Raw genomic sequence first — 1,153,433 nt, forward strand, 5'->3', positions numbered from 1 at the left:
TTGAGGGGCATTGATGCTACACCATTGGCCAAGGATAAACCTCAGTACTGGACGCAGATGACCATGTACATGGCTCCTGCACATCAGGAAAATTGCCATTTTCTGGTGTTGCATAACCTGCATGATGTTGTTGTACTGGGTTTCCCATGGTTACAGGAACATAATCCGGTGCTGGATTGGAAAACTATGTCTGTGACTAGTTGGGGTTGTCAAGGGGTACATAGTGACGTTCCTTTGATGTCAATTTCCTCTTCCCCCTCTTCTGAGGTCCCTGAGTTTTTGTCGGATTTCCAGGATGTATTTGATGAGCCCAAGTCCAGTTCCCTTCCTCCACATAGGGACTGTGATTGTGCTATTAAATTGATTCCTGGTTGTAAGTTCCCTAAGGGCCGACTTTTCAATCTGTCTGTGCCAGAGCATGCTGCCATGCGGAGCTATGTTAAGGAATCTTTGGAGAAAGGGCATATTCGGCCGTCTTTGTCACCATTGGGAGCGGGTTTCTTTTTTGTTGCTAAGAAGGATGGCTCCTTGAGACCCTGTATTGATTATCGTCTTTTTAATAAGATCACGGTCAAATTCCAATACCCCTTGCCTTTGCTTTCTGATTTGTTTGCCCAGATTAAGGGGGCTAGTTGGTTTACTAAGATTGACCTCCGAGGGGCATATAATCTTGTTCGTATTAAACAGGGTGACGAATGGAAAACTGCATTTAATACCCCCGAAGGCCATTTTGAATACCTTGTGATGCCATTCGGGCTCTCTAATGCTCCATCTGTGTTCCAATCCTTCATGCATGATATTTTCTGCAATTATCTGGATAAATTCATGGTTGTATATTTGGATGATATTTTGATTTTTTCCGATGATTGGGAGTCTCATGTGAAGCAGGTCAGGATGGTGTTCCAGATCCTTCGTGATAATGCTTTATTTGTGAAGGGGTCTAAGTGCCTATTCGGAGTTCAGAAGGTCTCTTTTTTGGGTTTTATTTTTTCTCCCTCGTCTATGGAAATGGATCCTGTTAAGGTCCAAGCTATTCATGACTGGATTCAACCCACATCTGTGAAGAGCCTTCAAAAAGTTTTGGGCTTTGCTAATTTCTATCGCCGTTTCATTGCCATCTTTTCCAGTGTGGTTAAGCCCCTTACTGATTTGACGAAGAAAGGCGCTGATGTGACGAATTGGTCCTCTGCGGCTGTTGAGGCCTTTCGGGAGCTTAAACGCCGATTTACTTCTGCCCCTGTGTTGCGTCAGCCGGATGTTTCTCTTCCTTTTCAGGTTGAGGTTGACGCTTCTGAGAATGGGGCAGGGGCCGTTTTGTCTCAGAGGGATTCTGATGGTTCTTTGATGAAACCGTGTGCTTTTTTTTCCAGAAAGTTTTCGCCTGCGGAACGCAATTATGATGTCGGCAATCGGGAGTTGTTGGCTATGAAGTGGGCGTTTGAGGAGTGGCGACATTGGCTTGAGGGAGCTAAGCACCGCGTTGTGGTCTTGACTGATCATAAGAATCTGATTTACCTCGAGTCAGCCAAGTGGCTGAATCCTAGACAGGCTCGATGGTCCCTGTTTTTCTCCCGTTTTGATTTTGTGGTCTCGTATCTTCCGGGATCTAAGAATGTTAACTCTCTAGGAGTTTTTCGCCTGATTCTCCTGGAGTCCTTGAGCCGGTTGGCATTCTTAAGGAAGGGGTGATTCTTTCTGCCATCTCCCCTGATTTGCGGCGGGTGCTTCGGGAATTTCAGGCTGATAGGCCTGACCGCTGTCCAGTGGGGAAGCTGTTTGTTCCTGATGGATGGACAAGTAAGTTGATTTCTGAGGTTCATTGTTCAGTGTTGGCTGGTCATCCTGGGATTTTTGGTACCAGAGATTTGGTTGCTAGGTCCTTTTGGTGGCCTTCCTTGTCGCGCGATGTGCGTGCTTTTGTGCAGTCCTGTGGGACTTGCGCCCGGGCAAAGCCTTGCTGTTCCCGCGCTAGTGGGTTTCTTTTGCCTTTGCCGGTCCCTGAGAGGCCCTGGACGCATATTTCCATGGATTTTATTTCGGATCTTCCTGTTTCCCAGAAGATGTCTGTTATCTGGGTTGTTTGTGACCGGTTCTCTAAAATGGTCCATCTAGTACCTTTGCCTAAGTTGCCTTCCTCCTCAGATTTGGTTCCATTGTTTTTTCAGCATGTGGTTCATTTGCATGGCATTCCGGAGAATATTGTGTCTGACAGACGTTCTCAGTTTGTCTCTAGGTTTTGGCGGGCCTTTTGTGCTAGGATGGGCATTGATTTGTCTTTTTCTTCGGCATTTCATCCTCAGACTAATGGCCAAACTGAGCGAACTAATCAGACCTTGGAGACCTATTTGAGATGCTTTGTGTATGCTGATCAGGATGATTGGGTGGCTTTCTTGCCGTTGGCCGAGTTTGCCCTTAATAATCGGGCTAGTTCGGCTACTTTGGTTTCATCTTTCTTTTGTAATTTTGGTTTTCATCCTCGTTTTTCTTCTGGGCAGGTTGAGCCTTCTGATTGTCCTGGTGTGGATTCTGTGGTGGACAGGCTGCAGCAGATTTGTACTCGTGTGGTGGACAATTTGACGCTGTCTCAGGAAAGGGCTCAACGTTTTGCTAACCGCCGTCGGTGTGTTGGTCCCCAGCTTCGTGTGGGGGATTTGGTTTGGTTGTCTTCTCGTCATGTTCCTATGAAGGTTTCTTCCCCTAAGTTTAAGCCTCGGTTTATTGGTCCTTATAAGATTTCTGAAATTATCAATCCGGTGTCTTTTCGTTTGGCTCTTCCAGCCTCTTTTGCCATTCATAATGTTTTCCATAGATCTTTGTTGCGGAGATATGTGGTGCCCGTTGTTCCCTCAGTTGATCCTCCTGCCCCGGTGTTGGTTGAGGGAGAGTTGGAATACGAGGTTGAGAAAATTTGGGATTCTCGTTTTTCAAGGCGAAGGCTTCAGTATCTTGTCAAGTGGAAGGGTTATGGCCAGGAGGATAATTCTTGGGTTGTTGCCTCCGATGTCCATGCCACCGATTTGGTTTGTGCTTTTCACTTGGCTCGTCCTGATCGACCTGGGGGCTCTGGTGAGGGTTCGGTGACCCCTCCTCAAGGGGGGGGTACTGTTGTGAATTCCGCTCATGGGCTCCCTCCGGTGGTTGTAAGTGGCACTTTTGTGAGTTCTGCTCTTGGGATCCCTCCGGTGGTTTTAAGTGGAATGGCTGCTCCTTGGATTTAGCAGTCAGCAGCTGCTTCCACTGATTGTCTATTCTGCTCGGCTATTTAGCCTGGCTCTTTCCTTCAGCTTGTGCCACTTGTCAATGGTTCCTGGTTGGATTTCCCTGTTATCCTGACCAGTTCAGCAAAGCTAAGTCCTTGCTTGCTCTTTTCTGTCCACAGGTTGTGGACTTATCCGTTCTGTGCTTTCTATGTTTGTCCAGCTTGTCAGTATGAATTAATTCTGTGTAGCTGGAAGCTCTGGGAAGCAGATTTACCCTCCACACCTTTAGTCAGGTGTGGAGATTTTTGTAAACTCTGTGTGGATTTTTTGTAGTGTTTTATACTGACCGCACAGTATTCCATCCTGTCCTATCTATCTAGCTAGCCTCCTGTGCTCATCCTGGTTTCATTCTGTGTATGTCTTTTCCCTCTCCACTTACAGTCATTACTTGTGGGGGGCTATCTATCCTTTGGGGATTTTCTCTGAGGCAAGATAGCTTTCCTGTTTCTATCTTTAGGGGTAGTTAGTTCTCAGGCTGTGACGAGGTGCCTAGGGAGTGTCAGGAGCATCCCACGGCTACTTCTAGTGTTGTGTTGAGCTTAGGGACTGCGGTCAGTACATGTACCACTTCCTTCAGAGCTCGTTCCATGTTGCTCCTAAACCACCAGATCATAACAGGATCCGTTGGACGATGGATGCGACGTGTGACAATCCGTCGTGATCCGTCGCTAATACAAGTCTATAGGTAAAAAACGCATCCTGCAAGCACATTTGCAGGATCCGTGTTTTTCCCAAAACGACGGATTGTGATGGATTGCTAAAAACACAAGAGTGAAAGTAGCCTTAGAAACATTGGCCTTTCTATTATATATCTATCTATAGATATATTTATAGATAGATATATCTATAGATACATAGATGTATCTATCCATATATCTGGCTGCTTTCACACATCAGGTTTTCTGCGCCAAAAGGGGAAAGCCGACGGCCGGGGACCAATATCTGAAGCCTGCTATGAATATCAGCCCGCAGCTGTCTGCGTAGCCTTTACTGGCTATTAAAATAGGGGGACCCCCCAAAAATGACGTGGGGTCCCCCTATATTTTACGGCCAGAAATGCTACGCAGACAGCTGCTGGCTGATATTCATAGCCTAGAGAGGGGCCATGGATATTGGCCCCCCCTGGCTACAAATACCAGTCCGCAGCCACCCCAGAAATGGCACCTGCAAAAAACATAAAATAAACCGTATACTACCTGTCCGCCATAGTCCAATTAATAACGAGTGTCCCACGACGATCTCCCCTATGGAACAGTGACATCGGGTGATGTCACTGCTCTATAGGACCCTCAGTGACACACTGAGAGGAGACAATGGCTCCTGCAGTGCATCACTGAGGTTACCTTAGGACAAAGTCTCACTTTATGACAATTGCTGCGTGGTAAAATTTCTCATACAACAATGCCAAAAGTGAGACTAGGGACTACTTTTTTTTTTACAGCAGCGGAGGAATACAGAATGGAAGGATATCTTCCTCCCATCATTATGTTCCTGGAGCCCCTAGAGAGCGGTCTCATCAGCTGATGCTGCCGTTCTCCATGGGAGATCGTCGTGGGACACTCGTGGATTTCTGCGGACTGGGAGTATATTGGTTGTTTGTTATTTTCATATTTTTTTACAGACACTGGCTTCGGGGAACAAAGTGACAAGTAATGGTGAGTATGAACTCTATGATTAATTTACTGTATGTAATGTATGAATGTACTGTATGTAGCATGTATGTAGTATGTATGTAGCATGTATGTAGTATGTATGTAGTATGTATGTAGCATGTATGTAGCATGTATGTGGTATGTATGTGGTATGTATGTAGTAGTATATGTAGTATGTATGTAGCATGCATGTAGTATGTATGTAGTATGTATGTTTTTTTTTTTCATTCAACACATTAGCCGGATGATGGGACTACCACTTTCCCATCATTGGCTAATGTGTCAATCACTGTCACTGTAGTAGGCATCGTCCGATGGGACTTGTAGTCCCATTGGATGATGCCTGCACACAGGCACAGAGCCCCAGCAGCCCGCACAGGACCCCACACAGAGCCCCGCACGCCGCACAGAGCCCCAGCACGCCGCACAGAGCCCCAGCATGCCGCACAGAGCCCCGACACGCCGCACAGAGCCCCGCATGCCGTACAGAGCCCCGGCACACCGCACAGAGCCCCAGCACACATGCACAGACCCCCGCACGCCACACAGAGCCCCGACACGCTGCACAGAGCCCCGGCACACACACACAGAGCCCCGGCATGCTGCACAGATCCCCAGCATGCAGCACAGAGCCCCGCACACCGCACAGAGCCCTGGCACGCTACACAGACCCCCGGCAGGCCTGCACAGACCCCCGGCAGGCCCACACAGACCCCGCCCACACACACAGACACGCACAGTGTCTGCCCACGCACTGCCCAGACTCTTCCCCGCTCCGCAACAGGATGTAGAAGGACAGAAAGGGCTTATTAATATTCCGATATTTGTGTCCCATTGACTTGCATTGGTATCGGGTATCGGCGATATCCGATATTTTTTTGGATATCGGCTGATCCAATCCGATACTGATACCTCTGGATATCGCAAGGTATCGCTCAACACTACCGCTCACTATTTTGGTTGATTCCTCAAAGTTATATAGTTCCTCAAAGATGTCAGACATATATGCCCACTCATCGGTTGTTACATGCGAAGGCTGACCGGAATACCAACAGTCATTTTTGTAGCTGGTATTCAACTACTGCCCTCTGCTGCTTACAATGCCTTGTCAACATGTGTAATGTGGAGCTCTAGCATGTGGTCAAATCACATATCAGTTGTTGATATGACACTTGTAAGCGCTGCTGTAGCACTGCCAGAACTAAGGAAGCTGTAGCTATCTTGTGGAAATGGGTGCTGACACGGCGTACCTTCACAAGTAGCTTAGGCAAATCTGGGAATGTTTTCAGTAACCGCTGAACCACTAAGTTGAGCACCTGGGTCATGCATAGAACATGTGTGATCTTGCCAAGATTATTGCCATCAGTGCCACCACCAAGTTACTGCCATTATTAAACACGACCATGCCTGGCTGTAGGTTCAGTGGCGAGAACCACAGATCTGTCTGGGTTGTTACACCTTTCAACAACTACTGTATGTGGGGGTGTGCTGTTTGTCACATAAACAAATTAGTTTCTGCAGATCCTGTTGCCACTTCACTGAGACAGTGCTGCAGTACTTCCATATGGATGACAATTCAGAGATGGAGGAAGAGAAGGAGGGGGTGCAAGAACTACTGTAGGAGAGGAAACTAGAGCCCACAATCCTCAGCATCGGTGGCATGTGTGCTGTCTCAGGGTCCAACCTGGTTCTAGCCTCACTTGGTTGACCCAACATCAGGGAAATGTAGAAACACAAGCACTCACCCATGTGTCAGTCTTTAAGTGGATCTTCCAAGTAAAGCTTTAGTCACACTAAACGACTTACCAACGATCACGACCAGCGATACGACCTGACCGTGATTGTTGGTAAGTCGTTGTGTGGTTGCTGGGGAGCTGTCACACAGACAGCTCTCTCCAGCGACCAACGATCAGGGGAACGACTTTGGCATCGTTGAAACTGTCTTCAATGATGCCGAAGTCCCCCTGCAGCACCCGGGTAACCAGGGTAAACATTGGGTTACTAAGTGCAGGGCCGCGCTTAGTAACCCGATATTTACCCTGGTTACCATTGTAAAAGTAAAAAAAAAAAACACTCACATTCTGATGTCTGTCATGTCCCCCACCGGCGTCCACAGGGTTAAAACTGCTTTCGGCAGGAGCGCTGCTACTGCACGCGCTGCTGCCGAGAGCTTCCCTGCACTGACTATCAGGGCCGGCAGTAACAGCGGTGACGTCACCGCTGTGCTCTGCTTTACAGCCGGCGCTGACACATTAGCAGCGCTCCTGCCGAAAGCAGTTTTAACCCTGTGGACGCCGGGGGACGTGACAGACATCAGAATGTGAGTATGTAGTGTTTTTTTTTTAACTTTTGCAATGGTAACCAGGGTAAATATTGGGTTACTAAGTGCGGCCCTGCGCTTAGTAACCCAATATTTACCCTGGTTACAAATGAACACATCGCTGGATCGGCATCACACACCGATCCAGCGATGACAGCGGGTGATCAGCGACCAATCCTGATCAACAACCAATGATTTCCCAGCAAGGGCCTGATAGTTGGTCGCTGACACACATAACGAGATGGTTAGCGGGGTCGTTGCTACGTCACCAAAAGCGTGACGTTGCAACGATATCGTTAACGATATCGTTATGTGTGACTCCCCCTTAACTGTGTTGGTCACGGTACAGGAGATGTTATAGGACACGTGCTAGTGTAAGGCGGGGATGGAACACCGGGCAAACCAGTGGTGGCTGGGGGCCGAGTACCGAGGTTCCTGATGCCTCTGTGTCCACAAGCTTAAATGACAACATTTTAAATGCAAGCAGTCTAGAAATGTGGCCATTTAATGTTTGGGCCTGTGGGTGGGTGGCTTGCGTTCCATGGCCAAGAGTAGGGACAGCTAAATGCTGCGCTGTGACAAGGAATTAGATGTGGTTGCAGATGGTGCTTGAGAATGTGCAGGGTGGGAGGCATCTGCGTCTGCACCTGTCTTGGACAGGGGATTGTCAAGCATGAAGCACAGGGAAAGAGGCAGTGGTGTCACCTACAGACACTGATTGTGGACCCAGGTGTTCAACCCACCTATTTGGGTGCTTTGATGAGATGTGCCTGAGCTTGCTGGTGGTTGTAAGTCTGGTAGTTTTCAGGTCCTTGCTGATCTTGGTGTGGCACAGGTTGCAAATGACCATTTCTCTATTGTCCGCACTTTCTTTAAAAAAGTGCCAGACTGAGGAATACCTTGTGGAAGACAAGGTGATGCTGGGAAACATATTGGAAGCATCTAACTGAACATCTGTTCGCACCTTTCTAGCTTCAAGAGTGGTGACACGTGTCCCCCTGCAAAGTGCTCCCTCAGCAGGCACAGTTTCACCTGGGCCACGGCTTTGGCCTTTTTGTGCACCACCAGCAGCACATCCACCTACCAGTCCTTTACCGCATGCCTTGAGCATTTTAAGTTAGGTATATATATCTGCAAACTTTCCTATATTAATAGGGGAAAACATATTTAGCCATGACAAGGACTGTTGTCTTAACGGTGCAGCATCAGCGGAACATACGTACTGCAATAGCAAAATTAAACCCTGCATAGATGCCTGCAATCCTAACCTTTCCCTCCACTGAATGCAGGTAACAGGGGTTTTACTACAGAAAGAAAAATATTTAGCTCTAAAATGGACTGTTGTTTTAATACCACAGGATCAGTATCAATGTACTGCAATAGCAATATTATTAAACCCTGACTATATCTCTGCCCTAAACTACACTCTCCCTCCTGTAACAACTCTCCCTGAACTGCTTCCTTAACACAGTGTGCCAAGCATCATGTCACCGGGTTTTGCATAAGATCATATGACACAATGCGGATGACCAATCAGAGTAATGCCAGTAGCCAACATGGCTACGGAATTACCGTGCATGGCAGGCTATCTCTGTATGTTCATTGGCTGTCTAACAGATGCCAAACATGTGATGTGGAGTGGGGACTCGATACCGAGAGTGCCCAAGCACCCTGATGCTCGATCGAACATGCTCGCTCATCACTAATGGTCATCTCTGCTCCTTTGATCAGCAGATTTTTTTAAATGTTTACAATTGAGGCATGCTATAAAAACACAGGAAAGGGTCTCTGATCTTTCCATCTCAAATAATGGAATATCAGATTATGTAGAAAAGGGAAAAACTTCTAAAGTCATTATTTTCTTGATATATAATTCTTTACTACCCAGAATTCTAGATGACCTTATGGCAGTAGTCAAAAACAGGTGGGAGTGAGATGTGGGACTTATATCCACAGAGGAATGGGAGTAGGTTTTGGAATCAACATGGCAGATACCAATCAATATGGCCTAAAAGGAGGTCACAATTATTTTATATTCATAGAGTTTACAAAGCCTCAAAAGCACTATTTCTGATTGGTCTCAGGGCTGATGACTGTTGTTCTCACTGTAGGTAGGAAGGAACAGATCTCATCCATATATTTTGGTATTGTACTCAATTAACAGAGCTATGCAATAAAGTTGGTAGACTAATATGGGAGTTAAGTCACATCACAATTTTTCACAATTGGTGGGAGACAATGGAAATTCTTCTCCAGTGCAGTTAACTATAGCTAAAACTCTATACTGTACAAGGAAGATGATTGCTAAAAATTGTCTGGCTGGTAGCCCTCCCTTGATTGATGAGATAGATTGGGGAAAAAAATGACACAATCCGAATGGAGAAAAAAGTATATATTAAACGAGGTGCAGTTAACAAATTTGGCAAACAATGAAGAGATTGGATCAAATGCCCGGCATTAGTATCTGAGGTATTGCCATCGGATGTAAATTTTATGCTAAAATTGCTATGAATAAATACTTATGCAGGATTGGTTATAAATGTTCATATCCTGTTTGTAAATATATTTCTTAATTACTGTATATTCTCTAGTATAAGCCGAGATTTTCAGCCCCTTTTTTTGGGCTGAAAGTCCCCCTCTCGGCTTATACTCGAGTCATACCCAGGGGTCAGCAGGGGAGGGGGAGCGGGGGCTGTCTAATTATACTCACCTGCTCCTGGCACGGTCCCTGCACGTCCCTTCTTCTTCCAGCACTGCAGCTTCTTCCTGTAGTGAGCGGTCACATGGTACGGCTCATTACAGTAATTAATATGTGGCTCCACCTCCCATTGGGGAGGAGCCGCATATTCATTACTGTAATGAGCAGTAACTGTGTCCGCTCAATACAGGAAGAATATGCAGCGCCGGGAGAAGCAGGGACGTGCAGGGATGGCGCCAGGAACAGGTTAGTATACGGGGAGGGGGACCGCTGCGCGATATTCACCTCTCCTTGTTCCGGTGAACATCTATGGGGCCATAACGTTTGTGCAGCACTATAAGGGGCAAGTGACTGTATGGAGCATCTTTTGGGGCCATAACGTTTGTGCAGCACTATAAGGGGCAAGTGACTGTATGGAGCATCTTATGGGGCCATAACATTTGTGCAGCACTATAAGGGGCAAGTGTCTGTATGGAGCATCTTATGGGGCCATAACATTTTTGCAGCATTATTTGGGGCAAGTGACTGTATGGAGCATCTTATGGGGCCATAACATTTGTGCAACACTATATAGGGCAAATATCTCTATGGAGAATCTTATGGGGTCCTTATTACCCTTTATGCAGGATTATATGGGGCATATTTTAATATGGAGCATTTAATGGGGCCCATCAAACTTTATGGAGCATTATATGGGACTCCTGATTCAATATAGATATTCAAAAACACTTAACCTACTGATGTCTCAATTAATTGTACTTTTATTGGTATCTATTTTTACCTTTTAAATTTACCGGTAGCTGCTGCATTTTCCACCCTAGGCTTATACTCGAGTCATTAAGTTTTCCCAGTTTTTTGTGGCAAAATTAGGAGTGTCGGCTTATACTCGAGTCGGCTTATACGCGAGTATATACGGTAAATAACTAGATGGTGGCCCGATTCTAACGCATTGGGTATTCTAGAATATGTTTGTATGTATGTATGTATATATAGAGCAGCCACATAGTATATAGCACAGGCCACGTAGTATATAGCAGCCACGCAGTATATAACACAGCCACGTAGTTTATAACACAGCCCACGTAATGTATAGCACAGGCCACGCAGTATATAACACAGCCCACGCAGTATGTAACACAGCCCATGCAGTATATAACAGCCCACGCAGTATATAACACAGCCCACGTAGTATATAGCAGCCACACAGTATATAACACAGCCCATGTAGTATATAGCAGCCACAAAGTATATAACACAGCCCATGTAATGTTTAGCACAGCCCACGCAGTATATAACACTGCTCACGTAGTATATAGCAGCCATGCAGTTTATAACACAGCCCACGTAGTATATAACACAGCCCACGTAATATATAGCACATCCCACACAGTATATAACACTGCCCAGGTAGTATATAACAGCCATGCAGTATATAACACAGCCCACGTAGTATATAGCAGTGAGGGCACCATATCCTTGTTAAAAAAATAATTAAAATAAAAAATAGTTGCATACTCACCCTCCGTCGTCCAGCGAAGCTGTCCCGATGTGCGAGCGGCTGCCGCCAGCTTCTGTTCTCAGAGATGCATTGCGAAATTACCCAGATGACTTAGCGGTCTCGTGAGACCACTATGTCTTCTGGGTAATTTTGCAATGCATCTCTGGGAACGGAAGCTTGCGGCTGCCGCACGCGCATCGGAGGACGACGGAAGGTGAGAATAGCAGTTTTTTTTTCATAATTTTTAACATTAGATTTTTTTACAATTGATGCTGCATAGGCAACATCAATAGTAAAAAGTTGGTAACACAAGGTTAATAGCAGTGTTAACGGAGTGCGTTACACTGCGGCATAATGCGGTCTGTTAACGCTGCCATTAAGCCTGTGTGAGCGTTGACTGGAGAGGAGTATGGAGCCTGGCGGCCATGAACAATCAGCGACGCGGGATTTCCGGTACATACAGACAGACAGAAGTGGACCTTAGACAATTACATATATAGACTGTAATTCTGTTCTAATGTCTATTAACTCCTTCACTCCCCAAGTCTCCTTTCACCTTCATGATCAGGCCAAATTTTACTATTCTGACCAGTGTCACTTTATGAGGTAATAACTCTGGAACGCTTTTATGGATATAACTGTTTCTGCGAATATTTTTTCATAACTTATTATATTTGATAGTAGTTACAATTTTTCAATATGACTTGCGTTTATTTGTGAAAAACTAGAAAATTTCGTAAAAATTTGGAAAGTTTTTGAATTTTAAAACTTTCAATTATTTTGCCTTTAACCAGAGAGTTGTTACACAAAATAGTGAATAAATAACATTTAACCCATGTCTACTTTACATCAGCACAATTTTTGAAACAACATTTTTTTGTTAGGAAGTTAGAAGGGTTAAAGGTTGACCAGCTATTTCTAGTTTTTCCAACAAAATTTATAAAACCATTTTGTATAGAGACCACATGACATTTGAAGAAACTTTGAGGGGCCTATATGATGGAAATACCCAAAAAGTGACACCATTCTTAAAACTGCACTGCTCAAGATGCTCAAAAGCACATTCAAGATGTTTATTAACACTTCAGGTACTTCACGGGAACTGAAGCAATGTTGAAGGAAAAAATGAACATTTACATTTTTTTCACAAAAACGTTACTTTAAACCCAGGAGAAACTGGATCTAAAAAGTTGTTGTGCAATTTACCATGAGCAAACCGATATCCTATACGTGGTGTAAATCTACTATTTGGGTGCACAGCAGGGCTTGGAAGAGAAGGAGTACTTAATTAACTCAAAATTGGCTGGAATCCAGATTGGACACCATGTTGCGTTTGGAGAGCCCCTGATGTGCCTAAAAAGTGGAAATTTCCCACAAGTAACCCCATTTTGGAAATTAGACCCCTCAGGTAACTTATCTAACTGTGTAGTGAGCATCTTGAACCCCCAGGTGCTTCACAGAAATTTATGAGCCGTGAAAATAGAAAATCACATTTTTTCTATAAAAATATTCTTTTAGTCCCAAATTTAAAATTTTCACAAGGGTAATAGTAGTAAATGGCTGCCAAAAATTGTGGAATTTTCCTTAGTACACTAATACACTATATGTGGGGAAAATCTACTGTTCAGGCGCACGGCAGGGCTAAGAAGGGAAGGAGCATCGGTTGGCTTTTTGACAAAATTGTCTGGAATTGAGAGCAGACTGTTACGCTTAGGGACCAGAAAAGCAAGATAAGTGGACCCACTGGACCAAAACAGTGAACCTCCCCAGGACGAGTGGACCAGGTGGACTGCCCCCTATACAGGGAGCGTTAGGAGCAGGCCCACGGAAGCGCAGGAGACGATGGCGGAAGGACTAGGCAGAGGATCTGGAACACCGGGAAGAAACGAAGGTACAGGAGAACTGGAGCTGCAAGGGAAACACGGAGACAGTTAATGAAAATACACAGAAATGAAAAGTCAGAGACAAGCAGCAGGGAGAACGTAAGGTACGCTATGAAGCGAGAGAGCCAGAGGCATTTGCCAGAAAACAAATGACAGACAGGCACAGCCAAAAGGAAGAGGCGGCCTTAAATGCAGAGTGGCAGCATACCTTCCGGGTCATGGACCTCCAGGACCACAGAGAGCAGGGGAAAGAGCATCCAAAGGAAAAAGGCAGAGTGCGCATTCATGTGCTGCCAGTAGAAGGCGCTGTGGACGCACAGGAGCGCTGCTTGGACGCCGAGGAGCGGTAAGTAAGAGCGGACAGCAGGGGCCGCAGCGGTGATAACGGCGACCTGACACAGACACCATGTCGCATTTAGACAGCCATAGATGTGATGTGCCTAAACAGTGGAAACCCCCCACAAGTCATCCCATTTTGGAAACTAGACCCCTCAAGGAACTTATCTAGATTGGTGGTAAACACCTTGAACCCCCGGGTGCTTCAAAGAAATTTATAATGTTGTTATGACAATAAAAAAATCACATTTTTCTCCACAAAAATATTCTTTTAGCCCTAATTTTTTTTATTTTCACAAAGTTAACAGGAGAAAGTGGACCAAACAAATTGTTGTGCAATTTCTCCTGAGTATAACAATATGGGAATATGTTAGAGAAAACTAGAAAACTACTGTTTGGGATCATGGCAGAGCTCAGAATGGAAGAAGTGAAGTTTTGGAATACATACCTTGATGGAATGGTCTGCGGGCATGATATTGTGTTTGGAGAACCCCTGATGTGCCTACACAGTGGAAACCCCTCACAAATGACCCTATGTTTGAATTGATCTAGTGTTTCCTGGTATGTGAATTTTAGAATGTAGTGGCATATGTGAGTAGTGTAAAGTGCATCAGGTAGGCATACATGAGTAATTTACAGTGCATCAGGTTGCCATATGTGAGTTGTGTAGTGTACATCAGGTTGGCATACGTGAGTTGTGTAGAGTGCATCAGGTTGGCATATGTGAATTGTGTAATGTATGTCTGGTTGGCATCCTTGAGTTGTGCAGTGTAAGTCAGGTTGGCATATGTGAGTTGTGTAAGTCAGAAATTAATTTAGTAGTCCATCGATGTGTGGTACAGGTTGAAGCATTACTTTATACACAGGCCAGGTTTGTCAGGGTAGGTGTCACATTGATAAGTGGTGTCCTTGTGTATCCCCATTCTCTAACATGCTCAGCACCTCTTTTGTCACCTTCCTTTCTTTGTGATTTGAGGGACCTCTCCGGGGAAATGTTGACTTGGTACGATAGAAGCACCTTCAGTTCCAAAACTACTGATGCCTGCTCTTGTTGATATCCAAAGATTAGGGTCTTGATTACTACCTCCTAGAACTGAATGTCCATACTGGTCTGGCATGTTCTTAGCACGTAAGCGTTGTAATTTGCCATCTGTACGATGTGCACAGCCAGCTTCTTGCCACACTTTGACTTTTCTCATGGCACTGTATGGCTGAAGGACTTAATCACAGAGATCAACTCTCCCCATGTTCTTAATGTACCCCAGTACATAGTCTGATTTGGTGACCTGCGTAGAAGTACCTCGAACAGCTGTTGGGAGTGCTGCCATCAATATGTACTGTACAGTGGTGATATGGTAAATATTTATACTTTGCTTGGATTATTATTTTATATATTATTTTGATTATTATTATATATATATCTTTGCTAATTCTGTATTTTAGTATTAGCTTTAGAAGTGTTATTCATAAAAGCAATAACACAGGGTGTTGTCTCTGATATAGAGGTGTCTGTGTTAACTATTTCTTTGTCTCTGAAAGTATAGTAAGCTGGGTAAAACTGGCTAGAATGGAATTTTGATAGAATCCAAAAGTTACGATGATGTTTTTCCCAACTTAAATATCTTCTGTCTTAGGTAATCAAATTAATTCCCACTTATCTATGTGCTTGTAATAAAGACTTATGAGATCAGACAAGTCAGTACACCAAGAGACTTCTGCTTGTGTGCTCTTGTCTCTGATCGATTGACTCCCTGATTTGATCAGTTTCTACTAAAACTTTCCATACAAGTTTCCACTACTTGTCAAGAAAAGGACATCTATCTTGTCCTTGTATTTGACCCCCAGTATGTTGTAGCTACATTGGGCTCTGCTCTCACCATTTCTGAGCACCTTCCCAATTAGCGTTTTGGGAAGACCTTTCTGAATTTTGCGGACAGTACCACATGCTGAGGTAGCTTGCACAGAGAGGAATATAGGTAGGCATAACTAAAGGAAGGTGGCATTTTCTCCCTCACTATCAGTGTCGGAGGCAAAGAAGGAGTATTCCTCCTATGCGGAAATCCGTGATTGGGACGAGCGGGACATTTTTTCACGTATGCGGTGTTTGTGTGTACCAAATTTTATACAGGTGTGTGTCAGTGAGTTTTTGGTGTAAACTTTTTTTTATCTAGAAGAGGAAAAAAATAAGAGAAAAATCTAGGAAGAAAGAAAAATAAAAAATAAAATAAAGAGAATATAAAAATTTGGTAAAATAAAAAGCAAACTTACTAAGCGGACGTCAGTAAAAAAAATTAGTGAGCGCCCGCAACTATCTTACACTAACCCTGACTATATTCAGTAAAAATACAGTGGTAGTAGCCGAATAGTAGAGTATATTTTTACTGTCCCTTATCTAGTTTTCACGGGTTTACCACTACAGAGAGAAGCCAGAAGGTTAACAGTAAAAAAAAAGTCCAAAAGTCAGCACTGGTGCCAATCAGTGATGTGTGTCTGATCAGCTGCTCGGTGGCTAAAGGATCCACACACAGAGGTGCTGCAAAAGGTGGGGGGAGAAAAATTTGTGAAAATAGTCCTGTAAAACAGCAAGCAAGGGTGCCAATAAGTGATTTGTGGGACTAATCAGAGCTTGGCAGGTGTAGGACACATGCACGTAGGTGGTGTAAAAGGGAGGGGGAGAAAAAATAGATGGGGACAAAAAATTTTTTGGGAAAACAGCGAGCATGGATGCTAATCAGTGATTTGTGTTATTGATCAGCGCTCTGCAACTACAAAAGAAGACTGTAAAAAATCAAGCAATCAAGTACTGCTCACCGATCAAGTATTGATCAGCACTAAGTGGCAGAAGGTGGAGTGGGAGGGGTTTAGGGAGAGGGAAAAAAGGGGGGAAAGTGGGGTGGATTTTAACAACAACAGCAACAATGATAGCACAGACTTGAAAAAGTCTGTTGCACCACAAGGCCCAGCAAAGCGTGGCAGAATGACAGTATGAATGCGCTCTACACATCTGAAGCTAGAATGAGGAAGAGCAGGGCAGGCATTCTGAGGTCAGGTCATCTTTGTGCACTCTTATTGGTGCGATCGATGTCATTGTCTGATGGCACTAATCAGTACTGGCTCTGGTGACGCCATTGTTGCTAGACTTCAGCCTATCATCGGTGCTCTTACAGCACCAATCATAAGCTGGACATCAGTGTTTCAGGCAATTTCATTGTCCGACACACTGAAAATGCTGTGATAGACTGTTCAGAATTGAACAGCCAATCACAACGATCATTGTTGCGGGGGGACAGCGTCATCCCCATGGTGCTAACAAAATCAGCAGGCACCTTAATGCGATCACCACAACTGTGGTCGCAGTGCCACATTAAAGATATGACGCATCCATATGCCCTAGGTTGGTAAGTACCTACCAACCTGGACGTATTGATACCTCCAAGCTCATGAAGGAGTTAATGTTGTTTCAATAAATAAAAATGTTATTGATTAAAGATAAAAAGAATATATACTTAGAACTAAATGTAAAATGTTTTATCACCCTTGAATAAAATTGTTGAATGCTTTTAAATAATAAAATAAATTGTATTTACCCTTATGACCATTAGTGCTAAAACTGAACATAAAAACATTATTAGTGTAACTACACAACAATTGTTTTTACTTGATAATTACTGTGATTTTTTTAGGCTACTTCAAGTAAAAACTAAAAATGATTGCCCTGTTTTCTGTATAGACTAAATCGGAATAATTGCAAAATGCAATACAAAGCTTCTGTCACTAATGCTAATTGATGTGTTACTGATGTATGAATAATTGCCTATATCTTTAGTGAGAATATAGTGAATGCATGTTTAATTAGACATCATTAAAATAGCATTTCTCACATGACTTATGCACTGTGGAAAAATTTACAACGGAGAGGACATGTTATATAATCTGTTCTTGTAGGAAAATGATAAGTGTTTGCATGCTTCCTGCCTTTTCTTTTCTAGTAACCTTTCTAGTCACCTATATCATCAGTGATTCTAGAGGTGTTTTGTATATCAACTGAGATGGCATATTTCTGGCATTCTGGACGAGCCCATACATTGGCAGTCTGATTCATATTATAATAGAGGTATATCGCTTGCAATTCATTGGAAGCATTATTTAGATTGGAACAGGAAATTAATGTTCTACAATATTCTAATAACATATTTCAATATTACTATTTGATGTAAATGGATTGCAACTGTCTAATAAGTGTACAGTACTGATCAAAAGTTTGAACATGCCTGGTAATGCAGAGGTTTTCCTTGTTCTTATTGAAATGTGCACATTGTGGATTGAGACAGTCGGCAGCAAAACAACAAATTAACAATGCAACTAGGAGTAAAGAAACAAGTTATCTATTTGATACAACTTAGATTCATTTGATTAGGTTTTGCTACCTTCAACGTGAATCTATAACATGCACATCCCAATAAGTATAAGATAAACCACTGCATAAATAAGTGAGCCCAAACTTTTGACCTGAACTATGGAACTCTCATAGCAGTTAATGGAAAGAGCCAGTGGCGTAACCATAAAGTTATGGGCCCTGGTGCAACTTTCAAATGAGGCCCCCATGCCAAAATATTTTCCATTTTCCTTTTTTTCCCCCCCAACAATCGGGTACAGTCTCAGCAGATTCAGGCCAGTTAATATATCTACATACAGATTAATCCATAAACAACCTAAACCACAAAGGCTACATTCTATCGAAATTTTTATCTGAACCCAAGAAACAGAATGTATGCAATAGCGAAATTGTATTAATACATTAACAAAAAAATAGATAAAATGGATGCCTCATGTCAGACTAAAAAGGCACAGCAAAGGACTGACAACATTTTCTAGGTTACTCATTGAGTTGCATTAAGCTCTGTGCAACTCGATGTGTAGCCTAGAAAAGTGTTTGTCCAAAGTAGTAACTGACTTTGTTTAGTATAACTTTTGTGAGTTTTGATATGCGGCATGGATTCTCTGATTAGCTGCTGTGCTGCCGAGACCGTCACACAAAGCATAATCCTATTCGGCATATGTAGCAGAGCTGAGTTTGTCATAGATAAGAGAGATGTGATTGTCAACTGTAAAGGTCCTTTAGGCCAAAACGTGAAGACCAATGCAATTAGAGACCTAAGATAGTTGTGGGGGCCCAAAAGCTTCATGTTATGCCACGGACCAGGTTTCTACTCTGTGAGGAATTATAGAAAGGTAACATATAATCATATGATGGTGCACGATCGCATCGTACATAAGATTGCAATTACGAATCAATTCCCAGGCTGGTATAGTTGTCAGTTTTTTAGGCTTAAATATTTTCCATTTGGCCGGCCTCAAGCAATCACACTCACGCAGCAGTAGCTGCCGTCGGCCCGTCCTTCCATTTGGTGTGGCTGAAGGACCTGCGGTGACGCACGCCCGTGACACCACCCTCCGAGTCATGTGGTTGGGTCCTTCACTATTGTGCTCCCTGTTTCTCTTTTTTCTGCATCTTTGCTGGACTGGGTGGGTGGGCGAGTGGGCCTCTAAGCACTCCAGGCCCTGTCGCAGCTGCGACCGCGGTAGTTACGCCCCTGGAGAGAGCTATTCACAAGTTACCTCCTCCCAGGTCCCTGCAGCTGGGGTACCTGTTGAAAAGGAGAATCTGAACACCCCTATCCTGGAGATTGATGATCATTTCAGAAAAGGGCCCTGGTTTATTAGATTTTTATGACAAGGGACAATCCTTTTAACCTCTTTACCGCAGAGGGTGGATTGCACTTTAATGACCAGGTCAATTTTTACAATTCTGACCACTGTCACTTTATGAGGTAATAACTCTGGAATACTTCAACGGATCCTGCTGATTTTGAGAATGTTTTTTTCATGACATATTGTACTTCATGACAGTGGTAAAATTTATTTGTTATGACTTGCGTTTATTTGTGAAAAAAATGGAAATGTGGCAAAAATCTGGAAAATGTCCCAATTTTCCAAATTTGAATTTTCATGCCCTTAAATCACAGAGATATGTGTGAGACCCAGGGTCCTGGTCATCACAGTGGTATTGCTTTGCTCTCGGGGAGAGTGGTGCTACGTTTGGAGGTGAGGAAGGATAACTGCATCCAGGTACCACAAACATGCAACACTTCACACTCCAGGCCACCAGGGGGAGCTTTTGCTCCTATTTACTAGGTCACTCCTCAAATATATATAACTGGTGGTCTGTAGGGAAAGTTAGTCAGTCCTTCAGGGAAGCTGTTCCTGGCAGGAGCGAATTCCTGTCAGAGGACAGAGGAGAGGGTTCACGGAGCTGTGCATGCCCACAGAGCTGCAGCTCCCAGAAAGTGACAATGAAGGCTGAATTTTTTGCAGCGAGCGTGCAGGATAGGAAGCATAGGAGAGGATACCAGAAGGGTACCAGTCCCGAGCAGGCTGCCTCCTTCTGAGGCGCAGAAACTCCGGTAGCCGGAACACTGAGGTTGTGGGGATCTCTACGCCTTACATCAAAGACCGTCAGGACAGCTAATTGCATGGTACCTGTCCGCACCTACACCCAGGAGGCACGGTGACATGCATAGAGCCAGGTCATCTAAGAGATCCTATAAACAGGCTCAAGTCACCAGTCATACAGGTTTTGTCCTGCTATCCGGGGGACATAGAGAGAGATAACATCTGTGAGGACATTATGTGAAGCCTTAGTCAGTCAGGGACTACACCACTACAGCGCAAGGGAAGGCTTTTATTCTCCACTTGGACAAGGGGACTCTGGACTTGCCTCCAAACCGACTGGACTCTGCCTGCCCTGTGATCTGGTGCCCTGGACTGTGGATGCTGAAGTCTTCAGTAAAGATAAAGAGACTGCAACCTTGTGTCCTTGTTCTTCTCTGTGCCTCTCACGATACCACCATCTTCACACTGGGAAGCCCTGGGATATACTTCACCTGTGGGAAGGTATACCATCTAGCTGCCATAACATCACCCCAGCGGACCCCTTAAAGCAGCGTCGGTCACCCTGACCGAATACCACAGGTGGCATCACGAACATAAACTTTATCCCTTTAAAGACCTTTCCCTTGTACATGGCCACCCAGGGCCACGGATCAGGTCGCAGCCACCGTGACATCCCCTTGTGAACACCGGACCCGGTACTGAGTACCCCTAGCCCGTGGGATGACTCATATGTCACATAAAATAGTTATTAACTAACATTTCCCACATGGCTACTTTACATCAGCATAATTTTGGAATCAAAATGTTTTTGGGTTAGGAAGTTATAAGGGTTAAAAGTTGCCTAGAGATTTTTCATTTTTCCATCAAAATTTACAAAACCATTTTTTTTAGGGACCACAAGACACCCAATAGTGACACAATGTGCTCAAACCACATTCAATAAGTTTTTCTTAATCCTTTGGGTGCTTCACATGAATCTTTTGAAAATAAATTAACGTTTAACTTTTTTGACAAAAAATTTACTTCAGATCCAAATATTTTTTACTTTGACAAGGGTTACAGGAAAAAATGGACATCAAAATATGTTGTGTAGTTTCTCCTGAGCATGCCTGTACCCCATCTCCACTCAAATTAAATCCCTTCCCCACAATAAATCCCCCATCTCCACTCATATTAAATATCCCCCATCCAATAATAAATCCTACCATCCCCACTCACATTAAATCCACCCCCAATAAAGCCCCCATCTCCACTCACATTAAATCCCCCCCACAATATATCCCCCCCATTCCCACTCACATTAAATCCCCCCCCCAATAAATCCCCCATCTCCACTCACATTAAATCCCCCCCACAATATATCCCCCCCATTCCCACTCACATTAAATCCCCCCCTGCACCTTCGGTGTCTTCAGCTCCACTGGAGCACTTACCACCGATCTGCGTCTCTGACTCTGCTCTGCAGCGCGGGCGAGTGACGTCAGCAGCGTGATCACATGACCTGATCACGCTACTGGTGTCGCTCTGACCCGGCAGTCAGAGCTTCAATTGTACTCGCATCTCGACTCAGATGCAGTACAATTGAACACTGGGAGCCGGCGCGCTGCAGCTTCTGTGTGCCGGCTGTAAGCTTGACAGTCGGCACAGAGAACAGCTGACTCCCAGTGCGGGGGGCGGCAGGATGCAGCCACCGGGGGAGACACTGCGGACCGCTGCATTAGGCGGCCCGACTGCGCCCCCCTGCCGGCTGCACCCTGAGCACATGCCCTGGCTGCCCCCCCTAGATACGCCACTGACACTGCGATCATGTTTGATCGCAGTGTGCCGGGGGTTAATGTCCCGGGGGCGCTCCGTGACTGCTCCTGGCACATAGTGCCGGATGTCAGCTGCGATAGCCAGCTGACCCCCGGCCGCGATCGGTCACAATCCCCCCGTGAGCGTGGCTGATCGCTCTGGACGTACTATTCCGTCCTTGGGAAGTAGGGCCCACCCCACATGGATGGAATAGTACGTCCAATGGTAGAAAGGGGTTAAAATGCCCCATAAAGGTCTTTTAATATCTTGAAATGAAAAAAACTCAAATAAAAAAAATCTGCAATAAAATAGTAAAAAAAAGGTTAAATAAGTAGAGCAAAACTGAAAAGGTATACTTCCAAACTGAATGGCTGCTTCACCCTTTGAAAAAACATATGATCTATATGTAAAAATAAATTCTAGGGAAGGTGGAACTCAATGTAAAATGTTTTTAGTGGTTCTTTAGGGTCATGAAAAAATAAAAGCATAACTTTTTGTTTATATTTTTCTGTAAATTTTTGCCTGATATTGGCAAAAAGAAAGAAAAGGAAATATATAAGTATCTATATATATATAACTAGATTGTGGCCCGATTCTAACGCATCAGGTATTCTAGAATATGCATGTCCCCGTAGTATATGGACAATGATGATTCTAGAATTCGCGGCAGATTGAGCCCGTCGCTGATTGGTCGAGGCAACCTTTATGACATCATCGTCGCCATGGCAACCATTATGACATCTACGTCGATACTGTGCCCGTCGCTGAATCAGAAACGTGGGATTTCTACGTCCTTTATGACATCATCGTCGCTGTGCCCGTTGCTGATTGGTCGAGGCCGCCAGGCCGTAGTATATGAACAATGATGATTCCAGAATTCGCGGCAGACTGTGCCCGTCGCTGATTGGTCAAAGCAACCTTTATGACATCATCGTCGCCATGGCAACCATTATGACATCTACGTCGATACTGTGCCCGTCGCTGAATCAGAAACGTGGGATTTCTACGTCCTTTATGACATCATCGTCGCTGTGCCCGTTGCTGATTGGTCGAGGCCTGGCGGCCTCGACCAATCAGAGACGCGGGATTTCCAGGACAGACAGACAGACAGAAAGACAGACAGACAGACAGACGGAAAAACCCTTAGACAATTATATATATAGAAGATATACGGTATATATGAATTACATAAAATGTAAGCCCATGTATTGCAAACAAAAAATAGAAAAATTATTTGAACATCTGAACAAGAACTGTAAGGGTACGTGCACACGTCAGGATTTCTTGCAGAAATTTTCCTGACAAAAACCGGACATTTCTGCCAGAAATCCGCATGCGTTTTTACCGCGATTTTACCGCGATTTTGACGTGTTTTTGATGCGTTTTTGGTGCGTTTTTTCCCAAATGCATAGAATTGCGGGAAAAACGCAGAAAATCCGCAAAAATAATGAACATGCTCATTTTTTTACCGCGATGCGTTTTTTTCGCAGAAAAAAATGCATCCATGTGCACATAACATGCAGAATGCATTCTAAATGATAGAATGCATAATGTATGCGTTTTTAATGCGTTTTTATAGCATTTTTACCGCGAAAAACCATGAAAAAAACGTGAAAAAACCTGAACGTGTGCACATAGCCTACAAAGAGCTGTAAAAAGCCATTTATACATTTCACCCTTTGCAAAGCATCTGAAACCAACAGCTCATGTCAATTTATGTTGCAGAAATTTTTCATACCGTGTGCAAGAGAATTAAAATCTCATGCACTATGCTAGCATTGTAAAATACTGTAGATTTTCTTAAAGTGAATATACAATGGAAACTCCACAGTATTTTGACTAAATGGGAACATAGCTGAAAAGAAAGTGGATGCCATTTAGAGCGATTTTTTTTAACATAGTAATAATTAACAAAGTGACCAATCTTTTAAATTCATTTATGGCTTTTTTGTAGTTTTACATTGTGTGAGTATTTTTATTTTGATTAATGTGTTTTTAGTAAAAAAATAAACCTACTTTTTTTTATTACTAGTAGTATGATTCATTCATCATGTGTTTCAAAATATAACGAATAGTAATGTAGAAAGTGCAACAAAAGATGTTTTTTCACAAGAGACTGGCAAAAATTATCCCTATTTGGAAAATATCAAGAGCTTCCTTCATTGATAAATAAAATTTTATTTAAAGCAGATTAATTACCCCTGCCCAAAAAAGGATGACCTAACTACAAATACCAGAAGGTTGGAACACGGAGTAACAATGCTGCAACAGCCCTCAGTATAGTTGTTGCTTGTTTTCCAAATTGGCATATTAAAATAGGCATGCAAAAGGTATTATAATGTTTTCAAGTAATTGTTTTTTTAAAACACTATGATCGACCATGAGAAAAAAAAAGCGTAACAAAGAATGCTGTGCTGGTTGGTAGGTACGGATGGAAAGAAACATGCAACAACATGCAGAATTTTTGTGGCATGTTTAATTATTAAATTGTACTAGTAACATTTTTTCTTTGTTTTATTTTGGATTTGTTTTCATTTAAATTCCCCCCCTCCTTAACAGCTTTAACCCCTTAGTGACCGAGCCAAATTTTTGAAATCTGACCAGTGTCACTTTATGTGGTAATAACTCTGCAACGCTTCAACAAATCCCAGTGATTTTGAGATTGTTTTTTCGTGACACATTATACTTTATGATAATGGTAAATTTAGTTCAACATTTTTTGTGTTTATTTATAAAAAATATAAAAAATTTGAGGAAAATGTTAAAAAATTAGCAATTTTCTAAATTTGAATGATTATCCCTTTAATCCAGATAGTCATACAACAGCAAACCATTAATAAATAACATTTCCCACATGTCTGCTTTACATCAGCACCATTTGTAAAATGTTATTTTATTTTGTTAGCATTGTAGGAGGTTTAAAAATGTAGCAGCAATTTTTCATTTTTTCAAAGAAATTTACCACATTTATTTTTTTAGTGACTTATCCATGTTTGAAGTAACTTTAGGGGTCCCATATATTGGGAAACCCCCAAACGTGATACCATTTTAAAAACCGCACCCCTAAACATATTGAAAACTGCTGTCAGGTAGTTTATTAACCCTTCAGGTGCTTTACAGGAATTAATGCAAAGTGGCATGACAGAAATGAAAATGTGTATTTTTACCACCTAAATGTTGCTAACTTCTAAACAGATTACTATAGCCGTCAGACTCTAAGGCCGCTATTTTGTCATGAATTGCCATGGCAAACATCAGGACCGCAAAATCATGATATAAGGGCACCAATTGGGATAAAGAAGAAGCCCCCACACTCTGTTGACCATTTATAATGATGTAGTCACTATTGACAGCAGCATCTAAGGGGTTAAACAGATTTGGACGGTGCAAATACTGATCGTGGCTGATACAGCAAGTTGTCAGCTATAGTGTACAACCAACAGATGCTGGATTGTCATCTGTATGGGGAGGCTATTCTCTTATATCTCAGGTCAGTTAAAAGACGTATTGGTGGTCATTAAGGGGTTAAGCATCCTGTCAGCCCCACTTCTATTCTCTTGTGACATTCTAAAATGTCACTGCATGTAGCTCAGCTAAATATAATAATGTTTTTTTCTGTGCATTCTCTAATGCTGTATACACAGCATTAGGGCTCTCACACCACCGTATTATTCGGATTAGTGCTATATGATTTTTTATTGGATAGCACTCAGACCAATGTTATTCAACTGGGAAAAATTGATGCACAAATTGTCTATGGGTGAATGGAAAACATCAGGCTGCGCTCGGATGACATCTGAGTGCAGTTCAATTTCCACTGACTCACAGAATGGAGGAGATGGAGAGAATCAGATCAAACTATGCTGACACATGAATCAAGCTCTGATCAGACTCATTAGCATAATTGAATGATGACAGAATCTACGCCCATCTGACCATAGCCTTAAAGGAGCACTGTGTATGCAAAAATAGGAAGTGCTGATGGCGTTACCTCCTCCATACACAGCAGTTATGTGATTGTGGTGTATAGGCAATGAATAGGAAATGCTGAGTCATAGTAGACTCAGTCAGTTCTGCTTTGGCCACATGAGTGTTTGGTGAGTGTTTTACCTCAGTATTTGTAAGCCAAAACCAAAAGTGGTGCAGTCAGAAGAAACATATAATATAAACAACACAATTTGTTGCCAAGTATGGGATTGGCAATCTATGGATAGGTGGATTCACAACTGGCTCAGTGATTGTACTCAAAAAGTAGTTATAAATGGTTGCACATTTAATTGGAAGAGTATTTCAAGTGGGGTACCACAAGGCTTTTTCCTGGCCCCAGTGTTGTTCAACATTTTTATAAATGATCTAGATAAGGAAATGGAAGGTAAACTGATCAAATTTGCAGACAATGCAAAGCTGGGAGGGATAGCTAACACTACAGAAGACAGAGAAATGATTCAAAAAGATCTAGATAAGCTTGAACAGCAACTAATAGAATGGTATTTACAGGGAGAAATGCAAGATTCTACAGCTGGGCAAGTAAAATTAAAATTACATCTATAGGATAGGGGGAATAGAGCTAAGCAACAGAATGTGTGAAAAAGACCTGGGTATACTAATAGATCACAGACTGCACATGAGTCAACAGCGTGATGCAGCAGCAAAAAAGGGAAACACAGTTCTAGGATGTATTAAAAGAGGCATAGAGTCTAGATCATATGAATTAATTATCTCCTCTACTGTACTTTTTGGTCAGACCTCATCTGGATTACTTGTGTGCAGTTCTGGGCACCACATTTTAACCCCTGCCCGACCTGTGACACAGCGTATGTGTCATGAAAGTCGGTGCCAATCCGGCCTGTGACGTATATGCTGCATCACAGAATGATCGCGTTCCTGCAGATCAGGTGAAAGGGTTAACTCAAATTTCACCTGACCTGCGGGGACAGGGGGAGTAGTACTTCAGCCCGGGGGGGGAGGGGGTGGATTTGCCTTCTTGTGGCTACGATCGCTCTGATTGTCTGTTGAAAGTGAAACAGCCAATAAGAGCAATTTGTAATATTTCACCTATGAAACTTGGTGAAATATTACAATCCAGTCATGGCCGATGCTGCAATATCATCGGCCACGGCTGGAGACCCCGATCTGCCCCGCCACCGACAGACGGCGGCGATCTGCGGCCGCCATCAGTCTTTCCTCCCCTCCATCCTGTCCTCTGCTGCCCTCCTCTCCCCTCTGCCCCCCTGCTGTCCGATCCCACCCCCCATGCTTACCGAGTCCAGGTGTCGCTCTGTCTTCTCCTATAGGCGCCGCCATCTTCAGATTCATTCCAGGTACATTGTGATCACTGTGATAGAACCTATCACAGTGATCAAAATAAAAAAACAGTAAATAATCCCCCTTTATCACCCCCATAGGTAGGGAACATAAGAAAATAAAGAAAATATATTTATTTTTATTTATTTACTAGAGTTAGGGTTAGAATTAGGGTTAGGGATAGAATTGGGGTTGGGGTTGCAATTAGGGTTAGGGTTGCAATTAGGGTTAGGGTTAGAATTAGAGTTAGAATTAGGCTATTTGCACACAGTGCGGATTGGGCTGCGGATCCACAGCGGATTGGCCGCTGTGGATTCGTAGCAGTTTTCCATCATGTTTACAGTACCATGTAAACAGTACCATGTAAACCTATGGAAAACCAAATCCGCTGTGCCCATGGTGCGGAAAATACCGCTCGGTATTTTCCGCAGCATGTCAATTCTTTGTGCGGATTCCGCAGCGTTTTACACCTGTTCCTGTATAGTAATCCGAAGGTGAAATCTGCACAAAAAACACTGGAAATACGCAGTAAATCCGTAGGTGAAACACGGTGCATTTTACCTGTGGATTTTTTTAAAACAGTGCGAAAAAATCCGCACAAAAATCCGCAATGTGGGCACATAGCCTTTGGGTTGGAATTAGAGTTAGGGTTGGAATTAGGGTTAGAGTTGGAATTAGGGTTAAAATTAGGGTTAGGGGTGTGTTGGGGTTAGGGTTGTGGTTAGGTTTGGGATTAGGTTTAGGAGTGTGTTGGGATTAGGGTTAGGGGTGTGTTGGGGTTAGTGTTGGAGTTAGAATTGAGGGTTTTCCACTGTTTAGGAATATCAGGGAGTCTCAAAACGCGACATGGAGTCACCACTGATTCCAGCCAATCTTGCATTCAAAAAGTCAAATGGTGCTCCCTCCCTTCCGAGCCCCGATGTGTGCCCAAACAGTAATTTACCCCCACATATGGGGTACCAGAATACTCAGGACAAACTGGAAAACAACTTTTGGGATCCAATTTCTCCTGTTACCTTTGTGAAAATAAAAAATTGCTGGCTAAAAAAATCATTTTTGAGGAAAGAAAAATGATTTTGTATTTTCACGGCTTTGCGTTATAAACTTCTGTGAAGCACATGGGGGTTGAAAGTGCTCACCACACATCTAGCTAGATAAGTTCCTTGGGGGTATAGTTTCCAAAATGGGATCACTTGTGGGGGGTTTCTACTGTTTAGGCACATCAGGGGCTCTGCAAACGCAACGTGACGCCCGCAGACCATTCCATCAAAGTCTGCATTTCAAATGTCACTACTTCCTTTCCGAGCCCCGACGTATGCCCAAACAATGGTTCCCCCCACATATGAGGTATCAGCGTACTCAGGAAAAACTGGACAACACCTTTTGGGAAAAAGGAATGTAGTCATCTTACCGGTCTTAGACGAAATCCCCAGACCTGCCAACGCCCAGCACGGTTCAGGGTGAGCGCCCACAGCAAATGAAGACAAAAAGAGAAATGATCCAGCTGGAGGTGGAGGAAGTTCAGACTTGGTGAGACTTTATTAGACAACTAAAGCGATAAATAGTTCTTCAACAAGAAAAATCTTTACATAGCAAACATCTGGCACACCAGTGAGGAGGATCAACGCGTTTCAACTATGAAGTCTTACTCATGATCTACCATCATGAGTAAGACTTCATAGTTGAAACACGTTGATCCTCCTCACTGGTGTGCCAGATGTTTGCTATGTAAAGATTTTTCTTGTTGAAGAACCATTTATCGCTTTAGTTGTCTAATAAAGTCTCACCAAGTCTGAACTTCATGAGTAAGACTTCATAGTTGAAACACGTTGATCCTCCTCACTGGTGTGCCAGATGTTTGCTATGTAAAGATTTTTCTTGTTGAAGAACCATTTATCGCTTTAGTTGTCTAATAAAGTCTCACCAAGTCTGAACTGCCTCCACCTCCAGCTGGATCATTTCTCTTTTTGTCAACACCTTTTGGGGTCCAATTTCTCCTGTTACCCTTGTAAAAATAAAAAATTGCAGGCTAAAAAATCATTTTTTTGAGGAAAAAAATTATTTTGTATTTTCATGGCTCTGCGTTATAAACTTCTGTGAAGCACTTGGGGGTTCAAAGTGTTCACCACACATCTAGATTAGTTCCTTGGGAGGTCTAGTTTCCAAAATGGGGTCACTTGTGGGGGAGCTCCAATGTTTATGCACACAGGGGCTCTCCAAACGCGACATGGTGTCTGCTAAAGATTGGAGCTAATTTTTCATTCAAAAAGTCAAATGGCGCTCCTTCCCTTCCGAGCATTGCCTGTGCCCAAACAGTGGTTTACCACCACATATGAGATATCGTTGTACTCAGGAGAAATTGCAGAAATTGCCCAACAAATTGTAGGATCCATTTAATCCTGTTGCCCATGAGAAGATGAAAAAATTGAGGCTTAAAGAACTTTTTTATGAAAATAAAGTACTTTTTCATTTTTATGGATCAATTTGTGAAGCACCTAGGTATTTAAAGTGCTCACTATGCATCTAGATAAGTTCCTTGGGGGGTCTAGTTTCCAAAATGGGGTCACTTGTGGTGGAGCTCTAATCTTTAGGCACACAGGGGCTCTCCGCTAAAGATTGGAGCCAATTTTTCATTCAAAAAGTCAAATGGCGCTCCTTCCCTTCTGAGCCCTGTTGTGCGCCCAAACAGTGGTTCCCCCCCATATGGGGTATTCGCGTACTCAGAACAAATTGTACAACAACTTTCAGGGTCCAGTTTCTCCTTTTACCCTTGGGAAAATAAAAAAATTGTTGCTAAAAGATCATTTTTGGTAATAAAAAGTTAAATGTTCATTTTTTCCTTCCATGTTGCTTCTGCTGATGTGAAACACCTGAAGGGTTAATAAACTTCTTGAATGTGGTTTCGAACTCCTTGAAGGGTGCAGTTTTTAGAATGTTGTCACTTTTGGGTATTTTCAGCCATATAGACCCCTCAAACTGACTTGTGAAGTAGTCCCTAAAAAAAATGGTTTTGCAAATTTTGTTGTAAAAATGAGAAATCGCTGGTCAAATTTTAACCCTTATAAGTTCCTAGCAAAAAAAAAATGTTGTTTCCAAAATTGTGCTGATGTAAAGTAGACATGTGGGAAATGTTATTTATTAACTATTTTGTTTCACATACCTCTCTTATTTAACAGAATAAAAATAAAAATTTGAAAATTTCGAAATTTTCAAAATGTTCACCAAATTTCCGATTTTTTCACAAATAAACGCAAAAATGATCGACCTAAATTTCCCACTAACATGAAGCCCAATATGTCACAAAAAACAATCTCAGAACCGCTAGGATCCGTTGAAGCGTTCCTGAGTTATTACCTCAAAAAGGGACATAGTAACATAGTAACATAGTTAGTTAGGCCGAAAAAAGACATTTGTCCATCCAGTTCAGCCTATATTCCATCATAATAAATTCCCAGATCTACGTCCTTCTACAGAACCTAATAATTGTATGATACAATATTGTTCTGCTCCAGGAAGACATCCAGGCCTCTCTTGAACCCCTCGACTGAGTTCGCCATCACCACCTCCTCAGGCAAGCAATTCCAGATTCTCACTGCCCTAACAGTAAAGAATCCTCTTCTATGTTGGTGGAAAAACCTTCTCTCCTCCAGACGCAAAGAATGCCCCCTTGTGCCCGTCACCTTCCTTGGTATAAACAGATCCTCAGCGAGATATTTGTATTGTCCCCTTATATACTTATACATGGTTATTAGATCGCCCCTCAGTCGTCTTTTTTCTAGACTAAATAATCCTAATTTCGCTAATCTATCTGGGTATTGTAGTTCTCCCATCCCCTTTATTAATTTTGTTGCCCTCCTTTGTACTCTCTCTAGTTCCATTATATCCTTCCTGAGCACCGGTGCCCAAAACTGGACACAGTACTCCATGTGCGGTCTAACTAGGGATTTGTACAGAGGCAGTATAATGCTCTCATCATGTGTATCCAGACCTCTTTTAATGCACCCCATGATCCTGCTGCCTGGCACTGGCTGCTCCAGGTAAGTTTATCATTAACTAGGATCCCCAAGTCCTTCTCCCTGTCAGATTTACCCAGTGGTTTCCCATTCAGTGTGTAATGGTGATATTGATTCCTTCTTCCCATGTGTATAACCTTACATTTATCATTGTTAAACCTCATCTGCCACCTTTCAGCCCAAGTTTCCAACTTATCCAGATCCATCTGTAGCAGAATACTATCTTCTCTTGTATTAACTGCTTTACATAGTTTTGTATCATCTGCAAATATCGATATTTTACTGTGTAAACCTTCTACCAGATCATTAATGAATATGTTGAAGAGAACAGGTCCCAATACTGACCCCTGCGGTACCCCACTAGTCACAGCAACCCAGTTAGAGACTATACCATTTATAACCACCCTCTGCTTTCTATCACTAAGCCAGTTACTAACCCATTTACACACATTTTCCCCCAGACCAAGCATTCTCATTTTGTGTACCAACCTCTTGTGCGGCACGGTATCAAACGCTTTGGAAAAATCGAGATATACCACGTCCAATGACTCACCGTGGTCCAGCCTATAGCTTACCTCTTCATAAAAACTGATTAGATTGGTTTGACAGGAGCGATTTCTCATAAACCCATGCTGATATGGAGTTAAACAGTTATTCTCATTGAGATAATCCAGAATAACATCCCTCAGAAACCCTTCAAATATTTTACCAACAATAGAGGTTAGACTTACTGGCCTATAATTTCCAGGTTGACTTTTAGAGCCCTTTTTGAATATTGGCACCACATTTGCTATGCGCCAGTCCTGCGGAACAGACCCTGTTGCTATAGAGTCCCTAAAAATAAGAAATAATGGTTTATCTATTACATTACTTAGTTCTCTTAGTACTCGTGGGTGTATGCCATCCGGACCCGGAGATTTATCTATTTTAATCTTATTTAGCCGATTCCGCACCTCTTCTTGGGTTAGATTGGTGACCCTTAATATAGGGTTTTCATTGTTTCTTGGGATTTCACCTAGCATTTCATTTTCCACCGTGAATACCGTGGAGAAGAAGGTGTTTAATATGTTAGCTTTTTCCTCGTCATCTACAACCATTCTTTCCTCACTATTTTTTAAGGGGCCTACATTTTCAGTTTTTATTCTTTTACTATTGATATAGTTGAAGAACAGTTTGGGATTAGTTTTACTCTCCTTAGCAATGTGCTTCTCTGTTTCCTTTTTGGCAGCTTTAATTAGTTTTTTAGATAAAGTATTTTTCTCCCTGTAGTTTTTTAGAGCTTCAATGGTGCCATCCTGCTTTAGTAGTGCAAATGCTTTCTTTTTTACTGTTAATTGCCTGTCTTACTTCTTTGTTTAGCCACATTGGGTTTTTCCTATTTCTAGTCCTTTTATTCCCACAAGGTATAAACCGCTTACACTGCCTATTTAGGATGTTCTTAAACATTTCCCATTTATTATCTGTATTCTTATTTCTGAGGATATTGTCCCAGTCTACCAGATTAAGGGCATCTCTAAGCTGGTCAAACTTTGCCTTCCTAAAGTTCAGTGTTTTTGTGACTCCCTGACAAGTCCCCCTAGTGAAAGACAGGTGAAACTGTACAATATTGTGGTCGCTATTTCCTAAATGCCCAACCACCTGCAGATTTGTTATTCTGTCAGGTCTATTAGATAGTATTAGGTCTAAAAGTGCTGCTCCTCTGGTTGGATTCTGCACCAATTGTGAAAGATAATTTTTCTTGGTTATTAGCAGAAACCTGTTGCCTTTATGGGTTTCACAGGTTTCTGTTTCCCAGTTAATATCCGGGTAGTTAAAGTCCCCCATAACCAGGACCTCATTATGGGTTGCAGCTTCATCTATCTGCTTTAGAAGTAGACTTTCCATGGTTTCTGTTATATTTGGGGGTTTGTAACAGACCCCAATGAGAATTTTGTTACCATTTTTCCCTCCATGAATTTCGACCCATATGGACTCGACATCCTCATTTCCTTCGCTAATATCCTCCCTTAAAGTGGACTTTAGACAAGACTTTACATAGAGACAAACCCCTCCTCCTCTCCGATTTTTACGATCCTTTCTAAACAGACTGTAACCCTGTAAGTTAACTGCCCAGTCATAGCTTTCATCTAACCATGTCTCGGTTATCCCCCCTATGTCAAAGTTACCTGTAGATATTTCTGCTTCTAGTTCTTCCATCTTGTTTGTCAGACTTCTGGCGTTTGCGAGCATGCAGTATAGAGGATTTTGTTTTGTTCCAATCTCCTCGCTGTGGATTGTTTTAGAATCTGGTCAGAATTGCAAAAAATGGCCAGGTCATTAAGGTCAAAATAGGCTGGGTCATGAAGGGGTTAAAAAAGACATTGAAAAACTGGAATAAGTTAAAAAAGAGCTATCAGGATGGTGAGCAGGCTGCAAAGTATGTCCTACAAGGAACGGTTGGAAGGGTCTGGGAATATTTAACTTGCAAAAAAGAAGGCAAAGAGGAGACTTAATAGCTGTCTACAAATATATGAAGGGATGTCACAGTGTAAAGGGATCATCAATATTCTCATTTGAAAAAGGAAACACAAGAAGCTATGGAAGGATACTGAAAAAAGTGTTTTCTAATATCTAATCTGTATCTTTTCCCTTAGAAGATACAGATTAGATATTAGAAAAACAGTTTTGTCAGTGAGGGTGATCAATGAGTGGAACAGGCTGCCACGAGAGGTGGTGAGCTCTCCTTCAATGGAAGTCTTCAAACAAAGGTCGAACAGTCATCTGAGATGGTTTAGTGAATCTTGCGCTGCATAGAGCAGGGGGTTGGATATGATGACCCTTGAAGTCCCTTCCAACTCTAACGTTCTATAATTCTATGATTCTATGAATTTAGAATGAAAAATAGAAAATGAAACAAGTCTTGATTCGCAATAAATAATCTACAAATTAAAATCTTGAGTAAGAGCTCAAACTAACAGGATCTAGTTGAAAGTTAAAAAGGGTCAAAATTGGCAATAAATACAATCCATGCATATTGTTTGGAAGTACAGTTATGTGAGGTGATGCGCATCCTATTAAGTAATGTTTCGATTCTGCAAACATTCGGGGGCCATGCAGATATATCACACTCAAGAAAGCCCAATAGTCTTTCTTTGTCAGACATAATTTCTGCCAAAGCCACACATTTGGCTAGAATGTGCGCCGTTTTAATTCAACAAAGACTGCTGGCAATGCACTGTCAAATTTTATTAATGCCCTGAGCAACATACGCTGTGAGTAAGGAAAATTGTGCATTACAGATTTGAAGTAAACAATCTATCTTGATTTATAGACATCCCAGCTTTGTGCGAGAAAAGAATTTAAGATATACAGCTGGAGAGAGTCCAAAGACTTATATTATTAATATTGCTCTGCTGGGATGTAGTAAGTACTGGATGAGTTTATGTATAGACAATTTAAGATTTTACAGACAAAAATATGATTGACATGTGGCCAAGAGCATTTTACCAAAATAACTCGGCTTTACTTACAATTGTAGCTATTTAAGGCCAAGAACTATTAAAGAGTAACTATACTTTTTATGTAGCTGTCATACAGGCAATGCAAAGTGCAAATTTTTTTATAATATACATTACCTAATTTGATTTCATCTCTCCCAAACACTATATTGCACTGCTGTTTTAATGCCAACTCTTTGTTCCTTTAGAAGATCCTTTCAACTGCTGCTCGGCATCATCCATATATAAAATTAAAACAGAATACAAATAGATTCACTAGGTACATATTTGCAAAGGATCCATCTTAAACATATTAAGGCCCGAACAATGGGGTGGATATTAATGCCACTCCAAACAACTAGAATATAGCAATAAGAACAACAGGAGTTTTATTTGGCAGAACAATTGTACATTTTATTTAACAATTTGTAGAAAAATGCACTTGTATATAAAAAGGATGACAAAAAAATAGTGTCTAAGTTACAGATGTCTGTAAGATAAACTTATACAGTATAATGGCCCCACACTTCACCACACTGTATAATGGTCTCCACTAACCCTTCAAACCGTATAATGACCCCGATACAGCCTTCCACACAATATGATGGACCCCAAACAAACCTTCACACTGTATAACTGCCTGCATACAGTATAATGGCTCCTACATAGCCCTCCGTAAAGTATAAAGGCTCCTGCATAGCCCTCCAAATATTTTAATAACCCCACATATCCTTCCATATATTATAATGTGCCCCATCATCCTCTATATAGAATACTTTACACCATAGTCCTCTATATAGTATAAAGCAATCCTTATAGTGCTTCATACAGTAGAATGCACCACGTAAAGTCATTCATATAGTAAAATGCACCCCCATAGTACTCCATGTAGTATTATGCAATCCTCCTAATAGAATAATTCAATCCTCATATTCCTCCATACAGTATAATGCACTCCCCATAGTCCTCCATACAGTACTGTAGCCACCACAATGTACTCACTGATTTTAAAAAAATAATAACAATGCCCACCTCTTCTACTCTTTCCCACCCCTTGTTCTCAAGTGCCGCACACCTCAGCGCTGCGGGTGCTTTGTAGTGACATCATTGCGCCCGCTGTGCTGAGATGTCCTTAATGTAGGTGGATTAATGGTGTGAGAAATGTTTTCTTTGCACATCCTGGGTCGACATTATGGCTTAATATCCAAACAAGTTCTTCCCTTCATAGTAGTAATGGGTCCATTGCTGCAGACCGAGGACATTACTTATAATGTGACAACAGGTCTGCTGGAGAAACTTAGAAACTTTTTGAAAAGTAATTTTCCAGTTCCCTTTCATTTTTGATTGGCTGATATAACACACTTTCAGTCAAAAAGATCATAATGACATGTCTTTGAAATCGTAACGTGATGGTTAGAAAATTTGATCTATAGACATGTCAATTCCAAATTTCCATCAAGGTATACAGTTGTGTGAAAAGTGTTTGCCCCTTCCTGATTTCTTAGGCCGGTTTCACATTTCGTTAACTGCAGCCCGTTCAATACATACGTTAACGTATGTAGGGCCGATGTGTCATCACGCTAGCGCAGATAGAGCTAGCAGATGCTCTATCTGCATTAGTGGTGATGGACCCGGAAATGCTGCAGCCCGCTTCTCAGGGTCCATCACTCAATGACGGCACATGGCTAGCGCACACCCATTGTGGGCATGCGCTAGCGATGCAGCCGACATAGGACATAATGGCGGCGTTAACAGACTGCTCTACACCGCGTTATGCCACGGGGTAACGTAGTCCGTCTAACGGACGCCACAGACGCAGTGTGAACCCAGCCTTATTCTTTTGCATGTTTGTCACACTTAAATGTTTCAGATCACCAAACAAATGTAAATATTAGACAAAGGTAACACAAGTAAATGCAAAATGCAGTTTTAAAATGAAGGTATTTATTATTAAGGGAAAAAGAAATCCCAACCTACAGGGTCCTGTGTGAAAAAGTGTTCATTACTCCACCATAAGATCGTGAGTTTTACCCCTTTGATGCCACTGTCAATAGATGCAGAGTGAGGCAGCTCAATCTGTGCTCAAAGGAGAAACTTAATTGTGATCGCACTGTGCCTATGTATAGTCTCCATGGTGACCCCAGGCCGAAAGGTGGTATGGGGATCACCCAAGGACGGTAGCCTATAAGCTGATATGCCTCCTCCCTGTCCGTGAGACACTGATCTGACGGACTTCAATGTTAAAGCATTGCAGAATATTAGATCAGTGATCAGGGCAGGGAAAGTTGATGTCCCATTCTGGGAAAAGGTAAAAAAAAGTTAAAAAAAAAAAAGTTTCAAAAATTGTACAAATAATAATAAAAAAAAATCACAAAATAAAGAAAAAATAATGAAAAAATATTGATCATCACTTCAAATATGAAGTGGTCCCTAAAAAAATGGTTTTGTAAAATTGCTAATCAACTTTTAAACCTATTAACAAAAAAAAGTTGTTTCAAAAGTTATGCAAATGTAAAGCAGACATATGGAAAATGTTATTTATAAACTAACCACCCTTGAGGACCCAACACTGGAAAAATAGCAAAATGGTTAACACACCATGAAGATTTTTGATATGCAGTGTTATGTCTCTCAGCTAATTATTGGTTCAGGTGTAAAGGAGTGAAAAGCTGTCGGCATCCATCTTGAAGTCACCTTGTCCTGGCTGCCATGTTATTTGACAGCATGCAGTCTGTAGTTTCATTCACTAAAAACAATAACATGCACACCCATCCAGGTACCCTTTGATACACACAAATAAGGGAAGGGTGCTTCAAAATTTATTTTTTTGCCTCAGTGATTTAGACATCTTAACTGCTCAAAGTAAGAGAAAAACCTCAAAGTATTTAAGAAAAGTGACAAAAAGTAGGTTGTCGGAAAGCTGATTTAGCCAAATTTACTCTTAGGGAAGAAAGGAACAACCTTTTAAATGCTATATGACAAGGTATCCAGGGAAGGACCAGCATCTGCAGCTCAACCATAGAACTTGTAGATTTGGCATTGATGGATATCTACTGCTAAAGACACAATCACTAGGCGAACAGAAGGGGAGACAGGAGACAATCCTTTCTTGTGTCTCTACTTACAAGAGAATTTGTTGGCATCAGTGGATCCGCTGTTTCTGATATCATAACGGTGACAGTCTTTGACTTTTCTAAAGAATTTTCCTGCTGGAAATGACAGGCAGCTTTCACAGACCAATTACAATTTCATTTTAAACTTGAAAGGAACATTTCAGATATTGTATCCATATGGCAGCATCTATGTAATTTACTCCATATATAAGTAATGAAGTTTTACCGTATGCAATATTCCCTAGTTGTTGTCATGGCTTCCTCCTAAATAACATTAATGCAACTGTAATCAACAAACAAAATGAAAAGATGGAACTAATTATAGACTTTTTTTCATAGCTGTTGTAAATTAATATACAAATATATGAAACCAGAACACATGAGCTGCGCGCACAGTGAACAAGCCCGTAGAGACATGTTCACACCACCAAGAGACTTGAAAACACAAAAAAGCACAGTAAAACCAAAAACACACTGTTGCAAAAAAATCACAGTGGACAGCAAGTGCTAGTAAAAAGATGGAAAAAACAGGATATTTGGTTGATACGTTTTTTGCAAAAAATGGATATTAAGCCGCTCTACCAAACGTCAAGGTATACCCATATCAGAGCAGTCCTAACTAATGTATGTAATCCCTATCTGATGTATTTAAAACCTGGTCATATGTACAGTACCTGTATGAGCAGGATTCAGAAAAGGAATGTCCATGTGGACACGCTGGACAGAACGGCTCTTGTGCGCACAGCTCAAAAAAAGAGGGGTGGAGGCCTCCCCAGTCTTGTGGACACAAGAAAACAATTATGTGAAACCAGAACACATGAGCTGCGCGCACAGTGAACAAGCCCGTAGATATACAAATATAGTTAATCAGGAGTGTGTCTTTTCATTATATAAACAATTACCTCACCAAAGAGTAAAAGACAAATTCTGTTTTTATTAATTGACAGGTAATTATCATGTCAATTTAATTATAATTGTTCATCTTCCGTTATACATGTTTCAGCTATACCCTTCATTGTTCACTTACTGACCATGGAGATAATGCATTAACAATGTAATGTTGGATTTGAGCTGCTTGCACAAAGATTTTTCATAATTACGTCATGATTTTTCATAATCATAATCATTTTCTGGAGATATAGTGTTCTTGCGTAAGTTTTGGTGGAAAGTTCTAATATGGAGCCATTTAAACAATCATATATAATCATGTTAAGTGTTACCTCTGCAGAATACTTTGCTGTTTAGTGCACTTCATATTCTGTAAATGAGATAGTGATATGGTCTGTATATATGAATGATCTCTGTTTTTATGATAATCCTGTCTTTTTGAACTGTTAGTTTCCTAAGGGTACCTTCACACATAACGATTTTGTTAACGATATCGTTGCAATGTCACGCTTTGTGACGTAGCAACGATCCCGCTAACAATCTCATTATGTGTGACAGCGACCAACGATCAGGCCCCTGCTGGGAGATCGTTGGTCGCAGGGGAATGATCAGGACCTTTATTTTGGTCGCTGATCACCCGCTGTCATCGCTGGATCGGCGTGTGTGACGCCGATCCAGCGATGTGTTCACTTGTGACCAGGGTAAATATCAGGTTACTAAGCGCAGGGCCGCGCTTAGTAACCCGATATTTACCCTGGTTACCATTGTAAAAGTTAAAAAAAACAGTACATACTCACATTCCAATGTCTGTCACTTCCCCCGCCGTCAGCTTCCCGCACTGACTGTGTCAGCGCCGGCCGTAAAGCAGAGCACAGCGGTGACGTATTAACTAAATACCCTGTGCTCTGCTTTACGGCCGGCCGGTGCAGACACAGGATGCAGGAGGAGTGCAGGGAAGCGGACGCCGTGAGACGCGACAGATACCGGAATGTAAAAAAAAAACCACATACTCACATTCCGGTGCCTGTCACGTCCAACGGCGTCCACTTCCCTTCACTTCTCCTGCATCCTGTGTAAGTGCCGGTCGTAAAGCAGAACGGTGATGTCACCGCTGTGCTCTGCTTTACGGCTGGCTGGCGCTGACACAGGATGCAGGAGGAGTGCAGGGAAGCGGACGCCGTGGGACGCGACAGACAACAGAATGTAAGTATGTAGTGTTTTTTTTTTTTTTACATTTACTATGGTAACCAGGGTAAATATCGGGTTACTAAGCGCGGCCCTGCTCTTAGTAACCCGATGTTTACCCTGGTTACCACTGTAAATGTAAAAAAAAAACCCACATACTCACATTCCGGTGCCTGTCACATCCAACGGCGTCCGCTTCACTTCACTTCTCCTGCATTCTGTGTAAGCGCCGGCCGTAAAGCAGAGCAGTGATGTCACCGCTGTGCTCTGCTTTACGGCCGGCCGGTGCTGACACAGGATGCAGGAGGAGTGCAGGGAAGCGGACGCCGTGGGACGCGACAGATACCGGAATGTAAGTATGTAGTGTTTTTTTTTTACATTTACAATGGTAACCAGGGTAAATATCGGGTTACTAAGCGCGGCCCTGCTCTTAGTAACCGATGTTTACCCTGGTTACAAGTGAAGACATCGCTGAATCGGCGTCACACACGCCGATTCAGCGATGTCAGCGGGTGATCCAGCGACGAAATAAAGTGCTGGCCTTCTAGCTCCGACCAGCGATCTCACAGCAGGATCCTGATCGCTGCTGCGTGTCAAACACAACGATATCGCTATCCAGGACGCTGCAATGTCACGGATCGCTATCGTTATCATTCTAAAGTCGCTCAGTGTGAAGGTACCTTAAGAAAAACATTGCAAATAGACAGTAATAGAATGATTATCAACTACAAATAATTAAACCACTATTGAAAAATAGATTAGCAGGTTTTGTACTCACAGGTAATGTAATCCTGCACACATCAGTCACCTTCTCTACACTAGTTGTGTTTAATATTACTACATGTGACACTTTTAATTAGAATAATAAAACAAAAAGCATTTAATAATTTTTTAACTGTCATGTAATTTAAGTAATAAAGTACACTGATCTGTAAACTGGACTAGAACTTATCTTTGCACAGTGTCTGTAATGTTTGATGTTCTATAACTTGTTCAGTTGGGAATTACTGCTAACTTTATATTAATCTTTGGCAGTTTTATGAACTTTCAACATCATTCACAATATCAGAGAAAAGTTTGGTTTGCTTTTCAAGGGGTGGCTTGCTGAATCTATTTGCGTCATGAATATACTGTAATGTTCATTGAATTGCTGAGATTAAAAATAATTCTACACTAATAGGCCGATTTGTGAAGCATTATTTGCCAAAAATCTGAGTAACTAATTTAAAAAATATACTGATTAAAATAATACCTTGGTTCATTAAATCTGTCTTGTGGTTGTTGTTTAATCTGTAGTTGTAGTTTTCAGTTAATGAGATTCTCGTGCACTGGGGCATCCTGTGGGGGGTCTTTATGTGGTGTTCTGCTCACATATTCATTCTTATGGGTTTGTGACAGGTCACTGATCTTTCAGTGACCTGCCTCCTATTTTACATACTGTATATAATAGTGTTGACTTTGAACAAAAAATATGTTACTTTAGCACAATGGCATCAGCAGCGCATGCGCAGTAGCATCTAACATTTGCCATTTTGTTGGAAAAAAAATTTGGCTGCAGCAAAATGATGGCGGCACGGCGCAGTAGCATCTATTGTCAAGTGATAGATTCTACTGCCCAAGTGTCGGCAGTGCCATTTTGTTGGAGGAAAAAAAATCAACAGACCAAATAAAGACGCGCCCCGGAGCATGAGAATCTCATTAACTGAAAACTGAAAATAAAGATTAAACAACCAGAAGACAGGTTTCCTCAACCAAGATATCATTTTAATCAGTGTTGCAACGCCACCCTGATGGTGTCTGTAGTTTACTCAGCAAAATCCTACTGGCAGGTTCGCTTTAACAATTAAGCAGGGACATGTATAGAAAATAAAGACATTACCAAGTAACATATAGTTCAACAGTTAGAGGAAGAGTGAGGGCCCTGCTCGCAAATATACAATCTATCAGTATTGAAGATTCAGGATTATAGATAAGGCTTAAAGGGATATTCTCAACTCCAAGATCCTATCCCAATATGTAGTAGGCATAATAATAATAATAATGATAATAATATTAGCAAATAACTCCAATTAGAAATGTAGTATAGTTTTTTGATTCACTATGTCTCTTTCCTCATATGCAGGCATTGCAGGACCTTAGGTATCCATGGCTACGTCCACTAATGAAGTGACAGTTAGCTAGTTGCTAGTGGTTGTAACCATGGATACCTATGGTTCTGCAATGCCTGCACATAGACAGTTTTGTCAGTGTCTCTCTGAGAAGGTGAAACATGCCTTTGTTCTGCATGAGATCCCTGTTTCCCTGGAGGCGGCAATGTCTTTCAATCCAAGTAGATTGCCATTTATGAGGGAGACAAAAAGAGACACCTCAATTTTTGGTGGGGTCAGGTATCAATGGAATCTAGAGCTGAGTCAACCGAAGAACTTATGCACTCAGCGTTGGACTGGAGCACCTTGGGCCCACCAGAGAAAATCGTTCTTGGGGCCCAATATGTGGCTACATAGAAATAAATAGAAGACCACAAATTGTGTGGTAAAACACGCTAATATAAGGGTATAATATAAGGTATCACATGTCTTAATTATGTAGCAGGGGTTGGGGTAGCCTCCCTTATAGAATATAATGTAGCCCCCTCATAGAATATAATGTAGCCTCTCTCAAAGAATATAATGTATGCAGTTGAGGAGGGGATCGACCCTTTGCACTGGTCCTCTTGCAGTTTGGCGTAAGGTAACATAGTAACATAGTAACATAGTTAGTAAGGCCGAAAAAAGACATTTGTCCATCCAGTTCAGCCTATATTCCATCACACAGGTAGGAGTGTGTTATCTTTTGTAGCAAGAAGGGTCATTTTGTTTGCACCTGTTCATCCATACGTAGTTGCAAACAGCTGCCAGAAAGCTAAGAAGCCTGGGTTGCAGGGAAGTTACCAACCCGGGTGTACATATTTCCTCTGTGGGAAGGTCGCAATTTTTTTACCCCCTGAGATTCATTTAGATGAAAGTAAGGTTGTTATTTTGGCCTTTTTAGATAGTGGGGCAGGGTTTAATCTGATTGATGCCCAATTCGTCCAAGACCAGGATCTCAAACCTCATAAATCGTCTAGGACTATGCCTGTAATAGCTATTGATTATGCACCCTTAAGCCAGGGGTATTTTACTCAGGTTGTTCAAGATATACATCTGCAGATAGGGGTTTTGCACTCAGAATCTATCAATTGTTATGTGCTAGAGGGCTTGCCTCCCCTGTGGGTCTTGGACTACATTGCCTGACATTATACACAATCCTGTGATGGACCGGCAGATTACGAAGGTAGTAAGGTGGATCAAATACTGTCAAAGGCACTGCATTTGTACCCGTATGGCTAAGATTGCTACTAGGTCTGCCGAACAGTTGTCTGATTTTGATGAGGTCTTCTCGAAACAGGGTTGTCAGGAACTTCCACCTCATTGACCATATGATTGGTCCATTAATTTAATTTCTGAGGCCAAGTTGCTTAAGAGCATTTTCTTGAAAACTTTCAAGCTTTTTGGGTTTCGCTAATTATTAAAGTAATAATAAGTAATTGGGAGCAGATTCCTATACTACAGAAAGGAGTAGTTATTGCTACTACATTTTCTGATACATGTTTGTTTTATTAGTGAGTATTCTTTGTCTCTTTGTTTTTTCCTACATAAAGTATTGTTTTACAAAGCAGCAGATACAGGCCTTAATGATATAAACCCAAGCATCGAAAAGACAATTGCAGTAAATTACCATATACTGCTTTCTCCTGCAAACAAAAGATATTTCTATTTTTAAAGACTAGGATTTTACAATATATTGGGTTTTATTGCAAGCATCATTTTCACAGCCTTCTGTATCTGTCACCAGTCACCTTAGCAACCGGGAAAGAGAAAGATCCTAATTAGTTATGTGTTATTGATTTGGGAACAGCCAATATTTAGGTCAGCTTTCATGTTGCGGATTAAATTATCTGAATATATTATTTAAATTACTCTGAGACTTGTGTTAATTGTAGTGATTGGTCTAGTACTGAAAGTCACATAAATTGCTTTGCAGTCATTATGAAAATGAATATATTTTTCATTACTGAAAATTATCTTTTTTCCTTAAGTCCCTTTCAGCAGCACAACATTGGAGAAATTCTTCACAGTGCAAACTGTTAAGACAGGGGGAATTTTCATGGTACTAGGGCCCGAAACTCTACAACCATGATGGTTTTTTAGGCAGTCCCTTAAAATTATTGTAAACAATTTGACAACTTGTTATTAATGTGTGAAAAATTTTTTATGTGTTAAGATATCAGTGATGATGATTGTTCTAAGGAGCAATCTGTGGATCATATCACCGAACAATGTAACATAGTAACATAGTTAGCAAGGTCGAAAAAATACATTTGTTCATCCAGTTCAGCCTATATTCCATCAGAATAAATCCCCAGATCTACGTCCTTCTAAAGAACCTAATAACTGTATGATACAATATTGTTACACTCCAGGAACACATCCAGGCCTCTCTTAAACTCCTCGACTGAGTTTGCCATCACCACCTCCTCAGGCAAGAATTCCGGATTCTCACTGCCCTAACAGCAAAGAATCCTCTTCTATTTTGGTGGAAAAACCTTCTCTCCTCCATATGCAGAAAATGCCCCCTTGTGCCCCCTTGTGCCATTTTTTGTTTTGCTCATTCTGCAAATTCAGCGCGTCGATCTGGATCATCCTCACTGAGATGCTGCAGCAGCTGGATTTTGTAAGGGTGCCATTTGTGAATAGCTAATATCCGCTAAAGGGATGTTCGACTGATGCCAGATCGGCACTTTAAATTTGCAGAATGGGCAAACAAAAATGGGCACAGGACCCTCAGTAGAACATTATGTTCAGTATTCATGCTAACTTTATTGGGTGGGCCATTTATATGGATACACCTAAATAACATGGGAATGGTGACAGTTTTCTTGCGTAGGGTGTCTTGCATTGAAATCAGCTGCAATGACACGGGTACTGCGTTTACCAGACATCAACCCAATTTCTATCTGCTCCTCACGTGTTAACCTCTGCGACATGTCATTAGCTGTAAACAAAGAGAAACTTGTAAATAACCCATGAAAGAATACATTTTCTTATGAAATTCTCAATAAGTTTGATGTGTCACATGACCCTCTTCCCGATGGAAAAAATAAAGTTGGATTCAAAATGGCCGACTTCAAAATGGCCGCCATGGTCACCACTCATCTTGAAAAGTTTTCGCCCTCCCATATACTAACGTGCCACAAACAGGAAGCTGATATCACCAACCATTCCCATTTTATTTAGGTGTATCCATATACATGGCCCACCCTTAGACTATATAGCCAGAATATTAGGAGAAGTGCTAAGTGCAATAGATTATACCATGTGATTTCCTTTATTGCAATAGTAAAAAAGTTGTGGAATGAGAGAATTAAATAGTCACATGTCTATCACATATACTCACCACAATGTGAAGTCAGATTATGCCTGTTAGACCCAACGCATATCACTAACCCATGTAGCTTCATCAGGAGAGTCAAAATATCGTCAGTCATGTCGCGTATATATACAGGTAAGTACACTTACTAATGTTCCAAGTGATCGCCAACACAAGTGGGCGACGTTCACTGGACATTACCTGGAGCAGTCACAGTCAGGGTGCCTGCGCACTTGCATGGTGTACGTGCCACATATACCGGATATACCAAGTGCGCAGGTGCCCTGAGTGTGACTGCTACCTTTAGTGGTATTCCCATTTTCTAGTTGCACTATATCCTGTATATAGTTTCAGCATTGAGTCCTATATTCTTCTATGGCAATCCGTATATCTGAAGAAGGTCTAAACTGATACCGAAAAAACATCATATTTTCTTGAATCATAAGATGTACTTTTTTCCCCCAAATTTGGGAGGAAAATTTGAACCGGAGGTAGCTTATGGGGGGGAGGGGTGGCAGCAGTGGAGCGGGGTTCACAGGAGGTAGAGTTGCTGCAGCAGGAGGCCGGCTCCTTAGATCTCAATCTGTACATGCGCTGCCTCCGGTGGCCATTTTTCTAAAGACCACCACAGGAAACTCAACATATTATGAAAGCCCAAAGCCGCAGCCTCGCACCGCCAGGACAGATGCTGTAAGGGCACAGAAACACCATATTAAAGGGAATCTGTCATCAGGTGTTTGCTCTCTCATCTGTGAGCATCATGATGTAGGCAAAGAGATCCTGAATCCAACAATGTATCATTTACCTTATATACTCGAGTATAAGCCGACCCGAGTATAAGCCGACCCCCCTAATTTTGCCACAAAAAACTGGGAAAACTTATCGACTCGAGTATAAGCCTAGGGTGGAAAATGCAGCAGCTACCGGTGAATTTCAAAAATAAAAACAGATGCTCCATACCGTTCATTATGGCCCCATAGATGCTCCATATAAAGCTGTGCCACATATAATGCTCTGCACCATTCATTATGGCCCCATAGATGCTCCACATAAAGCTGTGCCATATATAATGCTCTGCACCGTTCATTATGGCCCCATAGATGCTCCACATAAAGCTGTGCCATATATAATGCTCTGCACCGTTCATTATGGCCCCATAGATGCTCCACATAAAGCTGTGCCATATATAATTCTCTGCACCGTTCATTATGGCCCCATAGATGCTCCATTATAAAGCTGTGCCATATATAATGCTCTGCACCGTTCAGTATGGCCCCATAGATGCTCCATATAAAGATGTGCCATATATAATGCTCTGCACCGTTGATTATTGCCCCATAGATGCTCCTAACAGCGTCTCTCCGCACTGACTGTTCAGGCAGAGGGTGGTGCGCACACTAGTACGTCATCACGCCCTCTGACCTGAACAGTCACAGCCAGAGGATGCGGAAGATGGAGCGGCGCCCAGCGGGTGGAACATGGACAGGTAACTATGACATACCTGCTCCCGGCGTCCCTGGCACCTTATCCCGGACAGCTGGTCTCCGGGTGCCACAGCCTCTTCCTCTGTCAGCGGTCACTGTTACCACTCATTAGAGGAATGAATATGCGGCTTGTTGTGAATTCTGTTGTCGAACTCCCTCCTGTGGTCGTGAATGGTACTTCGGCGAGTTCTGTCCATGGACTCCCTCTGGTGGCTGTGAGTGAAGCTGCTGCTTCTGAGGTTCCTTACACAGGTGACGTGGTTTATCCTTTGGTTGGCTACTCTATTTAACTCCACTCAGATCGTTACTCCATGCCAGCTGTCAATGCCAGCATTTAATACGCCCGAGGGCCATTTTGAGTACCTGGTTATGCCATTCGGGCTTTCTAATGCTCCATCTGTGTTTCAGTCCTTTATGCATGACATCTTTCGAGAGTACCTGGATAGATTCATGATTGTATATTTGGATGACATTTTGGTCTTTTCGGATGATTGGGAGTCTCATGTGAAGCAGGTCAGAATGGTGTTCCAGGTCCTTCGTGCGAATTCCTTGTTTGTGAAGGGGTCAAAGTGTCTCTTTGGAGTTCAGAAGGTTTCATTTTTGGGTTTCATTTTTTCCCCTTCTACTATCGAGATGGACCCTGTTAAAGTTCAGGCCATTTATGATTGGACTCAGCCGACATCTGTGAAGAGCCTGCAGAAGTTCCTGGGCTTTGCTAATTTTTACCGTCGCTTCATCGCTAATTTTTCTAGTATTGCTAAACCGTTGACTGATTTGACCAAGAAAGGTGCTAATGTGGTCAATTGGTCCTCTGCGGCTGTAGAGGCTTTTCAGGAGTTGAAGCGTCGTTTTTCTTCTGCCCCTGTGTTGTGCCAGCCAGATGTTTCGCTCCCGTTTCAGGTTGAGGTTGATGCTTCTGAGATTGGAGCAGGGGCTGTTTTGTCGCAAAGAAGTTCTGATGGCTCGGTGATGAAACCATGTGCCTTCTTTTCTAGAAAATTCTCGCCTGCTGAGCGCAATTATGATGTTGGCAATCGAGAGTTGTTGGCCATGAAGTGGGCATTCGAGGAGTGGCGACATTGGCTTGAAGGAGCTAAACATCGCGTGGTGGTCTTGACGGATCACAAGAATTTGACTTATCTCGAGTCTGCCAAACGGTTGAATCCTAGACAGGCTCGATGGTCGCTCTTTTTCTCCCGTTTTGGTTTTGTGGTTTCATACCTTCCGGGATCTAAGAATGTGAAGACTGATGCCCTGTCAAGGAGTTTTGTGCCTGACTCTCCGGGTGTTCCGGAGCCGGCGGGTATTCTTAAAGAGGGGGTAATTTTGTCTGCCATCTCCCCTGATTTGGGGCGCGTGCTGCAGAAGTTTCAGGCTGATAGACCTGACCGTTGTCCAGCGGAGAGACTGTTTGTCCCTGATAGATGGACTAGTAGAGTTATCTCTGAGGTTCATTGTTCGGTGTTGGCTGGTCATCCTGGAATCTTTGGTACCAGAGATTTGGTGGCTAGATCCTTTTGGTGGCCTTCTTTGTCACGGGATGTGCGTTCTTTTGTGCAGTCCTGTGGGACTTGTGCTCGGGCTAAGCCCTGCTGTTCTCGTGCCAGTGGGTTGCTTTTGCCCTTGCCGGTCCCGAAGAGGCCCTGGACGCATATTTCCATGGATTTTATTTCTGATCTCCCTGTTTCTCAAAGGATGTCGGTCATTTGGGTGGTTTGTGATCGCTTCTCTAAGATGGTCCATTTGGTACCCTTGTCTAAATTGCCTTCCTCCTCTGATTTGGTGCCATTGTTTTTCCAGCATGTGGTTCGTTTGCATGGCATTCCATAGAACATCGTCTCGGACAGAGGTTCCCAGTTTGTTTCGAGGTTTTGGCGGTCTTTTTGTGCTAAGATGGGCATTGATTTGTGTTTTTCTTCAGCTTTCCATCCTCAGACAAATGGCCAAACCGAACGAACTAATCAGACTTTGGAAACATATCTGAGATGCTTTGTTTCTGCTGATCAGGATGATTGGGTGTCCTTCTTGCCTTTGGCTGAGTTCGCCCTTAATAATCGGGCCAGCTCGGCTACTTTAGTTTCTCCTTTTTTCTGTAATTCTGGTTTCCATCATTGTTTCTCTTCAGGGCAGGTTGAACCTTCGGACTGTCCTGGTGTGGATACGGTGGTGGACAGGTTGCAGCAGATTTGGACTCATGTGGTGGACAATTTGACATTGTCACAGGAGAAGGATCAACGTTTCGCTAACCGCCGGCGCTGTGTTGGTCCCCGACTTCGTGTTGGGGATTTGGTTTGGTTGTCATCTCGTCATGTTCCTATGAAGGTTTCCTCTCCTAAGTTTAAGCCTCGTTTCATTGGGCCATATAAGATTTCTGAAGTTCTTAATCCTGTGTCATTTCGTTTGGACCTTCCAGCTTCTTTTGCCATCCATAATGTGTTCCATAGGTCGTTGTTGCGGAGATACGTGGCGCCTATGGTTCCCTCCGTTGATCCTCCTGCCCCGGTGTTGGTCGAGGGGGAGTTGGAGTATGTGGTGGAGAAGATTTTGGATTCTCGTGTTTCGAGACGGAAACTCCAGTACCTGGTCAAGTGGAAGGGTTATGGTCAGGAAGATAATTCCTGGGTTTTTGCCTCTGATGTTCATGCTGCCGATCTAGTTCGTGCCTTTCATTTGGCTCATCCTGATCGGCCTGGGGGCCCTGGTGAGGGTTCGGTGACCCCTCCTCAAGAGGGGGTACTGTTGTGAATTCTGTTGTCGAACTCCCTCCTGTGGTCGTGAATGGTACTTCGGCGAGTTCTGTCCATGGACTCCCTCTGGTGGCTGTGAGTGAAGCTGCTGCTTCTGAGGTTCCTTACACAGGTGACGTGGTTTATCCTTTGGTTGGCTGCTCTATTTAACTCCACTCAGATCGTTACTCCATGCCAGCTGTCAATGTTCCTGTATTGGCTCAGTTCGCTCTTGGATCTTTCTGGTGACCTGTCTTCTCCAGCAGAAGCTAAGTTCCTGATAGTTATTATTTGTTCATTGTTTCCTTGTCCAGCTGGTTATCATGATTTTGTCTTGCTAGCTGGAAGCTCTGGAATGCAGAGTGGCATCTCCGCACCGTTAGTCGGTGCAGAGGTCTTTTTGCACACTCTGCGTGGTTTTTTGTAGTTTTTTGTGCTGACCGCAAAGATACCTTTCCTATCCTCTGTCTGTTTAGTAAGTCTGGCCTCCCTTTGCTGAAACCTGTTTCATTTCTGCGTTTGTGACTTTCATCTTTACTCACAGTCAATATATGTGGGGGGCTGCCTTTTCCTTTGGGGAATTTCTCTGAGGCAAGGTAGGCTTTATTTTCTATCTCTAGGGCTAGCTAGCTCTTAGGCTGTGAAGAGGCATCTAGGGAGAGTCAGGAGCGCTCCACGGCTATTTCTAGTTGTTGTGATAGGATTAGGGCCTGCGGTCAGCAGAGCTCCCACATCCCAGAACTTGTCCTGTGTGAGTTTAACTATCAGGTCGTGCCGGGTGCTCCTAACCACCAGGTCATAACAGCAGCTCCACCCCTATGGGAGTGGAGTCCATATTCATAACTTTAATGAGCGGTCCCACGTGACCGCTGAACAGGGGAAGAGCTGCGACACCGAAGACCGTGGGACAGGCAGGGGGAGCGCCAGGAGTGCCGGGACTAGGTGAGTATGCGACAGTCCTCTCTCCCCCTCACCCGCCTACCCTGCTGCCGACCGTGACTCAAGTATAAGCCGAGAGGGGCACTTTCAGCCCAAAAATTTGGGCTGAAAATCTTGGCTTATACTCGAGTATATACGGTAGTTTACTGGGTGCAGCAGTTGTGAGAGATTCTAGATTTAGCATGAAGCAGAGCTGAGAAAGTTAACCACACCCCCACCAGTCTCTCTATGTACAATGTTTATAAACCCAGAGCTGCTTATCACAGAAAGGAGCAGGAGGCACCTGCTGCTGTGACCAAGCAATGATAAGCTCCTGGTGCTTAAACAGTTTTTGCAAGTAAAAAATTAAAAAAAGTAATGTGCACGTAAAAAAACAAAAACAAAAGAGTTTGATAAAAGAGACATAGCTGAAATCTGTGATTTAACCCATACAGCATGCAGTCTTCAACCCAAACCTGCTGACAGATTCCAGTTAAAAATCATACTGCTCATTTAATTTCTAATTGGGTGATGAAGCAAGGCCAACAAAGGACTGCTGATCCCCTAGTTTACTTCACAATTATAAGAAAAAAGCATCAGCGAAATCCAGTTGTATATTATAAAATCACTTCTTTATTTCGGTTCCATTAAGAATTTGTTCATGCTGTTTAAAGTTTCATCTCCAACGCATTCTAGTACACATACTGCCCTTAGTCATAGAGATCTCAGACCTTGACAGCCAGGCATTTGTTTCTCTTAAGAAATATTTTCCTCTGATCCCGTACAAATTCAGCCAGATGTTTCACAACCATTTATTGTTGCGGTTAATGCATCTGAAGTGGGGGTTGAGGTCCTTTTATCTCAGGAGTCTTCTCCTACAAAGTGGCGATCATGTATGTTTTTCTCAAAAAAACTATCTCCGGATGAAAGAAACCATGATATTGGTAATATGGAACTTTTGGCTACTAAATTGGCTTTTGAGGAGTGGCATCATTTTTTTGGAGGGAGGTGCTCACCCGATCACGGTGATTACGGATAATATAAATCTGTTATACCTACAATCTCCTAAATGTCTCTCTCCGACACAAGCTAGCTCAAGTGTTTATTTCTGTTAATGTTGATGATTACGGCTTACAGCCAATGAAAACCCAAAAGTCATTATCTCAGTAAATTAGAATACTTTATAACACCAGCTTGAAAAATGATTTTAAAATCTGAAATGTTGGCCTACTGAAATGTATGTTCAGTATATGCACTCATTACTTGGTCGGGGCTCCTTTTGCATTAATTACTGCATCAATGCAGCTTGGCATGGAGGCAATCAGCATGTGGCACTGCTGAGGTGTTATTGAAGCCCAGGTTGATTTGATAGTAGCCTTCAGCTCGTCTGCATTGTTGGGTTTGGTGTCTATCATCTTCCTCTTGACAATACCCCATAGATTCTCTATGAGGTTAAGGTCAGGCGAGTTTTGTAGCTAATCAAGCACGTGATATTGTTGTTTTTAAACCAGGTATTGGTACTTTTGGCAGTGTGGACAGGTGTCAAGTTTTGCTGGAGAAGGAAATTTCCATCTCCAAAAAGCTTGTCGGCATAGGGAAGCTTGAAGTGCTCTAAAATTTCCCGGTAGACGCCCGAGCTGACCTTGGTATTGATAAAACACAGTGTACCTACACTAGCAGATGACATTACTCGCCAAACCATCACTGATTGTGGAAACTTCACACTAGACCTCAAGCAGCTTGGATTGTTTGCCACACTTCCTCCAGACTCTGGGACCTTGATTTCCAAATGAAATGCAGAATTTACTTTCACCTGAAAACAACACCTTGGACCACTGACAAAACTGTCTAGTTCTTTTTCTCCTTGGCTCAGGTAAGACACTTCTGGTGTTTTCTATTGGTCATGAGTTGCTTGACACAAGGAATGCGTCACTTGCAGCCCATGTCCTGGATATGTCTGTGTGTGGTGGCTCTTGAAGCAATGACTCCAGCAGTCCACTCCTTGTTAATCTCCCCCAAATTTTTGAATAGCCTTTCCTTAACAATCCTTTCAAGACTGCGGTTATCCCGATTGCTTGTGCACCTTTTTCTATCACACTTTTTCCTTCCACTCAACCTTCCATTAATATGCTTGGATACAGCACTCTGTGAACAGCCAGCCTCTTTAGCAATGACCTTTTCTGGCTTACCCTGTTGTGAATTCCGCTCTTGGGCTCCCTCCGGTGGTTGTGAGTGGCACTTTTGTGAGTTCTGCTCTTGGGCTCCCTCTTGTGGTTTCAAGTAGTATGGCTGCTCCTTGGAGTTAGCTGTCATCAGCTGCCTCCACTTATCGTCTCTTCTGCTCGGCTATTTAGGCCTGGCTGTTCCTTCAGCCAGTGCCACTTGTAAATGGTTCCTGGTTGGATTCACATCTCTTTGGATTTCCCTGTTATCCTGACCAGTTCAGCAAAGCTAAGTTTTTGCTTGCGCTTTTCTGTTCACAGATTGTGGACTTATCCGTTCAGTGCTTTCTATGTTTGTCCAGCGTTATCAGTATGAATTAATTCTGTCTTGCTGGAAGCTCTGGGAAGCAGATTTACCCTCCACACCTTTAGTCAGGTGTGGAGATTTTTTGTAAACTCTGCGTGGATTTTTTGTAGTGTTTTATACTGACGGCACAGTATTCCATCCTGTCCTATCTATCAAGCTAGACTGGCCTCCTGTGCTCATCCTGGTTTCATTCTGTGTATGTCTATTTCCTCTCCACTCACAGTCATTATTTGTGGGGGGGCTAATCTATCCTTTGGGGATTTTCTCTGAGGCAAGATAGTTTTCCTGCTTCTGTCTTTAGGGGTAGTTAGCTCTTAGGCTGTGACGAGATGCCTAGGGAGAGTTAGGAGCATTCCACGGCTACTTCTAGTGTTGTGTTGAGCTTAGGGACTGCAGTCAGTACAGTTACCACTTCCTTCTGAGCTCGTTCCATGTTGCTCCTAGACCACCGCATCATAACATTACCCTCCTTGTGGAGTGTGTCAATGATTGCCTTCTGGACATCTGCAAAGTCATCAGTCTTCCCCTTGATTGTGGAGCTTACTGAAACAAACTAAAAGACCTTTTTAACCCATTACTTGCCAAATTAAAATTTTTACAAGTACGGATTTTTCAGAAAAGGGCGTCCCAATATTCATTTAAAAATGACATTGACATGTTTTCCTATTTTGAAAACATTGATTTTACAAACACAACACAAAAAATTGGACCTAATTATAAAAATTATAAAATCTTAGTTGCTAGAAGCTAAAGATTAGGCGTCCCCAAAAAAACACTTAAGGTACCTTCACACATAACGATATTGTTAACGATATCGTTGCTATTTGTGACGTAGCAACGATATCGTTAATGAAATCGTTATGTGTGACAGCGACCAACAATCAGGCCCCTGCTGGGAGATCGTTGGTCGCTGAATAAAGTCCAGAACTTTATTTCGTCGCTGGACTCCCTGGAGACATCGCTGGATCGGCGTGTGTGACACCGATCCAGCGATGTCTTCACTGGTAACCAGGGTAAACATCGGGTAACTAAGCGCAGGGCCGCGCTTAGTAACCCGATGTTTACCCTGGTTACCATGCTAAAAGTAAAAAAAAACAAACACTACATACTTACCTACCGCTGTCTGTCCTCCAGCGCTGTGCTCTGCACTCCTCCTGTACTGGCTGTGAGCCGGAAAGCAGAGCGGTGACGTCACCGCTCTGCTTTCCGGCTCCCAGACAGTATAAGAGGAGAGCAGAGAAGCAGAGCGCAGCGCTGGAGGACAGACAGCGGTAGGTAAGTATGTAGTGTTTGTTTTTTTTTACTTTTAGCATGGTAACCAGGGTAAACATCGGGTTACTAAGCGCGGCCCTGCGCTTAGTTACCCGATGTTTACCCTGGTTACCGGCATCGTTGGTCGCTGGAGAGCGGTCTGTGTGACAGCTCTCCAGCGACCAAACAGCGACGCTGCAGCGATCCGGATCGTTGTCGGTATCGCTGCAGCGTCGCTAAATGTGAAGGGGCCTTTAGTTAAACACTTAGTAATCCTTTGCAGGTGTTTTTGGTTAATTATTCTAATTTACTGAGATAATGACTTTTGAGTTTTCGTTGGCTGTAAGCCATAATCACCAACATAAACAGACTTAAACAATTGAAATGGATCACTCTGTTTATAATGACTCTATATAATATATGAGTTTCACGTTTTGTATTGAACTGAAATAAATAAACTTTTTGATAATATTCTAATTTTATGAGAAGCACCTGTATATAAATGTGTGGCTGATAAAAAGTGTATAAGGCTATGTGCCTACGTTGCAGAAATGCTGCGGAAATGTCCACAGTATTTCCGCAACTCCCTGCCGCATGTAAAACGCATGCGGAATTCGCATGTGTTTTCCCGCAAAACACAAGCATTTTGCAAGCGTTTTCAGCTTGCAGAATGCTTGCTCTTTACAAGCAATTTGAAGCATCGCTTGGAAAAGTGATTGACAGGTTGGTCACACTTGTCAAGCGTAGTGCTTGACAAGTGTGACCATCTTTTTACTATTGATGCTGCCTATGCAAGTAAAAGATAGAATGGTCATAATAATAATAATCTTCATTTTTATATAGCGCTAACATATTCCGCAGCATTTTACAGTTTGCACACATTATCATCACTGTCCCCGTTGGGGCTCACAATCTAAATTCCCTATCAGTATGTCTTAATGTTAAAAATAATAAAAAAATAAACAAATATAGTTATTCTCCCCTTCCGACTGCCCCTGATCTCCTCAGCGGCGCTCTCGGTACATTCCATTCCCAGGGATGCTTTGCGCGAAGGACCTTTGAGACGTCACAGTCGCGGAGAGGCGGGAGGACTCTGGGGGCCATCAGAAAGTAAGTATATCCCATAGAATGTAACAAGAACACTCAACAAGGCACAGATATCACTTATTTATATTAAAAAGGATTTAAGTATATACAGGTCCTTCTCAAAAAATTAGCATATAGTGTTAAATTTCATTATTTACCATAATGTAATGATTACAATTAAACTTTCATATATTATAGATTCATTATCCACCAACTGAAATTTGTCAGGTCTTTTATTGTTTTAATACTGATGATTTTGGCATACAACTCCTGATAACCCAAAAAACCTGTCTCAATAAATTAGCATATCAAGAAAAGGTTCTCTAAACGACCTATTACCCTAATCTTCTGAATCAACTAATTAACTCTAAACACATGCAAAAGATACCTGAGGCTTTTATAAACTCCCTGCCTGGTTCATTACTCAAAACCCCCATCATGGGTAAGACTAGCGACCTGACAGATGTCAAGAAGGCCATCATTGACACCCTCAAGCAAGAGGGTAAGACCCAGAAAGAAATTTCTCAACAAATAGGCTGTTCCCAGAGTGCTGTATCAAGGCACCTCAATGGTAAGTCTGTTGGAAGGAAACAATGTGGCAGAAAACGCTGTACAACGAGAAGAGGAGACCGGACCCTGAGGAAGATTGTGGAGAAGGACCGATTCCAGACCTTGGGGAACCTGAGGAAGCAGTGGACTGAGTCTGGTGTGGAAACATCCAGAGCCACCGTGCACAGGCGTGTGCAGGAAATGGGCTACAGGTGCCGCATTCCCCAGGTAAAGCCACTTTTGAGCTACAGAGAAGCAGCACTGGACTGTTGCTAAGTGGTCCCAAGTACTTTTTTCTGATGAAAGCAAATTTTGCATGTCATTCGGAAATCAAGGTGCCAGAGTCTGGAGGAAGACTGGGGAGAAGGAAATGCCAAAATGCCTGAAGTCCAGTGTCAAGTACCCACAGTCAGTGATGGTGTGGGGTGCCATGTCAGCTGCTGGTATTGGTCCACTGTGTTTCATCAAGGGCAGGGTCAATGCAGCTAGCTATCAGGAGATTTTGGAGCACTTCATGCTTCCATCGGCTGAAATGCTTTATGGAGATGAAGATTTCATTTTTCAGCACGACCTGGCACCTGCTCACAGTGCCAAAACCACTGGTAAATGGTTTACTGACCATGGTATTACTGTGCTCAATTGGCCTGCCAACTCTCCTGACCTGAACCCCATAGAGAATCTGTGGGATATTGTGAAGAGAAAGTTGAGAGACGCAAGACCCAACACTCTGGATGAGCTTAAGGCCGCTATTGAAGCATCCTGGGCCTCCATAACATCTCAGCAGTGTCACAGGCTGATTGCCTCCATGCCACGCCGCATTGAAGCAGTCATTTCTGCCAAAGGATTCCCGACCAAGTATTGAGTGCATAACTGAACATTATTATTTGTTGGTTTTTTTGTTTGTTATTAAAAAACACTTTTATTTGATTGGATGGGTGAAATATGCTAATTTATTGAGACAGGTTTTTTGGGTTATCAGGAGTTGTATGCCAAAATCATCAGTATTAAAACAATAAAAGACCTGACAAATTTCAGTTGGTGGATAATGAATCTATAATATATGAAAGTTTAATTGTAATCATTACATTATGGTAAATAATGAAATTTAACACTATATGCTAATTTTTTGAGAAGGACCTGTATATATATACATATATATATATATACATACATATACATATATGTATATATTCGCATATATCTCTTCTATTGTGCCAAAGAGAGAAAAAGAAAGAAGTGGAACCCACTCAACATATATGAATACTACTGGACCTATTAACCCCTGAAAGGTATACCTTATTTAATGTGTAAACGATCCTTGTTGTTTTCATTATATGCACTTGTTCACTTTATTTGCTTCTGAGGTGTAATGCCCCTCACCCCCTGTTTTGGGTCAGCGGACCTTCACTCTATATTGCAATATCTGTTAAATATTTGACACTGTGCACTTTGTGAGGCTTATATGTTTTTAATTCATATATATTTTTTAGCCCTCACCTTCCTATATGTGGAAATAATTCCTTTTATACACCTTTTTTACCTTGTCCTCCTCCATCCTTCGTTTTTACACAATATATGAATTTTTTATGAACTATATTATATCTATTATTTTTTCCTTCAGGGGTTTTTTGTATTAATTCTGCCTATATATACTGATGTAGTTGGCACGGTTTTTTTCGGTCCAGCATACGTGCGTAGTTTGTGTATTATATATGTGGTATATATTTATATTAGTATTATATTTTTTATTCTTGTGGATTATTGCTTACCATGTTTCATTAAAATAAAACGTTAAATTTTTAAACATCACCTATTTGCTTGACTGGGTCCCTTGTTTATCCATTGCTCACATTTTGGTGTTATTCCCATAGAATGTAAGTCTGCAAGGACAGGGTCCTCTCCCTCTGTACCAGTCTGTCACTGTAAACTTGTTTACTGTAAACGATATCTATAACTATTACCCTCTCCTAGTGTTTCATCACCCATCCCCTGCAGACTGTGAGCCCTCGCGGGCAGGGTCCTCCCTCCTTATGTACCCGTGTGCCTGTTATCTGCTCATGTTTAATGTATTTGTCTATGTTTGCCTCGTATTCACATGTAAAGCGCCATGGAATAAATGGCACTATAAAAATGTATAATAATAATAATAATAACTCTATATGTAACCCCTTTCTCATGTACAGCACCATGGAATTAATGGTGCTATATAAATAAATAATAATAATAATCCCTATTTTTTGTTTTAATTCTTTTTTTTTACAGGTGTATTGTACCCAGGGCCTGAAGGAGATTCTCCTCTCTTCCAAACCCTGGGTACCATCCGCACATGAAGCGCTCACTTTACGCATAGTGGGCATAGCCACATGCATAAAGTGAGCGTTTCAATGCAATGCGATTCCACAGAAATAATGAACATGCTGCGGATTTTACCGCTATGCGATTCCGCAGCGGGAAAATCCGCAGCATGGGCACAGCAACTGCGGAATCCCATAGGATTGCATGGGAATGCTTTTTTAAGCTTTTTTTAAGCGTTTCCACTGTGGCAATAAACGCTGCAGAAACGCATAAAAAACACAACGTGGGCACACAGCCTACTAGGTCTGGACCTTTGTGTGAAAGACCATGTGTGGTTGTCCACCAAAACCATTAAGTTGAAAGTTCTTTCCTGGAAACTGGGCCCCAGCTTCATTGGTCCATATAAGGTGGTTGTCATTAATCATGTGGCTTCTCACCTTGAATTACCACAAGCTCCTAAGATTCCCAATGTCTTTCACAGATCATTGCTTAAAAAGTATATTGTGTCATCTGATCCTTCACCCTTTCAGCCACCTCTAGGCATGGTGGATGGTAATTTAGAAATTCAGGTGGCTAGAATTGTTGATTCTCATTTTTGTCCATTGTTCCCTCCAGTACCTGATGCATTGGAAAGGTTATGGTCCAGAGGAGAGAATGTATCGGCATCTGAAGTTAATGCCGGTAGATTGGTTCTTTTCATGTAGCGCATCCGGATAAATCTGGTTCTGAGTGCTCGGAGGCCTCTCATAGAAGGAGTGATACTGTCATAAGTGTGCCACACCCTGCTGGGACCTGTGGGGCACCTGGGATCAGAAGATCACAGAGATTAGCTGATCACAGATCCTGCTTGGAGTCTACATGTCTATTCACATGAGTGGTGCAGATTTACTGTTGCTGTTGGTATGAGAGGGGTTAAAGGGAACCTGTCACCCCGTTTTTTCAATATGAGCTAAAAATAGCGTTCAATAGGGCCTGAGCTGTGCTGGATCGGGGGTGATTGACAGCCGAAAACGGCGAGTTTACTAAGTTATTTTGGCAGCAAAGGTGGGGAATCAGGGGAAAATAAAGGCACTATTGTAAAGCACAGCTCAGGCCCTATTGAATGCTATTTTTAGCTCATTTTGAAAAAACGGGGAGGCAGGTTCCCTTTAAGAGCTCTTGGTTTTAGTATGCTGAAATTCCATTTGGCTTTGGTCTCAGCTGCTGCTTATTGGTACACTCCCCCTTCACTATTTAAACTCACTTCTGGCTTCTTCCCATGCCAGCAATATGCTTATCTATCCTGTGCCTTACTTAGCTAGAGTAGCTGTGGTGCTCCTGGGGAAGCAGTAGAGTTCTTGGAGAAGTTGTTTGTCTTCATTTTGATTCCAGTGGATTTCCATTTCTTTGTCTTTTTCCTGTCTTGCCTTTTTTTAGTAGTAAGACCAGTGTCTTGCTGCCCAGCTCATTATCTAGGGCTAAGACCCAGGGTCAGCCAGGGCTTAGGCACACGATTGCGCACATGGGGAAAAACCCATCTAGTGTGATAGGGAGCACAGGTGTCAGTATAAAGAGAGTGTTGAGGGGTCACCATCATCTCCCTCTCCCTAATGTCAGGACTGCCCTTTACCAGCCCCCTAGCCCCTTCCCTTTGCATCGCATGCTGGGTATCTCCCTGCCCTGATGTGATATCTATTACCTGTTCCCTGATATACAGGAGGTACAGCAGCTTTCCTACCTGCTTCCTCAAATACAGGTGCTATGGCCACTCTCCTACGTGCTCCCTCATATATAGGAGCTATGGCCGCCCTCCTACTTGCTTCATCATATATAGGAGCTATGACCACTCTCCTACCTGTTCCCTCATATATAGACGTTATGGCCGCTCTCTTAACTGCTTCATCATATATAGGAGCTATGGCCACTCTCCTACCTGCTCACTTATGTATAGGAGCTATGGTTGCTCTCCTACCTGCTCACTCATATATAGGAGCTATGGTCGCTCTCCTACCTGTTCACTTATGTATAGGAGCTATGGTTGCTCTCCTACCTGCTTGCTCATATATAGGAGCTATGGCTGCTCTCCTACCTGCTCCATCATATATAGGAGCTATGGCCGCTCTCCAACCTGCTCCATCATATATATAAGCTTTGGCGCTCTCTTATCTTCTTCATCATATATAGGAGCTATGGACACTCTCCTACCTGCTCCCTCATATATAGGAGCTATGGCCGCTCTCCTACCTGCTCGATTATGTATAGGAGCTTTGGTTGCTCTCCTACCTGCTCACTCATATATATAAGCTTTGGTGCTCTCTTATCTTCTTCATCATATATAGGAGCTATGGACGCTCTCCTACCTGCTCCCTCATATATAGGAGCTATGGACGCTCTCCTACCTGCTCCCTCATATATAGGAGCTATGGACACTCTCCTACCTGCTCCCTCATATATAGGAGCTATGGACGCTCTCCTACCTGCTCCCTCATATATAGGAGCTATGGACGCTCTCCTACCTGCTCGATTATGTATAGGAGCTATGGACGCTCTCCTACCTGCTCCCTCATATATAGGAGCTATGGACACTCTCCTACCTGCTCCCTCATATATAGGAGCTATGGACGCTCTCCTACCTGCTCCCTCATATATAGAAGCTATGGACGCTCTCCTACCTGCTCCCTCATATATAGGAGCTATGGACGCTCTCCTACCTGCTCCCTCATATATAGGAGCTATGGACGCTCTCCTACCTGCTCCCTCATATATAGGAGCTATGGACGCTCTCCTACCTGCTCCCTCATATATAGGAGCTATGGACGCTCTCCTACCTGCTCGATTATGTATAGGAGCTATGGCCGCTCTCCTACCTGCTCCCTCATAGATAGGAGCTATGGACGCTCTCCTACCTGCTCCCTCATATATAGGAGCTATGGACGCTCTCCTACCTGCTCCCTCATATATAGGAGCTATGGACGCTCTCCTACCTGCTCGATTATGTATAGGAGCTATGGACGCTCTCCTACCTGCTCGATTATGTATAGGAGCTATGGATGCTCTCCTACCTGCTCCCTCATATATAGGAGCTATGGACACTCTCCTACCTGCTCCCTCATATATAGGAGCTATGGACGCTCTCCTACCTGCTCCCTCATATATAGAAGCTATGGACGCTCTCCTACCTGCTCCCTCATATATAGGAGCTATGGACGCTCTCCTACCTGCTCCCTCATATATAGGAGCTATGGACGCTCTCCTACCTGCTCCCTCATATATAGGAGCTATGGACGCTCTCCTACCTGCTCCCTCATATATAGGAGCTATGGACGCTCTCCTACCTGCTCGATTATGTATAGGAGCTATGGCCGCTCTCCTACCTGCTCCCTCATAGATAGGAGCTATGGACGCTCTCCTACCTGCTCCCTCATATATAGGAGCTATGGACGCTCTCCTACCTGCTCCCTCATATATAGGAGCTATGGACGCTCTCCTACCTGCTCGATTATGTATAGGAGCTATGGACGCTCTCCTACCTGCTCGATTATGTATAGGAGCTATGGATGCTCTCCTACCTGCTCCCTCATATATAGGAGCTATGGACACTCTCCTACCTGCTCCCTCATATATAGGAGCTATGGACGCTCTCCTACCTGCTCCCTCATATATAGAAGCTATGGACGCTCTCCTACCTGCTCCCTCATATATAGGAGCTATGGACGCTCTCCTACCTGCTCCCTCATATATAGGAGCTATGGACGCTCTCCTACCTGCTCGATTATGTATAGGAGCTATGGCCGCTCTCCTACCTGCTCCCTCATAGATAGGAGCTATGGCCGCTCTCCTACCTGCTCCCTCATATATAGGAGCTATGGACGCTCTCCTACCTGCTCCCTCATATATATGAGCTATGGGCGCTCTCCTACCTGCTCGATTATGTATAGGAGCTATGGACGCTCTCCTACCTGCTCGATTATGTATAGGAGCAATGGCCGCTCTCCTACCTGCTCCCTCATAGATAGGAGCTATGGCCGCTCTCCTACCTGCTCCCTCATATATAGGAGCTATGGACGCTCTCCTACCTGCTCCCTCATATATAGGAGCTATGGCCGCTCTCCTACCTGCTCGATTATGTATAGGAGCTATGGACGCTCTCCTACCTGCTCCCTCATAGATAGGAGCTATGGCCGCTCTCCTACCTGCTCCCTCATAGATAGGAGCTATGGCCGCTCTCCTACCTGCTCCCTCATCTTCTCCAGGACGACTCAGTCTGACTAACATTTCTCCTTCAGATCACAGCTAGGCCCAGCACCAGCTCATCTAGTTTAAACATGTGACCTTATGGCCATATATGGGAAGCAGGGCTGCTTTATAATAAGTACATCAGTTTGTGCAGCTATTAACCCCTTCTATGTACTGAATCCTCATGTACATTACTTGCAAAAGGAAATGTTCACATAGTGCAAAAATAATAAGGTTGCTGCTAACTCTCCTACATCTTAAAGGCACATACATTACCACTTTGGGGCATTACACGTTCAAATACCAGGGCTGAAGTTTCGTCCTAGTCTGTCCCTGGCTGCAGGGCTACAGTGTGAACCACTGACCCATCATTCTGCCCGGCGTCCGTACTTGTTCATTGACAAGAAAGATAAAATCCTTTATGACTATTATACTGTAGTATCATTACATTTTATTTTGATTTCCTAGTGTTGAAATGTCTATATGAGACTATACAGTTATGCCATTCCTTTATTAGTTGGATTTTGACCTCTGATCATTTTTTTTACCTCATTTGATTTCACAAATGTAATTAATGTCTTTAAATCAGCACACTGCTTCTATTCCAAGGTATAATGAGCACTTTTCAGGTATCGAGTTAGCTGCATGGAGAGGAACATTCAATTAGACTGGCATATGTCAATGAGCGCTGAATAAATGACAGGTAGAAAGTCTGATTATAATGGATGTTCATTGAGAATGATTTAAAATTTCTATGACAATTTAGACAGCTGTCCTTGTTTTTCCTTTAATTTACATTATGTATTTTTTATTTCCAGCAAAGAAAGAAATGTTTAACTTTTAGGCTGTGTACACACGTATTCTGGTCTACTGCGGATTTTTCCACAGCAGATTTCAACAGATTTGATAAATCCGCAGTGGAAAACCGCTGCGAATTTATTGCGGATTTACCGCGGTTTTTCGGCGGTTTTACAACTGCGGATTTCTATTGGAGCAGTTGTAAAACCGCTGCAGAATCCGCAGAAAGAAGTGACATGCTGCGGATGTAAACCGCTGCGTTTCCGAGCGTTTTTTTCCACAGCATGTGCACAGCGTTTTTTGTTTCCCATAGGTTTACATTGAACTGTACACTCATGGGAAACTGCTGCGGACCCGCAAAAATCGTGTGCACATACCCTAACATGTCACTGGCTAATCTACTTAATGGTGGAGAGGCTATGTTTACATATTACTAATAGGGAAGGGAGGCACTGAGGTGCAAGAACACTAAAAATGCTGATAAACTGGTCCTGTTATCCATACTGTTTTATTATTGCTATGTTGCTGTTTCAGGTGGCATGTTTCCATGTTTTTTTTTTAATTATAGGGCGATATAAACTCTAGATATTTCCTTGTACTATTTGGTTATTATATTTTTTATAAGACCTTATTACACATTTGTGCTAACTTTCAGTTGGAAGAAGTTGTGATATATCCTCCATAGCACTCTATAGGATCGCACTTTATATCCCTCACATTTTATACCAAGGCAAGGTAATCCCTGACGAAGGACTCTTGATCCGAAACGCGCATCGGGGCACGTCTGCCCGCATCCACCACATTTCTTAGGTAACCATCTTCCCGGATTCACATGTTGTGACCGCTAACCATGCAGCTGCAGGTCACGATAGTGACGGGTTTCACATAGTGCAATGGGTATTATCCGGATTTACCACTTTCGTTTACCTACCATCGCATTACAGCATTCATTTCACTGATGTGAGTCTGCAGGAATTTTTTCTGCCCCCTCCCCCTTTTTCTTACGTGTTTTTGGTTACCTATCACTTATTTGTATGCTCATATTATCTTATGTACATTTTTATGCCCCTTTTCTACATATATCTTTTTCGGGCTATATATTATTGATATATGCTATTTCATTTGCATTATGTACATTTGAGTATATATACATTTTTGGCTAATTTATACAGGGTCTCATTTCCTTACTTAGGAGGCATTTCCAGTCTTAACCAAGAGCAAAATATGACAAATGAATTGATTAAATTGCCACAGTTCTATAAGTGTTTGGATTGCTACTGCAAAGGGGATGACTTATCTTATTAAAAGTTAAAATTTCAATGTGTTTGTAAAAACAACTGACTGTTGCAATTTACTTATTAAAAATCCTTTCTAAAAAATGCATGGTTTTCTAATTTTATAGTTTTATAGTTTACTGCTCGCTACCTAGCTTACCTGCCATCTCTAGTATCAAATGACAAAAGACTGACTGGCACTTCCAAGCTAATGTGAACAGGTGCATACTAAGAGCAGTCATCTCCATATACAATAAACAAAAAAGTTGCACTCTGTAGTGCTAAAGCATATGAAATATGAATAGTAACAGTGTTTCTGTATACTAGGAAAACTATGAGACACTTAGCACATCATTTGGCCAATTCACGCATGCCCAGCAACCAACGACAAGGCGGTCTCAAACCTGCTGGGTCTGACGTGTCTAGTGTGAATACCTCTATAAGAATGAAGTCTGAATTCCTGGGTAGATATTCACATCTACTCATTAATTCAGACTTTAGCCTTAGAAAGGTATTCACACTAGACACGTAGGACCCAGCAGATTTGAGACCACCTTGTCACTGGCTGCTGGGCATGCATGAATTGTCCAAATTATGTGCTAAGTGTCTCATATTTTTCCTAGTATCCAGAAGCAGCCTTGCTATTCATATTTCATATATTTCATATTGACATGCTTTAGCACAATAGAGTGCAACTTTTTGTTTATTTACTCTCTAGTATCAAAGTGTCCAGGTACAGACTGGGGCTGAAATTCAGCCCTGGCATTTGAAACCACACAGGCCCATGATGTCCCCATCCCCATGAACCAGATGGGATATATTACTAATATTACAATGGATGGAGGAAAGGAAGATTTTCTACAAGACCAATATTTCTAATAATACCCGTGGCTGCTGGGGTAAGTGGCGGAGTCAGCAACTTTGTGCTCCACCACAACTCTTAACAGTATGGGTGTCTTGAGAACACCAATTCTGTTAACAATGTAGCAGACAAGGCAGCTCATGACCAGACAGACCCTTCTGGCATTTGCCAGAATTGCCAGATGGCCAGTCCGGCCCTGAAAGTGTCCATTTTCCTAGGCAAGGAGCATGCTCTGTTTGCAGGCTGTATGTGTTCCGTCCCTGCTTCAGAAGTTAATTTGGCTGGGCTAGTAGTAAGGGAGACTGTTCAGCTTGGACAAACAGAGGGACCATAAAAAGGCTCAAAACTGTCAATCTTCTGTAGCGCACTGCCCGCAGCAAACATGAAACTGGGAGGCTGGGGAGTGGTGTGCTCCCGAAGAAAGAGGATGAAAAGACTCATTTTAAAGAATGTTAACATTTTAATGATAAGATTTTTCTAATCTGATTTTCAACCACATCACAGCTTAATTTTGAAGTGATCATAAATCATTTGCAAGTAAGTTCAAAGGAAGACAGATCCAGGTAGCAGACTGTGCCTTCTGAATGAGCTCACCAGTCTATTCACAATTAATGCATTCTACATTCTGCTGTGTACGGTGATAGAGATGCTGTAGAAGCAAAATTTTAAAATGTTTTAATTAAACCCTATTGCAAGTTTTTTTTTATTATTATTTTTTAGAGATTAATTTGTTTAACATGTACACAAAGGTAATTAACCTGCAGGTATAGGGTTAATTGCGCTCCAAAGCTGTGCAGTCCCCATACTAAAAGCATGGATACCAGGAGGAAATTAACTCTATTCCTCCCAGTGGCCTCAGGCTTTGTCATAGACGCACACACCTTCAGTCGCGGCTCAGTATACAGTAAGTGGTAGCTGTACGCACACCGTGGCACATTGACTGTTAGCCATCTCTATATTAGTGAGTGGTGACTAAAGCCGTGTCGCGGCTGCTGGGAGGTACATTAATCTCCTCCTAGTAGTCCTTCCTTCAATACAATGGCTGCTCAGCTTTGGAACGCTATTAATATACAGATTAACAGTTTATCTGTAGGTTAATAGGGTTTGTGACAGGACATGTTCCCTTTCAGTAAAAAAATGCTTTAAAAGGTGTCCATATGCTAGCATAGTGATTTATGTTGGACATTTCGGGCTATTTTATAGCAATTATTTTATTAGCTTGCTTCAATCGACAATTAGATTTTATGCTATTTTATTTCCCAGCAAAAGTTGCATTTTATTATGCTTTGGCACAAAATGAAATGCTTGGATTATGCCAATGAATCCAGATGTGGTGTATAAATAACTCTACCATGAATTTTAGCAACCAATGTGATCCATCATCAGCAAACCATTGGCATCATAAAGAGAAAATTGCTCTGTTATTAAATAAATTACTGCCTTCAAAGTGTGCATTGATATACATAATTGACCAATCTTGACCACACAAAGCTCTGATGTATTATCAAGGCACTGCAATTACAAACATCTCCAACACCAACGGGTGATCTACATCCATCAGCATGAGACCCTATTGTAATGTAATTACTAGCATTGTCGTTTGTTCACACTACTGTGAAATACCCAGTGGTAAAGTCTTTACATTTAGGTGTTTTGTATCTGTGTTTTTATTTTTGCTCATGCATTCATTATTTTGTCCTATCCCAGTCAAAACTACAAAAATAGGATTATCAGGGTATGTGCACACAACTGAGCTTTTCCTGCAAAAGACACTTCAGGAAAACACCGCCAGTGATTTTCCTGAAGCGCTTTTACAGCTGTTTTACCATCAGCTTTTTTTTCTTCTTTTTTTAACTTGAGAGTATCAATCACTCTATGTGCCTCCGCACAGGTCTGATTTTTTTTTCTCCCCAGTTTTGAGAGAAACTGATGTCACTCAAATCAAAGCTTGATCAGAAAAATCTGTTTTTCATGTATGTAGAGACATTGGTCATGTGAACCAGCACTAACTTAGCATCTTAGGGCAGTCTCACACGTCCAGATAATTCCGGTACCGGAAAAATCGGTACCGGAATTATCTGTGTCCGTGTGCCCATGCGTTTATGTGGCACATCAGTGTGGCACACGTGCGGCACACGTGTGCCGCCCATGTGCCGACTGGGTACCACACAGAACATGCTAGAGATAAGTGCTGTCCCCTGCATCTGGTGCTGAAGCCGCGATTCATATCTTCTTTCCAGCAGTGTTCGCTGGAGAGAAGATATGAATAATCCTTTTTTTTTGTTTTTCTCGTGTTTAAAATCAAGATCCCTGTCCCCACCCCCCTCCCACCCTCTGTGCGCCCACCCGCTGTTAATAAAATACTCACCCGGCTCCCTCGCAGTGTCCTGTCCTCGCCGCAGCTTCTCCTGTATGCGGTCACGTGGGGAGGGGTGAGTATTTTATTAACAGCGGGCGGGCACACAGGGGGTGGGAGGGAGGTGGGTACAGGGATCTTGATTTTAAACATGAGAAAAACAAAAAAAAGGATTATTCATATCTTCTCTCCAGCGAACGCTGCTGGAAAGAAGATATGAATCGCGGCTTCAGCACCATGTGGGGGGGACAGCGCTTACTGTAGCGCTGTCTCCTGCAGGGCGCACGGACGTTGTCCGTGTGCGGTACGTGTTTTACACGGACCCATTGACTTTAATGGGTCCGTGTAATCCGTGCGCTCCCACGAACACGGACATGTCTACGTGTCTTGCACACGGACACACGGTCCGTGAAAACATGCTGACATGTGCAGAAACACATTGATTTCAATGGGTCTACGTGAGTCAGTGTCTCCGGTACGTGAGGAAACTGTCACCTCACGTACCGAAGGCACTGACATGTGAAACCGGCCTTAGGAAGCTGAAACGGGTAAAAAAAATGTAAAAAATGGAACATATGCACAGCAAGTTATTTTATATATATATACATATATATTTATATATATATATATATATATATATATATATATACACTTAAAAAAATAAAGGGAACACTTAAACAGCAGAATATTACCCCAAGTAAATCAAGCTTCTGTGAAAGCAATACTGTCTGACAGTCAATTTCACATTCTGTTGTGCAAATGGAATAGACAACAGGTGGAAATTATCGGCAATTATCAAGACACACTCAATAAAGGAGTGGTTCTGCAGATGGGGACCACAGACCACATCTCAGTACCAATGCTTTCTGGCTGATGTTTTGGTCACTTTTGAAAGTTGGTTGTGCTTTCACATTCGTGGTAGCATGAGACAGACTCTACAACCCACACAAGTGGCTCAGGTAGTGCAGCTCATCCAGGATGGCACCTCAATGCGAGCTGTGGCAAGAAGGTTTGCTGTATCTGTAAGCTTAGTGTCCAGAGGCTGGAGGCGCTACCAGGAGACAGGCCAGTACACCAGGAGACGTGGTGGGGGCCATAGGAGGGCAACAGCCCAGCAGCAGGACCGCTACCTCAGCCTTTGTGCAAGGAGGAACAGGAGGGGCACTGCCAGAGCTCTGCAAAATGACCTCCAGCAGGCCACAAGTGCATGTGTCTGCACAAACGGTTAGAAACCGACTCCATGAGGATGGTCTGAGTGCCCAATGTTCACAGATGTGGGTTGTGCTTATTATCCAACACCATGCAGGATGCTTGGCATTTGCCACAGGACACCAAGATTGGCAAATTCGCCACTGGCGCCCTGTGCTCTTCACAGATGAAAGCAGGTTTACACTGAGCACATGTGACAGACATGACAGAGTCTGGAAACACTGTGAAGAGCGATCTGCTGCCTGCAACATTCTTCAGCATGACCTATTTGGCAGTGGGTCAGTAATGATGTGGGGTGGCATTTCTTTGGAGGGCCGCACAGCCCTCCATGTGCTCGCCAGAGGTAGCCTGACTGCCATTAGGTACCGAGATGAGATCCTCAGACCCCTTGTGAGACCATATGCTGGTGTGGTTGGCCCTGGGTTCCTCCTAATGCAGGACAATGCCAGGCCTCATGTGGCTGGAGTGTTTCAGCAGTTCCTGCAAGATGAAGGCATTAAAGCTATGGACTGGCCCACCCATTCCACAGAACGGAATCCGATTGAACACATCTGGGACATCGTGTCTCACACCATCCACCAACATCACGTTGCACCACAGACTGTCCAGGAGTTGGCGGATGCTTTAGTCCAGGTCTGGGAGGAGATCCCTCAGGAGACCATCTGCCGCCTCATCATGAGCATGCCCAGGTATTGTAGGAAGGTCATACAGGCACGTCGAGGCCACACAAAACTACTGAGCATCATTTCCTTGTCTTGAGGCATTTCCACTGAAGTTGGATCAGTCTGTGACTTCATTTTCCACTCTGAGTTTGAGCATCATTTCAACTCAGGACCTCCATGGGATATTAGTTGTGATTTACATTTATAATTTTTAAGTTTTATTGTTCTCAACACATTTCACTATGTAATGAATAAAGATTTGCAACTGGAATATTTTATTCAGTGATATCTAGAACAGGGGTGTCAAACTGCATTCCTCGAGGGCCGCAAACCATGCATGTTTTTAAGATTTCCTTAGCTTTGCACAAGGTGCTGTAATCATTATGTGTTTAGGTGATTAAATATATATATATATATATATACAGGGCCGGCGTCAGCACCCAGTGCACCCGGGCAAGTACTGGGGCCCTGAGCAGGCAAGGGGCCCACTCGCCATCTGGGACACTGGCGCGCTATGATGCCGGCCCCTGCGAGTGGACCCACCCACCTGCTTCGGGCCTCGGAACTTGCGATACTTACCTCTCCCGGTTCCAGCGTTGCAGCGTCTTCCATCCTCTGACTGTGACGTTCAGGTCAGAGGGCGCGATGACATCACCAGTGCACGCCCTCTGCGTGAGCAGTCGCAACACAGAGCAACAAGACGCCGACGGTGAGGAGTCCAGAACAGAGCAGTGACATGCAACGAGAGGTGAGTATTTCATTTTTTTTATATTTGGAGCAATATATGGGGACCATCAGAAGGGGCCCATATATTGAGTATTATATGGGGCCAATTTAATATGGAGCATCTTATGGGGCCAATAATATAGGGAGCATCTTATAGGGACAATTTAATAGGGAGCATCTTATGGGGTCAATTCTATATGGAGCACTCTGTGGTGCCCATTATACTGTATGGAGCATTATATGGGGCTCATTATTCTGTATGGAGTACTACGTGCTGCCCATTACACTGTATGGAGCAATATATGGGGCTCATTATTCTGTTTGGAGCAATGTATGGGGCTCATTATTCTGAATAGAGGACTATTTGGTGCCAATTATACTGTATGGAGCAATATATGGGGCTCATTATTCTGTTTGGAGCATAATATGGGGCTCATTGTTCTGTATAGAGGACTATGTGGTGCCAATTATACTGTTTGGAGCAATATATGGGGCTCATTATTTTGTTTGAAGCATAATATGGGGCTCATTATTCTGTTTGGAGCAATATATGGGGCTCATTATTCTGTATAGAGGACTATGTGGTGCCAATTATACTGTATGGAACAATATATGGGGCTCATTATTCTGTTTGGAGCAATATATGGGGCTCATTATTCTGTATAGAGGACTGTACTGTACGGTTTCTGAGCTAATGTAGAATGTACAATAGATATCACTCATGTAATATAAGAAATAAGTGAAATCTTTAGGACTGGCTGCTGCATTATGCTATAACTCTAAGAGCAGTGACTATAATTGTATGGCATACTGTTGCATATGCTTTCAGTTAGAGCTTGTTCGCACGACCTGATTTGCAATCTGAGTTAGAAATTGTCCAAGTTTTCTAGATGAAACCGTGATGTTTTTTCACTCTGTCATGTGAACTTGGCCTAAGGTCGGAGACACACTAGCAATTTTAACCCCTTCATGACCGGAGGTATTTTTGGGTTTGTGTTTTCGTTTTTTGCTCCCATTCCTCCCAGAACCATATCTTTTTTTATTTTAGGTCAAAATATCCATGTGAGCGCTTGATTTTTACGCGACAAGTTGTACTTTTGAACGACACCATTGGTGTTACTCTGTTACCATACCTGTCTAGGTTCTTTTTTATTTAAGTGGTGAAAAAAAATCTAAATTTTGGTTAAAAAAAGGCACCATTTTCCGAGACATGTAGCGTCTCTGTTTTTCATTATTTGGAGCTGGGTGAGGGCTTATTTTTTGTGCGCCAAGCTGCCTTTTTTATTGATACCATTGTGGTGTAGATATGATCATTTGATCGCCTTTTATTGCATTATATTGCAATGTAGCTGCGACCAAAAAAACGTAAGTCTGGCATTTTTAATTTTTTCTCATTACGCCTTTTACCGATCGTTTTTTTTTTATATTGATAGATTAGGCGAATCTGAATGTGGCGATACCAAATATGCGCATGTTTGATTTTTTATTGCTGTATTTTGAATGGGGCGAAAGGATGGTGATTTGAACTTTTATATTTTTTTACTTTTTTAAATATTTTTAAAAACATTTTTTTAAACTTTTTGCATGCTTCAATAGTCTCCATGGGAGATTAGAAGCTGCTGTTGTCTGATTGGCTCTGCTACATATAGGCGATGATCAGATTGCCTGTATGTAGCAGAAATGCTCACTTTGCTATGAGCGCTGACCACCATGTGGTGTTCATAGCAATCCGGCTATAAAAACCATAGAGGTCTGCTGCAGACCTCTGGTTGTCAAGCCAAATCATCAGTGACCCGCAATCATGTGATGGGGTCACCGATGGGCGGGATTTCCTGGAAACGTGAGTTAAATGCTGCTGTTAGAGATTGACAGCGGTATTTAACAGGTTAACAGCCGCGGGTGGATCAAAATTCCACCCGCGGCTGTTAGAGGCACATGTCATCTGTTCAAAACAACTGACAAGTGCCTGGAAATATGTGGGCTTAGTGCCGAAGCCCACATCAAAGAGAGGGATTCCAGCATGGGCGTACTATTATGCCCAGTGTTGGAAAGGGGTTAAAATCTCTCTCTCTCTATATCTATCTATCTATCTATCTCTATCTATCTATCTATATATTGTGACAGGTCACTAGTGCTGCATGTGAGGGGAGATTTGTGTCACAGAGGTTGTTATCTTCTGTGATGTGAGACCCAGAAGCTTCTTTCTAACATCTTATGTGCAGAGAGGTTAATCAGCCCTGATAGGGTTGAGTTTTTTGTGAGTGGTTATAAGAGATGGATGGGACAGCCACTCACCATATCTCCTCCTCAAGGGTGTGGTCTGGGGTTTAAATGATCGGCCTCCAGAGGCATTCAGTGTTCAGTAGGGCTTAGCGCTTTGTGTCTTGAGGAGAGAAACCCTGAACCAGTGAGTGGGTATCATCTTGAGTGGGCGTGTATAGCTTGAGAGACAATCTACTACAGTATGTATGTATATATATATATATATATATATATACATATACATGTACATATACATATACACGTGGTCAAAATTGTTGGTACCCCTCATTTAATGACAGAAAAACCCACAATGGTCACAGATATAACTTGAATCTGACAAAAGTAATAATAAATAAAAAGTCTACAAAAATGAATACATGAAAGTCAGACATTGCTTTTCAGCCATGCTTCCACAGAATAAAAAAAATAAAACTCACAAAATAGTCCTGGACAGAAATGATGGTACCCTTATCTTAAAATTTTGTTGCACAATCTTGTGAAGCAATCACTGCAATTAAACGATTCCTGTAACGGTCAATGTTACTTCTGCACCTCTCTACAGGTATTTTGGCCCACTCCTCAAGGGCAAACTGCTCCAGTTGTCTCGTGTTTGAAGAATGCCTTTTCCAGACGGCATGTTTCAGCTCTTTCCAAAGATGCTCAATAGGATTTAGGTAAAGGCTCATAGAGGCCACTTCAGAATTGTCCAATGTTTTCCTCTTAGCCATTCTTGGGTGTTTTCAGCTGTGTGTTTTGGGTCATTATCCTGTTGCAAGACCCATGATTTGCGACTGAGACCAAGCTTTCTGACGCTGGCAGCACATTTCTCTCTAGAATCCCTTGATAGTCTTGAGATTTAATTATACCTGTAAGATCCCTGCCGGCATCACTGCATGGTTTCCCATCCCCCATCTTACTTACCGCTCCGGGTCATGCTGTGAGTTCTGTTCTCTGCCGGCTCCAAGCTCTGGGCCTCATTTCCTTGCTTGCTGCATTCTTCCTGGATGTATGCTTAGGGCGGCAGCCCAGAACTTTCTGGTTCTTATTGAGAAAATGTGCACCTTCCTGAAGTATTCCCTGCCAATTGCCAAGAAGCCTCAAGTACTTAAGGCATCCCCACCCAAAGGGGGATGCCTGAGCAATGCACTTTTTCAGTTAGTGTCTTGCTGCTGAGTTGCCAGGGCCTGCCTTGCTTTGTCTCTCGTTTCTGCCTCCCAGGGGGCTGCATACTCTGGTCTGAATCCTTGTTTCTGTACTATACCCCATACCTGACCCTGTCTGAACTAAGTCCTATACCTGTGTCCGTTTGTATCCTTGTCTGTACCCTTCCCTATCCTGCTGTGTGTTTCCTTGTGTTCACTCCTTCTGCTCTTTGCTCTGCATCCTGTGGCTCTTTTCTTTGCTCTGCATCCTGCGGCTCTGCTCTTTGCTCCGCACCCTGCGGCTTTGCTCTGCAACCTGCGGCTCTGCTCTTTGCTCTGTAACCTGTGGCTCTGCTCTTTGCTCTGCAACCTGTGGTTCTGCTCTTTGTTCTGCAACCAGCAGCTCTGTTCTTTGCTCCACAACTAGTGGTGCTGTTCTTTGCTCTGCAACCTGCGACTCTGCTATTTGCTCTGCACCTTGTGGCTTTGTTCTTTGCTCCGCACCCTGCGGCTCTGCTCTTTGCTCCACACCCTATGGCTCTGCCCTTTGCTCCGCAACCTGCGGTGCTGCTCTTTGCTCCGCAACCTGTGGCTCTGCTCTTTGCTCCACAACCTGTGGCTCTGCTCTTTGCTCCACCTCCTGTGGTTCTGCTCTTCAGTGCACCCTGCAGTTCTGCTCTGCTGTGTACCTTGCGGTTCTGCTCTGCTGTGCACCTTAGGTTCTTCTCTGCTCCACATCCTGCAGCTCTGCTTTACTCAGCATCCTGCGGTTCTGATCTGCACCTCCCCTGCAGATCTGCTTTGCTCCACATCCTGCGATTCTGCTCTGCTCCCATTCTGCTCCCTGCGGATCCTGTCCCTAATGTCTGTACTGGCTCCTACCGGTTCCTGTCCCTCCAGTCTGAACTGGTTCCTACTTGCTCCCTTTTTTCCACTCATACCTGCCTATGTACTTGTCCTACCCAAACAAGTTCCAGTCCCGCTAGCCATGCCTGCCTGCCAATAGTGCCAGCCGTGCCTGCCTGCCAAGAGTGCCAGCCGTGCCAGCCTGCCTGTCAAGAGTGTCAGCCATGCCCGCCTGCCTGCCAAGAGTGTCAGCCATGCCCGCTAGAGTACCAGTCGTGACTGTCTGAACTTGCCTGCACTTGTTATTAGTGTTTAGTCCCTCAGTGGGATCAGATGACACAGTTAGACTCCCCCCTGGAGTGGTATCTGGCAGATACATGCCGCACAAGCCTGACCTCACCATCAGAGGCCCCAGTGAACACCTAGGTAGCTGCTTAGTCATGCCCTTTCCAGGGTTGTCTGGTTTGTGGCACAGTGTGGCCACAATCCCTTGCTTGTGCTACCCAGTCAGGGCGCGAGTTTTACAGTACCCTGCGCAGATTCTAGACATCCTGTGCCAGCTGCAGCAAAGCAGCCCCAGAATATAACAGAGCCTCCTCCATGTTTCACAGTAGGGAAAGTGTTCTTTTCTTGATACGCTTCATTTTTCCGTCTATGAACATAGAGCTGATGTGCCTTGCCAAAAAGTTCCATTTTTGTCTCATCTGTCCATAGGACATTCTCCCAGAAGCTTTGTGGCTTGTCAACATGTAGTTTGTCAAATTCCAGTCAGGCATTTTTATGATTTTTTTCAACAATGGTGTCCTCCTTGGTCGTCTCCCATGAAGTCCACATTGGCTCATACATTGACGGATGGTGCGATCTGACCCTGATGTTCCTTGAGCTACAAGTTTACCATTAATCTGTTTAGAAGTTTTTCTGGGCTCTTTTGTTACCATTCGTATTATTCGTTTCTTTGATTTGTCATTAATTTTCCTCCTGCGGCCACGTCCAGGGAGGTTGGCTGTAGTCCCATGGATCTTAAATTTCTGAATAATACAGTATGTGCAACTGTAGTCACAGGAACATCAAGCTGCTTGGAAATGGTCTTATAACTTTTACCTTTAACATGTTTGTCTATAATTTTCCTTCTAATCTGAGACAACTCTTTCCTTTGCTTCCTCTGGTCCATGTTGAGTGTGATACACCCATGTCACCAAACAGCACAGTGAGCATCTGTAGCCCTATATACAGGCCCACTAACTGATTTCTGATTCCAAGATTGCAGACACCTGTGATTCTAGTTAGTGGACACACCTTGATTTAACATTTTGTCACATTATTTTCAGGGGTACCATCATTTCTGTCCAGGCCTATTTCATGAGTTTTATATTCTTAAAAATTCTCTGGAAACATGGTTGAAAAGCAGTGACTGACTTTTATTTGTTCATTTTCATAGATATTTGAGGTCCATGTGGTCAGACTCTACGTCCCCTTCTCCATGCGAGTGGCGGTGGTGTATCGTCCTCCCGGCCCCTCTCATCAGTTCCTGGATCACTTTGCCACTTGGCTTCCACACTTTCTCTCCTGTGACACCCCCACCCTTATCATGGGTGATTTCAACATCCCCATTGCCTCTCCCCTCTCCCCATCTGCTTCTCACCTTTTATCTCTATCCTCCTCTTTTGGCCTCTCGCAGCATACTAACTCTCCAACACATGAAGATGGAAACTCCCTTGACTTGGTCTTCTCCCGACTTTGCTCAGTGGATGATTTCACAAACTCCCCTCTCCCGCTCTCTGACCACAACCTTCTTTCATTCTCTATCAAGAACTGCCATCCTGCTCAGGTCACCCCCACTTTCCACACTTATAGAAACATACAGGCCATTAACACCCAGAAACTTATGAAGAACTTGCAGTCCTCATTGGCCCCTATCTCCTCCATCTCATGTCCTGATTCTGCATTGAAGCATTACAATGAAACCCTGCAAAGTGCTCTGGATGAAGCTGCTCCTCCTATACATAAAACAACTCGGCACAGACGGCAACAACCGTGGCACACGCTGCAAACACGTTTCCTGCAGCGGTGCTCCAGGTGCGCAGAACGTCTGTGGAGAAAATCTAATCTACCCGAAGATTTCATCCATTATAAGTTCATGCTAAAGACATACAATTCTGCCCTTCACCTCTCCAAACAAACCTACTTCAACACCCTCATCACCTCCCTGTCCAATAACCCTAAACGTCTCTTTGACACGTTCCAGTCCCTACTCAACCCAAGAGAGCAGGCCCCAACCACGGATCTCCGTGCTGACGATCTGGCCAATTACTTCAAAGAAAAAATTGACCACATTCGACAGGAAATCATCTCCCAATCTCTTCATACCATGCACTGTCCTCCCTCCCCCACTGCATCTAGTTCACTCTCTGACTTTGAAGCAGTTACAGAAGAAGAAGTAAGCAGGCTCCTTGCATCTTCTCGCCCGACCACTTGCACCAGTGACCCCATTCCGTCACATCTCCTCCAGTCCCTTTCCCCGGCTGTCACCTCTCACCTAACAAAAATATTCAACCTTTCCCTCACTTCCGGTATTTTTCCCTCCTCATTTAAGCATGCCATCATACATCCATTACTTAAAAAACCATCCCTCGATCAAAACTGTGCCGCTAATTATAGACCTGTCTCTAATCTTCCCTTCATCTCTAAACTCCTCGAACGCCTGGTCCACTCCCGTCTTACCCGCTATCTCTCAGATAACTCTCTTCTCGACCCTCTTCAATCTGGCTTCCGCTCTTTACACTCTACTGAAACTGCCCTCACTAAAGTCTCTAATGACCTACTAACAGTTAAATCTAATGGTCACTACTCCATGCTAATTCTCTTGGATCTCTCTGCAGCATTCGACACTGTGGATCATCAGCTCCTCTTCACTATGCTCCGCTCCATCGGCCTCAAGGACACCGTTCTCTCCTGGTTCTCCTCCTATCTCTCTGACCGATCCTTCACTGTATGTTTTGCTGGTTCCTCCTCCTCTCACCTTCCCCTTACTGTTGGGGTTCCTCAAGGATCAGTCCTAGGCCCCCTACTCTTCTCGTTGTATACTGCCCCTATTGGACAAACAATCAGTAGATTTGGTTTCCAGTACCATCTCTATGCTGACGACACCCAATTATACACTTCTGCTCCTGATATCACACCGACCTTTTTAGAAAACACCAGTGATTGTCTTACCGCTGTCTCTAACATCATGTCCTCCCTCTATCTGAAACTAAACCTGTCAAAAACTGAACTCCTCGTGTTCTCTCCCTCTACTAACCTACCTTTGCCTGACATTGCCATCTCCGTGTGCGGTTCCACCATTACTCCAAAGCAACATGCCCGCTGCCTTGGGGTCATCCTTGATTCTGACCTTTCATTCACCCCCTACATCCGATCACTGGCTCGCTCTTCTTACCTGCATCTCAAAAACATTTCTAGAATTCGCCCTTTTCTTACTTTCGACTCTGCAAAAACTCTGACTGTTTCACTTATTCATTCTCGTCTGGACTATTGTAACTCTCTACTAATCGGCCTCCCTCTTGCAAAACTCTCCCCGCTCCAATCTGTCCTGAATGCTGCAGCCAGGATCATATTCCTCACCAACCGTTACACCGATGCCTCTACCCTGTGCCAGTCATTACACTGGCTACCCATCCACTCCAGAATCCAGTACAAAACTACTACCCTCATCCACAAAGCACTCCATGGCTCAGCACCACCCTACATCTCCTCCCTGGTATCAGTCTACCACCCTACCCGTGCCCTCCGCTCCGCTAATGACCTCAGGTTAGCATCCTCAATAATCAGAACCTCCCACTCCCGTCTCCAAGACTTTACACGTGCTGCGCCGATTCTTTGGAATGCACTACCTAGGTTAATACGATTAATCCCCACAGTTTTAAGCGTGCCCTAAAAACTCATTTGTTCAGACTGGCCTACCGCCTCAATGCATTAACCTAACGATCCCTGTGTGGCCTATTTATAATTAAAAAAAAAAAAAAAAAAAAAAAGGTTCCTCGCATCATGTTCTCATACACTTTATGCAGTATTAGCCCTCTGTGTCTGTACTGCTACATACTTAGGCAGTTAACTGGTTCATGCAGCTTTACATGAACACCTGAGCCTTACACTATAGCTGGTCCGAATAACTAAAGCAATTGTTACCATCCACCTCTCGTGTCTCCCCTTTTCCCCATAGTTTGTAAGCTTGCGAGCAGGGCCCTCACTCCTCCTGGTATCTGTTTTGAACTGTATTTCTGTTATGCTGTAATGTCTATTGTCTGTACAAGTCCCCTCTATAATTTGTAAAGCGCTGCGGAATATGTTGGCGCTATATAAATAAAAATTATTATTATTATTATTATAGATATTCTATTTATTATTACTTTTGTCAGATTCAAGTCATTTCTGTGACCATTGTGGGTTTTTCTGTCATTAAACGAGGGTTACCATCAATTTTGACCACATGTGTACGTATATATGTATATGTGTGTGTATATATATATATATATATATATATATATATAGCTCTGACAAAAATTAAGAGACCACTGCAAAATGTTCAGTTTGTCTGATTTTTCTCTTTATAGGTAATTTTTTTTTTTTTGAACAATAAATTTTTATTGAAGTTTGCAAAAATAAATGGTACAGGAAAGGAAGGAACTTTAACGTTATCCAATAGTACATTGCATCATAAAAAGTATAACAGTCCTTCGCTTATGTTCCAGTTACCAGCAATAAACACAACACAAGTCATAGCGAAGGACGAGTGTAACAACAAAGACAAAAACAAACATAAAATGTGGGACAAGGGTTCAGGGGGGGGGGGGGGAAGGGAGAGGGGGACCCGAGAAGGGATTATAGTAAATCTGTATCCATTTGGGTAGTTTAGCCAGGCGCCTGAGGACTAAGGTTAGACAGTCGGGATACCGGATCCGCAAAAGGGGTGTGGCTTGCATATTCTGCCCAGGGGAGCCAAATAAGTTCAAATCTGTCGACTCTGTCAGTTAGTATAGCAGTTAATTTTTCATTTACCATATACCAGGATAGGCGAGATTTAACTCCCGATAAGTCCAAGCCTGGTTTTTTGAGTAAAATCTAAATTGTTATATTATTCTATAAACGTCTGACAACATGGCTCCGAATTTCCAAACAATACATTTTGTATTTTTCTTCTGACAAAGAAAAATGGTCAAAATTAAAAGAAAACAAGATAGTGCTTTCAGACCTCAAATAATGCAAAGGAAACAAGTTCATAATCATTTAGAAACAACGATACTAATGTTTTAACTTAGGAAGAGTTCAGAAATCAATATTTTGTGGAATAACCATGATTTTTAATCACAGCTTTCATGCGTCTTGGCATGCTTTCCACCAGTCTTTCACACTGCTCCTGGCGCAAAAACTTAAGCAGTTCTTCGTTGTTTGATGGCTTGTGACTATCCATCATTTTCTTGATTACATTCCAGAGGTTTTCAATGGGGTTCAAGTCTGGAGATTGGGCTGCCCATGACAGGGTTTTGATGTTGTGGTCTCTTAATTTTTGCCATAGCTGTATATATGTATGTGCTTTGCATGTGTAGCTTACTGTACATGTATTTTATTACTTAATATTTTTCGGAAAAAAAAATGTGTGGGGTACCCTGAAGTTTTATTATTCAGCAAAGGGAAAGTGGACAGCTGGGGCTGATGTTTATAGCCTGGAAAGGGGGTTATACACATGGAGCTTCCCAAGTTATTAATATCAGCTCACAGCTGTATACTTAATCTCTCTATAATTAATCACCAGCAAAGGCTAGGCAGATAGCTGCTGGCTGATATTAATAACCTATGACGGTGCCATGGATATTGGCCCCATCTACAGCCAAGGAACTCCTTTCATCTCAATTATGTCAGTGCAAGGGCTGTGGGAAAAGTTATCACGGCATCTTACAATACAAAGGTGACATCTACTTTCCCAACTATCACCCCACTTACCACCGCACTAAGGCAAGTGCCAGAATTGGCACATTTTATGAATTCACCATTTCTGAGGCGACTGAGAGCTGACTTTTTTGTCTGGGAGGGGGCCAATATCCAAGGCCCTTCCTAGGGTTTTAATATCAGCTCGTAGCTTTCTGCCTAGCCTCCTCTGCTAATTATTAATTTTAGGGTGACCCTATGTCATTTTTTGGGAGGGCCCCTATTTTAATAACCAGGAAAGCCTAAGTATGCAGCTGGGAGCAGATATTAATAACCTGGGAAGCTTCATGGGTATTACCCACTTCCAAGCCTATGAACATCTGCCCCCAGGTGTCCGCTTTACCTTTGGTTGTTAATGAGATATCGGGGAACCCACGCCATATTTTTCAGAAAATTATTTATTTCATAAAAAAATACAAGTACAGGAAGCTACACAAGCACTGTACTAATTATATACAGTACAGAGCAAAAGCTTGGACACACCTTCTCATTTAAAGATTTTTCTGTATTTTCATGACTATGAAAATTGTAAATTCACATTGAAGGCATCAAAACTATGAATTAACACATGTGGATTTATATACTTAACAAAAAGTGTGAAACAAATGAATATATGTCTTATATTCTAGGTTCTTCAAAGTAGCCACCTTTTGCTTTGATGACTACTTTGCACACTCTTGGCATTCTCTTGATGAGCTTCAAGAGGTAGTCACTGGGAATGGTTTTCACATCACAGGTGTGCCCTGTCAGGTTTAATAAGTGGGATTTCTTGCCTTATAAATGGGGTTGGGACCATCAGTTGTGTTGTGCAGAAGTCTGGTGGATGCAGGATTGTGTCCATTATGGGATTAAGTTATGGATACACAGGTGATAGTCCTACTGAATAGACTGTTAGAATTTGTATTATGGCAAAAAAAAAGCAGCTAAGTAAAGAAAAATTAGTAGCCATCATTACTTTAGGGAATGAAGATCAGTTAGTCCGAAAAATTGGGAAAACTTTGAAAGTGTCCCCAAGTGCAGATGCAAAAACCATCAAATGCTACAAAGAAACTGGCTCACATGAGGACCGCCCCAGGAAAGGAAGACCAAGAGTCACCTCTGCTTCTGAGGATGTTTATCCGAGTCACCAGCCTCAGAAATTGCAGGTTCAGAGCAGCTCAGATTAGAGACCAGGTCAATGCCACTCAGAGTTCTAGCAGCAGACACATCTCTACAACAACTGTTAAGAGGAGGCTTTGTGCAGCAGGCCCTCATGGTAAAATAGCTGCTAGGAAACCACTGCTAAGGACAGGCAACAAGCAGAAGAGACTTGTTTGGGCTAAAGAACACAAGTAATGGACATTAGACCAGTGGAAATCTGTGCTTTGGTCTGATGAGTCCAAATTTGAGATCTTTGGTTCCAACCACCGTGTCTTTGTGCAACGCAGAAAAGGTGAACGGATGGACTCTACATGCCTGGTACCCACCGTGAAGCATGGAGGAGGAGGTGTGGGGGTGCTTTGCTGGTGACATTGTTGGGGATTTATTCAAAATTGAAATCATACTGAACCAGCATGGCTACCATAGCATCTTGCAGCAGATTGGACTTTAGTTGGACTATCATTTATTTTTCAACAGGACAATAACCCCAAACACACCTCCAGGCTGTGTAAGGGCTATTTGACCAAGAAGGAGAGTGATGTGGTGCTACGCCAGATGACCTGTCCTCCACAGTCACCAGACCTGAACCCAATCGAGATGGTTTGGGGTTCGCTGGACTGCAGAGTGAAGGCAAAAGGGCCAACAAGTGCTAAGCATCTCTGGGAATTCCTTCAAGATTGTTGGAAGACCATTTCCGGTGACTACCTCCTGAAGCTCATCAAGAGAATGCCAAGAGTGTGCAAAGCAGTCATCAAAGCAAAAGGTGGTTACTTTGAAGAACCTAGAATATAAGACATATTTTCAGCTGTTTCACATTTTTTTGTTAAATATATAATTCCACATGTGTTAATTCATAGTTTTGATGCCTTCAGTGTGAATGTACAATTTTCATAGTCATGAAAATACAGAAAAATCTTTAATTGAGAAGGTGTGTCCAAACTTTGGGTCTATACTTTGTCACTGGCATCTTTATCTCTATCTATTCTATATTTATATATCTACTCTATTTTGTCAGGACACTGCTGAATTGTCAAGTTCTGGTTGTTTCCAAATCGGACGGCACTCACATGGTCCGAGTGTTGTGCAATTTTTTATTTTTTTTTGCCGAACCCATTGACTAGGGTTGGGCGAACCCGAACTGTAAAGTTCAGGACCCGTACTGAACACATAGTGTTCGGTCACAAGGTCCAGAACACGGGTTTCCATGAGAAACCCGTATTACAGTTCGAGTCCAGTTCGGGTCCAGGGCCTGTAGAAGAAATAATACAATTAATAATAAACATTATAAATATTATACTTACCTGTCCAGCGACGCATCCTCTCGTCCCGCCCACATCTGCTTCCGGATCAGCTCATTACCTTCCGGTATTCACTGCACTTGGCAGTCTTCGTTTTTTTCCACCAGTGTTCGTGCAGTCACGTTACCGCACGAACACTGCCGGAGTGCAGTGAATACTGCCGAGGGTAATGTGAGGACCCGGAAGCAGATGCGACCTGTAGACAGCAGGACGGGAGGATTCATCGCTGGACAGGTAAGTATAATTATAATGTTTATTATTATTATTATTATTATTTATTGTTAAAGCGCCATTTATTCCATGGCGCTTTACATGTGAGGAGGGGTATACATAATAAAAACAAGTACAATAATCTTAAACAATACAAGTCATAACTGGTACAGGAGGAATGAGGACCCTGCCCGCGAAGGCTCACAATTTACAAGGGATGGGTGAGAATACAGTAGGTATGCAGTACAGTATTATTAAATGTAATTCTTTCTTTTACAGACCCTCCGCCCCATCCCATATCTGTAAAGTCCAAGTTCGGGGTTCGGACACACGTTCAAACTCAAACTTTACAAAAAAACTTGGGCGAACCCGCGGATCCCGATCATTGGGGGTACGCCCATCACTACCATTGACTTCTATTGGTGAATGCAGTCTGATTTTCACATACAATCACAGCATTCTGCTATTTTTTTTCCAGTCCGATCATGATCTGATCCAAGCTGGAAAATAAATCATAAACGATAGAGTATGGAAGGAAACCTGAGTACTTGCACAAACACACAGAGAACATATAAACTCCTCACAGATGTTGACCTTGGTGGGATTTGAACCAAAGACCCCACTTCTGCAAAGTGACAATGCTAACCACTGAGCTACCATGCTGCCTAAGGGTACCGTCACACTATACGATTTACCTACGATCACGACCAGCGATATGACCTGGCCGTGATCGTAAGTAAATCGTAGTGTGGTCGCTGGGGAGCTGTCACACAGACAGCTCCCCAGCGACCAACGATGCCGAGGTCCCTGGGTAACCAGGGTAAACATCGGGTAACTAAGCGCAGGACCGCGCTTAGTTACCCGATGTTTACCCTGGTTACAAGCGTTAAACTAAAAAAAAACAAACAGCACATACTTACATTCTGGTGTCCGTCAGGTCCCTTGCAGTCTGCTTCCCGCACTCAGTGACTGCCGGCCGTAAAGTGAAAGTGAAAGCACAGCCGCTGTGCTCTGCTTTCACTTTACGGCCGGCAGTCACAGTGCGGGAAGCAGACGGCAAGGGACCTGACGGACACCAGAATGTAAGTATGTGCTGTTTGTTTTTTTTTAGTTTAACGCTTGTAACCAGGGTAAACATCGGGTAACTAAGCGCGGTCCTGCGCTTAGTTACCCGATGTTTACCCTGGTTACAAGCGAACGCATCGCTGGATCGCATCGCTAGATCGCTGGATCGGTGTCACACACACCGATCTAGCGATGACAGCGGGAGATCCAGCGATGAAAGAAAGTTCCATACGATCTGCTACGACGTACGATTCTCAGCAGGATCCCTGATCGCTGCTGCGTGTCAGACACAGCGATATCGTAACGATATCGCTGGAACGTCACGAATCGTACTGTCGTAGCGATCGAAATGTTATAGTGTGACGGTACCCTAATACAGAAGCTTGTATTCACACCAGAACCAGATTTCCAAAGACTAATATAGTGCTTATAATGTTCAGAAAAAAATATCTCTATGTACAATTTCAGAGTGGGAAATTGTTTTTGAATTAAGATTGAAAAGCCTAAAACATGGCTGATTGTTATTTGGCTTTTATTTTAGTGCTTTTTCAGGCTGGTTCCATGCGCAATCCATCTGAACCATACATATATTGTAGCATCTATTTGAACCATTGGATTCTATAGACATGGTTTGTGTATGTACAAGAGGATTTACTAAATGATATACTTACTATATACACTGAATGCAGTATAAGCATAGCCTAAGAAATCATATTTTTTAAAGTGCTACTGTTCTCAACATCAACTAAATATACAGTGACTGGACTGTACCAATCATGTCACACCATATCTTGACCACCTTTGCATTTTTTTAAAAATTATTCTTACTAAGCTATTAAGTCTTGTTTTATTAGACCACAAAGCAATTGCAATCATTTTAAAATAAATCATCCCATTAAGGAGGTTAACAACACAATTATTTTAATTAAATACATCTTGTTGAGCTTCATATGATCACGATTATTACTAAAATCATTAGATTTTGTTCACATACTGGCATGGTTTATCCCACAGTCTGGATACAGAGTTCATTTACAGCAATGACCTGCTGTAGAATTAGACATTTGCTCTATTTTGAACAAAATAAATTACTAAGCAACAGCCTTATACTGTATTATTCAACAATCAAAACGCTATTGTTACAGTAAAATACAAGGTTAATATTTGTAACTTGTGGATCTAAGTCTGGTTTTGAAAATTGATTTTACTAAACAGAATTTTCACAACCTCATATTTATTCCTAATTAACCTACCACAATTCTCCAAGATATATTGACTTCGTGTGCTGCTACACTCATATTTTAGGGGCATTCACTGCCTTCAAGTGGAGTCATGAAGCTTCTGGTCATCTGAATAAAAAAGTTATTCCTCTGCTAGACTTTAAAGAATTGAGCTGATGCTTAAGGTACCTTCACACATAACGATATTGTTAACGATATCGTTGCTATTTGTGACGTAGCAACGATATCGTTAATGAAATCGTTATGTGTGACAGCGACCAACGATCAGGCCCCTGCTGGGAGATCGTTGGTCGCTGAACAAAGTCCAGAACTTTATTTCGTCGCTGGACTCCCTGGAGACATCGCTGGATCGGCGTGTGTGACACCGATCCAGCGATGTCTTCACTGGTAACCAGGGTAAACATCGGGTAACTAAGCGCAGGGCCGCGCTTAGTAACCCGATGTTTACCCTGGTTACCATGCTAAAAGTAAAAAAAAACAAACACTAGATACTTACCTACAGCCGTCTGTCCTCCAGCGCTGTGCTCTGCACTCCTCCTGTACTGGCTGTGAGCCGGAAAGCAGAGCGGTGACGTCACCGCTCTGCTTTCCGGCTCCCAGACAGTACAGGAGGAGAGCAGAGAAGCAGAGCGCAGCGCTGGAGGACAGACGGCTGTAGGTAAGTATGTACTGTTTGTTTTTTTTTACTTTTAGCATGGTAACCAGGGTAAACATCGGGTTACTAAGCGCGGCCCTGCGCTTAGTTACCCGATGTTTACCCTGGTTACCGGCATCGTTGGTCGCTGGAGAGCGGTCTGTGTGACAGCTCTCCAGCGACCAAACAGCGACGCTGCAGCGATCGACATCGTTGTCGGTATCGCTGCAGCGTCGCTAAATGTGAAGGGGCCTTAAGACTGCTTTAACACTAGAAGTCCAGGGAATTTCAAGATCCCCCCTGAAGTCCTGAGAGAGGGTCAAATGACCCTCAGTCCATAGTGACACCTTAATTAGCATCCTTTCATTTGTAAATGTACTCTTGCCTGAGGAATCTGCAGGGGGGATTATCTAAGATAAGAGTGTGTAAACAAAATAATGCAAGCTATTCCTGAGTGTGGGGGTTGCTGCTCACAAGAAAAACCTATTTTGGTTTCTCCCTGAGTGTGGGGGAGAAACCTATTTTGTTCACAGGAAAGAAAATGGAGAGAAGGTACACCATTGAAGAGACATTGGAACTGATTCTGAGCAACACAAACCCTTCAGACTCAGATGGAGAAGACATAGTCCTTCAATCGGCACATGTGGGGTCTGTGCTGACACATGCCGTAGGCACGGACATACGGGACACATGTTCCCCTATGGCCCCATTCCGCACGAACTGTGTCTCTGTGTGGAGCACATGCGTGTCCGTCTGCTCCACACAGAGACATGTCCGTTGTTTTGCGGAAGCACGGACCGCTTTTTGCCGAAAACATCCATGCACACAGATGTCATCCATGTGACTTCCGTGTGCATGGACAACGGAGGAAAGTGAAAAGCCTAAAAATAAAGAATTTCATATTCACCTCAGTCCAGCGCTGACAGTTCCTCTCACTTCCGGTGCCGCTCATTAGGCTATGAATATTCACTTCACTGAGCCCAAGAGTGAACCGGAAGTGAGAGGAGAAGAGGCGCTGGAGGGAGGTGAGTATGTGGTGACAGCAGACAGCGCTATCTGTGGATTCATGGATAGCACACGGACATCACCCACGGTGCACGGGGGCCAAAAGGGATCCTGTTCTGCTTGTTTCAAAAACGGACGGAATAGGATGCCAAAAAAGGCAGTGTGAGTTACCTATTTTATTTCCTGACTATCTTTTTTCTTTTGAACCAAAACAAAATGCTTATTTGAAATTATTTATCTTGCAGATGAGGAGACTCCTCCTCTACCAAAAAAGAGAGCTCGGTTGGCGAGTGAGCCGACAGAGACCGCAAAAGATGGCACAGTGTGGCATGAAGGACAAGTGGGGAAACATCTCCATTTGACCCCAATAGAACTGTACCCTACAGATGGAGAGCCAAGTGCTAAGGCCAGACGAAGTGTCCAGAGTCGCCTTCCGAGCTTCCTCTGTTTTATCAGTCTTGACATGCTTCATAGCATTGAAGAATGGACTACTCAACATGCACGTCACACGGAGCAGGTGGATTGGTTCATGGGTCTCCTGGAACTAATGGCATTTATTTCAGTCATTATCTTGCAGGGGGTGACCAAGATTCCATCACTACGTGACAGCTGGTCAGCAAACCTGGGAAACGCAAGGATCATTGCCACTATGACCCGAAACCGCAGAACTGTAACCACGGACAATTTCTTTACATCATTGTCACTTGCACAACGACTGCTTAGCCGGGAAACCACTATCCTCGGCACAGTCAACAAGAGTCGCCGGGAAATTCCTCAATCCGCTAGACAGATGGACCGCACTGAATTCACCACTCAGGTGTTTTCAACCACTGGTGCCACACTGACAGTGTATGCACCCAAACGAAAGAAGGCCGGCTACATTCTCAGCAGCATGCACAGCGTGGTTGAGACTGAGGATACCAACAAAAGGAAGCCAAACACGGTCACACAATACAACCACACAAAGTGCGGTGTGGATGTAATGGACCAAATGGTGCAGGAGTACAGCATGCGTGCAGGAACACAGATGGCCAGTCGCCGTGTTCTACAACATGATTGACATGGCAGCACTCTATGCTCATGTACTTTATCAGGCATGCACTGGGGTGCGGGAAAGACGGGTGGACTTCCTGGTTGAGCTTGCAAAAGAGTTAGGTGGCCATCATGTGACTAAAAAGAAGGCACGCAAGGAGAAACTCCTTTGGCAACTTCCTTCCACACCCAGCCCTGGCAAAAGGGTGAAGTGTCAGGTAAACCATCGATGCACGAACAATTGTGCAACTGAGAGATGTGTTGACTGCTACAAATACACGTGTGGCAAATGTACCAGGGACATACCCAGGCAGTGCCAGGTATGTTCCGACATGTTCAGACAGACTGCTGAGTGAGAGCTGAAATGCTAGTCACACAAGGACATGCCACTCACACCCACTGCAGCCTATGGAAAATATGTGTGGAATTGTTTTATTCCTTGTATTTTTTTAACATTTTTATAACAAAAATAAAAAGCATCCTTTGATGCGTGCTCCTTTACTCCCCTACCCCCATGTATTTGTCTTTACCCTTTCCCCCCTCCCCTCTTCCCACTCCTCCACCAACATCCCTCCCTGTTGTATAATTTGATTATATTGTTTTCTTGTTCACTGTTTTATCACATTTGTTTGGCCATGCCACTTATACACTGCTCATCTTGAAAATGTGACTATTTGTTTGATGTTGGTGTGAAATAACCCTTTAGTGAAAAAAAAATCTTATTGGTTTTTAAAAAAAAATTAAAAGCATCAAAACAAATAACAGTTGTTCTTTTGTATATTTTTCACACTAAAATTTCAGTCCTCTTGTGGGAATTTTTTTTGCGCCAAATTTGCACAAGAATGAACATGCTGCGATTTTTTTTCGTTAGTGTGATTGAGGCCTAAAGGTACAGTTACACGTTACGATCTCGTTGATGATATCGTTTGAAAACGTCACATGATCACGTCGTTCATGCAATGTCGTTTTCACATCGTTGCGTGTAACGTGAAGATATCGGACGAACACATCGTTGGATCGCTGATCGCAGATTTGAGGTCAGGATCTCAAATCTGACGATCCTCGTCCAATTATGTGTCAGAAGATGCAGCATCGTTCAGTGTAACGCTGAGATGAACGATTTTGGTGTAAATTCTCCTATTCCTGCCATTGTGAAAAATCGTTCTGCAAACGTTTGCAATGAGGCTAACGCGGAGCCAAAATTTACATCGTTAACAAGATAGTTGCATGTGACGCCTCTTGGACGATGTGAAACTGATTGCACGAACGATGTGATCACGTGACATTTCTAACTATATCGTCGACGAGATCGTAACATGTAACGGTACCTTTGACCGCTGTGGATCCGCAGCAGTTTCCCCTGAGTTTACAGTACAATGTAAACTTATGGGAAACAAAAAACGCTGTGCACATGCTGCGGAAAAATCCGCGCGGAAACGCTGCGGATTACATTCCGCAGCATGTCACTTCTTTCTTGCGGATTTTCACCTGCTCCAATAGTAAACTGCAGATGAAAATCCGCAGAAGAAACCACAGTAAAAAACGCGATAAATCCGCAGTAAAACCGCAACGGGTTTTCACGGCGGATTTTGGAATTCCGCTGCGGAAAAATCCGCAGTGGAATCCATAAAGTGTGCACATAGCCTTAGACACAAATGCTTCTGGTCATTACTCACAGCTGTACCTTGCTCTAAAATTTTTAATTCTCTATTTAAAATATATAAAAAATGATTAATTGTTTCAGCGCTTTTTTGCACAAATAATACTAAACTAAATACAATATGTATAGTCTTTATATTTTCAAATACAATAAACTGAACAGAACTAAGGGTACCGTCACACTATACGATTTACCTACGATCACGACCAGCGATATGACCTGGCTGTGATCGTAGGTAAATCGTAGTGTGGTCGCTGGGGAGCTGTCACACAGACAGCTCTCCAGCGACCAACGATGCCGAGGTCCCCGGGTAACCAGGGTAAACATCGGGTTACTAAGCGCAGGACCGCGCTTAGTAACCCGATGTTTACCCTGGTTACCAGCGTAAAAAAAAACAAACAGCACATACTTACATTCTGGTGTCCGTCAGGTCCCTTGCCGTCTCTGCTTCCCGCACTCAGTGACTGCCGGCCGTAAAGTGAAAGTGAAAGCACACGTCACCGCTGTGCTCTGCTTTCACTTTACGGCCGGCAGTCACAGTGCGGGAAGCAGACGGCAAGGGACCTGACGGACACCAGAATGTAAGTATGTGCTGTTTGCTTTTTTTTAGTTTTACGCTTGTAACCAGGGTAAACATCGGGTTACTAAGCGCGGCCCTGCGCTTAGTAACCCGATGTTTACCCTGGTTACAAGCGAACGCATCGCTAGATCGCATCGCTAGATCGGTGTCACACACACCGATCTAGCGATGACAGCGGGAGATCCAGCGACGAAAGAAAGTTCCATACGATCTGCTACGACGTACGATTCTCAGCAGGATCCCTGATCGCTGCTGCGTGTCAGACACAGCGATATCGTAACGATATCGCTGGAACGTCACGAATCGTACCGTCGTAGCGATCGAAATGGCAGTGTGTGACGGTACCCTAACTTGAAACTTGAAACTACATGGGTAAACTGGATGGAAAACAGCAAACAACCTCCTGTGGTGCAACAGTAATGGCCTTAATTATAGAACAAAAGACAGTGAAGAGAGATGAGATAAGCTATAGATAAAATCCTTTAGGTCATTTGACCCTTCTCTGGGTTTCAAAGGTAGAAATGTCAAATGACCCATCTCTGGGACTTCTAGTGTTAACTGGTTCCCTACTCTATGTAGGCACTGAAGATTTAGCGCTAGGAACAAATCAGATTGAAAAACCCTTGACCCAGGAGACAATAAAGAGAATCAGTTTTTATCCCCTTCATAAAAGTACTTTAACCCCTTCCCGACCCATGACGCCACGTAGGCGTCATGAAAGTCGGTGCCAATCCGACCCATGACGCCTATGTGGCGTCATGGAAAGATCGCGTCCCTGCAGATCGGGTGAAAGGGTTAACTCTCATTTCACCCGATTTGCAGGGACAAGGGGAGTGGTAGTTTAGCCCAGGGGGGGTGGCTTCACCCCCCTGTGGCTACGATCGCTCTGATTGGCTGTTGAAAGTGAAACTGCCAATCAGAGCGATTTGTAATATTTCACCTATTATAACTGGTGAAATATTACAATCCAGCCATGGCCGATGCTGCAATATCATCGGCCATGGCTGTAAACACTAATGTGCCCCCACCCCACCGATCGCCCCCCCAGCCGTCCGATCTGTCCGGTACACTGCTCCGGCTCCCCTCCGTCCTGTGCTCCGCTCCCCCCGTGCTCTTGTCCGCTCCCCCCGTGCTCCAATCACCCTCCCCGTGCTCCAATCACCCCCTGCACTCCGATCCACCCCCCCGTGCTCCGTTCCACCCCCCCGTGCTCCGTTCCACCCCCCGTGCTCCGTTCCACCCCCCATGCTCCGATCCCCCCCGTGCTCCCCCCCACCCCATCATACTTACCGATCCTGCCGGGGTCCGTCCGTCTTCTCCCTGGGTGCCGCCATCTTCCAAAATGGCGGGCACATGTGCAGTGCGCCGCCGAATCTGCCGGCCGGCAGATTCGTTCCAAAGTGCATTTTGATCACTGAGATAGATTATATCTCAGTGATCAAAATAAAAAAATAATAAATGACCCCCCCCCTTTGTCACCCCCATAGGTAGGGACAATAAAAAAATAAAGAATTTTTTTTTCCACTAATGTTAGAATAGGGTTAGGGCTAGGGTTAGGGTTAGGGGTAGGGTTAGGGGTAGGGTTAGGGTTAGGGTTAGGGGTAGGGTTAGGGTTAGGGTTAGGGATAGGGCTAGGGTTAGGGCTAGGGTTAGGGCTAGGGTTAGGGTTAGGGTTTCGGTATGTGCACACGTATTCTGGTCCTCTGCGGATTTTTCCGCTGCGGATTTGATAAATCCGCAGTGCTAAACCGCTGCGAATTTATGGCGGATTTACCGGGTTTTTTCTGCGCATTTCACTGCGGTTTTACAACTGCGATTTTTTATTTGAGCAGTTGTAAAACCGCTGCGGAATCCGCACAAAGAAGTGACATGCTGCGGAATGTAAACCGCTGCGTTTCCGTGCAGTTTTTCCGCAGCATGTGTACAGCGATTTTTGTTTCCCATAGGTTTACATTGAACTGTAAACTCATGGGAAACTGCTGCGGATCCACAGCGTTTTCCGCAGCGTGTGCACATACCTTTAGAATTAGGCTATGTGCACACGGTGCGGATTTGGCCGCGGATCCGCAGCGGATTGGCCACTGCGGATTCGCTGCAGTGTTCCATCAGGTTTACAGTACCATGTAAACCTATGGAAAACCAAATCCGCTGTGCCCATGGTGCGGAAAATACCGCGTGGAAACGCTGCGTTGTATTTTCCGCAGCATGTCAATTCTTTGTACGGACTCCGCAGCGTTTTACACCTGTTCCTCAATAGGAATCCGCAGGTGAAATCCGCACAAAAAACACTGGAAATCCGCAGAAAATCCGCAGGTAAAACGCAGTACCTTTTACCCGCGGATTTTTCAAAAATGATGCTGAAAAATCTCACACGAATCCGCAACGTGGGCACATAGCCTTAGGGTTAGGGTTGGAATTAGGGTTGTGATTAGGGTTATGGCTACAGTTGGGATTAGGGTTAGGGGTGTGTTGGGGTTAGTGTTGGAGGTAGAATTGAGGGGTTACCACTGTTTAGGCACATCAGGGGTCTCCAAACGCAACATGGCGCCACCCTTGATTCCAGCCAATCTCGTATTCAAAAAGTCAAATAGTGCTCCCTCAATTCCGAGCCCCGACGTGTGCCCAAACAGTGGTTTACCCCCACATATGGGGTACCAGCATACTCAGGATAAACTGCGCAACAATTACTGGGGTCCAATTTCTCCTGTTACCCTTGTGAAAATAAAAAAATGCTTGCTAAAACATCATTTTTGAGGAAAGAAAAATGATTTTTTATTTTCACGGCTCTGCGTTGTAAACGTCTGTGAAGCACATGGGGGTTCAAAGTGCTCACCACATATCTAGATAAGTTCCTTGGGGGGGTCTAGTTTCTAAAATGTGGTCACTTGTGGGGGGTTTCTACTGTTTAGGCACACCAGGGGCTCTGCAAACGCAACGTGATGCCCGCAGACCATTCCATCAAAGTCTGCATTTCAAAAGTCACTACTTCCCTTCCGAGCCCCGACGTGTGCCCAAACAGTGGTTTACCTCCACACATGGGGTATCAGCGTACTCAGGAGAAACTGTACAACAACTTTTGGTGTCTAATTTCTCCTGTAACCCTTGGGAAAATAAAAAATTCTGGGCTAAATAATAATTTTTGAGGAAAGAAAACGTATTTATTATTTTCACGGTTCTGCATTATAAACTTCTATGAAGCACTTGGGGGTTCAAAGTGCTCACCACACATCTAGATAAGTTCCTTTCGGGGTCTAGTTTCCAAAATGGGGTCACTTGTGGGGGGTTTCTACTGTTTAGCCACATCAGGGGCTCTGCAAACGCAACGTGACGCCCGCAGAGCATTCCATCAAAGTCTGCATTTCAAAACGTCACTACTTCAATTCCGAGCCCCGGCATGTGCCCAAACAGTGGTTTACCCCCACATATGTGGTATCACTGTACTCAGGAGAAAATGGACAACGAATATTGGGGTCAAATTTCTCCTGTTACCCTTGGGAAAATTAAAAAATTCTGGGCTAAATAATTATTTTTGAGGAAAGAAAACGTATTTATTATTTTCACGGCTCTGCATTATAAACTTCTGTGAAGCACTTAGGGGTTCAAAGTGCTCACCACACATCTAGATAAGTTCCTTTCGGGGTCTAGTTTCCAAAATGGGGTCACTTGTGGGGGGTTTCTACTGTTAAGCCACATCAGGGGCTCTGCAAACGCAACGTGACGCCCACAGAGCATTCCATCAAAGTCTGCATTTCAAAACGTCACTACTTCACTTCCGAGCCCCGGCATGTGCCCAAACAGTGGTTTACCCCCACATATGCGTACTCAGGAGAAACTGGACAACAACTTTTGGAGTCAAATTTCTCCTGTTACCCTTGGGAAAATAAAAAATTGCAGGCTAATAGATCATTTTTGAGAAAATAATTTTTTTTTTAATTTTCATGGCTCTGCGTTATAAACTTCTGTGAAGCACTTGGGGGTTCAAAGTCCTCACCACACATCTAGATTAGTTCCTTTGGGGGTCTAGTTTCCAAAATGGGGTAATTTCTGGGGATCTCCAATGTTTAGGCACACAGGGGCTCTCCAAACGTGACATGGTGTCCGCTAATGATTGGAGCTAATTTTCCATTTAAAAAGCCAAATGGCGTGCCTTCCCTTCTGAGCCCTGCCGTGCGCCCAAACAGTGGTTTATCCCCACATATGGGGTATCAGCGTACTCACGACAAACTGGACAACAACATTTGGGGTCCAATTTCTCCTATTACCCTTGGCAAAATAGGAAATTCCAGGCTAAAAAATCATTTTTGAGGAAAGAAAAATTATTTTTTATTTTCATGGCTCTGCGTTATAAACTTCTGTGAAGCACATGGGGGTTTAAAGTGCTCAATATGCATCTAGATAAGTTCCTTGGGGGGTCTAGTTTCCAAAATGGGGTCACTTGTGGGGAAGCTCCAATGTTTAGGCACACAGGGGCTCTCCAAACGCGACATGGTGTCCGCTAACAATTGGAGCTAATTTTCCATTCAAAAAGTCAAATGGCGCGCCTTCCCTTCCGAGCCCTGCCGTGTGCCCAAACAGTGGTTTACCCCCACATGTGAGGTATTGGCGTACTCGGGAGAAATTGCCCAACAAACTTTATGATCCATTTTATCCTATTGCCCATGTCAAAATGAAAAAATTGAGGCGAAAAGAATTTTTTTGTGAAAAAAAAGTACTTTTTCATTTTTACAGATCAATTTGTGAAGCACCTGAGGGTTTAAAGTGCTCACTATGCATCTAGATAAGTTCCTTGGGGCGTCTAGTTTCCAAAATGGGGTCACTTGTGGGGGAGCTCCAATTTTTAGGCACACGGGGGCTCTCCAAACGTGACATGGTGTCCGCTAAAGAGTGGAGCCAATTTTTCATTCAAAAAGTCAAATGGCGCTCCTTCCCTTCCAAGCCCTGCCGTGCGCCCAAACAGTGGTTCCCCCCCACATATGAGGTATCAGCGTACTCAGGACAAATTGGACAACAACTTTCGTGGTTCAGTTTCTCCTTTTACCATTGGGAAAATAAAAAAATTGTTGCTAAAAGATAATTTTTGTGACTAAAAAGTTAAATGTTCATTTTTTCCTTCCATGTTGCTTCTGCTGCTGTGAAGCACCTGAAGGGTTAATAAACTTCTTGAATGTGGTTTTGAGTACTTTGAGGGGTGCATTTTTTAGAATGGTGTCACTTTTGGGTATTTTCAGCCATATCGACCCCTCAAACTGACTTCAAATGTGAGGTGGTCCCTAAAAAAATGGTTTTGTTAATTTCGTTGTAAAAATGAGAAATCGCTGGTCAAATTTTAACCCTTATAACTTCCTAGCAAAAAAAATTTTGTTTCCAAAATTGTGCTGATGTAAAGTATACATGTGGGAAATGTTATTTATTAACTATTTTGTGTCACATAACTCTCTGGTTTAACAGAATAAAAATTCAAAATGTGAAAATTGCGAAATTTTCAAAATTTTCGCCAAATTTCCGTTTTTATCACAAATAAACGCAGAATTTATTGACCTAAATTTACCACTAACATGAAGCCCAATATGTCACAAAAAACAATCTCAGAACCGCTAGGATCCGTTGCTCAGAACCGCTAGGATCCGTTGAAGCGTTCCTGAGTTATTACCTCATAAAGGGACACTGGTCAGAATTGCAAAAAACGGCAAGATCTTTAAGGTCAAAATAGGCTGGGTCATGAAGGGGTTTATATTGCATCCAGAGCTGGAGTTATGGGAGTGCAAACTAGGCAATTTCCCATGCCCCTCACACTCTTAGGGCCCTCAGCTTTTCTAGCAGAAGTTAGATGTCACATGACCGTGATGTCACCAAAGGTCCTTAAGCAGTATTAACCTCGAAAGCTATATTGATAATATAACACTTGTGTTAAAACTGATAAAAGTGACTATTATTTCAACAAAGGTCCTTTAATTGAGTGAGTACAGAGAATCAGAAGTGGATACAGGCTGGTGAGTCCTCTGCGGGCGGGATGGGGATGTATATAAATATGTGTATATGTGCGTGCAGTGTATATATATATATATATATATATATATATGTACTGTATATATATATATATGTATATATATACCGTAGTTTATATACATATATATATATATATATATATATTAAAAATTACTATTATAGTGGACAGTTAAGCAAGTTGATGCCAATGTGGGCAAGATCATATTCATGAAAATATATCATGTGTGGATTTCACAGTACTTGTCTGTACCTTTTGGCTGAATAGAGAAGTATACTAGCGGCATCAAGCCATTGCACACTTTGAGTATTTGGTGAGTTTTTTACCTCAGTATTTGTAAGCCAAAACCAGGAGTGGGACAGTCAGAGGAAACGTATAATACCAACATGTGCACCACTTCTACACTTTTATTTTTACCCACTCCTGGTTTTGTCTTAAAAATACTGATGTAAAATACTCACCAAATACTCATGTGGGCCTTATACTCCACCACAGTTTGATTGTTCTGTTTGCCACTCCCAATGTTTGGGGCTGCCCTAAATTAAAAAAAAAAAAGAAAACAAAAAACAGCTACCTCCTCCGCCTCTTCCACCTACACCGCCACATCTACCTCATCCTACACTTGGACCTTAATCTTCTGATTCAAGATTATTTTTTTTGATTCTATGTTATTTTAAGTACTTTCCTTATCCACATTTGATTGCAGGGCAATTGTCCTGCTATTATCCCCATTTTGCTTCCTTTGGCAGCCCCCTGGCCCTTACTACAACCATTTTACAACCCCATTGACTTTTAGTGGGTTCGGGTTCAAGTTCTGGTACCCGAACCGATCTATGGACTTCAGTTTGGTTGAACTGGACGAACCAAAATATCCATGGGTCCTCTCATTCCTATAGAGGACCAATAATATTTTTTTATATACTGTGTATTATAATGTCTGTGAATTAGCATTCTGCCATCAGTTACCATTGTGAAGATATTGTTTTGTAACTATGCTTAAACTTGAAATAGCCACATTTAATCAAATCGAAAACCCTTGAGCTGAACAATATCCCATGCACAGATATTGTCAACTGGGCAGTGCAAATTCAGAATGAGGCAGAATAGTTTCTATCGCTCACAGTGTGACAAGCTGTGGACGCAGCAGGAAAATCTTTCAATCTCATTTAAACAGCATGGACTTCTGTGATAATCCATTGGGACTCTTCACAGTGATTCAGTAAGTAATCAGGCTCACTGCAAAGCACGGCTTGTGTTAATGTGCAGACGGCGCCTTAAATGTTGTAGATTCATTACATTTTGAGGGGAAACTTACTCGGAGCTCTCCTTTGGTAAACTGAAAGGTTTATTTAGACGAGGAAACACGTTTGTGATCTGGAATAGCATGAACCTCATTGTAAATTATTTCACAGTTTTATAATTAGAATGCTTGGTGAGATCTATCATGCCATTCACATCGCTCTCGGCGAGGCTGTCGCAAATGTTAGAATCTGGTAAAAGAAAAACAAGTACTCATTCTATAGTACTTAATCAACTGAATTTTAATTTATAATAATGTAATAGAATTTTAACCACTGCAATTAATATTCATGTGATTGTTTATACATAATGGCTGTGCATTAGACCACTTTGTATTTTCCTCTTTAAGGTAAAAAGTCACCTGGTTCTTATGATTTTTCCTATTCAGTCACTTATAACAGTATAATATTAGGTTATATTGCTAACAATGATTGCTGTACAATTTTTACCTGTGGGTTCTCATGTTTGCCTTATTTATTCAGGTTCTTGTATTCTATGGGCCAGCCAATCACGCAAATTGATTTTTTTAGTCAATAATAATAATAATAATAATAATAATCCTTTATTTGAGAAGTTACTGTTAATTATTATTTAAATTAGAATTAAGAGCAATATTGACAATCAATCAATAGTATTACTATTGATAATGTTTTAATAAAAAACTTCCTTCTTACCCCCAAAGAGGATGGTCTTTTTTGTCGTTTCTCATTCTCGGGTCCTCTACCAGAGGCCTGGGAGTTTGAGGGTTCTGCGCAGGATCTTAGTTGTTCCCAGCATTGAGCTTTTCTGGACAGAGAGTTCAATGTTGCTCCTGTGATCTGTTGTAGCCATTTTCACAACTTAGGTGTCACTGCTCCAAGTGCTCCTATCACCACTGGAATCACAGTTGCCTTCACCTTCCACATCTTCTCCAGTTCTCCTTTGAGGCCCTGGTATTTCTCCAGCTTCTTATATTCCTTCTTTCTGATGTTGCTGTCACTTGGCACTGCCACATCTATTCATTGCTGTCTTCTGGTCCTTGTCTACTATCACACTGTCTGGTTAGTTAGCCAACACCTGCTTATCTGCAGGATCTTGAAGTCCAACAGGATTTTAGCTCTTTCATTCTACACCACTTTTTCTGAGGTCTTCCACCTAGACTTAGCCCACATGCTGTGCATATGTTCCTGCATACAATTCCTGCTACTTGGCTGTGGCATTCAGTATATGCTGTTCCTGCTCGCATTTTGCATCCTGCCACTATGTGTTGGACAGCTTCTGAGGATTCTTTGCATAGTCCGCACCTTGGGTCTTGTCTTGTGTAGTAGATTTCTGATCCTTTGGATCTGGTACTTAGTGCTTGCTCTTGTGCCGATATGATTAGCGCTTCTTGTCTTGGAGTCCAGTTTTTTCCAGCCATTGGATATATATATATATATATATATATATATATATATATATATATGTATATATATATATATACAGTATATCACAAAAGCGAGTGTAGTCAGTGTACAGCTTGAATAACAGTGTAAATTTGGTGTGCCCTCTAAATAACTAAACACACAGCCATTAATGTCTAAACTGCTGGAAACAAAAGTGAGCACACCCCTAAGTGAATATTACTAAATTGTGCATGAAGTGTCAATATTTTGTGTGGCCAACATTATTTTCAAGCAATGCCTTAACTCTCTGGGCATGTAGGTCACTACCTCTTCCACTCTTCCATGAATGATGATATCACTGAGCTGGTGGATTTTAAAGACCTTGTGCTCTTCCACTTTCCATTTGAGGATGCCCCACAGATGCTATACGGTTTAGGTCTGGAGACATGCTTGACCAGTCCAGCACCTTTACCCTCAGTTTCTTAAGCAAGGCAGTGGTCGACTTGGAGGTGTGTTTGGGGTCGTCACTATGTTGGAATACTTCCCTGCGGCCAAGTTTATGAAGGGAGAGGATCATGGTCTGCTTTTTCATGTCATAATACATGTTGGTATTCATGGTTTCCTCAATGAACTGTAGCTCTCCACAGCTGGTATCACTCATGCAGCCCCAAAGTTATTTATACAAGCCATACACTAACAAAATAGTTACAAAAAATGTGAGGGGTTTTCTCATTTTTGTAATATACTGTGTGTGTATATATAATTTTTATAATAAAGTAAGAGTGTTTTTATAGGTCATAAGTAGTGTTAAGCTATACCTTCCGATACTCAAAGGTATCGGTATCGAATGGGATCGGCCGATATCCAAAAAATATCGGATATCGCCGATACCCGATACCAATGCAAGTCGATGGGACACAAGTATCGGAAGCTATCCTGGATGGTTCCCAGGGTCTGAAGGAGAGGAAACTCTCCTTCAGGCCCTGGGATCCATACTCATGTAAAAAATAAAGAATAAAAATAAAAAATATGGATATACTCACCCCTCTGGCGGACCCTGGCTGTCACCGTTGCAAGCGTCTGCCTCCGTTCCTAAGAATGCAGTGAGTGAAGGACCTTCGATGACGTCGCGGTCAGGTGATCGGCCTCCTGACCGCTCACGTGACCACGACGTCATCGAAGGTCCTTCACTCACTGCATTCTTAGGAACGGAGGCTGCTGGATGCACCGCTGAGAGCCAGGGTTCGTCGGAGGGGTAAGTATAGCCATATTTTTTATTTTTATTCTTTATTTTTTACATGAATATGGATCCCAGGACCTGAAGGAGAGTTTCCTCTCCTCCAGACCCTGGGAACCATACGCACCGCACACGCCGAAGATGACTGGGAACACTTCCGATTCCGATTTCCGATATCACAAAAATATAGGAATTCGGTATCGGAATTCCGATACAGCAAATATCGGCCGATACCCGATATTTGCAGTATTGGAATGCTCAACACTAGTCATAAGGAAACCAGCCTCATTAAAGGCTTTCAAGTGCAATCTCGATGAGGTTTTGATGCTGCATATTTTTGCTGTGCCTTACAGTCCTAGCAAATTGGATGGGGATTTATAGACATATCATGCTCTCTGTTCTTTTTTTTTTTACACAGCGAAATATTGTGTATTTCAAAACCACAAGATATCAATTTCTCTTGCAAGTACACTGAGTTTTATGTATGGATTTTACCCATAAAGTTGCAATAGAAGCAGAAAATCCACGGGTAAAAACACACACTGCTGTAGAAACGCAGAGAACACGCATGTAATCCGTACATGAAGTTTTATTAAAGCCAAATACCAGTAAGTAACAAAAAGAAAGCAGATTTATTTAAAACAATGTATATCTAAATAGACAAAAATCGCAGCATGAAAGATGCAATAAAAATGCAAGTAAGAAATGCACTCAAAAACACAATGAAAAATACGAAAGTATCCTAATTTACTTTATAGGTGCAGAAATGCTGCAGAATATCTGCAAAACCAAAAGCTCACCAAATGATCATCGTGGGAACGTAGACTTCGCAGCAGGAAAGCCTACAAGTAAATTGCTTATATGCTGGCTAACATTGGCTATTATAATTTTGTATGCTAAATATATGAAAACTGGGTTTGATAATTTGTTTTGCCTAATATGTATATTTCTATAACATTTTAAATATTAGCCAAAAACACATTCTGAACAGTTTGCAGATACAAAATATCACAGCACAAGTGTTTGAAGACAAGAACATGACATTTACTTTGGTAATTTAATAAAAACATCATTTTATGAAGAAGTGACATGCTGGTTGGTTCTATAAATGCCCTTGGTACACACCTAGTCCAGTTTAGTTCTCAAAGTAATATCTAAAAAAAAGATCAGTGAATGTGCCCAGACATTTGTCATGTTTAGTGAGACAGACAATGCCTGATTGTAATTGCTTTTGTCATCGGAATCACTCTGCATGTCGCCAAAGGCGGATCATATTGATAATCTTTACATTGCTGCAAACCAATTTTGAGTAGCTGTGCTCAGACTTTGATCTGAATCGCCTACTTCATGTTAAAAGGGTAATGTGCCATTGGAAGACAATATCGTTAGAACTACCAGAGCAGAAAGTTATGTAAAATGACAAAATTTCTTTAGCATAGCAGAAAGGACACGAAAGTGCAGGGCAAAGTCATCCAAATTCCTACAAATCTTGCCTAGTAATCATTATAAGATAGCTTGATATTCTAATATCTTAGATTTTGTACTGTGTAAACCTATTATGGTGGTCAGTATGTTACCTACTGAAGGGGCAGAGGGGGCGGTGGCCCCGGGTCCGCGCTCTAAGGGGGCCCAGCTGGAGCTATGCTACTATAACTGAATCGGCGTGCACATCGCGACAATATGGTTACATTCTGCAGCAGAGAAGGGTGAATCTATCTCTCTGCTCTGCCACCCAGCCACTACGGGGCCCCTGAGCAGATGGTGGGGGGGCGGTGCCAACAGTGCGCCTCCCGCCTGTCATCGCAGGTTCAACTGTATCAGCTGGGTACCGATACAGCTGACCTGTTATGAATAGGTAATTCAGAACCACAATGGACCTTGAAGTTCAGAGCACACCAAGTGACCTGACAATAACCAAAAACATAGGACGAGCTCTGAGACGTGGGAACTCTGTTGACCGCAATCCCTAATCCTATCACAACACACTAGAGGTAGCCGTGGATTGCGCCTAACGCTCCCTATGCAACTCGGCACAGCCTGAGAAACTAGCTAGCCCTGAAGACAGAAAAATAAGCCTACCTTGCCTCAGAGAAATTCCCCAAAGGAAAAGGCAGCCCCCCACATATAATGACTGTGAGTTAAGATGAAAATACAAACACAGAGATGAAATAGATTTAGCAAAGTGAGGCCCGACTTACTGAATAGACCGAGGATAGGAAATATAGCTTTGCGGTCAACACAAAAACCTACAAACAACCACGCAGAGGGACAAAAAGACCCTCCGCACCGACTAACGGTACGGAGGTGCTCCCTCTGCGTCTCAGAGCTTCCAGCAAGCAAGAAAAACCAAAATAGCAAGCTGGACAGAAAATATAGCAAACAAAAGTAACACAAGCAGAACTTAGCTTATGCTGGGAGACAGGCCACAGGAACGATCCAGGAGGAAGCAAGACCAATACTAGAACATTGACTGGAGGCCAGGATCAAAGCACTAGGTGGAGTTAAATAGAGCAGCACCTAACGACTTAACCTCATCACCTGAGGAAGGAAACTCAGAAGCCGCACTACCACTCACATCCACCAACAGAAGCCCATAGACAGAATCAGCCGAAGTACCACTTGTGACCACAGGAGGGAGCTCGACCACAGAATTTACAACAGTACCCCCCCTTGAGGAGGGGTCACCGAACCCTCACCAGAGCCCCCAGGCTGACCAGGATGAGCCATATGAAAGGCATGAACAAGATCGGCAGCATGGACATCAGAGGCAAAGACCCAGGAATTATTTTCCTGACCATAACCCTTCCACTTAACCAGATACTGGAGTTTCCGTCTCGAAACACGAGAATCCAAAATCTTCTCCACTATATACTTCAACTCCCCCTCCACCAAAACCGGGGCAGGAGGATCAACAGATGGAACCATAGGTGCCACGTATCTCCGCAACAATGACCTATGGAATACGTTATGGATGAAAGAATCTGGAAGGGTCAAACGAAAAGACACAGGATTAAGAACCTCAGAAATCCTATATGGACCAATGAAACGAGGCTTAAACTTAGGAAAGGAAACCTTCATAGGAATATAACGAGATGACAACCAAACCAAATCCCCAACACGAAGTCGGGGAAACACACAGCGTCTGCGATTAGCGAAACGTTGAGCCTTCTCCTGAGACAAGGTCAAATTGTCCACTACATGAGTCCAAATCTGCTGCAACTTGTCCACCACAGTATCCACACCAGGACAGTCCGAAGACTCAACCTGCCCTGAAGAGAAACGAGGATGGAACCCAGAATTGCAGAAAAACGGCAAAACCAAGGTAGCCGAGCTGGCCCGATTATTAAGGGCGAACTCAGCCAACGGCAAAAAGGACACCCAATCATCCTGATCAGCAGAAACAAAACATCTCAGATATGTTTCCAAGGTCTGATTGGTTCGTTCAGTCTGGCCATTTGTCTGAGGATGGAAAGCCGAGGAAAAAGACAAATCTTGCCCATCCTAGCACAAAAGGCTCGCCGAAACCTCGAAACAAACTGGGAACCTCTGTCAGAAACGATGTTCTCTGGAATGCCATGTAAACGAACCACATGCTGGAAGAACAATGGCACCAAATCAGAGGAGGAAGGTAATTTAGACAAGGGTATCAAATGGATCATCTTAGAGAAGCGATCACAAACTACTCAAATGACCGACATTTTTTGAGAGACGGGGAGATCCGAAATAAAATCCATAGAGATATGTGTCCAAGGCCTCTTCGGGACCGGCAAGGGCAAAAGCAACCCACTGGCACGAGAACAGCAGGGCTTAGCCCGAACACAAATCCCACAGGACTGCACAAAAGAACGCACATCCCGCGACAGAGACGGCCACCAAAAGGATCTAGCCACTAAATCTCTGGTACCAAAGATTCCAGGATGACCAGCCAACACCGAACAATGAACCTCAGAGATAACTTTATTCGTCCACCTATCAGGGACAGTTTCTCCGCTGGGCAACGATCAGGTTTATTAGCCTGAAATTTTTGCAGCACCCGCCGCAAATCAGGGGAGATGGCAGACACAATTACTCCCTCTTTGAGAATACCCGCCGGCTCAGGCAAACCCGGAGAGTCGGGCACAAAACTCCTAGACAGGGCATCCGCCTTCACATTTTTAGAACCCGGAAGGTACGAAACCACAAAGTCAAAACGGGAGAAAAACAGCGACCAACGAGCCTGTCTAGGATTCAACCACTTGGCAGACTCGAGATAAGTCAAGTTCTTGTGATCAGTCAAGACCACCACGCGATGCTTAGCTCCTTCAAGCCAATGACGCCACTCCTCGAATGCCCACTTCATGGCCAGCAATTCTCGATTGCCAACATCATAATTTCGCTCAGCAGGCAAAAAGTTCCTGGAAAAGTAGGCGCATGGCTTAATCACTGAGCAATCAGAACCTCTTTGCGACAAAACAGCCCCCACTCCAATTTCAGAAGCATCAACCTCGACCTGGAACGGAAGCGAAACATCTGGTTGACACAACACAGGGGCGGAAGAAAAACGACGCTTTAACTCTTGAAAAGCTTCCACAGCAGCAGAAGACCAATTGACCACATCAGCACCCTTCTTGGTCAAATCGGTCAATGGTTTAGCAATACTAGAAAAATTACAGATGAAGCGATGATAAAAATTAGCAAAGCCAAGGAACTTTTGCAGACTCTTCAGAGATGTCGGCTGAGTCCAATCATAAATGGCCTGGACCTTAACAGGGTCCATCTCGATAGTAGAAGGGGAAAAAATGAACCCCAAAAATGAAACCTTCTGAACACCAAAGAGACACTTTGATCCCTTCACAAACAAAGAATTAGCACGCAGGACCTGGAACACCATTCTGACCTGCTTCACATGAGACTCCCAATCATCCGAGAAGACCAAAATATCATCCAAGTATACAATCAGGAATTTATCCAGGTACTCTCGTAAGATGTCATGCATAAAGGACTGAAATACTGATAGAGCATTGGCAAGTCCGAATGGCATAACTAGGTACTCAAAATGGCCCTCGGGCGTATTAAATGCAGTTTTCCATTCATTGCCCCGCTTAATACGCACAAGATTATATGCACCACGAAGATCTATCTTGGTGAACCAACTAGCCCCCTTAATCCGAGCAAACAAATCAGACAGCAGCGGCAAGGGGTACTGAAATTTGACCGTGATTTTATTTAGAAGGCGGTAATCAATACAAGGTCTCAGCGAACCATCCTTCTTGGCCACAAAAAAAAAACCCTGCTCCCAATGGCGATGACGACGGGCGAATATGACCCTTCTCCAAGGATTCTTTTACGTAACTCCGCATAGCGGCATGCTCAGGTACAGATAAATTAAACAGTCGACCCTTAGGAAACTTACTACCAGGAATCAACTCGATAGCACAATCACAATCCCTATGCGGAGGTAGGGCATTGGACTTGGGCTCATCGAATACATCCCGGTAATCAGACAAGAACTCTGGGACCTCAGAAGGGGTGGATGATGAGATAGACAGAAATGGAACATCACCATGTACCCCCTAACAACCCCAGCTGGACACAGACATTGATTTCCAATCTAATACTGGGTTATGGACTTGTAGCCATGGCAACCCCAACACGACCACATCATGCAGATTATGCAACACCAGAAAGCGAATATCCTCCCGGTGCGCAGGAGCCATGCACGTGGTCAGCTGGGTCCAATACTGAGGCTTATTCTTGGCCAAAGGCGTAGCATCAATTCCTCTCAATGGAATAAGACACTGCAAGGGCTCCAAGACAAACCCACAGCGCCTAGCAAACTCCAAGTCCATCAAATTCAGGGCAGCGCCTGAATCCACAAATACCATGACAGAATAGGAAGACAAAGAGCAGAACAAAGTAACGGACAAAAGAAATTTCGACTGTACCGTACCAATGGTGGCAGACTTAGCGAACCGCTTAGTGCGCTTAGGACAATCGGAGATAGCATGAGTGGAATCACCACAGTAGAAACACAGCCCATTCTGACGTCTGTGTTCTTGCCTTTCAGCTCTGGTCAAAGTCCTATCGCACTGCATAGGCTCAGGTTTATGCTCAGATAATACCGCCAAATGGTGCACAGATTTACGCTCACGCAAGCGTCGACCAATCTGAATGGCCAAAGACATAGACTCATTCAGACCAGCAGGCATAGGAAATCCCACCATGACATCCTTAAGGGCTTCAGAGAGACCCTTTCTGAAAATAGCTGCCAGCGCACATTCATTCCATTGAGTGAGCACGGACCACTTTCTAAACTTCTGACAATAAATCTCTATCTCATCCTGACCCTGACACAGGGCCAGCAAATTTTTCTCTGCCTGATCCACTTAATTAGGTTCATCGTACAGTAATCCGAGCGCCAGAAAAAATGCATCAATATTACATAATGCAGGATCTCCTGGCGCAAGGGAAAATGCCCAGTCTTGAGGGTCGCCACGTAATAAAGAAATAATGATCTTAACTTGTTGAACTGGGTCACCAGAGGAGCGAGGTTTCAACGCCAGAAACATTTTGCAATTATTTTTGAAACTCAGAAATTTAGCTCTATCTCCAGAAAACAAATCAGGAATAGGAATTCTTGGTTCTAACATAGAATTCTGAGCCACAAAGTCTTGAATATTTTGTACTCTTGCAGTGAGATGATCCACACATGAAGACAGACCTTTAATGTCCATCACTACACCTGTGTCCTGAACCACCCAAATGTCTAGGGGAAAAAAAAGGCAAAACACAGTGCAAAGAAAAAAAAATGGTCTCAGAACTTCTTTTTTCCCTCTATTGAGAAGCATAGTACTTTGGGCCTCCAGTACTGTTATGAATAGGTAATTCAGAACCACAATGGACCTTGAAGTTCAGAGCACACCAAGTGACCTGACAATAACCAAAAACATAGGACGAGCTCTGAGACGTGGGAACTCTGCTGACCGCAATCCCTAATCCTATCACACCACACTAGAGGTAGCCGTGGATTGCGCCTAACGCTCCCTATGCAACTCGGCACAGCCTGAGAAACTAGCTAGCCCTGAAGACAGAAAAATAAGCCTACCTTGCCTCAGAGAAATTCCCCAAAGGAAAAGGCAGCCCCCCACATATAATGACTGTGAGTTAAGATGAAAATACAAACACAGAGATGAAATAGATTTAGCAAAGTGAGGCCCGACTTACTGAATAGACCGAGGATAGGAAAGATAGCTTTGCGGTCAACACAAAAACCTACAAACAACCACGCAGAGGGGCAAAAACACCCTCCACACCGACTAACGGTACGGAGGTGCTCCCTCTGCGTCTCAGAGCTTCCAGCAAGCAAGAAAAACCAAAATAGTAAGCTGGACAGAAAATATAGCAAACAAAAGTAACACAAGCAGAACTTAGCTTATGCTGGGAGACAGGCCACAGGAACGATCCAGGAGGAAGCAAGACCAATACTAGAACATTGACTGGAGGCCAGGATCAAAGCACTAGGTGGAGTTAAATAGAGCAGCACCTAACGACTTAACCTCATCACCTGAGGATGGAAACTCAGAAGCCGCAGTACCACTCACATCCACCAACGGAAGCCCATAGACAGAATCAGCCGAAGTACCACTTGTGACCACAGGAGGGAGCTCGACCACAGAATTCACAACACTGACCACATCGACAGAAAGAGCGTTACCCTCAGACACTGACAGCGGGCATGATGACATCACTACTTGCTCTTGTATGTATAGTTGTATTTTCTAGTGCGCTTCTTCGGCAATTAATTATAAAATTAATCTTGGGCTGCTCTTTTATCTCGATCCATGAATCCCCACGTCCGCATGCTCTGTTGATCATATTATAGGCTACCCTAGGGTTGGTTCCTGACCTGATCTAAGCCTGCTGTCAGATGGGGCTTATTTTAAATGAGGAACTGGTGGCAGAATACCGTATTATTTTAGTGAGGAACTCTGACAGTGACAGTCGGGAGGTTTAGATATATATCCCCAGCCTCAGATGGTGATATATATTCCCCCTCATTGGGAGCGCCTCACTAACTCGTACCTATAAGGGATGCCTTTCCGGTGACTTTTTGCCTTCGGTGCAGTTCCCTGACTGACCTGAGGCAAGTGGTGGCACCAGAGAGCCGACCCCTGCTGGGCCCTTCTCTCCCCTCCCCCGAGGTGAGCGAAGGCGATGCCCCTTTCCCCTGTGAAATCCCTTAAAGATTGCCGGTTAACACTGAGCACATGTGACAGATGTGACAGAGTCTGGAGATGCCGTGGAGAGCGACCTGCTGCCTGCAACATCCTTCAGCATGACTGGTTTGGCAGTGGGTCAGTAATGGTGTGGGGTTGCATTTCTTTGGAGGGCAGCACAGCCCTCCATGTGCTCGCCAGAGGTAGCCAGACTGCCATTAGGTACTGAGATGAGATCCTCAGACCCAGGGCCGGACTGGCCATCTGGCAATTCTGGGAAATGCCAGAAGGGCCTGTCTGGTTGTGGGCTGCCTTCACTGCTACATTGTTAACAGAATCAGTGTTCTCAAGACACCCACACTGTTAAGAGTTGTGATGGAGCACAAAGTCGCTGACTCCGTCACTTACCCCAGCAGCCATGAGTATCATTAGAAATATTGTTCTTGTAGTAAATCTTGCTTTCCTCCATCCAGGGTAATATTAGTAATATATCCCATCTGGTTCTTGTGGACGGGGAAAACATGGGCCTGTGTGATCTCAAATGCCAGGGCTAAATTTCATCCCCAGTCCGTACCTGCTCAGACCCCTTGTGAGACCATATGCTGGTGCGGTTGGCCCTGGGTTCCTCCTAATGCAGGACACTGTCAGACCTCATGTGGCTGGAGTGTGTCACCAAATCCTGCAAGGTGAAGGCATTGAAGCTATGGACTGGCCCGCCTATTCCCCAGACCTGAATCCGATTGAACACATCTGGGACATCATGTCTCGCACCATCCACCAACATCACGTTGCACCACAGACTGTTGAGGAGTTGGCGGATGCTTTAGTTCAGGTCTGGGAGGAGATCCCTCAGGAGACCATCCGCCGCCTCATCAGGAGCATGCCCAGGCATTGTAGGGAGGTCATACAGGCACATGGAGGCAACACATACACACAACTGAACATTATTTCCTTGTCTTCAGTCATTTCCACTGAAGTTGCATCAGCCTGCAATTTGATTTTCCACTTTGATTTTGAGTATCATCCCAAATCCAGACCTCCATGGATATTCATTTTGATTTACATTGAACATTTTTATGTTTTATTGTTCTCAATTAGTGATGAGCGAGTATACTCGTTGCTAGGGTTTTCCCGAGCATGCTCGGGTGGTCTCGAGTATTTATGATTGCTCGGAGATTTAGTTTTTTTTGCCGCAGATGCATGATTTTTGGCTACTAGACAGCTTGATTACATGTGGGGATTCCTTAGCAACCAGGCAACCCCCACATTTACTCAGGCTGGCTAGTAGCTGTAAATCATGCAGCTGGGTCAACAAAAACTAAGGGTATGTGCACACGTTGCGGATTTTGCTGCGGATCCGCAGCGTTTCCGCAGCTGCGGATCCGCAGCAGTTTCCAATGAATTTACAGTACAATGTAAACCTTTGGGAAACAAAAAACGCTGTGCCCATGCTGCAGAAAAAAACGCGCGGAAATGCAGCATTTTATTTTCCGCAGCAAGTCAATTCTTTGTGCGGAATCCGCAGCGTTTTTACATCTGCAGCGGAATCCGCAATAGAAAACGCGATAAATCCGCAGGAAAAACTGCAGCGGTTTTGCCCTGCGGAATTTATCCGCAGTGGACCATTCTACGTGTGCACATACCCTAAATCTCTGAGCAGTCACAAATACTCGGAGACCACCCGAGCGTTCTCTGGAAAACCCGAGCAACGAGTACACTCGCTCATCACTATTCTCAATACATTCCACTATGTAATGAATAAAGATTTGCAACTAAAATATGTCATTCAGTGATATCTGGAATGTGGTATTTTAGTTTTCCCTTTATTTTTTTGAGCAGTGTATATAACATAGATAGAAGAAAATGCAATTCAAGTGCTGTGTACTGTAAAATTACTGCAGGAGCTGACAGGATAGAAGAGTTGGATTACATACAGTAAATACAAATAGAATAGGTAGATATATAGATGTCTGTGACAAATACAATTAGTGCAGTGTGTGTGCAGCTTACTATACATGTATTTAATTAATAAAAGATTATTTTTTGGAAAAAAATGGCGTTGGCTTCCGCACTATTTTCGCAACCAGGAGAGGAAAAGCCGACAGCTGGGGGCAGATGTTTTAAAAAAAGAAGAAAATATAGCAAAATATTGTGGTTTAAAACTTAACTTTTACTAGTTAGTTTCTAAAAAAGGTTCTATTACCTCAGAAAGAATTATGTGAACCAATACACTAGCGCACAAATATAGCAAATAAAACAAACACTTCTGTTCCCTGTCTGGGAAAAATAGGAGATCATTCAACTGCCTGTATGGGAAGAAGGAGAATTTATGAAACACCATCTGAAATATTTATGTGAACCAACAAAAAGCCCAAATCACCGTTATGGGAAGTTCAATTGAGCCAGTTTTTAAACACATTGTTCACATGTATTGCCAAATGTAGAATCTAACTACTTGCCATATATGTACATTTTTCGAAAGTTGCAAGAAAAATGGAACAGTCTCACCGGTTAAAACTGTTGGATTTGGGGATTAATCATATTTACCTGGGTAGTGCATTCCACAGAATTGGAGAAGCATGTGAAAAGTCTTGGAGATGGGAGTTGGAGGTTCTGATTATTGAGGATGCAAACCTCAGGTCATTAGCATAAGGGAGAGCACAAAGAGCACATGTAGGGTGGTTGACTGAGACTAGGGAGGAGATGCAGGATGGTGCTGAGCCATGGAGTTCTTTGTGGATGAGGGTAATAGTTTTTTACTGGATTCTGGAGTGGATGGGTAACCAGTGTAATGACTGGCACAGGGTAGAGGCATCGGTGTAACGGTTGGCGAGGAATATAATCCTGGCAGCAGCATTCAGGACAGATTGGAGTGGGGAGAGTTTGGTAAGAGGGAGGCCAATTAAGAGAGAGTTACAATAATCCAGACAAGAATGAATAAATGAAACAGTAAGAGTTTTTGCAGAGTCGAAAGTAAGAAAAGAAATGTTTTTGAGATGCAGATAAGAAGAGCGAGCCAGTGATCGGATGTGGGGGGTGAATTAAAGCTCAGAATCTAGTATGACCCCAAGGCAGCGGCATGTTGCTTGGGAGTAATGGTGGAACCACACACGGAGAAGGCAATGTCAGGCAAAGGTAGGTTAGTAGAGGGAGAGTACACGAGTTCAGTTTTTGACAGGTTCAGTTTCAGATAGAGGGAGGACATGATGTTAGAGACAGTGATAAGACAATCACTTGTGTTTTCTAAAAAGGTAGGCGTGATATCAGGAGCAGAAGTGTATAATTGGGTGTCATCAGCATAGAGGTGGTATTGGAACCCAAATCTACAGATTGTTTATCCAATAGGGGTGGTATACAAGGAGAAGTGGAGTGGGCCTAGGACTGATCCTTGAGGAACCCCAACAGTAAGGGGATGATGAGAGGAGGAGGAACCAGCAAAAGATACAGTGAAAGAGTGGTCAGAGAGATAGGAGGAGAACCAGGAGAGAATGGTGTCCTTGACTCTGATGGAGCGGAGCATAGTGAGAAGGAGCTGATGATCCACAGTATCGAATGCTGTGGAGAGATCCAAGAGAATTAGCAGGGAGTAGGGACCATTAGATTTAGTTGTTAGTAGATCATTACAGACTTTAGTGAGGGCAGTTTCAGTAGAGTGTAAAGAGTGGAAACCAGATTGAAGAGGGTTGAGAATAGAGTTATCTGAGAGGTATCAAATGGGACGGGAGTGGACCAGGCATTCGAGGAGTTTAGAGATGAAGGGAAGATTAGAGACAGGTCTATAGTTAGCAGCACCGTTTTGATTGAGGGATGTTTTTTTAAGTAATGGATGTATGATGGCATGCTTAAATGAGGAGGGAAAAATACCGGAAGAGAGAGAGAGGTTGAATATTTTTGTTAGGTGAGAGGTGACAGCAGAGGAAAGGGACTGGAGGAGATGTGACGGAATGGGGTCACTGTTGCAAGTGGTCGGGTGAGAAGATGCAAAGAGCCTGATCATTTCTTCTTCTGTGACTGGTTCAAAGTCAGAGAGTGAGCTAGATGCAGAGGGGGAGGGAGGACAGTGCATGGTATGAAGGGATTGGGAGATTTGAAGTAATTGGCCAGATCGTCAGCGCGGAGATCCGTGGTTGGGGCCTGAATTCTTGGGTTGAGTAGAGAATGGATAGTGTCAAACAGAGGTTTAGGGTTATTGGACAGTGAGGTGATGAGGGTGTTAAAATATGTTTGTTTGGAGAGGTGAAGGGCAGAGTTGTATGTTTTAAGCATGAACTTATAATAGATGAAATCTTTGGCAAAATCTTTTCTCCTTTAGCCACAACTTCAAGGAGTGGGGGTCCCAACAATATCCCTGTCAGTCCTATAAGGCTGATCCTGGCACCGCAAAACTCCTGCCCTTACAAGGGCAGTCCACAGCAATCTTGTCTTATTGGCGACTCTCCATTACTAACCTCGGGGCTTGATGTCACCTCACAGTGACATCAACCCCCCCCAACTATCGCCTCACTTGCCCCGCAACAGGGCAAATGGGAAGAGCGAGGCTAAGTGCCAGAATTGATGCATCTTAGAGATGCGCCTTTTCTGGGAGGCTGAGAGCTGATGTTTTCAGCCTGGGGGGCAGTATCCATGGCCCCTTCCTAGATTATTGATATCAGCCTGCAGCTGTCTGCATAGCCTTTGCTGGTTATTAATTCTAGGAGGACCCAACATCATTATTTTGTTTTTTCCCCTATTTTAATAGTCAGAAAAGGCTTAGTATACAGTTGTGAGTTGATATTAATAGCCTGGGAAGCTCCATCAGTATTACCCCTTTCCCAGGCTATAAACATCTGTCCCCAGCCACTAGCTTTCGCTCTGCTGGTTACAATTGCGCAGGAGCCAATTTTTTTCTGAAAAATAATCTTTTATTAGTTAAATACATGTCCAGTAAGCTGCAGAGACACTGTACTAACTGTATTTATCACAGACATCTATATATATGTCTATTTGTAATTACTATATGTAATCCATCTCTTCTATCCTGTCAGCTCCTGCTGTAATTTTATAATAAGTGACAGATGAATTACCGGCTTTTCTTCTATCTATCTATCTATCTATCTATCTATCTATCTATCTATCTATCTATCTATACAATATAAATACATACTGTATATATGTATATGCATGTCTATGACATCTATATACAGTATATATATATATATATATATATATATATATATATATATATATATATATATATATATATATGTATCAATTCTACATATTCTATTCTAACCTGTCAGTGTGATTTTACTGTATGCAGCACATGAATTGCCGGATTTTCAAAGGACACCGGTGAGTAAAAATCAGACAGCACTCGCTTTGTCCGAGTGTTGTGCAATTTTTTTCTTTTTTCGCACCCACAGGCTTGCATTGGCGAGTCTCGGTGACAATGGCAGCTTGCTGCTGACGTGCAGACACTGCTCATAGGCCCTAAACTAATAACTGGATTAGATGCAGTGAAAATAGGGATACACAGGTGGTATAGTTTGTTTCACAGGCGGGCTACTCTGCTGGCGTGCAGACACTGCTCCTGGGCCCAAAACTATTAACTGGATTAGATGCAGTGAAAATAGAGATATACAGGCAGTATAGTTTGTTTCACAGGCGGGCTACTCTGCTGACGTGCAGACACTGCTCCTAGGCCCAAAACTATTAACTGGATTAGATGCAGTGAAAATAGAGATACACAGGTGGTATAGTTTGTTTCACAGGCAGGCTACTCTGCTGACGTGCAGACACTGCTCCTAGGCCCTAAACTATTAACTGGATTAGATGCAGTGAAGATGGAGATACACAGGCGGTGTAGTTAGTTTCACAGGCAGGCTACTCAGATGACTATCAAACAATGCTACTAGCCCAAAAGGATTGGCTGAGCTAGATTACACCAAATGCTGTGTTATGCTCTGGTGGCCTTGGAGCAGAATGAGACGTACTCTGGAGAAGGTGGCACCTGTACTGACCGCAAACCCTGAACTTAACAGCGCAACTAGAAGTAGCCGTGGGGGGTACCTAACACTCCCTAGACCCCTCGACACAGCCTAAGAACTAACTACCCCTAAAGACAGAAACAGGAAACATATCTTGCCTCAGAGAAAATCCCCAAAGGATAGACAGCCCCCCACAAATATTGACTGTGAGAGGAGAGGAAAATAACATACGCAGAAATGAAATCAGGATTTAGCATAGGAGGCCATACTAGCTAAAAAGAAAGAATAGAACAGAGAACTATGCGGTCAGTATTAAAACACTAGAAAATATCCACCACAGAAAATACAAAACACCACATCTGACTAAAGACATGGAGGGTATATCTTCATCTCCAGAGAAATAGCTAGGCTGCAAAAAATCCTTCACAGACTAAGCTGGACAAGACAAAAACATGAAAATGCACAGAACTATAAGGTCCCCAGCAGGTGGACAGCAAAAACAAAGCCAGGACTTATCTTTGAAGAAAAGCACAGCAAACAGGAGAGACCAGAAGGGATGTGAATCCTCCAAAAACAATGGACAACTGGCACTGACTAAAGGATCAAGCAAGGCTATATAGCCCAGCCCAAATTGCAAAAAATAGATACACCTGATAAATGCTGCGATTCAACTACCGCAGCACTACCACTCATAACCACTGGAGGGAGCCCAAGAGCAGAATTCACAACAGTACCCCCCCTTGAGGAGGGGTCACCGAACCCTCACCAGAGCCCCCAGGCCGATCAGGACGAGCCAAATGAAAGGCACGAACCAAATCGTCAGCATGAACATCGGAGGCAACAACCCAAGAATTATCCCCCTGGCCATAGCCCTTCCCTTTGACCAGATACCGAAGCCTCCGCCTCGAAAAACGAGAATCCAAAATCTTCTCAACCACATACTCCAACTCCCCATCAATCAACACCGGGGTCGGAGGATCAACAGAGGGAACAACGGGCACCACATACTTCCGCAACAAAGATCTATGGAACACATTATGGATGGAAAAAGAGGCTGGAAGGGCCAAACGAAAAGACACTGGATTGATAATCTCAGAAATCCTATTAGGACCAATAAACCGAGGCTTGAACTTAGGGGAAGAAACCTTCATAGGAACATGACGGGAAAACAACCAGACCAAATCCCCAACCCGAAGCCGGGAACCAACACACCGACGACGGTTAGCAAAACGTTGAGCCTCCTCCTGAGACAACACCAAATTGTCCACCACATGAGCCCAAATCTGCTGCAGCCTGTCAACCACAGAATCCACACCAGGACAATCAGAAGGCTCAACCTGCCCTGAAGAAAAACGAGGATGAAAACCAAAATTAAAAAAAAAAAGGCGAAACCAAGGTAGCAGAACTAGCCCGATTATTAAGGGCAAACTCGGCCAATGGCAAGAAAGCCACCCAATCATCCTGATCAGCAGACACAAAGCATCTCAAATAAGTTTCCAAAGTCTGATTAGTTCGCTCGGTCTGGCCATTTGTCTGAGGATGAAATGCGGAAGAAAAAGACAAATCAATGCCCAGCCTAGCACAAATGGCCCGCCAAAACCTAGAAACAAACTGGGAACCTCTATCAGACACAATATTCTCCGGAATGCCATGCAAACTAACCACATGCTGAAAAAACAACGGAACCAAATCAGAAGAGGAAGGCAATTTAGGCAAAGGTACCAAATGAACCATCTTAGAAAACCGGTCACAAACCACCCAGATAACCGACATCCTCTGGGAAACCGGAAGATCTGAAATAAAATCCATAGAAATATGCGTCCAAGGTCTCTCAGGGACCGGCAAAGGCAAAAGCAACCCACTAGCGCGGGAACAGCAAGGCTTAGCCCGCGCACAAATCTCACAGGACTGCACAAAAGAACGCACATCCCGCGACAAAGAAGGCCACCAAAAGGACCTACCAACCAAATCTCTGGTACCAAAAATCCCAGGATGGCCAGCCAACACAGAACAATGAACCTCAGAAATCACTTTACTAGTCCATCTATCAGGAACAAACAGTTTCCCCACTGGACAGCGGTCAGGTTTATCAGCCTGAAACTCCTGAAGAACCCGTCGTAAATCAGGGGAGATGGCAGAAAGAATCACCCCTTCCTTCAGAATGCCGACCGGCTCAAGAACCCCAGGGGAATCAGGAAAAAAACTCCTAGAGAGGGCATCCGCCTTAACATTCTTAGTACCAGGAATGTACGAGACCAGAAAATCAAAACGGGAGAAAAACAGGGACCATCGAGCCTGTCTAGGATTCAGCCATTTGGCAGACTCGAGGTAAATCAGATTCTTATGATCGGTCAGGACCACAATACCGTGCTTGGCCCCCTCAAGCCAATGCCGCCACTCCTCAAATGCCCACTTCATAGCCAACAACTCCCGATTGCCGACATCATAATTGCGTTCCGCAGACGAAAACTTCCGAGAAAAGAAGGCACACGGTTTCATCAAGGAACCATCAGAATTCCTCTGAGACAAAACGGCCCCTGCCCCAATCTCAGACGCGTCAACCTCAACCTGAAATGGAAGAGAAACATCCGGCTGACGCAACACAGGGGCAGAAGTAATTCGGCGTTTAAGCTCCTGAAAAGCAGAAACAGCCACAGAGGACCAATTCGTCACATCAGCGCCTTTCTTCGTCAAATCGGTCAGAGGTTTAACCACACTGGAGAAGTTGGCAATGAAACGACGATAAAAATTAGCAAAGCCCAAGAATTTCTGAAGGCTCTTCACAGATGTGGGCTGAATCCAATCATGAATAGCCTGAACCTTAACCGGATCCATTTCTATAGATGCGGGAGAAAAAATGAAGCCCAAAAAAGAAACCTTCTGCACTCCAAAGAGGCACTTTGACCTGTTCACAAATAAAGCATTATTACGGAGGATCTGAAATACCATCCTGACCTGTTTCACATGAGACTCCCAATCATCGGAAAAAATCAAAATATCATCCAAATATACAACCATGAATTTATCAAGATAACTCCGAAAGATATCATGCATGAAGGATTGGAACACAGATGGAGCATTAGAGAGTCCGAATGGCATCACAAGGTATTCAAAATGGCCTTCGGGCGTATTAAATGCAGTTTTCCATTCGTCACCCTGCTTAATACGAATAAGATTATATGCCCCTCGAAGGTCAATCTTAGTAAACCAGCTAGCCCCCTTAATCCTAGCAAACAAATCAGTAAGCAAAGGCAACGGGTATTGAAATTTGACCGTGATCTTATTCAAGAGGCGATAATCAATACAGGGTCTCAAGGAGCCATCCTTCTTGGCAACAAAAAAAAAACCTGCTCCCAATGGTGAAGAAGATGGCCGAATATGCCCCTTCTCCAAAGACTCCTTAATATAGCTCCGCATGGCGGCATGTTCTGGCACAGACAGGTTGAAAAGTCGGCCCTTCGGGAACTTACAACCTGGAATCAAGTCAATAACACAATCACAGTCCCTATGCGGAGGAAGGAAACAGGACTTGGGCTCATCGAATACATCCTAGAAATCTGACAAAAACTCAGGAATTTCAGAAGAGGGGGAAGAGGAAATTGACATAAAAGGAATGTGACCATGAACCCCCTGACAACCCCAACTAGTCACAGACATAGATTTCCAATCTAACACCGGATTATGTAGCTGTAACCATGGAAAACCCAGCAGAATATCATCATGCAAATTATGCAACACCAGAAAACGACAATCTTCCTGATGGGCTGGCGCCATGCGCATGGTCAGCTGTGTCCAAAACTGAGGTTTATTTTTAGCCAACGGTGTAGCATCAATGCCCCTTAAAGGAATAGGGTTCTGCAAAGGCTGCAAGGGGAAACCACAACGTCTGGCAAATACTAAGTCCATTAAGTTCAGAGCGGCGCCTGAATCCTCAAATGCCATAACAGAAAATGATGATAATGAGCAGATCAAGGTCACAGATAACAGAAATTTAGGTTGCACAGTAGTGATGGTAACAGAACTAGCGATTCTCTTTGTACGCTTAGGGCAATCAGAAATAATATGAGCAGAATCGCCGCAGTAAAAACACAACCTATTCTGATGCCTGAATCTTTGACGTTCAGCTTTAGACAAAATCCTATCACACTGCATAGGCTCAGGGCTCCGCTCAGAGGACAACGCTACAGTGTGCACAAGTCTGCGCTCGCGCAAGCGCCGATCAATCTGAATGGCCAGAGACATAGAATTACTCAGACCAGCAGGCGTGGGGAACCATAACATCTTTAACGGATTCAGAAAGACCCTTTCTGAAAATTGCCGCCAAGGCATCCTCATTCCATTTAGTCAGTACAGACCATTTTCTAAATTTCTGGCAATACGATTCTGCCGCTTCTTGACCTTGACACAGGTCCAGCAAGATTTTCTCAGCTTGATCCACAGAATTAGGCTCATCATACAATAACCCCAATGCTTGAAAGAAAGAATCAACATTAAGCAAAGCAGGATTGCCAGTTTCCAGGGAAAATGCCCAATCCTGTGGGTCACCACGCAGCAGGGATATGATGATTTTAACCTGCTGAATGGGATCACCAGAAGACCGGGGTCTCAATGCAAAAAAACAGTTTACAGTTACTTTTGAAACTCAAAAATTTGGATCTGTTACCAAAGAATAAATCAGGAGTGGGAATCCTAGGTTCTAAGGCAGGAGTCTGAACAATATAATCTGAAATACCCTGTACCCTAGCAGCAAGCTGATCCACATGAGAAACTAACTCCTGAACACTCATGTTATTACTAGGTTCCGAAGCCACCCAGAGATTAAGAGGGAGGAACAGACCAAACAGGCTAGGGAAAAAAAATGGCTCAAAATCTTTCCTCCCTTCTTCTGAGATGCAATTAACTCATTGTTGGCCAGTTGTACTGTTATGCTCTGGTGGCCTTGGAGCAGCATGAGACGTACTCTGGAGAAGGTGGCACCTGTACTGACCGCAAACCCTGAACTTAACAGCGCAACTAGAAGTAGCCGTGGGGGGTACCTAACACTCCCTAGACCCCTCGACACAGCCTAAGAACTAACTACCCTTAAAGACAGAAACAGGAAACCTATCTTGCCTCAGAGAAAATCCCCAAAGGATAGACAGCCCCCCACAAATATTGACTGTGAGAGGAGAGGAAAATAACATACGCAGAAATGAAATCAGGATTTAGCATAGGAGGCCATACTAGCTAAAAAAGAAAGAATAGAACAGAGAACTATGCGGTCAGTATTAAAACACTAGAAAATATCCACCACAGAAAATACAAAACACCACATCTGACTAAAGACATGGAGGATATATCTGCATCTCCAGAGAAATAGCTAGGCTGCAAAAAATCCTTCACAGACTAAGCTGGACAAGACAAAAACATGAAAATGCACAGAACTATAAGGTCCACAGCAGGTGGACAGCAAAAACAAAGCCAGGACTTATCTTTGAAGAAAAGCACAGCAAACAGGAGAGACCAGAAGGGATGTGAATCCTCCAAAAACAATGGACAACTGGCACTGACTAAAGGATCAAGCAAGGCTATATAGCCCAGCCCAAATTGCAAAAAATAGATACACCTGATAAATACTGCGATCCAACTACCGCAGCACTACCACTCATAACCACCGGAGGGAGCCCAAGAGCAGAATTCACAACATGCTGTGACAAACACTTGCACAGCACTGGCACAGACCTGCCTGGCAAACAGTGCTATGAACTGCTGTAACCTATCCTGAAAAGGGCTGATATTACAACTAGTCTTGACTTCTCCCGAGTCCCTAAAACTATCTCTCTGACAATTCGCTCCAAAAAAACACTCTTCGTCTGTATAGCGGCCACAGCAGCAGCAGTGCCGTCTAGCACTAAGCTGCAGCAGTGAGGAAATGTTGACGATGGGGCAAATGGCTGGTTCTTATAGGGCAAGGACATGTGACATACACAGTCAATGACACATGCCCTTGCTTGTGTGCATCACATGCACATTGCTGTGTGTGTGCACACTGCTGATAGGCTGAGAGACTACACCGCCCAACTGTAAATGCAGGAAAGAAAAAAAATATGGAGATCAGCGTTATTTCAGCACAGATCTATCCCCCGCCCCCCCCGCCCACTATACACTGAAACAGTCTATTAACAATGATAAACAGTTTTAATGTGCAAATCAAGCGAGGCTTTTGCTGAACAAACAGTTATCGAACAGAAACTTGAACAGCTGAATTTTAAGCAAATTGCTCGGGTTCGTCGAATGACTCTAGCTCCGCTCAAAACAGCTCGAATATGAGGTTGGCGAACAGTTCATCTCGAACACCGCTCATCTCTAGTCATTTTCAGATTTGTTTGTTCTACTGGGGTAGCATTGGCCATGGCAGTCCCTTTGGATATGGGCAGCTACCGGGCACCACATAAAGTGCGTCTGCACTCCGGATGGGAGTCTGAGTGCTTACTGTCTTTTGCTCCACGATAGTCTGTGTGTATTTTGAGCTTATGGTGACCGGTGCAGGTGTCACCTTTTCAGGTGGGGGCGACAGCGTACGAGGAAGAGCCACTGGTTGCGGTGGCTCCAGGTTACAAGCTGGTGAATTGGCAGTTTTATGCATGCATCTGTGTACATGTAAGGCGTACCACCCCTTATCTCCCCAATGTTGTGTGTAAGTAACTCGATCACCAGGGTAGAGGTCCCTGCCAGGGTGTCCCTCGGTAAGGTGCGCCTCCACATCCCATCTAGTCACAAAGATTTTGGGATATAAATCTTGCTCTTTAATGAAGCCCCAACCAGATTTTAGACGGAAGGTGACCACAGTCCCTTGTCTCCGTGGGCCTCTGTTGTCAAAGGTCTCTTTCCTGACCCGGGCTTTAGCTCGCAGGTCTTTTTTGTGGGCAACGTGGCATCGGCGCTCCTCCTCCTGCTCTTTCTGTTCTCGCCAGAATGCCTCCTGTCGCTGGAATTCCTCATGACTTAGGACCTCGATTCGCTCCCCCTCTGACTGGGCCTCACAAGGAACCCGATCAGGTCGGTAGTGGTATGGGTCCACCTGAAGGTCACCCACTCCACCTGGATGTCCACAGTCTGTTTAGTGGGCTGCAGTGGTGCTTTGGAGGTCTTCAGGGCCTCCCAGGGCCTTTCTCATTCTAGGCAGCTACACACCTGGCCGAGTGCTGGTGGCGGAGACGAGTCTATGGTAGGCTTACCTGTTGTAGCGGCAACTCCGGTGCCGGTCTCCTCCGCTGCTGGCTGAGGCTCCAACATCTGGCTCCGCTGCGGTTACTGGACGCTGGTGGCTGCACGGTACCACGAGCTCTGGAGCTGATGACACAGCTCCTTGACCTCCGCACCAAGAACCTCCAGGTTCATGCAGAACCGCGGGGCCTTTGCTTCCTCTAATTGGCCGGGATAGCTGCGGGCTTCCTCCCCCTATTCCGGGTGATCTCCGCTCATCATTTTGCCAGCCAGGTTCTGCTCGGCGTCTTCCTGTTGGTTCTGCTCCTCCTCTTCTGGAGGGCGGTTCCTTCTTCTCTCTCCACCATCCCAGACTAGGAGGCGGATCCCTTTTGTTGATGGGCATATCTTTCTGACATAGTAGTATTTGTAAGGGACGGCTTCCATTTTTGCTCCGTTTTTCCAGGCTATGCCCATGACGACACGCCCCACTCCTCCTGCACGCCACATGATGCTGTAATGGCGATGGTTCTGGCGGCAATTTTGGCGGTCTTTTTGTGATACACAGTCTCTCAGCACAAAACAGTTAGGCACAGTCTCTCAGGCGCACATGACCTGATTTACGGGATTTAGTCCATCCTGTTCGTGACACCAAGTTTGGAGCGCCCCGTCAGGACTGTGGGGTCCATGGCCCTGGGACATCCGTATAAAAGGGAAAGGTCTTTAAAGGGATAAAGTTTATGTTTGTGACGCCACCTGTGGTATTCGGTCAGGGTGACCAACGCTGCTTTAAGGGGTCCACTGGGGTGATGTTATGGCAGCTAGATGGTATACCTTCCCACAGGTAAAGTGTATCCCCAGGGCTTCCCAGGGTATAGATGGTGAATGGTGAGTGGTGCAGAGAAGAACGAGGACACAGTGTTGCAGTCTCTTTACCTTTACTGAAGACTTCAGCATCCACAGTCCAGAGCACCAGACCACAGGGCAGGCAGAGTCCGGCCGGTTTGGAGGCAAGTCCAGAGTCCCCTTGTCCAGGTGGAGAATAAAAGCCTTTCCTCTAGCGCCGTGGTGGTGTGTACAGCTAAGCTTCTCATAAGGTCCTCACAGATGTTATCTCTCTCTGTCCCCGGATTGGATATGACATACCCATTTGACTGGTGACTTGAGGTGGTTTATAGGGACTCTAGCACGCCCCAGCCTCTAAGGTTGTCACCATGTATCCCGGGTGTTAGGTCGGACAGGTAACGTAGAGTTCAGCTGTCCTGCCGGTCTCTGATGTAAGCCATAGTGGTCCTTACAACCTCGGTGTTCCGGCTACAGGTCTCTGCGCCTCAGAAGGAGGCAACGTGCTCGGGGCTGGTCCCCTTCTGATATCCTCTCCTGTGCTTCCCCTATTGCATGCTCGCTGCAAACAATTCGGCCTTCAAATGTCTCTTTCTGGGAACTGCAGCTCTGTGGGCATGCACAGCTCCATGAACCCGCTCCTCTGTCCGCTGACAGCAATTCACTCCTGCCAGGAACAGCTTCCCTGAAGGACTGACTGACTTTCCCTACAGACTACCAGATATATATATATATATATATATATATATATATATATATATTTGGGGAGTCACCTAGTAAATAGGATCAGAAGCGACACAACTGCGACGACCAGGACCCTGGGGCGTGGCAGATACTGAGGTAAAATACTGACCAAACACTGAATGTTTGAATGTGGCCTAATTATAGTGGAGTGACTTGTCAGTAATCAGATATCACAGTAAATTTCAACAAACTCAGAGACGGTGATTGTTACATCCCTGGTTACTAAGCACATTTAATGTAATAACATCAGACAGAGCAATGTGTTAGTGTTTATAATTGGGATAGATCTGCACTTTTGTCTTAGTATTTAAACAATGCTGAAATATTATTTTTTTGAGCATTTAAACCTTTCCACATGCAGATAATTTCAATGAAATTATTGCAGAGGATTCTGGGATTTGGCTAATATGGTCTTTTCATCTGAAGATTTAGAGCAAGCTGTAAAATATTAATCCTCTTCGGTTCCAGAAAAAGTACATTTCCATGCACTGTATCACATAGAGTAAGCTTTTAAAAAAAAAACAAAAAAACAAACAAATAGAGCACATTTTGTAAATGCTTAAAATCATCAAGTTTCATGGGTCAAAGTAACCATTGTTTTTATGCATCAGGTTAAAATGGACACAAACCATATATTTTACTCATATTAAAATATTGCAAAACTTCTCCAAAACATCACCTCTTTGAGAAGGTCTCCGCATTATTCAGCCCAGATTTTCCGCAACTGATTTCAGTACCATCATAAATTATTCATACTACCCTCTACATTGAAATACCCATGATTCTAGAAGGCTTTCTGAACAATCGTACACAAATTGTAAAATTTGGGTTTCTTTGTGTACAATCTTAGGTGGCTATCGCAAGGAGACTTCATTGTATTTTGAACTAAAAGTATTAAAATGATTTTTCACTCATAGTGAATTTAAACATAATGTTTGCTTGTATCACCTGAAATAAAGAGATAATACAAATGAAAAGGTTGGTTTTGTTTATAAACAAGCATGAACATATTTTAGATTTTCTTAAAACGGAATATATGTGATCCAATGAAGATTCCCTCCGTTCAGCTCTCAACTTTCAGAAACGGATGCTTTATGCTCACACAAAATAGATAAGGAGATTATGAATAATTAGTTTGGACCATGGAAGCCTGTAGTACTACAACGACAATCTCTTATGTTGTTTTAGTTCATCATGTGCTGACCTCTTACCTGCAGGTTTATCCTACTTCAGCATTTGTGGGTATGTTAAACTAGGCTTTCAGTTGTACTTAGAGACGAACTGTTCGCCAATTTCAAATTCGAGCTGTTTTGGGCCGTGTTCGAGTCTTTCGATGAACCCGAACAATTTGCTTAAAATTCGTCTGTTCGAGTTTCTGTTCGATAAATGTTCGTTCACCAAAAGCCTAGCTTGATTTGCACATTAAAACTGTTTATCATTGTTAATAGACTGTTTTGGTGTACAGTGGTCGGCGGATAGATCTGTGCTGAAATAACGCCGATCTCCATTTTTTTTTTCTTTCCAGCATTTACAGTGGGGCGGTGCAGTCTCTCAGCCTATCAGCAGTACACACACAGCAATGTGAATGTGATGCACACAAACAAGGGCATGTGTCATTGACTGTGTATGTCACATGTCCTTGCCCTATAAGAACCAGCCATTTACCCCGTCGCCACCATTTCCTCACTGTTGCAGCTTAGTGTTAGACGGCACCACTGCTGCTGTGGGCGCTATACAGACTAATAGTGTTTTTTGGAGCGAATTGTCAGAGAGATAGGTTTAGGGAGTTGGGAGGAGTCGGGACTAGTTGTAATATCAGTCCTTTTCAGGGTAGGTACAGCAGTTCATAGCACTGATTGCAAGGCAGGTCTGTGCCAGTGCTGTGCAAGTGTTTGTCAAAGCATTTGGTGTAATCTAGCTCAGCCAATCCTTTTGGGCTAGTAGCATTGTCTGATAGTCATCTGAGTAGCCCGCCTGTGAAACTAGCTACACCGCCTGTGTATCTCAATTTTCACTGCATCTAATCCGGTTAATAGTTTAGGGCCTAGGAGCAGTGTCTGCACATCAGCAGAGTAGCCTGCCTGTGAAACAAACTGTACCGCCTGTGTATCTCAATTTTCACTGCATCTAATCCAGTTGATAGTTTAGGGCCTAGGAGCAGTGTCTACACGTCAGCAGAGTAGCCTGCCTGTGAAACAAACTATACTGCCTGTGTATCTCAATTTTCCCTGCATCTAATCCAATTGATAGTTTTGGGCCTAGGAGCAGTGTCTGCACGTCAGCAGAGTGGCCTGCCTGTTGTCTGTAATATGTGTCAACAAAATCTCAGTAGAAGCCAAAAAATTACTAGCTTGAGTACTTCATGCATGAACCGTCACATGGATATGAGGCATAAGTTGCAGTGGGAAGCTCACTGTGCTACAATGCAGCCTAGTGGGTCGGGTCAACCACCGTCTGCCCCATCAAGTGCATCCGCATCCTCTTCATCCTCTGTGACTGTGGGGACAGCAGTCGCACATGGTTTTGGATGCAGACCTTTCAACTCTTTACCCGCAACAGCCAGTGTGATTGGCAGGTCGTCAGGACATTTGCACGTGGAAACACCTGCTGGTGTTAAGCGCTCTCCGACATCGACACCACATTTTGATCAAGGCAACATAACATCTCGGCCTGCACCTTTCTCACAAACCAGCAGTTTGCCAGGGACATCCTACTCAAGTCCGTCTAAGCACGGCAGCCAGCCCTCAGTCCCTCAGATGTGGACAAGTAAAAGACCATTTCCTCCTAGCTATGACAAAGCTAAGAGGTTGAATTTCTCCATCTGCAAGCTGTTGGTTACAGAAATGCTGCCTTTCCACCTGGTGGACACAGAGGAGTTTCAAGACCTTATGTCCGTCGCAGTGCCCCAGTACCAGATGCCCAGCCGTCACTACTTCTCAAAGAAAGCTGTGCCTGCGCTACACCAGCATGTCGCACACAACATCACCGCTTCCTTGAGAAACTGTGTGTGACAGGGTGCATTTCACCACAGACACTTGGACGAGTAGACATGGACAGGGGCGTTACATGTCGGTGTCTCGGCACTGGGTAACTACGGCGACATCAGGAGAAGGGGCTGCTGTCCAAGTCTTGCCATCCCCACGAGTTGCTCATCGATCCTCTTTATCTAGAAGTTCCTCCACTGCTTCTGCCTCCTCAACCTCCTCTCGGTCCTCCACCTGCATCCAAAGCCTGTCTGGTAATGCCACCTGCGTTGTAACTGGGCAGACGGAATCCTGCACACCTCCTCACTATGCTGTCACCAGGGCTCAACGGCATCAGGCAGTGTTTACATTGAAATGTCTGGGAAATGTGAGTCACACAGCTGAGGAGTTGTGGTCAGCTCTGGAGACCGAGTTCCATCAATGGTTGTCTCCACTCACCCTGAAGCCAGGGAAGGCTGTGTGTGACAATGCTGCAAACCTGGGTGCGGCCCTTCGCCAGGGCAATGTCACACACGTGCCTTGTATGGCTCACATTTTGAACCTGGTTGTCCAGCAATTTTTATCCCACTATCCCCGACTAGATGGGCTTCTGCAGAGGGCATGGTCGCTGTGTGCTCACTTCCACCATTCACATCCCGCAGCTCGACGACTTGCATCTCTACAGAAGTCGTAGGGCCTGCCAGTTCACTGGCTGAAATGCGATGTGCTCACATGGTGGAATTCAACTCTGCGCATGTTGCAGCGACTGTGGCAGCACCGACGAGCCCTGGTGCAATACGTTATGACGTATAGCCTGGGCCAACGAGATCAAGAGGTGGGGCAAATCACGCTGCAGGAGTGGTCTCAGATCAGGGATCTATGCACCCTTCTGCACAGTTTTGAAATAGTAACGAAGATGTTTAGTGCTGACGATGCCATTATCAGCATGACCATTCCGGTGATTTACATGCTGGAGCATACCTTACACAGTGTTCGGAGTCAGGTGGTGGAGCAAGAGGAGGAGGAAGAGGAGGAACAGGAGGAGTCGTATGTGGAAGGGATTATATCTCCAAGGTCAAGAAGGTTGGCAGCACCAAGGCGGCTGGCATTGGAAGCTGGGAGAGAGGGGTTACCGAGGGCGTATGGTAGCAGCCAAACTGTTGAGGAAGGTGCATGAGACGAGGAAGAAGTGGAGGACGAACTGGCGCTGGGCATGGAAGACTCATCAGTAGTGTTGAGCGATACCTTCCGATATTCAAAGGTATCGGTATCGGGTGGTATCGGCCGATATCCAAAAAATATCGGATATCGCCGATACCGATACCCGATACCAATGCAAGTCAATGGGACACAAATATCGGAAGGTATCCTGGATGGTTCCCAGGGTCTGAAGGAGATGAAACTCTCCTTCAGGCCCTGGGATCCATATTCATGTAAAAAATAAAGAATAAAAATAAAAAATATGGATATACTCACCCCTCCGAAGGACCCTGGCTGTCACCGCTGTGAGCGTCTGCCTCCGTCCCTAAGAATGCAGTGAGTGAAGGACCTGAAGAGAGGGGGCGGCAGATTCTGTCGATGTAGTAACTGGATTTGCGTTGGAGATGCAGGTTCAGTTACTACGCTACGCTATTGAGTCTATTCAGGGCTCTGTCCTGGATCCCCTCATCCAGCCCTCCCCAACTCACGTGACATCATCACAGGTCCTGACGCTGAAGTTGCTCTTCGCCATGCATCTCCTCGGGTTTCTCATGGATGGCTGCTCTGTGCACACAGGACCTGTGATGAGGTCACAGGAGGGGGAGGAGTCAGCGGTCACATGATCAGGGTCCTTGTGTATGCCGGCCTCTGCTGTGGTGATTGTCATGTGCTGGATGAGGGGAAGTTGATGTGTGGGGTCAGGAGGGGTTTGCAGGGTGGATGTACAAGGTATACGTAGTGGAGCCGTGTGTGTACGAGGTGTGTGGTGCAGAGCTGTGTGTGTAGGATGTGTACGGAGTGGAGCCATGTGTGTGCGATTTGTGCGGAGCAGAGATGCGTGTGTACAAGGTGTATGGAGTGGAGCCGTGTGTGTACTTGGTGTACGGAGTGGTGCCGTGTGTGTACTTGGTGTATGGAGCGGAGCCATGTGTGTATGATATGTGCGGAGCCGAGACGCATGTGTAAAAGGTGTATGGAGCGGAGCCGTGTATGTACTTGGTGTATGGAGCTGAGCCGTGTGTGTACTTGGTGTATGGAGTGGAGCCATGTGTGTAGTTGGTGTACGGAGGGGAGCCGGGTGTGTATGAGGTGTAAGGAGCGGAGCCGTGTGTGTACGAGGTGTGTGGAGCGGAGCCGTGTGTGTACTTGGTGTATGAAGCGGAGCCATGTGTGTACGAGGTGTATGGAGCGGAGCCGTGTGTGTACTTGGTGTAAAGAGTGGAGCCGTGTGTGTACGAGGTGTACGGAGTGGAGCCGAGTGTGTACGAGGTGTATGGAGTGGAGCCGTGTGTGTAAGAGGTGTGTAGAATGGAGCTGTGTGTGTACTTGGTGTACAGAATGGAGCCGTGTGTGTACTTGGTATACAGAGTGGAGCCGTATGTGTACTTGGTGTACGGAGTGGAGCCGTGTGTGTATGAGGTGTATGGAGTGGAGCCGTGTGTGTACGAGGTGTGTGGAACGGAGACGTGTGTGTACTTGGTGTACAGAGTGGAGCCGTGTGTGTACTTGGTGTACAGAGTGGAGCCGTGTGTGTACTTGGTGTACAGAGTGAAGCCGTGTGTGTACGAGGTGTATGGAGTGGAGCCATGTGTGTACAAGGTGTATGGAGTGGAGCCATGTGTGTACGAGGTGTATGGAGTGGAGCCGTGTGTGTACGAGGTGTGTGGTACGGAGCCGTGTGTGTACTTGGTGTACAGAGTGGAGCCGTGTGTGTACTTGGTGTACAGAGTGGAGCCGTGTGTGTATGAGGTGTAAGGAGCGGAGCCGTGTGTGTACGAGGTGTGTGGAGCGGAGCCGTGTGTGTACTTGGTGTATGAAGCGGAGCCATGTGTGTACGAGGTGTATGGAGCGGAGCCGTGTGTGTACTTGGAGTAAAGAGTGGAGCCGTGTGTGTACGAGGTGTACGGAGTGGAGCCGAGTGTGTACGAGGTGTATGGAGTGGAGCCGTGTGTGTAAGAGGTGTGTAGAATGGAGCTGTGTGTGTACTTGGTGTACAGAATGGAGCCGTGTGTGTACTTGGTATACAGAGTGGAGCCGTATGTGTACTTGGTGTATGGAGTGGAGCCGTGTGTGTATGAGGTGTATGGAGTGGAGCCGTGTGTGTACGAGGTGTGTGGAACGGAGACGTGTGTGTACTTGGTGTACAGAGTGGAGCCGTGTGTGTACTTGGTGTACAGAGTGGAGCCGTGTGTGTACTTGGTGTACAGAGTGAAGCCGTGTGTGTACGAGGTGTATGGAGTGGAGCCGTGTGTGTACGAGGTGTACGGAGTGGAGCCATGTGTGTACGAGGTGTATGGAGTGGAGCCGTGTGTGTACGAGGTGTGTGGAACGGAGCCGTGTGTGTACTTGGTGTACAGAGTGGAGCCGTGTGTGTACTTGGTGTACAGAGTGGAGCCGTGTGTGTACTTGGTGTACAGAGTGGAGCCGTGTGTGTACTTGTGTACAGAGTGGAGCCGTGTGTGTACTTGGTGTACAGAGTGGAGCCGTGTGTGTACTTGGGGTACAGAGTGGAGCCGTGTGTGTACTTGGTGTACGGAGTGGAGCCATGTGTGTATGAGGTGTACGGAAAGGAGCCTTGTGTGTACAAGGTGTATGTAGTGGATCTGTGGGTGTACTTGGTGTACGGAGCGGAGCCCTGTGTGTACGAGGTGTGTGGAATGGAGCCGTGTGTGTACTTGGTGTACAGAGTGGAGCCGTGTGTATGAGGTGTATGGAGTGGAGCCGTGTGTGTACGAGGTGTGTGGAACGGAGACGTGTGTGTACTTGGTGTACAGAGTGGAGCCGTGTGTGTACTTGGTGTACAGAGTGGAGCTGTGTGTGTACTTGGTGTACAGAGTGAAGCCGTGTGTGTACGAGGTGTATGGAGTGGAGCCGTGTGTGTACGAGGTGTACGGAGTGGAGCCGTGTGTGTACGAGGTGTATGGAGTGGAGCCGTGTGTGTACGAGGTGTGTGGGATGGAGCCGTTTGTGTACTTGGTGTACAGAGTGGAGCCGTGTGTGTACTTGGTGTACAGAGTGGAGCTGTGTGTGTACTTGGTGTACAGAGTGGTGCCGTGTGTGTACTTGGTGTACAGAGTGGAGCCGTGTGTGTACTTGGTGTACAGAGTGGAGCCGTGTGTGTACTTGGGGTACAGAGTGGAGCCGTGTGTGTACTTGGTGTACGGAGTGGAGCCATGTGTGTATGAGGTGTACGGAAAGGAGCCGTGTGTGTACGAGGTGTATGTAGTGGATCTGTGGGTGTACTTGGTGTACGGAGCGGAGCCCTGTGTGTACGAGGTGTGTGGAATGGAGCCGTGTGTGTACTTGGTGTACAGAGTGGAGCCGTGTGTGTACGAGGTGTATGGAGCGGAGCTGGGTGTGTACGAGATGTATGGAGCGGAGCCATGTGTGTACGAGGTGTACGGAGTGGAGCGTGTGTGTACTTGGTGTATGGAGTGGAGCCGTGTGTGTACTTGGTGTATGGAGCGGAGCCATGTGTGTACGAGGTGTATGGAGCGGAGCCGTGTGTGTACTTGGTGTACAGAGTGGAGCCATGTGTGTGTACGAGGTGTACGGAGTGGAGCCTTGTGTGTACGAGGTGTACGGAGTGGAGCCGAGTGTGTACGAGGTGTATGGAGTGGAGCCGTGTGTGTAAGAAGTGTGTAGAATGGAGCCGTGTGTGTACTTGGTATACAGAGTGGAGCCGTGTGTGTACTTGGTGTACGGAGTGGAGCCGTGTGTGTATGAGGTGTATGGAGTGGAGCCGTGTGTGTACGAGGTGTGTGGAACGGAGCCGTGTGTGTACTTGGTGTACAGAGTGGAGCCGTGTGTGTACTTGGTGTACAGAGTGAAGCCGTGTGTGTACTTGGTGTACAGAGTGGAGCTGTGTGTGTACTTGGTGTACAGAGTGGAGCCATGTGTGTCCTTGGTGTACAGAGTGGAGCCGTGTGTGTACTTGGTGTACAGAGTGGAGCTGTTTGTGTACGAGGTGTGTGGAACGGAGCCGTGTGTGTACTTGGTGTACAGAGTGGAGCCCTGTGTGTACTTGGTGTACAGAGTGGAGCCGTGTGTGTACTTGGTGTACAGAGTGGAGCCGTGTGTGTAGTTGGTGTATGGAGTGGAGCCGTGTGTGTATGAGGTGTATGGAGTGGAGCCGTATGTGTACGAGGTGTGTGGGACGGAGCCGTGTGTGTACTTGGTGTACAGAGTGGAGCCGTGTGTGTACTTGGTGTACAGAGTGGAGCCGTGTGTGTACTTGGGGTACAGAGTGGAGCCGTGTGTGTACTTGATGTACGGAGTGGAGCTGTGGGTGTACGAGGTGTACGGAGCAGAGCCATGTGTGTATGAGGTGTACGGAAAGGAGCCTTGTATGTACGAGGTGTATGTAGTGTATCTGTGGGTGTACTTGGTGTACGGAGCGGAGCCCTGTGTGTACGAGGTGTGTGGAATGGAGCCGTGTGTGTACTTGGTGTACAGAATGGAGCCGTGTGTGTACGAGGTGTATGGAGCGGAGCTGGGTGTGTACGAGATGTATGGAGCGGAGCCATGTGTGTACGAGGTGTACGGAGTGGAGCCGTGTGTGTACTTGGTGTATGGAGTGGAGCCGTGTGTGTACTTGGTGTACGGAGAGGAGCCGTGTGTGTATGAGGTGTATGGAGCGGAGCCGTGTGTGTACGAGGTGTGTGGAGGGGAGCCGTGTGTGTACTTGGTGTATGGAGCGGAGCCATGTGTGTACGAGGTGTATGTAGCGGAGCCGTGTGTGTACTTGGTGTACAGAGTGGAGCCGTGTGTGTGTACGAGGTGTACGGAGTGGAGCCGTGTGTGTACGAGGTGTGTGGAACGGAGCCGTGTGTGTACTTGGTGTACAGAGTGGAGCCGTGTGTGTACTTGGTGTACAGAGTGAAGCCGTGTGTGTACGAGGTGTATGGAGTGGAGCCGTGTGTGTACGAGGTGTACGGAGTGGAGCCGTGTGTGTACGAGGTGTACAGAGTGGAGCTGTGTGTGTACGAGGTGTACGGAGTGGAGCCGTGTGTGTACGAGGTGTATGGAGCGGAGCCGTGTGTGTACGAGGTGTGTGGAGGGGAGCCGTGTGTGTACGAGGTGTATGGAGTGGAGTCGTGTGTGTACGAGGTGTGTGGAATGGAGCCGTGTGTGTACTTGGTGTACAGAGTGGAGCCGTGTGTGTAGTTGGTGTACGGAGTGGAGCCGTGTGTGTACGAGGTGTATGGAGTGGAGCCGTGTGTGTACGAGGTGTGTGGAGTGGAGCCGTGTGTGTACGAGGTGTACAGAGTGGAGCCGTGTGTGTACTTAGTGTACAGAGTGGAGCCGTGTGTGTACGAGGTGTGTGGAACGGAGCCGTGTGTGTACTTTGTGTACAGAGTGGAGCCGTGTGTGTACTTGGTGTACAGAGTGGAGCCGTGTGTGTACTTGGTGTACAGAGTGGAGCTGTGTGTGTACGAGGTGTGTGGAACGGAGCCGTGTGTGTACTTGGTGTAGAGAGTGGAGCCGTGTGTGTACTTGGTGTACAGAGTGAAGCCGTGTGTGTACTTGGGGTACAGAGTGGAGCCGTGTGTGTACTTGGTGTACGGAGTGGAGCTGTGTGTGTACGAGGTGTACGGAGCAGAGCCATGTGTGTATGAGGTGTACGGAAAGGAGCCTTGTATGTACGAGGTGTATGTAGTGTATCTGTGGGTGTACTTGGTGTACGGAGCGGAGCCCTGTGTGTACGAGGTGTGTGGAATGGAGCCGTGTGTGTACTTGGTGTACAGAGTGGAGCCGTGGGTGTACTTGGTGTACAGAGTGAAGCCGTGTGTGTACGAGGTGTATGGAGTGGAGCCGTGTGTGTACGAGGTGAACGGAGTGGAGCCGTGTGTGTATGAGGTGTATGGAGTGGAGCCGTGTGTGTACGAGGTGTGTGGAACGGAGCCGTGTGTGTACTTGGTGTACAGATTGGAGCCGTGTGTGTACTTGGTGTACAGAGTGGAGCCGTGTGTGTACTTGGTGTACCGAGTGGAGCCGTGTGTGTACTTGGTGTACAGAGTGGAGCCGTGTGTGTACTTGGTGTACAGAGTGGAGCCGTGTGTGTAATTGGGATACAGAGTGGAGCCGTGTGTGTACTTGGTGTACGGAGTGGATCCATGTGTGTATGAGGTGTACGGAAAGGAGCCGTGTGTGTACGAGTTGTATGTAGTGGATCTGTGGGTGTACTTGGTGTACGGAGCGGAGCCCTGTTTGTACGAGGTGTGTGGAATGGAGCGGTGTGTGTACTTGGTGTACAGAGTGGAGCCGTGTGTCTACGAGGTGTATGGAGCGGAGCTGGGTGTGTACGAGATGTATGGAGCGGAGCCATGTGTGTACGAGGTGTACGGAGTGGAGCCGTGTGTGTACTTGGTGTATGGAGTGGAGCCGTGTGTGTACTTGGTGTATGGAGCGGAGCCATGTGTGTACGAGGTGTATGGAGCGGAGCCGTGTGTGTACTTGGTGTACAGAGTGGAGCCATGTGTGTGTACGAGGTGTACGGAGTGGAGCCTTGTGTGTACGAGGTGTACGGAGTGGAGCCGAGTGTGTACGAGGTGTATGGAGTGGAGCCGTGTGTGTAAGAAGTGTGTAGAATGGAGCCGTGTGTGTACTTGGTATACAGAGTGGAGCCGTGTGTGTACTTGGTGTACGGAGTGGAGCCGTGTGTGTATGAGGTGTATGGAGTGGAGCCGTGTGTGTACGAGGTGTGTGGAATGGAGCCGTGTGTGTACTTGGTGTACAGAGTGGAGCCGTGTGTGTACTTGGTGTACAGAGTGGAGCCGTGTGTGTACTTGGTGTACAGAGTGGAGCCGTGTGTGTACTTGGTGTACAGAGTGGAGCCGTGTGTGTCCTTGGTGTACAGAGTGGAGCCGTGTGTGTACTTGGTGTACAGAGTGGAGCTGTGTGTGTACGAGGTGTGTGGAACGGAGCCGTGTGTGTACTTGGTGTACAGAGTGGAGCCGTGTGTGTACTTGGTGTACAGAGTGGAGCCGTGTGTGTACTTGGTGTACAGAGTGGAGCCGTGTGTGTACTTGGTGTATGGAGTGGAGCCGTGTGTGTATGAGGTGTATGGAGTGAAGCCGTATGTGTACGAGGTGTGTGGGACGGAGCCGTGTGTGTACTTGGTGTACAGAGTGGAGCCGTGTGTGTACTTGGTGTACAGAGTGGAGCCGTGTGTGTACTTGGGGTACAGAGTGGAGCCGTGTGTGTACTTGATGTACGGAGTGGAGCTGTGTGTGTACGAGGTGTACGGAGCAGAGCCATGTGTGTATGAGGTGTACGGAAAGGAGCCTTGTATGTACGAGGTGTATGTAGTGTATCTGTGGGTGTACTTGGTGTACGGAGCGGAGCCCTGTGTGTACGAGGTGTGTGGAATGGAGCCGTGTGTGTACTTGGTGTACAGAATGGAGCCGTGTGTGTACGAGGTGTATGGAGCGGAGCTGGGTGTGTACGAGATGTATGGAGCGGAGCCATGTGTGTACGAGGTGCACGGAGTGGAGCCGTGTGTGTACTTGGTGTATGGAGTGGAGCCGTGTGTGTACTTGGTGTACGGAGAGGAGCCGTGTGTGTATGAGGTGTATGGAGCGGAGCCGTGTGTGTACGAGGTGTGTGGAGGGGAGCCGTGTGTGTACTTGGTGTATGGAGCGGAGCCATGTGTGTACGAGGTGTATGTAGCGGAGCCGTGTGTGTACTTGGTGTACAGAGTGGAGCCGTGTGTGTGTACGAGGTGTACGGAGTGGAGCCGTGTGTGTACGAGGTGTGTGAAACGGAGACGTGTGTGTACTTGGTGTACAGAGTGGAGCCGTGTGTGTACTTGGTGTACAGAGTGAAGCCGTGTGTGTACGAGGTGTATGGAGTGGAGCCGTGTGTGTACGAGGTGTACGGAGTGGAGCCGTGTGTGTACGAGGTGTACAGAGTGGAGCTGTGTGTGTACGAGGGGTACGGAGTGGAGCCGTGTGTGTACGAGGTGTATGGAGCGGAGCCGTGTGTGTACGAGGTGTGTGGAGGGGAGCCGTGTGTGTACGAGGTGTATGGAGTGGAGTCGTGTGTGTACGAGGTGTGTGGAATGGAGCTGTGTGTGTACTTGGTGTACAGAGTGGAGCCGTGTGTGTACTTGGTGTACGGAGTGGAGCCGTGTGTGTACGAGGTGTATGGAGCGGAGCCGTGTGTGTACGAGGTGTGTGGAGTGGAGCCGTGTGTGTACGAGGTGTACGGAGTGGAGCCGTGTGAGTGTACGAGGTGTATGGAGTGGAGCGGTGTGTGTACGAGGTGTGTGGAATGGAGCCGTGTGTGTACTTGGTGTACAGAGTGGAGCCGTGTGTGTACTTAGTGTACAGAGTGGAGCCGTGTGTGTACGAGGTGTGTGGAACGGAGCCGTGTGTGTACTTGGTGTACAGAGTGGAGCCGTGTGTGTACTCGGTGTACAGAGTGGAGCCGTGTGTGTACTTTGTGTACAGAGTGGAGCCGTGTGTGTACTTGGTGTACAGAGTGGAGCCGTGTGTGTACTTGGTGTACAGAGTGGAGCTGTGTGTGTACGAGGTGTGTGGAACGGAGCCGTGTGTGTACTTGGTGTACAGAGTGGAGCCGTGTGTGTACTTGGTGTACAGAGTGGAGCCGTGTGTGTACTTGGTGTACAGAGTGGAGCCGTGTGTGTACTTGGTGTATGGAGTGGAGCCGTGTGTGTACGAGGTGTATGGAGTGGAGCCGTGTGTGTACTTGGTGTACAGAGTGGAGCCGTGTGTGTCCTTGGTGTACAGAGTGGAGCCGTGTGTGTACTTGGTGTACAGAGTGGAGCTGTGTGTTTACGAGGTGTGTGGGATGGAGCCGTGTGTGTACTTGGTGTAGAGAGTGGAGCCGTGTGTGTACTTGGTGTACAGAGTGAAGCCGTGTGTGTACTTGGGGTACAGAGTGGAGCCGTGTGTGTACTTGGTGTACGGAGTGGAGCTGTGTGTGTACGAGGTGTACGGAGCAGAGCCATGTGTGTATGAGGTGTACGGAAAGGAGCCTTGTATGTACGAGGTGTATGTAGTGTATCTGTGGGTGTACTTGGTGTACGGAGCGGAGCCCTGTGTGTACGAGGTGTGTGGAATGGAGCCGTGTGTGTACTTGGTGTACAGAGTGGAGCCGTGGGTGTACTTGGTGTACAGAGTGAAGCCGTGTGTGTACGAGGTGTATGGAGTGGAGCCGTGTGTGTACGAGGTGAACGGAGTGGAGCCGTGTGTGTATGAGGTGTATGGAGTGGAGCTGTGTGTGTACGAGGTGTGTGGAACGGAGCCGTGTGTGTACTTGGTGTACAGATTGGAGCCGTGTGTACTTGGTGTACAGAGTGGAGCCGTGTGTGTACTTGGTGTACCGAGTGGAGCCGTGTGTGTACTTGGTGTACAGAGTGGAGCCGTGTGTGTACTTGGTGTTCAGAGTGGAGCCGTGTGTGTACTTGGGATACAGAGTGGAGCCGTGTGTGTACTTGGTGTACGGAGTGGATCCATGTGTGTATGAGGTGTACGGAAAGGAGCCGTGTGTGTACGAGGTGTATGTAGTGGATCTGTGGGTGTACTTGGTGTACGGAGCGGAGCCCTGTTTGTACGAGGTGTGTGGAATGGAGCGGTGTGTGTACTTGGTGTACAGAGTGGAGCCGTGTGTCTACGAGGTGTATGGAGCGGAGCTGGGTGTGTACGAGATGTATGGAGCGGAGCCATGTGTGTACGAGGTGTACGGAGTGGAGCCGTGTGTGTACTTGGTGTATGGAGTGGAGCCGTGTGTGTACTTGGTGTATGGAGCGGAGCCATGTGTGTACGAGGTGTATGGAGCGGAGCCGTGTGTGTACTTGGTGTACAGAGTGGAGCCATGTGTGTGTACGAGGTGTACGGAGTGGAGCCTTGTGTGTACGAGGTGTACGGAGTGGAGCCGAGTGTGTACGAGGTGTATGGAGTGGAGCCGTGTGTGTAAGAAGTGTGTAGAATGGAGCCGTGTGTGTACTTGGTATACAGAGTGGAGCCGTGTGTGTACTTGGTGTACGGAGTGGAGCCGTGTGTGTATGAGGTGTATGGAGTGGAGCCGTGTGTGTACGAGGTGTGTGGAATGGAGCCGTGTGTGTACTTGGTGTACAGAGTGGAGCCGTGTGTGTACTTGGTGTACAGAGTGGAGCCGTGTGTGTACTTGGTGTACAGAGTGGAGCCGTGTGTGTACTTGGTGTACAGAGTGGAGCCGTGTGTGTCCTTGGTGTACAGAGTGGAGCCGTGTGTGTACTTGGTGTACAGAGTGGAGCTGTGTGTGTACGAGGTGTGTGGAACGGAGCCGTGTGTGTACTTGGTGTACAGAGTGGAGCCGTGTGTGTACTTGGTGTACAGAGTGGAGCCGTGTGTGTACTTGGTGTACAGAGTGGAGCCGTGTGTGTACTTGGTGTATGGAGTGGAGCCGTGTGTGTATGAGGTGTATGGAGTGGAGCCGTATGTGTACGAGGTGTGTGGGACGGAGCCGTGTGTGTACTTGGTGTACAGAGTGGAGCCGTGTGTGTACTTGGTGTACAGAGTGGAGCCGTGTGTGTACTTGGGGTACAGAGTGGAGCCGTGTGTGTACTTGATGTACGGAGTGGAGCTGTGTGTGTACGAGGTGTACGGAGCAGAGCCATGTGTGTATGAGGTGTACGGAAAGGAGCCTTGTATGTACGAGGTGAATTGTTATGTTTGCTAATGACAGGTGTTATGAAGGCAATCCAGAAACACAGTGTGCTTAGCGATCAGAGCGCACACAGTGATCTGACAAATACCCAAAAATACAAGAACGAGCTCTGAGACGTGGAAACTCTGTAGACTGCACACCTGATCCTATCCTAAACACAACTAAAAGCGGCTGTGGATTGCGCCTAACAACTACCTAGGCAACTCGGCACAGCCTAAGAAACTAGCTAGCCTGAAGATAGAAAAATAGGCCTGACTTGCCCCAGAGAAATTCCCCAAAGGAAAAGGCAGCCCCCCACATATAATGACTGTGAGTAAGATGAAAAGACAAAACGTAGGGATGAAATAGATTCAGCAAAGTGGGGCCCGATATTCTAGGACAGAGCGAGGACAGTAAAGCGAACTTTGCAGTCTACAAAAAACCCTAAAGCAAAACCACGCAAAGGGGGCAAAAAAAACCCACCGTGCCGAACTAACGGCACGGCGGTACACCCTTTGCGTCTCAGAGCTTCCAGCAAAACAAAAGACAAGCTGGACAGAAAAAAGGCAACAAAAAAGCAAAAAGCACTTAGCTATACAGAGCAGCAGGTCACAGGAACAATCAGGAGAAGCTCAGATCCAACACTGAAACATTGACAAGGAGCAAGGATAGCAGCATCAGGCGGAGTTAAGTAATGAAGCAGTTAACGAGCTCACCAGAACACCTGAGGGAGGAAGCTCAGAAGCTGCAGTACCACTTGTGACCACAGGAGTGAATTCAGCCACAGAATTCACAACAGTACCCCCCCCTTGAGGAGGGGTCACCGAACCCTGACCAGAGCCCCCAGGCCGACCAGGATGAGCCGCATGAAAGGCACGAACAAGATCAGAAGCATGAACATCAGAGGCAAAAACCCACGAATTATCTTCCTGAGCATAACCCTTCCATTTAACCAGATACTGGAGTTTCCGTCTAGAAACACGAGAATCCAAAATCTTCTCCACAATATACTCCAATTCCCCCTCCACCAAAACCGGGGCAGGAGGCTCAACAGATGGAACCATAGGTGCCACGTATCTCCGCAACAACGACCTATGGAATACATTATGTATGGAAAAGGAGTCTGGGAGGGTCAAACGAAAAGACACAGGATTGAGAACCTCAGAAATCCTATACGGACCAATAAAACGAGGTTTAAATTTAGGAGAGGAAACCTTCATAGGAATATGACGAGAAGATAACCAAACCAGATCCCCAACACGAAGTCGGGGACCCACACGGCGTCTGCGATTAGCGAAAAGTTGAGCTTTCTCCTGGGACAAGATCAAATTGTCCACTACCTGAGTCCAGATCTGCTGCAACCTATCCACCACAGAATCCACACCAGGACAGTCCGAAGACTCAACCTGTCCTGAAGAGAAACGAGGATGGAACCCAGAATTGCAAAAAAATGGAGAAACCAAGGTAGCCGAGCTGGCCCGATTATTAAGGGCGAACTCAGCCAACGGCAAAAAGGACACCCAATCATCCTGGTCTGCAGAAACAAAACATCTCAGATATGTTTCCAAGGTCTGATTGGTTCGTTCGGTCTGGCCATTAGTCTGAGGATGGAAAGCCGAGGAAAAGGATAGGTCAATGCCCATCCTACCACAAAAGGCTCGCCAAAACCTTGAAACAAACTGGGAACCTCTGTCAGAAACAATATTCTCAGGAATGCCATGCAACCGAACCACATGCTGAAAGAACAAAGGTACCAAATCAGAGGAGGAAGGCAATTTAGCCAAGGGCACCAGATGGACCATTTTAGAAAAGCGATCACAGACCACCCAAATGACTGACATCTTTTGAGAAACGGGAAGGTCAGAAATGAAATCCATCGAAATATGTGTCCAAGGCCTCTTTGGGACCGGCAAGGGCAAAAGCAACCCACTGGCACGAGAACAGCAGGGCTTAGCCCTAGCACAAATCCCACAGGACTGCACAAAAGTACGTACATCCCGTGACAGAGATGGCCACCAGAAGGATCTAGCCACTAACTCTCTGGTACCAAAGATTCCAGGATGACCAGCCAACACCGAACAATGAAGTTCAGAGATAAGTTTATTAGTCCACCTATCAGGGACGAACAGTTTCTCTGCTGGACAACGATCAGGTTTATTCGCCTGAAATTTTTGCAGCACCCGCCGCAAATCAGGGGAGATGGCAGACACAATGACTCCTTCCTTGAGGATACCCGCTGGCTCAGATAAACCCGGAGAGTCGGGCACAAAACTCCTAGACAGAGCATCCGCCTTCACATTTTTAGAGCCCGGAAGGTACGAAATCACAAAGTCGAAGCGGGCAAAAAATAACGACCAACGGGCCTGTCTAGGATTCAAGCGCTTGGCAGACTCGAGATAAGTCAAGTTCTTATGATCAGTCAATACCACCACGCGATGCTTAGCTCCTTCAAGCCAATGACGCCACTCCTCGAATGCCCACTTCATGGCCAGCAACTCTCCATTGCCCACATCATAATTACGCTCAGCGGGCGAAAACTTCCTGGAAAAGAAAGCACATGGTTTCATCACTGAGCAATCAGAACCTCTCTGTGACAAAACCGCCCCTGCTCCAATCTCAGAAGCATCAACCTCGACCTGGAACGGAAGAGAAACATCTGGCTGACACAACACAGGGGCAGAACAAAAACGACGCTTCAACTCCTGAAAAGCTTCCACAGCAGCAGAAGACCAATTAACCAAATCAGCACCCTTCTTGGTCAAATCGGTCAATGGTTTGGCAATGCTAGAAAAATTACAGATGAAGCGACGATAAAAATTAGCAAAGCCCAGGAACTTTTGCAGACTTTTCAGAGATGTCGGCTGAATCCAATCCTGGATGGCTTGGACCTTAACTGGATCCATCTCGATAGTAGAAGGGGTAAAGATGAACCCCAAAAATGAAACTTTCTGCACACCGAAGAGACACTTTGATCCCTTCACAAACAAAGAGTTAGCACGCAGGACCTGAAAAACCATTCTGACCTGCTTCACATGAGACTCCCAATCATCTGAGAAGATCAAAATGTCATCCAAGTAAACAATCAGGAATTTATCCAGATACTCACGGAAGATGTCATGCATAAAAGACTGAAACACAGATGGAGCATTGGCAAGTCCGAACGGCATCACTAGATACTCAAAATGACCCTCGGGCGTATTGAATGCAGTTTTCCATTCATCTCCTTGCCTGATTCTCACCAGATTATACGCACCACGAAGATCTATCTTAGTGAACCAACTAGCCCCCTTAATCCGAGCAAACAAGTCAGATAACAATGGCAAGGGATACTGAAATTTAACAGTGATCTTATTAAGAAGGCGGTAATCAATACACGGTCTCAGCGAACCATCCTTCTTGGCTACAAAGAAGAACCCTGCTCCCAGTGGTGATGACGATGGGCGAATATGTCCCTTCTCCAGGGATTCCTTCACATAACTGTGCATAGCGGCGTGTTCGGGCACGGATAAATTAAATAATCGACCTTTAGGGAATTTACTACCAGGAATCAAATTGATAGCACAATCACAATCCCTATGCGGAGGTAGAGCATCGGACTTGGGCTCTTCAAATACATCCTGATAATCAGACAAGAACTCTGGGACCTCAGAAGGGGTGGATGACGAAATCGACAAAAATGGAACATCACCATGTACCCCCTGACAACCCCAGCTGGATACCGACATGGAATTCCAATCCAATACTGGATTATGGGTTTGTAGCCATGGCAACCCCAACACGACCACATCATGCAGATTATGCAACACCAGAAAGCGAATAACTTCCTGATGTGCAGGAGCCATGCACATGGTCAGCTGGGCCCAGTATTGAGGTTTATTCTTGGCCAAAGGTGTAGCATCAATTCCTCTCAATGGAATAGGACACCGCAAAGGCTCCAAGAAAAACCCACAACGTTTAGCATAATCCAAATCCATCAGATTCAGGGCAGCGCCCGAATCCACAAACGCCATGACAGAAAACGACGACAAAGAGCATATCAAGGTAATGGACAGAAGGAATTTGGACTGTACAGTACCAATGACGGCAGACCTAGCGGACCGCTTAGTGCGCTTAGGACAATCAGAAATAGCATGAGTGGAATCACCACAGTAGAAACACAGACCATTCAGACGTCTGTATTCCTGCCGTTCAACTCTAGTCATAGTCCTATCGCACTGCATAGGCTCAGGTTTAACCTCAGGCAGTACCGCCAAATGGTGCACAGATTTACGCTCGCGCAAGCGTCGACCGATGAATGGCCAAAGACAAAGACTCATTCAAACCAGCAGGCATAGGAAATCCCACCATGACATCCTTAAGAGCCTCAGAGAGACCCTTTCTGAACAAAGCTGCCAGCGCAGATTCATTCCACTGAGTGAGTACTGACCATTTCCTAAATTTCTGACAATATACTTCTATATCATCCTGACCCTGGCACAAAGCCAGCAAATTTTTCTCAGCCTGATCCACTGAATTAGGCTCATCGTACAGCAATCCGAGCGCCAGGAAAAACGCATCGACACTACTCAATGCAGGGTCTCCTGGCGCAAGAGAAAATGCCCAGTCTTGAGGGTCGCCGCGCAAAAAAGAAATAATAATCAAAACCTGTTGAATAGGATTACCAGAAGAATGAGGTTTCAAGGCCAGAAATAGCTTACAATTATTTTTGAAACTTAGAAACTTAGTTCTATCTCCAAAAAACAAATCAGGAATAGGAATTCTTGGCTCCAACATAGACTTCTGATCAATAGTATCTTGAATCTTTCGGACATTTATAACGAGATTATCCATTGAAGAGCACAGACCCTGAATATCCATGTCCACACCTGTGTCCAGAATACCCAAATGTCTAGGGGAAAAAAAAAAGTGAACACAGAGCAGAAAAAAAAAAAAAAAATGATGTCAGAACTTTTTCTTTCCCTCTATTGAGAATCATTAGTTGGGCTCCTTGTACTGTTATGTTTGCTAATGACAGGTGTTATGAAGGCAATCCAGAAACACAGTGTGCTTAGCGATCAGAGCGCACACAGTGATCTGACAAATACCCAAAAATACAAGAACGAGCTCTGAGACGTGGAAACTCTGTAGACTGCACACCTGATCCTATCCTAAACACAACTAAAAGCGGCTGTGGATTGCGCCTAACAACTACCTAGGCAACTCGGCACAGCCTAAGAAACTAGCTAGCCTGAAGATAGAAAAATAGGCCTGACTTGCCCCAGAGAAATTCCCCAAAGGAAAAGGCAGCCCCCCACATATAATGACTGTGAGTAAGATGAAAAGACAAAACGTAGGGATGAAATAGATTCAGCAAAGTGGGGCCCGATATTCTAGGACAGAGCGAGGACAGTAAAGCGAACTTTGCAGTCTACAAAAAACCCTAAAGCAAAACCACGCAAAGGGGGCAAAAAAAACCCACCGTGCCGAACTAACGGCACGGCGGTACACCCTTTGCGTCTCAGAGCTTCCAGCAAAACAAAAGACAAGCTGGACAGAAAAAAGGCAACAAAAAAGCAAAAAGCACTTAGCTATACAGAGCAGCAGGTCACAGGAACAATCAGGAGAAGCTCAGATCCAACACTGAAACATTGGCAAGGAGCAAGGATAGCAGCATCAGGCGGAGTTAAGTAATGAAGCAGTTAACGAGCTCACCAGAACACCTGAGGGAGGAAGCTCAGAAGCTGCAGTACCACTTGTGACCACAGGAGTGAATTCAGCCACAGAATTCACAACAGTGAATGTAGTGTATCTGTGGGTGTACTTGGTGTACGGAGCGGAGCCCTGTGTGTACGAGGTGTGTGGAATGGAGCCGTGTGTGTACTAGTGTACAGAATGGAGCCGTGTGTGTACGAGGTGTATGGAGCGGAGCTGGATGTGTACGAGATGTATGGAGCGGAGTCATGTGTGTACGAGGTGTACGGAGTGGAGCCGTGTGTGTACTTGGTGTACGGAGAGGAGCCGTGTGTATGAGGTGTATGGAGCGGAGCCGTGTGTGTACGAGGTGTGTGGAGGGGAGCCGTGTGTGTACTTGGTGTATGGAGCGGAGCCATGTGTGTACGAGGTGTATGGAGCGGAGCCGTGTGTGTACTTGGTGTACAGAGTGGAGCCGTGTGTGTGTACGAGGTGTACGGAATGGAGCCGTGTGTGTACGAGGTGTACGGAGTGGAGCTGTGTGTGTACGAGGTGTACGGAGTGGAGCCGTGTGTGTACGAGGTGTACGGAGTGGAGCCGTGTGTGTACGAGGTGTATGGAGCGGAGCCGTGTGTGTACGAGGTGTGTGGAGGGGAGCCGTGTGTGTACTTGGTGTATGGAGCAGAGCCGTGTGTGTACGAAGTGTATGGAGTGGAGTCGTGTGTGTACGAGGTGTGTGGAATGGAGCCGTGTGTGTACTTGGTGTACAGAGTGGAGCCGTGTGTGTACTTGGTGTACGGAGTGGAGCCGTGTGTGTACGAGGTGTATGGAGCGGAGCCGTGTGTGTACGAGGTGTGTGGAGTGGAGCCGTGTGTGTACGAGGTGTACGGAGTGGAGCCGTGTGTGTGTACGAGGTGTATGGAGTGGAGCCGTGTGTGTACGAGGTGTGTGGAATGGAGCCGTGTGTGTACTTGGTGTACAGAGTGGAGCCGTGTGTGTACGAGGTGTGTGGAACGGAGCCGTGTGTGTACTTGGTGTACAGAGTGGAGCCGTGTGTGTACTCGGTGTACAGAGTGGAGCCGTGTGTGTACTTTGTGCACAGAGTGGAGCCGTGTGTGTACTTGGTGTACAGAGTGGAGCCGTGTGTGTCCTTGGTGTACAGAGTGGAGCCGTGTGTGTACTTGGTGTACAGAGTGGAGCTGTGTGTGTACGAGGTGTGTGGAACGGAGCCGTGTGTGTACTTGGTGTACAGAGTGGAGCCGTGTGTGTACTTGGTGTACAGAGTGGAGCCGTGTGTGTACTTGGTGTACAGAGTGGAGCCGTGTGTGTACTTGGTGTATGGAGTGGATCCGTGTGTGTGTACGAGGTGTATAGAGTGGAGCCGTGTGTGTACTTGGTGTACAGAGTGGAGCCGTGTGTGTCCTTGGTGTACAGAGTGGAGCCGTGTGTGTACTTGGTGTACAGAGTGGAGCTGTGTGTGTACGAGGTGTGTGGGACGGAGCCGTGTGTGTACTTGGTGTAGAGAGTGGAGCCGTGTGTGTACTTGTTGTACAGAGTGAAGCCGTGTGTGTACTTGGGGTACAGAGTGGAGCCGTGTGTGTACTTGGTGTACGGAGTGGAGCTGTGTGTGTACGAGGTGTACGGAGCAGAGCCATGTGTGTATGAGGTGTACGGAAAGGAGCCTTGTATGTACGAGGTGTATGTAGTGTATCTGTGGGTGTACTTGGTGTACGGAGCGGAGCCCTGTGTGTACGAGGTGTGTGGAATGTTGCCGTGTGTGTACTTGGTGTACAGAGTGGAGCCGTGTGTGTACGAGGTGTATGGAGCGGAGCTGGGTGTGTACGAGATGTATGGAGCGGAGCCATGTGTGTACGAGGTGTACGGAGTGGAGCCGTGTGTGTACTTGGTGTATGGAGTGGAGCCGTGTGTGTACTTGGTGTACGGAGAGGAGCCGTGTGTGTATGAGGTGTATGGAGCGGAGCCGTGTGTGTACGAGGTGTGTGGAGGGGAGCCGTGTGTGTACTTGGTGTATGGAGCGGAGCCATGTGTGTACGAGGTGTATGGAGCGGAGCCGTGTGTGTACTTGGTATACAGAGTGGAGCTGTGTGTGTGTACGAGGTGTACGGGGTGGAGCCGTGTGTGTACGAGGTGTACGGAGTGGAGCCGTGTGTGTACGAGGTGTACGGAGTGGAGCCGTGTGTGTACGAGGTGTATGGAGCGGAGCCGTGTGTACGAGGTGTGTGGAGGGGAGCCGTGTGTGTACTTGGTGTATGGAGCGGAGCCGTGTGTGTACGAGGTGTATGGAGTGGAGCCGTGTGTGTACTTGGTGTACAGAGTGGAGCCGTGTGTGTACTTGGGGTACAGAGTGGAGCCGTGTGTGTACTTGGTGTACGGAGTGGAGCCGTGTGTGTACGAGGTGTACGGAGCGGAGCCATGTGTGTATGAGGTGTACGGAAAGGAGCCGTGTGTGTACGAGGTGTACGGAGCGGAGCCATGTGTGTATGAGGTGTACGGAAAGGAGCCGTGTGTGTACGAGGTGTATGTAGTGGATCTGTGGGTGTACTTGGTGTACGGAGCAGAGCCCTGTGTGTACGAGGTGTGTGGAATGGAGCCGTGTGTGTACATGGTGTACAGAGTGGAGCCGTGTGTGTACGAGGTGTATGGAGCGGAGCTGGGTGTGTACGAGGTGTATGGAGCGGAGCCATGTGTGTACGAGGTGTACAGAGTGGAGCCATGTGTGTACAAGGTGTACGGAGTGGAGCCGTGTGTGTATGAGGTGTACGGAGTGGAGCCGTGTGTGTACGAGGTGTGTGGAGCAGAGCCGTGTGTGTACTTGGTGTACAGAGTGGAGCCATGTGTGTACTGAGTGGAGCCGTTTGTGTGCGCGAGGTGTACGGAGCGGAGCCGTGTGTGTAAGAAGCATGCAAAGCGGAACCGTGTGTGTATGAGGTATGTGGAGCCGTGCGTGTATGATGTCGGTGTATGGTGGGGAGCAAATTTCATACCTCCCAACAGTCCCGATGTTTAGATAAGGCATGGTCATTTTTATTCTTTTTTATATTGCATAAATGTTAATGAATTGTGGAAAAAAAATTGCACCTACAGTACAGAATCCTAGCCAAAAGGGCACATATTTTGGACCTTTTAAACAGCTCATTAAAGGTTTTTTTCCATGCCTTTAGTGTAAAATGTGTAGCCTATTACATCTGACTAAACAGAAATCCATGCTATCCCATAATGGCACGAAAATAGAGATTACAGATTTTATCACATGTAACACTGAGGGAGTGATCTATTTGATTGAGTGCCCTTGCAGGAAGATGTACGTGGGGCGAACCAAACGTCCCCTATGTAGGCGAATTCATGAACATTTACGCAATATAAAAAAGAAATACAATGACCATCCCTTATCTAAACATTTCTCAAAACATCATGGGTGGTCTGTACATGGAATAAATGTGACTGGGATTAAGATAGTCCAAAAACATTGGTGTAATGGCGATTTCATAAAACGAATGTCCAGGGAAGAAACTCGATATATTTTTGAACTGGACACCCTTAAGCCGAAAGAATTAAATAATGGAATCGAACTCTTTGCTTTTGATTGATATCCAGCCTAGGAACCAAGAATATAAAAAGCCATCAGAGCACAGGAGGAGCCTACCCTGATGAAGGAATCCGCGTCATTCCGAAACGCGTTGGTTTAATTCTTGGCTCCTACAGTGCTCCGTACAATCTACTAGGGCACCACGTGATCGGCTGGACACATGAACCGAACTCGCCGCAGGTCCTGACAGCTGCAACGAGACCTTTCTCTACACGCTAGTCGACTTCTCAGTACAAGGGCAGCTGTCACCGGCCGGGACAGCACGCCGATGATCTTCTCACCCAGCTGCCGTTAAGGAAGCACAGCACGCCGAGGATCTATTTACCCAGTAGCCGCCAGGAAAATGCAGCTAAGTATTAACAGGCTCCATGTGCGAGCAGCACTATTGTCTTCACTAAATAGCGGATTTTTATCCCGCTATCTTTCCGGACTACGCCATAGACTTATATCCCAATAGGTATGATGTGCTTCCCTATTATACAAGTCTAAACACAGGGGCCTCATACCGTGGTTCGGACATCTTTCTAGGGGATACAGATCACAATTTTAAATTTATGCATGTCCTAATGCTGTGATACACCCCCCCAAGTACCTAGGAGTATATCCATTTGAAAGCGCACCAGTTTTTACTAATATTTTATCCTCTTCACTACTCCTTTTATCTTAGATGATCTATCCAGATTGACAGTTTCTATCTACTTGTGAGTAGCGTCAGAAATCTAGTTCCATTCTGTAATGCTGTAGATAAGCCCCCGATGTAACCTGAAAGATGAGAAATAAAGGTTATATTATACTCACCCAGGGGCGCTCCCGGTCCGTTAAGGGTCAGATGGGTGTCACGGTCCGCTCCAGCTCCAGCTGTTTGCGGGAAGTCAGAAGTAACAGACACACGCTATGAGGCCACGTTCACATGTTCAGGATGTTACCTCAGTATTTGTAAGCCAAAACCAGGAGAGTAACAATCAGAGGAAAAGTATAAAGAAACACGTCACCACTTCTGGATCTCTCACCCACTCCACATTTGGCTTACAAATACTGAGGTAAAATTCTGACCAAATACTGAATGTGTGAATGTGGCTTTAGGCTGGTTTCACACATCCTGATATTTCCGGTAATGGAAAAAACGGTACTGGAGATATTTGTGTCCGTGTGCGTAATACGTGTGGCAACTCTGTGCCGCATCTGTATGACACGGATGCCTTCCGGGGAAGAAGCGCTACAGTAAGCACTGTTCTCCGGCCAAGGGCACACTTAAAATGAAGCAAGTTGATCACTTCACCTCAGGCGGCATTTAGTCCCTGAAGAAGTGTAAAGATCGTTGTTTCAAATATATTCCTATTAAAAGTGTATGTATTTTCCATGTGCGTCAGGTTAGGCTAGTAAAGAGTAAACCAGATGTATTTGTACTGATTTTACTACGGGTGGGGGGCGCCATTTTGCTATTCGCCTCAGGCAGCAGAGAGGCTAGGTTCACCCCTGCCCCGAACCATAGAGGGGATTTAGCAGAGTAGGTTGGGGGACATGTAGGACTTTCTTTTTATTCTGTTGTTAGTGAGGTAAGATGTAGAAAAAGACAGCAATTCTGCTGTTTTCTATTATTTTACTGTATGGCCCCTTCACACGATCTATCATGTTTTTTACAGATGCCACGTGTGCTCTATTTGACCTACGGTGCTGCACTCATGTCCGTGTTTTCCCAGCAGCACAGATGACAAGGGCCAATAAAGTCTATGAGTCCATGTAAACATGCCATCCGTGTGCCATCCATGTGCCGTCCATGTGCCGTCTATGTTTAACATGGAAAGTATATGAGAAGCTTTGTAATTTAATTTCCATTATCCATACTGGAAAAACACGGATGGCACATGGATGGCATACTGATTAAAAACACTGGTGACACTGATATCGGTGTAACATGTACGTGTTTTATATGGACATGGGGGCCCCACTTTGAATTTTGCCCAGGGCCCCAATTTGTTTAAAACCAGCCCTGCGTATTGGAATATCCAAGTACGTCCCATGTGCAGTATCCGGGGAGATGATTGCAAATTTGCCTACAGTATTTGTTGATACCATGCTGCATTCATCTTTCCTTCAACTTTGACAAAGTTTCCTGTGCCTTTGTAGCTCACACATCCCCAAAACATCAGTGATCCACCTCCATGCTTTACAGCAAGAATGGCGTTCCTTTCATCATAGGCCTATTTGAATTCTCTCCAAATGTAACGTTTATGATTGTGGCCAAAAAGTCCAATTTTGGTCTCATCACTCCAAATTACCTTGTTCCAGAAGTTTTGAAGCTTGTCTCTGTGATGTTTTGCGTATTGTAGGCAAGATTCTTTGTGGCATTTGTGCAGTACTGGCTTACTTCTGGCGACTTGACCATGCAGCTAATTTTTCTTCAAGTGCCTCCTTATTGTGCATCTTGAAACAGCCACACCGCTAGTTTTCAGAGAGTCCTGTATTTTAGCTGATGTTATTTGTGTGTTTTTCTTTGCATCCCGAACAATTTTCCTGGCAGTTGTGGACAACATTTTTGTTGGTCTACCTAACCATGGTTTTGTTTTCACAGAGCCCCTGATTTTCCATTTGTTAATCACAGTTTGAACACTGCTGACTGGCATTATTAATTCCTTGGATGTCTTTTTGTATCCCTTTCATGTTTTATACAGTTCAACTAACTTTTCCCATAGATCCATTGACAATTCTTTTGCTTTCCCCATGACTCACAATCCAGAAATGTCAGTGGCTGGATGAAAGATGCAAGAGTCTGTCAGGATCCCAGAAACTCACTCAGCTTTTATGCACACACACTGATTACAAGCAAACAGGTCACAGGTGAGAATGTTACCTTTAGTAGCCATTAAAACCCATTTGTCTCAACTTTTGTGCATGGTATCATCAGGCCAAAATCACAAGGGTATGTAAACTTCTGATGAGGATCATTTGGATGTTTTGGATTGTCATTAAGATTTAGAAAGAGAAAACAAAGTCATCTGACAATAAATGGCTTCACCAAACCATTAACCATGAGTGGAGAAAACGTTTTGACGTCATCATTCATACAGTATTCCCTGAAAAAAAAGCCAAGAAAGCAAAAATTCTGTGGGGGTATGTAAACTTTTGAGCACAACTGTATGTATTCTCATGTACCTCTAAGCTTTGTCTACCCATTCACACCAAGACATTCACAAACTGAAGTAGAAAAACAAAAAATATATACGGTAATTTTTTAAAACTTTTTTAACCCCTTAACAACTGCAGATAGGCCTTGTTATGGTAGTGATTAAGTGGCCTTGATCCTCAAGACTGCTGTTTTACCTCTCTGAAAATTAAATAAATATTTTCCTCAACACGTGCAAATGCAGTAGTTTTCAGCTCTATAATATTGCTGCAAAGTGTACGATTAGTTTTATCATTAACCACGGCTGTTTTACTCCCTAGATCCGGCTGTTAATAGTGACAGCTAGAGTAAGCAACTTTTACTTTTTTAGATCGAGTTGGGTTTCGCGAAACCCAACTTTCTCAAAAGTCGGGTCGGGTGAAATCGGCCGATTATTGCGAAAAGTCGGGGGTTGGCCGAAACACGAAACCCAGTGCAAGTCAATGGGGAATCAAAGTCGGCAGTGAGTGGAGGACAGGAAAACACCTACAGTGTCCATTTTAATGCCAAAAACATCAATTCGTATTACTGAAACTTGTCAATCTTAATTTACTTTATAATAATAGTTTGGCATTGAAAACAGGGGCTCATTGGGCTAAAGTTGTGGGGGGGTAGGGCTGGCTCAAGATTTTCGTGGGCCTGGGAAACGCGGAAAACGTCACGCCAGTGGAGCAGGGAGAGGTAAGTATTTCAACTTTGCAAGTGCTGCGATCCTTAGCAAGCAGGGGGGGCCACTAATTGGCACTGGCACAGGGCCCCTCATAGTACGGCGGTGTGTTTGACGGCGGGCGGCGTCTCCCACTGCCTGAGACACTTTTGCGTACTATGAGGGGCCTGTGCCAGTGCCAACGAGTATGCCCCCCACCTGATGAAGGAGACTGCACTTTCATCTGCACCTTCCTCTTTGTCCCCATGTAAGGTGGTATAGTATGCGGGAAGGGGAACCTGACTTTCAGCAGGGTCAGATTCTGGCTGTGTAGAGTGCAAGGGGAATGTAGTGGTCTGGGTCAATGTACCAGCAGACTCATCTAGCAGTGGCTGGGCAATGGGCAGGATGAGGAGGAAACACAGATATAGGCCCAAATAATAAAGTAGGCTAAATGCAGTTCAAAAGTGGTAACAGGACTAAACAGGTGGCATTGCTTTGTTCAGTGGAGGACAACTGTAATGAGTGGCAGACACAGTTAGTAGGCCCAAGTGATAAAGTGGGCCAAATGCAGTTCAAAATTGGTAACAGGAGTAAACAGGCGGCTCAGCTCTGTTCAGTGGAGGAGAAAAGCAAGGAGCGGCAGACACCATTAGTAGGCCCAACCAAACAAGTAGGCCAAAAGCAGTTTAATATCCGAAACAGGATGAAAATTTAGGCTTAGCTTTGTACAGTGGAGGAGAACAACAAGCAGCGGCAGACACCGTTAGTAGGCCCAACCAAACAAGCAGACCAAATGCAGTTTAATATCCAAAACAGGATGAAAATTGAGGCTCAGCTTTGTATAGTGGAGGAGAACAACAACCAGCGGCAGACACCGTTAGTAGGCCCAGCCAAACAAGTAGGCCAAATGCAGTTTAATATCCGAAACAGGATGAAAATTGAGGCTCAGCTTTGTACAGTGGAGGAGAACAACAAGCAGGGGCAGATACCGTTAGTAGGCCCAACCAAACAAGTAGGCCAAATGCAGTTTAATATTTGAAACAGGAGTAAACTGGCGGGTCATCTTTGTTCAGTGGAGGACAACTGTAATGGGAGGCAGACACAGTTAGTAGGCCTAAATAAGTAAGTAGGCTAAATGCAGTTCAAAATTGGTAACTGGAGTACACAGGCGGCATAGCTTTGTTCAATGGAGGACAGCTGTAATGAGTGGTGCAGACAGACTTAGTAGGCCTAAAATAAAAAAGTAGGCTAAAAGCCGTTCAAAATTGGTAACAGGACTAAACAGGCGGCATAGCTTTGCTCAGTGGAGGACAACTGTAATGAGTGGCGCAGACACAGTTTGTAGGCCCACAATAAAAAAGTAGGCTAAATGCAGTTCAAAATTAATAACAGGACTAAACAGGCGGCATTGCTTTGTTCAATGGAGGACAGCTGTAATGAGTGGTTCAGACAGACTTAGAAGGCCTAAAATAAAAAAGTAGGCTAAAAGAAGTTCAAAATTTGTATCAGGACTAAACAGGCGGCATAGCTTTGTTCAGTGGAGGACAACTGTAATGAGTGGCGCAGACACAGTTAGTAGGCCCAAATAATAAAGTAGGCTAAATGCCATTCAAAATTGGTAACAGGACTAACCAGGCGGCATAGCTAGGTAATCGGGTGCACTCCTCTGCTGAGAAGCAGACAGTGGTAGTAGGCGCAAAGTATGAACTGGTCTAAACGGAGGCCAGGGCCCCTGTATATTTTAACTATCATCTATCATTTCAACAAATTTGTATTGGCAGTGCCATTGAAGGATTTAACAGCATAGACTACACAGTGGTGGAGTAGGGAGAGGTAAGTCTTGCAAGTGGTAGACCACTGTTCGAGCTGGGGGGGAACACTCTCTCGTGGGTGGCGGTACTGGCACAGGGCCCCTCATATTACAACGGTGTGTCTGATGTTGGGTGTGCACCACCACCATCAGAGACACTTCATTGTACTATGAGGGACCCTGTGCCAGTGCCGTCGCCCAAAAGTGGGCACACCCACCTGTCCAGGCAAACGGCACCCGCACGGGTGCTTGCGCCAAGTGGTGACCACGGCCCTGTGGGGGGAGTCAGACCATTTAGGGAGATATAAAAATGGCCTATGGTGGACATTCAGCAGCTGCAAATGGAGGAATTGGAGCAGTCAGTAAGAGGAGACCAAAAGCAAGACATTTTTCAGGCAAGCTACGTGTCAGCAGAGGAAGGTGAGGCAAAATAATTTGAAATCCATGATTGGTTCATTTTAATGAAGGTTAGATCATCAACATTTCGGGTAGCCAGACGAGTCCTTTTTTTGGTCAGTATTGAACCAGCAGCACTGAAGACTCTTTCTGATAGCACACTAGCAGCTGGGCAAGCGAGCTCCTGTAATGCATATTCTGCCAATTCAGGCCAGTTGTCTATTTTTGATGCCCAGTAATCAAAGGGGAATGACCTGTGAGGGAAAACAACGATAAGGGAGGAAAAATAGATCATAACCATACTGGACAAATGCTGTCTCCTGTCACTTTGAATCGATGCAGCAGTACCTGTTGTGTCTGTGGTCATTGCGAAATCACTCCACAACCAGGTCATAAAACCCCTCTGTCCAACGCCACTTCTGATTTGTGCACCTCTAACACCTCTGCCATGTTGCCCCCTACAGCTCGTGTGAGAACCATCACCGCCGCTCTGTGCTGGGAAAGCCTGAACCAAACGGTCTACAAGAGTTGCTTGTTTGGTAGCCAATATTTGCTCAAGGTTCTCATGTGGCATGATATTTTGTAATTTCCCTTAATATCGTGGATCCAGGAGGCAGGCCAACCAGTAATCATCATCGGTCATCATTTTTAGAATGCGGGGTCCCTTTTTAGGATACGCAAGGCATAATCAGCCATGTGGGCCAATGTTCCAGGTGTCAATTCACTGCTTTTGCTGGGTTGAGAGCACTTTCTTGCAAATCAACATCACTTGTCTCCCGCAAAAACCCTGTACCTGACCTTGCAACGCCACCAGTTCCTATTGCCCCCTGAAAAGCATCCTCCTCCCATAAATATTCATCCCCATCCTCTTCCTCTTCATCTGCCACCTTGTCCAGGAGAGTTCCCTGAGCAGACAATGACTGACTGTCATCAAGGCTTTCCTCCTCCTCGGCTGCAGATGCCTGCTCCTTAATGTGCGTCAAACTTTGCATCAGCAGACGCATTAGTGGGATGCTCATGCTTATGATGGCGTCGTCTGCACTAACCAGCTGTGTGCATTCCTTAAAACACTGATGGAATTGACAGAGGTCTTGTAGCTTCGACCACTGCACACCAGACAACTCCATGTCTACCACCCAACTGCCTGCCTGTGTATCCTCCCAGAAATACATTACAGCACGCCTCTGTTCGCACAGCCTCTGAAGCATGTGCAGTGTGGAGTTCCACCTTGTTGCAATGTCGATTATTAGCTGGGGAAGCTTCAGCGATCGCTGATGGTTCAGCATATGGCTGGAGTGTACGGGCGACCGGCGGATGTGCGCGCTAAGTCTTCGCACCATCAGTAACAGGGCTGGTAACCCCAGATAATTTTTCAGGAAGTACTGTACCACCAGGTTCAAGGTGTGAGCCAGGCAAGGTATGTGTTTCAGTTCTGAAATGGCTATGGCAGCCATAAATTTCCTTCCATTATCACTGACTGCCTGCCTCAAGATGTACACTGCCCAGCCATGACAGAGTTCCTTGCCGCAATTACTTCCGCGGTGTGTCTGTTGTTGCACAAACACTTCATTTCCAACACAGCCTGGTGACGCTTACCACTAGCTGTTCCATAATGTGACACCTTGTGTGCAACACTGGCAGCTGCGGATGAAGTGGTCGGGCGACTGCGCTCTGTGGACGAGCTTTCGCTTCTGGAGGAGGAGGAGGAGGGGTGTCGAACACCTACTGCCAACTGTTTCCTAGACCATGGGTGATCTGTCCCACTATGGCTGTCCCCTGTGGACCCTGCATCCACCCCATTAACCCAGTGCGCCGTGATGGACACGTAACGTCCCTGGCCATGCCTACTGGTCCATGCATCTGTTGTGAGGTGCACCTTTCTACTGACTGATTGCCTCAGTGCATGGGCAATGCGGTCTTTGACATGCTGGTGGAAGGCTGGGATGGCCTTTCTCGCAAAGAAGTTTTGACTGGGTAGGTCATAGCGTGGTACTGCATATGCCATGAGGGCTTTGAAAGCTTTGCTTTCAACCAACCGGTAGGGCATCATCTCTAATGAGATTAGTCTAGCAATGTGGGCGTTCAAACCCTGTGTACGCGGATGAGAGGATGAGTACTTCCTTTTCCTAATGAGAGTCTCTTGTAGGGTGAGCTGGACTGGAGAGCTGCATATGGTGGAACTAGCGGGGGTGGTGGTGGACATGGCAGATTGAGAGAGGGTTGGTGATGGTATTCTTGATGTTGCCCTACCTACAGTGTTTCCTACCAAGAACCTTGTGATTCCCTGACTGCTTTGATCTTGCGACGATACCTCCACATTTGCTGCTGGTGGTGTCCTAACCGGTGGGCTTACAGTGAGGGAAGCAATGTAGCATTGCTGAGTATCTTCATTCTGAGCGGGTGCACCAATGGTACGGGACGTTTGGTAGTTAGTCCAGGTTTGCAAGTGCATGCTGGTTAATTGTCTACGCATGCACGCTGTACTTAAATTTTGGACATTCTTCCCTCTACTAAAGGTCTTTGAGCATTTCTTGCAGATAACTTTGCGCTGGTCATTCAGATCTTGGTTAAAAAATTCCCACACTGCACTTCTCCTACTATGGAATACCTTTTCAGGTATTGCACGCTGTTCTCCTTTCACCGGATGGCCACGCTGTCCTAAAAGTGTTTTTGGTTTTGTCAAACGTTTTTGGCCAGATATGGGCCTGCCAGATGAAAGCTGTGGGGATGTAGATGCCTGCTGCGGATCATCCTCCTCCGCTTCAGAGCTACTGCTAGCGGCACCCTGTTCCCCCAATGGCTGCCAATCTGGGTCAACAACTGGGTCATCTATCACCTCCTCTTCAATGTCTTGTGTACCTTCCTCTGTGTCACCGTGTAAGGTGCTATAGCGTTCAGGAAGGGGCACCATAGTCTCATCAGGGTCAGATTCTGGCTCAGTACACTGCGAGGGCAATGTAGTGATCTGTGTCAATGGCACAGCATAATAATCTAGCTGTGGCTGTGCATCTGTGCACTCCATGTCCGATTCATCTTGTAATGGCCTGTTAACTAGTTGCCTTTCTAACCCTGGCACGGTATGTGTAAAGAGCTCCATGGAGTAACTGTAGTGTCGCCTGCTGCATCCTTCACTTTTGTTTTGGGTGAAGGACACAAGGAAGCGACTTGTTCCTGACTGGGAGCATCCACTGGCCACTCGCTGCTTTTATATTTCAAACTTTCTGAAGAGGAGGCAAAAGAGCTAGAGGCTGAGTCAGCAAGGAAAGCCAAAACTTTTTCCTGCTGCCCTGACTCTAAAAGCGGTTTTCCTACTACCAGATAAGGGAGCCTTCGAGGCCTTGTGTAGCCAGACGATGACGCTGGCTCAACACCTCCAGCCTTAGGTGCTATTTTGCTTTTCCCACTACCACCAGATGCTCCACCACCACCACCACCATCAGTACCAGCTGGCAATGACCGCCCACGACCTCTTCCACCAGACTTCCTCATTTGTGGGAAAATCTAACCAAAATAACAACAGTTATATGGTACTGTTAAACAAGGTAGAAGGTGTATATAAACTTGTTGTCAATTTAAATCTCCCTTTTTTGGGGGGGAGACTGCAGCAAAAATCAGGCCCTGTGTATTACACTACACAATGTAAGTGGCAGAACGTGGCTGGCAGATATACGACAAACAGAACTGACGTATAGAAACTTGTTGCCAATTTAAATCTCCCTTTTTTGGAGGGGAGACTGCAGCAAAAAACAGGCCCTGTGTATTACACTACACAATGTAAGTGGCAGAACGTGGCTGGCAGATATACGACAAACAGAACTGACGTATAGAAACTTGTTGCCAATTTAAATCTCCCTTTTTTGGAGGGGAGACTGCAGCAAAAAACAGGCCCTGTGTATTACACTACACAATGTAAGTGGCAGAACGTGGCTGGCAGATATATCAAAAATACATGGGCTGTAGTACAATTTCAATCTCCCTACAATGATCAAAGGACAAGTATGGCAGCAATAAAAAGGACTGCTGCACACAAAAGTGTGGACAAAGAAACAAGAGAACTGTGCAGAAAGGAGCAACATGATTTTTGCTTTTAAAAAAGCAGTTGGTTTGCACAGCGGCGTACAAACAGCAATGCAGCTATCAGGGAGCCTTATAGGGCAGCCTAATAAGCTACAGCGCTGATGCACAAAAAAAAAACTCCACTGTCCCTGCAAAGAAAAGGTGGTGTTGGACAGTGGAAATCGCTACAGCAGAAGGAGTTTCGGGGTTAATCTTCCCTCCCTAACTATATCCCTTCTTCTGATGAAGCTGCAGCAACCTCTCCCTATGCTAAGATCGGCAGAAGTAAGATGGCGGTCGGCGTGCACGCCCCTTTATAGCCCCTGTGACGCCGCAGAAAGCAAGCCAATCACTGTCATGCCCTTCTGTAAGATGGTGGGGACCGAGACCTATGTCATCACGTTGCCCACACTCCGCGTCCGCCTTCATTGGATGAGAAAAGGCGCTGAAAGCGTCATACGAAACGCGACTTTGGCGCGAAGATCGCCGACCTCATGGCCGATCCCATACTAGGATCAGGTCGGGTTTCACGAAACCTCGACTTTGCCAAAAGTCAGCAATTTTTGAAATTGTCCGATCCGTTTCGCTCAACCCTAGTGACAGCAGCATCTAATTGGTTAACAGAGGGACAGGGCTCAATTTTTATTCCTATCATGACCTCGCAATTGATTTTTGTATGGCAGCTTGAGACCAAGCATTGGCTTCAGGGTACGATGGCTAGTTAAACCCTGCCATAAGTGGGGTCTAACAGGTTGTGTCACTGTGACACTGACAGGTCTCATGCACTGCAATACTCAAATATTACAATGCATGACATCAGTAATCAAAGTGGAAAATATTCCATTCCCATAGTGAGAGTGAGTAAACATCTAAAAAAAGCATAAATCCACAAAAAAGCATGCAAAAAACGCATCAAATTATGCAGATTTCTGTAAAAACAAAATAAAAAAATAAAAAGTACAAATAATTGGTATTACAGCATCTAAAACAACCAAAACCATAAAACTGTCTCCTTACTTATGCCATAGGATTTACTTCATACTTACATGCAAAAAATGAAATAAAGAACAATCAGAAAGTCGCATGTAAAAAGTCATCATTTAAAATGTCAAATCAGCTTGCAAAAAATAAGCCCTCTTGTGCTTCGGCGAGAAAAAAAAAAAAAAGATCTAAGAATATGATGATGTAAAAACAAATTATATTGTGTAAAATATAGGGTTGAGCAAATGTGATCAGTGATACTCGGATATCACTCGAGTATGTGGGTGCTCGGATGCGCTCAGCACTTGGAGAGCATTACCTGATGCTCGAATTTGAAACTTCAATTCCCGCCCCACTTGTTTGACCCCTGTTACACAGCCAATAGGCATGTGGGGATTGCCTGTGAGTCACTGTAATACCGTAGCCATCTTGGTAGGGGTATTGCCGTGATTGGCTGGCCGTATGACATCATCATGGTTATGAAAGGACTGGCGTAGCCACATTCAGCACACTGACATCATTGCACAGCTCAAGGACAGTTCTTATTAGAGGGAGATCCTAGTGCTGATGCTGAACCATCATACTAGCAGTCCTTCTAAGGGTTAATCGTGTGTTTTGCTGTTTGCATCAATTACATTCTGCATTTAGCTTAGAGAGGGACAGTTGCAGGGAGAGTGGTTGAATGCAATCTTGAGGCAGGGCTTAGGGCTTTGCAGTCCATTGCAAAATATATAGCTGCGGTAGTTGAATCATAGAATTATAGAATCTTAGAATGTTACAGTTGGAAGGGACCTCAAGTGTTATCGTGTAGAGCACCCTGCAATATGCAGTGCAGGATTCACTAAACCATCCTAGTCAGATGTCTGTCCAACCTCTGTTTGCAGGCTTTCATTCAAGGAGAACTCGCCACCTCTCATGGCAGCCTGTTCCACTCATTAATCTCCCGCACTGTCAAAAAGATTTTTATAATATCTTGCATCACGCTGTTTACTCAGGTGCAGTCTGTGATCTATTAGTTTACTCAGGTCTTTTTCACACATGCTGTTGCTTAGTTCTTTTCCTCCCAATTTGTAGGTGTAGTTTTCATTTTTCTTGCCCAGATGTAGAATCTTGCAAGGGGTTTGTCTCTATGTAAAGTCTTGTCTAAAGTCCACTTTAAGGGAGGATATTAGCGAAGGGAATGAGGATGTCGAGTCCATATGGGTTGAAATTCATGGAGGGAAAAATGGTAACAAAATTCTCATTGGGGTCTGTTACAAACCCCCAAATATAACAGAAACCATGGAAAGTCTACTTCTAAAGCAGATAGATGAAGCTGCAACCCATAATGAGGTTCTGGTTATGGGGGACTTTAACTACCCGGATATTAACTGGGAAACAGAAACCTGTGAAACCCATAAAGGCAACAGGTTTCTGCTGATAACCAAGAAAAATTATCTTTCACAATTGGTGCAGAATCCAACCAGAGGAGCAGCACTTTTAGACCTAATACTATCTAATAGACCTGACAGAATAACAAATCTGCAGGTGGTTGGGCATTTAGGAAATAGCGACCACAATATTGTGCAGTTTCACCTGTCTTTCACTAGGGGGACTTGTCAGGGAGTCACAAAAACACTGAACTTTAGGAAGGCAAAGTTTGAACAGCTTAGAGATGCCCTTAATCTGGTAGACTGGGACAATATCCTCAGAAATGAGAATACAGATAATAAATGGGAAATGTTTAAGAACATCCTAAATAGGCAGTGTAAGCGGTTTATACCTTGTGGGAATAAAAGGACTAGAAATAGGAAAAACCCAATGTGGCTAAACAAAGAAGTAAGACAGGCAATTAACAGTAAAAAGAAAGCATTTGCACTACTAAAGCAGGATGGCACCATTGAAGCTCTAAAAAACTATAGGGAGAAAAATACTTTATCTAAAAAACTAATTAAAGCTGCCAAAAAGGAAACAGAGAAGCACATTGCTAAGGAGAGTAAAACTAATCCCAAACTGTTCTTCAACTATATCAATAGTAAAAGAATGAAAACTGAAAATGTAGGCCCCTTAAAAAATAGTGAGGAAAGAATGGTTGTAGATGACGAGGAAAAAGCTAACATATTAAACACCTTCTTCTCCACGGTATTCACGGTGGAAAATGAAATGCTAGGTGAAATCCCAAGAAACAATGAAAACCCTATATTAAGGGTCACCAATCTAACCCAAGAAGAGGTGCGAAACCGGCTAAATAAGATTAAAATAGATAAATCTCCGGGTCCGGATGGCATACACCCACGAGTACTAAGAGAACTAAGTAATGTAATAGATAAACCATTACTTCTTATTTTTAGGGACTCTATAGCGACGGGGTCTGTTCCGCAGGACTGGCGCATAGCAAATGTGGTGCCAATATTCAAAAAGGGCTCTAAAAGTGAACCTGGAAATTATAGGCCAGTAAGTCTAACCTCTATTGTTGGTAAAATATTTGAAGGGTTTCTGAGGGATGTTATTCTGGATTATCTCAATGAGAATAACTGTTTAACTCCATATCAGCATGGGTTTATGAGAAATCGCTCCTGTCAAACCAATCTAATCAGTTTTTATGAAGAGGTAAGCTATAGACTGGACCACGGTGAGTCATTGGACGTGGTATATCTCGATTTTTCCAAAGCGTTTGATACCGTGCCGCACAAGAGGTTGGTACACAAAATGAGAATGCTTGGTCTGGGGGAAAATGTGTGTAAATGGGTTAGTAACTGGCTTAGTGATAGAAAGCAGAGGGTGGTTATAAATGGTATAGTCTCTAACTGGGTCGCTGTGACCAGTGGGGTACCGCAGGGGTCAGTATTGGGACCTGTTCTCTTCAACATATTCATTAATGATCTGGTAGAAGGTTTACACAGTAAAATATCGATATTTGCAGATGATACAAAACTATGTAAAGCAGTTAATACAAGAGAAGATAGTATTCTGCTACAGATGGATCTGGATAAGTTGGAAACTTGGGCTGAAAGGTGGCAGATGAGGTTTAACAATGATAAATGTAAGGTTATACACATGGGAAGAGGGAATCAATATCACCATTACACACTGAACGGGAAACCACTGGGTAAATCTGACAGGGAGAAGGACTTGGGGATCCTAGTTAATGATAAACTTACCTGGAGCAGCCAGTGCCAGGCAGCAGCTGCCAAGGCAAACAGGATCATGGGGTGCATTAAAAGAGGTCTGGATACACATGATGAGAGCATTATACTGCCTCTGTACAAATCCCTAGTTAGACCGCACATGGAGTACTGTGTCCAGTTTTGGGCACCGGTGCTCAGGAAGGATATAATGGAACTAGAGAGAGTACAAAGGAGGGCAACAAAATTAATAAAGGGGATGGGAGAACTACAATACCCAGATAGATTAGCGAAATTAGGATTATTTAGTCTAGAAAAAAGACGACTGAGGGGCGATCTAATAACCATGTATAAGTATATAAGGGGACAATACAAATATCTCGCTGAGGATCTGTTTATACCAAGGAAGGTGACGGGCACAAGGGGGCATTCTTTGCGTCTGGAGGAGAGAAGGTTTTTCCACCAACATAGAAGAGGATTCTTTACTGTTAGGGCAGTGAGAATCTGGAATTGCTTGCCTGAGGAGGTGGTGATGGCGAACTCAGTCGAGGGGTTCAAGAGAGGCCTGGATGTCTTCCTGGAGCAGAACAATATTGTATCATACAATTATTAGGTTCTGTAGAAGGACGTAGATCTGGGTATTTATTATGATGGAATATAGGCTGAACTGGATGGACAAATGTCTTTTTTCGGCCTTACTAACTATGTTACTATGTTACTATGTTACTATGTTACTATTTCTCCCTGGTAAATGCCATTCTATCACTGCCCATTGTTCAAGCCTATCTAGATCCTTCTGAATCCTTTCTCAGTCCTCTCTATTGTTAGTTATCACTCCTAGCTTTGCATCGTCTGCAAATTTTATTAGTTTATCTTCAGTTCCCTTATCTAGATCATTTATAAAAATGGTGAACACTAGGGCCAGGACAGAGCCTTTTGGTGCCCGACACTCTTACAATTGGATGTGCAACCATTTATTACCACTCTTTGAGTATGATTACTGACCACATTCTTTTTTTTAGTGAAAAAATTGACTATATTGTCATTCATACTGTAGAGTATTAACTGCTTTACGATACATTTTTAAGCATTGAAACATTTTTCTGGATTCAATTAGTCACCCATGGAGCATTACTTGCTTTGTGGTACATTTAGGTGTAATACAACACTCCAAAAAGCATTAATTTTTTTTTCTTTTGTTCAATTAGTCATCCATAGAGTATTAGGTGTTTTCTGTTACATTTTGGTGGTATACAACACTAAAATGTGTTCAAAAATTTTTCAAGATTCAGAAACTCACCCATAGAGTATTACGTGCTTTGTGATACATTTTGGTGTTACATAACAGTCCAAAACATTTTTTTATTCAATTTATTGAATTCAATTACTCATCCATCGACTATTATGTGCTTTTTGCTACATTTTGGTGGCATAAAACACTCTAAAAAAGTGTTGAAAATTTTTCTTGATTAAATTAGTCATCCATAGAGTATTACGTGGTGTCTGTTACATTTCGATTGTACAAAAAAGCATTGAACATTTTTTCTTGATTGAATTAGTCATCCATAGAGTATTAAGTTCTTTCTCTTACATTTGATGGTATATAACAATCAAAAAAGCGTTGAAAATTTTTTCTTAATTACTGTATATACTCGAGTATAAGCCAACCCGAGTGTAAGCTGAGGCACCTAAGTTTGCCATGGAAAACTGGGAAAGCTTATTGACTCGAGTATAAGCTGGGTATGCAGTGTCCCCTCATCCCTGTCCTGCAATGCGTGGCTCCCCCATCGCTGTCCTGCTATGTGTGGCTTCCCCGTCACTGTCCTGCTAAGCGTGGCTCCCCCGTCCTGTTCTGTACTGGTATGTGTGGCTTCCCCCATCCTCTCCTGGTATGCATGGCTCACTCCAATCCTGTCCTGGTATGCGTGGCTCCCCCCATCCCATTTTTGTATGCATGGCTCCCCCTGGTTCTATCGTATGCATGGCTCCCCCGGTCCTGTCGTATGCATGGCTCCCCCCGATCCCATCGTATGCATGGCTCCCCCCATCCCATCGTTGTATGTGTGGCTCCCCTGTCCCTATATGCATGCTTCCTATTCCAAAACAACCCCATCATACTTACCCTCCATCATGCCGTTACAGCATCTCCGTCCCGGCGCCTGAAGCTCTTCCAGTACTGAGCGATCACATGGCACTGCTCATTAAGGTAATGAATATGCACTCCACGCCTATGGGAGTAGAGATGCATGCATATTCATTAGCTTAATGAGCGGTGCCACGTGATCACTCAGCACAGTAATAGCTGCAGGCACCGGGACCATCGAGATGCTGCGACGGCACAGAGGAGGCTGAGTATGTCTTCTGGAAGCCGGCGGCTGCAGTTGCGGCTTTCACTGTCCGCCATAAGAGAAATTAATATTCATTTTCCATCAGCAGCTGCACAGTTACAGCTACAGCCGCCAGCTCTTGCCGCCACTCTCGCTCCCCCACCGGCTTTTTGGACAATGACTTATGTATATGCCGAGGGGGGCATTTTCAGCACAAAAAAAGTGCTGAAAATTCGGCTTTAACATGAGTATATACAGTAAATTAGTAATCTATAGAGAATTAGGTGCTTTCTGCTACATTTTGGTGGTGTATAGTACTCTAAAAAAATGTTGAACAATATTTATGGATTCAATTAGTCATCCATAAAGTATTACATGCTCTGTGGTACATTTCTATGGTACTGTATATAGTACTCAAAAAAAGTTGAAAGTTTTTTTGGGATTCAGTTAGTCATCCATAGAGGATTATGTGCTTAGTGGGTGACCAAGGTCCGAACCTGGCAACAGCCTACACTACTGGGGTTCTTGCAGACTGCAGACAGGAGAACCAGGATCCATCAACTAGTGAGCGGACTGCTGGGCCTAGGCTGGTCAAAACAGAGAAGGAGGCAAGCCAGGATCAATGCTGAAGACATGATAGCAGGCCCGCTAGCCGCAAGAATCAGGCAGTTGGCATCCCGTGGGGAGGTGGGGGTCCATAGAAGAGTTCAGGACCCGTCATCCCATATCACTCTACTACTAGCAGTAAAGACAGAACACTTGCCTTGAAGGCTGCAAATGATGGCTTGAACCAGGGTCATGTTCCTCAAAATGGAGGGGCAACATTGATGATATGTGATGGGTGTGATCTGAGAAAGAAGGAGCAGGATGAGCCCTTCCTGAAAAATGAATGGGCATTGGAGAGGATCCTCAAGGTAGCTTGAGAAGGGGTTACCACCCCCTAGACTGCGTACTGTCTTTGGAGCTCCCCACTGTCTATTCGGGAGAAGGTGATGTTTGGGTGGCACAGGGGGCTGTTGCCCTTTTCTACATGTTGTAGTCTCCAGCACTACCCGAAGCCTAGACACTTACAGCCTAGGCACCTGGGAGTCAAGCTCCAGGAAGCAGGTGGAGGCAGTCCCCCAGTCCTCTTAAGGAAGGAGATGATTACCCTCCTTATTATTTTTTTTCTGACTTTGCACTTTCTGCGTTTGAGAGTAGTATATCAACTACACTTTCAAAATATTTACTTTCATTTTTTTTCCTGGATTTAAATTGACATCCATACAGTTTAGCAGGGTTACTGTTAAATTACGGTGGCATCTAATACTCCGAAAAACGTTCACAATTTTTTCATGGATTCAGTTAATCATTCATACAGTTTAACGCGCTTAATGTTGCATTAAGGTAACATCTAGAACACCAAAAAATGTTCACGATTTTTTTCTGGATTCAGTTAGTCATTCATACAGTTTAACATGCTTTGTGTAAAATTATGGTGGGTTACAATTTTTAAAAAACACTTGGTCTGGTACAGTTCACAAAATGTTCTTATTTAAAAAATGACTATTGTCATATATACTATAGAACCTGCTTTGTGTGAAATTTCATTGGTTTGAATAAAAATCAAAATTGGTCTGCTACAGCTGTATAAATTTGGTTGTTCAAAAATTGACCACTGTCATATTTACTGTAGAATTTGTTTTGTGTGAAATTTTGATGGTTTGAAATACAAACAAAAATTGGGCAGATCCTCCATCTCCGATGTGCTACATTAGAGCACATCGTCTATATCAGCCGGAAGCTGGAAGCTCTGCAGCACTGCCTCAGTGATGGGGCAACAAGCTCTGCTGAAGCTAACTTGTCTAGGAGACAAACAACACATCACAGCAGAGTTTAGTGACAAGAATAACTGGCCAGACAGATCTGTAGCTCTCACCGCTGAACCTCCAACTTGGCATGGTTGTGTGTGATAATGGCCATAACCTGGTCGCGGCTGTGAAGCTTTGCAACCTGACACACTTGGCTCACATGCTCAACTTGGTAGTTCAGCGGTTTCTGAAAACCCTTCAGGTCAAGGAATGCCGTGTCAGCGCCCATCGCTCTGGCATAGCTGCAGTTGCACATTCAAGTGCCAGCGTGCCAACTGGTGTCAAATGTCACTATGCACTAGAACTCCACACTGCACATGCTGCCATGGCTTTGTGAGCAGCAGAGGCCAGTTGAGTTGAGAAATACCAGCTTCTACCCACCCGTCGGTATTCTGGACATCCTCTGCACATAACAACTGAAGAGTGGGCATAGATGTCTGACACTTGTTCAGTTTTCCAAGACTTTAAGGACTTCACAAAGATGGTGAGCAGCGATTCCCCCATAATCAGCACAACAATCACTCTTCCTTGCCTACTTAAACAGTCGCTGCTGAGAATTAAACATGAAGCTTTGCATGTGTACCAGGTGGAGATGGAGGAAGACTTGAGACATGGAGATACTACCCATTTGCCTTTGTCATGGTCTTTCTAAGTTTACTCTGCATTCTACAGGGGAAATCTTCCCTCTAAAAAGTTCTATGTCATGCATTCTAGTTTTGTCATTTATGTTATCATCTGGTCCTGTCACAAATTATATGAGGCAGAACTACTCAGCCTCTTCACAATAGACTTAACCCCTTGGTGACAGAGCCAATTTGAAACTTAATGACCAAGCCAATTTTTACAATTCTGACAACTGTCACTTTATGTGGTTATAACTCTGGAATGTTTCAACAGATCCCACTAATTCTGAGACTGTTTTTTCATGACATATTGTACTTCATGTTAGTGGTAAAATTTCTTCGATATGCAATTTTTAAACTTTGAATTTTTATGCTCTTAAATGAGAGAGTGGTGTCACACAAAATACTTAATAAATAACATTTCCCACATATCTACTTCACATCAGCACAATTATGGAAGCAACATTTTTTTTTGTTAGGCCGTTATAGGGGTTAAAAGTTGACCAGCAATTTCTCATTTTTCCAACAAAATTTACAAAACCATTTATTTTAGGGACCACCTCACATTAGAAGTGACTTTGGGGGTCAATATGACAGAAAATACCCAAAAGTGACACCATTCTAAAAACTGCACCCCTCAAGGTGCGCAAAACTACATTCAAGAAGTTTAATAACCCCTCATGTGCTTCACGAGAACTAAAGCAATATTGAAGGAAAAAATGAACATTTTACTTTTTTCACAAAAAAAATTACTTTGGAACTAATTTTTTTTATTTTCACAAGGGTATCAAGAGAAAATGGCAACAAAATTTATTGTGCAATTTCTCCTGAGTACGCCGATACCCCATATGTGGGTGAAAGCCACTGTTTGGGTGCATGGCAGGGCTCAGAAGGGAGGGAGCACCATTTGGCTTTTCACTGTGTGCAGAGCCTTTCATAAGTGTAGAAGTGCCACAACTACACTTTCTTAATTTTTCTATGAGGCACTTCAGTTGTTGCCAAGGTTCTATGGATGACTGGATGCCCCTTCTTATAATTTTTTATTTGCTTTCCACTCAGTGCATAGCCTTTATGAGTCTGGGAGTACCACTACATGACAATTTAAGCAGAATGTGTGAGGCCCTCCTTTATCTCTAATACAGGGTGTATCTGAGTCTCTCTTTTTGATATTTTTGTCAGTTCTTGCTCCATTCATAAACTACACTAAACTTTCCAATGCTTTAATAACATTTTTTATATTGGTTTACTTACATTATTATTTTTGAACTTTTTTCCGACATTGGGCATAACAGTACGCCAATGCCTGACTCCTCCTGACGGAAAAATGCTCAAATTCCTCATTGCCTCCCATTATAGTTGTTACTCAAAATGAGCATCCAACCATTAGGAATTGCTTGGTTAGAGTAACGAGAGCCGAGCACATTTTAGTGCTCTCTCAGCTCAAGTAAAATATTGTTTTCAATATGCAAGAGTAGCAAATTATAACAGACATATCTAAATTTAGCATAGTTGTTTTCTTACTGACCCCAAAAACAAAACTGTCACCAATTCAATGAACCCAATGAACTCAGTTCCACTCAATGACATCAGCACGAGCGCCAAACTGATCTTACACCTGACAATACAACGGTGACATCAACCCCAATACTATCACCCCACTTGCCACCACATCAGGGCAAGTGGAAAGAGCGAGGCTAAGTGCCAGATTTGGCATACCTTATGGATGCATCATTTGTGGGGTGGCTGAGAGCTGATTATTTTAGTCTGGGATGGCGCCGTTATCTATGGCTCAATCCTAGGTTATCAATATCAGCCTGCAGCTGTTTGCCAAGCCTTGCTTGTTATTAATTATATGGGGATCCTACATAATTTTTTGTGGGGGATCCCCCATTTTAATAGCCAGAAAAGGTTTAGTATACAGCTGTGAGCTGATATTAATAGCCTAGGAAGCTCCATGGGTATTACCCTCTTTTCAGGCTGTAAACATCTGCCCCCAGCTGTCCGCTTGCTTTCCCTCTGCTGGTTTATAACATTTTGAAAATAATTTATTTATTAATAAAATACATGTACAGTAAGCTACACAGGCACAGGCATTATATATCAGTGATTATACGCTACGGTTCGAGACAATTTTGTGTTTTACATGAAAACTCATATTTTTATTAATCAAATGAGTTGCCAAATGAATTGAAAATCTAGTCCAGACATTGACAAGGTTTGAAAAAAAGATTTTTATTTGAAATAATAATTTTCTCCTTTAAACTTTGCTTTCGTCAAAGAATGCTCCCTTTGTAGCAATTACAGCATTGCAGACTTTTGGCATTCTAGCAATTAATTTGCTGAGGTAATCTAGAGAAATTTCACCCCATGCTTCCAGAAGCCCCTCCCACATGTTAGTTTGGCTTGATGGGCACTTTTTGCGTAACATACGGTCAAGCTGCTCCCACAACAGCTCAATGGGGTTGAGATCTGGTGACTATGCTGGCCACTCCATTATAGATAGAATACCAGCTGCCTGCTTTTTCCTTAAATAGTTTGTGCATAAATTGGAGGTGTGATTTGGGTCATTGTCCTGTTGTAGGATGAAATTGGCTCCAATCAAGCGCTGTCCACAGGGTATGGCATGGCTTTGCAAATTGGAGTGATAGCCTTCCTTATTCAAAATCCCTTTTACCTTGTGCAAATCTAACACTTTGCCAGCACCAAAGCAACCTCAGACCATCACATTACCTCCACCATGCTTGACAGATGGCGTCAGGCACTCTTACAGCATCTTTTCAGTTGTTCTGTGTCTCACAAATGTTCTTCTGTGTGATCCAAACACCTCAAACTTGGATTCGTCTTTCCATAACACTTTTTTCCAATCTTCCTCCTATTAATCTTTTCCTTTTATAAGTCAGTCTCAGTCTTCACTGAAGACGTTGACACTGACAATGAAGCTGCCAGTTGAGGACCTGTGAGGCATCGATTTCTCCAACTACAGACTCTAATGTACTTGTCTTGTTGCTCATTTGTGCAGTGGGGCCTCCCACTTCTCTTTCTACTCTGGTTAGAGCCTGTTTGTGCTCTCCTCTGAACAGAGTAGTACGCACCGTTGTAGGAAATCTTCAGTTTATTGGCAATTTCTCTCATGGAATAGCCTTCATTTTTAATAACAAGAATACATTATCGAGTTTCACATGAAAGTTCTTTTTTTCTGGCCATTTTGAGAGTTTAATGGAGCCAACAAAAGTAATGTTCCAGATTCTCAACTAGCTCAAAGGAAGCTCAGGTTTATAGGTTCTCTAATCAACCAAACTGTTTTCAGCTGTGCTAATATACTTGCACAAGGGTTTTCAAGAGTATTCCAACCATCCATTAGCCTTCTTACACAGTTAGCAAACGCAAAGTACCATAAGAACACTGGAGTGATGGTTGTTGGAAATGGGCCTCTATACACCTATGAAGATATTGTATTACAAACCAGACGTTTGCAGCTAGAATACTCATTTAACACATTAACAATGTATAGAGTGTATTTCTGAATCATTTAGAGTTAGCTTCTTTGGAAAAAAACTGCTTTTCTATAAAAAATAATGAAATTTCTAAGTGACCCTAAACTTTGGAATGGTAGTGTATATATAAATATATATCTATAATATAACGGTGGGAGCGTCACTCTGTCCGAAGCCTTTATAGACTGCGCAAGCGCGACGCACCGCACCTGTGCAGTCTGGACCAGAGTGACGCAGCCGAACTTAATTATCCCCCCCTAATATACCGGCCGTGGGGGCTCCACCTCCCTCCCACCCCCAGCACAGCCACAGCCACGCACAGCCGCCCCCAGCACAGCCACGCACAGCCGCCCCCAGCACAGCCACAGCCACGCACAGCCGCCCCCAGCACAGCCACGCACAGCCGCCCCCAGCACAGCCACGCACAGCCGCCCCCAGCACAGCCACGCACAGCTGCCCCAGCACAGCCACGCACAGCCGCCCCCAGCACAGCCACAGCCGCCCCCAGCACAGCCACACACAGCCGCCCCCAGCACAGCCAGAGCCACGCACAGCTGCCCCCAGCACAGCCACACACAGCCGCCCCCAGCACAGCCAGAGCCACGCACAGCCGCCCCCAGCACAGCCATGCACAGCCGCCCCCAGCACAGCCACGCACAGCCGCCCCCAGCACAGCCGCCCCCAGCACAGCCGCCCCCAGCACAGCTGCCCCCAGCATAGCCACGCACAGCCGCCCCCAGCACAGCCACAGCCACGCACAGCCACCCCCCAGCGCAGCCACGCACAGCCGCCCCCCAGCACAGCCACAGCCATGCACAGCCGCCCACAGCACAGCCACGCACAGCTGCCCCCAGCACAGCCACGCACAGCCGCCCCCAGCACAGCCACGCACAGCCGCCCCCAGCACAGCCACAGCCACGCACAGCCGCCTCCAGCACAGCCACGCACAGCCACCCCAGCACAGCCACGCACAGCCGCCCCCAGTACAGCCACGCACAGCCGCCCCCGCCACGCACAGCCGCCCCCAGCACAGCCACGCACAACCGCCCCCAGCCCCAGCACAGCCACGCACAGCCGCCCCCAGCACAGCCACGCACAGCCGCCCCAGCACAGCCACGCACAGCCGCACCCAGCACAGCCAAGCACAGCCGCCCCCAGCACAGCCACGCACAGCCGCCCCCAGCATAGCCACGCACAGCCGCCCCCAGCACAGCCGCCCCCAGCACAGCCACGCACAGCCGCCCCATGCACAGCTATGCACAGCCGCCCCATGCACAGCCACGCACAGCCTCCCCCAGCACAGCCACACACAGCGCCCCCAACACAGCCACGCACAGCCGCCCCCAGCACAGCCACACACAGCGTCCCCAGCACAGCCACGCACAGCCGCCCCCAGCACAGCCACGCACAGCCGCCCCCAGCACAGCCACCCGCACTCGGGCAGTAGAGCCGGAGAGAGAAAGATGGGAGCAACATATGGCAGAATGGAAACAGGAACAGGCAGAATGGGTGTAGCACATTACAACAGAATGAGGGCACAGGATGGCAACAGCACATGACAGAATGGTTGCGCACCATGGGAGCAGCACACGACAGAATGGGGGTGCACGATGGGAGCAGCATATGACAGAATGGGGGCGCACACATGACAGGATGTGGGTGCAGGATGGGAGCACATGACAGGATGGGGGTGCAGGATGGGAGCACATGACAGGATGAGGGTGCAGGATGGAAGCACATGACAGGATGGGGGTGCAGGATGGGAGCACATGACAGGATGGGGACGCAGGATGGGAGCACATGACAGCATGGGGACGCAGGATGGGAGCATATGACAGGATGGGGACGCAGGATGGAGCAGCACATGACAGGATGGGGGTGCAGAATGGGAGCAGCCCATGACAGAATGGGGGCGCAGGATGGGAGCAGCACATGACAGGATGGGGGTGCAGGATGGAGCAGCACATGACAGGATGGGGGTGCAGGATGGAGCAGCACATGACAGGATGGGGACGCAGGATGGGAGCAGCACATGTCAGGATGGGGACGCAGGATGGTGCAGCACATGACAGGATGGAGACCATATACTAATATAAATGCTCGCCACCCGGGCGTAGAACGGGTTCAATAGCTAGTATATATATATATATATATATATATATATATATATATATATACACATATACACAGTACAGAACAAACGTTTGGACACACCTTCTCATTTAAAGATTTTTCTGAATTTTCATGACTATGAAAATTGTACATTCACACTGAAGGCATCAAAACTATGAATTAACACATGTGGAATTATATACAGTTATGTAGTATATTGCCCAGTTACGTAGTATATTGCCCAGTGACGTAGTATATTGCCCAGCCACGTAGTATATTGCCCAGTGACGTAGTATATTGCCCAGCCACATAGTATATTGCCCAGCTGTGTAGTATATTGCCCAGTAACATAGTATATGGCCCAGTGACGTAGTATATTGCCCAGTTACGTAGTATATTGCCCAGTTACGTAGTATATTGCCCAGTGACGTAGTATATTGCCCAGCCATGTAGTATATTGCTCAGTGATGTAGTATATTGCCCAGCCACATAGTATATTGCCCAGTGACATAGTATATTGCCCAGCCACGTAGTATATTGCCCAGCCACGTAGCCACGTAGTATATTGCCCAGTTACGTAGTATATTGCCCAGCTACGTAGTATATTGCCCAGCCACGTAGTATATTGCCCAGTTATGTAGTATTTTGCCCAGTGACGTAGTATATTGCCCAGCCATGTAGTATATTGCCCAGTGACATAGTATATTGCCCAGCCACGTAGTATATTGCCCAGCCACGTAGCCATATAGCATATTGCACAGCGACGTAGTATACAGCACAGAGCCACGTAGTATATTGCCCAGCTACGTAGTATATTGCCCAGTCACGTGATATATTGCCCAGCTGCGTAGTATATTGCCCAGCAACATATGTCACAGGTTAAAAAATAAAAAATAAACATACCTTCCGATCCGAGGGCCCCTTGTAGTTCTGTCACCTCGTGGCAACTTCCGGTCCCAGGGTGTGATGACGTCGCGGTCACATGACCGTGACGTCATGCAGGTCCTTCTCACGCAAGTGCGCAGGACCTGTGATGATGTCACGGTCACATGACCGTGACATTATGGCAGGTCCTTGTCGCATACCATCATTGCCACCGGAACCTGCCGGTTGCATGGAGCGGTCACAGGAGCGTCACAAGGAGCGGGAAAGGTGACGGAAGGTGAGTATATAATGATTTTTTTTTATTATTATTATTTTTAACATTAGATGTTTTAGCGGTGGTAACGGAGTGAGTTACTCGTGGAATAACGCGGTCCATTACCGCCGACATTAACCCTATGTGAGCGGTGACTGGAGGGGAGTATGTGGGCGCTAGGCAGTGACTGCGGGGAGGAAGGAGCGGCCATTTTATTCCGGACTGTGCCCGTCGCTGATTGGTTGTGGCTGTTTTGCCGCGACCAATCAGCGACTTGGAATTCCATGACAGACAGAGGCCGAGACCAATGAATATCCGTGACAGACAGACAGACAGATGGAAGTGACCCTTAGACAATTATATAGTATATATATATATATAGATATAAATTTTGAATTCTGCAGCTTCTCTTAATTTCCCCAATAAATATTTGTCAGCAGGTTTTTGATATGTAATTTGACAGCAGAATGATGTAGGGGCAGAGACCCAGATTTCTGCGATGTATCACTTAGTTTACTGGCTGCAGCAGTTATGTTGGTCAATTTTCTCTGCTGCAGTTCAAGGAAAGCTGAGATGTTGAGTTGTTTATAACCTCATCCACACCACTGAATAGTAGCTTTTAGTGTGACAGAAATCTGATTTTTGGATTGAGCTGAAACTTTTATTGGGAATATCTTACATAACATTTTGAGTCATATTTGTCCAGCGCTCTACACTGAGTTTCCATCTAAATCGGCAAATTATGTAATTCAGATGAAATCCCTGAAGAATTCATTCACTATAATAAGGCAGCGGAGTTACTCTGGACTCTGCCTGGCCTCTGTTAAGTGGTGTTTTTTTTTTTCAGAAGTGCAGTTAAAGATTACACATTTGCCAGCAAAAATAAACATATTTTCATTTTTTACATTTTAAAACTTACAAAAAGGAAAATGGACGCATTCAAAAGTGTGGGCACCTTGCATGGTCAGTACCTAGTAGAACCCATTTTTGCAAGTATCACAGCCTGCAAACACTTTTTTGCAGCCAGCCAAGAGTCTTTCAATTATTGTTTGATGGATTTTCATTCATTCTTCCTTGAAAAAATTCTTCCAGTTCTGTGAGATTCCACTGCTATTTTGATGTCTTGCCACAGATTTTCAATGATGTTCAGGTCAGGGGACTGTGAGGGCCATTGTAAAATCTTCAGATTGCACCTTTTAATGTAGTCTATTGTGGATTTTAGGATCATTAATAGTGATGACTGAGTATACTCGTTACTTGGATTTCCCCGAGCATGCTCAGGAAAACCCAAGTAACGAGCATACTTGCTCATCACTAATCATTATTCATTTGCATAAGCCATCTGCTTTTCAACATCAGCATTTTTACAGATGGTCTTATGTTTGCATCAAGAATTTGCTAAAATTTAATTGAATCCATTCTTCCATTTACCAATGAAGTGTTTCCCATGCCATTGGCTGCAACATGACCCCAAAGCATGATTGACCCCACCCCCATGCTTAATAGTTGGTAAGATGTTTTCCTGAAATCCTGAGCCCTTTTCCGCCACACATACCTTGGATCATTGTGGCCAAAGAGTTCTATTTTAACCTCATTGGTCCACAGGACTTGCTTCCAAAATGCATCAGGCTTATTTAGATGTTCTTTTGCATACTTCTGATACTGAATTTTATGGTGAGTATGCAGCAGAGATTTTCTTCTGATGACTCTTCCATGAAGGCCTTATTTATGCAGGTGTCTCTGAACAATAGAACAATGTACCCCACTCTAGAGTATGCTAAATCTTTCTGAATGCCTTTTGTAGTCAAGTAGGGGTTCTGATTTGCCTCTCTACCAGTCCTATGAGCAGCTCTCACTGAGATATTGCTTGGTCTTTCAGACCTTATCTTGACCTTCACTCTTCCTGTTAATTGACACTTCTTAATTACATTTTGAACCAAGGAAAGGACAACTTGAAAACTCTTTGACATCTTCTTATAACCTTATTCTGATTTGTGGGTCTCAACCATTTTCATGTTTAGAGTGCGAGGCAGCTGCTTATAAAAAAAACATGGCTGCTGTTTTTGGTGCAAGGTTAGAGGAGGCTGGGTTTTTATAAAGCTTAGAAATTTGGATCATCTGGCCTGTCCTAGCAATGATAGATAACTTTTGCCTGAATTATATTTATTCTTTCAGAAAAAACATGTAAAGTGGAACATGGTTATCGGTTAACTTGGACAAGAATAGAAATGGTCAATACAAAAAATACTGTCTAAAACTGTTTTATGTAAAAGCCCTACAAAAGTTAAGGGGGTATTGCTTCCACCCTCAGTTGTATATGGTGAGCATGTGCCTTTTTTCATCCATTACTGGATTCTTTGTCAGTGGTCATTTTTAGTAGAGATGAACAGATCAGGCAAAATTAAAATTTGATTCTTCACAATGTTTTTCTTGGAAATTCGATTTGCATACAAGTTATTGTTAAGGATGGCGGATTGCACTAAATAAAATATAAAAATAAAGTGCAATCCCAACCCGGGGTCCAATGTGCAGAGAAGAACCCTGCTGTTAGTGTGAATAATGATGGAACACAACAGCAAGCGTTACCTTGAACACACAGTGTTAACGCCACTCAGTGTGAACGGAACACTGAGTACCAAGCTCAGTTACTTCACTGAGAGGTACGACACGATTATCCAAAGTGCAATACCCTGTTAATGTCACAGGGATAATTATTATTATTATTATTTATTTATTTATATAGCACCATTAATTCCATGGTGCTGTACATGAAAAGGGGTTACATCAAAATACAAATATCACTTACAGTAAACAAAATTAACAAACAGACTGGTACAGAGGGAAGAGGACTCTGCCCTTGCGGGCTTACATTCTCCAGGATTATGGGGAAGGAGACAGTAGGTAGAGGGTTGCAGTAGCTTCAATGGTGCTGAGGTGGCCATGTGGTCTTTACAGGCTGTAAGCTTCTTTGAAGAGGTGGGTTTTCAGGTTTCTTTTGAAGGATCCAAAAGTAGTGGATAACCGGACGTGTTGGGGCACTGAATTCCTGAGGATGGGTGATATTCGGGAGAAGTCTTGGAAGCGATTGGATGAGGAGCGAATAAGCATGGAGGAGAGGAGGAGGTCTTGGGAGGACCGGATATTACGTGAGGGAACATATTGAGAGATTAGTGTGGAAATATACGGAGGAGAAAGTTTATCGATGGCTTTGTAGGTCAGTGTTAGTAATTTAAACTTGATACCCTGGGATATTGGGAGCCAGTGAAGGGATTTGCAAAGTGGGGAAGCAGGAGTGTAGCGAGGAGAGAGATTAATTAGTCGGGCTGCAGAGTTAAGGATGGACTGGAGGGGTGCGAGTGTTAGAAGATAGGCCACAGAGGAGTATGTTGCAGTAGTCGAGGCAGGAGATGATTAGGGCATGCACGAGCATTTTGGTAGAGTGTGGGTTAAGGAAAGGACGGATTCTGGAAATATTTTTGAACTGGATGACAGGAGGTGGCGAGAGCTTGTGGTTTGAAGGACAGGGCAGAATCAAGGGTTACTCCGAGGCAGTGGATTTTGGGGACAGGGGAAAGTGTGATTTCATTTATTTTGATAGATCAGATAGGGAAGATATGCATGATGGAGGAAAGATATTGAGTTCAGATTTGTCCACATTGAGCTTGAGGAACTGAGAGGAGAAGAAGGTGGATATGGCTGATAGACACTCTGGGATTCTGGAGAGCAGAGAGGAGACATCTGGGCCAGAGAGGTAGATCTGAGTGTCATCGGCATATAGATGGTACTGGAAGCCATATGAGTTGTCCCAGGCCGAGTGTATAGATTGAGAAGAGTAAGGGTCCTAAGACAGAGCCTTGGGGGACTTCAACAGAGAGGGGGTGTGATGAAGAGGTTGTATGGGAGTAGGAAACGCTAAATGTGCGGTTGGCAAGGTATGAGGAGATCCAAAATAGGGCAAGCTCTTTGACCCCAAAGGAAGAGAGGATCTGTAGTAGGAGGCAGTGGACAACTGTGTCGAAAGGCAGAGGACAGGTCTAGGAGGAGGAGTATAGAGAATTGTCTGTTAGCTTTGGCTGTAAGTAAGTCGTAAGTAATTTTGGTCAGGGCAGTCTCAGTGGAATGGTGGGGACGGAAGCCAGATTGTAGGTTGCCGAAGAGAGAGTTAGATGCAAAGTGAGAGGAAAGTTCAGCATGGACGTGCTGCTCAAGGAGTTTGAAAGCAAATGGGAGCAAAGATATGGGGCGATAGGTGGACATACCGCTTGGGTCAAGGGATGGCTTTTTGAGGATAGGTGTGATTGTGGCATGTTTGAAGGCAGAGGGGAAGGTACCAGAAATTAGTGATAGGTTGAAGAGATGGGTTGGGGATGGGATTAGTGTGGTAGTGAGGTTGGGGAGGAGGTGGGATGGGGTCAAGTGCACAAGTGGTGAGGTGTGATTTGGAGAGAAGATGAGCAAGCTCTCCTTCAGAGATTTTGGAGAGTGAAGTTATGGGGTTTGGGCATTGGTCTCTCATACAAAGGGGTTGTGGTGGTTGGACAACAAATATTTGCCTTGTTTGGTCTATCTTATTTTCGAAGTGCGTGGCAAAGTCCTCGGCAATGATTATGGATCTCGGAGGGGGCAGTGGTGGGCAGAGGAGGGAGTTAAAAGTGTTGAACAACTGTTTGTGGCTGTGGGATAAGGAAGATACAAGGGTTGTGAAGTAGGCCTGTTTAGCAGAGGTGAGAGCTGATTTGAATGCCAGTGTTGCTTGTTTGAGTGCAGTGAAATCATCTTGCGAATGCATTTTCTTCCAACGTCATTCTGCAATTCTGGATAAATTCCAAAGCATTTTAGTAATGTTATTGTGCCAGGGTTGTCTATTGGTTCGTCGCACTTTGCTATGCATGACAGGGGTGACCGTGTCAATAGCTGATGCAAGAGTGGCATTGTAGAAAGCAGTGGCAGTGTCTGTGTTGTGGAGTGAGGATATAGAGGACAGTGGTAGGATAGAGTCAGAGAGTGTGTGGGTGTCTAGGTGTGCGAGGTTCCTGCGTGGGTGCGCATGGTGCTGGACATGGGTGACAGGGGAGTAGGACAGGGATGAGAAAGTGAGTAGATGTGGTCAGATAGAGGGAGAGGGGAGGTTGTGAAGCTAGATAGGGAGCATAAATGGGTGAAGACCAGGTCTAATGTGTGTCTGACTGTGTGGGTGGCTGAGGAGGACCACTGAGTAACTCCAAAGGATGAAGTAAGGGACAGCAGTTTGGAGGCTGCTGACTGGAGGGTGTCAATGGGGATGTTGAAGTCATCCATGATGATGGTGGGAATGTCAGTAGACAGAAAGTGAAGGAGCCAGGTGGAGAATTGGTCAATAAAGGCAGTGGTCGGGCCCGGAGGTCGGTATTTGGAGGTTGTAGGGAGAGTAGATGCAGACAGAGTGGACTTCAAAAGAGGGGAGGATAAGGGAGGGTAGAGGTGGGATTGGGTTAAAGGTACAGTTGGAAGAAAGGAGAAGGCCCACTCCTCCACCATGTTTGTTGCCAGGGCGAGGAGTGTGGGTGAAGTGGAGGCCACAGTAACATAGTGCAGCAGGGGAGGCTGTGTCAGAGGGTGTCAGCCATGTTTCGGTGATGCCCAGAAAGAAAAGATTATGAGAGGTAAAGAGGTCGTAAATCACATGGAGTTTATCGCAGATGGAGCTGGCATTCTGTGATAGAAATATGTATATCATGTAGATCTCACTTGCATGTATACTCCTTTAAATCATATATATATTCCTTTAAATCACATATACTTACACAAAAGCATATATATATATAACTATCTACTCAGCTACTTTATAATCAATTGCTCAATTTAACCACATGAGCTAGGCCAGATTGTGCTCGGTACTTTCCGCTATGTCTCAAACACCTTAAAAGCGGGAAGTTGGACCAGATGTTCGGGACTGATACCGCTGAGTCTTCTGAAATGGCAGATCAACAGTACCAAATGCACTAAGTGCTGGTCAGATGTCTCAACTTTGCCCTAAATACCGAGAGCTACATTTTAGTTGCATAATCAGCAGTCATATGTGCATTAATCACAATATTCCATATATATCAGATAACCAATAACTGAATTGTATGTTAATTAACTAACCACCCCAACCACTCCTTTCTATATGATATTATAAAAACTATGTATCAGGAAATAAATTTTCAGTCTTTGATTGAATGTCAAGCTGTCACCACGTGTCAGACTCATTCTTTCTTGAGGGCTCAAAAATAATAATTGGGAGCGGCCGCAGCACACACGGGTAGATTTATCTGACCCAAAACTCCATATCAATTCCATAGTGATCCATTAGAGGTGGGCAAGATTTCGGGTGTTTATATTGGGTTGGGAGCGATAGGAGGGGGTAGTAATAGGAGGTATGATCTGTGGGGGCCCAGGGTTGGGAGATATGTCAGCAGCAGTGAGGAGAAGCAGAGAGAGACAGAGCAGGTGGGGGAAGGAGAGTGGGCGGCTTGTTTTGTGTTTCATTAGGGGAGATTTGAGGTTGAGGAGCAGGTCAGCAGAGAAGGTCAGGTAGGGAGGCAAGAGGAAAGGAGAGATTATTATTTGGTTAGGGGGTGCTGGGGTTTGAGGATAGTGAAAGAGAGTGAGGAGTAATGGAGCCAAAACTGTTAGAGCGTATGTCAGCATGATGAGAATAAGTGTGGCGGTAAGGGAAAGAAATTTAGTACATTTATTAACAGTGGTTAGTCTTACCTTCTGTTCACTTCTGGCTCATTTCTGGCATATTTCTGCTGTCATATTTGCTGTTATCCTTTTAGAGATATCCTTCTAGAGACAGACCAAGGTCCAGACAGACCTGTGTCTCTGAATTTATAACAGGGAGACTGGTCACAGACACAGGAGGGGATTAATTAGAAGTCAGAAGGGAAAATGCAACGGGAAATAGATCCAAATGGAAAGACAAAGCCAAACTGTGTATTGGCATCAAGGAATTAAAATGAGAAAACATGCAGGGAAAGGGAAAAAAAAAACAACAACAGTAATAGCAGCAAGCAGACATACCAAGAAGGAAAGGTAGGGTGAGGAAGATCAGGAAAGTTGGGTGATGGTGAAGGGATTGGGGTAGCAGCCAGCGGACATACCAAGAAGGAATAGCAGGGATAATAGCAAGAGATTGGGCTAGCTCTGCAACTAAACTGTGCTAAACGCACACACGAATGAAACAGATGCTGAGCCAAGAAAGAGAACTCTTTGACGCCAGATACAACACCCTGTCGCTTTCACTGAGAAGTATAGCATAAGGGTTGAGCTTGCTCTGTAACTGAACTGTGCCAATCACGCACATGTAGGAAACAGATGCTAAGCAAAGCGGCTAGTTACCCCAGTCCTGACACCACTGAACCTGTGCCTGACCGCCACCTTAGCATGTAGCAGACTAGAGACTCAAGTGTTGAGCAAAGGGTATGAAACCACATAAGTGTGCAAGCTACCTGCCAATGTGTACAGTCTAAGGGGAAAGACACATGCACACAAAAATGCAGACAGTGGTAGAGTAGCCACCCACACACACCAAACATAAATGATACTAGCGCACCCGCTGAGAGCCTTTTAAACCCTAGGCTCAACCTCAAACACTCATGCCCAGCTGGCCATTACATCGCCCGCGAGCCAATAAGAATACGCCACATCACGGACATGCTCTGTAAGGTGATCTCTGGACTTAGACTCCATAGTGCAAGACTGCATCTGAACATCACTAGTCACCATAGACTTGACTGGAGAGCCAGCAGTATCCAAACGTATACCACGAGCCTGAGCAAGATGCTGGGACTGACGTCTGCGCTCAGCAGCAATGCCAGGAGCCAGACCAGTATGGGGGACCACAGCACCAAATGATGCTAGCAATCTATCCTGTGCAGTGGGAGAATCCCGACACCTAACATCACCCCCTCTCTAGTGATGTTTGCCATGCTTGATAGCTGCTACAAGCTGGGGAGCATGGATGTGCTCTTGCTCGTCGGCCGAAGCTTCCCTTCACACCAACCTTTTAGTGGTCCCTTTAGTACTGGAGTGACAACCCTGTTTGGAGGTATGTGCCCCTGAGTGACCCTCCGACTAAAGATTAGATGGTATATACAGCAGATCTTGCCCGGGGGTACCTGGGCTTTAAGACACAAACTCTCACAGAAACTATACCATTTCTGTTTGCTCCCTATTGCCCAATCAATCTGGGGAGAATGAAGGCGCAGCCAAGGCATCCTCAGAGATAACAAGAAAAGAGACTATCTCCTGATGTTTTAGAGACATAGTGAGAGTCTGATGGGAATTCGGGATTGGTAAAACGGACCCATTAGCTACCCAAATGGACATCGGCTTAAGAAGCATCACTAATGAAATTGTCTGCCGATGGGCAAAGGTAGCAAACATGAAATTGCCTTCTGCCCTGAAGTCCACGCAGGCCCCAGCATTGAGAGTAGTCGACCCAAATGTGAAAAAAACTCCAAAGGCCAATTTGGAAGAGACATCAACTGGAACTAGTGAGCCTCTCCCTAAAGCCACTAGACGCTGTGACTCACTCTGACACTTGGGACATTTATTGGCACAATGGCTGACTTGCCTGCAAGCAAAGCAAGTCGGTTGTGGATATACAGAGTGGGTAATTGATTCCACTCAAGAGACATCCATGGGCTCTACAGGGTCATCAACCCGAGTTGGAGGACTCATATGATTGGCAAAGTTCGAAGCCAACTAAATCCCAGATCCACTCTGAGCTTGATCCAATGCGAGTCTATACGAGTGGACATGGATATTAATTCCACCAGAATAAGACTGCACCTGAACATTACTAGTCACCATAGACTTGACTGGAGAGCTAGCAGTAACCAAACATAAACCACGATCCTGAACACAACGCTGGGACTGAAGTCTGTGCTGAGCAGCAATCCCATTGGCTGGACCAGAATGGGGGACCACAGCACCAGATGATGCATGGGATCAGCGGGAAAATCCAGATACCTAACAGTTATTCTCTGCAAATGTAATATCTCTTATTACATACATAGTAACATAGTAACATAGTTAGTAAGGCCGAAAAAAGACATTTGTCCATCCAGTTCAGCCTATATTCCATCATAATAAATACCCAGATCTACGTCCTTCTACAGAACCTAATAATTGTATGATACAATATTGTTCTGCTCCAGGAAGACATCCAGGCCTCTCTTGAACCCCTCGACTGAGTTCGCCATCACCACCTCCTCAGGCAAGCAATTCCAGATTCTCACTGCCCTAACAGTAAAGAATCCTCTTCTATGTTGGTGGAAAAACCTTCTCTCCTCCAGACGCAAAGAATGCCCCCTTGTGCCCGTCACCTTCCTTGGTATAAACAGATCCTCAGCGAGATATTTGTATTGTCCCCTTATATACTTATACATGGTTATTAGATCGCCCCTCAGTCGTCTTTTTTCTAGACTAAATAATCCTAATTTCGCTAATCTATCTGGGTATTGTAGTTCTCCCATCCCCTTTATTAATTTTGTTGCCCTCCTTTGTACTCTCTCTAGTTCCATTATATCCTTCCTGAGCACCGGTGCCCAAAACTGGACACAGTACTCCATGTGCGGTCTAACTAGGGATTTGTACAGAGGCAGTATAATGCTCTCATCATGTGTATCCAGACCTCTTTTAATGCACCCCATGATCCTGTTTGCCTTGGCAGCTGCTGCCTGGCACTGGCTGCTCCAGGTAAGTTTATTATTAACTAGGATCCCCAAGTCCTTCTCCCTGTCAGATTTACCCAGTGGTTTCCCGTTCAGTGTGTAATGGTGATATTGATTCCCTCTTCCCATGTGTATAACCTTACCTTTATCATTGTTAAACCTCATCTGCCACCTTTCAGCCCAAGTTTCCAACTTATCCAGATCCATCTGTAGCAGAATACTATCTTCTCTTGTATTAACTGCTTTACATAGTTTTGTATCATCTGCAAATATCGATATTTTACTGTGTAAACCTTCTACCAGATCATTAATGAATATGTTGAAGAGAACAGGTCCCAATACTGACCCCTGCGGTACCCCACTGGTCACAGCGACCCAGTTAGAGACTATACCATTTATAACCACCCTCTGCTTTCTATCACTAAGCCAGTTACTAACCCATTTACACACATTTTCCCCCAGACCAAGCATTCTCATTTTGTGTACCAACCTCTTGTGCGGCACGGTATCAAACGCTTTGGAAAAATCGAGATATACCACGTCCAATGACACACCGTGGTCCAGTCTATAGCTTACCTCTTCATAAAAACTGATTAGATTGGTTTGACAGGAGCGATTTCTCATAAACCCATGCTGATATGGAGTTAAACAGTTATTCTCATTGAGATAATCCAGAATAACATCCCTCAGAAACCCTTCAAATATTTTACCAACAATAGAGGTTAGACTTACTGGCCTATAATTTCCAGGTTCACTTTTAGAGCCCTTTTTGAATATTGGCACCACATTTGCTATGCGCCAGTCCTGCGGAACAGACCCTGTCGCTATAGAGTCACTAAAAATAAGAAATAATGGTTTATCTATTACATTACTTAGTTCTCTTAGTACTCGTGGGTGTATGCCATCCGGACCCGGAGATTTATCTATTTTAATCTTATTTAGCCGGTTTCGCACCTCTTCTTGGGTTAGATTGGTGACCCTTAATATAGGGTTTTCATTGTTTCTTGGGATTTCACCTAGCATTTCATTTTCCACCGTGAATACCGTGGAGAAGAAGGTGTTTAATATGTTAGCTTTTTCCTCGTCATCTACAACCATTCTTTCCTCACTATTTTTTAAGGGGCCTACATTTTCAGTTTTTATTCTTTTACTATTGATATAGTTGAAGAACAGTTTGGGATTAGTTTTACTCTCCTTAGCAATGTGCTTCTCTGTTTCCTTTTTGGCAGCTTTAATTAGTTTTTTAGATAAAGTATTTTTCTCCCTATAGTTTTTTAGAGCTTCAATGGTGCCATCCTGCTTTAGTAGTGCAAATGCTTTCTTTTTACTGTTAATTGCCTGTCTTACTTCTTTGTTTAGCCACATTGGGTTTTTCCTATTTCTAGTCCTTTTATTCCCACAAGGTATAAACCGCTTACACTGCCTATTTAGGATGTTCTTAAACATTTCCCATTTATTATCTGTATTCTCATTTCTGAGGATATTGTCCCAGTCTACCAGATTAAGGGCATCTCTAAGCTGTTCAAACTTTGCCTTCCTAAAGTTCAATGTTTTTGTGACTCCCTGACAAGTCCCCCTAGTGAAAGACAGGTGAAACTGCACAATATTGTGGTCGCTATTTCCTAAATGCCCAACCACCTGCAGATTTGTTATTCTGTCAGGTCTATTAGATAGTATTAGGTCTAAAAGTGCTGCTCCTCTGGTTGGATTCTGCACCAATTGTGAAAGATAATTTTTCTTGGTTATTAGCAGAAACCTGTTGCCTTTATGGGTTTCACAGGTTTCTGTTTCCCAGTTAATATCCGGGTAGTTAAAGTCCCCCATAACCAGGACCTCATTATGGGTTGCAGCTTCATCTATCTGCTTTAGAAGTAGATTTTCCATGCTTTCTGTTATATTTGGGGGTTTGTAACAGACCCCAATGAGAATTTTGTTACCATTTTTCCCTCCATGAATTTCAACCCATATGGACTCGACATCCTCATTCCCTTCGCTAATATCCTCCCTTAAAGTGGACTTTAGACAAGACTTTACATAGAGACAAACCCCTCCTCCTCTCCGATTTTTATGATCCTTTCTAAACAGACTGTAACCCTGTAAGTTAACTGCCCAGTCATAGCTTTCATCTAACCATGTCTCGGTTATTCCCACTATGTCAAAGTTACCTGTAGATATTTCTGCTTCTAGTTCTTCCATCTTGTTTGTCAGGCTTCTGGCGTTTGCGAGCATGCAGTTTAGAGGATTTTGTTTTGTTCCAATCTCCTCACTGTGGATTGTTTTAGAAATGTTCTTACCTCCCTTCTGAGTATGTTTTCCTGGGTCGTCTTTGTTCGAGTCTAATGTTTTTCTTCCCGTCCCCTCTTCTTCTAGTTTCACGCCCTCCTGATGAGTGTAGCGAGTCTTCTGGCGAATGTGTGTTTCCCAGGTTTGTTGAGGTGTAGTCCGTCTCTGGCGAGGAGTCCATCATACCAGTAATTCACACCGTGGTCCAGGAATCCAAATCCTTGTTGTCTGCACCATCGTCTTAGCCAGTTGTTTGCATCAAGGATCCTGTTCCATCTCCTGGTGCCATGCCCGTCTACTGGAAGGATAGAAGAAAAAACTACCTGTGCATCCAGTTCCTTTACTTTCTTCCCCAACTCTTCAAAGTCCTTGCAGATTGTCGGTAGGTCCTTCCTTGCCGTGTCATTGGTGCCAACATGTATCAGAAGAAATGGGTGGACGTCCTTGGAGCTGAAGAGCTTTGGTATCCTATCGGTCACATCCTTGATCATCGCACCTGGAAGGCAGCATACTTCTCTTGCAGTTATGTCCGGTCTGCAGATGGCTGCTTCGGTGCCTCTCAGTAGTGAGTCTCCCACCACCACCACTCTTCGTTGCTTCTTGGCTGTACTTTTTGCTGTCACTTGTTGCTGTGTGCCCTTTTCTTTTTTGCTTGCTGGTATTGCTTCATTCTTAGGTGTGCCATCTTCATCCTCTACAAAGATTTGATATCGGTTCTTCAGTTGTGTGGTTGGTGATTTCTCCATGGTCTTCTTGCTTCTTTTGGTCACATGCTTCCACTCATCTGCTTTTGGAGGTTCTCTGACACTTTTTGCACCTTCTGTGACCAGTAGAGATGCTTCTGTTCTGTCTAGAAAGTCTTCATTCTCTTTGATGAGTTTCAAAGTTGCTATTCTTTCTTCCAGACCCCGCACCTTTTCTTCTAAAAGGGCCACTAGTCTACACTTCTGACAGGTGAAATTGGATTCTTCTTCTGGTCGATCTGTGAACATGTAGCACATGCTGCAGCTCACCATGTAGGTTGTCACATCTGCCATGTTGCTCCTAGATCCTGCTGACTTGCTGTGTGTTTTCCTTCTTGTGTAATCTACTCAGCCAAGCTCTCTTGCAATAATGTCCTACAGGCAAAAATTCGGCGCGCGGTTTGGTGATGCTTTCGAAGCAGCTGGTCCCGGCTGTACCCAACGATCTTCTAGCTTAGGGAGACTTCGCTTCTCCCAGAAGGCACCTGGAATATGCAAATTAGCCTCCTGAAGCTTGAATCCCTGGTTTGGTGATGCTTTCGAAGCAGCTGGTCCCGGCTGTACCCAACGATCTTCTAGCTTAGGGAGACTTCGCTTCTCCCAGAAGGCACCTGGAATATGCAAATTAGCCTCCTGAAGCTTGAATCCCTGGTTTGGTGATGCTTTCGAAGCAGCTGGTCCCGGCTGTACCCAACGATCTTCTAGCTTAGGGAGACTTCGCTTCTCCCAGAAGGCACCTGGAATATGCAAATTAGCCTCCTGAAGCTTGAATCCCTGGTTTGGTGATGCTTTCGAAGCAGCTGGTCCCGGCTGTACCCAACGATCTTCTAGCTTAGGGAGACTTCGCTTCTCCCAGAAGGCACCTGGAATATGCAAATTAGCCTCCTGAAGCTTGAATCCCTGGTTTGGTTTCCCTGGCTTGAATCCCTGGTTTCCCAATTATGAATTGGGTTTTCCCCACAGCGCAATAATTGTAATATTTTTAAAAAATAAAAAAAATATTCTCACCTTGCGTTAAATAAGTGAATCAATGGCCTGCATACTACATCCTGTAAAAAATAATGAAGAAATGTGTGGTCATGTTCACATTAATAATGTATACTAGACCTAGTCTAATGAAAATAATTTTTTTTTATGCTTATAGCACCCAGGATATGAGGAAGAAGCAGTCATGTTTAATGAATATTCATAAACAGTGAAACACAATGTTAAGATACATTGGTGTTCTTTATCGGTGGTTACACCCACTGCTTGGAATCAGGATTCACTTGTAAGGCATACACTGCCAAAATAATGTCAGACCTAATGTGCAAATTTTTCTTTTAAATGTGTTTCATGGTTTGTAATTCTGACTTCTTTAGGGAGATAAACAGGTAAAAAAAGATATATTCATGTAATGAATCATCTTCATCTGTATTACGCACCCTATGGCGAGTGTTTGTGGGTGGATAAACAAAACCTGTTTGTTTTCCTCCACTAAGTGTAGGTTGAATAGAAGGTGGTACAGGCATTTTGTATGTACTGTTCCTATTTCAGTCAATATACAAGGTAACAATATAAAGGTACCGTTATATTTAAATGTGCATCTTTTTTTTAAAAGAAAGAAACCCCTTTATGTGGGTTGAAAAGTATATTCAGCATTGGACTGGTCCACTGGAAAATCATAGCATTGAAAGCTAAAATGTCTGTAAAGTGTTACTAATTAGAACAACGGAGGTAATGCGTAAATTACATGAGCTCAGTTGACCTGAAAGGAGAAGGAAATGAAGAGAAAGGAAAAAGTAGCTGAATTTGCTTCATTAAAAGAAAGTAAAAAAAAAAGTATGTGCTGACCTCATATAATCCGCGACTCCCACCAAATTTCACTTTAGTTTAGTATGTACAGATAATTATCACATTATTTTGACTAAAAATAAAAACAGATACAAAAGTTATTTTACTTCTACAGGTACAAATAAAGGAAACAACAGAAAAAATGTATATTTTCTATATAGAAAAAAAATAAATGCCTTTCTGATTGGTGGGATTATCCTTCTCTCTCTGATAATGGCTAAATTTTGACCAGACATCACATTTAAAGTACTTGTACTAATGTGGGTTCATTCCATGATGATCCTTAATGGTTTTGAAAGCAATAGACTACTGTGTTTTAGGCCGGCGTCACACTAGCGAGTTTTACGGATGTATGAGCGCAGAAAATACGTCCAGAAAATACGCATTGCACACGGCCCAATGATTCTCTATGGGGCAGCTCCTATCTGCCGTATATTACGCATCCGTAATATACGGTATGTTACGGGCGTAGAAAATCGCAGCATGCTGCATTTGTCAGCGTATTGAGCAAAAAATACGCCAATGAAAGTCTATGGGGGTGAGAAAATTACGGATTATACACGGACCATGCGTGTGACTTGCGAGAAATACTCAGCGGTGTTCTATAGAAAAACCGACAATTCAGCGCGGTGTACAGTAAAATCACACTGACAGAATAGAATAGAATAAATGTGTACACATAGTATAGGTATATATATATATATATGTCAGTGAGACACATATATATATATATATATATATATATATATATATTTAATTCAACGCTAGATGACAGAAAAGCCGGTAATTCAATTGCTGGCTTTTCCTATCTCCTTCACAAACTCGACAGGATATGAGACATGGTTTACATACAGTAAACCATTTCATATCCTTTCTTTTATTACATATTCCTCTTTAGTAATGTAAGAAGTGTCTTTGTGTCAAATTTGGGGTCTCTAGCTATTAAATTAAAGGGTTAAATCCAGGAAACAATTGGCGTGGGCTCCCACTCAATTTTCTCCGTCAGAGTGGGAAAGCCAGTGACTGAGGGCAGATATTAATAGCCTAGAGAGGGACCATGGTTATAGGACCCCCATGGCTAAAAACATCTGCCCCCAGCCACCCCAGAAAACGCACCTCAGGGGCAGAGCTGATCCACATCTGCTTTGCATTTGAGTTAACTTGTATTGAATTATATTCAGGGAACTCTGATTGGATCCTCTTCATCATTTGCACCTGCGAGGGTTGCAACAGTCTGGGTCCGTACCATTCCTGAAGCATATCTTTATTTTTTGCTTCAGGCCACCGTCTCTGCGAATGTTTGCTGATAGTTTAAGGCAGGGTCAACTCTGGCTCGATAATGCAGGACCTTATTCAGGGGAGTACTGTAGAGTCACAAGATAAATTGTTCTTGTAGTATCCTGTCCACAGATCCCATGCCGTCTACTCCATCTGCCTCTTTCTTTTGCACCTCTGCTAGTACTTCCTGTAGTACTGTGACATATTGGGAGACCACTTACCTCTGTAGCCGGCAGAAGAACTTTGTCTGGAAATGCCCTACACTAGTTGTTTCACCTTATATCTCCTCCAGAAATTTAATTTCTCTTTCAAGGTGTTATGTTTGGCTTCTGGTTAAAGGAAAACATTTTTGCGGGCCTCACCCTCCAAGATGGTCAGAGTGATTTCCACTTGTAGCTCTGGGCTTACATTGTAAATCTTAGCAAAGCTGTGCAATCTGGTCACCTAGCTGGAGAGTGGCATATTCTGGCCATCAAATTTGGGCAGCGTGCTCATAGGGAGGACCCTTTCAGGGGTTTCACCATTTTCTATAGTACACACATTAGCATTACTATCATTGCTGTCAGCAACCTTCATCTCTGTGAATGTACCATGCCCCCAGCACCATTTGTAATTATGCCAGAATGACAACGCTGGGCGGGGTTCAAATACGGTACAGTAGGCGAGGAGGCAGAAACAAAACACCAAGTCTATTGAAAGACAGAGTATTTTATGCCAGAAAATGAAACTAACAGTTCTTATAGATAATTATAACAGCAATAACAGATACAAGAAGAGATAATGTGTCACACAAGCTGCACTACAGCTATTGTAATACAATGTTCAATACAAACAGTATGAGCAATTTCTACTGACTGCTCTCTTCTAAATTCCTACCTGGCTTCCCCTAACCAGGCCATGCTGCTACAGTGACCTAACTAAAGAAACCTGCTCTAACGCAGTTGAACACTGTTAAGGAGATGCAGTAAGGAGAAAGTAGACAGCTTCTGCTTGGTAAAGATATAGTGGAGCCGAGTTTGCTGGGTTGCACTCTTCCTTCAGGTTAACGGTTCAGTCTTCTTCTGGGTATGGGCAAGTCTTGTCCCACTTTCAATGCTGAGGGGTCAGTGGTACCACAACGTTGCTTCCTCTCTCCAGGTTACAGGCACTTTGAGCAAACTGTTTTTGATGTGCTATGCGACCCTTTCTTTCTGACAAAGTCTTGCTAGCCGATCCTGCTGTAACCTTCTGTAACAGTCTCTGTGTTCAGACACCCTTATTGGTCTGTCTTCCTGACAAATGCATGAGTCTCTCACTGTCTCCACTTCTGGATCAGGCACTTCCTGCTTCTTGTACAAGCAATTCACATCAAGCTACAGGGGGTAAAGAACTATTACAAGGCACCAAATCAGAGGGGAGATTTTTCTCTTAACCCTCCATTAGGCGCGCCTGTGCTACTCCCAATTTTATGTGCAGTGCGCTTTAAAGGCACAGGTTATAAAACCTAATTACCGTATTGTTTGGACTATAAGACGCACCGGACCATAAGACGCACCCCAAATTTGGTGTGAAAATTGCAGAAAAAAAGATTTTTTATAAGATGGGGGTCCGTCTTATTGTCCAAATTTACAGTATCTTACCTGAGGGCTGGCAGTGGCAGAGCAGGGTCACAAGAGGCATGATGTCGGCAGAGGTGTGGTGATGCGGTGGGTGGTATGGCGTGCACCTGAACAGGGTCCCTCCCTGTTTAGGTGGGCGACACCACGGCCTGGTGTCCATGGGGGCTGCGGAAGGCCGAGTTCGTAGATTTAGATCTCGGCTTCAGGAAAATGGCCGCCGTGATCTCCATCTGTTCCCGTGGCCATTTTCCTGAAGCCCCGGGAAGCAGAGCACTCCACTGCACGCCACTCCACTCCACTCCACTGCACGCGCAGCCTCAGGAAGATGGCCACCGCCATCGATAAAGCCATGATTCACCCGGCTCTGCTCCTAATCTTGGATACCGGGCCGCTGTGTCACCTCACCTGTGGAAGGGACCCCGCTCACGCCATACCGCTTACTGCGCCTCATCCCCGCACCTCTGCCGCCGCACCTCTGCCGCCACCACCCCACTGCCGGTAAGCCTGCATTCCAACTCTAAGATGCACCCCCCATTTTCCTCACATTTTTTGGGGGGAAAAAGTGCATCTTGTAGTCCAAAAAATACGGTATCTCAATTTCAGGATTCTAAGAGTAATCAGTGAGCATCATAAGAATATATTACAAGAGAATGCACAAAATCAGATGGCAAAAAAATGTAATAACCATAGATATATTAAAGCAAAAACTACCAAATTTCTCAACTACCGCCAAATAGCCTCCAGTTTTGATGACATAACTTTTACTGAACATTAAATTTATGGAAAAAAAAAACTTATTTGGTAATGCAATTAGATGCTTCTTGATTACTATTCACTCAGATTCAGAGGTTACATATTCAGCAGAAGAAACAGTTACACTTAAAGAAGCAAGGCTGGCAGATCATATTTGCATGGGACAGGCAGATCACATGACATTTTTGCATTCATTTGACATACTTCTTTCTCAAGTTTCAACAGTGCGGGTAGTGCATCTATGTCTTTTAGTAGGTGGGAGAGGTGGTGATTTTCCTCGTTTATCTTTGGGATGAAATCTTTTCAGTCGAACTTGCAGGCTAGAGGGGATTGAACTTGCCTTCAGACTTCTTCGGCGTATGTCTCCATTGACCAGTTACTTAGCCAATGTTTTCAGGTAAATTCAGGTGAATGTCAGATCAGCTGCTCCTGACAGAGGGTTAAATTCACAGTGCAATTCAGTTCTTAACATGGAACAGTGCTGAGATAAATTCACCACAAATTGACGTTTTTGGAAAAATTCAGCAAGGCTGGGCAATTTGCATTTCAAAAGATTCACACATTTTTACTAAACAAAGATCTGCCAGACACCACATACATACCAGTCAGCCCCTTACTTTTATCTGCTCCTCCCTATAACTTCTTTTATCATAGTAGCATATTCCAGAATCACAATGCACACATCTCTCTCATCAGGCACTTCCTGGGCACACAGTAATGCTAGCGCCTCCTATTTTTGGATGATAATGGAACAACCAGCAATCTCGCTTTCAACTACTGTGACAGGACACGGCGTCCTCAAGTTTAACCCTAGAATACGGATCGGGGCCGCGGCGCTTCCTTTTTTTGCTATTATCTGCAAAATTACTTTAGTCAGAGTTTTAAAACTCTAGGTATTCCTCAAGTATGTCACTGTTGGTAATATCCAGTTGTTCATATCATTTTTTTTATAGGCATTTTGGTATAACAATGCTTTTTTGGGGAAAACCACATCTGTACAGAACGGGGGGCCTTTTAGGCCCCTGCTATTTTTATCATGTACTCATCAGTGTTTGTGTCTCAAGTTACTTTATTTGTAGTCAGGGTTGCTGGTAAAGGGGCCAGGGGGTGGATCATGCCATGTGAGGATGTCACGTGATTTTGGGAGGGAGTGATAAGGCCATATCTTCATCTCAGGTTCTTTTGAACACAGTAATGAGCTGTGCAGAGAGTAAGGAGGACAGTATACACTGGGAGCTAATTGCCGAAGGACCTGTGATTATATGATGTGGGGGGGAAGTCTGACTCATTTTCAGTCTCTTTGTTTCTATAAGAAGCTTGCAAAGGGTAGAGCTTATGAGCCACAAAAATCCAGAGAATTGTACACCACCTAAAAGAAAGCATAAAAGATAAGAGCTGCTCCAGGGCCAGGAGAAAGAAAATGAAAGTGTTGTTTCATTTGTCCAAGAAATTTAGGTAAGAAAACTGAGCGATATTGTACCATTTGTGGGGAATATGTCTGCAAAGAACATCCCTCAGAAAAGATAACGTGAAAATTGTTTGGAAGACGAATAAAATTGAAAAGAAAAAGTTAGAAAAGAAATGTAGCTGCAGTTAATTTACTCTAAATTTATATATCTTTGTGTGTTTTTGATGTTTTTTGGTGTTTTCTGCAAAAAAGTCCCCATTACGTAAAAGTGTAGATTTTTGACGTCACGCATTCTAGGGTTAAGAAATCTAGTTCCACAAGGTTCACAGTATCAGTGCATGTCAGTACATGCCAAAATACAAGATACATACATGATTGTATTACTTTTAAATTTTAACCCCTTTATCCCCAAGTTGGTTTGCACGTTAATGACCAGGCCAATTCTGACCAGTGTCACTTTAGGAGGTAATAACTCTGCAATGCTTCAATGGATCCCACTGATTCTGAGAATGTTTTTTCGTGACATTGTATCTCATGATGATGGTAACATTTCTTCAATATTACTTGCTTCTATTTTTTGAAAAAAAAAGGAAATTTTGCAAAAATTTAGAATATTTAGCAAATTTCAAATTTTGACTTCTTATGCCCTTAAATCAAAGAGATACAGTATGTCATTCAAGATAGTTAATAAATAACATTTCACACATGTCAACTTTACATCAGCACAATTTTTTAAACAAAAGTTTCTCATTTCTGATTTTTCCAACAAAATTTCCAAACCATTTTTTAGGGACTGCATTACATTTGAAGTGACTTTGAGGGGCCTATATGACAGAGCATACCCCAAAGTGAAATCATTCTAAAAAATGCACACCTCAAGGTGCTCAAAACCACATTCAAGAAAGTACTTCACAAGAATTTTTGGAATGTGAAAAAAATGAGCATTTAACTTTTCTCACAAAAATTTTACTTTAGAGCCAATTTTTTGGAAAATAGACCCCAAAATTTGTTGTCAATTTATGTGGGGGAAAACCACTGTTTGGCTACAATGCAGAGCTTGGAAGGGAAGTTGCGCGCGATAACACATTTATACATTTGTTTTATGTTTTGGCGCTTTTACATAATAAAAACTATTTAACAGAAAAAATAATTATTTTTGCATCGCTTTATTCTGAGAGCTATAACTTTTTAATTTTTCTGCTGATGGAGTTATATGATAGCTTGTTTTTTTGGGAAAAGTTGATGTTTTTGGCAGTACCATTTTTATTTATATTCGTCTTTTTGATAGCGTTTTATTTCACTTTTTGTTCAGCGATATGATGATAATGTATTGTTTTTTGCCTTGTTTTTCATTTTATTTTTCACTGTGTTTAGTTCACTAAAGAGGGTAACTAGTGGGAAAGTTTTATAGGCCGGTTTGTTCCAGATTATAGAAAACCCAAAAGAAAACACATGGAGTACACGTCCCATCTGCCCCCTGACGAAGCCGACACGAAACGCGCGTTGGGGCTGCGGCGGTGACCCCTGGAGATCGCAGAGTACATCATACGGGTAAGAACCACTAAACCAGCGTCTGCTATGATATAGGCCGTTGTTTTTTGGACTATCGGCACCCCACTGGGGGAAGTGTAGACATTTACTTGCAGATTTCTGGACGTGGTGGTGCTATTTGCCCTAAGCATTTTCACGTAATGGCATATATATTATAAAATGGTATGTGCAGATCTCTGGGGTTTACCGTAGCTGTAACTTTTTCAGTGCTATCCCAAGTCTCCCTTATCTGTATGTTCTGTATTTGTTGACGATTTTGTGTTTTTTAATATTGTGAAATAAAACGTATATTTTTATATCTCTAAGATGGGACGTGTACTCCATGTGTTTTCTTTTGGGTTTTCTATAAGCTATATGGGAGTGTCCCATATTTATTTGAAGGATTTCTAGTACGGGTACTTTCCCCAACATTATACTATTAGTATGTGTGTGAGATCCGTGATTTTGCTGTCCATTGTGGGATGTCTTTACGGTTTGTTCTAGATGCAGGGATACCAAATATGTGCACTTTTATTGTTTATCTTTTGATTTTTCATAAGAAAAATATTTATTGGTACAATATATATATTTTTTTATTTTCACAATTTGTTTTCACTAGGGTTCAGCGAAACGGATCGGACAAATTCAAAAATCGCCGACTTTCGGCAAAGTCAGGTTTCATGAAACCCGACCCGATCCTAGTGTGGGATCGGCCATGAGGTCGGCGATCTTCATGCCAAAGTCGCGTTTTGTATGACGCTTTCAGTGCCGCAGCGTGATGACATAGGTCTCGGTCCCCACCATCTTAGATAAGGACATGACACTATAGCACCTTACACGGTGACACATTGAAGAGGAAGTGATAGATGACCCAGTTGTTGACCCAGATTGGCAGCCATTGGGGAAAAGGGTGCCACTGCCAGTAGCTCTGAAGCGGAGGAGGATGATCCGCAGCAGCCATCTACATCGCAACAGCTGTCATCTGGCAGGCCCGTATCAGGCCAAAAACGTTTGTCAAAAACAAAAACAGTTTTAGGACAGCGTGGCCATCCAGTGAAAGTAGCACAGCGTGCAATGCCTGAAAAGGTATTCCATAGTAGGAAGAGTGCAGAGTGGGAATTTTTTATTCAAGATCCGAATAATCAGTCAAAAGTTATCTGTAAGAAATACTCAAAGACCTTTAGCAGAGGGTAGAATCTTCAAAATTTAAATACAATGTGCATGCTTAGACATTTAACCAGCATGCACTTGCAAGCCTGGACTAACTACCAAACATCCCGTACCGTTGGTGCACCTGCTCAGAATGAAGGTAGTCAACAACGCTACATTGCGTCCCTCCCTGTAAGGCCACCGGTTAGGACACCACCAGCAGCAAATGTGGAGGTATTGTAACAAGGCCAAGGCAGTCAGGAAATCACAAGGTTATTGGTAGGAAACACTGTATGTAGGCCAACATCGAGAATACCATCACCAACCCTCTCTCAATCTGCCACGTCCACCACCACCGCTAGTTCTACCATACGCACCTCTCCAGTCCAGCTCACCCTACAAGAGACTCTCGTTAGGAAAAGAAAGTACTCATCCTCTCATCCGCGTACACAGGGATTGAACGCCCACATTACTAGACTAATCTTGTTAGAGATGATGCCCTACTGGTTGGTTGAAAGCGAAGCTTTCAAAGTCCTGATGGCCTATGCAGTACCACGCTATGACCTACCCAGTCGACACTTCTTTGCGAGAAAAGCCATCACAGCACTCCACCAGCATGGCAAAGACCGCATTGTCCATGCACTGAGGCAATCAGTCAGTAGAAAGGTGCACCTCACAACAGATGCATGGACCAGTAGGCATGGCCAGGGACGTTATGTGTCCATCATGGCACACTTATTTTTAGGGGCTCTATAGCGACGGGGTCTGTTCCGCAGGACTGGCGCATAGCAAATGTGGTGCCAATATTCAAAAAGGGCTCTAAAAGTGAACCTGGAAATTATAGGCCAGTAAGTCTAACCTCTATTGTTGGTAAAATATTTGAAGGGTTTCTGAGGGATGTTATTCTGGATTATCTCAATGAGAATAACTGTTTAACTCCATTTCAGCATGGGTTTATGAGAAATCGCTCCTGTCAAACCAATCTAATCAGTTTTTATGAAGAGGTAAGCTATAGGCTGGACCACGGTGAGTCATTGGACGTGGTATATCTCGATTTTTCCAAAGCGTTTGATACCGTGCCGCACAAGAGGTTGGTACACAAAATGAGAATGCTTGGTCTGAGGGAAAATGTGTGTAAATGGGTTAGTAACTGGCTTAGTGATAGAAAGCAGAGGGTGGTTATAAATGGTATAGTCTCTAACTGGGTCGCTGTGACCAGTGGGGTACGGCAGGGGTCGGTATTGGGACCTGTTCTCTTCAACATATTCATTGATGATCTGGTAGAAGGTTTACACAGTAAAATATCGATATTTGCAGATGATACAAAACTATGTAAAGCAGTTAATACAAGAGAAGATAGTATTCTGCTGCAGATGGATCTGGATAAGTTGGAAACTTGGGCTGAAAGGTGGCAGATGAGGTTTAACAATGATAAATGTAAGGTTATACACATGGGAAGAAGGAATCAATATCACCATTGCACACTGAATGGGAAACCACTGGGTAAATCTGACAGGGAGAAGAACTTGGGGATCCTAGTTAATGATAAACTTACCTGGAGCAGCCAGTGCCAGGCAGCAGCTGCCAAGGCAAACAGGATCATGGGGTGCATTAAAAGAGGTCTGGATCCACATGATGAGAGCATTATACTGCCTCTGTACAAATCCCTAGTTAGATCGCACATGGAGTACTGTGTCCAGTTTTGGGCACCGGTGCTCAGGAAGGATATAATGGAACTAGAGAGAGTACAAAGGAGGGCAACAAAATTAATAAAGGGGATGGGAGAACTACAATACCCAGATAGATTAGCGAAATTAGGATTATTTAGTCTAGAAAAAAGACGACTGAGGGGCGATCTAATAACCATGTATAAGTATATAAGGGGACAATACAAATATCTCGCTGAGGATCTGTTTATACCAAGGAACGTGATGGGCACAAGGGGGCATTCTTTGCGTCTGGAGGAGAGAAGGTTTTTCCACCAACATAGAAGAGGATTCTTTACTGTTAGGGCAGTGAGAATCTGGAATTGCTTGCCTGAGGAGGTGGTGATGGCGAACTCAGTCGAGGGGTTCAAGAGAGGCCTGGATGTCTTCCTGGAGCAGAAAAATATTGTATCATACAATTATTAGGTTCTGTAGAAGGACGTAGATCTGGGTATTTATTATGATGGAATATAGGCTGAACTGGATGGACAAATGTCTTTTTTCGGCCTTACTAACTATGTTACTATGTTACTATGTATGTTACCAACTACTTTTCCTCCCTTATCGATGTTCTCCCTCACAGGTGATTCCCCTTTGATTACTGGGCATCTAAAATAGACACCTGGCCTGAATTGGTAGAATATGCATTACAGGAGCTCGCTTGCCCTGCTTCTAGTGTGCTATCAGAAAGAGTCTTCAGTGCTGCTGGTTCAATTCTGACCAAAAAAAGGACACGTCTGGCTACCCAGAATGTTGATGATCAAACCTTCATTAAAATGAACCAATCATGGATTTCAAATTATTTTGCCCCACCTTCTCCTGCTGACTCGTAGCTTGCCTGAAAAATGTCTTGCTTTTGGCCTCCTCTCACTGACTTCTCCAATTCCGCCATTTGCAGCTGCTGAATGTCCACCATAGGCCATTTTTATACCTCCCTATATGAGCTGACTCCCCCACAGGGCCATGGTCACCACCTGGCGCAAGCACCCGTGCGAGTGCCGTTTGTCTGGACAGGTGGGTGGGCCCACTCTGGTGCGACAGCACTGGAACAGGGTCCATCATAGTACAATGAAGTGTCTCTGATGGTGGTGGTGCACAACCAATGTCAGACACACCGTCGTAATATGAGGGGCCCTGTGTCAGTACCGCCGCCCATGAGAGAGTGTTCCCCCCAGCTCGAACAGTGCTTTACCACTTGCAATACTTACCTCTCCCTGCTCCACCACTGTGTTGTTTGTGCTGTTAAATCCTTCAATGGCACTGCCAATACAAATTTGTTGATAGATGATAGTTAAAATATACAGGGGCCCTGGCCTCCATTTAGACCAGTTACTACTTTTCGCCTACTACCACTGTCTGCTACTCAGCAGAGGAGCCCACCCCAGTACCTAGCTATGCTGCCTGTTTAGTCCTGTTACCAATTTTGAACTGCTTTTAGCCTACTTTTGCATTTGGGCCTGCTAACCAGGTCTGCGCCACTCATTACAGTTGTCCTCCACTGAACAAAGCTAGGCCGCCTGTTTAGTCCTGTTACCAATTTTTAACTGCATTTAGCCAACTTTTTTATTTTGGGCCTACTAACTGTGTATGCCCCACTCATTACAGTTGTCCTCCACTGAACAAAGCTATGCCGCATGTTTAGTCATGTTACCAATTTTGAACTGCATTTAGCCTACTTTTTTATTTTGGGCCTACTAACTGTGTCTGCGCCACTCATTACAGTTGTCCTCCACTGAGCAAAGATATGACGCCTGTTTAGTCCTGTTACCAATTTTGAACTGAATTTAGCCTAATTTTTTATTTTAGGCCAACTGACATGTGCCCGTAATATCGGCATGTGGAATTGCGATCCACTCGCCGCTATTTACTAGTTAACTGCTGCTGTCAAACGCTGACAGCGGCATTCTACTAGCGCTTCCGAACATCAGGCAGGAAATGAGCGCATCGCTGACCCCGTCACATAATCGGAGGTCAGCGATGCGTTGACATGACATCCAGAGGTCTACTGAAGACCTCTATGGTTGTTGATGCCAGATTGCTGTGAGCGCCACCCTGTGCACCCTGTGCGATCTGAGCATCGCTCCTATGTAGCTGAGCCAATCAAGTTGTGCCAGCTTCTAGCCTCCCATGGAGGCTATTGAAGCATGGCAAAAGTAAAAAAAAAAATGAAAAAATATAAAAGTTTAAATCATCCCCCTTTCGCCCCATTCAAAATAAAACAATAATAAAAAAATCAAATATACACATATTTGGTATCGCCGTGTTCAGAATCGCTCGAAACGCCAGAAATACTTTTTTCGGTTGCCATGACATTGCATTAAAATGCAATAACGGGCCGTCAAAAGGACATATCTGCAGCAATATGGTATCATTAAAAACATCAGCTCAGCATGCAAAACATAAGCCCTCACTCAATTCCAGATCACAAAAAATGGAGACGCTATGTTATCGGAAAATTGCGCAATTTTTTTTTTTAGCAAAGTTTGGAATTTTTTTTTACCACTTGGATAAAAAAACCCAGATATGTTTGGTGTCTATGAACTAGGGTTGAGCGACTTTTACTTTTCTAGGATCGGGTCGGGTTTCACGAAACCCGACTTTTTCAAAAGTCGGGTCGAGTGAAATCGGCCGATCCTATAAAAAAGTCGGGGTCGGCCGAAACACGAAACCCAATGCAGTGCATTGGGTTTCCAATGGTTCCCAGGGTCTGAAGGAGAGGAAACTCTCCTTCAGGCCCTGAGATCCATATTTAAGTGTAAAATAAAGAATTAAAATAAAAAATATTGCTATACTCACCCTCGGACGTGCCCTGGTACTAACCGGCAGCCTTCCTTCCTTAGAATCAGCGCGTGAAGGGCCTTAGATGACGTCGAGGCTTGTGATTGGTCGTGCAACCGCCCATGTGACCGCTCGCGCAACCAATCACAAGCCGCGACGTCACCGAAGGTCCTTCAAGCGCTGATTCTTAGGAAGGAAGGCTGCCGGAAAGAAGCAGGGCGCGTCCGAGGGTGAGTATATTCCTATTAGGTATATATTTATACATTAACATAAGATCACCCCTTAGTCTTCGTTTTTCCAAACTAAATAGCCCCAAGTGTAATAACCTATCTTGGTATTGCAGACCCCCCAGTCCTCTAATAACCTTGGTCACTCTTCTCTGCACCCGCTCTAGTTCAGCTATGTCTTTCTTATACACCGGAGACCAGAACTGTGTACAGTATTCTAAGTGTGGTCGAACTAGTGACTTGTATAGAGGTAAAATTATGTTCTCCTCATGAGCATCTATGCCTCTTTTAATGCATCCCATTATTTTATTTGCCTTTGTAGCAGCTGCCTGACACTGGCCACTGAATATGAGTTTGTCATCCACCCATACACCCAGGTCTTTTTCATTGACGGTTTTGCCCAGAGTTTTAGAATTAAGCACATAATTATACATCTTATTACTTCTACCCAAGTGCATGACCTTACATTTATCCCCATTAAAGCTCATTTGCCATTTATCAGCCCAAGCTTCTATTTTACATAAATCATCCTGTAATATAAAATTGTCCTCCTCTGTATTAATTACCCTGCAGAGTTTAGTGTCATCTGCAAATATTGAAATTCTACTCTGAATGCCCCCTACAAGGTCATTAATAAATATGTTAAAAAGAAGAGGGCCCAATACTGACCCCTGTGGTACCCCACTGCTAACCGCTACCCAGTCCGAGTGTGCTCCATTAATAACCACCCTTTGTTTCCTATCCCTGAGCCAGCTCTCAACCCACTTGCACATATTTTCCCCTATCCCCATTATTCTCATTTTATGTATCAACCTTTTGTGTGGGACCGTATCAAAAGCTTTTGAAAAGTCCATATACACTACATCCACTGGGTTCCCTTGGTCCAATCCGGAACTTACCTCTTCATAGAAACTGATCAAATTAGTCTGACATGAACGGTCCCTAGTAAACCCGTGCTAATACTGGGTCATGAGGTTATTCCTCTTCATATACTCCAGTATAGCATCCCTTAGAATTCCCTCCAGGATTTTACCCACAGTAGAGGTTAAGCTTACTGGCCGATAATTTCCGAGTTCAGTTTTTGTCCCCTTTTTGAATATTGGCACCACATTTGCTATACGCCAGTCCTGTGGTACAGACCCTGTTATTATGGAGTCTCTAAAGATTAAAAATAATGGTCTATCAATGACTGTACTTAATTCCTGCAGTACTCGAGGGTGTATCCCATCCGGGCCCGGAGATTTGTCAATTTTAGTGATTTTTAGACGCCGCCGCACTTCCTGCTGGGTTAAGCTGGTGACATTTAATTGGGAATTTTTATCACTAGTCATTTTGTCTGCCATGGGATTTTCTTGTGTAGATACTGATGAAAAAAAGTAATTTAGCATATTGGCTTTTTCCTCATCCTCATCCACCATTTCACCCAGACTATTTTTAAGGGGGCCAACACTATCATTTTTTAGTTTCTTACTATTTATGTAGTTAAAGAATATTTTAGGATTATTTTTACTCTCTCTGGCAATGAGTCTCTCTGTCTCAATCTTTGCTGCCTTGATTTGCTTTTTACAGAATTTATTTAATTTTTTGTATTTATTTAATGCCTCCTCACTACCTACTTCCTTTAATTCTCTAAATGCTTTCTTCTTGTCACTCCTCTGTATTAAGAAGAACTAGAAGCAGAAATATCTACAGGTAACTTTGACATAGTGGGAATAACCGAGACATGGTTAGATGAAAGCTATGACTGGGCAGTTAACTTACAGGGTTACAGTCTGTTTAGAAAGGATCGTAAAAATTGGAGAGGAGGAGGGGTTTGTCTCTATGTAAAGTCTTGTCTAAAGTCCACTTTAAGGGAGGATATTAGCGAAGGGAATGAGGATGTCGAGTCCATATGGGTTGAAATTCATAGAGGGAAAAATGGTAACAAAATTCTCATTGGGGTCTGTTACAAACCCCCAAATATAACAGAAAGCATGGAAAGTCTACTTCTAAAGCAGATAGATGAAGCTGCAACCCATAATGAGGTCCTGGTTATGGGGGACTTTAACTACCCGGATATTAACTGGGAAACAGAAACCTGTGAAACCCATAAAGGCAACAGGTTTCTGCTAATAACCAAGAAAAATTATCTTTCACAATTGGTGCAGAATCCAACCAGAGGAGCAGCACTTTTAGACCTAATACTATCTAATAGACCTGACAGAATAACAAATCTGCAGGTGGTTGGGCATCTAGGAAATAGCGACCACAATATTGTACAGTTTCACCTGTCTTTCACTAGGGGGACTTGTCAGGGAGTCACAAAAACATTGAACTTTAGGAAGGCAAAGTTTGAACAGCTTAGCGATGCCCTTAATCTGGTAGACTGGGACAATATCCTCAGAAATAAGAATACAGATAATAAATGGGAAAGGTTTAAGAACATCCTAAATAGGCAGTGTAAGCGGTTTATACCTTGTGGGAATAAAAGGACTAGAAATAGGAAAAACCCAATGTGGCTAAACAAAGAAGTAAGACAGGCAATTAACAGTAAAAAGAAAGCATTTGCACTACTAAAGCAGGATGGCACCATTGAAGCTCTAAAAAACTATAGGGAGAAAAATACTTTATCTAAAAAACTAATTAAAGCTGCCAAAAAGGAAACAGAGAAGCACATTGCTAAGGAGAGTAAAACTAATCCCAAACTGTTCTTCAACTATATCAATAGTAAAAGAATAAAAACTGAAAATGTAGGCCCCTTAAAAAATAGTGAGGAAAGAATGGTTGTAGATGACGAGGAAAAAGCTAACATATTAAACACCTTCTTCTCCACGGTATTCACGGTGGAAAATGAAATGCTAGGTGAAATCCCAAGAAACAATGAAAACCCTATATTACGGGTCACCAATCTAACCCAAGAAGAGGTGCGAAACCGGCTAAATAAGATTAAAATAGATAAATCTCCGGGTCCGGATGGCATACACCCACGAGTACTAAGAGAACTAAGTAATGTAATAGATAAACCATTATTTCTTATTTTTAGTGACTCTATAGCGACAGGGTCTGTTCCGCAGGACTGGCGCATAGCAAATGTGGTGCCAATATTCAAAAAGGGCTCTAAAAGTGAACCTGGAAATTATAGGCCAGTAAGTCTAACCTCTATTGTTGGTAAAATATTTGAAGGGTTTCTGAGGGATGTTATTCTGGATTATCTCAATGAGAATAACTGTTTAACTCCATATCAGCATGGGTTTATGAGAAATCGCTCCTGTCAAACCAATCTAATCAGTTTTTATGAAGAGGTAAGCTATAGGCTGGACCACGGTGAGTCATTGGACGTGGTATATCTCGATTTTTCCAAAGCGTTTGATACCGTGCCACACAAGAGGTTGGTACACAAAATGAGAATGCTTGGCCTGGGGGAAAATGTGTGTAAATGGGTTAGTAACTGGCTTAGTGATAGAAAGCAGAGGGTGGTTATAAATGGTATAGTCTCTAACTGGGTCGCTGTGACCAGTGGGGTACCGCAGGGGTCAGTATTGGGACCTGTTCTCTTCAACATATTCATTAATGATCTGGTAGAAGGTTTACACAGTAAAATATCGATATTTGCAGATGATACAAAACTATGTAAAGCAGTTAATACAAGAGAAGATAGTATTCTGCTACAGATGGATCTGGATAAGTTGGAAACTTGGGCTGAAAGGTGGCAGATGAGGTTTAACAATGATAAATGTAAGGTTATACACATGGGAAGAGGGAATCAATATCACCATTACACACTGAACGGGAAACCACTGGGTAAATCTGACAGGGAGAAGGACTTGGGGATCCTAGTTAATGATAAACTTACCTGGAGCAGCCAGTGCCAGGCAGCAGCTGCCAAGGCAAACAGGATCATGGGGTGCATTAAAAGAGGTCTGGATACACATGATGAGAGCATTATACTGCCTCTGTACAAATCCCTAGTTAGACCGCACATGGAGTACTGTGTCCAGTTTTGGGCACCGGTGCTCAGGAAGGATATAATGGAACTAGAGAGAGTACAAAGGAGGGCAACAAAATTAATAAAGGGGATGGGAGAACTACAATACCCAGATAGATTAGCGAAATTAGGATTATTTAGTCTAGAAAAAAGACGACTGAGGGGCGATCTAATAACCATGTATAAGTATATAAGGGGACAATACAAATATCTCGCTGAGGATCTGTTTATACCAAGGAAGGTGACGGGCACAAGGGGGCATTCTTTGCGTCTGGAGGAGAGAAGGTTTTTCCACCAACATAGAAGAGGATTCTTTACTGTTAGGGCAGTGAGAATCTGGAATTGCTTGCCTGAGGAGGTGGTGATGGCGAACTCAGTCGAGGGGTTCAAGAGAGGCCTGGATGTCTTCCTGGAGCAGAACAATATTGTATCATACAATTATTAGGTTCTGTAGAAGGACGTAGATCTGGGTATTTATTATGATGGAATATAGGCTGAACTGGATGGACAAATGTCTTTTTTCGGCCTTACTAACTATGTTACTATGTTACTATGTTACTTATCGCACTCCTTACAGCTCTATTTAGCCATATTGGTTTCCTTCTATTTCTAGTATGTTTATTCCCATACGGTATATACTGTGCACAGGTCCTATCCAGGATGCTAATAAACGTCTCCCATTTTCTTTGTGTATTTTTATGTCTCAGTATATCGTCCCAGTTAATTGCACCAAGATCCTCTCTCATCCGTTGGAAATTTGCCCTCCTGAAATTTAGTGTCCTTGTAAGCCCTCTACTACACATCTTATTAAAGGATACATGAAAACTTATTATTTTGTGATCGCTATTTCCCAAGTGACCCCCAACCCTTATATATGCTATACGGTCTGGCCTGTTGGTTAATATTAGGTCTAGCAGTGTCCCCCTTCTTGTTGGGTCCTGAACCAGTTGTGAAAGGTAATTGTCTCTCATAGTTGTCAAAAACCGATTACCTTTGCTGGAACTGCAGGTTTCTGTTCCCCAATCTATTTCAGGGTAGTTGAAGTCCCCCATAATAATGACTTCTCCTTGAGTCGCAGCTTCATCTATTTGCTTTACGAGGATATTCTCCATTGCTTCCATTATTTTTGGAGATTTACAACAAACCCCTATCAGTAATTTATTATTTTTTCCCCCTCCCCTTATCTCCACCCACAGGGATTCTACATTTTCATTAAATTCACCTATATTATCACGCAGGATGGGTTTTAAGGACGATTTTACATACAGACACACCCCTCCCCCTCGCTTATCTGTACGGTCATTTCTGAACAGGCTATAGCCCTGCAAGTTAACAGCCCAGTCATGGCTCTCATCCAGCCACGTTTCAGATATCCCCACCATGTCATAATTATGCTCCAACAACATTAGTTCTAATTCGTCCATTTTGTTGGCGAGGCTTCTGGCATTAGTATACATGCACATGATGTTCTTCTCTGTACCTCTATTCTTTCTTAAATTATTAACTGTTCTAACCCCACCCCCCATGCCACCGCTACCCCCATCTTCCTTATTTGTGCCCAGTTCTCTATCTGCACTATCTTCCCCTCCTATAAATTGAATACCCTCCCCCCCAATTCCTAGTTTAAACACTCCTCCAACCTTCTAGCCATTTTCTCCCCCAGCACAGCTGCACCCTCCCCATTGAGGTGCAGCCCGTCCCTAGCGTAGAGCCTGTAGCCAACTGAGAAGTCGGCCCAGTTCTGCAGGAACCCAAACCCCTCCTTCCTACACCAATTCTTGAGCCACTTATTAACCTCCTTAATCTCCCCTTGCCTCTCTGGCGTGGCACGTGGTACAGGCAGTATTTCGGAAAATACCACGTTGGAGGTCCTTGCTTTCAGCTTGCGGCCTAATTCCCTGAAATCATCTTTAAGGACCTTCCACCTACCTCTAACTTTGTCATTTGTGCCAATGTGCACCATGACCGCTGGGTCCTCACCAGCCCCTCCCAATAATCTGTCCACCCGATCAGCGATGTGTCGGACTCGAGCGCCAGGTAGGCAGCACACCATTCGACGATCCCTGTCTTTGTGACAGATTGCCCTATCTGTTCCCCTAATAATTGAGTCTCCCACTACCAGCACCTGTCTGGCCTGCCCTGCTCTCCTATTTCCCTCCTTACTGGAGCAGTCACTCCTCCGGCTTTCAGAGGACATGCCTGGCTGCAGCAGTGCTACCCCTGTACTGGCACCCCCCTCATCTGCCAACTTAGCAAACTTATTGGGGTGTTCCAGATCAGGACTAGCCTCCCGAGCACTCGTCCCTCTACCCCACTTCCTAACTGTCACCCAGCTTGCTACTTCACCATCCTGCAGCTCCATCCCACCATCCCCCCCCTCATCTGTCCCATTGAGTGTCTGCTCTGTGAGCAGAAGACTCCTCTCCATATTGTCTATGGATCTCAGGGTTGCCAGCTGCACATTTAGATTCAGAATCTGGGTTTCCAAATGCACAACGTGCTCACATCTCGCACAGCAGTATGCACCCTCGATCGGCTGCTTAAGGTTGCAGAAAAAAAGATTTTTTATAAAATGGGGGTCCATCTTATTGTCCGAATTTACAGTATCTTACCTGAGGGCTGGCGGTGGCAGAGCAGGGTCACAGGAGGCATGGTGTCGGCAGAGGTGCGGTGATGCGGTGGGCGATATGGCGTGTACCTGAGCAGGGTCCCTTCCTGATTAGGTGGGCAACGCCATGGCCTGGTGTCCAGTGCTGTGGCGACAGCAGAGGTGCAGGGATGATGAGGCGCAGTGAGCGGTATGGTGTGAGCAGGGTCCCTTCCAAAGGTGAGGTGACGCAGCGGCCCGGTATCCAAAGTAAGCAGTAGAATCGGGTGAATCATGGCTATATCGGTGGCGGCGGCCATCTTCCTGAGGCCGCGTGTGCGCAAATGAAGTGCTCTGCTTCCCGGGGCTTCAGGAAAATGGCTGCGGGAGGCCACGCGTGCGCAGATGGTGATCGCGGCAGCCATTTTCCTGAAGCTGAGTTTGCAGATTTAAATATCGGCTTCAGGAAAATGGCCACCACGATCTCCATCTGCGCATGCGCGGCCTCCTGCTGCCATTTTCCTGAAGCTTACCTTGGATACCGGGCCGCTGTGTCACCTCACCTGTGGAAGTGACCCCGCTCACGCCATACCGCTCACTGCGCCTCATCATCCCCGCACCTCTGCCACCGCCGCCACACCACTGCCAGTATAAAGCCAAACCAAATAGAACACTCTAGATATTCTACAGCCCATGAGTTACGTCTGTACAGCCCTTATGTCATAGGCAATATGTCATCCGATGGACACTCCTAATAACAATATATACCCAGAACAACAATTGGAGTACTCAGTCCAAAAATTAGTAAAAACATGTACAATGCTTTATTACATCAATTATTGATACAATGATAACAAGAATTCAAATATACAGGGTAAGGGTAGTCACAGGTGTACCGGCAGGTAATATCAGACCATAAAGTGCATAGTGCCCATAGTTTCACTGGGAAGCTTTCCCCAAACACATATACCAGCTACTATCAGGGTTTCTTGCAAAGTTGCGGCATATTAATATGTAGCAGAGTTAAAGTACTCATTTGGGGAGCTTACCCATAATGTAGTAAGGAGCTGGACCCGTGTCACGCCGCCACCGACGCACGTTTCGCTGCTCTTGAGAAAACAAAAAAAGTGAGGGATTGCACTTTTTTTGCAATTTCACCGCACTTAGAATTTTTTTCCCATTTTCTAGTACATGACATGAAAAAACCAATGACGTCTTTGAAAAGTACAACTTGTCCCGCAAAAAATAAGCCCTCACATGGCCATATTGATGGAAAAATAAAAAAGTTATGGCTCTGGGAAGGAGGGGAGTGAAAAACAAAAATGCAAAACCGAAAAAAGCTGGGGTCCTGAAGGGGTTAAGCTCCAGTTCTGAATACATATATAAAAGACAAAAAATGCATTTACATAAACTGTGCTATAATATTCCTCAGCTCATAAATGACCCACATTGCCTGCAGTCATTGATTTATTCCTGATACTCAATTCTCAGTAAATAGGGAAGATGCCACAATACCAATTTTGCATCTTTTGTTATTTAAGCCTAAGCTGTAACATAAAGCCAAACTGATGGAGAATGTAAATATGGTTATTCTTCCTAAGAAGTAAATACTTACTCCTTCGATGTAGCTTTAGTATATGCGTGGGTTAAACATACATTACTGAAAGGTTAATATCTTTTTTATGTTGATGTCGAATTCTGCTGCCTGAAATGTACTGTCCACTGAATGGAGAATCTCTAGAGGATTTCTCACATTTCTAAATTCTTAACAATTTAGCGGACGCTGATAAGTGAGGGGAGTTGGGGCACAATGTACAGTTGGATTCCAAAAGGTTTGTTGATTTTGACAAGGTTTCAAACACTTGCTTACATAAACTTATTCTCAAGGAGACTGCTTTCTATTAGTGTTAGATTAAAAATAGAACAGATGGGAAGAGAAGTGAGATAAGAATACGCTGGAGTAGTCAAGTTTAATATTTCAGTATAATCAAGTTTTTAAGCATGGTCATTGGTCAACAAATCCAAGTGAGAACTTGATCAGTTAAAGTGGACTAAGATTGAGACACAAACCTAAGACTGGCCATGTATGTTTGCTGTGAGCCAAACATTTATGGAGTGGCCACTCTTCTCTCAGTGACCCTGATTCTGTCCTGGCGCCATGATTGCTCGGGATTGCCTCATCAGATGAGTTGGCACATGCTCAGTATGCTCCTGATGACAAGAGCTGTCCATTGATCTTGGAATCCCATTAGGCGCTTACTGCATATGTACTGCCCCTTCAGATGAAGCTAACCCAGGAAATTAGGGCACCTGCACAGAGGAGACTGGTTACTGAGAGATAAGTAACCTATAAATGTGGTAGGTTGGGAAAAGGGAGAGAACCTGCAGGACTTGTTAAATCTCCAAGAATGGCTTTTATCAAAAAATGCTCCAAAGAAATACTACAAGCAAAATATGAATTTAATAGGCATTATGGGTCTTTACACTCTAAAGGGAATCTGTCAGCTGGTTGTTGCTATGTAATCTGAAGACAGGGGTCAAAACACAAATTTCAGAAATGCCTCGCTTATCAAGCCCGGTGCTGTTGTTTATTTGCAATGATTGTTTTAGCACCAGTAGCTTATCATTCATAGGACACAGCACATGACTAATAGTCCTACTCTACTCCCTTCTGTGATAACCACCTCACTGTCTATGGACATTGTATATACAGACCCTGGTGTAGGCAGGGTTAGCTTTCTCAGCTCTGCTGCATTGCTAAATCTAAAAACTGTCAGAATAGCTGCACCCAGTAAACTACGTGATGCATCATGGGATTTATGGTCTTTTTTTTCTTGTCTACATTATGCTGTTCTTAGATGAGGCAGCAAAAATCTTTAAAGGGAACCTGTCACCCCGTTTTTTGAGATTGAGCTATAAATACTGTTAAATAGGGCCTGCGCTGTGTGTTCCTATAGTGTATGTAGTGTACCCCGATTCCCCACCTATGCTGAGAAATAACTTACCAAAGTCGCCGTTTTCGCCTGTCAATCAGGCTGGTCAGGTCGGGAGGGCGTGGTGACATCGCTGGTTCTTCCTCAGCTTTACGTTGGTGGCGTAGTGGCGTAGTGGTGAACAAGCAGCGCGCGATCTGCGCTGTAATCCCTTGCATCGGTGGGGGCGGCCATCTTCCTGGGGCCGCGCGTGCGCAGATCGAGTGCTCTGCTGCACGGGGCTTCAGGAAAATGGCCGCGGGATGCCGCGCGTGCGCATTAGAGATCGCGGCGGCCATTTTCCCAAAGCCGAGATGCAAACTCGGCTTTGGGAAAATGGCCGCCGCGATCTCTAATGCGCACGCGCGGCATCCCGCGACCATTTTCCTGAAGCCCCGTGCAGCAGAGCACTCGATCTGCGCACGCGCGGCCCCAGGAAGATGGCCGCCCCCACCGATGCAAGGGATTACAGCGCAGATCGCGCGCTGCTTGTTCGCCACTACGCCACCAACGTAAAGCTGAGGAAGAACCAGCGATGTCACCACGCCCTCCCGACCTGACCAGCCTGATTGACAGGCGAAAACGGCGACTTTGGTAAGTTATTTCTCAGCATAGGTGGGGAATCGGGGTACACTACATACACTATAGGAACACACAGCGCAGGCCCTATTTAACAATATTTATAGCTCAATCTCAAAAAACGGGGGTGACAGGTTCCCTTTAAGTTAGGAGTCAAAAAGACAGTGAGGTGGTTATCACAGAAGGGAGTATAGTAGGACTATTAGTCATGTGCTGTGTCCTATGAATGATAAGCTACTAGTGCTAAAACAATCATTGCAAATAAACAACAGCACCAGGCTTGATAAGCTCAGTATGGAGCGCTGAGGCGCTCAAAAACAAGGCCCTGATGAAGAAGAGCGCAGCCTCTTTGAAACGCGTTGGTTAATCTCCGTCTCTTTCCCCCTTGTTTTTGAGCGCCTCAGCGCTCCATACTGAGTGACGTCACAAGCAGGAGGAGCCAATCGGCCATTTATTTCTTTCACTCCTCGTGGTTTCCGGGACGTGCTACCGGCCGGAGCGCCCCTAGTTACCACACTGCGCCTCACCACCAGACACGGACAGTGCCGCATCCCCGGTATCTGCTACTTGCAACAGCAAACGATATACAATTCCCCAGCAGTACACCGCATGCCACAGCGTCCAACATATATAGGTAAGCCACCAGCTATTGGTCTCTCTTAGGTGTTAGCTTTACTAAATCACTGTGCGGGCAGTCTGCTGTATTACAGTTCAACGATCTCTTATTTCCTACAACTGTTCCACCAAGCAGTCGGTACACTGAGGAAGGTCCTAACAACTGAAACGTCTGTATTTTGCAATATGTGTGGACTGCATTAAATTACCTTCTTTTCATCCGTTGAGTGCCAAATTCATTCTATTTGTACACCATGGCAAGACTGAGCATAACAAGACACATGAAGAAAAGGGCAATATTGATGATTGTAGAAAGTGTTGTGCCAAGTAGACAGTGCAGCAGATGAAAGTCAAGATTAGTTCCTTTCTAAATCAGAGAAGTCCAGCAGTGCTATCAGCTCAGAACTGACAGCAACCATTGAAACTCAGCTACACCAATCTACTATTTGTAGAAGTCTGTTCAGAAGTAGTTTTCATAAAAAAATTGCTGACAAATCTTCATATATTTGATAGGGGAACAATACAAAATTACTCAACTGTAGACAAAAACATGGGAACTTTGAAACAGAAAGAGTTAACAAGTGCTCTGGACTGGTTCATCAACAGAACAGAAGGCAGTTTGTTCATTGAGATCTGAAGAATTATTCGCTGGAGATCTGAACAATAATGAGTGTCTGCAGGCAACAATGAAACATGGTGGACGCTACTTGCAAGTTTGAATCTGCATTTTAGCAAATGGGGTTGGAGATTTGGATATGATTAAAGAAAACCTGTCTCATCATCATTAAGGACACCATTAAAGGGAACCTGTCAACTTGGTAAACATTATCTGAATATATAGGCTTATTTGGCATGTAGAGTTACAATGCACTTTAGCCACCTTATTGAAAGTGCAGCACAGTACACTGTCAATCAAAGTATCAGGGCGTGCTTATGGCCAATGCTCACAGTACTGTGCATAGTGACTGTATCCGATCTGTGCACGCTTCCATGACTGAAAACCAGCAGCTCCTGGGATGAAACAAGTTTATTTTCTCTTGGCAACAGCAATTTCAGTAAGTCATCTATGCGGTATCGTAGTGTTACTTATCTACAGATAAACACTATATTTGCAGATAAATAGCATTTTCCAACTTGGCAGGTTTCCATTGATGGTGTCCTCATTGCTGAAAAAGGCAAATAATTATCTATCATGTAATACTATCAGAGAGACATCTGATTGACTCCAAATTTATTCTTCTGCAGGACAACAACTCCAAACATACAGCCAACATAATTAAGAACTACAGTATTTTCAGCATAAAAATAGAACAGAGAGTCCTAGAAGTGATGATATGACCTCCACATAGTCTGTGTGATTACATATATACAGGATTTGTTGTTTTGAAGCTAAGGGGCAGTCACACCAAATCTTGATTTGATTTAGTTTCTTCTTTTGTTCATTCACTTTGCATTTTGTTAAGTAATAAAAATAAACTATCAATCTTTCTATTTTTGAGTGTCAAGGAATGACACCAGAGAGATCACACAGATCCAACAGCGTGTGTGAAAGCGCAACCAATATTCAAAAGTGACCAAAACATCAGCCAGAAAGCATTGGTGCTGAGATGTGATCTGTGGTCTCCACCTGCAGAACCACTCCTTTTTTGAGTGTATCTTGATGATTGGCAATAATTTCCATCTGTTGTCTATTCCATTTGCACAACAGCATGTGAAATTGATTGTCAAACAGTGTTGCTTCCTAAGTGGACAGTTCGATTTAACAGAAGTTTGATTTACTTGGAGTTATATTCTAAAAGTGACCAAAACATCAGCCAGAAAGCATTGGTGCTGAGATGTGATCTGTGGTCTCCACCTGCAGAACCACTCCTTTTTTGAGTGTATCTTGACAATTGGCAATAATTTCCATCTGTTGTCTATTCCATTTGCACAACAGCATGTGAAATTGATTGTCAAACAGTGTTGCTTCCTAAGTGGACAGTTCGATTTAACAGAAGTTTGATTTACTTGGAGTTATATTCTATTGTTCAAGTGTTCCCTTTATTTTTTTGAGCAATGTATGCAAACGGGGTGGACCATTTATAAGGATACACCTAAATAAAATAGGAATGGTTGGTAATATCAACTTCCTGTTTGCGGCACATCAGTATATGAGAGGGGGGAAACTTTTCAAGATGGGTGGTGACCATGGCAGCCATTTTGAAGTCAGCAATTTTGGATCCAACTTTATTTTTTCCAATGGGAAAAGGGTCATGTGACACATCAAACTCATTGAGAATTTCACAAGAAAAACAATGGTGTTCTTGGTTTTAACGTAACTTTATTCTTTCATGAATTATTTACAAGTTAATGACCACTTATAAAATGTCTTCAAAATGCTGCCCATTGTGTTGGATTGTCAATGCAATGCTCTTCTCCCACTCTTGACACACTGATAGCAACACCACAGAAGAAATACTAGTCTAAGGGGGTCAGATTCCTTGTAGGAATGCTCGGAACTGACACCCATAATGTGGTGGTGTACCATCTTGCTGGAAAAACTCAGGGAACATGCCTTCTTCAGTGCATAAAGAGGGCAACACATCATCATGTAGCAATTTCAGATATCCAGTGGCATTGAGGTTTCCACTGATGAAGAATGATCGCTATATTTGTACCCAGTATACCACACCATACCATCAATTATGGGTGTCAGGTCTGAGCATTCCTACATGAACAGTTTCCAGGAAAGTGGATTGGTTGTCATGGGTCAGTTGAATGGCCGCCAAGGTCTCCTGATCTGACCTTCTTAGACTTTTAGTCATCTGAAGGCAATTATCTATGCTGTGAAGATACGAGATGTGCAGCATATGAAACAACAGATACTTGAAGCCTGTTCTATCATTTCTTCTGCGGTGTTGCTATCAGAGTGTCAAGAGTGGGAGAAGAGGGTTGCATCGACAATCCAACACAATGGGCAGCACTTTGAACACATTTTATAAGTGGTCAAAAACTTGTAAATAACTCATGAAAGAATAAAGTTATGTTACAGCCAAGCACATCATTGTTTTTCTGGTGAAATTCTCAGTCAGTTTGATGTGTCACATGACCCTCTTCCCATTGAAAAAAATAAAGTTGGATCCAATATGTCTGACTTCAAAATGGCCACCATGGTCACCACCCATCTTGAAAGGCTTACTAATGTGCTGTTAGGGGTTTAGTTCCCGCCTCTGCACAGGGGAAATCTCGAGCCTTCTCCGCTGCGGTCTCCCATTCTTCTCCTGCCGCAATGGAGCCTGCTCAGCAGAGGCGTCGGTTCCAGCGTCTCGCTCAGTCTGATACTGTGCAAAGGGTTTCTGCTGTCTTTCCAGCTTCTGCCATTGTAGCCAGTACTGGTCAGCGTGAGCAGATGTCTTTGGGACTAAGTCCTACTTTTCCCCTTCTGAGCATGCCCAGGGTAAGATTTCTCATTGGAGAACAATTGTCACATGCTCAGGTACTGCAGCAACTCCCATTGGTCCTCTAGGAAGGTCCTGAAGTTGCTCAAATTCTGTGGCAGCCTCCCATTGGTCCGTCTGGGAAGGTCCTGAAGTTGCTGTAGCGATAAAAGGTTTGCATCACCGTATGGCCATGCGCTAGTATCAATCTATGTTATGTGCTTTGCGCCAGTGTGGTCTTGTGGCTATGTATTTAGGGCCCTCGCTGAAATAAACCCCTAGAATACCGGCACCTCCGGTGAGGAGTTTTATGTGTATGTATTCAGGGTCCTGGCTTAAATAAGCCCCTAGTATACAGGCACCTCCGGTGAGGAGTTTGTGTGTGTGCAAGACCGCTGACAGCTCAGCAGTTAGCTGTGTACTTATGTGAGTCTAACAGGGCACAGTGATTTCTTTTGTCGGTGACTCTGTGAAGTAACAGAGTTCGCTTATACCGCCATATAGTGCCATTTGCTAGCAGCAGGTTCTTCCTGCACGGTGGACCCCAGGCTGCGAACGCACCTATAACTTCATCTATTTACTCAGTGTGTTCCACCAGCCCTAACAGAATACTAGCACCAGGGTCTGGCTAGTAAATGGCAGACGATCAGCGTCTACAGCGGTATATCCAGCAGCTGGAAGGTAGGTTGGCGGCTCTAGAATGCACAACCTCAGCTGTGGATGTTACCGCAGTCACTGTTCAGGCTGCTAGTGTGGTTGCAGCCAGTTTGTTCTCTGCCACCCCTGCTCCGACTTTATCCCATCTCCCGCTTACAGACAAGTTTGCTGTGACATTAAGCAATGTTGGGGATTTGTGAGTCACTGCTCCATACATCTAGAGCTTCTGGCTGCACGCTTTCCTACGGAACGAGCGAAAGTGGGTTTTATCTTATCCCTTTTGTTGGGCAGGGCATTGGAGTGGGCAACGCCGCTGTAGAAGCGCAATGATCATGTGGTGCAGAGTGCTCCTCTCTTCCTGGACTCTCTGAAACAGGTCTTTTTAGGACCTCGAGTCACCCACGATACGGCGCTCCAACTGTTGGCAATAATACAGGGTTCATCCATGGTCAGCCAGTTCACCATCCAATTCCGGACTCTAATCTCAGAGCTGGAGTGGCTGGATTAAGTCCTTATTCTGGTGTTCTGGAAAGGACTGGCAAACCATGTGAAGGACGCCACACTGGAGGAGCTCATTACAATATTTACTCGCATCGACTTCTGTTTTAACGAGCGGAGGTTAGAGTGGACCCAGTGTAGGCAGAGGTTCTGGCTAGCTCCCACCTTCACCAGACCTCTAGAATCTTCTGTTCAGACATCTGGCTCCCATGAGGCCATGGAGGTTTCTCGAGCGGGATCTAAGTCCCGGGCCGCTCGAGTACCCGTGGTTTGTAATATTTGCCAACAGTTAGGACATTATGCTAATAAATGTCCACAGCGGTCGGGAAATAATCAAGTCTAGTAACCATTGGAGTAGGTTCACTAGACACAGTGGCATTTTCCTCCAAGCTGTCCTTTAAAGGGACTATCACTTTAGGCTCATCTACTCTAACAATCTAGCTTTGTGTGGACTCAGGAGCAGAGGAAAATTTCATGTCCTCTGCCTTTGCTCACCGCCATGCAATACCTCTAGTGATGCTTGCCAAACCGGTGACTGTTCGAGCAGTGAATGGGTCGACACTGCCCTCAAAAATCACACATCAGACTATCCCTTTCACATTATCCATGTCCCCTTCCCATCAGGAGATTATTTTCCTTGTTGTCATTCCTGAGGGAATAGACGAGATTCTGCTGGGAATACCCTTGCTCCGTTTCCACTCCCCACATATTGAGTGGACCTCTTGGAGGATATTGGGTTGCAGTGAATCATGTAAGGGCAGATGTGTTAGGGAGTGCGTTCAGGTTACCACTACAGAGATACCCGCATGTTACAGAACCCCCAGCACCAAGAATATGTTATGCAGTATATATTATGTATAATAGGTTCCATGTGAAATGCATCAGTCCACAGGCTGCGCCCCTGGGCAGAGAGGACACGATATCCCCCTTCTGTCCTCCCCCACCTTTGTAATTCCCACAGTAAATATCAGCAGGCTCCGGCCCCCTGCGGCTATTGTAATGTATGTCTGGCCTGCTTTTTCTATTGGCCTGCCCTGTGTATCTGTGTTATATACTCTGTGTGCTGTGAAAAAAGTGTGTTCTTTTAGACTGGAAATACGTGGAGTAGCAGTCAGCTTTTATATGCTCCCACGTAATCAAGGAATTCCAGCCAGCGTCCTTCATTCAGAATCCAGCAAAAGCAGAGTGGACCTCCTGAAACACGGGGGGTGCTGAAAGAGGTACTACAGCACAGTAGACCCCGTTACACCACAGATCTTACTTCCCTTCCAAAATGCTATTGGTAGTCTGTAGACGTGTTCTCCAAAAAGGCTGCGGAGACCCTTCCGCCTCACCGCCCCTATAACTGTCCTATTGATCTCATGCCTGGAGCAGAAACTCCTTGGGGATGGTTCTATCCCCTCTCTCTTCTGAAAACGAAGGCTATGTCCCAATACATCCAGGAGAATTTGGCAAGAGGGTTCATTAGGAAGTCAGTGTCACCTGCAGGGGCAGGGTTCTTCTTCATGCAGAAGAAGAACGGAGAATTACATCCATGCATAGATTACAGGGGTCTTAACGCCACCGTTAGGAATAAGTACCCGTTGCCCCTGATTTCTGAGCTCTTTGATAGGTTATGGGGAGCTTATAACCTGATTTGTATCCGTGAGGGGGACGAATGGAAGATGGCTTTTAATACCAGGGATGGGCACTATGAATAGCTGGTGATGCCCTTCGGGCTCTGTAATGCCCTGGCCGTTTCCCAAGACTTTGTTAATGATATATTTCGGGATATGCTCTACTCCTTGGTCGTAGTCTATCTGGATGATATTCTCATCTTCTCTCCAGATATTGACTCCCACCAGAGAGATGTTTGCAGAGTCTTCGACCTCTTATGGGCAAATTCCCTCTATGCAAAGTTGGAGAAATGTGTGTTTGAGCAGGAGTCTTACCTTTCCTGGGCTATATCATCTCCACCCAGGGATTGGCTATGGATCCTGCCAAACGACAGGCTGTGATGGACTGGCAAGAACCCCATTCTCTTAAAGCGGTGCAGCACTTTATGGGGTTCATTAATTACTATCGCCAGCTCATCCCCCTCTTCTCAACTTTGGTAGCTCCCTTGGTAGTCCTCACCAAGAAGGGAGCAAATCCCAAATTGTGGTCTGAAGAAGTCTCCAAGGCTTTCACTTCTATTAAGTCTCATTTTGCTAGTGCTCCCATCCTACATCGTCTCGATGTTGATAAGGCGTTTTTATTGGAGGTGGATGCCTCATCCATTGGTGCTGGAGCAGTCCTCTTCCAAAAGGATGCTAAAGGTTGGAAGCATCCTTGCTTCTTCTTCTCCAAGACCTTCACACCAGCGGAGAGGAATTATTCCATCGGGGACAGGGAGTTGCTAGCAATGAAGTTGGCCTTCTCAGAGTGGAGACATCTTTTGGATGGGGCTCGCTTTCCCTTCCAAGTCTTCACTGACCACAAAAATTTGGTGTACTTACAAACAGCCCAGCGGCTAAATTCTCGTCAGGCCAGATGGTCCTTGTTCTTCTCCCGGTTCCACTTCACCCTCCGTTATCTCTCTGGGGAGAAAAACATTCGTGCTGATTCTCTCTCTCGCTCCGTTGTGTCTTCTGAGGAGGAGGAAGGGGAGCCTCGGGTTATTGTCCCTTCTGAGAGCCTGAGAACCATAGCTCCGGTTTGGCTAGACTCAGTGCCTCCGGGCAAGACTTTTGTACCTACTAATTTGTGACCGGAGGTTCTCTCTTGGGCTCATTCATCCATGGTGGGTGGACATTTTGGGACAAAGAGGATATCTGAGCTACTGGCGAGGACGTACTGGTGGCCACATATGGTCCGTGATGTCGGAGATTATATTCAAGCATGTGTTTCCTGTGCCAAAAATAAGCCTTCTCGACAACAGCCAGCTGGGTTACTTTATCCCTTGCCAGTGGCTGACAGGCCCTGGGAGATGGTTGGGATGGACTTTGTGGTGGGCGTACCCAAGTCTCGTGGCTGCACCATCATTTGGGTTATCACCGACCATTTTTCTAAAATGGTGCACTTGGTGTCACTTCCACGGCTACCTTCTGCACGGGCCTTGGCAGCGTTGTTTATAAAACACATCTTCTGCCTACACGGTATGCCAGACAAAATTGTCAGTGACCGGGGTCCCCAGTTTGCGTTTCAGTTCTGGAGAGAGCTTTGTCATCTTCTCAGCATTGAGTTGAATCTCTCTTCTGCATATCATCCCGAGACGAATGGGTTGGTAGAGAGGGCCAACCATACCTTGGTCTCATATCTGCAACATTTTGTTTCAACCAGGCAGGATTACTGGGCATCCTTGCTACCGTGGGCAGAGTTTGCGCTGAACAACGCCGTAGCTGACTCCACTGGACAGACCCCCATTCCTCCTTAACTATGGTCAGCATCCGTGGGTTCCTGTGCCTATGCCCGTGTCTTCCGCCGACTCCAGGGTGGCAGACTGGGCTGTGGAGGCATGGGACATTTGGCACCGCACTCAGGATGCCATTTGGGCTTCCAAGGAGAGAATGAGGTACCCCGCCGATGCACATCGGCGCCTGCTCTGACCTTTGCTCCTGGCAATTTAGTGTGGCTCTCTGCCTGTAACATCAGGCTGCGAGTTGAGTCCACTCAGTTTGCACCTCACTACTTGGGCCCCTTCAAGGTCCTCAAATAGGTTAACCCTGTGGTCTACCGTCTGGTCCTTCCCCCACGCCTGGATATCACCAACACCTTTCATGTGTCCCTCTTGAAGCCCGTTTTCCGAGTCATCTGCCGGGATATCGGGTTCGTCTACGGACAATTACGTTGTAAATGCTATTTTGGGGTGCAAGGTGGTACGTGGCAAAAATTTTTATTTGGTGGACTGGAAGGGTTATGGTCCTGAGGACAGGTCCTTGGAGCCTGCTGAGCACATCCAGGCTCCACAGCTCATTGCTGCCTTCGAGTGAAGCGAGTGCCAAGGAGGGGGCCATGTTAGGGGTCGAGTTCCCGCCTCTGCACAGGGGGAATCTCGAGCGATCTCTGCTGCAGTCTCCCATTGATTTCCTGCCGCAGTGGAGCCTGCTCAGCAGAGGTGTCGGTCACAGCGTCTCGCTCAGTATTATACTGTGCAAAGGGTTACTGCTGCCTTTCCAGCTTCTGCCATTGTAGCCAGTACTGGTCAGCGGAGAGCAGACATCTTTGGGACTAAGTCCTACTTTTCCCCTGAGCATGCCCAGGGTAAGAATTCTCATTGGAGATCATGGGTCACATGCTCAGGTACAGCAGCAACTCCCATTGGTCCTCTAGGAAGGTCCTGAAGTTGCTCGAGTTCTGTGGCAGCCTCCCATTGGTTCCTATGGGAAGGTCCTGAAGTTGCTGCAGCTATAAAAGGTTTGCATGACCGCACGGCCATGCACTAGTATCAATCTATGTTATGTGCTTTGTGCCAGTGTAGTCTTGTGTGTATGTATTTAGGGCCCTGGCTGAAATAAGCCGCTAGTATACATGCACCTCCGGTGAGGAGTTTGTGTGTGTGTGTGCAAGTCCACTGACTGCTATCAGCTCAGTAGTTAGCTGTGTACTCCTGTGAGTCTAACAGGGCACAGTGATTTCTTTTGTCGGCGACTCTGTGAAGTAACAGAGTTCACTTATACTGCCATATAGTTCCATTTGCTAGCAGCAGGTTCTTCCTGCACGGTGGACCCCGGGCTGCGAATGCACCAATAACTTCATCTATTTACTCGGTGCGTTCCGCTAGCCCTAACAATGTATGGCTTTCAGATGTGTGGCTTACAGAGCACAACTATTAAATTTGATGTTTAATTGAGAACGATAGGCAGTGTTTATGAAAAATGTACAAAAGCTTTTACAGAGGGGATAAAACGATACAACATATACAGTTACATCTGTCCAACAAACACATAAAACAAGTCGGCCACTCTCTTTCTCCCACCTGCTTTCTCTCTCTCTCCTTCTCCTCACTGCTGGAGACATATCTCCCATCCCTGGACCCCCACATCTCATACCTCCCATTACTACTCCCTCCTATCACTCCCTATCCAACATGAACTTCCGCACTCTTTCCAACATAAAACCCGTGCCCCTGACGCCCACCCCCCTGCTCCCTCTCTCTGGAGCACTCTGGAATGCCCGCTCAATCTGCAATAAGCTTCATGTGATTCACGACCTTTTTCTCTCCCGCAATCTTGCCTTCCTTGGCCTCACAGAAACATGGCTAACACCCTCTGACACCGCCTCCCCTGCTGCGCTGTGTTACGGAGGCCTCCACTTCACCCACACCCCTCGACCCGGCAACAAACATGGTGGAGGAGTGGGTCTTCTCCTTTCTTCAAACTGCACCTCTAACCCAATCCCACCTCTTCCCTCCCTTATCCTCCCCTCTTTTGAAGTCCATTCTGTCCGCATTTACTCTCCCTCCAACCTCCAAGTGGCCGTCATATACCGACCTCCGGGCCCGGCCACTGCCTTTATTGACCAATTCTCCACCTGGCTTCTTCACTTTCTCTCTGCTGACACTCCCACCATCATCATGGGTGACTTCCACATCCCCATTGATACCCTTCAGTCAACAGCCTCCAAACTTCTGTCCCTTACCTCATCCTTTGGACTTACTCAGTGGTCCTCCGCAGCCACCCACACGGATGGGCATACACTAGACCTGGTATTCACCCGTCTCTGCTCTCTATCTAACTTCACCACCTCCCCTCTCCCTCTATCCGACCACCATCTGCTCACCTTCTCATCCCTGTCCTCCTCACCAATCATCCATATCCAGCAACATGCGCACCCACGCAGAAACCTTGCACACCTAGACACCCACACACTCTCTGACTCCATCCTACCGCTGGCATCCATATCCTCACTCCACGACACAGACGGTGCTGCTGCTTTCTACAATGCCACTCTCGCATCAGCTATTGACACGGTTGCCCCTCTCGTCCATGGCAGAGCGCGACGTATCAATAGACAACCTTGGCATAATAACACCACCAAAAAGCTAAGGCAAGTGTCCAGGGTTGCGGAGTGGCGTTGGAAGAGAACACACTCGCAAGACGACTTCACTGTATTCAAACAAGCAACACTCGCTTTTAAATCTGCACTCACCTCTGCTAAACAGGCCTACTTCACAACCCTCGTATCTTCCCTATCCCACAACCCCAAACAGTTATTCAAAACATTTAACTCCCTCCTCCGCCCCCCACTGCCCCCTCCAACCTCCCTCATCTCTGCTGAGGACTTTGCCACACACTTTAAAAATAAGATCGACCAGACAAGGCAAGACTTTATTGTTCAACCACCACAACCCCTTTGTATACCAGACCAATGCCCAAACCCCATAACCTCCCTATCCAACATCACTGAAGGGGGACTTAATTGTCTCCTCTCCAAATCCCACCTCACCACCTGTGCGCTCGATCCCATACTATCCCACCTCCTCCCCAACCTCACCACCACACTTATCCCATCTCTAACCCACCTCTTCAACCTATCACTAACTTCTGGCACCTTCGCCTCTGCGTTCAAACATGCCACAATCACGCCTATCCTTAAAAAGCCAACCCTCGATCCAACTGCTATGTCCAGCTATCGCCCAATATCGCTGCTCCCATTTGCTTCCAAACTCCTGGAGCAGCACGTCCATGCTGAACTCTCCTCCCACCTCTCATCTAACTTGTTGTACGACAATCTACAATCTGGTTTCCGCCCCCATCACTCAACTGAGACTGCCCTGACCAAAATCACTAACGACCTACTTACCGCCAAAGCTACTGGACAATACTCTGTACTCCTCCTTCTAGACCTGTCCTCTGCTTTCGACACAGTTGACCACTGCCTCCTACTACAGATCCTCTCCTCCTTTGGCATCAAAGACCTCGCCCTTTCCTGGATCGCCTCGCACCTTTCCAACCGCACATTCAGCGTCTCCCACTCCCACACTACCTCCTCATCCCACCCTCTCTCTGTTGGAGTCCCCCAAGGCTCTGTTCTAGGACCCCTACTCTTCTCAATCTATACACTTGGCTTGGGACAACTCATAAAGTCCCATGGATTCCAGTACCACCTCTATGCTGACGACACTCAGATCTACCTCTCTGGCCCAGACGTCACCGCTCTGCTGTCCAGAATCCCAGAGTGCCTATCAGCCATATCCTCCTTCTTCTCCTCTCGCTTCCTCAAACTCAATGTGGACAAATCTGAACTCATCATCTTTCCTCCATCCCACAAATCTTCCTTACTTGACCTATCTATCGCAGTCAATGACATCATGCTTTCCCCTGTACCCGAAGTCCGCTGCCTCGGAGTAACCTTCGACTCTGCCCTGTCCTTCAAACCACACATCCAAGCTCTTTCCACCTCCTGTCGCCTCCAGCTCAAAAATATCTCCAGGATCCGTCCTTTCCTCAACCCCCAATCTACTAAAATGCTTGTGCACGCCCTCATCATTTCCCGCCTTGACTACTGCAACATCCTTTTCTGTGGCCTCCCTGCTAACACCCTTGCACCTCTCCAGTCCATCCTTAACTCTGCTGCCCGACTAATCCATCTCTCTCCTCGCTACTCCTCCGCTTCCCCCCTCTGCAAATCTCTTCACTGGCTCCCATTCCCTCAGCGTATCCAGTTCAAATTGCTAATACTGACCTACAAAGCCATCCACAACCTGTCTCCTCCATATATCTCTGAACTAATCTCTCGATATCTTCCCTCACGTGACCTCCGGTCCTCCCAAGACCTCCTTCTCTCCTCCACACTTATTCGCTCCTCATCCAATCGCCTCCAAGACTTCTCCCGAATATCCCCCATCCTCTGGAACTCTCTGCCCCAACACGTCCGACTATCAACCACAGTCGGATCCTTCAGACGGAACCTGAAAACTCATCTCTTCAGGAAAGCCTACAGCCTGCACTGACACCGATGCTGCCTCATCACCAACGAAGCTACCGCCTCACCAACACCGGAGCTACCGCCTCACCAACACCGGAGCTACCACCTCACCAACACCGGAGCTACCGCCTCACCAACACCGGAGCTACCGCCTCACCAACACCGGAGCTACCGCCTCACCAACACCGGAGCTACCGCCTCACCAACACCGGAGCTACCGCCTCCCCAACACCGGAGCTGCCGCCTCATCACTATCGAAGCTACCGCCTCACCAACACCGGAGCTACCGCCTCACCAACACCGGAGCTACCACCTCACCAACACCGGAGCTCCTGCAACCCTCAACCTACTGTCTCCTTCCCCATAATCCTGTAGAATGTAAGCCCGCAAGGGCAGGGTCCTCACCCCTCTGTATCAGTCTGTCATTGTTAGTTTGTTTACTGTATGTGATATTTGTAACTTGTATGTAACCCCTTCTCATGTACAGCACCATGGAATCAATGGTGCTATATAAATAAATAATAATAATAATAATAATAATTAAATAAACGGATAAAACAAAAGAAATTTACTATACTGGCCACAGAGATGGCTCAGCCAGCGCAAGAGAGCACTTTGATTTAAAACGTCCAGTAAGCGGGAATCATGCATACACTGATATGTATCTCTCTGCAGGAACACAGATCATAATTCACTATGTCCTTTTATCAGCACCTAAGTAACACTCACACACTTCCCCTTGATGACTCATAACAGGGCTGGTTATGGGATGTGGCTTCAGTTTCAGAAAATAATGAGATTTCCAATTTCCAGGATATTTCTGCCCATGGGGATCACAGGCGGGATATATTAGAGTAATATCTTTTATCATTATTTTAGTGTTACCCAGAGACCAAACATGACCCGGTTCACACCATCTATCAGGCAGTTATTTAATTGGAGAGATTCTAGTGAATCCACAGCAAAGTGAGTGAGTGTGTCACGTCCATACCCTCCTTACAATGCCGAAAATCTATATCTCATAAATATCGGGTGCATTCAAACCCCAATATTAGTAACTCTGCATCGGAGACACAAAGCTTGGGGAAGTTGTTTCATCATAGCAGTCTGATCTGGTGGCTGGTCGTCGTTAAAGGGGTGGTCATGGTGGCGGCGACCCGATCCGTGGCCCTGGGTGCCCAAATAAAAAGGATAGATTTTAAAGGGAGTTGTAAAGCAATAAAAGTTTGTGACGCCACCTGTGGTACTCGGTCAGGGGTGACTGACGCTGCTGAAAGGTGTCCTCTGGGGGTGATGGTACAGCAGCAAGATGGTAATGCTTCCCACAGGTGAAGCTGGGTCTCCCAGGGCTCCCGGTGTACTAGGCAGTGATGGTGGATGCCGGCAAATAAATGGAGGACATGGGTTGTAACGTCTTTACCTGGTTTCCTGGTTGAATCAGGCCACAGTCCAGGGTACCAGCAACAGGTGGTGATGTGGTCCAGCCAGCCTGGAGGCAATGGTGGATTCCTCTCCCAGGTGAGGTCTGTACGTCTTCCTGCTCATGCTTGTATGCGAGGTCCTGCCTGTGGCTCCCTGACAAACTCCTCTCTCTCCTGTCCTGGGACAGTTACCTGTATGGTGGAGAGTGCAAGCCTTTTATAGGGTCTCTATCACAACCCGAGCTCTCCGTATACTGCTCCACCTTCAGGTGTGGGTGCGGGCAAATTACATGAAGTCCTTTGCCCTCCTGTTCTGCTGTGAAACCTAGAGTTCCCGGTGCCCGGTTTCTGCCCTTCGGCTAAGAGGGTCCCCAGTCACAGTTCCCCTCTAAGGTCTTTCCTTCTCCTTTGCTCCTTTCCTCAGATGCTCACTAACATTCCAACCGTTCAGGTTATCTTCCATTCCTGGAGCTGCAGCTCACACATGGCTGCATGGTCTCACTCTCTGATCTCACTCCGATCTCTTCACTCTCCTCCACTGAGCTCACTAACTCCTCCTCCAGACCAGAATACATATGTCTGGGAGAAGCTCTTCTGAATCCGAGTTCAGAGCTCCCCCTTCGGGCCTGGATTCAGAATGTGTTGCATGTATGTGCCTACCTGGTAAAGGGAATCCTCTTTGACTCCAAGCATGACATCACCCTCCCCGAAAGAAGGCAACATCACTGTATTAACCGGTTACCTGGGGTGTTACAAAAGCATTTTCACTTTGTAGCTTTTTGTTCACACTTGGCTAAAACTTTTGCACAGCACTGTATATTTATACTGTATAAATAATACTTCGCTTAGGTTTATCTTCATGTGTAGCTTAGTTACAGCACAATTTCCTTTCAATCTACTTTATTCATCCTGTACTCACAACAATTTCCAATACAGCGGCTGTACTAGCTGGCCACTTTGAATCTTGTGTGCAAAAATATATCATTTTTATGAGACAATAATCTCTTCAGAATAATTTATCCAAGTCATAAACAACCCCATCACATCCACTTTGTGTCAAATTGCTATTCAGGTCATCCTCCTAAAATATCAGATATTTTATCCCTGTATATTAGGCCTCCTTAGGTATCTATCGAATCCAGAAAGTGTGCAGATTAGAACGTCCCATATACTGTATAAGCCGCAACTAATAACACATTGAATCATATGTACAATGATTATCTACTGTTGCAGTCTAAATATAGGCTCATATATAATTCAAGCTTTCTGCTTCCACTCAGATGTTAAAGACGAGAATTACATTTTTGTAGCCAGTGAATTAATTAACACTTTCTGTTTCATCAAACTCAAAGTCTTGCTAGTGTGTTTTTACCTTTATAATATATTCATATTCATGACTGGATATGTTGTGCTAAATACTGATCTGTTTGATACTTGTGATATTTCATCTGATGGTTGCATAGGATGAAGCTGCATAGGCTCACCTTGTGGATCTATATCTTTATTGAAATCAATCTATCTATCTATCTATCTAGCTATCTTTCTATCTCTACATAGGTGTGCTTACTGCCAACCTACTTGAAATGAAATATTAAAGGATGCGTCTTAATTCACACTAGTAGCACTAATTGGAGACTAGTTGTCCTCAGTAACAGAATCCCTTGGACAGTCACATAAAGTGTATATATGAAAGAGATAATGTTGATTTGTCAAATTTGTCCCCTAATTTACTCCCATTTTAGTACCTAGAAAATGCGCGTAACCTGGAAAAGAAGGGTTGATAACATTGTGCTAGAAACTACTAAAAAGACAGTGGTTGGTTGTCATTATATAAAAGACAGTGGTTGGTTGTCATTATATCCCTAACAACCAGACTATTTTCCATGACTCATAGCTATATTGTCACTGTAATATGTGCAGAAAAAGACAAATGAAATGTATATACTATACAGTGATTTGGTCTTAAAGATGGGACTCTACATTCACAGATCCACTATGCCGAATACATTTATGAGCTGAACTTATTGTTTATAATTTAAGACATGTAATTATTGGTGCCTTAGGGTGATATAGGGGTATATTTAAAGGTTGCTCTGGTGTTTCAGAAAAAAATGTACTTTAAAGATCCCCCGGCTCCTCCTCGCATCACTCTAGATGATTCACAGGTCTTTGGATGTGTGTCCATAGGAAGAGACCTGTCAATCAACTGGAGCAATGCAGGGAGAAGCTGGGCCAAAATGTTTTCTGAACTAGTCATGCCTATACCTATAGTCCCTGGCCGGAATCTTAATTTATGTTTTCACTGAAATGCCAGAGCAGTTCAGAGAAAACATATCTAGCTGCAATTGTGCAGTCAGGCTCTGATTTCTGCAGCCCATGGTTTAGGCAACAGGTTCTTTTAATATCCACGTTTTTCTAGGGTAGAAAAAAATTTTGTTCAAGATTTTATTTCATACAATCCAAGCCTCTTACAGGATTGCATTTAGCCCGAACAACCCCTTTGAGTATTTTTGGTGGTAGTCTGTGATTATTAATATGTGTATGTATGTGTGTATACACACTGTGTCATCGATAGATAGATATATAGGTAGATCTATCTATGTAATCTATCTAGATAGATATAGTACAAAAAAACTAAGGCAGCACTCCAATAGAAAAAATAAATGTGATTTATTGACCCATGTGAGACGTTTTGGTCCAAAATGTGGACCTTTCTCAAGAGTTAATGGAAATGGAAAGGGTTAATGGAAATATCCTGTCTATGGTTGATAGGAGGTTACTGTTTCAATAATAATAATAATAATAATTTTTATTTATATAGCGCCAACATATTCCGCAGCACTTTACAATTTAGCGGGGACATGTACAGACAATAAATTCAATGCAAATTCAAGTTAAGACAATTTAAACAGTGACATTAGGGATGAGGTCCCTGCTCGCAAGCTTACAATCTACAAGGAAATGGGGGGACACAATAGGTCAAAATTGCTTGCTATTTCAGGTCTGGCAATTATAGTAAATAGGGATTTTCATATAGCTGCATGATCCGGGCATCACCCAGTGTTTAAGTGCAATAGTCAAGTATCAAGAATAGTTATCGTGTGCATGGAGGGTGTGGAGACAGATGAATAGTAGGGTGCAGATTCAGAATAATATATGGAAGGAGAGAACAGGGCAAAGTAAGTTTACTGAGTAGTTGATGTGGTAGGCTTGTTTGAAGAGATGGGTTTTTAAAGCACGCTTGAGTAGGTCGGGGCTATGTATCCGCCTGATCATCTGGGGAAGTGCATTCCAGATAGCTGGCGCAGCACAAAATAAGTCTTGGAGATGGAGGTGCGAGGTTCGGATTACGGAGGGATGTTAGTCTTAGGTCATTTGTAGAACGGAGGGCACGTGTAAGGCAATAGATAGAGATGAGAGAGGAGATATAAGGCAGTGGAGAACTGTGGAGAGCTTTGTGGGTGAGGGAGATGAGTTTATACTAGACCCTGTAGCGAATGGGTAGCCAGTGTAATGACTGGCACAAGATGGAGGCATCGGTGAAGCGGCTGGACAGAAATATGACCTTGGCTGCCGCATTCAAGATGGATTGGAGAGAAGAAAGTTTGGTAAGAGGGAGACCAATCAGAAGAGAGTTGCAGTAGTCCAGATCAGAATGAATAAGAGCGACAGTAAGAGTCTTAGCAGTTTCAAAGGTGAGAAAAGGTCGGATTCTGGAGATGTTTTTAAGATGTAGGTGACAGGAGCGAGTGAGTGATCGGATATAGGGAGTAAAGGAAAGTTCGGTGTTGAATATGACCCCAAGACAGCGGGCAAACTGTTTGGGAGTTATGGTTGAACCGTTTAGGGTTATTTCGATGTTAGGTAGAGTGAGGTTAGTAGAGGGGAGAAACACAAGAAGTTCAGTTTTGGAGAGATTTAGTTTCAGATAGAGGGAGGACATGATGTTAGAGACAGTAGACAGATAATCCTTGGTATTTTGAATTAGGGTAGGGGTGATGTCAGGGGAAGAAGTGTATAATTGGTTGTCATCAGCATAGAGATGATACTGGAACCCAAATCTGCTGATTGTTTGTCCAATAGGGGCAGTGTAGGAGAGAAGAGGAGGGGGCCTAGGACTGAGCCCTGTGGAACCCGGATAGCATGGGGACGAGGAGAGGAAGAGGATCCGGCAAAAGATACAGTGAAGGAGCGGTCAGAGAGGTAGGAGAAGAACCAGGAGAGGACTGTGTCCTTCAGGCCTATTGAGCGGAGCATAGTGAGGAGGAGCTGGTGATTCACAGTGACAAATGCAGCAGAGAGATCCAGGAGAATCAGCAGGGAGCAATGACATTTGGATTTAGATGTTATTAGATCATCAGAGACTTTAGTGAGGGCAGTTTCAGTGGAGTATAAAGAGCAGAAACCAGATTGTAAGGGGTTGAGAAGAGAGTTATCCAACAGATAGCGGATTAGACGGGAGTGGACCAAGTGTTCCAGGAGTTAAGAGATGAAAGAAAGGTTAGAGACCGGTCTGTCGTTAGCAGTGCAGTTCTGGTCCAGAGATGGCTTTTTAAGTAAAGGGGTTATGATGGCATGGTTAAATGAGAAGGGAAAGATACCTGAAGAAAGAGAGAGGTTAAATATTTTAGTCAGATGAGCGGTGACCACTGGTGAGAGAGACTGCAGGAAATGTGAAGGAATGGGGTCACTGTTGCAGGTTGTAGGCCAAGCAGAAGCGAGGAACTTGGAAACTTCTTCTTCTGGAACAGGCTCAAAGATGTCTAGTGAACTTGAGGTGTGGCAGGGAAGGGTATGCAGGCACTATGGAGATTGGGTTGAGATATCCTGATGGATGTGGTTGATTTTTTCTAGGAAATAAGTGGCCAGATCCTCACTGCTGAGGTTGGTGATGGGGCCTGTACTTTAGGTTTCAGGAGGGAGTTTAAGTTTTCAAAAAGTCATTTTGGGTTGTTGGATAGTAAGGTGATGAGTGTGGTGAAGTACGACTGTTTGGCCAAATGAAGGGCAGAGTTACAGTATAGGTTTTGAGCATGAACTTATAGTGGATGAAGCCTTCTGCTAAGAGAGATTTTCTCCACTGCCGCTCTGCACACCTTGAGCAGCGCTCAGCATGTTTGCATTGTGTGCCAGGGCTGCCGTTGTCTGTGTCGGGTCTTTCTGCATGTAGAAGGTGCTGCTTCATCTTGGGCATTCTTTAGTGTATTATTGAGGTGTGACAGGGCTAAGTCTGGACAGGAATGGGAGGAGATGGGGGCTAAAGATGTGTGGAGATTTTCCATAAGCTGCTGGGTATCAATGGTATGTGTATTCCGATAAGTGGTGGTGTCCCGGGTGAGGAGACAATTCTTGACAGAGAAGGAAAGAAGGTTGTGGTGCGAAAGCGGGAGAGGGGAGTTAGTAAAGTTGTGCAGTGAGCCGGGACGGGAGAAAACCAGGTCCAGAGTATTCCCTTCCTCATGCATAGGAGAATTAGTAAACTGTGAGAGGCCGAATGAAGTAGTTAAAGAAAGAAGACGAGAGGCTGATTGGGAGAGGGGATCACTGTTGGGGATGTTAAAGACTCCCATGATGAGGGTGGGGATGCTTGCGTCCAATTCTTTAGGCTATCGCAATGTCATCTCTCAGCCAGAACATCTTCTACTTCTTTTAATGTACGGAATTTATCACAGAGCTGTCATTTAACAGCTGCGTAGATGTCTTTATGGTTGGAAAATACACTGTGCGAAGACTTTGAGTAGTGCACTAAAGTATTATTCTAAAAGAGCAGTGCCACATGCCCTGCTTGCTCCCTGGACACCCAAATGACATCTGCTTCACCTTTCCAGATGCCACCTAGGCACGAACAACCACTAATTTACCTCTAGCTAATGTAGTTTAAATCTTCTTCCAAGGCAATATAGAATTTGTCACACCAATACCCCAATTTTCTAAAAACAAAATGAGGTGAGGAGTTTTTTTTTTAACCAAAATCCAAAATTTTATTACATATACCAAAGAATTATTTACAAAAATGATGGAGTACCACAAACCAAGCAGGAATAAGTGGGGGTAAGAACCAGGTATAAATCAAATAACAGTCTACATCATTAAATGGTCTACATCTTTAAGTATTATCAGTATTGTAAAAATTTAATTTCATATCATTTTTTAGACCGTTATAAAAAGCCATAGAGGGTTAGATAAAATTATATTATTATAACATATAATTTTGCTGTGTATGATAAACCAACGTGTCAGAGAATATAATCAAATGACTTGGGTAACACATGTTGGATTTTAACTTACATTAAGGTGGAAACCTGGACCCCAGGCTGCCGCCCCTACGTGCGTTTCGCCGATCTTCAGGAGGAGTTGCGCAAGTATTTTGCAAATTTTGGCATATTTACTCTGGTTTCATCAAAATGACCAGAGCCGAGGTGGGACAAGGATGGAACGGTGGCTATTTGATAAAAATGAGCAAATGATTATAATTCGAATTTGCCAATTTTGTCAAATTTTTCCCAAGAAATTTGATTAGCATGAATCCATTGGTAGAATCAGCTAAGCCCTGAAAACATGTGTTTGGAGAGATCAGCGCAAATAGGGTCTTATCCGATGTACAGTGAGATAACAAATAGATTATACTCACCAGATGAAGCTATTGTTGTAGCATATACAAATATCCGCTGCAGCAGATCCACGGGTCAGCTATTGACCGTACTGAAGATAGATGAAGGGGCTAATGTGGATATGATTCACGCTGCAGATATATAATAATAATAATAATAATAATTTTTATTTATATAGCGCCAACATATTATTACGGACACAACTAGAACTAAGAGTGGACCCTCTGGACCGTGGGCAGCCCTACCTCCGGGCGAGCAGACCTAGGGATGAACCGACCCCTATACAGGGACCGTAAGGGGCAGGCCCAGAGGTCACTTACCCACAGTGGTAGTACCGAGAGGGACGGCTCCAGGAAAGAGAACAAAAGGCACAAAAGGGAACTCGGAAGGACTGTAAACCAGAAGGGGGAACACGGACGCCAGCGAGAGACTGTGGAACAAACAAAAAGGAAGGTTAGGAATACAAAGCAAAACAGAAACTGGAATCACAAGAACAAAGGACGAAAACGGAAAGGAACGCAGTCCACCAAAGGAGACGGCGAACAGCAAGGCAAAGAACGAGCACCAGAGAGAGCCAGAAGCATAAGAAATGCAAAGACAATCAGGCAAAGAGGCACAGAGGAGGACGCTTAATATAGCAAGGATACGGGCAGGGATTGGTTGAGACTATACTGACCTATCCCTGGGAATGGTATTGGGTGCGATGCGCCTGCCCCTATTGTGGAAGCCAGAGTGCCTGCGCAGAGTCAGCAAGCCCCCAGTGACCGAAGACTCCGGAAGTGAAGCGGAGCCGGCGGGGCACCCGAACCCGGAAGTGGGAAGCCGGGAACGCGCCGCTGCAGGGGAAGGAACAGAGCGGCGAGAGCGCGCCGCAGGACGACCAGCGACCCCAGCAGGAGAGGACAAGTGGCCGCGACCAGACCTGACACCGGGACCGCGGTGAGCCGCAGCCGCAACAGCGGTAACACATATTCCGCAGCGCTTTACAAATTATAGAGGAGACTTGTACAGACAATAGACATTACAGCATAACAGAAATACAGTTCAAAGCAGATACCAGGAGGAATGAGGGCCCTGCTCGCAAGCTTACAAACTATGAGGAAAAGGGGAGTCACGAGAGGTCGATGGTAACAATTGCTTTAGTTATTCGGACCGGCCATAGTGTAAGGCTCGGGTGTTCATGTAAAGCTGCATGAACCAGTTAACTGCCTAAGTATGTAGCAGTACAGACACAGAGGGCTATTAACTGCATAAAGTGAATGAGAACATGATGCGAGGAACCTGATTTTTTTTTTATATAAATAGGCCACACAGGGATCGTTAGGTTAATGCATTGAGGCGGTAGGCCAGTCTGAACAAATGAGTTTTTAGGGTACGCTTAAAACTGTGGGGATTGGGGATTAATCGTATTAACCTAGGTAGTGCATTCCAAAGAATCGGCGCAGCACGTGTAAAGTTTTGGAGACGGGAGTGGGATGTTCTGATTATTGAGGATGCTAACCTGAGGTCATTAGCGGAGCGGAGGGCACGGGTAGGGTGGTAGACTGAGACCAGAGAGGAGATGTAGGGTGGTGCAGAGCCATGGAGTGCTTTGTGGATGAGGGTAGTAGTGTTGTACTGGATTCTGGAGTGGATGGGTAGCCAGTGTAATGACTGGCGCAAGGTAGAGGCATCGGTGTAACGGTTGGTGAGGAATATGATCCTGGCAGCAGCATTCAGGACAGATTGGAGCGGGGAAAGTTTGGTAAGAGGGAGGCCGATTAGTAGAGAGTTACAATAGTCCAGACGAGAATGAATAAGTGAAACAGTAAGAGTTTTTGCAGAGTCAAAAGTAAGAAAAGGGCGAATTCTAGAAATGTTTTTGAGATGCAGGTAAGAAGAGCGAGCCAGTGATCGGATGTGGGGGGTCAATGAAAGGTCAGAATCAAGGATGACCCCAAGGCAGCGGGCATGTTGCTTTGGAGTAATGGTGGAACCGCACACGGAGATGGCAATGTCAGGCAAAGGTAGGTTAGTAGAGTGAGAGAACACGAGGAGTTCAGTTTTTGACAGGTTTAGTTTCAGATAGAGGGAGGACATGATGTTAGAGACAGCGGTAAGACAATCACTGGTGTTTTCTAAAAAGGTCGGCGTGACAATATATATATATATATATATATATAGTAAATCCAAAAGATATTTCATATAAAGAATGGTGGTTTATTCAATGTGACTTTCAAATGCATTGAATAAACCACCATTCTATATATGAAATATCTTTTGGATTTACTATATATCTGCATCACTGACCATATCCACATGTGTGTAATACTCTGAGGTGTCCTAGGATAATATTAAACATATTTCAAGCTTTTTAACACAAACATAGTCTTAATATTGTCAACGTGACTTCCATAAATACGTTATGTCCCTCTGTGCTACTCCCATGGTACATCAACTTGGGAGAGAGCATAGCTCAGATCAGTGATGTGACCATGCCAGTGGTTTGCACTGTCCATATTCAGGACCTCTGCTGGCCAAAGAAGGAATCCAGGAGCCGAGTGCAGTGTGCTCCTGAAGCTAAATCATGATATCGCCCCTCTAAGACTCTTAATGGTTATATCTGTCCATGTTATCATATAGGTTTAGGCTTGCTCCTCTTTAGATGTCTGAATGATGTTTTGCTAAAATAGGAGCAGAAAGCTCACACATCTCTTCTCCAATCTGTGAATCAGCAGTACTCACATTCAGACCTGACTAATTCCAGAATTGCAAATATATTTCGTAAACTAGAGTTGCTGCAGACAGGTAGTCCTCCACTTAATTATTTGTACAAATCTAAGTACACTTTTTGATTGTGGGTTTCTAGGACCTGCGAAAGCCTTCTTCATGCTCCATCTACTCTCTTGACACCATGCTTGATACTGTATTGTCGCCTGTTACTTTTGACCTTTTTATATCTAGACAAGTCCATGTATCTGGCATTGCTAACTTTTAAGGAAGACTGTTCTGATTTACAGTGCATTGGGTGAGCCACACACTGGCCTTATACAAGTAGGGGAAGGTTGGGTACCAGCGAAGGGTAAGGCTGGCGAGGGAAGTCAGGGGGCCTGTAGAGCAGAAGGTAATAGTGTGAGCATTATGCAGAGGCAGGGGTGATTTACTGCATCTCTGAAGCTCTCTTTCCTCTCTGTGCAGCTTCACTGCATGCACACTGGCTGCTCCTACCTCCTCCCCTTTTGTTTCTCTTTCACTGCCTGGGATCAGCAGTCTTCATTGAAGAAACCACAGCAAAGATGCTTAAAAGAGCTACATGGACCCAGGCTGAGCCACGTAGAATAGCACTCTGTCCATTAGCCATGCAGCCAGGAGCCTGAAGACCAGATACTGTCATACTGACATTTCTGAACAGTCATATTGGCTGGATGCAAAAATAGAATCAATGCTCTTTCTGAGTGATTCATTCCCAAACTGCAGACCTAGGATGATACTGCGCTGCATTCTGATGTAGAAGACCGCCAGTATTTGTCAAATCTGTGATAACAGCAGGATGTTGCTTGCCTGAAGGAAGGGGAGACAAGAGCACAGCTGCATGCATGGATGTGTTTGGCTTTGCAAAGATTGCTAAGCTATCCAGGTAAGTTTACCTCTGTCACATTGTATGGATGGGGAGCATCTGTGACCAGTGCTACTGTACCTCCTTAAAGAGTGAGAGGGGGAGGGGGTGCAAGCTAAGGCATGCAATCTGCAGTCACAAGACTAGCATTGGAGCCATCCAGCTCTTAGATTTACAACAGATCAAAGTTGTCGTCTCATTTACGCAACCTATTTCCTGTGCATTTGATTGTTGCTTTTCTGTGACCCGTGTTACTGTGAAAACAATCACAATATGAGGTTATATGGAAGCCAGCCACATTATGTCTAGCATCTTCTCTCTGGGTGGTGGGGGTGCGGGGGGTATTTCTTTACAATGCTTTAACAATGGACATGTCCAGAGATCAGGCTGTGCAACACCACTGGTTGCTAACTGCTATGAATATAAAATACGTTGCGTAATTACATATAACCTATAGAATATTCTGAAATACTGTAATAGATGATTGACAGATTGATATGACTGATACATAATATATTGATAATCGGATAGAAAATAGACGTACAATATACAGCTAGATTGATACATTCCAGCTGATGTAATGTAGAGAAATTACTTTACTCGATACTTGTTCAGGCCTTGATCAATATGGCAAATGTCTATGTAGTTAAGATTAGCTCATTGGAAAAGCACAGTCTTCATATCAATTTCTTAGGATTAATCTAGCAGAGAATTCTTCTTGTTTGTTTCTCTGCCTCCATTTCTTAAAGTCTTCTTTGCAACAGTTGCTACAAGGCAATTCAAGAATAAACCTTACCGGCCTACTTGTTTTTTTATAGTGGTATTACGTGTGCTAGCATACCGTTATAAACTTCCTTCTTTATGACCACGGTACTTGTAACTAATGCTCTAACATAACTTTTGCTCATGGCTCTCATTAATATTGGGAAATCTTGCTAGAATCATTGAGGTTTTTGTTACTGGAAAATAAATTAGAGTAGTTTTTATACATTGCCCACACTTTTCCAAAACTGTCCATTATTCATAATGGGACCCAGGTAATATTAACTCAACACACCATCAATTAAGTGCTATTGACAAAGAACCTTTTAGGATACCATTGCATCAGTAGGGTCTGGGTTCATTTAGTATAGTGTAACACTAAGTATCTTATAACGAAAATATTGGCACAATGTAGAGTTATTTAGTGGAAATTTTGGAAATATTGAAATATTTAGTAAAAATATTTTGTTTGGATATGCTAATAAGACAATGATACACGATACGATTCACATGATATGGACTTTTAATTATTTTATGTACTTGGCATTTTAGATCTATTAGTTGTAATTCGATTAAATTGTTTCCTTTACTACACTTTTGGCAATCTGCAATAGTTATAGAACTAGAAAATATGTTATATTAAGAGCCAAGATTATATTCTTTTTCAATCCCCTTGGCCACATCTACTCAACAGCATGACAGTCTTATAAAGAACCTTACAGGATAAAATAAGAACATAATCACTCTCCATGGGAAATGCATTTAATTACTTGTATGCAAAGATTGTAGGTCTGTGTAGTTCCCTCTTCAGTGTCTAGCCAGATATGATTTTGACAGTGTTGTAGTTATTAAAAGGACACTAATTAAAGTCATCATCTGAGGCTATGTACAACTCCAGAATAAAACTTAAGATTTGCTGTCACGAAAACTGCCTTTATGTTGATGTTGTTCTGACAAGTGGGGAATGAAAGTGCTTTAGTTGCAGGATTTCCTGATTTCTACATGGATAATCTTCCTAAAGGATTTAGCTCTGATCACAACATTTATGAAGAAGGGCTTCCAATTCCAGTGGTGCAGATAGTGCTTGCCTTCAGTCCTCCATATCTGATCATCAGCAAACACTCTGTACATTGACAAATGTTGTCCATGACCAAAGATTTGTCAAACAAGTCTTCGCAGAATGTGTCTCCATAAAGGTACCTTCACACTCAGCGACGCTGCAGCGATACCGACAACGATGTCGATCGCTGCAGCGTCGCTGTTTGGTCGCTGGAGAGCTGTCACACAGACAGCTCTCCAGCGACCAACGATGCCGGTAACCAGGGTAAACATCGGGTTACTAAGCGCAGGGCCGCGCTTAGTAACCCGATGTTTACCCTGGTTACCATCGTAAAAGTAAAAAAAACAAACACTACATACTTACCTTCCGCTGTCTGTCCCCAGCGCTGTGCTTTCCTGCACTGACTGTGAGCACAGCGGCCGGAAAGCAGAGCGGTGACGTCACCACTGTGCTTTCCGGCCAGCGCTCACAGTGCAGAGAAGCAGAGCGCCGGGGACAGACAGCGGAAGGTAAGTATGTAGTGTTTGTTTTTTTTAACTTTTACGCTGGTAACAAGGGTAAACATCGGGTTATTAAGCGCGGCCCTGCCAAGGCAAACAGGATCATGGGGTGCATTAAAAGAGGTCTGGATACACATGATGAGAGCATTATACTGCCTCTGTACAAATCCCTAGTTAGACCGCACATGGAGTACTGTGTCCAGTTTTGGGCACCGGTGCTCAGGAAGGATATAATGGAACTAGAGAGAGTACAAAGGAGGGCAACAAAATTAATAAATGGGATGGGAGAACTACAATACCCAGATAGATTAGCGAAATTAGGATTATTTAGTCTAGAAAAAAGACGACTGAGGGGCGATCTAATAACCATGTATAAGTATATAAGGGGACAATACAAATATCTCGCTGAGGATCTGTTTATACCAAGGAAGGTGACGGGCACAAGGGGGCATTCTTTGCGTCTGGAGGAGAGAAGGTTTTTCCACCAACATAGAAGAGGATTCTTTACTGTTAGGGCAGTGAGAATCTGGAATTGCTTGCCTGAGGAGGTGGTGATGGCGAACTCAGTCGAGGGGTTCAAGAGAGGCCTGGATGTCTTCCTGGAGCAGAACAATATTGTATCATACAATTATTAGGTTCTGTAGAAGGACGTAGATCTGGGTATTTATTATGATGGAATATAGGCTGAACTGGATGGACAAATGTCTTTTTTCGGCCTTACTAACTATGTTACTATGTTACTATGTTACTATGTAATTGTCCTTATGTTTTTCTAGACTAAAAATTATCATTTATTTGTGGAAATTACATGAACCAAATTTTGTAGCATATAACAGTGGCACATGTGTTAAATCTTAGTATTTTGTCCAATCTATGACTAACTGTTGGAAAAGCCAAGATCCGAAAACATATTTCATATTTACAAAGCTAAACTATTATAATTCCAGACTTTCCATAGCAGTCCAGCTAACAGTAATAAAGGCACCTATACACATTAGACTAATGTCTTCTGAAGCCACCAGTTTAGACAGGGTCGGCTGATAATCTAAAGTGTCTGAGGTCTGTGGCTGACTGATGATCAGGAGAAATGTTGATCGTGTATGTCTGATTTTGGACTGCCGATTACATTGTTCTATTTGACATAAGCTGCCAGCTGACTAGTGATGAGTGAGTGTACTCATTACTCAGGGTTCCCCAAGCATGCTCGGATGGACTCCGAGTATTTTGGCATGCTCGGATATTTAGTTTTCGTCACTGCAGCTGCATGATTTGCGACTGCTAGACAGCCTGAATACATGTGGGGTTTGCCTGTTTGTAAAGGAATTCCCATATGTATTCAGGCTGTCTAGCAGTCGCAAATCATGTAGCTGCAGCAACAAAAACTAAATCTCTGAGTATGCCAAAATACTCGGAGACCACCCAAGCATGCTCGGGGAAACCCAAGTAATGAGTATGCTCGCTCATCACTACGGCTGACACATCGGACTTTCTCATAGAGAACACTTTAGCAGTCAGCCGAATGAGCACTCCGGTGCATGAGAGTGTCGACTGAGATGGTTGTTGGCTTAATCATTGGCTGAAGCATGGCTTGGTCAACAGCCATCTAATGTGTATGGCCAACCTAAGGCCAGGATAACACAAGTGATGATTCTCTCATGCAAGACAATTGCCTTGATTATGCTAATGACACTGTGCTCAAACTCTGTTAGAGTTCGAACCCAGTGTCATCTTGGTGTGATCCGATTCTCTTGCATGCGAAAATCGGAGCACAGATGTGGATAAAATGGAGAACTTAATTTCTAAATTCTGTGTTAATGGTAATTGGACTGCAATCGGATGTTATCCAAATGAAGTCCAGTGTTTCACATGGACCTTAAACTTGTATGGGTGCACGTTATGTGAATTCTGAAGCCACTCGCAACATGCTGTAATGTTTTCCACAGGCCATCTGTAGAAGAGAATTACAGAGCTACACCTGCCCCATCGTATAAAATTGGTAAAGATGTGAATGGGATAATGTTGACACAATTTTGTCTATCCTCTACCATTCATTACCATGATAACTATTAGGTGTTATTTGTGCAAATTTCCAGATATTCAATGTGTTAATATGACCTGTCCCCACCTTTGTTATATAAGCTATGGCCAAATGTGGAAGCTATTATAAAGTGTTGCCTAGAGTGTTTAAACTTCCGGCAATTATGTGGACATTTCATTTGTTAAGCGTGTCACGCATGCGCTTTTCCTTTCTAGATATTGCTCACTAAATGTGGTCAACAGCTGTGCGGTTCACGCTTGCGCCTTGCTGTGAGTACACTGGAAGTTCTTCATATACTTCCCAATGTTGTATATGCGTTCCAACGCTTTACGATACACACATGCGCTCATCATTGAGCGCACCAGAAGCAGAGCATGAATTTGACCACGCATTTGGTCCGCGCAGGCGCCCGACTTCTGGGCACATTATAGTATATAGAACGTGTCCTCATATTTGATCTTTGGCATACGTTCCACCACATTTTCGTTCCACCTAAGCAATCAATGTGATGAGTTCCCAAGGTCATGTGAACTAGTAGCCACACTGTGATACCTTTGGTGATTGGTTACGGGGGGGACACAGTTAGGCAAACTTCCCTATGGGAGGGTGTTTAGTTATACCTGATATGGTGGAGATTCCTCATCCTGACTGCCATATCCCCTGATGAGTCCTGAAAGTATTAAATGCACTAGGAGGTGGTCTCTATTTGGAATTGCATGTTTTTTATCCCTGATATGGATGCGTTGGTTCAAAAATTCAGTGTACATAGCTCCATATGAGATTTTTCAACAGATGCCTGAGGTCCCATCATCTACCAGACTTGTGTGATATTGTTCCAATTCTTATTATTTGGATCTCTATCTATTTGTTTGAGGCACAAGTGGCTGTGGGTCAGTGGTGCTGACATGTTGTTATGCCTTGGATGCCCCATTATGTCTGTGTCACTACATTGCCAGTAGTGCTGGTATTGGTAGTTTAGTATAGACATTTGGACCCCTAATTGTGCAGTTCTTTATGTTTTGATGCTACTGTACGGTCCTTAGTTCTATTTTTGTTGTGTCTACATTTTAAAATGATTAATAAATGTTATGTTTTAAGTTCCCTTTTTTGCTACCATTAACATGTAAAGGGGGCTACAAATATCAAATTCACATCCCTAGATGTGGAATATTCACAGATTTCATGAGGAATTAGACACCAGAACAACATCAGTGCTCATCAAATTTGTTTAAAAATGAATATAGACTGATTATTTCTGATATTAATTGAAACCTTTTTAAATGATGCTAAGCACTGAAACAACCTGAGGATCCTCATCCAAGGTTATCTACATTACCAATATATTGACCTAAACATATAGAATAATAGAGCTTTGTATTATGTATAAAAACTACTTTTCTTTGTCAAAAGATGAGATTCATGAATGGTTTTGGGTCAAAGACACTGCTAAGAACTGTGTACTAATGAAATTTTGTCAGGTATGTAACTAAACAATACATCTGTGACATGGTCTCCCGGTACCTACCTACACGCAACCTCCGATCCTCTCAAGACCTCCTTCTCTACTCTCCTCTCATCTCTTCTTCCCACAACCGCATCCAAGACTTCTCCCGTGCCTGCCCCATACTCTGGAACTCTCTACCCCAACATATCAGACTCTCGCCTACCATAGAAACCTTCAAAAAGAACCGGAAGACCCACCTCTTCCGACAAGCCTACAGCCTGCAGTGATCCTGAAGTTACTGAACCACCGCACAACCTGCCCTACCCTCTCCTAGTGTTTCATCACCCATCCCATGCAGACTGTGAGCCCTCGCGGGTAGGGTCCTCCCTCCTTATGTACCCGTGTGCCTTGTTATCTGCTCATGTTTAATGTATTTGTCTATATTTGCCTCGTATTCACATGTAAAGTGCCATGGAATAAATGGCGCTATAAAAATGTATAATAATAATAATAATAAATTTACAGTAAGAGCCTTATTTCAATGTCTTTTTAAGCCCCAATGTATTTATTTTATAAGTAATTCTATAATTTAATGATCAAAAACCACATGATTAAGATTTAAAGCAAATACATAAAAAGTTGAGTAATTTTATAAATATGTTGCATTACGTTTCTTGTATACATCCAACATTACAACATGAATTATAGTTTAGAGTTGCATTCACAACTCGGCTGGAAATTTCCGGTTTTCTCTGCTTGTTAAGTGTAAATGTAATGGTTTACATTTCTGGCAGGGCAATCTTTATATGGGACACTATACAGTACACTAATGTACACTAACTTTTCCATTGTATTTTGGAAGCTTATCTTAGCTGTAAGGGATGGGTATGATTTCAAACTTGTTGACTGTTTTAAATGACAACCAGTGGAACTCTGACTGCATCTAAGCACTACAAAGCAAACCAGCCAGATAAATAATTTTATTCCTTTATTATTCTATCTGAGTACAATATAAACTGTATTGCTCAATCCCGAGTAAGTGAAGAATTGGTCCCTAATTATATTTATATTGACATAATATTTTGCTATCTTGTTTTTATTAGTCAAGACTCTCTCCACATCAACTCTGCTTGGTTTGATCTCAAATTCCTGAATAAATTTTGCATTTTTGGAAGATACTGAATAACAAGGATAGAAAGGTGTGGAGTCCATCAAGAGTGTTTCTCTAATTGTCAACACTAATAATGTAGGAATTTTATGAACAAAGTCTTAGGGACCTTGGCAGTAAAGAAAACTATATTACTGAGTGCTAGTATAAAATATATTAAATAGCATGTAGTCCAATTCCTATATATAAATCTATATTTTATGAATACAAGATGAAAAAATGAAATTTGAAAAATGCAAGGATCTTTAACTATTTGTATATACCCGCTGGTCCCTTGGATCTATGCAGACCATCAGCCAACAGTATGCAACAAGTACTTCTATCCAGTATCTCTCCTGTGCTCTACGAGATAGATAGATAGATCGATCTCAAAATGATGATATACTGTATATGGATGAGGTGCAGGGTTAAAATGTAGTGTGAAAAAATATCTATGAATTAAACCAGAAAATTTTTCAAAAGCCATTTTTCTTACCTTTTATAGAACACGTAGTAAAATAAATATATATCTATCTATATATATAATTGCCTAAGGGTTTTTCCGTCTGTCTGTCTGTCTGTCTGTCCTGGAAATCCCGGCTCTCTGATTGGTCGAGGCCGCCAGGCCTCGACCAATCAGAGACCGGCACAGCATCGACGTAGAAATCCCGCGACTCTGATTGGTCGAGGCCGCCAGGCCTCGACCAATCAGCAACGGGCACAGCGACGATGATGTCATAAAGGACGTAGACATCCTGCGTCTCTGATTGGTCGAGGCAGCCAGGCCTCGACCAATCAGCAACGGGCAAAGCGACGATGATGTCATAATGGTTGCCATGGCGACGATGATGTCGTAAAGGTTGCCTCGACCAATCAGCAACGGGCACAGTCTGCCGCGAATTCTGGAATCATCATTGTCCATATACTACGGGGACATGCATATTCTAGAATAGCCGATGCGTTAGAATCGGGCCACAATCTAGTATATATATATATATATCTATATCTATATATATATCTATATATATATAGATATAGATATATATATATAGCTATATATATATATATAGATATATATACTGTATATACTGTATATATAATCATGGACTTTCTCTTCCAAATATGATGCTTATGCTAAGTGTGTCTTTTCATACTCAGCACATTCATGTTCTTTTCTAAATGATGAGCATAGTAAGAAATATTGAGCCATTGTGCAGAAATTAACTTCTATTTTTAAAGGGCCACTGTCACCCCCTCCAGCCGTTATAAACTAAAAGAGCCACCTTGTGCAGCAGTAATCCTGCATTCTAACAAGGTGGCTCTTTTAGTTTTGTGTTCAGGTATTACTAAAATAAAGCGCTTTGAAACTTTTCAAAAATACCTATCTTTATCCATGGAGGCGGGTCTGAAGCCTCCTCTGTGAAGCGCCCAACTGCCATCACTCATCTCTTCTGGGCCGATGGTCGCCGCCCCCTGCGCGCTGTTCTTCTTAAATCCGGTGCCTGCGCTGTGCGTGCCTGCCTGGGGCAGGCGCATTGAGAATTGGCAGTCAGCTCAGATGCTGGGTTCCTGACTGCGCCTGTGCGGGCAGTGCGGTCACCCTGTTACTGAATCTCCGCCCCGCACTGTGTTATGCATTATGCACAGTGCGGGGCTGGGATTCCTGGGCATGCAAGGTGGCTCTTTTAGTTTATAACGGCTGGAGGGGGTGACAGTGGCCCTTTAAAATAAAATTAACAATTGGTCAGATAGTTTGCCATGGATGTTTTAGCTACATCTACTCTCCATTAAACACTAGGCACAAAATTAATAAAGGGGATGGGAGAACTACAATACCCAGATAGATTAGCGAAATTAGGATTATTTAGTCTAGAAAAAAGACGACTGAGGGGCGATCTAATAACCATGTATAAGTATATAAGGGGACAATACAAATATCTCGCTGAGGATCTGTTTATACCAAGGAAGGTGACGGGCACAAGGGGGCATTCTTTGCGTCTGGAGGAGAGAAGGTTTTTCCACCAACATAGAAGAGGATTCTTTACTGTTAGGGCAGTGAGAATCTGGAATTGCTTGCCTGAGGAGGTGGTGATGGCGAACTCAGTCGAGGGGTTCAAGAGAGGCCTGGATGTCTTCCTGGAGCAGAACAATATTGTATCATACAATTATTAGGTTCTGTAGAAGGACGTAGATCTGGGTATTTATTATAATGGAATATAGGCTGAACTGGATGGACAAATGTCTTTTTTCGGCCTTACTAACTATGTTACTATGTTACTATGTTACTATGTTACTATGTATCCATTTTGTTTGTAAATAACATAATTATTACAAAAGAAATTAGATGATTAATTAGCCTCTTCTAATAATGGCTACTGATGAAATTGTTTCAAAACACCAATTCACCTGAATCCTCCACAGGGCCAAACAGGTACATTCTGAAAATAATTTTTCAGGATTATTTTATAACTAATGTGTAAGTTTAAAAGCTCCACCTAGCGGTAGCTGCAGCCAGCCAGAGATGTATTGCTTTTTCTATGGCTGTATGAAGGAAAGCATGAGTTCTACAACAAAGTTATCTTTCAATTAGGCTTTGTTCATATGTGTGTTGGAGTCTCCGTCCAAAATGCAGGAGAACAGATGGCAGATTGTCTTATTTTTCTCCAATAAAGTGATACTAAAATACCATGTAATAGTCAGCTGGGTCCATTAGGTGCTGCTGGTTTCCAGAAAGCAGATAGCAATTTTCTCTACTCCTTATAAATCTTATTTTTAGCTTGTAAGGGCTAACTCTTCTTAACTTTACTGTTGTATGACTGTTAATATTGCCCCTTCCACTTCTGTGTTAATATTTCTGTTCTGATGTATGTTCAGTGAGCTATGGCGATCATGACCAACACTGCAAAATCCTTGGTTAGAAAATAGAATTTCCTGGCTTCTAGTCAGTAGGAGGAGGAAACCAACAACAGCATAGCCGAAGAAAGAATCTGATGCTAATAAAGGATCAGCATCATTGTACAGTGAATCACGGCCATGAGGAGGAACTGGGATGAGGGGGTTATAAGAAATTGGCGTCAGGGAAAAGGGATGGGCAATGTGGCTTAGATCTGCTACAAGTGCTGAAGTGCTATCAAGCCCCATTCAGCTCTGCAAAATGCACCGGATGTGAGGACAGTGGCTGAAAAAAGTCTCTAGCATTTTGCTAGATGGGACAAAGAGGCCCTGGAATAAGACAGAAGGTTGCACTTCTTTTGTGACCACTTAGAGTGTCTAGGTCTAGGAAAATTAATATTCCTCAGAGTACAAGACCAGATTATGTGAAAGGATTGGTGTTGCAACATTGAACTTCCAATTTCTATGAATCGCTGTTAAATGAACAGGTTTCATTGCAAGTCAGATGTGTGAGAGTAATCCATTTGTACTTGGATTATAACTCTATTTGCCCCCACTCGACCTGACACCGTCTTTTCTACTGTAAACAGACATTAGGTATGTTGTACATTTTTGGCAATGGAAAAGTTGAGGTCCTTTAAAGATAGTGGTGTAGTGACTTTGAAGAGCCAAGGAGACAGAGTATGTTCCTCTAACTTGAACTGTGCAGTCCAGTGAGTGGCATATAAGTGGGGAAAACTATGTGGATTACCTTGATGTTGGGAACTTCTAGCACCATGTTGTTTAACTCTTAGCCTTTATTAATAAAACTATGATGGTCTTGTAGCAGAAGAATTTTAAAACTGTCCTTTGTGAACAATATTTCAAATATTTATTTTGTCAACTGCTGGATTTATATACAGTAGTTTCCTATACTTGTTCTATTAATAACAGATGAGTAGTCTCAAACAAACATTTAGTTTTAGAGATCTGTACTACTAGAAGGTTCTACAAATGATTAAAAAAATACTTTACGACTGTACTAAATGCATGGAAGCTTCAAAAATATTTCTTGTTTTTTATGTGCTTTAAACATGTATGATCATTTTTATGAATACTTGCCTAGAACATCATGGATCATTCTTTGAGTCTTCAAATTTGTAAATTACTTCAGATTTACATTTGGCCAATTTTCAAGCACAAATTATTTGTGCAAACAGACAACCTTCAGCGGGTGTAAGAAAGAGAACTAACTTTTATTGGACAGTGTGTGCCACTGGAATAAATTTAGCACCTCTTCAGACTGTTGTATCTAGGTTTATGCATTTTAAGCAGCTTAGTAAATTTGCCCCAGTTTGTAATAAACCACTAAATTCCCGTAGTGGCTTCAGGCAGGTTTTTAGAATTTATCGTTCAAGAGATTTGGAAAAATATTGCTCAGACCTTACTACATATGCAATAAGAAATTACTCAATACTGAATGTTGATTTACAGCGAATCAATCAGCAGAATTTCACCCCCTCACTTTTTATATGCTTATGTAGCGCTTTCAAAGACACATCCAGCAATACCTTTACATGGCCAGTTTGTTTCTCTATTCCCGAGAAATCAGCATTTGTAGCTATATGCTAATGAGCTTGTAGATATTAAGCCTCTGTCACTCAATCTCTATTCTCCACTCAACACCACTTCCTCCTGCTTTACTGACGGCCTCTATATAAGTAGGCGGAGGTGACGTTGTGTGTTGAATAGAGCTAGAGTGACAGAGGCTTTGGATCTTCAGGCATCAGTTGCATATTAATTCAATTGCTTATTTATCTGTACTGGTGAATTCGACTTGTATTTGAAAGTTACATGCACATATACAAATGTGGAAACAAATGTTGGTATCTTCAACTTATTAATTTTTTGCACATTCTTTTGAGGAAATCACTTTAAACAAATGATTTCTGTGACTCTCAATGAGACTTCTGCACCTGCCTACAGTTATTTTGACTCACTCCTCATGAACAAACTGCTCCGAATAGTTCAGTGCTTTGCTCTTAGCCATTCTTGGATGTTGTTAGCTGTGTATTTTGGGCCATTATTCTGTTGGAGGATCTATTACCTGTGACTCAAACCAAGCTTTCTGACACTGTGCAACACATTTTGCTCTAGACTTTTTGGGTAGTTTTGAGATTTCATTGCATCCAGCACATATTCAAGACACTCTGTGCAAGGTGCAGCAAAGCAGCCCAAAGCATAACCTAGTCACCTCTTTCTTTAACAGTAGGTACAATGTTATTTTCTTTGCGTGCTTCATTTTTTTTGTTTATGCACATAGAGCTGATATGACTTGCCAAAAATCTCCAGTTTTGTCTCATCCTTCCAAAGGACATTCTTCCAAAAGTTTTATGGCTTGTCAATATGCATGTTGTCAAATTGAAGCCTTGCTTTTTAATATTTGCTTTAAATGATGGTTTTCTACTTGGTTATCTCCCATGAACATGACAGCGATGGATGGTGCGATCTGACACTGGTATCCCTTGATCTTGTAGTTCACCCCTAATCTCTTTGGAAGTTGTTCTGGGCTCTTTGGTTACTATTTGAATTATTCGTCTCTTCAATTTGTCATCAATTTTCTTCTTGTGGTCACATCCAGGGAGTTTGGTTACACCCCATAAACCTTAAATATCTTAATAATGTGTCCAAGTGTAGTAACAAGAACATCAACCTGTTTGGAGATGGTCTTAAAGCCTTTAACTTTAACATGTTTGTTTATAATTTTCTTTCTAATATTCTAAGACAACTCTATCCTTATATATTTTGGGCCATACTTAGTGGGGTACACACCATGATACCAAACAGCACAGTACCTACTTTTCACTCTTCAAATTGGCAGACTGATTACAAGTTTGTAGACATATGTGATGCTAATCACAGGACACACCTTAGTCTAATTTGTCCCTATGGTCAAATTATTTTCAATATTTTCTAAGGGTACTATAATTTTTGTCCAAGTCATTTTCATTATTTTGATTTTTTTTTCTGTTGAACCACAATTCAAAAGCAATGTCTAATTTTTATTTATGTTCAGTAAATTTAAGTAGAAAATTACGGTTTGTCATTTTCAAATGTTTTCAGTAACCATTACGTGTTTTTCTTAACAGAATGGTACCAACAATTTTGTCCTCAAATTGTTTGGAGGAGGGGTAAAATCTGTTTATTCTAACACTTCTAAGATATATATATATATATATATATATATATATATATATATATATATATATACTGTATATGAAGATATATGTTTACAGTGAAAGATGTTCTTGACATGTTGCCATTACCACTGGGTTGACAACAAGAAAATTAACTATGTATACTCAATCTCTGCAGAACAATCCTACATTTTTGGTCCTTCACTAGAAATATGCACACAACACCGATTTTGAGCACCTACAGCTAATGAAGTATGTAGAAAACCACTACGACAATAGAAGTAGCTGCTTACAAACTAAAATATTATCCATACTATTATTCACAAGGGAATCATTGCCTCAAGCTTCCCTCTGCTGAGTTTACATGTAATATCCTTCTATCAACTATTGCTAATAATACAAATTCATGGGAGAATTCTATTTTAATATAGTAATCTTTGCCATGTGGATCCTACTGATTCTTCATTTTCTAAATGGAGATGTGAGGTTTTTTCACCTCCACATAAAGATTGTATAATAAATATGCAGTTCAGTTCCAATTGACAAAAAAGACTCTTCTTTTCCAATTGTCTGTGATACATGGTAAACTAGGTTATGATGACAGATGCTGCCTTCAGGGATTTATTAAACTTGGGATAGCTGTATATCCCTCTTGGCTGCCACTTTTATGGGTATCTACCATGTGTTCAGTTAAGGGTTTATTTTTGCCTGTTTGTTTATTTGTTTTTTTTATTCTAAATGAGAGAATTCTTTAAAAAAAATAATATTGTTATTTGTGGTAAATTAACCGGAAAATTCAGAGTATGTGAAGAAGCTTCCTTTTTTATTATTGTTGCTCTTTTGGGAATAGCTAAGCCTAATTTCCAGGCAGTTAAAACGTGGAACAGATATAAATTGTAATCTATCCATAAGTATATGAAAAGACTAAGCCTATCATTACTAAAACTAAAGTATATATCATAAGTATTGCTTAGTTAATGGGAATATCCGGGACTTTATAAAATAAAAAAAAATGTACTTAATTACTAACTGGCAGATAATTGCAACTTACCTGCTTGTTGTGTCTGGCACCATTCTTTCATAACACAAAGCGGTCACAGACCACTCCTGCTGGGTATTCAGAAGCCTCTGCTGATGTCTTGTCGACAGAGCAGAGGCATCATTTTCGCACTGCCCTGTCAACCTGGTGGGACTTCCGATGTCATTCTGATTGACAGCTGGATCCTCATTGCCTAACTGTTAGTGCTTAGGCACATTTTTTGTTTCTTATAAAGTCCTGGATATACCATTTAACCTCTTTCCGACATTGGGCGTAATAGTACGCTGATGTCGGACTCCCTCCCTTTGATATGGGCTCCAGCTATGAGCCCACATCTTATCCGGCACATATCAGCTGTTTTAAACAGCTGACATGTGCCTCTAACACTGGCTGCTATTAACTAGTTCAATACCGCTGTCAATCTCTGACAGCGGCATTTAACATGTGCTTCTGTCAAGCGTGCTGGAAATCCCACCCATCGGTGACCCGGTCACATGATCTAACAGGTGCAGGTGGAATTGTGATCCACCCATGGCTATTATTTAATTCTGCTGTCAATCTCTACCAGCGGCATTTAACACTCGCTTCCAGCAAATGCGCTGAAAATCTCATCCATTGATGACCCTGTCACTTGATCGCAGGTCTCCATCAGACCTCTATGGTTGTCACTGCCAGATTGCTATGAGCGCCGTCGAGTGGTCGGTGATCATAGCAAGTGAGCAATTCAGCTACATACAAGTGATCTGATCATCGCCTGTATGCAGCAGGGCCGATCGGATTATGACAGCTTCTAGTCTCCCATGGAGACCTTTGAAGCATGCCAAAAGTAAAAAAAGTTATATATATATATATATATATAAAGTTCAAATCACCCACCTTTTGCCTCATTCAAAATAAAACAATAAAAAGAAAACAAGACCTGTTGCTGGCTCTTGAGGACCGGAGTTGGGGAACACTGACCTAGACTAACTCTGAAAAGTTAGACATATTGAAGAGTCAGCACCACAACTGTTAATTGTAGTGTATAATAACCCAGGCTAAACACTGAATACAACCTACCATGTTTCATTCTATGTACTTCAATTTCATAAATGATGAAAACATGTTATTTTTACCATTTTTGCAGTATTCTTACTTGTTTACTCTGAATTTAGATAATAAATGTGTCACACTTTGTCTATAGCCGTATATCTAAATAATTGTAAAACTTTGTGTAAATATTAAGTCACCAATGGTAAGGCTATGTGCCCACGTTGCAGAATAGAAGCAGAATTTTCTGCTTCAATTCTGCATACCCTTGGCAGGAAAAACACATGTGGATTTAGATGTGGTTTATACGCGTTTTACCATGTATACCGTGTTTTTCAAGCGTTTCACAAGCGGATTTCTAATGCATGTCTATGGGTGAGGAATTGCTGCGATTCCGCAAAAATAATGAACATTTCTCTTTTTCCCTATCTCTCTCCCTTTCTCTTTTATCTTCTCTCTCTTTTTCTCTTTTTTCCTGCTCTCTCACTTTCTCTTTTTCCTGCTCTCTCTCTCCCTTTGTCATTTTCCTTCTCTCTCTCTCGGTTTTTCTTTTTCCTTATCTCTCTCCCTTTTTCTTTTTCCTTCTCTCTCACTTTTTCTTTTTCTTTCTCTCTCCTGTCTCCTTTTTTCTTTCACACTCTCCTTTTCCCATTTTCCTGCTCTCTCTCTTTCTCTTTTTCCTTCTCTCTCCCTTTCTCTTTTTACTTTTCTCTTCTTTTCTCTTTTTCCATCTCTATATCCCTTTCTTTTTCCTTCTGTCTTTATTGCTGTTTTTTCTTCTTGACTTGAAGGAGTAATTTTAAAATCTGTGTTTAGACCCAAACGTAAATGTAACTTACTGCAATATCCTTTGCTACTTCCCTTCTGCCTCTTGCTGGCTCTGTTGTTTTTTTTCTCACTGACATTCTGACAACACATCAGATTCTATCTATAGTGACATCACTGCTGCATCGAATACTTATAAGGCAAGAAATCCCACTTATAAGACCTGACAGGGTACACCTGTGAAGTGAAAACCATTCCCGGTGACTACCTCTTGAAGCTCATCAAGAGAATGCCAAGAGTGTGCAAAGCAGTCATCAAAGCAAAAGGTGGCTACTTTGAAGACCCTAGAATATAAGACATAACTTTTTTGTTAATTATATAATTCCACATGTGTTATTTCATAGTTTTGATGCCTTCAGTGTGAATGTACAATTTTCATAGTCATGAAAATACAGAAAAATCTTTAAATGAGAAGGTGTGTCCAAACTTTTGGTCTGGACTGTATATCGTCATTTTTTGCATTTTAACTTTGACCAAGGTTTCAGACCTTAATTTGCTTGTTAGGTTTATGGCTTGTTCATTATCATCATTAAGAATGGCCAAGTGATGCAACTTTCCTAGTTTCACAAAAACCCAGCCTCTATCCTTGTGCCAAAAACAGCAACCTTTGGTTCTACTAAGCAGCTGCCAAGCACTCTAAAAATGAAAATAATCGAGGCCCACAAAGCAGGAGAAGGCTTCAAGCAGATAGCAAAGAGTTTTCAAGTTGCCCTTTCCTCAGTTTGAAATTTAGTTAAGAAATAGCAGTTAACAGGAATAGTGGAGGTTAAGATAAGTTCTGAAAGACCAAATAAAATTTCAGTGTGAGCTGCTCATAGGAGTGCTGGAGAGGCAAATAAGAATCCCTGCTTGACTGCAAAAGACCTTCAAAAAGATTTAGTAGACTCTTGACTTGTAGTACAGTGTTCTATTGTTCAAAGACACCTGCACAACTGCACAAATGTGTCCCTCATAGAAGAGTCATCAGAAGAAAACCTCTCTTGCATTCTCACCATAAAATTCAGTGTCAGATGTATGCAAAATAATACTTAAACAAGTCTTATGCATTTTGGAAACAAGTCCTGTTGACTGATAAGGTTAAAATATAACTCTTTGTCCAGAATTAGCAAAGGTATGTGTGGAAAAAAAAGGGCGCAGAATTTCTGGAAAAGAACATCTCATCAGCCTTTATTCATGGGAGTTAGTCGATCATGCTTTGGGGTTGTGTTGCAGTCAATAGCACAGTGAACATTTCACGGGTAGAGGGAAGAATGGATTCAATGAAATTTCAACAAATTCTTGTTGCAAATATAGCACCAGCTGTAAAAAAAAAAACCTGAATTTGAAGAGGATGGCTTTTTGTGTTGTTAGCCAAATATTTCGCAAAAACTTTCAGTCATTACAGAACATTGACAAATGTATATGGTTTAATTCTATCATCTATTGTATTTGTTGTACTTTGCTGCCACCTACTGGCCGTTGTTATATTATGTTGTTAAGTATTATTACTGTTACCCATAATACCTTTCTTTCTGCAACTCCTATCTTTATCTCACTTCCTTCTTGTGGTCAGTGCCATCTTGAACAACACATGCTTCCTTACTGGAGAATTGATTCTCTTGTTACCTCTGACTTCGTGCTTCTAACCTGCAGTTCTAACTTCTACTTTATCTTCATCCCTTCATGTTCCCTAACATCTTACCTCATCTCATCAAGGTACTGTAAATAAAACCTGTTGAACTCATCACTGCATCATCCTTCCAGACTAATCATGTGCAGCTCATCAGGAATAGAGGCACGAGTTAGCGAGTAATGCTATCTGCTATTGCTTATACAGAGATCTGTGTTCACATCCCTCAGAAATATCTCACCCATGTACATCGGTGGAAGAAAACTTTTACAAATGTATAATGACACACATCAAAACCCACAATAGACTACCTCAAAAGGTGCAAACTGAAGGGTTTATAATGCTCCTTACAGTCCCCTGAACATCATTGATAATATGCGGCTAGACCTCAAAAGAGCAGTGCATGCAAGATGACTAAGGAATCTCACAGAATTGGAAGAATTTTCCAAGGAAGAGAGGCTGAAAATCCCTCAAACAAGAATTGAAAGACTCTCCTTTGGCTGCAAAAAGCATTACAAGCTGTGATACTTTCAAAAGGGGTGCAACTATGTACTAACCATGCAGGATAGCCAACATTTTGCATAGGCCCATTTTCCTTTTTGTAAGTTTTAAAATGTAAAAAATAACAATATTTTTTGTTTGTCTAAAATACAAAGGAAATGTGTCATCTTTAAATTTAGCCCTTTAGAGAAAATTTAATCTTCAGCTTGCTTCACTGTTCATAGTGACAGTAATTTTGATTAGGGGTGCACACAATTTTACATGCCACTGGATGCATTTCAAACAACTAATTTGAGGTGGGTTCACAGTGGTACTTCAGTATGCAACAATTAAATAAATTATACATAATTTAAAAACAAACCTTCTAGGGTAGTTAGATCTTATAATTGTGGGTCTCAAAAATTGTAGCCATAGTGGACAGCTTATATCAAACAGAAGCTGTAACACTGCTGGACTTGACCAAGCCAACTATTACAGTGTATAGTTTACCATTGATGAGAAAGTGCTGTAGTACTAGATGCAACAGCTGTTATTGAGAAAATACCCGCCCTAGCTGCAACTAGTCCCAGCATTTGTGTTGTGGAAAGTCTGTATCTAAGAGGGAACTTGTTGAAGGCTGGATCTGCAGTGATCGACTGATCACCAAGTTGCCTTCGTTTAAAAATATCTATAATATAACGCTGGGAGCGTCACTCTGTCCGAAGCCTTTATAGACTGCGCAGGCGCAAGCGCCGGCACAGTCTGGGCCTCACAGAGTGACGCTCCCGGGAGATCGCGGTATGCGTTCACACTGAACGCACACCGCGATCTCCAACAGAGAAGCAGGGAATGCCAGGATGGTGAGTATCGGCCATATTCACTTGTCCTGCGTTCCACCGCTGAGCTCCGCCATCTTCCCGGTCTTCGGCCTGTGACCTTCAGTTCAGAGGGCGCGATGACGTGCTTAATGCGCGCCGGCGCTGCCCTCTGACTGAACAGTCACAGCCAGGAGAGCGGGAAGATGGCGGCGCCCAGCGGTGGAACGGGACAGACAGGTGAGTATAGTAAGTGCTGGGGGGCCTGAGCTGGCGGCGATACCGGCACCTGACCCCCACAGCGCGCCGGTGTCCCCGCCTGCTCAGGCCCCCGGATGGGTGCAGCACATGACAGGATGGGGACGCAGGATGGGTGCAGCACATACCAGGATGGGGACGCAGGATGGGGACGCAGGATGGGGACGCAGGATGGGTGCAGCACATACCAGGATGGGGACGCAGGATGGGGACGCAGGATGGGTGCAGCACATACCAGGATGGGGACGCAGGATGGGTGCAGCACATACCAGGATGGGGACGCAGGATGGGTGCAGCACATGACAGGATGGGGACGCAGGATGGGTGCAGCACATGACAGGATGGGGACGCAAGATGGGTGCAGCACATGACAGGATGGGGACGCAGGATGGGTGCAGCACATGACAGGATGGGGACGCAGGACGGGTGCAGCACATACCAGGATGGGGACGCAGGATGGGGACGCAGGATGGTTGCAGCACATACCAGGATGGGGACGCAGGATGGGAACGCAGGATGGGTGCAGCACATACCAGGATGGGGACGCAGGATGGGTGCAGCACATGACAGGATGGGGTCGCAGGATGGGTGCAGCACATACCAGGATGGGGACGCAGGATGGGTGCAGCACATACCAGGATGGGGACGCAGGATGGGTGCAGCACATGACAGGATGGGGACGCAGGATGGGTGCAGCATATGACAGGATGGGGACGCAGGATGGGTGCAGCACATACCAGGATGGGGACGCAGGATGGGTGCAGCATATGACAGGATGAGGACGCAGGATGGGTGCAGCACATACCAGGATGGGGATGCAGGATGGGTGCAGCACATGACAGGATGGGGACGCAGGATGGGGACGCAGGATGGTTGCAGCACATACCAGGATGGGGACGCAGGATGGGAACGCAGGATGGGTGCAGCACATACCAGGATGGGGACGCAGGATGGGTGCAGCACATGACAGGATGGGGACGCAGGATGGGTGCAGCACATGACAGGATGGGGGCGCAGGATGGGTGCAGCACATGACAGGATGGGGGCGCAGGATGGGTGCAGCACATGACAGGATGGGGACGCAGGATGGGTGCAGCACATGACAGGAAGCAGGATGGGGACGCAGGATGGGTGCAGCACATACCAGGATGGGGACGCAGGATGGGTGCAGCACATGACAGGATGGGGATGCAGGATGGGGACGCAGGATGGGTGCAGCACATGACAGGATGGGGATGCAGCATGGGTACAGCACATGACAGAATGGGGACGCAGGATGGATGCAGCACATGACAGGATGGGGACGCAGGATGGGTTCAGCACATGACAGGATGGGGGCGCAGGATGGATGCAGCACATGACAGGATGGGGACGCAGGATGGGTGCAGCACATGACAGGATGGGGGCGCAGGATGGGTGCAGCACATGACAGGATGGGGACGCAGGATGGGTGCAGCACATGACAGGATGGGGACACAGGATGGGGACGCAGGATGGGTGCAGCACATGACAGGATGGGGACGCAGGATGGGTGCAGCACATGACAGGATGGGGACACAGGATGGGGACGCAGGATGGGTGCAGCACATGACAGGATGGGGACGCAGGATGGGTGCAGCACATGACAGGATGGGGACGCAGGATGGGTGCAGCACATGACAGGATGGGGACGCAGGATGGGTGCAGCACATGACAGGATGGGGACGCAGGATGGGTGCAGCACATGACAGGATGGGGACGCAGGATAGAGCAGCACATGACAGGATGGGTACGCAGGATGGGTGCAGCACATGACAGGATGGGGACGCAGGATGGAGCAGCACATGACAGGATGGGGACGCAGGATGGGTGCAGCACATGACAGGATGGAGACGCAGGATGGAGCAGCACATGACAGGATGGGGACGCAGGATGGGTGCAGCACATGACAGGATGGGGACGCAGGATGGAGCAGCACATGACAGGATGGGGACGCAGGATGGGTGCAGCACATGACAGGATGGGGACGCAGGATGGGTGCAGCACATGACAGGATGGGGACGCAGGATGGAGCAGCACATGACAGGATGGGGATGCAGGATGGAGCAGCACATGACAGGATGGGGACGCAGGATGGGTGCAGCACATGACAGGATGGGGACGCAGGATGGAGCAGCACATGACAGGATGGGGACGCAGGATGGGTGCAGCACATGACAGGATGGGGACGCAGGATGGAGCAGCACATGACAAGATGGGGACGCAGGATGGAGCAGCACATACCAGGATGGAGACCATATACCAATATAAATGCTCACCACCCGGGCGTAGAACGGGTTCAATAGCTAGTCCATATATATAATCATGGAACATAAACAAAATGATCGAAATATCTTGTTAATTTCATTATATACCTGGGTAGAAAATAACCACAAGTAGCCAATTTGAGCCAAGAATCAGTCAGACTTCTCTGAGAATCAGAGCCCTACATCTTCATGGTCTTTCAACATAGGAAAGGAAACTACAAAGAGACATGGCTCCATCTGATAGATAGTTGATTCCAATTGACTACTTATGATTAACTTCAAACGTTTGAAAAAGTAGAGTGGAGTACATAAAGAAGCCCTCCCATTATTTTTGTTCTCTAACTAAATCCGTGAATACGGCTGCCTGCCCAACAAGTATGAATTCAAAATATTAACAAAAAGCAAATGGCAGCGATTAAGGCTTCATGTTCCTTGGATAATGTCAGGCAGTCCTTGTGCATTGCACTTAAATCAAATAGTTTCTGGTTGATGGCCCTGTCATACTACCCCACCTTGAAAAACTGGCAGTGTAAAAGATATTTGTGCTGGACATTTTATATCAGCTAATGTACAGCTTCATGAAATCAACATGATTGTTCGACATTTCATGTTGCTTTTAAATTTCCCGTATTGAGTACTTACTATGGTAATTCACAGACATTTGTAGTGTGAGCAAAGCACTAATTAGTCATGCAACTTAAGAGTACTTCAACGTTTCCACTTTTGAATCTGATCTTAAATTACAGTATTTTCTTGCAGTAGTTTTCAGGACCACCGCAAGTGCTGCATGGCCATCATGCCTGAAATGGTCATATAAACAGGCTACGGACATAAATCTAAAAAAGCAATTATAATACAGTACTAGTCTGCAATTATAGTAAAACACTACAGACTACAAGTTACAAAGCTTTGATCTATAAGTACACAGATGAAAATCGGTTTATTCTACAATACCCTTGATAAAGAGACTCCCTCTGGTACTGAACACTCACATCCATTTCATCAAATATGTTTAATTCTTTTAAAATTATTATCGAAGTTTACATGGACCATTTCCACTTCAGATTGACTACATTTCAAATAACTTCACTGTATCATCATATCAATTTCTATTTACTTTGGCCTTCTAGGCACACAATAGCCAAGTATTCAGTTACATTTTGAGATGCTAATTTTTACGCAATTCATAAATAGTTGCTATATGCATGCTATCAAGTATGAATAATTTGAAAAATGATCAAAAAAAACAAGCAAATATTAAAAAATCAAAAGTTTTCACATTGTTTAAATAAAACCTTTCTAAGTAGAATATGTAATTTTGTATACCAGACCATCAGTCTGCGCTCTCATATAGTTTGATAAAGTATAGATATTTCTATAATACCCAGCGTAATAATTGCCAGTTGCAATGAATGTGTTGCTGCATTCCTGAGAAAATAGTGTTCAAATTTGCATACAAATAAGATGATAAGTGCTCTGGGTGAGGCAGAGCACTTCCTGAGCCTTTGCCTCCTGAAGGTGTTTTCCCGCATAGCCTCTTTAGGTTTATTGATAGCATACTATCTGTTATGTCAGGCACCAGACAGGGAATTTAAACAGTAAACTATCAATTAAGCTAAAGTGGCTGGTGCTAGACAGGGAGCCTCAGAAGGCTCAGTGACGGGAAGTGCTATCGCATTGCCAAGAGCACTTAACACCTCAAATGCATATGAATTAAAAGGCTGATTTCTCAGGGATGTAGTAACAAGAGTAGATATAAATATGTTGAAGGGTTTAGCTTTCAAGCACTTGCATTCCCAAATATGCAGCTTCAGGTGGTTGATTTTACTGGCCGATTTCCATTAAGTGTGGCATAGTTGGAGGTTTATAGCATGCATGACTTTTGCAAAATATTCTACTGCGGAAAGAAATAAAGTTAGGAAACCAAGAGATCATATGAATGAAAAATAAAATACTAAGCACCAGAACATTATAGATGTGTTGCGTACTTTGTGAAATATATAGATATTACATGTGCAAGGAATATATTAAAGAGTGTACCAAGTAGCTTATGCAATATCCATAGAATAGGTGATAACTTATTGATCATTGGGGATTTTGACCTCTTGGATCCCCACAACCCCAAGAACGGAGCTCTGAAGAAACCATATGACTGTATTAGAGGATATCACTGCAATTTCCATAGAGAATAAATGGAGCAGAGCTGCACATATTCACCTCTACTGCACTCAGATGGATATCTGCAAAGCCTTCTTAAAATAGTGGGGGTTGTGGGTTACAGACTATCAATTAATAGGTTGTTATCAAAGTGGTTATAGGAAAAACACTTATATATTAAGATATTTATACTTTAGTCACAATGAAATTAAAAACTATAACCCCATATATATCCAAAATTAATTATCTTTTGAATATCTACAGTTGAAACCAGAAGTTTGCATATACTATATAAAAAGACACACATGCATGTTTTTCACAATATCTGATATGAAATCAGAATAAACCTTTCCCATTTTAGGTCAATTAGGATTACCAGAATTATTCAAATTTTCCAAATGCCATAACAATAATAAGAGAGAGACAATGTTTTAAGGCATTTTTATTACTTACTGCAAAGTCAAAAGTTTACATACACTAAGATTACAATATCTTAAAAAAATTCTGGACTGTCCATATGATGATGCCGTGCATTTTGAAGCTTCTGAGTTTCATCTGAGTATTAGAGACATGTATTTTAATGCACACCTGAAACACACTGCTTCTTTGTGTAGCATCACGGCAAAGTCTCAAGAAATCAGCCAAGATATCAGGAAGAGAATTGTTACTTGCACAAGTATGGCTTGTCCTTCGGTACAATTTCAAGATACCTGAAGGTGTCTTGTTCATCTGTACAAACAATTATACTTAATTACAAACAAAATGTGAATGTCCAGTCACCATACAGCTCAGGAAGGAGATGGAATCTGTGTCCCAGAGATGAACATGCTTTGGTCTGACTTGGGCATACCAACCCAAGGACAAAAAGCAAAGGACCTTGTGAAGATGGTGGTGGAAGCTGGCAAAAATGTATCGTTATCTACAGTGAAACAAGTACTGCATCAACATGGTCTGAAAGGCCACACTGCCAGGAAGAAGTTATTACTCCAAAAGAAACATAACAAAGCCAGATTAATGTTTGCAAATGCACAAATGAACAAAGACCTTAATTTTTGGAGACATATCCTGTGGTCTGATGAAACTAAAATTTAACTTTTTTGGCATAATGACTATAGTTACATTAGAAGGAAAAAGGGAGAATCTTGGAAGCCTAAGAAACCATCCTAACTGTGAAAGACGGGGGTGGCAGCATCATGTTGTAGGGTTGTTTTGCTGCAGAAGGGACTGGTGCACTTCACAAAATAGATGGCATCATGAGAAAACAAGATTATGTGGCAATGCTGAAGCAACATCTCAAGACATCATCCAGGAAATTAAAGTTTGAGAGAAAATGGGTCTTCTAAATGGACAATGATCCAAAGCATACTGCCAAAATGGTAACAAAGTGGCTTAAGGAAAGCAAAGTCAATGTTTTGGAGTGGCCATCACAAAGCCCTGATCTTAATCCTATTGAAAATGTATGGTCAAAGCTGAAAAGGCAGGTGCGAGCAAGATGACATACAAATCTGGATCAGTTACACCAGTTTTGTCAGGAGGAATGGGCCCAAATTCCAATCAACTATTGTGAGAAGCTTGTGGAAGCATATCCCAAATGTTTGACTCAAGTCATTCAGTTTAAGGGCAATGCAACCAAATACTAATGAAATGTATGTAAACTTTGCAGTAAGTAATAAAAAATGACTTAAACATTATCTCTCTCATTTTTGTGGCATTTGGCAAACATTAATAATTATCTTAATCCTAATTGATCTAAAACAGGAAAGGTTTTTTTCTTATTTCATGTCAGATATTGAGAAAAACATGCATATGTGTGTTAGGACTGGCTGGACGCACCGAATAATAATTAGAGAGAATATGAGGTGCGTTCGCAGTCTGTGGTCCACTGTGCAGAAAGGACACCTGCTGCTCGGTAATGGCAGACTAGATGGTGGTATAATGTGAATACACACACTGGTTAGCTTCACCCATTATGAAGGAAGCGAACCCTGTTGTGTCACAGGGCCGCGATACCGCCCAGAGAGCGCAAGTAAAGGGTCACAGAACTTTGTCCCAAGACAAGGGGAAAGAGTTCCTCTAGACCTCTTATGCTCAACACCATTACTGTGGTGTCAGGGATAGAACTGAACTAATAATAATAATTTATCGTACAAGAGTGCGTACAATGCCGCTCTGGCAGATGCCACTAACCACCCTAACCAGGGCCAGGAAAACGCACTAAGCGCATGGCGCCGCACTGGCGGTCGCTGTTGAGAGACGCTGAATTGTGTGCTGGATGTGCAGAGTAGCACTGTCTGGCGCTAGGTAGCTGCCACCATTCATGAGCAGGCAACAACACTAGGGATGGGAATGATTTGGAGCTTTCATCCATCGACAGGCATTCATCTACACACACACAAGTTAATAAGTTTACAGTAGCGCATGACCGAGCGGCCATGCAAACCTTTTATAGCAGTAGCACTCCGGGACCTTCCTGATGGTCCAATATTATCCACAACAGGACCTGAGCATGTGACCCCCGACCTCCAATGGGAGGTCGTCCCGTGGGCATGCTCAGAATGGCAAAAGCAGGACTTAATCCCAGAAAGGTCTGCTTGCTGCTCATCAGTGCTGGCTACAAAGGCAGAGCCTGGAAAGGCAGCAGTAATTATTAGCACAGTATCAGCTTGAGCCAGACGCTGAGACTGACGTCTTCGTTGAGCAGGTTACACTGGAGGAGAATGGGAGACCGCAGCAGACATGGTTTGAGATTCCCCCTGTGCAGCGGTGGGAACTCAGCACCTAACAATGTGTCTTTTTATATAGTGTATGTGACCTTCTAGTTTCAACTGTATGTAGTTAATTTTTTTAATATCAAACACCCAAACGTTTTTTATGACCTTACATGTGGCACAATGTGTAAAATAAAAAACAAATATTTCAATAAATCAATTACAAAATTAATAAAAATATCATTGTCAATCCAAATTGCTATTACTAGCTAGCTATTACTCCCCATTAAAAAAAACAAACGCATCAATATATAAAAATGATTATGATAGAATGGGGACCACATTTTGAAATATATTTTATCTGTCCTTGGGGGTCATGAAAAAAATGGGAAAAACAGACACTTGTTTTCCTTATTTTCTCGTGCCAAAATATTGACCGATTCTGATAAAAAAAACAGAATGTGACAGTGACATAAACATTTTGCCCTATATATCATGAAAAAATGGCACAAATATTTGAATATTAAATCCAAACAAGAAAAGAATATACATTTCTCTAAACGACATGTGCGAAAAAGCCTGAAAATGGGCCTGATGTGGAACTGGAGTAAATGGCCTAGCATTGAACTGGTTAAAGAGGTTGTCCATTGCAATAAATAATGCCCCCATTGATTTAAACAGTGGAAGGAAGTATTTTTGTAAATACTTCTTGTTGCCATTCTTGCTTGTGAATGGCGCTATCGCTGAACGCTCACTGGGCATAATGTGACCCCAGCTGCAGCCGTCACTGACATTCACTGATGTCACGTTAAATTCCGGGAATACAGAGGCGTTACCCAGTGACACCTCCCCCCCCTGAGTGACTGAGCTGCTTGCGGAGTTTCACCGCATGTCACAGCCCAGCGTGCCACACGTGCTTGCAGCCAATGAAAAGCAGAGGGAAGAGGGAAAGCGTGAGCTGGATACTGGGCTGTGACGGGCATATCATTAACTGAAAACATCTAACACTAATTATACAAGAACCACACGTTGGATTTCTTCACCCCAAGTTTCATTTAAGTCAGTTTAATGATGTGAACCTGACAATGTTTATAGTTTACTTAGAAAAATCCTGCTGACAGGTTCGCTTTAAGCAATTTATACATGGTGACAATACTCATTGTAAAATCCTTATGTACAGATATATCACTCTTCGAACGTAAAAAAAAAGAGAAACACTTGGCATTCTAACAATTTGTGATGTGAATTTATTTTTTACTGTCAACAAAATCATATTTCATGATTCAATCAGTTATTTTAACTTTTCTTGATTCAAATAACTGAGGATTACCAGGACAGTGGTTAAGAAATCTCGGTTCAGTGATGGATGTCGAAATGGTGAATGTGCCTTCACCATTGTGATGGATGTCACTGTACATAAGCTGCGCATTGCCGAACCACTTGTTATAGTAATCCTTAGCAATCTGCTGTTGTGGATAGTCTCTAAATAGAAAATTCCTTCAGTGCCGAGTACCTGTGGATTTAATATGATAGCAACTGCCAAAAGTAAAAAATTGAAATCTAAAGAACACCTTACGTGTCATATCCATTATGGTTTTTGCCAAAACGGAAGCCATGAAACAGAAATAAACATGAACTGGAAGATTTATAGTCCAAATACTAGAGCAATATTATATTGTATCAATATAATTTTAAGTGTTAAGTAGTGTTGAGCGATACCGTCCGATACTTGAAAGTATCGGTATCGGATAGTATCGGCCGATACCCGAAAAATATCGGATATCGCCGATACCGATATCCGATACCAATACAAGTCAATGGGACACCAAGTATCGGAAGGTATCCTGATGGATCCCAGGGTCTGAAGGAGAGGAAACTCTCCTTCAGACCCTGGGATCCATATTAATGTGTAAAATAAAGAATTAAAATAAAAAATATTGTTATATTCACCTCTCCGGCGGCCCCTGGAACATCACCGCGAGGAACCGGCGTCCGGCAGGCTTCTTTGTTCAAAATGAGCGCCTTTAGGACCTGCGGAATGACGTCGCGGCTTCTGCCGCCCATGTGACCGCCACGCGACCAATCAGAAGCCGCGACGTCATTCCTCAGGTCCTAAAGGCGCTCATTTTAAACAAAGAAGCCTGCCGGACGCCGGTGACTCGCGGTGATGTTCCAGGGGCCGCCGTAGAGGTGAATATAACAATATTTTTTATTTTAATTCTTTATTTTACACCTCCGATACCGATACCCGATACCACAAAAATATCGGATCTCGGTATCGGAATTCCGATACCGCAAGTATCGGCCGATACCCGATACTTGCGGTATCGGAATGCTCAACACTAGTGTTAAGTAATGCATGCAAAAAAATGGTAATGTTTGACTATCCTGATTGTCACTTTCCAAAGGATCCTGATCCTGATATATAACTGTCCGCCTTTGTGTTTGGGGCTGTTTTTTTTTTCTGGTTTCATTAACTTTTTTTTTTACCATTTTACTTTTGCTTTCACAAGATGTATTCCTGCATATCCAACATTTGATGTGGTTTGTGGTCATTGTAGGGTTTTAGCTCATTGGTAGTTGGCAGTGTTCACACAGGCACACAGTTTCTTGTCCAAACAGAAAAGTTTAGTAACTCTATATAATTCCAGCAGAAAGTAATAACCAAAGAGTCTATAAAGGAGTATGAGAAACAGGGTGGTTCAGCTCAATATTCAAAGTCCAATACTCATCCTCTTGCAGAGTCTAAGGCTTCTTTCACACTTCAGTTGTTTGGCGTCAGTCTGCTCCGACATAGTGACGGATCTACAGATCCGTCACAATTGTTGAGAAAACAGTTCTAATGGATCCGTTTTTTTGAAGGATCCGTTACTTGGGGGTTGTCTGGGAAAAGTATCTACTTTTTGGAGCATGCGCAATTGAAAAAGCGGATTGGGGCGACGGATCCGCCAAATGACGGTCATGACGGATCCGTCGCCCATAGTCGGCTATTCTATTGAATGGCGGACGTGACGGATCCGTCGCTAACTGCAGTTTCGGCGCAGACAAAAAATGTTATAATGTCCGTCAATGTCTAGATGACGTCCGCCAAATCTCGATGGATCTGTCACATGACGGATGGAACGGACGACCATCCGCCACAATCCGTCGCTAATGTATGTCTATGGGAAAATAGCGGATCCTCAAAAAAATAGCAGATCCGCTATTTGAGGAAAATGGCGGTTTCAGACTGACGCCAAAAGACTGAAGTGTGAAAGAGGCCTAAGCAACATACACAGGTCCTCCACCTTATATACACAGAACCAACTACCAGAGGTGTTTGCACCTCTACTCCTAGACCAGGAATGAACAGCTCAGCTGACTTTTTAAACCGGCTGCACCTCCTGGATTGGAGGGTGGGAATGGTTAGTTCTTCCATCTTATCTAAGCATTTGTAACAAACCTGAACCGACACATTGGTCCTATTAACCCTGTCAGCACCTCATATCCAAGATTATGCCAGATGCTTGTCTACATAATATATGAGATAATATGAGGTAAAAAAGATAGATGAAAGAGTTAGTAACTCTCTCATTGGACTATGATAATGAGCAATAGACAATACAATAAAAAGGCTGTAGAACAAAACTAGTGCAATATTTATAATGACACGCAATTATAAAAATAATAAAGGGCCCACAATACATGCATTTACAAGTAAAAAAAATATCAATAAAGGTGGACAATCTCTTTAAAAAAGACTTGTCAACAGGTAAAAAGTAACCTGTTTTTGATCTAGTTTGCAATTGCTCCCCTGATTATTGCATTTTTTTTGCTATTATGAAAACTATCATACAGTTCCAAAAAATATGGGCCTTTTTTATTTAGTGCAAATTTTTATATTTAGTAAGGGGAGTTGCTTGCAATATTCTCTAGGAGCATGTCATAGGCTGCTCTACATTACACTGTGAGCAACATGTCATTGGTAAAGAACATAAAAATTACCACTAAATAAAGGGCCCATTTTTCTGGAACTATTTGGTGGATTTATAAAACAAAAAAATACATGTAATACTTAGTAGAGCAGTGGAAATAAAATAAGAGCAAAAACTGTTCACTTCTTGCCTAGGGACAGGTTTTTAAAGATGCTAAGGAAAGCTTGCCTATAATAAAGAAGGTTTTTCTTAATAAGGTTCATAATCAGCATATACGAGCACGGGGAATAAAAAAATTGTAAGTGCCACATAAGGACAAAGTTGGGCAATAAGTGATGAGGCAGCTAATAGAGGGTTTGGGTAGTGGGACTATTCATGGAGTGCAGTCTCACCTCCTTTTTCATTTGATTCAGCAGAAACCGATTGTCTTGAATAATGCTGGCCCATAGAATTAGCTATAAAATGGTGTCATTATATTGCAGAAAATATACATATTTATATGCTGTGTAAAACCATCTCTGTCGTTTAAGAAAGTCCATTTTCAATAGATAAAATGAAAGGTCCTTCCATAATTCTGGGCAGCACAAGACTCCAGAGTGTCCGTGTGAAATCTCCTTTGTTTAGCTGTCTGCTGCAGTTATTTAATTTTTGATGGATAGATCTATACAAGACATCATTATATTTTATTATGCTATTAAATTCTCACAATTAATCAAAGGAAAATGAAAAAAGATTGATGGTGTCAGAACAGCTTAAAAGGAACCTGTCTGCTGATTCATGCTGCCTAAACCATGCTGCAGCCTATCATTGAAAAACGTAATTGAAGATTTGGCCAGGGATGAGACAGAAAGTCCAAGAGGCATGTCCTGGCTTATCCCCTCCCACTCAGCAAGACTGACAGGTCTCTCCCTATTCACACCTAGGCAGAAAGCTGCCCTTCTAGTGGAGAGAAGCCAGCAGGGTCATTATCTGGCAAGTGAACTCATCCTTGGTTGAAATTTCATCTATATTTTTATGAAGCATTTGTTCAGAATAAAACCTAATATCTTATATAATGATTGCTTACTATATTTATTACTAACATAATGAATTAGCATTGGTTAATGAATAGTTGCAGACTCGGTGCTGGCACCTGATATAATCATGTAAAATAGTTGGCTTTGACCTTGTTATATATAGGCTATATAATTTATTAGCCCTCTCATGTCTTTTGTCTGAGTTAGGATCTGTATGTTATGTATATTTTTTCTCTGGTTTTCAATAAAAATACATAATTTTAATTATCAATATTTTTTGTTTTTTGTTATTAGATTATTGGCTGATCCTATTGGCAGTACTAAATATTTTTTTTCCGGCAGATCTGGATGCTTGGCTAGATTATTAGTTCAGCTCCATCTGGGCAGAGCTATGATCTCTGACAACTTTTCAGATGCACAGGCACATGAGGGAGAATAAAATACACCTCCTGGCTATTCATTGGTCCAGGCTGCTGCGCCTTCCCTCTCCTTGTAGTTCTGCCTCCTCTGATTAAACACAAGTCTTTTACAAGTTGATCGGGAAGTCAATGCTTGTAGAACTATTACAGCAAGAATGATTGTAAAGTAAAATTACTATAAGTAAAGCCAAAGAAGATTTTCATGTAATAGACTTGTGACTATCCTGTCTGATAACATTTCTACTACTGTGTATGCAAGTAATATGTTATTCCGTCTGATGTTGTAGTTTAGCTGTTGCATCATTTTCGATCATAGGGCTCCTGCAGTGTAACAATATTGCTCCCTCATTCCTATCAGGAGTGTTTATAAAAATGAAAAATGTGGAACTATAATATGAATGATTTACTTAAATTATATGAGTGGTGAAATGCATAGTTTGCTTTTTAACAGGCATTTATAATTTTGGCTTAAATGTTCTGGGAATTAGAGGTACAATGTGTCATAATATGCTAATTTACTAAATCAAATGGTTTTAGCATCAAGCACATAAGTACAGATGACGACACACAAGGAATACCGTATAAAGTTAAGTAGAGTTAACAACAGTGAGATCTAGAAGTGAGCGGTAGTGACATCTGGCAGTGAGCGGCAGTGAGATCTGGCAGTGGTAGTTCACAGACTTTACACACTGCCTCAAGTTCTATACCTAATATTGTGACGTCACTATACAGTGCAGTACTGAGCCGCCTACAAATTCATAATTGCTTTATGTGTTTTTTTATATATTGTACGCTCTGTTGTGGTATCACAATAGATCACAAACTCCAATCCCTTTTATTATTTATGATGCTCTCTAATCATAATTATGATATGCTTGTGACACCTGTTGTGAATTCTGTTTTGGAACTCCCTCCTGTGGTCATGAATGGTACTTCGGCGAGTTCTGTCCATGGACTGCCTCTGGTGGCTGTGAGTGGAGCTGCTGTTTCTGAGGTTCCTTACACAGGTGACCTCGTTTATTCTTCGGCTGGCTGCTCTATTTAACTCCACCCAGATCGTTACTCCATGCCACCTGTCAATGTTCCAGTACTGGTTCAGTTCGCTCTTGGATCTTTCTGGTGACCTGTCTATGCCAGCAGAAGCTAAGTCCCTGCTAGTTTATTTTGTTGTTCTTGTTTTTTTGTCCAGCTTGCTAATATGATTCTGTCTGGCTAGATGGAAGCTCTGGGATGTAGAGTGGCACCTCCACACCGTGAGTCGGTGCGGGGGTCTTTTTGCACACTCTGCGTGGTCTTTTGTAGTTTTTTGTGCTGACCGCAAAGTTACCTTTTCTATCCTCTGTCTGTTTAGGTAGTCTGGCCTCCCTTTGCTGAAACCTCTTTCATTCCTGTGTTTGTGTATTTCATCTTAACTCACAGTTAATATTTGTGGGGGGCTGCCTTTTCCTTTGGGGAATTTCTCTGAGGCTAGGTAGGCTTTACTTTCTATCTCTAGGGGTAGCTAGTTCTTAGGCTGTGCCGAGGCATCTAGGCCTGTTAGGTATGCTCCACGGCTATTTCTAGTGTGTGTGATAGGATTAGGGATTGCGGTCAGCAAAGTTCCCACTTCCCAGAGCTTGTCCTGTGAGTTTAACCATCAGGTCATTCCGGGTGCTCCTAACCACCAGGTCCATAACAGACACCACAGTTGGGTGCAGCCCATAAAGTGATCGTGAAAAACTTAGAGCTTGATGATCTGTATTCTTAGGATAGGTCACCAATATCACATCATCACTCAACATGGCCACATTTTTTGTTTGCAGGTCCCTAAGTGGCCAGAAATAAACAGTTTTAAGAGTTGGGAATCCGTAGCTCTGTACTCTGTGGTGGTTAATTTAGGGGAACTACCTCTCAGCTCTCATTCACCCAATGGCTGCTGTGCTCGAGGATGGCCACTATTCTATGTACAAAACTGTGGTGTCCCAGATTCATACACTGTGTACTTTCAGCCATTGGAGGAACTGAAAACTGGTGACTGGTTGCAGTCCCAGGTGTCGGATTAGCGGCACACATTGCCAGTCCAAAAGCATCATGATAATATGAACAGCGCTTATTGGCAGTGCTGCTCTTTGCTTAATCACTGCCTTGTGTAGTTTATTATATAAAATGCTGTATCTTCTCATTTTCCAAGTAGATCCTCCCAGTAGTTTTTCAAACGTTTTTATTGGTATTTTCAATTTTAAACAGGTAGAAATGAGAGAAAGGGAAGGAAATAAACATAGGGTAGGGAAAAGGAAAGGAATCCCCAAGTGAAATGGGGAATGAAATATCAGGCATTAGAAAACAGACCATAAATTGGTAGCTTAAATATACTACATATATATGTCACTAACAAAGGGACGAAAATTAAATTAGTCTTGCGATGCAGTATAGTAAAAATAAGCATTAGCAATAAAGAAAAATGTTGCTTAATAACTAGGCCCAAGAGAATAGACAAAAGTATACAAGTCAGAATTAAAGTAGCCTGTGCGATGAAGTAGAATAATAATAAGCATTTACAGTAAAGAAAAATGTTGCTTAATAGCTGGGCCTAAAAGAGAAAACAACCATATACATGTCGGATTCAAAGTAGCCTAAGTATAGAGATATACTGTATGAATATGATGCCTACTTATAAACACAATAAGTGGAATATCAGATAACGTCGCTGAAAAGTCAATATTATATGATGATCAGTAATATTAGTATACACGTTTTTTATAGCCTGTGAGATAAAAGTAGATTAAAGGTCGCATAATGTGTGAAATAATGCCTGCCCAAGTCCCAGAGTGCACATGGCACCCCTAAGACCTAGTGGAGGAAAGTTCGGTTTTGATCCAAGAAACAATCAAGTAACGAAAAAAAATTAAAAAAAAACTTTTAAAGTGGAATTAAGTTGTTACAGCTAGTCAAATAACAGATTTTTGTAGATTGTTCAACCAGAACAGTTACCCTTCAAGTTGTTGGTAGGGAACTGGATGTGGCTTCAGAGGAGTTGATTCCAATGCGTTTTAAAAATTCAATACCCTCGTCCGGAGAGGCAACATGAAATAAACCTGACGGAAGTCTCATCCGGAGGGTTGATGATCTTGTCCAGGCGTAAGAGAGGCCTGCACGCAGTAGTTCTCTTGTGGTATGCGAAAAAACTCTCCTGTTTTGGAGAGTGACTTTAGACAAATCCTTATAAAAAACCAGTTGCTTGTAAGGGGAAGACAGAAATCTCTGATTTTTTGAGATACCTAAGAGCGCGTTCCTGACCCAATTTGGGTAAAAAGTAACAATGACGTCACATGATAAATCCCTGGGAAGCGTGGGTGGTCTGCGTATTCTGACAACCTTTTCTATCAGGGGGCCTTCGGTAGAGTTAGGAAATAAGTTAGAGATCATTGATGATACATAACTCTCCAACTGGGAAGCCTGAATTGAATCTGGTATACCCCTGATCTTAACGTTGTTCTTCCTTCTAAAATCCTCAAAGTTGTTTAAATTGGCCTTTAGAAGATCCATTTTTTTCTGAATCCCCTCCAATAATTCTGAAGGCTTAGAGATTGCTTGAGATAAGTTTTGTTCGTTTTTTTCAAGTTTGTTTTTATATGCAAATGATTCTTGAGCAAGTGAAGTTCCAGTAGCTATGCTAGGGGGGATTGACTCAGTGACAGAGTTTACAGATTTTATTATCTCTTGGAAAAGCTTTTTTATAAAAGCTTGGGAAGCCTTTGAATTAAATGATTGTTTAGGATCAGGGATGACATCTTTACCACAAATATTCATAGTGGTCAAAAATGATTTGAGGAGATATACCATAAAACCCTCAGTTGGATAGTCATCAGATGCTGGGATCCCTTCCAATGTTAATAAAGCAGGGGAAGAGTTTTTAAAGCTGCGCTTTTTAGGCAATTTAGATGACTCACAGGGAGCCTCACTTGATGTAGAATATCCGGAATAATTATCCGTTTCATAGTCAGAGAAATTAAAGCCCTCACTATTCACAGATGACTCGTTTGATATTGAACGCTCTGATCCCTCTAAGGATCCATTACAGCTGTTAGATATATTAGTCATTACATCTTCTACTTCTTCCCCTTCCCCCTCCTGCTTTCTTCCTGTAGCTCTGTTTCTATTAAAGTAAGTAATTAGGGACTCATAAAACTCAGAATTAAACCCAAGATCATCCATTATAATTTTTTGACTCCTAGATATTTCCCCTAGTGGTGTTTCATTGGGATTCTCTCTCTGCAGCTCTAAGATGTTATGGCAGGGGGGGCTTACAACAGTAGGGCTGTGCTGTAATTGTACTTCAGTAGTGTCATGTTTCCCCTTAATGCTGGTAAACCCAGCTAAGCCCCCTGCGGTGCTATTGTAAGGAGATGACTGTTCATTTAAAATGGGGTAGTGCAGCACATTGCTTACCCACGCAGAAGTCCCTTGATCCACTCCATTCTCAAGTCTGTTTGTTTTATAATCCACTCCTGTAGTAGTAGCGCATTCTTCTTTATCCAGGTTCCCTTGGTTCAGCAACCTGTCGCTCCTTTCCATATGCAGCAGAGCTCCCTCTTGTAATTCCAGTGTGAAACTTCCCTGGGGTGATCCCGTTACTGCTTTCTCTGCATAGAGCGGCATTCCTTTCTGTGACCCCTGTTCAGCGGTCAGAGTCGCGGTCTCACTCCGGGTCCCGGCAGCTGTCAGTGTCTTCGGCACAAACTCCTGTGCCCTGTGGTTTAGGCTGCTCCTCCGTGCTTGGCTGGGCAGCTGCAGCTTGCTGGGCTCCTGTAAAGGATGAGTCATCTCTTTGTTCTCATCTGCTGCTTGCTTCATCCCTGTGCCCAGTTCCACCACAGCTCCTTGCTTCTTTCTGCTGCCACTCACCAGTGACAGCACAGCTGGAAGGGGAGCTTTCTTGCTGGTCTGCACCCCGGAGATCATCTTTACTGCAGGAGTCCTTGGTTTAGCTGGGGTCTGACAGGGTGTCGGCTTCAGCTGTGCAGATCCTCCATGCTTTCCTCCTTGCAGGGACAGCACTCCTCCAGAGCCACGGCTATATTTCTGTCCTGGAGAAGGTTTTCTCTTCACAGGACTGGGTCCATTCTTCTTGGAGTCAGTTCCAGGCATGTTGATAGAGCTTTAGGACCCAAATAATCCACTTTTTGTAGCTTTTTAGTAGCTTGGATCTGGGAAATTACAGGAGCTCCTGTAAAGTAGGTCTGCTCCTGCTCCCGTGCAAACCACGCCCCAGATCCTCCCAGTAGTTAGCGCAGTGGATGCTCTCATATATTTAAATAATTCTCTGCTTTAAAGTTAGGATTTGTGATATGGAAAGCAGAACCATTAACAGTAAGCCACAGTCTTCCATGCTTTTTATGAGAGAATTTTCTCTATATAAAGATATCAATAGTATCCTTTTTTGCAGGGTTAATATAAAAATATGTCAAAAGAGCCCAGTAGGTAAAATAGATGACAAGTTGATTTTTTTTGCTCATAAAGCTCTTAAAATTGTCACATCAAGGAAGAGAGATGCTTGGTGTGCAACGCAAAGGGATAGGTGCGGAAACAGGTAAATGAGAGCCATGACTATAGGGATGGGGAGAAGATGGTGACACCTAAATACTCATGCTGAACCCTGCATATCACCCTAAACGGATCATTCCCCCCATGTCCTGCCATGTGCTTTATTCCTGGCTGACCCTGAGCCTAACTCTGGATAGTGTGAAGGACAGCAGGACACTAGTCTTACTACTACGATAAGACAACACAGGAAATGAGACAGACAGGTGAAAACACACAAACAAATGGAATTCCACAGGTATCAAAAGGAATACAACAGCTTCTCCAGAAACACCTTCTCCAGAGAAGACACAGGATATAAACTCTATAGCTGGCATGGGAGGAAGGTAGGAGACGGTTTAAATAATTAAAAAAGAGTAGCCCTAAAAAGCTGCATATGACACAGGAGCCAATGGAAAACTCAGCAGAGTTTAAACAAGGAATTCTTAACCCCTTCCATACCACAAGAAACCATAAACCTTTTACATTTATGAATGACGATGCAGATACGAAAGAAGACCTGTGATCAGCTAACCGCTGTGATCTTCTAATCCCAGATGCACCAAAGGTCCTAGCAGGGTGCGGCACATTCATGATAAAAATATAATGATCCATATAAGAATACAAAAAAGGGTGCAGCAATGGTGCATTTTTAATGAACATTTTTAAATAAGTGTTCACTAAATTATATCACAAAATGGGTTAAATTGTGCAATTTTTTTATGCATTCAACCCATAGTAAAAGTGAACATTAATGTAACACTTACATGTATGTGTATGGCAAAATAATGCCTACAAAAATTTGTGTCATCTCACAAAACATTAGGCCTCACATTTCGATGCTTACAGAAAAACAAAAAAACTTTTATGGCTCTGAATAGGAGAATTCTACAGGCTTTATAAACAGGCCAATCACCTGACTTACTATCAGTGGACGGATTAAATTTCAAACTTTGCAGAATACAGCTGCCTTTCTCCATTTTAAGTTATTTTCAGAGTTGACTTTTTGTTTTTTAAATAATACATTTTATATTTTATATTTGTATATACTGTATATACTCGAGTATAAACTGAGATTTTCAGCCCATTTTTTAGGCTGAAAGTGCCCCTCTCAGCTTATACTCGAGTCATTGTCCCAGGGGGTCGCAGGGGAGGTGGAGCAGCAGGAGTGGCGGCTGTCACATCATACTCACCCCCTCCTGGCATGGTCTCTGCATGTCCCTGCTTCTCAGATGGTCTCCGGCGCTGGCAGCTCTTCCTGTGTTCAGCAGTCACGTGGTGCCGCTCACTAAAGTAACGAATATGCACACAACTCCACTCCCATAGGTGTGGAGCGCATATTCATTACTTTAATGAGTGGTACCATGTGACCGCTGAACACAGGAACAAGCTGCCGGCACTAGAAGGGGGTCAGTATGACGGGAGAGGGTGAGTCATGTGATATTTACCTGTCCCCGTTTCACCGACGGGCTCTGTTTTCCATGTCCTCTGGCTGTGACGTTCAGGTCAGAGGGCATAATGATGTGGTTAGTGCGCACTCTCTGCCTGAGCAGTCATAGCCAGAGGACCCAGAAGACACTTCAGCGCTTGGTGGTGTTATAGGAACAGGTGAATATTGCAAGTGCCAGGGGCCTGAGCCAGTGGCGACAACGGCACCTAGGCCCCCATAGCACGTTGGTGTCCTCACCTGCTCAGGACACCGGCACCTGGCCCACCGCGATGATAGGTGAGTATGACATTTTTTATTCATTTTTTTTAATCACAGCAGCAGCATATGGGGCATATTATTCTATGGAGCATCTTATGGGGCCATCAACCTTTATGGAGCAGCATATGGGGCATATTATTCTATGGAGCATCTTATGGGCCATCAACCTTTATGGAGCATTATATGGGGCATATTATTCTATGGAGCATCTTATGGGGCCATCAACCTTTATGGAGCAGCATATGAAGCATATTATTCTATGGAGCATCATATGGGGCCATCATTAACCTTTTATGCAGCATTATATGGGGTATATTTTAATATGGAGCACTTTATGGGGCCATTATTAACCTTTGTGCAGCATTATATGCGGCATATTTTTTGTATGGAGCATCTTATGGGACCCATCATGAACTTTATGGAGCATTATATGGGGCATATTTTGTATGGAGCATCTTATGTGGCACATTTTATATGGAACATTATATGGGGCTCCTGATTCAATATGGATATTCAAAAACACTTAACCTACTGATGTCTCAATTAATTTTACTTTTATTGGTATCTGTTTTTATTTTTGAAATCTACCAGTAGCTGCTGCATTTTTCACCCTAGGCTTATACTTGAGTCAATAAGTTTTCCCAGGTTTATGTGGCAAAATTAGGGGTCTCGACGTATACTCGGGTCGGCTTATACTCAAGTTTATACGGTATTTTATATATGCGTGTGTGTAAGCATGAAATGCATAATGGGTGGACCCAGACACGAGTTCTGCCCAGGGGCCCTTGACTGTCAGTATCCATCCTTAGTTGTAATATTTATAGGAATATCAAATATGTGAGGGATATGTCACTGCTATATTTTATGTAATTTTGTATTATTTTTTGTTCCAATAAAGGGATTTATATACTTATACTTAAAGGGAACCTGTCACCCCCGTTTTTTCAGATTGAGATATAAATACTGTTAAATAGGGCCTGCGCTGTGCGTTACAATAGTGAATGTAGTGTACCCTGATTCCCCACCTATGCTGCGAAATACATTACCAAAGTCGCCGTTTTCACCTGTCAATCAGGCTGGTCTGGTCAGGTGGGCGTGGTGACATCGCTCTTTTTTTCCCCAGCTTTCCGTTGGTGGCGTAGTGGTGTGCGCATGTCGCAGTGACGAATCCACTGCGCGCACGTGAAGAAACAGCGCGCGATCTGCGCTATTACCCCTGTCATCGGTGGGGGCGGCCATCTTCCTGGAGCCGCGCGTGCGCAGATGGAGTGCTCTGCTGCTCGGGGCTTCAGGAAAATGGCCGCGGGATGCCGCGCGTGCGCAGAAGAGATCGCGGCGGCCATTTTCCCAAAGCCGAGATGCAAAATCTGAAAAAACGGGGGTGACAGGTTCCCTTTAACTACAGTATGTTTCCCAGTAAATTGTGCATAAAAATATGCATATGCACTTACTGCATTGTGGAATAACAGCTACCAATCCCACCTACCCAGTGCCTTCTTGCACTAATTAGCAATTAGACCTGATTCTGACAATTATGGGGTTTGGATTATATCAGTTGCTGTACAAGTATCACCAGTGTTTACATACGCACTAATAGGATGTCAAGGTACCTTAACTGCATGAGGCCATATGGGAAGGCAATAAAACCGGAAAAAAATGTGAATATGCATGCTATAGTCATGTTTTGTTCAGATTTCAGAATGAAAAGTAGGCAGTTTCTAGATGAATAATTAAGAAAAAAAATAAATGTGATTTTTTATTTTTTGCAAAACTTTAACCTAAAAAAATCAGATCCTTATATTTCAATATGTCCCCTATAATTCGTTTTTGGCCATGTTCACACTTTCAGTATTTGGTCAGTATTTTACATCAGTATCTGTTGTTAGTCAAAACCCGGAGTGGGTGATAAATACAGAAGTGGTGACTTGTTTCTATTATACATTGCTTTTGACTGTTCTATTCCTGGTTTTGGCTTATAAATACTGATGCAAAATACTGGTCAAATACTGAACATGTGAACATGGTCTTTATGTCATCAGATTTTATTGTTTAAAAAGGTATAGATGGGAACCATTTTCTAACCATTAGGGCTCGTGCACATGGGCGTATAAATTGGACGAGTGGTATCCTATTTTTTATTGAATAGCACACTGATCTGTGTTTTTCAATGGGGCAGTGTCGATGAAAGATTTTTTTCACTGACAGAATCTGTATGTGAAAAAATCGCGGCATGCTATGATTTGACTCTGAAATTGGATGAGACTCTGCCATTCAAGTCTACGGGTACAAGAAAAAAATTGGATGCCAGAGTATGGCATCCAATTTTTACTGATACATTGCAATTCTATAACATAGGAAACTGTAAATGGTTCTTGTAAATGATTAATAGATTCTGCACTCGAATAACAAGTGAGAAAAAATCTTCCCACTTTTCTGGATGAATATCGGACCAATATTTTTTTTTTATACTGTCGTGTGACCCTAGCCTTACACTGATACTTTTTTTTTTAACCTAAGCTGAAAGACATTTTCAAGTTCTACTTCACAGGTTTTCTTGTTGAGAGCAAAAGGTAATAAAATAATTTACAGCGCTAATATGAATTTTTAGATCTTTGTCACGAGGTGCTTTTTGGGTTGAGAGAGAAAGTAAAGGACTTTTCCATAAAGTAAGCTATTGCTGCAAACTGATTTATTGCTTAATTAAATCAAATTTTAAGTCTTCGATGCGTATTAAAAAAGGTGTAATGCTTGGCTTAGAACATGAATATATTAACAAATTTATACTGTATCATTCTGCGAGGAGTAATATTTTGAGATTAAGGTTATGTTTTATAGTTTGCTTATCAATCAGCTTTATGGTTACAGAGGAACGTAATTGTGTTCTCACACCTTGCATGTTAAATTGTGCAGCATTTACTTATTTTAAGGGGTTGTCCACTTTCTGAAATGTCACAAATTCTGTAAAATACTGAATATAAGAAAGGCACTCACCCTCCCAACTGCTCTGGATTCATTGGCTGCAGTTTTGATGCCACTTGGACAGCACGCATCACTGCTATAGTGAATTGTTGATCTCAGCGGCTCAAGCTGTCTATCTTGGCACAGCCACTATGCTTAGTGATGATGCGCTGTCAATATGATGTCACTGCCCTGACCCAACCACTGACACTGGAGCAGTGTCGGAGAGCAAGCGCTGGACCTTGGGAGGGTGAGTACTTACTGTGTTTGTCATTTAATGGCAGTTATCAGCATATGGGGTCCACTTTTCAGAAAGTAGACAACCACTTTAATCATAAAAAATTAGTAAGATGATGACCTTTTATTGGATTTATATACTATAATATATTTCCATGTAGATTCTACTTTTTTTACTCATTTACCTATTTTGTAAATTGCATGCCTATGAAACAAAAGTACATTGAAATACACATGTACATCAAGTTCAACTAGAAGCAAGAATAGCAGATGGTGGTTATATTAAAAGAATGTGAAACATTTGTATACTCTTTAATTTGATTTTAGATTGCTTAAAGCAATGATTCTAATTACTATGATCCCTGTTGTCGTAGTGTGAAGGTTGTTGCTGTAGCTTTCGAGCATACTGCTGCCAATATGAGTGGAGAGCTAGTTTGTCAGCAGACTCTGACGGAATGTAAGAGGTTGGCACAGCTGGTGATGTCACTCACCTGCCCATACTATTCAGAAGCAGTTGGCGGGAAGAAAAATTATAGGGGAACAGAGGTTTTTAGAATATTTTTCCAATGTTTTAATTTATTTTTTTTGCCAACGCCAGCTGTTTAGACACACTAGAGGTGACCATAGTGAATGTCCAGTTAATGAATTATCAGTGTCTCATAGTATAAAATATGCTGCTTCTCAAAGAGACCAGTGAGAAAAGACAAGATAGATGTTCTCTATTTCTCCTAATTATTATTTCATGTCAATTTTGATAAAGTGCAGAGAAAAATGAACCAAATAAAAATATCGCCACGTATTTTATTTCCCAACTTTCATACGGCATCAACTTTTCCTCAGTTCTAAATTTTATGGCTCCGATTCATCAAGACCGGTGTTGTTCAACTTGGTCTTGATGACTCCAACACTCCTGATTCATTAAGAGGCTTGTACCTCTTATTGAATCAGGGCCAACGAATAAGTAGAGTGCACCTCTGTACAACTCTTGGCGTAAGATTTGTGGCATAAGGATTGCTGGCACTTATCATTAATTTAATGAGCTGGGGTACGCATACCCTGTCCATGCCATAAGTTGCAAAATACTAGTCTCCTGTTGCGACAAAAGTTTGTGAAATTTCAAAGCTTTTTACACCAAAATTCTGACAAAAGCTTTGATGGAATGGGCACTATAGCTCTAAATACTGTAGACATGAGAAGTTAATAAACAGATATTCACAGTGTTTTGAAAAATAAATTAATATGTTAAATTATGGATGGTCACTACAACATATACTACTCATGCTTTGCTGAGATGTTCTTTAAGTAATACAGGTACTACGAAAAATATATCTTAAAAATGTATCTGCTAGGCCAAAAAAGTAAAAAAAAAATCAACTACATCACTCATTTCTACAAGTAGTTTTTAGACTGAATTCTTGTTTACTGATAGATCGATATTAATGATGAAGCCTACATAAAGTCTTGATAATTTTCAGGAATTTCTATTTTTCACTATTCTGTTGCTCAGATAGAGACACAAATAATGAATCACTACATAGTTAATGGTCAGTTTAGTCCAACCACCAACTGAATACATTTTTGAGCCAACTATTGAACATACATTGTAAAACAGTACATTAAATGCAGAAAAGAAAAAAACAATCGTAAAGCTATAATAACATTTTTTAGGGTCATCAACCCCACCCCCCCCCACCTCATCCCCTCAGAAAAAGCAGTAAAAAGCAATTAAAATCCATATGTTCTCCAAAATTGAATCAATAAAAACATCTAGGTAGAAAAAATAAAACCTTACACAGCTACAAAAGAAAAATAGAGACGTTATGGATCTTTAAAAATGGGAATACAAGCAATTTTTGTTTCTCAGATGGATGGATGGTCCTCCTAAGATAGTAATAGGTTCAGCCTATTTTCATTTAATGTGTGCAGGAGCTACAAGAATGAATATTTAAAAGAAATAAAATTAAAGACAACTGTCCCCTTGCTCTTGTTATATGGGAAAAATTGCTATAAAATATTGTTCAATATCAATACATGTTCATATTAGAGTAAGATCAAAACATCTATATATATATATATATATATATATATATAATTGTCTGAGGTCCACTTCCATCTGTTTGTCTGTCTGTCATGGAAATACCCCATCGCTGATTGGTCGCGGCCGGCTGGGCGCGATCAATCAGCAACAGGCACAGTCTGGCTGTGAAGTGGCCCCTCCCTACTCCCCTCCAGTCAGTGCCCCCTCCATACTCCCCTCCAGTCAGCGCCCCCTCCATACTCCCCTCCAGTGAGCATCCTCATAGCGTTTTAGCAGTCCGTTAAATGGACTGCGTTACACCGTGGCATAACATGGTGTAACGCAGTCCGTTAACGCTGCCATCAACCCTGTAAGTGTGACCAACTTTTTACTATTGATGCTGCCTATGCAGCATCAATAGTAAAAACATATAATGTTAAAAATAATAGAAAAAAATCATTATATTCTCACCCTCCGGCATCTGCGGCAGCCTTTCCCGCTCCTCGCAACGCTCTGGTCCCAAGAATGCATTGCTGCAATGACCCCAGATGATGTAGCGATCTCACGAGACCGCTACATCATCATGGGTTATTGCCGCAATGCACTACTGGGAACAGGGCATCATGAGGAGCATGGCTAAAGGTCTGGGCTTGATCCACGGGCCGCCGGAAGGTGAGTATATAACTATTTTTTATTTTAATTATTTTTTAACATGTAGATGGTGCCCACATTGCTATATACTAAGTGGGCTGTGTTATATACTGTGTGGGCTGTGTTATATACTGCATGGGCTGTGTTATATACTGCATAGGCTGTGTTATATACTGTGTCGCTGTGCTATATAATACGTGGGCTGTGCTATATACTACATGGCTGTGCAATATACTAGGAGGGCTGTGCAAAATACTACGTGGCTGTGCTATATACTACGTGGCTTTGTTATATACTACGTGAGCTGTGTTATATACTGCGAGGCCTGTGTTATATACTGCGCGAGCTGTGTTATATACTACATCGCTGTGCTATATACCACATGGGATGTGCTATATACTACGTGGCTGTGCAGTATACTACGTGGGCTGTGCTATATACTACGTGACTGTGCAATATACTACATGGGCTGTACTTTATACTACGTGGCTGTGCAATATACTACGTCGCTGTGCTTTATACTACGTGCACTATTCTGAAATCTTCATAAATAAACTACATACATATTGTAGAATACCCGATGCATTAGAATCGGGCCACCATCTAGTTATTTTTATATTCATGCCTGGTTTTAGAAAGAAAAACACATTGTTCAGAACTCTATTGCTGCCCTTCTCTGCTAGATGCAAGTCGAGTATTAAAGAGGATCTGTCACCAAATTTCACAATACAAATTGCATATATTATCAGACATTCTTCATAGACTTGACCAAACTGGTGTATTTACTTTGAAACTGCCAATTCGGCATGAGAAAAAAATCGCAGCATGCTGCAAGCTGCTGTACAAATTGGATCTCAGTCACCCATTCAAGTCTATGTGTGCATGGAAAACATCCTAGTGCAGACCAATTTCCGCAGACTTCAATGCAGAAGATGGAAATATTTTCTTCTCCATCTTCTCCTCACCTGTGCTTCGATTTTCTTATGTGAGACAATCAAATCACACTACACTAACACTCAAATCAAACTCTGGTGAATCCGAGTATCATTTACACAATCGGCCCTATTCTTGTGCATAAGAGAATCTATACTCAGCTGACCCTGGCCTTAAAAAGGAACTTCACAGATAAACCCCTTTATAAGTGGGCTAATCTGTTTTTAGGTGACTTTGGCTAAAAGAGGACAGCGTTAGAAACCAGGGGTATTGACGTTCGGTAAGTATTTTATTACCCTTGCAATACATCACATACATAATTAGGAGGGTATAGAGAAAAAAACATTCTTCAAGTCCCCTCCTAAACATGATATCATAGAGCTCATACAAACTCTGATTAGTTATAGGTGTGCCAGGGGCGGACACAGACAGCTTGGGGCCCCTGTGCAGAAAATGTGTCTGGGCCCCCCTTCTTTTAAGGCGACAAAGATATATATATATATATATATATATATATATACAAACACACACACTAAGGGACTGTGCTATACATAAGTGAGTACACTTTATACTAATGGACTGAGTCAGGCATAATAATCAACAATAACGTCTTCCTCCACCTTCACTATTCCTAAATCCATTATAAATACCCCTTCCTCCCATCCCAATCCCCCACACCCCTCATTGTCCTCCTCCCCCTAGCATCCCAATATTACCCTCTCCCCCACCTCCATTATTGCTTTCTCCTCACCACCCCATTATTGCCCATTCCACCACCTCCATCATTGCCTTCTCCCCATCACCCCATCATTGTCCTTTCCACTGCCACCATCATTGCCTTCTCCCCCACCACGCCATCATTACCCATTCCAACAAAGAAAAAAAAAGAGCATGAACCGCACATCCCAAAATCATACGTTGATCTAAAGCCGCTAGGCAAAAATTAATGTAACTGAATATGAGGTTTTCAGTTTAACATTCTGATCAGACTGTATGAAGCCCACTGCCACTTCACGGCAAACCTCGTAGTGGGTCCTATTGCCCTAACGGAGCGGAGCCGTGCGGCGCCCACCGCCACAGCGGCCATGCACTAGCAGGGCGGACGGCCTGTTGCCCACATGACTCCAGACCGCGCCGCCCCACCAGCACAAAGCCACAGCAACAATGGGCGCCACACAACACCAACACCAAAATGAAAGGAGCACTTAAACTCACCTTCCTCCAGCTCTTCAGTGAGAGCCAAAATTGGTTAGACCCCTAACTTTACAGTCTCCTGCTAATTAAAATCACCTGTGCCAAATGGGAGGAGTGCTAGAATTAATCTAGCAGAATCTTGGAGACCACTACTGTATATTCCAGTGATGGTCTTACGTATTCTGATTGAGTCCAAATTGACAGACTTATTTAACATTCTGTTTGGCAGATTTAAAGTTCATTATCTGGACTGATTTTGCGCTGACAGGATAAGCAGTGTTGATGCTTTTTTCCCTTTCGAATGACATTGCTTATGAGTAGAAATCAAAGAATGCGCTTAATACACCACCCACATAACTCACTCTATAGAATAATAGTCCAATGATTTCTGACTAAATAACTTCCTTTTACCACAACCCTAATTACTGTCAAATTCTAAATAAAACTCAAATATCACATCTGGGCTCTAATAGCAAATGAAACATTATTCTCTAAAATTGGAAGATAATTTTGTGAACCAAACTTTGCTGACCTATCTGAAAAATACCATAACATAAAATAATTGCAATCTTTCAACAGTACCGATTACCCAACAGATGGCATCTTTCCATGGCACTTCTTTCAAGTACGACATCAAAACAAATCTGGAAAAAAAAGGCTCTTACATTCTGCAAACTTTAATTAAAAATTTTAACTTGTTTATTTGGAGTGTTCTGTAACCCTTCAATATCAAGGATGTATGAAATACACCTTCTCGTTCCCTTTGCATTGACAAGAATGGAAAGGGAAATTGTAAAATATTGGAGATTGGAAAGGAAAAAATAGTTAAGTTGCGATTTATGCTAAAGCCCAGAAATGATAAGGTTATATGTGGTAGGTGCAATATTTAGGGACCCACTTTTTGAAGGCAACGAGCAACATAAAAAAGTTTTATTTCCTGGCTTTATCCTTACATAAAGGAGAAATGGAAGGCAGAGCTGATTGGTATAATACACCAACGTTTCTTCTTGTTAGCACACCTCATGGGCGGACATACCGCCGGTTCAACCGGTGCAGCTGCACTGGGGCCCAGAGGCTCCAGAGGGCCCCTGCAGGGCAGCTAATAATCAGGGCAATCTGGCCAGTTTATCCGGCCCCAAGGGGCCCGTGGCCAGATTGCTCTCATGTGCGGCGGCTAGGGAGCAATCCCTGCACTCCGCTGCCTGCAACAGAAAATGGGAGCAGAGCTGCAGGGAATTGATCCATTTCACTCTCACTTCCTGCCTTTCTTGCTGCAGTGCGAGTGCCGACTGAACGATCCTCCCACAATCCTCTGCACATCATGGGGGGCGGGGCAACAAGATCCCAGGAAGTTCAGAGGCCCATTTGCGTGGCTGCTCCTGACACCATGGCAACCACAAGCACAACTAGGGCCCCCAGGGGCCAGACGCGCAGTCCGCTGGAGGTGAGGAGCGGCGTCCATCCCCGAGGTGGGGGGTGTACGTATATGAAGCAGCGAGGACGAGACGTCTGCTGTATAACTGGGGGACAGAGCACAAGCTGGCGCCATATACCCGAGGGAGCAGAAGTCAAAGCATGCCCGCCAGGTTGAATCTGGAGCTGTTATGACTCTCACAGCAGCAGTTGAATTACATCATCAATCAACACCGCGGCTGTGCGAGACAGGAAGCTGCCGGCGATGGTGCGATCATTTGGGATACCATATGGTGAGGTGTGTGTATGCAGAGAGGTGACTGGTGCTGTGTGTGTGTGTGTGTGTGTGTGTGTGAGTGCTGAGAGGTGAATGGTGGTATGTGTGTGCAGAGAGGTGACTGATGCTGTGTGTGTGCAGAGAGGTGAATGGTGCTGTGTGTGTCTGTGTGTAGGTGGAGGAGAGAGCAATGATGGGGGTGATGGGGCAGAAGGCAGTGATTGGGTTGAGGGCAATGATGGGGCAGAAGGCAATGATTGGGTTGACAGAGAAGACAATGATAGGGTTGGTGAGGGAGGAGGAAATGATGGAGGTTGTGAATGGGCAATAATGGGGGTGGTGGGGAGGAGGAAATGATGGAGGTGTTGGAATAGGTAAAAAGGAAAAAAAAAAAAAAGAGCATGAACCGCACATCCCAAAATCCTACGTTGATCTAAAGCCGCTAGGCAAAAATTTATATACTGAACATGAGGTTTTCAGTTTAACATTCTGATCAGACTGTATGAAGCCCACTGCCACTTCACGGCAAACCTCGTAGTGGGTCCTATCGTCCTGGACATTAGACCAATGGAAATCTGTGCTTTGGTCTGATGAGTCCAAATTTGAGATCTTTGGTTCCAACCACCGTGTCTTTGTGCGATGCAGAAAAGGTGAACGGATGGACTCCACATGCCTGGTTCCCACCGTGAAGCATGGATGCGGAGGTGTGATGGTGTGGGAGTGCTTTTCTGGTGACACTGTTGGGATTTACTCAAAATTGAAGGCATACTGAACCAGCATAGCTACCACAGCATCCTGCAGTGGCATGCTATTCCATCCGGTTTGCGTTTAGTTGGACCATCATTTATTTTTCAACAGGACAATGACCCCAAACACAGCTCCAGGCTGTGTAAGGGCTATTTGACCAAGAAGGAGAGTGATGGGGTGCTACACCAGATGACCTGGCTTCCACAGTCACCAGACCTGAACTCAATCAAGATGGTTTGGGGTGAGCTGGACCGCAGAGTGAAGGCAAAAGGGCCAACCAGTGCTAAGCATCTCTGGGAACTCCTTCAAGATTGTTGGAATACCATTCCCGGTGACTACCTCTTGAAGATCATCAAGAGAATGCCAAGAGTGTGCAAAGCAGTCACCAAAGCAAAAGGTGGTTACTTTGAAGAACCTAGAATATGAGACATAATTTCAGTTGTTTCACACCTCTTTGTTAAGTATATAATTCCACATGTGTTAATTCATAGTTTTGATGCCTTCAGTGTGAATGTACAATTTTCATAGTCATGAAAATACAGAAAAATCTTTAAATGAGAAGGTGTGTCCAAACATTTTGTCTGTACTGTATATATATATATATATATATATATATATATATATACAGTTAAGTCCATATATATTTGGACAGAGACAACATTTTTCTAATTTTGGTTATAGACATTACCACAATGAATTTTAAACAAAACAATTCAGATGCAGTTGAATTTCAGACTTTCAGCTTTCATTTGAGGGTATCCACATTAAAATTGGGTGAAGGGTTTCGGAGTTTCAGCTCCTTAACATGTGCCACCCTGTTTTTAAAGGGACCAAAAGTAATTGGACAATTGACTCCAAGGCTATTTCATGGACAGGTGTGGGCAATCCATTCATTATGTCATTCTCAATTAAGCGGATAAAAGGCCTGGAGTTGATTTGTGGTGTGGTGCTTGCATTTGGAAGGTTTTGCTGTGAAGTAAACATGCGGTCAAAGGAGCTCTCCATGCAGGTGAAACAAGCCATCCTTAAGCTGCGAAAACAGAAAAAAACCATCCGTGAAATTGCTACAATATTAGGAGTGGCAAAATCTACAGTTTGGTACATCCTGAGAAAGAAATAAAGCACTGGTGAACTCATCAATGCAAAAAGACCTGGGCGCCCATGGAAGAAAACAGTGGTGGATGATCGCAGAATAATCTCCATGGTGAAGAGAAACCCCTTCACAACAGCCAACCAAGTGAACAACACTCTCCAGGAGGTCGGCGTATCCATATCCAAATCTACCATAAAGAGAAGACTGCATGAAAGTAAATACAGAGGGTTCACTGAACGGTGCAAGCCACTCATAAGCATCAAGAATAAAAAGGCTAGACTGGACTTTGCTAAAAAACATCTAAAAAAGCCAGCATAGTTCTGGAAGAACATTCTTTGGACAAATGAAACCAAGATCAACCTCTACCAGAATGATGGAAAGAGAAAAGTATGGCAATGGCGTGGTACAGCTCATGATCCAAAGCATACCACATCATCTGTAAAACACGGCGGAGGCAGTGTGATGGCTTGGGCATGCATGGCTGCCAGTGGCACTGGATCACTAGTATTTATTGATGATGTGACACAGGACAGAAGCAGCCGAATGAATTCTGAGGCATTCAGAGCCATACTGTGTGCTCAGATCCAGCCAAATGCAGCCAAACTGATTGGTCATCGCTTCATACTACAGATGGACAATGACCCAAAACATAAAGCCAAAGCAACCCAGGAGTTTATTAAAGCAAAGAAGTGGAATATTCTTGAATGGCCAAGTCAGTCACTTGATCTCAACCCAATTGAGCATTCATTTCACTTGTTAAAGACTAAACTTCAGACAGAAAGGCCCACAAACAAACAGCAACTGAAAACCACCTCAGTGAAGGCCTGACAGAGCATCAAAAAGGAGGAAACACAGCGTCTGGTGATGTCCATGAGTTCAAGACTTCAGGCAGTCATTGCCAACAAAGGGTTTTCAACCAAGTACTAGAAATGAACATTTTATTTAAAATTATTTAATCTGTCCAATTACTTTTGGTCCCTTTAAAAACAGGGTGGCACATGTTAAGGAGCTGAAACTCCTAAACCCTTTGTCCAATTTTAATGTGGATACCCTCAAATGAAAGCTGAATATCTGAACTTCAACTGCATCTGAATTGTTTTGTTTAAAATTCATTGTGGTAATGTCTATAACCAAAATTATAAAATGTTGTCTCTGTCCAAATATATATGGACTTAACTGTATACATATATAACATAGATGGATATTTATGAATGAGGTAGGTAGATGATAGATAGATAAGATAGACAGGCATGTGATACAGCGGGGTGGGGAAAATATTTGATTCACTGCCTATTTTGCAAGCTTTTCCATCTATAAAGAATAGAGAGGTCTGCCATTTTTATTGTAGGTACACTTCAGCTGTGAGAAACAGAATCTTTAAAAAAAAATCCAGAAAATCACATTATATGATTTTTACATAATTAATTTATTCATTTTATCGCATGAAATAAGTATTTGATACCATAGAAAACAGAAATTAATATTTAGTACAGAAACCTTTTTTTGCAATTACAGAGGTTAGATGTTTCCTGTAGTTCTTGACCAAGTTTGCATACACAGCAGCAGGGATTTTGGCCCACTCCTCTATACATATCTTCTCCAGATATTTCAGGCTTCGGTGCTGTTGCTTTGCAAAAAGTTTCAGATCCCTCCAAAGATTTGCTATTGGGTTTAGGTCTGAAGACTGGCTATGCCACTCAAGGACCTTGAAAGGTTTGTTATGTAGCCACTCCTTAGTTGCCCTGGCTTTGTGTTTTGAGTCATTATCATGTTGGAAGACCCAGCCACAATCTTCAATGCTCTTATTGAGGGAAATAACTTGTTTTCCAAAATCTCACGATACATGACCCCATCCATCCTCCCTTCAATACAGTGCAGTGATCATGTCACCTTTGCATAAAAGCACTCCCAAAATATGAAGTTTCCCCTACCATGCTTCACAGTTGGGAAAGTGTTCTTTGGGTTGTACTCATCCTTCTTCCTCCAAGCATGGAGAGTGGAGTTTATACCAAAAAGTACTATTTTGGTTTCATCTGACCACATAACCTTCTCCCATAATTCCTCTGGATCATCCAAATTGTCATTGGCGAACATCAAAAGGGCCTGGACATGTGCTGGTATGAGCAGTGGGACCTTGCGTGCCCTGCACGATTTTAATCCATGAAGTCGTAGTGTGTTACAAACAGTAATCTTTGAGACTGTGGTCACAGGTCACAGCTCTCTTTCGGTCATTGACCAGGTCCTCCCGTGTACTTCTGGACTGATTCCTGACCTTTCTCAGACTCATCATGGCGCAAAAACAAATTTTTATGGGCTAGTGTGTGTTTCTAGTAGTCTGTGAAATAAATAGTTGCCATCTATAGGCCTAAAAATAATTTTTCTGGACTGCTGTGTGTTTTATAGAATTGTTGAAAATAAATAAATCTACTTTTCCGCTATCTCTTTGTGAGGAGTGTTCATAAAAACCACTTCCAAAAATGAGGAAAACATCAAATAAGGGACATGGATGTGGTGGTGCTGATGTAGCTGCTGATGGTAGTGGTGGTGTAGTTGATGCAGGGTGAGGACATAGTCATTCTGTACCTGCTATGTGCACAAATACAACACCTTCCTCTGGTGCACACAGGGGACAGGACATTATGCATCCTTTTTTAGACCTGGATACTGCTGAATGGATGCTGAGGCCAAAAGATGTTGAAAAGGTGTTAGATTGGATGGCTGAGAGTGGCTCGAGTTCCGTTGCATTCCTTCCACTTGGAGCATTGTTACCCAACCACTTGTTAGGTTGGAGGATGAGTACATGAGAGGGCTAGTGCACACGGTAAGTGGACCACCACAGGACATGTCAGATGATGACAAAACTCAGTTGCCAACAGCAGTGTCTTTCTGCAGTCTACAAAATGGCAAGGAGGGCAGGATTGAGGAGTCAGAGGAAGATGATGCGGGGGATAATGAGATCCTACACCCCACATAGAGCAAAAGGCATCCCAGTGACATGCGCAGTTCAGAAGATGAGGAGGCGGCCGCTCTGCTACAGCAGCACAGCAAAGAGGGAGTAAGGTGCAAAGGCACAGCAGGCAACCCGTAGCCAGTACATCGGTTGCTATTGCCACCGAGAGACTGAAATAGGTGCATCAAAGAGAACTCCCTGAGGAGTGACATTTCTTCAGGGAATGTGCTGTCTACAAGTGATAGGTGGCATCATTAGAAACATTGGCCTTGTAGTAAATCTTCATTTCTTCCATCCAGGGAAATATTAGGAATATATCCCCATCTGATGCTTTGGAACAGGAACAGCATGGGCCTGTGTGAATTCAAATGCCAGGGCTCAATTTCAGTCTCAGTCCATACCTGGCCGTCAGACCGCGAAGCGAAGCATAAATATTCTGAATCTGAGTACCACCTGTATGACAAGGCATTTGAATTTCAAGCACGAGGTGCAGTGGAGTACACACATTAAAAAGTATAACGGATCAGAGTCTCCTCCTGCTCCCTCTTTTGCTCCGGTTTCAGCTTCTTCCTTCCGCTCATGATCAATATGGCCACCTGCCTCCCCGCAAAGAGAGGATGTGACAACATCACCATCACCAGTGTCACTGAGCATCCGCACACTATTCCATGGAAGTGTTCATCTTTCCATCCTCCGAATCTTCAAGAGAAATAGGAGATACCTCGTAGCCATCCACAAGCCTTGGTGCTGAATGACAACATTTCCAAATTACTGTTCTTCTGAAATACTGCCATTCCGGCTGGTGGAGATGGACAGTTTAAAAAAACTGGTGGCAGGGGTTGTCCTGCAGTATGTTGTTCTTAGCTGCCACTACTTTTCAAGGCGGGCCATCCTTTCCCTGCACAAACATGCTGCGGACCAAATCAGGTTCAACGCCATCAGGCAAGGTCTACATAATCACTGATATATGGGCTCGTAAGCACTGCCAGGGGCATTACATCTCCTTAACTGCCCACTGGGTAAATGTAGTGGTGGCTGGAACAGAGGTGGAAAGTGTTCTAGCTTATGTTCTACCACCACCTAGTATTGCTGAACGTTTATCTGTCCAGGTTGTCCCCTCCTAACTGCTCTGCTTCCTCCACCACCTCCTCATTTGGTCACAGGAAAACCTGCACCACCAACTTGACCACAGCCAGGGGGTAATGACAACAGGCTGTTCTTAAACTCCTCTATTTGAGGGACAAATCCCACATTGAGCAGGAGCTGTGGGCTGGGATCAAACAGCCGACAGCCTGGTGGTGTGCGATAATGGGAGAAATCTCGCAGCAGCTCTGGGCCTAGCAGGTTTGATGCACATCCCTTGTCTGGCATATGTGCTAAACATGATCATGCAGAGCTCTCTGAAAAACTACCCACACATGTTGTAACTGCTGAAAATGCAGGCATTATGTGCACACTTTTGCGTTGTGCTCGCCTGTCTGCACTGCAGCATCACTTCTAACTTCCCATTCACCAGTTGATATGCGACGTACCAACAAGGTGGAACTCCACCTTGCATATGCTGGAGAGATGGTGTAAGCAGCAGCAGACATTAGTGGAGTTTCAGCTGAATCATGAGAAAAATACCACTTCACCATCAATGGCTGGACCTACATGAAGGAGGTGTGTATCATGTTGTGCTGCTTTGAATATTCCACCAATATGCCAACGCTGATGATGCTATACCACTTGCCTGCTGGAAAAAAACAATTCAGGTGAGGTGGTGGCACAGGACGAAGAGGAGCAGGTTGAGAAGCTGAGATAATACACTCCGCTATCAGGCCTGTCGTCCAAACATGGAATTCAGATCAGCTCATGGGCATCATGAGAGTGTGGCTGGTGGGATACAGAGTACGCAACCAATCTACCTCCCACCAAGGACAACTTGTCATTGTCTCTGGGCAGCCTTGGCCACATGAGTCAATACATGCTGCAGTGCCTGCGCAATGACCGCCGAGTTGCCCGTATTGTTACCAGTGCAGATTACTGGGTCTTCACAAGGTTGGCACACACTGTTGGTGGTATGTTGGCCCATTTTTCCATGCAGATCTCCTCTAGAACAGTGATGTTTTGGGCCTGTCGCTGTGCAACACGGACTTTCAACTCCTTCCAAAGGTTTTCTATGGAGTTGAAACCTGGAGACTGGCTAGAAAAACACTCCCATAGCATGATGCTGCCACCACTATGTTTCACTGTTGGGATTGTATTGGGCAGGTGATGAGCAGTGCCTGGTTTTCTCCACACATGCCATTTAGAATTATCACCAAAAAGGTCCATTTTCATCTCATCAGACCAGAGAATCTTATTTCTCATAGTCTGAGAGTCGTCCATGTGTTTTTTAGGCTTCCATCAGATAGATAGATAGATAGATAGATATGGGATAGATAGATAGATAGATAGATAGGTAGATAGATAGATATGGGATAGATAGATAGATATGGGATAGATAGATAGATGTGAGGTATATAGATATAAAATAGATAGAATAGATCAGGGCCGTATTTGCCACTAGGCACGCGAGGGCACGTGCCTAGGGCGGCGACATTGCGGGGGGCGGCACCTGAGCAAGGTGTGTTTTTTTTTTTTTTATAAGTCCCGGCCTGGGTCAAAAACACGCCCGACGGCCCCGCCGCCCCGCCCCCCCGCCTCCGAGTCCCCCCAGGCCCCCACCTCCGAGTCCCCCCACCTCCAAGTCTCCGAGTCCCACCCACCCTCCCTGAAGACGATACTCACCTGCTCCAGCGATGCCTGGTCTCAGCATCTGTAGCGCGTCCTGAGTGAGCGGTCACATGGCACCGCTAATTAAGGTCATGAATATGCACATATTCATGACCTTAATTAGCGGTACCACATGACCGCTCACTCAGTCAGGACGAAGGCGCTGCGGCGCCGCGGGACAGAGCCGGAGCCGGAGGGAAGTCGGCGCGGCGTGTGGGACAGACAGGCAGCTGACAGGTGAGTATGAGGGACGGGGGGAGGATGGGAAGCCACCCGCGCCATGCAAGATGGCCCGGGAGAAGGAGCGGGGAGGGGGTGAAGAGATGAGCCATGCATAGGGAGGGAGGGAGGGAGGGGGGGAATTATGAGCGCCATCAGCCATGCATAGGGAGGGGGGGGAATTATGAGCGCCATCAGGCATGCATAGGGAGGGGGGAATTATGAGCGCCATCAGCCATGCATAGGGGGGGAATTATGAGCGCCATCAGCCATGCATAGGGAGGGGGGGGAATTATGAGCACCATCAGCCATGCATAGGGAGGGGGGGGGAATTATGTGCGCCATCAGCCATGCATAGGGGGGGAATTATGAGCGCCATCAGGCATGCATAGGGAGGGGGGGAATTATGAGCGCCATCAGCCATGCATAGGGAGGGAGGGGTGGGAATTATGAGCCATCAGCCATGCATAGGGAGGGAGGGGGGGAATTATGAGCCATCAGCCATGCATAGGGGAGGAGGGGGGAATTGTGAGCCATCAGCCATGCATAGGGAGGGAGGGGGGGAATTATGAGCCATCAGCCATGCATAGGGAGGGGGGGGAATTATGAGCCATCAGCCATGCATAGGGAGGGGGGGGGGAATTATGAGCCATGCATACAGGAGGAGGGGAGGAGGATATGAGCCATGGCCATTATACAATATGGAGCATCATGTGGGGTCATTATACAGTATGGAGCATCATGTGCGGTCATTATACAGTATGGAGCATCATGTGTGGCCATTATACAGTATGGAGCATCATGTGCGGCCATTATACAGTATGGAGCATCATGTGCGGTCATTATGCAGTATGGATCATCATGTGTGGCCATTATACAGTATGGAGCATCATGTGGGGTCATTATACAGTATGGAGCATCATGTGCGGTCATTATACAGTATTGAGCATCATGTGCGGCCATTATACAGTATGGAGCATCATATGTGGTCATTATACAGTATTGAGCATCATGTGCGGTCATTATACAGTATGGAGCATCATGTGCGGCCATTATACAGTATGGAGCACCATGTGGGGTCATTATACAGTATGGAGCATCATGTGCGGTCATTATACAGTATTGAGCATCATGTGGGGCCATTATACAGTATGGAGCATCATGTGCGGTCATTATACAGTATGGAGCATCATGTGTGGCCATTATACAGTATGGAGCATCATGTGCGGCCATTATACAGTATGGAGCATCATGTGCGGTCATTATACAGTATGGAGCATCATGTGCGGCCATTATACAGTATGGAGCACCATGTGGGGTCATTATACAGTATGGAGCATCATGTGCGGTCATTATACAGTATTGAGCATCATGTGGGGCCATTATACAGTATGGAGCATCATGTGCGGTCATTATACAGTATGGAGCATCATGTGTGGCCATTATACAGTATGGAGCATCATGTGCGGCCATTATACAGTATGGAGCATCATGTGCGGTCATTATACAGTATGGATCATCATCATGTGTGGCCATTATACAGTATGGAGCATCATGTGGGGTCATTATACAGTATGGAGCATCATGTGCGGTCATTATACAGTATTGAGCATCATGTGCGGCCATTATACAGTATGGAGCATCATGTGTGGTCATTATACAGTATTGAGCATCATGTGCGGTCATTATACAGTATGGAGCATCATGTGCGGCCATTATACAGTATTGAGCATCATGTGGGGCCATTATAAAGTATGGAGCATCATGTATGGCCATTATACAGTATGGAGCCTCATGTGCGGTCATTATACAGTATTGAGCATCATGTGTGGTCATTATACAGTATTGAGCATCATGTGAGGTCATTATACAGTATGGAGCATCATGTAGGGCCATTATACAGTATGTGGAGCACTGCGTAGCCATTATACAGTATGGAGCACTGCGTGGCCATATTTTTTTGGTTTTAATTATTGTATATGAAACAGTGTGATCAGCAGTGCTGAATGGGTGTGGTTGGGACTTGGATATGGGTGTGATTAGTTGTGAAATGGGCGTGGTCAGAGGCGTGGCCCAAAATTTGCCACGGCGCACTACGTGCGCCGCAACCTTTACACCTTTTTCCTTCTTCAAAAGTTGGGGGGTATGGTACCGCATTTCCCAGATCACAGCAAGTACCGCAAATCCCATAGGGAATGAATGAAACCAAACGCAGTGTTGTCGTAAGTGATCCGTTACGCGGCAGATGCAGAAAAACTGCCCGATCTGCTGCAATAGGCGACTTTCACATCAGCGATTCTTGCCAAAGTCACTGCGGATAGTGTCATACTCACCAATGGGGGAGGCAGCACTAAAAGTGCCTAGGGCAGCAGAAACTCTAAATACGGCCCTGGAATAGATAGATAATAGATAGATAGATAGAGATGAGATTAATCTTATTACAGGATCAGACCAGACTGTGGTAGGGTTATTGATATGCATATACTAAAGTTGACGATTATTTTGAAGTAAATTAACCATTTTTCATTTAATAACAAGGTGAACGGTTTACATTTGATAGTTACATAAGCTTTGCACGGCTAAAGTGCTTTTAAATACTATTGAACAATAACAAACGGAATGAATACTGTCAGCTAATGGCATATTCACCAAAATAACTCATCCATTTGTATCAACATTTGATCTGCTAAATCACATTTAGCAGCATTCCTCTCTGTTCTCCTGCTGCATTGTGTATATGCTTTTAATTACATCAGGAAATGGATGCTTCCACTGATTCTTTAGAGTAAAGTATTAAGGTGCCTTAGGCAATAAAACTACTCTGGCTTGGTTTAATCATTACCTAGTTTCCTATGAATAGTATTTAGAAGGCCACAAAAAAATCAAATGCATTAAGCATGAGTGAATAATGTCATAAGTTGCCAGGATATATAGGATAAAAGTATTAGGGAAAGGGCATATTTCCATGATCTATAGGATATTGACATGTGACTTGAAAGTGTTCATTATTTCTGATTTAAGTTACCAATGTATTATATTGTTATGTTGTTATAATGAAATATTAAGCCTGTCTGTAAAGATCCACAAAGCCCTATTCACTGATTGCATTCATTAATGCATTAATAAGGAAATATAGGGCAACAATTCAGCCCTTCACTAATGATTATGTCTGGGCAGCCAGCTGCATAAGTCACCTTAAAGTGACTGTCTACCTGTGAATACCATTTAGTTTGTCAACATTCTCTAACGATTAATCTCTTAATGAATCGATTCGTGATAGTAGTCAAAATTCATTTTTTTGTGATACAGAGCTCTAAATCCCTCGCAAATAAATAGATTTAAAGGGAAACTGTTACCTGATTGATGTTGCCTAAACCCTTGGTAGCATGAATGAGACCTGACCACATGATTGCAGCCAAGTAGATTACTCCATAACAATTAGGCCGGCATCACACTTGCGAGTTTTACGGACGTAAGAGCGCAGAAACTACGTCCGTAAAACTCGCAAAAAATACGGCACAATTATTCTCTATGCCCCTGCTCCTATCTGCCGTATTAAACTGATCCGTATTATACTGCTTTCTACGGCCGTACAAAATCACAGCATGCTGCGTTTGTCACCGTACTGCCCAAGAAATACGCCAATGAAAGTCTATGGAAGCGTGAAAAATACGGATTACACACGGACAAGCAGTGTGACTTGCGAGAAATACGCAGCGGTGTTAGAGAGAAAAGCTGGTAATTCAGTGCGGTGTACAGTAAAATCACACTGACAGCTTCCAGTCCAATAGGTAGAATAAATGTGTACACATAGAATAGGTATATATATATATATATATATATATATATATATCAGTGAGACACATATATGTATATATATTAATATTTATTCCAGCGCTATACAGCTTGAAAGCCAGTAATTCAATTACCGGCTTTTTCTTTCTCCTTCCTAAACCCGACATGATTTGAGACATGGTTTACATACAGTAAACCATGTCTTCTCTCCATTTTTTTTGCAGATTCCACACTACTAATGTCAGTAGTGTGTATCTGCAAAATTTGGCCGTTCAATCTACTAAATTAAAGGGTTAAATGGCGGAAAAAATTGGCGTGGGCTCCCGCGCAATTTTCTCCGCCAGAGTAGTAAAGCCAGTGACTGAGGGCAGATATTAATAGCCTGGAGAGGGTCCACGGTTATTGGCCCCCCCCTGGCTAAAAACACCTGCCCCCAGCCACCCCAGAAAAGGCACATCTGGAAGATGCGCCTATTCTGGCACTTGGCCACTCTCTTCCCATTCCCGTGTAGCGGTGGGATATGGGGTAATGAAGGGTTAATGCCACCTTGCTATTGTAAGGTGACATTAAGCGAAATTAATAATGGAGAGGCGTCAATTATGACACCTATCCATTATTAATCCAATTGTAGTAAAGGGTTAAATAAAACACAAACACATTATTTAAAATTATTTTAATGAAATAAAAACAAAGGTTGTTGTAATATTTTATTTAACGCCCAATCCAATCACTGAAGACCCTCGATCTGTAAAAAAAAAACATAATAAACCAACAATATACATACCTTCTGCAGATCTGTAAAGTCCAACGATGTAAATCCTTCTGAAGGGGTTAAAACATTTTGCAGCCAGGAGTTCTGCTAATGCAACGCTACTCCTCACTGCAAAACCCCAGGGAATGAAGGTAAAGTAGGTCAATGACCTATATTTACCTGCATTTGCGGTGAGGCGCCCTCTGCTGGCTGTTCCTAGATCGTGGGAACTTTCCTTCCACGCCAATTTTTTCCGCCATTTAACCCTTTAATTTAATAGCTAGAACGGCCAAATATTGCATATACACACTACTGACATTAGTAGTGTGGATTATGCAAAAAAAATGGTGATATGAGATGGTTTACTGTATGTAAACCAGGTCTCATATCATGTCGGGTTTAGGAAGGAGAAAGCAAAAGCCGGTAATTGAATTACCAGCTTTCTGCTATATCGCGGCTGTATGAAGTAAGAATATATATACATATATGTGTCTACTGACATATATATATATATATAGACAGTATATATGTTTTTTTTTTTTTACACATGGATCCCTTGTATAGCCGTATGTCGGTTTTGCAAGCCTGCGATAAAAACACGCAGTACGGATGCCATACGGATTACATACGGAGGATGCCATGCGCAAAAAACGGTGACACACCCTGCCTACGGAGGAGCTACGGACCACTATTTTCGGGACTTTTCAGCGTATTACGGCCGTAATATATGGACCGTATTTTCATACGCTGAGTGTGACGCCGGCCTTACACTACAAGTGTTCTAATTACTGACTCTCATAGGCAGAAACTTGAAATTTAGTCTATCATGCTAATCAGATGATCAGTGTACTCTTGGTGTGGCCAAGAGGCTCCGTGCACTATTCTGCCCATTGGTTTTGCATATCTTTGCCTCCCTTATTGATTTCTGAACTCTTCCTGAGTTAAAACATTAGCATTATTGTTTCTTAATTATTATGAACTTGTTTTCTTTGCATTATCTGAGGTCTGAAAGCACTGTTTTTTTTTTAGTTTTGACCATTTCTCCTTTTCAGAAAAAAAATAAAACTATACTATATTGCTTTTTTATCCTTACCTATATACAGTGGGAAAATAAGTATTTGATCCCTTGCTGATTTGTGTTAGTTTGCCCACTGACAAAGGCATGAACAGTCTGTAATCTTAAGGGTAGGTTAATTTTAACACTGAGAGATAGAATAACAAAAATAAAATCCAGAAAATCACATTGTATAAATTATATAAATTTATTAGCACTTTTCAGTGAGAAATAAGTATTTGATCCCTCTGGCAAACAAGACTTAATACTTGGTAATGATATTAATTTTTTCTTAAAAAGAAAAAAATGATACAAGTTTTCCCTTTGCCTAGTGAACTCCCCAAAAACCTCACCCAGGTGTTGAGTTTTTGTTTTTTTTGCTTGTAAGATAAAATAAATGATTTTCATTAGTGTGCCGCATCTGACTTGCATCCCTTTTTAGTCTGTGTCCCTTTTTACCATCTGTGTGGCAGCTTTTTTTCTTGCATACAAAATATTTTTTCCTTTCCAATAAACCATTAAAAATGGACAGAACTTTGATGCCACATGGATGGTACTCATGTGTTATCCATTGATTCATCCATTTGAATGGGCAAGTTTGATTCGTGAGTTGGATCTAAAACATGTCTGAGTGTTTTAGTGGATCTAGTTGAGTGTTTCCCAAACTCCAGTCCTCACGGACCCCACGGGTCATGTTTTCAGGATTTCCTTAGTATTGCTCAAGTAGTGGAAGTATCATCAAGGCATCAGGAATTGTCTCACCTGTGCAACACTATGGAAATCCTGGAAACATGACCGGTGGGGTCCGTGAGGACTGGAGTTTGGGAAACACTGATCTAGTTGGATGAACAAGTAGGTGGACTTCGCTGATGGAGTAAATCAATTCTTTAGAAATGATGATGAGAATAAGGTTTTTTACTTACAACGCATTTCATCGCCATACTGGTGTCTTTATTAGGTGAAAAAACAAATGTCCTGGTTTTTCTAGTGGACACTCTCTTTGCAAACAGTCCCATGGATTACAATAGGTATATGTTATATCTATGAAAAACATGGATAGAAAACATATGGATTGAAAACATCTGAAGGAGGCTTAATTCTTTAAGCAAGCTATACTTCTCCAGGATTTGTAGCTAAATTTTAACCTGTAACTATATAGATTAGGGTTATAGTCCTGGATCCATAGTCAATAGACATTAGGGCAGGTCCACGAGAATTGGTGCATGTTGCCCCATTACTATATCCTCAAAAACAAAAGGGGTGACGTAGGGAAACGAGGACCTCATGATCTAGGTTCATGTTCTAATAAATGTACCTAGAGTACTAATAGATAAAGTCCTCGAATGCTATGACATTGTCATAGAGGTCACAATTTAAATCCAAGTGTCAATGTCCTGTGCATTAGACAAATCACTTAATCTTGCTGTGGCCAACGATTGAATCTTAGATTAGAAGCTACAAATATTTTAGTCATGTGATTATGTAATCTTATCTTTTCAAGTGTGCTCTGCTGTATAAGATCATGAAGTATTCAGAGTGTTTGCCAAAGCATTACAGAGAAGAGTCTGCCAAGAGAATGAGCAGATGGCATTTCTGAGTATCATATAGTATAGTGGGCTTTTAATTAATGGCCTCTGGATAGATCAATTAATTAAATACCACTGCCAATAATGTATTTAACATTCAATCTTCTTGAAGCTGCAATATTTCAGAATATATTAACCAATACTCACAAAATAAGGTTTCATCTAGATGAGTGTAATGACTTGAGTGATTGTACAAAACATCTCAGTTCTCCTGACAAATACAGAAAAATAGATGTAGACAGTGTTATAATTCAAGCCTTACTTATCTAGCAGAGGGACTAGTCTAATGTTCCTCACAACTAAACGTTTGCAGATAGTGTTAAATTGTGGTGCTCAAAAGTTTTTGAACTTTTCAGAATTTTATATAGTTTGGCATCAATGTGACCTACATCTGTTTCTTACACGAGTTCTAAAAGAACCAAACAAATGTAATAAAACTATTACCCTTTGTCACTTTTTTATTATAGAGAATCATCCAATATCACATCTTGAGTTTTAAAAATAAAAATATGTGAACCTCTGCTTTCAGTATTTGTGACTGCTGTTTGCGGCAATAACTGCATCTAAACATTTCCGTTAATTGTTGATTAGTCCGGCACATTGGCTAGGAGAAATTTTAGCCCATTTCTCCATATGAAATAGCTTGAACTGTTGGCAGGTTTACTCCCATGAATTCTTTATTTCATGTCTCTCGAAAACATTCCTATAGAATTGGGCTGTGTGTCCATCATGAGTTTTCGGTGAGTTTTTGACGCTGTGTAGTTTTGCTGCTTCAAAAAAACCACAGCATCTTACAGTTTATAAGAATATTTAAAAATAAGCAGTATGTAGCACTGCGGCCAAGAGAGGAAAACACCTCACTTCCTAAATAAATCCACCATAATCAAGGATAGTGAGTTCGTGGATTACTCCCAAAAATATAAGCACAATATAGAAAGCAGAGTACAAATAAACCACCAAAGAATAAAAAATAGAAACTGTTATTACCAATATTAATACAAATAAAAAGACAATCAATATAGTTTTACAGAAAGGAAGGTGATCAAGGAGACATAGTGATACAGCAGAGAAGACTGGGTCGCATATTCCCAATGGTGAGCAGGATCAAGAGTGTAAATCAATGAAAATTCTACTCGTAACATTCATAATAAATAGAAACTGCTGACTAATCAAGAAAGTATCAGTGCACAATACACACCAAGTTCCCAAAAGGGGGGCCAGCAGGGAGACGAGAGGTCACTGCCTTTGATGCTGGGTAAGCTGGATTAACCCTTTTGGGAACTTGGTGCACTGATACTTTCTTAATTATTCACCAGTTCCTATTTATTATGAATGTAACGAGTAGTATTTTCATTGATTACATAGTTACATAGTTATTAAGGTTGAAGGAAGACTATAAGTCCATCTAGTTCAACCCATAGCCTAACCTAACATGCCCTAACATATTGATCCAGAGGAAGGCAAAAAAAAACCCATGTGGCAAAGAGTAAGCACCACATTGGGGAAAAAAATTCCTTCCCGACTCCACATACGGCAATCAGACTAGTTCCCTGGATCAACGCCCTATCAAGGAATCTATTGTATATACCCTGTAACATTATACTTTTCCAGAAAGGTATCCAGTCCCCTCTTAAATTTAAGTAATGAATCACTCATTACAACATCATACGGCAGAGAGTTCCATAGTCTCACTGCTCTTACAGTAAAGAATCCGCGTCTGTTATTATGCTTAAACCTTTTTTCCTCCAAACACAGAGGATGCCCCCTTGTCCCGGTTTCAGGTCTATGATTAAAATGATCATCAGAAAGGTCCTTGTACTGTCCCCTCATATATTTATACTTTAACATAAGATCACCCCTTAGTCTTCGTTTTTCCAAACTAAATAGCCCCAAGTGTAATAACCTATCTTGGTATTGCAGAACCCCAGTCCTCTAATAACCTTGGTCGCTCTTCTCTGCACCCGATCTAGTTCAGCTATGTCTTTCTTATACACCGGAGACCAGAACTGTGCACAGTATTCTAAGTGTGGTCAAACTAGTGACTTGTATAGAGGTAAAATTATGTTCTCCTCATGAGCATCTATGCCTCTTTTAATGCATCCCATTATTTTATTTGCCCTTGTAGCAGCTGCCTGACACTGGCCACTGAATATGAGTTTGTCATCCACCCATACACCCAGGTCTTTTTCATTGACGGTTTTGCCCAGAGTTTTAGAATTAAGCACATAATTATACATCTTATTTCTTCTACCCAAGTGCATGACCTTACATTTATCCCCATTAAAGCTCATTTGCCATTTATCAGCCCAAGCTTCTAGTTTACATAAATCATCCTGTAATATAAAATTGTCCTCCTCTGTATTGATTACCCTGCAGAGTTTAGTGTCATCTGCAAATATTGAAATTCTACTCTGAATGCCCCCTACAAGGTCATTAATAAATATGTTAAAAAGAAGAGGGCCTAATACTGACCCCTGTGGTACCCCACTGCTAACCGCTACCCAGTCCGAGTGTGCTCCATTAATAAACACCCTTTGTTTCCTATCCCTGAGCCAGCTCTCAACCCACTTGCACATATTTTCCCCTATCCCCATTATTCTCATTTTATGTATCAACCTTTTGTGTGGCACCGTATCAAAAGCTTTTGAAAAGTCCATATACACTACATCCACTGGGTTCCCTTGGTCCAATCCGGAACTTACCTCTTCATAGAAACTGATCAAATTAGTCTGACATGAACGGTCCCTAGTAAACCCGTGCTGATACTGGGTCATGAGGTTATTCCTCTTCAGATACTCCAGTATAGCATCCCTTAGAATGCCCTCCAGGATTTTACCCACAGTAGAGGTTAAGCTTACTGGCCTATAATTTCCGAGTTCAGTTTTTATCCCCTTTTTGAATATTGGCACCACATTTGCTATACGCCAGTCCTGTGGTACAGACCCTGTTATTATGGAGTCTTTAAAGATTAAAAATAATGGTCTATCGATGACTGTACTTAATTCCTGCAGTACTCGAGGGTGTATCTCATCCGGGCCCGGAGATTTTTCAATTTTAGTGATTTTTAGACGCCGCCGCACTTCCTGCTGGGTTAAGCAGGTGACATTTAATGGGGAATTTTTATCACTAGTCATTTTGTCTGCCATGGGATTTTCTTGTGTAAATACTGAAGAAAAAAAGTCATTTAGCATATTGGCTTTTTCCTCATCCTCATCCACCATTTCACCCAGACTATTTTTAAGGGGGTCAACACTATCATTTTTTAGTTTCTTATTATTTATGTAGTTAAAGAATATTTTAGGATTATTTTTACTCTCTCTGGCAATGAGTCTCTCTGTCTCAATCTTTGCTGCCTTGATTTGCTTTTTACAGAATTTATTTAATTTTTTGTATTTATTTAATGCCTCCTCACTACCTACTTCCTTTAATTCTCTAAATGCTTTCTTTTGGTCACTTATTGCGCCCCTTACAGCTCTGTTTAGCCATATTGGTTTCCTCCTATTACTAGTATGTTTATTCCCATACGGTATATACTGTGCACAGGTCCTATCCAGGATGCTAATAAATGTCTCCCATTTTCTTTGTGTATTTTTGTGTCTCAGGATATCGTCCCAGTTAATTGCACCAAGATCCTCTCTCATCCGTTGGAAATTTGCCCTCCTGAAGTTTAGTGTCCTTGTAAGCCCTCTATTACACATCTTTTTAAAGGATAAATGAAAACTTATTATTTTGTGATCGCTATTACCCAAGTGACCCCCAACCCTTATATTTGATATGCGGTCTAGCCTGAAGGTTAATATTAGGTCTAGCAGTGCCCCCCTTCTTGTTGGGTCCTGAACCAGTTGTGAAAGGTAATTGTCTCTCATAGTTGTCAAAAACCGATTACCTTTGCTGGAACTGCAGGTTTCTGTTCCCCAATCTATTTCAGGGTAGTTGAAGTCCCCCATAATAATGACTTCTCCTTGAGTCGCAGCTTCATCTATTTGCTTTACGAGGATATTCTCCATTGCTTCCATTATTTTTGGAGATTTATAACAAACCCCTATCAGTAATTTATTATTTTTCCCCCTCCCCTTATCTCCACCCACAGGGATTCTACATTTTCATTAAATTCACCTATATTATCACGCAGGATGGGTTTTAAGGACGATTTTACATATAGACATACCCCACCCCCTCGCTTATCTGTACGGTCATTTCTGAACAGGCTATAGCCCTGCAAGTTAACAGCCCAGTCATGGCTCTCATCCAGCCACGTTTCAGATATCCCCACCATGTCATAATTATGCTCCAACAACATTAGTTCTAATTCGTCCATTTTGTTGGCGAGGCTTCTGGCATTCTTGATCCTGCTCACCCTCAGGAATATGTGACCCAATTTTCTCTGCTGTATCAGTATGTCTCCTTGATCACCTTCCTTTCTGTAATACTACATTGATTGTTTTTTTATTTGTATTAATATTGGTAATAAAATTTTCTATTGTTTGTTCTTTGGTGGTTAATTTTTACTCTGCTTTCTCTTTTGTTTCTAGCATCTTACAGTTGCAGCAAGGTGGATGGAATTTATAGAAATCTCAGTCCCACTGTTCTTTTTTAACTCAGTGTAACTGACTTTTGGCGCATGTTTCAAATCCGCAACATGTCACTGAGTTTTATGTGGATGTTTCCCAAAGGCTTGCATTAGATACAGAGAATCATCAAGTAAAAAATGCATGGGTGTTTTTAATGCATTTCCACAGCGAAAACGCACTAAAAACATGTATTCCACACATGACTATATCATTAAAGTTTTGTCTAGGCAAATACCAGGATGTATCAAAACAGAGTGGCTTTGTTTAACACATGAGATATCAAGAGACAAAAACCGCAGAGTCAAAAATGTAATAAAAACTCATGTAAAAATCTCACTCAAAAACACAAGTAAGCTAAAATGAGAGTAGTAGTGAAGCGATATTCCTCATGTAGACTGTTGCTCCTACCGTTAAAGCTGACAGAGTGACTTATTAAAACATTTGAGAGCCAAAAAATTTGAATTTTTTTGTGGTTTTGTGTCGCTGTCACGATGAAGGATGTGAAGGTATAGAAAAACAACAAATATTTAGTAAAAGACAGCAACCCGTTTCAAAATCAATCTAATTTCTTCCTCTGGCTATCATGCAAAAAGTATAGAGAAGGGAATTGAATCATGGCTTCCTTTATAAGTCATTTTATGTACTTCTTTGTAAGACCTGAGAAAGAAATCTGACCTATTTTGTAACGCGTTGCTGTCTTTTAATAAATGTTCTTTTTCTGCACCTTCTCATCCTTATCTCCATCATGACAGGGCCCATCATAACTTTTTTTTCTAATTTTTTGTCTTGGAAAACTTTAACTTTATTCTTATTTAACCATTCTTATGTGAAACAACTTTGCGTTGGGAGATTGTCTTTCTGCATGACCTTAATTCTTTCGATATTCATCTCATGGATAGATACTTTTCTTGAGAATTTGCGGGTCTAATTTAGATTTTATTGTTCCACCAAGAATGGCAAGCCATCTTGGTCCAGATGCAGCAAAAGAGACAAAACCATGATACTACCAACATTATGTTTCACAGATGAGCATCAACTCCTCTTCTGTGGTCCTCAGAAATCTCCTTTGTTCATGCTATGATAAAAGTCTACAAACATAAGTTATGAAGGTCAGACTGTGATAAATCCCCATACTTTGAATAAAACAGGTTGCCTACTGTCATTCCATTGGTTGAAAACACAAAACTCTAATTTCTCCTTCAAATTATCTGATAATCTTAAAGGTTCAAATACTTTTGCTAGGCACAAGCATGTGATATTGAATCAATAACAGTCTAATATTAATATTTTAACTCGTCTGCTTGATTTGTATCTCTTTATCTACTTTTAGGACTTGTATGAAAATCTAATGTAGTTTTAGGTCAATTAATGTAGAAATATGGAAAATTCTAAATAGTTAAGAAGCTTTCAAGCACACTTGTATTTGTATGTAACAATGAGAACGGAGTTCTTTTTATAGGTAACCTTGTGTAATAAAAGAAAAACAAAATAATTTATAGAAGATGTTGATGTGAAAACAATCAATAAGAATTAAAAGCAATAAAGCTAAGTAAATGTTTTAACTTAAACATATAGCACTTGACTGACGATAATGAAAAATCCATTGATGGCCTTTATTTGATTTTATGAGCGTGAGATGTTCCAAACCTCATCACTCGTTCCTTCTGGTGCGTCAGCAGTCCAAGTTGTCTGCATGATCAAATAGCAAATCAGCATGAACTCCAAAATGCTGCTTGTTTGTATAAAAGAAGTTGAGACTTCATTTAGTTAGTGTGCTGACTTGTGCTATTTGGGTTGCTACACAGATAGATGGAGTTTGCATACCCGAGCGGTAACATCACAAATCAGTGGTGCTTTATTCTTTCAATTTATTTACATATCATGGAAAAGTCCATTCATTTTTCTCAGTGTAAATGAACTAATAATTTGCTGTTTAGTAAAAGATTATTTCTATTATTTACAGGTGCTTCTCACAAAATTAGAATATCATTAAAAAAAATTATTATTTCAGCTCTTCAATACAAAAATTGAAACTCAAATATTATATAGGCAATCAGCCTGTGGCACAGCTGAGGTGTTATGAAAGCCCAGGTTGCTTTGATAGCAGCCTTCATCTTATCTGCATTGTTGGGTCTGGTGTTATGACCTGGTGGTCAGGACAATAATGGACCTGGTGGTTAAGAGCACACGGAATGACCTGATAGTTACTGATAATAAAGGACGAGCTCTGGGATGTGGGAACTCTGCTGACCGCAATCCCTAAACCTATCAACCACACTAGAAATAGCCGTGGATTGCGCCTAACGCTCCCTATGCAACTCTGCACAGCCTAAGAAACTAGCTAGCCCTGAAGATAGGAAAATAAAGCCTACCTTGCCTCAGAGAAATTCCCCAAAGGAAAAGGCAGCCTGTTATGTTTGCTAATGACAGGTGTTATGAAGGCAATCCAGAAACACAGTGTGCTTAGCGATCAGAGCGCACACAGTGATCTGACAAATACCCAAAAATACAAGAACGAGCTCTGAGACGTGGAAACTCTGTAGACTGCACACCTGATCCTATCCTAAACACAACTAAAAGCGGCTGTGGATTGCGCCTAACAACTACCTAGGCAACTCGGCACAGCCTAAGAAACTAGCTAGCCTGAAGATAGAAAAATAGGCCTGACTTGCCCCAGAGAAATTCCCCAAAGGAAAAGGCAGCCCCCCACATATAATGACTGTGAGTAAGATGAAAAGACAAAACGTAGGGATGAAATAGATTCAGCAAAGTGGGGCCCGATATTCTAGGACAGAGCGAGGACAGTAAAGCGAACTTTGCAGTCTACAAAAAACCCTAAAGCAAAACCACGCAAAGGGGGCAAAAAAAACCCCACCGTGCTGAACTAACGGCACGGCGGTACACCCTTTGCGTCTCAGAGCTTCCAGCAAAACAAAAGACAAGCTGGACAGAAAAAAAGCAACAAAAAAGCAAAAAGCACTTAGCTATACAGAGCAGCAGGTCACAGGAACAATCAGGAGAAGCTCAGATCCAACACTGAAACATTGACAAGGAGCAAGGATAGCAGCATCAGGCGGAGTTAAGTAATGAAGCAGTTAACGAGCTCACCAGAACACCTGAGGGAGGAAGCTCAGAAGCTGCAGTACCACTTGTGACCACAGGAGTGAATTCAGCCACAGAATTCACAACAGTACCCCCCCCTTGAGGAGGGGTCACCGAACCCTCACCAGAGCCCCCAGGCCGACCAGGATGAGCCGCATGAAAGGCACGAACAAGATCGGAAGCATGAACATCAGAGGCAAAAACCCAGGAATTATCTTCCTGAGCATAACCCTTCCATTTAACCAGATACTGGAGTTTCCGTCTAGAAACACGAGAATCCAAAATCTTCTCCACAATATACTCCAATTCCCCCTCCACCAAAACTGGGGCAGGAGGCTCAACAGATGGAACCAGAGGTGCCACGTATCTCCGCAACAACGACCTATGGAATACATTATGTATGGAAAAGGAGTCTGGGAGGGTCAAACGAAAAGACACAGGATTGAGAACCTCATAAATCCTATATGGACCAACAAAACGAGGTTTAAATTTAGGAGAGGAAACCTTCATAGGAATATGACGAGAAGATAACCAAACCAGATCCCCAACACGAAGTCGGGGACCCACACGGCGTCTGCGATTAGCGAAAAGTTGAGCTTTCTCCTGGGACAAGATCAAATTGTCCACTACCTGAGTCCAGATCTGCTGCAACCTATCCACCACAGAATCCACACCAGGACAGTCCGAAGACTCAACCTGTCCTGAAGAGAAACGAGGATGGAACCCAGAATTGCAAAAAATGGAGAAACCAAGGTAGCCGAGCTGGCCCGATTATTAAGGGCGAACTCAGCCAACGGCAAAAATGACACCCAATCATCCTGGTCTGCAGAAACAAAACATCTCAGATATGTTTCCAAGGTCTGATTGGTTCGTTCGGTCTGGCCATTAGTCTGAGGATGGAAAGCCGAGGAAAAGGATAGGTCAATGCCCATCCTACCACAAAAGGCTCGCCAAAACCTTGAAACAAACTGGGAACCTCTGTCAGAAACAATATTCTCAGGAATGCCATGCAACCGAACCACATGCTGAAAGAACAAAGGTACCAAATCAGAGGAGGAAGGCAATTTAGCCAAGGGCACCAGATGGACCATTTTAGAAAAGCGATCACAGACCACCCAAATGACTGACATCTTTTGAGAAACGGGAAGGTCAGAAATGAAATCCATCGAAATATGTGTCCAAGGCCTCTTTGGGACCGGCAAGGGCAAAAGCAACCCACTGGCACGAGAACAGCAGGGCTTAGCCCTAGCACAAATCCCACAGGACTGCACAAAAGTACGTACATCCCGTGACAGAGATGGCCACCAGAAGGATCTAGCCACTAACTCTCTGGTACCAAAGATTCCAGGATGACCAGCCAACACCGAACAATGAAGTTCAGAGATAAGTTTATTAGTCCACCTATCAGGGACGAACAGTTTCTCTGCTGGACAACGATCAGGTTTATTCGCCTGAAATTTTTGCAGCACCCGCCGCAAATCAGGGGAGATGGCAGACACAATGACTCCTTCCTTGAGGATACCCGCTGGCTCAGATAAACCCGGAGAGTCGGGCACAAAACTCCTAGACAGAGCATCCGCCTTCACATTTTTAGAGCCCGGAAGGTACGAAATCACAAAGTCGAAGCGGGCAAAAAATAACGACCAACGGGCCTGTCTAGGATTCAAGCGCTTGGCAGACTCGAGATAAGTCAAGTTCTTATGATCAGTCAATACCACCACGCGATGCTTAGCTCCTTCAAGCCAATGACGCCACTCCTCGAATGCCCACTTCATGGCCAGCAACTCTCGATTGCCCACATCATAATTACGCTCAGCGGGCGAAAACTTCCTGGAAAAGAAAGCACATGGTTTCATCACTGAGCAATCAGAACCTCTCTGTGACAAAACCGCCCCTGCTCCAATCTCAGAAGCATCAACCTCGACCTGGAACGGAAGAGAAACATCTGGCTGACACAACACAGGGGCAGAACAAAAACGACGCTTCAACTCCTGAAAAGCTTCCACAGCAGCAGAAGACCAATTAACCAAATCAGCACCCTTCTTGGTCAAATCGGTCAATGGTTTGGCAATGCTAGAAAAATTACAGATGAAGCGACGATAAAAATTAGCAAAGCCCAGGAACTTTTGCAGACTTTTCAGAGATGTCGGCTGAATCCAATCCTGGATGGCTTGGACCTTAACTGGATCCATCTCGATAGTAGAAGGGGTAAAGATGAACCCCAAAAATGAAACTTTCTGCACACCGAAGAGACACTTTGATCCCTTCACAAACAAAGAGTTAGCACGCAGGACCTGAAAAACCATTCTGACCTGCTTCACATGAGACTCCCAATCATCTGAGAAGATCAAAATGTCATCCAAGTAAACAATCAGGAATTTATCCAGATACTCACGGAAGATGTCATGCATAAAAGACTGAAACACAGATGGAGCATTGGCAAGTCCGAACGGCATCACTAGATACTCAAAATGACCCTCGGGCATATTGAATGCAGTTTTCCATTCATCTCCTTGCCTGATTCTCACCAGATTATACGCACCACGAAGATCTATCTTAGTGAACCAACTAGCCCCCTTAATCCGAGCAAACAAGTCAGATAACAATGGCAAGGGATACTGAAATTTAACAGTGATCTTATTAAAAAGGCGGTAATCAATACACGGTCTCAGCGAACCATCCTTCTTGGCTACAAAGAAGAACCCTGCTCCCAGTGGTGATGACGATGGGCGAATATGTCCCTTCTCCAGGGATTCCTTCACATAACTGCGCATAGCGGCGTGTTCGGGCACGGATAAATTAAATAATCGACCTTTAGGGAATTTACTACCAGGAATCAAATTGATAGCACAATCACAATCCCTATGCGGAGGTAGAGCATCGGACTTGGGCTCTTCAAATACATCCTGATAATCAGACAAGAACTCTGGGACCTCAGAAGGGGTGGATGACGAAATCGACAAAAATGGAACATCACCATGTACCCCCTGACAACCCCAGCTGGATACCGACATGGAATTCCAATCCAATACTGGATTATGGGTTTGTAGCCATGGCAACCCCAACACGACCACATCATGCAGATTATGCAACACCAGAAAGCGAATAACTTCCTGATGTGCAGGAGCCATGCACATGGTCAGCTGGGCCCAGTATTGAGGTTTATTCTTGGCCAAAGGTGTAGCATCAATTCCTCTCAATGGAATAGGACACCGCAAAGGCTCCAAGAAAAACCCACAACGTTTAGCATAATCCAAATCCATCAGATTCAGGGCAGCGCCCGAATCCACAAACGCCATGACAGAAAACGACGACAAAGAGCATATCAAGGTAATGGACAGAAGGAATTTGGACTGTACAGTACCAATGACGGCAGACCTAGCGGACCGCTTAGTGCGCTTAGGACAATCAGAAATAGCATGAGTGGAATCACCACAGTAGAAACACAGACCATTCAGACGTCTGTATTCCTGCCGTTCAACTCTAGTCATAGTCCTATCGCACTGCATAGGCTCAGGTTTAACCTCAGGCAGTACCGCCAAATGGTGCACAGATTTACGCTCGCGCAAGCGTCGACCGATCTGAATGGCCAAAGACAAAGACTCATTCAAACCAGCAGGCATAGGAAATCCCACCATGACATCCTTAAGAGCCTCAGAGAGACCCTTTCTGAACAAAGCTGCCAGCGCAGATTCATTCCACTGAGTGAGTACTGACCATTTCCTAAATTTCTGACAATATACTTCTATATCATCCTGACCCTGGCACAAAGCCAGCAAATTTTTCTCAGCCTGATCCACTGAATTAGGCTCATCGTACAGCAATCCGAGCGCCAGGAAAAACGCATCGACACTACTCAATGCAGGGTCTCCTGGCGCAAGAGAAAATGCCCAGTCTTGAGGGTCGCCGCGCAAAAAAGAAATAATAATCAAAACCTGTTGAATAGGATTACCAGAAGAATGAGGTTTCAAGGCCAGAAATAGCTTACAATTATTTTTGAAACTTAGAAACTTAGTTCTATCTCCAAAAAACAAATCAGGAATAGGAATTCTTGGTTCTAACATAGATTTCTGATCAATAGTATCTTGAATTTTTTGTACATTTATAACGAGATTATCCATTGAAGAGCACAGACCCTGAATATCCATGTCCACACCTGTGTCCAGAATCACCCAAATGTTATGGCTGGCAATCAGGCAACACAGCGTGCAGTAATCAGCGCACATACAAAGATCTGGCAATAACCAAAAACAATAGGACGAGCTCTGAGACGTGGAATCTCTGTAGACTGCAGTACCTGATCTATCCTCACACAACTATAAGCAGCAGTGGATTGCGCCTATCACTACCTATGCAACTCGGCACTGCCTGAGGAGCTGACTAGCCTGAAGATAGAAATACAAGCCTGACTTACCTCAGAGAAATACCCCAAAGGAATAGGCAGCCCCCCACATATAATGACTGTTAGCAAGATGAAAAGACAAACGTAGGAATGAAATAGATTCAGCAAAGTGAGGCCCGATATTCTAGACAGAGCGAGGATAGCAAAGAGAACTATGCAGTCTACAAAAAACCCTAAAACGAAAACCACGCAAAGGGGCAAAAAGACCCACCGTGCCGAACTAACAGCACGGCGGTGCACCCCTTTGCTTCTTAGAGCTTCCAGCAAAAGTTAATAGCAAGCTGGACAGAAAAAACAGAAAACAAACTAGAAGCACTTATCTAGCAGAGCAGCAGGCCCAAGGAAAGATGCAGTAGCTCAGATCCAACACTGGAACATTGACAAGGAGCAAGGAAGACAGACTCAGGTGGAGCTAAATAGCAAGGCAGCCAACGAGCTCACCAAAACACCTGAGGGAGGAAGCCCAGAGACTGCAATACCACTTGTGACCACAGAAGTGAACTCAGCCACAGAATTCACAACAGTACCCCCCCCTTGAGGAGGGGTCACCGAACCCTCACCAGAACCCCCAGGCCGACCAGGATGAGCCACATGAAAGGCACGAACAAGATCTGGGGCATGGACATCAGAGGCAAAAACCCAGGAATTATCTTCCTGAGCATAACCCTTCCATTTGACCAGATACTGGAGTTTCCGTCTAGAGACACGAGAATCCAAAATCTTCTCCACAATATACTCCAATTCCCCCTCCACCAAAACAGGGGCAGGAGGCTCCACAGATGGAACCATAGGTGCCACGTATCTCCTCAACAACGACCTATGGAATACATTATGTATGGAAAAGGAGTCTGGGAGGGTCAGACGAAAAGACACCGGATTGAGAATCTCAGAAATCCTATATGGACCAATAAAACGAGGTTTAAATTTAGGAGAGGAAACCTTCATAGGAATATGACGAGAAGATAACCAAACCAGATCCCCAACACGAAGTCGGGGTCCCACACGGCGTCTGCGATTAGCGAAAAGCTGAGCCTTCTCCTGGGACAAGGTCAAATTGTCCACTACCTGAGTCCAGATCTGCTGCAACCTGTCCACCACAGAATCCACACCAGGACAGTCCGAAGACTCAACCTGTCCTGAAGAGAAACGAGGATGGAACCCAGAATTGCAGAAAAATGGAGAGACCAAGGTAGCCGAGCTGGCCCGATTATTAAGGGCGAACTCAGCCAACGGCAAAAATGACACCCAATCATCCTGGTCAGCGGAAACAAAACATCTCAGATATGTTTCCAAGGTCTGATTGGTTCGTTCGGTCTGGCCATTAGTCTGAGGATGGAAGGCCGAGGAGAAAGATAGGTCAATGCCCATCCTACCACAAAAGGCCCGCCAGAACCTCGAGACAAACTGGGAACCTCTGTCAGAAACAATATTCTCAGGAATGCCATGCAAACGAACCACATGCTGGAAGAACAAAGGCACCAAATCAGAGGAGGAAGGCAATTTAACCAAGGGCACCAGATGGACCATTTTAGAAAAGCGATCACAGACCACCCAAATGACCGACATTTTTTGAGAAACGGGAAGGTCAGAAATGAAATCCATCGAAATATGTGTCCAAGGCCTCTTCGGGACCGGCAAGGGCAAAAGCAACCCACTGGCACGTGAACAGCAGGGCTTAGCCCTAGCACAAATTCCACAGGACTGCACAAAAGCACGCACATCCCGTGACAGAGATGGCCACCAGAAGGATCTAGCAACCAACTCCCTGGTACCAAAGATTCCTGGATGACCGGCCAGCACCGAACAATGAAGTTCAGAGATAACTTTACTAGTCCACCTATCAGGGACGAACAGTTTCTCGGCCGGACAACGATCAGGTTTATTAGCCTGAAATTTCTGCAACACTCTCCGCAAATCAGGGGAGATGGCAGACACAATGACTCCTTCCTTGAGGATACTTGCCGGCTCAGATAACCCCGGAGAGTCGGGCACAAAACTCCTAGACAGAGCATCCGCCTTCACATTTTTAGAGCCCGGAAGGTATGAAATCACAAAATCAAAACGAGCAAAAAATAACGACCAACGGGCCTGTCTAGGATTCAAGCGCTTGGCAGACTCAAGATAAGTAAGGTTCTTATGATCAGTCAATACCACCACGCGATGCTTAGCACCCTCAAGCCAATGACGCCACTCCTCGAATGCCCACTTCATGGCCAGCAACTCTCGGTTGCCCACATCATAATTACGCTCAGCAGCAGAAAATTTCCTGGAAAAGAAAGCACATGGTTTGAACACTGAGCAACCAGAACCTCTCTGTGACAAAACCGCCCCTGCACCAATCTCAGAAGCATCAACCTCGACCTGGAACGGAAGAGAAACATCAGGTTGACACAACACAGGGGCACAGCAAAAACGACGCTTCAACTCCTGAAAAGCTTCCACGGCAGCAGAAGACCAATTAACCAAATCAGCACCCTTCTTGGTCAAATCGGTCAATGGTCTGGCAATGCTAGAAAAATTACAGATGAAGCGACGATAAAAATTAGCAAAGCCCAGGAATTTCTGCAGACTTTTTAGAGATGTCGGCTGAGTCCAATCCTGGATGGCCTGAACCTTAACCGGATCCATCTCGATAGTAGAAGGGGAAAAGATGAACCCCAAAAATGAAACTTTCTGCACACCGAAGAGACACTTTGATCCCTTCACGAACAAGGAATTAGCACGCAGTACCTGGAAAACCATTCTGACTTGCTTCACATGAGACTCCCAATCATCTGAGAAGATCAAAATGTCATCCAAGTAAACAATCAAGAATTTATCCAGATACTCACGGAAAATGTCATGCATAAAAGACTGAAAAACAGATGGAGCATTGGCAAGTCCGAACGGCATCACCAGATACTCAAAATGACCCTCGGGCGTATTAAATGCCGTTTTCCATTCATCTCCCTGCCTGATTCTCACCAGATTATACGCACCACGAAGATCAATCTTAGTAAACCAACTAGCCCCCTTAATCCGAGCAAACAAGTCAGAAATCAATGGCAAGGGATACTGAAACTTAACAGTGATCTTATTAAGAAGGCGGTAATCAATACACGGTCTTAGCGAACCATCCTTCTTGGCTACAAAAAAGAACCCTGCTCCCAATGGTGACGACGATGGGCGAATATGTCCCTTCTCCAGGGACTCCTTCACATAACTGCGCATAGCGGTGTGTTCAGGTACGGACAAATTAAATAAACGACCCTTAGGGAATTTACTACCAGGAATCAAATCGATAGCACAATCACAATTCCTATGCGGAGGTAGGGCATCAGACTTGGACTCTTCAAATACATCCTGAAAGTCAGACAAGAACTCTGGGATGTCAGAAGGAATGGATGACGAAATAGACAAAAATGGAACATCACCATGTACTCCCTGACAACCCCAGCTGGTTACCGACATAGAGTTCCAATCCAATACTGGATTATGGGTTTGTAGCCATGGCAACCCCAACACGACCACATCATGCAAATTATGCAGTACCAGAAAGCGAACAACTTCCTGATGTGCAGGAGCCATGCACATGGTCAGCTGGGCCCAGTACTGAGGCTTATTCTTGGCCAAAGGTGTAGCATCAATTCCTCTCAACGGAATAGGACACCGCAAAGGCTCCAAGAAAAATCCACAACGTCTAGCATAATCCAAATCCATCAGATTCAGGGCAGCGCCTGAATCCACAAACGCCATGACAGAATACGATGACAAAGAGCACATTAAGGTAATGGACAAAAGGAATTTGGACTGTACAGTACCAATAACGGCAGAGCTATCGAACCGCCTAGTGCGTTTAGGACAATTAGAAATAGCATGAGTAGAATCACCACAATAGAAACACAGTCTGTTCAGACGTCTGTGTTCTTGCCGTTCTACTTTAGTCATAGTCCTGTCGCACTGCATAGGCTCAGGTTTACTCTCAGACAATACCGCCAGATGGTGCACAGATTTACGCTCGCGAAGCGACGACCGATCTGAATGGCCAAGGACATAGACTCATTCAAACCAGCAGGCATAGGAAATCCCACCATTACATCCTTAAGAGCTTCAGAGAGACCCTTTCTGAACAAAGCCGCTAGTGCAGATTCATTCCACAGAGTGAGTACTGACCACTTCCTAAATTTCTGACAATATACTTCTACATCATCCTGACCCTGGCATAAAGCCAGCAGATTTTTCTCAGCCTGATCCACTGAATTAGGCTCATCGTAAAGCAATCCCAGCGCCTGGAAAAATGCATCAACATTACTCAATGCAGAATCTCCTGGTGCAAGAGAAAACGCCCAGTCCTGTGGGTCGCCGCGCAAAAAAGAAATAATAATCAAAACCTGTTGAATAGGATTACCAGAAGAATGAGGTTTCAAGGCCAAAAATAGCTTACAATTATTTCTGAAGCTCAGGAACTTAGTTCTGTCACCAAAAACCAAATCAGGAATCGGAATTCTTGGTTCTAGCATCGATTTCTGATCAATAGTATCTTGAATCTTTTGTACATTTACAACGAGATTATCCATTGAGGAGCACAGAGCCTGAATATCCATGTCCACAGCTGTGTCCTGAAGCACTCTAATGTCTAGGGGAAAAAAAAGACTGAAGACAGAGCTAAGAAAAAAAAATGATGTCAGGATTTCTTTTTTCCCTCTATTGGGAATCATTGGTGTGGCTCCTTGTACTGTTATGGCTGGCAATCAGGCAACACAGCGTGCAGTAATCAGCGCACATACAAAGATCTGGCAATAACCAAAAACAATAGGACGAGCTCTGAGACGTGGAATCTCTGTAGACTGCAGTACCTGATCTATCCTCACACAACTATAAGCAGCAGTGGATTGCGCCTATCACTACCTATGCAACTCGGCACTGCCTGAGGAGCTGACTAGCCTGAAGATAGAAATACAAGCCTGACTTACCTCAGAGAAATACCCCAAAGGAATAGGCAGCCCCCCACATATAATGACTGTTAGCAAGATGAAAAGACAAACGTAGGAATGAAATAGATTCAGCAAAGTGAGGCCCGATATTCTAGACAGAGCGAGGATAGCAAAGAGAACTATGCAGTCTACAAAAAACCCTAAAACGAAAACCACGCAAAGGGGCAAAAAGACCCACCGTGCCGAACTAACAGCACGGCGGTGCACCCCTTTGCTTCTCAGAGCTTCCAGCAAAAGTTAATAGCAAGCTGGACAGAAAAAACAGAAAACAAACTAGAAGCACTTATCTAGCAGAGCAGCAGGCCCAAGGAAAGATGCAGTAGCTCAGATCCAACACTGGAACATTGACAAGGAGCAAGGAAGACAGACTCAGGTGGAGCTAAATAGCAAGGCAGCCAACGAGCTCACCAAAACACCTGAGGGAGGAAGCCCAGAGACTGCAATACCACTTGTGACCACAGAAGTGAACTCAGCCACAGAATTCACAACACCCAAATGTCTAGGGGAAAAAAAAAAAGTGAACACAGAGCTGAGGAAAAAAATGATGTCAGAACTTTTTCTTTCCCTCTATTGAGAATCATTAGTTAGGCTCCTTGTACTGTTATGTTTGCTAATGACAGGTGTTATGAAGGCAATCCAGAAACACAGTGTGCTTAGCGATCAGAGCGCACACAGTGATCTGACAAATACCCAAAAATACAAGAACGAGCTCTGAGACGTGGAAACTCTGTAGACTGCACACCTGATCCTATCCTAAACACAACTAAAAGCGGCTGTGGATTGCGCCTAACAACTACCTAGGCAACTCGGCACAGCCTAAGAAACTAGCTAGCCTGAAGATAGAAAAATAGGCCTGACTTGCCCCAGAGAAATTCCCCAAAGGAAAAGGCAGCCCCCCACATATAATGACTGTGAGTAAGATGAAAAGACAAAACGTAGGGATGAAATAGATTCAGCAAAGTGGGGCCCGATATTCTAGGACAGAGCGAGGACAGTAAAGCGAACTTTGCAGTCTACAAAAAACCCTAAAGCAAAACCATGCAAAGGGGGCAAAAAAAACCCCACCGTGCTGAACTAACGGCACGGCGGTACACCCTTTGCGTCTCAGAGCTTCCAGCAAAACAAAAGACAAGCTGGACAGAAAAAAAGCAACAAAAAAGCAAAAAGCACTTAGCTATACAGAGCAGCAGGTCACAGGAACAATCAGGAGAAGCTCAGATCCAACACTGAAACATTGACAAGGAGCAAGGATAGCAGCATCAGGCGGAGTTAAGTAATGAAGCAGTTAACGAGCTCACCAGAACACCTGAGGGAGGAAGCTCAGAAGCTGCAGTACCACTTGTGACCACAGGAGTGAATTCAGCCACAGAATTCACAACAGCAGCCCCCCACATATAATGACTGTGAGTAAAGATGAAAATACAAACACAGAGATGAAATAGATTAAGCAAAGTGAGGCCCGACTTACTGAACAGAGCGAGGATAGGAAAGTTTGCTTTGCGGTCAGCACAAAAACCTACAAAAAGACCATGCAGAGGGCGCAAAAAGACCCTCCGCACCGACTCACGGTGCGGAGGCGCTCCCTCTGCGTCCCAGAGCTTCCAGCAAGCAAGACAACAAATTAAATAGCAAGCTGGACAGTAAAATAGCAAACCAAAGAAATACAAGCTGGAACTTAGCTTCTGATGGGAAGACAGGTCACAAGAACGATCCAGGAGTGAACTAGACCAATACTGAAACATTGACAGGTGGCGTGGAGCAAAGATTTAAGTGGAGTTAAATAGAGCAGCAGCTAACGAATTAACCTCGTCACCTGTGAAAGGAAACTCAGAAACACCCACCAGAGGAAGTCCATGGACAGAACCAGCCGAAGTACCATTCATGACCACCGGAGGGAGCCCGACAACAGAATTCACAACAGTACCCCCCCTTGAGGAGGGGTCACCGAACCCTCACCAGAGCCCCCTGGCCAACCAGGATGAGCCAAATGAAAGGCACGAACCAGATCGGCAGCATGAACATCAGAGGCAAAAACCCAGGAATTATCTTCCTGACCATAAGCCTTCCACTAGACCAGGTACTGGAGTTTCCGTCTCAAAACACGAGAATCCAAAATCTTCTCGACCACATACTCCAACTCCCCCTCAACTAACACCGGGGCAGGAGGATCAACGGATGGAACCACAGGCGCCACGTATCTCCGCAATAACGACCTATGGAACACATTATGGATGGCAAAAGAAGCAGGAAGGGCCAAACGAAATGACACAGGATTGATAACCTCAGAAATCTTATACGGACCAATGAAACGAGGCTTAAACTTAGGAGAGGAAACCTTCATAGGAACATAACGAGACGACAACCAAACCAAATCCCCAACACGAAGTCGGGGACCCACACAGCGCCGGCGGTTAGCGAAACGTTGAGCCTTCTCCTGGGACAATGTCAAATTGTCCACCACATGAGTCCAAATCTGCTGCAACCTATCCACCACAGTATCTACACCAGGACAGTCCGAAGACTAAACCTGCCCTGAAGAGAAACGAGGATGGAAACCAGAATTGCAGAAAAATGGCGAAACCAAAGTAGCCGAGCTGGCCCGATTATTAAGGGCGAACTCAGACAACGGCAAAAAGGACACCCAATCATCCTGATCAGCAGAAACAAAGCATCTCAGATATGTTTCCAAAGTTTGATTAGTTCGTTCGGTTTGGCCATTTGTCTGAGGATGGAAAGCCGAGGAAAAAGACAAATCAATGCCCATCCTAGCACAAAAGGATCGCCAAAACCTTGAAACAAACTGGGAACCTCTGTCAGAAACGATGTTCTCCTGGATACCATGTAAACGAACCACATGCTGGAAAAATAATGGCACCAAATCAGAGGAGGAAGGCAATTTAGACAAAGGTACCAAATGGACCATCTTAGAAAAGCGATCACAAACCACCCAAATGACCGACATCTTTTGAGAGACGGGGAGATCCGAAATAAAATCCATAGAAATATGCGTCCAGGGCCTCTTCGGGACTGGCAAGGGCAAAAGCAACCCACTGGCACGAGAACAGCAGGGCTTAGCCCGAGCACAAGTCCCACAGGACTGCACAAAAGAACGCACATCCCGTGACAAAGACGGCCACCAGAAGGATCTAGCCACCAAATCTCTGGTACCAAAGATTCCAGGATGCCCAGCCAACACAGAACAATGAATCTCAGAGATAACTCTACTAGTCCATCTATCAGGGACAAACAGTTTCTCCGCTGGGCAACAGTCAGGTCTATCAGCCTGAAATTTTTGCAGCACCCGCCGCAAATCAGGGGAGATGGCAGACAAAATTACCCCCTCTTTGAGAATACCCACCGGCTCAGGAACACCCGGAGAGTCAGGCACAAAACTCCTTGACAGGGCATCAGCCTTCACATTCTTAGAGCCCGGAAGGTACAAAATCACAAAATCAAAACAGGAGAAAAATAACGACCATCGAGCCTGTCTCGGATTCAACTGTTTGGCAGACTCAAGATAAGTCAAATTCTTGTGATCTGTCAAGACCACCACGCGATGCTTGGCTCCTTCCAGCCAATGACGTCACTCCTCGAATGCCCACTTCATGGCCAACAATTCACGATTACCAACATCATAGTTACGCTCAGCAGGTGAAAACTTTCTAGAAAAGAAGGCACATGGCTTCATCACCGAGCCATCAGAACTTCTTTGCGACAAAACAGCCCCTGCTCCAATCTCAGAAGCATCAACCTCAACCTGAAACGGAAGCGAAACATCTGGCTGGCACAACACAGGGGCAGAAGTAAAACGACGCTTCAACTCCTGAAAAGCCTCTACAGCCGCAGAAGACCAATTGACCACATCAGCACCCTTCTTGGTCAAATCAGTCAACGGTTTAGCAACAGTTCAAAAATTAGCGATGAAGCGCAGATAAAAATTAGCAAAGCCCAGGAACTTTTGCAGGCTCTTCACAGATGTCGGCTGAGTCCAATCGTAAATGGCCTGGACTTTAACAGGGTCCATCTCGATAGTAGAAGGGGAAAAAATGAACCCCAAAAATGAAACCTTCTGAACTCCAAAGAGACACTTTGACCCCTTCACAAACAAGGAATTCGCATGAAGGACCTGGAACACCATTCTGACCTGCTTCACATGAGACTCCCAATCATCCGAAAAGACCAAAATATCATCCAAATACACAATCAGGAATTTATCCAGGTACTCTCGGAAGATGTCATGCATAAAGGACTGAAATACTGATGGAGCATTGGAAAGCCCGAATGGCATAACCAGGTACTCAAAATGGCCCTCGGGCGTATTAAATGCTGTTTTCCATTCATCGCCTTGTTTAATACGCACAAGATTATACGCCCCTCGAAGATCTATCTTGGTGAACCAACTAGCCCCTTTAATACGAGCAAACAAATCAGACAGCAACGGCAAAGGATACTGAAATTTGACTGTAATTTTATTAAGAAGGCGGTAATCAATACAAGGTCTCAAAGAACCATCCTTCTTGGCCACAAAAAAGAACCCTGCTCCTAACGGTGATGATGACGGGCGAATATGGCCTTTCTCCAAGGATTCCTTTATATAACTCGCATAGCGGCGTGTTCTGGCACAGATAAATTGAACAATCGGCCCTTAGGAAACTTACTACCAGGAATCAAATTAATTGCACAATCGCAATCCCTATGAGGAGGTAGGGCACTGGCTTTGGGCTCATCAAATACATCCCGATAATCCTACAAAAACTCTGGAACTTCAGAAGGAGTGGAAGATGAAATAGAGAAAAATGGAACATCACCATGTACCCCCTGGCAACCCCAGCTGGACACAGACATAGATTTCCAGTCCAATACTGGATTATGAACCTGTAGCCATGGCAACCCCAAAACGACCACATCATGCAGATTATGCAACACCAGAAAGCGGATATCCTCCTGATGTGCAGGAGCCATGCACATGGTCAATTGGGTCCAATACTGAGGCTTATTCTTGGCCAAAGGCGTAGCATCAATTCCTCTCAATGGAATAGGATACTGCAAGGGCTCCAAGAAAAAACCACAGCGCCTAGCATACTCCAAGTCCATCAAATTCAGGGCAGCGCCTGAATCCACAAATGCCATAACAGAATAGGATGACAAAGAGCAAATCAGAGTAACAGACAATAGAAATTTAGACTGTACCGCACCAATGGTGGCAGACCTAGCGAACCGATTAGTGCGCTTATGACAATCGGAGATAGCATGAGTGGATTCACCACAGTAAAAACACAGCCCATTCCGACGTCTGTGTTCTTGCCGTTCAGCTCTGGTCAAAGTCCTATCACCTTGCATAGGCTCAGGCCCATGCTCAGATAGTACCGCCAAATGGTGCACAGCTTTACATTCATGCAAGCGTCGATCGATCTGAATGGCCAAGGACATAGACTCATTCAGACCAGCAGGCATGGGAAACCCCACCATGACATCCTTAAGGGCTTCAGAGAGACCCTTTCTGAAGATTGCTGCCAGGGCACATTCATTCCACTGAGTGAGCACAGACCACTTTCTAAACTTCTGACAATATATCTCCGCTTCATCCTGACAATGACACAGAGCCAGCAAGATTTTCTCTGCCTGATCCACTGAATTAGGTTCGTCATAAAGCAATCCAAGCGCCAGGAAAAACGCATCAACATCACGCAATGCCGGATCTCCTGGCGCAAGGGAAAATGCCCAGTCTTGAGGGTCCCCACGTAACAAAGAAATAATGATCTTTACTTGTTGAACAGGGTCACCTGAGGAGCGAGGTTTCAAGGCAAGAAACAATTTACAATTATTTTTGAAATTCAAGAACTTAGATCTATCACCAAAAAACAAATCAGGAATAGGAATCTTAGGCTCTGACATCGGATTCTGAACCACAAAATCTTGAATGTTTTGTATCCTTGTAGTGAGATTATCCATCCAAGAGGACAGACCTTGAATGTCCATGTTTACACCAGTGTCCTGAACCACCCAGAGGTAAAGGGAAAAATTGAGACAAAACACACTGCAAAGAAAAAAAAATGGTCTCAGAACTTCTCTTATCCCTATATTGAGATGCATTAGTACTTTGGGCCACCTGTACTGTTATGACCTGGTGGTCAGGACAATAATGGACCTGGTGGTTAAGAGCACACGGAATGACCTGATAGTTACTGATAATAAAGGACAAGCTCTGGGACGTGGGAACTCTGCTGACCGCAATCCCTAAACCTATCAACCACACTAGAAATAGCCGTGGATTGCGCCTAACGCTCCCTATGCAACTCGGCACAGCCTAAGAAACTAGCTAGCCCTGAAGATAGGAAAATAAAGCCTACCTTGCCTCAGAGAAATTCCCCAAAGGAAAAGGCAGCCCCCCACATATAATGACTGTGAGTAAAGATGAAAATACAAACACAGAGATGAAATAGATTAAGCAAAGTGAGGCCCGACTTACTGAACAGACCGAGGATAGGAAAGGTTACTTTGCGGTCAGCACAAAAACCTACAAAAAGACCACGCAGAGGGCGCAAAAAGACCCTCCGCACCGACTCACGATGCGGAGGCGCTCCCTCTGCGTCCCAGAGCTTCCAGCAAGCAAGACAACAAATTAAATAGCAAGCTGGACAGAAAAATAGCAAACCAATGAAATACAAGCTGGAACTTAGCTTCTGATGGGAAGACAGGTCACAAGAACGATCCAGGAGTGAACTAGACCAATACTGAAACATTGACAGGTGGCGTGGAGCAAAGATCTAAGTGGAGTTAAATAGAGCAGCAGCTAACGAATTAACCTCGTCACCTGTGAAAGGAAACTCAGAAACACCCACCAGAGGAAGTCCATGGACAGAACCAGCCGAAGTACCATTCATGACCACCGGAGGGAGCCCGACAACAGAATTCACAACAGTCTGGTGTCTCACAACTTCCTCTTGACAATGTCCCATAGATTCTCTACGTGGTTAAGGCCATGTGAGTTTGCTGCCAAATCAAGCACAGTGATACTGTTGTTTTTAAACCAGGTATTGGTACTTTTGGCAGTGTGGACAGGTGCTAAGTCCTGCTGGAGAATGTAATTTCCATCTCCAAAAAGCTTGTCGGCAGAGGGAAGCATGAAGTGCTATAAAATTTCCTGGTAGACGGCTGTGCTGACTTGATTGGGATAAAACACACTGGACCTACACCAGGAGATGACATGGCTCCCCAAACCATCACTGATTGTGGAAACTTCACACATGGTCTCAGGCAGTTTGGATTGTGGCCTCTCCACTCTGCCTCCAGACTCTGGGGCCTTGATTTCCAAATGAAATGTAAAATTGACTTTCATCTGAAAACAACACCTTGGACCACTGAGCAACAGTCCAGTTCTTTTCCTCCTTAGTCCAGGTAAGACGCTTCTGGCGTTGTCTATTGGTCAAGAGTGGCTTGACACAAGGAATGCGACACTTGTAGCCCATGTCCTGGATACGTCTGTGTGTTTTGGCTCTTGAAGCATTGACTCCAACAGCAGTCCACTCCTTGTGAATCTCCCCTCAAATTTTGAATGGCCTTTTCTTAACAATCCTTTCAAGGCTGCGGTTATCCTGGTTGCTTGTGTTAGGAGTCGAGTTTCCTCTGCTGCACAGGGGGAATCTCGATCCGTGTCTGCTGCGGTCTCCCATTCTGCTTCGGCCACAGTGGGTTCTGCTCAGCGGAGGCGTCGCTCCCAGCGTCTCACTGGGACTGATTCTCTGCAGAGGGTTACTGCTGCCTTTTCTGGCTCTCCTGTTGTACCCTGCACTGATTTGCGGCGAGCTGGCTTCTCTGGGACTAAGTCCTTATTTTCACACACTGAGCATGCCCAGGGCAAGGTCTCCCGTTGGAGATCGAGGGTCACATGCTCAGGTGCTGCAGCACATCTCATTGGCCCTCCTGACAGGTCTTGGAAGGGCAAAAGTTCTGTGGCCACTTCCTGTGCTGCAACTATATAAACTGCGCATGACCGCACGGCCATGCGCTAGTATTGTTCTATTATGATATATGTGTGTGTGTAGATGGATGTATGTCGATGGATGAAAGCTCCTAAATATCCCTCCCTAGAGTTGTTGTCTGCTCGCGGATGTTGGTAGCTATCTAGCGCCCGACTTATCATCTGCACGATACACACATTACAGCGTCCTCTTGCTGTGTCCGCCTGTACGGCGCCGTGCGCTTGCCTTGCGCTTTCCATACCCAAGCCTTAGTGGTTGGTGGCGTCCGTCAGTGCGACATTGCTCGCACTCCTGTGCATTATATATTTCCGTTTAGTTTCCTTACACACCCAGTTGCGGTGTAGTGCCAGCAAGGGTCTAATCGGACTTCAATCCCAGTCGGGGTTAAGTACGCTGACTACTTGCTCGCGCTTTAGGTGCGGTACCGCGGTCCTGTGACTCAACAGGATTGCTCCCTTCACGCTGGGTGAGGTTGAACCCACGTGTTTATACTTTAGTGTACCGCCATATAGTCTGCTATTTACTAGCAGCAGGGTTTCTCCTGCACGGTGGACCTCGGACTGCGAACGCACCTTGTTCTATTCCATCTTGTACTTGGTGCGTTCCGCCAGTCCTAACATAATACTAGCGCCAAGGTCTGGCTAGTAAATGGCGGACGATCAGCGTTTACAGCGGTACATCCAGCAGCTGGAGGGAAGGGTGGCGGCTCTAGAGCTTTCAACTTCAGCTGTGGATGTTACTGCTGTCGCTGTTCAGGCTGCAAGTGTGGCTGCAGCTACCTTGTCCACTGCCGCCCCTGTACCGACGCTATCTCGCCTCCCGCTACCAGAGAAATTTTCTGGTGATAGTAAGTCCTGTAGGGGTTTCGTGAGTCAGTGCTCAATACATCTCGAGGTTCTGGCCTCTCGTTTCCCTACAGAGCGGGCTAAGGTGGGCTTTATCATTTCCTTATTGTCGGACAGGGCGTTGCAGTGGGCTACGCCGCTGTGGGAGCGTGACGATCTTGTGGTACAGAGTGCTCCGTTATTCCTGAGCACTCTGAAACAGGTCTTTTTAGGACCTCGTGTCACCCATGATACGGCGCTCCAACTGTTGGCATTGACTCAGGGCTCGTCCTTGGTCAGCCTTTTTGCCGTCCACTTCTGCACTCTAGCATCTGAGCTGGAGTGGTCGGATAAAGCCCTTATCCCTATATTTTGGAGGGGGCTGGCTGACCACGTTAAGGACGCCCTGGCCACTAGGGAGATTCCCGCCACACTGGAGGAATTAATAACTATATCTACTCGTATTGACCTCCGTTTTCACGAGCGGAGGTTAGAGCGAGCCCAGTGTAGGCAGAGGTTTCGGCTGGCTCCCACCTTCGCCAAACCTTTAGAATTTCCAGTCCAGGCTCCTGAGCCCCATGAACCTAAGGTGGTGTCACGAGCGGGATCTAAGTCCCGGACCGCCCGTGCACTCCAGGTTTGCCATGTATGCCAACAGTCAGGACATCTTGCCACCAGATGTCATCAGCGGTCGAGGAAACGTCAGCGTCTAGTGGTAGTAGGTGGAGGTGCACTAGACACTGCGACGTTTGCCTCCAAATTGTCTTTCAAGGGGACAATTACTTTTGGCTCATCCTCCTACTCGGTAGAGCTCTGCGTGGATTCTGGGGCGGAGGGCAATTTTATGTCTTCTGCCTTCGCCCAACGTCACGCAATACCCCTGGTTATGCTATCTCAACCAGTAACGGTACGAGTGGTGAATGGGTCGACACTCCCCGCACAGATAACACATCAGACCATCCCTTTTACTCTGTCCATGTCACCATCCCATCAGGAGATTATATCTCTGCTCATCATTCCTGAGGGGATTGATGAGATCCTGTTGGGGATACCTTGGTTACGGTACCACTCTCCTCACATCGAGTGGTCCTCTGGCAGAATTCTGGGATGGGGTGAATCATGTGGGGGTAGGTGTCACCGAGAGTGCGTTCAGGTTGCTACTACAGAGGTACCCGCAGATCTATCCTCTCTCCCCAAGCAATATTGGTCTTATGCAGACGTGTAATCCAAAAAGGCGGCGGAGACCCTTCCGCCCCATCGCCCCTATGACTGTCCTATCGATCTCTTGCCTGGTGCGGAGCCTCCCCGGGGTCGAGTTTATCCATTATCTCTCCCGGAGACGGAGGCCATGTCTCAGTACATTCAAGAGAATCTGGCAAGAGGGTTCATCAGGAAGTCAGTGTCACCTGCTGGGGCAGGGTTCTTCTTCGTGCAGAAGAAGAATGGGGAACTACGTCCATGCATAGACTACAGGGGTCTTAACGCTATCACGGTTAAGAACAAGTATCCTTTGCCCCTGATATCCGAGCTCTTCGATAGGCTTCGGGGAGCTAGAGTGTTTACTAAATTAGATCTGCGGGGTGCTTAGAACCTGATTCGCATCCGTGAGGGGGACGAATGGAAAACGGCGTTTAACACCAGAGATGGGCACTATGAGTATCTGGTGATGCCCTTCGGGCTCTGTAATGCTCCAGCCGTTTTCCAAGACTTTGTCAACGACATCTTCCAGGATATGCTTTCCACCTCAGTTGTAGTCTATCTGGATGATATTCTCATCTTTTCTCCAGATATGGACTCCCACCGGAGAGATGTTGGCAGAGTCTTCGACCTCCTACGGGCAAACTCTCTTTATGCTAAGTTGGAGAAGTGTATGTTTGAGCAGGAGTCTTTACCGTTCCTGGGCTATATCATCTCCACCCAGGGATTGGCTATGGATCCTGCCAAACTACAGGCTGTGATGGACTGGCAAGAGCCCCATTCTCTTAAAGCGGTGCAGCGCTTTATGGGGTTCATTAACTATTACCGCCAGTTCATTCCCCACTTCTCAACTCTGGTAGCTCCCTTGGTAGCCCTCACCAAGAAGGGAGCAAATCCCAAATTGTGGTCGGAAGAGGTCTCCAAGGCCTTCACTTCTATTAAGTCCCACTTTGCTAGCACTCCCATCTTACGTCGCCCCGATGTTGATAAGGCATTCCTAATGGAGGTGGATGCCTCATCCGTTGGTGCTGGAGCAGTCCTCTATCAAAAGGATGCTCAAGGTCGGAAGCATCCAGGCTTCTTTTTCTCAAAGACCTTTACGTCAGCGGAGAGAAATTACTCCATCGGGGATAGGGAGTTGCTAGCGATGAAGTTGGCCTTTTCGGAGTTGAGACATCTTCTGGAGGGTGCACGGTTTCCTTTCCAGGTCTTCACGGACCACAAAAATTTGGTGTATTTACACACAGCCCAGCGGCTGAATTCTCGTCAGGCCAGATGGTCCTTATTTTTCTCCCGGTTCCATTTTACTCTGCATTATCTCGCCAGGGAGAAGAATATTCGTGCCGACGCTCTCTCTCGCTCCCTTATGTCAACTGAGGAGGAAGAAGAGGAGCCTCGGCTTATTGTCCCTGCTGAGAGCCTGAGAACCGTAGCGCCGGTTTCACTGGAGTCTGTGCCTCCGGGCAAGACTTTTGTGCCCATTAATTTGCGACCGGAGGTTCTCTCTTGGGCTCATTTGTCCAGGGTGGGTGGACACTTTGGGACAAAAAGGACATCTGAGCTACTGGCGAGGACGTACTGGTGGCCGCATATGGTCCGGGATGTCAGGGATTTTGTTCTGGCGTGTGTCTCCTGCGCCAAAAATAAATCTCCGCGTCAAAGGCCAGCTGGGTTGCTCTATCCCTTGCCAGTGGCAGATAGGCCCTGGGAGATGGTCGGGATAGACTTTGTCGTGGGTTTACCCAAATCTCGCGGCTGTACCATTATTTGGGTCATCACAGATCATTTCTCAAAAATGGTGCATTTGGTGCCGCTACCACGGTTACCTTCTGCACGGGCCTTGGCAGCGTTGTTCATTAAACATATCTTCCGCCTACATGGTATGGCTGACAAAATTGTCAGTGACCGAGGTCCCCAGTTTGCGTCTCGGTTCTGGAGAGAGCTTTGTCGTCTACTCAGTATTGAGTTGAATCTCTCTTCCGCTTATCATCCCGAGACGAATGGGTTGGTAGAGAGGGCCAACCAGACCTTGGTCACATACCTGCGACATTTTGTTTCAGCCAGGCAGGATGACTGGGCATCCTTGCTATCATGGGCAGAGTTTGCGCTGAACAACGCCGTAGCCGACTCCACTGGACAAACCCCATTCCTCCTCAACTATGGTCAGCATCCACGGGTACCTGTGCCTATGCCCGTGTCTTCCGCAGACTCCAGGGTGGCAGACTGGGCTGTGGAGGCACGGGATATTTGGGACCGCACTCAGGATGCCATTCGGGCCTCTAAGGAGAGAATGAGGTCCTCCGCCGATGCTCATCGGCGCCCCGCTCCGACCTTTGCTCCTGGCGACTTGGTGTGGCTCTCCGCCCGTAACATCAGGCTGCGAGTTGAGTCCACTAAATTTGCTCCTCGCTACTTGGGTCCCTTCAAGGTCCCCGAACAGGTTAATCCTGTGGTCTACCGCCTGGCCCTTCCTCCACGCCTTGGTATCACCGATACCTTTCACGTGTCCCTCCTTAAGCCCGTATACATGTCCCAGTTTTCTGAGTCATCTGCCGAGACATCGGGTTCGTCTACGGACGATTTCGAGGTGAACGCTATCTTGGGGTGCAAGGTGGTACGTGGCAAAAAATATTTTTTGGTGGACTGGAAGGGTTACGGTCCTGAGGATAGGTCCTGGGAGCCTGCTGAGCACATTCGGGCTCCGCAGCTTATTGCTGCCTTCGAACGTAGCGAGGCCCAAGGAGGGGGGGGGCCCTAGGGGGGGTAATGTTAGGAGTCGAGTTTCCTCTGCTGCACAGGGGGAATCTCGATCCGTGTCTGCTGCGGTCTCCCATTCTGCTTCGGCCGCAGTGGGTTCTGCTCAGCGGAGGCGTCGCTCCCAGCGTCTCACTGGGACTGATTCTGTGCAGAGGGTTACTGCTGCCTTTTCTGGCTCTCCTGTTGTACCCTGCACTGATTTGCGGTGAGCTGGCTTCTCTGGGACTAAGTCCTTATTTTCACACACTGAGCATGCCCAGGGCAAGGTCTCCCGTTGGAGATCGAGGGTCACATGCTCAGGTGCTGCAGCACATCTCATTGGCCCTCCTGACAGGTCTTGGAAGGGCAAAAGTTCTGTGGCCACTTCCTGTGCTGCAACTATATAAACTGCGCATGACCGCACGGCCATGCGCTAGTATTGTTCTATTATGATATATGTGTGTGTGTAGATGGATGTATGTCGATGGATGAAAGCTCCTAAATATCCCTCCCTAGAGTTGTTGTCTGCTCGCGGATGTTGGTAGCTATCTAGCGCCCGACTTATCATCTGCACGATACACACATTACAGCGTCCTCTTGCTGTGTCCGCCTGTACGGCGCCGTGCGCTTGCCTTGCGCTTTCCATACCCAAGCCTTAGTGGTTGGTGGCGTCCGTCAGTGCGACATTGCTCGCACTCCTGTGCATTATATATTTCCGTTTAGTTTCCTTACACACCCAGTTGCGGTGTAATGCCAGCAAGGGTCTAATCGGACTTCAATCCCAGTCGGGGTTAAGTACGCTGACTACTTGCTCGCGCTTTAGGTGCGGTACCGCGGTCCTGTGACTCAACAGGATTGCTCCCTTCACGCTGGGTGAGGTTGAACCCACGTGGTTATACTTTAGTGTACCACCATATAGTCTGCTATTTACTAGCAGCAGGGTTTCTCCTGCACGGTGGACCTCGGACTGCGAACGCACCTTGTCCTATTCCATCTTGTACTTGGTGCGTTCCGCCAGTCCTAACAGCTTGTGCACCTTTTTCTACCACACTTTTTTCTTCCACTCAACTTTCCATTTATATGCTTGGATACAGCACTTTGTGAACAGCCAGCTTCTTTAGCAATGCCCTAATGTGGCTTACCCTTCTTGTGAAGTGTGTCAATGACTGCCTTCTGGACATCTGTCAAGTCAGCAGTCTTCTCCATGATTGTGGAGTCTAATGAAACAGAATACGGGACCTTTTAGGAAGCCTTTTGCAGGTGTTTTTTGTCAATTATTCTAATTTACTGAGAATGACTTTTGCGTTTTCATTGGCTGAAAGCCATAATCATCAACATAAGCAGAAATAAACACTTGAAATAGATCACTCTGTTTGCAATGACTCTATATAATATATGAGTTTCACTTTTTGTATTGAAGACCTGAAATAAATTATATTTTTGATGATATTCCAATTTTGTGAAAGCACCTGTAAGCCCATCAAGATTTTTGAGAATGTACAAACACACATTTAATGTGTATGTAACGAAAAAATAAAACAAATATGAGCTGGTTGATAGTTTCTAACAAATTCTACATATCTATATATTGCAAATAACTAAATATATTAATACATTTATCATTTATTTAATTAGCAAATTCTACATTTATTTAAAGGAATTATTATTGACAAATGAAAACAGAGATAGATCAAGAAAAAAGTCTTGTGATATACTGTGGCAAGTAAAAGTTTGGGCACCCCTGGTAAAAATTACTCTTATTGTGAACAGTTATGCAAGTTGAAGATGAAATGATCTCTAGAAGGCCTAAAGTTAAAGCTAACACATTTGCTTTATATTTTAGATTATATATACATCATACATTACAGGCCCACCGTCAGCACCCGGCACACCCGGGCAAGTGCCGGGGCCCTGAGCAGGCAGGGGGCCCACTCGCTGTCGGGGACACTGGCGCTCTATAGTGCCGGTCCCCGCAAGTGGACCCCCGCCTGCTCTGAGCCCCGACACTTGCGATACTTACCTCTCCCGGTTCCAGCGCTGCAGCGTCTTCCATCCTCTGACTGTGACGTTCAGGTCAGTGGGCGCGATGACGTCACCAGTGCGCGCCCTCTGCCTGAGCAGTCGCTGCACAGAGAGCAGGAAGACGCTGACGGTGAGGAGTCCAGAGCAGAGCAGCGTCAAGCAACGAGAGGTATTTCATTTTTTTTAATATTTGGAGCAATATATGGGGACCATCAGTAGGGGCCCATATATGGAGCATTATATGGGGCTAATTCTATATGGAGTATCTTATGGGGCCAATAATATAGGGAGCATCTTATGAAGCCAATTCTATAGGGAGCGTTATATGGGGCCTATTTAATATGGAGCATCTTATGTGGCCAATTCAATATGGAGCAGTATATGGGGCCAATAACATATGGTGCAGTATATGGGGCCAATAATATATGAAGCATCTTATGGGACTAATTATATATGGAGCATTTTATATGGCCAAATATATATGGAACATTATATGGGGCCCATTATACATGGAGCATCTTATGGGGACAAAATTTTTTGGAGCATTATATGGGACCCATTCTGTAAGGAGTATTATATGGGGCCCATTCTGTATGGAGCAATATATGGGACTCAGTATACTGTATGGAGCCGATCATATACTGTATGGAGCATTATATGAGGCCCATTATATATGGAGCAATAGATGGGGCCCATCATATACTGTATGGAGAATTATATGTGGCTCACTATACTGTATGGAGCATTATATGGGTCAATTCCGTATGGAGCAATATATGTGGCTCATTCTGTATGGAGTACTCTGTGGTGCCCATTATATTGTATGGAGCATTATATGAGGCTCATTATTCTGTATGGAGCATAATATTGGGCTCATTATTCTGCTTGAAGCAATATATGGGGCTCATTATTCTGTATAGAGGACTATATTGTCCAGTTTCTAAACTAATGTAGAATGCACAGTACATATCACTCATGTAATGTAAGAAGTAAGTGAAATCTTTGGCATTGTACTATACCTATATTTCTCTGCCGTATCTGTACATTATGAATTGTGGTATGTGTTAAAGGGGCCTACCGGGCTCTTTCACCCAGGGCCCATGAAAACCTGGAGCCGGCCCATATTATATATACATCATTTACATTTTAAAAATTATAAAAAGGAAAATGGGCAGATGCAAACATTTGGGCATCCTGCATGGTTATTACCTAGTAGAACCTCCTTTTGCAAGTATCACAGGTTGTAAACACTTTTTGTAGCCAGACAAGAGTCTTTCAATTATTTTTTTGAGGGATTTTATCCATTCTTCCTTGGAACATTCTTTCAGTTCTGTGCAATTCCTGGGTCATCTTGCATGCAGTGCTCTTTTGAAATCTAGCCACAGATTTTCAATGATGTTCAGATCAGGGGACTGTGAGGGCCATTGTAAAACCTTCATCTTGCACCTTTTGAGGTAGTATATTGTGGATTTTAACATGTTTAGGATCATTGTTTATTTGTAGAAGACATCCTCTTTTCAACTTTAGCTTTTTTATAGATGGTGTTATGTTTGCATCAAGAATGTGTTGAAATTTCATTGAAACCATTCTTCTCTCTACTTACGTAATATTTCCCATGCCATTGGTTGCAACACAACCCCAAACCATGATTGATCCAATACTATGCTTAAAGGTTAGCAAAATGTTATTTTCCTGAAATTCTGTGCACTTTTCTCTACATATACCTTTGATCATTGGGGTCATTGTAACATCATTGGTCCACAAGACTTGTTTCCAAAATGCATCAGGCTTGTTTAGATGTGCTTTAGCATACTTCTGACTCTTCTGAATTTTTATCGTCAGGACGCAGGAGAGGTTTTCTTCTGATAGCTCTTCCATGAAAGCCATATTTTTGCAGGTGTTTTTGAAGTGTAGAACCATGTTACACAATTACAGAGACTGCTAAATCTTTTAGAAGGTCTTTTGCAGTCAAGCAGGGGTTCTGATTGCCTCTCAAGCAATCCCACGAGCAGCTCTCATTGAAATTTTGTTTGGTCTTCCAGAACTTATCTTGATGTCCACTGTTCCTGTTAACTGCCATTTCTTAATTACATTTCAAACTGAGGAAAGGGCAACTTGAAAATACTTTGCTATCTTCTATTAGCCTTCTCCTGCTTTGTGGGCCTTCACCATTTTCAGGGGGCCAGGCAGCTGCTTAGAAGAACCCATGGCTGCAGTTTTTTGGCACAAGGTTACAGGAGGCTGGGTTTTTATAAAGCTGGGAAATTTGCATCACCTGGCCTTTCCTAACAATGATTGTGAGCAAGCCATAACCCTAACAGGCTAATTAAGGTCTGAAACCTTGGTCAAAATTATCTGAGCACACAAATATCCAAGGGTGCCCAAACTTTTGCATCTGCCTATTTTCCTTTGTGTAATTTTTAAAATGTGAAAGATGAAAATATATACTGTACATATTTTGCCTAAAATACAAAGCAAATCTGTCATCTCTAGCTTTAGCCCTTTTAGAGATTTATGTGCTGCTGTATGTGTAATGTTCTTTTGTAATCATTAACAACTTATAAAGAACTGACGTATAGAACATATTCTTAACTAGAATCTAGAAGCAATGTCAGACACAACTTCCTTCGGCTCATAAGAGGAACTTATTCAGAGTTTCCAACTACCATCTATACAGAGTATACGTATACTGTACATGTCGACATTTAATTAAATCATAAACTTTGTCATCTTTGCAAGCAGAGGGTAGATGATCAATTAGGTTAAGTAGGTTATTTGTGAGTCAACTCAGGACAAGTATAGAGAAGTGATTCTAAAGAATCTCCAACAATATTACTATTGTATTGTGACTACATTGCAAGAGAACATAGCCATGAAGTGTAAACACACACTAGGGTGATATCATGTAGAAATAAAAACAAGGAAAGTACAATCCCTGGCAAAAATTATGGAATCACCAGCCTTGGAGGATGTTCATTCAGTTATTTAATATTGTAGAAAAAAAGCAGATCACAGACATGATACAGAACTAAAGTAATTTCAAATGGCAACTTTCTGGCTTTAAGAAACACTAAAAGAAATCAAGAACAAAAAATGTGGTAGTCAATAATGGTTACTTTTTTAACCAAGCATAGGGGAAAAATTATGGAATCACTCAATTCTGAGGAAAAAAATATGGAATTACCCTGTAAATTTTCATACCCAAAAATAACACCTGCATCAAATTAGATCTGCTCGTTAGTCTGCATCTAAAAAGGAGTGATCACACCTTGGAGAGCTGTTGCACCAAGTGGACTGACATGAATCATGGCTCCAACACAAGAGATGTCAATTGAAACAAAGGAGAGGATTATCGAACTCTTAAAAGAGGGTAATTCATCACGCAATGTTGCAAAAGATGTTGGCTGTTCACAGACAGCTGTGTCTATCTGAACCAAATACAAACAACATGGGAAGGCTGTTAAAGGCAAACATACTGGTAGACCAAGGAAGACATCAAAGCGTCAAGACCAGAAACTTAAAGCAATATGTCTCCAAAACAAGAAATGCACAACAAAACAAATGAGGAACGAATGGGTGGAAACTGGAGTCAACATCTGTGACCGAACTGTAAGAAACCGCCTAAAGGAAATGGGATTTACATACAGAAAAGCTAAACGAAAGCCATCATTAACACCTAAACAGAAAAAAAAACAAGGTTACAATGGGCTAAGGAAAAGCAATCATGGACTGTGGATGACTGGATGAAAGTCATATTCAGTGATGAATCGCGAATCTGCATTGGGCAATGTGATTATGCTGAAACTTTTGTTTGGTGCCGTTCAAATGAGATTTATAAAGATGACTGCCTGACGAGAACATGCAAATTTCCACAGTCATTGATGATATGGGGCTACATGTCAGGTAAAGGCACTGGGGAGATGGCTGTCATTACATCTTCAATAAATGCACAAGTTTATGTTGATATTTTGGACAATTTTCTTATCCCATCAATTGAAAGGATGTTTGGGGATGATGAAATCATTTTTCAAGATGATAATGCATCCTGCCATAGAGCAAAAACTGTGAAAACATTTCTTGAAAAAAGACACATAAGGTCAATGTCATGGCCTGCAAATAGTCCGGATCTCAATCCAATTGAAACTCTTTGGTGGAAGTTGAAGAAAATGGTCCATGACAAGGCTCCACAATGCAAAGCTGATCTGACAACTGCAATCAGGGAAAGTTGGAGCCAGATTGATGAAGAGTCCTGTTTGGCACTCATTAAGTCCATGCCTCAGAGACTGCAAGCTGTGATAAAAGCCAGAGGTGGTGCAACAAAATACTAGTGATGTTTTGGAGTGTTTTTTTTGTTTGTTTTTCATGATTCCATATTTTTTCCTTATGTTTGGTTAATAAAAGTAACTATTACTGACTACCACATTTTTTGTTCTTGATTTCTTTTAGTGTTTCTTAAAGCCAGAAAGTTGCCATTTGAAATGACTTTAGTTTTGTGCCATGTATGTGATCTGCTTTTTTTCTACAAAATTAAACAACTGAATGAACATCCTCCAAGGCTGGTGATTCCATAATTTTTGCCAAGGGTTGTATAAACACTCTCCGTTCAACACCAAATATTAGAATAAAACTTAACAAAACCTATAAGTAAAGTCACAGTTTTTGTGCTATATATATGAAGGTAAAACAGAAACTGTTGCATCACTACAATAGAACACAACTTATACATTTTTACACAGTCTATTATGATTTTAAATGGAGCCTACCATACACAAAATGCATATTAGCTAGCTGTGCAGTGCCATAGGGGACTTAGCACTTATAAAAATCACACTAGCACTGTACACTTTAGTGGTAGATTTCCTGAGAGGGCTCAGTGCACAGTTTTACATCCTCATGTCATGTGTCTAGGTTCGCACCCTAGAGCCTGTGTTTTGTGGTCGACTTCTCTGTCTGCCGAGCCACAGCAGATACAGTTTTTCTCCGGGTGTTTAGTTTCCTCTATCTTTCCTTCAGTCTTTTTAGTGTAACAAGTGTTTTCATTTACTCATTTGTCTACCCTATCAACTTTTGGGTTCTGCTTTACTGTATATACCTTATACTTGCTGGTATTTCCTGCAGATGATAGTCTCATTTGGATGTCCAGCCATGCTGCTGTATTTTAAGCCAGTCAGTTAAAGACCAGCTAGGGTTGATCTCTCTGCTGCTTATGTTCTTTACCCTGCACCTATTTTCTGTTTATTTTTAAGAAGTAGGCTGCATATGCTCTAGCAATTAATTATTTAGCATTTTGTGGTTTGTTTTACTCACTCTGGGTTCTCTTCTATTTCAGCACACTTTCCCTTCTGTACATAATTTGTACTCTGCTCTGTCCTCTGGTTCTTTAGGAGGAACTTGAAGCACTCGACGGCCTTTCAGGCGGCATAGATTCGAGTTGCCATTGTCTAGTCTGTGGTTAGGGCAGGGTCTCTAGTCTGTTCAGGAAGTGGAAGGGTCAGTTGCAATATTTAGTGTGTTACCTATTTTCCCTAGTGAGTTGTACACCTCAATTTGCATTTTGTGGACTTCCTTCGCTTATGATTGACAGTGCTGCCTTAACTCAGTCTGCATGTCTGCACTTGTGCACTAACACTGTCTGAGTTCAGCCACCCTCACACAGTGTCAGTGCAGGAGGTGTGCACACTGTGTGTGTGAGTTTGTGAGTTTGTTTACCTCCTATGTTCCTTTCTGTGGGCATTGCTCACTACACTGCTATACCCATAAGTGTAGCAAGAGGCTTCAGAGTGGAACTAGGTAGGTGAACTCACCAGCACACACTGCCTGAGCCTGGCCATGACCACAAAGAGTATGTGCTGGTATGCACACAGTTTCAGTGCAAACACACATAGACATGAGGGCTAAGTTCCTGCACTATTCGCTCTGACGAAGCAAGATATGTTTGACAGAAGCAGAAGTCCACCAACTGCAAATTACAGAGTTGTAACAGTGCACAGAGCCCTTGGCCATAAAATGTTTCCATGAAACCTCCTCTTTTGTATTTGAATTAAAATTATTTTTGAGACATTGTTGCACTACAATCTACATTGCTAGTATGATTTTTAAAGGTGCTAAGACTCTTATATCATTGTATAGCTAGTTTAATACACATTTTGTCTGTGACAAACTCTTTAATCGCTTAACGTCTCATGATGGATATATCTATCATGGAGCCAATCAGGGTGTGTGGACTGGGCTCAGCACCTAAGCCTGCTCTACATGTGGCTAATACTGCCAGTGTTACATAGCTAGTATCTGCCTCTAACAGCAATAGCCTGAGCTCTGATCTCAACTGTTAACCATGTAGACATTGGCATTTAAATGAAGGTGTTGCTGGTGCACATGTGCACTAGCTTCCCCCCTCAAAGTGATTGCAAGGAACTATTTTTTCCTGGCCGATGGTGGGAGTGTTGAAGTCACCTATGTCTGCCATCTTGGTACTTTGGTGAAGCTCAGGCCAGGATGACCTCCATAAAAGACTGTGATTTACACTGCTAAAGGGTAAACACATGAATTATCTTTTGTCATTTTATTATAAAAGAGTGCAAATTAAAAATAAGTACAAATCTTATAATAATATAAAAATAATGATTACTAGAACTGAATGTAAATTGACTTTTAACTGCATCATAAATATTGTTCTAATTATTGCACACAAGTCTCATTATCAATAAGGTCAAGTAGGCCATGCCATGTGTAATTCAATCTATAACAAATAGCAAATCATTGGCTTCAAATCAGCTCCAAAATTAAATTGTTCTCTACTGGACTATTAGGATTTGTTGTGTCAGTGCTTCTGCACCCAAGGGTATCCTTTATTACCCTGCTAGTTATCAATCTGGGTTTTGAAGGGTAGTAAGTCAAGAATAAAGAAATTTGGAGAATGTGGATCATATTTTACAGAAGTTGCACTGCTGATCTCTGGATAATGGCCATGTACTGTATGCAGAGTTTATAACAAAATGCTAACACACACTACGAGTAACTAGTATAACTTTCAATATGAAATATGAATGTTGAGCTGGGTTTTGTTGCTAGAAGTGTATGACTTGTAATAAGGTAAATAAAGTGAACTGCATATTTCACAGCTCAGGAGTTGTACAAGACGCTGCAATCACCAAAACGCAGAAATATCAGCGTGATCTCCATTCTCACTTCCCCGGCTGGCAACAGTGTGACGAAGAAAGCCTTGATCTCTCTACACTTCAAAGATCCAGGTACCAAGTTTTGTTCAACTATTGCTGGCAGCTTTTCTCATGATATTCAGTAAAACTTGTTCTGACTGGTTACATTTCTTCTAAGCTCTGGAATGTTGAGTTTGTGTTAGATTCTTATTGCTTTACATGCTTTTTTTTTGTACAATGAACAGTTCAAATCGGTTTGTTGACCAGTCAAGTATAATAAAAACGAATGAGCTGAAACAAACTTTCCGGAATACTGATGAATACATAATTCAGCAAGTTTTATCTTGAGCTAAGAACGTATTCTTTTACTTCTGTTTGATAAATACATCATGTGGTGTTGTTATAATAGTGTTATTTGCATAGAAATAATTGTCATCATCCTTAGAGCTCAGTCAGACGGCTGTATAAATCAGACCGAGATCGCAACGCAGTGCACAGACTGACCGGAGGCTCTGCTGACCCAAGTGAGACAGCAGCGCACAATTATATAAGGCTGTCTTGGTCGGGTCAAGAGAGTCGGCGGTCAGTCTGTGCTCTGTATCTTGGTCCAATTTATACAGCCATTTGATTGAGCCCTTAGGGTATGTGCAGATGTTAAGTATTTTCTGTAGACATTTCTGCATAAAAAATGTGTCTCTTGGAAGGAAAAACGGATAATAAAAAAGTTTTTATGCATTTGTTTAACATCTGTCTTCACCCAGAAGCCTGTTTTCACATTTCTGACCAGGCCAGTTTTTTCAATTTTGACCATTGTCACTTTATGAGGTAAAAACTCTGGAATGCTCCAATGGATCCTAGTGATATTTTATCTTGACATATTGTACTTCATATTAGTGGTAAAACATATTCGATACGACTTGCGTTTATTTGTGAAAATATTGGAAATTTGGCCAAAATTTTGAAAACTTTACAATTTTCATTTTTTTTTAAGCCTTTAAATCAGAGAGTTATGTCACACAACATGATTAATAAATAACATTTCCTGCATGTCTACTTTACATCAGCACAATTTTTGATACATAATTTTTTCTGTTAATAAGTTAGAGGGGTTAAAAGTTGATCCACAATTTCTAATTTTTCCAACAAAATTTACAAAATCAGGGCTTGGGAGGGAAGGAGTGCCATTTGACTTTTTAAATGAAAAATTGCCTGGAATCGTTAACAGATGCCACATTGCATTTGCAGAGCCCTTGATTTGCCTAAACAGTAGAAACCCCTCACAAGTAACTCCATTTTGGAAACTACAGCCCTCAAGGAACTGATCTAGATATGTGGTGGGCACCTTGAACCCACAGGTGCTTCACATAATTTTATACTGTTGAACAGTGAAAATTAAAAAATACATTTTTCACACAAAAATGTTGCTTTAGCCCCAAATTGTTCATTTTCACAAGGTAAACTGGAGAAAATGGACTATGCAATTTGTTGTGCATTTTGTCCTGAATACAAAGATACCTCAACTGTGGTGGAAAACTACTGTTTAGGCACATGGCAGGGCTCAGAAGGAAGGAGCGCCAACTAAATTCTGGAGTGTAATTTTTACTGGAAAAGACTGCAAATTCCTCTGACATGCCCAAACAGCAGAAACCCCCACAAGTGACCCCATTTTGGAAACTGCACATCTTGAGGAATTCATTAAGCTGTGTTTTAAGCATTTGTAACCCTCAAGCGATTCACAGAATTGCATAACATTGGTTGTCAATGAAAAATCAACATTTTTCACTAAAATGTTACTAAGACCTAAATTTATCAATTTTCCAAAATGATAATAGTAGAAAATTTACCAAAAAATATATTATTCAATTTATCCTGAGTGTGACAATACCTCATATGTAGTCAAAAACTACTTTTGTGGCACAGTGCGAAGCTCAGAAGGGAAGAAGCACCATATTGTAGTGCGCATTTTGCTGGAATGATTTGAGGGTGCCATGTCATATTAGCAGATCCTCTTAGGTGCGAGAATATTAGAACCCCCGATAAGGACCTAATTTTACAAACTAAACCTGCCAATTAATTCAACTAGGGATGCAGTGATCATATTGATACCACGGGTGTTTCATACAACCTTACACAATTGGGCAGTGAAGAAAAATAATTACATTTTTACCACAAAAATGTTGTTTTTGTCCTAGATTTTACATTGTCACATGGGAAATGGGTAAAAATGGCTCCAAAATTTATCACACAATTTCTGCTAAACGTGGCAATACTCCATATGTGACTGTATTGTACTGCTTAGCCACACAGTAAGAGACGGGTGTTAAAGAGAGTTATTTGACTCTTAGAGAACAAATTATCTTAGAATAGTTTACTGGCTCCATATACAGAGCCCCTAAGTGCAAGAAGAGAAGAATACCCTCAAGTGACCCCATTTTGGAAATTACATCCCTCTGAGAATTTATCTACAGGTTTTGATCCCATGGGTATTTTCAAGAAACAAGCAGCAGTGAATGTTGTTTAGTGAAAATTGAAAATCTGTCATTGTAGTGCCTGTGCATTTAGTCCCCAGTAAATTGCAGTGCCCGTATATAGCGCATAGCCCATGCTTCTGGAGACATACACCTGCCTGAAAACTAGAGGGGCTCTCCTTACTACAGAAATGCTAAACGTGCATACCAACTGTGGTTTAGGCACACTGTGTGGCTTAGAAGGGAGGGGAAATTTGGATTCGGGAGAGCAGAATTTTCTGGATTTCATTTGATGGGCGAGTAGCTATGGCGCTTTTCCATAGCCTTTGTGCTATCAGTACATGGAAGACATCAATGTTTCCTGGCCTGACCACTGACCTAATACTCTGCAATGCTTTTACATTGCAGGGCAATTGATTAGCGCCTTGCAGGTAGGAAGGAGGCATGTCAGCAGCTCCTGCTCTTTCTGCCTGGGGTTACAATGGAGACCATCTGCACAACTTGATCACAATCGCATTGTGCCGATGGAAGCAGAGATGGAGCTCCCTCTCTCTGAGATGCCCATCAATGTTGCTGTCACTATTGAAAGTGGCATCAGAAGGCTTAAACGCTCGTGATCAGCGCTGGCACCGATCTTGGGCATTTCTACGCGGTGTCAGCTCTCAAACAGAGCTGACACATGCATTTGATTGAGGTGGCACTCTGTGTGTGCCTTCATGATCATCACACAGTATCTGTATGTCAGTTTGCAGGAACACAGATCACACCGCGCCATACATTGGAAGCCTCCATTGACATTGACAGATGATGGACTTAAGTGGGATCTTGCTTTTTTATGCATTGAGTTGAAGCTTTTGTTGGGAGCATTTTGCATAACATTTTGGATCACATTTATCCTGTGCTCAATGCTGAGCACTTACATAGGGTTTTCCATCTAAATCTCTAAATGACGTGATTCAGATGAAACCCCGATGAGTCCATTCACTATCATGTGGCAGCAGAGTTACTCTGGACTTCGTATGGCCTCTGTTCAGCGGTGTCCTACTTTACAGAGGTGCATAAAACTGTGGTCTACCTCGCTTTTATGCATGCCTAAAAGACTGATTCCACAAGATCATTGGCTATACAGCATCCACAATGTCTCAATCTGCCACATTATGGGTAATCTTCTGCCAGGGGTTCAGTCTGAATCACACATTTCAGAAATTAACATGTGAATATTTTTCTGCCCAATGATGACAGAATTATTCTAGGAGTGATACCTTTATTGGCTAACCAGAAAATAATATGTTTGCAAGCTTTCAGAGCACAGTGGCTCCTTCTTCAGGCAAGATTACGACACCACAATACAATTTGTTATTGTACATCAGAAATGAACATAGAAACCTTTAAACCCCAGTGTAAGTGCTCAGCGCAGATCACAGGATAAATGTGAGCCGATCCTTACTGCAATCTTTAGGAGGCACAATGAAGAAATCAACAGCAGATGAAGAATTGGTTTTAATTATTTTTTATGTTTTTCTTCGCACATACATGTGGTTAGATGACTTTATTCTTTGGGTCGGTGCCATTTCAGCCATACTAGATTTATATTGTTTTTATGTTTGGCTGCTATTGCACAGTAAATGACACTTTTTTGTGTAAAACAAAGTTTTTGCATCTCCATATTTTGCGAGCTGTAATTCTTCAATATTTTTGCCAACAGAGTCATGTGAGGGCATGTTTTTGCACGACAAGTTGACGTTTTTATTGGTACCATTTTCAGTCACATAGCCTCCGTTGATTGCTTTCTTTTCTTATTTTTGGGAGGCAGAATGAACAAAAATCAGCAATTCAGGAATAGTTTTTTTTTGTTTTGTTTATGCCATTCACCGTGTGGTAAGAGACATCTTTATAATTACAGCGATATCACATTTATGTACTTTTTTCTGTTTTGGCACTTTTACATAATAACTACATTATTTTTTGGACCATAAGACGCAAATTTGGGAGGAAAGTGTTGGTGCGTCTTAATGTCATAATGTGGCATGTGGGGAGGGGGCAGCGACGGAGTGGGATCACAGGAGGCAGGAAAATATTGCCACTGTAGGAATCCAGCACTGGAGAAACCATGTGGTCCTGATACTTAAAGTGAAGTGAATATTCATTAGCCACTTTCCCACCTACCTTTCATAGCCAAGCAGTGAGCGGGGAGCAGCAAATGAATATTCCTTCACTTAAACAGCAGACCCATATGGTTACCCCAGTGCTGTAATCCTGCAGCAGCTGGGGAGATCTGTGTCCGTGGAGGAGGGGGCAAGAATAGAGTGCCACAGGAGAGAGGGAGGCCGTATACCTGACAGCGCTAATGCGATGCTGAATGCTCTGTGTAGGACCTGTGCTGAGGTCATGAAGACAGCGGGCTGGAGGATCACATGACCACACAAAGCCCTGCCTCTTCATGATGTCATCACAGGTCCTGCAGACACCTCACTACAAACAGTGCAGCTTCGTCTTACATGATGTGGGGTGAGGTTATAAGAGGGAGGGCACTGTGCGGTCATGGCTGGCTGCAGGACCTGTAATGAGCACAGCCTGTACAAGAAAGAATTAATTAAAAGGTTAGTAATTACAGCACGTACAAAAGCACTCTGCCACTTCTGTGGTGAACTATAACTCCCAGCATGCCATAGGATCTTCAGGACGTGCTGGGAGTTATAGTTCTCCCATGGGATCTTAAAGCAGCACACCAGTGTTATTTTTCAGTGCTGGAGTGATGCTTTAAATATGAGCCCTGTGACCCCATTCTTATACTCACCCTCCAGCGTCTTCATATAGTACTTTACAGAAACTACAATGGACCCGCAGCACCATCTTCTACCCATAGGTTCCAGCATAATGACATACTATTATATATAATAACACCACATATAATAGTAAGCAGGGGCTGGCTGGCAAATTTTGGCCTTGGGGGCAAGCACACAGCAGTGGCCCATGAGAAGCGGCCCATCCTTAAAGGGGTTGTCAGATCTTAAGCTACATGTCTACAGTCACTATGTGTGAATTCTCATATTGTGCGCACTGAGCGCTGTGAAGATTCACTGGTGCGAGTGCCGGGAACAGATGGTCTTGTGACCGCAAGCATGCGATATATATATTCCCAGCCACATTCCGACTAGAATGTTTATGGCCTTGTTCAATACAGTTGCATTAGGCCATGCAAGTCTAGTCAGCATGTGACCGTATGTATTCAAATCACAAACTTGCAGCCACACACCCGCCGAATAACCACAGCACTGCGAGCAATGTGAGAAGCACAAGTCTGCAGCCACATAGAATGACACAGAGTGAATGCACCAATGACTGACACACGCACAACCCCACTGTATAATGACACACACACGCACAGCCCCGCTGTATGACACGCACAGCCCCACTGTATAATGACACACACAGCCCCACTGTATAATGACACACACACACAGCCCCACTGTATATCCATTGTATAATGACAAACACACATAAGCACAGCCACACTGTATGACACACACAAACGCACAGCCTCACTGTATAATGACACGCACAGCCCCACTGTATAATGACACGCACAGCCCCACTGTATAATGACACACAGAGCCCCACTGTATAATGACACACACACATACGCACAGCCTCACTGTATAATGACACACATACACGCACAACCCCACTGTATAATGACACACACACGCACAGCCCCACTGTATAATGACAAACACAGCCCCTCTGTATGACACACACACAGCCCCACTGTATAATGACACACACACATATGCACAGCCTCACTGTATAATGACACACACCACTGCCTCACTGTATAATGACACACACACACGCACAGCCCCACTGTATAATGACACACACACGCACAGTCCCACTGTATAATGACACACACACACAGCCCCACTATATAATGACACACACACAGCCCCACTGTATAATGACACACACACAGCCCCACTAAATAATGACACACGCACAGCCCCACTGTATACTGACACACACAGCCCCACTGTATAATGACACATGCACAGCCCCACTGTATAATGACACACACAGCCCCACTGTATAATGACACACAGCCCCACTGCATAATGACACACAGCCCCACTGCATAATGACACACAGCCCCACTGTATAATGACACACACAGCCCCACTGTATAATGACACACACAGCCCCACTGTATAATGACTCACACAGCTCCACTGTATAATGACTCACACAGCCCCACTGTATAATGACTCACACAGCCCCACTGTATAATTACACACACACAGTTCACACACACTCAGCTCACACACACGCAGCTCACACACACACGCAGTTCAAACACATGCATCACACACATGCAGTTCACACACATGCAGCTCACACACACACGCAGCTCACACATGCAGCTCACACACACGCATGCCACACACGCAGCATCACACACACGCGCAGCTCACACACACATGCAGCTCACACACACGCATAAAACACACGCAGTTCACACACGCAGCTCACACACATTACACACATGCAGCTCACACACACGCAGCTTACACACACATGCAGCATCACACACGCAGCATCACATACACAAACATGCAGCATCACACACGCAGCATCACACACATGCGCAGCTCACACACACATGCAGCTCACACACACATGCAGCTCACACACACGCATCCACATATGCAGTTCACACACAAGCAGCTCACACATATTACACACATGCAGCTCACACACACACACAGCTCACACACACATGCAGCATCACACACGCAGCATCACACACATGCAGCATCACACACATGCAGCTCTCACACACGCATCACACACAAATCTCACATGTGCAGCATCACACACACACGCATCACACACCCGCAGCTCTCACACACACGCAGCTCTTACACACAAGCAGCTCTCACACACATGCAGCTCTCATGCACGCAGCATCACACACATGCATCACACACACATAGCATCACACACACAGATCTCATACACACGCAGCTCTCACACACCATCACACACACGCAGCATCACACACGCAGCATCACACACACATCTCTCACACACACGCATCACACACACGCAGCTCTCACACACAAATCTCACACGCACAGCATCACACACACATGCATCACACACACACAGCTCTCACACACACGCAGCTCTCACACACACAAATCTCACACACACGCAGCTCACATACACACGCAGCATAACACATGCAGCTCTCACACACGCAGCATCGCGCATCACACACACGCATCACACGCACAGCATCACGCACGCGCAGCATCACATACACACAGATCTCAAACACACGCAGCTCTCACACACCATCACACACAGGCAGCTCTCACACACAGGCAGCTCTCACACACACGCAGCATCACACACAAGCATCACACACGCATGCAGCTCTCACACACACAGCATCACACACACCAGATACCTCATACACACATCACACACTCTCCTCTGTGGTGAGGGGCGGCTGATGTCCATGTGCCGCTCTTCGGATTCTCCTGCTCACAGCTCTGCACTGTCCCGACACCTTCCCCGGTCTCTCCTTCTCTGCCAGGATAGTAGATAACAGCAGGAGGAGCCGGGGCTTCTCTCTCCCTGGGAGCTCCACGCGCGCACACAGGCCGGTATGCTGACCTTTCATCATGATTGTTGCTTGCTGTGCTGTCTCCCTCAGAGTGGCAGTGCTGCACAGGAGCCTGCTCATCACATACTGCTGCAGCCTGCATGTCGGGGTGGCTGGGGGGATGACGTGACCACGCACTATAGGTGCGCTATGTATTATAATCACTGCCAGTCCTCCAGCGGCCCTGTGCAGCTGCTTAGTCACCGGCCCAAGGGGATATGCATTCCTGCCACCCGGCCCAGTCTGCCCCTGATAGTAAGTTATTTATGTTATTAAATATTTTACCACATTTTTTGCTTCAAATATATTTTTCCCTATTTTCCACCTCTAAAACCTGGGTGCGTCTTACAGTCCGGTGCGTCTTATAGTCTGAAAAATACCGTACTATTTTATAGATATTTCAGAAATCTCATTGCCTTTGCTCGTACAGTAAAATACTGCATTTTGCATTGCAAAAATGCGTTGTGTGAACATATCTTTAACATCAAAATTTTACTAGTAACATACATACAGTTGAACCATAACTACATTCTATAGATAAACTAAATATCATTTTTTCATACATGACAAAACTGGAACATAAAATCATCAAATGTATTATATTTTCATCAATGCACCGTGTGTTGCAATAAATTATATATACTTTGCATTCATAGTTCACAAGGAATGTCAACCCGAGTATGAATAGTCCCTAAAGGCCCAATGCATGATAGGCTAGTTTGCATAACTAAATGATATGGTACATTAACATAAATCAATGTGGCAAACTGTTAAGATTATTAAGCTGTAGCAGCTACCACCCCTAGAAGGTAAGCTATATGTAATGGTAAACTGAAATTGAACATTTTGCTGCCTTCAAATTGTTGCGGAAAAAGAATGATAATTAACCAGCTAAAAAAAAAAAATCTACTGTGCCTATATTTGTGTTTTATTTAGAACACATCATCTCTCTGCAAAGTAAGGTGGAATATGGTTGTTTGATGATGTAGGTTTAGCTTTCATTTCTACTCTGTAGAACAGTTTGAACTACAACAGAGGTCAATCTACAGTTTGCTGATTAAGACAATGATATGCTCCTCTATTGACTGTAGCCGCCAATAAGGCCTTTTTGTGAGGAAGTCAATTGATGTTCTGTGCTGCAATGCAACACAAAAAAGCAGAGAAAAAACATCAAACTAGTTTCCATGGAAAATATTACTGTATTATAGAATTCAATGTAAATGTGTAGAGAGAGAAACCAAATTCATATGATGATAATTGCAAAGGGAATAATGATAGCATGTCTTTAGATAGTGCTATTTTCAATTTACTTTTTCATTTGTTGCCTATTTTAAGGCCACTTAGAAAATGAAATCAGCAAAAAGTTCTATATCACTTGTGGGACAGGGATTTCTGTGCCCAAAGACCCAATTATTGGGTAAAAAACAGATCATGTTATAAATGAAGGTGTTATTATCTTTTGAATGCTTGTTGCTTATTAGAGAATAAAATTCAAAGTTCAAGATTATTACCTGCCTAAAGATAAGTAGGATATAATATCAGAGGGAAAATTATGGATAATGGGCCTATATTTACATAGAACCTTTATAGCAAAAGACAACTAATGCTGCATTTACACTGAAAAATTATCATGAACGAGCTCTCGATGCACAATAATCTTACAGTGTAAACAACCTGCCAGTCAGCCAGTGAATGAGAAAAATGCTTGTTCATTTGGTGAAATGATCATTTATGCAGCACAAAAGATCATCGTTCTCGGCATCAAGTTGTACTGAGAAAACAGAACCTACACTGCCGAGGACAATGGCGGCCTATGCACACTTAACGCTCTATCATAGATCAGTCTGCCTATGTAAATAGACTATTAATCTGGTCACCGGTTGGTCCATATAAATTGACCCAAAGATTTGTACATGCATTCGACATTGCGTTGCATTTATTACTGTTTAAGTAAAATGTCAGATAGAAATTAATAGAATAGTTTATCCCATTGTTTTTAATGGAATCTTTCTTATCTCTCCAGTGACTCAGTTGGACAAGAGTAAAGGTACCGTCACATTAGGCGACGCTGCAGCGATATAGACAACGAGCCGATCGCTGCAGCGTCACTGTTTAGGTCGCTGTAGAGACGTCAAACACCGGCAACAGCAGAACGATGCAGGAACGATCCAGTGACGTACTTATCGTTCTCGCTGGTTGTTGCTCCATGAAAAAACATCGCAGGCATCGTTGCTTTTGCTGTCAAACATGACGAATCACGCCAACCTGATGACCAAATAAAGTTCCGGACTTTCAGCGACGACCAGCGATGTCACAGCAGGATCCTGATCGCTGCTGCGTGTCAAACACAACGAGATCGCTATCCAGGACGCTGCAACGTCACGGATCGTTGTCGTTCTTCTTGGAAAGTTGTTCAGTGTGAAGGTACCTTAAGAGCAGGCTCAGGGGCCAGTTCTGAGCCACCACATGAGAGAAAATGATGAAAAAGTTGGACGACAACTGATACATTTTTGTGTTAGTTTTGCCAACAGTTGTGATCCACTCAATAGCATCAGGCTCAAAAAACTGTGCCTGATATAACTGATAAATATGAACCCAGCCTAAGAGATCTATCCAGCTAGTACTTATATTCTTTCTTTTGTATTACTCTTTTTTTTTCTAATATTTTATTTTGAATCTTTTTACAAGGAACCTATCACCTGTTTCATGCTGCCTAACCTGCAAGCAGCATGAATCAGCGCTTGGTTACACTACTGCTGACAGGTATACTTTTTATGAAGCATTCTGGCATTTCAGAGAAAATGTAATGCAAAGATCTGGCAGGGTACGATAGCAGAAGAAGAGACTAGTCCAGCTCCATCCTTAGCCGGCTTCTCCAAATACTGCTGTGGGTCTTTGGCAAGTTCTCCCATAGACCTGTCAATCACTTAGCGCGGCGCTGAAAAAAGGTGTCACATTAGACTAGATCTTTTAAAGTATACTTTTTTGTTGGAAGGTACTGATTTTTTTTGTCAAATCTATGGTTAAAACAGGAAACAACTGTACAAAAAATGATGCAGGCCTTTGTTCTTGCTAAAGAACATATTTAGTTGAATACAGTTTTTTGCACAATATAAGTCAGTATATTATAGGCACCTTCATGACCTAACTGGTCCATGATAAGGGTACAAACTACTGTCTAAGGCCCGGGTCACACTTGCGAGTGCAATGCGAGAAACTCGCAGGAGTCTCTCTCATCAATACCTGGCACTGCCGCCAGCACTCGTGGCAGGGGCGTTCAGCTGCATAGAAATGCATGCAGCCGCACACTCCGGTCCCAAGTGCCGGCGGCAGTGCCAGGTATTGATGTGAGTTTCTCGCATTGCACTAGCAAGTGTGACCCTGGCCTAAGAAACAAAATATTTTGTAGTTATTGATAATCTTTCCCTATCTCTTGGTTTAAAAATATTTCTTACATCTCTCAGAAAAGGCTCCCTTGCACTTTTGTCAGTGTTTGTTTATTTTTAATCATGTCCCTCTTCTTTTTCCTTCTTTCATTGTAGAAACCTATCCACACTGGTGTCAGTTTTGTAAATAGAAATGATGAAGCTATTTAGTGGGGGTTGCTTTAAAACCCAATTAGCCTAATGGAGGTTTCATTCTTGTTCCATATCTCCTGGTAAATGTATATGTTGGTTAGACAAAACCGAACACTAGTGTGGGAACGGATAAATGTCATATTTGAAGAACATTCAAAGATTAACATTTAAAGATTCTGTTTAAGATCTGCATGATAATTAAGGGTGAAGTGCAATAGATTTCACCTGTGTAAATCTCAAAAAATAAACATGAACACTAGAAGGGTTGGACTATAGCTATTGTCACTAAGTGCAAGAGCATTTAGATTGCCAGTGACTGACATTACTACAAACATACAGTACATACAGTAATACATTTTAGTGTCCTCATCAGATTGTAGGGAACATTGCTGTCCACCAAAGAAGATATGGACACATTTACCCTTTATTTAATAAGCGGGGATGGTTATGTCAAACATGTAAAATTACTGCCATCATAATCATAAAAACAGCTTGTCGCCAGCATGTTGACACCTACTGAACTCAATCTTCACTACTGTCCATTATGACAAGTTTTGAACTCAGCAAAGCAACACCTCAAACAGAGAGAATCAAAGCCATGGTAATTCCTAGGTTTTGGGTGGTTTGCTAATTGCTTTAGATGGTGGTAATTGAGAACTGTGTATTTGTAAGAAGTCATGCATTAGGCTATGTGCACACGTTCAGGATTTCTTGCAGAAAATTCCTGAGAAAAACCTGACATTTTCTGCAAGAAATCTGCAAGAAATCTGCATCCGTTTTTTGCGCGTTTTTGATGCGTTTTTCTGGACATTTCCCAATGCATTTTATAGTGGGAAATCCGCTAAAAAACGCAAAATTAATGAACATTCTGCGTTTTTTACCGCGATGTGTTATTTTCGCGGAAAAAAACGCATCATGTGCACAAAACATGCAGAATTCATTCAAAATGATGGGATGCATATTATATGCTTTTTTTGCGGTTTTATAGCATTTTTATTGTGAAAAAAACACGAAAAAAAACCGCGAAAAATCAGCAACGTGTGCACACAGCCTTACAGTTAGAAAAGAACTGCTGAAAGTCATGTATGTATTATAATTTTTTTCAAATTGCCTCATCAGCGAAAAAGAGGTCTTTAACCCCTTTCTGACCTTGGATGGGATAGTACGTCCGAGGTCAGAAGCCCCGCTTTGATGCGGGCTCCGGCGGTGAGCCCGTATCAAAGCCGGGACATGTCAGCTGTTTTGAATAGCTGACATGTGCCCGTAATAGGCGCGGGCAGAATCGCGATCTGCCCGCGCCTATTAACTAGTTAAATGCCGCTGTCAAACGCAGACAGCGGCATTTAACCACCGCATCCGGCCAGGCGGCCGGAAATGACGCCATCGCCGACCCCCGTCACATGATCGGAGGTCGGCGATGCTTGTACATTGTAACCATAGAGGTCCTTGAGACCTCTATGGTTACTGATCGCCGGTAGCTGTGAGCGCCACCCTGTGGTCGGCGCTCACAGCACACCAGATTTTCTGCTACATAGCAGCGAACAGCAGATCGCTGCTATGTAGCAGAGCCGATCGTGCTGTGCCTCCTTCTAACCTCCCATGGAGGCTATTGAAGCATGGCAAAAGTTAAAAAAAAAAAAGTAAAAAAAAAATGTGAAAAAAATAAAAAATATATAAAAGTTTAAATCACCCCCCTTTCGCCCCAATCAAAATAAATCAATAAAAAAAATCAAATCTACACATATTTGGTATCGCCGCGCTCAGAATCGCCCGGTCTATCAATTAAAAAAGCATTAACCTGATCGCTAAACGGCGTAGCGAGAAAAAAATTTGAAACGCCAGAATTACATTTTTTTGGTCGCCGCGACATTGCATTAAAATGCAATAGCGGGCGATCTGAAGACCATATCTGCACCAAAATGCTATCATTAAAAACATCATCTTGGCATGCAAAAAATAAGCCCTCAAACGACCCCAGATCATGAAAAATGGAGACGCTGCGAGTATCGAAAATGGCGCAATTTTTTTTTTTTTAGCAAAGTTTGGAATTTTTTTTCACCACTTAGGTAAAAAATAACCTTGTCATGTTAGGTGTCTATGAACTCATACTGACCTGGAGAATCATAATGTCAGGTCAGTTTTAGCATTTAGTGAACCTGGCAAAAAAGCCAAATAAAAAACAAGTGTGGGACTGCACTTTTTTTTGCAATTTCATCGCACTTGGAATTTTTTTCCCGTTTTCTAGTACACGGCATGGTAAAACCAATGATGTCGTTCAAAAGTACAACTCGTCCCGCAAAAAATAAGCCCTCAAATGGCCAAATTGATGGAAAAATAAAAAAGTTATGGCTCTGGGAAGGAGGGGAGTGAAAAATGAACACGGAAAAACGAAAAATCCCAAGGTCATGAAGGGGTTAAGTCCTCTTTTTCTCTGAAGAGGCAATTTGCATATTACATTTCCCAGAGGAGCATTGCACGGCGAATAAGCCTCCTTACCTTGACTAGCCAGATCTGGTATGTCACTATCCATAAGGAGAAATGTTACCCCTTAGACCCCAGTCCAGAGCCTCTCACCTAGCCAAATTAGTTCTCATGCTTCGCACTGACGAGGGCCAACAGCCCGAAACACCGTGTTTGCGAATTGAGATACTGATTTGGCTTTTATTCTAAGTCATATTGCAAGACTCGTTAAAGGGTTGATTGTGACTTGTAGGATCGCTACTTCCAACAGGTGGCGCTATAGAGTTTAAGTCCTCTTTTTCTCTGAAGAGGCAATTTGCATATTAAATTTCCCAGGGGAGCATTGCACGGCGAATAAGCCTCCTTACCTTGACAAGCCAGAGCTGGTATGTCACTCTCTATAAGGATAAACCTTACCCTTTAGACCCTTGTATTATAATATGTGACTAACAGAAGTGCTTCTATAACTGTAAAGCAAGACTCTCCATTAGAGCTCACTCACACAAGCAATGATTCCATCTTCGGAAAAACTCAGATTGATTATGGCAATGACACTCGACTTAAACTCTGATCAGAGTATGAGCTGAGTATCATTTTACTGTGATCCGATTTTCTTGGCTGAGAGAATCGTATCACAGATGTGGTGAAGAGGGAGCATGTTATTTCTTCATTTCTGTGTCCGCGTAAATTGGACTGCATGACATCCGAGTGCAGTCTGATGTTTTTCACGCACCCATAGACTTGAATTGGGTGCGCATGGTCTTATTTCTGTAGCCACTCGATTTTTTTTCACACCCCAAATCAGTATGAAAAAACTCCATAAATCTGCACTGCCCCATAGTATAACATTGGGTCAAGTCTATCCGATAAAACATCAGCTAACACTCAGCCATGTTATACGCTTGTATGAGCGAGCCCTTAAAGTGATCCCTAATTGTAGGTAATCAAATATAAATTTCACCGCACTCTCACAGGGAATATGATCCATATTTCCTGTGAGAGTGCGGTGAAATTTATATTTGGTTATCTACGAGACCATTTGGTCCATTACACCTGCACCCCAATTCTCCGACAGAGTGCACGCTTTATCTATTACTAATTGTAGGTAATGGCAAACTAGAAAAATGATGCATAGACTTTCTTCCCACTGTATTAAATCTCATTTTAACCCCTTGCCGACATGTGCCATATACACTGCTCTGTGAGAGAAGTATATATATGGCGTGGCCTCACGCTGAGCACTGTGGCGATCGGGTACAGGTGTCAGCGCTATGTGAGAGCTGACATCCTGCAGCAATGCCCATCGTGGGCATTTAACCCCTCTGATGCCGCTGCCATCCCGAATTGCTCCTTTTCTGTTCATTCTACCTCCCAAAAAACAGAAAAAAAGCAATCAAAAAATGTAATTTGAAAATGGTACCAATAAAAATGTCAACTTGTCTTGCAAATAAGCCATAACATGAGTCTGTCGGACGAAATATGGAAAAATTATAGCTTTCAAAATATGAAGATGCAAAAACTAGTTTTTGCATAAAAAATATTCTTTTATTGTGTGATAGCAGCCAAACATAAAAAGGGAGGTTAAATCTGGTATTGCTGTAATCGCACAGAGCAGAAGAACAAAGTCGTCTAATTATTTATACCACACAAGGAATGGCGTAAGAAATAAATAAAATCAATTCTTCACCTACTGTTGATTTTTCCATTCTGCCTCCCAATGATCGCATTAAGGCTCGGTGAACATTTTTTCTGCACTCTGCACTGAGCATTTACGCTGGGGTTTCCATGTAAATATCTGAAATACATGATTCAGTTGGAATCTCTGGCGGAAGATTCCCTATAATAAAGCAAATGGAGGCAGTGTGAACGCTGTCTGACCTGTGATCTGGCATGTCCGTCTTTTTAAGCGAGCATAAAATTGCGGTCAACCACAGTTTTGTGCACATCTGAAAAGAAGGACACCGCTGAACAGGGGCTAGACTGAATTCAGAGTAATTCTGCTGCCTCATTATTTTGTATAGTGACTGGATCCCTCAGGGGTTTTATCTGAATCACGTCACTCAGAGATTTAGATGGAAACCCCAAAGTAAGTGCTCAGCGTAGAGTGTCGGATTCATGTGATCCCAAACGTTATGCAAAATGTACCCAATAAAAGCTTCAATTCAATCCACAAAAAAAGCAAGTCCCCACTCAGGTCCATCATCTATTAACAGAAATATTGGGGGCTTCCACGTTACTGATAGAACAAAGGCTCTGGAAAAGCAAAATGTCTCCTTGGCCATGAAAAGAAATTCAGCAAGTTCCCAAATCCAAATGCCCCCTTCCCTTCTGAGCCCCAGTGTGTCTAAACTACATACTGTATAGCAGCAAGGAAAAATACCACCGAAGAGAATGCACACCACAATTGTATAAATAAAAGGAAAGACTTTATTATTGACAGTGAAGATTAAAACATACCTAAAACAAACACACCTCCCACACAAGCATGATATGGAGATATGAAAGGTATACAATATCAGTGATCAAAAAAGTCTGTAATCAAAAAGCCCCCAAACCATGTGGTACAAAATTATAGCGAGCATGACGGAGTCTCAGTAAAAGCATGTACCCATAGGTCCTCTGTATAACTGGATGCCACAGCTGGAGTTGCAACCAAGCTATAAAGGTCACATGGGCAGTGACAACCACAAACCAGCTAAGGTGATTGAGCCCAAAAAAAGTAAGTGGCAACCTGGAGAAATAACAGGTAAACTGTCCCTATACAAAAGGTCAAAGGAATAATACATAGCAGTAATAGCCACAAGTGAGACAGGGGAACCCTGGAAATGATGGGTACTGCCTCCCTTCCCCCGCTAGCTCCATGGCCCCTTAATGCTTCTTCATCCATGTGCCTGTCATTACTGGCGTTGTCTCTCCTTGCATTTTTCCAGCTCCAGCCTGATTGGGCATATCTTTACATCATTATTTATACAACTGTGGTGTGCATTCTCTTCTGTGGTACTTTTCCTCGTTGTTGTACCCCCTTTTTGCCACTTGATTGCACCCACCCATATGTATCATTTATTATGATATGCGGTGCGCCTAGGTCCCTACATATAGCACCCACATATTTGGCATTTCTGTAGTTGTTAAAGCTCGTCTAATTTATGGGTGCATGTCTCCAGAAGCATGAGCTGGTCACTACAACATACTGGACACTAAAATGGCAGTTTGCAATTTTCACTCAGCAACATCTACTGCTGCTTGTTTCTGGAAAATGTAATATTTGGGGCCAACACACAATTTTGGTGGTAAAAATGAAATAATTTTTTTCTTCACTACCCAATGGTATAAAATTCTGTTACACACCTGTGATGTCAATATGATCACTGCACCCCTCGACTAATTCATTGAGAGGTTTAGTTTATAAAATGGGGTCACTTATGGGGTTCTGCTGTTCTGGCACCTCAGGGGCTCTGCCAATGTGACATGGCACCCTCAAATATGGTGCTACTTCCCTTCTGAGCTTTGCACTATGCATCAAAAGTAGTGTTCAACCACATATGGGGTGTCGGTGAACTCAGGAGTAATTGCACAACAAATTTTGGAGTCCATTTTGTTCTTTTACCCTTGTGAAAATACAACATTTTGGGGTAAAAATCATTTTGTAGGAAAATGTTGATTATTTTATTTTCGCGGCTCAATGTTATAAACTTCTGTGAAGCACCTGGGGTTCAAGGTGCTCAGTTCAAATCTAGATAAGTTCCCTGAGGGGTATAGTTTCCAAAATTGTGTTTCCACTGTTTCAGGGACTCTCCAAACGTTACATGGCATCCGCTAATTATTCTAGGAAATTTTACCCTCAAAATGTCAAATGGCACTGCTTTCCTTCCGAGCACTGCCATGCACCCAAACAGTGTTTTGGGGTATCTGTGTGCTCAGGAGAAATTGCACTTTAAATTGCATGAACAATTTCTCCAGTTATGAAAATAAAAGTTTGGATATAAAGGAAATTTTTTGTGAAAAAAGTTAAATCTTTATGTTTTCCTTCCACATTCCATTAATTCCTGTGAAGCACCTGAAGGGTTAATAAACTTCTTGAATGTGGTTTTGAGTACCTTGAGGGGTGCAGGTTTTAGAATGGTGTTACTTACTGGTATTTTCTGTCATATAGGCCCCTCAAAGTCATCTCAAATTTGAGGTGGTCCCTAAAAAATGGTTTTGTAAATTATCTAAAAATGAGAAATCACTGGCCAACTTTTAACCTTTATTACTTCAAAATAAAACAATTATGTTTCAAAAATAGTGCTGATGTAAAGTAGACATCTGTGAAGTATTGTTTTTTAGCTATTTTGTGACTTTCTGATTTAAGTGCATAAAAATTTAAAGGTTGAAAATTGCAAAAATGTTTGCCAATTTCTGATTTTTTCACAAATAAACATGTCATATCAAATACATTTTACCACTATCATGAAGTACAATATGTCATGAAAAAACATTCTCAGAATCAATGGGATCCATTGAAGCGTTCCTGAATTATGTCCTCATAAATTGACAGTGGCCAGAATTGAAAAAAATGGCCTGGTCAGGAAGGTGAAAGCAGACTTTGAGGTGAAGGGCTAATGAGATGGTGGGATTCCCAAGAAGTATAACTGAAATTATATTTAATTTTTAAATTGTTAATTCCAAGTAAAAAAAATAAAAATAAAATGCTTTGGCTTATTGATTAGTTCCACAAGATATGCTTCCATGTAGCTATACATCATTGAAATATTGGCAGCTAGTTAGAAACGACATGCTGTGATAGAGCAGAATTTGTTATTTAAGTGGTTTTTGAGCATTCTAATGATCGATGATCTATTGAAATGCAAATAATGGTTCCAATATCTTTATTATGAAGCAATTTAATTGAAGCATAGTGCATCCATGTGTAATTGTTCAACAAAGTAAATACAGTATTTTACTATTTTTATTATTATTATTTCCTGCAGTGCTGTGGACTAGAAAGTCTGTGCTTAGTGTATGACAAGAATTGCTCTTTCCTATAACCAAACGAAGGAAATCAATTGGCTAGAGACCTTCAGAAGGTCAATGACTTCTACAAGGAGCTGTAGTCACATTCACCAGCACAGTGACAACCATGATCTGTTTATTATAGTCAGTGACATTCTCAAATGGAGTATTTATGGGTTGGTAATTGTACATCTCTCCTAGGAAAAGTGGACAGAGCAAAAGTGTCAGGCCTTCATGCAATAACACAACTGTGCTTGTAGCCTATAAACAACCTGGAAGTCTTCAGTTCTGGCTACACGTGAAACAACCTTCCCAACTTTTGTCCAATGCATACATCTATTAAATACTTTTATAATAAAACTACCATACATACAGTTTATAACTCTATGATTCTGATTTTACAGTACTTGTTTTTTTTTTTTAATCACAATTCCTGTTCAGCTATTCTTGGAATCCTTCCTTTTCTTTACTAATGTTCTTATAGTATTTCTACCTCTGCAAAATAATATCTTAGTTCATGTGCCATATTGTTGTGATACAAAAAAAGCAAAAAAAAAAGGAACATTGAGAAAGAGATAGAATATGGATTTTGCCAGGGGGACAAGTTCTAAGAGAAAGAATACACTATAAGAAAACATTAAATTATGTCGACATTTGCCTGAGGTTTATTTTCATGCACAAGTAAGTAACAATCATTCTTTTTATGCAACTATCCTTTAAATAGAAGCCACAAGATATGAACCTTATATTAGAGGTTCAAATATATACATGAAATACAAAAAAAAGAATAATGACTTATAAAGTAAAGTACCAGGTAACAATATAAAATAGAAAGACAAGTATTAGATATAGAAATACATAAAAAAAATATGTTAACTGTAAGTATAGTAAAATCTCAAATGAAGATTTCTTGTCTTCAAAGCCAGTTTTCTGATTCATTCAAACTGAAATGTTGCACAATTATTACAGTAATTTTGCTGAGATGTCTCTAACCTATTAGAATATATCTATATTTTCAAAGAGATGGACTCATTAGAACAAGCATCTTCTTAAACACAACACATGGATCAGGTGATCACTACATATCCAGTCTTACAATCCAACAGTGATCGGCCTATATTCCTTGTTGAAGCTGCAGCCAGCCATTTGCCATCATTCCTGTTCCATCATTCAATTACATTTTGGTCCATGGAATATAAGGATGGATAAGGTCTGTCAACTCATTGTTAGTGGCTCTTTGGACGGTAAAGGGGGGTTTCCAATGGGATGCAACATCTATGACATCATGTCTAAATTTTAGTGGATATGTTTTTTTTAGAAAAAATAAACCAATTAATTTTGAAAAGAAACTTGACAGCTTATCCACGGGCAGCATGTGTTAGACACTGGCTGCATGATTTTAGCAATTTATGTTTGACTCTGAAACGCCGAAAAACATAGTTTAATAACCAAAAGTGGAGTATTTCCAAGGAACCAGAATAGTTGCTTTGTTCATTTACTATCCAAAGTACATCATCAAACTAAAGTGCAATCTTTAGGCCAGCAAATGGCCTTTCTCAAGACAGTTCAAAATAACAATATAAACATACAAGCAGCATACAGAGCCATTTATATCATGGAACCATTGGACCACACCTTCTGAATCCTCCCACTAGTTCCTCCCATCTATCTATATATATAATTGTCTAAGGGTTTTTTGTCTGTCTGTCTGTCCTGGAAATCCCGAGTCTCTGATTGGTCGAGGCCGTCAGCGACGGGCACAGTATGGCGACAATGATGTCATAAAGATTGCCTCGACCAATCAGCGATGGGCACAGTCTGCCGCGAATTCGCCTCGACCAATCAGCGACGGGCACAGTATCGACGTAGATGTCATAATGGTTGCCATGGCGATGATGATGTCATAAAGAATGCCTCGACCAATCAGCGACGGGCACAGTCTGCCGCGAATTCTGGAATCATCATTGTCCATATACTACGGGGACATGCATATTCTAGAATACCCGATGCGTTAGAATCGGGCCACAATCTAGTCTATATATATAATTGTCTAAGGGTTTGGCTGTCTGTCCTGGAAATCCCGCGACGCTGATTGGTCGAGGCCGCCAGGCCTCGACCAATCAGCGACGCGCACAGTCTCTGACTGGTCGAGGCCGGCTGGCCTGTGCGCGTCGCTGATTGGATTGAATCAGCAACGGGCACAGTCTCTGATTGGTCGAGGCCAGCCGGCCTCGACCAGTCAGCGACGAGCACAGTCTGCCGCGAATTCTGTAATCATCATTGTCCTTCACTGCTGTCAAGTGCCGCCATTGTGTTGTCTAAGGGTCTAATTGTCTGTCTCGGATATCAGCCAATCAGCGATATTAGTGCGGGATTTAAACACCACTGACAGCGCAACATACATACATACATACATATTCTAGAATACCCGATGCTTTTGAATCGGGCCAACATCTAGTATAGTCATAAAGACTGTGCACAATCAAAAAGACATAATGTTAAAATTGCTAAAATAAAATAAAAACATAGTTTACATTTTATATTACAGTAAAGTAAGGAGAGCACCTGTGATATGGAGTGCATTTTGATCATGTGATTGCATTCACGATCATATCCCACTAGGGTTGAGCGACCTTTACTTTTATAGGATCGGGTCGGGTTTCACGAAACCTGACTTTTTCAAAAGTCGGGTCGAGTGAAATCGGCCGATCCTATAAAAAAGTCGGGGTCGGGGTCGGCCGAAACTCGAAACCCAATGCAGTGCATTGGGTTTCCATGGTTCCCAGGGTCTGAAGGAGAGGAAACTCTCCTTCAGGCCCTGCGATCCATATTTTAGTGTAAAATAAAGAATTAAAATAAAAAATATCGCAATACTTACCCTCTGACGCGCCCTGGTACTAACCGGGAACCTTTCTCCTTCGAATCAGCGCTTCCAGGACCTTGCGGTGACGTCGCGGCTTGTGATTGGTTGCGCGACCGCCCATGTGACCGCTCGCGCGACCAATCAGAAGCCGTGACGTCACCGAAGGTCCTTCAAGCGCTGATTCTTAGGAAGGAAGGCTGTCGGAAAGAAGCAGGGCGCGTCCGAGGGTGAGTATATACCTAATAGGAATATACTCACCCTCGGACGCGCCCTGCTTCTTTCCGACAGCCTTCCTTCCTAAGAATCAGCGCTTGAAGGACCTTCGGTGACGTCACGGCTTCTGATTGGTCGCGCGAGCGGTCACATGGGCGGTCACGCAACCAATCACAAGCCGCGACGTCACCGCGACGTCACCGCAAGGTCCTGGAAGCGCTGATTCGAAGGAGAAAGGTTCCCGGTTAGTACCAGGGCGCGTCAGAGGGTAAGTATTGCGATATTTTTTATTTTAATTCTTTATTTTACACTTAAATCTGAATTCCGATACCAATTCCCGATATCTTAAACATATCGGGAATCGGTATCGGAATTCAGATTCCAGATTCAGAAGATCGCCGACTTCATGGCCGACCCCACACTGGGGTCGGGTCGGGTTTCATGAAACCCGACCTTGCCAAAAGTCGGCGACTTCTGAATATTTCCGACCCGTTTCGCTCAACCCTATATCCCACACATATATTGTTCCGAACTAATAGTTCAGGTTAAGAAGCACACCCACTATTAAGGCATCAATCAGGATATATTTATAAATTATAAGACCTCCTTCCCAATGGTCATTGATGCTATCAGGAGAACTTGGTGGTAAGTTATCCTAAAAACACAGGGAGATTGTGACATGGCTATAGAACACTTACTATAGACACTTTAAAAGTCAGTTGGGAATTAAGCCACATGGGTCACTAGTCAAAAAACCAGGTCCCTTCCAGCTTCCTTTGAGTTATGGGTCTGTCACTGTGTGCATTTATAGGTAGAGACCTCTCCATCATTGAAAGCAGGAAGGAGAAACCTTTGAAGCTGGTCTTTTTTTACTAGTCTCCTGTGCTGCTTGGTCTCCAGGTGGCTTTTAAAGAATATTTCTCTCTTAAATGCCACAGCGTTTATTGGTCAAACACACCTGGTTGAAATCATACAGCCACGGACTGATACATGCTGTCCGTGCATATAGCAGTGTTCATCACATATCGGATTCCCTTTAGACATTATCCTGGGGACTCAAATGTACTAAAAAGTAAACTTTTTCTTCCTAAGCAATTGACCTCCTTAAAGCAATACTGTCTGCTATTTCATGCTGCCTGGTAGTATGAAATCTAGTCAGGCTTCATCGTTACATAAAGCCATGCTTTACTAGGGAAAGAAGACACTTTTCTCTGTGCCCTGTTCAGTTCTAGGTTTTCTCTGAAATACTGCAGGAATTTGGAGTAAAACATTGCTTTCTGTAGTGGCTGTGTTTCATGCTGCATGTGGTTTGGACAACATGAAATGGCTACAGGTTTCCTTTATATGTTACGTGGCTATATTTATAAATGCTGTTCATGCATAATAATGCAAACAATAATTTTAGCTCTTTTGTTATCAATGACCGTTGCTGATAGCGAATGTAAGGCTAATCAATAAAAATTAGATAGGAAATAGACAGGCATTTATAGCTGAATATACCCTCCAGCCAACTTGTACGGTACCTAGCACTTATTTTACACACAAATGTTGCTCACCACAGTGAAATAATGAACCCTGCACATTTTATTAAAATGCTATTAAGCCAACTATGGATTTAGAATACTCATTAACTATTTGTCACGCTGTGAATGTCTTTAATAAGGGAACTGGGAACATAACTATCTCTATCATGGGGATGCTCTTGAAGGTAGATGAGCCTTGGTCTCCGAACTTAGCATGCTCCTGTTAAACCCTCATCTGTCCCCTCCTCCACCCCCATGAGGCATTGGACAGAAATATAAGATAAACAAGACACAAAGACAAAACAGGGATAACAGAAAACCACTATCACACAAAAGCACTCTCCAACATTAGGGAGGAGGATAGGGACAGAGAGGAATAAACTATTAGGAATAGGGACCAGGAGATAAACTTTCATGTACAACAGCAAACAACAACTCACCACTACTACAACTCCCCTCCAACTACTCAGCTTTATCTCAGCACAGGAAGACAAATCTTTCACCGGCAAGGACTAAATGCCCAGAGCCAGTATATACGAGGTATAGAGGAAGCAAATGATAAGCAGTTGCAGCTTAGAACAACCAGGCTGTATTGTCTCACTCAGCATGGAAAGAGTCCTTAACCCTCTCAGCACTGATGGAAAGGAAATCCATTTAAAAAGGACATGAACCACACCATCTCTGAAGAAGACTGCGATTCATTACCCGATTTGACCTTCTAATGCTAGGTCTTCCAGGGGTACATGACTCTCTCATGACGCTATTTGGCCACGATAGTTAAATTATTAGCAGTGCTAATCCATTAGTTTTTTTTATCAAGTGACTGTGAAAATGTGTACAACTATAGTGGCTAACTCAGGGATGAACATATAGAAGAGGTCCCTGTTACAGAACCCCCCAGCATGAAGAATGTTATGCAGTATATGTATGTATAATAGTTTCCATGTGAAATGCATCAGTCCACAGGCTGCGCCCCTGGACAAGATATTCTCTTTCTGACCTCCCCCAACCTTTGTAATTCCCACAGTAAATAGCGGCAGGCTCCGGCCCCCTGCGGCTATTGTAATGTATGTCTGGCCTGCTGTTTTCCTATTGGCCAGCCCTGTGTATCTGTGTTATATATTCTGTGTGCAGTAAATAAAGGTTGTTCTTAGACTGGAAATACGTGGAGAAGCAGGCAGCTTTTATATGCTCTCATGTAATCAAGAGATTCCTGCCAGCATCATTCATTCAGAATCTAGCAAAAGCCAGAGTGGACCTTCTGAAACACGGGGTGGTACTGAAAGAGGTACCCCAGCTTGGTAGACCCCGTTACACTGGTGGCAGACAGCGGGATGTGATATCCCTTCTACAGGAGGAAAGGAATGAATGGAAGCCCGAGGGTTAATCGCCAGCAACAAAACAAAAGCGGATTTGATAGCAGCCATCATGGAACACGACAGCACCCCCCAATGTGAACGTGGAGGACACTGAATTCCAGAGGGAGGTAAAGAACAGACTGGCGTTCTATGGCCCAAACCCTGCAGTAGAGATCATACGAGAGGTGATGGCTGATCTGCGTACTGATCTGAAGGAAGAGATGGCCGAGCGGACCAGGATAGAGCTAACCAAGATGGAGATGGCAGAGCAGACCAAAGTGGAGCTGGCCAAGATGGAGATGGCAGAGCGGAGAGAGGAGAGTCAGCGAGCAAGGGGAGCTTTGGCCTCCGCCCAGGTACCTTCAACCGTAAGCCACAAAAAGATCCAGTATAATGCTTTCCGACAGTTGGGGGAGGCAGAGGAAGACATTGATGGCTTTCTGCAGAACTTTGAGTGGCAGTGTGCCCTTCATCAAGTGAAGCCGGAGGAACGGGTTCAGATTCTGGCCAGCAAGCTGACAGGCCGGGCAGCGGACGCCTATCGCACGGTACCTGATGAGGACTGTATGGACTATGAGCAGATCAAAGAAGTGATCTTGGCCCGGTATGCGCTGACCCCAGAGGCATACCGCCAAAAGATCCGCGGACTTATAAAACGAGTAACCGATACCCACGCTGAATGTGCCTGTAAATTACGGCGGTCACTGCTACAGTGGGTACAAGGGAGCCAAGCAACCACTAAGGAGGACGTCCTCCAGCTCTTGTTAGAACGATTCTTTAATGGACTAAACCTCAAGACACAGGAATGGCTTCGGGACAGGCGGCCAATGACTCTTAAGGAAGCCGCTCGTCTGGCCGATGAACATCATGACGCCAGGAGGCCTCAGTTGTCCAGATCAAAGATGGTCACTAGGGGTCCACCTATGGACCTGGAGGGCCCCAAACCACCGAAGATTGTAGGGGGACCAGCTAGAAACCCGGCCTACCACAGTTCCCCTGGGGTGCGATGCCACACCTGCCATCAGCTGGGCCACCTGCAAAGACAATGTCCCAACCGGACTCAGCATACCCAGTGGCCAAAGGCGGGAACAGCTACCTTCCACTGGGCCGCTGTACACTGCTACCAAGGCGAAGCTGACCCGGCATTGGGGGCTACAACTAACCAAGGGGTGGAAGACATGGAGGAAGTGCTGCATGAAGTAGACCCCGTGCAGGCAGCCTGGGCAGATAATCGACAACAGCATCGACAGGTCGTGTGGGTTAATGGGAAATGCATGCAGGGACTAAGAGATTCCGGAGCAACTTTGACCCTTGTGAAGCCTCATCTCGTCCGGGACCAAGAGAAGATGGACCGGACAGTGGCAGTCCGTGTAGCAGGGGGAGCCATACATCGACTGCCCACTGCCGGGATTCACCTGAACTGGGGAGTTGGGGATGGCCTTGTTGAGGTGGCTTGATGGAGGATTTGCCTGCAGACGTTTTGCTGGGAAATGACTTGGGGCCCATGTTGTCTGCCTTCTCGGTTGCCCCTCTGGCTGAGACATATCCTGTGACCACCCGGAGACAAGCTCGAGCTGCGGAGGCGGAATCACACTCAGAGGAGGCCCAGGTAAGACATCCCAGCCCTACACGTATTCCCATAGCCAGACACATTTCTTGGGCCACCCCAGATGAATTTAAAAGGGAGTTACTTGAGGATCCTTCATTGGAGGGATATCGTGGGAAAGCACAGGAGGGGAGAGGGGTACTTTAAGGGGAACAGTTTATATGGAAGCAGGGACTCCTCTACCGTATCACAGAGCAGCACCACACAGGGACGAGCCCCACTATAAAACGACAGCTGGTAGTTCCCAAGAAGTATAGGCAGGAGTTACTGCGAATCTCTCATGACATACCCTTGGCCGGGCACTTCAGCGTCAGTCGCACCAGTCATCATCTGACACAAAACTTCTTTTGGCCGGGGGTAACCTATGATGTTCGTCAATACTGCCAGACTTGTGACAGTTGCCAGCGCATTGGCAAGAGGGGAGATCGATGCAAGGCCAAATTACGCCCCCTTCCCATTGTGGAGGAGCCATTTAGCCGAGTAGCGGTCGATCTGATAGGGCCGTTAGCCAAACCCAGTCCGTCAGGGAAAAGGTATATATTGACAGTGGTAGATTATGCCACATGGTATCCAGAGGCGGTTGCGTTACCTAACATACTGGCAGAGGCGGTGGTGGCTGCCTTGCTCCAGGTTTTCTCACGGGTTGGATTTCCCCGGGAGATTATCTCAGACCAGGGTACCCAGTTTACAGCAGAGGTGACCAACCAACTGTGGAAGCTGTGCTGCGTAAAGTCCATTAGAAGTGCCCCGTACCACCCGCAAACCAATGGGTTGTGTGAACGCTTTAACGGGACGTTAAAACAACTCATTGGGACTTTTACCAGGTCCTACAGGGACTGGGAGAAATTCTTGCCTCACCTCCTGTTTGCCTATCGAGAGGTGCCCCAAGAATCCACGGGGTTCTCCCCATTTGAACTGGTATACGGGAGACGGGTAAGGGGACCCCTAGACTTAGTGCTAGAACACTGGGAAGGGGAGGGCACCATAGAAGGGGTACCTATTGTACCCTATGTGCTGGAATTCCGGGACCGCCTACAGGAGCTGACCCAGGCTGTACGTGGGAACATGCAGGTGGCCCAGCGGTGCCAGCGCGTATGGTACGATCGGAGGGCCAGAGAGCGCACCTTGGAAATAGGGCAGAAGGTCCTGGTGTTAGAGCCCACTAGGCAGAACAAGTTCCAAGCTGCATGGCAGGAGCTCTACAAGGTAGTGGGGAAAATAGCCGACACCACCTATAATGTCACCGATTGTGACGACCCCAGGGTTATCCGCATGTTCCATGTGAATATGCTGAAGCCCTATCGGGAGCGCCCTGAAGAGGTAATGGCCATCTGTGCACCTGAAGCAGAGGATTTAGCTGGACTTCCCTTGCCTGATGTCTTAGAGGAGAGGACTCAGTCTAAAACATGGGACCAGGTACACTGGGGTGAAGACTTAGGTCCCAGGGAGAGACAGCAATCGGAGGAGTTGTTGAGGCAGCGACAGAGGATGTTTTCGGGGAAACCCGGGTACACTCACCTGGCACAACACAAGGTTGTGACCCAGGATCAGACCCCCCTGCGACAACCCCCCTTCCGCGTCCCTGAGTCTGTATGAGAAGGGATGCGACAAGAGATACAAGAGATGTTGCGTTTAGGGGTCATTGAAGAGTCAGATAGTCCCTGGGCATCCCCTGTAGTGTTAGTGCCCAAGAAGGATGGGACTACATGGTTTTGTGTAGACTATCGTAAGCTCAATGAGAAAACAGTGACGGATGCGTATCCCATGCCTCGTGTGGGTGACTTGTTAGACCGGCTGGCAGGGGCAAAGTATTTGACCACCATCGATCTTTGCAAAGGCTACTGGCAGATTCCCCTTAGTCCTGATGCTATTCCCAAGTCGGCATTTGTCACCACGTTTGGCTTATTCCAGTTTCCAGTTATGCCATTCGGGATGAAGACTGCCCCGGCGACCTTCCAGAGGCTGGCTGACCGGCTTCTGGATGGTTTCCAGGACTATGCGTGTGCCTACCTGGATGACATCGCCATCTACAGCGCGACATGGGAAGAGCATCTAAATCACCTAGAGACAGTATTAGACAGGATCCACAAGGCCGGAATCACCCTGAACCCAAACAAGTGTCACGTGGGCAAAGCAGAGGTTCAGTATTTAGGGCATTGGGTGGGAAGTGGGAAACAGAGACCAGAACCAGCCAAGATTGAGGCCATAGCCAAATGGCCCACCCCACGCACTAAAAACCAGGTCATGGCGTTTCTAGGGACAGCGGGGTATTACAGGAAGTTCGTTCCCAATTACAGCAGCGTAGCCAAGCCCCTCACTGATCTGACCCGTAAGAACCAACCCCGCCAGGTAACCTGGACCCCAGAGTGTGAGGAAGCCTTCCACCAGCTAAAGGACGCCCTCACCAATACCCCTGTATTGGCCGCACCCGATCCAACTAAACGTTTCCTTGTCCACACAGACGCTTCTATGTTCAGATTGGGGGCAGTACTGAGCCAAGTCGGGCCGGACGGCCAAGAACACCCGGTAGCTTACCTGAGTCGGAAACTACTGCCCTGTGAAGTGAGCTATGCGACCATCGAGAAGGAGTGCCTGGCAATAGTTTGGGCACTCAAAAAATTACAACCATATTTGAATGGACAACAGTTTTCCCTCCTAACGGACCATAATCCCCTAGTCTGGCTTAATCGGGTCTCTGGAGAAAACGCCAGATTACTGCGGTGGAGTTTAGCCCTACAACCTCTGGACTTCACCATCCACTACAGACCCGGCAAACAAAACAGTAACGCCGATGGGCTAAGTCAACAAATGGAACTTGTACCAACCCCATAAACTTCGGTCATCCCCAAACCGATCCGTTAAAGATCAGACTGTGTATGCCAATCGCGTCGCTGAAAAGGGGAGCCGTTTTACAGAACCCCCAGCACCAAGAATGTTATGCAGTATACAGTGGGGCAAAAAAGTATTTAGTCAGTCAGCAATAGTGCAAGTTCCACCACTTAAAAAGATGAGAGGCGTCTGTAATTTACATTATAGGTAGACCTCAACTATGGGAGACAAACTGAGAAAAAAAAATCCAGAAAATCACATTGTCTGTTTTTTTTAACAATTTATTTGCATATTATGGTGGAAAATAAGTATTTGGTCAGAAACAAACAATCAAGATTTCTGGCTCTCACAGACCTGTAACTTCTTCTTTAAGAGTCTCCTCTTTCCTCCACTCATTACCTGTAGTAATGGCACCTGTTTAAACTTGTAATCAGTATAAAAAGACACCTGTGCACACCCTCAAACAGTCTGACTCCAAACTCCAATATGGTGAAGACCAAAGAGCTGTCAAAGGACACCAGAAACAAAATTGTAGCCCTGCACCAGGCTGGGAAGACTGAATCTGCAATAGCCAACCAGCTTGGAGTGAAGAAATCAACAGTGGGAGCAATAATTAGAAAATGGAAGACATACAAGACCACTGATAATCTCCCTCGATCTGGGGCTCCACGCAAAATCCCACCCCGTGGGGTCAGAATGATCACAAGAACGGTGAGCAAAAATCCCAGAACCACGCGGGGGGACCTAGTGAATGAACTGCAGAGAGCTGGGACCAATGTAACAAGGCCTACCATAAATAACACACTACGCCACCATGGACTCAGATCCTGCAGTGCCAGACGTGTCCCACTGCTTAAGCTAGTACATGTCCGGGCCAGTCTGAAGTTTGCTAGAGAGCATTTGGATGATCCAGAGGAGTTTTGGGAGAATGTCCTATGGTCTGATGAAACCAAACTGGAACTGTTTGGTAGAAACACAACTTGTCGTGTTTGGAGGAAAAAGAATACTGAGTTGCATCCATCAAACACCATACCTACTGTAAAGCATGGTGTTGGAAACATCATGCTTTGGGGCTGTTTCTCTGCAAAGGGGCCAGGACGACTTATCCGGGTACATGAAAGAATGAATGGGGCCATGTATCGTGAGATTTTGAGTGCAAACCTCCTTCCATCAGCAAGGGCATTGAAGATGAAACGTGGCTGGGTCTTTCAACATGACAATGATCCAAAGCACACCGCCAGGGTAACGAAGGAGTGGCTTCGTAAGAAGCATTTCAAGGTCCTGGAGTGGCCTAGCCAGTCTCCAGATCTCAACCCTATAGAAAACCTTTGGAGGGAGTTGAAAGTCCGTGTTGCCAAGCGAAAAGCCAAAAACATCACTGCTCTAGAGGAGATATGCATGGATGAATGGGCCAACATACCAACAACAGTGTGTGGCAACCTTGTGAAGACTTACAGAAAACGTTTGACCTCTGTCATTGCCAACAAAGGATATATTACAAAGTATTGAGATGAAATTTTGTTTCTGACCAAATACTTATTTTCCACCATAATATGCAAATAAATTGTTACAAAAACAGACAATGTGATTTTTTGGTTTTTTTTTCTCAGTTTGTCTCCCATAGTTGAGGTCTACCTATGATGTAAATTACAGACGCCTCTCATCTTTTTAAGTGGTGGAACTTGCACTATTGCTGACTGACTAAATACTTTTTTGCCCCACTGTATGTATGTATAATAGTTTCCATGTGAAATGCATCAGTCCACAGGCTGCGCCCCTGGACAAGATATTCTCTTTCTGACCTCCCTCCACCTTTGTAATTCCCACAGTAAATAGCGGCATGCTCCGGCCCCCTCCAGCTATTGTAATGTATGTCTGGCCTGCTGTTTTCCTATTGGCCGGCCCTGTGTATCTGTGTTATACATTCTGTGTGCTGTAATTAAAGGTTGTTCTTAGACTGGAAATACGTGGAGAAGCAGGCAGCTTTTATATGCTCTCATGTAATCAAGAGATTCCTGCCAGCATCATTCATTCAGAATCTAGCAAAAGCCAGAGTGGACCTTCTGAAACACGGGGTGGTACTGAAAGAGGTACCCCAGCTTGGTAGACCCTGTTACAGTCCCATATAAGAACATTTTATGGGACTTTTGCAGTCCAAAAAGTGATCATAATGTACTGAATTATGTGTTTAACAAAGCTTCTTGCTGATTTACAGATGGAAGTGAACCCCCTTACTTCTTTTGCCACCATGTGGCTGCACAGTTTGCACTAATGGGCTCACTGGATAATTCAGTTTATTTAAAGTCTTATTTACAGAGTAACTATAATTTACATTTTCATTTAATGAAACAATAGTTTACATGAAAATAAATGTGAGAAAGAAGCAGTTTTCTCTGATGAGATATATTTCAAAGTTGCTTATTTTCATGTGTGCTATTGATTTATGAAATAAAAAATGATATGACAGTTATTCTTTTACTTACTCGTGTGACATCAGCATTGAGTTTGTGTGTCCTCTTCATGGCTGATTCAGTTGCTTAATGCTGTAAAAATAATGTATTAGTGAAAAAAACAATAAAGCAGGATGATATGTTGTTGGTGCAAAATGAATCCACATCTAGGCTAATAAACAAATCAGGGTTTTCCCACAAACATGTATAAAACTAGATGAAAACATGATGTAAAGAGGCATTATTGAGACAATAATTTCATGTGTACCTTTTATGTAACGTCATGGTCTGCATCAAGTCCAGAATTAATTCTCTATTTTCCAAGAAGAAGATAAATTATTTATATGAAAAGAACCATATAGTCCTCCCCAATTGCAGATTATAAGGTGCATAACAATGTAGAAGTGGTGCATGTGTTTCTTTATGCTATGCCTCTGATTGTTGCACTACTGTAAAAAAGTGACAAAATACTGAATGTGTGAATGTGGCTTGACTCTGACATTGACACTTGACTAAGCCCCATATGAAGATCTGTATTATAAGTAACCAATTATAGTTCAGAGGTGCTGTTTCAGAATTTACATTAAGAAAAGTAATGTTATGCCTGTGTGCAGTCATCACTTCCTCCATTCGTCATACACAGCTAAATGGCTTTTCTCCTTTCAGAAATATTTGAGTATAAGCTCCGGTAGCTGGAAAAAAAATTGCACACACTGAATATTACTTGCCATCCCCAGATGCACTGGCTCTCCTATGCTGTTCTGATCTTTACAGTTTGTCTGCAGCGCTGACATCACGCCAACAGTGCTGCAGCTAAGGGTCCTTTCACACTGTGCATTCTCTTATGTTCAGTGGTCCAGTCAGAACTTATGCCCAAACACCCCAAAAAAGGGGATTCACGCATATCTGCCGAGATGGTTATGGAGTGCAGCCGTACAGACCGAGTCACCATGTGCTCTATTGAACATCATTGTCGGCTATAGATGCTTTTTTACCTATTGGAGGTGGACAGTATGACGCAGTAGATTACGGCCAACTGTCTTCCTCAACTAGGCCTATGTGGCTAAATAGCACGCTTTGACTCTGACTGCACCATTATAGTCATTGGCTTGTCGGAGCATATATTCGTTTTGCAGAGTGTTTAGAATCAGCCCCGACGGGGCCAATGAACAGTGGAGAAAATGCTATGTAAAAGGGCCTAAGCACAGAACGCAATGGCTCTGCCCTTGTAGATAGCACGTAGCTGCTGAACTCACAGATTGGCTGCAGTGCTGTTGATGTGATTTCAGTGTTTCAAACAAACAAGGGAGGCTGGGGCAGCCAGGGAGGGTAATTATAATTAATGCTCAGTCTATTTTTTTTTATAACTTATAAAGCTTATACGTAAATGTTTTCTGAAAGGGAACACACCCTTTAGAAAATAAAAAAAAAAGCTTTCCATCTATATTGGGGACGGCAAAATATAACAATTTGGTTGACTCAAAAGAAATCAATATCCACCATTGTCATACATATTTGTGAATTTCAATAGTCATTGGTCATTAGTCCGTCCGTCTGTCCTACCTACCTGTTTTTCTGTCTAGATTGTCTCCTTGTTTAAATTCTGTCACCCACCCATCAGGTTTATAATGCAGCAAAGATTTCCAGTGTTAAGAATTTCCAGCTAACAATTTGCGATGTCACTGAACTGAATTGTAAAATGACAAGTTCGTCGGGGGTACAGGGGTCAGATCAGCTGTCAAGATATGTTGAGATAATAGCACTGTAGCCGATAAGAACATTCTCCACTTACATCTTTTATGTACTTTAATGATGGTCTATAGTTATATAAATATATCAGATCTGACTTGAACCTATATCTACCAAGATATGATGATACAATAAAAAAAGAACTCAGGTTATCAAGTAAATGCAATATTGCAGCACTGTACTTATTACTGACATTGTATTGGTTTTGGAAACCACACTATATGGGAAGGTTGGTAATTTTCCATTACGTCACTGTTTAAGATAGCAGTATTAATTAATGAATGGAGAACTGGACAGCTTGAGAAATATTTTAGTATATTAACAAAATTCCTAATGGTTCCTAATGGAGTAATCGATAATGTTTGATGGCTAGTTACTGATTAAATAAATTGTATTGTGTACTTCTTGATTATCAAAGCTGGCTAAACATGTAGTCATTACTTTTAACAATGTGTATCTAGCTATAAAATTGTTAATGCTATGATGTAGTATTTACTATGAGATTTAACTTTGTAATAAAATAGATCAGGAAAGTCCTTTTGCTTTCTGAGCTCTAGGAGTATTCATCAAATCCCATTCCAGGCAGAGAAGCCAGTTAGCCTCCTAGCCAGAATTTTTAAGAAAATTCTACTGGCCAATTAGGTGATCTGATTGACTGGCTAGAGGGGTGGATCAGACCCTTCAATGGATAGGTTCCATGTCTAATTGTGCTCTCGGCTCTTTGTTTTATCTCTTGGCCTGTGCCAGCTATTTTGTACTTTTGGATACTATGCTAATTCTGTATTTTGACTCGGATATCTTCCTTACCATTCTTCTAATGAACTTCTGGATGCCTTTTCTCCTGGCTCTTTCATTCTGACCTGTCTTGTTTGGCATTTTCCCTCTCTTGCTCTGTCACTCAGCAGCTATCCCTTGGATACAACCTGAGGCATAGAATGGATCTCTGTATAGAGTTGTGTAGTCAGCCCATGGACCATGGTTAGAAAACTGTCTGATGTAACCTCACAATGCTCTTCTATTTCCCACAGTGACGTAGGAAGACGTATGCTTAACTGTTCTATTCAAACGCCTTTTAGTCGGTGTCTTGTGGATGGTTGAGGTACATGGTAAATATGTAAGAGGACCCAGTGTTTGGACCACCTCAAATCGTCCTTTTAATGCCTACCCACCAAATATATTTCTCTAGTGGATGCTGAGTTCAGGAGGCGGGGAGCGGGGATAAGTGGCTATTAAGTAAAAAAAAAATCGTTTTACCTCGGATAAGATATAGTACAACATTTTTTATGTTTGCCTCTTGATTGTCTAAAGATTCTTCATCTCACTTCATGAAAAGAAAGAGGACAAACTCGCTCAATGTGCATGGACAATGAATCCTGGTTTGCAAGGATCACAATATCAAATGTACAAAAATATTGATTTGTTCAACACTTAAAGAGGTTATGTACTACTTTAACACTGATGTCTAATGTCTGATTATGGGGGTGTGACACCCAGTGCCCTGACGATCAGCTGCTCTAGATACTGGTGGTGGCTGAAACTGCTCAGTTACGAATCTGCTCCATCTATTGGTAGTGGCTGCTGCTGGATACTGCACATCCACCCTCTATTCAAATCAACAGGGGGCAGATGTGCAGTATTGGTCCATGGCTGCGACTAATAGATGGACACCAGCTCAATAATTGAGCAATTCTAGCCACCGTGGGCACCTAGAACAGCTGATCGGTGGGAGTGCCAGGTGTCCCACCTCTATTGATCAGACATTCACAATCTATCCTAAAGATAGGCCATTAATGTTAAAGTAGTGAACAACCTCTTTAATATCCAGATAAAACTTGAAAATGTTATTAGTCCATTAAAAAGTATTCAGTAAAGTGAAACATAAGTTAAAATCAGAACAACTTAAGAAAAAGGTCATATGCATTTAAAGCCTAAAAATATGAACAGTTCTTATGATTTAAGAACAGTTCATAATTCCAGAATCTTTTTCTCAGGATGTCCTGATTTTAACCCCTTTACCTCCAAGGGTGGTTTGCACGTTAATGACCGGGCCAATATTTACAATTCGGACCACTGTCCCCTTATGAGGTTATAACTCTGGAAGGCTTCAATGGATCCTGGTCATTCTGACATTGTTTTCTCGAATTTCTTTCATATTACGTGTGTTTTTTTGTGAAAAAAAATGGAAATTTGGTGAAAATTTTGAAAATTTTGCAATTTTCCAACTTTGAATTTTTATGCAATTAAATCACAGAGCTATGTCACACAAAATACTTAATAAGTAACATTTCCCACATGTCTACTTTACATCAGCACAATTTTGGAACCAAATTTTTTTTGTTAGGGAGTTATAAGGGTTAAAAGTTGACCAGCAATTTCTCATTTTTACAACACCATTTTTTTTAGGGACCACATCTCATTTGAAGACATTTTGAGGGGTCTACATGATAGAAAATAACCAAGTGTGACACTATTCTAAAAACTGCACCCCTCAAGGTGCTCAAAACCACATTCAAGAAGTTTATTAACCCTTCAGGTGTTTCACAGGAATTTTTGGAATGTTTAAATAAAAATGAACATTTAACTTTTTTTTCACAAAAAATTTATTCAGCTCCAATTTGTTTTATTTTACCAAGGGTAACAGGAGAAAATGGACCCCAAATATTGTAGAGCAATTTGCCCTGAGTACGCTGATACCCCATATATGGGGGTAAACCACTGTTTGGGCGCATGGCAGAGCTCAGAAGCGAAGGAGCGCCATTTGACTTTTCAATGCAAAATTGACTGATGTGCCTAAACATTGAAATCCCCCACAAGTGACACCATTTTGGAAAGTAGACCCATAAGGAACTTATCTAGATGTGTGGTGAGCACTTTGACCCATTAAGTGATTCACAGAAGTTTATAATGCAGAGCCGTAAAAGTAAAAAATCATATTTTTTCACAAAAATGATCTTTTTGCCCCCAATTTTTTATTTTCCCATGGGTAAGAGAAGAAATTGGACCCCAAAAGTCGTTGTAAAATTTGTCCTGAATACGATGATACCCCAAATGTGGGGGTAAACCACTGTTTGTGCGCAAGGGAGAGCTCGGAAGGGAAGGAGCGCAGTTTGATTTTTCAATGCAAAATTGACTGGAATTGAGATGGGACGCCATGTTGCATTTGGAGAGCCACTGATGTGCCTAAACATTGAAACCCCCCACAAGTGACCCCATTTTGGAAAGTAGACCTCCTAAGGAACTTATCTAGATGTGTGGTGAGCACTTTGACCCACCAAGTGCTTTACAGAAGTTTATAATGCAGCGCCGTAAAAATACAAAATCATATTTTTTCACCAAAAGGATATTTTCGCCCCCAATTTTTTATTTTCTCAAGGGTAAGAGAAGAAATTGAACCCCAAAAGTTGTTGTACAATTAGTCCTGATCATGCTGATACCCCATATGTTGGGGTAAACCACTGTTTGGGCACTTGGCAGAGCTCTGAAGGGAAGGAGTGCCATTTGACTTTTCAATGCAAAATTGACTGGAATTGAGATGGGACGCCATGTTGCGTTTGGAGAGCCACTGATGTGCTTAAACACTGAAACCCCCCACAAGTGACACCATTTTGGAAAGTAGACCCCCTAAGGAACTCATCTAGATGTGTTGTGAGAGCTTTGAACCCCCAAGTGTTTCACTACAGTTTATAACGCAGAGCCATGAAAATAAAAATAATTTTTTATTCCCACAAAAATTATTTTTTAGACCCCAGTTTTGTATTTTTCCAAGGGTAACAGGAGAAATTGGACCCCAAAAGTTGCTGTCCAATTTGTCCTGAGTACACTGACACCCCATTTGTGGGGGGGAACCACCGTTTGGGCGCATGGGAGAGCTTGGAATGGAAGGAGCGCCATTTGGAATGCAGACTTAGATGGAATGGTCTGCAGGTGTCACATTGCGTTTGCAGAGTCCCTAATGTACCTAAACACTAGAAACCCCCCACAAGTGACCCCATATTGGAAACTAGACCCCCTAAGGAACTTATCTAGATGTGTTGTGAGAACTTTGAACCCCCAAGTGTTTCACTACAGTTTATAATGCAGAGCCGTGAAAATAAAAAAGCCTTTTTTTTTCCACAAAAATTATTTTTTAGCCCCCAGTTTTGCATTTTTCCAAGGGTAACAGTTGAAATTGAACCGAAAAAGTTGTTGTCCAATTTGTCCTGAGTGTGCTGATACCCAATATGTGGGGGGGGAACCACTATGTGGGTGCATGGCAGAGCTCGGAAGGGAAGGAGCGCCATTTGCAATGCAGACTTAGATGAACTGGTCTGCAGGCGTCACTTTGCATTTGCAGAGCCCCTGATGCAACTAAACAGTAGAAACCTCCCACAAATGACCCTATATTGGAAACTAGACCCTCCTAGGAACTTATCTAGATGTGTTGTGAGAACTTAGAACCCTGTTGTGAATTCTGCTTTTGGGCTCCCTCCGGTGGTTGTAGGTGGTAATGCAGTTGTCCCTGGCCTGCAGTCCTGGACAGGTGTATCTGCTAATTGCTCAGACGCCCCCTGAGGAAGGACTTTTACCAAAACGCGCGTTGGGGTGGGTTGGAGCTGGTGCGGTCCCCTGTACTCTTGTGGTATGTGCACTTTTACTATGTTTATTTATATCTGCCTATGGGTATCATTGATTGTGATGATATAGAACTGTATGATTTTTTCTTTATACCCTGTGACAGTGTTAAACAATATTTATGTGTGCCTGCCACAAACATCCCATAGGTGTTTCTTTTGGTGTGTGTGTGGTATTGCCATCTGGGGACCAGTATCCACCTCCTAGGTAGCATGAGGTTTTGTTTACGTCCCCTACCTTGCTGTCTTTGTCCACTGTCTTATCGTTTTTTTTAATAAAGATATATATTTCCTATGATATTCTGGACTTGTACACTATTTGTTCTGTGGTTTTGCTTGTTAGCATGAGTGTGTCCTACACATTTTCCATATAGAGGCTGTTGTTACTATTCTATCATGTTAGTATGAATATACATGTATATATCAGCCGCTTGTGTGTACCTTGTTTGGTATGTTTGGGCGCATGGCAGACCTCAGAAGCGAAGGAGCGCCATTTGACTTTTCAATGCAAAATTGACTGATGTGCCTAAGCATTGAAACCCCCCACAAGTGACACCATTTTGGAAAGTAGACCCCATAAGGAACTTATCTAGATGTGTGGTGAGCACTTTGACCCATTAAGTGATTCACAGAAGTTTATAATGCAGAGCTGTAAAAATAAAAAATCATATTTTTTCACAAAAATGATCTTTTCGCCCCCAATTTTTTATTTTCCCAAGGGTAAGAGAAGAAATTGGATCCCAAAAGTCGTTGTAAAATTTGTCCTGAATACGATGATACCCCAAATGTGGGGGTAAACCACTGTTTGTGCACAAGGGAGAGCTCGGAAGGGAAGGAGCGCAGTTTGATTTTTCAATGCAAAATTGACTGGAATTGAGATGGGACGCCATGTTGCATTTGGAGAGCCACTGATGTGCCTAAACATTGAAACCCCCCACAAGTGACACCATTTTGGAAAGTAGACCCCCTAAGGAACTCATCTAGATGTGTTGTGAGAGCTTTGAACCGCCAAGTGTTTCACTACAGTTTATAACGCAGAGCCATGAAAATAAAAATAATTTTTTATTCCCACAAAAATTATTTTTTAGCCCCCAGTTTTGTATTTTTCCAAGGGTAACAGGAGAAATTGGACCCCAAAAGTTGCTGTCCCATTTGTCCCGAGTACACTGACACCCCATTTGTGGGGGGGAACCACCGTTTGGGCGCATGGGAGAGCTTGGAATGGAAGGAGCGCCATTTGGAATGCAGACTTAGATGGAATGGTCTGCAGGTGTCACATTGCGTTTGCAGAGTCCCTAATGTACCTAAACACTAGAAACCCCCCACAAGTGACCCCATATTGGAAACTAGACCCCCTAAGGAACTTATCTAGATGTGTTGTGAGAACTTTGAACCCCCAAGTGTTTCACTACAGTTTATAATGCAGAGCCGTGAAAATAAAAAAGCCTTTTTTTTCCCACAAAAATTATTTTTTAGCCCCCAGTTTTGCATTTTTCCAAGGGTAACAGTTGAAATTGAACCGAAAAAGTTGTTGTCCAATTTGTCCTGAGTGCGCTGATACCCAATATGTGGGGGGGAACCACTATGTGGGTGCATGGCAGAGCTCGGAAGGGAAGGAGCGCCATTTGCAATGCAGACTTAGATGAACTGGTCTGCAGTCGTCACGTTGCATTTGCAGAGCCCCTGATGCAACTAAACAGTAGAAACCCCCCACAAATGACCCTATATTGGAAACTAGACCCTCCTAGGAACTTATCTAGATGTGTTGTGAGAACTTAGAACCCTGATGTGAATTCTGCTTTTGGGCTCCCTCCGGTGGTTGTAGGTGGTAATGCAGTTGTCCCTGGCCTGCAGTCCTGGACAGGTGTATCTGCTAATTGCAATTCTGACTGGGGTATTTAGGTTTGCAGGACTCATTAGTCCTTTCCAGTTGTCAATGTTTCTTGGGAAGTGTTGGATCCCTGTCTGGCTTCTCCTGCTTAGCCGTCAATTCAGCAAAGATAAGTGTCTGTTTCTTTTTCTATGGCACACAAGCTGTGTGCTTGTTTTTTGATTGTATTCCTGCTCTGAGTGTAGGAGTCTCTGGAGTTGCAGATATACGTTCCACGTGTTTAGTTAGATGGAGGAATTTTTTGTATAATCTGCTGTGGATATTTTTGGAAGGGTTTTAATACTGACTGAACAGGACTCTGTTCTATCCTTTCCTATTTTAGCTAGAGTGGCCTCTTGTGCTAAATCCTGTTTTCTGCCTGTGTTTGTCTTTCCTCTCCTACTCACAGCCAATATTTGTGGGGGGGCTGCCTATCCTTTGGGGTTCTGCTCTGAGGCAAGATAGTATTCCTATTTCCATCTATAGGGGTATCTAGTCCTCCAGCTGTGACGAGGTGTCTAGGATTTGTTAGGCACACCCCACGGCTACTTCTAGTTGCGGTCTTAAGATCAGGATTTGCGGTCAGTATAGTTACCACCTACTCCAGTGAAAGTTTTCATGCTGCTCCAAGGTCACCGGATCATAACAGTACAACTGGCCAATAATGAGTTAAATGCATCTCAGAAGAAGGGAAGAAAGGTGTTGAGCCATTTTTTTTTCTTCAGTCTGCTTTATCTTCTCTTCCCTCTTTATCTCTGGGTGGCTGAGTAGCCTAATGCTAGCATGAATGTTCAGGAATTGGCTTCTCGTGTAGACCAGCTTGTTGCTAGGGTACAGGTGTTAGGTGTTGAGTTACCGCTTCTGCACAAGGGGAATCTCGAGCCATCTCCGCTGCGGTCTCCCATTCTTATCCAGCCGCAGTGGAGTCTGCTCAGCAGAGACGTCGGTCCCAGCGTCTTGCTCAGTCTCACTCTGTACAAAGAGTTACTGCTGCTTTTCCTGCTTCTGCCATTGAAGTCAGTGTTGGGCAGCGGCGAGCAGATGCTTTTGGGGCTAAGTCCTGCTTTTCTCTTTCTGAGCATGCCCAGGGCAAGATCTCCCATTGGAGATCGAGGGTCACATGCTCAGGTACTGCAGCACATCCCATTGGTCCTCCAGGAAGGTCCTGAAAGGGCAAAACTTTGGTAGCATCTTCCCATTGCTCCTTTATTGGAAGGTCCTGAACGTGCTGCAACTATATAAGCTGCGCATGACCACACGGCCATGCGCAAGTGTACATTTGTAAATGTGTGTGTGTTGTGAGTGAAAGTCGCTCTTTAAATAACCCTCCCTATTGGATGACTGTTCGCGGAAGGTGTATGTTTGCTCTCTAGCGCCTGACTTAGCCATCAGCACGTAAACACACAATACAGCGTCTTATTGCTGTGACCGCCAGTGCGGCGCCTTGTGCTTTCACAGCGCTTTCCTGACCCAAGCCTGGGTGGTTAGTGGCGTTCGCCAGTGCGGCACTGCATGCACTCTCGTGCTTCTATTGCTGTCACTCTGACATCTCAGTAGCAGTGTCGAGCGCATGAGGTCTATGTACTCAAATCCTGTGTCTTGGGATTGAGTTCTGAGACTCGTTGCTTGCGCTCTTGGTGCGGTACCACGGCCCTGTGACGTAACAGGGTTCGCTTCCTTCACACAGGGTGAGGTTAGCCCATGTGTGTATTCACTTTGTACCGCCATATAGTCCGTCATTACTTGGCAGCAGGTTCCATCTCTGCACGGTGGACCCCGGGCTGCGAACGCACCATACTCTATCTGTCTTATTATTTGGTGTGTTCCGCTAGCCCTAACATTAGGGTATTTCTGATTATATTGTTCAGACTCCTGTTTTAGAACCGAAGATTCCTACTGCTGATTTGTTTTTTGGTGGCAGGTCCAAATTTTTGAGTTTTAAAAACAACTGTAAACTGTTTTTTGTTTTGAGACCTCGATCCTCCGGTGATTCCATTCAGCAGGTAAATATCGCCATCTCCCTGCTGTGTGGCGACCCGCAGGATTGGGCGTTTTCCTTGGAATCTGGGAATCCGGCTTTGCTTAATGTAGATTCCTTTTTTCAGGCTTTAGGATTAATATCCGATGAACCTAATTCTGTGGATCAAGCTGAGAAGACCTTGTTGGCCTTATCTCAGGGTCAAGAGGCGGCAGAATTGTATTGTCAGAAATTCAGAAAATGGTCTGTGTTGACTAAATGGAATATAGAAAACAAGTGACTAGCACACTCCTAGGGATTGTGATGCAAAATGGAGGGGTTTATTTACATACAAAGTCACAAACGTTTCGGTCAACTCTAGACCTTCATCAGTGTGCTAAGTACACCTGTATGTAAGGTTGAGCCCCAAATGGAATGTAAATAAATGGCATCAAAAAATATAACTGGTAAACTCGAACCAGGACAAACAAATTGGAGATGTCTAATGGAAAGGGTTAAGCCAAGGGGAGGTGAGAAAACCCTTATAGCTAAAGAGCTATGACACAAATCAGCGCACAGGAGAGACCAAACTCCGCGGTGTCCACCGCCAGGAGGAGTGTCACACTTCAATTACTGGTTCGAGTTTTCCCTAGGAGTGTGCTAGTCACTTGTTTTCTATATATCAAGCTTTGGGCACCTATCGACTGTGCACCTCCCCCCTCGGCTGTGCTTTGCATTTTCTATATGACTAAATGGAATAATGATGCTTTGGCGGCAATTTTCAGAAAGGGTCTTTCTGAATCCGTTAAAGATGTTATGGTGGGGTTTCCCACGCCTTCCGGTCTGAGTGATTCTATGTCTCTGGCCATTCAGATTGACTGGCGCTTGCGGAAGCGCAGAACTGTGCGCACTGTGGCGTTGTCCTCAGAGCAGATTCCTGAGCCAATGCAGTGTGATAGGATTCTGTCTAGAACGGAACGACAAGGATTCAGACGTCAGAATGGGTTGTGTTATTATTGTGGCGACGCTTCTCATGTCATTTCAGTCTGCCCTAAGCGGACAAAGAGGATCGCTAGTTCATTTACCATCAGTACTGTACAACCTAAATTTCTGTTATCTGTGTACTTGATCTGCTCATTGTCATCATTTTCTGTCATGGCGTTTGTGGATTCAGGCGCCGCCTTGAACTTAATGGACTTTGAGTTTGCCAGGCGTTGTGGTTTTCCCTTGCAGCCTTTGCAGAACCCTATTCCTTTAAGGAGCATTGATGCTACACCCTTGGCTAAAAATAAGCCCCAGTTTTGGACACAGGTGACCATGCGCATGGCGCCAGCCCATCAGGAAGATTGTCAATTTCTGGTGTTGCATAATTTGCATGATGCTATCGTGCTGGGTTTTCCGTGGTTGCAGGTACATAATCCTGTGTTGGATTGGAAGTCCATGTCTGTGACTAGTTGTGGTTGTCAGGGGGTTCATAATGATGTTCCTTTGATGTCAATCTCCTCCTCTTCTTCCTCTTCTGAAATTCCAGAGTTTTTGTCTGATTTTCATGATCTATTCGATGAGCCCAAGTCCAGTTTCCTCCCACCGGACAGGGACTGCGATAGTGCAATTGACTTGGTTCCAGGCTGTAAGTTTCCTAAGTGTCGACTTTTCAACCTGTCTGTGCCGGAACTGGGGTTCTGCTCTGAGGCAAGATAGTATTCCTATTTCCATCTATAGGGGTATCTAGTCCTCCGGCTGTGAAGAGGTGTCTAGGATTTGTTAGGCACACCCCACAGCTACTTCTAGTTGCGTTGTTAAGATCAGGATTTGCGGTCAGTATAGTTACCACCTACTCCAGTGAAAGTTTTCATGCTGCTCCAAGGTCACCGGATCATAACAGAACCCCCAAGTGTTTCAGTACAGTTTATAACGCAGAGCAATGAAAATAAAAAATCCTTTTTTTCCACAAAAATTATTTTTTAGCCCCCAGTTTTGTATTTTCCCAAGGGTAACAGGATAAATTAGACCCCGAAAGTTGTTGTCCAATGTGTCCTGAGTACGCTGATACCCGAAATGTTGGGGTAAACCCCTGTTTGGGCACACAGGAGAGCTCGGAAGGGAAGAAGCACTGTTTTGCTTTTTCAACGCAGAATTGGCTGGAATTGAGATCAGATGCCATGTCACGTTTGGAGAGCCCCTGATGTGCCTAAACAGTGGAAACCCCCAATTCTAACTGAAACCCTAATACAAACACACCCCAAACCCCAATCTCAATGGTAACCCTAACTACACCCCTAACCCTGACACACCCCTAACCCTAATCCCAACCCTATTCCCAACCGTAAATGTAATCCAAACCCTAACCTTAACTTTAGCCCCAACCCTAACTTTAGCCCCAACACTAACCCTAACTTTAGCCCCAACTGTAACTGTAGCCCTAACCCTAGCCCCAACCCTAGCCCTAGCCCTAACCCTAGCCCTAACCCTAGCCCTAACCCTAGCCCTAACCCAAGCCCTAACCCTAGCCCTAACGGGAAAATGGATATAAATATATATTTTATATTTTTTTATGTTTCTCTAACTAAGGGGGTGAAGAAGGGGGGTTTAATTTACTATTTATAGTGGTTTTTCTAGCGGATTTTTGTGATTGGCAGCCGTCACACAATAAAAGACGCTTTTTATTGCAAAAAAATATTTTTTGCTTTACCACATTTTTAGAGCTATAATTTTTCCATATTTTGGTCCACAGAGTCATGTGAGGTCTTGTTTTTTGCAGGACGAGTTGGCGTTTTTATTGGTAACATTTTAAGGCACGTGACCTTTTTGATCGCTTTTTATTCCGCGTTTTGTGAGGCAGAATGACCAAAAACCAGCTATTCATGAATTTCTTTTTGGGGGGAGGAGCGTTTATATCGTTCTGCGTTTGGTAAAATGGATAAAGCAATTTTATTCTTCGGGTCAGTACGATTAAAGCGATACCTCATTTATATCTTTTTTATGTTTTGGCGCTTTTATACGATAAAAACTATTTTATAGAAAAAATAATTATTTTTGCATCGCTTTATTCTGAGGACTATAACTTTTTTACTCTTTTGCTGATGATGCTGTATCGTGGCTTGTTTTTTGCGGGACAAGATGACGTTTTCAGTGGTACCATGGTTATTTATATCCGTCTTTTTGATCGCGTGTTTTTCCACTTTGTGTTCGGCGGTATGATAATAAAGCGTTGTTTTTTTCCTCGTTTTTTTTTTATGGTGTTCACTGAAGGGGTTAACTAGTGGGACAGTTTTATAGGTCGGGTCGTTACGGACGCGGCGATACTAAATATTTGTACTTTTATTGTTTTTTTTATTTAGATAAAGGAATGTATTTATTAGAACAATATATATTTTTTTAAATTATTTATTTAGGATTTTTTTTTTTTTTTACACATGTAATTTTTTTTAACTTTTTTACTTTGCCCCAGGGAGGACATCACAGTAAAGTGACAGATCGCTGATCTGACACTTTGCTGTGCACTGTGTCAGATCAGCGATCTGACGTGCACAGCTCCAGGCTTACAGGTTCCTGTGCTTGTAAGCCACCTACCTGCAGGACCCGGATGCAGCCCCGTGGCCATTTTGGATCCGGGCCTGCTGCAGGGAGGAAGGTAGGAGACCCTCGGAGCAACGCCATCACATCGCGTTGCTCTGAGGGTCTCAGGAAAGCCTGCGTGATGCTTCCCTATACCGCCAAAACACTGCGATCATGTTTGATCGCAGTGTGTCAGGGGTTAATGTTCCAGGGGCGGTCCAGGACCGCTCCTGGAACATAGTTCCGGATGTCAGCTGCGATAGTCAGCTGACACCCGGCCACGATCGGCCGCACTCCCCCCGTGAGCGCGGCTGATCGCGCTGGACGTATAATTCCGTCCTCGGCAAGTAGGGCCCACCCCACTTGGACGGAATAGTACGTCCAATGGCAGAAAGGGGTTAATTTACTTCTTTACTGATTACTTTTTAATGGACTAATACAAATTTCACATTTTATCTGTAAATTAAGTGCAGAACATATCTATGTTTTCTACTACTGATTTATGTAAAGTTTGTTCCCATTTAAGATATGTGAGAAAAAAATAAAAATCATTAAGTTGGGTAGAGGAGTTTTGCAACATTATTTTAATTACCGTAGTGTAGACCTGGCAGGTTAATATTTTGCTAATTTTGGAATTCTGATAATTGGTTTGCATCTGGGCAAGTGAAACATCTGTTGTTTGTTGCTAAAAATAATTTCCTAATATTTGTTTCTCAATATGTCTCTCAAAGGATTTAAAGTGAATCTCAGTCAATCTGGTGTTTTCAGAGAAGAATTGGCCATATTGTAGAGATTCCTTGGGCTTTTTCCTACAGCTCATACAATTATCGGTACACATAATAGAATATACAGTTGTCATTTTTGTACATTGTTGTACCTTTCATATTTGTATCTGTTTTCTGGTTGCATTTCTGACCGCATATATTTTTAACAATAAACGTTATTATAGTCTTCCTGCTGATAATAATAATTGCATAGACTAGAAGAAACAAAAGAGAAAAATGAAAAACTGTATTTTATTTTCTGCAATAGCAAATTACTGTATGTACTGTATAATAATAACAGAAACCCCATATGCATACTTATAGACCGGGGTCCACAAATTGTCCACAACCTCCAATCAAATTATATCAGATCCAATCAATATCAGGAAACAATAGGAGAAAGAAGGAGCAAACTGATTATATATAGTAAAATCAATCATTTCATTTTATTATTTATATAGTAGAAAAATATGTAAACCATAAAGGTCCGTAAAAAGGGGGAAAACAATACATTCCAGATAGGCATCTAAAGATCAACATTTATTATTCATTTAAATTGCGGTAATAGGTAACAAAATATGCGATTCTTATAGAGAATCCGGACGCGCGTTTCGCGGCGACACGAGGCCACTTTCTCAAGGGAATCCCTTTTACGGTCACTGGACCTTTATGGTTATATAAGGGGTTGACATACATTTGTGGTGTGGGGAAAGGTGGGGGTGGGGGATTTAGCAATCTGCATTGTTTGTGGCACTTTATGTATTGCTGTGACATTTTACATATTTTTCTACTATATAAATAATAAAATGAAATGATTGATTTTACTATATATAATCAGTTTGCTCCTTCTTTCCCCTATTGTTTCCATGTACTGTATATTGTATAAATATACAGAACAATGTGCATAATGTTCTTATTGATTTTAATATGAATAATGTTTTTTTAAATGAAATGAATCTATATTATTGTTCTGTGGAATCATACAAGAAAAAGCACCAAAAAGAAGCAAGTAATAATAAAATATAAAGCTTTATTGAAAACAAAGTACATAAAACCATATAACTGAAAGTAAGTAGTAAGTATTTTATGTCAGTAATGGGTTAATATGGGTTGTTATGAATGCACTGATACCAAATTTTAATTTTCTTTTGTTTTTCCTTTCACTCTTTTTGCATTAGAAATGACTTTAACATGACTTTTTTTCACTGTTCTTTTCTTGTTTTAAAAATATTCCTCCATTATTTTTTTTTGGTGTGAGTCAGTTTAGGGCTAGAATGCACTGCTACTATGGCCACTGTCAGGGCAATATTCTAGGGAGGCATGTGCACAACAGTATCTACAGAGATGGATGACCACTTGGCCAGGCATTTATGATCCACCTTAGAAAAAAAAATTCTTACACCTTTCATTTTTTTTGCACTTTCCCTCCTTTAAGAAAGCATAGTATGTGCTGTTTTCTATACAGTTAAACAAGTGGTTTGCAAATGCTTATTATCCAAGTGAAGATGAAAAGAACATACATTGTTATCATGAAAAATCAAATGCTGCTCAAATAACCCTGCTAAATTGTGATCAAATACAAGCAACATAAGCGGTACAATGCTAGAAATGGTGGCATAAAACAATGTACAGTATGATACCCTAGAAACAGCAGCCATGGGTTCTTCTAAGCAGCTGCCTAGCACTCTGAAAATGAAAATGTTGGAGATTCACAAAGCAAAGGAAGGCTATAAGAAGATAGAAAAATGTTTTCAAGTTGCCCTTTCAGTGAGAGCTGCTTGTAGGATTGCTAAAGAGGCAAATCAGAACCCACGCTTAACTGTAAAATGCATTTGAAAGATTTAGCAGACTCTAGATTGTAGTACATTGGCCTACTTTTCAGAGACATCTGCACAAATATGAAATTTATGTAAGAGTCATCAGAAGAAAATCTCTTCTGCATCCTCACCATAAAATTCAGCATCAAAAGTATGCAAAAGAACATCTAAACGAGCTTGATGCATTTTGGAAACCAGTCCTGTGGATCGATGAGGTTAAATTAGACTCTTAATTTAAACTCTTTGGCCACAATAATAAAAGTGTGGAGAAAAAATGGAACAACATTTAAGGAAAAGAACATCTCGCCAACCAGTAAGCATGGTGGTGGATCAGTTATGCTTTGAGATTGTGCTTCAACCAATGGCATGGGGAACATTTCACAGGTAGAGGGAAGAATGCATTCAATGAAATTTCATCAAATTCTTGATGCAAACATAAAATTACCTGTAAAAAAGCTAAACTTAAAAAGAGGATGACTTCTATAACTGGAAAATGATCCTAGACACACTACAAAATATATGTGTATATATATATTATATATTATATATATATTTCCTAAAATACAAAGGAAATTTGTCATTTTTAACTTTAGAGGTAATTTCATCACCAACTTGCTGAACTATTTACAACAACAGTGGTTTGCATCAGGGGTGCCCAAAATTTTACATGCCACTGTACATTTTCATCTCAGATAGCTGAGTGCTGTATGAAGCTGAACTCTCTTCATAAGCTACAGCTGCCAACTGTGTTACGTAGTCAGCATCTTCCTGTAACAGCAGTGGCCGCAGTTGGTTCTTATCGCTGCTGTTAATCACTTGGATACCACTTATAGTGGCATATAAATTGCTGTACTTCTCAAAAAAATTATAATAAAAAGCTATCAAAATATCATATTCAAAATTATACACTAAAAACTTCAGCTCGGTACGCAATAATATCCATCACCCAACATCATTGAGAGAAAATTAAATAGTTAAGAGTCTCAGGAATTGACATGAACAATATTTTTGACAATGTTCTGATTTTTTTAAGAAAAACATCATAAGTTTGTTATTGTCGTAATCATATTAACCTGGAGAATTATGCTTCCAGATCATTTTCACCTCACAATGATTGCCGTAAAAGCAGAACCCAAAAAACAATGGAATTTTTTCTTATTTTTCAGTATATTATATGGTAAAATTAATGATGTCAATCAAAACCACAAGTCATTGTTCAAAAAAGAAGCACTAATACAACTATCTAAATGGAAACATAAAAAATGTATGGCTCTTGAAAGAAGGGGGAGAAAAAAAACAAAGTGCAAAAATGAAAAATGTCTAGGTCCTTAAGGGGTTAAAGAACTTTACCCTTGTACATGAAAGTAATATATACAAATCTTAAATTAATGAAAAAAAAGAGAGAGACCTTTTCATGCTCATAGTGAAGATCTGCCATAGTTGATTTCTAGGTAAACAAGTTAATTTTTCGATATGTATTCACCAATGATGCTGTGAAGACTCTACTTTCATCTTCTGGAGCTGAATCTAGTAACTGGAGATTAGAGCTGAGAGAATTTATTTGAGTGGAATTTAATTCTGCTTCATCAAAATGCAGATTTTTCGTAATTTGCTTCAGCACAGATTTAGCAAAAATGGTGCCTGGCTAGTCAGAAAGTCGCTGAACCATAAAGGACCAAAAAATAGTTCTGCTACCCTACTGCTAACCTCTCCAACCCTTCTGCTCCTCACCGCACTTTGTCCGGTCTTCCTTGTGCCTTCCTACTGTCGATGTGAGCTGGGATTTCCAGTAGTCATTTTTAGCCCAGTTCTCTAGTTTCTAAAGACCATGGTAAAAATAAGCAGATCTGATCTGCACCATAGAATGACACTGTGCTGAGTCATATGAGATGTTTCATTGCATACAACTCAGTCGTGTTATACAGTAGTGTGACTCCAGCCTAAGGTGAAGCATCAGACAAAGAGGTCCATTTGCTTAGAGCTCCACAGGACCAGTTATGGCCATTGCCCACTTGCCTGGACAACTGGATATTACTGTCTGATGCATCTTAGTCTGCTGATCACTAACTTCAGCAGAAATTATGGTTAGTAAATTCTGAAAGTAATTTTAAGGAGGAAAAACAGTAGTTATATTTTTGCAAGTTGTGTTGTTAAAAAATGAAAATAAATGTTTTTTTCACTCAGTTTCCTTTCAAACCTATTATGTAACTATGACCTTAGACAAGTCTCTACAGATTTCCTTAGAATTTTGAAAATGCAAAAGTATTGTCATGAGACAAAGAAAAGAATAAAAATGAATAGACCCCAAAGGCTGATTTGTTTTCACCGTAGAATATTTGACTTCAACAAATTAATATTTTCAAGAATATGTGGGATTTACTATAATTAACAGGAAAATGTTGATTTTGGGAAGGATTACCAAAACTAAATATATGCTAATAGCAGGGATAAATGTATTATATAGAACACATTTCCGATATTAGTTGCCAGAGAAAGATTAACGTTATTGCTCCAAGTAATTAATGCTCTTGCCATATCATTGCCTGTAATTGCCAGGAATTGGGTGCACGTGGACCGTTTGGAAGAACTTTGGTTATAATCTGTAAATTAATGGAAGAAAAGTTTCTTTACATCTAAAATTCTGTTTGTAATCATTTTTAAGTCCTTTAAAAGGTTACAAAACTACAAAATAAAACAGATATGTTCATGGTTTTCACAAAATAAAAAAAATAACATGCATCAAACAGAGCTAACATACATTATCTTCTGCATTTTATCCTTTTTATTAAGATTTTAAAGAGGATGTTTCACCAAATCTTTCATGTTGAATTTGACATACGATATAATAGTGGCCGCAGAGTGGAATAAACTTTTAGAGATATATTATTTCCTTTTGCTTCTTCTTTGTGGATATATTAGAAATTGGAGTATTTGGCATCTAATGAGTTAACTTTTTAAAGCTAAATTGGGTGACATCAGACAGTTTTCACTGGTGTGTAAATTTCTTCCTCTTTTTATAATGCTGATGAATCATAAGCAGGCAGCAACATTCAAAGGAAAGAACATGCCTCCATCATACCTTAAAGCAATGTTCTCACTGTATGAGATATATGACAAACAATCCTAAAATCCTGGTCTAAGAAGGGCAGAACAACTAATTGTAGCTGTGTCACATTATAAATAGTGATGAGCGGACCCATGAATGTCAGTCGAACATTTAACAAAAAGTTTGGTTCAAGTACCAGAACGGTACCCAAACACAATCCCAAACCAGGACCCCATTACAATGAATGAGGTCCTGAACATCCAGTGTTTCCCACACTGTCATCTGTGTGACAGGGTGGGAAACATCGGCTTTGATTTGATGTAAGTTCCATGCCGCCGGTCAGAGCACTGCTGTTCCCACACTGGTTACCACTGGTTACAGGCATCAGCTGATGAGAGTACTATTCTTATCATCATACTCCTGATCTCGCTAATAGCAGGGAGAGCAAACATGCAATGATGAGAGTATTCACAAGACGGCACCTGTGCAATAAATAAATACAATTAAAAACTGGAGTGCGATCCCCTATATATTTGCTTATCAGCACAAGTAAAGCTAACACATGTGGACTTCAGCCCACAGCTGTCAGCTTTATTTTGGCTGGTTATCAAAAACAGAGTGGTCAAGCTCAATTTTTGCCAACCAGCCAAGTTAATGTGGACAGCTGGGGGCTGGTATTTTCAGACTGGGAAGCGTCCATGGATATAGTGTGTTTATTTCAATTAGATGACTTTTTTCTGTCTGTATCTTTATTTAATTTTCACTACAGCATTAGTAATCGGGTGTCTTATACAGTGGGTACGGAAAGTATTCAGACCCCTTTACATTTTTCAAATGTTTCATTGCAGCCATTTGATAAATTCAAAAAAGTTCATTTTTTTCTCATTAATGTACACTCTGCACCCCAGCTTGACTGAAAAAAAACCCTAAAAATGTAGAAATGTTTGCAAATTTATTAAAAAAGAAAGCTCATTACTTACTCCTAGGCTTGATGTCAGCTGACATTACAAAGCTGAAATCAGCCACACAAATATTACCACACTTGCCATCGCACTAGAGCAAGTGGGAAGAGCTGGTCAAAGCAACAGAATTGGAAAATCTAATGGATGCACCTTTTCTGGGGTGGCTGCAGTCTACTATTTTTAGGTTGAGGAGGGGCTTGTTGTGAATTCTGTGGTCAAGCTCCCTCCTGTGGTCATGAGTGGTACTTCGGCTGGTTCTGTCTATGAGCTTTCTGTGGTGGATGTAAATGGGGCTGCGGCTTCTGAGTTTCCTTCCTCAGGTGACGAGGTTAAGTCGTTAGGTGCTGCTCTACTTAACTCCACCTAGTTCTTTGTTCCTGGCCTCCAGTCAATGTTCCAGTATTGGCCTTGCTATCTCCTGGATCGTTCCTGTGGCCTGTCTGCCTTGCATGAGCTAAGTTTTGCTTATGTTACTTTTGTTTCCTATATTTTCTGTCCAGCTTGCTCTATTGGTATTTCTTGCTTGCTGGAAGCTCTGAGACACAGAGGGAGCACCTCCGTACCGTTAGTCGGTGCGGAGGGTCTTTTTGTCCCCTCTGCGTGGTTGTTTGTAGGTTTTTGTGCTGACCGCAAAGCTATCTTTCCTATCCTCGGTCTATTCAGTAAGTCGGGCCTCACTGTGCTAAAATCTATTTCATCTCTGTGTTTGTATTTTCATCTTACTCACAGTCATTATATGTGGGGGGCTGCCTTTTCCTTTGGGGAATTTCTCTGAGGCAAGGTAGGCTTATTTTTCTATCTTCAGGGCTAGCTAGTTTCTCAGGCTGTGACGAGGCGCCTAGGTTCTGGTCAGGAGCGCTCCACGGCTACCTTTAATGTGGTATGATAGGATCAGGGATTGCGGTCAGCAGAGTTCCCACGTCTCAGAGCTCGTCCTATTTAGTAACTAAACAGGTCACTTGTGTGCTCTTAACCACTAGGTCCATTGTGGTTCTAAATCACCTGTTCATAACAGTACTGGAGGCCCAAAGTACTAATGCTTCTCAATAGAGGGAAAAGAGAAGTTCTGAGACCATTTTTTTTCTTTGCACTGTGTTTTGTCTCTCTTTTCCCCTAGACATTTGGGTGGTTCAGAACACAGGTGTTGTGATGGACATTCAAGCTCTGTCCTCTTTGATGGATAATCTCGCTATAAGTGTACAGAACATTCAAGATTTAGTGGTTCAGAATCCTATGTTAGAGCCTAAAATTCCTATTCCTGAGTTATTTTCTGGAGATAGAGCTAAATTTCTGAATTTCAAAAATAATTGTAAACTATTTCTGGCTTTGAAACCCCGCTCCTCTGGTGACCCAGTTCAACAAGTAAAGATCATTATTTCTTTATTACGCGGCGACCCTCAAGATTGGGCATTTTCTCTTGCGCCAGGAGATCCTGCATTATGTAATATTGATGCGTTTTTTCTGGCGCTCGGATTGCTGTATGATGAACCTAATTCAGTGGATCAGGCAGAGAAAAATGTGCTGGCTCTGTGTCCGCTAGGTCTGCCACCATTGGTACTGTACAGTCGAAATTTCTTTTGTCAGTTACTTTGATCTGCTCTTTGTCATCCTATTCCGTTATGGCATTTGTGGATTCAGGCGCTGCCCTGAATTTGATGGACTTGGAGTATGCTAGGCGCTGTGGGTTTTCCTTGGAGCCCTTGCAGCATCCTATTCCATTGAGAGGAATTGATGCTACACCTTTGGCCAAGAATAAGCCTCAGTATTGGACCCAGCTGACCATGTGCATGGCTCCTGCGCATCAGGAGGATATTTGCTTTTTGGTGTTGCATAATCTGCATGATGTGGTCGTGTTGGGGTTGCCATGGCTACAAGTCCATAATCCAGTATTGGATTGGAAATCAATGTCTGTGTCCAGCTGGGGTTGTCAGGGGGTACATGGTGATGTTCCATTTCTGTCTAATTCATCATCCACCCCTTCTGAGGTCCCAGAGTTCTTGTCAGATTACCAGGATGTATTTGATGAGCCCAAGTCCAGTGCCCTACCTCCGCATAGGGATTGTGATTGTGCTATCGATTTGATTCCTGGTAGTAAGTTTCCTAAAGGTCGACTGTTTAATTTGTCTGTACCTGAGCACGCCGCTATGCGGAGTTACGTAAAGGAATCCTTGGAGAAGGGTCATATTCGCCCGTCGTCATCACTATTGGGAGCAGGGTTTTTTTTTGTGGCCAAGAAGGATGGTTCGCTGAGACCTTGTATTGATTACCGCTTTCTAAATAAAATCACGGTCAAATTTCAGTACCCCTTGCCCTTGCTGTCTGATTTGTTCGCTCGGATTAAGGGGGCTAGTTGGTTCACCAAGATAGATCTTCGTGGTGCGTATAATCTTGTGCGTATTAAAAGGGGCGATGAATGGAAAACAGCATTTAATACGCCCGAGGGCCATTTTGAGTACCTGGTGATGCCATTCGGGCTTTCTAATGCTCCATCAGTGTTTCAGTCCTTTATGCATGACATCTTCCGAGAGTACCTGGATAAATTCCTGATTGTATACTTGGATGATATTTTGGTCTTCTCGGATGATTGGGAGTCTCACATGAAGCAGGTCAGAATGGTGTTCCAGATCCTGCGTGCAAATTCTTTGTTTGTGAAGGGGTCAAAGTTTCTCTTTGGTGTTCAGAAGGTTTCATTTTTGGGTTTCATTTTTTCCCCTTCTACTATTGAGATGGACCCTGTTAAAGTTCGAGCCATTCATGATTGGACTCAGCCGACATCTCTGAAGAGTCTGCAAAAGTTCCTGGGCTTTGCTAATTTTTATCGTCGCTTCATCAATAATTTTTCTTGTATTGCTAAACCGTTGACTGATTTAACCAAGAAGGGTGCTGATGTGGTCAATTGGTCTTCTGCTGCTGTGGAAGCTTTTCAAGAGTTGAAGCGTCGTTTTTCCTCTGCCCCTGTGTTGTGCCAACCAGATGTTTCGCTCCCGTTCCAGGTCGAGGATGATGCTTCTGAGATTGGAGCAGGGGCTGTTTTGTCGCAAAGAAGTTCTGATGGCTCGGTGATGAAGCCATGCGCCTTCTTTTCCAGGAAGTTTTCGCCTGCTGAGCGTAATTATGATGCTGGCAATCGTGAGTTGCTGGCCATGAAGTGGGCATTCGAGGAGTGGCGTCATTGGCTTGAGGGAGCTAAGCATCGCGTGGTGGTCTTGACTGATCACAAGAACTTGATTTATCTCGAGTCAGCCAAGCGGTTGAATCCTAGACAGGCTCGTTGGTCGCTGTTTTTCTCCTGTTTTGACTTTGTGGTTTCGTACCTTCCGGGCTCTAAAAATGTGAAGGCGGATGCCCTGTCTAGGAGTTTTGTGCCCGACTCTCCAGGTTTGTCTGAGCCGGCGAGTGTTCTCAAGGAGGGGGTAATTTTGTCTGCCATCTCCCCTGATTTGCGGCGGGTGCTGCAAAAATTTCAGGCTAATAGACCTGACCGTTGCCCAGCGGAGAAACTGTTTGTCCTTGATAAATGGACGAGTAGAGTTATCTCTGAGGTTCATTGTTCGGTGTTGGCTGGTCATCCTGGAATCTTTGGTACCAGAGATTTGGTGGCTAGATCCTTTTGGTGGCCGTCTCTGTCGCGGGATGTGCGTTCATTTGTGCAGTCCTGTGGGATTTGTGCTCGGGCTAAGCCCTGCTGTTCTCGTGCCAGTGGGTTGCTTTTGCCCTTGCCAGTCCCGAAGAGGCCCTGGACACATATCTCTATGGATTTTATTTCGGATCTCCCCGTCTCTCAAAAAATGTCGGTCATTTGGGTTGTTTGTGATCGCTTTTCTAAGATGGTCCATTTGGTACCCTTGTCTAAATTGCCCTCCTCCTCTGATTTGGTGCCATTGTTCTTCCAGCATGTGGTTCGTTTATATGGTATTCCGGAGAACATCGTTTCTGACAGAGGTTCCCAGTTTGTGTCGAGGTTTTGGCGAGCCTTTTGTGCTAGGATGGGCATTGATTTGTCTTTTTCCTCGGCTTTCCATCCTCAGACAAATGGCCAGACTGAACGAACCAATCAGACCTTGGAAACATATCTGAGATGTTTTGTTTCTGCCGATCAGGATGATTGGGTGTCCTTTTTGCCTTTGGCTGAGTTCGCCCTTAATAATCGGGCCAGCTCGGCTACTTTGGTTTCGCCGTTTTTCTGCAATTCCGGCTTCCATCCTCGTTTCTCTTCAGGGCAGGTTGAGTCTTCTGACTGTCCTGGCGTGGCTACTGTGGTGGATAGGTTGCAGCAGATTTGGACTCATGTGGTGGACAATTTGACATTGTCTCAGGAGAAGGCTCAGCGTTTCGCTAAACGCAGGCGCGGTGTGGGTCCCCGACATCGTGTTGGGGATTTGGTTTGGTTGTCATCTCGTTATATCCCTATGAAAGTTTCTTCTCCTAAGTTTAAGCCTCGTTTCATTGGTCCGTATAGGATTTCTGAGGTTCTTAATCCTGTGTCTTTTCGTTTGACCCTTCCAGCTTCTTTTTCCATTCATAACGTGTTCCATAGGTCATTGTTGCGGAGATACGTGGTGTTGTGAGTTCTGTTTTTGGGCTCCCCCTGGTGGTTACTGATGGTACTGGGTGACTTGTCTTTCCTGGGTTTCTGGGTTCCACCTGTTCCATCAGCATATGGGAGTTTCCTATTTAACCTGGCTTTGCTGGCATTTCCTCGCCGGTTATCAATGTATCCAGTGTGTCTTGTTACCTCTGCTCCCTGCTCCTAGAACCTTCTGGACAAGCTAAGTTTGGATTTTCCTGTTTTGTGTTTTGCTTAATTTGGTTTTTAGTCCAGCCTGCAGATATGTGATTTTCTGCTGCTGGTTGCTCTAGTGGGCTGAAATTGCTTTTCATGTACCATGAGTTGGCACATGAGTTCAAGTAATTTCAGGATGGTTTTTTGAAGGGTTTTTCGCTGACCGCGCAGTTCACTTTTGTATCCTCTGCTATCTAGCTTTAGCGGGCCTCATTTTGCTGACTGTTTTCATACTACGTATGTGCTTTCCTCTCATTTCACCGTCATTATATGTGGGGGGCTGCTATTTGCTGTGGGGTATTTCTCTGGAGGCAAGAGAGGTCTGTGTTTCTTCTGATAGGGGAAGTTAGATCTTCGGCTGGAGCGAGACGTCTAGGATCATCGTAGGCACGTTCCCCGGCTACTTTTATTTGTGTGTTAGGTTCAGGGTCGCGGTCAGCTCAGGTTCCATCGCCCTAGAGCTTGTTTGTATCTGTGCTTGTCATTTTTGTGATCCCCTGCCATTGGGATCATGACAGTATAACCGGCCCACAAAGTGTTAATTGTATTGGCTGAAGTAGGAGGATAAGTAGTCTGAGGAAGTTTTTTTTTTTTTCTTTCCCCTTTCCCTCAGAGTTTGCTGCCTAGCCTTATTGCAGCCTGGCTACTTCCTCCTCCTCTTAATCTTTGAATGGCTCTGATCTCAGCTGTTTATCATGGACGTCCAGAGTTTGGCTTCCAGCCTGAATAATCTTGCCGCTAAGGTTCAAAATATACAGGATTTTGTTGTACATGCTCCTATGTCTGAACCTAGAATTCCTGTCCCAGAGTTTTTTTCTGGAGATAGATCTCTTTTTCTGAATTTTAGGAACAATTGCAAGTTGTTTCTTTCTTTGAAATCTCGCTCCTCAGGAGACCCTGCTCAGCAAGTCAAGATAATTATATCTTTCCTGCGGGGTGACCCTCAGGATTGGGCATTTGCATTGGCACCAGGGGACCCTGCGTTGCTTAATGCGGATGCATTTTTTCTGGCATTGGGTTTGCTCTATGATAAACCTAACCAAGAGATTCAGGCTGAAAAAGCTTTGTTGGCCCTCTCTCAGGGGCAAGATGAAGCAGAAATTTATTGTCAAAAATTTCGGAAGTCGTCGGTGCTTACTCAGTGGAATGAGTGCGCTCTGGCTGCAAAGTTTAGAGATGGCCTTTCTGAGGCCATTAAAGATGTTATGGTGGGGTTCCCTGCACCTGCTGGTCTGAATGAGTCTATGACTATGGCTGTTCAGATTGATCGGCGTTTACGGGAGCGCAAACCTGTGCATCATTTGGCGGTGTCGTCTGAACCGTCACCTGAGATAATGCAATGTGATAGAATTCAGTCCAGAAGTGAACGGCAAAAGTATAGGCGGAAAAAAGGGTTGTGCTTTTATTGTGGTGATTCAGCTCATGTTATATCAGCATGCTCTAAACGCACAAAAAAGGTTGATAAGTCTGTTGCCATTAGTACTTTACAGTCTAAGTTCATTCTGTCTGTGACTCTGATTTGTTCATTATCATCCATTTCCATCGATGCCTATGTGGATTCAGGCGCTGCCCTGAGTCTTATGGATTGGTCATTTGCCAATCGCTGTGGGTTTAGTCTGGAGCCTCTGGAAGTCCCTATTCCTTTGAAGGGAATTGACTCTACACCTTTGGCTATGAATAAACCTCAGTACTGGACACAAGTGACCATGCGTATGACTCCCGTTCATCAGGAGGTGATTCGCTTCCTGGTACTGTATAATTTGCATGATGTTCTAGTACTTGGTCTGCCATGATTACAAACTCATAATCCAGTCCTTGACTGGAAATCAATGTCTGTGTTAAGCTGGGGTTGTCAGGGGGTTCATGATGATGCACCTCCGATTTCTATCGCTTCATCTACTCCTTCTGAGATTCCTGTGTTTTTGTCTGATTATCGGGATGTTTTTGAGGAGCCTAAGCTCAGTTCGCTTCCTCCTCACAGGGATTGCGATTGTGCTATAAATTTAATTCCAGGCAGTAAATTTCCTAAAGGTCGTTTGTTCAATCTGTCAGTGCCAGAGCATACTGCTATGCGGGATTATGTTAAGGAGTCCTTGGAAAAGGGACATATCCGTCCATCTTTGTCCCCTTTGGGAGCAGGTTTTTTTTTTCGTGGCCAAAAAAGATGGTTCCTTGAGGCCTTGTATAGATTATCGTCTTTTGAATAAGATTACCATAAAATATCAGTATCCTTTGCCATTGTTGACTGATTTACTTGCTCGCATTAAGGGGGCTAAATGGTTCACTAAGATTGATCTTCGGGGTGCGTATAATCTTATACGAATAAAGCAAGGTGATGAGTGGAAAACCGCATTTAATACGCCTGAGGGCCATTTTGAGTATTTGGTAATGCCTTTTGGACTTTCTAATGCTCCTTCAGTCTTCCAGTCCTTTATGCACGATATTTTCCGTGAATATCTGGATAAATTTATGATTGTGTATTTGGATGATATTTTGGTTTTTTCTGATGACTGGGAGTCTCATGTTCAGCAGGTCAGGAAGGTGTTTCAGGTCCTGCGGGCCAATTCCTTGTTTGTAAAAGGCTCAAAGTGTCTCTTTGGAGTCCAGAAGATTTCTTTCTTGGGGTATATTTTTTCCCCTTCTACTATTGAGATGGATCCCGTCAAGGTTCAGGCTATTTGTGACTGGACGCAGCCTACATCTCTTAAGAGTCTACAGAAGTTCTTGGGCTTTGCTAATTTCTATCGTCGTTTTATAACTAATTTTTCTAGTGTTGTTAAGCCTTTGACGGATTTGACTAAGAAGGGTGCTGATGTTGCTAATTGGTCTCCTGCGGCTGTGGAGGCCTTTCAGGAACTTAAGCGCCGCTTTTCTTCTGCTCCTGTGTTGCGTCAGCCAGATGTTTCGCTCCCTTTTCAGGTTGAGGTTGATGCTTCCGAGATTGGAGCGGGGGCGGTTTTGTCACAGAGAAGCTCCGATGGCTCAGTGATGAAGCCATGCGCGTTTTTTTCTAGAAAGTTTTCGCCGGCTGAGCGGAATTATGATGTTGGTAATCGGGAACTTTTGGCCATGAAGTGGGCATTTGAGGAGTGGCGTCATTGGCTAGAGGGTGCTAGACATCGTGTGGTGGTCTTGACTGATTACAAAAATTTGATTTACCTTGAGTCTGCCAGGCGTCTGAATCCTAGACAGGCTCGTTGGTCACTGTTTTTCTCTCGTTTCAATTTTGTGGTTTCATACCTGCCAGGTTCAAAGAATGTGAAGGCGGATGCTCTTTCTAGGAGTTTTGTGCCTGACTCCCTTGGAAATTCTGAGCCCTCTGGTATCCTTAGGGATGGGGTGATTTTGTCTGCTGTCTCCCCAGACTTGCGACGTGCTTTGCAGGAGTTTTAGGCGGGTAAACCTGATCGTTGTCCGCCTGAGAGACTGTTTGTTCCGGATAATTGGACCAGTAGAGTCATCTCCGAGGTCCATTCTTCTGCGTTGGCAGGTCATCCTGGAATATTTGGTACTAGAGACTTGGTGGCCAGGTCTTTTTGGTGGCCTTCCTTGTCGAGGGATGTGCGTTCTTTTGTGCAGTCTTGTGAGGTTTGCGCTCGGGCTAAGCCTTGCTGTTCTCGGGCCAGTGGATTGTTGTCACCTTTGCCTATCCCGAAGAGGCCTTGGACGCACATTTCCATGGATTTTATTTCGGATCTCCCTGTCTCTCAAAAAATGTCCGTCATCTGGGTTGTGTGTGATCGCTTTTCTAAAATGGTTCATCTGGTACCCTTGCCTAAGTTGCCTTCCTCCTCTGAGTTGGTCCCTCTGTTTTTTCAGAATGTGGTTCGTTTGCATGGGATTCCTGAGAACATCGTTTCTGACAGGGGATCCCAGTTTGTGTCTAGATTTTGGCGGACGTTCTGTGCTAAGATGGGCATTGATTTGTCCTTTTCGTCTGCATTCCATCCTCAGACGAATGGCCAGACTGAACGAACTAATCAGACCTTGGAAACTTATTTAAGGTGTTTTGTTTCTGCTGATCAGGATGACTGGGTTACCTTTTTGCCGCTGGCCGAGTTTGCCCTTAATAATCGGGCTAGTTCTGCTACCTTGGTTTCTCCTTTCTTTTGTAATTCGGGGTTTCATCCTCGTTTTTCCTCTGGTCAGGTGGAACCTTCTGATTGTCCTGGAGTGGACATGGTGGTGGATAGGTTGCATCGGATTTGGAGTCATGTGGTGGACAATTTGAAGTTGTCCCAGGAGAAGGCTCAGCAGTTTGCTAATCGCCGTCGCCGCGTGGGTCCTCGACTTCTTGTTGTTGACTTGGTGTGGTTGTCTTCTCGTTTTGTTCCTATGAAGGTCTCTTCTCCTAAGTTCAAGCCTCGGTTCATCGGTCCCTATAGGATCTTGGAAATTCTTAACCCTGTGTCGTTTCGTTTGGATCTCCCGCCATCGTTTGCTATTCATAATGTGTTCCATCGGTCGTTGTTGCGGAAGTATGAGGTACCTGTTGTTCCTTCGCTTGAGCCTCCTGCTCCAGTGCTGGTGGAGGGAGAATTGGAGTATGTTGTGGAGAAGATCTTGGATTCTCGTGTTTCCAGACAGAAACTCCAGTATTTGGTCAAGTGGAAGGGTTATGGTCAGGAGGATAATTCTTGGGTGGTTGCCTCGGATGTTCATGCTGATGATTTGGTTCGCGCTTTTCATAGGGCTCATCCTGGTCGCCCTGGTGGTTCTCGTGAGGGTTCGGTGACCCCTCCTCAAGGGGGGAGTACTGTTGTGAGTTCTGTTTTTGGGCTCCCTCTGGTGGTTACTGATGGTACTGGGTGACTTGTCTTTCCTGGGTTTCTGGGTTCCACCTGTTCCATCAGCATATGGGAGTTTCCTATTTAACCTGGCTTTGCTGGCATTTCCTCGCCGGTTATCAATGTATCCAGTGTGTCTTGTTACCTCTGCTCCCTGCTCCTAGAACCTTCTGGACAAGCTAAGTTTGGATTTTCCTGTTTTGTGTTTTGCTTAATTTGGTTTTTAGTCCAGCCTGCAGATATGTGATTTTCTGCTGCTGGTTGCTCTAGTGGGCTGAAATTGCTTTTCATGTACCATGAGTTGGCACATGAGTTCAAGTAATTTCAGGATGGTTTTTTGAAGGGTTTTTCGCTGACCGCGCAGTTCACTTTTGTATCCTCTGCTATCTAGCTTTAGCGGGCCTCATTTTGCTGACACTGTTTTCATACTACGTATGTGCATTCCTCTCATTTCACCGTCATTATATGTGGGGGGCTGCTATTTGCTGTGGGGTATTTCTCTGGAGGCAAGAGAGGTCTGTGTTTCTTCTGATAGGGGAAGTTAGATCTTCGGCTGGAGCGAGACGTCTAGGATCATCGTAGGCACGTTCCCCGGCTACTTTTATTTGTGTGTTAGGTTCAGGGTCGCGGTCAGCTCAGGTTCCATCGCCCTAGAGCTTGTTTGTATCTGTGCTTGTCATTTTTGTGATCCCCTGCCATTGGGATCATGACAACGTGGCACCTATGGTTCCATCCGTTGATCCTCCTGCCCCGGTTTTGGTTGAGGGGGAGTTGGAGTATATAGTGGAGAAGATTTTGGATTCTCGTATTTCGAGACGGAAACTCCAGTACCTGGTTAAGTGGAAGGGTTATGGTCAGGAAGATAATTCCTGGGTCTTTGCCTCTGATGTTCATGCTGCCGATCTGGTTCGTGCCTTTCATTTGGCTTGTCCTGGTCAGCCTGGGGGCTCTGGTGAGGGTTCGGTGACCCCTCCTCAAGGGGGGGTACTGTTGTGAATTCTGTGGTCAAGCTCCCTCCTGTGGTCATGAGTGGTACTTCGGCTGGTTCTGTCTATAAGCTTCCTCTGGTGGATGTAAGTGGGGCTGCGGCTTCTGAGTTTGCTTCCTCAGGTGACGAGGTTAAGTCGTTAGGTGCTGCTCTACTTAACTCCACCTAGTTCTTTGTTCCTGGCCTCCAGTCAATGTTCCAGTATTGGCCTTGCTATCTCCTGGATCGTTCCTGTGGCCTGTCTGCCTTGCATGAGCTAAGTTTTGCTTATGTTACTTTTGTTTCCTATATTTTCTGTCCAGCTTGCTATATTGGTTTTTCTTGCTTGCTGGAAGCTCTGAGACACAGAGGGAGCACCTCCGTACCGTTAGTCGGTGCGGAGGGTCTTTTTGTCCCCTCTGCGTGGTTGTTTGTAGGTTTTTGTGCTGACCGCAAAGCTATCTTTCCTATCCTCGGTCTATTCAGTAAGTCGGGCCTCACTTTGCTAAAATCTATTTAATCTCTGTGTTTGTATTTTCATCTTACTCACAGTCATTATATGTGGGGGGCTGCCTTTTCCTTTGGGGAATTTCTCTGAGGCAAGATAGGCTAATTTTTCTATCTTCAGGGCTAGCTAGTTTCTCAGGCTGTGACGAGGCGCCTAGGTTCTGGTCAGGAGCGCTCCACGGCTACCTTTAGTGTGGTATGATAGGATCAGGGATTGCGGTCAGCAGAGTTCCCACGTCTCAGAGCTCGTCCTATTTAGTAACTAAACAGGTCACTTGTGTGCTCTTAACCACTAGGTCCATTGTGGTTCTAAATCACCTGTTCATAACAGGGGCTATATGCATGGCCCCTTCCTAGTCTGAGAATACCAGCACCCAGTTGTCTGCTTTAGCTTGGCTGGTTTGTCAAGATAGGGGGGATACCGCATTTTTTAAAATTATTTATTTAAATAATTTAAAAAATGCCATGATACCCCTCTATTTTTTTTATTAACCAGCCAATATAAAGCTGACAGGTGACGGCTGCAGTTTAACAAAGATAAAGGGGACCACATGTAATATTTTTTTGTTTTTGCAGAGTTTGCCCCTGCCTGTCACAGCCATGCCAATACTTGTCATGTCTGAGATTGAGCCCAAAATGCTGACAGTGTCAAAGCTTGTTGATTGGCTGTGCTGCCGCTTTTCATAAAATTTTGTTCAGGCTGCCGAACCTGAACAGTACCACAGACTTCCTGGAGAAGTCCATGTTCAGGGTCCGTGCACAGAGACTATGTGTTCGGTATGGACCCCAAACTTTACCGTTCGAGTTCGTGAATCCCTAATTACAAATCCTTTCATCATTTCTCTTCCTTTAATTGCAATGTAAGTACTTCTGCTGTACTGCCCCTTCCCATCATACTTATGTCTGTTGTGCCAAAAGTGTAATTGCTCTGCAGTAAAAGCAGAGCAAGGAGTCATATCTCACTCAGGGACAGTCCAGTATAGGCAGGTTACCTTTTGTGAGATGTAATTATTTTACCACTGATCTCAAGTTAGAGTGAGTACAAGTTGTTTGAGCACAGCAGAGATAAGTGAGTTACTGACTGTTGTCAGGCGAGCTGATGGAAGGGCTTGTAATGTGGCACAGCTAAATTCAGTTACATTGCTCCTCCCCCCACACTGACTCATGTAGTTAGAGTGTGTGAATGTGTTGATACAGCCATAATCTGGTCTGAAAAACTTGCTCTAGGCTGTGGTGATTGTGTTTTCTTTCTTGTAAGTTTTTCTGCTTGCTTATGTATAATCAGCATCATACAGGGAGAAGTACAGGCCACCAGTGAAAACTATGATAGCATTCACTTGGACTTAATAAAATTAACTCAATTAGATCAATCAATCGGGTGCCCATGTAATGCATGTTGATGTGTCATCAAGAGCAAGAGATGTTCTTTGTAGACACCTTGGCAACAAAATTTGTGCCCTGAAGAGTGTAAAATAACTCTGAGAGTTCCATAACAGGTAACTTAACTTTTTTGGACTGCACATAGATTTTAAACATCTGGACAGTCAGCGTTTTACTCTACAGTGATGTTCTAAAATTTCAGTGCTTTGAAGTGCAGCTGCACAATAAGGTGCAGCTGCGAGAACAGAAAGCTACCAGTTATCATCTCTGCCTTTGTGTATGCTGAATACATAGTGATCATGTGATTGCTGCATTTAGGGTGCCCAGGCAGCTCTGCTGTGCAGTCAGAAGGTTGTATTTCCACTGTAACTGGGATTAATATGCCAGCTCCACGTACAGGGGAATTTAAAATAGAAAAAGGATTTAAATGTTGAAATGTCCCCCATAGTCCTTTTATGATCTTATGTGCGCATAGTAAGTGAGATAAGAAAAACAATAAAAAAAGCATGAAAAAACTTAATAAGCGAAAACAAAGGTTGCTAATCCAAATTGTTGTTACTAGCCCATGCCATTGAAAGTAAAATGTGTCATTCATATAAAATTAATTGGTGCAGAAAGGGGAACAAATTTTAAAATGCATTTTAATGGTCCTTTTGTGGTCATTAACAAAAATTGAAAACAGATACATTAGTTATTTGAATATCTGAATAAGAAAACATTTTTACAGCTCATTAAAATGCATGTACAAAAAAACCTGAAACGTTGCCTGATCAAGAATGGGGGTTAATGGCCTAGCCCTGAACTTTTTTGTTTTGTTTTTTGTTTTTTCAAAACTAACAACCACTTAAGTACTGACATCATACAGGTAATTAAGAATTTACTGTATTGATTGTTCCCGATTTAGAAACACCAATTTGGAACATTGATGTGTTTTTACTATTGATGTGCTCTCATCGGTTAATTACCTATTTGTAAAAAGAAAATTGAGGACCTTGATTAAAATGCATAGATTTTAATTAATTAATTAATTAATAGTTTAATTTATCAATTTAAATCTAAAAAAAAATGTATTTTAAAATAGTTTTTTAAAGTTTAGCTAATCTGTGAATCTGCCACAAGGTTTTTTGTCTACCCCATCTGGGAGTAGCATGATGTAAAAGGTACAGACTTTGGGATTGATTCATTAATGCTTATTTTTGATGAGGGGATGTGATGGAGTCAGTTGCTCCTGATTCTCCATATGCCAGAAATCTCACTCCAGTACTATAGAGAATGCAGTATCTTGTCATAAGTTAGATGAGCTGTGGCATCATGATCCCACCACACCCCTATCCCTCCTCAGTTCTGCCCATTTCAGTGGAGCTAGGAGAAACTTGTGTCAAGACATGGCATGTTAAAGCTTTTATGCTAAAATTCTGGCATGAGAGCTTTGAGTTCAGTGATGTATCACTTAGTCTAGGTACACATTAGGATTTCTGTGCGTAGTGTATCATATGCATGCGCAAACGCATGCCAAAATGCATGCAAACGCAGCGTTTCTTATCCGCATGAACTTGCGCATGACGGCAAAAAAATGCTGCATGTGCAAGCATTTGTATACATTTTTGCATGCATTTGGGTTGTTTATGCACATGCGTACGGTCTTTCCCAATGGGCGTGGCTTATGGGATTTCTAGAGGAAGACCCTGCACAGATGAAATCCTCTTCTTTTGATGCTGTATCCTGCTGCAAGATGGATCCTAGCATCGAGAACTTCAATCTGAATCTGGATTTATCATTGAACTTGACTTTTGCTTTTGTTGTGGCTTTTGAGGAAGAAAGGAGAAGAGAAAGATGGAGAAGATGTCGTTGTCACTATTGGCAAACCCCATTGTTGAACTTCGAGAGAGCCATGGAGCCTACCACTAATTGTACACCGAGCTTTGTGAAAACCCACAAAAGTTTTTTGAGTACACGAGAATGTCGGAACAGAGCTTCGAAGAATTGCTGCTATGTGTCCAAGGATCCATCACCAGGCAGGACACACAGCTATGTAGAGCAATTCCTGCTGAGGGACGTCTGTTGGTGACCCTAAGGTATGTAATTTTGAAAAACAAATACCTGTCATTAATATTCTTGTTATAAAAGCCATCTACTGATTTTTTCCCATTTTCTTTTCCACAGACTCCTGGCTGCAGGAGAGACCTTAAGATCTTTACATTTTCAATTTCGGATTGGAGTGTCCACCCTTTCTGGGATTATTGGAGACACCTGCCATGCATTGTGTGATGTTCTGCATGCAGAATTCCTCCACAACCAACAACTGAACTCTGGTTGAAATTGCTGGAAAATTCAAGGGAATTTGTAATTTTCCAAACTGTGTGGAGTCGTTGGACGGCAAACACATTTGAATTCTAAAACCTGCTGGAAGTGGATCCGAGTACTTCAATTATAAAAAATACTTTTTCATTGTTCTCATGGCAATTGCCGATGCTGAATATCGATTTGTCGCCATTAATATTGGCTCATTTGGATGAAGAAATGACTCACACACTTTCAAAAAACTCTGACATGGGACAATGTTTGTATGCTAATAATTTTAATTTTCCACTGCCACAACCTCTTCCTAACACTGAAGGACCACCAATGCCATTTGTCGTTGTTGGGGATGAGGAGTTTCAAATGTGTGCCAACCTCATAAAACCATACTCAAGTCACGACTTGAATCACACCAAAAGGATTTTCAACTACAGACTGACAAGGGCACGAAGAACTGTGGAGTGTGCCTTTGGTTTGCTGGCAGCTAACTGGTGCATATTGGGAACTCCAATCAATCTTAAAGTAGAGACAGTTGATGAGATTGTGAAAGCATGTGTTGCTCTACATAATTACATCCTGACAAAAGAGCAACCCCACTTCGAACTGGAGGAACCTGTTAATACCATATTGCCGGATTATCATGCTCACCTTCTGAGGACTATAGTGGAAGTTGCCCAAATGAGAGATAAATTGGCTGCCTACTTTGTCTCTGATATTGGATGTGCGTCATGGCAAGATGAAATGGTTTAGTCAAATGTACCTGAAATGTTATGTACCTGTACTTTTTTCTGACTGTAATATTGACACCTTGAATGTAACTTTAACAGCACCTTAACTGTAACACCCGTTAATACATCACTCAACAATACACTTAACAATGCACAAATGTTTAAATAAAGAGATAAATACTTCACTCAACAATACACTCAACAATACACACATGTTTAAATAAAGAGCTAAAGAAAACACAGTTAGACAGTTATTGTGAATCAACAGAATTTTTATTAACAAAAAGAAAAACAATTGAAATAAAAAAAATGAAAATGTGATTACTTTTGGGTTCTGCGGGAGGGAGTGGCATGGTGGACCTGGGGGTGTGTCGGGCTGTGATGGTAGGTTTGGAGTGGTTGGGGAAGTAGGGGAAGTGAAAGTGGCAGACAATTGGATGATTGGGTGAGAAACATTGGCAGAGGACACATTGGGGGAACAGGACACATTAGGAGTGGAAAACAAGTTGGAAGGGATTGACACATTGAATCAGAAAGAACCAAGGGAAGGTGTGGACAGACTTGAAAGAAAAGACACATTCAGAGGTGAGGGTGGAGGGAGTGAGTAATGTTTTTTGGCAGTTTTTCATTTCCTGGACTTGGTTTTGCTGCTTCCTCAGCCTTTTCCATCCTGTTGCTGCTTGGTGGGAGTGGAAGTCTGGGCTGCTGCACTCAGCTGCATGGTAGAAGTGGAAGGCTGGGCTACTGCACTCAGCTGCATGGTGTAGCTGGGTACTATTGGAACAGTCCTAATGTCCAGCGGTGGTTGTGATGGTGGTGGATAGTGCCACTGATGCTGTCCTGGAGCTTGTTGCCCTGTAGGGAAAGAACTTGGTGCCTGCTGCTGATATTGGGACCACTGTATGGCCTCAGTTTAAGCATCCTGACAGGCCTGTATCACATAGAGCTGGAGATCATGACTAAGGTTTTCCGTCACGCCCCGTTCTATAGAGGAAACATAATGTCACGCCGATTTATTAAGGTCAGCTTCCAGGTGGTCAAGGTGTCTGTGGATGTCCTGGAAAAGTGTGTTCACATGAGTGAACCCACTATCCAGTCTTTCTACAACCGCTTTCATCCCAGCCTGGAAGACCGAGCTTAAGTTAATAAACTCAGGCGTGACTGATCTCTGGTGAGCAGACCTAAGTAAAGTAGTGGCAGAGGGCTGGGAGAGGGGAAAACCAGATGGACCGGCTTCCTGTTCCCCAGGCTGTGAAGTCTGCCTGGTTGCTTCATCGCTGGTGAATGATTGGGACTGGGCCTGTTCGTTGGCTGGTCGATGATGGGCCGCTCCAACAGGGAAAAATCCAGGTTCTGTGGTGCTGCACCAGGTTCTGTGTGTAAAATAAATGAAAAAAAATTGTAAAAAAATTAAAAGTTGAAATAATAGTAAGAGAACACAAAAGATACTCATATTCACTGAGAAAGCGCAGGCCTCAGAAAAAAAAGCCACTGATGGTACTTACATTTTCTAACTTTTTGAGCAGCACCACTTCGAACCCAAATTTCCTCTCTCATGTGCTTATTGAAGTGATCCTCCATTGAGCGCCAACTAACTTTTACGCTCTTCAGTGTGAAGGTGGAAGAAAAAAAAAATTATTGCAAAATGACACCAACATTTACGGCAAAACTGACTCATAAAAGCCCACACTGCAATTCTTACGAAAATCCTTTCTGACTTGTGGCCTTACATGGTTCCAATCATCCAATAGTGATCTGGCCACTTCTTCCCAGAGTCGTCGGATCAAGGCTGAGTCAGAATGATTCCTATCACAGGAGTCCCACAACGCTGCTTGCTCTTGCACAGCTTGAATAAGGACGTCATTATTGATAACCGGTTGTCCTTCCTCACATAGTGGAACCTATAGATGAAAAAAAAAATTTGCAAGTAAAGCTGAAAACAAATTCAATTACAACTCTGATAAAGGCTACTTACACCCCATCTTTCCTCCTCAGCAACTTGAGGCCAACGACCATGAGAAGAATCATTTCCACTAGACTGCGCCTGTTCTTCTGCACTGTTAGGTACCTGTTAAGAAAATACATAATTTAACACATGTCTAGTATTGACAGTCAATACATACCAATCAGTAAATCAAATGTGATTACATAATCTGTGTCATGTTCACTTTCAGAAGCTTCAGTGGAGGACATGTTGGAAGAGCAGAGTGAAACACTAGAGAAAAAAACAGATAAGAAAAATATAACTTGTGGAGCCAAACACAACGAAGCACAAAAAAAAGAACAATGGACACCAATACTTACATTCACTAGTCCAACAGCACAGCAGTCAGGCAGTACCAGGAGAGTAGCAGCACCAGGACGGCAGCAGCAAACAGTCTACAAGGAACAGAAAATAATAGTACAGAGTACACAAGATGGCAGCAACAGAACCGAAGCAGCAAACAATCTACAAGAAACAGAAAAAATTAGAAAAGAGTACAGACTGCAAAGAGAAACAGACACTTTCAAAGCTTCTATACTTACATCCAGCAGCAGCAGGACGGCAGCACCAGAAATACAGCAGAAACAGGAAGGCGAAGCACCAGGAAGACGGCAGCAGCGGCACCAGGACCGGAGCAGAAAACAGTCTACAAGGAAAAGAAAAAAATTAGTACAGAGTACACAGGACAGCAGCAACAGGACCGGAGCAGAAAACAGTCTACAAGGAAAAGGAAAAAAATAGTAGTGTACAGACTGCAAAGAGAAATAGACATTTTCAATGCTTCTATCCTTACATCCAGCAGGACGGCAGCACCAGAAAGACATCAGCAACAGGAAGGGGGCAGCACCAGGACGGTGGCAGCTCTAGGACGGCAGCAACAGGAGCGCAGCAACAGGACTGGAGCAGCAGTCTACAAGGAACAGAAACAAATTAGTACAGAGTACAGACTGCAAAGACAAACAGACATTTTCAAAGCTTCTATACTTACATCCAGAGTCTTGTCCTGAGTCTTGTGCTTCCATCCAGAGTCTTGAAAGTAATTAACTACCTTTATCCAGACCCCCTTTTATACATCAGTGACTTTGTAGGGTGTTGACATCATTTCCTGGACATGATTAGTGTGAAGTAAGCATTGCGCATCGAACACATGCGTATGCATGTCCTTGCATACCAATGCTTTCCCATAGACAGTAATGCGTTTTTTTATGCAATCATCCGCAATTGTCCTCATGTGGACAATTGTGCAATATTTGACACCTCAAAAAATGCAACATGTTGCGTTAGCCGCACACCACGAAATGAGGCATGCGTACGCATCCAAATGCATGTCACTGCGTACACCATGTTAACGATATGTACACAAGACGGATGCAGATGTATGCGGATCATACGCAGCGCACAGAAACACTAATGTGAACCCGGCCTTTCTGGACTGCATGCTGTTATTTAACCCCTTAATCCCATATGATGTACTATCCCATCGAGGTGACCTGGGACTTAATTCTCAGTGACGGGATAGTACGTTATATGTGTTATATGAGTATCGCAGCTGACATCCGGCACTATGTGCCATGAGCATTCAAGGACTGCTCCTGGCACATTAACCCCCAGAACACTGCGATAAAACATGACCGCAGCGTTCCGGCAGCATAGGGAAACGTCGTGCAGGCAGGGGGCTCCCTGCGTGCTTCCCTGAGACCCTCGGAGCTACTCGATGTGATCGCATTGCTCCGAGGGTCTCCTACCTCCTTCTCCCTGCAGGCCCCAGATCCAAAATGGCTGCGGGTCTGCTTCCGGGTCCTGCAGGGAGGTGGCTTACCAGCGCCTGCTCAGAGCAAGCGCTGGTTAGCCTCCTTGCAGTGCCTGTCAGATTGCTGATCTGACACAGTGCTCTGCAGTGTCACATCAGCGATCTGACCCTATAACATGATTCCCCCCTGGGGCAATGTTATAAAGTTAAAAAAATATATATTCATTTGTGTAAAAAAAAATCCTAAATAAAGAAAAAAAAATATTGTTCACATAAATACATTTCCTTATCTAAATAAAAAAAACAATAAAAGTACACATATTTAGTATCGCCGTGTCCGTAACGACCCGACCTATAAGAATGTCCCACTACTTAACCCCTTCAGTGAACACCGTAAAAAAAAAACGAGGCAAAAAAACAACTCTTTATTATCATACCGCCGAACAAAAAGTGAAATAACACGCGATCAAAAATACAGATATAAATAACCATGGTACCGATAAAAGCATCATCTTGTCCCGCAAAAAATAACGCACCATACAGCATCATCAGCGAAAAAATAAAAAAGTTATAGTCCTCAGAATAAAGCGATGCAAAAATAATTATTTTTTCTATAAAATAGTTTTTATCGTATAAAAGCGCCAAAACATAAAAAAGATATAAATGAGGTATCACTGTAATCTTACTCACCCAAAAAATAATACTGCTTTATCAATTTTACCAAACGTAGAATGATGTATATGGCCCCCCAAAAAGAAATTCATGAATAGCTGATTTATGGTCATTCTGCCTCACAAAAATCAGAATAAAAAGCAATAAAAAAAGTCACATGCCCGAAAATGGTACCAATAATAACGTCAACTCGTCCCGCAAAAAACAAGACCTCACATGACTCTGTGGACTAAAATATGGAAAAATTATAGCTCTCAAAATGTGGAGATGCAAAAACTATTTTTTGCAATAAAAAGCATCTTTTAGTGTGTGACAGCTGACAATCATAAAAATCAGCTAAAAAACCCGCTATAAAAGTAAATCAAACCCCCCTTCATCACCCCATTAGTTAGGGAAAAATAATAAAATACAAAAAAATTAATTTATTTCCATTTATTTTCCCATTAGGGTTAGGGCTAGGTTTATGGTTAGGGCTAGGGTTAGGGCTAGAGTTTGGGCTAGGGTTGGGGCTAGGGTTAGGGTTGGGGCTAGGGTTAGGTTTGGGGCTAGGGTTAGGGTTGGGGCTAGGGTTAGGGATAGGGTTGGGGCTAGGGTTAGGGTTGGGGCTAGTGTTGGGACTAGGGTTAGGGCTGGGGTTAGGGCTAGATTTGGGGTTAGGGCTAGGGTTTGGGATGGGGTTAGGGCTACAGTTAGGGTTGAGGATAAAGTTAGGGTTAGCTTTGGGGCTAAAGTTAGGGTTAGGGTTGGGGCTAAAGTTAGAGTTAGAGTTTGGATTACATTTACGGTTGGGATTAGGGTTAGGGGTGTGTTAGGTTTAGGGGAGTGGTTAGGGTTAGGGTTGGGATTAGGGTTAGGGGTGTGTTGGGGTTAGGGTTGTGTTTGGGGTTAGGGGAGTGGCTGGGATTAGGGTTAGGGGCATGTTCGGGTTAGGGGTGTGGTTAGGGTTATGGTTAGAGTTCAGATTAGGGTTAGGGGTGTGTTTGGATTAGGGGTGTGTTTGGGTTAGGGTTTCAGATAGAATTGGGGGTTTCCACTGTTTAGGCACATCAAGGGCTCTCCAAACGCGACATGACGTCCGATCTCAATTCCAGCCAATTCTGCATTGAAAAAGTAAATCAGTGCTTCTTCCCTCCCGTTTGCCCAAACAGGGGTTTACCCCAACATATGGGGTATCAGCGTACTCAGGACAAATTGGACAACAACTTTTGGGGTCGAATTTCTCATGTTACCCTTGGAAAAATTAAAATTTGGGGGGCTAAAAAACCCTTTTTGTGGGAAAAAAATTATTTTTTATTTTCACGGCTCTGCATTATAGTAACATAGTAACATAGTTAGTAAGGCTGAAAAAAGACATTTGTCCATCCAGTTCAGCCTATATTCCATCATAATAAATCCCCAGATCTACGTCCTTCTACAGAACCTAATAAACTGTAGTGAAACACTTGGGGGTTCAAAGTTCTCACAACACATCTAGATAAGTTCCTTGGGGGTCTACTTTCCAATATGGGGTCACTTGTGGGAGGTTTCTACTCTTTAGGCACATCATGGGCTCTGCAAATGCAATTTGATGCCTGCAGACCAATCCATCTAAGTCTGCATTCCAAATGGCGCTCCTTCCCTTCCGAGCTCTGCCATGCACCCAAATGGTGGTTCCCCCCAACATATTGGGTATGAGCGTACTCAGGACAAATTGAACAATAACTTTTGCAGTCTAATTTCTCCTGTTACCCTTGGGAAAATACAAAACTGAGGGCTAAAAAATAATTTTTGTGGAAAAAAAATATTTTTTTTATTTTTACGGCTCTGTGTTATAAACTGTAGTGTAACAATTGGGGGTTCAAAGTTCTCACAACACTGCAAGATATGTTCCTTGGGGGGTCTAGTTTTCAAAATTGGGTCACTTGTGGGAGTTTCTACTGTTTAGGTACATCAGGGGCTCTGCAAATGCAATGTGACGCCTGCAGACCAATCCATCTAAGTCTGCATTCCAAACAGTGCTCCTTACCTTTCGAGCTCTGCCATGCACCCAAATGGTGGTTCCCCCCAACATATGGGGTGTAAGCGTACTCAGGACAAATTGAACAACAACTTTTGGGGTCCAATTTCTCCTGTTACCCTTTGGAAAATACAAAACTGAGGGCTAAAAAATAATTTTTGTGGAAAAAAAATATTTTTTTATTTTCACGGCTCTGTGTTATAAACTGTAGTGAAACACTTGGGGGTTCAAAGCTCTCACATCACATCTGGATAAGTTCTTTAGGGTCTACTTTCCAAAATGCTGTCAATTGTGGGGGATTTCAATGTTTAGGCACATCAAGAGCTCTCCAAACCCAACATGACTTTTCATTGTATTGAAAAGTCAAACAGCGCTCCTTCCCTTCCAAGCTCTGCCATGCCCCCAAACAGTAGTTTACCCTCACATATGGGGCACCGGCATACTCAAGACAAATTGTACAACAACAATTGGGTCCAATTTCTTCTCTAACCCTTGGAAAAATAAAAAATTGGGGGCGAAAAAATCATTTTTGTGAAAATATATGATTTTTTATTTTTACCGCTCTGCATTATAAACTTCTGTGAAGCACTTGGTGGGTCAAAGTGCTCACCACACATCTAGATAAGTTCTTTAGGGGGTCAACTTTCTAAAATGGTGTCACTTGTGGGAGGTTTCAATATTTAGGCACATCAGGGGCTCTCCAAACGCAACATGGCGTCCCATCTCAATTCCTGTCAATTTAGCATTGAAAAGTCAAACAGCGCTTCTTCCCTTCCGAGCTCTGCTATGCGCCCAAACAGTGGTTTACCTCCACATATGGGGTATCGGCATACTCAGGACAAATTGCTCAACAGCTTTAGGGGTCCATTTTCTCCTGTTACCCTTGGTAAAATAAAACAAGTTGGAGCTGAAGTAAATTTTTTGTGAAAAAAAGATAAATGTTACATACCTCTCCATTCTTTGTAAATGGGAAAACTTGCAAAATTGGCATGTATCAAATACTTATTTTTCCCACTGTAGGCATCATTACAATAACTTTTTGATTTGCCATGCAATGTTCATTAAAACCTTCCATTAGCCATAACACAGTGTTTCAGTTGTGCAGGCAGTTTTTCTTTAAATTCAAATTCCTTAAGCTTAGGTCTTTTGTGTTTTTGTACTTGATGAGAAAAAGTAATTCAGGCCAATCTGGTACATTTACATGGATATACACTGTAATCTGTATTACTAGAGCTGACCTCAGTATGGAGCTCTAGCAGATTTTTTGTTTGAATAGAAAGTTTGTCAACTACCTGTCAAACATTGCTTATTATAATGCCTTCAGTCAGTAGATTGAATTCATGTTTTCTTCTGGTAGGTTGCTAAGAAACATTAAAAAGCAGTTATCTTATATCAGAGCAATGTTTCACTTCATTGGCACAAATGTCAGCTATCAGAGCCTAAGCACCGTCTTTAGTTGAGTTTTCTTACCAGCATAGGCACTATGAATTAATGTGTCTTTCTAGATTTTTTAACACTGTACAGCTCTGACTAAGTCAGTGTAGTCACTAGTTACTTATCTCTTACTAGATGGCAGCCCGATTCTAAAGAATCGGGAGTCTAGAATCCATATATACTTTATTTATTCAAATGTAAGAATAATACAATTAATAAATAATAGTAAGAAAGAACAAAAATAATAGGCAGTATATGGAGAAAACACCAAACAAAAGTTCAAAATTGGTGTGAAAATGTCACTGAACCACTTCACAACTAAATATATATAGTTTTGGTAAATGGTATTATCATTTTTTTGACGAAATTCGGCAGGAGCTTGAAGAGCAACGTCACTGGGCCCGCCTCCACGCAGTAGAAACTTGCTGTGAGGTAAAAATTCAAAAATCACACCAAAATGGCGGGCGGAGTGTGTACACACAGTACGGCACGTTTCTGATTGGTCGCTCGCAGCAGGCGGCAACCAATCAGACACTGGACACTGTTGACGTCACTTATCTCCGGACATTAGCTCCGGACATTAGCTCCGGACATTAGCTCCGGACATTAGCTCCGGACAAAGCCACGGAAGTTGGCACAAATTGCAGGAAGTAGTATTCTAGGCAATTATATATTAGATAGCTATTTCACATTCTGCTTCTTTTTACCCGACATTTCCCAATTCCTTTATGTCTGGTAGATATGCTCTAAGGATAGGGGAATATGTTATCTTCAGATTCCACAATGCTATCTGTATACTTTATTAAATAGATCTCTTAGACTTGGTGGATCACTTAATTTGAAAATTCATTTTAAAATATTAGAAGCTAAAAATGTTTAAAAAGTATTAAAGATAATTATTTATACTGGCAGAAAAATCATGGTTATAAGCAGATTATCCAATGTTAACAGGGAATGTGCTGCCAACAACATGATACTGTATGGTGACAACATGTTACTGGATGTGGATAAAATGATGCTGTATGAGGACAACTTGATACTGTATGAGGACAGAATGCTACTGTATGTGGACATCATGATACTGTATGGTGACAGCATGATACTATGTGGGGTTAACATGCTACAGTATGGGGACAACATAATACTGTATGAGGAAAACATGATACTGTATGAGGACAAAACGAGCTCTTTATAACACCTCCCCCACCAAAGATTTTTTGTATATTGTGGAACTCTGTCAATCAGTGTTGTTGGCGGGACTATACAGAGCTCAAAGTGCAGATAACTGGTAGACATTCATCAAAGAAAATAGTGACTATGTCAAAAGGAAAATAAGCAGCCCAGTAAGTGACAAATTGTTGGAATCAGGGTCTCTGCACCTTCATCATGCTCTGTCTGATGGTGTACCAAAATCCGGTAACAGATTAACTTTAAGGAATTTGAAAGAATTTGCAAAAACTTTCATATCATGTTATCCCATATTGAAATAATCCCTCAGTTTTCTGGTTCAGATGCAGGAGGAAGCAGCTAAATAACAGCATAGAGCATGTATGCACAGAGTTAATGATGGAGGGAGCAGGAAGGCTGAGAGGGAAAACCTCAGCCAATCATGATGTCAGAGATGGGGATGTTGTTTCACTGACACGCAGATATGTGGTGAAAGAATTATCCCCTATAATGTTACATGTAGTGGCATGCCGCTAATAGAGGCAAACCACGGGTCCGCTTATGTTGTATCGGCATCATGGATGCAATGATGGTTCAAGTGATGGTTCAAGGAGCCAACAGCTCCCCTATTCACCATTTTCCCTGCGGGTTTGAGCTCTGATGTCTCACCACAGCGGGCACGATGATGTCACTGTGAAAAGCTTCAGAACATGCGCTGCATAGATAGGGGATGAGGAGAGGTGACATTTTTTTAAACAATCGGGACCATTATACTGTAGGATGGGCTATGTGGGGGCCATTATACTGTATGGAGGGCTATGTGGGGCCATTATACAGTTTGGAAGGCTATGTGAGGTCCATTATACTGTTTGTGGGCAAGGTGGGGGCCATCATACTATGTGAGGGCCATTACACAATATTGAGGGTTGTGTTGGGGCCATTATACTGTGTGGAGGGTTGTGTAGGGCCCTTTATACTGTATGGAAGGCTGTATCGGGGCCATCATACTGTGTTAGAGTATCATATTTTGCAGATGAGAGGCACTTTTGTTGGCATCATACTTTATGGAGGCCAGGAAAGGTTTATCTTTATGCATGGGAACACTTAGGGGCTTCAATATGAGGAAAATTACTTTGTAAGGGCTGAAAAGTTGTGAAGTATACTCTTCTGTAATCCCACCAAATATTATTATTTTGTGGGAGGGAGGCAATAAGGTCTTCTGATATGTGGCCCATACTGTCATGTGGCCCATGGTTACATGACACTATAATTAATTTAATTAGTATTTATAATGTAGCACTTTATACGGCTTTCCCTTTACCTATGATTTTATTTCTCTGCAATACCTATTCATATGCATCTGTTAGAATGCCTATAACAATTATAACTAGGCCGTAGAAAGATCATTTACATCTGCATTAAATGATTCACTTCATGCTAGCCACTGCTTAAAATTTTATAAAGAATGTTTATAATGTTTTTAGTTAGTTTCAATTCATAAATTAGTAAATGAACAGTGAGGAAAATACGAAAATGCATGTGTGCGATCTGGTGTAATTAAAACACATTTATTACCATGGCACAGTAATAATTCATGGAAGTGTATCTATTTTGAGATAAATCAATTACAATATTATTAAAACATCTTCAATTATGTTTGGAAACTGTCCAGTTTTCAAAGAAAAAATGAAAGAGAGATCACACGGCACAGGATAATGGATTGAATTTGAGACATGCCTGTTTAATGGTTTACTGGTTTCATATTTATTAGCATGGCAGATCATCACAGTATATTCATTTTTTCGTGATACTTTTAGGAGGAAAAATTTCCCTTTTTAGATTTTATTCTGTTTATTTATTTTATTTTTCCTCAAATGTTTGACACCATTCCTCTAGTGTTTGCATTTTGTTAAAAGCTCACAATCAATTGTGTCAGATCCTATTGTTATATAATGGATCCATCAGATTTATTTCCTTCTTTTTAAACTATTGATTACACCATAAAGCTCAGTGTGAGCATAAACATATCCACTATAAAACTGTGAGCTTCACACATTTCAATGTCTAGTTCGAGAGGACGGAGAGGATCCCTTGTTAGATGTCTAGGAGATTATGCAATAATATAAGGTCCTAAATGGAAGAGTAGTGAAGCATTGTGAAAAAGAAAAAGATACCTTCGTTCCAGGTTGTATAAAACTTTCTAGAGGCTGGAAGAGCATGGTATCAAAGTTATAAGCATCACTGTTGATTGTAATTTGCTACTTTAACATATATAGCAAATCAGTATTTGCCAGGCTTAAGAGCACACGTTACTTCTTTTACTTGGCAAACCCTTCGCAACTGGTGTCATAATGATTCATTGGGAATTGGGAATCTTTTATTGAGATATAACATGAAAGTATTATTTTATTTCTTCTCATATGTCCTCATAAACTAAAATACAGCATCTGTGTATCCCTTTTAAAAACGTATTCATACATAGATGTGTGTATATTGGGCTTATTCAGCCATATGTTCATTCACATTGTACCAGTTTAAATCTGGTTCATAGTCTGCATAATTGTAAAAAAAATGGTGTATCCAAGACTATGCATGCAAAAAATGTAAATGATGGATAAGGTCAGAATAAAGAGAAAACAAGGCCCAAAGGAATGGTGGAAGGGAAAATGTAAATAAAATCGAAAAACAATTACTTCCCAGACTGATAGTGTTCCTCCTACATCGGCGGGTCATGTGATTTTCATTTGTCATGTGACTTTCATTCGTCATGTGAGAATTGCAGCCAATCAGAGGCCACTGATCGGCCGCAGCCTCCACCGTTCCTTCTGAATGGATATCCTCCGGAGTGCCCACATGGGAGCTACAGCAAAAAGTCCACAGGTTTTTTATTTTACATGGGGCACTTCAGCTGTTAAGAAGTTGTTATCCAGTAATTGACATCCCTTATAAGGTTCATGCTATGCTTATAGGATGCGGACAGTTCTGGTTTTAAATTCTGTCTATTTATGCATTTTGGCATAATCATACTAAATGTGCATTTTGTGATGAATGTTTATAAAAAAAAATGGAAAAAAGGGAAAACTAGAAAAGCACTTTATGACATGACTGTGTGCTTACATACAATACATGTTCAGTGTCCACAGCTGAGTGCCTATGCATGTGTTATTCATCTTAATCTTATTGTACATTACATTTTCCGTTGGACTTTACATTCTTTCCTTCTAACATTATCTGCTATTCCTTTGGGCCTTATATTTTCCTTTCTGACCTTATCCACCATTCCTTTGAGCATTATATTTTTACCTTCTGACCTTACCCACCATTCAATCAAACCTTATTCATTGTTTACGTTTTTGTATCGATTGTCTTGAAGACCTAATTTTTATACTTTTATATATAATCTAAAATGCATCTAACCATATTTTTGTCTGAATACTTTTTTCTTCTATAAAAGGGTTACACAATGCTATATTTTAATTTGTGAGGATATACGAGAAATTAAATAATACATTCATTTTATACGTCAGTGATAGATGATACATTTTGTTCTGCTCCCAAAGATTCATTATGACACTAATTGTGAACATCAGTTTGCCAAATAAAACATGTAACGTATGCGCTTATGCAGAGGCATTGTATCCAGGGAAAGGCAGGCCAGGCATCTTCCCCGGATGCAGCCGGCAATGGGTCGCTGTCAGGCTATCTGACATGGCGTTCCGAGGTGTCTCCCTAGCTGCGACATTTTGTTGCCCTCACAATTGGGAGTCAGCCATTCTCTGAGCTGGCTGTCAAGCTGACGGCTCTGAGAAGGTGCAGCTCGCCATCTCCCAGTGTTCAATTACACTTGCATCTTTCAGCTGTGAGTACAATCGAAACTCTGACCGCTGGGTCAGGGCGACATCAGCAGCATGATTAGATCATGTGATCATGCTGCTGACATCTCTCTATGGCGCTGCAGAGGTGCGAATGGTGGTAACTGCTCCAGTGAAGCTGAAAACACAGAAAACTTGTTGTTTTTGGGATGCAGAATAAATATTATTTAAGGATGCAGTTTGGTAGTTGGGTGGCAGAAGAAATGAGATTTTAGAACACAGTTTGGGGATGCAGATGAAATAGGATTTGAGGACACAGATTGAGGGGTAGAGGCAGATGAAATAGGATGTGAAGACACAGTTTTGGGGAAAAAAGAAATATTATTCAAGGACACAGTTTGGGGGAGGGGTTGATGAAATAGGATGTCAACAGTTTGGGGGCAGAATACATAGGATTTAAAAACAGTTTGGGGGCAAAAGAAATAAGATTTAAGGACACAATTTTGGGGCAGAAGAAATAGGATTTAAGGACAAAGTTTGGGGGGTGGGGGCAGATGGGGGCAGATGAAATAGGATTTGAGGATACAGTTTGGGAGGGCAGAAGAAATAGGCTTTAAGGACACACTTTGGAGAACAAGGAAGGGATGGGTGCGGACACAATATGAGGAGGGGGAGCGAGAGAAACTTGAGGGGTGGCATGGTTGCAGACAGTATGGTTAGCAGGGGAGATGTGAGAGGAGACAGTATGAGGAGGGAGGAGGAAATGTGTGAAATGACAATTGAGGGCAATAGTGTGAGGAGACTGTATAGAGAGAAAAGTGTGAGTGGGCACAGAATAAAACTTAGTAGGCTGGGGGTATAGCATGGGGGAAAGTGTAAGGGCACAGTCAGGAGGAGTCTGGGGACTATAGAAGGGAGCACAGTGTGAGAGGACAGTGTGAAAAGGGGTCCTAGTATAGAAAAGAGAGAGCAATGTGGAAGGCATGTACCATAAGAAAAACATTGTAAGGGTCATATTTTGTGAAGGGAATATAATATGGGGCAATTATTTATTCAGAATCACAGCATAGGGCAGATATTTTTTATTCAGGAGCATTATAATGACACTGCTATTTTTAAGGGCATTGTGTGGGTATGTACTGCAAAAGACTGGAGAAGAAGGAAGTCTGCAGAGATGAGCTGTGGCTGTGAAAGGTCACCATGGAGTCTGGACAAGATGATGAAAAGAAAGAGAAAAACTCCTGAGTAGTGTTGAGCGATACCGTCCGATACTTGAAAGTATCGGTATCGGATAGTATCGGCCGATACCCAAAAAATATCGGATATCGCCGATACCGATATCCGATACAATACAAGTCAATGGGACACTAAGTATCGGAAGGTATCCTGATGGTTCCCAGGGTCGGAAGGAGAGGAAACTCTCCTTCAGGCCCTGGGATCCATATTAATGTGTAAAATAAAGAATTAAAATAAAAAATATTGATATATTCACCTCTCCGGCGGCCCCTGGACATCACGCTGGCTACCGGCAGGCTTCTTTGTTTAAAATGAGCGCGTTTAGGACCTGCGAATGACGTCGCGGCTTCTGATTGGTCGCGTGCCGCTCATGTGACCGCCACGCGACCAATCAGAAGCCGCGACGTCATTCGCAGGTTCTAAATTCCTAGAATTAGGAGTTTAGTGAATGAGAATGACGTCGCGGCTTCTGATTGGTCGCGTGGCGGTCACATGAGCGGCACGCGACCATTCAGAAGTCACGACGTCATTCGCAGGTCCTAAACGCGCTCATTTTAAACAAAGAAGCCTGCCGGTTACCAGCGTGATGTCCAGGGGCCGCCGGAGAGGTGAATATATCAATATTTTTTATTTTAATTCTTTATTTTACACATCCCTATGGATCCGATACCGATACCCGATACCACAAAAGTATCGGTTCTCGGTATCGGAATTCCGATACCGCAAGTATCTACTTGCGGTATCGGAATGCTCAACACTACTCCTGAGACAATGTCAGGCACCTGGATGTAAAATTTTTTTGTGATACTGACTAATTCTCATATTTGTATTTTTTGTGATGAGTCGTCAGTCATTCTATGTGACTGCAGACTTCTGAATTCTAACAGTGTGCACTGCTCACTTTCAGGATTCTCTGGTGCCAGCGATTTGCATACATGTAGTCATGTGCCGACTAGACAAGCATAGCCTCACTCAATTAAAATGAATTGAGAAAGGCCAGACTCTTCTTGTCGGAATGTGACCAGCAGTACACAAATTGCATACTTGCGCTCACTTGACTGTCACTCTTGTCACTTGCAACGGAGAATCCTAAGGCTATGTGCACACGTTGTGGATTCGAGTGCAGATTTTTCAGCACCATTTTTGCAAAATCTGCAGGTAAAAGGTACTGCGTTTTACCTGCAGATTTACCGCGGATTTCCTGCATTTTTTGTGTGGATTTCACTTGTGGTTTTACCCCTGCGGATTCCTATTGAGGAACAGGACAGGTGTAAAACACTGCGGAATCAACACAAAGAATTGACATGCTGCGGAAAATACAACGCAGCGTTTCCGCGTGGTATTTTCCGCACCATGTGCACTGCGGATTTGGTTTTTCATAGGTTTACATAGTACTGTAAACCTGATGGAACACTGCTGCGAATCCGCCACGGCCAATCCGCTGCGGATCTGCAGCCAAATCCGCAACGTGTGCATATACCCTTAAGGTGTGCAGTGCATGCGCTGTAAGAATTCAGAAGGCTGCAGTCACCTTGAGTAACTGCAGACTTTTATCTCAAACATGGACATTCCCTTTAATTATAAAATGAAGCCCAGTAGCATAGCAATCCTAACAGCATGCAATATACTCACTGTCATGATTCAGCTCTCTTGCAGGTTCCAGCAGTCATCACATGGCCACTTCACTCATATGCAATGTTCATACTTACGGTCACATGACAACGAGCTTTTCTTCCCACTTCTCTCAGTGTTCAGTGAACTTTCCAAACATAGCATGGAATATTATATGAAGATGTTTTAATAATATTATTATTGATTTATCTTACATTAAATATACCATTCAGTACTTCCATGAATTATTACTGTTTGGTGATAATAAATGGGATGCTTTTTCTCATTTTTGTGTATGCTGATTGGCTGCAGAAGTCACATAATATAACTTTGTCTCATGGCCGCAGGCAGGAAGACATTTTCAGGAAGAACATGAGTATTATGTGACAGAATTGCAGGGGTGTCAATACTTTTGGCCATGACTGTATCAATGGAACGGTTCCGGTCTAGGAGATGAGTATATGTATGGTTTATTTTATGCATGGGACATTAGCTATTAAGACGGGGTTGTCCAATAGTGGACAAGCCCTTTAATGGTTCATGTATTGTCCTATAGTTATTGAACAGAGTTTGGTAACAATCTGCAAAGTTTATTTTCAGCAGCAAAAATACCTTACATCTCCGATGCACAGTTTGCTGAGTCAAAGCTCTCCATCTTCTACAGTATTTGTCACTGTGCAGTCATTTGTGAAATTATTATTTCAATGTTTTCATTGTAGTTAAAACTAGAAATACTTTAGATTCCCAGTTTCCTCATAGAAACAAATTATTGATGGTGGCTTGTTCATAGCAAAAGTGACAAAAGAAACCAAAGCCAGAAGGTTTTCTATCAGGCATCCATTTTAAAACTAAAAATACTTTAGATTCCCAGCTGTGAGAATCAGAGGACACCTGGCCGCGATCAACCGCGCTTTCCCCTTGAACGCCTATGACGTACTATTCCGTCCAAGGGAATTAAATCCCAGGTCACATGGATGGAATAGTATTTCCAATGCCAGAAATGGGCTAAACACGCTGTGTTAACGCCACACAGTGTGAACAGAACACTGAGTACCAAGCTCAGTTACTTCACAGAGAGGTACTGCACAAAGAATGCTAAGTATTATACCCTGTTAACATCACAGGGATGCTAGCACGTGAATTGAGCTTGCTCTATAACTAAACTGCGCTAAACACACATACAAATGAAGCAGATGCTGTGCCAAGAGAAGGGACTCTTATGACGCTAGGTACAATACCCTGTCGCCTTCACTGGGAGGAAGGATATGGGTTGAGCTTGTTCTGTAACTGAACTGTGCTAATCACACACATGAATGAAACAGATGCTAATCCAAGCGACTAGTTACCCCAGTCCTGACGCTACTGAACTTGTGCCTGACCGGCACCTTAAGCATGTAGCAGACTAGAGATTCAGGCATTGAGCCATGAATACGAAACAGCATAAGTGTGCTACCTGCCTGCCAACGTGCACAGTCTTTGAGCATAGACAGACCCACACAAACATGCAGACATTGTGGTAGCGTAACCACTCACTCATACCAAAATATAAATGACAATAACGCGCCCTCATACGCCACTGAGAGCCTTTTTACGCTAGGCTCCACCCCAAACAATTATGCCCAGTCGGCCGAGACATCGCCTGTGTGCCAATCCCGTGCTGCCACATCACCGGAGCGGCTAACGTCCAACCACCAATGAGAAGACGCCTCATCATGGACATGCTCAGTAAGATGATCTCTGGACTTAGACTCCAGAGCACAAGGCTGCACCTGCATATCACTGATTACCATAGACTTGGCTGAGGAGCCAGCAGTAACCAAAGTATACCACGAGCCAGAACAAGAAGCTGGGACTGGCATCTGTGCTGAGCAGCAACCGCAGCAGCAGGGCCAGAATTGGAGACCACAGTAGCAGATAATGCTTGGGATCTATCCCGTGCAGCGGGAGAATCATGACGCCTAGCAGCTACTTCCATGTAATAACAAAAGTACTAGATAAAAAAAGTAGGTTATTCTGTTTGGTAAGGCTGTATAAATATTGTATATTAACGGTCATTACAAAGACCTCTGTAATTAAATTTTTATATTGTGGACAATAAATATATCAAGGGAGCATTTGCTATTTCTAATGTAATGTAAAGAAAGTTTCAATAACAACATAGAAGGGGATTCTGTAAGGCTGGTGAAACTCTGCTTAAATGGTCAATGAAGTTATTGTTTCTGAAAGCATTTCTTAAATGACATAATATTACAAGTTATGTACTAGGTTACTGATGATTGTCGCTAAATGGATTTATTCTGAATATTTGCCGGGGACTCACCTACCAGACTAGACTCCTATGTGGCTCGATTCCTGGCAGCTATTAAAATGTATATTTCTCTCAAACACCGCAGCATTTCAGAGTCGAGCATATGTGATTGAAATCATGCAGTGTCTGATACATATTCCTCGTGGATCGGCAGCATGTATCAGCTGTCAAGTTCCCATTAAAATAAATCTTTCTTTATATACAGTGTGGTAGGTTTACAGGTCTGCTGTATAGGTTTCAGTTGGTACATGCTGTGCGAATATTGTTTATTTGAAAGAATTCATGTAACTTATGTAACTGTAAGAAAGCCTTGCATCCATTTTTTTTTTATGGGAACAGATTGCAAAGTGTGGATGTGTTAAAAATGTGTTCTTGTCTTCTAACATAGAAATAAGCAAAGCAGTCAGCCTACAGATTAGAGTGAATAAATCTCCTCTAGTCATTCCATGAACCTTTCACTGCTAATATTTGAACACATTGACATAAAACACCCATGACAGGTAAATGGGCAAGCAAACGTCCCTCGGTATAAGAGAATTTAGATATTCACTTGGTCCAGAGCAGGTACTTCTTTAAAAAAAATAATGAAAAAGACATTTATAGATCCCATTTATTATAAGTATTACTTACCATGTATTATCTAATAATGAAATGACTTTTAGAAGTCAAATGCAATGGATTATGCAGTATATTTACCTCTTAGTATGAAACAAATAGCGCTGTATTTATTATAGTTTTAGGTCTGGGCCACATGGCAGGTCCTGCATACATTTACTGGAGAAAGGGGATAGCAAAACATAAACTTATAAATGCAAGGTGTGAAACCTTTATCATAAAAGGAGCCTAACCCTAGAAAAAACACAGTAAACCCATATAGTGGTTAATATACAACATTCAATTTTATATAATGTGGTAAATAGGTTTTCATTTAGTAATAGTCTCCTCCATACATGCAAACTGGATTTAAGTGTCATAAAGATTTAATTGTTTTATTTTTCAAATAAACTCATGGATGGTATTGTGTCTCAGGGTTCAATGGATCACAGAAATCAATCTTAAATACATGTAATAAATCATTTTCCAGGTGATTAAGCAGGCCACAGTTTTCAAGTAACATGGGAAAGAAAAAGGATCTCTCTGCTGCCGAAAAGCATCAAATAGTGCAATGCCTTGGTCAATGGATGAAAACATTAGCTCTTTCCCGAAAACTTAAGTGTGATCATCGTACTGTTAAGAGATTTGTGGCTGATTCTGAGCACAGACGTGTTCATGCAGATAAAGGCATAATGAGGAAGGTTTCTGCCACGCAAGCTATTACAAACCAGCAAACAGTTATTTGAAGCTGCTGGTGCCTCTGGAATTCCTCAAGGTGTAGGATCCTTCAAAGGCTTGCTGTGGTGCATAAACCTACTATTTGGCCACCCCTAAACAGTGTTCACAAGCAGAAATGGTTGCAGTGGACCCAGACATACATGAAGACTAGTCCAAAAAAAGAAGAAATAAAGTATACCCGCACTGCTGTCATACGTGATCACCTATAGGCGTGCTACAATATGCTGTACCAGCCCCTATACCTCCTACTCAATGCATGGGCATAAGGGGTGCTCAACCAAAAAGATATATAATTCAAAAGCAAAAGAAAAAAAGTGGTTAGCACTCACCAAACCCGATGCTGTAAAAAGTCTTTATTTGGACATGGACATGGACAGGGAGAACATGATGTCTGGAGGATGACAGCTGTTTCGCGCTACATGCGCTCCCACAGATCCCGATCCTCCCTGCGTGCTTCCCTGAGACCCTCAAAACAACGCGATATGATCGCGTTGTTCCTTCTCCTCTCTGCAGGCCCTGTATCCAAGATGGCCGCGTGGGTCCTTGCGAGTCCTGCAGGGAGATGGCTTGCGAGCGCTTGCTGAAAGCTGGCACCGTTAAGGCTCCTGCTCTGCCAGTCAGATCGGCGATCTGACAGTGCTATGCAAAGTGTCAGATCAGCGATCTGACAATATATAGTGATACCCTGCCCTGGGACAATGTAAAAGAGTTAAAAAAAAAAATACACTGTGTAAAGATATTTTTTTTAAATTCCTAACTAAAGAAAAAAATAATAAATATTGTTCTTATAAATACATTTCTTTATGTAAATAAAAAACAAACAATAAAAGTACACAAAGTATAGCTGAGTCCGTAACGACCCAACCTATAAAACTGTCCCACTAGTTAACCCCTTCAGTGAACACCATAAAAAAAATAAAAAAAAACGAGGCAAAAAACAATGCTTTATCATCATACTCCTAAACACAAAGTGGAATAACACGCAATCAAAAAGACGGATATAAATACATGGTACTGCTGAAAACGTCATCTTGTCCCGCAAAAAATGAGCTGCCATACAACATCATCAGCAAAAAAAAAGTTATAGCCCTCAGAATAAAGCGATGCAAAAATAATTATTTTTGTTAAATAAAATAGTTTTTATTGTATAAAAGCGCCAAAACATAAAAAAAATATAAACGAGGTATTGCTGTAATCGTACTAACCCGATGAATAAAAATGCTTTATCAATTTTACCAAATGCGGAACGGTATAAAAGCCCCCCAAAAGAAATTCATGAATAGCTTGTTTTTGGTCATTCTGCCTAACATAAATCGGAATAAAAAGCGATCAAAAAATTTTATGTGCCTGAAAAGGGTACCAATAAAAACCTCAACTCGTCCCGCCAAAAACAAGACCTCACATGACTCTGTGGACCAAAATATGGAAAAATTATAGCTCTCATAATGTGGTGACGCAAAAACTATTTTTTTGCAATAAAAAGTGTCTTTTAGTGTGTGACAGCTGCCAAAAATAAAAACCCGCTATAAAAACCTGCTATAAATAGTAAATCAAACCCCCCTTCATCACCGCCTTAGTTAGGGAAAAATAATAAAATAAAAAAATGTATTTATTTCCATTTTCCCATTAGGGTTAGGTTTGGGGCTAAAGTTAGGGTTAGGGTTTGGGCTAAAGTTAGGGTTGGGGCTAAAGTTAGAGTTAGGGGTTTGGATTACTTGGACTTGGGGTTTGGATTACGTTTACGGTTGGGTTAGGTGTATGTCAGGGTTAGGGATGTGGTTAGGGTTATGGTTAGGGTTGTGATTAGAGTTTGGGGTGTGTTGGTGTTAGGGGTATGTTGGGGTTGGGATTAGGGTTAGGTGTTTGTTGGGGTTAGGGGTGTGTTGGGGTTGGTATTAGGGTTAAGGGTGTGTTGGGGTTAGGGTTGGAGTAAGAATTGGGGGTTTCCACTGTTTAGGCATATCAGGGGCTCTGCAAACACAACGTGACACCCGCAGACCATTCCATCAAAGTCTGCATTCCAAAACGCCACTTCTTCCCTTCCGAGCCCCGATGTGCACCCAAACAGTAGTTTTCTACCACAAATGGGGTATCTGCGTACTCAGGACAAATTGCACAACAACTTTTGGAGTCCTATTTTTCCTGTTACCCTTGGGAAAATACAAAACTGGGGGCTAAAAAATTATTTTTGTGGGAAAAAAAGATTTTTTATTTTCACGGCTCTGCATTATAAACTTTAGTGAAACAACTTGGGGGTTTAAAGTTCTCACAACACACATAGATAAGTTCCTTTGGGGGTCTAATTTCCAATATTGGGTCACTTGTTGGGGGTTTCTACTGTTTAGGTACATCAGGGGCACTGCAGACGCAAAGTGACGCCCGTAGACCATTCCATCAAAGTCTGCATTCCAAAACGGCACTCCTTCCCTTCCGAGCTCTGCCATGCATCCAAACGGTGGTTCCCCCACATATGGGGTATCATTGTACTCAGGACAAATTGCACAACAACTTTTGGGGTCCAATTTCTCTGTATACCCTTGGGAAAACATAAAATTGGGAGTGAAAATATCATTTTTGTGGGGAAAAAAAATGATGTATTAATTTTCACGGCTCTGTATTATAAACTTTAGTGAAACAATTTTTGTTGAAAGTGCACACCACACATCTAGATAAGTTCCTTAGGTGGTCTAGTTTCCAAAATTGGGTCACTTGTGGGGAGTTTCCACTGTTTAGGCACATCAGGGGCTCTCCAAACACAACATGGCGTCTGATCTCAATTCCAGCCAATTCTACGTTGAAAAAGTCAAATGGTGCTCCTTCCCTTTCGAGCTCTGCTGTTATGTTTGCTAATGACAGGTGTTATGAAGGCAATCCAGAAACACAGTGTGCTTAGCGATCAGAGCGCACACAGTGATCTGACAAATACCCAAAAATACAAGAACGAGCTCTGAGACGTGGAAACTCTGTAGACTGCACACCTGATCCTATCCTAAACACAACTAAAAGCGGCTGTGGATTGCGCCTAACAACTACCTAGGCAACTCGGCACAGCCTAAGAAACTAGCTAGCCTGAAGATAGAAAAATAGGCCTGACTTGCCCCAGAGAAATTCCCCAAAGGAAAAGGCAGCCCCCCACATATAATGACTGTGAGTAAGATGAAAAGACAAAACGTAGGGATGAAATAGATTCAGCAAAGTGGGGCCCGCTATTCTAGGACAGAGCGAGGACAGTAAAGCGAACTTTGCAGTCTACAAAAAACCCTAAAGCAAAACCACGCAAAGGGGGCAAAAAAAACCCACCGTGCCGAACTAACGGCACGGCGGTACACCCTTTGCGTCTCAGAGCTTCCAGCAAAACAAAAGACAAGCTGGACAGAAAAAAAGCAACAAAAAAGCAAAAAGCACTTAGCTATACAGAGCAGCAGGTCACAGGAACAATCAGGAGAAGCTCAGATCCAACACTGAAACATTGACAAGGAGCAAGGATAGCAGCATCAGGCGGAGTTAAGTAATGAAGCAGTTAACGAGCTCACCAGAACACCTGAGGGAGGAAGCTCAGAAGCTGCAGTACCACTTGTGACCACAGGAGTGAATTCAGCCACAGAATTCACAACAGTACCCCCCCTTGAGGAGGGGTCACCGAACCCTCACCAGAGCCCCCAGGCCGACCAGGATGAGCCGCATGAAAGGCACGAACAAGATCGGAAGCATGAACATCAGAGGCAAAAACCCAGGAATTATCTTCCTGAGCATAACCCTTCCATTTAACCAGATACTGGAGTTTCCGTCTAGAAACACGAGAATCCAAAATCTTCTCCACAATATACTCCAATTCCCCCTCCACCAAAACCGGGGCAGGAGGCTCAACAGATGGAACCATAGGTGCCACGTATCTCCGCTACAACGACCTATGGAATACATTATGTATGGAAAAGGAGTCTGGGAGGGTCAAACGAAAAGACACAGGATTGAGAACCTCAGAAATCCTATACGGACCAATAAAACGAGGTTTAAATTTAGGAGAGGAAACCTTCATAGGAATATGACGAGAAGATAACCAAACCAGATCCCCAACACGAAGTCGGGGACCCACACGGCGTCTGCGATTAGCGAAAAGTTGAGCTTTCTCCTGGGACAAGATCAAATTGTCCACTACCTGAGTCCAGATCTGCTGCAACCTATCCACCACAGAATCCACACCAGGACAGTCCGAAGACTCAACCTGTCCTGAAGAGAAACGAGGATGGAACCCAGAATTGCAAAAAAATGGAGAAACCAAGGTAGCCGAGCTGGCCCGATTATTAAGGGCGAACTCAGCCAACGGCAAAAAGGACACCCAATCATCCTGGTCTGCAGAAACAAAACATCTCAGATATGTTTCCAAGGTCTGATTGGTTCGTTCGGTCTGGCCATTAGTCTGAGGATGGAAAGCCGAGGAAAAGGATAGGTCAATGCCCATCCTACCACAAAAGGCTCGCCAAAACCTTGAAACAAACTGGGAACCTCTGTCAGAAACAATATTCTCAGGAATGCCATGCAACCGAACCACATGCTGAAAGAACAAAGGTACCAAATCAGAGCAGGAAGGCAATTTAGCCAAGGGCACCAGATGGACCATTTTAGAAAAGCGATCACAGACCACCCAAATGACTGACATCTTTTGAGAAACGGGAAGGTCAGAAATGAAATCCATCGAAATATGTGTCCAAGGCCTCTTTGGGACCGGCAAGGGCAAAAGCAACCCACTGGCACGAGAACAGCAGGGCTTAGCCCTAGCACAAATCCCACAGGACTGCGCAAAAGTACGTACATCCCGTGACAGAGATGGCCACCAGAAGGATCTAGCCACTAACTCTCTGGTACCAAAGATTCCAGGATGACCAGCCAACACCGAACAATGAAGTTCAGAGATAAGTTTATTAGTCCACCTATCAGGGACGAACAGTTTCTCTGCTGGACAACGATCAGGTTTATTCGCCTGAAATTTTTGCAGCACCCGCTGCAAATCAGGGGAGATAGCAGACACAATGACTCCTTCCTTGAGGATACCCGCTGGCACAGATAAACCCGGAGAGTCGGGCACAAAACTCCTAGACAGAGCATCCGCCTTCACATTTTTAGAGCCCGGAAGGTACGAAATCACAAAGTCGAAGCGGGCAAAAAATAACGACCAACGGGCCTGTCTAGGATTCAAGCGCTTGGCAGACTCGAGATAAGTCAAGTTCTTATGATCAGTCAATACCACCACGCGATGCTTAGCTCCTTCAAGCCAATGACGCCACTCCTCGAATGCCCACTTCATGGCCAGCAACTCTCGATTGCCCACATCATAATTACGCTCAGCGGGCGAAAACTTCCTGGAAAAGAAAGCACATGGTTTCATCACTGAGCAATCAGAACCTCTCTGTGACAAAACCGCCCCTGCTCCAATCTCAGAAGCATCAACCTCGACCTGGAACGGAAGAGAAACATCTGGCTGACACAACACAGGGGCAGAACAAAAACGACGCTTCAACTCCTGAAAAGCTTCCACAGCAGCAGAAGACCAATTAACCAAATCAGCACCCTTCTTGGTCAAATCGGTCAATGGTTTGGCAATGCTAGAAAAATTACAGATGAAGCGACGATAAAAATTAGCAAAGCCCAGGAACTTTTGCAGACTTTTCAGAGATGTCGGCTGAATCCAATCCTGGATGGCTTGGACCTTAACTGGATCCATCTCGATAGTAGAAGGGGTAAAGATGAACCCCAAAAATGAAACTTTCTGCACACCGAAGAGACACTTTGATCCCTTCACAAACAAAGAGTTAGCACGCAGGACCTGAAAAACCATTCTGACCTGCTTCACATGAGACTCCCAATCATCTGAGAAGATCAAAATGTCATCCAAGTAAACAATCAGGAATTTATCCAGATACTCACGGAAGATGTCATGCATAAAAGACTGAAACACAGATGGAGCATTGGCAAGTCCGAACGGCATCACTAGATACTCAAAATGACCCTCGGGCGTATTGAATGCAGTTTTCCATTCATCTCCTTGCCTGATTCTCACCAGATTATACGCACCACGAAGATCTATCTTAGTGAACCAACTAGCCCCCTTAATCCGAGCAAACAAGTCAGATAACAATGGCAAGGGATACTGAAATTTAACAGTGATCTTATTAAGAAGGCGGTAATCAATACACGGTCTCAGCGAACCATCCTTCTTGGCTACAAAGAAGAACCCTGCTCCCAGTGGTGATGACGATGGGCGAATATGTCCCTTCTCCAGGGATTCCTTCACATAACTGCGCATAGCGGCGTGTTCGGGCATGGATAAATTAAATAATCGACCTTTAGGGAATTTACTACCAGGAATCAAATTGATAGCACAATCACAATCCCTATGCGGAGGTAGAGCATCGGACTTGGGCTCTTCAAATACATCCTGATAATCAGACAAGAACTCTGGGACCTCAGAAGGGGTGGATGACGAAATCGACAAAAATGGAACATCACCATGTACCCCCTGACAACCCCAGCTGGATACCGACATGGAATTCCAATCCAATACTGGATTATGGGTTTGTAGCCATGGCAACCCCAACACGACCACATCATGCAGATTATGCAACACCAGAAAGCGAATAACTTCCTGATGTGCAGGAGCCATGCACATGGTCAGCTGGGCCCAGTATTGAGGTTTATTCTTGGCCAAAGGTGTAGCATCAATTCCTCTCAATGGAATAGGACACCGCAAAGGCTCCAAGAAAAACCCACAACGTTTAGCATAATCCAAATCCATCAGATTCAGGGCAGCGCCCGAATCCACAAACGCCATGACAGAAAACGACGACAAAGAGCATATCAAGGTAATGGACAGAAGGAATTTGGACTGTACAGTACCAATGACGGCAGACCTAGCGGACCGCTTAGTGCGCTTAGGACAATCAGAAATAGCATGAGTGGAATCACCACAGTAGAAACACAGACCATTCAGACGTCTGTATTCCTGCCGTTCAACTATAGTCATAGTCCTATCGCACTGCATAGGCTCAGGTTTAACCTCAGGCAGTACCGCCAAATGGTGCACAGATTTACGCTCGCGCAAGCGTCGACCGATCTGAATGGCCAAAGACAAAGACTCATTCAAACCAGCAGGCATAGGAAATCCCACCATGACATCCTTAAGAGCCTCAGAGAGACCCTTTCTGAACAAAGCTGCCAGCGCAGATTCATTCCACTGAGTGAGTACTGACCATTTCCTAAATTTCTGACAATATACTTCTATATCATCCTGACCCTGGCACAAAGCCAGCAAATTTTTCTCAGCCTGATCCACTGAATTAGGCTCATCGTACAGCAATCCGAGCGCCAGGAAAAACGCATCGACACTACTCAATGCAGGGTCTCCTGGCGCAAGAGAAAATGCCCAGTCTTGAGGGTCGCCGCGCAAAAAAGAAATAATAATCAAAACCTGTTGAATAGGATTACCAGAAGAATGAGGTTTCAAGGCCAGAAATAGCTTACAATTATTTTTGAAACTTAGAAACTTAGTTCTATCTCCAAAAAACAAATCAGGAATAGGAATTCTTGGTTCTAACATAGATTTCTGATCAATAGTATCTTGAATCTTTTGTACATTTATAACGAGATTATCCATTGAAGAGCACAGACCCTGAATATCCATGTCTACACCTGTGTCCAGAATCACCCAAATGTCTAGGGGAAAAAAAAAAAAGTGAACACAGAGCAGAAAAAAAAAAAATGATGTCAGAACTTTTTCTTTCCCTCTATTGAGAATCATTAGTTTGGCTCCTTGTACTGTTATGTTTGCTAATGACAGGTGTTATGAAGGCAATCCAGAAACACAGTGTACTTAGCGATCAGAGCGCACACAGTGATCTGACAAATACCCAAAAATACAAGAACGAGCTCTGAGACGTGGAAACTCTGTAGACTGCACACCTGATCCTATCCTAAACACAACTAAAAGCGGCTGTGGATTGCGCCTAACAACTACCTAGGCAACTCGGCACAGCCTAAGAAACTAGCTAGCCTGAAGATAGAAAAATAGGCCTGACTTGCCCCAGAGAAATTCCCCAAAGGAAAAGGCAGCCCCCCACATATAATGACTGTGAGTAAGATGAAAAGACAAAACGTAGGGATGAAATAGATTCAGCAAAGTGGGGCCCGATATTCTAGAACAGAGCGAGGACAGTAAAGCGAACTTTGCAGTCTACAAAAAACCCTAAAGCAAAACCACGCAAAGGGGGCAAAAAAAAACCACCGTGCCGAACTAACGGCACGGCGGTACACCCTTTGCGTCTCAGAGCTTCCAGCAAAACAAAAGACAAGCTGGACAGAAAAAAAGCAACAAAAAAGCAAAAAGCACTTAGCTATACAGAGCAGCAGGTCACAGGAACAATCAGGAGAAGCTCAGATCCAACACTGAAACATTGACAAGGAGCAAGGATAGCAGCATCAGGCGGAGTTAAGTAATGAAGCAGTTAACGAGCTCACCAGAACACCTGAGGGAGGAAGCTCAGAAGCTGCAGTACCACTTGTGACCACAGGAGTGAATTCAGCCACAGAATTCACAACACTCTGCCATGTGCCCAAACAGTGGTTTACCCCCACATATGGGGTATCAGCGCACTCAGGACAAATTTTACAACAATTTTTAACGTCCAATTTGTCCTGTTACCCTTGGAAAAATAAAAAATTGGGGGCGAAAATATCATTTTTGAGAAAAAATTATGATTTTTTATTTTTACGGCTCTACATTATAAACTTCTTTGAATCACTTGGGGGTTCAAAGACCACACCACACATCTAGATAAGTTCCTTAGGTGGTCTAGTTTCCAAAATTGGGTCAACTGTGGTGGGTTTCCACTGTTTAGGCACATCAGGGGCTCTCCAAACGCAACATGGCGTCTGATCTCAATTCCAGCCAATTCTGTGTTGAAAATGTCAAACAGTGCTCCTTCCCTTCTGAGAACTGCCTTGTGCCCAAACAGTGGTTTACCCCCACATATGTGGTATCATCGTACTCAGGACAAATTTCGCAATATCTTTTGGGGTCCACATTCTCCTGTTACCGTTGGGAAAAGAAAAAATTGGGGGCGAAAATATCATTTTTGTGAAAAAAATATGATTTTTTATTTTTACAGCTCTACAATATAAACTTCTGTGAAGCACTTTGGGGGTCAAAGTGCTCACCACCCATCTAGGTAAGTTCCATAGGGGTCTACGTTTCATAATGGTGACACTTGTAGGGAGTTTCCACTGTTTAGGCACATCAGGAGCTCTCCAAACGCGACATGGCGTCCTATCTCAATTCCAGCCAATTTTGCATTGAAAAGTCAAAAGTGCTCCTTCCCTTCCAAGCTCTGCCATGCGTCCACACAGTAGTTTACCCCCACATATGGGGTATCGGTGTACTCAGGACAAATTGTACAACAACATTTAGGGTCCAATTTCTCCTTTTGCCCTTGGTAAAATAAAACAAGTTGGATCTGAAATAATTTTTTTGTGAAAAAAAGTTAAATGTTCATTTTTTTTAAACATTCCAAAAATTCCTGTGAAGCACCTGAAGGGTGAATAAACTTCTTAAATGTGGTTTTGAGCACTTTGAGGGGTGCAGTTTTTAGAATGGTGTCACACTTGGGTATTTTCTATCATATAAACCTCTCAAAATGACTTCAAATGTGATGTGGTCCCTAAACAAATGGTGTTGTCAAAATAAGAAATTGCTGGTCATATTTAACCCTTTTATCTCCCTAATAAAAAAATTGGGTCCAAAATTGTGCTGATGTAAAGTAGACATGTAGGAAATGTTACTTATTAAGTTTTTTGTGTAACATATCTCTGTGATTTAAGGGCATGAAAATTCAAATTTGGAAAATTGCAAAATTTTCAAAATGTTTGCCAAATTTCCTTTTTTTCACAAATAAACGCAAGTATTATCAAATAAATTTTACCACTGTCATGAAGTACAATATGTCACGAGAAAACAGTGTCGGAATCACTGGGATCCGTTGAAGCGTTCCAGAGTTATAATCTCATAAAAGGACAGTGGTCAGAATTGAAAAAAAATTGGCCAGGTCATTAATGTGCAAACCACCCTTGGGGGTAAAGGAGTTAATATTTTCGCCAAAATACGCAATGTCGCAACTCGCATCAAGGGTCCCTACAGTGTGTTAGGACTCGCAAGTGAGATGCATTTAGATAGTGCTGGGCAGCTCGCATGATCTAATAGTGTGGGTGTCACTTAATAGGCTGTTAACCTGGATGCTGTGCATCATCATTGTGTGAACAGTGCCGCATACAATTCTTCATTGTGCAATAACATACCAAGCAACCACCCCCTCCATAGGATTGGTAGGTTGTGAGTGGTTGTCTCATCGGTATTTTTGCACCTATGTTGCCACCATCTTAACTACATGGGTCCACTGCATCCTGATAGTGCATTTGTTTAAAGGCCTGGCCGTTAAATTGGTGGCACCTACCTTCATAAATTAGAAAGGTGGATATGTACTCTGATGTGCTCTCACACATTTTGTATAATTTGATGCTGTATTTGGTGTGCTTTGAGAGGATAAATTGCCGGAATCAAGGACTCAACAAGGACTCGTCAACTGCAACATTTCGCTCTGGGGCATATGAATATAAAAATAAATCTTTTAGGATGGAAATTAAGGGTCTCAATCAAGGTGATTTTAGTTGGGGTCATTTTGTGGTTGTGCTTGGGAATTCTCATTTAAATGACCAGAAGGAGAGCAGAGTGGGTTCTTTCTTACTAAACCCATGTTCAGGGTAACACCTACAATTTTTGTTTCAGATACATTGTGGGGATTCATGAACAGTAATGAAAGGCAGTGGGTTTTTGGGAAATGTATTGACAGGCATATAAATTTGTTTAGTTGGCAATCAATTGCAGGACTTTTGGGTTGACAAACTTTTTGAAAAAATCAAAGGGGGTAAAATTAGTTAAAAGGGGGAATTTGTGGGGAAAAGGAATTGTTGGGATAACGCAGTGAAGAGGGGTCTGCAGAACATGGCACTGCCTCTGACACTTCAGCGGTGACAACTGACTTCACTACTATTAGTCTGTTGGATCCATTCCATGGAAGAAAAGGAGTTGTCACTGGCTGAAAACTGCTCTGGTTTAGAGGTAGATTCCGTTTCACTCCAGGAACTTCCAGAGCAAAGCAGGGGATACTTTTTTCTAAATACTGACACATAATAGTAATCAGACAGACCCCAAAATGTATTCATTCTGCCTTTGTTTGCTTCAGCTATGCATTTAATTTGTACTAAACATCAATTCCATTTCCTCTTAAGATAAAACAAACAGAGCTCCCAAAACGACATGTTATCTTAGATGCATGCAACACATACAGTATAACGCTCATGGTGGACACATATGGCATACATATGCAGCTTACATATCAGACACACGCAGTATACGATATATTTTGCATACCAGCTGAATACATAATAAAGACACTTAATCACATAATTACCTGCATAGATTCTGGGGTGGCAGAACCACTGTGCACTGAAATCTCACCTATTTTAGGACAAAGTCCTACTCCATAATGCTGTTAAACTGCACATTCAAGAAGCCAGCTGGGCCCCTTTTTTATATATACAGCTCTGACAAAATTTAAGAGGCCACTGCAAAATGTTTAGTTTGTCTGATTTTTCTCTTTATAAGTATATTTTTGAGTAAAATGTAAATTGTTCATTTTTTTTTATGAACAATAGAATTTATTCTATGAACCTTCTGACGACATGTCTAAGAATTTCCAAGCAATAAATTTTGTATTTTTTCAAGACAAAGAAAAATGGTCAAAATAAAACAAACAGTGCTTTCAGAACTCAAATAATGCAAATAAAACAAGTTAATAATCATTTAGAAACAACAATACTAATGTTTAACTCAGGAATAGTTCAGAAATCAATATTTTGTGGAATGACCATGATTTTTAATCACAGCATTCATGCTTCTTGGCAATGCTTTCCACCAGTCTTTCACACTGCTTCTTGCACAAAAATGTAAGCAGTTCTTCTTTGTTTGATGGCTTGTGACTATCCATCATCCTCTTGATTACATTCCAGAGGTTTTCATTGGGGTTCAGGTCTGAAGATTGGGCTGCCCATGACAGGGTTTTGATGTGTTGGCCTCTTAATTTTTGCCCGAGCTGTATATTTTTCTGTTTGGGCCCCTACTGGCAGTACCACCAGAACTACTCTAATGACAGTTGCCCCCTCTACCTACAAAGTGAGCAATTTTGACATCTTTACTACTTTGCAGTATAAATTGGCTTTCATTGTTTACAGAATAATAGCAAAACTGCAATCCTATATATAGAATTGGTACACTTCATGTACAGTGTATCCTATAAGTTCTCCTATAGCCCATGGCTGTATGTTGATCTGCTTGCACATTTGAAATTAGTGCCATCTTTTATCGGCATTGATTGTCTAAACCACTTTCAGTGCCCTTGTTCAGCTTCTTTTCACAAACTAAGATCTGCTGTGAGACTGCACAGATGGAACAGAAGTGGCTGTTAACTCTCTTTGAGGGTTGTCAAGGGAAAAATAAGGGTAATATTAACTTCCCAGCAGTATAAAATGTAACAAGGTTAAAATTCTTATTGCAGTTTGAAAGTTACAAAGAAGCAGATATACCTTATATGCTAAGGTCTCATCATTAATATAATGTACAGTATGCAGTCCCATTAGCTGACAGGTGTTGTGCAATTATCGATAAATGTAATAAAACATTGCTTGCTTATATGTCTTTAAATAAATGTACACTATTTTTAGCAAATGTGAAACTTTATGAAGTTTTTCTATAATTTGGACTCTTGTAGGTTATTATCAGTGGCGTACGTGCCCCCAGTGCAAACTATGGACCTGTGCCAGCGCCAGAATCAGCATATTGGTCAGATGCAGGTATGGACTGGGGCTGAAATTCAGTCCTGGCATTTGAAATCACACAGGCCCATGCTGTCCCTGTCCCCAAGCACCAGATGGGATATATTACTAATATTAACCTGAATGGAGGAAAGCAAGATTTACTACAACACCAATATTTCTAATGATACCTGTGGCCTGCTGGGGTATGTGACGGAGTCAGCGACTTTGTGCTCCATCACAACTCTTAACAGTATGGGTATCTTGAGAACACCGATTCTGTTAACGTAGCAGACAAAGGCAGCCCACAACCAGACTGGCCCTTCTGGCATTTGCCAGAATTGCCAGATGGCCAGTCTGGCTCTTTTCAGATGTACAGGCTCCGGTATATTTCTAGATCCTATACAGTAAACAAATGTTGTAAAGGATGAGAAGACAACATACATCTGTATCTATGCAAATAATTCCTTGGTGGGATCACCCATCTAATAGTGGATGTATGTCTGCTTGGATAAATCGGATACTAAACCAAATAAATATAGTAAACCTGAAGGAGTGTTCTGAGCATAGATAATTAATAAAAAATACCTTTATATAAATACAAATGGATAAATGGTGGCAATGCAAAAAAGAGACCACACTCAAAGTTACAATAAAAATAGCAAAATATCCAAAGAAGGAGTTAAACAAAATAAATATTGCTGCAGGACAAACACCAGAGCCAAAGGAACTAGAGCATGCTTGAGGTTGTCAATATAGCAATAAATCCATAAATGTTTAGTAGACAGAATATAATGTGCAGAGAGTGCCTTAGGTGCGCAAGATGCAAGAAGCACCTCAATCTAACATGTATGTTTGGTTGAATAGCGTATAAGGTGAAAAGAGTGCCTTATATAAATATGATGCTCAAAATGCCTTAGGTAAGTATGAAGACCATATCTTTGGCTGTAGAAACATTTAAGGGTTATAATTCAAATACGCCTGGCCAGCAATATATAGGCCTTCTCAGCACCTTTTCCTTTTAAGAATTTTAGGTTTCTGGGAGGTTATTCTAGTTTAATTTGTTTTTGTTTTTTGTTTTCCTGACTATTCCCTCTCTCTCTTAATATGAATGATCTTTAAGTTTCTCACCCTGGGTCTTCGTGTCCACCTGCACACCTTCCTCTCCCCTTGTTGACATCGTATTGTTGCCTACCCTCTGGTTCCTCTGGACATATGAGAAAACCCTCAACGGCTTTTTACGGAGTCAGGCCCAAAGTGGTGTTTTAGGTGTTGTCTAGTTTGTACATAGACCAGTTGGGTGTAGGTGCGGCTTCTTTCTTTAGTAAATCTTCCTTACTCCTTTTACCCATGTGTGAGTGTAGAACGTGCATAACAACTTCATTTTCTCTCTACAGCCACAGCTTTAGTAAACTGTCTAAATAGGGTTTAAATGGTATTTATCTGCATATTACCTAATATCTCTCCTTAATATTTTTCTGCAGTCTGGATGCAGCCTTAAAAGCAACTAGTTAGCAAACCATTCCACTTATGTATAATTACATACAGTATGAAAACACAGTAAATAGGGCCTAGAAAAATTTTTTTTGTAAAATGCCCAGTCCCTAAGTACACAATGATCACTTTTCTATATATTTTTGGTGCCGACATATGATTTGCAGAAGCAGCAAACTCAAAACCTAAGGCTTCAATTCTAATAAATTATTTCTCATTTTGATTTCTGTCGTTTCTTATTTCTGCATAGTTTATCATTGATATTTACATCATAGTTGGCTTCAATAGTAAGAAATATGTGCATTTTATGAATTCTGTGAACAATATTGTTAGTGCGTAAACATTTTTTTTGTATTTCATGAAATATTTACTCACAATTAAAATTCCTACTTTGACAAGTGTTCAAGTTAATAGCAAAGAACTAAACACACCCACTTGTTCTGTTGTATGGAAAGCAAAATGCTCATTAACATTAGACAGCAGTGTCAAATGGTGAATCACAGCTCCTACATAAAACCATGAAGCTCAATCAGGTAGCTAAAATGATTAATAAGTAGGTTAATGCATATCTATTGCACATGAAATTGAATGTCCCTTGCTGATGATCCATCGGTTTTACTGCACAGACAAATGGCTTTATTCTCGCTCTGTAATTTAGTGTCAATAAAGAACTGGATCCTGTCCTGAAAAATTGGAAGTGTCTTTTCCAAATACTGTCTTTGCAAAAGTCTTCCCTAATCTTGCATGATAAAATCCGATTGCACTAAATTAACATCTCATGCATGTAGCCATAATATGAAAAATTTAAAAAAGTCTCTTTCTCAGTATATGTGTGCATGTGTATATACTGTGTACTGTATACATACAGTGACATGTAAAACTTTGGGCACCCCTAGTAAAAATGACTGCTATTGTGAACAGAACAGTAAAGCAAGTTGAAGATTATAAATGATCTTTAAAAGGCCTATCATTGAAGATGACACACTTTCTTTGTATTTTAGGAAAATATCTATATATATAGATATATGTATATATCTCTATATATCTATAGATAGATAGAAAGATGGATGGATAGATAGATGGATGGATAGATAGATAGATAGATAGATAGATAGATAGATAGATAGATAGATAGATAGATAGATAGATAGATAGATAGATAGCTCTGGCAAAAATTAAGAGACCACTGCAAAATGTTCAGTTCTTCTGATTTTTCTCTTTATAGGTAGAATTTGAGTAAAATGTAAACTGTTCATTTGTTCTATAAACTTCTGACAACATGTCTCCGAATTTCCAAGCAACAAATTTTGCATTTTTTTTTCTGAAAAGGAGAAATAGTTGAAATGGTCAAAATTAAAAAAAAAACAGTGCTTTCAGACCTCAAATAATGCAAAGAAAACAAGTTCATAATCATTTAGAAACAACAATACTAATGTTTTAACTCAGGAAGAGTTCAAAAATCAATATTTTGTGGAATAACCATGATTTTTAATCACAGCTTTCATGCGTCTTGGCATGCTTGTCACCAGTCTTTCACACTGCTCCTGGTGCAAAAATAGAAGCAGTTCTTTGTTTGATGGCTTGTGACTGTCCATCATCCTCTTGATTACATTCCAGAGGTTTTCAATGGGATTCAGGTCTGGAGATTGGGCTGCCCATGACAGGGTTTTGATGTGGTGGTCTCTTAATTTTTGCCAGAGCTGTATATATATTTATATATTTATGTATTGTGTGTATGAACACAGATGGGAAAAGGTTTGGAGCACCTCATATTGTGATCATGTGTCAATTAAAATTTTCATATTTCCTTTGGCTAGTAGGGCAAGAATTTCCCCATTTGTTGTGCTACTCTAAGGGATGTAACGGAAAATATAGTTATAAAACTTAAAAACAAAAAAAACTAATTATAATATGCCTTAAAATACGTATCATTTACAATTATATTACAATTGAAGACAGTTTTAATTGATTTAATGTTACTGTGCAGCTGCCTTATTTCTAATAGATTACTATGGATGCGCGCACAGCTGTCATCAGAAACTATTGGAAAATAAGTCCATATCCATTAGCACCAAAACACATTAATATTTAGATACAATATAAATTTCTCGCATTCTTAACAAGGAGATATGGAAGATATAATACATAATGTTGTGGAAACATTTCAATATTGTTTACACAGAGCAAGTCACAATGCAAATACAAGTACTACATGGCAAAGTACCAAAGAGCCCATTGCCTTTGTTTCTCATAACAACTGCATAAATATAGTGGTAAGAATACATTAAAATGTCTTGAAATTTAACTTAACAAACATATTTTCTCTATTCACCGATGCTGCATTTCAGATGTCTAGAACCCACCTACCAACTTACATTACCATCTCATCAACCACTTAAATAGGGGGAGATTGGGTGTGGCACAGTGAATAAATCCAATTGTATTTTTTCACACTTCCGTCTCTTTAAAGGGAACCTGTCACCCCAAAAATTGTAGATGAGCTAAGCCCACCGGCAACAGGGGCTTATCTACAGCATTCTGGAATTATTATTATTATTATTATTTATTGTTATAGCGCCATTTATTCCATGGCGCTTTACATGTGAGGAGGGGTATACATAATAAAAACAAGTACAATAATCTTAAACAATACAAGTCATAACTGGTACAGGAGGAATGAGGACCCTGCCCGCGAAGGCTCACAATCTACAAGAATGCTATAGATAAGCCCCTGATGTATCCTGAAAGATGAGAAAAAGAGGTTAGAGTAGGGTTGAGCGACCTTTACTTTTATAGGATCGGGTCGGGTTTCACGAAACCCGACTTTTGAAAAAGTCGGGTCGAGTGAAATCGGCCGATCCTATAAAAAAGTCGGGGTCGGGGTCATCACAGAATGCTGTAGATAAGCCCCTGATGCCGGTGGGCTTAGCTCATCTACGATTTTGGGGATGACAGGTTCCCTTTAAGGCTGGTTTCACACTTGCTTTTGGTAACTTTTTGTGTTCCCATGTGGTCGGCAGGTACGTCAAAACACCTGATGCGGACGCATCCGCATACAACGCATGTCCTTGCGAACCCAATGTTAAAGATAGGTATGCAGGATGCATGCGGAAGTAGGTGAAGCACAGGTGGAGCTTAAGAGAAGATGTACGCAGCCATATGCAGACCAGCCAAATGCAAGTGTGAAAACCAGCCTAAAGTAATATATTATTAATTTGTTAAGCAGCCAAATGAACTAGAATGTTAACAGTGACTTCTAGATTCTCCAGAAGACGATATGAAACTGTCATATAGATGACTATGAATTGATGAATTTCTTATAAACAATAGATGTATGCTTTACAATTTTTTGTAATCTGACAATACTAATAATTATATTTTTTAGAAATCCATTGTCCACAATTTACAAATTGTTGTGCCCACAATAAGATCTTTCTTTAAATACTCTTTCAAAATTGATTGCACAAAACATTTCCTGAACTTTAAAGGGTTGTTTGGTTGTAAGAAGTAATCACTTATCTGCAGGGACCAGGGGTGGATTAAGAGTAGCCAGGGCCTTGGGTTGTTCAGACACTGTGGGCCCCCTGGTCGTGTGACGGGGTCAACATATACCTGAACCAGATTATTTCAGAAAAATAGTTGCTGTGTGAAACTATAACCTGTCAAACATCCATTGATCTAGTCAATTTACCCTTCAGATAGGAAGAAAAAAAACAAAAAAAACACACAATACTCTCACCATAATTGCCATTATTCACAGGAGCTCTGTATGTAGTATACAGTGTATAGTATCAGTGTTTAGGTAGCACACTAACTCACCAGTGACATCTCTAGGTGAAGTCCTTCATCTTTCATCCAGCACAGACCGTCATCACTTCATCCAGCCAGGACTCATCTCTACAGGAAATAACACAGTTATCTCAAGCTCCGCTTGCAGAACACATTACTTAATTTTTCCCAACTTCCACATTACACCACATGAAGAAAAAGAGGCAACATAGTGTCACTCTGCACAGTAACAGGACCACCCCCCATTTAAAACAGTGTCCTCAATAAATAAAATAATTACATCACTGCAGTAATAATATCCCTTAATTAGCCCCTATGGTAATAATAATATTCCCCATCCTGGCCTCGTGTATCTCATTCCTGGCGTCAGCCATATGTTCTCCCATCCTGCCCTCATGAATATCCATCCTGCCCCATATGATCTCCTCATCCTGCCCCATCAGTCTCCATTGTATCCATCCTGCCCCATGATCCTGCACGATCTGTCTCCAGTCCTGCTCCATGTCTTTCATTCTGCCCCGTGTCTCCAATCATGCCCCGAATCTACATTCTGCCCATGTCTCCAATCCTGCCCCATCTGTCTCCAGTCCTGCTCCCAGTGTGTCCAGTATCTCTGCCCCCAGTGTCCAGCATCTCTGCCCCCAGTGTGTCCAGCATCTCTGCCCCCAGTGTCCAGCATCTCTGCCCCCAGTGTTCAGCATCCCTGCCCCCAGTGTCCAGCATATTGCCCCCAGTGTGTCCAGCATATTGCCCCCAGTGTGTCCAGGCTATTGCCCCAGTGTGTCCAGCATTCTGCCTCCAGTGCTCCAGCATTCTGCCCCCAGTGTGTCCAGCATATTGCCCCCAGTGTGTCCAGCATATTGCCCCCAGCGTGTCCAGCATATTGCCCCAGTGTGTCCAGCATATTGCCCCCAGTGTGTCCAGCATATTGCCCCCAGTGTGTCCAGCATTCTGCCCCCAGTGTGTCCAGCATTCTGCCCCCAGTGTGTCCAGCATATTGCCTCAGTGTCTCCTGCATATTGCCCCCAGTGTGTCCAGCATATCGCCCCCAGTTTGTCCAGCATTCTGCCTCCAGTGTGTCCAGCATATTGGCCCCAGTGTGTCCAGCATATTGCCCCCAGTTTGTCCAGCATATTGCCCTCAGTGTGTCCAGCATATTGCTCCCAGTGTGTCCAGCATATTGCCCCCAGTGTGTCCAGCATTCTGCCCCCAGGGTATCCAGCATTCTGCCCCCAGTGTGTCCAGCATATTGCCCCCAGTGTGTCCAGCATATTGCCCACAGTTTGTCCAGCATTCTGCCCCAGTGTCTCCAGCATATTGCCCCCAGTGTGTCCAGCATATTGCCCCCAGTGTGTCCAGCATATTGCCCCCAGTGTGTCCAGCATATTGCCCCCAGTGTGTCCAACATAATGCCCCCAGTGTGTCCAGCATATTTCCCCCAGTGTGTCTAGCATATTGCCCCTAGTGTGTCCAGCATATTGCCCCCAGTGTGTCCAGCATATTGCCCCTTGTGTCCAGCATACTGGCCCAGGGCCCCTGGATTGCCGTTCGCAATTAAGAAAATAAAAGCTTTCTCCTCACCTGTCCGGGCTCCTTTTGCGAAGCAGCTCCCTCCAGCAGCACGCACTCGCCGGCGACTGACAATGACATCAGACGCCGTCGACGTGCACGCTGCGGCTGATATCAGCTGCCAGCCTCCGATTGGCTGGTGGCTGTTAACTATTGACGTGTGGGCGCGCGCCCGCACATCAATAGCGCTTAACTGCCGCAGCGCCAGTAGGGGCCTGGTGAACAGATGAGATGGGGCCCGATGCGGGCCCCCTCTTCCAAACGGGCCCATACGCCAGTCAGGGCAGTAATGCTCTGATGGTGGCAGGCAATTTGAGCGGTAGCCCAGGGCCCCCCGCCAATTTCCCGAACTGGGCACTCTTATCCCCATTAAATGCTCAAACACTGTTCTATACAGTCTCTATGGGGCTGCCAGTGCCAGAAAAAGCCAAATGCAGAACATGATCACTCCCATAGAAACTGAATCGAGCTGCAGTCCAGTCTGCTTACTGATTCTCCCTTCTAACGGGGATAAAAGTGTTCCATTCATTAGTGTGAGTACCGAAGGTTGGACCATAATGATTTAGAAGTTGCCAGCTTTACTTAGGTGATGAATTGTTCCAGCTGTCAACTCCTTCAAAATGTTTAGTAAATATCCTACATGAATGAATAGGTTAATGTGGATATAATCTGCGCTGCTGAATAATTGTAGGTCCAGACGTATATCACATAAAGAATGGTGGTTTATTCAACATGTTTCAAAGTCTAAGTGACTTCTTCATCAGGAAATACCACACGAATACTTCATGTGATATACGTCTGGACCTACAACTATTCAGCAGCGCAGAATATATCCACATGAACCCATTCATTCATCTGTAGCATGGTCACTTGCTGGCTCATGGATCTGCTGCAGCAGATAACTTTACATGCTTTATCAAAAACTCCATCTGGTGAGTAGAATTTAATTATATCAATTCACTTTTTGTTGGATAAGACGCTATTTGTGCTGATCTCTCCAACAGGATTCCTCTAATAAATATCCTAGAGATAAGCAAATGCATTTCCTGATGATAACCATCAATATAGGCGCATTTCTTGAAACCTTGTCTTGAAAATTGTTCTGTTACTGCAAATAAAAAAAAGGATCACACGAAAAATGTATTTCATGAAGAGGAACAGTTAGCATATCTTGTTTGTAATATTTCGACTGTTGCAGTCCTGAGAAATACATTCTTGAACTTTTAGTTGCAAGTTAAGGGGGGCAGGCATTACACTTCCTGCTCTGCTGTGCTCTTTCCCATTTCTCTGCCCATCACACACCTCTGGTCTTTAATTGACAGTTCACTCTTCTCTCAGTGACCTATCTTACTGTGTAGGCAGTGTAATTGCATATGTTATTAGTGTAATCAGAATGGGTGGTGCATGCTCAGTGGGCACCTAATGATGTTGGTGGAGCTGGTCCATTGATCCCAGCAAAAATTCTGCTCCACGTTTAAGACAATTGTATAATACATACTGTACTCACCTTCTGTTTCGGTGCTGCCTCTCCATTGCTCCCTGTGTACTGTTTATTATGGCTGCAGTCATCACAGTCATATAACCCCATGTGCATCCAATCACTGGTTTCACTGGAGTGCGCAAATTTTTTATGCAGGGTTTTACAACATTTGGGCAACTTCTTTAAACTTTCATCTGTGACCCTCCGTAATTTCACATGTTCTAGCCAATTTTACCCTTTGATATTTTTAGTATGGTCAACCCAACTGATGTGACACCTGAGCAAAGCATCATGGGTCATTGTTATGACCTGGTGGTTAGGAGCACCCGACCTGATAGTTAAACTCATACAGGACGAGCTCTGGGATGTGGGAGCTCTGCTGACCGCAAGCCCTAATCCTATCGCACACACTAGAAATAGCCGTGGAGCGCTCCTGACGCTCCCTATGCGCCTCGTCACAGCCTAAGAGCTAGCTAGCCCTAGAGAAGAAAATAAAGCCTACCTTGCCTCAGAGAAATTCCCCAAAGTAATAGGCAGCCCCCCACATGTAATGACTGTGAGTAAAGATGAAAGTGACAAACGCAGAAATGAGATAGGTTTCAGCAAAGGGAGGCACGACTTACTAAATAGACAGAGGATAGGAAAGGAATCTTTGCGGTCAGCACAAAAACCTACAAAAGACCACGCAGAGTGTGCAAAAGGGTCCTCCGCACCGACTCACGGTGCGGGGGTGCCACCCTGCATCCCAGAGCTTCCAGCTAGCAAGACAAAATCAAGAAAACCAGCTGGACAAAGAAACAAGAACAATAATAACAATCAGGAACTTAGCTTCTGCAGGAGAAGACAGGACACCAGACAGATCCAGGAGCGAACTGAACCAATGCAAAACATTGACAGCTGGCATGGAGAAACGATCTGAGTGGAGTTAAATAGAGAAGCCAACCAAAGGATAAACCACGTCACCTGTGTAAGGAACCTCAGAAGCAGCAGCTCCACTCACAGCCACCAGAGGGAGCCCACGGACCGAACTCACCGAAGTACCATTCATGACCACAGGAGGGAGCTCGACAACAGAATTCACAACAGGTCATGTAGTTAACAAAGATATTTCATTATGTGTATAATCAAAAATTTCTGGCAGAAGCTTGACTTTTCATTCTATAATACATTTTACAGCTGGCATTGGGAGTGTATAGAAGAAGACATGGGGTCTTGGCATGTGGGTGGTGGGTATGAGTTCACATCTGCTGGGGCTTCTCTATATGACTATGTGCAGTTTTTTTTACTGTACTGTAACATACAAATGCAAAAGATGGGCTGTATAAATAGCAAAAGGAATTACTGTACGTTATCAAAACCATATCATGTGACAATAAAATAAATATACAAATATATAATTAATCACGTATTAAGCTTCATGATGATTAAAACCCCTTTTGTTCCTTGGAGTTAGGCCGGAGTCACACTACAGCGAGATACGGCCAAGTCTCGCAGGTTAAAAACAAGCTCTGTCACCGGCACTCCAGAGCGAAGCGTGCAGCTCCATGTATTGCTATGCGGCCACACGCTCCGCACTGGAGTGCCGGTGCCAGAGCTTGGTTTTAACCTGTGAGACTCGGCCGTATCTCGCTCTGTGTTATCCCGGCCCTAGATAGAGTAACATGGGATTTTTAACAGTCAAAAGTCATATCTGACCCTGGCAGATGAAATAAATTGCCCTACATCTTATCTTATCTTATATTATCTTACTCCTTTATTTAGTGATTAGTGGTCAAAAGTCTATATTAGTAATTTAGCAATACAGGCTTTATGAGAAAAAATTGTCAAGTAAGGGCAACTTTTCTAATTAAATCCATATAGCTGACATTAAGTATTTAAATTAAACATATTGTGAAAGCCATTGGCACGATTTCCATTGCTTGTTCCTTATCGGTGGAATGTCTCAAGTTTGCATTTACCTTTTAAATAGTGATAGACTACTTAGCAAGTGAAGTTGTTGTAGAATGATGGAAAAAGATTGCTTTTTGACAGAGTTTCTCATAATAAATCAGTTAAATGTAAAGCGGTGCAGTGCATATTTTAGAAGACTTTTTGACATGTGACAAATTGGAGACTTTGTAAAGTGATATATTGTGGCAGAGTGCTAAAGCTATTTTCTGCTGAAGTTTAAAAATCTGTATGTCCTTATGCTAGGCACTGAAGTATTAACATACTGTAGTTTTAGACTTATTGTTTTGAAGTAACTTTGTAGCAGAATACAATAGCAGGTTGGAAGAAAGTTTAGTAAGTGACATTTTTATTAATCTACAGTATAATTTGTAAATTTGTTATATACAGTGGCTTGCAAAAAGTATTCGGCTCCCTGGAACTTTTCAACCTTTTCCCACATATCATGCTTCAAACATAAAGATACCAAATGTAAATTTTTGGTGAAGAATCAACAACAAGTGGAACACAATTGTGAAGGTGAACAAAATTTATTGGTTATTTAAAATTTTGTGGAAATTCAAAAACTGAAAAGTTGGGCGTGCAATATTATTTGGCCCCTTTAACTTAACGCTTTGTTGCACCACCTTTGCTGCGATTACAGCTGCAAGTCGCTTGAGGTATGTCTCTATCAGTTTTGTACATCGAGAGACTGAAATTCTTGCCCTTTCTTCCTTGGCAAACAGCTCGAGTTCAGTGTGGTTTGATGGAGATCGTTTGTAAACAGCAGTTTTCAGGTCTTTCCACAGATTCTCGATTGGATTGAGGTCTGGAGTTTGACTTGGCCATTCTAACACCTGGATACGTTTATTTGTGAACCATTTCATTGTAGATTTTGCTTTAAGTTTGGGATTATTGTCTTGTTGGAAGACAAATCTCTGTCCCAGTCTCAGGTCTTTTGCCGACTCCAACAGGTTTTCTTCAAGAATGGTCCTGTATTTGGCTCCATCCATCTTCCCATCAATTTTAACCATCTCCCCTGTCCCTGTTGAAGAAAACCGTGATACTGCCACCACAATGTTTGACAGTGGGGGTGTTGTGTTCAGGGTGATAAGCTGTGTTGCCTTTGCGCCAAACATATTATTTGACATTGTTGCTAAAAAGTTTGATTTTGGTTTCATCTGACCAGAGCACCTTCTTCCACATGTTTGGTGTGTCTCCCAGGTGGCTTGTTGCAAACTTTAAATTACACTTTTCATTGATATCTTTGAGAAATGGCTTTCTACTTGCCACTCTTCCATAAAGGTCAGATTTGTGCAGTGTACGACAGATTGTTGTCCTATGGACAGACTGCGACACCTCAGCTGTAAATCTCTGCAGTTCATCCAGAGTGATAATGAGCCTCTTGGCTGCATCTCTGATCAGTCTTTTCCTTGTTTGAGATGAAAGTTTAGAGGTACGACCGGATCTAGGTAGATTTGCAGTGGTATGATACTCCTTCCATTTCAATATGATCAATTTCCTAGTGCTCCTTGGAATGTTTAAAGTTTTGGAAATAATTTTGTATCCAAATCTGGCTTTAACCTTCTCCACAACAGTATCACAGACCTGCCTGTTATGTTCCTTGGTCTTCATGATGCTCTCTGTGCTTCAAACAGAACCCTGAGACTATCACAGAGCAAGTGCATTTATACGGAGACTTGATTACACACAGGTTGATTATATTTATCATCATTAGGCATTTAGGACAACATTGGATCATTCAGAGATCCACAATGAACTTCTGGAGTGAGTTTGCTGCACTGAAAGTAAAGGGCCGAATAATATTGCATGCCCCACTTTTCAGTTTTTGAATTTTCACAAAAATTCAAAATAACCAAAAAATTTCATTCAACTTCACAATTGTGCTCCACTTGTTGTTGATTCTTCACCAAAAATTTACATTTGATATCTTTATGTTTTTTCTTTATCCATATTATACTACACATATTTATGAATTAATGAAATAGTGGCTTTAATGTCAATATTTAGTTCATATTTAATCTTCTTGTAGCAAAAATAGTCTTGAGTTTGTGCAGATGACACCTGTGGATGCTTCTTTTTTTTTTCTTAAATTTTTCAAAACAGTCTCTTCAAGTTACATTTAATATGAGAAAACAGATTTTTAGGGAATGGATCACCTATAACATTTGGGCTGTTTTAAAACCAAATAATGATAGAAATTCTTTCATTCTAATTTGTTATAATTTTTTGATAGTGAAATTTTAAAACTACTTTTTGCTTTACACAATCATAGGGATGGTAATCTTACCAAAGTTTCATTAATAGCATTTAGAGATATGATTTGCAGCAGTCACATGGGCATGATACAGCAAAAGACTGGCTCATTGACTTCTCTAAGGTGTTTCCTGGGCATGGTCTGATCTGGGCAAAAATCAGTGTGCAGGAGAAGAATTGTGACCTGACCATCACTTATTATGAATACACAGAAAGGTCTCATAAAAGCTAACCAATGTATTCAATATACTTAAAAAAGATTTAACTGAATACAAAAGACATACATATACACAAACAGAATGTTCCTAGAAGTGGCACCAGAAACATACTAAGTAAGAATCGGAAAGTTAACATGAAAATACCAAATAGGACAATAGGGGCCCCTGACGAAGCCTTTGGGTGAAACGTGCATTGGGGCAGGTGGACCAGGACGCATGTACAAGACCCCCTTTCACTGTTTTCTAAGCACTAATCTTACACATTTTTTCACTAAAATATTTAGTACCAGTCATTACGCTTGTTAGTTGACTTGGCTTATTACGTTCATGAGGTCCTTTGTCTAATTTGGTATTTTCATGTAATTTTACATTTCTTACTTAGTACATGTTACTGGTGCCACTTCTAGGAACATTCTGTTTGTGTACATGTATGTCTTTTGTATTCAGTAAAATCTTTTTTAAGTATATTGAATAAGTTGTTATGAGACCTTTGTGCACTCTTTTTCATACGTTGGTTGGTTAGATTAGTTTTAGAGTGTCTTTTTAATGTTTCTTCCTTGTCTGCTCAGTATTTTGTGTTTGTATTCACCTATAATGAATAGAAGGAAGTCTGAGTCTAATATTAGACTTTGTGGCTAGTGTGAAAATTGCAATATTTCAGGATTTCTTTTTACATAAATGGTGCTATGGCCAACTAAAAAATATATATACTCAAAAAAATTAGAAAATATGCTCTACATTATAAATTGATTTGAACAATATGTCATTTGGATGACACGTTTTCACAACCCCAGAAACAAATTCTCTCTTGGATTTAGATCTGGGCTTGACCAAATCAACACATTTATATTCACATTTTTACATAGTTTCACATTGTTTGTAATTGTTACAGACCTTGCAAGGTTTTCAATTTTTCTACATTTAAAAGTCTTTTATGGCCTGATGAAAGGAAACACCCATACAGGTTACTGCCATTTTTGTAATTCACAGTGGAGTTTTTGGTAATGTGTAGTATTTAATTTACAGCAAAAAGCATTTTTAAGGCCATATGTTAACATTTCACCCTTTTTTACAACTATAACAGAACTCTCCAATGCAGCATTGTGGAAGATAGGTAGAATTTTACCAAACATAACATCCATCTCATGTCTAATGTGAAGATGAAGGGGTACCATTGAAGAGTGTCGTGTTACTGAGGGAAACATAAATACATACATTTATTTAGAATGAAAAAAGCTAGATCCCCTGGTTTAAACTTGCTAATATTTAAAGTGATGTTTAACTTGTAACTGATCTACTATGACTCAAATATGTTAAAATATGAATCATAAAAGTATTTGGGAATAAGTTTTAGGTCTTAACTAAGGATGAGCAAGTCTGCTGAATTTCAAGTTTGACAGATTAATTTAAATCAGACTGGGAAATTCAATTTTGTATAGAATTGATTTCATGCAAATCACTTGTTGATTATTTTTCTCTGAAGTCTCTGCAGACTCTAAAGTAGTGGGTTAAGTCCAGTTATCATTTTCCTCCGAGTCACCTGTCTCTTCAAAGGCATCTTGAGCACAGGAGGGGCAATACATGTCATGTGGTTGTGTAACATGGCATGACTCAACATCATGACGTGCATGGGGCATAGTCAGAACCCAGTACACCGAGTATGCAAGGCCCTTGGAGGTCCTAAAGATGCCTTTGTAGAGGCCTCACTGGTGAGCACACGGAAGATGATGAGGAGCAGGGCTGCAGGGATGGTGAAGGCAAAGTTAGTACATTTTTCTTTTAACTTTTTTTCATGGCACTCTATTTTCAAGCAAACTGGCTGGCTAGTCGCCATTCTGATGTGCGGTCTTTAGCTGAAGAGAATCACAAAAAAATATGGATTCGGGTGCTTCTGAATCTTTGATTCACCTTGAATCAAGTTGCTCATCCATAATGCTGATAACAGAAAGCACTTTTTCAGTGGTGCTTGAAAGTTTGTGATAATTTTACATATTTGCCAATTTTGCAAGAAATGAGTCAAAAAGTATTAGAATTTTTTAAATGAGGAAAAGGATACAATATTACATGTCTGCAAGTGGCAAAAGTTTATGAACCTTTGCTTTAAGTGTCTGGTGCCCCTTGTATAACTGCATCTAAACATTTCCGGTAATTGTTAATTAGTATTGCACAGTTACTTAGAAGAATTTAAATACATTCATCCCTAAAAAACTTTAGGTTTATGAGTTGACTCCCATGGATTGCTCACTTCAGGTACTTTTGCAGTATTTCCATAGGATTAATGCCAGGACTTTAACTTGGCTATTTGAAAACGTTATTTTCCTTTAACCATTCTTTCTCGTGTGCTTTGGGTTATACATCCATGTTCTAAGAGATTCAGTTCACGTATGTGTGTCCTGGAATTTTTCTTTGAAACCTGTTGGTATCATTTACAATTCATTGTTCCATCAATGATTAAAAGTCATCCTAGCCCAGATGAAACAAACAGACCCAAACTATGATAATACCACCTCTGGGTTTCATAGATGGCTTAAGTGTCAAGTCTACAGTCACTCTATGTCACTACAAACTTGTGAATCTTCACAGTGTGCTCAGTATGCACTGTCAGGATTCTCTGATGCTTTCACTGCGCATGAGTGATCACGGGACTGCAAATATGTGATTTGCATATATGCAGTCACATGCCAACTAGTCAAGTGAGGCCTCAATCATTACTAGTGAACTGATTTAGGCAGGACAAGTTATATTCAAATTTGGCCTGAAGTATGTATATCACACCTTGGACTCAAATAAAGAAAACATAATCAGGGGACTGGCTGCTGCTAGAAGCTGGGAGCAAGCCACACCTCCTGATCTGTGACATAACAGAGGGAGAGCAGTGAGGATCAGCTGTTTATAAAGGCCGGGCCATTAGAATAATATTTTAGCTCCCTAGAGTACCCCTTTAATTTTCAAATTATTTGGCAGTTCTAAAGGTTTACCTACTTTTGACACTCACAAACAAATGATATTGGCTCATTTTTTACTTAATAGAAAATGACAAAGTCTAGTATTTTTTACTCATTCATTTGATTTGGTATTCTTTATCGACTTTTGGGACATATGTGAAACTCTGATGTAGTTCAGGTCACATTTATGCAGAATTATGTAAAAACTGAAGAGTTCACAAACTTTCAATCACCATTCACCACTGTATATGAAATTAGTTGTCACCACATTTTTCGAGCGCCCGAAATAAGAAAAAATCTACCTAGATACACTATCTCATAGAATTTCATTATGTGTTTTTGTCAAATTTCTCATTCACAATCTTGAATAAGACTGTAGCAAAACATACTTGATAATACGGATGACTCAACATTTTAAGGACATTTTTTGCTGAAAGAACTGCTATTACTTTAACTTCTCTTGGAAATAGAAACGACTAGCCACAAGAATGACTCAACTTAAATATGACTCACCAAGCTCACACTACTATATAGCAGTAGAAATATTGGGAGAAGGAAGCCGCACTCCCAGTTTGTTGCAGAAAGGTGCATCATCCCCACATTTGAAATTTCAGCTACAAAATCAGCTTCTCTCTCTCATGTGGAACTACTACACCTTTTTGCAACAACACGGAGTGCTGCCTCCTTCTCACATTATTTGTGGTCTTGTATAGTTGTCAGTCTGGGATTATTCAACACAAGGAGTACATCCTGATTAATTCTTTACAAGTCAAGGCTTGGAGCGCTGTTCATACTGCAGGGGTTGTTCAGGCTTGGCACAAAAGTCTGCACTCACTGTATGTGACAGCAGACTAGTGAATTTTTACAACATGCTCTATCCAGATTCTATGGTGGCAGCACCTGGAGCGGGTAGTCATGTGACCGCAAGTAGGTGATGCAGATATGGTGGCTTGTAAAAGTTTGGGTAACGCTGATTAAAATTACTATTATTGTGAACAGTTATGCAAGTTGAAGGTAAAGTGATTTCTAAAAGGTCTAAAGATGACATTTCCTTTGTATTTTAGGCAAAAAAATATTGTAATTTTTTACATTTTAAAATTACAAAAAGGAAATTGGGCCAATGAAAAAATGTTGGCACCCTTTGGAGATTTGTGTGCTCAGATAACTTTGACCATGGTTACAGACCTTAATTAGCCTGTTAGAGTTATGGCTTGTGTCCTATCATCATTAGGAAAGGCCAGGTGATGCAAATTTCCCAGCTTTATAAAAATCTAGCCTCCTCTATCCTTGTGCCAAAATACAGCAGCTATGGGGTCTTCTAAGCTGCCTAGCACTCTAAAATTTAAAATGCTGGATACCCACAAAGCAGTAGACGGTAACAAGAAGATAGCAAAGCATTTTCAAGTTGCTCTTTCCTCAGTTTGAAATGTAATTAAGAAATGACAGTTAACAGGAACAGTGGATGTCAAGATAAGGTCTGGAAGAACAAGCAGAATTTCAGTGAGAGCTGCTCATAGGATTGCTAGAGAGGCAAACCAGACCTTCAAAGACCCTCAGAAAGATTTAGCAGCTTCTGGAGTTGTGGAACATTGTTCTTCTGTTCAGAGATACAAGCCCAAATGTGGCCTTCATGGAAGAGTCATCAGAAGAAAACCTTTCCTGTGTCCTCGCCATAAAATTCAGAAGTTTCAAACGTATGCAAAAGTACATCTAAACAGGCCTGATGCATTTTTGAAATAAGTCCTTTGCATTAATGAAAATAGAAAATAGAACTCTTTGGCCACAATCCCAGCATGTGTTCAGGTTGTCTAATAGCAGCAAATCATGCAGCTGGAATGACACAAACATAATCTACGAGCACGCCCAAGATACTCAGAGAACACTTGAGCATGCTCAGAAATCTCGATTAACAATTGAGTCACCGCTATGGGCCGTGGGGTACTCGGTACCGGGTCTGTTACTTAAAAGGACATGTCACAGCGGTGGTGACCCGGTCTGTGGCCCTGGGCGTCCATGTCAAAAGGGAATGTCTTTAAAGGGGTTTTTGAAATAAAGGAAAGTTCATGTTAGGTGTCGAGTTCCTGCCGCTGCACAGGGGGAATCTCAAACCATGTCCGCTGTGGTCTCCCATTCTCCTCCAGCCACAGTGGAACCTGCTCAGTGGAGACGTCGGTCCCTGCGTCTGGCTCAAGCTAATACTGTGCGAATGGTGACTGCTGCCTTTCCAGGTTCTGCCTTTGTAGCCAGCACTGATCAGCAGCAAGCAGTCCTTTCTGGGACTAAGTCCTGCTTTTCCCATACTGAGCATTCCCACGGGACGACCTCCCATTGAAGGTCACATGCTCAGGTCCTGTGGTGGCTCCTATTGGACCATCAGAAAGGTCCTGGAGCGCTACTGCTATAAAAGGTTCGCATGGCCGCTCAGCCATGTGCTAGTGTAAACTCATTTACTTGTGTGTGTGTGTAGATGAATGCCTGTTGATAGATGAAAGCTCCGAATCATTCCCATTCCTAGTGTTGTGTCGTGCACGCGAATGGTTGAAGCTACCTAGCACCAGACAGTGCTACTCTGCACATCCAGCACACAATTCAGCATCTCTCAGCAGCAACCGTCAGTGCGATGCCGTGCACTTAGTACGCTTTCTGGGCCCTGGTAAGAGTGGTAAGTGGCATCCACCAGAACGGCATTGTATGCACTCCTGTGCGATAAATTATTATTATTAGTTCAGTTCTACCCCTGACACCACAGTAATGGTGTCAGGCGTAAGAGGTCTAGAGGAACTCTTTCCCCGTGTCTTGGGACAGAGTTCTGTGACCCTTTATTTGCACTCTCTGTGCGGTATCACAGCCCTGTGACGCAGCAGGGTTTGCTTTCTTCATACCGGGTGAAGCTAACCCGTGTGTGTATTCACGTTATACCACCATCTAGTCCGCCATTACCGAGCAGCAGGTGTCCTTTCTGCATGGTGTTCCACGGACTGCGAATGCACCTCATATTCTCTTTAAATATTATTTGTTGCATTCCGCCAGTCCTAACAGTTCGTGATGCCACCTGTGGTATTCGGTCAGGGATAACCAACGCTGCTTAACCCTGCTGTTCTGTTGGTCAAAAATGACCGACTTTGAACTTCAATATTCTTTAAAATATTCAAGATGCGGCTCTGAAACCCGTGGCCGACCGACCCATCCTCATTTAAGTCAATCAACCACAAGTTTCAGAACCGCATCTTGTACACCCCAAAAAATACCAAAGTTCAAAATAGGTCTCCCCAGACCGAACAGAACAGCAGGGTTAAAGGGGTCCTCTGGGGTGATGTTATGGCAGCTAGATGGTATAACTTCCCACAGGTGAAATAGGTCCCCAGGGCTCTCGGTGAATAGATGGAGGATGGTGAGTGGTGCAGTAAAGAACAAAGGACACAGTTGTGCAGTCTTTTTACCTGGTTTACTGATGGTAGCAGGTAGCCACAGTCCAGTGCACCAGATCACAGGTACAGGCCGTGTCTGGCTGGCCTCGAAACGAGTTCAGAGTCCAGCTTTATCAGGTGGAGTTAAAAGCCTTCCTTCTAGCGCTGTGTTGTTATAGTCCCTTACTGCCTATGGCTTTGTAGCAAGGTCCTCTCAGTTATCTCTGTCCTTTGTGTAAGTGGAACACAAACCGGTATGACAGGTGACTCAAGCCTTTTTACAGGGTCTCTATCACGACCCAGGCTCTATGTGTCACTGTGTCTCCTGGGTGTTAGGGCGAACAGGTGATGTATAATCCAGCTGTCCTGCTGGTTTTTGCTATGTGTCTTAGAGTCCCACAAAAGACTTGGTTTTCTGGCTACTGGTGTCTGCGCTCTATCAGGGATGTAGCCCAGTCCCAGCTATTCTCCTTTGTTGTCACTCTCCTGTACTTCGCTCTCTGGCACATTAGCTAAAGGCTGTTCTTCCTTCTGTACCTTGCTATCTGGGAGCTACAGCACCTCAGGCTGTGCGGCCCCTCACCCGTCCTTCTGCCTCAGACTGCTCCAGTCTGCTGTCTGGCACCAACTGACTAAATCTTCCCAACTGCCTAGCAATTGCCTAGCAACTAACTCCTCCTCCTGACCAAAAAGAGAGCTGCTCCCCTGAAGTCAAGTGTAGAGCTCCCCCTTCTGGCCTGAAGTCAGAATGGTGTTGTATGTGCTAATTACCTGTTAACAGGAATCTTCCATCGCTTCCAAGCATGGCATCACTCTCCTCGTGAGGAAAGCAAAGCCACTGTGACAACCAGGACCCTGGGGCGTCACACAAGCACACTCGCTCATCACTAGTAGATATTTGTACATAGGCAGCAACAGATTGGCTTATTGACTTCTATAGGAAAGGCTTCTTCTAGTTATACCTTAGTCTTGGCAAAAGTGATTGTGCAGGAATGGGACCTTTGGCCATCACCTGTTGTGAATGATTGATCTTGTGTTATTTAATGTATATAGAGGTGACCTTGTTATCTTTCATTGTAAGCCTATGTGTGATGATGATACGACTGAGAAAAAGATACCCGTACAGGACATGAGTATAGAATTAGGCAGTGGTATAACTTGAAACTCATTGGCCCCAATGCAAATGCTCCAATGGAGCCCCCCAATTATTGAAAATCTTTACTAGTATTAAGCTTTTCAAAAAAGATGACTTTTGGGGCCCCTTAGGCTCCAGGGCCCACATGCGATTGCAGCCCCTGCACCTATTGTAGTTATGTCCCTGATATAAGGCTTAGTGGCCGATTTGCAAAGTGCAAGATTTTTTTTTTCTTTTATTATGCTGTTGATATGATATGGAAATCTAAATTAAATAAAATTAACATAAAGCCAGTATTTAAACAGTAGAATTTCCTGATGATATTCCCATTAAATAATGCTCTCTGTTTTCAGAAATTTTAACCCATTAACGACCTTTGACATATATTTACATGAAAGGTCATGTCCCTGCCTTTGAGGTAGGCTACAAAAAATGTTTTAAAAAATATGAAAAAAAGACACAAAAGTTCAAATCCCCCCTTTTGCCCAATTAAATATAAAATAATTAAAAACATAAAAAAACACATATTTAGTATCCCTCCATTTGTAAAAGTCAGATCTATCAAAATATATAATAAATTAATCTGATTGGTAAGTGGTGTAACAAGAAAAAAATTCTAAACCCCAGAATTACCTTTTTTTGGCCACAGCAACATTGCAATAAAAGGCAATAAGAGGTAATCAAAACATTGTGTCTACTCTTAAGATGGTATCAGTAAAAACATCAGATCAAGGCACAAAAAATAAGTCTTTACACAACCCCATGTCATGAAAAATAAAACATTATTGATCTCGAAAAATGGAACATATGCAAAATGTTTTTTTCTTACAAATTTCCAAAAAATGTTTCACCACTTAGATTAAAAAAACTATACATGTTTGGTATCTGTATACTTGTATTGACCTGGAGAATCATATTGCCTGGTTAGTTTTAACCCTTTATCGACTGCCGATGCGCATTTTAACGGCGGCAGTTAAGGGTACTTATGCCTCAGCGCCGCTTTTCAGCGATGCTTAGAAATAAGTATAGCGCCCCCCAGCATTGGAATTTCTCCGGTGTCTCAGCTACCGGGGGCAGCCGAGACCCCAGAGAACATAATTCAGGTCGGTTTTACTGACTCCACTGTTGAGATCGCTGATATTAATGGATAGCAAAAAAAAAAGTCGGATTTCCCTTTTCATTTCTCTCTCCACTGACCTGAATCACGATCATCATGAATCATACACTGGCTGTATGGTTTCAGCCAGCTATGTTTTACTCTGAAACACTGCTGCATTTAAACATGTCTTGAATAGTGGGTTGGTGCCATGCTGCTGTTAATTAACAGGTCTCTTTATACGTGAGTACATACCGAGAGACCTGTCAGTCTAAGGGATTAATGTGGTTAGAATATGACTGAGGACATGTCTCAGAATAGTCATCCCAGAACATATAGGGGGTGACTCCTCAAGATTGGCGATCTTCTCGCCAGGTTTGATGAGGAGGCATTTTATAGTTGACTATCCTGATTCATTAGGGGGGTCAAGCCATAGTAGCATGGGCCTCTATGTATGCCTTGAATCAAGTCTTACTCCAGTGCCTGTTGGAGTAAGATTTGTGGTGTAGCGAATAGTAATGAGCGATTGTACCCGTTGCTTGGGTTTTCCTGAGCATGCTCGGGTGACCTCCGAGTATTTATGACTGCTCGGAGATTTAGTTTTCATCCCCGCAGCTGAATTATTTACAGCTACTAGCCTTCTTGATTACATGTGAGGATTCCCTAGCAACCAGGCAACTCCCACATGTCCTCAGTCTGGCTAGTAGCTGTAAATCATTCAGCTGCCGCAAGGAAAACTAAATCTCAGAGCAAAGAGTACACTCGCTCATCACTAGTAGCGAATACCGACCATCATTATGAATTTAAAAAGTTGGGTTTGCCACGCCTAGCCCCACCTCCTTCCAGCAACAGCTACGCCTACTTTGTTGGAGCTGTGGTACGATTAGTGTGAACATGCCAAAAGTCTTTTTTTTGCCCAACCTCATGTTTGATCAAAAAAATACAACCTTTCAAAGGTTGTTTTTGCCGTGCAGGAGGAATCTGATGACTATTTACCTTTAAGGTGAATACATTCTTTAAGCATCCTATGTCTAATATTTTAGGATTTGAGTTTATTGCTTAATATATTCTTATTATTCACCCTTTGGTGAGCATTCTGTTAATAATATGCAGGGTTGCATGGAATATTGTAGCGTCCGCCAGTGCTTTGCTTACTCAGCAGAATGTAGACCAGCAATTTTCCAGCAATGGGTTCTTGACAATGGGATATAGATAAACTGTATGATGTTGATTGGTCAATAAAAAGGCCACAGAGAATTTGTATACCATGGAGTTCCTTATTACTAGGTTTTGAGACTGAAGAAAAATGATTGCTATTTTTAAAATCCTTTATTATATTCTATAAAATAGTTCTAAAGTGAGAACTTGTTTTGCCTATTAACAGCAGACAATGATTCGTGGTTAATTAAAAAGAAAATGTATATGTATAAGGTATCAATATAAGAATCAATATTCGGAATATTGAATTGATGCATATTCCGATGTCCCTGTTTCTGAAAAGTGTTAAGAACTGGAAAAGAATATGCAACGCCTTAATGTTCGCCTCTGCTTTGTAATCATCAAGCAGCTTTGTGTATTGTGAAGAATGTGAGACAGAATAATTGGGGAAGGTAATACCAGGCAGTGTAACTCTACAGCGTGCCTGTAATGAGAGCTCATTGGGAATGCAGTCCTAGGCTGGTTCGGCATTAGGCATTCTCCTCATGTTTCACATAAATGCATCCTGTCCTCATGAGAGGATGGGCAGTGCGTTTGCCTTCCTCGTTCAAAGTGAATGATAGCGAAAGAAAAGAAATATAGCACATACGGCGCAGTCTTAGCCGTGTTGAGCTCCAAGAAAAGATCTTTTGGATCTTTTCTCCTTTATTGAAAGTAATCTAAATATACCGGGAGAGTTTTTTTCCTTTGCTCGACTTCTTGACTGCAGTATTCGATGAGTTACCTGATGGAAGGCAGCAGCACAGGATACCACCCGGAGATGGAGCTTACATCTCTGGATTTAGGATCTTCTCCACCTGTTGTCTGCTGCCTTGCCTATGTGTAGGCACTGAAGATGGGAAGACTATTTTTGTTGCTAGCTGATATTTTCACAATTCGACTTTGACACCTTCTATCGCTCAGCAGTAGCTCTTAATTTGGACCATTGTATTTCCAAAATCAGTCTCAAAACTGAAGCTGTGACTTTGTCCCAGTCCATGAACCTTTGTATTTAGAATGAATGGGAAGGGGAAGCAGAAGCAGCACCAGAGAGAGGAACCAGAGAAGATTCTTGAATGCGAACTTGACATGTTTATCCACAATGTATTCAAAGAGAGCTGCCGAGTTCAGACACAGCTACCCCTCTCTCTGTGAGCTGCAGGCATCACTTTACCATTATCCTCTGTGGGGACACGCTACAAAAAGCAAGAGAAAGGTAAGATTTACAATTTTTTTTTTTTGTAGTCAGAGAGTGTGACAGTGCACATTTAAAAGGGGCAATTTGTCAATGTGACAGTAATGGCATTTGCTCCTACAGGTAAATAAACAATGTTAATATTGTCTCCATGATGAAACCTTGCACCGTTAAAAAGTATTACGCTTCTTCGTCAATCAGATATGTGTGCCGCTTGTTTGCATGCTGGTTTTCAATGTGTCATGGTGAGTTAGTAAGATGCAGAAGATAGGCATAATGTTATAGTTGGCACTCTGTAAAATATTGTGTGCTTTTCTACAGGTATAAATCTTTTGCATGATCTTATCTCGAAGAGATACGGTGTAAGTTCTGAGACAGTCACTCAAAATTGTACTAAAATGTTTTTGTAGAATGATGGTCTTCTCAAAGGAGATGAGCAATATATACTGTGTATGATGAGACAGATATGGGTTACAGTAAATCTGGACTAAATAAGTGGGTGGTCTTCTCAAAGGATATGAGTAGTATACACTGTGTCTGATAGTACTGAAATGAGTTACAGAAAATCTGGACAAGATAAGTGAGAGGTCTTCTCACAGAAAATGAGCAATATATATTCGTTATGATGAGACTGATATGGGTTACAGTAAATCTTGACTACATTAGTGGGTTGTCTTCTCAATGGGGATGAGCAGTATATACTGTGTATGATGGTACTGACATGGGTTGCAATAAATCTGGACTAGATAAGCGGGTGGTCTTTTTAAAGAAGATGAGCAGCAAACAGTGGGTGTTATGGTATCTGCCATGAGTTACAGTAAAGCTGGACTACATAAGTGGGTGGTTTTCTCTAAGGAGGTGAGCAGCATATAATGTATATGATGGGTCTGACATGGGATACAGTAAATCTGGACTAGATAAGCAGGTGGTCTTCTCAAAGGAGATGAGCAATATATACTGTGTATGATGGTACTGACATGGGTTATAGTAAATCTGGACTAGATAAGTGGGTGGTCTTTTGATTATCTCCACTGTATAATGATACAGAAATATGGAGTGCTAAAACATAGTTAAATAGCCGGGTGTTGCTGCTCTCACTTTAAGTATGTCCCTTTTATAATGTCTATGGTCTAAGCCTCTATTCTGGAAAATGAAAGGCGCAGAACTAGCACAAGACAAATAGTATATCAGAATACAGTGATGAATTATTCCAATCGCTTTTTACTGGCTTCTTATGCAGCGCTGAACATTTCCTTACTAGCAGAATATGAGTTTCTTGACATATAAGTTGATGAGAGCAGTTTATCAAAATAGTAGTTATTTCTTCCCCATGATATTATGAAATGCATTTTAGCGGAAATCTAATGTTCATCATGATAAAATTCTGGCAAAGAGCTAATGGCTAATGTTGTGCTATCCTTCATGTCATTGTCAGCTTGGTCTACGTGTTCTGAGAATATACAGTTAGGGCCAGAAATATTTGGACAGTGACACAATTTTCGCGAGTTGGGCTCTGCATGCCTCCACATTGGATTTGAAATGAAACCTCTACAACAGAAATCAAGTGCAGATTGTAACGTTTAATTTGAAGGGTTGAACAAAAATATCTGATAGAAAATGTAGGAATTGTACACATTTCTTTACAAACACTCCACATTTTAGGAGGTCAAAAGTAATTGGACAAATAAACACAACCCAAACAAAATATTTTTATTTTCAATATTTTGTTGCAAATCCTTTGGAGGCAATCACTGCCTTAAGTCTGGAACCCATGGACATCACCAAACACTGGGTTTCCTCCTTCTTAATGCTTTGCCAGGCCTTTACAGCCGCAGCCTTCAGGTCTTGCTTGTTTGTGGGTCTTTCCGTCTTAAGTCTGGATTTGAGCAAGTGAAATGCATGCTCAATTGGGTTTAGAGCTGGAGATTGACTTGGCCATTGCAGAATGTTCCACTTTTTGGCACTCATGAACTCCTGGGTAGCTTTGGCTGTATGCTTGGGGTCATTGTCCATCTGTACTATGAAGCGCCGTCCAATCAACTTTGCAGCATTTGGCTGAATCTGGGCTGAAAGTATATCCCGGTACACTTCAGAATTCATCCGGCTACTCTTGTCTGCTCTTATGTCATCAATAAACACAAGTGACCCAGTGCCATTGAAAGCCATGCATGCCCATGCCATCACGTTGCCTCCACCATGTTTTACAGAGGATGTGGTGTGCCTTGGATCATGTGCCGTTCCCTTTCTTCTCCAAACTTTTTTCTTCCCATCATTCTGGTACAGGTTGATCTTTGTCTCATCTGTCCATAGAATACTTTTCCAGAACTGAGCTGGCTTCTTGAGGTGTTTTTCTGCAAATTTAACTCTGGCCTGTCTATTTTTGGTATTGATGAATGGTTTGCATCTAGATGTGAACCCTTTGTATTTACTGTCATGGAGTCTTCTCTTTACTGTTGACTTAGAGACAGATACACCTACTTCACTGAGAGTGTTCTGGACTTCAGTTGATGTTGTGAACGGGTTCTTCTTCACCAAATTAAGTATGCGGCAATCATCCACCACTGTTGTCATCCGTGGACGCCCAGGCCTTTTTGAGTTCCCAAGCTCACCAGTCAATTCCTTTTTTCTCAGAATGTACCCAACTGTTGATTTTGCTACTCCAAGCATGTCTGCTATCTCTCTGATGGATTTTTTCTTTTTTTCAGCCTCAGGATGTTCTGCTTCACCTCAATTGAGAGTTCCTTTGACCGCATGTTGTCTGCTCACAGCAACAGCTTCCAAATGCAAAACCACACACCTGGAATCCACCCCTGACCTTTTAACGACTTCATTGATTACAGGTTAACGAGCGAGACGCCTTCAGAGTTAATTGCAGCCCTTAGAGTCCATTGTCCAATTACTTTTGGTCCCTTGAAAAAGAGGACGCTATGCATTACAGAGCTATGATTCCTAAACCCTTTCTCCGATTTGGATGTGGAAACTATCATATTGCAGCTGGGAGTGTGCACTTTCAGCCCATATTATATATATAATTGTATTTCTCAACATGTTTTTGTAAACAGCTAAAATAACAAAACTTGTGTCACTGTCCAAATATTTCTGGCCCTAACTGTATGTGTGATAAAAGTCTCTAGAACTGTTAGTGTGTAGCATAGGTGTTGTATCTCAACCTAAAATGTGTCTGTAGTGTATGGAGAATGTCCATAACTCTTACCACGAGTCACACCCCTCTAATTCTCTGTAATCAACAGTTTATACTGAATATAATGGGTTTAATTAGCTTTTTAAACCTCAAACCAAAAGCATGTTAGTTTAGTACCAGTGTGAATGGCTCTAGAATGTGCTGAATCAGTAGACTTAAACAACTAATATTTGATTACCAGAGGGATTAATCATAAATGTCTCACAGGTATCCACTCTATTTATTTAAAATTTAACCTTTATTAGACCTTAATACATATAATAATAAACAACACACCAAGCACCACGAGAAAGAAAACAACCAGGGGTGTGCCTACCCCTACACTGGCCTAGCTGACCTTACCTATTTGCGGAGGTTGGCACCCTAAAAACCTGCGCAATGGCGCCCCCGCTCCTCGACGGCTCTCCCTGCTCACCCTATAGGGCCCTATAGTGGCAGGAGGTGACAAAGATAATGAATAGGCAGGTGAGAAAGAGAAGAGGTATAGATCTAATCAATAGGTGTATAGACTGATTCTGATGTATGCAATCGTTAATTTAGTCCTCAGGTGGAGATGTTAGATCCTATTTGCAATTACCCTCAATATATATAGTTAGAATAAACAGTTGTAATAGATAGCTAAATCTTCCAGTGAATATACTAGATGGTGATTGTAGTGAACCTAATAGATTTCACTGATGTAGCCCATCATAATGGCTAAACTAATATTTCTGATATAACACCTATACACTATAATTATAGCTATCTATTTTATTAAAGTGATGTATCTACAGATCTTGATATATCTACAGTATGCAAATCAATATCAAGGACGTACACATTATTAGTCTATATATACCTCTCTCCTAGTGGTATTAATATATATACATAGGCCAGGAAAATCAACTTATCTAATAAAGACAGAACAAAAACAAAAAAAAAAAAAAACACACCAACCACCCTAAAAACTGTATTAAACAATCACAGTCAAATGGCAACTTAGGACAACCATTATATCCTTTGTCCAATATTAAAGTCCACTGTCGACTTCCAGGGCATATTGCCCATATAAATCCTATAACGATTATAAATAGATAAATTGTACCAAGTTACAGTTAGTTACTCGACGCGTTTCCCCTCTTTGCCGAGGTTCATCAGGAGGAGGATATACACAAGGTACTTATCTGCAGGTACTGGTATAGGTGCGTAAATCCAGTAGCGTGGTCGGGACAATCCCCTGCCTCAGTGTGATACCATGGTATGGCAAAGAGGGGAAACGCGTCGAGTAACTAACTGTAACTTGGTACAATTTATCTATTTATAATCGTTATATGATTTATATGGGCAATATGCCCTGGAAGTCGACAGTGGACTTTAATATTGGACAAAGGATATAATGGTTGTCCTAAGTTGCCATTTGACTGTGATTGTTTAATACAGTTTTTAGGGTGGTTGGTGTGTTTTTTTTTTTTTTGTTTTTGTTCTGTCTTTATTAGATAAGTTGATTTTCCTGGCCTATGTATATATATTAATACCACTAGGAGAGAGGTATATATAGACTAATAATGTGTACGTCCTTGATATTGATTTGCATACTGTAGATATATCAAGATCTGTAGATACATCACTTTAATAAAATAGATAGCTATAATTATAGTGTATATAGGTGTTATATCAGAAATATTAGTTTAGCCATTATGATGGGCTACATCAGTGAAATCTATTAGGTTCACTACAATCACCATCTAGTATATTCACTGGAAGATTTAGCTATCTATTACAACTGTTTATTCTAACTATATATATTGAGGGTAATTGCAAATAGGATCTAACATCTCCACCTGAGGACTAAATTAACGATTGCATACATCAGAATCAGTCTATACACCTATTGATTAGATCTATACCTCTTCTCTTTCTCACCTGCCTATTCATTATCTTTGTCACCTCCTGCCACTATAGGGCCCTATAGGGTGAGCAGGGAGAGCCGTCGAGGAGCGGGGGCGCCATTGCGCAGGTTTTTAGGGTGCCAACCTCCGCAAATAGGTAAGGTCAGCTAGGCCAGTGTAGGGGTAGGCACACCCCTGGTTGTTTTCTTTCTCGTGGTGCTTGGTGTGTTGTTTATTATTATATGTATTAAGGTCTAATAAAGGTTAAATTTTAAATAAATAGAGTGGATAAATGTGCTGAATCATAAGCCTCATTCTTGGTCGGACTTGTAGCAGTGTACAGCATTTAATCTCCCAGACTTGTGAAAATATTGCAATGAATTGTTAGCTGCTTGTGAAATAACATCACAAAATGTGTATTTGTATTTATTTAAATGCTCTTTTGATGGGTGAGCTTTTCAGAACATTGATTCATGTTCCTCAGAAACTCACACACTGGTATGCAATAGTTAAGGTTATATTTGTGAGGAGTAAAGAGGCAAGAACTTTAGTTTTATGGAGAATAATGTCAGTTTTTTTTTCTGATTAATATTAATCATTAGTGTTGAGCGATACCGTCCGATACTTGAAAGTATCGGTATCGGATAGTATCGGCCGATACCCGAAAAATATCGGATATCGCCGATACCGATATCCGATACCAATACAAGTCAATGGGACATCAAGTATCGGAATGTATCCTCATGGATCCCAGGGTCTGAAGGAGAGGAAACTCTCCTTCAGGCCCTGGGATCCATATTAAAGTGTAAAATAAAGAATTAAAATAAAAAATATTGTTATATTCACCTCTCCGGCGGCCCCTGGACATCAGCGGGAGGATCCGGCGTCCGGCACGGCTTCTTTCTTCAAAATGCGCGCCTTCAGGACCTGTGGAATGACGTCCCGGCTTCTGATTGGTCGCGTGCCGCCCATGTGACCGCCACGCGACCAATCAGAAGCCGCGACGTCATTCCTCAGGTCCTAGAAGGCGCTCATTCTAGGACTTTAGCTGAGGAATGACGTCGCGGCTTCTGATTGGTCGCGTGGCGGTCACATGGGCGGCACGCGACCAATCAGAAGCCGGGACGTCATTCCACAGGTCCTGAAGGCGCGCATTTTGAAGAAAGAAGCCGTGCCGGACGCCGGATCCTCCCGCTGATGTCCAGGGGCCGCCGGAGAGGTGAATATAACAATATTTTTTATTTTAATTCTTTATTTTACACTTCCGATACCGATACCCGATATCACAAAAATATCGGATCTCGGTATCGGAATTCCGATACCGCAAGTATCGGCCGATACCCGATACTTGCGGTATCGGAATGCTCAACACTATTAATCATACAACCATAGCTCCCAATCAGCCTGGATTCAGTGGGACTGTCCCGAATTGAGGGATCAGTCCCACCACATCAGGACTTTAGCCCAACTTCTATTACTCAAAAACTTATATAGAAAAGGATGCCAGATGTAAAATTCTTTATGGTCAATGAAAAGATATACAAATCATAACCTCCTAAAAAATTCATCAGACCAAAAACTATTTATAAAATATTTTATTTATACAATATTATAATAATAAAAACATAGTAATATTACTATAACCATAAACATATAAAAAGGAAATCTTTATTGAGACCATACAAATAGAAAAAATATATAACAAATAACAAAATAAAAAATATCAATAAAAAATATATAAAAACGATATATTTGAATGCTTATTAATCCATGCGTAGATGTCAAACTTAATGACAGAGAAATTATTTATTTAGGGATTAAGTATTTTTTACTTGATGTTATTCTTAAATTTATTTCATTATCTTAATTAATATTAAATTTAAACATAATCCCTGTATGTGCAGGACAGGGCAAACCCCAGATGATTGGTACAAAATACATACATGCAAAACTATATATAAAAAATAAATAATATTATAAAAAATGAATAATATTGTAAAAATAAATAAATATATTTTTTTACAAAATATGTATGCTATATGAGAGCATATGTGATCCAGAAAACATATCTAAAATGACCAAAAAAAAATATGTAAAAAATAATAATATGTGAAGAAGTTATATATGTGAATAAATATATAAAAAAATATATAAAAAAATTTTTTGTGTGTATATATATATATATATATATATATATAAATAATTATATATTTAATAATAAATAATAATAAACAGTAATAAAGTGCCCATAATGTGACAATCCAAATAGATAACAACTGAAAAAATGTGTTTGCAAAATAAGTCACTGAGATATAATATTATGCCAGATCACATATATAGCAAAACATACCACACATATATGATACAATGCAAAAACATCAAATATAAATTGCACCAACCAATATGGGGAAGCCTACCCTGCACACACCACTCCAACGCACGTTTCGCTCACCGCTTCGTCAGTCGTCTATACCTCTTCTCTTTCTCACCTGCCTATTCATTATCTTTGTCACCTCCTGCCACTATAGGGCCCTATAGGGTGAGCAGGGAGAGCCGTCGAGGAGCGGGGGCGCCATTGCGCAGGTTTTTAGGGTGCCAACCTCCGCAAATAGGTAAGGTCAGCTAGGCCAGTGTAGGGGTAGGCACACCCCTGGTTGTTTTCTTTCTCGTGGTGCTTGGTGTGTTGTTTATTATTATATGTATTAAGGTCTAATAAAGGTTAAATTTTAAATAAATAGAGTGGATAAATGTGCTGAATCATAAGCCTCATTCTTGGTCGGACTTGTAGCAGTGTACAGCATTTAATCTCCCAGACTTGTGAAAATATTGCAATGAATTGTTAGCTGCTTGTGAAATAACATCACAAAATGTGTATTTGTATTTATTTAAATGCTCTTTTGATGGGTGAGCTTTTCAGAACATTGATTCATGTTCCTCAGAAACTCACACACTGGTATGCAATAGTTAAGGTTATATTTGTGAGGAGTAAAGAGGCAAGAACTTTAGTTTTATGGAGAATAATGTCAGTTTTTTTTTCTGATTAATATTAATCATACAACCATAGCTCCCAATCAGCCTGGATTCAGTGGGACTGTCCCGAATTGAGGGATCAGTCCCACCACATCAGGACTTTAGCCCAACTTCTATTACTCACCTCTCTCCAACGTCTTGATTCTGCATGACCAGAAGCCATCTTCAGAACTTCTGGTCATACGCAGTGCGTCTCTGAAGCCAAGAAGTGTACACCTGCTTCAGGGACGCATTCATGCTGCCGAAATGAGCAGCACACATGCGCTAGATTTGCATCAGCTGGCGATGACACCGCTCATGCAAATTTTGCTATCACACCCCTGTGGGCATGATAATATGTAAAGAGGGCTGATTAGTCTGGGGCAACTAATGCCTCATCGACTAGTCAAAGCCTTCATTAGCATAGGAAACCGGGACAATATAAATGCTTCTTAAAAACATTTATCTACTGAATTACATTATACTCTTACAAGACGGCTGGTTAGGCAGGGAGTCCAGTCATACATATGTGAATACTGCTGGGTTGGAGGGCATGGGGGACCTGACAGGAGAGGGTAATGGAAGCTTGTGCTTGTTTGAATTGGCAATCACCTCTTTGAAATGCTTCTCTCAGTGACTGACAGCCATATTTAAATGATTAGACAGCAGTAAACAGGGCAAGGTACGGTTGCTGCTGTTTCGGGCAGATACTGGCTGTGTAATGATGGCTGCTTCTGCTGCGTATGATGTGGGCTCAGCTCCTAGCACATACTATTATGTCTTAGGATGCAAAGGGCTTACATTTATTTGAAGAGTTTTAACAGTTCTGGCTCATTCAGATAATTGTATTGTATATTCAGTCCGTGTGTTGTTCTTTGAGCACGGCAGCACAATGACCATGCATATATTCAGTCATCTGAGTCAGCCAGTGCACGTGTACCATTTGTCATACGGATCGATGGCCTGTGTGAAAACAATCACCGCATGTACCAGTCTGGGCTTATCAATTACCAAACAAATCATAATGATAAAATATTTTAATAACAAAATGATTTAACAAGACAATTAGTCACATACAGTATATTGCAGAGCAGTTGTGAGAACAGAGAAATGTGAATGCGGTTACAGGTACACCAATAAATGATGTCACATCACAAACACCAAAGCATAGAAAGGAACAATCATAAAGTTAAAAAAAAAAAAAAAAATTATGTATTATGATATCTGTACCTGAGATCTTGTATCTTATTCCTTGGAGCTTTAGTTTTTCTGGACCACAGTCCCCCACAAGTTCTATTCATGTTTGCTTTCCCTGGCTGCAGTAGCAGAGAGCGATGTCCCCTACTTGCTGAGATTCACAAAAAGTATGACTCCTTGTGAATTGTAAACCATGAAGAACCATGACTTCTTAGGAGTCTAACACCTTTAGTGTGCAATGTGTTCCTATTAAATCATAGCAAGCAGGGACCTTGAAAATCAGGGGGAATTTATATAGCAAAATGTATAGGAAAATTGTTTAACACTTTATTATTAAAGTTGATTATGTATGTAATAGTGTATTATTATTCCAATGTATATTGATTAAAAGGAACGTTATTTTGGAGACAATCCCTTTAAACCTTGTGCTTTGTGATAAAGTAATTGTTCATATACGCTGCACACTACGCATACATTTATAAATAAAACTATAACAGCATTAACAATAATAGTAATAAACAATGTTACTGTTTTTTTAAGCTGAGCAGGGTGGAATATTATGTCGTTCTTTGTTTTTTAGTGAAGCAGAGTTAGAGTAGACATAGTGCCGTTATAAAGTTATCAAATGCATTCCTGTCATAGACGGCTCTCAGAATGTGATATAGTATTTTTAGACTCAGTCAATATCTTACTGGACAGGAACAGAAGCAAAATACTTAGTCAAGGCATACTGAATCACAGATAGTCCAACACAATCCATAAAAGTCTACAGCAGAGTGGCAGTGTGCATAAGCCTTCCCATAATCCGCAAAACTAATGTTCTCCTGCCTTACAAGCCTACTACTATACCTCAGACGTTTTTTCTACATCATGCCAATCCTGTTACAAATATTCTGGCATTTTACCTGACTCTGTCGATCTAGAAGAGATTTAGAAAAAGTTGTGATTGACTCCAAATAACAATATGAATTGGAACACTATTTTGAATCTCTGGCAATCTAGAAGATAAACAAGAGATTTTTCATTATCATTTTTTACTAGCTTTAAATTAGCTTTATTCTATTTCATCTTTTCGCATCCAGTCAAAGGAAACACACATTTTCTATGACTTAAAATAACTAATAATTCAAAATTTAAGGAAGTAAGTCTTGACTGTTATAGAAGTCAAGCAAGAAGAAAGTAAGACTCTTTTTTGGGTTACTAATAAAATGTGAACTGTAGTCGTTACAGCTTTCTTTCTAGATTAGACACATTCCTCCTTATACATCTAAGCTTTCCTGCTTTTGCAAAGAACACATAAAAGGTCTACGCTGAAAAGCAGACAACTTTGGGAAGTAACCTACAGTGTACTTCAAATATTTGAAGAGCAAAGATTTTTAAAAGTCTTCTAGGACTATTGTATGATTTTATTTTGAGCTATAACAGCATCAGTCATATTTAATTCCCCTGCAGCGAAAAACTTTGAATAGTTCACTGTGGAATGAGCCCCTTCTCTAATTTCCTAGTATCATTTCGATTGGCATTTCGTATAATAAGGTTCCAAAGTGCTGATCTTTGTGACCACAGTTGTCGCAAGTTGAATGATTGGTTTCTTGCATCTCATCAATATTGGTGAGTTACGTCGATATATGAATAATACCAATCTATGAATGATAAAAGTAACCTTTTACTTCAACCCAAAATTAATCTTCTATTTAATTTAGCACTTGGGGACTAAATTTCTTAACAATAGCTTTATTTAATATTATGTGTTAGGGATTCACCTGGGGCGGCTAAATGGCATTGCAACAGTTAGACCCAGTAGAGCTCCATAAGCCGGATGACCGGAGAAAGTTCTAGATGCAGTAGAGCCAAGTACGCTGACAGCACTACAGATTAGTAGAGAAGAGTTGGCCAGCAGGTGACTTGATGCAACAGAGTTAAATTGGTGTACAGTACCAAGATTCAGCAGTGAGGAGTAAGCAATCGGGCACCTTGTAGTATCAGAACTGACAAACTATAAAGCTGAGTAGAAAATCAGGCACCCTGCTGTTGAACAGTTGGATGTGCAGGTAGCACTCAGGTGCAGCTGAGTAGACAATTAGGTATCTAACTGTAGCAGAGAAATATGAGAAGTGAGGCTAAATTCCTGGAAAACCTATGCTAGCAGTGTGCACATGCTATCTGACTACTCTGTAAGTGTACAGCTACCTAGCAGGCCTTAAAAGGCTTCGGATGATGACATCAGTGGTGTTATTTTTTTTTACTTTATGATTGTTCCTTCCTATGCTTTGGTGTTTGTGATGTGACACCATTTATTGGTGTACCTGTAACCGCATTCACATTTCTCTGTTCTGACAACTGCTCTGCGATATATGTCACTAATTGTCTTTTTTAACTAATTTATTATTACAAAATTTTTTATCATTATGGTTTGTTTGGTGGTTGATAAGCTTCATTTTTTGTGTTTCCAGCTCCAAGGGACAAGAAGGTAAATATGGGTTTGTACTCATTAATTTACATATGTAGGTAACATTACTAACAGTGCTAACTCATATTATTATTAATTCTCATGTATTCCCTTATTACTACTATGTATAGCACATGCCCAATAAAATTTATGCCATTACTGTGGTCAATTACACGTTTTAAAAATGTGCCCAATAGCAGAAGAAGGGCCATGAGGACTGAACCCCAGCGACAATGAGAAAATGTTGAAACCTAACTTTTAGGCTATGTGCACACGGTGCGGATTTGCTGCGGATCCGCAGCGGATTTTTCCGCGGAGAAACGCTGCAGATCCGCACTGTGATGTACAGTATAATGTTAGTCAATGGGTAAAAAAAATAGCTGTGCAGATGGTGCAGAAAAATCAGTGCAGAATTGCTGCGGATTTCAAAGAAGTGCATGCCACTTCTTTTGTGTGGATCTGCAGCGTTTCTGCACTCCTCCTTGTTAAAAATCCACAGTGCCAAAATCCGCAGAAAATCCGCAGCAATTCCACATAAAAACCGCACAAAATCCTCATAAAAACTGCGGCAAATCCGCGGCTGCGGATTCTGCCAGGAGATGCGGATTTTGTGCAGAAAATTCTGCACCTCTTTTCCTACGTGTGCACATAACCTTGCAGTGCAATTAAGAACATGGTGAACTAAAGCAAAAAGGTTAACAAAGATTAAGGATCCATAAGCTTATGCTTTTTGCGTTAGCAACCCTTATTCATGGCTGTACAATAGTGGTAGTATTAACTGGTTTTCTGTGCCCAATAGCTCCTAGTGACATTTGAAGATATCTAACTATAGTTTCAATACACTAAGCATCTGATCACTGTCAAATTATAGATACATGACCACGTTCATTGAGGTCAATTAATTCTACTGCACTACTAATCAGGATATGTATTTGTAGAATCTAAATGAATGATTGACTTCAATGATATGTTAATGTTATTTTTAATTAATAAAATTGCACCAAGTTGCTGTCTGCAGTTTTCATTACTTCATTGTTTCAGACCGATGATATCAGAATTTTCTGTTGCACTAGTGTTCTTACATGTAATATAGGCTGGATGTTAGATTTGTATGCATCTAGGGTGCTGCTGTCTTCACATGTTGTCATGTGTCAGCACAGCTTCTATTTTACACTTTTATCCTGTCCATGTACTTTCCTCCTTGTCTATTGCCTATTTTCTCTGCTTTCCATAAAAGTTTATTTTCCCCTCTCTAAGAATAAACAAATCAATATTGGAACAAATCAAGCCGGACATGTCGCTCAAAGTAAGGATCACCAAGGTACGACTTGCCTATTATGGACATATAAAGAGAGCAATCACTGAAAAAGGATATCATGGTTGGAAGAATTGAAGGAACCAGCAACTCAATGGCTTGATAGAGTCAAAATACCAGTGGAGAAGACCTTGGTGAACGTATCTAGGCTTGCACAAGATCGATCATCCTAAAGATTGTTCATCAATCAAGTCTCCATGACTCAAGAACTAGCCGAGGGATGTTAAATAAAATAATAATAAACTACACCCCTCTCTCCTGCTATCCCTAACACCGAGAGAAGGGAGAGGAAAGCTGTGAATCATTGGAAGCAGAAACTTTTTAGGATTTGTATCATTCAGTTAGATAAAAATCTTACAGACATCTGCTGCTGCAAAATGGTAGAACAATTTTAATGACCAATGAAAATAAATCTCTGTGAAGATATAAATAGCCTTTAAGAGTAAATTAAGGCTAAGAACTAAGAAGTACAGTATAAAGAAAAAATGTCATAGTCTAATACACGTTTACGGAATATATATGTATATATAGCGGCTTCCTCATTACTGTCATAATGAGAGCCCAAGCTTCCAAACAGAAAGCACATTGGGCTGCTCTCCTTTTTAGGCAGTATACTTACACCCAGCCGCTTAAACTTTACCCCATGAAGAATTCTTGCATGAAGCATTCTCACCATTCTATCGCATCGTGCTTTAACTCCCCGCTAACCAATAGCATTATCCTATCTCCATAGTGATAAAACAATCCCCCACCCTGCCATTATATATGAATCCAAAACCTCTCTTCTATCCAGGGTGGCTCACAAAAGTCACCATCTAGAGACTTTGTCGACCGTTTGCTAATGCATCAAGCTGGCAGATGGCTGCGAGCCACACAGCATAGACCTGCGAGCAACATGTGGTTCCCGAGACACAGTTTAGGGTTCCATGCCTTATTTACTCTATAACCGTCCATCTATCTACTCTACGAAACTCATGTACTGTGGCGCCGCAGCCCATTTTCATTTTTGTGCTTCTGTTTTTCACTCCCCTTCTTCCCAGAGCAATCATTTTTTTATTTTTCTGTCAATATGGCCATGTGAGAGCTTGTGAGCTTGTTTTTTGAGGGACAAGTTGTACTTTTGAATGACACCATTGGTTTTACCATGTTGTGTACTCAAAAACTCAAAGTTTGTTAAATTGCATCATTTTCCGAGACCCGTAGCATCTCCATTTTTCATAATCTTGGATTGTTTAAGGGCTTATCTTTTGTGTACCGAGCTGTCGTTTTTATTAATACCATTTTGGTGCAGATACATTCTTTTGATCACCGTTATTGCATTTTAATGCAATGTTGCGGCGACCAAAAAAAATTAATTCTGGCATTTTGACTTTTTTCTTGCTACGCCATTTAGCGATCAGGTTAATCTTTTTTTATTGATAGATCGGACGATTCTGAATGTGGCAATACCAAATATGTGTATGTTTGATTTTTTTTTTATTGTTTTATTTTGAATAGGGCAAAAGGGGGGTGATTTAAACTTTTATATATTTTTTATTTTTTTAATATGTTGAAAAACATTTTTTTTAACTTTTGGCATGCTTCAATAGTTTCAATGGGAGAATAAAAGCTGCCATAACCCGATCGGCTCTGCTACAAATACGTCACTTGCTATGAGCGCTGACCACCGGGCGGTGCTCACAGCAAGCTGGCAGTGACAATCATAGAGATCTCCAGGAGACCTCTGGTTGTCATGCCAACCCATCTGTAACCTGCGATCACATGACAGGGGTCACCGATGGCCGAAAGCGTGTGTTATATGCCGCTATCCGGGCACATGTCAGCTCACCGCCGGAGCCCCCATCGAAGGGGGAGAAATAACATGCGCAGTACATGTACGGTTACGTCATTGAGGGGTTAAAAGGACATATTAAAAACCTCTTCAAAGATTTGTTTTTCTTATGTTGTCTTCTTTCCTACCATTGAGTAAACATGTCAAGAGGTGTACATTCCAATTTTTAATCACCTAGGCCGATTTAGAAGAGAGATTTGCAATATTCCAAAACGTCTTCAGTTTAGTCAATACTACTGCAACATTTTAATTTGGCTTTTTCATTGCTTCTAACTTATTAACTGCCCAGAAACTTTGCTTTTCCTAGTTAACAGTATGACAGCTATTAATCTGTAATATTGCCTACATATTTATTTCCTAATTTATGTCTTTTACTTTATTCCGTTACATTTAAAATTTTATTTTGTGACATATAAAGACATCGTAATAGCTCAGAAATGGGTTGCCTTGGGGCACAGACTGTGCTCTCCCCTCTTCACTTGTGAATTTATATGGCAAGTAGGTACTGTGTGTGGTGATGTGACTGCAAATAATCACATAAAGCATTCAACTGCTGTCGCTTGCATGGTCAGCAGAAGATAGCTGCTTTAAGCTGCAAGACTTAAGATCAGGCATTTCATTATCTGTCCTTCTGCTACAAGCAGAATTAATTATTTTGACTTTGTAGGAAGAAGCTGTCCAATTGGTTTGGTAATATGGAGTATGCCTTGTGCATGACAATATTTGCAGGAGGAGATGTATTATGCAAAAAGTATTGTAAAGCAAATGCAAATATGATGGCAAGCGGTGAAAGATTGTTGTTGCATTTTTAACCTCTGAATTTAAAAATATGACACTTCTAATAAAGCATTCTATATTAATTATTCATTTCCTGTATCTGCAGGATGAGGGCTGTGTTTCTTGGCCTTTTTATTTCACTAGCTACACAGGAACACTGCCTGAAAGAAAAAAAAATAACAGATCTGTCAAAGGTTGCTACATTGCTAAGAAAGTTATATAAATTAAGTGCGTGTCCCTTTAATTTTAATATTGCCACACCCAATAGGTGGCGCTAATGTTCCAGTCCTCTTCCTTTCTGAAGAAGATACTTGCATATCTTTTTAAGTTACAGATACTTGTGAAGTTTTACATTTTGGCTTATTACCTAAAAGGGGTTTTCTGATTTCAGAAAGCTTGTGCCATGTACTCGGGCAGAGTTGATGAGCTCAGTTTTTGGCTGAAGTGTTATCACAATGATGTTTGGGCTGCAGACAATAACGGAAACTGGGCGCAGCAGAGGAGACTCAGTGATGGACCTGTGGAGGGTGCTTAAAGCACCGTTTAAAAAAAAAACTGCAACCAACATCATTAAGGGGGAACTTGGGCAATATGCCCATCTCCTTACAGTAACACTGGTTTCTGCTCCTTGGGAATAAAGCACAACTTTTGACACACATAACATTGTTTTTATTCATTCTCTGAACAAAAATGCAGTAAAACCTTTGAAATCTGTCACACAGTTGAAGGGAGGAATGTCTAAGGAAGCCAGGCTTATATATAATGGGATTGTCTTTGATTCTGATATGTATATGATATTTCTGGGAATGGCTTTTCCCTCCCCAAGCTTCCACAATGCTAAAATTTCAAATTCAAGTGTTAATCATCTTCCCCATTTATCTGCCCTGATGCTTGTTGTCAAGCTGAAGCAATGGCATGATGACTGTAGCTTATATGACTGCTGCAGACAATCTCTGTGCTCAAAACCTCATTTCATCTACAAAGGCGGAACTGCTGATGTCAGTGATTGGCTTCAGGAGGCGGTATGATGGGGGGTGTCAGAATGAGTTTGAGTATAACATTATCTTGCAAAATAAATGTGCAGCAGGAGGAAACCCTCACCAATCCCTAGGGAGGCAAATAATTCAAACTTGTATTTGAAACATCAGAACAACTCTTCAATTATACAATAAATTGAATTAACATAAAAAATGAATACAAATTCCAATCAAATACCATTTCTTCTCACTTCAGAACTTTGGTAACACATTCTGCCAAACTATTACTACAAAATGAAATAAGCTACCTGAAGAAGGCGAGAATAGCTAATTCCCTGTTATTTCCCTTTTCTTCTAACAAAACAATAGCATTGTTTAAAGACAGAGAAAAATTCTGTTATCAATGAATGCTGGCCAGATGTTCTCCTGCATATTATCAGTTTAAGAAATTACAGCAATAAATAAATTGTGTAAAATGTGATCTGTGTAATTACATTTACAACTTGTTGATTTATCCTGACGCATTAATGTGTTTACATTAGGATTCCAACATCTTATCATCTCAGTTACATTTTCCGCAATTCCTTTTTGTTTGATTTCTGGTTATTAGATTTACATTTACAGATCATGCCGTCACAGTTTAAGGCCATGCTTGCTCATTTTGTACGCTCAATTGTTTCCAAAGAGTATAAGATTATAAAGTGTATAAATAATTGATGGGATACATTGTTGGTAAAACCTACAGTTAGCAGTTTCTAGAAGCGCAATGTTAAGAAAACATTAAATCCTGTCATCTTCAATAAATCAAAGTAACCAAAGGTACAGTACAAAGTTGCCAAATAGAAAAACAATTTTGAACACGTTCTCATGTTAGAAAATGATAAATGAAAGCACTTTTTCTAAGTAACTGTAAGGAATTCATCTGTTGTAATATATTGATTCAACCCAGTTGGGTTCATTCCTCCTCCTCTGTCTGTTGCTATCCCTAAAGACTATTCTGAGACCCCTACTCTTCCTCAGCATTACCTTTGGCCTGGGGCAGTTTATGGAATCTCATGACTTTCTGTATCTCTATTACTTTTTATGCTCATATGTTCAAATTTATTTCTCTAGTTAGATGCTACCTGTTATTATCCGGTGACCTTGGAGCAGCATGAAAACTTTCACTGGAGTAGGTGGTAACTATACTGACCGCAAATCCTGATCTTAACACCGCAACTAGAAGTAGCAGTGAGGTGTACCTAACAAACCCTAGACACCTCGTCACAGCCGGAGGACTAAATACCCCTATAGATGGAAATAGGAATTCTACCTTGCCTCAGAGCAGAACCCCAAAGGATAGGCAGCCCCCCACAAATATTGTCTGTGAGTAGGAGAGGGAAGACACACACAGGCAGAAAACAGGATTTAGCACAAGAGGCCACTCTAGCTAAAATAGGAAAGGATAGGACAGAGTACTGTGCGGTCAGTATTAAAACCCTTCCAAAAATATCCACAGCAGATTATACAAAAAATTCCTCCATCTGACTAAAGACGTGGAACGTATATCTGCAACTCCAGAGAATCCTACACTCAGAGCAGAAATACAATAAAAAAACAAGCACACAGCTTGTGAGCCACAGAAAAAGAAACAGACACTTATCTTTGCAGAATTGGCAGCTAAGCAGGAGAAGCCAGACAGAGGTCCAACACTTCCCAAGAAACATTGACAACTGGCAAGGACTAATAAGTCCTGCAAACCTAAATACCCCAGTCAGAATTGCAATCAGCAGATACAACTGTCCAGGACTGCAGCCCAGGGACAACTGCATTACCACCTACAACCACTGGAGAGAGCCCAAAAGCAGAATTCACAACAGTTACCTATCTAGCATAAATGCAACTTAACATCTAAAGCCTTCTATTTCTTCCACTTTCTCCAATCTCAGACAACTTCCTCATGAAAGCTATCAAAGGCTCAACACATTCCCTAGTTTGACATGTCCACTGCTTTGGGACAAGTTTTGATTCTGACCCATCGTTCAAATTGCAAATCTAACCACCTCGTGCTGCTTCTACTGCAAAACTGTTTTCGAATAACCTCTTCCCGAACTTGAGGTAAACAAAATGCTAGTGGATACCTTCATCATCAAAAAATTAAAGGGTTTCTGTCAGCACAGATTGACTGTTCAAACCAAATACAGGTGCTTGATACATTAAAGCGGGGCCAAACATATAAGTGAGCCTTCTCACCTGCTTGTTTTTCTCTATGTCCACACTCCCTCTTTGATTGATATCTCTAGATTAATAGGAACAGGGAAGGACAGACATAAATTTATAGATGGAAACCAAAAAGATGGAAAGATGCGCTTAAATGCTTGGCCACACCATGATGCAATGGGCATCTGTACTTGGTTTGAATAATAATTCTATGATGACAGAGTCATTGTAAACTATGATAGCCTTCTCTGTGGCCTACCATCTAACACTTTTGCTCTCTTTCAATCCAACTTGAGCTCTACTGTCCTGTTTATCTTCCTCTACCATCTTCCAGGATATCAAGTGAATACACATTGCTAAGACTAGTTTCACATTTGCGTTTAAATCCGCAGCGTTTAAAATGCATCCGCAAGTGGTGGAAAAAACGCATATAAACGCGTACAAACTCGGCTTTTTTAGAAGCATGCGTTGTCGCATGCGGTTAAAAAAACGCCGTGTTTGTACGCGTTTACATGCATTTTTTCCTGCGTTTGCGTTTTTGGTGCGCATGATGAGAAATTTCACAAGAGAAAAATCAAGATAACCAGACACCGCCAATGGGACTACAGAGGGCGTGTATTATGGGATCTCTAGGTATAGACCCTAGGGCTACTGAAATTTTAACAGTTTGCTACTGTATCCTGTGTTATGATGGATCTTCACATGGAGAGCTTTTATTTCAACCTGGATTTCAGCTTCAAGCTGTTTCTTGCCTGTGCTTTTGCTTGGGAGCAAGACAGAAATCGTGAAAGATGGAGAATGAGACAACGTAGGCATTTTTGGAGGCATCCCATTATCAAACTACGTGAGAGCCGTGAAGCCTATCAAACGCTCTATGCCGAGCTTAATGCCAACCCGGAGAAATTCCAGGAATACACACGAATGTCGCAAGACTCGTTCCGGGATTTGCTTTCTCGTGTCCAATGAGCCATACGGCGATAGAACATCCAGCTCCGTAGAGCGATTCCACCCGAGGAACGTCTGCTGGTTACATTAAGGTATGTTCAAAATCTAAACCAATGACAGTTCAAATTTAGTGTTTTCTGACATGTATTTTTTGGGTATTTTCCTTTCTTTCTTTATCGTAACCACACCATATAAAGAATAGATTGTAATTTTTTTTGTGTTTGTTTCTCTTCCAGATTTCTGGCCACCGGAGAGAGTTTATCATCTCTCCACTTCCAGTACCGGCTTGGAATATCCACCCTGTCCGGAATAGTTGTGGACACCTGCCGGGCTTTGTGGAATCTACTCCGGGATGAGTTTATACCCCTACCCACCTTGGACATGTGGCTTGAAATTGCGGAAAAATTCTGGAATGTGTGTGATTTCCCCAACTGTTTAGGAGCGGTGGATGGAAAGCACATTCGCATTATCAAACCAGCCAGAACAGGATCGGAGTACTTCAATTACAAAAAATATTTTTCTGTGGTGCTCATGGCAATAGCCGATGTGAACTGTCGCTTCATCGCCGTGGACATTGGAGCTTTTGGCTGTGGCAACGATTCCCAGACTTTCAAGAACTCGGATATGGGCTGCCATGTGTATGGCAACAATTTGAATTTTCCACTGCCACAACCTCTCCCCAAAACTCAAGGTCCACCAATGCCATTTGTTATGGTTGGGGATGAGGCCTTTCAGATGTGTGAAAACCTACTGAAGCCCTATTCCAGTCGGGACTTGAACCACACTAGAAGGATCTTTAGCTACAGACTGACCAGGGCCTGAAGAACAGTAGAGTGTACCTTTGGCATTGTGGTCGCTAAATGGCGCATTTTTGCATCAGCCATAAATCTAAAAGTGGAAACAGTCGACGAGATGGTCAAAGCCTGTGTGGTTCTGCACAATTATATAATGGTTAAGGAGCAACCCAACATTGAACTGGATAAACCAGTTGCACACCCACTGCCCGATTTCCAGCATCACCCGCTGCGGTGAACTACAGCCGTTAGTCTCATGCGGGACCAATTTGCTGCCTTTTTTTATTCAGATATTGGACGTGTGTCATGGCAGGACAATGTTGTGTAAATGTCCTGTTGTAATTACATCTGTACCAGTAATTTTCTACAATGATAATAATATTTCTCATTAATAAACTTTTGTTTTGGTTGTGTTGACCGTCTCTCTTATCTTTTCCTCTCCAAATCAAGGCTGTCCTAAAAACTGGCAGTATTTGATCTGTATTTAATATCAGCTTTTGTAATCCAAAACCAGGAGTGGGTGATAAAGGCAGAGGTGCTAGTTATTATGTTTATATCATAATTTACCTCTAATTGTTCCACTCCTTGTTTTGGCTTACATACTGATATAAAACACTGGCCACATACTGCTAGTAATGGCAGCCATGTTGCTTTATTGGTAAGCTTGTTGACGCCATTGCGTCATGAATCTCTTCTCTTGTATCCATTGGACACAAAATGAAGAGACAATCACTGTCACACTATCTATACTCATCAAGTCAGGTGTCAGAAATAATGAATTAATGATAAACATATACAGGCTCATGAATTCACTATTTCTGACTAGTGTTGAGCATTCCGATACTGCAAGTATCGGTTATCGGCCGATACTTGCGGTATCGGAATTCCGATACCGAGATCCGATACTTTTGTGGTATCGGGTATCGGTATCGGATCCATAGGGATGTGTAAAATAAAGAATTAAAATAAAAAATATTGATATATTCACCTCTCCGGCGGCCCCTGGACATCACGCTGGTAACCGGCAGGCTTCTTTGTTTAAAATGAGCGCCTTTAGGACCTGCGAATGACGTCGCGGCTTCTGATTGGTCGCGTGCCGCTCATGTGACCGCCACACGACCAATCAGAAGCCGCGACGTCATTCTCATTCACTAAACTCCTAATTCTAGGAATTAAGGACCTGCGAATGACGTCGTGGCTTCTGATTGGTCGCGTGGCGGTCACATGAGCGGCACGCGACCAATCAGAAGCCGCGACGTCATTCGCAGGTCCTAAAGGCGCTCATTTTAAACAAAGAAGCCTGCCGGTTACCAGCGTGATGTCCAGGGGCCGCCGGAGAGGTGAATATATCAATATTTTTTATTTTAATTCTTTATTTTACACCTTAATATGGATCCCAGGGCCTGAAGGAGAGTTTCCTCTCCTTCAGACCCTGGGAACCATCAGAATACCTTCCGATACTTGATGTCCCATTGACTTGTATTGGTATCGGATATCGGTATCGGCGATATCCGATATTTTTCGGGTATCGGCCGATACTATCCGATACCGATACTTTCAAGTATCGGACGGTATCGCTCAACACTATTTCTGACACCTGTGCAGGTGAGCATAGATATGTAGTGTGTGACCACCATTGTCCCCTCAATTTGTGTGTAATAGATTATGTATAAAGAAGAGAAAATGGTGGTTATACAAGGCAGTTCTCCACTCAACAGGTCAGGTGTCATAACTAATGAGTTTTTGAAACCTGACCTGTTCAGTAGAGGTCTGCACTGTATTTCCACCATTTTCTCTTCAGACTGCCACACTAGGCATAGACAAAAAGAGATTATGGAGATACATGTAATATTTTTTGGCACACCTCATATCTGTATACGAAAGACACACAAAGCTGCAGTCTTTTTATTTTTAACTACTGGAGATATGATGTGGCCCAAAAAGTAAGTGTGTGGCGACATTTCTTGGCGCACGGTGTGTGTTACCAGCGGCAGAAGACACAATAAGCCAAATATAATTGTGGCAAATCAAACTTTTTTATTTTGTTACTCAAAAAATTATTTTTACTGCGCCAGCTTGGGGTAGAGTGATGTAAACAGGGGGTGTGAAGAAATGAGGCCTGGCTAACTGTGGATGACGCAGAGGTGGCATGAGAAGGGGCAATGAAACTAGAAGGGTCTGGAAGTTCGGGGATGGGGCTTGACACATGAGAGGCTTGAGATGCACTAGAAGGGTGAGACAAACCTGACATTACAGACACATTGGTAGGTTAAGGGGGAGGAATGCTAAGAGTCCTCTGTTGTTTTTTTTTCTGTGTTTTTTTGGGGGTTTGCCTGGTTGGGGGAGGTCTTGGTGGGCTCATATGGCGTGGCGTGGTGGCGGGTGACCTGTCAGGGTCCGGCTGTACTGTGTCAGAGTCCATAGTGCTCGTAGATCATGCAGCCATGCCAGAGTCCACAGTGCTCGTAGAGCGTGCAGCCATGCCAGAGTCCATAGTGCTCATAGAGCGTGCAGCCATGCCAGAGTCCATAGTGCTCGTAGAGCATGAAGCCATGCCAGAGTCCATAGTGCTCGTAGAGCGTGCAGCCATGCCAGAGTCCATAGCCCTTGTAGAGCGGAAGGCCATGCCAGGGTCCTGCTGCATCGTGGAGGTGGCGGTACGGAAGGCCATGCCAGGGTCCTGCTACATCGTGGTGGTGGTGGTACGGAAGGCCATGCCAGGGTCCTGCTGCATCGTGGAGGTGGCGGTACAGAAGGCCATGCCAGGGTACTGCTGCATCATGGTGTCAGTGGAGGAGGTCCAAGCAGGAGCAGCGGATGTCATGGTGGTGGCGGTGGGATGTCCAAATGCACTCGGCATGGTGGTGCTGTAGTGGTGTCTGGCTGTGGAAGGAATTGAGGTGGCCGTGCAGTGGGATGCAGCAGAGGTCGGCATTGAGGACAATCGTGACAGTGAAGGCACAGGTGGATATGCCCCCACTGTCTGCTGGAAATACCGACTCTGCTGCATCACATAAGCAGCATTGCAGGCCTGCATGACACTCAGCTGGAGATCAGGAGTAAGGTGTTCCGACATGCCCTGCTCAATTTGACTAAAAAAATGATGTGCTGGCCTCTGGAGGTCGGCTTTCACTTGATCAAGGCTTTTGCTGACCTCCTGGATACGTGCATTCAAGAGGTTATGTGAAACATCCATTCGGTCACCCAAAGCCTTGATTGCGTCGTGTAAAACCGAGCTCAAGTGCAAAAACTCGGGCATGAGTGACCTGTCTGAAGCCCTCTGCCGCTGCCGGGACAAGCCCCAAAAAAAGGGGGCAGTGGAAGAGGACTGCAAAAGGGGAAGACCTGATGGACCAGCTCCCTGGTCTCCAGTTAGTGTGGAAGGCCCACTTGCTGCTGCGCTGCTGGATGGCTGGGATGGGTCCTGTTATGAACTGGTGATTCAGAACCACAATGGACCTGGTGGTTACGAGCACAGAAAATGACCTGATAGTTGCTAAACACATAGGACGAGCTCTGAGACGTGGGAACTCTGCTGACCGCAATCCCTAATCCTATCACACCACACTAGAGGTAGCCGTGGAGTGCTCCTGACCAGACCTAGGCGCCTCGGGCACAGCCTGAGAAACTAGCTAGCCCTGAAGATAGAAAAATAAGCCTACCTTGCCTCAGAGAAATTCCCCAAAGGAAAAGGCAGCCCCCCACATATAATGACTGTGAGCAAAGATGAAAACACAAACACAGAGATGAAATAGATTTTAGCAAAGTGAGGCCCGACTTACTAAATAGACCGAGGATAGGAAAGATAGCTTTGCGGTCAGCACAAAAACCTACAAACAACCACGCAGAGGGCGCAAAAAGACCCTCCGCACCGACTAACGGTACGGAGGTGCTTCCTCTGCGTCCCAGAGCTTCCAGCAAGCAAGACAAACCAATATAGCAAGCTGGACAGAAAAAATAGCAAACAAAAGTAACACAAGCAGAACTTAGCTTATGCAGGGCAGACAGGCCACAAGAACGATCCAGGAGAGAGCAAGACCAATACTGGAACATTGACTGGAGGCCAGGAACAAAGAACTAGGTGGAGTTAAATAGAGCAGCACCTAACGACTTAACCTCGTCACCTGAGGAAGGAAACTCAGAAGCCGCAGCCCCACTCACATCCACCAAAGGAAGCTCATGGACAGAACAAGCCGAAGTACCACTCATGACCACAGGAGGGAGCTTGACCACAGAATTCACAACAGTAACCCCCTTGAGGAGGGGTCACCGAACCCTCACCAGAGCCCCCATGCCGACCAGGATGAGCCAAATGAAAGGCACGAACCAGATCGGCAGCATGAACATCAGAGGCAAAGACCCAGGAATTATCTTCCTGACCATAACACTTCCACTTAACCAGGTACTGGAGTTTCCGTCTCGAAATACGAGAATCCAAAATCTTCTCCACTATATACTCCAACTTCCCCTCAACCAAGACCGGGGCAGGAGGATCAACGGAAGGAACCACAGGTGCCACGTATCTCCGCAACAATGACCTATGGAATACATTATGGATGGAAAAAGAAGCTGGAAGGGTCAAACGAAAAGACACAGGATTAAGAACCTCAGAAATCCTATATGGACCAATGAAACGAGGCTTAAACTTAGGAGAGGAAACTTTCATAGGAATATAATGAGACGACAACCAAACCAAATCCCCAACACGAAGTCGGGGACCCACACAGCGCTTGCGGTTAGCGAAACGTTGAGCCTTCTCCTGGGACAATGTCAAATTGTCCACTACATGAGTCCAAATCTGCTGCAACCTATCCACCACAGTATCCACACCAGGACAGTCCGAAGACTCAACCTGCCCTGAAGAGAAAAGAGGATGGAAACCAGAATTGCAGAAAAACGGCGAAACCAAAGTAGCCGAGCTGGCCCAATTATTAAGGGCGAACTCAGCCAAAGGCAAAAAGGACACCCAATCATCCTGATCAGCAGAAACAAAACATCTCAGATATGTTTCCAAGGTCTGATTGGTTCGTTCAGTTTGGCCATTTGTCTGAGGATGGAAAGCCGAGGAAAAAGACAAATCAATGCCCATCCTAGCACAAAAGGCTCGCCAAAACCTCGAAACAAACTGGGAACCTCTGTCAGAAACGATGTTCTCCGGAATGCCATGTAAACGAACCACATGCTGGAAAAACAATGGCACCAAATCAGAGGAGGAGGGCAATTTAGACAAAGGTACCAAATGGACCATCTTAGAGAAGCGATCACAAACCACCCAAATGACCGACATCTTTTGAGAGATGGGGAGATCCGAAATAAAATCCATAGAGATATGTGTCCAGGGCCTCTTCGGGACCGGCAAGGGCAAAAGCAACCCACTGGCACGAGAACAGCAGGGCTTAGCCCGAGCACAAATCCCACAGGACTGCACAAACGAACGCACATCCCGCGACAGAGACGGCCACCAAAAGGATCTAGCCACCAAATCTCTGGTACCAAAGATTCCAGGATGACCAGCCAACACCGAACAATGAACCTCAGAGATAACTCTACTTGTCCATCTATCAGGGACAAACAGTTTCTCCGTCGGGCAACGGTCAGTTCTATTAGCCTGAAATTTTTGCAGCACCCGCCGCAAATCAGGGGAGATGGCAGACAAAATTACCCCCTCTTTGAGAATACCCGCCGGCTCAGGCAAACCCGGAGAGTCGGGCACAAAACTCCTAGACAGGGCATCCGCCTTCACATTTTTAGAGCCCGGAAGGTACGAAACCACAAAGTCAAAACGGGAGAAAAACAGCGACCAACGAGCCTGTCTAGGATTCAACCGTTTGGCAGACTCGAGATAAGTTAAGTTCTTGTGATCAGTCAAGACCACCACGCGATGCTTAGCTCATTCAAGCCAATGACGCCACTCCTCAAATGCCCACTTCATGGCCAGCAACTCTCGATTGCCAACATCATAATTATGCTCAGCAGGCGAAAACTTCCTGGAGAAGAAGGCACATGGTTTCATCACCGAGCCATCAGAACTTCTTTGCGACAAAACAGCCCCTGCTCCAATCTCAGAAGCATCAACCTCGACCTGGAACAGGAGCGAAACATCTGGCTGGCACAACACAGGGGCAGAAGAAAAACGACGCTTCAACTCCTGAAAAGCTTCCACAGCAGCAGAAGACCAATTGACCACATCAGCACCCTTCTTGGTTAAATCAGTCAACGGTTTAGCAATACTAGAAAAATTATTGATGAAGCGACGATAAAAATTAGCAAAGCCCAGGAACTTTTGCAGACTCTTCAGAGATGTCGGCTGAGTCCAATCATAAATGGCCTGAACTTTAACAGAGTCCATCTCGATAGTAGAAGGGGAAAAAATGAAACCCAAAAATGAAACCTTCTGAACACCAAAGAGACACTTTGACCCCTTCACAAACAAAGAATTCGCACGCAGGACCTGGAACACCATTCTAACCTGCTTCACGTGTGACTCTCAATCATCCGAGAAGACCAAAATATCATCCAAGTATACAATCAGGAATTTATCCAGGTACTCTCGGAAGATGTCATGCATGAAGGACTGAAATACAGATGGAGCATTGGAAAGCCCGAATGGCATAACCAGGTACTCAAAATGGCCCTCGGGCGTATTAAATGCTGTTTTCCATTCATCGCCCTGTTTAATACGCACAAGATTATACGCACCACGAAGATCTATCTTGGTGAACCAACTAGCCCCCTTAATCCGAGCAACCAAATCAGACAGCAGCGGCAAGGGGTACTGAAATTTGACTGTGATTTTATTTAGAAGGCGGTAATCAATACAAGGTCTCAACGAACCATCCTTCTTGGCCACAAAAAAGAACCCTGCCCCCAATGGCGACGACGACGGGCGAATATGACCCTTCTCCAAGGATTCCTTTACGTAACTCCGCATAGCGGCGTGCTCAGGTACAGACAAATTAAACAGTCGACCTTTAGGAAACTTACTACCAGGAATCAAATCGATAGCACAATCGCAATCCCTATGCGGAGGTAGGGCACTGGACTTGGGCTCATCAAATACATCCCGGTTTTCTGACAAGAACTCTGGGACCTCTGAAGGGGTGGATGATGAAATAGACAGAAATGGAACATCACCATGTACCCCCTGACAACCCCAGCTGGACACAGACATTGATTTCCAATCCAATACTGGGTTATGGACTTGTAGCCATGGCAACCCCAACACGACCACATCATGCAGATTCTGCAACACCAAAAAGCGAATATCCTCCTGATGCGCAGGAGCCATGCACATGGTCAGTTGGGTCCAATACTGAGGCTTATTCTTGGCCAAAGGCGTAGCATCAATTCCTCTCAATGGAATAGGATGCTGCAAGGGCTCCAAGAAAAACCCACAGCGCCTAGCAAACTCCAAGTTCATCAAATTCAGGGCAGCGCCTGAATCCACAAATGCCATGACAGAATAGGATGACAAAGAGCAGATCAAAGTAACGGACAAAAGAAATTTCGACTGTACCGTACCAATGGTGGCAGACCTAGCGAACCGCTTAGTGCGCTTAGGACAATCGGAGATAGCATGAGTGGAATCACCACAGTAAAAACACAGCCCATTCCGACGTCTGTGTTCTTGCCGTTCAGCTCTGGTCAAAGTCCTATTACATTGCATAGGCTCAGGTTTATGCTCAGATAATACCGCCAAATGGTGCACAGTTTTACGCTCACGTAAGCGTCGATCGATCTGAATGGCCAAGACATAGACTTATTCAGACCAGCAGGCATAGGAAATCCCAACATGACATCCTTAAGGGCTTCAGAGAGACCCTTTCTGAAAATTGCTGCCAGAGCACATTCATTCCATTGAGTGAGCACAGACCACTTCCTAAACTTCTGACAATATATCTCTACCTCATCCTGACCCTGACACAGAGCCAGCAAGATTTTCTCTGCCTGATCCACTGAATTAGGTTCATCATAAAGCAACCCGAGCGCCAGAAAAAGCGCATCAATATCACATAATGCAGGATCTCCTGGCGCAAGGGAAAATGCCCAGTCTTGAGGGTCGCCACGTAATAAAGAAATAATGATCTTTACTTGTTGAACTGGGTCACCAGAGGAGCGGGGTTTCAAAGCTAGAAATTGTTTACAATTATTTTTGAAATTCAGAAACTTAGCTCTATCTCCAGAAAATAACTCAGGAATAGGAATTTGAGGTTTTAACATAGGATTCTGAACCACTAAATCTTGAAAGTTCTGTACACTTATAGCGAGATTATCCATCAAAGAGGACAGACCTTGAATGTCCATGTCTACACCTGTGTTCTGAACCACCCTGATGTAAAGGGGAAAAGAAAGACAAAACACAGTGCAAAGAAAAAAAAATAGTCTCAGAGCTTCTCTTTTCCCTCTATTGAGAAGCATTAGTACTTTGGTCCTCCAGTACTGTTATGAACTGGTGATTCAGAACCACAATGGACCTGGTGGTTACGAGCACAGAAAATGACCTGATAGTTGCTAAACACATAGGACGAGCTCTGAGACGTGGGAACTTGTTGTGAATTCTGTGGCTGAGTTCACTTCTGTGGTCACAAGTGGTATTGCAGTCTCTGGGCTTCCTCCCTCAGGTGTTTTGGTGAGCTCGTTGGCTGCCTTGCTATTTAGTTCCACCTGAGTCTGTCTTCCTTGCTCCTTGTCAATGTTCCAGTGTTGGATCTGAGCTACTGCATCTTTCCTTGGGCCTGCTGCTCTGCTAGATAAGTGCTTCTAGTTTGTTTTCTGTTTTTTCTGTCCAGCTTGCTATTAACTTTTGCTGGAAGCTCTGAGAAGCAAAGGGGTGCACCGCCGTGCTGTTAGTTCGGCACGGTGGGTCTTTTTGCCCCTTTGCGTGGTTTTCGTTTTAGGGTTTTTGTAGACTGCATAGTTCTCTTTGCTATCCTCGCTCTGTCTAGAATATCGGGCCTCACTTTGCTGAATCTATTTCATTCCTACGTTTGTCTTTTCATCTTGCTAACAGTCATTATATGTGGGGGGCTGCCTATTCCTTTGGGGTATTTCTCTGAGGTAAGTCAGGCTTGTATTTCTATCTTCAGGCTAGTCAGCTCCTCAGGCAGTGCCGAGTTGCATAGGTAGTGATAGGCGCAATCCACTGCTGCTTATAGTTGTGTGAGGATAGATCAGGTACTGCAGTCTACAGAGATTCCACGTCTCAGAGCTCGTCCTATTGTTTTTGGTTATTGCCAGATCTCTGTATGTGCGCTGATTACTGCACGCTGTGTTGCCTGATTGCCAGCCATAACAGTACAAGGAGCCACACCAATGATTCCCAATAGAGGGAAAAAAGAAATCCTGACAGCATTTTTTTTTCTTAGCTCTGTCTTCAGTCTTTTTTTTCCCCTAGACATTAGAGTGCTTCAGGACACAGCTGTGGACATGGATATTCAGGCTCTGTGCTCCTCAATGGATAATCTCGTTGTAAATGTACAAAAGATTCAAGATACTATTGATCAGAAATCGATGCTAGAACCAAGAATTCCGATTCCTGATTTGTTTTTTGGTGACAGAACTAAGTTCCTGAGCTTCAGAAATAATTGTAAGCTATTTTTGGCCTTGAAACCTCATTCTTCTGGTAATCCTATTCAACAGGTTTTGATTATTATTTCTTTTTTGCACGGCGACCCACAGGACTGGGCGTTTTCTCTTGCACCAGGAGATTCTGCATTGAGTAATGTTGATGCATTTTTCCAGGCGCTGGGATTGCTTTACGATGAGCCTAATTCAGTGGATCAGGCTGAGAAAAATCTGCTGGCTTTATGCCAGGGTCAGGATGATGTAGAAGTATATTGTCAGAAATTTAGGAAGTGGTCAGTACTCACTCTGTGGAATGAATCTGCACTAGCGGCTTTGTTCAGAAAGGGTCTCTCTGAAGCTCTTAAGGATGTAATGGTGGGATTTCCTATGCCTGCTGGTTTGAATGAGTCTATGTCCTTGGCCATTCAGATCGGTCGTCGCTTGCGCGAGCGTAAATCTGTGCACCATCTGGCGGTATTGTCTGAGAGTAAACCTGAGCCTATGCAGTGCGACAGGACTATGACTAAAGTAGAACGGCAAGAACACAGACGTCTGAACAGACTGTGTTTCTATTGTGGTGATTCTACTCATGCTATTTCTAATTGTCCTAAACGCACTAGGCGGTTCGATAGCTCTGCCGTTATTGGTACTGTACAGTCCAAATTCCTTTTGTCCATTACCTTAATGTGCTCTTTGTCATCGTATTCTGTCATGGCGTTTGTGGATTCAGGCGCTGCCCTGAATCTGATGGATTTGGATTATGCTAAACGTTGTGGATTTTTCTTGGAGCCTTTGCGGTGTCCTATTCCGTTGAGAGGAATTGATGCTACACCTTTGGCCAAGAATAAGCCTCAGTACTGGGCCCAGCTGACCATGTGCATTGCTCCTGCACATCAGGAAGTTATTCGCTTTCTGGTACTGCATAATTTGCATGATGTGGTCGTGTTGGGGTTGCCATGGCTACAAACCCATAATCCAGTATTGGATTGGAACTCTATGTCGGTAACCAGCTGGGGTTGTCAGGGAGTACATGGTGATGTTCCATTTTTGTCTATTTCGTCATCCATTCCTTCTGACATCCCAGAGTTCTTGTCGGACTTTCAGGATGTATTTGAAGAGTCCAAGTCTGATGCCCTACCTCCGCATAGGAATTGTGATTGTGCTATCGATTTGATTCCTGGTAGTAAATTCCCTAAGGGTCGTTTATTTAATTTGTCCGTACCTGAACACACCGCTATGCGCAGTTATGTGAAGGAGTCCCTGGAGAAGGGACATATTCGCCCATCGTCGTCACCGTTGGGAGCAGGGTTCTTTTTTGTAGCCAAGAAGGATGGTTCGCTAAGACCGTGTATTGATTACCGCCTTCTTAATAAGATCACTGTTAAGTTTCAGTATCCCTTGCCATTGATTTCTGACTTGTTTGCTCGGATTAAGGGGGCTAGTTGGTTTACTAAGATTGATCTTCGTGGTGCGTATAATCTGGTGAGAATCAGGCAGGGAGATGAATGGAAAACGGCATTTAATACGCCCGAGGGTCATTTTGAGTATCTGGTGATGCCGTTCGGACTTGCCAATGCTCCATCTGTTTTTCAGTCTTTTATGCATGACATTTTCCGTGAGTATCTGGATAAATTCTTGATTGTTTACTTGGATGACATTTTGATCTTCTCAGATGATTGGGAGTCTCATGTGAAGCAAGTCAGAATGGTTTTCCAGGTACTGCGTGCTAATTCCTTGTTCGTGAAGGGATCAAAGTGTCTCTTCGGTGTGCAGAAAGTTTCATTTTTGGGGTTTATCTTTTCCCCTTCTACTATCGAGATGGATCCGGTTAAGGTTCAGGCCATCCAGGATTGGACTCAGCCGACATCTCTAAAAAGTCTGCAGAAATTCCTGGGCTTTGCTAATTTTTATCGTCGCTTCATCTGTAATTTTTCTAGCATTGCCAGACCATTGACCGATTTGACCAAGAAGGGTGCTGATTTGGTTAATTGGTCTTCTGCTGCCGTGGAAGCTTTTCAGGAGTTGAAGCGTCGTTTTTGCTGTGCCCCTGTGTTGTGTCAACCTGATGTTTCTCTTCCGTTCCAGGTCGAGGTTGATGCTTCTGAGATTGGTGCAGGGGCGGTTTTGTCACAGAGAGGTTCTGGTTGCTCAGTGTTCAAACCATGTGCTTTCTTTTCCAGGAAATTTTCTGCTGCTGAGCGTAATTATGATGTGGGCAACCGAGAGTTGCTGGCCATGAAGTGGGCATTCGAGGAGTGGCGTCATTGGCTTGAGGGTGCTAAGCATCGCGTGGTGGTTTTGACTGATCATAAGAACCTTACTTATCTTGAGTCTGCCAAGCGCTTGAATCCTAGACAGGCCCGTTGGTCGTTATTTTTTGCTCGTTTTGATTTTGTGATTTCATACCTTCCGGGCTCTAAAAATGTGAAGGCGGATGCTCTGTCTAGGAGTTTTGTGCCCGACTCTCCGGGGTTATCTGAGCCGGCGAGTATCCTCAAGGAAGGAGTCATTGTGTCTGCCATCTCCCCTGATTTGCGGAGAGTGTTGCAGAAATTTCAGGCTAATAAACCTGATCGTTGTCCGGCCGAGAAACTGTTCGTCCCTGATAGGTGGACTAGTAAAGTTATCTCTGAACTTCATTGTTCGGTGCTGGCCGGTCATCCAGGAATCTTTGGTACCAGGGAGTTGGTTGCTAGATCCTTCTGGTGGCCATCTCTGTCGCGGGATGTGCGTGCTTTTATGCAGTCCTGTGGAATTTGTGCTAGGGCTAAGCCCTGCTGTTCACGTGCCAGTGGGTTGCTTTTGCCCTTGCCGGTCCCGAAGAGGCCTTGGACACATATTTCGATGGATTTCATTTCTGACCTTCCCGTTTCTCAAAAAATGTCGGTCATTTGGGTGGTCTGTGATCGCTTTTCTAAAATGGTCCATCTGGTGCCCTTGGTTAAATTGCCTTCCTCCTCTGATTTGGTGCCTTTGTTCTTCCAGCATGTGGTTCGTTTACATGGCATTCCTGAGAATATTGTTTCTGACAGAGGTTCCCAGTTTGTCTCGAGGTTCTGGCGAGCCTTTTGTGGTAGGATGGGCATTGACCTATCTTTCTCCTCGGCCTTCCATCCTCAGACTAATGGCCAGACCGAACGAACCAATCAGACCTTGGAAACATATCTGAGATGTTTTGTTTCCGCTGACCAGGATGATTGGGTGTCATTTTTGCCGTTGGCTGAGTTCGCCCTTAATAATCGGGCCAGCTCGGCTACCTTGGTCTCTCCATTTTTCTGCAATTCTGGGTTCCATCTTCGTTTCTCTTCAGGACAGGTTGAGTCTTCGGACTGTCCTGGTGTGGATTCTGTGGTGGACAGGTTGCAGCAGATCTGGACTCAGGTAGTGGACAATTTGACCTTGTCCCAGGAGAAGGCTCAGCTTTTCGCTAATTGCAGACGCCGTGTGGGACCCCGACTTCGTGTTGGGGATCTGGTTTGGTTATCTTCTCGTCATATTCCTATGAAGGTTTCCTCTCCTAAATTTAAACCTCGTTTTATTGGTCCGTATAGGATTTCTGAGATTCTCAATCCGGTGTCTTTTCGTCTGATCCTCCCAGACTCCTTTTCCATACATAATGTATTCCATAGGTCGTTGTTGAGGAGATACGTGGCACCTATGGTTCCATCTGTGGAGCCTCCTGCCCCTGTTTTGGTGGAGGGGGAATTGGAGTATATTGTGGAGAAGATTTTGGATTCTCGTGTCTCTAGACGGAAACTCCAGTATCTGGTCAAATGGAAGGGTTATGCTCAGGAAGATAATTCCTGGGTTTTTGCCTCTGATGTCCATGCCCCAGATCTTGTTCGTGCCTTTCATGTGGCTCATCCTGGTCGGCCTGGGGGTTCTGGTGAGGGTTCGGTGACCCCTCCTCAAGGGGGGGGTACTGTTGTGAATTCTGTGGCTGAGTTCACTTCTGTGGTCACAAGTGGTATTGCAGTCTCTGGGCTTCCTCCCTCAGGTGTTTTGGTGAGCTCGTTGGCTGCTTTGCTATTTAGCTCCACCTGAGTCTGTCTTCCTTGCTCCTTGTCAATGTTCCAGTGTTGGATCTGAGCTACTGCATCTTTCCTTGGGCCTGCTGCTCTGCTAGATAAGTGCTTCTAGTTTGTTTTCTGTTTTTTCTGTCCAGCTTGCTATTAACTTTTGCTGGAAGCTCTGAGAAGCAAAGGGGTGCACCGCCGTGCTGTTAGTTCGGCACGGTGGGTCTTTTTGCCCCTTTGCGTGGTTTTCGTTTTAGGGTTTTTTGTAGACTGCATAGTTCTCTTTGCTATCCTCGCTCTGTCTAGAATATCGGGCCTCACTTTGCTGAATCTATTTCATTCCTACGTTTGTCTTTTCATCTTGCTAACAGTCATTATATGTGGGGGGCTGCCTATTCCTTTGGGGTATTTCTCTGAGGTAAGTCAGGCTTGTATTTCTATCTTCAGGCTAGTCAGCTCCTCAGGCAGTGCCGAGTTGCATAGGTAGTGATAGGCGCAATCCACTGCTGCTTATAGTTGTGTGAGGATAGATCAGGTACTGCAGTCTACAGAGATTCCACGTCTCAGAGCTCGTCCTATTGTTTTTGGTTATTGCCAGATCTCTGTATGTGCGCTGATTACTGCACGCTGTGTTGCCTGATTGCCAGCCATAACAGGAACTCTGCTGACCGCAATCCCTAATCCTATCACACCACACTAGAGGTAGCCGTGGAGCGCTCCTGACCAGACCTAGGCGCCTCGGGCACAGCCTGAGAAACTAGCTAGCCCTGAAGATAGAAAAATAAGCCTACCTTGCCTCAGAGAAATTCCCCAAAGGAAAAGGCAGCCCCCCACATATAATGACTGTGAGCAAAGATGAAAACACAAACACAGAGATGAAATAGATTTTAGCAAAGTGAGGCCCGATTTACTAAATAGACCGAGGATAGGAAAGATAGCTTTGCGGTCAGCACAAAAACCTACAAACAACCACGCAGAGGGCGCAAAAAGACCCTCCACACCGACTAACGGTACGGAGGTGATTCCTCTGCGTCCCAGAGCTTCCAGAAAGCAAGACAAACCAATATAGCAAGCTGGACAGAAAAAATAGCAAACAAAAGTAACACAAGCAGAACTTAGCTTATGCAGAGCAGACAGGCCACAAGAACGATCCAGGAGAGAGCAAGACCAATACTGGAACATTGACTGGAGGCCAGAAACAAAGAACTAGGTGAAGTTAAATAGAGCAGCACCTAACGACTTAACCTCGTCACCTGAGGAAGGAAACTCAGAAGCCGCAGCCCCACTCACATCCACCAAAGGAAGCTCATGGACAGAACCAGCCGAAGTACCACTCATGACCACAGGAGGGAGCTTGACCACAGAATTCACAACAAGGTCCGTGGCTGTCGGATGAAGGACCGCTCCAGAATCTGGGCCGACAGTCGTGCTGTATGTGCTGTGAAAAAAGGAAAAAGAAAATTATTATCAAAAATTTACCAAACTTAAAATCCTGTGGAATTTAAAAATACAGATTATGGCAATACAATACAACCTAATGCACGTGATAAATACTTACGTTCTCTGGGCAAGGACCGGTCTTAAAAATGACAGAACACGATGGTATTTGTAGCGTCTGATCCTTGCTCCTGAACCACTGGGAACATGGCTCTCTTGACCCAGGTCCTTGTTGAATGGGTCCTTCATCGAATGCCAACATGTTTTGACTTTGCCCACTGTTAAAAAAAAAACATTATGGTCAGAAAATGGACTTTTTGCCGTGCTCACACAACTGTGTGTGATGAGAGAAACTCCTGAGAGTTTCTTTCATCACACACAGTCGAGTGAGCACGGCCAAGGTCTCTGCTGCTTCACACTGCAGTGCAATACTTACCAAATGCAGTTCGGACCTGTGTCGGGTCATTGTCCCAGCCATCCCACATCGCTTGGGCCACCTCATTCCATAACCACCGGATCGTGATGTTGTTCGAGTGCAGTGGATCCCGGCTGTCCCACAACGGGACTCGCTCCTGGACCAGGGTGATAAGTAGGTCATTCTCTATCACATCATCGTCCCGTTGTGAAACCTAAAAATTAATAAAGTCATTAAAGTTTGCTCAATTACATAAGGAAAAGAAAGAAAAAAGATGCTGAGAAATGGCATGAATAGGAAAGTCAACATACAAAAGGATTCCAGAAGAAAAAAGTAAAGAAATACGAGTGGAAAGAAAGGAAGATTCAAGAATATTACACTGAGGACAGTCAGCCTTGTATACGTACCCGCTGCCGTCTTTCCACCGGACCTTGACTCCGCTGCTCCTGCCCTGTCTCTGCCGCAGTAGAAGAGCTCTAAAAAAAAGGAAAAATCAAATTGTCACATGTGTCGATGTGACAGTGAATATGCATGCGTTGTCAAACGTGGCAAAACGCGAACAAAAAAAACGCATGCGTTTTTAATGTTAAATATAGGAATACACGACGCATGCGTTTATATGCAGTACAAACGCTGCGGCAACAACCACAAATGTGAAACCAGCCTAAGTGAATTCAGTTCAAAGTAGCAGCAATGATATACTAGAATGTCTATAACCTATCCCGTTCATTTATCTCTAATCTATTCTCAGTATACCTCCCCACATGTAATCATCATGTCTTTCATCTTTGCTCCTCTCATCTCATACAGACATTCCTGAGACCACATGTCCATGGCATGCATCATTCTTTAGAATTCACTATCCCAAATGGTCAGACTCTCCCTCAGTTTAACCCCTTCATGACCTTGGGATTTTTCGTTTTTCCGTGTTCGTTTTTCACTCCCCTCCTTCCCAGAGCCATAACTTTTTTATTTTTCCATCAATTTGGCCATGTGAGGGCTTATTTTTTGCGGGACGAGTTGTACTTTTGAACGACATCATTGGTTTTAGCATGTCATGTACTAGAAAATGGGAAAAAAATTCCAAGTGCGGTGAAATTGCAAAAAAAGTGCAATCCCACACTTGTTTTTTGTTTGGCTTTTTTGCTAGGTTCACTAAATGCTAAAACTGACCTGCCATTATGATTCTCCAGGTGATTACGAGTTCATAGACACCTAACATGACTAGGTTATTTTTTATCTAAGTGGTGAAAAAAAATTCCAAACTTTGCTAAAAAAAAAATAAAAAAAAATTGCGCCATTTTCCGATACTCGTAGCGTCTCCATTTTTCGTGATCTGGGTTCGGATGAGGGCTTATTTTTTGCATGCTGAGCTGGCATTTTTAATGATAGCATTTTGGTGCAGATACATTCTTTTGATCGCCCGTTATTGCATTTTAATGCAATGTCGCGGCGACCTAAAAAACGTAATTCTGGCATTTCAAATTTTTTTCTCGCTATGCCGTTTAGCGATCAGGTTAATGCTTTTTTTTAATTGATACATCGGGCGATTCTGAGCGCGGCGATACCAAATATGTGTAGATTTGATTTTTTTTTTTATTGATTTATTTTGATTGGGGCGAAAGGGGGGTGATTTAAACTTTTATATATTTTTTTTTTCACATTTTTTTAACTTTTTTTTTTACTTTTGCCATGCTTCAATAGCCTCCATGAGAGGCTAGAAGCAGGCACAGCACGATCGGCTCTGCTACATAGCAGCGATCTGCTGATCGCTGCTATGTAGCAGAAATGGAGGTGTGCTGTGAGCGCCAACCACAGGGTGGCGCTCACAGCCACCGGTGATCTTTAACCACAGAGGTCTCTAGGACCTCTATGGTTACCATCCTGACGCATCGCCGACCCCCGATCATGTGACGGGGGTCGGCGATGACGTCATTTCCGGCCGCCCGGCCGGAAGCGGTAGTTAAATGCCGCTGTCTGCGTTTGACAGCGGCATTTAACTAGGTAATAGGTGCGGGCAGATCGCGATTCTGCTCGCACCTATTACGGGCACATGTCAGTTGTTCAAAACAGCTGACATGTCCCGGCTTTGATGCGGGCTCACCGCGGAGCCCTGCATCAAAGAAGGGGATCTGACCTCGGACGTACTATCCTGTCCGAGGTCAGATAGGGGTTAAAAACCAAACTGTTTAGTCAAGTCTACAACCTACAAAAACCCTGGTGCCATTCTCTGTCATATGAACAGCTCCTACTCTAGTTTGACCTTTTGGTAAACCAGGTCTTCTTCTCTAGCAGTTGACACTTTCTTAGAGATATCACTATTTTCAGTAGCACATTCACGTGGGATTAACTATTCACAATGCTTTATTATAAATATGTAATAAGTTAGTATTACTTATATTAACCCCTTACCGGCATCGGACGTACTATACCGTCCGATGCCGGCTCCCCTGCTTTGATGCAGGGCTCCGCGGTGAGCCCGCACCAAAGCCGGGACATGTCAGCTGTTTTGAACAGCTGACATGTGCCCGTAATAGGCGCGGGCAGAATCGCGATCTGCCCGCACCTATTAACTAGTTAAATGCCGCTGTCAAACGCAGACAGCGGCATTTAACTACCGCTTCCGGCCGGGCGGCCGGAAATGACGTCATCGCCGACCCCCGTCACATGATCGGGGGTCGGCGATGCTTGTGAATGGTAACCATAGAGGTCCTTGAGACCTCTATGGTTACTGATTGCCCGTCGCTGTGAGCGCCACCCTGTGGTCGGCGCTCACAGCACACGTGCAATTCTGCTACATAGCAGCGATCAGCAGATCGCTGCTATGTAGCAGAGCCGATCGGGTTGTGCCTGCTTCTAGCCTCTCATGGAGGCTATTGAAGCATGGCAAAAGTAAAAAAAAAAGTTAAAAAAATGTGAAAAAAATAAAAAAAACATAAAAGTTTAAATCACCCCCCTTTCGCCCCAATCAAAATAAATCAATAAAAAAAATATCAAATCTACGCATATTTGGTATCGCCGCGCTCAGAATCGCCCGATCTATCAAATAAAAAAAAGTATTAACCTGATCGCTAAACAGCGTAGCGGGAAAACAACTCGAAACGCCAGAATTACGTTTTTTTGGTCGCCGTGACATTGCATTAAAATGCAATAACGGGCGATCAAAAGAACGTATCTGCACCGAAATGCTATCATTAAAAACGTCATCTCGGCACGCAAAAAATAAGCCCTCAACCGACCCCAGATGATGAAAAATGGAGACGCTACAAGTATCGGAAAATGGCGCAATTTTTTTTTTTTTAGCAAAGTTTGGAATTTTTTTTCACCACTTAGATAAAAAATAACCTAGTCATGTTTGGTGTCTATGAACTCGTAATGACCTGGAGAATCATAATGGCAGGTCATTTTTAGCATTTAGTGAACCTAGCAAAAAAGCCAAACAAAAAACCAATGTGGGATTGCACTTTTTTTTGCAATTTCACCGCACTTGGAATTTTTTTCCTGTTTTCTAGTACACGACATGCTAAAACCAATGATGTCGTTCAAAAGTACAACTCGTCCCGCAAAAAATAAGCCCTCACATGGCCAAATTGATGGAAAAATAAAAAAGTTATGGCTCTGGGAAGGAGGGGAGCGAAAAACGAACACGGAAAAACGAAAAATCCCCCGGTCATGAAGGGGTTAATTAAGTTTCATACCATGCTTTTTTTTGCAATACCAAAACATTTCCCATGTGTTTTAGCTTAGTTTGAAGACACCTTCAATTAATTACCTAAATTACAATAAAAATGATAAAATATGTATTCTACAATATTTTGTGAATATGTATGGTTTATACTATGTGACACCACTATCATCTTGAATAAGCAACAGATTTTATAAGAGCTATATAATCGTTTATCTTGCTTGAAGGAAATAAGGAAAGAATAACTCAGTGAATGTTAGTTAAAAATTCTCTTGCCTTGAACTATGACCTCCAGCTCATTGTTACATAATAATTAAAAGGCCTAGTTGCCATCTAAAATGATTACTTTAGTAGTGAAATTGGTGCACAGTAGGAGACAGTGGCAATCTTTGATCTTTAGAAATGTAAATGCTGACAGCACCCATGTACTCATTTCTTGACTTAAAAAAAGCTGTTTTCTGAAGTGCGGAACATCAAACAAATGGATGTGATATATACTGCTTCAATAACTTTCCCCAATTACATGTAATGTACAAAAAATCTTTATGCAGCAAACTATACAGATATTTATATATTATTATACGTATAAAAGGGAGACAAAAAATTGAGTCACTTTATGGGACAAGGATAATTAAAAAAATAAATATTTCACAGAACATATTAAAAACATAAGAAAGTTGACTGCAGAAAACCCTGGGGTCATTATATATTTATTATTCATACAACAGCAGGTGGGAGGATAATAAATTTGTTTTTGCTGAACACGCAAAGTAGTATGTAAGGTTAGTCCAACCAGGGAATGCAGAATTCTTTACTTCTATCCAATTTAAAGGGCCGATTCATCAAGACTCGTGTTTCTTACACCAACATAAAAGAAAAGCTTCTTGAAGTAAGACGCACCACATTCATTCAAGTACATTTCCCATAATGAATTTTGCTGCTGTGTTAGGAGTTGGATTATGTCAACTTCCTGGCATAAATAAAGAAAATCTATAAGGCTGTGTTTGGCTTGGCCCTTTCCTTGCTAAACCTTACACATTTTTGTACAGATAGTATAGAGTATAGAAACACAAAAATTCACACGCTTTTGCATAATGTGCATCGTTCAAAAAAATAATTATTTTTACACAATAGAAAACTGTTGATGTATTGTATGATGAATTACCCCAAAGTGTGTCAAGGTGGTTTCTCACCCTTTCTGCAAGGCAAAATGACATTCACATTAATGTAATAAAATACTCTCCTGAATTTCAGTAGTATTTTGTTTCCTATTGTAATAATTCATTAGAGAAGCTTTCAGACAGCTGCCTAACAAGCTGTTTTTTCAGCGTTGACTACCACACTTCTGTACAAAGCCTGACATCTCACTTCTGATTGAGAAACACTGAGGTTTTCTCTTATGTTGTTAGGACTGGCGGAACGCACCAAGTAAAAAATGAAATAATATTGGTGCGTTCGCAGTCCGGGGTCCACCGTGCAGGTGAAAAACCTGCTGCTAGTAAATGGCAGCGCTATATGGCGGTGGAAGCGAACCCTGTAAAGCCACAGGTCCGCAATACCGCACTAATGAGTGCAAGCAAGGAGTCAGCGAACTCAATCCCAAGACTCAGGGTTGAAGTCCGTACAGACTACTTGCGCACCACACCACAACTGGGTGTGTTAGGTATAGTAAGAGCACCGAAGTGCGAAATGTGCCGTGCTGGCAGACACCACTAAGTACCCGGACATGGGTTAGGAAGCGCACTGCTGGCGTGTGGCACCGCACTGGCGGTCACAGCAATAGACGCTGATTCGTGTGTAACACGTTGAGTGATTAGTCTGGCGCTAGGTAGCAGCCATACACCTTACGCGAACAGTCATACAATAGGGTAGGGGTATTTAATGAACGACTTGCACTCACAACAAACACACGTATACAAATGTATACTAGCGCATGGCCATGCGGCCATGCAAGCCTTATATAGCCGCAGCAAGTAAAAGACCTTCCTAGAAGGACCAATGAGAGACTGCCATACCTCAGCATGTGACCCTAAATCTCCACTGAGAGATCTTGCCCTGGGCATGCTCAGTGTGTGCAAAGCAGGACTTAGTCCTAGCACTTAAAGGACCTTCCTGAAAGGACCAATGGACTTAGCTGCAGTATCTGACCATGTGACCCTCGATCTCCACTGAGAGATCTTACTCTGGGCATGCTCAGAATGAGAAAAGCAGGACTTCGTCACAGAAGCGTCTGCTCGCCGCTGCCCAGCACTGACTTCAATGGCAGAAGCCGGAAAAGCAGCAGTAACTCTTTGTACAGAGTGGGACTGAGCAAGACACTGGGACCGACGTCTCCGCTGAGCAGGCTCCACTGCGGCAGGAGAAGAATGGGAGACCGCAGTGGAGATGGCCCAAGATTCCCCCTGTGCAGAGGAGGGAACTCGACCCCTAACATATGTATTTATTTGTTTCTGAACACATTTCTCATGCACTATACCAATTGGATTTCCAAAAAAGTGTCTTCTAAAACAGGGGTCCCCAACTCCAGTCCTCAAGGCCCACCAACATGTCATGTTTTCAGGATTTCCTTGAACATGAACATGACCTGTTGGTGGGCCTTGAGGACTGGAGTTGGGGACCCCTGTTCTAAAATCATTGTTTACAATATGTATTATACAGTAAAAATAAAAACAACTTACACTGGCATGTAAAAGTTTGGACACTCCTGATCAAAATGACTATTATTGTGAACAGCTAAGCAAGTTCAAGATGAAATGATCTGTAAAAAAGCTTAAGTTAAAGATGGCACATTTCATTTGTATTTTTTGTATTGTAGACAAATATATATTTACTGTATATATACATTGCCATTTCATTTTAAAATGAGAAAAAGGTGAATAGGCCAAATCAAATTGACAAAGTTTGGTCACTCTTAGAGATTTCTGTGTTCAGATAGCTTTGACCAAGGTTTCACACTTAAAGGGACACTGTCACCTGAATTTGGAGGGAACAATCTTCAGCCATGGAGGCGGGGTTTTGGGGTTTTTGATTCACCCTTTCCTTACCCGCTGGCTGCATGCTGGCTGCAATATTGGATTGAAGTTCATTCTCTGTCCTCCATAGTACATGCCTGCACAAGACAATCTTGCCTTGCGCAGGCGTGTACTATGGAGGACAGAGAATGAACTTCAATCCAATATTGCAGCCAGCATGCAGCCAGCGGGTAAGGAAAGGGTGAATCAAAAACCCCAAAACCCCGCCTCCATGGCTGAAGATTGTTCCCTCCAAATTCAGGTGACAGTGTCCCTTTAATTATTTTGTTAGGGTTATGGCTTGTTCACTATCATCATTAGGAAAAGCCAGGTGATGCAGATTTCCCAGCTTCATAAAAACCCAGTCTCTTCTAACTTTGTGCAAAAAAACAGCAGCCTTCTAAGCAGCTTCATAGCACTCTGAAGATGAAAATTGTGGAGGCCCACAAAGCAGGAGAAGGCTAAAAGAAAATAGCATAGCGTTTTCAAGTCTCCCTTTCCTCAGTTCATCCTCAGTTCAAAATGTAATTAAAAAATGGCAGTTGAGAACAGTGGAGGTAAAGATAAGGTCTGGAAGATCAAGCAATATTTCAGGGAGAGCTGTTCATAAGATTGCTCGAGAGGCAAATCAAAACCACTGCTTGACTGCACAAGACCTTTCAGAAAGATTTAGGCTGGTTTCACATTTGCGTTTAAAAATGCAGCGTTTTAAACGCAACCGCATTTGGTGAAAAAACGCGTTTAAACGCGTTTAAACGCTGCGTTTTTTAGACGCATGTGTTTTTGCATGTTTTAATACAAACGCGGCGTTTTGACGCGTTTACATGCGTTTTTTTCCTGTGTTTGCGTTTTTGAAATGCATGATGAGAAGTGTGTGACAGCTGCCAATCATCAAAATCAACAAGAAAACCCACTATAAACAGAAATAGCTAGGGTTAGGGTTAGGGTTAGGATCCCTAGTAACCCTAGGGATCCTAACCCTAACCCTAACCCAAACCCTAAGGGATCCTAACCCTAACCCTAACCCTAACCCAAACCCTAAGGGATCCTAACTAGTGTTGAGCATTCCGATACCGCAAGTATCGGGTATCGGCCGATACTTGCGGTATCGGAATTCCGATACCGAGATCCGATACTTTTGTGGTATCGGGTATCGGTATCGGATACATAGAGATGTGTAAAATAAAGAATTAAAATAAAAAATATTGATATATTTACCTCTCCGGCGGCCCCTGGACTCAGCGCGGGTAACCGGCAGGCTTCGTTGTTCAAAAGCAGCGCTTTTAGGACCTGAGAATCACGTCCCGGCTTCTGATTGGTCGCGGGCCGCCCATGTGACCGCCACGCGACCAATCACAAGCCGCGACGTCACCGCAAGCTATTAACGCGCTCATTTTTAAAAATGAGCGCGTTAATGGCTTTCAAAGACGTAGCGGCTTGTGATTGGTCGCGGCCACGCGACCAATCACAAGCCGCGACGTCACCGCAAGCTATTAACGCGCTCATTTTTAAAAATGAGCGCGTTAATGGCTTTCAAAGACGTAGCGGCTTGTGATTGGTCGCGGCCACGCGACCAATCACAAGCCGCGACGTCACCGCAAGCTATTAACGCGCTCATTTTTAAAAATGAGCGCGTTAATGGCTTTCAAAGACGTAGCGGCTTGTGATTGGTCGCGGCCACGCGACCAATCACAAGCCGCGACGTCACCGCAAGCTATTAACGCGCTCATTTTTAAAAATGAGCGCGGTAATGACTTTCAAAGACGTAGCGGCTTGTGATTGGTCGCGGCCACGCGACCAATCACAAGCCGCTACGTCTTTGAAAGTCATTAACGTGCTCATTTTTAAAAATGAGCGCGTTAATAGCTTGCGGTGACGTCGCGGCTTGTGATTGGTCGCGTGGCGGTCACATGGGCAGCCCGCGACCAATCAGAAGCCGGGACGTGATTCTCAGGTCCTAAAAGCGCTGATTTTGAACAACGAAGCCTGCCGGTTACCCGCGCTGAGTTCAGGGGCCGCCGGAGAGGTAAATATATCAATATTTTTTATTTTAATTCTTTATTTTACACATCCCTATGGATCCCAGGGCCTGAAGGAGAGTTTCCTCTCCTTCAGACCCTGGGAACCATGAGAATACCTTCCGATACTTGATGTCCCATTGACTTGTATTGGTATCGGATATCGGTATCGGCGATATCCGATATTTTTCGGGTATCGGCCGATACTATCCGATACCGATACTTTCAAGTATCGGACGGTATGGCTCAACACTAATCCTAACCCTAACCCTAACCCAAACCCTAACCCTAAGGGATCCTAACCCTAACCCTAACCCAAATCCAAACCATAACCCTAAGGGATCCTAACCCTTACCCAAACCCTAACCCTAAGGGATCCTAACCCTAACCCTAACCTTAACCCTAAGGGATCCTAACCCTAACCCTAAGGGACCCTAACCCTAACCCTAAGGGATCCTAACCCTAACCCTAACCCCAACCCTAACCCTAGGGATCCTAACCCTAACCCTAAGCCTTAGGGTTAGGGTTAGGATCCCTTATGGTTAGGGTTAGGGTTGGGGGTTGGCTTATCAGTGTGTATTCTTGTGTTTTTCTATTAAAACGCATGCGTTTAAAAATGCATGCAAACGCATGTGCTTAAAAACGCATGTGTTTACATAGACAGCAATACGTTTTTTTGCCGCAAAAAAAGCATGCGTTTTTTTGGCGCAAAAAACTGCCGCTATAAATTACTACATGTTGCATTTCTGCAACCAAACGCATGCATAGAAACGACACATGCATTGTCAAAATGCGGCAAAACGCATGCAAAAAAACGCATGCGTTTTTAATGTTGAGTATAGGAAAAAAACATGCTTTTTTGCGCAAAAATGCAGCGGCAAAAAACGCAAATGTGAAACCAGCCTTAGCAGCTTCTGGAGTTGTGGTACAGTGTTCCACATGTTCAAAGACACCTGCACATACAGCTCTGGCAAAAATTAAGAGACGACTGCAAAATGTTCCGTTTGTCTGATTTTTCTCTTTATAGATATATTTTTGAGTAAAATGTAAATTGTTCTATTATTTTATAAACTTCTGACAACATGTCTCCGAATTTCCAAGCAACAAATTTTGTAATTTTTTTTTCCTGAAAATGAGAAATGGTTGAAATTAAAAAAAATCCAGTGCTTTCAGACTTCAAATAATGCAAAGAAAACAAGTTCATAATCATATAGAAGCAACAATACTACTGTTTTAACTCACGAAGAGTTCAGAAATCAATATTTTGTGGAATAACCATGATTTTTAATCACAGCTTTCATGCGTCTTGGCATGCTTTCTACCAGTCTTTCACACTGCTCCTGGCACAAAAATTTAAGCATCTCTTCTTTGTTTGATAGCTTGTGGCTATCGAATCATCCTCTTGATTACATTCAAAAGGTTTGGAGATTTGGCTGCCCATGACAGGGTTTTCATGTGGTGGTCTCTTAATTTTTGCCAGAGCTGTATATGGGCTTCATGGAAGGATCATCAGAAGAAAAACCTCTGCTGCATCCTCACCATAAAATTAAGGATCAGAAGGATGCAAAAGAACATGTAAACAAGCTTAATGCATTTTGGAAACAAGTCGTGTGGACTGATAAGGTTAAAATAGAACTTATTGGCCACAGCGATCAAAGATATACAGTTGTGTGAAGAAGTGTTTGCCTCTTCCTGATTTCCTAATCTTTTGAATGTTTTTCACTCTTAAAAGTTTAGATTAGCAAATAAATGTAAATGTTAGACAAAGATAACACAAAATGCAGTTTTTAAATGGAAATCTTTATTATTTTGGGAGAAACAAAACATACCTAAGGGCCCTGTGTCAAAAAGTGAGTGCCCTCTCTCTTAAAACATCAATTAACTGTGGTTTATCACATCTTTGGGAAGATATGTTTGAATTCCCTAGCTACACCCAGACCTGATTACTGCCACACCTGATCTCAATCAAGAAATCAATAGGATCTGACGGTGAAGTACACCAAAATATCTGTAGCGGTGGAAAGTGAGGTGATAGTGTTAGTTGTCAAGTTCCCACCTCTGCACAGGGGAAATCTTGAGCCATCTCCGCTGCGGTCTCCCATCCTTCTCCAGTCGCAGTGGAGACGTCGGTCCCAGCGTCTTGCTCAGGCAGATACTCTGTGCCTGGTTACTGCTGTTCTTCCAGGTTCTGCCATTATAGCCAGTACTGGTCAGCAGTGAGCAGACATCTCTCGGACTAAGTCCTGCTTTTCACCCTTCTGAGCATGCCCAAGGTAAGACCTCTCATTGGAGGTCAGGGGTCACATGCTCAGGTACTGCAACAACTCCCAATGGTCCTCTAGGAAGGTCCTGAAGTTGCTGCAGCTATAACAGGTTCGCATGGCCACATGGCCATGCGCTAGTATCAACATGTATATGAGCTTTGCTATTGTGGTCACGGCTGTATGTGGACAGGGTTTGGCAGAAATAAGCCATCAGAATACCGGCACCTCCGGTGAGGAGTTTTGCATGAATGTATTCAGGGCTGGCTCATAGCCTCTAGAATTTCGGTTCCACTGGAGAGGAGTGTTTTGTGTGCTTCTCTGAGTGCGTGACCACTTACTGCCATCAGCTCAGCAGTTACCTGTGTTCCCCTGTGATTTTAACAGGGTACAGCGTCTTCTTTCTGTGCGACTCTGTGAGGTAACAGAGTTCATTTATACCGCCATATAGTGCCGTCATTTGCTAGCAGCAGGTTCCTCCTGCACGGTGGACCCCGAGCTGCGAAAGCACCAATAATAACATCTATATTTACTCGGTGCATTCCGCTAGCCCTAACAGATAGTTGGGGGAGTTGATGTCACCTTTGCATTGTCAGGTAACATCAATCCCCGAGGTTAGTAATGAAGAGGCATCAATAAAATGCACCCATTACTAACCTCATAGTCATATTGTATGAAAACACAGACACCCAGAATAAAGTCCTCTAAATGAAAAAATGACACTGACTCGTTTAATAAATCTTAATTAAACCATGCTTATGACCTCGCTCATTCCAACCGACGCCCTTGTCATCTGCAAAATAGTTAAAAATAAAAAACAACAATATTCCTCAATTTTCCGCAGAGATGCTGCTTATCCATTTGTCCCATGATGGGGCATGATGCGACAATACAGCCTGTCATCCAGCAGAAACAGCACCACAAGCATGAGAAAGCTCTCCTGCTCGCAGTGCTGTTAGACAGGTCCAGCGAGTTCACAGCCAACCTTTATGACATCATCGTCGCCATGGCAACCATTATGACATTTACGTCAATACTGTGCCCGTCACTGAATCAGAAACGCGGGATGTCTACGTCCTTTATGACATCATCGTCGCTGTGCCCGTCGCCTGGCGGCCTCGACCAATCAGAGATGCGGGATTTCCAGGACAGACAGACAGACAGACGGAAAAACCCTTAGACAATTATATATATAGATAATTGTGTCCCCATTTTAATAGCCAGTAAAGGTAAAGTATACAGTTTTGAGCTTATATTAATGGCCTGGGAAGCTCCATGGGTATTCCCTGCTTCCCAGGCTATGAACATCGGCCCCCAGCCATTGCTGGTTAAAAAAATTATGCAGGAGCCCACGTCATTTTTTTCAGGAGAATTATCTTTTATGAACTATATACATGTACAGTAAGCTGCACACACACTGTACTAATTGTATATATGCCACAGACATCTATATATCTATCTATTCTATGTGTATTTACTGTATGTAATCCATATCTTCTATCCTGTCTGCTCCTGCTGTGATATTGCTCTATGCGGCTGCTGAATTGCCAGCTTTTTATCTATCTATGTATCTATGTAATATATATGCATATACAGCTCTGGCAAAAATTAAGAGACCACTGCAAAATGTTCAGTTTAGGACCTATAGAGAACTGTTATATTGCTGTTTCCGATCTTTGTGTCATCACCACTTCCTGTCATTCTCATTGGATTTTTTATATATATGTTGTTGTATTGTATGATAAAGTTTATATTTGTTTCATTAGCCATGGTATTTCTATTAATTATTATTTGGGGGCGTAATACTCCAGTTCTCTATAGGTCCTAATAATTATGGGAGTTGTCCTGTTGTCCAGTACCATATTTGGCATCCGCACCCTAGGTGGTGCTAGTGGGTGTTACAAATAATGTCGGCTGTTGTTCAAAATGTTCAGTTTGTCTGATTTTTCTCTTTATAGGTATACTTTTGAGTAAAATGTAAATTGTTCCTTTATTCTATAAACTTCTGACAACATGTCTCTGAATTTCCAAGCAATACATTTTGTAATTTTTTTCTGTAAAGGAGAAATGGTCAAAATAAAAAAAAGTGCTTTCAGACCTCCAATAATGCAAAGAAAACAAGTTCATAATCATTTAGAAACAACAATACTACTCACGAAGAGTTCAGAAATCAATATTTTGTGGAATAGCCATGATTTTTAATCACAGCTTTCATGCGTCTTGGTATGCTTTCCACCTGTCTTTCACTCTGCTTCTGGCGCAAAAATTTAAGCAGTTCTTAATTGATGGCTTGTGTTGTGATTTCTGTTTTTGGGCTCCCTCTGGTGGTTACTGATGGTACTGGGTGACTTGTCTTTCCTGGGTTTCTGGGTTCCACCTGTTCCATCAGCATATGGGAGTTTCCTATTTAACCTGGCTTTGCTGGCATTTCCTCGCCGGTTATCAATGTATCCAGTGTGTCTTGTTACCTCTGCTCCCTGCTCCTAGAACCTTCTGGACAAGCTAAGTTTGGATTTTCCTGTTTTGTGTTTTGCTTAATTTGGTTTTTAGTCCAGCCTGCAGATATGTGATTCTCTGCTGCTGGTTGCTCTAGTGGGCTGAAATTGCTTTTCATGTACCATGAGTTGGCACATGAGTTCAAGTAATTTCAGGATGGTTTTTTGAAGGGTTTTTCGCTGACCGCGCAGTTCACTTTTGTATCCTCTGCTATCTAGCTTTAGCGGGCCTCATTTTGCTGAAACTGTTTTCATACTACGTATGTGCTTTCCTCTCATTTCACCGTCATTATATGTGGGGGGCTGCTATTTGCTGTGGGGTATTTCTCTGGAGGCAAGAGAGGTCTGTGTTTCTTCTGATAGGGGAAGTGAGATCTTCGGCTGGAGCGAGACGTCTAGGATCATCGTAGGCACGTTCCCCGGCTACTTTTATTTGTGTGTTAGGTTCAGGGTCGCGGTCAGCTCAGGTTCCATCGCCCTAGAGCTTGTTTGTATCTGTGCTTGTCCTTTTTGTGATCCCCTGCCATTGGGATCATGACAGTATAACCGGCCACAAAGTGTTAATTGTATTGGCTGAAGTAGGAGGATAAGTAGTCTGAGGAAGTTTTTTTTTTTTTTTTTTCCCCTCAGAGTTTGCTGCCTAGCCTTATTGCAGCTTGGCTACTTCCTCCTCCTCTTAATCTTTGAATGGCTCTGATCTCAGCTGTTTATCATGGACGTCCAGAGTTTGGCTTCCAGCCTGAATAATCTTGCCACTAAGGTTCAAAATATACAGGATTTTGTTGTACATGCTCCTATGTCTGAACCTAGAATTCCTGTCCCAGAGTTTTTTTCTGGAGATAGATCTCGTTTTCTGAATTTTAGGAACAATTGCAAGTTGTTTCTTTCTTTGAAATCTCGCTCCTCTGGAGACCCTGCTCAGCAAGTCAAGATAATTATATCTTTCCTGCGGGGTGACCCTCAGGATTGGGCATTTGCATTGGCACCAGGGGACCCTGCGTTGCTTAATGCAGATGCGTTTTTTCTGGCATTGGGTTTGCTCTATGAGGAACCTAACCAAGAGATTCAGGCTGAAAAAGCTTTGTTGGCCCTCTCTCAGGGGCAAGATGAAGCAGAAATTTATTGTCAAAAATTTCAGAAGTGGTCGGTACTTACTCAGTGGAATGAGTGCGCTCTGGCTGCAAAGTTTAGAGATGGCCTTTCTGAGGCCATTAAAGATGTTATGGTGGGGTTCCCTGCGCCTGCTGGTCTGAATGAGTCTATGACTATGGCTGTTCAGATTGATCGGCGTTTACGGGAGCGCAAACCTGTGCATCATTTGGCGGTGTCGTCTGAACCGTCACCTGAGATAATGCAATGTGATAGAATTCAGTCCAGAAGTGAACGGCAAAAGTATAGGCGGAAAAAAGGGTTGTGCTTTTATTGTGGTGATTCAGCTCATGTTATATCAGCATGCTCTAAACGCACAAAAAAGGTTGATAAGTCTGTTGCCATTAGTACTTTACAGTCTAAGTTCATTCTGTCTGTGACTCTGATTTGTTCATTATCATCCATTTCCGTCGATGCCTATGTGGATTCAGGCGCTGCCCTGAGTCTTATGGATTGGTCATTTGCCAATCGCTGTGGGTTTAGTCTGGAGCCTCTGGAAGTCCCTATTCCTTTGAAGGGAATTGACTCTACACCTTTGGCTATGAATAAACCTCAGTACTGGACACAAGTGACCATGCGTATGACTCCCGTTCATCAGGAGGTGATTCGCTTCCTGGTACTGTATAATTTGCATGATGTTCTAGTACTTGGTCTGCCATGGTTACAAACTCATAATCCAGTCCTTGACTGGAAATCAGTGTCTGTGTTAAGCTGGGGTTGTCAGGGGGTTCATGATAATGCACCTCCGATTTCTATCGCTTCATCTACTCCTTCTGAGATTCCTGTGTTTTTGTCTGACTATCGGGATGTTTTTGAGGAGCCTAAGCTCAGTTCGCTTCCTCCTCACAGGGATTGCGATTGTGCTATAAATTTAATTCCGGGCAGTAAATTTCCTAAAGGTCGTTTGTTCAATCTGTCAGTGCCAGAGCATACTGCTATGCGGGATTATGTTAAGGAGTCCTTGGAAAAGGGACATATCCGTCCATCTTTGTCCCCTTTGGGAGCAGGTTTTTTTTTCGTGGCCAAGAAAGATGGTTCCTTGAGACCTTGTATAGATTATCGTCTTTTGAATAAGATTACCGTAAAATATCAGTATCCTTTGCCATTGTTGACTGATTTGTTTGCTCGCATTAAGGGGGCTAAATGGTTCACTAAGATTGATCTTCGGGGTGCGTATAATCTTATACGAATAAAGCAAGGTGATGAGTGGAAAACCGCATTTAATACACCTGAGGGCCATTTTGAGTATTTGGTAATGCCTTTTGGACTTTCTAATGCTCCTTCAGTCTTCCAGTCCTTTATGCACGATATTTTCCGTGAATATCTGGATAAATTTATGATTGTGTATTTGGATGATATTTTGGTTTTTTCTGATGACTGGGAGTCTCATGTTCAGCAGGTCAGGAAGGTGTTTCAGGTCCTGCGGGCCAATTCCTTGTTTGTAAAAGGCTCAAAGTGTCTCTTTGGAGTCCAGAAGATTTCTTTCTTGGGGTATATTTTTTCCCCTTCTACTATTGAGATGGATCCCGTCAAGGTTCAGGCTATTTGTGACTGGACGCAGCCTACATCTCTTAAGAGTCTACAGAAGTTCTTGGGCTTTGCTAATTTCTATCGTCTTTTTATAACTAATTTTTCTAGTGTTGTTAAGCCTTTGACGGATTTGACTAAGAAGGGTGCTGATGTTGCTAATTGGTCTCCTGCGGCTGTGGAGGCCTTTCAGGAACTTAAGCGCCGGTTTTCTTCTGCTCCTGTGTTGCGTCAGCCAGATGTTTCGCTCCCTTTTCAGGTTGAGGTTGATGCTTCCGAGATTGGAGCGGGGGCGGTTTTGTCACAGAGAAGCTCCGATGGCTCAGTGATGAAGCCATGCGCGTTTTTTTCTAGAAAGTTTTCGCCGGCTGAGCGGAATTATGATGTTGGTAATCGGGAACTTTTGGCCATGAAGTGGGCATTTGAGGAGTGGCGTCATTGGCTAGAGGGTGCTAGACATCGTGTGGTGGTCTTGACTGATCACAAAAATTTGATTTACCTTGAGTCTGCCAGGCGTCTGAATCCTAGACAGGCTCATTGGTCACTGTTTTTCTCTCGTTTCAATTTTGTGGTTTCATACCTGCCAGGTTCAAAGAATGTGAAGGCGGATGCTCTTTCTAGGAGTTTTGTGCCTGACTCCCTTGGAAATTCTGAGCCCTCTGGTATCCTTAGGGATGGGGTGATTTTGTCTGCTGTCTCCCCAGACTTGCGACGTGCTTTGCAGGAGTTTCAGGTGGCTAAACCTGATCGTTGTCCACCTGAGAGACTGTTTGTTCCGGATAATTGGACCAGTAGAGTCATCTCCGAGGTCCATTCTTCTGCGTTGGCAGGTCATCCTGGAATATTTGGTACTAGAGACTTGGTGGCCAGGTCTTTTTGGTGGCCTTCCTTGTCGAGGGATGTGCGTTCTTTTGTGCAGTCTTGTGAGGTTTGTGCTCGGGCTAAGCCTTGCTGTTCTCGGGTCAGTGGATTGTTGTCACCTTTGCCTATCCCGAAGAGGCCTTGGACGCACATTTCCATGGACTTTATTTCGGATCTCCCTGTCTCTCAAAAAATGTCCGTCATCTGGGTTGTGTGTGATCGCTTTTCTAAAATGGTTCATCTGGTACCCTTGCCTAAGTTGCCTTCCTCCTCTGAGTTGGTCCCTCTGTTTTTTCAGAATGTGGTTCGTTTGCATGGGATTCCTGAGAACATCGTTTCTGACAGGGGATCCCAGTTTGTGTCTAGATTTTGGCGGACTTTCTGTGCTAAGATGGGCATTGATTTGTCCTTTTCGTCTGCATTCCATCCTCAGACGAATGGCCAGACTGAACGAACTAATCAGACCTTGGAAACTTATTTAAGGTGTTTTGTTTCTGCTGATCAGGATGACTGGGTTACCTTTTTGCCGCTGGCCGAGTTTGCGCTTAATAATCGGGCTAGTTCTGCTACCTTGGTTTCTCCTTTCTTTTGTAATTCAGGGTTTCATCCTCGTTTTTCCTCTGGTCAGGTGGAACCTTCTGATTGTCCTGGAGTGGACATGGTGGTGGATAGGTTGCATCGGATTTGGAGTCATGTGGTGGACAATTTGAAGTTGTCCCAGGAGAAGGCTCAGCAGTTTGCTAATCGCCGTCGCCGCGTGGGTCCTCGACTTCTTGTTGGTGACTTGGTGTGGTTGTCTTCTCGTTTTGTTCCTATGAAGGTCTCTTCTCCTAAGTTCAAGCCTCGGTTCATCGGTCCCTATAGGATCTTGGAAATTCTTAACCCTGTGTCGTTTCGTTTGGATCTCCCGGCATCGTTTGCTATTCATAATGTGTTTCATCGGTCGTTGTTGCGGAAGTATGAGGTACCTGTTGTTCCTTCTCTTGAGCCTCCTGCTCCAGTGCTGGTGGAGGGAGAATTGGAGTATGTTGTGGAGAAGATCTTGGATTCTCGTGTTTCCAGACGGAAACTCCAGTATTTGGTCAAGTGGAAGGGTTATGGTCAGGAGGATAATTCTTGGGTGGTTGCCTCGGATGTTCATGCTGATGATTTGGTTCGCGCTTTTCATAGGGCTCATCCTGGTCGCCCTGGTGGTTCTCGTGAGGGTTCGGTGACCCCTCCTCAAGGGGGGGGTACTGTTGTGAGTTCTGTTTTTGGGCTCCCTCTGGTGGTTACTGATGGTACTGGGTGACTTGTCTTTCCTGGGTTTCTGGGTTCCACCTGTTCCATCAGCATATGGGAGTTTCCTATTTAACCTGGCTTTGCTGGCATTTCCTCGCCGGTTATCAATGTATCCAGTGTGTCTTGTTACCTCTGCTCCCTGCTCCTAGAACCTTCTGGACAAGCTAAGTTTGGATTTTCCTGTTTTGTGTTTTGCTTAATTTGGTTTTTAGTCCAGCCTGCAGATATGTGATTCTCTGCTGCTGGTTGCTCTAGTGGGCTGAAATTGCTTTTCATGTACCATGAGTTGGCACATGAGTTCAAGTAATTTCAGGATGGTTTTTTGAAGGGTTTTTCGCTGACCGCGCAGTTCACTTTTGTATCCTCTGCTATCTAGCTTTAGCGGGCCTCATTTTGCTGAAACTGTTTTCATACTACGTATGTGCTTTCCTCTCATTTCACCGTCATTATATGTGGGGGGCTGCTATTTGCTGTGGGGTATTTCTCTGGAGGCAAGAGAGGTCTGTGTTTCTTCTGATAGGGGAAGTGAGATCTTCGGCTGGAGCGAGACGTCTAGGATCATCGTAGGCACGTTCCCCGGCTACTTTTATTTGTGTGTTAGGTTCAGGGTCGCGGTCAGCTCAGGTTCCATCGCCCTAGAGCTTGTTTGTATCTGTGCTTGTCCTTTTTGTGATCCCCTGCCATTGGGATCATGACAGGCTTGTCACTATTCATCTTTCTCTTGAATATATTCCAGAGGTTTTCAGTGGGGTTCAGGTCTGGAGATTGGGCTGCCCAACACAGGGTTTTGATGTGGTTGTCTCTTAATTTTTGCCAGAGCTGTATATGTGTGTGTTACTGACATCAATATATCTATCTATTCTATGTGTATATATCTATTCAATCTATTCTATTTTAACCTGCTACGCTGTGATTTTACTGTATGCGGCACATGAATTGACAGCTTTTCAAAGGACATTGGTGCATAAAAATTGGACAGCACTCACATAGGCCGAGTACTGTGCTATTTTTTCTCGTACCCATAGGCTTGCATTGGCGAGTCTCGGCCGAGTCTCGGTGACAATGCTGTGATTTTACACACACGATGAATATGCCTGTGACAAAAAAACGGTGATGAAAGCTGTCCCATAGATAATCACTGGGCCGAGTGCTATGCTATGTTTTCTCACCTAGCACTTGGCCATATTCTACGGTAGTCTGACTCCGGCCTTAAGGGAGCACTATGGGGAGAAGTAAAAATTTGTGGGGCCAATTCATTAATACTGGCAGTTTAGATGCCATCCTTGATGAATAGTCCACTTGAGTAGGATGAATTTAAAGAAACTCTCCTTCATTTTTTTTTCATCGTCAGAAAAATGTTAAAAAAAACATGAGAAACAATCTCAAACGTTATTTTTTTCATAGTTTTCCTAGATTCAGGGATGGTAAGTGTTAACCAATTCACAAATTGTGACATACCCATACGTCATGATCGGATAGGGGTTCTTGACCTATGACGTATGGGGGTTCGTCATGGTGATTGTGCATGACAAAGGAGTTGTGCCTGTGGTGGGAGCTCGGCTTTCATGACAGCCGAGACCTGGTTGTCATTGCCAGGAGCATTTGGAAGGCTAAGAGAGGGAGGGGACTCTCTCTCATCTGATAGGAACCCCTTGACATAATCTCAAAGGCCCAATCGTTGTCATGGCAACCCGAGGTCATCATGAATAATTCCAGGTCAACCAGCTATATCAGGCCTGTTAAACCATGTTAGGAGCATGATCCGAGGGGCTTCTGTCAGTGCAATACTGACAGGTGTAATGAATTGCAGTGCTGGTCCATTGCAATACATTATATCAGAAATCATGCTAATAAAAGTTAAAGTTCCAACTAAGGAAAAAAAAAAGAAAAAAATTGTAAAAGTAATAAAAAAAAAAATCACAAAAAACAAGCAAGAAAATAGTATTATGCCAATAAATAGGTTTATTTATGTAAAAAAAAAGAAGCAAGAAAAAAAAAGTACACATAATTAGTATCGCCATGTCAGGAAGGACCCGAGGTATAAAACTGTCACACTAGTTACTCCCTTCAGTGAACACTGGAAAAAAAATAGATAAGAAACATGGTAAAAAACTATGCTTTTTCATCACTCTGCAGAACAAAAGGTAGAATAAAATGCAATCTAATAGTCGAGTGGAAATATAAATGGCATAACTGAAAATGTCATCTTGTCCTGCAAAAAATAAGCTGCCATACAGCTCCTTCAGTGTTGAAATAAAAAAGTTTTAACTCTCTGAATATAGTGATGCAAAAACAATTTTTTTTTTGGGCAAAAATTTAAATAAATTTCTTCACTGTCCAATGGTGTAAAATTTTGTAAGACACCTAGCTTGTCAATATGATCACTGTACCCTTTAGGTGAATTTAATAAGTGATATAGTTTGTAAAATGGGGTCACTTATGGAGAAGTTCTGCTGTTCTGGCACATCAAGAGCCTTGCGAATGTGACATGGTCTCTCAAACCATTCCAGAAAAATCTGAACTTCCAGTATTGTGCTTCAAAAGTGGTTTTTGACCACAAATGGGCTTTTGACATGCTCAGGATAAATTGCGTAACAAATTATATAGTCTATTTTCTCCTATTATCCCTTTTTAAAATTGAAAATGTGTGTCAAAGCAACATTTTAATGGAAAAGTGGTAATTTTCCATTGTTTCAGCCCAATATTATATAATTCTTTGAATCTCCTGAGGGTTAAAAATGCTCACTGCACCCCTAGATGATATTTAAAAAATTGTATTATCCAAAATGTGGTCATTTGTGGGGGTATGTGATATTTAGCATGTCAAGGGCTGTTCAAATGTGACAATACATTCGCAATCTAATCCAGCCAAAATTGTGCTCCAGAATTTAATTAGCGCTCCTTCTCTTCCGAGCTCTGCTGTGGGCCCAAACAGTAATTTTCTACCACATATGGGGCATCAGCGTACTCAGGAAAAAATCATACAACTGATATTGGGAGCCATTTTTTCTGCCTCCATTGTGGAAATGAAAAATTTGTCACAGAAGCAACATTTTTGTGGGAAAAAAGTGTTTTTTCTTTTTTTTTCATTTTCACTGTCAACGTTTTAAAATTCTGTTAAGCACCTCTATGCGCTCAAGGTGCTCACCATACCACTAGATAAGTGCCATGTGGGCTGTAGTTTCCAAAATGCGGTCACCTCTGGGGGATTTCCACTGTTTAGGCACATCACGTGCTCTACAAACTTGACATGCCTTCCACTCTCCAATCCAAAGCCAAATTTGTGTTCCAAAAGTCAAAAGGTGCTTTCTTTCCTTCAAAGCCCTGCCATGCACCCAAACAGTAATTTTCCGTGACATATGGGGTATTGATGTACTAATGGGAAACTGCACAATAAATTCCTCCTATTACCCTTTTGAAAATGTAAAATTTGGGGCTAAAACAATATGGTGTTACTGTAGGCTAGTTCCTGTCACGGCGGTAACTCGCATGCCTCCCCAGCACCCCTCTACTCACAATGGTTTCTTCAAGAGTCAGCTAGTCTGTTTCATGCAGCACTGCTGTATTACTTGTGGCATTTACTTAGCATCATGGAAGTGTGGCCATTCTCTGCAGGAATTTAACCCTGCTTGGTCCTCAAGGGATTAGGTTCTCTGACCTTTATTATGCAACTCCACCTTCCACTTCCTGCCTGAACATTGATTCCTTTGTTTTTAGCACCTGTTCATATGTTCCATTTACTTCTGTTGTCTGCTACTGATGAAGCTTGTTTACCTGCTTTGTCTGACCTTTCGCCATCTCTCCACACTTTTGTCTTTGCCCTCTTGTTCTGCAAACCTGTGCCTCTGATCCCCAGGTCAGCTGCTGCAGTCCCAGGGACTGCCCTGGAGTGATTCCTATCAACTATCTGCACCCAAGCTTAACCTAACCACCAGAGGCTCTAGCGAAAATTAGGCAGTCATACTCTTCCTAGGTAAGCAGGACCCGTGGCGCACTGGGCCCACACCCACCAGCATGACAGCTGATAAACTGTAAACCCTTCTTACCTCCTATCAAAAAAGTTATGTTTAAAAAAAGATGATGATACGAAGTAGACATTTGATAACTGTTATTTATTAACCATTTTGTGTGACATAACTATGTGGTTTAAGGGAATAGAAATTCAAAGTTTAGAACTTGCTAAATGTTCAAATTTTATGTCAAATTTTAGATATTTTCATAAGTAAACACAAATCATATTGACCAATTTACCACTAGAATGAAGTACAATGTGTCACTGAAAAACATTCTCAGAATCTTTGGGATATGTTGAAGTGTTCCAGAATTATAATCTCATAAAGTGAGACTGGTTAGAATTGAACATATTGGCCTGGTCAGGAAGGTGAAAACAGGCTGGGGAGTGAAAGGGTTAAAGAGACTTACTAACCCAAAAAGCCATTCCAATCTTTTATAAAGTTTGATTGCCCCTTGTCTTAACTTTCTGTAACTGAGATTACAGGAATTAATTTGTGAAAGTTGGCACAATATTAAAATCTTGTCACCGACAGTCAAATAAAGCTTAAATATGACCATGCTGTTTATGTTACAGCATTTTTGGTAATGGCTTAGATTTATGACATTGCGTTAGATGATGTGAAACAATTGCAATTAGCATGAATGATATACTCAGCAGCATTCAACAGCTGACAGGGCACCTAGTGCCAGTTTTGACGTTGATTATAGGTAGTAATTTGATGAAACATGGAAAGCCAGCACAGCAGGTATATTTTACAGCCTCGGATGTCAGCTTTATTTGTGTCAATTTATACTTTTCTTGTGTAGATTCATCTGTTTGAAGAATGTGGTTGGCAATAAATTCTATACAGTCATTCATTACATAGTCATACCATAAAATTTTAATGCAGAATAGCATAGCCAGGATATAAATAGTCCAGAAAGAGTCATTTGGTGACCACAATTTGTGATATGCACTTTATTTTACACAAATGTTCCTTAAATGCTTATTTGAATGTTATCGGAATATACCATAGCACAAAAGATTTCATTCTGATAAGGTACATAAGACTTTTTGAATTTAAGATTTTGAAGATCTGATTAATAGGACCTAAAAAAAACATGTTTCCGACATGTATTTACTTTGAGTTAAAGTTGATGAATCATTCAGGCCTTTACATAGTTTTTTGAGAACAATTTCACTCTCAACCCTTAAATCCAATCAAAAACACTTGCCTTATTTGAAATAGCTCCTCTGATGTCATATAGCTCACATGATGTCACAAAGCTCACATTTTGTCACATAGCTCACATGATAGAATAATGGAATCAAAGAATCATAGAATGTTAGTTGGAAGGGACCACTATGGACATTGTGTCTACTGTAGTATTCACTATCCACTCATGACAGCCTGTTCCACTCATTGATTACCCTCACCGTGAAAAAGTTTTTTCTAATATCTAATCTGTATCTTCACCCTTTCAGTTTCATTCCATTGCTTCTCTTGTGTAAATGAAAATAATGATGATCCCTCTACACTGTGAGATGCTTTCAGATATTTTTAGACAGCTATTAAGTCTCCTCTTAGCCTTCTTTTTTTACAAGCTAAACATTCCCAGATCCTTTAACTGTTCCTCGTAGGACATACTATTCAGTCCGCTTACCATCCTGGTAGCTTTTCTCTCAATTTGCTCCAGTTTTTTAATGTCTTTTTTTTAAATGTGGTGCCCAAAACTGAACACAGTATTCCAGATGAGGCCTGAACAAGGTGAAGTAGAGGGGGATAATTACTTCACGAAATCTAGACTCTATGCTTCTCTTAACCCCTTTGAGATGGAGCCCTTGCTCTTTTTGCATTTCTGTTTTTCGCTTCACTTTTTCCCAGAGCCATAACTTTTTTTTCTGTCTATATGGCCATATTATGGTTTGTTTTTTACAGGACGAGTTGTACTTTTGAACGATACCATTGGTTTTACCATGTTGTGTACTAGAAAACGGGAAAAAAACTCAAAGTGCGTTGAAATTGCAAAAAAAGTGCAATCCCAAACTTGTTTTTTGTTTTGCTTTTTTGCTGGTTTCACTAAATGCTAAAACGGACCTGCCATTATGATTATCCAGGTCATTATGAGTTCACAGACACGAAACATGTCTAGGTTCATTTTTATCTAAGTGGTGAAAACAAATTCCAAACTTTGCTAAAAAAAAAAAAAAAATTGTGCCATTTTCCGTTACCCGTAGTGTCTCCATTTTTCATGATCTGGGGTTGGGTGAGGGTTTTGTTTTTTGCTTGGCAAGGTGATGTTTTTAATGATACCATTTTGGTGCAGAAATGATCTTTCGGTCACCCGTTATTTCATTTTAATGAAATGTCGCGGTGACCAAAAAAAATAATTCTGGCATTTTTACTTTTCTTCTCCGTACGCCGTTTAGCAATCATTTTAATCTTTTTTTTATTGTTAGATTCTGAATGCGGTGATACCAAATATGTGTAGGTTTGATTTTTTTTATTGTTTTATTTTGAATGGGGTGAAAGGGGGGTGATTTAAACTTTTATATATTTTTATTTTTTTCATATTTTTAAAAACATTTCTTTTATTTTGGCATGCTTTAATAGCCTCCATAGGAGGCTAGAAGCTGCCATAAGTCGATCGCCTCTGCTACATAGAGGTGATGCTCAGATCACGTCTATGTAGCATAATTACAGCATTGCCGACCACAGGGTGGCGCTCATAGCAATCCGACATCAACAACTATAGAGGTCTTCAGAAGACCTCTGGTTGTCATGCTGATGCACTGCTGACCACTGATCACGTGATGGGAGTCAGCGGTGCGTATACTTCAGGCCACACGGGTGGGAGCACTTGTTAAATGCCGCTGTCAGAGTTTTACAGAGGCATTTAACTACTTAATAGGCGCGAGTGGATCACAATTCTGCTTGCGCCTACTGCAGGCACATGTCAGCTGTTCAAAACAGCTGACATGTCCCGGCTTTGAGGTGGGCCCACCTCCAGAGCCCACTTCAAAGGGGGATATGCGACATGCGCTGTACTAGTACAGCGCATGTCACAAAGGGGTTTTAATACATCCTAGAACTGTGTTTGCCTTTTTTGCTGCTGCATCGCACTGTTGACTCATCTGAAGTCTGTGATCTATTAGCATACCAAAGTCTTTTTCACATGTGCTATTGCTTAGTTCTATTCCACCCATTCTATAGATGTAATTTTCATTTTTCTTGCTCAGATGTATAATGTTACATTTCTCCCAGTTATATATCATTCTATTAGTCGCTGCCCATTTTTCAAGCTTATCTAGATAATCCTGAATCCTTTCTCTGTATTCTCTAGTTTTAGCTATCCCTCCAAGCTTGCATCATCATCAAATTTGCTTAGTTTACCTTTATTTCCCTTGTCTAGATCATTTATAAAAATGTTGAACAACACTGGGGTCAGGACTGAGCCTTGTGGTACCCCACTTGAAATACTTTTCCAATTGGATGTATAACCATTTATTACCACTCTTTGAGTACGATCACTGAGAAAGTTAGGAATCCACCTAGCAGTAGCCTTGTCAATCCCATACTTGGTCAATTTTTCAATAAAGATAGTTTGAGTTACTTTATCAAATGCTTTGCTGAAGTTGAGATATACTATATCTACCGCATTTCCCTGATCCAGCCATCATAGAAGGAAATTAGATTAGTCTGGTATTACTTGTTTACTACAAACTCATGCTGGCTCTGGTTAATTACTGAATTCTTATCTAAGTACTTACATACATGCTGTTTAATAATTTGTTCAGAGATCTTTCCTGGTATAGAAGTATGACTCACCCGCATGTTATTTCCTGGCTCTGTCTTCTTTCCTTTTTGAAGGCAGGGACAACATTTACCCTTCTCCAATCTTCTAGGACTTCTGTTTTCCAGGATTTTTCAAAGATTCTTGATAGGGGTTCTGCAGTTTCCTCTGCTACATCTTTCAGTACCCTAGCATGTAATTTGTCTGGACCACGAGATTTACCGTATATACTTAAGTATAAGCCGACCCGAGTATAAGCCGACCCCCCTAATTTTGCCACAAAAAAACTGGGAAAACTTAATGACTCGAGTATAAGCCTAGGGTGCGAAATGCAGCAGCTACTGGTAAATTTCAAAAATAAAGATAGATACCAAAAAAAGTAAAATTAATTGAGATATCAGTAGGTTAAGTGTTTTTGAATATCCATATTGAATCAGGAGCCCCATATAATGCTTCATACAGTTCATGATGGGTCCCATAAGATGCTCCATATTTAAATACGCCCAATATAATGATCCATATACAAATATGCCACATATAATGCTCCATGCAGTTCATTATGACCCCATAAGATGCTCCATATACAAATGTGCCACATATAATGCTCCATGCAGTTCATTATGGCCCCATAAGATGCTCCATATACAAATATGCCCCATATAATGCTCCATACAGTTCATTATGGCCCCATAGATGCTCCATATACAAATATGCCCCATATAATGCTCCTTGCAGTTCATTATGGCCCCATGGATGCTCTATATACAAATATGCCCCATATAATGCTCCATACAGTTCAGTATGGCCCCATAGACGTTCCATATAACAATGTGCCACATATAATGCTGCTGCAATAAAAAAAATGACATACCTCTCGTCGCTGCTCCTCAGCGTCCCGTCTCTCTGCACTGACTGTTTAGGCAGTTTAGGCTGTTTACGGGGCAGCACGGTGGTGCAGTGGTTAGCAAAGCAGCATTGCAGCGCTGGAGTCCTGGGTTCAAACCCCACCAAGGACAACATCTGCAAAGAGTTTGTATGTTCTCTCCATGTTTGCGTGGGTTTCCTCCGGGTACTCTGGTTTCCTCCCACATTCCATAGACATACTGATAGGGAATTTAGATTGTGAGCCCCAACAGGGACAGTGATGATAATGTGTGCAACCTGTAAAGCGCTGCGGAATATATTAGCGCTATATAAAAATAAAGATTATTATTATGGCCCCATAATATTCTCCATATACAAATATGCCCCATATAATGCTTCATACAGTTCATTATGGCCCCATAGATGCTCCATATACAAATATGCCCCATATAATGATCCATGCAGTTCATTATGGCCCCATAGATGCTCTATATACAAATATGCCCCATATAATGCTCCATATAACAATGTGCCACTTATAATGCTGCTGCAATTTAAAAAAATGACATACTCACCTCTCGTCGCTGCTCCTCAACGTCCCGTCTCTCCGCACTGACTGTTTAGGCAGAGGGTGGCATGCACACCAATACGGCATAACAGTCACTGCTGAGGATGCGGAAGATGGAGAGGCGCCGACGCTGGAACGAGGGGCAGGTGAATATGAAATACTCACCTGCTCCCGGTTTGGTCCCTGGCAGCTTCTCCTGGCAGATGATCTCCGTTGCCCGCAGCTTCTTCCTGTATTGAGCGGTCACTGGTACCGCTCATTACAGTAAATAATATGCGGCTCCACCCCTACGGGGTGTGCATGGGCCCCTTCATCCTTATCCTGGAATGTATGGCCCGTCTCATCCCCATCCTGGTATGCATGGCTCACTCAACCCTATCATGACATACATGCTTCCCCCCCTGAACTCCCGTGCAGCATCTTGTTCCGGTACCAACAGCTGCTTTATGCTTGTAAGGTATGGATGTCATGCACTGCCTACAAGCAGAGCAAAGCTGCCGTAATCCTCACTGCTCTCCATGCAGAGACTATTTGCATGGAGGGAAGTGAGTATTCATTGCTCAATCTTTAGTAGCACGCACAGTGTCAGCTGCCAGCTTCCTGCTGTCACGTGTCCCCGCTTCTTAACAGCAATGACTATTCAACACATTCCACGCCCATGAGAGTGGAGAGAGGTGAATATTCAGTTCTCTCAATTAGTGAACATATGTGACTGCCGGCAGCTGCAGGAAGCCGGTGGCTGACACTGTGCTTTCTACTGAAGAGCAATGAATACTCGCTGCCCTCCACGCACATGGTCCTGGCATGTAGAGCATTGAGTATTCAAACAGCTGTCCTTAGGCTTGTTGGCAGTGCATGACGCTCCTGCCTTACAAGCATAAACCAGCTGCTGGCCCGGAACAGGACGCTGTGTGAGAGCGCAGAAACGTAAGTATAATGTTTTTCTGATGAGTTCATGCGTACAAGGATGTGATGGGGCAGATCATACCAAGATAAGAATGGGGCTATCCATACCAGGATAAGGATAGGGACATGCATATCAGGATGTCATTAAAGAGAAATGAATATTCATTGCCCTTCACACCCATGGGCACGGAATGCAGTGAATATTAATTTCTCTTTAACAGCGGGCACAGGCTTTAGCCTCCAGCTCCTGCCTCCTGTGACCCGCTGCTCTCCTGCTGCACTCTCCCACCTCCCCTCCACAGCCAGAGGCAGTACATCCGAACTATAAGACGCACCCCCCATTTTCCTCCACATTTTTGGAGGAAAAAAGTACATATTACAGTCTAAAAAATTTGGTACATTGAGAGAAAATTGTAAAACGTATTGGTCTTAGAATTTGAAAAGCAACCAATTGTTGACAGCATCTCTCTTCACAGCAGCTACATGAAGCATAGCCCACAATAGCCAGAGTTTGACGTTGATTATAAAAGAGTTTTAAGGTTTTCCAGGCAAACTCTGTGATGTGTGTGGAGCACGCTGCATGGAGGAGGAGAAAGTGACCAGGGGTGGACATATCATTGGTGCAATGTGTGCAGCCGCAGTGGAGCCCAAGAGTTCAGGGGACCCACTTCTACCTCCAAAGCAGGTGGAATTGTGCATTATGATGAGTTTTTGTACTGCAAAGAGCCCATATATTGTTATTTAATAGGGGCCCTCTTATGGCTTTGTCTGCCAGTGGAGTTGAATTGTGTCCATTATCTATTTTGAATGGTGGATAGTGTTGAGCATTCCGTTACCGCAAGTATCGGGTATCAGCCAATATTTGCGGTATCGGAATTCCGATACCGAGTTCCGATATTTTTGTGATATCGGGAATCGGTATCGGGATTAAGATTCATGTGTAAAATAAAGAATAAAAATAAAAAATATTGATATACTTACCCTCGGACGCGCCCTGGTTGTCACCGCTGCAACCGCCATGCTTCGGTTCCTAAGAATGAGCGCGTTAATGACCTTCGATGACGTCGCGGCTTGTGATTGGTATATCAATATTTTTTACTTTTATTCTTTATTTTACACATGAATATGGATCCCAGGGCCTGAAGGAGGGTTTTCTCTCCTTCAGACCCTGGGAACCATAGAGGATACCTTCCGATATTTGTGTCCCATTGACTTGTATTGGGATCGGATATCGGTATCGGCGATATCCGATATTTTTCGGATATCGGCCGATACCATCCGATACCGATACTTTCAAATATCGGACGGTATCACTCAACACTAATGGTGGATCCTATGTTAGCTATAGATGTGTTACATTTTAACCCCTTCATGACCCAGCCTATTTTGACCTTAATGACCTGGCCATTTTTTGCAATTCTGACCAGTGTCCATTTATGAGGTTATAACTCAGGAATGCTTCAACGGATCCTAGCAATTCTGAGACTGTTTCTTCGTGACATATTGGGCTTCATGTTAGTGGTAAATTTAGGTCAATCATTTTTGCGTTTATTTGTGAAAAAATTGTATATTTGGCAAAAATTTCGCAATTTTTAAATTTTGAATTTTTATTCTGTTAAACCAGAGAGTTATGTGACACAAAATAGTTAATAAATAGCATTTCCCGTATGTCTAATTTACATCAGCACAATTTTGGAAACACTTTTTTTTTCTTAGGAAGTTATAAGGGTTAAAAGTTGACCAGCGATTTCTCATTTTTACAATAAAATTTACAAAACCATTTTTTTAGGGACCACATCACATTTGAGGTCAGTTTGAAGGGTCTATATGGCTGAAAATACCCAAAAGTAACACCATTCTAAAAACTGCACCCCCTAATGTGTTCAAAACCACATTCAAGAAGTTTATTAACCCTTCAGGTACTTCACGAGACCTAAAGCAATGTGGAAGGAAAAAATGAACATTTATATTTTTAGTGACAAAAATGATCTTTTAGCAACAATTTTGTTATTTTCCCAAGGGTAAAAGGAGAAAGTGGACACAAAGAGTTGTTGTCCAATTTGTTCTGAGTACGCTGAAACCTCAAATGTGGGGGTAAACCACTGTTTGGGCGCACGGCAGGGTTCAGAATGGAAGCAGCTACATTTGACTTTTTGAATGGAAAATTAGCTCCAATCTTTAGCGGACACCATGTCGCGTTTGGAGAGCCCCTGTGTGCCTAAACATTGGAGCTCCCCCACAAGTGACCCCATTTTGGAATCTAGACCCCCAAGGAACTTAACTAGATGCATATTGAGTACTTTGAATCCCCAGGTGCTTCACAAATTGATCTGTAAAAATGAAAAAGTATTTTTTTTTTCAGAAATTTTTTTATTTAGCCTCAATTTTTTCATTTTCACATGGGCAACAGGATAAAATGGATCCTAAAATTTGTTGGCCAATTTCTTCTAAGTACACCGATACCTCATATGTGGGGTAAACCACTGTTTGGGTGCACAGCAAGGCTCAGAAGGGAAGGAGCGCCATTTGACTTTTTGAATGGAAAAGTAGCTCCAATCGTTAGCAGACACCATGTTGCATTTGGAGAGCCCCTGTGTGCCTAAACATTCGAGCTCCCCCACAAGTGATCCCATTTTGTAAACTAGACCTCCAATGAACTTATCTAGATGCATAGTGAGCACTTTGAACCCCCAAGTGCTTCACAGAATTTTATAACGCAGAGCCATGAAAATAAAAAATCCTTTTTTTTCCTCAAAAATTATTTTTAGCCTGCAATTTTTTATTTTCACAGGGGTAACAGGAGAAATTGGACCCCAAAAGTTTTTGTCCAGTTTGTCCTGAGTACGCTGGTACCCCATATGTGGGGGGACCGTTTGGACACACATCGAGTCTCGGAAGGGAAGTAGTGACGTTTTGAAATGCAGACTTTGATGGAATGGTCTGCAGGCGTTATGTTATGTTTGCAGAGCCTCTGATGCACCTAAACAGTAGAAGCCCCCCACAAATGACCCCATTTTGGAAACTAGACACCCCCAAGGAACTTATCTAGATGTGTGGTGAGCACTTTTTACCCCAAGTGCTTAGCAGAAGTTCATAAAGCAGAGCTGTGAAAATAAAAAATATTTTTTTTCTTTAAAAATGATTTTTAGCCTGCAATTTTTTATTTTCACAAGGGTAACAGGAGAAATTGGTCCCCAAAAGTTGTTGTCCAGTTTGTCCTGAGTATGCTGATACCCAATATGTGGGGGTAAATCATTGTTTGGGCACACATTGGGGCTTGGAAGGGAAGTAGTGACATTTAGAAATGCAGACTTTGATGGAATGGTCTGCATGCATCATGTTACGTTTGCAGAGCCCCTAATGTTCCTAAACAGTAGAAACCCCCAACAAGTGACCCCATATTGGAAACTAGACCCCCCAAGGAACTTATCTAGATGTGTGGTGAGCATTTTTTACCCCCGAATGCTTCACAGTTTATAACGCAGAGCCATGAAAATAAAAAATCTTTCTTTTTCCTCAAAAATGATTTTTAGCCCGCAATTTTTTATTTTCACAAGGGTAACAGGAGAAATTGGTCCCCAAAAGTTGTTGTCCAGTTTGTCCTGAGTACGATGATACCTCTTAAGTGGGGGGAACCACTGTTTTGTCATCGGGGCTCGGAAGGGAAGTAGTGACGTTTTGGAATGCAGACTTTGATGGAATAGTCTGCGGGTTTCATGTCGCATTTGGAGAGCCCCTGATGTGCCTAAACAGTGGAAACCTCCCAATTCTAACTCCAACCCTAACCCCAACACACCCCTAACCCTAATCCTAACTCTACACTAAGTCCCAACCCTACCCCTAATCCTAACCCTACCCCTAATCCTAATCCTACCCCTAATCCCAACCCTAATCCTAACCCTACCCCTAATCCCAACCCTAATCTCATCCCTACCCCTAATCCCAACCCTAATTTTAGCCCTAACCCTTATTGGAAAACTGGGGCTGGAGGTGATCAGCGGGGCAGGGGGTGATCAGCGGGGCAGAGGGGAGATCAGCGGGGCAGGGAGGACATCAGCAGGGTAGGGGGGACATCAGCAGGGCAGGGGGAACATCAGCGGGGCTGGGGGGACATCAGTGGGGCAGGGGGACATCAGCGGGGCAAAGGGGGGGATCAGAGGGCAGGGGGGAGATAAGGGGGCAGGGGGGAGATCAGGGGGGAAGATCAGGGGGGAGATCAGGGGGATCACTGGGGCAGGGGCTGTCAGGTGCGATGCAGCAGAAGGGGAAATGGAGCCAGCAGCAGCGGGGGGTGATCACGGGGTGATCTCCAGGGCAGGGGGGAGAGGGTGATCATTGAGGGCAGGGGGGAGGGAGCGAAGGTCAGGGGGCGTGGAATCGCAAGGCAAGGGGAAAAAGAAGCAGAGAGGAGTACCTGCCCATGGCGGCGGTGACTGCAGTGGCGGCGATCGCAGTATGTGGCAGGGCAGTATGCAGGCACCTTGCTGTTCAGCTTCCACGGAAGGTATAAAGCTGGACAGCGAGGCAGCCATGGTTTTCTCTGCCCCTCCACATCTGAATGGAGAGATAGCATCATATGGAAGCTGGCTCCAATCAGATCTCGGGTGTGGTGACAAAGTGGTCACCAGGGAGATCGTAGCCAAGTGGGGGCTAAGCCACCCCCCTGGGCTAAAGTACAAGTCCCGCCATGATCCCGCCATGATGCATACGCTGCGCCATAGGTCAGATTGGCACCGACTTTCATGATGCAGCGTGTGCATCATAGGTCGGGAAGGGGTTAAAGTAATCCTGCCTGTAATGATGAGATGATTATTGAAAAGTAATCTCTACAAAAAGTATCATCCTAATATTGGTTATTATTACCACTCAGTTATTATTAGTAGCCAGTCTGAAAATTACAACATTTGAGAATATTTTTTAATACTAAAATGAAAAAATAAAAATCACAATTTAAAAAAGTAACTTAAAAACTTGATTTAAACAATAGTTCATGTTTGAAGACAAATTGTCGTCAGCATATATCAGTTTTTCTGTTAATATAATAAAACATATATAATCGATAAAGATAAATCAATGCAAATGTTAAGTAAACATTACCGTTTTCTTTCTTAACCCCTTCATGACCCAGCCTATTTTGACCTTAAAGACCTGGCCGTTTTTTGCAATTCTGACCAGTGTCCCTTTATGAGGTAATAACTCAGGAACGCTTCAACGGATCCTAGCGGTTCTGAGATTGTTTTTTCGTGACATATTGGGCTTCATGTTAGTGGTAAATTTAGGTCAATAAATTCTGCGTTTATTTGTGATAAAAACGGAAATTTGGCGAAAATTTTGAAAATTTCGCAATTTTCACATTTTGAATTTTTATTCTGTTAAACCAGAGAGATATGTGACACAAAATAGTTAATAAATAACATTTCCCACATGTTTACTTTACATCAGCACAATTTTGGAAACAAAATTTTTTTTTGTTAGGAAGTTATAAGGGTTAAAATTTGACCAGCGATTTCTCATTTTTACAACGAAATTTACAAAACCATTTTTTTTAGGGACCACCTCACATTTGAAGTCAGTTTGAGGGGTCTATATGGCTGAAAATACCCAAAAGTGACACCATTCTAAAAACTGCACCCCTCAAGGTACTCAAAACCACATTCAAGAAGTTTATTAACCCTTCAGGTGCTTCACAGCAGCAGAAGCAACATGGAAGGAAAAAATGAACATTTAACTTTTTAGTCACAAAAATTATCTTTTAGCAACAATTTTTTTATTTTCCCAATGGTAAAAGGAGAAACTGAACCACGAAAATTGTTGTCCAATTTGTCCTGAGTACGCTGATACCTCATATGTGGGGGTAAACCACTGTTTGTGCGCACGGCAGGGCTTAGAAGGGAAGGAGCGCCATTTGACTTTTTGAATCAAAAATTGGCTGCACTCTTTAGCGGACACCATATCACGTTTGGAGAGCCCCCGTGTGCCTAAAAATTGGATCTCACCCACAAGTGACCCCATTTTGGAAACTAGACGCCCCAGGGAACTTATCTAGATGCATAGTGAGCACTTTGAACCCCCAGGTGCTTCACAAATTGATCCGTAAAAATGAAAAAGTACTTTTTTTTCACAAAAAAATTCTTTCAGCCTCAATTTTTTCATTTTCACATGGGCAACAGGATAAAATGGATCCTAAAATGTGTTGGGCAATTTCTCCTGAGTACGCCGATAACTCATATGTGGGGGTAAACCACTGTTTGGGCACATGGTAAGGCTCGGAAGGGAAGGAGCGCCATTTCACTTTTTGAATGAAAAATTATTTCCATCGTTAGCGGACACCATGTTGCGTTTGGAGAGCTCCTGTGTGCCTAAACATTGGCGCTCCCCCACAAGTGACCCCATTTTGGAAACTAGACCCCCCAAGGAACTTATTTAGATGCCTAGTGAGCACTTTAAACCACCAGGTGCTTCACAAATTGATCCGTAAAAATGAAAAAGTACTTTTTTTTCACAAAAAAATTCTTTTTGCCTCAATTTTTTCATTTTCACATGGGCAGTAGGATAAAATGGATCATAAAATTTGTTGGGCAATTTCTCCCGAGTACGCCGATACCTCATATGTGGGGGTAAACCACTGTTTGGGCACACGGCAGGGCTCGGAAGGGAAGGCGCGCCATTTGACTTTTTGAATGGAAAATTAGCTCCAATTGTTAGCGGACACCATGTCGCGTTTGGAGAGCCCCTGTGTGCCTATGCATTGGAGCTCCACCACAAGTGACCCCATTTTGGAAACTAGACCCCCCAAGGAACTTATCTAGATGCATATTGAGCACTTTAAACCCCCAGGTGCTTCACAGAAGTTTATAACGCAGAGCCATGAAAATAAAAAATAATTTTTCTTTCCTCAAAAATGATTTTTTAGCCTGGAATTTCCTATTTTGCCAAGGATAATAGGAGAAATTGGACCACAAATATTGTTGTCCAGTTTGTCCTGAGTACGCTGATACCCCATATGTGGGGGTAAACCACTGTTTGGGCGCACGGCAGGGCTCGGAAGGGATGGCACGCCATTTGGCTTTTTAAATGGAAAATTAGCTCCAATCATTAGCGGACACCATGTCACGTTTGGAGAGCCCCTGTGTGCCTAAACATTGGAGATCCCCCAGAAATGACCCCATTTTGGAAACTAGACCCCCAAAGGAACTAATCTAGATGTGTGGTGAGGACTTTGAACCCCCAAGTGCTTCACAGAAGTTTATAACGCAGAGCCATGAAAAAAAAAAAAAATTATTTTCTCAAAAATGATCTTTTAGCCTGCAATTTTTTATTTTACAAAGGGTAACAGGAGAAATTTGACCCCAAAAGTTGTTGTCCAGTTTCTCCTGAGTACGCTGATACCCCATATTTGGGGGTAAACCACTGTTTGGGCACATGCCGGGGCTCGGAAATGAAGTAGTGACATTTTGAAATGCAGACTTTGATGGAATGCTCTGTGGGCGTCACGTTGCGTTTGCAGAGCCCCTGATGTGGCTTAACAGTAGAAACCCCCCACAAGTGACCCCATTTTGGAAACTAGACCCCGAAAGGAACTTATCTAGATGTGTGGTGAGCACTTTGAACCCCCAAGTGCTTCATAGAAGTTTATAATGCAGAGCCGTGAAAATAATAAATACGTTTTCTTTCCTCAAAAATAATTATTTAGCCCAGAATTTTTTATTTTCCCAAGGGTAACAGGAGAAATTGGATCCCAAAAGTTGTTGTCCAGTTTCTCCTGAGTACGCTGATACCCCATATGTGGGGGTAAACCACTGTTTGGGCACATGCCGAGGCTCGGAAGTGAAGTAGTGACGTTTTGAAATGCAGACTTTGATGGAATGCTCTGTGGGCGTCACGTTGCGTTTGCAGAGCCCCTGATGTGGCTTAACAGTAGAAACCCCCCACAAGTGACCCCATTTTGGAAACTAGACCCCGAAAGGAACTTATCTAGATGTGTGGTGAGCACTTTGAACCCCCAAGTGCTTCACAGAAGTTTATAATGCAGAGCCGTGAAAATAATAAATACGTTTTCTTTCCTCAAAAATTATTATTTAGCCCAGAATTTTTTATTTTCCCAAGGGTTACAGGAGAAATTGGACCCCAAAAGTTGTTGTCCAGTTTCTCCTGAGTATGCTGATACCCGATGTGTGGGGGTAAACCACTGTTTGGGCACACGTCGGGGCTCAGAAGGGAAGTAGTGACTTTTGAAATGCAGACTTTGATGGAATGGTCTGCGGGCGTCACATTGCGTTTGCAGAGCCCCTGGTGTGCCTAAACAGTAGAAACCCCCCACAAGTGACCCCATTTTAGAAACTAGACCCCCGAAGGAACTTATCTAGATATGTGGTGAGCACTTTGAACCCCCAAGTGCATCACAGACGTTTACAACGCAGAGCCGTGAAAATAAAAAATCATTTTTCTTTCCTCAAAAATGATGTTTTAGCAAGCATTTCTTTATTTTCACAAGGGTAACAGGAGAAATTGGACCCCAGTAATTGTTGCGCAGTTTGTCCTGAGTATGCTGGTACCCCATATGTGGGGGTAAACCACTGTTTGGGTGCACGTCGGGGCTCGGAAGTGAGGGAGCACCATTTGACTTTTTGAATACAAGATTGGCTGGAATCAATGGTGGCGCCATGTTGCGTTTGGAGACCCCCTGATGTGCCTAAACAGTGGTAACCCCTCAATTCTAACTCCAACACACCCCTAACCCTTATCCCAACTGTAGCCGTAACCCTAATCACAACCCTAACCCCAACACACCCGTAACCCCAACACACCCCTAACCCTAACCACAACCCTAATTCCAACCCAACCCTAGCCCTAAGGCTATGTGCCAACGTTGCGGATTCGTATGAGATTTTTCAGCACCATTTTTGAAAAATCCGCGGGTAAAAGGCACTGCGTTTTACCTGCGGATTTACCGCGGATTGCCAGTGTTTTTTGTCCGGATTTCACCTGCGGATTCCTATTGAGGAACAGGTGTAAAACGCTGCGGAATCCGCACAAAGAATTAACATGCTGCGGAAAATACAACGCAGCGTTCCCGCGCGGTATTTTCCGCACCATGGGCACAGCGGATTTGGCTTTCCATATGTTTACATGGTACTGTACACCTGATGGAACACTGCTGCGGATCCGCAGCCAAATCCGCACCGTGTGCACATAGCCTAATTCTAAAGGTATGTGCACACGCTGCGGAAAACGCTGCGGATCCGCAGCAGTTTCCCATGAGTTTACAGTTCAATGTAGACCTATGGGAAACAAAAATCGCTATACACATGCTGCAGAAAAACTGCACGGAAACGCAGCGGTTTACATTCCGCAGCATGTCACTTCTTTCTGCGGATTCCGCAGCGGTTTTACAACTGCTCAAATAGAAAATCGCTGTTGTAAAACCGCATTGAAATGCGCAGAAAAAACATGGTAAATCCGCCATAAATCCGCAGCGGTTTAGCACTGCGGATTTATCAAATCCGCAGCGGAAAAATCCGCAGAGGACCAGAATATGTGTGCACATTCCTAACCCTAACCCTAACCCTACCCCTAACCCTACCCCTAACCCTACCCCTAACCCTACCCCTAACCCTAACCCTAACCCTACCCCTAACCCTAACCCTACCCCTAACCCTAACCCTACCCCTAACCCTACCCCTAACCCTAACCCTAACCCTAGTTCTTACCCCAACCTTAGTGGGAAAAAAAAATATATATATTTTTTTTATTGTCCCTACCTATGGGGGTGACAAAAGGGTGGGGGGGGGTCATTTACTTTTTTTTTTTATTTTGATCACTGAGATATAACCTATCTCAGTGATCAAAATTCACTCTGGAACGAATCTGCCGGCCGGCAGATTCGGCCGGCAGATTCGGCGGGCGCACTGCACATGCGCCCGCCATTTTGGAAGATGGCGGCGCCCAGGAAAGAAGACGGACGGTCCCCGGGAGGCCAGGTAAGTATAAGGGGGGGAGATCAGGGCACGGGGGGGGGGCCGTCGGAGCACGGGGGGGTGGATCGGAACACGGGGGGGTGGATTGGAGCACGGAGTGGGGGATCGCTGTGCGGGCGGGTGGATCGGAGCACGGGGGGGGGATCGCTGTGCGGGGGGTGGGATCGGAGTGCGGGGGGGTGTGATTGGAGCACGGGGGGTGTGATTGGAGCACGGGGGGAGCGGACAGGAGGACGGGGGAGCGGAGCACAGGACCGAGGGGAGCGGACCACAGATCGGGGGGCTGGGGGGGCGATCGGAGGGGTGGGGTGGGTGCACATTAGTGTGTCCAGCCATGGCCGATGATATTGCAGCATCGGCCATGGCTGGATTGTAATATTTCACCATTTTTTTAGGTGAAATATTACAAATCGCTCTGATTGGCAGTTTCACTTTCAACAGCCAATCAGAGCGATCGTAGCCACGAGGGGGTGAAGCCACCCCCCCTGGGCTAAACTACCACTCCCCCTGTCCCTGCAGATCGGGTGAAATGGGAGTTAACCCTTTCACCCGGCCTGCAGGGACGCGATCTTTCCATGACGCATATGCTCCGTCATGGGTCGGATTGGCACCGACTTTCATGACGCAGCGTATGCGTCAAAGGTCGGGAAGGGGTTAACATGGCTGACATAGGGAAATAACTACACCTTGATTTAACACTGTAGTTATTTATATTTTTACACAGGGATGCAGTGATATTTATCATGAATAGTGTTTAGTCATATTTAGCACTTAATTTCACAGTTTCAATTAAAAAGTTAATTCTTTCAGTCTCTAGGTATTTCACTTGCAGCACTCAGAGTACCCAGAGAATTCTAGATTGCTTCTAGTAAAGTGTAATCCTTTATGAGTCTAAGTGCTGATGTATGTTAAAAGGTCTCCTTTATTTCCTTCCTGCATGATAATTATATTTTTGATTATTTCAGTGATCATTTGAACAAAAATGGTTAGTTCTTAATCTGTAATTAGTTAATTAAAGGCCAAAGTCTCAAAGGAAAAAACCTTCAATAATTATAAAACGAGACATTAAAATTAGGGAATATAATTAATGGTAATAATCTAATTAATCTTTGTTTTTACAGCTTGACCAGATTATGCAGTCATTTACAAAAGCTTGTACATTTATTAGAATGTGTTATGTGACTGCCATTTCTGTTCAGTATTCCAGTACTGTATCTCATGCATATTCTAGTTAATTTATTCTGTATTGTGCCACAATGTCTGCAAGACATAATTGAGCACCTAAAAATGTAAAGGGAACCTGTTATCTAAAAAAACGGTATTAACCTGCAGATGTGGGGTTAATCTGTAGGTTAATAATATACTGAACATTGCACTGAGAGCCTTCCTGAACTTTAATCTTCCCCTGCATGCTGGAGCTTTCAGTCACAGGAATGGCACCGACACGGATTCAGTCACTGTTTTGTGCATAGAGAGCGGCAGCTGTAACAGGCCCCCCTAGCACTTACTGACAGCAAGATCAGCATTAAGGCCGGCTTTCAGTCAGCATCGGGGGCTTGATAACAGATGCTGTTCTCTATGCACAGAGCAGTGACTGAACCTGTGCCAGCGCCACCCCTGTGACTGAAAGACCAATGCTTCCAGTAGAAATAAAGTTAATTTCCTCCTGACAGAGGGGCACTAAGTGCGGCGGCCACACTGTGTCAGGAGGCTATTAACATGTAGATTAACCCCATATCTGAAGGTAATAGGCTTACTTTACATGACATATTGGTTCCATTTAAGTTTACAATATATGCTTTGCTACACCCGTGCCACCTTTTTAGTTGTTACATAGTTACATATGATTAAAAAAGACTAAGGTACATCAAGTTCAATCTTTCTCCACCAATTATACAGTTATTTAAAATGATCTATACACTGTCTTAAGCGTCGGGATCCTCCCGCTGCACGAGACAGATCCCAAACCTTATCTGGTGCTGTGGTCTCCCATTCAGGTCTGGGAGCTGCGATGGCTGCTCAGCATAGACGTCGGTCCCAGCGTCCTGCTCAGGCTCATGGTATACCAGCTGCTCTGGTGATGTGGCAGCCCCAGATTTGCCCACGGGCGATACCTCGACCGACTGGGCGTGATTATTTGAGGTGGAACCTAGCATTTAAAAGGCTCTCAGCAGTCCATGCGGGCATGCTAACACACTGTAGTTAATATTTTTTAAATATTATTGATCAGAGTATCATAATTAGATATGTTTTTTGCCCTGCTTTTTGGGAGGGGAGAGATTCATTGCTTCAGCTTCATGTCAGTAGATGGAACTGTAAGCATGTAGTAAGGAGATAATAGTAATTCATTAGCATTACATATTCTGCTTAAAGGCAATCCTGAGCTTGGGGTCCGTTAGTAATTATAAACTAAAAGCAGATCCTAATTAACTTTGTGAGATCCACCAACAAACATCAAATATCTTTGAACAGGTCAAGACTTCTCTCATGCTGCACCCTGGTTTTACTACTCTAGGAAGATATACATGAACTTTGAGCAGATGTAATTATCTTTCTCCGATCATTAATCTCCCATTAATTTTTTTGGACACACTTATTTTTTGTTTTAGTTTGTACAGGAACTCACAGCGGTGCTTCTATACCTATAACTTTTTATCACAGTTTCTACCTTCGAGGATCCTATTTCTACATCTGACCTCGGGCTTTGGTTGAATAATGAAATGTGATCACATGAGACTGTTTCATTTTACAAACACTCCCACTATCTATTCACTTTTATTCTGTAGATAAGCTACAAATTGTTACGTTTTTTGTGCAGTTTTGGTCTGAGTATAGTATTGGATTTCAGCTGGGGTATTGTATATAAAAAAAACAGCACTATACTGAGCATTTTATATATGCTGTGCATGCATTAAAGAAATCACAGCATGCTTTCGATGAAGGCAAGCACATCAATCCTCGGCAGCAGGGCAGCAAAACTCAATCTCTAAGATTTCAGTATATGGCAGTATCCCAAAAAGAAAAACAGAATTTGCCATATAATTTTTTTTTGTTATGCCTCATTTTATTTTGTATGCTAAAATGTGGAGTATATTTATGGCATTGTTTATACCTTCATTATGGTTTCTATTTATAATTAGAGCCAATGGATCCAAGCAGCACCAAATGGACCTTTGTGACTTATAATGTGTCCGCAGGGGTTCTGTGGGGGTTTCAATCATTTTAACAACAAGAATAGCTCTGCAAGCTGCACTATTCTTAGCATCAAAAATAAGAGAACTGTCGACCTAGGCTTCAAGAGAACCTTTTATCTGCAGCTTATTTCCAGCATGAAAATATCCATTCTCAGATAATAATAAATGCAGATATTTTGGTAATTACATAAATTGTACTATGAAGATATAATATTTATTATAAATTTCTGAGCAATTGCCTCATTGCCCCTGTTGATAAACCTAACTTACTTGTATCTCTTAATTATCCCACTTTTAATATTTTTAAAGTGTTTCCTTCATAAACAATGCATAATGAAACAATTGTTTCTTTATGTATCAAAAATAAGAACTAGAAAATATATTTCAAGTATTGGTTGTATTCTACATTAATTTCTTGTATTCTTGAAGTTATTAGTTAGTGGGTAAAATAGTTTTCCACTTACAGTTATTATCATGCAAGATATGCTATACTGGTCAAAAGTTTAAGGCAGGTGAGAAAAAATGTAGCAAGGTAAGGCTAGGTTCAGATTGCGTTAGAGCAATCCGTTTAGCGCTTAGCGCTAGCGGATTGCGCTAACGCAATGTTTTAAAAGGGGTCGCGTTAAACGTCCCCGCTCTCGCAGATCTCCAATCTGGGAGACCGGGGAACGGACCTCGGGCGCACCTCGGACGCTGCAGGCAGCGTCCGCGGCATGCCACAAAACACCGGCACATCGCTAGCACGTGCCGAAAATGGCACGCGCTAGTGATGCGCGTCCCCATTGCTGTTAATGGGCGCGCTAACGGACGCATTGCACGGTATTAATTTCGCCGTGCAACGCTGTCCGTTAGCGCGGTCCCATTAACGCAATGGGAACCTAGCCTAAGAAGGCTTTAATAAATAGAACTGTAAATAGTTTATTTGTATCAGTTAACCAAATGACAAGCGAATGAACAAAAGAGAAATCTAAATCAAATCAATATTTGCTAAGACCTGACCACCATTTGCCTTAGATCTATGTTCAGCGTGAAGAAGAACAAGGAGAAATGGAAGTGATGATATGGCCCCTCACAGAGCTCTGATCTCAGCATCATCAAGTCTGTTTGGGACTACATAAAGATGCAGAAAGCGTTGCACTAGCCTACATCCACAGAAGATCTATGGTTAGTTCTCCAAGATGTTTGGAGCAGCCTCCCTGCCAAGTTACTTTGTGTAAGTTTATCGAGAAGAGAGAAGAATTGATGCTGTTTTAAAGGCAAAAGGTGGTCACACCAAATATTGAGTTTATTTAAATTTCTATTTTCTTCATTCACATTGCATTTTGTTAAGTGATAAAAATAAACAAAAATTACTCATAAGCATTTTTGCTTTTCAGTATTTATATCTCACCTACCTAGATCTTTTGCACAGTACTGCAGTTCTATATCGAAAAATATGTACTATTTTATGTAAACACTGTGGGCTGAAAAAAACTAAACAATGTTTCCTTTCTGTAGTTTATACTGGATAATGCATGATGGATGAATGATGTACTTACTCAGAGGAAATGATGGAGTTCAAAATGACCATGTATGATAATATCTAATAGCTACCCACATGATCAAAATTGTTGGTACCCCTCATTTAATGACAGAAAAACCCACAATGGTCACAAAAATAACTTGAATCTGACAAAAGTAATTTTAAATAAAAGATCTATGAAAAAGAACAAATGAAAGTCAGACATTGCTTTTCAACCATGCTTCTAAAGAATTTAAAAAAAAACTAAACTCATGAAATAGGCCTGGACAAAAACGATGGTACCGCTGAAAATAATGTGACAAAAGGGACATGTTATATCAAGGTGTGTCCACTAATTAGCATCACAGTTGTCTACAATCTTGGAATCAGTGAGTGGGACTGTATATAGGGCTACAGATACTCACTGTGCTGTTTGATGACATGGTGTGTAAAATACTCAATATAGACCAGATGAAGCAAAGGAAAGAGTTGTCTCAGGAGAGTAGAAAGAAAATTATAGACAAACATGTTAAATGTAAAAGGTATAAGACCATCTCCAAGCAGCTTGATGTTCCTGTGACTACAGTTGCACATATTATTCAGAAATTTAAGATCCATGGGACTACAGCCAACCTCCCCGGACGTGGCCGCAGGATGAAAATTGATGACAAATCAAAGAGATGGATAATACGAATGGTAACAAAAGAGTCCAGAAAAACTTCTAAACAGATTAAATGTGAACTTCAAGCTCAAGAAACATCAGTGTCAGATCGCACCATCCGTTGCTGTATGAACCAAAGTGGATTTCATGGGAGACGACCACGGTGGACACGATTGTTGAAAAAAAAATCATAAAAAAGCCAGACTGGAATTTGACAAACTACATGTTGACAAGCCACAAAGCTTCTGGGAGAATGTCCTATGGAAAGATGAGACAAAAATTGAACTTTTGGGCTAGGCACATCAGCTCTATGTTCACAGATGGAAAATGAAGCATATCAAGAAAAGAACACTGCCCCTACTGTGAAACATGGAGGGGGCCCTGATATGTTTTGGGGCTGCTTTGCTACATCTGGCACAGGGTGTCTAGAATCTATGCAGGGTACAATGAAAGGTGTAGCAGGTTTAGTAAAAGTGGACATGTTCTGCTAATGCTTACCTGCTGAGATCATTTTCCTCTTGATCTCCTCAGGTTCCTTAAAGTCCTCTCCTGGATGTCTGGAAAGACAAAATGGTGTCAGAACATATTGTCTATTTTTTGTTGCCACCAAACTATCTACTCTGTTTTTTGCTTGAACTTGAAGAATCATAAATTGATCAACAAAGCATCCTTGGTTTCTTTGAATGAGTCTGTGTATGTAGGCCATCAGTACCACTACTCTGTTGAACTGAATAAGGTATGTCAGAACACACACAACACTATAGCCTTCCACAAAGATTATAACTTGATTGATAGACTGGGAAGGATTCAACGGACCTCATTTATTTATTATACTACTAAATGAAAGCTCACCTATGATTGGTTGCAATGGGCAAAGTAGTCAATTTAACTGTAAAACCATGTTGATAAATGAGGCCTGATAAGAATTGTCCTGTGCAAACCAAGGGAAGCAAGGTTTTTATTCATGGCCCAATTTGTATAATGGCAATGGGCACTGTATAAATCTGTCTGCAGTAAGCTGCTACATTCATCCAAGTAGAAGCTGGAGGAATTCAGAATTTTATCAAACAGCTATTAACATTTTTCAGACTCCCTAGGTTAGAAAATACATGTTAAATAAGTAAGGTTATGACCTTGGTCTCTTCCTTGGTCTTTGCTGTAAGGTGCACTTTCTTGAGGCCAAAAATTTCATGACACTGTAAGCATCTGTACATTGAGATATACAGATGATTGTCTTGGCAAAAAATATTGATGACCTATCCTTGAAACAGGTCATGAATGCAAGATCTGTGGGGGGTCAACACCAGACACTACCATTGATCAGCTTTTACCAGCTCCAGCAGAGTGAGCACTACATATCAGTTCAGTTTACTGGAAGCTGATCTGCGTTATTCTTTAACCCCTTTAGGACCAATATTTCATTTTTGCGCTTTACTTTTTCCTCCTCTTTTTTCCAAGAGCCATAACTTTTTTATTTCTTCATAAACAAAGTCTTATGATGGCTTATTTTATTACAGAATGAGTTGTTGTTTGGAATTAGGGTCCAAGGGTCCTCTCTCCTCCTGTACCAGTTATGACTTGTATTGTTTAAGATTATTGTACTTGCTTTTATTATGTACTAGATGGCAGCCCGATTCTAAAGAATCGGGAGTCTAGAATCCATATATACTTTATTTATTCAAATGTAAGAATAATACAATTAATAAATAATAGTAAGAAAGAACAAAAATAATAGGCAGTATATGGAGAAAACACCAAACAAAAGTTCAAAATTGGTGTGAAAATGTCACTGAACCACTTCACAACTAAATATATATAGTTTTGGTAAATGGTATTATCATTTTTTTGACGAAATTCGGCAGGAGCTTGAAGAGCAACGTCACTGGGCCCGCCTCCACGCAGTAGAAACTTGCTGTGAGGTAAAAATTCAAAAATCACACCAAAATGGCGGGTGGCGTGTGTCACAGTACGGCACGTTTCTGATTGGTCGCTCGCAGCAGGCGGCAACCAATCAGACACTGGACACTGTTGACGTCACTTATCTCCGGACATTAGCTCCGGACATTAGCTCCGGACATTAGCTCCGGACATTAGCTCCGGACATTATCTCCGCACATTAGCTCCGGACATTAGCTCCGGACATTAGCTCCGGACAAAGCCACGGAAGTTGGCACAAATTGCAGGAAGTAGTATTCTAGGCAATTAATCTCCGGACATTAGCTCCGGACATTAGCTCCGGACATTAGCTCCGGACATTAGCTCCGGACAAAGCCACGGAAGTTGGCACAAATTGCAGGAAGTAGTATTCTAGGCAATTATATATTAGATTATTATTTTCTTTTTATTGTTCTCCTTTTTATTATTTTCATTTTTCATTTTATTTTTTATTATTTTTTGTCAACATATATGTGATGTATATTTTGTATATGGGTATTTGTTCGATCCACCCACATATATATGTTTTGCACTGATGTCCTGTATTGTTTGTATTTGTATTATTATTTTCTATCTGTTATCATCGGTCTATATGCGGCGCTCTGGTCTGGCCAGTTGTCCTTTGATGTGCAGTCATTACATATCCTGTGGGGAATTGCTGATCGCAGCGTTATATATTTATTTTTGCGTCACTCTTTGGACGCTGGCTGGCCAGGAGCGCTCCATATGTCCGAGGGATGGTATTATGAGTATGTCTTGTTTTATTTTGTTGTGCCCTTATGTTTGCCCTCAGTAATAATGGTGCCTATTTTTTGCTGTATGGGTGTCCGGTACTCGCTGGTGCGTAGGCGCTCATCTGTGGCCTGTCCTTGCCGACGCCCGCTGTCAGGTGGTGCCGGATCACGTGGGGCCCGCGTGTTTCCGGTTCCGGATGGCAGCGGTGCTTCGGCTGGCGGCGCTAACAGGTGATGCGCCATGCGGCTTCAGTGAGTATCGGCGCTACTATATTTAAGCTGCCATGAAACTTGCTGTGAGGTAAAAATTCAAAAATCACACCAAAATGGCGGGCGGAGTGTGTCACAGTACGGCACGTTTCTGATTGGCCGCTTGCAGCAGGCGGCAACCAATCAGACACTGGACACTGTTGACGTCACTTATCTCCGGACATTAGCTCCGGACATTAGCTCCGGACATTAGCTCCGGACAAAGCCACGGAAGTTGGCACAAATTGCAGGAAGTAGTATTCTAGGCAATTATATATTAGATACCCCTCCTCACATGTAAAGCGCCATGGAATAAATGGCGCTATAACAATAAATAATAATAATAATTATACCATTAAGTTTACCATAAAAAATGCTGAAAAAATCATTGTCATTATGAATATACAGTGGGGGAAATAAGTGTTTGATCCCTTGCTGATTTTGTAAGTTTGCACACAAAGACATGAACAGTCTAGAGTCTGACTGATTAATTGAGTCTGTGGACAGGAGTCTTTTATAAAGGTGACTATGTAAGACAGCTGTCTTTAATGCAGGTAACAAGTTGATTAGGAGCGTCTAACTGGTCTGCAGGAGTCAGAACTCGTATTACTTTTTAGGGGATCACTGCAAAATGCAAATAAATTTATATAATTTATAACAATTTGATTTTCTGGCTTTTATTTTTGATATTCTATCTCTCAATGTTAAAATTAACTTAATCTTAAAAGTATAAACTGTTCATGTCTTTGTCAGTGGGCAAACTCACAAAATCAGAAAGGGATCAAATTATTTCCCCCACTGTATTGATTCAAAAATTGAAAAGATGTTTTTTATTTAAGTGGTAAAAAAAATTCAAAGTTTGTGTAAAAAAAATGGTTAGCTTATATTTCTATTTTCTTCAACCTGTAACGTTTTTAATTAGTCATCTATAAGCTGTATGAGGGCTTCTTTTTTTGTGTGGCAAGTTGACAATTTCATTAATACCAATCTTGGGCCCATATAATATTTTGATTTAATTTTGTGGTAACCAAAAAAGAAACAATTCTGTTTACTGTAAAGAATAATTTATTTGATATTTTGATAGCCTGGACTTTTACAAATGTGGTGATACCATGATACCAATATGTTCGTTCTTTTATTTTTTATTTGTAGTGATGTAAAACAGGGATGATTCGAATAGCTATTTTTTTATATTTTAAAGTTTTTTTTAACTTTATTTAAACTTATTTACGGACTGCAACTTATAGATAGGTTATAGGTTGCCTCCCCCTCTTTGATGTGGGCTTTTAAAAGAGGGGGTAGAGTTCTATACAAGAACAAAAATTGGCTGCAGAGGCAGAGGGTTAATAAAGCTCTTCTTAGTGCTGATTTCATTTACACAGAACTCCTACCGGTAGTAGATAATGTCCCCCCATTTTAGTTCTGCTCCCCTGGTTGTATTGTATTGTTTTGAACATACATCTAAAGCTACATTTGATTTGCCCAATCTGTTTTTCAGATCCGTAACTTCTTGAAGAAAAGACTGGTACAGTCTTGAAAAGCGTTGATGTTTCATAAAAAATAAAAAATAACTTGTATCCATACAAATTTTCTCTTCAATTAAACAGTTCCCTTTATTTAGTATGGGCACATGTCTCTCTTTTAAATCTTTATACCTCTTTAATCACTAGAAGATGCCAGTAATCTGGCCTCCCATTGTCTGTATTAATAACTAAAATCAATTTGAGTATAGTGATTTTAAGTAAAAGTGTGGCCGCCAGTATAGATAATTTTATTACAGTCTAGCAATTCACATAATGTTTATGGGAAATAGCACCTGATGTTAAGTATTAATGTTTTCTTTTTCATTGATTGAAGTGAACATTTCTAAACAAGCAAATAATGGAAGCCTCAAGCTGTTACCATGGAGTTTGGAATTGTGCGCTAATAAGTATTTCCAATTGCCCAAAGTCTAAAGATAAACTAACAAAATACAAATCAAAAAGAAATCGGTAATCAAAATAGAAATAACATAAGTATTCTTAGCAGGTGTAGAAGCCACTTCAATGACTGTAAATCACACAAAAGTCTCTTCACTGCACATTATTAAAAGGACTTGCAGTTTACATAAAGTAACACATGACGTTGAAACAGCCATTCATATGTGTGCCATTTACAATAGGAAATGTCACTACTTTTTAAAACAGAGGTAAAATTGGAATACACACTGAAACTGACATCCATTTTCATTGTTTTTGCTGAAATTGAGAAGCAAAATAAAAACGCCATGCAAAACTATTCATCTATTCAACTATTTGGGTTATGAATGACCATTGTACAGATTATACTACACAGTTGATTTTTATTTTTTTTTACTCGTGGGTTTATTAATATTTATATAACTATAATATAAGATTGTTTCCTTTACTATTTAACAGTTTATAAAAAAAACTTAAGTATTTAATTTTGAAATTTCCTACTCATCTGTCTCCATATTGTCCATGCACCCAATATCAATTGGTAACTGTACTTGGACAGATACTGGCTGGTGTCCTGATCATGCAGCTTATTTAAAATGCCCTATTTATTATAATGATGTCTGGACCATACATGACAAGCACTTTTCACTTATGGTGCCCCCTTATTTCCTTACAGACTGTAACCTTGCAAGCAAGGCCCTCATTGCTCCTGTAACTGTTCAACTAGTTGGAATGTGGCTGGAAGTATACAAAATTGCATACTTGTGGTCACATGACCATCCACACTTGGTGCTGGTACCATAAATTTTTTTGCAGTGCTCAGTGTGAGCTATGTAAGGATTCACTAGTCTGCCGTCACATAGAGTGACGGCAAACCTCTCCCATCCCTTGTAGATTGTGAGCCTTCGTGGGCAGGGTCCTCTCTCCTCCCATACCAGTTGTGACTTGTATTATTCAAGATTACTGTACTTGTTTTTATTATGTATACCCCTCCTCATATGTAAAGCGCCATGGAATAAATTACGCTATAATAATAAATAATAATAATAATAACCTGTACCCCAAGGTCGGACAACCCCTTCAATATAACTGGTGACCATAAGAAATAATTTACCTCACAGTATTCAGTTAATTATAGTGCAAGTCAACAATAGGTACATTATATATAGATTCAGTCAAATACATTAATTCAGCATATTTATTTGTTGAAGCCAGAACATGAGGTAAACCTAGCCTTAGAGTATTTAGTTTCTACGTTACAAGTCCCAAAGGAATATTGAACCCGGGGGCTAGAGTGACAAACTGACAAAATGCTGCTCATAGAAATTCTTGTTGGTAAAGGTCCTGCAGGGGTTTGCATTTATATTTTCCGCAACTAAGCTTTAAAATGAGGAAGTATTATTGTTTTGCATCTCTTAATATGTATAAATGGCTGAATTTCCCAAATCCAGACATACGAAAATGCTGAAATTTATTTCAGTGTTTATTCATTGTAACAGTGATTGGAATGGTTAGTCTCCTTAATGATCTCATTGAGCCTAAGTATAAATAAATATAGAGCTCCTTTAAATTGGTATGGAAGGAAAAGAAATCATTTAGCTTGATAACAAAAGCTTTGTCTAAAAGCCAGTTAGAAGGAAGCCTTTTTTTTTTTACTAATCAGATTGAGTAGTGTTTGACATATGGACATTTCCAGAATAGACTTTCTCCTAGGGCGGCAGTTGTCTATCGTGGCTTGTGTCTAAAGAATGAAGACACATCATTGAACAACTTTCTCTACAACAGACTATTTCACAGAAAAGAGATTTAGTAAATGTTCCGAAGTAAACTGTCAGCATAAATATACAAAAGAAATAAATGAAAACTTGCCTGCATAAAGACAAAGATAAAAACAGAGAAAATATGCAAGAACCAGGAGGACTCCATTTCAGAATTTCATGGACATTTGAGTGCGTAGCATGGACAATTTACATGTTTTATCACACAACAGAATAAATTATGGATTTTCCATTGACATCTATAAATTATCCAAGAAATTTGTATAATTAAGTAAAATGGTGCTGGGAGATTGGGAGGCTTACCTCATATTTTCATTCACACACAAACCTAAATGAAAAATTTGTTGAAAAGTGTAATGCTTGCAGAAAAAACCTAGCTGAGATCCTATCAAATGTGATATACAGTATAACATGAATAATTTTTGACAGTGAGTATCAAGCTAATGTTATATTCACAGGAAATGGAAACATTTCTTCAGTTTCATTAGTCTTATAAAAATAATCAGCCTGTTATTTATGTTAAATATGACAGATTTTATGATGAACATGATTTATACTGTAAATGAAAAAAAAAATGCCAATGCAATGGAAAAACATGCTTCTTTATGTAGTCTTCAAGAATAAATCTGATACATCCTGAACAAATTATGAATTATGGTGCCTGGACTTAAAGGGGTATTCTCAAGTTTGCAAGTTTTTCCCCATCCATGGAAAAAGGGATAACTTTTCGTTCACTGGGGTCCGATTGCTAGAGCCACCACTGATCCTGAGATTCAGGGCTCCTCCCTAGCAATCAGGCATTATCCCCTATCCCATGGATAACTTTCAAACTTAACAAGACCTCTTCAAGTAAGCCAATTGTATTACTGTATTCAAATATTTTGTTATTTTATTTAAAATTTTAAGTTTTTTTCCATAACAAATGAAGGTACATAACTTGGATAAATAATCTATCTGTGATGAGTGGTTGTGTGATCTCTAGGACCTCACAATCATTGTGACTTAAAGGAAAGTTTTCATCAGAAAATTACCTATTTTTGAAACTAAGCTTTTGTGTTAAATACATTTTTTCACAAAAATGCCAATCTTTGGTTTTATATCATAATGTTGTTTAAACAAAAATAATTATTAAACTTGCAATTTTCACACTGGCTATTTTATACTCATACATTCTGTCCTTTTAGGAAGAGTATTTAGCAGACTTGTTATCATAAGAGGCTGGCTTACAGTGTCAGGTAGTATCGCCATACATAGCTGATTACACAGGATCCACCAATCACTACTCACAATACTCATCCTCCCTTCAGAATGATTCTTGCATCATTTTAAAGATAGCATCAGAGTCTGTTCAATGTGGTTAATGTATATGTTGATTTCCTGAAACAGGGAATTAGGTAACAAAACCCCAGTAACCAATGTGAAAATTCTATTTTTAATACAGATTAAATGATACTGTATACACTGTGTAAAAAGGACAGAAAAATAACAGAAAATCCAAGTATCCTAACCAGTTCTAAGGGTTATTCTCTGAAGGAACAACAAATATTTTTTAGCTGACCGTCAATTATCCCCTTTACCCCCAAGGGTGGTTTGCACGTTAATGAGCGGGCCAATTTTTACAATTCTGACCACTGTCCCTTTATGAGGTTATAACTCTGGAACTCTTCAATGGATCCTGGTGATTCTGACATTGTTTTCTCGTGAACATATTGTACTTCATGACAATAGTAAAAATTCTTTGATAGTACCTGCGTTTATTTGTGAAAAAAACGGAAATTTGGCGAAAATTATGAAAATTTCGCAATTTTCCAACTTTGAATTTTTATGCAATTAAATCACAGAGATATGTCACACAAAATACTTAATAAGTAACATTTCCCACATGTCTACTTTACATCATCACAATTTTGGAACCAACATTTTTTTTTGTTAGGAAGTTATAAGGGTTAAAAGTTGACCAGCAATTTCTCATTTCTACAACACCATTTTATTTTAGGGACCACATCTCATTTGAAGTCATTTTGAGGGGTCTATATGATAGAAAATACCCAAGTGTGACACCATTCTAAAAACTACACCCCTCAAGGTGCTCAAAACCATATTCAAGAAGTTTATTAACCCTTCTGGTGCTTCACAGGAATTTTTTGAATGTTTAAATAAAAATGAACATTTAACTTTTTTTCACAAAAAATTTAATTCAGCTCCAATTTGTTTTATTTTACCAAGGGTAACAGGAGAAAATGGACCCCAAACATTGTTGTACAATTTGTCCTGAGTATGCCAATACCCCACATGTGGGGGTAAACCACTGTTTGGGCGCATGGCAGAGCTCGGAAGCGAAGGAGTGCCATTTGACTTTTCAATGCAAAATTGACTGGAATTGAGATGGGACGCCATGTTTCGTTTGGAGAGCCCCTGATGTGGCTAAACATTGAAACCCCCCACAAGTGACACCATTTTGCTAAGTAGACCCCCTAAGGAACTTATCTAGAGGTGTGGTGAGCACTTTGACCCACCAAGTGCTTCACAGAAGTTTATAATGTAGAACCGTAAAAATAAAAAATCATATTTTTTCACAAAAATTATCTTTTCGCCCCCAATTTTTTATTTTCCCAAGGGTAAGAGAAGAAATTGGACCCCAAAAGTTGTTGTACAATTTGTCCTGAGTATGCTGATACCCCATATGTGGGGGTAAACCACTGTTTGGGCGGATGGGAGAGCTCGGAAGGGAAGGAGCGCCGTTTGACTTTTCAAAGCAAAATTGACAGGAATTGAGATAGAACGCCATGTTGCGTTTGAAGAGCCACTGATGTGCCTAAACATTGAAACCCCCCACAAATGACACCATTTTGGAAAGTAGACCCCCTAAGGAACTTATCTAGAGGTGTGGTGAGCACTTTGACCCACCAAGTGCTTCACAGAAGTTTATAATGCAGAGCCGTAAAAATAAAACAAATTTTTTTTCCCACAAAAATTATTTTTTTAGCCCCCAGTTTTGTATTTTCCTGAGGGTAACAGGAGAAATTGGACCCCAAAATTTGTTGCCCAATTTGTCCTGAGTGCGATGATACACCATATGTGGGGGGAACCACTGTTTGGGCACATGGGAGGGCTCAGAAGGGAAGGAGTGCCATTTGGAATGAGGACTTAGATGGAATGGTCTGCAGGTGTCACATTGCATTTGCAGAGCCACTAATGTACCTAAACAGTAGAAACCTCCCACAAGTGACACCATTTTGGAAACTAGACCCCCTAAGGAACTCATCTAGATGTGTTGTGATAGCTTTGAACCCCCAAGTGTTTCACTACAGTTTGTAACGCAGAGCCGTGAAAATTAAAAAAAAAAATCTTTCCCCCCAAAATTATTTTTTAGCCCCCAGTTTTGTATTTTCTTGAGGGTAAGAGGAGAAATTCGACCCCAAAAGTTGTTGTCCAATTTATCCTGAGTACGCTGATACCCCGTATGTTGGGGGAAACCACCGTTTGAGCGCATGGCAGAGCTCGGAAGGGAAGGAGCGCCATTTGGAATGCAGACTTAGATGGAATGGTCTGCAGACGTCACATTGCGTTTGCAGAACCCCTAATGTACCTAAACAGTAGAAACCCCCCACAAGTGACCCCATATTGGAAACTAGACCCCCCAGGGAACTAATCTAGATGTGTTGTGAGAACTTTGAACCCCCAAGTGTTTCACTACAGTTTATAACGCAGAGCCGTGAAAATAAAAAATCCTTTTTTTTCCCACAAAAAATATGTTTTAGCCCCGAGTTTTGTATTTTCCCAAGGGTAACAGGAGAAATTGGACCCCAAAAGTTGTTGTCCTATTTGTCCTGAGTACGCTGATACCCCATATGTTGGGGTAAACCCCTGTTTGGGCACACGGGAGAGCTCGGAAGGGAAGAAGCACTGTTTTACTTTTTCAACGCAGAATTGGCTGGAATTGAGATCGGACGCCATGTCGCGTTTGGAGAGCCCCTGATGTGCCTAAACAGTGGAAACCCCACAATTATAACTGAAACCCTAATCCAAACACATCCCTAACCCTAATCCCAACAGTAACCCTAACCACACCTCTAACCCAGACACACCCCTAACCCTAATCCCAACCCTATTCCCAACCGTAAATGTAATCTAAACCCTAACTGTAACTTTAGCCCCAACCCAAACTGTAGCCCTAGCCCTAACCATAGCCCTAACCCTAATCCTAACCCTAGCCCTAACCCTAGCCCTAACCCTAGCCCTAACCCTAGCCCTAGCCCTAACCCTAGCCCTAACCCTAACCCTAGCCCTAGCCCTAACCCTAACCCTAGCCCTAGCCCTAACCCTAGCCCTAACTCTAACCCTAGCCCTAATGGGAAAATGGAAATAAATACATTTTTTTAATTTTTCCCTAACTAAGGGGGTGATGAAGGGGGGTTTGATTTACTTTTGTAGCGGGTTTTTTAGCGGATTTTTATGATTGGCAGCCGTCACACACTGAAAGACGCTTTTTATTGCAAAAAATATTTTTTGCGTTACCACATTTTGAGAGCTATAATTTTTCTATATTTTGGTCCACAGAGTCATGTGAGGTCTTGTTTTTTGCAGGACGAGTTGACGTTCTTATTGGTAACATTTTCGGGCACGTGACATTTTTTGATCGCTTTTTATTCTGATTTTTGTGAGGCAGAATGACCAAAAACCAGCTATTCATGAATTTCTTTTGGGGGAGGCGTTTATACCGTTCCGCGTTTGGTAAAATTGATAAAGCAGTTTTATTCTTCGGGTCAGTACGATTACAGCGACACCTCATTTATATCATTTTTTTATGTTTGGCGCTTTTATACGATAAAAACTATTTTATAGAAAAAATAATTATTTTGGCATCGCTTTATTCTCAGGACTATAACTTTTTTATTTTTTTGCTGATGATGCTGTATGGTGGCTCGTTTTTTGCGGGACAAGATGACGTTTTCAGCGGTACCATGGTTATTTATATCTGTCTTTTTGATCGCGTGTTATTCCACTTTTTGTTCGGCAGTATGATAATAAAGCGTTGTTTTTTGCCTTGTTTTTTTTTTTTTTTTCTTACGGTATTTACTGAAGGGGTTAACTAGTGGGCCAGTTTTATAGGTCGGGTCGTTACGGACGCGGCGATACTAGATATGTGTACTTTTATTGTTTTTTTTTTTATTTAGATAAAGAAATGTATTTATGGGAATAATATATATATTTTTTTTCATTATTTTGGAATATTTTTTTTAATTTTTTTTTACACATTTGAAATTTTTTTTTTAACTTTTTTACTTTGTCCCAGGGGGGGACATCACAGATCAGTGATCTGACAGTTTGCACAGCACTCTGTCAGATCACTGATCTGACTAGCAGCGCTGCAGCTTTCACAGTGCCTGCTCTGAGCAGGCTCTGTGAAGCCACCTCCCTCCCTGCAGGACCCAGATCCGTGGCCATCTTGGATCCGGGGCTCGAGCAGGGAGGGAGGGAGGTAAGACCCTCGCAGCAACGCGATCACATCGCGTTGCTGCGGGGGGCTCAGGGAAGCCCGCAGGGAGCCCCCTCCCTGCGCGGTGCTTCCCTGCACCGCCGGCACATCGCGATCATCTTTGATCGCGGTGTGCCAGGGGTTAATGTGTCGGGGGCGGTCCGTGACCGCTCCTGGCACATAGTGCCGGATGTCAGCTGCGATAGGCAGCTGACACCCGGCCGCGATCGGCCGCGCTCCCCCCGTGAGCGCCGCCGATCGCGCTGGACGTACTATCCCGTCCATGGTCATAGGGGCCCACCCCACATGGACGGGATAGTACGTCCGATGTCAGAAAGGGGTTAAAAACCTATGGCAAGACTTGGTACTATCCCTAGCACCAACTGTACCATCAGTGGTAGCCCCTTAACATGTTTCGGTAATTTTACTTCATCAGATTATGGTTAAAAAAAACAACAACACATAACTCTGTAAAGGAACATATAGAGTCACATGGGGCCCTAGTATGTATAAGAAGGGAAGAAAATAAATTAAAAAAATCAATACCCATGTAACAATTTGTTTCAGACTGTTATTTCCTTGGCCTCCTTCTAAGAAATTAAATATCTTAACTGGATATTGATTGTAGCGTTACTAAAATGATAGCACAGCACAATTGTATATATCTGACTAGTCCAAAATAAATGTGGGTTAAACAAAGCATTTAAATTTGCTAATGTAAAGAAAATACCTGAAACTGATTAGGACTGAAGGGGTTGACTTGTCAACCTTGTGTTAGGATCTCTATTTTCATAGCATTAATGAATTTAAGAAAAAAAAAATAAGAAAAAAATGGTTCAGAATTCTTAAAGGAATTAAATTTTTTATTTGAAATGCTTATTTTTTTTAATATTTTGTTAACATTACCTGCTCCATTTCACACATGCTTTCACTAAATTATTACTAGGGCACTTTGATAATAAATGATTTATGTATTAATCAAGAGTGCTGCATGTTTTATTTTACTTTCAAGTGTAAACAGATAGTAGAACACACTTACCGTGATATTTTCATACTCAGGAACCTGCCACGTAAAAAAATGCTATTAACCTTCAGATATTGGATTAATCTGCAGGTTAATAGTATTCTAAATACTATCGGATAGCAACCACTACTTTTATTTTAATTAGCAGTCCTGATCTGACATTACATGTGCATCATTCTGCAAGATGATCTGATGCCAGGCTTGCTAATCAGAAGAAGAACCACAGATGCCATCAGGTGAAAAACGTTACTCCCACTACAGTGCAAAAGCCACAGACCACTGTTATTGCCAATGGAATGGGATTTGTTAACAGATTTGCACCAACTCTATATTAAATCATGAATTGCCTTTACAAACTATTTTACATGTTGGACAATCCCCTCAATGTTTTTGGAGTAGTGCAATCTTAGGTTTACAATAAACATGCTGTATGTGCAGTATACCTTCACTTTATCTTTTTTCCCCCGGAAAACTCATCTCCTATTAAAAAAAAATCAGTTATGTATTGCACAGAAGTCTGGGTTTTTAATCTTGACTTCCACTTTATAGATGTTTGAAAGCAATCAGAATTTAGTCCATATTTACTAGTCAAACTTATTTTTTATTTAAACTTTGACTATTTGACTGAGTTCATAAATCTAACTGAAATGCTATTGAAAATATATTAGAAATTCATATTTATTTAGCATGATGTACAATAACAAACTGTATTGTGGTACCGTGTTAGCCAGAAAAATAGATGTGAATACTTTTCTGCCCGATGATGACAAAAGTATTCCCGAAGTGATACTTTTATTGGCTAACCAGAAAATAAAATGTTTGCAAGCTTTCAGAGCACAAAGGCTCCTTCTTAAGGCAATTTATCTACTTGTAATCTTGCCTGAAGTAGGAGCCTTTGTGCTCTGAAATCTTGCAAACATTTTATTTTCTGGTTAGCCAATAAAGGCATCACTTCGGGAATCGGGAATACTTTTGTCATCATCGGGCAGAAAAATATTCACATCGATATTTATTTAGCATGATATATACAGTATATATACACTATATATATATATATATATATATACATATATATATACACACACAGTGTATATGCTGTATATATATATATATATATATATATATATATATATATATATATATCATGAGCTACTATTTTTCACTGGAATAAAGAGTATCAAAGTTTGTAGAGTTATGTAGCTTCTATACATGAGTTTTAGAAGTTTTAAAATGATTGTTACAGCTGGCATATGCTGCCAGATCAACAAGCAGCATGGATCAGATACTGGCCATATGATCTCAGCCAAGTACGTTTACCTTTGAAATGTTGCGATGTTTCAGAGAATAACATACTTTAAAAGCTGGCAGAGTCCTAGCCAGGGAGTCTAGTCAGACAGGAGAGTTTTCAGCAGCTTCCAACCTCCCGCTGCCCTAGATTGACAGGTTTTTCCCTGACTGTATGTATAGGCAGAGACCTGACACTCAAAGCAGCCCGCAGGGAGAAGCCGCCAGGTACTGGCCTGTCTGACTAGTCTTCCACGCAGCCTGGTCCCTGGTGACTTTTAAAGTATGTTTTCTCTGAAATGCCGGAGAGTTCATACAGCCAGTGCCCAGTACATGCTGTCTGTGAATCAGTAATAATCTGATTTTAAAATAGCGCCAACATTTTCCACAGCACTTTACAATTAAATCAAGTAGACTGTATCAGCTGTCAGGTTCCCTTTAAGGCCATGTGCGCACGATGAGTATTTGGTGAGTTAATTACCTCAGTATTTATAAGCCAAAACCAGGAGTGGAACAATCAGAGGAAAGTATGATAGAAACACGTCCCCACTTCTGTAATTATCGCCCACTCCTGGTTTTGCCTTACAAATACTGAGGTAAAATGCTAACCAAATACTAAATGTGTGCACATGGCCTAAAATTTCTAAAACCATGTATAAAAGCTATGGAATTTATTCTATACTATTCAAAAAAAGCGAGTCCCGCAGAAGTTGTTTTTTTCTGCACAGATTTTGTTAAACAAGCACATTCTGCCCATTTTCCTGGTCTTGAATTTAAGTTATTAAGAGATTTTTAGCGCAGTGAGAAAATCCAAATGCTCCGAATTTCGTGTACTGCACATGTTTCACATCCATAGTACAGTAAACATATTCTGTCTGTTGCACATAGTAATCACCTTGTTTAATTGGTTGATATGTACAATAAATTAACTAACATAGCTGCCAACAGCAGTAATAAAGAAGGCATCTGGGAGAACAGTATAATCATTGTTCACTGTGCAAATCTTCTTGGTCCTATTTCATAAAATCTGTGGACATTTCAGCCAATATGCCAAAGGCTTTAAAGTACATCATAAGCTGTGAATATAAAACTCTTACTGAACACTAGCCAAAAGAAAGAATTTGCTACCCGGTGGAGTATAACATGCCATATGCTGCATCTAGACATCAATACATAATAAATTACTAGTGGAGAAAAATAAAGAGGTGACCCACTTTTGGACAATAAGCCCTACTAGCAAATTGTTCACTTCATGCTGCCATTCCAGGAAGTCACTTGAGGTATTAGTGCACTTAACTGCTAGCCATTTGTACATATTTCAACAGTAACAGAATGAAGAGGACCCATCTTGGAAAGGGCGAGGAATTTGTACACTGGAATAATGTGATATTGTATGCCATAGCAACATATAAGATATTCTCTGTGATTTTGTATAGTCAACCTAAAGAAGGCATACATGGTTCATTGCAAAACATTTTGCTAGCATTATTTTTACCAAATAGATACAAAAATGTATGTGAGCTTGAATGGGTTAAACTTATATTTATCTGGGACCTCATTTACACAGGTCAGCTTTATAGTATTCAGTTGTACAGTGGCATGTAAAAGTTTAGGCCCTCCGAATCAAAATTACAGTTATTGTGAACAGTTTGAAGATAAAATAATCTGTGAAAGACCTAAAGTTGAGGATTACACATTTCCACTGTATATTAAGCAAATATATATATATAGTTTCATTAGTTTCAATAGTTTTTTACATTTTAAAAATGAAAAAGGGAAAATGGGCCGATGCAAACCTTTGGGCACTCTGCATGGTTTGTTGCTAGTAGCTCCGGCTTTTAAAAATATCACAGCTTGTAAACACTTTCTTTAGTCCGCCAAGAGCCTTTCGAGCCTTTGAGGGATTTTCATAAATTATTCCTTGGAAAATTCTTCCAGTTCTGTGAGATTCCTGGGTCATCTTGCATGCACTTCTATTTTGAGATCTAGCCACAGATTTTCAATGATGTTCAGATCAGAGGACTGTGAGGGCTATTGAAAAAACCTTCAGCTTGCACCTTTTAGGTAGTCTATGTTAGAGGTCGAGTTCCCGCCTCTGCACAGGGGGAATCTCGGGCCAACTCCGCTGCGGTCTCCCATTCTTCTCCTGCCGCAGTGGAGCCTGCTCAGTGGAGACATCGGTCCCAGCGTCTCGCTCAGTCTGACTCTGTGCAAAGGGTTACTGCTGCTTTTCCAGCTTCTGCCATTGAAGCCAGTGCTGGGCAGTGGCGAGCAGACGCTTTTGGGACTGAGTCCTGCTTTTTCCCTTCTGAGCATGCCCAGGGTAAAATCTCTCATTGGAGATCGAGGGTCACATGCTTACATACTGCAGCAAAACCCATTGGTCCAGGAACGTCCTGAAGTTCCTCAGGCTCTGTGGCAGCCTCTCATTGGTCCTTCTAGGAAAGTCCTGTACTTGCTGCAGCTATAAAAGGTTTGCATGGCCGCTCGGCCATGCGCTAGTATCAAATCTAAGTTATGTACTTTGCGCCAGTGTGGTTACGTTTGTATGTGTTCAGGGACCCGGCTGAAATAAGCCCCTAGAATACTGGCACCTCTGTTGAGGAGATTGTGTGTATGGATTCAGGGCCCCGGCTGAAATAAGCCCCTAGAATACCGGCTCCTCCGGTGATGAAATTGTATGCTTGCGTAACCACCAACTGCTATCTGCTAATTGGTCAAAGTTATCTGATCACACAAATCTCCAAGTGAGCCCAAACTTATGCATCGGCCCTTTTTCATATTTGTAAGTCTATTTTTTTAAAATGACTATATATATATATATTTGTTTGCCTAAAAAGCAAAGGAAACGTGTCATCTTTAAATTTAGACATTTTAGAGTTCATTTCATTTTCAATTTGCTTAACCGTTCACAATAACATTAATTTTAACTAGGGGTGCCCAAACTTTTACATGCAACTTTATAATGTGTTAGCGCAAATCTTCTTAAATTAAACCTCAAGGGACCATTAGGGATATGTTGTTTAGTGTAATATTATGCTCTGAACAGAGTGTATTTACTTATTTAGGTAGAGTATATGTGAGTGAGATGATCATCGCTAATTTCTGCAAAAAGCATAAATAGTGTTCAAGTAGTAAGATATACAAGCAGGCATCAGTTCGTTTATGTACCATGTATTTCATGTACAACTCAAATTGCAAAATTTGGGATGTTGTATAGAATGAATCCAACAAGAATGCAATTATTTGGAAATCTCCTTTAGCCATATGTTGTGCACAATAGAACATAGAACACCGATCAGAAGGTGAACTCTAGATATGTTTCCATTTCGTTTGAAAAAAAATAATTCTTTAAATTAGTTATGGCAGCAACAGATTTGAAAAATGTTGGGACGGAGCCATGTCTACAATTGTGTAACGCACCTTCTATTTTTACAATTATCTGTAAAGATTTGGAAAGTAAGGAGACTAATTCCTGGAGCTTTGGGGAGGAATAATGTCCCATTCTTGTCTGATGTATGGTTCTAGCTGCTCAACAGTCACGATTCCTTTTTTCCAGATTTTTTATAATGCGCCAAATTTTTTTTATTGGTGAAAGATCTGGATTCACTGCAGGCAGCCAGTTGATCACCCGAACTATTCTTCTGCTGAGCCATGCTGTTGTGAATGATTCAGTATGTGGTTTAGCATTGTCTTGCTGAAATATTCAAGGCCTTCCCTGAAATACACGCCGTCCTCATGGGGATAAATTTTGATCTCAATTAATAGTGGCTTTCAAAATGTGTAAGCTGCTCCTGCCATAGGCAGTAATGCAGCCCAATACAATCAAAGATGAAGGCATTTGATCCATGTGCTGATAACAAGCTGGATAGCCTCTCTCCTCCTAGGTCCACAGGACACAACTTCAGTGGTTGCCTTAAAGAATTCAAAATTTGCATTCCTGACAGAAGAGATTTCCATTTTGCCTCAGTCCATTTTAAATGAGCTTTGGCCCTGAGAAGATGACAGCATTTTTGCATTGCGTTAACATATGGTTTCTTCGTTGAATGATAGAGATTTAACTTGTATTTGTGAATTGCATGGCGAACTGTATTTAGTCAATAATTTCTAGACGTATTCCTGAGCCCATGCAGTAATTTGCATGACCAAATTATGCTTTATTGTGATTAGATCTACTTTACCACATAGATTGCATTACTTAAAATGCGAAAAGAATGACCTTTTGGAGAGTATTTGAAATGGCATGAGAATATATCATGTATCTTAATATGTACTGTAAATAATCAAGTCAATGTAGTTCAGTATATATGTTATAAGATAAATTATCTAGCACAGAGATGCCCAACCTTTTCTGGATCGAGTATCATGTTGTCATGTTGAATCAAAATCAATTAACTTTAAGGCTATGTGCACATGTGGCGGATTTTCATGCGTTTCCGCAGCATTTTTGGACAGGCAGAATTGCATAAAAACCGCAGTGTAGTACCCAACCAATATTAGTCAATGGGAAATTGAAAATTGGTGTGTACATTTTTGGAAAAATATTCACGGATTTGCAGCATTTTATTTTCCGCAGCATGTCAATTCTTTTTGCGGATCTGCAGCGTTTCTGCACCCATTGACTTACATTGAGCCAGACAGATCCACAGCAAAGCTGCAGGTTAAATAAGATCTGCGGTTTTGCTGCAGAGTTGCATGCGAGAAATGCTGCAGATCGAGAGGAGGAATAGTGTGTGGGTGGAGTGTGGGTGGAGACTATGTGTGTGGGCGGAGACTGTGTTTGCAGAGAAGATGTTCATGTCTGTGTGCAGGTGTCTGTGTGTATCTGTGTGTGTCTTCAGGGGTATGCAGGTGTATACGGGGTTGTGTGTGTGGGTCTGTATGTGGGCAGGCATTGTCCGATGGGACTACTAGTGCCATCCGGCCATGCCTGCTACAGTGACAGCTAGTCGATGATGGGACAGTAGTCCCATCATCTGGCTACTGTGTTCAAGTGAAAAAAAAAACATATACATACATATACAGTACATACTCACCAATTACCTAGTCCCAAAACCCTCGATCACCTGTAAAAAACTAAAATAACAAACCAACAGTATGCTCTCTGTTCCGATGTAATCTATTTAATAATGAGTGTCCCACGACGATCTCCCGTGGAGAGCTGTCACATCAGCAGATGGGACCACTCTCCAGGGGCTCCGGTGATACAGTGACGGAAGGTATCACTCCGCCGTCACAGGTCAATTAAGTTCAAGCTGTCACTTGAGGCACCACTGCGTGGGAAAATTCTCACCCAGCAGTGCCTTGAAGTGAGAGCATGAACTCACTGAACCCTCAGTGATAACACTGCAGGAGCGATTGTCTCCTGTCAGTGTGTCACTGGAGGCCCTGTAGAGCGGTCACATCTCCTGATATGACTGCTCTATAGTGGAGATCGTCATGGGACAGTTGTTATTAAATGGACTACATCAGAACAGGGAGCATACTGTTGGTTTATTATTTTATTTTTTTACAGGTGATCGAGGGCATCACATGGATTAGCAGAATAATAAAGATGGCAAACTGTGTTTAGTGTTTTATTTCATTAAAATACTTTATTCTGGCTGTGTCTTTATTTAACCCCTTAACAACTATAGGATTAGTAATGGATAGATATCGTATCGATGCCTCTCCATTACTAAGCCGGCTTAATGTCACCTTACAATATAAAGGTAACATCAACTCCACAAATATTACCCCATGTGCTACCGCTACAGGGCAGTGGGAAGAGAGAGGCTAAGTGCCAGAATGTGCCATTTCTGGGGTGGCCATGAGCTGGTGTTTGTAGCTGGGGGGCAATAACCATGGCCCCTTCCTAGGCTATGAATATCAGCCTGCAGCTGTCTGGTTAGCCTTTTCTGGCTATTAATTTTAGGGGAACCCCACATCGTTTTTTGAGGGGCTCCCCCTATATTAATAGCCAGTTAAGGCTAAATATACAGCTGCGGGATGATATTCATAGCCTGGGAAGATCCATGGGTATTAACCCCATACTAGGCTAAAAACATCAGCCCTTAGTCACTGGCTTTCCATCTCTGGCACAGAAAATTGTGCGGGAGCCCATGCTATTTTTTTTCAATTAAACAGATATTGCATTTAAGGCCGGGGTCACACTTGCGAGAAACTCGCACGAGTCTTGCACTTCAATATCCATCACTGCCACCAGCTCTCAGGACCGGAGTGTGTAGCTGCATGCATTTCTATGTAGCTGAACTCTACGGTTCGAGTGCCGGGTACTGAGGTGCAAGACTCGTGCGAGTTTCTCGCAAGTGTGACCCCGGCCTAATGCAGATTTTGTGTGTGTGTATGTGTCTTTATTTAACTCTCTTTCTACCATTTTATTATGTTTGTTACTAAACATTGGGCTTGGTGTTATCTATCTATCTATCTATAGATCTATTATCTATCTATCGATCTATCTATCTATCTATCTATCATCTATTTATCTATTATCTATCTATCTATCTGTGTGTAAAATTATTCTTCAATGGAGTATGTAACTGAAGAGGTTGGACAAGAAATGACATCACAATTCTTTTTTTTGTTGTTAAATAATAGATCTTTATTTAGCCTACAAAAACGCATACAAATCCGCATGACAAAAACACATGAAAATCCGCATCAAATCCACGCAGATTTTTACCTACGTTTTTGGCCAAGTGATGCAGAATCTGCGCAGAAAATTCCACAGGCAAATCTGCAATGTGTACACATACCCTAATAGTTGTAATAATACTTTGTAAGGATGGACCATGATAAACATCTAAAAAGCATGACAACTTTTGTCAAAGCCTTTCCCAGAAAGACATCTCCTTTTCATCAAATTTCGACTTTTTGATCTCTCATCATTTCTGTTTTTGCTAGAATTACCAGTTAGGTTCAGCTGTGCAATCAATATTTATTTCCCTGATGCATTTATAGTAAGTCATTTACAAGTCATCGTTTTAAAAAATTACTATTGTTTTGAGTCCAGAACTCCAATGCATAGCTATGCATCTTCAGGGTAACAAACTAGAAATAAACACTACATAGTCTGATTTTACAGACATACCCCGTTTCATCTGGTTCCTAACTTATTGCTATCATAACAAATAGGGTATATTCAAAGGTCTGTTACTGTGAAGATGTATAGACATCAAAAGGAACAATAGTTTTACAGAAGATTTTAAATGTTGCTTAATTATTTTAAGTGAATAAATAAATATTGATTGCAATGGTGGATGTAGCCTATAAACGCATAATAAACTGGTTCTATAAAAATTGCAAAGAAACTAGATGTTTCTATCCATAATAATAGATATTTAAATTGCATTGTAGTATTAGTAAATCAGACAAGTAAAAATCCGTGCGTACTAAACTAAAACTCTATTCTAGTCTTATGTCAATGCAGGATAACGATTTGACTTATTCTGTGTATTGGCTCTTAAACCAAATGCTGTTGTGGCCAATTACGGAAAGAGTGTATATAGAAGAAAAGAGCTCTATAGCACTTATCCTCTTTTCCAAAGCTAGCTCCCCGATACATACATTTATGGTGACCTACTCAAGTCCCTGTCTAGAAATGCTTTGTATGTGGCTTATGTGTATGCTGAGATAGCTGCAAATTGTACTTTATTTATGGGCAATGCACATGAGGGTCTCATTACGATTTATGCATTTGCCAGTTATTAGATATTTTATATGTAGTCATATTTATTTTTACAATGTTTTATTTACCTTATACAAAGTATATTAAAAATGTAAACTAATCTTATTGAAACAGATATTTTACCAATCTTTACATTTATAGTTTTCCAAAATCAACTGTCAGCTTAATTTACTTCATTACTAATGTCACAAAGCTGGTATTATACAGGCTAACGGTATACAGTTTTTATTAAAGGGCTTGTCCAGGACCTCAGGATGGATAATCAATGTTGGAGATATGGCACCCCCATCAACTGTTCCCGATGTCAATGACGGTCAGAACTGCTCAGATATGGAGCTGCAAAGCACATCAATGTTGACTGTATAGTGGCCACAGCCAGGTACTGCACATTTGCCCCTATTCAAATCAATAGAGGGTGGATGTACAGTAACCATCCGCCTCTACTATTTCGTTGACGGAGCTGTACTGTGCAGCTCCGTAAGAAAGCTGTTCCAAAAACGACCAACACTGGGAGCAGCTGATCAGTGGGAGTGCCAGGTGTCGCAACCCCACCGATCTTAAGGATGGATCATTAATGTGAAAATTTTGGACAACCCCTATAAATAAGCAAGAATGGGATGGGTATTTTGTTTTTCAGTGAATGGACATAACTAGAAGAGTTGAAATGATGTGTTTTTTTCTACAGCCACAGAACAAAGTCTTCAGGGTGGCCTCCACCTACTGGGACCTGGAACTTGCCTCAGGGTTCACCTTATGGATGGGAGATGGCGACCAACAGAGACGGGAGAGACTTCTTCATCAGGTAAAAAACTTTGTTCTCGTATCTGTACTTCTGTATAGGTATTAAGTAGCTCTTTCCATCACTATTTTTCTTGATGAAGATAACAAGTATTCTATATAATAATATGGTGCTTGAAAAGCTCTAATCATTAATGAGGTTTTCTGACACAGAAAAGAAAAAAAGTGCAGATGGTTATAAAATAAAAAGGGAGACAAACACATCTAATAGTGGATCTAGAACAGCTGTGCCAGATGTCTAATCCGCCCCCTGAAAGCAATGCCAGCTCCGTCCAGAAGTTACAGGACTGCTGCAGCATATATATGATTAGAAGAGCATGCCATCGGATGTTTCTCTTATTAATACTTTTCTAGTCACCTAAATAATCTTTCAATGAATTCCAAAGCATTGTTTCCAGAGGTGGCACAGTCCTCCGAAGTGAACGGCGTGGTGTCCACAGGGTTGTAGGTAGGCGAGTTGGCCTCCATTTTGCATTTTAAGTGAATCCATGCCTCAACATTTTCTTTGTTTAACAACCCATTCAAAATAAAGAAAAATGAAAAAAGAGTTCACACACTCTTAGTATATAATTAATATACAGGTGTACAAGTCTCGGTGGACAATATCCAAACATATACATACATTGTACATCAGCATACTGCATCTAATGAATAAATCAATTCCATATTGCTATACACATAAACAGTTAACATGTTTTGACCAAGAAATGAAAAAGCCATCCAACCATTTCTTCAAATTTCATTCCTTGATCAAAAAATGTTAACTAAGTATTTTGTGTTTTTTACATGTATAGTAATAGTGTTGTTCATGTATTCATTAATTGTAGTGTGCTGACACACCGTGTGTGTATATAGTAGTATATTGGTCGCAGCATATTTAATAATAAAGATATTTTTTGTAGTAAGCTTTGGGGGGAGAGGTATGGGATCAGCATCCTTATCTATCTATCTTTCCCAGAAACTTTTTAATTAAGATCTAAACCTGGATCCCATCTCGTCCCCACTGCACACAAGATCCGCACATTAAAAGCTGAGTCATTAGAGGCAGGGACCATCCAAAATTAAGGTTCACCTTGATGTGATTGGATGGCTTTTTAATTTCTTGATCAAAAAATGTTAACCAAGCAACTAATGTTATTTGCAAATATAGCAATATCAAAGTTCATGTATTCATTAATCGCAGTATGCTGACACAGTGTATGTATAAACCCCTTTAATTACATTTTAACGTACAGTTTATGTATCATTTGGGCACAATTATAGGAATCAAAAGATGAATTATGTACGGCTGAAAGCAGCATGGTATACACAAATAATGTCTTACATATAACTATGTTAATCTAAGCCTATATATTTGCATGTAAATGAGATATTGGTGTAGATGTTATATAACATGTATTACTGGAACATCACTTCTTGGACAGGATTTCAATATTTTACCTCTGTGTTGCTTATTATCTGTATGTAGTTATCAGTGTTGATGTTTGCTGGTCTTATAATGTGAATTATAGGGAAAAGGAACAATCTGTTACAGAAGAGCAGGCCTCTGAGTATAAAGCATTATTGTCACTGGGTGCACTCTATATTGGATTTACTCCTAGCTAGAGCCTATAGAAAGATTCAATGTTATATGAGGATAAAACCTTTGCCTTGATAGACAGCTTGAAGAAGCAAGCACAACGAGTTCATGTCCCAGCAATGCACCACCGGTGTGCCATAACTTTTATGGAGATATATAGCCCTCATAGTTTTAAAACACAGTAGTCTGAGTTGTAAGGTTATGTGGGGATATTTACTACATACTGGAAGTGCAGCTTTACATGGGCCTGTTAGTTGAGGAAGAACACCACCACCTTTCCAAATATTCTACCCATAGAATGTAAGTCCGCAAGGACAGGGTCCTCTCCCCTCTGTACCAGTCTGTCACTGTAAACCTGTTTACGGTAAACGATATCTATAACCCTGTATGTAACCCCTTCTCATGTACAGCACCATGGAATTAATGGTGCTATTTAAGTAAATAATAATAATAATAATATCTGTGCTAAGTAATTTCATAAGTGTCTGTTTTTCTACCACAGTGGGGTATATTTATTAGGCATACGTGCACACGTATAATGGTCCACTGCGGATTTTTCCACAGCGGATTTGATAAATCTGCAGGGCAAAAACGCTGCGTTTTTGCTGCAGATTTATCGTGGATTTACAGCATTTTTTCTGCGGATTTCACTGCGGTTTTACAACTGCAGTTTTCTATTGAAGCAGCTGTAAATCCGCTGCGGAATCCGCAGAAAGAAGTGACATGCTGCGAAATGTTAACCCCGTGTTTTTTTCCGCAGCATGTGCACAGTGTTTTTTGTTTCCCATAGGTTTACATTGTAATGTAAACTCATGGGAAACTGCTGCGAACCCGCATCTGCGGAAACGCTGCGGATCTGCAGCATTTTCCGCATCATGTGCACATACCCGCAAGGCTATGTGCTCATTGCGTCTTCTAGATGTCTGCACAACTGCTGAGTTTTCCCATGCAAAGGCACTTCAGGAAAACACCGGTAGTTGTTTTCCTGCAGCGGCTTTGTTGCCATTCTTGCAGCGTCTTTTGCTATGAACTGTCATATGTGGCATAAGCCACCCAAAGAATGGATGTTTCATTTTTTCTAAGCACTTCAGGGTTTAGAAACATGGATGGAATATGTGCACAGCAATGCCGTATTGACATTGATGTGCTTTATAGTCATTTTAGGAAGCACTTTAGCTGAATTTCTTCAGCAGATTATGGGCAGAATCTGCCTGAAAAAAATAGTGTGTCATCTTAGTCTAACACTACACTGCTTTATTCTTACACCTATAGTGTTAGATCAGACATTCTTAACATGCGCCATCATGGTGGCTAATGTTATTTTTCAAATCTGGCATATCTTTAGACTGTCGGGTTTAAGTTTACAATGCCAATGGTCTAACTGTTCCAGAAATTTGAGCCCAAATTTTTGCACTTTTTTTGATAAATGAAGTTTTAGTAAGACTTTGCCATTTTGGGCTAAACCACTTTATTTTCCTGCAAAGTAATTTCACCTTGCTGAAGAAGGCACAAAAAGTGTCTACAATAAATAATAATTATTATGCAAGACATAAAATATAGTTTTATGGTACAAATTGTACCAGATTTCTGGAGCTTTGGCTTTTTATATCTCCCCAGGATATTATGGCATATTGCTAGTATTTTCCTTTTAAGAGTTTATTCATCTTATACATTGTATTGAAACAGATGTGAATGTTATAAAAAATCAATATCCTGCTGGTTTTCCCAGTGTTTTACACGTGGCATGCACATAACTAGTGCATGACTTCCACGGTAAAGTTATGATGGCTGTACTATGTGACATCTTTAGCCACTAATTGACTGCAGTGGTCACTAGCCAAGCACATGGAAATAAGAAGAATGGGAGAAGCATTGGGTTGTAGAGCAGAAAGTACTTATAAACATCAACTCTAGTTATGTAGGATCCAGCATGTCCAGACATTACAGTGACAATGACAACCCATTAATCTCAATGGGACCACTTGGGATTCTTTGATATGACTTAAAATGGAGAGCAGCGCTACATGAGCAAATCTTTTTCTGGCAGACTAAAGTTATCCTTGTATTACATAGACAGCCATTACTCTGGGTGATTGCCATCTAATACTAAATTTCTCATTCAACAACTGCCAAAACCAGCTGATTACAGAAGCATTGGGAGAAGGAACCATGTGGATCTGCAGATGACATTCCAAGTAGGAGTGTCTCTGATTTGATCACTTGGGTGTCAAAGCAAAGAGAAAGACAGAATAGCTGTAACATGGATCTTTGGTGGGCTCTGGATAGAGATGAGTAGGTCTGACAAAATTTTAATTTGCCAATTCGTGTAGATTTTGCAGGAAAATTTATTTTCCATTGAAGTTATTCTCTGTAAAATGAATGCTCCATGTTAGGCTCTCAGGTCTAACTCAACCACAGAACATAATAAACTTGATCCAGTGAACAATATTTATGCATCACTGGTAACTCTGTGCTAACTTGGTATGATATCCCACTTGCTCCACAGTTTTTTTATTACTGTATTTCTGGCTTGTTAAAGGACAACTATGGCCAAAACGTTGTCCTGTCTACCTCACTTTTCTATTGTTGCTATGTGATTTTTAAGGCTGGAATAAAAGCAATGTTATTTCATATACTAACCATTTCTGGTGCCTCAGATCTCTTGGAAATTTTACAGAACATCATGAAGCTAACATGTAAAAAAAAAAAAGAAAACAAAAATAATACCTCACCTCTCACCAGTGCTGGCAATCCTGCTGCCTCCAGTACCTGCTATCCTTAGGGCCTCTTCTTTCTACAGACACATGCAGCTGTCTTCACTCTAGAACAAGACTTCCAGTTGTGACCTCCAAGGTCTTTTTTCATCTTGGAGGCCTATTTAAAAGTGAAGCCGCAAGTGTGCGGCTATGGAAAACGCCCGGTGGACCGGATGGCATCACAAAATAGACGCAGCCTAGTTTGTGAGGACAGTGGTATTGCACTTTTTATTGTTGTATTGTTGTTGTTTTTTATGCTGTCCCTCTAGAATTCAGCAAAATGGCAGACGCAGGAAATCCATTTTTTTGAAAATACACATTTTTGTAAAATTCAAGTAAGCTCAATTCCACTTGAATAAGAGTTTGACAGTGTATGCAGATTTGCAAAGGATCTCCTTTGCTGTAGTATGAATTATCTATATGAAACTTGTGTTCCTCTGTCTGTAATCATTTTAGTCAGGATATCTTCTTTGCCTCAACTCTGCTGTTGTGCAACTAATCTTGTTTCAGTCGCTGTCCTGTTAGAAGCATCCTTAAATAATAAAAAAGTAATTCTTATTCACTTCTAAATAGTCTACTTTGCTATAGTGATCCTTATTTTCTGCAAGAGGTTGCTCGGAATTTATAATGTTGAAAATCTATGGAAAGTAGACAAGCATCACAGCCTGAAACATCTCCCTGATTACATCTGTAATGATTGCTGCATCCAGCTATCAACCCTAATGAATAACATAGTGTTTAGGCCACATTGGATATGTTAGTCTTCAAGCAGCAATTTCTCAACTCTAGAAAAGTTTTTATATAATTTCCCAAAGCAGTTTTCCCAGATACTATAACAATTTGTATCCCCCTGACTTTTCTGTAATGTCTTCTATTTCCACAACCCACATGTGCTGTCAACCCCTTGAGGCAGAATTAGAAACTGGTCAGGTGACCTGAATTAAAATGGTTTCTTAAAGGCAAATTCCATGAAATAAATCTTCATTCTTTAATAGCTTTACTTTTTGATAGCCAACAGGCTGCTTGTGTTTTGGAAACAGAAGATACAACTTGGAGCTAACTCCTTGTTGAACTTGATGAACTTGTACTTTTCTAAGCCATAGTATATTACTATGCTGGGCATATTAACTTAAGAGGGTGTTCAGTGAATTAAAAATTGTTTATAAAAACATTTATTGGCCTGTATTAAATGTTGAATTACTGTAGCTAAGGACCAAAAGATCTCTATTCAGTCTCAACACAGGAGCAAGAGTTGTTTCAAGAAGTCACAGAAACATATGTCCCAAATGCCATAAGTTTCCATTCTTCCTAGCTGTCACTCTTCAAGATGAGCAGTCAGTACACCCCACATTAATGTTATTTTGCTGTTAGCAGGGTCATGACAAGGAAGGGAGGAAGTGTCATGGGAAGGAAGAAAAAAACTAATTTCGCTAAAAGGGCAGAAACTGATTTAAAAAATATATAATTTTTCCAAGAAGTAAATTGCCAATTTTAATTTTAATTTTTTTGCTGTCAGTTCAAACACAATTTTAATTTCCCCAAAAATACCTTTAATCTGCCCACCTTAGTTATATAGTTATTATGATTGAAAAAAAATACATATATCCTTCAGATTCAACCAGTAGAGAGTTTCCATTTGTGACTATTATTGTGATGTCTTGATTTTCATGTTATTCAAGGTGTAACATGGGCAGCACGGTGGCGCAGTGGTTAGCACTGCAGCCTTGCAGCGCTGGGGTCCTGGGTTCTAATCCCACCCAGGACAACATCTGCAAAGAGTTTGTATGTTCTCTCCGTGTTTGCGTGGGTTTCCTCCGGGAACTCCGGTTTCCTCCCACATTCCAAAGACATACTGATAGGGAATCTAGATTGTGAGCCCCATTGGGGACAGTGATGATAATGTGTGCAAACTGTAAAGTGCTGCAGAATATTATTAGGTGTAGGTGCTACCTGCCAGTGCCATTCACAATACAATATGTGGACTAGTGGAGTACATAATTATCTTACGACAGAATAAAAAGGGATTTAATGTTCTTTTAATGCTGGGGTTTAAGTAGAAGGTTTGTGGAGGAGAGTAGACATCACAACTGTGACAGCTTCTTGTGTGACATTGTGTAACCTTGAAGTCTGCACCTTCTCTAGACTCGCTGTCTCTGGCCTCGTCGTGAACGTTGACACTTAATATCCCTTTACATCCATGAGGACCATTAGTAGGTATTAGAAATAATCCATGCATGCAAACAGGCATTAGGAAATTATGTTAGAAAGTAGCCATGTTGTCATTTCACTTCACTATAGTGAGCGGAATTCCATTTCTTCTATAATACCATACGTGTGTCTGTACACTTACAGTATATGAGTGCACTACTAAGCCTTTATCTGTGAAAGCTCTTTGTAAGGGATATAACTTCCTTATGCCAGTATCAATCATACAGTAACCATTAAGATTTAATTCATTATGGCCGAAATACACCCCTTATATGTCTTCTATAAGGCATGTATTATCAGCAGTAGAAATTCTAGACGGTATTTCTTTTAAATATATCAGAAAGGGCAGTAGTCTGTTTGCTTTTCTTTTACTTCATTACTGCACGGCCAAAAAGTCTTCACACCATGACCCTGCACAGATGGAAAATAACATAATCATCAATGAATCAAGAATCCAAAGTCTTGACACTGAGGCGTTTACTATTATGGTAGTAAATAGCAATAATGGTAATAATGGATGCAACTATCCAATGCCAATATGTCCTTGAACCTCATTGGAGATTTTATATATATATATATATATATATATATATATATATATATATATATATATATATATATATACGTATATATATATATATATATATATATATAGTAATGATAATTTGCTATTTACAGAGCTGCTTGTGAATGATAGGTTTCATTTTAAGCTAAAACTATTCATGGCATTACTATACGTGTACTTAGAGGAGCAGGCCATGCAGTTGCTATGGGGTCTTAAAGGATATTTAGGGTCTTTAAACTACAAAGCAGTGGTTCCAGCACATTGGTGGAGTCAGTGTGAAATTAGTTACACTAACTTTAATATAACAATGCTTTAAAAAAAGATATGGACCTCACATCTAAAAACTATATGTTAATCTAATGCTGCGAGGCAAAAAGTTACAAAAATGAACATGAGGTCTGGGAGCTTGTCAAAAGTGAGTTTTCTAGTTCCTTTACCTTGGTGTTAGTGCTGTGTGTTGGCCATTGTTGCTGTGATTTTGTGCCTATGGAGCAGTGTGGCCTGGAGTCATGGAGACTTGCAGCATGGGTGTTGTGAGGTACCAGGTAATCTGCCCTGCTGGTGCACTGTCACCACGGTGGTGATTGACACATGGCACTGCATCATTAACGCTAAATAAGTTAAGGTACCGTCACACATAACGATATCATTAACGATATCGTTGCTTTTTGTGACGTAGCAACGATATCGTTAACGAAATCGTTGTACGTGACAGCAACCAACTATCAGGCCCCTGCTGGGAGATCGTTGGTCACTGGGGAATGATCAGGACTTTATTTCGTCGCTGGATCACCTGCTGACATCACTGAATCGGCGTGTGTGACGCCGATTCAGCGATGTCTTCACTGGTAACCAGGGTAAGCATTGGGTTACTAAGCGCAGGGCCGCGCTTAGTAACCCGATGTTTGCCCTGGTTACCATTGTAAAAGTAAAAAAAACCACTACATACTTACATTCCTGTCGCGTCCTTCAGCGTCAGCTCCCCTGCATCCCCCAGTGTCAGCGCCGGCCGGCCGTAAAGCAGAGCACAGCGGTGACGTCACCGCTCTGCTTTCTGGCCAGCGCTTGCACAGTGCAGGGAAGCTGACGCTGGGGGACGCAGCGACCACACAACGACTTACCAACGATCACGGCCAGGTCGTATCGCTGGTCGTGATCGTTGGTAAATCGTTAAGTGTAACGGTACCATTAGAGACCCACTTAGAGGATTACTGTGACATGGTAGTGGCCATCATACAGGCTGATCAAAATGTTAAAGTAAGAACCTCAGGTTCAGTTTTGTAAATTTTTGCCTGGTGGCATTAGATCAACGTATGGTTTTTGGATGTGTGGTTCATGTCTTTTTCTACAGCATTAATAACTTTAATATGGGAATCACTTCACTGTACTCCACTGCCTGTGACTCTCTGCTTTTCTGGGAGGTTGCACCAAGCAAGGTAACTCGCTAAAGGAGATTTAGGCTGCTTTGACTTGTCCAAGAACCTCTGCACACCGTAAGCAGCATGCTGTCAACAAGGGCAGCAAGGTGGCTCAATGGTTAGCACTGCGGCCTTGCAGCGCTGGAGTCCTGGGTTCAAACCCCACAAAGAGTTTGTATGTTCTCCCCGTGTTTGTGTGAGTTTCCTTTGGGTACACTGTTTCCTCCCACATTCCAAAGAGATGCTGATAGGTTAGATTGTGAGCCCCATTAGGGGCAGCGATGATAATGTGTGCAAACTGTAAAGCGCTGTGGAATATGTTAGCGCTATTTAAAAATAAAGATTATTATTTATTTATTAAGTAAAAGAGAAGTGAACTAGTGTGAAGTTTATATTGGTCTTTTTTCCGACAAGATATGCAAAGAAGAGGTAATCAGGTGAAGGGATGGGCTGGTACCTATGGACTTTATATGGTCCTGATAAAGGGGTTGCACTAACTGCAAGGCATCCCTTTGAGGAAGCCGTGTCTGGAACACGCGAAACACGTGTTGGGGTCCTGCCATCCAGCTCTTGGTCATCCATCCTTGGTATGCTCTGCCCCTCTCCTATACCTAATGGCCATTATATGATTACACTGATTGTCCACTATGCACCTATTATGGACTCAGACAAGGATGACCAGGGTGCATCAACTGATATTTCTGCACATTTTTTTGTTCTACTCCCCATGGGGGCTGATATTTATTCATGCCTTACCCCCCATGATGTATGACCTTGCTGTTTGTGTTCTTTTTGTATCTCGTCACTTTACTGTCATTTTAATACTTTAATAAAATTTGGAGTTGTTTTTTCCTTGTAGGGTTGGTCACAACTTGTGTCACCACCCTGGCATCTAGAATGCAACTGGGATTTCTGTATTTTCTAACTGCAAGGTAAATAGCCTAGACTCCAAATGGAAACATTGTAGCAAACTATGCTACTAAGGTTTGTCTAGTTTGGATATAATTTTATTCATGTCTATGCTGTGATCAAGGCTAGATTTGAATGTCTTTGGCTTCTGAATGTAAACAGTGATGTTCTCAACCACTTGCAACATAAATTCTGATTAACCCCTTTCTGCCATTAGATGTACTATTCCGTTCATGTGGGGTGGGCCCTACTTCCCAAGGACGGAATAGTATGTCCAGCGCGATCAGCCGTGCTCAGGGGGGGAGCGCGGCCGATCACGGCCGGGTGTCAGCTGACTATCGCAGCTGACATCCGACACTATGTGATAGGAGCAGTCACGGACCGCCCCCGGCACATTAACCCCCGGCACACTGCAATCAAACATGATCGCAGTGTTCCGGCGGTATAGGGAAGCATCGTGCAGGGAGGGGGCTCTCTGCGTGCTTCCCTGAGACCCTCGGAGCAATGCGATGTGATCGCGTTGCTGCGAGGGTCTCTTACCTCCTCCTCCCTGCAGGACCAGATCCAAAATGGCCGCAGGGCTGCATCTAGGTCCTGCAGGGAGGTGGCTTACCAGCGCCTACTCAGAGCAAGCGCTGGTAAGCATCCCTGCTATGCCTGTGTGATCGCTGATCTGACACAGTGCACAGCAAAGTGTCAGATCAGCGATCTGTCAATAAAATGTTATGCCTCCCCCTTTCGGGGGAAAGTAAAAAAGTAAAAAAAATAAAAATTACATGTGTGAAAAAAAAAATCCTAAATAAATAATAATATAAAAAATATTATTCCAATAAATACATTCCTTTATCTAAATAAAAAAAACAATAAAAGTACACATATTTAGTATCGCCGTGTCTGTAACGACCCGTCCTATAAAACTGTCCCACTAGTTAACCCCTTCATTGAACACCGTAAAAAAATTTTAAAAAACGAGGCAAACAACAACGCTTTATTATCATACCGCTGAACAAAAATTGGAATAACACGCGATCAAAAAGACAGATATAAATAACCATGGTACCGCTGAAAACATCATCTTGTCTCACAAAAAACGTGCCATGATAAAGCATCATCAGCGAAAAAATAAAAAAGTTATAGTCCTCAGAATAAAGCGATGCAAAAATAATTATTTTTTCTATAAAATAGCTTTTATCGTATAAAAGCGCCAAAATATAAAAAAATTATATATAAATGAAGTATCGCTGTAATTGTACTGACCCAAAGAATAAAACTGCTTTATCCATTTTACCAAACGCGGAATGGTATAAACGCCCCCCCAGAAGAAATTCATGAATAGCTGGTTTTTGGTCATTCTGCCTCACAAAAATCGGAATAAAAAGCGATAAAAAAAGTCACGTGCCCGAAAATTTTACCAATAAAAACGTCAACTCGTCCTGCAAAAAACAAGATCTCACATGACTCTGTGGACCAAAATATGGAAAAATTATAGCTCTCAAAATGTGGTAACACAAAAAATATTTTTTGCAATAAAAAGCTTCTTTTAGTGTCATAAAAATCCGATAAAAAAAACCCGCTATAAAAGTAAATCAAACCCCCTTTCATCAACCGCTTAGGGAAAAATTAAAAAATTGAAAAAATCTAATTATTTCCATTTTCCCACTAGAGATAGGGCTAGGGTTAGGGTTAGGGCTAGGGTTAGGGTTAGGGCTAGGGTTAGGGTTAGGGCTAGGGTTAGGGTTAGGGCTAGGGTTAGTGCTAGGGTTAGGGCTAGGGTTAGAGCTAGGGTTAAGGTTAGGGCTATAATTAGGGTTAGGGCTAGGGTTAGGGCTAGAGCTATGGTTAGGTTTGGGGCTAGGGTTAGGGCTACAGTTAGGGTTGGGGCTAAAGTTAGGGTTAGGGTTGGGGCTAAAGTTAGGGTTAGGGTTTGGATTACATTTACAGTTGGGAATAGGGTTGGGATTAGGGTTAGGGGTGTGTCAGGGTTAGGGGTGTCGTTAGGGTTACCATTGAGATTAGGGATAGGGGTGTGTTTGGATTAGGGTTTCAGTTATTATTGGGGGGTTTCCACTGTTTAGGCACATCAGGGGCTCTCCAAACGCGACATGGTGTCCAATCTCAATTCCAGCCAATTCTGCGTTGAAAACGTAAAACAGTGCTCTTTCCCTTCCGAGCTCTCCCGTGCGCCCAAACAGGGGTTTACCCCAACATATGGGTATCAGTGTCGTCAGGACACATTGGAAAACAACTTTTGGGGTCCAATTTCCCGTTACCCTTGGGAAAATACAAAACTGGGGGCTAAATATAATTTTTGTGGAAATTTTTTTTTTTATTTTCATGGCTCTGCGTTATAAACTGTAGTGAAACACTTGGGGGTTCAAACCTCTCACAACACATCTAGATGAGTTCCTTAGGGGGTGTACTTTCCAAAATGGTGTAACTTGTGGGGGATTTCAATGTATAGGCACATCAGTGACTCTCCAAACGCCACATGGCATCTCATCTCAATTCCAGTCAATTTTGCATTGAAAAGACAAATGGCGCTCCTTCCCTTCCGAGCTCTGCCATGCGCCTAAACAGTGGTTTACCCTCACATATGGGGTATCAACGTACTCAGGAGAAATTGTACAACAACTTTTGAGGTCCAATTTCTTCTCTTACCCTTGGGAAAATAAAAAATTGGGGGCGAAAAGATGATTTTTGTGAAAAAATATGATTTTTTATTTTTTTGGCTCTGCATTATAAACTTCTGTGAATCACTTAATGGGTGAAAGTTCTCACCACACATCTAGATAAGTTCCTTAGGGAGTCTACTTTCCAAAATGGTGTCACTTGTGTGGGGTTTCAATGTTTAGGCATATCAGTGGCTCTCCAAACGCAACATGGCGTCCCATCTCAATTCCTGTCAATTCTGCATTGAAAAGTCAAACGGCGCTCCTTTCCTTCTGAGCTCTCCCTTGCGTCCAAACAGTGGTTTACCTCCACATATCCAGCTCACCCTACAAGAGACTCTCGCTAGGAAAAGAAAGTACTCATCCTGTCATCCGCGTACACAGGGTTTGAACGCCCACATTGCTAGACTAATCTCGTTAGAGATGATGCCCCACCGGTTGGTTGAAAGCGAAGCTTTCAAAGCTCTGATGGCCTATGCAGTACCACGCTATGACCTACCCAGTCGACACTTCTTTGCGAGAAAAGCCATCCCAGCCATCCACCAGCATGTGAAAGACCACATTGTCCATGCACTGAGGCAATCAGTCAGTAGAAAGGTGCACCTCACAACAGATGCATGGACCAGTAGGCATGGCCAGGGACATTACGTGTCCATCACGGCGCACTGGGTTAATGTGGTGGATGCAGGGTCCACAGGGGACAGCCATAGTGGGACAGTTCTGTCTAGCCCACGGTCTAGGAAATAGTTTGCTGTAGGCGTTCGCCACCCCTCCTCCTCCTCCTCTAGAAGTGAAAGCTTGTCTACAGAGCGCAGTCGCATGACCACTCCATCCGCAGCTGCCAGTGTTGCACACATGGTGTCCCATTATCGAACAGCTAGTGGTAAGCATCAGCAGGCTGTGCTACAAATTAAGTGTTTGGGCAACAACAGACACATGGCGGAAGTACTGGCCGAGTACTTGCAGCAAGAAACTCAGTCATGGCTGGACAGTGTACATCTTGAGGCAGGCAAGGTAGTCAGTGATAACGGAAGGAATTTTATGGCTGCCATAGCCCTTTCAGAACTGAAACACATTCCTTGCCTGGCTCACACCTTGAACCTGGTGGTGCAGTGTTTCCTCAAAAATTATCCGGAGTTACCAGCCCTGCTCCTGAAGGTGCGAGGACTTTGCTCGCACATCCGCCAGTCACCCGTACACTCCAGCCGTATGCAGAACCATCAGCGATCGCTGAATCTTCCCCAGCACCGCCTAATAATCAACGTTGCAACAAGGTGGAACTCCACACTGCACATGCTTCCGAGGCTGTGCGAACAGAGGCGTGCTGTCATTTATTTGTGGGAGGATACACATACACGGGCAGGCAGTTGGATGGCAGACATGGAGTTGTCTGGTGTGCAGTGGTCGAAGCTCCAAGACCTCTGTCAAGTCCTTCAGTGTTTTGAGGAATGCACACGGCTGGTAAGTGTAGACGACGCCATCATAAGCATGAGCATCCCACTAATGCGTCTGCTGATGCAAAGTTTGACGCACATCAAGGAGCAGGCGTCTACAGCCAAGGAGGAGGGAAGCCTTGATGACAGTAAGCCATTGTCTGGTCAGGGAACTCTCCTGGACGAGGTGGCGGATGAAGAGGAGGAGGAGGAGGATGATGGAGATGAATATTTATGGGAGGAGGATGCTTCTGAGGGGGCAATAGAAACTGGTGGCGTTGCAAGGTCAGGTACAGGGTTTTTGCGGGCCACAAGTGATGTTGATTTGCAAGAAAGTGCTCCTCAACCCAGCACAAGCAGTGAATTGACACCTGGAACATTGGCCCACATGGCAGAGTATGCCTTGCGTATCCTAAAATGGGACCCCCGCATTATCAAAATGATGACCGACGACGATTACTGGTTGGCCTGCCTCCTGGATCCACGATACAAAGAAAAATTACAAAATATCATGCCACATGAGAACCTTGAGCAAATATTGGCTACCAAACAAGCAACTCTTGTAGACCGTTTGGTTCAGGCATTCCCAGCAAACAGAGGCGGTGATGGTTCTCACACGAGCTGTAGGAGGCAACATGGTAGAGGTGTTAGAGGTGCACAAATCCGAAGTGGCGTTGGACAGAGGGGTTTTATGACCAGGTTGTGGAGTGATTTCGCAATGGCCGCAGCATCAATTCAAAGTGACAGGAGACAGCATTTGTCCAGTATGGTTACCAACTATTTTTCCTCCCTTATCGATGTTCTCCCATACAGGTCATTCCCCTTTGATTACTGGGCATCTAAAATAGACACCTGGCCTGAATTGGCAGAATATGCATTACAGGAGCTCGCTTGCCCAGCTGCTAGGGCTATCAGAAAGAGTCTTCAGTGCTGCTGGTTCAATACTGACCAAAAAAAGGACACGTGTGGCTACCAGAAATGTTGATGATCTAACCTTCATTAAAATGAACCAATCATTGATTTCAAATTATTTTGCCCCACCTTCCCCTGCTGACACAGCTTGCCTTAAAAATGTCTTGCTTTTGGCCTCCTCTTACTGACTGCTCCAATTCCTCCATTTGCAGCTGCTGAATGTCCACCATAGGCCATTTTTATACCTTCCTAAATGGGCTGACTCCCCCCACAGGGCCGTGGTCACCACTTGGTGCAAGCACCCGTGCGAGTGCCGTTTGCCTGGACAGGTGGGTGTGCCCACTCTTGGGCGACGGCACTGGCAAAGGGTCCCTCCTAGTTCAATGAAGTGTCTCTGATGGTGGTGGTGCACAACCAACATCAGACACAATGTCGTAATATGAGGGGCCCTGTGTCAATACCGCCGCCCACGAGAGAGTGTTTCCCCCCAGCTCGAACAGTGCTCTACCACTTTCAAAACTTACCTCTCCCTGCTCCACCACTGTGTAGATTGTGCTGTTAAATCCTTCAATGGCACTGCCAATACAAATTTGTTGAAATGATAGATGATAGTAAAAATATACAGGGGCCCTGGCCTCCATTTAGACCAGTTAATACTTTGCGCCAACTACCACTGTCTACTACTCAGCAGAGGAGCCCACCCCTGTACCTAGCTATGCCACCAGTTTATTTATGAACATTTTTTGGGCTGACATTTAGCCCACTTTTTTATTTTTGCCTACTAACTGTGTCAGCCACTTATTACAGTTGTCCTCCACTGAAAAAAGCAATGTCGCCTGTGTACTCCTGTTACCAATTTTGAACTGCATTTAGCCAACTTTTTTATTTTAGGCCTACTACGTCTGTGTGAGCCTCTCATAACAGTTGTCCTCCTCCGCTGAACAAAGCTATGCCGCCTGTGTACTCCTGTTACCAATTTTGAACTGCATTTAGCCTACTTACTTACTTGGGCCTAGTAGCTGTGTGAGCCTCTCATAACAGTTGTCCTCCTCCACTGAACAAAGCTATGCCGCCTGTTTACTCCTCTTACCAATTTTGAACTGCATTTAGCCTACTTACTTACTTGGGCCTAATAACTGTGTGAGCCTCTCATAACAGTTGTCCTCCTCCGCCGAACAAAGCTATGCCGCCTGTTTACTCCTTTTACCAATTTTGAACTGCATTTAGCCTACTTACTTGGGTCTAGTAACTGTGTGAGCCTCTCATAACAGTTGTCCCCCTCCGCTGAACAAAGCTATGCCACCTGTGTACTCCTCTTAGCAATTTTGAACTGCATTTAGGCTACTTTTTTTTATTTTAGGCCTAGCAACTGTGTCAGCCACTTCTTACAGTTGTCCTCCGCTGAACAAAGCAATGCCGCCTGTTTAGTCCTGTTACCAATTTTGAACTGCATTTAGCCTACTTTCTTATTTGGGCCTACTAACTGTGTCTGCCCCTCATTACAGTTGTCCTCCGCTGAACAAAGCAATGCCGCCTGTTTAGTCCTGTTACCAATTTTGAACTGGATTTAGCCTACTTTCTTATTTGGGCTTATATCTGTGTTTCCTCCTCATCCTGCCCATTGCCCAGCCACTGCTAGATGAGTCTGCTGGTACATTGACCCAGACCACTACATTCCCCTTGCACTCTACACAGCCAGAATCTGACCCTGCTGAAAGTCAGGTTCCCCTTCCCCATACTATACCACCTTACACGGGGACAAAGAGGAAGGTGCAGATGAAAGTGCAGGTTCCTTAATCATGTGGGGGGGCATACTCATTGGCACTGGCACAAGGCCCCTCATAGTATGCTAAAGTGTCTCTGGCAGTGGGAGGCGCCGCCCGCTGTCAAGCACACCACCATACTATGAGGGGCCCTGTGCCAGTGCCAACTAGTGGGCCCCCCTGCTTGCTCAGGATCACAGCACTTGCAAAGTTGAAATACTTACCTCTCCCTGCTCCACCACCGTGACGTACTCCACATTTCCTGGGCCCACGAAAATCTTGAGCCAGCCCTACACCCCCACAACTTTAGCCAAATGACCCCCAGTTTTCAATTCCTAACTATTATTATAAAGTAAATTAAGATTGACAAGCTTAAGTAATAAGAATTAATGTTTTTGGCATTAAAATGGGCACTGTAGGTGTTTTCCTGTCCTCCACTCACTGCCGACTTTGATTCCCCATTGACATGCATTGGGTTTCGTGTTTCAGTCGGCCCCTGACTTTTCGCAATAATCGGCCGATTTCGTCCGACCCGACTTTTGAGAAATTCGGGTTTCGTGAAACCCGACTCGATCCTAAAAAAGTAAAAGTCGCTCAACTCTAGTTGGGACCATCTAGTTGGGACAAATTTGTTGAAATGATAGATGATAGTAAAAATATACAGGTGCCCTGGCCTCCATTTAGACCAGTTAATACTTTGCGCCAACTACCACTGTCTACTACTCAGCAGAGGAGCCCACCCCTGTACCTAGCTATGCCACCAGTTTATTTATGAACATTTTTTGGGCTGACATTTAGCCCACTTTATTATTTTTGCCTACTAACTGTGTCAGCCACTTATTATAGTTGTCCTCCACTGAAAAAAGCAATGCCGCCTGTGTACTCCTCTTACCTATTTTGAACTGCATTTAGCTTACTTTTTTATTTTAGGCCTACTAAGTCTGTGTGAGCCACTTATTACTGTTGTCCTCCACTGAACAAAGCAATGCCGCCTGTGTACTCCTGTTACCAATTTTGAAATGCATTTAGCCAACTTTTTTTATTTTAGGCCTACTAAGTCTGTGTGAGCCTCTCATAACAGTTGTCCTCCTCCGCTGAACAAAGCTGTGCCGCCTGTGTACTCCTGTTACCAATTTTGAACTGCATTTAGCCAACTTTTTTATTTTAGGCCTACTATGTCTGTGCGAGCCTCTCATAACAGTTGTCCTCCTCTGCTGAACAAAGCTATGCCGCCTGTGTACTCCTCTTACCAATTTTGAACTGCATTTAGCCTACTTACTTACTTGGGCCTAGTAACTGTGTGAGCCTCTCATAACAGTTGTCCTCCTCCGCTGAACAAAGCAATACCGTCTGTGTACTCCTCTTACCAATTTTGAACTGCATTTAGCCTACTTACTTGGGCCTAGTAACTGTGTGAGCCTCTCTCCAGAATCTGACCCTGCTGAAAGTCAGGTTCCCCTTCCCCATACTATACCACCTTACACGGGGACAAAGAGGAAAGTGCAGATGAAAGTGCAGGTTCCTTCATCAGGTGGGGGGGCATACTCGTTGGCACTGGCACAAGGCCCCTCATAGTATGCAAAAGTGTCTCTGGCAGTGGGAGGTGCCGCCCGCCGTCAAACACACCACCGTGCTATGAGGGGCCCTGTGCCAGTGCCAACTAGTGGGCTCCCCTGCTTGCTCAGGATCACAGCACTTGCAAAGTTGAAATACTTACCTCTCCCTGCTCTACCGCCGTTGAGAATTGATGTTTTTGGCATTAAAATGGGCACTGTAGGTGTTTTCCTGTCCTCCACTCACTGCAGACTTTGATTCCCCATTGACATGCATTGGGTTTCGTGTTTCAGTCGGCCCCCGACTTTTCGCAATAATCGGCCGATTTCATCCGACCCGACTTTTGAGAAAGTCGGGTTTTGCGAAACCCGACTCAATCCTAAAGAAGTAAAAGTCGCTCAACTCTAGTTGGGACCATCAGTTGTGTTGTGCAGAAGTCTGGTGGATACAATGCTGATAGTCCTACTGAATAGACTGTTAGAATTTGTATTATGGCAAGAAAAAAGCAGCGAAGTAAAGAAAAATGAGTGGCCATCATTGCTTTAAGAAATGAAGGTCAGTCAGTCCGAAAAATTGGGAAAACTTTGAAAGTGTCCCCAAGTGCAGTGGCAAAAACCATCAAGCACTACAAAGAAACTGGCTCACATGAGGACCGCCCCAGGAAAGGAAGACCAAGAGTCACCTCTGCTTCTGAGGATAAGTTTATCCGAGTTACCAGCCTCTGAAATCTCAGGTTAACAGCAGATCAGATTAGAGACCAGGTCAATGCCACACAGAGTTCTAGCAGCAGACACATCTCTACAACAACTGTTAAGAGGAGACTTTGTGCAGCAGGCCTTCATGGTAAAATAGCTGCTAGGAAACCACTGCTAAGGACAGGTAACAAGCAGAAGAGACTTGTTTCGGCTAAAGAACGCAAGGAATGGACATTAGACCAGTCTGTGCTTTGATCTGATGAGTCCAAATTTGAGATCTTTGGTTCCAACCACCGTGTCTTTGTGCAACGCAGAAAAGGTGAACGGATGGACTCTACATATCTGGCTCCCACTGTGAAGCATGGAGGAGGAGGTGTGATGGTGCTTTGCTGGTGACACTGTTGGGGATTTATTCAAAATTAAAGCATGGCTACCACAGCATCTTGCAGTGGTATGCTATTCCTTCCGATTTGCGTCTAGTTGGACCATCATTTATTTTTCAACAGGACAGTAACCCCAAACACACCTCCAGGCTGTGTAAGGGCTATTTGACCAAGAAGGAGAGTGATGGAGTGCTACGCCAGATGACCTGGCCTTCACAGTCACCAGACTTGAACCCAATCGAGATGGTTTGGGGTGAGCTGGACCACAGAGTGAAAGCAAAAGGGCCAACAAGTTCTAAGCATCTCTGGGAACTCTTTCAAGATTGTTGGAAGACCATTCCCGGTGACTACCTCTTGAAGTTCATCAAGAGAATGCCAAGAGTGTGCAAAGCAGTCATCAAAGCAAAAGGTGGCTACTTTGAAGAACCTAGAATAGAAGACATAATTTCAGTTGTTTCACACTTTTTTGTTAAGTATATAATTCCACATGTGTTAATTCATAGTTTTGATGCCTTCACTGTGAATGTACAATTTTCAGAGTCATGAAAATACAGAAAAATCTTTAAATGAGAAGGTTTGTCCAAATTTTTGGTCTGTACTGTATATATACAGCTCTGGCAATAATTAAGAGACCACTGCTAAATGTTCAGTCTGATTTTTCACTGTGTAGGTATATTTTTAACTAAAATGTAAATTGTTCATTTATTCTATAAACTTCTGAAAACATCTCTGAATTTCCACGCAATACATTTTGTATTTTTTTCAGAAAAATAATGCAAAGAAAACAAGTTCATAATCATTTAGAAACAAGAATGCTAATGTTTTAACTCGGGAAGAGTTCAAAGATCAATATTTTGTGGAATAACCATGATTTTTAATCACAGATTTCATGCGTCTTGACATGTTTTCCACCAGTCTTTCACAATGCTTTTGGCACAAAAACTAATGCAGTTCTTGGTTTGATGGATTGTGACTATCCATCATCCTCTTGATTACATTCCAGAGGTTTTCAATGGGGTTCAGGTCTAGAGATTGTGCTGCCCATGTAAGAGTTTTGATGTGGTGGTCTCTTAATTTTTGCAGAGCTTTATATACAGTATATATACTTAATTTAACCAGAAAAAAAATACATAAAAGAATAATAAAAAGTGGAAGAATACAAGGTGGCACCACACACCCACAATTGTAACTAAACAGGAGGCTTTAAGCCTAGTTCATAACCATTCTATATTCTAGCTGGACACAATGTCTTGAGTCAAAAAACGTGAAACTCAGGGTAGAGAGAAATACACAGCACATCAGATACAATGTATTACATCCTGTGGGTGGTGGTGCTTGCCTCAACACACGTTTCAGCTCTGCTTTCTGTTTGAACTCATTACTTGTATAAAAGACACCTGTCCACACACTCAATCGATCACTCTCCAACCTCTCTACCATGGCTAAGACCAAAAAGCTGTCTTTGGACACCAGGTACAAAATTGTAGACCTGCACAAGGCTGGGATGGGTGAGAGGTCAATAGGCAAGCAGTTTGGTGAGAAAGCAACAATTGTTGGCATAATTATTAGAAAATGAAAGAAGCACAAGATGACTGTCAATCTCCCTTGGTCTGGGATTTTATGCAAGATCTCGTCTCCTGGTGTAAGGATGATTCTGAGAAAGGTCAGTAATAAGCCCAGAACTATGTGGGAGGACCTGGTCAATGACCTAAAGAGAGCTGGGACCACAGTCTCAAACATTACTGTTATTAACACACTACACCGTCATGAATTAAAATCCTGCAGGGCACGCAAGGTTCTCTTTTTCATTCCAGCACATGTTTGAAGTTCACCAGTGACCGTCTGGATGATCCAGAGGAGGCATGGGGGAAGGTTATGTGGTCAGATGAGACCAACAGAGAACTTTTTAGTATCAACTCTATTTGCTGTGTTTGAAGGAAGAAGGATGATGAAGGATGAGAACACCGTTCCAACCATGAAGCATGGTAGGGGAAACATCATACTTTGGGGGTGCTTTTCTGCAAAGTGGACCGGATGACTGCACCGCATTGAAGGGAGAATGAATGGGGTCATGCATCATGAGATTTTGGCAAACAACCTCATTCCCTCTGTCAGAGCATTGAGGATGGGTTGTGGTTGGGTCTTCCAGCATGACAATGACTCGAAACACATAGCTAGGGCAACTAAGGAGTGGCTCCATAAGAAGCATTTCAAGGTCCTGGAGTGGCCTAGCCAGTCTCCAGACCTGAACCCAATAAAAAATCTTTGAAGTGTGCTGAAACTAAATGTTACCCAGCAACAGCCCCCAAACTTGAAAGATCTGGAGAAGAACTGTATAGAAGAGTGGGCCAAAATCCCTGCTGCAGTGTGCAAACTTGGTCAAGAACTACAGGAAACATCTGACCTCTGTAATTGCATAGAGAGGTTTCTTTACCAAATATTAAGAACTGTTATTTCATTGTATCAAATACATATTTCATGCAGCAAAATGCTAATTAATTATATAATTAATTATATAATAATAATAATAATTATATAATTTTCTGGATTTTTTTCTAGTTTCTGTCTCACAGTTGAAGTGCCCCTACAATAAAAATTACAGATTTCTCATTCTTTGTAGGTGGGAAAACTTGCGAAATCGGCAGTGTATGAAATACTTACTATATTTTGCAGATTATAGGACGCGTCCCAAATTTTGGGGAGAAAAATATGAAAAAACTTTTAATAAAATGGTGGGTCTTCTTACCATCTGTGCGTCTTATTGCTTACCATGGGTGGTGGCAGCAGTGGAGCGGGGTCTCAGGAGGCTGGAGTGAGGCGATGCTGACGACCCCAGGCTGGAAGGAAGGAGTATTCAGAGGTGCAATCGTACAGGGGTTCGGTGGTGCAGGAGCTCTGCCGACATTTTGTTAAAGCCCGGAGCCCCCACATTTCCATGGTTTACCTTGCAGTGGACTCCGGGAAAATGGCTGCCGTGGGCGGCACATGCTCAAATAGAGATCTCGACACCAAAATCTTGTATCCTGAAATCTCAGTCCCGGAGTTCACCACAATGCAAAGTGTAGGGGCTCCAGGCTTTCAGAAAAAGTCAGCGGAGCCCTGCACCATAGAACATCCGAATACCTGCAGCATCGCACTTCTAGATACCCCCTCCTCCCGGCCAAAGGCCCACAGCATTGCCCCACTCCTGCCTCCTCCAGGAGTGACCCTGGAACCCCACTCAACAGCAGCCAGAATGGTAAATTCGAATTATAATGTGCATCCTTCATTTTCCCCCAAATTTGGGGGGAAAAGTGCATCTTATAATCCAAAAAATATGGTATTTTCTCCACTGTATATATCTATATCTATACATATATACATATATATATATCATGTTTTATCATGCTGCTAGTGAATATGTTTTAGCAGGCATCTGTTTTAATAAGGAAAACATTTTTATAGATAAGATTTAGATATTAAATTATGCATAAGATGTTTATTTAGTAGACTTAAAATTTGAATATATTTTATACATTTATAGAAATATCGTATATACTCATGTATAAGCCGAAATTTTCAGCACATTTTTTTGTGCTGAAAACACCCCCTTCGGCTTATACACGAGTCACGGTCCCAGAAAGCCAGCAGGGGAGGGGGAGCAGCGGCAGGAGCCGGCTGCTGTGACATCATACTCACCCTCAGCGCGGTCCTGTACGTCTCTGCATCTTCGTTGTCCAGCGCCAGCAGTTCTCCTCTCCTCTGTACAGAGGTCACGTGGTACCGCTCATTAAGTTAATGAATATGTAAGCATCTCCACTCCCATAGGCATGGAGCCCATATTCATTACCTTAATGAGCGGTACCATGTGACCGCTGAGCAGAGGAGAGCTTCCGGAGCTGGACAACAGAGATGCAGGTACGTGCAGGACTGCGTGAGGAGGGTGAATATGATGGGTGAGAACGGGGAGGACACGGAGCCATGCATAGAAGGGGGAGGATGCTGAGCCATACATAGAAGGGGGAGGACTGGGAGAACACTGAGCAATGCATGGAAGAGGAAGGACATGGAGGACGCTGAGCCATGTATAGAAGGGGGAAGATGGAGAGGATGCTGAGGCATGCATAGAAGGGGAGGACGAGGAGGATGCTGAGCCATGCATGGAAGGGGGAGGACGGGGAGGATGCTGAGCCATACATAGAAGGGGGATGACGCTGAGCCATGCATGGAATGGGAAGAACGCTGAGCCATACATAGAAGGGGTAGGATGCTGAGCCATGCATAGAAGGGGAGGACAGGGAGGCATGCATACAACTAGGAGACCAGGGGGAGCCACACATAGCAGGACAGGGATGAGGGGACAATGCATACCTGGCTTATACTCCAGTTAATAAGCTCACCCAGTTTTCCGTGGTAAAATTAGGTGCCTCGGCTTATACTCGAGTCAGCTTATACTCGAGTATATATGGTAAATGTTTTTTTCTTCTTTTATATGTGTATTGCCCTTTATTACTGCTTCTATTTTTAGCACAGCATAAGAAAACGGTTAACAAAGGTATAATATGCTTCAAACTTCGAAGAAATGTTTTTGCTGTTATTTTAAATATTATCACAAAGAAGTCTAATTTCACATGGCAGAATGGCAGGGCCATTACACCAGCTCAATACTGTATGTTGTTTTGTTAGCAATTACATTACCACCCACACATAAACGCTAACAACACCAAAGACAGATTTTGTATTATTCTATCTTCATTCGGTCATTTTGTCACAATTTTCTTTGCATATAAAGTCAAATTATTGAAAAGAAATGTGATAATTTAACATTGTCTGACTACCAGCAGTGAGATTCTTACCTGATATATAATATTTTTAGTCCCCATTGTCAGTAACATTAAATTACATATAAAGTACATTGTTATCAGCTTTAGGAAAGCTAAAACCATTAAGTTTTTAAAGATTTATTAACATTAGACAATTTTGCCTAGGATCAGTAAATTTTTACACATCAGCAGTCACTTAGTAGCCTGTTTACACAAGCACATGTGCACTGTACAATCTGTAGAAGAACATTTAGTAGGTAGAGGCTTCCATTGTTCCCAGCAATGCAGGTCCTGTCCTGTTGTGCAAGCCAAAAGATCATTTCACGCAATGAACGAGCATTTGGCTTGCTGGATGAGTAAATCTAAGCCTATTAAAAGAAGAGGGTGGGGAGTGTTTAGTTCAAATAAAGGATTATTTTATGTGCATTTTGTTCCATTAAGGGTATGTTCACACGTTCCTGATTTCCCTCCTTTTTTTCAGGACTAAAAACCGCAGCTCTTGGCAGAAAACGCAGGTCCTTTTTTTGGTGCTTTTTTGGTGCGTTTTTTGATGCGTTTTTTGATGCGTTTTTTATGCAGTTTTCTATGCAGAGTCTGTGTTTTCTAGGAAGTTTTTTAGGGTTAAAAAGGCTGAAAATACCCTAACCCTACCCCTAACCCTACCCCTACCCCTAACCCTACCCCTAACCCTAACCCTACCCCTACCCCTAACCCTACCTCTAACCCTACCCCTAACCCTACCCCTACCCCTACCCCTACCCCTAACCCTACCCCTACCCCTAACCCTAACCCTATTCTAACCTTAGTGGAAAAAAAAAATTCTTAATTTTTTTATTGTCCCTACCTATGGGGGTGACAAAGGGGGGGGTGTCATTTACTATTTTTTTTATTTTGATCACAGAGATAGGTTATATCTCAGTGATCAAAATGCACTTTGGAACGAATCTGCCGGCCGGCAGATTCGGCGGGCGCACTGCGTATGCGCCCGCCATTTTGCAAGATGGCGGCGCCCAGGGAGAAGACGGCCGGACGGACACCGGGAGGCCGGGTAAGTATAAGGGGGGGAGATGAGGGCACGGGGGGGCGTCGGGGCACGGGGGGGTGGCATCGGAGCATGGGGGGGTGGGATTGGGGCACGGGGGCAGCCACACTGCAGCGGTTCTGCACCACAAACCGCAGTAAAACCCGCAGATATATTTTTCATCTGCGGGTTTTACTGCGGGTTTGACCTCACAATGGAGGTCAATGGGTGCAGAACCGCTGCAGTTTTGCAAAAAGAAGTGACATGGTACTTCTTTTTTACCGCGGCTATTCAGAGCGGCTTTTTTTCCCGATTCCCGCATCATGTGCACAGTGGTTCCTGTTTTCCATAGGGTACAGTGTACTGTACCCTGCATGGAAAACAGGTGCGGAGCCGCAGCGGCAAAATCGCGGCGGTTCCGCAGTAAAAAACGCACTGTGTGAACATGGCCTAAAGGACTTTTTCATGTGCGTGTCTTTAGGAGTATCTTATAGAGTCCTCTCCATTACTAACTCCTGAGCTTGATGTCAGCGGACATAAAACAGCTGACATCAACCCCAAAACTATTACCCCACTTGTCACCGCACCAGGGTAAGCGGGAAAAGCCAAGGGTAAACACCAGATTTGATGCATCTAATGGATGTGCCATATCTGGGGTGGCTGAGAACTATTGTTTTTAGTCTGGGAGAGACCAATATCCATATTCACAGCATATCAGCCTACAAATGTCTGTTTAGCCTTTATTGGTTAGTAATATTAGGGGGGCTCATGTAATTTTTTGGAGGAAGGGTCAATCTTGAAAAGCTACTCAGACAGCTATGAGAAGATATTAATAGCCTGGGAAGCTTCATCGACATTGACCCCTTCCCAGAATAACAACACCAGCACCCAACTGTTGGCTTTCCCTGAGCTGGTTGGGAAAATAAAAATGGACTCCAAGCCATTTTTTTCAGTTATTTATTTATTTATTCAATAAATAGAGTGGTATGAAAAAGATTTAGCCCCTTCCTGATTTCCTTTTTTTTTAATGTTTGTCACATTTAAATGTTTCAGATCACCAAACAAATTTAAATATTATAAAAAGATAACACAAGTAAACACTAAATGCAGTTTTTCAATGAAGGGAAAAAGACTTTCAAACCTACAGGGCCCTGTGTGATAAAGTGGTTGCCCCCTAAACCTAATAACTGTTTTGGTTACCCTTAGCAGCAACAACTGCAGTCAAGATTCTACTGTCCACTTTTTCACACTACTGTATGTTAGGGGTCGAGTTCCCGCCTCTGCACAGGGGGAATCTCGAGCCAGCTCCGCTGCGGTCTCCCATTCTCCTGCTGCAGTGGAGCCTGCTCAGTGGAGGCGTCGGTCCCAGCGTCTTGCTCAGTCTGACACTGTGCAAAGGGTTACTGCTGCCTTTCCAGCTTCTGCCATTGTAGCCAGTACTGGTCAGCGGCAAGCAGACGTCTTTGGGACTGAGTCCTACTTTTCCCCTTCTGAGCATGCGCAGGGTAAGATCTCTCATAGGAGATCAAGGGTCACATGCTCAGGTACTGCAGCAAACTCCCATTGGTCCTCTAGGAAGGTCCTGAAGTTGCTCAAGTTCTGTGGCAGCCTCCCATTGGTCCTTCTGGGAAGGTCCTGTAGTTGCTGCAGCTATAAAAGGTTTGCATAACCACACAGCCATGCGCTAGTATCAATCTAAGTTATGTGATTTGCGCCAGTGTGGTTATGTGCGTATGTATTCAGGGACCCCGCTGAAATAAGCCCCTAGACTACCAGCATCTCCGGTGAGGAGATTGTGTGTTGTGTATATATTCAGGGACCTGGCTGAAATAAGCCCCTAGAATAAAAGCACCTCCGGTGAGGAGATTGTGTGTTTGCATGACCACTGACTGCTATCAGCTCGGCAGTTAGCTTGTGCTCCTGTGAGTCTAACAGTGCTTTACTTTCACGGCGACTCTGTGCTAGCAGAGCTAACAGAGCTAGCTTATACTGCCAAATAGTGCCACCATTCACTAGCAGCAGGATCCTCCTGCACGGTGGACCCCGGGCTGTGAACGCACCAATAATAAACATCTATATTTACTCGGTGCGTTCCGCTAGCCCTAACACTGTACATATACAGTAAGATTTGGATGTAAAAAAAAAATTAAATGAAAAAAAAGATGTGTGGGTCTCCCCTATTCTTGATAACCAGAGCAGGTAAAGCAGAGAGCATTATCTTGGTTGGTTATCAAAACTAAAGGGGTCCCACTTCTTTTTTAGGAAAAACGGCATGGAGTTCTCCCAATTTTTAACCAGATAAGTTAAAACCAACAGCTGGTGGCAGGTATTCTCAATTCTGGTCCTTTGCCCGGCTCTTCTCACTTTCCTTTGTGCGGTGACTAATATTTGTTGGGTTATTGTCAGGTTTGTAAGGAACACGGCTTCTATATGACTCCTCAATTACTAACCCCATAGTCAAAGGTAGAGTTGAGCGACCTTGACCTTTTTAGAGTCGAGCCGGGTTTCGCGAAACCCGACTATCTCAAAAGTCGGGTCGAGTGAAATCGGCCGATTAAGACGTAAAGTCGGGATCGACCGAAACACGAAACCCAATGCAAGTCAATGGGCCAGCATAGTCGGCAGTGAGTGGGGGCCAGGAAAACACCTAGAGTGCCCATTTTAATGTCAAAACCATCCATTCTTCTTAATGAAGCTTGTCAAGCGTAATTTACCTTATAATAATTGGAAGGCATTTGAAATTAGGGGTCATTTGGCTAAAGTTGTGGTGGGTAGGGCTGGTTCAAGTAATTAGTGGGCCCAGGAAATCTGGACCACGTCACGGCAGTGGAGCAGGGAGAGGTAAGTATTTCAACTTTGCAAGTGCTGTGAACCTGAGCAAGCAGGGGGGGCCCACTCGTTGGCATTGGCACTGGCACAGGGCCCCTCAAAGTACAGCGGTGTGTTTGCACGGCGGGGGCGCCTCCCACCGGCAGCAACACTTTTGCGTACCATGAGAGGCCCTGTGCCAGTGACGTCGCCAACTAGTATTCCTCCCCCCACCTGATGAAGGAACCTGCACTTTCATCTGCACCTTCCTGTTTGTCCCCGTGTAAGGTGGTATGGTATGCGGGAAGGGGGACCTGACTTTCAGCAGGGTCACAATCTTGCAGTGTAGCGTGCACGGGAAATGTTGCGTTATGGGTCAATGTACCAGCAGACTCATCTATCACTGGCTGGGCAATGGGCAGGATGAGGAGGAAACACAGATATAGGCCCAAAGAATAAAGTGGGCTAAATGCAGTTCAAAATTGGTAACACAGGACTAATCAGGGGGCATTGCAGTGGAGGACAACTGGAATGAGAGGCTGACACAGAGAGTAGGCCCAAATCAGTAAGTAGTCGAAATGCAGTTCAAAATTGGCAACAGTAGTAAACAGGCGGCACAGCTTTGTTCAGTGGAGGAGAACAGCAAGGAGTGGCAGACACCGATAGTAGGCCCCAACCCAACTAGTAGGCCAAATGCAGTCTAACATTAACAACTACTTAACGAGCGCCTGAAAACGGAATTTCAGGACAGGAAACCAGGAGAACAGCAAGGAGCGGCAGACACCGATAGTAGGCCCCAAACCAACTACTACGCCAAATGCAGTTGTTCCGTTTAACCACAATTTAATGAGAGCCTGAAGATAGAAGTTCAGGAAAGGCAACCTGGAGAACACCTTGGAGTGGAACACACCATCTCTCTACACCCCATACCCAATTTGTAGGTCTAATGCAGCGTAGTTTCCAACAACTACTAAACGAGAGCCGGAAGATCGAAGCAATGGAGAGGAAACCTGGGGAACACCTTGGAGTGGAACACACCATCTCTCTACAGTGGAACACACCATCTCTCTACACCCCATACCCAATTTGTAGGTCTAATGCAGCGTAGTTTCCAACAACTACTAAACGAGAGCATGATGATCGAAGCATTGGCGAGGAAACCTGGGGAACACCTTGGAGTGGAACACACCATCTCTCTACAGTGGAACACACCATCTCTCTACACCCCATACCCAATTTGTAGGCCTAATGCAGCGTAGTTTCCAACAACTACTAAACGAGAGCCGGAAGATCGAAGCAATGGAGAGGAAACCTGGGGAACACCTTGGAGTGTAACACACCATCTCTCTACACCCCATACCCAATTTGTAGGCCTAATGCAGCGTAGTTTCCAACAACTACTAAACGAGAGCCGGAAGATCGAAGCAATGGAGAGGAAACCTGGGGAACACCTTGGAGTGTAACACACCATCTCTCTACACCCCATACCCAATTTGTAGGCCTAATGCAGCGTAGTTTCCAACAACTACTAAACGAGAGCCGGAAGATCGAAGCAATGGAGAGGAAACCTGGGGAACACCTTGGAGTGTAACACACCATCTCTCTACACCCCATACCCAATTTGTAGGCCTAATGCAGCGTAGTTTCCAACAACTACTAAACGAGAGCCGGAAGATCGAAGCAATGGAGAGGAAACCTGGGGAACACCTTGGAGTGTAACACACCATCTCTCTACACCCCATACCCAATTTGTAGGCCTAATGCAGCATAGTTTCCAACAACTACTAAACGAGAGCATGATGATCGAAGCATTGGCGAGGAAATCTGGGGAACACCTTGGAGTGGAACACACCATCTCTCTACAGTGGAACACACCATCTCTCTACACCCCATACCCAATTTGTAGGCCTAATGCAGCGTAGTTTCCAACAACTACTAAACGAGAGCCGGAAGATCGAAGCTCAGGAAAGGCAACCTGGAGAACACCTTGGAGTGGAACACACCATCTCTCTACACCCCATACCCAATTTGTAGGCCCAATGCAGCGTAGTTTCCAACAACTACTAAACGAGAGCCGGAAGATCGAAGCAATGGAGAGGAAACCTGGGGAACACCTTGGAGTGTAACACACCATCTCTCTACACCCCATACCCAATTTGTAGGCCTAATGCAGCGTAGTTTCCAACAACTACTAAACGAGAGCCGGAAGATCGAAGCAATGGAGAGGAAACCTGGGGAACACCTTGGAGTGTAACACACCATCTCTCTACACCCCATACCCAATTTGTAGGCCTAATGCAGCGTAGTTTCCAACAACTACTAAACGAGAGCCGGAAGATCGAAGCTCAGGAAAGGCAACCTGGGGAACACCTTGGAGTGTAACAAACCCTCTCTCTACACCACGGAAGGGCTGATTCTTAGGAAGGAAGGCTGTCGGAAAGAAGCAGGGCGCGTCCGAGGGTGATTATATTCTTATTAGGTATATACTCACCCTCGGACGCGCCCTGCTTCTTTATTTGTAATGAATGTTTATTTGCAATGTGGTTTTGACTTACTCTATTTTTTTGGTAAATAATGATTTTATTATTTTCATTGTTTTGCATCTTCTTGGCAATAATATAAAGAAGACGCGACAGGACAACACTCGGTGGATGCCATATCTGTGTTTAAAATTGAAAAAACCTTTCAGTTAACTACTTGCAGGAGAAAGTTATTGTAGCTGGTGGCCATTTTTAGTACTGTACCAGATTTTTGTTGTATGTGTTTGTTTTTAATGTTAAAATGTCTGCATTTGATTTCTCTCCAGTATTTTCTTTTTTATAAGTAAAATACTTATTTTTATATTTTCTGATGTTGGTTCCAGGGGTACACGGGCAGCAGTGGTGTGGTCAGTGGAGGCCTAGTGGAAGGAGTGACCGCAGACAGGCATCGAAGGCCTAAAATAATAACACATGGCTGTAGGCAATTTTAAATTGGTTCCAGGGGTACACGGGCAGCAGTGGTGTGGTCAGTGGAGGCCTAGTGGAAGGAGTGACCGCAGACAGGCATCGAAGGCCTAAAATAATAACACATGGCTGTAGGCAATTTTAAATTGGTTCCAGGGGTACACGGGCAGCAGTGGTGTGGTCAGTGGAGGCCTAGTGGAAGGAGTGACCGCAGACAGGCATCGAAGGCCTAAAATAATAACACATGGCTGTAGGCAATTTTAAATTGGTTACAGGGGTACACGGGCAGCAGTGGTGTGGTCAGTGGAAGCCTAGTGGAAGGAGTCACCGCAGACAGGCATCGAAGGCCTAAAATAATAACACATGGCTGTAGGCAATTTTAAATTGGTTACAGGGGTACACGGGCAGCAGTGGTGTGGTCTGTGGAGGCCTAGTGGAAGGAGTGACCGCAGACAGGCATCGAAGGCCTAAAATAATAACACATGGCTGTAGGCAATTTTAAATTGGTTCCAGGGGTACACGGGCAGCAGTGGTGTGGTCAGTGGAGGCCTAGTGGAAGGAGTGACCGCAGACAGGCATCGAAGGCCTAAAATAATAACACATGGCTGTAGGCAATTTTAAATTGGTTACAGGGGTACACGGGCAGCAGTGGTGTGGTCAGTGGAGGCCTAGTGGAAGGAGTGACCGCAGACAGGCATCGAAGGCCTAAAATAATAACACATGGCTGTAGGCAATTTTAAATTGGTTCCAGGGGTACACGGGCAGCAGTGGTGTGGTCAGTGGAGGCCTAGTGGAAGGAGTGACCGCAGACAGGCATCGAAGGCCTAAAATAATAACACATGGCTGTAGGCAATTTTAAATTGGTTCCAGGGGTACACGGGCAGCAGTGGTGTGGTCAGTGGAGGCCTAGTGGAAGGAGTGACCGCAGACAGGCATCGAAGGCCTAAAATAATAACACATGGCTGTAGGCAATTTTAAATTGGTTACAGGGGTACACGGCAGCAGTGGTGTGGTCAGTGGAGGCCTAGTGGAAGGAGTGACCACAGACAGGCATCGAAGGCCTAACATAACAAAAATGTCAATACAATGGTATTGTCAGTGGCAGGCATTGAAGGATGTCAGCGCATAGACTAAACATTGGTGGAGCTGTGAGATAATTTTGCAAGTGGTAGAGCACTGTTTGAGCTGGGGTGGGGGGAAACTGTCTTGTGGCCGGCGGTACAGGCCCAGGGCCCCTCATATTACAACGGTGTGTCTGACGTTGGGTGCGCACCACCACCACCAGAGACACTTTATTGTACTAGGAGGGACCCAGTGGCAGTGCCGTCGACCAAAAGCGGGCTCACCCACCTCTTCAGACAAACTGCACTCTCACGGGTGCTGTCGCCAAGTGTCGATACCACGGCCCCGTGTGGGGAGTTTGGCCATTTAGTGAGGTGTAAACATGTCGTATGCTGGACAATCAGGTGCAGAAAATTACGAGATTGGAAAAGGCATTCAGAATAGTCCACAGGCAAGACCTTTTCATAGGAAAGCTAGGTGTCAGCCGGGCAAGGTGGGGCAAAAGATTTCAAAATCCAGTTGTGGTTCATTTTAATGAAGGTTAGATCATCTACATTTTGGGTAGCCAGACGAGTCCTTTTTTCTGTTAGTATTGAACCTGCAGCACTGAATACTCTTTCTGATAGGACACTAGCTGCCGGGCAAGCAAGCTCCTGCAATGTATATTCTGCCAATTCTGGCCAGGTGTCTAATTTTGATGCCCAGTAATCAAATGGGAATGACGGTTGAGGGAGAACATCGATAAGGGATGAAAAATAGTTTGTAACCATACTGGACAAATGTTGTCTCCTGTCACTTTGAATTGATGCTGCAGTACCTGTCCTGTCTGCGGTCATAGCAAAATCACTCCACAACCTGGTCAGAAAACCCCTCTGGCCAACGCCACTTCTGATTTCTGCCCCTCTAACTCCTCTGGTCTGCTGGCCCCTGCAGCTCGTGTGAGAACGATCACGGGCGCTGTGTGCAGGGAATGCCAGAAGCAAACGGTCAACAAGAGTTGATTGTTTGGTTGCTAATATTAGTTCCAAGTTCTCATGTGGCATTATATTTTGCAATTTGCCTTTATAGCGAGGATCAAGGAGGCAGGCCAACCAGTAATCGTCATCATTCATCATTTTAGTTATGCGTGTGTCCCTTTTGAGGATACGTAAGGCATAATCCGCCATGTGGGCCAAAGTTCCAGTTCTCAAATCTGCGGTTGTGCTTGGTTGAGGGGCAGTTTCAGGCAAATCCACGTCACTTGTGTCCCTCAAAAAACCAGAACCCGGCCTTGCCGCGCCACCAATTTCCAGTGGCCCCGGAAAAGCTTCCTCATTAAAAATATAATCATCCCCATCATCCTCCTCGTCCTCCTCCTCCTCTTCGCCCGCTACCTCGTCCTGTACACTGCCCTGGCCAGACAATGGCTGACTGTCATCAAGGCTTTCCTCTTCCTCAGCTGCAGACGCCTGATCCTTTATGTGCGTCAAACTTTGCATCAGCAGACGCATTAGGGGGATGCTCATGCTTATTATGGCGTTGTCTGCACTAACCAGCCGTGTGCATTCCTCAAAACACTGAAGGACTTGGCACATGTCTTGAATCTTCGACCACTGCACACCTGACAACTCCATGTCTGCCATCCTACTGCCTGCCCGTGTATGTGTATCCTCCCACAAAAACATAACAGCCCGCCTCTGTTCACACAGTCTCTGAAGCATGTGCAGTGTTGAGTTCCACCTTGTTGCAACATCTATGATTAGGCGATGCTGGGGAAGGTTCAAAGAACGCTGATAGGTCTGCATACGGCTGGAGTGTACGGGCGAACGGCGGATATGTGAGCAAAGTCCACGCACTTTGAGGAGCAGGTCGGATAACCCCGGATAACTTTTCAGGAAGCACTGCACCACCAGGTTTAAGGTGTGAGCCAGGCAAGGAATGTGTTTCAGTTGGGAAAGGGAGATGACAGCCATGAAATTCCTTCCGTTATCACTCACTACCTTGCCTGCCTCAAGATCTACAGTGCCCAGCCACGACTGCGTTTCTTTCTGCAAGAACTCGGACAGAACTTCCGCGGTGTGTCTGTTGTCGCCCAAACACTTCATAGCCAATACAGCCTGCTGACGTTTGCCAGTAGCTGCCCCATAATGGGAGACCTGGTGTGCAACAGTGGCAGCTGCGGATGGAGTGGTTGTGCGACTGCGGTCTGTGGACGAGCTCTCGCTTCTGCAGGAGGACGAAGAGGAGAAGGAGGGGGTGCGAACGGCTACAGCCAATTGTTTCCTAGACCGTGGGCTAGGCAGAACTGTCCCAAACTTGCTGTCCCCTGTGGACCCTGCATCCACCACATTTACCCAGTGTGCCGTGATGGACACGTAACGTCCCTGGCCATGCCTACTGGTCCATGCATCTGTTGTCAGGTGCACCTTTGTGCTCACAGATTGCCTGAGTGCATGGACGATGCGCTCTTTAACATGCTGGTGGAGGGCTGGGATGGCTTTTCTGGAAAAAAAGTGTCGACTGGGTAGCTCGTAGCGTGGTACAGCGTAGTCCATCAGGGCTTTGAAAGCTTCGCTTTCAACTAACCGGTAGGGCATCATCTCTAACGAGATTAGTCTAGCTATGTGTGCGTTCAAACCCTGTGTACGCGGATGCGAGGCTAAGTACTTCCTTTTTCTAACCATAGTCTCATGTAGGGTGAGCTGGACTGGAGAGCTGGAGATCGTGGAACTAGCGGGGGTGCCGGTGGACATGGCAGACTGAGAGACGGTGGGAGATGGTATTGTTGCCACCGGTGCCCTAGATGCAGTGTTTCCTACTACGAAACTGGTGATTCCCTGACCCTGACTGCTTTGGCCTGGCAAAGAAACCTGCACAGATACTGCAGGTGGTGTGGAAAATGGTGGCCCTACACTGCCGGAAGGGATGTTGCGTTGCTGACTAGCTTCATTGGCCGAGGGTGCTACAACCTTAAGGGACGTTTGGTAGTTAGTCCAGGCTTGCAAATGCATGGTGGTTAATGTCTATGCATGCAACTTGTATTGAGACTTTTCAGATTCTGTCCTCTGCTTAAGGTAGTTGAACATTTTTGACAGATGACTTTGCGCTGATCAATTGGATGTTGTTTAAAAAAATGCCAGACTGCACTCTTTCTAGCATCGGATACCTTTTCAGGCATTGCAGACTGAGCTTTAACCGGATGGCCACGCTGTCCTCCAACAGGTTTTGGCTTTGCCACGCGTTTTGGGCAAGATACGGGCCCGGCAGATGGAACCTGTTGCGATGTTGATGCCTGCTGCGGCCCCTCCTCCTCCGCTTCAGAACTGCTGCCGCCTGCACCCTGTTCCCCCAATGGCTGCCAATCGGGGTCAAGAACTGGGTCATCTATTACCTCTTCTTGTAGCTCGTGTGCAACTTCGTCTGTGTCACCGTGTCGGTCGGTGGTATAGCGTTCGTGATGGGGCAACATAGTCTCATCAGGGTCTGATTCTTGATCAGCACCCTGCGAGGGCAATGTTGTGGTCTGAGTCAAAGGACCAGCATAGTAGTCTGGCTGTGGCTGTGCATCAGTGCACTCCATGTCAGATTCAACTTGTAATGGGCATGGACTGTTAACTGCTTCACTTTCTAAGCCAGGGACGGTATGTGTAAAGAGCTCCATGGAGTAACCCGTTGTGTCGCCTGCTGCATTCTTCTCTGTTGTTGTTTTTGCTGAAGAGGACAAGGAAGCGACTTGTCCCTGACCGTGAACATCCACTAACAACGCGCTGCTTTGACATTTACCAGTTTCACGAGAGGAGGCAAAAGAGCTAGAGGCTGAGTCAGCAAGATAAGCCAAAACTTGCTCTTGCTGCTCCGGCTTTAAAAGCGGTTTTCCTACTCCCAGAAAAGGGAGCGTTCGAGGCCTTGTGTAGCCAGACGACGAACCTGGCTCCACAGCTCCAGACTTAGGTGCAATATTTTTTTTCCCACGACCAGCTGATGCTCCACCACTACCACTACCCTCATTACCAGCTGACAATGAACGCCCCCGGCCACGACCTCTTCCACCATACTTCCTCATTGTTTTAAAAACGTAAACAAACTAACGGTATTTGTTGCTGTCACACAAATTACACGGTGAGCTATAACTTCAGTATGATTTAGCTACCCCTTTACAGGTGAGTGAGACCACAACGAAAATCAGGCACAATGTTACACACTCTGTTGTTGGTGGCAACAAATGAGAGAGATGCCACACACGCAGGACTGTCACTGAAGCACAAATGTAAATATTAATCTCCCACTGATTTGATTTTTTTTTTTTTTTAAGGGAGACTTTAGGAAAAAAAAATAATAGAATAAAATGATTTTTTCAGGAAGAATTTAGAAACCAAATAAAATAAAATGATTTTTTCAGGGAGAATTTAGAAAACAAATTAAACAAAAAAAGGCTTTCTATGGCCCACTGAGTGAGAGATGACGCACACAGGAGTCAGGAGTGGCACACAAGCCCAGAGGCCAATATTTATCTCCCACTGATTGATGTAGTGATTTTTTCAGGTAGATTTTGGAACCCAAATCAAGCTAAAAAAAATAATAGGCTTTCTATGGCCCACAATTGGAGAGAGAGAGAGAGATGGCACACCCAGGAGTCAAGACTGGCACACAAGCAGAAAGGGCAATATTAATCTCCCACTGATTTTTTTTTTTTTTTTTTTTCAGGGAGACTTTAGGAAAAAAAAAAATAGAATAAAATGATTTTTTGAGGAAGAATTTAGAAACCAAATAAAATAAAATGATTTTTTCAGGGAGAATTTAGAAAAGAAATAAAACAAAAAAAGGCTTTCTATGGCCCACTGAGTGAGAGATGACGCACACAGGAGTCAGGAGTGGCACACAAGCCCAGAGGCCAATATTTATCTCCCACTACTTGATGTAGTGATTTTTTCAGGTAGATTTTGGAACCCAAATCAAGCTAAAAAAATAATAGGCTTTCTATGGCCCACAATTGGAGAGAGAGAGAGAGATGGCACACCCAGGAGTCAAGACTGGCACACAAGCAGAAAGGGCAATATTAATCTCCCACTGATTTGTTTTTTTGTTTTTTTTTTTCAGGGAGACTTTAGGAAAAAAAAAATAGAATAAAATGATTTTTTCAGGAAGAATTTAGAAACCAAAGAAAATAAAATGATTTTTTCAGGGAGAATTTAGAAAACAAATTAAACAAAAAAAGGCTTTCTATGGCCCACTGAGTGAGAGATGATGCACACAGGAGTCAGGAGTGGCACACAAGCCCAGAGGCCAATATTTATCTCCCACTTTTTTTTTTTTGTTCCAGGGAAAATTTATAAACCCAATAAAAAAAATAATAAATAGGCTTTCTATGGCCCACTATCTGAGAGACAGAGAGAGATGGCACGCTTAGGACTGGCACACAAGCCCAAAGGCCAATATTAATCTCCCTTTTTTTTTAAGGGAGAATTTATAAAACCAAAAAAAAATAAATAAATAGGCTTTCTATGGCCCACTATTTGTGAGAGAGATGGCACGCTCAGGACTGGCACACAAGCCCAGAGGCCAATATTAATCTCCCACTTTTTTTTTTTTTTTCCAGGGAAAATTTATAAACCCATAAAAAAAAATAAAAAATAAATAGGCTTTCTATGGCCCACTATCTGAGAGAGAGAGATGGCACGCTTAGGACTGGCACACAAGCCCAAAGGCCAATATTAATCTCCCTTTTTTTTAAGGGAGAATTTATAAAACCAAAAAAAAATAAATAAATAGGCTTTCTATGGCCCACTATTTGTGAGAGAGATGGCACGCTCAGGACTGGCACACAAGCCCAGAGGCCAATATTAATCTCCCACTTTTTTTTTTTTTTTCCAGGGAAAATGTATAAACCCATTAAAAAAAAAAATAAATAAATAGGCTTTCTATGGCCCACTATCTGAGAGAGAGAGATGGCACGCTTAGGACTGGCACACAAGCCCAAAGGCCAATATTAATCTCCCACTGATTGATTTATTGATTTTTTCAGGTAGAATTTAGAACCCAAATAAAGCAAAAAAAAAAAAAATGGGCTTTCTATGGCCCACTGAGTGAGTGATGATGCACACAGGAGTCAGGAGTGGCACACAAGCCCTGAGGCCAATATTTTTCTCCCACTGATTGATGTAGTGATTTTTTTAGGTAGATTTTAGAACCAAAATCAAGCAAAAAAATTAATAGGCTTTCTATGGCCCACTGAGTGAGTGATGATGCACACAGGAGTCAAGAGTGGCACACAAGCCCTGAGGCCAATATTTTTCTCCCACTGATTGATGTAGTGATTTTTTCAGGTAGATTTTATAACCCAAATCAAGCAAAAAAATAAATAGGCTTTCTATGGCCCACTGAGTGAGAGATGACACAGACAGGGATGGCACTCTAGCAGAAATGTCAATCTTAATCTCCCACAAAAAAAAAAAAAAACAGGGAGTGTCCTTCAATTACTATCTCCCTGCAGTAATCTCAGCCAGGTATGGCAGGCAGCAATAAGGAGTGGACTGATGCACAAATTAAATAAAAAGTGTGTACAAACCAAAAAGATAGCTGTGCAGAAAGGAAGGAACAAGAGGATTTGTGCTTTGAAAAAAGCAGTTGGTTTGCACAGCGGCGTACACACAGCAATGCAGCTATCAGGGAGCCTTCTAGGGCAGCCCAATGAGCTACAGCGCTGAGGGGGAAAAAAAAAAAATGTAGCTTCCACTGTCCCTGCACACAGAAGGTGGTGTTGGGCAGTGGAAATCGCTACAGCACAAGCGGTTTGGTGGTTAATGGACCCTGCCTAACGCTATCCCTGCTTCTGACGAAGCGGCAGCAACCTCTCCCTAAGCTCAGATCAGCAGCAGTAACATGGCGGTCGGCGGGAACGCCCCTTTATAGCCCCTGTGACGCCGCAGACAGCAAGCCAATCACTGCAATGCCCTTCTCTAAGATGGTGGGGACCAGGACCTATGTCATCACGCTGCCCACACTCTGCGTTTACCTTCATTGGCTGAGAAATGGCGCTTTTCGCGTCATTGAAACGCGACTTTGGCGCGAAAGTCGCGTACCGCATGGCCGACCCCGCACAGGGGTCGGATCGGGTTTCATGAAACCCGACTTTGCCAAAAGTCGGCGACTTTTGAAAATGAACGACCCGTTTCGCTCAACCCTAGTCAAAGGAAATAAAAACAGATACTGACTAAAGTCCATTAATTGAAATAAAAACACCCTCTTTCACCTATTTATTAATTAAAACTTCAAAATAATAAAACACTATATTTTTCACCTCTCTGATGATAATCCATATTTCCCAAGGCATGCTCCCACTCTGCTACATCAGGATTGCATGGCTAAGCAATAGCATGATGTGATTGTTCAGTCGTGAATCCAGGAGACACTGAGCTAACAAACTGTAATAGATCATTTAGTAGGTATAGAGTCCATTGTTCTCAGCAATGCAGGTCCTGTCCTGTTGTGCAAGCCAAAAGATCATTTCACCCAATGAATGAGCGTATGGCTTGTTTGATGTAAACTTAAGCCTACTTATAATTTTGCAGTTTACACAGCTTCAGTGCCAAGCGCGGATGTCAAAAGGTGACTGGAATTTATAGCCGATGATCTCCAGTCACATTTTGACGTCAGTGCTGGGCACTGAAGCTGAGTTTTCAGGCTCAGCTCAGTGTCTAATGGAAAATGTTAGTCTTAACATGAATTTACACTGAAAATATTTTAGAATTGAGAGCCCTCAAAGGCTAACTTAAAAGATGGTAACAAATTGCAAACTTTCGAGACTACTCAGGCCTCTTCATCAGGCATAGACTAATACAACATCTGAAGAATCACATATTTATGCACAACACAGCACAGAACTGTCATTATTGGAAAGTGATAAACAAATGTGTCCATAAATATTGGAACAGTTCCTAGATAAGGAGTGAATGTTCTGTTGTCCCCTGATTGGGGTCTGTCTCTGTTTTATGATGCCCCATAAGGTCTGAGGTCGCCTCAGAAAAGCCTTTTTGAATCAGGGCTACCATCCAAGAACAATTGAAAACCAGATCACAAGAGCCACCAGAATATCAAAGAATCACCTGCTACATTACAAAGCTAAAGAAGAAAATAACCGGGTACCTCTAGTAGTCACCTACAATCCAAATGTGGAGGTGCTAAGGGGAGCTGCACGGAAATTACAACCTTTATAACAAAAAGATTCCCGATTAAAATTCATTTTTCCAGACCCCCCACTACTGTGTTTTAGGCAGCCCCCAAATCTAAGAAGCATCATTGTCAGAAGCTCCCTGTCCTCTGCAACAGCTAAAGGAACCTTTCCCTGCAACCAGAAAAAGTGTAAAACCTGTGCATTTATAATGACCACAGACAAGATAAAGATCCCCAATTCACATCAGGACTACAAGATCCCAGGTACCTTCAGCTGCATCACATCTAATGCGGTGTACATAATTATTAGTGATGAGTGAATATACTCGTTACTTGAGATTTCCCGAGCACGCTCGGGTTTCCTCCGAGTATTTTTTTAGTGCTCGGAGATTTCGTTTTTATCGCCTCAGCTGAAAGATTTACAGCTATTAGCCAGGCTAAGTACATGTGGGTGTTGCCTGGTTGCTAGGGAATCCCCACATGTAATCAAGCAGGTTAGTAGCTGTAAATCATCCAGCTGCAGCAAAAAGAACTAAATCTCTGAGCACTAAAAAATACTTGGAGGACACATGTGCGTGCTCGGGAAATCTCGAGTAACAAGTAGATTCGCTCATCACTACTAATTAGTGATGAGCGAATATACTCGTTACTCGAGATTTCCAGAGCATGCTCGGGTGACCGAGTATTTTTTAGTGCTCGGAGATTTAGTTTTCCTCACCTCAGCTGAATGATTTACATCTCTTAGCCAGCTTGATTACATGTGGGGATTCCCTAGCAACCAGGCAACCCCCACATGTACTTATGCTGGCTAAGAGATGTAAATCATTCAGCTGCAGCGATGAAAACTAAATCTCGGAGCACAAAAAAATACTCAGAGGTCACCCGAGCGTGCTCGAGAAATCTCGAGTAACGATTATATTCGCTCATCACTACTAATTATATGTGCCAAATGTTCAGCTGGGGGTCTGTATGTTGGGGAGACAGGGCAAAAACTGAGAACAAGGATAAATTCTCACCACTACACAATAAGAGAAAAAAGAATGGATCTACCTGTGGTCAAACATTTTTGTATGCCTGATCATAGCACATGGACCTGAAATTACTTGTATTGAAAGGTAACTTCAAATATCAGAGAGACAGGAGAATCTGGGAGTATAAATTTATGACAACCTTTGACACACTTAGTGCAGAAATGAATGTGTTGCATGGATTTATGTCTTTTTACAACAATTACGGAATTTGTACTTCAGACCTTATGGGGCATCATAACACAGAAACAAACCCCAATCAGAGGACAACAAAACATTCACTCTTTATCTAGGAACTGTTCCAATATTTATGGTTACATCTGTTTATCACTTTCCCATAATGACAGTTCTGTGCTGTGTTGTGTATAAATATGTGATTCTTCAGATGTTGTATTAGTCTATGCTTGATGAAGAGACCTGTGTAGTCTCAAAAGCTTGCAATTTGTTACCATCTTTTCAGTTAGCCATTGAAAGGTATCAACCACTGAGGACTCTCAATTCTAAATATTTTTCTATCTACTGGCTAAGATGGTACAAAGATATATATCTTTCCTGCACTTATCATTCCCAATAATATTTCAGTGTGAACATACTGATAATCACCTGATAAAATGCTTATTCAATATTTTGTGCAGTGCAAAGATATTTATTCTTGGAAGAGCGTCATCCTATGCAAACAGGACTCGAATTGCTGAATGAATGGTAGCCAATGCACATTGAACTATCTAATACAGATTGCTCTGTGCAATCAGGCTATTAAACAATTGCCAATTGCTAAAAGTTTACCAATAAGCTGTTGCTTAGAGCTGCCAGTCAGTCTTTGTAAAAGGACCTTTACTCAAGACAATCATGTAGATCATGATTCCACACAATTTACAAAACAGGATACATTTCTGACATTCAAATAGCACAGATTCCTCCATGATCCTAGCGAACCTCTACTTGTAAAACTCTTCAACATTTCTCAGTACAAAATTCTTGCGTACCTGTGTTTGCGCAAGAATTTGTAATAAAATGCCTTTATTTCTATGTTTTTACTAAAACTTTCCACTATGAAATTCTATTATAGTCCTAAATATCTGATTACATCCTCTATAATCCGATCTGAACTTCCCACTCCTGTCTCCAGTACTTCTCTTGTACTACACCACTTTCCTGGAATTCGCTACCCTAGAAAATCTGTTTAATTCCCATTATTCACAGTTTTATATATACCCTAAAAATGATAGAAAAAGAGTCAGCTTACCGGTGTGTTTATAACTCCCCTATGCCGACCAACGCCTAGCATGGATCGTAGTGAGCCGCCACAATGAACTTGCAACAAGAAAGGAAAAAAATCCAGCTGTGTGTGGAGGTAGCTAAAATATAACCTTTAATAGAAAATCATAAAAATATTGAACAATAACATGATATCGGGCACTAGCACACTGATAGGAAAGATCAACGCGTTTGAACCTAAGTCTTAGTCATGATTGGTGCGCCAGTACCCAACATTATGTTTTTGTTCAATATTTTTATGATTTTCGAATAAAAGATGGATTTTTTCCCTTTCTTGTTGCAAGTTCATTTCTTTAGTCTGCCTCATCATCTCACCTCACTAATCTAACTATTGCCTGTTCTCCCTTCTTAATAGCACTTTGGTGATCGGTTCATTAAGTGTTATTTGAATGCACCCATTTGTTTATTACATTGATGCCTGGACCATACAAGACAAGTAATTTAGCTTTATCATATGTGTCACCCCTGTTACCTCATAAGCTTGTGAAGTGAGCAGGGCCCTCATGCCTCTTGTTAGGCGTTGAGCTATGTGTTACTCTGCACTGTTATGTTAACGCTATAAAGACAAAAATTATTATTTTCCTAAAAAATAAGGTGCAAATGAGAAGTCTTAGCTGTCATTTCTGCCTTTTGAAATATCCAATGAAAATCCAACAACATTGTTGGTCATGTTGTATATTGGGATTATTAATACATTAGGAACAGCAATGACGTTTAGTTTGAAGACTAATTAGAAGATCTCATTAATGATTTATTCAAGTATAAAGCAAATTACTGCCATGGAGTGACGCATAACAGTTCACCACAAGCATTTCCACAAATTATACATTTGTCAAAAGTAGGATTTGTCCAGAATTACTAAGAATATGCTAGGCTCTGACCTGTGCTAATCTTTATGCTGATGGATTATGACATACATTTCTGCATAAATCTTCTCTCTGTTAAAGGAAAAAATTGGCATCCAGCCATCCAGTACTTCTTTTCATCTAAGATGCATTGATTAAACACACTTGAATATTCTTTCTCCATCAAACTCTCTGAGCCGTTTCCTACACTTTAACACTAGATAGTGATGTTAACCTTAAACGTCCTTAAGAGTCATATAACTATCTTTCTTTCATCAAGGTAGATTCCCTGACCCTGTACTTTTAAAAGCTTACATCAGTCTTGAAAAAAATGCTTTAAAAGGAATTTTGCAGGAAATTATATTTTGTTTCATATACTATATGGCTTATTTCTTTTAAATGCAATGAAACAGAGTTACTTATAGATATGTATATAGTTTTAGATAATATATTAACAGGAACCCATCATGTAAAAAAATGCTATTAACCTGAAGATATTGGGTTAATCTGCAGGATAATAGCATTTTGAAGGTGTCCGACAACCGCACTGCATGCCCCATCTAATTCTGAGCCGGCTGTAAGCCAGAGTCAGGGGCGCGGTTTCAGTCCCTTCTCACTATACACTGTGCAGTGACTGAACCTGCGTCGGTCCACCCATATGACTAAAAGCCAGAGGCTGCCAGGAGGACTGAGGCTAATTTCCACCAGGCAACAGGGCTCTCAGTGTATGTGTCGGGCAGCTTCAAAATGCAGATATGGAATTAATAGGATGGTCAAGTTTTTACATTATGGAATTTTTTCCCATATTCTCCCTCTAGGAGCACACTGGTCACCTGTCACATTACTTGCCTCCTAGGGTCAGGAGAATGGTATGCTGTTAATTATTGCAAGGTTGAACCAGTTGCTTGGTTGTGTAACTATCCTAAAACTTGCACCCTTCAATGATACAAACTGACTATAGAGTACTATAACTGACTGAATCCAGCTATTCAGATGGCTACAGAGCAGCGCTTACAAAGTTAGTGTAAAAGAGTTTATATGTAATGCACACCTTGCCTAGGAGACCAGCAGCTGTGGATAGACTGCAGCAGTGTCTGGTAAGTGAGGGTAGTGAACTGTGCTGCAGCTTTCCTATCCCTGAAGACACCAATCGCATCATGTGTATTATGTAATGTGAAAGTGTCTTGCATCTTTTGCTTATATTGGATATAGAGTGTGACTAACCATAGTATAATGTGCTAGAGGTAATGTTAGTAGTGTAAGGCATAGTGTATAGGATGGGTAGTATAGGGATAGATAGTTAACTGTAGTTTATGTAGTGTCATTAGGGTAAGAGGGTTAATGTTTGGGACTAGACCATACTGTAAGGGCAAGTGACTGCTATCTGTAATTAGTGAGTTTAGGTTTGGTGTAGTAAGTGAGCAATGCTGCCAAAGGGGTGATCCATAGGAAGAGGAGACTTAAAGCTAGGAATAGCAAGATCCTTTTAATGAACGTGCAAACTGTGGTCCTGGCCAGCCCACACCACCAGCTTTCTGCAACCTTCACAGGTGTAAGGAAAGCACCCACAAGTTCACACACCCAGCCAGGACCCACACTTTTCTGTAGAGTGTCAAGGCATAAAAGGAGACAAGTGCTTCGCCCGCAGCTGCTGCCCCCTTTCACACTACAGGTATCCTTCACAATTAACTTTTAGATATGGAATTAAACTCCCTTCATACTTTTACAAACACTTTGTGATCTTGCAAAGAACAAAGGAGAAATAGCTCTCTGAGCAAAAAGAAATATGTAAAGTGAGATGGGACAATCAGTTAAAACTGAAGAATTAACTGGGTAGAAAGGCAAAATGAGCAATTGTAAGAACACAGTGATATATAATATAATGACTGCAATGTATTAACCCATTATCTACCAATGTCCTTTTTTGGGGGACGCCTAATCTTTTGCTTCTAGCAACTAAGATTTTATAATTTTTATAATTAGGTCCAATTTTTTGTGTTGTGTTTGCAAAATGAAAGTTTTCAAAATAGGAAATCATGTCATTGTCATTTTTTATTGAATATTGGGACGCCCTTTTCTGAAAAATCCGTAAAATAAAAATTTTTAATTTGGCAAGTAATGGGTTAAGAGGATAAAAACTTTGATGAGAAGAGTGCTTCTAGAAATCTAATGGATTTATGTCACAGAGCAATTGTAGCTTTAAATACCTTTGACATGTGATGGAGGGTCCTAAAACATTGCCTTTCCTGTTTGCTTTAGGTCAGTGTCAGACAAGCTTAAGAAACATCGTCCAATTTTCATCCAGAAATTCAGACAATTTTCATTGATATTGTCATTGGTTAGCCATACGTGTGTCTCTTTTTTTTTACAACTGTGTGACATATGTGTGACATCCTTGTGGCATCCTTTCCTATACATCAACATTTTAAAATGTACATGCAGGGCCGGCGTTTGGCACAGGCAGACCAGGCAGTCGCCTGGGCCCCCACCTAGAAAGGGGGCCCCCCTGCCTCTGCAGCCCCTGTATGAAGTGCCGAGAGGGTGTACAGCAGTGAAGCAGCAGTCCCAGAATGTGTCTCCCAAACCCCCCTTGGGACCCCCTCAGTGCTGTGATTTACTCATTTGGTCCCGGAGCTCTGTGCTGACTGCTGTATGATCAGGTTTCACAGTCACATACAGCAGGGATCAGCATGGGCTCCGACCAGTCACTAAATCATTGCTTGTAATCTGATAGGGTGATGTCCTGTCACTAGGGTTGAGCAAAATGGGTCGGCCATTTTCAGAAGTCGCCGACTTTTGGCAAAGTCAGGTTTCATGAAACCAGACCCGACCCCTGTGTGGGGTCGGCCATGAGGTCGGCGATCTTCTGAATCTGGTATCGGAATTCCGATACCAAGTTCCGATATGTTTGTAATATCGGAAATCGGTATCGGAATCCATATTTAAGTGTAAAATAAAGAATTAAAATAAAAAATATTGCTATACTCACCCTCTGACGCGCCCTGGTACTAACCGGCAGCCTTTCTTCCTTAGAATCAGCATGTGAAAGACCTTAGATGACGTCGTGGCTTGTGATTGATCGCGCGACCGCCCATGTGACCGCTCGCGCGACCAATCACAAGCCGCGACGTCACCGAAGGTCCTTCAAGCGCTGATTCTTAGGAAGGAAGGCTGCCGGAAAGAAGCAGGGCGCGTCCGAGGGTGAGTATATACCTAATAGGAATATACTCACCCTCGGACGCGCCCTGCTTCTTTCCGGCAGCCTTCCTTTCTAAGAATCAGCGCTTGAAGGACCTTCGGTGACGTCGCGGCTTGTGATTGGTCGCGCGAGCGGTCACATGGGCGGTCGCGCGACCAATCACAAGCCGCGACGTCATCTAAGGCCCTTCACGCGCTGATTCTAAGGAAGGAAGGCTGCCGGTTAATACCAGGGTGCGTCAGAGGGTGAGTATAGCAATATTTTTTATTTTAATTCTTTATTTTACACTTAAATATGGATCCCAGGGCCTGAAGGAGAGTTTCCTCTCCTTCAGACCCTGGGAACCATTGGAAACCCAATGCACTGCATTTGGTTTCGTGTTTCGGCCGACCCCGACCCGACTTTTTTATAGGATCGGCCGATTTCACTCGACCCGACTTTTGAAAAAGTCGGGTTTCATGAAACCCGACCCGATCCTATAAAAGTAAAAGTCGCTCAACCCTACCTGTCACTACTGTCTGGATGACACAAGACAGGAATATTGTCTGCTGAATCAGGGCATTTATTATATAGAAATAAATGAATTCCCATGTGAAATAATAAGGATAAACCATACACATATATAGTACAGGTGTGCATAGGAATCAGCGTTTTTGGTGCATTTTTTTTTTGCAACCAAAGCCTGCTCTCTTGGCAGTAAAAACACTGCTTTCAAAACACCCATTTTTTAGGGTATGTGCAGAGGATCCGGAAATGGCAGCCCTTTGGATGCAGCGGACATGTGCTGCGTCCAAAGTGCTGCCATCTTTTGAACACAGTTGATTCTGCATATGTTAATTGAACCGTGTGGAATCCCTGCGTCCTATACATTGCAGGGGTGACATTTCTCTTGCGGAGACTCATGTCTGCGCAAGATAAATTGACATGCTGGGGTCTGGAGAGACGTTGTGAAATTCAGTCAACGGAAAATAAAAGGGTGTGCAGAAGATCAGTTTTTGCTTGTGTTGTAAACTGCTGTAAACTTATTATTTGCAGAAGAAAAAGCTGCAAAAATTCTGCCTATGAACATGGCCAAAAGCTGCTTTTCAAAGTGCCAGCAGTGACCCTGCATACAGCTTATAGTGGCAGACCCATTGGCCGATATAAGGCCCCTAAATATGGGGGCCACAGTGCAATGTTATCATTTGGGGCCCCCAATTTAAATTTTTGCCTAGGGCCCCACTTTGTCTAAAACCGGCCCTGTGTACATGATCAAATAAGGTTTTCAAGGTTAATAATGGCAATGTATCTGTAAAATTTGGAGGATCTAACAATGATATCTATGTGATCTGATTTTTTTTTTAGACTTGAATGGGCAAGTCTAATCGGAATATGCTGGGATATTTTTCACAAGGACGCTTGGTCCATATGGAAAAGCTGTCATCTGAAAAGCTATATGGAATTAAATTGGTCAGTGTCCAGTCCGATTTTTACTTGGACAGCACACATTTGTATAATATTCACATCTGAAAAGCCTTACTCTTAATATGAGATTTCCATAGCAAAAGCCTATTGAACATACATTTACAGAACAAATTCACTTTTAAACATCTTCTGTCAGATCATTTTAATATCAGATGAGAGCAAATGTTATTTTAACCTAATAAGTTTAAATGTAGATAAAATATATTTACTGTGTGATTCTTCAAGATGCTTCATGGTTTCCGCTGATATGCACAAACAACTTGGATGACCATAAGGGTCATTTTAACAAGTGCTAAGAAAACTATATTTAAAACAACAGTAATTAAATATTATTCTCTACCATACGTATGTTGCCATAGTTCCTAGCTCTTGCTTGCTTGTTCACAAAAGACAAATTGATTCTCATCCCAGCAGCAATTAACTCAGCAAATGAAGCCTCTGCACTTAATCCATCCAATAATTTGTTAGATAAGCTATAGACTTTTAAAAATGTATTATTTTTAACCCCTTGCCTTTCAAAGGCATGCTGGATATGTTATACGAGAAGTTCTTTGTACCATAGCTAATTGTGGAAGAATAAGTAAAGTACCCCACAATAAAGACATGTCAGAAAACTACAAATTATGCCTCAAAGTAAACCTATGACATGATTCCTGCTACCGAAATTGTGAGCAGTATGAAACAGAACTTAGCTGCATGATTACATTCAGGTGTAATTCTCTCTGAAATGCTCCAGCGTTTCAGAGAAAATATAATTTAAAGACCCAACTGTAAAGACTAGTCTAGTCCAGTCAATCTCCCCAACCAGCTTTTCCCAGCACTTCTGCAGGTGATTGACTGTTTTTTTCCTTAAAAAGAGACGTGTCAATTACCTAGAATGGCAATGGGAAAATTCGATTGAAGAGTTGACAGACTAGTCTTATCTCAGAGAATATACCTGGGAGCATCATGAGGTTCGTACCATTGTTTGCTTACAATTTTACTCATCTACAATCATCTACTATCCAAACATCTTTCTAATTGTTTTCCTTTACCATTATATGAGCATCTTAACATTTCACCTTCATTTGAAATATTTTCTTCCCCTTTTAGGAATACTTTGAATTTGTCCTTAAAGGGAACCTGTCACCCTGAAAATCGCGGGTGAGGTAAGCCCACCGGCATCAGGGGATTATCTACAGCATTCTGTAATGCTGTAGATAAGCCCCCGATGTTACCAGAAAGAGGAGAAAAAGACGTTATATTATACTCACCCAGGGGCGGTCCCGCTGCTGGTCAGGTCGGATGGGCGTCTCTGGTCCGCTGCGGCGCCTCCCATCTTCATTACAAGACGTCCTCTTCTGATCTTCAGCCACGGCTCCAGCACAGGTGTACTTTGCTCTGCCCTGTTGAGGGCAGAGGATAGTACTGCAGTGCGCAGACGCCGGAAAGGTCAGAGGCCCGGCGCCTGCGCACTGCAGTACTTTGTCTGCCCTCAACAGGGCAGAGCAAAGTACGCCTGCGCGGGAGCCGTGGCTGAAGATCAGAAGAGGACGTCTTGTAATGAAGATAGGAGGCGCCGCAGCGGACCAGAGACGCCCATCCGACCTGACCAGCAGCGGGACCGCCCCTGGGTGAGTATAATATAACGTCTTTTTCTCCTCTTTCAGGTAACATCGGGGGCTTATCTACAGCATTACAGACTGCTGTAGATAAGCCCCTGGTGCCGGTGGGCTTACCTCACCCGCGAATTTCGGGGTGACAGGTTCCCTTTAAAGAAAATATCCAGGATTTTAGAAAAGAAGCAATGTAGTTGCCAACAGAGGCAACTACCTGTGTATTGTACCCGGTACCAGTCATTGACTGCTCCTGCCAGAGATTCAGCAACTTCCTGTCAACAGAGCAGCAGTTTCTCTTCCTGTTGATAAGGTGGGACTATTAGTATCATGCTGATTGACAGCCAACTCCAGCTGCCTATTTTGGGGAAACCAGCTGTCAATCAGCATGACACCAGTAGTCTCGCCCTGTCAACAAGAAGAGAAATTGCTGTTTTGTTGACAGTGAGTAGCTGAATCTCTGTTAGGAGCGGTCAATGACCGGCACAGAGTACTACAGCAGGTAGTTGCCTCTGCTAGCAACTACATGCCTTATTTTTTTTAAGTGGTGGATATCCCTTTTAATATCTCTTAATCTGGCCTGTGTTGCCAGCTGTTATTATATTTACAACCTTCCTATTTTTATTCCAAATTCTTAGGACACCTTTCTAAAGGGACATGTAGAGTGTAAGATATTCATTAATGAGCATTGCTAAAAATGATCATTTCACGATTATCTTGAAGTATAAACAGGCTTCCAATCACCTTATGGACTAGTGAAACATACCTTCATTGGCTGAAATGATCTTTTGTGCAGCACAGGAGATCATTGTTCTTGGAGGTGCCTCATCCAGTGTAAACAGGACTCACACTGCTAGCAGCCTCTGCCCAATAAGCAATGTAGGATAGATCGCTCAGTGACCATCATTTCCGTTGGTTTGCCTGTGTAAACAAGTAGTCTATCGACCACCAGTTGGTGAAAATTTACTGATCAGCGGTTGTATCTGTAAACCAAAATCAAGAGTGGAACAATCAGAGGAAAAGTAGAAACACATCACCACTTCTGTATTTTTCACCCACTCCTGGTTTTTCACCTCCTGTATGAAAAAACTTGTCACATGTATTGCTCAGGTGTTATTTTGGCCCATTCTTCCACAGAAACATTGTTCAAATCCTGAACATTCTGTGGGCTCCTTCTTTGAACTATGATCTTTAGTTCCTTCCATAAACTTTCTATGGGATGCAGGTCAGCTGATTGGCTTTGCAATTCAAACAGATTTATTTTCTTTCTCTGAAACAAAGTTTTCTTGGCTGTGTGATTTTCTTTCTGAAATTTCCATCCTCGTTTCATCTTCATCAGAATGTCCTGGTACATTTGTCCATTCATACTTCCTTTAACTATTTGAAGTTTGACAGTGCCGTATGCTGAAAAACAACCCCATGCCACCTCTAATCTTATCTGTTGGGGTGTTTTGGGGGGTAATAATATGCAGTTTCTTTCGGTCTCCAAGCATGGTGTGTATTATGGTATCCAGAGTTCAATTTTGGTCTCATATGACCTGATTAAATTCTCCCACCATTTCTCAGGCTTTTATAAATATTGTTGAGCAGACTTTAAATGCACTTGAACATGCTTTTTGTCCAGCAATGGATTCTTACCTGGTGAGTTGCACACAGGCCATGGCGGTTGAGTGCATTGCTTATAGTTTTCTTTGAAACAATTGTTCCTGCTGATTACAGGTCTTCCTATAACTCTCCGCAGGTGGTCCTTTGCTCTTGGACAACGCTTCTGATAATTCTTTTCACTCCTCTGTCTGAAATTGTGCGAGTAGTTCCTAGTTGGTTTATGGTGAATTGTTGTTCTCTCCACTTACAGATTATGGCTGCAACAGTGCTCACTGGAGCCTTCATTAGTTTAGAAATTCTTCTCTAACCAATGTCATCACTATGTTTTGCAACAAAAAGGTTGAGAAGGTCGTGAGACAGCTCACTGGTTTTACCCATTGTATGTTTCTTGTGTGGTATCTTGGCACCTTGGTAATGAGACACCTTTTTATAGGCCATAAGTTTAACCAGTAGATATTATTTTTCACTAAGTGGCAGGATTGATTTCTAATTACTGATTGAATACAGCTGGTGTCATGACTTTCCTTTTTTGCACTTGTCTTTCTTCATGTGTTCAATACTTTTTGTCTGTGTCATTTCTCATAATTTCACATAACTTAACTTATGAACATCTGTGGTTTGATTTCTTTGCCTGTGTGGATTGGATGGGTTATAATTGACATCTGGTGAGATTTTAACGTCAAAAGCAATAGAAAATTGGTGATCTGTTCAGCACTTATTAAGCTCTTAACGGCTACAGTATGTATATCTTCACACATATTTATTTTTATTTTTCAATTGCAAAATTAAGCATTTTTCTAAACAGTCATCATTAACCCCTTTATGACCTTGTTTGTAAGAAAAAAAATGCTGCCATTTTCCGAGATCCATAGCATCTAGTGATGAGCGAGTATGCTTGTTACTCGAGTTTCAACGAGCATGATCAGGTGGTCTCCGAGTATTTCTGCATGCTCGGTGATTTAGTTTATATTGATGCAGCTGCATGATTTGTGGCCGCTAGACAGCAAACCTCAGCTAATAGGTGGTGTTCTTGACTTTTTGGGATATATCTGTAGCCTTTATGTCATCCATTACAATGGGGAATCCTCTACCATTGTTCCCATTGATGAAGTGGGACAACGAAAGTGTATCACACATTGTGAACATTGTTTATCCCATATCTCCAGTTATATGTCTCTTCCAGTAGCGCATTTTTTACATTTTTGTGATTTATTCAGCACTACTTTTTACAATAGTCAGCACGTGTGCGCAAACAAATATTATGCGCACATGCGCATTTCCTTTATCTTTGTTTGCCTTTAACTAATATGGCATCGGAACTTGTTTAGATCCTACTGCGCACGCGCTAGTAAGCGCTTTCAATATCATACTTGAATTGCTTTTCCTGACATGCGCATTTAGCACTATAGGACGCCACTATGTGCTTCATTCATAGTATGCTATTGGGTAGGTCATGGAGTTGATTCACTATAATATCACACATCTGTTCTTTTATTGTCAATTAGTGCTTTGATACGCATTGCACTGCACTTTATGTGATTTATGCTGACCTGTACAATGCTCTGCACTTTTTGTATTTCACATATTGAAGGGCAATGTACCCTTTTTTTTACTAATATTGTTAAATATTCCTAATTATGCACATATTCAATCCTGTGCACTTTGTTCACTGCTTGAAAAAGGTTCACTACACTGAACCGAAACGTCGCCATCATTGGCTAAATAAAATAACTTCTTATTCACAGACAGTGGCGTGCTGCTTCCTTTTTTGCACTACTGCTAGACAGCTTGAATACATGTGGGGATTGCCTGTTTGTTAGGCAAATCATGCAGCTGAGTCGACATAAACTAAATCTCCGAGCACGCCAAAATACTCGGAGACCACCGAGCATGCTCGGAGAAACTCGAGATACGAGCATACTCGCTCATCACTAGTAGCATCTCTATTTTTCATGATATGGGGCTTATGTTTTGAGGGTCGAGCTGATGTTTCTCTGGATACCATTTTGGGGTAGATACAATGCTTTAATCGCACGTTATTGCATTTTATTGCAATATTGTGGCGACCAAAAACGCAATTCTCGCATTTTGAATTTTTTCTCTTAACGCCATTTATTAATCGAATTAATTTACTTTATATTTTAATAGATTAGACTTTTCTGAATGCAGAGTTACTAAATGTGTATTTTTTATTTTTAATTGTTTTATTTTGAATGAGGCAAAAGTTGCGTGATTTGAACTTTTATAATTTTTTTAATTTTCTTAAAAATTTTTAAACTTTTTTCTTTCAATAGCCACTTAATAGACTTGTATTTGTGATAATCCAATCGCCTGTGCTATACATAGCAGGCGTACAATGACCGGTACGGGGGGTCTTCTGCAGACCCTCAGCTGTCATGTCAACCCATCGGCGCCCCATGATCACTTGACAGGGGTGCAGATGGGCGTGTCTTATTATTTGCACATTGGTAACGCAAGTTAAATATTGCCGTCAGAGATTGACAGCAGCATTTAACATGTTAACTGCCGCGGGCGGATTCAGTATCCGCCTTCGGCTGACAGTTGATCAGATTAGCTATCATGAGCAGGGAAAGATGCGGAGCCCGCATAAAATGCAGGGACACGACCTTGGATGTACCTATATGACCAAGGTCATGAAGGGGTTAAAAATGTTTTACCATTTTGCTGCTGCAGACTCTTAAGTTGTTTTTTTATCTAGCTGAGTGTTACAAATCCTTCAGAGTTCCTGCTCCCAATAACTCACTGCTTCCCCCTCCCCTATGCATGTCATGTGACCAGTCAGTGGTTATGATGTGGCTTTATACCTGATAGTTTTGCAAGCTATTAGGCTACGTTCCCACGATCCAGAACTTGCAGCACTTTGGACATTTATTTTTGCTGCGTCCAAAACACTGCATGTGTTCACTGAACCATGCGAATTTACCTGACTCAATACATTTCTATTGATGAAAAGAGAAATTGACATGCTACCATCCTGGAAGACATGCTGCATATCAGTTTCCGCGGGTGATCCGCAGGCGACTATGCACGCTTAGTGAACATGGGATTTCTAGACATCCCATCCACTATGCTGTAACTTCTGGCCGATGCAGTTTTGACACTGCATATCTAGGCAGCATCAAAACCGTAGCAATTCCTGATCATGGGCACATATCCTAAAGGTTGTGGGCAATGTCCTTTCCTCTTTTCCTTTTTTTAGATCATAAGCCCGTTACTTTATTTAATGTTAAAATGCTGCAGAACATTTTCAAGCTTTGTGAATCAAGACTAAGAATATTAGATTGGGGGTTAAATGCAATGCTTTTGGCTGCACAACATTAAATCACCACATCTATTGCTGGTACTTATTAAAATCATAATAATATTGCTTCATATCATCTTGGAATTACCGTTTGAGCTAGGACATGGTACATCTCAGAATTAAAGCCTACTGCTCCAGAGTCCCATTTAGCAGACTATTGAATGCAGTTTATTAAGGCTAAATAAATTGTTCTTTAATAGGTACAGCATATAACCATGACTAGACCTTGGTTCCATTAAAAGCTTTAGCTATATAAATATGCATATATAGTGGGAGAGAGAAGGTTATGTTAATTCCACAGAGACATCTACAAATTTAATTCTGGTCAAGAGGTCAGCAATGCATTAGTGGGAAATGGATTAGTGTCCCTCTGGCAATGGTGCATTTACCAATTTACAGTAAGTTTTTAATACATTATTCTAAAGTGTTCTGGCCTACCAGATTAAAGCATCATTCCAAATACTAGATTATTCCCAATCTGTATGGAACACTGGATTGATGCTAAATATTCAGAATTTAGCAAAGACATATAGTATCTTGTGCCTTTAATTCAATAGACATCTTAGCATGTGGCAAAGGAGTCTTTGAAAAACCTCTACTCCATTACAGCTCCATCCTTGTTGGTTAATGAACATTTCATTGAGATACTTCAAATAATTGACATACCGTATTGCATACTGCATTAGGACTACAGGTATTGTGCAGGGATTTTTTTTAATGAATAAATAAAGCAATCTAAAGAGAACTTGTCAGAAACTCAGAAACTCAGAAACATTTACTCCCCCAATGTCTGTGTAGCCCTTTAAAAAATAAGTAAGATGATTCATTTATGACCCCCACAGAGATGCTCCAGCTATGAATAATTTTGTTTTAAAGTTCTGTATATATGTGTCGGGAAGTGGATTTGGGCATGATGATGCACATACAGCTCCTCAGCCTCATTCTGTATGCCCTGCCATGTATCGGAGCCAATGACCTGTCAAACAATTAGAGGAAAGTAGTGCTAAGCACGAAATACAGCACAAGGCTGAGGAGCTCCAAGTGCATAGTCACACCCCAATGTACTACCTGTCACATACAGCTCTGGCAAAAATTAAGAGACCACTGCAAAATGTTTAGTTCATTTGATTTTTCTCTTTATAGGTATATTTTTGAGTAAAATGTAAATTGTTCTATAAACTTCTGACAACAACGTCTCAGAATTTCCAAGCAATAAATTTTGTATTTTTTTCTGAAAAAGAAAAAAGGTCAAAATGAAAAAACAACAACAATTGCTTTCAGACCTCAAATAATGCAATGAAAACAAGTTCATAATCATTTAGAAACAACAATACTAATGTTTTATCTCAGGAATAGTTCAGAAATCAATGTTTTGTGGAATAACCATGATTTTTAATCACGGCTTTCATGTGTCTTGGCATGCTTTCCACCAATCTTTCACACTGCTCCTGGCACAAAAACTTTAGCAGTTTTGTTTGATGGCTTGTGAGTATCCATCATCCTCTTGATTACATTCCAGAGGTTTTCAATGGGGTTCAGGTCTGGAGATTGGGCTGCCCATGACAGGATTTTGATGTGGTGGTCTCTTAATTTTTGCCAGAGCTGTATATGCAGAACTTCAAAACATTATTTCTCACTGCTGAAGGGTTACAGGCATGTAAATAATTTAGGGGTGTTGAAGTTTCTGACAGGCTAGAATTTGATCTTCCAATTCACTGCTTCCTGAAGATAGTGCATTGAGCACATTTATGTTCAAAGCGTACATTGTGCAACTTTCCAATTTCTCTTTAAGAACAGAAGCAAACAGGTTTGCATTCTGGAAAAAAAATGTCAGTTTTTGAGACCAACATTAAGAGCTCTTTTAAATGAGTGCTATCAGTGATTTTCACCAAAAGAATTCTTACCTACTATGATCTATGAGATAGTTCACTCGTCCGTGTATTTTCGAACACCGAGTGGTGTGCAAATCATTGAGACATGTACGATTTTCATCAAGGTATCAGATCAAACTTGCCATGGTAAGTCTATGTCTCTGTGGAAAAATTGGACTGAAATAGGATGCCATCTTTAGGATTTAGGATTAAGTTGGAATGCTTACCGATCACTATTGCTGGTCAGGAGGTAGAGCAGGTGGAGAGTTACAAATATTTGGGGGTACATTTGGATAGCAAACTGGACTGGAGATGCCACTCAGAGACTGTCTACAAGAAGGGGATGAGCAGATTGTATTTCCTAAGGAAACTGAGGTCTTTTAATGTGTGCAGCAAAATGTTAGAAATGTTCTACCAGTCTGTGGTGGCAAGTGCCATCTTTTTTGCTATCATATGCTGGGGTAATAGTGTGCGGGTCTCTGTTGCTAATAAGCTGAATAAGCTTATCAAAAAGGCAAGCTCTGCTGTCGGCTGCAATCTGGACTCTCTTGAGGAGGTAGTGGAGAGAAGAACTCTGAAAAAGTGTATGGCAATTATGAACAATAATGCACATCCACTATATGAGCTATTCATGAGACAGAAGAGCACCTTCAGCAACTGGCTAATACTTCTGAGGTGTAAGAAGGAAAAATATAAGAAATCGTTTGTGCCAACTGCTATAGGAATGTACAACAATAACATTAGAGTTAAATCATAAAGGTGATTGTCCACTTTATTTCTTCTACTTTTCAGTTCACCCGCTGTGTATGTCCTATTCTAATGTATAATGTCCTTCTGTCAACAAACTGTCATGTCAATTAAGTAATTCATTTTATGATTCTCATGATGTAAGTTGTGCTGCTGTGATACCATAATTTCCCACAGGATCAATAAAGTGTATCGTATCGTATTGTATCTGTCTACTGTCCATTTTTATTGGATTGATTGATAGCAGAAGTTAGAGAAACTTCCATTAGTTAATTTTTTCATCCCCAAAAAACTGATGAAACACTGAATAAACTCTCATGGTAAAAACTAACACAGTTTTCAGAAAATTCTGATGGAAACACTGATAACACTTGGACTGTTTCTTTTTAATTTCAAGAAAAATCACTCACATCTGATAGAGCCCTCAGTCTGTTTAGGGAGTCATTCAGGCACCAATTATTATGACATACAAGAAAAACGGACCGAGTTTCATCAATGATTTTCATTAGTATTTCATTAGATTTTCTGTTATGGCTGGCAATCAGGCAACACAGCGTGCAGTAATCAGCGCACATACAGAGATCTGGCAATAACCAAAAACAATAGGACCAGCTCTGAGACGTGGAATCTCTGTAGACTGCAGTACCTGATCTATCCTCACACAACTATAAGCAGCAGTGGATTGCGCCTATCACTACCTATGCAACTCGGCACTGCCTGAGGAGCTGACTAGCCTGAAGATAGAAATACAAGCCTGACTTACCTCAGAGAAATACCCCAAAGGAATAGGCAGCCCCCCACATATAATGACTGTTAGCAAGATGAAAAGACAAACGTAGGAATGAAATAGATTCAGCAAAGTGAGGCCCGATATTCTAGACAGAGCGAGGATAGCAAAGAGAACTATGCAGTCTACAAAAAACCCTAAAACGAAAACCACGCAAAGGGGCAAAAAGACCCACCGTGCCGAACTAACAGCACGGCGGTGCACCCCTTTGCTTCTCAGAGCTTCCAGCAAAAGTTAATAGCAAGCTGGACAGAATAAACAGAAAACAAACTAGAAGCACTTATCTAGCAGAGCAGCAGGCCCAAGGAAAGATGCAGTAGCTCAGATCCAACACTGGAACATTGACAAGGAGCAAGGAAGACAGACTCAGGTGGAGCTAAATAGCAAGGCAGCCAACGAGCTCACCAAAACACCTGAGGGAGGAAGCCCAGAGACTGCAATACCACTTGTGACCACAGAAGTGAACTCAGCCACAGAATTCACAACAGTACCCCCCCCCTTGAGGAGGGGTCACCGAACCCTCACCAGAACACCCAGGCCGACCAGGATGAGCCACATGAAAGGCACGAACAAGATCTGGGGCATGGACATCAGAGGCAAAAACCCAGGAATTATCTTCCTGAGCATAACCCTTCCATTTGACCAGATACTGGAGTTTCCGTCTAGAGACACGAGAATCCAAAATCTTCTCCACAATATACTCCAATTCCCCCTCCACCAAAACAGGAGCAGGAGGCTCCACAGATGGAACCATAGGTGCCACGTATCTCCTCAACAACGACCTATGGAATACATTATGTATGGAAAAGGAGTCTGGGAGGGTCAGACGAAAAGACACCGGATTGAGAATCTCAGAAATCCTATACGGACCAATAAAACGAGGTTTAAATTTAGGAGAGGAAACCTTCATAGGAATATGACGAGAAGATAACCAAACCAGATCCCCAACACGAAGTCGGGGTCCCACACGGCGTCTGCGATTAGCGAAAAGCTGAGCCTTCTCCTGGGACAAGGTCAAATTGTCCACTACCTGAGTCCAGATCTGCTGCAACCTGTCCACCACAGAATCCACACCAGGACAGTCCGAAGACTCAACCTGTCCTGAAGAGAAACGAGGATGGAACCCAGAATTGCAGAAAAATGGAGAGACCAAGGTAGCCGAGCTGGCCCGATTATTAAGGGCGAACTCAGCCAACGGCAAAAATGACACCCAATCATCCTGGTCAGCGGAAACAAAACATCTCAGATATGTTTCCAAGGTCTGATTGGTTCGTTCGGTCTGGCCATTAGTCTGAGGATGGAAGGCCGAGGAGAAAGATAGGTCAATGCCCATCCTACCACAAAAGGCTCGCCAGAACCTCGAGACAAACTGGGAACCTCTGTCAGAAACAATATTCTCAGGAATGCCATGTAAACGAACCACATGCTGGAAGAACAAAGGCACCAAATCAGAGGAGGAAGGCAATTTAACCAAGGGCACCAGATGGACCATTTTAGAAAAGCGATCACAGACCACCCAAATGACCGACATTTTTTGAGAAACGGGAAGGTCAGAAATGAAATCCATCGAAATATGTGTCCAAGGCCTCTTCGGGACCGGCAAGGGCAAAAGCAACCCACTGGCACGTGAACAGCAGGGCTTAGCCCTAGCACAAATTCCACAGGACTGCACAAAAGCACGCACATCCCGTGACAGAGATGGCCACCAGAAGGATCTAGCAACCAACTCCCTGGTACCAAAGATTCCTGGATGACCGGCCAGCACCGAACAATGAAGTTCAGAGATAACTTTACTAGTCCACCTATCGGGGACGAACAGTTTCTCGGCCGGACAACGATCAGGTTTATTAGCCTGAAATTTCTGCAACACTCTCCGCAAATCAGGGGAGATGGCAGACACAATGACTCCTTCCTTGAGGATACTCGCCGGCTCAGATAACCCCGGAGAGTCGGGCACAAAACTCCTAGACAGAGCATCCGCCTTCACATCTTTAGAGCCCGGAAGGTATGAAATCACAAAATCAAAACGAGCAAAAAATAACGACCAACGGGCCTGTCTAGGATTCAAGCGCTTGGCAGACTCAAGATAAGTAAGGTTCTTATGATCAGTCAATACCACCACGCGATGCTTAGCACCCTCAAGCCAATGACGCCACTCCTCGAATGCCCACTTCATGGCCAGCAACTCTCGGTTGCCCACATCATAATTACGCTCAGCAGCAGAAAATTTCCTGGAAAAGAAAGCACATGGTTTGAACACTGAGCAACCAGAACCTCTCTGTGACAAAACCGCCCCTGCACCAATCTCAGAAGCATCAACCTCGACCTGGAACGGAAGAGAAACATCAGGTTGACACAACACAGGGGCACAGCAAAAACGACGCTTCAACTCCTGAAAAGCTTCCACGGCAGCAGAAGACCAATTAACCAAATCAGCACCCTTCTTGGTCAAATCGGTCAATGGTCTGGCAATGCTAGAAAAATTACAGATGAAGCGACGATAAAAATTAGCAAAGCCCAGGAATTTCTGCAGACATTTTAGAGATGTCGGCTGAGTCCAATCCTGGATGGCCTGAACCTTAACCGGATCCATCTCGATAGTAGAAGGGGAAAAGATGAACCCCAAAAATGAAACTTTCTGCACACCGAAGAGACACTTTGATCCCTTCACGAACAAGGAATTAGCATGCAGTACCTGGAAAACCATTCTGACTTGCTTCACATGAGACTCCCAATCATCTGAGAAGATCAAAATGTCATCCAAGTAAACAATCAAGAATTTATCCAGATACTCACGGAAAATGTCATGCATAAAAGACTGAAAAACAGATGGAGCATTGGCAAGTCCGAACGGCATCACCAGATACTCAAAATGACCCTCGGGCGTATTAAATGCCGTTTTCCATTCATCTCCCTGCCTGATTCTCACCAGATTATACGCACCACGAAGATCAATCTTAGTAAACCAACTAGCCCCCTTAATCCGAGCAAACAAGTCAGAAATCAATGGCAAGGGATACTGAAACTTAACAGTGATCTTATTAAGAAGGCGGTAATCAATACACGGTCTTAGCGAACCATCCTTCTTGGCTACAAAAAAGAACCCTGCTCCCAATGGTGACGACGATGGGCGAATATGTCCCTTCTCCAGGGACTCCTTCACATAACTGCGCATAGCGGTGTGTTCAGGTACGGACAAATTAAATAAATGACCCTTAGGGAATTTACTACCAGGAATCAAATCGATAGCACAATCACAATTCCTATGCGGAGGTAGGGCATCAGACTTGGACTCTTCAAATACATCCTGAAAGTCCGACAAGAACTCTGGGATGTCAGAAGGAATGGATGACGAAATAGACAAAAATGGAACATCACCATGTACTCCCTGACAACCCCAGCTGGTTACCGACATAGAGTTCCAATCCAATACTGGATTATGGGTTTGTAGCTATGGCAACCCCAACACGACCACATCATGCAAATTATGCAGTACCAGAAAGTGAATAACTTCCTGATGTGCAGGAGCCATGCACATGGTCAGCTGGGCCCAGTACTGAGGCTTATTCTTGGCCAAAGGTGTAGCATCAATTCCTCTCAACGGAATAGGACACCGCAAAGGCTCCAAGAAAAATCCACAACGTTTAGCATAATCCAAATCCATCAGATTCAGGGCAGCGCCTGAATCCACAAACGCCATGACAGAATACGATGACAAAGAGCACATTAAGGTAATGGACAAAAGGAATTTGGACTGTACAGTACCAATAACGGCAGAGCTATCGAACCGCCTAGTGCGTTTAGGACAATTAGAAATAGCATGAGTTGAATCACCACAATAGAAACACAGTCTGTTCAGACGTCTGTGTTCTTGCCGTTCTACTTTAGTCATAGTCCTGTCGCACTGCATAGGCTCAGGTTTACTCTCAGACAATACCGCCAGATGGTGCACAGATTTACGCTCGCGCAAGCGACGACCGATCTGAATGGCCAAGGACATAGACTCATTCAAACCAGCAGGCATAGGAAATCCCACCATTACATCCTTAAGAGCTTCAGAGAGACCCTTTCTGAACAAAGCCGCTAGTGCAGATTCATTCCACAGAGTGAGTACTGACCACTTCCTAAATTTCTGACAATATACTTCTACATCATCCTGACCCTGGCATAAAGCCAGCAGATTTTTCTCAGCCTGATCCACTGAATTAGGCTCATCGTAAAGCAATCCCAGCGCCTGGAAAAATGCATCAACATTACTCAATGCAGAATCTCCTGGTGCAAGAGAAAACGCCCAGTCCTGTGGGTCGCCGCGCAAAAAAGAAATAATAATCAAAACCTGTTGAATAGGATTACCAGAAGAATGAGGTTTCAAGGCCAAAAATAGCTTACAATTATTTCTGAAGCTCAGGAACTTAGTTCTGTCACCAAAAAACAAATCAGGAATCGGAATTCTTGGTTCTAGCATCGATTTCTGATCAATAGTATCTTGAATCTTTTGTACATTTACAACGAGATTATCCATTGAGGAGCACAGAGCCTGAATATCCATGTCCACAGCTGTGTCCTGAAGCACTCTAATGTCTAGGGGAAAAAAAAGACTGAAGACAGAGCTAAGAAAAAAAAATGATGTCAGGATTTCTTTTTTCCCTCTATTGGGAATCATTGGTGTGGCTCCTTGTACTGTTATGGCTGGCAATCAGGCAACACAGCGTGCAGTAATCAGCGCACATACAGAGATCTGGCAATAACCAAAAACAATAGGACCAGCTCTGAGACGTGGAATCTCTGTAGACTGCAGTACCTGATCTATCCTCACACAACTATAAGCAGCAGTGGATTGCGCCTATCACTACCTATGCAACTCGGCACTGCCTGAGGAGCTGACTAGCCTGAAGATAGAAATACAAGACTGACTTTCCTCAGAGAAATACCCCAAAGGAATAGGCAGCCCCCCACATATAATGACTGTTAGCAAGATGAAAAGACAAACGTAGGAATGAAATAGATTCAGCAAAGTGAGGCCCGATATTCTAGACAGAGCGAGGATAGCAAAGAGAACTATGCAGTCTACAAAAAACCCTAAAACGAAAACCACGCAAAGGGGCAAAAAGACCCACCGTGCCGAACTAACAGCACGGCGGTGCACCCCTTTGCTTCTCAGAGCTTCCAGCAAAAGTTAATAGCAAGCTGGACAGAATAAACAGAAAACAAACTAGAAGCACTTATCTAGCAGAGCAGCAGGCCCAAGGAAAGATGCAGTAGCTCAGATCCAACACTGGAACATTGACAAGGAGCAAGGAAGACAGACTCAGGTGGAGCTAAATAGCAAGGCAGCCAACGAGCTCACCAAAACACCTGAGGGAGGAAGCCCAGAGACTGCAATACCACTTGTGACCACAGAAGTGAACTCAGCCACAGAATTCACAACAATTTTCATCAGAATGTCTTCAGAGTTTGGTCAGAGTTTTATCAGTTTTTTCACTGCATTTCCTGTATTTCTGCTGATGTTATTTGTGGGTTTTTCTTTGCATCCCAAACAATTTTCCTGGCAGTCGTGGATGATATTTTTGTTGGTCTACCTAACCATGGATTTGTTTTTACAGACCTTGTGATTTTCCATTTGTTAATCACAGTTTGAATGCTGCTGACTGGCATGATTAATTCCTTGGATATCTTTTTGTATCCCTTTCCTGTTTTATACAGTTCAACTACCTTTTCCCATAGACAATTCTTTTGCTTTCCCCATGACTCACAATACAGAAATATCAGTGGCAGGATAAAAAATGCAAGAGTCTGTCTGGATCCCAGAAACTCACTCAGCTTTTATGCACATACACGATGATTACAAGCAAACAGGTCACAGCTGAGGATGTTACCTTTAGTAGCCATTGAAACCCATTTGTGTTAACTTCTGTGCATGTTATCAGGCCAAAATCAGGCTATGTGAACTTTTGATCAGGGTAATTTGGATACTTTGGTTTGTCATTATGATTTAAAAAGAGAGAGTAGTTTGACAATAAATGGCTTCACCCAACCACTATCCATGAGTGGAAAAAAAGGTTTGGTGTTATAATTCACTTTCTTTGAAAAAAAAATTCTGCCGGGGTATGTAAACTTTTGAGCACAACTGCATATGGCTGAAAAAAGAGAGTTAGGTTTCTGTAATCTGGAAAAACATGAGTATGCATTTAGTATGGTAAAAATAAAAGTCAAAATTCAAGAATACTTGTACTGCAAAAGAAGATAATTTCTTATATTAATGTTATCTCTTCTCCATTATCACTCTTCCTGGCCAGTTCCTTTACAGAAGCACTCCCTGTTCTGTCTCCAACATCTAATTTGTTACATCTGATTATCTGTTTGCATAATTTTGCAGTTATTCATTAGTATGAGTATAGAGAACCTCGCATATATTCATAATCTTTATTAGTCTGTAGTGTTTTGGCTCCCTCTTGCGGCCACAGTTATGTTTGTGGTCCTATTTTCTGTTTTCTATCTCTTTTGTCTGAATCTGCTCCCATTTTTTGAATCATTATGGTAGCTCAACCTCCATCTCCCTCCATTTTCCTTCATCCTGTATCCAGGAAGGAACTCATCCATTGCTGTCCCCTTGTGATTGCCTTTTTGGTATGTATTTATGGTTTCTGTAGGTAATTTCTGCTCTAATATTAGCTTAGCTTAGTCAGTTGTACCCCTAGTTCAGTTACTAGCCTTGCAGAATATGTTGGCGCTATATAAATAAAAATTATTATTTATTATTGCACATGTTCATGCACAATGTATAAAATGTGTAATATGTGTTTCTGCTATATCATGCGCTGATTGTATGTGTTCTAATTTTTCCCAGTTTCACCGCGCCATATACTGTCACGTTCAATAAAAGCACAGACTCAACCACAGTCTTCTTATTGGACTCCGGTATAACGGTTTAGCTGCCTGTATAGCTACATGAGCCTGCCTCATTTAGTGATGACAGAACACTCCCATTACTTTTTTGTTTTCTGAACCTGTGTAAACATGTGTCAGTGTGTTAATATACTCACTGATCACTGTCATTTCCGGTATCCAGTGTCAATCCGATCCTCATCTGAGTCACATGATGTAAATTCTGAGTGTGAGCTAAAAGTCGATCTTGCAATATAAGTCTATGGAGACTTGTTCAGCCAATTCACAGGCTTACGCTGTAAAAGCCATATCTTGGTCACACTGAACACACTACAATGTGGAGGGTCTGAATCGCCATCACATAACTCAGAACAGGACAGGAATGGCCGTGTATACTGGGGAAGATGGCGATTGGTGAGTATACTAACACACTTATACTACACTACACAGGTAAAGAGAATAAAAAAATAAAAAGACAGCACTTCTTTAAATGTCCGGAAAGAAAGATGAGCAAATTAATTTCAGACAAATGAGCTGAGAAACTACTTTTTGAAAAAAGAAGAGAATATTTCTTTTGATTCATGTGTTGCATGCATACATGCAGTTTGTATGAAATCAATGTGTATATTACCAGTGCATAGAGATTAGCGGATCGTTCTGCATAGGATAATGTTTGAGTTGAATTTCCTGAAATGTGTGATTGTGCAATTTCAAACATTTTGAGATTCAATTTGTGTTTCAAACACTGGTGAAGCATCAGAGAGCAGGCTAATGTAATTTTGCTTAGCTTTTCCATAATTCCTTTCAGCTATGACATCTAGTGGACTATCATACCTTGTACAGTGGTGGTCAGTACCTGGGCTATCACAGATCGGCAGTTCCCAGTGGAACAAAGTTTGCACAGTAGAGTCCATTTTCCATCTCCAGAGTCACAGGATAAGCCTCTCTCCTGTAGATTGCTAGCTTTTATGGTCAGCGAGCTTCCCTCTCTCTCTCTTCTACAGAGTGTAGGCTCTTATAGTCTGCAAGGTTTTCTTTCTCTCCTCTCCCTCATATGTGTTTGCCGAGCTTTCCTTTATTGAGATTAACCCAAACTTATTTATCACATATCAAATTTTTGGGGAAAATTTGGCAAAGTAAGTGAATTTGATTTTCAAAATATCAGCTTACCTCTACCAGTGCATTATTCTGCTCATTGCAATTTACAAGGATTCTATGCAGATGCCTTCTTTTCCATTAGTTACTACCCACTCACCATATATGACAGCTTATTTAAAACCTTAACTATTGTGAAGTCTTTCGTAGCATGTATTTTAGAACAGCCAAGATGAGATCATAAAGTTCATTCCACATGCTACGTTCAGCCAATTTATCTATATGACTCATAGTAAACACCAGAAGCGGAGGGAATGTTGTTTTCATTCTTTGCATGCTAGAAATGATTTGTCCTTTATTGTGGAAAATAATGAATGAGATTTCATCTTATGTAGGATGTATGTTAATAAATCATGCTTCAATTTTTACCTGGCTGTGACACTTAATACATTGATGTTCTATAAATTATATTATCTTTCAGTCAATTGACAAAATAGGTTTTCTTTTCATTTATCATATTTTTTTTTATCAAAGGCTTAAAAGTTTGTTATCTTTGTGCCCAAAGTTCTCATACTTCCCAACAATGATAATTATCTATTCATACTGTTATTAAATATTGAGCTGAAAAGTGCTTCTTCTTAAAGCTTGTAAAAATATTTAAGTGAAACTTTAGCTAAATTTTAGCTATTTAACCACCCTACGGGTTGCCACTAAGAGCAAATCCCTTTAAATAACAAGACTTTGACTGCCAGCAAACTACAGACAGCACTTATTGGAAGGATCTATTCTCTTGGCGGATACATAGAGGCTACAACAATTTGCTAATTGTTTTTCTAGATAACTAGGAATGAGATAATACACAAAAATATCAAATAGCTATAAAACTATCAAAGAAAAAATGATCTATGTGATGTTGATTGGCAGAATTCTTGTTTTAACTTCTTCTTAGTAATCAAGTATTAGAAATTAACCTTTATGTACACATAGGTATTATAGGTCCATGTCTAGTCCAAGCTGTAGGGTGCCATATACAATTCTTATAGATTTGTCTGGACCTCTGGGTCTTTGTTGTACCTTCGATATACTTATGGTTTCATACATAGTCAAATAGAAGTTTTTTTACTTGGGAATCAGATTGTATTCTGCAAAAATAATGCAGCATGCTCCATTGGATCCCATAATAAAGAGGCAGAGAAGAATATCTCACTTATACAGAACTGTACAAAACACTATGCAGCTCCAAATATAGTGCATAAGGCTCTTAAGTATGGAGTATAGTCTCCATCAATTTTAGTTCTGCAACCTAAAAGAAAAGGAGACGTAAGTGTTGTGTTGTGCATCAAAGCTGTTAGTTTTTTTCACACTCCTAAGCTATCATTGCCAAGTTTCATCTAGCACTCGGATCAATATCGGACATATCTCCATGATTTTGCATAGGAAATCTTATCCGCAAAAAATCAAAGACATGTGAACCACCCCATAGACCAGGGGTGGGGAAACTAAGGCCCCAGGGCCATTTATGCCCCTCGACCTTTTATCAGGCCCCGTGGCAGATTCTCTGAGGCCGCATTCTTAGGCAGGGAGCTCTATTTTGATTACAACCAGCTCAATAATTTCTTCATGCTCTGTTAGCGCACACAAGCAGTGTTCACTACTGAACACTGAAGGGCAGGCAATGAAAGATTACGTCCTGAAACCAGTGCCAGAGTCAGGATGTACTTTGTGGGCAGAGTTTTGTACGGCCCCTGAAAGATGGTATAAATATCCAAATGGCCCTTCGCAGAAAAAAGATTCCCCATCCCTGCCATAGACTATCACAGGTTTGAGCGCTATCCATGAGAAACACGGATAGCATTCGAATGTGAAAAACTAACTCGTGAATGAGCCCTAAAGAGAACACCCGGCATTTTTGTATGTTGTACTTTTCTGAGGAACCATACTGAAAAGTTAGAGATAAGACCTGTATAAACTATAATCAATAGCAAAAAATGCCTTCAGATATTAAACAACATATTAAAACATAACAATCTGAACCTTACTGACCGGCAGATTTACCTCCTGAATTTGCAATGGTTTAGCTGGCTGTATCAGATATATCTGTAATATTAGATTTCTGAACTTCAGAAAAGTAACAAACTGAGAAAAAAAGTACCAAAGAAAAATCACAAAGGAGTGATGATATAAATTGTTCATTAGGATTTAATTCTTCATGAACACAGATAACAAGAGAAAAGACAGAAAATGTCTGTTACAGAATAGCAGAAGTATGTAATGGCAAAATCAAGTAGAATAGATACAAAAGCTAACAAAAAATAGCTTGTATTCTAGTAAGTAATTTCCAGGGACATTTTGCTGCTGAGCTACTGCATTGAAGCCTATGATGCGTGATATTGCACTACATAGACATCATGAAATGGTTACTGAACTTGAGTATAAAATGTTTTTTATCAAATCTATTTTTATTGAACAAACTTCTATATCTCAACCAAGAAAAAGAAAAAATAGCAAGCAGTTATTTCACAACGTACACTATGAAGTGACTTTAATATACAATGTTATGGGTAATATTCCACCAACCTGCTAGAGAATAAAAAACAACAAAAGATAATGAAATTCTTAGATTGGTCGATACCCATCAAACAAGATTCAGAAATAAAAATAAGAATACTGCTGTCCATGAATGTAAACTGGAGTTCACAGCATTAGAGGCTGATGAACAGGATTGTAGAAGGCAGTGTGAGTATAGCACAAAAATAAGAAAAATTGAGAAGAGTATAAGGCGGTTAACTCCACTGCTATGAAGCATGAAGCCCACCATGAAACAGTTCTAGTTTGTGTTTTGCAACTGATATTTTGTGACCAGTCACTTCCCTGCCATCCTTTCATGATATGGTATATAGACAAGATGTAGTCCAGTTGATTACCTGCTTTGGTAGCCATTACCAGCCATAATGCACCTTACTGAAGGATCAAATATATAATCCAATTAGCTAAAAAAGAATTTAGATTGATGTATACGACTTTAATAAAAGTTCAGTTCTAGCAGTGAACTCTATAAATAAAATCTCAGATTGCTAACAGTTATGGAGGTTTCTGGATGCACTATTTTGTCCTGCATCAGTGAATACAACCCAATGTGTAGACAAGCAAAATTTAAGTAATGTTACACAATAATCCATCAATACATCCTGTACATGCATCATTTGTACTCACTGGCTTGATTGATTCCATTATTAACCCTTTTCTGACATTAGATGTAATAATCCGTTCATGTAACCTGGGTCTAACTGACCAATCACATAGTGGGACTAAGTAAAAAAGTTAAAAAAAAAAAAAGTATTTTTTTTAAAATAATTGTAAAAATATTTTTAACCCCTTTCTAACATCGGGGGGTAATAATACGCCGATGTCGGACACCCTCCCTTTGATGTGGGCTCCGGCGGTGAACCCACATATTTTCCGGCACATGTCAGCTGTTTTGAACAGCTGACATACGCTGCTAACAGCCACGGGAGGAATCGTGATCCACCTATGGCTGTTAACCCATTAAATGCCGCTGTCAAACACTGACAGCGGCATTTAACACGCGCTTCCAGCAATCACATCACGTGAGCGCGGGTCACTGATGGGTTGGCATGACAACCAGAGGTCTCTTGCAAACCTCCATGCTTGTCATTGCCGGATTGCTATGAGCGCTGGCTGGTGATTGGCATTCATAGCAAGTGAGTAATTCTGCTACATGCAGGCGATCTGATCATCACCTGTATGTAGCAGAGGCGATCAGGTTATGGTAGCTTCTTGTCTCCCATGGAGACTATTGAAGCATGCAAAAAGTAAAAAAAAAATGTTTTTAAAAATATAAAAAATGTAAAAAATATAAAAGTTAAAATCACCCCCTTTCACCCCATTCAAAATAAAACAATAAAAAAAACAAACACACATATTTGGTAATGCCGCATTTAGAATTGCCTGACCTATCAATAAAAAAAAGATTAACCTGATCACTAAACGGCATTGCGAGAAAAAAGTCAAAACGCCAGAATTACGTTTTTTCAGTCACCATGACGTTGCATTAAAATGCAATAACAGGCGATCAAAAGATCATATCTGCACCAAAAGGGTATCATTAAAAATGTTAGCTCGGCGCACAAAAAATAAGCCCTCACCCAACTCGAGATCACAAGAAATGGAGACTCTATGAGTATTGGAAAATGGTGCAATTTTTTTTTAACAAAGTTTGGAATTTTTTTTCACCATTTAGAGAATTTATATAACTTAGATGTGTTTGATATATATGACTCGTAATGACCTGGAGAATAATATTTGCAGATCAGTTTTAGCAATTAGTGAACCTAGTAAAAAGCAAAACAAAAAACAACCGTGGGATTGCACTTTTTTTGCAATTCCACTGCACTTTGAATTTTTTTTCCCATTTTCCATTACACAATATGTTAAAATCAGTGGTGTTGGTCAAAAGTACAACTTGTCCTGCAAAAAAACAATCCCTCACATGGCCATATTGACAGAAAAAAATAAAAAGTTATGGCTCTGGGAAGAGGGGGAGCAAAAACGAAAACACGAAAATACCCTCCAGTCATGAAGGGGTTAAAAAAATAATTAAAAAAATCAAAAGATACTGTATCAATAAATACATTTTTGAATGAAAGAAAAACAAAATAATAAAAGTACACATATTTAGTATAGCCGTGTCCGCATCGACCCGACCTATAAAACTGTCCCACAAGTTAACTCCTTTAGTGAACACCATAAAAAATAAATAAAAAACAAGGCAAAAAACAATGCTTTATCATCATACCACCAGACAAAAAGTGGAATAAAATGCGATCAAAAAGACAGATAAAAATAAACATGGTAACGCTGAAAATGTCATCTTGTCCCACCAAAAAGCAAGCCACGATACAGCTCCATTAGCGGAAAAATAAAAAAGTTATAGCTCTCAGAATAAAGAGATCCAAAAATAAATATTTTGCCTAGAAAATAGCTTTTATTGTGTAAAAGCGCAGAAACATAAAAAAAAGATAGACGGTAAGTGGGGTATCGCTGTAATGTGATCAAAAGAATAAAACTTCCTTGTTAATTTTACCACACACGGAACGGCATAAATCCACCCCCCCAAAAAAAAAAAATCCTGATCCTGAATTGCTGGTTTTTGTTCAGTCTGCCTCCCAAAAATTGGAATAGAAAGCGATCAACAAATGTCATGTGCCCAAAAATGGTACCAATAAAACATCAACTCGTCCTTCAAAAAACGAGCCATAACAGGAGTCTGTGGGTCAAAATATGGAAAAATTATAGCTCTCAAAATATGGTGATGCAAAAAATATTTTTGCAATAACAAGCATCTTTTAGTGTGTGGCATCAACCAAACATAAAAACCCGATATAAATCTGGTATCGCTGTAATCGCACTGACCCAAATAAAATAGGCGCCTAATCACTTATACCACACGAGGAACAGCATAAAAAATGCCAATCCTTCACCTGCTGTTGATTTTTTCATTCTGCCTCCCAAAGATCGCACATCTGGGGCTCTTCAAATGGGATATGACATGCGCTAATGATTCCAGGAAATTTTACATTCAAAAAGTCAAATGGCGCTCCTTCCTTTCCTAGCCCTGCTGTGCACCCAAACAATGGTTTTCTGCCGTAAATTGGGTATCTGCGTATTCAGGAGAAATTGCAAAACAAATTGTATGGTGCAATTTCTTCTGTTATGAAAATGCAATATTTTGTGCTAATACATATATGTGGGGAAAATTTGATTTTTTTATTGCTACGGCTCAACGTTATAAACTTCTGTGAAGCACCTGTGGGTTCAATGTGCTCACCACACATCTAGATAAGTTCCTTGGGGGGTCTAGTATCCAAAATGGGGTCACATGTGGGGGATTTTCACAGTTTAGGCACATCAGGGGCTTTACAAAGGTGACATGGCGTCCTCCAATTGTTCCAGCAAATTTTGCAGTCAATGGGGGTCTAGTATCCAAAATGGGGTCACATGTGGGGGATTTTCACAGTTTAGGCACATCAGGGGCTTTACAAAGGTGACATGGCGTCCTCCAATTGTTCCAGCAAATTTTGCAGTCAAATAGCGCTCCTTCCCTTCCGAGCTCTACCGTGCACCCAAACAGTGGTTTTCTCCCTCATAAGAGGTATCAGCGTACTCAGGAGAAACTACACATCACATTTTTGGGTCCAGTTTTTCCTGATACTCTTGTCAAAATAAAAAAATTTGGATCTGAAATAAATTTTTTGTGAAAAAGAAATTCCTTTGAAGCACCTAAATGGTTAATAAACTTCTTGAATGTGGTTTTAAGCACCTTGAGGGGTGCAATTTTTAAAATGGTGTCACTTTTGGCTATATTCTATTATATAGACACGGCAAAGTGACTTCAAATGTGATGTGGTCCCTAAAAAATAGTTTTGTAAATTTTGCTGGAAAAATGAAAAATCTCTGGTCAACATTTAACCCTTATAACTTCCTAACAAAAAAAGAAGTTAGTTACAAAATTGTGCTGTTGTAAAGTAGACATGTGAGAAATGTTATTTATTAACTTCTTTGTTTGAAATATCTCTGTGATTTAAGGGCATGAAAATACAAATTTGGAAAATTGCACAATTTTCAAAATTTTTGACAAGTTTCCGCTTTTTTACAAATAAACGCAAGTCATACCGAAGAAATTTTACCATTATCACGAAGTACAATATGTCAAGCAAAAAGGGTCTCAGAATCACTAGGATCCATTGAAGCATTCCATATTTATTACCTCATAAAGTGACAGTGATCAGAATTGTAAAAATTGTCTCTCAGGAGTAAAGTTAATCTGGGTTTGGTTCAGATGTTAAAATGGAGTCTGTTGTTTGACACATGGCCTGTTTGTGAAGGAAAAAGGTCTCCTGTGTGTTATCTCCAGACTGAGCAGGTATGCTGGCTGCTATCCAGCCTGCGTGACCAGGACTGGCTCTAAAGAGACTTTGTCAAAAACTGTTTATCTTGTTTTGCCTGGACTGAAAGCACTTTTGTTTTTCCTTTGCTTGTGGCTGTTTTATGAAGCATCAATAAATCAGCATGGACATTTAAATGGAAACGCTTCCTCCGTTGCCTCACGACTAGTGTTGAGCATTCCGATACCGCAAGTATCGGGTATCGGCCGATACTTGCGGTATCGGAATTCCGATACCGAGTTCCGATACTTTTGTGGTATTGGGAATCGGTATCGGATCCATAGCGATGTGTAAAATAAAGAATTAAAATAAAAAATATTGATATATTCACCTCTCCGGCGGCCCCTGGACATCACCGCTGGTAACCGGCAGGCTTCTTTGTTTAAAATGAGCGCGTTTAGGACCTGAGAATGACATCACGGCTTCTGATTGGTCGCGTGCCACTCATGTGACCACCACGTGACCAATCAGAAGCCGCGACGTCATTCTCAGGCACTAAACTCCTCATTCTAGGAATTTAGGACCTGCGAATGACGTCGCGGCTTCTGATTGGTCGCGTGGCGGTCACATGAGCGGCACGCAACCAATCAGAAGCCGCTACGTCATTCGCAGGTCCTAAACGCGCTCATTTTAAACAAAGAAGCCTGCCGGTTACCCGCGGTGATGTCCAGGGGCCGCCGGAGAGGTGAATATATCAATATTTTTTATTTTAATTCTTTATTTTACACATTAATATGGATCCCAGGGCCTGAAGGAGAGTTTCCTCTCCTTCAGACCCTGGGAACCATCAGGATACCTTCCGATACTTGGTGTCCCATTGACTTGTATTGGTATCGGATATGGGTATAGGCGATATCGGATACTTTTCGGGTATCGGCCGATACTATCCGATACCGATACTTTCAAGTATCGGACGGTATCGCTCAACACTACTCACGACGCACCCAAGTGAGAAGCTATCCCACAGAAGGTTGTGGTATATCCTTTACCCCCTCTTCCCCTTCCTTTAGTCCAGGATCTTACACACCACATGCCTCTCATCTTCACTGCTCCGCAGCTCATTACCTACTTCCCTTTCTAGCAAGGGATAGTGTTTCACATGCTGGGCAACACAGTCCAGTGAGTAGAACAGCAGAGTAATGTCTGCAGCAAATCTGTGTTGTATGTGAAGACAGTGAGTAATTACAGTGCTGCCTTACATCTTGTAATAAATGGATATTAATGCTAATGGCTGAAAGAGTAAAGTGGAACTAAGCAAACTGTTGTCCTTTTCTTTGCTTACCTTAAATACATTATGGTCTTTGCCTGATGAAGAGACCTGTGTAGTCTTGAAAGCTTGCAATTTGTTACCATCTTTACAGTTAGCCAATAAAAGGTATCAACCACTGAGGACTCTCAATTCTAAATATTTTTCTTAAATACATTAGTGAGGATAGAGTGTTACCATCTGATACAAAGAACCATTTCTTTCTTAGATGTCAATTTAGTTGCATCAGCTTTCTTTCACGTAAGCAGGTAGACTCAGAACTTTTTATCCATTGACACATAACAATGTATCTGTTAAGATGGAACTCTGAAGTACAATGTATGTCTGTCTAGTTTCGTCCATGTACCATGGATCCCCGTAGACTTTAATGACTGAGTCTGATCAGCAAATCACATGAGAATAAGACATTATCTGAGTCTCCTGGACTGGAAGACTTGGACCCATCTTAAAAGCTGATGTGTGTATGACTCATTGAAGCTCTGTAGATCAGAGATCAGTCCGAAAAACAAGTGGACAACACTAGGATGTGTCACATGAATGTGTTAGTCAAGTCTTATACAGAGCCGTACACAATTAAAATAAAATATTATTTCTGAATTTTGGGAATTTCATCTTGTAATAAGTGTTTTAAAATATTTTAAAATATTTTATCTATCTGCGCAGTTAGGGTTGTAATCAACAAATATATTTAAACTACTGCATTTATCAATCTCTTTAGCATTTTTCAGAAACTATTATGTTTAAGCTGCTTTTCCCAGCTCATAGGATGGTCAGCATATTTGTCCATTCTTCTTTTGAGCTGTAGAAGGTGCAAAATAATAAAAACAGAATCTTTTCATTTGCAGATCAATGTTTTCTATTCTCACCATTTGACATGATATTTGAGGTGAAAATGATCTCTAATTATATGAAAGAAACCACTATCTGCAGAGATAGGATGTACCTGCAGATCCTATAACAGCCAGTTCAATTCATTCAGACTGACTGTTAGAACATGGGTGATGTGGATTGTTCATGTAAAGGTGGATGAAGAAATTTTTGATTTCAACACAAAAGTTCTATTATCTGCATGGTTTATCAGCCAAGAATACAAATCGTTTTATTTACCATTTAATAAATGGCAATTTGCTGCAGAATTACCTAGTTACAATTATTTCATTTGCCCTTCATTTGATTTTAAGAAAAATCCTTCAGGCGTTAAAAATGTTTTCGTATAGAAATACTACCCCTAAAATATAAAATATTGATAAGAATTTTGACTCTCATAGCATACTTGTGTTTTATAAGTTTAATGTTTTATGCTTTCTAGTAAGACATCCAAGCACAATACAGACTGCTTCATACATAATAAATTCATCAGTCAATGGTTGATCTTGCGTCAATGAGCACTGGTTATTCATCCATGTCCACCTAGTGAACACTACACACAATGAGAGCAGAAGTGGGTAAATCATACTACATGGAGGTTCTTGCTTTGGTTATTTCATTGCTTTTCTTTCTGGCATGTAACGGGTTCCACTCCTAGGGCAATAACAGCTTTTACATTTTATTTTATTTTATTTATCTACTGATTAAAAATATACCAGACCCTAAAGGATATGAATTGTTTGACTTAGAATATTGCCCATAGACATACTTTCCGCTTATGGTATAGTAGTTTGCCCTCAAATGTGACATAGCCTACAGACTTGTAATCACTCATTTTTAGTGTCTATTTGCTAGTTTCTATTATAGTATTTTAAAATAGAAATTGCACATATTTTGGGGGAAAATAGTAATAAAAAATGCATATACATCTGAATAAGGAAGGAAAGAACAGAGAGCATAAATTCTTGACACAAGAAATTATATTCATTCAGTGTTATGAAAAATATTTCAATAGACTGAGATAAGAAATGCAATCAGAGGGTTCATAACGTCGTCACAAAATAATAAATGCTTAACTTTGGGGAAGATGATTTATTTCCTCGGGATTCAGTGTTATAACTTGCACATTGTAAAAGGGATTTGGTATTAATTTGTTTCATGTTGTGGTACCAAGATATATATCTTTCCTGTATTTCATGTTGTGTGCAGTGGTAGTTCCTCATTTAGAAATGGCATGTGAAGAATTATTCTCACAAGGAGACAGTGGTTGGTGCTAATTAGTCTTGCATGAGTCAACAGGCTTGGTAGTTTTAACAGTCTTAAATGAGGCAACAAGTTGACTGAAGCAGAGGGTGACATATAATACTTTCCGCTATTGATGGTACATTTGCGAGTAAAACTTCACTGACTTGATAGCAATTTTGCCAGTCTACTGGCACTTATTTATGACTCCCCGCAATGGTCTCTGAGTCTCTCTCAATTGTGCATCACACACTCTGGTCAAAACCACTCTCACGATTACCTCTCTATTTTAAAAAGATATTGCAGTAGCTTGTCTGGCACTTTGCACACATTTACACATTAGTCTTGACAGTTACCATTTCACAGTTCCTCCTACACAAGCATCAGTCTCCTTGTCATTTGTGGGGTGGCCCTCCTGTTCTCATTTAGCAACATGGATGGCAAATTCTGGCAGATATTTCAAAAGACTAAGCAAACTGATATTCACTTTCGCCATATCCTGCTCCGAGTATATGCTGCTGCTCTGGTCTTTGTGGTGTGGTTGCCACAGTGACATCACTTTGATTGCTGTAGACAGTCACTGAGCTTAGCGAATGTGCAAATATCAATCGCACAACACGCTGATCTTAGTGATTGGCTGCAGCCGTGATACACGCTGTAGATGTGACATCTGATGCTGAAGCTGGGGTAGGTGAGTACCACATGGCCTTGTTATTTTAAATGCTATCAGAATTTTGGGTTGAATTGGCTGAGCGTTTAAAACCCCTTTGAGGATTATCTTTGCTTTCAGTTGTGCAAACTTACATGCTGAGTCTCCTCTTTACATGCCTCTAGTGTGTCTTCCACGTGGCCGCTCCCCAAGTAGAAGCTAAATTACGCAGAAAGTCAGCGTTGCGCTATCAGATATTTATGCACGCTGACCTAAGAAGAAAAGTTCCCGTGAATGGGCATGCACAGAAATGTAAGAAAGAATAGCATAAGATCACAGAAGAGGAAGAAAATATACATTAGATAATAGAGAAACTCACACATGCAGACATGGGAATGACACTTTGGCAGTCACTGTTATGGAGCCATTTTATGAGGGTACTGTGATTGGGTTTATGTTCAACATTTTGGGAGTTCTAGGTCTGGCTGTTATAGTCACACACTGACTGTTGTTACATACATATAAAACAATATTTACAGATTTGATCGGTTGTTGAGTGCAAAATACAGTATATTATAAAAACTGTCATCAAAATAAATGGTATTTACCTACACATATAGCAGGCAAATACCATTTTAAATATACAGTGGGGCAAAAAAGTATTTAGTCAGTCAGCAATAGTGCAAGTTCCACCACTTAAAAAGATGAGAGGCGTCTGTAATTTACATCATAGGTAGACCTCAACTATGGGAGACAAACTGAGAAAAAAAAATCCAGAAAATCACATTGTCTGTTTTTTAGCAATTTATTTGCATATTATGGTGGAAAATAAGTATTTGGTCAGAAACAAACAATCAAGATTTCTGGCTCTCACAGACCTGTAACTTCTTCTTTAAGAGTTTCCTCTTTCCTCCACTCATTACCTGTAGTAATGGCACCTGTTTAAACTTGTTATCAGTATAAAAAGACACCTGTGCACACCCTCAAACAGTCTGACTCCAAACTCCACTATGGTGAAGACCAAAGAGCTGTCAAAGGACACCAGAAACAAAATTGTAGCCCTGCACCAGGCTGGGAAGACTGAATCTGCAATAGCCAACCAGCTTGAAGTGAAGAAATCAAAAGTGGGAGCAATAATTAGAAAATGGAAGACATACAAGACCACTGATAATCTCCCTCGATCTGGGGCTCCACGCAAAATCCCACCCCGTGGGGTCAGAATGATCACAAGAACGGTGAGCAAAAATCCCAGAACCATGCGGGGGGACCTAGTGAATGAACTGCAGAGAGCTGGGACCAATGTAACAAGGCCTACCATAAGTAACACACTATGCCACCATGGACTCAGATCCTGCAGTGCCAGACGTGTCCCACTGCTTAAGCAAATACATGTCCGGGCCCGTCTGAAGTTTGCTAGAGAGCATTTGGATGATCCAGAGGAGTTTTGGGAGAATGTCCTATGGTCTGATGAAACCAAACTGGAACTGTTTGGTAGAAACACAACTAGTCGTGTTTGGAGGAAAAAGAATACTGAGTTGCATCCATCAAACACCATACCTACTGTAAAGCATGGTGGTGGAAACATCATGCTTTGGGGCTGTTTCTCTGCAAAGGGGCCAGGACGACTGATCCGGGTACATGAAAGAATGAATGGGGCCATGTATCGTGAGATTTTGAGTGTAAACCTCCTTCCATCAGCAAGGGCATTGAAGATGAAACGTGGCTGGGTCTTTCAACATGACAATGATCCAAAGCACACCGCCAGGGCAACGAAGGAGTGGCTTCGTAAGAAGCATTTCAAGGTCCTGGAGTGGCCTAGCCAGTCTCCAGATCTCAACCCTATAGAAAACCTTTGGAGGGAGTTGAAAGTCCGTGTTGCCAAGCAAAAAGCCAAAAACATCACTGCTCTAGAGGAGATCTGCATGGAGGAATGGGCCAACATACCAACAACAGTGTGTGGCAACCTTGTGAAGACTTACAGAAAACGTTTGACCTCTGTCATTGCCAACAAAGGATATATTACAAAGTATTGAGATGAAATTTTGTTTCTGACCAAATACTTATTTTCCACCATAATATGCAAATAAATTGTTAAAAAAACAGACAATGTGATTTTCTGGATTTTTTTTTCTCAGTTTGTCTCCCATAGTTGAGGTCTACCTATGATGTAAATTACAGACGCCTCTCATCTTTTTGAGTGGTGGAACTTGCACTATTGCTGACTGACTAAATACTTTTTTGCCCCACTGTATGTAGCAACCGAAATAGAAGTTCGGCTACAGGGATAAAATTAAGTTATATTCTCCCTGCATTCACTTCAAGTCAATAATTTGGCTCTTGTGGAAATTAGCATTATGATCTTTACACAATGAGTGTGCTGGAATTACTTCCCTGATTATTGACCGACATCCTGATCCCCAGCGTGTGGATTCAACAAGATGTCAGTCAAGGAGAAAGGGGAGAGATTAGAGTGTGCTCCCTTTGTAGAGAGTGCTGAATGCTCACAGCCCCCGACACACTCCATTTGTCTGGAAGCAATTAACTGCAGGGAAAATATAAGTTAATTTTCTCCCTGCAACCAAACTTCCAGTTAGACCATGTATTAAAAGAGATATTACCTAAAGGTTAGCACCGTGGCTGCGTGTAAATAAGTAGCTTTTGTGTTCAGTAACTACTATACACTGAAGCAATATCTGAATTGAGTCATTATTACTGGAGCATTAGATAAGACCCTGTATAATGTTACTGTTTACATTGTTCATATGGGGTGCGTGTGGCTACAGGACCTGGTGAACCTTAAAGGCACACTACTCTTAAAGATATATTATCCTTACTGTTCCTCTCAGTACTCCTTATTGCACTTTGGCACTTTATACATGGTTAGACGGCTATCTGATTTAGCCTTCTTATTCATCTGGCACACTTAGTGGTTTTTGCACATACACTGCTCAAAAAAATAAATGGAACACTAAAATTCCAACATCCTAGATATCACAGAATGAAATATTCCAGTTGTAAATCTTTATTCATTACATAGTGGAATGTGTTGAGAACAATAAAACCTTAAAATGATCAACGTAAATCACAACTAATACCCCACGGAGGTCTGGAGTTAGAATGATGCTCAAAATCAAAGTGAAAACTGGAGTTACAGGCTTATCCAACTTCAGTGGAAATGCCTCAAGACAAGGAAATGATGCTTAGTAGTGTGTGCGGCCTCCACGTGCCTGTATGACCTCCCTACAACACCTGGGTATGCTCCTGATGAGGCGGCAGATGGTCTCCTGAGGAATCTCCTCCCAGACCTGGACTAAAGCTTCTACCAACTCCTGGACAGTCTATGGTGCAACGTGACGTTGATGGATGGTGCGAGACATGATGTCCCAGATGTGTTCAATTGGATTCAGGTCTGGGGAACGGGCGGGCCAGTCCATAGCTTCTGTGCCTTCATCTTGCAGGAACTGCTGACACACTCTAGCCACAGGAGGTCTGGATGTCGGGCAGTCAGATCATCCTCATGGAGTCAGTTTCTAACCGTTTGTCCAGACATATGCACATTTGTGGCTTGCTTGAGTTAATTTTGTAGGGTTTTGGCAGTGCTCCTCCTTTTCCTCCTTGCACAAAGGCTGAGGTAGTGGTCCTACTGTGGGATGTTGCCCTCATATGGCCCCCTCACATCTCCTAGTGTACTGGCCTGTCTTCCGGTAGTGCCTCCAGTCTCTGGACACTATGCTGACAGACACAGCAAACCTTCCTGCCACAGCTCGCATTTATGTGCCATCCTGGATGAGCTGCACTACCTGAGCGACTTGTGTGGGTTGTAGAGTTCATCTCATGCTATCACGAGTGTGAAAGCGCAACCAACATTCAAAAGTGACCAAAACATCAGCCAGAAAGCATTTGTACTGAGATGTGGTCTGTGGTCCCCACCTGCAGAACCACTCCTTTATTGAGTGTGTCTTGATAATTGCCAATAATTTACATCTGTTTTCTATTCCATTTGCACAACAGCATGTGAAATTGATTGTCAAACAGTGTTGTTTCCTAAGTGGTCAGTTTGATTTCACAGAATTTTGATTTACTTGGAGTTATATTCTGTTGTTTAAGTGTTCCCTTTATTTTTTTTTTAGCAGTGTATATGACATTTGCACTTTTTGTGTGATTTATTTCAATGTTTTTATTTTTTGTAAAATGCTGATCAATTGCATATATGTGTTTTTTACATATTTCACACTCTTGTAAATTTTCTTTGTACTTGAAATCTATGGTGTGCTTTTTATGTAGGGTCTGCCTCTCCAATATGGCTTTTTTATGCATATTTTTGTCCTGAACATGAGCATTGTCCTTTTAACAAATTTGTTTATGTAATTTTTCTGCCACTATTATTCAATAAAAATATTTATTATTCTATTTCCTGTCTGGAATTTCTTGGCAAATCCCGTGGTTTTGGTTGTTTGGTTAATCTCATACAATATTTTGAATCTCTCTTTCTCTTCAATAAAATGACATAATCATAGTACGAGTTTGTGAACCTTTTATGAATTCATGAAAATATACCAACAAATCAGTTAAATGCTTCATCGACTTTGCAATAACTTTGCTGGCATTGCCCCACTGCTTCTAAAATGGCAAATAAAGCAACTATTGAATTACTCTAAAAGAATTTTGCCTGATGGTTTTGTGTCTACACCTCTTATGCAGATCTACAGTAGGTCTCTTAAAAGGGTTGGAGATTTCTTTATTTATTGACGGTCTTTCCCTAGGATAAGAAATCAATATCTAATCATTGGCGATGCTATACTCGGCAACCCCAACCAGCACTGGTGGAAGCCAGAAATTCTCAGATGCTGCCAAAACACAAACATTTTGTCATTTCTAAAGTGGCCTTGGCAGGGTACTGCAATATGAATAGTGGGTGGGTCTGTAGTACCTGGCTATAGCCAATGTAGTTTTGAAAGAGTTGCTGTGTTCCAGCAGCATCCGACAACTTCCAGCCTATAGTGGCTTAAGGATAGGCCATCAATAGCATAAGTAATGGCCAACCTTTTTAATGAAGACTTCAAGCAAACTTACGTGAAGTCTGACCTGCAGTTAAAGGGAACATGACAGCAGGATTGTGCTGAGTAACCTACAGACAGTGTCAGGTTGGCGCTGTCATACTGATTAAAATGATACCCTGGTTGATGAAATCCGTATTGTGGTTGTTATGTAATCCTTATTTTCAATTTTGAGTTAATTATATGCTCGTGCTCTGGGGCAGGGCAGTGGCGGGTTTTCATGTGGTGCTCTGATTAGGTAATCATAATGAAGACTGCTGACAGGTCACTGATCTCTCACTGATCTGCCTCCTATTTTACACAATGCATATTATATATATGTTGAAAAAAAATCCCTTCCACAGGCAGGTGCTGGCGGTGCAGCATGATCACATCTATGATGAGTATTTAACTCTTTTCTTTGATGGTATCCATAAATTAAAAAAAAGCAGCTTGAAAATTGTGCCTGCCGTTCCTACGAAGTACCAGCTGTCAGCAACATCATCTTGCTAGAAGGAGAAAAGATGCCTCCTCCAAGATGGCGCCATCGGTGCCTGCGCAGTAGCATCTATCGGATTAAGGGGGCGAAAGGGTGTGATTTTTTCATAATTTTTAAAACTTTTTTTTACCTTTTACTGACTTCATAGTACCTTCAGGAGACTTGAATCTGTGATCATCCTATTGACTGTGCTATACATTTTAGTGCAGCAGCACTTCTATGGATAGCAGAAATCACTATCGCCTGTGAATGCTGGCTAAGAGCTGGCATTCACTGAAGTATCTTAATGATAAAGAAAGGGGTCTTTTGCATACTCCTGACTGTCATGACAACCCCTTACGCCCTCAGATCACATCACAGGGCCCTGATGGGAGGCCACAATGACGAGCTTCTGACTGGAGAATGTTAAATCCCGGTGTCAGAGACTGACAGTGGTATTTTAATGTTTAACAGCTATGGGTGGAGCTCTGATGCACCCACGGCCGTTAAAAGCACATGATAGCTGATAAAATCAGCTGACAAGTGCGGAGAAAGATACAGGCTCAGCGTCGGACCCCGCATCAAATACGAGGACCTAACATATGACGTAAATATTCCTCATTCTGCCAATCAGTGTGCGTTCCAGTGGTCGGATCCATACCAATCAATAAGTTATCACCTTGGACAGATAATAACTTTTGCCACTGAACAAACTTTTTAACTGTATAAAATCTGCTGCACTTTATTCATGGTATTACAGAATTGTATATATATATATATATATATATATATTACTTCTTTCTATGAATAATTAGTTTGTAATAAACTTAAAGGAATTTGATATCCATATTTCAGTTTGTTAACTATAATACGTGGCAAAGCTATTAGACAAGTAAAACCATAGTGCTCCTTTCATGCTTATGAGATTCCATCACTTCATATCACATGATGCTGCTTATTACTATGGGCTCTAACACATAAGTCTTTGCTGTAAGCATCAACTACAGCTGACTGTTTTGTGCTATTGAAATTCAAAGAAAGTGAGTTAGTTGCTTAAAACACAATAATAAGAACGACATTTGAAACACACGCTTTTCCATATAACTGGTGCAGTGAAGTGGGAATTGCATCTGTTTCCTGGTTCGATCTTGGACATCTCTATGGACATATAAATTACAATGTTGATAGAGGATCTGCGAATGATTGCCAAAGAGGCTAGAAACCTGGCACACGTTTTCTGTAGCAAGCAATAAGGTAAGAAGACTTTATTTAGGTGCATGGTGACATTGTATGTTTCCATTTTAGAAAAAGCTAATTGTAGCCATTTCTAGGGTAATTATCACAGTTGACTTTAGGACCACAGTTTTATTTAGAAGTTAAATGAAGGCTGCACTACTGAGACATTTGACTGACACTTTCTATGGTTTAACCCATTTACTGACTATGTTTCCATCACAGGATAATAGAGACAAATGTTCTACATTTCAGCTTTATCAATCACAGGTCTCACCATTTTAATGCCTTAGCAAGGATAACTAATAACCAAAGGATGGAGGTATGCACATTTTATACATTTGATATTATGCACCTTTAGTCTTGAGTGAAAGTACAGGTTTCCATAATGTCTACCTGTAGCTTTAACTATAGGCTTAACATTTCTTAATATAAAATCTTTGAACAGTACATGAAATAACTAGGTGTTACACTGCAGGTGCTAGCATTGTCCAGAAACTTCATTGGTGCTTTCAGGAATAATGATTTTTAAAATGTCAACACATACATTTTTATACAAGTGGAAATAGCAAGCTATCAGGACTGATTGCGTATGATTTATTTAATCTTTAGGAGAGTATTTTGTATTAATATTTTTTCTACTTTGTAGAAAATGTAAATTAAAAAATTGACAAAGGGAAAGAAATTAGTAAACTAATCAGATGCCAGCACAAAGGATTTAATACATTGAACTGGAGAAACAAATGGGTTATTCTGCACTGCCATGGAGAAAAATAAAGGATGCAAATCCAATTTCAGATGGTTTTATTTGTCAACGTGTTTCAGAGTATGTAACTTGTTATGGCTGGCAATCAGGCAACACAGCGTGCAGTAATCAGCGCACATACAGAGATCTGGCAATAACCAAAAACAATAGGACGAGCTCTGAGACGTGGAATCTCTGTAGACTGCAGTACCTGATCTATCCTCACACAACTATAAGCAGCAGTGGATTGCGCCTATCACTACCTATGCAACTCGGCACTGCCTGAGGAGCTGACTAGCCTGAAGATAGAAATACAAGCCTGACTTACCTCAGAGAAATACCCCAAAGGAATAGGCAGCCCCCCACATATAATGACTGTTAGCAAGATAAAAAGACAAACGTAGGAATGAAATAGATTCAGCAAAGTGAGGCCCGATATTCTAGACAGAGCGAGGATAGCAAAGAGAACTATGCAGTCTACAAAAAACCCTAAAACGAAAACCACGCAAAGGGGCAAAAAGACCCACCGTGCCGAACTAACAGCACGGCGGTGCACCCCTTTGCTTCTCAGAGCTTCCAGCAAAAGTTAATAGCAAGCTGGACAGAAAAAACAGAAAACAAACTAGAAGCACTTATCTAGCAGAGCAGCAGGCCCAAGGAAAGATGCAGAAGCTCAGATCCAACACTGGAACATTGACAAGGAGCAAGGAAGACAGACTCAGGTGGAGCTAAATAGCAAGGCAGCCAACGAGCTCACCAAAACACCTGAGGGAGAAGGCCCGGAGACTGCAATACCACTTGTGACCACAGAAGTGAACTCAGCCACAGAATTCACAACAGTACCCCCCCCTTGAGGAGGGGTCACCGAACCCTCACCAGAACCCCCAGGCCGACCAGGATGAGCCACATGAAAGGCACGAACAAGATCTGGGGCATGGACATCAGAGGCAAAAACCCAGGAATTATCTTCCTGAGCATAACCCTTCCATTTGACCAGATACTGGAGTTTCCGTCTAGAGACACGAGAATCCAAAATCTTCTCCACGATATACTCCAATTCCCCCTCCACCAAAACAGGGGCAGGAGGCTCCACAGATGGAACCATAGGTGCCACGTATCTCCTCAACAACGACCTATGGAATACATTATGTATGGAAAAGGAGTCTGGGAGGGTCAGACGAAAAGACACCGGATTGAGAATCTCAGAAATCCTATACGGACCAATAAAACGAGGTTTAAATTTAGGAGAGGAAACCTTCATAGGAATATGACGAGAAGATAACCAAACCAGATCCCCAACACGAAGTCGGGGTCCCACACGGCGTCTACGATTAGCGAAAAGCTGAGCCTTCTCCTGGGACAAGGTCAAATTGTCCACTACCTGAGTCCAGATCTGCTGCAACCTGTCCACCACAGAATCCACACCAGGACAGTCCGAAGACTCAACCTGTCCTGAAGAGAAACGAGGATGGAACCCAGAATTGCAGAAAAATGGAGAGACCAAGGTAGCCGAGCTGGCCCGATTATTAAGAGCGAACTCAGCCAACGGCAAAAATGACACCCAATCATCCTGGTCAGCGGAAACAAAACATCTCAGATATGTTTCCAAGGTCTGATTGGTTCGTTCGGTCTGGCCATTAGTCTGAGGATGGAAGGCCGAGGAGAAAGATAGGTCAATGCCCATCCTACCACAAAAGGCTCGCCAGAACCTCGAGACAAACTGGGAACCTCTGTCAGAAACAATATTCTCAGGAATGCCATGTAAACGAACCACATGCTGGAAGAACAAAGGCACCAAATCAGAGGAGGAAGGCAATTTAACCAAGGGCACCAGATGGACCATTTTAGAAAAGCGATCACAGACCACCCAAATGACCGACATTTTTTGAGAAACGGGAAGGTCAGAAATGAAATCCATCGAAATATGTGTCCAAGGCCTCTTCGGGACCGGCAAGGGCAAAAGCAACCCACTGGCACGTGAACAGCAGGGCTTAGCCCTAGCACAAATTCCACAGGACTGCACAAAAGCACGCACATCCCGTGACAGAGATGGCCACCAGAAGGATCTAGCAACCAACTCCCTGGTACCAAAGATTCCTGGATGACCGGCCAGCACCGAACAATGAAGTTCAGAGATAACTTTACTAGTCCACCTATCAGGGACGAACAGTTTCTCGGCCGGACAACGATCAGGTTTATTAGCCTGAAATTTCTGCAACACTCTCCGCAAATCAGGGGAGATGGCAGACACAATGACTCCTTCCTTGAGGATACTCGCCGGCTCAGACAACCCCGGAGAGTCGGGCACAAAACTCCTAGACAGAGCATCCGCCTTCACATTTTTAGAGCCCGGAAGGTATGAAATCACAAAATCAAAACGAGCAAAAAATAACGACCAACGGGCCTGTCTAGGATTCAAGCGCTTGGCAGACTCAAGATAAGTAAGGTTCTTATGATCAGTCAAAACCACCACGCGATGCTTAGCACCCTCAAGCCAATGACGCCACTCCTCGAATGCCCACTTCATGGCCAGCAACTCTCGGTTGCCCACATCATAATTACGCTCAGCAGCAGAAAATTTCCTGGAAAAGAAAGCACATGGTTTGAACACTGAGCAACCAGAACCTCTCTGTGACAAAACCGCCCCTGCACCAATCTCAGAAGCATCAACCTCGACCTGGAACGGAAGAGAAACATCAGGTTGACACAACACAGGGGCACAGCAAAAACGACGCTTCAACTCCTGAAAAGCTTCCACGGCAGCAGAAGACCAATTAACCAAATCAGCACCCTTCTTGGTCAAATCGGTCAATGGTCTGGCAATGCTAGAAAAATTACAGATGAAGCGACGATAAAAATTAGCAAAGCCCAGGAATTTCTGCAGACTTTTTAGAGATGTCGGCTGAGTCCAATCCTGGATGGCCTGAACCTTAACCGGATCCATCTCGATAGTAGAAGGGGAAAAGATGAACCCCAAAAATGAAACTTTCTGCACACCGAAGAGACACTTTGATCCCTTCACGAACAAGGAATTAGCACGCAGTACCTGGAAAACCATTCTGACTTGCTTCACATGAGACTCCCAATCATCTGAGAAGATCAAAATGTCATCCAAGTAAACAATCAAGAATTTATCCAGATACTCACGGAAAATGTCATGCATAAAAGACTGAAAAACAGATGGAGCATTGGCAAGTCCGAACGGCATCACCAGATACTCAAAATGACCCTCGGGCGTATTAAATGCCGTTTTCCATTCATCTCCCTGCCTGATTCTCACCAGATTATACGCACCACGAAGATCAATCTTAGTAAACCAACTAGCCCCCTTAATCCGAGCAAACAAGTCAGAAATCAATGGCAAGGGATACTGAAACTTAACAGTGATCTTATTAAGAAGGCGGTAATCAATACACGGTCTTAGCGAACCATCCTTCTTGGCTACAAAAAAGAACCCTGCTCCCAATGGTGACGACGATGGGCGAATATGTCCCTTCTCCAGGGACTCCTTCACATAACTGCGCATAGCGGTGTGTTCAGGTACGGACAAATTAAATAAACGACCCTTAGGGAATTTACTACCAGGAATCAAATCGATAGCACAATCACAATTCCTATGCGGAGGTAGGGCATCAGACTTGGACTCTTCAAATACATCCTGAAAGTCCGACAAGAACTCTGGGATGTCAGAAGGAATGGATGACGAAATAGACAAAAATGGAACATCACCATGTACTCCCTGACAACCCCAGCTGGTTACCGACATAGAGTTCCAAACCAATACTGGATTATGGGTTTGTAGCCATGGCAACCCCAACACGACCACATCATGCAAATTATGCAGTACCAGAAAGCGAATAACTTCCTGATGTGCAGGAGCCATGCACATGGTCAGCTGGGCCCAGTACTGAGGCTTATTCTTGGCCAAAGGTGTAGCATCAATTCCTCTCAACGGAATAGGACACCGCAAAGGCTCCAAGAAAAATCCACAACGTTTAGCATAATCCAAATCCATCAGATTCAGGGCAGCGCCTGAATCCACAAACGCCATGACAGAATACGATGACAAAGAGCATATCAGGGTAATGGACAGAAGGAATTTGGACTGTACAGTACCAATAACGGCAGAGCTATCGAACCGCCTAGTGCGTTTAGGACAATTAGAAATAGCATGAGTAGAATCACCACAATAGAAACACAGTCTGTTCCGACGTCTGTGTTCTTGCCGTTCTACTTTAGTCATAGTCCTGTCGCACTGCATAGGCTCAGGTTTACTCTCAGACAATACCGCCAGATGGTGCACAGATTTACGCTCGCGCAAGCGACGACCGATCTGAATGGCCAAGGACATAGACTCATTCAAACCAGCAGGCATAGGAAATCCCACCATTACATCCTTAAGAGCTTCAGAGAGACCCTTTCTGAACAAAGCCGCTAGTGCAGATTCATTCCACAGAGTGAGTACTGACCACTTCCTAAATTTCTGACAATATACTTCTACATCATCCTGACCCTGGCATAAAGCCAGCAGATTTTTCTCAGCCTGATCCACTGAATTAGGCTCATCGTAAAGCAATCCCAGCGCCTGGAAAAATGCATCAACATTACTCAATGCAGAATCTCCTGGTGCAAGAGAAAACGCCCAGTCCTGTGGGTCGCCGCGCAAAAAAGAAATAATAATCAAAACCTGTTGAATAGGATTACCAGAAGAATGAGGTTTCAAGGCCAAAAATAGCTTACAATTATTTCTGAAGCTCAGGAACTTAGTTCTGTCACCAAAAAACAAATCAGGAATCGGAATTCTTGGTTCTAGCATCGATTTCTGATCAATAGTATCTTGAATCTTTTGTACATTTACAACGAGATTATCCATTGAGGAGCACAGAGCCTGAATATCCATGTCCACAGCTGTGTCCTGAAGCACTCTAATGTCTAGGGGAAAAAAAAGACTGAAGACAGAGCTAAGAAAAAAAAATGATGTCAGGATTTCTTTTTTCCCTCTATTGGGAATCATTGGTGTGGCTCCTTGTACTGTTATGGCTGGCAATCAGGCAACACAGCGTGCAGTAATCAGCGCACATACAGAGATCTGGCAATAACCAAAAACAATAGGACGAGCTCTGAGACGTGGAATCTCTGTAGACTGCAGTACCTGATCTATCCTCACACAACTATAAGCAGCAGTGGATTGCGCCTATCACTACCTATGCAACTCGGCACTGCCTGAGGAGCTGACTAGCCTGAAGATAGAAATACAAGCCTGACTTACCTCAGAGAAATACCCCAAAGGAATAGGCAGCCCCCCACATATAATGACTGTTAGCAAGATGAAAAGACAAACGTAGGAATGAAATAGATTCAGCAAAGTGAGGCCCGATATTCTAGACAGAGCGAGGATAGCAAAGAGAACTATGCAGTCTACAAAAAACCCTAAAACGAAAACCACGCAAAGGGGCAAAAAGACCCACCGTGCCGAACTAACAGCACGGCGGTGCACCCCTTTGCTTCTCAGAGCTTCCAGCAAAAGTTAATAGCAAGCTGGACAGAAAAAACAGAAAACAAACTAGAAGCACTTATCTAGCAGAGCAGCAGGCCCAAGGAAAGATGCAGAAGCTCAGATCCAACACTGGAACATTGACAAGGAGCAAGGAAGACAGACTCAGGTGGAGCTAAATAGCAAGGCAGCCAACGAGCTCACCAAAACACCTGAGGGAGAAGGCCCGGAGACTGCAATACCACTTGTGACCACAGAAGTGAACTCAGCCACAGAATTCACAACAGTAACTTCTTCATTAGAACAAACCACGATCATAACACATACTGACTTGTCTGCATACAGCATTTTATGCTGAAGGAGCTATAAGCTTTGTGGGAAAAAATAAGTAAACTTGTGATAGAGTGTAAGTATTAATACCCTAAACACATAATCAAACACATAATAGTTCAAAAAGGGGCAATCAGCTCACCTGTCTAGTGCATAGCAAAGAGCCCTCTGTAGTAACATAGGTAGATCCATGTAGAAGCCAGCACTCCCTGTATTCTATAAAAAGTTGAGTTCATTGTTCAGATTATGACTGAGTTATACAGACAAAAATTACCTCCTATTGCTACATAGATATTAGAATGATTCAGCTAATCAGTTTTTAGTCACGTGATGTCAAACAGATGAATTAGCTGGGTAGAAAGGCAAAATTAGCAATTGTAAGTACACAGCGCTATATAATATAATGACTGCAATATATTAAGAAGATAAAAACTATGATAGAAGGAGTGCTTCTTTAAAAGTCCTTGAGTGTTCTTGTTATTGAAGTTTGCCAGGCAACTTGTGAAAGGCAACGTGGAGGACAGCAAAGGGCAAAGGCCATAGGAGAAAAGAATAGACCCCAGCCCTGGAGTAAGACAAGTGTGTAGTTCACTGTCTGTCAAGGGGACATGCCTAACATATTGGGCTGTAAATCATACAGTGTCCAGTGAGTAGGGAAATTGAAAAGCAAGGTGCTAGTAGCATGCAGTGGGGAAAAAAGGTATTTAGTCAGCCACCAATTGTGCAATTTCTCCCACTTCAAAAAATGAGAGAGGCCTGTAATTGACATCATAGGTAGACCACAACTATGAGAGTCAAAATGAGAAAACAAATCCAGAAAATCAGTGTTAGGGCTAGCGGAGCGCACCGAGTATAGATTGGCAACTACAAGGTGCGTTCGCAGCCCGGGGTCCACCGTGCAGAGATATCTGTGGCAAAGTAACGGCGGATAACCTCTGAGCTCACAAGTGGGTTAAGCTTCACCCCGTGTGAACTGGAAGCGATCTCTGTTGACTCTCAAGAGTCGCGCTGTACACAAAACTATTACCCTAACTAAGGGTTGTGCTTGCTCTGGAACTCTTCTGTGCTAACCGCACACATGAAGGAACCAGATGCTAAGCCAAGGCTAATTGCCCTCACTGACTGCCTGAATGTACAGTCCCAAAGCTACAGCCTCACACCACATATGTATAGAGTGATATATTATCCACTGGCATAAGCCAAACTCATTTGATACTAGCGCATGGCCATGTGGCCACCTCTTATAGTTGCAGCTCTTCAGGACCTTCCTGGTGGACCAATATGAGCTGCTACAGGACCTGAGTGTGTGACCTCCGACCTCCAATGAGAGGTCTTCCCGTGGGCATGCTCAGTGTGTAAAAAGCAGGACTTTGTCCCAGAAAAGCCTGCTCACCGCTGATCAGTGCTGGCTACAAAGGCAGAGCTTGGAAAGGCAGCAATAACCATTTGCACAGTATCAGGCTGAGCCAGACGCTGGAAGCGACGCCTCCGCTGAGCAGGTTCCACTGTGGCTGAAGGAAAATAGGAGACCGCAGCAGACATGGTTCGAGATTCCCCCTGTGCCAGCTGCGGGAACACGACACCTAACAATCACCTTTTCTGATTTGGCTAGATTTACAGCTGTCACTCACACTTGAAGAGAGCAGACAGCCAGTCAGAGAGTTGCAATGCGATCCCTGGGCATACAACAGTCTGACTAAATCACTGATGCCGAAACACAGCGGTGGGTGGGGGACTGGGTGAATATTCAATTGACATTAATATACTGTACAACTGACTAGCCAGCATGTGACTATTACATTTTCTGGGGCTTACAGCAAGACAACGGGGAAACAAACATCAATAAGTGACATATCCTGAAAGGGCTATCCAAGCCCTACTTCAAGGTACTATTAGTAGGATACAAATAAAATGACAAGTGATGAGCGAATATACTCGTTACTCGAGATTTCCTGAGAACGCTCGGGTGTCCTCTGAGTATTTTGTAGTGCTCGGAGATTTAGTTTTCATCGCCGCAGCTGAATGATTTACATCTGTTAGCCAGGCTAAGTACATATGGGGATTGCCTGGTTGTTAGGGAATCCCCACATGTAATCAAGCTGGCTAACAGATGTAAATCATCCAGCTGTGGTGAAGAAAACTAAATCTCCACACACTAAAAAATATTCGGAGGACACCCGAGCGTTCTTGGGAAATCTCGAGTAACCAGTATATTCGCTCATCACTAAAAATGACCTGACATTTACTTGTCATAAGAACTTATGGCATGGACTGCACAACCACAAATCGCAACACAATTAGGGTAGTAATAACCTCTTTCTGTGGGAAAAAAAAATCTTGATTGAGTTTGTAACCATTGTGTAAAGTACAGCTTAATATTTTGTAATGGCTGTAATCATCCAGTGGGCAACCGAAAGTCACTTTGCAGCCCTAGCTGGTCTTAATATCTGAGAAATAATAAATAGCTAATCAATTCTAAAATGAGACAAATGTTTTGTGAAAGATGGGCATTATGTGTTTGATTCTAAACAATAATTATTTACTGTAATCTGTGGAATTATTATACTGTAGGTGAGTTATGAGATACCAAATTATTTGCCTCCTCATGGTGCATACAAAATAGGTACTTCTAACAGATACCTCAGCATGACAAGATTTCATAAGTATCCCAAACTATCTGAATGTAAATTATGGTGGTTGAAATGTATTTATGACCTTGGCCTTTACTCTATATCTCAAAAGATTTGTTTTTTTTCTACTGAATTGCTCCAATCTTAAAATCTTCAAAATTAACAGTTCCAGCAAATACAGAAGAAGACAGTGTAATTAATCATTGAGTGCTACTCTGTTAAGGCTCCAGTATATTGATTATCTCAACAAATAAGTTAGCATATCCAGTGCACTTACCGCATATTAGAACTGAAGGTATTGAAAATTCTTACTTTCTTTTGAAACGAATAATTAGGCACAAGGTAATCATTAAAAATGTAAAAATAATAAAGATTATACATGATTAATAAAATTATAACACGTTATATTAAAAAAAGAATCTCACTATTTTACAATTGAATTTAGATAGATGTAAATATTACAAAGTACTGAGAATGAAGAGTTGAATGACACTCGTCATTAATATCGGGGCTACTCATGCTAAGTTTGGAATCTGGATAAACAATTTTCAAACATTTTTCTGTTTCTGATAAAAGATTTTTCAGTCTACATAACTATATCTGTGATCAGATTATTAGTGCAGGACCTGTATGTATAGCTTGTTATAGTGCCTATTAAAATAGAACATTGATATACTGTATGTAAGATGCATTATGGATCCTTCATTAGGCTCAATGACAAGCAAAATAAAGAAGATGTACTCCAATATGATTTCAATGCAAGGTGGTGAAAACAGAAATAAAGGGAAATTTAGGAGATTTGACTAGGACTCTAGAAATCAGGAACAAATTGGTGAAACTGAGAACGAATTAGACAATAATCTTGAGGAAGCCAAGTAGATGAGTAGGTCACTAGTGAAAAAGACTGAGGTATAAAACCACTGGCAATCATGAGCGAGGATGTAAAACTACCTGTAAAACATGAAAAATGGGTACACTGGAGTATAGTTTGGAAAGTCGCCTTATAAATGCTTCATGGTAAAAACTCTCTTTATAAATCTGTTGGTAAAGATTAAGGGTTCATATAATGTAAATGTATCTAACCCTAAGAGGGTAAAATTAACCGTTCTGAAAAATCTTTACAAAAGATGTTTGCTGTAGAGAAAGAATACATATTTTCTGGTATCTGTTATCTGTACATCTGTTTTCCTTCTACTTTATGCAAAATGATATATTTGCATAGTTTGGTTCCATGTGGCTTACTTCTCACATTAGATAATTAAAAATGAAGCTAAAAGAAAATGAGTTTGTGCTCAGCATGGCGATTAGTAGAATGAACACAGACTAAGCTATGTTCACTTCTGAAATGTCATTCCAAAAAATGTCTTAAATCTAGAATTGGTGTCAATCATGTATAAATACATACACTGATGTTACTTTGAACTCCTAAGTATTTTTCAAAGCCAAATAGTCATTTTTGTCTAACATATGCTCTTCCATATGGTGTCAACCCAATTCTCTCAGGATGCTGAAAAATGTACTATTATTAACTGCCTAACTAAATGAACTATAAAAAATATAATGATGGCTTAGAAATAATTATAATATAACTTGGTGAAATACAAAGTGATTTAACTCTACCTTGGTTTTATATAAAAAGATAATGCAAAACATCTTTATATTATTATCTTTTTTAGATATTGTTCTTAAAGAGGTTGTCCACTACCCTGACTCAGTTTTGGGTATTGCCAGACATGATTAAGGATAATACCATTAAATAACCCTCGTATACAGTGTTAGACTGGGTTGCTAATCGCACACCAGAAGCCAACTCCAGGACCCCCTTTTTCAGCTACATGCAAGTGTAACATTATCCTCAATCACAAATTTATATAACAATGAACTGGGTAGATTGTTAAATGAATAAGAATGCCACCTTTGCCTATACATAGTGATTCAAGTATGTAGTGCCAAGAACTGCTCATATAAGATGGTGGTGGCTCATTCTTACACAGACGCCCACCGGAGGATTCTCATGTTTTCCTGTGGGACAGGCCTGCTCATATACCTTTTCTGCTAACTTTCATGGTGTTTTATGCCTTTCTGCTTTGTTTACTGTGTCCTACTACCAGCTCTGTTGTCATAGCTATCACTTTCTCTTCAGAATCTTCTGCTCCCTTCTTACTGCCTTTCTCATCATTCTTTGTGCTGGGCGGCAAGCCAGCAGTGGGAACAGACCTGTAACTCTGTCTGAACCCTTCTCATTCCTCATGTCACACACAGCATCAGCACAACCTACTGTACATGACACTGCTGGAAAGAAGTAATGCACAAAGCACTATTACACCAGCCCTTATAATAAAAAATATCCCCCTCCCCCATGAATGATGGGATGGATAGATGGGATGGATCAATGGATGGAAGGATGGGGACATATCTGAATGCATTCATATTATAAAGAAAATACAGCAGGGTGTATATACATCACACAGGGTATACAGGAGTGTGTGTACATATAAATATATCCTGTTGTATACATGCAAATGCAAGGAAGAACTGGCAGCCTTCATAGAAACCAGAATCTGACATTACTACACAGAAAGCCAGGAGATTCTTAACCAGAGAGTGTGTGACCAAAAAAGCAGCTCAGATTTTTTCAAAAATTTCAATTTCAATTACTCCAATTGTTCTGAAAAGATGTTTAACACTCTGAGGTCTCCAAGCACTGCGTCCAAACACTTTCAATCTTTTTAACACAAACACGGCCATAGGAATGTCAAAGTGACCTCACCATTAAAATGTCTAGTAATGCCATTGTAACAGTCAAGTGAATAAAATAATGCACTTTTCATGTTTTCTTTTAATTAATTGTTTAAATTTCAATTATTTATCCCATGCCAAAAAGGACATAATAAGAAATGCTAAGTTGGTAGGTACATGTACAGAAATGAAAATGTAAAAGTAGGATGCAATATAGGTGAATCATGTACTGTTGTCAGATTGGACTAACAAAACAGGGGAGCAAAATCAGTCATGCTCTGTTAGGGTACGTTCCCACTGTGCCTTTCTCTGCCCTTTTTTGAGTGGATGCTCATAGAAAATGACGAAAAAAGCTCTAACAATCAAAATAAAGGTCCTAGTAACTTGTATAGGAAAACAATTTGTTGGTCATGTGTTTTGACTTTTGAACGTATTTTAAACAATTCAGGCTTTCAAAGACACTAAGGCTCCAATCCATCAAAATAATTTCACCAAAATTCTGGCTTAAATTGATTTTTGAAATAATGCAAAATTTTTACACATTTTGGAGTTGCGCAAAAATGTTGCGACTTTTAGGATTTTCATGTGTTAGGGTTGACGAAATGCACCGAATATATATATATATATATATATATATATGCAACAAACGAAAGAGACAGCCGGACAGCACTACGACCAAAGCATATAGTGGGAACCGCTCACCTGTGTCTTACAGGCCACTGTATCCGGTCATGGGTGCAAAGCTCCGCTGGAAACAGTCCACGTGTAGATACCAGAAAAACGAAGAAGAAATGGAGCGCACTCGCTGGAAATCCGGTGCAGGTAACTTTATTAACGCAAGGTAAAAGGCATCTTCACGACCGGGGGTGCTGTACAAAGAAAAGCGGCGAGGCTAGACGACGGCCGTTTCGCGCCTGGCTGGCGCTTCAATGGGTCAGTGAGTATGTAATCAGAGACGCCGGGAGAAATAGGGACAGGTGAGAGACAAGCTCCTCCCCCCCACTTCCACCCTTTGTAATCTGAGCACACATCGCTGCGTGACGAGACACTTAAAAACATGAATTAAAAACATCAGAAAACACATCAAACCTTAAAGCAAAGATAACTAACAGAAAAGAGAAATTAATGTCATCCTACTCAACTGACTGGCATAAATATATGAAATGACGACATATTGTGTCGAGTCTAACATGTGGATACATACGCTACATAATGATAACCAGGGGAAATAGAATACCTATAAGAAAATGGACATGTCAACTCTATCGTTGAATCCTAAAGGGCCCATAGCGTTCGTCTGCAAAATCCATCTTGCTTCTTTTCTCAATAGCAAATTATGCAGGTCACCCCCTCTTGTGGGCAGGGTAACTTTTTCTATGCCCGCAAAAGTAAGTACGCTCCAAATTCCATTGTACTGTAAATATCTATCTGATCCAGTTTGCTTTCCACAATGATAAACAGGGACATATCTGATGCTTTCTTCAAATTCTGCTCATTATCTGAAACAGCACTCAATGTACTAAAATATCAAAATATTCAGATTATTTACAGTTCTTTCTTCAAGAAGATTCAAATGCTTTATTTTATCTAAATCTTCATGTCGCCCTGTAGTGAGATCAGCGTTTCCATTCTCACATAATCTAATGCTTATCTTTTGTACTGTACATCAATTACCCCTTTTATCTTAGAATAATTAATCAAAGCTATGGCAAGTGAAAGTATTCATCCACTGTTAAGTAATTAACGAAACGGCAAATTCTAAAAATAAAGCCAAACAAGTAAAAAGCATTTGCGTATTTTTAAGAGGAAATATATGGGCAAAAGTAGATTGATTTGAATTTATTAAACTCGTCCTGCAAACTACTAGCTTTCATATCGTTAGGATGACAAAAGAAATAAAAATTGACGGCTTTTGTAAAACAGTGATATCTGCCGGCCTCTGTGCGTGAGCAGCTGGTATCGCGCACACGGGGTAGATATATGTAGATGTGTTATCACCGGCCCCGCTAAGCGCCAGATGCAGATGTGTGTGGAGCCAGGTTATAACTTTAAGGATTTCAGAAGGACTTATCCTTTCTGTTTTCTGGTTTAGTATGCATTTTATTTATCATGAAATTACAATTTTTGAACACATTTTTGGGGAAATCTGAATTGTGAGATTCCCTTCTTCTTCCTCCTGGAATTGAATGAATAAATTGATAGTGGACGTAGCAATTCTCTTTGCATGGAGCGTGCATTACTATACACTGTGATACTGCATTGATTGGACAGTGTCAGACATTGTAAGAACTTGCCCCCAAAACAAGGTCCATTCTACCATCTTTTTAGGTAGAATGGAATACTGGATAGTTATAAGAAATGGTTTTCCAGATTTGTTCTTGAGAATTTCAGGTTTTGCTAAACCTAAAAATTCTGAACAAAAAAAGTCAATGTTTTAAATGTTAACCCCTTCGCAACTATGTAACAATATAATTATATATCATGTGGGCACAAGGGCAGTACACAGTAGCTGAGCCTGCGCCATAGTGGTGGGTGCTAAGGATATTCCTTTAACAGCAGCAAAAAGAGCTAGCTCCAATCACTGTTTAACCAACTAAACGACTGTCAATTGTTTATACTAGTATTTAACTGGGGCAAACCGATAGTAGCCTGTAGCTGGGCTTTAAAAAAGACTGTTCTTTTACCTATATAATGCTATACATTATATAGTACAATCAAATGATTACAGGCTTAGATCCCTAAAGGCAATAAAAAAATAGTAAATATTACTAACAAAATATATAAAAATATACATTTTGAAATATCTCCCTCCTCTTATTTCAAGAATAAGTAAATAAAAAATAAAGGAATGAGTATGTTTGGTATTACAAGTGCAATCTATAAAAATATTAAGTTAATTAATATATTATGTGAACATGATAAAGAAAATAAAAAAATCCCCCCTGAAGTGACCCCATTTTGGATATAGTGACCATTTTCATTACATGGATGATTTTTAGATACACTTAGTGGAAGTTTTAGAGCAACAATTGCAAAAATGTCATTGTAGTGCCCAATATATTGTGCCCAGATTGTGTCTTTGGAGACATCCCCCACCTACCCCCGAAAATTGTTAAGTCAGCTCTACTCAAATGTGTCTGTCACTAAATAAACCAAATGCTTGAATGTCAAAATGGCATAAATTTATACAGTTTAAAAACCTGGTTCTGTGTGGAAGATTTTAAAGCAGTCATTAGTCATAAGACTGGCAATGATGGGCATTGTGGGCAATAATAGTGGGTATCATGCCTCATTCCTCTCTTGGAACATACTCAGCATCTTCTCAGGGGGTTCTTTTTTATTCCTGTTACTGGGATGAGTGCAATTAAATGTGGCTCAGTGAGTCTTCTGACATCTTCACATTCTGAAGGATGGGCAGGGACAACATTTTCAAAAACAAGATTTTGAATGACCTTTTCCTGATAATCAAACCCCTATGTTAAGCTCAACCAGACTTTTAAATACTGGTATGCTGGTGTAGTAGTTGTCAACATACAGAGTGTAGCCTTTTTTTGTAAACATTGCGTTATCAGCTCCCACATGATTTTTCCAGATGTCCCCAGATAAGTAGGGCATCCTGGTGGGTTTATTTGGCTATTTTCCCTTCATAAATGCGAAAGGCTGATGTGTATACGGTTGAACTCTCGCACATTTATACAGCTTAATTCCGAACCTTGCCCTCTTAGAAGGAATAAATTACTTGAGGTGCAGTCTTCCTTTGAATTTTACAAGGGACTCATCAATGGAAATGTTTTCTGTTGGGGTGTAGAGCTTTAAGAAGTTTTCTGTCAAGTCTGATTTTGAATAGTCTGTCATGTTCTGCGGCTTTTCTGGGCAGGCATTGACTATTGTCGTTAAAATGCCAAAATCTTGTGAGCATTTCATAATGGGTCCTAGGAAGAAAGGCAGAAAACATAGGGGTGGCTTGAACAAGGTGGTTGGACCAATAGGACCCAATATTCATTTTTTAACACGCCCCATAGCGAATGTAAGTCCTGAAAAATTTTTCATTTCCAGGACATTAGTTGGGGTCCATAAATGTGACTTAGTATAAAGGATCGTGGATTCTGGCTAATGAATTGGGACACATATAAATTTGTTTGTAGGACAATATGCTCTAGCAAGCTATCTGTCATAAACAAATTAAAAAAATTAATTGGTCCAACATTTTCCACCTCCACATTTATACCAGGAATTGCATTAAAATTAGGGATGAACGGAGTAGGTGAATCCAAAGCATCCCATCTGGGAAATGCTACATCAAGAGGCAGAGCCCCATGGACATTGGTGTGAGCCAATTCACGAGCATTAGGGACAGCGCTAGTACTGGGCATTGTTCCTTGACTAGGAGACATTTCTCCAGAAGCGCTATGTTAGGAGTCGAGTTTCCTCTGCTGCACAGGGGGAATCTCGATCCGTCTCCGCTGCGGTCTCCCATTCTTCTCTAGCCGCAGTGGAGTCTGCTCAGCAGGGACGCCGATCCCAGCGTCTCGCTCAGTCTGACTCTGTGCGAAGAGTTACTGCTGCTTTTCCTGCTTCTGCCATTGAAGCCAGTGCTGGGCAGCGGCGAGTGGACGTTTCTGGATCTAAGTCCTGCTTTTCTCTGTTTGAGCATGCCCAGGGCAGGATCTCCCGTTGGAGATCGAGGGTCACATGCTCAGGTACTGCAGCACATCCCATTGGTCCTTTTGGCAGGTCCTGAAAGGGCAAAACTTCTGTAGCTGTTTCCTGTGCTGCAGCAATATAAACTGCGCATGACCGCACGGCCATGCGCTAGTATTGTCTTGTAAATATGTGTGTGTGTTGTGAGTGAAAGTCGCTCTTTAAATAACCCTCCCTATTGAATGATTGTTCGCGGAAGGTGTATGTTTGCTATCTAGCGCCCGACTTATCCAACAGCACGTAACACACATTACAGCTACCAGTTGCTGTGTCCGCCTGTACGGCGCCATGCGCTTGCTCTGCGCTTTCCTGACCCAAGCCTGGGTGGTTAGTGGCGTCCGTCAGTGCGGCACCGCACGCACTCTTGTGCCTTTATATTATTATTTAGTTTCCTTACACACCCAATTGCGGTGTTGTGCCAGCGAGTGTCTAATCGGACTTCAATCCTAGTTGGGGTTGAGGTCGCTGACTTCTTGCTCGCGCTCTATGTGCGGTACCGCGGTCCTGTGACGCAACAGGATCGCTTCCTTCACGCAGGGTGAAGTTAACCCGTGCGTGTATACTTATAGTACCGCCATATAGTCCGTCTTACTAGCAGCAGGGTTTTTACCTGCACGGTGGACCTCGGACTGCGAACGCACCTAGTTCCATTTCATCTTGTACTTGGTGTGTTCCGCCAGTCCTTAACACGCTATTTGCCCTTTTTGTTGTACTGGTCCTTGTGTGTGAGGATGGACCAGAATCACAGTTCATTTCTGAGCTATCACTATTGCCGCTACTAAAGCCCTTGAAATCCACATCGCCATCTGACACTGCACTTTCTTCGCTGTCAGAACATAAAAGTGCATAAGCCTCCTCTGCACTATAATACTGACGGGCCATTTAATTTTTTTTTTTTTTTTCGAAAATAGAAAACTCAACAGTATTTGTTATATATTATTACAAACTAGTTTTCTATCAAATTATGTGTAATTACATATACTATATAATTAACAAACTGACTGATGTGACTTACGTGATGGACCTGATGGATGTGACTGACTGACTGACGTGATTGACTGACTGATGTGACTGACTGACGTGACTGACGTGAAATTAGTGAAACAATGGATAAAAGGCAAATTTTCACTTTGGCTTAACCCTAACTTTAGCCTAATCCTAACTTTAGAATAAACCCTAATCCTAACTTTATCCTAACACTAATGCCGGGGTCACACTAGCAATGAATTCGGACGAGTGCTATGCAATAAAACACCGCATAGCACTCGGACTAGTATTCATCTATGGGGCAGCACGCATCAGCATTTTTTTTCTCAGCCATTTTCAACATGCGAGTGAAATCCACTGAGACAATGCACATCACTCGGATATCATCCGAGTGATGTGCGATATACGCTAACCCCGGCAATGGAGGAGATGGAGAAATTCATTTCTCTGCCTCCTCCGCAGCTGTGCTCCAATCCTCTCTGTGCGAGAGGCTTGGAGAACAAATGCATGACACTCGGCTCCCACACACAGCAGAGCAGGAACGTAGGGTCATTAGCATATCACATAGGCTCGTCTGACCCCGGCCTAACCCTAACTTTAGAACTAACCCTAACCTGCCTTATCTGTTATTTTTACTTTATAACAAGATCGCTGACTGGCACAGCTTTTGCCAGCAGCACTTGTCACACTGTTTCTCCTCTAATCTCTCACTGACAGGAGATCAGAGGAGGCAGATCACCTGGGAAAGTTTTTTGCTACAACAAACTTTCCCAGTGATTTGTCTCATTGGTTGGTGTGAGGCTGACGTCATCAGAACCTGAACCAGTCATGTCTCGATGAGTTTGGGGGTCACAGACAGCATTGTGCGCTGGAATCCCTGTGTTATAAGGTACGTGGGGGTCCTGATCAGCACAAAACCAGTGACTATAGCCAAATGTCGACGCCGCACAATGCCCTGCTAGCGCCAATGTTTATCTACCGTTGGGGTCACGAAGCAGTTAAAAAGCAAGTTCCAGCTCTTTCTAATGAGAAAAAGGTCGAGTCATGATAAAAAATAAGATGAGTTCTATTTCCATGTCATCAATCTGTATAGTGGCATTAAACATCGTATAGAAGACAAATGAATATAGATACGACTGTTGTTTACTCATTTTGTCATATTGCATTACACCCAGTTACTGTATATAAGCTGTAAAGAATTTGTTTTCCTGCATTTTGCATATTTTAAAGACATAATAGAAGTTTCTAATCTTAATTGCTAATTTTATAACATTTTGCACACCATCAGAATCTTTTAACTTAAGTATAACACACAGTTTCTTCTGGGCTAGATTTATTCAGATAATTAACACTTTTTGTTATGTCCTTGGTGCTAAATGTGTAATTGCAGAACACAACTAACGAGCGAGCTACTAATGGGAATAATGAGAATAAAGCTGTACTTTACAATGTTCCTTAGAGCTCTGAGTGATCTGTGTACCATAAGTCTACAAACAAAAGAGTTGAACAGAATGTAATATTTTCTCCACAGTCACTTGACACAAACACCGACATATGAAGACCCCCGAATTGAAGGTTGCCAAATCAACCCTCCTACACCTAGAAATGTGGAAATGAGGAGAGATCCAGTTCTTGGTTTTGGATTTGTTGCAGGGAGTGAAAAACCAGTTGTCGTTCGTTCAGTAACACCAGGTGAGCTACTGCGTTTTAAATGTATTCTACATGCGATTAATTCTATACAAACATATAAGAATATTTTTCAGATTGTAATACCAAAGAGCTTTCTTAAAAAAAAGCAGGCAATGGGTAGGCATAAGGTATAATCCCTCACTTTAGAGGGATTTGGTATTTCACTGGCGACGAAGACATGCGTTGTACATAGTTTGGTCTTTTCTATGGTAACATACAGAGGTGAAACCTGGATGATAAAAAAAAACAAGTCAGAAGAAGTGTCCTCTTTAATTTTAGGTCTTTTTGAGATAATTTCATCTTCAACTTGCTTAATGGGAATCTGTCACCCCCAAAATCAGGGTGAGGGTGAGGTAAGCCCACCGGCATCAGGGGCTTATCTACAGCATTCTGTAATGCTGTAGATAAGCCCCCGATGTATCCTAAAAGATGAGAAAAAGAGGTTAGATTATACTCACCCAGGGGCGTTCCCGCTGCGGTCCGGACCAGCAGCGGGACAGCCCCTGGGTGAGTATAATCTAACCTCTTTTGCTCATCTTTTAGGATACATCGGGGGCTTATCTACAGCATTACAGAATGCTGTAGATAAGCCCCTGATGCCGGTGGGCTTACCTTACCCGCGATTTTGGGGGTGACAGATTCCCTTTAACTGTTCACAATAACAGAAATTTTGACCAGGGGTGCCCAAAATTTTACATTCCACTGTAGTTTGAATAGCCGGTCGGGGACCATAGGCAGACATGACTAGTCCAGTACTTTCCCCAGCCAACTTCTCCCAGCTTCTCTAGGTCAACTTGAGGGTTGCAGGGAGAAAAACATACCTGGCTGCAATCGCATAGCCAGGCTCTAATTTATGGTGCCTTTGGTTTGGGCAGCATGAAATGAGTAACAGGTTTTACTTTAATTATTATTGCTGTAAGACTGCGTTCATATGTTGCAGGTTGCAAAATTATGGCAAAAAATATTGCATAATTACAACAACATAGTAACAATGTATAAATACAGCCTAACAGTCTAGTATGAACAATTATGTAATCTTTTTAGCTGACAATACATTCAGAGAATGTAAAAAAAAACATTAGGCTTTGCTTCCATCTTGCTAGTCATGTGATTTAACAAAAAGGGAGACATTTTCCTACCAGGTAGTGAACATATTACACAGATAGTTCCAGTGTGTCAGAGCTAGAGCCACTGAAACCGAGCAGTACTTTAACCCTGCACCCCCTTCCAGAGTGTGGTATGCCTTTATAGGGAATATGACTAAAGATGTTGTCTTATTGACAATTACTTTGAAAATGCTACTTACTTACAGATATAGGATTATATGCAGGTAAATAGCATTACAATACTTCTTGGCTACATTTCAGAAAATGCAGCTATAATGAGAAAATTAACTTATTTTTTGCCTGCAGCCGCCAGTCATGGGGGTGTGTATGGAGAGAATACGGTCACCAGTTACTTTACTGTGAGTGTTGGCTATAGGCATACCCCAGCACTTTGATTGACAGCTTGCTCTGCACAGATGCCCCAATAACTGAAAGTTGGTGGCTATCAGGAACAAGTACCGTATATACTCGAGTATAAGCCGACCAGAGTATAAGCCGACCCCCCTAATTTTTCCACAAAAAACTGGGAAAACTTATTGACTCGAGTATAAGCCTAGGGTAGAAAATGCAGCATTTACCGGTGAATTTCAAAAATAAAAATAGATGCTCCATATCGTTCATTATTGCCCCATAGATGCTCCATATACAACTGTGCTATATAGAATGCTCTGCACCGTTGATTATGGCCCCATAGATGCTCCTTATAATGCTGTGCCATATATAATGCTCTGCACCTTTATGGCCCCATAGGTGCTCCTTATAATGCTGTGCCCCATATATGCTCTGCACCTTTATGGCCCCATAGGTGCTCCTTATAATGCTGTGCCCCATTTATGCTCTGCACCTTTATGGCCCCATAGGTGCTCCTTATAATGCTGTGCCCCTTATATGCTCTGCACCTTTATGGCCCCATAGGTGCTCCTTATAATGCTGTGCCCCATATATGTTCTGCACCTTTATGGCCCCATAGGTGCTCCTTATAATGCTGTGCCCCATATATGCTCTGCACCTTTATGGCCCCATAGATGCTCCTTATAATGCTGTGCCCCATATATGCTCTGCACCTTTATGGCCCCATAGGTGCTCCTTATAATGCTGTGCCCCATTTATGCTCTGCACCTTTATGGCCCCATAGGTGCTCCTTATAATGCTGTGCCCCTTATATGCTCTGCACCTTTATGGCTCCATAGATGCTCCTTATAATGCTGTGCCATATATGCTCTGCACCTTTATGGCCCCATAGGTGCTCCTTATAATGCTGTGCCCCATATATGCTCTGCACCTTTATGGCCCCATAGATGCTCCTTATAATGCTGTGCCCCAATTATGCTCTGCACCTTTATGGCCCCATAGGTGCTCCTTATAATGCTGTGCCCCATATATGCTCTGCACCTTTATGGCCCCATAGGTGCTCCTTATAATGCTGTGCCATATATAATGCTCTGCACCTTTATGGCCCCATAGGTGCTCCTTATAATGCTGTGCCCCATATATGCTCTGCACCTTTATGGCCCCATAGGTGCTCCTTATAATGCTGTGCCCCATTTATGCTCTGCACCTTTATGGCCCCATAGGTGCTCCTTATAATGCTGTGCCCCTTATATGCTCTGCACCTTTATGGCCCCATAGGTGCTCCTTATAATGCTGTGCCCCATATATGTTCTGCACCTTTATGGCCCCATAGGTGCTCCTTATAATGCTGTGCCCCATATATGCTCTGCACCTTTATGGCCCCATAGATGCTCCTTATAATGCTGTGCCCCATATATGCTCTGCACCTTTATGGCCCCATAGGTGCTCCTTATAATGCTGTGCCCCATTTATGCTCTGCACCTTTATGGCCCCATAGGTGCTCCTTATAATGCTGTGCCCCTTATATGCTCTGCACCTTTATGGCTCCATAGATGCTCCTTATAATGCTGTGCCATATATGCTCTGCACCTTTATGGCCCCATAGGTGCTCCTTATAATGCTGTGCCCCATATATGCTCTGCACCTTTATGGCCCCATAGATGCTCCTTATAATGCTGTGCCCCAATTATGCTCTGCACCTTTATGGCCCCATAGGTGCTCCTTATAATGCTGTGCCCCATATATGCTCTGCACCTTTATGGCCCCATAGGTGCTCCTTATAATGCTGTGCCCCATATATGCTCTGCACCTTTATGGCCCCATAGGTGCTCCTTATAATGCTGTGCCCCATTTATGCTCTGCACCTTTATGGCCCCATAGGTGCTCCTTATAATGCTGTGCCCCATTTATGCTCTGCACCTTTATGGCCCCATAGATGCTCCTTATAATGCTGTGCCCCATATATGCTCTGCACCTTTATGGCCCCATAGGTGCTCCTTATAATGCTGTGCCCCTTATATGCTCTGCACCTTTATGGCCCCATAGATGCTCCTTATAATGCTGTGCCCCATATATGCTCTGCACCTTTATGGCCCCATAGGTGCTCCTTATAATGCTGTGCCCCATTTATGCTCTGCACCTTTATGGCCCCATAGGTGCTCCTTATAATGCTGTGCCCCTTATATGCTCTGCACCTTTATGGCCCCATAGGTGCTCCTTATAATGCTGTGCCATATATGCTCTGCACCTTTATGGCCCCATAGGTGCTCCTTATAATGCTGTGCCCCATATATGCTCTGCACCTTTATGGCCCCATAGATGCTCCTTATAATGCTGTGCCCCAATTATGCTCTGCACCTTTATGGCCCCATAGGTGCTCCTTATAATGCTGTGCCCCATATATGCTCTGCACCTTTATGGCCCCATAGGTGCTCCTTATAATGCTGTGCCCCATATATGCTCTGCACCTTTATGGCCCCATAGGTGCTCCTTATAATGCTGTGCCCCATATATGCTCTGCACCTTTATGGCCCCATAGGTGCTCCTTATAATGCTGTGCCCCATTTATGCTCTGCACCTTTATGGCCCCATAGGTGCTCCTTATAATGCTGTGCCCCATTTATGCTCTGCACCTTTATGGCCCCATAGGTGCTCCTTAGAATGCTGTGCCCCATATATGCTCTGCACCTTTATGGCCCCATAGATGCTCCTTATAATGCTGTGCCCCATATATGCTCTGCACCTTTATGGCCCCATAGGTGCTCCTTATAATGCTGTGCCCCATTTATGCTCTGCACCTTTATGGCCCCATAGGTGCTCCTTAGAATGCTGTGCCCCATATATGCTCTGCACCTTTGATTATGGCCCCATAGGTGCTCCTTAGAATGCTGCTGGTGCTGCTATAAAAAAAAAAAAAAATCACATACTCACCTCTCTTCTCAGGACGCCGGCGCTTTCAATATTTACCTGCTCCTCGTGCGGCTCCGTCTCCAGCACTGACGCTCAGCAGAGGGCACGCACTGACTATGTCACAGCGCCCTCTAACCTGAGCGTCACTGCTAGAGGACGCTGCAGATGGAGCCGGAGCGAGGAGCAGGTAATTATAGCGCTGCGCTCCCCTTACCTGCTGCGGCGCGGTCCCTGCAGTCCCTGGCTTCTCCGGCGCTGCAGCTTCTTCCTGTAATTGAGCGGTCACATGGCACCGATCATTTACAGCAATGAATATGCGGCTCCTCCCCTATGGGGGTGGAGCTGCCTATTCATTTCTGTAATAAGCGGTGCCATGTGACCGCTCAGTGCAGGAAGAATCTGCAGCGCCGGAGAAGCCAGGGACTGCAGGGACCGCGCTGGGAGCAGGTAAGTATGATTACACAGCCCCCGCTCCCCCTCCCCTGCTGACACCCGGGTATATGACTCGAGTATAAGCCGAGAGGGGGACTTTCAGCCCAAAAAAATGGGCTGAAAATCTCGGCTTATACTCGAGTATATACGGTAAGTTCATTTTCTTCTGATAGCCGCACTTTCAGTATGGTGGATGGGTGGCATTGTGATGCAATTTACCTGCAGACTAACTCCACATCTGCAGGTAAATATCACTTTTCAAGGTGACAGATTCTCTTTAAGGGTGTGTGCATATGGAGTTTTATGATATGTATTCAGTCAGAAAAAAAAATGTTTGATCATGCCGTTTCTGAAAAACATGAGGATTTTCGAGGGCTTTTGTAAAGACACAATTTGTTTATGCTGTCTTGATGTGCTTTTTGTTTGCACTTTTGTTCATGTGGTTTTTCATGAGTTTTCAATTTTAAAATGTGGTATAACAATATAGTGTGGTTTTGGCACATTTTCACTGCAAGGAGGTCTCCAAAAACCACAGAAAAAGAGACCTGAAGTCTTGCATTTTTTCCATGATATACACACATGGTCAAAATTGTTGGTACCCCTCGTTTAATGAGAGAAAAACCCACCATGGTCAGAGAAATAACTTGAATCTGACAAAAGCAATAATAATAAATAAATCTATGAAAATGAACAAGTGAAAGTCAGACATTGCTTTTCAACCACCTCACCTATTATCTTTATATAGTAATTGCCCTTTCCCTTCAAGGTATTCCTACAACTAACCTTTTATTATGTTTGGCATGATGAAAATGTATCCTTTGACTTAAAATTGGGGAAGTACTATAGCCAATTATTAAATAGCCAATTATTAATTGAATCAAATACTTAGCAGACGCCGGCACATAACAGTAACCGGTGATTAGTTGTCTTTAGGTGGCATCTGTCATGCTTAGGCCCCTTTCACCCATAAATTTTTTGCCATCAGTTGCAATCCATCGAATTTTGAAAAAAACTAATCCGGCGACTGATGCCGCAGGATCCGTTTTTTCTCATAGACATGTATTAGCGATTGATTGTGTTTCATCAGTCATTTGATGGATCCATCGAAAATTGTTTGTCCGGCGGCTGGAGACGACAAAGTAACGTTTTTTGTGTAAGTCAAAAAATCAGACAGCAACGGATCCGTCACCGTCCGTCATTTGCTAGAATGGAAGCCTATGGCGCCGGATCAGTCAAATGACGGAATCCGGCAATGGATTCCATTTTTTTTAACTGAGCATGCTCAGATTTATTTGGGATCTGCGGAAAAAATGAATCCATCGCATCAGTTTTTCACAATCTGCGACCGATCCGTCGAGCCAACGGATTGTGACTGACGGCAAAAAACTGATGTGTGAAAGGGGCCTTACAGAACAACATCCTGCTAGTGTCGAAGGGCATTGAGCATCTAAATCATTGCTTAGAAAGGGAAGGGAATGCTGTCGAACATTATTAAAACACACATTTCTTGAAATAAAATTCACAACAAGCAAAATTTAAATGACATCTTTTCTTCACATCCTAGCAGGTATATTTCAATACTAATGGAAATGAAACGGCTGATAAATGAACCTATACAATCAGACGTTTGATTTCACTCTACTTGATTCTTGAAGCCGGCCTCATTCGTATGCAGCATCTAGCTTGTTACAGACTGTTCCAGGAGGATAGACGTCACATTTTGGGACACAGCTGACATAAAGTACTGCAATCAGAGAATACAAATAAGCAAGCACGTACTCTACCAGAGGGTCATGTATTTATGTAGCAGAGATGTAAGAAAACCATAATGGGGAACATAATAATCCTGCTTTATAGCTAATAGAATCATTTAGAAGGTACCTGTGGTAAAGCTATGCAGCTGGCCATCTATAAAGCCAGGTCCTGTGACATAAATGGCAGCTGTGCCCATTGGGTTTATCAACAGCTTGTATTTTTACTTGAAATCTATTATTATTATTTTTTAAAATAGAGTGGCAATTACAATAAAGATTAGTCTACAGAATGTTCCCGATGTATCCCCAATAACGGCAAGCTGTACTCTTATATGAAACTCAACAAACAGGAAAGGTTATTGCAAAACTCAGACTGTGAAAGCTCATCTTATTCTACAATACATATAAATATTGCCTATTATTGTTTTATGGTAATAGTTAAATGCCCTTATAATTTCCAATAGTAAACTCAATCAGGAATTATGTCTATGCATTTGATAGGATGGTTTTCAATTTACCAATTATATTTTTCTTTAAAGAGGACCTCTCACCTGCCATAAATATGTAATTTTTTTTTCACATGATCTAAATGTCTCCCCTTCTACTGATTTTTTTCAAATTTTTGCTCCTGTACCCCTCTGTTACTGTGATGAGCCCCCATCTTTCTATTTGTAAACTGCAAGTCCTGGTCATCACAGTAGCATTGCTTTCCTCACGGGGAGAGTGATGTTATGCTTGAAGGCAAGAAGGGATAACTGCAACCAGGTACCACAAACATGCAACACATTCACACTCCAGGCCACCAGGGGGAGCTTTTGATCCTACTTGCTAGATGACTCCCCATATATTTATATAACTGGTTGTCTGTAGGGTGAGTTAGTTAGTTCCTGACAGAGCCCCAGTGAGTGAGATCTTGCCAGGAAGCAGACTGGATCAGTCAGAGGCAGAGGAAGGTTTTTGGAGCTGTGTAGTGGCAGTACAGCAGTTCCTGGAAAGAGACATTCAGGCTGCCTCCTTCTGAGGCGCAGAAACAGGTAGCCGGAACACCGAGGATTATAAGACCCTCCACGACTTACATCAGAGACCGGCAGGACAGCTGAACTGCAAGTTACCTGTCCGACCTAACACCCAGGAGGCACGGTGGCACCCCTCAGAGGCCGGGGCATGCTAGAGTCCCTATAAACAGCCTCAAGCCACCAGTCATACAGGTTATTTCCTATCCTACCCGGGGGACAGAGAGAGATAACATCTGTGAGGACCTTATGTGAAGCTTTAAGCAGTAAGGGACTACACCACCACGGAGCTAGAGGAAGGCTTTTGATTTCCACCTGAGTAAGGGGACTCCTAACTTGCCTTCAAGCCGGCCGGACCCTGCCTGCCCTGTGATCTAGTGCTCTGGACTGTGGTTGCTGAAGTCTTCAGTAAACCAAGGTAAAGAGACTGCAACCTTGTGTCCTCGTTCTTTATTGCGCTCATCACCATCTTCCATCTACACCACGGGAGCCCTGGGAAACACTTCACCTGTGGGAAGTTATACCATCTAGCTGCCATAACATCACCCCAGAGGACCCCTTAAAGCAGCGTCGATCCCCACTGACCGAATACCACAGGTGGCATCACGAACATAAACTTCATTCCCTATAAAAAGACCTTCCCCTTTAACATTGATGCCCAGGGCCACGGACCGGGTCGCCACCGTGACATCCCCCTGTGAACTGCAGGACCCGGTACCGAGTACCCCACGGTCCCGGGGGCGCATCATACACACACACACATATATATATATATATATATACGGTATATACAATATATATATGGATACTTTTGGTTCTTAACTCGGCTCAAAAGCAGACATGTCTCCATGATTTTTTATAGATCACTGAACAGCCCTATAGAAAATAATGGGTACATGTTCTATCTATGAAAAACACAACAGAACATGTACGTGACTCAGACATCTCATTGAGGCCTTCAAATGGTTGCCCTCCTTTTTTAAATTTTACGGCTAAGTGTGGTCTAAAAATTAAGAATAAAATTTACAATACTCATCTAATAATCCCCTGATGCTTCTCTCTAGCAATGGCTGGGTTTCCCACAAATCTCCTCGCTTCCTCTGCCGGTGGGGATGACATGTGTGCTGCAACCACAACACTGATGGATGGGCCACAAATACCTGCCTGCAGCAGTCACATATCTATATGACAAGAACAGGATGACCAATTTTAATATTTAGCGCACCATGTATCACAAGAGCTATCTAAACTTTGGTCTATATTTTAGATTTATACATCCCAACATTCTTTTCTTTTGTAACATAAATTTGAACTCTTTGGAAGATTGCTGGAGAACAGCAAGAACATCTTGAACACTAGCACAGCAGGGATATGATGAACTCAGTGCCTAATAATCACTTAGTTAATGACAGAGGCGTCATGCTAATCAGTGTTGGAACCCATATTGTTTCATCATCAAATTGTGAATGGTGATTAGACTTTTCATACAAAGAAGATTTCTTTTTCAAAGTATCCCTCCTCTGTCACTTAAAGGGGACCTGAAAATCAGATAAATAATTTTACCTGCAGATATAGAGTTAATATGCAAGTAAATAGTATTAGAAAGTGCCCAGATACCATACTAATAACGCAGCTCCTGGGAGAAAATGAACTTTTTTCCTCCTGGTAGCCACTGACTTTCAGTCATAAAGGTGTGTCGGCACAGGTACAGTCACCGCTATGTGGACATTGGCTGTAAATACACCCAGGGACTTGAACTGACTGCCAACACTGCATTTTTAAAGAAGAATTCCATTTAAGCGAATAATTGTTATTCTTTGTCCACTATTCTTTTTGTATCAATCCATCATAGTCTTCAAGACCTCTGCTTGCTTACACAGCAACCTTCAGTTGCAGTCATTTGATACAAACACACAAATGGATGATAACTGTACTGTAATTGCATCAAGCCTTGTCAATGTGTCCTCTAAGCTGCGGGCTTCACATGCAGCTTTACAATTACAATTTACAGAGATTTTGCTAGTAAATTCATTTTTAAGTGTATTTCTAGACCTGTGATGATAGAGTTGAAATGATTTTAATCATTGATGTATTTAGTCAAACAAGTACCACACCAAAATCAAAACAGGCTCCAAGCTGGTGTCAGCCCTTCATTACTAGCACTACATCAGCATCATAAATGTGAAAAAATCATAATGGAAAACTTGTAACCTTGATAAAAGTACATTCATATCTGCTGTATTCTATTTACAACTATCTGTAATGAAGTACTTTACTTTAAACATTTGTATAAAATAAAAGATGGCTGCCTAGGCCAAATGATGACATTTTTTAAACACAATTTGAGTATGGATCATGATGTCCAGAACAGCTATGGATTTCCTGACCCAAACTCAAGAGTCTCTGGCTTGTCCTAAGTTTTAAAAGGGCAAATTTCCAACAGCTGAGGCATGATCTTACTGCCATAAACTGAGACTATGTCCTGAGAAATAAAATTGAACAAAGCAAATAGAACACTTTTATAAGCATCCTGAATAGGACCTGTGCACAATATACAGTATACCCCATGGGAATAGACAAGCTAGAAATAGGAGGAAACCACAATGGCTAAATAGAGCTGTAAGAGGCACAATAAATGTTAGAACAGAAGCGTTTAGAGCAGGGGTCCCCAATCCGTAGCTCTCGAGCCACATGTGGCTCGCCAACGGTCACAGTAAAGAAGTCCCCAGGGAGCCGCCCCGCTGCCTGTAATACCCGCCCAGGGCTGGCGTCAGCACCCGGGTAAGTGCCGGGGCCCTGAGCAGGCAGGGGGCCCACTTGCCATCGGGGACACTGGCGTGCTATGGTGCCGGCCCCCGCGAGTGGACCCCCCAGCCTGCTTCGGGCCCCGGCACTTGCGATACTTACCTCTCCCGGTTCCAGCGCTGCAGCGTCTTCCATCCTCTGACTGTGACGTTCAGATCAGAGGGCACAATGACGTCACCAGTGCGCACCCTCTGCCTGAGCAGTCACAGCACAGAGAGCAGGAGGATGCTGAGGAGTCCAGAGCAGCGACAAGCAACTAGAAGTGAGTATTTCATTTTTTTTTTAATATTTGGAGCAATATATGGGGACCATCATAAGGGGCCCATATATGGAGCATTATATGGGGCTAATTCTATATGGAGCATCTTATGGGGCCAATTCTATAGGGAGCATCTTATGTGGCCAATTTAATATGGAGCACGTTATGGGGCCAATTCTATTTGGAGCTTCTTAATGGGGCCAATTCTATATGTAGCATCTTATGGGGCCAATTCTATAGGGAGCATCTTATGGTGCCAATTCTATATTGAGCTTCTTAATGGTGCCAATTCTATATGGAGCATCTTATGAGGCCAATTCTATATTGAGCTTCTTAATGGGGCCAATTCTATATAAAGCATCTTATGGGGTCAATTCTATACGGAGCTTCTTAATGGGGCCAATTCTGTATGGAGCATCTTATGGGGCCAATTCTATGTGGAGCTTCTTAATGGGGACAATTTAATATGGAGCATGTTATGGGGTCAATTCTTTATGGAGCTTCTTAATGGGGCCAATTCTATATGGAACTTCTTATGGGGACAATTCTACATGGAGCATCTTATGGGGCCAATTCTATATGGAGCATCTTATGGAGCCAATTCAATATTGAGCAGTATATGGGGCCAATCATATATGAAACATCTTATTGGACTGTTAAAGGGTATTGACTTTTAAGATTGCTACTTCCAATAGGTGGCACTAGCGTTCAAGTCCTCTTTGACTAAGCAATTTGCATAACAATAATGTAAAATACATAAGGATAGAGTGAAAGTGAAAATCTGTATGTTATTATTTGTGCCTTCTCTAGGTTTTTCTATGACTTTATCTGCATTGTGGCTCTCGACCAACTTCCATAGCGGAATGTGTCTCTCAAGGTAAGAAACATTGGGGACCCCTGGTTTAGAGCATTAAAATAAGAGGGGAATGACAAGTCATTAAGTAATTATAGAAAAAAATGTGTTAAAATCAAATCATACAGCAAAGATTTAGACAGACAGACACATTGCAAAGAAAGTATAAATAATCCAAAAATATTCTTGAATTACATAAACAGTAAGAAACTGAAAAATGATGGTGTTAGATCCCACAAAAATAGTCTTTGTGAAATGATGGAAGAGGATGCGGGAACAACCAATATGCTAAACTCTCATTTCTCTTTAGTATTTATACAAGAAAATCCCATGACAGACAACATGATCAGAGATATCAGCAATTCTCCATTAAATGTCTCCTGCTTAACCAAGCAGGAAGTACAGTATTGCCTCAAAGTCATTAAAGTAGACAAATCCACGGGTTTACATGGCATATACCCAGGGTCGTATTTGCCACTAGGCACTTGATTGCATGTGCCTAGGACGCCAGGATGTGGGGGGTGGCACCTGAGCAAGGCTTTTTTTTTAGTCCTTGTTGCCATGGAAAAAGCAGCCCCGGAAGCAGGACGTTCTGCCCTCATCTTAGTGGTGCTGAAGGACCAAGCGCCTCTCGCTGGTGGCTGCAGGGATAGAGCATCTGTGGTAGGGGCGGCACTTCCTGCTGCTCAGAGGACTGGCATGATGACAATTCACAGCTCTCGTGGTATCTCCCTGTCAGCTATGGACACCGGACGCACAAAGGAATCGGACACTGGGGAGGGGGATGCGGCTCCGTGAGTATCGAGCACCCTGCTCCGACCTGTGTAGTGACCAGGTGGCAAGTGCTGTTGTGCTCTGTGCCCCCTATGCTACTGTACCTTGCACTACTGTGCCCCCTATGCTACTGTACCTTGCACTACTGTGCCCCCTATGCTACTGTACCTTGCACTACTGTGCCCCCTACAATACTGTACCCTGTGCCCCCTACACTACTGTACCCTGTGCTGCTGTTTCCCTACAGTACTGTGCTCCATGTGCTGCTGCGTCCTCTCCCCATGCACCTCTGTGCCTTCTGCTTCATGCACTACTGTGTCCTGTGTATTGTTGTGCCCTCTATCCCATGCACTGCTCTGTCCTCTTCCTCCTGCACTGCTGTACTCCATGTAATGCTTTGCCTTTTGTACTGCAGTGCCCTGTGCCTCCTGTACTGCTGTACCCTGTGTATTATGGTGCCCTGTTCCTCCTGTACCCTTTGTCTTGTGGTGCCCTCTGCCTCCTTCATTGCTGTGCCCCATGTGTTGTGATGCCCTGTGCCTCCTGCACTGCTGTGCCCCATGTACTGTGGTGCCCTGTGCCTCCAGTATGGCTCTGCCCCGTGTATTATGGTGCCCTATGCCTCCTGCACTGCTGTGTCCCGTGTATTGGGGTGCCATGTGCCTCCTGCACAGCTGTGCCCCATGTATTGTGGTGCCCTTTGCCTCCTGCACTGCTGGGCCCCATGTATTGTGGTGCTGTGTGCCTCCTGCACTGCTGTGCCCCATGTGTTGTGGTGCCATGTTCCTCCTGCACTGCTGTGCTCCATGTGTTGTGGTGCCATGTGCCTCCTGCAATGCTCTGTCCCGTGTACTGTGGTGCCCTGTGCCTCCTGCACTGCTGTGCCCCATGTGTTTTGGTGCCTTGTGCCTCCTGCACTGCTGTGCCCCATGTGTTGTGGTGCCCTGTGCCTCCTGCACTGCTGTGCCCCATGTGTGGTGGTGCCCTCTGCCTCCTACACTGCTGTGCTCCGTGTATTATGGTACCCTGTGCCTCCTGCACTGCTGTGGCCCATATGTGGTGGTACCCTGTGCCTCCTGCACTACTGTGCCCCGTGTATTGTGGTGCCCTGTGCCTCCTGCACTGTGGTGCCCAATGTGTGGTGGTGCCCTGTGCCTCCTGCACTGCTGTGCCCGATGCATTGTGGTGCCCTGTCCCTCCTGTATTGCTGTATCCCACATGTGGTGGTGCCCTGTGCCTCCTGCCCTGCAACGCCCAGAGCCCGTGTACTGTCGTGCCCTGTGCCTCCTGCGCTGCCCTGTGTATTTTGGTGCCCTGTGCCTCTTGCACTGCTGTGCCCAATGTATTGTGGTGCCCTGTGCCTACTGCATTGCAGTGCCCTGTGCACTTGTCCCAGGATCCTCACTATAGCTAAACAATGTATAATAATATTATTACTGCTCTTCTCACTATTCCATTGCTCCTCTGCTCCATGTACCCCCTTAGAATCATAGAATTGTAGAGTTGCAAGTGACCTCCTGGGTCATCTGGTCCAACCAGGAGTCACTAAATCATCCCAGACAGATGTCTGTCCAGCCTCTGTTTGAAGACTTCCATTGAAGGAAGTCGCTTGTCACTGTGAGCTCTGCTACATGTCATCAGCATTGATTCCAAATCATTACTTGCTAGGTCAGGAAATCCCTAGTTTCATCTGTGGGACATCAAATAATTTATCAATAGAGTCTCATATGTCATATACATGGGGGGCGGGTCACCGGTGTCATACATCTGTGTGGACAGGTCTTGGACTATATGATTGCTGTCACTGTGGTGTGAAATAAGCAGCCTCCGGACACCTCTCTTCATTGGCAGATCCCGTTGAGCTTGGCCATCACTGATAGTGCGGTGTCTGTGGACACCTTGACAAACTTTCAGCAGATAAAACCAAGTATGGATTGTGATGTACTTAAACTTCAAAATCCACAATGAATCTGCAGCAAAATCCGCGTTATTTACATTCAGATTTGTTGCAGATTTTACTCTATGCATGGCAAATAGTGAATTCTACAGTGAGAAAGCACAATTCAGTTTAGGAAAGTCCTATCCATGATTGCACCATAATATACTGTGGCCAATACCTGCACTGTGTGAACATACTCTAATACAGGGATCAACAACCTGCAGCACTCCAGCTGTTGCATGTTGGGGCTTCTAAGGAGCTGTAGTTTGGCAATGGCTGGAGGGTTGAATGTTTCTTGCTTCTGCCCCAATGGTCAGGCAACCCATGCCTCCCAGGTGTCTGTGGCCCTCTAAGCTCCACAGGCCTGCTGAGTGTAACCTGGCAGCAGGGCCGTATTTGCCTCTAGGCACTTGAGGACACATGCCTAGTGCAACAGGATGTGGGGGGGCACCTAAGCAAGGTTTTTTTTATGCAGATGCGGAAAAACTGCCAGATCTGCTGCGAATGGCAAAAATCGCTGATGTGAAAGTAGCCTAAGTCACTGCCGACAGTGTCTGCATTAATCATACTCACCAATGGGTGAAGCAGCACTAAAAGTGCCTAGGGCAGCATAACCTCTAAATACGGCCCTGGATATACCTCAAAGTACTGCACTAATTAAGTATCATGATGGACAGACCATTATTTTTAATATTCACAGATTCCAAATAACAGGGTCTGTGCAACGAGACTAGCACATAGCAAATGTGATGCCAATATTCAAAAAGGGGCCAAAATCTGAGCCTGGAAATAATAGTCTGGTAAGTTCCTCTCTACTGTGGGTAAAATTCTTGGGGGTTTCCTAACTGATGCTATCTTGGCATATCTTAATAAGAACAACCTTATGACCCAGTATCAACATGGTTTTATGAGGGATCAGTCCTGTGAAGCTAATCTGATCAGCTTCTATGAGGAGTTAAGTTCCAAACTGGACCAAGGAAATGCAGTGGATGTTGTATATATGGACTTTTCAAAGATGTTTGAAATTGTGCCACAAAACAGGTCAGTATATAAAATGAGAATAATGCTAATAGGGGAAAATATGTGTAACTGGGTTAATAACTTGCTCAGTGATGGAAACGAATGGTGATTATTATGGATAACACCCAAATTGAGTCACAGTTAACAGGGGTCAGTAATTGGCCCTCTTCTTTTTAACATATTTATTAAAGGGGTTGTCCAAATCGACAAGTCACTTTGTGCGACTGCAGAATTATTAATTTCTCCAGCTCATGCACTGTGCGCTGCAGGGATTCACTGGTTTCAGAACTGGGACTGTAGGATATGTATGAGTTATACAGTATATATTCCCAGTCAGTGGGTGCAGCCTCCCTTCCATACATTTGTATAGAGCAAGGCCACACCCTCTAGTTGGTCATGCCCACTAGATAGATTGCGGCCTCCCTCAGTACAGGTGCATGGAGAGCGGCCACACCCACTAGTCGTGCTCTGTCCCAAAGCTTGTATAGCTCATACTTACTCTCAGATCCCAGGTCTGAAGATGGTGACTCCCCATAGTGCACAATACTTGTGCTGGGTGGATTCATAAGTCTGCAGTCACAGAGTGACTGTGAATGTATCAATTTGGACCGGACAAGCCCTATAATGACCTTGTAAGGGGCATACAGATTAGAATTACAATATTTGCAGATGATGCTAAACTTTGTTGGCAATCAACACAGAGGAATCACGATCCTCCCGCTGTTGTTAGGGGTACATGACAGCTGATCAGATCAGCTGTCATGTGCCAGAAAAGGTGCAGGCTCATCGTTGAAGCCCGAACTAAAGAAGGGGAGGCACCCAATAGCGGACAGATCCGTCATTGGACGTTAAGGAGTTAAAGTATATGGTTTCCATTTAATGATTACAATAAAGTTTTTATTAGGGTCTTTACTAAGGGACCTTTAATTTGCCATTGGCAATTTGTGTGTATAGTAGATAACCCTATGCTGACCTATAACAGTAACACGACAGTGAGGAATGAAAGAAGGTGCAGACAAGCGCAACAAAAGTTATTAATGGAATCGGTGAACTACAATAACAAGACAGGCTATTAAACTTAGTAATTCAGTTTGGAAAAACAAAGGCTTAGGGGTGATCTTATTACAATGTACAAATATATGAGGGGACAGTATCATTAGATCTTTCTAATGATCTTTTTACACTCGGACCTGCAATAGGGATAAGGGAGTATGCTTTATGTCTAGAGGAAATACGGTTTAATCATTATCACAAATGCAGATTATTTACTGTAAGAGCAGTGAGACTATGAAACATTCTACCACATGATGTTGAAATGGTTGATTCACTACTAAAATTCAAGAAAGGTCTGTATGCCTTAATTGACAAATATAATATTACAGGTGATGGGCACTAGATTTTGTGATTGGGCGTTGATCCAATGAGATAGTCTGATTGTCATATGTGGATTTGGGAAAACATTTTCCCCCTAATATGGAGCTATTAATGTCTGCCCTATAGAGTTTTTGCCTTCCTCTGGATCAACACACTAGGCCGTAGGTTGACCTCAATGGGCTGAAGTCAACCTTAAAAACTATGAAATTATGAAACTATTTGTATTCAGCCCCCTGAGATAATACTTTGTAGATGCCCAAAGAGACAAAAATAGACAGCACTGCCTAAAATGCTGAGATTTTCAAGATTATTATCACCGGTGTTTTTCAATAGTCTTATTATTGTCAGCTGTACTTCATGATCACGTCTGCTCTTCAAGAAAAAACATATTAATCCACTTCTATTCATGAGAAAAGGAAGAAGGCACTCACCGATCTGAAATTCCCAACTTTTTATTACATCCTCATTAAAAATTCATGGCCGGGAGAGTGAGGAATGGAGCTGTTGTGAGCAGGAACAGACGACAGCCTGTTCGCGCTGTGCTTGCGCTTCTACGGTGTAGGACCACCTTTTGCTGCAATTACTGCTGCAAGTATTTTGGGGTATGTCTCTTCCTGCTTTGCACATCTAGAGATTTAAATTTTTGTCCATTCTTTTTTGGAAGCCAGCTCTATCTCAGAGAGATTGGATGTGAACAGCAGTTTCCAAGTCTTTCCACTGAATGGAATTTAGGTTTGGACTCTGACTGGGCCATTTAAATATATGACTATGCTTTGATTTAAACCATTCCATTGAAGCTCTTACAGTATGTTTAGGGTCACTGTCCTACTCAAAGGTAAACCTACATCTCAGTCTCAAGTCTTTTGCAGCCTCTAACAGATTTTCCTCCAAGATTGCCCTGTATTTTGCTCAATCCAACTTCCCGTTAACACTATCCCACTTCTCTGTCCCTACTGAAGAAAGGCATCACTGCAGCATGATGCTTCCATCAGTATGTTTGATGGTGGGGATGCTGCTTTCAGGGTGATGTGCAATGATTGCTTTCTGCCACACATAGCATTTTGCATTTGTCCCAAAAGTTCTGCTTTGGTCTTATCTGACCATAGCCCCTTCTTCCACATGCAAGCTGTGTCCCCTACATGACTTTTTGCAAACTGGACTTATGGCTTTCTTTCAAAAAATACTTTTTTCTTGACATTCTTCCATAAAGGCCAAATTCGTGGAGTGCATGACTTATAGTTGTCATGTGTACAATTCTTCCACCTGAGCTGTGGATGTCTACAGCTCTTCCAGTGTGATCATAGGCATCTTGGCTGCTTCCCTAATTAGTGTGGCTCATTTGAAAAAAACTAATACCTCTAAAAAGTATACTTTATTATTAAATCCTAAAAAAAGGGGGAAACACTCCCCAAACCACACAGTGTAAAAAAACAAATGAAAACTATACAAATACTGCTAATCTGTATAAGGTGTAACAGCATAGGCGATGGTTAAACCTTTGTAACCCTAATTACCCCTAGCTGAACCCTTCCTGACAGTGGAGGTTGGCACCCTCTTGAACGCAAATGGTGCCCCCATTCCCACTCAACGGTAGCTTGCCCTAAAGTCCCTAGATGCTCCTAGAATATTACAACCACAAGTGTGTATACACTAATATTACAATACAACACACATAACTGCTTTGTGGAATACTGAGATGTACACAAGAAATCCTTAGAGATAGAGCCAGGGGGTTCTAAGAGATGCTCTTAAAGCAAACGCCAACATTATGCAATCAACTTCAAACAAAATCTATGGTCACTATATCAGTGGAGGAGGGGAGAGAGGGGAGGGGGTGGGGTTAAATCCTACACAGTCCCTATGTAACATGTCCCATCCTGACTGCGGAGGCTGTACTATTCTAGTGGCTTATAGAGACTTAAGGGCGAGCCGCCATTGAGTGGTGGCGCCATTTGCGTTCAAGAGGGTGCCAACCTCCGCTGTCAGGAAGGGTTCAGCTAAGGGTAATTAGGGTTACATAGGTTTAACCATCACCTATGCTGTTACACCTTATACAGATTAGCAGTATTTATATAGTTTTTGTTTGGTTTTTTACACTGTGTGGTTTGGGAAGTGTTTCCCCCTTTTTTAAGGATTTAATAATAAAGTATTAGTTTTTTTCTAATGAGTCATAATTATAACTAATTCCACTTGTATCTGTTAGATTATAATAATTTTCCCTAATTAGTACTCTCCTTGCTTTGGATAATGGTTTAGATGGACGGCCATGTCTTGGTAGGTTTGCAGTTGTGCCATACTTCTTCCATATTTGGATGATGGATAGAGCTCGGATAGATGTTCAGAGTTTGAGATATTTTTTTATAACCTAACCTTGCTTTACTTTTCTCCATAACTTTATCCCTGATGTGTCTGGTGTGTTTCTTGGCTTTAAAAATGCCATTTGATCCCTAATGTTCTAAAAAAAAAAACCTCTGAGGCCTTCATATAATGGTTGTTATTATACTGAGAATAAATTACAGACAAGTGGACTCAATTTACTAATTGTGACTTCTACAGCTCTGGCAAAAATTAAGAGACCATCTCATCAAAACCCTTTCATGAGCCACCCAATCTCCAGATCTGAACCCCATTGAAACCTCAGCTAACCACTGGAATGTAATCAAGAGGATGATGGATAGTCACAAGCCATCAAACAAAGAAGAAATGCTTACATTTTTGCGCTAAAGCAGTGTGAAAGACTGCTGGAAAGCATGACAAGATGCATGAAAGCTGTGATTAACAATCATGGTTATTCCACACAATTGATTGACATAGGTTTCTGAACTATTCCTGAGTTAAAATATTAGTATTGTTGTTTTTAAATTATTATGAACTTGTTTTCTTTGCATTATTTGAGCTCTGAAAACACTGGTATTTTTTTAAATTTGGACCTTTTTTCCTTTTCAGAAAAAAAAATGCCAAATTTATTGCCTGGAAATTCAGAGACATGTTGTCAGAAGTTTATAGAATAAAAGAACAATTTACATTTTACTCAAAAATATACCTATAAAGAGAAAAATCTGAAAAAAAATGACAATGTTGCAGTGGTCTCTAAATTTTTGCCAGAGCTGTATATGCAATTGGTCACTCAAGATTTTATATAGGGTCATCAAACTAAGGGGGATCAGAATACAAATGTACATCACAATTTTCTATCAATATTTTTAAAATAATTAGAAAATCACTTATCCTTTCCTTTACACTTCACAAATACTTGCTACTTTGTGTTGGTATATCACCCAAAATCTCAATAAAAAACATTTAAGTGTCTGGGCATAACAGGAAAAATGTGGAAACGTTGATTGGTTATAACTACTTTAAGGTGGTAAGAAATGGGGGGGCAAAAAAATTTAAAATACACAAGCTTAGCCAGAACTATCTCATAAAAAAATTGATCTTTATTACCGGTATAATAAACTACTGAATGTATAAGGTTTGACCTGATTGTAAAACATTTCCTTTTCTAAATAGATGAAGCTGTTCATTACTTGTTGGGTTCCTTTTAACTCACTACCAAAAAAAAGAAGCGTACGCTCTTAACACTTTCATAAGACACCACTTTCTGATGCAGCTGTTTACATTAATAGGCAGGTATGCATATACAACCAAAAACACATGGGCTACTTGCACAGTGAACAAGTCTGTAGAAACCTGTTCACACCACCAAAAACTTGAAGACACAAAAAGAGCACAGCGAGGTCAAAAATACTCTGTTGTAAAGAAGTCACAGTAGATGAGCAAGTGTGTTAGGGCTAGCGGAACGCACCGAGTAGAAATAGATATTTATTATTAATGGTGCGTTCGCAGCCCGGGGTCCACCGTGCAGGAAGAACCTGCTGCTAGTGAATGGTGGCACAATATGGCGGTGTAGACTAGCTCTGTTACCTCACAGAGCAGCCGCGAGAGGAAAGCACTGCGCCCTGTTAGCCTCACAGGAGCACAAGCTTACTGCCAAGCTGATAGCAGTCTGTGGTTAAGCAACACGCAATCTCCTCACCGGAGAAGCCGGTATTCTAGGGGCTTATTTCAGCCGGGTCCCTGAACACACTCATACAATCTCCTCACCGGAGGTGCCGGTATTCTAGGGGCTTATTTCAGCCGGGTCCCTGAACACACTTATGCTAACCACACTGGCGCAAAGCACATATGACTTGATACTAGCGCATGGCCGTGCGGTCATGCGCAGTTTATATAGCTGCAGCACAGGAAGTGGCTATAGAACTTTTGCCCTTCCAAGACCTGCCAAGAGGACCAATGGAATGTGCCGCAGAGCCTGAGCACATGACCCTCGATCTCCAACGGGAGATCTTGCCCTGGGCATGCTCAGTGTGTGCAGATAAGGACTTAGTCCCAGAGAAGTCCGCTCGCTGCTGACCAGTATAGGCTTTAAAGGCAGAAGCTGGAGAAGCAGCAGTAACTCTTCTCACAGAGTCAGACTGAGCGAGACGCTGGGATCGACGTCCCTGCTGAGCAGACTCCACTGCGGCTGGAGGAGAATGGGAGACCGCAGCGGAGATGGATCGAGATTCCCCCTGTGCAGCAGAGGAAACTCGACCCCTAACATTACCCCCCCTCCTAGGGCCCCCCCCTCCTTGGGCCTCGCTACGTTCGAAGGCAGCAATGAGCTGCGGAGCCCGAATGTGCTCAACAGGCTCCCAGGACCTGTCCTCGGGACCATAACCCTTCCAGTCCACCAAATAAAATTTTTTACCACGCACCACCTTGCACCCCAAAATAGCGTTCACCTCATAATCGTCCGAAGACGAACCCGATGTCCCAGCAGATGACTCGGAGAACCGGGACATATACACGGGTTTCAAGAGGGACACATGAAAGGTGTCGGTGATACCCAGGTGTGGCGGAAGGGCCAAAGGATAGACCACAGGATTAACCTGCTCGAGGACCTTGAATGGGCCCAAGTAGCGAGGAGCAAATTTAGTGGACTCAACTCGCAGCCTGATGTTACGGGCGGAGAGCCACACCAAGTCGCCAGGAGCAAAGGTCGGGGCAGGGCGCCAATGTGCATCGGCGGAGGACCTCATTCTCTCCTTCGAGGCCCGAATGGCATCCTGAGTGCGGTCCCAAATGTCCCGTGCCTCCACTGCCCAGTCTGCCACCCTGGAGTCAGCAGAGGACACGGGCATAGGCACAGGAACCCGCGGATGCTGGCCGTAATTAAGGAGGAAAGGAGTCTGACCGGTGGAGTCGGCTACAGCGTTATTAAGGGTGAACTCTGCCCATGGTAATAAAGATGCCCAGTCATCCTGCCTGGCAGAAACAAAATGTCGTAGATATGTGACCAGAGTCTGATTGGCCCTCTCTACCAACCCATTCGTCTCGGGATGATATGCGGAAGAGAGATTTAACTCAATGCTGAGAAGACGACAAAGCTCTCTCCAGAACCGAGACGCAAACTGGGGACCCCGGTCACTGACAATTTTGTCTGGCATGCCGTGTAGGCGGAAGATTTGTCTTATGAACAACGCTGCCAAGGCCCGTGCAGAAGGTAACCGTGGGAGCGGCACCAAGTGCACCATTTTCGAGAAATGATCGGTAATAACCCAAATGACGGTACAGCCGCGAGACTTGGGCAAACCCACTACAAAGTCCATCCCGACCATCTCCCAGGGCCTGTCTGCCACCGGCAAGGGATAGAGTAACCCAGACGGCCGTTGTCGAGGAGACTTATTTTTGGCGCATGAGACACACGCCAGAACGTAATCTCTGACATCTCGCAGCATATGCGGCCACCAGTACGTCCTCGCCAGCAGCTCAGATGTCCTTTTTGTCCCAAAGTGTCCACCCACCCTGGAGGAATGAGCCCAAGAGAGAACCTCCGGTCGCAAATTTATGGGCACAAAAGTCTTGCCTGGAGGCACAGACTCAAGCGACACCGGAGCCATGGTTCTCAAGCTCTCAGAAGGAACAATAAGCCGAGGCTCTCCTTCCTCCTCCTCAGATGACACAACAGAGCGAGAAAGAGCATCAGCTCGAATGTTCTTCTCCCCAGCGACATAATGGAGGGTGAAGTGGAATCGGGAGAAGAATAAGGACCATCTGGCCTGGCGAGAATTTAGCCGCTGGGCTGTTTGCAAATATAACAAATTTTTGTGGTCTGTAAATACTTGAAAGGGAAAACGAGCCCCCTCCAAGAGATGTCTCCACTCAGAGAAAGCCAATTTCATCGCTAACAACTCCCTGTCCCCGATGGAATAATTCCTCTCCGCTGGTGTGAAGGTCTTGGAGAAGAAGAAGCACGGATGCTTCCGACCTTGAGCATCCTTTTGGAAGAGGACTGCTCCAGCACCAACGGAAGAGGCATCCACCTCCATTATAAACGGCTTATCGACATCGGGACGATGTAGGATGGGAGCGCTAGCAAAATGAGACTTAGTAGAAGAAAAGGCCCTGGAGACCTCTTCAGACCACACTTTGGGATTTGCACCCTTCTTGGTGAGGGCTACCAAGGGAGCTACCAAAGTTGAGAAATGGGGAATGAACTGGCGGTAATAATTAATGAACCCCATAAAGCGCTGCACCGCTTTAAGTGAATGAGGTTCTTGCCAGTCCATCACAGCCTGTAGTTTGGCAGGATCCATAGCCAATCCCTGGGCAGAGATGATATAGCCCAGGAAAGGTAAAGACTCCTGCTCAAACACACACTTCTCCAACTTTGCGTAAAGAGAGTTTGCCTGTAAGAGGTCGAAGACTCTGCCAACATCTCTCCGGTGGGAGTCAATATCTGGAGAGAAGATGAGAATATCATCCAGATAGACTACGACCGAGGTGGAAAGCATATCCCGGAAGATGTCGTTGACAAAGTCTTGGAAAACGGCTGGGGCGTTACAGAGCCCGAAGGGCATCACCAGATACTCATAGTGCCCATCTCTGGTGTTAAACGCCGTCTTCCATTCGTCCCCCTCACGAATACGAATCAGGTTATAAGCTCCCCGCAGGTCTAATTTGGTAAATACCTTAGCTCCCCGTAGCCTATCAAAAAGCTCAGAAATCAGGGGTAGCGGGTACTTATTCTTAACGGTGATGGCGTTAAGACCCCTGTAGTCTATGCAAGGACGCAATTCTCCATTCTTCTTCTGTACGAAGAAGAACCCTGCCCCTGCTGGTGACACTGACTTCCTAATAAATCCTCTTGCCAAATTCTCCTGGATGTATTGGGACATTGCCTCCGTCTCCGGGAGAGAGAGGGGATAGACACGTCCCCGAGGAGGTTCTGGTCCAGGCAAGAGATCTATAGGACAGTCATAGGGACGGTGAGGCGGAAGGGTCTCCGCGGCCTTTTTGGAGAAGACGTCTGCATAAGACCAATAGTATTTGGGGAGAGTAGAGAGATCTGCGGGTATCTCAGTGGTGGAAACTTGAACGCACTCTTTCACACATCTGCCCTTACAGGATTCACTCCAACCCAATATCCTCCCAGAGGTCCACTCAATATGTGGGGAGTGGAAACGGAGCCAGGGTAGTCCCAGCAGAATCTCATCCATTCCCTCGGGAAGGACAAGAAGGGAAATAATCTCCTGGTGGGATGGGGACATGGCTAATGTGAAAGGGACAGTCTGATGTGTGATCTGTAATGGAAGTGTCGACCCATTCACCACTCTAACGGTTACTGGTTTGGCAAGCATAACCAGAGGTATTGCGTGGCGCAGAGCAAAAGCAGAAGACATAAAATTTCCCTCTGCTCCTGAATCCACACAAAGCTCTACTGTAAGAGTGGATGTGCCTAACAGGATTGTCCCTTTAAAGGACAATTTTGAGGAAAATGCCGCAGTATCCAGTGAACCTCCTCCAATGGACACTAGGCGCGATCGTTTTCCCGACCGCCGTGGACATTTATTAGCGTAATGTCCCGGTTGCTGGCAATTTTTACATACCACAGGTACTCGAACGGTTTGAGACCTAGGTCCCGCTCGAGAAACCTCCATGGCCTCATGGGAGTCGGACGCCATAACAGGAGATTCTAGAGGTTTGGCAAAGGTGGGAGCCAGCCGAAACCTCTGCCTACACTGGGTCCGCTCCAACCTCCGCTCGTTAAAACGGAGATCGATGCGGATAGCTATAGTAATAAGCTCCTCCAGTGTGGCGGGAATCTCCCTGGTGGCCAAGGCGTCCTTCACATGATCTGCCAGTCCTTTCCAGAGCATCGGAATAAGGACTTTATTCGGCCATTCCAGCTCAGAAGCTAGAGTCCGGAATAGGATGGCAAACTGGCTGACCATGGACGAAGCCTGAGTAATTGCCAACAATTGGAGCGCGGTATCGTGGGTGACACGGGGTCCCAGAAAGACCTGCCTCAGAGCGTCCAGGAAGATAGGAGCACTCTGTACCACACGATTACCACGTTCCCAAAGCGGCGTTGCCCACTCCAACGCCCTGCCCAACAAGAGAGATATAATGAATCCCACTTTCGCCCGTTCCGTAGGAAAACGTGCAGCCAGCAGCTCGAGATGTATGGAGCACTGGCTCACGAATCCCCGACATAGCTTACTGTCACCAGCAAACTTGTCTGGAAGCGGGAGACGGGATAAGGTCGGAGCAGGGGTGGCAGCGGACAAACTGGCTGCAGCTGCACTTGCAGCCTGAACAGCGACAGCAGTAACGTCCACAGCTGAGGTTGTGCGCTCGAGAGCCGCCAACCTACCCTCCAGCTGCTGGATGTACTGCTGTAGACGCTGACCGTCCACCATTTACTAGCCAGACCCTGGCGCTAGTATTATGTTAGGGCTAGCGGAACGCACCGAGTAGAAATAGATATTTATTATTAATGGTGCGTTCGCAGCCCGGGGTCCACCGTGCAGGAAGAACCTGCTGCTAGTGAATGGTGGCACAATATGGCGGTGTAGACTAGCTCTGTTACCTCACGGAGCAGCCGCGAGAGGAAAGCACTGCGCCCTGTTAGCCTCACAGGAGCACAAGCTTACTGCCAAGCTGATAGCAGTCTGTGGTTAAGCAACACGCAATCTCCTCACCGGAGAAGCCGGTATTCTAGGGGCTTATTTCAGCCGGGTCCCTGAACACACTTATGCTAACCACACTGGCGCAAAGCACATATCACTTGATACTAGCGCATGACTGCACGGCAGTTTATATAGCTGCAGCACAGGAAGTGGCTATAGAACTTTTGCCCTTCCAAGACCTGCCAAGAGGACCAATGGAATGTGCCGCAGAGCCTGAGCACATGACCCTCGATCTCCAATGGGAGATCTTGCCCTGGGCATGCTCAGTGTGTGCAGATAAGGACTTAGTCCCAGAGAAGTCCGCTCGCTGCTGACCAGTATAGGCTTTAAAGGCAGAAGCTGGAGAAGCAGCAGTAACTCTTCTCACAGAGTCAGACTGAGCGAGACGCTGGGATCGACGTCCCTGCTGAGCAGACTCCACTGCGGCTGGAGGAGAATGGGAGACCGCACCGGAGATGGATCGAGATTCCCCCGGTGCAGCAGAGGAAACTCGACTCCTAACAAAGTGGTGGTCAAAAAATGAAAAAAATACAGGGTATTTAGTTAATACGTTTTTTTGCAAAAAATGTATATTAAGCAGCTCCACCAATCGCCAAGTTATACCCATAATAGAGCAGTCCTATCTAATGTATATAATCCCTATCTGATGCATTTAAAAAACCTGATCATCTGTATAGTACCTGTATAAGCAGGGTTCAGAGAGAAAATATCCATGTGGACATGCAGGATGGAACAGCTACAATGCAAATGACCCACAGAGGAGTGGTGGACTCCCCAGTCTTGTAGAAACAAGAGAACAATTATAGAACCAAAAACACATGGGCTACTTGCACAATGAACAAGTCTGTAGGAACCTGTTCACACCATCAAAAGACTTGAAGACACAAAAAGAGCACAGTGAGGTCAAAAATACTCTGTTGTAAAGAAGTCACAGTAAATGAGCAAGTGCTAGTCAAAAAATGAAAAAATACAGGGTATTTAGTTAATACGTTTTTTTTGCAAAAAAAATGTATATTAACCCCTTACCGGCATCGGACGTACTATACCGTCCGATGCCGGCTCCCCTGCTTTGATGCAGGGCTCCGCGGTGAGCCCGCACCAAAGCCGGGACATGTCAGCTGTTTTGAACAGCTGACATGTGCCCGTAATAGGCGCGGGCAGAATCGCGATCTGCCCGCACCTATTAACTAGTTAAATGCCGCTGTCAAACGCAGACAGCGGCATTTAACTACCGCTTCCGGCCGGGCGGCCGGAAATGACGTCATCGCCGACCCCCGTCACATGATCGGGGGTCGGCGATGCTTGTGAATGGTAACCATAGAGGTCCTTGAGACCTCTATGGTTACTGATTGCCCGTCGCTGTGAGCGCCACCCTGTGGTCGGCGCTCACAGCACACGTGCAATTCTGCTACATAGCAGCGATCAGCAGATCGCTGCTATGTAGCAGAGCCGATCGTGCTATGCCTGCTTCTAGCCTCTCATGGAGGCTATTGAAGCATGGCAAAAGTAAAAAAAAAAGTTTAAAAAAATGTGAAAAAAATAAAAAAAACATAAAAGTTTAAATCACCCCCATTTTCGCCCCAATCAAAATAAATCAATAAAAAAAAATCAAATCTACGCATATTTGGTATCGCCGCGCTCAGAATCGCCCGATCTATCAATTAAAAAAAAGTATTAACCTGATCGCTAAATAGCGTAGCGGGAAAAAAATTCGAAACGCCAGAATTACGTTTTTTTGGTCGCCGCGACATTGCATTAAAATGCAATAACGGGCGATCAAAAGAACGTATCTGCACCGAAATGCTATCATTAAAAACATCATCTCAGCATGCAAAAAATAAGCCCTCAACTGACTCCAGATGATGAAAAATGGAGACGATTCGAGTATCGGAAAATGGCGCAATTTTTTTTTTATTTTTTTTTAGCAAAGTTTGGAATTTTTTTTCACCACTTAGATAAAAAATAACCTAGTCATGTTTGGTGTCTATGAACTCGTAATGACCTGGAGAATCATAATGGCAGGTCAGTTTTAGCATTTAGTGAACCTAGCAAAAAAGCCAAACAAAAAACAAGTGTGGGATTGCACTTTTTTTGCAATTTCACCGCACTTGGAATTTTTTTCCCGTTTTCTAGTACACGACATGCTAAAACCAATGATGTCGTTCAAAAGTACAACTCGTCCCGCAAAAAATAAGCCCTCACATGGCCAAATTGACAGAAAAATAAAAAAGTTATGGCTCTGGGAAGGAGGGGAGCGAAAAACGAACACGGAAAAACGAAAAATCCCCCGGTCATGAAGGGGTTAAGCTGCTCCACCAATCGCCAAGGTATACCCATAATAGAGCAGTCAGATCTAATGTATATAATCCCTATCTGATGTATTAAAAACCTGATCATCTGTATAGTACCTGAATAAGCAGGGTTCAGAGAGAAAATATCTATGTGGACATGCAGGATGGAGCAGCATTAGTGCTCATTTACTGTAACTTCTTTACAACAGAGTATTTTTGACCTCGCTGTGCTCTTTTTGTGTCTTCAGGTATGCATATACAGTAGATGTGTCAATGGCAGCCTTGTATAGTTTATAGTTACAAATTTCATGAACTTCACAAATCTTCATGGTGCCAAATCACAGTTTGATGTAATGTGCCTCTGATTCATATCCTTTGTATGCTGCTCTGATCGTACAAAGATACAGTCAGCAATTGTAGGATTTGGGCCATTTTCAGCAGTCATAAAAACTGATAAGGTATTACTGTAGATTGCTGCTTCTATTACTCGGGGTGAGTGCAAACACTATCATTGCTTAATCTGTGAAATTACTCCTCAGTGACCAGGCGCAAAATTTTTCAAATCTGAAATGTGTCACTTTATGTGGCAGTAAATCTGGAATGTTTCAACATATCCCTAGTGATTTTGAGATAGTTTTTTCACAGCACATTATATTTTGTATTAATAATAAATTTAGGTTGACATGATTTCTATTTATTTATAAAAAAGATTAGAAATTTGACATTTAAAAAAAATGGCAATTATTAATCTTTGAATAATCATAATAATAATATATATATATAGTCCTACCTCAAAAATATGTTAATATATAACATTTACCTTTTGCCTACCTTGTATCATCACCATTTGTAAAGTGTCATTTTATTTTGTTAAGATGTTAGAAAATTTAAAAATGTAACAGCAATTTTTAATTTCTTCAAGGAAATTTACAAAACTTATTTCTTAGGGACCTTTTCAGTTTTTAAGTGAATTTGGGGGACCCTAATACTGGAAAACGCCCAAAAGTGATACCGTTTTAAAAACCGCACCCTTCAACATGTTCAAACTGCTGTCAGGTAGTTTATTAACCCTTCAGATACTTTTTATGAATTAATGCAAAGTGTCATAACAGGCATGGACGTTTTATTTTTACCACCTAAATGTTGCTAACTTCTGACCAGGCCACTATAGCCGGCAGACTGGTTTGCCGTCATTATTTGGCCGTGAATTGCAATGGTAACCATCAGGACCACACAATCATGATCTCAGGGTGCCAGTGGAATTGAAAAGGGAGCCCCTGTGTTAACCATCCAGATGCTGTAGTCACTATTGACAGCTTTATCTAAGGGGTTAAACGGCCATGGTAGGTGCCAACAACGATTATGGCTGATGCAGCTATAATGTATAGCTGACAGCTGCAGCATTTTCACCCATCAGGAAATGCTATTCTCTTATATGTCAAGTCAGTAAAAATCCCAGACAGCCTGGATGTTCAAATATATCATCTTACTCAGTCATCAGGCCTCTGGTCGTTACATGGTTAACTAACAGATGAAATCATTGCATTTAACAATACACTTTAAATATTTATCCATGATTGTCATTTTTCTTCTTTGTGAAGAAGTGGTTAAATACTGTAGCCGATAAATGGGTGACATTGAACTAAAGGAAAGTGAGCTGAGCTAATAAAAGATTCATTAACAGGCAGATAATCATTTTAATAATTCACAAGTTTCAAGCCTTGTTTTTGTTTCCCAACAGTTCTTTTGAGATGTTTCCTGGTCATTAAACCATCATTAAAGTAACTTTATTCCTTCTACAAGACTTCGATTTCTATGCAGTTGTATTTACCCTGAATTGCGAGTTGATATTAGCATCAAAGGAAAATTTTCAACACCATCTTGGCATACTGTTTATTTTAGATTAGATTATTTTACATCGACTTGATGGCAGCACTAGAAATGTTTCTTACCACTAAATTGAAAATACTGGAATTATGCATAAAGATAGCAGATTAAAAGAAGAATTATGTTGGCTGTGGCAACCAAAACCGTCTCTTGTATTTACTATAGTAAACAAAGTGAAGCTAAGGAAAAATTCTGCTAAAAGAGTTTTACCAACCAACATAACCAAATATAAACAGGATTTGGCAAATCTGATCAGATGTGATGGGCTAACCTAGTGTTTTCAGAATGAAGTTGAAAGTTGTGTATAGGCACGATTGATGTTTCATTAATATGGAAAGGCTCTTGTGCTTAGACTCGAGTCATCCAGATATTTATAGCAACTCTCTTGACATATCTTACGTATGGAACTTCCTTTAACCCCTTTATCCCATATGACGTACTATCCCGTCCAGGTGACCTGGGACTTAATTCCCAGTGACGGGATAGTACGTCATAGTGTTTAATGCGACATCGCGACTTAAGTCACGGTGATCGCATTAAATTTCCGGCGCCATCTTACCTGGAGGAAGATGGCGCCGACATCCCCGGGCATGGCTTCGCCCCCCAGGCCTCTGGATCGCTGTGATTGGCTGTTCAATTCTGAACAGCCAATCACAGTGTTCCTCATTGTTTCAGCCAATCGGAGCGGCTGAAACAATGAGGTCGCAGGCTAGGATCGAGGCACCGGCAAAAACCCCCCGGATTGGTGCGATCGCCGATCGTATCGATCGCGCCAATCGCAGGGCACAGTGGCGGTATTACCGCCGCTGTGCCCTGCTGTACTGGCCTGGATCAGTGCTGCAATAGCACCGATCGTAGGCCAGAGCCTAGTGCAGGCCCAGCAGGGCCTGCAAAGGCTGATTGGCGCGATCAATGCGAACGACGATCGCGCCAATTACCGGGCACAGCGGCGGTATTACCGCACTGTGCCCAGCTGTTCCCTGCCCCGTGCCCGGCTTTTCCCTGCCCCGTGCCGGCTGTCCCCTGCTCCCATACCCCCTGCCCCCTGCTGTAGCGGCCTGGATCGGTGCTGCCATGGCACCGATCACAGGCCAGTGACTAGTGCAGGCCCAGCAGGGTCTGCAGGAGCTGATTGGCGCGATCGACGATCGCGCCAATCACAGGGCACAGCGGCGGTCACGTGACCGCTGTGTGCCCTGCTGGTGACCTGGCAGTGACCTGCCTAGGATCGGAGGGATCCTAGGCAGTTGCCATGGTCACCAAGTCCTGCAGGGATTGGTGGGATCGATGTTATCATTCGATCCCACCAATGACAGCTCACAGCAGCGGTGTGACCGCTCTGTGACCTGTCTGTCACCTGCAGGTGACCTGTGTGACCGCTCTGCAGGGGTCCTCACTCTAGCTGAGGGACTCCTGCTGAGCGGTCACACAGCCAGATCTTGTCTTGCTGGGCCTTGTGGTGCTACAGAAGCCTGTAACACCACAATCCCCTGCGATACAAAAAAGCGGAAGAAAGAAAACCAAAGAAAGAAAACCAAAGAAAGAAGAGAGACTACAAAAGGTAAGTGCTAACAGCCCCTACCCGGTCTCATTTCACCCCCCCCCATCCCCCCCTTCCACCCATCCCCCCATCCCCCCCTTCCCCCCCTTCTTTACCCCCTCCGTCCCTCTTTGCGCCGCCTCCGTGCGCACGTTTAGCAGCCGCCGAGCGTTGATTGGTGACGCAGTTCACCGATCAACACTCGTGCTCGCTTTTTTTTCAGCAGCCCCCTTTGCCCAATTCCGTACACCCATCCCGCAGCCGCCAAACTTTGATAAGTGACGCAGTTCACTTATCAGAGCTTGTGCCTGCCGTTTTCCTTTTTTTTTTCACCACACCTGTGCGCACACCCAGCAGCCACGCGAACTTTGATAAGTGACGCGGTTCACTTATCAAAGCTCTCGTGGCTGCCGTTTTTTTTTTTTAACACATCCCCGTGCGCTCACCCAGCCTCCGCATCTGATCCTTGCCTTCCTTTTCTTTTTTTCCCCACATCTCCGTGCGCTCACCCCGCGCGCATCTAACCCGTGCTTTCCTTTTTTTCCCCCCACATCTCCGTGCGCTCACCCCGCCGCGTCTAACCCGTGCTTTCCTTTTTTTTTTTTCCCACATCTCCGTGTGCTCACCCCGCGCGCATCTAACCCGTGCTTTCCTTTTTTTTTCCCCACATCTCCGTGCGCTCACCCCGCCGCTTCTAACCCGTGCTTTCCTTTTTTTTTCCCCACATCTCCGTGCGCTCACCCCGCCGCGTCTAACCCGTGCTTTCCTTTTTTTTTTTTCCCACATCTCCGTGCGCTCACCCCGCGCGCATCTAACCCATGCTTTCCTTTTTTTTTCCCCACATCTCCGTGCGCTCACCCCACCGCGAATAACCCGTGCTTTCCTTTTTCTTTTTTTTTCCACATCTCCGTGCGCTCACCCCGCACGCATCTATCCCGTGCTTTCCTTTTTTTTTTCCCCCCACATCTCCGTGCGCTCACCCCACCGCGTCTAACCCGTGCTTTCCTTTTTTTCTCTCACATCCCTGTGCACGCACCCAGCAGCCGCTGAACTTTGGTAAGTGACGCGGTTCATTTATCAGAGCTCTCGTGCCTGCGGGTTTTTTTTCACATCCCCGTTCACACACCCAGCAGCCGCCAAACTTTGGTAAGTGACGCGGTTCACTTATCAGAGCTAGGGCCTGCTGTTTTATACTTTTCTTTCACAGGTATTTTTTTTTCCTTTAGCTTTTTCTTTTCAGAGTAGTTTGCACCAAGCACTATCCCCCAACACTTACACATAGTTACCAATAAAGTACACTCAAGCACCACACTTACAAAAAAAATGTCCCGCTCGTCCCGTTCGTCCCAACAGCGCTATTCAGTGGAGGAGGCATATGCTTTCCTTGCCTCCGACACTGATAGCGAGGGAGAGGATCCCACTTTTCTTTATTTTTCTGATTCTTCCTCATCCTCTTCCCACTCCTCATCTTCCTCCTCCGGCCTTGCGGAACCGCCACGCAGACGCCGCAGGACAGAAGATGGGGCTAGGCCCACCATTGCTGAAGACGAACCAGCACACCCCACTGCGGATCCCATATGGACCAGGCCCCCCGAAAATTACGAGCCACTGATTCCTGATTTTGTGGCAGAATCAGGAATCAAGTTTGACACCACCGGCCTCACAGAACTAGACTTTTTCAAAGTCTTTTTCTCTGAGGCTTTCGTCAACCTCATGGTGGAGCAAACTAATCTGTATGCTCGGCAATTTTTGGACCAAAACTCGGGTTTATCATATTCTAACTGGTCTCCTGTAGACGCAGTTGAAATGATGCAGTTTTGGGGCCTGGTCCTCCATATGGGGATTCTGAAAAAGCCTGAACTTCGGCAATATTGGAGTGTGGATATTTTATATAACACTCCAGTATTCAGAATGGTCATGACCCGGACGCGTTTTGAGGCCATCCATAAGGTCCTGCATTACAACGATAATGCACGGTGTCCCGCACGAGATGACCCCAACTTTGACCGTCTGTTCAAAGTTCGGCCGGTCATCGAACACTTCAACAAAAAGTTTGCAGAAGTGTACGTGCCTCAAAGGGACATCTGCGTGGATGAGTCCTTAATTCATTTTAAGGGGCGGCTCGGATTCCGTCAATACCTGCCCAGCAAGAGGGCCAGGTACGGAATCAAACTCTACAAGCTGTGTGAGAGTACCTCAGGGTACACCCACAGCTTTAGAGTCTACGAGGGGAAGGACAGCAGGATTGAACCGCCTGAGTGTCCCCCTGTCCTGGGAGTGAGTGGGAAAATAGTGTGGGATTTGGTGCACCCACTGCTGGATAAAGGTTATTACCTCTATACCGATAACTTTTATTTCAGCATCCCACTCTACAAATCTCTCTTTGCGCAAGGTACCGCAGCCTGCGGTACTGTCCGCAAAAATCAGAGAGGCCTCCCAAAGACGCTACTTGGGCAGATTCTCAGAAATGGTGAGAGCAAAGCCCAATGTAGCGACCACCTGCTGGTTGTCAAGTACAAGGACAAAAGGGATGTCCTTCTGTTGACCACCATACACGGTGATGGCAGCGCCCTCAGCACTGTTCGGGGTACCTCTGCACAGGTCTTCAAACCGGACTGTGTACTTGGGTACAACAAAAACATGGGGGGCGTTGATCTCTCCGATCAACTCCTCCAACCGTACAGTGTTTTGAGAAAGGCCAGGGTGTGGTACAAAAAGCTGTCCGTGCACATCGTACAAATGGCAATGCTCAACGCTTTCCTGCTGTCACGATGTGCACGCAACACCGATACGTCGTACCTTCATTTCCAAGAGGTAGTGGTTAAGGCCCTGATGTTTGGCATGAGGGAAGGAGCGGGCCCCAGTACTTCTGGAACTGAAGGTGCACGTATCGTACCAGGCCAGCATTTTCCTGGGGTGGTCCCGCCAACTGAAAAAAAAGGTAAGCCGCAAAAAAGGTGCCGAGTGTGCTACAAAAGAGGAATTCGAAGGGACACCATCTATCAATGCGACACCTGCCCCGACAAACCTGGCCTGTGTATGAAGGATTGCTTTAAATTGTACCACACCTCCATGCACTACTAATTTACTTTCCAGGAAATAGAATAATTCCAAAGTTGGCACATCTACGTAGGTTCTCTGGGGGTCTACTTTCCAAAATGTTGTCACTTGTGGGTTTTTTTCCTGTTTAGGCACATCAGGCGCTCTGCAAACGGAACATGACGCCCGCAGACGATTCCATCAAAGTCTGCATTCAAAAACATCAGTACTTCCCTTTCGAGCCCCAACGTGTGCCCAAACAGTTTTTTCTGACATGTGGGGTACCAGCGTACTCTGGGCAAATTGGACAACAACTTTTGTGGTCCAATTTCTCCTGTTACCATTGGGAAATTAAAAAATTGGGGACTAAAAGATCATTTTTGTGGGCAAAAAATAGGATTTTTTATTTTCACGCCCGGGCGTTATAAACTTTAGTGAAACACTTGGGGGTTCAAAGTTGTCACCACACATCTAGACAAGTTCCTTAGGGGGTCTAGGTTCCAAATTGGGGTCACTTGTGGGGGGTTTCCACTGTTTAGGCACATCAGGGGCTCCTCAAACGGAACGTGACGACTGCAGACGATTCCATCAAAGCCTGCATTCCAAAACGTCACTACGTCCCTTCCGAGCCCTGACGTGTGCCCAAACAGTAGTTTTCTTCCACATATGGGGTACCAGCCTACTCAGGACAAATTGGACAACAAATTTTGTGGTCCAATTTCTCCTGTTACCCTTGGGAAATTAAAAAATTGGGGACTAAAAGATCATTTTTGTGGGCAAAAAATAGGATTTTTTATTTTCACGCCCGGGCGTTATAAACTTTAGTGAAACACTTGGGGGTTCAAAGTTGTCACCACACATCTAGACAATTCCTTAGGGGGTCTAGTTTCCAAATTGGGGTCACTTGTGGGGGGTTTCCACTGTTTAGGCACATCAGGGGCTCGTCAAACGGAACGTGACGGCCGCAGACGATTCCATCAAAGCCTGCATTCCAAAACGTCACTACTTCCCTTCCGAGCCCTGACGTGTGCCCAAACAGTAGTTTTCTCCCACATATGGGGTACCAGCCTACTCAGGACAAATTGGACAACAACATTTGTGGTCCAATTTCTCCTGTTACCCTTGGGAAATTAAAAAATTGGGGACTAAAAGATCATTTTTGTGGGCAAAAAATAGGATTTTTATTTTCACGCCCGGGCGGTATAAACTTCTGTGAAGCACTTGGGGGATAAAAGTGCTCACCACACATCTAGATAAGTTCCTTAGGGGGTCTAGTTTCCAAAATGGGGTCACTTGTGGGGGGTTTCCACTGTTTAGGCACATCAGGGGCTCACCAAACACGACGTGGCGTCCGATCTCAATTCCAGCTAATTTTAGCTTGAAAAAGTCTTATGGCGCTCCTTCCCTTCTGAGCCCTGCCATGCGCCCAAACAGTGGTTCCCCCCACATATGGGGTATTTTCTTACTCAGGACAAATTGGACTACAACTTTTATGGTCCAATTTCTTCAGTTACCTTTGTGAAAATAAAAAATTGGGGACTAAACGATCATGTTTGTGGAAAAAATACGTTTTTTATTTTTACGCACAGGCGGTATAAACTTCTGTGAAGCACTTGGGGGATAAAAGTGCTCACCACACATCTAGATAAGTTCCTTAGGGGGTCTAGTTTCCAAAATGGGGTCACTTGTGGGGGGTTTCCACTGTTTAGGCACATCAGGGGCTCACCAAACACGACGTGGCGTCCGATCTCAATTCCAGCTAATTTTAGCTTGAAAAAGTCTTATGGCGCTCCTTCCCTTCTGAGCCCTGCCATGCGCCCAAACAGTGGTTCCCCCCCACATATGGGGTATTTTCTTACTCAGGACAAATTGGACTACAACTTTTATGGTCCAATTTCTTCAGTTACCCTTGTGAAAATAAAAAATTGGGGACTAAACGATCATGTTTGTGGAAAAAATACGTTTTTTTATTTTTACGCACGGGGCGGTATAAACTTCTGTGAAGCACTTGGGGGATAAAAGTGCTCACCACACATCTAGATAAGTTCCTTAGGGGGTCTAGTTTCCAAAATGGGGTCACTTGTGGGGGGTTTCCACTGTTTAGGCACATCAGGGGCTCACCAAACGCGACGTGGCGTCCGATCTCAATTCCAGCTAATTTTAGCTTGAAAAAGTCTTATGGCGCTCCTTCCCTTCTGAGCCCTGCCATGCGCCCAAACAGTGGTTCCCCCCACATATGGGGTATCAGCGTACTCAGGACAAATTGGACAACAACTTTTGCAGTCCAATTTCTCCTGTTACCTTTGGGAAAATAAAAAAATTGTTGCTAAAAATCGTTTTCATGACTAAAAAGTTAAATTTTCATTTTTTCTTTCAACATTGCTTTAGCTCTCATGAAGCACCAAAAGGGTTAATAAACTTCTTGAATGTGGTTTTGATCAGCTTGAGGGGTGCAGTTTTTAGAATGGTGTCACTTTTGGGTATTTTTTGCTATATAGACCCCTAAATGTGACTTCAAATGTGAGGTGGTCCCTAAAAAAATGGTTTTGTAAATTTTGTTGTAAAAATGAGAAATTGCTGGTCAACTTTTAACCTCCCTAACAAAAAAAAATTTGTTTCCAAAATTGTGCTGATGTAAAGTAGATATGTGGGAAATGTTAATTATTAAGTTTTTTGCGTGACATATCTCTGTGATTTAAGGGCATAAAAATTCAAAGTTGGAAAATTGCGAAATTTTCTAAATTTTCACCAAATTTCCATTTTTTTCACAAATAAACGCAGGTAATATCAAAGAAATTTTAGCACTATCATGAAGTACAATATGTCCCGAGAAAACAATGTCAGAATCGCCAAGATCCGTTGAAGCGTTCCAGAGTTATAACCTCATAAAGGGACAGTGGTCAGAATTGTAAAAATTGGCCCGGTCATTAACGTGCAAACCACCCCCGGGGCTTAAGGGGTTAAAGGTTAAAATAAAATGTATTTCCTACTGAAAAATACTGTGATTTGCACTATGCTATATTATATTGATTTTTGTATCTGAAATGACTTATTGTGTCTAAGAATGTGTATTTATCCCCTTAGCGACCGCCGATACGCCTTTTAACGGCGGCCGCTAAGGGTACTTAAACCACAGCGCCGTTAATTAACGGCGCTGTGGAAAAAGTAAATAGCGCCCCCCAGAGTCGTATTTTCTCCGGGGTCTCGGCTGCCGGGGGTAGCCGAGACCCCAAAGAACATGATTCGGGGTTTTTTTTACCCACCCCGCTTTTGGAATCGCCGGTAATTAACCGTTTACCGGCGATCGCAAAAAAAAAACAAAAAAAAAGATTTCTTTTTAATTTCTCTGTCCTCCGATGTGATCGCACATCAGAGGACAGAGAAAAGGGGAGAAAAGGGGTCCCAGATAGCCCCCCGATACTCACCTGTCTCCCCCGATGCTCCTCGTGGCTCCCGGTGGGCGCCGCCATCTTCAAAATGGCGGGCGCATGCGCAGTGCGCCCGCCGGCCGACCCCGGGAGAATCTTTGGGGTCTCGGCTACCGGGGGTAGCCGAGACCCCAAAGAGCATGATCGGGGTCGGTTTTACCGACCCTTGTTTTGCGATCGCCGGTAATTAACTGTTTACTGGCGACCGCAAAAAAAAAAAAAAAAAAAAAGCTAAGTGTAATTCTCTGTCCTCTGATGTGATCGCACATCAGAGGACAGAGAAATAGGGGGATTCGGGGACCCTATCATACTTACCGGTGTCCCTGGGTCCTCCTGCTGCTCCTCCTGGCCGCCGGCGTCTTCTAGGAAAAAGAAAATGGCGGGCGCATGTGCAGTGCGCCCGCCATCTGTCTCCATCTGCCGACCAGCAGGAGAAGAGCAGTTGGGGCTAAAATTAGGGGTAGGGTTAGGGGTAGGGTTAGGGCTAGGGTTAGGGGTAGGGTTAGGGTTAGGGGTAGGGTTAGGGTTAGGGGTAGGGTTAGGGGTAGGGTTAGGGGTAGGGTTAGGGTTAGGGCTAGGGTTAGGGCTAGGGTTAGGGCTAGGGTTAGGGGTAGGGTTAGGGCTAGGGTTAGGGGTAGGGTTAGGGGTAGGGGTAGGGTTAGGGCTAGGGTTAGGGGTAGGGTTAGGGGTAGGGTTAGGGGTAGGGTTAGGGGTGGGGTAGGGTTAGGGCTAGGGTTAGGGGTAGGGTTAGGGGTAGGGTTAGGGCTAGGGTTAGGGGTAGGGTTAGGGCTAGGGGTAGGGTTAGGGGTAGGGTTAGGGGTAGGGTTAGGGCTAGGGTTAGGGTTAGGGTTAGGGCTAGGGGTAGGGTTAGGGGTAGGGTTAGGGCTAGGATTAGGGTTAGGGTTAGGGCTAAATTTAGGGTTAGGGTAGGGGCTAAATTTAGGGTTAGGGTTGGGGCTAAATTTAGAGTTAGGGTTGGCGCTAAATTTAGGGTTAGGCTTCTTTCACACTTACGTCGGTACGGGGCCGTCGCAATGCATCGGCCCGACATGCCGACGCACGTTGTGAAAATTGTGCACAACGTGGGCAGCGGATGTAGTTTTTCAACGCATCCGCTGCCCAATCTATGTCCTGGGGAGGAGGGGGCGGAGTTACGGCCACGCATGCGCGGTCAGAAATGGCGGATGCGATGTACAAAAAAACGTTACATTGAACTTTTTTTGCGCTGACGGTCCGCCAAAACACTGATCCAGTGCACGACGGACGCGACGTGTGGCCATCCGTCACGATCCGTCGGCAATACAAGTCTATGGGCAAAAAACACATCCTGCGGGCACATTTGCAGGATCCGTTTCTTGTCCAAAACGACGGATTGCGACGGATGCCAAACGACGCAAGTGTGAAAGTAGCCTTAGGGCTAGGGTTAGGGTTGGGGCTAAAGTTAGGGCTAGGGTTGGGGCTAAAGTTAGGGTTAGAGTTGGGATTAGGGTTAGGGTTTGGATTAGGGTTGGTATTAGGGTTAGGGTTGGCATTAGGGTTACGCTTGGGATTAGGGTTAGGTTTGGGATTAGGGTTAAGGTTAGGGTTGTGATTAGGGGTGTATTGGGATTAGGGTTAGGTTTGAGGTTAGGGTTGAGATTAGAATTAGGGGTGTGTTGGATTTAGGGTTTTGATTAGGGTTATGGTTAGGGTTGACATTAGGGTTGTTTTGGGGTAAGGGTTGTGATTATGGTTAGGGTTAGTGATTAGGATTATGGATCAGATTGGGATTAGGGTTAGGGGTGTGTTGGGGTTAGGGTTGGAGCTAGAATTGGGGGGTTTCCACTGTTTAGGTACATCAGGGGGTCTCCAAACACGACAGCCAATTTTGCGCTCAAAAAGTCAAATGGTGCTCCCTCCCTTCTGAGCTCTGCCGTACGCCCAAACAGTGGGTTACCCCCACATATGGGGCATCAGCATACTCGGGATAAATTGGACAACAACTTCTGGGGTCCAATTTCTCTTGTTACCCTTGTGAAAATAAAAACTTGGGGGCTACAAAATCCTTTTTGTGGAAATATATATATATATTTTTTTTAATGACTCTGCATTATAAACTTCTGTGAAGCACTTGGGCATTCAAAGTTCTCACCACACATCAATATAAGTTCCTTGGGGGGTCTAGTTTCCAAAACGGGGTCACTTGTGGGGGGTTACTACTGTTTAGGTACATCAGGGGCTCTGCAAACGCAACATAACGCCCACAGACCATTCTATCTAAGTCTGCATTCCTAAACGGCGCTCCTTCCCTTCCGAGCTCTGCCGTGCGCCCAAACAGTGATTTACTCCCACATATGGGGCATCAGCATACTCAGGATAAATTGTACAACAACTATTGCAGTCCAATTTCTCCTGTTACCCTTGTGAAAATAAAATCTTGGGGGCTACAATATCTTTTTTGTGAAAAAAAAAATATTTTTTATTTTCACGACTCTGCATTCTAAACTTCTGTGAAGCACTTGGGCATTCAAAGTTCTCACCACACATCTAGATAAGTTCCTTGGGGGGTCTAGTTTCCAAAATGGGGTCACTTGTGGGGGGTTACTACAGTTTAGGTACATCAGGGGCTCTGCAATCGCAACATAATGCCCACAGACCATACTATCAAAGTCTGCATTCCAAAAAGGCGCTCCTTCCCTTCCGAGCTCTTCCATGCGCCCAAACAGTGGTTTACCCCCACATATGGCCCATCAGCGTACTCGGGATAAATTGGACAACAACTATTGCAGTCCAATTTCTCCTGTTACCCTTGTGAAAATAAAAACTTGGGGGCTACAATATTTTTTTTGTGAAAAAAAAAATATTTTTTATTTTCACGACTCTGCATTCTAATCTTCTGTGAAGCACTTGGGCATTCAAAGTTCTCACCACACATCTAGATAAGTTCCTTGGGGGGTCTAGTGTCCAAAATGGGGTCACTTGTGGAGGGTTTCTACTGGTTAGGTACATCAGGGGCTCTGCAAACGCAACATAATGCCCGCAGACCATTCTATCAAAGTCTGCATTCCAAAACGGCGCTCCTTCCTTCCGAGCTCTGCCGTGCGCCCAAACAGTGGTTTACCCCCACATATGGGGTACCAGCATACTCAGGACAAATTGGACAACAACTTTTGGGGTCCAATTTCTCTTGTTACCCTTGTGAAAATAAAAACTTGGGGGCTAAAAAATCTTTTTTGTGGAAAAAAAAAAAAAATTTTATTTTCACGACTGCATTATAAACTTCTGTGAAGCACTTGGGCATTCAAAGTTCTCACCACACATCTAGATAAGTTCCATGGGGGGTCTGGTTTCCAAAATGGGGTCACTTGTGGGGGATTTCTACTGTTTAGGCACATCAGGGGCTCTCCAAACGCGACATGGCGTCTGATCTCAATTCCAGCCAATTCTACATTGAAAAAGTAAAACGGCACTCCTTCTCTTCCAAGCTCTGCGGTGCGCCCTAACAGTGGTTTACCCCCACATATTGGGTATCAGCGTACTCAGGAGAAATTGCACAACACCTTTTGTGGTCTAATTTCTCCTGTTACCCTTGTGAAAATAAAAATTTGTGGGCAAAAATATCATTTTTGTAGAAAAAATGCGATTTTTTTTTTTCACGGCTCTACATTATAAACTTCTGTGAAGCACATGGGGGTTCAAAGTGCTCACCACACATCTAGATAAGTTCCTTAAGGGGTCTAGTTTCCAAAATGGGGTCACTTGTGGGGAGTTTCCACTGTTTAGGCACATCAGGGGCTCTCTAAATGTGACATGGTGTCCGATCTCAATTCCAGCCAATTCTGCATTGAAAAAGTCAAACGGCGCTCCTTCACTTCTAAGTTCTGTGGTGTGCCCAAAAAGTGGTTTACCCCCACATATGAGGTATTGGAGTATTCAGGAGAAATTGCATAACAAAATTTATGGTTACATTTCTGTTTTTACACTTGTGAAAATAAAAAAAATGGTTCTGAATTAAGATGTTTGCAAAAAAAAGTTAAATGTTCATTTTTTCCTTCCACATTGTTTCAGTTCCTGTGAAGCACGTAAAGGGTTAATAAACTTCTTGAATGTGGTTTTGAGAACCTTGAGGGGTGTAGTTTTTAGAATGGTGTCACACTTCATTATTTTCTATCATATAGACCCCTCAAAATGACTTCAAATGTGATGTGGTCCCTAAAAAAAAATGGTGTTGTAAAAATGAGAAATTGCTGGTCAATTTTAACCCTTATAACTCCCTAACAAAAAAAAATTTTGTTTCCAAAATTGTGCTGATGTAAAGTAGACATGTGGGAAATGTTATGTATTAACTATTTTTCATGACATATCTCTCTGATTTAAGGGCATAAGAATACAAAGTTTGAAAATTGCTAAATTTTAAAAATTTTCGCCATATTTCCATTTTTTTCATAAATAATCGCAAGTAATATCGAAGAAATGTTACCACTAACATGAAGTACAATATGTCACGAAAAAACAATCTCAGAATCAGCGGGATCTGGTGAAGCGTTCCAGAGTTATAACCTCATAAAGTGACAGTGGTCAGAATTGCAAAAATTGGCTCGGTCATTAAGTTCCAAATTGGCTCTGTCACTAAAGGGTTAAGTTACTATCTATGCAAACAATGAGCTTACTTATACATACATGTATTGTACAGTGAGTAACATAGTTATTAAGGTTGAAGGAAGACTTTAAATCCATCTAGTTCAACCCATAGCCTAACCTAACATGCCCTAACATGTTGATCCAAAGGAAGGCAAAAAACCCCATGTGGCAAAGAGTAAGCTCCACATTGGGGAAAAAAATTCCTTCCCGACTCCACATACGGCAATCAGACTAGTTCCCTGGATCAACACCCTAACAAGAAATCTAGTATATATACCCTGTAACAATATACTTTTCAAGAAAGGTATCCAGTCCCCTCTAAAATTTAAGAAATTAATCACTCATTACAACATCATACGGCAGAGAGTTCCATAGTCTCACTGCTCTTACAGTAAAGAATCCGCGTCTGTTATTATGCCTAAACCTTCTTTCCTCCAGATGCAGGGGATGCCTCTTGTCCCTGTCTTAGGTCTATGATTAAAAAGATCATCAGAAAGGTCTTTGTACTGTCCCCTCATATATTTATACATTAACATAAGATCACCTTTAGTCTTCGTTTTTCCCAACTAAATAGCCCCAAGTGTAATAATCTATCTTGGTATTGCAGACCCCCCAGTCCTCTAATAACATTGGTTGCTCTTCTCTGCACCCGCTCCAGTTCAGCTATGTCTTTCTTATACACCGGAGACCAGAACTGTGCACAGTATTCTAAGTGTGGTCGCACTGGTGACTTGTATAGAGGTACAATTATGTTCTCATGAGCATCTATGTCTCTTTTAATGCATCCCATTATTTTATTTGCCTTTGTAGCAGCTGCCTGACACTGGCCACTAAATGTGAGTGTGTCATCCACCCGTACACCCAGGTCTTTTTCATTGACGGTTTTGCCCAGAGTTTTAGAATTAAGCACATAATTATACATCTTATTACTTCTACCCAAGTGCATGACCTTACATTTATCCCCATTAAAGCTCATTTGCCATTTATCAGCCCAAGCTTCTAGTTTACATAAATCATACTGTAATATAAAATTGTCCTCCTCTGTCTTGATTACTCTGCAGACTTTAGTGTCATCTGCAAATATTGAAATTCTGCTCTGAATGCCCCCTACAAGATCATTATTAAATATGTTAAAAAGAAGAAGGCCCAATACTGACCCCACTGCTAACCGCGACCCAGTCCGAGTGTGCTCCATTAATAACCACCCTTTGTTTCCTATCCCTGAGCCAGCTCTTATCCCACTTACACATATTTTCCCCTATCCCCATTATTCTCATTTTATGTATCAACCTTTTATGTGGCACCATATCGAAAGCTTTTGAAAAGTCCATATACACTACGTCTACTGCGTTCCCTTGGTCCAGTCCGGAACTTACCTCTTCATAGAAATTGATCAGATTTGTCTGACAAGAACGGTCCCCAGTAAATCCGTGCTGATATTGGGTCATGAGGTTATTCCTCTTCAGATGCTCCAGTATAGCATTCCTTAGAATGCCCTCCAGGATTTTACCCACAGTAGAGGTTAAGCTTACTGGCCTATAATTTCCGAGTTCAGTTTTTGTCCCCTTTTTGAAAATTGGCACCACATTTGCTATATGCCAGTCCTGTGGTACAGACCCGGTTATTATGGACTCTTTAAAGATTAAAAATAATGGTCTATCAATGACTGTACTTAATTCCTGCAGTACTCGGGGGTGTATCCCATCCGGGCCCGGAGATTTGTCAATTTTAGTGATTTTTTAGACGCCGACGTACTTCCTGCTGGGTTAAGCAAGTGACACTTAATGGGGAATTTTTGTTATCACTGATCATATTGTCTGCCATGGAATTTTCTTGTGTAAATACTGATGAAAAAAAGTCATTTAGCATATTGGCTTTTTCCTCATCCTCATCCACGAGTAGTATTATCACTCTGCTGAACTAATATTACATACATGTTACCTGGCACATTTTATGTGTATGAGATATGCTGCAAGACAAACTTGCTTTTATACCTTCATTCCTGATAAGGGTGAGGTCTTATAGGACGGACGCCATAATCATCCTCTTATAGCAAACTATGCCTCTTATTCATTAGGGTTGAAATTGAACACACTGTTGTGAGTTCTGTTTTTGGGCTCCCTCTGGTGGTTACTGATGGTACTGGGTGATTTGTGTTCTGCTGTCTCTGGTGTCCACCTGTTCTATTAGGATTTGGGAGTTTCCTATTTAACCGGGCTTTCTTGTCATTTCCCCGCCGGCTATCAAGGTTATCAGAGTGTTTTGTTACCTCAGCTTCTGGCTTCAGTAATCTTCAGGACTAGCTAAGTTTTTGATTTTCTTGTTCCACGTTTTGATTTATTTTTGTCTTGTCCAGCTTGCATATAATTGTTTCTTTGCTGCTGGTTGCTCTAGCGGGCTGTAATTGCTCCTCATGTTCCATGAGTTGGAACATGAGTTCAAGTAATTACAGGATGGTTTTTTGAAGGGTTTTTTGCTGACCGCGCAGTTTACTTTTGTATCCTCTGCTATCTAGTTTTAGCGGGCCTCATTTTGCTGAATCTGATTTCATACTGTGTATGTGCCTTCCTCTCATTTCACCGTCATTATATGTGGGGGGCTGCTATTTCTGTGGGGTATTTCTCTGGAGGCAAGAGAGGTCTGTGTTTCTTCTAATAGGGGAAGTTAGATCTTCGGCTGGTGCGAGACGTCTAGGATCAACGTAGGCACGTTCCCCGGCTATTGTTATTTGTGTGTTCAGGTTTAGGGTCGCGGTCAGCTCAGGTTCCATCACCCTAGAGCTCGTTGGTGCTTGTCCTTTTGTGATTCCCTGTCATTGGAATCATGACAGTATAGCCGGCCTAAAATGTTTGGGCTGAAGTAGGAGGAAAAGTAGTCTGAGGAAGTTTTTTTTTTTTTTTTCTCCTCTGAGGTTGCTGCCTAGCCCTAATTGCAGCCTGGCTGATTTTTTTTTTCCTCCTCTTAATCCTTGAATGGCTCTGACCTTAGCTGTTTATCATGGACGTCCAGAGTTTAGCTTCCAGCTTGAATAATCTTGCTTCTAAGGTTCAAAATATACAAGATTTTGTTGTACATGCTCCTATGTCTGAACCTAGAATTCCTATTCCAGAGTTCTTTGCTGGAGATAGATCTAGTTTTCTGAATTTTAGGAACAATTGCAAGCTGTTCCTTTCTTTGAAATCTCGCTCTTCTGGAGACCCTGCTCAGCAGGTTAAGATTATTATATCTTTCCTGCGGGGTGACCCTCAAAATTGGGCATTTGCATTGGCACCAGGGGATCCTGCGTTGCTTAATGTGAATGCGTTTTTTCTGGCATTGGGTTTGCTCTATGAGGAACCTAACCAAGAGATTCAGGCTGAAAAAGCTTTATTAGCTCTCTCTCAGGGGCAAGATGAAGCAGAAATATATTGTCAAAAATTTCGGAAATGGTCAGTGCTTACTCAGTGGAATGAGTGCGCCCTGGCTGCAAAGTTCAGAGATGACCTTTCTTAGGCCATTAAAGATGTTATGGTGGGGTTCCCTGCGCCTACGGGTCTGAATGAGTCTATGACTATGGCTATTCAGATTGATCGGCGTTTACGGGAGCGCAAACCTGTGCACCATTTGGCGGTGTCTTCTGAACAGGCACTTGAGACAATGCAATGTGATAGAGTTCAGTCTAGAAGTGAACGGCAAAACTATAGGCGGAAAAATGGGTTGTGCTTTTATTGTGGTGATTCAGCTCATGTTATATCAGCATGCTCTAAACGCACAAAAAAGGTTGATAAGTCTGTTGCCATTAGTACGTTACAGTCTAAGTTCATTCTGTCTGTGACTCTGATTTGCTCATTATCATCCATTTCCGTCGATGCCTATGTAGATTCAGGCGCTGCCCTGAGTCTTATGGATTGGTCATTTGCCAAGCGATGTGGGTTTAGTCTTGAGCCTCTGGAAGTCCCTATTCCTTTGAAGGGAATTGACTCTACACCTTTAGCTATGAACAAACCTCAGTACTGGACACAAGTGACCATGCGTATGACTCCCGTTCATCAGGAGGTGATTCGCTTCCTGGTGTTGTATAATTTACATGATGTTCTAGTACTTGGTCTGCCATGGTTACAAACTCATAATCCAGTCCTTGACTGGAAAACAATGTCTGTGTTAAGCTGGGGATGTCAGGGGGTTCATGATGATGCACCTCCGATTTCTATCGCTTCATCTACTCCTTCTGAGGTTCCTGTATTTTTGTCGGATTATCGGGATGTTTTTGAGGAGCCTAAGCTCAGTTCGCTTCCTCCTCACAGGGATTGCGATTGTGCTATTGATTTAATTCTTGGTAGTAAATTTCCTAAAGGTCGTTTGTTCAATCTGTCAGTGCCAGGGCATACTGCTATGCGGGATTATGTTAAGGAGTCCTTGGAAAAGGGACATATCCGTCCATCTTCGTCCCCTTTGGGAGCAGGTTTTTTTTTTCGTGGCCAAGAAAGATGGGTCCTTGAGACCTTGTATAGATTATCGTCTTTTGAATAAGATTACCGTAAAATATCAGTATCCTTTGCCTTTGTTGACTGATTTGTTTGCTCGCATTAAGGGGGCTAAATGGTTCACTAAGATTGATCTCCGGGGTGCGTATAATCTTATACGAATAAAGCAAGGTGATGAGTGGAAAACCGCATTTAATACGCCTGAGGGCCATTTTGAGTATTTGGTAATGCCTTTCGGACTTTCTAATGCTCCTTCAGTCTTCCAGTCCTTTATGCACGATATTTTCCGTGAATATCTGGATAAATTTATGATTGTGTATTTGGATTATATTTTGGTTTTTTCTGATGACTGGGAGTCTCATGTTTAGCAGGTCAGGAAGGTGTTTCAGGTCCTGCGGGCTAATTCCTTGTTTGTAAAGGGCTCAAAGTGTCTCTTTGGAGTCCAGAAGATTTCTTTCTTGGGGTATATTTTTTCCCCTTCTACTATTGAGATGGATCCCGTCAAGGTTCAGGCTATTTGTGACTGGACGCAGCCTGCATCTCTTAAGAGTTTGCAGAAGTTCTTGGGCTTTGCTAATTTCTATCGTCGTTTTATAACTAATTTTTCTAGTGTTGTTAAGCCTTTGACGGATTTGACTAAGAAGGGTGCTGATGTTGCTGATTGGTCTCCTGCGGCTGTGGAGGCCTTTCAGGAACTTAAACGCCGGTTTTCTTCTGCTCCTGTGTTGCGTCAGCCTGATGTTTCGCTTCCTTTCCAAGTTGAGGTTGATGCTTCCGAGATTGGAGCGGGGGCGGTTTTGTCACAGAGAAGCTCCGATTGCTCGGTGATGAAGCCATGTGCGTTCTTTTCTAGAAAATTTTCGCCCGCTGAGCGGAATTATGATGTGGGTAATCGGGAACTTTTGGCCATGAAGTGGGCATTTGAGGAGTGGCGTCATTGGCTGGAGGGTGCTAGACATTGTGTGGTGGTCTTGACTGATCACAAAAATCTGATTTACCTTGAGTCTGCCAGGCGTCTGAATCCTAGACAGGCTCGTTGGTCACTGTTTTTCTCTCGTTTCAATTTTGTGGTTTCATACCTGCCAGGTTCAAAGAATGTGAAGGCGGATGCTCTTTCTAGGAGTTTTGTGCCTGACTCCCCTGGAAATTCTGAGCCCACTGGTATCCTTAGGGATGGGGTGATTTTGTCGGCCGTCTTCCCAGACTTGCGATGTGCTTTGCAGGAGTTTCAGGCGGGTAAACCTGATCGTTGTCCGCCTGAGAGACTGTTTGTTCCGGATAGCTGGACCAGTAGAGTCATCTCTGAGGTCCATTCTTCTGCGTTGGCAGGTCATCCTGGAATATTTGGTACTAGAGACTTGGTGGCCAGGTCTTTTTGGTGGCCTTCCTTGTCTAGGGATGTGCGTTCTTTTGTGCAGTCTTGTGAGGTTTGTGCTCGGGCTAAGCCTTGCTGTTCTCGAGCCAGTGGATTGTTGTCACCTTTGCCTATCCCGAAGAGGCCTTGGACGCACATTTCCATGGACTTTATTTCGGATCTCCCTGTCTCTCAAAAAATGTCCGTCATCTGGGTTGTGTGTGACCGCTTTTCTAAAATGGTTCATCTTGTACCCTTGCCTAAGTTGCCTTCCTCCTCTGAGTTGGTCCCTCTGTTTTTCCAGAACGTGGTTCGTTTGCATGGGATTCCGGAGAACATCGTTTCTGACAGGGGATCCCAGTTTGTGTCTAGATTTTGGCGGACGTTCTGTGCTAAGATGGGCATTGATTTGTCCTTTTCGTCTGCATTCCACCCTCAGACGAATGGCCAGACGGAGCGAACTAATCAGACCGTGGAAACTTATTTGAGGTGTTTTGTTTCTGCTGATCAGGATGACTGGGTTACCTTTTTGCCGCTGGCCGAGTTTGCCCTTAATAATCGGGCTAGTTCTGCTACCTTGGTTTCTCCTTTCTTTTGTAATTCGGGGTTTCATCCTCGTTTTTCCTCTGGTCAGGTGGAGCCTTCTGATTGTCCTGGAGTGGACATGGTGGTGGATAGGTTGCATCAGATTTGGAGTCATGTGGTGGACAATTTGAAGTTGTCCCAGGAGAAGGCTCAGCAGTTTGCTAATCGCCGTCGCCGCGTGGGTCCTCGACTTCGTGTTGGGGACTTGGTGTGGTTGTCTTCTCGTTTTGTTCCTATGAAGGTCTCTTCTCCTAAGTTCAAGCCTCGGTTCATCGGTCCTTATAGGATCTTGGAAATTCTTAACCCTGTGTCGTTTTGTTTGGATCTCCCGGCATCGTTTGCTATTCATAATGCGTTCCATCGGTCGTTGTTGCGGAGGTATGAGGTACCTGTTGTTCCTTCGCCTGAGCCTCCTGCTCCGGTGCTGGTGGAGGGAGAATTGGAGTATGTTGTGGAGAAGATCTTGGATTCTCGTGTTTCCAGACGGAAACTCCAATATTTGGTCAAGTGGAAGGGTTATGGTCAGGAGGATAATTCTTGGGTGGTTGCCTCTGATGTTCATGCTGATGATTTGGTCCGTGCTTTTCATAGGGCTCATCCTGGTCGCCCTGGTGGTTCTCGTGAGGGTTCGGTGACCCCTCCTCAAGGGGGGGGTACTGTTGTGAGTTCTGTTTTTGGGCTCCCTCTGGTGGTTACTGATGGTACTGGGTGATTTGTGTTCTGCTGTCTCTGGTGTCCACCTGTTCTATTAGGATTTGGGAGTTTCCTATTTAACCGGGCTTTCTTGTCATTTCCCCGCCGGCTATCAAGGTTATCAGAGTGTTTTGTTACCTCAGCTTCTGGCTTCAGTAATCTTCAGGACTAGCTAAGTTTTTGATTTACTTGTTCCACGTTTTGATTTATTTTTGTCTTGTCCAGCTTGCATATAATTGTTTCTTTGCTGCTGGTTGCTCTAGCGGGCTGTAATTGCTCCTCATGTTCCATGAGTTGGAACATGAGTTCAAGTAATTACAGGATGGTTTTTTGAAGGGTTTTTTGCTGACCGCGCAGTTTACTTTTGTATCCTCTGCTATCTAGTTTTAGCGGGCCTCATTTTGCTGAATCTGATTTCATACTGTGTATGTGCCTTCCTCTCATTTCACCGTCATTATATGTGGGGGGCTGCTATTTCTGTGGGGTATTTCTCTGGAGGCAAGAGAGGTCTATGTTTCTTCTAATAGGGGAAGTTAGATCTTCGGCTGGTGCGAGACGTCTAGGATCAACGTAGGCACGTTCCCCGGCTATTGTTATTTGTGTGTTCAGGTTTAGGGTCGCGGTCAGCTCAGGTTCCATCACCCTAGAGCTCGTTGGTGCTTGTCCTTTTGTGATTCCCTGTCATTGGAATCATGACAACACACTATTTTTAACCCCTTTCTGGCATCTGATGTACTATTCCGTCCATGTGACCTGTGACTTAATTCCCATGGACAGAATAGTACGTCATATGTGATCGCGGCTGGGGGTCAGCTAGTTCTCACAGCTGACACCCAGTACTAAGTGCCAGGAGCGGTCACGGACCGCTCCCAGCACTTTAACCAACGAAACACTGCGATCAAACATGATCGCAGCATTCCGAAACTGGCAGAGGTGCTGACAGCGGGGTCCCGATCACTCCTATGGTAACCCAATATCATTATGATGACATCCAAGTTACCAGAGCTGAGAGACTTCCTGTCATGTCAGGAAGTCTCTGAGGTCAGTGTGCACAGAGTGCAGTGCTGACAGCTTATATGGCATGCAGATGTGCATGCCATATAAGCGATCAGCCTCCACAACATGAATGTCCCATAGTGGGACAAAGTGTAAAAGTTAGAATGAATTTAAAAAAAAAATATTAATAATTGTTAAAAGATTTTTACTGTACTATAAGGCAGCACCCCTATAGGCAGACCCTGTAGTATAAGGCAGCACCTCCATAGGCAGACCCTGTAGTATAAGCAGCACCCCCATAGGCAGACCCTGTAGCATAAGGCTGATCCCCCCATAGGCAGACCCTGCAGTATAATGCAGAACCCCCACAAAGGCAGACCCTGTAGCATTAGGCAGACCCCCCATAGGCAGACCCTGTAGTATTAGGCAGACCCCCTCCCATAGGCAGAGCCTGTAGTATTAGGCAGACCCCCATAGGCAGACCCTGTATTATTAGGCAGACCCCCCATAGGCAGACCCTGTAGTATTAGGCAGACCCCCCATAGGCAGACCCTGTGGTATTAGGCAGACCCCCCAAAGGCAGACCCTGTAGTATAAGGCAGACCCCCCATAGCCAGACCCTGTAGCATAAGGCAGAACCCCCATAGGCAGACCCTGTAGTATTAGGCAGACCCTCCCATAGGCAGACCCTGTAGTATAAGGCAGACCCTCCCATAGGCAGACCCTGTAGTATTAGGCAGACCCCCCATAGGCAGACCCTGTAGTATTAGGCAGACCCCCATAGGCAGCCCATACAGTATTAGGCACACACCCCATAGGCAGACCCTGTAGTATTAGGCAGACCCCCTCCCATAGGCAGACCCTGTAGTATTAGACAGACCCCCCATAGGCAGACCCTGTAGTATTAGACAGACCCCCCATAGGCAGAACCTGTAGTATTAGGCAGACACCCCCATTGACAGACCCTGTAGTTTTAGGCAGAACCCCCATAGGCAGACCCTGTAGTATTAGGCAGACCCCCCATAGGCAGACCCTGTAGTATTAGGCAGACCCCCATAGGCAGACCCTGTAGTATTGGGCAGACCCCCCCATAGGCAGACCCTGTAGTATTAGACAGACCCCCATAGGCAGACCCTGTAGTATAAGGCAGACCCCCATAGGCAGACCCTGTAGTATTAGGCAGACCTCCATAGGCAGACCCTGTAGTATTAGTCAGACCCCCATAGGCAGACCCTGTAGTACTAGGCAGACCCCCCATAGGCAGACCCTGTAGTATTAGGCACACCCCCATAGGCAGACTCTGTAGTATTAGGCAGACCCCCCATAGGCAGACCCTGTAGTATTAGGCAGACCCCCCATAGACAGACCCTGTAGTATTAGGCAGACCCCCCATAGACAGACACTGTAGTATTAGGCAGACCCCCCATAGGCAGATTATGTAGTATAAGGCAGCACCCCTTAAAAAAAAAAATACTCACCTCTCTTCTTCCTGGTTCCTGCGCTGCTCTGAGCTCCCGCTCGTCTCCTGACAGGGAGCGCCAGGCAGTGACGTCATTGCGCCCCCTGTCAGCGTCGCCGACGTCAGACACTGATAAGGGGATGAAGGGGAAGGAGCACAGCACTCCTTCCCTCATCATTGCGGTCAGCTGTATCGGCTAAATGCCGGTACAGCTGACCCTGCGATGACAGGCGGGGGGCCCACTGCTGTCACCGGGCCCCCCTGCCTGCTCAGGGGCCCCATTGTGGCAGAGCAGGGAGATCGATTTTCCTTGCTCTGCCACAGAAGTTAACTGTATCGGCGCGCTGCGTGCACCGATACAATTACAGTAGCGTAGCTCCGAGTGGGCCCCCTCAGTGCACCGGGCCCGGGGGCGCCCGCACCCTCTGCCCCCCCAGTAGCTATGCTACTGAGACCCCTCAAAGTAGTTTCAAATGTGATATGGTCCCAAAAAAAATGGTATTGTAAACTTTGTTGTAAGAAATCGCTGGTCAACTTTTAACTCTTATAACTTCCTATTGAAAAAAAATTTAGTTTAAAAAATTGTGCTGATGTAAAGCAGACATGTGGAAAATGTTATTTATTAACTATTTTGTGTGACATATTTCTCTGATTTAAGGGCATAAAAATTCAAAGTTTGAAAATTGTGAATAAGCGCAAGTTATAAATTTGGCCACTATAATGAAGTCCAGTATGTCATGAAAAAAAATTCTCAAAATCACCAGGATCTATTAAAGCGTTCCAGAGTTATTACCTCATAAAAGGACAGTGGTCAGAATTGTAAAAATTGGCCCAGTCATTAACGTGCAAAACCACCCTCAGGGATTAAAGGGGTTAAACCCAGAGGAATTTCACAGAATAGTATAACATTCAACTGTGAAAATGAAAAATTACATTTTTTTTCCAGTAAAATGTTGTTTAAGTCCCAGGTTTTTAATTTTCTGAAGGCCTAGTAAGATTAAATGGACCACAATATTTGCTACAGAATATCTCCTAACAACAGCAGTACTCCATATGTGGTCAAAAACTACTTTTCAGGCACAGTGCAAAACTCATATTACAGTGCAGATATTACATATTACAGTGCAGATTATGCTGTTATGGTTTGCGGATGCCATGTCACATTGGCAGAGCCCCTGAGGTTTCAGGACAGCTGGACCCTACCATAAGTGACCCCATTTAACAAACTACGCCTCTTAATGAAATCATCTAACAGGGCAGTGAGCATATTGACACCACAGGTGTTTCACAAAATTTGATACCATTGGGAAGAAAGGAAAGCATAATTATTTTTAACGCTAAAGTGTTGTTTTATCCCCAAATTTTATATTTTCATAAGTGAACATAGGTAAAAATGACCACATAATTTGTTACACAATTTTTTGTGATCGTGAGAATATCCCATATGTGGCTGTGCAGTACTGTTTGGCCACTCAGCGAGACTGGAGCCCAGATTTTCTTAGAATATTTTGCAGACTCCACTTGCAGAGCTCCTAAGTGCCAGAAGAGCCGAAATGTCCATCAATTGATCCTGAAATTACACCCCTCTGGGAATTCATCTACAGTAGTAGTGATGATTTTCACTCCATTGGTGTTGATGAGTAGATGCTTTTATTGGTGGCATTTTGGGGTATAGAACATTTTGCATCAGTTTACATTTACCCTGTGTTCTACAATGAGCACTTACCGCATATACTCGTGTATAAGCCGAGATTTTCAGCACATTTTTGTGTGCTGAAAATGCCCCCCCTCGGCTTATACACGAGTCACGGTACAGAAAGCCGACAGTGGAGGGGGGCGGCGGAGCAGCAGGTGCCAGGAGCCAAAGCACACATCATACTCACCTACCTGCGCACCCTTGGTGCTGGCACTGCATGTCGTTCTGGCTGCCTATGCTTGCCTGCAGCTCTTCCTGTTCTCAGCGGTCACATGGTACCGCTCATTAAGGTGATGAATATGGGCACGTCTCCACTCCCATAGGCATGGAGCGCTTATTCATCACCTTAAAGAGCGGTACCACATGACCGCTGAGCACAGGAAGAGCTGCAGGCAGGCGCCGGTAGCCGGAACGAGATGCAGTGCCAGCACCCAGGGTGCGCAGGTAGGTGAGTATGATTTTCTTTTTTCAATAGGAAACATGTACACAGCGATAGGGAATAAGGATTCATGCATACAGGGAAGGAACGGGGGAGGCATGCATACAGGGACGGAACTGGGAGGCATGCATACAGGGACAGAACGGGGGAGGCATTCATACCAGGACAGGGAAGGGGGAGGCATGCATACAGGGACCAAATGGAGGAGGCATGCATACAGGGACTGAACGGGGCAGGCATGCTTACAGGCACTGAAAGGGGAGGCATGCATACAGGGACTGAACCGGGGAGGCATGAATACAGGGAAGGAAGGTGGAGGCATGCAGACAGGGGCAGGGATGGGGAGGCATTCATACCAGGACAGGGAAGGGGGAGCCATGCATAGCAGGACAGGGATGAGGGGACAATGCATACCTGGCTTATACTTGAGTCAATAAGCTTACCCAGTTTTCTGTGGCAAAAGTAGGTGCCTTGGCTTATACTCGGGTCTGCTTATACTCGAGTATATATGGTACATTGGATTTTCCATCTAAATCTACAAAATACGGGATTAGGAGGAAACCCCCAATGGATCCATTCACTAATGAGTCAGCAAGGATACTTTGGTCTCTGTATGGCTTCTGTCTTGCGGCATCCGGCTTTAAAGAAGTGCACAAATCTTTGGTTGACCGTGTTTTGATGCACGCCTAAAAGACTGGCAAGACTGGATCACAGGCCAGACATAGTTCAAAGTCTCCCCATCTGTTTCATTATTGGGAATATTCCATTGAGAGATCATTTGAATCACGTATTTTAGAGATTTACATGGAAACCTCATGTAAGCGTACAGCACAGGATTAATGTAAGCCAGGCCTTACTGCAATCTTTTGGAGGCATGAGCGCACTACTCCCTGAAACCCAGCTTCATAGTGGCAAGCAGAACACTCCTGTAGAACCACAGTTCAGAAAAGAGGTGTAACCATGCCACTCACAGAGGTGCCTTTGCCTCTGCAACCTGGAAGGAGTGCAGGGACACTTGCAATCACGTGCTTGTTAGGTAGCCATTAGATTAGGTAACGCATAATAAACTATTATAATACAAATTTCTTGATTTTTAGAACAGAACGCACTTTTAAAACACCACTCCAGTGATTTTTTTATGGCAGCACTGTTTCCTGCAAGTTTCTTGCCATTGGCCTTATACTTACCAGCCGCTATCTTCATCTGTTCTGTTGGTCTCTGGCAGTGTGTGACCTGCCAAATCACTCCTGTGTGGAAGTCACTACTCAATGTAAGTCTGTGAGAGCCCGAATAAGGCTCTCATCGACTAACATTGAGAGTGTGTGACCGTTACATCTGACCGTAAGTTGTGGTTACAAGATGGCAGTGCAGGACAGGAGCAGCACCAGGAAAATCTGAAGACAGTGGTAGGTAAATATAAAACTAAGGCAAGGGAACTTAGATTAGTAGAACCACTTCAGGGCCCAAATAAAAAAGAATGCTGGAGTGCTGCTTTAATAAAAATTGCAATTTAATAAAAATTGTTTCTTTTTACAAGCACTTTGCAATTGTAACCATTAATGATCATGAGACAACCATTTTAAAGCTAGAGACTCAACCGAAAGTAATGGTACACCAATGTAGCAGACTTCAAGAAAGCAGGTAGGTGGAAGGTAGGCTGTGTTTCCATGGCTTGTGCAATTGTAAAAAGAATGCATACAAGCTGGTAGGTACTCGAAAGAGAGCATTCCTTGCAGATATCTATTGATTCAATTTTTGTCTATTAAAGGGAATCTGTCACCTAATATTTCGTATATAAAATGTGGCCACCGCCATCAGGGGCTTATCTACAGCATTCTGTATTGCTGTAGATAAGCCAAGATGTAACCTGAAAGATAAGAAAAACAAGTTAGATTATACTCACCCAGGGGCGGACCTAGTGCGGTCTGGTCTGATGGGGGTCGCGGTCCGGGTCCGGGGCCTTCCATCTTCATATGATGACATCCTCTTCTTTGCTACCTGCCACGGCTCCTGTGCAGGCATACATTATCTGCCCTGTTGAGGGCAGCATAAAGTACTGCAGTGCGCAGGCGCCGGGCCTCTCTGACCTTTCCGGCACCTTCGCAACTGCAGGACTTTGCTTTGCCCTCAACAGGGCAGATAAAGTACTCCTGCACAGGAGCCGCGGCAGGAAGCAAAGAAGAGGATGTCATCGTATGAAGATGGGAGGCGCCAGACCCGGACGCCCATCGGACCGGACTGAACCGGGACCGCCCCTAGGTGAGTATAATCTAACTTGTTTTTCTTATCTTTCAGGTTACCTTGGGGGCTTATCTACAGCATCACAGAATGCTGTAGATAAGTCCCTGATGGTGGTGGCCGCAGTTTTTATACGAAATATAAGGTGACAGATTCCCTTTAAGAATGATGCTACAATTACAAAACATGTAAAAAATGCCAATATGAGGAGCAACCTAGAGGCTTAACTGCTTACTATCCTCCCTCTTTCACACATACAGGCATCATCACACAGCCTGTTTTCCATGCTCCCCACTTTTAAAGATTACTCCCGATGACTCTCTTTCTCACAAAGAAATGCCCATTAATCCCTCAACAAACTACTTCTTATGCCCCCTTCTCACTGTCTATTCTTTATACCTTTTCTAATAGAATGCTCCTGCAATATACAGACTGACCAAAACATTCCCCTCGCTGTGCTGTCTATGGGAGGGATCACTGCAACTTGTTTTCATCCCTAGCTCCCAGTGGATTGCAAATTACATATAGAGCAGGCTAGGTTGCTATCCCAAAATTTGTTGTCTTCCTTTCTACAGAAAATATCACATTGCTATTAAAGTGGTTGTCCAGCCTAAGGCTACATGTCTACCGTCACTCTATATGACTACACACTGGTGAATCCTCACATCACAAGGACTGCACACTGTGAAGATTGTCGGGTACCTGCGGGCAATCATGTGACTGCAGGTATGCAATATGCATACTTCCAGACCACATTCCGACTAGACTGTGTCTGGCCTCGCTCAATACACTTGCATTGAGTGAGGCCGCACCCATCTAGTCAGCATGTGACTGCTTGTATGTATATCACATATGTGCAGTCATGTGCCTGACGCTTTCAGAGATGGCTCTAGAGAATAGTCACAGCTCAAAATGCGAGTGATTATTATTATTATACATTTTATAGCACCATTTATTCCATGGCGCTTTACATGTGAAAGGGGCAAATATAGACAAGTACAATAAACATGAGCAAAAACAAGGCACACACAAGTACAGAAGGAGAGCGGACCCTGCCCATTAGGGCTCACAGTCGACAGGGGGTCGGTGAGGATACACTAGGAGAGGGTAGAGCTGGTCATGCAGCGGTTCAGTAGACTGAGGATCACTGCAGGTTGTCGGCTTGTCGGAAGAGGTGGGTCTTCAGGTTCTTTTTGAAGATTTCCGTGGTATGCGAGAGTCTGATGTGATGGGGTAGAGTTCCAGAGTATGGGGGAAGCACGGGAGAAGTCTTCTGTGCGGTTGTGGGAAGAAGAGATAAGAGGGGAGTAGAGAAGGAGATCTTGAGAGGATTGAAGGTTGCGTGTAGTTAAGTACCGCGAGACCATGTCACAGATGTGTGGAGGAGACAGGTTGTGGATGGCTTTGTATGTCATAGTTAGGATTTTGAACTGGAGACTCTGGACAAAATCATAGGGATCAACCTTAAAAATTAGAAGAAAATTATATACCCGGAAATCTCGTCAGCAATTCCTCCTGTGCCTCACGGTCCAGGAATACCTGTCTCTTCACTTCAGGAGAAACTTGAAGATGCACCTGATTCAGGACATGAAGAGCAGTGTTCTGACGAAGACTTTCATGGTACTCACAAGGAGCCACAGCTTTTTTTACAACTCAAAATAAATGATTTAGTCATGGACTTGGACCCTCCTAAACATTCTGCAGAACTTTTACGCTCTAGGCTAAAGGGAAAGAACTGCTAGCTCCTGGTACCCTTTTTTAACAGTACAGAAGCAGAGATAAGGAATTCCTTCCATACATTTCTCAAGACGGTGCTCTAGTGTATTGCAGTGATGTTCCTGGGCTGATGGTAACATTTTACATTGAGTATAATGTGAGCTAGTGGAAATTCTCTATTGATTAATCCAAAAAAGGTTGAAAGTTGTGCTACTGCACAATGGCAGTAAGTATGCTTCAGTGCCTGTAGGGAATTATGTGCACTTAAAGGAAAGTTATAATTATTTAGACTTGTTTCTCAAGAAACTTAACTATGAGGATCAAGAATGATCAATATGTGGTGATAAGAAAGTTCTCTTTTTGCTCCCTGGGCAGCAAGGAGGATACACAAAGTGCCCATGCTTTTTGTGTGAACTGGACAGCTGGAGTAGAACAAAAGAAGGAGAGACTTATAAGTACCTGTGTACCAAGTTTCAGGCACTGTCAAAAGCAAAACTGAAGGAAGGCATTTTTGTGGGGGCAGATATTTGGAACTCATGAAGGACCACATGTTCAAAACAAAAATTAAAGCTAAGAAAAGTGCTTGGGATTCTTTTAACCTTCCTCTAGTGTTAGGGTCGTGACTGACCCATTTTAGGTTTTGAATGCATACAAATTCTACATACATTTGTTTATTGCATCAAGACTCTTTGACTTTTTCAGGAACTTATTGTTAAACAAAATACAATAAAATAAAACTATTTTACTAAATTGTAAAATGCTCTTATTAAAATTATAACATTTGTGTTGTTGGGGTCAATTTCGACCAAGGTCTAATATAAGAGTGAAAAAACAATAATAAGTCCCAAAACTGAACTCATAAACACAATATAAACCAACAGCCCACAGCCAGCTCTACCTCCAACAACTTGAGTTAGGGACATGTCCAGGCATGTATGGCCAAATCAGCTTAGAGTTGGTACTTTGCAGAGTATAGTTTATATTATTCTCTTGCGGTTCATTTGACAATATTTTTATATTGAAAATGAAGGGTATGCTCTCAAATGAAAGGCCCAGGGCTTCAACAAAAATATTAAAATCAATCCTTCCATGGATGAGAAACCCTAAACAGGTAACTAAGAGGTAAGAAACAAATTGGATAATAAATAACTGTTTTTAGGGTATCCTCGGGGTGATTTAAGACACGGGTCAAAACCGACCCGTTAACATAAGAAAGAGTAACAGAAAGGTAACACTAGAGGAAGGTTAAATGAGTCATAAAGAAATTTCTAGGTAACCACAAAGATCCAAAATTAAAGTCCATCTCGGAGAACATGCTGAAACATTTCAAAACGTTGGGTTGTCTGATGAATTTGAAGTTACATTTTTTACATTCCCATTTGGACTACTTTCCTGAAAACCTTGGTACAGTTAGTTAAGAGCAAGGAGAAAGAGTTCATCAGGATATAATCCCCTTCCCGACCTTTGACGCACCATATGCGTCATGAAAACCCGTGCCAATCCGACCTGTGATGCAGCATATGCATCATGGCCGGATTGGGCTCCTGCAGGCCGGGTGAAAGGGTTAACTCCAATTTCACCCGGCCTGCAGGGACAGGAGGAGTTGTACTTTAGCCCAGGGGGGGTGGCTTCACCCCCCCCCCCCCCTCGTGGCTACGATCGCTCTGAATGGCTGTTGAAAGTGAAACTGCCAATCAGAGCGATTTGTAATATTTCACCTAAAAAACTGGTGAAATATTACAATCCAGCCATGGCCGATGCTGCAATATCATCGGCCATGGCTGGAAACACTGATGTGCCCCCACCCCACCGATCGTCCCCCCAGCCCTCCGATCTGTGGTCCGCTCCCCTCCATCCTATGCTCCGCTCTCCCGTCCTCCTGTCCGCTCGCCCGTGCTCCAATCCCACCCCCTGTGCTCCAATCTACACTCCCTGCACTCCGATCCACCCCCCCATGCTCCAATCCACCCCCCCGTGCTCCGATCCACCCCCCCATGTTACGATCCACCCCCCCATGCTCCGATCCACCCCCCTTGCTCCGACGCCCCCCCGTGCCCTGATCTCCCCCCCTTATACTTACCGAGCCTCCCGGGGTCCGTCCGTCTTCTTTCCTGGGCGCCGCCATCTTCCAAAATGGCGGGCGCATGCGCAGTGTGCCCGCCGAATCTGCCGGCCGGCAGATTCGTTCCAGAGTGAATTTTGATCACAGTGATACAACCTATCACAGTGATCGAAATAAAAAAACAGTAAATGACCCCCCCCCTTTGTCACCCCCATAGGTAGGGACAATAATAAAATAAATAATTTTTTTTTTCCACTAATGTTGGAGTTAGAACCAGGGTTAGGGTTAGGGTTAGGGTTAGGGTTAGGGTACGGTATGTGCACACGTATTCTGCTCCTTTGCGGATTTTTTCCGCAGCGGATTTGATAAATCCGCAGTGCTAAACCGCTGTGGATTTATCGCGGATTTACCGCGGTTTTTCTGCCCATTTCACTGCGGTTTTACAACTGTGATTTTCTATTGGAGCAGTTGTAAAACCGCTGCGGAATCCGCAGAAAGAAGTGACATGCTGCGGAATGTAAACCGCTGCGTTTCCGTGCAGTTTTTCTGCAGCATGTGTACAGCGATTTTTGTTTCCCATAGGTTTACATTGAACTGTAAACTCATGGGAAACTGCTGCGGATCCGCAGCGTTTTCCGCAGCATGTGCACATACCTTTAGAATTAGGCTATGTGCACACGGTGTGGATTTGGCTGCGGATCCGCAGCAGTGTTCCATCAGGTTTACAGTACCATGTAAACATATGGAAAACCAAATCCGCTGTGCCCATGGTGCGGAAAATACCACGAGGAAACGCTGCGTTGTATTTTCTGCAGCATGTCAATTCTTTGTGCGGATTCCGCAGCGTTTTACAACTGTTCCTCAATAGGAATCCGCAGGTAAAATCCTCACAAAAAACACTGGCAATCCGCGGTAAATCCGCAGGTAAAACGCAGTGCCTTTTACCTGCGGATTTTTCCAAAAATGGTGCTGAAAAATCTCACACGAATCCGCAACGTGGGCACATAGCCTTAGGGTTAGGGTTGGGTTGGAATTAGGGTTAGGGGTGTGTTGGGGTTAGGGTTAGGGGTGTGTTGGGGTTAGGGTTGTGATTTGGGTTATGGCTACAGTTGGGATAAGGGTTAGGGGTGTGTTGGAGTTAGAATTGAGGGGTTTCCACTGTTTAGGCACATCAAGGGGTCTCCAAACGCAACATGGCACCACCATTGATTCCAGCCAATCTTGTATTCAAAAAGTCAAATGGTGCTCCCTCACTTCCGAGCCCCGACGTGTGCCCAAACAGTGGTTTACCCCCACATATGGGGTACCAGCATACTCAGGACAAACTGCGCAACAATTACTGGGGTCCAATTTCTCCTGTTACCCTTGAGAAAATAAAAAATTGCTTGCTAAAACATCATTTTTGAGGAAAGAAAAATTATTTTTTATTTTCACGGCTCTGCATTGTAAACGTCTGTGAAGCACTTGGGGGTTCAAAGTGCTTACCACATATCTAGATAAGTTCCTTGGGGGGTCTAGTTTACAAAATGGGGTCACTTGTGGGGGGTTTCTACTGTTTAGGCACACCAGGGGCTCTGCAAACGCAACGTGACGTCCGCAGACCATTCCATCAAAGTCTGCATTTCAAAAGTCACTACTTCCCTTCTGAGCCCCGACGTGTGCCCAAACAGTGGTTTACCCCCACTCATGGGGTATCAGCGTACTCAGGAGAAACTGGACAACAACTTTTGGTGTCCAATTTCTCCTGTAACCCTTGGGGAAATAAAAAATTCTGGGCTAAAAAATTATTTTTGAGGAAAGAAAACGTATTTATTATTTTCACGGCTCTGCATTATAAACTGCTGTGAAGCACTTGGGGGTTGAAAGTGTTCACCATATAGATAAGTTCATTTCGGGGTCTAGTTTCCAAAATGGGGTCACTTGTGGGGGGTTTCTACTGTTTAGCTACATCAGGGGCTCTGCAAACGCAACGTGACGCCCGTAGAGCATTCCATCAAAGTCTGCATTTCAAAATGTCACTACTTCACTTCCGAGCCCCGGCATGTGCCCAAACAGTAGTTTACCCCCACATATGGGGTATCACCGTACTCAGGAGAATCTGGACAACAAATATTGGGGTCAAATTTCTCCTGTTACCCTTGGGAAAATTAAAAAATTCTGGGCTAAAAAATTATTTTTGAGGAAAGAAAACGTATTTATTATTTTCACTGCTCTGTGTTATAAACTTCTGTGAAGCACTTGGGGGTTCAAAGTGCTCACCTCACATCTAGATAAGTTCCTTTCGAAGTCTAGTTTCCAAAATGGGGTCACTTGTGGGGGGTTTCTACTGTTTAGCCACATCAGGGGCTTTGCAAACGCAACATGACGCCCGCAGAGCATTCCATCAAAGTCTGCATTTCAAAACGTCACTACTTCACTTCCGAGCCCCAGCATGTGCCCAAACAGTGGTTTACCCCCACATATGGGGTATCTGCGTACTCAGGACAAACTGGACAACAACATTTGTGGTCCAATTTCTCCTATTACCATTGGCAAAATAGGAAATTCCAGGCTAAAAATCATTTTTGAGGAAAGAAAAATTATTTTTTATTTTCATGACTCTGCGTTATAAACTTCTGTGAAGCACCTGGGGGTTTAAAGTGCTCAGTATGCATCTAGATAAGTTCCTTGGGGGGTCTAGTTTCCAAAATGGGGTCACTTGTGGGGGAGCTCCAATGCATAGGCACACAGGGGCTCTCCAAACGCGAAATGGTGTCCGCTAACATTTGGAGCTACTTTTCCATTCAAAAAGTCAAAAGGCGCGCCTTCCCTTCCGAGCCCTGCCGTGTGCCCAAACAGTGGTTTACCCCCACATATGAGGTATCGGCGTACTCGGGAGAAATTGCCCAACAAACTTTAGGATCCACTTTATCCTATTGCCCATGTGAAAATGAAAAAATTGAGGCGAAAAGAAATTTTTTGTGAAAAAAAAAGTACTTTTTCATTTTTACGGATCAATTTGTGAAGCACCTGAGAGTTTAAAGTGCTCACTAGGCATTTAGATAAGTTCCTTGGGGGGTCCAGTTTCCAAAATGGGGTCACTTGTGTTGGAGCTCCAATGTTTAGGCACATTGTGCTGATGTAAAGTAGACGTGTGGGAAATGTTATTCATTAACTATTTTGTGTCGCATAACTCTCTGGTTTAACAGAATAAAAATTCAAAATGTGAAAATTGCGAAATATTCAAAATTTTCACCAAATTTCTGTTTTTATCACAAATAAACACAGAATTTATCGACCTAAATTTACCATTAACATGAAGCCCAATATGTCATGAAAAAACAATCTCAGAACCGCTAGGATCCTTTGAAGCGTTCCTGAGTTATTACCTCATAAAGGGACACTGGTCAGAATTGCAAAAAACGGCAAGGTCTTTAAGGTCAAAATAGCTAGGGCCATGAAGGGGTTAAGGAGATGGAATGATGATACCAAGGTAGATGGAACATGAACATGATGGGGATTACTGCTGGATGCTTCACAGTAAATGTTACCCTTTATATCCTTCCTCTAGTGTTAGCTTTCTGTTACTCTTTCTTATGTTAACGGGTCGGTTTTGACCTATGTCTTAAATCACCCCTAGGATACCCTAAAAACAGTTATTTATGATCCAATTTGTTTCTTACCTCTTAGTTACCTTGTTAGAGTTTCTCATCCATGGAAGGATTGATTTTAATATTTTTGTTGTGGCCCCCTGGGCCTTTCATTTGAGAGCATACCCTTCATTTTCAATATAAAAATATTGTCAAATGAACCTCAAGAGATTAATATAAACTTAAAAAAGTTTGTTATATTACCTGACTATTACTGAAGGGTTTTAGAACACATTTCTTAAATGTAAAAAAAATATACATGTATATATTTTATATTATTAACTCTAGTAACATCTATGGTGATACGGGTCAGTTTTGACCCATATCTAACTACTTTATGAAAAAGGCAAAACACAGATTTTTTTTTATAGAACTTTAATACAAATAAAAGATGAAAATTATATTAACATTAATAGCAATAATAATAAAAAGTAGCTTTTCTAGGTCAAACAAACAAACAACAATCAATCAAGCAAATCAAATCAACAGAAATCAAGTACCAGTTTTTTTATGCATTAGTATTTAGATGCATGTGTGGCAAAAAGTGACACTTTTTGTGTGTTCTTTGCAGAGGTATTTTTTGCAGGCGAAGCACGATGTGTTTGTCTTTCTGTCCTTATTGCTAGGGCAGACCTGACACCTCTTTCTTTTAGAATCAGGTAGTCTCACTGGGGTTGTGGCTGTTGTGGTTGATGTTGAGGAAGGCCTGGTTGAGGAGGATGCTGGTGATGATGCTCTTTGTGTTGCTGTGGGTGTGGACGAAGCACTTGTTGAGCTCTGGAGTTGTCGGACCAAGGCTGCAGCGACTGGGTCTTGGGGCACTCGTTCCCTTTGGTCAATGTGCGTCTTGACAAGGGATCTTCCTAGTTCCTCAAGAAACATCCTCCGCTTGTTTTTTTCTTTGAATTCCATCCTTGGTGAATGTGGGTCCACAACACAAATGAATTGCATGCTGACACATCAAGGATGTTGTAAAATACAACCATTGGCCATCTCCTAGTCATTCGCTGGCAAGTGTAGGTGGCAGTCAGCTTGTCCTGGTTGTCCACTCCTCCTTTGTTTTTGTTATAGTCCAGGATGATTCTGGGCTTTTTGTCACTTCCTGATGACACAGCTGCATCTTTGTGAAGTGTGGACATCAGTACCACATTCTGTCGTTTTTTGGGGCAGTATGAAACAGCAGTGGTGGTGTCTGTAAAAACAAACTTTGAGGAAAGTGGAGCCCTGTCTTTCATCTGCAACAATTCAGCGGGCAGCTCAGGTTTGTTTTTTTTCACTGTGCCCACCATGGTGATTTTCCTCCTGAGAAGTTCTTGTCCAAGGTCATAGCTGGTAAAAAATTGTCACAAGTAATGTTGTGACCCTGCAGTCCAGTAGTCATATCGAGGACTAAATGTTTTTCTTGGTTTTTTTCAGCGATGCCGCTTGCAGACGTGCCTGTGTAAATCTGTAGATTCCATGCATAGCTAGTTTTTGCATCACAGGCTGCCCAGATTTTTATGCCGTATTTGCCTGGCTTACTTGGCATGTATTGCCGGAAGGGGCATTTTCCACGGAAAGGGAGAAAACATTCGTCTACTGTCACCTCTGGCCCTGGGTTGAACATCAGTGGAAGGAGCTGCACCCATTTCTCCCAAACATCCCTGATGGGAGCAAGTTTGTCAGATTTTGTTCTGGTGTCTCTGTTGTCAAATCTGAGGACTCTTGATATCATTTGAAACTTTTGAAGTGACATTGTTGCCTGGAAAATATTCCTGCCTGTCGATGCGTGCCAGAGACTATCAGTGGCCTCATTGAAGGATTTGTACACTCCAGCAAGGAGAAGAACACCAATGTAGGCATCCAGGACATCATGATGAAGGTCATTCCACATGTTGCCGTGGAATTTTTTTCCTTCAAGGTTTGTCATAGCAATAATGACTTCTTTTATTGACAATGGCATAAACAGATCAAAACATGTCTTGATGTCTTGATGTCACTTACTCTTGTCACGGCAAACCTTGTGATCCCAGGGGTCATTTTTATGACATTTGCAGCATCTGCCCTGCCATGTACATCTGGAGGTACTGAGCTCCAACTGATCTTGCCACTTTTGGATTTGAATCTTTCAGCGAGAGCAGCTTCAGCAGCAGTGACCCCCTCATCAGACTGATCAGAACTGTCTGTGTCTTCCGGTTGATACTCCACATCATCTTCCTCCTCAGAAACCTGTTCATCTGTATCAGTTTGCTGCTGTGTGTCCTCTGATTCATTATCATCTAAGATATAATCTAGAATTTAGCTTACATCAAATCTTCTCCTCATTGTTGCATGTGTAAACTGGAGATGTATACTCTGCAAAGTACCAACTCTAAGCTGATTTGGCCATACATGCCTGGACATGTCCCTAACTCAAGTTGTTGGAGGTAGAGCTGGCTGTGTGCTGTTGTCTGTTTTTTGTTTATGAGTTGTGTTTATGAGTTTTGTTTATGAGTTTTGTTTGTGTTTATGAGTTTAGTTTTGGGACTTATTATTGTTTTTTTACTCTTATATTAGACCTGGGTCGAAATTGACCCCAGCAACACAAATGTTATAATTTTAATAAGAGCATTTTACAATTTAGTAAAATAGTTTTATTTTATTGTATTTTGTTTAACAATAAGTTCCTGAAAAAGTAAATATGCAAATTGCCTCTTCTGAGAAAAAGAGGACTTAACTCTATAGCGCCACCTGTTGGAAGTAGCGATCCTACAAGTCACAATCAACCCTTTAACGAGTCGTGCAATATGACTTAGGATAAAAGCCAAATCAGTATCTCAATTCGCAGACACAGTGTTTCGGGCTGTTGGCCCTCGTCAGTGCGAAGCATGAGAACTGATTTGGCTAGGTGAGAGGCTCTGGACTGGGGTCTAAGGGGTAACATTTCTCCTTATGGAGAGTGACATACCAGCTGGCTTGTCAAGGTAAGGAGGCTTATTCGCCGTGAAAAAGTCAAAAAGTCTTGATGCAATAAACAAATGTATGTAGAATTTGTATGCATTTAAAACCTAAAACGGGTCGGTCACGACCCTAACACTGGAGGAAGGATATATAAAGTGTATATTTTTTCCTACAATAAAGATTTTTCTTGTTTGTCTCGCTTGTGCGTAAGCTCACATGCGTTTTGCACAAAATCCATAAGTGATGTGAGGATTCACAAGTCTTGTACCCTAAGGTCAGAAAACCCCTTTAACTTAATTGTTATTGTGTAATTGACCATGGAGCAGTCATTTTTTTTACAAATTATGAATAATGAACCAAAATTGAATAAAATATGACATGAAAATATTTATTTGCATTATTATTGTGACTTTTGACCTTCTCTATGCAATCTTGACATTACTTCTAGAAATATGAACAGCAAATGATTCACTGTCAATATGAACTAATTAATTAATTAAATATTTTTTTCTTGCAGGAGGTGAATTATTCTAATGTGTAAATTCTTAAATGTTTTTAATTTGTCTTCCCATGTTTCTGGTGCAGGTGGACCCTCTGAAGGGAAATTAGTCCCAGGAGACCAGATCATTATGATAAATGAGGAGCCAGTCAGCAGTGCCCCAAGGGAGCGAGTGATCGACCTTGTCAGGTAAGTGATATGTTTCCTTTTTTAATTTGCCGTACCCAGCAATAGCCTTGAGTGCATTACCATCAGTAATAAAACATTAATACACAGCAGGAAATATTTTTTCGTGCGTATGCTCTCGGAATACTGAACAGCCATGAATTCAAATTGGAATGCAGGAGAGATGAGGCCTTCAGTCATTTATATAACAATTATATAACATTTCTGGAACTGTCAAAAGTTGTAGATTAAGAAGCTGAAAAAGTTCCTAGCAATAGAATTCTATGCTAGTATAACAGTAATTTTTCCATACTGGTAAGAAAATATACTGCCTACGATTCCAGATATATGTAATATTTGCCACTTATTAGTTATAACGGGTGACAAGATATAGGCCAATAGTGAGGTGATTACTCTGAAACACAACTACTTCAAGCTGTGGAATAAAATTTTAGCCTCACACAGATGACATTTATTTACAGCAGGTAAATCCAATGTTATTTTTAGTTCTTTTTTAAATAATTTTTCAAATGAGCATTTCCCCCATTTCTTTTTTATCTTCTTTACCTTTAAAAATGAATTGTCACAATTTACTGTATTTTCCCGACTATAAGACGCACTTTTTCCCCCCCAAAAAAAGGGGGGAAAATGGGGGTTGCATCTTATAGTCGTAACGCAGGCTTACCAGCAGTGGTGTGGTGGGGCAGAGGTGCGGCAGCGGCAGAGGTGCGGGGATGAGGAGGTGGTATGGCATGAGGGGGGTTGCTTCCACAGGTGAGGTGAAGCAGCAGCCCGATAAGCAGCGGAGCCGGGTTAATTACCGGTTTATCGTGGCGGCGGCCATCTTCCTGAGGCCGCACATGCGCAGATAGAGTGCTCTGCTTCCCGGGGCTTCAGGAAAATGGACACGGGAGGCCGTGCGTGTGCAGATGGAGATCGCAGCGTCCATTTTCCTGAAGCCGATTTCGCAGATTTAGATTTCGGCTTCAGGAAAATGGCCAGCGCGATCTCCATCTGCGCACGCGTGGCCTCCTGCGGCCATTTTCCTGAAGCCACGGGAAGCAGAGCACTCCATCTGCGCATGCGCGGCCTCAGGAAGATGGCCGCCGCCAATTTTTAAACCGGCAATTAACCCGGCTCTGCTGCTTACCGGGCTGCTGCATCACCTCACCTGTGGAAGGGAGCCTGCCCACGCCATACCGCTCATTATCCCCGCACTTCTGCCGTCACCACACCACTGCTGCAACCCCCTATGGACTCCAGGCCATGGCGTCGCCCAGCTAAGTAGGAAGGGACCCTGCTCAGATGCATGCCATACCGCATCACCCCACCTCTGCTGACACCATGCCTCCTGTGACCCTGCTCTGCCACCGCCAGCCCTCAGGTAAGATACTGTAAATTCAGACAATAAGACAGACCCCCATATTATAAAAAATCTTTTTTTCTGCAATTTTCACCCCAAATTTGGGGTGCGTCTTATGGTCTGGTGCGTCTTATAGTCCGAAAAATGCGGTATACTATAATTAGAAAGTGAAAGTTTTGTTACTTTTTATTTGGTATATGTACAGTCATGGCCAAAAGTATTGACACCCCTGCAATTCTGTCAGATAATACACATTTTCTTCCTGAAAATGATTGCAAACACAAATTATTTGGTATTATTATCTTCATTTAATTTGTCTTAAATGAAGAAAACACAAAAAGAATTGACCTACAGCCAAATTGGATATAATTCCACACCAAACATAAAAAAGTGGGTGGACAAAAGTATTGGCACTGTTCGAAAAATCATGTGATGCTTCTCTAATTTGTGTAATTAACAGCACCTGTAACTTACCTGTGGCACCTAACAGGTGTTGGCAATAACGAAATCACACTTGCAGCCAGTTGACATGGATTAAAGTTGACTCATCCTATGTCCTGTGTCCTTGTGTGTACCACATTGAGCATGGAGAAAAGAAAGAAGACAAAAGAACTGTCTGAGGACTTGAGAAACCAAATTGTGAGGAAGCATGAGCAATCTCAAGGCTACAAGTCCATCTCCAAAGACCTGAATGTTCCTGTGCCTACCGTGCACAGTGTCATCAAAAAGTGTAAAGCCCATGGCACTGTGTCTAACCTCCCTAGATGTGGACGGAAAAGAAAAATTGACAAAAGATTTCAATGCAAGATTGTGCGGAAGTTGGATAAAGAAGCTCGACTAACATCCAAACAAGTTCAAGCTGCCTTGCAGTCCGAGGGTACAACAGTGTCAACCCGTACTATCCATCAGCATCTGAATGAAAAGGGACTGTATGGTAGGAGACTCAGGAAGACCCCACTTCTTACCCCGAGAAATAAAAAAGCCAGGCTGGAGTTTGCCAAAACTTACCTGAAAAAGCCTAAAACATTTTGGAAGAATGTTCTCTGGTCAAATGAGACAAAAGTAGAGCTTTTTGGGCAAAGGCATCAACATAGAGTTTACAGGAGAAAGAAAGAGGCATTCAAAGAAAAGAACATGGCCCCTACAGTCAAACATGGCGGAGGTTTCCTGATGTTTTGGGGTTGCTTTGCTGCCTCTGAGACTGGACTGCTTGACCGTGTGCATGGCATTATGAAGTCTGAACAATGACCCAAAACACACTTCAAAAAGCACTAGAAAATGGTTTGAGAGAAAGCACTAGAGACTTCTAAGGTGGCCAGCAATGAGTTCAGACCTGAATCCCATAGAAGACCTATGGAGACATCTAAAAATGGCAGTTTGGAGAAGGCACCATTCAAATATCAGGGACCTGGAGCAGTTTGCCAAAGAAGAATGGTCTAAAATTCCAGCAGAGCATTGTAAGAAACTCATTGATGGTTACCGGAAGCAGTTGGTTGCAGTTATTTTGGCTAAAGGTTGTGCAACCAAGTATTAGGCTGAGGGTGCCAATACTTTTGTCCGGCCATTTTTGGAGTTTTGTGTGAAATGATCAATGTTTTGCTTTTTGCTTCATTCTCTTTTGCGTTTTTTCATTTAAGACAAATTAACTGAAGATAATAATATCAAAGAATTTGTGATTGCAATCATTTTCAGGAAGAAACTGAGTATTATCTGACAGAATTGTAGGGATGTCAATACTTTTGGCCATGACTTTGTATTAAAGCATATTTTTGCATAATGAGTTTTTTTATGGACACCATTTTGGAGTACATAAATGTTTTAAATTGTTGCAGTCAATTTGTTGGGAGGGTGAATTTAAAAGAAAAATAAAGAAATTCTAACATAAATTCTATTTCATTTGAGCGCCATAAAATTGAAACTATTTTTTTTTTAGCCCTGTGGGTTGCTGCAAATACAAATCTATGAAGATTTTTTGTTTTACTGCTTTTACGTAGTGAAGCCATTTTTTATTCATCTTCCTTTATTAGAGCTTATTTAGAATACAGTTGAGCAAACTGATACAGTGGGCATTTTGATGAAGGGCAGTCAAACCAAAGCACCGTGCTCATCTCCTAATATGTAGACTCCAAAAATATCATAACTACATCATGAAGTGTTTTGCACCATTACGTCATGATTTCACGGGGCCAGTGGTTTACAATGCTTTTGTCCAGCTGCTATGGAGTACTGTTATGGTCCTGCAAATTGCTTTGCTCAACTCTGAGAGTCTGTTTTTTTTTTTTTTTTGGGGGGGGGGTTCATTATTTTCCTACTGTACATACAATTTATTGATTCATTTTTATGAATTTTTTTGAGATTGAGGGTTTAGCAAAAAACTATTTTAAAATTCCATCTTTTTATTTAATATGAAAATGTTAATTTTATTCTATTTTTTTTTTTTTTCATTTTCTTGCCACAATACAGGACTTTGGAAAAAAGTGTTTATTTTACTAAGATTTTTTTTCTAAACAACTTTAAATGTGATGTAACTGCAAGATATCTGAACAAAAATTATATTATAACAACTTCTTGTCAGGATAGATCTTAGGTCTGGGCAGGAAGATCATTGTTGTCACTCCCTAGAGAATATTTACAATAAAACAAAAATTGCCTTGAGTGCAAAGTCTCGGCACCCAACAAAGTAAACCATTTTTTCCACTTGGTTAATTCCTTTGAAAGAGGCTAGGAACATAAACATCAGACATAGGTAGCGTTGAAGTGAAAAATCCTGTTTCATTTTCTCTTGCACCTTTATAAGCCTCTATAAAATGGGATTGAGTGAACCAGATGAATAAAGAACCATGGTTTGATTCTCTCAACCTGTAGCAGATGTCCTACATGTATGTTCTCAAATTTAATATAGAGAGTTGTAGACATCTTCGAGCTTTAACTCTTGATTTTAAATGTTAATCATGAAACTGTAGCCTTTTCCTATATTGCTGTATAGTTTTTCCAGTTCAATATTTCTTGTATTTGCAATGTTCCTATTAGCAAAACTACTAAACCAAAATAATTAAACCAGGCAACAATGAAAAAATAATTTCTCTGTTTACCTCAATTCTCAAAAATGAAAATATATAATAGGCTGCCTTCAATTTTTGCGTGCTTATAGGTCATTCTTGACTTATGTTTTGTCTTAAGAATAAAAAATCCATGCCTGAGAGGGTTGAGATCTGGTGATTGACTTAGCCATTGCATTATATTCCATTTCTTTACCTTAAAAAACTCCTGAGTTGCTTTCACAATATGTTTTGGCTTATTGTCCATCTGTACTGTGAAGTGCCATCTAGGGTTGAGCGAAACGGGTCGTTCATTTTCAAAAGTCGCCGACTTTTGGCAAAGTCGGGTTTCATGAAACCCGACCCGACCCCTGTGCGGGGTCGGCCATGCGGTACGCGACTTTCGCGCCAAAGTCGCGTTTCAATGACGCGAAAAGCGCCATTTCTCAGCCAATGAAGGTGAACGCAGAGTGTGGGCAGCGTGATGACATAGGTCCTGGTCCCCACCATCTTAAAGAAGGGCATTGCAGTGATTGGCTTGCTGTCTGCGGCGTCACAGGGGCTATAAAGAGGCGTTCCCGCCGACCGCCATCTTACTGCTGCTGATCTGAGCTTAGGGAGAGGTTGCTGCCGCTTCGTCAGAAGCAGGGATAGCGTTAGGCAGGGTCCATTAACCCCCAAACCGCTTGTGCTGTAGCGATTTCCACTGTCCAACACCACCTTCGGTGTGCAGGGATAGTGGAAGCTACATTTTTTTTTTTTCCTCAGCGCTGTAGCTCATTGGGCTGCCCTAGAAGGCTCCCTGATAGCTGCATTGCTGTGTGTACGCCGCTGTGCAAACCAACTGCTTTTTTCAAAGCACAAATCCTCTTGTTCCTTCCTTTCTGCACAGCTATTTTTTTGTTTGTCCACACTTTTTATTTCATTTGTGCATCAGTCCACTCCTTATTGCTGCCTTCCATATCTGGCTGAGATTACTGCAGGGAGATAGTAATTGTAGGACAGTCCCTGTTTGTTTTTTTGTGGGAGATTAAGATTGGCATTTCTGCTAGAGTGCCATCCCTGTGTGTGCCATCTCTCACTCAGTGGGCCATAGAAAGCCTATTTATTTTTTTGGTTGATTTGGGTTCTAAATTCTACCTGAAAAAATCAATAAATCAATCAGTGGGAGATAAATATTGGCCTCTGGGCTTGTGTGCCACTCCTGACTCCTGTGTGTGCCATCTCTCACTCAGTGGGTAATAGAAAGCCTATGTATTTTTTTGGTTGATTTGGGTTCTAAATTCTACCTGAAAAAATCAATAAATCAATCAGTGGGAGATAAATATTGGCCTCTGGGCTTGTGTGCCACTCCTGACTCCTGTGTGTGCCATCTCTCACTCAGTGGGCAATAGAAAGCCTATGTATTTTTTTGGTTGATTTGGGTTCTAAATTCTACCTGAAAAAATCAATAAATCAATCAGTGGGAGATAAATATTGGCCTCTGGGCTTGTGTGCCACTCCTGACTCCTGTGTGTGCCATCTCTCACTCAGTGGGCAATAGAAAGCCTATTTATTTTTTTGGTTGATTTGGGTTCTAAATTCTACCTGAAAAAATCTATAAATCAATCAGTGGGCGATAAATATTGGCCTCTGGGCTTGTGTGCCACTCCTGACTCCTGTGTGTGCTATCTCTCACTCAGTGGGCCATAGAAAGCCTATTTATTTTTTTGGTTGATTTGGGTTCTAAATTCTACCTGAAAAAAATCACTAAATCAATCAGTGGGAGATAAATATTGGCCTCTGGGCTTGTGTGCCACTCCTGACTCCTGTGTGTGCCATCTCTCACTCAGTGGGCCATAGAAAGCCTATTTATTTTTTTGTTTGATTTGGGTTCTAAATTCTACCTGAAAAAATCAATAAATCAATCAGTGGGAGATAAATATTGGCCTCTGGGCTTGTGTGCCACTCCTGACTCCTGTGTGTGCCATCTCTCACTCAGTGGGCCATAGAAAGCCTATTTATTTTTTTGGTTGATTTGGGTTCTAAATTCTACGTGAAAAAATCAATAAATCAATCAGTGGGAGATAAATATTGGCCTCTGGGCTTGTGTGCCACTCCTGGCTCCTGTGTGTGCCATCTCTCACTCAGTGGGCCATAGAAAGCCTATTTATTTTTTTGGTTGATTTGGGTTCTAAATTCTACCTGAAAAAATCAATAAATCAATCAGTGGGAGATAAATATTGGCCTCTGGGCTTGTGTGCCACTCCTGACTCCTGTGTGTGCCATCTCTCACTCTGTGGGCAATAGAAAGCCTATGTATTTTTTTGGTTGATTTGGGTTCTAAATTCTACCTGAAAAAATCAATAAATCAATCAGTGGGAGATAAATATTGGCCTCTGGGCTTGTGTGCCACTCCTGACTCCTGTGTGTGCCATCTCTCACTCAGTGGGCCATAGAAAGCCTATTTATTTTTTTGGTTGATTTGGGTTCTAAATTCTACCTGAAAAAATCAATAAATCAATCAGTGGGAGATAAATATTGGCCTCTGGGCTTGTGTGCCACTCCTGACTCCTGTGTGTGCCATCTCTCACTCAGTGGGCAATAGAAAGCCTATTTATTTTTTTGGTTGATTTGGGTTCTAAATTCTACCTGAAAAAATCAATAAATCAATCAGTGGGAGATAAATATTGGCCTCTGGGCTTGTGTGCCACTCCTGACTCCTGTGTGTGCTATCTCTCACTCAGTGGGCCATAGAAAGCCTATTTATTTTTTTGGTTGATTTGGGTTCTAAATTCTACCTGAAAAAATCACTAAATCAATCAGTGGAAGATAAATATTGGCCTCTGGGCTTGTGTGCCACTCCTGACTCCTGTGTGTGCCATCTCTCACTTAGTGGGCCATAGAAAGCCTATTTATTTTTTGTTTGATTTGGGTTCTAAATTCTACCTGAAAAAATCAATAAATCAATCAGTGGGAGATAAATATTGGCCTCTGGGCTTGTGTGCCACTCCTGACTCCTGTGTGTGCCATCTCTCACTCAGTGGGCCATAGAAAGCCTATTTATTTTTTTGGTTGATTTGGGTTCTAAATTCTACCTGAAAAAATCACTAAATCAATCAGTGGGAGATAAATATTGGCCTCTGGGCTTGTGTGCCACTCCTGACTCCTGTGTGTGCCATCTCTCACTCAGTGGGCCATAGAAAGCCTATTTATTTTTTTGGTTTATTTTGGTTCTAAATTCTACCTGAAAAAATCAATAAATCAATCAGTGGGAGATAAATATTGGCCTCTGGGCTTGTGTGCCACTCCAAACTCCTGTGTGTGCCATCTCTCACTCAGTGGGCCATAGAAAGCCTATTTATTTTTTTGGTTGATTTGGGTTCTAAATTCTACCTGAAAAAATCAATAAATCAATCAGTGGGAGATAAATATTGGCCTCTGGGCTTGTGTGCCACACCTGACTCCTGTGTGTGCCATCTCTCACTCAGTGGGCCATAGAAAGCCTATTTTTTTTTTATTTGGTTTCTAAATTCTCCCTGAAAAAATCATTTTATTTTATTTGGTTTCTAAATTCTTCCTGAAAAAATTATTTTATTTTATTTTGTTTCTAAAGTCTCCCTGAAAAAATAAAAAAATCAGTGGGAGATTAATATTGCCCTTTCTGCTTGTGTGCCAGTCTTGACTCCCGGGTGTGCCATCTCTCTCTCTCAAATAGTGGGCCATAGAAAGCATATTTATTTTTTTGGTTGATTTGGGTTCTAAATTCTACCTGAAAAAATCAATAAATCAATCAGTGGGAGATAAAAATTGGCCTCTGGGCTTGTGTGCCACTCCTGACTCCTGTGTGTGCCATCTCTCACTCAGTGGGCCATAGAAAGCCTATTTATTTTTTTGGTTGATTTGGGTTCTAAATTCTACCTGAAAAAATCAATAAATCAATCAGTGGGAGATAAATATTGGCCTCTGGGCTTGTGTGCCACTCCTGACTCCTGTGTGTGCCATCTCTCACTCAGTGGGCCATAGAAAGCCTATTTATTTTTTTGGTTGATTTGGGTTCTAAATTCTACCTGAAAAAATCAATAAATCAATCAGTGGGAGATAAATATTGGCCTCTGGGCTTGTGTGTCACTCCTGACTCCTGTGTGTGCCATCTCTCACTCAGTGGGCCATAGAAAGCCTATTTATTTTTTTGGTTGATTTGGGTTCTAAATTCTACCTGAAAAAATCTATAAATCAATCAGTGGGAGATAAATATTGGCCTCTGGGCTTGTGTGCCACTCCTGACTCCTGTGTGTGCCATCTCTCACTCAGTGGGCCATAGAAAGCCTATTCATTTTTTTTGTTGATTTGGGTTCTAAATTCTACCTGAAAAAATCAATAAATCAATCAGTGGGAGATAAATATTGGCCTCTGGGCTTGTGTGCCACTCCTGACTCCTGTGTGTGCCATCTCTCACTCAGTGGGCCATAGAAAGCCTATTTATTTTTTTGGTTGATTTGGGTTCTAAATTCTACCTGAAAAAATCACTAAATCAATCAGTGGGAGATAAATATTGGCCTCTGGGCTTGTGTGCCACTCCTGACTCCTGTGTGTGCCATCTCTCACTCAGTGGGCCATAGAAAGCCTATTTATTTTTTTGGTTGATTTGGGTTCTAAATTCTACCTGAAAAAATCAATAAATCAATCAGTGGCAGATAAATATTGGCCTCTGGGCTTGTGTGCCACTCCTGACTCCTGTGTGTGCCATCTCTCACTCAGTGGGCCATAGAAAGCCTATTTATTTTTTTGGTTGATTTGGGTTCTAAATTCTACCTGAAAAAATCAATAAATCAATCAGTGGGAGATAAACATTGGCCTCTGGGCTTGTGTGCCACTTCTGACTCCTGTGTGTGCCATCTCTCACTCAGTGGGCCATAGAAAGCCTATTTTTTTTTTATTTGGTTTCTAAATTCTCCCTGAAAAAATCATTTTATTTTATTTTGTTTCTAAATTCTCCCTGAAAAAAAAATAAAAAAATGGGAGATTAATATTGACATTTGTGCTTGAGTGACAGTCCTGCGTGTGTGGCATCTCTGTGCCACAGAAAACAGAGTGTGTAACATTGTGCCTGATTTTCCTTGCGGTCTCACCAACCTGTAAAGGGATATCGAAACCATACTGAAGTTATAGCTCACCGTGTAAGTTGTTTGACAGCAACAAATAAAGTTACTTTGGTTAAGTTTTTAAAACAATGAGGAAGTCTGGTGCAAGAGGTCGTGGCCGTTGGCGTTCATTGTCAGCTGGTAATGATGGTAGTGGTAGTGGAGCATCAGGTGGTCATGGGAAAAAAAATATTCCACCTAAGTCTGGAGCTGTGGAGCCAGGTTCATCGTCTGGCTACACAAGGCCTCGAACGCTCTCTTTTCTGGGAGTAGGAAAGCCGCTTTTAAAGCCGGAGCAGCAACAACGAGTTTTGGCTTACCTTGCTGACTCAGCCTCTAGCTCTTTTGCCTCCTCTTCTGAAACTGGTAAATGTAAAAGCAGCGCATCGTTTGTGGATGTTCACGGTCAGGGACAAGTCGCTTCCTTGTCCTCTTCAGCAAAAACAACAACAAGAGAGAAGGATGCAGCAGGCGACACAACGGGTTACTCCATGGAGCTCTTTACACATACCGTCCCTGGCTTAGAAAGTGAAACAGTTAACAGGCCATGCCCATTACAAGTAGATTCTGACATGGAGTGCACTGATGCACAGCCACAGCCAGACTTCTATGCTGGTCCTTTCACTCAGACCACAACATTGCCCTCTCAGGGTACTGATCCACAATCAGACCCTGATGAGACTATGTTGCCCCGTCACGAACGCTATACCACCGACCGACACGGTGACACAGACGAAGTTGCACACGAGCTAGAAGAGGAGGTTATAGATGACCCAGTTGTTGACCCCGATTGGCAGCCATTGGGGGAACAGGGTGCAGGCAGCAGTAGTTCTGAAGCGGAGGTGGAGGAGGGGCCGCAGCAGGCATCAACATCGCAACAGGTTCCATCTGCCAGGCCCGTATCTGGCCCAAAACGCGTGGCAAAGCCAAAACCTGTTGGAGGACAGCGTGGCCATCCGGTTAAAGCTCAGTCTGCAATTCCTGAAAAGGGATCCGATGCTAGGAAGAGTGCAGTCTGGCATTTTTTTAAACAACATCCAATTGATCAGCGCAAAGTCATCTGTCAAAAATGTTCAACTAGCTTAAGCAGAGGTCAGAATCTGAAAAGTCTCAATACAAGTTGCATGCATAGACATTTAACCACCATGCATTTGCAAGCCTGGACTAACTACCAAACGTCCCTTAAGGTTGTAGCACCCTCGGCCAATGAAGCTAGTCAGCAACGCAACATCCCTTCCGTCACTGTAAGGCCACCATTTTCCGCACCACCAGCAGTATCTGTGCAGGTTTCTTTGCCAGCCCAAAGCAGTCAGGGTCAGGGAATCACCAGTTTTGTAGGAGGAAATACTACATCTAGGGCACCGGTGGAAACAATACCGTCTCCAACCGTCTCTCAGTCTGCCATGTCCACCGGCACACCCGCTAGTTCCACGATCTCCAGCTCTCCAGTCCAGCTCACCCTACATGAGACTCTGGTTAGAAAAAGGAAGTACTTATCCTCGCATCCGCGTACACAGGGTTTTAACGCCCACATAGCTAGACTAATCTCGTTAGAGATGATGCCCTACCGGTTAGTTGAAAGCAAAGCTTTCAAAGCCCTGATGGAGTACGCTGAACCACGCTACGAGCTACCCAGTCGACACTTTTTTTCCAGAAAAGCCATCCCAGCCCTGCACCAGCATGTTAAACAGCGCATCGTCCATGCACTCAGGCAAACTGTGAGTACAAAGGTGCACCTGACTACAGATGCATGGACCAGTAGGCATGGCCAGGGACGTTACGTGTCCATCACGGCACACTGAGTGAATGTGGTGGATGCAGGGTCCACAGGGGACATCAATTTCGGGACAGTTGTGCCTAGCCCACGGTCTAGGAAACAGTTGGCTGTAGGCATTCGCACCCCCTCCTCCTCCTCCTCGTCCTCCTACAGAAGCGAGAGCTCTTCCACAGACCGCAGTCGCCCAACCACTCCATCGGCAGCTGTCACTGTTGCACACCAGTTGTCCCATTATGGGCCAGCTACTGGCAAGCGTCAGCAGGCTGTATTGGCTATGAAGTGTTTGGGCGACAACAGACACACCGCGGAAGTTCTGTCCGAGTTCTTGCAGCAAGAAACGCAGTCGTGGCTGGGCACAGTAGATCTTGAGGCAGGCAAGGTAGTGAGTGATAACGGAAGGAATTTCATGGCTGCCATCTCCCTTTCCCAACTGAAACACATTCCTTGCCTGGCTCACACCTTAAACCTGGTGGTGCAGTGCTTATTGAAAACTTATCCTGGGTTCTCCGACCTGCTCCTCAAAGTGCGTGGACTTTGCTCACATATCCGCCGTTCGCCTGTACACTCCAGCCGTATGCAGACCTATCAGCGGTCTTTGAACCTTCCCCAGCATCGCCTAATCATAGACTTTGCAACAAGGTGGAACTCAACACTGCACATGCTTCAGAGACTGTGCGAACAGAGGCGGGCTGTTATGTTTTTGTGGGAGGATACACATACACGGGCAGGCAGTAGGATGGCAGACATGGAGTTGTCAGGTGTGCAGTGGTCGAAGATACAAGACATGTGTCAAGTCCTTCAGTGTTTTGAGGAATGCACACGGCTGGTTAGTGCAGACAACGCCATAATAAGCATGAGCATCCCCCTAATGTGTCTGCTGATGCAAAGTTTGACGCACATAAAGGATCAGGCGTCTGCACCAGAGGAAGAGGAAAGCCTTGATGACAGTCAGCCATTGTCTGGTCAGGGCAGTGTACAGGACGAGGTAGCGGGCGAAGAGGAGGTGGAGGACGAGGAGGATGATGGGGATGAGTATATTTTTAATGAGGAAGCTTTCCCGGGGGCACTGGAAATTGGTTGCGTGGCAAGGCCGGGTTCTGGTTTTTTGAGGGACACAAGTGACGTAGATTTGCCTGAAACTGCCCCTCAACCAATCACAACCGCAGATTTGACAACTGGAACTTTGGCCCACATGGCGGATTATGCCTTACGTATCCTCAAAAGGGACACACGCATTACTAAAATGATGAACGATGACGATTACTGGTTGGCCTGCCTCCTTGATCCTCGCTATAAAGGCAAATTGCAAAATATTATGCCACATGAGAACTTGGAACTAGTATTAGCAACCAAACAATCAACTCTTGTTGACCGTTTGCTTCAGGCATTCCCAGCACACAGCGCCCGTGATCGTTCTCACACGAGCTCCAGGGGGCAGCAGACCAGGAGTGTTAAGGTACCGTCACACTAAGCGACGCTGCAGCGATTCCTACAACAATCCGGATCGCTGCAGCGTCGCTGTTTGGTCGCTGAAGAGCTGTCACACAGACAGCTCTCCAGCGACCAACGATCCCGATGTCCCCGGTAACCAGGGTAAACATCGGGTTACTAAGCGCAGGGCCGCGCTTAGCAACCCGATGTTTACCCTGGTTACCATCGTTAAAGTAAAAAAAACAACCGCTACATACTTACCTACCGCTGTCTGTCCTCGGCGCTCTGCTTCTCTGGTCTGGCTGTGAGCGCCGGGCAGCCGGAAAGCAGAGCGGTGACGTCACCGCTCTGCTTTCCGGCTGCTGTGCTCACAGCCAGACCAGAGAAGCAGAGCGCTGGGGACAGACAGCGGTAGGTAAGTATGTAGCGGTTGTTTTTTTTACTTTAATGATGGTAACCAGGGTAAACATCGGGTTACTAAGCGCGGCCCTGCGCTTAGTTACCCGATATTTACCCTGGTAACCAGCGAAGACATCGCTGAATCGGTGTCACACACGCTGATTCAACGATGTCTACGGGGAGTCCAGCGACGAAATAAAGTTCTGGACTTTCTTCCCCGACCAGCGACAGCACAGCAGGGGCCTGATCGCTGCTGCCTGTCATACTGGACGATATCGGTAGCGAGGACGCTGCAACGTCACGGATCGCTAGCGATATCGTCTAGTGTGACGGTACCTTTAGGGGTGCACACATCAGAAGTGGCGTTGGACAGAGGGGTTTTCTGACCAGGTTGTGGAGTGATTTTGCTATGACCGCAGACAGGACAGGTACTGCTGCATCAATTGAAAGTGACAGGAGACAACATTTGTCCAGTATGGTTACAAACTATTTTTTATCCCTTATCGATGTTCTCCCTCAACCGTCATTCCCATTTAATTACTGGGCATCCAAATTAGACACCTGGCCAGAATTGGCAGAATATGCATTGCAGGAGCTTGCTTGCCCGGCAGCTAGTGTCCTATCAGAAAGAGTATTCAGTGCTGCAGGTTCAATATTAACTGAAAAAAGGACTCGTGTGGCTACCCAAAATGTTGATGATCTAACATTCATTAAAATGAACCACAACTGGATTTCGAAATCTTTTGCCCCACCTTGCCCGGCCGACACCTAGCTTTCCTATGAAAAGCTCTTAACTGTGGACTACTGTGAATTACTTTTCTAATGTCTAAATTTGCTGCAGCTGATTGTCCAGCATACGACATGTTTACACCTCCCTAAATGGCCAAACTCCCCACACGGGGCCGTGGTATCGCGACTTGGCGCAAGCACCCGTGAGAGTGCTGTTTGTCTGAAGAGGTGGGTGTGCCCGCTTTTGGTCGACAGCACTGCCACTGGGTCCCTCATAGTACAATAAAGTGTCTCTGGCGGTGGTGGTGCGCACCCAACGTCAGACACACTGTTGTAACATGAGGGGCCCTGGGCCTGTACCGCCAGCCACAAGAGAGTTAACCCACCCCCAGGTCAAACATTGCTCTACCACTTCCACAGTTATCTCTCACACTTCCACCAATGTTTAGTCTATGCGCTAACATCCTTCCATTCCTGCCACTGACAATACCATTGTGTTGACATGTATGATGGTACTTAACATAGTCAGGGGCAGTGTCCTCTATTTACCAAAGTAAATACTTTGCGCCAAATTAGTAGGTCTGAAACTACGCAGAGGATCCCACCCCTGTACCTAATGATTGCACCCTTTAGTGTTTTCGTTTTGTTTTAATGCGAGACATTCACATTTATTTATTGTTTTGGACTACTAACTGGCAGACACTCATTACAATCGGCCTCCGCTGACCAGACCACTGCTGCCCGTGTACCCCTTGGAACCAATTTTAAATTGCCTACAGCCAGCCCAATTTTATTATGTTAGGCCTTCGAAGCCTGTCTGCGGTCCCTCCTTCCACTAGGCCTCCACTGACCTGTCTACTGCTGCCCGTGTACCCCTGGAACCAATTATAAAGTGCCTACAGCCAGTCCAATTTTATTATGTTAGGCCTTCGAAGCCTGTCTGCGGTCCCTCCTTCCACTAGGCCTCCACTGTCCTGTCTACTGCTGCCCGTGTACCCCTGGAACCCATTATAAAGTGCCTACAGCCAGTCCAATTTTATTATGTTAGGCCTTCGAAGCCTGTCTGCGGTCCCTCCTTCCACTAGGCCTCCACTGACCATACCACTGCTGCCCGTGTACCCCTGGAACCAATTTTAAATTGCCTACAGCCAGCCCAATTTATTATGTTAGGCCTTCGAAGCCTGTCTGCGGTCCCTCCTTCCACTAGGCCTCCACTGACCAGACCACTGCTGCCCGTGTACCCCTGGAACCAATTATAAAGTGTCTACAGCCATATGTTATAATGTTAGGACTTAGAAGCCTATCTGCGGCCCGTTCTTTCTACTACTCCTACAATGACCAGACCACTGCTGCCCGTGTACCCCTGGAACCTATTTAAAAGTGCCTACAGCCCAATTTTTTTTTATGTTAGGCCTTCGAAGCCTGTCTGCGGTCCCTCCTTCCACTAGGCCTCCACTGACCATACCACTGCTGCCCGTGTACCCCTGGAACCAATTTTAAATTGCCTACAGCCAGCCCAATTTATTATGTTAGGCCTTCGAAGCCTGTCTGCGGTCCCTACTTCCACTAGGCCTCCACTGACCAGACCACTGCTGCCCGTGTACCCCTGGAACCAATTATGAAGTGCCTACAGCCATATGTTATTATGTTAGGCCTTAGAAGCCTGTCTGCGGCCCGTTCTTTCTACTACTCCTACACTGACCAGACCACTGCTGCCCGTGTACCCCTGGAACCTATTTAAAAGTGCCTACAGCCCAATTTTTTTTTATGTTAGGCCTTTGAAGCCTGTCTGCGGTCCCTCCTTCCACTTGGCCTCCACTGAACATACCACTGCTGCCCGTGTACCCCTGGAACCAATTTTAAATTGCCTACAGCCAGCCCAATTTATTATGTTAGGCCTTTGAAGCCTGTCTGCGGTCCCTCCTTCCACTAGTCCTCCACTGACCAGACCACTGCTGCCCGTGTACCCCTGGAACCAATTATAAAGTGCCTACAGCCATATGTTATTATGTTAGGCCTTAGAAGCCTGTCTGCGGACCGTTCTTTCTACTACTCCTACACTGACCAGACCACTGCTGCCCGTGTACCCCTGGAACCTATTTAAAAGTGCCTACAGCCCAATTTTTTATTAAGTTAGGCCTTCGAAGCCTGTCTACGGTCCCTCCTTCCACTAGGCCTCCACTGACCTGTCTACTGCTGCCCGTGTACCCCTGGAACCAATTATAAAGTGCCTACAGCCAGTCCAATTTTATTATGTTAGGCCTTCGAAGCCTGTCTGCGGTCCCTCCTTTCACTAGGCCTCCACTGACCTGTCTACTGCTGCCCGTGTACCCCTGGAACCAATTATAAAGTGCCTACAGCAAGTCCAATTTTATTATGTTAGGCCTTCGAAGCCTGTCTGCGGTCCCTCCTTCCACTAGGCCTCCACTGACCATACCACTGCTGCCCGTGTACCACTGGAACCAATTTTAAATTGCCTACAGCCAGCCCAATTTATTATATTAGGCCTTCGAAGCCTGTCTGCGGTCCCTCCTTCCACTAGGCCTCCACTGACCAGACCACTGCTGCCCGTGTACCCCTGGAACCAATTATAAAGTGCCTACAGCCATATGTTATTATGTTAGGCCTTAGAAGCCTGTCTGCGGCCCGATCTTTCTACTACTCCTACACTGACCAGACCACTGCTGCCCGTGTACCCCTGGAACCTATTTAAAAGTGCCTACAGCCCAATTTTTTTATGTTAGGCCTTCGAAGCCTGTCTGCGGTCCCTCCTTCCACTAGGCCTCCACTGAGCAGACCACTGCTGCCCGTGTACCCCTGGAACCAATTATAAAGTGCCTACAGCCATATGTTATTATGTTAGGCCTTAGAAGCCTGTCTGCGACCCTTTCTTTCTACTACTCCTACACTAACCAGACCACTGATGCCCGTGTACCCCTGAAACCTATTTAAAAGTGCCTACAGCCCAATTTTTTTTTATGTTAGGCCTTCGAAGCCTGTCTGCGGTCCCTCCTTCCACTAGGCCTCCACTGACCAGACCACTGCTGCCCGTGTACCCCTGGAACCAATTATAAAGTGCCTACAGCCATATCCATATGTTATTATGTTAGGCCTTAGAAGCCTGTCTGCGGCCCGTTCTTTCTACTACTCCTACACTGACCAGACCACTGCTGCCCGTGTACCCCTGGAACCTATTTAAAAGTGCCTAAAGCCCAATTTTATTATGTTAGGCCTTAGAAGCCTGTCTGCGGCCCGTTCTTTCTACTACTCCTACACTGACCAGACCACTGCTGCCCGTGTACCCCTGGAACCTATTTAAAAGTGCCTACAGCCCAATTTTTTTATGTTAGGCCTTCGAAGCCTGTCTGCGGTCCCTCCTTCCACTAGGCCTCCACTGACCAGACCACTGCTGCCCGTGTACCCCTGGAACCAATTTTAAATTGCCTACAGCCAGCCCAATATATTATGTTAGGCCTTCGAAGCCTGTCTGCGGTCTCTCCTTCCACTAGGCCTCCACTGACCATACAACTGCTGCCCGTGTACCCCTGGAACCAATTTTAAATTGCCTACAGCCAGCCCAATTTATTATGTTAGGCCTTTGAAGCCTGTCTGTGGTCCCTCCTTCCACTAGGCCTCCACTGACCAGACCACTGCTGCTCGTGTACCCCTGGAACCAATTATAAAGTGCCTACAGCCATATGTTATTATGTTAGGCCTTAGAAGCCTGTCTGCAGCCCGTTCTTTCTACTACTCCTACACTGACCAGACCACTGCTACCCGTGTACCCCTGAAACCTATTTAAAAGTGCCTACAGCCCAATTTTTTTTTATGTTAGGCCTTCGAAGCCTGTCTGCGGTCCCTCCTTCCACTAGGCCTCCACTGACCAGACCACTGCTGCCCGTGTACCCCTGGAACCAATTATAAAGTGCCTACAGCCATATCCATATGTTATTATGTTAGGCCTTAGAAGCCTGTCTGCGGCCCGTTCTTTCTACTACTCCTACACTGACCAGACCACTGCTGCCCGTGTACCCCTGGAACCTATTTAAAAGTGCCTAAAGCCCAATTTTATTATGTTAGGCCTTAGAAGCCTGTCTGCGGCCCGTTCTTTCTACTACTCCTACACTGACCAGACCACTGCTGCCCGTGTACCCCTGGAACCTATTTAAAAGTGCCTACAGCCCAATTTTTTTATGTTAGGCCTTCGAAGCCTGTCTGCGGTCCCTCCTTCCACTAGGCCTCCACTGACCAGACCACTGCTGCCCGTGTACCCCTGGAACCAATTTTAAATTGCCTACAGCCAGCCCAATTTATTATGTTAGGCCTTCGAAGCCTGTCTGCGGTCCCTCCTTCCACTAGGCCTCCACTGACCATACCACTGCTGCCCGTGTACCCCTGGAACCAATTTTAAATTGCCTACAGCCAGCCCAATTTATTATGTTAGGCCTTTGAAGCCTGTCTGTGGTCCCTCCTTCCACTAGGCCTCCACTGACCAGACCACTGCTGCTCGTGTACCCCTGGAACCAATTATAAAGTGCCTACAGCCATATGTTATTATGTTAGGCCTTAGAAGCCTGTCTGCAGCCCGTTCTTTCTACTACTCCTACACTGACCAGACCACTGCTACCCGTGTACTCCTGGAACCTATTTAAAAGTGCCTACAGCCCAATTTTTTTTTATGTTAGGCCTTCGAAGCCTGCTGCGGTCCCTCCTTCCACTTGGCCTCCACTGACCAGACCACTGCTGCCCGTGTACCCCTGGAACCAATTATAAAGTGCCTACAGCCATATGTTATTATGTTAGGCCTTAGAAGCCTGTCTGCGGCCCGTTCTTTCTACTACTCCTACACTGACCAGACCACTGCTGCCCGTGTACCCCTGGAACCTATTTAAAAGTGCCTAAAGCCCAATTTTATTATGTTAGGCCTTAGAAGCCTGTCTGCGGCCCGTTCTTTCTACTACTCCTACACTGACCAGACCACTGCTGCCCGTGTACCCCTGGAACCTATTTAAAAGTGCCTACAGCCCAATTTTTTTATGTTAGGCCTTCGAAGCCTGTCTGCGGTCCCTCCTTCCACTAGGCCTCCACTGACAAGACCACTGCTGCCCGTGTACCCCTGGAACCAATTTTAAATTGCCTACAGCCAGCCCAATTTATTATGTTAGGCCTTCGAAGCCTGTCTGCGGTCCCTCCTTCCACTAGGCTTCCACTGACCATACCACTGCTGCCCGTGTACCCCTGGAACCAATTTTAAATTGCCTACAGCCAGCCCAATTTATTATGTTAGGCCTTCGAAGCCTGTCTGCGGTCCCTCCTTCCACTAGGCCTCCACTGACCAGACCACTGCTGCCCGTGTACCCCTGGAACCAATTATAAAGTGCCTACAGCCATATGTTATTATGTTAGGCCTTAGAAGCCTGTCTGCAGCCCGTTCTTTCTACTACTCCTACACTGACCAGACCACTGCTGCCCGTGTACTCCTGGAACCTATTTAAAAGTGCCTACAGCCCAATTTTTTTTTATGTTAGGCCTTCGAAGCCTGTCTGCGGTCCCTCCTTCAACTAGGCCTCCACTGACCAGACCACTGCTGCCCGTGTACCCCTGGAACCAATTATAAAGTGCCTACAGCCATATGTTATTATGTTAGGCCTTAGAAGCCTGTCTGCGGCCCGTTCTTTCTACTACTCCTACACTGACCAGACCACTGCTGCCCGTGTACCCCTGGAACCTATTTTTAATTGCATAGAGCATCCTTTTTTTAATAGTAGGCGTACAAAGTCTGTCTGCGGTCCACTATTGTAATTGTCCTCCACTGCCCAGAGCAATGCTGTCTTTGTACCCCTGTAACCTTTTTTAAACTGCAGTGAGCCACATTTTTGGTTAAAGGCCTACTACCTGTGTCTGTCTGCGCCACTCAATACAGCTGTCTTCCTTTGAAAAAAGCAGAGCGTCAATAGTCTTGTTTTCAGCCTCTAGGAATTGTAAAACTGCATTGGGGCTACAACTCTGGTAGGGCCTACTAACGGTGTCTGCCGCCCCAAGGTGTGCCCCATGTTTCGTCCACATTGCTTTGATCTTCCTACTCTCGTTTAGTAGTTGTTGCAAACTACACTGCATTAGGCCTACAAATTTGGTATGGGGTGTAGAGAGACGGTGTGTTACACTCCAAGGTGTTCCCCATGTTTTGTCCACATTGCTTCGATCTTCCTACTCTCGTTTAGTAGTTGTTGCAAACTACACTGCATTAGGCCTACAAATTTGGTATGGGGCGTAGAGAGACGGTGTGTTACACTCCAAGGTGTTCCCCATGTTTCGTCCACATTGCTTTGATCTTCCTACTCTCGTTTAGTAGTTGGTGAAAACTACACTGCATTAGGCCTACAAATTGGGTATGGGGTGTAGAGACGGTGTCTTCCATTCCAAGGTGTTCTCCAGGTTGCCTTTCCTAAGCTTCTATCTTCAGGCTCTTGTTAAATAGTGCTTAAATGGAACAACTGCATTTGGCGTACTAGCTGGTTTGGGGCCTACTAACAGTGTCTGCCGCTCCTTGCTGTTCTCCTGGTTTCCTGTCCTGAAATTCCATTTTCAGGCTCTCGTTAAGTAGTTGTTAATGTTAGACTGCATTTGGCCTACTAGTTGGGTTGGGGCCTACTATCGGTGTCTGCCACTCCTTGCTGTTCTCCTCCACTGAACAAAGCTGTGCCGCCTGTTTACTACTGTTGCCAATTTTGAACTGCATTTCGACTACTTACTGATTTGGGCCTACTCTCTGTATCAGCCTCTCATTCCAGTTGTCCTCCACTGCAATGCCCCCTGATTAGTCCTGTGTTACCAATTTTGAACTGCATTAAGCCCACTTTATTCTTTGGGCCTATATCTGTGTTTCCTCCTCATCCTGCCCATTGCCCAGCCAGTGATAGATGAGTCTGCTGGTACATTGACCCATAACGCAACATTTCCCGTGCACGCTACACTGCAAGATTGTGACCCTGCTGAAAGTCAGGTCCCCCTTCCCGCATACCATACCACCTTACACGGGGACAAAGAGGAAGGTGCAGATGAAAGTGCAGGTTCCTTCATCAGGTGGGGGGAGGAATACTAGTTGGCGACGTCACTGGCACAGGGCCTCTCATAGTACGCAAAAGTGTTGCTGCCGGTGGGAGGCGCCCCCGCCGTGCAAACACACCGCTGTACTTTGAGGGGCCCTGTGCCAGTGCCAATGCCAACGAGTGGGCCCCCCCCCTGCTTGCTCAGGATCACAGCACTTGCAAAGTTGAAATACTTACCTCTCCCTGCTCCACTGCCGTGACGTGGTCCAGATTTACTGGGCCCACTAATTACTTGAACCAGCCCTACCCCCCACAACTTTAGCCAAATGACCCCCAATTTCAAATGCCTTCCAATTATTATAAGCTAAATCACGATTGACAAGCTTCTGTAACAAGAATGGATATTTTTGCCATTAAAATGGGCAGTGTAGGTGTTTTCCTGGCCTCCACTCACTGCCGACTATGCTCCCCCATTGACTTGCATTGGGTTTCGTGTTTCGGTCGATACCCGAGTTTTCGCGATAATTGGCCGATTCCACTCGACTCGACTTCTAAGATAGTCGGGTTTTGCGAAACACGGCTCGACTCTAAAAAGGTCAAGGTCGCTCAACCCTAGTGCCATCCAATCAACCATGCTGCATATAGTTGAATCTGAGCAGAAAGTATAGCCCTGTACACTTCAGAATTTATCCACCTGCTTTTGTCTTCAGTCACATCATAGTGACCCAGTGCCACTGGAAGTCATGAATGCCCATGCCAACAAACTGCCTTAAATGATTTTCCTAAAACTGGGTTGGCTTCTTTAGATGTTTTTTGGCAAACTCTAACCTGATCATTCTATTTTTAAGGCTGATTAAATGGTTTGCACCTTGTGGTGAATCCTCTGTATTTGCTCTCATGATGTCTTCTCTTTATGCTAGACTTAGATACTGAAACACCTCCTACCTGGAGAGTGTTCTTCACTTGGAAAGGGGTTTTTCTTCACCATGGAAAGAATTCCGCGATCATCCACCACTGTTTTCTTCTGTGGACATCCAGGTCTTTTTAAGTTCCCAGACTCACCATCAGTGCGTTCTTTTTTTACAGAATGTACCAAACTGTTGACTTGGTCACTCGTAACATTTCTGCTATCTCTCTGATGGATTTCTTATTTTTTTTTGCCCAAAAGAGACAGCTACATATTAAAGAGCTATCATCTCTAAACTCTTACTCCAAATAGGATGTGAATACCCTCAAATAAAACTGAGAAACTGCACTTTAAGCTCATATTGATTACACAACTGTATTTTGAATATGTTTGGTAAACAGCAAAAAAGTAAAAACTTGTGTCACTGTCAAAATATTTCTACACCTAACTATAGCTAAAGTGCACATACTTTTTAAGCATATTAATTCTCGAAGTTAACTAAAAACATCAAGAATTCTTATAAAAGACTATGTGCATAGGTCACTTTCATCACTATATAAAAAAATAAGGGATTAATGCCTTTAGGCACATGGACATACCGTATAGTTGTATAGAGGTTTATTATATTATTACGGTATATTATAATTGGAGAGGTGAGCAAATCGAAGTGTTGAAGATCAATTTCAAGCTGAATTTCCTAAGATTCGCAGATCCCCACAAAATCAAACACTCTGTGATTTGGTTTGCAAGCATCGCCATAAAAAAGTCATTTAACACAGCTGAAGACTCAGAGAGCAGGCTAATGACTTCAGGCATGACCACATGAGCTTCCTTAATAATGTTTGTTACAGCCAGAATAAAAGATGAGGGCCGGCAAATCAGCAGCATTTTAGACGTTTTCAGCTTTGCGATAGGATGTTAGAGCAAACAACTTGTTCTACATAGGGATAGAAAAAGTGCTAATCTGATTGTGGTGTACTACTTCAGTTCTAAATCACAAAGAAAATGGAAGTGATGGTCTGAGTCTAAAGTCTTTGAATAATCATGCAAAGATTCAAGTAATAAAGGGAAGTGCTGTAGCTATGTGGTCACAAAGTGTGAATGAGAATTGATTGATCTGCGATATATTCAATAAGAATAGCTTAATAACAATCTTTTATTCATCATTCATGCACTGCAAACTGTGAGGGCAATATTAACCCCTTAGCGACCGCCGATACGCCTTTTAACGGCGGCCGCTAAGGGTACTTAAACCACAGCGCCGTTAATTAACGGCGCTGTGGAAAAAGTCAATAGCGCCCCCCAGAGGCCGATTTTCTCCGGGGTCTCGGCTGCCGGGGGTAGCCGAGACCCCAGAGAACATGATTCGGGGTTTTTTTAACCCACCCCGCATTTGCGATCGCCGGTAATTAACCGTTTACCGGCGATCGCAAAAAAAAAAAAAAAACGCGATCTCTTTTTAATTTCTCTGTCCTCCGATGTGATCGCACATCGGAGGACAGAGAAAAGGGGTCCCAGGTGGCCCCCCAATACTCACCTAGCTCCCCCGATGCTCCTCGTGTCTCCCGGTGGGCGCCGCCATCTTCAAAATGGCGGGCGCATGCGCAGTGCGCCCGCCGGCTGGCACCGGGAGAATCTTTGGGGTCTCAGCTGCCGGGGGTAGCCGAGACCCCAAAGAGCATGATCGGGGTCGGTTTTACCGACCCCTGTTTTGCGATCGCCGGTAATTAACTGTTTACCGGCGACCGCAAAAAAAAAAAAAAAAAAAAGTAAAGTGTAATTCTCTGTCCTCTGATGTGATCGCACATCAGAGGACAGAGAAATAGGGGGATTCGGGGACCCTACAATACTCACCTGTGTCCCTGGATCCTCTTGCTGCTCCTCCTGGCCGCCGGCAGAAGAACATGGCGGACGCATGCCCAGTGCGCCCGCCATCTGTCTCCATCTGCCGGCCGGCAGGAGAACAGCAGTTGGGGCTAAAATTAGGGTTAGGGTTAGGGGTAGGGTTATGAGTAGGGTTAGGGTTAGGGGTAGGGTTAGGGTTAGGGGTAGGGTTAGGGGTAGGGTTAGGGGTAGGGTTAGGGTTAGGGGTAGGGTTAGGGGTAGGGGTAGGGTTAGGGTTAGGGGTAGGGTTAGGGGTAGGGTTAGGTTAGGGGTAGGGTTAGGGTTAGGGCTAGGGTTAGGGCTAGGGTTAGGGCTAGGGCTAGGGTTGGGGCTAAATTTAGGGTTAGGCTTCTTTCACACTTACGTCGGTACGGGGCCGTCGCAATGCGTCGGCCCGACATACCGACGCACGTTGTGAAAATTGTGCACAACGTGGGCAGCAGCTGTAGTTTTTCAACGCATCCGCTGCCCAATCTATGTCCTGGGGAGGAGGGGGCGGAGTTACGGCCACGCATGCGCGGTCAGAAATGGCGGATGCGACGTACAAAAAAACGCTTCATTGAACGTTTTTTCGTGCCGACGGTCCTCCAAAACACAACTGATCCAGTGCACGACGGACGCGACGTGTGGCCATCCGTCACGATCCGTCGGCAATGTAAGACTATGGGCAAAAAACGCATCCTGCGGGCACATTTGCAGGATCCGTTTCTTGTCCAAAACGACAGATTGCGACGGAATGCCAAACGACGCATGTGTGAAAGTAGCCTTAGGGCTAGGGTTAGGGTTGGGGCTAAAGTTAGGGCTAGGGTTGGGGCTAAAGTTAGGGTTAGAGCTGTGATTAGGTTTAGGGTTTGGATTAGGGTTGGTATTAGGGTTAGGGTTGGCATTAGGGTTAAGGTTAGGGTTGTGATTAGGGGTGTATTGGGATTAGGGTTAGGTTTGAGGTTAGGGTTGAGATTAGGATTAGGGGTGTGTTGGATTTAGGGTTTTGATTAGGGTTATGGTTAGGGTTGACATTAGGGTTGTTTTGGGGTAAGGGTTGTGATTATGGTTAGGGTTAGTGATTAGGATTATGGATCAGGTTGGGATTAGGGTTAGGGGTGTGTTGGGGTTAGGGTTGGAGCTAGAATTGGGGGGTTTCCACTGTTTAGGTACATCAGGGGGTCTCCAAACACGACAGCCAATTTTGCGCTCAAAAAGTCAAATGGTGCTCCCTCCCTTCTGAGCTCTGCCGTGCGCCCAAACAGTGGGTTACCCCCACATATGGGGCATCAGCGTACTCGGGATAAATTGGACAACAACTTCTGGGGTCCAATTTCTCTTGTTACCCTTGTGAAAATAAAAATTTGTGGGCAAAAAGATCATTTTTGTAGAAAAAATGCGATTTTTTTTCACGGCTCTACATTATAAACTTCTGTGAAGCACATGGGGGTTCAAAGTGCTCACCACACATCTAGATATGTTCCTTAAGGGGTCTAGTTTCCAAAATGGGGTCACTTGTGGGGGGTTTCCACTGTTTAGGCACATCAGAGGCTCTCCAAATGCGACATGGCGTCCAATCTCAATTCCAGCCAATTCTACATTGAAAAAGTAAAACGGCGCTCCTTCCCTTCCAAGCTCTGCGGTGCGCCCAAACAGTGGTTTACCCTCACATATGGGGTATTGACGTATTCAGGAGAAATCGCACAACAACTTTTGTGGTCTAATTTCTCCTGTTACCCTTGTGAAAATAAGAATTAGTGGGCGAAAAGATCATTTTTGTGTAAACAAAAGCGATTTTTTATTTTCACGGCTCTACGTTATAAACTTCTGTGAAGCACTTGGGGGTTCAAAGTGCTCACCACACATCTAGATAAGTTCCTTAAGGGGTCTAGTTTCCAAAATGGTGTCACTTGTGGGGAGTTTCCACTGTTTAGGCACATCAGGGGCTCTCTAAACGTGACATGGCGTCCGATCCCAATTCCAGCCAATTCTGCATTGAAAAAGTCAAACGGCGCTCCATCACTTCTAAGTTCTGCGGTGGCCCAAAAAGTGGTTTACCCCCACATATGGGGTATTGGCGTATTCAGGAAAAATTGCATAACAAAATTTATGGTTACATTTCTGTTTTTACACTTGTGAAAATAAAAAAATGGTTCTGAATTAAGATGTTTGCAAAAAAAAGTTAAATGTTCATTTTTTCCTTCCACATTGTTTCAGTTCCTGTGAAGCACGTAAAGGGTTAATAAACTTCTTGAATGTGGTTTTGAGAACCTTGAGGGGTGTAGTTTTTAGAATGGTGTCACACTTGGGTATTTTCTATCATATAGACCCCTCAAAATGACTTCAAATGTGATGTGGTCCCTAAAAAAAAATGGTGTTGTAAAAATGAGAAATTGCTGGTCAACTTTTAACCCTTATAACTCCCTAACAAAAAAAAAATTTGTTTCCAAAATTGTGCTGATGTAAAGTAGACATGTGGGAAATGTTATTTATAAACTATTTTTCGTGACATATCTCTCTGATTTAAGGGCATAAAAATACAAAGTTTGAAAATTGCTAAATTTTAAAAATTTTCGCCATATTTCCGTTTTTTTCATAAATAATCGCAAGTAATATCGAAGAAATGTTACCACTAACATGAAGTACAATATGTCACGAAAAAACAATCTCAGAATCAGCGGGATCCGTTGAAGCGTTCCAGAATTATAACTTCATAAAGTGACAGTGGTCAGAATTGCAAAAATTGGCTCGGTCATTAAGTACCAAATTGGCTCTGTCACTAAGGGGTTAAACCCGTTGGTGCTAATTTTGATTGCAAACCAAAATCCCGATATTAAGGCTTGTTTACAACAGAAAATGTGATTACTGCATTTGTGAGAAAGGTAAGAAATCAGCCGAGATCTACACAGGAGGACCTGGTCAATGACCTGAAGAGAGCTCGGACCACTAACATTACTGGTAGTAACACACTACGCCAGGGGTGTCAAACTGCATTCCTCGAGGGCTGCAAACAGGTCATGTTTTCAGGATTTCCTTGTACTGCACAGGTGATAATTCACCTACACAAATAATGAGTTGGTGATTAAATTATCACCTGTGCAGTACAAGGAAATCCTGAAAACATGACCTGTTTGCAGCCCTCGAGGAATGCAGTTTGACACCCCTGCACTACGCCATCATGCATTAAAATCCTGCCTGCCATGCAATATTTTTTAAGGAAATAGAGAAATCTTCACATTCTAGAAATGAAAAAAACTGTCTACCTCACAAAGTGTGCGCGTTGCACATTTCCTTCTTGGAATTGTCCAGTATTAGACCCATGAATGTCACCCAAATACCATTCCTGATACCACTGGTTACCATCTGTTTTCCACTAGCAAAGAGATTGAGGTCAGTCGGACATTATTAAGAATGTACTTGAACTATAGAGCTTAAAAATTAGTTCAATACACAATTCAATTCAGAATGTTGTACTCATATTTTCTGGTCAAAGAGAGGATTTTTGGTACTGTGATATGTATTGAATTTATTTGCTGTAAATCAAATTTTGGGAGAAAATTAGGTGAAGCTGGTGAATTCAAATTTTAAATGATCCACTCAAATCAAATTATAATATGTGAATGCAGATGGATATTTTTTTTCTATTGGAGCCATACAAAAGGCAACAGAACAAATCATGCAACTTTTCATAAGATGTCATATCATTACAGAAATACGGTGAAGTATATGGGTATGTGTGAAGCTTAATGTTTTTTTAAGGAGAGTGGGTAAAAATATAAATAATTTATTTATGTCCTTTTCAAAAACTATACACAAGTTCCACTTATTTCAACATGCATTTAGAATATGGTTTATCACAACTGAAGTGACGGCAAAAAGAGTAGTCAAGAAAAGCTTTTAATGTTCCATGCAGCTTTCCAATGCAGTTGGTGTCTCATTTGTTAGATTGTTGACAAATTCTAACAGTGACCATGGAAAATGGAAGACTTGCCCTATTCTTTAAAGCTTTAACCCCTTCAAGACCTTGCCCTTTTCCATTTTTGCGTTCTCGTTTTTCGCTCCCTTCCTTCCCAGAGCCATAACTTTTTAAATTTTCCATCAATTTGGCCATGTGAGGGCTGGTTTTTTGCAGGACAAGTTGCACTTTTGAATGACATCATTGGTTTTAGCATGTCGTGTACTAGAAAATGGGAAAAAAATTCCAAGTGCGGTGAAATTGCAAAAAAGTGCAATCCCACACTTGTTTTTTGTTTGGCTTTTTTGCTAGGTTCACTAAATGCTAAAACTAACCTGCCATTTTGATTCTCCGGGTCATTATGAGTTCATAGACACCAAACATGTCTAGGTTACGATTTATCTAAGTGGTACAAAAGAATTCCAAACTTTGCTAAAATAAAAATAAAAATTGCGCAATTTTCCAATACCCGTAGTGTCTCCATTTTTCATGATCTGGAGTCAAGTGAGGGCTTGCTTTTGTGTGCTGAGCTGACGTTTTTAATGATACCATTTTGGTGCAGATACGTTCTTTTGATCGCTCGTTATTACATTTCAAAGAAATGTCATGGCGACCAAAGAAACGTAATTCTGGCATTTCTAATTTTTTTCCTGCTACGCCATTTAGCGATCAAGTTAATCCTTTTTTTATTGATAGATCAGGCAATTCTGAACGCGGTGATATCAAATATGTGTAAGTTTGTTTTTTTATTGTTTTATTTTGAATGGAGTGAAAGGGGGTAATTTAAATTTTTTAATATATTTTATTTTTTTCATATTTTTTAAAACATTTTTTACATTTGCCATGCTTCAGTAGCCTCCATGGGAGGCTAGAAGCTGGCATAGACTGATCGGCTCTGCTACATAGGAGCGATCGTCAGATCGCCCCTATGTAGTAAATTTACTGCATTGCTATGAGCGCCGACCACAGGGTGGCGCTCATAGCAATCTGGCATCAACAACCATAGAGGTCTCAAGGAGACCTCAGGATGTCATGCCAATGCATCACTGACTCCCAAACATGTGACAGGGTCGGCGATGCGCTCATTTCCGGCCCGATGTCCGGAAGCGGTAGTTAAATGCCGGTGTTAGCGTTTGGCAGCGGCATTTAACTAGTTAATAGCGGCGGGTGAACTGCGATTCCACCCACCGCTATTGCGGGCACATGTCAGCTGTTCAAAACAGCTGACATGTCCCAGCTTTGATGTGGGCTCACCGCCAGAGCCTGCATCAAAGAGGGGGTACCGACCTCCACAGTCATAGTACAGCAGAGGTTGGGAAGTGTGTTAGTAGTTGTTTCTTATTTATATTATAATTGTCATTTTGTCGTGTAATATATTTAGGAAGACTCATGTTTTGGTTGTTGTAACTTTAAGCCTTTATGTCCCAATGAAACTCTGTAACAGGTCCATCTACCATGGGAAATTCTAATTTTGAGCTCCCCAAGGGTAGCAAAGGCCAGGTACAATGATTACCTTTGCACTCCTCTTAGCTACACCCCTAGGTTGCATTTAAATTAAAGCATCACAAAATATAGACAGAGAACTCACCTTATGTTGAATATGTTTTAACTTGAAATAGAAATATGCATATGAAATAGAGTTACTACTGCACATAAAGATATTAAGGTAATGCTTGATGGAGCATACAACATAAAACCATTATTTCCTGAGATGGTACGACAGAACCACATTATATTATTTAGAAATAATTCTACAGTGAAGTAAATATGTATGCAAGCATCTCTGTAAAATGCAGATCTTTCTTTGAAATATTGAATTAAAATAAGGCATTCTTGTTTATTTCTGCCAAATGGCCTGGGGCGAAAAATGTAAGAAATTACTTTTTCCTTTGCTGTTTTGTTACCCAGTATATCATAAAGTTGTTTTCCCAGAAAAACTCAGAAAACAATCAGAGTAGCTTGTAGACCTTTCCTGTTCAGTGTTTTGTAATGAATAAAAAAAGGTGTTCTGGCTATTATTAAAAAAAATCTGATTTACTGAGCCCTTAGAGCTGCTCCTGTCCATGCATTTTTAATAGGTTCAAACGTGAAAAGAACATTTCTTTCTTTTCTTAAAATAGAAAACTGTAAAGAGGATACTTAACAGACTGAGGTTAAAAGAAACATTAGCTGTCTCAATTACTCATTGTAACATCTATATTGTGGATTTAAGATGTAATAATTTTGACGTAATAACTATATTGCTAAAAATAAAAAAACATATGATATAAAATATCTATGTATGATATATAGCATTCTAAAATACTAATTCAAGTAAGAAAAGACAGCACAATGGGGTTATATTTATCAATGCTGGCACATAGGGCTAGAAAAAAATCAGCCATAGGCTAAAAACAACAATTATTTGGACTGGCTTGTATTTTCTTCTATTACAAAAGTTAAAGAAAAGTGGCAGAAAATGTTAAAAACACTTGAGCTAATGGCTACTTTGAACTTTTGCTCACTTTTTCTCTATGTCATAGAAATTTGGCTGTCATCACGGAAACCAGTAAGTTGATAAACTTTCCTCAATAAGTTGTTAAAATACCATGCTAGCCAATTAGCACAATGCATTCTGTATATATATTGTAGGGTTTCTACTCACTCAGCTGCGGTTGAGGTAGGCACAGGAAACAGTTTATTTAAAATGTCCAGGCTGGTTTATTAAAACGTCGTAAACTGCTCAGCATAGCCAAACAAAAAGATAGAGCTTTTCAGCAAAGAGTGAAAACAGAATGTAAATAGTCCATACAGTAGTGCAGGTTCACCCGCTCAGGTTAGTGTCAAGCTCTTGAGTCCTTTAGTAAACACAAGCAAAACAGGAGGCCTACACACTTCCAGACACAGACACTGAATGAGACAACTATCCCCCTTTTATCTGCTATTCCACACCCCTGGGGTGGGGATTTATGAGCAGCCAGTCCCACCTATCTCTTTGAATGCTCCTGAACCACCTAATACTCCCTATTAACTCTCTCAGTACTATAGTTGCTGGAGCATGCTTTCCAGGGCTTATATCACCAATGATCCCAAACTCGATGATGATCCCCTCAAGGACCTGTCTGGTGTCCATCTTACAATATACAGTCATGCTCAAAAGTTTACAAACCCCAGCAGAATTTTTGCTTTCTTGGCCTTTTTTCAGAGAATATGAATGATAACACCAAAACTTTTTCTCCGCTTATGGTTAGTGGTTGGGTGAAGCCATTTATTGTCAAACTACTGTGTTTTCTCTTTTTAAATTTTAATGACAACCCAAAGCATCTAGATGACCTTGATCTAAAGTTCACATACCCCATTTCTTAATATCATGTATTGCCCCCTCTAACCTAACATCAATGACAGCTTGAAGTCTTTTGTGGTAGTTGTGGATGAGGTTCTTTATTTTCTCAGATGGAAAAGCTTCTTGGCAAAAAGCCTCCAGTTCTAGTTGGGCTGTAAGCTAAACACCCACTTATGGCCATTGGACCCTCATTCCACCCTCATGGAGTATGTTTCTGACAGTTTGAGCAGACACATGTTTGTTAGTGGCATTCTGAACATCATTTTTCCCGGGCAGCTGTCACTGCTTCTCCTGTTCCTTCTTGCATAAAGGAGGAGATAGCAGTCCTGCTGCTAGGTTGTTGCCCTCCTACAGCCTCCTCCACGTCTCGCATTGATGTGCCATCCTGGATAAGCTCCACTACCTGAGCAACGTCTATAGGTTGTAGACAGCACCTCATGCTACTGTACCACTAGGGGGAGAGAAATGACAAAGTTCAAAAGTGACCAAAACAACAGTCAAAAAGGATGAGAACAGAGAAATGGTCTGTGGTCACCACCTGCAGAAACTCTCCTTTATAGTTGTTTTGCTAATAGCCTATTATTTCTTCCTGTTGTCTGTTCCATTTGAACTGCAGCAGTAGACACTGATTCACAATCAGTGCTGCTTCCCAATTAGACAGGTTGATTTCACAGAAGCGTGATTGACTTAGAGTTACATTGTGTTGTTTAAAGTGAACATGTCACCAGTTTTGGCCAATATAAAATAAGGCCACCGCCTTTCATGGCTGATATACAGCATTCTATAATGCAGTGCATTAGACGTAGCACATGTCCGCTGCGTCCAAAGCACTGCCGGCTATTGAACGCAGGTGAATCCACATATGTTCACTGAACCACGCGGATTCACCATGATGAGGCATGCTGCGGTTCTACACATGTTCATCCAACGACATGGCACATGTCATGACGCAATGACATTGAGGCCTTTTACCAACTTGCGCAGAACCATCCTGCTTTGATGCTGTATTGAAAGCAAAGGGTGGTTACATCAAACATTGTTTTGATTTAGATTATTCTTTTGTACATTCACTTTTGATTTTGTTGTTGGAGAAAAATAACACTTCCATTTTTCAAAAGATTCTTACTTTGCAGTATTTTTTCCACACCTCCATAAATCTTTTGCATAGTATTATATTTACAGTATATACTGTGCTGGCTCAGTGAGATACTGCGTTAAATTGCCACATAGGATAACATTTGCAAGAAGTTTGTCTGTTCTTCCCGTGTTTCTGTGGGGTTTCCTCTGGGTACTTCAGTTACCTCTCACACTCCAAAGATGTAGTAATTGGGAATTTACATTATGAGCTCCAATGGGGACATTGCCAATAATGTCTGTAATGCGCTGCATGTTAGCACAATATAGCCAATCATAGTAATGATAGTGAATTTTGATATAAAGAGGAAAGTGTGAGAATACTTAGATAACTTAATATCATTATGCCATTATGAAATGCATCATACAGTGTCTTTAGGTCAGCCATTGTCCTAGGTAAGGATATATTATTTATTTTTTAACCACTCGAAAGCAAATCCCAGACTTGAATTTTCTTACGTTAAATGATTATTTTAATTGAGTCCTAAAATTGGAAGATATTCAGCACTAATAGTAGAAAGAACTACTTTATGTCATCTTCCTCCTCTGCAATCCTATAAACTAAAAGTAATGTTTTCCTGGTTTATAGTGGAGTAGTTTCATATAGGAAGAGCAAAAGAAGGACAATGCTATCATGCACACTAGAAGAAAACCACTCCTTCAACTTAATAATGTCTAAAAAATGTTTTTCTAGATTTTTGTATTCCTAAAAATCATAGTTACTTTACTCAGAAGAAAATTGCTGTTTTTTTTCTAATGAAATACAAATTATCAGCAGGAAATGCTATTATATTTAATATAACTAACACTGCTGCTTCTGAAAGAAAAGATCACAAGTATACAAATAGGCAATTTCCACTTTTGCAGTTTTGCATTTATACTTCAGCAAAATCCCTCAGCATGAAATATTTGCTGTTTGTTGCATGTTTTTCTTCTATTTTTGGATCCTAATTTTTGTTTGTTTGTGAATGTTCTTTTTATTTGTCTACTAAATGACGCGACAAAGGTCTCTCTCTGAGACCAATTTGCAGACCTAATTACAGGGCTTGAAATCTCTTGTGTAAATTTCTAAATAAGCTTACCTAGGGATTAGAAAACTGGAGCGTAAATGTAACTGTTATGTTAAATGGAATGGCACAGTAGTGGTCACATTCCATATGCACGTACAATATGTGTATTACAAAAAAGATCAGGTAAAAAAAATAGTATGAGTGTTTATCATCATAGCACTGGCCAAGAATGTCAATATTATTTTCTGCTGAATTGTCCTGACATAGAATACCTTGACTTCAATATTAATTGTCAGTGTCAGTATAAATACAAGTCTGGTTAATAACTGTTTTTGCACAGATGAATCAAAACCATATTTAAACTGGGGGCATCATGAATGGCAGCCTGGCGCCATGATATAAACAGACGTTTAAAAGAGAATATACTTTGAAGATCTAGCCATGATCAGCCAAGGGCAGAGCCAGACTAATCTTGTCTCCAACTATGGCTCCTGGAGCATTTCAGAAAATAATTTATCTGAATACAATCTTGCAGCAAGGCTGCAATTCATGCTCACTCTACTTTGGGCAGCATGAATTGCCTAAGGGCTTACTGACACGAGCATATACATCGGGCGAGTGTTATCCGATTTTTTATCAGCTAGCACTAACATCAAAGTCCAGTCTGATTTCTGCTGATTCACAGAATGGAGAAGATGGAGAAATTTCTTTCTCCATCTTCTTCTCACTGTGTGCTACAATTCTCTCATCCAAGAGAACCAGGTCACATTAAGCTGACACTCTGATCAAACTCTGATCAGAATTTGATTGGTGTGTCATTAGCATAATGAACAAGATTCTTTTGGATGAGAGAATCTACGGCCATCTGACCATAGCCTTACAGGTTATCACTAAAGCTAGTATCATTATTCCCACTTAATAACCAATTACAAAGACCAATGCTAAGCTTAAAGGTATAGTCCAAGAAAAACAAAGCAAAGCAATTAAATGCTGCCACCCCGTTCATGTCTACTACTATTTATATTAATTTTTTGCATAGGTCATACTCTATTCTTTTCAAGAATTGTTCATGACATTATTTACTTCCCTATGACTGCAAACACTTTCCTTTTATTCATATTGTAATACACAATCACAATCTATTATAAAAGTGTCTTTTCAAGAACCTGCAGTTCCTGAATCCTGCTTCCACATAGACAGTGCTTCATATTATTAATAATAATAATACAGATAATTAATCTTCTGTCTCATAACATAGACTCTAAAAGTAATAAAGAGCCATTTTCTTAGTAAAAAGATCATGAGAAAGGTTCAGCATTAAAAGTCTCTAAACAATCTTAGAGCAGATCTGAAACGGTAAATAAATATTCATACTAATACATTATAACTTACATAACAAACAGAGCACATTAAGGAATTAATATGTGGTTTGAAGTAGTGATCAAAGGTCAGAAATTTGTTCCAGAATTCCCATCAATATTCCCATTTCTCAGCCTATAATGACTGCTTACAGTGAATTGCAAATTACATTTACTGCATTTATGAAGAAAATGTAGAAATAGATATGCCTTAGGGCTCATTTCCACTTGCAAGAAAAACAGACGAGTGCAATCCGATAAAAAATCGGATTGCACTAGGACCAGTGTTATTCAATGGCCAACATCTCATCTGCGATTTTTTTCTCAGCTGAAATCGGACTGAGAAAAAAATCGCAGCATGCTGAGAATTGCTGCGATTCTCGGACGAGACTCGCCAATGTAAGTCAATGGGTGCGAGAGAAAAATCGCACAGCACTCAGACCATCTGAGTGCTGTCCAATTTTTTTGCACCAGTGTCCTTTGAAAAGCTGGCAATTCAGTGCTGAGTACAGTAAAATCATACAGACATGTTAGAATAGAATAGATAAAATAAATTTCTACACATAGTATAGGTAGATATATATGTGTATATATATATATGTCAGTGAGACACACATATATATATATATATATATATATATATATATATTTAATACAGCGCTAGATAGCAGAAAAGCAGGTAATTCAATTGCCGGCTTTTGCTATCTATTATCAAGCCCGACAGGATATGAGACATGGTTTACATGCAGTAAACCATTTCATATCCCTTCTTTTTTACATATTCCTCATTAATAATGTAAGAAGTGTCTGTGTGTAAAATTTGGGGGCTTTAGGTGCTAAAATAAAGGATTAATTCACGAAAAAATTGGTGTGTGCTCCCGCGCATATTTCTTCACCAGACTGGGAAAGCCAGTGACTGAGGGCAGATATTAATAGCCTAGAGAGGGACCATGGTTAATGCCCCCCCCGGCTAAAAACATCTGCCCCCAGCCACCCCAGAAAAGGCGCATCTGTAAGATGCGCCAATTCTGGCACTTGGTCACACTCTTCCTACTCGTAGGAAGTGGGATACTCGAGTAGCGGTGGGATATGGGGTAATAAAGGGTTAATGTCACTGTTAGGGCTAGCGGAACGCACCGACTAAATATAGACGTTTATTATAATTGGTGCGTTCGCAGCCCGGGGTCCACCGTGCAGGAGAACCTGCTGCTAGTAAATGGTGGCACTGTTTGACGGTATAGACTAGCTCTGTTACTTCACAGAGTAGCCGTGAAAGGAAAGCACTGTGCCCTGTTAGCCTCACAGGAGCACAAGCTTACTGCCGAACTGATAGCAATCAGTGGTTATGCAAACACGCAATCTCCTCACCGGAGGTGCCGGTATTCTAGGGGCTTATTTCAGCCAGGTCCCTGAATACATTCATACAATCTCCTCACTGGAGGTGCCGGTATTCTAGGGGCTTATTTCAGCCGGGTCCCTGAATACATTCACACATAACCACACTGGCGCAAAGCACATACTTGGATTGATACTAGCGCATGGCCATGTGGTCATGCTAACCTTTTATAGCTGCAGCAAGTACAGGACCTTCCTAGAAGGACCAATGGGAGGCTGCCACAGAAGTTGAGCACCTTCAGGCCCTTCCTAGAGGACCAATGGGATTAGCTTCAGTATCTAAGCATGTGACCCTTGATCTCCAATGAGAGATCTTACCCTGGGCATGCTCAGAAGGGAAAAAGCAGGATTTAGTCCCAAAAACATCTGCTCGCCGCTGCCCAGTACTGGCTACAATGGCAGAAGCTGGAAAGGCAGCAGTAACCCTTTGCACAGAGTCAGACTGAGCGAGACACTGGGACCGATGTCTCCACTGAGAAGACTCCACTGTGGCAGGAGAAGATTGGGAGACTGCAGCGGAGATGGCTCGAGATTCTCCCTGTGCAGAGGTGGGAACTCGACTCCTAACATTACCCCCATCCTAGGGCCCCCCCTTGGACCTCGCTACGCTCGAAGGCAGTGATGAGCTGCGGAGCCTGAATGTGCTCAGCAGGCTCCCAGGAACTCTCCTCAGGACCATAACCCTTCCAGTCCACCAAATAAAATTTTTTGCCACATACCACCTTGCACCCCAAAATATCGTTCACCTCGTAATCATCCGTAGATGAACCCGATGTCCCGGCAGATGACTCGGAAAACCGGGACATGTATACGGGCTTCAATAGGGACACATGAAAGGTGTCGGTGATACCCAGGTGTGGCGGAAGGGCCAGACGGAAGACCACTGGGCTAACCTGTTCGAGGACCTTGAAAGGGCCCAAGTAGTGAGGTGAAAACTTAGTGGACTCAACTCGCAGCCTGATATTATGGGCGGAGAGCCACACTAAGTCACCAGGAGCAAAGGTCAGAGCGGGGCGCCGATGTGCAGCGGAGGACCTCATTCTCTCCTTGGAGGCCCGAATGGCATCCTGAGTGTGATCCCAAATATCCCATTGCTCCACAGCCCAGTCTGCCACCCTGGAGTTGACGGAAGACACGGGCATAGGCACAGGTACCCACGGATGCTGACTATAGTTAAGGTGGAATGGGGATTGTCCAGTGGAGTCAGCTACGGCGTTGTTCAGCGCAAACTCCGCCCATGATAGCAAGCATGCCCAGTCATCCTGCCTGGCTGAGACAAAATGTTGCAGATATGTGACCAAGGTCTGGTTGGCCCTCTCTACCAACCCATTCATCTCGGGATGATATGCGGAAGAGAGAATCAACTCAATGAGAATGAGAAGATGACAAAGCTCTCTCCAGAACCAAGACGCAAACTGGGGACCCCGGTCACTGACAATTTTGTCCGGCATACCGTGTAGGTGGAAGATGTGTTTTATGAACAATGCTGCCAAGGCCCGTGCTGAAGGTAGCCGTGGAAGCGGCACCAAATGCACCATTTTAGAAAAATGATCGATGATAACCCAAATGATGGTATAGCCACGAGACTTGGGCAAACCCACCACAAAGTCCATTCCGACCACCGGCCACCGGCAAGGGATAGAGTAACCCAGCTGGCCGTTGTCGAGGAGACTTATTTTTGGCGCAGGAGACACATGCCCTAATATAATCTCTGATGTCACGGACCGTATGTGGCCACCAGTACGTCCTCACCAGCAGCTCAGATGTCCTCTTTGTCCCAAAGTGTCCACCCACCCTGGACGAATGAGCCCAAGAGAGAACCTCTGGTCGCAAATTAATGGGTACAAAAGTCTTGCCAGGATGCACAGACTCTAGCAAACCGAAGCTACGGTTCTCAGGCTCTCAGAAGGGACAATAAGCCAAGGCTCCCCTTCCTCCTCCTCAGATGACACAACGGAGCGAGAGAGGGCGTCAGCACGAATGTTCTTCTCCCCAGCGAGATAATGGAGGGTAAAGTGGAACCGGGAGAAGAACAATGACCATCTGGCCTGACGAGAATTTAGCCGCTGGGCTGTTTGTAAATATACCAAATTTTTGTGGTCCGTGAAGACTTGGAAGGGAAAGTGAGCCCTCTCCAAAAGATGTCTCCACTCCGAGAAGGCCAATTTCATTGCTAGTAACTCTCTGTCCCCGATGGAATAATTCCTCTCTGCTGGTGTGAAGGTCTTGGAGAAGAAGAAGCAAGGATGCTTCCGACCTTCAGCATCATTTTGGAAGAGGACTGCTCCAGCACCAACGGATGAGGCATCCACCTCCATTATAAACGGCTTATCAACATCGGGACGATGTACGATGGGAGCGCTAGCAAAATGAGACTTAATAGAAGAGAAAGCCTTGGAGACCTCCTCGGACCACAATTTGGGATGTGCTCCCTTCTTGGTGAGGGCTACCAAGGGAGCTACCAAAGTTGAGAAGGGAATGAACTGGCGGTAGTAATTGATGAACCCCATAAAGTGCTGCACTGCTTTAAGAGACTGAGGTTCTTGCCAGTCCATCACAGCCTGTAGTTTGGCAGGATCCATAGCCAATCCCTGGGCAGAGATGATATAGCCCAGGAAATGTAAAGACTCCTGCTCAAACATACACTTCTCCAACTTTGCATAGAGGAAATTTGCACGTAAGAGGTCAAAGACTCTGCCAACATCTCTCCGGTGGAAGTCAATATCTGGAGAGAAGATGAGAATATCATCCAGATAGACTACAACCAAGGTGGAGAGCATATCCCGGAAGATATCATTAACAAAGTCTTGGAAAACGGCTGGGGCATTACAGAGCCCGAAGGGCATCACCAGATACTCATAATGCCATCCCTGGTATTAAAAGCCATCTTCCATTCGTCCCCCTCATGGATGCAAATCAGGTTATAAGCACCCCACAGATCTATTTGGTAAATACCCTTGCTCCCCGTAGCCTATCAAAGAGATCACAAATCAGAGGCAACGGGTACTTATTCTTAACGGTGATGGTGTTAAGACCCCTGTAATCTATGCATGGATGTAATTCTCCATTCTTCTGCACGAAGAAAACCCCCGCCCCCGCAGGTGACACTGACTTCCTAATGAACCCTCTTGCCAAATTCTCTTGGATGTATTGGGACATAGCCTCCGTTTCCGGGAGAGAGAGGGGATAAACCCGTCCCCGAGAAGGTTCTGCTCCAGGCATGAGATCAATAAGACAGTCATAGGGGCGGTGAGGCAGAAGGGTCTCCGCAGCCTTTTTGGAGAACACATCTGCATAGGACCAATAGCACTTGGGAAGGGAAGAAAGATCTGCGGGTATGTCGGTAGTGGAAACCTGAACGCATTCCCTCACACATCTGCCCTTACATGATTCACTCCAACCCAATATCCTCCTAGAGGTCCACTCAATATGTGGGGAGTGGAAACGGAGCCAGGGTATTCCCAGCAGAATCTCGTCCATTTCTTTGGGAAGGACAAGAAGCGAAATAATCTCCTGGTGGGAAGGGGACAAGGATAACGTGAAAGGGACAGTCTGGTGTGTGATTTGTGAGGGAAGTGTAGACCCATTCACTGTTCTGACAGTCTCCGGTTTGGCCAGCATCACCAGAGGTATTGCATGGTGCAGAGCAAAAGCAGAGGACATGAAATTCCCCTCTGCTCCAGAGTCCACACAAAGCTCGACTGTCAGAGTGGATGAGCCTAATGTGATTGTCCCTTTAAAGGACAGCTTGGAGGAAAATGTCGCTGTGTCTAGTGAACCTCCTCCAATGGTTACTAGACGCAAACGTTTTCCCTGACCGCCATGGACATTTATTGGCATAATGTCCTAGCTGTTGGCAATTTTTACAAACCACGGGTACTCGAGCGGTCCGAGACTTTGGTCCCGCTCGAGAAGCCTCCATGGGCTCATGGGAGTAGGATGCCTGAATGGAAGATTCTAGAGGTCTGCCGAAGGTGGGAGCCAGCCAAAACCTCTGCCTACACTGGGTCTGCTCTAACCTCCGCCCGTTAAAATGGAGGTCGATGTGGGTAGTAGAAATGAGCTCCTCCAGTGTGGCGGGAATCTCCCTAGTGGCCAAGGCATCCTTCACATAGTCTGCCAGTCCTTTCCAGAACACCAGAATAAGGACTTTATCCGGCCACTCCAGCTCTGAGATCAGAGTCCGGAATTGGATTGCAAACTGGCTGACCATGGACGAATACTGTGTAAATGCCAACAATTGGAGCGCGGTATCGTGGGTGACACGAGGTCCTAGAAAGACCTGTTTCAGAGCGTCCAGGAAGAGAGGAGCACTCTGCACCACACGATCATCACGCTCCCACAGCGGCGTTGCCCACTCCAGCGCCCTGCCCGACAAAAGGGATTAAAATAAATCCCACTTTCACCCGTTCTGTAGGAAAACGTGCAGTCATAAGCTCTAGATGTATGGAGCACTGACTCACGAATCCCCGGCATAGCTTACTGTCACCAGCAAACTTGTCTGGAAGCGGGAGATGGGATAAATTCGGAGCAGGGGTGGCAGAGGACAAACTGGCTGCAGCTACACTCGCAGCCTGAACAGCGACTGCGGTAACATTCACAGCTGAGGTTGTGCGTTCTAGAGCCGCCAATCTACCCTCCAGCTGCTGGATGTACCGCTGTAGTCACTAATCGTCCGCCATTTACTAGTCAGACCCTGGCGCTAGTATTCTGTTAGGGCTAGCGGAACGCACCGAGTAAATATAGAAGTTTATTATAATTGGTGCATTCGCAGCCCGGGGTCCACCGTGCAGGAGGAAAGGCAGCAGTAACCCTTTGCACAGAGTCAGACTGAGCGAGACACTGGAACCGACGTCTCCGCTGAGCAGACTCCACTGTGGCAGCAGAAGAATGGGAGACTGCAGCTGAGATGGCTTGAGATTCCCCCTGTGCAGAGGCAGGAACTCGACCCCTATCATTCACCTTGCTATTGTAAGGTGACATTAAGCCTGGTTAATAATGGAGAGGTGACAATAAGACACCTTTCCATTATTAATCCTATAGTAAAAAAGAGTTAATAATACGCACACATTAGTAAAAAATTTTTAATGAAATAAAGACACAGGGTGTTGTAATAGTTTATTATATGCTCAATCCAAATGATGACCCTTGTCACCTGAAAAAAAAGTTAAAATAAAAAATCAACAATATCCCATACATCTCCGATGCTCAGTCATGTCCCACACTGTAAATCCATCTGAAGGGGTTAAATAATTTTACAGCCAGAAGCCTGCTAATGCAGCCACCCCTGGCTGTAAAAACTGGGGAATGAATGGACTGCAGGGGAACGTAGCATCGTAGACTTGCGGTGTTGCACCCCCTCTTATGAACTGTAGCGTGAGAAAATATTCTGAAAAATTCCCACGCAGTTCATATGAGGTTATGCCAGCAGGGGGAGCAGCACCGCAAGTCTAGGTAGCTATGTTACCCCGCATTCCATTCATTCCCCCAATTTTTACAGGCAGGAGCCATAGCTGCATTAGCAGGCTCCTGCTTGTAAAATTATTTAACCCCATCAGATGGATTTACATCGTGGGACTTGACTGTAGCGATGGAGAGGTATGGGATATTGTTGATTTTTTATTTTAACTTTGTTTCAGGTGACAAGGGTCTTCAATTGGATTGAGCGTATAATAAACTATTTCAACACCATGTGTCTTTATTTCATTAAAATACGTTTTTCCTAATGTGTGTGTTTTTTTACCCCTTTATTAGTATTGGATAAATAATGGATCGGTGTCTTCTTAACGCCTCTCCATTATAAACCTGGCTTAACAAGGTGACATTAACCATTTATTACCCCATATCCCACCGCTACAGGGCAGTGGGAAGAGAGAGGCTAAGTTCCAGAATAGGCGCATCTTACAGATGTGTCTTTTCTGGGGTGGCTGGGGGCAGGTGTTTTTAGCCAGGGGGGGCCAATAACCATGGTCCTCTCTAGGCTATTAATATCTGCCCTCAGTCACTGGCTTTCCTACTCTGGCAGAGAAAATTGCGCGGGAGCCCACGACAATTTTTTCCGTGATTTAACCCTTTATTTTAAAAGCTAGAGCCACAATATTTTGCACACAGACACTTCTTACATTAATAGTGAGGAAAATGGAAAAAAAGAAGGGAAATTAAATGGTTTACTGTATGTAAGCCATGTCTCATATCCTGTCGGGTTTGGGAAGGAGATAGCAAAAGCCAGCAATTGAATTACCGGCTTTTCTGCTATCTATCTCTGTATTATATATATATATATATATATATATACATATACAGTGGGGCAAAAAAGTATTTAGTCAGTCAGCAATAGTGCAAGTTCCACCACTTAAAAAGATGAGAGGCGTCTGTAATTTACATCATAGGTAGACCTCAACTATGGGAGACAAACTGAGAAAAAAAAATCCAGAAAATCACATTGTCTGTTTTTTTATCATTTTTTTTTGCATTTTATGGTGGAAAATAAGTATTTGGTCAGAAACAAACAATCAAGATTTCTGGCTCTCACAGACCTGTAACTTCTTCTTTAAGAGTCTCCTCTTTCCTCCACTCATTACCTGTAGTAATGGCACCTGTGTAAACTTGTTATCAGTATAAAAAGACACCTGTGCACACCCTCAAACAGTCTGACTCCAAACTCCACTATGGTGAAGACCAAAGAGCTATCAAAGGACACCAGAAACAAAATTGTAGCCCTGCACCAGGCTGGGAAGACTGAATCTGCAATAGCCAACCAGCTTGGAGTGAAGAAATCAACAGTGGGAGCAATAATTAGAAAATGGAAGACATACAAGACCACTGATAATCTCCCTCGATCTGGGGCTCCACGCAATATCCCACCCCGTGGGGTCAGAATGATCACAAGAACGGTGAGCAAAAATCCCAGAACCACGCGGGGGGACCTAGTGAATGAACTGCAGAGAGCTGGGACCAATGTAACAAGGCCTACCATAAGTAACACACTACGCCACCATGGACTCAGATCCTGCAGTACCAGATGTGTTCCACTGCTTAAGCCAGTACATGTCCAGGCCTGTCTGTAGTCTGCTAGAGAGCATTTGGATGATCCAGAGGAGTTTTGGGAGAATGTCCTATGGTCTGATGAAACCAAACTGGAACTGTTTGGTAGAAACACAACTTGTCGTGTTTGGAGGAAAAAGAATACTGAGTTGCATCCATCAAACACCATACCTACTGTAAAGCATGGTGGTGGAAACATCATGCTTTGGGGCTGTTTCTCTGCAAAGGGGCCAGGACGACTGATCCGGGTACATGAAAGAATGAATGGGGCCATGTATCGTGAGATTTTGAGTGCAAACCTCCTTCCATCAGCAAGGGCATTGAAGATGAAACGTGGCTGGGTCTTTCAACATGACAATGATCCAAAGCACACCGCCAGGGCAACGAAGGAGTGGCTTCGTAAGAAGCATTTCAAGGTCCTGGAGTGGCCTAGCCAGTCTCCAGATCTCAACCCTATAGAAAACCTTTGGAGGGAGTTGAAAGTCCGTATTGCCAAGCCAAAAACATCACTGCTCTAGAGGAGATCTGCATGGAGGAATGGGCCAACATACCAACAACAGTGTGTGGCAACCTTGTGAAGACTTACAGAAAACTTTTGACCTCTGTCATTGCCAACAAAGGATATATTACAAAGTATTGAGATGAAATTTTGTTTCTGACCAAATACTTATTTCCCACCATAATATGCAAACAAAATGTTAAAAAAACAGACAATGTGATTTTCTGGATTTTTTTTTCTCAGTTTGTCTCCCATAGTTGAGGTCTACCTATGATGTAAATTACAGACGCCTCTCATCTTTATAAGTGGTGGAACTTGCACTATTGCTGACTGACTAAATACTTTTTTGCCCCACTGTATGTGTGTCTCACTGACATATATATATATATATATATATATATATATATATGTGTGTGTTTTGAAGAATATTTTGTTGTAAAACAATATGTAAATGTCAGAGAACTGCTTTATGTAAAAGCTCATGTTAAAATCGCTTTGCACACGTATTGCATACGGATCTAATACGGATGTCATACGGATGTTGCGATACAAAAATCGCATGACACTCGCATGATTTACCTCCGTTTTTTCGGTCCGTAAATCAGACCGTTTTTTTTTTCTCAAGTGGAAATGAGCCCTAACATGTAGAATATCTGAAACTGGTGTAAAACAGGAACATGTGAAAGAATAATACATGTAGAACAAGGCATAAGATGTTCTAGTCACTGTAATGTTAACCTGTATTCTGATACTAAAACACTATTAGATGCGGAAAAAATCTATAAAATTAAAGTAAAACCATATTGTTCAAGTATTTTATTCTATTTTTTATGCAGAGAAAAAAAGTCTTCCTGTACGTTCTACTCATTTGCAATTTCTTAGTAACAGCAGTCAGGTATCGATTTACCATATTTTGCAGACTATAAGACACACTGCGCCATTAGATACACTCCAATTTTGGGGAGGAAAATAAGATTTTTTTTTAATAAAATGGTGGATCATCTCATGTTCTGCTTTTACAGTAGCTTACCAAGGGGTGGCTGTGATAGAGCAGGGTTCTATGAGGCAATGTTGCTGCTGTAAGGCTACGTTCACACTAGCGTTGTGCGCCGCTGCATCGGCGACGCGACGCACAACGCACCGAAAAACGCGTGCGTTTTTCGACACGTGCGTCGTTTTTTGACGAAAATCGGACGCAAGAAAAATGCAACTTGTTGCGTTTTCTTGGTCCGACGCTAGCGTCAAAAAAGACGCACGTGTCGGAAAACGCAACAAGCAAAAACGCATGCGTCCCCCATGTTAAACATAGGGGCGCATGACGCGTGCGTCGCCGCTGCGTCGCCCGACGCTAGCGCGACGCACACTAGCCGAACGCTAGTGTGAACGTAGCCTTAAGGTGCTGGCGGCGATGACAGGAGTGGGAAAATGCTGTGGGCCCCGGGTTGTGAGGAGGGGTGGCTTGGCAGTGCAATGCTGTGTTGCGGGCCTTGGGCTTTCACAAACTGTCAGGAGCCAAGATCTCAAGGAGATTAGTTTTTGACAATCTCAGTTTCAGAGGGCGGACATAATGTTAGAGTCAGCAGAAAGGCAAACACTGGTATTTTATAGTAATCAGGGATGATGTCAATGAGCATATTGACACCAATGATATAGTGTTTTTCACAGATCTACTATATAATTGTCTAAGGATCACTTCCATCTTTCTGTCTGTCCTTCTGTCTGTCTGTCTGTCTGTAACGGAAATCCCAAGTCGCTGATTGGTCGCGGCAAAACAGCCACGACCCATCAGCGACGGGCACAGTCTGGCGGAAAAATGGCCGCTCCTTCCTCCCCGCAGTCAGTGTCCGCTCTATACTCCCCTCCAGTCAGCGCTCACACAGGGTTAATGGCAGCGTTATCGGACCGCATTATGCCGCGGTGTAACACACTTCGTTAACGCTGCTATTAACCCTGTGTGACCAACTTTTTACTATTGATGCTGCCTATGCGGCATCAATAGTAAAAAGATATAATGTTAAAAATAATAAAAAAAATAAAAAATCATTATATACTCACCTTCCTGATCCAGCCCAGGCCTTTCCTGCTCCTCGCGGCGCTCCGGTGACCGGTCCATGCATAGCGGTCTCATGAGATGATGACGTAGCGGCCTTGCGAGACCACAATGCACTCTTGAGAGCGACGGGCACAGTCCAGCGGCTCCCTACGCCCCTGCAGTCAGTGCCCCCTCTATACTACCCCCCAGACATTGGCACGGGATTTAAATCCCACTTCGCTGATTGGTCGCGCCCAGCCGGCGCGACCAATCAGCAACATTGGCGCGGGATTTAAATCCCACGCGACCAATCAGCGACATTGGCGAGGGATTTAAGTCCCGCTTTGCTGATTGCTCGCGCCCAACCGGCGTGACCAATCAGCGACATTGGCGTGGGATTTAAATCACGCTTCGCTGATTGGTCGCACCCAGCCGGCGTGACCAATCAGCGCCATTGGCGCTGGATTTAAATCCCGATTCGCTGATTGCTCGCGAGTCGCGACCAATCAGCAACATTGCCGTGGGATTTAAATCCCGCTTCGCTGATTGCTCGCGCCCAGCCGGTGTGACCAATGAGCAACATTGGCGTGGGATTTCATGTTAAAAATAATAAAAAATCATTATATACTCAACTTCTAGATCCAGCTTAGGCCTTTCCCGCTCCTCGCGATGCTCCGGTGGCCGGTCCATGCATTGCGGTCTCGCGAGATGATGACGTAGCGGTCTCGCGAGACTGCGACATCATCATTTCGCGAGACCGTCACATCATCATCTCGCGAGACCGCAATGCACTCTTGAGACTGGAGAGCGTGAGGAGCATCGGTAAAAGCTTCGCTTGGATACGGGGGCCGACAGAAGGTGAGTAGATAACTATTTTTTATTTGAATTCTTTTTTTAACAGGGATATGATGCCCACATTGTTATATACTATCTGGGCTGTGCAATATACTACGTGGACTGTGCTATGCACTATGTGGGCTGTGCTATATACTACATGGGCTGTGCTATACACTATGTGGGCTGTGCAATATACTACGTGGGCTGTGCTATATACTGCGTGGGCTGTGCTATATACTGCGTGGGCTGTGCTATACACTACATGGGCTGTGCTATACACTACGTAGGCTGTGCTATACACTACGTGGGCTGTGCAATATACTATGTGGGCTGTGCAATACGCTACGTGGGCTGTGCTATATACTGCGTGGGCTGTGCTATATACTGCGTGGGCTGTGCTATACACTACATGGGCTGTGCTATACACTACGTAGGCTGTGCTATACACTACGTGGGCTGTGCAATATACTATGTGGGCTGTGCAATACGCTACGTGGGCTGTGCTATATACTACGTGGGCTGTGCAATATACTACGTGAGCTGTGCTATAAACTACGTGGGCTGTGCAATATACTGCGTGGGCTGTGCAATATACTGCATGGCCTGTGCAATATACTGCGTGGGCTGTGCAATATACTACATGGGCTGTGCTATATACTACGTGGGCTGTGCAATATACTACATGGGCTGTGCTATACACTATGTGGGCTGTGCTATACACTATGTGGGCTGTGCAATATACTGCATGGGCTGTACTATATACTGCGTGGGCTGTGCAATATACTGCATGGGCTGTGCAATATACTACGTGGGCTGTGCAATATACTGCGTGGGCTGTGCAATATACGATTTGGGCTGTGCAATATACTACATGGGCTGTGCAATGTACTGCATGGGCTGTGGTATATACTACGTGGGCTGTACTATATACTACATGGGCTGTGCAATATACTACGTGGACTGTGCAATGTACTACCTGGGCTGTGAAATGTACTACGTGGGCTGTGCAATGTACTACGTGGGCTGTGCAATGTACTACGTGGGCTGTGTAATGTACTACGTGGGCTGTGCAATGTACTATGTGGGCTGTGCAATGTACTATGTGGGCTGTGCAATATACTATGTGGGCTGTGCAATATACTACACGGGCTGTGCTATATATTATGTGGGCTGTGCAATATACTAGGTGGGCTGTGCAATATACTACGTGGGCTGTGCTATACACTACGTGGGCTGTGCTATACACTATGTGGGCTGTGCAATATACTGCATGGGCTGTGCAATATACTGTGTGGGCTGTTCAATATACTGCATGGGCTGTGCAATATACTACGTGGGCTGTGCTATGTACTACATGGGCTGTGCAATATACTACATGGGCTGTGCTATATACTACGTCGGCTGTGCAATATACTACGTGGGTTGTGCAATGTACAGCGTGGGCTGTGCTATATACTACGTGGGCTTTGCTATATAATACATGGGCTGTGCTATATACTACGTGGGCTGTGCAGTATACTACATGGGCTGTGCAATGTACCATGTGGGCTGTGCAATGTACTACGTGGGCTGTGCAATGTACGACGTGGGCTGTGCAATGTACTACATGGGCTGTGCAATGTACTACGTGGGCTGTGCAATGTACTACCTGGGCTGTGCAATGTACTATGTGGGCTGTGCAATATACTGTGTGGGCTGTGCAATATACTGCGTGTGCTGTGCAATATACTAGGTGGGCTGTGCTATATATTTCATGGGCTGTGCTATACACTACGTGGCCTGTGTTATACACTACGTGGCCTGTGTTATACACTACGTGGCCTGTGTTATACACTACGTGGCTGGTGTTATATACTGCATGCGTGGGCTGTTATATACTACGTGAGCTGTGTTATATGCTACGTGGGTTGTTATAAACTACGTGGCTGTGTTACATGCTATGTGGGCTGTTATACACTCCATGGGCTGTGCTATATACTATGTGGCTGTGCTATATACTCCGTGGGCTGTTATATACTACGTGGCTGTGCTATATACTACGTGGCTGTGCTATATACTACGTGGCTGTGCTATATACTATGTGGCCAGCCGTGAACAATCAGCGACAGGCGCAGTCCGGCCACGAATTGGCACGGGATTTGAACCACGCTTCGCTAATTGTTCGCGGCCGGCTGAATCCTGTGTATTCAATGTATTATTCTAAAATCTTCATAAATAAACTACATACATATTCTAGAATACCCCATGCGTTAGAATTGGGCCACCATCTAGTTTTTATATAATTGTACACTGCTGGATTATACTGTAGGACAGACAGAGTGAAAATGCACTTAATCCGCCTCAATATAATGAAGGTTCCTTTGAGGGGGTTCTCTGAATCACATTTTTCAGAGAAACCCGGGTATAAGAGCTCACCATAGCACACAAGATAAATGTGGGCAGAGGCTTAGTGCAATCATTGAGAGGCAGAATGAACAAATCAACAGCATGTTAAGAATTAGTGTTATTTTTTATTTTTTTCATCAATCGTCTTGCACTATAAGTTTTAAAATGGCCTTCTACAAATCCGTATGATTACAGATATGCTGGTTTTATTTACAGCTCTGGCAAAAATTAAGAGGCCACCACATCAAAACCCTGTCATGGGCAACCCAATCTACAGACCTGAACCCCATTGAAAAACTCTGGAATGTAATCAAGAGAATGATGGATAGACACAAGCCATCAAACAAAGAGGAACTGCTTACATTTTCGTGCCAAAATCAGTGTGAAAGACGGGGGGCAAGCATGAAAGCTGTGATTAAAAATCATGGTTATTCCACAAAATATTGTTTTCTGAACTCTTCCTGAGTTAAAGCATCAGTATTGATGTTTCTAAATGATTATGAACTTGTTTTCTTTGCATTATTTGAGGTCTGAAAGCACTGGATTTTTTTTTAATTTGGACCATTTCCCCTTTTCAGAAAAAAACAAACAAAATGTATTGCTTGGAAATTCGGAGACATGTTGTCAGAAGTTTATGGACTAAAAGAGCAATTTACATTTTACTCGAAAATATACCTATAAAGAGACAAATTAGACAAACTGAAAATTTTGTAGTGGTCTCTTAATTTTTGCCATAGCTGTATATTTGTTTTATGCTTTGCTACTTTTACGCAGTAAAATGCTTTTATACCCCCAATTTTTATTTTGGATTGCCATATTTTGAGGGCTAAAATTTTTCAATTTTTCTGCTGACAGTCATGTAAGGATATCTTTTTTGCAGGACGAGTTAAAGTTTTTATTGGTACCATTTTTGTGTACATAACATTTTTTAATCACCTTCTCAATTTTCAGAGACAGAAATAACAAAATACTACAAACAAAAGGGCTGCAATCTTCCTCACACCACTCAAGTATGGAGATCATTTCACTATACACCATGATTTTTGGGAAGAATTTTAGGAGAAATAAAAAAATAACAATAAACAATTGACAAGTTGAATAAATGATAAAAAGGGAACAAGAACAAGTATAAAGAACAAATCAAACTACTGTATATTGACCTAAAACGATGGTGATAAAACTCTTGTTCCGGTAACCAAGTCATAATAATTTAGCTACCCAACTAAACATAGCCGATAAGAAAACAGGAGCATATGATGTTGTAATGAGTGATTCATTACTTACATTTAAGAGGGGGCTAGATGCTTTTCTTGAAAAGTATAATGTTACAGGTTATATATACTAGATTTCTTGATAGGGTGTTGATCCAGGGAACTAGTCTGATTGCCGTATGTGGAGTCGGGAAGGAATTTTTTTCCCCAATGTGGAGCTTACTCTTTGCCACATGGGTTTTTTTTGCCTTCCTCTGGATCAACATGTTAGGGCATGTTAGGGTAGACTATTGGTTGAACTAGATGGACTTAAAGTCTTCCTTCAACCTTAATAACTGTGTTACTATGTTACTCTTACTGAAGAGGAAAATACAGATTTAAAATAAACTATGGCTATAAATATTGAGAATCCTTAAGGTTTTCTTTTGAAGAAAGAAAAGTATGAGTCTAGTGTATGAAGTCACCCAAGGACAATACTTCCTCTATGGGATTTGCCATAATACTGCAGAAAAGAAAGTCTAAAGAATTAGCTTGAAAAATCCTCTAAATTATTCTTATAAAGCCTACAGCTCATAAATCATGTTTTGTCAATTGATTCGATTTGCCTCCCTCTCGTACAAATTATTATATTCAAATCTAAGTGGATACTTAGTCATGGATGTGTGCGAACACAGTGAAAAAGATGTATATTTAGTGTATCTGCAAAGGAAAATAATCAGTGACCTGAACATCTCTTCACAAAAAGTGCTTATAGTAGAGCTCATGCTGTGCAGCGGTATTATTTGGTTTGCTATACTCTCTTGTTCATTCTAATGCTTTCAGGTAAAAACCTACAACGTTGATGGCTCTCAAACTTCTATATGCAAGTTTTATTTTGATATCTAAACAACAGTATGAGTGCATCTGATAAGTAATGCACATGTACAAATGCGTACAAGGCCTCATTTAGATGTCCTTGAGTTCACGGATTCAACACATTCCCATTATAGTCTATAGGGTTGATCACATGTCCCTGTATTTTTGCAGACCATGTTTCCACCAAAAAATCATGGACACATGGCTTTAATCTGTGTCATGGATTACATTTATCCATACAAGTCCATGGGTCCGTGAAACTATGGACAGCACACATTTGCTGTCTATCAATAGCATTGCAATGGATGGGAGAAACTTTGTAATTTATTTCATTTTTCATCAGTGATGATTGCTGATGAAACACTGATGATAAAAAACTGACATGATGATTGAGTTGATGAATAATGACCTCTGCATGAAAAATTACGGATGTCTGAATAAGGCCTATGTACGAACTCTAATATTAGAAAGGAATAATTTTATCAACAGGCATGAATGAATTTCCAATATAATTTCTTTACTATATTTTTTATAATGGTTTTCTCTCCGATCTTGATGAGGGGTCATGGAGGACCCAGAAGATCCTGATTCACGGGGATGAACAAGCCTCTTCATGGATTTGGAGCATATGACGGTTGCGTCTCAGTATGCTATGCCAGAAATCTTACTCCAATAAGGGAGCATTGGAGTGTGTTTTCTGGCATACAGATCATGAATAGAGATGGGTGGACCCTGGATGTTTGGGTCCGGCAGGTTCGGCAGAGCAGTTGCAAAAAGTTCGGGTTCGGGTACCAGAAAAATACCTGGATCTGAACCCGGTTCCCATTCATTGGAGGACCGAACATCCAATGTTTACCAAGCTGCGATTCACTTCTGATTGGCTTTAAAATCATTACCACCAGTCAGACAGTTGTCAAATGACAGCGTCAACCCGCAGCTGTGATCGGATGTAAAAAGCTTACCTCTGGTCACTGGCATCGGCTGATGAGACTACTGCTCCCATCAGCCTACACCTGCTGCCGCTAATAACAGCGAAAGCAGGAGGCGGCTGATGGGAGTATTCATCAGGCGACACCTGTGCTGTATCTAAATAATTTAAAATAAAATGGTGTGGGTTCCCCTGTATTTTTGATAACCAGCCAGGCAAAACTCACAGCTGGGGCTGCAACTCTCAGCTGTCAGCTTCAGCAAGGCTGGTTATCAAGAATAGAGGAGTCCCAATTCTAATTTTTTTAATTAGTTAAATAAATAATAAAAAATTGCATGGGGCCCCACCCATTTTTGATGATTTTTTTTAAATTATTTAAATAAATAATTGAAAAAAATGTTGTGTCCTTCCCCCCCATTTTTGATAACCAGACAAGCTATAGCAGACAGCTGGTGGCTGGTATTCTCAGGCTGGTAAAGGGCCAACCTAAAAATAGCAGCCTGCCATCCAGAAAGTGCGCATCTATTGGTTCTTTGCCCTGCTTCTTTTGCTTAAAATTAACAAGCACAGTTATACTTGCCTAACACCCATTCCGTTGAATCCCTTGTCTCCTGTAATAAAACAAAAATGCAAAACAATATCACTTACCTGTCCATCTGTCTGTCCCACGCTGTAATCCCTGTCTGGGGATTAACAGCTTTCAACCTGGATGGTGCCAAGATGTGGCTGTCCAGGCTGAGAACCACTGGGGAATGTGCTGCTGAGAGTTTAGCATCAGTGACTAACGGTGACCTCAGCGAGGTTACCGCCGGTCACTGATGCTGCATTTCCAGCCAGTCAAATGAACTGCTGTGACCTCAGTGAGATCACCGCTATCACAGTGAGAATGTCTCATGGGGCAGCTCAGAGAGTTCACAGCAGTCCACTGTGAGAAATTTCAGTGTACTGTGGTTCGGTCCTTCTCTAATCATGAATTAGGCTCCAAGTTGCTCCAAACTTTTAAAATCTTTTACACCACTTTTTTTTACACAACTTTGATGAATCAGGGCCAAAATCAAACTTTTCAGCGAATTTTGTTGCATAATACTGCATCTAGGGAAAATGAAGTAATATAATAAAAGGTTGCAGTAGAAATTTCCTTTTGTTTTGCTAATATGGCGCCAATGCAAACCTGTGTGTCAAAATGACAACAGACAACATAAAAAGCCTTCAGTCTGCAATCAGCAATCATAAACTCTTTCATCTGTCCATCACTTCTTACTCGTAAACAAACCATTAGCATAAAGTTGGGAATAGAAAGAAAAGCATAAAACTGCATAATCTGACTGTATAAGGTTTGTATTAAAAATTAAAAAATGAGTTATAAACCATAAAGATAGATAGCTAAGCTACTTTGCAACAGGCCATGAAGGTGAACATAACCTTTAACCCCTTCATGACCGGGGGATTTTTCGTTTTTCCGTGTTCGTTTTTCGCTCCCCTCCTTCCCAGAGCCATAACTTTTTTAATTTTCTGTCAATTTGGCCATGTGAGGGCTTATTTTTTGCGGGACGAGTTGCACTTTTGAACGACTTCATTGGTTTTAGCATGTCGTGTACTAGAAAACAGGAAAAAAATTCCAAGTGCGGTGAAATTGCAAAAAAAGTGCAATACCACATTGGTTTTTTGTTTGGCTTTTTTGCTAGGTTCACTAAATGCTAAAACTGACCTGCCATTATGATTCTCCAGGTCATTACGAGTTCATAGACACCAAACATGACTAGGTTATTTTTTTATCTAAGTGGTGAAAAAAAATTCCAAACTTTGCTAAAAAAAAAAAAAATTGCGCCATTTTCCGATACTCGTAGCGTCTCCATTTTTCATCATCTGGGGTCGGTTGAGGGCTTATTTTTTGCGTGCCGAGATGACGTTTTTAATGATAGCATTTCAGTGCAGATACGTTCTTTTAATCGCCCGTTATTGCATTTTAATGCAATGTCGCGGCGACCAAAAAAACGTAATTCTGGTGTTTTGAATTTTTTTCCCGCTACGCTGTTTAGCGATCAGGTTAATACTTTTTTTTAATTGATAGATCGGGCGATTCTGAGCGCGGCGATACCAAATATGCGTAGATTTGATATTTTTTTTATTGATTTATTTTGATTGGGGCGAAAGGGGGGTGATTTAAACTTTTATGTTTTTTTTATTTTTTTCACATTTTTTTAAACTTTTTTTTTTTACTTTTGCCATGCTTCAATAGCCTCCATGAGAGGCTAGAAGCAGGCATAGCACGATCGGCTCTGCTACATAGCAGCGATCTGCTGATCGCTGCTATGTAGCAGAATTGCACGTGTGCTGTGAGCGCCGACCACAGGGTGGCGCTCACAGCGACGGGCAATCAGTAACCATAGAGGTCTCAAGGACCTCTATGGTTACCATTCACAAGCATCGCCGACCCCCGATCATGTGACGGGGGTCGGCGATGACGTCATTTCCGGCCGCCCGGCCGGAAGCGGTAGTTAAATGCCGCTGTCTGCGTTTGACAGCGGCATTTAACTAGTTAATAGGTGCGGGCAGATCGTGATTCTGCCTGCGCCTATTACGGGCACATGTCAGCTGTTCAAAACAGCTGACATGTCCCGGCTTTGGTGCGGGCTCACCGCGGAGCCCTGCATCAAAGCAGGGGAGCCGGCATCGGACGGTATAGTACGTCCGATGCCGGTAAGGGGTTAAAGACTGGTTGACTTTACAAAAAAAAAATCTTATCAAATCTTATAGAAACCTGTGTAACATCTCATGACTTTTTTCTCCTTATCCTAGTACAAAGTTAAACAAGACTGCTTCTGACTTCATGGGTGGAGTGCCCAACCTCTCTCAGACACCTATTTCACATACCTGACCAATATAGATAGATCTGTTAAGAGAGTATATATAAATAAATATATAGTATATAAATATACTAAGGATGGAAGTGATGTTATGTCCTGACATGAATAAGTAATTTGAAGCTAAGAAAGAAACCCATACAGTATAGGAAAATAACTGCATAAATGTTAATTGTCATTTTGGAATTGTCACAAAGGTAAATACATCTTAGTTGTGTATGGAGCAGGTGATAAAGTCCTGGAAGAGAGATATGGGTCACAAGGTGGCTAGCCTCGGTGATGTAAGTCCTTGAAGTGAACATTGTAGCAAGAATAGGTTGCTGAGAAGTTTTCAGTGGCATCAGATTTTTGGATTCGAGTTTTAAGAACGGCCAAAAGAGCTGGGTGGGACTGACCATTCCCATATTTCCTCTTCGAGATTTCAAAGGCTTATTTAAGTCAACTGAACATACTCAGAGTTGTCTGTGTGTGGAAGGAGAGGAAAACTTTGAGATTGGTTTGTAAGACCTGTGAAGAGTTGGACTTGTATCTGAGTGGGTGAGCACGTGTCTGCCATATGAACTGTTTTAATTTTTTTACCATTGTGCCAAGAAAAGGTTGTTTTTTTTTGTTTTGAGTCCTGCGAAAGCAATAAACTTCACCTATTTGGAACCAACTTGATTGCTTGTGTCTATGCTACGGCTACCAAAGCCAACAATTCCCTACAGTTGTTATTATGATTTGCAGTTTGCATGAATCATGACACCTGTTAATTGTGAAGATTAGTGGTTATATTTTTTTTCATTGCTATGGTGTACAATTTAAATGATGAACACTATTTATGCACTTACCCATGGTGGACTAATTACCCATGGGATAGCCAAATCTAGAAATTAAATTTGTATTAACTCTGGAACCAAAAGGGGGAATTTTTTTTAAAGTTAGGATATGAAAAAGTTAACCGTTTAAAGAGAAAATATTATTCAGAGAAGGAAATCTATTTTACAATTTTGTCACTCAGAGCTTTTTATTGTTCAATGAAAAATTGTATAATTTTACAATGTAATTTCTACATCAATATCACTGATGTAAACTATTGAACTAGATAAGAGCCTTCTTTGTTTATTTCTGTGGAATAGAAAGCTGCTCCAATCATATGATGATCACTTGACAAGTTATCAGTGTTAGGTTTTGGAAAAATTTGGATAAACTTTTCTTTATTTGGCTGCAACTACTAATGAACTGTAACATTGTGTTCATTTCATTGAACATCGTGAGAAATGTGACTTTTCCAAATATATTTATTTCTCTGATCCATTTATTGAGTGATCTCAAATAACCCAATAATTTTATGCCAAATATTTTTGTTATTTGTAATAATTGTAATTGTAAAATGCATGACATAGAACCTGCCTATGCAAAAGCCTGGTAAAACAATGATGATCTCAATGAATACACTCAATTTATGTACCATGCGTAGTTTAAAACAGGCTGAAAGGAAGGAGGGGAATATTTGCCATCTGTTCACATTGCACAGTGGGCAACATTAGGCATCCTTTCAGCTATGCAAAGCACAAGCTTGCTCTCTACAGCTATCAATGCATTTCTTCTGCCCCTGCTTCACAAATTCTGTATTTCTCATTACAGCAAAAATCAATCATTGTGTCTTAGATATCACTTGTGATTTGCCTTTCAAAAGTTCTTGCTTATTTCCCAGGGCCTTGCTTAAGAATTCAGTTTTATTGATTATTTGCTAATTTAACAGAAAGTACACAATGTGCACAAGTTATAATAATGTCTTGGGGCTCAGCAGTTGATCATATTGCAACAAATATGACAGAACAAGCTACTTGTAAATCTCATACATGGTTTGGTCTGGTTTGGATTATTGACTTCACTAGCTGTGCATGAATCTCAAATATGAGGAATTAATATACATAGAGAATGGAAAATACTATAAAATGTTACCTATTGTTTAATAGGGTTGTGTCATGTACAAAGTACATTTTAATTAACAGATCTTATAATAATAATAATAATAATAATAATAATAGTAATAATAAGTTCCACAATTGGATGTATTAAAAATGTTCCTGTGTTGAGAAAATTTTTATAAATGTAGTCTTCATATGTGCTATGCAATGGCTGTGTCCAACCATGTATAGCTGCTCCAGTTTATGGTTGGGACATACTACAGTTCCTGACCAGGGATGGGAAGCATAAGTCACTTATGACAGACAAAACAGTAGGGGTTTATAGCTGCTGTTTTCTTATTAAACACATTCCCTTTCTGATTTATCACAAGAGTAAGTGTTTCTTCCACGTCACCAATCCAGTGTGGTCATCATAAAATCAAATCAGTGACAACATTTAAAGGGAACCTGTCACATATAAAGGGAAGAGGCATCTTGTGCAGCACTAATGCTGCATTCTGTCAAGGTGGCTCCTTTATTTGGGGTCCCTTCCAATGCTGAAATATTCATTTTTATAATTTGCCCGCCATACCTGTAGTCTGTCCGGGGGTCTTTTCCACCCGGACACAAACGCCTCCCAGCCATCACTCATTTCCTCATTTTCCGGGTGCCGCCTACTCTGCATTCATTTACGTCCCTCGCACCTGTGCTTTAAGTTTTTATTTCGTGCATGCGCAGTTTGAGCTGCCCTTCGACTTCCATCACATGATGGGAACTTACAGTGCAGGCACCAGGGAAAATAATGAAAGCACAGGAGGCGGCACACGGAGGAAATGAGTGATGGCTAGGAAGCATTTGTGTCTGGAGGGAAAAGACACGCCCCCTGGACAGACTACAGGTATGGCGGGCAAATTATAAGAATGAATATTTCAGCATTGGAAGGGATACCAAATAAAATAGCCACCTTGACAGAATGCAGCATTAGTGTTGCACAAGTTGGCTCTGTTAGGTAAAAACGCCAAGGGGATGACAGGTTCCCTTTAAGCTCAGCGACCTCTGGAGCTCCTACTTGACTAACTTGATTTATGATGAGCTCAGAGGGTTGAGACATCACAGAAATGCTTTTGTATTATCTCAGGCAGGTAAATGTGTTACTACAGGCAGAGAAATGTGTTACCTCAGAAAGTATCAGCTGTAATTCCCTGCTGCTTCGTCTGTATATTCACTGTTCATAATTGACTTTTTTTCCCAACCCTCACCTCCCCCTGTCCAGGACCTGTGGTATGTGCCAATGATGAACTGGAGCAGCTCTGCATGGTCATACACATCAATTAACAGTATGTAGCAGGGCACATTTATAATATTATCTGAGTGCAAGAACATTTTTTAACCAATTGAGAAACTTTTTATTATTCCAAGATGTATTGATAAAAAAATACCTTGTTTGTAAGAAAACCCTTTAAAAAAATTCACCTACATTTATTTTTACTTGTATTTATCACGTTATCTACTCATGTCAAAGGGTCTGTTATATTAGTTATGAAGTGAACTATGATTAGTTAGTTCTTGCAGAGCAAGCACTTGTTTGCATTTTAGGCTGTTCATCCATCTGAATTATATTTGCTCCATACACATGGAGTATTTTTTATAGCACTGTCTTGCACTTTACATTATATATTATATATTGTTTTACTATTTCATGAATGTATTGCACTGACTAATATATATTGGTACAATATCATATAAGGAGGCAAGGCCCACATTTATTTATTCATATCTTATATTTTGTATTATTTTTTGTGTGCTCTTTGTCTCTTCATCATATAGGTCATTGACTGACTGGTGCACAATATTCATTAATTATACTGGTCTGATATTAAACAGAATATCTATAGTTTACCCCTTTATTATCTATTTTTCAGTAAATATGGTGCACCAATACTAGTCATATGGTTATTGAACCAAATTAGAAATTTCTATATAAATTACTATGTGATTACATTATTACTAATAGAACAATATTTAGAATTGAGAGTCCTCAGTGGTTGATACTTTTCAGTTAGCCATTAAAAGTTATCAAGAACTGAGGACTCTCAATTCTAAATATTTTTCTATCTACTGGCTAACACGATACCAAGATATATATCTTTCCTGCATCATTATTACTAACAACCACTAGAGGGAACTGCAGCATCTGATTTTTGACCGACATTTTGTTTAATTGTTTGTTGTTACAAGGGTAATTTACACCTTTTCACCTCATTTCTTTAATTATGAGTCGTGAAAGCATTTTATCATCTTAGGTGTATATGATTGATTACCACTTCTGTCTCTGTTGAAATATTCCCCTGGAATTTTGCTTTTTTGTCTATTTTTTTACTTACCTAATGTAACAACTCTGCTGGCATCACAGCATGGCCTCACATCTCTCACACAATCTTACCCACTGCTCCAGGCCATGATGTGGTTTCTGTTTCATGCCAGCTCCATGTTCTGTGTCTCTGCTCTCTGCATGCCTCATGGCTATGTGTATAGGGGGCCGGCGCCTGAACTCTCTGGTTCTTATAGGAATCAGGTGCATCTGTCTAATCAGTTCCTGACCAATTATCAAGAGGCCTCCTGTATATAGTGCAGCTCCACCCTGTGGTCTGGGCCTGTGCAATGTGTTAGCTCAGTTAGTGTTTAGCTGCTGAGTTTGCCTGGCCTTGCTCTGAGTTACTCCCTCTCTGGAGGCTTTTCTCTGTGCTATTGCCTTGATCTTGTAGTCCGCCCTCCAGGAGGCAGAATATCCTGGTCCCTGTGTCTTTGTCCCTGTGTCTTGTTCCATTGCTTTGTCTGTACTTTGTCTTTTCTCGGTCTCCTTGTCTGTGGCTTCCTTCCCTGCTTTGTTTCCTTGTGTTCTCAGTCTGCTTACACTCCGCACTCTTGCGGCTCAGCACTCAGACCTTGCTTCACACTCTCTGGCTTTGCTCTGTGGCTCCGCTCTTTGCGGTTCTATCTGGCTCCGCTCTTTGCGGTTCTATCTGGCTCCGCCTCCGGTGTTTCTGCACTTGGCTCCGTCTCTGCTCTTGGCTCCGCCTCCAGCGTCTCCGCTCTTGGCTCCGCCTCCAGCGTCTCCGCTCTTGGCTCCGCCTCCAGCGTCTCCGCTCTTGGCTCCGCCTCCAGCGTCTCCGCTCTTGGCTCCGCCTCCAGCGTCTCCGCTCTTGGCTTCGCCTCTAGCGTCTCCGCTCTTGGCTCCGCCTCTAGCGTCTCCGCTCTTGGCTCCGCCTCTAGCATCTCCGCTCTTGGCTCCGCCTCTAGCATCTCCGCTCTTGGCTCCGCCTCCAGTGTCTCCGCTCTTGGCTCCGCCTCCAGCATCTCCGCTCTTGGCTCTGCCTCCAGCATCTCCGCTCTTGGCTCCGCCTCCAGCGTCTCCGCTCTTGGCTCCGCCTCCAGCGTCTCCGCTCTTGGCTCCGCCTCCAGCGGCTCCGCCTCTTGCGGCTCCGCCCTTGGCTCTGCCTTCTCCTTCTCTTCTCTTAGTTCACCCTTCTACTTGTTACTTAGTCCTCCTGTCTGAACAGGTTCCAACCTGTTTCACATACCTGCCTGCAGACCGGTCCCTACCGGTTCTTCCTATGTTCCAGCCGTACCCGCCTGCCTACCAGAGAGCCAGCCGTGTCCGCCTGCCCGCCAGTGTCTCTGTTGTACCCGCCTGCCTGCCTGTGTCCCAGCCGTGCCCGCCTGTCAGCCAGAGTGCCAGCCGTGCCCGCTCCGTTCCTTAGTGGGATCAGCAGCCACAGCCAGACATCACCCTGGAGTGGCACCTGGTAGCTTCCTATTGCACAAGTCTGACCTCACCATCAGAGGCTCCAGCGAACACCTAGGAAGCTACTTAGTTACGCCCCTTCCAGGGAAGTTTGGTCTGTGGTCCAGTGGGGCCACACCCCCGTATGCCCGCGCCAACCAGTCTGGGCGCGTGCGTGACACCTAATAAAGATTATGTATTTTTATTATCAAATATTTGGGTAGTTTGATCTATGTTGGTATATGGTACAAAAAATATAGTTACTTACCGATAACGGTATTTCTCTGACCCCATGACGGCACCACAGAGAGAGGGGATCCGCCCCGTCGGGACAGGAAACCTGCAAATAAAAAGGCGGTACCCCTCTTCCGCATCAGTTGTTTACAGAGCACTAAAGGAACTATCAGGTTAAAGACATCACCAATTACATTAAATACTCCAATTATTACTGAACGGAAGCACTGCGTGATAATTTTACTAACTGGATAACTAAACAATTCCGTAGGATGTGCACACCCATGCGTGAAGGGAGGGAATGAACGGGTGCCGTCATGAGGTCAGAGAAATACCGTTATCGGTAAGTAACTATATTTTTCTCTCTCCCCCCATGACGGCACCACGGAGAGAATTGCAGAGATATGCAGACTAGGGTGGGACCACCGCCTCCCGCCTCCATTTTGTCAAAAGTAAGATCTGAAGAGGAGGCTAGATCCAGCCGAGAGTGATTGAAAAATGTAGAGGGAGAGGACCAAGTAGCGGCTCTACATATCTGTTCTATCCAGGCTCTGGCTCTTTCCGCCCAGGAAGTTGCCACTGATCTTGTTGAGTGAGACTTTATTTTCTCCGGAACAGCCGCTCCGTGAGAAGAGTATGACAGTGTAATAGCTTTTTGCCCTTTCTGTGGTCCCTGAAAGCAGACAAAAAGAGACCTGTCCTTCCTACACTCCTGTGTTGCTGCTAGATACTGGACTATGCATCTCCTCACGTCTAGGGTGTGTAAAGCTTCCTCCGTTATTTTTGGGGTTAGGACAGAAAGCAGGGAGAGTAATCTCCTGGGCCCTGTGAAAACGAGATGCCACTCAGGTGGTATTTCCTGATGCAGGGGGCATGAGACCCCTGAAACGCGTTGAATAAAACCACTGTGAATCAACTATACTCTCCTGAAATTCATCTTAGCGGCAGCGCAGAACTTTAACTACAAATCTCTCTTTGAAGACATTATTTTGGTGAAGACTCTTGGGGCAATAGCTAACCCGAATGGAAAGGCTGCAAATTGAAAGTGCCTTATCTCCCCCTGAATCATGACTGCTACCTTGAGGAATTTTCTGTAACACTCGTGGATGGGGACATGATAATATGCATCCTTTAGGTCTAACACTGTCAAAAAACAGGAGGGAAACAGCATTTTTACTGCCGATTTTATTGTCTCCATCTTGAAGGACTCTTTATGTAAACATTTGTTTAATTTTTTTCAGGTTTATAATCGTTCTGAAAGTCCCATCTGGCTTTTTCCTTAGAAAAAGCAGAGAGTAAAATCCCTTGCCTTCTTTTTGCTGAAGATCCTCCTGGAGAACATTCTTTCCTACTAGACCTAGAATTTCCGGTTGAAGGGCCAGCTGTTCTTCTCTTATGGGTCTTTGGGGGGTCACTATGAGAGATGGTGGAGGATGGTAAAGGAATTTTAGTTTTAGTCCAGATCTTATTATGTTTATAATTCATGTGATCTTGGATATCTTTTCCCAGGCTGGGAGAAAGACAACTAACCTTCCCCCATCTGGGGAACACCCTGATTGGGATTGAGTTTTGGGGGTGCTGGGTTTATTAAACATGAATCCCTTGGTTTTCTTCCTTTTATCCCCCCATCCTTCCAGGGAACTTTCCCCCCATTTTTTGGGAGGCTTCCTGTTCCCAAACTCCCTACCTCAAAAGGGCCGTTTGCAGCAGTACCCAAATAAATTAGGAAACAATTTATTTTTATCTTCTGCTTTAGCTAATATGTCATCCAGGGTGGGCCCGAACAGGAATTCGCCTTCATAGGGGATAGAACACAATTTTGATTTAGTTTGGAGATTCCCCGACCAAGTTTTAAGCCATAAGGCCCGTCTGGCTGTGTTTGAAAAAGAACCTGCCCTAGTCGCCAGTCTGACCGAATCTGCGGAGGTGTCTGCCAAAAAGGCTGCCGCCCCCTCATTATAGGGATTGTGTTTAAAATTGTGTCTCCAGGGGTCTTTTCCTTCAATTGTGTTTCCAGCTGATCCAGCCATATCATTAAAGCCCTAGCCGTACAAGTGGCCACGACTGCAGGCTTCAGTCCACCCCCCGCCACCTCCCAGGCACCTTTTAAAATAAAGTCTGCTTTTTTGTCCATGGGGTCTTTTAACGTTCCCATGTCTTCAAATGGGAGTGCAAATTTTTTGTAGGCTTTAGCGATAGCCACATCTAATTTTGGGGCTTTTCCCCAGAAGGAGTACATAGGATCCTCAAAGGGGTATTTTCTTTTGGGGGTGAGAAGGCCCTTTTTCTCTGGCTTTTTCCATTCTTTTTTAATTAAGTCTTGAACTTTATCGTTCAATGGGAAAGATCTTCTGGATTTTTGTTCAAGCCCGCTAAACATTATGTCTTGAATAGTTTTAGTTTTATTTGGTCGGGAATCTACGAGGCCCATGTGGATCTAACTAATTTAATTAAGTTATATATTTCCGCTATTGGAAAACAGCACCAACCGTCCTCAGAAGAAGATGACGAAGCAGAAGAACGAGAATTATCAGAATCTGACTCACTCATGCTCTTTGAACTACTGGACTTAGAAACAGGGGAAATGTACTTAGTTTTGCAACGCTTTTCCCCGTCTTTTTTAAGGATTTAAGGGAATCCTTCAACTGGTTTTTAATTTGGGACCTAACACTTTCAGCGAAGTTGGCGCTTCCTCTGAAACTCTTTGCTGGATACAAGATTTACACAGTCTCTTCACCCAAGTAGTGGGTAGATCCTCTGTGCATAGTGCACATATACTGTGTTTAGTCTTGCTGACAGATTTCTTCCCGTATAAAAACGAGAGGAATAGGCCCTAATTATAAAGTGACTTTCAAGAAGTCCATTTACCACAAAGCAGAGAATGGAAGGGTACCGGATGCGATGGCTCTTTTTATGGATTTTCTTTCCCGCTGACGACCGTGCTAGGACTCTTATTACATTGAGAGCCTGAACAGTTGCTGCTGCTGCGTGTATGGGAAGGATCCTTCACCGTCCATCTCTTCTGCTGTCATGGCTGCTGCTGCCGTGGCTGCTGCTGCTGAAGGCCTGGCCAAGAGAAATCCTCTTGGCTCCGCCTCTAGCGTCTCCGCTCTTGGCTCCGCCTCTAGCGTCTCCGCTCTTGGCTCCGCCTCTAGCATCTCCGCTCTTGGCTCCGCCTCCAGCGTCTCCGCTCTTGGCTCCGCCTCCAGCGTCTCCGCTCTTGGCTCCGCCTCCAGCATCTCCGCTCTTGGCTCTGCCTCCAGCATCTCCGCTCTTGGCTCCGCCTCCAGCGTCTCCGCTCTTGGCTCCGCCTCCAGCGTCTCCGCTCTTGGCTCCGCCTCCAGCGGCTCCGCCTCTTGCGGCTCCGCCCTTGGCTCTGCCTTCTCCTTCTCTTCTCTTAGTTCACCCTTCTACTTGTTACTTAGTCCTCCTGTCTGAACAGGTTCCAACCTGTTTCACATACCTGCCTGCAGACCGGTCCCTACCGGTTCTTCCTATGTTCCAGCCGTACCCGCCTGCCTACCAGAGAGCCAGCCGTGTCCGCCTGCCCGCCAGTGTCTCTGTTGTACCCGCCTGCCTGCCTGTGTCCCAGCCGTGCCCGCCTGTCAGCCAGAGTGCCAGCCGTGCCCGCTCCGTTCCTTAGTGGGATCAGCAGCCACAGCCAGACATCACCCTGGAGTGGCACCTGGTAGCTTCCTATTGCACAAGTCTGACCTCACCATCAGAGGCTCCAGCGAACACCTAGGAAGCTACTTAGTTACGCCCCTTCCAGGGAAGTTTGGTCTGTGGTCCAGTGGGGCCACACCCCCGTATGCCCGCGCCAACCAGTCTGGGCGCGTGCGTGACACCTAATAAAGATTATGTATTTTTATTATCAAATATTTGGGTAGTTTGATCTATGTTGGTATATGGTACAAAAAATATAGTTACTTACCGATAACGGTATTTCTCTGACCCCATGACGGCACCACAGAGAGAGGGGATCCGCCCCGTCGGGACAGGAAACCTGCAAATAAAAAGGCGGTACCCCTCTTCCGCATCAGTTGTTTACAGAGCACTAAAGGAACTATCAGGTTAAAGACATCACCAATTACATTAAATACTCCAATTATTACTGAACGGAAGCACTGCGTGATAATTTTACTAACTGGATAACTAAACAATTCCGTAGGATGTGCACACCCATGCGTGAAGGGAGGGAATGAACGGGTGCCGTCATGAGGTCAGAGAAATACCGTTATCGGTAAGTAACTATATTTTTCTCTCTCCCCCCATGACGGCACCACGGAGAGAATTGCAGAGATATGCAGACTAGGGTGGGACCACCGCCTCCCGCCTCCATTTTGTCAAAAGTAAGATCTGAAGAGGAGGCTAGATCCAGCCGAGAGTGATTGAAAAATGTAGAGGGAGAGGACCAAGTAGCGGCTCTACATATCTGTTCTATCCAGGCTCTGGCTCTTTCCGCCCAGGAAGTTGCCACTGATCTTGTTGAGTGAGACTTTATTTTCTCCGGAACAGCCGCTCCGTGAGAAGAGTATGACAGTGTAATAGCTTTTTGCCCTTTCTGTGGTCCCTGAAAGCAGACAAAAAGAGACCTGTCCTTCCTACACTCCTGTGTTGCTGCTAGATACTGGACTATGCATCTCCTCACGTCTAGGGTGTGTAAAGCTTCCTCCGTTATTTTTGGGGTTAGGACAGAAAGCAGGGAGAGTAATCTCCTGGGCCCTGTGAAAACGAGATGCCACTCAGGTGGTATTTCCTGATGCAGGGGGCATGAGACCCCTGAAACGCGTTGAATAAAACCACTGTGAATCAACTATACTCTCCTGAAATTCATCTTAGCGGCAGCGCAGAACTTTAACTACAAATCTCTCTTTGAAGACATTATTTTGGTGAAGACTCTTGGGGCAATAGCTAACCCGAATGGAAAGGCTGCAAATTGAAAGTGCCTTATCTCCCCCTGAATCATGACTGCTACCTTGAGGAATTTTCTGTAACACTCGTGGATGGGGACATGATAATATGCATCCTTTAGGTCTAACACTGTCAAAAAACAGGAGGGAAACAGCATTTTTACTGCCGATTTTATTGTCTCCATCTTGAAGGACTCTTTATGTAAACATTTGTTTAATTTTTTTCAGGTTTATAATCGTTCTGAAAGTCCCATCTGGCTTTTTCCTTAGAAAAAGCAGAGAGTAAAATCCCTTGCCTTCTTTTTGCTGAAGATCCTCCTGGAGAACATTCTTTCCTACTAGACCTAGAATTTCCGGTTGAAGGGCCAGCTGTTCTTCTCTTATGGGTCTTTGGGGGGTCACTATGAGAGATGGTGGAGGATGGTAAAGGAATTTTAGTTTTAGTCCAGATCTTATTATGTTTATAATTCATGTGATCTTGGATATCTTTTCCCAGGCTGGGAGAAAGACAACTAACCTTCCCCCCATCTGGGGAACACCCTGATTGGGATTGAGTTTTGGGGGTGCTGGGTTTATTAAACATGAATCCCTTGGTTTTCTTCCTTTTATCCCCCCATCCTTCCAGGGAACTTTCCCCCCATTTTTTGGGAGGCTTCCTGTTCCCAAACTCCCTACCTCAAAAGGGCCGTTTGCAGCAGTACCCAAATAAATTAGGAAACAATTTATTTTTATCTTCTGCTTTAGCTAATATGTCATCCAGGGTGGGCCCGAACAGGAATTCGCCTTCATAGGGGATAGAACACAATTTTGATTTAGTTTGGAGATTCCCCGACCAAGTTTTAAGCCATAAGGCCCGTCTGGCTGTGTTTGAAAAAGAACCTGCCCTAGTCGCCAGTCTGACCGAATCTGCGGAGGTGTCTGCCAAAAAGGCTGCCGCCCCCTCATTATAGGGATTGTGTTTAAAATTGTGTCTCCAGGGGTCTTTTCCTTCAATTGTGTTTCCAGCTGATCCAGCCATATCATTAAAGCCCTAGCCGTACAAGTGGCCACGACTGCAGGCTTCAGTCCACCCCCCGCCACCTCCCAGGCACCTTTTAAAATAAAGTCTGCTTTTTTGTCCATGGGGTCTTTTAACGTTCCCATGTCTTCAAATGGGAGTGCAAATTTTTTGTAGGCTTTAGCGATAGCCACATCTAATTTTGGGGCTTTTCCCCAGAAGGAGTACATAGGATCCTCAAAGGGGTATTTTCTTTTGGGGGTGAGAAGGCCCTTTTTCTCTGGCTTTTTCCATTCTTTTTTAATTAAGTCTTGAACTTTATCGTTCAATGGGAAAGATCTTCTGGATTTTTGTTCAAGCCCGCTAAACATTATGTCTTGAATAGTTTTAGTTTTATTTGGTCGGGAATCTACGAGGCCCATGTGGATCTAACTAATTTAATTAAGTTATATATTTCCGCTATTGGAAAACAGCACCAACCGTCCTCAGAAGAAGATGACGAAGCAGAAGAACGAGAATTATCAGAATCTGACTCACTCATGCTCTTTGAACTACTGGACTTAGAAACAGGGGAAAAGTACTTAGTTTTGCAACGCTTTTCCCCGTCTTTTTTAAGGATTTAAGGGAATCCTTCAACTGGTTTTTAATTTGGGACCTAACACTTTCAGCGAAGTTGGCGCTTCCTCTGAAACTCTTTGCTGGATACAAGATTTACACAGTCTCTTCACCCAAGTAGTGGGTAGATCCTCTGTGCATAGTGCACATATACTGTGTTTAGTCTTGCTGACAGATTTCTTCCCGTATAAAAACGAGAGGAATAGGCCCTAATTATAAAGTGACTTTCAAGAAGTCCATTTACCACAAAGCAGAGAATGGAAGGGTACCGGATGCGATGGCTCTTTTTATGGATTTTCTTTCCCGCTGACGACCGTGCTAGGACTCTTATTACATTGAGAGCCTGAACAGTTGCTGCTGCTGCGTGTATGGGAAGGATCCTTCACCGTCCATCTCTTCTGCTGTCATGGCTGCTGCTGCCGTGGCTGCTGCTGCTGAAGGCCTGGCCAAGAGAAATCCTGCCTGGGAGAGTGACCCAAAGGGGCCTGCTCTTCCGGGAGCTCCTGGTCGCTAATGCCTGGTAGGGATGACGACTCACTGAGAAGCGCCTTCCTGACGCCCAGAATAACTTATAAAGCCACTCCCGGACCTCCCCTAGCCTCCGTTTCATTAAGGGAATGCTGCTTGTCTACCATTACAGCATTCCCAGTAATGCATTGTGCGCCTGACGTCATCGGGATTCCGCGCATGCGCAGTACTGGATTCCCAGGAATGCATTGCGGCCGACATCTCGTGCATGCACCCTCTAGTTCCGGAGCTCTGGAACACGCAGCCATGAGGGACGCCACACACGCGCCGGGAGAATTGGTCTTCTGTTCCATCTTCTGCCACCTCTCCCCACACACCCTTAAGGGCCCACTGACCCCGGCGGTGGCACTTCGGGAACCACCCCAGTCGAGGCAGAGAACCCCCCTGCCTGCACCAAACTGACCGGCCCTGGAATCTGCGGAGACAGAGGTACACTGGAGCTGTATGGTTCTCTTGTGACAGGAAACCAACTGATGCGGAAGAAAGGTACCGCCTTTTTACCTGTAGATTTCTTGTCCCGACAGGGCGGATTCCCTCTCTCCGTGGTGCCATCAGAGAGAAATACATGTCTACCATTTCAAAAAAATAATATCAGTGATCAGTACATCCACCCTTCTTTTCAAAACAGTCATCAGCCTTCCATCCACGGAGTATGTCAGTTTTTTTTAATGTGTTGATGATCAACATTTTGGGCAGCACCAACCCTAGCCTAGCCTCCTATTCAATGTACAGAGAAATGTACTGCTTTCTTTCAATGTAAATCTCCCATTTACGAAGGGTCCACAAGTTCTCAATAGGGTATACAGTTGTGGATAAAAGTATCGACCCCCTTGAAATTCTGTCAGATAATACTCAGTTTCTTCCTGAAAATGATTGCAAACACAAATTCTTTGTTCTTATTATCTTCATTTAATTTGTCTTAAATGAAAAAACACAAAAAGAATTGTCCTAAAGCCAAATTGGATATAATTCCACACCAAACATAAAAAAGGGGATGGACAAAAGTACTGGCACTGTTCGAAAAATCATGTGATGCTTCTCTAATTTGTGTAATTAACAGCATCTGTAACTTACCTGTGGCACCTAACAGGTGTTGGCAATAACTAAATCACACTTGCAGCCAGTTGACATGGATTGAAGTTGACTCAAACTCTGTCCTGTGTCATTGTGTGTACCACATTGAGCATGGAGAAAAGAAAGAAGACCAAAGAACTGTCTGAGGACTTGAGAAACCAAATTGTGAGGAAGCATGAACAATCTCAAGGCTACAAGTCCATCTCCAAAGACCTGAATGTTCCTGTGTCTACCGTGTGCAGTGTCATCAAGAAGTTTAAAGCCCAAGGCACTGTGGCAAACCTCCCTAGATGTGGACGGAAAAGAAAAATTGACAAGAGATTTCAACACAAGATTGTGCGGATGTTGGATAAAGAACCTCGACTAACATCCAAACAAGTTCAAGCTGCCCTGCAGTCCGATGGTGCAACAGTGTCAATTCCTACTACCCGTTGGCGTCTGAATGAAAAGTGTTATGGCTGGCAATCAGGCAACACAGCGTGCAGTAATCAGCGCACATACAGAGATCTGGCAATAACCAAAAACAATAGGACGAGCTCTGAGACGTGGAATCTCTGTAGACTGCAGTACCTGATCTATCCTCACACAACTATAAGCAGCAGTGGATTGCGCCTATCAACTACCTATGCAACTCGGCACTGCCTGAGGAGCTGACTAGCCTGAAGATAGAAATACAAGCCTGACTTACCTCAGAGAAATACCCCAAAGGAATAGGCAGCCCCCCACATATAATGACTGTTAGCAAGATGAAAAGACAAACGTAGGAATGAAATAGATTCAGCAAAGTGAGGCCCGATATTCTAGACAGAGCGAGGATAGCAAAGAGAACTATGCAGTCTACAAAAAACCCTAAAATGAAAACCACGCAAAGGGGCAAAAAGACCCACCGTGCCGAACTAACAGCACGGCGGTGCACCCCTTTGCTTCTCAGAGCTTCCAGCAAAAGTTAATAGCAAGCTGGACAGAAAAAACAGAAAACAAACTAGAAGCACTTATCTAGCAGAGCAGCAGGCCCAAGGAAAGATGCAGTAGCTCAGATCCAACACTGGAACATTGACAAGGAGCAAGGAAGACAGACTCAGGTGGAGCTAAATAGCAAGGCAGCCAACGAGCTCACCAAAACACCTGAGGGAGGAAGCCCAGAGACTGCAATACCACTTGTGACCACAGAAGTGAACTCAGCCACAGAATTCACAACAGTACCCCCCCCTTGAGGAGGGGTCACCGAACCCTCACCAGAACCCCCAGGCCGACCAGGATGAGCCACATGAAAGGCACGAACAAGATCTGGGGCATGGACATCAGAGGCAAAAACCCAGGAATTATCTTCCTGAGCATAACCCTTCCATTTGACCAGATACTGGAGTTTCCGTCTAGAGACACGAGAATCCAAAATCTTCTCCACAATATACTCCAATTCCCCCTCCACCAAAACAGGGGCAGGAGGCTCCACAGATGGAACCATAGGTGCCACGTATCTCCTCAACAACGACCTATGGAATACATTATGTATGGAAAAGGAGTCTGGGAGGGTCAGACGAAAAGACACCGGATTGAGAATCTCAGAAATCCTATACGGACCAATAAAACGAGGTTTAAATTTAGGAGAGGAAACCTTCATAGGTATATGACGAGAAGATAACCAAACCAGATCCCCAACACGAAGTCGGGGTCCCACACGGCGTCTGCGATTAGCGAAAAGCTGAGCCTTCTCCTGGGACAAGGTCAAATTGTCCACTACCTGAGTCCAGATCTGCTGCAACCTGTCCACCACATAATCCACACCAGGACAGTCCGAAGACTCAACCTGTCCTGAAGAGAAACGAGGATGGAACCCAGAATTGCAGAAAAATGGAGAGACCAAGGTAGCCGAGCTGGCCCGATTATTAAGGGCGAACTCAGCCAACGGCAAAAATGACACCCAATCATCCTGGTCAGCGGAAACAAAACATCTCAGATATGTTTCCAAGGTCTGATTGGTTCGTTCGGTCTGGCCATTAGTCTGAGGATGGAAGGCCGAGGAAAAAGATAGGTCAATGCCCATCCTACCACAAAAGGCTCGCCAGAACCTCGAGACAAACTGGGAACCTCTGTCAGAAACAATATTCTCAGGAATGCCATGTAAACGAACCACATGCTGGAAGAACAAAGGCACCAAATCAGAGGAGGAAGGCAATTTAACCAAGGGCACCAGATGGACCATTTTAGAAAAGCGATCACAGACCACCCAAATGACCGACATTTTTGCAGAAACGGGAAGGTCAGAAATGAAATCCATCGAAATATGTGTCCAAGGCCTCTTCGGGACCGGCAAGGGCAAAAGCAACCCACTGGCACGTGAACAGCAGGGCTTAGCCCTAGCACAAATTCCACAGGACTGCACAAAAGCACGCACATCCCGCGACAGAGATGGCCACCAGAAGGATCTAGCAACCAACTCCCTGGTACCAAAGATTCCTGGATGACCGGCCAGCACCGAACAATGAAGTTCAGAGATAACTTTACTAGTCCACCTATCAGGGACGAACAGTTTCTCGGCCGGACAACGATCAGGTTTATTAGCCTGAAATTTCTGCAACACTCTCCGCAAATCAGGGGAGATGGCAGACACAATGACTCCTTCCTTGAGGATACTCGCCGGCTCAGATAACCCCGGAGAGTCGGGCACAAAACTCCTAGACAGAGCATCCGCCTTCACATTTTTAGAGCCCGGAAGGTATGAAATCACAAAATCAAAACGAGCAAAAAATAACGACCAACGGGCCTGTCTAGGATTCAAGCGCTTGGCAGACTCAAGATAAGTAAGGTTCTTATGATCAGTCAAAACCACCACGCGATGCTTAGCACCCTCAAGCCAATGACGCCACTCCTCGAATGCCCACTTCATGGCCAGCAACTCTCGGTTGCCCACATCATAATTACGCTCAGCAGCAGAAAATTTCCTGGAAAAGAAAGCACATGGTTTGAACACTGAGCAACCAGAACCTCTCTGTGACAAAACCGCCCCTGCACCAATCTCAGAAGCATCAACCTCGACCTGGAACGGAAGAGAAACATCAGGTTGACACAACACAGGGGCACAGCAAAAACGACGCTTCAACTCCTGAAAAGCTTCCACGGCAGCAGAAGACCAATTAACCAAATCAGCACCCTTCTTGGTCAAATCGGTCAATGGTCTGGCAATGCTAGAAAAATTACAGATGAAGCGACGATAAAAATTAGCAAAGCCCAGGAATTTCTGCAGACTTTTTAGAGATGTCGGCTGAGTCCAATCCTGGATGGCCTGAACCTTAACCGGATCCATCTCGATAGTAGAAGGGGAAAAGATGAACCCCAAAAATGAAACTTTCTGCACACCGAAGAGACACTTTGATCCCTTCACGAACAAGGAATTAGCATGCAGTACCTGGAAAACCATTCTGACTTGCTTCACATGAGACTCCCAATCATCTGAGAAGATCAAAATGTCATCCAAGTAAACAATCAAGAATTTATCCAGATACTCACGGAAAATGTCATGCATAAAAGACTGAAAAACAGATGGAGCATTGGCAAGTCCGAACGGCATCACCAGATACTCAAAATGACCCTCGGGCGTATTAAATGCCGTTTTCCATTCATCTCCCTGCCTGATTCTCACCAGATTATACGCACCACGAAGATCAATCTTAGTAAACCAACTAGCCCCCTTATTCCGAGCAAACAAGTCAGAAATCAATGGCAAGGGATACTGAAACTTAACAGTGATCTTATTAAGAAGGCGGTAATCAATACACGGTCTTAGCGAACCATCCTTCTTGGCTACAAAAAAGAACCCTGCTCCCAATGGTGACGACGATGGGCGAATATGTCCCTTCTCCAGGGACTCCTTCACATAACTGCGCATAGCGGTGTGTTCAGGTAAGGACAAATTAAATAAACGACCCTTAGGGAATTTACTACCAGGAATCAAATCGATAGCACAATCACAATTCCTATGCGGAGGTAGGGCATCAGACTTGGACTCTTCAAATACATCCTGAAAGTCCGACAAGAACTCTGGGATGTCAGAAGGAATGGATGACGAAATAGACAAAAATGGAACATCACCATGTACTCCCTGACAACCCCAGCTGGTTACCGACATAGAGTTCCAATCCAATACTGGATTATGGGTTTGTAGCCATGGCAACCCCAACACGACCACATCATGCAAATTATGCAGTACCAAAAAGCGAATAACTTCCTGATGTGCAGGAGCCATGCACATGGTCAGCTGGGCCCAGTACTGAGGCTTATTCTTGGCCAAAGGTGTAGCATCAATTCCTCTCAACGGAATAGGACACCGCAAAGGCTCCAAGAAAAATCCACAACGTTTAGCATAATCCAAATCCATCAGATTCAGGGCAGCGCCTGAATCCACAAACGCCATGACAGAATATGATGACAAAGAGCACATTAAGGTAATGGACAAAAGGAATTTGGACTGTACAGTACCAATAACGGCAGAGCTATCGAACCGCCTAGTGCGTTTAGGACAATTAGAAATAGCATGAGTAGAATCACCACAATAGAAACACAGTCTGTTCAGACGTCTGTGTTCGTGCCGTTCTACTTTAGTCATAGTCCTGTCGCACTGCATAGGCTCAGGCTTACTCTCAGACAATACCGCCAGATGGTGCACAGATTTACGCTCGCGCAAGCGACGACCGATCTGAATGGCCAAGGACATAGACTCATTCAAACCAGCAGGCATAGGAAATCCCACCATTACATCCTTAAGAGCTTCAGAGAGACCCTTTCTAAACAAAGCCGCTAGTGCAGATTCATTCCACAGAGTGAGTACTGACCATTTCCTAAATTTCTGACAATATACTTCTACATCATCCTGACCCTGGCATAAAGCCAGCAGATTTTTCTCAGCTTGATCCACTGAATTAGGCTCATCGTAAAGCAATCCCAGCGCCTGGAAAAATGCATCAACATTACTCAATGCAGAATCTCCTGGTGCAAGAGAAAACGCCCAGTCCTGTGGGTCGCCGCGCAAAAAAGAAATAATAATCAAAACCTGTTGAATAGGATTACCAGAAGAATGAGGTTTCAAGGCCAAAAATAGCTTACAATTATTTCTGAAGCTCAGGAACTTAGTTCTGTCACCAAAAAACAAATCAGGAATCGGAATTCTTGGTTCTAGCATCGATTTCTGATCAATAGTATCTTGAATCTTTTGTACATTTACAACGAGATTATCCATTGAGGAGCACAGAGCCTGAATATCCATGTCCACAGCTGTGTCCTGAAGCACTCTAATGTCTAGGGGAAAAAAAAGACTGAAGACAGAGCTAAGAAAAAAAAATGATGTCAGGATTTCTTTTTTCCCTCTATTGGAAATCATTGAAGGGCTCCTTGTACTGTTATGGCTGGCAATCAGGCAACACAGCGTGCAGTAATCAGCGCACATACAGAGATCTGGCAATAACCAAAAACAATAGGACGAGCTCTGAGACGTGGAATCTCTGTAGACTGCAGTACCTGATCTATCCTCACACAACTATAAGCAGCAGTGGATTGCGCCTATCAACTACCTATGCAACTCGGCACTGCCTGAGGAGCTGACTAGCCTGAAGATAGAAATACAAGCCTGACTTACCTCAGAGAAATACCCCAAAGGAATAGGCAGCCCCCCACATATAATGACTGTTAGCAAGATGAAAAGACAAACGTAGGAATGAAATAGATTCAGCAAAGTGAGGCCCGATATTCTAGACAGAGCGAGGATAGCAAAGAGAACTATGCAGTCTACAAAAAACCCTAAAACGAAAACCACGCAAAGGGGCAAAAAGACCCACCGTGCCGAACTAACAGCACGGCGGTGCACCCCTTTGCTTCTCAGAGCTTCCAGCAAAAGTTAATAGCAAGCTGGACAGAAAAAACAGAAAACAAACTAGAAGCACTTATCTAGCAGAGCAGCAGGCCCAAGGAAAGATGCAGTAGCTCAGATCCAACACTGGAACATTGACAAGGAGCAAGGAAGACAGACTCAGGTGGAGCTAAATAGCAAGGCAGCCAACGAGCTCACCAAAACACCTGAGGGAGGAAGCCCAGAGACTGCAATACCACTTGTGACCACAGAAGTGAACTCAGCCACAGAATTCACAACAGAAAAGGGACTGTATGGTAGGAGACCCAGGAAGACTCCACATCTTACCCCGAGACATAAAAAAGCCAGGCTGGAGTTTGCCAAAACTTACCTGAAAAAGCCTAAAACGTTTTGGAAGAATGTTCTCTGGTCAAATGAGACAAAAGTAGAGCTTTTTGGGCAAAGGCATCAACATAGAGTTTACAGGAGAAAAAAAAGAGGCATTCAAAGAAAAGAAGACTATCCCTACAGTCAAACATGGCGGAGGTTCCCTGATGTTTTGGGGTTGCTTTGCAGCCTCTGGCACTGTACTGCGTGACTGTGTGCATGGTATTATGAAGTCTGAAGACTACCAACAAATTTTGCAGCATAATGTAGGGCCCAGTGTGAGAAAGCTGGGTCTCCCTCAGTGGTCATGGGTCTTCCAGCAGGACAATGACCCAAAACACACTTCAAAAAGCTTTAGAAAATGGTTGGAGAGAAAGCACTGGAGACTTCTGAGGTGGCCAGCAATGAGTCCAGAATCCCATAGAACACCTGTGGAGAGATCTAAAAATGGCAGTTTGGAGAAGGCACTCTTCAAATATCAGGGACCTGGAACAGTTTGCCAAAGAAGAATTGTCTAAAATTCCAGCAGAGCATTGTAAGAAACTCATTGATGGTTACCTGAAGCGGTTGGTCGCAGTTATTTTGGCTAAAGGTTGTGCAACCAAGTATTAGGCTGAGGGTGCCAATACTTTTGTCTGGCCCATTTTTGAAATTTTGTGTGAAATGATCAATGTTTTGCTTTTTGCTTCATTCTCTTTTGTGTTTTTTTCATTTAAGACAAATTAAATGAAGATAATACCAAAGAATTTGTAACTGCAATCATTTTCAGTAAGAAACTGAGTATTATCTGACAGAATTGCAGGGGTGTCAATACTTTTGGACACAACTGTAGGTCAGGTGAGGAAAAACCTGTGCGTGTAATGGGCTCAGAGTTGATGTGCAAGGGCAGATTAAAGGTGATGTGATGAAGTAGCTCAGAGAATCAATACGGTACATGCACACATGTAGTGTCCAGCATACAATTCCACTTTAACAAAATGCAGGTGGGGTTTATTTAATCCCCTGAACAGAAAAGGACTTCATGCCTTTTTGTGTCTAAATTTCTGGTTTGATCCAGAATCCCAGGGACTTGGAATGTGTAGGTGTGGGTTCTGTCTAAAAGTGCTGCGTGATAGATTTAGAGCATAAAATGGAGACTGAGAAGACAAAATGGATCCTCTTTTCCCACAGAGCCATATCATTATTCTTTCACTTTTAAGGTCTTTACTGAATAGCCAAACTGTGGAGTACTTTGATGACTGTAATGGTGCACTGTCCTATTAAAAAAAATTCATTGTTTTCTTGAAAGAAGCAGACTTTTTCCTGTACCACTGCTTGTAAAAAGTGTGTTTTAAAAACTGGCAGTAGGTTTGGGAGTTGATTTTGAGTCCATTTGCAACCTGAAAAGGTCATCTGTAATAATACTAGCACATAGTGGTACCTCATGTTCATCTAGCTGGTGTCTGAGTCGAAGTGGATATCTGTTGCCTGTTACTGACCCAGCCACAGTCACATACATCTGGTCCATCAAGTGTCACTCTCATCTCATCGGTCCATAAAGCCTTTGAAAAATCTGTTTTCAGATATTTCTTGGCCCAGTCTTTACATTTCAACTTATGTTTATTGTTTAGTGTTGATTAAATATAGCCTTCCTTACCATGGTCATCGCTCTGAGCACTGAGCACGCTACTTTTGAGCACTCCATGGAGGTTGCTGTTCTGGAATATGACAGCACTCAATGGTCGCTTCACGTTTGATTCTTATAAAATCTTTTGCAATTAACATGCATTTTTTTTCTCAACATGTTAACATGTTTTTATGACCTCATTGACTAATTGCAACAAAACTTTTGATGGTTCTGTCATCACACCCCAAAATCTTAGCCACATCAAGAGTTCTGCATCCCTGTGTAGGACTTGTAACAATTTCTGATGTTTCAGAATCAGTAAAATATCTTTCTTTGCCCAATTTTTCTTAAGGAAAACAAGTTCTTAAAGGTACCGTCACACTAGACAATATCGCTAGCGATCCGTGACGTTGCAGCGTCCTGGCTAGCGATATCGTCCAGTGTGACAGGCAGCAGCGATCAGGCCCCTGCTGTGATATCGCTGGTCGGGGAAGAAAGTCCAGAACTTTGTTTCGTCGCTGAATCTCCCGCTGACATCGCTGAATCGGCGTGTGTGACGCCGAATCAGCGATGTCTTCGCTGGTAACCAGGGTAAACATCGGGTTACTAAGCGCAGGGCCGCGCTTAGTAACCCGATGTTTACCCTGGTTACCATCGTTAAAGTAAAAAAAACAACCACTACATACTTACCTACCGCTGTCTGTCCCCGGCGCTGTGCTTCTCTGCTCTGGCTGTGAGCACAGCGGCCGGAAAGCAGAGCGGTGACGTCACCGCTCTGCTTTCCGGCTGCCCGGCGCTCACAGCCAGAGCAGAGAAGCACAGCGCCGGGGACAGACAGCGGTAGGTAAGTATGTAGTGGTTTTTTTTTTACTTTAACGATGGTAACCAGGGTAAACATCGGGTTACTAAGCGCGGCCCTGCGCTTAGTAACCCGATGTTTACCCTGGTTACCGGGGACCTCAGGATCGTTGGTCGCTGGAGAGCTATCTGTGTGACAGCTCTCCAGCGACCAAACAGCGACGCTGCAGCGATCCGGATCGTTGTCGGTATCGCTGCAGCGTCGCTTAGTGTGACGGTACCTTAATATTTCAGCACATCTTGATAAGTTGTGTTGATATTCTTAGGCCATATCCTTTCTCACTACACAAATCCACATCACCTGATATTCTTCAAACCAATAAGCATTCAAGTTTACACAGCTTAGAGTTGGAAAATATGCATCAAAATGAAATGTTGATAACACTCACTTGCCTAATAATTGTGCCCACAATGTAGATAACCAGTGTATATAAGTATATAGCAATAGCCTAAAATCCTCTTATAGTGTTTAAAAATTGTATTAATGGACCAATTTCAAACGTGCTAGTAATATAGCATATTAACAATGTGGTAACAACATCGTTACAAACCTGTGGACTTGAAAGTTATAGTATAGCACAGGGGACAAACAAATCAGTGTATGTTTTTTTTGCTAATATTAATGTAATGCCAGATTTATTATGAATATATATATATATATATATATATATATACTAGCTATTAAACCCATTCTACGCCCGGGTGGCGAGCATTTATATTGGTATATGGTCTCCATTCTGGTATGTGCTGCTCCCATCATGCGCCCCCTTCCTGTCATGTGCAGCCCCCATCCTGCACCCTCATCCTGTTTTTTGCACCTCTATCTTGTCATGTGCTACTCTTCTGGTGCCCTCATCCTGTCATGTGCTCCCATCCAGCACCCCCATCCTGTCATGTAGTGCTCTCATCCTGCGCCCCCATCCTGTCATGTGGTGGTCCCATCCTGGACCCCATCCTGTCATGTGCTGCTCCCACCCGGTGCCTCCATTCTGTCATGTGCTGCTCCCACCCTGCACCCCATTCTGTAATGTGCTGCTCTCATCCTGCGCCTCATCCTGTCATGTGCTGCACCCATCCTGCGTCCCCATTCTGTCATGTGCTGCACCCATCCTGCGCCCCCATTCTGTCATGTGCTGCACCCATCCTGCACCCCCATTCTGTCATGTGCTGCACCCATCCTGCACCCCCATTCTGTCATGTGCTGATCCCATTCTGCGCCCCCATTCTGTCATGTTCTGCTCCCATCTCTCTCTCTCCTGCTCTACAGCCTGAGTGCGGCTGTGCTGCGTGAGTGCGGCTATAATGAGCATGCCTGCACTGCATGAGTGCGGCTATACTGAGTGCGGCTGTACTGAGCATGGCTGTACTGCCTGAGTGCAGCTATACTGAGCGTTCCTGTATTGCCTGAGTGTGCCTGTGCGCCTGAGTACGCATGTGCCGCCTGAGGGCGCCGATGCCGCCTGAGCGCGCCTGTGCCGCCTGAGCGCGCCTGTGCCGCCTGAGTGCGCCTGTGCCGCCTGAGTGCGCCTATGCCGCCTGAGTGCGCCGTGCTGCCTGAGTGAGCCTGTGCTGCCTGAGTGCGGCTGTGCGGAGCGTGCCTGCCTGTGCTGCCTGAGTGTGGCTGTGCGGAGCGTGCCTGCCTGTGCTGCCTGAGTGCGGCTGTGCGGAGTGTGCCTGTCTGTGCTGCCTGAGTGCGGCTGTGCGGAGCGTGCCTGCCTGTGCTGCCTGAGTGCGCCTGTGCGGAGCTTGCCTGCCTGTGCTGCCTGAGTGCGGCTGTGCGGAGCGTGCCTACCTGTGCTGCCTGAGTGTGGCTGTGCGGAGCGTGCCTGCCTGTGCTGCCTGAGTGCGGCTGTGCGGAGCGTGCCTGCCTGTGCTGCCTGAGGGCGGCTGTGCGGAGCGTGCCTGCCTGTGCTGCCTGAGGGCGGCTGTGCAGAGCGTGCCTGCCTGTGCTGCCTGAGTGTGGCTGTGCGGAGCGTGCCTGCCTGTGCTGCCTGAGTGCGGCTGTGCGGAGTGTGCCTGTCTGTGCTGCCTGAGTGCGGCTGTGCGGAGCGTGCCTGCCTGTGCTGCCTGAGTGCGCCTGTGCGGAGCTTGCCTGCCTGTGCTGCCTGAGTGCGGCTGTGCGGAGCGTGCCTACCTGTGCTGCCTGAGTGTGGCTGTGCGGAGCGTGCCTGCCTGTGCTGCCTGAGTGCGGCTGTGCGGAGCGTGCCTGCCTGTGCTGCCTGAGGGCGGCTGTGCGGAGCGTGCCTGCCTGTGCTGCCTGAGGGCGGCTGTGCGGAGCGTGCCTGCCTGTGCTGCCTGAGGGCGGCTGTGCAGAGCTTGCCTGCCTGTGCTGCCTGAGGGCGGCTGTGCGGAGCGTGCCTGCCTGTGCTGCCTGAGGGCGGCTGTGCGGAGCGTGCCTACCTGTGCCGCCTGAGGGCGGCTGTGCGGAGCGTGCCTGCCTGTGCCGCCTGAGGGCGGCTGAGTGGAGCATGCCTGCCTGTGCTGCCTGAGGGCGGCTGTGCGGAGCGTTCCTGCCTGTGCTGCCTGAGGGCGGCTGTGCGGAGCGTGCCTGCTTGTGCTGCCTGAGGGCGGCTATACTTACAGCCTGAGTGTGGCTATATAAGATACAGCACCTTTGAACCCAGCACAGCGGAGGGCTGACTCCACCCACACTCATCACACGGTGGTGACATCATCGAAGGTCCTGGAGCTGCAGAGTACGGAGCCCCATATTGGGTGGGATACAGGGGTGTGAGGAGCCCCCCATGACCGGTATGTTGCGGGTATGCAGAGGAGCACGAAGCCCCCATGGCCGGTATATTGGGGGAGGATAAGGAAGTTGTTGTGCGGGTCCCCGGCTGCATCACTCTGTCTGTGGGGTCCTGGCTGCGCAGGTGCATCGCGCTTGTGCAGTCTATAAAGGCTTCGGACAGAGTGACGCTCCCACCGTTATATTATAGATATATATATATATATATATATATATATATATATATATATATATATATATATATATATATATATATATATATATATATATAGTTTGAAGTTCTAAGTTCTACACTATATATTCTCTTTTTTAAAACACATTCAATTGCCATTAATATTTTTAGTATGTCTCTCTAGGTGCGTCACAAGAAGTTCTTTTATAACAGAATTCTTTTGCCTTTGTATTTCAGGCTACATTAGCAACACAACTCATTGCTAAAATACCTGTGTTCCATAATTTTCACATTAATGAAATACATTGAAGAAAGAAAGAAGATTTACTTAGCTTAGACAATATGCCCATGGCATATTCAGATCTAATACTTTTCTTAAAATTAAAGTATCTTATGAATGTGTCTTGCTGATTATTTGGTTCAAAAGACAGGTACAATATGTCACTAAATTGGGGAGCAATATAACTGAAAGATTTCTCTAAATGTAAAATATGTGCTAAGGATAATTATAATAACGAGTGTGTGATTTTTTTTTTACTTTTCCTTTCCAATATTCAATTGTTACAGAGAACCTTACTTAACAAAAAATGGTTTCTTGTTTGCTGTCCAAACTATATTAGGGTGGAGTCACACTAGCGAGTTTTACGGACGTAAGAGCGCAGAAAATACGTCCGTAAAACTCGCCAAACAAACGACACAATTATTCTCTATGCCCCTGCTCCTATCTGCCGTATTTTACTGATCAGTATTATACGGCTTTCTACGGCCGTAGAAAATTGCAGCATGCTGCGTTTGTCACCGTATTGCGCAAAAAAAACGCCAATGAAAGTCTATGGAAGCCCCAAAAATTCGGATTACACACGGACCAGCAGTGTGACTTGTGAGAAATACGCAGCGGTGTTAGAGAGAAAAGCCGGCAATTCAGTGCGGTGTACAGTAAAATCACACTGACAGCTTCCAGTAGAATAGGTAGAATAAATGTGTACACATAGAATAGGTATATATATATATGTCAGTGAGACACATATATGTATATATATTATTACTTCATACAGCGCTAGATAGCTTTAAAGCCGGTAATTCAATTGCCGGCTTTTGCTATCTCCTTCCTAAACCCGACATGATGTGAGACATGGTTTACATACAGTAAACCGTCTCATATCCCCATTTTTTTTGCATATTCCACACTACTAATGTTAGTAGTGTGTATATGCAAAATTTGGCCGTTCTAGCTATTAAATTAAAGAGTTAAATGGCGGAAAAAATTGGCGTGGGCTCCCGTGCAATTTTCTCCGCCAGAGTAGTAAAGCCAGTGACTGAGGGCAGATATTAATAGCCTGGAGAGGGTCCATGGTTATTGGCCCCCCCCTGGCTAAAAACATCTGCCCCCAGCCACCCCAGAAAAGGCACATCTGGAAGATGCGCCTATTCTGGCACTTGGCCACTCTCTTCCCATTCCCGTGTAGCGGTGGGATATGGGGTAATGAAGGGTTAATGCCACCTTGCTATTGTAAGGTGACATTAAGCCAAATTAATAATGGAGAGGCGTCAATTATGACACCTATCCATTATTAATACAATACTAGTAAAGGGTTAAAAAAAAACACAAACACATTATTATAAATTATTTTAATGAAAAAAAAAAAAGGTTGTTGTAATAATTTATTCTACGCTCAATCCTTCTGAAGACCCCCGCTCTGTAACAAAGTAAAAATAATAAACCAACAATATACATACCTTCCGAAGATCTGTAACATTCCACGATGTAAATGCATCTGAAGGGGTTGAAATATTTTGCAGCCAGGAGCTCTGCTAATGCAGCGCTGCTCCTTGCTGCAAAACCCCGGAGAATGAAGGTAATGTAGGTCAATGACCTATATTTACCTTCATTTGCGGTGAGGTGCCCTCTGCTGGTTGTCCTCATATGAACTCGAGCCTGGGAGCTTTCTAGGAAAGTTCCCACGATCTATGGACAACCAGCAGAGGACGCCTCACCGCAAATGAAGGTAAATATAGGTCATTGACCTACTTTACCTTCATTCCCCCGGGGTTTTGCAGCCACGAACAACGCTGCATTAGCAGAGCTCGTGGCTGCAAAATATTTTAACCCCTTCAGATGGATTTACATCGTTGGACGTTACAGATCTTCGGAAGGTATGGATATTGTTGGTTTATTATTTTTTTTTGTTACAGATCGAGGGTCTTCAGTGAGTGGATTGAGCGTAGAATAAAATATTACAACAACCTTTGTGATTTTTTCATTAAAATAATTTTTAATAATGTGTTTGTGTTTTTTTTAACCCTTTACTACTATTGGATTAATAATGGATACTTGTCATAATTGACGCCTCTCCATTATTAATTTGGCTTAATTTCACCTTACAATAGCAAGGTGGCATTAACCCTTCATTACCCCATATCCCACCGCTACACGGGAATGGGAAGACAGTGGCCAAGTGCCAGAATAGGCGCATCTTCCAGATGTGCCTTTTCTGGGGTGGCTGGGGGCAGGTGTTTTTAGCCAGGGGGGGCCAATAACCGTGGACCCTCTCCAGGTTATTAATATCTGCCCTCAGTCACTGGCTTTACTACTCTGGTGGAGAAAATTGCGCGGGAGCCAACGCCAATTTTTTCCGCCATTTAACCCTTTAATTTAATAGCTAGAACGGCCAAATTTTGCATATACACACTACTAACATTAGTAGTGTGGAATATGCAAAAAAAATGGGGATATGAGACGGTTTACTGTATGTAAACCATGTCTCATATCATGTCGGGTTTAGGAAGGAGATAGCAAAAGCCGGCAATTGAATTACCGGCTTTAAAGCTATCTAGCGCTGTATGAAGTAATAATATATATACATATATGTGTCTACTGACATAAACATATATACTGTATATATATATATATATATATATATATATATATATATATATATATATATATATATTTTATTTTTTTTACACATGGATCCCTTGTATAGCCGTATGTCGGTTTTGCAAGCCTGCGAGAAAAACACCCAGTACGGATGCCATACGGATTACATACGGAAGATGCCATGAGCAAAATACGCTGACACACCCTGCCTACGGAGGAGCTACGGACCACTATTTTGGGGACTTTTCAGCGTATTACGGCTGTAATATACGGACCGTATTGTCTTACGCTGAGTGTGACTCCAGCCTTAAAGAGTAACCACTAACTTCCTTTTCTTCTTGACATTTAATATTTAGCAGACACATGAATTTCCTGCAGATCGGTGGAGGTCTGGATCCTGAGACACCCATTGATCATGCAATTGGACCCTTTTCTACAGATTCAACAGAAAACACATGTTTTTAACCCCTTCATCACCCAGGGTATTTTGATTTTTTTCGTTTTTTGCTCCCCTTTTTCCCAGAGCCATAACTTTTTTATTTTTCTGTCAATATGGCCATGTGAGGTCTTGGCTTATTCTTTGCAGGACGAGTTGTACTTTTGAACAACATCATTGGTTTTAGCATGTCATGTACTAAAAAAACAGGAAAAAAATTCCAAGTGCTGTGATTTTGCAAAAAAAGTGCAATCCCATTCTAGTTTTTTGCTTGGCATTTTTGCTAGGTTGACTAAATGCTAAAACTGACCTGTCATTATTATTCTCCAGGTCATTACGAGTTCATAAGTAATACAAAACCCGGCAATCAACTTTGTGGTAAGAAGAAATGGATAATAATTTATTATATCCCAAGACAGTCAACGTTTCGGTCACACAAGGGGACCTTCATCAGTAACGTACACTGGGATAGAGAGTAAATACAGGTGGCTATATAGCCTGCCGAAAAATGCCTCAAGAGTCACGCTGGATATCAAAGGAAGAGAGATTACAGCCTGTAGGGTAGCCTGTATGGAACCCACATAAAGGCTAATAATGACTGGCAACCAGACTTACGGCTCAGAATCCTGAGACATTAGTCTGATGACCATACTGAGCTATCTAGCGTTGAATGCCTCCCTGCCTCAACTTTATTTGTTTTAAGGGCTGTTCCTTCTTTTTCCATTACGCTGTCCATTTATTATTCACACCCTCTCTTGTTGGGATCTAGTATCAACAAATTGTTATTGGATATTTTATCTTTCAATACTGTTGCTGTACAAAATTACACAATGTATTTACAGGCTTCATTTCTAATCTTTTCAAATTTTATTTTATAATCACAATTGATATATAACATTTTGTGTGCTTGCTTGTTTTCTTACAGAAGCTGCAAAGAATCAATACTTCTTACAGTTGTGCAACCATACCCTGTAAGTATAAGAAGAAATAATGTTTTACCTTTAAGGTTCATTGCAATAATATTTGCTAATATGTAACATAGTAACATAGTTAGCAAGGCCAAAAAAAAACGTTTGTCCATCCAGTTCAGCCTATATTCCGTCAGAATAAATACCCAGATCTACGTCCTTCCAAAGGTATATGGATGTCATAGAAGGGGATCCCCTATTCTGTATTCCTCTATAGCAGACCTGGTCATCAGTTCTCTTCTACTGCCACGCCACGTACCACCCCCCACCTCAGCTGCCCTTTCACCTTTGTTCGTGATGGTTATTCCTTACTACCCCATTTGCACTGAGCTTGTGTGTTTTTGTGCTGTGTTGTATGTCCTATGCAGGAAATGTAAGGGTTGAGCCCTCAGGGTGCTCCCTTCTATGATTTGTGGCTTATCTCATCTACTCTATAGACTGCAATAAAGATTTCTCACCCCTTGTCTGTCACCTCTTGCCCCACATGTGATGTGGTTCTTTGCATGAGGGACAGGGTTGGGCATACAATTGTTTTCCCAATTTATTTATTGCTTGATCTTTTGTTAATAATTGTTACAATAAAGCTTATTGAATCAGTTTACATTATTATTACTTATTGTTATAGCGCCATTTATTCCATGGCGCTTTACACGCGAGGAGGGGTATACATCATAAAAACAGGTACAATAATCTTAAACAATACAAGTCATAACTGGTACAGGAGGAGTGAGGACCCTGCCCGCGAAGGTTCACAATCTACAAGGGATGGGTGAGAATACAGTAGGCGAGGGTAGAGCTGGTCATGCAGCGGTTTGGTCAATCGGTGGTTACTGCAGGTTATAGGCTTGTCATTCACTCGACTATATTTTTGGTCCAAGTACTGTCCATGGAAACAAAAATCTGACCTCACACGGACAGCACCAGGGCCAATGTTATGAGTTATTCATATTACAGTTTACTACAGACCAAATATCTGCGTGAAAAAGATCACAGCACGTACCATTCTCGACTTCTGAAGTCTATAGGTGTGTGAAAAAAATGTAATCATCCATATAGCATCCGATTTATACGGATACGTTTCCATTGCTAACATCAGAAGCTGCATTTGGACTTGTAATTTTAATCACTTCTGATGTATAAAAATGACTGGACTGTCGGATGACAATACAGATAAAAATTGTCTGCTTTTCTGACTAAAAATTATATGATTACTTTACACGCTTATGTAAATTTGACCTTCTCGGTAACAGCTATTTAAAACCATGTAATCAACAGCTTTTTGTTAAACGTGCATATGTCCTCTCATGCGAGAGAATTGGTCCAATTATGCTACTGATACTTAGATGAACCGAGTGTCATCTTAGTGTGATCCAATTACCTGTGATTCTCTTGCATAAGAGAATCGCAGCACAGTTGCAGGCAAGATGGAGAAATTAATTTCTCCATCTTCTCCATTGCAAGTTCGGATGACATCCGAGTGCAATCCATTGTTTCACACACACTCACTGACTTGAATGGGTGAGTGCGATCGAAATATTGGATGCACTCACATCATGTTGCGATTGTTCTCTCATTCCAAATATGTATGAGAAAAAAAATCTCAGATCTGAGCTACCCCATAGAATAACACTGGTCCGAATGCTATGAGATAAAACCTTTCATAAAATTTGCCTGTGTTAAACGCTCATGTGAGCGAACCCTAATTGTCTACTTAATTCAATAATCAAATCACTTTTCTAACATACTTCAATTAAAAATTCCACACTGTTCCTTCTCTACTCTAACTTCCTGTCTGCTTTTTTTTGTTGTTGTTTTCTTCAGATGATGCTTTGAGAATCCCCAGTGCATCCTGGGATATTCACATGGGACGTCATCAGGGGGCTAGGGCAGTGGCTGCTTGCCACGTTGTCTCCTTACAATTGGCAGTGACAGTGCACTCTCTTGCTGTCTCATCACTTCTCTTTAGAGCTGGCAAGGGAGTGCACTGTCACTGTGCATTCAAAGGAATATAGCGCAGGGAGCTCATACTGAGCATGCATCAGATTTTCTCTAGAGAAAGGACTATCCAATCCATCTGAAACAGATGAAATGGCTGTCACAGCTGATAATTTGTTTCAGGGTGGAGACAGCAGCTATGGCAGTAACCACAGCTCTTTGCCCCCTAAAGAAATTCCATTTGAGTATCCCAGCATGCACTTGTGAATCTCAATCAAAATGTCATTGGAAGTTAAAAAAAAAGTGGACAGGAAGTCTGAAGAGAGGTAACAGAGAATTTTTAATGTTATTAGAGACATATTATTAAGTTAGATAGATATATATTTAGTATGAAATTCTGCTTTGGCTTCAGACCACCTCTTTAAGTTCAGCTGATTGGTTCTGCCCTGCACATGTGGCCCCTTTGGAAATTTAATTGCCCACCCATGCTCTGTAAAGTTGAAGAGTTGCTAACAAGAAGCAGCTGTTGCTGTGGTAGATCCCATACATCTATACTGTATATCACACATATGGCCATTAATTTGATTATTACCGTAGATATTCCATGTAGGAGAGCTACAGATGAAAAGAGCATATAATTAGATCTCTTCCTGGCAAAGCCAGCTGTCAAAGATGTTAAAAGTGTTTTCTGTGAGATATATGTGTATATATAAGATATATATATATATATGTATATATATATATGCTATATATCTTTATATTTGTTACAATTATTATTTTACAATTTGCGCTGTATATATCATTTACAAATTATTTTAATTTGTTTTATTAACTATTCAATTGATTACACATTTAATGTTTTATGTTGTCTCTTTTTTGCTTAAGTCACCCAAATCAGCGTTTATTAGTGCAGCAAAAAAGGCAAGATTGAAGTCCAATCCAGTTAAAGTTCGATTTTCTGAGGAAGTGATCATCAATGGACAGGTTTCCGTAAGTGTTGTGAAGCTAATATTCATTGTGGGGTTTCAGGGTAACTAATAATTATTGGCACCATTATTGACTATGTTATTAAAATGTATGTTTAACAATCTATTCTCCCTATGTTTAGCCTCATGCACATGGTAGAAATTAAAGGGCTGTTCTCATCACAGCAGGGTGTCACATTGCTAGCGTATAAGGCTGCCGTCACACTATCAGTATTTGGTCAGTATTTTACATCAGTATTTGTAAGCCAAAAACCAGGAGTGGAACAATCAGAAGAAAAGTATAATAGAAACATATGCACCACTTCTGTATTTATCACCCACTCCTGGTTTTGGCTTACAAATACTGATGTAAAATACTGACCAAATACTGCTAGTGTGATGGCAGCCTAAAGGTACCGTCACGCAGCGATACCGACAACGATGTCGATCGCTGCAGCGTCGCTGTTTGGTCGCTGGAGAGCTGTCACACAGACAGCTCTCCAGCGAACAACGATCCCGAGGTCCCCAGTAACCAGGGTAAACATCGGGTTACTAAGCGTAAACGTTAAAAAAACAAACACTACATACTTACCTTCAGCTGTCTGTCCCCGCCGCTCTGCTTCTCTGCTTTCCTCTGCACTGTCAGCGCCGGTCAGCCGGAAAGCAGAGCGGTGACGTCACTGCTGTGCTTTCTGGCTGGCCGACGCTGACACAGGATGCAGGAGGAGTGCAGAGAAGCAGAGCGCCGGGGACAGACAGCTGAAGGTAAGTATGTAGTGTTTGTTTTTTTAACGTTTACGCTGGTAACCAGGGTAAACATCGGGTTACTAAGCGCAGGGCCGCGCTTAGTAACCCGATGTTTACCCTGGTTACCAGTGAAGACATCGCTGGATCGGTGTCACAAACGCCGATCCAGCGATGTAAGCGGGAAGTCCAGCGACGAAATAAAGTTCTGGACTTTCCCCAGCGACCAACGATCTCCCAGCAGGGGCCTGATCGTTGGTCGCTGTCACACATAACGATTTCCTCAACGATATCGTTGCTACATCACAAAAAGCAACGATATCGTTAACGATATCGGTATGTGTGACGGTACCTTAAGAGAGAGAGATTGCACACGGGCAAAACACTGACGAGTAGCCGCCACTCACACAGCTATCCTTTATGAGGGGGAATGCATGTGCAGAATTAAAGCTGCACACGGATAAGCCCTTTAAAGCTCCTGCATACAACAGCTTAGCCTTATACAGTGTAATGAGTAAAGGACAGTTGGCTTAACACCCTATAATATAAGATAATAAAGACACAATGGTGTAATGAATTTCCTTACTACTTAAATTTAATATTATGAATGTCAGAAATATGGGCATTTACTTTTCTATCCACAATATTTAATTATAAGCCTGATCCAGTTATGTTCTTTCTCATTCCAAATGATATTTATAGCATACCTGATGATATATAACACCAGCTTCATATTTTTTAAGGGATAGAGATGTATTTTGCATTTTGCCATAGCCTCACTTTACATTATTAGATTAATCTATAACATCTGGTCAGATGAAATCAAGTAATACTTTCTACCTCTAGTTTATGTCATGTCCAATATATGACAGATACTGATGATGGCAAAAATTATACTCTCACCACTGCCCCATTAGTTCTTTTTACCCATTGTCCTGTTTACTGTTGATATATGTTAAAGAGCTATTCCCATCACATCATTTGATGGGATTCCACTATGTTATGATAAAACATAATAATCTGCAGGGGTTCAAGCTCTAGAATGGTCACTGATCTCAACAATTACATGGTCGAACTCAAGGCAACTTCTTCCACTGCTGTTTTCTGAAGGGAGCACCAATTTTCAAAAAAAACTTTGAAAGTTGCAAATATTCTAAGTTAGTGATATATAGCCCATTTATTCTGAGGATCGAGAAGTTTAAAGCAGTCAAATTTCCACTGGTGAACAAACGATATGCCAACACTTAGTGTACCTGTAACAGCTGAAAAAACTATTTCGGCTACAGCTATGTAGGTATGAAATTATAGGGATTTTGAGGCTCAAAGAAAATTTAAGACAGTTTGATACATACCACCAGCATCTAAAGTAGTTCTTTTACATCTTCTTCATGCTTACTAGAAAGTAAGTGAAAACTACAATACTGAGAAAAATAAATAACATAGTTGCCATATATTAGGGCACATGATCTTCAATACAGAGGTGAGCTTTAGATTATACTAGCTGAAGAGCCTGGCGTTGCCTGGGCATAGTAAATATCTGTGGTTAGTTATAGCACCTCACTTCTCTTATTTTCCCATCACTCCTCTCATTTTTCCCCTCACATCTCTCATTTTCTCCCTTACACCTCTCATTTTCCCCCTCACTCCTCTTATTTTCCCCCTCACTCCTCTCATTCCCTCCTAACACTTGTCATTTCAACCTCACATCTGTCATTTTCAGATCACTCCACTATTTTCCGTCACTCCTCTCATTTTGCACTCACACCTTTTCATTTTCACCTCACACCCTTCATTTTCACCTCACACCTCTCATTTTCCCCTCAGTATATACATGTTTGTCATCTCCCTTATATATAGTATACACCTGTATGTCATCTCCTGTATATAGTATATACCTGTATGTCATCTCCCCTGTAAATACTATATACCTGCTGTATGTCATCTCCTCCTGTATATTGTATATACCTGTGTGTCATCTCCTCCTGTATATAGTATATACCTGTATGTCATCTCTTCTGTATAAACTATATACCTGTATATCATCTCCTATATATAGTATATACCTGTATGTCATCTCCTGTATATAGTATATACCTGTATGTCATCTCCCCTGTATATAGTATATACCTGCTATATGTCATCTCCTCCTCTATATATCTATGTGTCATCTTCTCTTTTATATAGTATATACCTGTATGTCATCTCTTCCTGTATATAGTATATATGTGTGACATCTCCTCCTGTATATAGTATATACCTGTGAGTCATCTCCTCCTGTATATAGTATATACCTGTGTGTCATCTGCTCCTGTATATAGTATATACCTGTGTGTCATCTCCTCCTGTATATAGTATGTACCCGTATGTCATCTCCTCCTGTATATAGTATATACCTGTGTGTCATCTCCTCCTGCATATAATATATACCTGTGTGTCATCCCCTCCTGTATATAGTATATACATGTGTCATCTCCCCTGTATATAGTATATACCTGTGTGTCATCTCCTCCTGGATATAGTATATACCTGTGTCATCTATTCCTGTATATAGTATATATCTGTGTCATCTCCCCTGTATATAGTATGTATCTGTATGTCATCTCCTCCTGTATATAGCATATACCTGTGTGTCATCTCCTCCTGTATATAGTATATACCTGTGTGTCATCTCCCCTGTATATAGTATACACCTGTGTGCCATCTCTTCCTGTATATAGTATATACCTGTTTGTCATCTCCCCTGTATATAGTATGTACCTGTATGTCATCTCCGCTGTATATAGTATATACCAGTGTGTCATCTCCTCCTGTATATAGTGTATACCTGTGTGTCATCTCCCCTGTATATCTATATATATAATTGTCTAAGGGTTTTTCCGTCTGTCTGTCTGTCTGTCTTTCTGTCTGTCTGTCTGTCCTGGAAATCCCGTGTCTCTGATTGGTCGAGGCCGCCAGGCCTCGACCAATCAGCGACCGGCACAGCGACGATGATGTCATAAAGGACGTAGACATCCCGCGTTTCTGATTCAGCAACGGGCACAGTATCGACGTAGATGTCATAATGGTTGCCATGGCGATGATGATGTCATAAAGGTTGCCTCGACCAATCAGCGACGGGTAGTCTGCCGCGAATTCTGGAATCATCATTGTCCATATACTACGGGGACATGCATATTCTAGAATACCCGATGCGTTAGAATCGGGCCACAATCTAGTAGTATATATGTGTGTGTCATCTCCTCCTGTATATGGTATATATGTGTGTGTCATCTCCTCCTCTATATACCTGTGTGTCATCTCCTCCTGTATATAGTATATACCTGTGTGTCATCTGCTCCTGTATATAGTATATACCTGTGTGTCATCTACTCCTGTATATAGTATATATATCTGTGTCATCTCCCCTGTATATAGTATGTACCTGTATGTCATCTCCTCCTGTATATAGTATGTACCTGTATGTCATCTCCTCCTGTATATAGTATATACCTGTTTGTCATCTCCCCTGTATATAGTATGTACCTGTATGTCATCTCCCCTGTATATAGTATATACATGTGTCATCTCCCCTGTATATAGTATATACCTGTGTGTCATCTCCTCCTGTATATAGTATATACCTGTGTGTCATCTACTCCTGTATATAGTATATATATCTGTGTCATCTCCCCTGTATATAGTATGTACCTGTATGTCATCTCCTTCTGTATATAGTATGTACCTGTATGTCATCTCCCCTGTATATAGTATATATGTGTGTGTCATCTCCTCCTCTATATACCTATGTTTCATCTCCCCTGTATATAGTATATACATGTGTGTCATCTCCTCCTGTATATAGTATATACCTGTGTGTCATCTACTCCTGTATATAGTATATATGTGTGTGTCATCTCCTCCTGTATATAGTATATATGTGTGTGTCATCTCCTCCTCTATATAATAATAATAATAATAATTTTATTTATATAGCGCCAACATATTCCGCAGCGCTTTACAAATTATAGAGGGGACTTGTACAGACAATAGACATTACAGCATAACAGAAATACAGTTCAAAACAGATACCAGGAGGAGTGAGGGCCCTGCTCGCAAGCTTACAAACTATGAGGAAAAGGGGAGACACGAGAGGTGGATGGTAACAATTGCTTTAGTTATTCGGACCGGCCATAGTGTAAGGCTCAGGTGTTCATGTAAAGCTGCATGAACCAGTTAACTGCCTAAGTATGTAGCAGTACAGACACAGAGGGCTAATACTGCATAAAGTGTATGAGAACATGATGCGAGGAACCTTTTTTTTTTTTTTTTTTTTTTTTTTTATTATAAATAGGCCACACAGGGATCGTTAGGTTAATGCATTGAGGTGGTAGGCCAGTCTGAACAAATTAGTTTTTAGGGCACGCTTAAAACTGTGGGGATTGGGGATTAATCGTATTAACCTAGGTAGTGCATTCCAAAGAATCGGCGCAGCACGTGTAAAGTCTTGGAGATGGGAGTGGGAGGTTCTGATTATTGAGGATGCTAACCTGAGGTCATTAGCGGAGCGGAGAGCACGGGTAGGGTGGTAGACTGATACCAGGGAGGAGATGTAGGGTGGTGCTGAGCCATGGAGTGCTTTGTGGATGAGGGTAGTAGTTTTGTACTGGATTCTGGAGTGGATGGGTAACCAGTGTAATGACTGGCACAGGGTAGAGGCATCGGTGTAACGGTTGGTGAGGAATATGATCCTGGCTGCAGCATTCAGGACAGATTGGAGCGGGGAGAGTTTTGCAAGAGGGAGGCCGATTAGTAGAGAGTTACAATAGTCCAGACGAGAATGAATAAGTGAAACAGTAAGAGTTTTTGCAGAGTCGAAATTAAGAAAAGGGCGAATTCTAGAAATGTTTTTGAGATGCAGGTAAGAAGAGCGAGCCAGTGATCGGATGTGGGGGGTGAATGAAAGGTCAGAATCAAGAATGACTCCAAGGCAGCGGGCATGTTGCTTTGGAGTAATGGTGGAACCGCACACGGAGATGGCAATGTCAGGCAAAGGTAGGTTAGTAGAGGGAGAGAACACGAGGAGTTCAGTTTTTGACAGGTTTAGTTTCAGATAGAGGGAGGACATGATGTTAGAGACAGCGGTAAGACAATCACTGGTGTTTTCTAAAAAGGTCGGTGTGATATCGGGAGCAGAAGTGTATAATTGGGTGTCGTCAGCATAGAGATGGTACTGGAAACCAAATCTACTGATTGTTTGTCCAATAGGGGCAGTATACAACGAGAAGAGGAGGGGGCCTAGGACTGATCCCTGAGGAACCCCAACAGTAAGGGGAAGGTGAGAGGAGGAGGAACCAGCAAAACATACAGTGAAGGATCGGTCAGAGAGATAGGAGGAGAACCAGGAGAGAACGGTGTCCTTGAGGCCGATGGAGCGGAGCATAGTGAGGAGGAGCTGATGATCCACAGTGTCGAATGCTGCAGAGAGATCCAAGAGAATTAGCATGGAGTAGTGACCATTAGATTTAGCTGTTAGTAGGTCATTAGAGACTTTAATGAGGGCAGTTTCAGTAGAGTGTAAAGAGCGGAAGCCAGATTGAAGAGGGTCGAGAAGAGAGTTATCTGAGAGATAGCGGGTAAGACGGGAGTGGACCAGGCGTTCGAGGAGTTTAGAGATGAAGGGAAGATTAGAGACAGGTCTATAATTAGCGGCACAGTTTTGGTCGAGGGATGGTTTTTTAAGTAATGGATGTATGATGGCATGCTTAAATGAGGAGGGAAAAATACCGGAAGTGAGGGAAAGGTTGAATATTTTTGTTAGGTGAGAGGTGATAGCCGGGGAAAGGGACTGGAGGAGATGTGACGGAATGGGGTCACTGGTGCAAGCGGTCGGGCGAGAAGATGCAAGGAGCCTGCTTACTTCTTCTTCTGTAACTGCTTCAAAGTCAGAGAGTGAACTAGATGCAGTGGGGGAGGGAGGACAGTGCATGGTATGAAGAGATTGGGAGATGATTTCCTGTCGAATGTGGTCAATTTTTTCTTTGAAGTAATTGGCCAGATCGTCAGCACGGAGATCCGTGGTTGGGGCCTGCTCTCTTGGGTTGAGTAGGGACTGGAACGTGTCAAAGAGACGTTTAGGGTTATTGGACAGGGAGGTGATGAGGGTGTTGAAGTAGGTTTGTTTGGAGAGGTGAAGGGCAGAATTGTATGTCTTTAGCATGACCTTATAATGGATGAAATCTTCGGGTAGATTAGATTTTCTCCACAGACGTTCTGCGCACCTGGAGCACCGCTGCAGGAAATGTGTTTGCAGCGTGTGCCACGGTTGTTGCCGTCTGTGCCGAGTTGTTTTATGTATAGGAGGAGCAGCTTCATCCAGAGCACTTTGCAGGGTTTCATTGTAATGCTTCAATGCAGAATTAGGACATGAGATGGAGGAAATAGGGGCCAATGAGGACTGCAAGTTCTTCATAAGTTTCTGGGTGTTAATGGCCTGTATGTTTCTATAGGTGTGGAAAGTGGGGGTGACCTGAGCGGGATGGCAGTTCTTGATAGAGAATGAAAGAAGGTTGTGGTCAGAGAGCGGGAGAGGGGAGTTTGTGAAGTCATCCACTGAGCAAAGTCGGGAGAAGACCAAGTCAAGGGAGTTTCCATCTTCATGTGTTGGAGAGTTAGTATGCTGCGAGAGGCCAAAAGAGGAGGATAGAGATAAAAGGTGAGAAGCAGATGGGGAGAGGGGAGAGGCAATGGGGATGTTGAAATCACCCATGATAAGGGTGGGGGTGTCACAGGAGAGAAAGTGTGGAAGCCAGGTGGCAAAGTGATCCAGGAACTGATGAGAGGGGCCGGGAGGACGATACACCACCGCCACTCGCATGGAGAAGGGGACGTAGAGTCTGACCACATGGACCTCAAAGGAAGGGAAGACAAGTGAGGGTACTTGGGGGATAACTTGGAAAGTACATTTGGGTGAAAGGAGCAGACCAACGCCTCCACCTGCTCTGTTGTCTGATCTTGGGGTATGAGAAAAGTGTAGTCCACCATATGAAAGAGCAGCAGCAGCGGTGGTGTCTGACTGCTGGATCCAGGTTTCAGTAAGAGCCAGGAGATTAAGAGAATTAGAAAGGAAGAAGTCATGAATGAAGGAGAGTTTATTACACACAGAGCGAGAATTCCAAAGGGCACAATTGAAAGAGACAGCAGGCATGCAGGGAATATTAATAAGGTTAGAGGGGTTTCTGGGTGTAGCAATTGGGAGGTTTGACTGGCTATAACATGGGGGGCCGGGGTTTGGAGATATGTCTCCAGCGACTAGGAGAAGGAGGATCGAAAGAGTGAGCAGATGGTTAAGTGATTTGTGAGAGCGTCTCTTGTGTTGGATGTTGGGACTGAATGGATCTGTGCTGTTAAGCAATGTGAATAGAGCATGAGTGCTATACATAGGAGAGGCAAGGACAGAGGGGCCGATATGGATGGAGTGTAGAGAGTTAATGCAGGGGCGGTGAATGTGAGTGAATGCAGCAGCCAGAATATAGATTATACAAATAAATATGGTGAGTATTGGTGCTGTTTCAAGTGAATATGGATTAGATTTAGATTGTCTTACCTGTCTCCTGCCCTCTCTAACTGCCATGTTATAACTGCCGAGTACTTAGAAAAAAAAGTACTTTGAATAAAAAATACACGAATAACAGTGCACGAATGCACCCCTGCACGAATGCATCCCCAAGCTACATCTACATTTATAGAAGGCTAGCCCTTAGATCTCTTTCTTTTTTTTTTTTTTTTGTGTTAAAGCTCGTTAGCAATCAATCTAACTCAGTTGAGACAACAGGACACAATAAATGTAGTGATCAGATAAACAAATGTCCAGGTCTACATGGATCATAAAGCACTTTGAAACAGTTATGTGATCTCTCTGAGTAAGGACATGCAAAAGTGAGTTAAATATCTATAAACACAAACAAAGGCATAATAGGATGACTAACATATATAGATACATGCAGGATTCAAAGCCGAAGATAGAATGACTCAGATACCATCCAAGCTGCTTGCTGTCAGGGACTGGAGCAATAGACATGCAGGATATTTCAGCTCAGAGAATGAATGATATGTTTACCATCCAAGCTGCTTGCTGTCAGGGACTGGAGCAATAGACATGCAGGATATACCTATGTTTCATCTCCCCTGTATATAGTATATACCTGTGTGTCATCTCCCCTGTAAATAGTATGTACCTGTATGTCATCCCCCCTGTATATAGTATATATGTGTGTGTCATCTCCTCCTCTATATACCTATGTTTCTTCTCCCCTGTATATAGTATATACCTGTGTGTCATCTCCCCTGTAAATAGTATGTACCTGTATGTCATATCTCCTGTATATAGTATATACCAGTGTGTCATTTCCTCCTGTATATAGTATATACCTTTGTGTCATCTCCCCTGTATATAGTATATATGTGTGTCATCTCCCCTGTATATAGTATATATGTGTGTGTCATCTCCTCCTGTATATAGTATATACCTGTGTGTCATCTCCCCTGTATATAGTATATATGTGTGTCATCTCCCCTGTATATAGTATATATCTGTGTGTCATCTCCTCCTGTATTAGACCTCATTCACATGTTATTTGCTCAGTATTTTTACCTCAGTACTTGTAAGCTAAATTGGCAGCCTGATAAATCCCCAGCCAACAGGAAGCCCTCCCCCCTGCCAGTATATATTAGCTCACACATACACATAATAGACGGGTCATGTGACTGACAGCTGCCGTATTTCCTAGAAAGATGAGATGAGATGAGTTTTGTGTGGCAACATGCGTGTAGCAATTTTTTGTGTCGAGTTGCCTGTGACAGGTTAGTGTAGCAAGTTGTGTGCAGCAAGTTTTGCGCATGGCGAGTTTTGCGCGTGGCGAGTTTTGCGCGTGGCGAGTTTTATGTGTGGTGCGTTTTGAGTATGTGCAAGTTTTGTGTGAGGCAACTTTTGCATGTGTTGCAACTTTTGTGCATTTGGCAATTTTTCCACGTGTGACGAGTTTTGCGTGAGCCTAGTTTTGCATGTGGTGAGTTTTGCGCATGGCGAGTTTTGAGCTACGACTTTTGTGTTTTGACTTTTATGTGGCGAGATTGGTTTATGTGTGGTGAAATGTGTGCTGAGGGTGGTATATGTGTTCAAGCACCTGGTAGTGTGTGGCGCATTTTGTGTGTGTGTTCATATCCCCGTGTGTGGTGAGTATCCCATGTTGGGGCCCCACCTTAGCAACTGTACGATATATACTCCTTGGCGCCATCGCTCTCATTCTTTAAGTCCCCCTTGTTTACATCTGGCAGCTGTCAATTTGCCTCCAACACTTTTCCTTTCACTTTTTTCCCATTATGTAGATAAAGGCAAAATTGTTTGGTGAATTGGAACACACAGGGTTAAAATTTCGCCTCACAACATAGCCTATGATGCTCTCAGGGTCCAGATGTGTGACTGTGCAAAATTTTGTGGCTGTAGCTGTGACGGTGCAGATACCAATCCTGGACATACACACATGTACACACATACATTCAGCTTTATATATTAGATAGAACATGATCAGTGATGTATTGCTAATGGCAACAGACCATCTTGCCACTATAGGGCCCATAAGTCAGGGGGAACAATGCAGTCACCAGGCCACCCCTTCCAGTCTGACCTCACAATTTCAACAGTCCTCAGGATACCAATACCATGAGCACAATGATGGAACAGGGACCTGTCTGCTCTCTGTTCCACCGCACAGTTCGAAAGATGAAAGGAAAGATGAATGCAGCACGTTATCAAACACTGGAGGCAGATTTGCAATCTTCAGCCCGGAAGCTGCGTATGGGACATACTTGGACGTTCCAACATGACAAAGAACCAAAAGTCGACCTGTCACTGTCTACAGAACAAAGTGAAGGTTCTGGAGTGGCCATCTCAGTCTCCTGACCCAGCCACTCTGGGGAGATCTCAAGCGCACAGTTCATGCTTGACAGCCCAGGAATTTACAGGAATTGGAAGCTTTTTTGCCAAGAAGAGTGGACAGTTTTACTATCTGAGAAAATAAAGAACCTCATCCACAACTACCACAAAAGATTTCGAGCTGTCATTGATGTTAGAGGGGGTATTTGGATGTTTTGGATTGTCATTATGATTTAAAAAGAGAAAACACAGCAGTTTGACAATAAAAGAAAAAGGTTTGGTGTTATTATTTTCTTAACAAAACGGCCAAGAAAGGAAAAATTCTGCCTGGGTATGTAAACTTTTGAGCAGAACTGTATATATATATATATATATATATATATATATATATATATATACAGTGGGGCAAAAAAGTATTTAGTCAGTCAGCAATAGTGCAAGTTCCACCACTTAAAAAGATGAGAGGCGTCTGTAATTTACATCATAGGTAGACCTCAACTATGGGAGACAAACTGAGAAAAAAAAATCCAGAAAATCACATTGTCTGTTTTTTTTAACATTTTATTTGCATATTATGGTGGAAAATAAGTATTTGGTCAGAAAGAAACAATCAAGATTTCTGGCTCTCACAGACCTGTAACTTCTTCTTTAAGAGTCTCCTCTTTCCTCCACTCATTACCTGTAGTAATGGCACCTGTTTAAACTTGTTATCAGTATAAAAAGACACCTGTGCACACCCTCAAACAGTCTGACTCCAAACTCCACTATGGTGAAGGCCAAAGAGCTGTCAAAGGACACCAGAAACAAAATTGTAGCCCTGCACCAGGCTGGGAAGACTGAATCTGCAATAGCCAACCAGCTTGGAGTGAAGAAATCAACAGTGGGAGCAATAATTAGAAAATGGAAGACATAGAAGACCACTGATAATCTCCCTCGATCTGGGGCTCCACGCAAAATCCCAACCCGTGGGGTCAGAATGATCACAAAAACGGTGAGCAAAAATCCCAGAATTATGCGGGGGGACCTAGTGAATGAACTGCAGAGAGCTGGGACCAATGTAACAAGGCCTACCATAAGTAACACACTACGCCACCATGGACTCAGATCCTGCAGTGCCAGACGTGTCCCACTGCTTAAGCCAGTACATGTCCGGGCCCGTCTGAAGTTTGCTAGAGAGCATTTGGATGATCCAGAGGAGTTTTGGGAGAATGTCCTATGGTCTGATGAAACCAAACTGGAACTGTTTGGTAGAAACACAACTTGTCGTGTTTGGAGGAAAAAGAATACTGAGTTGCATCCATCAAACACCATACCTACTGTAATGCATGGTGGTGGAAACATCATGCTTTGGGGCTGTTTCTCTGCAAAAGGGGCCAGGACGACTGATCCGGGTACATGAAAGAATGAATGGGGCCATGTATCGTGAGATTTTGAGTGCAAACCTCCTTCCATCAGCAAGGGCATTGAAGATGAAACGTGGCTGGGTCTTTCAACATGACAATGATCCATAGCACACCGCCAGGGCAACGAAGGAGTGGCTTCGTAAGAAGCATTTCAAGGTCCTGGAGTGGCCTAGCCAGTCTCCAGATCTCAACCCTATAGAAAACCTTTGGAGGGAGTTGAAAGTCCGTGTTGCCAAGCGAAAAGCCAAAAATATCACTGCTCTAGAGGAGATCTGCATGGAGGAATGAGCCAACATACCAACAACAGTGTGTGGCAACCTTGTGAAGACTTACAGAAAACGTTTGACCTCTGTCATTGCCAACAAAGGATATATTACAAAGTATTGAGATGAAATTTTGTTTCTGACCAAATACTTATTTTCCACCATAATATGCAAATAAAATGTTAAAAAAACAGACAATGTGATTTTCTGGATTTTTTTTTCTCAGTTTGTCTCCCATAGTTGAGGTCTACCTATGATGTAAATTACAGACGCCTCTCATCTTTTTAAGTGGTGGAACCTGCACTATTGCTGACTGACTAAATACTTTTTTGCCCCACTGTATATATATATATATATATATATATATATATATATATATATATATATATATATATATATGGTGCATGTATATATATATATATATACTAGATTGTGGCCCGATTCTAACGCATCGGGTATTCTAGAATATGCATGTCCCCGTAGTATATGGACAATGATGATTCCAGAATTAGCGGCAGACTGTGCCCGTCGCTGATTGGTCGAGGCAACCTTATGACATCATCGTCGCCATGGCAACCATTATGACATCTACGTCGATACTGTGCCCGTCGCTGAATCAGAAACGTGGGATTTCTACGTCCTTTATGACATCATCGTCGCTGTGCCCGTTGCTGATTGGTCGAGGCCAATCCTGGCCTCGACCAATCAGAGACGTGGGATATCTACGTCCTTTATGACATCATCGTCGCTGTGCTCGCCGCTGATTAGTCGAGGCCTGGTGGCCTCGACCAATCAGAGACGCGGGATTTCTACGTCGATGTTGTGCCCGTCGCTGATTGGTCGAGGCCTGGCGGCCTCGACCAATCAGAGAGGCGGGATTTCCAGGACAGACAGACAGACAGACAGAAAGACAGACAGACGGAAAAACCTTTAGACAATTATATATATAGATATATATACATATATATATACAGTTTGGGAAAAAAAGTATTTAGTCATCCACCAATTGTGCACGTTCTCCCACTTAAAAAGATTAGAGAGGCCTGTAGTAGACATCATAGGTAGACCACAACTGTGAGAGTCAAAATGAGAAAACAAATCCAGCAAATCACCTTGTCTGATTTGGCAAGATTTATTTCTAAAATTATGATGGAAAATAAGTATTTGGTCACCTAAAAACATGCAAGATTTCTGGCTCTCAGAGACCTGTAAGTTCTTCTTTAAGAGACTCCTCTGTCCTCTGTTATGACCTGGTGGTCAGGACAATAATGGACCTGGTGGTTAAGAGCACACGGAATGACCTGATAGTTACTAATAATATAGGACGAGCTCTGAGACGTGGGAACTCTGCTGACCGCAATCCCTAATCCTATCACACACACTAGAAATAGCCGTGGATTGCTCCTAACGCTCCCTATGCAACTCGACACACCCTAAGGAACTAGCTAGCCCTAAAGATAGAAAAATAAAGCCTACCTTGCCTCAGAGAAATTCCCCAAAGGAAAAGGCAGCCCCCCACATATAATGACTGTGAGTAAAGATGAAAATTACAAACACAGAGATGAAATAGATTTAGCAAAGTGAGGCCCGACTTACTGAACAGACAGAGGATAGGAAAGGAAGCTTTGCGGTCAGCACAAAAAACTACAAAAAGACCACGCAGGGGGCGCAAAAAGACCCTCCGCACCGACTCACGGTGCGGAGGCGCTCCCTCTGCGTCCCAGAGCTTCCAGCAAGCAAGACAATAATCAAAATAGCAAGCTGGACAGAAAAATAGCAAACTAAAGAAAAACAAGCAGGAACTTAGCTTCTGCTGGGAAGACAGGTCACAAGAACGATCCAGGAGTGAACTAGACCAATACTGGAACATTGACAGGTGGCATGGAGCAATGATCTAGGTGGAGTTAAATAGAGCAGCCAGCTAACGAATTAACCTCGTCACCTGTGGAAGGAACCTCAGAAGCCGCAGCCCCACTCACAACTACCAGAGGAAGCCCATGGACAGAACCAGCCGAAGTACCATTCATGACCACAGGAGGGAGCTTGACAACAGAATTCACAACAGTACCCCCCCTTGAGGAGGGGTCACCGAACCCTCACCAGAGACCCCAGGCCGACCAGGACGAGCCAAATGAAAGGCACGAACCAGATCGGCAGCATGAACATCGGAGGCAAAGACCCAGGAATTATCTTCCTGACCATAACCCTTCCATTTGACCAGGTACTGGAGTTTCCGTCTCGAAATACGAGAATCCAAAATCTTCTCCACCACATACTCCAACTCCCCCTTAACCAACACCGGGGCAGGAGGATCAACGGATGGAACCACAGGAGCCACGTATCTCCGCAACAATGACCTATGGAATACATTATGGATGGCAAAAGAAGCTGGAAGTGTCAAACGAAACGACACAGGATTGAGAACCTCAGAAATCTTATACGGACCAATGAAACGAGGCTTAAACTTAGGAGAGGAAACCTTCATAGGAACATAATGAGACGACAACCAAACCAAATCCCCAACACGAAGTCGGGGACCCACACAGCGCCGGCGGTTAGCGAAACGTTGAGCCTTCTCCTGGGACAATGTCAAATTGTCCACCACATGAGTCCAAATCTGCTGCAACCTATCCACCACAGTATCTACACCAGGACAGTCCGAAGACTCAACCTGCCCTGAAGAGAAACGAGGAGGGAAACCAGAATTGCAGAAAAACGGCAAAACCAAAGTAGCCGAGCTGGCCCGATTATTAAGGGCGAACTCAGCCAAAGGCAAAAAGGACACCCAATCATCCTAATCAGCAGAAACAAAGCATCTCAGATATGTTTCCAAAGTCTGATTAGTTCGTTCGGTTTGGCCATTTGTCTGAGGATGGAAAGCCGAGGAAAAAGACAAATCAATGCCCATCCTAGCACAAAAAGCTCGCCAAAACCTCGAAAAAAACTGGGAACCTCTGTCCGAAACGATGTTCTCCGGAATGCCATGTAAACGAACCACATGCTGGAAAAACAATGGCACCAAATCAGGAAGGAAGGCAATTTAGACAAGGGTACCAAATGGACCATCTTACAGAAGCGATCACAAACCACCCAAATGACCGACATCTTTTGAGAGACAGGGAGATCCGAAATAAAATCCATAGAGATATGCGTCCAGGGCCTCTTCGGGACCGGCAAGGGCAAAAGCAACCCACTGGCACGAGAACAGCAGGGCTTAGCCCGAGCACAAGTCCCACAGGACTGCACAAAAGAACGCACATCCCGCGACAAAGACGGCCACCAAAAGGATCTAGCCACCAAATCTCTGGTACCAAAGATTCCGGGATGACCAGCCAACACCGAACAATGAACCTCAGAGATAACTCTACTAGTCCATTTATCAGGGACAAACAGTTTCTCTGCTGGGCAACGGTCAGGTCTATCAGCCTGAAATTTTTGCAGCACCCGCCGCAAATCAGGGGAGATGGCAGACAAAATTACCCCCCCTTTGAGAATACCCGCCGGCTCAGGAACACCCGGAGAGTCGGGCACAAAACTCCTTGACAGGGCATCAGCCTTCACATTCTTAGAGCCTGGAAGGTACGAAACCACAAAATCAAAACGGGAGAAAAATAGCAACCAACGAGCCTGTCTAGGATTCAACCGTTTGGCAGACTCGAGATAAGTCAAATTCTTGTGATCCGTCAAGACCACCACGCGATGCTTGGCTCCTTCAAGCCAATGACGCCACTCTTCGAATGCCCACTTCATGGCCAACAACTCTCGATTACCAACATCATAATTGCGCTCAGCAGGCGAAAACTTTCTAGAAAAGAAGGCACATGGTTTCATCACCGAGCCATCAGAACTTCTTTGCGACAAAACAGCCCCTGCTCCAATCTCAGAAGCATCAACCTCGACCTGAAACGGAAGCGAAACATCTGGCTGGCACAACACAAGGGCAGAAGAAAAACGACGCTTCAACTCCTGAAAAGCTTCCACAGCCGCAGAAGACCAATTGACCACATCAGCACCCTTCTTGGTCAAATCAGTCAACGGTTTAGCAACACTAGAAAAATTACTGATGAAGCGACGATAAAACTTAGCAAAGCCCAGGAACTTTTGCAGACTTTTCACAGATGTCGGCTGAGTCCAATCATAAATGGCCTGAACTTTAACAGGGTCCATCTCGATAGTAGAAGGGGAAAAAATGAAACCCAAAAATGAAACCTTCTGAACTCCAAAGAGACACTTTGACCCCTTCACAAACAAAGAATTCGCACGAAGGACCTGGAACACCATTCTGACCTGCTTCACGTGAGACTCCCAATCATCCGAGAAGACCAAAATATCATCCAAATATACAATCAGGAATTTATCCAGGTACTCTCGGAAGATGTCATGCATAAAGGACTGAAATACTGATGGAGCATTGGAAAGCCCAAATGGCATAAACAGGTACTCAAAATGGCCCTCGGGCATATTAAATGCTGTTTTCCATTCATCGCCCTGTTTAATACGCACAAGATTATACGCACCACGAAGATCTATCTTGGTGAACCAACTAGCCCCCTTAATCCGAGCAAATAAATCAGACAGCAGCGGCAAAGGGTACTGAAATTTGACTGTGATCTTATTAAGAAGGCGGTAATCAATACAAGGTCTCAAAGAACCATCCTTCTTGGCCACAAAAAAGAACCCTGCTCCTAACGGTGATGACGACGGGCGAATATGACCCTTCTCCAAGGATTCCTTTACATAACTCCGCATAGCGGCGTGCTCTGGCACAGATAAATTGAACAGTCGGCCCTTAGGAAACTTACTACCAGGAATCAAATTGATAGCACAATCGCAATCCCTATGAGGAGGTAGGGCACTGGATTTGGGCTCATCAAATACATCCCGGTAATCCGACAAAAACTCCGGGACTTCAGAAGGGGTGGATGACGAAATATACAAAAATGGAACATCACCATGTACTCCCTGACAACCCCAGCTGGACACAGACATAGATTTCCAATCCAATACAGGATTATGGACCTGTAGCCATGGCAACCCCAAAACGACCACATCATGCAGATTATGCAACACCAAAAAGCGAATATCCTCCTGATGTGCAGGAGCCATGCACATGGTCAATTGGGTCCAGTACTGAGGCTTATTCTTGGCCAAAGGCGTAGCATCAATTCCTCTCAATGGAATAGGATACTGCAAGGGCTCCAAGAAAAAACCACAGCGCCTAGCAAACTCCAAGTCCATCAAATTCAGGGCAGCGCCTGAATCCACAAATGCCACAACAGAAAAGGATGACAAAGAGCAGATCAGAGTAACGGACAAAAGAAATTTCGACTGTACCGTACCAATGGTGGCAGACCTAGCGAAACGCTTAGTGCGCTTAGGACAATCGGAGATAGCATGAGTGGAATCACCACAGTAAAAACACAGCCCATTCCGACGTCTGTGTTCTTGCCGTTCAGCTCTGGTCAAAGTCCTATCACATTGCATAGGCTCTGGTCTATGCTCAGATAATACCGCCAAATGGTGCACAGCTTTACGCTCACGTAAGCGTCGATCGATCTGAATGGCCAAAGACATACTCATTCAGACCTGCAGGCATGGGAAATCCCACCATGACATCCTTAAGGGCTTCAGAGAGACCCTTTCTGAAAATTGCTGCCAGGGCACATTCATTCCACTGAGTGAGTACAGACCACTTCCTAAACTTCTGACAGTATATCTCTACCTCATCCTGACCCTGACACAGAGCCAGCAAGATTTTCTCTGCCTGATCCACTGAATTAGGTTCATCATAAAGCAAGCCAAGCACCAGAAAAAACGCATCTACATCACGCAATGCCGGATCTCCTGGTGCAAGGGAAAATGCCCAGTCTTGAGGGTCGCCACGTAACAAAGAAATAATGATTTTCACTTGTTGAACAGGGTCACCTGAGGAGCGAGGTTTCAAAGCAAGAAACAATTTACAATTATTTTTGAAATTCAGAAACTTAGATCTATCCCCAAAAAACAAATCAGGAATTGGAATCCTAGGCTCTAACATTGGATTCTGAACCACAAAATCTTGAATGTTTTGTACCCTTGCAGTGAGATTATCCATACAAGAGGACAGACCTTGAATGTCCATATCTACACCTGTATCCTGAACCACCCAGAGGTAAAGGGGAAAAGAGAGACAAAACACTCTACAAAGAAAAAAAAATGGTCTCAGAACTTCTCTTATCCCTCTATTGAGATGCATTAGTACTTTGGGCCACCTGTACTGTTATGACCTGGTGGTCAGGACAATAATGGACCTGGTGGTTAAGAGCACACGGAATTACCTGATAGTTACTGATAATATAGGATGAGCTCTGAGACGTGGGAACTCTGCTGACCGCAATCCCTAATCCTATCACACACACTAGAAATAGCCGTGGATTGCTCCTAACGCTCCCTATGCAACTCGACACAGCCTAAGGAACTAGCTAGCCCTAAAGATAGAAAAATAAAGCCTACCTTGCCTCAGAGAAATTCCCCAAAGGAAAAGGCAGCTGTTGTGAATTCTGTTGTCGGGCTCCCTCCTGTGGTCATGAATGGTACTTCGGCTGGTTCTGTCCATGGACTTCCTCTGGTGGGTGTTTCTGATTTTCCTTCCACAGGTGATGAGGTTAATTCGTTAGCTTGCTGCTCTATTTAACTCCACTTAGATCTTTTCTCCATGCCACCTGTCAATGTTCCAGTATTGGTCTAGTTCACTCCTGGATCGTTCTTGTGACCTGTCTTCCCAGCAGAAGCTAAGTTCCTGCTTGTATTTTATTTGGTTTGCTATTTTTCTGTCCAGCTTGCTATTTTTATTGCTGTCTTGCTTGCTGGAAGCTCTGGGACGCAGAGGGAGCGCCTCCGCACCGTGAGTCGGTGCGGAGGGTCTTTTTGTGCCCTCAGTGTGGTCTTTTTGTAGGTTTTTGTGCTGACCGCAAAGTAACCTTTCCTATCCTCAGTCTGTTCAGTAAGTCGGGCCTCACTTTGCTAAATCTATTTCATCTCTGTGTTTGTATTTTCATCTTTACTCACAGTCATTATATGTGGGGGGCTGCCTTTTCCTTTGGGGAATTTCTCTGAGGCAAGGTAGGCTTTATTTTTCTATCTTCAGGGCTAGCTAGTTCCTTAGGCTGTACCGAGTTGCATAGGGAGCGTTAGGAGCAATCCACGGCTATTTCTAGTGTGCGTGATAGGATTAGGGATTGCGGTCAGCAGAGTTCCCACGTCCCAGAGCTCGTCCTTTATTATCAGTAACTATCAGGTCATTCCGTCTGCTCTTAACCACCAGGTCCATTATTGTCCTGACCACCAGGTCATAACAGTACAGGTGGCCCAAAGTACTAATGCATCTCAATAGAGGGATAAGAGAAGATCTGAGACCATTTTTTTTTCTTTGCAGTGTGTTTTGTCTCTCTTTTCCCCTTTACCTCTGGGTGGTTCAGGACACAGGTGTAAACATGGACAGTCATGGTCTGTCCTCTTGGATGGATAATCTCACTTCAAGGGTACAAAACATTCAAGATTTTGTGGTTCAGAATCAGATGTCAGAGCCTAGGATTCCAATTCCTGATTTGTTTTTTTGTGATAGATCTAAGTTCTTGAATTTCAAAAATAATTGTAAATTGTTTCTTGCCTTGAAACCTCGCTCCTCAGGTGACCCTGTTCAACAAGTAAAGATCATTATTTCTTTGTTACGTGGTGACCCTCAAGACTGGGCATTTTCCCTTGCGCCAGGAGATCCGGCATTGCGTGATGTTGATGAGTTTTACCTGGCGCTTGGATTGCTTTATGACGAACCTAATTCAGTGGATCAGGCAGAGAAAATCTTGCTGGCTCTGAGTCAGGGTCAGGATGAAGCGGAGATATATTGTCAGAAGTTTAGGAAGTGGTCTGTGCTCACTCAGTGGAATGAATGTGCCCTGGAAGCAATCTTCAGAAAGGGTCTCTCTGAAGCCCTTAAGGATGTCATGGTGGGATTTCCCATGCCTGCTGGTCTGAATGAGTCTATGTCTTTGGCCATTCAGATCGATCGACGCTTGCGTGAGCGTAAAGCTGTGCACCATTTGGTGGTACTATCTGAGCATGGGCCTGAGCCTATGCAATGTGATAGGACTTTGACCAGAGCTGAACGGCAAGAACACAGACGTCGGAATGGGCTATGTTTTTACTGTGGTGATTCCACTCATGTTATCTCCGATTGTCCTAAGCACACTAAGCGGTTCGCTAGGTCTGCCACCATTGGTACGGTACAGTCTAAATTTCTATTGTCTGTTACTCTGATTTGCTCTTTGTCATCCTATTCTGTTATGACGTTTGTTCGATTCAGGCGCTGCCCTGAATTTGATAGACTTGGAGTATGCTAGGTGCTGTGGTTTTTTCTTGGAGCCCTTGCAGTATCCTATTCCATTGAGAGGAATTGATGCTACGCCTTTGGCCAAGAATAAGCCTCATTACTGGACCCAATTGACCATGTGCATGGCTCCTGCACATCAGGAGGATATCCGCTTTCTGGTGTTGCATAATCTGCATGATGTGGTCGTTTTGGGGTTGCCATGGCTACAGGTCCATAATCCAGTATTGGATTGGAAATCTATGTCTGTGTCCAGCTGGGGTTGTCAAGGGGTACATGGTGATGTTCCATTGCTGTCAATTTCGCCTTCCACTCCTTCTCAAGTCCCTGAATTTTTGTCGGATTACCGGGATGTATTTGATGAGCCCAAATCCAGTGCCCTACCTCCTCATAGGGATTGTGATTGTGCTATTAATTTGATTCCTGGTAGTAAGTTTCCTAAGGGCCGACTGTTCAATTTATCTGTGCCAGAGCACGCCGCTATGCGGAGTTATTTAAAGGAATCCTTGGAGAAAGGCCATATTCGCCCGTCGTCATCACTGTTAGGAGCAGGGTTCGTTTTTGTGGCCAAGAAGGATGGTTCTTTGAGACCTTGTATGGATTACCGCCTTCTTAGGCTATGTTCACACGTTCCTGATTTCCCTCCTTTTTTTTCAGGACTAAAAACCACAGCTCTTGGCAGAAAACGCAGGTCCTTTTTTTGGTGCGTTTTTTGATGCGTTTTTTGATGCAGTTTTCTATGCAGAGTCTGTGTGTTTTCTAGGAAGTTTTTTAGGGTTAAAATGGCTGAAAATACCCTAACCCTACCCCTAACCCTAACCCTACCCCTAACTCTACCCCTAACCCTACCCCTAACCCTAACCCTACCCGTAACCCTACCCCTACCCCTAACCCTACCCCTAACCCTACCCCTAACCCTAACCCTATTCTAACCTTAGTGGAAAAAAAAAATTCTTAATTTTTTTATTGTCCCTACCTATGGGGGTGACAAAGGGGGGGGTCATTTACTATTTTTTTTATTTTGATCACTGAGATAGGTTATATCTCAGTGATCAAAATGCACTTTGGAACGAATCTGCCGGCCGGCAGATTCGGCGGGCGCACTGCGCATGCGCCCGCCATTTTGCAAGATGGTGGCGCCCAGGGAGAAGACGGCCGGACGGACACCGGGAGGCCGGGTATGTATAAGGGGGGGAGATGAGGGCACGGGGGGGCGTCGGAGCACGGGGGGTGGCATCGGAGCATGGGGGGGTGGGATTGGGGCACGGGGGGCAGCCACACTGCAGCGGTTCTGCACCACAAACCGCAGTAAAACCCGCAGATATATTTTTCATCTGCGGGTTTTACTGCGGGTTTGACCTCACAATGGAGGTCAATGGGTGCAGAACCGCTGCAGTTTTGCAAAAAGAAGTGACATGGTACTTCTTATTTACCGCGGCTATTCAGCGCGGCTTTTTTCACGATTTTCCGCAATGTGGGCACAGCAGTTCATGTTTTCCATAGGGTACATTGTAATGTACCCTGCATGGAAAACAGCTGCGGACCCGCAGCGGGAAAATCGCGGCGATTCCGCATGGAAAAAAGGATGGTGTGAACATGGCCTTAATAAAATTACAGTCAAATTTCAGTATCCTTTGCCGTTGCTGTCTGATTTGTTTGCTCGTATTAAAGGGGCTAGTTGGTTCACCAAGATAGATCTTCGAGGGGCGTATAATCTTGTGCGTAGTGAACAAGGCGATGAATGGAAAACAGCATTTAATACGCCTGAGGGCCATTTTGAGTACCTGGTTATGCCATTCGGGCTTTCCAATGCTCCACCAGTATTTCAGTCCTTTATGCATGACATCTTCCGAGAGTACCTGGATAAATTCCTGATTGTGTATTTGGATGATATTTGGTCTTTTCGGATGATTAGGAGTCTCGTGTGAAGCAGGTCAGAATGGTGTTCCAGGTCCTTCGTGCGAATTCCTTGTTTGTGAAGGGGTCAAAGTGTCTCTTTGGAGTTCAGAAGGTTTCATTTTTGGGGTTCATTTCTTCCCCTTCTACTATCGAGATGGACCCTGGTAAAGTCCAGGCCATTTACGATTGGACTCAGCCGACATCTGTGAAGAGCCAGCAAAAGTTCCTGGGCTTTGCTAATTTTTATCGGCGGTTCATCGCTAATTTTTCTAGTGTTGCTAAACCGTTGACTGATTTGACCAAGAAGGGTGCTGATGTGGTCAATTGGTCTTCTGCAGCTGTAGAGGCTTTTCAGGAGTTGAAGCATCGTTTTTCTTCTGCCCCTGTGTTGTGCCAGCCAGATGTTTCGCTCCCGTTTCAGGTTGAGGTTGATGCTTCTGAGATTGGAGCAGGGGCTGTTTTGTCGCAGAGAAGTTCTGATGACTCGGTGATGAAGCCATGTGCTTTCTTTTCTTGAAAGTTTTCGCCTGCTGAGCGCAATTATGATGTTGGTAATCGAGAGTTGTTGGCCATGAAGTGGGCATTCGAGGAGTGGCGTCATTGGCTTGAAGGAGCCAAGCATCGCGTGGTGGTCTTGACAGATCCCAAGAATTTGACTTATCTTGAGTCTGCCAAACGGTTGAATCCGAGACAGGCTCGATGGTCGTTATTTTTCTCCCGTTTTGATTTTGTGGTTTCATACCTTCCGGGCTCTAAGAATGTGAAGGCTGATGCCCTGTCAAGGAGTTTTGTGCCCGACTCTCCGGGTGTTCCTGAGCCGGCGGGTATTCTCAAAGAGGGGGTAATTTTGTCTGCCATCTCCCCTGATTTGCGGCGGGTGCTGCAAAAATTTCAGGCTGATAGACCTGACCATTGCCCAGCGGAGAAACTGTTTGTCCCTGATAGATGGACTAGTAGAGTTATCTATGAGATTCATTGTTCAGTGTTGGCTGGGCATCCTGGAATCTTTGGTACCAGAGATTTGGTGGCTAGATCCTTTTGGTGGCCGTCTTTGTCACAGGATGTGCGTTCTTTTGTGCAGTCCTGTGGGACTTGTGCTCGGGCTAAGCCCTGCTGTTCTCGTGCCAGTGAGTTGCTTTTGCCCTTGCCGATGCCGAAGAGGCCCTGGACGCATATTTCTATGGATTTTATTTCGGATCTCCCCGTCTCCCAAAAGATGTCGGTCATTTGAGTGGTTTGTGATCGCTTTTCTAAGATGGTCCATTTGGTACCTTTGTCTAAATTGCCTTCCTCCTCTGATTTGGTGCCATTATTTTTCCAGCATGTGGTTCGTTTACATGGTATCGTTTCTGACAGAGGTTCCCAGTTTGTTTCGAGGTTTTGGCGATCCTTTTGTGCTAGGATGGGCATTGATTTGTCTTTTTCCTCGGCTTTCCATCCTCAGACAAATGGCCAAACCGAACGAACTAATCAAACTTTGGAAACATATCTGAGATGCTTTGTTTCTGCTGATCAGGATGATTGGGTGTCCTTTTTGCCGTTGGCTGAGTTCGCCCTTAATAATCGGGCCAGCTCGGCTACTTTGGTTTCGCCGTTTTTCTGCAATTCTGGTTTCCATCCTCGTTTCTCTTCAGGGCAGGTTGAGTCTTCGGACTGTCCTGGTGTAGATACTGTGGTGGATAGGTTGCAGCAGATTTGGACTCATGAGGTGGACAATTTGACATTGTCCCAGGAGAAGGCTCAACGTTTCGCTAACCACCGGCGCTGTGTGGGTCCCCGACTTCGTGTTGGGGATTTGGTTTGGTTGTCGTCTCGTTATGTTCCTATGAAGGTTTCCTCTCCTAAGTTTAACCCCTTCATAACCCAGCCTATTTTGACCTTAAAGACCTTGCCGTTTTTTGCAATTCTGACCAGTGTCCCTTTATGAGGTAATAACTCAGGAACGCTTCAACGGATCCTAGCGGTTCTGAGATTGTTTTTTCGTGACACATTGGGCTTCATGTTAGTGGTAAATTTAGGTCAATAAATTCTGCGTTTATTTGTTTTAAAATGGAAATTTGGCGAAAATTTTGAAAATTTCGCAATTTTCACATTTTTAATTTTTATTCTGTTAAACCAGAGAGTTATCTGACACAAAATAGTTAATAAATAACATTTCCCACATGTATACTTTACATCAGCACAATTTTGGAAACAAAATTTTTGTTTGCTAGGAAGTTATAAGGGTTAAAATTTGACCATCGATTTCTCATTTTTACAACGAAATTTACAAAACCATTTTTTTTAGGGACCACCTCACATTTGAAGTCAGTTTGAGGGGTCTATATGCCTGAAAATACCCAAAAGTGACACCATTCTAAAAACTGCACCCCTCAAGGTACTCAAAACCACATTCAAGAAGTTTATTAACCCTTCAGGTGCTTCACAGCAGCAGAAGCAACATGGAAGGAAAAAATGAACATTTAACTTTTTAGTCAAAAAAATTATCTTTTAGCAACATTTTTTTTATTTTCCCAATGGTAAAAGGAGAAACTGAACCACGAAAGTTGTTGTCCAATTTGTCCTGAGTACGCTGATACCTCATATGTGGGGGTAAACCACTGTTTGGGCGCACGGCAGGGCTTGGAAGGGAAGGAGCGCCATTTGACTTTTTGAATTAAAAATTGGCTCCACTCTTTAGCGGACACCATGTCACGTTTGGAGAGCCCCCGTGTTCCTAAAAATTGGAGCTCCCCCACAAGTGACCCCATTTTGGAAACTAGATGCCCCAAGGAACTTATCTAGATGCATAGTGAGCACTTTGGACCCCCAGGTGCTTCACAAATTGATCCATAAAAATGAAAAAGTACTTTTTTTTCACAAAAAAAATTTTTAGCCTCAATTTTTTCATTTTCACATGGGCAACAGGATAAAATGGATCCTAAAATTTGTTGGGCAATTTCTCTTGAGTACACCAATACCTCACATGTGGGGGTAAACCACTGTTTGGGCACACGGCAGGGCTCGGAAGGGAAGGAGCGCCATTTGACTTTTTGAATGAAAAATTATCTCCATCATTAGCGGTCACCATGTCGCGTTTGGAGAGACCCTGTGTGCCTAAACATTGGCGCTCCCCCACAAGTGACCCCATTTTGGAAACTAGACCCCCCAAGGAACTTATCTAGATGCCTAGTGAGCACTTTAAACCCTCAGGTGCTTCACAAATTGATCTGTAAAAATGAAAAAGTACTTTTTTTTCACAAAAAAATTCTTTTCGCCTCAATTTTTTCATTTTCACATGGGCAAAATAGATAAAATGGATAAAATGGATCCTAAAATTTGTTGGGCAATTTCTCCCGAGTACGCCGATACCTCATATGTGGGGGTAAACCACTGTTTGGGCACTCGGCAGGGCTCGGAAGGGATGGCGCGCCATTTGACTTTTTGAATGGAAAATTAGCTCCAATTGTTAGCGGACACCATGTCGCGTTTGGAGAGCCCCTGTGTGCCTAAACATTGGAGATCCCCCAGAAATGACCCTATTTTGGAAACTAGACCCCCAAAGGAACTAATCTAGATGTGTGGTGAGGACTTTGAACCCCCAAGTGCTTCACAGAAGTTTATAACGCAGAGCCATGAAAATAAAAAAAATAAATTATTTTCTCAAAAATGATCTTTTAGCCTGCAATTTTTTATTTTCCCAAGGGTAACAGGAGAAATTTGAGCCCAAAAGTTGTTGTACAGTTTCTCCTGAGTACGCTGATACCCCATATGTGGGGGTAAACCACTGTTTGGGCACATGCCGGGGCTCGGAAGTGAAGTAGTGACTTTTGAAATGCAGAATTTGATGGAATGGTCTGCGGGCGTCACGTTGCGTTTGCAGAGCCCCTGGTGTTCCTAAACAGTAGAAACCCCCAACAAGTGACCCCATTTTAGAAACTAGACCCCCCAAGGAACTTATCTAGATATGTGGTGAGCACTTTGAACCCCCAAGTCCTTCACAGACGTTTACAACGCAGAGCCGTGAAAATAAAAAATCATTTTTCTTTCCTCAAAAATGATGTTTTAGCAAGCATTTTTTTATTTTCACAAGGGTAACAGGAGAAATTGGACCCCAGTAATTGTTGCGCAGTTTATCCTGAGTATGCTGGTACCCCATATGTGGGGGTAAACCACTGTTTGGGCACATGTCGGGGCTCGGAATTGAGGGAGCCCCATTTGACTTTTTAAATACGAGATTGGCTGGAATCAATGGTGGCGCCATGTTGCGTTTGGAGACCCCTGATGTGCCTAAACAGTGGAAACCCCTCAATTCTAACTGCAATACACCCCTAACCCTTATCCCAACTGTAGCCATAACCCTAATCCCAACCCTAACCCCAACACACCCGTAACCACAACCCTAACCCCAACACACCCCCAACCCTAACCACAACCCTAATTCCAACCCTAACCCTAAGGCTATGTGCCCACGTTACGGATTCGTGTGAGATTTTTCAGCATCATTTTTGAAAAATCCGCGGGTAAAAGGCACTGCGTTTTACCTGTGGATTTTCTGCGGATTTCCAGTGTTTTTTGTGCGGATTTCACCTGCGGATTCCTATTGATGAACAGGTGTAAAACGCTGCGGAATCCGCACAAAGAATTGACATGCTGCGGAAAATACAATGCAGCGTTTCCGCGCGGTATTTTCCGCACCATGGGCACAGCGGATTTGGTTTTCCATAGGTTTACATGGTACTGTAAACCTGATGGAACACTGCTGCGAATCCGCACGGGCCAATCCGCTGCGGATCCGCAGCCAAATCCGCACCGTGTGCACATAGCCTAATTCTAAAGGTATGTGCACACGCTGCGGAAAACGCTGCAGATCCGCAGCAGTTTCCCATGAGTTTACAGTTCAATGTAAACCTATGGGAAACAAAAATCGCTGTACACATGCTGTAGAAAAACTGCACGGAAACGCAGCGGTTTACATTCCGCAGCATGTCACTTCTTTGTGCGGATTCCGCAGCGGTTTTACAACTGCTCCAATAGAAAATCGCAGTTGTAAAACCGCATTGAAATGCGCAGAAAAAACGCGGTAAATCCGCCATAAATCCGCAGCAGTTTAGCACTGCGGATTTATCAAATCCGCAGCAGAAAAATCCGCAGAGGACCAGAATACGTGTGCACATACCGAAACCCTAACCCTACCCCTAACCCTAGCCCTAACCCTACCCCTAACCCTAACCCTAGCCCTAACCCTAACCCTACCCCTAACCCTAGCCCTAACCCTAGCCCTAACCCTAACCCTACCCCTAACCCTACCCCTAACCCTACCCCTAACCCTATTCTAACATTAGTGGAAAAAAAAATTCTTAATTTTTTTTATTGTCCCTACCTATGGGGGTGACAAAGGGGGGGGGTCATTTGTTATTTTTTTATTTTGATCACTGAGATATAATCTATCTCAGTGATCAAAATGCACTTTGGAACGAATCTGCCAGGCGGCAGATTCGGCGGGCGCACTGCGCATGCGCCCGCCATTTTGGACGATGGCGGCACCCAGGGAGAAGACGGACGGACCCCGGCAGGATCGGTAAGTATGATGGGGTGGGGGGAGCACGGGGGGGATCGGAGCATGGGGGGGTGGATCGGAGTGCGGGGGGGGGGGGGTGGAACGGAGCACGGGGGGGTGGAACGGAGCACGGGGAGGTGGATCGGAGCACGGGGGGTGGATTGGAGTGCAGGGGGGGTGATTGGAGCACGGGGGGAGCGGACACGAGCACGGGGGGGAGCGGAGCACAGGACGGAGGGGAGCCAGAGCAGTGTACCGGTCAGATCGGGGGGCTGGGGGGGGCGATCGGTGGGGTGGGGTGGGAGCACATTAGTTTTTCCAGCCATGGCCGATGATATTGCAGCATCGGCCATGGCTGGATTGTAATATTTCACCAGTTATAATAGGTGAAATATTACAAATCGCTCTGATTGGCAGTTTCACTTTCAACAGCCAATCAGAGCGATCGTAGCCACGGGGGGGTGAAGCCGCCCCCCCTGGGCTAAACTACCACTCCCCCTATCCCTGCAGATCGGGTGAAATGGGAGTTAACCCTTTCACCCAATCTGCAGGGACGCGATCTTTCCATGATGCCACATAGGCGTCATGGGTCGGATTGGCACCGACTTTCATGACGCCTACGTGGCGTCATGGGTCGGGAAGGGGTTAAGCCTCGTTTCATTGGTCCGTATAAGATTTCTGAGGTTATCAATCCTGTGTCATTTCGTTTGGCCCTTCCAGCTTCTTTTGCCATCCATAATGTGTTCCATAGGTCGTTATTGCGGAGATACGTGGCGCCTGTGGTTCCATCCGTTGATCCTCCTGCCCCGGTGTTGGTTGAGGGGGAGTTGGAGTATGTGGTGGAGAAGATTTTGGATTCTCGTATTTCGAGATGGAAACTCCAGTACCTGGTCAAGTGGAAGGGTTATGGTCAGGAAGATAATTCCTGGGTTTTTGCCTCTGATGTTCATGCTGCCGATCTGGTTCGTGCCTTTCATTTGGCTCATCCTGGTCGGCCTGGGGGCTCTGGTGAGGGTTCGGTGACCCCTCCTCAAGGGGGGGGGGTACTATTGTGAATTCTGTTGTTGGGCTCCCTCCTGTGGTCATGAATGGTACTTCGGCTGGTTCTGTCCATGGACTTCCTCTGGTGGGTGCTTCTGAGTTTCCTTCCACAGGTGATGAGGTTAATTCGTTAGCTTGCTGCTCTATTTAACTCCACTTAGATCTTTGCTCCATGCCACCTGTCAATGTTCCAGTATTGGTCTAGTTCACTCCTGGATCGTTCTTGTGACCTGTCTTCCCAGCAGAAGCTAAGTTCCTGCTTGTATTTTCTTTGGTTTGCTATTTTTCTGTCCAGCTTGCTATTTTTATTGTTGTCTTGCTTGCTGGAAGCTCTGGGACGCAGAGGGAGCGCCTCCGCACCGTGAGTCGGTGCGGAGGGTCTTTTTGCGCCCTCTGCGTGGTCTTTTTGTAGGTTTTTGTGCTGACCGCAAAGTAACCTTTCCTATCCTCAGTCTGTTCAGTAAGTCGGGCCTCACTTTGCTAAATCTATTTCATCTCTGTGTTTGTATTTTCATCTTTACTCACAGGAGGAAGCCCATGGACAGAACCAGCCGAAGTACCATTCATGACCACAGGAGGGAGCTTGACAACATAATTCACAACAGTCCTCCACTCATTACCTGCAGTAATGGCACCTGTTTGAACTTGTTATCAGTATAAAAGACAGCTGGCCACAACCTCAAACAGTCACACTCCAAATTCCACTATGGTAAAAACCAAAGAGCTGTCGAAGGACACCAGAAACAAAATTGTAGCCCTGCACCAGGCTGGGAAGCCCGAATCTGCAATAGGCAAGCAGCTTGGTGTGATGAAATGTGGGAGCAATAATAAGAAAATGGAAGACATACAAGACCACTAATAATCTCCCTCAATCTGGGGCTCTATGCAAGATCTCATCCCTTGGGGTCAAAATGATCACAAGAACGGTGAGCAAAAATCCAAACCACATGGGGGGCCCTAGTGAATGACTTGCATAGATCTGGGACCACCGTAACAAAGGCTACCATCAGTAACACACTACGCCACCAGGGACTCAGACCCTGTAGTGCCAGACATGGCCCCCTGCTTAAGCCAGTACATGTCCTGGCCTGTCTGAAGTTTGCTAGAGAGCCTTTCGATTATCCAAAAGAGTATTGGGAGAATGTCATATGTAGAGATGAGCGGTGTTCGAGTCGAACTGTTCGCCAATCTCAAATTCGAGCTGTTTTGGGCGGTGTTCGAGTCGTTCGACGAACCCAAAAAATTTGCTTAAAATTCCACTGCTCGAGCTTCTGTTTGATAACTGTTCGTTCAGCAAAAGCCTCGCTTGATTTGCACATTAAAACTGTTTATCATTGTTAATAGACTGTTTCAGTGTAAAGTGGACGGGGGGCAGGGGATAGATCTGTGCTGAAATAACGCCGATCTCCATTTTTTTTTCCCCTGCATATACAGTGGGGCGGTGCAGTCTCTCAGCCTATCAGCAATGCGCTCACACACAGCAATGTGCATGTGATGCACACAAGCAAGGGCATGTGTCATTGGCTGTGTATGTCACATGTCCTTGCCCTATAAGAACCAGCCATTTGCCCCGTCACCACCATTTCCTCACTGCTGCAGGTTAGTGTTAGACGGCACCGCTGCTGCTGTGGCTGCTATACAGACAAAGAATGTTTTTTTGGAGCGAATTGTCAGTGAGATAGGTTTAGGGAGTCCAGTTAATAGTTTGGGGCCTAGAAGCAGTGTCTGCACGTCAGCAGAATAGCCCACCTGTGAAACAAACTATACCGCCTGTGTATCTCTATTTTTACTGCATCTAATCCAGTTATTAGTTTAGGGCCTAGGAGCAGTGTCTGCACGTCAGCAGAGTAGCCCACCTGTGAAACAAACTATGCCGCCTGTGTATCTCAATTTTCACTGCAGTTTGCCGGGGACACCCTACTCAACTCCGTCTAAGCACAGCAGCCAGCCCTCAGTCCCTCAGATGTGGACAAGTAAAAGACCATTTCCTGCTAGCCATGACAAAGCTAAGAGGTTGAATTTCTCCATCAGCAAGCTATTGGCTACAGAAATGCTGCCTTTCCGCCTGGTGGACACAGAAGATTTTCGAGACCTTATGTCCGCTGCAGTGCTCCAGTACCAGATGCCCAGTTGCCACTACTTCTCAAAGAAAGCTACGCCTGCGCTACACCAGCATGTCGCACACAACATCACCACTTCCTTGAGAAACTTTGTGTGTGACAGGGTGCATTTCACCACAGACACTTGGACGAGTAGACATGGACAGGGGCGTTACATGTTGGTGACTTGGCACTGGGTAACTACGGCGACATCAGGAGAAGGGGCTGCTGTCCAAGTCTTGCCGTTGCCACGAGTTGCTCGTTGATCCTATGTATCTAGAAATTCCTCCACTGCTTCTGCCTCCTCAACCTCCTCTCGGTCCTCCACCTGCACCCAAAGCCTGTCTGGTAATGCCACCCGCGTTGTAACTGCGCAGAAGTAATCCTGCACACCTCCAAACTATGCTGTCACCAGGGCTCAACGACATCAGGCAGTGTTTACATTGAAATGTCTGGGAAATGTGAGTCACACAGCAGAGGAGTTGTGGTCAGCTCTGGAGACTGAGTTCCATCAATGGTTGTCTCCACTCATCCTGCAGCCAGGGAAGGCTGTGTGCGACAATGCTGCAAACCTGGGTGCGGCCCTTCGCCAGGCAATGTCACACACGTGCCTTGTATGGCTCACGTTTTGAACCTTTGTCCAGCAATTTTTAGCCCACTATCCCGTACTAGACTGGCTTCTGCAGAGGGCACGGTCACTGTGTGCTCACTTCCGCCATCCGCATCCCGCAGCTCGACGACTTGCATCTCTATGCGATGTGCTCACACAGTGGAATTCAACTGTGCACTTGTTGCAGCGACTGTGGCAGCACCAACGAGCCCTCGTGCAATACGTTATGACGTATAGCCTGGGCCAACGAGATCAAGAGGTGGGGCAAATCACGCTGCAGGAGTGGTCTCAGATCAGGGACCTATGCACCCTTCTGCACAGTTTTGAAATAGCGATGAAGATGTTTAGTGCTGACGATGCCATTATCAGCATGACCATTCCGGTGATTTAAATGCTGGAGCACACCTTACACAGTGTTCGGAGTCAGGTGGTGGAACAAGAGGAGGAGGAGGAACAGGAGGAGTCGTGTGCGGAAGGGATCATATCTCCAAGGTCAAGAAGGTTGGCAGCACCAAGGCGGCTGGCATTGGAGGCTGGGGGAGAGGGGTTACCGAGGGCGCATGGTAGCAGCCAAACTGTTGAGGAAGGTGCAGGAGGTGAGGAAGAAGTGGAGGACGAACTGGTGCTGGGCATGGAAGACTTATCAGTTGAGGGAGACCTTGATCAAATTTCTATTGTGCGAGGTTGGGGGAAGAGGGCAGATGAAAGAAGCATGATTCTCACCTTACCACCACCAAGACAACAAGGACTTGGTCCTCCTGGATGCGCAAGACACATGAGTGCCTTCTTGCTGCACTACCTGCAACATGATCCTCGGATTGTCAGAATCCGAAGTAATCCCGACTACTGGGTTGCCACACTCTTAGATCCCCGGTACAAAAGCAAATTTGGCGAAATAATTCCTGCCATAGAAAGGGATTCACGCATGCAGGAGTATCAGCAGAGACAGATACAGAATCTAACATCTGCTTTTCCACAAAACACCAGTGGTGCACGTAGTCAATCTCTGAGTTCTAACTTGCCAACCGTGGGACTATCGAGTCATCACTCAATTCGTAACAGTAACATCGTATCTGGTGGTAACAGCAATTTTTTCTAATCGTTTCAAGATTTTTTTAGACCATCCTTTGCAAGGCCACAGGAGACAAGAAGTCTGACGTACAGCCAACGCCTAGAGAGGATGGTACAAGAGTATCTCCAAGTTAACATCAATGCCATGACTGTGGAACTGGACCCTTGCTCATTTTGGGCTTCCAATCTTTAAAAATGGCCTGAGCTCGCCACTCACGCCTTGGAGATCTTGTCGTGCCCCGCAGCCAGCGTTCTCTCTGAACGTGTGTTCAGCACTGCTGGTGGTGTGCTGACAGATAAGCGCACGCGGCTGTCCAGTGACAATGTAGACAGACTAACATTCATCAAGATGAACAAATCTTGGATCCGCAAGGACTTTTCTACCCCTGTGTCATCTTGGGAGACTAAAAGCTTAGGTGAAAATCACCTCACCAACCGTTTTTAAAAACTCTGGCGAAATTGATGCCACTTAAGTGGTGTCTGTGGCCGAATTTTTGGAAAAAATGGAGACTCTTTTATTTAGTCCCCTTGCTGAGTTTTACATGATGTTGCCATCGTCAATTCCAGGTGGAAGGGATCGTCTGCAGAGTTGTTTCCTCATACTATGGCCTGGGTTTCAGAGGTCTGCTCCAAAGCTTCAGTGTCTGCTAGTCAGCAGAGTAGCCCAGCCACCCACCGCCTGTTTACCTAAGTACTATTTTTAACGGCATCTGGCCCAGGAAATCCTTTTGGGCCTAGTAGAATTTGGTGCTACTCAACAGAGTACCCCACCCATGAAGCAAGCTACACCGCCTGTTGATCTAATTACTCATTTTCAACTGCATCTATCCCAGGAAATCGTTTTGTACCTAATAGCATTTTGTGCTACTTAGCAGAGTACCCCACCCATGAAGCAAGCTACACCGCCTGTTTACCTAACTACTATTTTGTAGCAGCATCTAGCCCAAGAAATCCGTTTGGGCCTAGTAGAATTTAGTGATACTCAGCAGCGTACCCCACCCATGAAGCAAGCTACACCACCTGTTTACCTAGCTACTATTTTGTAACGGCATCTAGCCCAGGAAATCCGTTTGGGCCTAGTAGAATTTAGTGCTACTCAGCAGCGTACCCTACCCATGAAGCAAACTACACCGCCTGTTTACCTAAGTACTATTTTTTTAACAGCATCTGGCCCAGGAAATCCTTTTGGGCCTAGTAGCAATTTCTGCTACTCAGGAGAGTACCCCACCCATGAAGCAAGCTACACCGCCTTCTTTCTTTCTCAATCTAACCCCTCGGCTGTGAGGTGTCCACTCTCCCTCCAGCTCTCTCCTTCTCACAGGTGGACTACCGCTTGTTTTCACACTGTGGTGAATCTTTTGGGCCCAGGCATAAGGAGTCGTCGAGGTAATGGATAATATGTGCCTCCTTACAAACGTCCATGACGACACATTCGAGGAAGCAACTAAACACCTCAAATAGTGAGCAGGATATGGAGCACCCCATGGGCAAACAGCGATCTATGTAGTATGCTCCTTCACAGAAGCAGCCCAATGGGAGGACACTATTCGGAGGCACAGGTAGTAACCGGAACGCCCCCTCAATGTCTGTTTTGGCCATTAGGGTGCCCCTTACCAACTTCTTGACCCGCCTGATTTCCTCATCAAAGGAGGTACAGTGCATAGTACTGTACTTGGTTCCACGTCGATGTTGTCGTTTACTGACCTGCCCCTTGGATATGACAAATGGTGGATTAGTCTGAATGTATTGGGTTCATTTTTTGGAACAACTGCCAACAGGGGTACCACTACATCTTCTAAGGAAAGTGTTCTGAATGGACCCGACGCCATTCTACCCAAAGATATTTATTTTTTTATTTTTTTTTGTCAAGACGTCTGGGTGTTGGTAGAGTGAGTTTAGCTTTTTACTCCAGCCTTTCTTGATTTTAGAAGGGCATGACATTATTATTATTATTATTATTATTCATTTTTATAGCGCCATTTATTCCATGGCGCTTTACATATGAATGGGGCAAATGTAGACAAGTACAATAAACATGAGTAAAACAAGGCACACACAAGTACAGGAGGAGAGAGGACCCTGCCCGCGAGGGCTCACAGTCTACAGGGGATGGGTGAGGATACACTAGGTGAGGGTAGAGCTGGTCATGTGGTGGTTCAGTAGACTGGGGATCACTGCAGGTTGTAGGCTTGTTGGAAGAGGTGGGTCTTCAGGTTCCTTTTTAAGGTTTCCGTGGTAGGTGAGAGCCTGATGTGTTGGGGTAGAGAGTTCCAGAGTATGGGGGAAGCACGGGAGAAGTCTTGGATGCGTGTTGTGAATTCTGTGGCCAAGCTCCCTCCTGTGGTCGTGAGTGGTACTTCGGCTGGTTCTGTCTATGAGCTTCCTTTGGTGGATGAGAGTGGTACTGCGGCTTCTGAGTTTCCTTCCTCAGGTGATGAGGTTAAGTCGTTAGGTGCTGCTCTATTTAACTCCACCTGGTGCTTTGATCCTGGCCTCCAGTCAATGTTCTAGTATTGGTCTTGCTTCCTCCTGGATCGTTCCTGTGGCCTGTCTTCCTGCATAAACTAAGTTCTGCTTGTGTTGCTTTTGTTTGCTATTTTTTCTGTCCAGCTTGCTATATTGGTTTTTCTTGCTTGCTGGAAGCTCTGAGACGCAGAGGGAGCACCTCCGTACCGTTAGTCGGTGCGGAGGGTCTTTTTGCCCCTCTGCGTGGTTGTTTGTAGGTTTTTGTGTTGACCGCAAAGCTATCTTTCCTATCCTTGGTCTATTCAGTAAGTCAGGCCTCACTTTGCTAAATCTATTTCATCTCTGTGTTTGTATTTTCATCTTTACTCACAGTCATTATATGTGGGGGGCTGCCTTTTCCTTTGGGGAATTTCTCTGAGGCAAGGTAGGCTTATTTTTCTATCTTCAGGGCTAGTTAGTTTCTCAGGCTGTGCCGAGTTGCATAGGGAGCGTTAGGCGCAATCCACGGCTACCTCTAGTGTGGTGTGATAGGATTAGGGATTGCGGTCAGCAGAGTTTCCACGTCTCAGAGCTCGTCCTATGTTTTTGGTAAATGCCAGGTCACTTTGTGTGCTCTGAATTTCAAGGTCCATTGTGGTTCTGAATTACCTGTTCATAACAGATGCGGTTGTGGGAGGAAGAGATGAGAGAGGAGTAGAGTAGGAGATCATGAGATGATCGAAGGTTGCGTGTAGGTAGGTAACGGGAGACCATGTCATAGATGTATGGAGGAGACAGATTGTGAATGGTTTTGTATGTCATTGTTAGTGTTTTGAACTGTAGCCTCTAGGCAATAGGAAGCCAGTGAAGGGCCTGGCAGAGAGGAGAGGCTGGGGAGTAATGGGGAGACAGGTGGATTAGTCGGGCAGCAGAGTTTAGGATGGATTGGAGTGGTGCCAGGGTGCTAGAAGGAAGGCCAGAGAGTAGGAGGTTGCAGTAGTCGAGGTGGGAGATGATAAGGGCATGTACTAGTGTTTTTGTGGTTTCGTGGTCAAGGAATGTACGGATCCGGGAAATGTTTTTGAGTTGGAATCGGCAAGAGGAGGCAAGGGCTTGGATATGTGGTTTGAAAGAGAGGGTAGAGTCAAGGATCACCCGAGGCACCGAGCATGCGGGACCGGGGAAAGTGAGCAGCCTTTGACATTAATGGATAGGTCGGGTGGAGGGGTAGAGTGAGGTGGGGAAAAGATGATGAATTCTGTTTTGTCCATGTTCAGTTTTAGAAAACGAGCAGAAAAAAAGGATGAAATAGCAGACAGACATTGTGGGATTTTGGTCAGTAAGGAAGTGAGGTCGGGTCCAGATAGGTAGATCTGCGTGTCATCAGCGTAGAGATGATATTGTAAACCGTGGGATTTTATGAGCTGTCCCAGGCATGCCTATATCTGTGTCTCCTCCTCCTTTTACTCCTCCACCTCTTTTCTTTTCGCATGACTATATGTAGTTGTGACTTTTCCATGTTTTTTGTGTCTTATGAGCAGTTTGTCAGCTTTTGGACACCTTTTAAGGTGTTTTCTATGTGTTTTCCATGTGTTTGTATGTGTTTGTGTTTGCCTGCCATTGGTTTCAATGGGATTTGATGGTGTTCGTCGAACCTTTGACGAACAGTTCGGCGAACACCTCCCTGTTCGACGAACCAAACCGAACCCAAACACTAGGGAGGTGGCTCAACACTAGTCATATGGTCTGATGAAACTAAAGCAGAACTGTTTGGTAGAAACAAAACTCGCTGTGTTTGGAGGAGACAGATTGCTGAGTTACATCAAAAGAATACCATACCTACTGTAAAGCATGGAGGTATCAACATCATGCTTTGGGGCTGTTCTATTGCAAAGGGACCAGGATGACTGATCCATGTACATGAAAGAATGAATGGGGCCATGTATCGTGGGATTTTGAGTGCAAACCTTCTTCCTTCAGCAAGGCCACTGAAGATGAAACGTGGATGGGTATTTCAGCATGATAATGATCCCCCAGCACACCACCAGGACAACGAAGGAATGACTTCATAAGAAGCATATGAAGGTCCTGGAGTGACCTAGAAAGTCTCCAGGTCTCAACCCCATAGAAAACCTTTGGAGGGAGTTGAAAGTCCTTGTTGCCCAGCAACAGGCCCAAAACATCACTGCTCTAGAGGAGATCTGCATGGAGGAATGAGCCAACATACAACCAACAGTGTGTGCCAACTTTGTGAAGACTTATAGAAAACAATTGACCTCTGTCATTGCCAACAAAGGATATATAAAAAAATATTGAGATGAACTTTTGTTAATGACCAAATGCTTATTTTCCACCATAATTTGCTAAATAAATCTTGCCAAATCAGACAAGGTGATTTGCTGGATTTGTTTTCTCATTTTGACTCTCACAGTTGTGGTCTACCTATTGTTAGGGGTCGAGTTCCCGCCTCTGCACAGAGGGAATCTCGAACCATCTCTGTTGCGGTCTCCCATTCTTCTTCAGTCGCAGTGGAGTCTGCTCAGTGGAAGACTCGGTCCCAGCATCTGGCTCAGCCTGATACTGTGCAGATGGTTACTGCTGCCTTTCCAGGCTCAGCCATTGTAGCCAGTACAGGTCAATGGCGAGCAGTTGTCTCTGGGACTAAGTCCTGCTTTTCCCCTTCTGAGCATGCCTGGGGTAAGACCTCTCATTGGAGGTGAGGGGTCACATGCTCAGGTACTGTTGCAGCTCCCATTGGTCCTCTAGGAAGGTCCTGAAGTTGCTCAGGTACTGTAGCAGCTCCCATTGGTCCTCTAGGAAGGTTCTGAAGTTTCTGCAGCTATAAAAGGTTTGCATGGCCGCACGGCCATGCACTAGTATCAGTTTATGTTATGAGCTTTAGCTACTCAGTGGTCTTGTCTGCTTGTGGTCAGGGTTTGGCTGAAATAAGTCACTAGAATACCGGCACCTCCGGTGAAGAGTTTGTATGGTGATTTCAGGGCTTGCGTAAAGCCATTAGAATTCCGGCTCCACCGGAGAGGAGGTGTTTGTGTGCTGGCTACTCCCTGACCACTGATTTCTTTTGCTCTGGTAGGCAGCTGTGTTCCCCTGTGATGCTAACAGGGCACAGCGTTTTCCCTTTTCTTCGACTCTGTGAAGTAACAGAGTTCGCTTCTACCTCCATATTGTGCCACCATTTGCTAGCAGCAGGTTGGTCTCCTGCACAGTGGACGCCAGGCTGCGAACACACCAATAATTATATCTAAATATACTCAGTGCGTTCCGCCAGCTCTAGCATAATACTAGCGCCAGGGTCTGGCTAGCAATGGCAGACACACAGCAATCCATGCAGTACATCCAACAGCTGGAGGGTAAATTGTCGGCTCTCCAGCGCACAACCTCAGCTGTGGATGTAACCACAGTTGCGGTTAAGGCTGCTAGCGTGGCTGCAGCAACCTTGTCCACTGCCACCCCTGTTCCGACTCTATCTTGCCTCCCGCTGCCAGAAAATTTTTCTGGTAATAGTAAATCTTGTAGGGATTTCGTCAGTGCTCTATACATCTCGAGCTTCTGGCCGCATGTTTCCTCACAGAGCGGGCTAAGGTGGGATTTATTGTGTCTCCCCTGTCGGGCAGGGCATTGGAGTGGGCTTCGCCGTTGTGGGAGCATGGTAATCATGTGGTGCAGAGTGCTCCATTGTTCCTGAGTAGTGTTGAGCGATACCTTCCGATATCGGAAAGTATCGGTATCGGTTGGGATCGGCCGATATTCAAAAAATATCGGATATCGCCGATACCGATACCCGATCCCAATGCAAGTCAATGGGACCAAAATATCGGAATTAAAATAAACCCTTTCTTTCCTTGTAGGTTCATTCTACATCAAGGAAAACAACTAAGAATAATGTAGGATGTATTGCGGGAGGTGGCGGAGACATTAAAGGCAATGAGGTTTAGCCCAATCAAATAGAATAGCATGTTTTGTTTTTTTTTTAAGACGTTCGGAGTGAAAAAGATATTGAGTATGTAAATTTTTTTTTATTTTGTCAGATATTGATGTTTCACTATTCCACGCCCTTCCCCTTCTTTTTTTTTCTTTTTTTTTTTTACTTTTCCCACACTTTCATCTTCATCATCATCAGCATCTTTGACATCAACTTCTTCTTCACCTTATTCATCTTCTTCTTCATCTTCTACCTATTTTTTTTTTATTACATTCTTCATATTCATTTTATTCAACTATTATTATTCTTCCTATTCTACATATTCTTTTTATTCCACTGTTATTATTCTTCCTATTCTACTTCTTCATCATATTCTCATTTGTGACAGGCATTCCCGTAGTTGTTATCTATAAAAGTTGGAAGATTACACCTTCCGTTCTGCCAGTCACAAAAGTTACATTTGTCCGCTTTCAGTTTGGCCTGCAGCATCAGGCTTTATCCAGGGGCACCACGAGGAGGAACGGACTCACCCCCATACACTGCTTAGTCTTCTTCTGCATATAATTTAGATAATATCTTTTGCTCTGATATTAAGTCTTATGCTTAATGTTCTTCTGCTCTTTGTTCTGCAGCCTCTTGTTCTTCTGCTTCTCGGTCTTCCATGTCGTCGTCTCCAGGGTCGTCGTCTCCAGTGTCGTCATCTCCGCCGTCGTCGTCTCAGCCGTCGTCGTCTCCGCCGTCGTCGTCGTCGTCATCGGGGTGGTCTTCCGGGTCGTCGTCGTCGTCATCGGGGTGGTCTTCCGGGTCGTCGACTTTAGGGTCTTCAACTTGGAAATGTAGCAGAAGGTACAAGAAGGCTGAGAAAATGCCAAGAACCAGCTGATGGAACTGGAACTCGGATGGCTACCCGAAGGTTCAAGAGCCTATGGAACTACCGAGGACCAGCTGACGTTACTGGAACCCGGTTACTAAGCAGGAGGTACCCGTGCTAAAAAGCACTACCAAGGACCGCCTGACGTTGGCGGAACTCGGATACCCAGAAGGAGGCACCTAAGCCAAAGGCTCTGCCCTGAACCAGCTGACGGTACTGGAACCAGGATGGGGAGCAGAAGGTACAAGAGCAAAAGACACTGCCGAGAACCAGCTGACGGTACTGGAACCCGGATGGGTAGCCGAAGGTCCAAGAGCCAATGGAACTACCAAGGACCAGCTGACGTTACTGGAACCCGGTTACTAAGCAGGAGGTACCCGTGCCCGAAAGCACTACCAAGGACCACCTGACGTTGGTGGAACTTGGATACCCAGAAGGAGGCACCTAAGCCAAAGGCTCTGCCCGGAACCAGCTGACGGTACTGGAACCAGGATGGGGAGCAGAAGGTACAAGAGCAAAAGACACTGCCGAGAACCAGCTGACGGTGCTGGAAACAGGTGGTGGACCTGAAGGTCCACAGGAGAGGAGAGAACAGCTAGGCCGCGAGGCAGCCGCAGTTACCGAACCCCAACAGTCCTACAGGGGGAGCTGGGCCTACTGGCACTACAGAACCAGCCTTGACTGCCAGTTCACGCAGCCCACATAGGAAGCTCCTAAACTGGAGTCACCCTGGAGTTGGCTAACCCGACCGCACCACGATGGAGCAAGCATAGGCGTCTCAGTGAGCTTGACACAACCCGGAAACAGCTGGCGGTGCTGAAACCAGGCTTGGCACGAGGGAGTACCTGTGTCAAGAACACTGCCGAGAACCAGCTGGCGGTGCTGGAACCCAGATGCGTTGCCCCATTGTGCAAGAGCCAATGGCACGACCGAGGACCAGCTGACGGTGCTGGAACACGGTTACTAAGCTGTAGGTGCCCGCGCTTAAAAGCACTACCAAGGACCGCCTGACGTTGGCGGAACTCGGATACCCAGGAGGAGGCACCTAAGCCAAAGGCTCGGCCCGGAACCAGCTGACGGTGCTGGAACCAGGTGGTGGACCCGAAGGCCCACAGGAGAGGAGAGAACAGCTAGGCCGCGAGGCAGCCGCAGTTACCGAACCCCAACAGTCCTACAGGGGGAGCTGGGCCTACTGGCACTACAGAACCAGCCTTGACTACCAGTTCACGCAGCCCACATAGGAAGCTCCTAAACTGGAGGCACCCTGGAGTTGGCTAACCCGACTGCAACACGACGGGGCAAACATAGGCGTCTCAGCGAGTTTGACACACCCCGGAAACAGCTGACGGTGCTGAAACCAGGTTTGGCACGAGGGAGTACCTGTGACAAAAACACTGCCGAGAACCAGCTGGCGGTGCTGGAACCCAGATGCGTTGCCCCAGTGTGCAAGAGCCAATGGCACGACCGAGGACCAGCTGACGGTGCTGGAACACGGTTACTAAGCTGTAGGTGCCCGCGCTTAAAAGCACTACCAAGGACCGCCTGACGTTGGCGGAACTCGGATACCCAGTAGGAGGCACCCAAGCCAAAGGCTCGGCCCGGAACCAGCTGACGGTGCTGGAACCAGGTGGTGGACCCCAAGGCCCACAGGAGAGGAGAGAACAGCTAGGCCGCGAGGCAGCCGCAGTTACCAAACCCCAACAGTCCTCCAGGGGGAGCTGGGCCTACTGGCACTACAGAACCAGCCTTGACTACCAGTTCACGCAGCCCACATAGGAAGCTCCTAAACTGGAGGCACCCTGGAGTTGGCTAACCCGACCGCACCACGACGGGGCAAGCATAGGCGTCTCAGTGAGCTTGACACAACTCGGAAACAGCTGACGGTGCTGAAACCAGGCTTGGCACGAGGGAGTACCTGTGACAAGAACACTGCCGAGAACCAGCTGGCGGTGCTGGAACCCAGATGCGTTGCCCCAGTGTGCAAGAGCCAATGGCACGACCGAGGACCAGCTGGCGGTGCTGGAACCCGGTTACTAAGCTGTAGGTGCCCGCGCTTAAAAGCACTACCAAGGACCGCCTGACGTTGGCGGAACTCGGATACCCAGGAGGAGGCACCTAAGCCAAAGGCTCGGCCCGGAACTAGCTGACGGTGCTGGAACCAGGTGGTGGACCCCAAGGCCCACAGGAGAGGAGAGAACAGCTAGGCCGCGAGGCAGCCGCAGTTACCAAACCCCAACAGTCCTCCAGGGGGAGCTGGGCCTACTGGCACTACAGAACCAGCCTTGACTACCAGTTCACGCAGCCCACATAGGAAGCTCCTAAACTGGAGGCACCCTGGAGTTGGCTAACCCGACCGCACCACGACGGGGCAAGCATAGGCGTCTCAGTGAGCTTGACACAACCCGGAAACAGCTGACGGTGCTGAAACCAGGCTTGGCACGAGGGAGTACCTGTGACAAGAACACTGCCGAGAACCAGCTGGCGGTGCTGGAACCCAGATGCGTTGCCCCAGTGTGCAAGAGCCAATGGCACGACCGAGGACCAGCTGGCGGTGCTGGAACCCGGTTACTAAGCTGTAGGTGCCCGCGCTTAAAAGCACTACCAAGGACCGCCTGACGTTGGCGGAACTCGGATACCCAGGAGGAGGCACCTAAGCCAAAGGCTCGACCCGGAACTAGCTGACGGTGCTGGAACCAGGTGGTGGACCCCAAGGCCCACAGGAGAGGAGAGAACAGCTAGGCCGCGAGGCAGCCGCAGTTACCAAACCCCAACAGTCCTCCAGGGGGAGCTGGGCCTACTGGCACTACAGAACCAGCCTTGACTACCAGTTCACGCAGCCCACATAGGAAGCTCCTAAACTGGAGGCACCCTGGAGTTGGCTAACCCGACCGCACCACGACGGGGCAAGCATAGGCGTCTCAGTGAGCTTGACACAACCCGGAAACAGCTGACGGTGCTGAAACCAGGCTTGGCACGAGGGAGTACCTGTGACAAGAACACTGCCGAGAACCAGCTGGCGGTGCTGGAACCCAGATGCGTTGCTTATTAAAGATTGTCTTCCTAGAGCCCCAACTAGCGGTGTTGGAGCTAAGGGTAAGCAGGGGGAGCAGAGTGTAGGCCGAAGCCTGCACTGGAGGCAGCTTTGTGTCTGCGTTGCGTTTGCAGGACACTTTGCCGGCTACACAGTGGGGGAACAGCTGGCGTTGCTGAACCCCACTAACACAATGGCGTGTGTTTTTCTCTGTGCAGCTAGCACTTGCGGTCAAAAACTAGCGATGTTAGAGCCCGTGTTGAAGCAGGAGGAGGAGGAGAGGAGCAGAGTGTAGGCCGAAGCCTATTTGAACCAATTTCAAAGGAAACCTTTAACCCCCCCTCAGGTGTTACAAAGTACAAGAGACACACCTTGTGCAGTATTAATGCTGCACAAATGAAAGGTTGCTCTATTAATTTGTCTACTTGCACACGCTGAATGAAAGACGTACACAATTTAGCCCATTCTACAGTCAAACTGTAGTGGATGCGTGACTTGGCTTTTTAAGGAGACGCAGCACAGGTGTCCCAAATAACGCCTTGGTGCTTGGCGCAGCTTCCTGAGCGTTGTTATTTGCTGTACAGGAGTCTGCGCTCTTGTGTTATCCCTTGGCAATGCCCTGTTAGAGCTGCCCGTCTTATGACCTCATTTCATGTTGGCCGATGCGGTTAACGATGGCCATAAATCCCAGACCCACAGTGCCTTTTCATAAAGTCACACTGCGGTGCTGTGATTCGTGGCCTTGAGCAGTAAATATTTTGGCCGCTCACACACGTCCTTACACCTGCTTCAGACTGGGCGGCCTCTGCTGATCCCTTCTCGCATGCCGCGGCCATGAGGCTGCACAGTCTGAAGAAGGCGGAAGGAGATGAGTTAAGACAGGTGAAGATATGCACTGCTCATGCCCATCAATCACACCCTCGCAGTCAAAATAAGACAACGAGGAGCATTGTTTCAGGCAGGGCGGACGCACAGGCGCAACAAGCCAACCAATGATGTCAGAAGACGGGAAGCGCTACCAAGGGGGGTGCTGCGTATCATTAGAAAGGAAAGTCACACCTCAGGGACAGTGGAATGGTCTCAATGAGACACATTTTGTACGTTTTGAGTTTCACGTGGGCAAGGACAAAAAGTCAGCCACCTTGTACAAATGCAGCAGTACTGCTGTACAAGGTGGCTGTTATACATAGAAACACCTGGGGGTGGGGGGCAGGCTCCCTTCAATTTCAGTTCATGTGCCTGCGTGGCGTTTGCAGGACACGTTGCCAGCTACACAGCAGGGGAACAGCTGGCGGTGCTGAACCCCACTAACACATTGGCTGGTGTTTTTCTCTGTGCAGCTAGCATGTCCGGGCAGAAACTGGCGTTGTTTGAGCCCAGGGTCAGCAGGAGGAGGAGAGGAGCAAAGTGTAGGCCGAAGCCTGCACTGGTGGCAGCTTTTGTTCTGTTGTGCCAGCGTGGCTTGTGCTGGACACGTTGCCGACTACACAGCAGGGGAACAGCTGGCGTTGCTGAACCCCACTAACACATTGACTGGTGTTTTTCTCTGTGCAGCTAGCAGTTCCGGGCAAAAACTAGCGGTGTTTGAGCCCAGGGTCAGCAGGAGGAGTAGAGGAGCAGAGTGTAGGCCGAAGCCTAGTTGAACCAATTTCAAAGGTTACCTTTAACCCCCCCTCAGGTGTTGCAAGGTACAAGAGCCACACCTTGAACAGCATTAATGATGCACAAGTCAAAGGTTGCTCTATTTAATTTTGCTCCTTGCACACGCTGAATTAAACACGTACACTATTTAGCCCATTATACTGTCAAACAGTAGTGGAGGCGTGACTAGTCTACTAGTCTTTTTAAGGAGACGCAGCACAGGTGTACAAATTTACACCTAGGTGCTGTGCGCAGATTCCTTACCGTTGTTATTTGCAGTACAGGAAACTGCGCTCTTGTGTTATCCCTTGGCAATACCCTGTTAGTGCAGGCCGTCTCATGACCTCATTTCATGTTGGCCGTTGCGGTTAACGATGGCCATAAATCCCAGACCCACAGTGGCTTTTCCTAAAGTCACACTGCGGTGCTGGGATTCGTGGCCTTGTGCAGTAAATATGTTCGCCGCTCACACATGTCCTTACACCTGCTTCAGACTGGGCGGCCTCAGCTGATCCCTTATCGCATGCCGCGGCCATGAGGCCGCACAGTCAGAAGAAGGCGGAAGGAGGGGAGTGAAGACAGGGGAACATATGCACTGCTCGTGCCCATCAATCACACACTCGCAGTCAAAATATATGAGACAACGGGGGGCGTTGTGTCGGGCAGGGGGGACGCACAGGCACAGCCAGCCAACCAATGATGTCAGGAGACGGGCAGCGCTAACAATGGGGGTGCTGCGTGTCATTAAAAAGGAAAGTCACACCTCAGGGACATTGTAATGGTCTGTAATGAGACAAATTTTGTACTTGTTGAGTTCCACGTGTGCAAGGACAAAAAGTCAGCCACCTTGTACAAATGCAGCAGTACTGCTGTACAAGGTGGCTGTTATACATTGAAACACCTGGGGGGGTGGGGGGCAGGCTCCCTTCAATTTCAGTTCATGTGCCTGCGTGGCGTTTGCAGGACACGTTGCCAGCTACACAGCAGGGGAACAGCTGGCGGTGCTGAACCCCACTAACACATTGGCTGGTGTTTTTCTCTGTGCAGCTATCATGTCCGGGCAGAAACTGGCGTTGTTTGAGCCCAGGGTCAGCAGGAGGAGGAGAGGAGCAAAGTGTAGGCCGAAGCCTGCACTGGTGGCAGCTTTTGTTCAGTTGTGCCAGCGTGGCTTGTGCTGGACACGATGCCGACTACACAGCAGGGGAACAGCTGGCGGTGCTGAACCCCACTAACACATTGACTGGTGTTTTTCTCTGTGCAGCTAGCATGTCCGGGCAGAAACTGGCGGTGTTTGAGCCCGGGGTCAGCAGGAGGAGGAGAGGAGCAGAGTGTAGGCCGAAGCCTGCACTGTTGGCAGCTTTTGGTCGGTTGTGCCAGCGTGGCTTGTGCTGGACACGATGCCAACTACACAGCAGGGGAACAGCTGGCGGTGCTGAACCCCACGAACACATTGACTGGTGTTTTTCTCTGTGCAGCTAGCAGTTCCGGGCAGAAACTAGCGGTGTTTGAGCCCAGGGTCAGCAGGAGGAGTAGAGGAGCAGAGTGTAGGCCGAAGCCTAGTTGAACCAATTTCAAAGGTTACCTTTAACCCCCCCCTCAGGTGTTGCAAGGTACAAGAGCCACACCTTGAACAGCATTAATGATGCACAAGTCAAAGGTTGCTCTATTTAATTTTGCTCCTTGCACACGCTGAATTAAACACGTACACTATTTAGCCCATTATACTGTCAAACAGTAGTGGAGGCGTGACTAGTCTACTAGTCTTTTTAAGGAGACGCAGCACAGGTGTACAAATTTACACCTAGATGCTGTGCGCAGATTCCTTACCGTTGTTATTTGCAGTACAGGAAACTGCGCTCTTGTGTTATCCCTTGGCAATACCCTATTAGTGCAGGCCGTCTCATGACCTCATTTCATGTTGGCCGGTGCGGTTAACGATGGCCATAAATCCCAGACCCACAGTGGCTTTTCCTAAAGTCACACTGCGGTGCTGGGATTCGTGGCCTTGTGCAGTAAATATGTTCGCCGCTCACACATGTCCTTACACCTGCTTCAGACTGGGCGGCCTCAGCTGATCCCTTATCGCATGCCGCGGCCATGAGGCCGCACAGTCAGAAGAAGGCGGAAGGAGGGGAGTGAAGACAGGGGAACATATGCACTGCTCGTGCCCATCAATCACACACTCGCAGTCAAAATATATGAGACAACGGGGGGCGTTGTGTCGGGCAGGGGGGACGCACAGGCACAGCCAGCCAACCAATGATGTCAGGAGACGGGCAGCGCTAACAATGGGGGTGCTGCGTGTCATTGAAAAGGAAAGTCACACCTCAGGGACATTGTAATGGTCTGTAATGAGACACATTTTGTACTTGTTGAGTTCCACGTGTGCAAGGAGAAAAAGTCAGCCACCTTGTACAAATGCAGCAGTACTGCTGTATAAGGTGGCTGTTATACATAGAAACACCTGGGGGGGTGGGGGGCAGGCTCCCTTCAATTTCAGTTCATGTGCCTGCGTGGCGTTTGCAGGACACGTTGCCAGCTACACAGCAGGGGAACAGCTGGCGGTGCTGAACCCCACTAACACATTGGCTGGTGTTTTTCTCTGTGCAGCTAGCATGTCCGGGCAGAAACTGGCGTTCTTTGAGCCCAGGGTCAGCAGGAGGAGGAGAGGAGCAAAGTGTAGGCTGAAGCCTGCACTGGTGGCAGCTTTTGGTCAGTTGTGCCAGCGTGGCTTGTGCTGGACACGATGCCGACTACACAGCAGGGGAACAGCTGGCGGTGCTGAACCCCACTAACACATTGGCTGGTGTTTTTCTCTGTGCAGCTAGCATGTCCGGGCAGAAACTGGCGTTGTTTGAGCCCAGGGTCAGCAGGAGGAGGAGAGGAGCAAAGTGTAGGCCGAAGCCTGCACTGGTGGCAGCTTTTGGTCAGTTGTGCCAGCGTGGCTTGTGCTGGACACGATGCCGACTACACAGCAGGGGAACAGCTGGCGGTGCTGAACCCCACTAACACATTGGCTGGTGTTTTTCTCTGTGCAGCTAGCATGTCCGGGCAGAAACTGGCGTTGTTTGAGCCCAGGGTCAGCAGGAGGAGTAGAGGAGCAGAGTGTAGGCCGAAGCCTAGTTGAACCAATTTCAAAGGTTACCTTTAACCCCCCCCTCAGGTGTTGCAAGGTACAAGAGCCACACCTTGAACAGCATTAATGATGCACAAGTCAAAGGTTGCTCTATTTAATTTTGATCCTTGCACACGCTGAATAAAACACGTACACTATTTAGCCCATTATACTGTCAAACAGTAGTGGAGGCGTGACTTGTCTTTTTAAGGAGACGCAGCACAGGTGTCAAAATTTGCACCTAGGTACTGGGCGCAGATTCCTGAGCGTTGTTATTTGCTGTACAGGAGTCTGCGCTATTGTGATCCCTTGGCCATGCGCTGTGAGCGCTTCCTGTCTTCTGACCTCATTTCATTTTGGCCGTTGCGGTTAGCGATGGACATGAATCCCAGACCCACAGTGTGTTTTCAAAAAATCACACTGCGTGGCTGGGATTCGTGGCCTTGTGCAGTAAATTGGTTTGCCGCTTACACATGTCCTTACACCTGCTCCAGACTGGGCGGCCTCAGCTGATCCCTTATCGCCTACCACGGCCAGGAAGCCGCACAGTCTGAAGAAGGCGGAAGGAGATGAGTTAAGACAGGCGAACATATGCACTGCTCGTGCCCATAAACCACACCCTCGCTGACAAAATAAATGTGACAACGAGGGGCGTTGTTTCTAGCAGGGCGGATGCACAGGCGCAGCCAGCTAACCATGATGACAATAGACGGGAAACGCTACCAAGGGGGGTGCTGCGTATCATTAGAAAGGAAAGTCACACCTCAGGGACAGTGGAATGGTCTCAATGAGACACATTTTGTACGTGTTGAGTTCCACGTGGGCAAGGAGAAAAAGTCAGCCACCTTGTACAAATGCAGCAGTACTGCTGTACTAGGTGGCTGTTATACATAGAAACACTTGGGGGGGTGGGGCCAGGTTCCCTTTAATTTCAGTTCATGTGCCTGCGTGGCGTTTGCAGGTCACGTTGCCGGCTACACAGCAGGGGAACAGCTGGCGTTGCTGAACCCCACTAACACATTGGCTGGTGTTTTTCTCTGTGCAGCTAGCACTTCCGGTGTTGTGAATTCTGTGGCTGAGTTCACTTCTGTGGTCACAAGTGGTATTGCAGTCTCTGGGCTTCCTCCCTCAGGTGTTTTGGTGAGCTCGTTGGCTGCCTTGCTATTTAGCTCCACCTGAGTCTGTCTTCCTTGCTCCTTGTCAATGTTCCAGTGTTGGATCTGAGCTACTGCATCTTTCCTTGGGCCTGCTGCTCTGCTAGATAAGTGCTTCTAGTTTGTTTTCTGTTTTTTCTGTCCAGCTTGCTATTGTCTTTTGCTGGAAGCTCTGAGAAGCAGAGGGGTGCACCGCCGTGCTGTTAGTTCGGCACGGTGGGTCTTTTTGCCCCTTTGCGTGGTTTTCGTTTTAGGGTTTTTTGTAGACTGCATAGTTCTCTTTGCTATCCTCGCTCTGTCTAGAATATCGGGCCTCACTTTGCTGAATCTATTTCATTCCTACGTTTGTCTTTTCATCTTGCTAACAGTCATTATATGTGGGGGGCTGCCTATTCCTTTGGGGTATTTCTCTGAGGTAAGTCAGGCTTGTATTTCTATCTTCAGGCTAGTCAGCTCCTCAGGCAGTGCCGAGTTGCATAGGTAGTGGATAGGCGCAATCCACTGCTGCTTCCAGTTGTGTGAGGATAGATCAGGTACTGCAGTCTACAGAGATTCCACGTCTCAGAGCTCGTCCTATTGTTTTGGGTTATTGCCAGATCTCTGTATGTGCGCTGATTACTGCACGCTGTGTTGCCTGATTGCCAGCCATAACAGTACAAGGAGCCCTTCAATGATTTCCAATAGAGGGAAAAAAGAAATCCTGACATCATTTTTTTTTCTTAGCTCTGTCTTCAGTCTTTTTTTTCCCCTAGACATTAGAGTGCTTCAGGACACAGCTGTGGACATGGATATTCAGGCTCTGTGCTCCTCAATGGATAATCTCATTGTAAATGTACAAAAGATTCAAGATACTATTGATCAGAAATCGATGCTAGAACCAAGAATTCCGATTCCTGATTTGTTTTTTGGTGACAGAACTAAGTTCCTGAGCTTCAGAAATAATTGTAAGCTATTTTTGGCCTTGAAACCTCATTCTTCTGGTAATCCTATTCAACAGGTTTTGATTATTATTTCTTTTTTGCGCGGCGACCCACAGGACTGGGCGTTTTCTCTTGCACCAGGAGATTCTGCATTGAGTAATGTTGATGCATTTTTCCAGGCGCTGGGATTGCTTTACGATGAGCCTAATTCAGTGGATCAAGCTGAGAAAAATCTGCTGGCTTTATGCCAGGGTCAGGATGATGTAGAAGTGTATTGTCAGAAATTTAGAAAATGGTCAGTACTCACTCTGTGGAATGAGTCTGCACTAGCGGCTTTGTTCAGAAGGGGTCTCTCTGAAGCTCTTAAGGATGTAATGGTGGGATTTCCTATGCCTGCTGGTTTGAATGAGTCTGTGTCCTTGGCCATTCAGATCGGTCGTCGCTTGCGCGAGCGTAAATCTGTGCACCATCTGGCGGTATTGTCTGAGAGTAAGCCTGAGCCTATGCAGTGCGACAGGACTATGACTAAAGTAGAACGGCACGAACACAGACGTCTGAACAGACTGTGTTTCTATTGTGGTGATTCTACTCATGCTATTTCTAATTGTCCTAAACGCACTAGGCGGTTCGATAGCTCTGCCGTTATTGGTACTGTACAGTCCAAATTCCTTTTGTCCATTACCTTAATGTGCTCTTTGTCATCATATTCTGTCATGGCGTTTGTGGATTCAGGCGCTGCCCTGAATCTGATGGATTTGGATTATGCTAAACGTTGTGGATTTTTCTTGGAGCCTTTGCGGTGTCCTATTCCGTTGAGAGGAATTGATGCTACACCTTTGGCCAAGAATAAGCCTCAGTACTGGGCCCGGCTGACCATGTGCATGGCTCCTGCACATCAGGAAGTTATTCGCTTTTTGGTACTGCATAATTTGCATGATGTGGTCGTGTTGGGGTTGCCATGGCTACAAACCCATAATCCAGTATTGGATTGGAACTCTATGTCGGTAACCAGCTGGGGTTGTCAGGGAGTACATGGTGATGTTCCATTTTTGTCTATTTCGTCATCCATTCCTTCTGACATCCCAGAGTTCTTGTCGGACTTTCAGGATGTATTTGAAGAGTCCAAGTCTGATGCCCTACCTCCGCATAGGAATTGTGATTGTGCTATCGATTTGATTCCTGGTAGTAAATTCCCTAAGGGTCGTTTATTTAATTTGTCCGTACCTGAACACACCGCTATGCGCAGTTATGTGAAGGAGTCCCTGGAGAAGGGACATATTCGCCCATCGTCGTCACCATTGGGAGCAGGGTTCTTTTTTGTAGCCAAGAAGGATGGTTCGCTGAGACCGTGTATTGATTACCGCCTTCTTAATAAGATCACTGTTAAATTTCAGTATCCCTTGCCATTGTTATCTGACTTGTTTGCTCGGATTAAGGGGGCTAGTTGGTTCACTAAGATAGATCTTCGTGGTGCGTATAATCTGGTGAGAATCAGGCAAGGAGATGAATGGAAAACTGCATTCAATACGCCCGAGGGTCATTTTGAGTATCTGGTGATGCCGTTCGGACTTGCCAATGCTCCATCTGTTTTTCAGTCTTTTATGCATGACATTTTCCGTGAGTATCTGGATAAATTCTTGATTGTTTACTTGGATGACATTTTGATCTTCTCAGATGATTGGGAGTCTCATGTGAAGCAAGTCAGAATGGTTTTCCAGGTACTGCGTGCTAATTCCTTGTTCGTGAAGGGATCAAAGTGTCTCTTCGGTGTGCAGAAAGTTTCATTTTTGGGGTTCATCTTTTCCCCTTCTACTATCGAGATGGATCCAGTTAAGGTCCAAGCCATCCAGGATTGGATTCAGCCGACATCTCTGAAAAGTCTGCAAAAGTTCCTGGGCTTTGCTAATTTTTATCGTCGCTTCATCTGTAATTTTTCTAGCATTGCCAAACCATTGACCGATTTGACCAAGAAGGGTGCTGATTTGGCTAATTGGTCTTCTGCTGCTGTGGAAGCTTTTCAGGAGTTGAAGCGTCGTTTTTGTTCTGCCCCTGTGTTGTGTCAGCCAGATGTTTCTCTTCCGTTCCAGGTCGAGGTTGATGCTTCTGAGATTGGAGCAGGGGCGGTTTTGTCACAGAGAGGTTCTGATTGCTCAGTGATGAAACCATGTGCTTTCTTTTCCAGGAAGTTTTCGCCCGCTGAGCGTAATTATGATGTGGGCAATCGAGAGTTGCTGGCCATGAAGTGGGCATTCGAGGAGTGGCGTCATTGGCTTGAGGGTGCTAAGCATCGCGTGGTGGTTTTGACTGATCATAAGAACCTTACTTATCTTGAGTCTGCCAAGCGCTTGAATCCTAGACAGGCCCGTTGGTCGTTATTTTTTGCTCGTTTTGATTTTGTGATTTCATACCTTCCGGGCTCTAAAAATGTGAAGGCGGATGCTCTGTCTAGGAGTTTTGTGCCCGACTCTCCGGGGTTATCTGAGCCGGCGAGTATCCTCAAGGAAGGAGTCATTGTGTCTGCCATCTCCCCTGATTTGCGGAGAGTGTTGCAGAAATTTCAGGCTAATAAACCTGATCGTTGTCCGGCCGAGAAACTGTTCGTCCCTGATAGGTGGACTAGTAAAGTTATCTCTGAACTTCATTGTTCGGTGCTGGCCGGTCATCCAGGAATCTTTGGTACCAGGGAGTTGGTTGCTAGATCCTTCTGGTGGCCATCTCTGTCACGGGATGTGCGTGCTTTTGTGCAGTCCTGTGGAATTTGTGCTAGGGCTAAGCCCTGCTGTTCACGTGCCAGTGGGTTGCTTTTGCCCTTGCCGGTCCCGAAGAGGCCTTGGACACATATTTCGATGGATTTCATTTCTGACCTTCCCGTTTCTCAAAAAATGTCTGTCATTTGGGTGGTCTGTGATCGCTTTTCTAAAATGGTCCATCTGGTGCCCTTGGTTAAATTGCCTTCCTCCTCTGATTTGGTGCCTTTGTTCTTCCAGCATGTGGTTCGTTTACATGGCATTCCTGAGAATATTGTTTCTGACAGAGGTTCCCAGTTTGTCTCGAGGTTCTGGCGAGCCTTTTGTGGTAGGATGGGCATTGACCTATCTTTTTCCTCGGCCTTCCATCCTCAGACTAATGGCCAGACCGAACGAACCAATCAGACCTTGGAAACATATCTGAGATGTTTTGTTTCCGCTGACCAGGATGATTGGGTGTCATTTTTGCCGTTGGCTGAGTTCGCCCTTAATAATCGGGCCAGCTCGGCTACCTTGGTCTCTCCATTTTTCTGCAATTCTGGGTTCCATCCTCGTTTCTCTTCAGGACAGGTTGAGTCTTCGGACTGTCCTGGTGTGGATTATGTGGTGGACAGGTTGCAGCAGATCTGGACTCAGGTAGTGGACAATTTGACCTTGTCCCAGGAGAAGGCTCAGCTTTTCGCTAATCGCAGACGCCGTGTGGGACCCCGACTTCGTGTTGGGGATCTGGTTTGGTTATCTTCTCGTCATATACCTATGAAGGTTTCCTCTCCTAAATTTAAACCTCGTTTTATTGGTCCGTATAGGATTTCTGAGATTCTCAATCCGGTGTCTTTTCGTCTGACCCTCCCAGACTCCTTTTCCATACATAATGTATTCCATAGGTCGTTGTTGAGGAGATACGTGGCACCTATGGTTCCATCTGTGGAGCCTCCTGCCCCTGTTTTGGTGGAGGGGGAATTGGAGTATATTGTGGAGAAGATTTTGGATTCTCGTGTCTCTAGACGGAAACTCCAGTATCTGGTCAAATGGAAGGGTTATGCTCAGGAAGATAATTCCTGGGTTTTTGCCTCTGATGTCCATGCCCCAGATCTTGTTCGTGCCTTTCATGTGGCTCATCCTGGTCGGCCTGGGGGTTCTGGTGAGGGTTCGGTGACCCCTCCTCAAGGGGGGGGGTACTGTTGTGAATTCTGTGGCTGAGTTCACTTCTGTGGTCACAAGTGGTATTGCAGTCTCTGGGCTTCCTCCCTCAGGTGTTTTGGTGAGCTCGTTGGCTGCCTTGCTATTTAGCTCCACCTGAGTCTGTCTTCCTTGCTCCTTGTCAATGTTCCAGTGTTGGATCTGAGCTACTGCATCTTTCCTTGGGCCTGCTGCTCTGCTAGATAAGTGCTTCTAGTTTGTTTTCTGTTTTTTCTGTCCAGCTTGCTATTGTCTTTTGCTGGAAGCTCTGAGAAGCAGAGGGGTGCACCGCCGTGCTGTTAGTTCGGCACGGTGGGTCTTTTTGCCCCTTTGCGTGGTTTTCGTTTTAGGGTTTTTTGTAGACTGCATAGTTCTCTTTGCTATCCTCGCTCTGTCTAGAATATCGGGCCTCACTTTGCTGAATCTATTTCATTCCTACGTTTGTCTTTTCATCTTGCTAACAGTCATTATATGTGGGGGGCTGCCTATTCCTTTGGGGTATTTCTCTGAGGTAAGTCAGGCTTGTATTTCTATCTTCAGGCTAGTCAGCTCCTCAGGCAGTGCCGAGTTGCATAGGTAGTGGATAGGCGCAATCCACTGCTGCTTCCAGTTGTGTGAGGATAGATCAGGTACTGCAGTCTACAGAGATTCCACGTCTCAGAGCTCGTCCTATTGTTTTGGGTTATTGCCAGATCTCTGTATGTGCGCTGATTACTGCACGCTGTGTTGCCTGATTGCCAGCCATAACATTCCGGGCAAAAACTAGCTGTGTTTGAGCCCAGGGTAAGCAGGAGGAGGAGAGGAGCAGAGTGTAGGCCGAAGCCTGCACTGGTGGCAGCTTTTGTTCTGTTGTGCCAGCGTGGCTTGTGCTGGACACGTTGCCGACTACACAGCAGGGGAACAGCTGGCGGTGCTGAACCCCACTGACACATCACCTAGTGTTTTTTCTGTGTAGACAACACTTCCAGGTGGCAACTGACAGTGTTGAAACCCAGGGAATCAAAGAGGAGCAGAGTGTAGGCCGAAGCCTGCAGTGGAGCAAGTTGAAAGGGAACCTTTAACCCCCCCCCCCCCCCAGGCATTTGTTGCTGAAAGAGCCATCTTGTACAGCAGTAATACTGCACATGGAAAATGGTGGCTCCGAAAATTATGCTCCTTGCAAACGCTGAAGTACACACTCATATAATGTGTCCCCTCACACCGTCAAACCATCCCGGAAGTGGGACTTTCCTTTGTAATGTGACACAGCACAGCCGTCATTCCAACCCCCTTGGTGCCGGGCGCCACCTCCTCAACATTGTTTGGTTCTGTCACGGAGCCCGCGCTGTAATGTTATCCCTTGGCCATGCACAGTTAGCGGTGCCCGTCTTCTGACATCGTGTAGGTGTCAGGCTGGCAGTGCCTGTGCGTCCAAGCTGCCCGAGATCCAACCTTGCAGTGTCATCTAATGTAGTCCCACTGCGGGCCAGGGATCCATGGGCATGCGCAGTGCATATCATCGCCTCTCACTCACCTCCTTCCTGCTTCTTCAGACTGTGCGGCGTCACGGCCGTGGCATGCTATTAGGGATCAGCTGACGCCGCCTAGTCTGAAGAAGCGTGAAGAAGGGGAGTGAGAGGCTAGTATATGCACTGCGCATGGCCATGGATACCAGGCCCACTGTGGGATCACATTAGACGACACTGCGAGGTGTGATTTCGGGCAGCGTGGACGCACAGGCGCAGCCAGGACGACAACAAATGATGTCAGAGGACGGGCAGCGCAAACTGTGCATGGCCAAGGGATAACATAACAGCGCAGGGTCCATGACGGAATCAAACAACGCTAAGGAGGCAGCGCACGGTGCCAAGGGGGTAGCAATGACGGCTGTGCAGCGTCACATTACAAAGGAAAGTCCCACCTCCGGGACGGTTGGACGGTGTGAGGGGACACATTACATGAGTGTGTAGTTCAGCGTTTGCAAGGAGCATAATTTCAAGAGCGACCTTTCCCTTGTGCAGTATTAGTGCTGCACATGGTGGCTCTTTCAGTAACAAACGCCTAGGGGGGGGGGGGACAGGTCCCCTTACATTTTAGTTGTGCCAGCGTGGCGGTCGCATGACACGTTGCCGGATACACAGCTGGGGATCAGCTGACGTTACTGAACCCCAATAACAGAGGAGCGACTGTTGACTGTGCACACAGCACTTCCAGGCACCAACTGGCGGTGTTAGAGCCCAGGGACAGCAGGAGGAGCAGATTGGAGGTATTGCCGCACACACAGCTGGGGATCAGCTGACGTTACTGAACCCCAATAACAGAGGAGCGACTGTTGACTGTGCACACAGCACTTCCAGGCACCAACTGGCGGTGTTAGAGCCCAGGGACAGCAGGAGGAGCAGATTGGAGGTATTGCCGCACACACAGCTGGGGATCAGCTGACGTTACTGAACCCCAATAACAGAGGAGCGACTGTTGACTGTGCACACAGCACTTCCAGGCACCAACTGGCGGTGTTAGAGCCCAGGGACAGCAGGAGGAGCAGATTGGAGGTATTGCCGCACACACAGCTGGGGATCAGCTGACGTTACTGAACCCCAATAACAGAGGAGCGACTGTTGACTGTGCACACAGCACTTCCAGGCACCAACTGGCGGTGTTAGAGCCCAGGGACAGCAGGAGGAGCAGAGGAACAGAGTGTAGGCCGAAGCCTGATTTGAGCAAGTTGAAAGGAAACCTTTAACCCCCCCCCCCCAAGACGTTTGTAGCTGAAAGAGCCATCTTGTGCAGCACTAAGGATGCAAAAGGAAAAGGTTGCTCTTTTAATTATGCTCCTTGCAAACACCGAAGTAAACACTAAAAATGTGTCCCTTTATACCGTTAAACCGTTCCGGAGGTGCGAATTTCCTTCGTAATGGGACACAGCACAGCTGTCATTCCTATCCCCTTGATGCCGTGCGCTGCCTCCTCAGCGTTGTTTTAAGCTGTCACGGAGCCTGCGCTGTTCTGTTAGCCCTTGGCCATGCCCAATTAGCGCTGCCTGTCTTCTGACATAATTTGGTGTCAGGCTGTCAGTGCCTCTGCGTCCACGCTGCTCCAGATCCCACCTCGCAGTCTCGTCTAACGTAATCCCACTGCGGGCCTTGGAACCATGGGCATGCACAGTGCATAACCTCGACTCTCACTCCCCTCCTTCCCTCTTCTTCAGACTGTGCGGTGTCACGGCCGTGGCATGCTAGGGATCAGCTGACGGCGCACAGTCTAAAGAAGGCGGAGGGAAATGAGCGAGAGCCCGAGGGGAAGATATGCACTGCGCATGCCCATGGATCCCAGGCCCGCAGTGTGACTCAATCAGAAGACACTGCGAGGCGGGATCTCGGGCAGCGCGGCCGCACAGGCGCAGCCAGCCTGACACCAAATTATGTCAGAAGACAGGCAGCGCAAATAGGGCATGCCCAAGGGATAACAGAACAGCGCAGGCTCCGTGACAGCTTAAAACAACGCTGAGGAGGCAGCGCATGGCACCAAGGGGGTAGGAATGACGGCTGTGCTGCGTCACATTACGAAGGAAAGTCCCAGCTCCGGGACGGTATAACGGTATCAGTGAACACATTTTACAAGTGTTAAGTTCTGTGTGTGCAAAGAGCTAAAAAAAAAGAGCTACCTTTTCCTTGTGCAGCATTACTGCTGCACAAGATGGCTCTTTCAGTAACAAACGACGGGGGGGGGGACAGGTTCCCTTACATTTAGGTTGTTGTGCCAGCGTGGCGGTCGCAGGACACATTGCCGGCTACACAGCTGGGGATCAGCTGACGTTACTGAAACCCAATAACACTGGGTCGTATGTTTTTACTGTGCAGCCTGCACTTCTGAGCCGCAACTGGCGGTGTTGGAGCCCAGGAATAGCAGTTCAGGTGGTAGAAAGATGAACACAGCAGGAGACCTGGATGACACCCAATTACTTAATCAGGCAGAGGAGTGGCAAATTCCTGCGAGATCCAGGCCTGGTTCATTTTCAGGAAAGTAAGCCGGTCAACGTTATCGGAGGATAGTCGCATGCGACGGTCTGTTAGTACACCACCTGCGGCACTAAAGACACGTTCCGATAAGACACTAGCCGCAGGGCAAGCCAGCACCTCCAATGCATACTGGCTTAGCTCTGGCCATGTATCCAGCTTAGAGACCCAAAACTTGAACGGGGAAGAGCCATCTGGGAGTACAGTAAGAGGGCAAGCCATGTAGTCTGTCACCATCTGACGGAACCGTTGCCTCCTGCTGACTGGAGCCGCCGGTGATGGTGTAGACATTTGGGGCGGGCACACAAAAGTGTGCCAGAGTTGTGCCATACTGGGCTTGCCTTGGGCAGAGGCACTGCTTCTGCTCCCTCTTTGGGCAGAGCCTCCCCCACTGCCTCGACGCACTGAACTGCTTTGTAAAGCACTAGCAGCACTCCTCTCAGTTGGACAGGAGAAGATGATGGAATTCACCAGTGTGTCGTGGTACTCCCGCAATTTACGCTCCCGGGTCAACGCAGGGATGAGGTTTTGGACGTTGTCCCGATAGCGAGGATCGAGGAGGGTGAACACCCAATAATCAGGCATGTTGAGAATGTGGTCGATGCGGCGGTCGTTTCTCAGGCACTGCAGCATGAAATCCACCATGTGCTGCAGAGTGCCAACTGGCCCAGAAACGCTGTCCCCTGCTTGAGACATGATCTCTGCCCGCTCGTCATCACCCCACCCTCGCTGTACACACTGACCACTGGACAATTGTGTCGCTCCCTCCTCTGGACGGAGCTCTTCCTCCTCCATTGACTCCTCCTCATCCTCTTCACAAATTGGCCACTGCGTACCCCTTTGTGAGGAACCACGTGGCGCTGACTCTCCAGAAGCTGATGGAAAAGGTGACTCCTCATCCTCCACCTCTTCCACCACATCATCCCTTAACCCTTGCAAAGTTTGCTGAAGCAGGCAGATAAGGGGGACAGTCATGCTGACTAGTGCATCATCTGCACTTGCCATCCGCGTGGAATAATCAAAAGGACGCAAAACCTGGCAGACGTCCTTCATAGTGGCCCACTCTGTGGTTGTGAAGTCTGATCGGCGCTGACTGCGACTTCTTTGCGCCTGATGCAGCTGGTACTCCATAACTGCTTGCTGCTGCTCACACAACCGCTCCAACATATGTAACGTGGAATTCCACCGGGTAGGTAGGTCACATATGATGCGGTGTTCCGGAAGGCGGAATCGGCGCTGCAGAGCAGCAATGCGGGATCTGGCCAAGCTGGAACGCCGCAAGTGAGCACACTCTAGGCGGACCTTGTGCAGCAGGGCATCAAGATCCGGATAGTCCCTCAGAAAACTCTGCACAACCAAATTGAGCACATGTGCCAGACATGGGATGTGAGTGAGGTTGCCAAGGGCCAAAGCTGCCACCAGATTTCGGCCATTGTCACACACTACCATGCCTGGCTGGAGATTCGCTGGCAGTAACCACACATCGCTCTCCTGCTTGATGGCATTCCAGAGCTCCTGCGCTGTATGGCTTCGATGCCCCAATGAAACTAGTTTCAAGACGGCCTGCTGACGTTTGGCCACGGCTGTGCTCATGTCGGTCATAGGTAAACGTTCACGGGTCCATGTGGAGGTGGACTGTGACGGATCCTGCAGAGAGGAATCAGAGGAACTGGTGTAAGAGGAGGAGTCGATGCGTACAGACTGGATTCCTGCAATCCTTGGAGTGGGCAGGACACGTCCTGCGCCACTCGCACGATCTGTACCTGGCTCAACAACATTAACCCAATGGGCAGTGAGGGAAACATATCGTCCCTGTCCATGCTGACTGGTCCACGCATCGGTGGTGAGGTAGACCTTGCTACTGACGGCGTTCAGTAGCGCATGTTTTATGTTTGCCTCAACATGCCTGTGCAGGGCAGGGACAGCCTGCCTGCTGAAGTAAAAGCGGCTGGGCACCTTGTACTGTGGGACTGCCAATGCCATCAAGTCACGGAAGCTGTCAGTCTCCACCAGCCTGAACGAGAGCATTTCCAGGGACAACAGTTTGGCAATGCCTGCATTCAGAGCCTGTGCTCGGGGGTGGTTGGCCGAGAATGCCCGCCTTTTCTCCCATGCCTGGAGTACCGATGGCTGTAGAGTAGACTGGGAGTGTGAGGATGACTGGGAAGGTGGTGCTGTGGGTGGAATTACACTAGGTCTCTGGACAACAGTGGAGGAAGAGGCAACACGAGATGAAGAGGTGGTAGCTGCCGCTGTTGGTTGGCCTACGTCTTCACTGTGTTTCTGTAACTCCACCGCATGCCTGTTCCGCACATGTTTCCACATATTTGTGGTATTGAGGTTGCTGACACTTTTACCTCTTTTTACTTTCTGATGACACAGCTTGCATTTGACAAAACAAATGTCATCTGCAACTGTGTCAAAAAAGGACCAGGCACTGCAAGTCTTGGGAGCACCCTTTTTGGCTTTGGAAAGAGACAGGCTCCTAACGGGTGCCAAAGTGGAGGCTACAGGCTCCGCAGTCTTCCCCCTCCCTCTCCCTCTTTGGCCCGTAAGGGGAAGCTCTTCCTCAGAGCTGCTCCCACCACCTTCCTGTTCCTCACGCCACGATGGGTCAAGGACCTCATCATCTCCACTACCCTCTGCCACCAACTGCTCCTCCTGGGTAGTCTCGGCAGCACAGTACGCATCAGAAAGCGGCACCTGAGTTTCATCATCAGATGCGTACTGCGCTGTGGTCACCGGAGGCACTGGCCCACCTGCCTCTTCAGAGTCAGAGAGATAAAGCTTTTGGGCATCACTGCACACTGCCTCTTCTTCCATTTCTCCAATGCTGCTTGGCTGGCCCCCTGTTTCCAAGCCAAGAGATTCAGAGAACAGAAGTAGAGACGGCTCCTGTCCTGGGCTCTCTGACTGCCTGGCCAATTTGGCAGGTGGTGAAGAGACAGATGGCTGCTCTCCAGTGCTCTGTGCCTGAGAGGATGTGGCACTAACTGAAGTCGATGCCAAGGCATTAGCTGCCATCCACCCGACAACGGCTTCAATTTGGTCTTCACGTAGCAGCGGTGCACGGCGCTCTCCGACAAAGCTGCGCATGAAGGACTGTTCCCTGCTGAAACTGAGTGACGACGAGTCACCGGCGCCCGCAGCAGGCACAGAATCACCACGTCCTCTCCCTGCTCCTCTCCCTGCTCCGCGCCCACGCCCACGTGCCTTACTCCTTGCCCTCTTCATCTTGGTTGACAGATAAAGATAAGCAGAAAAGTACTAAGGCCTTAGTGTGCTTATTCCTGAAATGCTCCTCCTAACAGGTGTAAGAAACACTAATGTTGTAAATTGTGGACTAAACTTTATTATTTTTCAAATGTGGCCTACACAAGTGTTAAGTTGTGTTTGGTGAACTTAACTTTTTTTTTGGTGCAGATCGGGCTACAGAGCTAGTTTAAATCACACGGAGACCGTGTAGACAGCCGTAAACAGCGCTGCAAGGCCAAAAAACCCTCCTCTCGGTTATCCTATATAGTGTTTTTCCACTATTTAGCTGGATACGAGTGGAAAGACACTAATAGGAATTTTTTTTTTCAAATTTTAAACAGGCTGCACTATTTGAAAAAAAGTAAAATTTTTCTCAAGGTAAGAGGCAGTAACGAACCCTGAGCTGAATCCAACCGGCTATGGCTGCACACAGACTACAGGGCGAGCTGGGCTCACACGGAGACCGTGCAGACAGCCGTAAACGGCGCTGCAAGGCCAAAAAAACCTCCTCTAGGTTATCCTATATAGTGTTTTTCCACTATTTAGCTGGATACGAGTGGAAAGACACTAATAGGAATTTTTTTTTTCAAATTTTAAACTGGCTGCACTATTTGAAAAAAAGGAAATTGTTTTTCAAGGTATGAGGCAGTAACGCACCCTGAGCTGAATCCAACCGGCTATGGCTGCACACAGACTACAGGGCGAGCTGGGCTCACACGGAGACCGTGCAGACAGCCGTAAACGGCGCTGCAAGGCCCAAAAACCCCCTTCTAGGTTATCCTATGTAGTGTTTTTCCACAATAGAGCTGGAGACTGGTGGAAAAACACTAATAGGAAATTTGAGAAAAAATGTGCAGCAGGCTGCACTAAGAGCAAAAAAGGACAACTGTGTGAGGCAGTGTGAACCCCCCCTGAGCTGAATACAACCGGGTATATGGCTGCACACAGACTACAGAGTGAGCTGCACACACACACACACACACAGAGACCTTGCAGAACGCTGTTAAAACAGCGCTGCAAGGCAAGAGCAAGGTGAACAGTGAAGAACACACAGCGTTTTGCTAAATTAGCCTTTGGAAAGGAAAATAAAGCAATTAGCTAGCTCGACTGGCCCTCAGTTAGAACACAGCGTCCTGTCCCTAACTGAAATCACAGCAGAGTGAGCGCAAAATGGCGGCAGCGTTTTTTATAGTGCAGAGTGACATCATTTCAGCAGCCAATCCAAGCCTTGCCAGTACTTACATGCCCACCATGCTAAACAGGATGTGCCCACACTTCCAATCATTCCTCATTGGCTGCTGCGTTCAGTTTGAATTCTGGGAACTTCCGATTCCGGTATCCGATACGCGGGAAGTATCGGAATTCGGTATCGGAATTCCGATACCGCAAATATCGGCCGATACCCGATACTTGCGGTATCGGAATGCTCAACACTATTCCTGAGCATTCTGAAACAGGTCTTTTTAGGACCTCATGTCGAGCATGATACGGTGCTCCAACTGTTGGCATTGACTCAGGGCTCGTCCTTGGTCAGCCATTTTGCCGTCCACTTTCGCACCCTAGCATCTGAGCTGAAGTGGTCGGATAAAGCCCTTATTCTGATATTTTGGAGGGGGCTGGCTGACCACGTGAAGAATGCTCTGGCCACTAGAGAGATTCCTGCCACACTGGAGGAGTTAATAGCTGTGTCCACTCGTATTGACCTCCGTTTTCACAGCGGAGGTTAGAGCAAGCCCAGTGTAGGCAGAGGTTTAGGCTAGCTCCCACCTTTGCCAAACCTTTGGAAACTCCAGTCCAGGCCTCTGAGTCACATGAGGCCATGGTAGTGTCACGAGCGGGATCTAAGTCCCTGACCGCTCATGCATTCCAGGTTTGTCATGTTGCCAGCAGTCAGGACATCTTGCCACCAGATTTCCCCAGCGGTCGAGGAAACATCAGCGTCTAGGGGTAGTAGGTGGAGGTACACTAGACACAGTGACGTTTGCCTCCAAATTGTCCTTTAAGGGGACAATTACTATAGGCTCATTTACCCACTCGGTAGAGCTCTGCGTGGATTCTAGGGTTGAGGGCATTTTTATGTCTTCTGCCTTCACCCAACGTAATGCAATTCCCCTGGTAATGTTAGTTCAACGAGTAACTGTATGAGTGGAAAATGGGTAGACACTGCCCTCACAGATAACACACCCGACCATCACATTTTCTCTGTCCATGCCACCATCTCATCAGGAAATTATATCTCTGCTCGTCATTCCTGAGGGACTTGATGAGGTCCTGTTAGGGATACCTTGGCTACGGTACCACTCTCCTCATATTGAGTGGTCCACAGGCAGAATTTTGAGATGGAGTGAATCTTGTGGTGGTAGATGTCAGCGGGAATGCGTTCAGGTTGCTACTACTGAGGTACCCGCAGATCTATCCTCTCTCCCCAAGCAATATTGGCACTATCCGGACATGTTCTCCAAAAGAGCTGTGGAGACCCTTCTGCCTCACCACCCCTATGACTCTCCTATTGACCTCTTGCCTGGTGCTGAGCCTTCCCGGGGTCTAGTCTATCCGTTATCTCTCCCGGAGACGGAGGTAATGTCACAGTACATCCAGGAAAATCTGGCAAGAGGATTCATTAGGAAGTCAGTGTTACCTGCAGAGGCTGGGTTCTTCTTCGTGCAGAAGAAGAATGGGGAACTATGTCCATGCATAGATTATAGGGGTCTTAACGCCATCACTGTTATGAATAAGTATCCTCTACCCCTGATATTTGAGCTCTTTGATAGGCTTCGGGGAGCAAGAGTATTTACAAAATTAGATCTGCGGGGTACTTACAACCTGATTCGCATTCCTGAGGGGGACAAATGGAAGATGGCTTTTAACACCAGGGATGGGCACTATGAATATCTGGTGATGCCCTTTGGGCTCTGTAATGCCCCAGCCATTTTCCAAGACTTTGTGAACGACATCTTCAGGGATATGCTCTCCACCTCAGTCGTAGTCTATCTGGATGATATTCTCATCTACTCTCCAGATATTGACTTCCACCAGAGAGATGTTTGCAAGGTCTTTGACCTCCTACCGGCTAACTCACTGTACGCAAAGTTGGAGAAATATGTGTTTTAGCAGGAGTCCTGACCTTTCCTGGGCTATATCATCTCCGCCCAGGGATTGGCTATGGATCCTGCCAAACTACAAGCTGTGATGGACTGGCAGGAACCCCATTCTCTTAAAGCGGTGCAGTGCTTTATGGGGTTCATTAATTACTATCACCAGTTCATTCCAGACTTCTCAACTTTGGTAGCGCCCTTGGTTGCCCTCACCAAGAAGGGAGCAAATCCCAAATTGTGGTCAGAGCAGGTCTCCAAGGCCTTTCACTCCATTAAGTCACACTTTGCTAGCGCTCCCATCCTACATCGCCCCAATGTAGATAAGCCATTTATAATGGAGGTGGATGCCTCATCCGTTGGTGCTGGAGCAGTCCTTTTCTAAAAGGATGCTCAAGGTCAGAAGCATCCTTGCTTCTTCTTTTCCAAGACCTTACCAGCGGAGAGGAATTATTCCATTGGGGTTAGGGAGTTGCTAGCCATGAAGTTGGCCTGCTCAGAGTGGAGACATCTCTTGTAGGGGGCTCATTTTCCCTTCCAAGTCTTCACAGACCACAAGAATTTGGTATACTTGCAGACAGCCCAGCGGTTAAATTCTCGCCAGGCCAGATAGTCCTTGTTATTCTACCGGTTTCATTTCGCCCTCCATTTTCTTTCCAGGGAGAACATTAGTGCCGATGCTCTCTCTCGTTCCGTTGTATCATCTGAGGAGGAGGAAGAGGAGCCTCGGCTTTTTGTCCCCACAGAGAGCCTGAGAACTGTGGCCCTGGTTTGGCTAGAGTCTGTGCCTATGGGCAAGACTTTTGTACCATCTAGTCTGCTTCCAGAGGTTCTCTCTTGGGCTCACTCATCTAGGGTGGGTGGACATTTTAGGTCCAAAAGGACATCTGAGCTACTGACGAGGACATACTGGTGACCGCATATGGCTCGGAACATCGCAGACTGTGTTTGGGCTTGTGTCTCTTGCACCAAGAACAAGTCTCCTCGGCAACGGCCAGCTGGGTTGCTGTACCCCCTGCCGGTGGCGGACATGCCCTGGGAGATGGTCGGGATGGATTTTGTGGTCGGCTTACCCAAGTCTCGCAGCTGCACCAATATCTGGGTGATCACCGACCATTTTTCCAAAATGGTGCACTTGATGCCTCTTCCATGGCTACTTTCTGCACGGGCTCTGGCAGCGTTGTTCATCAAGCATATCTTTCGCCTACACAGTATGCTGGACAAAATTGTCAGTGACTGGGGTCCCCAGTTTGCATCTCGATTCTGGAGAGAGCTTTGTCATCTACTCAGTATTGAGTTGAATCTCTCCTCGGCATATCATCCGAGACCCTGGTCACATATTTATGACATTTTGCTTCTGCCAGGCAGGATGACTGGGCATCCTTGCTACCATGGGTGGAGTTTGTGCTTAACAACGCCGTAGCCGACTCCACCGGTCAGACTCCATTCCTCCTAAATTATGGCCAGCATCCGCGTGTCCCTGTGCCCATGCCCGTGTCTTCCGTCGACTCCAGGGTGGCAGACTGGGCTGTGGAGGCACAGGACATTTGGGACCACACTCAGGATGCCATTCGGGCCTCCAAGGAGAGAATGAGGTCCTCCGTCAATGCACATCGGCGCCCCGCTCCGACCTTTGCTCCTGGCGACTTGGTGTGGCCCTCCGCTCATAACATCAGGCTGCGAGTTGAGTTCACTAAGTTTGCACCTCACTACTTGGGTCCCTTCAAGATCCTCAAACAGGTTAACCCTGTGGTTTGCCGTCTGGCCCTTCTTCCACGCCTAGGTATCACCGACACTTTTCATATGTCCCTCTTGAAGCCCGTATACATGTCCTGGTTTTCCGAGTCATCTGCCTGGACATCGGGTTCGTTTACGGAAGATTACGAGGTGAACACTATTTTGGGGTGCACGGTGGTACGTGGCAAAAAATTCTGTTTGGTGGACTGGAAGGGTTGTGGCCCAGGGGACAGGTCCTGGGAGCCTGCTGAGCATATTCGAGCTCTGCAGCTCATTGCTACTTTCGAGCGTAGCAAGTCCTAAGGAGGGAGGTAATGTTAGGGGTCGAGTTCCTGCCTCTGCACAGGGGGAATCTCGAACCATCTCCGCTGCGGTCTTCTCCAGCCTTAGTAGAGCCTGCTCAGCGGAGACGTCGGTCCCAGCATCTGGCTCAGCCTGACACTGTTCGGATGGTTACTGCTGCCTTTCCAGGCCCAGCCATTGTAGCCAGTACTGGTCAGCGGCGAGCAGATGTCTCTGGGACTAAGTCTTGCTTTTCCCCTTCTGAACATGCCTGGGGTAAGACCTCTCATTGGAGGTTGGGGGTCACATGCTCAGGGACGGTGGCAGCTCCCATTTGTCCTCTAGGTGGCTGACTAAATAATTTTTTCCCCACTGTATATATATCTATCTATATATATATATATAGATAGATAGATAGATAGATAGATAGATATATAGATAGATATATGTGTATATATGTATACATATATATTTATATATATATAGTAAACATACACTATTACATTACATAACTCAAAGCCTCAAAGCCTATGACTGAAACGTGTCAGTTACGAACCCTCGCCTTTTAATGTTTTAACCACGCTTCAGTAAAGAATTCACTTTTTTCCATTGATGGTTGTGCTGGAATTTTTCCCCATTTTTTTGTCTAATTTTGAAATATGTGTCTCGTAATTTGTGTTGCAAACTGCTGCTTATGGTAACACATATAATATTTTTATCTGCATTGCTTTTACATACAGTCAACCTTTAATAAAAGTTTGCCATTAAATTTTGCTGCACTTAATAAAAATATTAAAGACTTAATTATCTCCCAAGTGATTATTATTACATAAAATATAGTTGTCATTATTTCAACATCATTATCATCATTAGCATCAAGAAAAGATGTCCAAAATTTAAGAAACATTTAATTAACACCCAATGATCGTTTCTATAAGGACAACATGTTATTTTTATTTTATATTATTTTTAATACTTTGTGTCATTCATCTGATCTATTGCTTTGTCTTTGGCTAGCTCTTCTGGAAAAAAAAATAATGGCATAGTCGTAATGTCATCAAGAGAGTAGAAAAGCTGCCACTTCCATTACAAACTGTATTATTCAATTTTCTAAAATCCTATCTATTCTATCCTATATTTGGAAAGAGATGACCCATTAAGGCTTCATTGTGCATTCTGAAGGTCAGCAATATTTATAGTGTCAATTACCTCTATGTAGTATGATGGGAAATAACGTGCTGAAAGAACAAATATTAAGAGTTGTGGAAGATAAGAGATAAGGACATTTAATAAGAACACAATTTGATTCTTTCCTCTTACATCAGCTTGCACAAATATTTTCAGAACTTTTTTGAGCACAATCACCTGTGATGATTTGTTGACAAGAATAGAAAGCTTTTTTAGTGCTTTAATAAAAAGAAAAAAAACAAGAACGGGAACTTGTCTGGTAGAAGCTTTTCTCGGCTTATCTGAGTCACAGCCACAATGAAATCTGTTATTAATTAGTGAATCACCAACTTTAATACAATTCTCCATGTTGTGATAAGGAGCCAAGAAATGCTAATAAACTTCATCACACTGATTTTTAAAATAAGAAAAGACACCTACAGACTCACTCCAGCATGCAATGCATTGGAATGAAATAGACATTTAGCGCTTGCAATTAGATGAACATTTAGCAGTATTAACTGGTAAACTAGAAAACGTTCTTCCCCAATATTATCTAGTAATTAGAGATGTCCAGGTTGCTATTGATGTGCTGCCTGATAACCACTTACAAAGAACCATTGCAGCTGTTAGTGGAACTAGAAAACAATAAAAAGGACACATAAAAAAGATCATTTGAACTTCTTAAATTTTAGCAATATGAATCTTTGTTGTAAAGCAAAACCAAAAGTCTGTCCAAAACAAGCAAAAACATTTAAAAGGGTTATCTGGAACATTGCTTATTTTTTGGCTGTGGGGGCTAAGATCTTACAGACAGGTTGTTGCTAACGTGCGTCAGATTGGTGCAGCAATCGGCAGATAATGCGTTTGTTTTGTGTCATATATACTAAAAGTCATATACACTGTGTTCTAAATTATTATGCAAATTGGATTTAAGTGTCATAAAGATTTAATTGTTTTGTTTTTCAAATAAACTTGTGGATGGTATTGTGTCTCAGGGCTCAATAGATAACTGAAATCAATCTTAAACACATGTGATAATTAGTTTTCCAGGTGATTCTAATTAAAGGAAAACTACTTAAAAATGATGTTCCACATTATTAAGCAGGCCAAAGGTTTCAAGCAATATGAGAAATAAAAAGGATCTCTCTGCTGCTGGAAAGCGTTAAATAGTGCAATGCCTTGGACAAGGTACGAAAAAATTAGATACTTCACAAAAACTTTGTGATCATCATACTATGAAGAGATTTGTGACTTAAACAGAACACAGAAAGAGTTCATGCAGATAAAGGCATAATGAGGAAGGTTTCTGCCAGACAAATTCATTGGATTAAGAGAGCAGCTCCTCATATATGTATATAACATGGCGGCCGCACTTCCGGTATGTGTGCTGCACACATGGTGCAAAATGCTGGGATTGAACTGTAAATACACACTTCGGCATTACATCACCGCATGGACAATGACGTATTGGAATAGCATGTAATGACTATCTATGTCTAATTATCATGGCGATGCACGATGGGCGATGCCTACAACATGGCATCGCAGTGTCCGGGGTAGGTGCGCTCCACTGCTTGGAACGCACTCACCCTGTGCATATGCGGAAATGACGTACATAACATGGCGGCCATACTTCCTGTATGTGCGCTACACACATGGTGCGAGACGCTGGGATTGAACTGTAAGTACACACTGGGGTATTACATCACCGCATGGGGCAATAACGTATTGTAATAGCAATATATCCAGCGCCATAATGTTTGTTGAGGGGAGGTAACCCATATCCGGTATATAAGGATATTTTTTTAGGGATATGGGTGAGGATTCAACTTAGACTGCAAACACAGACAGTCATTTCACCTTTATGGGTACTCAGCCACTGCAGGACCCATATATAGATACGGACTTTTGTTGCTTGGACTTTCTGTGCCTATTGGTACATATATTTATTTGAACTCCCCTGATGAGTCTCCTGCACTGGTGATGAAACGCGTTGGGAGAAGAGGAACTTTTGTTACTTACACTCATTCATTTAGTGGTTGTCCATAGCAGGGTCCACTTGGGGCCTGTCCTTGTCAGGACAGGAGCTACAAAGGGATTACAGGGTAGACAGTATCTAATTACCCCACTTTGCCCCGATTCCCTTGGACCATGACTCTTCAAAGCCTGCTAGGCTGATAACAAGTATATCCATACGTCCGTCTTGATTGGTGAGACCATTCCAATTTTTATTTCTTTGAGCACTGGGTAATTGAGCACTTCTTGGTTTTTGTATGTGTATGTTGTTGGGTTCCAATGATTTTAATTGCATCTAATATTAAAAGTTACGTTTTAATAACGGTTATCCTCCATAGTTTATTTTGCCTGCAGGCCGTTACCTCATACAAGTGGGAACCATAAATAATGTTTTATATACTATAGCCATCATTTATGCTCCAAACCAAGCGCAGACTAGATTTATCAAATAACTATTAACTAGAATCAATAAGGTTAAACAGGACCACGTAATCCTATGTGGGGATTTTAATTTTGTTTTTGATAATTCTCTGCATCCTTCCGCCCCAACCTCCAGGGGGCCACCTGTTCTCCTCCCTTAGCCTTTCTGGAGGACCTATATGACATATGGAGGGTTCTTCATGCATGTGAGAAGGACTATACTTACTTTTCACAGGTACATCACTCCTACTCTCGGATAGACCTATTCGTGGTTGGCAAGTCTCTCCTTAATATCATCAACTCATCAGAAATAGGTTTAATAACTTGGCCGGACCCCATAAAGATGTCTATTCGGGAAGAAACTGAGTGCCCCTTTACTCCCCATGGAGGATGAATCCCTTTATTCTAAAAAAAACCCCATCTAGTGGCACAAACACAAGTAGCTCTTAAAGAATTCTTTGAGCTCAATGCGGACTCGGTCACTAATTACTTCCACCTATGGAATGCTCATAAAGCGTTAATCAGGGGCCACTTTATTAAAATAGGCCATATCCTTAAAAAGCAAATAGAAAATTGCTTATCAGACATTACAGTGTCGATCGTTCACTGGAATGCATGAATAAAAGAGCCCCGTCCTCTGCCCAAATGTGTAAACTACGTGATCTTTAACTGCAATTGCGGGAATTACTCTTACACACCTATGAAAAAAATCTTATGATCACCAGAGCCCATTATAACTCCCAAAATAATAAAGCGGGTAAACTGTTAGCATCCAGAGTGAAAATTAAAACTTCTAAAACTAAGATCCCTTTCTGAGGAACTTATGCCTCAATTCTAAGGTATACACTCCTCGGGAAATCACCAATAAATTTAATGATTACTATGCTTCCTTGTATAGCTTAGATCCAAGAGCACACCTACACGGCCAGTTAGCCTCTGATAAGAATCTGTTTCTGTCAAGCATTAATCTCCCAACTCTTGCACCAGACCAGTTAGAAATCTTAAACGCACCTTTGACGGAGACTGAATTGACTAAAGTGATCAACTCTCTCCCAGAGGCAAAGGCCCAAGGCCCGGACTGTCTTACAAATTTGTATTATAAAGCTTTCCAGAAGACCTTAGTCCCACACTTATGCAAAACCCTAAAACTAGCAGCAAATGAAGGGAGCTTTCCAAAAGAAATGCCGACAGCTACTGTGATCACACTTTGTGATCACACTTCCGAAACAGGGAAAGGCACCGGATGTGCCCCAAAACTTCCGCCCGATTTCATTGTTAAACACTGATGTCAAAAATTATGCTAAGTGTATTGCTCTGAGATTGGCAACTATCATTCCTTCCCTTATTAACCCAGACCAGCCTGGTTTTGTGTGAGGGCGGACTGCAGCTGACAACACCAGGAAGGTAATTGATTTAATAGATGTAATAAATAGAAGAGGGACGCCAGTTGTGGTAGTGGCCTTGGACGCCAAGAAGGCATTCGACCGAGTGAGATGGCTGTTTGTCTTCTCGGTTCTGGAGCCTATGGGGTTTGGGGGTTGGGTGCTGACTGCTATTAAAGCTCTGTATTCTGCTCCATCAGCCAGGCTTTACGTGAATGATACCATGTCAGAGGCATTCCCATTACAAATGGCACTAGGCAGGGGTGTCCTCTTTCCCTCCTAGTATTCATTTTAGCTTTAGAAGTGACCTCTGTTGTTGAGACATTTGTTGCAATGTGCGAAGCAACTGGGGGGTGGGACTCCCTAATGTGAATGACTACTATATAACAACTCAACTCAGTCAGTTGAAGAATTAATGGAATTATGACCCCCTCAAATAGGTGGTCCCAAATAGTCACATTCTGCACCCTCACACGATCTCAGGGTGGTGCTTGTTGTGAATTCTGTTATCGAACTCCCTCCTGTGGTCATGAATGGTACTTCGGTGAGTTCTGTCCATGGACTCCCTCTGGTGGCTGTGAGTGGAGCTGCTGCTTCTGAGGTTCCTTCCACAGGTGAATTAGTTTATTCTTTGGCTGGCGCCTCTATTTAACTCCACTCAGATCGTTACTCCATGCCAGCTGTCAATGTTCTTGTACTGGTTCAGTTCGCTCTTGGATATTTCTGGTGACCTGTCTACTCCAGCAAAAGCTAAGTCCCTGCTAGTTTATTATTTGTTCATTGTTTTCTTGTCCAGCTTGCTATCATGATTTTGCCTTGCTAGCTGGAAGCTCTGGGATGCATAGTGGCACCTCCGCACCGTGAGTCGGTGCGGAGGTCTTTTTGCACACTCTGCGTGGTCTTTTTGTAGTTTTTTGTGCTGACCGCAAAGATACCTTTTCTATCCTCAGTCTGTTTAGTAAGTCTGGCCTCCCTTTGCTGAAACTTGTTTCATTCCTGTGTTTGTGACTTTCATCTTAACTCACAGTCAATATATGTGGGGGGCTGCCTTTTCCTTTGGGGAATTTCTCTGAGGCAAGGTAGGCATTATTTTCTATCTCTAGGGCTAGTTAGCTCTTAGGCTGTGAAGAGGCGTCTAGGTAGAGTTAGGTACGCTCCACGGCTATTTCTAGTGTGTGTAATAGGATTAGGGGTTGCGGTCAGCAGAGCTCCCACTTCCCAGAGCTTGTTCTGTGTTAGTTTAACCATGAGGTCATTCCGGGTGCTCCTAACCACCAGGTCCATAACAGTACAGTTGGCCCAAAGTATTAATGCATCCCAATAGAGGGATAAGAGAAGTTCTGAGACCATTTTTTTTCTCTGCAGTGTGTTTTGTCTTTCTTTTCCCCTTAACCTCTGGGTGGTTCAGGACACAGGTGTAGATATGGACATTCAAGGTCTGTCCTCTTGTGTGGATCATCTCACTGCAAGGGTACAAAACATTCAAGATTTTGTGGTTCAGAATCCGATGTTAGAGCCTAGAATTCCAATTCCTGATTTGTTTTCTGGGGATAGATCTAAGTTCCTGAATTTCAAAAATAATTGTAAACTGTTTCTTGCTTTGAAACCCCGCTCCTCTGGTGACCCCGTTCAACAAGTAAAAATCATTATTTCTTTGTTGCGTGGTGACCCTCAAGACTGGGCATTTTCCCTTGCGCCAGGAGATCCTGCATTGCGTGATGTAGATGCGTTTTTTCTGGCGCTTGGATTGCTTTATGATGAACCAAATTCAGTGGATCAGGCAGAGAAAATCTTGCTGGCTTTGTGTCAGGGTCAGGATGAAGCGGAGGTATATTGTCAGAAGTTTAGAAAGTGGTCTGTGCTTACTCAGTGGAATGAGTGTGCCCTGGTGGCAATTTTCAGAAAGGGTCTTTCTGAAACCCTTAAGGATGTCATGGTGGGATTTCCCACGCCTGCTGGTCTGAATGACTCTATGTCCTTGGCCATTCAGATCGATCGGCGCTTGCGGGAGCGCAAAGCTGTGCACCATTTGGCGGTATTCTCTGAGCATAGGCCTGAGCCTATGCAATGTGATAGGACTTTGACCAGAGCTGAACGTCAAGAACACAGAAGTCGGAATAGGCTGTGTTTTTACTGTGGTGATTCCACTCATGCTATCTCCGATTGTCCTAAGCGCACTAAGCGGTTCGCTAGGTCTGCCACCATTGGTACGGTACAGTCTAAATTTCTTTTGTCCGTTACTCTGATTTGCTCTTTGTCGTCCTATTCTGTTATGGCATTTGTGGATTCAGGCGCTGCCCTGAATTTGATGGACTTGGAGTTTGCCAGGCGCTGTGGTTTTTTCTTGGAGCCCTTGCAGTATCCTATTCCATTGAGAGGAATTGATGCTACGCCTTTGGCCAAGAATAAGCCTCAGTACTGGACTCAATTGACCATGTGCATGGCTCCTGCACATCAGGAGGATATTCGCTTTTTGGTGTTGCATAATCTGCATGATGTGGTCGTTTTGGGGTTGCCATGGCTACAGGTCCATAATCCAGTATTGGATTGGAAATCTATGTCTGTGTCCAGCTGGGGTTGTCAAGGGGTACATGGTGATGTTCCATTGCTGTCAATTTCGCCTTCCACTCCTTCTCAAGTCCCTGAATTTTTGTCGGATTACCGGGATGTATTTGATGAGCCCAAATCCAGTGCCCTACCTCCTCATAGGGATTGTGATTGTGCTATTAATTTGATTCCTGGTAGTAAGTTTCCTAAGGGCCGACTGTTCAATTTATCTGTGCCAGAGCACGCCGCTATGCGGAGTTATATAAAGGAATCCTTGGAGAAAGGTCATATTCGCCCGTCGTCATCACCGTTGGGAGCAGGGTTCTTTTTTGTGGCCAAGAAGGATGGTTCTTTGAGACCTTGTATTGATTACCGCCTTCTTAATAAGATCACAGTCAAATTTCAGTACCCTTTGCCGCTGATGTCTGATTTGTTTGCTCATATTAAGGGGGCTAGTTGGTTCACCAAGATAGATCTTCGAGGTGCGAATAATCTTGTGCGTATTAAACAGGGCGACGAATGGAAAACAGCATTTAATACGCCCGAGGGCCATTTTGAGTACCTGGTTATGCCATTCGGGCTTTCTAATGCTCCATCTGTATTTCAGTCCTTTATGCATGACATCTTCCGAGAGTACCTGGATAGATTCATGATTGTATATTTGGATGATATTTTGGTCTTTTTGGATGATTGGGAGTCTCATGTAAAGCAGGTCAGAATGGTGTTCCAGGTCCTTCGTGCGAATTCCTTGTTTGTGAAGGGGTCAAAGTGTCTCTTTGGAGTTCAGAAGGTTTCATTTTTGGGTTTCATTTTTTCCCCTTCTACTATCGAGATGGACCCTGTTAAAGTTCAGGCCATTTATGATTGGACTCAGCTGACATCTGTGAAGAGCCTGCAGAAGTTCCTGGGCTTTGCTAATTTTTACCATCGCTTCATCGCTAATTTTTATAGTGTTGCTAAACCGTTGACTGATTTAACCAAGAAAGGTGCTGATGTGGTCAATTGGTCCTCTGCGGCTGTAGAGGCTTTTCAGGAGTTGAAGCATCGTTTTTCTTCTGCCCCTGTGTTGTGCCAGCCAGATGTTTCGCTCCCGTTTCAGGTCAAGGTTGATGCTTCTGAGATTGGAGCAGGGGCTGTTTTGTCGCAAAGAAGTTCTGATGGCTCGGTGATGAAACCATGTGCCTTCTTTTCTAGAAAGTTCTCGCCTGCTGAGCACAATTATGATGTTGGCAATCGAGAGTTGTTGGCCATGAAGTGGGCATTCGAGGAGTGGCGACATTGGCTTGAAGGAGCCAAGCATCGCATGGTGGTTTTGACAGATCACAAGAATTTGACTTATCTCGAGTCTGCCAAATGGTTGAATCCTAGACAGGCTCGATGGTCGCTGTTTTTCTCCCGTTTTGATTTTGTGGTTTCGTACCTTCTGGGCTCTAAGAATGTGAAGGCTGATGCCCTGTCAAGGAGTTTTGTGCCTGACTCTCCGGGTGTTCCTGAGCCGGCGGGTATTCTCAAAGAGGGGGTAATTTTGTCTGCCATCTCCCCTGATTTGCGGCGGGTGCTGCAGAAGTTTCAGGCTGATAGACCTGACCGTTGTCCAGCGGAGAAACTGTTTGTGCCTGATAGATGGACTGGTAGAGTTATCTCTGAGATTCATTGTTCGGTGTTGGCTGGTCATCCTGGAATCTTTGGTACCAGAGATTTGGTGGCTAGATCCTTTTGGTGGCCTTCTTTGTCATGGGATGTGCGTTCTTTTGTGCAGTCCTGTGGGACTTGTGCTCGGGCTAAGCCCTGCTGTTCTCGTGCCAGTGGGTTGCTTTTGCCCTTGCCGGTCCCGAAGAGGCCCTGGACGCATATTTCCATGGATTTTATTTCAGATCTCCCTGTCTCTCAAAGGATGTCGGTCATTTGGGTGGTTTGTGATCGCTTCTCTAAGATGGTCCATTTGGTACCCTTGTCTAAATTGCCTTCCTCCTCTGATTTGGTGCCATTGTTTTTCCAGCATGTGGTTCGTTTGCATGGCATTCCGGAGAACATAGTCTCGGATAGAGGTTCCCAGTTTGTTTCGAGGTTTTGGCGGTCCTTTTGTGCTAAGATGGGCATTGATTTGTCTTTTTCTTTGGCTTTCCATCCTCAGACAAATGGCCAAACCGAACGAACTAATTAGACTTTGGAAACATATCTGAGATGCTTTGTTTCTGCTGATCAGGATGATTGGGTGTCCTTCTTGCCTTTGGCTGAGTTCGCCCTTAATAATCGGGCCAGCTCGGCTACTTTGGTTTCGCCGTTTTTCTGTAATTCTGGTTTTCATCCTCGTTTCTCTTCAGGGCAGGTTGAGCCTTCGGACTGTCCTGGTGTGGATACTGTGGTGGACAGGTTGCAGCAGATTTGGACTCATGTGGTGAACAATTTGACATTGTCCCAGGAGAAGGCTCAACGTTTCGCTAACCGCCGGCGCTGTGTTGGTCCCCGACTTCGTGTTGGGGATTTGGTTTGGTTGTCGTCTCGTTATGTTCCTATGAAGGTTTCCTCTCCTAAGTTTAAGCCTCGTTTCATTGGTCCGTATAAGATTTCTGAAGTTCTCAATCCTGTGTCATTTCGTTTGGCCCTTCCAGCTTCTTTTGCCATCCATATTGTGTTCCATAGGTCGTTATTGCGGAGATACAGTTAAGTCCATATATAATTGGACAGAGACAACATTTTTCTAATTTTGGTTATAGACATTACCACAATGAATTAAAAAAAAACAATTCAAATGCAGTTGAAGTTCAGACTTTCAGCTTTCATTTGAGGGTATCCACATTAAAATTGGATGAAGGGTTTAAAAGTTTCAGCTCCTTAACACGTGCCACCCTGTTTTTAAAGGGACCAAAAGTAATTGGACAATTGACTCCAAGGCTATTTCATGGACAGGTGTAGGCAATCCCTTCGTTATGTCATTCTCAATTAAGCAGATAAAAGGCCTGGAGTTGATTTGAGGTGTGGTTCTTGCATTTGGAAGGTTTTGCTGTGAAGTAAACATGCGGTCAAAGGAGCTCTTCATGCAGGTGAAACAAGCCATCCTTAAGCTGTGAAAACAGAAAAAAACCCATCCGATAAATTGCTACAGTATTAGGAGTGGCAAAATCTACAGTTTGGTACATCCTGAGAAAGAAAGAAAGCACAGGTGAACTCATCAATGCAAAAAGACCTGGGTGCCCACGGAAGACAACAGCAGTGGATGATCGCAGAATAATCTCCATGGTGAAGAGAAACCCCTTCACAACAGCCAACCAAGTGAACAACACTCTCCAGGAGGTAGGCGTATCAATATCCAAATCTACCATAAAGAGAAGACTGCATGAAAGTTAATACAGAGGGTTAACTGCACGGTGCAAGCCACTCATAAGCATCAAGAATAAATAGGCTAGACTGGACTTTGCTAAAAAACATCTAAAAAAGCCAGCACAGTTCTGGAAGAACATTCTTTGGACAGATGAAACCAAGATCAACTTCTACCAGAATGATGGAAAGACAAAAGTATGGTGAAGGCGTGGTACAGCTCATGATCTAAAGGATACCACATCATCTGTAAAACACGGCGGAGGCAGTGTGATGGCTTGGGCATGCATGGCTGCCAGTGGCACTGGGTCACTAGTGTTTATTGATGATGTGACGTTAATTCCCATAGGGAAAAGATGATGTACAAGTCCACTATAAAAAGTATAAATCCTTTATTAGAAACTTTAAAATACACAAGGAGACAAAATCAGGTGTATGGAAGTCACACTGAGAACAATATAATAACACCAGGGGCCCCACCCCCCACCAGTCAACCCACCACATATAAAGCACCAAATAGCATGCTGTAACCTGTAAACGGCCAAGGAATGGTACATATGTACCTCCGATCAGAGGGACAGGGGCTCATACTGCATATCCCCCCTCCTAATTTTAACGGGATTTTTCCAGCGTGGGCTCGTATATGTCCAAATCAGGATAGATAGTCACAGATAGGTAATGTGGAGATATCCACCTATTAGTAAAGCTATATATAGCGTGACTCTAATACTACTCTTATTTTAGATAGACCCCAACCTCAAGGGTTAATGCCCAAGTCCTACTGATCCTCCATATACCAATATGTGCCACTATGCAATAAACCTAGCCGACAGTACAAATGGTTACCAAGTACTTACATAACGCAAATAGTAGTGGGAGAACCAGGGGGGGTGAGTGCCCGCCCCAACGCGCGTTTCGGTCCGTTCCTTCGTCAGGGGGCACTCACCTCCCCGGGTCCCGTGCCTTAAATATACAATCCTCCCACAACGCTACCAATGCCGCTCTGCGGCGTCACCCGGATGTGGCGTCACCGCCGGAAATGACGCGCGCGTCCCCATAGCAGCCACGGCACCAAGGAGCATCGGCGTCACACAGCACCGCGCATGCGCGATGCCGTGTATAGACACTGAGTGCACCAGGGAGCCCGCCGAAGCCATGGGACTGCGCGTCAGGTGGGGACGTTCTATTTAACACCCATAGCGCAACAATCAAGACCTCCCACCAAGTTTTATGCATAACTAAATACAACCTCCATATAGGAGACTAAACATATTTCCTCAAATACACAAATAATACAAAAGAAAGGACAAGAACAGATGACCACACCAAGATAATCAGGGTAACAATTAAGTATAAGTCTTCTGCCCATAAAGCCTTTCTTGTCATTTGGGGAGCGCCGATGTCTGGAAGGTGTCAATCTGGAAATAATCCATCCATCACTCAATTTATCGTTCATAGTTGGAATACTGCACGGATTACCGGAGATAAAAATTAAAATTAGTAGGAAAATTAAAACAAACATAAAAACAATATTATCAACAGTTTGAACCGCCTAGTAGGTAAGATGAACTAGCAGATAATCAAAGAAATGGAGCATAACTCAAATTTTCATTTAGTCCAACAGGACAAAGAGTACCCAGCGACCAGATCCATCTGGTTTCCAACTGGGCTAGTTTTTTAGGGATATCACCCCTACGGATTCCCAGTTCCACCATGTCAATACCTCTAACCCTCAAGAGGCTACCATCACACCCATGATATTCTTTAAAATGGCGTGGTAACGTTTTCAAGGTGGATGTGTCCTCACAGCCCGCAGCTGCGGCAATGCCCAACACGTGCTCTCTTACCCGCACCTTTAGTTGCCTGGTCGTTAGGCCAACATATATTTTAGTGCATGGGCACGTTGCATAGTAAATCACGTTTCTGCTATGGCAAGTAATCCTTTTTTTGATGTTATAAATACGGGTATTGCCTGCATTAGAAAACGTGTTACAGCGTTCTATACTTGGGCATGCCACACAGCGGCCACAGGGGACACATCCACCTTTTACAGCCACTGTGTCTAGAAAAGTTCTAGGTTTGTTATCCACGTAGTGACTACGAACTAGCATGTCGCGAAGATTACGTGATCTCCCAGCAGTAATTGCTGCCCTCTCGGGCAGAAATCTGGCAAGAACTGAATCAGCTCTAAGAATATGCCACGATTTCTCAAGTATCTTCCTAAGCATGGGGAACTGGGAATGATAATCGGTGATGAACCGAACAGTGTCACTATTTTCTCTATTTCGATTTTTGTAGAGAAGGTCATCCCTAGAGGAGTACCTTGCTCTATTGAATGCACGTTTAATCATTCTGCCACTATATCCCCTGTCAATTAGTCTAGTCTTTAAATCTTCTGCTTGTATGAGGAAATCCTGCTCAGTAGAGCATAACCTACGCAATCGTAGGAACTGCCCTGTTGGTACTGAGCGTATAATATGACTCGGGTGTGAGGAGGATGCGTGCAATAATACGTTTGTTGCTGTTTTTTTACGAAAAATATTGGTCTGTATCTCGTCGTTGGTGTCCCTCCTCAGTTTAACATCTAAAAAATCAATTGCCTCACTACTACTGCAATATGTAAGGAATATGTTGCGATCATTGCTGTTCAATTGTACAAAAAAAGTGTCCAAAGTATCACTCGGACCCTGCCAGATCATTAAGATGTCGTCAATGTACCGCGTCCAAGTAAGGACGCGGCACATTGACTCCACCCGATCTGACAGGAAGAGGTCCCTCTCCCACAGCCCCAGGAAAAGACCAGCGTAAGCGGGCGCAAAGGACGCCCCCATGGCCGTTCCCTGGAGCTGCAGGAAGAAGGACCCCTTAAAAACAAAAAAATTATGCATAAGTGCAAACTCCAATAATTCCAAGACCAATTTACTGATTCCTCTCGGAAGTGAGGATGTCCCTAGGAAGAATTCAACAGCACTCAGTCCATCTTTATGACGTATGCTGGTGTACAGTGATTCTACATCAGCCGTCACCAGCACAGCATCTTTCTCTAGGTGTAAACCGTCAACCCTGCGGCCCTTCCAGCTTCTTTTGCCATCCATATTGTGTTCCATAGGTCGTTATTGCGGAGATACAGTTAAGTCCATATATAATTGGACAGAGACAACATTTTTCTAATTTTGGTTATAGACATTACCACAATGAATTAAAAAAAAACAATTCAAATGCAGTTGAAGTTCAGACTTTCAGCTTTCATTTGAGGGTATCCACATTAAAATTGGATGAAGGGTTTAAAAGTTTCAGCTCCTTAACACGTGCCACCCTGTTTTTAAAGGGACCAAAAGTAATTGGACAATTGACTCCAAGGCTATTTCATGGACAGGTGTAGGCAATCCCTTCGTTATGTCATTCTCAATTAAGCAGATAAAAGGCCTGGAGTTGATTTGAGGTGTGGTTCTTGCATTTGGAAGGTTTTGCTGTGAAGTAAACATGCGGTCAAAGGAGCTCTTCATGCAGGTGAAACAAGCCATCCTTAAGCTGTGAAAACAGAAAAAAACCCATCCGATAAATTGCTACAGTATTAGGAGTGGCAAAATCTACAGTTTGGTACATCCTGAGAAAGAAAGAAAGCACAGGTGAACTCATCAATGCAAAAAGACCTGGGTGCCCACGGAAGACAACAGCAGTGGATGATCGCAGAATAATCTCCATGGTGAAGAGAAACCCCTTCACAACAGCCAACCAAGTGAACAACACTCTCCAGGAGGTAGGCGTATCAATATCCAAATCTACCATAAAGAGAAGACTGCATGAAAGTTAATACAGAGGGTTAACTGCACGGTGCAAGCCACTCATAAGCATCAAGAATAAATAGGCTAGACTGGACTTTGCTAAAAAACATCTAAAAAAGCCAGCACAGTTCTGGAAGAACATTCTTTGGACAGATGAAACCAAGATCAACTTCTACCAGAATGATGGAAAGACAAAAGTATGGTGAAGGCGTGGTACAGCTCATGATCTAAAGGATACCACATCATCTGTAAAACACGGCGGAGGCAGTGTGATGGCTTGGGCATGCATGGCTGCCAGTGGCACTGGGTCACTAGTGTTTATTGATGATGTGACACAGGACAGAAGCAGCCGAATGAATTCTGAAGTATTCAGAGACATACTGTGTGCTCAGATCCAGCCAAATGCGGCAAAACGGATTGGTCGTCGTTTCATACTACAGATGGACAATGACCCAAAACATAAAGCCAAAGCAACTCAGGCGTTTATTAAAGCAAAGAGGTGGAATATTCTTGAATGGCCAAGTCAGTCACCTGACCTCAACCCAATTGCGCATGCATTTCACTTGTTAAAGACTAAACTTCAGACAGAAAGGCCCACAAACAAACAGCAACTGAAAACCACCGCAGTGAAGGCCTGGCAGAGCATCAAAAAGGAGGAAACACAGCGTCTGCTGATGTCCATGAGTTCAAGACTTCAGGCAGTCATTGCCAACAAAGGGTTTTCAACTAAGTACTAGAAATGAAGATTTTATTTAAAATTATTTAATCTGTCCAATTACTTTTGGTCCCTTTAAAAACAGGGTGGCACATGTTAAGGAGCTGTAACTCCTAAACCCTTAATCCAATTTTAATGTGGATACCCTCAAATGAAAGCTGAAAGTCTGAACTTCAACTGCATCTGAATTGTTTTGTTTAAAATTCATTGTGGTAATGTCTATAACCAAAATTAAAAAAATGTTGCCTGTCCAAATATATATGGACTTAACTGTACATGGCGCCTATGATTCCCTCCGTTGATCCTCCTGCCCCGGTGTTGGTCGAGGGGGAGTTGGAGTATGTGGTGGAGAAGATTTTGGATTCTCGTATTTCGAGATGGAAACTCCAGTACCTGGTCAAGTGGAAGGGTTATGGTCAGAAAGATAATTCCTGGGTTTTTGCCTCTGATGTTCATGCTGCCGATCTAGTTCGTGCCTTTCATTTGGCTCGTCCTAATCGGCTTGGGGGCTCTGGTGAGGGTTTGGTGACCCCTCCTCAAGGGGGGGGTACTGTTGTGAATTCTGTTATCGAACTCCCTCCTGTGGTCATGAATGGTACTTCGGTGAGTTCTGTCCATGGACTCCCTCTGGTGGCTGTGAGTGGAGCTGCTGCTTCTGAGGTTCCTTCAACAGGTGAATTAGTTTATTCTTTGGCTGGCGCCTCTATTTAACTCCACTCAGATCGTTACTCCATGCCAGCTGTCAATGTTCTTGTACTGGTTCAGTTCGCTCTTGGATCTTTCTGGTGACCTGTCTACTCCAGCAGAAGCTAAGTCCCTGCTAGTTAATTATTTGTTCATTGTTTTCTTGTCCAGCTTGCTATCATGATTTTGCCTTGCTAGCTGGAAGCTCTGGGATGCAGAGTGGCACCTCCGCACCGTGAGTCTGTGCGGAGGTCTTTTTGCACACTCTGCGTGGTCTTTTTGTAGTTTTTTGTGCTGACCGCAAAGATACCTTTTCTTTCCTCAGTCTGTTTAGTAAGTCTGGCCTCCCTTTGCTGAAACTTGTTACATTCCTGTGTTTGTGACTTTCATCTTAACTCACAGTCAATATATGTGGGGGGCTGCCTTTTTCTTTGGGGAATTTCTCTGAGGCAAGGTAGGCATTATTTTCTATCTCTAGGGCTAGTTAGCTCTTAGGCTGTGAAGATGCGTCTAGGTAGAGTTAGGTACGCTCCACGGCTATTTCTAGTGTGTGTGATAGGATTAGGGGTTACCGTCAGCAGAGCTCCCACTTCCCAGAGCTTGTCCTGTGTTAGTTTAACCATCAGGTCATTCCGGGTGCTCCTAACCACCAGGTCCATAACAGGTGCTATGGGCAGCTCTGGTTAACCCATGGACCCTGGGGGCCCTCCTCCCACTGACTAGGCACTCCCTGCAAATTGGCTTCAGGTTCACTCCTCCACCCAGAAACACATCCCTGCGTTCGTTGCCTCTGGAAGCACCTTTAGAACTTCTGGAGGTATTATTACAGGACCTTGACCTGTACCATTGGAAGATAGGTGGGATCACTGTATTAAATTATATAGTTGAAGATCACACTCTTTTACCCTTTGCCTAATTGCAAAATAGGTTTAGCTTGACTTTTAAAGACCATTTGTCATATCTCCAGGTACAATACATTTTAAAGAAATTTCTAAACTTCCCATATAGGGTCAATAGTGGTATTATTAAGACCCTCTCATCTTCCTCATCCCTAGATATGGGCTTGAGACCCCTTTATGATTCCTTGGGACATAAGAGCAGAGTCGTAAAATCTATGCCTTTCATATCCTTTGAAAAAGACCTTGGTAAAGCCATACCTGAGCAGTTAAGAGCAATTAAATTGGCAAGACGGATGTTTGGTTGTGCCACCCACTTTGAATCACACTTGAAGCTGATACTACGCTGGTATTTTACTCCCGTGAAGCTCCATTCCATGTTTCCCAACACCTCACAGCTATGTTGGTGAAACTGTAATCAGGTGGGGTCCTTATATTATATATTTTGTGATTGTCCATTTATAACTTCTTTGTGGGACCATGCCTATAGACTTATTTCAGTGCAGTGGGACAGATCATCCAACTGACTCCCGAGGTGGCGCTCCTCCTCTTAAACCTACATGCATTCCCCCCGTGCTCTATAGTGGTAACGGCTCATATTGTGTTAACAACAAGACTTCTATTAGCTAAACATTGGAAAACAGATGTTATTCCTAAGAATATCATCTATGACGCTAAGGCGCTCAATGCTAGCCCACAAAAATAACACCTTACAGAAGTTCACCAGGGATTGACAGGCTTGGGAAGCTGCACAGTCAGTGAGTCACAGTTGACCAGTCAAATAAAGGTTGGGGGCGAGCACTGAGGAGGAGAGGGTTTAGGCTGGAGCTCTTTGTTTACACTGCAATGCTGTATAATTATGCATGTATGTTACTTTGACCTGTGTTGCACATTTGTGCTAATGTATTATAATATTTTCAATAAAAACAAATTTAAAAAAAGTATATACACAGTTAAATATCTTGGGTTGTTTTCTATTTCTCTTTTTTTATACAAATTTCAATTACACTTTCCTAAAAATAAGATATAAAGAAAGATCTATAAGAAATAGGTAGGTGCACATAGAGACAGCAAAATGGGGCAGAAGTCCACAGTATGGGTGTGATGTGTACAGTTGACAAATTCAACTACCTTTCCCAAAAATGCATGAATCCACTGTATTGATGTGGCAGATATGAGTTTAAAATTTGAAAAGTAACACAGATGTGAAAACAGAATAGTTTGCAACAATCAAATGTAAGATAGACATTCGCATTCATTTGATTTGGGGGTTATACTTTTTGTATTTTCAAAAAACAATTTCTTCCCCCTTCAGAAACAGGATTGCAGAAGAAATGCAAAATCTCAATAAAGTCGCTTATGACAAGCTAGCACAACATCTATGAATGACACTGATTTCAGATTTTTTTTTGTTAAAAAAATAATGTGCAGACGCTCCTTTATAATGCATTAAGAATGAAAAAATGTGGAATTGTAATTCAAATGCAACAGTACAAAAGACAGCTGCACCATATCACTAATTAATCAGACTCAGTCTGGCACTGCTTGTGTCAGCTCTCCCATCTCTCTCCTTTATCAGCTGCACCTCTGTAATATTTGCAGACTGCTGCACTCATCTTCATTGCTGTAGTATCAACACATAACTGACATGAATGTTTGATCATCATGTTATGGCTTTCTCCTATCTCTATTGCTGACCCGTGAGCTCTGACATCCTTTTTCTATATCCTGAATCATTCTAAAATTGCCACTGCATTCCCTACCTAGCCTTTTATACGTGTCCTAGGCTACATTCCCACGATGACCTTTTGGTGCATTTTTGGTGCTGCGTGTTTTTGCTCTGTCATAAATACAGCGTCTTACAGTTGTAGCAAAGGTGATAGGATTTATAGAAATCTCAGGCCCACTGTGCTTCTTTTAAAGCTGCATAAACTGACCTGTGGTGCGTTTTTCAACTTGGTTGCATGTCAGTTTCCCTTGTGCTACACTGAGTTTTCTGTGTGGAATTTCCATATGCACTTGCATTAGGCACTGAATTTTCCCAGGTAAAAAACGCACACTCATTTTTAGTGCATTTCCGCAGTGCAAACACATAAAAAAATGCATGTAATCTGCACATAAGTATGTCAATAGAGTTTTGTGAAAGCAAAAAAACAGGAAGTGTCAAAAACAAAACAGCTTTATTTAATGCATGACACACCAAACAGAGTCAAAAATGGCAATGAAAAAATGCAAGTAACCTAATTTAAATAGTAGATTTACTTACACAAGGTAAGAAAAACTTGAAGTTTATTTCACAAAAACATTAAAATCAGGAATGATAAAACATAGCAGACCAGACTACAGAGAAATGAAGCCAAGACCGACTAGTTTCCACATACTGCCTTAATCATGGTCTTAGCTTCATTTCTCTACAGTCTGGTCTGCTATGTGCTATCATTCCTGATTTTAATGTTGTTTTAAATAAGCTTCAAGTTTTACTTACCTGAGGATGTTTCTCTGGAGAATCTACTACTTTTTTTCTACTTGCCGCTGCAGCCCTGGCCTGGGCTGCTCCATGTGCAATTCCTCCTCCCGACATGGGTGTTTTCATTGTTGGCGAGCTGACTTCTTCTGTTTCTTCCACGTAATTTAAATAGGTTCATAATTGGTGCAGAAATTCTGCAACACCAAAAACTCACCAAAGGCTTATCATGGGAATGCAGCCTAAGGCCATGTTCACACCATCCTTTTTTTAATGCGGAATCGCCGCGATTTTCCCGCTGCGGGTCCGCAGCTGTTTTCCATGCAGGGTACATTACAATGTACCCTATGGAAAACAGGAACTGCTGTGCCCACATTGCGGAAAATCGCGAAAAAAGCCGCGCTGAATAGCCGCGGTAAAAAAGAAGTACCATGTCACTTCTTTTTGCGGAACTGCAGCGGTTCTGCACCCATAGAGCTCCATTGTGAGGTCAAACCCGCAGTAAAACCCGCAGATGAAAAAAATATCTGCGGGTTTTCTGCGGTTTGTGGTGCAGAACCGCTGCAGTGTGGCTGCCCCCCCGTGCCCCAATCCCACCTCCCCATGCTCCAATGCCACCCCCCGTGCTCCGACGCCCCCCCATGCCCTCATCTCCCCACCTTATACTTACCCGGCCTCCCGGTGTCCGTCCGTCCATCTTCTCCCTGGGCGCCGCCATCTTGCAAAATGGCGGGCGCATACGCAGTGCGCCCGCCGAATCTGCCGGACGGCAGATTCGTTCCAAAGTGCATTTTGATCACTGAGATATAACCTATCTCAGTGATCAAAATAAAAAAAATAGTAAATGACCCCCCCACCTCTTTGTCACCCCCATAGGTAGGGACAATAAAAAAATAAAGAATTTTTTTTTTCCACTAAGGTTAGAATAGGGTTAGGGGTAGGGTTAGGGGTAGGGTTAGGGGTAGGGTTAGGGGTAGGGTTAGGGTTAGGGTTAGGGGTAGGGTTAGGGTATTTTCAGCCATTTTAACCCTAAAAAACTTCCTAGAAAACACACAGACTCTGCATAAAAAACTGCATAAAAAACACACTAAAAAACGCATTAAAAAACGCATCAAAAAACGCACCAAAAAAGCACCAAAAAAGGACCTGCGTTTTCTGCCAAGAGCTGCGGTTTTTAATGCAGAAAAAACAGCAGGGAAATCAGGAACGTGTGAACATGGCCTTATAGTCCCTCCTTTTTGGCCGCGCATTACCTTTTGATGTAATAGTTGCAAGGTATTATAGGGAAGCCCATGTAACTATGTCTAATGCCATTTGAGAGTTTTATTGCTTTTTGACAATTAGAACAAATCAAATTGTAAATTGTTTGAGTTCAATAGAACCTGCAAATTTCATACAATTCAACATAAATTTGATTTGTATCGAATTGGTTGAACATCTCTATTAGCCACATGTTTCTCCCTCTCTTTTGCAAACCCTATGGCTCCCATTCAGGTTATAAACGGCTGTATAAAATGGTATGTAGATCATTGTATCACTGGCATAATAGTCACCTTTGATAACAATTGTACACATACTTTTATAATTATATAGAAGTTGAATCTATTTACTTGAGAAATCTTTCTATTGTCCAATATTTTAACTGCAGAAATTACTTTTTATAAGTACTTAAATCTATATGTTAAACAAGTGGGTGTTTATAGGAGTTTAACAGTGGATTTGAAAAACCACTGCTTCCCCTCAGAACCATAAAATATATTTCTACAATCAAGGATATGTCCACACGTTAAGTATTTGGTGTAGACACCTCTGCACCATTTCTGCATCTCTTGGCAGGAAAAACGCAGTGTAAAATATGCACGTTTTTGTCACATTTTTTACATGCATTTTCTTTGCAGATTTCCCCAATTTATTAGATTAGGTGAAATCTGTAGAAAAAAAGGCTGAAAGAATTGACCTGCAGCAGATTTAAATCTGCAGTTAAAAATTAAGCAATGTGTGCATGAAACTACAGAAATCTCATACACTTTGCAGGGACTTGGAAATCCTTCTGGTTTTGTGACTAAATTGCTCAGAAAAAAAGCTACAAAAACGCAACGCACTTTAGACACAGATCCTAAGAAATCACATGCATTGTGCTACACTGACAGATTTTATGTTCAGAGTCTAGGTTCCTGCCATCATACCATTATTTCAACTGATTAACTAATTGCGAGCATAGCCCCAATCTCATAAGCCAACTTTTTATTATTTGAGGCTATGTTTATTTTTTTACCTTTCTGATTGGTTTTACTTTATGTCGTATTTATTAGTTCAATAATGCTTCATGGTCCTCAAAATTCTACTCATCTTATATCTCGTTATTATGACTTTGTTTGTTGACACCACACCATTAAAAATGAACAGAAAAGAAAAAACGTTACATTGTCCTACTTCTCCCTTACATTTCCATAGGAAACCGTCAAAGACAATTCACTTCTATTCATGCCAAATGTCCTAAAAGTCTATTTAGAAAATGGGCAAACCAAATCCTTTCGCTTTGACAGTGGTACATCTATAAAGGTAAGCTCAAAGACCACGATTTGGAATGTCTTTTTATATGACTGTTTCTACAGAGGATTCTTACTAAAAAAATGTTCTACTGAGGACTATGAGAAACGATGCACCTCTGGTGTATGTTATATGGAATTATGACAGGTTTTGTTCATGAAATTATAATCCATAAGCAAATAATAAAATCCATTTATCATGAAGATTCTAATACCAGTAACTATATCATTGCATAACTGAAGGAGAGCAACCACTTACAATACAGTTTTCGATTGACGTGCAATGATTTCTTAGTTTTGCATCTCTGTTGAAGGATATACCCGTGAAAATTGCTTCAGGTCTGTTTATATCTTGAGCAGTTCATACATAAATTAGCATATATTATCTAACGTCCATGCAGTGGAATAAGCGATTGCTATAATATTAAAGTAAACATTTGTACCGTGACTATATTAGTGGAAGAGAATTATTCCAGAAGTTTCATAGCCAAGTATATCCAGACAACAGCTTTTATGCAGACTTCTGCGCCTCTCTAATTTTCTCTCTGACCCACTTGGTAACCTTTTGTACTCGACTACATTCATTGTTTTAAGGTTTCAACGCTTCAATAAAGCATTGTAATAACATAGGGTTATAGCTGCTCTTCACGAAAGACATGGCTTTTAACCTGCCAAAGCCTGACCTTGTACTAATGATGAAGAGAGTCTGTCCATATGTTTCTCTTATATGAAACATTTCTTAACCTAAATGTCGCAAATTGACAATGAGCTACTCTAATCATATACTGAGAGATCTATTCATTAAAAGAAAAAGTGAAATTGCAAATTGCTTGCACCAGATGTCTCATCGGTTACAGTATGTTCCTTCATGTCTCATTTATATATTATTCTGTAAAAAAGCAGATGAGAAGAATTCTTTACAGGACTGTGTCCATGTAGAATTGCCATGTCATATGGCATATCGCTTGGTCATGTGTCCAACCTGTAAGTATCTCATAAAGCACAAATTTTGTGAAATGTTCCTTTTTTCGATTCTCGCACACCCACAGTTTAGGGAGTCGAAACACAGCTCTTTGCAAGTTAATAGTGTTTTATTGTAGCTCCCACGAAAGGATATGGTTGACAGAACTACTATGCAGTGAAAATCTGCAAGAAATGCAACACCTGGCACTGTAGGCCCTTTCATGTTGATTATAAGGCCGACGTCACACTTGCGAGTTTTACGGACGTAAGAGCGCAGAAACTACGTCCGTAAAACTCGCAAAACGTACGGCACAATTATTCTCTATGACCCTGCTCCTATCTGCCGTATTAAACTGATCAGTATTATACGGCTTCCTACGGCCATACAAAATCGCAGCATGCTGCGTTTGTCACCATACTGCGCAAGAAATACGCCAATGAAAGTCTATGGAAGCGTGAAAAATACGGATTACACACGGACCAGCAGTGTGACTTGCGAGAAATACGCAGCGGTGTTAGAGAGATAAGCCGGTAATTCAGTGCGGTGTACAGTAAAATCACACTGACAGCTTAGAATAGAATAGGTAGAATTAATGTCTACACATAGAATAGGTATACAGTTAGGGCCAGAAATATTTGGACAGTGACACAAGTTTTGTTATTTTAGCTGTTTACAAAAACATGTTCAGAAATACAATTATATATATAATATGGGCTGAAAGTGCACACTCCCAGCTGCAATATGATAGTTTCCACATCCAAATCGGAGAAAGGGTTTAGGAATCATAGCTCTGTAATGCATAGCGTCCTCTTTTTCAAGGGACCAAAAGTAATTGGACAATGGACTCTAAGGGCTGCAATTAACTCTGAAGGCGTCTCCCTCGTTAACCTGTAATCAATGAAGTAGTTAAAAGGTCAGGGGTGGATTCCACGTGTGTGGTTTTGCATTTGGAAGCTGTTGCTGTGAGCAGACAACATGCGGTAAAGGAACTCTCAATTGAGGTGAAGCAGAACATCCTGAGGCTGAAAAAAAAGAAAAAATCCATCAGAGAGATAGCAGACATGCTTGGAGTAGCAAAATCAACAGTTGGGTACATTCTGAGAAAAAAGGAATTGACTGGTGAGCTTGGGAACTCAAAAAGGCCTGGGCGTCCACGGATGACAACAGTGGTGGATGATCGCCGCATACTTAATTTGGTGAAGAAGAACCCGTTCACAACATCAACTGAAGTCCAGAACACTCTCAGTGAAGTAGGTGTATCTGTCTCTAAGTCAACAGTAAAGAGAAGACTCCATGACAGTAAATACAAAGGGTTCACATCTAGATGCAAACCATTCATCAATACCAAAAATAGACAGGCCAGAGTTAAATTTGCAGAAAAACACCTCAAGAAGCCAGCTCAGTTCTGGAAAAGTATTCTATGGACAGATGAGACAAAGATCAACCTGTACCAGAATGATGGGAAGAAAAAAATTTGGAGAAGAAAGGGAACGGCACATGATCCAAGGCACACCACATCCTCTGTAAAACATGGTGGAGGCAACGTGATGGCATGGGCATGCATGGCTTTCAATGGCACTGGGTCACTTGTGTTTATTGATGACATAAGAGCAGACAAGAGTAGCCGGATGAATTCTGAAGTGTACCGGGATATACTTTCAGCCCAGATTCAGCCAAATGCTGCAAAGTTGATTGGACGGCGCTTCATAGTACAGATGGACAATGACCCCAAGCATACATCCAAAGCTACCCAGGAGTTCATGAGTGCCAAAAAGTGGAACATTCTGCAATGGCCAAGTCAATCTCCAGATCTAAACCCAATTGAGCATGCATTTCACTTGCTCAAATCCAGACTTAAGACGGAAAGACCCACAAACAAGCAAGACCTGAAGGCTGCGGCTGTAAAGGCCTGGCAAAGCATTAAGAAGGAGGAAACCCAGCATTTGGTGATGTCCATGGGTTCCAGACTTAAGGCAGTGATTGCCTCCAAAGGATTTGCAACAAAATATTGAAAATAAAAATATTTTGTTTGGGTTATGTTTATTTGTCCAATTACTTTTGACCTCCTAAAATGTGGAGTGTTTGTAAAGAAATGTGTACAATTCCTACATTTTCTATCAGATATTTTTGTTCAACCCTTCAAATTAAACGTTACAATCTGCACTTGAATTCTGTTGTAGAGGTTTCATTTCAAATCCAATGTGGTGGCATGCAGAGCCCAACTCGCGAAAATTGTGTCACTGTCCAAATATTTCTGGCCCTAACTGTATATATATATATGTCATTGAGACACATATATGTATATATATTAATATTTATTCCAGCGCTATACAGCTTGAAAGCCGGTAATTCAATTACCGGCTTTTTCTTTCTCCTTCCTAAACCCGACATGATTTGAGACATGGTTTACATACAGTAAACCATGTCTTCTCTCCATTTTTTTTGCAGATTCCACACTACTAATGTCAGTAGTGTGTATCTGCAAAATTTGGCCGTTCTATCTACTAAATTAAAGGGTTAAATGGCGGAAAAAATTGGCGTGGGCTCCCGCTCAATTTTCTCCGCCAGAGTAGTAAAGCCAGTGACTGAGGGCAGATATTAATAGCCTGGAGAGGGTCCATGGTTATTGGTCCCCCCCTGGCTAAAAACATCTGCCCCCAGCCACCCCAGAAAAGGCACATCTGGAAGATGCGCCTATTCTGGCACTTGGCCACTCTCTTCCCATTCCCGTGTAGCGGTGGGATATGGGGTAATGAAGGGTTAATGCCACCTTGCTATTGTAAGGTGACATTAAGCCAGATTAATAATGGAGAGGCGTCAATTATGACACCTATCCATTATTAATCCAATTGTAGTAAAGGGTTAAATAAAACACAAACACATTATTTAAAATTATTTTAATGAAATAAAAACAATGGTTGTTGGAGTATTTTATTCTACGCCCAATCCAGTCACTGAAGACCCTCGTTCTGTAACAAAAAAAACATAATAAACCAACAATATCCTTACCCTCCGCAGATCTGTAACGTCCAACGATGTAAATCCATCTGAAGGGGTTAAAATAATTTGCATCCACGAGCTTTGCTAATGCAATGATGCTCATGGCTGCAAAAACCCCGGAAAATGAAGGTAAAGTAGGTCAATGACCTATATTTACCTTCATTTGCGGTGAGGCGCCCTCTGCTGGTTGTCCTCATATGAACTCGAGCCTGGGAGCTTTCTAGGAAAGTTTCCACGATCTAGAAACATCCAGCAGAGGGCGCCTCACCGCAAATGAAGGTAAATATAGGTCATTGACCTACTTTACCTTCATTTTCCGGGGTTTTTGCAGCCATGAGCATCATTGCATTAGCAAAGCTCGTGGATGCAAATTATTTTAACCCCTTCAGATGGATTTACATCGTTGGACGTTACAGATCTGCGGAGGGTAAGGATATTGTTGGTTTATTATGTTTTTTTTGTTACAGAACGAGGGTATTCAGTGACTGGATTGGGCGTAGAATAAAATACTCCAACAACCATTGTTTTTATTTCATTAAAATAATTTTAAATAATGTGTTTGTGTTTTATTTAACCCTTTACTACAATTGGATTAATAATGGATAGGTGTCATAATTGACGCCTCTCCATTATTAATTTGGCTTAATGTCACCTTACAATAGCAAGGTGGCATTAACCCTTCATTACCCCATATCCCACCGCTACACGGGAATGGGAAGAGAGTGGCCAAGTGCCAGAATAGGCGCATCTTCCAGATGTGCCTTTTCTGGGGTGGCTGGGGGCAGATGTTTTTAGCCAGGGGGGGGCCAATAACCATGGACCCTCTCCAGGCTATTAATATCTGCCCTCAGTCACTGGCTTTACTACTCTGGCGGAGAAAATTGCGCGGGAGGCCACGCCAATTTTTTCCGCCATTTAACCCTTTAATTTAGTAGATAGAACGGCCAAATTTTGCAGATGCACACTACTGACATTAGTAGTGTGGAATCTGCAAAAAAAATGGAGAGAAGACATGGTTTACTGTATATAAACCATGTCTCAAATCATGTCGGGTTTAGGAAGGAGAAAGAAAAAGCCGGTAATTGAATTACCGGCTTTCAAGCTGTATAGCGCCTGAATAAATATTAATATATATACATATATGTGTCTACTGACATATATATATATATATATAGACAGTATATATATATTTTTTTTTTTTGGGGGACATATGGATCACTTCTATAGCGGTATGTTGGTTTTGCAAGCCTGCGAGAAAACCACGCAGTACGGATGCCATACGGATTACATACGGAGGATGCCATGCGCAGAAAACGCTGACACACCCTGCCTACGGAGGAGCTACGGACCACTATTTTCGGGACTTTTCAGCGTATTACGGCCGTAATATATGGACCGTATTGTTTTACGCTGTGTGTGACACCGGCCTAAGTGGTGGTCCCCCAAAAATTGGAAATTGACAATTAGGATATGATGACATACTGATGATATACTGCAGTCTAGTCATATGCTATTAGTTCATAAACTAGCAAACAATCTTTATTATGTAGGTGTCACCAAAACAGGGCATGTAGATCGAAGCACAATATCTCAAATTGTTAGACTCTCCAGTCAGCATAAACAATGAACATAAATTGATTAAAGGGATATTTTCATACAAACTCTTTCCTTATGACATACATAAGGTACGATTATGTGATTATGCTAATCACAGAGTTTGATCAGAGCGGGATCCGATTTTCTTAGTGCTGTAAAGAGAAAAAAAAAGTTTCTCCATCTTTTCCATTATGAAAATTGGACAGCACTCGGATGCCATCTAATTCTCGGAGGCAAATCACTGCAATGTTTTTCCTCTGACCACTTATGCCAAGAAAAAAATTGGACATTTTGCACAACCCCATAGAATAACTAGGATACCAATGCTATCCATCAAAACCACGGATAGCACTTATCCACTTAAAATGGTCATCTACACAAGCTCTTAGGCTGATTTCAGCTTTCTCTGTTCATAACAGCTGACCGCTGTAGGATTCTCAAGTGGTAACAGATGATTGTTATGCAATTTCCATTCTGAAAGGAGTTAATACTAGTAATGCATGAACCCTGAATTTCATTTGTATGAAGTCTGGCTTAATGGGTTTACTTGCTGTCAGTTATTTTCTTGTTATTTTATTGAGAGAGGAGGATAAGCCAATACTAGACACCTCTTAAGTAAAGTTACCTCAAAGGGAGAGCAAGCGGATTAGGCATGAAACATTCAACATGCCTAATCACAGTTTTCACCCCAGCATAGGCCAACTGAATGCCAGCCAAACATCTAAGAGATTTTTCATTGGGCAACTTATATGGCCACAATTATGCTTTTTACTGGTGCACAATTACTTATTTAACCCCTTAACCCCCAAGGGTGGTTTGCACGTTATGGACGGGCCAATTTTTACAATTCTGACCACTGTCCCTTTATGAGGTTATAACTCTGGAACGCTTCAACGGATCCAGGTGATTCTGACACTGTTTTCTCGAGACATATTGTACTTCATGATAGTGGTAAAATTTCTTTGATATTACCTGCGTTTATTTGTGAAAAACACGGAAATTTGGCGAAAATTTTGAAAATTTCACAATTTTCCAAATTTGAATTTTTATGCAATTAAATCACAGAGATATGTCACACAAAATACTTAATACATAACATTTCCCACATGTCTACTTTACAACAGCACAATTTTGGAACCAAATTTTTTTTTGTTAGGGAGTTATAAGGGTTAAAAGTTGACCAGCAATTTCTCATTTTTACAACGCCATTTTTTTTTAGGGACCACATCTCATTTGAAGTCATTTTGAGGGGTCTATATGATAGAAAATATCCAAGTGTGAGACCATTCTAAAAACTGCACCCCTCAAGGTGCTCAAAACCACATTCAAGAAGTTTATTAACCCTTCAGGTGTTTCACAGGAATTTTTGGAATGTTTAAATAAAAATGAAAATTGAACTTTTTTTCACAAAAAATTTACTTCAGCTCCAATTTGTTTTATTTTACCAAGGGTAACAGGAGAAAATGGACCCCAAACGTAATTTGTCCTGAGTACGCCGATACCCCACATGTGGGGGTAAACCACTGTTTGGGCGCAAGACAGAGCTCGGAAGCGAAGGAGCACCATTTGACTTTTCAATGCAAAATTGACAGGAATTGAGATGGGACGCCATGTTGGGTTTGGAGAGCCACTGATGTGCCTAAACATTGAAACCCCCCACAAGTGACACCATTTTTGAAAGTAGACCAACTAAGGAACTTATCTAGATGTGTGGTGAGCACTTTGACCCACCAAGGGCTTCACAGAAGTTTATAATGCAGAGCTGTAAAAATAAAACAAACATTTTTTCCCACAAAAATTATTTTTTAGCCCCCAGTTTTGTATTTTCCCGAGGGTAACAGGAGAAATTGGACCCAAAAGTTGTTGTCCAAATTGTCCTGAGTGCGCTGATACCCCATATGTGGGGGGACCACCGTTTGGGCTGCAGGTGTCACATTGCGTTTGCAGAGCCCCAATGTACCTAAACAGTAGAAACCTCCCACAAGTGACACCATTTTGGAAAGTAGACCCCCTAAGGTACTCATCTAGATGTGTGTGAGAGCTTTGAACCCCAAAGTGTTTCACTACAGTTTATAACGCAGAGCCGCGCAAATAAAAAATATTTTTTTTTCCACAAAAATTATTTTTTAGCCCCCAGTTTTGTATTTTTCCAAGGGTAACGGGAGAAATTGGACGCTAAATATTGTTGTCCAATTTGTCCTGAGTACGCTGATACCCGATATGTGGTGGGAACCACCGTTTGAGCGCATGGCAGAGCTTGGAAGGGAAGGAGCGCCATTTGGAATGCAGACTGAGATGGAATGGTCTGCATGCGTCACATTGCGTTTGCAGAGCCCCTAATGTACCTAAACAGTAGAAACCCCCCACAAGTGACCCCATATTGGAAACTAGACCCCACAAGGAACTTATCTAGATATGTTGTGAGAACTTTGAACCCCCAAGTGTTTCACTACAGTTTATAACGCAGAGCCGTGATAATAAAAAATCCTTTTTTTCCCACAAAAATTATTTTTAGCCCCCAGTTTTGTATTTTCCCAAGGGTAACAGGAGAAATTGGACCCCAAAAGTTGTTGTCCAATTTGTACTGAGTACGCTGATACCCCATATGTTGGGGTATACCCCTGTTTGGGCACACGGGAGAGCTCGGAAGGGAAGGAGCACTGTTTTACTTTTTCAACGCAGAATTGGCTGTAATTGCGATCGGACGCCACGTCGCGTTTGGAGAGCCCCTGATGTGCCTAAACAGTGGAAACCCACCAATTATAGCTGAAACCCTAATCCAAACACACCCCTAACCCTAATCCCAACGGTAACCCTAACCACACCTTTAACCCAGACACACCCCTAACCCTAATCCCAACCTTATTCCCAACCGTAAATGTAATCCAAACCCTAACCCTAACTTTAGCCCCAACCCTAACCCTAACTTTAGCCCCAACCCTAACTGTAGCCCCAACCCTAGTCCCAACCCTAGCCTTAACCCTAGCCCTAACCCTAACCCTAGCCCTAAACCTAACCCTAGCCCCAACCCTAACCCTAGCCCTAACCCTAACCCTAGTCCTAACCCTAACCCTAGGGCTAACCCTAGCCCTAACCCTAGCCCTAGCCCTAACCCTAGCCCTAACCCTACCCCTAACCCTAATGGGAGAATGGAAATAAATACATTTTTAAAAATTTTTAATTTTTCCCTAACTAACGGGGTGATGAAGGGGGGTTTGATTTACTTTTATAGCGGGTTATTTAGCGGATTTTTATGACTGGCAGCCGTCACACACTAAAAGACGCTTTTTATTGCAAAAAATATTTTTTGCAATGCCACATTTTGAGAACTATAATTTTTCCATATTTTGGTCCACAGAGTCATGTGAGGTCTTGTTTTTTGCGGGACGAGTTGACATTTTTATTGGTAACATTTTCGGGCACGTGACATTTTTTTATCGCTTTTTATTCCAATTTTTGTGAGGCAGAATGACCAAAAATCAGCTATTCATGAATTTCTTTTGGGGGAGGTGTTTATACCGTTCCGCTTTTGGTAACTGTTAGGACTGGCGGAATGCACCAATTACAAGATGTAATGGAACAAGGTGCGTTCGCAGTCCGAGGTCAACCGTGCAGGTAAAAACCCTGCTGCTAGTAAGACGGACTATATGGCGGTACTACAAGTATACACGCACGGGTTAACTACACCCTGCGTGAAGGAAGCGATCCTGTTGCGTCACAGGACCGCGGTACCGCACATAGAGCGCGAGCAAGTAATCAGCGAACTCAACCCCAACTAGGATTGAAGTCCGATTAGACACTTGCTGGCACAACACCGCAACTGGGTGTGTAAGGAAACTAAATAAGAATATAAAGGCACAAAAGTGCATGCGGTGCCGCACAGACGGACGCCACTAACCACCCAGGCTTGGGTCAGGAAAGCGCAGAGCAAGCGCACGGCGCCGTACAGGCGGACACAGCAACTGGTAGCTGTAATGTGTGTTACGTGCTGTTGGATAAGTCGGGCGCTAGATAGCAAACATACACCTTCCGCGAACAGACATTCAATAGGGAGGGTTATTTAAAGAGCGACTTTCACTCACAACACACACACACATATTTACAAGACAAAACTAGCACATGGCCGTGCGGTCATGCGCAGTTTATGTAGCTGCAGCACAGGAAACAGCTACAGAAGTTTTGCCCTTTTAGGACCTGCCAAAAGGACCAATGGGATGTGCTGCAGTACTTGAGCATGTGACCCTCGATCTCCAACAGGAGATCTTGCCCTGGGCATGCTCAGTGTGTGCAAATAAGGACTTAGATCCAGAAACGTCCACTCGCCGCTGCCCAGCACTGGCTTCAATGGCAGAAGCAGGAAAAGCAGCAGTAACTCTTCGCACAGAGTCAGACTGAGCGAGACGCTGGGATCGACGTCCCTGCTGAGCAGACTCCACTGCGGCTGGAGGAGAATGGGAGACCGTAGCGGAGACGGATCGAGATTCCCCCTGTGCAGCAGAGGAAACTCGACTCCTAACATTACCCCCCCTCCAAGGGCCCCCCCCACCCCATGGGCCTACCTACGTTCGAAGGCAGCAATGAGCTGCGGGGCCCAAATGTGCTCAACAGGCTCCCAGGACCTGTCCTTGGGGCCACAACCCTTCCAGTCTACCAAATAAATTTTTTGCCACTTACCACCTTGCACCCCAAAATAGCGTTCACCTCCTAATCGTCCATAGACGAACCCGATGTCCCAGCAGATGACTTGGAGAACCGGGACATATACACGGGTTTCAAGAGGGACACATGAAAGGTGTCGGTGATACCCAGGCGTGGCGGAAGGGCCAAACGATAGACCACAGGATTAACCTGCTCGAGGACCTTGAATGGGCCCAAGTAGCGAGGAGCAAATTTAGTGGACTCAACTCGCAGCCTGATGTTACGGGCGGAGAGCCACACCAAGTCGCCAGGAGCAAAGGTCGGAGCGGGGCGCCGATGAGCATCGGCGGAGGACCTCATTCTCTCCTTAGAGGCCCGAATGGCATCCTGAGTGCGGTCCCAAATATCCCGTGCCTCCACAGCCCAGTCTGCCACCCTGGAGTCGGCGGAAGACACGGGCATAGGCACAGGTATCCGTGGATGCTGACCATAGTTGAGGAGGAATGGGGTTTGTCTAGTGGAGTCGGCTACGGCATTGTTCAGTGCAAACTCTGCCCATGATAGCAAGGATGCCCAGTCATCCTGCCTGGCTGAAACAAAATGTCGCAGGTATGTGACCAAGGTCTGGTTGGCCCTCTCTACCAAACCATTCGTCTTGGGATGATATGCGGAAGAGAGATTTAACTCAATGCTGAGGAGACGACAAAGCTCTCTCCAGAACCGAGACGCAAACTGGGGACCTCGGTCACTGACAATTTTGTCTGGCATGCCATGTAGGCGGAAGATGTATCTTATGAACAACGCTGCCAAGGCCCGTGCAGAAGGTAACCGTGGGAGCGGCACCAAATGCACCTTTTTCGAGAAATGATCGGTAATAACCCAAATGACGGTACAGCCGCGAGACTTGGGCAAACCCACTACAAAGTCCATCCCGACCATCTCCCAGGGCCTGTCTGCCACCGGCAAGGGATAGAGTAACCCAGATGGCCGTTGTCGAGGAGACTTATTTTTGGCGCATGAGACACACGCCAGAACGTAATCTCTGACATCTCGGACCATATGCGGCCACCAGTACGTCCTCGCCAGTAGCTCAGATGTCCTCTTTGTCCCAAAGTGTCCACCCACCCTGGACGAATGAGCCCAAGAGAGAACCTCCGGTCGCAAATTAATGGGCACAAAAGTCTTGCCCGGAGGCACAGACTCTAGCGAAACTAGCGCTACGGTTCTCAGGCTCTCGGAAGGGACAATAAGCCGAGGATCCTCTTCCTCCTCCTCAGTTGACATAAGGAGCGAGAGAGAGCGTCAGCACAGATATTCTTCTCCCCGGCGAGATAATGACGAGAAAAGTGGAACCGGGAGAAGAACAGGGACCATCTGGCCTGGCGAGAATTTAGCCGCTGGGCTGTCTGCAAATAGACCAAATTTTTGTGGTCCGTGTAAACTTGGAAGGGAAACCGCGCACCTTCCAGAAGGTGTCTCCACTCCGAAAAGGCCAACTTCATTGCTAGCAACTCCCTGTCCCCGATGGAGTAGTTTCTCTCGGCTGGCGTGAAGGTCTTAGAGAAGAAGAAGCATGGATGCTTCCGACCTTGAGCATCCTTTTGATAGAGGACTGCTCCAGCACCAACGGACGAGGCATCCACCTCCATTAGGATGGCTTATCCACATCGGGACGATGTAAGATGGGAGCGCTAGCAAAGTGGGACTTAATAGAAGTGAAGGCCTTGGAGACCTCTTCCGACCACAATTTGGGATTCGCTCCCTTCTTGGTGAGGGCTACCAAGGGAGCTACCAGAGTTGAGAAGTGGGGAATGAACTGGCGGTAATAGTTTATGAACCCCATAAAGCGCTGCACCGCTTTAAGAGAATGGGGCTCTTGCCAGTCCATCACAGCCTGTAGTTTGGCAGGATCCATAGCCAATCCCCGGGCGGAGATGATATAGCCCAGGAAAGGTAAAGACTCCTGCTCAAACATACACTTCTCCAACTTTGCATAAATAGAGTTTGCCCGTAGGAGGTCGAAGACTCTGCTAACATCTCTCCGGTGGGAGTCAATATCTGGAGAAAAGATGAGAATATCATCCAGATAGACTACAACTGAGGTGGAAAGCATATCCCGGAAGATGTCATTGACAAAGTCTTGGAAAACGGCTGGGGCATTACAGAGCCCGAAGGGCATTACCAGATACTCATAGTGCCCATCTCTGGTGTTAAACGCCTTTTTCCATTCGTCCCCCTCACGGATGCGAATCAGGTTGTAAGCACCCCGCAGATCTAGTTTAGTAAACACCCTTGCTCCCCGAAGCCTATTGAAAAGCTCAGATATCAAGGGCAAAGGATACTTGTTCTTAACGGTGATAGCGTTAAGACCCCTGTAGTCTATGCATGGACGTAGTTCCCCATTCTTCTTCTGCACGAAAAAGAACCCTGCCCCAGCAGGTGATACCGACTTCCTGATGAACCCTCTTGCCAGATTCTCTTGAATGTACTGAGACATTGCCTCCGTCTCCGGGAGAGATAATGGATAGACTCGACCCCGGGGAGGCTCAGCACCAGGCAAGAGATCAATAGGACAGTCAAAGGGGCGATGGGGCGGAAGGGTCTCCGCCGCCTTTTTGGAGAACACGTCTGCATAAGACCAATATTGCTTGGGGAGAGAGGATAGATCTGCGGGTACCTCTGTAGTAGCAACCTGAACGCACTCTCGGTGACACCTACCCCCACAAGATTCACCCCATCCCAGAATTCTGCCTGAGGACCACTCGATGTGTTATCTGTGAGGGCAGTGTCGACCCATTCACCACTCGTACCGTTACTGGTTGAGGTAGCATAACCAGGGGTATTGCGTGACGTTGGGCGATGGCAGAAGACATAAAATTGCCCTCCGCCCCAGAATCCACGCAGAGCTCTACCGAGTGGGAGGATGAGCCTAATGTTATTGTCCCCTTAAAGGACAATTTGGAGGCAAACATCGCCGTGTCTAGTGTGCCTCCTTCTACTACCACTAGACACTGACGTTTCCTCGACCGCTGGGGACATCTGGTGGCAAGATGTCCTGACTGCTGGCACACATGACAAACCTGGAGTGCACGAGCGGTCCGGGACTTAGATCCCGCTCGTGACACTAGCATAGGCTCATGGGACTCAGGGGCCTGGACTGGAGATTCCAAAGGTTTGGCGAAGGTGGGAGCCAGCCGAAACCTCTGCCTACACTGGGCTCGCTCTAACCTCCGCTCATGAAAACGGAGGTCAATACGAGTGGATACTGTTATTAATTCCTCCAGTGTGGCGGGAATCTCCCTAGTGGCCAGGGCGTCCTTAACGTGGTCAGCCAGCCCCCTCCAAAATATAGGAATGAGGGCTTTATCCGACTACTCCAGCTCAGAAGCTAGGGTGCGGAAGTGTACGGCAAAATGGCTGACCAAGGACGAGCCCTGAGTCAATGCCAACAGTTGGAGCGCCGTATCATGGGTGACACGAGGTCCTAAAAAGACCTGTTTCAGAGTGCTCAGGAATAACGGAGCACTCTGCACCACATGATCGCCATGCTCCCACAGCGGCGTAGCCCACTGCAACGCCCTGTCCGACAGGAGAGACACGATAAACCCCACCTTTGCCCGCTCTGTAATGAGAGGCCAAAAGCTCGAGATGTATAGAGCACTGACTCACGAAACCCCTACAAGACTTACTGTCACCAGAAAATTTCTCTGGTAGCGGGAGGCGAGATAGAGTCGGAACAGGGGTGGCAGTGGACAAGGTAGCTGCAGCCACGCTAGCAGCCTGAACAGCGACAGCAGTGACATCCACAGCTGAGGTTGAACGCTCTAGAGCCGCCAACCTTCCCTCCAGCTGCTGGATGTACCGCTGTAAACGCTGATCGTCCGCCATTTACTAGCCAGACCTTGGCGCTAGTATTATGTTAGGACTGGCGGAACGCACCAAGTACAAGATGTAATGGAACTAGGTGCGTTCGCAGTCCGAGGTCCACCGTGCAGGTAAAAACCCTGCTGCTAGTAAGACGGACTATATGGCGGTACTACAAGTATACACGCACGGGATAACTACACCCTGCGTGAAGGAAGCGATCCTCTTGCGTCACAGGACCGCGGTACCGCACATAGAGCGCGAGCAAGTAATCAGCGAACTCAACCCCAACTAGGATTGAAGTCCGATTAGACACTTGCTGGCACAACACCACAACTGGGTGTGTAAGGAAACTAAATAAGAATATAAAGGCACAAAAGTGCGTGCGGTGCCGCACAGACAGACGCCACTAACCACCCAGGCTTGGGTCAGGAAAGCGCAAGGCAAGCGCACGGCGCCGTACAGGCGGACACAGCAACTGGTAGCTGTAATGTGTGTTACGTGCTGTTGGATAAGTCGGGCGCTAGATAGCAAACATACACCTTCCGCGAACAGACATTCAATAGGGAGGGTTATTTAAAGAGCGACTTTCACTCACAACACACACACATATTTACAATACAATACTAGCACATGGCCATGCGGTCATGCGCAGTTTATGTAGCTGCAGCACAGGAAACAGCTACAGAAGTTTTGCCCTTTCAGGACCTGCCAAAAGGACCAATGGGATGTGCTGCAGTACCTGAGCATGTGACCCTCGATCTCCAACAGGAGATCTTGCCCTGGGCATGCTCAGTGTGTGCAAATAAGGACTTAGATCCAGAAACGTCCACTCGCCGCTGCCCAGCACTGGCTTCAATGGCAGAAACAGGAAAAGCATCAGTAACTCTTTGCACAGAGTCAGACTGAGCGAGACGCTGGGATCGACGTCCCTGCTGAGCAGACTCCACTGCGGCTGGAGGAGAATGGGAGACCGCAGCGGAGACGGATTGAGATTCCCCCTGTGCAGCAGAGGAAACTCGACTCCTAACAGTAACATTGATAAAGCAGTTTTATTCTTCGGGTCAGTACGATTACAGCAATACCTCATTTATATCATTTTTTTATGTTTTGGCGCTTTTATACGATAAAAACTATTTTATAGAAAAAATAATTATTTTTGCATCGCTTTATTCTGAGGACTATAACTTTTTTAAATTTTGCTGATGATGCTGTATTGCAGCTCGTTTTTTGCGGGACAAGATGACGCTTTCAGCAGTACCATGGTTATTTATATCTGTCTTTTTGTTATTCCACTTTTTGTTTGGCAGTATGATAATAAAGCGTTGTTTTTTGCCTCATTTTTTTTTTTTTCTTACGGTGTTTACTGAAGGGGTTAACTAGTGATATCGTTTTATAGGTGGGGTCGTTATGGATGCGGCGATACTAAATATCTGTAGTTTTATTGTTTTTTTTTTTTATTTAGATAATGTTAGGGCTAGCGGAACGCACCAAATAATAAGACAGATAGTATCCAAGGACGACTTGCACTCACAACAAACACACGTATGCAAATGTACACTAGCGCATGGCCGTGCGGTCATGCGCAGTTTATATAGTTGCAGCACAGGAAGTGGCCACAGAAACTTTGCCCTTCCAAGACCTGCCAAGAGGACCAATGGAATGTGCTGCAGGGCCTGAGCATATGACCCTCGATCTCCAACGGGAGATCTTGCACTGGGCATGCTCAGTGTATGCAGACAAGGACTTAGTCCCAGAGAAGTCCGCTCGCTGCTGACCAGCACTGGCTTTAATGGCAGAAGCTGAAGAAGCAGCAGTAACTCTCTGTACAGAGTGAGACTGAGCAAAACGCTGGGACCGACATCCCTGCTGAGCAGACTCCACTGCGGCTAGACAAGAATGGGAGACCGCAGCGGAGATGGCTCGAGATTCCCCCTGTGCAGAAGCGGGAACTCGAGACCTAACAGATAAAGAAATGAATTTATGGGAATAATACATAGTAACATAGTTAGTAAGGCCGAAAAAAGACATTTGTCCATCCAGTTCAGCCTATATTCCATCATAATAAATACCCAGATCTACGTCCTTCTACAGAACCTAATAATTGTATGATACAATATTGTTCTGCTCCAGGAAGACATCCAGGCCTCTCTTGAACCCCTCGACTGAGTTCGCCATCACCACCTCCTCAGGCAAGCAATTCCAGATTCTCACTGCCCTAACAGTAAAGAATCCTCTTCTATGTTGGTGGAAAAACCTTCTCTCCTCCAGACGCAAAGAATGCCCCCTTGTGCCCGTCACCTTCCTTGGTATAAACAGATCCTCAGCGAGATATTTGTATTGTCCTCTTATATACTTATGCATGGTTATTAGATCGCCCCTCAGTCGTCTTTTTTCTAGACTAAATAATCCTAATTTCGCTAATCTATCTGGGTATTGTAGTTCTCCCATCCCCTTTATTAATTTTGTTGCCCTCCTTTGTACTCTCTCTAGTTCCATTATATCCTTCCTGAGCACTGGTGCCCAAAACTGGACACAGTACTCCATGTGCGGTCTAACTAGGGATTTGTACAGAGGCAGTATAATGCTCTCATCATGTGTATCCAGACCTCTTTTAATGCACCCCATGATCCTGTTTGCCTTGGCAGCTGCTGCCTGGCACTGGCTGCTCCAGGTAAGTTTATCATTAACTAGGATCCCCAAGTCCTTCTCCCTGTCAGATTTACCCAGTGGTTTCCCGTTCAGTGTGTAATGGTGATATTGATTCCCTCTTCCCATGTGTATAACCTTACATTTATCATTGTTAAACCTCATCTGCCACCTTTCAGCCCAAGTTTCCAACTTATCCAGATCCATCTGTAGCAGAATACTATCTTCTCTTGTATTAACTGCTTTACATAGTTTTGTATCATCTGCAAATATCGATATTTTACTGTGTAAACCTTCTACCAGATCATTAATGAATATGTTGAAGAGAACAGGTCCCAATACCGACCCCTGCGGTACCCCACTGGTCACAGCGACCCAGTTAGAGACTATACCATTTATAACCACCCTCTGCTTTCTATCACTAAGCCAGTTACTAACCCATTTACACACATTTTCCCCCAGACCAAGCATTCTCATTTTGTGTACCAACCTCTTGTGCGGCACGGTATCAAACGCTTTGGAAAAATCGAGATATACCACGTCCAATGACTCACCGTGGTCCAGCCTATAGCTTACCTCTTCATAAAAACTGATTAGATTGGTTTGACAGGAGCGATTTCTCATAAACCCATGCTGATATGGAGTTAAACAGTTATTCTCATTGAGATAATCCAGAATAACATCCCTCAGAAACCCTTCAAATATTTTACCAACAATAGAGGTTAGACTTACTGGCCTATAATTTCCAGGGTCACTTTTAGAGCCCTTTTTGAATATTGGCACCACATTTGCTATGCGCCAGTCCTGCGGAACAGACCCTGTCGCTATAGAGTCACTAAAAATAAGAAATAATGGTTTATCTATTACATTACTTAGTTCTCTTAGTACTCGTGGGTGTATGCCATCCGGACCCGGAGATTTATCTATTTTAATCTTATTTAGCCGGTTTCGCACCTCTTCTTGGGTTAGATTGGTGACCCTTAATATAGGGTTTTCATTGTTTCTTGGGATTTCACCTAGCATTTCATTTTCCACCGTGAATACCGTGGAGAAGAAGGTGTTTAATATGTTAGCTTTTTCCTCGTCATCTACAACCATTCTTTCCTCACTATTTTTTAAGGGGCCTACATTTTCAGTTTTTATTCTTTTACTATTGATATAGTTGAAGAACAGTTTGGGATTAGTTTTACTCTCCTTAGCAATGTGCTTCTCTGTTTCCTTTTTGGCAGCTTTAATTAGTTTTTTAGATAAAGTATTTTTCTCCCTATAGTTTTTTAGAGCTTCAATGGTGCCATCCTGCTTTAGTAGTGCAAATGCTTTCTTTTTACTGTTAATTGCCTGTCTTACTTCTTTGTTTAGCCACATTGGGTTTTTCCTATTTCTAGTCCTTTTATTCCCACAAGGTATAAACCGCTTACACTGCCTATTTAGGATGTTCTTAAACATTTCCCATTTATTATCTGTATTCTTATTTCTGAGGATATTGTCCCAGTCTACCAGATTAAGGGCATCTCTAAGCTGGTCAAACTTTGCCTTCCTAAAGTTCAATGTTTTTGTGACTCCCTGACAAGTCCCTCTAGTGAAAGACAGGTGAAACTGCACAATATTGTGGTCGCTATTTCCTAAATGCCCAACCACCTGCAGATTTGTTATTCTGTCAGGTCTATTAGATAGTATTAGGTCTAAAAGTGCTGTTCCTCTGGTTGGATTCTGCACCAATTGTGAAAGATAATTTTTCTTGGTTATTAGCAGAAACCTGTTGCCTTTATGGGTTTCACAGGTTTCTGTTTCCCAGTTAATATCCGGGTAGTTAAAGTCCCCCATAACCAGGACCTCATTATGGGTTGCAGCTTCATCTATCTGCTTTAGAAGTAGACTTTCCATGGTTTCTGTTATATTTGGGGGTTTGTAACAGACCCCAATGAGAATTTTGTTACCATTTTTCCATCCATGAATTTCAACCCATATGGACTCGACATCCTCATTCCCTTCGCTAATATCCTCCCTTAAAGTGGACTTTAGACAAGACTTTACATAGAGACAAACCCCTCCTCCTCTCCGATTTTTACGATCGTTTCTAAACAGACTGTAACCCTGTAAGTTAACTGCCCAGTCATAGCTTTCATCTAACCATGTCTCGGTTATTCCCACTATGTCAAAGTTACCTGTAGATATTTCTGCTTCTAGTTCTTCCATCTTGTTTGTCAGGCTTCTGGCGTTTGCAAGCATGCAGTTTAGAGGATTTTGTTTTGTTCCAATCTCCTCACTGTGGATTGTTTTAGAAATGTTCTTACCTCCCTTCTGAGTATGTTTTCCTGGGTCGTCTTTGTTCGAGTCTAATATATATATATATATATTTTTTTTCATTATTTAGGGATTTTTTTTTTTTTTTACACGTGTGGAAATTTTTTTTTTTTACTTTTTTACTTTGTCCCAGGGGGGACATCACAGATCGGTGACTTACAGCACTGCAGGCTTCACAGTGCCTGCTCTAAGCAGGCTCTGTGAAGCCACCTCCCTCCCTGCAGGACCCGGATGCCGCGGCCATCTTGGATCCGGGTCTGGAGCAGGGAGGGAGGTAAGGAGACCCTCGCAGCAACACGATCACATCGCGTTGCTGCAGGGGTCTCAGGGAAGCCCGCAGGGAGCCCCCTCCGTGCGCGATGCTTCCCTGCACCGCCGGCACAACGCAATCATGTTTGATCGTGGTGTGCCGGGGGTTAATGTGCAGGGAGCGGTCCGTGACCGCTCCTAGCACATAGTGCCGGATGTCAGCTGCGATAGGCAGCTGACACCCGGCCGCGATCGGCCGCGCTTCCCCCGTGAGCGCGGCCGATCGTGCTGGACGTACTATTCCGTCCTTGGGAAGTAGGGCCCACCCCACATGGACGGAATAGTACTTCCATTGGCAGAAAGGGATTAACTTAAACCTATCCCATAAAATCAATTCCTGTTCAGTAGGGTATAAATCTAACTTATAAAAGAAATTAATTCTTCAAGCATGTGAACTTTATGGGTCATTTGGCTTCTATTACCCTCCTTACCCTAACCAAGCTCTTGCTTTATCCTGAATTAAGTTGTTTCCCCATTTCATAGAGATGGGTGCATTATGAGTTTATTCCCCTAGGAAATGACTTCTTTTGAGCTCAACCACCTAAGAAACGAGATCCCCGGGTGCAGAAAACTTCCGTAGACCAGAAGGGCACAAGACAACATTTTCTTTATATTACCTGGAACTTTTCTTTCTTTTTTTTTGTCTATGACATCTTTTTGAATCCTTCTTGTGTTTTTTTTTTTTTACAGGACACTTTTGAGTCTTTTTTTTTTTTCATCATTCTGAAGTGAATATATGATATTCTTTAATTCATAATTTTTTTATATTTTTCTTATAATGGTAGAATGCATAACAAATTATTATTATTAAAACTTATTTGTCATTTTTTGTTGATGGCATTGAATGCTTACTTTATAGTCCACGTAAAAGAAGAAAACGAGGGCACTCACCAGTCTTCTTATTGTGCAAAGATCACTTTATTAGTCCAACATATAAAAGTCCAAGGTCGGGCAACGGCGGAGCCGAAGCTCAGGTGAGCAGGGGGGAGCGGAGACGACGGCCGTTTCGCGCTGTGCTTGCGCTTCTACGGGTCAGTGCATGTGAGAGCAAGACAGCGGAAATATAGTACCGGCCATGGTACCACCCCCCACCGCTACCTCCCTCCCACAGACATACAAAAACACTCAATAAAAAGCACAACTTTAAAACAATGTGACATATCTAGTGTATCTCACATTTAGATATATACAGAATGTACAGAATGACAAAACATGAGTTTAGTGCGCAAGAATAGACATTACTCAATATCTTCTTAGATCTTAGATGAAATCTAACGACTCACAAATAAAATTGACAAAATTCCGACTTCTATCCGAGGTGCACAAAATCTGCTCGATAGCCTCAACTCCAGCTTTTTGTGGAATGCAGTAGAAGATTTTATCACATGTAGGACGGATCACGTAGTATACGTGATTTTGTGCCCTTGTAAATATTACTACATTGGGAAAACTATACGACCTCTGTTCATGCGGTTCCGGGAACATTGCAGATCGATTGCTACAGGTAAAGGAGTGCCGCGTCTGATCTCTCATGTAAGAGATAAACACGGGGGTAAAGCAGATTGTCTCACCTTTGCAGGGCTTGAGAAGGTGTCTTTGCCAGCTGGAGGGGGTGATTTAGATAATTTGCTTCTTAGAGTTGAAGCTAGGTGGATCATGCGCTGTGAAGCGATGGGGCCCCTGGGTTTTAACGATAGGGTGGATTTGTCTATTTTTCTTTGAAATAGGGAAACCTCGGGATTAGTTTCAGTAGGATCTTTGAGCATTCACATTTGAAATGTGATGAATATGAAAATGAAGATATTGAGTAATGTCTATTCTTGCGCACTAAACTCATGTTTTGTCATTCTGTACATTCTGTATATATCTAAATGTGAGATACACTAGATATGTCACATTGTTTTAAAGTTGTGCTTTTTATTGAGTGTTTTTGTATGTCTGTGGGAGGGAGGTAGCGGTGGGGGGTGGTACCATGGCCGGTACTATATTTCCGCTGTCTTGCTCTCACATGCACTGACCCGTAGAAGCGCAAGCACAGCGCGAAACGGCCGTCGTCTCCGCTCCCCCCTGCTCACCTGAGCTTCGGCTCCGCCGTTGCCCGACCTTGGACTTTTATATGTTGGACTAATAAAGTGATCTTTGCACAATAAGAAGACTGGTGAGTGCCCTCGTTTTCTTCTTTTACGTGGACTATGCAGTTGGATCTGTTTTCCTCGAGGAGCACCCGAAGTGTGTGATGTGGCAGCGTTGGTTAACCCATGAAGCACTGAAGTGTTAATACATCACTTGGCTTTGTGTCCTTGTTTTGAAGGCTGTGCTGCCCCATTTACTTTTTTATTTATAGAATGCTTACTTTAATTGACAAACTAACATTATTGGTATAATGTATGAGGCCTGGAGATGGAATTATTGGAGGTGATGAGAAGAAGAAAAAGGTAACTCCATCTCAATGTCGGTACAGCAATTAATGCGGAAATATTTTATTCTTCATGTTCATGGATGTTGTACTGAGGGGGGGCAAACACATAATACTGCCAGGCCATCATTTCTAGAATGTGAAAAAAAAAACTAAAAACAACTTCCTTTAGATTTGTGAATATATATTGTATGTAGGTGGAGACAAAGATTTCCAGGCTTTTCATATAAAACAATAGCTATACAATAGTGCTATATAGATGGTTTGAGTGAGAACAATACTACCTGCAGTGAAATGTGTGAATTCTTTTCCACTTTTACTTTTGTGCTTATTCTGTAAGATGAAGCACAGTTTAATCTCAGAATAGCGTGGCAGTTATGTAATGTGAATATAATCATAATGGCAGGCTGCACGATACACAACAAAACATGCACCAGGCTCACCAGCAGCAACTCTTGCCTCTTTTGTGTAAGGCAGTAATTAGAATTGCCATTATAAGTAGATTATTTGTTAATATCCTCCTAACAGAGGGAATCACATTTCTGATCAAATTTCAACACTTGGATTTGTCGTTGACATTCGTTCAGTCCTCAGCATTTCCCTTGGTCTCATTAAGAAAACCAATGAGTCTCTAAGCTGTGATATTGCAGCAGCAATGTTTAATTGGTGCCGTAATCTACCTAATGCAAAATATGTCTATCAGCTTTCCCATCACTTCTGTCATTGTACTTAACATTTCCTGTTTAGCAATCCATGCCATCTGTCTGTGCAACATGTGGAAGCAAATCTCAGCAGAACTGATTAAAAACTTGGCAATTTAGTTACATAGGTATTTGTGTTTTTAGAAATTTATGGATGACCGATACATTAACCGATTCCCAACATGTGACATACTATTATGTCCAGCGTCGAACTGGGGTGTCTGGGGCCCTCCCTACAGCTATATGTAAATACTGCTAACCGTTATCCCCTTATAGTGGAGAATCGACAAAAACTCTGGCGACTCCTGCACATCTACTGTGTGCCACCATAACTGGGATGTACAGTTATGGAGGTTTGTATGAAGGAGGTTCTTCTGTTAAAACACACCAATCCATGGACTCCATAGGATAGGGGATAACTTATTGATCGTTTGGATCAGACCTTTGGACACCGCAATTGGGAAGTTTTATCCCTTACAAGACACTTTTATTCCCATCTTAAAATGGAAGAGCAGGTGGATTTCTGACCACAGTTCCATTCATTCTCTTTGGGGCTTCCAGAAAAAAAAAAAAGCATAGCACTCACAGCCACTGAGGGAAAGAATGGATCAGTGGTCAAGGCGCACATGACGCTTGAGTCTAATGGGGATAAAAGTTCCACATTCTGAGAATCGGTGCTGGTCACATCAGTCAGACCCCCATCAATCAATAAGTTATCACATATAGTCACATGGTGACTAGTTGCTTTCACCGGAGAACCCCTGTGCATCATGTTCCAAGTATTTAATCACTAATGGAAATAAAGAATCTTCTCCTAATTAATATCAGAGAGAACATTTTACCAAAGTTCATACTCTCTTTTTTCAGCTATCAGGTCTTGAACTATAGTTTTCACACTTTCTATCTAATCTGATCATCTAATCTAAAGCAGGAAATGTTTCCCTTTTTCAACTAACCCTGCCCCTCCTATATCGGGCTGTTTTCAAACACTTTATCTGTTCCTGTACTGTAACTATCTACTTCCACTGCACTTTCCCAATCCCTATCTATATATATATAGCTTTGTCCTATTCCTATAGCATTGTCCTAATTTCTTGCCCTAATACTTTCCCTATTCTTTGTACATTAACACATTATGAGTTCCACAACATTGGTATTTAAAACATTCTCTAAAATTGTTCATATTACATCACTCACAAAACCAACATAAAGTTGTTCACATTAGTGGCCATGATATTTTATTCACTTGAGATACATTTTGAATTTCCCAAAATGCACTCGTTTATATTAGAGAGGAAAAACAGAATGATTGTCCCCGACATACTCTTACACTAGTATATACAAATTTATATTTATAATGAGACAATTATTTGGCATTTATGGATACAGATTCATCAACATGAGTTTGGAGGAAAACAGACCTTTAGCCGAGCTTAACTGGTCTTGTTTATTGCTTTTCTTTTAAGGTGCAAAATTGATAATTTTTAGTAAGTCTGCATGTGACACATCTCAAGATTCCAGAAAAATATGTGTCTTCAAGTGACAAGTATAATTTTTTTTGTATTTGCAAAAGCTTGGGCAATTGCATTGATAAATTACCTCTATTGTCTAAATTGTGTACTTGGTCTGAGTGCCTAGGGCAGCATGAGCTATAAATAAAGTCATGGCTCAGGAACCTCCACAGACCTTGATCCCGGCCTGCTGTCACTAAACCATAAAACATGAAGTTCTGCAGGGTCTGTTGTCCAATAACATAACCCACCATTCAACTGATACTGAAATATGGGAAAAATATGAATTTATCAAAATATAGATGCTATATCTCCATTTGTCAGCTTTGGTAGATTTCTTAGTCAATGTCATTAAATACTTTTGAATAGTATATCTTTACTAGGAATGATCATCGTTAGGTTAGTAAATTATGGTAAAATATTGTGATCTAAATAGTCTGCTTTATTTGTTATACTGTGTTAAAGTGTATATTTAGAGCTATTTTTATTCTCTGGTTTAACTGTCATTAGCTATATCTGTTTTCCCACTGGGATGAATGAATAAATGAATGAATGAATGAATGAATGAATGAATTAAGTAATGTTCTGACCTCAAAAGTTATCTGTATAAACTATGAAAAAATGTAACTGATGAACATGATTTTTTTTGCCTCAATTTTCTTGCCATTCAAATACAGATTTTAGCCAGCTACACGCGCTAGTTGCATGTGTGAATATATGAAGGGTTTTGCATTGAAATATAATGATTCTCTTTTAGGATGTTATATTAACACTCCAAGAAAAGCTTTCAATAAAGTGCATTGAACACTTTTCCTTGATGCTGGAGCAAACTACTGAGGGAGCTGGAACGAAACTTCTTTTGTTACATGAACAGGAGACACTAACTCAGGTATATATTATTATGATTTATTTTTATAGCCGTATTGATTCCATGGTGCTATGCACGAGAAGGGGTTAGATGGAAAACACAAATAGAAATTGCAGTGAACAAACTAACAATGACAGACAGGTACAGAAAGGAGCGGGCCCTGCCCATGCAGGCTTACATTCTACAGGGGAATGGGAAACTAGACAGTAGAGTAGGGGATTGCGGCAGCTTTAGTGGGGTTGAGGTGGCAGGGGATCATTGCATGCAGTAAGCTTTCCTGAAGAGATCGGTTTTCAAGTTCCGTGTGAAAGTTCCAAGTGTGGTAGATAATCCGATGAGTTGCAGCACAGAAGTCCAGAGGATGAGGGATGCTCAGGAGAAGTCTTGGAGGCGATTGCATGAGGAACATATGAGTATGGAGGACAGAAGGAGGTCTTGGAAAGACCGGAGGCTGCCTGCTGGAAGATATCAGGAGATTAGTTTGGACATATGTGAGGGAGACAGATTATGGATAGCTTTGTAAGTCAGTGTTAGCAGTTTGAACTGGATACATTGGGGAACTGAGGGCCAATTAAGGGATTTACAGAGGGGAAAAGCATAAGAGTGGTGTGGGGAGAAGTGGATTAGTCAAGCAGAAGAGTTAAGGATGGACTGGAGAGGTGCGAGAGTGTTAACAGGGAGGCCACATAGGGAGATATTGCAGTAGTCAAGGCAAGAGATGATGAGGACATGCAACATTTTAGTAGTTTTAGGGTTAAAAAAATAACAGATTCTGAAAATATTTTTGAGTTGGAGGTGACAGGTGGCAAGAGATTGAATGTGCAGTTTGAAGGACAGGGCAGAGTCCTCTGAGGAACTATGAGGCACTCTGATTCAGTGGACTTTCTATACTGCGGAGAGCGTGATGTAATTAATTTTGATTCATAGATTGAGTAGAGGGGTTAAGTGAGATGGAGGAAAGATGATGAGTTCACTTTTGTCCACATTGCATTTTAGGAAGCGAGAGGAGAAGAAAGAGGATATGACTGATAGACACTCTGGGATTCTGGACAGCAGAGAGGTGACGTCTGGGCCAGAGAGGTAGACCTGAGTGTCACCAGCATTTAGGTGGTAATGGAAGTCATGAGACTTTATGAGTTTTCCCAAGCCAAAGGTATAGATTGAGAAGAGTAGGGACAGAGCTTTGAAGGACACCAGAAGAGGGAGGTCGAGATGAGAAGGTAGTGTGGGAATGGGAGACACTAAATGTCAGTTTAGAATGGTATGTGGAGATCCAGGAGAGGGTGAGGTCTTTGATGCCAAGGGAAAAGATTATTTGTAGGAGGAAGAAGTATACAGTTGTATGGAAGGCAGAGGACAGATCTAGAAGGGAGAGTGAAGAGAATAGTAATTTTGGTCAGGGCAGTTTTGGTGGAGTGTTGGGGATGAAAGCCAGAATGTAGGTTGCCAAAGAGTGAGATGGATGAGAGGTGGGAGGAAGGTATAGCATGGACATGCTGTTAGATTAGTTTGGAGGTGAAGCAGAGCAGCGATATGGGATTGATAGCTGGATGTAGAGGTCGGGTCGAGGGATGGTCTTTTCAGGATAGGTGTGATTATGGCATGGTTGAAAGCAAAAGGGGTGGGTTAAAGCCGGGATAAGCGTGACGATGAGGTTGGGGAAGAGGTGGAAAGGGACCGGGTCAAGTGCACAAGTGGTGAAGTGGAATTTGGAGAGATGAGAAATCTCTTCTTCAGTAATGGTGGGAAGGAAGGTTATAGTGAGGGTCAGTGGTCTGTTATACATAGAGGTTGAGGTAGTTTGCAGAAAAGGCTTGTTTGGTTGATCTTATTTTTTAAATATGTGAAAGTCTTCTGCAGAGATGAGGAAGGTCGAAGAGGGCAGTGGTGGCAGAGGAGGAAGTTAAAAGTTTTGAATAACTGTTTAGGGCTGTTGGCTAAAGAAGATATGAGGGTTGTGAAGTAGAGCTGTTTTGCAGAGGTGAGGGCTAGCTTGAATGTAAGAGAAGCTTTTTTTAATTTGGTGAAGTCTTCTTGCGAGTGTGTTTTCTTTCAGTGCTGCTCCACAACCCTCGACACTTGCCAAAGCATTTTTGCGAGGTTGTTGTGTCTGGGTTGTCTATTGATTCATCGCACTCTGCCATGCATGAGAGGGGCAACAGAGTTAATAGCTCATGCGAGTGTGGCGTTGTAGAAAACATTGGCACTGTCTGTGTTATGGAGTGAAGATATGGAGGACAGCAGTATGATAGAGTCAAAGAGTGTGTGAATGTCTAGGTGTGTAAGGTTTCTGTGGGGGTGCGCTAGTTGCTGGATTGGATGGCAGGTGAGGAGGACGGGTATGAGAAAGGAGTAGATAGTGGTCAGATAGGGTGAGAGGTGAGGTTATGAAATTAGATAGGGGGCAGAGGCCGGCAAAGTTAAGGTCCAATGTATGTCTGTCTGTGTGGGTGGCTGTGGAGGAACACTGAGTAAGACCAAAGAATAACTGGTGGATGTCAATGAGAATGTTGAAGTCACTTATGATGATGGTGAGAATGTCAGAAATGAGAAGAGTAAAAGTCAGGTGGAAAAGTGGCCAATAAAGGCAGTGGTCAGGCCCAGTTAGATGGAGTGTAGAAACAGACAGAATGCACTTCAAAAGAAGGCAGGATGAGGGAGAGTACCACCACTGTGTCTACTGTTAGGACAAGGAGTGTGTCATGATCCCAATGGCAGGGAATCACAAAAGGACAAGCACAAAAAAGAAAACAAACTCTAGGGTGATGGAAACTGAGCTGACCGCGATCCTGAACCTCAACACACAACTAGCTGTAGCCGGGGAACGTGCCTACGATGATTCTAGACGTCTCGCGCCAGCCGAAGAACTAACTTTCCCTATTAGAAGAAACACAGACCTCTCTTGCCTCCAGAGAAACACCCCACAGAAATAGCAGCCCCCCACATGTAATGACGGTGAAATGAGAGGAAAGCACATACGTAGTTATGAAAACAGATTCAGCAAAATGAGGCCCGCTAAAGCTAGATAGCAGAGGATACAAAAGTGAACTGCGCGGTCAGCAAAAAACCCTACAAAAAACCATCCTGAAATTACTTGAACTCATGTTCCAACTCATGGAACATGAGGAGTAATATCAGCCCACTAGAGCAACCAGCAAAAAGGAATCACATATCTGCAAGCTGGACTAAGACAAAAATTAAGCAAAACGTGGAACAGGAAAATCAAAAACTTAGCTTGTCCTGAAGAATACAGAAGCGGGAAGCAGAGGTAACAAGACACACTGATTACATTGATAGCCGGCGAGGAAATGACAAGAAAGCCAGGTTAAATAGGAAACTCCCATATCCTGATAGAACAGGTGGACACCAGAGACCGCAGAGAACACAAGTCACCCAGTACCATCTGTAACCACCAGAGGGAGCCCAAAAACAGAATCCACAACAGTACCCCCCCCCCCTTGAGGAGGGGTCACCGAACCCTCACGAGAACCACCAGGGCGACCAGGATGAGCCCTATGAAATGCACGGACCAAATCAGCAGCATGAACATCAGAGGCAACCACCCAAGAATTATCCTCCTGACCATAACCCTTCCACTTGACCAAATATTGGAGTTTCTGTCTGGAAACACGAGAATCCAAGATCTTCTCCACAACATACTCCAATTCTCCCTCCACCAGCACCGGAGCAGGAGGCTCAAGCGAAGGAACAACAGGTACCTCATACTTCCGCAACAACGACCGATGGAACACATTATGAATAGCAAACGATGCCGGGAGATCCAAACGAAACGACACAGGGTTAAGAATTTCCAAGATCCTATAGGGACCGATGAACCGAGGCTTGAACTTAGGAGAAGAGACCTTCATAGGAACAAAACGAGAAGACAACCACACCAAGTCCCCAACACGAAGTCGAGGACCCACGCGGCGATGGCGATTAGCAAACTGCTGAGCCCTCTCCTGGGACAACTTCAAATTGTCCACCACATGACTCCAAATCTGATGCAACCTATCCACCACCATGTCCACTCCAGGACAATCAGAAGGCTCCACCTGACCAGAGGAAAAACGAGGATGAAACCCCGAATTACAAAAGAAAGGAGAAACCAAGGTAGCAGAACTAGCCCGATTATTAAGGGCAAATTCGGCAAGCGGCAAAAAGGTAACCCAGTCATCTTGATCAGCAGAAACAAAACACCTTAAATAAGTTTCCAAGGTCTGATTAGTTCGTTCCGTCTGGCCATTCGTCTGAGGATGGAATGCAGACGAAAAGGACAAATCAATGCCCATCTTAGCACAGAACGTCCGCCAAAATCTAGACACAAACTGGGATCCCCTGTCAGAAACTATGTTCTCCGGAATCCCATGCAAACGAACCACGTTCTGAAAAAACAGAGGGACCAACTCAGAGGAGGAAGGCAACTTAGGCAAGGGTACCAGATGAACCATCTTAGAAAAGCGGTCACACACAACCCAGATGACGGACATTTTTTGAGAGACAGGGAGATCCGAAATAAAGTCCATGGAAATGTGCGTCCAAGGCCTCTTCGGAATAGGCAAAGGTGACAACAATCCACTGGCCCGAGAACAGCAAGGCTTAGCCCGAGCGCAAACTTCACAAGACTGCACAAAAGAACGCACATCCCTCGACAAGGAAGGCCACCAAAAAGACCTGGCCACCAAGTCTCTAGTACCAAATATTCCAGGATGACCTGCCAACGCAGAAGAATGGACCTCGGAGATGACTCTACTGGTCCAATTATCCGGAACAAACAGTCTTTCAGGCGGACAACGATCAGGTTTATCCGCCTGAAACTCCTGCAAAGCACGTCGCAAGTCTGGGGAGACAGCCGACAAAATCACCCCATCCCTAAGGATACCAGTGGGCTCAGAATTTCCAGGGGAGTCAGGCACAAAACTCCTAGAAAGAGCATCCGCCTTCACATTCTTTGAACCTGGCAGGTATGAAACCACAAAATCGAAACGGGAGAAAAACAGTGACCAACGAGCCTGTCTAGGATTCAGACGCTTGGCAGACTCAAGGTAAATCAGATTTTTGTGATCAGTCAAGACCACCACACGATGTCTAGCACCCTCAAGCCAATGACGCCACTCCTCAAATGCCCACTTCATGGCCAAAAGCTCCCGATTACCAACATCATAATTCCGCTCAGTGAGCGAAAACTTTCTAGAAAAGAACGCACATGGCTTCATCACTGAGCAATCGGAGCTTCTCTGTGACAAAACCACCCCCGCTCCAATCTCGGAAGCATCAACCTCAACCTGAAAAGGAAGCGAAACATCTGGCTGACGCAACACAGGAGCAGAAGAAAACCGGCGCTTAAGTTCCTGAAAGGCCTCCACAGCCGCAGGAGACCAATCAGCAACATCAGCACCCTTCTTAGTCAAATCCGTCAAAGGCTTAACAACACTAGAAAAATTAGTTATGAAACGACGATAAAAATTAGCAAAGCCCAAGAACTTCTGTAGACTCTTAAGAGATGTAGGCTGCGTCCAGTCACAAATAGCCTGAACCTTGACGGGATCCATCTCAATAGTAGAAGGGGAAAAAATATACCCCAAAAAAGAAATCTTCTGGACTCCAAAGAGACACTTTGAACCTTTTACAAACAAAGAATTGGCCCGCAGGACCTGAAACACCTTCCTGACCTGCTGAACATGGGACTCCCAGTCATCCGAAAAAACCAAAACATCATCCAAATACACAATCATAAATTTATCCAGATATTCACGGAAAATATCGTGCATAAAGGACTGGAAGACAGAAGGAGCATTAGAAAGTCCAAAAGGCATCACCAAATACTCAAAATGGCCCTCAGGCGTATTAAATGCGGTTTTCCACTCATCACCCTGCTTTATCCGCACAAGATTATACGCACCCCGAAGATCAATCTTAGTGAACCATTTAGCCCCCTTAATGCGAGCGAACAAATCAGTCAACAATGGCAAAGGATACTGATATTTAACTGTAATCTTATTCAAAAGACGGTAATCTATACAAGGCCTCAAGGAACCATCTTTTTTGGCCAAAAAAAAAAACCTGCTCCCAAAGGGGACGAAGATGGACGGATATGTCCCTCTTCCAAGGACTCCTTAACATAATCCCGCATAGCAGTATGCTCTGGCACTGACAGATTGAACAAACGACCTTTAGGAAATTTACTGCCAGGAATCAAATCTATAGCACAATCGCAATCCCTGTGAGGAGGAAGCGAATTGAGCTTAGGCTCCTCAAAAACATCCCGATAATCAGACAAAAATACCGGAACCTCAGAAGGAGTAGATGAAGCGATAGAAATCGGAGGTGCATCATCATGAACCCCCTGACATCCCCAGCTTAACACAGACATCGTTTTCCAGTCCAAGACTGGGTTATGAGTTTGTAACCATGGCAGACCAAGCACTAAGACATCATGTAAATTATACAGTACCAGGAAGCGAATCACCTCCTGATGAACGGGAGTCATACGCATGGTCTCTTGTGTCCAGTACTGAAGTTTATTCATTGCCAAAGGTGTAGAGTCAATTCCTTTCAAAGGAATAGGGACTTCCAGAGGCTCCAGACTAAACCCACAGCGGTTGGCAAATGACCAATCCATAAGACTCAGGGCAGCGCCTGAATCCACATAGGCATCGACGGAAATGGCTGATAATGAACAAATCAGAGTCACAGAGAGAATGAACTTAGACTGTAAAGTACTAATGGCAACAGACTTATCAACCTTTTTTGTGCGTTTAGAGCATGCTGATATAACATGAGCTGAATCACCACAATAAAAACACAACCCATTTTTCCGCCTATAGTTTTGCCGTTCACTTCTGGACTGAATTCTATCACATTGCATTGTCTCAGGTGCCTGTTCAGAAGACACCGCCAAATGGTGCACAGGTTTGCGCTCCCGTAAACGCCGATCAATCTGAATAGCCATAGTCATAGATTCATTCAGACCTGTAGGCGCAGGGAACCCCACCATGACATCTTTAGTGGCCTCAGAAAGGCCATCTCTGAATCTTGCAGCCAGGGCGCACTCATTCCACTGAGTAAGCACCGACCATTTCCGAAATTTCTGACAATATATTTCTGCTTCATCTTGCCCCTGAGAGAGAGCCAATAAAGCTTTTTCAGCCTGAATCTCTATTTTAGGTTCCTCATAGAGCAAACCCAATGCCAGAAAAAACGCATCCACATTGAGCAACGCAGGATCCCCTGGTGCCAATGCAAATGCCCAATTCTGAGGGTCACCCCGCAGGAAAGATATAACAATCTTGACTTGCTGAGCAGGGTCTCCAGAAGAGCGAGATTTCAAAGAAAGAAACAACTTGCAATTGTTCCTAAAATTCAGAAAACTAGATCTATCTCCAGAAAAAAACTCTGGGATAGGAATTCTAGGTTCAGACATAGGAGCATGTACAACAAAATCTTGTATATTTTGAACCTTAGCAGCAAGATTATTCAGGCTGGAAGCCAAACTCTGGACGTCCATGATAAACAGCTGAGGTCAGAGCCATTCAAGGATTAAGAGGAGGTAAGACGCAGCCAGGCTGCAATTAAGGCTATGCAGCAAACTCTGAGGGGAAAAAAAAAAAAAAAAAAAAACTTCCTCAGACTACTTTTCCTCCTACTTCAGCCAATACGATTACCACTTTTTGGCCGGCTATACTGTCATGATCCCAATGGCAGGGAATCACAAAAGGACAAGCACAAAAAAGAAAACAAACTCTAGGGTGATGGAAACTGAGCTGACCGCGATCCTGAACCTCAACACACAACTAGCTGTAGCCGGGGAACGTGCCTACGATGATTCTAGACGTCTCGCGCCAGCCGAAGAACTAACTTTCCCTATTAGAAGAAACACAGACCTCTCTTGCCTCCAGAGAAACACCCCACAGAAATAGCAGCCCCCCACATGTAATGACGGTGAAATGAGAGGAAAGCACATACGTAGTTATGAAAACAGATTCAGCAAAATGAGGCCCGCTAAAGCTAGATAGCAGAGGATACAAAAGTGAACTGCGCGGTCAGCGAAAAACCCTACAAAAAACCATCCTGAAATTACTTGAACTCATGTTCCAACTCATGGAACATGAGGAGTAATATCTGCCCACTAGAGCAACTAGCAAAAAGGAATCACATATCTGCAAGCTGGACTAAGACAAAAATTAAGCAAAACGTGGAACAGGAAAATCAAAAACTTAGCTTGTCCTGAAGAATACAGAAGCGGGAAGCAGAGGTAACAAGACACACTGATTACATTGATAGCCGGCGAGGAAATGACAAGAAAGCCAGGTTAAATAGGAAACTCCCATATCCTGATAGAACAGGTGGACACCAGAGACCGCAGAGAACACAAGTCACCCAGTACCATCTGTAACCACCAGAGGGAGCCCAAAAACAGAATCCACAACAGGAGTGTAGGTGAATTGACGGGCACTGTAACATAGTGCACCAGGTGAGGCCGTATCGGAGGGCTTCAGCCATGTTTCGGTGAGGTCCAGGAAGGATAGTTTACAAAAGGAAAAGAGGTCAAGGAAGATGAAGAGCTTATTGAAGATGGTTTTTCAAAGTGCTCAAGAAAAAGGGAGCAGCGGAATGGGGGTCAAAGGAAAGGGTTTTATGTTTCAGAGATTACGGTAGTATTTTTAATATACAGTATATATATATATATATATATATATATATATATATATATATATATGTATATATATATATATACACATATATATACAGTATATATACAGGGTGGGCCATATATATGGATACACCTAAATAAAATGGGAATGGTTGGTGTTATCAACTTCCTGTTGGTGGCACATTAGTATATGGGAGGTAGAAAGCTTTTCAAGATGGGAGGTGACCATGGCGGCCATTTTAAAGTTGGCCATTTTGGATCCAACTATATTTTTTTCAATGGGAAGGTCATGTGACACGTAAGACTTATTGAGAATTTCACAAGGAAGAGAAAGATGGGTGACCTTGGTGGCCATTCAACTGGCACACGATGACCAATCCACTTTCCAGGAAACTGTTCATGTAGGAATGCTCGGATCTGACACCCAAGATGGTGCACCTCCACATTATGGGTGTCAGGTCCGAGCATTCCTACATGAACAGTTTCCTGGAAAGTGGATAGGTCGTCGTGGGCCAGTTGAATGGCCACCAAGGTCTCCCGATCTGACCCCCTTAGATTATTAACTTTGGGGTCATATGAAGGTAATTGTATATGCTATGAAGAAACAAGATGTGCAGCATCTGAAACAATGGATACTGGAAGCCTGTGCTAGCATTTCTTCTGCGCTGTTGCTATCAGTGTGTCAAGAGTGGGAGAAAAGGGTTGCATTGACAATCCAACACAATGGGCAGCACTTTTAACACATTTTATAAGTGGTCATAAACTTGTAAATATCTCATGAAAGAATAAAGTTACGTTAAAACCAAGCACAACATTGTTTCTCTTGTGAAATTCTCAATACGTTTCATGTGTCACATGATCATCTTCACATTGAAAAAAATAAAGCTGGATCCAAAAAGGCCGACGTTAAAATGGCCGCCACAGTCACCACCCATCTTGAAAATTTTTCCCCTCCCATATACTAATGTGCCACAAACAGGAAGTTGATATCACCATCCATTCCCATTTTATTTAGGTGTAGCTACATAAATGGCCCACCCTGTATATATATATATATATATATATATATATATATATATATATACTGTATATATATACTGTATATATATATATATATATATATATATATATATATATATATATATATATATATATATATATATATATATATATATATATATATAAAAACAAAAAGCAGCACCAAAAGAAAACAAAGGGTGCAAAAAATCCTTCCAGGTATATACCAAACCTCATACTATAGTCCAAAAAATGAAGGCAGCACTCCAATAGGAAAAAAAAAGTGATTTATTGGCCCATGTGCGACGTTTCAGTCCAGGATATGGACCTTTCTCAAGGCTTGAGAAAGGTCCACATCCTGGACTGAAACGTCGCACATGGGCCAATAAATCGCTCTCTTTTTTCCTATTGGAGTGCTGCCTTCATTTTTTGGACTATATATATATATATATATATATATATATATATATATATATATATATATATATATATATATATATATATATACAATGAGGAAACTAAGTGTTTGACACACTGCCCATTTTGCAAGTTTTCCCACCTACTGAGAATAAAGGGATATGTCATTTTTATTGTAGGTACTCTTCAAATGTAAAAGACAGAATCTAAAAAAAAAAAATCACATTGTATGATTTTCAAATAATTAAATTGTTGCATTTTATTGCATGAAACAAGTATTTGATCACATACCAACCAGCAAGAATTATGGCTCTCACACACCTGTTAGTTTTTGTTTAAGAAGCCCTCCTACTCTGCACTCATTACCTGTATTAATTGTACCAATTTGAACTCAATACCTGTATAAGAGATACCTTTCCAAACACTCAATCACTAATACTCCAACCTCTCCACCATGGCTAAGGCCAAAAACCTATCTGAGTACACCAGGGACAAAATTGTAAACCTGTACAAGGCTGGGATGGGCGACAGGACAATAGACAAGTGACTTGGTGAGAAGGCAACAACTGTTGGCATAATTATTAGAAAATGGAAGAAACACAAGATGACTGTCAATCTTCCTTTGTCTGGGGCTTGTTGCAAGATTTCTCCTCATTTGGTAAAGATGATTTTGAGAAGGGTCAGAAATCAGCCTAAAACTACACGGGAGGACTTGGTTAATGACCTAAATAGAACTGGGATCACAGTCTCAAACATTAGCCATTAGTAACACACTACGCCATCATGGATTAACATCCTGCAGGGCACGCAAGGTCCCACTGCTCACTCCAGCACATTTCAGGCCTGTTTGAAGTTCGCCAATGTCCATCTAGATGATCCATAGGAGGCATGGGAGAGGGTCATGTGGTCAGATAAAGCCAAAATAAAACATTTGGGCATCAACTCCACTCTCTGTATTTGGAGGAAGAAGGATGAGTACAACCCAAAGAACACCATCCCAATCGTAATGCATGGTGAGGGAAACATCATACTTTTGGGGGTGCTTTTCTGAAAAGGCCAACAACCTCCTTCCCTCAGTAAGGGCACTGAAGATGGATCATGGCTGGGTATTCCAGCATGACAATGACCTGAAAAACACAGCCAGGGCAACTAAGGAGTGGCATTTTAAGGTCCTGAGGTGGCCTAGCCAGTCTCCAGATCTGAACCCAATAGAAAATCTTTGGAGGAAGTTGGAAATGTCTGACCTCCGTAATTGCAAACAAAGGTTTCTGTACCAAATGTTAAGTTCTGTTTTTCTATTTTATCAAATACTTATTTCATGCAATGAAATTCAAATTAATTATGTAAAAATCATACAATGTGATGTTGTGGATTTTTTAAGATTCTGTCTCATAGTTGAAGTGTACCTATGATAATAATTACAGACCTCTCCATTCTTTGTAGGTGGGAAAACTTGCAAAATCATCAGTGTATCAAATACTTATTTTCCGCACTGTATATATATTAGAAAATCAGTAACATAATGAAAATAAGACACAAAATGAGATTTATTGTTGTTTCTTATGAGAAAAAGATGTCAGCTAATAACACATTTACATGTCTACATGTGGAAGTGAGTGAACCGATATCCGGAGTTGTGTTGCAGTTTTTATCCGGTAATTAAAATGCTGCATAGATATTGATGGAAGAACCATGATGTCCAGTCCATAAATTCTTGCACCGCAGAGGTCCCAAGAACCAAATTCTAACAAATCAATTAATCTTATAATCCAACCATCGATCAGCACCTCTGAGGAGATAATGAGAAGATAAGAAGGCAGCTGATTAATGTTTTCATAAGTTTTGAAATTACCAATATATCTGATCTGTTGAGTTACATCAGGCCCAAAAACCTGCCACAGAGACATCACAAGACAGCTTGAAATTGAAAGTGTATTTCCTTGCAGTGGCGTAACTACCGTGGTCGCAGCGGTCGCCACTGCGATGAGGCCCGGCAGGTCAGGGGCCCACCGTCCGGCAGATCAGAGGGACCGGCCGATACCATGTTGCAATGCAGGAGATCCCTCACGCACGGCAACAGTCCGAGGCATATCTAGGGGGAGGGGGCAGCTGGGGTATGGGAGAGTTAGGAACTTGGAAGCAGCTCCAGTCAGCACTGTGAGACTGTGACAGCATCTCCTGCTCTGAGCCCCGGGACTGAAGAGGAGAGTGGGGGAGGTGTGGGACATGACAGCGGTGTGCAAGCAGGAGAAGCTGAGGAGCTGTAGGTTAATATCAGCCTCCCCTTTACCAGAGAGGAGTGTGAGATGTGTGTATGAGCTGGTGTGTTTGTGTGTGATATCTATAGTGTGTGTGTTATATATGTAGTGTGTGTGTGTGTGTGATATCTGTAGTGCGTGTGTTATATATGTAGTGTGTGTGTGACATCTGTAGTGTGTGTGTGTGTGTGTTATCTGTAGTGTGTGTGTGAGAGATATCTGTAGTGTGTGTGTGTGTGTTTGATATCTGTATTGTGTGTGTGTGTGATATCTGTAGTGTGTGTGTGTGACATCTGTAGTGTGTGTGTGTGTGTGTGTGATATCTGAAGTGTGTGTGTGTGATATCTGTAGTGTGTGTGAGGCAGGCGCATAACTACCACAGTCTGGCAAGTCAGGGGCCCGACAGGTCAGAGGCACCCAACTTCCCCTGTCGCAGCTGCCGCAGTGAACTATACCGGCATTTATGATGCCGGTACAGTTCAAAGCAATGATGGAGGAGAGAGCGTCAGCTGATGCTCCCTCTCCCATCATTCCTCTCTGCCTTTGACACTGCGGGTGCGTGATGACATCACTTTATCGCACACCCGCTGTGTGCGGGGCCCAGGCAGAGCAGCATTTGCACAGGTGATGGTGGCCGCCATATTGTCAAAGCCTGTGGCAGCTGCTGGGACCGGGAACAGGCGGTTCCAGAGCTAGTGGGGGGCACGTGGACCAAGCCGCCCAGGAGGGGGATGCCGCAGTGGCTCAGCCATATGGAGGATCCGGGGATGAACATGGAGATGTACGGGACCGGCGGAAGTGAGGTGTGTCTGCTGCCCGTGTGTCTCCGTCTCGGCCCCCAGCGTCCCTGGCCCCCTGTGACACCAGCCCCGTTTCCTCCCTGCTGTCCCGTGCCCCAAGTCCTAGTAGGTCCCCAGGTTCAGGTCATTGTGCTCCTCCAGGCCCCCCGTACACACCTTGTTCCTCCTCCCCTGGTGTCCCAATGCTCCTCATCTCCCATGCCCTGAGTCCTCCTGCACCCCCCAAGCATTCCCTGCCCCTTGTCCCAATGTGACTCATCTGCCCTGCTCTCAAGTCTCCCCTGTCCCTTTTCTCACCGTGTGTTCTCCATCTACCCTGTCCTTGTAATCCCTGTGCCCCCTTTTTCCCTCCTCCCAAGTCTCCCCCCGTCTTCCTCTGTCCCCTTGCAGCCCTTGCGTCCCTATCTACTCTGCCCTCGAAGTCCCCTTGTGTCCTCTTGTGCCTGTCTCCCTTGCACCCTAGTCCCCGTGTGTCCCATTGTGCCCTTCTCCCCTTCCTCCTAGTCCCTATCAGTCCCCTTTTGCTTCTATGCCTTGTCCCCGTGTGTAGCCTTGTGTCAGTGTCCCTTGCCCACTAGTCCCTGTGTGTCCCCTTGCGCCTGTCTCCCTTGTCCCCTTATGCTTGTGTCCCTTGTCCCCGTGTGCCAGTCTCCCTTGCCCATTAGTCCCTGTGTGTCCCCTTGTCAGTCTCCCTGGCCAACTAGTCCCCATGTGCCCCTTGTATCAATCTGCCTTGTCCACTAGTCCCCGTGTGTCCCCTTGTCAGTCTCCCTGGCCAACCAGTCCCTGTGTGTCCCCTTGTGCCAGTCTCCCTTGTCCCCTTGTGTCAGTCTCCCTTGCCCACTAGTCCCATTGTAACCTCCCCTGCCTCCTAACCCCAATGTGTCCCCTTGTGCCTGTCTTCCTTGCTCCCTAGCCCCCCTATGTTACCCTTGTGCCTGTCTCCCCTACCCCCCTTGTGTCCTTGTCCCCTGCCCCCTAGTCACCATTTGCTTATGTCTTTCTCACTGCCACTGTATGGAGGGGCTGCATTACACTATGAGGGGGGCTGCATTATATTCTATGGGGGTTACATTGTATTGTATGGCAGGGCTGCAGTATACTCTGTGGGGTGGCTGTATTATACTATATGTGGGCTGCATTATACTGAATCGAGGACTATGGGGAATATATTATACTATATGAAGAACTATGGTGCATCATACTATGGGAAGTGAATTGTACAACATGGATGACGATGGCGGTGCATTATACTATATGGAGCACTATGAGGAGTGTATTATACTATATGGAGGACTGAGCAGTGTATTTTAATATATGGAGGACTATGTGGAGTGTATAATACTAAATGGAGGACTGAGGAGTGTATTATACTATATGGAGGACTATGAGGGGTGTATTATACTATATGGAGGACTGAGCAGTGTATTATACTATATGGAGCACTACGAAGAGTGTATTATGCTATATGGAGCACTATGAGGAGTGTATATTAATATACGGAGGAGTGTATTATACTATATGGAGGACTGAGGAGTGTACAATACTATATGGGGGACTATGGGGAGTGTATTATACTATAAGGAGTACTATGGGGGTGCATTATACTTCTTATATGGATCCCCATGACTTCTATGTTAGCCCCTGATGAGTATAATGGTTTATTTTCTTTTATACATTACATAACAATGGCAGTACGGGGACAAATATATGCCAGGACGGGGCACTGGATAGTTATGCAACTGAGGTCACACTATACAACTTTGCAATAAAGCTATAGTGTGCAAAATTAATAGGGAAAATGTGAATTTGGGTGGAAAATATTTTGGCATGGTGGGGGGGCACCATTTGAAAGTTCGCACCGAGGCCCATAACTTTGTAGTTATGTCACTGTTTCCTGGTACTTGCTGGAGGTGTTCCGCTGCGTGCAGTGGCTCTGCTCAGAATTCAACCCCATTGTCATTTAATGGGGGTAATTCGGCCTCAAATAAGTAGTGTATGACGTATTTCAGGTGCAGACTTTTTCAGCTGTTCAGGCAAGAACCTGTGCAGAAAATGTCAGTTGCATATACAAGTAAATAGTAACGGAAATGCAATTCATATGCATTGAATGTGGATTGCACATAGCTTTTCATCGTCTCGTAGAAAATCCTCGTCAAAGTGGGAACAGGGCCTTACTGTACATAGCATCGTGAAAGAAAACCTAGTGAATATTACTCCAATATACATTAGTAAGCAAGAAGAGAAATCAGATAGAGTGGAGGAATACATGACTGCAGCAGCATCCTTGGTCCACAAAGGTCTGCATAAGAGTTGAATACATCAAAAATATTGTTATTATTATTTAGAGCAATAGATCGATGGTTGTAATTATGTAGATCACCTTTAGGCCTCAATTACACACAAATCAACTAACACTGGTGTATATACCTAGGTGACTCAAAGACCCAGCTCGCATATGATGAGATGCCTGTTCAGAATTAGCTTTGTTCCAAAGGATCCGATAGACTTACTTCGGAGGGATCCTGTTGCCTTTGAATATTTATATGTGCAGGTAAGAGATCATCTTCACCACACTAGCACATGTTCAGGATCCTGTATGGATTTAATCAGAAGAACCTAAGTGTCGATATTGTATAGCTGACGCTGTATACCATTTACTAGCGACTAGGTAAAACGGCGATATTTTCTTTTCGGATGTTCTACATAACATAAAATAGAGTAGTGGACCTTTTTGAAATGTCAAGTTTCTAATGTAAATCATTAAAAATGAATAAGCTATCATATAAACTGGATGCGATCTTAGTAGATATTGTTCCTATCCATTGCTCTGCCCTCATAGGCACTGCTGTATCTCATTGATGTTTCAATCACACTTCTATTCAAGCCCATGGTGTGCTTTATTAAGACTTTTGACAGTGATTATACTTATTATGCATTTTATCTCAGTTTAAAACGTCCATTTTAAAATACCGCATGATATTGTCTGGAATTCTGAGCCTAATGCCCCATCTGTTGGTCAATTGCAGAGCTGCAATGATGTTGTTCAAGAAAGATTTGGACCAGAGCTGAAATACGACATTGCGTTGAGATTGGCAGCATTACAGATGTATATTGCAACTGTTACGACGAAGCAAACACAGAAAATCTCATTGAAATACATTGAGTAAGTATCCTTAGAATTTAGCTCGAGAGTCGAAAGTAATTTTATATTGTACTTTATATTATGTAAGAAGCCCCATATTCAACATATCTGTATGTCAGTATGTATAGACGGTATGAAGTCTTGTCTATATTAATTGATTTTGCCTTTCTAATGGATAAACATTATTTATTGACACTAACATTTAATAAATTGGTTTCTTCACTTTGACAACTCTACTATGTGCCCTATCAATAGATATGGGCATCTTATAGGAGGTTAGGTTGATAAATAGTGAAGAGTAGTGATGAATGAACGTGCTCGGATATGGTGTTATCTGAGCATGCTTGGGTGCTAACCGAGTGTATTCGGCATGCTCGAAAACTATCTTCGAGTCCCTGCACCTGCCTTTCTCGTGGCAGTTAGACAGCCGTAACACAAGCAGGGGTTGCCTGTTTGTTAGTCAATCCCTGCATGTGTTGTGGCTGTTGAGCAGCCATGAGACATGCAGCTGCAGGGACTCGAACATATTTTTCGAACGCGCCGAATACGCTCGGTTAGCACCCAAGCATGCTCAGATAACACCATATCCGAGCACGTTCAAGATAGAGAACAACTAAATGGCCATATGTGGTCACTTTATGGACCACCTGTGGGTAAAGTTTAAAAATGGGTAGCTTATATTACAATAGCTTTGCTTCATTAATTTATATATAAATTAATAAGAATAAAAATAAAGTATTTTTCCCTCCAGAAAGGAATGGGGACTTGAGACTTTCCTTCCGTCTGCCGTTCTGCAAAGCATGAAGGAAAAGAACATAAAGAAGGCTCTGTCACACCTTGTCAAAGCTAATCAAAACCTTGTCCCTCCAGGCAAAAAGGTAAAGAATTTACATGTAAGGAAAATGAACCTGTGAGTGTGCAAAACTGTGTATTACAGTATTTGCAAAGTGGACAATTCATCTTTCTCTTTCAGTCCAGAAAAATGTGAAGGGATTAATTAATTTTTCATGCTTTAGCTTTGGGCATGTCTATATTATTAAGCTAACGGAAACATCTTGTTTTGCCTGCAAATAGATAGAGACTGTCTTTGATATTTTAGCTATTGCTAAACTACATTTCCCATGGCACACTACATTTCTCCTGATTGAGATGATATTTTCTTGATTGCTGAATGTTGACTATTTGTAGAGCTGAAGTTAGATATTTTGTCACCTGGTGCCACGCACATACACAATTAAATCCTCCCCGTCCATAAAATGTAACACAACATACATCACTGTACCACAAACATATAGTACCACTATACCAAACTCATATCTGCTGTATAACACACACAATTCATACACATGTATACACATCACAAACACATAAATGCACACAAACTTACTAATTATGCATAGACAGACATATTTTCACAAACAATACATGCACATACCCAAGAACCCTACTAGTTCACTGTCGCCCCACAAATGCCCCTATATGTTAAATAAAACCTATGTGGCATCAGAGATAAAGCTAAAATCACGGTGTCACCCAATAATAGCTATTTCATAAGGTTAACAGTTAAATTTGTTTTGTAGTTATTCCAAGTGAAACACTACTAAAGGTCTTTAGTAACCACCAGAGAACCATCACAAACATTATCTTGCAGACAAAAGGCTATTGGGCATCATGTATACAGATGATCTGCTATACCTATGTGACAGTCAGGCTCACAGTAGCACTGCAACCAATCATTTGGGATGCTCAGTTTGAATCTTGGTGCATATCCTAAGGATATGCTATTAATATGTAAATTCTCCAAAGCTCCACTAAATCTATATTGTGAAATGTCCATAATACTATAATAATATAGATGTCCAAGGTAAATTTGTTTGAAAAGTAAGAGGTGATTTTTATGTGCTTTTGATAGCTGAAATCAGTAAAAATATAGACAAAATTCCATAACATTCAGTTTTTTCACAAGCACTGACTCCACTTTTTCTTGCACCATTCTTTAACCCCTTTGCGTGACTTTTATTGGATGATTACGGTGTCATTAGATTGGTTAGAAATTCATGGACACGGTTCTGCGATTGGCTGCTGTGGGCAGAGATTTTCTTACCCCAGCTTTCAAAGAATGTGGTGTGGTGATGTCCATAGCATCCAATCAAAGCATATATTTCATTTCACCTCAGCAGTATAAGAAATGAAAGCTGCATTGCGCTGTGATTGGTTAATATGGGCAGTAAAAACATTGTTTTTTAGACATCGTTCATGAGAGTGTGGTGGTATACAAAGAAATCCTGAAAGCTGTGTTACTGCACACGGCAGCAAGTATGCTTCAGTGCCTGTAGGGCATTCTGTGCACTTGAAGGAAAACTATGAGACTTTAGACTTTATTCTCAAGAAACTTAACTACGAAGATCGAGGATGGTCGATATGTGGTGATCTTAAAGTTCTTTCTTTGCTCCTTGTGCAAGTAGGATACATGAAGTACCCATTCTTTTTGTGTGAGTGGAACAGCCAGGATAGGACTCATCACTAGAGCCAAAAGAGTTGGCCAACAAGAACATCTTTGCAACCTGGACTAAGAACATAGTTGTGGAAAGTTTAGTTGATCCCATTAAAGTTCTCCTGCCACCACTCCACATTAATCTTGGACTGAAGCAGTTTGTGAAACCTCTACCGAAAGAATGAGAGTCTTAAGTACTTGTGTACGAAGTTTCAGGAGCTGTCTGAAGCAAAACTGAAGCTAGGTACTTTTGTGGATCTGGATAGCCGGAACCTCATGAAGGATGACGTGTTCCAAACAAAAATTAATTAAGGGCTTGGGATTCTTTTAGATAAATTGTGAAGAAATTTCTAGGTAACAACAAAGAATGAAAATGTTAGTCCATTGTGGAGGACATGCTGAAACGTTTCAAAACCGTGGGTTGTCTGATGAATTTGGAGTTACATTTTTTACATTCCCATTTGGACTACTTTCATAAAAACCTTGGTGTTGTTAGAGTAGAGAAATGAGAAAGATTTCATCAGCATATTAAGGAGATGGTATGATGATACCAAGGTAGATGGAACATGAACCTGATGGGGGGACTACTGCGAGATGCTTCACAGAGAAGATCCACATGCCTTCTATAAGAGAAAAAGTATCAAGACAAGCTTTGAAGAGGAAACAATAAGAAAATATTCAAGAACTAATTTCCAATAAAGTTTCAGAATGAATATTCAGTAAATTTTTGTATACAGTGGGGAAAATAAGTATTTGATACTCTGTCGGTTTTCCAATTTTTACCATCTACAAGAATGGAGAGGTCTGCAATTTTTATCGCAGGTACACTTCAACTGTGAGAGACAGAATCTAAAAAAATCCAGAAAATCAGATTGTATGATTTTTACAGAATTTATTTGCATTTTATTGCATGAAATAAGTACTTGATACATTAGAAAAACAGAACTTAATATTTGGTACAGAAACCTTTGTTTGCAATTACAGAGGTCAGATGTCTCCTCTAGTTCTCAACCAAGTTTGCATACACTGCAGCAGGGATATGGCCTACTCCTCCATGCAGATCATCTTCAGATCTTTAAGGTTTCAGGGCTGTCACTGGGCAACATTGAGTTTCAGCTCCCTTCAAAGATTTGCTATTGAGTACAGATGTAGAGACTGGCTAGGCCATTCCAGGGCCTTGAAATGCTTCTTATGGAGCCATTCCTTAGTTGCTGTGGTTGTGTGTTTCCGGTCATTGCTGGAAGATGCTGGAAGACCCAGTCACAACCCATATTCAATGCTCTTACTGAGGGAAGGAGGTTGTTGGTCAAAATCTGAAGATATGTTACCCCATCCATCCTTCTTTTAATACGATACAGTACGGTACCACACCAGTAAGGTACAATGTGGTTACTTTTGCAGAAAAGCACCCCTAAAGTATAATTTTTTCCCCCACCATGGGAAGGTGTTCTTATGGTTGTACTGATACTTCCTCAAAAATGGCTACTGGAATTAATACCAAAAAGTTCTATTTTTGTCTTATATGACCACATGACCTTCTCCCATGCCTTCTCTGGATCATCAAGATGGCTCTTGGTGAACTTGAAATGGGCCTGGACTTGGGCTCGCATGAGCAGGGGGACTTTGCATGCCCCCAAGATTTATATTCATTATGGAATAGTGTGCTACCAATGGTAATGTTTGAGATTGTGGTCTCAGCTCTCTTCTGGTCATTGACCAGATCCTCCCATGTAGTTGTGGGCTGATTCCTGACTTTTCTCAGAATCGTCCTTACCCCACGCGGCAAGATCTTACAGGGAGCCCCAGACCGAAGTAGATTGACAATTGTTTTGTGGTTTTTCCATTTTCTAATAATTGTGCCAACAATTGTTGCCTTCTCACCTAGCTGTTTGCCTATTGTCCTGTAGCCTATCCCAGCCTTGTGTAAGTCTACAGTTTTGTCCCTGGTGTCCTAGGACAGCTCTTTGGTTTTGGCCATGGTGGAAGGTTGGAGTGTGAGTGATTGAGTGTATGTCCAGGTGTCTTTTATACAGGTAACAAGTTTAAACAGGTGCAATTAATACAGGTAATGAGTGCAAAGTATCAGAGCTTCTTAAAGAAAAACTTACTGGTTGGTAAGTGATTAACTACTTATTCCATGCAATAAAATGCAATAATTATTTTTAAATGATACAATATGATTTTCTAATTTTTATTTTTAGATTCTGTCTCTCACAGTTGAAGTGTACCTACGATAAAAAAGTACACACCTCTACACATTTTGTGAATGGGAAAATTTGCAAAATAGGCAGCATATCAAATACTTATTTTCCCCACTTTATTATGTGTCCTTTTTTGGCTACAATAAAGATTTTTCTTGTTCATTTCACTTGTATGTAATTTCACGTGGGTTTTGTGCAATATCCCTACAAGATGGTTAAAATTAGAAGTTTTCTTTTAAAATCAGGGCATAAGATAACATAAGAATCAATCATTGGATTTGAAAACATTTTCAGAAATCCAAATTTTGCATACTTGTGTTAATGGTACTGGAACCAGTGTGATTGTTCGGTGTTATTGTGCAATTTTCTCTTTTTAAACTGCCCTGTGCAGTATTGTATCACTAGAGACACCCGATCGCTTGTCCCAACAATACACACAGATACACAGACAATTAAAGAATTATGTTGACCAGTTCTTACGCTCAGGATTTTCCAATTGTGGTCAATTATTGTCCAGAGACGACAGCCGGCTATCTCTAACGCAACTCGGACATGCACTAGAGGGATTTTAGGTAAGATGACATATTTTTTCGTCTGGGGGAGTTGCAGTCTCCTGGCCCAGAATCGGCATCCGTCCTGGGAGAGTTGTGGTGTGGCTGTGGTCATCTGGATGCTTTGCCCGGGCCCACATTGGGCGCCAAATTGTTAAGGTCACCCCAAATGAGTGATCATCTTAGTTTATTGTGGCCAAATTGTATCTCTCGGAGAGATTTAACATGCACATGGAGACAAATCCACTCGTGATTAAAGACACTCAATCACTAGTAGAAAATCTGTTTCATTGATCGGAAGGCACATCCTTTTATAGGTTATCTCTTATCAATTAAATCTGTGGTTAAACCCCCTCAAGTCCTCCTCCGATAGCCGGACTTTAATCAATACTCATTAGTTTTATGATTCTGTTTTTCCCCTAAGAATGCTTGATTATCTCAGTGGATACATTGTCATACCAAAGTCCACCTGCTGACAGGTATGACTTATAGGACGTACACACATTAATCAGTATCTGTGATTCTTATATATATTCAACAAACAACATTTTGTCTGCAAGCGTCCATTTTGGATATTTTCAATCAGGATATGTATCCTTAACACTGACTGGGTTGAAAACTCAACCTAGTTATTTAGTGATACATTCCCTTCTCCTTTCTTCTATCACTGCATATGTGGATATTAGAAAAAGTCATTAAAGGGTTAACAAAAAATACTTACTGGTTGGTTGAGGTTCTAAGATAGGGGTTAGGAAACCTCAAGCCCCCCGCTCTGAATGGAGTGGCGGTGCACATACTTAATAATAATAATCTTTATTTTTATATAGCGCTAACATATTCCGCAGCGCTTTACAGTTTTGCACACATTATCATCACTGTCCCCGATGGGGCTCACAATCTAGAATCCCTATCAGTATGTCTTTGGAATGTGGGAGGAAACCGGAGTGCCCGGAAGAAACCCACGCAAACACGGAGAGAACATACAAACTCTTTGCAGATGTTGTCCTGGGTGGGATTAGAACCCAGGACCCCAGCGCTGCAAGGCAGCAGTGCTAACCACTGCGCCACCGTGCTTAGCCTTCACTCTATAAATTGTCTAAGAAACAACCAAGCACAATGTTATGCTTTGTCCCATAAGTCCCATAGACAATGAGTAAAGTAGAGGATGTATATGTGCTTCTCCACTGTATTCAAAACGTGGCTGCAGAGCCCTGTTCTCAGGGTTCCAGAGCACTATTTTTGGTATAACTCTTCAACAACTGTTGTATCATATAGATAGAGGACAACCATTTGTATTTAAATAATGTGGATTTAAGCAGACATGTATTTTATCTCTTCTCTTCACAGCTGTCTGCTCTCCAAGCCAAAGTGCACTATCTGAAGTTTCTTAGTGATTTACGCTTATATGGTGGACGTGTATTTAAAGCAAAATTGATTGTAAGTGCTTTTTAAGCAACAATTAGCTAAATATATTCAGATTTCTGGAATTTCTGTAATTAATTATAACTTCAATAAAAGTCTTATGTCATCCGTCAGTATGAAATAATTTTAAAAGCTAGTAAAATGGTCATCTATATTACTTTATCTTTCAGGACAAATTATAAAATTCATTTTCCCAGCTGCACAAATTTAGATGTTGCCTCCTTGCTATAAATTTAAATAGATTTTCCTATCCATATTCATTTAATCAACAAATGCATTTATACGGCTTACAACGTTATGTAATTTATTTTTAGCTTTGCCTTGAAAGATTGGCCAACTAAGGCCTAGAGAAACATAACTCTTTCATGTCCTTGTACCTACAGCAGGGAGAAAAACATTCAGATGTGACCTTGTTAGTTGGTCCACGATATGGCATCAGTCATGTAATCAACACAAAAACAAACCTAGTTGCCCTGCTTGCAGACTTCAGCCATGTCAATAGGATTGAAATGTATACAGAGGACAATATAACCGTTAGAGTAGAGCTTCATGTTCTTGATGTGAAGGTAAGTGCAATTTATTTAATTTTTTTTATTTTGAAATAAAATTTGTATACTAGATGGACAAAAGTATTAGGACAAACCTTAATCAAACATAAAATGTAGGCTTTTCATTCAGTCCTATAACCAAAGTTGTGCAAAATCCATGGCCTAGCCATACAGTCTCCCTATACTAATATTTGTGAAAGAATGGGTCATTCTAAAGAGCTCATTGAATAAGAGCAAGGTACTGTAATGTGTTGCCACCATTGTAACAAGAGAAATTTATTTCTTCCTAAACATTCCATGAATAATAATAATAATAATTTTTATTTATATAGCGCCAACATATTCCGCAGCGCTTTACAAATTATAGAGGGGACTTGTACAGACAATAGACATTACAGAATAACAGAGATCACAGTTCAAAATAGATACCAAGAGGAATGAGGGCCCTGCTCGCAAGCTTACAAACTATGAGGAAAAGGGGAGACACGAGAGGTGGATGAATCAAAGTGAATGGTATTATTGAAAAGTGGAAGAAGACTAAACATCTGCATAAATGCGGTGTGACATGGAGGCGATCAGCCTGGGGCACTGCTGAGGTGTTATGGAAGCCCAGGTTGCTTTGATAGCAGCCTTCAGCTCATCTGCACTGCTAGGTCTGGTGTCTCTCATCTTCCTCTTGACAAAACCCCATAGATTCTCTATGGGGTTAAGGTCAGGCGAGTCTGCTGGCCAATCAAGCACAGTGATACTATTGTTTTTAAACTAGGTATTGGTACTTTTGGCAGTGTGGACAGGTGCCAAGTCCTGTTGGAGAATGAAATTTCCATCTCCAAAAAGCTTGTCCACAGAGAGAAGCGTGAAGTGCTCTAAAAATTTCCTGGTAGACGGCTGCACTGACTTTGGTCTTGATAAAACACAGTGGACCTACACCAGCAGATGGCATGGCTCCCCAAACCATCACTGATTATCTAAACTTCACACTAGATCTCAAGCAGATTGGATTGTGTGGCTCTCCACTGTTCCTCCAGACTCTGGGACTTTGATTTCTAAATGAAATGCAAAATTTACTTTCATCTGTAAACAACACCTTGTACCACTGTGCAACAGTTCAGTTCTTTTTTTCCTTGGCCCAGGTAAGATGCTTCTTGCGTTGTCTATTGGTCTTGAATGGCTTGACATAAAGAATGCGACACTTGTAGCCCATGCCCTGGATGCGTGTGAGTGTGGTGACTTTTGAACCAATGTCTCCAGCAGTCCACTCCTTTTGATTCTACCCCAAATTTTTGAATGGCCTTTTCTTAACAATCCTTTCAAGGTTGTGGTTATCCCAGTTGCATGTGCACCTTTTTCTACCACACTTTTTCCTTCCACTCAACTTTCCATTAATATGCTTGGAAACAGCACCCTGTGAACAGCCAGCTTCTTTTGCAATGACCTTTTGTGGCTTACTTTCCTTGTGGAGTGTCAGTGACTGCCTTCTGGACATCTGTCAAGTCAGCAGTCTTCCCCATGATTGTGGAGCCTACTGAAACAGACTAACGGACCTTTTTAAATGCTTAGGAAGATGGTGTATTTTTGTTAATCATTCTAATTTACTGAAATACTGACTTTGGGGTTTTCATTGGCTGCAAGCCATAATCATCAACATTAACAGAAATAAACACTTGAAATAGATCACTCTGTTTGTAATCACTCTATAGAAGATATGAGTTTCACTTTTTGTATTGAAGAACTGAAATAAATTAAAGTTTTGATAATATTCTAATTTTGTGAGAAGTACCTGTAGTTATGCTATAATCAGTGGTGCTCATTATACAAACGTCTCTGAAAGTCCCAAATAGTAGAAGTGGAGATGACAACACTCACTACATCGAGAAAAAAAATCTTTATTATCTCATAGTAAGCAATAAAAATCAGGTGGGGTGCTTACAAGCAAACAACAGTAGGCAACGGCAGTTTCCAGTCTACTGACACTTCTACGGGCCTCTAGGAATGTCAGTAGACTCGAAACTGCCACATCCTGCTGTTGTTTGCCTATACGTTCCCCACCTGATTATTATTGTTTGCTGTGAGAAAATAAAGAAGATTGTTTTTCTCAATGTGACGAGTATTGTCATCTCTGCTTCTACCATTTGTGATTTGAAACATGTCAGGTCATGTAAAATTAAAGAGTGGGGCTGAGACGCATAATTTATATAAATTGCTGTGCTCACTCAATAACTTCAGAGCTCTAAATCTACGTTGGAATTAACATCAGCATAAAAATTGTGCATAAGGAGTTCCCTGCCATGGGTTCCAAAGACTTAGCAGTTGTATGTCAATGACAAGCGTCGGATGACATGGTGTAAAGCATGCTATCAACGGACTCTGGAGCAGTGGAAGCGTGTTTCATGGAGTAAAAGATAATGTTTCTTTATTTGCTGGTCTGAATGATTATTCTGTGTTTGTCGAATGCCAAAATAACAGTACTTGCCTGACCTCATTGTGCCATATGTAAAGTTTGGTGGAGGAGGGATAATGCTATGGGGTTGTGTTTTCAGGCCCCTTTGTTCCACTAATCGGAAATCTTAAAGGGGTTATCCAGGATTTTCTTTTACTATGGATCTAACAACTTATCATCTGATAGCTGTTAATGACCTGCCCATTCTAGCACGTAACGATCTCTCCTAGTTCAGTGAGGTCACAGACCTCTCCTGGTGACAATTCTCCTGCTTCCTGTGATGTCTTATTGATAGAGAAGCTCATTCTTTTCCACTCAGTTGTGACTGAGCTAGAAAAGATTGTTGCACAGTAGAACAGGCAGGTAGTTAGCAAGTGCTTAAATCCATAGAGGAAATAAAGTCCTGGATAACCCCTTCAATGTTTCAGTATACCAAGATATTCTGGACAATCCTGTTTACAACTTTGTAAGAACATTTTTGGGAAGGCCCTTTTCTTTTTAAACATGACTGTGCCATTAACTCTAAATTCATGCCTATGAAGTTAGAATGGGATGTCAGAAAATCTCCAATGGGTGTAAGGTGTAGGCGTGCTAATACTTTTGTCCATATATTGTTAAGGTATATAGGTGTATCATAGCATCTTCGTTTTATAAACAAAAGCTCCCCTTTGCCTAAACGCTATTTTTCTAGACTGATATGTTAGTTTTTCAAAAATGCAAAAAAAAAAAAACAACAAAAAAGAAATATGATGAAAAAATAGTATGATGAGCAAGGTATCAGTAAAATCTATTACATAATGGATCCATTAAGGACCTAAATATGACATATCATGAATATGCTTCATTACCCGCATAAAAAAAGCATTAAATAGATGATAAAAAGAATGAACGTGCACTGCAATGTAAAAATTACTTGTGTGCAAATCATTTCAGCTTCTGTTAACCGCTTCAAGTTTGCAAAAACATAAAGTGGTTACAAAAAGCGACCTAATCATTCTTCAAGCTCCTTCTGCTTGGAAGCCGCTCACTAGTTTGTTCAATATAAGAAAAAAAAAGCCGTCTGCCAAATATGTCACAAATGAAATGACCAAAAAGTCACCGAAAAAAAGGCGCTTCACAACAAAAAATGCCACTGTGTTCTTAAGCTCTTCCTCTCGAAAAACATGGCAGGTTTTCACACATCTAAAAGATGTCATGTGCACATACCTAAAGGCTATTAGAGGAAAGTCTCAGCCTGAGTTAATACATTTGGACTATATTAGACTACATTCCACATACATTTAGCTTGCTTTGCTTTCTCAGTGTTAGAGCTAAGGCATTAATGAAGATAATTATTTTGCAATCTATGATCTTTTTCTTAATATATTTCTAATTTTTGCAGCCTATCACACTTCTTATGGAATCATCTGATGCCATGAATCTTGCCTGCTTAACAGCAGGTTATTACCGACTATTAGTTGATTCAAGAAGATCAATTTTTAATGTTGCAAATAAAAACACAGCCAATCGAGAATCAGGTAAGATAGCGAATATGGATTCAAACAGAGTATAGTACTTTACTTGCTATTTTAAATGGAAACTGTAAGGTCCCTGAAACCTTAGAAACAACCCCCAGAAGCACTTATACCATACAGCTTCCTAATAATGTCTCTGATACTTAAAAAGTAAGTAAACTTTGATCATATTTTCTGACAAATTGGTCTCTTATCTGTTGAGTTCCGCATTGTTCAGGGGTTAATTGAATAAGTGATGGAACGATGGGGTCTCAGGACCCAGACCTGCACTGATCTGCAGGCAACTAAAGTGCTTGCCAAATGTGAAAAATAATGCTTAAAGTTCAGTCAGTCTTTCAGACAATAATTTATTTTGTGAGAAAAATAAAGTTTTAATGCCCTCCTCAGCATTTGCAAATGTAAAGTGACCAATTACACCACTCATGGTGTCCAAATGACGCTTTGAATGACAGCTCATTCGCCCTATATTAGGGGCATGCGGGACTCTCCAATCTGGCCTGGCCTATAGGGTTTCCTCCTGGGGTCACTTATTCAGGTATTTAGCTAGCTGAGAATGGTCAGAGCATTGCCAGTCTTATCCTTGCTTAGTGGTGTGTTGCTCTGTACTATGTGTATATTCTGACCTTTATTTGGCAGACCTCGGATTTGCCTTTTTGATCACTCGCTTGTATTACCCTTTTTCCTTTGACGTACTCTGACCTTAGTAGCCTGACTCCGAACTTTGTCTTTGACTATTCCTTTGACTAAACCTTTTTATCTTTGACATACTCTCCTGTCAATTGACTTTGAACTCTTTGACTTCCCTGTCTTACGGTTTGTTCTTGAGAAGGGACTCAGAGACACAACTTCACTTACAGCAGGCCTGCTCTTCATTCAGTGCTCATAGCCAGTTGGGCATGATAGACATTCTCTGCTCTTTGAATCTTCCATTCTGTGCATGAAGTCCCACACGTACATGCAATATCCTTCCTCGTAGGCTTAGAAGTGAAGATGTAACAAGCCATAAGTTTGTTGCATGATTATATCTTGTAAAGCCAGACTGCTGTTAGTGAAGAAAGGCCTCACATGACTACTGTTTCATGTGTCAGAGACATTACTGGGAAGCTAAACTTGTTTTAAACTGTACTGGGGGCCATTTCTGAGGCTTCAGGACCTGACAGGTAACTTAATATTAAATATGTGTGTTTTGTTAAGTAAAGTATCATCATTAAAATTTGTATTTTTTTTTCCTTCTTTAGGAAACGAAATTCGCAGTAAAATTAATTATCTTGATTGTGATTGGAACTATTTACCAAAATCAGCTATCATTACTTATGAAGAAAATCAGGAAGCTCAACAAACATTCACGGACTTTAAACAACGAAACATTGAAGTTTCAGAAAGTCAACTGTGTCATAAAGACCACCGGAGTTTGTATATAGATCCTACATTTAATTCAGGAGAACTTGATCAGCAACTAACCAAACAATGTGACCATATAGATTTAGAAAATAGCCTCAGTGTAAACCAGCCAGCATTACTGTCTCTGTCAGGACTGGAACACTCTAATACAGCACAAGATTCTCCAAGGAGCGCAAAAGTGTCTTTCATATTTGGTGATCATAACCTTGACACCATAAACCCACAGACACTTGGCTATGAAAGATTGTTGGATGAAAGTCCTGAAATGTTGGATAAACAAAATGTAATTTATTTAAATAATGCCAATGATATTAAAGACCTAGACTTGACATCAGATGCTGAAAGCATCCATTTCGCTGCTAATGCTGTTTATGCAAATATATCTGAAAGTAAAATGTTCGGCGCTGCAGAAGGAATTGAAGAACCGCTTTTACATGATATATGTTATTCTGAAAACACTGATGATGTTGAAGATGAAGATGAGGCCAGTTGTGAAGAAGATATAATGGTGCCAGAGGACACCAGAACAAATATTCTTAGCATGTCAGGTTCCAGTGATGACATCATAGACTTGACCTCACTTCCCCCACCCGAAGGAGACGACAATGAAGATGACTTCTTGTTGCATTCCTTAAACATGGCCATTGCTGCTCCTCCTCCTGGATTTAGAGACAGCTCTGATGAAGAAGACTGTCCGAATCAGTCTGCTTCAGCTATCAGTGCGTCTAATGATGACATCCCAGTGTCACTTATTGATGCCGTACCAACAAGTGCAGATGAAAAATGTGAGACAATCCTAGAAGAAACTATGGTTTCAAATCTTCAAGCAATGCAAGAATTGGCTGTGTCAGAAGACAGCCAAGCAGATGACACCTCAGGTTCTTTCACTATTGTGACGTTCATTCATTAGTGTACAAAATCCATCATATCATCCCCTTAAACCATCACATTATTTTTATATTTGTAGTACAGTTCCCCATAATCAAACCATCTTTTCCTTTTACCCATTGGACCTGCTGTTATTTTTTACTTTTTTTATGCATTTTATATGAAACACTCATGTTACAAAGGTATGGTTATGGTGTGATATAGAGCTGAAAAAAAAATATTCAGTTCATTCATTCTTTTTCCTAACTTTCTTTTCTCTTTCACTCAGGCGTAACAATATTAAGAGCATATAGTCCTGAATCCTCTTCAGATTCTGGAAATGAAACCAATTCCTCAGAAATGACTGAGAGTTCTGAATTAGCATCAGCACAGAAGCAAATAGAAAACCCTGCACGTGCAATATTGCAGAACAACGATGGGTACCAAATTCTGATGGCAGAGCAGATGGATATTTCTGTAGCAAAGAATCAATCTGGATCTATGTCTCTGAAGTCTACTTCTTCCATAGCAAATCGGCAGGCTGTGGAACTCCAGTCAAAAGCTGTGCCTTCAAAGCAGATACTTCATTCTGATAACATAGAAATGGAGCCAGAAACCATGGAGACAAAATCTGTTACTGAATACTTTAGCAAGATGCAAATGGGTTCTTTGGTGTATGCTTGTAAAAGAAAAAATAAACCAGATGCGGAATTAAAAACACATTTTGATGTAAATGTTACAGTCAAAAAGCAAATAGGTAAAAGAACAGAAAATGACGTTGATCTAAAACAGTTTGAAACGCTCCCTTCTAAAGAATGTCAGCTCCTGAGTAATTTTAACATGGAAAGAACAGCATTTCGGAAAGACAATCAACGATGGTGTACTAGCATTGAGAAGGGAGCAATAGAGAAATTGCCAGCGGGTTCAGCATATGTAAAGACATTGCCAAGGCTTTCTGGGGTTGGAAAAAATGAAACTGATACTAAGGATGACCCAAATATGGAAACCTCTCTTTCAGAACAAGAGGATATATTTATTTCCAATGCAGCTTTTATTTCTTCTTCCAAAGAACTTGTTGACTCTGAAGCTGATGGTATGTCTACTGAGCACATTTCTAGGATAGCAGATACGGATCAGAACATTAATCGGATCTGTGAGTACCACATCACCAAGAACATGTCCTCATTTCAAAGTGAGGGACATTTTTCTCTCCAAGGTTCCCAGTGTTCTTCTGTGGATGCAGGTTGTAGTACTGGTAGCAGTTCCTGTGCAACTCCTGTAGAGTCTCCTCTGTGTACTTCAGATGCTAAACATATTCTCGGTGATGCATCAGTAAAGAGTGGAAATTACATGACCCCTGACGAAAGACAATCAATACTCCCAAATCATAGTGCAACATATCCTGAACTGCACCAACAAGGTGATGCCGCTTGTCATAGGCTGAATGTGCCAGTTGCACATACAACAGTGAAAGCAGACCCATTGTTTGGAACCTTAAGAGAGGGATGTCATCGGATATCTAAAATTAAAGAAACCACAGGTACATCACTTTTTGTTTTCCACTGGTTACATTCCACACATTAATGGGAATCAATATGCTGTGCTCTATGTAGCCATGTGTCCAGGATTAAATAATTGCATACGTAATTGCTATAACTTCAAACACCTTATAATAACATATTTTACACATTTCTATTGGTAACTGGGATAACATATCATTTGGGGGTCATAGACACTCAGACAGCTTTAGCTATTGTATTAGGCTTTTACTGTATTGGTGTAAAGTCACAGTAAGAATTTTGGGGCATCAACATGCTCAAGGAGGGGGTCAGCTATCAATAAAACTATTAGGGTACAAAAAAATAAGCATTGATGAAAGCATTAATAACTACAGATCAAAGCTTGATAGCGTATTTAAAAAAGCCCTCCCATTAAAACTTTTATCGTTTAACATGTGCAATCGATGTCTTCTTCGGGATCCATCACCATTTTGGGCCTCTTTTGAGTGATGTGACTGCTCTTCAGACTCTCCGAATCACACGGTCTGGGTAATTTGGATGTGGCTTTTACAATGTAAGTCTATGGAGCATCAGAACGAGACTCTAAAGGCTTACATTGTAAAAGAGGCTTTCAGCTCACTCGTAGAGAATAGAGTGAGCCGCATAGTCTGAAGGGTGGTGACGTCACTGAGAAGAGGAGCAGAACGGTGCTGGATTCTGGAGAAAGCAAGTAGCTGAATATATTACTACATTCACATCATAGCATAAACAAATATACACTTTTAGGGATAAAAAAAGTTAATGGTGTCATACACAATATCTTTGTGTTGAGAATATTTGGTTACAGTGAAGTCATCTATGACAGAACCCTGTATGATGCTATTATAGAGAATTGACCATTATATGGTATCCTGATTTTTTTTTTTGGACTATTTTGCTCTGAAATATCGTTAGACAGAGACGGCACTTCAAGTGAAAAAATATATATTTTTGTTTATTCACCTTTGCAAAGTTTCAGCTCCTGTACTTTTCTCTAGGATCACAGAAGGCTCAAGGAGGTTAAATCATTGCGAGGTGAATAAAGAAAAGGCTGTTTTTTTTCACTTGAAATGGTGTCTCCATCTTCATTTTGTGCTCAGATTAAAGACCATGGGTTAAGTCATGAGAGGCATACACCAGTGGTTATTGAAAAAAGCTACTTTTTTAGATTATTTTTTTCTGAATTGTAGTGAAACTCAGTATCCATTTTAATTTGTGTTAGCTAAATGTCCAACCCCATAATGTGTTCTTAAAAAAACCCTCACAATGGTGTGACATCACCAGCTGAATTTTGCCCTGGCCCTCTATCATACTCCGCTTACCTGGTTCCAATGATGATGTGGCTGTAGTGTCGACATTATGACACTGAGATCACTGCTGTAGCCATCAAAGGACCATGGAGGTGTTGTCACAACAGCGGCACTGGATTGCTAAGTTGAGTGTCTCTCCTTCAGTTATTTTGCACCATCACAAGCTATTTTTAAAGCATTCCATGGGGTTAAACCTCTTTAACAAGTTGACCAGTCTTACTTTTAGCTTAAATTAAAAACATTTTACATGGGGCATGATCCCCAATACAAGCCTTCATTGCCTATTATGGCCCAGTGTAAACATGCTCTTGAGCAAAAAACACTTATTCTCTGTTGATCATAATCTTTTATATAGGCATGACAAATATTATTGGTTGGCAGCACATTTCCTGGCATACATAGGGGATGATAATAGTGAAAGCCAGTAAACAATCGAGTGAACAATTCATGACCATTATTACATAAAAATGAAAGCAAACAAGTGCTGATCAGTGTTTGCACTTGTTATGGGCAGTTTATCTCTCCGTACAAAAGGACCCTTATTTCTCCAATACTGGACAATTTTTTGGTTTATTGACATCTGATTGATCCTGGTATTACATAGTTATGTCAGAAATTCATTTTTTTCCCTAAAGGACTGCTTGCATTGACATTGGATGACATTAGCAAATTGTAACATCTCAGTGCAACAACAACTACATGGGTAGTAATATCTTGAAATATAGCTACATGAAATACAGGAGACTTTGTAGGCCATTTCTGGTCCTAAATAAAAACTGGATCCTTAAAAGATATGAATGGATCCTTCATAGACCACTTATTTAATTAAATTCAAGCTATTTGATGGAATCTCTGTATACTGATTGGTGGATGTCCAAAATCAAAATCATGCATTTATTAGAGCACTTCTTTCCAAATAAACACTAATCTCTCTTATCACATGCAATAACATCTAGGAAATGCATTAACATCATTATAATGAGGTGATGAGACAGTGTTGTAGGAATCATAATGATCATGGTCCATTCTGAATTTTTCCTGGCCACTTGCTGTACAGGAAATTGCCTTCCAGGAAATAGAACTGTGCTGTAGTTTCCAGCACATTGAATAGTTGGTAACATTGCTGTGCTGGAAAAAAAGATAGCACTAAGTAAGTTTTCACTCTGGCCACTGTGGGGGGTCACTGGTGGACACAGACAGAAGAGGACTCCTATACAGTATATGGGACCTTAACTGTCCAATAGCTCATCCAAATGCATAATTCTACCTGCTTTGGAGATCCAAGCAGTCAGGCCCTTTTTTTAAATTCCTCTATAGAAACGTACCTAAACATCATTTCTTCTACTATTGAGCCATCTGTAAAAATATTAAATGAATGCATAATGTATAAGAAGGTTATAGTTATCTAAATTTCTAAACTTTACATACTGTACTTACAATTTGTGTTGCAGCAATGTTTGGAGTGAAAACAGTGACTTGTGTTTTGTCATTTACTGCTGATGGTTACCATATTTTTCTAAATGACACTGGCTAGGATGAAATAGAACTCCATAGTATATGCAAGTTGCACACTTCACACAGTATCATTTCAACTTTTACAAAGTTTCAATCAGACTTTGTGAAAAAAAAATACCTGTCATCTTCCAGTCAAGATGGGATACAGAGTGTACATTAATGATAAAAGAATGAACTTTTTGAATTTACCAAATGGCTGCAATGAAACAAAGAGTGAAAAATTTAAAGGGGTCTGAATACTTTCCGTACCCACTAGATAGATAGATAGATAGATAGGTGTATCCTGTATTTATTGTTCTTGCATTGTATGTCTTTTTTCAGAAATGCTTAACAAATATCTCTGTTTTTCTACTACCCCTAGTGTAGCTTTGACAGAGCCTGCAAAAGGAAGAAGAGATGGCATGCCTACAGCTACTATTGAACACCCAAAAGGTGACCCTTTTGCATACTCCATCATTTGCTCAGAATCAAATGTGCCAACTCAGAACCAAGATTCTCTCCATCTTCACCAAAGGAACCAGGCCTGTGCAGCAGAAATCAGTTCACACCGGTATGATATATTGGGAGGAAGTTTGAAAATGCCACATAATAGAAAGGTACTAAGAAGGAGCAGCAGTGTCATAACAAGGTCCTCAGGCATGGAGGTAACAGACAAGAAAATCTCCTCAATCAGCTTGTGCTTGGATGGGGTGGAGACAGGAACGTCCAGGTCTGAAAAGAGACTTGAGCTTCCTTTAGGGAAAAGAATATCCAAAAGTTGCTCCCATAGTTCTGTGAATTCACTCAGTGACAGCAAAGATAATAAAAGGTCAGCTTTAACTGGTTCTATGCAAAAGGTACAAAAACAGTCTAGGTCACTGCCTTTGCTGAAAATAGATGCAAGCAACTGGAGATGTCGGGGCCCCTTTAGTTACTGCTTCCAAAACAGGGGAAAGAATGCTGAAGATGAAGAAGATGAGTTTGAAGAAGTAAACCATGGCAACAATAATGAAAATAAAGACGTATCATGTGTGTATCTACCAAAATCACCAGTGGAAGCTCAAAAAGTAGAGCCTTCATTCACACCAAGTGGAAACAGAGATATAGAATCTCCCAGAGCCAGTATAGTAATGGCCACAAAACACACTGAGGAGGAACAGGTCCCTGGGCAAACTGAGTTGAGTGTTGAAAACATGGACTTTGATGAAAAGATTACCAGAATGAATGCACTAAAAGAAAACGTTTATGCAATACCTGATGGGTTTCATGCTGCTCAAAGAGATGCGAATGAGTTACTCAGCCTAATAAGATCAAACCACGCTGGAAAGGGGGAAGATGTAAGCTTAGATACCTATGACCAGGAACTATCTCAATATAAACAACAACTGTCTGTTGAATCTAGACAGCTAGGAAGTGCCTGCAGGAAGATGGCCACCGCAGACAAGGGCCAAGAAGAAATGTTATCAGCCATGACCTCAAGTTTTCAAATTCTCTGTTGTTTAACAGAAGCATGCATGAGATTAGTAAAAGCGGTGAATTCTGAATCACAACAACAAGAAATTGTAGCAAAAATAGATGAGGTGGTATTGAACTACATTTGTTTGTTGAGGGCTGCAGAGTCTACATCTGCAAAGATGTTCAGTGATCCCAGTGTTAAACTTATGGCTCGACACTCTAGTACTATGGCTGCCGTTGTAAGCACACTAACCCGTTCTCTTAAAATGCTTTTGAACAAATAAGCTAAGATAGTCACTTCATAAACTACCTTAATAAAGCCATACATAACCTTTTTTCTTTATATATGTATAGACCAATGTAAATTGCATTACTCCATTGTATCTCCTATCCAACGCAACACATCTGTCCCTCCTCCAGACACCATATGAGATAATGGCATTACTCATTAGCAAAAATGCTGATGTGATGCAGTCGCTTGTAAAAATTTAGCATCTAAGAGCCTAATGAACCTCAATTACTTATCTTGCATTATCTGCAGGCTTACTACGTTAGCAGTTAACCCTTGCTGCATCTTCCTCTTTTCCTTCCTGCTCAATCACATTAGCGATAGCATAATGTAAATAAACAGTATTTAATATTCTAAATTATAATTTTTAAGCTCTGAAAATGATGAAATATGTTTCACATCTATGAAGGTATTATTATTTACTAGAGAATATAAATATATATATATAATAAATTGATTTTTTTTTTAGTCCATGCTGTCTGTGTACAATCATTTACATTAAAAAGAAAACAAATTAATAAAATACTTATAAATATTTGCTTTAAAATGGTATAGAATCTGTGAAATAGGTAGGTTTTTTATTCTAAGAAAAACTCCACACTTGTTCTCTGCTTGGGGCTGGAATTGTCAAGTGAGTAAGGCTCAATAGTAAAAGCAGATGGCCACTGAACAACGTTGACCCTGTTTCTAGAGAAAAGCAGAACCTTGTAAGCCTGGACAACCATTATAATTTTCAATAAACTCAGCCCCCGGGTTACGAACTAAATAGTTTAAGTAGTCTCATAACCCAAATTTATTTGTAATTTGGAAGAGGGATGGGGAAAAAAAATAATACTAACTTCACTGTTGACCTTTCCAGCTGCGTCACTGCTCACCGCCAGTGGAAATAAAAAGGAACGGACGCTGAGCAGAGAGGCAGCCAGACAGGTATTAGGGTTTTTTTTTATCAATACTCACCTCTCCAGCTGCCCCAGGTCTGGTCCTCTTCTTTTGACTGTCGCTCCCCACATCTTTGGCCTTTTCACAATATGCCATAGCTTCTGGCTGCATCCAGGCCTGAGAGGTCACATTGCATCATAAGGTTGTGACGCTGACGTTGGGACCTTAATGCGCAGTGAGCTTTGGCCTGGACACAGTCAAAAGTCCTGGCTTGTTGTTAGGAGGGTGGGAAAAAAAGGACTGGACAGCAGGTGAAGGGCAGCAGGGGAGCAGAAGAGGTGAGCAATGAGGTAATAGTTTTTTTAGGTTTTTTTTTACATGGGACATTTCTAACTATGGGTCATAGTTAAAGGGCATCTATGAGTAGGATCAACCCTCCTAAGCCATGAATATTGCCATACAGGTCATAGAAAGTTGAATAAAAAGATAGATTAATGTCTGTAATCCAATGTCTTATTTCAGAGAAATCCATATTTTTCTTATATGTATATGATCTGTTAAGATTTATGGGTGGAACACTGATCTCTATGAGAATCCGACTTCAGCAATTATTTTAAAGAAAAAGGCGAGTTACACGTATGTTGTGTAATGGCTGCTCTCTATTGTCCTGATCTCACTGCAGAGTTGTGTGTGATCATATCTGACACATCTTGAGGTTACTGTGAGCTTTAGCTTCAACTTCCATCTCACAGGCAGACAGGGTTGCAATATTGTTGCAATACAACAGAGGTGTGAAAGCTACAGCAATTGTGCTTGCAAGAAAAAAAAAAGTTCAGTTTTACTCGATTGTGTTACTTACTTGTCTCACACTGGTAACTCTCTTTTATTAAAAATAACTCTAGAGGCAAACTCTCATGCAGATCAGTGTCCAACCCATAGCCCTGAAGAGCTCATTTATATGTATGAAAAACGTGGACTTCACTGGAATATGATACCATATTGAAGATATCAACATATCACATTAGTCAGCTTCTTATGACCTACATTCACACATAGACTGCTCAACCTCTTTTCAACATCGGGCATAATAGTACGCCGATGTCAGACACCCTCCCTTTGATGTGGGCTCCGGCGGTGAGCCCACATCTCCTGGCATATGTCAGCTGACAGCGGCATTTAACATGCACTTCCGGCAATCGCGCTGGAATTCCGCACATCAGTGACTCATTGTGCAGTCCAAATGCAGTCCGTGATTAACAATGAAAATGATAGGACAAGCTTTTTAATTCACTTGTTCATACATGAAAATTACTGATGGTAAAAACTGACACATTGAAAAAAGCACTGATGAAGCTCAGATCCAAAGCACTGATGTCACTTATACTATTTTTGGCATAAGTGAAAAATCACAGAAGTCTGAATGAGGCCTAAGCTGTTTAAAGATGCACCAAATTTATCAAACAGCATGATTTAGTCCCCAACTTATGAATATCTGACTTAAATGGAATCTGTCAGTAGGATCAACCCTTTTACCCCCTTCATGATTTAGTCTCCAACTTACGAACATCTGACTTAAAAGGAATCTGTCAGTAGGATCAACCCCTTTAACCCCTTCATGACGGAAGGTATTTTCGGCTTTGCATTTTTATTTTTTGCTACCCTTCTTCCCAAAGCCATATCGTTTTTATTTTTCCATCAATATGGCCATGTGAGGCTTGTTTTTTGTGGGACGAGTTCTACTTTTGAACGACACCATTGGTTTTAACTAGTGTTGAGCATTCCGATACATGACCGCTCAGCGACCAATCACAAGCCGTGACATCATCGAAGGTCCTTAACGCGCTCATTCTTAGGAAGGGAAGCATGGCGGTTGCAGCGGTGACAACCAGGGTGTGTCCGAGGGTAAGTATATCAATATTTTTTATTTTTATTCTTTATTTTACACATGAATATGGATCCCAGGGCCTGAAGGAGAGTTTCCTCTCCTTCAGACCCTGGGAACCATAGAGGATACCTTCCGATATTTGTGTCCCATTGACTTGTATTGGTATCGGATATCGGTATCGGTGATATCCGATATTTTTCGGATATCGGCCGATACCATCCGATACCGATACTTTCAAATAACGGACGGTATCGCTCAACACTAGTTTTAACTTATCGTGTACTGGAAAATGTGAAAAAAATTCCAAGTGCAGTAAAATTGTTTTTTGTTTTACTTTTCTACTAGGTTCACTAAATGCTAAAACTGACCTGGCATTATGATTCTCCAGGTCTTTACGAGTTCATAAACACCAAATATGTATAGGTTCTTACATCCTACAAACATATGGAAGTAAATGCCAAAGTATTAAAAATAAATATGTAATTTTTATTAGACAGAAAATAAGTACATCACATATTAAAAAGGGGGATACAGACAAAAACTGCAAACACAGAATGCCAAGTATCTATGCAAAAAATGATAATAAGGTAAATCTATTGGCCTATTGTTGGAATTTGTAAATATAGTTTATATACAAATTGATGAGTAGGTAATTAAATAAATAAACTGGGAGATCTAAGGGTAAATATATTTTCAAAAGAGGCCAACAAATAATAAATATTATTATGTAAAATAAGCCATCTTGTACATAGATGTTAATAACACTAAAATGCACCAAAGTTAAATGGTGAACTTACTTTATTGTAACACTTTACTTTATTGTAACATTTACTTCTTAAGTGAGGCATTCTCTTCTTGCACTTTTCATTCATAAATTCACCATTTAACTTTGGTGCACTCCCCATAGTCAGACTCTATATAATATAATGCACTCCCCAAAGGCAGACTCTATATATTATAATGCACTCACCATAGGCATACTCTGCATAGTATAATGCACTCCCCATAGGCAGACTCTATGTATTAAAATGCACTCCCCATAAGCGGACTCTATATAATATAATGCACTCCCCATAGGCAGACTCTATATAGTATAATGCACTCACTATGGGAAAACTATATAATATAATGCGCTCTCCATAGAAAGACTCTATATAGTATAATGCACTTCCTATAAGCAGACTATATAGTATAATGCACGCTGCTTTGGCAAACTCTATATATTATAATGCACTCCCCATAGGCTGAGTTTATATACCATAATGTACTCCCCATAAGCAGACTTTATATAGTATAAAGCACTCCCCATAGGCAGACTCTATATTGTATAATGCAGTCCTCATAGGCAGACACTATATAGTATAATGCACTTTCCATAGGCAGAATCTATATAGTATAATGCACTCACCATAGGTAAACTCTATACAGCATAATGCCCAGACGTCACAGCTCTGCTGTCCAGAATCCCAGAGTGCCTATCAGCCATATCCTCCTTCTCCTCTCGCTTCCTCAAACTCAATGTGGACAAATCTGAACTCATCATCTTTCCTCCATCCCACAAATCTTCCTTACCTGACCTATCTATCGCAGTCAATGACATCATGCTTTCCCCCGTACCTGAAGTCCGCTGCCTCGAAGTAACCTTCGACTCTGCCCTGTCCTTCAAACCACACATCCAAGCTCTTTCCACCTCCTGTCACCTCCAGCTCAAAAATATCTCCAGGATCCGTCCTTTCCTCAACCCCCAATCTACTAAATTGCTTGTGCACACCCTCATCATCTCCCACCTTGACTACTGCAACATCCTTTTCTGTGGCCTCCCTGCTAACATCCTTGCACCTCTCCAGTCCATCCTTAACTCTGCTGCCCGACTAATCCATCTCTTTCCTCGCTACTCCTCCGCTTCCCCCCTCTGCAAATCTCTTCACTGGCTCCCATTCCCTCAGCGTATCCAGTTCAAATTACTAATACTGACCTACAAAGCCATCCACAACCTGTTTCCTCCATATATCTCTGAACTAATCTCCCGATATCTTCCCTCACTTGATCTCCGGTCCTCCCAAGACCTCCTTCTCTCCTCCACACTTATTCGCTCCTCATCCAATCGCCTCCAAGACTTCTCCCGAATATCCCCCATCCTCTGGAACTCTCTGCCCCAACACGTCCGACTATCAACCACAGTCGGATCCTTCAGACGGAACCTGAAAACTCATCTCTTCAGGAAAGCCTACAGCCTGCACTAACACCACTGCCGCCTCATCACTATCGAAGCTACCGCCTCACCAACACCGGAGCTCAATGAATTTTTCTTTGACACAGCAAAAAACACATGAAATTGTGAAAAATCCAATAAATTACATGTCACTGAGGTTTATTTATCGTTGCATTTTTACCTGGAATTTTCAGCAATTTTAAATATATCCTTCTTGTAAATACCTACACCAAATTTATAAATGTTTTGAAGTGACAAAAAAACGGAGCATGACTAATCTTTTGTTGTGAAGTACAACATATTTATGAATGCTTTTCTATATAGTCACAAAAAATTTTAAGCAGGTCATAGCGCTGTTAAAAATGCTCGAAACACCATGACTCCATATTTATAAATTGTTGCTCCTTAGTGATGAATTTGGCACAAATTACATTAGAGCAACATTATTTGCTTTTTTTTATTCAGTTTCATATTCAGTGCTGAATTTGGGTTCTTATTCAAGAGTGGTTATTTTTTTTCTTCCTCTGGTGTCATACCCCTTCATGGTGTTAACCCCTTCACAACTTTGGGATTTTCCATTTTTGCATTTTCGTTTTTTGCTCCCCTTCTTGCCAGTCATAACTTTTCACTTTTCCATCAATATGTCCATGTGAGGGGTTGTTTTTTGCAGGATGAGTTGTATTTTTGAAAACACCTTTGATTTTACTATATAGTGGTAGAAAAAGGCAAAGTTTTGAAAAAAAAAAAAAGATCCAATGTGTTGTAAGATACACAAGCGAAGTAGACGTGGACGAGCTTCTGTTCCAACTCACTCTGGCATCCTACAGACAACTTGTGTTCCTGTCCTGGTGTACTGCAGTGTATTAGGTACATCACACTTACTTTAGTCCCACGGGCCTCCGATGGCTCCAGATTTTCCAATTCTGGAACCTCAGCAGTAATAACTCCATGGGACACAGATTCTATAAAAACAATCAAACTTTTACTTTACAAATCACAGTCTTTACAAACAGGCATCTACTATATAATTGTCTAAGGGTCACTTCCGTCTGTTCTTCTGTCTGTCTGTCACGGATATTCATGGGTCACGGCCTCTGTCTGTCATGGAAATCCAAGTCGCTGGTTCGTTGCAGCAAAACAGCCGCGACGGGCACAGTCCGGAAGAAAATGGCCGCTCCTTACTCCCCGCAGTCACTGCCCGGCGCCTGCATGCTCCCCTCCAGTCACCGCTCACACAGGGTTAATGCCGGCAGCAACGGACCTCGTAATGCCATGGGTAACGCACTCCGTAACCGCTGCTATTAACCCTGTGTGTCCTCAACTTTTTACTATTGATGCTGCCTATGCGGAATCAATTGTAAAAAAAGTAATGTTAAAAATAATAATAATAAAAAAAAAACCTGCTCTCACCCTCCGTAGTCCGCCGAGCCGCACGCGCCTGCCGCCATCTTCCATTCCCGGCGATGCATTGCGAAATTACCCAGAAGACTTATCGGTCTCGCGAGACTGCTAATTCATCTGGGTAATTTTGCAATGCATCCTGGGAACGGAAGATGGCGGCAGCTGTGCGCGTATCGCCAGAGCTTCGATGGATCCCATGGGTGAGTATATAACTATTTTTTATTTTAATTATTTTTTTTAACAGGGATATGGTGCCCACACTGCTGTATACTACGTGGGCTGTGTTAGATACCACGTGGCTGCTCTATACTACATAGGTAATGTTATATACTATGTGGGCAGTGTTATATACTACGTGGGCAGTGTTATATACTACGTGGCTGTGTTATATACTACGTGGGCTATGTTCTATACTGTGTGCTATATACTACGTGGCCACTGTTATATACTGCATGGGCAGTGTTATATACTACGTGGCTGCTATATACTGCGTGGGCAATGTTATATACTACGTGGCTGCTATATACTGCGTGGGCTGTGCTATATATTATGTGGCCAGTGTTATATACTGCGTGGCCTGTGTTATATACTACGTCACCTGTGTTATATACTGCGTGGCTGCTATATACTGCGTGGGCTGTGTTATATAGTACATGGCTGTGTTATATACTGCGTGGCCACTGTTATATATTGCGTGGCCTGTATTAATGCATCGGGTATTCTACAATATGTATGTCTATAGCAGCCACATAGTATGTAGCACAGGCCATGTAGTATTTGTCTGCTATATACTACATGGCTCCTATATACTATGTGGCCTGTGCTATATACTATGTGGCTGCTATATACATACATAAATACATATTCTAGAATACCCGATGCATTAGAATCGGGCCACCATCTAGTAGAGTATAAAGCCCAACAGGTTGTCATCTTTCCCACGGATATCAGACACAACTTTAGCCCTGATTCTCGGTATGAATACAGTATCCTTCTTGCAATCTTTTCTAGTACAAGATATTCTTCTCTACTTGTAGCAGTATATTCAGACTGCAATACTTGTCCCCCATGAGTCCATCTTTCACTATAGCTTCACAGGCTGAATGTGCCCAAGGCCTCTGACATCCATTTCGAATTTCCCACAGGCCATTAGACAGAATGGCACAAAAGGGTATTTTCGGCAATTCACTGCAGTCCACAAGGAAATTACAATTGTTGTGACAAAGAAACATATCAGGAACAAAACGTTATTCACATTCTACACTTCAGTAGCATTGATGTTTTCAGGGGGAACACAGCAAATGGTCCATCTCCCTACAGCGTCTCCATTTTTATGGATTTGGGGCTGGGTGAGGGCTTATTTTCTGCACCACGAGCTGGCATTTTATTGATATAATTTTGGGGTACATACTGTATGTTAGGGCTAGTGGAACGCACCAAGTAATAGGGTGATAGATACGAGGTGTGTTCGCAGCCCGGGGTCCACCGTGCAGAGATACCTGCTGCAAGTAATGGCGGATGGACACTGAGCTCACACGTGGGTTAAACTTCACCCCGTGTGAAATGAAACTGAGCTCTGTTGCCTCACAGAGTCGCAATGGAACACAGGGACTAAAACCCTAACTTAAAGTTGTGCTTGCTCTGGAGGGGAAAAGCAGGACTTAGTCCCAGGAGCGCCTGCTCGCTGCCGAACAGCACTAGTTATAATAGCTGAACCTGGAAGGGGAGCAGCAACCAAACGTGCAGTATCTGTCCTGGCCAGGCGCTGGGACCGACGTCTCTGCTGAGCAGGCTCCACTGCGGCTGGAGAAGAATGGGAGGCCATAGCAGACATGGCTCGAGATTCCCCCTGTACAGCGGCAGGAACTCGACGCCAAACATTACCCCCCTCCTTATGCCTTGCTACGCTCAAAGGCTACAATGATCAGCAGATCCCGAATGTGCTCCACAGGCTCCCAGGTTCTATCCTCTGGACCGTGGCCCTTCCAATCCACCAGATAGTATTTTTGCCACATACTACCTTGCACCCCAAGATAGAATTCACCTCGTACTCATCCGTGGATGAACCCGATGTCCCGGCAGATGACTCAGAAAACCGGGACATGTAGGTGGGCTTTAAGAGAGACATGAAAAGTGTCGGTAGTACCTACGCGAGGAGGAATAGCCAAACGGTAGACCACAGGGTTGACCTGTTCCAGAACCTTGAAAGGGCCTATGTAGCGAGGCGCAAACTTAGTGGACTCAACTCAACTCGCTGCCTGATGTTACGGGCGGAGAGCCACACTAAGTCGCCAGGAGCAAAGGTTGGAGTGGGGTGCCGGTGTGCATCAGCAGAAACCCTCATTCTCTCCTTGAAGGCCCAGATGGCATCCTGTGTGCGGTCCCAAATGTCACGTGCCTCCATCGCCCAGTCTGCCACCCTAGAATCGGTGGATGACATGGGCATGGGCACAGGGACACGCGGATGTTGGCTGTAATTAAGGAGAAATGGAGTCTGCCCGATAGAGTCGGCTACGGCATTGTTTAAAGCAAATTCCGCCCAAGGTAACAAACATGTCCAGTCATCCTGCCTCGTGGAGACAAAATGTCGCAAATATGTGACCAGAGACTGGTTGGCACTCTCTACCAACCCATTCGTCTCGGGATGGTATACAGAAGAGAGATTCAGCTCAATACTAAGTAAACGACAGAGCTTTCCCCAGAACCGAGACGCAAACTGAGGACCCCGGTCACTGACAATTTTGTCAGGCATGCCATGTAGATGGAAAACATGTCTAATGAACAATGTCGCTAAGGCCTGTGCAGAAGGTAACCATGGAAGTGGAACCAAGAGCACCATTTTAGAAAAATGGTCGGTGACTACCCAGATAACTGTGCAGCTGCGAGACTTGGGTAAGCCTACCACAATGTTCATTCTGACCATCTCCCAGGGCCTGTCTGCCACTGGCAGGGGGTAAAGTAGCCCAGCAGGCCATTACCGAGGAGACCAATTCTTGGCGCAGGAGACACACGCTCGAATATAGTCCCCGACATCACGGGCCATATGCGGCCACCAGTATGTCCTCGCCAAAAGCTCAGATGTCCTCTTGGACCCAAAATGTCCAACCACCCTGGATGAGTGAGCCCAAGAGAGAACCTCCGGTCACAAATTAGATGGAACGAAAGTCTTGCCTGGTGCACAGACTCTAGCGAAACTGAAGCTACAGTTCTCAGGCTCTCTGAAGGGACAATAAGCTGAGGCTCCTCTTCCTCTGATGACACTAAGGAGCGGGAGAGAGTGTCAGCAGGAGTGTTCTTCTCCCAGGAGAGAAAATGGAGGGTAGAGTGGAACCGGGAGAAGAACAGGGACCATCTGTCCTGGTGAGAGTTTAGCCGCTGGGCGGTTTGCAAATACACCAAATTTTTGTGGTTGGTGAAAACTTGAAGGGGAAAACGAGCCCCCTCCTGGAGGTGTCTCCACTCTGAAAAGGCCAACTTCATTGCTAGCAACTCCCTATCCCTGATGGAATAATTCCTCTCCACCGGTGTGAAGGTCTTGGAGAAGAAGAAGAAGCAAGGATGCTTCCGACCTTGAGCATCCTTCTGGAAGAGGACTGCTCCAGCACCAACAGAAGAGGCATCAACCTCCATGATAAATGGTTTATCAAAATCGGGGTGATGTAAAATGGGAGCGCCAGCGAAGTGTGACTTGAGAGAGAGGAAGGCCATGGAGACCTCCTCCGACCACAATTTGGGATTAGCTCCCTTCTTGGTGAGGGCAACCAGAGGAGCTACCAAGTTGAGAAGTAGGGAATGAACTGGCGATAATAGTTGATGAACCCTATAAAGTGCTGCACCACTTTGAGAGAATGGGGTTCCTGCCAGTCCATCACAGCCTGTAGCTTGGCGGGATCCATAGCCAATCCTTGGGCCGAGATGATATAGCCCAGGAAAGGCACAGACTCCCGCTCAAACACACTTTTCCAACTTGACATAGAGGGAATTTGCCCATAAGAGGTCGAAGACTTTGCAAACATCTCTCCGATGGGAGTCTATATCTGGAGAGTAGATGAGAATATCATCCAGGTAGACTACAGCCGAGGTGGAGATCATATCCCGGAAGATATCATTCGCAAAGTCTTGGAAAATGGCTGGGGCATTACAGAGCCCGAAGGGCATCACCAGGTATTCATAGTGCCCATCCGTGGTGTTAAAAGCCGTCTTCCATTCATCCCCCTCACGGATGCGAATCAGGTTGTAAGCACCCCGCAGATCTAGTTTAGGAAACACCCTTGCTCCCCGAAGCCTATCAAAAAGCTCAGATATCAGGGGCAATGGGTACTTGTTCTTAACGGTGATGGCGTTAAGACCCCTGTAATCTATACATGGATGTAATTCTCCATTCTTCTGCACAAAGAAGAACCCAGCCCCTGCAGGCGACAGACTTTCTAATGAATCCTCTTGCCAGATTCTCCTGGATGTACTGAGACATTGCCTCAGTCTCTGGGAGAGACAACGGGTAGACTCCACCCCGAGGAGGCTCAGCACCAGGCAAGAGGTCAATAGGAAAGTCATAGGGGCGGTGTGGTGGAAGGGTCTTTGCAGCCCTTTTGGAGAACACGTCTGCAAAGGGCCAATATTGCTTAGGGAGAGAGGAAAGATCTGCGGGTACCTCAGTAGTAGCAACCTGAATGCATTCCCTCTGACATCTACCCCCACAAGATTCACTCCATCCCAAAATTCTGCCTGTGGACCACTCAATATGAGGGGAGTGGTACCGTAGCCAAGGTATCCCAAACAGGACCTCATCAATTCCCTCAGGAATGATGAGCAGAGATATAATCTCCTTATGAGATGGCGACATAGATAGAGTAAATGGGATGGTCTGGTGTGTTATGTGTGAAGGCAGTGTCGACCCATTCACCACTCATACGGTCACTGGTTTGGCGAGCATCACCAGCGGTATTGCATGTCATTGGGCAAAGGCAGATGACATAAAATTGCCCTCCAACCCGGAATCCACGCAAAGCTCTACCGAATGAGTGGATGAGCCTATGGTAACTGTCCCCTTAAAGGACAGTTTGGAGGCAAATGTCGCCATCTCTAGTGTGCCTCCACCTACTACCACTAGATGCTGACGTTTCCCCGACCGCTGGGGACATCTGGTGGCAAGATGTCCTGACTGCCGGCAGACATGACAGTCCTTGAGTGCACGAGTGGTCCGGGACTTAGATCCCGCTCGTGACACCTCCATGGCCTCATGTGACTCGGGCGCTTGGACCGGAGATTCCAAAGGTTTGGTGAAGGTGGGAGCCAGCCGAAACCTCTGCCTACACTGGGCTCGTTCTAACCTCCGCTCGTTAAGATGAAGGTCAATGCGAGTGGATATTAGCTCCTCCAGGGTGGCGGGGATCTCCCTAGTGGCCAAAGCATCCTTCACATGGTCAGCCAGCCCCCTCCAAAATACAGGGATGAGGGCTTTATCCGACCACTCCAGCTCAGATGCTAACGTCCGGAAGTGGATGGCAAAATGGCTGACCATGGACGAGCCCTGCTTCAATGCCAACAGTTGGAATGCCATATCATGGGTGACTCAAGGTCCCAAAAAGACCTGTTTCAGAGTGCTCAAGAACAGCGGAGCACTCTGTGCCACATAATCACCACGCTCCCACAGTGGCGTAGCCCACTCCAACGCCCTGTCCGACAGAAGAGATATAACGAATCCCACCTTTGCCCGCTCTGTTGGAAAACATGCAGCCAGGAGGTCGAGGTGTATTGCGCACTGGCTAACGAAACCCCTACAAGATGCACTAGAGTATTTATATGGCAGTGGGAGGCGAGATAAGGTCGGAACAGGGGTGGCAGTGGACAAACTTGCTGCAGCCACGCTTGCAGCCTGAACAGCTACGGCGGAAACATCCACAGCTGAGGTTGTGTGCTCGAGAGCCGCCAACCTGCCCTCCAGCTGCTGGATGTACCGCAGCAGTTGCTGTTCGTCCGCCATTACTAGCCAGACCCTGGCGCTAGTATACTGTTAGGGCTAGTGGAATGCACCAAGTAATAGGGTGATAGATACGAGGTGCGTTCGCAGCTCGACTTCCACCATGCAAAGATACCTGCTGCAAGTAATTGCGGATGGACACTCAGCTCACACGTGGGTTAAACTTCACCCTGTCTGAAATGAAAGCCAGCTCTGTTGCCTTACAGAGTTGCGCTGTACACAGGGACTAAAACCCTAACTAAAAGTTGTGCTTGCTCTGGAACTCTTCTGTGCTAACCGCACACATGAAGGAACCAGATGCTAAGCCAAGGCTAATTGCCCCCACTGACGCTAGCTGTCTGCCTGAGTGTACAGCTCCAAAGCTAAACAGACTTACACCACTTATATACAATGTGGCAGAGTATCCACTGGCAACTGCCAAACACAAATGATACTAGCACATGGCTGTGCGGCCATGCAAACCTTTTATAGCTGTAGCAGTTCAGGACCTTCCTAGTGGACCAATAGGAGCTGCTACAGGACCTGAGAATGTGACTCCCGACCTCCAATTAGAGGTCTTCCCCTGGGCATGCTCAGGAGGGGAAAAGCAGGACTTAGTCCCAGGAGTGCCTGCTTGCCGCCGAACAGCACTAGTTATAATGGCTGAACCTGGAAGGGCAGTAGTAACCAAATGTGCAGTGCCTGTACTGGCCAGGCGCTGGTACCGACGTCTCTGCTGAGCAGGCTCCACTTCGGCTGGAGAAGAATGGGAGATCACAGCGGTCATGGTGCGAGATTCCACTGAGCAGCAGCAGGAACTCGATGCCTAACACTGTACAATGTTTTGATTGCCTGTTATTGCAAAAAAAAAAAGAATTCTGGCATGTTTAACTTTGTTCTCGTTACTCCATTTACCGATCAGAATAAGTCTTTTTATGTTTTGATAGATAAGGTGTTTCTGAATGCAGCGATACCAAATATGAGTATTTTTTCTTCTTCATTGTTTTATTTTAAATGGGGCAAAAGGAGAGTGATTTGAACTTTTATATTTTTCAAAATTTTGGAAATATTTTGAAATTTTTTTTTTCTACTTTTTACTTGCTTCAATAATCTCCTTAGTAGACTTGAAGCTGTGCTCATCTGATGACTTGTGATACACATAACAGGGCTTCAGCACAGCAATGTGTACCAAAAATGATCATTTGCTATGACAAGTACGGGGCTCTGCGCTCCGTAATCACGTGACGTGATGCATTTCCAGTGTAATCATGTTAAATGCCACTTTCAGACATTGACAGCAGCATTTAACATGTTAAAGCTGTGGGTGGATATGGATTTCACTGTTAGGTGTACATGACAGCTGATCAAATCAGCTGGTAAAGCTGTGGGCTCAACGTCGGAGCTGCATAAAATGGGGAAAACGACCTATGATGTACTTATAAGTCAAAGGTCGAGAAGGGGTTAATAAGTCACAAAATATTTGTGAAACTCAGAAGTATCTAAATTTTGTGAATTTTGGCATTTTAGATTGGGACAGCATTTGCAGCTTTCAATTTAGCGTCACAGTAAGAAGAGGTAGGTGAAGGATGGGTGTAGTCCTCCTGTGCTGGGAGCCCTGGTACCATATGCAGCACCTTTACCTGCTTTCATGCTGATCCACACTCAGGTGGCACAAATATCATTTTTGTTGGCCACCATTTTCAGAAAAATTTAAGAACAGTAACATGGGTAGTTGAGTCCAAGGAAGTGGAGGCCTGATGGTCATGGAGGCCTACTGCTACAGGAAACACACATGAAGGAGACCCAACCAGGAGTCTACACATTTGTAAAAATTAGTGGCAGACACCAACAAAGTGGAATCAATTGCAATAAAGTAGAATTAGTATAGCAGGGACCGACACCTCTTCCACTACAGCCAACCCAGCGGATGGAGACTGTAATGGACAAAGTGGTAGAATCACTGTTCCATATCCTTCTGAATGCATGGAAGATGTGTAGAAAGGTGGCCTACCAAATCCCTACTCAGACAAGTGGCAGCAGGCGAAAACTTCCACCCAAGGAGGTACAAAGTGGTGGCACCAGGTGCTACTCCATGGCTGACCTACAGAATGTGGCAGCTGAACCCCTACAGTGGCTTTGCTGCTATGGCCCAAAGAAGGGATGAAAAATGCAGGCAGGCACTGTAGGGACAGAACAGAAAAGCACTGACAGGTGTGGGTTGGACCTGATGTTAGACAGATGGGTGCTGGCAGATGCAATATGGGCCGGCTGATGGACAGAGCGCCGACAGGTACAAGCAGATTGGCACAGACAGGTAAGAGCAGATGGGTACAGGGTAGACAAGCAGTCAGGCGGATCTGGGGAACCTGACAACTAGCAAGCATGCAAACTAACAATGTACTGTAGCTCAGGCACCTCCATATTGGAGGAGAAGTCTTAAATAAAAGGTGTCACCCAGCTATAGGTTGGGAATACCTTAGGCTGATGCGGGCAGTCCATATAAGAGGGAGGGAGAGCACAAGTGCGCCCTCTAAACATATTTCCCGGTCCTACAACTGAACCTTGGTGGACACTGACACATAGGGGGCAAGATGAGGAGGTGGTGTGTGAGTGGGAAACATTGAATGTCCTGTCTGTTAGGTACGAGGAGATCCAACAGAGGGCCAAGTTTGTAATGTCAACAGATCAGAAAGTCTGTAGTAAGAGGAAATGGTCCACTGTGTCAAAGACAGATGCCAGGTCCAGGAGAAGGAAGAAGACAAACTCACATCGCTTTCATTTGGCGGTTAGTAGGTCATTGGTGATTTTAGTCAGGGTAGTTTCAGTGGAATGGTGTGGTCTGAAGTCAGACTGTACGCAGTCAAACAGGGAGCAAAAGGAGAGGTGGGAGGACAGTTCAAAATGAACATATTGCTCAAGTAGTTTGGTGGCATAAGGGAGAAATGATATGGGGCAGTAGGTAGACACAGAGGATAAGTCAAGGGTGGGATTTTTGAGAATGGGTGTGATCAAGGTATGTTTCAATCAGGATGGAAGACACCAGTTGCTAGTGACAGGTTGAAGAGGTAGGTTATGCTTCTGATGAAGACTGTAGTAAAGTTTGGAATGAGGTGGGACGTTATTGTGTCCAGTTCACCGGTGGTGAGGAAAGTATTCAGCTGAGATGAGAGGGGAGGGAGAGGGAACTGGTGGACACAGCAAAAGAATTGAAAGTACTGAATAGCTGTTTAGGGTTGTGAGACTGGTATGATATGAGGGATGAGAAGTCAATTTGTTTTGCTGCAGTCAGAATTTGCACAGTATTTTTACAACTTCAGTTACTGAATGGGCAACTCTGCTCCTTTCTTTGGCAGCTGTACAAAAGTATGCTTTGTAGATGAGGGTCAGAAAGAACATGTGCTCCAGTAGATGGCAAGCGCTGCATCAAATGGCCTCTGCTCCTCTTCCTCCACCTGAACATCACACACAGTACAGTCCTAAGTGTTGGCACCCCAACCTTTTTTTCCCCACATCACAACTCTCCAAGCGCCCAACAGACTGTTGGGAACCACAGATGTCTGCAGATCTCTTCATACATTGTATGCCATGGGCATAGGAAGTGTACTCTAAAGATGCAAGAGGAGGAAATCATCTGCACCGATGGCTACATTTTTTCTCACTTTTATCCATGGCCGGACAAAGTTTTGTCTGAGCATAAACGAAACCCTCGTCAACAGATGTTAACCCCTTTGGGTGAAGGTGATCCATTTGTGATGAGACTCAGATATTTGAGTTGCCCGCAGACTGTACTGTGCTGTCAAGGCAGGAAGAGGAGGAGGGTGACTCTCAGGGGGAGGATTGGGAGAACAGAGAGGATGACGATGAGGTAGTAGATCACACTTGGTGTAAACCCAGAGGCATGCAGCTGAGTAGCTCACTAGAGGAGGAGGAGGAGGAAGACAAGGAGGGTACGTAGACACAGAGCTATTCAACCATGACAACCAATGCATCCTGAGGCCTAACTCTGACATTGGACAGCAGCGTTCGAGGTTCTGCTGTTGGCTATCTTGGGTCTTATTTTCAGACCGTCAAAAATAAAAAAAAGATGTTAGATGTCAAATTTAAAAAAAAGACCTAGTAGAGTAAAAAAAAAAATAATTTCAGTACTACATGCATGAACTGGCACATGCTCGATCAACATGCGTTAATCTGGGAATGTCATTGTGCTAAAATGCAGACTAGTGGGTCTCACCAACCACCGTCCACCCTATCAACCCCATCTTCTGACTCTTCCTCCTCCCTCACCATGGCAAGTGTTGTCATACAGGCCGAAGAACCTCCATTTTGTTTACCCCTACAGTTGGGGTGATTAAAAGCCTGTCAGCTGATACAGAATTGGACATGCCTGCGGTTTTTGACTGATCTTACATATCAAGCACATCCCATCTTTCTCAATCCAACATAACATCCCTACCTGCACCTCTCTCATAGTCCAGCAGCTTGTTATGTTCACTCTACTCCACCCTGTGTCGGCACAGCAGCAAACCTGTTATGATGCAGTGGTCTAGGAGCAACATGGAACGAACTCTGAGGGAAGTGGTAACTGTACTGACCGCAGACCCTAAGCTAAACACAACACTAGAAGCAGCCGTGGAATGCTCCTAACTCTCCCTTGGCATCTCATCACAGCCTAAGAGCTAACTACCCCTAAAGATAGAAGCAGGAAAACTATCTTGCCTCAGAGAAAATCCCCAAAGGATAGATTAGCCCCCCACAAATAATGACTGTGAGTGGAGAAGAAAAAGACATACACAGAATGAAACCAGGATGAGCACAGGGGGCCAGTCTAGCTTGATAGATAGGACAGGATGGAACACTGTGCGGTCAGTATAAAACACTACAAAAATCCACGCAGAGTAAACAAAAAATCTCCACACCTGACTAAAGGTGTGGAGGGTCACTCTGCTTCCCAGAGCTTCCAGCAAGACAGAAAATAATTCAAACTGATAATGCTGGACAAACAAGAAAGCACAGAATGGATAAGTCCACAAACTATGGACAGAAAAAGTAAGCAAAAACTTAGCTTTGCTGAACTGGTCAGGAAAACAGGGAACTCCAAAGAGATGTGAATCCAACCAGGAACCATTTACAAGTGGCACTAGCTGAAGGAACAGCCAGGCTTAAATAGGCGAGAGAGGAGACGATAAGTGGAGACAGCTGAATACAGCTAACTCCAAGGAGCAGCCATACCACTTGAAACCACAAGAGGGAGCCCAAGAGCAGAACTCACAAAAGTGCCACTTACAACCACCGGAGGGAGCCCAGGAGCAGAATTCACAACAGTACCCCCCCCCCCTTGAGGAGGGGTCACCGAACCCTCACCAGAGCCCCCAGGCCGATCAGGATGAGCCAAATGAAAAGCACGAACCGAATCGGTGGCATGGACATCGGAGGCAACAACCCAAGAATTATCCTCCTGGCCATACCCCTTCCACTTGACAAGATACTGAAGCCTCCGCCTCGAAAAACGAGAATCCAAAATCTTCTCAACCTCATATTCCAACTCCCCCTCAACCAACACAGGGGCCGGAGGGTCAACCGAGGGAACAACGGGCACCACATATCTCCGTAACAAAGATCTATGGAAAACATTATGAATGGCAAAAGAGGCTGGAAGAGCCAAACGAAAAGACACCTGATTAATAATTTCAGAAATTTTATAAGGACCAATAAACCGAGGCTTAAACTTAGGGGAGGAAACCTTCATAGGAACATGACGAGAAGACAACCAAACCAAATCCCCCACACGAAGCCGGGGACCAACACACCGACGGCGGTTAGCAAAACGTTGAGCCCTTTCCTGAGACAACGTCAAATTGTCCACCACATGAGTCCAAATCTGCTGCAGCCTGTCCACCACAGAATCAACACCAGGACAATCAGAAGGCTCAACCTGCCCAGAAGAAAAACGAGGATGAAAACCAAAATTACAAAAGAAAGGTGAAACCAAAGTAGCCGAACTAGCCCGATTATTAAGGGCAAACTCGGCCAACGGCAACAAAAGCCACCCAATCATCCTGATCAGCAGACACAAAGCATCTCAAATAGGTCTCCAAGGTCTGATTAGTTCGCTCAGTTTGGCCATTAGTCTGAGGATGAAACGCCGAAGAAAAAGACAAATCAATGCCCATCCTAGCACAAAAGGCCCGCCAAAATCTAGAGACAAACTGAGAACCTCTGTCAGAGACAATATTCTCCGGAATGCCATGCAAACGAACCACATGCTGAAAAAATAATGGAAGCAGATCCGAGGAGGAAGGCAACTTAGGCAAAGGTACCAGATGGACCATTTTAGAGAACCGGTCACAAACAACCCAGATAACAGACATCTTCTGGGAAACAGGAAGATCCGAAATAAAATCCATGGAAATATGCATCCAGGGCCTCTCAGGGACCGGCAAAGGCAAAAGCAACCCACTAGCGCGGGAACAGCAAGGCTTGGCCCGGGCGCAAGTCCCACAGGACTGCACAAAAGCACGCACATCGCGCGACAAGGAAGGCCACCAAAAGGACCTAGCAACCAAATCTCTGGTACCAAAAATCCCAGGATGACCAGCCAACACTGAACAATGAACCTCAGAAATAACCTTACTTGTCCATCTATCAGGAACGAACAGCTTCCCCACTGGACAGCGGTCAGGCCTATCAGCCTGAAATTCCTGAAGCACCCGCCGCAAATCAGGGGAGATAGCAGAAAGAATCACCCCCTCCTTAAGAATGCCAACCGGCTCAAGGACTCCAGGAGAATCAGGCGAAAAACTCCTAGAGAGGGCATCAGCCTTAACATTCTTAGATCCTGGAAGATACGAGACCACAAAATCAAAACGGGAGAAAAACAGGGACCATCGAGCCTGTCTAGGATTAAGCCGCTTGGCCGACTCGAGGTAAATCAGATTCTTATGATCGGTCAGGACCACAATGCAGTGTTTAGCACCCTCAAGCCAATGTCGCCACTCCTCAAACGCCCACTTCATAGCCAACAACTCCCGATTGCCGACATCATAATTGCGTTCCGCAGGTGAAAACTTTCTGGAAAAAAAAGCACACGGTTTCATCAAAGAACCATCAGATTCCCTCTGAGACAAAACAGCCCCTGCCCCAATCTCAGAAGCGTCGACCTCAACCTGAAAAGGAAGAGAAACATCTGGCTGATGCAACACAGGGGCAGAAGTAAATCGGCGTTTAAGCTCCTGAAAGGCCTCAACAGCCTCTGAGGACCAATTCGTTACATCAGCGCCTTTCTTCGTCAAATCAGTAAGGGGCTTAACCACACTGGAAAAGTTGGCAATGAAACGGCGATAGAAATTAGCAAAGCCCAAAAAATTTTGAAGGCCCTTCACAGATAAAGCATTATCACGAAGGATCTGGAACACCATCCTGACCTGCTTCACATGAGACTCCCAATCATCGGAAAAAATCAAAATATCATCCAAATATACGACCATGAATTTATCAAGATAATTGCGGAAAATATCATGCATGAAAGACTGGAACACAGATGGAGCATTAGAAAGCCCAAATGGCATCACAAGATATTCAAAGTGGCCTTCGGGCGTATTAAATGCAGTTTTCCATTCGTCACCCTGTTTAATACGAACAAGATTATATGCCCCTCGGAGGTCAATCTTAGTAAACCACCTAGCCCCCTTAATCTGAGCAAACAAATCCGTAAGCAAGGGCAAGGGGTATTGGAATTTGACCGTGATTTTATTAAGAAGACGATAATCAATACAGGGTCTCAAGGAGCCATCCTTCTTAGCAACAAAAAAGAAACCCGCTCCCAAAGGTGATGAAGAGGGCAGAATATGCCCCTTCTCGAAAGACTCCTTAACATAACTCCGCATGGCGGCATGCTCCGGCACAGACAGATTGAAAAGTCGGCCCTTAGGGAACTTGCAACCAGGAATCAAATTAATAGCACAATCACAGTCCCTGTGCGGAGGAAGGGATCTGGACTTGGGCTCATCAAATACATCCAGGAAATCTGACAAAAACTCAGGAACCTCAGGAGAGGGGGAAGAGGAAATTGACATCAAAGGAACGTCACTATGTACCCCTTGACAACCCCAACTAGTCACCGACATAGTTTTCCAATCCAGCACCGGATTATGTTCCTGTAACCATAGGAAACCTAGTACAACAACATCATGCAGGTTATGCAACACCAGAAAACGGCAATCTTCCTGATGTGCTGGAGCCATGTACATAGTCATCTGTGTCCAGTACTGAGGTTTATTCTTGGCCAGGGGTGTAGCATCAATACCCCTCAAAGGAATAGGGCTTTGCAAAGACTGTAAGGAAAAACCACAGCGCCTGGCGAATCCTAAGTCCATTAAGTTCAGGGCAGCGCCTGAATCCACAAATGCCATGACAGAAAAGGACGACAATGAGCAAATCAGGGTTACAGATAAGAGAAATTTAGGCTGTATAGTACTAATGGTAACAGACCTAGCGACTCTCTTAGTACACTTAGGGCAATGAGAGATAACATGAGCAGAATCACCACAGTAGAAACACAGCCTATTCTGATGTCTGAATTCCTGCTGTTCTATTCTAGTCAAAATCCTATCACATTGCATAGGTTCAGGACTTTGCTCAGAGGATACTGCCATATGGTGCACAGCTTTGCGCTCGCGCAGACGCCGATCGATCTGAATGGCTAGAGACATAGATTTGCTCAAACCGGCAGGCGTAGGAAAGCCCACCATAACATCTTTAAGGGCTTCAGAAAGACCCTTTCTGAAAATAGCAGCCAGAGCCTCTTCATTCCATTTAGTGAGCACAGACCATTTTCTAAATTTCTGGCAGTGTAACTCTGCCTCTTCCTGACCTTGACACAGGGCTAACAGGGTTTTTTCTGCATGATCCACAGAATTAGGTTCGTCGTACAATAATCCGAGCGCTTCAAAAAAAATGCATCAACATTCAATAATGCCGGATCCCCTGATTCAAGGGAGAATGCCCAGTCCTGAGGGTCACCATGCAGCAAGGATATAATGATTTTAACTTGCTGAATGGGATCACCGGAAGAACGGGGTTTCAAAGCAAAAAACAATCTGCAGTTATTTTTAAAGTTCAAAAACTTGGATCTGTCCCCAAAAAACAAATCAGGAGTAGGAATTCTAGGCTCTGAAGCCGGAGTCTGGACAACATAGTCCTGGATGCTCTGTACTCTTGCAGCAAGTTGATCCACACAAGAAAACAAACCTTGAACATCCATGCCAAAGCATATATCCTGAGCCACCCAGATATCAAGAGGAAAGAAAAAAAAAAAGACAAACTAGAGCACAGAAAAAAGAATGGTTCAGAACTTTCTTTTCCTTCTTTTGAGATGCAATCAATTCATTTTTGGCCACTTGTACTGTTATGATGCGGTGGTCTAGGAGCAACATGGAACGAGCTCTGAGGGAAGTGGTAACTGTACTGACCGCAGACCCTAAGCTAAACACAACACTAGAAGCAGCCGTGGAATGCTCCTAACTCTCCCTAGGCATCTCGTCACAGCCTAAGAGCTAACTACCCCTAAAGATAGAAGCAGGAAAACTATCTTGCCTCAGAGAAAATCCCCAAAGGATAGATTAGCCCCCCACAAATAATGACTGTGAGTGGAGAGGAAAAAGACATACACAGAATGAAACCAGGATGAGCACAGGAGGCCAGTCTAGCTTGATAGATAGGACAGGATGGAACACTGTGCGGTCAGTATAAAACACTACAAAAATCCACGCAGAGTAAACAAAAAATCTCCACACCTGACTAAAGGTGTGGAGGGTCACTCTGCTTCCCAGAGCTTCCAACAAGACAGAAAATAATTCAAACTGATAATGCTGGACAAACAAGAAAGCACAGAATGGATAAGTCCACAAACTATGGACAGAAAAAGTAAGCAAAAACTTAGCTTTGCTGAACTGGTCAGGAAAACAGGGAACTCCAAAGAGATGTGAATCCAACCAGGAACCATTTACAAGTGGCACTAGCTGAAGGAACAGCCAGGCTTAAATAGGCGAGAGAGGAGACGATAAGTGGAGACAGCTGAATACAGCTAACTCCAAGGAGCAGCCATACCACTTGAAACCACAAAAGGGAGCCCAAGAGCAGAACTCACAAAAGTGCCACTTACAACCACTGGAGGGAGCCCAGGAGCAGAATTCACAACACAAACCCTCGTTTGTGCAGTTGTGCTCACGTAAAAGATTCTTTACTCCAACACATAGCAAAGTAAACAGCTTGAATTTCACCATCTTCAATCTACTAGTAATAATAACTAGTGATGAGCGAACGTGTTTGCCACTAATCGGTTCTCACCCGAGTATCATTATGCTTGGTGTACTCGGCGAGCACTGAGTATTTCTGGGCTTATTTGGCAGGAGCTCGGGTTTCCTCCTTTTATTTATGGTGCTTTTAAGAGTGCCAATCATCATCATTGAGCGTTTGAGACACTAGATACCATTGCACACCGTAGTCTTTTTCTGACTGTGGCTACTCAAATATGTGTGCATCACTACACATGATCTCCTCATGCCCCTCTTGAAACATGCAGGGCAAGAGGCTGAAATCAATAAATGGAAATGTAAAAACTTGTTCCTCGAAATGTCCAAGTGTGGGATCACTTGTCTTCTGTGCTCGTCCTGGTGGGAAGAAGGAGAATCAGCTTGAGGATTATGTGGTCCAGACTCTTGGCTAGTGAGACTGAACCATGTGGAAGACAGGGTGGAGCTGGGAAACATACTGGAAATATTATCTGCCATCTAACCGACCACCTGTTCGCACTGTTCTGGCTTCAAGAGTGTTGTCCCATGCCTCCCTGCAAAGTGGGACAGGAAGCTAGGTCATATGGATGACCGTGCTTGTCATGCTCCCACCTTCAAACTGAATGGTGTTTTTTTAAAATAAAATGTGTAGTCCTGAAATTAAATTTGAGGATGAGGGCCACCTGATGGCCCTCAAAAAATTGGAGAGGGCCACATGATAATCCTGTTGATATGTAGAAGGAAGACAAGAAAAATAATAAACCATGCACCATACACTATTTTTGGAGTGAGAAAGGGTGCATGGAAATGCATCAGAAAAAAAAGGAACATTTCATTTGAAATAGTTGCATATCCAATTGGAAGAGTGTTTAAACTGGGGTACTACAAGGCTCTGTCCTTCCTAGTGTTGTTCAAGATTTTTTTATAAATGATCTCAATAAGGGAACTAAAGGTAAACTAATCAAATTTGCAGATGGTTCAAATCTAGGATAGCTAACAATAGAAAAGACAGAGAAAGGATTCAGAAGGATCTAGATAAGCTTGAATAATGAGCAGCGACTAATAGAATGGTTTTTAACAGGGTGAAATGCAAGATTCTACATCTGGGCAAGAAAAAGGACAAGAAAAAGGAAAATTACATCTATAGAATGAGAGCAATAGAACTAAGCAACAGCACATGTGAAAAAGACCTGGGTATACTAATATATCATAGACTGCACATGAGTAAACAGTGTGATGCACCAGCAAAAAAGGCAAATGTGATGCCCCAGGGTCCTGGTCGTCACAATGGCATTGCTTTCCTCACGGGGAGAGTGATGTCACGGTTGGAAGTGATAAAGGATCTCTTTTATCAGGTAACCACAATACGCACAGCATGTTCACACTCCAGGCCAGAAGGGGGTGCTCTAAACCTGATTAAGGGTGAACTCCCCTATAAATACATCCTGGTCTGGAGGGAAAGGGAGAGTTAGGAATTAGTCAATCTGTCAGAGGATAGAGAAGAGAGCAGTCACACATTGATTGTCGGAAGGAGTGAAGGAGCCGTGTAGCCAGAGTTCCAAAAGAAAGAGAATTAGGAAGGAAAGGACAGCTTGTGGAAAATGTGTAAAAGAGCAAATCACAGGAGAGTGACACCAGTGGAGCAGAGCAGTGTATTACCTACCTCCCTGGCTGGCGCAGATTACCGGTAGTCAGAACACCGAGGTTGTGAGGGACCCTAAGACTGACAGCAGAAACCGGCGGGACAGCTGGATTACACATCACCTGTCTGCTCCAATACCCAGGAGGCAAAGTGACACATAGAGCCTGGGTTGTGATAAACACCCTGTGAAAAGGCTCGAGTCACCTGCCATAAGGGTTTGTGTCCCACCTTTATGGCGGACAGAGAGAACTGTGAGGACCTTATCAGAAGCCATAGGCAGTAAGGGACTACAATACCACTGCGCTATGAGGAAGGCTTTTAACTCCACCTGGTAAAGGGGACTCTGGATTCGCTTCCAAGCCGGCCGGACCCTGCCTGTCCTGTGATCTGGTGCCCTGAACTGTGGCTGCCTGCAGTCTTCAGTAAACCAGGTAAAGAGACTGCAAACCTGTGTTCTCATTCTTTACTGCACTATTCACCATCTTCCATCTACACACGGGGAGCCCTGGGGATATACTTCCCCTGTGGGAAGTTATACCATCTAGTTGCCATAACATCACCCCAGAGGACCCCTTAAAGCAGCGTCGGTCCTTTCTGACCGAATACCACAGGTGGCATAACGAACACAAACTGTAATCAATACCCCTCTTGTTGTGAATTCTGCTTTTGGGCTCCCTCCGGTGGTTGTAGATGGTAATGCAGTTGTCTCTGGACAGTCTTGGACAGGTGTATCCGCTAATTGCAATTCTGACTGGGCTATTTAGCTTTGCAGGACTCTTTAGTCCTGGCCAGTTGTCAATGTTTCTTTGGAAGTGTTGGATCTCTGCCTGGCCTCTCCTGCTTATCTGCCAGTTCAGCAAGATTTTCTGAAGCACACATGCGGTGTGCTTATTTTCAGTGCTGATCTTTTGTTTCTATTTGTCCAGCTTAGACTGTGTCAGTTGTTTTTCTCAGTCTGGTTGGATTCTCTGGAGTTGCAGATATACTCTCCACATCTTTAGTTAGGTGGTGGAGTTTTGTATTTTCTGCTGTGGATATTTTTGTAGTATTTTTATGCTGACCGCTTAGTGTCCTGTCCTGTCCTTTTCTATTTAGCTAGAAGTGGCCTCCTTTGCTAAGCCTGTTTTCTGCCTGCGTGTGTCTTTTCCTCTCCAACTCACAGTCATTATTTGTGGGGGGCTGCCTATCCTTTGGGGGTCTACTCTGAGGCAAGATAGTTTCCTATTTCCATCTTTAGGGGAATTTAGTCCTCCGGCTGTGTCGAGGTGTCTAGGTTTTGTTAGGCACACCCCACGGCTACTTCTAGTTGCGGTGATAAGATCAGGGTTTGCGGTCAGTATAGTTACCACCTACTCCAGTGAAGGTTTTCATGCTGCCCCAAGGCCACCTAATCATAACAGTACAACTGGCCAACAATGAGTTAAATGCATCTCAGAAGAAGGGAGGAAAGGTCTTGAGCCATTTTTTTTTCTTCAGTCTACTTTGTCTTCTCCTCCCTCTTAATCTCTGGGTGGCTGAAGAGCCTTGTGCTAGTGTGAATGTTCAGCAATTAGTTTCTCGTGTAGACCAGCTTGCTGCTAGGGTACAGGGTATTTCTGATTACATTGTTCAGACTCCGGCTTTAAAACCGAAGATTCCTACTCCTGATTTGTTTTTTGGTGACAGGTCCAAATTTTTGAGTTTTAAAAACAACTGTAAACTGTTTTTTGCATTGAAACCTCGATCCTCTGGTGATTCCATTCAACAGGTTAAAATCATCATCTCCCTGCTGCATGGTGATCCACAGGATTGGGCATTTTCCCTGAAATCTGGGGATCCTGCTTTGCTTAATGTAGACTCCTTCTTTCAGGCGTTATGATTACTGTATGATGAACTTAATTCGGTGGATCAAGCTGAGAAGACCTTGTTGGCCCTGTCTCAGGGGCAAGAGGCGGCTGAATTGTATTGTCAGAAATTCAGAAAATGATCTGTGTTGACTAAATGGAATAATGATGCTTTGGCGGCAATTTTCAGAAAGGGTCTTTCTGAATCCGTTAAAGATGTTATGGTGGGGTTTCCCACACCCTCCAATCTGAGTGATTCTATGTCTCTGGCCATTCAGATTGACCGGCGCTTGCGGGAGTGCAGAACTGTGCGCGCTATGGCATTATCCTCAGAAAAAATTCCTGAGCCTATACAGTGTGATAGGATGCTGTCTAAAACAGAATGACAAGGTTTCAGACGTCTCAATAGGTTGTGTTATTATTGTAGCGACGCTTCCCATGTCATTTTTGTCTGCCCTAAGTGGACAAAGAGGATCGCCAGTTCATTTACCATCAGTACTGTACAACCTAAATTTCTGTTATCTGTGTCCTTGATCTGTTCATTGTCATCATTTTCTGTCATGGCGTTTGTGGATTCAGGTGCCGCCTTGAACTTAATGGACTTTGACTTTGCTAGGCATTGTGGTTTTCCCTTGCAGCCTTTGCAGAACCCTATTCCTTTAAGGGGCATTGATGCTACACCCTTGGCTAAAAATAAGACACAGGTGACCATGCGCATGGCGCCAGCCCATCAGGAAGATTGTCGATTTCTGGTGTTGCATAATTTGCATGATGCTATCGTGCTGGGTTTCCATGGTTACAGGTACATAATCCTGTTTTGGATTGGAAGTCCATGTCTGTGACTAGTTGGGGTTGTCAGGGGGTTCATAATGATGTTCCTCTGATGTCTATCGCCCCTTCTTCCTCTTTTGAAATTCCGGAGTTTTTGTCTGATTTTCAGGATGTATTCGATGAGCCCAAGTCCAGTTTCCTTCCACCGCACAGGGACTGCGATTGTGCTATTGATTTGATTCCAGGCTGTAAGTTTCCTAAGGGCCGACTTTTCAACCTGTCTGTACCTGAACATGCCGCCATGCGGAGCTATATTAAGGAGTCTTTGGAGAAAAGGCATATTCGGCCATCTTCTTCACCGTTGGGAGCAGGGTTCTTTTTTGTTGCTAAAAAAGATGGTTCCGACCCTGTATTGATTATCGCCTCTTGAATAAAATTACGGTCAAGTTTCAATATCCTTTACCTTTGCTTTCCGATTTGTTTGCTAGGATTAAGCGAGCTAGTTGGTTTACTAAGATTGACCTTCGGGGGGCTTATAATCTTGTTCGTATTAAGCAGGGTGATGAATGGAAAACTGCGTTTAACACGCCCGAAGGCCATTTTGAATACCTTGTGATGCCATTCGGACTCTCTAATGCTCCATCTGTTTTTCAGTCCTTCATGCATGATATCTTCTGGAATTATCTTGATAAATTCTTGATTGTATATTTGGACAATATTTTGATTTTTTCCGATGATTGGGAGTCTCATGTGCAGCAGGTCAGGATGGTATTTCAGATCCTTCATGACAATGCCTTGTTTGTGAAAGGGTCTAAGTGTCTTTTTGGGGGTGCAGAAGGTCTCCTTTTTGGGCTTTATTTTTTCTCCCTCGTCTATAGAGATGGATCCGGTTAAGGTTCAGGCCATTCATGATTGGATTCAGCCCACATCCGTGAAGAGCCTTCAGAAATTTTTGGGTTTTGCTAATTTTTATCGGCGTTTCATTGATAATTTTTCCAGCGTGGTTAAACCCTTGACTGATTTGACGAAGAAGGGAGCTGATGTGGCGAATTGGTCTCCTGCGGCTGTCTCTGCCTTTCAGGAACTTAAACGTCGTTTTACTTCTGCTCCAGTGTTGCGTCATCCGGATGTTTCTCTTCCGTTTCAGGTTGAGGTTGACGCTTCTGAGATTGGGGCAGGGGCTGTTTTGTCTCAGAGGGATCCTGTTGGTTCCTTAATGAAACCGTGTGCCTTCTTTTCCCGTAAGTTTTCGCCTGCTGAACGCAATTATGATGTCGGCAATCGGGAGTTGTTGGCTATGAAGTGGGCGTTTGAGGAGTGGCGACATTGGCTTGAGGGTGCTAAGCACCGTATTGTGGTCTTGACCGATCATAAGAATCTGATTTACCTCGAGTCTGCCAAACGGTTGAATCCTAGACAGGCTCGATGGTCCTTCTTTTTTTCTCGTTTAGATTTCGTAGTCTCGTACCTTCCGGGTTCTAAGAATATTAAGGCTGATGCCCTCTCTAGGAGTTTTTTGCCTGATTCTCCTGAGGTCTTGGAACCGGTCGGTATTCTGAAAGAAGGGGTGGTCCTTTCTGCCATTTCTCCTGATTTACGACGGGTTCTTCAGGAATTTCAGGCTGACAAACCTGACCGTTGTCCTGTGGGGAAACTGTTTGTTCCTGACAGATGGACTAGTAGAGTGATTTCTGAGGTTCACTGTTCCATGTTGGCTGGTCATCCTGGCATTTTTAGTACCAGAGACTTGGTTGGTAGGTCCTTTTGGTGGCCTTCTTTGTCGCGTGATGTGCGTTCTTTTGTGCAGTCTTGTGGGACTTGTGCGCGGGCCAAGCCTTGTTGCTCCTGTGCTGGTGGGTTGCTTTTGCCTTTGCCGGTCCCTGAGAGGCCCTGGACGCATATTTCTATGGATTTTATTTCCGATCTTCCTGTTTCCCAGAGGATGTCTGTTATCTGGGTTTTTTGTGACCAATTCTCTAAGATGGTTCATTTGGTGCCTTTGCCTAAATTGCTTTCTTCTTCTGATTTGGTTCCCTTGTTTTTTCAGCATGTGGTCCATTTGCATGGTATTCCGGAGAATATTGTGTCCAACAGTGGTTCCCAGTTTGTTTCTAGGTTTTGGCGGGCCTTTTGTGCCAAGCTGGACATTGATTTGTCTTTTTCTTCTGCATTTCATCCTCAGACAAACGGCCAGACCGAGCAAACTAATCAGACTTTGGAGACTTATTTGAGATGCTTTGTGTCTGCTGATCAGGATGATTGGGTGGCTTTTTTGCCATTGGCCGAGTTTGCCCTTAATAATCGGGCTAGTTCGGCTACTTTGGTTTTGCCTTTCTTTTGTAATTTTGGTTTTTATCCTCGTTTTTCTTCTGGGCAGGTTGAGCCTTCTGACTGTCCTGGTGTGGATTCTGTGGTTAACAGGTTGCAGCAGATTTGGGCTCATGTAATGGACAATTTGGTGTTGTCTCAGGAGGAGGCTCAACATTTTGCTAACCGTCGTCGGTGTGTTGGTTCCCGGCTTCGGGTTGGGGATCTGGTTTGGTTGTCTTCCCATCATGTCCCTATGAAGGTTTCTTCTCCTAAGTTTAAGCCTCGGTTTATTGGTCCTTATAGGATTTCTGAGATTATTAATCCGGTGTCTTTTCGTCTGGCGCTTCCGGCCTCTTTTGCTATCCATAATGTCTTCCATAGATCTTTATTGCGGAAATACGTGGAGCCCGTTGTTCCCTCTGTTGATCCTCCGGCCCCTGTGTTGGTTGATGGGGAGTTGGAATATGTTGTTGAGAAGATTTTGGATTCCCGTTTTTCGAGGCGGAAGCTTCAGTATCTTGTCAAATGGAAGGGTTATGGCCAGGAGGATAATTCTTGGGTTTTTGCCTCTGATGTCCATGCCGCTGATTTGGTTCGTGCCTTTCATCTGGCTCATCCTGATCGGCCTGGGGGCTCTGGTGAGGGTTCGGTGACCCCTCCTCAAGGGGGGGGTACTGTTGTGAATTCTGCTTTTGGGCTCCCTCCGGTGGTTGTAGATGGTAATGCAGTTGTCTCTGGGCTGCAGTCTTGGACAGGTGTATCCGCTAATTGCAATTCTGACTGGGCTATTTACAGTTAGGGCCAGAAATATTTGGACAGTGACACAAGTTTTGTTATTTTAGCTGTTTACAAAAACATGTTCAGAAATACAATTATATATATAATATGGGCTGAAAGTGCACACTCCCAGCTGCAATATGATAGTTTTTCCACATCCAAATTGGAGAAAGGGTTTAGGAATCATAGCTCTGTAATGCATAGCGTCCTCTTTTTCAAGGGACCAAAAGTAATTGGACAATGGACTCTAAGGGCTGCAATTAACTCTGAAGGCGTCTCCCTCGTTAACCTGTAATCAATGAAGTAGTTAAAAGGTCAGGGGTGGATTCCAGGTGTGTGGTTTTGCATTTGGAAGCTGTTGCTGTGAGCAGACAACATGCGGTCAAAGGAACTCTCAATTGAGGTGAAGCAGAACATCCTGAGGCTGAAAAAAAAAAATCCATCAGAGAGATAGCAGACATGCTTGGAGTAGCAAAATCAACAGTTGGGTACATTCTGAGAAAAAAGGAATTGACTGGTGAGCTTGGGAACTCAAAAAGGCCTGGGCGTCCACGGATGACAACAGTGGTGGATGATCGCCGCATACTTAATTTGGTGAAGAAGAACCCGTTCACAACATCAACTGAAGTCCAGAACACTCTCAGTGAAGTAGGTGTATCTGTCTCTAAGTCAACAGTAAAGAGAAGACTCCATTACAGTAAATACAAAGGGTTCACATCTAGATGCAAACCATTCATCAATACCAAAAATAGACAGGCCAGAGTTAAATTTGCAGAAAAACACCCCAAGAAGCCAGCTCAGTTCTGGAAAAGTATTCTATGGACAGATGAGACAAAGATCAACCTGTACCAGAATGATGGGAAGAAAAAAGTTTGGAGAAGAAAGGGAACGGCACATGATCCAAGGCACACCACATCCTCTGTAAAACATGGTGGAGGCAATGTGATGGCATGGGCATGCATGGCTTTCAATGGCACTGGGTCACTTGTGTTTATTGATGACATAAGAGCAGACAAATACTTTCAGCCCAGATTCAGCCAAATGCTGCAAAGTTGATTGGACGGCGCTTCATAGTACAGATGGACAATGACCCCAAGCATACAGCCAAAGCTACCCAGGAGTTCATGAGTGCCAAAAAGTGGCACATTCTGCAATGGCCAAGTCAATCTCCAGATCTAAACCCAATTGAGCATGCATTTCACTTGCTCAAATCCAGACTTAAGACGGAAAGACCCACAAACAAGCAAGACCTGAAGGCTGCGGCTGTAAAGGCCTGGCAAAGCATTAAGAAGGAGGAAACCCAGCGTTTGGTGATGTCCATGGGTTCCAGACTTAAGGCAGTGATTGCCTCCAAAGGATTTGCAACAAAATATTGAAAATAAAAATATTTTGTTTGGGTTATGTTTATTTGTCCAATTACTTTTGACCTCCTAAAATGTGGAGTGTTTGTAAAGAAATGTGTACAATTCCTACATTTTCTATCAGATATTTTTGTTCAACCCTTCAAATTAAACGTTACAATCTGCACTTGAATTCTGTTGTAGAGGTTTCATTTCAAATCCAATGTGGTGGCATGCAGAGCCCAACTCGCGAAAATTGTGTCACTGTCCAAATATTTCTGGCTCTAACTGTAGCTTTGCAGGACTCTTTAGTCCTGGCCAGTTGTCAATGTTTCTTTGGAAGTGTTGGATCTCTTCCTGGCCTCTCCTGCTTATCTGCCAGTTCAGCAAAGATAAGTGTCTGTTTCTTTTTCTGAAGCACACATGCGGTGTGCTTATTTTCAGTGCTGATCTTTTGTTTCTATTTGTCTAGCTTAGACTGTGTCAGTTGTTTTTCTCAGTCTGGTTGGATTCTCTGGAGTTGCAGATATACGCTCCACATCTTTAGTTAGGTGGTGGAGTTTTGTATTTTCTGCTGTGGATATTTTTGTAGTATTTTTATGCTGACCGCTTAGTATCTTGTCCTATCCTTTTCTATTTAGCTAGAAGTGGCCTCCTTTGCTAAGCCTATTTTCTGCCTGCGTGTGTCTTTTCCTCTCCAACTCACATTATTTGTAGGGGGCTGCCTATCCTTTGGGGGTCTACTCTGAGGGGAATTTAGTCCTCCGGCTGTGTCGAGGTGTCTAGGTTTTGTTAGGCACACTCCCCGGCTACTTCTAGTTGCGATAATAAGATCAGGGTTTGCGGTCAGTAAAGTTACCACCTACTCCAGTGAAGGTTTTCATGCTGCTCCAAGGCCACCTAATCATAACACCCTCTTACATGGGTGCCCAGGGCCACGGACAAGGTCGCCACTGTGACATCCCCCTGTGAACACTGGACCCGGTACCGGGTACCCCATGGCCCTGGTGGGCGACTCACAAACACAGTTCTAGGATGTATTAACCCCCGAGGGTCGTTTGCACGTTAATGACGGGCCAATTTTTACAATTCTGACCACTGTCCCTTTAGGAGGTTATAACTCTGGAATGCTTCAACGGATCCCAGTGATTCTGACACTGTTTTCTCGAGACATATTGTACTTCATGATAGTGGTAAAATTTCTTTGATATTAACTGCATTTATTGGTGAAAAAAATGGAAATTTGGCAAAAATTTTGAAAATTTAGCAATTTTCCAAATTTTAATTTTTATACCCTTAAATCACAGAGATATGTCACACAAAATACTTAATAAGTATCATTTCCCACATGTCTACTTTACTACATTTGCACACATTTCCATTTTATTCTATTTTTTCCGCTCTGGACTCTAAAAAATGAATGAAATTTTATTACATTGTTCATCAATTGTAATCATGATACCAACGATTTAGTCACATGTTGAAAATAACTTATTTTTATGTAATACAGCTTTCTTGAACTTTGACACTGTTTGTCACATGTCAGAAGACTGCTTGGCGCCGTTATTTGAATTCTGAATGTATATAAGCGAGGTAATAGTACCTTGTGTCATATCTTTCTGTGGATACTTCCTGAAGAAGAAGCCATGAGCTTCAAAAAGCGTTGAATAAACCACCCGAACATCCTATAACTATATCTGGATCCATCATTTGTGGCAGCAGTGCTGATTTCATCCACATTCATCTATTATAACGGTTCTGAGAGGTTGCAGCGCCGACCTGTGGATCTGCAACAGCTGACAACTACACGCTTTTACTGTGTACCACCAGGTGAGCAGTTCTCTCATAATTGATTGGAAACAATCCTGGGGATAAGACCCTATTTGCGCTTTTTTTGTCTCCTACCTTTCTATACTTTACATCAGCACAATTTTGGAAACAAATTTTTTTGTTAGGGAGTTATAAGGGTTAAAAGTTGACCAGCAATTTCTCATTTTTACAACACCTTTTTTTTTTTTAGGGACCACATCACATTTGAAGTCATTTTGAGAGGTCTATATGATAGAAAATAACCAAGTGTGACACCATTCCAAAAACTGCACCACTCAAGGTGCTCAAAACCACATTCAAGAAGTTTATTAATCCTTCAGGTATTTCACAGGAATTTTTGAAATGTTTAAAAAAAATGAACATTTAATTTTTTCACAAAAAATTTACTTCAGCTCCGATTTGTTTTATTTTACCAAGAGTAACAGGAGAAAATGGACCCCAAAACTTGTTGTACAATTTGTCCTGAGTACTCCGATGTCCCATATGTCGGGTAAACCACTGTTTGGGTGCATGGCAGAGATCAGAAGGGAAGGAGCGCCATTTGACTTTTCAATGCAAAATTGGCTGGAATTGACATAAGACGCCATGTTGCATTTGGAGAGCCACTAATGTGCCTAAACATTGAAACCCCCCACAAGTGACACCATTTTGGAAAGTAGACCCCCCACAAGTGACCCCATATTGGAAACTAGACCCCCCAAGGAACTTATCTAGATGTGTTGTGAGAACTTTGAACCACCAAGTGTTTCACCACAGTTAATAACGCAGAGCCGTGAAAATAAAAAATCATTTTTTTTCCACAAAAATAATATTTAACACCTAGTTTTGTATTTTCCCAAGGGTAACAGGAGAAATTGGTCCCCAAAAGTTGTTGTCCAATTTGTCCTGAGTATGCTGATACCCCATATGTGGGGGTGAACCACCGTTTGGGCGCATGGCAGAGCTTGGAAGGGAAGGAGCGCCATTTGGAATGCTACTTACAACGCAGAGCCGTGAAAATAAAAAATCATTTTTCCCCCACAAAAATTGTTTTTTAGCCCCCCAATATTTTTATTTTCCCAAGGGTAAGAAGAGAAATTGGACCCCAGAAGTTGTTGTTAAATTTGTCCTGAGTATGCTGATAACTCATATGTTGGGGTAAACCTCTGTTTGGGCGCATGGGAGAGCTCGAAAGGGAAGGAGCACTGTTTTACTTTTTCAACGTAGAATTGGCTGGAATTGAGATTGGATGCCATGTTGCGTTTGGAGAGCCCTGATGTGCCTAAACAGTGGAAACCCCCAATTCTAACTGAAACCCAAACCCAAACACACCCCTAATCCCAACCACGCCCCTAACCCCAACCCTAACCACACCCCTAACTCCAGCACACCCCTAACCCTAATCCCAACCATAACCCTAACCACACCCCTAAACCTGACACACCCCTAACCCTAATCCCAACCGTAAATGTAATCCAAACCCTAACCCTAGCCCCAACCCTAACCCTAACCCTAGTTCCAACCCTAACCCTAGCCCCAACCCTAACCCTAGCCCTAACCCTAACCCTAGCCCCAACCCTAACCCTAGCCCTAACCCTAGCCCCAAACCTAGCCCCAACCCTAGCCCTAACCCTAGCCCTAACCCTAACCCTAGCCCTAACCCTAGCCCTAACCCTAATGGGAAAATGTAAATAAACACATTTTTTTAATTTTTTTATTTTTCCCTAACTAAGGGGGTGATGAAGGGGGGTTTGATTTACTTTTATAGTGGGTTTTTTAGCGGATTTTTATGATTGGCAGCTGTCACACACTAAATGACGCTTTTTATTGCAAAAAATATTTTTTGCGTTACCATATTATGAGAGCTATAATTTTTCCATATTTTGGTCCACAGAGTCATGTGAGGTCTTGTTTTTTGCGGGACGAGTTGACGTTTTCATTGGTAACATTTTTGGGAACATGGCATTTTTTTATCGCTTTTTACTCCGATTTTTGTGAGGCAGTATGACCAAAAGCCAGCTATTCATGAATTTCTTTTGGGGGGGGCGTTTATACCATTCCACGTTTTGTAAAATGGATAAAGCAGTTTTAGTCTTCGGGTCAGTACGATTACAGTGATACCTCATTTATATCATTTTTTTATGTTTTGGCGCTTTTATACGATGAAAACTATTTTATAAAAAAAATAATTATTTTTGCATCGCTTTATTCTGAGGAGTATAATTTTTTAAATTTTTTACTGATGATGCTGTATGGTGGCTCGTTTCTTGCAGTACAAGATGACGTTTTCAGTGGTACCATGGTTATTATATCTGTCTTTATGATCGCGTGCCATTCCACTTTTTGTTCGGTGGTATGATAATAAAGCGTTGTTTTTTGCTTCGGTTTTTTTTGGGGGGGTGTTCACTGAAGGGGTTAACTAGTGGGACAGTTCTATAGGTCGGGTTGTTACGGACACGGCGATACTAAATATGTGTACTTTTATTGTTTTTTTTTATTTAGATAAAGGAATGTATTTATGGGAACAATATATATTTTTTTTATTTAGGAATTTTTTTTTACGCCTCAAAATATATATATTTTTTACTTTATAACATTGCCCTGGGGGGGGGCATCATGTTATAAGGTCAGATCACTGATCTGACACTTTGCAGAGCACTGTGTCAGATCAGCGATCTGACATGCAGGGCTGCAGGCTTACCAGCGAATGCTTGCTCTGAGCAGGAGCTGGTAAGCCACCTCCCTGCCGAACCCGGATGCAGCCCCGCGGCCATTTTGGATCCGGGGCATGCAGGGAGGAGATGCTCGGTACAAGGTGGGCACATAGCATTGTACCGAGGGTCTCAGGGAAGCCCGCAGGGAGCCCCCTCCTTGCACGATGCTTCCCTGTACCGCCGGAACACTGCGATCATCTTTGATCGCAGTGTGCCAGGGGTTAATGTGCCGGGAGCGGTCCGTGACCGCTCTTCGCACATAGTGCAGGATGTCAGCTGCGATAGTCAGCTGACACCCGGCCGTGAGCGCGGCCGATCGCTATGACGTACTATCCCATCCCTGGCAATTAAGTCCCAGGTCACCTTGACGGAATAGTACGTCATATGGGATTAAGGGGTTAAGAGAAGCATAGAGTCTAGATCATGTGAAATAATAATCCCCCTCTACTCCTACTTGGTCAGGCCTCATCTGGAATACTGTGTACAGTACTGGGCACCAGAATTTAAAAAAAACATTGAAAAACTGGAGCAAGTACAGCGAAGAGCTAACAGGATGGTGAGTGGACTGCAAAGTATGTACTACAAGGAATGGTTAAAGGATCTGGGAATGTTTAGCTTGCAAAAAAAAAGGTTAACAGGAAACTTAAAATCTGTCTACAAATACCTGAAGGTAGACAGGGATTATTCTTATGCTCATTTTCACATAGAAACAGCAAGAAGCAATGGAATAAAGCTGAAAGGGAGAAGATACAGATTAGATATTAGAAAAAACTTTTTGACAGTGGGGGTGATCCATGAACCGAACAGGCTGCCACGAGAAGTGGTGAGTTCCCATTCAAACAGAGGCTGAACAGTCATCTGTCCGAGATGGTTTAGTGAATCCTGTGCTGCATTTAGTAGTGAGTGACACAATGACCTGAGGTCCGTTCCAACTCTATCATTCAATGATTCCATGTTCCGCTGCTGTCAGGGCTGAGACAAAGTATTTTGATACCCTAGGCATTTGTGGGTCTCCTATTGTTCAATCCACAAATCCAGCTTAACCAACAGTCCTTTTAAGGCCTCTTTTCCACTTGCGAGGAATACGGACGAGTGCAATCCGATAAAAAATCAAAAGTCAATAGGTGACATTCCATTTGCGATTTTTTTCTCAGTTGAAATCGGACTGAGAAAAAAATCGCAGGATGCTGCGTATTGTTGCGATTCTCCGACGAGACTCGCCAATGCAAGTCAATGGGTGCGAGAAAAAAACAGACAGCACACGAACCATGCGTATGCCATCCGTTTTTTACGGATTGAAGTTAGAGAATTTTGAACAAAATACACAAAAGATCCCATGACAGGAAGTGACATACAGGGAAGTGTTGCCAGGCTCACCTAAACCACCATTTTGGAATCTGGGCATGTGACACACCTCCACGGAGTAGAAAATTTGCTTTTCATGTTATCATGTCACGTTTAATTAACGTGGAGATGCTTTTGGTGTTGGTACAGGAGCGCCCTGAACTTTGGGATCCCAGAGATTCAAATTATCAAAATCGCCTGGTCAAGGATGCCTCCTGGACTTATATTTGTCGTCAATTATTTAGTAATTATGCTGAGAGCACCCCAGATGTTCAAATGGGGATGAGTAAGCATTTTTAATTTATCTCTTTCTCTCTCTCTCTCTATATATATATATTACTAGCTATTGAACCCGTTCTATGCCCGGGTGGCGAGCATTTATATTGGTATATGGTCTCCATCCTGGTATGTGCTGCTCCATCCTGCGTCCCCATCCTGTCATGTGCTGCTCCCATCCTGCGCCCCCATCCTGTCATGTGCTGCTCCCATCCTGCGCCCCCATCCTGTCATGTGCTGCACCCATCCTGCGCCCCCATCCTGTCATGTGCTGCTCCCATCCTGCACCCCCATCCTGTCATGTGCTGCACCCATCCTGCGTCCCCATCCTGTCATGTGCTGCTCCCATCCTGCGCCTCCATTCTGACATGTGCTGCTCCCATCCTGCGCCACCATTCTTTAATTTGCTGCTCCCATCCATATGCCCCATACGCTGCTCCATAAAGGTTTATGGCCCCCATAAGATGCTCCATAGTATATGCCCCATACACTGCTCCATAAAGGTTGATGGCCCCCATAAGATGCTCCATAGTATATGTCCCCGTACGCTGTTCCATAAAGGTTTATGGCCCCCATAAGATGCTCCATGGTATATGCCCCCGTACACTGCTCCATTATGGTTTATGGCCCCCATAAGATGCTCCATGGTATATGCCCCCGTACACTGCTCCATTATGGTTTATGGCCCCCATAAGATGCTCCATTGTATATGCCCCCGTACACTGCTCCATTATGGTTTATGGCCCTATAAGATGCTCCATTGTATATGCCCCTGTACACTGCTCCATTATGGTTTATGGCCCCATAAGATGCTCCATTGTATATGCCCCAGTACACTGCTCCATTATGGTTTATGGGCCCCATAAGATGCTCCATAGTGTATGCCCCCGTACACTGCTCCATTATGGTTGATGGCCCCATAAGATGCTCCATAGTGTATGCCCCCGTACACTGCTCCATTATGGTTTATGGCCCCATAAGATGCTCCATGGTATATGCCCCCATACACTGCTCCATTATGGTTTATGGCCCCATAAGATGCTCCATTGTATATGCCCCCGTACACTGCTCCATTATGGTTTATGGCCCCCATAAGATGCTCCATGGTATATGCCCCCGTACACTGCTCCATTATGGTTTATGGCCCCATAAGATGCTCCATTGTATATGCCCCATACACTGCTCCATTATGGTTTATGGCCCCATAAGATGCTCCATGGTATATGCCCCCATACACTGCTCCATTATGGTTTATGGCCCCATAAGATGCTCCATTGTATATGCCCCCGTACACTGCTCCATTATGGTTTATGGCCCCCATAAGATGCTCCATGGTATATGCCCCCATACACTGCTCCATTATGGTTTATGGCCCCATAAGATGCTCCATTGTATATGCCCCCGTACACTGCTCCATTATGGTTTATGGCCCCCATAAGATGCTCCATGGTATATGCCCCCGTACACTGCTCCATTATGGTTTATGGCCCCATAAGATGCTCCATTGTATATGCCCCCGTACACTGCTCCATTATGGTTTATGGCCCCATAAGATGCTCCATAGTGTATGCCCCCGTACACTGCTCCATTATGGTTGATGGCCCCCATAAGACGCTCCAGTGTGTATGCCCCCGTACACTGCTCCATTATGGTTTATGGCCCCATAAGATGCTCCATTGTATATGCCCCCGTACACTGCTCCATTATGGTTTATGGCCCCCATAAGATGCTCCATAGTGTATGCCCCCGTACACTGCTCCATTATGGTTGATGGCTGTTATGGTCTGGTGATTAAGGAGCGACATGCGTCTAGCTCTGAGCAGGTGGCAACTATACTGACCGCAGTCCCTAAGCTCAACACAACACTAGAAGCAGCCGTGGAATGCTCCTAACACTGCCTATGCATCTCGTACAGCCGGAGAACTAACTAACCCTAAAGATAGAAGCATGAAAACTATCTTGCCTCAGAGAAAATTCCCAAAGGATAGATTAGCCCCCCACAAATAATGACTGTGAGAGGAGAAGGAAATGACATACGTAGTATGAAACAAGATTTAGCACAGGAGGCCACTTCTAGCTAGATAGGACAAAGTACAGGACAGATCGCTGTGCGGTCAGTAATAAAAACTAGAAAAAGTCCACCGCAGAGAAATGCAAAAATCTCCACACCTGACTAAAGGTGTGGAGGGCAAACTCTGCTGCCCAGAGCTTCCAGCCTAGCTGAATAGATCCATACTGATAAGCTGGACAAATGAACAAAACATAGAAAGTGGAGAACCACAAGTCAACAACAAGAGAACTGCAAAAGAACAAGCAAGGACTTAGCTTTTGCTGAATTGGTCAGAGTGTCAGGAAAATCCTAAGAGCAAAGACTCCAGGCAGGAACAATGACAACTGGTATTGAATGAGGGAAAAGGCCAGACTAATATAGCCGAGCCAGAAAGACGATCAGTGAAAACAGCTACTGAAGCTAAATCCAAGAAGCAGCCATACCACTCAAAACCACAGGAGGGAGCCCAAGAACGGAATTCATGACAGTACCCCCCCTTGAGGAGGGGTCACCGAACCCTCACCAGAGCCCCCAGGCCGATCAGGACGAGCCAAATGAAAAGCACGAACCAAATCGGCGGCATAAACATCGGAGGCAACAACCCAAGAATTATCTTCCTGGCCATAACCCTTCCACTTGACAAGATACTGAAGCTTCCGCCTCGAAAAACGAGAATCCAAAATTTTCTCAACCACATATTCCAACTCCCCCTCAACCAACACCGTAGCAGGAGGATCAACAGATGGAACAACGGGCACCACATATCTCCGCAACAAAGATCTATGGAAAACATTGTGGATAGCAAAAGAGGCTGGAAGGGCCAAACGAAAAGACACAGGATTGATAATTTCAGAAATCTTATAAGGACCAATAAACCAAGGCTTGAACTTAGGGGAAGAAACCTTCATAGGAACATGACAAGAGGACAACCAGACCAAATCCCCCACACGAAGCCGAGGACCAACACACCGACGGCTGTTAGCAAAAGGCTGAGCCTTTTCCTGGGACGTCAAATTGTCCACCACATGAGTCCAAATCTGCTGTAACCTGTCCATCACAGAATCTACACCAGGACAATCAGAAGGCTCAACCTGCCCTGAAGAAAAATGAGGATGGAAACCAAAATTACAAAAGAAAGGTGAAACCAAAGTAGCCGAGCTGGCCCGATTATTAAGGGCAAACTCGGCCAACGGCAAAAAGGTCACCCAATCATCCTGATCAGCAGACACAAAGCATCTCAAATAGGTCTCCAAGGTTTGATTATTTCGCTCAGTTTGACCATTTGTCTGAGGATGGAACACGGAAGAAGAAGACAAATCAATACCCATCCTAACACAAAAGGCCCGCCAAAACCTGGAAACAAACTGGGAACCTCTGTCAGACACAATATTCTCCGGAATGCCATGCAAACGAACCACATGTTGAAAAAACAATGGAACCAAATCAGAGGAGGAAGGCAATTTAGGCAAAGGTACCAAATGGACCATTTTAGAGAACCGGTCACAAACCACCCAGATAACAGACATCCTCTGGGAAACAGGAAGCTCCGAAATAAAATCCATGGAAATATGCGTCCAAGGCCTCTCCGGGACGGGCAAAGGCAAAAGCAACCCACTAGCGCGGGATCAGCAAGGCTTAGCCCGGGCACAAGTCCCACAGGACTGCACAAAAGAACGTACATCCCGCGACAAGGAAGGCCACCAAAAGGACCTAGCAACCAAATCTCTGGTACCAAAAATCCCAGGATGACCGGCCAACACAGAACAATGGACCTCAGAAATTACCTTAATTGTCCATCTATCAGGGACAAACAACTTCCCCACAGGACAGCGGTCAGGTTTATCAGCCTGAAACTCCCGAACCGCCCGCCGCAAATCAGGGGAGATGGCAGACAGAATCACCCCCTCCCTAAGAATGCCAACCGGCTCAAGGACTCCAGGAGAATCCGGCAAAAAACTCCTAGAGAGGGCATCCGCTTTAACATTCTTAGATCCAGGAAGATATGAGACCACAAAATCAAAACGGAAGAAAAACAGGGACCACCGAGCCTGTCTAGGGTTCAGCCGCTTGGCCGACTCAAGGTAAATCAGATTCTTATGATCGGTCAAGACCACAATGCGGTGCTTGGCTCCCTCAAGCCAATGTCACCACTCCTCAAATGCCCACTTCATAGCCAACAACTCCCGATTGCCAACATCATAATTGCGTTCCGCAGGCGAAAACTTTTGGGAAAAGAAGGCACATGGCTTCATCAAGGAACCATCAGAATTCCTCTGCGACAAAACGGCCCCTGCCCCAATCTCAGAAGCGTCAACCTCAACCTGAAAGGGAAGAGAAACATCCGGCTGACGCAAGACAGGGGCAGAAGTAAATCGGCGTTTAAGCTCCTGAAAGGCCTCAACAGCCTCCGAGGACCAATTAGTGACATCAGCGCCTTTCTTCGTCAAATCGGTCAGGGGTTTAACCACACTAGAGAAGTTGGCAATGAAACGGCGATAAAATTTAGCAAAGCCCAAAAACTTCTGTAGGCACTTCACAGATGTGGGTTGAATCCAGTCATGAATGGCTTGGACCTTAACAGGATCCATTTCTATAGACGAAGGGGAAAAAATAAACCCCAAAAAAGAGACCTTCTGAACTCCAAATAGGCACCTAGACCCTTTCACAAATAGAGAATTATCACGAAGGATCTGGAATACCATCCTGACCTGCTTCACATGAGACTCCCAATCAATGGAAAAAATCAAAATATCATTCAAATACACAATCAAGAATTTGTCAAGATAATTACGGAAAATATCATGCATAAAGGACTGAAATACAGAAGGAGCATTAGAAAGCCCGAAAGGCATCACCAGGTATTCAAAATGGCCTTCGGGCATATTAAATGCAGTTTTCCATTCGTCACCCTGCTTGATACGAATAAGATTATATGCCCCTCGAAGGTCAATCTTGGTAAACCAACAAGCCCCCTTAATCCTAGCAAACAAATCAGAGAGCAGAGGTAAAGGGTATTGGAACTTGACCGTGATCTTATTAAGAAGGCGATAATCAATACAGGGTCTTAAGGAGCCATCCTTCTTGGAAACAAAAAAGAATCCCACTCCCAATGGTGACGAAGACGGCCGAATATGCCCCTTCTCCAAAGACTCCTTAACATAGCTCCGCATGGCGGCATGCTCTGGCACAGACAGATTGAAAAGTCGGCCCTTAGGGAACTTACAGCCAGGAATCAAGTCAATAGCACAATCACAGTCCCTATGTGGAGGAAGGGAACTGGACCTGGGCTCATCGAATACATCCTGGAAATCTGACAAAAATTCAGGAACATCAGAAGAGGGGGAAGAGGAAATTGACATTAAAGGAACGTCACTATGTACCCCTTGACAACCCCAACTAGTCACAGACATCGATTTCCAATTCAGCACTGGATTGTGTACTTGTAACCATGGGAAACCTAGCACAACAACATCATGTAAATTATGCAACACCAGAAAATGGCAATCTTCCTGATGTGCAGGAGTCATGCACATAGTCAGCTGAGTCCAATACTGAGGTTTATTCTTGGCCAATGGTGTAGCATCAATACCCCTCAAGGGTATGGGACTCTGCAAAGGCTGCAAATATAAACCACAGCGCCTAGCGAACTCTAAGTCCATTAAGTTCAGAGCAGCGCCCGAATCCACAAATGCCATGATGGAAAAAGATGACAATGAGCAAATCAGGGTCACAGACAGGAGAAACTTAGGCTGCACAGTACTAATGGTGACAGATCTAGCGACCCTCTTAATACGCTTAGGGCAATCAGAAATAGCATGAGTAGAATCACCACAGTAAAAACACAGCCCATTCTGACGTCTGTATCCCCTCTGTTCCGCTCTAGTCAAAATCCTATCACATTGCATGGCCTCAGGACTCTGCTCAGAGGATACTGCCATATGGTGCACCACTTTGCGTTCGCGCAGGCGCCGATCAATCTGAATGGCCAGAGACATAGATTCACTCAAACCAACAGGCGTGGGAAACCCCACCATAACATCTTTAAGGGCTTCAGAAAGACCCTTTCTGAAAATTGCTGCCAGAGCGTCCTCATTCCATTTAGTGAGCACAGACCATTTTCTAAATTTCTGGCAGTATAATTCTGCCGCTTCCTGACCTTGACACAAGGCCAACAGTGTTTTCTCAGCATGCTCTACAGAGTTAGGTTCGTCATACAATAATCCGAGCGATTGAAAAAATCTACATTAAGCAATGCCGGATTCCCTGACTCAAGTGAGAATGCCCAGTCTTGAGGGTCGCCACGCAGTAGAGAAATAACTATCTTTACTTGCTGAATGGGATCACCAGAGGAACGGGGTTTAAGAGCAAAAAACAATTTGCAGTTTTTTTAAAGTTCAAAAACTTAGATCTATCCCCGTAAAACAAATCTGGAGTAGGAATTCTAGACTCTAAGGCCGGAGTCTGAACCACATAATCTTGAATACTCTGTACTCGTGCAGCCAGGTGCTCCACACGAGACATAAACTCTGAACATCCATGCCTGCATCCAAATCCCGAATCACCCAGAGATCAAGAGGAAGAAAAATGACCAAACAAACTAAAGAGAAAAAAAATGGCTCAGAACTCTTTTTCTCTTCCTTCTTTTGAGAGGCAATCAGCTCACTTTTGGCCAGTTGTACTGTTATGGTCTGGTGATTAAGGAGCGACATGCGTCTAGCTCTGAGCAGGTGGCAACTATACTGACCGCAGTCCCTAAGCTCAACACAACACTAGAAGCAGCCGTGGAATGCTCCTAACACTGCCTATGCATCTCGTACAGCCGGAGAACTAACTAACCCTAAAGATAGAAGCAGGAAAACTATCTTGCCTCAGAGAAAATTCCCAAAGGATAGATTAGCCTCCCACAAATAATGACTGTGAGAGGAGAAGGAAATGACATACGTAGTATGAAACAAGATTTAGCACAGGAGGCCACTTCTAGCTAGATAGGAAAAAGTACAGGACAGAGCGCTGTGCGGTCAGTAATAAGAACTAGAAAAAGTCCACCGCAGAGAAATGCAAAAATCTCCACACCTGACTAAAGGTGTGGAGGGCAAACTCTGCTGCCCAGAGCTTCCAGCCTAGCTGAATAGATCCATACTGATAAGCTGGACAAATGAACAAAACATAGAAAGTGGAGAACCACAAGTCAACAACAAGAGAACTGCAAAAGAACAAGCAAGGACTTAGCTTTTGCTGAATTGGTCAGAGTGTCAGGAAAATCCTAAGAGCAAAGACTCCAGGCAGGAACAATGACAACTGGCATTGAATGAGGGAAAAGGCCAGACTAATATAGCCGAGCCAGAAAGACGATCAGTGAAAACAGCTGCTGAAGCTAAATCCAAGAAGCAGCCATACCACTCAAAACCACAGGAGGGAGCCCAAGAACGGAATTCACAACAGATGGCCCCCATACGACGCTCCAGTGTGTATGCCCCCGTACACTGCTCCATTATGGTTTATGGGCCCCATAAGATGCTCCATAGTGTATGCCCCCGTACACTGCTCCATTATGGTTGATGGCCCCATAAGATGCTCCATAGTGTATGCCCCCGTACACTGCTCCATTATGGCTTATGGCCCCATAAGATGCTCCATAGTGTATGCCCCCATACACTGCTCCATTATGGTTTATGGCCCCATAAGATGCTCCATTGTATATGCCCCCGTATACTGATCCATTATGGTTTATGGCCCCATAAGATGCTCCATGGTATATGCCCTGTATGCTGCTGCAATATATGAAAAAAAAATACCATACTCACCTATCGTCACTGGGCGCCGAGTGATGGGGGGCCTGAGCAGGCGGGGACACCGGCGCGCTGTGGGGGTCAGGTGCCGGTATCGCCGCTAGTTCAGGCCCCCCAGCACTTGCTATATTCACCTGGCCCCGTTCCACCGCTGCGCGCCGCCATCTTCCGGCTCCTCTGGCTGTGACTGGTCAGACAGAGGGCGGCGCTCATTAAGCGCGTCATCGCGCCCTCTGAACTGAACGTCACAGGCAGAGGACCCGGAAGATGGCGGCACGCAGCGGTGGAACGGGGGACAGGTGAATATAGCCGATACTTACCCTCCTGGCGGTCCCTGCTTCTCTGTTGGAGATTGCGGTGTGCGTTCAGTGTTTACGCATACCGCGATCTCCTGGGAGTGTCACTCTGTGGGGGCCAGACTGCGCCGGCACTTGAGCTTGCGCAGTCTATAAAGGCTTCGGACAGAGTGACGCTCCCAGCATTATATACAGTTAGGTCCATATATATTTGGACAGAGACAACATTTTTCTAATTTTGGTTATAGACATTACCACAATGAATTTTAAACAAAACAATTCAGATGCAGTTGAAGCTCAGACTTTCAGCTTTCATTTGAGGGTATCCACATTAATATTGGATGAAGGGTTTAGGAGTTTCAGCTCCTTAACATGTGCCACCCTGTTTTTAAAGGGACCAAAAGTAATTGGACATTTGACTCCAAGGCTATTTCATGGACAGGTGTGGACAATCCCTTTGTTATGTCATTCTCAATTAAGCAGATAAAAGGCCTGGAGTTGATTTGGGGTGTGGTGCATGCATTTGGAAAGTTTTGCTGTGAAGCAAACATGCGGTCAAAGGAGCTCTCCATGCAGGTGAAACAAGCCATGCTTAAGCTGCGGAAACAGAAAAAAACCATCCGAGAAATTGCTACAATATTAGAAGTGGCAGAATCTACAGTTTGGTACATCCTGAGAAAGAAGAAAAGCACTGGTGAACTCATCAATGCAAAAAGACCTGGGCGCCCAAGGAAGACAACAGTGGTGGATGATCGCAGAATAATCTCCATGGCGAAGAAAAACCCCTTCACAACAGCCAACCAAGTGAACAACACTCTCCAGGGGGTAGGCATATCAATATCCAAATCTACCATAAAGAGAAGACTGCATGAAAGTAAATACAGAGGGTTCACTGCACGGTGTAAGCCACTCATAAGCATCAAAAATAAAAAGGCTAGACTGGACTTTGCTAAAAAACATCTAAAAAAACAGCACAGTTCTGGAAGAACATTTTTTGGATAGATGAAACCAAGATCAACCTCTACCAGAATAATGGACAGAGAAAAGTATGGCGAAGGTGTGGTACAGCTCATGATCCAAAGCATACCACATCATCTGTAAAACACGGTGGAGGCAGTGTGATGGCTTGGGCATGCATGGCTGCCAGTGGCACTGGGTCACTAGTGTTTATTGATGATGTGACACAAGACAGATGCAGCCGAATGAATTCTGAGGTATTCAGAGACATACTGTGTGCTCAGATCCAGCCAAATGCAGCCAAACTGATTGGTCGTCGTTTCATACTACAGATGGACAGTGACCCCAAACATAAAGCCAAAGCAACCCAGGAGTTTATTAAAGCAAAGAAGTGGAATATTCTTGAATGGCCAAGTCAGTCACCTGATTTCAACCCAATTGAGCATGCATTTCACTTGTTAAAGACTAAACTTCAGACAGAAAGGCCCACAAACAAACAGCAACTGAAAACCACTGCAGTGAAGGCCTGGCAGAGCATCAAAAAGGAGGAAACACAGCGTCTGGTGTTGTCCATGAGTTCAAAACTTCAGGCAGTCATTGCCAACAAAGGGTTTTCAACCAAATACCAGAAATGAACATTTTATTTAAAATTATTTAATCTGTCCAATTACTTTTGGTCTCTTTAAAAACAGGGTGGCACATGTTAAGGAGCTGAAACTCCTAAACCCTTCATCCAATTTTAATGTGGATACCCTCAAATGAAAGCTGAAAGTCTGAACTTCAACTGCATCTGAATTGTTTTGTTTAAAAATCATTGTGGTAATGTCTATAACCAAAATTAGAAAAATGTTGTCTCTGTCCAAATATATATGGACCTAACTGTATATAGAGATATATATATATATAGTGTCCTTCACAATAATAATTTTTTTTTTGTAAATCACTTTCTCTCTCTCTAAATATATATATAGTAAATGGTGGGCCGATTCTAACGCATCGGGTATTCAAGAATATGCATGTCCACGTAGTATATTGCCCAGCCACGTAGTATGCTGCCCAGCCACGTAGTATATTGCCCAGTTACGTAGTATATTGCCCAGCCACGTACTATACAGCACAGAGCCACATAGTATATTGCACAGCGACGTAGTATATTGGCCAGCCAAGTAGTATATTGCCCAGCCACGTAGTATATAGCAGTCACGTAGTATATAGCAGCCACGTAATATATATCATCCATGTACTATTTAACACAACCCACGTAGTATACAGCAGTGTGGCCACCATATCCCTGTGATTACACTTTTTAAAATTTCCAAATTATATACTTACCTTCCGTCGTCGTACAACGAAGCTGTCCCGCTCCTCGCAATGCGGCCGGCAGCTTCTGTTCCCAGTGATGCATAGCAAAATTACCCAGATGATGTAGCGGTCTTGCAAGACTGCTAAGTCATCTTGGTTATTTCGCAATGCATCTCTGGTAACGGAAGCTGCTGGCCGCATCGCGAGGAGCGTTAAAGCTGCGTAAGCAATGTAAGTTGAGAACACCATGATTTTTTTTTATCATATTTTACACATTATATATTTTTACTATTGATGCTGCATAGTCAGCATCAATAGTTAAAATTTTTGGCGGGATGGTGCAACACACTGGTGCTGACTGGAGTAGAGTAGGGAGGGGACAATTTGCGGACTGATTAATCAGCGACCCGGGTTTCAGGTAACAGACACAAAAAGACAGACATTGTAACAGACGGAAGTGCCCTTTAGCTTAGCTGTATATATATAAATATATATATATATAGTGGCCTTTACACAACTTACATTTTTATGTGTAAATGTTTTTTTAATTTAATATCAAATGTTTTTCAGTGAGTGATTTAACCCGGAGGTGGAGGAGCTGTCGGGATCAATACAGGGGAGAGTGGCAGCAAAGTGGTTCTGGTGCTCGCCAAAAAAGGCCGTATATCTATATGTTAAACTTTTTAGCCCCCATCATAGACCTAAGACTGTAAGTACCGTATACACTTGAGTGTAATCTGGGTATGCATTGTTCACTTCATCCCTGTCCTCCTATGCGTGTCTTCCCCCATCCTTTCCTGGTATGTGTGGTTCACCCTGTTGTATGCATGGCTCCCACGGTCACGCATTGCTCAGTTCACCCACCTTCCACAGGTTGTAAAGATGTCTGACATATAACACCACCCTCATACTCACCCTCTGTCGATGCATCTTCCTCCATGCATGTCCATTGTCAGTCGCTGCCTCCTCTCCTCTCCCCTACGGTCACGTGGTACACCTCATTAAGGTAATGAATATTCACTCCAGGCCTATGAAGATGTCTCCATATTCATCACCTTAAGAAGCGTAACCACGTGAATGCTAAGACAGGAGCGGAGAGATGTTGTCGCCATGACAACGGTGATGCAGCGATGGAGGTTGAGTATTATGTATTTTGAGATCTAAATCATGCCGCTGCTATGCCGTTGCCCGTCCCCTGCCAGCATTATAGAATATTTACTTGTGTATAAGCTGAGGGGGGTGTTTTGTCTTTAATTAGTTTTGAAGTAAAAATATACTTAGACACAAGTATATAGTGAAATTTAGTAACGTCAACATTGCTATTGTTTTCAAACATATTTTGAGTAGTGTAACCAAAATAATTCTTTAAAAAACTTGGATTATATCTAGAACAGAATCAAACTTACGGGAAACAGGCACAGCCTCGGAGACAAAGGAAGGGCCATCACAACAAGATGAACAACGCCCATCTGAGGAAGATGTCCCAGTGATATCAGAGGAGGAAGGTCCACAACCAACAAACCCTCCTGAGGATGCAGCACAGCAGGAAGAGCAGGCCAGGAGAAGAAGTCCTACATTGCCCCTATATACCTCAGGCCATGAATCAATAGCCCAGCGAATGCGCAGAAGGAGAGATGGGACAAATCTAGTGACAAGGAGGGAGATTGATAGTCGGGTCATGGATTACATTGGTCGCACAATATCTGATGATGGAGAGGAGGCATTTTGTCGCAGCTTGGCCCAACATCTTCGGCGAATACGTATTGATTTTAGGCTAAACACTAAATCAGCCATTATGCACCAAATACATGCTGCCACCCCACCCCAAAATCCTACTCATCTTTTTGAAGTTATTGAAAAACACCACCATCAGGTCGCTCACAGCCCCGATGCATCCAGCTCTGGTGCTGATCATGGCCCTGCAACTAGGGAGTCACAACAACCTATAAGTAGGCCAACTACTGACTCTGGCCACCCATCTTCATCTCTCAATTCCACACAATCGTCTCAACCTCATATGAGTGTGGCAGGTCAATATGTACAGGAGCATGGAAGCATAGGCCAAGTACATCCTTTTCAAGGGTATCACAACCCCACAAGCACCAATATTCACCCCACACATAGTCAGCAAGCATGGCCCACATACCCAACCCATTATGCTCATCAAGGACAATATGGGCCACAGTACAGGCCATCAAATATTGTTGGCCAGGGTGAAGGCTGGCTTAATCAACATCACCAACCAAATGCACACATTGCACAACACAGCCAAAGATTTCCACAGCAACATACACAAGAACCTGTATTTTATTCTCAGGGATAGGTGGATTATATGCCCAGTCACCAACAAACAATACAAACCCAGCACAACCCCCCAGCACCCATAAATCAAAATCAAACTAATCAGCAAAGCACTCTTCAGGAAAATCGGCCCATTCAAAGTTCCACATCTTCACCAACAACATCACATAATTCGTATGTTGATTTGTAAGCTTTGGTTGGGTTATAATTGTTACTTATTATCCATCGTTATATTTTTCAACGTTTTGGCTAAATTAAGCCTGATTATTGTGTTTGTTATTTGGCTAAATTAAAGCAACTCTTGGTTATCAAACAATATATGTGTTTTTTGATTTATTTAAACATGTAGAAATTGTGATTCTTAGAAAAAAATAAAAAAGTGATTATTGTAATGTGCCTAAGCACATTATAAAAAAAAAAGGTAAAACATTTTCTTGCCAGGGTATGGCTACCTCAGGTGTAACAGCCATTTGATTATTGGTAACCCGGCAACACATAATGGAATAATTGAACAAGCAACAATCTCAATTTCATCTTTTAAACACTATATCTGCAAATAAAAATTTGTCTTGGCTGTGAACTAATGCCAACAAGACTAATGAAAAATAAAATTCTTTGGATTGCGCGGTACCACCATGGGCCACAAAATAGTTTATCTGATGCTTATGGCCACAGTCAGGAAGACATAAACCAACAGCATATCCACACCCAGGCACACAGTGATCCTGTTCCTACAAACACTCAACAACACTAGGTAATACAAACTACACAAACACCAACCTCACCCTCAACATAAAATCATTATTTCTTGGACTTGTAATGTTTGTTATTGTTAAAATGCCAAACAAATTTTAACATTTCACAACGTTGTTACTGTAGTTAGGCCAGAATGAAGTGTGTTTTGTGTTTGTAGAATTAAAATACAAGTTTGGTCATCACAATATATATTTTATTTTGTGATAACGAACCACATCATTGAGATAACAATATAAACAAAATGTTAGGATAAATTTGAGCCACATAAAAGAAGACACAAGGAAATCAAAAAATCATATTACACGATTTTCTTGCCAGGGTATTGCTCCCTCTGGTGAATCAAAATAATTAGCAAAATAATTTCGGACTCTGAGTCCTGACAGCTGTGTGCGTATGGGCAAAGCCTGTGTCCACGATTGTTTGGTAAGCCAACAACGACATCCTGAGACGCAGATACATCATGTTGACGTGTAAAGTTATGTAATATGACACAGGCCTTGATTACTATGTTCACATTGGTTTCGCTTAACTGGATGGCACTCAGCAAGAGCCTCCATTTAGCAGATAAAATTCCAAATGCACATTCCACAAGACGCCGTGCACGAGTTAGTCGGTAATTAAAAATGTGCCCACGTCTGTCCAGAGCACGTCGCGGATAAGGCCTCATAACATTATGCGTTAGTTGAAATGCCTCATCAGCAACAACTACATAGGGCATTGCTTGACCACCAGAAGAAGGAAGACTCCATGGGGGTGGAACACCCAATTCATTGGCCTTCAGCCGCCGACCCATAATGGAAGAATTGAAGATTCGAGAATCTCCAGTTCTTCCATAGGCCCCTATATCTACAATTATAAAATTGTACTTGCTGTCTACTAATGCCAACAAGACAATCGAAAAATATCCTTTATAATTGTAGTATAGGGACCCTGATTTCGGAGGCTTCTTGACCCGGATGTGCTTCCCATCTAGAGCACCCAGACAATTTGGAAACTGGCACGTGTCATAGATCCCATTAGCAATACGTTCCCAATGTTCAGGTGTGGGCTCTGGCATCACTTTGTCCTTTAGACAAATCCATATTTGTGAGCATGTGTGCTTCTCTATATTTGAAATAGTAGTTATGCCCAGAAGAAACTCTAGATGGAGTGAAGAATACGATTGTCCAGTTGCCAAAAACCTAAAAATGGAAAGACAGATAGAAATGAAGGCAAAGTAAACATTGATGTATATGAGACCATGTGTCAAGAAAATAGAGTTCCGTGCCCCACAACCAGACCACCCGCTCACTGTCTCCATCTGCACTGACTGCGTTGGTTGAGGAGGGGTATCTGGCCATTTCATACACAAATCAGCATGTGAACCAGCTGAGACAATTATGTTTATTAAAAACCATCAGATGTCTACTGCGGAGAGTCAGAACACCAGAAACACCAAGACAGGAGCTTAGACACGGGTGGGCTTATACTCGAGGATATACGGTTTTGTTTTTTTGGTTTTTATTTTAAGAGTGATAATTTTGAAAACATCATAAGCTATTGATAGTAGAAATGATGTTGTAATTATTTATGCATATTCTTTTGTCTTTTCACAACAGTCATGTTGTCTCACGTTGCCCTTTTGGACATTACTTTGGCAACATCTGATGTGTAGTAAGGGTTAACTTTAAATTTCAAGTATTAATGCACATTATCACTAACATTTTACATTTGTATCAAATAATTTTTTCTAAAATGTGCTGAGTTCAGTAGCTACAGGCATATAAGTTGACAATATGTTATTTTTGAATTGAAATATACCTCAAGGTTAACAGAAGGCGTTCTTCAGCTGAAGTGCTCTTGTGAAAACGTGTATTTGTGAAAGTGATGGCTGGACGAATTTCTTCAGGGAGAAAGTCAAAGGCCTCCAAAGACATTCTTGTGTAGGCAAAAAATTTCTCACGATGCATCCGCTGATGGCCATATAGCCGGACAAAATGGCTTTCTCTAGGACGCTGGGTGAGGAGCGGATGAATCCAAAATCGACGCCGCCTCCTAGGAGCAATAACAGGGGAATATCCCACACCATATTCCCTGGATAAGATCCAATAAAAGAGAAGCTCCTCAGTAGGGTCGAGACTCAGATTTATTTCAGCCATGCTTTCTTTTTAGTGTTAATCCAAAAAGACACACACCCAAAATCTGAGCAATCCTTCAGACATGTTGGTAAATTCATTTATATAGGGCTAGCACACATGATTTCAAGTTTGTTATGGGTTTTTTGTCCGTAAAATACGCATTGCATACGGATAAAAAACGCATGTAAAACGGACGTAATACGGATAGTGCGAATAAAAATCGCATAGAACTCGCATGACACTCGCATGACAAACGCAAACGTTATATCCGTTTTTTCGGTCCGTAAATCGGACCGTTTTTTTTCTCACAAGTGGAAAAGAGGCCTAACAGCTAATTACGGAGTATATAGATTGCAATACTAGGTAGGCAGGGGAGTCAAGGTGCGCATATCCACATCAGTGCAAGGCCTGTAGGCACTGTATGTGAGTATATAGATATTACTGCATACATCAAAAGGATCCATTACTGTCTGCTGCTGCCTATTATACAAATACCTAGCTGCAGGTACTGTATCTGTGGCTAGGAATAATTTTTTTTTTGCACCTGAATCCTGCTAATTTTATTACAAAGCAATACAGAGCCCCCTTTTTTTCTACATTTATTTGCTTGTTCACACTGCAGACTACAGCCAGCTCATTTTAATACAACAGTGTGAAAATTTAGCAATTTAAAACTGCATTTTTTGCCCCAGGCATCAGATGTGAGTGCGTAGAAAATTCTGGCCTTTTTTTGTACTGTAGTATTTTTTGGAGTGTCTTACAACATCTTTGAACACCAATTTGCTGACCAAAAAATATTTAGCTGGCCAAAAAATATTTACCGTATATACTCGAGTATAAGCCGACCCAAGTATAAGCCAACCCCCCTAATTTTGCCACAAAAAACTGGGAAAACTTAATGACTCGAGTATAAGCCTAGGGTGGGAAATGCAGCAGCTACCGGTAAATGTCAAAAGTAAAAATAGATACCAATAAAAGTAAAATTAATTGAGACATCAGTAGGTTAAGTGTTTTTGAATATCCATATTGAATCAGGAGCCCCATATAATGCTCCATAAAGTTCATTATGGCCCCATAAGATGCTTCATATTAAAATATGCCCCATATAATACTGTACAAAGGTTAATAATGGCCCCATAAGATGCTCCATAGACACATTTGCCCAATATAATGCTGCACAAATGCTGATTATGGCCCCATAAGATGCTCTATAAAGATATTTGCCCCATATAGTGCTGCACAAACCTTGATTATGGCCCTATAAGATGCTCCATACAGACACTTGCCCCATATACCGTAATGCTCCACAAATGTTAATTATGGCCCCATACAGACACTTGCCCCATATAGTGCTGCACAAACGTTATGGCCCCATACAGTGCTGCACAAACGTTATGGCCCCTTATAGTGCTGCACAAATGTTATGGCCCCATATAGTGCTGCACAAACGTTATAGCCCCATATAGTGCTGCACAAATGGTATGGCCCCATATAGTGCTGCACAAATGTTATGGCCCCATATATTGCTGCACAAATGTTATGGCCCCATATAGTGCTGTACAAATGTTATGGCCCCATATAGTGCTGCACAAATGTTATGGCCCCATATAGTGCTGCACAAATGTTATGGCCCCATATAGTGCTGCACAAACGTTATGGCCCCATATAGTGCTGCACAAATGTTATGGCCCCATATAGTGCTGCACAAACGTTATGGCCCCTTATAGTGCTGCACAAACGTTATGGCCCCATATAGTGCTGCACAAACGTTATGGCCCCATATAGTGCTGCACAAACATTATGGCCCCATATAGTGCTGCACAAATGTTATGGCCCCATATAGTGCTGCACAAATGTTATGGCCCCATATAGTGCTGCACAAATGTTATGGCCCCATATAGTACTGCACAAATGTTATGGCCCCATATAGGGCTGCACAAATGTTATGGCCCATATAGTGCTGCACAAATGTTATGGCCCCATATGGTGCTGCACAAACGCTATGGCCCCATATAGTGCTGCACAAATGTTATGGCCCCATACAGTGCTGCACAAATGTTATGGCCCCATATAGTGCTGCACAAATGTTATGGCCCCATATAGTGCTGCACAAATGTTATGGCCCCATATAGTGTTGCACAAATGTTATGGCCCCATACAGTGCTGCACAAACATTATGACCCCATATAGTGCTGCGCAAATGTTATGGCCCCATATAGTGCTGCACAAATGTTATGGCCCCATATAGTGCTGCACAAATGTTATGGCCCCATATAGTGCTGCACAAATGTTATGGCCCCATACAGTGCTGCACAAACGTTATGGCCCCATATAGTGCTGCACAAATGTTATGGCCCCATATAGTGCTGCACAAACCTTATGGCCCCATAAATGCTCCATACAGACACTTGCCCCATTTGCTGTTGCTGCGATAAAAAAAAAAAAATCACATACTCACCTCTCCGTCACTCAGGCCCCCGGCACTTTCAATAGTTACCTGCTCCTTGTTCCAGTGCAGCTCCATCTTCCGCACTGACGCGCACTAACCACGTCCTCTGACCTGAGCATCACTGCTGAAGACAGAGCGACACCCGGAACTAGGAAAGGTGACTATCGCGCAGGTCAGCGCTCCCCCTCCCCGTTATACTCACCTGGTCCTGGCGCTGTGCAGTCCCTGCTTCACCGATGCCGCAGCTTCATCCTGTACTGAGCGGTCACCGTTACCGCTCATTACAGTATTGAATATGCGGCTCCACCTCTATGGGAGGTGGAGCCGCATATTCATTACTGTAATGAGCGGTACCATGTGACCGCTCAGTACAGGAAGAATCTGCTGCTGTCGGCGCCGGGGAAGCCAGGGACCTGCAGGGACCGCGCCAGGAGTAGGTGAGTATAATTTCACAACCCCCGCTCCCCTTCCCCTGCTGACCCCTGCGTATGACTCGAGTATAAGCCGAGAGGGGGACTTTCAGCCCAAAAAAGTGGGCTGAAAATCTTGGCTTATACTCGAGTATATACGGTAGCTACCGTTAATATATTTATCGCTGTGTTTGGTATGCCACATGCATGGCATAGCATTGCGCTAAATATTTTATAATTTTAGTACTTTAACAGTTTTTTTTCAGTGTCATAGCCTCCTTATTGACACAATTTTGCTGGGCCAAAAAAAAAAAATCCAGGCCACATATTTAACAGTGTTCTATCTCCATCCGACGCCAGATCTATCTGTGGTCTACAAATTGTGGCATTTCCGGCCTATATTCATCTGCTTTTGCTGTCTGTTACCCTAGGTCTATACACTATTTTGAGGAAAAAATTAAAAAATACAGTCCACATATTGATCAGTCTTGTATCTTCATCAGACGCCTGGTCTATCTGTGCTCTACAAATAGTTGCTTTTCAGGCCTGCATTCCATTTGTCTGCAGTCTGTTACCCTAGGTCTATACAGTATTTTGGGGTTAAAAAAATAAAAAAAACCTCCAGCCAAATTTTGAACAGTTTGTTATCTCCGTCAGATGCCTGGTCTATCTGTGCTCTTCAAATAGTTGCTTTTCAGGCCTACATTCCACTTTTTTCCTGTCTGCTACCTTAGGTCTATACACTATTTTGGGGTCAAAAATAAAAAAATACAGGCCACATATTGAACAGTCTGGTATCTCTGTGATACGCCTCATCTATCTGTGGGCTATAAAGTGTGCTTTTGAGGCTTTCATTCACCTTTTTTTGCTGTATGTGACCCTAGCTCTAAACACTATTTTGGGGTAAAAAAATAAAAAAATACAGGCCACATATTGAACAGTCTGGTATCTCTGTGACACGCTTCATCTATCTGTGGGCTATAAAGTGTGCTTTTGAGGCTTTCATTCACCTTTTTTTGCTGTATGTGACCCTAGCTCTAAACACTATTTTGGGGTAAAAAATAAAAAAATACAGGCCACATATTGAACAGTCTGGTATCACTGTCAGACGCCTGACCTATTGTGGCCTACAAATTGTGGCAATTCAGGCCTACATTCCACTGTATTAGCTGTCTGTATTACCCTAATTCTGTACATTATTTTGGGGTAAAAAAAAAAATACAGGACACATATTGAACAGACTGTTACCTCCGTCAGATGCCTGGTCTATCTGTGATCTACAAATAGTTGCTTTTCAGGCCTAGATTCCACTTTTTTTGCTGTCTGCTACCCTAGGTCTAAACACTATTTTGGGGTAAAAAAAAATGTAAAAAACTCCAGGCCACATTTTGAACAGTCTGCTATCTCCGTCAGATGCCTGGTCTATCTGTGCTCTACAAATTGTGGCATTAGATTAGAGGATTGCATTCATCTTTTTTTTTAAATGGGCAAGGTGCATTTCAAAGGACAGGGAAGTGGACATGATGGCCATGGTGCATGCAGAGGTCGAGGCGTGGGCAAGCTGAAAGTGGTCCACAACAAAAACCCACATCTTATCGCTCGACCTTCATGTCCCAATTACTAGGGGACCGCAGCAGCACACCACTATTGAAGCCAGAGCAGGTTGAATAGGTTGCTGGTTGGACAGCGGATAATGCTTCCACTTACTTTGCCACCACCTTCCACATGGTCAAGTCTGAGTAGCCATGAGTCTGGACCGCATATTCCTCACCCTGATACTCCTTCCTCCCACCATGCTGAGTGCCCTGAGACAACTGATCCAAAACTTGGACACTCCGAAGAGCTGTTCACTTTTCCATTTATCGATTCAGGCCTCTCGCCCGGTCCACTTGAAGCAGTGCAAGATGAGATTCCATGATTCCATGCCCAAATAATTGAGCAGCCACGGTCACATGAAGGCAACGGTGGGAACATGTCACAAGAGGTGGACGATGATGAGACACAATTGCAAAAAACTCAGGAGGAGGACCAGGGTGCCGAAGTGGAAGAAGAGGTGGTGGATGATATAGTAACTGACCCAACCTGGAAGGAGGACATGTAGAGTGAGGACAGTAGCACACAGGGGGAGGAATAGCACCCCAACAGGCAGGAAGAAGCAGTGTGGTTGCCGCACACAGAAGGCGGGCAACCGTTCCCTGCAACACCAACATGATGGAAGTTGCCAGTCCAACTGTAAGGTCTTCCCGAGTCTGGATATTTTTTAAAAACTCTGCTGATAACCCCAAACAGGACATTTGCACCACCGGCCATGCCCGCATCAGCAGGGGTAGCAAAGCTACAAGCCTGACCACCACCAGCATGATCAGGCATATGGCAGCAAAGCACCTGACTTTGTGGGCCGAACCACAGGCACCAAGAACAGTGTCTGCGAGTAACACCACTGCTTCTTCCACTGTTGTACAAAAAGAAAGGTATTATATAACAACATCACGCAAAAATACTCAAAGCAAAATCAAAATAATTGCGTTTATGTCGGATACATAGTAAACCAAGTCGTTAAAGAAACAACAAACTGGGGATGTGAGAACCACAAAAAACGACCATAACTGGTAGTATACATAAAATTACTTTTTATTAGGAACATATAAACAGTAAAAAACCGACAATGATGAGACAAAAGTGGACATATGGTGCGAAATACCGGCGTGCCCCCCTGACGAAGGAGTTGGCTCTCCAAAACGCGCGTCGGGTGACGTGCTGACTGTGACCAGGTTGCAACTGAGGGTGCTCTACCAGAGGTAATATTGCTTTGTACAGCGAGTGCTGTCTGTGACTTTGTGGGTTTCATGGTCGTGTATGATCTTCGGCCTCTGTTGGCAGCAGCATGAGGATGGTGCACATTGGTGTGGTGCACCCGTATGTGTGATTGTTAGTGTGCGTTCTGGGGCGTTTTCTGCCCATATTTGGGCTGGGGCCGTTCAGTTAGAACCCAGTGGGGAATACTTGTATATAGCCTTTAGGCCACTATGTTTGGCACCCTGGACGCTACTACAGTTGCTTGCTTGCCATAGTAGTACCCTTTTCTTGTTTGCTTTATCCTCCTATATATACATCTGTTACTTGGGGACCTGGGTCACACAGTTGGCATGTTTTTTGCATGGTGACAGTTTAGTGCGGTATTTCGCACCATATGTCCACTTTTGTCTCATCATTGTCTGTTTTTTACTGTTTATATGTTGCTAATAAAAAGTAATTTTATGTATACTACCAGTTATGGTCGTTTTTTGTGGTTCTCACATCCCCAGTTTGTTCTTTTGTTGTGCATAAAAGCCAATCCCCTGTCCACGGTGCATGTGAAGATGCCTCCTTCCCTGCATCTGTCATTACCCACACTCAACTAGAGCCATCATCAAGCACTTCCACGTCCTTGTCCCAGCGCAGCCTTCAGTTGTCCATACCACAGTCATTGGAATGCAAGCAGAAGTACGTATCCAACACTCCACAGGCCACAGTACTAAATTCACACATTTCTCATCTGCTTGTGCTTGAAATGTTGCTGTTTAGGCTCATGGAGACGGAAGGTCTCCGCAACCTGATAGCGGCAGCCGGCCCAAGGTATTCAGTCTCCAGCCGCCACTATTTCTCCTGGTGTGCCACTAAATAAGCATGTGTCCCACAATATTACTTGTACCTTCAACAATGCTGTTACTGGGAAAGTCCAACTAACCACGGACATGTGGACCAGTGCTTGTGGGCAGGGACGGTACATCTCACTGACAGCACACTGGGTTAACATAGTGGAAGCCAAAACCCAGTCGGACCTTGGGATTGTGCACATCCTCCCAACCCCGAAGATTGCGGGGTTGCAGCAGCCAGGATCGTCCATCTGGCTAATCGTTACTCGGACGCGTCCGCTCTTCGCCAGTCGTTACACTGGCTACCCATTCATTACAGGATACAATTCAAAGTACTTGTTCTCACCCACAAAGCTCTCCACAGTGCGGTACCCCCTTACATCTCCTCCCTCATTTCTGTCTATCAGCCTAACAGACCACTGCGCTCTGCAAATGACTTTCGACTAACCTCTGCACTAATCCGTACCGCCCACTCCTGACTCCAAGACTTCTCCCCTGCTGCGCTAATCCTCTGGAATGCTCTACCCCAAGATATTAGGACCATCCACAATTTGCATAGTTTTAGGCGCTCGCTCAAAACACATTTGTTCAGAGCGGCCTATCACATTCACTAATCAGTCATTTTATGCTTGTGTGTGTGTAGCCCATTCACTATCACCATCTATCCCCCACCCCCTGAAGATGGCTGGACCATCAATGTAAATACATTATTGTAAATACACACCTGTACTTTGTATCTCCCCCTCCTCATTGTAGACTGTAAGCTCTCACGAGCAGGGTCGTCTTATTTTGCTTTAATTATTGTATTGTTAATGTTGTTACTTATGACTTTTGTGTTTGAAACTGTTAAACTGTAAAGCGCTGCGGAATATGTTGGCGCTATATAAATAAAGATTATTATTATTATTATTTATTATTGCGGGCCCTACGTCAGTCTTGGTTGCTCCCACAGTCTACAGCTCCTGCACCTCCTCCTTCTCCTCATCAGTCTCCATCTCCCAAAGTAGCATATCAGTCACAAGCTGGAAGCACAGCTCTAAAAGAGCAGGCAGATCTGTGGCTGACACCATCGAACCTACAGTCAGGCATAGTCATGTTTGACAATGGCCGGAACCTGGTGACGGCTCTGAGGCGAGGCAAGCTCTCACACGTGCCATGCCTGGCCCATGTGCTTAACCTCGTGGTTCAGCGGTCTCTCAAAAGCTACCCAGAGCTGCCGAATCTGCTTGTGAAAGAACGCCACCTGTGTGCCCATTTTAGAAAGTCAGTTACAGCTACAGCCCCCTTGCCGTGCTTCAGCAGTGTTTGCAGCTTCCGGGTCACCGTCTGGTGTGTGATGTCTAGGGTTGAGCGAAACAGATCGGTCATTTTCATAAGTCGCCGACTTTTGGCAAAGTCGGGTTTCATGAAACCCGACCTGATCCCTGTGTGGGTTCGGCCACGCGGTCGGCGACCATTGCACCAGTCGCGTTTTATATGACACGTTCAGCGCCATTTCTCAGCCAATGAAGGTGGACGCAGAGTGTGGGCACGTGATGACATAGGTCCTGGTCCCCATCATCTTAGAGAAGGGCATGGCAGTGATTGGCTTGCTTTATGCGGCGTCACAGGGGCTATAAAGGGGTGTGCACGCTGACCGCCATCTTACTGCTGCTGATCTGAGCATAGGGAGAGGTTGCTGCCGCTTCGTTAGAAGTAGGGATAGCGTTAGGCAGGGAATATAAACCCCCAAACCGCTTGTGCTGTAGCGATTTCCACTGTCCAACACCACCTTTTCTTAGCAGGGACAGTGGAGGCTAGATTTTTCTTCATCGGCTCTGTAGCTTATTGGGCTGCCCTAGAAGGCTCCCTGATAGCTGCATTGCTGTTTGTACGCCGCTGTGCAAACCAACTGCTTTTTTCAAAGCACAAATCCTGTTGCTCCTTCCTTTCTGCACAGCTAACTTGTTTGTTTGTCCACACTTTTGTGTGCAGCAGTCCTTTTTATTGCTGCCTGTCATACTTTTCTGAGATTATGGTAGGGAGATAGTAATTGTAGTACAGTCCCTTTATATATATATATATATATATATATATATATATATATATATATCTTCAAGCCACTTTCTGCCACAGAAACTATACTGTAATACAGTGGCCCTGATTTATTCACTAGTCTCCCATATAAAAAAAGGGGAGATTAATATTGGCAAATCTGCATCTGTGCCAGTCCTGTCTGTGGTATCTGTCAGTCATTTTCTGCCACAGAAACTATACTGTAATACAGTGGGCCAGATTTATTCACTAGTCTCCCATATATGCAATTGTCAGGTTTTCAGCCTATCGGAATTTGAAAACTGCATTAGTGCCACAAGTTTGGTTGGGGCCTACTAACAGTGTCTGCTGCTCCAAGGTGTTCTCCAGGTTTACTTGCCTTAGCTTCAATCTTCAGGCTCTCATTAAGTAGTTGTTAATATAACACTGCATTAGGCCTACAAGTTGGGTTGGGTTCTACAAACGGTGTCTGCCGCTCCAAGGTGTTCTCCAGGTTTACTTGCCTTAGCTTCAATCTTCAGGCTCTCATTAAGTAGTTGTTAATATAACACTGCATTAGGCCTACAAGTTGGGTTGGGTTCTACAAACGGTGTCTGCCGCTCCAAGGTGTTCTCCAGGTTTACTTGCCTTAGCTTCAATCTTCAGGCTCTCGTTAAATAGTTTTTTAATCGAACAACTGCAGTGGGGCTACTAGTTTGGTTGGGTTCTAGAAACGGTGTCTGCCGCTCCAAGGTGTTCTCCAGGTTGCCTTTCCTCAGCTTCTATCTTCAGGCTCTCGTTAAATAGTTTTTTAATCGAACAACTGCAGTGGGGCTACTAGTTTGGTTGGGGCCTACTAACAGTGTCTGCCGCTCCAAGGTGTTCTCCTGGTTGCCTTTCCTGAGCTTCAATCTTCAGGCTCTCATTAAATAGTTTTTAATATAACATTGCATTTGGCCTACTTGTTTTGTTGGTACTACTAACGGTGTCTGCCGCTCCTTGCTGTTCTCCACTGAACAAAGCAGTGCCACCTGTTTGCTACTGTTACCAATTTTGAACTGCATTTAGCCTACGTACTGATTTGGGCCTACTCACTTTGTCAGCCTCTCATTACAGTTGTCCTCCACTGAACAAAGCAATGCCGCCTGGTTAGTCCTGTTACCAATTTTGAACTGCATTTAGCCCACTTTATTATTTGGGCCTATATCTGTGTTTCCTCCTCATCCTGCCCATTGCCCAGCCAGTGCTAGATGAGTCTGCTGGTACATTGACCCAGACCACTACCTTCCCTGTGCATGCTACACAGCCAGAATGTGACCCTGCTGAAAGTCAGGTTCCCCTTCCCGCATACCATACCACCTTACACGGGGACAAAGAGGAAGGTGCAGATGAAAGTGCAGGTTCCTTCATCAGGTGGGGGGGAATACTCGTTGGCAACGTCACTGGCACAGGGCCCATCATAGTACGCAAAAGTGTCGCTGCCAGACTTTGAGGGCCCCTGTGCCAGTGCCAATGCGAACCAGTGGGCCCCCCCTGCTTGCTCAGGATCACCGCATGCCCCTGTGTCAGTGCCAATGCGAATGAGTGGGCCCCCCCTGCTTGCTCAGGATCACCGCACTTGCAAAGTTGAAATACTTACCTCTCCCTGCTCCACTGCCGTGACGTGGTCCACATTTCCTGGGCCCACTAAATACTTGAACCAGCCCTACCCCCCACAACTTTAGCCAAATGACCCCCAATTTCCAATGCCTATTATTATAAGGTAACTTAAGACTGACAAGCTTCAGTAACAAGAATGGATGTTTTTGCCATTAAAATGGGCACTGTAGGTGTTTTCCTGGCCTCCACTTACTGCCGACTATGCTTCCCCATTGACTTGCATTGGGTTTCGTGTTTCGGTCGATCCCCGACTTTTCGCGATGATCGGCCGTTTTACTCGACTCGACTTTTGAGATAGTCGGTTTTCGCGAAACCCGACTCGACCCTAAAAGTCGCTCAACCCTAGTGATGTTCCCACGTGTTGGAACTCTACACTGCATATGTTGGAAAGGATTTGTGAGCAGAAGACGGCAGTTGTTGGCTACCAGCATCAACAAGGCCGTCGTTATTCAGTTCAGACTCCACACATAAGACCTCAGGAGTGGACATGGATGTCAGACATATGTACCATTCTGCAAAATTTAGAGGAATTCACCAAGATCGTGAGCGGCGATGATGCCATAATTTGCATCACCATCCCGATTCTCTGCATTCTGAAAAGCTCTCTGCTCACAATGAAAGAGGATGCATTGCAGGCGGAGCACAAGGACATTGAGCAAGGAACCCTAGAGGGTGATTACACACAGTCCAGCCTCATGTCATCCCAACATGGATTGGTTGACAATGAGGAAGAGGAGGAGGAGGAAGAACAGAAGCTACTTTCATGCGCTATAGACGGTACTACAAGCACAACTGTTAGGCTGTGTGCCCGCATTGCATTAGGCTGTGTTCCCATATTGCAATTTTTAAGCGTTTCCTCCGCATTTGTCCACTACAGAAACACTTAAAAATGCTAACAAAACGCATCCCATTAATTTTAATTGCATTCTGCAATTGCTGTGCAAGGAATCGCATCGCGGTAAAATACACAACATGTTCATTCATTTTGCGGAATTGCGGCGTTTCCGCCGCAATAGAGTGGCATAGGAAAACGCTTGGAAAAAATGCATGAAAACCGTGACAAAAACGCAGCAAAAATGTATCAAAATCCACATGCATTTTCACTGGCAAGGGTGTGCAGTTTTGATGAGGAAAATTCTACTTCTATTCTACAACATGGGCACATAGCCTCAAACCATCTGTTCAGTGTGGATGGCCTGAGGACAGGGAGGAAGAGGAGGAGGTGGACACCTTGGTCAGTCATCCTGTTTATAGGACACGGAAGGCTTGCCTGTTACCAGTCTGGCATGCGTGACCCTCGCATTATGAAAATTTACAGTGACACTCATTACTGGTTGGTGACACGTCTAGACCCATGCAACAAGGAGAACTTTCAATCTCTTCTTCCAGGGGCAGACAGGTGTACTAAAATGGTGCAGTACCAGAGGGCCATTGTTGCTGAATTATTAAAAAAATTCCCATCTGAAAACTCTGGCAGCAGACGTCACAGTTTATTGGACAACCAAGGAGTACAGGTGAGAGAGACACAACTCCAATCCAGCAGAGGCAGGGGAACACTGGAAAAGTTCTGGCACAGTTTTCTCAGACCATCCCATCGCCCCTGACCCTGAGGTGCAGGTTAATATCATAAGGAATGGAATGTTTGGGAAGATGTTGAGGGAGTTCTTTGCTGATTGTTCCAGTATCCTCTGTGATTTCTCTCTGCCTTTTAATTATTTTGTATTCAAGCTGGACATGTGGCATGAACTTGCTCTCTACGCCTTTGAGGTCCTGGCCTGCCCTGCTGCTAGTGTTTTGTCAGAGCAGATTTTTAGTGCTGCTGGTGGAATTATAACAGATAAGCACATTTGCCTGTCAACTGAAAATGCAGACAGGCTGACTCTTACAAAATGAACAAGGGCTGGATTGGGTCAGACTTCTTTACACCACCAAATAACAGCAAAACGTAACCTCCAATACAGTGTCTTTTTGGGAGTTGTATTTCCATGCACCTCTTCACACCCACACATGGGTATAGGCTTCCTGATTTGGGCTATTTGGTGTCTTCCTCCTCCTTCTCCTCATCCTCATCATCGACCACTAGGGTTGAGCGACCTTTACTTTTATAGGATCGGGTCGGGTTTCACGAAACCCGACTTTTTCAAAAGTCGGGTCGAGTGAAATCGGCCGATCCTATAAAAAAGTCGGGGTCGGGGTCGGCCGAAACTCGAAACCCAATGCAGTGCATTGGGTTTCCAATGGTTCCCAGGGTCTGAAGGAGCGGAAACTCTCCTTCAGGCCCTGCGATCCATATTTAAGTGTAAAATAAAGAATTAAAATAAAAAATATCGCAATACTTACCCTCTGACGCGCCCTGGTACTAACCGGAACCTTCCTTCCTTCGAATCAGCGCTTCCAGGACCTGGCAGTGACGTCGCGGTGACGTCGCGGCTTGTGATTGGTCGCGCGGCCGCCCATGTGACCGCTCGCGCGACCAATCAGAAGCCGCGACGTCACCACGACGTCACCGAAGGTCCTGGAAGAGCTGATTCTTAGGAAGGAAGGCTGCCGGAAAGAAGCAGGGCCCGTCTGAGGGTGAGTATATACCTAATAGGAATATACTCACCCTCGGACGCGCCCTGCTTCTTTCCGGCAGCCTTCCATCCTTCGAATCAGCCCTTCCAGGACTTTCGGTGACGTCGCGGTGACGTCACGGCTTCTGATTGGTCATGCGAGCGGTCACATGGGCGGCCACGCCACCAATCACAAGCCGCGACGTCACCACGACGTCACCGCCAGGTCCTGGAAGCGCTGATTCGAAGGAAGGAAGGTTCCGGTTAGTACCAGGGCGCGTCAGAGGGTAAGTATTGCGATATTTTTTATTTTAATTCTTTATTTTACATTAAATATGGATTCCGATACCGATTTCCGATATTGCAAACATATCGGGAATCGGGATCGGAATTCCGATACCACATTCAGAAGATCGCCGACTTCATGGCCGACCCCACACAGGGGTCGGGTTTCATGAAACCCGACTTTGTCAAAAGTCGGCGACTTCTGAAAGTGGCCGACCCGTTTCGCTCAACCCTATCGACCACCACTAGAACACCAGGGTGAACGTGTTCAGTAATGCTACAGCCAGTCTAGTATTTTGCAAGGGTGTCTATGATGCCCGTAAAATTTTAAAAAAAAACATGTACCCCCAGGGGAAAATTTTTGTCAGCCCATGCACTTAGTGTATGGGCATGCCAAGTATAGGAGACCTGCTCATTTATAATGGGCACTTTTTTATGAGGTCTTACTCCACGTCTCTTACAAAGGGCATTGGAGTGTCTCCTAATTTTTGGCAGGCCTTGCATTCACTGCATAGGCAAACACTATGGGAGACCCACTTCCTAATAATGGGAACATTGTTTTCAGGAGGCCCACCTCTATGTCTCTTCCAAGGGTTATTGATGTGCCTTCTAGTTTTTGGCAGGCCTTGCATTCACTGCATTGCCAAACACTATGGGAGACCCACTTCCTAATAATGGGAACATTGTTTTCAGTAGGCCCACCTCTATGTCTCTTCCAAGGGTTATTGGGGTGCCTCCTAATTTTTGGCAGGCCTTGCATTCACTGCATAGGCAAACAGTATGGGAATAGCAAATAAATTATGTGAAATGGGTTTTCCTGCGGCCATCCAGTACCTGGGTTCAAATGTTGCATTGAATGCAATGCCTGCCCTGCACCAAAGTTACATGCACCCCAATAACCCTTTCAGCAGATATACTTGAAGGCATCATGACAAAATTGTTCTCCTTAGAAGAAAGTGTGTTTCCCATTCTGTTTGCTTATGCATTGAATGCAAGGCCTGCCCTGCACCGAATTTACATGCACCCAATAACCCTTTCAGCAGATGTACTTGAGGGCCACATGAAAAAATTGTTCCCATTAGAAGAAAGTGTGTCTCCCATACTGTTTTCTTAAGCACTGAATGCAAGCCATGGCGTGCCCCAAAGTTACATGCACCCCAACATGGCTGTGACCTAAGAGTCATTTGCCATGATGTTCCCATGTCATTTGAGCAGTGTTTCCGTCATTTTCAGATGTTTTTAGATCTTAAAAGGACTCCTGTGGGGATTGTGGTAAAAATGCTCGGGTTTCCCATAGAATTACACTGGGCTCGTTGTTCTGTCCGACTACCCGAGTATTACAAATTGCTTGACCAGAGCAACGAGCACCCAAGCATTTTAGTGCTCGCTCATCACTACTGGTGACATATTCCTGTATTCATGGTTGTTATGGTGCTGTATTCATGGTGAGGAGTAGAGTTGAGTGACTTTTGTCAAAAGTCGGGTCGGGTGAAATCGGCCGATTATTGCGAAAAGTCGGGGGCTGACTGAGACACGAAACCCAATGCAAGTCAATGGGGAATCAAATTCAGCAGTGAGTGGAGGACAGGAAAACACCTACAGTGCCCATTTTAATGCCAAAAACATCAATTCTTATTACTTAAGCTTGTCAATCTTAATTTACTTTACAATAATATTTAGGCATTGAAAACTGGGGGTCATTTGGCTAAAGTTGTGGGGGGGTAGGGCTGGCTCAAGATTTTCGTGGGCCCAGGAAATGCGGAATACGTCACGGCGGTGGAGCAGGGAGAGGTAAGTATTTCAACTTTGCAATTGCTGTTATCCTGAGCAAGCAGGGGGGCCCACTCGTTGGCACTGGCACAGGGCCCCTCATAGTACGGCAGACTGTTTGACGGCAGGTGGCGCCTCCCACTGGCAGAGACACTTTTGCGTACTATGAGGGGCCCTGTGCCAGTGACGTCGCCAATGAGTATGCCCCCCCACCTGATGAAGGAACCTGCACTTTCATCTGCACCTTCCTCTTTGTCCCCGTGTAAGGTGGTATGGTATGCGGGAAGAGGAACCTGACTTTCAGCAGAGTCAGATTCTGGCTCTGTAGAGTGCAAGGGGAATGTAGTGGTCTGGGTCAATGTACCAGCAGACTCATCTAGCAGTCGCTGGGCAATGGGCAGGATGAGGAGGAAACACAGATATAGGCCCAAATAATAAAGTAGGCTAAATGCAGTTCAAAATTGTGTTATGCAGTAAGAATCAGGCTGCACTCGGATGTCACCCGAGTGCAGTCCTATAGTGAGTGTGACGATTCACAGGAGGAAAACGAGAAGTGGACCCTCTAGACCGCGACGACGAACCCCTCACGGACGAGCTGACCAGATGGACCGCCCCCTATACAGGGAGAGTTAGGGGCAGGCCCGTGAGGGATTATCGTCACGGAAGCTGGAGGACCAGGACGGGAGAAGACCAAGAAGAGGCGAAGATAGTAGGACCACAGTGTTATGCTATAAGAATCAGGCTGCACTCAGATGTCACCCGAGTGCAGTCCTATAGAGAGTACTGCAGAGACTCAGGACTGATGGGTACACTGCAGCAGTACAGGGACTGGCGGAGGAACTGAGGAAAACGCAGAGGCTAGCAGGATACAGGAGGAACACAGGATTTGCAGAACTCGGCAGGAACACAGGACTGGCAGGACACGGCAGGAACAAAGGACAGACAGGATAAACCCAAAGTCAGAGGGGAAGCGAACTTCGCAGAGACTAAGAGTGGCCAGGAACACCTGAAGGAAACAAATAATAACCAGGCACAGAGGGACGGCAGGAAGCAGTTTAAATACCTATAGGCAGGGTAGCACTTCCAGGTAACAGACCTCCAGTACCATAGAGAGGACAATAAGGAGAACCGACCTCAGGGTATTAGTCCTCCAAGACCATAGAGGAGATAGAAGATCAGAAGTGCACACGCGCAGCACTGAACCTGGTATGCGCGTGCGCATGAGAAGCAGAGGCCGGGAGCGTGCGCGGAGAAAGAGACGCTGACTGGGGAGGCGGCAGAAACGGTATGACAGTACCCCCGTCTTTACATCCCTCCTTCCTCTTTAGGCCAGAAAGAAACTTAGCTAAAATTCGAGGAGCCTGAATATTCTCCCGAGGCTCCCAGATCTCTCCTCAGGACCGAAACCCCTCCAGTCGACCAAAAACAAAGTTCTACCTCTAATTTTTTTCATGGCCAAAATGTCCTTAACCTCAAAAACATTGTCTGCGGAAACAGGCGAAGGTGAAGAAAGAGTCAAGGTGTGAAACCGATTGAAAACTACAGTCTTAGGCCGGCTTCACACTCAGCGTATGAAAATACGGTCCGTATATTACGGCCGTAATACGCTGAAATGTCCCGAAAATAGTGGTCCGTAGCTCCTCCGTAGGCAGGGTGTGTCAGCGTTTTTTGCGCATGGCATCCTCCGTATGTAATCCGTATGGCATCCGTACTGCGTGGTTTTCTCGCAGGCTTGCAAAACCAACATACCGCTATAGAAGTGATCCATGTGTCCCAAAAAGAAAAAAAAATATATATATACTGTCTATATATATATATATATATATATATATATATATATATATATGTCAGTAGACACATATATGTATATATATTAATATTTTTTCCAGCGCTATACAGCTTGAAAGCCGGTAATTCAAGCTGTATAGCGCTGGAAAAAATATTAATATATATACATATATGTGTCTCACTGACATATATATATATATATATATATATATATATATATATATACCTATTCTATGTGTACACATTTATTCTACCTATTCTACTGTAAGCTGTCAGTGTGATTTTACTGTACACCGCACTGAATTGCAGGCTTTTCTCTCTAACAGCGCTGCGTATTTCTCGCAAGTCACACTGCTTGTCCGTGTGTAATCCGTATTTTTCACGCTTCCATAGACTTTCATTGGCGTATTTCTTGCGCAGTACGGTGACAAACGCAGCATGCTGCGATTTTGTACGGCCGTAGAAAGCCGTATAATACTGATCAGTAAAATACGGCAGATAGGAGCAGAGGCATAGAGAATAATTGTGCCGTATTTTTTGCGAGTTTTACGGACGTAGTTTCTGCGCTCTTACGTCCGTAAAACTCGCAAGTGTGAAGCCGGCCTTAAGGAGAGATACATGAAAGGAATTAGGGATACGAAGAGAGGAAGGTAACTTAAGTTTGTAGAAGACGTTGTTAATACGTGCCAAAACCTCGAAAGGACCAATATAACGGGGGCCCAGTTTATGTGAAGGGATTTTAAAGCGAATAAATCTAGAAGAAAGCAAGACCTTATCCCCAGGATGGAATACAGGGGAATCGAGACGCCTTTTATCAGCATGCCTCTTCATCCTATGCTGAGCTAGTTCGAGAGCAGACTTGGTCTCCTGCCAAACCCTGGAGAATTCTCTAGACAGAAGATCTGCCGCCAGCACAGTAGAGACAGGAGGAACTGGTAGAGGAAGACCAGGGTGTTGTCCGTAGACGACAAAAAATGGAGATTTGGTAGAAGCTTCACTGGTGTGGTTATTATAAGAAAATTCGGCCCATTGTAGTAAGTCAGACCAATCATTTTGATGGGCGTTGGAGAAATGCCAGAGATAAGTAACCAGGATCTGATTGGTACGCTCCACTTGGCCGTTAGACTGTGGATCATAGGCCGAAGAAAAATCAAGCGAAATGCTCAGTGACTTACAGAGAGATCTCCAGAAACGAGCAGTGAACTGAACTCCCCGGTCAGAAACAATGTGCTGTGGAAGACCATGAATGCGAAAAATATGTTGAACAAAAACCTTTGCCAGTTCAGGAGCCGAAGGCAGACCAGGAAGAGCAATGAAATGTGCCATTTTAGAGAAACGATCCACAACCACGAGGATGACGGTACAACCACAGGAGCGAGGCAGATCAGTTAAGAAATCCATCGCAATATGTTGCCATGGAGCAGTAGGCACTGGAAGAGGAAGAAGAAGTCCGGAAGGAAGCCGCCTGGGTACTTTGTTCTTGGCACAGGAAGGGCAAGAGACCACAAAAGCTTGGACATCCTTCGAAAGAGTCGGCCACCAGTAGTAACGAGATATTAGATGAAGAGTTTTTTTTAAACCGACATGTCCCGCTAGCTTGGAAGCATGTCCCCAGAGTAACACACGTCTCCTGTTCCTCTCAGAAAAAGAAAGTCTTACTCGGAGGTAAAGAGGTCATAGACACTGGAGCAAGTGTGATGATTCCAGCGGGGTCAATGATGTGCGAGGATTCCTCCTCAGTGTCCACCGACAAGAAGGACCTAGATAGAGCGTCAGCTTTGAAGTTCTTCTCTCCAGGCAGGAAGCGAAGTTCAAAGTCAAATCGGGCAAAGAACAAGGCCCACCTGGCCTGTCGTGGATTCAGTCGGTGCGCTGAACGGATGTATGCCAAATTCTTATGATCCGTAAAGATGACAAAGGGATGTAAGGCTCCCTCCAACAGATATCTCCACTCCTCTAAGGCCAATTTGATGGCCAAAAGTTCTCTGTCGCCAATGGAATAATTTCTATCAGAAGAAGAGAAACTCTTGGAGAAGAAACCACAGGGCACAAGACGACCAGTAGAAGACTTCTGAGAAAGCACAGCTCCGGCACCGACAGCAGAGGCGTCAACCTCTAGGAAGAAGGGTTTATTAGCTTCAGGGCGATGGAGTAAAGGAGCGAAGGCGAATGCTTCTTTGAGAGAGTGGAAAGCCTTTTCAGCCTCTGCTGGCCAAAGACGGGGATTGGCACCCTTCTTTATCAAAGAGGAGATGGAAGCCGACAAGGAGGAGAAATGCGGAATAAATTGCCGATAGTGATTCGCAAATCCTAGAAAGCGCTGAATCGCCTTAACCCCAAGCGGACATGGCCAGTTGAGTACGGCAGAAACTTTAGCCAGATCCATACACAGACCAGAATCAGAGATGATGAAGCCCAGGAATGGCAGGGACGACTGTTCGAAGGCACACTTCTCAAGTTTAGCATATAGATGATTCTCCCTCAGACGGAGAAGAACTTGCCGCACATGTCTCCTATGAGAAAGCAGATCCGGTGAAAACACAAGGATGTCATCCAAGTACACCACTACACAGGTGTAAAGTAGGTCCCGAAAAACATCATTCACCAACTCTTGAAAAACTGCAGGAGCATTACATAAGCCGAAAGGCATCACCAAATATTCATAATGACCGTCTCTGGTGTTAAACGCAGTCTTCCATTCATCACCCGAACGAATTCGGATCAAGTTGTAAGCTCCTCTGAGATCCAGTTTAGTGAAGATTCGTGCTCCACGCAGACGATCAAAAAGTTCTGGGATGAGAGGAAGTGGATACTTGTTTTAATGGTGATGTTATTGAGGTCACAGTAATCAATGCAGGGACGAAGGGAACCGTCCTTCTTCTTGACGAAGAAAAATCCAGCACCTGCAGGTGAGGAGGACTTCCGTATAAAGCCTCTGGCCAGATTCTCTTGAATGTATTCAGACATGGCGAAAGTCTCGGAGGGTGATAGAGGATAAATACGACCTCTAGAAGGAGTAGAGCCGGATACAAGATCTATCGGACAGTCGTATGGGCGATGCGGAGGTAAGACTTCTGCTTCCTTTTTGTTGAAAACGTCCGAAAAAGAGTGATAAGCTGCGGGTAGATTCGCTAGCTCCGGAACCGAGGGAGAGAGACTAGCAGGCTTGACGGGAAGCAGGCATCTGTCTTGACAAAACTGTCCCCAGGATAGGACGTCCCCAGTACGCCAATTCAGAGTAGGTTCATGGTTTCTTAGCCAGGGGAGTCCTAAAAGAAATGCATGGGATAAAGACGGTAAAACATAAAATGCCAACTTTTCTCGATGTAAAGCTCCAATTTGAATCTCAATCTCGTCTGTGACAGAAGAAACGACCTCCCGCAAAGGCTGACCGTCGACAGAAGCTACAGGTCCTTCTCAAAAAATTAGCATATAGTGTAAAATTTCATTATTTACCATAATGTAATGATTACAATTAAACTTTCATATATTATAGATTCATTATCCACCAACTGAAATTTGTCAGGTCTTTTATTGTTTTAATACTGATGATTTTGGCATACAACTCCTGATAACCCAAAAAACCTGTCTCAATAAATTAGCATATTTCACCCATCCAATCAAATAAAAGTGTTTTTTAATAACAAACAAAAAAACCATCAAATAATAATGTTCAGTTATGCACTCAATACTTGGTCGGGAATCCTTTGGCAGAAATGACTGCTTCAATGCGGCGTGGCATGGAGGCAATCAGCCTGTGACACTGCTGAGATGTTATGGAGGCCCAGGATGCTTCAATAGCGGCCTTAAGCTCATCCAGAGTGTTGGGTCTTGCGTCTCTCAACTTTCTCTTCACAATATTCCACAGATTCTCTATGGGGTTCAGGTCAGGAGAGTTGGCAGGCCAATTGAGCACAGTAATACCATGGTCAGTAAACCATTTACCAGTGGTTTTGGCACTGTGAGCAGGTGCCAGGTCGTGCTGAAAAATGAAATCTTCATCTCCATAAAGCATTTCAGCCGATGGAAGCATGAAGTGCTCCAAAATCTCCTGATAGCTAGCTGCATTGACCCTGCCCTTGATGAAACACAGTGGACCAACACCAGCAGCTGACATGGCACCCCACACCATCACTGACTGTGGGTACTTGACACTGGACTTCAGGCATTTTGGCATTTCCTTCTCCCCAGTCTTCCTCCAGACTCTGGCACCTTGATTTCCGAATGACATGCAAAATTTGCTTTCATCAGAAAAAAGTACTTGGGACCACTTAGCAACAGTCCAGTGCTGCTTCTCTGTAGCCCAGGTCAGGCGCCTCTGCCGCTGTTTATGGTTCAAAAGTGGCTTTACCTGGGGAATGCGGCACCTGTAGCCCATTTCCTGCACACGCCTGTGCACGGTGGCTATGGATGTTTCCACACCAGACTCAGTCCACTGCTTCCTCAGGTTCCCCAAGGTCTGGAATCGGTCCTTCTCCACAATCTTCCTCAGGGTCCGGTCTCCTCTTCTCGTTGTACAGCGTTTTCTGCCACATTGTTTCCTTCCAACAGACTTACCATTGAGGTGCCTTGATACAGCACTCTGGGAACAGCCTATTTGTTGAGAAATTTCTTTCTGGGTCTTACCCTCTTGCTTGAGGGTGTCAATGATGGCCTTCTTGACATCTGTCAGGTCGCTAGTCTTACCCATGATGGGGGTTTTGAGTAATGAACCAGGCAGGGAGTTTATAAAAGCCTCAGGTATCTTTTGCATGTGTTTAGAGTTAATTAGTTGATTCAGAAGATTAGGGTAATAGGTCGTTTAGAGAACCTTTTCTTGATATGCTAATTTATTGAGACAGGTTTTTTGGGTTATCAGGAGTTGTATGCCAAAATCATCAGTATTAAAACAATAAAAGACCTGACAAATTTCAGTTGGTGGATAATGATTCTATAATATATGAAAGTTTAATTGTAATCATTACATTATGGGAAATAATGAAATTTAACACTATATGCTAATTTTTTGAGAAGGACCTGTATTTGCCTAGGAACCTCCAAGGATCTGACAGGAATCCCAAGCCTCTCGACCAGCTCAAGTTGAACAAAATTCCCAGCCGCACCAGAATCCACATAAGCCTCAAGAGAGAAACGACTGGAACCCATGTGTAAAATGACAGGCAAAATCAAAGGTGGAGAGGTATCATGGCTACCTAGGGAGGCCTCTCTTACCTGACCTAGGCGGAGGCGTTTCTCGGCTTCTGGGGACAAGAACGCAGAAGATGAGAAGCGCTGCCACAATAAAAGCATAAGCCCTGTGCAAGTCTCTCCTTTCAGCGTTGTTCGGCAGGCTTGAGGCGATTAACCTGCATAGGCTCAGGGGAAGAAGAGGAAGAAGCTACAGTGGTTTGGGAAAGAGAAGTACCACGTGTAACGGAGGAAAAACGAGGAGGTCTCCTCTCTCTGACAACCTCACGAGAACGCTCCTGGAACCGCAAATCAATGCGAGTCGCCAAAGAGATAAGGTCATCTAAAGCAGAAGGAGTATCCCGCCCTGCCAGCTCATCCTTAATACGGGAAGACAAACCTCGCCAAAATGCTCCCACCAAAGCCTCATTATTCCAACCTAAATCAGAGGACAGCGTCCGGAAACGGATGGCATATTGAGCTACAGAAAGGGTCCCTTGACAAAGGTTGAAAAGGGACTCAGTAGTCGATACCAGACGACCAGGTTCATCAAACACCTTGCGGAAGGTGTCTAAAAAGAAAGTAAGTTGAGAAACCACAGGATCATCTCGCTCCCAAAGAGGGTTCACCCACGCCAAAGCCTCGCCCTCCAAATGGGATACCACAAAAGCCACCTTAGCACGGTCAGTTGGGTACAGTAGCGAGGATAATTCAAAGTGTAGTTGACACTGGTTGAGAAACCCGCAACATAATTTAGGATCCCCACCATAACGAGGTGGCCTGGCAAGACGGGGCGAGGGCTGTGGAGCGGACACCTGTACAGGAGCAGAAGCGGCAGTCTGAAGAGAGAGAAGTCGATTATCGACAGAGGCCATAAAATTCAAAATATGGGACTGAGTGTCCCGTTGTTGACTTAACTCTTGCTGAAGAGACGCCAACTGAGTAGCGTTACCAGGGTCGGTAGACTGTAACATCGCGAGATGAGACTCCATGTTCTTGAGAAAGGACATGATTCTAGTCTGGTTCTCCCGCAAAAAAAGTAACTCCTTTAGAGTGGCAGAGACACCAGCGGGGTCCATGGCCTGGTTATACTGTTATGCTGTAAGAATCAGGCTGCACTCGGATGTCACCCGAGTGCAGTCCTATAGTGAGTGTGACGATTCACAGGAGGAAAACGGGAAGTGGACCCTCTAGACCACGACGACGAACCCCTCACGGACGAGCTGACCAGATGGACCGCCCTCAATACAGGGAGAGTTAGGGTCAGGCCCGTGAGGGACTATCGCCACGGAAGCTGGAGGACCAGGACGGGAGAAGACCAAGAAGAAGCGGAGATAGTAGGACCACAATGTTATGCTATAAGAATCACGCTGCACTCAGATGTCACCCGAGTGCAGTCCTATAGAGAGTACTGCAGAGACTCAGGACTGATGGGTACACTGCAGCAGAACAGGGACTGACGGAGGAACTGAGGAAAACGCAGAGGCTAGCAGGATACAGGAGGAACACAGGATTGGCAGAACTCGGCAGGAACACAGGACTGGCAGGACACGGCAGGAACACAGGACTGGCAGGACACGGCAGGAACACAGGACTGACAGGACACAGCAGGAACAAAGGACAGACAGGATAAACCCAAAGTCAGAGGGAAAGCGAACTTCACAGAGACTAAGAGCGGCCGTGAACACCTGAAGGAAACAAATGATAACCAGGCACAGAGGGACGGCAGGAAGCAGTTTAAATACCTATAGGCAGGGTAGCACTTCCAGGTAACAGACCTCCAGTACCATAGAGAGGACAATAAGGAGAACCGACCTCAGGGTATTAGTCCTCCAAGACCATAGAGGAGACAGAAGATCAGAAGTGTACACGCGCAGCACTGAACCTGGTATGAGCACGAGAAGCAGAGGTCGGGAGCGAGCGTGGAGAAAGAGACGCTGACTAGGGAGGCAGCAGCAACGGTATGACAAATTGGTAAAAGACTAAACAGGCGGCAATGCTTTTTTCAGTGGAGGAAAACTGTAATGAGTGGCAGACACAGTTAGTAGGCCCAAATAATAAAGTAGGCTAAATGCAGTTCAAAATTGGTAACAGGAATAAACAGGCGGAATTGCTTTGTTCAGTGGAAGAAAACTGTAATGAGTGGCAGACACAGTTAGTAGGCCCAAATAATAAAGTAGGCTAAATGCAGTTCAAAATTGGTAACAGGACTAAACAGGCGGCATTGCTTTGTTCAGTGGAGGAAAACTGTAATGAGTGGCAGACACAGATAGTAGGCCCAAATAAAGTGGGCTAAATGTCTGCCAAAAAATTGTTCATAAATAAACAGGCGACATTGCTTTGCTCAGTGTTGGAAAATTGTAATGAGTAGCAGACTAAGTTAGTAGGCCCAAATAATAAAGTGGCCTAAATGTCAAAAATTGTTGTTCATAAATAAACAGGTGGCATAGCTAGGTACAGGGGTGGGCTCCTCTGCTGAGTAGCAGACAGTGGTAGTAGGCGCAAAGTATTAACTGGTCTAAATGGAGGCCAGGGCCCCTGTATATTTTAACTATCATCTATCATTTCAACAAATTTGTATTGGCAGTGCCATTGAAGGATTTAACAGCACAGACTACACAGTGGTGGAGCAGGGAGAGGTAAGTATTGCAAGTGGTAAAGCACTCTTCGAGCTGGAGGGAAACACTCTCTCGTGGGCGGCGGTACTGGCACAGGGCCCCTCATATTATGATGGTGTGTCTGACATTGGTTGTGCACCACTACCGTCAGAGACACTTCATTGTACTATGAGGGACCCTGTGCCAGTGCCGTCGCCCAAGTGTCGGCCCACCAACCTGTCCAGGCCAACATCACTCGCACGGGTGCTTGCGCCAGGTGGTGACCACGGCCCTGTGGGGGGAGTCAACCCATTTTGGGAGGTATAAAAATGACCTATGGTGGACATTCAGCAGCTGCAAATGGAGGAATTGGAGAAGTCAGTAAGAGGAGGCCAAAAGCAAGACATTTAACTACATGAATATCATCAGTACCACCTTCAGTACCTGAATACGTCACCAGAATCACCATCAGTACATGAAAACATAATCAGAACCACCATTAGTACATGACTGCATCACTAGATCCACCATCAGTAAGTGAATAAATCAAAAGACTCACCATCAGTACTTGACTACATCACAAAAACCACCATAAGTAAATTAATGTTAACAGAACCTCTATCAGTACATGAATACATCACCAGAACAAAAAAAATTACCAAAGTCATCCCTTTGGCTCTGGCAGTTGAGGGTCCACTTTCGGGTTCTTCTTCCCTCTGTCTCACTTCCTTGTAACGTAATAGTATACACAGGCCATAGATCCCGCTGGAGCCTCAGCCGCTCAGAAAGAGCTAGTCTTTTTACGTGAGAACCAGTCTCATATGATGTCTTTTATGAAGTCCATGGACTCTCATCTCTCTGTTCCTCAGACCGCCGATCACAGGAATGCTTCCCAGTTGGCCAGTCTGCAACAAGAACTGACTCAACAGTGAGACTCCCAAACCCATATCTTAAGTTACATGGCCTCCGTTGACATTCGGCTTCTCTCCCTGCAGTCTGCCACGTCAGCTCCTGCTCCTGTCTCGGCTCCTCACCCTCCTCTCCATCTGGCTAAACCACCACGCTGTAACGGTGATCCCAAATTATGTTGGGGATTCTTAAATCAATGCCGCCTCCATTTTGAGATTTTGCCTCCACAATACCCTACAGATCGGGCCAAGGTAGCCTTCATAATTTCTCACCTGGAGGGAGATGCGTTGGCCTGGGTAAATCCTCTCTGGGAGCATGACGACCCTGTGGTTCCACAACTAGCTATTTTTCTTGAGACTTTTCATCGAGTATTCGATGAGCCAGGTCGCCTGGCCTCTACCACTGAGTCTTTATTTAATTTGCATCAGGGGTCTCTATCTGTAGGACAGTACGCTATTCATTTCTGTACTCTGTCTTCCGATTTAGGTTGGAATAATGAAGCTTTGGTGGGAGCATTCTGGTGAGGCTTATTCGGGCATATTAAGGATGAGTTAGCAGGTCGTGATACTCCAACCATTTTGGAGGATCTGATTTCTTTGGCTACTCGTATTGACCTTCGTTTTCAGGAGAGAGCCCATGAGAGAAGGATTCCTTTGCATTCCCTGTCTTCACGTAGACCACCTATTCCTCGTCTCAGGGCGACCTCCTTTGTACCAGCGCCGGAGCCGATGCAAGTTGATAGGCTCAAAATGTCTGAGCAATGTCGCCAAGAGAGATGCACCCAAGGTCTTTGTTTCTACTGTGGGAGTGCCTCTCATCTCCTTCGTGCTTGTCCGGATCGCCCGGAAAACTCCTACCGCCTAGGCCAGGTAAGAGAGGCCTCCCTAGGTGCATGTAAAACCTCTCTACCTCTCACTCTTTCAGTCTTATTACACGTTTCTGGTAAACGCTTTTCTTTACTAGCCTATATTGACTCGAGTGCTGAGGGGAATTTTTTTTAGGTTAGAGTAGGTTATTAAATTCTCTGTCCCTGTTAGGACTTTAGAAAATCCCCTCTTCCTCGCCTCTGTGGATCGCAAGCCCCTGCAGGAGACTATAACTCAAGTCACACAAATAGTAGAGCTTCAGGTTGGGGTTCTGCATAAGGAAAAAATTGCGTTTTATGTTTCAGCCAATATTTCACATCCAGTTCTTCTCGGCCTTCCTTGGTTGCGGATCTACGAGCCCTCATTGGATTGGCATAATGGCAATATTCTTCATTGGGCTCGGTGTCTGTCGGGCTCGGTGTCTGCTGCCGGTGGGTCCTGTTGGTGTTTCCTGTTCTTCTCCTTTTCCTCCTGGCTTGCCCTCAGTTTACAGTTAATTCTCAGACATCTTCGATAATAATAATAATCTTTATTTTTATATAGCGCTAACATATTCCGCAGCGCTTTACAGTTTGCACACATTATCATCACTGTCCCCGATGGGGCTCACAATCTAAATTCCCTATCAGTAGGTCTTTGGAATGTGAATGTGGCACCCCTAGGGGTATTTGCCACAAAAACAGTTACTGACACTAAATACAAATACTAAAATAGCAAGACTGCACTACCACCTCCGGCCAGAAGGGGGAGCTCCAGAGACTCCCCTTGATCCATTCTGGTCTGAGAGAAGAACTGGCAGTTGGGCTAAGGAGCTGAAAGTGAGAGGTCATACAGCTGTATTTCTAACAGCTCTATGACAGTTTCCAGGCCCAAATCACCGGCCTGAGGAGAAAAGGGACAGAGAAAAAGGACATTGTGAGAACCGGGTAGCATTAATCACTACCCAGAACAGGCGCAAAGACGGATATCGGATCCGTGGCTGTATTCATTAAATATAATACAGCAACCGGAAAAACGTGAGGTGATATCAGCTTCACTAGGGCCGGACGCAGCAACAGACACAGTTCAGCGGTACTCCTGGAGGGGGTAAGCCGATAAAAGGACTCGGGTTGCCCGTCGAACCAGGACCCGGAGGGGACAGATTGGGCCGGCAGCCAGTTCACATACAGCAGCAGGGCCACACAGAAACTGCGTACAATAAGAGGCGAAGACCCCGGCAGGGTCAAAGTAACTCAGAGTTCCCATACAGACTCTGGTGACAGGACTGGTTGTAAATCCCTTTATGTTGAAGTAAACTGGTTAAACGTTTCAGTGCCTCAGTCTTTCATTTGGACAATAGCCATCTATCCAGGATCAGGATCATCACCGCTGGGAGAACCTGCTGCTGATCAAGTAAGTGCCTGTTCCCTCATGATACCCCTTACACTGTGCATTGCCTGAGGCCACAGCACCGGGTCAAGCCACCCGTGACATCTCCCTCAAGAGACAGACCCCATTGGTCCGGTGCTGGGTACCTCGGTCTCCTGGGCGTCACAATTGGCGTCACGAACAGGATTCAGCCAGCCCGTATACCGGGTATTGTGTGCCGTGATTGGAGCCCAAAACTGTGAAAACTTGGATGAAAAATCTTGAAAATTGACTTTATTAAAGAAAATTCCATTTCCCATTAAAAACTATTGAAAGTGACTTTTCCCCATTGGTTATAATGGAGTAAAGATGGCCGCCATCACCTCATAACCGTTAGGCACGAGACTGTTAATTGAGTTACGCCATTACCTGAGCCCCAGTCTGACTGAAAAACTTCAGAATCCGCCATTACAGAGCGCGCGGCGGGCGGGAGCAGCAGGGGGCGTGTCATTGTGGGCAGCACCAAGCTGAGCGCTCTGACGTCAGAGCAAGGAGAAAACCAATCCTGCTGCGCAGCGGAACGAATCTACACTATCCCGACAGAAGCGGAGGACCGGAAGGGTCCGGATTAACTAAGGCGGCACAGTATGTCGCAGCACGGAGACGCCGCAGCACCTGGCGACACTAATGCAGCTGAAAGACAGAGTGTCGATAGAGAGTCCGGTAGTGCAGCGGTGCAATGAGTGGCGCCCATCATGCCGGTGCTGATGCCATATACCCCGGGTGGCCCGTGGCTTCCAATGTATGAAGGTGAGCCTAATACCCTTGACGATTTCAGAGAAAAGATGCTGGCCCATTTTGACATGTTCCCCGTGGGTGAAGTTCAGCGTGTTAGTCTCCTGATGATGCAGTTAAGTGGCCATGCTAAGCGAGAAGTCACAGCATGGGCAGCTGATCTAAAAGGCACTGTTGAACGCATATTTGCTGGATTAAAAGCTACATTTGAAACCACTGCCGGCAGCAAAGCTAAAGTACGATTCTTTAATTGCAAACAAAAAGCTAATGAGGGCGTGAGAGACTTTGCCTTAAACCTGCAGGAAGCCCTTAAATCACTTACACTGGCTTAACCCATTTTTAACACCGGAGCGGATAAACTGCTAAGAGATCAATTTATTGAGGGACTCTACACCCCTTCTCACCGGGGGCATGTGAGTATGCTTGTTTTTAAGAACCCTGAATTGACATTTGCCCAATTAAAGGAGAGCGCTATACGTCTCCAGCTGGCAGAGGCACCTCGGGATCAGGATCCTGCGCAACCCATGGCAGAGGCACCTCAACAACAGGGAGTGCAAGTAACATCAGCTATGTCCGGGGCCATTGCTGAGCCCCTGGGGCCCAGTACTAATGAGGCTCTTCAACAAAAGCTTGACTGTTTAACTGATGTTGTTGCTTCAATGGCTAAAACCATGCAGGAGATGAGAGGACCCAAGATGGAGTTGGCAAACCGTAGAGAGGATGTTTCATGGATGAGACCCCGGAAATACCCGACATGGAGAGGACGACCCCGCGACCGCTACCAACCGGATGGACAGCCCATTTGCCGCCGTTGCCAGCAGCCAGGCCACTTTGCACGAGATTGTGATTTAAACGGGAATCCCCTGGGAATGCGGGCCGCTTCACAGGAATGAACTTTCAAGGCCCAACACCCTGGCACGACAGGTACATCGGAGGACGACCCATTATCCCTATCGTGCTGGATGGAATTCCCCTTAACGCTTTGCTGGACATGGGTTCCCAGATTTCATCTATACCGTATATCCTTTATAAGAGGTACTGGGCTGATGCAGATATTGATAAAGGGCCCTCTGATGTTGAACTAGATATATGGGCCAGTAATGGTAAGTTGGTACCGAAACTAGGATTCAGGGAGATGACCATAAAGATTGGTAAAGTAGAATTGAAGAAACAGGGTATAATTGTTGTTGATGTTGACCGGCGGAACTGTGAGTCAACTGTATTGATAGGAATGAATGTGTTAGAGAACTGCTTTGCCGAAGTTATTTCTGTCTTACAGCAAATTGCTGAAACTGCCCAATCCTACCAGCAGAGAGTTCTCCGGAGGGAAATAAAAGTATTGATGTTAAGGCAACAGGTAGAAGTTGCAGGTGGAGAAATCGGCAGTGTGAGGGTAAGTGATCCAACGTCTATTGTAATCCCACCAAAAACATAAATGCTGGTATGGTGCAGAGCAGCCATTGGTACTAAGGGACGAGATTATCAAGCCTTAATAGAAACAGTGTACACCGACAGCAGGCCCACTATACTCACAGCACGAGGGGTAGTCGAGGTACACCGGGGACGAGTGCCGGTACGACTTTTGAACTGTGGAGAGGAAGAGGTCACTTTGCCAAGGTATGCTACAGTGGCAAAGCTATATACTGTTGACAACAATGCCATCACAACCATTGAGCCCTTAGAACCAACCTGTCAGGTGGAAGTCAACGGCTAAGATGGAGAATTGGAGGATTGGTGCCAACAGCTACACGTGGGCATAAATTCAACACCTACCCATCAAAAACAAGGGGTGTATAGGCTAGTGACGGAATATGAACAAGTCTTCAGTAAACACCCATTGGACTTCGGACGGATAGAAGGGGTAGAACACACAATCCCCACCGGTGACCATCCCCCAATAAAAGAAAGATATAGACCCATACCGCCCGCTCACTATCAATGTGCAAAAGATATGCTGAGGGAGATGAAACAGGCCGGGGTAATAAGAGACAGCTGTAGCCCCTGGGCGGCCCCTCTAGTGATTGTCAAAAAAAAGGACGGAACCATGAGAATGTGCGTAGACTACCGGCGGATTAATAACATCACCCATAAAGACGCCTATCCCTTGCCTAGGATAGAAGAGTCCTTGACTGCTTTGAAATCTGCTAATTATTTTTCCACCTTAGACTTAACAAGCGGGTATTGGCAAGTCCCTGTGGCTGAGAGAGATAAGGAAAAGACGGCATTCACCACACCAATGGGTCTATGTGAATTTAATCGCATGCCATTCGGACTCTGCAACGCATCCGGTACCTTCCAGCGGTTGATGGAATGCTGCCTCGGACACAAGAACTTCGAGACCGTCCTCCTGTACCTAGATGATGTGATCGTCTACTCAAAAACTTACGAACAACACTTAAAAGACCTGGCAGAAGTGTTCAAAGCCTTATCCAGGTATGGCATGAAAATCAAGCCATCCAAATGTCACCTTCTCAAGCCAAAGGTACAGTACCTGGGACACATCGTGAGTTCGGAGGGAGTAGCACCGGATCCCAAGAAAATAAGCGCCATAAGGGATTGGCCAAGACCTATCAACGCAAAAGAAGTGAGGCAATTCCTGGGACTGGTGGGTTACTATTGCAGATTAGGATTTACCAAGTTGGCAGCACCCTTGCAAGACGCCTTGGTAGGGCAGACGAAGAAACCTTCAAACCGAAACCCTCCTTTTCAGTGGAACGACGAAAGGGAAGACTCCTTTGAACAACTAAAGAAGGCACTAACCGGAGAAGAGGTTCTGGCATACCCAGATTACCATCAACCTTTCATCCTCTACACCGATGCCAGTAATGTGGGACTAGGAGCGGTGTTGTCACAAAAGCAAGAAGGTCGGGAGAAAGTCATCGCCTTTGCAAGTAGAAAGCTCCGGCCAACTGAAAGAAATTCAGAAAATTACAGCTCCTTCAAATTGGAACTACTGGCAGTAGTTTGGGCTGTGACTGAACGTTTCAAACACTATCTGGCCGCTGCAGAATTTATTGTCTATACTGACAATAATCCGTTGACCCATCTGGACACAGCCAAATTAGGTGCGTTAGAACAGCGATGGATAGCCCAGTTATCTAATTACAACTTCATAATCAAGTATCGTGCAGGTCGCAAGAATGGAAATGCCGATGCCCTATCCCGGATGCCACACTTGAGAGATGTAGAAGAAGAAATGGGGGAGCTTGAAGAAATTGAACTACCAGCCTTCCATCATCCCAAGGCAAAACATCATCAGTCAAGTACCTATCAGAAACAACAAGAGGTGAATTTTAATCCGTTAGCACACCATAGATGGGCTGACACCCAAGACAGCAATCCGGCTGTGAAGTTGGTGAAGGAACTGCTGACTGAGCAAAGTGCATATCCCGATGAGGATGCCCCAGAAGAGACGCATCAACTCTGGAAAGAGAGAGGCAAAATGTTCCTGTATCAAGGGAAGCTCTGTAGAAGGTACACCAATCCGAAAACACATGAATTGGTTTGGCAGATTATCGTGCCTAAACAAGATGTGAAGATGGTCCTCGAAGCTTACCATAATGGTGCTGGTCACTTCGGTTGGAAAAAGTTAGAAGTACTTCTAAGAGAGAGATTTTATTGGGTCGAGATGAGAAAATCAATCAAACAGTGGTGCAGAAATTGTGGCCCATGCAACCTCAGAAGAAACGATAAAAAGAACCAAAGAGCACCACTGCAGCCCATAATCACCAAACAACCACTTGAACTTGTAGCCATGGACCACGTGAAGTTGACACCAAGCCGGTCCGGCTATGTCTATGCCTTGACCATCGTGGACCATTATTCACGCTTCTTGGTAGTAGTACCCGTAAAAGATCTGACAGCAAAAACAGCAGCCAAAGCGTTCCAAACATACTTTTGTAGACCCCATGGATATCCGGAACAGGTTCTCACCGACCAAGGTACAGCCTTTGAATCAGAGATCTTCAGAGAATTCTGTAATATGTATGGTTGCAAAAAGATCCGGACGACGGCCTATCATCCACAAACAAACGGCTTATGTGAGAAGATGAACCATATTGTAATAGACCTACTAAAGACTTTACCTGAGACAGAAAGGAATCAATGGCCAGAGAAATTGCCTGACTTGGTGGATCTGTATAATCATGTCCCGGTGAGCTCCACCAACTGCACCCCAGCTTACCTTATGCGTGCAAGACCCGGCCAATTACCAATCGATCTAGAAATGGGAATTCTGAAACCAGATGCAGAAGTTCAAGACTCCAATTGGGATATCTTACGGCAAAAGCAGTATCGCCAAGTGCAAGAGAGTGTGGAAAGAAGCCTTCAGCAAACTAGAGAAAGACAAGAGCGAACTTTCAACCAGAATGCTCTAGCGACCCCATTAAGACCGGGTGACCAAGTGCTCAAGAGAAACCGTCGAACCAATAAACTAGACATTCAGTGGGAAGCCGTACCCTACACAGTTTTACCAACAAGAATGGATAATCCTAAAATGTGTCTCATTAGCAAAAACGGAGGCTTAACATCTGTATTAGTGTCAAGAGACAATCTTAAATTGTGTCCGGAAGCATTGAAAGAGCCAGAAGTTGTCCAGCCAGAACCAGAAGTTATTCAACCCATGCAGGTCCAACCAGTAAAGGAAAAAGAAGAGGAAATGTATCACACCTGTATAGGAGACTTTCTTAAAACCCTACTAACATACCATGGTGCAGTAGTGGTTCCCATGGTGGCCTTTTACCCAACAGCGAACCCAATACCAGAAGTCCCAAGACAGGAAGAGGCTGACCCCGTACTACGGGAGGTTCCAGGCCAGGAAGAACGGATTCCTGATCAGAGTAATCCCATTCACGGTGGACTTGCCAACTCCATAGCCGTGGAATTATCTTTAGCAGAGCTGGCAGATACTACATCCGCAGTAGACAGTAGTACACCACATGAAGAGACACCGCTATTACGTAGATCACAGCGTAGTACCCAGGGTAAATTACCGGCCAGGTATGCGGATTACCAACTATAAAACTAAAGTCATTGTTATCATTCTGCAACGTTTAAGCCCAGTACCTACAGAGACTTGTCTGTATGAACTTATTGCATATTCTTGAACTTTTTATCAGCCCGGAGGCACTAAATCAAAGCTCCGGAAAGACTGCTTTTTGAACTTTGCTTTTTGCTCTTTTTGAACTTTCTTTAGACTTTATATTGGTAACTCCGTTGGAAAAATGGAACTAAATTCTTGGACACAAAGTGCAGTGCCTTTCCTAGTACCTTCAAGGATAGAACTGTATTAATGGACGCTATTTGAAGTGACTTTTTACAGAACTCTATTTTTGTTTCCTTGAGTGGTTTTTGTAACTTTTCATTTTTAAGACTCTGTACATATTAATTGTTATTTCAAAATGTTATCGTCCCACAGTCCCGGAGTACTGTTCTTAACTAAGGGGGAATGTGGCACCCCTAGGGGTATTTGCCACAAAAACAGTTACTGACACTAAATACAAATACTAAAATAGCAAGACTGCACTACCACCTCCGTCCAGAAGGGGGAGCTCCAGAGACTCTCCTTGATCCATTCTGGTCTGAGAGAAGAACTGGCAGTTGGGCTAAGGAGCTGAAAGTGAGAGGTCATACAGCTGTATTTCTAACAGCCCTATGACAGTTTCCAGGCCCAAATCACCGGCCTGAGGAGAAAAGGGACAGAGAAAAAGGACATTGTGAGAACCGGATAGCATTAATCACTACCCAGAACAGGCGCAAAGACGGATACCGGATCCGTGGCTGTATTCATTAAATATAATACAGCATCCGGAAAAACGTGAGGTGATATCAGCTTCACTAGGGCCGGCCGCAGCAACAGACACAGAGTTCAGCGGTACTCCTGGAGGGGGTAAGCCGATAAAAGGACTCGGGTTGCCCGTCGAACCAGGACCCGGAGGGGACAGATTGGGCCAGTTCACTGTAGCAGTCCTTCTACATAAATCTGTCTCTGGTCGAATAGTCACCTGTGGCTTCTTCTCTAAAGGTACCGTCACACTTTAGCGACGCTGCAGCGATACCGACAACGATCCGGATCGCTGCAGCGTCGCTGTTTGGTCGCTGGAAAGCTGTCACACAGACAGCTCTCCAGCGACCAACGATCCCGAGGTCCCCGGTAAACGCTAGATACTTACCTACCGCTGTCTGTCCCCGGCGCTGGGCTTCTCTGCTCTGGCTGTGAGCACAGCGGCCGGAAAGCAGAGCGGTGACGTCACCGCTGCCCGCCGCTCACAGCCAGACCAGAGAAGGGACAGACAGCGGTAGGTAAGTATCTAGCGTTTGTTTTTTTTACTTTAACGATGGTAACCAGGGTAAACATCGGGTTACTAAGCGCGGCCCTGCGCTTAGTAACCCGATGTTTACCCTGGTTACCAGTGAAGACATCGCTGAATCGGCGTCAAACACGCCGATTCAGCGATGTCAGCGGGACCTCAACGATCAAAAAATGGCCCAGGCCATTCCGACACAAGCAGCGATCTCACAGCAGGGGCCTGATCGCTGCTACGTGTCACACATAGCGAGATCGCTACTGAGATCGCTGTTGCGTCACAAAACTTGTGACTCAGCAGCGATCTCGCTAGCGATCTCGCTATGTGTGACGGGGCCTTAAGTCTTTCTTCTCCTCCGAACATAATTATTCCATTGGAGACTAGGAGCTGCTAGCCATTAGGTTGGCTTTAGAGGAGTAGAGTTATCTTCTCGAGGGGGCTATTCATCCCTTCATCATTTTTACGAATTATAAGAATCTGGCTTATGTTCAGTCTGGCCAAAGGTTAAACCCTCGGCAAGCCAGATGGTCATTGTTTTTTGGACAGTTTTAATTTGAACTCCACTTTCGTCCTGGTGATAAGGACATCAGAGCTGATGTTCTCTCAAGATCCTTTCAGCCTCTGGATGAAGTGGAGAGTTCAGCTCATATTATTCATCATTTATTTATTATTTCATCCTTCTTCTCTGCTAGATTTCTGAAACTTAACATGGACAAAACAGAATTCATCATCTTTCCCCCATCTCATGCGACCCCCCAACGAACCTATCCATTACAGTGCACGGCTGCCCACTCTCCCCAGTCCCACAAGCTCGCTGCCTTGGGGCAGGGCTGCCACTAGAAATTTCGGGGCCCCATACTGGCAAAATTTTCAGGGCCGCCTTGAGACTCTGCCCAGGCTCCACCCCAGCCCGGCCTCCACGCTCCACCTCTCGAACTGTCCACAGTCCCACCGCTCTCTCTTGGAAAAACTCCACTTCTCATCTATCACACATTAACAGTTCCCATCACCAGATCACACATATAGCCAGCAGCTTTTGTTTTGGCCAAAAGATTTTTTAAGCCACCACCATAACACGGTAGACACTTTTGGCCGCGCCCTACTCTGCTGTAACCTATTAAATATTTGTTAAAATATGCAATACAATTTAGGTATATTTTTATTTATTTTTCAATTTTTAAAATGACCAATAATATCACATACAAGGAACAAATACCGCTACACCATGACTAGACCGCATATTACCACCAGTGATCGAATAATATCACATACAAGGAACAAATACCACAACACCATGACCTGACCACATGTTACCACCACATAGTGACTGAATACTACAATTCTGATCAGTAATAAAAAAAGCACCATACTATCACCATAAGTGCCATTATACACAGATCTGTACTTAGTATGCAGTGTCTGTGTACAGATAATACAGTGATCACTAGTGAAATTATACACAGGACCTCTGTATATAGTATACAGTGTATAGTGTCAGTGTATAGGTAACACGTCACTGACTCACCAGTGACGTCTCTAGGTGAAGTCCTTCATCTTTCATCCAGCACAGACCGTCATCATTTCTTCCAGCCAGGACTCATCTCTACAGGAAATAACACAGTTATCTTGAGCTCCACTTGCAGAACACATTACTTAATTTTTCCCAACTTCTACATTACACCACATGAATAGGGGCGACATAGTGTCACTCTACACAGTAACAGAACCGCCCCCCCATTTAAAACAGTATACTCAAAAAATAAAATAAATACATCACTGCAGTAATAATATCCCTTAATTAGCCCCTATGGTAATAATATTCACCATCCTGGCCCCGTGGGTCTCATTCCTGGCGTCAGCCATATGTTCTCCCATCCTGCCCTCATGAGTATCCATTCTGCCCCATATGATCTCCCCATCCTGCCCCATCTGTCTCCATCATATCCATCCTGCCCCATGATCCTGCACGATCTGTCTCCAATCCTGCCCCATCTGTCTCCAATTCTGCCCCCAGTGTCTCCAATCATGCCACGTGTCTTTCATCCTGCCCTGTGTCTCCATTCTGCCCCCTACGTCTCCAATCATGCCCCCATGTCTGCAATCCTGCCACTTGTCTCCAATCATGCCCCTTGTGTCCCCATTCTGCCCCATCTGTCTCCAATCCTGCCCCATCTGTCTCCAGTCATGCCCCGTGTCTCCAATCATGCCCCATATCTCCATTCTGCCCGTGTCTCGCATTCTGCCCCAGTGTCCACCATTCTGCCCCTGTGTCCAGCATTCGGCCCCTGTGTCCAGCATTCTGCCACTGTGTCCAGCATTCTGCCCCTGTGTCCAGCATACTGCCCCTGTGTCCAGCATTCTGCCCGTGTCAGCATTCTGCCCCTGTGTCCAGCTTTCTGCCCCTGTGTCCAGCATTCTGCCCCTGTGTCCAGCATTCTGCCCGTGTCCAGCATTCTTCCCCTGTGTCCAGCATTCTGCCCGTGTCCAGCATTCTGCCCCTGTGTCCAGCATTCTGCCCCTGTGTCCAGCATTCTGCCCGTGTCCAGCTTTCTGCCCCTGTGTCCAGCATACTGCCCCTGTGTCCAGCATACTGCCCCTGTGTCCTGCTGGACAGGGGCTGCTGTTTCCTGCTGCCCCTGTATCCAGCATACTGCCCCTGTGTCCAGCATTCTGCCCCTGTGTCCAGCATACTGCCCGTGTCCAGCGTTTTGCCCCTGTGTCCAGCTTTCTGCCCCTGTGTCCAGCATACTGCCCCTGTGTCCAGCATTCTGCCTCTGTGTCCAGCATTCTGCCCCTGTGTCCAGCTTTCTGCCCCTGTGTCCAGCTTTCTGCCCCTGTGTCCAGAATTCTGCCCCTGTGTCCAGAATTCTGCCCCTGTGTCCAGCATTCTGTCCCTGTGTCCAGCGTTTTGCCCGTGTCCAGCTTTCTGCCCCTGTGTCCAGCATACTGCCCCTGTGTCCAGCATTCTGCCCATGTGTCCAGCTTTCTGCCCCTGTGTCCAGCTTTCTGCCCCTGTGTCCAGCATTCTGCCCCTGTGTCCAGCGTTCTGCCCCTGTGTCCAGCGTTCTGCCCCTGTGTCCAGCATACTGCCCGTGTCCAGCGTTCTGCCCCTGTGTCCAGCATACTGCCCGTGTCCAGCGTTCTGCCCCTGTGTCCAGCGTTCTGCCCCTGTGTCCAGCGTTCTGCCCCTGTGTCCAGCATACTGCCCCTGTGTCCAGCATACTGTGTCCAGCAAATATTTCACAAATCCGTACATTCCTCAACCAAGAATCTGCAAAAACCCTAGTCCATGCCCTCATCATCTCTCACCTTGACTACTGCAACCTCCTGCTCTGTGGCCTCCCCTCTAACACTCTCGCACCCCTCCAATCTATTCTAAACTCTGCTGCCCGACTAATCCACCTGTCCTCCCGCTATTCCCTGGCCTCTCCCCTCTGTCAATCCCTTCACTGGCTCCCCATTGCCCAGAGACTCCACTACAAAACCCTAACCATGACGTACAAAGCCATCCACAACCTGTCTCCTCCATACATCTGTGACCTCGTCTCCCGGTACTTACCTACACGCAACCTCCGATCCTCACAAGATCTCCTTCTCTACTCCCCTCTTATCTCCTCTTCCCACAATTGTATACAAGATTTCTCTCGCGTATCACCCCTACTCTGGAACCCTCTACCACAACACATCAGACTCTCGCCTACTATCGAAACCTTCAAAATGAACCTGAAGACTTACCTCTTCCGACAAGCCTACAACCTGCAGTAACCACCGATCGACCAATCCGCTGCATGACCAGCTCTATCCTCACCTACTGTATTCTCACCCATCCCTTGTAGATTGTGAGCCCTCGCGGGCAGCGTCCTCTCTCCTCCTGTACCAGTTATGACTTGTATTGTTTAAGATTATTGTACTTGTTTTTACTATGTATACCCCTCCTCACATGTAAAGCGCCATGGAGTAAGTGGCGCTATAACAATAAATAATAATAATATTATTGATCCAACTAGAATCATTTCCGTGGCTCCTTTGGATGTAATTTCTTCTCCTCCTGGGAAGACCTTTGTGGCAAGTTGTGACAGGGTGAGAGTTTTTCAGTGGGGTCACTCCTCCAAGTTTGCCGGACACGTAGGAAGCAAGAAGACTTTCTCTCTTATTTCATGCCATATTGGTGGCCGTCTCTTCACCAAGATGTCCTGGATTTCATCGCTTCTTGCTCCTCTTGTGCCAAGAACAAAGTTCCTTGGCAATTACCTTCTGGACTCCTGCATTCGCTTCCTGTGCCTTCATTCCCATGGAGCCATATTGCTATGGATTTTATCACTGATCTTCCTCGCTCCTCGAATTGCTCCGTTATCTTAGTAGTTGTGGATCGATTTTCCAAGATGGCCCACTTCATTCCCTTACATGGACTACCGTCTGCTCCCGCGTCAGCAAAAATCTTCATACTTCATATTTTCCGACTTCACGGCTTCCCTCAGCATATCGTGTCGGATCGAGGACTCCAATTCACCGCCCGATTTTAGAGGGCTCTGTGCGGTCTAATGAAAGTGACTCTGGAGTTCTCCCCCCCCCCTCCCCCCCGGGGCAATGCTATAGTGTAAAAAAAAAAATTTCACATGTGTAAAAAAAATTCCCCCAAAAATCCCCCCCCAAAAAAAATATTGTTCCTATAAATACATTTCTTTATCTAAATAAAAAAAAAACAATAGAAGTACACATATTTAGTATCGCCACGTCCGTAACGACCCCACCTATAAAACTGTCCCGCTAGTTAACCCCTTCAGTGAACGCGGTGAAAAAAAAAAAAAGTGGCAAAAAACAACGCTTTATTATCATACCGCCAAACAAAAAGTGGAATAACACGCGATCAAAAAGACGGATATAAATAACCACGGTATCGCTGAAAACGTCATCTTGTCCTGCAAAAAACGAGCTGCCATACAGCATCTTCAGCGAAAAATTAAAAAAGTTATAGTCCTCAGAATAAAGCGATGCAAAAATAATTATTTTTTCTATAAAATAGTTTCTATCGTATAAAAGCGCCAAAACATAAAAAAATGATATAAATGAGGTATCGCTGTAATCGTACTGACCTGAAGAATAAAACTGCTTTATCCATTTTACCAAACGCGGAACGGTATAAACGCCTCCCCCAAAAGAAATTCATGAATAGCTGGTTTTTGGTCATTCTGCCTCACAAAAATCGGAATAAAAAGCGATCAAAAAATGTCACGTGCCCGAAAATGTTACCAATAAAAACGTCAACTCGTCCCGCAAAAAACAAGACCTCACAAGACTCTGTGGACCAAAATATGGAAAAATTATAGCTCTCAAAATGTGGTAACGCAAAAAATATTTTTTGCAATAAAAAGCGTCTTTCAGTGTGTGACGGCTGCCAATCATAAAAATCCGCTAAAAAACCCGCTATAAAAGTAAATCAAACCCCCCTTCATCACCCCCTTAGTTAGGGAAAAATTAAAAAAAATTAAAAAATGTATTTATTTCCATTTTCCCATTAGGGTTAGAGTTAGGGCTAGGGTTAGGGTTAGGGCTAAGGTTAGGGTTAGGGCTAGGGTTAGGGCTAGGGTTAGGGCTACAGTTACGGTTGGGGCTAAAGTTAGGGTTGGGGCTAAAGTTAGGGTTAGGGTTGGGGCTAAAGTTAAAGTTAGGGTTTGGATTACATTTACGGTTGAGAAAAGGGTTGGGATTAGGGTTAGGGTGTGTCAGGGTTAGGGGTGTGTTTAGGGTTACCGTTGAGATTAGGGTTAGGGGTGTGTTTGGATTAGGGTTTCAGTTATAATTGGGGGGCTTCCACTGTTTAGGCACATCAGGGGCTCTCCAAACGCGACATGGGGTCCGATCTCAATTCCAGCTAATTCTGCGTTGAAAAAGTAAAACAGTACTCCTTACCTTCCGAGCTCTCCCATGTGCCCAAACAGGGGTTTACCGCAACATATGGGGTATCAGCGTACTCAGGACACATTGGACAACAACTTTTGGGGTCCAATTTCTCCTGTTACCCTTGGGAAAATACAAAACTGGGGGCTAAAATATAATTTTTGTGGAAAAAAAAAGATTTTTTATTTTCACGGCTATGCGTTATAAACTATAGTGAAACACTTGGGGGTTCAAAGTTCTCACAACACATCTAGATAAGTTCCTTGGGGGTCTAGTTTCCAATATGGGGTCACTTGTGGGGGGTTTCTACTGCTTAGGTACATTAGGGGCTCTGCAAACGCAATGTGACGCCTGCAGACCATCCCATCTAAGTCTGCTTTCCAAATGGCGCTCCTTCCCTTCCGAGCTCTGCCATGTGCTCAAACGGTGGTTCCCCCCCACATATCAGGTATCATCGTACTCAGGACAAATTGGACAACAATTTTTAGGGTCCAATTTCTCGTGTTACCCTTGGAAAAATACAAAACTGGGGGCTAAAAATAATTTTTGTGAAAAATTTTTTTTTTTTATTTGCACGGCTCTGCGTTATAAACTGTAGTGAAACACTTGGGGGTTCAAAGCTCTCACAACACATCTAGATGAGGGGTCTACTTTCCAAAATGGTGTCACTTGTGGGGGGTTTCTACTGTTTAGGTACATTAGGGGCTCTGCAAATGCAATGTGACGCCTGCAGACCATTCCAACAACTTTTGGGGTCCAATTTCTCCTGTTACCCTCGGGAAAATACAAAACTGGGGGCTAAAAAATAATTTTTGTGGGAAAAAATGTTTGTTTTATTTTTACGGCTCTGCATTATAAACTTCTGTGAAGCCCTTTGTGGGTCAAAGTGCTCACCACACATCTAGATAAGTTCCTTAGCGGGTCTACTTTCCAACATGGTGTCACTTGTGGGGGGTTTCAATGTTTAGGCACATCAGTGGCTCTCCAAACGCAACATGGCATCCCATCTCAATTCCTGTCAATTTTGAATTGAAAAGTCAAACGGCGCTCCTTCCCTTCCGAGCTCTCCCATGCACGCAAACAGTGGTTTACCCCCACATATGGGGTATCAGCGTACTCAGGACAAATTGAACAACAACTTTTGGGGTCCAATTTCTTCTCTTACCCTTGGGAAAATAAAAAATTGGGGGCGAAAGTTAATTTTTGTGAAAAAATATGATTTTTTATTTTTGCGGTTCTGCATTATAAACTTCTGTGAAGCCCTTGGTGGGTCAAAGTGCTCACCACACATCTAGATAAGTTCCTTAGGGGGTCTACTTTCCAAAATGGTGTCACTTGTGGGGGTTTCAATGTTTAGGCACATCAGTGGCTCTCCAAATGCAACATGGCATCCCATCTCAATTCCTGTCAATTTTGCCTTGAAAAGTCAAATGGCGCTCCTTCCCTTCCGAGCTCCCCCATGCGCCCAAACAGTGGTTTACCCCCACATATGGGGTATCAGAGTACTCAGGACAAATTGTACAACAACTTTTGGGGTCCAATTTCTTCTCTTACCCTTGGGAAAATAAAAAATTGGGGGCGAAAGTAAATTTTTGTGAAAAAATATGATTTTTTATTTTTACGGTTCTGCATTATAAACTTCTGTGAAGCACTTGGTGGGTCAAAGTGCTCACCACACATCTAGATAGGTTCCTTAGGGGGTCTACTTTCCAAAATGGTGTCACTTGTGGGGGGTTTCAGTGTTTAGGCACATCAGTGGCTCTCCAAACGTAACATCTCAATTCCAGTCAATTTTGCATTGAAAAGTCAAATGGCGCTCCTTCTCTTCCGAGCTCTGTCATGCGCCCAAACAGTGGTTTACCCCCACATATGGGGTATATGTGTACTCAGGACAAATTGTACAACAACTTTTGGGGTCCATTTTCTCCTGTTACCCTTGGTAAAATAAAACAAATTGGAGCTGAAGTAAATTTTTTGTGAAAAAAAGTTAAATGTTCATTTTTATTTAAACATTCCAAAAATTCCTGTGAAACACCTGAAAGGTTAATAAACTTCTTGAATGTGGTTTTGAGCACCTTGAGGGGTGCAGTTTTTAGAATGGTGTCACACTTCAGTATTTTCTATCATATAAACCCCTCAAAATGACTTCAAATGTGATGTGGTCCCTAAAAATAATGGTGTTGTAAAAATAAGAAATTGCTGGTCAAATTTAACCCTTTTATCTCCCTAACAAAAAAAAATTGGGTCCAAAATTGTGCTGATGTAAAGTACACATGTAGGAAATGTTGCTTATTAAGTTTTTGTGTAACATATCTCTGTGATTTAAGGGCATGGAAATTCAAAGTTGGAAAATTGCGAAATTTTCAAAATTTTCCCAAATTTCCGTTTTTTCCACAAATAAACGCAGGTAATATCAAAGAAATTTTACCACTATCATGAAGTACAATATGTCACGAGAAAACAATGTCAGAATCACTGGGATCCGTTGAAGCGTTCCAGAGTTATAACCTCATAAAGGGACAGAGGTCAGAATTGTAAAAATTGGCCCGGTCATTAACGTGCAAACCACCCTTGGGGTAAAGGGGTTAATAGTGGGTTTCCTCCCACATTTCAAAGACATACTGATAGGGAATTTAGATTGTGAGCCCCATTGGGGACAGTGATGATGATAATATGTGCAAACTGTAATGCTCTGTGGAATATGTTAGTGCTATGTAAAAATAAAATTATTATTACAGCATCCTTGCAAGTAAGTTGCAAAAAATCCAAGAGTAATTTTTTGTTGTTGTTGCTACCCCATTCACTTGTATTGATGCAATGTAGCAGCAGCACAGAGTGAACTTTGGTTATGTGATGGCTGTCACAGTCAAAGTTGCCATGTTGAATAAACCTTATGATTGAAATATGATGGATTGAATAGAAAAAAGGAATAAATCCAATTTTTTTTTTTCAGTGGTCGCACTTTTTATTGTTGCCAATAGGTGGCAGCAAAGTGTTAGGAATAAAGTATATCCACAGGCTAGATACAGGAGCCTCTTACAAAATTAGAATAGCATAATCCAAAAAGTGTATTTATTTCAGTTCTTCAATACAAAAAGTGAAACTCATATATTATATAGAGTCATTACAAACAGAGTGATCTATTTCAAATGTTTATTTCTGTTAATGTGGATGATTATGGCTTTTAGTCAGTGAAAACCCGAGTAATTGTCTCAGTATATTAGAATACTTTATAACACCAGCTTGAAAAAAAATTTTTAAATCCAAAATGTTGGCCTACTGCAATGTATGTTCAGTAAATGCACTCAATATTTGGTCGGGCTCCTTTTCCATCAATTACTGCATCAATGCGGCGTGACATGGAGGCAACCAGCCTGTGGCACTGCTGAGGTGTCATGGAAGCCCAGGTTGCTTTGATAGCAGCCTTCAGCTAGTCTGCTTTGTTGGGTTTGGTATCTCATCTTCCTCTTGACAATACCCCAAGGATTCTCTTTGTGGTTAAGGTCAGGAGAGTTTGCTGGCCATTCAAGCACAGTGTCTCTGTTGTTTTATACCAGGTATTGCTACTTTTGTGGACAGGTGCCAAGTCCTGCTGGAGAATGAAATTTCCATCTACAAAAAGCTTGTCGGCAGAGGGAAGCATGAAGTGCTTTAAAATTTCCTGATAGACGGCTGCACTGACTTCGGTCTTGATAAAACACAGTGGACCAGCAGATGACTCCCCAAACCATCACTGATTGTAGAAACTTCACACTAGACCTCAAGCCGTTTGGATTGTGTGCCTCCACTCTTTCTCCAGACTCTGGGACCTTGATTCCCAAATGAATTGCAAAATGTACTTTCATCTGAAAAAAACCCCTTGGACCACTGAGCAACAGTCCAGTTCTTTTTCTCCTTGGCCCAGGTAAGATGCTTCTGGGGTTATCTATTGGTCATGAGTGGTTTGACACAAGGAATGCGACAATTGTAGCCCATGTCCTGGATACCTCTGTGTCGTGGCTATTGAAGCAATGACTCCAGCAGCAGTCCACTCCTTGTGAATCTCCCCCAAATTTTTGAATGGCCTTTTCTTAACAATCCTTTCAAGGCTGTGGTTATCCCGGCTGCTTGTGTACCTTTTTCTACCACAATTTTTCCTTCCACTCAACTTTCCATTAATATGCTTGGATAAACAGCCAGCTTCTTTAACAATGACCTTTTGTGTCTTAGGCTGCTTTCACACATCAGTTTTTTTGCCATCAGGCTCAATCCATTTGCTTGAATTGTGAAAAACTTATGCGACGGATCCATTTTTTTGCTGGATCTGACTAGCGGATCTGGCAAAAAAATGGATCCGTTGCATCAGTTTTTCATCCATTTCTTCTGTTTTTTATCCGTTTTATGACGGATTACGATGGATCCGTTTTTTAAAAAGGCCCATGGGAGGCTCCAAACGTTATTGGCAACTGAAAACCTATATATACATTGTTTATACCGTGCATCTTTGATAGGTTGTAAAGCAAGTGTTGAAGATGGAAGGCATGAAGGCAAACATTCTGAAGATTTATGTGGATTTCACTTTCAAGGCGAATCGTTTGAAAGCGATTGTTATGGAGAAGGAGTGAGAAACAGCGCACCATGCGTCTGTGCCGACAATGTTTTTGGGTCCACCCAATCACAGCACAGAGAATGACACGTGGGGTGTATTCAACATTACACATGGAGTAAATCGGAAACCCCAAGAAGTTTTTCAGCTACGTGTGTATGCAAATGGAGAACTTCAATTTTTTTGGTGGAACGGATTGGACACCTCATCCGAAGTGACACATATTACTGCTTCTCCATTTCACCGGCAGAGTGTCTGATGGTAAGACTCTTCGATAAGGCATTTTTATTGTATCTCCTACTGTTAAAGCACACTTATTATTGCAATATTGTTGCTGGAATTTTGCACTAATTATTGCCTTGCCTTTTTTCACAGATTCCTTGCAACTAGAGAATCACTTTTGTCATTCCATTTTCAATTTAGACTCAGAATTTCCACCATATCGATTGCTAAGCACACTTGCCGTGCATTGTGGGACTGTTTGCATGAAGAATTTATCCCACATCCCACAACGGAGAGTTGGCTGGATATTGCAGAAAAATTCCAACAAATTTGTCAGTTTCCCAATTGCTTGGGTGCAGTGAACGGGAAACACATCCACATCGTCAAACCTGTTGCATCTGGCTCAGAATATTTCAACCACAAGACATATTTCTCCATTGTGCTCATGGCCATTGCAAACGCAGAATACAAGTTTATAGCGGTCGATATTGGGACCTATGGCCGCTCAAATGATTTGCAAGTTTTTAAAGTGTCTGCAATGGGGAGTCATCTCTATGGAAACACCTTCCAATTTCCACCCCAAAGACCGCTGCCTAAAACCTCTGGACCACCAATGCCATTTGTATGTGTTGGAGATGAAGTGTTCCAACTCTTGGAACACCTGCTGAAGCCATATTCAAGTAGTGGATTGACGCCAACTAAAAGAGTTTTTAATTACCGCCTAACACAAGCACGAAGAATGGTTGAGTGCGCTTTTGGGATTCTAACATCCAAATGGCGAGTTCTGTTGACCGCTATAAACCTGAAGACTGACACAGTGGACAAGGTTGTGAAAGCTTGTGAGGCCTTGCACAATTTCGTAATATGCAAGGAACAGATTGCCATTGATGACCACTTTGAAGAAATCACCTTGAATAATATTACTTTTAGAATTTCTGCATCAGTTTCCAGAATGAGGGACAAATTTGCAGAATACTTTATTTCACCTCAAGGAAGAGTACACTCACAAGATGAGATAGTTTGAAAGTTTTGTCTTCGACCTAGGATCTTGTCTTACCCAAAGTATTGGACCTTGTTGGGTTTTAACCAAAGTATTGCACCTGGTTGGGTTTTACCCAAAGTATTGTACCTGTTTTATCCAAAGTATTGAACCTGGTTGGGGTTTACCCAAAGTATTGTACCTGTTCTACCCAAAGTATTGTACCTGGTTGAGTTTTACCCAAAGTATTGTACCTGTTTTACCCAAAGTATTCTAGCTGCTTGGGTTTTACCTGAAGTATTGTACCTGTTTTACCCAAAGTATTGTACGTGGTTGGGTTTTACCCAAAGTATTGTACCTGTTTTACCCAAAGTATTGTACCTGGTTGGGTTTTACCCAAAGTATTGTACCTGTTTTACCCAAAGTATTGTACCTGGTTGGGTTTTACCCAAAGTATTGTACCTGGTTGGGTTTTACCCAAAGTATTGTACCTTGTTGAGTTTTACCCAAAGTATTGTACCTGTTTTACCCAAAGTATTGAACCTGGTTGGGTTTTACCCAAAGCATTTAACCTTATAATTAAATAATTGAAAGACAAAAATGTTTAAACCAAATAATTATTTTTTTATTTACAAATCTTTTATAACAAATTATAAGTTTAAGTAGTGTGGGGTGGAGATAATACTGGAGGGGCTGTCAGATTGGATCACTTCGACAGTGGGAGTGTGGAGAGAGGATTGTGGTGGTGACGGATCATAATGTAAAACAGAAGGTGAAGGGGTGGAGAAAGAAAGAGAACGGGTGGACATAAAACCGAGAGTAGGGATGGGAATTTGGAAGGTTTGAGGGGAGGGGTGGAGGGATTGGGAGTCAGAAGAGGTGGAAGAGCTATCAGGCGCGAAACGGCAGTCGTCAAGCTTCTGCCCACTCCCGTCCTCACTCCCCCAACATGCTTTTTTACTACTAATAAAGAGCGGAATTTCTACAAAAGACCGGTGAGTGCTATCTGCTTTTCTTTGGAGGATTCAATACAAGTCTATGAGAAAAAAACGGATCCGGCGGCATCATTTGCCGTATCCTTTTTTTTTGTTAAATTCACTGGATTGAGCCTGATGCTGATGGCAAAAAACTGATGTGTGAAAGCAGCCTTATCCTCCTTGTGTGTCAATGACTGCCTTCTGACATCTGTCAAGTCAGCAGTCTTCCCCACGATTGTGGAGCCTACTGAAACAGACTAAGGGACCTTTTTAAACACTTAGAAAGCCTTTGCAGGTGTTTTTTGTTATTCTAATTTATTGAGATAATGACTTTCGGGTTTTCATTGGCCTTAAGCCATAATCATCAACATTAACAGAAATAAATACTTGAAATGGATCAATCTGTTTGTAATGACTCTACATAATATATGAGTTTTACTTTTTGTATTGAAGAACTGAAATAAATTAACTTTTTGATGATATTCTAATTTTATGAGAAGCACCTGTATATCATCCGCGCATCGGAATTGGAGGTGTATATACCATACACTTACTGTTAGCCAGCCAATTGTATAACTGTCCTGACGATAGGGGGGCAGCAGATGGCTGTTTGTGACAAAAAGGTAACAGCGAAGTGGTTTAGTGTGACTGGCTGTGATCTTTGCCTGTATATTATACCCTACTGTACAAAAGTTTCCGGCTGGAGTGGAAAAACATTGCAAGGAATGCTTTTGGAAAATGGAGGTGTTAATAGTTAATATTAATTTACAAATTGCAAAGTAAATGAAAAAAACAGGGTCAAAACATAAATTCTTCAGGACAGTTGCGCACAGTTTTTAAAGGAACTTAACAGGTTGCTTGTTACAAACTTCTTGGAGAACTAACCACAAATCTGCAGATGCAGGCTTGCGCAAATCCTTCTATCTCTTCATGTGTTCCAGACAGACTTAATGGTGTTGAAATCAAGGTTCTGTGGGGGTCATATCATCACTTCTACAATCCCTTACTCTTCTTTACGTTGAAGATAGTTTTAAATTATATTGGCTGTATATTTATAGTGGTTGTCTTGTTGCAGAATAAATTTGGAGCCAGTCACAAACCTTTCTGTTATTATTGCATGATGCAAAAAATCTTCCTGTATTTCTTAGCATTAAGGACTAGAGATGGGCGGACACCTGGATGTTCGGGTCCAGCGGGTTTGGCCGAACAGTTAAAAAAAGTTTGGGTTCGGGTATCAGAACAGTAACCGGTCCCGAACCCGGACCACATTCACTTGAATGGAGGGCACGAACATCCAGTGTTTGCCACGCTGTCATGTGCATGACAGCACGGCAGAAACTTCTTCTGATCGGTAGTAAAATCATCCCCACCGGTCAGACAGCCGCGGTTCCCATGCTGTCGAAAAACAGCCTGAGCACGCAGCTGTGATCGGAGGTATGTAGTTTACCTCTGGTCACTGTTGTCACTGATAGGACTACTGCTACCAGTAACTGACTCCTGCTGCCACTAACAACAGTGAGAGCAGGCGGCGGCTGATGGGAGTATTTATCAACTGGCGCCCGCGCTGCAAATAAATTAAAAAAGAAAAACAGTGTGGGTTCCCCTGTATTTTTGATAACCAGCCAGGCAAAAATCACAGCTGTGGGCTGCAAACTTCAGCTGTCAGCTTCAGCAAGGTTGGTTGTGAAGAACTGAGGGGTCCCCACTTTGATTTTTTCATTATTTAAATAAATACTTAAATAAAACAGCATGGGGATCCCCCCCATTTTTGACAACCAGCCTTGCTAAATCAGACAGGAGGGGGCTAGTATTCTCAGGCTGGTAATGGGCCATGGATATTGGACCCCTGAGCCTTAAAATAGCAGCATGCAGCCATCCGCTCAGCCTCAGTGACTAGCGGTGACGTCATCAAGGTTACTGCTGTTCACTAAGGCTGCATTGCCAGCCGGGCCAATAAACTGCAGTGACCTCCCTCCAGTGAGATCACCACTAGCATAGTTAAAAAGTCTCATGGTGCAGAGATGAGTTCACTGAAGTTCACCGGGAGAATTTCAATGCAGTAAATTTGAATTGCGGTGAATTCGCCTCTCCACCGTGAGACTTTTTATCCCTGTGCTAGTGGGGATCTCACCGAGGTCACCACAGTTTATTTGCATGGCTGGAATGTAGCCTCAGTGATCTGTGGTAACCTCAATAACGTCACCGCTGGTCACTGAGGCTGAGCTTGCAGCAACTCATTCCCCAGTGGTTCTCAGCCAGGAGGGTCACATCTTGGCACTGTAATATTGTTTATCCCCCAGTCATGGATTACGGCATGGGACAGAACGACAGAAAGGTGAGGGATACGGCTGTTTTTTATTTTTGCTTTATTACAGAACACGAGGGCTTAGGTGGAAAGGGTGTTTGGTGAGTATAACTGTGTTTGTTATTTTTAAATAAAAATGAAAAACTGTGTTTTGTTTTATTTCAGTTAAAGGACTTTATTCTGGCTGTGTCTTTATTTACCATACAATTACAGCATTAGCAATACATAGGCATCTTATAAACGCCTCTTCATTATTAACCTGTGGGCTTGAGGTCACCGTACAATACAAAGGTCACATCAACCCCACCTGCCACCACTACAGGGCAAGTGGGAAGTGGTGGGCAAAGCGCCAGAATTGGCGCATCTCATAGATGCGCCTTTTCTGGTTGGCTGCTATTTTTAGGCTGAGGGGAGAAATATCTATGGCCCCTTACCAGCCTGAGAATACCAGCCCCCAGCTGCTTGATTTAGATTGGCTGGTTATCAAAAATGGGGAGACACCATGCTGTTTTTTTATTTAAATAATTAAAAAAGTTAGAGTGGGGATTAGGGTTGAGCGACCTTGACCTTTTTGGAGTCGAGCCGTGTTTCGCAAAACCCGACTATCTTAGAAGTCGAGTCGAGTGGAATCGGCCGATTATCGCGAAAAGTCGGGTATCGCCCGAAACACGAAACCCAAGTCAATGGGGGAGCATAGTCGGCAGTGAGTGGAGGCCAGGAAAACACCTACACTGCCCATTTTAATGGCAAAAACATCCATTCTTGTTACTGAAGCTTGTCAATCGTAATTTAGCTTATAATAATTCGAAGGCATTTGAAATTGGGGGTCATTTGGCTAAAGTTGTGGGGGGTAGGGCTGGTTCAAGTAATTAGTGGGCCCAGGAAATCTGGAACACGTCACGGCAGTGGAGCAGGGAGAGGTAAGTATTTCAACTTTGCAAGTGCTGTGATCCTGAGCAAGCAGGGGGGCCCACTAGTTGGCATTGGCACTGGAACAGGGCCCCTCAAAGTACAGCGGTGTGTTTGCACGGCGGGGGCGCCTCCCACCGGCAGCAACACTTTTGCGTACTATGAGAGGCCCTGTGCCAGTGACGTCGCCAACTAGTATTCCTCCCCCCACCTGATGAAGGAACCTGCACTTTCATCTGCACCTTCCTCTTTGTCCCCGTGTAAGGTGGTATGGTATGCGGGAAGAGGAACGTGACTTTCAGCAGGGTCACAATCTTGCTGTGTAGCGTGCACAGGGAATTTTGCGTTATGGGTCAATGTACCAGCAGACTCATCTATCACTGGCTGGGCAATGGGCAGGATGAGGAGGAAACACAGATATAGGCCCAAAGAATAAAGTGGGCTAAATGCAGTTCAAAATTGGTAACACAGGACTAACCAGGGGGCATTGCAGTGGAGGACAACTGGAATGAGAGGCTGACACAGAGAGTAGGCCCAAATCAGTAAGTAGTCGAAATGCAGTTCAAAATTGGCAACCATAGTAAACAGGCGGCACAGCTTTGTTCAGTGGAGGAGAACAGCAAGGAGCGGCAGACACTGTTAGTAGGCCCCAAACCAACTAGTACGCCAAATGCAGTTGTTCCATTTAACCACTATTTAACAAGAGCCTGAAGATAGAAGCTCAGGAAAGGCAACCTGGAGAACACCTTGGAGTGTAACACACCATCTCTCTACACCCCATACCCAATTTGTAGGCCTAATGCAGTGTAGTTTCCAACAACTACTAAACGAGAGCATGAAGATCGAAGCAATGGAGAGGAAACCTGGGGAACACCTTGGAGTGGAACACACCATCTCTCTACACCCCATACCCAATTTGTAGGCCTAATGCAGCGTAGTTTCCAACAACTACTAAACGAGAGCATGAAGATCGAAGCATTGGCGAGGAAACCTGGGGAACACCTTGGAGTGGAACACACCATCTCTCTACACCCCATACCCAATTTGTAGGCCTAATGCAGCGTAGTTTCCAACAACTACTAAACGAGAGCATGAAGATCGAAGCAATGGAGAGGAAACCTGGGGAACACCTTGGAGTGGAACACACCATCTCTCTACACCCCATACCCAATTTGTAGGCCTAATGCAGTGTAGTTTTCTACAACTACTAAACGAGAGTCGGAAGACCGAAGCAATGTGGAAGAAACCTGGGGCACACCTTGGGGAGGCAGACACCGTTAGTAGGCCCTACCAAAGTTGTACCCCCAATGCAGTTTTAAAATTCCTAGAGGCTGAAAACAAGACTATTGACGCTCAGCTTTTTTCAAAGGAACACAGCTGAATTGAGTGGCGCAGACAGACACAGGTAGTAGGACTTAAACCAAAAATGTGGCTCACTGCAGCTTAAAAAAGTTACAGGGGTACACAGGCAGCATTGCTCTGGGCAGTGGAGGACAATTTCAATAGTGGACCGCAGACAGACTTTGTACGCCTACTATTAAAAAAAGGATGCTCTATGCAATTAAAAATAGGTTCCAGGGGTCCACGGGCAGCAGTGGTCTGGTCAGTGGACGAGTATTGGAAGGAGGGACCGCAGACAGGCGTAGTAGGCCTAACATAACAAAATTAGGCTGTAGACACTGTAAAATTGGTTCCAGGGGTACACGGGCAGCAGTGGTGTGGTCAGCGGAGGAAAATATGAATTAGGGACTGCAGACAGACTTTGTAGGCTGTCCCCTGTGGACCATGCATCCAACACATTAACCCAGTGCGCCGTAATGGACACGTAACTTTTTGTGGACATGCCTACTGGTCCATGCGTCTCTTGTCAGGTGCACCTTTCTACTCTTTGATTGCCTGAGTGCTATGACAATGCAGACTTTTTCATGCCGCTGGAGGGCTGGGATGGCTTTTCTCGCAAAAGAAATGTCGACTGGGTAGCTTGAACCGTGGTACAGCGTAGTTCATCTGGGCTTTCTAAATATAAAACAAAGAAAAAAAGGAGGCTACATGCACTTTCAGCTGGGTTCCAGGGGTACACGGCCAGCATTGGTCTGGTCAGTGGAGAACTATTGGAAGGAAGGACCGCAGACAGGCTTCGAAGGCCTAACATAATAACAGATGGCTGTAGGCAATTTTAAATTGGTTCCAGGGGAACACGGGCAGCAGTGGCCTGGTCAGTGTAGTAGTAGTAGAAAGAACGGACCGCAGACAGGCTTCAAAGGCCTAACATAAAAAAATTGGGCTGGCTGTAGGCAATTTTAAATTGGTTCCAGGGGAACACGGGCAGCAGTGGCCTGGTCAGTGTAGTAGTAGTAGAAAGAACGGACCGCAGACAGGCTTTGAAGGCCTAACATAAAAAAATTGGGCTGGCTGTAGGCAATTTTAAATTGGTTCCAGGGGTACACGGGCAGCAGTGGTGTGGTCAGTGGAGGCCTAGTGGAAGGAGTGACCGCAAACAGGCATCGAAGGCCTAACATAATAACAGATGGCTGTAGGCAATTTTAAATTGGTTCCAGGGGAACACGGGCAGCATTGGCCTGGTCAGTGTAGTAGTAGTAGAAAGAACGGACCGCAGACAGGCTTCGAAGGCCTAACATAAAAAAATTGGGCAGGCTGTAGGCAATGTTAAATTGGTTCCATGGGTACACGGCCAGCAGTGGCCTGGTCAGCGGAGGATGATTGTAATGAGTGTCTGCCAGTTACTAGTCCAAAACAATACATAAATGTGAATGTCTCACATTAAAATCCAGCGAAAACACTAAAGGGTGCAATCTTTAGGTACAGGGGTGGGATCCTCTGCGTTGTTTCTGACCTACTAATTTGGCGCAAAGTTTTACTTTGGTAAATACAGGACACTGCCCCTGACTATGTTAAGTACCATTATACATGTCAACACAATGGTATTGTCAGTGGCAGGAATGGAAGGATGTCAGCGCATAGTCTAAACATTGGTGGAAGTGTGAGAGATAATTGTGGAAGTGGCAGAGCAATGTTTGACCTGGGGGTGGGTGAACTCTCTTGTGGACAGCGGTAGAGGCCTAGGGCCCCTCATGTTACAACAGTGTGTCTGACGTTGGGTGCGCACCACCACCGCCAGAGACAGTTTAGTGTACTATGAGGGACCCAGTGGCAGTGCTGTCGACCAAAAGCGGGCACACCCACCTCTTCTGACAAACAGCACTCTCATGGGTGCATGCGCCAAGTCGCGATACCACGGCCCCGTGTGGGGAGTTTGGCCATTTAGGGAGGTGTAAACATGTCGTATGCTGGACAATCAGCTGCTGCAAATTAAGACATTTGAAAAGTCATTCACAGTAGTCCACAGGCAAGAGCTTTTCATAGGAAAGCTAGGTGTCGCCCGGGCAAGGTGGGGCAAAAGAATTCGAAATCCAGTTGTGGTTCATTTTAATGAATGTTAGACCATCAACATTTTGTGTAGCCAGACGAGTCCTTTTTTCGGTTAATATTGAACCTGCAGCACTGAATACTCTTTCTGATAGGACACTAGCTGCCGGGCAAGCAAGCTCCTGCAATGCATATTCCGCCAATTCTGGCCAGGTGTCTAATTTTGATGCCCAGTAATCAAATGGGAATGATGGTTGAGGGAGAACATCGATAAGGTATGAAAAATAGTTTGTTACCATACTGGACAAATGTTGTCTCCTGTCACTTTCAATTGATGCAGCAGTACCTGTCCTGTCTGCGGTCATAGCAAAATCACTCCACAACCTGGTCAGAAAACCCCTCTGTCCAACGCCACTTCTGATGTGTGCACCCCTAACACTCCTGGTCTGCTGCCCCCTGCAGCTCGTGTGAGAATGATCACGGGCGCTGTGTGCTGGGAATGCCTGAAGCAAACGGTCAACAAGAGTTGATTGTTTTGTTGCTAATATTAGTTCCAAGTTCTCATGTGGCATAATATTTTGCAATTTGCCTTTATAGCGAGGATCAAGGAGGCAGGCCAACCAGTAATTGTCATCGTTCATCATTTTAGTAATGCGTGTGTCCCTTTTGAGGATACGCAAGGCATAATCCGCCATGTGGGCAAAGTTACAGTTGTCAAATCTGCGGTTGTGCTTGGTTGAGGTGCAGTTGCAGGCAAATCTACGTCACTTGTGTCCCTCAAAAAACCAGAACCCGGCCTTGCCACGCCACCAATTTCCAGTGCCCCCGGGAAAGCTTCCTCATTAAAAATATACTCATCCCCATCATCCTCCTCGTCCTCCACCTCCTCTTCGCCCGCTACCTCGTCCTGTACACTGCCCTGACCAGACAATGGCTGACTGTCATCAAGGCTTTCCTCTTCCTCTGGTGCAGACGCCTGATCCTTTATGTGCGTCAAACTTTGCATCAGCAGACGCATTAGGGGGATGCTCATGCTTATTATGGCGTTGTCTGCACTAACCAGCTGTGTGCATTCCTCAAAACACTGAAGGACTTGACACATGTCTTGTATCTTCGACCACTGCACACCCGACAACTCCATGTCTGCCATCCTACTGCCTGCCCGTGTATGTGTATCCTCCCACAAAAACATAACAGCCCGCCTCTGTTCGCACAGTCTCTGAAGCATATGCAGTGTTGAGTTCCACCTTGTTGCAACGTCTATGATTAGGCGATGCTGGGGAATGTTCAAAGACCGCTGATAGGTCTGCATACGGCTGGAGTGTACAGGCGAACGGCGGATATGTGAGCAAAGTCCACGCACTTTGAGGAGCAGGTCGGAGAAACCAGGATAAGTTTTCAATAAGCACTGCACCACCAGGTTTAAGGTGTGAGCCAGGCAAGGAATGTGTTTCAGTTGGGAAAGGGAGATGGCAGCCATGAAATTCCTTCCATTATCACTCACTACCTTGCCTGCCTCAAGATCTACTGTGCCCAGCCACGACTGCGTTTCTTCCTGCAAGAACTCGGACAGAACTTCCGCGGTGTGTCTGTTGTCGCCCAAACACTTCATAGCCAATACAGCCTGCTGACGCTTGCCAGTAGCTGCCCCATAATGGGACAACTGGTGTGCAACAGTGACAGCTGACGATGGAGTGGTTTGGCGACTGCGGTCTGTGGAAGAGCTCTCGCTTCTGCAGGAGGACGAGGAGGAGGAGGAGGGGGTGCGAACGCCTACAGCCAACTGTTTCCTAGACCGTGGGCTAGGCACAACTATCCCGAAATTGCTGTCCCCTGTGGACCCTGCATCCACCACATTCACCCAGTGTGCCGTGATGGACACGTAACGTCCCTGGCCATGCCTACTGGTCCATGCATCTGTAGTCAGGTGCACCTTTGTACTCACAGATTGCCTGAGTGCATGGACGATGCGCTGTTTAACATGCTGGTGCAGGGCTGGGATGGCTTTTCTGGAAAAAGAGTGTCGACTGGGTAGCTCGTAGCATGGTTCAGCGTACTCCATCAGGGCTTTGAAAGCTTCGCTTTCAACTAACCGGTAGTGCATCATCTCTAACGAGATTAGTCTAGCTATGTGGGCGTTCAAACCCTGTGTACGCGGATGCGAGGATAAGTACTTCCTTTTTCTAACCAGAGTCTCATGTAGGGTGAGCTGGACTGGAGAGCTGGAGATCGTGGAACTAGCGGGTGTGCCGGTGGCCATGGCAGACTGAGAGACTGTTGGAGACGGTATTGTTTCCGCCGATGCCCTAGATGCAGTATTTCCTCCTACAAAACTGGTGATTCCCTGACCCTGACTGCTTTGGGCTGGCAAAGAAACCTGCACAGATACTGCCGGTGGTGCGGAAAATGGTGGCCTTACAGTGACGGAAGGGATGTTGCGTTGCTGACTAGCTTCATTGGCCGAGGGTGCTACAACCTTAAGGGATGTTTGGTATTAGTCCAGGCTTGCAAATGCATGGTGGTTAAATGTCTATGCATGCAACTTGTATTGAGACTTTTCAGATTCTGACCTCTGCTTAAGCTAGTTGAACATTTTTGACAGATGACTTTGCGCTGATCAATTGGATGTTGTTTAAAAAAATGCCAGACTGCACTCTTCCTAGCATCGGATCCCTTTTCAGGAATTGCAGACTGAGCTTTAACCGGATGGACACGCTGTCCTCGAACAGTTTTTTGCTTTGCCACGCGTTTTGGGCCAGATACGGGCCCGGCAGATGGAACCTGTTGCGATGTTGATGCCTGCTGCGGCCCCTCCTCCTCCGCTTCAGAACTACTGCCGCCTGCACCCTGTTCCCCCAATGGCTGCCAATCGGGGTCAACAACAGGGTCATCTATTACCTCCTCTTCTACCTCGTGTGCAACTTCGTCTGTGTCACCGTGTCGGTCGGTGGTATAGCGTTCGTGATGGGGCAACATAGTCTCATCAGGGTCTGATTGTGGATCAGTACCCTGAGAGGGCAATGTTGTGGTCTGAGTCAAAGGACCAGCATAGTAGTCTGGCTGTGGCTGTGCATCAGTGCACTCCATGTCAGAATCTACTTGTAATGGGCATGGCCTGTTAACTGTTTCACTTTCTAAGCCAGGGACGGTATGTGTAAAGAGCTCCATGGAGTAACCCGTTGTGTCGCCTGCTGCATCCTTCTCTCTTGTTGTTGTTTTTGCTGAAGAGGACAAGGAAGCGACTTGTCCCTGACCGTGAACATCCACAAACGACGCGCTGCTTTTACATTTACCAGTTTCAGAAGAGGAGGCAAAAGAGCTAGAGGCTGAGTCTGCAAGGTAAGCCAAAACTTGCTGTTGCTGCTCCGGCTTTAAAAGCGGTTTTCCTACTCCCAGAAAAGAGAGCGTTCGAGGCCTTGTGTAGCCAGACGACGAACCTGGCTCCACAGCTCCAGACTTAGGTGGAATATTTTTTTTCCCACGACCACCTGATGCTCCACTACCACTACCATCATTACCAGCTGACAATGAACGCCCACGGCCACGACCTCTTGCACCAGACTTCATTGTTTTATAAACTTAACCAAAGTAACTTTATTTGTTGCTGTCAAACAACTTACATGGTGAGCTATAACTTCTGTTTGATTTCAATATCCCTTTACAGGTTGGTGATACCACAAGGAAAATCAGGCACAATGTTACACACTCTGTTTTCTGTGGCACCAAATCACAGAGATGCCACACATGCAGGACTGTCACTCAAGCACAAATGTCAATATAAATCTCCCAATTTTTTTTTTTTTTTTTTTTTCAGGGAGACTTTATAAACAAAATAAAATAAAATGATTTTTTCAGGAATAATTTAGAAACCAAATAAAATAAAGTGATTTTTTCAATGACAATTTAGAAACCAAAAAAAAAAGGCTTTCTATGCCCCACTGAGTGACAGATGGCACACACAGGAGTCAGGAGTGGCCCACAAGCCCAGGGGGCAATATGTTTCTCCCACTGATTGATGTAGTGATTTTTTCAGGTAGATTTTAGAACCCAAATCAAGCAAAAAAATTAATAGGCTTTCTATGGCCCACAATTTGAGAGAGAGAGAGAGAGAGAGAGAGAGAGATGGCACACCCAGGAGTCAAGACTGGCACACAAGCAGAAAGGGCAATATTAATCTCCCACCTATTTTTTTTTTTTTTTCAGAGAGACTTTATAAACAAAATAAAATAAAATGATTTTTTCAGGAATAATTTAGAAACCAAATAAAATAAAATGATTTTTTCAATGACAATTTAGAAACCAAATAAAAAAAAAAGGCTTTCTATGCCCCACTGAGTGACAGATGGCACACACAGGAGTCAGGAGTGGCCCACAAGCCCAGAGGGCAATATTTTTCTCCCAATGATTGATGTAGTGATTTTTTCAGGTAGATTTTAGAACCCAAATCAAGCAAAAAAATTAATAGGCTTTCTATGGCCCACAATTTGAGAGAGAGAGAGAGAGAGAGAGAGATGGCACACCCAGGAGTCAAGACTGGCACTGTTCTGTCCTCACTAGCTGAGGCAGGCTCATACGTAGCTATACAGTCAGCTAAACTGCTATACCGGGGTCCAATAAGGAGACTGTGGTTGAGTCTGTGCTTTATTAAACGTAGTGGTATATTGATGCGGTGAAACTGTGAACAATGATATACATAGAATCAGTGCAGGGTATAGAACAAATACATAATACACATGATATACATTATGCATAACATTTAGAAAGCTAGTGAATAAACTGGGAGTACAACTGGTTAAACTAAGCTAATATAGAGCAGGAATATCTATAGGAAGCATAAAGACATACCGGCAATGCAATCGCAAGGGGGATGAAGTGAAGCGTCTTTCCTTGAAGGCAAACTGAAGAAAGTGAAAGGAAAAATGGAGGGAAATGGAGGCTGAGCTACCATAATGCATTGCAAAGGAGGAGGAGAATCAGACATGGATAATACAAAAACAAGATTGAACTGCCAACATAACTCTGACCGCTAGAGGGAGCCAAAGCATCACAGATGAATAAAGGCATGAATATATCAATACTGTATACTGAGGAAACTGCAATTATGCAAGCAAATAATCAGGGTAACAATATTAGATGGCGGAGACAGAACACTCCCCGTCTGGCATCAACGGATGTCACTACTCCTTTCTTCCGAAGGCAACAATTGGACCAGTTCAGATACCGGTCTGGAAAATGTCTTAGGTTCATTCCCTTTGGTCATCCTTAGCTCAACTTTGCGGACGTTGCCGTCCTTGCTCGGGAACGTTGCGGTAACTAGACCAAGTGGCCACTGGTTCCGGTGAATCTGACAGTCTTTCACAAGAACAAGGTCACCTATGTTCAGATTAGGTTTAGTAGATTGCCACTTCGTCCGTGGCTGCAGGGTAGACAAATATTGTTTGCGCCACCTGTCCCAGAAAGTATTTGCAAGACTTTGTACCTGTCTCCATTGGCGCTTGTAGAGGTCCTTCGCGTCGAATCCTCCTGGAGGGGCACTGGACAGTTCTGTTTTCTGGGTAAGTAAAGTAGCTGGAGTCAGTAACAAAGGCTCCTCAGGGTCGTTAGGAACTGGAACCAGGGGTCTTGCGTTAATTATAGCTGCAGCTTCAGCCATGAAGGTGATGAGACTTTCGTGGGTGAGTCTCGCTGCTCCTTCTTGAAGAAGAGTGGAGTCAAGAATTCTCCGTACTAGACCAATCATTCGTTCCCAAGATCCTCCCATATGTGAAGAGTGAGGTGGGTTGAATGACCATGTGCAGCCTTGGTCACTGAGGAACCTCTCGAGAGTCTTATAGTTTAGATTTGAGGGTATTCCTAATTCCTTTGCTGCACCAACGAAGTTAGTACCTCTGTCTGAACATATGTGCTTGATAGGACCACGGATGGCCATAAAACGTCTTAAGGCATTGATGAAGCTTGACGTGTCAAGGGACTCGATGACCTCTATGTGGACGGCTCTGATTGACATGCAAGTGAACATGACTGCCCAACGTTTACTATTGGCTTGGCCGCCTCTCGTACGACGTGTAACAACTGACCAAGGCCCAAACACATCGAGACCAACGCTAGTAAAGGGAGGGTCTGGGCTGAGTCTATCTGCTGGTAGGTCAGCCATCTTTTGGGTTTGAGTTGAACCACGAAGCTTACGGCAGGTAACACATTTGTAGATGACACTACTGATGAGTCTTTTTGCACCGATGATCCACAAGCCAGCAGATCTGATGGCTCCTTCTGTAAATAGTCTTCCTTGGTGCTTGACCAGATTGTGGTAATGTTGTACGATTAGGTAGGCAACATGACATTTTCCGGGAAGTATAAGAGGGAATTTCTCCACAAACTCCATCTCAGCTTCTTTGAGTCGGCCTCCTACCCTCAGCAGGCCGTTGTTGTCGATGAATGGGTCGAGTTTTCTCAATACGCTGCTCGCTGGTATTGGAGCTTTGTTAGTAAGACATTGGATTTCTGCCAAGTAGGTTTCTCTTTGAACAGTGAGGATGATGTGATTGCTAGAGAACTCTAAGTCGGAGGTAACGTAGGTATTTTTACAAAGATGCCAACCTTTACATTTTTCTGTGCCACAAGTTCTGGTAGCCATGAATGAGCGAGCTATATGTGTCAGGCAGGTAATGGCTCGAGTAAGTGACTTCCAACTTGAGAATCTGTCGAACCTGCAAGATCCAAGCTGGATAACAGAGGTCATTGTATGTAGTGTAGACACCTGAGGGCGGATTTCAGCATCTGAGTCCTCTCCTACAAGTTCGAAGGTGTCTGGAAAACATTCCTCAATGTACAATAGTTTTGGTCCAGAGAGCCACGTTGTGCTTCCTAGTCGACTTGCGTCAACTGCTCTAGTTGCATGATCTGCGGGATTCTGGTCTGTGGGTATGTAATGCCACTGCTGTGGGTGAACTGATCTCCTGATTCGTAGCACTCTGTTATTGACATAAACGTAGAATCGCCTGGTTTCGTTGTGGATATATCCCAGGACTACTTTGCTGTCTGAGTAGAACTTGGCTTGTGTCAGGTCGATATCCACTTCGGATGCGATGAACTCCGCTAACTCAACGGCTAAGACTGCGGCACAAAGCTCTAACCTGGGTATAGTGTGCTCTGGTTGTGGTGCGAGTTTGGCCTTTCCCATGACGAAACCAATGTGGCACTGACATTTGGAGTCTACAGTTTTGAGGTAGGCAACAGCGGCAATTGCTTTGACAGAAGCATCTGCAAATACGTACAGTCTTTGGCTCTGTATCTCAGTAGATGGCACAGGGGTGTATGGTCTTGGCATATGCAAGTTGGAGAGTGCCGCTAACGAGTTCTTCCACTCTTCCCACTGGATCCTCTTATCAGGTGGCAGAGGTGCATCCCAGTCAGATGTTTCCCTAGTTAAGTCTCTTAGTAGGGCCTTGCCTTGTATAGTAACAGGAGCTGCGAAACCCAAGGGGTCGTACAGACTGTTGATGGTAGACAGGACGCCTCTACGTGTGAAAGGCCTTTCTTCCTGGCTGACCTGAAAGGTGAAAGTGTCTGATTGTAGATTCCAGAGAAGCCCGAGGCTGCGTTGCATTGGTGCGGGGTCTGACCCCAGGTCCAGGTCTCTGAGACCATTACATAGGTCTTGAGAAGGGAACGCTTCCATGAGTTCTTGGCTGTTTGAGGCTATTTTATGAAGCCTAAGGTTCGAGCAGGCAAGCATGTCCTGAGCTCTCCTGAGAAGACTGATGGCAGTCTCATTTGAAGGCATGGCTTTTAGACAGTCGTCGACATAAAAGTCCTTTTCTATGAATTGTCTGACATCTGCTCCGTATTCTGGTTCTCCTTCCTGAGCTGACCTTTTGAGTCCGTAAATGGCGACTGCAGGTGAAGGACTGTTGCCAAAGATGTGCACTCTCATGCGATACTCTGTGACTTCTTTAGTAGGATCATTGTCTCTGTACCAGAAGAATCTTAGGAAGTTCCTGTCTCTCTCTCTCTCACAAGGAAACAATTGAACATTTGCTGGATGTCAGCGATGAAGGCAATGGAATCCTTACGGAAGCGCATAAGTACACCCAGTAGTTTGTTGTTGAGGTCAAAAATCTTTGACATGAAGGAGAAAAAGTGATCTTTCATCTCTGGTTTCTTTTGCAGATTACGAATGAGAGAGGAGAAACGTTGTAATGCCTGATTTCTGTTGTTCGGTAGACGTGGTCTGTGGGTTTTGAAGGGAAGAGGTGCGACCCAGCTGTTGGTCTCATCTTTAACGAGTCCCTTGTCCATTACCTCTAAGAACAACTTGTCCTCTACCGACATTGCCACTTGGTTGTCCTGCTTAGTTCTCTGGAAGACTGTGCCCCCTAACTCAGGGGTCCCCAACTCCAGTCCTCAAGGCCCACCAACATGTCATGTTTTCAGGATTTCCTTAGTTTTGCCCAGGTAATAATTGCACCACCTGTGCAATGCAAAGGAAATCCTGAAAACATGACCTGTTGGTGGGCCTTGAGGACTGGAGTTGGGGACCTCTGCCCTAACTGATCCTCATAGCTTCCCGACACTATATTGCTGTCGTGAGTAAAGTCTATTAAATGATCAGGTAGTTGGATGCTGTGTGGCAGTTCCCTGACATGGAACTCATTGTTACAAGGTTGAAACAGAGATGGTCGTCCTTTCTCCAATGTATTTGTCAGCATGCTTGTCACAGAAGATGGGGCGTGCATGCGTCCCAAGCATATGTTGCCAATTATGACCCATCCTAGGTCTAGCCTTTGGGCATAGGGAGCATTGTGGAGTCCATTGATATGACGTCTCACTTTATGAACCTGTAGGATATCTCTCCCCAACAGCAGAATTATCTGGGCCTGATGGTCGAGTTCCGGTATGAGGTGTGCTATTTGTTTTAAGTGAGCGTGATGGATTGCTACATCTGGTGTAGGGATTTCAGATCTGTTGTCTGGGATCTGGTTACATTCGATGATCGTAGGTAGTGGTAGGCAGAATTGTCCGTCTAAAGACTCGATCTGGTAGTCAGTAGCTTTCCTGCCTGCTGTTGTCACAGTACCTGCACACATCTTTAAGGAGTAGGGAGTGCTTGGCCCTTTGATGTTGAATAGGTCAAAGAACGTCGATTTAGCCAAGGATCGATTACTTTGATCATCCAAGATAGCATACAGTCTTACAGCTTGGTCTCTATGGCCCTTCGGGTATACTTTGACGAGGCATATTTTTGAACAGGACCTACTGTCTATTGTCCCTTTGCAGACCTCGGTACATTGTGAAGTGATCTCTGGCGTAGCTGTATCAGTGTTCCTTTCCTCCCCGCCATGCTCACTGTCAGCTGGCGTGTTTTGTGTACTCCATGGAGCTGGGCCGGGGTGTAGAGCAGTGTTATGATCTGTGGTGCCACATTCTGCGCATTTTACACTGACCTTGCAATCCTTGGCGAGATGAGCTGTGGACGAGCAGCACTTGTAGCAGATACCGTTTTCTTTCAGGAAGCTTCTGCGATCTGGCATAGATTTTCCTCTGAAGGCTCTGCATTTCAGGAGAGGATGAGGCTTCTGATGAAGTGGGCACTGCTTGTCAGGGTCCTGCACCTTTGTCTCTGATTGGGAGCAGCCAGCAGACCTGTAATTAGAACCTGGAGAAGAAACATAAGTCTTGTGTACTTCCACAGATGTTCTACGTGGATTTGCAGGTGGTGACGATGTGGCATATGGTATTGCAAAGTCAAAGCTGGGATCGTTTCTAATTCTCGCTTGTTGGTGTATGAAGTCTACAAAAACGGAGAAGGGAGGGAATGGAACACTGTGTTTGTATTTGTACGTGGAACCATGTGTGAGCCACCTCTCCTGTAGATTGTAGGGCAACTTCTGGACTATAGGGTTAACACCTCTGGCTGTGTCGAGAAATGCAAGTCCCTGTAGGTCGTCCTCATATTTGGCAACTTGGACTTCCTTTAGCAGGTCGCTTAGCTCTCTAAGTTTCTGGAGACCTTTGTTAGATATTTTAGGAAAGTCATCGATTCTTTTGAACAAGGCTCTTTCTATTACTTCTGCTGAGCCGTAACACTCATCCAGCCTTTTCCAGATTTCTTTGAGGCCAGTCTCAGGGCGGTTTATATTAATGTCTCTGATCCTTACTGCGTGTTTGACTGACTCTTCTCCCAGGTATTTGACTAACAGGTCTATCTCTTCCCTGTGTTGTAGCCCCAAGTCTCTAATGACATTTTGGAAGGAAGCTTTCCAAGCTCTGTAACCTTCAGCTCGGTCAGTGAATTTCATGAGTCCCTTGGCAACCAGTTCACGTCGTGTGAAGAACTTGGCAAATTCTGTCGTGAATCGGTTGTCAGCAGAGTATACTCGTGATGGGTCGCCCTGATAGTGATGTGAGGTGCGTTCGTACCTGTTAGTGTCCTCATGGTGGCGCCAGCCGGTATCGTATTGCTTCGGTTTGATGTACGGTGTGTCAGCAGGGTGATCCACGTTGGTTACCTGATGAGGGGCAAGGTAGTCATTAGCAGAGTTGTTTTGCCTCACATTTTCAAGTTTGTTTCTGTCCTGAGCCTCGTGACGACTCTCGCTCACTTCACTGGAGGTGTCGTATTCTGGTTTTGGTACTGGTTCAGGGTTATAGTTTGGATCAGGAAGGTCATTAACATACTGAGATGTGCGTTGTGGTGAGTCTTGCAGTGGAAACTCCAGACTCGACGTACAGCTTTGGCTATGCAGCTTGGGATTTTGCGCGGCTTCTAGCGATTCTGCTTCGGCGAGGGCTGCGGCAGCTTCCCTTTTTGCTGCTAGGCTTTCTAAGGCGGCATCCACGCGTGCCTTCTCTAACTGCGTTCTTCTCTCTTGCTCGTCTCTCTCTAAGCGTGACCTTCTCTCTTGCTCGTCTCCCTCTAAGCGCAACCTTCTCTCTTGCTCGTCTCTCTCTAAGAGTGACCTTCTCTCTTCGTCATCTAGGCGTGCTTTTTCTAATTTAAGTTGCATCTCTTGGTCAGCAAAGCTCGCTCGTATTTTGGCGGCTTCAGCATTTGCGCGGGCAATGGCGACTGCGCTGCTGATGGATGTTGTCTTTGAGGAGACGGAAGTAACAGATCTTGTCCTATGTGATTTGTGAGACATGGTGTCTTGGGAAAGTGCTTGGCTGTGCAGAGATTGCTGCAGCTGTATTTAGTCTCTGAGTAGCCGGTGACTTGAATCCCACTAGCTGGATGGCTGCCGTTTCACTGATGAATCCCACTAGTTGGATGATTGCCGTTTCACTGTTCTGTCCTCACTAGCTGAGGCAGGCTCATACGTAGCTATACAGTCAGCTAAACCGCTATACCGGGGTCCAATAAGGAGACTGTGGTTGAGTCTGTGCTTTATTAAACGTAGTGGTATATTGATGCGGTGAAACTGTGAACAATGATATACATAGAATCAGTGCAGGGTATAGAACAAATACATAATACACATGATATAGATTATGCATAACATTTAGAAAGCTAGTGAATAAACTGGGAGTACAACTGATTAAGCTAAGCTAATATAGAGCAGGAATATCTATAGGAAGCATAAAGACATACCGGCAATGCAATCGCAAGGGGGATGAAGTGAAGCGTCTTTCCTTGAAGGCAAACTGAAGAAAGTGAAAGGAAAAATGGAGGGAAATGGAGGCTGAGCTACCATAATGCATTGCAAAGGAGGAGGAGAATCAGACATGGATAATACAAAAACAAGATTGAACTGCCAACATAACTCTGACCGCTAGAGGGAGCCAAAGCATCACAGATGAATAAAGGCATGAATATATCAATACTGTATACTGAGGAAACTGCAATTATGCAAGCAAATAATCAGGGTAACAATATTAGATGGCGGAGACAGAACAGGCACACAAGCAGAAAGGGCAATATTAATCTCCGACCTATTTTTTTTTTTTTTCAGGGAGACTTTATAAACAAAATAAAATAAAATGATTGTTTTCAGGAATAATTTAGAAACCAAATAAAATAAAATGATTTTTTCAATGACAATTTAGAAACCAAATAAAAAAAAAAAAAAAGGCTTTCTATGCCCCACTGAGTGACAGATGGCACACACAGGAGTCAGGAGTGGCCCACAAGCCCAGAGGCCAATATTTTTCTCCCACTGATTGATGTAGTGATTTTTTCAGGTAGATTTTAGAACCCAAATCAAGCAAAAAAATTAATAAGGTTTCTATGGCCCACAATTTGAGAGAGAGAGAGAGAGAGAGATGGCACACCCAGGAGTCAAGACTGGCACACAAGCAGAAAGGGCAATATTAATCTCCCACCTATTTTTTTTTTTTCAGGGAGACTTTATAAACAAAATAAAATAAAATGATTTTTTCAGGAATAATTTAGAAACCAAATAAAATAAAATGATTTTTTCAATGACAATTTAGAAACCAAATAAAAAAAAAAAAAGGCTTTCTATGCCCCACTGAGTAACAGATGGCACACACAGGAGTCAGGAGTGGCCCACAAGCCCAGAGGGCAATATTTTTCTCCCACTGATTGATGTAGTGATTTTTTCAGGTAGATTTTAGAACCCAAATCAAGCAAAAAAATTAATAGGCTTTCTATGGCCCACAATTTGAGAGAGAGAGAGAGAGATGGCACACCCAGGAGTCAAGACTGGCACACAAGCAGAAAGGGCAATATTAATCTCCCACCTATTTTTTTTTTTTTCAGGGAGACTTTATAAACAAAATAAAATAAAATGATTTTTTCAGGAATAATTTAGAAACCAAATAAAATAAAATGATTTTTTCAATGACAATTTAGAAACCAAATAAAAAAAAAAGGCTTTCTATGCCCCACTGAGTGACAGATTATTATTATTATTATTTATTATTATTTATTGTTATAGCGCCATTTATTCCATGGCGCTTTACATGTGAGGAGGGGTATACATAATAAAAACAAGTACAATAATCTTAAACAATACAAGTCATAACTGGTACAGGAGGAATGAGGACCCTGCCCGCGAAGGCTCACAATCTACAAGGGATGGGTGAGGATACAGTAGGTGAGGGTAGAGATGGTCATGCAGCGGTTTGGTTGATCGGTGGTTACTGCAGGTTGTAGGCTTGTCTGAAGAGGTGGGTCTTCAGGTTCTTTTTGAAGGTTTCGATGGTAGGCGAGAGTCTGATGTGTTGTGGTAGAGGGTTCCAGAGTAGGGGTGATACGCGAGAGAAATCTTGTATGCGATTGTGGGAAGAGGAGATAAGAGGGGAGTAGAGTAGGAGATCTTATGAGGATCGGAGGTTGCGGGTAGGTAAGTACCGGGAGACAAGGTCACAGATGTATGGAGGAGACAGGTTGTGGACGGCTTTGTACGTCATGGTTAGGGCTTTGTAGTGGAGTCTCTGGGTAATGGGGAGCCAGTGAAGGGATTGACAGAGGGGAGAGGCCGGGGAATAGCGGGGTGACAGGTGGATTAGTCGGGCAGCAGAGTTTAGAATAGATTGGAGGGGTGCGAGAGTGTTAGAGGGGAGGCCACAGAGCAGGAGGTTGCAGTAGTCAAGGCGAGAGATCATGAGGGCATGGACTAGGGTTTTTGCAGATTCATGGTTGAGGAATGAACGGATTCGTGAAATATTTTTGAGTTGAAGTCGGCAGGAAGTGGAAAGGGCTTGGATATGTGGTTTGAAGGAGAGATCAGCGTCAAGGATTACCCCGAGGCAGCGAGCTTGTGGGACTGGGGAGAGTGGGCAGCCATTTACTGTAATGGATAGGTTCGTTGGGGGGGTCGCGTGAGAAGGGGGAAAGATGATGAATTCTGTTTTGTCCATGTTAAGTTTCAGAAATCTAGCGGAGAAGAAGGATGAAATAGTGGACAGACATTGAGGGATTCTGGTTAGAAGGGAGGTGATATCTGGTCCAGAGATGTAGATCTGTGTGTCATCAGCATAGAGGTGATACTGAAAGCCATGAGATTCTATGAGCTGTCCCAGGCCAAAGGTGTAAATGGAGAAGAGCAAGGGCCCAAGGACTGAACCTTGTGGGACTCCGACAGATAGAGGGCGAGGTGAGGAGGTGGTGTGTGAGTGGGAGACGCTGAATGTCCGGTCTGTTAGGTATGATGAGATCCAGGATAGGGCCAAGTCTGCGATGCCAAGGGATGAGAGGGTCTGTAATAATAGGGAATGGTCCACTGTGTCAAAGGCAGCCGACAGGTCGAGGAGGAGGAGGATAGAGTAGTGTCGCTTGCTCTTGGCGGTTAAGAGGTCATTGGTGACTTTAGTTAGGGCAGTTTCGGTGGAATGGTGTGATCGGAAGCCAGATTGTAGGCGGTCAAAGAGGGAGCAAGAAGAGAGATGAGAGGACAGTTCAAGGTAAACATGTTGTTCCAGTAGTTTGGAGGCATAGGGGAGAAGTGATATAGGGCGATAGCTAGATACAGAGGATGGGTCAAGAGAGGGCTTTTTGAGGATAGGTGTGATTGAGGCATGTTTAAAGCTTGAGGGGAAAACACCAGTTGTTAGTGATAGGTTGAAGAGATGGGTTAGGGTTGGGATGAAGATTGTGGTGAGGTTTGGGATGAGGTGGGATGGGAGCGGGTCAAGTGCACAGGTGGTGAGATGCGATCTTGAGAGTAGAGTGGAGAGTTGATCTTCTGTAATGGTGGAGAAGTTGGTTTTGGAGGTGGAGGGCTGGGAAATCGGGAGGAAGGGCTCTGGGGGTTGTTGACCAAAACTGTCTCTAATGCTATCAATCTTCTGCTTGAAAAATGAGGCAAAGTCTTCAGCGGAGATAAGTGGGGAGGGAGGAGGTGCTGGGGGACGGAGGAGAGAATTGAAGGTGTTGAATAACTGTTTAGGGTTGTGAGAGAGAGAGGATATGAGAGATGAGAAGTAGGTTTGTTTAGCTGTGGCGAGTGTGGTCTTGAAAGTAGTGAGGGACTGTTTGAATGCGATGAAGTGCTCGTTAGAGTGGGATCTTTTCCATCTGCGCTCAGCAGCCCTGGAAGCTCGCCTCAGTTCTTTGGTCAGGCTGGTGTGCCAGGGCTGTCTGTTGATTTTGCGAGCTTTGGTATGTGTAAGTGGGGCAGCAGATTCCAAAGCTACAGCTATTGTGGTGTTATATAGAGCGGCAGCGTCATCTGCATTGTGTATGGAACTTATGTCTGTGAGAGGGAGGAGGGATTCAGAGAATGAATGTAGGTCAAGATGTTTAAGATTTCTGCGAGGGTGTGAAAGTTTGTGGGGTGGGGATTGTAGACATGGAGTGGAGAGAGATGAGAATGTGAGAAAGTTGTGGTCAGAGAGTGGAAGAGGTGAGTTAGAGAGGTTAGATAGAGAGCAGAGGCGGGTGAAGATGAGGTCCAGTGTGTGACCGTCTTTGTGAGTGGCTGCAGAGGACCATTGAGTGAGGCTGAAGGAGGAAGTGAGAGATAGAAGTTTCGTGGCAGCTGAGAGGGAAGTGTCAATGGGTATGTTGAAGTCGCCCATGATGATAGTGGGGATGTCCGCAGAAAGGAATTGAAGTAGCCAGGTGGTGAAGTGGTCAAAGAAGGTGGTGGCAGGCCCTGGGGGGCGGTAAATGACAGCCAGTTGGAGGTTGGTGGGGGAGTAGATGCGCACAGAGTGCACCTCAAAGGAAGGGAGGGTAACAAAGGGTGGCAGTTGGATTGGGGTGAAGGAGCAGTTATCTGACAGGAGAAAACCAACTCCTCCACCATGTTTGCTGCTGGGGCGGGGTGTGTGGGAAAGGTGGAAGCCACCGTAAGAGAGTGCAGCAGGGGAGACTGTGTCAGAAGGGGTGAGCCAGGTTTCGGTGATGGCGAGGTAGGAAAGTTTGGTAGTAACAAAGAGATCATGGATGTAGGAGAGCTTGTTGCAGACTGAGCGAGCATTCCACAGAGCTCCTGTTAGTGGGACTGGGGAAGCGGGGGCTGGGCGAATGGGTATAAGGTTAGAGAGGTTACGGAAGTTTGTGCTAGAGCGTGGATGGGAGGTAGAAATGATTGTGGGAATATGGTGAGGAGGACCAGGATTTGGAGAGATATCACCAGCAGTAAGAAGGAGCAGAGAAAGTGTTAGCAGGTGGGAGCAGGAGAGGGCATGAGGGGGCTGTCTGTGCTTGGAGACAGGAGATTGTATGTTAAGGAACAGTTCTAAGGAGGAGGTGAGGTGGATGGGGAGGATTGAAGAGGAGATGAACAGTTCCTTACTTGGTGTAGGGATCAGGGGAGTTAGCAGAAAGTGAAGGATTATAGGGGTGAAAGTAAAAACAAACAGAAACATTGTTTACAGCGACTGGCCAGTTCCCTTCAGGTTCAATTCAGGTTTTAATTCTACTGTAATCCACACTTTTAAGGACACACTTCTAAGGGATCACTCAGCAGACTAAAGTCATTGCAGACTTTTGCTATGCAATATATGTACAACTAAGTGCGTTCAGGTGTGAAGCAGAGAGGAGTGGTCTCTGCTCATCTTGGTCAGAGAATTAAGGGTGGACCAGATGCATACAATCAGGCCTGAGTAAACAAGGTCATAAATAACACAGGGTAAGCTGGGGTTAGCTGAAAAGCATACCATGAGAATGCTAGGAGCAGAGGAAAGTCTGTGTGGAAAGCTGGGTGATGTATTATGTGCTCTTCATAGACAGACAGCAGGAGAGCAGGAGAGCTGGGTGCATGAACATACCATGAGAATGCTAGGAGCAGAGGAAAGTCTGTGTGGAAAGCTGGGTGATGTATTATGTGCTCTTCATAGACAGACAGCAGGAGAGCAGGAGAGCTGGGTGCATGAACATACCATGAGAATGCTAGGAGCAGAGGAAAGTCTGTGTGGAAAGCTGGGTGATGTATTATGTGCTCTTCATAGACAGACAGCAGGAGAGCTGGAGATCTGGGTGCATGAACATACCTGTTGGAAGAATAGAGATGCTTGTTAAGAGTGCGATGGTGGCAGGTAGCAGGGCACAGTCTGTATACATCTTTCAGGTTTTAATTCTACTGTAATCCACACTTTTAAGGACACACTTCTAAGGGATCACACAGCAGACTGATGGCACACACAGGAGACAGGAGTGGCCCACAAGCCCAGGGGGCAATATTTTTCTCCCACTGATTGATGTAGTGATTTTTTCTGGTAGATTTTAGAACCCAAATCAAGCAAAAAAAAGTAATAGGCTTTCTATGGCCCACTGAGTGAGAGATGGCACACACAGGAGTCAGGAGTGGCACACAAGCCCTGAGGTCAATATTTTTCTCCCACTGGTTGATGTAGTGATTTTTTCAGGTAGATATTAGAACCCAAATCAAGCAAAAAAATAAATAGGCTTTCTATGGCCCACTGAGTGAGAGATGGCACACACAGGAGTCAGGAGTGGCACACAAGCCCTGAGGCCAATATTTTTCTCCCACTGATTGATGTAGTGATTTTTTCAGGTAGATTTTGTAACCCAAATCAAGCAAAAAAATAAATAGGCTTTCTATGGCCCACTGAGTGAGAGATGGCACACACAGGAGTCAGGAGTGGCACACAAGCCCTGAGGCCAATATTTTTCTCCCACTGGTTGATGTAGTGATTTTTTCAGGTAGATTTTAGAACCCAAATCAAGCAAAAAAATTAATAGGCTTTCTATGGCCCACTGAGTGAGAGATGGCACACACAGGAGTCAGGAGTGGCACACAAGCCCTGAGGCCAATATTTTTCTCCCACTGATTGATGTAGTGATTTTTTCAGGTAGATTTTATAACCCAAATCAAGCAAAAAAATAAATAGGCTTTCTATGGCCCACTGAGTGAGAGATGGCACACACAGGAGTCAGGAGTGGCACACAAGCCCTGAGGCCAATATTTTTCTCCCACTGATTGATGTCTTGATTTTTTCAGGTAGATTTTATAACCCAAATCAAGCAAAAAAATAAATAGGCTTTCTATGGCCCACTGAGTGAGAGATGGCACACACAGGAGTCAGGAGTGGCACACAAGCCCTGAGGCCAATATTTTTCTCCCACTGATTGATGTAGTGATTTTTTCAGGTAGATTTTATAACCCAAATCAAGCAAAAAAATAAATAGGCTTTCTATGGCCCACTGAGTGAGAGATGGCACACACAGGAGTCAGGAGTGGCACACAAGCCCTGAGGCCAATATTTTTCTCCCACTGATTGATGTAGTGATTTTTTCAGGTAGATTTTAGAACCCAAATCAAGCAAAAAAATTAATAGGTTTTCTATGGCCCACTGAGTGAGAGATGGCACACACAGGAGTCAGGAGTGGCACACAAGCCCTGAGGCCAATATTTTTCTCCCACTGATTGATGTAGTGATTTTTTCAGGTAGATTTTATAACCCAAATCAAGCAAAAAAATAAATAGGCTTTCTATGGCCCACTGAGTGAGAGATGGCACACACAGGAGTCAGGAGTGGCACACAAGCCCTGAGGCCAATATTTTTCTCCCACTGATTGATGTAGTGATTTTTTCAGGTAGATTTTATAACCCAAATCAAGCAAAAAAATAAATAGGCTTTCTATGGCCCACTGAGTGAGAGATGGCACACACAGGAGTCAGGAGTGGCACACAAGCCCTGAGGCCAATATTTTCTCCCACTGGTTGATGTAGTGATTTTTTCAGGTAGATTTTAGAACCCAAATAAAGCAAAAAAATAAATAGGCTTTCTATGGCCCACTGAGTGAGAGATGGCACACACAGGAGTCAGGAGTGGCACACAAGCCCTGAGGCCAATATTTTTCTCCCACTGGTTGATGTAGTGATTTTTTTCAGGTAGATTTTAGAACCCAAATCAAGCAAAAAAAATAAATAGGCTTTCTATGGCCCACTGAGTGAGAGATGGCACACACAGGAGTCAGGAGTGGCACACAAGCCCTGAGGCCAATACTTTTCTCCCACTGATTGATGTAGTGATTTTTTCAGGTAGATTTTATAACCCAAATCAAGCAAAAAAATAAATAGGCTTTCTATGGCCCACTGAGTGAGAGATGGCACACACAGGAGTCAGGAGTGGCACACAAGCCCTGAGGCCAATATTTTTCTCCCACTGGTTGATGCAGTGATTTTTTTCAGGTAGATTTTAGAACCCAAATCAAGCAAAAAAATAAATAGGCTTTCTATGGCCCACTGAGTGAGAGATGGCACACACAGGAGTCAGGAGTGGCACACAAGCCCTGAGGCCAATATTTTTCTCCCACTGATTGATGTAGTGATTTTTTCAGGTAGATTTTAGAACCCAAATCAAGCAAAAAAATTAATAGGCTTTCTATTAGAAAAACATTAGACTTGAACAAAGAAGATCCAGGAAAACATACTCAGAAGGGAGGTAAGAACATTTCTTAAACAATCCACAGCGAGGAGATTGGAACAAAACAAAATCCTCTAAACTGCATGCTCGCAAACGCCAGAAGCCTGACAAACAAAATGGAAGAACTAGAAGCAGAAATATCTACAGGTAACTTTGACATAGTGGGAATAACCGAGACATGGTTAGATGAAAGCTATGACTGGGCAGTTAACTTACAGGGTTACAGTCTGTTTAGAAAGGATCGTAAAAATCGGAGAGGAGGAGGGGTTTGTCTCTATGTAAAGTCTTGTCTAAAGTCCACTTTAAGGGAGGATATTAGCGAAGGAAATGAGGATGTCGAGTCCATATGGGTCGAAATTCATGGAGGGAAAAATGGTAACAAAATTCTCATTGGGGTCTGTTACAAACCCCCAAATATAACAGAAACCATGGAAAGTCTACTTCTAAAGCAGATAGATGAAGCTGCAACCCATAATGAGGTCCTGGTTATGGGGGACTTTAACTACCCGGATATTAACTGGGAAACAGAAACCTGTGAAACCCATAAAGGCAACAGGTTTCTGCTAATAACCAAGAAAAATTATCTTTCACAATTGGTGCAGAATCCAACCAGAGGAGCAGCACTTTTAGACCTAATACTATCTAATAGACCTGACAGAATAACAAATCTGCAGGTGGTCGGGCATCTAGGAAATAGCGACCACAATATTGTACAGTTTCACCTGTCTTTCACTAGGGGGACTTGTCAGGGAGTCACAAAAACACTGAAATTTAGGAAGGCAAAGTTTGACCAGCTTAGAGATGCCCTTAATCTGGTAGACTGGGACAATATCCTCACAAATAAGAATACAGATAATAAATGGGAAATGTTTAAGAACATCCTAAATAGGCAGTGTAAGCGGTTTATACCTTGTGGGAATAAAAGGACTAGAAATAGGAAAAACCCAATGTGGCTAAACAAAGAAGTAAGACAGGCAATTAGCAGTAAAAAGAAAGCATTTGCACTACTAAAGCAGGATGGCACCATTGAAGCTCTAAAAAACTATAGGGAGAAAAATACTTTATCTAAAAAACTAATTAAAGCTGCCAAAAAGGAAACAGAGAAGCACATTGCTAAGGAGAGTAAAACTAATCCCAAACTGTTCTTCAACTATATCAATAGTAAAAGAATAAAAACTGAAAATGTAGTCCCCTTAAAAAATAGTGAGGAAAGAATGGTTGTAGATGACGAGGAAAAAGCTAACATATTAAACACCTTCTTCTCCACGGTATTCACGGTGGAAAATGAAATGCTAGGTGAAATCCCAAGAAACAATGAAAACCCTATATTAAGGGTCACCAATCTAACCCAAGAAGAGGTGCGAAACCGGCTAAATAAGATTAAAATAGATAAATCTCCGGGTCCGGATGGCATACACCCACGAGTACTAAGAGAACTAAGTAATGTAATAGATAAACCATTATTTCTTATTTTTAGGGACTCTATAGCGACAGGGTCTGTTCCGCAGGATTGGCGCATAGCAAATGTGGTGCCAATATTCAAAAAGGGCTCTAAAAGTGAACCTGGAAATTATAGGCCAGTAAGTCTAACCTCTATTGTTGGTAAAATATTTGAAGGGTTTCTGAGGGATGTTATTCTGGATTATCTCAATGAGAATAACTGTTTAACTCCATATCAGCATGGGTTTATGAGAAATCGCTCCTGTCAAACCAATCTAATCAGTTTTTATGAAGAGGTAAGCTATAGGCTGGACCACGGTGAGTCATTGGACGTGGTATATCTCGATTTTTCCAAAGCGTTTGATACCGTGCCGCACAAGAGGTTGGTACACAAAATGAGAATGCTTGGTCTGGGGGAAATTGTGTGTAAATGGGTTAGTAACTGGCTTAGTGATAGAAAGCAGAGGGTGGTTATAAATGGTATAGTCTCTAACTGGGTCGCTGTGACCAGTGGGGTACCGCAGGGGTCAGTATTGGGACCTGTTCTCTTCAACATATTCATTAATGATCTGGTAGAAGGTTTACACAGCAAAATATCGATATTTGCAGATGATACAAAACTATGTAAAGCAGTTAATACAAGAGAAGATAGTATTCTGCTACAGATGGATCTGGATAAGTTGGAAACTTGGGCTGAAAGGTGGCAGATGAGGTTTAACAATGATAAATGTAAGGTTATACTCATGGGAAGAAGGAATCAATGTCACCATTACACACTGAATGGGAAACCACTGGGTAAATCTGACAGGGAGAAGGACTTGGGGATCCTAGTTAATGATAAACTCACCTGGAGCAGCCAGTGCCAGGCAGCAGCTGCCAAGGCAAACAGGATCATGGGGTGCATTAAAAGAGGTCTGGATACACATGATGAGAGCATTATACTGCCTCTGTACAAATCCCTAGTTAGACCGCACATGGAGTACTGTGTCCAGTTTTGGGCACCGGTGCTCAGGAAGGATATAATGGAACTAGAGAGAGTACAAAGGAGGGCAACAAAATTAATAAAGGGGATGGGAGAACTACAATACCCAGATAGATTAGCGAAATTAGGATTATTTAGTCTAGAAAAAAGACGACTGAGGGGTGATCTAATAACCATGTATAAGTATATAAGGGGACAATACAAATATCTAGCTGAGGATCTGTTTATACCAAGGAAGGTGACGGGCACAAGGGGGCATTCTTTGCGTCTGGAGGAGAGAAGGTTTTTCCACCAACATAGAAGAGGATTCTTTACTGTTAGGGCAGTGAGAATCTGGAATTGCTTGCCTGAGGAGGTGGTGATGGCGAACTCAGTCGAGGGGTTCAAGAGAGGCCTGGATGTCTTCCTGGAGCAGAACAATATTGTATCATACAATTAGGTTCTGTAGAAGGACGTAGATCTGGGGATTTATTATGATGGAATATAGGCTGAACTGGATGGACAAATTGTCTTTTTTCGGCCTTACTAACTATGTTACTATGTATGGCCCACTGAGTGAGAGATGGCACACACAGGAGTCAGGAGTGGCACACAAGCCCTGAGGCCAATATTTTTCTCCCACTGATTGATGTAGTGATTTTTTCAGGTAGATTTTATAACCCAAATCAAGCAAAAAAATAAATAGGCTTTCTATGGCCCACTGAGTGAGAGATGGCACACACAGGAGTCAGGAGTGGCACACAAGCCCTGAGGCCAATATTTTTCTCCCACTGATTGATGTAGTGATTTTTTCAGGTTGATTTTAGAACCCAAATCAAGCAAAAAAATAAATAGGCTTTCTATGGCCCACTGAGTGAGAGATGGCACACACAGGAGTCAGGAGTGGCACACAAGCCCTGAGGCCAATATTTTTCTCCCACTGATTGATGTAGTGATTTTTTCAGGTAGATTTTATAACCCAAATCAAGCAAAAAAATAAATAGGCTTTCTATGGCCCACTGAGTGAGAGATGGCACACACAGGGATGGCACTCTAGCAGAAATGCCAATCTTAATCTCCCACAAAAAAAAAAACAAAACAGAGACTGTCCTACAATTACTATCTCCCTGCAGTAATCTCAGCCAGGTATGGCAGGCAGCAATAAGGAGTGGACTGATGCACAAATTAAATAAAAAGTGTGGACAAACAAAAAAGATAGCTGTGCAGAAAGGAAGGAACAAGAGGATTTGTGCTTTGAAAAAAGCAGTTGGTTTGCACAGCGGCGTACACACAGCAATGCAGCTATCAGGGAGCCTTCTAGGGCAGCCCAATGAGCTACAGCGCTGAGGAAAAAAAAAAAGTAGCTTCCACTGTCCCTGCACACTGAAGGTGGTGTTGGGCAGTGGAAATCGCTACAGCACAAGCGGTTTGGTGGTTAATGGACCCTGCCTAACGCTATCCCTGCTTCTGACGAAGCGGCAGCAACCTCTCCCTAAGCTCAGATCAGCAGCAGTAAGATGGCGGTCGGCGGGAACGCCCCTTTATAGCCCCTGTGACGCCGCAGACAGCAAGCCAATCACTGCAATGCCCTTCTCTAAGATGATGGGGACCAGGACCTATGTCATCACACTGCCCACACTCTGCGTCCACCTTCATTGGCTGAGAAATGGCGCTTTTCGCGTCATTGAAACGCGACTTTGGCGCGAAAGTCGCGTACCGCATGGCCGACAACGCACAGGGGTCGGATCGGGTTTCATGAAACTCGACTTCGCCAAAAGTCGGCGACTTTTGAAAATGTTCGACCCGTTTCGCTCAACCCTAGTGGGGATCCCTCTATTCATGATAACCAGCCTTGCTGAAGCTGATAGTTGAGGGTTGCAGCCCCCAGATGTGAGTTTTGCCTGACTGGTTATCAAAAATACAGGTGAGCCCATGCCATTTTTTTTAAAATATTTATTTACAGTGCGGGCGACGGCTGATAAACACTCCCATCAGCCACTCGTGCTCTCGCTGTCATTAGCGGCAGCAGGTATTGGCTGATGGGAGCAGTAGTCCCGTCAGCCGACACCAGTGACCGAAGATAAACTTTATACATCCAATCACAGCTGCAGGCTCATGCTTTTGACAGCATGAGAACCATGGTTGTCTGACCGGCGGTGATGCTTTTTGTGCCAATCAGAAGCAGTGTTTGCCGTCCTGTTATGCACATGACAGCGCAACAAATACTCGCTGTTCAGGGGGCCGCGCATGAACAGTAACACATTCGTGCCCAAACAGTAGGTGTTCAGTACGGACTTACTGTTCGGGTTCGCCCATCTCTATAAAGGACACTATCCCCCATGGAAGAAGCTAAATGCGAAGCGCACATTGGGGCCAGTACTACTACCACTACCCAGGTTGTACCAAATTACCTATGCTAACCTATTATACATTATCCTCATGTCCTGTATCTACACTATTTTTTACTTAATGGATTTTCTATGTATTTTGCCTTAATGAGCTGCTTGTGCACACTACTTCAGTGTAATCTTTTGCACAGCACCCCATAATGATTTTTGCACTATAGCACATTATGTTTTACTTTGAATACCTTTAAAATTATTACCTCTATATATACTCTGCATACAGGAGGGGTTTGTAAAAATAGGATTTCTGTCGGATGGCATATTAGACTTAATCCATAATATGTACTTCTATTGTACCTGTTAACGCTTGATCACTGTGATCATTGTTCAGTACGTGTGATTTGATTTAGGTTGTTAGGCCTTATTTCTTCATTTCTGTCTAGACAGTTGTACTAGCATTACAAGCACTTTTCCAACACTGGTCAAGCCTATCTCTGAATGGCCATTTGTTATGGTCGTGAAATTTGAAGTAGTTTAGGTATATGTTTTCCCCTATTATTTACTTTGATTTATCATGTGTGTATTTTGTAAGAATAAAGAATGTTTGCTATTAATTCAATTGAGCATATAACTTCCCTTCTTCATAGGTTTTCTATGAAGGACACCACTGACTTTGACCAAATCCCCAACTCTATTGGCTGAAAGTAACTTCCACCATGTTTAACTGTTTATACACAAAACACCACACCGATAGTGGGTGAAAAAGAGGCATAGGCAAAATAGATTACTCATAAAAATAGAATTTTATTACACATATATATTAAAAACCAAACAAGAAGACTCATACAATTAAAATAACTGATGGTAAACAGAGCAGAAAAAAATGGATGGTGCTGCGAGTGCTTAAACACCCATCTGACACTACAGGTATTGTAAACTGCACTATACTTTATAAGTTACCTTTAGACAAAGAGTCTGTATATATATATAGTCAATAGCATTAGTATACAAAAAACCTAGTGCATAAAATCCAATCCAGTCTTATATCCAGCAGGACTGAAGTGTGTAACATAAGTTTACAGCCTGCCACATGCCATTCAAAAAGTGCCTTAGGGCAGAAACATGTATAAATATAAGTACCGCTCCCGCAACACAAATCCTCATCTACTTACATCAGTGTGTGTCCTGCTCTGGATATCCGTCACTGTCGGTGACTGTCGGTGACAAGGTGTCAGATCAGCAGAAACCCCCCACAAGTGATCCCATATTGGAAACATCACTGCTTAAAGGGAGCCTGTCACCCCCCCAGGCGTTAGAAACTAAAAGATCCACCTTGTGCAGCAGTAATGCTGCATTCTGACAAGGTGTCTTATGATATATTCACATTGCGGGGCTGGGATTCACAAGCAGGGCGGCTGCACAGGCGCAGTCTGCGAGACTGCATATGAGGACAGACGGGCAGCGCTCACTGCGCCTGCCCCAGGCAGGACAAAAGAGCGCAGGCGCCGGATGATTTGAAAACAGCGCTGAGGAGGCGGCGCCCGGCGCCAAGAAGACAGTTGAGTGACGGCTGTGTGGCGTGTGCAGCAGGGGGGGAAAGACCTGCCTCCAGGACTGAAGACAGGTATGTTGGAGAAATTACAAAACGCATTATTTCGGCATTTAGAGCACCAATAACTAAAAGAGCCACCTTGTCAGAATGCAGCATTACTGCTGCACAAGGTGGCTCTTTTAGTTTCTAACGCCTGGAGGGGGTGACAGGTTCCCTTTAAGGAATTCATCTAGGAGAGTGGTGAGTATTCTACATGTGCTCCACGGAATTTTTTTTTTTTTTTTTTAATTTTTTATTTTCAACTTTTCAAAATACAAGAACAAAAAAAAGAACGCATGAATCTGAGTCATAATGTTACAAAATGTTGAATGGGACGAATTGTACCGTTACAGATATGATAAACTGAACCTATTATTCACCGGAGGTGTCCACAGCTCTGGTTCTAATTGCATAAAGTTCCGGTTAGAGAAATTAGGTTACAAAGTCCGAATCATGCATCCCAAGAAAAAATAAAGAAAACAGAATAATAATAAAAAAAAAAAGCATACAGGTATTAGGGCAGACAAAAACAACAAGTACAGAGAACAATAAAAACAATAAGAGGGGAGGGGGGAGAAGGGGATGTACCGGAGGGGGTGAAGTGGTCAAATTGAACTTCCTAAATAGAAAATCTCTCATCCGATGAAGACGGGTATAAGAAGACCATAAACCAGCAAGTAGTAATCAGGTAGTTTTGACCGACAGAGTGCTAGAGAAAATATCAAGTTTGACTAAGGCAACCAGGTAAGTGAGCAGTGCCCGGATCCATCACAGTGTTAGTGAACATGGGGAAATCGAGGGAGAACAAACTTATGTAGCTAAGAAGAGTAGCTAATGGAAGGCAATGAAGTAGCATTAGATGATAGTTGCCATGGCAACCATGTCCGAAAGAATTTATCGTGTGAATGTGAATCCCAACTGGACAACTCCTCCATCCTATAGATGTCCTGGACTTTTTTGGTCCATTCATCAATGTGAGGGGGGGTCGTTTGTCTCCTGTGTTAGGAGATCAAGTGTTTGGCTGCAGCTATCAGGAGGGGGAGAAGGCCGTGTTTCTTCGGCTTGTATGACTTCGTGGGGAGCGACAGTAGGACTTCTTGGGGTGTTAAGTTCTGTGTTATTAAACCAATTTGGCGGAGTCGGTTAAAGATATCTTTCCAGAATTTATTGATAATTGGGCATGACCAGAATATGTGTAATAACGAGCTCTTTGACTTCGTACATCTCTGTTGTGAATTCCGTTCTCGGGCTCCCTCCGGTGGTTGGAAATGGCACTTTTGTGAGTTCTGCTCTTGGGCTCCCTCCTGTGGTTTTAAGTGGTATGGCTGCTCCTTGGATTTAGTAGTCTGCAGCTGATTTCACTGATTACTTTTCTGCTCTACTATTTATGCCTGGCTTTTCCTTTAGCCAGTGCCTCTTGTCAATGTTCCTGGTTGGATTCACATCTCTTTTTGGATTTCCCTGTTATCCTGATCAGCTCAGCAAAGATAAGTTTTGGCCTTGCTCTTTCTGTCCACTTGTTGTGGACTTCAATGTTCAGCACTTTCTGTTTTTGTCCAGCTTGTCAGTATGGATCTTTTCAGTTAGCTGGAAGCTCTGGGAAGCAGATTTGCCCTCCACACCTTTAGTCAGGTGTGGAGATTTTGTAAACTCTGTGTGGATTTTTCTAGTTGTTTTTTACTGACCGCACAGCACCCTGTTCAATTCTTTCTGTCTAGCTAGACTGGCCTCCTTTGCTACAATCTGGTTTTTCATTCTATGTATGTCATTTCCCTCTCCACTCACAGGCATTATTTGTGGGGGGCTGTCTGTCCTTTGGGGATTCTCTCTGAGGCAAGATAGCTTTTCTGCTTCTGTCTTTAGGGGTAGTTAGATCTTTGGCTGTGACGAGGTGTCTAGGGAGCGTTAGGAACATCCCACGGCTACTGCTAGTTGTGTTAGGCTTAGGAACTGCGGTCTGTATAGTTACCACCTCCCTCTGAGCTGCTGCATTTAATACGCCCGAGGGCCATTTTGAATATCTGGTGATGCCTTTCGGGCTTTCTAATGCTCCTTCTGTATTTCAGTCCTTCATGCATGATATTTTCCGCAATTACCTTGATAAATTCATGACTGTGTATCTGGATGATATTTTTGTTTTTCCGATGATTGGGAGTCTCATGTGAAGCAGGTCAGGATGGTATTTCAGATCCTTCGTGATAATGCTTTGTTGGTGAAAGGGTCTAAGTGCCTATTCGGAGTTCAGAAGGTCTCTTTTTTGGGTTTTATTTTCTCTCCCTCGTCTATGGAAATGGATCCTGTCAAGGTCCAAGCCATTGATGACTGGATTCAACCCACATCTTTGAAGAGCCTTCAGAAATTTTTGGGCTTTGCTAATTTCTATCGCCGCTTCATTGCCAACTTTTCCAGTGTGGTTAAGCCTCTTACTGATTTGACAAAGAAAGGCGCTGATGTGACGAATTGGTCCTCTGCGGCTGTTGAGGCCTTTCAGGAGCTTAAACGCCGATTTACTTCTGCCCCTGTGTTGCGTCAGCCGGATGTTTCTCTTCCTTTTCAGGTTGAGGTTGACGCTTCTGAGATTGGGGCAGGGGCCGTTTTGTCTCAGAGGAATTCTGATGGTTCTTTGATGAAGCCGTGTGCTTTTTTTTCCAGAAAGTTTTCGCCTGCGGAGCGCAATTATGACGTCGGCAATCGTGAGTTGTTGGCTATGAAGTGGGCATTTGAGGAGTGGCGACATTGGCTTGAGGGAGCCAAACACCGCGTTGTGGTCTTGACTGATCATAAGAATCTGATTTACCTCGAGTCGGCCAAGCGGCTGAACCCTAGACAGGCTCGATGGTCTCTGTTTTTCTCCCGTTTTCATTTCGTGGTCTCATATCTTCCGGGATCTAAGAATGTTAAGGCTGATGCTCTCTCTAGGAGTTTTTTGCCTGATTCTCCTGGAGTCCTTGAGCCGGTTGGCATTCTTAAGGATGGGGTGATTCTTTCTGCTATCTCCCCTGATTTGCGGCGGGTGCTTCAGGAATTCCAGGCCGATAAACCTGACCGCTGTCCAGTGGGGAAGCTGTTTGTTCCTGATAGATGGACAAGTAAGGTAATTTCGGAGGTCCATTGTTCAGTGTTGGCTGGCCATCCTGGGATTTTTGGTACCAGAGATTTGGTTGCTAGGTCCTTTTGGTGGCCTTCCTTGTCACGGGATGTGCGTGCTTTTGTGCAGTCCTGTGGGACGTGCGCCCGGGCCAAGCCTTGCTGTTCCCGCGCTAGTGGGTTGCTTTTGCCTTTGCCGGTTCCTGAGAGGCCCTGGAAGCATATTTCCATGGATTTTAATTCAGGTCTTCCCGTTTCCCAGAAGATGTCTGTTATCTGGGTGGTTTGTGACCGGTTCTATAAAATGGTCCATCTGGTACCTTTGCCTAAGTTGCCTTCCTCCTCAGATTTGGTTCCATTGTTTTTCCAGCATGTGGTTCGTTTGCATGGCATTCCGGAGAATATTGTGTCTGACAGAGGGTCTCAGTTTGTCTCTAGGTTTTGGCGGGCCTTTTGTGCTAGGATGGGCATTGATTTATCTTTTTCTTCAGCATTTCATCCTCAGACTAATGGCCAAACTGAGCGAACTAATCAGACCTTGGAAACCTATTTGAGATGCTTTGTGTCTGCTGATCAGGATGATTGGGTGGCTTTCTTGCCGTTGGCCGAGTTTGCCCTTAATAATAGGGCTAGTTCGGCTACTTTGGTTTCACCTTTTTTTGTAATTTTGGTTTTCATCCTCGTTTTTCTTCGGGGCAGGTTGAGCCTTCTGATTGTCCTGGTGTGGATTCTGTGGTGGACAGGTTACAGCAGATTTGGACTCATGTGGTAGACAATTTGACGTTGTCTCAGGAAAAGGCTCAACGTTTTGCTAACCGCCGTCGGTGTGTTGGTCCCCGGCTTCGTGTGGGGGATTTGGTTTGGTTATCTTCTCGTCATGTTCCTATGAAGGTTTCCTCCCCTAAGTTTAAGCCTCGGTTTATTGGTCCTTATAAGATTTCTGAAATTATCAATCCGGTGTCTTTTCGTTTGGCCCTTCCAGCCTCCTTTGCCATTCATAATGTTTTCCATAGATCTTTGTTGCGGAGATATGTGGTGCCCGTTGTTCCCTCTGTTGATCCTCCTGCCCCGGTGTTGGTTGGGGGAGAGTTGGAATATGAGGTTGAGAAAATTTTGGATTCTCGTTTTTCGAGGCGGAGGCTTCAGTATCTTGTCAAGTGGAAGGGTTATGGCCAGGAGGATAATTCTTGGGTTTTTGCCTCCGATGTCCATGCCGCCGATTTGGTTTGTGCTTTTCACTTGGCACATCCTGATTGGCCTGGGGGCTCTGGTGAGGGTTCGGTGACCCCTCCTCAAGGGGGGTACTGTTGTGAATTCCGTTCTCGCGCTCCCTCCGGTGGTTGGAAATGGCACTTTTGTGAGTTCTGCTCTTGGGCTCCCTCCTGTGGTTTTAAGTGGTATGGCTGCTCCTTGGATTTAGTAGTCTGCAGCTGAGTTCACTGATTACTTTTCTGCTCTACTATTTATGCCTGGCTTTTCCTTTAGCCAGTGCCTCTTGTCAATGTTCCTGGTTGGATTCACATCTCTTTTTGGATTTCCCTGTTATCCTGATCAGCTCAGCAAAGATAAGTTTTGGCCTTGCTCTTTCTGTCCAGGTGTGGAGATTTTGTAAACTCTGTGTGGATTTTTCTAGTTGTTTTTTACTGACCGCACAGCACCCTGTTCAATTCTTTCTGTCTAGCTAGACTGGCCTCCTTTGCTACAATCTGGTTTTTCATTCTATGTATGTCATTTCCCTCTCCACTCACAGCCATTATTTGTGGGGGGCTGTCTGTCCTTTGGGGATTTTCTCTGAGGCAAGATAGCGTTTCTGCTTCTGTCTTTAGGGGTAGTTAGATCTTCGGCTGTGACGAGGTGTCAAGGGAGCGTTAGGAACATCCCACGGCTACTGCTAGTTGTGTGTTAGGCTTAGGAACTGCGTTCAGTATAGTTACCACCTCCCTCTGAGCTTGTCCATGTTGCTCTTAAACCACCAGATCATTACACAGATCATAACACATCTCCAACAAAGAGGAGAGTCTGAGAGGCCTAGGTGATAGAGCGACTCGGGAGTTCTATACCACCTGGAAAGGACATTGAAAGCATTCTCCTGTAGCAGGACGCATCTTGAGAACCCGTGTGAGTGTCCTAGAACTTGCTCTGTTTCCCTACTGGAGAGAGATATGTTCAACTCAGACTCCCAAGAGGATATATATAGGGGTTTAAATTGGGTTTTAGGGGAGATTAAGTTATGATATAATTTGGATATTAATTTAGGAGGTGTGGGATTGAGTTTGAGTATAAGTTCCAGCCAAAGCCAATCTGGGTTGTTTTGGATGTCTGACTTGAGTTTAGAGATAATGTGTTGTACATGGTGTACTTGTATGAAATCTCTGGGTTGTTTCCTGGCGTCTCGAGGCCAACTATTTATACAGTTGATTTGGTTGGAAAGTAAGTGTGAAATTGGGAGGGTCGGCAAGGAATCCCAGAGGCCAAATTGTTGTGAATTCTGTGGTCAAGCTCCCTCCTGTGGTCATGAGTGGTACTTCGGCTGGTTCTGTCTATGAGCTTCCTCTGGTGGATGTGAGTGGGGCTGCGGCTTCTGAGTTTCCTTCCTCAGGTGACGAGGTTAAGTCGTTAGGTGCTGCTCTATTTAACTCCACCTAGTTCTTTGTTCCTGGCCTCCAGTCAATGTTCCAGTATTGGTCTTGCTCTCTCCTGGATCGTTCTTGTGGCCTGTCTGCCCTGCATAAGCTAAGTTTTGCTTGTGTTACTTTTGTTTGCTATATTTTATGTCCAGCTTGCTATATTGGTTTTTCTTGCTTGCTGGAAGCTCTGAGACGCAGAGGGAGCACCTCCGTACCGTTATTCGGTGCGGAGGGTCTTTTTGCCCCCTCTGCGTGGTTGTTTGTAGGTTTTTGTGCTGACCGCAAAGCTATCTTTCCTATCCTCGGTCTATTCAGTAAGTCGGGCCTCACTTTGCTAAAATCTATTTCATCTCTGTGTTTGTATTTTCAGCTTAACTCACAGTCATTATATGTGGGGGGCTGCCTTTTCCTTTGGGGAATTTCTCTGAGGCAAGGTAGGCTTATTTTTCTATCTTCAGGGATAGCTAGTTTCTCAGGCTGTGCCCGAGGCGCCTAGGTCTGGTCAGGAGCGCTCCACGGCTACCTCTAGTGTGGTATGATAGGATTAGGGATTGCGGTCAGCAGAGTTCCCACGTCTCAGAGCTCGTCCTATGTTAGTAACTATCAGGTCACTTTGTGTGCTCTTAACCACTAGGTCCATTGTGGTTCTGAATCACCTGTTCATAACAGTACTGGAGGCCCAAAGTACTAATGCTTCTCAATAGAGGGAAAAGAGAAGTTCTGAGACCATTTTTTTTTCTCTGTACTGTGTTTTGTCTTTCTTTTCCCCTAGACATTTGGGTGGTTCAGGACACAGGTGTAGTGATGGACATTAAAGGTCTGTCTTCTTGTGTGGATCATCTCTGTTGTGAATTCTGTGGCAGAGCTCCCTCTTGTGGTCACAAGTGGTACTTCGGTTGATTCTCTCTGTGAGCTTCCGTTGGTGGAGGAAAGTGGTACTGCGGCTTCTGAGTTTCCTCCCTCAGGTGATTTGGTGAGGTCGTTAGGTGCTGCTCTACTTAACTCCACCTAGTGCTTTGATCCTGGCTTCCTGTCAATGTTCCAGTATTGGACTTGCTTTTTCCTGGATCATTCCTGTGGCCTGCTGCTCTGCATAGCTAAGTTCTTCTTTGCTATTTTTGTTTGCTATTTTTTCTGTCCAGCTTGTCTATTTGTTTGCTGGAAGCTCTGGGACGCAGAGGGTGTACCTCCGTGCCGTTAGTTCGGTACGGAGGGTCTTTTTGCCCCTTTGTGTGGTTTTGTAGGGTTTTGTGTAGACCGCAAAGTACCTTTCCTATCCTCGCTCTGTTCAGAAAGTCGGGCCTCACTTTGCTAAATCTATTTCATCTCTACGTTTGTCTTTTCATCTTAACTCACAGTCATTATATGTGGGGGGCTGCCTTTTCCTTTGGGGTATTTCTCTGAGGCAAGGTAGGCTTATTTTCTTTCTTCAGGCTAGCTAGTTTCTCAGGCTGTGCCGAGTTGCATAGGGAGTGTTAGGCGCAATCCACGGCTGCCTCTAGTGTTGTTGGAGAGGATTAGGGATTGCGGTCTGCAGAGTTCCCACGTCTCAGAGCTCGTTCTATTATTTTGGGGTTTTGTCAGATCACTGTATGTGCTCTGACCTCTATGTCCATTGTGTTACTGAATTGGTTAAACATAACAGTACAGGAAGCCTAAGTACTAATGATTCTCAATAGAGGGAAAAAAGAAGTTCTGAGACCATTTTTTTTCTCTGCACTGTGTTTTGCCTTTTTTTTCCCCTAGACATTTGGGTGGTTCAGGACACAGGTGTAGCAATGGACATTAAAGGTCTGTCTTCATGTGTGGATCAGTGTAAGACTCATGCTGGTGTGGTAGATGGAGGCAGGTATATCTCGCCCAGGTGTTTGTCCTATGTGAATTAGGCCACTCAGTATCTTCAGGGTGCTAATGGGTTAATGATTGCAGGAATAAAAGATGACCAGCCTGGGTGTTTCCAGTGTCTGCCTGGGGCACACAGATTGCCTGCCTGTGTGAGACAAACGTGAGTGAAGAGCTCTGCTCAAGATCTGTATGATGTTAGCTGGGTGGGAGAAGCCCCCCCAGTTGTTGAGATAGCAACGTATTTGTTTAGTTAGTGCCGGACAGGCTAGAATTTATTTTTATGTTTTGTTTTTTGTGTTGCTTTCACGTTAATAAATCTGACCTGAGGTCAGCCTGCTCAGAAACCTGCTGTACGCCTCAGATTCAATGCACAAACCACGTGTCCTTTGACCCCAGCAAAGGCGATCCCAGAGTGTTTTGTCACATTGTGGTGGAGAACGCGGGCATACCGTGGCACAGGCGACAGCATGGAAGACGTGGTGAAAGCCTTAGTACAGTCCACTGCCGTACAGCAGCAGGCCACTGCCGCACAGCACGAAGCTAATCGCTTGATGGCCGCACAGCTGAAGGAGTTACTGGACATGACGGTTGCAGACCGCCAACTTCTCCAACAGGTGGCGCAGCACCTGGTGAGCATGCCTGACGCTGACCCGGAAGCAGAGTCCAGAACGATCCATGTGAGTCGATACTGGCAAAAGCTGACTGCAGAAGATGACGTCGAGGCATACCTGACAACGTTTGAGCGGACGGCATTGAGAGAGAAGTGGCCGAAGGCACGATGGGCCGATTTGATTGCCCCGTTTCTCTCCGGCGAGGCCCAAAAAGCTTACCATGATTTGGACCCGGAGGTCGCTCAGGACTTTGAGAAGCTGAAAGCTGAGATCCTGGCCCGGCTGGGTGTGACGACGGCTGTCCGTGCACAGAGGGTACATCAGTGGACATACCAGCAAGATAAACCAGCGCGGTCTCAGATGTTCGACCTGATCTACTTGACAAAGAAATGGCTGCAACCCGAGGTACTGACAATACCTGAAATAATCCAGCGGGTTGTCCTGGACAAGTACCTGAGAGTACTACCCCCAGCGCTGAAAAGGTGGGTAAGCCAAGGAAATCCCACGACAGCGGATCAACTTGTGGAGTTGGTCGAGCGTTATTCCGTGGCAGAAGGACTTCCCGACGACACCGCCAAACCCCGGTCTGTGCCTCCTCCTCGTGGAACCGGTAAGACTGTTCCAGGGACCACGGGTGAAGGAAAATCGCTTAAAACTGTGGGGGAGGAGTCCGGGACTGCTCGCACTCCGAGACCAAGAGTATTGGACGGTGGTCTCAGTAGGGGACCTGTTAGGTGTTTCCGCTGCCATGAGAAGGGTCATGTTTCTGCGAACTGTCCTGTTACCGCTGAACCCATGCAGTGCGACGTTATAGACTCTAGAAAACGCATGTCTTTGGTTACACAGCTAGTGAGTGTGAATGCGGGTCAAAATGATACAGTGAAACACCTGTGTGAATTATCTGTTGATGGGAAAAATGTTGTGGCATTACTAGACTCTGGAAGTGTGGTGACTCTGGTGAAAGCTAGTCTAGTGGCACTTCCGTCTGGTCCGTCTGACAAGTTTTCTGTGACGTGTGTGCATGGTGACACCCGCTCGTACTTAACAGCGGTCATATGGATTTCTACTCCCTATGGGTCAGTGCAGCACAAAGTGGGACTCGTTCCCGCATTGTTACATGATGTAATCCTGGGCAGGGATTTTCCCTATTTCTGGCAGTTGTGGGAGAATCAGTTGCTCCTTCACGGTAGCTGTACCCGTGAATCTTCTCCCATGCCATCTGGAGGTCCCGAGTCCCTAGAGGAGACCCCACAGGAAGATGTTGCTGGGGAGGTTAGTGAATCTAACCTTCAGTACCCCTTCTCCGTCATGGCGGGGGAAACAGAGGAAACTGAGGAACTTCAGCGAGAGGCGGAGGCAGACAGCCATCCGGCACCCTGCCTGCCAGATTTGGGAGTCCAGGTGGATGACTTCCACAGCGAGCAAATGAAAGATCCTACCCTGACTCCGGCTAGGAAAAATGTAAAAATGATAGATGGGGTACCCGTAGAACCTGACACTAGGCTAGCGTACCCATATATGGTTCTTGAAAATGATTTGCTCTACCAGGTAGAAAAAAAAGGGGAAGACACAGTGCAACGGTTAGTGGTACCCAAACCTTATCGGCGGAAGGTACTGGATTTGGCCCACGGACATATAATGGGGGGACATCTGGGGGTACAGAAAACCACAGAAAGGATATTGCATTGTTTTGTGTGGCCTGGAATACATTGTGATGTGCGTAACTATTGTGAGTCCTGTCCAGAGTGCCAAATCGCGGCCCCTAAATCTCAGTTCCGTAGCCCTTTGGTACCCCTTCCTATCATCGGGGTCCCTTTTGAGAGAATTGGGATGGATTTGGTTGGGCCCCTTCCCCGATCCGCACGTGGGCACCAACATATCCTCGTCATCGTGGACTATGCCACTCGTTACCCGGAAGCCGTCCCTTTGCGTAACACAGCTACCAAGACGATCGCCAAGGAATTGGTACAAGTGTTTAGTCGGGTGGGAATTCCAAAACAGATACTCACCGACCAGGGGACTCCCTTTATGTCGAGGGTAATGAAGGAGCTCTGCAGGCTCTTACAAATAGACCCATTGCGTACGTCTGTCTATCACCCTCAAACAGATGGCCTGGTTGAGCGCTTCAACAAAACCTTAAAACAGATGCTCCGGAAGGCGATAGACAAAGATGGGAAGAACTGGGATTACTTGTTACCCTATTTGCTGTTTGCCATTAGGGAAGTTCCCCAGTCTTCCACAGGATTTTCGCCTTTCGAACTGTTGTACGCCCGTCGTCCCCGGGGACTGCTGGACGTCGCAAAAGAAACCTGGGAAGGTCAAGTCACTCCCTTTAAAACGGTGATCGACCATGTAACACAAATGCAGGATCGTATTGCCGCTGTCATGCCCATTGTTAGGGACCATATGTTACAGGCCCAGGGAGCCCAGAGGCAAAGTTACGATAGAGGCGCTAAGGTCCGTACATTTGCACCCGGCGATAGGGTGTTGGTCCTAATCCCTACGGTGGATAGTAAATTCCTGGCGAAATGGCAGGGCCCATTTGAGGTCCGAGAAAGAGTTGGTGAAGTGAACTATAAAGTGTACCAGCCGGGTAAGAGAAAACCAGAACAGATTTATCATGTGAATCTGATAAAATCCTGGAAAGACCGCTCTGCCCTAACGGTGGATCTGCCCCGTCCGGTTTGTTCACCTACTATACCAGAGGTGCAGGTTGCTGAGACTCTCTCAGAACGACAAAAATCTGAGGTTAAGCAATTTTTGTTACAGAACCGACAGTTTTTCTCCGAAAAACCTGGCCGGACTAAGTTGGTGAAACATGAGATTGTCACAGAGCCTGGCGTCACTGTTCATGTGAAGCCCTATCGGATTCCGGAAGCCCGCCGTGAAGCCGTCTCCCGGGAAGTGATGGCAATGTTGGACTTAGGAGTCATTGAGGAGTCACACAGCGCCTGGTCCAGTCCAATTGTGTTGATACCTAAACTGGATGGCTCCATCCGGTTTTGTAATGACTTTAGGAAACTGAATGCAGTTTCTAAATTTGATGCGTACCCTATGCCCCGGGTCGATGAGTTGATCGACCGGCTTGGTAAAGCCCGATACATTACGACCCTGGATTTAACAAAGGGGTACTGGCAGATTCCTCTGGCCGAGGCGGCCAGAGAGAAGACGGCATTTGCTACGCCGGAAGGTCTGTTCCAGTATGTCTATATGCCGTTTGGACTTCACGGAGCTCCCGCAACGTTCCAGAGATTGATGGATCGAGTCTTGAGGCCTCACAGATAGTACGCTTCTGCCTACCTGGATGACATCGTAATTTACAGCATGGACTGGGAAACTCATCTCCAGAAGGTACAAGCGGTGATTGATGACCTGCGAGATGCAGGTTTAACGGCAAACCCCAAGAAATGCCACATCGGGCTTGAAGAAGCCCGATACTTGGGCTACGTGATTGGCAGAGGAGTGGTTAAACCCCAGATCGACAAAATACAGGCAATTCAGGGCTGGCCACAACCAGTGAACAAGAAACAAGTGCAGGCTTTCCTGGGGATTGCCGGCTATTATCGCCGGTTCATACCCAATTTTGCAGCCATGGCTACTCCCTTGACGGATCTTACCAAGGGGAAGGGTTCCGTCATGGTAAAATGGACCTCAGCTGCTGAAAAGGCCTTCCACAGCCTGAAACGGGCTTTGTGCTCTCAGCCCGTACTAGTGACTCCTGATTTCAGCAGCGAGTTTGTGGTACAAACTGATGCCTCTGATACTGGTGTCGGAGCTGTACTTTCCCAGGTGAGGGACGGAGTCGAACACCCGGTCCTCTATCTCAGTCGGAAACTGAATGTACATGAGCAGAGATATGCGGTGGTTGAAAAAGAGTGCCTAGCCATTAAATGGGCTCTCGACTCCCTCAAGTATTACCTGGCTGGTAGGAAGTTTAGGCTGGTCACCGACCATGCCCCTCTCAAGTGGATGCACCTCCACAAGGACCGTAATAGTCGGGTAACCCGGTGGTTCCTTGCCCTGCAGGCTTACTCTTTTACGGTGGAACACCGACCTGGGGTGCAGATGGGGAACGCCGATGCCCTATCCCGAGTGCACTGTTTCAAAGGTGTTCTTGCTCGACCGAAGTGGTCTGAGCAAGGGGGGGGGATATGTAAGACTCATGCTGGTGTGGTAGATGGAGGCATGTATATCTCGCCCAGGTGTTTGTCCTATGTGAATTAGGCCACTCAGTATCTTCAGGGTGCTAATGGGTTAATGATTGCAGGAATAAAAGATGACCAGCCTGGGTGTTTCCAGTGTCTGCCTGGGGCACACAGATTGCCTGCCTGTGTGAGACAAACGTGAGTGAAGAGCTCTGCTCAAGATCTGTATGATGTTAGCTGGGTGGGAGAAGCCCCCCCAGTTGTTGAGATAGCAACGTATTTGTTTAGTTAGTGCCGGACAGGCTAGGATTTATTTTTATGTTTTGTTTTTTGTGTTGCTTTCACGTTAATAAATCTGACCTGAGGTCAGCCTGCTCAGAAACCTGCTGTACGCCTCAGATTCAATGCACAAACCACGTGTCCTTTGACCCCAGCAAAGGCGATCCCAGAGTGTTTTGTCACAATCAGCTAACGGCAAGAGTACAAAATATTCAAGACTTTGTGGTTCAGAATTCTATGTTAGAACCGAGAATTCCTATTCCAGATTTGTTTTTTGGAGATAGAGCTAAATTTCTGAGTTTCAAAAATAATTGTAAACTATTTCTGGCTTTGAAACCTCGCTCCTCTGGTGACCCAGTTCAACAAGTTAGGATCATTATTTCTTTTTTGCGTGGCGACCCTCAGGACTGGGCGTTTTCTCTTGCGTCACGAGATCCTGCATTAAGTAATATTGATGCGTTTTTCCTGGCGCTTGGATTGCTGTACGATGAGCCTAATTCAGTGGATCAGGCAGAGAAAAATTTGCTGGCTCTTTGTCAGGGTCAGGATGAGATAGAGGTATATTGTCAGAAATTTAGGAAGTGGTCCGTACTCACGCAATGGAATGAAGGTGCGCTAGCAGCGATTTTCAGAAAGGGTCTCTCTGAAGCCCTTAAGGATGTCATGGTGGGATTTCCTATGCCTGCTGGTCTGAATGAGTCTATGTCTTTGGCCATTCAGATCGGTCGACGCTTGCATGAGCGTAAATCTGTGCACCATTTGGCGGTATTACCTGAGCTTAAACCTGAGCCTATGCAGTGCGATAGGACTTTGACCAGAGTTGAACGGCAAGAGCACAGACGTCTGAATGGGCTGTGTTTCTACTGTGGTGATTCCACTCATGCTATCTCTGATTGTCCTAAACGCACTGGGCGGTTTGCTAGGTCTGCCACCATTGGTACGGTACAGTCAAAATTTCTTCTGTCCGTTACCTTGATCTGCTCTTTGTCATCGTATTCTGTCATGGCATTTGTGGATTCAGGCGCTGCCCTGAATTTGATGGACTTGGAGTATGCTAGGCGTTGTGGGTTTTTCTTGGAGCCCTTGCAGTGTCCTATTCCATTGAGAGGAATTGATGCTACGCCTTTGGCCAAGAATAAGCCTCAGTACTGGACCCAGCTGACCATGTGCATGGCTCCTGCACATCAGGAGGTTATTCGCTTTCTGGTGTTGCATAATCTGCATGATGTGGTCGTGTTGGGGTTGCCATGGCTACAAGTCCATAATCCTGTATTAGATTGGAAATCCATGTCGGTGTCCAGCTGGGGTTGTCAGGGGGTACATGGTGATGTTCCATTTCTGTCAATTTCGTCATCCACCCCTTCTGAGGTTCCAGAGTTCTTGTCTGATTACCGGGATGTATTTGAGGAGCCCAAGTCCAATACCCTACCTCCGCATAGGGATTGTGATTGTGCTATCAATTTGATTCCTGGTAGTAAATTCCCAAAAGGACGACTGTTTAATTTATCTGTGCCTGAGCACGCCGCTATGCGCAGTTATGTGAAGGAGTCCCTGGAGAAGGGGCATATTCGGCCGTCATCATCGCCATTACGAGCAGGGTTCTTTTTTGTAGCCAAGAAGGATGGTTCGCTGAGACCTTGTATAGATTACCGCCTTCTAAATAAGATCACGGTTAAATTTCAGTACCCCTTGCCGTTGTTATCTGATTTGTTTGCTCGGATTAAGGGGGCTAGTTGGTTCACCAAGATAGATCTTCGTGGTGCGTATAATCTTGTGCGAATTAAGCGAGGCGATGAATGGAAAACTGCATTTAATACGCCCGAGGGTCATTTTGAGTATCTAGTAATGCCATTCGGACTTGCCAATGCTCCATCAGTGTTTCAGTCCTTTATGCATGACATCTTCCGAGAGTACCTGGATAAATTCCTGATTGTGTACTTGGATGACATTTTGATCTTCTCGGATGATTGGGAGTCTCATGTGAAGCAGGTCAGTACGGTTTTTCAGGTCCTGCGTGCTAATTCTTTGTTTGTGAAGGGATCAAAGTGTCTCTTTGGTGTGCAGAAGGTTTCATTTTTGGGGTTCATCTTTTCCCCTTCTACTATCAAGATGGATCCTGTTAAGGTCCAGGCCATCCATGATTGGACTCAGCCTACATCTCTGAAGAGTCTGCAAAAGTTCCTGGGGTTTGCTAATTTTTATCGTCGCTTCATCTGCAATTTTTCTAGTATTGCCAAACCATTGACCGATTTGACCAAGAAGGGTGCTGATGTGGTCAATTGGTCTTCTGCTGCTGTGGAGGCTTTTCAAGAGTTGAAGCTTCGTTTTTCTTCTGCCCCTGTGTTGTGTCAACCTGATGTTTCGCTTCCGTTCCAGGTCGAGGTTGATGCTTCTGAGATTGGAGCAGGGGCTGTTTTGTCGTAGAGAGGTTCTGATTGCTCAGTGATGAAACCATGCGCCTTCTTTTCCAGGAAGTTTTCGCCTGCCGAGCGAAATTATGATGTGGGCAACCGAGAGTTGCTGGCCATGAAGTGGGCATTCGAGGAGTGGCGTCATTGGCTTGAAGGAGCTAAGCATCGCGTGGTGGTATTAACTGATCATAAGAACTTGACTTATCTCGAGTCTGCCAAGCGGTTGATTCCTAGACATGCTCTTTGGTCGCTGTTTTTTGCCCGTTTTGATTTTGTGATTTCGTACCTTCCGGGCTCTAAAAATGTGAAGGCGGATGCTCTGTCTAGGAGTTTTGTGCCTGACTCTCCGGGTTTGTCTGAGCCGGCGGGTATCCTCAAGGAAGGAGTAATTGTGTCTGCCATCTCCCCTGATTTGCGGCGGGTGCTGCAAAAATTTCAGGTTAATAAACCTGATCGTTGTCCAGCGGAGAAACTGTTTGTCCCTGATAGGTGGACGAATAAAGTTATCTCTGAGGTTCATTGTTCGGTGTTGGCTGGTCATCCTGGAATCTTTGGTACCAGAGAGTTAGTGGCTAGATCCTTTTGGTGGCCATCTCTGTCGCGGGATGTGCGTACTTTTGTGCAGTCCTGTGGGATTTGTGCTCGGGCTAAGCCCTGCTGTTCTCGTGCCAGTGGGTTGCTTTTGCCCTTGCCGGTCCCGAAGAGGCCCTGGACGCATATTTCCATGGATTTTATTTCAGATCTTCCCGTTTCTCAAAAGATGTCAGTCATTTGGGTGGTCTGTGATCGCTTTTCTAAGATGGTCCATTTGGTACCCTTGTCTAAATTGCCTTCCTCCTCTGATTTGGTGCCATTGTTCTTCCAGCATGTGGTTCGTTTACATGGCATTCCAGAGAATATCGTTTCTGACAGAGGTTCCCAGTTTGTTTCGAGGTTTTGGCGAGCCTTTTGTGGTAGGATGGGCATTGACTTGTCTTTTTCCTCGGCTTTCCATCCTCAGACTAATGGCCAGACCGAACGAACCAATCAGACCTTGGAAACATATCTGAGATGCTTTGTTTCTGCTGATCAGGATGATTGGGTGTCCTTTTTGCCTTTGGCTGAGTTCGCCCTTAATAATCGGGCCAGCTCGGCTACCTTGCTTTCGCCATTTTTCTGCAACTCTGGGTTCCATCCTCGGTTCTCTTCAGGACAGGTTGAGTCTTCGGACTGTCCTGGTGTGGATACTGTGGTGGACAGGTTGCAGCAGATTTGGACTCAGGTAGTGGACAATTTGACCTTGTCCCAGGAGAAGGCTCAACGTTTTGCTAATCGCAGACGCTGTGTGGGTCCCCGACTTCGTGTTGGGGATCTGGTTTGGTTATCTTCTCGTCATATTCCTATGAAGGTTTCCTCTCCTAAGTTTAAACCTCGTTTCATTAGTCCGTATAGGATTTCTGAGGTTCTTAATCCTGTGTCTTTTCGTCTGACCCTTCCAGATTCTTTTTCCATACATAACGTATTCCATAGGTCATTGTTGCGGAGATACGTGGCACCTATGGCTCCATCTGTTGACCCTCCTGCCCCGGTTTTGGTGGAGGGGGAGTTGGAGTATATTGTGGAGAAGATTTTGGATTCTCGTGTTTCAAGACGGAAACTCCAGTATCTGGTTAAGTGGAAGGGTTATGCTCAGGAGGATAATTCCTGGGTCTTTGCCTCTGATGTCCATGCTCCCGATCTTGTTTGTGCCTTTCATGTGGCTCATCCTGGTCGGCCTGGGGGCTCTGGTGAGGGTTCGGTGACCCCTCCTCAAGGGGGGGGGGTACTGTTGTGAATTCTGTGGCAGAGCTCCCTCTTGTGGTCAAAAGTGGTACTTCGGTTGATTCTCTCTGTGAGCTTCCGTTGGTGGAGGAAAGTGGTACTGCGGCTTCTGAGTTTCCTCCCTCAGGTGATTTGGTGAGGTCGTTAGGTGCTGCTCTACTTAACTCCACCTAGTGCTTTGATCCTGGCTTCCTGTCAATGTTCCAGTATTGGACTTGCTTTTTCCTGGATCATTCCTGTGGCCTGCTGCTCTGCATAGCTAAGTTCTTCTTTGCTATTTTTGTTTGCTATTTTTTCTGTCCAGCTTGTCTATTTGTTTGCTGGAAGCTCTGGGACGCAGAGGGTGTACCTCCGTGCCGTTAGTTCGGTACGGAGGGTCTTTTTGCCCCTTTGTGTGGTTTTGTAGGGTTTTGTGTAGACCGCAAAGTACCTTTCCTATCCTCGCTCTGTTCAGAAAGTCGGGCCTCACTTTGATAAATCTATTTCATCTCTACGTTTGTCTTTTCATCTTAACTCACAGTCATTATATGTGGGGGGCTGCCTTTTCCTTTGGGGTATTTCTCTGAGGCAAGGTAGGCTTATTTTCTATCTTCAGGCTAGCTAGTTTCTCAGGCTGTGCTGAGTTGCATAGGGAGTGTTAGGCGCAATCCACGGCTGCCTCTAGTGTTGTTGGAGAGGATTAGGGATTGCGGTCTGCAGAGTTCCCACGTCTCAGAGCTCGTTCTATTATTTTGGGGTTTTGTCAGATCACTGTATGTGCTCTGACCTCTATGTCCATTGTGTTACTGAATTGGTTAAACATAACACATCTCACTGCAAGAGTACAAAATATTCAAGACTTTGTGGTTCAGAATTCTATGTTAGAACCAAGAATTCCTATTCCTGATTTGTTTTCTGGAGATAGAGCTAAGTTTCTGAGTTTTAAGAATAATTGTAAACTGTTTCTGGCTTTGAAACCCCGCTCCTCTGGTGACCCAGTTCAACAAGTTAAGATCATTATTTCTTTATTACGTGGCGACCCTCAAGACTGGGCATTTTCCCTTGGGCCAGGAGATCCTGCATTATGTAATATTGATGCGTTTTTTTTGGCGCTTGGATTGCTGTATGATGAACCTAATTCAGTGGATCTGGCAGAAAAAAATTTGCTGGCTCTGTGTCAGGGTCAGGATGAGGTAGAGATATATTGTCAGAAGTTTAGGAAGTGGTCTGTGCTCACTCAATGGAATGAATGTGCGCTGGCAGCAATTTTCAGAAAAGGTCTCTCTGAAGCCCTTAAGGATGTCATGGTGGGATTTCCTATGCCTGCTGGTCTGAATGAGTCTATGTCTTTGGCCATTCAGATCGGTCGACGCTTGCGTGAGCGTAAAACTGTGCACCATTTGGCGGTATTATCTGAGCATGGACCTGAGCCTATGCAGTGCGATAGGACTTTGACCAGAGCTGAACGGCAAGAACACAGACGTCAGAATGGGCTGTGTTTTTACTGTGGTGATTCCACTCATGCTATCTCCGATTGTCCTAAGCGCACTAATCGGTTCGCTAGGTCTGCCACCATTGGTACGGTATAGTCGAAATTTCTTTTGTCCGTTACTTTAATCTGCTCTTTGTCATCCTATTCTGTCATGGCATTTGTGGATTCAGGCGCTGCCCTGAATTTGATGGACTTGGAGTATGCTAGGCGCTGTGGGTTTTTCTTGGAGCCTTTGCAGTATCCTATCCTATGTTACTATTCTCGCTGACTATGTTACTATTCTCGCTGAGGATCTGTTTATACCAAGGAAGGTGACGGGCACAAGGGGGCATTCTTTGCGTCTGGAGGAGAGAAGGTTTTTCCACCAACATAGAAGAGGATTCTTTACTGTTAGGGCAGTGAGAATCTGGAATTGCTTGCCTGAGGAGGTGGTGATAGCGAACTCAGTCGAGGGGTTCAAGAGAGGCCTGGATGTCTTCCTGGAGCAGAACAATATTGTATCATACAATTAGGTTCTGTAGAAGGATGTAGATCTGGGGATTTATTATGATGGAATATAGGCTGAACTGGATGGACAAATGTCTTTTTTCGGCCTTACTAACTATGTTACTATGTTACTATGTTACTATTCCATTGAGAGGAATTGATGCTACGCCTTTGGCCAAGAATAAGCCTCAGTACTGGACCCAGCTGACCATGTGTATGGCTCCTGCGCATCAGGAGGATATTTGCTTTTTGGTGTTGCATAATCTGCATGATGTGGTCGTGTTGGGGTTGCCATGGCTACAAGTCCATAACCCAGTATTGGATTGGAAATCAATGTCTGTGTCCAGCTGGGGTTGTCAGGGGGTACATGGTGATGTTCCATTTCTGTCTATTTCATCATCCACCCCTTCTGAGGTCCCAGAGTTCTTGTCAGATTACCGGGATGTATTTGATATGCCTAAGTCCAGTGCCCTACCTCCGCATAGGGATTGTGATTGTGCTATCGATTTGATTCCTGGTAGTAAGTTTCCTAAAGGTCGACTGTTTAATTTGTCTGTGCCTGAGCACGCCGCTATGCGGAGTTACGTAAAGGAATCCTTGGAGAAGGGTCATATTCGCCCGTCGTCGTCGCCATTGGGAGCAGGGTTCTTTTTTGTGGCCAAGAAGGATGGTTCGCTGAGACCTTGTATTGATTACCGCCTTCTAAATAAAATCACGGTCAAATTTCAGTACCCCTTGCCGCTGCTGTCTGATTTGTTTGCTCGGATTAAGGGGGCTAGTTGGTTCACCAAGATAGATCTTCGTGGTGCGTATAATCTTGTGCGTATTAAACAGGGCGATGAATGGAAAACAGCATTTAATACGCCCGAGGGCCATTTTGAGTACCTGGTTATGCGATTCGGGCTTTCTAATGCTCCATCAGTGTTTCAGTCCTTTATGCATGACATCTTCCGAGAGTACCTGGATAAATTCCTGATTGTATACTTGGATGATATTTTGGTCTTCTCGGATGATTGGGAGTCTCACGTGAAGCAGGTCAGAATGGTCTTCCAGGTCCTGCGTGCGAATTCTTTGTTTGTGAAGGGGTCAAAGTGTCTCTTTGGTGTTCAGAAGGTTTCATTTTTGGGGTTCATTTTTTCCCCTTCTACTATCGAGATGGACCCTGTTAAAGTTCAGGCCATTTATGATTGGACTCAGCCAACATCTCTGAAGAGTCTGCAAAAGTTCCTGGGCTTTGCTAATTTTTATCGTCGCTTCATCAATAATTTTTCTAGTATTGCTAAACCGTTGACTGATTTAACCAAGAAGGGTGCTGATATGGTCAATTGGTCTTCTGCTGCTGTGGAAGTTTTTCAAGAGTTGAAGCGTCGTTTTTCTTCTGCCCCTGTGTTGTGCCAACCAGATGTTTCGCTCAAGTTCCAGGTCGAGATGGATGCTTCTGAGATTGGAGCAGGGGCTGTTTTGTCGCAAAGAAGTTCTGATGGCTCGGTGATGAAACCGTGCGCCTTTTTTTCCGGGAAGTTTTCGCCTGCTGAGCGTAATTATGATGTTGGCAATCGAGAGTTGCTGGCCATGAAGTGGGCATTCGAGGAGTGGCGTCATTGGCTTGAAGGAGCTAAGCATCGCGTGGTGGTCTTGACTGATCACAAGAACTTGACTTATCTCGAGTCTGCCAAACGGTTGAACCCTAGACAGGCTCGTTGGTCGCTGTTTTTCTCCCGTTTTGACTTTGTGGTTTCGTACCTTCCGGGCTCTAAAAATGTGAAGGCGGATGCCCTGTCTAGGAGTTTTGTGCCCGACTCTCCGGGTTTGTCTGAGCCGGCGGGTACTCTCAAAGAGGGGGTTATTTTGTCTGCCATCTCCCCTGATTTGCAGCGGGTGCTGCAAAAATTTCAGGCTAATAGACCTGACCGTTGCCCAGCGGAGAAACTGTTTGTCCCTGATAAATGGACGAGTAGAGTTATCTCTGAGGTTCATTGTTCGGTGATGGCTGGTCATCCTGGAATCTTTGGTACCAGAGACTTGGTGGCTAGATCCTTTTGGTGGCCGTCTCTGTCGCGGGATGTGCGTTCGTTTGTGCAGTCCTGTGGGATTTGTGCTCGGGCTAAGCCTTGCTGTTCTCGTGCCAGTGGGTTGCTTTTGTCCTTGCCAGTCCCGAAGAGGCCCTGGACACATATCTCTATGGATTTTATTTCGGATCTCCCCGTCTCTCAAAAAATGTCAGTCATTTGGGTTGTTTGTGATCGCTTCTCTAAGATGGTCCATTTGGTACCCTTGTCTAAGTTGCCTTCCTCCTCTGATTTGGTGCCATTGTTCTTCCAGCATGTGGTTCGTTTACATGGCATTCCGGAGAACATCGTTTCTGACAGAGGTTCCCAGTTTGTTTCGAGGTTTTGGCGAGCCTTTTATGCTAGGATGGGCATTGATTTGTCTTTTTCCTCGGCTTTCCATCCTCAGACAAATGGCCAGACTGAACGAACCAATCAGACCTTGGAAACATATCTGAGATGTTTTGTTTCTGCCGATCAGGATGATTGGGTGTCCTTTTTGCCTTTGGCTGAGTTCGCCCTTAATAATCGGGCCAGCTCGGCTACTTTGGTTTCGCCGTTTTTCTGCAATTCTGGTTTCCATCCTCGGTTCTCTTCAGGGCAGGTTGAGTCTTCTGACTGTCCTGGTGTGGATACTGTGGTGGATAGGTTGCAGCAGATTTGGACTCATGTGGTGGACAATTTGACATTGTCTCAGGAGAAGGCTCAACGTTTCGCTAACCGCAGGCGCTGTGTGGGTCCCCGACTTCGTGTTGGGGATTTGGTTTGGTTGTCATCTCGTTATATTCCTATGAAGGTTTCCTCTCCTAAGTTTAAGCCTCGTTTCATTGGTCCGTATAGGATTTCTGAGGTTCTTAATCCTGTGTCTTTTCGTTTGACCCTTCCAGCTTCTTTTTCCATCCATAACGTATTCCATAGGTCATTGTTGCGGAGATACGTGGCACCTGTGGTTCCATCCGTTGATCCTCCTGCCCCGTTTTTGGTTGAGGGGGAGTTGGAGTAAATAGTGGAGAAGATTTTGGATTCTCGTATTTCGAGACGGAAACTTCAGTACCTGGTTAAGTGGAGGGGTTATGGTCAGGAAGATAATTCCTGGGTCTTTGCCTCTGATGTTCATGCTGCCGATCTGGTTCGCGCCTTTCATTTGGCTCATCCTGGTCGGCCTGGGGGCTCTGGTGAGGGTTCGGTGACCCCTCCTCAAGGGGGGGTACTGTTGTGAATTCTGTGGTCAAGCTCCCTCCTGTGGTCATGAGTGGTACTTCGGCTGGTTCTGTCTATGAGCTTCCTCTGGTGGATGTGAGTGGGGCTGCAGCTTCTGAGTTTCCTTCCTCAGGTGACGAGGTTAAGTCGTTAGGTGCTGCTCTATTTAACTCCACCTAGTTCTTTGTTCCTGGCCTCCAGTCAATGTTCCAGTATTGGTCTTGCTCTCTCCTGGATCGTTCTTGTGGCCTGTCTGCCCTGCATAAGCTAAGTTTTGCTTGTGTTACTTTTGTTTGCTATATTTTATGTCCAGCTTGCTATATTGGTTTTTCTTGCTTGCTGGAAGCTCTGAGACGCAGAGGGAGCACCTCCATACCGTTAGTCGGTGCGGAGGGTCTTTTTGCCCCCTCTGCGTGGTTGTTTGTAGGTTTTTGTGCTGACCGCAAAGCTATCTTTCCTATCCTCGGTCTATTCAGTAAGTCGGGCCTCACTTTGCTAAAATCTATTTCATCTCTGTGTTTGTATTTTCATCTTAACTCACAGTCATTATATGTGGGGGGCTGCCTTTTCCTTTGGGGAATTTCTCTGAGGCAAGGTAGGCTTATTTTTCTATCTTCAGGGATAGCTAGTTTCTCAGGCTGTGCCCGAGGCGCCTAGGTCTGGTCAGGAGCGCTCCACGGCTACCTCTAGTGTGGTATGATAGGATTAGGGATTGCAGTCAGCAGAGTTCCCACGTCTCAGAGCTCGTCCTATGTTAGTAACCATCAGGTCACTTTGTGTGCTCTTAACCACTAGGTCCATTGTGGTTCTGAATCACCTGTTCATAACACCAAATGCATCTATATATTTTGGCTCAATGAGCCAGGGTATGACCCTCAGAGGCATATTATCTAAAAAGAGGCGTGGCCAGTTGTTTGGGATCAGCTTCCTTCTAATAGTCAGTGTGTTGCTGGTTATTCCTTCTAGGGAATTTTGCGGGGGGTCGGCAGAGGTCCAGAGGTATTTTTCAGCCTCACCTCCTAGTAATAAGAGTTCAAGGTTAGGGTTTTTTTTGGTCAAGTCTAGGTTTGACCAGATATATCCATCTGGCCAAATGGATTGCCTGGTAATAAGTCTCAAAATGAGGGAGTCCAAGGCCTCCTTTCTTTTTCGGGAGTGAGAGGATTTTGAAGGGGAGTCTAGCTCTTCTGCCCCTCCAAACATACCCGTTGACTATTTTATTGGTTGAGGTGAAGAAGATCTTGGGAAGGGATATAGGAATCATGTTCATATGATAGAATATTCTTGGTAGGATGTACGATTTGATTATGTTTATCCTCCCAATCCATGAGATATATGGTAAATCATAGGCTTTAAGGAGTGTTTGGAGATTGTCCACAAGGGGTTCAAAATTGTGTTTGTACAGAGTAGAGGGGTCTGCAGTGAGAAAGACTCCTAGGTATTTCAATTTGTCTGTGAGCCATTTGAATGGGGTAGAATTTTTGAGATTCAGGACTGTCTCATCTGATAACGAAACATTCATGACTTCTGATTTGTGCATATTTACTTTGAAGTTGGAGATGACCCCAAACTCGTCAAGAAGTTTCAAAATAGAGGGAAAAGCAATCTTAGGGTTTGAGATCAAGATCATAAGATCGTCTGCAAAAGCAGCTGTTTTAAATTCTGTGTGTTCCACAGCTAGTCCCCTTATCGACTCCTCCTGCCTTATTCTCTGTATTAAAGTCTCCATAACTAACACAAAAAGAGCTGGGGAGAGAGGGCAGCCTTGTCTGGTCCCATTTCCAATCCCAAAGGGATCCAAAAGTAGCCCGTTGACTCTGACTCTAGCGGTTGGAGCTGAGTCATGATGGCATCAATAAGAGGTTGGGGGAAGTCAAACTTCCGTAGAGTGCATACCATGTAGTGCCAACTGACTCTGTCAAAGGCCTTCTCGGCATCAGTTGATAAGAGAGCCAACGGGGTTCCGGAGCGTCTGGCATGTGAGATGGCTAAAAGAATTTTTAAGGTGTTGTCCTTACCTTCACGACCTCTGACAAAACCAACTTGGTCAGGGTGGATCAAGGACTCGAGAACACTGTTAATCCTAGATGCAAGGATTTTAGCCCAAAGTTTCAGATCAGAGTTCAATAAAGATATTGGGCGATAGTTGCTGCATTGGCTACCATCTCTCCCGTCTTTGGGGATAACAGATATGTGTGCTTCAAAAGTTTGTTTGGTTGGGGGATTTCCTGCAAGAAAGGAGTTAAACAGGGAGGCCAGGTGTGGGAGGAGTAGGTCCGAAAATTTTTTATAATATGACACTGGGAAGCCATCTGAGCCAGGAGTTTTATTAGTTGCCATATTTTGTAAAGTGTCGCTAATTTCTTGGCTGGTGACTTGAGATAAAAGGGCCGCATGGTCTTTGGATTGTACCTTTGGGAGGGAAAGAGGGGCCAAGAATTCCTGAATCCTGTCTGTCGCAGCCACACAGTCTTTCATGGATTCGGGGGGTTCTAAATTATAGAGGGATTGGTAGTAGCGTCTGAACGCCTCAGCAATATCTTCAGATCGGTCGACCTTCGTGTTTGGATCTTTGCATATTTGCTTTATAAATTTGCTGTCCTTCTGTTTTTTAAGAAGGTGAGAGGTCAGCTTGCTATTTTTGTTCCCGTGCATATAGAATCGATGTCTACAATGCATGAAGATCTTAGCAGATTTAATGTTAAGCAAATCTTTTAACTTGACGCGAAGGTCGACTAGTTCCGGTTGGAGATTTTGCGTGCTAGTTTTTTTATGGAGACGTTCTGTGATTGCGATTTGATGTAAAAGTGACATCATCTCTTTATCTCTCTGTTTTTTCGCGTGTGCTCCGATTGATATGAGTTCTCACCGGAGTACCGCTTTGTGAGCCTCCCATATGTTGGGTGTTAGTGAGCCATCTGTAACATTTTCTATAAAGTATCGCGAAAGCGTGTATTTTATTTTTTCTAGGTTTTGTGGGTTATCCAATAGGGATTCGTTTAGTCTCCAAGATGTTGCGGGATGGGGTAAGGTGTCAATGGCAATATCTATGAAAATCGGAGCGTGGTCTGAGATTGTCATTGAGCCTATACTGGCGGATTTGATTAGATTTAAGAAACGCGACTGTATCAGAAGGAGGTCAATACGATGGTAGGATGAATGAGGAGGGGAAAAAAAAGTGAAGTCTTTAGTGGTGGGATGGATAGTACGCCATGGGTCAATGAGATGTAGGGTGGATAGTTTGTTCAGGAGGTTATGCCTCAATTTTTGAGAAATGAAGGACAGACCACTCGAGGAGTCAATCTCGGGATTTAAGGTGATGTTAAAGTCCCCTCCTACAATTAGTAATCCCTCGGTGAAAAGTTGTAGTACCTCTAGTGTTTTTGATATCAACTGGGCTTGGTGTTTATTGGGTGCATAGAGGTTGGCGAATGTGACTAAGGAATTGGCTAAATGTCCCTTAACAAAAATATATCTCCCTTCGTGGTCACTCAGTATGTCCTTGGGCGAGAACGGTAAACCTTTTTTTCAGTGCTATACTAACACCCTTGGACGCAGAAGAGTTACAGCTATTGAACCAAGTTGGATATGGGGAGAAGGAAGTGTTAGGTACTCTGCCAATTTTAAAGTGTGTTTCTTGGAGGAAGGCTACTTGAGTTTTTTGTTTTTTTAAATGAGTGAGAATTTGGTTTCTTTTTGCGGGCGTGTTAAGGCCTTTTACATTAAAGGAGGCAACTGTGATGGATCCGGAGCTCACCTTACTATTCGCACCCATCATGTCCTGAAGAGAAGATTATCCCATCCCGGTACCTGGGAGAAGAAGGGAAAAATGTGAACAACAAAATATATACATTTAAATTCTCGCCCATCGCAGGGGGGGAATAAGAACACCCAGACATAGGTGAGGGGTAGTCCAAGTTGTGATCTAGTCTATTGCAATGAGAAAAGACAATTATAGTGATTTAAAGATAAAACTTTAGAGAGGCATAGGTAGTTGTCTGAAAAAACAAAACAGATTGATTAATTTCTCTATTTTATCAATTAAAGGGCAGGAGGGGGAATAGGGTTTTCCTGGTGGGTGTTTCTTGGGGTCTTGTTTCTTGACTTTAGGAGAAGTGTGTTTCTTCTTTTGCGACCATTCCAAGGGCTTCTTCATTGGAGGTAGGCTCCAGTTGGAATCAATTGGCATCCAGGAGGGTATATCGATTGGTGAAATGTCCAGAGTCTCCCAGGCCTTTTGAAGATCCTCTGGGGTACCGATCGTAAGTTGACAGCTAGCGATGTTCACTGCAAGGCCAAATGGAAAAAGCCACTTGTATGTCAAATTCTTGGCTTTCAGGGCGGCAAGAAGGGGTTTGAGGATCCGTCTTTTTGCCAACGTGGATGGGGCTAAGTCCTGAAAGAGCTGTAGTTGTGAGTTTTCATATAGAATTTTGTCTTGTTCCCTAGCGCTTGCCAGAATGGTGGCTGTGTCTACATAGCTAAGAAGTCCGCAGATAATATCTTTAGGTGGTTCCTCAGACTTTGGTTTAGGCCTTAGAGCACGATGGGCTCTTTCAATTATAATTTTTGAGGCTCTCTCTGGTCCTAGAAGATTAGTGAAAATTTCTTTAGCTACCTTGTCTAGTGCTTCCCGGGCGAAGGATTCCGGGACCCCTCTAATCCGAATGTTTTTTCTCCTGCTCCTGTTTTCAACAGCTAGCAGTGCTGCGTTCAGATGTTGTTGCTGCGAGCTTGTTCATTTAGGCAGGTAACAGCTTCCGCCATGTCGACGTTTGCAGATTCGAGGGACTCGACTCTGTGGCCTAGATGCTGAAGGTCAGAGCGCATACCTGAGACTTCCTCTAAGAGTGGCTTCATGTTTTGGGCCATCAATTTTTTCATGAAGGCTCTAGAAATAGGAGCAATGTCTCCTGTAGTAGAATCACTGTCAGAGTCCGCCTCACGGAGGTCTGATTCATCTAATTTTTTGGATGAGATCGCTTTTTTGAGAGATCGTCTAGTAGGGGTTTGAGAAACATCATTTTTTTTTTTTCAGATATGAGTCAAGAGCACCATGAGCTCCTTTTTTCTGTTCGTCTGCCATGGTTTTATTTGCTGATTTTTCACTCTCTTTCTGTGATTTAACCATTTTGAGGGTGCCTGTTAACGTGAAGTGCTGCGATCACAACTTGGACAAAGAAGGAAAAAACCTATTTACACATTGTAATGGATTTAAAGCATATGTTCAGGGTGGACACTAGGTGTCGCTCTAAGATCAGAAAAGAAAAATAATGCCTTGTTGAGACTGTAGAAAAGGAACTGTTTCAACCTGATATGTAACTTTCCTCTCAGGCGGGACTAGGTTATTGCTCAAAAATCCAGTTATTGCTCTGAAAATCAGGAGTTAAGCAGATGGATATCAGGCAGCAGCATATAAAATTAGCTTCTGTATTGCAGATATAAAGCGATCTCAATGGAATGTAAAGCTTCTCAAATCACAACACATCAGTAGTACATTATATAGTGCCCATATATAGTAACCTAGTCTTCCAGTAAAGTAAACCACTGGGTATGGGACAACAGGAGACGGTGCGCAATGGTGTGCTATAGTTGTAGTTAGGGAGCGAACTTAGCAAAGTGCAGATTCTCACATTGACGTGCAGGGAATCTACTCTACACCATGCGGAGCAACACAAGAAAGCACCTATGGGAGGCTTTAGCTCACTCCCGCAGGGACAGAAGGTGTCCGGGATAGTCACTGGGCCACCAGAGCAGCGGGGCGTCGCCACAAAGGGTGAGACCCCTCAGCACCGCCGCCAATTGTGGTGACTCTATTGATAGGGGTAGATCTATTGTATGGGGCAAAGGACGGCCACCGTGTCCCCAGTTCTCGTCCCTCTATCACCGGGTCCGCAGCCATTCAGGCTTCTCACCTGTGAGAGATATGTCGGCGGTGCTGGGTCCGTCCAAGCAGCGGCACAGACAGAGCAGCGGCACAGACAGCTCCGGGATAGCCGCCACCCCCCAGGCGGCAGCACCGCTCCTCCAATGCCGACAGGTCCAGGTAGCAGCAACGTCCCCAGTGGGACCGTGCCGGGCAGCGGGACAAACAGCCTGGGCGGTCTTCGGCGGTCTCAGGGAGCTCCGGAGCCGCCGGCTGGCACGAGCGGTGTTGCAGCACCGCAAGTCTCTCAGACTTCCGCCGCCTGTCTGTCATGGCCGGCTGGCGGAAACACCTCGCTCTTATTAGGCGCTGGGATGGCTTGCGTGGGCAGAGGCGCTGCGCCGAGAGACAGGGGGACTCACCGCTGAACACTGTACGGCGAGCCTCCCGTCCTCCGTCTCCGCCGGCGATGTCCTCAGCGATGCGGCTGCAGGTGCCGAGGGTTCTTCCTCTCCTAGTGCCGCGGCCGGCCGAGCAGGGTCGCGTGTTGTGAATTCTGTGGCTGAATTCACTCCTGTGGTCACAAGTGGTATTGCAGCCTCTGGGCTTCCTCCCTCAGGTGTTTTGGTGAGCTCGTTGGCTGCCTTGCTATTTAACTCCACCTGAGTCTGTCTTCCTTGCTCCTTGTCAATGTTCCAGTGTTGGATCTGAGCTACTGCATCTTTCCTGTGGCCTGCTGCTCTGCTAGATAAGTGTTACTTTGTTTTTGTTTCCGTTTTTTCTGTCCAGCTGTGCTATTCTCTTTTGCTATAAGCTCTGAGACGCAAAGGGTGCACCGCCGTGCCGTTAGTTCGGCACGGTGGGTCTTTTTGCCCCCCCTTGCGTGGTTCTGCTTTAGGGTTTTTTGTAGACTGCATAGTTCTCTTTGCTATTCTCGCTCTGTCTAGAATATCGGGCCTCACTTTGCTGAATCTATTTCATTCCTACGTTTTGTCTTTTCATCTTGCTAACAGTCATTATATGTGGGGGGCTGCCTTTTCCTTTGGGGTATTTCTCTGAGGCAAGTCAGGCTTGTATTTCTATCTTCAGGCTAGTCAGCTCCTCAGGCAGTGCCGAGTTGCATAGGTAGTGTTAGGCGCAATCCACTGCTGCTTTTAGTTGTGTGAGGATAGGTTCAGGTATTGCAGTCTGCAGAGATTCCACGTCTCAGAGCTTGTTCTATTGTTTTTGGGTTATTGCCATATCACTGTATGTGCGCTGATTACTGCACACTGTGTTGCCTGATAGCACAGCATAACAGTACAAGGAGCCAAAACCAATGATTCTCAATAGAGGGAAAAAAGAAGTCCTGACATCATTTTTTTTTTTTCCTCAGCTCTGTCTTCAGTTTTTTTTTTTTTTTTTCCCCTAGACATTAGAGTGCTTCAGGACACAGCTGTAGACATGGATATTCAGGCTCTGTGCTCCTCAATGGATAATCTCGTTATAAATGTACAAAAGATTCAAGATACAATTGATCAGAAATCTATGCTAGAACCAAGAATTCCTATTCCTGATTTGTTTTTTGGTGACAGAACTAAGTTCCTGAGCTTCAAAAATAATTGTAAGCTATTTATGGCCTTGAAACCTCATTCTTCTGGTAATCCTATTCAACAGGTTTTGATTATTATTTCTTTTTTGCGCGGCGACCCACAGGGCTGGGCGTTTTCTCTTGCGCCAGGAGACCCTGCATTGAGTAATGTTGATGCGTTTTTCCAGGCGCTCGGATTGCTGTACGATGAGCCTAATTCAGTGGATCAGGCTGAGAAAAATTTGCTGGCTTTATGCCAGGGTCAGGATGATGTAGAAGTATATTGTCAGAAATTTAGGAAGTGGTCAGTACTCACTCTGTGGAATGAATCTGCACTGGCGGCTTGGTTCAGAAAGGGTCTCTCTGAAGCTCTTAAGGATGTCATGGTGGGATTTCCTATGCCTGCTGGTTTGAATGAGTCTATGTCCTTGGCCATTCAGATCGGTCGTCGCTTGCGCGAGCGTAAATCTGTGCACCATCTGGCGGTATTGTCTGAGAGTAAACCTGAGCCTATGCAGTGCGACAGGACTATGACTAAAGTTGAACGGCAAGAACACAGACGTCTGAACAGGCTGTGTTTCTACTGTGGTGATTCCACTCATGCTATTTCTAATTGTCCTAAGCGCACTAGGCGGTTCGATAGCTCTGCCGTCATTGGTACTGTACAGTCCAAATTCCTTCTGTCCATTACCTTGATATTCTCTTTGTCATCGTATTCTGTCATGGCGTTTGTGGATTCAGGTGCTGCCCTGAATCTGATGGATTTGGATTATGCTAAACGTTGTGGATTTTTCTTGGAGCCTTTGCGGTGTCCTATTCCGTTGAGAGGAATTGATGCTACACCTTTGGCCAAGAATAAACCTCAGCACTGGGCCCAGCTGACCATGTGCATGGCTCCTGCACATCAGGAAGTTATTCGCTTTCTGGTACTGCATAATCTGCATGATGTGGTCGTGTTGGGGTTGCCATGGCTACAAACCCATAATCCAGTATTAGATTGGAACTCTATGTCGGTAACCAGCTGGGGTTGTCAGGGAGTACATGGTGATGTTCCATTTTTGTCTATTTCGTCATCCATTCCTTCTGACATCCCAGAGTTCTTGTCTGACTTTCAGGATGTATTTGAAGAGCCCAAGTCTGATGCCCTACCTCCGCATAGGAATTGTGATTGTGCTATCAATTTGATTCCTGGTAGTAAATTCCCTAAGGGTCGTTTATTTAATTTGTCCGTGCCTGAACACACCGCTATGCGCAGTTATGTGAAAGAATCCCTGGAGAAGGGACATATTCGCCCATCGTCATCACCATTGGGAGCAGGGTTCTTTTTTGTAGCCAAAAAGGATGGTTCGCTAAGACCGTGTATTGATTACCGCCTTCTTAATAAGATCACTGTTAAGTTTCAGTATCCCTTGCCATTGATATCTGACTTGTTTGCTCGGATTAAGGGGGCTAGTTGGTTTACTAAGATTGATCTTCGTGGTGCGTATAATCTGGTGAGAATCAGGCAGGGAGATGAATGGAAAACGGCATTTAATACGCCCGAGGGTCATTTTGAGTATCTGGTGATGCCGTTCGGACTTGCCAATGCTCCATCTGTTTTTCAGTCTTTTATGCATGACATTTTCCGTGAGTATCTGGATAAATTCCTGATTGTTTACTTGGATGACATTTTGATCTTCTCTGATGATTGGGAGTCTCATGTGAAGCAAGTCAGAATGGTTTTCCAGGTACTGCGTGCTAATTCCTTGTTCGTGAAGGGATCAAAGTGTCTCTTTGGTGTGCAGAAAGTTTCATTTTTGGGGTTCATCTTTTCCCCTTCTACTATCGAGATGGATCCGGTTAAGGTCCAGGCCATCCAGGATTGGACTCAGCCGACATCTCTGAAAAGTCTGCAGAAATTCCTGGGCTTTGCTAATTTTTATCGTCGCTTCATCTGTAATTTTTCTAGCATTGCCAGACCATTGACCGATTTGACCAAGAAGGGTGCTGATTTGGTTAATTGGTCTTCTGCTGCCGTGGAAGCTTTTCAGGAGTTGAAGCGTCGTTTTTGCTGTGCCCCTGTGTTGTGTCAACCAGATGTTTCTCTTCCGTTCCAGGTCGAGGTTGATGCTTCTGAGATTGGAGCAGGGGCGGTTTTGTCACAGAGAGGTTCTGGTTGCTCAGTGTTGAAACCATGTGCTTTCTTTTCCAGGAAATTTTCTGCTGCTCAGCGTAATTATGATGTGGGCAACCGAGAGTTGCTGGCCATGAAGTGGGCATTCGAGGAGTGGCGTCATTGGCTTGAGGGAGCTAAGCATCGCGTGGTGGTATTGACTGATCATAAGAATCTTACTTATCTCGAGTCTGCCAAGCGCTTGAATCCTAGACAGGCCCGTTGGTCGTTATTTTTTGCTCGTTTTGATTTTGTGATTTCGTACCTTCCGGGCTCTAAAAATGTGAAGGCGGATGCTCTGTCTAGGAGTTTTGTGCCCGACTCTCCGGGGTTATCTGAGCCGGCGAGTATCCTCAAGGAAGGAGTCATTGTGTCTGCCATCTCTCCTGATTTGCGGAGAGTGTTGCAGAAATTTCAGGCTAATAAACATGATCGTTGTCCGGCCGAGAAACTGTTCGTCCCTGATAGGTGGACTAGTAAAGTTATCTCTGAACTTCATTGTTCGGTGCTGGCTGGTCATCCAGGAATCTTTGGTACCAGAGAGTTAGTGGCTAGATCCTTCTGGTGGCCATCTCTGTCACGGGATGTGCGTACTTTTGTGCAGTCCTGTGGGATTTGTGCTAGGGCTAAGCCCTGCTGTTCACGTGCCAGTGGGTTGCTTTTGCCCTTGCCGGTCCCGAAGAAGCCTTGGACACATATTTCGATGGATTTCATTTCTGACCTTCCCGTTTCTCAAAAGATGTCGGTCATTTGGGTGGTCTGTGATCGCTTTTCTAAAATGGTCCATCTGGTGCCCTTGGTTAAATTGCCTTCCTCCTCTGATTTGGTGTCTTTGTTCTTCCAGCATGTGGTTCGTTTGCATGGCATTCCTGAGAATATTGTTTCTGACAGAGGTTCCCAGTTTGTTTCGAGGTTCTGGCGAGCCTTTTGTGGTAGGATGGGCATTGACCTATCTTTTTCCTCGGCCTTCCATCCTCAGACTAATGGCCAGACCGAACGAACCAATCAGACCTTGGAAACATATCTGAGATGTTTTGTTTCTGCTGACCAGGATGATTGGGTGTCATTTTTGCCGTTGGCTGAGTTCGCCCTTAATAATCGGGCCAGCTCGGCTACCTTGGTCTCTCCATTTTTCTGCAATTCTGGGTTCCATCCTCGTTTCTCTTCAGGACAGGTTGAGTCTTCGGACTGTCCTGGTGTGGATTCTGTGGTGGACAGGTTGCAGCAGATCTGGACTCAGGTAGTGGACAATTTGACCTTGTCCCAGGAGAAGGCTCAGCTTTTCGCTAATCGTAGACGCCGTGTGGGTCCCCGACTTTGTGTTGGGGATCTGGTTTGGTTATCTTCTCGTCATATTCCTATGAAGGTTTCCTCTCCTAAATTTAAACCTCGTTTTATTGGTCCGTATAGGATTTCTGAGATTCTCAATCCGGTGTCTTTTCGTCTGACCCTCCCAGACTCCTTTTCCATACATAATGTATTCCACAGGTCGTTGTTGAGAAGATACGTGGCACCTATGGTTCCATCTGTGGAGCCTCCTGCCCCTGTTTTGGTGGAGGGGGAATTGGAGTATATTGTGGAGAAATACGGTAGTTACTTACCGATAACGGTATTTCTCAGAGCCCATGACAGCACTACCAGAGAGAGGGAATCCGCCCTTCAGGACAGGAAACCTACAGGATAAAAAGGGCGGTACCTCTCTCCTGCGTCAGTTTGGTTTACATAGCATCAGAGGTCCTCCAGGTTAGTGACAACAGGAAAATATACAATTTTAGCAAAATACTTATCAAGATTACACCGTGTCTAAATTAAAACCACACATTTCATATAATAAGGTGCTCACCGCACACGTGATAGGGTGGGAATAAGCAGGTGCTGTCATGGGCTCTGAGAAATACCGTTATCGGTAAGTAACTACCGTATTCTCAGTCGCCCATGACAGCACTACCAGAGAGAATTACAGAGATCATTGCTTTAGGGAGGGACCACAGCCTGCAAGACCCTTCTTCCGAAGGCTAAGTCAGATGAAGAGGCCAGGTCTAAGCGGTAGTGCCTAAAGAAGGTTGAAGGTGATGACCAGGTGGCCGCCTTGCAGATTTTGTCTATTGGTACCTCCGACCTTTCGGCCCAGGAGGTCGCCATGGCTCTTGTAGAATGCGCCTTGAGCCCTTCAGGAACTGCGTTTCCCGTGGACGAGTATGCCAAGGCTATCGCATCAGTTACCCAGCGAGCTATAGTGCTTTTGGAGGCTTTGAATCCTTTCCTAGGTCCCTGAAAACAGATAAAGAGAGACCCTTCCTTCCTATACTGTCGGGAGGATTCTAAGTAGTGTATTAAACATCTTCTCACATCTAAAGTGTGGAACTTTTCCTCTTTTTTATTTTTAGGGTTTGGACAAAAGGAGGGAAGGATTATTTCTTGGGACCTGTGGAAATTGGAAGCAACTTTGGGTAGATAAGCGGGATCTGTTTTTAGTATTACCCTATCATCCATGATTTGTGTGAATGGAGGGTTCGCAGATAGAGCCTGGAGGTCACTAATTCTACGGGCAGATGTCAAAGCTGTGAGAAGGGCCGTTTTGAAAGATAAGATTTTAAGTGGTAATGAATCTATGGGTTCGAATGGGGGTTCTGTCAGAGCTGATAGGACTAAATTTAAGTCCCAGGATGGAAGGCTTCTGATTTTTAAAGGTTTAGATCGTATCGCAGCTTTAATAAACCTTGTTACCCATGGGTTAGAGGCAATACTCTCACTATATAATGCACCTAAGGCCGCTATTTGCACTTTTAAGGTGCTCACCGAGAGGCCCATCTCTAAGCCTTTTTGCAGAAATTCTAATATTTTGACCACTTGGACCCCGTCTTGTAATTTCACCCCAGAGGTGGATAAAAACTTTTTCCAGATCTTACCGTAGATCTTAGTTGTTACTAATTTTCTACTTTTTAACAGTGTAGACACTAAATTATCTGAAAAGCCCCTTGCCCTTAGTAGTGACCTTTCAAGTTCCACGCTGTCAAGTGGAGGTTTGCTGACTGAGGGTGGAACACCGGTCCCTGGTATAAGAGATCCGGAAGATCCGGGAGAACCCAGGGATCGGAGACCGATAGAATTCTCAGCCATGAAAACCAGGCCCTTTTGGGCCAGAAGGGGGCTATTAGGATGATTCTCGCCCTGTCCTGCCTGATTTTCCACAGAACAGCCGGAATAAGAATGTGAGGAGGAAATGCGTATGTTAGACCCTGAGTCCAAGGAATCGTAAATGCATCCAGAGCCCGAGGGCCCCCTTTGGGGTTCAGAGAACAAAAATCCCTTACTTTCCTGTTTTCTGCACTGGCAAAGAGATCTATTACAGGAACCCCCCAGATTTTGGTAATGCGATCGAAGATGCTTTGGTTTAGTGCCCATTCCCCCTGTTTTAACCGGGTACGGCTTAAGAAGTCTGCTTTTTGGTTCTCTACCCCCTTTATATGCAGCGCAGAAAGGGATAGGAAGTTGTCTTCTGCTAAGATGAAGATCTGGAAGGTAGCCTTCATTAGGGCTTGGGATCTGGTTCCCCCCTGATGGTTCAGGTAGGCTACCACTACCTGATTGTCCGAAAAAACCCGGACATGATGCCCCTGTAGGCTGGGAAGAAAATATGATAGAGCGTGACTCACTGCCCAAAGTTCTTTTTGATTTGAAGATACCTCGTATTCTTGATCTGTCCAGACCCCCTGAGTGATACTGTCGTCCAGGTGAGCTCCCCACCCCGTGGGACTGGCATCCGTGGTAACTATCCGAGATGTGTCTATCACCCATGGAACCCCCTTTGATAGGTTTTTGGGATCTAACCACCAGGCTAGGGAACGAATAGTGTTTGAATTTAGAGACATTTTTCCTTCTAGGTGTCCCCCCAGTGTAACCTGATTCCTCAGAATATCCCACTGGAGATCCCTCGTGTGAATTTGTGCCCACTGTATTGCCGGGAGACAAGCAGAAAGGGACCCCAGCAGTGACATCGCCCCTCTCAGGGTCATATGAGGGTTTGAACGAGCTCTGGACACAAGATTTAATATTTTCTGTTTTTTCTGGTCTGGAAGACGACATTCCTGTGTTATCGAGTCCAAAGTGAGGCCCAAAAACTCTTGAACCCTGGTCGGTTCTAGTTTTGACTTTTGGAGATTTAGGAGCCAACCTAACTCTGTTAGGATTTTTATCACTCTGTCGCATTGTTGGCGACAATGTTGGGCTGAGTTGCTGACAATCAGGAAGTTGTCCAGATACGGTATTATTATAATGTCTTTTTCTCTTATGTGGGCCATCATTTCCGCTACCAATTTGGTAAATATTCGAGGCGCTACCGAGATGCCAAATGGAAGGGCCTTGTACTGGTATTGTTTTATTTCTCCTCCCATGACTACTGCTAGTCTGAGGTATTTCTGGGCATTTTTGTGGATGGGGACATGATAGTACGCGTCGCTGAGATCTAACACTATCATGAAGCAATTCGGAAACAGGTTTTTTATTGTTGATTTTATTGATTCCATTTTGAAGGATTGATTTTTTACATAACTGTTTGGTTTCCGTAAATTGATTATTGTGCGGAAAGAACCATCCGGTTTTGGGACTAGAAATAGTGGGGAAAAGAACCCTTTGCCTCTTTCCAGTAGGGGAACTTCTTGGATCACATCTTTCATTATGAGCTTTGAAATTTCTTGTTCCAAGGCCTGTTGCTGCTGAGGTGAGGGTTTTAGTGGGGTGACCACATAGTTTTGGGGAGGAAGGGAGGTAAAGTTTATTTGAAGTCCCATCTTTATCAGATCTATAATCCAAGAATTGGTTGAAATTTTTTCCCAGGCCGGAAGGTATTGAGACAATCTCCCTCCCACCCTGGGGAAGGTGTCACTTAGGGGGTTTTTTATCTCTTGGAGAATTACCGAAGAGGAAGCCCCTATCCTTCCTTCTCCCATCATCCCATCTGTTCTGTTCCCTTGGGGGACGTCTGCGAAAAAATTTCCTACTCCGAAAGGGCCGTCTAACAAATGGTGCGGCTAAGATAGGGAACCCCTTTTTCTTATCCCCTGCTTTTTGTAAAATGTCATCTAGGGTTTCCCCAAATAAGAATTTCCCTTCACATGGAATTGAACAGAGTTTTTGTTTGGTCTGTAGGTCGCCCGGCCAGCTTTTTAACCACAGCGTCCTACGAGCTGCATTGGACAGGGCTGCCGATTTTGAAGTAAGCTTGATTGAATCGGCTGATGAATCTGCCAAAAAGGCTGCCGCCCCTCTAATCATGGGAATTGATTCAATCATTTTATGTCTAGATACTCCATCTTTTAGTTGCTTTTCCAAGTTATCTATCCAGATCATTAAAGATCTGGAAGTACATGCGGCTGCTATTGCAGGTCTTAGACATCCCCCTGCCGATTCCCAGGCCCCTTTAAGGAAAGTATCAGCTCTTTTATCGAGGGGATCCTTCAGAGTTCCCATGTCCTCAAAGGGCAATGCGAATTTTTTTGATGCTTTGGCTACTGCTACGTCGAGTTTTGGTGCCTTGTCCCATGACGTAGAAGCCTCTTCCTCGAAGGGATATTTTCTTTTAAGGGAGGGGACAGATGAATTTTTCCTTTCTGGTTTCTCCCACTCTTTCTTAATCAATGCTTGAATATTCTCGTTAAGTGGGAAGACTCTGCGCCTTTTCTGTCCTAGGCCCCCAAACATAATGTCCTGTACTGTTTTGTCAGGACGAGGATCTACAACCCCCATGGTTGATCTTACGGCCTTTACAAGGGCATCTACTTCGTCTAATGGGAAGCAGTGGCGGCCTCCGCTCTCAGAATCCGAGGAGGAGGAGGAACCCTGTCTGTCTGAAGCGTCCCCCTCAGGACTAGAAGAATCAGAGTGAGAATAGGGCACAGGTGTTTTTTCCTCGACCCCTTCCCCTTTAAGAGATTTAAATGCTGTTTCCACCTCTGATCTTATTACAGATCGCAATTCAGAGGCGAAACTAGGGGTTTCTTCACATAGGACTTGTCCTATACAGGAGCCACACAATTTCTTATCCCAGTTTTGCAACAGGGGTTCACTGCATAAGGGGCAGACTCTATTCTTAGTTTTCTCCGTTTTTTTCCTTGCCTAAAAACAAACGGAAAAGGGGGACTCCAATTATTTGGTGAACTTTCACGAAGATCACTCACCCATCTTGCGCAGCCACAGGTACCGGTTCTGGAGGAGGTATAGGATCCTGTATCAGATCCGTAGTCTGCGGTGTCGACTGGTTAGGCATATTGGCTTTACTCCGCGGCGTGGAATGGCTGCTGGAGCGGGTACTGCGGGTGCCTGCAGAGGACCTTTTCTTTTGGTCATCTGGCTTGCGCTGGTGGTGCCGCTGACGCTGGCGTTGCTGCTGCTGCTGCTGTGGTGGCTGCTGCTGCTGCAAGGGCTGCGCCTGCTGGAGCTGCTGGTCGCTGTCCTCCATCATTAGGACTGCATGCAGCAAGGAGCGGTTCCACAGCGGTGTTTAAATATCATATGTTTTGGCGACGATTCACCCCCTCCTCCAGGGCTGCGTTCCCGGAAAGCGCTGATCCCCCTTGGATCACTGAGCATGCGCGCTCTGCCCGGGACCCGGAAGTAGTACCTTCTATATCCGGTGCGGCGGCCATCTTGGTGTTTCCTTACACACACCACGCCACCGCTCCGAATCAGGAAGTGCCTGCTCACCGCCGAGGCACACCGGGTCCCCGAAGCCCCTACCCCAATCTGGGGAGGCGGCCGCGCTTCCCTCCGCGCACTCTGCAGCCCCATCGGACCCAGCAGCGGCAGCGTCGGATACCGCGCCAGCCGTGACAGGGGCCTCCCCGCCGTCATAGGTCGACTGGTCGGCTCCGGATCTCAGGTACCATCCTAGAGGGTTCCCTGTCAGGACAGGAAACAAAACTGACGCAGGAGAGAGGTACCGCCCTTTTTATCCTGTAGGTTTCCTGTCCTGAAGGGCGGATTCCCTCTCTCTGGTAGTGCTGTCATGGGCGACTGAGAAATTTTGGATTCTCGTGTCTCTAGACGGAAACTCCAGTATCTGGTCAAATGGAAGGGTTATGCTCAGGAGGATAATTCCTGGGTTTTTGCCTCTGATGTCCATGCCCCAGATCTTGTTCGTGCCTTTCATGTGGCTCATCCTGGTCGGCCTGGGGGTTCTGGTGAGGGTTCAGTGACCCCTCCTCAAGGGGGGGGGTACTGTTGTGAATTCTGTGGCTGAATTCACTCCTGTGGTCACAAGTGGTATTGCAGCCTCTGGGCTTCCTCCCTCAGGTGTTTTGGTGAGCTCGTTGGCTGCCTTGCTATTTAACTCCACCTGAGTCTGTCTTCCTTGCTCCTTGTCAATGTTCCAGTGTTGGATCTGAGCTACTGCATCTTTCCTGTGGCCTGCTGCTCTGCTAGATAAGTGTTACTTTGTTTTTGTTTCCGTTTTTTCTGTCCAGCTGTGCTATTCTCTTTTGCTATAAGCTCTGAGACGCAAAGGGTGCACCGCCGTGCCGTTAGTTCGGCACGGTGGGTCTTTTTGCCCCCCCTTGCGTGGTTCTGCTTTAGGGTTTTTTGTAGACTGCATAGTTCTCTTTGCTATCCTCGCTCTGTCTAGAATATCGGGCCTCACTTTGCTGAATCTATTTCATTCCTACGTTTTGTCTTTTCATCTTGCTAACAGTCATTATATGTGGGGGGCTGCCTTTTCCTTTGGGGTATTTCTCTGAGGCAAGTCAGGCTTGTATTTCTATCTTCAGGCTAGTCAGTTCCTCAGGCAGTGCCGAGTTGCATAGGTAGTGTTAGGCGCAATCCACTGCTGCTTTTAGTTGTGTGAGGATAGGTTCAGGTATTGCAGTCTGCAGAGATTCCACGTCTCAGAGCTTGTTCTATTGTTTTTGGGTTATTGCCATATCACTGTATGTGCGCTGATTACTGCACACTGTGTTGCCTGATAGCACAGCATAACAGTCGCGGTCCAGAGCAGGGAGGGGTAACAGCCCCTGATCTTCACCACCGCTCCTCACCGGGACCAGGGAGCCAGTAGGCAGGAAGCTCCTGCATTCCTCTACTCCAGGCTGTGTCGGGAGTCCTCTCTCACCGCCGGAGTTGTAGAGTCCAATATGGCGTTTTCCCGCCTCTCCTCAGGCAGGGAAAGTCTTGTCTCTCAGGGCTATTTGTAACTCCGCTATGGAGTCAGGTCTAGTGTTTTTTAAAGCCTGAGATAAAGGCTGATGAGAGCTAGTATATACAGTGGGGCAAAAAAGTATTTAGTCAGTCAGCAATAGTGCAAGTTCCACCACTTAAAAAGATGAGAGGCGTCTGTAATTTACATCATAGGTAGACCTCAACTATGGGAGACAAACTGAGAAAAAAAAATCCAGAAAATCACATTGTCTGTATTTTAAACATTTTATTTGCATATTATGGTGGAAAATAAGTATTTGGTCAGAAACAAAATTTCATCTCAATATTTTGTAATATATCCTTTGTTGACAATGACAGAGGTCAAACGTTTTCTGTAAGTCTTCACAAGGTTGCCACACACTGTTGTTGGTATGTTGGCCCATTCCTCCATGCAGATCTCCTCTAGAGCAGTGATGTTTTTGGCTTTACGCTTGGCAACACGGACTTTCAACTCCCTCCAAAGGTTTTCTATAGGGTTGAGATCTGGAGACTGGCTAGGCCACTCCAGGACCTTGAAATGCTTCTTACTAAGCCACTCCTTCATTGCCCTGGCGGTGTGCTTTGGATCATTGTCATGTTGAAAGACCCAGCCACGTTTCATCTTCAATGCCCTTGCTGATGGAAGGAGGTTTGCACTCAAAATCTCACGATACATGGCCCCATTCATTCTTTCATGTACCCGGATCAGTCATCCTGGCCCCTTTGCAGAGAAACAGCCCCAAAGCATGATGTTTCCACCACCATGCTTTACAGTAGGTATGGTGTTTGATGGATGCAACTCAGTATTCTTTTTCCTCCAAACACGACAAGTTGTGTTTCTACCAAACAGTTCCAGTTTGGTTTCATCAGACCATAGGACATTCTCCCAAAACTCATCTGGATCATCCAAATGCTCTCTAGCAAACTTCAGACGGGCCCGGACATGTACTGGCTTAAGCAGTGGGACACGTCTGGCACTGCAGGATCTGAGTCCATGGTGGCGTAGTGTGTTACTTATGGTAGGCCTTGTTACATTGGTCCCAGCTCTCTGCAGTTCATTCACTAGGTCCCCCCGCGTGGTTCTGGGATTTTTGCTCACCGTTCTTGTGATCATTCTGACCCCACGGGGTGGGATTTTGCGTGGAGCCCCAGATCGAGGGAGATTATCAGTGGTCTTGTATGTCTTCCATTTTCTAATTATTGCTCCCACTGTTGATTTCTTCACTCTAAGCTGGTTGGCTATTGCAAATTCATTCTTCCCAGTCTGGTGCAGGGCTACAATTTTGTTTCTGGTGTCCTTTGACAGCTCTTTGGTCTTCACCATAGTGGAGTTTGGAGTCAGACTGTTTGAGGGTGTGCACAGGTGTCTTTTTATACTGATAACAAGTTTAAACAGGTGCCATTACTACAGTGGAGAAAAGAGGAGACTCTTAAAGAAGAAGTTACAGGTCTGTGAGAGCCAGAAATCTTGATTGTTTGTTTCTGACCAAATACTTATTTTCCACCATAATATGCAAATAAAATGTTAAAAAAACAGACAATGTGATTTTCTGGATTTTTTTTCCTCAGTTTGTCTCCCATAGTTGAGGTCTAGCTATGATGTAAATTACAGACGCCTCTCATCTTTTTAAGTGGTGGAACTTGCACTATTGCTGACTGACTAAATACTTTTTTGCCCCACTGTAAGTCTGAAATTAGCTTCAGAAAATTGCGTTTTAGTCGCTTTTAGTGGGGTGATGTGAGAGAGCACAGAGCTGGTGCGACTTCACGTGCCAGAAGCTAGGCCGTGCTCCACGGAATTTTAACCCCTTTCCAACATCGAGCATAATAGTACACAATGTTGGACTCCCTCCATTTGATGTGGGCTTCGGCACTGAGCCCACATCTCTTCCGGCACATGTAAGCTATTTTTAAGAGATGGCACGTGCCTCTAACAGCCGCAGGTGGATTTGCAATCCACTGGCGGCTGTTAACTAGTTAAATGCCAATGTCAGTCTATGACAACGGCATTAAACGTGCGTTTCCTGCATGCGCCAGGAAATCCCGCCCATCGGTGACCCCATCACGTGATCGTGGGTCACTGACTGGTTGGCATGACAACCAGAGGTCTCCTGCAGACCTTTATGTTTGTCACCTCTGGATTGCTATGATCACTGCCAAGTGGTTGGTGCTAACAGCAAGTGAGAAATTCTGCTACATAAAGGCAATCTGATCATTGCCTGTATGTAGCAAAGCCGATCGCATTATGGCAGCTTCTTGTCTCCCACTGAAGCACGCCAAAAGTAAAAAAACGTTTTTAAAAATATAAAAAAAAAATCACCCCCCTTTTGCCCCAATCAAAATAAAACAATAAAAGAAAATCAAACATTCACATTTTTGGTATCGCCGCATTCAGAATCATCTGATCTATCAATATAAAAAAAAAATTAATCTGATCGCTAAACGGCGTAACGAGAAAAAAAGTAAAAATACCAGAATTAAGCTTTTTGGTCACAGCAACATTGCATTAAAATGCAATTAAAGGGATATCAAAAGATTCTCACCAAAATGGTATCATTAACCCCTTTCCGATATTGGGCGTAATAGTACATCAATGTCGGACACCCTCCTGTTGATGTGGGCTCTGGTGGTGAGCCCACAATTTTCCAGGCACATTTCAGTTGTTTTGAACCCATAAGTCTACTTTCACACATCCGTACCACGTCGTCACGCATAATCAGGCGGCGGGACGGATTGCTGGATCCGGTGCAATTAGTGTAAAAACTGATTGCGCTGGATCAGCTTTTTTTCTGGATCCGGGATAAAGATATAATGTAAAAAAATTATAAAAAAAAATAAAAATTTGTGATATTCTCACCTTCTGGCGTCCCCTGCAGCCCTCCCGCTCTTTGCGATAGGCAGCATCAATGGTAAAAAGAGAGAGAGAGAACAGGGCATGCGCAGTTTGGAGGCCGGACTCAGGTGCTGGATATCGTCATTTGGCACATCCGGCTCCCATAGGCGTCCATTGTCAGAAAAGCCGGACGGCGTCGATTCCGCCTTCAGGTTTTTTAACGCAACCAAAAAAATGTTCCTCTGGATGTTTTTTCTGGCCGCTGGACCGGCAATTTTTGCTGGATCCGACAAAAAACGGATGAAATGTTGGGACATCAGGCACAATCCGGCGCTAATACAAATCTATGACAAAAAAATGGATCCGGCGGAAAAAACGGATCTGTTTTTTTGAAAATTCGCCAGATTGTGCCTGATGCTGCAAAAAAATGGATGTGTGAAAGTAGCCTTAAATGCCACTGTCAAACGCTGCCAGCAGCATTTAACATGCGCTTCAGGCAATCGTGCTAGAAAACCATCCATCGGTGACCCCCGTCATGTGATCACGGATGACCGATGGGTTGGAATGAGTCCTGCAGAACTCTATGGTTGTTACTGCCGGTTTGCTATGAGCGCGGCACAGTGGCACTAATAGCAAGTGAGATTCTGCTACATACAGATGATCTGATCATCACCTGTGTGCTGCAGAGCCGATCGGGTAACGGCAGCTTTTAGTCTCCCATGGAGACTATTGATGCATGCCAAAAGTTAAAAAAAAAAGTTTTAAAAATATAAAAAAATAAAAAAATATAAACGTTCAAATCATCCCCATTTCGCTCCTTTCAAAATAAAACAATAAAAAAATTAAATATGCACATATTTTGCATCACCACATTAAGAATCGCCCGATCTATCAATAAAAGAAAGGATTAACCTGATCATTAAACGGTGTAGCCATAGAAAAAGTCAAAATGCCAGAATTAAGTTTTTTTGGTCGCCGCAACATTGCATCAAAATTCAATAATGGGCGATCAAAAGATTGTATCTGCACCAAAATCGTATCATTAAAAATGTAAGCTCGGCACACAAAAAATAAGTCCTCACCCAACCCGAGATCATGAAAAATGGAGACGCTACAGGTATCGGAAAATGGCGCAATTTTTTTTTTTAACAAAGTTTGGATTTTTTTTCACCACTTAGTTAAAAAGAACCAATACACATTTGGTGTCTATGAACTCATAATTACTTGGAGAATCATAATGGCAGGTCAGTTTTAGCATTTAGTGAACAAAGTAAAAAAGCAAAACAAAAAACAACTGCGGGATTGCACTTTTTTTTGCAATTTTACCGTACTTGGCATTTTGTTTCCACTTATCCAGTACATGATATGGTACAACTAATGATGTCATTCAAAAGTACAACTCGTTCCACAAAAAACAAGCCCTCACATGGCCATATTCACGGAAAAATAAAAATGTTATGGCTCTGAGACAAAGGGAACAAAAAATGAAAACGTAAAAACGAAAATACCTCCGGTCATGAAGGAGTTAAAACATTAGCTCGGCATGCAAAAAGAAAGCCCTCACTCAACCTGAGATCTCAAAAAATGGAGACGCTACGGATATTTGAAAATGACTCAATTTTTTTTTAGCAAACTGAATTTTTTCTTAAATAAAAAAGAACATAGACATGTTAGGTGTCTATGAACTCTTAGGGTATGTGCCCACTTTGCGGATTTCTGTGCGGATTTTTCCGCTCAGTTTTTGAAAAATCTGCAGGTAAAACGTACTGTGTTTTACCTGCGGATTACCCATGGATTTACAGCGGATTTGCAGCATTTTTTGTGCGGATTTCATCTGCGATTTTACACCTGCGGATTCCTATTGAGGAGCAGGTGTAAAACACTGTGGAATCCGCAGAAAGAATTGTCATGCTGCGGAAAATAAACCGCAGCGTTTCTGCGCGGTATTTTTCACAGCATGGGCACTGCAGATTTGGTTTTCCATAGGTTTACATGGTACTGTAAGCTTGATGGAAAACTGCTGCAAATCTGCAGCGGCCAATCCGCTGCGGATCTGCAGGCAAATCCACAACGTGTGCACATACCCTGAATGACATGGAGAATCTTAATGGCAAGTCAGTTTTTGCATGTAGTGAACATGCTAGAAAAAACAAACAAAACAATTGTGGGACGCCAAAATCTTCTCGGATCGCTGTTTTTCTGGTTTGGAATAGCTTTTGAAAAGTGGGGAAAAAAAGGAAATCTAATATATAAAGCTGAATGTGTGTATGTATGTGTGTATGTCCGGGATTGGCATCTGCACCGTTGCAGCTACAGCCACAAAATTTTGCACACTCACACGTCTGGACCCCGAGAGCATCATAGGCTATGTTGTGAGGCGAAATTTTAACCCCGTGCTTTCCAATTCCCCAAACAATTTTGCCCCTATCTACATAATGGGGAAAAAGTGAAAGGAAAAGTGTTGGAGGTGTCGCAGCTACAGCCACAAAATTTTGCACACTCACACGTCTGGACCCTGAGAGCGTCATAGGCTATGTTGTGAGGTGAAATTTTAACTCCGCGCTTTCCAATTCACCAAACAATTTTGCCCCTATCTACATAATGGGGAAAAAGTGAAAGGAAAAGTGTTGGAGGCAAATTGACAGATGCCAGATGTGAACAAGGGGACTTAAAGAGTGAGAGCGATGGCACCAAAGAGTATATACCGTACAGATGCTAAGGTGGGGCCCCGACATGGGATACTCACCACACACGGGGATATGAACACACACACAAAAGGTGCCACAAACTACCACGTGCTTGAACGCATATACCACCCTTAGTACACATTTCACCACACATACAACAACCTCGCCACATAAAAGTCGAAACACAAAAACACAAAAGTCGCCTCTCAAAACTCGCCACATGCAAAACTAGGCTCACGCAAAACTCGCCACACGTGCAAAACTCACCTCATGGAAAACTCGCCACACGCAAAACTTGCACCCGCGGAAAAATTGCTACATGCACAAAAGTTGCAACACATGCAAAAGTTGCCTCACTCAAAACTTGCACATACTCAAAACGCACCACACACATAAAACTCGCCACGCGCAAAACTCGCCATGCGCAAAACTTGCTGCACACAACTTGCTACACTCACCTGTCACATGCAACTCGACACACAAAAAGTTGCTACACGCATGTCGCCACACAAAACTCATCTCACAAAAGTCGCTACATGCATGTCGCCACATGCAACTCAACAAACACAACTTGACACATGAGACTCACCCTAAAACACACACAAGTCTGGTATTATCATTCAAAAATAAAAATCTGATTAATAAGCAGACAAACTACAAGAGCAACAAATGTACCATATAGGAAATACGGCAGCTGTCAGTCACATGACCTGTCTATTATGTGTATGTGTGAGCTAATATATACTGCCAGGGGGGAGGGCTTCCTGTTGGCTGGGGATTTATCAGGCTGACAATTTAGTACTATATACAGGAGAGATGACACACAGGTATATACTATATACAGGAGCAGATGACACACAGGTATATACTATATACAGGAGCAGATGACATACGGGTATATACTATATACAGGAGGAGATGACTTACAGGTATATACTATATACAGGCGCAGATGACACACAGGTATATACTATATACAGGAGGAGATGACTTACAGGTATATACTATATACAGGAGGAGATGACACACGTATATACTATATACAGGAGGAGATGACAGACAGGTATACTATATACAGGAGATGACACACAGGTATATACTATATACAGGAGGAGATGACACACACATATATACTATATACTGGGGAGATGACACACAGGTATATACTATATACAGGAGAAGATGACATACAGGTATATACTATATACAGGAGGAGATGACATACAGGTACATACTATATACAGGGGCGAAGACACACAGGTATATACTATATACAGTGGAGATGACACACAGGTATATACTATATACAGGTGGAGATGACATAAAGGTATATACTATATACTGGAGGAGATGACACACAGGTATATACTTTATACAGGAGCAGATGATACACAGGTATATACTATATACAGGAGGAGATGACTTACAGGTACATACTATATACAGGAGGAGATGACTTACAGGTACATACTATATACAGGAGGAGATGACACACATATATACTATATACAGGAGGAGATGACATACAGGTATATAGTATATAAAAGAGGTGACACATAGGTATAGAGGAGGAGAGGACATACAGCAGGTATATAATATATATACAGGGGGAGATGATATACAGGTATATACTATATACAAGAGGAGATGACATACAGGTATATACTATATATAGGAGGAGATGACATACAGGTATATAGTATATACAGAAAAGATGAGATACAGGTATATAATATATACAGGAGATGACAAATGGGTATATACAATATACAGGAGGCGATGACATACAGCAGGTATATACTATTTACAGGGGAGATGGCATACAGGTATATACTATATACAAGAGAAGACATACAGGTGTATACTATATGTAAGGGAGATAACAAACATGTATATACTGAGGTGAAAATGAGGGGTGTGAGGTGAAAATGAAAAGGTGTGAGTGCAAAATGAGAGGAGTGAGGGAAAATAGTGGAGTGATCGGAAAATGACAGATGTGAGGTCGAAAAGACAAGTGTTAGGGGGGAATGAGAGGAGTGAGGGAGAAAATAAGAGGAGTGAGGGGGAAAATGAGAGGTGTAAGGGAGAAAATGAGAGGTGTAAGGGAGAAAATGAGAGGCATGATGGGAAAATAAGAGACGTGAGGTGCTATAACTAACCACAGATATTTACTGTGCCCAGGCAACGCCGGGCTCTTCAGCTAGTTGTAAAGAAAATTGAAAAAAAAAAAAAAACAGGAAATTGTCAAGGAACAATAAAAAAACCTCAAAGAAAGGATCCGCCCTTTCTCCAGTACCATTTTCTTCTGGTCTTCACAGTGTGCAGAGCTCTGTGTCCTTTGTTTGTCGCAAACTTTGGATTTCAGTTTTCTGAACATGTCGATACGGGAAATATATGTATCTTGGTACCGTGTTAGGCTGCTTTCACATTTGCGTTTTTTGCGTTTTTGCGGTAAAAAATGCAAAAAAAGCATGCGTTTTTCCCCCTATATTTAACATTAAAACCGCGTGCATTTTTTTGCATGCGTTTGACGCGTTTTTGCAACGCATGCGTTTTTCTCTGCATGCGTTGTGTTGCAGAAATGCAACATGTAGTAATTTTTGCCGCAAAAAAACGCATGCGTTTTTTCGCAGCAAAAAAAACGTATTGATGTATACAGTATGTAAATGCATGCGTTTTTAAGCACATGCGTTTGCATGCGTTTTTATATAAAAACACAAGAAAACACCCTAACCCAAACTCTAACCCTACCCCTAACACAAGCCCTAACCCAAACTCTCACCCAAACCCTAACCCTAACACAAACCCTAACACAAACCCTAACCCAAACTCTAACACAAACCCTAACACAAACCCTAACCCTAACACAAACCCTAACCCAAACTCTAACCCAAACCCTAACACAAACCCTAACACAAACTCTAACACAAACCCTAACCCTAACACAAACCCTAACCCTAACACAAACCCTAACCCAAACTCTAACCCAAACCCTAACACAAACCCTAACCCAAACTCTAACACAAACTCTAACACAAACTCTGACACAAACCCTAACACAAACCCTAACACAAACCCTAACACAAACCCTAACCCTAACACAAACCCTAACCCAAACTCTAACACAAACTCTAACACAAACCCTAACACAAACCCTAACCCAAACTCTAACACAAACTCTAACACAAACCCTAACCCTAACACAAACCCTAACACAAACCCTAACCCTAACACAAACCCTAACACAAACCCTAACACAAACCCTAACACAAACTCTAACACAAACCCTAAACCTAACTCTAACCCTAACACAAACCCTAACCCAAACTCTAACACAAACCCTAACCCAAACTCTAACCCAAGCTCTAACACAAACTCTAACACAAACTCTAACACAAACCCTAACACAAACCCTAACACAAACCCTAACACAAACCCTAACACAAACTCTAACACAAACTCTAACACAAACCCTAACCCTAGCACAAACCCTAACCCAAACTCTAACACAAACTCTAACACAAACCCTAACACAAACCCTAACCCAAACTCTTACCCAAACTCTAACCCAAACTCTAACTCAAACTCTGGGGTTAGGGTTTGTGTTAGAGTTTGGGTTAGGGTTAGAGTTTGTGTTAGGGTTTGTGTTAGGGTTTGTGTTAGGGTTTGTGTTAGGGTTTGTGTTAGGGTTTGTGTTAGGGTTTGTGTTAGGGTTTGTGTTAGGGTTTGTGTTAGAGTTTGGGTTAGAGTTTGGGTTAGGGTTAGAGTTTGTGTTTTAGGGTTAGCGTTTGTGTTTTAGGGTTAGGGTTAGAGTTTGTGTTTTAGGGTTAGGGTTAGAGTTTGTGTTAGAGTTTGTTAGAGTTTGTGTTAGGGTTAGAGTTTGGGTTAGGGTTTGCGTTTTAGGGTTACGGTTAGAGTTTGTGTTTTAGGGTTAGGGTTAGAGTTTGTGTTAGAGTTTGTTAGAGTTTGTGTTAGGGTTAGAGTTTGGGTTAGGGTTTGTGTTTTAGGGTTAGGGTTAGAGTTTGTGTTTTAGGGTTAGGGTTAGAGTTTGTGTTTTAGGGTTAGGGTTAGAGTTTGTGTTAGAGTTTGTTAGAGTTTGTGTTAGGGTTAGAGTTTGTGTTTTAGGGTTAGATTTTGTGTTTTAGGGTTAGGGTTAGAGTTTGTGTTAGAGTTTGTGTTTTAGGGTTAGGGTTAGAGTTTGTGTTTTAGGGTTAGGGTTAGAGTTTGTGTTAGAGTTTGTTAGAGTTTGTGTTAGGGTTAGAGTTTGTGTTAGGGTTAGAGTTTGTGTTTTAGGGTTAGAGTTTGTGTTTTAGGGTTAGGGTTAGAGTTTGTGTTTTAGGGTTAGGGTTAGAGTTTGTTAGAGTTTGTGTTAGGGTTAGAGTTTGGGATAGGGTTAGAGTTTGTGTTTTAGGGTTATGGTTAGAGTTTGTGTTTTAGGGTTAGGGTTAGAGTTTGTTAGAGTTTGTGTTAGGGTTAGAGTTTGGGTTAGGGTTTGTGTTTTAGGGTTAGGGTTAGAGTTTGTGTTTTAGGGTTAGAGTTTGTGTTTTAGGGTTAGGGTTAGAGTTTGTGTTAGAGTTTGTTAGAGTTTGTGTTAGGGTTAGAGTTTGTGTTAGGGTTAGAGTTTGGGTTAGGGTTAGAGTTTGTGTTTTAGGGTTAGGGTTAGGATCCTTAGGGTTACTAGGGATTATAACCCTAACCCTAGGTATTTCTGTTTATAGTGGGCTTTCTAGTTGATTTTGATGATTGGCAGCTGTCACACACTTCTCATCATGCGTTTCAAAAACGCAAACGCAGGAAAAAACGCTTGTAAACGAGACAAAACACAGCGTTTGCGGTAAAACATGCAACAACGCATGCACCTAAAAAACGCAGCGTTTAAACACGTTTTTGCACCAAATGCGTTTAAATGCGTTTGCGTTTAAAATGCTGCAGATCAAAACGCAAGTGTGAAACCAGCCTTAGCCAGTAGATAAAAAAATATTTAGAATTGAGAGTCCTCAGTGGTTGATACTTTTTAATGGCTAACTGAAAGATAGTAACAAATTGCAATCTTTCGAGACTACTCTTCATCCGGCATAGCATAATACCACATCTGAAGAATCACATATTTATACACAACACAGCACAGAACTGTCATTATGGGAGAGGGAAAAGTGATAAACAGTTGTGTCCAGAGGCGTAGCTAGAGCTTTTGCCGCCCGGGGCTGTTCCCGAGTTTGGCGCCCCCCCCCTCCCCCGGCTCAATACACACAAAGGTTACCAAAAATGGTTTTCCTGTTTTGTAGAACTTAAACTGGGCCTAATGGTGTCACCCCCACATGCCAAACCTGTGACTTAATACCACCACACCGTGACCAGACCACATAGTGACCGAATAATACTACATACAAGGGACAAATACCACAACACCATTTCCAGACCACATATTACCACCACATAGTGACTGAATACTACAATACTGATCAGTAATAAAAAAAAAAACACAATACTATCACCATAAGTGCCAGTATTCACAGGAGATCTGTACTTAGTATGCAGTGTCTGTGTAGAGGTAATACAGAGATCACTGGTGACATTATACACAGGACCGCTGTATATAGTATACAGTGTATAGTGTCAGTGTATAGGTAACACTGACTCACCAGTGACGTCTCTAGGTGAAGTCCTTCATCTTTCATCCAGCACAGACCGCCATCATTCCTTCCAGCCAGGACTCGTTTCTGCAGGAAATAACACAGTTATCTCGAGCTCCACTTGCAGAACACATTACTTAATTTTTCACAACTTCTACATTACACCACATGAAGACAAAAAGGCGATATAGTGTCACTCTGCACAATAACAGTACCGCCCCCCCATTTAAAACAGTATACTCAAAAAATAAAATAAATACATCACTGCAGTAATAATATCCCTTAATTAGCCCCTATGGTAACACTATTCCCCACCCTGGCCCCGTTTATCTCATTCCTGGCTCCAGCCATATGTTCTCGTATCCTGCCCTCATGACTATCCATTCTACACCATATGATCTCCCCATCCTGCCCCATATGATCTCCCCATCCTGCCCCACCAGCCTCCATCGTA

The 1,153,433-nt window shown here is 43.6% G+C and overlaps 1 protein-coding gene across 2 annotated transcripts; it reads left to right on the plus strand.

Annotated features, from left to right (window-relative positions):
• The first annotated feature begins 234,356 nt into the window (after positions 1–234,356).
• On the plus strand, positions 234,357–969,753 carry FRMPD4 (FERM and PDZ domain containing 4). Of its 2 annotated transcripts, none has more exons than XM_069757665.1 (18): positions 234,357–234,804; positions 337,186–337,314; positions 563,510–563,626; positions 665,868–666,028; positions 733,269–733,371; positions 817,746–817,791; positions 820,609–820,713; positions 908,891–908,998; positions 933,695–933,826; positions 949,385–949,504; positions 949,980–950,116; positions 950,847–950,973; positions 956,689–956,778; positions 957,147–957,329; positions 961,133–961,268; positions 962,504–963,544; positions 963,823–965,073; positions 968,263–969,753. In XM_069757665.1, the coding sequence occupies exons 1-18, from the start codon at positions 234,764–234,766 to the stop codon at positions 969,612–969,614; spliced, it is 5,379 nt and encodes a 1,792-aa protein (XP_069613766.1). In that variant the 5' UTR covers positions 234,357–234,763; the 3' UTR covers positions 969,615–969,753. The 2 variants fall into 2 exon arrangements, with proteins under 2 accessions (XP_069613766.1, XP_069613767.1); XM_069757666.1 differs by having other exon boundaries at positions 968,258–968,344.
• Positions 969,754–1,153,433: the final 183,680 nt, after the last annotated feature.

The sequence above is a fragment of the Ranitomeya imitator genome, chromosome 3 (genome assembly GCF_032444005.1).
Source record: "Ranitomeya imitator isolate aRanImi1 chromosome 3, aRanImi1.pri, whole genome shotgun sequence".
In the NCBI taxonomy this organism is placed as follows: Eukaryota; Metazoa; Chordata; class Amphibia; order Anura; family Dendrobatidae; genus Ranitomeya; species Ranitomeya imitator.

Coding starts and splice junctions, on each gene's coding strand:
- FRMPD4 (XM_069757665.1), top strand. CDS start 234,764: ATGGATGTGTTTGGCTTTGCAAAGATTGCTAAGCTATCCAG. Junction 908,999..933,694: donor ACAGTGGTACATCTATAAAG/GTAAGCTCAAAG, acceptor ATTCTCTTTTAG/GATGTTATATTAACACTCCA. Junction 933,827..949,384: donor AACAGGAGACACTAACTCAG/GTATATATTATT, acceptor GTATATACCTAG/GTGACTCAAAGACCCAGCTC.